Source organism: Pieris rapae, chromosome 2 (genome assembly GCF_905147795.1).
Source record: "Pieris rapae chromosome 2, ilPieRapa1.1, whole genome shotgun sequence".
NCBI lineage: Eukaryota > Metazoa > Arthropoda > Insecta > Lepidoptera > Pieridae > Pieris > Pieris rapae.
In genome coordinates this window covers 10,018,638-11,159,996 of record NC_059510.1, presented here as the reverse complement: position 1 = coordinate 11,159,996, position 1,141,359 = coordinate 10,018,638, and the positions used below count along the sequence as shown (strand labels likewise).

The 1,141,359-nt window shown below is 33.9% G+C and overlaps 54 protein-coding genes, 5 long non-coding RNA genes, 5 other non-coding genes and 2 pseudogenes across 97 annotated transcripts in view; 36 read left to right on the top strand and 30 right to left on the bottom strand.

Annotated features, from left to right (window-relative positions):
- The first annotated feature begins 9,706 nt into the window (after positions 1-9,706).
- Positions 9,707-15,109, top strand: LOC123689813 (chymotrypsin-2-like). 2 transcript variants are annotated; one of them, XM_045631452.1, is made up of 5 exons: positions 9,707-9,773; positions 12,064-12,229; positions 13,142-13,388; positions 14,406-14,555; positions 14,937-15,109. In XM_045631452.1, exons 1-5 carry the CDS (start codon positions 9,716-9,718, stop codon positions 15,090-15,092), a joined length of 777 nt encoding a protein of 258 aa, XP_045487408.1. In that variant the 5' UTR covers positions 9,707-9,715; the 3' UTR covers positions 15,093-15,109. The 2 variants fall into 2 exon arrangements, with proteins under 2 accessions (XP_045487408.1, XP_045487412.1); XM_045631456.1 differs by lacking the exon at positions 9,707-9,773 and adding an exon at positions 10,482-10,585.
- A 706-nt stretch (positions 15,110-15,815) lies between these two features.
- LOC123689830 (chymotrypsin-1-like) lies at positions 15,816-24,193 on the bottom strand. Of its 4 annotated transcripts, none has more exons than XM_045631496.1 (6): positions 22,901-24,193; positions 17,731-18,147; positions 17,275-17,461; positions 16,937-17,177; positions 16,381-16,542; positions 15,816-15,992 (listed from the first exon to the last, which is right to left on the bottom strand). In XM_045631496.1, exons 3-6 carry the CDS (start codon positions 17,388-17,390, stop codon positions 15,837-15,839), a joined length of 675 nt encoding a protein of 224 aa, XP_045487452.1. In that variant the 5' UTR covers positions 17,391-17,461; positions 17,731-18,147; positions 22,901-24,193; the 3' UTR covers positions 15,816-15,836. The 4 variants fall into 4 exon arrangements, with proteins under 4 accessions (XP_045487452.1, XP_045487458.1, XP_045487451.1 ...); XM_045631502.1 differs by having other exon boundaries at positions 17,969-18,147; XM_045631495.1 differs by having other exon boundaries at positions 17,275-18,161.
- Positions 24,194-32,369: 8,176 nt separating this feature from the next.
- LOC123690087 (chymotrypsin-2-like) lies at positions 32,370-35,352 on the top strand. Its single transcript, XM_045632783.1, has 5 exons — positions 32,370-32,487; positions 32,742-32,928; positions 33,472-33,721; positions 34,805-34,966; positions 35,188-35,352. The coding sequence occupies exons 1-5, from the start codon at positions 32,385-32,387 to the stop codon at positions 35,350-35,352; spliced, it is 867 nt and encodes a 288-aa protein (XP_045488739.1). The 5' UTR covers positions 32,370-32,384.
- A 5,525-nt stretch (positions 35,353-40,877) lies between these two features.
- LOC111003167 (chymotrypsin-1-like) lies at positions 40,878-42,791 on the bottom strand. The gene is made up of 4 exons (XM_045632782.1): positions 42,583-42,791; positions 42,109-42,355; positions 41,574-41,732; positions 40,878-41,037 (listed from the first exon to the last, which is right to left on the bottom strand). The coding sequence occupies exons 1-4, from the start codon at positions 42,789-42,791 to the stop codon at positions 40,894-40,896; spliced, it is 759 nt and encodes a 252-aa protein (XP_045488738.1). The 3' UTR covers positions 40,878-40,893.
- Positions 42,792-44,846: 2,055 nt separating this feature from the next.
- On the bottom strand, positions 44,847-47,467 carry LOC123689823 (chymotrypsin-1-like). Its single transcript, XM_045631476.1, has 5 exons — positions 47,336-47,467; positions 46,780-46,942; positions 46,208-46,457; positions 45,655-45,810; positions 44,847-45,156 (listed from the first exon to the last, which is right to left on the bottom strand). Exons 1-5 carry the CDS (start codon positions 47,382-47,384, stop codon positions 45,016-45,018), a joined length of 759 nt encoding a protein of 252 aa, XP_045487432.1. The 5' UTR covers positions 47,385-47,467; the 3' UTR covers positions 44,847-45,015.
- Positions 47,468-55,066: 7,599 nt separating this feature from the next.
- Positions 55,067-59,938, bottom strand: LOC123689838 (annotated as a pseudogene).
- A 10,269-nt stretch (positions 59,939-70,207) lies between these two features.
- Positions 70,208-73,513, top strand: LOC123689792 (chymotrypsin-2-like). The gene is made up of 5 exons (XM_045631404.1): positions 70,208-70,325; positions 70,580-70,766; positions 71,310-71,559; positions 72,661-72,822; positions 73,300-73,513. The coding sequence occupies exons 1-5, from the start codon at positions 70,223-70,225 to the stop codon at positions 73,450-73,452; spliced, it is 855 nt and encodes a 284-aa protein (XP_045487360.1). The 5' UTR covers positions 70,208-70,222; the 3' UTR covers positions 73,453-73,513.
- An 11,427-nt stretch (positions 73,514-84,940) lies between these two features.
- LOC123689819 (chymotrypsin-1-like) lies at positions 84,941-87,962 on the bottom strand. Its single transcript, XM_045631467.1, has 5 exons — positions 87,834-87,962; positions 86,712-86,874; positions 86,139-86,388; positions 85,591-85,746; positions 84,941-85,098 (listed from the first exon to the last, which is right to left on the bottom strand). The coding sequence occupies exons 1-5, from the start codon at positions 87,880-87,882 to the stop codon at positions 84,958-84,960; spliced, it is 759 nt and encodes a 252-aa protein (XP_045487423.1). The 5' UTR covers positions 87,883-87,962; the 3' UTR covers positions 84,941-84,957.
- A 9,896-nt stretch (positions 87,963-97,858) lies between these two features.
- Positions 97,859-99,899, top strand: LOC123689801 (chymotrypsin-2-like). The gene is made up of 5 exons (XM_045631420.1): positions 97,859-97,936; positions 98,010-98,196; positions 98,406-98,655; positions 99,318-99,482; positions 99,704-99,899. Exons 1-5 carry the CDS (start codon positions 97,888-97,890, stop codon positions 99,866-99,868), a joined length of 816 nt encoding a protein of 271 aa, XP_045487376.1. The 5' UTR covers positions 97,859-97,887; the 3' UTR covers positions 99,869-99,899.
- A 7,193-nt stretch (positions 99,900-107,092) lies between these two features.
- Positions 107,093-113,266, bottom strand: LOC110999824 (chymotrypsin-2-like). The gene is made up of 5 exons (XM_045632777.1): positions 113,218-113,266; positions 112,025-112,199; positions 111,497-111,746; positions 110,832-110,987; positions 107,093-107,266 (listed from the first exon to the last, which is right to left on the bottom strand). Exons 1-5 carry the CDS (start codon positions 113,264-113,266, stop codon positions 107,129-107,131), a joined length of 768 nt encoding a protein of 255 aa, XP_045488733.1. The 3' UTR covers positions 107,093-107,128.
- A 4,750-nt stretch (positions 113,267-118,016) lies between these two features.
- LOC123689811 (chymotrypsin-2-like) lies at positions 118,017-124,579 on the top strand. The gene is made up of 5 exons (XM_045631447.1): positions 118,017-118,108; positions 118,569-118,743; positions 120,070-120,316; positions 121,020-121,166; positions 124,337-124,579. The coding sequence occupies exons 1-5, from the start codon at positions 118,060-118,062 to the stop codon at positions 124,505-124,507; spliced, it is 789 nt and encodes a 262-aa protein (XP_045487403.1). The 5' UTR covers positions 118,017-118,059; the 3' UTR covers positions 124,508-124,579.
- A 919-nt stretch (positions 124,580-125,498) lies between these two features.
- LOC110999826 (chymotrypsin-2-like) lies at positions 125,499-126,961 on the bottom strand. Its single transcript, XM_022269062.2, has 4 exons — positions 126,799-126,961; positions 126,403-126,652; positions 125,979-126,140; positions 125,499-125,654 (listed from the first exon to the last, which is right to left on the bottom strand). The coding sequence occupies exons 1-4, from the start codon at positions 126,912-126,914 to the stop codon at positions 125,499-125,501; spliced, it is 684 nt and encodes a 227-aa protein (XP_022124754.2). The 5' UTR covers positions 126,915-126,961.
- Positions 126,962-134,514: 7,553 nt separating this feature from the next.
- LOC123689815 (chymotrypsin-2-like) lies at positions 134,515-139,916 on the top strand. 2 transcript variants are annotated; one of them, XM_045631461.1, is made up of 5 exons: positions 134,515-134,581; positions 136,871-137,036; positions 137,949-138,195; positions 139,213-139,362; positions 139,744-139,916. In XM_045631461.1, the coding sequence occupies exons 1-5, from the start codon at positions 134,524-134,526 to the stop codon at positions 139,897-139,899; spliced, it is 777 nt and encodes a 258-aa protein (XP_045487417.1). In that variant the 5' UTR covers positions 134,515-134,523; the 3' UTR covers positions 139,900-139,916. The 2 variants fall into 2 exon arrangements, with proteins under 2 accessions (XP_045487417.1, XP_045487418.1); XM_045631462.1 differs by lacking the exon at positions 134,515-134,581 and adding an exon at positions 135,290-135,393.
- Positions 139,917-140,622: 706 nt separating this feature from the next.
- LOC123689831 (chymotrypsin-1-like) lies at positions 140,623-143,812 on the bottom strand. 2 transcript variants are annotated; one of them, XM_045631505.1, is made up of 5 exons: positions 142,538-143,812; positions 142,082-142,268; positions 141,744-141,984; positions 141,188-141,349; positions 140,623-140,799 (listed from the first exon to the last, which is right to left on the bottom strand). In XM_045631505.1, the coding sequence occupies exons 2-5, from the start codon at positions 142,195-142,197 to the stop codon at positions 140,644-140,646; spliced, it is 675 nt and encodes a 224-aa protein (XP_045487461.1). In that variant the 5' UTR covers positions 142,198-142,268; positions 142,538-143,812; the 3' UTR covers positions 140,623-140,643. The 2 variants fall into 2 exon arrangements, with proteins under 2 accessions (XP_045487461.1, XP_045487466.1); XM_045631510.1 differs by having other exon boundaries at positions 142,776-143,812.
- Positions 143,813-146,462: 2,650 nt separating this feature from the next.
- LOC123689789 (chymotrypsin-2-like) lies at positions 146,463-166,396 on the top strand. Of its 2 annotated transcripts, none has more exons than XM_045631394.1 (5): positions 146,463-146,489; positions 163,790-163,928; positions 164,472-164,721; positions 165,803-165,964; positions 166,186-166,396. In XM_045631394.1, the coding sequence occupies exons 2-5, from the start codon at positions 163,813-163,815 to the stop codon at positions 166,336-166,338; spliced, it is 681 nt and encodes a 226-aa protein (XP_045487350.1). In that variant the 5' UTR covers positions 146,463-146,489; positions 163,790-163,812; the 3' UTR covers positions 166,339-166,396. The 2 variants fall into 2 exon arrangements, with proteins under 2 accessions (XP_045487350.1, XP_045487348.1); XM_045631392.1 differs by lacking the exon at positions 146,463-146,489 and adding an exon at positions 163,370-163,487 and having other exon boundaries at positions 163,742-163,928.
- Positions 166,397-173,938: 7,542 nt separating this feature from the next.
- LOC111001732 (arrestin homolog) lies at positions 173,939-179,366 on the top strand. The gene is made up of 5 exons (XM_045632771.1): positions 173,939-173,978; positions 174,718-174,882; positions 175,151-175,268; positions 176,880-177,027; positions 179,164-179,366. Exons 1-5 carry the CDS (start codon positions 173,944-173,946, stop codon positions 179,364-179,366), a joined length of 669 nt encoding a protein of 222 aa, XP_045488727.1. The 5' UTR covers positions 173,939-173,943.
- A 6,720-nt stretch (positions 179,367-186,086) lies between these two features.
- Positions 186,087-200,376, top strand: LOC123689842. The gene is made up of 5 exons (XR_006750711.1): positions 186,087-186,136; positions 186,594-186,657; positions 188,122-188,230; positions 199,370-199,517; positions 199,786-200,376. It is a non-coding gene; the product is annotated as an uncharacterized LOC123689842 (long non-coding RNA).
- LOC123689841 lies at positions 193,810-196,341 on the bottom strand. Its single transcript, XR_006750709.1, has 3 exons — positions 195,971-196,341; positions 194,371-194,650; positions 193,810-193,833 (listed from the first exon to the last, which is right to left on the bottom strand). It is a non-coding gene; the product is annotated as an uncharacterized LOC123689841 (long non-coding RNA).
- A 29,136-nt stretch (positions 200,377-229,512) lies between the features above and the next one.
- LOC111002601 lies at positions 229,513-231,589 on the top strand. The gene is made up of 3 exons (XR_002600546.2): positions 229,513-229,669; positions 230,865-231,055; positions 231,485-231,589. It is a non-coding gene; the product is annotated as an uncharacterized LOC111002601 (long non-coding RNA).
- A 37,825-nt stretch (positions 231,590-269,414) lies between these two features.
- Positions 269,415-280,117, top strand: LOC110999627 (chymotrypsin-2-like). Of its 2 annotated transcripts, none has more exons than XM_045631524.1 (5): positions 269,415-269,527; positions 277,316-277,484; positions 278,071-278,317; positions 279,482-279,631; positions 279,937-280,117. In XM_045631524.1, the coding sequence occupies exons 1-4, from the start codon at positions 269,470-269,472 to the stop codon at positions 279,557-279,559; spliced, it is 552 nt and encodes a 183-aa protein (XP_045487480.1). In that variant the 5' UTR covers positions 269,415-269,469; the 3' UTR covers positions 279,560-279,631; positions 279,937-280,117. The 2 variants fall into 2 exon arrangements, with proteins under 2 accessions (XP_045487480.1, XP_022124476.2); XM_022268784.2 differs by lacking the exon at positions 269,415-269,527 and adding an exon at positions 270,199-270,317.
- Positions 280,118-281,887: 1,770 nt separating this feature from the next.
- On the bottom strand, positions 281,888-283,787 carry LOC110999626 (chymotrypsin-2-like). The gene is made up of 5 exons (XM_022268783.2): positions 283,711-283,787; positions 283,197-283,383; positions 282,806-283,055; positions 282,432-282,593; positions 281,888-282,096 (listed from the first exon to the last, which is right to left on the bottom strand). Exons 1-5 carry the CDS (start codon positions 283,757-283,759, stop codon positions 281,941-281,943), a joined length of 804 nt encoding a protein of 267 aa, XP_022124475.1. The 5' UTR covers positions 283,760-283,787; the 3' UTR covers positions 281,888-281,940.
- Positions 283,788-293,091: 9,304 nt separating this feature from the next.
- On the top strand, positions 293,092-295,381 carry LOC123689810 (chymotrypsin-2-like). Its single transcript, XM_045631441.1, has 5 exons — positions 293,092-293,152; positions 293,445-293,631; positions 293,787-294,036; positions 294,730-294,888; positions 295,213-295,381. Exons 1-5 carry the CDS (start codon positions 293,104-293,106, stop codon positions 295,366-295,368), a joined length of 801 nt encoding a protein of 266 aa, XP_045487397.1. The 5' UTR covers positions 293,092-293,103; the 3' UTR covers positions 295,369-295,381.
- Positions 295,382-298,441: 3,060 nt separating this feature from the next.
- Positions 298,442-305,617, bottom strand: LOC123689799 (chymotrypsin-2-like). Its single transcript, XM_045631412.1, has 5 exons — positions 305,558-305,617; positions 303,885-304,086; positions 302,769-303,015; positions 299,078-299,242; positions 298,442-298,772 (listed from the first exon to the last, which is right to left on the bottom strand). The coding sequence occupies exons 1-5, from the start codon at positions 305,607-305,609 to the stop codon at positions 298,620-298,622; spliced, it is 819 nt and encodes a 272-aa protein (XP_045487368.1). The 5' UTR covers positions 305,610-305,617; the 3' UTR covers positions 298,442-298,619.
- A 16,466-nt stretch (positions 305,618-322,083) lies between these two features.
- LOC110999622 (chymotrypsin-2-like) lies at positions 322,084-325,107 on the top strand. The gene is made up of 5 exons (XM_045631424.1): positions 322,084-322,173; positions 322,513-322,699; positions 322,820-323,069; positions 324,059-324,223; positions 324,915-325,107. The coding sequence occupies exons 1-5, from the start codon at positions 322,125-322,127 to the stop codon at positions 325,068-325,070; spliced, it is 807 nt and encodes a 268-aa protein (XP_045487380.1). The 5' UTR covers positions 322,084-322,124; the 3' UTR covers positions 325,071-325,107.
- A 14,531-nt stretch (positions 325,108-339,638) lies between these two features.
- LOC123689806 (chymotrypsin-2-like) lies at positions 339,639-342,536 on the bottom strand. Its single transcript, XM_045631434.1, has 5 exons — positions 342,427-342,536; positions 342,034-342,220; positions 341,680-341,929; positions 340,081-340,245; positions 339,639-339,843 (listed from the first exon to the last, which is right to left on the bottom strand). The coding sequence occupies exons 1-5, from the start codon at positions 342,473-342,475 to the stop codon at positions 339,691-339,693; spliced, it is 804 nt and encodes a 267-aa protein (XP_045487390.1). The 5' UTR covers positions 342,476-342,536; the 3' UTR covers positions 339,639-339,690.
- A 3,341-nt stretch (positions 342,537-345,877) lies between these two features.
- LOC123690080 (chymotrypsin-2-like) lies at positions 345,878-349,022 on the bottom strand. The gene is made up of 4 exons (XM_045632763.1): positions 348,995-349,022; positions 348,681-348,876; positions 347,727-347,973; positions 345,878-346,051 (listed from the first exon to the last, which is right to left on the bottom strand). Exons 1-4 carry the CDS (start codon positions 349,020-349,022, stop codon positions 345,878-345,880), a joined length of 645 nt encoding a protein of 214 aa, XP_045488719.1.
- A 10,928-nt stretch (positions 349,023-359,950) lies between these two features.
- LOC110999621 (chymotrypsin-2-like) lies at positions 359,951-362,286 on the top strand. The gene is made up of 5 exons (XM_045631436.1): positions 359,951-360,008; positions 360,234-360,420; positions 360,576-360,825; positions 361,623-361,784; positions 362,109-362,286. Exons 1-5 carry the CDS (start codon positions 359,960-359,962, stop codon positions 362,262-362,264), a joined length of 804 nt encoding a protein of 267 aa, XP_045487392.1. The 5' UTR covers positions 359,951-359,959; the 3' UTR covers positions 362,265-362,286.
- Positions 362,287-383,214: 20,928 nt separating this feature from the next.
- Positions 383,215-387,137, top strand: LOC123690078 (chymotrypsin-2-like). Its single transcript, XM_045632759.1, has 4 exons — positions 383,215-383,304; positions 383,644-383,830; positions 383,951-384,200; positions 387,000-387,137. The coding sequence occupies exons 1-4, from the start codon at positions 383,256-383,258 to the stop codon at positions 387,135-387,137; spliced, it is 624 nt and encodes a 207-aa protein (XP_045488715.1). The 5' UTR covers positions 383,215-383,255.
- A 3,614-nt stretch (positions 387,138-390,751) lies between these two features.
- Positions 390,752-393,278, bottom strand: LOC123689828 (chymotrypsin-2-like). Its single transcript, XM_045631482.1, has 4 exons — positions 393,147-393,278; positions 392,793-393,042; positions 391,194-391,358; positions 390,752-390,956 (listed from the first exon to the last, which is right to left on the bottom strand). Exons 1-4 carry the CDS (start codon positions 393,260-393,262, stop codon positions 390,804-390,806), a joined length of 684 nt encoding a protein of 227 aa, XP_045487438.1. The 5' UTR covers positions 393,263-393,278; the 3' UTR covers positions 390,752-390,803.
- A 19,813-nt stretch (positions 393,279-413,091) lies between these two features.
- LOC110999623 (chymotrypsin-2-like) lies at positions 413,092-416,226 on the top strand. Its single transcript, XM_045631438.1, has 5 exons — positions 413,092-413,156; positions 413,531-413,717; positions 413,876-414,125; positions 415,585-415,746; positions 416,071-416,226. The coding sequence occupies exons 1-5, from the start codon at positions 413,108-413,110 to the stop codon at positions 416,224-416,226; spliced, it is 804 nt and encodes a 267-aa protein (XP_045487394.1). The 5' UTR covers positions 413,092-413,107.
- A 2,420-nt stretch (positions 416,227-418,646) lies between these two features.
- LOC110999628 (chymotrypsin-2-like) lies at positions 418,647-422,556 on the bottom strand. Its single transcript, XM_045631530.1, has 5 exons — positions 422,505-422,556; positions 421,345-421,546; positions 420,539-420,785; positions 419,223-419,387; positions 418,647-418,870 (listed from the first exon to the last, which is right to left on the bottom strand). The coding sequence occupies exons 1-5, from the start codon at positions 422,554-422,556 to the stop codon at positions 418,718-418,720; spliced, it is 819 nt and encodes a 272-aa protein (XP_045487486.1). The 3' UTR covers positions 418,647-418,717.
- Positions 422,557-430,954: 8,398 nt separating this feature from the next.
- LOC111001559 (chymotrypsin-2-like) lies at positions 430,955-447,235 on the top strand. The gene is made up of 5 exons (XM_045632758.1): positions 430,955-431,019; positions 431,361-431,547; positions 431,707-431,956; positions 446,206-446,370; positions 447,080-447,235. The coding sequence occupies exons 1-5, from the start codon at positions 430,971-430,973 to the stop codon at positions 447,233-447,235; spliced, it is 807 nt and encodes a 268-aa protein (XP_045488714.1). The 5' UTR covers positions 430,955-430,970.
- A 3,403-nt stretch (positions 447,236-450,638) lies between these two features.
- Positions 450,639-453,459, top strand: LOC111001560 (annotated as a pseudogene).
- Positions 453,460-457,131: 3,672 nt separating this feature from the next.
- LOC123690461 (chymotrypsin-2-like) lies at positions 457,132-459,338 on the top strand. Its single transcript, XM_045633892.1, has 5 exons — positions 457,132-457,220; positions 457,564-457,750; positions 457,901-458,150; positions 458,627-458,788; positions 459,128-459,338. Exons 1-5 carry the CDS (start codon positions 457,148-457,150, stop codon positions 459,281-459,283), a joined length of 828 nt encoding a protein of 275 aa, XP_045489848.1. The 5' UTR covers positions 457,132-457,147; the 3' UTR covers positions 459,284-459,338.
- A 7,229-nt stretch (positions 459,339-466,567) lies between these two features.
- LOC110999624 (chymotrypsin-1) lies at positions 466,568-469,483 on the top strand. The gene is made up of 5 exons (XM_045633855.1): positions 466,568-466,641; positions 467,421-467,601; positions 467,879-468,125; positions 468,453-468,608; positions 469,340-469,483. The coding sequence occupies exons 1-5, from the start codon at positions 466,599-466,601 to the stop codon at positions 469,481-469,483; spliced, it is 771 nt and encodes a 256-aa protein (XP_045489811.1). The 5' UTR covers positions 466,568-466,598.
- Positions 469,484-470,357: 874 nt separating this feature from the next.
- Positions 470,358-480,575, bottom strand: LOC110999625 (transmembrane protease serine 9). The gene is made up of 9 exons (XM_045632751.1): positions 480,492-480,575; positions 478,663-478,867; positions 478,006-478,249; positions 476,838-476,996; positions 476,393-476,537; positions 473,678-473,852; positions 472,472-472,718; positions 471,737-471,886; positions 470,358-470,842 (listed from the first exon to the last, which is right to left on the bottom strand). Exons 1-9 carry the CDS (start codon positions 480,532-480,534, stop codon positions 470,696-470,698), a joined length of 1,515 nt encoding a protein of 504 aa, XP_045488707.1. The 5' UTR covers positions 480,535-480,575; the 3' UTR covers positions 470,358-470,695.
- A 930-nt stretch (positions 480,576-481,505) lies between these two features.
- Positions 481,506-487,443, top strand: LOC110999630 (kynurenine aminotransferase). 3 transcript variants are annotated; one of them, XM_022268790.2, is made up of 10 exons: positions 481,506-481,576; positions 481,865-482,011; positions 482,778-482,931; positions 483,554-483,680; positions 484,019-484,128; positions 484,925-485,168; positions 485,596-485,762; positions 486,146-486,332; positions 486,935-487,098; positions 487,305-487,443. In XM_022268790.2, exons 2-10 carry the CDS (start codon positions 481,956-481,958, stop codon positions 487,365-487,367), a joined length of 1,272 nt encoding a protein of 423 aa, XP_022124482.2. In that variant the 5' UTR covers positions 481,506-481,576; positions 481,865-481,955; the 3' UTR covers positions 487,368-487,443. The 3 variants fall into 3 exon arrangements, with proteins under 3 accessions (XP_022124482.2, XP_022124480.2, XP_022124479.2); XM_022268788.2 differs by having other exon boundaries at positions 481,571-481,684; XM_022268787.2 differs by lacking the exon at positions 481,506-481,576 and having other exon boundaries at positions 481,738-482,011.
- Positions 487,399-498,454, bottom strand: LOC110999631 (UPF0605 protein CG18335-like). Of its 2 annotated transcripts, XM_022268791.2 has the most exons (8): positions 498,303-498,454; positions 497,458-497,596; positions 496,487-496,583; positions 494,838-495,013; positions 494,553-494,715; positions 493,915-494,053; positions 489,210-489,308; positions 487,399-487,544 (listed from the first exon to the last, which is right to left on the bottom strand). In XM_022268791.2, the coding sequence occupies exons 1-8, from the start codon at positions 498,347-498,349 to the stop codon at positions 487,475-487,477; spliced, it is 930 nt and encodes a 309-aa protein (XP_022124483.1). In that variant the 5' UTR covers positions 498,350-498,454; the 3' UTR covers positions 487,399-487,474. The 2 variants fall into 2 exon arrangements, with proteins under 2 accessions (XP_022124483.1, XP_045487775.1); XM_045631819.1 differs by lacking the exons at positions 494,553-494,715; positions 494,838-495,013 and having other exon boundaries at positions 487,401-487,544.
- Positions 489,572-493,710, bottom strand: LOC110999629 (elongator complex protein 3). The gene is made up of 7 exons (XM_022268786.2): positions 493,041-493,710; positions 492,702-492,866; positions 492,420-492,534; positions 491,776-492,026; positions 491,317-491,482; positions 490,870-491,082; positions 489,572-490,742 (listed from the first exon to the last, which is right to left on the bottom strand). Exons 1-7 carry the CDS (start codon positions 493,601-493,603, stop codon positions 490,548-490,550), a joined length of 1,668 nt encoding a protein of 555 aa, XP_022124478.1. The 5' UTR covers positions 493,604-493,710; the 3' UTR covers positions 489,572-490,547.
- Positions 498,455-499,252: 798 nt separating the features above from the next.
- Positions 499,253-550,229, top strand: LOC111000669. Of its 2 annotated transcripts, XM_045632342.1 has the most exons (3): positions 499,253-499,661; positions 524,559-524,821; positions 546,949-550,229. In XM_045632342.1, exons 2-3 carry the CDS (start codon positions 524,702-524,704, stop codon positions 550,096-550,098), a joined length of 3,270 nt encoding a protein of 1,089 aa, XP_045488298.1. In that variant the 5' UTR covers positions 499,253-499,661; positions 524,559-524,701; the 3' UTR covers positions 550,099-550,229. The 2 variants fall into 2 exon arrangements, with proteins under 2 accessions (XP_045488298.1, XP_022125896.2); XM_022270204.2 differs by lacking the exons at positions 499,253-499,661; positions 524,559-524,821 and adding an exon at positions 546,774-546,853.
- Trnak-cuu lies at positions 544,641-544,713 on the top strand. Its single transcript has one exon. It is a non-coding gene; the product is annotated as a tRNA-Lys (tRNA).
- Positions 550,230-551,532: 1,303 nt separating the features above from the next.
- Positions 551,533-552,916, bottom strand: LOC111000690 (uncharacterized protein C1orf131 homolog). The gene is made up of 3 exons (XM_022270241.2): positions 552,520-552,916; positions 551,936-552,123; positions 551,533-551,622 (listed from the first exon to the last, which is right to left on the bottom strand). The coding sequence occupies exons 1-3, from the start codon at positions 552,779-552,781 to the stop codon at positions 551,548-551,550; spliced, it is 525 nt and encodes a 174-aa protein (XP_022125933.2). The 5' UTR covers positions 552,782-552,916; the 3' UTR covers positions 551,533-551,547.
- A 2,262-nt stretch (positions 552,917-555,178) lies between these two features.
- LOC111000686 (histone-lysine N-methyltransferase SMYD3) lies at positions 555,179-562,755 on the top strand. 4 transcript variants are annotated; one of them, XM_022270235.2, is made up of 10 exons: positions 555,179-555,286; positions 555,375-555,646; positions 555,837-555,921; positions 556,509-556,668; positions 557,553-557,680; positions 558,468-558,644; positions 559,424-559,523; positions 559,833-560,255; positions 560,767-560,929; positions 562,161-562,754. In XM_022270235.2, exons 2-10 carry the CDS (start codon positions 555,507-555,509, stop codon positions 562,366-562,368), a joined length of 1,584 nt encoding a protein of 527 aa, XP_022125927.2. In that variant the 5' UTR covers positions 555,179-555,286; positions 555,375-555,506; the 3' UTR covers positions 562,369-562,754. The 4 variants fall into 4 exon arrangements, with proteins under 4 accessions (XP_022125927.2, XP_045489659.1, XP_022125929.2 ...); XM_045633703.1 differs by having other exon boundaries at positions 555,191-555,646; XM_022270237.2 differs by lacking the exons at positions 555,179-555,286; positions 555,375-555,646 and adding an exon at positions 556,064-556,137 and having other exon boundaries at positions 562,161-562,755.
- On the bottom strand, positions 560,841-563,607 carry LOC111000687 (rRNA-processing protein UTP23 homolog). Its single transcript, XM_022270238.2, has 2 exons — positions 563,395-563,607; positions 560,841-561,885 (listed from the first exon to the last, which is right to left on the bottom strand). Exon 2 carries the CDS (start codon positions 561,852-561,854, stop codon positions 561,129-561,131), a length of 726 nt encoding a protein of 241 aa, XP_022125930.2. The 5' UTR covers positions 561,855-561,885; positions 563,395-563,607; the 3' UTR covers positions 560,841-561,128.
- A 1,106-nt stretch (positions 563,608-564,713) lies between these two features.
- Positions 564,714-620,852, top strand: LOC111000676 (fizzy-related protein homolog). Its single transcript, XM_022270220.2, has 10 exons — positions 564,714-565,272; positions 589,437-589,708; positions 607,041-607,151; positions 607,535-607,657; positions 614,065-614,199; positions 615,353-615,467; positions 616,130-616,251; positions 617,313-617,481; positions 617,728-617,837; positions 618,499-620,852. Exons 1-10 carry the CDS (start codon positions 565,131-565,133, stop codon positions 618,673-618,675), a joined length of 1,476 nt encoding a protein of 491 aa, XP_022125912.1. The 5' UTR covers positions 564,714-565,130; the 3' UTR covers positions 618,676-620,852.
- Trnai-aau lies at positions 607,824-607,897 on the bottom strand. The gene has a single exon. It is a non-coding gene; the product is annotated as a tRNA-Ile (tRNA).
- Positions 620,853-628,937: 8,085 nt separating the features above from the next.
- Positions 628,938-687,312, bottom strand: LOC111000680 (extensin-2). Its single transcript, XM_022270227.2, has 5 exons — positions 687,113-687,312; positions 646,077-646,277; positions 632,043-632,166; positions 630,841-630,898; positions 628,938-630,766 (listed from the first exon to the last, which is right to left on the bottom strand). Exons 2-5 carry the CDS (start codon positions 646,156-646,158, stop codon positions 629,258-629,260), a joined length of 1,773 nt encoding a protein of 590 aa, XP_022125919.2. The 5' UTR covers positions 646,159-646,277; positions 687,113-687,312; the 3' UTR covers positions 628,938-629,257.
- LOC123690076 lies at positions 653,716-656,593 on the top strand. Its single transcript, XM_045632745.1, has 2 exons — positions 653,716-655,218; positions 656,585-656,593. Exons 1-2 carry the CDS (start codon positions 653,800-653,802, stop codon positions 656,591-656,593), a joined length of 1,428 nt encoding a protein of 475 aa, XP_045488701.1. The 5' UTR covers positions 653,716-653,799.
- A 2,489-nt stretch (positions 687,313-689,801) lies between the features above and the next one.
- On the top strand, positions 689,802-693,418 carry LOC111000681 (60S ribosomal protein L7a). The gene is made up of 7 exons (XM_022270229.2): positions 689,802-689,959; positions 690,326-690,440; positions 690,851-691,000; positions 691,393-691,481; positions 691,763-691,894; positions 692,658-692,780; positions 693,214-693,418. Exons 1-7 carry the CDS (start codon positions 689,945-689,947, stop codon positions 693,394-693,396), a joined length of 807 nt encoding a protein of 268 aa, XP_022125921.1. The 5' UTR covers positions 689,802-689,944; the 3' UTR covers positions 693,397-693,418.
- On the top strand, positions 690,487-690,559 carry LOC123690666. The gene has a single exon (XR_006751269.1). It is a non-coding gene; the product is annotated as a small nucleolar RNA SNORD36 (small nucleolar RNA).
- Positions 691,250-691,328, top strand: LOC123690671. The gene has a single exon (XR_006751274.1). It is a non-coding gene; the product is annotated as a small nucleolar RNA SNORD36 (small nucleolar RNA).
- A 395-nt stretch (positions 693,419-693,813) lies between the features above and the next one.
- Positions 693,814-695,073, top strand: LOC123690378. Of its 2 annotated transcripts, none has more exons than XM_045633814.1 (2): positions 693,814-693,855; positions 693,939-695,073. In XM_045633814.1, exons 1-2 carry the CDS (start codon positions 693,819-693,821, stop codon positions 695,042-695,044), a joined length of 1,143 nt encoding a protein of 380 aa, XP_045489770.1. In that variant the 5' UTR covers positions 693,814-693,818; the 3' UTR covers positions 695,045-695,073. The 2 variants fall into 2 exon arrangements, with proteins under 2 accessions (XP_045489770.1, XP_045489773.1); XM_045633817.1 differs by having other exon boundaries at positions 693,815-693,914; positions 694,023-695,073.
- An 11,686-nt stretch (positions 695,074-706,759) lies between these two features.
- LOC123690541 lies at positions 706,760-708,169 on the bottom strand. The gene is made up of 2 exons (XR_006751165.1): positions 708,082-708,169; positions 706,760-707,059 (listed from the first exon to the last, which is right to left on the bottom strand). It is a non-coding gene; the product is annotated as an uncharacterized LOC123690541 (long non-coding RNA).
- A 2,075-nt stretch (positions 708,170-710,244) lies between these two features.
- Positions 710,245-799,213, bottom strand: LOC111000694. Of its 2 annotated transcripts, XM_022270244.2 has the most exons (4): positions 798,949-799,213; positions 730,695-730,731; positions 713,647-713,757; positions 710,245-712,940 (listed from the first exon to the last, which is right to left on the bottom strand). In XM_022270244.2, exons 2-4 carry the CDS (start codon positions 730,706-730,708, stop codon positions 711,878-711,880), a joined length of 1,188 nt encoding a protein of 395 aa, XP_022125936.1. In that variant the 5' UTR covers positions 730,709-730,731; positions 798,949-799,213; the 3' UTR covers positions 710,245-711,877. The 2 variants fall into 2 exon arrangements, with proteins under 2 accessions (XP_022125936.1, XP_045489812.1); XM_045633856.1 differs by lacking the exons at positions 730,695-730,731; positions 798,949-799,213 and adding an exon at positions 718,204-718,286.
- Positions 799,214-801,758: 2,545 nt separating this feature from the next.
- LOC111000685 lies at positions 801,759-852,281 on the bottom strand. Its single transcript, XM_022270233.2, has 7 exons — positions 851,915-852,281; positions 842,507-842,691; positions 807,794-807,943; positions 806,091-806,268; positions 805,453-805,689; positions 804,729-804,866; positions 801,759-803,874 (listed from the first exon to the last, which is right to left on the bottom strand). Exons 1-7 carry the CDS (start codon positions 851,964-851,966, stop codon positions 803,645-803,647), a joined length of 1,170 nt encoding a protein of 389 aa, XP_022125925.1. The 5' UTR covers positions 851,967-852,281; the 3' UTR covers positions 801,759-803,644.
- Positions 852,282-852,945: 664 nt separating this feature from the next.
- Positions 852,946-854,762, top strand: LOC111000672 (UDP-xylose and UDP-N-acetylglucosamine transporter). Its single transcript, XM_022270214.2, has 4 exons — positions 852,946-853,327; positions 853,489-853,610; positions 853,743-854,007; positions 854,304-854,762. The coding sequence occupies exons 1-4, from the start codon at positions 853,163-853,165 to the stop codon at positions 854,655-854,657; spliced, it is 906 nt and encodes a 301-aa protein (XP_022125906.2). The 5' UTR covers positions 852,946-853,162; the 3' UTR covers positions 854,658-854,762.
- On the bottom strand, positions 854,758-857,529 carry LOC111000674 (RNA-binding protein 1). Of its 4 annotated transcripts, none has more exons than XM_022270216.2 (5): positions 857,376-857,529; positions 857,055-857,263; positions 856,439-856,501; positions 855,211-855,435; positions 854,758-854,986 (listed from the first exon to the last, which is right to left on the bottom strand). In XM_022270216.2, the coding sequence occupies exons 2-5, from the start codon at positions 857,261-857,263 to the stop codon at positions 854,980-854,982; spliced, it is 504 nt and encodes a 167-aa protein (XP_022125908.1). In that variant the 5' UTR covers positions 857,376-857,529; the 3' UTR covers positions 854,758-854,979. The 4 variants fall into 4 exon arrangements, 3 of the variants coding, with proteins under 3 accessions (XP_022125908.1, XP_022125909.1, XP_045489203.1); XM_022270217.2 differs by having other exon boundaries at positions 855,289-855,435; XR_002600443.2 differs by lacking the exon at positions 854,758-854,986 and adding an exon at positions 855,705-856,064 and having other exon boundaries at positions 855,288-855,435.
- A 1,199-nt stretch (positions 857,530-858,728) lies between these two features.
- On the top strand, positions 858,729-890,795 carry LOC111000673 (neuropathy target esterase sws). 7 transcript variants are annotated; one of them, XM_045634386.1, is made up of 29 exons: positions 858,729-858,938; positions 863,919-864,000; positions 864,629-864,837; positions 867,094-867,280; positions 868,458-868,603; positions 868,894-869,022; positions 869,169-869,249; positions 869,496-869,618; positions 870,618-870,710; positions 871,218-871,313; positions 871,721-871,852; positions 873,881-873,977; positions 874,670-874,878; positions 875,444-875,599; positions 876,521-876,677; positions 877,337-877,495; positions 877,566-877,684; positions 877,979-878,092; positions 878,494-878,676; positions 879,275-879,430; positions 879,737-879,856; positions 880,612-880,798; positions 883,274-883,390; positions 884,133-884,253; positions 884,673-884,763; positions 885,419-885,627; positions 886,224-886,371; positions 887,341-887,388; positions 889,217-890,795. In XM_045634386.1, the coding sequence occupies exons 1-29, from the start codon at positions 858,837-858,839 to the stop codon at positions 889,325-889,327; spliced, it is 3,882 nt and encodes a 1,293-aa protein (XP_045490342.1). In that variant the 5' UTR covers positions 858,729-858,836; the 3' UTR covers positions 889,328-890,795. The 7 variants fall into 7 exon arrangements, with proteins under 7 accessions (XP_045490342.1, XP_045490345.1, XP_045490341.1 ...); XM_045634385.1 differs by lacking the exon at positions 883,274-883,390 and adding an exon at positions 882,215-882,331 and having other exon boundaries at positions 858,730-858,938; positions 889,217-890,793; XM_045634391.1 differs by lacking the exon at positions 883,274-883,390 and adding an exon at positions 882,215-882,331 and having other exon boundaries at positions 858,730-858,938; positions 887,341-887,413; positions 889,217-889,355.
- A 2,764-nt stretch (positions 890,796-893,559) lies between these two features.
- On the bottom strand, positions 893,560-895,395 carry LOC111000682. The gene is made up of 3 exons (XM_022270230.2): positions 895,232-895,395; positions 894,755-894,930; positions 893,560-894,622 (listed from the first exon to the last, which is right to left on the bottom strand). Exons 1-3 carry the CDS (start codon positions 895,344-895,346, stop codon positions 893,588-893,590), a joined length of 1,326 nt encoding a protein of 441 aa, XP_022125922.2. The 5' UTR covers positions 895,347-895,395; the 3' UTR covers positions 893,560-893,587.
- Positions 895,396-895,989: 594 nt separating this feature from the next.
- On the bottom strand, positions 895,990-903,928 carry LOC111000691 (putative golgin subfamily A member 6-like protein 3). The gene is made up of 12 exons (XM_045633909.1): positions 903,753-903,928; positions 902,801-903,000; positions 901,684-901,863; positions 901,202-901,290; positions 900,456-900,552; positions 899,802-899,982; positions 899,395-899,508; positions 898,919-899,096; positions 898,365-898,509; positions 897,009-897,164; positions 896,459-896,582; positions 895,990-896,160 (listed from the first exon to the last, which is right to left on the bottom strand). Exons 1-12 carry the CDS (start codon positions 903,856-903,858, stop codon positions 896,045-896,047), a joined length of 1,686 nt encoding a protein of 561 aa, XP_045489865.1. The 5' UTR covers positions 903,859-903,928; the 3' UTR covers positions 895,990-896,044.
- Positions 903,929-904,478: 550 nt separating this feature from the next.
- On the top strand, positions 904,479-1,022,451 carry LOC111000675 (neurogenic locus Notch protein). Of its 2 annotated transcripts, XM_022270218.2 has the most exons (33): positions 904,479-904,789; positions 941,256-941,334; positions 975,879-976,156; positions 982,765-983,109; positions 988,615-988,777; positions 997,435-997,628; positions 997,754-997,909; positions 998,021-998,203; positions 1,004,955-1,005,069; positions 1,005,991-1,006,112; positions 1,006,930-1,007,097; positions 1,007,427-1,007,565; positions 1,008,305-1,008,457; positions 1,009,594-1,009,700; positions 1,009,862-1,009,975; positions 1,010,473-1,010,629; positions 1,011,200-1,011,432; positions 1,011,789-1,011,934; positions 1,012,205-1,012,353; positions 1,012,503-1,012,652; positions 1,013,067-1,013,206; positions 1,013,320-1,015,589; positions 1,015,695-1,015,903; positions 1,016,003-1,016,203; positions 1,016,429-1,016,597; positions 1,017,151-1,017,349; positions 1,017,475-1,017,628; positions 1,018,346-1,018,457; positions 1,018,692-1,018,808; positions 1,019,147-1,019,258; positions 1,019,467-1,019,589; positions 1,019,803-1,019,910; positions 1,019,996-1,022,451. In XM_022270218.2, exons 1-33 carry the CDS (start codon positions 904,687-904,689, stop codon positions 1,020,187-1,020,189), a joined length of 7,362 nt encoding a protein of 2,453 aa, XP_022125910.2. In that variant the 5' UTR covers positions 904,479-904,686; the 3' UTR covers positions 1,020,190-1,022,451. The 2 variants fall into 2 exon arrangements, with proteins under 2 accessions (XP_022125910.2, XP_022125911.2); XM_022270219.2 differs by lacking the exon at positions 1,018,692-1,018,808.
- Positions 1,022,452-1,022,778: 327 nt separating this feature from the next.
- LOC111000689 (5-hydroxytryptamine receptor 1D-like) lies at positions 1,022,779-1,027,259 on the top strand. Its single transcript, XM_045633840.1, has 8 exons — positions 1,022,779-1,022,935; positions 1,023,754-1,023,984; positions 1,024,331-1,024,598; positions 1,025,226-1,025,367; positions 1,025,451-1,025,527; positions 1,025,932-1,026,018; positions 1,026,697-1,026,796; positions 1,027,091-1,027,259. Coding segments are annotated over exons 1-8 (927 nt in total). The 5' UTR covers positions 1,022,779-1,022,934; the 3' UTR covers positions 1,027,112-1,027,259.
- A 389-nt stretch (positions 1,027,260-1,027,648) lies between these two features.
- On the bottom strand, positions 1,027,649-1,052,364 carry LOC111000666 (prion-like-(Q/N-rich) domain-bearing protein 25). 3 transcript variants are annotated; one of them, XM_022270197.2, is made up of 8 exons: positions 1,052,223-1,052,364; positions 1,038,430-1,038,529; positions 1,032,458-1,032,592; positions 1,031,817-1,031,954; positions 1,030,981-1,031,110; positions 1,030,366-1,030,502; positions 1,028,963-1,029,159; positions 1,027,649-1,028,158 (listed from the first exon to the last, which is right to left on the bottom strand). In XM_022270197.2, exons 2-8 carry the CDS (start codon positions 1,038,497-1,038,499, stop codon positions 1,027,994-1,027,996), a joined length of 972 nt encoding a protein of 323 aa, XP_022125889.2. In that variant the 5' UTR covers positions 1,038,500-1,038,529; positions 1,052,223-1,052,364; the 3' UTR covers positions 1,027,649-1,027,993. The 3 variants fall into 3 exon arrangements, with proteins under 3 accessions (XP_022125889.2, XP_022125890.2, XP_022125888.2); XM_022270198.2 differs by lacking the exon at positions 1,052,223-1,052,364 and adding an exon at positions 1,048,358-1,048,376; XM_022270196.2 differs by lacking the exon at positions 1,052,223-1,052,364 and adding an exon at positions 1,045,352-1,045,506.
- On the bottom strand, positions 1,048,062-1,048,134 carry Trnar-ucu. Its single transcript has one exon. It is a non-coding gene; the product is annotated as a tRNA-Arg (tRNA).
- Positions 1,048,812-1,051,096, top strand: LOC111000667. Its single transcript, XR_006750903.1, has 3 exons — positions 1,048,812-1,049,049; positions 1,049,540-1,049,732; positions 1,050,303-1,051,096. It is a non-coding gene; the product is annotated as an uncharacterized LOC111000667 (long non-coding RNA).
- A 41,468-nt stretch (positions 1,052,365-1,093,832) lies between the features above and the next one.
- The window catches only part of LOC111000695, a 50,030-nt gene continuing 2,503 nt past the window's right edge, over positions 1,093,833-1,141,359 (top strand). The window contains exons 1-31 of one of the 5 annotated variants that reach the window (XM_045634054.1): positions 1,093,833-1,093,980; positions 1,107,010-1,109,327; positions 1,109,413-1,109,477; positions 1,110,213-1,110,391; positions 1,119,027-1,119,223; positions 1,119,518-1,119,686; positions 1,120,248-1,120,433; positions 1,120,831-1,121,077; positions 1,124,867-1,125,043; positions 1,125,527-1,125,685; positions 1,126,033-1,126,251; positions 1,126,708-1,126,821; positions 1,126,927-1,127,137; positions 1,127,583-1,127,736; positions 1,128,059-1,128,164; positions 1,130,226-1,130,375; positions 1,130,663-1,130,836; positions 1,130,904-1,131,959; positions 1,132,033-1,132,103; positions 1,132,465-1,132,571; positions 1,132,951-1,133,089; positions 1,133,608-1,133,767; positions 1,134,498-1,134,604; positions 1,135,076-1,135,175; positions 1,136,327-1,136,396; positions 1,137,513-1,137,626; positions 1,138,143-1,138,274; positions 1,138,841-1,138,986; positions 1,139,538-1,139,691; positions 1,140,118-1,140,220; positions 1,141,085-1,141,178. In XM_045634054.1, the coding sequence (XP_045490010.1) occupies positions 1,107,017-1,109,327; positions 1,109,413-1,109,477; positions 1,110,213-1,110,391; positions 1,119,027-1,119,223; positions 1,119,518-1,119,686; positions 1,120,248-1,120,433; positions 1,120,831-1,121,077; positions 1,124,867-1,125,043; positions 1,125,527-1,125,685; positions 1,126,033-1,126,251; positions 1,126,708-1,126,821; positions 1,126,927-1,127,137; positions 1,127,583-1,127,736; positions 1,128,059-1,128,164; positions 1,130,226-1,130,375; positions 1,130,663-1,130,836; positions 1,130,904-1,131,959; positions 1,132,033-1,132,103; positions 1,132,465-1,132,571; positions 1,132,951-1,133,089; positions 1,133,608-1,133,767; positions 1,134,498-1,134,604; positions 1,135,076-1,135,175; positions 1,136,327-1,136,396; positions 1,137,513-1,137,626; positions 1,138,143-1,138,274; positions 1,138,841-1,138,986; positions 1,139,538-1,139,691; positions 1,140,118-1,140,220; positions 1,141,085-1,141,178 (7,371 nt within the window). In that variant the 5' untranslated portion in view covers positions 1,093,833-1,093,980; positions 1,107,010-1,107,016. Of the gene's footprint in view, positions 1,093,981-1,107,009; positions 1,109,328-1,109,412; positions 1,109,478-1,110,212; positions 1,110,392-1,111,325; positions 1,111,416-1,119,026; positions 1,119,224-1,119,517; positions 1,119,687-1,120,247; positions 1,120,434-1,120,830; positions 1,121,078-1,124,866; positions 1,125,044-1,125,526; positions 1,125,686-1,126,032; positions 1,126,252-1,126,707; positions 1,126,822-1,126,926; positions 1,127,138-1,127,582; positions 1,127,741-1,128,058; positions 1,128,165-1,130,225; positions 1,130,376-1,130,662; positions 1,130,837-1,130,903; positions 1,131,960-1,132,032; positions 1,132,104-1,132,464; positions 1,132,572-1,132,950; positions 1,133,090-1,133,607; positions 1,133,768-1,134,485; positions 1,134,605-1,135,075; positions 1,135,176-1,136,326; positions 1,136,397-1,137,512; positions 1,137,627-1,138,142; positions 1,138,275-1,138,840; positions 1,138,987-1,139,537; positions 1,139,692-1,140,117; positions 1,140,221-1,141,084; positions 1,141,179-1,141,359 lie in introns of those variants that run through there. The other 4 variants (XM_045634043.1, XM_022270245.2, XM_045634064.1 and 1 more) reach the window with 4 other exon arrangements.

Below are 1,141,359 nucleotides of genomic sequence, written 5' to 3'. Positions count from 1 at the left end.
TGTTACATATATATCATCCAGTGACGCTATCAGATGTCTGTATTTGTTCCACTGATGTTGGAGGAAGGATCCGGTTGCGCGCACAAAAACATGACGCAGGCGTTACCTCGCTCTGAGGCGTTCTATTTAAGGCTTGAAGTGCAACGAGCGACAAAGAGGCACAATCGGCAGCCGCGTTCGGTAGCGTTCGTTCGTTAAAAAATTAACATAATTGTATGCGTACAAATAAATGTCACTTGATCAATTCAATTGTGATTTCCATCTAACTCTATATCCATAAAAAATATCTATCAAACAAATTAAATTAAAATTTCGTTATATCAGTATTTCCTTATGACGTTGTCACGTTCAACTATCGTCAATAAAGGTTATATATTTTTTTCTGAAAGAATTCTCTCATGAAATAATTGCTTCGTTGTCTAAGTTTTTAAGTGCTAAAATAAATATAATAATAGCATTTGATATCTTTTTCTTTATTAACTGAACTAAAGTTAGGTTTTATTTACTAGGGCTTAGTTGTATTTTTTTTAATATTGCATGCATACATATTGTTGATATTTTTTTTAAAATTAAGGATTTAGTTGTTCATATTTTAGATATTACAAATAAAATAAAATGTACTTTTACTTCAAATAATATTTATTTTACTCAGATGTAACCATCTTGAATTTTTCAATAAATATTTCATTTAATTTTGCTCCGTATCCAATCGTAGAAACCATGGACTGAAGCAAATACATCAGGAAAGTCTTTGCCGCACGGAACTGACCAGGACACGACTCCTATTTGAAGAGTTTTGTTCTTATCATCCTTAATAACGAGTGGACCACCAGAATCACCCTGCATGAGAAATAATGACATTAAAAGGTATCGCTTTACCGGATTGTGCTATATTGATAATTCACACGATAATGTTATTAACATAATCCAGAAATGAAAAAAGGGTTTTGAGCTCAGATCGAATAATTTGCTCATTTATTTATATAGGTATATAGATGATCAGGCATTTTTTTCGATTGCCTCACGATGAAGTTCTCCGTTAATGCAAACTAAACTTCGGAACATTTGAACTACGTATGAGATGATGTGAACCTAAATTTACAAACATTTATTATATATATTTATTATATAATTAAAATATTTGTAGTAAATTTGATAACTTACACGGCATATGCCTTTGTTGTTCGGGCGCTTAACGCAGAGTTGTCCGGCGTCTATGGGTAACAATTTCGGGTAAGGCGAGCTTTGTAATTGTTTTGTGCAGTCGTCATTGCTTATTGTTTCGAATTCGAGCATTTGAAGTGTGTTTGGCACAGTTCGTTTTCTCTGGAATAATCGACATTTATTTTTCAAAGAGAGAATAAAGTGTTTAATTTTTCATAAATAATGTAAGAAAGTAACGTAGCAAGAGGCTGGCATTATTTTGACACACTTTTATTTTTTATTTAGTTTTTTTAATCAATCCATAATATTTTGGCTAAATTAATTGACCTTTACTTGTACTTGTACGAAATAAGGGTCTCAGTGCAGAATATTACAAATAAACTTATAAAACATTTAGTTAATCAAATATAATTAATCCACTCACAATGTCTGTGTATCCCCAGCCAGTCAAGAGACATGTCTTTCCAACGGGTGCCATTTCTTTTAACAACTCAATTGGTTGAACCTTATTGTTAAATTTGAATTTGCCTTCGATCTGTATGATGGCTATGTCATTCTTCACTGTCGGCTTAGAATAATTCTCATGAGGGATCAAATTTTTAATCTGGTAACGGATGCCGCCTTTGTAGATCGAGTGACTGCCAACGACGATTGACAAATCTTTCTTGTCTCTCCTAAAACGTTTTATTTTTAAATCAATAATGTATCATTTTTCTAATTTTCCTGTAAACCAGATAATGGGGCATCATGACTTGTATGCAAGCGTATACGCAGAGGAAGGAGTTTATGTATGAAGTCACTCAACAAAAAATTTACTCACTGGTAAAGGCAATGTGCGGCTGTTAACACGTACTCTTCGTTTAAAATAGACCCTCCGCAACTGTGAAATTCTTCTCTCCCTCTATGACCACGCAACGAAACTTGGTACTTAGCCATGCCTGGAGGGGCATTTTTGCCACCTATTATTCGGCTGTCTCCATCTATAGCTTCCGAAACGTTCACCTCACCTGTGAAAGTTCTTTATTTTATTCGGCAACAACTTCGAAACAATCTGCACAGTGTATTAAACTAAACATGAAATTTAAAAAAAAAAAATTTTTGCGGAAACCATAAAAGAAAGAAAGAATTCATGAAATTTAATAGACGCTCCAGAAGGTAGGAAATTAAATAATTCTCATAAAGACTAACATTATCTGGAAACATTAACATAATCAGTTTTTTTTGCAAATTGTGCATTTTATTTATAAAAAACATAAACCCTACGATATTTGAATCTCACATGCTGTCTGAATCGTGTTGTATCTCTCATAAGCCTGCAAAGTATTAAAAAATGAGTCTTACCAAGGATTCCTTGGGACATAAGAAGTAATATTCCAAAATGGAGAAACATTTTCCTCGGAATTCTGTGCTTACTTTGAAGTTTTTAATTTTCTAAGCCATATTTATACTACAAATTCACATCATTTAAGTAATGTAAAAATATGCAAAGACGGAAATTATTTTTTAAAAAACATAATTAATATTAGTAATATTGTTGCTTAATGATATAAATATATACAAAATACCAATTCCCCTTTGCATCTTATAATAATCTTTATTGTTATCTTTACGCGTCCTCTTTTCTTATTTGCTTTAATCTCATTTCATTTATAATTTTGTTTCTTGGGTGCTAGTTTACTGCCGAAATCACGATGGCGGCTCAACGTGACTTACCCTTAGAATCCCTGGCTCAAATTCACTTATTGCCGAGAAGTTTGGCGGGCCTTACGCTCTTCTGCCTCACATAGATAGGGGAGGTTGTAGGCGATTTGGAGAGGCCAAATCGCCTTCACATCAGAGCTGAAGCTGCATGATTCGGAAGCTTTAATGAGTTTTAGTCAAAATCAAAAATGATATAAGTAACACAATGTACACTTATGAACGTCAAAAAAATAAATATGCATTAAATTCTTCTAATTATACATTTACTGACAGTTCTCAAATCGAGGGCGTAAGACGGAAGAGAAGAACTGAGCATTTAAAATCATGGAAATTAATTTAATGCTAGCATCGGCTCTGGATCGACCTCTTGTCATACTGCTGGCTATCCATAATAAGTTTATTATTATTAAAGTTTATAGATAATTGATCAAGGATAATTTAAAAAAAATCCTTACATGAGCTCTAAACTCTTCACTGACATTATACTATTTTTCATCATACAAGTCATTCAATCTTAGCCTCTTCTTGAGTAGATCTGGAGTTGCCCAGTCACAAAGGGTAGGTTTTCCATAACCAAAGAAGCCTTTGGAGTGAACACATCTTTGAATTCATCAAGAAATGATTCAAAAAATGTTATATATATAAATTATTAGGGCAATAGTAACTACGCAATAATGGCATTTTAAATATTAAATTATAAATCTGTCTAACCTAAAATTTCTTTTTTAAATTTACTACTAATGAATAAAAAAATACATTTAAGTAGTTTTTGCATGTAGTTGAAATTCAAATAATAAAGAGGAATTATATTACTAAAGATTTTTTATTAATGTTGCCGTGAATGTTATCCTAGTAGGTACAACCAAATCATTAATTAAATTATATAATTTAAACAGATTAAGCATACGTTTACTTGAACTACAGTTGCCAAGCAAATTTACATTTAACTCCACTAACGATCATTTTTTTCTTAAGTTTTTGCAATTCGTACAAAACTTGCTCTAATATTTTTTCTAAGCTCTCATATTGAGCTGAAGGAGGGCTATACAGTTCAAACAATTTGTATTAAAAACTTGGCGATTGAAAAGAGTGGCGGAAACTTTTTTGCCAGTTCTTCTTACCCGCTCTACGCCTTTGACTTGCGAACTGGTTGTAAATGTAAGTTTACAATTAATTTGATTTTTTTGACGTTCATAAGTGTACATGTTTACTTATATGAATAAAGATATATTTGAGTTTTTTGTTTTATACAAACTAACAATGATAAAATGCTGCAGCTCCACACAAGATACTTCAATGAGGCGTTCCACAGTGGGGCTCATTATGTTATTTATTACTAAACAATATTAATGAGCCACCGTATTTTGCATTTACTCTAAAGAACTACCTACCAATCGGATGATTACAAAAATTGATCATAAGTGCACTTGTTTTCAACTAGTATTCTGTAATACACAATATTATGTCAAAAACAACTCATTTACTTTTCGTACAGAAATTAAACAAAATATTTTTATAAAACGTTTTATTCCGAAATTTACACGTGCGTTAAAAATTGACAAGCACGTGTAATTATTACACATACTACACAAGATGTAATTCACACGTGCTTCTCAATTTTAATAACATGGAAACATGATACAATTATTTTAAATATTTCCCATCAACATCAAGGTTGAGAAGTAATTAGTTTTTGAAAACAATTAAGTTAAACCTGGCAAAAAAACCGATTCGTTTTTATTTTATAACCAGTTATTTAATTTGAAATATCCATTTGTATCATGTATTTCAGGGGGTAATCATTCAGGTTAGTTAATAAAGTTATCAAAACCACCGATGAAGGTTACCACGTATCCCTAAGGGAGTATGTAATAGGATAGTGTGATACCACTATTTCGAAAGCTTAAATTAACACAGTTGTGTCTTCATGTTAGTCGTCTCCAACGTCTCTTACTCGATGTAGAGGTAAAAAATGTGTCCAAAATTATGATGATTGCAAAGACGTGACTAGAAAGCGCTTAACAAATGGCGGAAAATAATACTCCTCCAAAAAAGGTTCTTGTACTAGCAAAAAGCATGGTAAACCTTGCACGTGTACAAATAAATAAAGTTAATTAATTAATATAAAATTATTGTTATAAATAAAGATAATTATTTAATTTAGCTAATTATTCGTTCATTAAAACACTTGTATAAAGAAAGGATTTGATAAGTTTTGGGAATTAGATTGCGGCATTGTCTTCGATGCTGAAAATTGAGCGCACCCAACGTGCCATTCTTAAGATATCCTTCAGAAAACCTTTCCGCTACTCAACTCCAAAATTGTACAGCGAAGCAGGGCTCCTCACTGTAAGACAACTTTATTTAATGGCAATATGCAGGCTTTTTTGGAAACAAACACCCCCTACACCAAATCTAACCAAACGCAAACCTTTATATAAGCAACCTAAAAATCGCACTTTTTTCGCTCAACGCTTTTTCTCCTTCCGAGGCCCATTCATCTTTAACCACTTCATTAAAAATAAAATTATCACTAACATTTCAAAAATCACACTACATACTTTCACTAAAAAACTCAAAAAATATCTTGTTAAGCTGTCCTATACTAATACAGAAAACATTCTTATCGTACAAAAATAGTATAGGTATAAATTTGTTAAGTAAAATTAATTAATTAAGTAACGTTTAGATGTAAAAGGAAGAGACTGGCTGCCCACAACACAGGGAATCCTAGTGTGGGGGCCAGTGCACTCTACTTTATAGAAACAATTAATGTATTTTGTGTCTAATAAAGTTATTTCTTTCTTTCCTTTAGATACTCGTGAGAAACAACGGTAGCATTATGCGACTTAAACTACAAAACAGCAGAAGAAAAGGGTTCTTCCAAGACTTTTTAGGCATAATCGTCAGTTAACTTACGAGTATTTTTTGCGAAAAGATTCATTAAAAATAGAGTTTTGTAAATTCAGTAATTAGTACTCTTCATATGGGTTAGCATATTAAAGTTTTATAAAAATTAAAGTTTACAACGTTACGAAATGTTAGCGATCCCTGAAACATTTTAATCTAGATAATATCTTGATGACAAATAAAATAGGTGTTATGTTAGAACAGGTTAGAGAAAATTATAGAAAGTAATGATTTTATTTTAGCAATGAACATCATTCAAATAGCTTGGATCAACTACAAACAGTAAATTGGCGTAATGCATTTGAACCGAGTATCTCGTATCGAGTATTAGTAATATCGAAATTAAATAGCAGATGCCAACAAACTAATCTATGACATTATTATCTTCAACAATTTAATGGTAGCTTTAATGTAATTGCTTTTGTTCCGAGTAATCTTGTGCCTTGTTGTTTCAAAACTAAATACCTAAAATTCATAGATTAAGTGATTCCCTAATTACTAGTGAATAGATTTTAGTGAATAGATAGAGTAAGAGAGATACTTTGTGCGGTTTTGATTATGACTTTGATAGTACTTTTGTTCCTACCATTACTACAACTTATTCTAATTATTAATTAATATTTATATATAATTAAGAGCCAGTTCCTACCCAGTTTTAATTAAGTGTTTTTTTAACGTAATATATATACAATATATATATATTTGAATTCCTGCAAAGAACGGTAGTGCGTCACATTAATTGTTAGTTTATTTTTTTTAATTATGGCATGTGTGTTTCGTTAATTACATTTCTTTGACGTCATACATCACAACAAATAATTAGTTTCAAACAATTGGGAATTTGAATTGAATATTAAGTAAATGGAAATTTTAAATAATTAAGAAATACCTTGAAACGAAAAAAAAACTCCAAAAATAAATTTAAAAAACCTTAAAAGTTTTTTATTCTAGTTTCCTTTATTTTTCTTAATCCAGGCCACACACGAAAATACTCTCGTGATGACATCGGCAACGCCCACATCGTATGGAGCAAGGCAGAAGGCGATACCCATCGTTTTTTTTTCTTTCATCAGATCTACCTGCAAAATTGCAATTAAATTAGATTAATTTTTTACTCGAACCCAAGACATTTAAGTCTAGATCTTATATTTAGCCTTTTATTTTCAAAAATTGTCTTTCGACACTGTGTTACTAAAGCAACCTACCTAGGCTTTTTTTGGTCATGTAACAAGAAATGCAAAAAGTTAAAAATAACTCATTGTGACTGGAATAAGAAGGCACCAGACCTTGAGGCCCAGGGTCAGAGGGTTTTGCTCTGGCAGATGCTTGCGGAAGATAATTTTCAGAATCTCTTACCCCTCAAATTCCTTCTCTAGCTTTATTGAATGTATGTGCACAACTGAATATCTTCAATTGAAAGGTATTCACGTGCTGATGCCAAACTTTATTACATTTCTACTTTGATATCGTTTTTTGATCTAACGATTTCAGGTTGTTTGGGACTGTGTTTTGGTTCTGAAAAAATACTTTTTATGAGCTGCGCATTTTTAAATAGTACAGTTAAGAGGCGTGAGTTGCTATTATACGACTTTTGTCTAGAGTCGACTTAAAAACAAAGACGAAAGTATTTTATAGTGATTGTAAAGAGTATTAATTCACTGAACGTGCAAAATGCATTGGCCCTAATGTTTCCATACGCTGAGACAAAATGACGGACGTCCAAGTTGTAGGTGTGCAAGGAAATGTAACGAAAACAGTTAGGTAATAAATACTTATAATACAACTAGTGACCCGCCCCAGCTTCGCACGGGTGCAATGCTGATGAAAAGCAGGTTTTTATTATGTATTGTTATTTCCGTCGCTGGAAAGCTCCGATAATATACGCGACATATACCATATAGACTTATACCATCACGGACTTTTCTGTAGACCTTTTCAATGTGTGCAATACTTAGTACATTATTTTGATAAAACTCGTAGGGTTCAGCCTACGTTTGCAACGTAAGCGGAAAAAATGTAAATATTTACGACATCACATTAGAAACCTCAAAAATAACAGTACTTCTCCACTATTTAATGGATGTTATTATATATAATATATATAAACCTTGAATAACTCTATCTATTAAAAAAAGCCGCATCAAAATCGGTTGCATAGTTTCAAAGATTTAAGCATACAAAGGGACATAGGGACAGAGAAAGCGACTTTGTTTTATACTATGTAGTGATTATATCGGTACGAAATTTACGCATAAATTTTATTAATACACTCTAAGCCGAAGGTCTAAACCTGCGTTTACTGCACAAGGTATTATGCGACAGAATTGGCATCAAAATTTCTAATATGTAACTACTAAAGGAACACATCAAACAATTTTTTTTCGATCTCTCTTTCTCTCAATCGGCATCAATCGCTCTCTCCCTTTTCTTCGACAACAACGCAGCAGATCTTTGTAATGTTCCATCCCCAAAAAAAACTCATGCACATAAAGTTTTACTTTAAACCATTGAGGAACGTGTATTTTATATAAAAACTTATGATGCGTTGTTTTTCCATAAGCCAAGCTATTTTAATTATAAAATAAAGAAGGAACAGGACTTGTTTTACAGCATTTTGTTACAGTATAATATATAAGTGCTTTTTTCCCCAACTAAAATGTATTTCTACAGTTAATATCTACAGAAAAAATTTTTGGTCCTCGGGGACGAGAGAAATGACAACTTAAACTAATCAGATTTGAACTATTTAATTCAGTAATGTTCCGATTATCATCCTTTTTTGAACGTGAATATAACATAACAGAACATAAATATGAGATCTGATGTTTTATAAAGGCCGCATACCCCCTGCGGCGTATTCAGGTTTGGAATTTAGTTTTTCTGCCGCTTCTCTTGCTAACGTGTTCGCCCTCTCGTTCCCTAGCGTACCAATCTTCGCCTTTACCCAAAAGAGTGTTACATGAGTTCGTCTTCTGCAGCACTCTTCCAGGCTCCGGCGGATCTCGGCTACCTCGGAATCGAGAGATCGTCCACTATCGATCGTTAGTGCTGACCTAGAGTCACTGTATATTTTAGCGTGACGCTTGTTTTTATCTATCGTATAGGTCGCGTTTCGTAGTGCCGTCAATTCAGCTTGAAATACTGTTCAGTGTGGCTCCATTTTTATATTCTTTCTATTTATTTCTATTCCATCTTCTCATTCCGTCCAAGCGGTGCCCACTCCTATATTTGTTTTGTTGCCGTCCGTATAGATTTGTGAGCCACTGTGGCGATTTCTTCTTGATTTGTGGGATCACGGATCCAGAAGAAATTTAAAAAAATCGGATTATAACCTGCAGCTAAGTTTCATCATCGAAGGTCGAGGCAGAATACGAAATTCCACCCGTATCACCTCGACGTCCGCCGTTCCACAACTGCGCGTTTTTGAAAGCAGTTTTTGCCGCGCACCACCACTTTGTGGAAACAGCTGCCCACTGAAGTATTTCCGAACCAATTCGACTTAAAGCCCTTCAAGAAAAGAGCGTACCAATTCTTAAAAGGCCGGCAATGCACTCGCGAGCCTTCTAGCATTGAGACTTTTGGCATGGGCGGCGGTATCAATTAACTTCAGGTAAGCCTTCTGCCCGTTATCCCCCTGTTCTATAAAAACAAATATTTAGCCGTGGGTGTCATACTCAGAAGAAGTGCAAATTTACATGACTTATATTTATTGAAATGGCGCTTAAAAACTAAATTCAAATCTTTGTAGATAGACATTTATAGTAAAGAAATTGTCCTTGAATATAATTCTAACTAACTCGGCTATTGCCATTGAGACAGTAATGTATGTAGATATATGTATTGAAAATAAATATGGTAATTGATCTAGAAATTATGATAAATAACTATTGTAATTTAAACATAAATTTTTGATTACTTGTTTGTACTGTCTCTGACGAGTATGAAGTTAAAAATGTTACTTTATTTTACGTTGCTGGCATCGATTGGACTAACTTGGGGTAAGTAACATACTTTTCGTGTATGGAGAAATATTAATTTTTAGGTTATGTCAGATATATTTGGCATTTTTTCATCGAAATTGTGAGGATAAGTTGTGAAGTATGAATAAGTCAGACAAAAATTTATTGGGAATGGAATTAAGTAAATGTGTTGTGTATTGTAAATAAATAAAAATCATTGAGCCTTATTTTCCATGAAACATTTATCCATCTTACTAAAGTTACACATACTAAATGTTATTTTATTCAATACGCATAGAGTAAAGGCCACCTGCAATCCATCCATCCTGGATCCATCATTTCAGCATTGTTTTCCTCCAACTTCTTCTGTTCCCCACCATCTATCTTAAGCTCATTGAACCACCGTGAGACCTCTTTTTTCCCTGACCTTTTCTAACTTTTTACGAATCACTACCAACAACCTCGTTGGTAAATCTGCCATTGTTCCTGCGAGCGGTGTCCATCCCATTTTGCCATGGGATACCGCATGAATTACTATTGTTTTCATTCCTATTTGTGTATTTATTAAGTTGTTCTTTAGTTTTCAATTAAGTAGGTAGCGAGAACCATTAAACACTCTTATAAATAAAAATGTCTAATTACAAATATTAAGGAAAAGTAAGAACATTAATTTCTTTGATAACGAGTCATGTGCTTTCATGTAATTAATTTTATTGGTTTTTATCATTTTGTATTAATTGTCTTTTTCATTTAATCACTTTTATTATAACCGTCAGAATTAAATGAACATTTTATTGCCATGTTTCTTTTTGAGATATACGTTTTCATTATATTATTTAATTCCTCCTCTGGTAAGTGTATTATAATTTTTGGTAAATTTGTCGAAGCACGGCTCCAATTTCTTTCTGAGTATTTAAATCACTCTGCAATGGGGTACCATGCAATAATGTGGTGCACTTATTCTTTAACCCAACAGAGACTTAAACATCATGTAATGAATTAAAGATGATACCATTTTTGGCTAATCTTAACTAACCATAAACGCTACTTAGAAAAAAAAATCTAACGTAACGTAACACTCACTGGGAACTGGGCCTACTTAATGTTACTTGGGGTACCATCCATGTCGTAACGATACGAAACATTTACCTGTTTAATGGCGTAATCTAATATAAAATTCTCGTGTTCAACAACCCCAAAATAATCGTACCCATTCTCCTCCGAAACGGCCGATTCTTATGAGTAAGTAAGTCTGAGAATCGACTACTACCTATATTTCAACCCTCTAAGTGATGGAGGGTCCACCCCTGAACTCTTATTTTTTAGTTTTTTTTCTGTTTTATGATAAAGCAAAAAAAAATACATACAACCCTTAATTTTAATTGTAAACTTATACGACGTTTGAGGTTTTTTTAGAGAAAAACTCAAAGAACAACCTACAAAAATTTCATTCCGGAAATCCAAATAGTCTCTGTGGTAGCATACGCTTCCTGTCGCGACCACTTAATTGTTCAGAGATACCCAAAGGCCACGGCTCCAAGTAGAATATTGTATTTTTAGTTAATATTACTGTTATAGTTTTAAAGATTTATTCGTCTATATGTTGTGTCAATTGATGCGTATTAGGTTGTTTTATTCATCATGTTCTTCCTAAGATATCTGTATTTTCATCATTTTCATAATTTGATATACTATAAGTTTTTTTTTTATAGAGCAGGGGGCAAACGGGCAGGAGGCTCACCTGATGTTAAGTGATACCGCCTCCCATGGATACTCTCAATGCCAGAGGGCATTAAAAGTAACACAAGTACTATAATAAATGTTACAATAAAATACCTTGTGACATATTAAAACTAATTTTACGGATTGTCTTTTTAAAGTACACTGCAACCAAGCTTATTACAAATTAGAGGATATACATTTTTTCTTATATTTAGACGCTACTTATGCAGCGAAATACATATGGACGGTCCAACAATTTGTCCCCGAGACAACTACATAATCTGTATCATCAAATTCGTGTATATAATTTTAAAGTCCAAGCCAAATCATTTGGTTGCTGATGAAATTTTGCATATTTTTGTAACTTTTTATTCGATAATACGATAAACTGTAGTTATTTTATTTATATCTCATTCACTGTTTTATACTCCATTTTGTAACTAAAATCATCTTTATATTTTATTTTTTATTTAACGTTCAAAAGTGTCATTTTAGGTCTTATTGGACTGAATGATTTTACTTTGAAAAAATGGCGAGCATCTTTGAAAATAATAATATTGTATCAATTTAATGAGTAATATAATTAAATAAATATTAATTATTTTAGGTCTAAAGCTTGGGATTGATGCTAAACCCAAAATTCTGGGAGGTGATGACGCACCAGATGGCGCTATAAAATATCAGGTGTCCCTCCAAAATTTGGGTAGCCACTTTTGTGGTGGATCCATCATAGATAAAAAATGGGTGGTAACTGCTGCTCACTGTATGGTTTAGTAAGTTCAACGCAATAATCAACTTATTATAACTAATTATGTAGCGCAGAAAATAAATCAAAGCATAGAAAAGCATTAAAATAAAAGAAACCTGTGTATACTTATATATAATTACTAGCGGACCCGACAGACGTTGTCCTGTCTACAGGACTTTAATTTGAAAATTTCAAACTTTTTTTAATAAGCTAAAACATTCTGGACCATTTTGATGAAAATTATTATTCAAATGTTATGACAATATCTAACGATACAGCACATGGTCTACAATAACACAATGATAACAAAACTTTTTTTTAATTTGATCGCAGCTCTAACGGTCGGTACAGACTAAAATTAAAATTCGAATATTATTTAAAATTTGACACTGCGATGGTAGCGCCGTCTGTCGGATCCAATGTAAAACATTCCAAAATCAACAACTACTAATAAATTAAAAATTAATTAAAAAAACATTGTCCAGCGGACAAAATTGTGAATCAAAACCATTCCCAGATCCCCTTGAGCACACACAAAAAATTTCGTCAAAATCGGTCCAGTCGTTTGAGAGAAGTTCAGTGACATACACACTCACACAATAATTATATATATAAAGATGTACACGCGTTAGATAACATCTTTGACGTTAAAAGATAAATATATTTTCCAAAATTTTTATATCTCGCCATATTTTACGTTTATAGAAAAAGGACAGTAGAAAAAACTGAAATGATCACTATAGCAAAACATCACCAAACCGACACCCTGATGTCGGATAGGTCGTAATATCGTGATTGTATCGTCTCGCGAGACCGCGAAAGAGGTACTTTTTCATTCCCACCACCATACAGGATACTATGATTCTAAAATACTTTTTTCCAATATTTTGTTAAACACAACCCATGAGCATTTTTATCGAAATTTTTGAATTTACAGTCGTCCAAGCAAATCTTTCAAAGTTGTAGTGGGAATCAATAAACTGTCTGACATGGGTAAAGAATATACACCAGATAAAGTGATAATCCACGAAAAGTATGACAAGAAACTTTTTACAAATGATATAAGCCTTATAAAAATCGAGCCTGGAATAGAACTTAATGATAGAGTGAACCCAGTGGATTTGCCTACTACTAACATCAATTCAGGAGCAACTCTGACATTAACAGGATGGGGCAGGATTAGTGTAAGTTAAAATACATCACTCAATCTATGTTCAAATCTTCTGGATTTTTAATTTTTTACCAATTTGTAATTGGGAACAGTGTTGGCCTAGTGGCTTCAGCGACTGACTCTCTTACCTATGGTCTTAGTTTCGATCCCCGGATGTGCACCGATGGACTTTCTATGTACGCATTTAACATTTGCTCGAACGGTGAAGGAAAACATCGTGAATAAACCGACATGTCTTAGACCCAAATAGTCAACGACGTGTGTTAGGCACTGGAGACTAATCACCTACTTGCTTATTTTTAAATATGATCATGAATGAGATTCAGAAATCTGAGGACAAGACCAAAAAGAGATTGTAGCGCCATTGATTTATTTATTTTATATATCCATATATTGCCTTATTGCTTGAGCGATGAATAAAATTTCACCAATTCTTCTTTATTTTTTTGTAAAATCGTGACTAACATAAGGTTGTCCCGGGATAGGCTATCCGACATGTTGCTAGAGCAGAGATTGCATCGGGAAAAATTCAGTCATAAAATAGTCAAATATCTCGCTAAGACAAATAGCACCAGGTTTCCACCAGGAGCCTGGTCCTATTTGTCGCACTCGCACATCAATATCATGATGATATTTATGAAGTAGTTATCACCAGGGCACGGTTGGAGATGCCAACCCTTTTAAGTAAATAAAGTCCATTTTTAGGAAAAGGCTCTTGACAATCTAGCTTCTCAGCCTGATAGACTACTATTCTGTGTACCTAAATAAAGTTAAATATATAATATTTCCGAACCAATTGGACTAAGGATTCCTCAAGAAAAGATCGTACCAACGTGAGCGTTCGGAAGCAGCAGTATCTTAGCAGAGCGTCCTGCCGGTTTGCGTCCTGCTATAAAAAAATGCTTATTGCTATTGTACTATTAAATCGATCGATTCGGATTAATATTATAAAGCACTTATTGATTATCAATGAGTATCTGCAATATCTAAGCTGGCGATATCTTTCTAACATAAAGTGAAATGATTACAGAGCGATGGTCCACTACCAAATAAACTTCAGATTGTTGAAGTAAATGCAATATCCGTTAAAGAATGCAAGATAAAGTATAAATTATACAAACAGCCGATTTTGCGTTCAAATCTTTGCACACGCGCGCCACCTCGAGAGGGAAGCTGTCAGGTAATAGTAATTACACAACGTTCTTCGCTCGTCATATTTTGATAACTATTTATGTTACCTGAATTATTGACATAAGTCTGGGAGTTTTTCACGTCATAGTTGGCACACTTCAACATAGCCACCGTCATCAATAGAATTCAGGTTTTGAATGCCAGAATGTTTCGAGTCAAAGCAACGTATTCGTAGAGCTGTCTGCCGTCTGTCTGTCTATTTTATAAATAATGTTGTTAATAAGTGATATTTACCAAGCCTTTATCGAATTTGATTTTGGAATAAAAAAAATAGTATTATGATATATTATAGACAAAATATTCCTACGTGCTGTTAAATATAATGAAAAAATCGAATATATTTGAGTTTTTGACAACCACACTTTCACAGGGAGATTCCGGCGGTCCTTTAGTAAATAATGGAACTATTGCTGCCCTGGTTTCCTGGGGGACAAGAAGCTGTGGTCACAGCAGAGTGCATCCCGATGTCAACACTAGAGTCTACTCTTTCGTTGATTGGATAAAAAATACAATGAGCAAGAATTAAAATGAATAAATATTTGCATTGAGTACAGACGTCTTTTAGTTCCCATATATAGTTAGTAGTTAATAAGATAGCCTAAATCTAGTTCAATTTAAGCCCAATAAGACAGAAGTTTTTCCATTGTCGTTACTTCTCTTTTGGATAATAATTTAAGAAGAGTCAGATATATCGGTTCGAATCCACGACCAATCCCTTTCTGAGCTGCATCTATCCCTTGGTGTAGAGATGTGGGTTTCCGTGGATTTGCAGTGGTTTTTGAAAAGCCAATAACAATTATAAATTTATAGCTAAAATTTCATGTGACATGTCATTACATTAACACTACGGCTTCAAAGTATCCCGCCCAATCTCTGTAATTTTGAATAGAAGTAATACATATTTATAGTAGTTCTTTTTATTAAGAATGTAAGTGTTTTTTTTCTTGTTGCTATAAACAGAAAGAATAATCATAATCAGTAAAGAAAATCGCCATCACCGAAGGCGATCAACTTCCGATCCACATTAGACCTGTAAAGTTTATCGTACGAACGAACGATAAATACATATTTCGACAGACACGCCTCAAATAAAACACTGCTCCTGACAATTCAAGTAGCGATTGGATCCAAAAATATGAATCGTACTTAAAATGCGGGCAATTATTTATAACGAATAAAATTATCATCAATATCTGTTTTATAAATGAAAGATAATTTTATTTCAAATGATATTTTATTTGATCAGTTCTATTATTAATTATTTTTTAATTCATTTCATTTTGTTCTGAATCCAATCGTAGTAACCATGGACTGAAGCAAATACATCAGGATATTCTTTGGCACAGGAAACTCCCCAGGACACGACTCCTATTTGAAGAGTTTTGTTCTTATCGTCCTGAATGACAAGAGGACCACCGGAATCGCCCTGCATGAGAGATATTAATATTAAAAGATATTGATTTACAGGAATGTACTATATTGTTGATGCACACTTATTGATATTCTTATTAATGACAACAATCCAGAAGTGTATTGATTGTAGGCTTTGGCCTCAGATCGAAAAATTTCATCGCTTTTTTGTTTTTGAAGATGATCAGTCTTCTTTCCATCAGGATAAGAAATCATGATCACGATGTTTTAACTTTACCCTACGAGTATTAAATGCAATCAAAGAATATGAAACTTTTGAATACATTCACCATTCTAGGTACTATGATTATTATGACCTACTTTTTAAAACCATATTAATAAAGCTCGATAGTAACGTAAAACTATCAACAATTAAAAATATTGTAGCACATTTCATTACTTACATGGCATGCACCTTTGTTGTTCGGACGCTTAACGCAGAGTTGTCCGGCGTCTACGGGCACTAAATCCGGGTAAGGCGAGCGTTTTAATTGTTTAGTGCAGTCATCATTGCTTATTGTTTCGAACTCCAACATTTGAAGATTATTTGGTACAGTACTCCGATCCTTTAACAATTGTTAGTTTTTTAATTTTATATAAAACAATATGTTTAAAATAAATTCTTAATTTTTTTTAAACATATTGTTTGGCATATTTCTACAAGTGCCCATGTGCAATAATTACTCATTTGACTCGTTCGGTTGTTTAGGAATTGAGTTGAACAACAGCCCGAAATGGGATGGTCGAGTCAGAGTAGGGAATAGATATAAAACAGGCGCACGGGCCATTTCATTAACAAGTTACACTTACATAGCAATTAACATCTAACACAATTAATTTTTGTATATGAGTCCTTAATATTGAGCAAAAATAGAATCCTCTATTATTTAAAGCACACAGTAATAGAACACTAATATTTTTCCCAAAACATTAAAAATTAAATATATTAATCTTACTTACATAATCCGTGTATCCCCAGCCAGTCAAGAGACATTTCTTTCCAACGGGTGCCATTTCTTTTAATAACTCAATGGGTTGAATCTTATCGCTGTATTTGATTTTACCTTCGATCTGTATGATGCCTATATCAAGTGGATCAGAATACTCCTCATGAGGGATCAATTTCTTAATCTTGTATCGGTCGCCGCCTTTATCAATCGTGTGAGTGCCAACGACTATTGACATATCTTTCATGTCTGTCCTAAAAGTTTTTGAAAATAAATAAACTATTATTATAGTTTATTAAACTCATATATGCAACTAACTAATATATTAATAGAAAAGAAAAATCTACTTACTCATAAATGCAATGAGCTGCAGTTAACACGTACTCTTCGTTTAAAATGGACCCTCCGCAACTGTGCCATTCTTGGTTTCCACTACGAACACGAATTGAAATTTGGTAAGTAGCCATGCCTGGAGTGGCATCTTTGCCACCTATTATTCGGCTGTCTCAATCTATAGCTTCCGAAACCTTCACTTCGCCTGTGAAAGAATTATATTTTATTCGGCTACGATTCGTGCGTGTAGGTTTAATATTCTGTGCACGTGAAACGGCATAACAAAGTAACAAAAGAAAGAATTCATTGTTGTCAAGATGTTGCAGATAGTGTGAAATTAAATAATTCTCATAGAGATTAAAATTCTTTCGAAATAGTACCATCATCGGTTACGACAACAAACGAGTCGTGTCTGTATCCATCGTAAAACTATACAGAATTGGGTAGAATTAAAAAAAAAGAAATTTATCTTACCAAAAAGTCCCTGGGACAGAAGAAGTAATATTACAAAATGTAGAAACATTTTCCTTGGAGGCCTGTCCTTGCTTTGAAATTTCTCATTTTCAACAGAATATTTATACCTACTAAAAATCTACATAATTAAATGGAAAAATATGTAAAATACGTAAATTAAAAAAAATGGTTTTTGTGTTTTATGATATAGATAAATATTATTGAATTGTATGTGTGTTACCCGAACGTTTATTCATACATTGTGGTAGTGATGCTGCTGGTATTTTAACGTCGAAGTCGCATGTAGTCGCCAGCCTTATCCTTTGGGTTATGGTGAAGAGCTCCAGGTTGTGGTGGAGATCGTCGTTCCTCACGTAAAATGGCACATCGGTCGCGGTTCTCATGGATCTCGACTGCAGGCACTCGCGGTTACCAGGACTTGATAAGGAGAGCTGACTTCGAGTTTAGTCTTTCCAGCTCAAAGCGATAACAGTTATGACATCATTCCAACGAAGACCAAACGAAGCAATGTAGAGAGCAGCTCGTCCGCATTGTAGCTTTTAAATATAAAGTCGTCTCTCGTACAAATAATAGGTTCGTTACGTATACTACCGTTACGGTTACTTGAGCAATTTATGTAGAGATATTTTAAAAACTATCAATAATTATATAATAAAAAGTGATTGTGTAGTTTAAATAAGTAAAGAGAAAAACCACACGTTTTAGAAATATCATTCATTTATAAAATATGATTATTAACATAGATGTTAATTTTCTCTTTTTTGTTTTTTACCAAAACCTCATGAATTAATTAGGTATCTTTCTTGTAATTAGTTAATGTTTAATTAACTAGCTTATTTATTGTTATTGTGCGTATTAATTACATAGCCTTGAAGTAGTTTCTTGATAGCCATAATTTGTTTTTAATATTTTTTGTTTTTATAATGAATTTATTTTAAAATTGTTTTATTTTTTCACTGGTACGGAAGGAGGACGCGACGGTCCTGTAGGTTAGTGTATTGTGTAACTAAGCAACATATGTCAGTATTATATTACAAAAAGGTTTTCTTTCCCGGACGAATGTCTGGGGTAGAACGACTTTAAATATTGGCACTTTTCACAAGGACAAAAGGACAAAAGGACCCTTTCTAGGCCTGCACGGTTTGTGCGTCAGCCATGTACAAAAGTTAGGAAGTGCATTATTAGGTTTATTGGATAGGAAATTAGTACGGAATTTGGAAAAGGATCAGATACATTTTATTATAAGTACGTATATACATAAAACATAGGTTATAATTTTATATTGTTAAGAAAAATGAAACTGGCTAAAATTTTATATATACATCAATATTTATATTAGATAAAAGGACAGAAATAGAAGTAGGAAAAGGAATATTTATGGATAAAAGCGAGGAAATAAAAGCGGAACGGTCATGTCTATTACAGGCAAAAAATATATGGTTAAAATCCCCAACGTCATTGCCACACTCACATGTGTCGTCAGGCAAAAGGTTAAGCCTTGCCAAATGCAAGGGTATGCATGCATGGCCCAGCCTCATACGTATAAGTGTCGAAGTAATATCTTTACCAAGCGTCAAAGTAGAAAACCATGGTTTAGGAGGTATATCCCCCTGAATCATGTTGTAATACCGTCCTTTCCTCTGGGATGTCACATTTATAAATGCTCTTATGTCCACCCGTTACTACCGCCTGCCTTCTATTAGTTACAAGCGATTTGATCCATCCGTATAGATCCCCACGAATTCCTAGCGCTAATAGCTTATGGAGGAGAATGACATGATCGACCCGATTGGAAGCTATTTCTTTCATGGTTTCATCAATTTGTTGTCCTTCGTCCATCCCCTTTAATATGTAAATAATGCAATGTAATATGCTGCTGCTGTGGTAGTTTTCTTTGGATAAGAGGACTTAACGTTTTATTAACTAATTTGTTATTTTTAATATTCTTAACCTAATTTTGTTTATAGTTTTCTACGATTTGTCTTTTATGTATTTATCTTTCATAAAAGGTGTACGATTAGTTGGATGGAACATTTTTGTCGCGGACCGCACATTGACCGTGTTAGTCGTACTTTCATTGACTGCTAAGCACTTATGAAAAAACATATTTTCAGAAATAGAGAATCAGAACGCGTATACTATACGAACTAGTATAATACAGTCTATCATTATTAAGACTTGCCACGCACTCACGAAGATTAAGTGTTTTAGTTCTATAGTCAAATCAATACTTATCACATCATCTCTAAGACCCAAGATGGTTTACCTTCTTGTAAAATAAGATTGATCTTTGTTCATTCTTTAACACAGATACAATTTGAAGCGCGGCTGTATTGTTACGTTTTAATAGTGCTATAAACGTAAATATAATATTGCATACTTTTATTGAATCACAAAGGCGTTCGAATGCAGTATTAAATAAATTTCAGGGTGAGTCTGGCGGACCTCTAGTGAGGAATGGAAAACAAGTGGGCATAGTATCCTGGGGGATACAGTGCGCTCGATGCTTAACTGACGTATTTGTATATACTACGACTGGATAAATGAGTGTATACAATAAATGAAATTCTTGATGCATAGCGCCTAAACATATTCATTACGAACTACACAGCAGATGTCATATCTACAAGCGGAACAAGGCATCTATTAACTTTCATTATTAATTTGTCATTCCGATTACACCTCTGTATAAGTAAACAATTTGTTTTAATTTATAAACGTTTTTTCTTAACATAAGTTATTCTTAACTTTCCTTTTATCCTTTTATTTTCATTGATATTATCATTGATCCTTCGAGCACGATTAATCAATATTCTGAAAAAACCAAAGTAGCTGACCTTATTAAAAAGCGCAGCAGTTATAAGGGTCAATTTGTAAGGCTCGGGAAGATGAGTAATTAAACAAATGAATGCTCGAATAATACTCTATATTTCAATAAATTTTCCTTATTAGATACAGATCTGCAAAATATAGATTATGTAGAGGTGACACCACAACTCCCATCCAACAGAAAAAAAATTATATAAAATTATATTTAGATAATAATCATCACTTTTTACCGATCGCGCTATCATGACAAATTTATTTGGTTGTAAAATATATAGAACCCTATACCCAGACCGATTTTAGGTGATCACAGGCACAGGATCACGACGTATATCTTACCGGCTGCGCCAGACAAATCACGACGATATTTAAAAGTTTTTTTTTTAATAAAAAAACTTTATTAGTTCAAGGATAAATGACAATATTGTAATTTATATAATTGTTATCACTTACACCTCTCGAATACAATTAAAATACTATGGAAAAATCCTATTTCTAAAATCTAATTCCTAGGCAGGAAGAGGTTGCTCGATGATCGAAATCGCTGATATTGACAGCGATCGCCACCTGCTTCTTGCCCAATTATGCTTTAACATAAAATTTAAGATTATTTTTTTATTTACTTGTGAAATTAGCTTTTACTTCCTTTCTTTCTTCAAAATCTTACAATTTCCATTAAGTGACAAACATATGTACAAGTCCGAGAAAAACGTGCTTACCAAAAAATATGTTTTTGGCATTTATTCACGTTTAAAGTTTAGTATAAATATGTTGTTGAAAATAAGAAATGTTACATTCAAGACAGGACTGTAATAAAAATATTTTTTCATTTAGGAATATTACTTCTCTTGTCCCAAGGACTATTTGGTAAGATAAAACTTATTTAATTATATATTTTTTATACGCAATATTGTGCAAATTTCGTCGATCCAAAAGAATACACTATCCATTACATTCATTTTGAACAAGAAGATACATTAAAATGAAAATAATTGCAACTCAGATTTATGAGTACGAACCTTATAAAATCATGTAACCCAATAAAATGAAGTATGTTTTATAGGCAAAGAGAACATTTCGGATGGAGACAGCCGAATAATAGGTGGCAAAGATGTCACTTTTTCAATATCTGAGCGTTTAATTTACTATCAAAAAACTATTGAAAACATATATATTATAAAAGAATTGGTGGGGTGATATTGTATCTGAAAGTAAATTAAGTTTTGATAAATTTCAACGTAAATTAAAAATCACTGAAAGATAATTTGAAAATAACCGTTAAAAAAACCGGTTACTAAAAAGTCGCAAGTTAAATATCACCAATACAACCAGATATAGATAAGAAATCTAATCATTGTTATATTTGTAAAAAAATTGTGTGGGGATTCAACGAATTACCACGATTGGGGAATTTGTTAGGGTCATACATAAACTTTGTTCAGAAAAATATAGAGTACCTACATTGAGTACTATATAGAGTACATATTACACTATACCAATTTTTTTGAGAGAATATAGAGTACATATTACACTATACCAATTTTTTTGCACAATTTCAGTCATTATGATGCACATTTTATCATACATGCCTTAATTTGATGAAGGTCGGGTGGAAGTTCTTCCGCAAAATAAAGAAATATATGTACATATCATTTTATAGGTACTTAAAATCAATAATAGTGATGTATCTAAGCTACTAAAACGTAAAGTTAAGCAAAAAGTTAAAATAATTATAATTTTAAAGAATTATCAAAATGCTGACTGACAAAAAAAGGTGTATTTCCATATGAAATAATTAGAGATTTTGATTCATAAAACTACAATCAAGTTCCAGATTTTTCACACTTTTAAAGTACTCTCACAGATTCCATCATTCCTAATGAAGATTATAATCATGCCAACCAGGTTTGGAAACATTAATTCAACTTTAAAAATTATTGAAATTATTAATATTTATTTATAAACGGTTTTATTTTTAAACAGATATTTTTGAAAATTTTAGATGTATTTGCATTAAATGGTACGATTTAGATTCGGCTCATAAATCCTACATAAATCTCTCACGTATCATACGTTATTAACCTTTTATTTGTACGAGAAATACTTATAATAAAATATATAAATAATTAAGTATTTAATATATAAACTAAATATTAAATACTTAATATTTAATTTATATTGGACGAGATGCTCTCTCACTTCAGTGCCCTCGAAAAGAGTTATTAAAATCAAATCAACTTGTTTGAATATAAATTGTGTAATGGCGGAGACCAAGAAAAGGTGGGCCGAGGGGCAAGTGGAATGCGGCGTAAAAAGAAGAAGAAATATGGGAAACACCACTCACCTTTAGTCCTCAGGCACTTCACTTGTCTCCGTGGGAGAAGACCACGCATAGAATATTAAGCGGTAAGTACTTGGTACTCTGCGGTAGCGTAAACACAGTAGTAGAAGTGAGCAAGCGTGACCTCGCGACGGCGGTAGTGGCTTCTCTCTGAGGCGCGGGCGCAAGTCTCATAGTCCCCTCCTTCCACACTTTAATATTGAGAGAGAGAGAGAGTGGTGTTTAAGGAACGGGTGCGGTTGGGACAGAAAATGAGGACAGAGAGGACTAAGGTGATTGGATGGCGTGAACATTGCCCCCGGCCTAAAAAACCTTTAGGTTTTTTATAAAGAGAAATGATAATAAAAAGACAAAAAAAAATAATAGTAATAACAATGAGAAAAGAAAATTGATATTCGCGATTGGTAAAAAAGATCATAGAACTATATGAGTTTGTTTAGCGGTTTGTAAAGCGATTTTGTAAAGCGGGTTGTAAAAGATTCATAAAGCAGTTTGGAGAGCGGTGTATTAAGCGGTTGATCGAGCGGTTTTAAAGCGGTTTTGTAAATTGTTTTGTAAGCGGTTTTAAAGCGGTTTTGTAAGCGGTTTTGTAGGCAGTTTTATTGGTTCGGTAATGGGCATAAACGCACAACAGGCCTTTTATAAATTCCCGTTGCAGTTTTGACTAAAACTACTCTACAAATTCCATCTTTTCCGGGATAAATTTCCATTACCTTTCCCAAAGGCCAAGAAAGTGGAGAAACGTTATCTGTCACTATAACTACAACTGTACCTATTGTGACAGGATTGGCTTGTGTATTCCATTTTGTTCTCGACTGTAGCAAATGGAGATATTCCAATTTCCATCGATTACTGAATGATTGTATCATACCATCCAACAACGCATATCGTTTTAAAAGTGAAACTGGTTCATCATCTACTTTCATTCTAGCGGGTATAAATTTTACTGGTGATGACATCAAGAAGTAAGCTGGAGTTAAAGCTGTGAGCTCAGATGGATCCTCACTTAAAAGTGTAAGCGGTCGAGAATTGATAACTGATTCAATTTGTGTAAGAACAGTTAACATTTCTTCATACGTTAGTAACTGTTCACCTACCACACGACGCAAATGGTTCTTAAAAGCCTTAACAAATATTTCGAAACAGCCACCAAAATGAGGACTTCGAGGAGGATTGAACTTCCACTGTATACGATTATTTGCAAGCTCAGTGGCAAATGTATCATGAAATTCAATCGAGTTTGTAAGTGTAAATATATCTGATAATGCATTTTTTGCTCCAACAAAATTCTTTGCATTATCTGCATAAAGAACAGAAATAGCGCCACGACGCGCAATAAATCGCTTGAATGCAGAAAGAAATGAACTGGTACTAAGGTCTGTAGTAAGCTCAACGTGTACAGCTCGAACCACCATACAAACAAAAATGCAAAGATAAGCCTTCATAGAGCGGACTCCACGTTTTCGATAAGGAATTATTGAAATAGGACCAGCATAGTCTACAGCGGTATGGACGAAAGCTTTAGATTCGTTTACACGATAGTCTGGTAAGTCACCCATGAGCGGTATAATAGGATGAGGATTTGCTTTAAAACAAAAGTTACATTTATGTATAACTGATCGCACTATGCTGCGGCACGATAGTATCCAATAACGTTGTCGGAGAATCGCCATTAAAGTGACTGGACCAGCGTGACAGTTATGACGATGATAATAGGAAATAATTAACTCAAGTATCCTGTCCTTTCGGGGTAACAAAATAGGATGCTGCTGATCATACTGTAGATTGGCATTTTTTAATCTACCACCAACCCTTATCAACCCATCAGCATCTAGAAAGGGACATAATCTTTGAATAGAACGCGAGCAGCGGCCACTAGTTTTAAGGCTATAGATGACATCATAGAAATATACCTTTTGTAAAACCTTAAATATCTGTATTTCAGCATAACTAATATCGTCAGCAGAGATATTAGTAGATCTAGGAAGTCTTTTTAGAAAACGGTATATCCATACCACTGTACGGAGAAACAATGACCAAGAAGAAACTCGATGAGACAGTTCTAAAATTGGGTTTGGATCACTCCACACTGTAGCAGGAGTAGAGACTATTTTTCTTTCTTCTTCTATATCAACAGCTGTTTCAGAGTTTAGAGATGTAATTGGCCACTCAGATGATTCCAATTCTAACCATTTTGGGCCAGTGAACCAAGTAGAATTATTTACAAATGCAGTGGGTGATAAGCCGCGAGATAGACAATCACTAGGATTTTGATCACCCGCAACATGGTGAAATTTTTCAGGTCGAATATGAGAAACTATTTTTGTAATGCGAGTAGCAACAAAGGTCTTAAAGCGGTGCGGAGATGCGGAAATCCAATGTAATGCAACCATTGAATCAATGAAACAAAAAATGTCATTAATGACGTGGCGTTTATTGTAAGTATCTATTACCCGCTGAACTAGCGTAGACATGAGTAAACATGCGCAAAGTTCTAGTCTAGCAACGGAAATGGTTTTAAGCGGAGCAACTTTCGACTTAGCACATATTAAGCGAATAATAGGCGGAGAGTTTAAAGTGTTGTTCGTCTTTAAATAAACAGTAGCGCCGTAGGCTTTTTCACTGGCATCCGCAAAGGCAATGATGGAAATTGTAGATTTTTCCTCAACCCCCAAATGTCGTGGAACTCGTAGCTGTCGTAAACATTGAAGCTCCCGAATATAGACATGCCAATCATTAACTATAGCCGAAGGAAGTGGATCATCCCAGCCTATTTTAAGAATATGTAATTTTTGTATAATTAGTTTAGCGTAAAGTATAACTGGTGCTATTAGTCCTAGGACGTCAAATTGTCGAGCTATTAAAGACAAAATCTTACGCTTAGTCACAGGGTTATTATGGTTAATCGAAACCGCGTACATAAAATCATCAGTGATTGGAGACCATTGTAAACCAAGAACTTTTAAATTATTTTCTGAACCATCAAAATCTATTTTTCCTAATTGACGATCTGAAGACGATAATTTTTCAATAAGCTCCGACGTATTACTGGCCCATTTTACAAGTTCAAAACCCCCAGCCTTAACGAGCTCCCGAAGTTCTTCGCAAAGTCTTAACCCGACAGGTAAGGAAGGCACAGAGTAACAAACATCATCGACGTACGTGTTATTTTCAATTATAGGAATAGCGGTAGGAAAACGTACTTTTTCATCATAGCACAGCTGGCGTAAGACTCTCATTGCAAGGAAAGGGCTACAGCGTAAACCGAAACAAACACGATTAAACTGATAAACACAAAGCGGTGAAGTTGAATTAAAGCGAAACAAAATTTTTAAATATTTACGGTCACTTTCTGAAACGCAAACCTGTAAATACATTTGTTTTATGTCCGCAATAAAGGCAAATTTATACAAATGAAAGTCTAACAAAATATTAAAAAGATCGCTTTGTAGACTATCTCCTATATACAAAATATCATTTAAGGATAAACCAGAAGATGTTTTTGCACTAGCGTCCATCACCATGCGCCATCTCGTGGAGGTCTTATCCAACCTCGCAACAGCATGATGTGGAATATAATAACCTTGGTTTTTATTATCACTTTCCACTAATGAAATGTAACCCTTATTGATGTATTCTGTAATAATTGCATCATATTCCAAACGAAGTTCCTTTGATGCTGACATTTTACGCTCAAGAAAATAAAATCGTTGCTTAGCCATATCATAAGAGTTTCCTAAAACGGCTGGACTCTCTGAAAAAGGTAACTTCACTGTATAGCGACCAGTGGAATCGCGAGAAAAAGTATTGGTAAATATGCGTTCATTCTTAATAGCGTCTGGACTCAAAGGGACAGAACATTGCACCTCTTCTAAATGCCAAAACTTTTTTATTAAATTTTCTAACTGCGGTTGTTCTACTAAAGAACACAGCGAAATAGCGGTATAACTGTTACAGTTATTGGTGCAATCAGAACCCAATAAGGGGACGTTACCGATGATAATATACCCGAATATTGTTTCGAAAGCGGTAGGAGTGCCAGGTGCGCCAGTAACACGACCCGACAACATTATATCGGCGTAATGCGGTGCACCAATAAGTATCTCTATCTCTGACGGATGAAAATAATTTTCATCCGCCAAAGTAATATTGTTTAAATGTTTCAGCGAAGACTTTTTAACTTGTGCCACCGGTAAACAGTCTGTTATTTTGTCTATAGTAAAGGCATTTAAAGGTATAGAATTATTATTAATCCGAGAAGAAAGAACGGTAGAAACTTCTCCTATTATCGGATTTGAAGCGGAACCTATACCTTTTACAAACTTATTCGAAAATTTAGTAACCTTTAAATTTAATATTTTGCAACATTTCATGGTTATAAAAGTGCTTGAGACGCACAATCAATTAAAACACGAACTGTATGTGGTTTACCATTTAAATCATATATATATACTTGCGCCGTACCTAATAAACATGTATTATTACTTTCGGAAATAGCCGGCCGAATATTACAAAGTGAAATATTTGAGTTATTAATCGGCTGATTGTCGCTGCGTGGAGGTAAATTAGGTGTATTATTAGCGGGAGGCCCAGCAAGCGGCGCAGTTGCATTGCTCATGCGATTCAAGTTATTAGCGTGCATGTTTTCTTGAGAAACAGTCGCATTACGACACAGCGTAGAATGATGTCTCATGCGGCAATTACGACAATTCCATGCAGACTTACACTTATTTAACATATGCGATAAACTTAAACAGTTAAAACACCCTTTATTGTTTTTGATAAAAGTGTATTTATCATCTATAGACAATTCGTTAAATGAATTACATTTATATAAATTAAAATGATCGATGCGTTTACAAAATGAACAATTAGACCGCTTCTCTGTAAGCGACACAAACGCACGCGAAGAAACCGGTTTGTTATCGAATGTGCGAGTAGTATCCAAATGCTGAGCTATTCTATTATGCTCACGTACGAATGCAATTAAATCTTTATAACTAGGTATTGTAGGGTTGTTAATATTATGTAATTCGAAGGAACGAATTGTACTAGAATCTAATTTCTTCAATGATAAATATAGTAATATAAAATCAGCTAAATTTTCTAATTGCAATGATTCTAAACTTGATATTGCGGTGCAGTAATTGTCAAGAAACAATTGTAAATTTTTATGTGAAGCGGTGGTAAGCGGTTTGAAGTCTAGAATCTTTTGCATATAAGCTGAACCCAAACTTCGTTTGTCATGGTATTTGTTTATAAGCGTTTGCCAAATTAAAGCATAATTTTCAGCATTTGGAATTATACCTGCACAAACAGAGAGGGCCGAATCAGATAATTTACTTATTAAATATTGAATTCGTTCGTGATCTGTAAGATCAGGATTTTCATGAATGGTACGTTTAAAGGATTCGTAAAATAACGGCCACTTAATGACATCACCGTTGAAAATCATTAATTCCAACTTTGGTAAGTGAAACGATTTGCGTTGGTGTTGGTTTGCATCAGATAAATCATTCCTACCTACAACAAATTTATTAAATTTCTCAAAAATGAATTTACAGTGACAATACATGTCTTCAAATGAATTCATGCAATTAAAATTGACAGTGTATAAGGGATTAATAGTTAATTCGATAACATTTATTTTACTCACTGTTTCACAAAACGAATCCCGAATATTATCAATTGATATCATACCCGATAAAAAAGAATTTATGTCAGCCTCCTGCGAGGTTTTCTTTGACCTATCATACAAGTCTTGTACACGTGAAAATAAATTGTCTCGTTTTGCAATTAAAACGGCTCGATCAATTTCAAGCGAACTGTTAGCGCCTTGTTTCTCAGAAGCCGCTTTACGAGTCTCCATAATGACAAAGATATATATATATTAAATTAAATTAAATCAAATCAAATCGCGATTTGAAACAAACTAAAATAGTATATCGCGGCTCGAAAAGGACCAAACAATGTAATGGCGGAGACCAAGAAAAGGTGGGCCGAGGGGCAAGTGGAATGCGGCGTAAAAAGAAGAAGAAATATGGGAAACACGACTCACATTTAGTCCTCAGGCACTTCACTTGTCTCCGTGGGAGAAGACCACGCATAGAATATTAAGCGGTAAGTACTTGGTACTCTGCGGTAGCGTAAATACAGTAATAGAAGTGAGCAAGCGTGACCTCGCGACGGCGGTAGTGGCTTCTCTCTGAGGCGCGGGCGCAAGTCTCATAGTCCCCTCCTTCCACACTTTAATATTGAGAGAGAGAGAGAGTGGTGTTTAAGGAACGGGTGCGGTTGGGACAGAAAATGAGGACAGAGAGGACTAAGGTGATTGGATGGCGTGAACAAATTGAATTGTTAATTGTTTTTTTTATATTAAAACTATACACTTAATTAAAATGTTATCGTAGGAATTCATCAGCTAAATTAATTACCAGCAAAACCTATTTAGATAACATTATAAAGTTTAATATCATGAAATTAAAAAAATATATTATTATTTACTCTTCATTCTTATTTTAATCGAATCAATTTGAAAATAATGTTAACAATATAGGGTCTGAAAGGGGGTCATAATACATTTTCCCTCATTGGGGGTACGATTATTTGTAAAGCATAAACATACGATCAAAAGACTGTAAATATAGATAAACAATAAAATGGTGATCCGATTTCTGTATCAAAGCAGTTTTTTTATATATAAGCCTTATGTGCTTGACACACTTCATCTACTTCTTGTAAAAGGCACGCCCATTTCTTTACGGCGTATTCCTTCACCGTACAGAAATATTAGTCTTTTAGTGCAGAGGATTCGAACTTCGAACCCATACCCATACGACAATTGAATTGGATGTATTTGAGCCTCCTGCCAGTTTGCCCCCCTTTCTATAAAAAAATAGGTCTCAGTTTAAATCCCGGATAAAGCTAGCTCTATGTCGTCAGCAAATCTGAAATGATTAAGGTTCAATTTGTTAATACTGATTCCAAAATGCTTCCAGCCCAAGTTCTTGAATATATTTTCTAACACTGCTGTGAAGAGTTTTGGGGAAAGTGGATTGCCTTGCCCAACGCCTTTTGGAACGATAAATTCTTATTTTTGTTGTTCAAGTTGGGCTGTTGCTGTGGTGTTTTTGTAAAATTCTTACATGTATTTTTCTATAATTTGCTTCACAACAAGAATATGGTCGATGGTGAATAATCGGCGAGAAACCCAGCTTGCTATCTCGGTTGGTTTTTTTTAGGTGTTTTGATATTCGCCGGAGTACTATTCCGCTGAAAAATTAATTAGCGTTTTTTCGAAATTTCTACTATCAGGTTAGGTAGGTTTATCATATTCAGAAGTGCGGTCAAGAAAGAACCAATTACGCCAAAAATCATTGTGCGTTGGGGGAGTTTTGCGGTACAATAGACTCCCACAAAATATAAAAAAAGTGCAGACAGTCTAGCAATATTTAAATGAAGACTTAAAGACCATCTATTGAGTGATCCCGATCTACGGAAATGAAAGTCCACCCAATTAAATAATTCATCCTTGAAGTTCTTCAATGACCCACGACGTGATAAATTGTATCTTTAGCATATAAGTTAAATAAAAGAAGAAATGTATTTAAACCCAACGACACAAAAAACAAAACAACAACAAAAATAAAATAATAGCTTTTTTCAACCTCTTTAATTACCAATTCTTAATTATCCTTAGCTAACTTGACGAATATCTCATTATTGTAAAAACATTTTCAAATTATACTTTTTTTTAAAATCTATATTTTATAAATTATAAAAGAACATTTGTTACCATATCTTAACGAACAGTTGATTTAATTATAATAACATTGACTACTTACACTACATTACATTTTCCTAATTTCCGTTCGCGCCCTTTTGTCAAAACGTCAATCTATGACAAACACCTATGCCTAGCGAAAAATTGAAATTTTAAATGGAAATCTTGAATATTTTTGCATAGATCTTTTATTTTTATTATTTAATTTGTTATTAATTACCCGAAAATTCACAAAACATGAACTCTAAAATGAATTTACAGTATTATTCACTTTAAACGTGGAGTATTGAACAAAATATTAATGAATAAAATTGTTCAAAACGAAATAGAATTACGAAAAATAGCCAAAGAATCACCGTTCGCGTAACGCTGGTAAACTCGCAAACGAACTACTGACTGAATACTGCTCTCTCTTGCTACTACACTGTGATACAGACAAAAGGCCTGCAGTGTGCTAAGAGAGGTCTATGAGAGGAATAGAGAAAGAAATCGCCTTGCCTGATCACACTTTTAGTAACGCTTACGTCACGCGTTCGCCAGCTTACTCCCCAAGTCAAGCGTGCGTAAAGAAGTTTCATTTCAATAAAATCTTACAGGTTTTCAACTATCTACAGAAGAATCATAAAACATAATTCCAAGTTTGCTATCTATTATTGAGTCAGTTTTTTAAATCGATATCGGTACTAGAGATTAAATGACGGAGTTTGTGATGTTTTTTTCCTACTCAAAAGTTTCCGCCATTACGTAGAATCTCGGCACGTCGTATAATTATAAAATATGGTGCCACCGTACGTATACAATTTCACGAGTACCAAAATATATCCAAGCAAGGAATTTAAATAATTACAGTAATAGTACTTAGGTCCCTCATGCATAGGCATACCTAATATATCTCTTATTTATTTTATAATGTCCTTAAATTCAGCTGTAAGTTGGAAGCAATTATGTGTATTTGTGCTTGTTCATACTGAAAGAACTGTACAAGTTAGATCCTCTCGCAAGGAGTGAAACAACATGATGACGTGATTATGTTCAACTCAGAGTAGTCAACTTAACAAAAGTTCTGGAACAGATCTGATGGATTTCGAACGTGTTAAATAGTAATCAATATCACTAACACCTCTCAAATACAATTAAAATACTAATGGCCATGAAAAATCTAAAAAAGTTAATTAGTTGGTTTATTATGTGTTTATCACGTGAGAAATTTTGTACATTTAAAAATCGTCGGCTGGGTTTTGTATTCTAACATAATTTAAGCAAAAACATGGACATTCCGCGTCGTAGACTTGGACCTGTTGCAGCCACGCTCATGGGCATTACCTAGAGCTACAGGCAATACAGGGCCAATGTTGAACATTCTGCGCCTCAAAATAGTATCCACCTAGTTCCGAATCCCGTTACTCGATGTCCGAAACCGCTGATATTGACGTGAGGTGAGTGGCGATCGCTCACCTTATTGTTGCCGAATTATGCCTTAACTTTGAATGTTATAATTTCATTTATTTACTGCGTATTTGTTTTTAAATTAAAGTCTTTGAAACTTCCATTGTTTCTAAAAAACATGAAATTTCAATAATTAATAAACATACAAGACGTACAAACTCGTTTAGTTATTTTGTTTCAATATGTACTAATAATTAATAATGCTAATTGTTTTTAAGGTAATTTCCGGCATTATCGAAAAGTTTAGTTGGTATAAATATGCCGCTGAAGATAAGAAATGTTACATCGAGGAATCCTATGACTGCAGTAAAAATGTTTCTTCATTTTGGGATATTACTTCTTTTGTCTCCAGGAATCTTTGGTAAGATAAACTTCATTTAATTTTATCTCTTTTTATACGCAATATTTTGTGGGTTTTGTCCAACAGTCATCCTTAGCGCTGTCTCGTCAATAGTAGCTATTATTATCACATTAATTTTGCAAACAAATTTTCGTTGCATCTTTTAATTTGCTCAGAAGATATCATAGCTTTAAAATAATTCCTCAACAAAATAATTGCAACTCAGACAACGAAGCGCGCGGAACAATGTCCAATAAAATGAAGAATGTTCACAGGCGAAGTGAGCGTTTCGGAAGCTGTAGATGGAGACAGCCGAATAATAGGTGGCCAAGATGCCTCTCCAGGCATGGCTAAATACCAAGTTTCCATTCGTGTTAAAAAACGAAATGAAGATATGCATAATTGCGGGGGGTCTATTATAAACCAACAGTACGTCTTAACTGCCGCGCATTGCATTGTTGGGTGAGTAAATTTTTTCATTCCTTTTCATTCCATTGTAACAGAGCAGTGTTGGCCTAGTGGCTTCAGCGTGTGACTCTCATACCTGAGGTCGTAGGTTCGATCTCCGGCTGTGTACCAATGGACTTTCTATGTGCGCATTTAACATAATATGCTCGAAAGGTGAAGGAAAACATCGTGAGGAAACCGACATGTCTTAGACCCAAAAAGTCGACGACATGTGTCAGGCACTGGAGACTGATCACCTACTTGCCTATTAGATTTAAATATGATCATGAAACAGATTCAAAAATCTGAGGCCAAGACCTAAAAATGGTTGTAACGCTACAGATTTTTTTTAATTTATTCATTCCATTGTATAGAAAAGCTATAATATATAAATTCTCCTCCTTGCTTGCTCACACTGAGTCGTGGTTTGGCAGATGACGTCAAACCGTTTTCATTATCATCTACTTTAATAATTTAAAATGTGTTTATGTTATCTTTTAAAGTGAAACGACGAACTTTAATGATGATATCCTTATAATTTCCAATAATAACTTATAGGTTCCGTCCCGAAGTGGTGTCTTTAGTAGTTGGCAGTCACCAGATCAAATCAGGTGGCCAGCGTTACAAGGTTAAGAAATTGGTGCCTCATGAGAAATTTTCAAAGACCACAGCGAAGAATGACGTAGGCGTCATAGAAGTCGACGGCAGCATCCAATACAACAACAATGTTCAACCAATTGGGTTGGTCAACCACCAGGTATCCGTTGGAACGCAATGTCTTTTGACCGGTTGGGGAAAAATAAACGCCGTGAGTATATTAACTTTGTTATATTCTTCCAACGAGAAATAAATATCGTTTCTCTGGTCGTCTAGTAATATATGTATAGGAATGTAATGTAATGGTGAATGTGGTAAATCACAGAACAGATTTTATCTTATTTTTACTTATGTAACTTAAATGACGTTGTGGTTTATGACATTTTCTTTTGAATTATTGTATCTAAAGGGAGGATAAAACTTGCTGAGTTTTTTGCCCGTTCTTCTCAGAACAAGACCTCCTGGTAGTCTTGCGAACGGATGGCGTAGTTTTGCGCTTTCGCGAATTTTGTAAACGTTTTTGACATTCATAAGCATGCCTTAAGTCGCATCTAAACTGAATAAATAAATTTTGATTTGATTGATTGAATAGTCGGTGAAAAAGTGTAGAAATATGGAACACAATAGTATATTTCATTGCAAAGAGTTCCGACAAATTAGACAGTCGGAACAAGTTGCAATGACGGTTCCGTACGTGTACTGAACAACTATTTTTAATACAGTTGCGAAAAAATTAAGCAATTTAATAAAACTACATTATGCTTTTTTTTTCTTCTCTCCACGCAATAAATTCGTTGTACGACTTTTACATTTCCGGTAAAATGTTCTCCGAAGCATTTTGATCAATTACTTAAATTGAGTTCGGGTGGGTGAGTACTCATTTTGTGCAATAAACAACTAAACTCCCAATATTTTTTTTAAACGCCAACATTAAAATAATATAAGCAGAGTTTTTTTATTTGTTTTCTTCAGCCATTGCGGGTGGGCAAAGGGAACTATGCCCATACAGCCAAGTCTTCAGTAGAAGTTTTTAATTGATATGAAATGAAAAGAAAGCTAACGTACGCCGTCGTCTTAGCGTCGTCAGCGTACGAGGCGTAGAGCAGACTGCCTATCTTCTAGCTGACTGTAAACTTCTCTAAATTGTTTCTAAAATCGAGAAAACATTTAGTTTAATCCGTCTTCGTAACAATATATCAAAGTTATATTCATCATTAACAATAAAAGGAGTTACAATTTAATTTTAAAAAGTTATTATTTTAACATTTTTAATACATGTTGATTAATATTACAGGAAAAGAACATTTTTCCAAACAATCTTCAAATGTTGTATTTCAATACTATAAGTAATAACGAATGCACTCAACGACTGTTACGCACGCCTTCTAAGAAATTTATGCCTATCGATAAGGGACAAATCTGTGCTAAGCGCCCGAACCACAAAGGGACATGCCAAGTAAGTAAAGTAACAATAAAACTGTGAAATATGACTCGGTGGACGTTACAGAGAGAGATAATATTTTCATTTCAACGTATTTAAAAAAATATGTCAAAAGAGCAAGTATCGGGGTTTTTTAAATTCGAAAATCAGTGACATGTTTTAGAAGTAGAAGACCGATCACTTACAAACGACGCGTTTGTTTTTATATTTTAATTGTTATTTGATTTCTCTTACAGGGTGATTCCGGTGGGCCCCTGGTTATTAAAGAAGGAAACAATTTTGTTCAAATTGGAATCGTGTCCTGGGGAATTCCTTGTGGCTACAACTATCCTGACGTATTTGCTTCAGTCTTTGGCATTCTTTTAGACTTTTCCAGCCTTGGCTTGAAATTGAAATATTAAGTCTAAATTAAAAATGGCCACCAAATTATTAAAAATACCAATATAATATAAATACATAATATACCATATCAATTTGTAAAAATACGTACTCATATTTTAAATTGTGAAAACTGAATCCGAACAAACTGACCACAGAGCATTGATTTCATATGTATATAATAGTAACTATAAAAATAATAATAGAGAAGCAATAAAGGGTAATAAATTTTACAATTCCAGTAATGGGTTTCGAAAGTATTTCTTAAACCGAAACTAAACTAGTTTATAATAAAACATATTTATTTAGGGTATTGTGTTCTAAATATTTCCAAAAAATTGATGTAGAGTTGTCATAACAACTATAATAATATATGTATATAGTAGCTTACCTTTAATTTAATTTTTGATAATTTTTGTTTTAAACATTTTATAAAAGTGCCCTCTGTGTCTTAGTTGTTTTACTAAGTTGTTCTAAACTCTACAGTCCAATTGTCTGAACTTCAATTAAAAAAAATGAATTTATTTATTTTTATCTGTATTTAAGTTGTTGATTCATTTGAAAATTCTTGTGGTAAATCTCTTAATGTCTATAAATATATAACACAAAGTCGTCTTATTTACGCCACTGACAACTTAAGATAGGCTGAACTGATGTTAGTTATCTGTTTTTATATGGATTCTACTCCGCTCCGAGAATGAGTAATAAAATATATATATATATCGGACAATGAACAATAAATAAATTTAAAAAATGCAAACTACATGTGGTGCCATCTATTGACAAAACTACGCAAGGCAAAATGGATATCAGACGGGACTTACAGTTGGCCAACTTCAGTATATTTTAATTAATGTTTATTATATATTATAAATAAATTTCTGTATTTGCGAAAACTGTTATATTAATGTTATTATCTTAATAAAATCATAAAATAAGCTTAACTAAAGCGGCGGAATGAAGTAAGCCGGACCGGCTAGGAATTAATAGTCTGAGAAATGCTGATTCTTGATGTTACAAACGACTATCGCCGAAACGGCTTTTGTGATGCAGCAGAAGTATAAGTTATTAACTTACTCATGTGATAACTTTCAACGATTAAGTTTATACGCAGAGCGAAATGAATTGTTTTTCCGTCTAGCACCTAAATCTTGTGTCCCTACATGACACCTTATCATAACGCGTTTTTCATTAATAACATTTTTCGTATACATCCGTGACATCCTTGCAGTAATGGACAGTTCGCTGTTGTAGTCTTCAATAGTTTTTCTGGTTCAATCAAGATTTCTTAATCTGGGTGACTCTGGTGGACCCTTCATCAGTGATGGTGTACAAGTTGGCATGTCTAGGGGATGCTAAGGGGAAAGGTGATTTTTTACAATTTTTGCAATAACATAAAAAAATACATACAACCCTTAACTTTCACCGCTCTAGAGTGAACTTTAACCTAGGTCTAAAATCTCCAATATTTTCCAAGTTCCTTCTATCAAAACCAACCTAGGAAATCAGGCACCTCCCGTTCGAATTCTTTACAACTTTAACGGATTGAACACAGCTTATCCGGAGCTGGATATATTCGATAGTGGGCTGATCGGTTTTAGAAAAAGCATTGTTCGGTACCTTTCTCAAACCTAATTCGCTGTTTTGCTGATGATTTATTTTCTCTACTTTAAGTACCAACATTTGGTAAATTAATTTTATTTTATTTTATTCTGTAATTTTCTTATCTTGTTTATATTTTTTATTGTATTTTTATGATTCCTATTTTTAGCAAAACTTATGTTTACATAATATGTTGTTAATGATAATGTTATTAAATATAATATTAATTATATTGTCGTACATATTAGTTAGAAGATTTTATAAAATTATCAGTAGATTTCGTAATATGTATGATGTTGTAGACTTAATAAATAAATAAACTTCTATTTTGTATTAGTTACTTAAAAGCTTGTGCGATTAACTCTGAGCTTCATATTAAAGTTTTCATTGCGGAAAACCGAAAAGTTTCTGTGGTAGCATAGCAATATGTTACGCGTTGGTATGTACTTAGAATCCTTTTGGATACTAATAATAGTCTCGTGGCGTTAAAACCTTAAGTGGCCTGACTTTGCATCCGTATGGAAAAGTCATACTTCTGCGACTGTGTAATGTCGTCGATTGCCACGTCATACCATACCTATCGACAATTATCTTTACCGTCCGAGCAGGTATTTATTGCCAAGATTTGAACGTACGATCTTAGGGTTAACAAAACTAGCAGGCAAAACTACTACTTTACCGTTTTGGCAATTTTAAACCCTACATTGAGGAATATTTTTCAAACGAAAAACCGAGTTAAATAAAATAAAAAAATATTTATTCAAAATATTTTATTTCCTAATTTTACTTATCTATCATCTACACACTACTACTACACTATAATATCTACATACACTGAAGAACAAATTATAACAACTTACACAACTCACAAATTTAACCCTATATATAATGGAACTAATTTAATTCCCGTTTTAAATAAGTGATGATTTGTATTACGGTTTTGTAAAAGCGTCGCACAGTCGGCAACCGCTGTCCTTGTCTGACAAATGAGGTACGCTCTAACTCTCTTTCACTCTACCTCAAATATTTATGATCTTTAACCGCCAGCAACCCTCATTTGCGGCCAGATATAATTAGGCACCCTTATATGAAAATTAATAGAAAAAAATTAGCTTCAATTTGACATATAATTAATAGATATCCGTTATAAACGTATAAATATATCGAAATCATACCTGTTTACACTTGGCTGCAAAGAGGTGCGGCCATGTGCGCAACGGCAACCGTGATTTTTTAGAATCTTCATATTAATTACCGTGATGTAGACGTTATTTTATTTAAAAATTAAATGAACGTAATCTTTTACCAAAAATCAATTCAAAATAATTTAATTAAAAATATTGGCGGCCAAATTTTGATAGGCAACCTAGTAAATATATATTCTCCTAATTATAAATAAACATAAAAATTTGGTTTTAAACAAAAACTCGATGAACGCACCAATCCTGCAGTGGGATCTCGGACTAAAAAGAGATCGAGTGAAACGCTTCTTATATAGCCACTTGAGCACTATTGCCTTCGAAAATAAAACTTGAAGACTGATGAGAAACTTTATGTATTCACATTTTTCAAAGATTATAAATTTGTTATATTTATCAAATTATTTACGAGGAAGAGGTTATTAAGCAGAGTGCCACGAATAATTTATTAGACACTGGGTGACCTATCAGGGAACATTGCCAATTTAATATATCTACTCTTTTTATTTGGTAATTGGGCCAGCTTTACCATCGTCCTATGGGGACTCATTTTCCTAAATTTACCACATTAGAATATCAGTATGGAAATAACCCCTGAAATGTCAAAGTTGAGACTTTTCTAATGTAGTCTCCATAAAAGCTCAAAGTTATAAATGAAAAATTCACCAAATTACAATTCTTTGATTTTAAATGTTTGAATCAATTTAACTGTGATCCAAAAAATATCAATGCGTTGAATAAAATTTTCTAAATTATAAACTTTGAAGTTCTTAATACATTAATTAGAATTAAACTTTTAAGATATATAATTGTAGGCAACGATCCTTTTTGACTATACCTCACGTATTAATTTTGGCAACCAAGACAAGCTACAGATAATAATACAAAGGGAGAAAAAAATTTAAACACCTATATTATATACTATGGGTATTATACTGCGATTGAGGTATTTCCGACATCGAATCGTTTTTCAAAGGCTGGCAATACGAGCCTTCTGGCATTGTGAGTGTCTATTAGCGGAAATAAACAATGAAAAAAAGTATAAAAAAGAAGTATACAATGTATAAATTTGGCCCGTTTGCCCATTAAAAAATAATAATAGTAAAAATATGTTTATTATGGAAGATAAGATAGACAGGTATTACTCATCCCACGTCATTAAATTTAAACCTGTAGGCATACTCATCGGCAAAAAAGACATACATTAATTAATACAAAGTTAATTCAAAGACATACACACTGATAAATTAGTTAATATTTTGTCCTTATGAGAAGGCACATATTCACTTTCCATCGCTTTCGTTTACTTTTCTCTTGTAACTGTTTATATTGTCAAACAATTACGTCAATTGTCAAGTCACATATCACTAAAAACAGGTTGGTAACCAACGTTTCAGAAAATTCATTTATGTTTCGTGACTTCTGTCGTGTTAACAGAAAGCTTAGAATTCAAAAAAGCATATTTTCAAAAAACAAACTTCAGAGTCATAATATTTGCTTTATATTGGTTGCTTTTAATAAGTTTACCAAAGTTTCGTCTTTAGCTGTCGGGCATTCAATTTCGTAGTGTAACACTTTATAATGTAAAGCTAATTATTCGTGATTGACCGTAATCACACATTTTAATTCATTAAAAGAGGCAATTAATTAGTTCCATTAGATTTAAGGTTTAATTTGTCTGATACTTCAAAGAAATACTCAACGTTCTCCAGTGTATGTAGATTAATAAGTTAAAATAGTTTTAAGGAAATAAAATATTTTGAATAAATATTTTTTATTTTATTTAACTCAATATTTAGTTTAAAAAAGATTTCTCAAATTAATGCAAAGTATAAAAGTGCCAAAACGTATCCCGTAGGAGTTTCAAATCCCGGCACTGAAATTTTTTATTTCTATGTGCGCAATACTCCTCGGCCTGTGAAGATAATTGTCGAAAAGAAACTGGCGTGTCGTGGCATGGCAATCGACGACAGTATTTAGTCGCAAAACTATGACTCTTCTATAACAACAAACAAAATATCTTTATTCATATAGGTAAGCAAGTACACTAATTATGAACGTCAAAAAAATTTAAATGTAAATTTACATTTACAACCAGTTCGCAAGTCATGGCGGAAAGTTTCTTGCCCGCCCTCTAGGCGGTCTTTTCAATCGCCAAGCTTTAACACTTTTAATATAAGATATACAAAATATTGAAAAAAACATATGCAAACTAAGGCCAACGCCCAAGAGTTGTAACTCTGCCACTGGCTAGAGGCCAGTGCATTAGCATCCAAAAGGATCTGAAATGAGAGGCAATAATATTTAAAACATATATATATACATAATAACATTTCATGTTATTACATGTACACAAGTATAAGAGAGATAAATTGTTCACATCATGGTCACAAAACACGCCGACTCCATCATATGATTCTTCCCAGGCGTTAAATATATGCGAAATCGACTTCACACCGGCATCGATTGTGGAGCGTCCCTTAGTAAAACCATACTGTTTTTTATGTAAGAGTTTATTTTTATTAAAATGTAAAGAAAATTGGTCTAGCATAATCATTACAAAAACTTTGCTCAACGCCTGGGAAATCTGTCTGATACTTCAAAGAAATACCAACTAAATGTTTTCCAGTTGTTAAAATAGATTTGAGGAAATATTTTTTTTGTATGAACGGTCCCTTTTAGTATTGGAAGACCATATCATTTCAGTTAAATAGACTTGAAATTGTAACATCCATTTTTATTTACAAAACAAAACTATAACTATTAATTTGAAATGTAATTATTTATCCATTTCACGTAACAGTATACCCTTGTATAAACATCAGGTTTCCCCTTAGCACAAGGAACACCCCATGATACGATGCCAACTTGTACACCACCACTAATGAGGGGTCCACCAGAATCTCCCTGCAGAAGAAACGTTGATTAAACGATAAAACTTTTGAAAACAAAATTTAAAACGAACTGTCTATAACTGCAAGGACAGTTCGCGGATGCAACACGCAAAATGTAAATAAATGCGTTATGATAAGATAGTCATGTGAGGATAGAATTTTATTTATATAGGATCGTGTCTGAAACGTAACTTATGAAAGCATACAGAAATTTTGTTGAAACCAACAATATTATCTACAAGACACGAAAACACCGTTATGCAGAAATCTTTTTGATTTCTCTGTAAAGGGCATATGTATAAAATGACTTACCAGTGGCTGGACCACTGGTAAGTTGGTAAGGTACATAATCAAGAATGCACTCTGCGCCCTCTGTAACTCCCAATAGCGATCACGACGTTTTTGTATGCCATGAAGTCTCTCTAATAATTGACAAAATTCAATTCAACCTTGTGTTAAAAACAGACAAAGTTAGCAAATGATATGCATAGATGGCGCAATAATAAAATTAATATCTTCTTATCGCTTTACTGAGAGTTAATTACTTACTTTACACGTTCCCTTTCTTTCCTTATTTAATGTGCAAAGTTGTTTGTCAATAATTGGAAGAAATTTCTTAGATACGTTATCAAGCCTTCTATTGCACTCTTCCACATATATTGTTGTTAAATTATAGACCACTTGAAGGTTTTCAGGAGCCACCTGTGACTGAAATGATTCAACAAATGCTTTATTTTAATTGTATTAGTGAGTTCTCTTATCAATGCCAAATAAATGACCATTCTGATTTGTTTTCTAATAAGTTTTGGGAGTGCATTTGCCACTCCCAAAACATAGTATTGGGACATTTTAATTGTCGAAACACCATCAAAACAAATGAAATGACATTTTTTTATAATAAACAATACCTTAAAAGAATTCGTTTTATTTGAACAATCTGTGACCAGAATTCCAATTCACTGCGGTGAACCACAATCAATTGAAACGTATCATCATTTCGATATGGTATATATAAAATTATTATACAGATTAGAATAGAATATATTACTCTTTGGTCGAATTTTATATAACGAAACTTTCGCACATCAGTCTTACCCCATCCCTTAAGTGTGCACATTGCACCAGCGCCTATATCACTCGTTGGTAGCTTTATTGGTTGAATGTTAGTATCAAACTTGATAGAACCAACGATCTTAAGAAGTGAGATGTCATTCTTCAATGTATTTGCATTGTAATCCTCGTGGGTGACGATGGAATTTACGTCGTACGAGTTTCCACCAGAAGTGCGTTTGTTAGTTCCTACCATTACTTGGACAGTGTGGGTTGGGACTCTAAAAAAGCAAACTACTATATATATGTATTTCGAGCATAAACACATTATATACTATTCACATAACTCGAAGTTGACGATAAGCGAGGATATAGGGGGAACACAAATAAGCCTCTCTCAACAGCCCTTAAAGTTCTAAAAGCCATTCTACTAAAATGGCCTAGGTATACAACTGTTAAGGGAATTTCACCAGTTCCTTCACTAAAATTATTAACTTTTATTTAATACCTGAAGGTGCAATGAGCAGCAGTTAAAATCCATTTCTGAGTTAGGATCGTGCCACCACAGATATGCATTGTTTCTGTGAGTCCCTCGAAAAGAAAACGTCTGATTGATGCTATATAAGGGGCAGAGCTATCAGCTGCGTCCTCCCCACCAATAACGCGGGAATCCAGATCGTTATTTGTTTCACCTTCAAAAAGAGGTAATCTATTCATAATTAAAATCTATACTTTTTCAGACAGCAAGACATGACGAATCCTTCACTGGTGCAATAATCCGTCTTATTTGACCAGTCCAATCAACGTCTTTTGTAGTGGTGCCTTGCTGTTGCTTACAGTCTAATAGAAAGGTCTCATGACTTTAAACTTTTGTACCTACTGATGTTTCAAAGTCAAAAAGTCATTTATTTATGTTGGTAACACAATGTACACTTATGGACGTCAAAAAAGTAATATACATTAAAGCTTCTAATTTTACACTGACGGCCAATTCTCAAATTCCTTAATTTGATAATTGGCCGCGTAGAACGGAAGAGGAGAAAATGGCAATAAACTCTCCGCACTCTTTTTAATCACCCAGTTTTTTTTACACAACGTTTGTAAGGATCTGCAAACATTACACCATGTTCTAAGTAATAAACAATAATATTGTAATTTAAAAACAAAGATTTGTCAATCAGAGGATTGTCAGCAGGAGGCATGGTGAAATAGGAGCTCTCACATTTACAAGTTTCGTTCTGTGGGTGAAATTCCAACAACTAAGCATCTAGAAGTATGAGAGTGAAGAATAACATTGGGTTTCCAGCATCGAATCGCTCAGAATAATATCCTAGGGAGGTCAACTCTGCGCTCTAAAACTTCACATCGACCTATCCGTAGAACAGAGTTCCATCTGCAGAATTGATAGTTTTCAGTAGAGGCTAGAGAAGTTGTTGACTTGTGTAATTCTTAAACAGTGAGACTTGAGATTTTGATTTTTTGGTATGATATGACAACACCCCAGCCTAGTTAAATGCTATGTAGTGTATATTTCTTATCCTCTTATTTCACTAATGTATACAAATATTGTTTATCCTATTTTAAAAGAGTAAGTGCGGAGGTTCTTGTTTATTCTTCTCCACATGAAACTATCTTTAAGGGCAACTAGAATCATCTTTATATATTATTTAACGTTCAAAAGTGCTATTTGGATTTCTAAATGGAATAAATGATTTGACTTTGACTTTGAAAACAGAGGAGGGGAAAATGTTAAAAGGAATTTAGTATAGTGGGAAAATTTATAATGAGCGGTATGTGACTTAAACAATGAAGGCTATCGCTGACATCAAAATCTTTTATAATTGTATAACTTTTGTTATGATATGTGATACTTTGAGTTGTATTTTATTTGTCGAAATTATGATTTATCATGCACGAGCACCTACTATTGCGATATTTCTATTCAAACAAAAGCGTAAAACAAACCGGCAACGTCACATCTACTGGCGTCACTCAGAATGTATTACATACAAATTGTTTTTTGTAAATACGAATAAAAATTATTGTGACCTTGTCGGCTTGTTTTTAAATTTTGTAAATCGTTTATGATCCTCGAATCCTGATAATTCTCCTATAGACAGGAAATACTAGTATGTTGACAACGAAACAAACGATAACCTGAACAATGACTCAAAAGCGTAACCTGAATTATACGAAACACAGGACCTGCAAATAAATATTTTTTGAAGACATTTTTGACGTGATAACGATGTGATATAATTCGATGGTGCTTCAACCCTTAATCCTAACCTGCGAGTTCTGTATCAAAGCAGTTTTTTTTATTTAGTAGCCTTATGTGCTTGACACACTCCATCTACTTATTGTGTAAAAGGCACGCACATTTCTTTACAGCGCAGAAAGTCTTTTAGTGCAAAGGGTTCAAACCTATACACATACGACAATAGAATTGGATGTTTATCCATAATATGTTATTAAATATTATAGGATAATCGAAAAGGTACAGAAGAATTTCCTGAAAACTTTTTGTAAAGTAGAACCCTACGAAGTTCTCAAAGAAGGCAATTACAATTTTGCTGTATTACAATTTTATTTGAAGGTAAGAAAAACGCATAATTGCAAGGAGTGACTAAGAGATTGCACGTTCCGGACGAATCCAGTATCAACAAGGTTCCATTTCCTGCTCGATCTCGCAGCTCAATAGTTTTCTCAACTCTTAGAAATATTTTTTGTTTTTAAATAGGATCTCTGTTTACTGGGATGTATAAAAATAACTTTTAATATTATATTATTTAATTACATTTTGGTTAAGTATATGTATGTTTAATAAACAATTAATAAATAGTGCAATAGCTGTGCCAATAATATGACTGCACAAAACCCACCTCATTAATTATGAAAATGCTATTGTGCTAAAAAATGTAGTATCAAAATATGATTTCATTTATTGTATATGCTCATTAATCCAGTCGTAGTATGCTGGTACATATGCAAATACGTCTGGGAAGCCTCGAGCACAAGGTATCCCCCAGGATACTATGCCCACTTGTTTTCCATTCCTCACTAGAGGTCCGCCAGAATCACCCTGAAATGTATTAAATACTGTATTCGGACGCCTTAGTGATTAAATAAAAGTATGCAATATTATGTTTACGCCTAAATTAAAGCTTAATAATACAGTACTTAAAGTGCTTCAAATTATATATAGATATCTTTGATCAATTGTATTTAACAAGAAGGTTTCCACAGAATATTTAACTTTAGTTGGCAAGTGTTTATTTGGCTGTAGAACTAGAAAAACTCTTCATCTCCGTGGCAAGTCTTAATGAAGATAGGCTCTATTATACTCTGATAGTTCTAACGAATAAGCCCGAATGTGCTGTTTTGAGACACTGGGTTCATGTACCGAGTGTCTCAAATCAACGTAGACTAATGAATTAAATATTTATATATTTTTAATAATTTTACTAACATAGTTATAAGTTTTACTATACTAACAACATATGGACAACATTGACAACATTGATCTGAAATAAATTATTTTATTTTATTTATTTATTTTATTTTATACCAGTCTACTTACATTACATGCTCCTTCCGATTCTCTAGTCAATGTGCACATTTGGGTTTTTTCAATGGGTGTAAGACCATTTGTCTGTGCCAGTTTCTGTGAGCATCGCTTATTGCTCATTACCGTAACAGTTAACACTTGAAGATTGTCCGGTACTGTTCTTTGGTTCTGAAAATATGTTGTTCACGATAAACCCTTTTGGTTCGTGCTTTTTTGCCGGATTTATTTATTAACACTTTGTTATCATAATATACAAAGTCATACACATAAAAAACAGGTTAGGTACATAATTTATAAGGCAACGGCATTTTGTTTACACAGAAAAATGTGATTGAAAAAGGTTTTTTTTCGGTTTTCTCAGCCGGGGTTCAAACTCTCGATGTTATGGTAGAATTGCCAAAGAAAGTACGACTAACACGACCAAGGTGTCTCATCCAACTAATCGAACAGTTTTTTTGTAAAAAAAAACAAAATTAAGTTAAAAATATTAAAAACAAAAAAAAAATCTTTCTCTAATTAACACAACTTTTTGTATATTGTTAAGCAAATATACGTATGTACTTACATCTGTGAAACCCCACCCTGTCAATACACACCTAAATCCAGGTCTAATTTTAGTTCTAGAAGCTAAAGTTATCGGTTTTACCAAGTCGTTGAAGTTAAATTCGCCTTTTATTTGACAGAGTGATATATCATTCTGGAGACGCTGAATGTCAAAATTCTCGTGAATTATAATTTGCTTTATCTCATAACGATCTCCTCCAGATGACAGTTTGTTTGTTCCCACCACTGCGGCTATCTGGTCTGTTTCTAGGCTAAATTAAAAAGAAATTAAAGGCATCAATATGTCATAAAAAAAATTGTTTCTTGTTATTTTAAATATAGTTACAATATGCGTAAAACAAAATATTACTTATTTGTAACTAAATAGCCATAATATATTATTTTTTCAGGAAATATAATCCAGTTTCATAATAACGGAAAATTACCGACAAGTAACTTAAATGAATACCTGCTGGGTGCTAGATCTCAACTGGTACATGGATGCGATGATAATCAGATTCGTTAGTGTTTACATGAGCTCCCACATTGTTATTCTGGAACTAATGTTAGAACATCTGTCCTATGCTTACGTACCCATTGGTGCAGTGTGCGGCGGTGAGAATCCAAGTTTCGCTTATAATAGAGCCAGCACAGAAGTGATCATCAGATCTGTCGGTTCTCCTTAACGACACTTGGTATGGAGCCAACGATTCGTAGGCATCCGTACCGCCAACAATTCTCGATTCCTGCGCATCACCTGTAGAAATTGTTTCAAATTTTTTCGAAATCCTTTTTAAAGTATTAAATGATGATGAATGAGATACATAATATATACTTGTAATTATGTTTTAAAGAGCAGTATTGGCCTAGTGGCTACATCATACGACTCTCATCCCCGAGGTCAAGGTTCGATCCCTGACTGTGCATCAATGACTTTGTCTATGCGCATTTTACATTTGCTCGAACGGGAAGTAAACATCGTGAGGGTTACTCCAAAAAAATCGAACAGAGGAATAATCACCAACTTGAGTATTAGATTGATAAATGATCACGAAACAGATACAGAAAATTTTTTTACAAAAAATTTACTCTCATCACTTTTTTCTTACGCGCCAAAATAAGTAAAACTACAAATATTACCTATACATACCATGAACAATCCATGATAAGACAAAAAGTTTTACGATATTCAAAAACATTGTTACACAATTTAAATATTTAAAGTTAAACTGCCAATATGTCCTAACCGATGCATATGCTATTGAGAAAGGGGATGTTCTCTGCATAAATACATATTTATACTGTATATATACATATATGTCTATTAAAATTTAATTTAATAAAAATAATCTTTTGTGAAGGAAATAATATTTAATATTATTTCCTTCACAAAAGATCAATTGTCGCACAATTTGCGTGCAATTCTCGCAATTAGTTGAACAGAAAACAAGAGAACATTTACATACTACGTTAGATTAAAGGAATACAAATAACATACAAATTATAAGGGATGTATTTAGAAGTTGAAGGAGATGAGCGTCTCCGCTGAGTTGAATAGGTACTATACCTATACTTGCTCGCCACTGTCCCAAAGTGCTGGAAGACCGCTTCGATACATCCGATCCCTCTCGTTCGGCTCTCGTTCGGATCTGGCCTACTATATATAGCCCAAGCTATATATAGTAGTAACCTCCTTGTTCACAAACATACTGAAATCCATTATTAAGTGCAAGCTGTTGAAGTATCTAGAAGGCCACCAGCTGATTATTAGTAATATGTCCGGCCCTAATAACTTTAGGCCAATTTATGTGCTACCTACTTGTAGTAAAATCTTTGAAAAATTTATATTAAATCAACTTGTAAGTAACATTTTAGCATAAACAAATTATTACATTATAACCAGTTCGCTTTTATCAAGGGTCGCTCGACAGGCGATGCCGGTGTTATAGAGAAAGAAGATGGGAAGAGATAAATTCAAGGAAATTAATATACTTACCTTTCAACGATCAGCCGAAAGGAGCATGTTAGGATTGAATCTGAGAAATAGGATTAAATGTACAACATTACGAAATAAAACAAACTGGTTTGCCGCCGGACATGGCGTTGGGTGGGGCACACATCAAGAGGAGGAGAGGAGGCCTATGTCCAACCTAACCTAACAAGCAAATGATTATTCCTAAATGTTAAAGTGTATTTTTTTAAATTCAAAATCAATGAAACTTATAATCTATTATAATTAAGATTGATGGATTTCTATAGGCCTTCAATAACACATACATATATATATATAAATAGCACTCCAGACACAATAAGAACTGAATTGAACATTGTTTTAAGTTAATTTCCATGATAAAGATATGTCATGACACCATACACCGTGAGTACATTGTTAATCGACCGATTCGTGAAATGAACCAAACCATACCTGTCTTGTTTACTAGCCATTTGCCTACCATATCCATTATGAGGTCTCTGTACAAATCCCGGATAAAGCCAAAAAGCTATACGTCAAACATGAGTAAAAATGTCTAAGTGTTATTACCTACAAACATTAAGTAAAGGTAGAGTAGGTATTTCTCAGAGACATTTCTCATTAATTTTTTTTTATAGAACAGGGGGCAAATTGGCAGGAGGCTCACCTGATGTTAACTCATTATTATTAACACCGTCGTCTACTTCCTAGTACCAATATCGCTTTTAGTAACTGACTCGATAATTGGTTAATAATAAAATATTTATTTTCAGCCATGGCGATTTTCAATATAGTTCTTTAAGTCGGTTCCGCTGAATAGCAAACTTGAAATAATGTTTCATTTTTCTTCTGTAGATTAATATTATTGAAACTTTTAATATTGTTGTAAAAAACTTAACTCTCAATAAAAAAATCTCGTGTACACACGTAAGAAGCTTCTTTATGATATTATTTTTCTATAAAAGGATCTTTTGTATGTAATTTTACAGAAATTGGTTATAAGGTTAAAAGTTTAACAAAAGGCTGTTATTATCATAGACATGAATTCAAATAATACAATTATTTCATTTTAACTTATTACTAGTAGATAAGATTATAACAAAATTTAATTAATTGTATTAATTGAATATTATGAACTATTACTATCATTGTTATCGTTATTATATATTTTTGTTATTAATAGCTTCGAATCAACCGTGGTAACGTAAAAATGTGACAGTAAATTATTGTCCCATTTTTACTACACTTCAATAAAATAAATTTCAATAATTTTTCTATATGTTGGTTATGTTGATTTTTTTTATAGAAAAATAGCTATTTCTAATCTCCTTTGACAACAGATCATTAATGTCTTGATGGTTTTTTTATTTCATCTATTATTATTGGAGGTGGTTTAGGTATGTTAAGTTTTATTTCAGTGTATTTATCTTCTGTCACTTGGGGTGACATATTCTAATTCCTTTTCTTCCTGGATTTTACACGTATCCGTGTAAAATCCAAAGCATGGCAGACTAGTGTTAGGCTAATTAATTAGTCTAACACTAGTCTAAGCTAATCCTTGGGCAGTCCGCATCTTCAGTCCCAGGACCTGCTACAGCTACGCATTTCCTAGAGCTGCGGGCGATACAGGGCAGAAGGCGGGCATTCTGCGCCTCAAATAGGTTCGACCTGGTTCTTCCTAGGGAGGAAACTGATTATGACAGCGACCATCACCGAGTTGGCGAATTATTAGACCCTAGGTCATCCGAGGTCGACCACAGTGAGTCTCCATCGCGTTCGGTCTCAAGGTTGTTACCGAATTATGCTCTAACTTTAAAGTTCAAATTTATTTTATGTACTTGTTAAATAAGCGTTTAATTTCTTTCTACACAGTCTTGAAATTTCAATATAAATGTTTCAATAATCACCGATACTAATTATGTTTTTTTAACGTAATTTCCGTGCTTATCAAAAATTAGGTTTTTTGGTAATTTATTCACATAAATAAGAAATATTACATCGGGAGCAGGACTGCAGTAAAAATGTTTCTTCATTTTGGAATATTACTTCTTTTGTCTCAAGGACTCTTTGGTAAGATAAACTTTTTTATAAACAATATTGTACATATTTCAACAGGTAACAGTTGACAACAGGCACAGACGTGTAGTGATGTAAACTGTGTAGGATAGTGATGATGTTCAAGAGCTTGTGAATTCACACAATGAGAAGGTCACAAATGATAAGCTCATATCAGCGTGAACAAGAGGAAGAAATTGATAATCATGATTCTTTGGATCCAGTTCAATTGGAAGATCAAATGACAGTTGGAAACTTGACAGAAGCCCTCAGTTCGATTGAAAAAGGATTAACAATTTTGGAAAGCATAGACTCCAATGAAGAGCGCATTTTTGTTACAAAACATGGAATTAAAAAATTACTAGGATGCTACGAGGAGATATACGGGAGAAGAAAACGACTTTGTGATTAGAATTTGTGATTATTTATGAATCCTTCTACATCAAACTAACTTCAGATTGCGTTTATACACTATATTAATATAGTTTGTCATATTATCTAGAATGAGATACTATTTATTTTATTATTTTTTTGTTTTATTTAATCTCCAGTCCCAATTAAACATACTTTGTATGTCTTTATATGCAAATTTGTACCCCGACTTACGCGAATTCGACTTACGCGGATAGCGCTCAGTCCCACCTATCGCGTAAGTCCGGGGTATTACTGTACTTCGAAACTATAAGTAATAACGAGTGCACTAAAAAATTGCATAAACGAGTGGCTTATCGGGCGGGTTTGCCATTGAATAATGGACAACTCTGCGGTAAGCGCCCGAACAACAAAGGCACATGCCATGTAAGTTACAATAAAGTTGTGATGAAAATGCTGTGCCTCTAGTGAAAAGGGGTACAAGTCTGATTTTGGCCAAATTGAGTTATATATACAAAAATTTTTAGAATAAAAAGTTGCGTCTTTTGGTGTAAACTGATTCAAGTTAGCTCTTAAAATAACGAAGTTAGATTTGTACCAAATGGTACAACTGGCATTAAATTATCATGACATGGTGGGTACATGTCAACATGTGTTCTTATCAACAAAAACTTCGTTCTTTTTTTTTGTGAAATAAGATCTTAATAAAGTTGTATTTTGCATTTTCACATTTTCTGTGTGTGTAACGAGATAAATTTATTTACTTCCTTTGAAAATGCTTGGTGTTTAAAGATAAACGTTTATTTAAATCGGTATACACCAGTAAAATTAAAAGGTTCGGAGATTAAATGGACTTGAATTCTTATTCACGACTAAAAATTAAATACAATCTAATACAAGTCGACTTATACCGCGTGAATTGCACAAGATTTACGTGAAAATAGCTACAAGAAAATAGCTACGTTTGAGGTGCAAGGGGACTGTGCGGGCGGGTGGTGGCCCCGCGCATGCCCGCGATGTTAAGACCACAAAAAAGTTTTTACCACCTCATTTATGTCTCACAGACATGTATAATGCATATCGGGATGTCACCGAAAATCCAGTGTCACAAACCATATATAACTGGGTTTTTAAAGGACAAAATCTTTCCTTTAAAAAGCCATACGTAGACACTTGTGTTAAGTGCGACACTCTTGAAATGCAAATTAAATTTAGTGAAGGTGAACAAAAGCTGGCTAATGAAAGTCTCAAAGCAGAACATTTAAAAAGAGCAGAAACTATTTATGACAGGTAAGCTATGGACAGAGCACTTTCACTTGAGAAATCTGACACCATTGTTGCTTCATTCGATTTGCAGCAATGTTTACCTACACCATATCTAAAGTCAGGTGCTGCGTTTTATAAGCGACAACTCTGGACTTAATCTGACAATAAGGAACTGTACCACCAATAAACCGTATTGTTTTATGTGGCATGAGGGTATTGGTGGCAGAGGAGCTAATCAAATAGCATCCTGTGTATACAATTACATACTTAATTACGTTCCTGATGGAATAAAGCATTTAATTTTTTATTCGGATTCGTGTTCCGGACAAAACAAGAACATGCACAAGGTGTGCATGTTTTTACTTGCTGTCCGCAACCATCCCAGTGTTGAAACTATAACACATAACTTTTTTGTGCCTGGCCATACCCATATGGACTGTGATGTAGACCATGCACTAATAGAAAAAGCAAAAAAAAAACGCAAATGGACATACATCACCCACGAGATTGGTACCAACTCGTTTGGACATGCGGAAAAAAGCAATATTTTACCGTTATTGAAATGGAAACTGAACAGTTTTTAGATTTTGCAAGTCTCCTTAAAGGTCCGCTGATACAAAAAAAAGTCGATGAAGATAAAAACAAATTCAGCATTTCAGAGACTGCCATCTTTCGATACAATCGAGAAGGATTTCCTAAATTCCAATACCAGGGTTATGAAAGCGAACACTGGAATACTGTAAGCCTTCTTAGAAGACGGGGGAAGTCTCCAATGCCATGTTGTGTTTTTAAGACTGCAAACATTGCGCGTTGTTATGACGGCCCGATACCAATATCGAAAGAGTCTCTCATTAACCCAAGCGTGAGATCCTTTTACGTAAATTTATTGACTTCTGATGATGTAATTGACTCTCATCCTTTGGAACCTGTTGACAATACCTTGGAATAGACACAAATTCCGGAGCTTTGTATCGTTCATTTTGTTTTTTCGAATTTAAATGATAGCTGAAGGAGAGCTTCCTTCTTCTTCTTTTTTGTAATTTTTAATTTTTGTAATAAAACTTAAATAAATATGGATTTTTTATTTCAAAAACTTGTCATACATTTTGGATACAACTACAAAAAGAGTTTTGCATAAGTCTTTTTATATCAGGTAACACATAAGTTACATTTTGTGGAAAAGGCTACACGTTGTATTTTTTATTAATAGAGTGGAAATGTGGATACTGAAGAAAAGATATGCATTGGGTAAGTAGTTTTCATTTTAAGTGTTTATTTATATCTTGTTAATTAAAAAAGTTACATTAAAGTCAATTCAAATGCATATCCTTTTTCACATGAAGAAAACTACGTGAACCAAGGTACAATTTAAGTTATATCCACTAAAGGTTTTTTTTTGGTCTGGGTACAAGTCATTATCTTTTAAAATATTAATTTTAGGCAAAAATAAATATTATTATATGAAAGAGCGTATATTTTATACTATAAATGCATATAACAGTAATTCATCTATCAACTAGTTAAAGTACAGCGAACGATAATGTGGGTTAATTTGGGCGCGCCAACAGTTTTTCTCGTCTCCTGTAAAGTTGCGTTATTCAACTTATACCCCTTTTCACTAGAGGCACAGATTATGACTCTGTGGATATAGTGGATATCCATAGAGACGTTTATGCCAAGTCATTTAGAAACCTTGCCGTGTGTGATCTGGTCTGGGGCCTTCATAAGTTCTCATGATATTTTCATTCATATTCTTTCTCCAATCAAAAGATCAAAAGCATTTAAAAATATTATTTTTCATAATATTGTTAATTTCAACGTATTTTTTGAAATACGTTGAAATTAACAATTATTAAATTAATGCATTAATTATATTATTTGGTGTTAAAAGAGTGTGAAGAAAAAGGATCGGAATTTTATTATCTTATTCTAGGAATAGAAGACCAATCAAATTCACGATCGTTGTTATACTTTAATTAAATTTGTCGCACAGGGTGATTCCGGTGGACCACTCGTTTTTGAAGAGGGCGACAAATTTAGTAAAGTGAGCAAAATAAAGTGATCAAATTCAAAAATATTCGACATTGTAACATATTATGATCGAAATAAACATCACTTCAATTAAAATTATATTTTATTCTACTCCAAATATTCTTGATACAATTATGTCTAACATATTATTTATATATAACAGATACAAAAGTACAAAAGAGCCCCTACGAGCATAGCCCAGTCAAGTCTTTTTGGTTGGTTTAACCTTGGCATCTGGTCCAGGTAGATATTGTACTTGTACAAATTTCTCGGCCTTCTTGCGAACGCGGCTATATGCTTACGGAAAGACATGCCGCTGTCGAGCGAATTGAAAATGGCCGTTAAACGTTAAGCTAAATCCATGGTGTATCGACGAAAACGTGAAATTGAAATAAATCGGAGCTTCCTAATCCAAAGTTTTATCAATTATATTGTATATAATTTATCTAATCAATCTTAAAAACCAATTGTAATTATGAAAGCATGTTCTGAAGGAAGACGTGTTCATTTTGCGTGTATGATTTTTGATGCGGTGACCAAAGCCCCTTCACATCTCACCTCCACCAGTCGCCCAAGAATTAGGTGATAAACCTAATTCTATTTTCGACTATACGTCATCATACTGACATTTGACATTGACATTATTAGGTCTTAACAGTTCTGAAACAGATAAAGAATTTTTTGTGCGTGGCAGTAACTAACCAGTCTTAGTTTATTATTATATTCTTTACTTATTCGTAATGCTGCGAGCAGTGTTGGACTAGTGGCTTCAGCGTGCGTAAGTCGTAGGTTCGATCCCCGGCTGTGCACTTTTCTTTCTATGTGCTTATTTAACATGGCACCAGATGGAAAAAAGGTTCATGAAATAAATTCAGAAAACTGAGGCCAAGAGCTAAAGAGGTGGTAGTGCCACTGATTTATTTTATTTACTTATTTGTTATATGGATTGTCTTCGGTTTATAAATGATACAGACCATTTTGTCCTATTTTTTATTCACGCACATTTCCCGACACATAGCCCCTATATCAAGCCTCTCTAATGTATCGTTTGTCTATGAAACCTTTGATCTAGTGTGTGCCATCTATTCAAATGATAAAATTTTAAAATTTTTATCACTTTTTGCATTTAAAGGCACATTAAGTTAACATTTTCATACCAAATAGTTATTTAATTACAATAACTCTTACATAATTATTTTCAGTTAAATTCAAATGATAAATAGAAATCTTCATTACATAAAAAGTGTTAATTTCATGAGTGAGATAGTTTTGCAAATTATCTACAGGAGAATGATGAAACATTTGGTTTGCGATCCAGCGCCACCGATATTGAAAATAGCCATTGCATACCCTGGCTACAAATAATTATTTAGTCAGTAATTAAAATCGATATTGGTACTAGAGTAAACGACGGCGTTTTTGATATATATTTATACTTAAAGTTTACACCGCTACGTAGAATATCGGAAGTCTGCACAACGTGGCGCTTCAGCGCTTACGGCACACGAAGTAGTTATCACCAGGGCACTGTCGGAGACGCCAACCCTTTTAAGTAAATAAAGTCCATTTTTAGGAAAAGGCTCTTGACAATCTAGCTTCTCAGCCTGATAGGCTACTATGTGTGCACATAAAAAAAAGTTAGTTCTGTGGGAGTCAGTTCTGCAGTCATTTATTTGTGTGTTACCACCACAAAAACTAAATATTACTCAGACCAGGTGTTCATAAGTTATTTTTATTACACAACTGATCGTTATTCAAGGCACTTTATGCCGCGCACCACCACTTTGTAGAACCAGCTGTCCACTGAAATATTTCCGAACCAATTGGACTAAGGGTTCCTCAAGAAAAGATCGTACCAACCTGAGCGTTCATAAGCAGCAGTATCTCAGCAGAGCCTCCTGCCGGTTCGCCTCCTGCTATATCAAAAAAATGGTTATTATGTTCACAATGATTATACTTTTAAATCGATCGATTATTCGACCTATTGATCTCAATGAAGATCTACAATCTTCTTTCTTCTTTATGTCCTATAACCCCTAGGTGGGGCAGAGGGCGTCCACAGCGAGCCTCCATCCCGTTCGGTCATCTACAATGGTGACTAATATCTAAGCTGGTGATATCTTTCTAACATAAAGTGAAATGATGACAGAGCGATGTTCCACTACCAAATTAACTTCAGATTGTTGAAGTAAATGCAATATCCGTTAAAGAATGCAAGATAAAGTATAAATTATTCAAACAGCCGATTTTGCGTTCAAATCTTTGCACACGCGCGCCACCGCGAGAGGGAAGCTGTCAGGTAATAGTAATTACACAACGTTCTTCGCTCTTCTATTCATATGTTAACAATTTATGTTGTCTAAATTATTGACATAAGTCTGGGAGTTTTTCATGTGATAGCTTGCCACACCTCATCATAGCCACCGTCATGAATAGAATTCAGGCTTGAACGGCAGCATTTTGAATGTCAGACTGTTTTGAGTCAAGGCAACGCATTCGTAGAGCTATATCTGCCGACTTTAGAATTTCTAAGTAATGCTGTTAATAAGTGATATTTACGAAGCCTTTATCGTTTTTGACTTATAAAAGTAAAAGTAAAATAGAAATATTAGTATAATTAGTATTATGTTACCAAAATATACGTGCTGTTAAATATAATGAAAATATCCAATATATTATTTGAGTTTTTGACGACCACACTTTCACAGGGAGATTCCGGCGGTCCTTTAGTAAATAATGGAACTCTTGCTGCTCTGGTTTCCTGGGGGACAAGAAGCTGTGGTCACAGCAGAGTGCATCCCGATGTCAACACTAGAATCTACTCTTTCATTGATTGGATAAAAGATACGATGAGCAAGAATTAAAATGAATAAATATTTGCATTGATTACATACGTCTTTTAGTTCCCAACATATTTAATAAGATTGACTAAATCTAGTTCAGCTTAAGCCCAACAAGACAGAAGTTTGTCCATTGTCGTTACTTCTCTTGTAGATGATACTCTTCTTAAAGGCCCAGATATATCGGTTCGAATCGACGACCAATCCCTTTCCGAGCGGTTTGATCCCTTGGCGTAGAGATATGGGTTTCCAAGGCTTCGCAGTGGTTTGAAAAGCCATATTATTTGTAAATTTATATCTAAAATGGGATCATATCACGAGATTTAACACTACGGCTTCAAGCTATCCCACCCAATCTCTGTAACTTTGAATAGGAGTTATCCATATTTTTGTAGGCAATTTATATGTAGTTATCTTTATTAAGAAGGTAAGTGTTTTTTTTTTTGTTATAAACAGAAAGTATAATTATAATCAATAAAGAAAATCATCTACTACGAAGGAGTTAGCCTTCCGAAACGCCTAGACCTGTAAAGTTTCGACATATTTCGACAGAAACGCCTCAAAAGTAACACTGCTCCTGATAATTCACGTAGCGTTTGGTTCCAAAAATATGAATCGTACTTAAAAATGCGCGCTATTATACATAACGTATAAATCAACATGTCTTTTTTAATTTTCGTAACAAATTTGAAAATTACCTATTAATTAAAAAAATGTTAGAATGCTGGTATTTGCTTCCCATTTTGAAATTAGATTTTGGCATCGTAAATTTATCTAATGAATGCAACATGTATTGGTAATTTTTATCGACGTAGCTTGTGGGCATCCCGTGGGTGTGCTCTAATCGGTCATTATCTCACCTAAATGTGCAATTGTTAATGTTTTTAAAAATAAAGGGGGAATGTTGTATTTTTTTTAATTTTTCATTTAATGAAATATACTTTTATTTCGATTGATATTTTATTTAATCAGATGTTTTGAATTATTCAATAATTCATTTCATTTTGCTCTGTATCCAATCGTAGAAACCATGGACTGAAGCAAATACATCAGGATAGTCTTTAGCACAGGGAACGCCAAAGGACACGACTCCTATTTGAAGAGTTTTGTTCTTATCGTCCTGAAAGACAAGAGGACCACCGGAATCGCCCTGCATGAGAGATAATAACATTTAAAGGTATTGATTTACAGGAATGTATTATTTTGTTGATGCACACTTATTGATATTCTTAATCATGACAATAATCCAGAAGTGTGTGATTGTAGGTTTTGACCCCAGATCGAAAAATTTGCTCATTTCTAAAAACAACATATAAAAATAGGTGTGTAGATCTTCTTTCAGTCTTCTTTTCCAACAAGATAAAACTTCATAATTCTATGTTTTAACTTCACCGTATGAGCAAGTATTAAATGCAATCAAAGAAATTTTGAACTTTTGATACATTCACAATTCAGGCACTATGATTGATGTGACATTATTTTTAAAACCATCATCAATTAAAAATGTTGTAGCACATTTGATTACTTACATGGCATGCACCTTTGTTGTTCGGGCGCTTAACGCAGAGTTGTCCGGCGTCTATGGGCACTAAATTCGGGTAAGGTAATTTTTTAGAGCATTCTTCATTGCTTATTGTTTCGAACTCCAACATTTGAAGATTATTTGGTACAGTTCTACGTTTCTGTAATAAAATGCGCACGGGCAATTCCTTTAAGTTCGAGTCTATGTAAAATCAGTGAAGTGAATTAAGTCATCATTGGAGTGTTTTATTTCCTACCCTAAGAACTACACAATATTATTGTGTTTCAAGTCAATTTAAGTGAATATAAAATTGACGACTTTAAAATTATTAGACCTCTCGTGAATGTTATTTTGTTACTAATTTATCCAAGTGATAACTTATATGTAAACCGCTTCGTTACAGCTCCAGAATGCACACATTTTTTGTCACATTATCTTCAACTGTTACATTGCATTAATTAATTACATAGTAATTAACAACAAAATTAATTTTTGTACGTGAGTAGTTAAGAGTAAAGATAAAATCCTCTATTATTAAAAGCACCCAGATGACTCAAGAACAGTACACTAATATTTTTCTTAAAACATTTAATTAATTAAATATATTAATCTACTCACATAGTGTACGTATCCCCAGCCAGTCAAGAGACATTTCTTTCCAATGGGTGCCATTTCTTTTAATAACTCAATGGGTTGAACCTTATCACTGTATTTGATTTTGCCTTCGATCTGTATGAGGGCTATGTTATTTTTATCTCCTGAGGGATCAATTTCTTAATCTTGTATCGGTCGCCACCTTTATCGATAGTGTGAGTGCCAACGACTATTGACATTTCTTTCATGTTTTTCCTAAAAGTTTTGTAAATCAGTAAACGAATTAAATTAAATTTTGTAATCAATAACTATTATTAAGGTCATTTTATGATTTCCTGCAAACCAGACTTAGGTGCAACACGACTAACATATTATATATATATATATATATATTATGTTAACTCATGCAATTAACTAATAAATTAATAGAAACTAATAATATACTCACTGATAAACGCAATGAGCGGCTGTTAACACGTACTCTTCGTTTAAAATAGACCCTCCGCAACTGTGCCATTCTTGGCTTCCTCTATGACCACGAATTGAAACTTGGTAGTTAGCCATGCCTGGAGGGGCATCTTTGCCACCTATAATTCGGCTGTCTCCATCTATAGCTTCGGAAACATGCACTTCGCCTGTGAAAGAATTATATTTTATTCGGCTACGATTCGTGCGCGTAGGTTTAATATTCTATGCACGTAGAACGGCATAACAAAGTAGCAAAATAAAGAATTAATTGAATCCAAATGATGTTGCATATAGTGTGAAATTGAATAATTCTCATAGAGATTAAAATTCTTTGAAAATAGTAACATCATCAGTTTCAAAATAAATTAAAAATAGCTCTTTTTGCTTGTTATTTAACCAAAAAAATAAACATGTTTGACTCTTACTTGTTGTTCGAGTCGTGTATAGTTTTACGATGGATACAGCATCGTAAAACTATATAGAATTGGGTATAATAATAAAAAAAAAGAAGAAATTTATCTTACCAAGGAGTCCATGGGTCAGAAGAAGTAATATTCCAAAATGTAGAAACATTTTCCTTGGAGTCCTGTCCTTGCTTTGAAATTTCTCATTTTCTACAGAATATTTATACTAAAAATCTACATAATTAAATGGAAAAATATGTAAAAATGGTATTCGTGTTTTATGATATAGATAAATATTATTGAATTGTATGTGTGTTAGCCGAACATTAATTCATACATTGTGGTAGTTGATGCTGCTGGTATTTTAACGTCGAAGTCGCACGCCAGCCTTATCCTTTGGGCTATGGGTGAAGAGCTCCAGGTTGTGATGGAGATCGTCGTTCCTCACGAAAAATGCGGTCATTCTCGTCATTATCGTCATCATGTCGGTCGCGGTTCTCATGAATCTCGACTGCAGGCACTCGCGGTTCCCAGGACTTGATAAGGAGAGCTCACTTCGAGTTTGGTCTTCTCAGTAAACGTAACCCGCCCATTGTGAATTACTTTGAATGGAGCACCTAGGGATGTACGACTGCACCCATCCAACAGTGTGCCCTGCTAGTAAACTGGCTGCTAGGAAATAGTCCCCGAGGTAATGCCTGCTACAGCTACACACAATTACGAGAAGGAAGCTTGCGAGGCGACCGAAATTTCCAGCACAAAGCGATAACAGTTAGGACATCATTTGGCATCGATGGTTATAAGCCGCAGGAAAACCTGCTTAATCACTTTACTCTTGATACGCGATGTTATGTGTGACAGGGGCACGAGTTCGAGACCACCCAAACCAATCGAAGCAATGTAGAGAGCAGCTCGTCTGCATTGTAGCTTTTAAATATAAAGTCGTCTCTCGTACATAATAGGTTCGTTACGTATGGTAGGTTACTTGAGCAATTTATGTAGAGATATTTTAAAAACTATCAATAATTATATAATAAAAAGTGATTGTGTAGTTTAAATAAGTAAAGAGAAAAACCACACGTTTTAGAAATATCAGTCATTTATAAAATATAATTATTAACATAGATGTTAATTTTCTCTTTTTTTCTTTTTTACCAAAACCTCATGAATAATAATTAGGTATCTTTCTTGTAATTAGTTAATGTTTAATTATTATTCATTGTGCGTATTAATTACATAGCCTTGAAGTAGTTTCTTGATAGCCATAATTTGTTTTTAATATTTTTTGTTTTTATAATGAATTTATTTTAAAATTGTTTTATTTTTTCACTGGTACCTAAGGAGGACGCGACGATCCTATAGGTTAGTGTATTGTGTAACTAAGCAACATATGTCAGTATTATATTACAAAAAGGTTTTCTTTCCCGGACGAATGTCTGGGGTAGAACGACTTTAAATATCGGCACTTTTCACAAGGACAAAAACTGTTGGTTTTCTTATTCCAAACAACTTTGTAAACAATTAAACTTCTTGATTATGATAATGAGATCAGTCATTTTGGGTTTTATATCATATAATAAGCTGTAAAAAGTCAAGTGACGTGTAGCAGTGGGGTATACTGGACTAAACTGGTTTTCAGGCTATATAAGCACGGCGCGCTGTATGGTCGGGCGGACTTCTTCGACGCTCGCATTAGATGTAGGACGTTACTATTGTTGTTGAATTTGTGGTTATTCGTTGTGTAATCTAATTTGGTTATGTTTAGTCATTTTATTTGTTAATTTCTTACTATATAGATAAGCAACGGACCCAGTATAGACCGTTGAGGTACACCGGATGTCACATTTATAAATGCTCTTATGTCCACCCGTTACTACCGCCTGCCTTCTATTAGTTACAAGCGATTTGATCCATCCGTATAGATCCCCACGAATTCCTAGCGCTAATAGCTTATGGAGGAGAATGACATGATCGACCCGATTGGAAGCTATTTCTTTCATGGTTTCATCAATTTGTTGTCCTTCGTCCATTCCCTTTAATATTTACTCGGTAAAACCGTCAGGTTGAACGAATTTTGGTAAAACTATGCTGCTGATGTGGTAGTTTTCTTTGGATAAGAGGACTTAACGTTTTATTAACTAATTTGTTATTTTTAATATTCTTAACCTAATTTACGATTAGTTGGATGGAACATTTTTGTCGCGGACCGCACATTGACCGTGTTAGTCGTACTTTCATTGACTGCTAAGCACTTATGAAAAAACATATTTTCAGAAATAGAGAATCAGAAGGTGCATGTAATGTAAGTACACTAGGACGTATAATACAGTCTATCTTTATTAAGACTTGCCACGCACTCACGAAGATTAAGTGTTTTTAGTTCTATAGTCAAATCAATACTTATCACATCATCTCTAAGACCCAAGATGGTTTACCTTCTTGTAAAATAAGATTGATCTTTGTTCATTCTTTAACACAGATACAATTTGAAGCGCGGCTGTATTGTTACTTATTGATATGTCATATCTACAAGCGGAACAAGGCATCTATTAACTTTCATTATTAATTTGTCATTCCGATTACACCTCTGTATAAGTAAACAATTTATTTTAATTTATAAACGTTTTTTCTTAACATAAGTTATTCTTAACTTTCCTTTTATCCGGCCATATCATTGGTCTTGGAGCACGATTCAGGATTTACATTTAAATAGATAGGATTTAATTCTATAAATCAAGGTCAAAGATTTTGTAAAGGAGTGTGTCGTGATTCCAGGTTTTTTGAAAAAACCAAAGTAGCGGACCTTATTAAAAAGCGCCGCAGTTACACTGGTCAATTTGTAAGGCTCGGGAAGATGAGTAATTAAACAAATGAATATTCGCATAATAACGACTCTATATTTCAATAAATTTTCCTTAAATACTAGATACAGATCTGCAGAATATAGATTATGTAGAGGTGACATCACAACTCCCATCCAACAGAAAAAAATGTATATAAAATTATATTTAGATAATCATCACTTTTTACCGATCGCGTTATCATGACAAATTTATTTGGTTGTAAAATACCCATTAAATGCGTTAAAACACACGCGCAACCCTATTCTTAGACCGAATTTAGGTCTTCACAGGCACAGGATCACGACGTATATCTTACCGGCTGCGACAGTCAAAGCACGACGGTATTTAAAAGTTTTTTTTTTTATAAAAAACTTTAGTAGCCAATTAAAAATAATTCGAGTGTTATTTTAAACGGTAGACGATGCTAGACCTTATTTCAACCGTGGTCGATGTTTAACAAAGACTTAACAGTATTACATTATTACAAGTAAAAATCCTTACTTATGATGAAATAAACAAAACAAAACAAAAAGTTCTAGGTTTATGTGTGACACTGTAAATTAATAATATCGGGAGCTGCACAAATATGATGGTTGCTATTTGACGTCCGGATAAGAAAATCATTTATTAATATATTTAAATATAATTATCAATTATATTATAGACAAGTGGAGTTGAGAAAATTATTTTTTTGGCATTTGCATGATTTTGCTTTTGATTCGATTCGGGTTCATGTAGTACTTTCATCGAATTTAAATAAGTTACAGGTACCGGCAAACTTCTTGAGCATTAAACAAGGGAGTGGGGGAAAGTTTGCGCATCGTATCGCAGCGCGGGACAAACGTCAACTGATTTCCCAATCACGTGACGCGCCCTCTCCCAATGATACCTAAAAATTGTTTCTGCGCAGGTAACATTTGTTTAAGATGTTTGCCGGTATCTGTTATATTAATGAATTTTCAAAGGTGTTAAATTTATTAACCCTTTTTACCCTAATTGTTATATAAAGAACAAAGCTTTTCTTTTCAGTTAATATGAAAATAATTGCACTGATATCGTTTAATTAGAAAAATAAACGCTATTACCTTTAAAACACGTTGTATATTTAGACGTGGCCATGTGCCTGTATGTAATTAATCCTACAACGGCTACAAAACAAAACCCTGCAAAATATGAGCGGTGGCACGTGGTTCACGAAATGCTGAAGCTGATCCATGTCCAACCAAAACCAAACCAAAACCAAAATATCCATGTCCGGACAACACCTGCTCCAGACGAAAGATTTTTATCACTCGTTCACTATTAATCATTACTCCATTAAACAAATTAGTAGATTAAAGGTATCACCTCGACGTCCACCTTTCCACAACTGCGTATTTTTCTAGGCAGTTCTTGCCCCGCACCACCACTTTGTGGAACCAGCTGCCAACTGAAGTATTTCCGAACCAATTCGACTTTGCTTCCTTCAAGAAAAGATCGTACCAATTCTGAGAAGGCCGAAAATACACTCGCGAGCCCTCTGGTATTGAGTGTGTCCATGGGCAGCGGTATCAATAAAAAAAGGTGCGCTAATTAAGTAAGAGCCATTTAAGAATAATAGAGTCTTGTTTCATTTACATAACTTTAATTTAATTTTCAAATGTTGTTGTGTTAGTATTTATATCCTATATGTTAGTTTTAAAATTTTCATCGCCTGTGGATTTATTCGTGTCCTTGCAACCCACCGATGGGCGCTGAAATCTTTTCACGAAGATAAAGCCATACTAGATTTAGTACTTATTTCATATAATTATAATACATCCTTATCTACTTTATGATTCGTATTAAAATATGGCAATATTGAAACTTAAATAATTGTTATCACTTACACCTCTTGAATACAATTAAAATACTAACTGCTATGAAAAAATTCAAGGAAGTTCATTATAATGGAAAGTTCGAGTATTGTTTGTCATGTGAAAATGTTCGCACATTTAAAAAACGTCGGCTGGGTTATGTAGTCTATCAGTAGTCTATGCAAAAGCCTGGCCGGTCCGCATAATCCACGTCCGAAACTTCGATCTTAGAACCTGTTGCAGCAACGCAAGGTAGGGGACGAACATGCTGCGTCTCAAAACAGGTTCCACCTATTTCTTCCTAGAGAGGAAGAGGTTGCTCGATGATCGAAATCGCTGATATTGACAGCGATTGCCACCTGCTTCTTGCCCAATTATGCTTTAACATAAAATTTAAGGTTATTTTTTTATTTACTTGTGACATTAGCTTTTACTTCCTTTCTTTCTTCAAAATCTTGCAATTTCCGTATATATAGGAAGTACGGAAGTATACTTAAATTATCACCAATACAAACAATAAAATTACTATATATGACACAGGGTCAAATCGCTCATTATATATTATATAAAAAATATGTCACGATTACTCGAATTTTTAAATACGAGGAAGCTGTATATATCTATGTGACTTTTGTTTACAATATTTTTCAACATCTGAGCGTTTAATTTACCATCAAAAAATCGATTGCAAACATATATATTATAAAAGAATTGGTGGGGTGATATTGTATCTGAAAGTAAATTAAGTTTTGATAAATTTCAACGTAAATTGATGTTACCTTTTGTTATATATGCGGATTTAGAAGCTTTTGAAACTCCTTTGGCATCAAAATCAAGTATCACCAAAACATTATTGTATCATATTCTTGCAAATAAATATTATCATTATCATAACCATGTTCAAACTATCCTTCAAAATCACATTAAATAAAAGTACGAAAAGATATTGTATATAGTTTTGGATACTATATTAAATGCTCATACGACGATAAATTGTCAAAATATGTCACATACACTGGTTAAAATAACGTATTAAAATTTATGGAATCACTGAAAGATAATTTGAAAATAACCGTTAAAAAAACCGGTTTCTAAAAAGTCGCTAGTAAAATTACACCAATACAAGAATTGTTATATTTGTAAAATAAATTATGTGGGGATTCAACGAATTACCACGGTTGGGGAATTTGTTGGGGTCATACATAAACTTTGTTCAAAAAAATATAGAGTACATATATGTAATATACCAGTTTTTTTGCAATATTTAAGCCATTATGATGCACATTTTATGATGCATGCCTTAAGCTTTGACGAAGGTCAGGTGGAAGTTCTTCCGCAAAATAAAGAAATATATGTACATATCATTTTTAAAGGTACTTAAAATCAATAATAATGATGTATCTAAGCTAAATTAAGCAAAAAGTTAAAATAATTATAATTTTAAAGAATTATCAAAATGTTTTCCCAATTCAGAAGCCTTTAAACGGCTGACTAAAAAAGGTGTATTTCCATATGAAATAATTAGAGATTTTGATACATAAAACTACAATCAACTTCCAGATTTTTCACACTTTTAAAGTACTCTCACAGATTCCATCATTTCTAATGAAGATTATAATCATGCCAACCACGGTTGGAAACATTAATTCAACTTTAAAAATTATTGAAATTATTAATATTTATTTATAAACGGTTTTATTTTTAAACAGATATTTTTGAAAATTTTAGATGTATTTGCATTAAATGGTACGATTTAGATTCGGCTCATAAATCCTACATAAATCGCTCAGGTATCATACGTTATTAACCTTTTATTTGTACGAGAAATACTTATAATATAATATATAAATAATTAGTACCTGGATGGCCGAGCTTTGCTCGGTATTTTTATTTTTTTATAAATTGTGTTTTTGGAAATCATACATAAGTACCGAATTACATACTAATAAAATGATGAAATATGAACAATATAGATTATATATGCTGGAATAGCTTTAGTGTTGTTGTGTCGTTAAAGCAATTAAAAAAAATAGTATTATTATTCCCCGATAGATGTCAGTAAGATTCATTATTCAGTATAAATTGGGACTACTCAAACACCACCTTTTTCTTATTTTCTATCATTTATTCCTAGCAAGATCGATTTATCGCCCCCGAAACCCCCCGTATACTAAATTTCATGAAAATCGTTGGAGCCGATCCCGAGATTACGAGATACAAGAATTGCTCGTTTAAAGATATAAGATTATAAGTATTTAATATATAAATTAAATATTAAATACTTAATATTTAATTTTTATTGGACGAGATGCACTCTCACTTCAGTGCCATCGAAAAGAGTTATTAAAATCAAATCAACTTGTTTGAATATAAATTGAATTGTTAATTGTTTTTTTTATATTAAAACTATATACTTAATTAAAATGTTATCGTAGGAATTCATCAGCAAAATTAATTACAAGCAAAACCTATTTAGATAACATTATTAAGTTTAATATCATGAAATTAAAAAAATATATTATTATTTACTCTTCATTCTTATTTTAATCGAATCAATTTGAAAATAATGTTAACAATATAGGGTCTGAAACGGGGTCATAATAAATTTTCCCTCATTGGGGGTACGATTATTTTTAAAACATAAACATACGATCAAAACACTGTAAATATAGATAAACAATAAAATGGTGATCCGATTTCTGTATCAAAGCAGTTTTTTATGTATAAGCCTTATGTGCTTGACACACTTCATCTACTTCTTCTAAAAGGCACGCCCATTTCTTTACGGCGTATTCCTTCACCGTACAGAAATATTAGTCTTCTAGTGCAGAGCATTCGAACTTCGAACCTATACCCATACGACAATTGAATTGGATGTATTTGAGCCTCCTGCCAGTTTGCCCCCCTTTCTATAAAAAACATAGGTCTCAGTTTATATCCCGAATAAAGCTAGCTCTATGTCGTCAGCAAATCTGAAATGATTTAGGTTCAATTTGTTAATACTGATTCCAAAATGCTTCCAGCCTAAGTTCCTGAATATATTTTCTAACACTGCTGTGAAGTGTTTTGGGGAAAGTGGATCGCCTTGCCCAACGCCTTTTGGAACGATAAATTCTTCTTTTTGTTGTTCAAGTTGGGTTGTTGCTGTGGTGTTTTTGTAAATTTCTTACATGTATTTTTCTATAATTTGCTTCACAACAAGAATATGGTCGATGGTGAATAATCGGCGAGAAACCCAGCTTGCTATCTCGGTTGGTTTTTTTTTCAGGTGTATTGATATTCGCCCGAGTACTATTCCGCTGAAAAATTAATGAGCGTTTTTTCGAAATTTCTACTATCAGGTTAGGTAGGTTTATCATATTCAGAAGTGCAGTCAAGAAAGAACCAATTACGCAAAAAATCATTGTGCGTTGGGGGAGTTCTGCGGTACAAAATATAAAAAAAGTGCAGACAGTCTAGCAATATTTAAATGAAGACTTAAAGACCGTCTATTGAGTGATCCCGATCTACGGAAATAAAAGTCCACCCAATTAAATAATTCATCCTTGAAGTTCTTCAATGACCCACGACGTGATAAATTGTATCTTTAGCATATAAGTTAAATAAAAGAAGAAATGTATTTAAACCCAACGACACAAAAAACAAAACAACAACAAAAATAAATTAATGGCGCTATAACCTTTTGAGGTTGAGGCTAGTAGGTGAACAGACCAGTGTGCCTGACACACGCTGTCGACATTGGGTCTAGGGCCAGGTTGCCTGACGATGTTTTCCTTCACCGTTCGAGCAAATGCGTACATAGACAAGAAGTACATTGGTGCACAGCCGGGGATTGATCTACGACTTCAGGGATGAAATTTGCACGCAATAGTGATTCCAATAATGAAGTTAATAATAATTGGCTGAATTCTCTACCGGCCTTGGCTTTTCAAAATAATTAAAGACAGGTGCCGACATGTCAGTTAATGCTTATTAATTTGCATATGATATGAATAAAATAATAGCTTTTTTCAACCTCTTTAATTACCAATTCTTAATTATCCTTAGCTAACTTGACGAATATCTCATTATTGTAATAACATTTTCAAATTATACTTTTTTTTTAAATCTATATTTTATAAATTATAAAAGAACATTTGTTACCATATCTTAACGAACAGTTGATTTAATTATAATAATATTGACTACTTACATTACATTACATTTTCCTAATTTCCGTTCGCGCCCTTTTGTCAAAACGTCAATCTATGACAAACACCTATGCCTAGCGAAAAATTGAAATTTTAAATGGAAATCTTGAATATTTTTGCATAGATCTTTTATTTTTATTATTTAATTTGTTATTAATTACCCGAAAATTCACAAAACATGAACTCTAAAATGAATTTACAGTATTATTCACTTTAAACGTGGAGTATTGAACAAAATATTAATGAATAAAATTGTTCAAAACGAAATAGAATTACGAAAAATAGCCAAAGAATCACCGTTCCCGTAACGCTGGTAAACTCGCAAACGAACTACTGACTGAATACTGCTCTCTCTTGCTACTACACTGTGATACAGACAAAAGGCCTGCAGTGTGCTAAGAGAGGTCTATGAGAGGAATAGAGAAAGAAATCGCCTTGCCTGATCACACTTTTAGTAACGCTTACGTCACGCGTTCGCCAGCTTACTCCCCAAGTCAAGCGTGCGTAAAGAAGTTTCATTTCAATAAAATCTTAAAGGTTTTCAACTATCTACAGAAGAATCATAAAACATAATTCCAAGTTTGCTATCTATTATTGAGTCAGTTTTTTAAATCGATATCGGTACTAGAGATTAAATGACGGAGTTTGTGATGTTTTTTTCCTACTCAAAAGTTTCCGCCATTACGTAGAATCTCGGCACGTCGTATAATTATAAAATATGGTGCCACCGTACGTATACAATTTCACGAGTACCAAAATATATCCAAGCAAGGAATTTAAATAATTACAGTAATAGTACTTAGGTCCCTCATGCATAGGCATACCTAATATATCTCTTATTTATTTTATAATGTCCTTAAATTCAGCTGTAAGTTGGAAGCAATTATGTGTATTTGTGCTTGTTCATACTCAAAGAACTGTACAAGTTAGATCCTCTCGCAAGGAGTGAAACAACATGATGACGTGATTATGTTCAACTCAGAGTAGTCAACTCAACAAAAGTTCTGGAACAGATCTGATGGATTTCGAACGTGTTAAATAGTAATCAATATCACTAACACCTCTCAAATACAATTAAAATACTAATGGCCATGAAAAATCTAAAAAAGTTAATTAGTTGGTTTATTATGTGTTTATCACGTGAGAAATTTTGTACATTTAAAAATCGTCGGCTGGGTTTTGTATTCTAACATAATTTAAGCAAAAACATGGACATTCCGCGTCGTAGACTTGGACCTGTTGCAGCCACGCTCATGGGCATTACCTAGAGCTACAGGCAATACAGGGCCAATGTTGAACATTCTGCGCCTCAAAATAGTATCCACCTAGTTCCGAATCCCGTTACTCGATGTCCGAAACCGCTGATATTGACGTGAGGTGAGTGGCGATCGCTCACCTTATTGTTGCCGAATTATGCCTTAACTTTGAATGTTATAATTTCATTTATTTACTGCGTATTTGTTTTTAAATTAAAGTCTTTGAAACTTCCATTGTTTCTAAAAAACATGAAATTTCAATAATTAATAAACATACAAGACGTACAAACTCGTTTAGTTATTTTGTTTCAATATGTACTAATAATTAATAATGCTAATTGTTTTTAAGGTAATTTCCGGCATTATCGAAAAGTTTAGTTGGTATAAATATGCCGCTGAAGATAAGAAATGTTACATCGAGGAATCCTATGACTGCAGTAAAAATGTTTCTTCATTTTGGGATATTACTTCTTTTGTCTCCAGGAATCTTTGGTAAGATAAACTTCATTTAATTTTATCTCTTTTTATACGCAATATTTTGTGGGTTTTGTCCAACAGTCATCCTTAGCGCTGTCTCGTCAATAGTAGCTATTATTATCACATTAATTTTGCAAACAAATTTTCGTTGCATCTTTTAATTTGCTCAGAAGATATCATAGCTTTAAAATAATTCCTCAACAAAATAATTGCAACTCAGACAACGAAGCGCGCGGAACAATGTCCAATAAAATGAAGAATGTTCACAGGCGAAGTGAGCGTTTCGGAAGCTGTAGATGGAGACAGCCGAATAATAGGTGGCCAAGATGCCTCTCCAGGCATGGCTAAATACCAAGTTTCCATTCGTGTTAAAAAACGAAATGAAGATATGCATAATTGCGGGGGGTCTATTATAAACCAACAGTACGTCTTAACTGCCGCGCATTGCATTGTTGGGTGAGTAAATTTTTTCATTCCTTTTCATTCCATTGTAACAGAGCAGTGTTGGCCTAGTGGCTTCAGCGTGTGACTCTCATACCTGAGGTCGTAGGTTCGATCTCCGGCTGTGTACCAATGGACTTTCTATGTGCGCATTTAACATAATATGCTCGAAAGGTGAAGGAAAACATCGTGAGGAAACCGACATGTCTTAGACCCAAAAAGTCGACGACATGTGTCAGGCACTGGAGACTGATCACCTACTTGCCTATTAGATTTAAATATGATCATGAAACAGATTCAAAAATCTGAGGCCAAGACCTAAAAATGGTTGTAACGCTACAGATTTTTTTTAATTTATTCATTCCATTGTATAGAAAAGCTATAATATATAAATTCTCCTCCTTGCTTGCTCACACTGAGTCGTGGTTTGGCAGATGACGTCAAACCGTTTTCATTATCATCTACTTTAATAATTTAAAATGTGTTTATGTTATCTTTTAAAGTGAAACGACGAACTTTAATGATGATATCCTTATAATTTCCAATAATAACTTATAGGTTCCGTCCCGAAGTGGTGTCTTTAGTAGTTGGCAGTCACCAGATCAAATCAGGTGGCCAGCGTTACAAGGTTAAGAAATTGGTGCCTCATGAGAAATTTTCAAAGACCACAGCGAAGAATGACGTAGGCGTCATAGAAGTCGACGGCAGCATCCAATACAACAACAATGTTCAACCAATTGGGTTGGTCAACCACCAGGTATCCGTTGGAACGCAATGTCTTTTGACCGGTTGGGGAAAAATAAACGCCGTGAGTATATTAACTTTGTTATATTCTTCCAACGAGAAATAAATATCGTTTCTCTGGTCGTCTAGTAATATATGTATAGGAATGTAATGTAATGGTGAATGTGGTAAATCACAGAACAGATTTTATCTTATTTTTACTTATGTAACTTAAATGACGTTGTGGTTTATGACATTTTCTTTTGAATTATTGTATGTAAAGGGAGGATAAAACTTGCTGAGTTTTTTGCCCGTTCTTCTCAGAACAAGACCTCCTGGTAGTCTTGCGAACGGATGGCGTAGTTTTGCGCTTTCGCGAATTTTGTAAACGTTTTTGACATTCATAAGCATGCCTTAAGTCGCATCTAAACTGAATAAATAAATTTTGATTTGATTGATTGAATAGTCGGTGAAAAAGTGTAGAAATATGGAACACAATAGTATATTTCATTGCAAAGAGTTCCGACAAATTAGACAGTCGGAACAAGTTGCAATGACGGTTCCGTACGTGTACTGAACAACTATTTTTAATACAGTTGCGAAAAAATTAAGCAATTTAATAAAACTACATTATGCTTTTTTTTTCTTCTCTCCACGCAATAAATTCGTTGTACGACTTTTACATTTCCGGTAAAATGTTCTCCGAAGCATTTTGATCAATTACTTAAATTGAGTTCGGGTGGTTTTAATTCAAATAAAATATCGTCGAAATTACTCATTTTGTGCAATAAACAAACAACTAAACTCCCAATATTTTTTTTAAACGCCAACAGTGAAATAATATAAGCAGAGTTTTTTTATTTGTTTTCTTCAGCCATTGCGGGTGGGCAAAGGGAACTATGCCCATACAGCCAAGTCTTCAGTAGAAGTTTTTAATTGATATGAAATGAAAAGAAACCTTACGTACGCCGTCGTCTTAGCATCGTCGGCGTACGTGGCGTAGAGGAGACTGCCTATCTTCTAGCTGACTGTAAACTTCTCTAAATTGTTTCTAAAATCGAGAAAACATTTAGGTTAATCCGTCTTCGTAACAATATATCAAAGTTATATTCATCATTAACAATAAAATGACCTGCATGACACGCATTATTTTAACATTTTTAATACATGTTGATTAATATTACAGGAAAAGAACATTTTTCCAAACAATCTTCAAATGTTGTTTTTCAATACTATAAGTAATAACGAATGCACTAAAAAACTGTCACGCACGCCTTCTAAGAAATTTATGCCTATCGATAATGGACAAATCTGTGGTAGGCGCCCGAACCACAAAGGCACATGCCAAGTAAGTAAAGTTTTTTTTTTCTATATACATGTGTCTTCACTAAGACATCATGGAACATTACGATCTAGCCTAACTTAAGACTAATAAGTAATTTAAGTCTAACCTAATTTACTAAAAAGGATTATTATATAAGTAAGTGTCCAATAACACTACTTACAGTCTCTATTAAAGGGAAGAAGACACTCTGTTCTTGTGTTCTATTTTGCAGACACTCTTTAGCACTTGATATTTACGTACATTATCACTAAATTAGTAAGTAAAGTAACAATAAAACTGTGAAATATGACTCGGTGGACGTTACAGAATTTTAAATATAGAGATAATATTTTCATTTCAACGTATTTAAAAAAAATATGTCAGAAGAGCCAGTATCGGGGATTTTTAAATTCGCAAATCAGTGACGTGTTTTAGAAGTAGAAGACTGATCACTTACAAACGACGCGTTTGTTTTTATATTTTAATTGTTATTTCTTACAGGGTGATTCCGGTGGGCCTCTCGTTATTAAAAATGGTAACAATTTTGTTCAAATTGGAATCGTGTCCTGGGGAATTCCTTGTGGCTACAACTATCCTGATGTATTTTCTTCAGTCTTTGGCAACTACAATTGGATACAGAGCAAAATTAAGTGATTAAATTGATTCTCATTATATATTGTAACATCTGTGCTAAATATAATCATTTGAATTATAAGTATATTTTATTGTATCTAAAAATAACATCCAACCCCTTATTTAAAAAATCGATTTAAAGACGAAGACGTAATACGCACAGGAGCACCTATAAGCACGAAATTCTTTTAGAATTTTCCAGCCTTGGCTTGAAATTGAAATTTTAAGTCTAAATTAAAAATGCCCACCAAATTATTATAAATACCAATATAATATAAATATATAATATATACCATATCAATTTGTAAAAATACGTACTCATATTTTAAATTGAGAAAACTGAATCCAAACAAACTTACCACAGAGCATTGATTTAATATGTATATATAATAGTAACTATAAAATATAATAATAGGGAAGCAATAAAGGGTAATAATTTTACCATCCCAGTAATGGGTTTCGAAACTATTTCTTAAACCGAAACTAAACTAGTTTATAATAAAACATATTTATTAAGGGTTTTGTGTTCTAAATATTTCCAAAAAAATTGATGTATAGTTTTCATTAAAACTATAATAATATATGTAGTAAGTAGCGTACCTTAAAATTAATTCAAGGTAATTTTAATTTTAAACATTTTATAAAAGTGCCCTCTGTGTCTTAGTTGTTTTACTAAGTTGTTCTACACTCTACAATCCAATTGTCCTTACTGAACTTCAATTAAAAAAAATGAATTTATTTATTTTTATCTGTATGTTTATATTTAAGTTTTTGATTCATTTGAAAATTCCTGTGGTAAATCTCTTAATGTCTAAATATATAAAACAAAGTAGTGTTAGTTACATCAATGACAACTTAAGATCGGCTGAACCGATGTAGGTTTATATGGATTCTTCTCCGCTCCGAATAGCAGAATGAGTAATAAAATATCATCACAAGTTATCGAATGACAATAAATTAATTAATTTTAAGAATGCAAACTACATGTGGTGCCATCTATTGACAAAACTACGCAAGGTACAATAAAATGGAAACCAGACAGGACTTACAGTTGGCCTACTTCGTACTGAGAGTCTTGAGGGGTGTAGTGTGCAACCCGAGTGTACTCCAAGAACTGGGTTTCTTAGTACCTATGGGATATGTGCGACGGCAAAGGCCTAGGTTATTTGCGATACCAAGGGCAAGAACCAGCCTGTTCCACAGATCCCCGTTATCCAGGACGTTGTACCTACTGAAAGCTGTATCCGACACTATCGACAAGTTTATATGTTCACAGAGTGTATATTTTAATTAATGTTTCTTTATTATATATTATTAATAAATTTCCGTATTTGCGAAAACAGTTATATTAATGTTATTACCTTAATAAAATCATAAAATAAGTTTAACTAAAGCGGCGGAATGAAGTTAGCCGGACCGGCTAGAAATTAATAGTCTTAGAAATGCTGATTCTTGATGTTACAAACGACTATCGCCGAAACGGCTTTTGTGATGCAGCAGAAGTATAAGTATTAACTTACTCATGTAATAACTTTCAACGATTAAGTTTAAACGCAGACCGAAATGAAGTGGTTTACCGTCTAGCACCTAAATGTTGTGTAATTTACACTTACATGACACCTTATCATAACGCGTATACATCCGTGACATCCTTGCAGTAATAGACAGTTCGCTTTTGTTGTCTTCAATAGTTTTTCTGGTTCAATCAAGATTTCTTAAGCTGGGAGACTCTGGTGGACCCTTCATCAGTGGTGATGGTGTACAAGTTGGCATGTCTAGGGGGCTTAGCTTAGGGGAAAGGTGATTTTTTACAACTTTTGCAATAGCATAAAAAATACATACAACCCTTAACTTTCACCGCTCTACAGTGAACTTTAACCTAGGTCTAAAATCTCCAATATTTTCCAAGTTCCTTCTATCAAAACCAACCTAGGAAATCAGGCACCTCCCGTTCGAATTCTTTACAACTTTAACGGATTGAACACAGCTTATCCGGAGCTGGATATATTCGATAGTGGGCTGATCGGTTTTAGAAAAAGCATTGTTCGGTACCTTTCTCAAACCTAATTCGCTGTTTTGCTGATGATTTATTTTCTCTACTTTAAGTACCAACATTTGGTAAATTAATTTTATTTTATTTTATTCTGTAATTTTCTTATCTTGTTTATATTTTTTATTGTATTTTTATGATTCCTATTTTTAGCAAAACTTATGTTTACATAATATGTTGTTAATGATAATGTTATTAAATATAATATTAATTATATTGTCGTACATATTAGTTAGAAGATTTTATAAAATTATCAGTAGATTTCGTAATATGTATGATGTTGTAGACTTAATAAATAAATAAACTTCTATTTTGTATTAGTTACTTAAAAGCTTGTGCGATTAACTCTGAGCTTCATATTAAAGTTTTCATTGCGGAAAACCGAAAAGTTTCTGTGGTAGCATAGCAATATGTTACGCGTTGGTATGTACTTAGAATCCTTTTGGATACTAATAATAGTCTCGTGGCGTTAAAACCTTAAGTGGCCTGACTTTGCATCCGTATGGAAAAGTCATACTTCTGCGACTGTGTAATGTCGTCGATTGCCACGTCATACCATACCTATCGACAATTATCTTTACCGTCCGAGCAGGTATTTATTGCCAAGATTTGAACGTACGATCTTAGGGTTAACAAAACTAGCAGGCAAAACTACTACTTTACCGTTTTGGCAATTTTAAACCCTACATTGAGGAATATTTTTCAAACGAAAAACCGAGTTAAATAAAATAAAAAAATATTTATTCAAAATATTTTATTTCCTAATTTTACTTATCTATCATCTACACACTACTACTACACTATAATATCTACATACACTGAAGAACAAATTATAACAACTTACACAACTCACAAATTTAACCCTATATATAATGGAACTAATTTAATTCCCGTTTTAAATAAGTGATGATTTGTATTACGGTTTTGTAAAAGCGTCGCACAGTCGGCAACCGCTGTCCTTGTCTGACAAATGAGGTACGCTCTAACTCTCTTTCACTCTACCTCAAATATTTATGATCTTTAACCGCCAGCAACCCTCATTTGCGGCCAGATATAATTAGGCACCCTTATATGAAAATTAATAGAAAAAAATTAGCTTCAATTTGACATATAATTAATAGATATCCGTTATAAACGTATAAATATATCGAAATCATACCTGTTTACACTTGGCTGCAAAGAGGTGCGGCCATGTGCGCAACGGCAACCGTGATTTTTTAGAATCTTCATATTAATTACCGTGATGTAGACGTTATTTTATTTAAAAATTAAATGAACGTAATCTTTTACCAAAAATCAATTCAAAATAATTTAATTAAAAATATTGGCGGCCAAATTTTGATAGGCAACCTAGTAAATATATATTCTCCTAATTATAAATAAACATAAAAATTTGGTTTTAAACAAAAACTCGATGAACGCACCAATCCTGCAGTGGGATCTCGGACTAAAAAGAGATCGAGTGAAACGCTTCTTATATAGCCACTTGAGCACTATTGCCTTCGAAAATAAAACTTGAAGACTGATGAGAAACTTTATGTATTCACATTTTTCAAAGATTATAAATTTGTTATATTTATCAAATTATTTACGAGGAAGAGGTTATTAAGCAGAGTGCCACGAATAATTTATTAGACACTGGGTGACCTATCAGGGAACATTGCCAATTTAATATATCTACTCTTTTTATTTGGTAATTGGGCCAGCTTTACCATCGTCCTATGGGGACTCATTTTCCTAAATTTACCACATTAGAATATCAGTATGGAAATAACCCCTGAAATGTCAAAGTTGAGACTTTTCTAATGTAGTCCATAAAAGCTCAAAGTTATAAATGAAAAATTCACCAAATTACAATTCTTTGATTTTAAATGTTTGAATCAATTTAACTGTGATCCAAAAAATATCAATGCGTTGAATAAAATTTTCTAAATTATAAACTTTGAAGTTCTTAATACATTAATTAGAATTAAACTTTTAAGATATATAATTGTAGGTAACGATCCTTTTTGACTATACCTCACGTATTAATTTTGGCAACCAAGACAAGCTACAGATAATAATACAAAGGGAGAAAAAAATTTAAACACCTATATTATATACTATGGGTATTATACTGCGATTGAGGTATTTCCGACATCGAATCGTTTTTCAAAGGCTGGCAATACGAGCCTTCTGGCATTGTGAGTGTCTATTAGCGGAAGTATACAATGTATAAATTTGGCCCGTTTGCCCATTAAAAAATAATAATAGTAAAAATATGTTTATTATGGAAGATAAGATAGACAGGTATTACTCATCCCACGTCATTAAATTTAAACCTGTAGGCATACTCATCGGCAAAAAAGACATACATTAATTAATACAAAGTTAATTCAAAGACATACACACTGATAAATTAGTTAATATTTTGTCCTTATGAGAAGGCACATATTCACTTTCCATCGCTTTCGTTTACTTTTCTCTTGTAACTGTTTATATTGTCAAACAATTACGTCAATTGTCAAGTCATATATCACTAAAAACAGGTTGGTAACCAACGTTTCAGAAAATTCATTTATGTTTCGTGACTTCTGTCGTGTTAACAGAAAGCTTAGAATTCAAAAAAGCATATTTTCAAAAAACAAACTTCAGAGTCATAATATTTGCTTTATATTGGTTGCTTTTAATAAGTTTACCAAAGTTTCGTCTTTAGCTGTCGGGCATTCAATTTCGTAGTGTAACACTTTATAATGTAAAGCTAATTATTCGTGATTGACCGTAATCACACATTTTAAATCATTAAAAGAGGCAATTAATTAGTTCCATTAGATTTAAGGTTTAATTTGTCTGATACTTCAAAGAAATACTCAATGTTCTCCAGTGTATGTAGATTAATAAGTTAAAATAGTTTTAAGGAAATAAAATATTTTGAATAAATATTTTTTATTTTATTTAACTCAATATTTAGTTTAAAAAAGATTTCTCAAATTAATGCAAAGTATAAAAGTGCCAAAACGTATCCCGTAGGAGTTTCAAATCCCGGCACTGAAATTTTTTATTTCTATGTGCGCAATACTCCTCGGCCTGTGAAGATAATTGTCGAAAAGAAACTGGCGTGTCGTGGCATGGCAATCGACGACAGTATTTAGTCGCAAAACTATGACTCTTCTATAACAACAAACAAAATATCTTTATTCATATAGGTAAGCAAGTACACTAATTATGAACGTCAAAAAAATTTAAATGTAAATTTACATTTACAACCAGTTCGCAAGTCATGGCGGAAAGTTTCTTGCCCGCCCTCTAGGCGGTCTTTTCAATCGCCAAGCTTTAACACTTTTAATATAAGATATACAAAATATTGAAAAAAACATATGCAAACTAAGGCCAACGCCCAAGAGTTGTAACTCTGCCACTGGCTAGAGGCCAGTGCATTAGCATCCAAAAGGATCTGAAATGAGAGGCAATAATATTTAAAACATATATATATACATAATAACATTTCATGTTATTACATGTACACAAGTATAAGAGAGATAAATTGTTCACATCATGGTCACAAAACACGCCGACTCCATCATATGATTCTTCCCAGGCGTTAAATATATGCGAAATCGACTTCACACCGGCATCGATTGTGGAGCGTCCCTTAGTAAAACCATACTGTTTTTTATGTAAGAGTTTATTTTTATTAAAATGTAAAGAAAATTGGTCTAGCATAATCATTACAAAAACTTTGCTCAACGCCTGGGAAATCTGTCTGATACTTCAAAGAAATACCAACTAAATGTTTTCCAGTTGTTAAAATAGATTTGAGGAAATATTTTTTTTGTATGAACGGTCCCTTTTAGTATTGGAAGACCATATCATTTCAGTTAAATAGACTTGAAATTGTAACATCCATTTTTATTTACAAAACAAAACTATAACTATTAATTTGAAATGTAATTATTTATCCATTTCACGTAACAGTATACCCTTGTATAAACATCAGGTTTCCCCTTAGCACAAGGAACACCCCATGATACGATGCCAACTTGTACACCACCACTAATGAGGGGTCCACCAGAATCTCCCTGCAGAAGAAACGATGATTAAACGATAAAACTTTTGAAAACAAAATTTAAAACGAACTGTCAATAACTGCAAGGACAGTTCGCGGTTACAACACGCAAAATGTAAATAAATGCGTTATGATAAGATAGTCATGTGAGGATAGAATTTTATTTATATAGGATCGTGTCTGAAACGTAACTTATGAAAGCATCCAGAAATTTTGTTGAAGCCAACAATTCTATCTACAAGACACGAAAACACCGTTATGCAGAAATCTTTTTGATTTCTCTGTAAAGGGCATATGTATAAAATGACTTACCAGTGGCTGGACCACTGGTAAGTTGGTAAGGTACATAATCAAGAATGCACTCTGCGCCCTCTATAACTCCCGGTAGCGATCACGACGTTTTTGTATGCCATGAAGTCTCTCTAATAATAAGACAGAATTCAATTCAGCCTCGCGTTGAAAACAGACGAAGTTAGCAAATGCTATGCATAGATGGCGCAAAAATAAAATTGATATTTTTTTATCACTTTACTGAGAGTTAATTACTTACTTTACACGTGCCCTTTCCTTCCTGATTTAATGTGCAAAGTTGTTTGTCAATAATTGGAAGAAATTTCTTAGATACGTTATCAAGCCTTCTATTGCACTCTTCCACATATATTGTTGTTAAATTATAGACTACTTGAAGGTTTTCAGGAGCCACCTGTGACTGCAATGATTCAACAAATACTTTATTTTAATTGTGTTAGTAAGCTCTCTTATCAATTATAATATATGAGTACCGTTCTGAGTTGTTTTCTAATAAGTTTTGTGAGTGAATTTGCCACTTTCAGTAATTGTAAATTTTAAATGTCGAAACACCATCAAAATAAATGAAATGACTTTTTTATAATAAACCATACCTTAAGAGAATTCGTCTTGTTTGAACAATCTGTGACCATTGCGGTGAACCACAATCAATTGAAAATTGTCGTCAATTCGATATGGTTTATATAAAAATATTATACATATTGAATACATTAACTTTTTGGTCGAATTTTATATTACGAAACTTATACGCACATCAGTCTTACCCCATCCCTTAAGTGTGCACATTGCACCAGCGCCTATATCATTCGTTGGTAGCTTTATTGGTTGAATGTTAGTATCAAACTTGATAGAACCAACGATCGAAGAAGTGAGATGTCATTCTTCATTGACTTTGCATTGTAATCCTCGTGGGTGACGATGGAATTAACGTCGTAAGAGTTTCCACCAGAAGTGCGTTTGTTTGTTCCTACCCTTACTTGGATAGTGTGGGCTGGGTCTCTAAAAAAGCAAACTACTATATTTATGTATTTCGAGCATAAACATATATATATATACTATTTACATAACTCGAAGTTGACGATAAGCGAGGATATAGGGGGTACACAAATAAGCCTCTCTCAACAGCCCTTAAAGTTCTAAAAGCCATTCTACTAAAAGGGCCTAGGTATACAACTGTTAAGGTAATTTCACCATTTCCTTCACTAAAATGATTAACTTTTATTTAATACCTGAAGGTGCAATGAGCAGCAGTTAAAATCCATTTCTGAGTTAGGATCGTGCCACCACAGATATGCATTGTTTCTGTGAGTCCCTCGAAAAGAAAACGTCTGATTGATGCTATATAAGGGGCAGAGCTATCAGGTGCGTCCTCCCCACCAATAACGCGGGAATCCAGATCGTTATTTGTTTCACCTTCAAAAAGAGGTAATCTATTGATAATTAAAATCTATACTTTTTCAGACAGCAAGACATGACGAATCCTTCACTGTTCACATCTTTAAATAATCAACGAAGTGTAAAAATCAATTAAACACAAACAAAATACACAAATTAATACGTACCTCTCGCGTCCCATAGCAAAAATAAAAATATAACGAGAGCTTTAAACATGGCCTAAGAAGTATAATCTATTTAGTAAGTTAAAAATGTATTTAAATTATTATTTTAATTTACTTGTCCATAAAGTACAACACAAGGTAGCACAAAAGATATGGTTATTTGAAATACGTTTGATTGGTTAAAAATGAACTTACGTTTCCTATATATATCTACGCAAAAACAACTATAGTTCCGTTGACACTTGCATAACAAACTCCATTTCACGTCGATATAAAACAAATTTACTTTTTATTGCAAACCAAATCAATTTGTGTTTGTTTTAATTTAACCATAGAATAAAAAGAAATCTTTACGTTATGACATTACTTTTTGTCCATTATGTAAGTTACAATACTGTATTAGAGTGTAGAATTAAGATTAGATTTAGTCATTCAAATGTATTTCTACCACTAACTGTATTTTAGTATGTTAGCTGTTACTCATTGTTTTTTTGTTAGAGCGTACCAATTCTTAAAAGGCCGGCAACGCACTTGTGAGCCCTCTGGCATTGAGTGTCCATGGGCGGCGGTTTCACTTAACATCAGGTGAGCCTCCTGCCCGTTTGCCCCCTGTTCTATAAAAAAAACTCACATCAAACAACCAACGTACTTAGTTACTTGGATTTCGTAGTCTCCAAGGCTCTATTTGTCTAAACCAAAATGTATGACACTGCTTTAACTGAATAAGAGTAATTAAACTACTAATATTCAAATTATTCACGCCGTTGTTTCTACCAAACGAATCGAAACGAATTATTGGAATGATCGACTATAACAGATTTTATTGATATAGTTAAACTGCCGTCCTAATGCGTTATCATTTTAAACAATTACTTATTTACTATTTAAGCAGTGACTATTGACTATTTTACTTAGTAATGACTTATTATATTGACAACTATTGGGACTAAAAGAACGAAATTATTAATAATAGCTGACCTGGCAAACGTCGTCTTGCCAAACTACTACCTTTAACTCAGCGCCATCTGTTAGAATTGTATCAAATAATAAACAAATGTTAATGTTATCGTAATTTTAGTAAGGATGCCTATTTTTTTGAAAATGAAATATAGCCTATGTCACTCAGGAATGATGTAGCTTTCCAACAGTGAAAGAATTTTTCAAATCTGCCAAGTAGTTTCGGAGCCTATTCAATTCATACAAACAAACAAACAAAAAATCAAACCTTTCCTCTTTATAATATTAGTATAGATAGGCTAAATGCTGGTGATGTTAGTTGTTTATACTACGTATTTGCGTGTTGTTCTCACGAGTATGTAAGTGCATGCTCCTATTTCACCATGCCTCCTGCTGATAGAGGACAAATCTTTGTTTCTAATTTATTTTATAGTCTTCATTACTCAAAATGTCATAATTATGGAACATGGTGTAATGGTTGCAGCGCAGCTCCTTACAAACATTATGTAAAAAAAACTTGGCGATCAAAAAGAGTGACGGAGAGTTTATTGCCAGTTCTTCTCTTCCGTTCTACGCCCTTGAATTGAGAACTGGCAGTAAATGTAAAATTAGAAACATGTAATTAATATGTCTTTTTTTTGACGTTCATAAGTGTTAATATACACTATGTTACTTACTTACTTCTTACTTTATTTGTATGCATTTTACAATTAGCAGTCACCTCTGTATACATACATATCTAATGTGACTTATTATAAATAAAGATTTTAAATAAGTTGTAGTACTTCGTACTTACTTCTACTTCGTAATTATTGAATTTTTTCTTACGTTTATCTGGATTTCCGCTTATCCGTAACGCCATCCCACTATAGGCAGAATTTTCGTAAATAAATTTAAATACCCAACATTGCTGGTTTATTTATTTCATAGTCTTTGTTGGTAAAAAAAGCAAACAAAATTTTAATTTCCACTTCCATATTATTAAGAATATTTATATTATTTATAGGCTAAACAGATCGATTTTAAATATTATATTTTAGAAGGCAAACTAAGGTAGTTTTTATTCTAGTACATTGTCTTCACATAAAATTATTTAACTAATGTATACAAATATTGTTTATCCTATTTTAAAAGAGTAAGTGCTGAGTTGCTTGTTCATTCCACATGAAACTATCTTTAAGGGCAACTAAAATCATATATTATTTTATTTAACGTTCAAAAGTGCTATTTGGTCTAAATGGAATAAATGATTTGACTTTGACTTTGAAAACAGAGGAGGGGAAAATTTAATGTTAAAGGGACTTGAAATTTAGTATAGTGGGAAAATTTATAATGAGCGGTACTTGACTTAAACAATGAAGGCTATCGCTGACATCAAAATCTGTTATAATTGTATAACATAAGACATTTGTTATGATATGTGACACTTTGTGTTGTATTTTATGTGTGGAAATTATGATTTATCATGCACGAGTACTATTGTGATATTTCTATTCAAACAAAAGCGTAAAACAAACCGGCAACGTCACATCTACTGGCGTCACTCAGAATGTATTACATACAAATTGTTTTTTGTAAATACGAATAAAAATTATTGTGACCTTGTCGGCTTGTTTTTAAATTTTGTAAATCGTTTATGATCATCGAATCCTGATAATTCACCTATAGACAGGAAATACTAGTATGTTGACAATGACCCAAAAGCGCGACTTGAATTATACGAAACACAGGACCTGCAAATAAGTCTTTTTGAAGACATTTTTGACGTGATAACGTCTTATAATTCGATGGTGCTTCAACCCTTAATCCTAACCTCCGATTTCTGTATCAAAGCAGTTTTTTTTATTTAGTAGCCTTATGTGCTTGACACACTCCATCTATTTATTGTGTAAAAGGCACGCACATTTCTTTACGGCGCAGAAAGTCTTTTAGTGCAAAGGGTTCAAACCTATACACATACGACAATAGAATTGGATGTTTTTTTTGTTGTTTTGGATCTCTCGTTTGTAGAGCATATATTTTGTACTATTACTTAGACTTTGCCCTGAAAAACTAGATATTGCCACTAGGGTAGGGTATTGGTAAGATCAATTCTCGATACAAGCTGCGTCCTATAGTCTCCATAATATGTTATTAAATATTATAGGATAATCGAAAAGGTACAGAAGAATTTCCTGAAAACTTTTTATAAAGTAGAACCCTACGAAGTTCTCGAAGTAGGCAATTACAATTTTGCTGTATTAAAATTTTATTTGAAGGTAAGAAAAACGCATAATTGCAAGGTGTGACTAAGAGATTGCACGTTCCGGACAAATCCAGTATCAACAAGGTTCCATTTCCTGCTCGATCTCGCAGCTCAATAGTTTTCTCAACTCTTAGAAATATTTTTTGTTTTTAAATAGGATCTCTGTTTACTGGGATGTATAAAAATAACTTTTAATATTATATTATTTAATTACATTTTGGTTAAGTATATTATGTATGTTTAATAAACAATTAATAAATAGTGCAATAGCTGTGCCAATAATATGACTGCACAAAACCCACCTCATTAATTATGAAAATGCTATTGTGCTAAAAAATGTAGTATCAAAATATGATTTCATTTATTGTATATGCTCATTAATCCAGTCGTAGTATGCTGGTACATATGCAAATACGTCTGGGAAGCCTCGAGCACACGGTATCCCCCAGGATACTATGCCCACTTGTTTTCCATTCCTCACTAGAGGTCCGCCAGAATCACCCTGAAATGTATTATTAATTGTATTCGGACGCCTTAGTGATTAAATAAAAGTATGCAATATTATGTTTACGCCTAAATTAAAGCTTAATAATACAGTACTTAAAGTGCTTCAAATTATATATAGATATCTTTGATCAATTGTATTTAACAAGAAGGTTTCCACAGAATATTTAACTTTAGTTGGCAAGTGTTTATTTGGCTGTAGAACTAGAAAAACTCTTCATCTCCGTGGCAAGTCTTAATGAAGATAGGCTCTATTATACTCTGATAGTTATAACGAATAAGCCCAAATGTGCTGTTTTGAGACACTGGGTTCATGTACCGAGTGTCTCAAATCAACGTAGACTAATGAATTAAATATTTATATATTTTTAATAATTTTACTAACATAGTTATAAGTTTTACTATACTAACAACATATGGACTTATTAATTGGTCTGAAATAAATGATTTTATTTTATTTATTTATTTTATTTTATACCAGTCTACTTACATTACATGCTCCTTCCGATTCTCTAGTCAATGTGCACATTTGGGTTTTTTCAATGGGTGTAAGACCATTTGTCTGTGCCAGTTTCTGTGAGCATCGCTTATTGCTCATTACCGTAACAGTTAACACTTGAAGATTGTCCGGTACTGTTCTTTGGTTCTGAAAATATGTTGTTCACGATAAACCCTTTTGGTTCGTGCTTTTTTGCCGGATTTATTTATTAACACTTTGTTATCATAATATACAAAGTCATACACATAAAAAACAGGTTAGGTACATAATTTATAAGGCAACGGCATTTTGTTTACACAGAAAAATGTGATTGAAAAAGGTTTTTTTTCGGTTTTCTCAGCCGGGGTTCAAACTCTCGATGTTATGGTAGAATTGCCAATGAAAGTACGACTAACACGACCCAGGTGTCTCATCCAACTAATCGAACAGTTTTTTTGTAAAAAAAAACAAAATTAAGTTAAAAATATTTAAAAAAAAAATCTTTCTCTAATTAACACAACTTTTGGTATATTTTTAAGCAAATATACGTATGTACTTACATCTGTGAATCCCCACCCTGTCAATACACACCTAGATCCAGGTCTTATTTTAGGTCTAGAAGCTAAAGTTATCGGTTTTACCATGTCATTGAAGTTAAATTCGCCTTTTATTTGACATAGTGATATATCATTCTGGAGGCGCTGAATGTCAAAATTCTCGTGAATTATAATTTGCTTTATCTCATAACGATCTCCTCCAGATGAAAGTTTGTTTGTTCCTACCACTGCGGCTATCTGGTCTGTTTCTAGGCTAAATTAAAAAGAAATTAAAGGCATCAATATGTCATAAAAAAAAATTGTTTCTTGTTATTTTAAATATAGTTACAATATGCGTAAAACAAAATTTTATTTATTTGTAACTAAATAGCCATAATATATTATTTTTTCAGGAAATATAATCCAGTTTCATAATAACGGAAAATTACCGACAGGTAACTTAAATGAATACCTGCTGGGTGCTAGATCTCAACTGGTACATGGATGCGATGATAATCAGATTCGTTAGTGTTTACATGAGCTCCCACATTGTTATTCTGGAACTAATGTTAGAATATCTGTCCTATGCTTACGTACCCATTGGTGCAGTGTGCAGCGGTGAGAATCCAAGTTTCGCTTATAATAGAGCCAGCACAGAAGTGATCATCAGATCTGTCGGTTCTCCTTAACGACACTTGGTATGGAGCCAACGATTCGCAGGCATCCGTACCGCCAACAATTCTCGATTCCTGCGCATCACCTGTAGAAATTGTTTCAAATTTTTTCGAAATCCTTTTTGAAGTATTAAATGATGATGAATGAGATACATAATATATACTTGTAATTATGTTTTAAAGAGCAGTATTGGCCTAGTGGCTACATCATACGACTCTCATCCCTGAGGTCAAGGTTCGATCCCCGAGTGTGCATCAATGACTTTGTCTATGCGCATTTAACATTTGCTCGAACATGAGGGTTACTCCAAAAAAATCGAACAGAGGAATAATCACCAACTTGCGTATTAGATTGATAAAAGATCACGAAACAGATACAGAAATTTGAGGCCAAGGCCTAAAGAAGGATTTAGCGCCACTGATTTTATATTTTTTTGTTTTCATTGCGAACTAATGATCATATTATTTATTCCAACACGCAAAATAATACAGTCAACAACTGTCTTAACCTGTATAATAATTATAAATCAAAATGAGTAAATAAATATTTAAAGGTTTGGTTCCTGTATCAGTGTACCTTTAACGCTGGCAACAATTTATTAATTATGTATAATGATAAGCAACATCAAAATAGGACGGATAAAGAAGTCCTGGGTTGAATTCAAGAATCATTATTATTTAGATTTGTTGGCACAGTCTGAATACATTTTTAATTAATCTCAAGTAAATCTCCGTCGTATATTAAGTTATTATGGCGACTTAAGCAAATACCACCATAATTATTTCTAGAGTAAAACGTCAAAAAATGTCTGTGTACACGAGTTAGAAATTGCATTCATTGGCGTAGCAAGATAAAAATCTTTTCAAAAATTTTTTCTTTCGCCTTATTCTACGTTTGTAGAAAAACAACATTAATAATAGAAAAAACTATAATGTTGAATATACGGCTTTTTGTAACGGTGTGCGCGGTACGTTAAAAATTACTCTCATCACTTTTTCTTACGCGCCAAAATAAAGTAAAACTACAAATATTACCGATACATACCATGAACAATCCATGATAAGACAAAAAGTTTTACGATATTCAAAAACATTGTTACACAATTTAAATATTTAAAGTTAAACTGCCAATATGTCCTAACCGATGCAATACTATTGAGAAAGGGGATGTTCTCTGCTTAAATACATATTTATACTGTATATGTCTATTAAATATTATTTCCTTCATAAAAGATCAATTGTTAGCATAATTTGCGTGCAATTCTCGCAATTAGTTGAACAGAAAACAAGAGAACATTTACATACTACGTTAGATTAAAGGAATACAAATAACATACAAATTATAAGGGATGTATTTAGAAGTTGAAGGAGATGAGCGTCTCCGCTGAGTTGAATAGGTACTATACCTATACTTGCTCGCCACTGTCCCAAAGTGCTGACCGCTTCGATACATCCGATCCCTCTCGTTCGGCTCTCGTTCGGATCTGGCCTACTATATATAGCCCAAGCTATAACCTCCTTGTTCACAAAAATACTGAAATCCATTATTAATTGCAAGCTGTTGAAGTATCTAGAAGGCCACCAGCTGATTATTAGTAATATGTCCGGCCCTAATAACTTTAGGCCAATTTATGTGCTACCTACTTGTAGTAAAATCTTTGAAAAATTTATATTAAATCAACTTGTAAGTAACATTTTAGCATAAACAAATTATTAAGTGCGCTCTACACTCGCGATGCGAAGGGCCGCGAAAGCCGCGAAACGCGAGTGTAGATGGTTTCGCGCGTTCGCGTTTTCGCTTCGCGCCGTTCCCCGTTCGGTGTCGGTTTTTTGTCCCGCGACAAAGGTTCGCGCTTGGTTCACAGCGCGCGAACGCGAACACAATCCACACTCGCAGTTTGTCGCAGTAGCTGAGAAGACGTCTCCACAAGTGGTTGTGCATTATTTATTGTGTACTAAGCAAAGTTCTTTTTTTTAAATGAGTACTACGTGGAATAATGAACTTGAATTAAAATTTATTGAGTGTTTTCAATCCCAACCAATACTTTGGCAGTCCAAACACAAGGACCATAAAAATAAAAATAAGATCCACGATGCCAGGACGCGGATAAGTGACATTTTGGATATACCCGTGGGTGATTTGAAAAAAAAAAGGATTCACTCATGTCCAGTTATAGGACGCGATGTTATCTCGTCGTCGTCGTCCATCTTCTTTGAGGCCGCGAACGAGACTGCGAAGCTTCGCGAGTGTGCATAGACACGTCATGAAAACGCGAAGTTCACGGCCGCGATTCGCAGGCGAGTGTAGAGCGCACATTACCTGATCGCTTTTATCAAGGGTCGCTCGACAGGCGATGCCGCTGTTATAGAGAAAGAAGATAGGAAGAGATAAATTCAAGGAAATTAATATACTTACCTTTCAACGATCAGCCGAAAGGAACATGTTACGATTGAATCTGAGAAATAGGATTGTATGTACAACATTACGAAATAAAACAAACTGGTTTGCCGCCTGACATGGCGTTGGGTGGGGCACACATAAAAAAGGAGGAGAGGAGGCCTATGTCCAACCTAACCTAACAAGCAAATGATTATTCCTAAATGTTAAAGTGTATTTTTCAATTCAAAATCAATGAAACTTATAATCTTTTATAATTAAGTTTGGATTGATGGATTTCTATAGGCCTTCAATAACACATACATATATATATATAAATAGCACTCCAGACACAATAAGAACTGAATTGAACATTGTTTTAAGTTAATTTCCATGATAAAGATATGTCATGACACCATACACCGTGAGTACATTGTTAATCGACCGATTCGTGAAATGAACCAAACCATACCTGTCTTGTTTACTAGCCATTTGCCTACCATATCCATTATGAGGTCTCTGTACAAATCCCGGATAAAGCCAAAAAGCTATACGTCAAACATGAGTAAAAATGTCTAAGTCTATTACCTACAAACATTAAGTAAAGGTAGAGTAGGTATTTCTCAGAGACATTTCTCATGAAATTTTTTTTTATAGAACAATGGGCAAATGGGCAGGGGGCTCACCTGATGTTAACTCATTATTATTAACACCGTCGTCTACTTTCTAGTACAAATATCGCTTTTAGTAACTGACTCGATAATTGGTTAATAATTAAATATTTATTTTCAGCCGTGGCAATTTTCAAAATAGTTATTTTAGTCGGTTGCGCTGAATAGCAAACTAGGAATAATGTTTCATTTTTCTTCTGTAGATAAATATTATTGAAACTTTTAATATTGTTGTAAAAACCTTAACTCTCAATAAAATAAATGTCGTGTACACACGTAAGAAGCTTCTTTATGATATTATTTTTCTATAAAAGGATCTTGTGTATGAAATTGGTAAAAAAGTTAAAAGTTTAACACAAGGCTGTTATTATCATAGACATGAATACAAATAATACAATTAATTCATTTTAACTTATTACTGGTAAGATTATAACAAAATTTAATTAATTGTATTAATTGAATATTATGAACTATTACTATCATTGTTATCGTTATTATATATTTTTGTTATTCATAGCTTCGAATCAACCGTGGTAACGGAAAAATGTGACAGTAAATTATTGTCCAACGCCGATATTTCACTTCAATCAAATAAATTTCAACAATTTTTTTATATGTTGGTTATGTTGATTTTTTTTAATAGAAAAATAGCTATTTCTAATCACCTTTGACAACAGATCAAGAAAGAAAGAAAGAAAGAAATAACTTTATTAGACACAAAATACAATAATTGTTTCTATAAAGTAGAGTGCACTGGCCCCCACACTAGGATTCCCTGTGTTGTGGGCAGCCAGTCTCTTCCTTTTACATCTAAACGTTACTTAATTAATTAATTTTACTTAACAAATTTATACCTATTCTATTTTTTTACGATAAGAATGTTTTCTGTGTTAGTATATGACAGCTTAACAAGATATTTTTTGAGTTTTTTAGTGAAAGTATGAAGTGTGATTTTTGAAATGTTAGTAATAATTTTATTTTTAATAAGGTGGTTAAAGATGAATGGACCTCGGAAGGAGAAAAAGCGTTGAGTGAAGAAACTGCGTTTTTTAGGATGCTTATATAAAGGTTTGCGTTTGGTTAGATTTGGTGTAGGGGGTGTTTGTTTCCAAAAAAGCCTGCATATTGCCATTAAATAAAGTTGTCTTACAGTTAGGAGCCCTGCTTCGCTGTACAATTTTGAAGTTGAGTAGTGGAAAGGTTTTCTGAAGGATATTTTAAGAATGGCACGTTGGGTGCGCTCAATTTTCAGCATCGGGGACAATGCCGTTCCACCCCATACCGATATGCAGTAAGATAATATCGACTGGCATAATGCAGTATACACTATCTTGGTTGTATGTGGGTCAGAAGGTTTTCTAAGGTGTTTAGATCATTAATGTCTTGATGGTTTTTTTATTTCATTATTAATATAGTTTAGGTATGTTAAGTTTTATTTCAGTGTATTTATCTTCTGCCACTTGGGGTGACATATTCTAATTCCTTTTCTTCCTGGATTTTACACGGATATGTGTAAATTCCGTTTCTCTCGCGAACTCTTCCTCGTCTGTGAGCGCGCGAGCGCGTACGAGGCGTCGAGGAAATTTTATTGGGACTTGATTAATGTCAGGTCAGGCAGTTAATTGGGTTAATATTCTTTTTAGATCCTGTTGCAGTGTTTCTATTATACCCTGTAGCTCTTGGACAACGTATTCATTATTATCACGTAATTTTGCATATAAAACATGTTATTTTTCCGTCAACGTAATATTATTAGAGAGTATCAGTTTGTATTGTATTTATAATTGATAATATGTAAAGGTTTAGCTGTTTTTATAACAAAATATATTTGGGTCATCGCTGGCTCATCATGGACGGCGGCTGTTGACGCTTCAACCAAAATGTTTAAGTAAATGTTAGTAGAAAAATGTTGTTGCCTGTGGTTATGTACCCCTATTGTTTAAAGGCCTCCTCCGACCCATTCCAGATATTCCTTATTATCTCAATAATTTTACATTTTTAATTTTATTTTTTCACGAAGTTGAAGCCCCCAATTGTTTTTAATTTGTTTCCAATTAAAAGGTAATGAGAATATTATAATTTAAATAATAATTATCACTTACACCTCTCGAAAACAATTAAAATACTAATTGCTTTGGAAAAATCCAAGGAATTAAATTATAATGAAGAGTTCGAGTAATGTTTATCACGTGATATTGGCAGTCTAAGCTAATCCTTGGCCAGTCCGCATCTTCAGTCCCAGGACCTGCTACAGCTACGCATTTCCTACAGCTGCGGGCGATACAGGGCAGAAGGCGGGCATTCTGCGCCTCAAATAGGTTCGACCTGGTTCTTCCTAGGGAGGGAACTGATAATGACAGCGACCATCACCGAGTTGCCGAATTATTAGACCCTAGGTCATCCGAGGTCGACCACAGTGAGTCTCCATCGCGTTCGGTCTCAAGGTTGTTACCGAATTATGCTCTAACTTTAAAGTTCAAATTTATTTTATGTACTTGTTAAATAAGCGTTTAATTTCTTTCTACACAGTCTTGAAATTTCAATATTTCAATATAAATGTTTTTTTAACGTAATTTCCGTGCTTATCAAAAATTAGGTTTTTTGGTAATTTATTCACATAAAATTTTGTATAAATATGCTGCTGAAAATAAGAAATATTACATCAGGAGCAGGACTGCAGTAAAAATATTTCTTCATTTTGGAATATTACTTCTTTATAAACAATATTGTACATATTTCAACTCACGATTAGTCATCCTTACGCCTCGTCAATAATTGTCCCTCATATAAATCACATTCACAACTCAGATTAACGCGCACGGACCGCGTGGATCATGTAACCCACTAAAATGAAGTATATTCACAGGCGAAGGGGACGTTTCGGAAGCTAAAGATGGAGACAGCCGAATAATAAGTGGCAAAGCTGCCACTCCAGGCATGGCTAAGTACCAAGTTTCCATACGTGCTCATAATGGAAAGCAAGAATGGCACTCTTGCGGAGGTTCTATTATAAGCCAACAGTACGTACTAACTGCCGCGCATTGCATTGTGTAGGACAGCTAAAATTTCATGCCTTACGACAAAATTTAATGATGTGTTGTTGATATAAGAAAACGAAGTGAAGATTTGTCTATAGTAGTTGGCAGTCACCAGATCAAAACAGGTGGCGACCGATACAAGATTAAGAACCTCATGAGAATTTTTTAAAGGCCAAAGGGAAGAGTGACGTAGGCGTCATACAAGTCGAAGGCAACATCCAATACAAGGACAATGTTCAACCAATTGAGTTGTTCACTCGAACGATACCCATTGGAAGGAAATGTCTTTTGACCGGTTAGGGAAAAGTAAACTTCCTGAGTATATTGTAATTAATTTAATTGTTAGAAATAATATTAATGTTGTCATATTCTTCCAACAAGAGATAAGTATTATTTCTCCGGGAATCGTCAGTAAAAAAGTATTTAAATATGGCGACTAGCGCAATGGCGTCTCCTGCGAGACTCGGACCTCGGATTGAGCCGTTGAAAGGTGGTGAAACGCGATAAGCGAAGTACATTTACAGCGATATATTTTTTTTTTTACAGCGACCCCTACTAGCCTATCATACATACACACAATCAGGTAGATATGTGACCGAGTGGCTAAACTGCTCTAATTTTCTAAAAAGGGACCTTATTAACTTACACTGACAAATCCCTGGATATGGGTTTCCTGAGAACTGTACCAGATAACTTCGCTGGCTCTGTAACAGCCAGCCAATAGCCATTTCAGCCATGTGAAAAGAGGATTATTTTACATAAATTTATGTATGTAAAAGATCTAGTATGTGATAGAGCTCATCTTGAAATAATCAAGCCCATCCAAGACCACATTTCTACTGACTGAAAATTTCCGCCTCGAAAAACCCGTCATCATAAAAATTTCTTCTAAAGATTCAAACCTGACCAGACCTTGAATAATGGACAACTCTGCGGTAAGCGCCCGAACAACAAAGGCACATGCCATGTAAGTAACAATAAAGTTGTGATGAAAATGACTGCCGAGTCATTTAGAAACCTTGCCGTGTGTGATCTGGTCTGGGGCCTACATAAGTTCTCAGGATATTTTCATTCATATTCATTCTACAATCAAAAGATCAAAAGCATATAAAAATATTATTTTTCATAAAGTTGTAAATTTGAAATTAACAATTATTAAATTAATGCATTAATTATATTATTTGGTGTTAAAAGAGTTTGAAGAAGAAGGATCGAAATTTTTTATATCTTATTCTAGGAATAGAAGACCAATCAAATTCACGATTGTTACTCGGATACTTTAATTAAATTTGTCACACAGGGTGATTCCGGTGGACCACTCGTTTTTGAAGAGGGCGACAAATATATTCAAATAGGAATCGTGTCCAGGGGAATTCCCTGCGGTGAAGACGTTCCCGATGTATTTGCTTCAGTCCATGGTAACTACGCTTAAAGAGCAAAATAAAGTGATCAAATTCAAAAATATTCGACATTGTAACATAATATGATCGAAATAAACATCACTTCAATTAAAATTATATTTTATTCTACTGCAAATATTCTTGATACAATTATATCTAACATATTATCTATATATAACAGATACAAAAGTACAAAAGAGCCCCTACGAGCATAGCCCAGTCAAGTCTTTTCGGTTGGTTTAACCTTGGCATCTGGTCCAGGTAGATATTGTACTTGTACAAATTTAAAATGGCAACCACATTATAGTAAATAATTATATTTTTGAGCAACGGCTCAATAATATAATTAATAACTGTGTGCCAAATAATACGGAAGCAGTGACTTCACCAGTCGTATACTGGAATTCGAAACTATTGAACTATCAAGTGCAAGAAAAAACGATCCTAGAACTTATTCACTCCTGACTCGAAAATGTTTTTTTTTTGAAAGGCCTTAAGGACCTTTATAGCTAAACACGGGCTGTTTTGTGTGAGATTTGAATCTCGTCTTGGGCCGTCGCGGGGGGGTCAATCGCCTGAGGGCAGGACGGAAGCTCACTGGAGTGAGCGAAGTACGAAGAAAAGGTCCTCGCCTTCCCCGGCGGTTTCTACTCTAATCTGTTTTTTATGGGTACTGTTAATATTATTGGCCGCGCGGGCAACTTTTTAGTTGTCGTTAGCTATTATGATTGGATCACCCGGATCCGTTAGTACGTTTAGGGGCCTCCTGCGAGCCTTTTTAGTCGAGAAGGGGTAGTTATTGATGCTCTTACGCATCAATGGGTTGGGATGGTGTTGAGCCTTGTCGAAGTGGCGTTTGCACGCCAACTTCATCCATTGGGCTATAGTAGGGAAGCTCTAGATTGTAGTGAAGATCGACTTTTCTCACGTAGAAACGTAGGGTGTCATCGGACGCAAGCCTTGTACAAGGTCACCATGTGTCTAAGGGGACATATCTCCTTTTATTTAGGAGGTAATAGAGGCGAGAGAGGACAAAAGCGGCCTTCTTGCGAACGCGGCTATATGCTTACCGAAAGACATGCCGCTGTCGAGCGAATCGAAAATGGCCGTTAAACGTTAAGCTAAATCCATGGTGTATCGACGAAAACGTGGAATTGAAATAAATCGGAGCTTCCTAATCCAAAGTTTTATCAATTATTTTTTATTTAATTTATCTAATCAATCTTAAAAACGAATTGTAATTATGAAAGCATGTTCTGAAGGAAGACGTGTTCATTTTGCGTATATGATTTTTGATGCGGTGACCAAAGCCCCTTCACATCTCACCTCCACCAGTCGCCCACGAATTAGGTGATAAACCTAATTCTATTTTCGACTATACGTCATACTGACATTATTAGGTCTTAACAGTTTTGAAACAGATAAAGAATTTCTGTGCGTGGCAGTAACTAACCAGTCTTAGTTTATTATTATATTCTTTACTTATTCGTTATGCTGCGAGCAGTGTTGGCCTAGTGGCTTCAGCGTGCGTAAGTCGTAGGTTCGATCCCCGGCTGTGCACTTTTCTTTCTATGTGCGTATTTAACATGGCACCTCATGGCTCATCACCTACTTGCCTATTAGATGGAAAAAAGGTTCATGAAATAGATTCAGAAATCTGAGGCCAAGAGCTAAAGAGGTTGTAGCGCCACTGATTTATTTTATTTACTTATTCATTATATGGATTGTCTTCAGTTTATAAATGATACAGACCATTTTGTCCTATTTTTTATTCACGCACATTTCCCGACACATAGCCCCTATATCAAGCCTCTCTAATGTATCGTTTGTCTATGAAACCTTTGATCTAGTTTGTGCCATCTATTCAAATGATAAAATTTTAAAATCTATATTTTTATCACTTTTTTCATTTAAAGGCACATTAAGTTAACATTTTCATACCAAATAATTATTTAATTACATTAACTCTTACATATTTTATGTTAAATTCAAATGGTAAATGGAAATCTTGATTACATAAAAAGTGTTAATTACATGAGTTAGATAGTTTTGCAAATTGAGAATGATGAAACATTATTCTAGGTTTGCGATCCAGCACCACCGACATTGAAAATAGCCATTGCATAACCTGGCTAAAAATAATTATTTAGTCAGTAATTAAAATCGGTATTGGTACTAGAGTAAACGACGGCGTTTTTGTTATATATTTTTTCTACTTAAAAGTTTACACCGCTACGTAGAATATCGGAACTCTGCACAATGTGGCGCTTCAGCGCTTACGACACACTCCAAGCAGCTTCGTGTTGCCGCTGAACGATATAATACACGTGTCCACCAAAACATTGATGTCCGGACAACATCTGCTCCAGACAAAAGATCTTAATTAAGTGAATTAGATTAGGTTCGGAATTCACTGAATTTGAAAACAAGGGTTTCAACTTGCATGAGCAAGTGAGTCTTGTGTGGGCTAAATTAGCAAATTCAACGTAGGTGCGCTAAAGAGCTGTCAGAGATGGTACAAGGCGATCCATTTTAGACTTTACCAGAGACAATATCATCTTCATAATAATAATTATTATTATTACAAGTATTGTTCATTTTCATAACCTTAATTTACATTTCAAAATATGTTGTTAGTATGCACTTATAGGTAAATGTTAGTAGTAAAATGATGTCGTCTGTGGATATAGACCCCTAATGTTTAAAGGCCTCCTCGTACCTTTGCCAGATAGTTCCCTTCCTTATATAATAATAATAAAATAATAAAAAGTCTTTATTCATTTTAAGTACATTTTCTTTTCAAAGTGTAAGATTTGGAAACCCTTTTATGTAAAAATACCTGTGTTAGGGTTCCCTCTTCCATAACAAACTTAATTACTTAAAATAATGACATTATTTAACATATTTTTTTGAACCGTTTCCTTTTTATTTTTATTTATATTTAAATTTTTTTTTTTTTTTTTTACACACGTAAATTTTGTTGTTTCAAAACAATTTTACGTTACGATGTATTTTAGATAAATTAAACACTTTTATGTTTCCAATTAAAAAGTAATGAGTTTATTTTAATTTAAATAATTATTATCTCTACCACCTCTCAAATACAATTATAATACTAATTGCTTTTTAATTATGAGTTCCAGTAATGTTCTACTAAGGTAATACCCGGCCAGTCCGCGTCATCCACGTCCTAACATTCAATCTTAGGTCCTGCTGCAGCTACGCAACATTCTGCGCCTCAAAACAGGTTCCACCTAGGGAGGAAGCCGGTTGCTCGATGATTGAAATCGCTGATACTGATATTGATATGGCGATCGCCACTTGCATTTTGCCGAATTATGCTTCAACTAAATTTTATTTTTTATTTACCTGTGAAATTCCCGTTTACTTTTTCTTTCTTCAAATCTTTCTTGAAATTTCAATAAGTAACAACCATAAACTTCTAACAAAAACGTAGATATTTTAAAACTAATCACCAATATTAATTAGGTTTTTATTACGTAATTTCCGTGCTTATCAAAAAATATATTTTTGGTAATTTATTCAAAACAATGTAGTATAAATATGCCGCTGAAAATAAGAAATGTTACATGGGGAATAGGAGGCAGTAAAAATGTTTCTTCATTTTGGACTATTACTCTTTTTGCCGCAAGGACTCTATGGTAAGATAAACTACATTGTACGCGCACAGACCGCGCGGATCTTGTAACCCAATAAAATAAAAAATATTCACAGGCAAAGTGGACATTTCGGAAGCTAAAGATGGAGACAGCCGAATAATAGGTGGCAAAGATGCCACTCCAGGCATGGCTAAGTACCAAGTATCTATACGAACCCATAATGGAGAGAAAGAGTGGCACACTTGCGGAGGATCTATTATAAATCAACAGTACATCTTAACTGCGGCGCGTTGCATTGTTGGGTGAGTAAATTTTTAATTCCTATTTATAAATTTTATTTCATTGTATAGGAAAGCAAAAATATATAAATTCCCCTCCTTGCTTGCTCACACCGAGTCGTGGTATTTACATCTATTTCAATCATTGAATATGTGTAAAAGTTATCATTTATCGTTTAGTAGAAAGTAGAAATTTAATGATATCTTATTGATTTGCTTAAAATAACTTATAGGAAACGAGCTGACGAGTTGTCTATAGTTGTTGGCAGTCACCAGATCAATACCGGTGGCACCCGGCACAAGATTAAGAAATTGGTACCTCATGAGAAATTTTCTAAGGCCACAGGGAAGAATGACATAGGCGTTGTACAAGTCAAAGGCAAAATCCAATACAATGACAATGTTCAACCAATTCAGTTGGTCAAACAACATATACGCATTGGAAGGAAATGTCTTTTGACCGGTTGGGGAAAAACTGATCTCGTGAGTATTTTATTTTTGTCATATTATTCCAACATGAGATAACTATTAACGCGCACTTAACACACACTCACTATTTCATTACACTGTAAATAAAAAACATGTACCAATAATGGCACATAAGGCACGCGCAGGTGCACATTTTTGCTCATTGTTCGCCTTAAGGACCTTTAACGCCCAGCTCGGGCTGTTTTGGCCAGCGAAGATCGACCGATATTGACTTTTTCCCGCCACTAGCGGGACTCTGACCTCGCCGTCACGAGGTGGTCAATCGCCCAAAGGGTAGGGTAGAAGCTCACTAGAGTGAGCGAAGTAAATCCATGCCTTCATCGGCGAAGGCGGTTTCTTACCTAGGGTGGCGTCTGATAGCTTTCTGGGATAAGTAGTAGGTATTTTATCCTTAATGCACGATTCAAGAAGGTACGTGCTCGTTATTTCTCATGTACATCATTACGTCCTTGTCGTACGGTATTCTAGAATATTCAGTCTAGCTTCCTTCTCTTCTGACACCTAATATACACTCTGATATAATGTTCCTTCATCATAGGGGTCACAGAAACCTGACCCTTTTGAAGAGCATAGTACATTATTTAAACGTCTTTAATACGATTTTTAATATGTCATGTCACTTCCATACTAATAATGCAAGGCGATTAATTTTACAGAAAAAGAATATTTATCCAAACAATCTTCAAATATTGTACTTCCAAACTGTAAGTAATTACGGGTGCACAAAAAAATTGTATACACGCCCATCTGTTCGGCCGGGTTTGCCCGTGAATAATGGACAACTCTGCGCTAAGCACCCCAAGAACCAAGGCATGTGCCATGTAAGTAAAATAACATATATCAGATATACAACAAATTTTCATAGGCATCTAATTGCCATCCTTTTAATATGTGTGATGTTTGAGAGCAAAAATAAAACAAATCAAATGTATTATATTTCCGGTGTTAAAAAAGCTTGAAGAGCTTGAAGAGCAACATGTTCTAGGAACAGAAGATCATTCAACTTTACGCTTGTACTTTAATTCTTAAATTTGTCGCGCAGGGTGATTCCGGTGGGCCCCTCGTTTTTGAAGAGGGTAACAAATTTCTTCAATTAGGAGTCGCATCCTGGGGAATTTCCTGCGCCAAAGACTTTCCCGATGTATTTGCTTCAGTCCCTGGTAACTACGCTTGGATACAGAGCAAAATTAAGTTATCAAATTCATAAATATTCAACATTGTAACATCAGATCAAAAGAAATATCATTTTAAATAAAAGTATATTTTATTTTATCCAAAATTTTCTCGATACAATTATATCATTATATGCCAAAAGCCATAACCAACCATTGTATGCCAGGAGCAATCCCTGTAAACATTTTAGACAAAGTTTTGTGTGGAAATTATACAAGTAACACAACCATAATATTGCTTTTTGGGAGAAGGGGAAATGTAGGACAAAATGAATGGTTGTCATTTATTGACAAATTAAAATCACTTAATGTAAAGAATATTATCTTGTTTACATTTCCTTACATCAAAGGTGCACCTAGGGAAAATAAAATTAGATATAAGTTGAACATGCTGTTGCACAATAGTTTAACAACTAATAATATACAATTAAATTGTGACTTTAATTGACATAAATTGTATATTTAAATATAATTATTTATTGACAAAGGTTCCTACCTAATTATTATTTACAACAGATAGCTAATATGCTATCTTATTTACAACTAAAGCTAAACATTTAGCTTTTCAGACAACTGCTTCTATTGAGCTGTTTCGTTTATTAAAAGGATGTAGTGATACTTTTAGTAACACTTCATTAATAAATAATAATTTAAATTAGTGTGACAATAGAGGCGATCTCTAGCAATAATTTTTTACAACTCAGTTCAACACAAACATGTAATACTACTAACAACAACTGTTTAAACTTGATACATCAAAACATGCAAGGTATGTTGGGCAAAGTATTAGAATAAGAGCTATTTTTAAAATCAGGTAAAATTGATGTCCTATGCATTACCGAACATTGGCTTAAAGAATGCCAAATCATCTTTAACTTTGATCAGCACCAAGTTGCAAGTTCGTTATGCAGATTGCCGGCAATTCATGGAGGCTCTTTGATTAGTGTTAACAAAAATTTGAAGTCCAATCAAGTCTAAATCTCTAAAAACTCATAAATCTAATCTAAGAGATTGTATTAATAAGGAGTTCAAAACCATCTTTACCCCAAAGAAAGTCTCTCATTCGCAGTGTTAATCGTTTAGTGATTGAGCGACAGCGGGAATTTATAAAAGTAGACAACGGTTGTATGACCTTTAAGCTGAAAAGTCATACAATCATAATGGAGAATTTACTCTCTATGTTCGAAATTATTCTAAATTATTTAAAAAAGTTTGTTACGCAGCCAAGTCCTTATATATCAAAAAAAGATTGAAAATAGTACATAAACTAAAATGACTTGGAAGATAATATTAAATTAATTACATAATTAATAAATTAAGGTTAATATAAATTGATAGTGAAACTGGAAGAGTCAAAGATCTCAATCGAGATATCGAACTATGTGTCGATAACACTATAATCAAATCTAACGAATAGCGATTTTTTCTTCATAAGTACTTTTTTGACATTTCAATTTCGACTACTAAGTCTCTTCAATCGTCTCCCGCCCTCGCTGAATCGCTGCTCAAAGATAATGTAAACGAGTGCAAGTAGTTCGTAAACACGGTTAAGTTGGTTATCGTAGAACGTTTATTGATAAAACCATGCTGTTCATCTGGAAGTGAATTACTTATTATATTAAAGATGGCTTTATATATTATTTTTTCAAAGACTTTACTGAAAGGGTTAAGTATTGGGCGATAATTTTCAATACTCAACCGCGAGCCACTCTTATGAATCGGTATTATTTTAGCGACCTTTACCCAGTATAAGTGCCAAATGTGTTCACAGATAGATCTATTATAATTTACAATGGTTCTGTAATAGTTTGAGCACATTCTTTAATGAAAATAGGTTGTACACCGTCACACCCAGCTCCTTTATACACATTTAATGAATTAAGTATCTTTAATATAATATCAGATTTGGTTACGTTTAGTTTGCATATAATGTTGTCGGTTACTTCTGTATTAATCTGAAGGATTTCATGGTATGAAGAGGATGCTAGTTGAAATACGCTCGTAAAGAAAGTACTGAAACCTGTGCATGTGCGCACGTGATTCATTATTATATGTATTGCTGCCTAATTGCAATCTAGTATTATATGCAGTGTTATTAATACGTAAGGATTTTAGACATGACCAGATTTTCTTTGGATCTCTCTTTTCGATGTTTGTATTTTTTGCATATATAAATTAAAACATTTTTCTTGTACTGCCTTCTGTCTTGCATGAAGTAAAGATAATTCATCGTAATCTCGTGGGTTTCTTTTTGCTTTCCAACGAGAATGAGCTAATCGTTTGTCACGTATTATATGTATGAGAGACTTAAAATACCAGACTTGTTAGAAGCAAAAGTGATAGTTTTAGGCACACACTGTTCAATTTCTCGGTGGAGGATTGAGTAAAATTTCTGAATAATTATGTAACCTCTCTATATGTTAGCGTGTCACCTCTTAGGGAGTCAATCCAGTCTATGCCGTTAAGATTAAATTAATTGGCTCATTTGGTCACAGAACATTACATTTCATTTTGTTAAGAGACCCATTTTCTTCCTTCCCATAGGAAATGCCGAAACCATCTGCTCGAAAAGTTTCCTTTAACCGAGGCGACGTTAACGCTCACTATAAGTTAAATTTGGGCCTTGGGCCTATTGGTGGGAGGACTGCTAAAAGGCCCAACCAACACTCCCAACGCCCTAAAAGGATAAATAACCTTAGGGATAACCTCTCCATCCAGGTTTTCACTCCGCAACAGCACCGATGGCAGGCAGTGGAGGTCTCCTTCATTCCTTCCTTCCTGTACTCGCGGTTATATACCCTTACTCATGCAGCAAAAGGACATAATATCGCAACCCGTTGGTGTGTAAAAGCATCAACGACTACAATGCATGAAAAAACATTGAGTAACAAACAAACAATTCAAATATATTTAGCTATATTGTTAAACACCAATAGTAATTACGTTTTTCTTAATTATTTCCATGTATGATTGTATATTTTAGTTGAAAATTATAAATTTCAAAGCTAGGACAGGACTCCAAGGAAAATGTATCTCCATTTTGCAATACTACTATATATACTTAGATAGTTTATTGATTAAAAAAACTTTTAGGAACCTTAAAAATATATCATTAGTCGTTGGCACATATACGTTCGAGAAAGGCGGCGAACGATACAAGATAAAGAAATTTATCCCTCATGAGAAGTTTTCTACACAGACTCTAAAGAATAACATAGGCATCGTACAGATCGAAGGCAAATTCAAATACAGTGATAAGGTTCAACCCATTGAGTTGTTAAAAGAAATGGCACCCATTGGAAAGAAATCTCTGTTGGCTAGTCGGGGATTAAAAAACTATGTGAGTATGCATGCATGCAATGAGCGTTTATGAACATCAAAAAGTAATATACAATAAATGCTTCTAATTTTATATTTACTGCCTGTTCTCAAATCAAGGGTGAAGAACGGAAGGGTAGAACTAGCAATAAACTCACCGCCGCTCTTTGTATTCGCCAAGTTATTTGTTTTACACAATGTTTGTAAGGAGCTGCGACCATTAAACCATGTTCCACATGACATCTAAATAATAATTAGATTAATTAATTAATTATAATAATTCACGACAAGTCAACTTTTAGATAAATTAAAAACAAAAATGTGTCCTCTATCAGCAGGAGGCATGCTAAAATAGGAGCACCCACTTACGTTCCCGTGGGAACAACACACAAATACATAGTCGAAACAACTAAAATTACCGCAAGACAGAATTCAAGTACGACCAAGCACTGTGATCATTTAAATATTCATTGACATCACAATAGGCCTTTGCACGCAGTTTTACTTTAATGTATGATTTAAATTTATTTATTGACAACACTTGTATCTCACTAGGGATTTTGTTGTAAACTTATACTGAAATAATTATGCAGCCTTGGGATTGGTGCATAAATCTTGTCTTTATTACGGCTACTATTATTTAAAAAAAAAATCTATATTTTTCCAGACATACAAAATATTCCCAATATTGACTTGCCAAAGACAAAATATGTCATTCCTTAAACTTCGCCACTTCCCAAAATCGCCACGCTTATTCTTATAAATAAGAAATCTAGCAAAATGTCTGTACAATCAGTTTCCCTGATTTCGCTGGAATCTCGTGAAGTGATAGACGCTGTGTTTCTTCAAAAATGTTATACATGGAACACATATAAAAAAATAATAAAAAAATGTGTGCGTTCTGGGGGCGTAACGTGTTACGTAACGAAGCGGTTTACACCAGAAGAATTGACTTGAGAAAACGGCATTCAGGACATGTGGCATTATTTGAACACCGTAACGTTAATTCCATTGTTTATAAAAATAAAGAAACACCAAATTCTCTCCTTGATATTCATTGGTTGATTATATGATTATTACAGGAGAAGGGAATTTTTCCAAACAATCTTCAAATGTTGGAGTTCGAAACTATAAGCAACGACCACTGCACCAAACAATTAATGCCAACTTACTGGCAATTGGTGCCCGTAAACGCCGGACAACTGTGCGCTAAGCGCCCGAACAACAAAGGTATAATATAATATATGCCTTGTAAGTAATCAAAATATTGTGCACAACATTTTTAATAGATAATAGTTTCACGTTACAATCGGGTTTTATCAAAATGAAAAAAACATTGTAAGGGGATTCAAAATGATCAGTAATTTTTGGCAGAATAAATGACTGATGATCTACTACACCTATAAAACACACGCCTCCGGATTATTGTTATCTTTAAATGTTATTATTTCTCATGCAGGGTGATTCTGGTGGTCCACTCATTATTCGGGACGATAAGAAGAAACATATTCAAATAGGAGTTGCGTCCTGGTCAGTTTCCTGCGCCAAAGATTTTCCCGATGTATTTTCTTCAGTCCATGGTTTTTACGATTGGATACAGAGCAAAATTAAATGAATTATGTAAAATAATTCTGATCAAAATAAATATCGTTTGAAATAAAACTATATTTCATTATTTCAAATTTCAAAAGCCTTTTATTGCCAACCTTTAATAACATTACTATAGCTGTGTTAGTATTTAGTTTTCTTAATTTTTTGTTATAGAGTTGAAATATTAAATATAATTATTTAATTAATTTTAAAATTTTTATTATATAATTGTTTTCTTAGTTGGGTACCCGGTTATGGGTAAAAGCCTCCTCCATATATAGCTATCTCTGTCGGTTTTGGACGTCCGTTGTCGCCTTGTGATTGTTGTTGAAGTAATGAGGAAGAGACTACTAAGTTGGCGGTGGTATCTTTGATAGCGGCATCGATATAACTCAAATACCTGAATTGTCGACCAATATCGTGGATTTGGAAATCGTTCTGGTGTCCTATTACTTCGAACCTGTTCCCCATAAACTAACTCCGTACACGAGTCATCTGATGCGAATACATGAAACCTTACAGCAATTATTATTATAGCAGAAGACGTGAACGCTAAAAATATCTGGTGTTGCAGCCAAAAAACCGATTCAAGAGGTGAGGAGGATAAAACCAAATCAATTTGAAATGCATGTCCCAAACGATAGTGAAGTTACCACTACCTTCGACACCATAAGAAACGGAAAAAGGTTCACAAGCTGCTGCTTGTGAACGGTACGTGTGCGGTATTTAAATAAAACTCTTTGTTTGAAACTCCATAACAAGTGATTTTAATGAATTAAAATATTAGCAAACTAACACAAACATTTGGGTAGAGTGGTTGCGAGGCGAAAAAAAAACAAACTTGGCTTATCTAAGAGTTCATAAATCTAAATTAAACTTATGTTAAAACGTGGAACATGCGATGTGGTTCTGGAGGAAATGCTTGGGGTTTCGTGGACCGAGTTTCGTTAACCGTCTCGATAAGAACTCGGTATTAAGCAGCGTCTGTTTTCAACAGTACAATCTCGTATCCTTACTTCTTGGGTCACGTATCTCGGCGTGTTGATCAGTCCATAGAACGCCTTGTCGCCCAGGGGAAGGTGGACGGCACTGGATCGCGCGGCAGGTCACCCCCGTGTTGGACTGATCAGATAAAGTCTGCTGTAGGAGGATCACTGAACCAGTGAAGCAGGATGACCTCTAACAGGCAACAATGACGGAACGTCGTGAAGCGCATCACATCTGTCTCTTCTATTACCTACCACATAGTGATCACGACCGCTTTGTCAAGAGTACCAGATAAGAAAGTGTGATAAAAACTAAAGGGCTAATGTTGGCTTTATTGTTTACATTCCTTTGACACTTAAGTTGGGTAATATAACTCAAGTTCGGATTTTTTTTTCAGGACAGTTATTTTTGGTACGTGTAGTATCAACGCAACTATGTGCGTCATTTGATTTCACAATTTCCAATTGTTTGCGATAAACAAGGATGATCCGTTCAGTTCAGTTCCACCAAGTTCACAATTTCAAATTGTGATCAACAAGAGCATTTCTCATCTGCAATATGATGCTCTTACGTCCTTGCGCACTTCGATTTTTGATGCCCGCGCAATTACAAAACCAACATTTATATAATATTTCCTTAACAAGTAACAAAGATCAAGTCTAAACAATCGAGTTTTTTAAACATTAATATAAATTCAAACAGAAAAACTATAGATAATTAATATGTTTTTGTCAAATGTACGAGTATGTAATTTCAACTTAGATATTATCTTGTTTTTATTTATGTATGTTTATTATCAACTTGACTTTGATTTGTTGTGCTGCAACAAAAGATTTCTCTAAAGGCAACATATATAATAAGTTAAGTGTTACGACGGCCTCACAGAACGTTTTGAAAGTGTTGAACGGGCCGTCACTCAGCCTCCCCCATAGCTTTCACTTTGACGGGGAAGCAACAGTTTCAATCGGAAGGTGACGGTTAGGGAGCAACGTTCAAGCCTCTAAAGACTGTTGCGTTGTGTTATCTGCAAAACCTTACTTGTGACAAAAGGGGGATGCCTGCCTCCCTCCCATCTGTAAGACCTGAACAAGTTGATAAGAGATTGCCCCTCGTTAAGAACTGTTAGCCGGGAACAACGCTAGGACTACTGTATCTAAGAACACCGGCTCTAGAGTGGTAGTGCAGGCGAGGGCAGAGGCTAAGAGTGCAGCTTAGTCATCACTAGCTTCTATGGCCGCCTCAATGGAGCTAGCTCCGAAGCTAATAGAAGATTTTCCCACGATTTCTCTTTAGCCACTCAGACTGCATGGCGCCGTTTTAATTTTATACTTACACTAATTAACAAAGTTAAATAAAACTAAAAACAACTTTAAAATTAATACTCCGCAGATTTGACAGTTTTACATTTTCCCATGTATCCAGTCTACGTAAGCGTATACATTTGTGAAAACATCATCATAACCTTCACCGCATGGTACTCCAAACGAAACCACTCCTATTAATGTTCCGTTAATTACCAATGGACCTCCCGAGTCTCCCTGTAAACAGTTAAAGTCACTCTAAGTACTTACATAAAATTATAAGGTAGAAATCTATAAGGATAGCCAGAAAGCATTTGTAACATATATCCAGTGGAAGGAGTTGTTACTTAGGAAGTCTTGCCCAGAGGTGACAACAATAATTGTGAGGACTAGAAAAAAATCTATAATAAATGAAAATAAAATTCATAGGTATAATTTCATATGTGCATAATTGCTGAGAGGTTTTTAAAACATGATCCAAGACTGTTGACATGTCATGTCATGATATACTTTGGCTGAAGTTTTCATACCTTTTTCCCTAAAATGTAGTATTGTGACTCCTTGATAAGACATGCCCCACCAAACCATCACTGACACAGGATGATGACCATATTGAAACTCATTGACCACTTGAGTATCTTCTTTAAAACTATTTGTGGGGTTATTATAATGTTCTGCAATCGTGAAATGTTTTTTATCGGTATAAAGGCTATTTCTGTGCTTTTTATAAGCGTAGAAAAGGCATTTTGATCGATACTCAATCTTTATTTGTAAAGATTGAAATAAAGGACAGAGTCCTAGCGGTAATCTTCATTTCTCGTGATAGGATAAATATCCTAACAGCAAAATTGCTGTTTCGATGAATTCTAGCTTTTGTAGAAGCAGCTTTAATAGTTCTAACAGCATGCGACTGCCCTGGTATTTTCTCGTCTTCAATCGTCTTGTGATGATAGTACGATGATATAAGAACATACAGGTGATACCAAGCATTTGAAGTTTCTGCAGTATGTTATATGACCGACGGTTCGCTACCCACTCTATACAAGGCGATCACTGCAAACCTATTTTATTTTATTTATCTCTTCATTACTGAAATATACTTTACCCGGCGCCGGGACTTGACGACCCCACCGCCCACTGGTGAATGGGATTGCCATGCAATTGCTATAGGGCTCCAGCCAAATGGGAAGACACGACCCGCGTGAAGTAATTCTTGTACTCGCATTTCGTGCGGCGAGAGGGATTCCCGGAGCCCATCATCCACACCCTCTAAAAGAAATATGAAAGAGCAGAAAGGTGCACCACAGGAACACTCAGTACGCGGATGTCGCCGCGTGTGAACTATAAGTCAGAAGATTTGGATGGGATGGTCTTTAAAAGAGAACCCCAAGGGCTTTTCGTCGAGTACTCTAGATGCCGTCGCTGACTCTGTCTGCGAGGTGGTCCTGTAAGGCATGGAAGTTTTTGTTCCATTATCTGCGGTGCTGGTTGGCGGTAGATCCCAGCCCTGGTCTGGACGAGAAGGCGGGCTTGCATCGTAAGCGAGAATTATTTAAAGCCTGGGCTGATTGATATATATTCTGGCAACGTCCTATCCGTAAAGCTTTATCTTCCTTAGACATCCATAAGTCATGTCATCAGGTCAGTCATAAGTGATGGCATCCCCCAATTGTGCTGGGTGCTTATGCTCCTAAGTTGGCTCCGGTCGAGCAAAAATTATAAGTATGGCTTTCGTCGTGGTCGTTCAGCTGGTGACCTCCATGTATATCTTACACACACACCACATAGGTGGGTAGAGGCAATTGATTCCAAGGAGGAGGAGCTGGTGGTAAGTTTGGGCATATAGAAAACCTTCGATTCGGTGTGGCATAGAACAGTGCGCTCAAAGTTTCCAGCCTGTAGGCTCTCCGAGAAATGCAACTGCAACTGCATTTCAAGATGCAACTGGATTTCCAGATTTCTCGGTGACCAGGACATCAAGGTCGTCATTGACGGATTATGCGACCTTAAAGCCTTGAATGCTGGTGTCCCACAGGGTTGTGTCCTACCGTGGACCCTGTATATTCAGCAACATTCATTGCTATGCGGACGATAGCACCGGGGAGGATACTTTTTACACTGGCCAGGGCATTTCTTGAGCTGTTGTCGAAGAGTGCGCAACAAACTTGTGTCTTAACTCTAAACTCTTCATTACGGAGTCTTAGACTGCGGTAGCCTCAATCTAGTAGCAATTTCCGCTAAAAAAAATCCTTTGTCACATTTCTAAGATACTATCATCAAAACCTCAGCTGCCATCAGAATACTGGATTTGAGAACTGGCAGTAAATGTAAAATTAGAATAATTAAATAATTTTTTTTTTTTGACGTTCATAAGACGTGTACATTGTGTTACCTATATGAATAAATGATTTTTGTTTTGTTTTGTTTTGTTGACATGTCGAATGACGTTCAGTTTAGCGGTCACCTGGAAAGGAAGGCTAAGTCAGCCTCCAAAAAAAGCTTGGTGTGCTTGCAATGGGGATTCTCTCTGCATCTTCTACCGCATTTATCATGGAGAGAGTTTAGAGAAAATGTTCGGTCCTGGTGCAAAACCTGCAGATGAGTTTTATTATCGGACGACAAGGTAATATACAAACAACCATCCGTATCACCTCGATATCCGCCGTTACACTACTGAGCATTTTTCAATGCAGGTTTACGCGCGCCACTACTATATGGACCCATCTGCCAACTGAAGTATTTCCAAACCAATGCGACGTAGGGTCTTTCAAAAAAAGAGCGTACAAATTCTTGACACGCACTTGCTAGCCTGATAATGTGAGTGTCAATAGGCGGCTGTATCAATTAAAATCTGGTGAGCCTCCTGCCCGTTATTTATTTATTTATCCTTTATTGCCTTATACAAAATCAAACATAACAAAAAAAAAATGAAAAAAAAAACAGTTATAAAAGATATAAGGCAAATGGCGGCCTTATCGCTTACAAGCGATTTCTTCCAGGCAACCCTAATGAGAAACAACGTTAAAGAAACACCATCAGAGGGTAGAGTACAAAAAATAAAAAACAATTAACAAAAGAAACAAAAAAACTAAAAACTTAAAACAAGCGTTACTATAACTAATTGAATATAATAAAACAAAATCAAAGAAAAAATAGTAATAATAATAAATAAAAATAATTATAGTCAAAAATTTTAAAGCCAATAAAAAGGTTAACCTATAAAAATAAATATATATAGCAGAACTAATTACGAGGTACAAAGAAAATGATCAAAAAGATGCTTTTTAAATACAAGCTCGTCTAATATCGATTGGTAGGGAATTCCATAGCAGGATACTCTGCACAGTAAAGGAGGAGTGATAGAATTCAGTTTTATGAGTAGGAGTTTCAAGAATTAGGTTGTCTAAGGAACGCAATCAACGCATCCAAAAATGAATATGATGCAAACATTTTGTAAGCGCTCTAACTAATCAAGAATAGAAAGTAAAAGAGAGTGAGCAAGAGAAATTTTAGTTGAGAAAGCAAAAAATTGCGTAACATATTAAGTGCGTGAGAAGAAGAAAAAATCCTCCTGCTCAGTTCATTTATTCAGGGGTTAAGACAGGGTTGTATCCAAAGTAATGCCCAAATTCCTAACAGTGGAGCAAAACGGAACAGCCGTACTATCTATAGTAATCTGAGGCAGCGGCAGCGGCATAAACGGAAAATCCATTTTCCGTTTATGCCGCTTCTAGATAGCAAGCTGTAGCAATCTTTATTTCTAGATTCGTTATAGCTTAGTTTTTTTATATAATATACTTACTGAGCATCCTCCTGTTCCCCTGCCAGCGTATGCGCAGACCTGCTTTTTATCAATTGGTAGGATCGTTTCAAAATCTTTCAAGTTTCGATTGCATTGCTTTAGAGTTTGAGTTTTTAGTATCGCTTTTTGAAGTTTATCAGGAGCTCTCCTGGTGTCCTGTTATAATTAAATGTCTATAGTTAAACTTATAAAATTGTTATCCTCATTGCAAGGATATGCCTTTCTAAAAAATAATATATGAATATATTTTTCTATACTAGATTTGGACCAGTCTATCATTTTACGCTTAGCATTATTCGCTCATTTCACTCTTCAATTTCTAGCCTTCATTTGTTTCCTTTATTGGCAAGCAGCTGACAGATTTTTGTGTGATACATGTTGTATCGACTTCGTATGTGTCGACGTTAAAAATCATAACTATCATAAAACTAAATTCTAGTCTTCTTTATCTTAATTACTTATTTGTCACGTTTTTTTTTGTTTACAAATTAGTAGAAAGATAAATTTAGTTAAAAGAGTGCGATTAGATTGCCACGCAATGAAGCGAAGACAATCAGTATTTTATATAAAAATACCTAAACAGCACACGTTTATAGTTTTTATTTGTATTATGTATAAAATTTTGAAAGTTATGTCGCTTCCAGTATTAAAAATAGTATACGTACGAAATCAGTATATCCCCATCCCGTAAGCAAAGCTTTTTTGCCGGCTTCAACATCACTCGAAGGCAATTTTATTGGTTGAATTTTCTCTCCATAAGTGATGTTAGTAGACACTTTACATAAGCCTATATCATTTTTCACGGTTTCCCTTGAGTAGTTTTCATGTGAGATGCACTTTTCAAGTTTATAACGTTGACCGTCACGAGAAAGTGAATTTGTTCCTACGACTATTGTCAAATTTTCAGAGGAAACTCTGAAAATAGGTATGTTAATAATTCTTCGTTTTACTGTCGTAAACAAATTAGCGATTTTAAGTTTTAGGCGAAGGCAATTTATATCGGGCGACAGTTGCCAACAAGAGTGGCCTCATTTTACTTACAAATAACCCTAGGTATTTTCTACATTTCAGAGCAAATGTCTGTTTTTAGAGAAATATTTTAGATAAATATCACTCGACTACATATATATATAACTTTGTTATGTATAGCATTCGTATCAAAAATATTAAAGATAACACAAATATATACTAACTCGTCAATACAATGGGCTGCCGTTACAATCCAGTGGTCGCTTATAATGGAACCTCCACATATATGAACATTATCACCTAACAAATCGGTTTGAAGTGAGATTTGATATGGCGCTAAGCCGTCAGCAGCGTCGTCACCACCCACTATCCGCCCGCTGATTTTAGTCCTGGCATCTCCTGTTTAAATATATTAATAATAACATTATTTTTGACAGAAATATTCTTGTGACATAGTACATCCATTGCTAGTTTAAATATTCCGTGGTACGTGGTTTTGTGTGCAAAGACAATTTTACAGAGAAATAGTAAATAACATAAAATATGCGTCAATGTATGAGTATGTGAGTGTGTATCTATTTGAGAGAGTAGCTGAATTGTAATATGTGTGCGCTGTCTATATAATAAAATTTTTATTTTATTTTATTTTATTTATTTCAAACATACACAAATTATCTTTACAGCCTATGCTATTTTTTTTTTGTACCGTTTTTGATGAAATAAAATATTTTTCATTTTTTCATTTTTTTCATGCCAATACGACAATGTGGAGAAACATTTAATAAAAATATAAAAATGTACATAAAAAATAGACACATAATTTACACAATATCGCTACTGTGAATTCACTCTGCGAACATACAAATATGTCGATAGCATCGGAGACAGCATTTAGTAAGCGAAACGTCCTGGATAACGGGGATCTGTGCAACAGACTAGTTCTTGCCTTTGGTATCGCAAATAACCTTCGCTGTCGTCTTCGCTAAATATAAAGTAGGTATATATTGTTATTATATCGAGAAAAGAACTACAATAATCCCATGTCGTACTATTATTCAACTACAATTTATCCCAAAGATAATATTTAATTACTTACAAATCACCAAGAATTACTTGCTAGAATGCCTGGTACATTGCAAAGATTTAGTTGATTTCATAGTACTTAATGGAAAAAATCTGTTTTAAAGTGGCTGTTAACATAATATAGTTTTTTAACATTAAATAGTAAGCCCAGTACAAAGACACTCTTTTCGAAAACACTCTCATTAAAGCCACAGCCAGCATCGGAATACTTGGCGTTGACATATCGAACGACGTTCAGTCACTTGGAGGGAAATGCTAAATATTTCACACCGCTCACTAAACAATTGAGGGCGATTAAATCACACTATCTTTCTATAATAAAAATAGAACTCACCGCAGCTGCTCAGTACAAGAAAAAGAAATGCTACAAACAGGCTATTCATAATGAATCCAAAAAATAAGACAGACTAAGTGTATTTATACTCAGAATATAACATTCATTTACATAAAAAAGCGATATTTAAGCAAAACTTTAACACTTGCTATGTAACATTACTTTACCTGACTCTTATTTGAAAGAAATAAAGAGAGAAAGAACTTAATTAGACAAAATATACAGGAATATTTCGGTAGAGTGCACTGGCCCCCACACTAGGATTTCCTGTATTGTGGGCAGCCAGTCTCTTCCTTTTCACATCAAAACAGTATTGCCAAATTATTCCTACGTTACACATTTATGTTTTTACTTTTTTGTACCATAAGAATATTTTCTGTATTAGTATAGGACAGCTTAACAAGATATAGTTTGAGATTTTTGTAATGTTAGTGAAAATTTTGTTTTAATGAAGTGGTTACAGATAAAAAAATTTAAAGTGGTTTATATAAATACAACAAAGGTAGGTGTCAATTTAATATTATTTTATACTTGGTATAACCCGTTCTCGAAGCAGGATCCTCCTTCACCACGACATTGTTTTAGCGCATTCCGCACAAGGGACTGGTAAATATTTGACTATAGCAGTTGTCATGAGAGATCATGATCATTTATTCCCAAGAACTATAAAGTCGAGGTATTCGTTTAACGAGCCCTGAAGATGCGGTGAAAGCTTGCGAAAATGTCATACATATCGAATGTAACGATGTGTAGACAGATGGAGATCAAAAAACAATAAAAATATTGGCAAATATATTGTTTTTCATTTTCTAAACATTTTCAGTAAAGAAACATTTAATTAAGAAGTTATTATTTCAAAATTTTTAAAGGATTATATTATTTAATTTGAAATAACATTATTCAGAAGCGGCATCCAAAAAGGATCTGCTTCTTAAACCAAAACGTTCTGAACCGACATCGGCCTCTTAGAACTCTGACTGATAGACTTCAATTTCATTATAACAGTTAAGTTTGCTTATAGCTTTAAGTACATTTTCCTTTTGGTAATGTGAAGCCAAAGCAACCGTACTTGCATTACATATATAGTAGGCCCTCATTGCTGTGCCTAACCTAGTCCTTATTGTTATGAATTATAACGTGTCACGTGTAAAATATTATCATAAGAAATGCAATAAAGATTTGAGTTTGAGTTTGAGTTTTCGGGACAATCAGACATTTCATGGACTGGTCACTTCTTTCACTTAAGGGAACTTTTAGCCTTCACAGGTAGAAATAATAAATCTTCGAAATTGCCTTGATAAAATCGCATTATCAAAATACATTTTTAAGACGCCAAGATGTTAACCACTAAACCGTGGCTATTGTCTTATATAATACAAAACTATCTATAAGAATTTATTATAATGTCTGCGAGCAAAATTCGGGTGATTAAATATTAATCGACTTGTAAATTTGTACGAAGTACATTAAAATGTTATCGTTACTTTTATTAGCTATTGTAATTACCAATTAATTCCAATAAATTATTTAGATAGCAATATGGAAGTCGACTAAATATAGGTAAAATTTATAAATATACTATTTACCACGAGCCCCGTTAGCCTAGTAAATACAATTCTGATTATTAGCTCAATATTTTTTTATACATAATTGGACGTTTGGCCACAATCTCATCTATATGTCTATCGGAAGGCACGCTTGTACAGGAGAGGCCTATTTAGACGCCGCTTGAATGGAGTTATGCAAGGAAAGAGTTAGTATTTTGGAGAGATTCGGGGGCAAGCATTTCCTTTGCTGTTACAAGAAACGAGAATCCAAATGCATTTGGGAATGTCAACAAAGAACGGGTAAATCTTCAGCGTGATTCTAGACGAGGGTTGATTGAATGAAGATGACGGAATCAGCATTCTCAGGAGTGTAATCTATAGAAGACAGGCGGGCAACTGAACAGCGATGGTCAAATCGGAAGAGTTTCCAACATAAGATTGATATTTTATCTGCAGCAGGCTCTGGTTATGTATTTTATAGAACAGGGGGCAAATGGGCAGGAGGCTCACCTGATGTTAAGTGATACCGCCGCCCATGGACACTCTCAATGCCAGAGGGCTCGCGAGTGCGTTGCCGGCCTTTTAAGAATTGGTACGCTCTTTTCTAGAAGGACCCTAAGTCGAATCGGCTCGGAAATACTTCAGTCGGCAGCTGGTTTCACAAAGTGGTATGTAAAGTTAGAATGTATATACATTCTCACTTTACAATTGAGAGAATACTAAAATAGATTTATCAAATTTCTCTCTCGCTCGCGTATCTATATCCGATAAAGAAAATCAAATATAAAAAAAGGATCTTGGATACCATATATTATTACCGCCACCTGACGGCGGGTACAAAAATTACTCAAGTATATTTATATCAAGGGTATATTAAATAAAATAAAATTAGTAGGAGATTAAATTAAATAATTTAACCACTAAAGTCTCTAATTACTCTACAACCGGGTGTGGTTCACAAACACAGGAAAGCTTTCGAATCGTGATTGCTGGGGACTTATCTCTGATCTAATATTCTATGACGCGTGGAGGTCTTTGCTGAAGAAGCAACCATGGTCCCTTCGGTGGAGAGTTGTCTATTGGTTATAGATCCGTACGATGGAGAAGTGGTCTGTTGATACCCAATCTGTACAATGGAGAAATTGTCTGTTGATTTCCAATCCGAACGGTGGAGAAAATTAATATGTAATTGACTTGAGAACATGCTAAAGAGCAACGGAAAGAAGCATGGTGGGTGTAACACTGAGATATCGAAAAAGAGCAGAAAAGAAACGATAAGCGATCAAAGTAGAGGATATTATAAAGAAAATAAGGCAATTAAAATGGCGCTGGACCGGGCACATAACGAGAAAAAGCAGGTTGAAATGGACAAAAATAAAAACAGAATGGCAACCACGTGATTGAAAAAGGAAAAGAGAAAGACAGAGCAAAAGATGGGCAGACGATATAAAGAGAATAGAAGGCATAACTTGGACAAGAGGAGCTAACATTAGAAAATAATGGAAGCAGCTGGTCGAGGCCGATGCGACACAGGACACGCTGATTATCCAATACGGGTCAAGTGCTGTTGTAGTGTTAGTATATTATACTGGGTGTCTAAATATAATGTCTAATAAATAAATAAATAAATAAAATTAATCAACACAATTTTAACTAAGGTTCTTGAAACATTCAAGTATATCCTTAATTTAGGTCACGTTTTGTTCCATTGGATTAGTACACACAATAACAATTATTCAAGTGACTACGATTGGCAGATTATGCAGTAGTTGACCCTTCAGACAATAGTCTACATACGTCACTCCACAACGCTTATAACTAGCATAGATCTAGAGTGGTTTTGTGAGGAGGTGATAAATGTTAATTTCCTGAAGTACATGCTGTGTTTAATAATAAAGTTTTGAAACATCTTGTCATGGCGTAGTCTTGCTCTTTCGCGAATTTTGTAAACGTTTTTGGCATACAAAAGCATGCCCAAAGTCAAAGTCAAAATTTTTTCATATAAGTTATCATTTATTCATATAAGTAACATGATGTATACTTATGAACGTCAAAAAAAAAGAAATATTAAATGAATCTAATTTTACATTTACTGCCAGTTCTCAAATCAAGGGCGTAGAACGGAAGAGAACAACTGGCAATAAACACTCCGCCACTCTTTTTAATCGCCAATTTTTTTTTACACAATGTTTGTAAGGAGCTGCAACCATTACACCATGTTCCATATAACATCTTGAGTAATAAAGAATAATAAATTAATTTAAAAGCAAAGATTTATAAGACGCATCTAAACTGAATAAACGAATTTGGTTTTTGATTCTATTTCTCTAATAAGTAATGCCTAGTACTTTGTTTGATATATAGCATATGTCACAACTTGGTCGTTTCAAGTGAAAAGAATAAGGAAGTTCGAAGAAGTAGGAAGAACTTGTGTCATGCAAGTTTTTCTGTTAATTGTCTAGTAACCTGTAAAATTACCAACCAAATGCGGTTTATTCAAAAAAATCTTCTTGAGTCTTAATACAAAAAATAGAAAATTAACCGACACGTAATCATTACTAATTCTTTTCTCACGCAATTTAAATAAACAACCCATTTATAACCCTTGGAAATCAAATTATTTACATTATTTATTTATTAAGTCTACAAAACATATTAAACATATTGCGAAATCTACTGATTATTTTATAAAATATATCTGAAATGTATGACAATTTATGTAAACAAGTTTTGTAAACAATACAAATAAAAACATATACAAGATAAGACAAACACACAATAAATTTACCAGGAAATTTTGGTACTTAAAGCAGAAAAAAGAGAAAAGTCATCAGCAAAACAGCGAATTAGGGTCGAAAAAGGCTTTCTCTTAAACCGATCGACCCACTACCGAATATATCAAGCTCCGGATAAGCTGTGTTGAATCCGTTAAAATCAAGAAAAACTAGAGGTGCCTGAACTCCTAGGTTGGTTTTGGCAAAAGGAACTTGGAAAATATTGGTGTTTTTAAGAATTTACTATTAAGATAATATATTTTTAATATTCCCTTCCGACAACAATTTACTGATTGATGATTTGACAAATATATATTCTCAAAATTTTGTTAATATATTTAACAGAAAGAATCATGTACTAAGAAGGGTTTAATAATAATATGTCGTTTAACCACTCCAACTTGAGTGGGACATTTTGGTTTATAACAAGTGTCGACCCGATTGATAACAAAATAACCACTATATAAGTCAATAATTAATGAAATCGTCATAATCATTATACATTTTGTAATACTATTACGATGTTCCTAAAACTACTAATTTTATCTTTTGCGTTTTGTGCAGTGCAAGGCAAGTTTAATTTTGAGTGTATTGAAAAAAACTTAATTTTTAATTAATAATCATTTCAAAATTTTAAAATTTGATATTATTAGGTTCAAGTACAAATAACGAAGCTAACAGTGGGTCTACAAAGAGAATTATTGTAGTCTTTAACTAATTATTCCGTCACAGTGTAGCGATGATAAAAATCTTAGCTAGACATTTCTTTAAGAAGTCTGGGATATTTAGAATAAAAATTAAAGACAAAACAGGCAATTTGCCTGTGTGTTCAATGACACGGGAAGTATTGGCAAGTGTCTGCGAGGTATAATAGCCGCCCTGGCATTGACAGTGTCCATGCGGCATCACTTAACATCAGATGAGCGTCCTGCCTCTAAACAAAAGCCTCTCAGTTGAAACAGGATCTTATATTCTATATAATTGTTATCAATAGTTGAAATGTACGCACTAATACTGCTTTAACTTACAGGTGCAAATCTCCGCTTTTATCCTGAACAGATAACAAGAATTGTTGGAGGTAAAGATGCGCCTAATGGTGGAATACCATATCAGGTTTCGTTGAGGAGTATATACGGCTCTCATTTTTGTGGAGGTTCCATTTTAAGTGAAAGGTGGATTTTGACAGCTGCTCACTGTACTGTTGGGTATAGTTCCCTTTTTTGTTATTATATTAATCTACTGTAGGTCTAGGTCCTGGCAAATTAAACCAGCCTAGCTCGTTCCAGAAGTGCAGTAGTCTCCTGGGCACGTCACAGGCTTCACGGACCGACCTCACTGCTCCGAGGATTTCTGCACGTTGTTTAGCCACAGCCTCGCAATCCAGGACTACGTGGATGACTGATTCCTCTGCGCTGAACCAGCCTCTCCCCAAAGGAGCTGTCCGTCGCGCTTAGGACAAAAAGATGTTTATTAAGGAGACAATGACCCGTTATTGTCGCTATCATTGTTTTGAGTTTGGTTCTATTAAAGCGTGAACTCGTTTTGCCAGTTGCGGGTTCACTGCTGGCAGAGCGGATTTCTGGCGAATCCAGGTTCGCACTGGGTAGACGAGCAAGGAACTACAATAGATAGTCTCGCTAAATTCTATTTATACAAGATATTATGCATCTCCAAATTATCGACCGATCCGACCGGTCGACCGATCAGTCGACCAGAGTGAGAACCGAGCGAGAAAACATTGGAAATAAAATACTACAAATGAGATAGATAATCCCCCAATAAATGGGGCGCGGCCGTCCCCTTTTCGAAGCAGTTTCGGCTATTTTCAACCCCATATAACTCCGTTGTGAAGGCTGAATTTTTAGTTCACACGCAAAGAATGTTTAGACACAATATTCTTCATATTTCATTCAATTTGAACAAATAGATTAGGAATTATAACTAGTCAAATTCCGTAATTATGTCACTCACTGACTAGACACAGCTAGAAGGCGAAAGTGAAAGTTCAATAGAATACAATAAGTGTATTAATGTATGAAACAAGGACAAAGTAAATAAATGTTTATTGGGAAGTCGATGTATATTTTAAAAATATAAAAGATTTGTTACGTTAGCTGTTCCTTACCACTTTTTAGTTGAGTTGAGTTGCGAGACTTTTATTCAAGTGTGAAGTCATGTTTTTAATGGCAGTGTTCGTTGCTAGAATTTGGCGTATTTTCAAAAGTGGTGTGATAAATATAAAATAAATATAAATAAAATTAAAATACGAAAAGGTTTATGTAGTAAAAAAAATTAAAGTCACTTACGTTGAATAAATACATATTATGTATACAGAATAAAAAACAAGATACTCTAGTAATATTGTGATTCTTTCTACATACGACGTGTATAGCACACATGTATATCTGTACATATTTACAAGTACATAAACGTGATTGTAAACACAGAACTAAATGACCTACATATAAACTGTATTAACTTACTTAAAATATGTATTGAATTGATTTTTGAGGAAACCCGTTAATTTTCAGTTCATCAACTGGCAGCGTGAAAGTTGTGGTCGGTACAAACAGTCTTGTCGATGGTGGAGAGAAGTACTCGGTGGACAAAATTATTGTCCACGAAGGTTATGATGGCGGTTTGATTTTCAACGACATTAGCCTCGTCAAGGTCACGAAAGATATCGTGTTCGGTGACAGAGTAAAACCAATATCACTTCCGGAATTCAATACAAACGCTGACACAGAACTACTTTTGACGGGATGGGGGAGATTATCAGTAAGTGTAACATCACGTGTGCGACTCTCTTCGCTGAGGAAGTAGGTTCGATCCCCGGCTTTGCACTAATGGACATTCTATGTTCGCATTTAACATTCGCTCGAACCGTGAACCTGGTGAACCGTGCTTTAGAGTTAATACCCCAAGTCGATGCACAGGTGGCACAGGAGGCTGAATATCTACTTGCCTATTAAATTGACAAACGATCATGAAACAGGTACAAAATTCTGAGGATCACTGTAGCGCCATAATTTAATTGTGATTTATTATTCGTAATATAAAGAATTGTAGAGTAATGGTAGTTTTAAGATACTTATTGACGATTACTAAAATCGTCGAAATTAACACTAAAGAGTTGAAGCGGATTCTGTCTAACACAGATATTATATTACGAGTATTAATTCGCTAGTTTTGACCCCTGACCCGGGAACATATTAATTCGTTTACAGAAACAGTTAATTACTGCATATACTTTAATGATAATTTTTATGGACAGAATTTTTCTGATCTGATATTTTGCTAAGAGTCCCCGGTCTATTCGACGGTTAATCGTGTCTCTTGAATCTCCTCTTCGGTTATATTTTAAGAGAAAACATTTCATGTTTATTTGTTTGCATTGAATGCGCTCCAAACTACCATTAGAACCTTACATGGTCTCCGAGAAACATTGGCTGTATCCTGATTATGAATCAATGATTTTCAGTATCCCGGTAATTTGCCCGATGTTCTACAAATGATTAATGTGACTGCCTTGAGTGTGGATGAATGCCAGAGCTTATTTAGTGGGATTAATCCTGTATTTGATTCGCAAATTTGCTCTCTTACAAAAGCAGGAGAAGGAGCGTGTCACGTAAGTATTATCTTTTTTTTAAACACCATAGATAAAATTACTACTATACCAGTAGAAGTAAATTTTAAAATATGTATGAAACTTCCCCTGAATATTACTCGCATCAATAAATTCGGGATTGGAAACTAATTTGTATAATCGCCTGTCAGCTCTCATTGTATACAGAGGATTATTAAATTCACATTAGATTGTATGTTTAAGCCTGTATAGAGATTTATTTCTTTATTTCCTATTTTTATAGTAACTTAATACTAATACAATAGAAATCTGAACTAAAAACATAATATAAACCTAAAAAGTAAAAATTTAAAACCATTTTATAACTTATTATAGGGCGATTCCGCTATAGACGATTTTTGACATGAATTTCTAAATCACGCTATTTGTTACTTTTTTTTATATCGGTACAAAGAAAAAGGTATAAATTTATTAAAACATTTTTTATTTTACTTCATATTTAAATTTTTGGCGCGCTTGGAAACATTATCATTCGAAGAATTGGCTGAATCTGCAAAATCACAACGTGGCAACACTGGCACGAAAGAGCTGTTACCGACAGTTTCAGTTTATGTCCTACCGGCTAAATGTGTAGTGAAAATATTGTTTTATTCTTATGTGCAAAAAAATGTAAGTACTTGTTGTTATTTTTTAAGCATTATTGAATATAAAAAGTCACTGTTAGCTTGTTGCACCCGCGATACAAAAGATATAAAAGTTTGTGTTTTTCACAGAAATGAAATCCTATAGTTTTCAAACTTTGTAAAAGTAAAAAAAAATCAAAGGCAAACGTATTTAAATCGTTTTTAGGAGTATAATGTTAGTTGAATTGAAATTTACTTAAACTTAAATTGGTTGCACCCGTGATCGTGATGTTAGGATCGCGGGTGCAACTCTTTGACAAATAACCGTATTGCCTGATTTATCACATATTTTATTTTTTTGTTATGCTTTAAATAATAATAATATGGTGTGCATGATTGGTGACAAATATTTAATGTGTGGTTATATTATATTCCGTATTTTTTTACAGATTTGGCACGCAGTCTGTCTAAAAACATCTTCTTTATATTCGTAGCAAAAGAAGAAGTTAAAGAAAAGATAGCCATGTTGGATGCTAAATGAGAAGGACTGAAAAATATACCAGGCATTCAATAAAAACATTTCTTCCAACCTGAAGTTGGGAATGATAGTATTTCCGTGGCGCGAACTTCACTGTCTCATCTCATATGCAGACTAGTTTTGAAATCTCCGAAAACCACTACTGAAACAAAAAGTGATTGGAATGACGATGACTTGGAACCTCTTACAAATAAAATACAAGAAGGAAATCTCTGTCCTTCAGTATCAGATCAGAGTAAATCTTTTGTCCCACTTAAAACAAAATTGCGCATTTCAGATGTTTTCAGACGACGAATATCCTCTTCAACCCTCAAAAATACTCTCAGAAGCATGCCCTGAAACTGGTTCTGCCTGTGCTGATGTCTTACCAAGAGATATTAGCGCTGGTTTTTACGTGCTCGTGTAATTGCTCTGTAAGTCTGGCAAAAAAAGTACTCAATACCGCTATGTAGGGGTGTGTCAGAGCGATATGGACGAAGATGGAGAGGTTAGAGTACAATTCCTGACGACGGTTGATGGCAAGCATTTCACTGAAATTGTTAATGACATAGCAGACGTACGATTTTAAGATATTATCGCGAAGTTGGAAGCGCCAAAGAAAAAGATTGACGGAAAAAATACGTTTGTAGAATTTTCGGCGAATATAGACGTATTTGAAAAGAAATAATATAAGTGACAAAGAAGTGTTCTGATTAGTAATAAACATTGATTGATATTTTATTTTATTCCTGTAAAAGTTTTATTGATGTTTGTATTCACTTAAATTAGACGGGTTGCACCCGCGATAATTTGATGTTGCACCCGCGATTGCTTTAAAAGTGAATAATTCTGTGTTTATTTTTGTTTCCTATAAAAAAATATATTTGTTTACTTGGTTAGTTTAACGCCTTACGAAATACGAAGGCATAACATAATAAAAGTTTCACAATTAACAGACTTTTGTGTTTTTGTTTAATGATCTAGAAAGGCTCGGCCAACTTTGTTGCACCCGCGATAGGAGTTTGAACCTCATTCCTGACTATATTAATTATTTCAATAAAATTCTTTTTACGAAATATAAAGTGAACTTGTTGAAACGTAGCACTTACAAGAAGATGTTTATTTAAAATATTTTTGGTTTTATTATTATGAAACTTAACATGCGTCAAAATGTTGCACCCGCGATAATGGAATCACCCTATAAATAATGCCTTGTGAATTCATCCAGTGTACAACTACATACATCTGTCTCACACGCAATAATATGTATTTAGGGTGCGCAAGACATGTGTGTTTGAGTAGGTTTTCACGCGCCCGATATACCAACCATAAACTTGTATGTGCTTCTATGTAAACTTGATGTATTTATAAAAGAACTCCGCCTGAACTTTTGCACCAACGTTATAACTAAAATATTAACTTGTCTTTTTTCAACTCAGCGTAAACACAATTTGACAGAAAGAGACGATAGAGTACTTTAGACCTACTACTAAAAGAGTATTCCTTAAGGATTGCAACTGATTTATGTTCTATGAATAAGGGAGCAATAGACACTCCTTCCTTTTCAATTTTCCCAAGTCTATTTGGACGCACATGTCTTGCTCTGATGTGGAATTGATAAAATTGTAATTAACACATTGAATGCTTAAACAATGGATACAAAGTAATAGCCGGACATCAAAACTTTTTTTGGCGAATTTTCATTAAGTAATAGAATATATTATTATTTTAATGAAAAAAAAAAAATTTATTCGATCAGAGTGTTCGGCATATTGAGTGCCGAATACTCGGATCCGAGAGGTAGGTACGGCAATGGTTTAAAAAATTATCGGGACGCTCGCATGGATCCGAGTGGACGGCACCGCAACTATGACTCTGCACCACTCGGATCCGAGAAAAAAAGCACCTAATACGTTAAGTGAGATAATTCAATCCAGTTTCTGGTAGAGGAGTTAACTCTTTTGAGAGAACGTAATTGATCTTGCACATAAAACTTGTGTACTCCACTGAAATCATGTGCTTGTTCTGTGTGTCTTATAATAAGCAAGTTCTATCCAGACCACATCTTTCAGGGTGATTCTGGAGGTCCTCTGGTTGAAGACAATCGGGTCGTTGGCATCGTCTCCTGGGGCATGCCATGTGCCAGAGGATACCCTGATGTCTACACTAGGGTCTTCTCTTTCCTGGAATGGATTCAGGCCAATATAAATGATGAAGAAAATGAGAAGACAAAGTCTATATAGTATAAAAGTAACATGTCATATAAAATTATTGTACTATGTATTGTTATATGCAATTAGATTATGTATAAATTATATATTTATTTTCAATTGAAAGGAAGTCAGATCGTTGACTCGCAGTAGTACCATGTCATTATCAAGTTATAAAGTGGCAGATCTGAGACAGCAGGATTCCTTATTTCCCTTCACCAATGTTAATCGGGTAATGAATAACAATACCGACCACTTAACGCGTACGGAAAGGAAGCAAATGGAATATTTTATATTATCTGATATATAGAATGTAGGATAATAGTAATAAAATAGTAATTGTTACATATATATCATCCAGTGACGCTATCAGATGTCTGTATTTGTTCCACTGATGTTGGAGGAAGGATCCGGTTGCGCGCACAAAAACATGACGCAGGCGTTACCTCGCTCTGAGGCGTTCTATTTAAGGCTTGAAGTGCAACGAGCGACAAAGAGGCACAATCGGCAGCCGCGTTCGGTAGCGTTCGTTCGTTAAAAAATTAACATAATTGTATGCGTACAAATAAATGTCACTTGATCAATTCAATTGTGATTTCCATCTAACTCTATATCCATAAAAAATATCTATCAAACAAATTAAATTAAAATTTCATTATATCAGTATTTCCTTATGACGTTGTCACGTTCAACTATCGTCAATAAAGGTTATATATTTTTTTCTGAAAGAATTCTCTCATGAAATAATTGCTTCGTTGTCTAAGTTTTTAAGTGCTAAAATAAATATAATAATAGCATTTGATATCTTTTTCTTTATTAACTGAACTAAAGTTAGGTTTTATTTACTAGGGCTTAGTTGTATTTTTTTTAATATTGCATGCATACATATTGTTGATATTTTTTTTAAAATTAAGGATTTAGTTGTTCATATTTTAGATATTACAAATAAAATAAAATGTACTTTTACTTCAAATAATATTTATTTTACTCAGATGTAACCATCTTGAATTTTTCAATAAATATTTCATTTAATTTTGCTCCGTATCCAATCGTAGAAACCATGGACTGAAGCAAATACATCAGGAAAGTCTTTGCCGCACGGAACTGACCAGGACACGACTCCTATTTGAAGAGTTTTGTTCTTATCATCCTTAATAACGAGTGGACCACCAGAATCACCCTGCATGAGAAATAATGACATTAAAAGGTATCGCTTTACCGGATTGTGCTATATTGATAATTCACACGATAATGTTATTAACATAATCCAGAAATGAAAAAAGGGTTTTGAGCTCAGATCGAATAATTTGCTCATTTATTTATATAGGTATATAGATGATCAGGCATTTTTTTCGATTGCCTCACGATGAAGTTCTCCGTTAATGCAAACTAAACTTCGGAACATTTGAACTACGTATGAGATGATGTGAACCTAAATTTACAAACATTTATTATATATATTTATTATATAATTAAAATATTTGTAGTAAATTTGATAACTTACACGGCATATGCCTTTGTTGTTCGGGCGCTTAACGCAGAGTTGTCCGGCGTCTATGGGTAACAATTTCGGGTAAGGCGAGCTTTGTAATTGTTTTGTGCAGTCGTCATTGCTTATTGTTTCGAATTCGAGCATTTGAAGTGTGTTTGGCACAGTTCGTTTTCTCTGGAATAATCGACATTTATTTTTCAAAGAGAGAATAAAGTGTTTAATTTTTCATAAATAATGTAAGAAAGTAACGTAGCAAGAGGCTGGCATTATTTTGACACACTTTTATTTTTTATTTAGTTTTTTTAATCAATCCATAATATTTTGGCTAAATTAATTGACCTTTACTTGTACTTGTACGAAATAAGGGTCTCAGTGCAGAATATTACAAATAAACTTATAAAACATTTAGTTAATCAAATATAATTAATCCACTCACAATGTCTGTGTATCCCCAGCCAGTCAAGAGACATGTCTTTCCAACGGGTGCCATTTCTTTTAACAACTCAATTGGTTGAACCTTATTGTTAAATTTGAATTTGCCTTCGATCTGTATGATGGCTATGTCATTCTTCACTGTCGGCTTAGAATAATTCTCATGAGGGATCAAATTTTTAATCTGGTAACGGATGCCGCCTTTGTAGATCGAGTGACTGCCAACGACGATTGACAAATCTTTCTTGTCTCTCCTAAAACGTTTTATTTTTAAATCAATAATGTATCATTTTTCTAATTTTCCTGTAAACCAGATAATGGCGCATCATGACTTGTATGCAAGCGTATACGCAGAGGAAGGAGTTTATGTATGAAGTCACTCAACAAAAAATTTACTCACTGGTAAAGGCAATGTGCGGCTGTTAACACGTACTCTTCGTTTAAAATAGACCCTCCGCAACTGTGAAATTCTTCTCTCCCTCTATGACCACGCAATGAAACTTGGTACTTAGCCATGCCTGGAGGGGCATTTTTGCCACCTATTATTCGGCTGTCTCCATCTATAGCTTCCGTTCACCTCACCTGTGAAAGTTCTTTATTTTATTCGGCAACAACTTCGAAACCATCTGCACAGTGTATTAAACTAAACATGAAATTAAAAAAAAAAATTTTTTTGCGGAAAACATAAAAGAAAGAAAGAATTCATGAAATTTAATAGACGCTCCAGAAGGTAGGAAATTAAATAATTCTCATAAAGACTAACATTATCTGGAAACATTAACATAATCAGTTTTTTTTGCAAATTGTGCATTTTATTTATAAAAAACATAAACCCTACGATATTTGAATCTCACATGCTGTCTGAATCGTGTTGTATCTCTCATAAGCCTGCAAAGTATTAAAAAATGAGTCTTACCAAGGATTCCTTGGGACATAAGAAGTAATATTCCAAAATGGAGAAACATTTTCCTCGGAATTCTGTGCTTACTTTGAAGTTTTTAATTTTCTAAGCCATATTTATACTACAAATTCACATCATTTAAGTAATGTAAAAATATGCAAAGACGGAAATTATTTTTTAAAAAACATAATTAATATTAGTAATATTGTTGCTTAATGATATAAATATATACAAAATACCAATTCCCCTTTGCATCTTATAATAATCTTTATTGTTATCTTTACGCGTCCTCTTTTCTTATTTGCTTTAATCTCATTTCATTTATAATTTTGTTTCTTGGGTGCTAGTTTACTGCCGAAATCACGATGGCGGCTCAACGTGACTTACCCTTAGAATCCCTGGCTCAAATTCACTTATTGCCGAGAAGTTTGGCGGGCCTTACGCTCTTCTGCCTCACATAGATAGGGGAGGTTGTAGGCGATTTGGAGAGGCCAAATCGCCTTCACATCAGAGCTGAAGCTGCATGATTCGGAAGCTTTAATGAGTTTTAGTCAAAATCAAAAATGATATAAGTAACACAATGTACACTTATGAACGTCAAAAAAATAAATATGCATTAAATTCTTCTAATTATACATTTACTGACAGTTCTCAAATCGAGGGCGTAAGACGGAAGAGAAGAACTGAGCATTTAAAATCATGGAAATTAATTTAATGCTAGCATCGGCTCTGGATCGACCTCTTGTCATACTGCTGGCTATCCATAATAAGTTTATTATTATTAAAGTTTATAGATAATTGATCAAGGATAATTAAAAAAAAATCCTTACATGAGTTCTAAACTCTTCACTGACATTATACTATTTTTCATCATACAAGTCATTCAATCTTAGCCTCTTCTTGAGTAGATCTGGAGTTGCCCAGTCACAAAGGGTAGGTTTTCCATAACCAAAGAAGCCTTTGGAGTGAACACATCTTTGAATTCATCAAGAAATGATTCAAAAAATGTTATATATATAAATTATTAGGGCAATAGTAACTACGCAATAATGGCATTTTAAATATTAAATTATAAATCTGTCTAACCTAAAATTTCTTTTTTAAATTTACTACTAATGAATAAAAAAATACATTTAAGTAGTTTTTGCATGTAGTTGAAATTCAAATAATAAAGAGGAATTATATTACTAAAGATTTTTTATTAATGTTGCCGTGAATGTTATCCTAGTAGGTACAACCAAATCATTAATTAAATTATATAATTTAAACAGATTAAGCATACGTTTACTTGAACTACAGTTGCCAAGCAAATTTACATTTAACTCCACTAACGATCATTTTTTTCTTAAGTTTTTGCAATTCGTACAAAACTTGCTCTAATATTTTTTCTAAGCTCTCATATTGAGCTGAAGGAGGGCTATACAGTTCAAACAATTTGTATTAAAAACTTGGCGATTGAAAAGAGTGGCGGAAACTTTTTTGCCAGTTCTTCTTACCCGCTCTACGCCTTTGACTTGCGAACTGGTTGTAAATGTAAGTTTACAATTAATTTGATTTTTTTGACGTTCATAAGTGTACATGTTTACTTATATGAATAAAGATATATTTGAGTTTTTTGTTTTATACAAACTAACAATGATAAAATGCTGCAGCTCCACACAAGATACTTCAATGAGGCGTTCCACAGTGGGGCTCATTATGTTATTTATTACTAAACAATATTAATGAGCCACCGTATTTTGCATTTACTCTAAAGAACTACCTACCAATCGGATGATTACAAAAATTGATCATAAGTGCACTTGTTTTCAACTAGTATTCTGTAATACACAATATTATGTCAAAAACAACTCATTTACTTTTCGTACAGAAATTAAACAAAATATTTTTATAAAACGTTTTATTCCGAAATTTACACGTGCGTTAAAAATTGACAAGCACGTGTAATTATTACACATACTACACAAGATGTAATTCACACGTGCTTCTCAATTTTAATAACATGGAAACATGATACAATTATTTTAAATATTTCCCATCAACATCAAGGTTGAGAAGTAATTAGTTTTTGAAAACAATTAAGTTAAACCTGGCAAAAAAACCGATTCGTTTTTATTTTATAACCAGTTATTTAATTTGAAATATCCATTTGTATCATGTATTTCAGGGGGTAATCATTCAGGTTAGTTAATAAAGTTATCAAAACCACCGATGAAGGTTACCACGTATCCCTAAGGGAGTATGTAATAGGATAGTGTGATACCACTATTTCGAAAGCTTAAATTAACACAGTTGTGTCTTCATGTTAGTCGTCTCCAACGTCTCTTACTCGATGTAGAGGTAAAAAATGTGTCCAAAATTATGATGATTGCAAAGACGTGACTAGAAAGCGCTTAACAAATGGCGGAAAATAATACTCCTCCAAAAAAGGTTCTTGTACTAGCAAAAAGCATGGTAAACCTTGCACGTGTACAAATAAATAAAGTTAATTAATTAATATAAAATTATTGTTATAAATAAAGATAATTATTTAATTTAGCTAATTATTCGTTCATTAAAACACTTGTATAAAGAAAGGATTTGATAAGTTTTGGGAATTAGATTGCGGCATTGTCTTCGATGCTGAAAATTGAGCGCACCCAACGTGCCATTCTTAAGATATCCTTCAGAAAACCTTTCCGCTACTCAACTCCAAAATTGTACAGCGAAGCAGGGCTCCTCACTGTAAGACAACTTTATTTAATGGCAATATGCAGGCTTTTTTGGAAACAAACACCCCCTACACCAAATCTAACCAAACGCAAACCTTTATATAAGCAACCTAAAAATCGCACTTTTTTCGCTCAACGCTTTTTCTCCTTCCGAGGCCCATTCATCTTTAACCACTTCATTAAAAATAAAATTATCACTAACATTTCAAAAATCACACTACATACTTTCACTAAAAAACTCAAAAAATATCTTGTTAAGCTGTCCTATACTAATACAGAAAACATTCTTATCGTACAAAAATAGTATAGGTATAAATTTGTTAAGTAAAATTAATTAATTAAGTAACGTTTAGATGTAAAAGGAAGAGACTGGCTGCCCACAACACAGGGAATCCTAGTGTGGGGGCCAGTGCACTCTACTTTATAGAAACAATTAATGTATTTTGTGTCTAATAAAGTTATTTCTTTCTTTCCTTTAGATACTCGTGAGAAACAACGGTAGCATTATGCGACTTAAACTACAAAACAGCAGAAGAAAAGGGTTCTTCCAAGACTTTTTAGGCATAATCGTCAGTTAACTTACGAGTATTTTTTGCGAAAAGATTCATTAAAAATAGAGTTTTGTAAATTCAGTAATTAGTACTCTTCATATGGGTTAGCATATTAAAGTTTTATAAAAATTAAAGTTTACAACGTTACGAAATGTTAGCGATCCCTGAAACATTTTAATCTAGATAATATCTTGATGACAAATAAAATAGGTGTTATGTTAGAACAGGTTAGAGAAAATTATAGAAAGTAATGATTTTATTTTAGCAATGAACATCATTCAAATAGCTTGGATCAACTACAAACAGTAAATTGGCGTAATGCATTTGAACCGAGTATCTCGTATCGAGTATTAGTAATATCGAAATTAAATAGCAGATGCCAACAAACTAATCTATGACATTATTATCTTCAACAATTTAATGGTAGCTTTAATGTAATTGCTTTTGTTCCGAGTAATCTTGTGCCTTGTTGTTTCAAAACTAAATACCTAAAATTCATAGATTAAGTGATTCCCTAATTACTAGTGAATAGATTTTAGTGAATAGATAGAGTAAGAGAGATACTTTGTGCGGTTTTGATTATGACTTTGATAGTACTTTTGTTCCTACCATTACTACAACTTATTCTAATTATTAATTAATATTTATATATAATTAAGAGCCAGTTCCTACCCAGTTTTAATTAAGTGTTTTTTTAACGTAATATATATACAATATATATATATTTGAATTCCTGCAAAGAACGGTAGTGCGTCACATTAATTGTTAGTTTATTTTTTTTAATTATGGCATGTGTGTTTCGTTAATTACATTTCTTTGACGTCATACATCACAACAAATAATTAGTTTCAAACAATTGGGAATTTGAATTGAATATTAAGTAAATGGAAATTTTAAATAATTAAGAAATACCTTGAAACGAAAAAAAAACTCCAAAAATAAATTTAAAAAACCTTAAAAGTTTTTTATTCTAGTTTCCTTTATTTTTCTTAATCCAGGCCACACACGAAAATACTCTCGTGATGACATCGGGAACGCCCACATCGTATGGAGCAAGGCAGAAGGCGATACCCATCGTTTTTTTTTCTTTCATCAGATCTACCTGCAAAATTGCAATTAAATTAGATTAATTTTTTACTCGAACCCAAGACATTTAAGTCTAGATCTTATATTTAGCCTTTTATTTTCAAAAATTGTCTTTCGACACTGTGTTACTAAAGCAACCTACCTAGGCTTTTTTTGGTCATGTAACAAGAAATGCAAAAAGTTAAAAATAACTCATTGTGACTGGAATAAGAAGGCACCAGACCTTGAGGCCCAGGGTCAGAGGGTTTTGCTCTGGCAGATGCTTGCGGAAGATAATTTTCAGAATCTCTTACCCCTCAAATTCCTTCTCTAGCTTTATTGAATGTATGTGCACAACTGAATATCTTCAATTGAAAGGTATTCACGTGCTGATGCCAAACTTTATTACATTTCTACTTTGATATCGTTTTTTGATCTAACGATTTCAGGTTGTTTGGGACTGTGTTTTGGTTCTGAAAAAATACTTTTTATGAGCTGCGCATTTTTAAATAGTACAGTTAAGAGGCGTGAGTTGCTATTATACGACTTTTGTCTAGAGTCGACTTAAAAACAAAGACGAAAGTATTTTATAGTGATTGTAAAGAGTATTAATTCACTGAACGTGCAAAATGCATTGGCCCTAATGTTTCCATACGCTGAGACAAAATGACGGACGTCCAAGTTGTAGGTGTGCAAGGAAATGTAACGAAAACAGTTAGGTAATAAATACTTATAATACAACTAGTGACCCGCCCCAGCTTCGCACGGGTGCAATGCTGATGAAAAGCAGGTTTTTATTATGTATTGTTATTTCCGTCGCTGGAAAGCTCCGATAATATACGCGACATATACCATATAGACTTATACCATCACGGACTTTTCTGTAGACCTTTTCAATGTGTGCAATACTTAGTACATTATTTTGATAAAACTCGTAGGGTTCAGCCTACGTTTGCAACGTAAGCGGAAAAAATGTAAATATTTACGACATCACATTAGAAACCTCAAAAATAACAGTACTTCTCCACTATTTAATGGATGTTATTATATATAATATATATAAACCTTGAATAACTCTATCTATTAAAAAAAGCCGCATCAAAATCGGTTGCATAGTTTCAAAGATTTAAGCATACAAAGGGACATAGGGACAGAGAAAGCGACTTTGTTTTATACTATGTAGTGATTATATCGGTACGAAATTTACGCATAAATTTTATTAATACACTCTAAGCCGAAGGTCTAAACCTGCGTTTACTGCACAAGGTATTATGCGACAGAATTGGCATCAAAATTTCTAATATGTAACTACTAAAGGAACACATCAAACAATTTTTTTTCGATCTCTCTTTCTCTCAATCGGCATCAATCGCTCTCTCCCTTTTCTTCGACAACAACGCAGCAGATCTTTGTAATGTTCCATCCCCAAAAAAAACTCATGCACATAAAGTTTTACTTTAAACCATTGAGGAACGTGTATTTTATATAAAAACTTATGATGCGTTGTTTTTCCATAAGCCAAGCTATTTTAATTATAAAATAAAGAAGGAACAGGACTTGTTTTACAGCATTTTGTTACAGTATAATATATAAGTGCTTTTTTCCCCAACTAAAATGTATTTCTACAGTTAATATCTACAGAAAAAATTTTTGGTCCTCGGGGACGAGAGAAATGACAACTTAAACTAATCAGATTTGAATATTTAATTCAGTAATGTTCCGATTATCATCCTTTTTTGAACGTGAATATAACATAACAGAACATAAATATGAGATCTGATGTTTTATAAAGGCCGCATACCCCCTGCGGCGTATTCAGGTTTGGAATTTAGTTTTTCTGCCGCTTCTCTTGCTAACGTGTTCGCCCTCTCGTTCCCTAGCGTACCAATCTTCGCCTTTACCCAAAAGAGTGTTACATGAGTTCGTCTTCTGCAGCACTCTTCCAGGCTCCGGCGGATCTCGGCTACCTCGGAATCGAGAGATCGTCCACTATCGATCGTTAGTGCTGACCTAGAGTCACTGTATATTTTAGCGTGACGCTTGTTTTTATCTATCGTATAGGTCGCGTTTCGTAGTGCCGTCAATTCAGCTTGAAATACTGTTCAGTGGGGCTCCATTTTTATATTCTTTCTATTTATTTCTATTCCATCTTCTCATTCCGTCCAAGCGGTGCCCACTCCTATATTTGTTTTGTTGCCGTCCGTATAGATTTGTGAGCCACTGTGGCGATTTCTTCTTGATTTGTGGGATCACGGATCCAGAAGAAATTTAAAAAAATCGGATTATAACCTGCAGCTAAGTTTCATCATCGAAGGTCGAGGCAGAATACGAAATTCCACCCGTATCACCTCGACGTCCGCCGTTCCACAACTGCGCGTTTTTGAAAGCAGTTTTTGCCGCGCACCACCACTTTGTGGAAACAGCTGCCCACTGAAGTATTTCCGAACCAATTCGACTTAAAGCCCTTCAAGAAAAGAGCGTACCAATTCTTAAAAGGCCGGCAATGCACTCGCGAGCCTTCTAGCATTGAGACTTTTGGCATGGGCGGCGGTATCAATTAACTTCAGGTAAGCCTTCTGCCCGTTATCCCCCTGTTCTATAAAAACAAATATTTAGCCGTGGGTGTCATACTCAGAAGAAGTGCAAATTTACATGACTTATATTTATTGAAATGGCGCTTAAAAACTAAATTCAAATCTTTGTAGATAGACATTTATAGTAAAGAAATTGTCCTTGAATATAATTCTAACTAACTCGGCTATTGCCATTGAGACAGTAATGTATGTAGATATATGTATTGAAAATAAATATGGTAATTGATCTAGAAATTATGATAAATAACTATTGTAATTTAAACATAAATTTTTGATTACTTGTTTGTACTGTCTCTGACGAGTATGAAGTTAAAAATGTTACTTTATTTTACGTTGCTGGCATCGATTGGACTAACTTGGGGTAAGTAACATACTTTTCGTGTATGGAGAAATATTAATTTTTAGGTTATGTCAGATATATTTGGCATTTTTTCATCGAAATTGTGAGGATAAGTTGTGAAGTATGAATAAGTCAGACAAAAATTTATTGGGAATGGAATTAAGTAAATGTGTTGTGTATTGTAAATAAATAAAAATCATTGAGCCTTATTTTCCATGAAACATTTATCCATCTTACTAAAGTTACACATACTAAATGTTATTTTATTCAATACGCATAGAGTAAAGGCCACCTGCAATCCATCCATCCTGGATCCATCATTTCAGCATTGTTTTCCTCCAACTTCTTCTGTTCCCCACCATCTATCTTAAGCTCATTGAACCACCGTGAGACCTCTTTTTTCCCTGACCTTTTCTAACTTTTTACGAATCACTACCAACAACCTCGTTGGTAAATCTGCCATTGTTCCTGCGAGCGGTGTCCATCCCATTTTGCCATGGGATACCGCATGAATTACTATTGTTTTCATTCCTATTTGTGTATTTATTAAGTTGTTCTTTAGTTTTCAATTAAGTAGGTAGCGAGAACCATTAAACACTCTTATAAATAAAAATTTCTAATTACAAATATTAAGGAAAAGTAAGAACATTAATTTCTTTGATAACGAGTCATGTGCTTTCATGTAATTAATTTTATTGGTTTTTATCATTTTGTATTAATTGTCTTTTTCATTTAATCACTTTTATTATAACCGTCAGAATTAAATGAACATTTTATTGCCATGTTTCTTTTTGAGATATACGTTTTCATTATATTATTTAATTCCTCCTCTGGTAAGTGTATTATAATTTTTGGTAAATTTGTCGAAGCACGGCTCCAATTTCTTTCTGAGTATTTAAATCACTCTGCAATGGGGTACCATGCAATAATGTGGTGCACTTATTCTTTAACCCAACAGAGACTTAAACATCATGTAATGAATTAAAGATGATACCATTTTTGGCTAATCTTAACTAACCATAAACGCTACTTAGAAAAAAAAATCTAACGTAACGTAACACTCACTGGGAACTGGGCCTACTTAATGTTACTTGGGGTACCATCCATGTCGTAACGATACGAAACATTTACCTGTTTAATGGCGTAATCTAATATAAAATTCTCGTGTTCAACAACCCCAAAATAATCGTACCCATTCTCCTCCGAAACGGCCGATTCTTATGAGTAAGTAAGTCTGAGAATCGACTACTACCTATATTTCAACCCTCTAAGTGATGGAGGGTCCACCCCTGAACTCTTATTTTTTAGTTTTTTTTCTGTTTTATGATAAAGCAAAAAAAAATACATACAACCCTTAATTTTAATTGTAAACTTATACGACGTTTGAGGTTTTTTTAGAGAAAAACTCAAAGAACAACCTACAAAAATTTCATTCCGGAAATCCAAATAGTCTCTGTGGTAGCATACGCTTCCTGTCGCGACCACTTAATTGTTCAGAGATACCCAAAGGCCACGGCTCCAAGTAGAATATTGTATTTTTAGTTAATATTACTGTTATAGTTTTAAAGATTTATTCGTCTATATGTTGTGTCAATTGATGCGTATTAGGTTGTTTTATTCATCATGTTCTTCCTAAGATATCTGTATTTTCATCATTTTCATAATTTGATATACTATAAGTTTTTTTTTATAGAACAGGGGGCAAACGGGCAGGAGGCTCACCTGATGTTAAGTGATACCGCCTCCCATGGATACTCTCAATGCCAGAGGGCATTAAAAGTAACACAAGTACTATAATAAATGTTACAATAAAATACCTTGTGACATATTAAAACTAATTTTACGGATTGTCTTTTTAAAGTACACTGCAACCAAGCTTATTACAAATTAGAGGATATACATTTTTTCTTATATTTAGACGCTACTTATGCAGCGAAATACATATGGACGGTCCAACAATTTGTCCCCGAGACAACTACATAATCTGTATCATCAAATTCGTGTATATAATTTTAAAGTCCAAGCCAAATCATTTGGTTGCTGATGAAATTTTGCATATTTTTGTAACTTTTTATTCGATAATACGATAAACTGTAGTTATTTTATTTATATCTCATTCACTGTTTTATACTCCATTTTGTAACTAAAATCATCTTTATATTTTATTTTTTATTTAACGTTCAAAAGTGTCATTTTAGGTCTTATTGGACTGAATGATTTTACTTTGAAAAAATGGCGAGCATCTTTGAAAATAATAATATTGTATCAATTTAATGAGTAATATAATTAAATAAATATTAATTATTTTAGGTCTAAAGCTTGGGATTGATGCTAAACCCAAAATTCTGGGAGGTGATGACGCACCAGATGGCGCTATAAAATATCAGGTGTCCCTCCAAAATTTGGGTAGCCACTTTTGTGGTGGATCCATCATAGATAAAAAATGGGTGGTAACTGCTGCTCACTGTATGGTTTAGTAAGTTCAACGAAATAATCAACTTATTATAACTAATTATGTAGCGCAGAAAATAAATCAAAGCATAGAAAAGCATTAAAATAAAAGAAACCTGTGTATACTTATATATAATTACTAGCGGACCCGACAGACGTTGTCCTGTCTACAGGACTTTAATTTGAAAATTTCAAACTTTTTTTAATAAGCTAAAACATTCTGGACCATTTTGATGAAAATTATTATTCAAATGTTATGACAATATCTAACGATACAGCACATGGTCTACAATAACACAATGATAACAAAACTTTTTTTTAATTTGATCGCAGCTCTAACGGTCGGTACAGACTAAAATTAAAATTCGAATATTATTTAAAATTTGACACTGCGATGGTAGCGCCGTCTGTCGGATCCAATGTAAAACATTCCAAAATCAACAACTACTAATAAATTAAAAATTAATTAAAAAAACATTGTCCAGCGGACAAAATTGTGAATCAAAACCATTCCCAGATCCCCTTGAGCACACACAAAAAATTTCGTCAAAATCGGTCCAGTCGTTTGAGAGAAGTTCAGTGACATACACACTCACACAATAATTATATATATAAAGATGTACACGCGTTAGATAACATCTTTGACGTTAAAAGATAAATATATTTTCCAAAATTTTTATATCTCGCCATATTTTACGTTTATAGAAAAAGGACAGTAGAAAAAACTGAAATGATCACTATAGCAAAACATCACCAAACCGACACCCTGATGTCGGATAGGTCGTAATATCGTGATTGTATCGTCTCGCGAGACCGCGAAAGAGGTACTTTTTCATTCCCACCACCATACAGGATACTATGATTCTAAAATACTTTTTTCCAATATTTTGTTAAACACAACCCATGAGCATTTTTATCGAAATTTTTGAATTTACAGTCGTCCAAGCAAATCTTTCAAAGTTGTAGTGGGAATCAATAAACTGTCTGACATGGGTAAAGAATATACACCAGATAAAGTGATAATCCACGAAAAGTATGACAAGAAACTTTTTACAAATGATATAAGCCTTATAAAAATCGAGCCTGGAATAGAACTTAATGATAGAGTGAACCCAGTGGATTTGCCTACTACTAACATCAATTCAGGAGCAACTCTGACATTAACAGGATGGGGCAGGATTAGTGTAAGTTAAAATACATCACTCAATCTATGTTCAAATCTTCTGGATTTTTAATTTTTTACCAATTTGTAATTGGGAACAGTGTTGGCCTAGTGGCTTCAGCGACTGACTCTCTTACCTATGGTCTTAGTTTCGATCCCCGGATGTGCACCGATGGACTTTCTATGTACGCATTTAACATTTGCTCGAACGGTGAAGGAAAACATCGTGAATAAACCGACATGTCTTAGACCCAAATAGTCAACGACGTGTGTTAGGCACTGGAGACTAATCACCTACTTGCTTATTTTTAAATATGATCATGAATGAGATTCAGAAATCTGAGGACAAGACCAAAAAGAGATTGTAGCGCCATTGATTTATTTATTTTATATATCCATATATTGCCTTATTGCTTGAGCGATGAATAAAATTTCACCAATTCTTCTTTATTTTTTTGTAAAATCGTGACTAACATAAGGTTGTCCCGGGATAGGCTATCCGACATGTTGCTAGAGCAGAGATTGCATCGGGAAAAATTCAGTCATAAAATAGTCAAATATCTCGCTAAGACAAATAGCACCAGGTTTCCACCAGGAGCCTGGTCCTATTTGTCGCACTCGCACATCAATATCATGATGATATTTATGAAGTAGTTATCACCAGGGCACGGTTGGAGATGCCAACCCTTTTAAGTAAATAAAGTCCATTTTTAGGAAAAGGCTCTTGACAATCTAGCTTCTCAGCCTGATAGACTACTATTCTGTGTACCTAAATAAAGTTAAATATATAATATTTCCGAACCAATTGGACTAAGGATTCCTCAAGAAAAGATCGTACCAACGTGAGCGTTCGGAAGCAGCAGTATCTTAGCAGAGCGTCCTGCCGGTTTGCGTCCTGCTATAAAAAAATGCTTATTGCTATTGTACTATTAAATCGATCGATTCGGATTAATATTATAAAGCACTTATTGATTATCAATGAGTATCTGCAATATCTAAGCTGGCGATATCTTTCTAACATAAAGTGAAATGATTACAGAGCGATGGTCCACTACCAAATAAACTTCAGATTGTTGAAGTAAATGCAATATCCGTTAAAGAATGCAAGATAAAGTATAAATTATACAAACAGCCGATTTTGCGTTCAAATCTTTGCACACGCGCGCCACCTCGAGAGGGAAGCTGTCAGGTAATAGTAATTACACAACGTTCTTCGCTCGTCATATTGTGATAACTATTTATGTTACCTAAATTATTGACATAAGTCTGGGAGTTTTTCACGTCATAGTTGGCACACTTCAACATAGCCACCGTCATCAATAGAATTCAGGTTTTGAATGCCAGAATGTTTCGAGTCAAAGCAACGCATTCGTAGAGCTGTCTGCCGTCTGTCTGTCTATTTTATAAATAATGTTGTTAATAAGTGATATTTACCAAGCCTTTATCGAATTTGATTTTGGAATAAAAAAAATAGTATTATGATATATTATAGACAAAATATTCCTACGTGCTGTTAAATATAATGAAAAAATCGAATATATTTGAGTTTTTGACAACCACACTTTCACAGGGAGATTCCGGCGGTCCTTTAGTAAATAATGGAACTATTGCTGCCCTGGTTTCCTGGGGGACAAGAAGCTGTGGTCACAGCAGAGTGCATCCCGATGTCAACACTAGAGTCTACTCTTTCGTTGATTGGATAAAAAATACAATGAGCAAGAATTAAAATGAATAAATATTTGCATTGAGTACAGACGTCTTTTAGTTCCCATATATAGTTAGTAGTTAATAAGATAGCCTAAATCTAGTTCAATTTAAGCCCAATAAGACAGAAGTTTTTCCATTGTCGTTACTTCTCTTTTGGATAATAATTTAAGAAGAGTCAGATATATCGGTTCGAATCCACGACCAATCCCTTTCTGAGCTGCATCTATCCCTTGGTGTAGAGATGTGGGTTTCCGTGGATTTGCAGTGGTTTTTGAAAAGCCAATAACAATTATAAATTTATAGCTAAAATTTCATGTGACATGTCATTACATTAACACTACGGCTTCAAAGTATCCCGCCCAATCTCTGTAATTTTGAATAGAAGTAATACATATTTATAGTAGTTCTTTTTATTAAGAATGTAAGTGTTTTTTTTCTTGTTGCTATAAACAGAAAGAATAATCATAATCAGTAAAGAAAATCGCCATCACCGAAGGCGATCAACTTCCGATCCACATTAGACCTGTAAAGTTTATCGTACGAACGAACGATAAATACATATTTCGACAGACACGCCTCAAATAAAACACTGCTCCTGACAATTCAAGTAGCGATTGGATCCAAAAATATGAATCGTACTTAAAATGCGGGCAATTATTTATAACGAATAAAATTATCATCAATATCTGTTTTATAAATGAAAGATAATTTTATTTCAAATGATATTTTATTTGATCAGTTCTATTATTAATTATTTTTTAATTCATTTCATTTTGTTCTGAATCCAATCGTAGTAACCATGGACTGAAGCAAATACATCAGGATATTCTTTGGCACAGGAAACTCCCCAGGACACGACTCCTATTTGAAGAGTTTTGTTCTTATCGTCCTGAATGACAAGAGGACCACCGGAATCGCCCTGCATGAGAGATATTAATATTAAAAGATATTGATTTACAGGAATGTACTATATTGTTGATGCACACTTATTGATATTCTTATTAATGACAACAATCCAGAAGTGTATTGATTGTAGGCTTTGGCCTCAGATCGAAAAATTTCATCGCTTTTTTGTTTTTGAAGATGATCAGTCTTCTTTCCATCAGGATAAGAAATCATGATCACGATGTTTTAACTTTACCCTACGAGTATTAAATGCAATCAAAGAATATGAAACTTTTGAATACATTCACCATTCTAGGTACTATGATTATTATGACCTACTTTTTAAAACCATATTAATAAAGCTCGATAGTAACGTAAAACTATCAACAATTAAAAATATTGTAGCACATTTCATTACTTACATGGCATGCACCTTTGTTGTTCGGACGCTTAACGCAGAGTTGTCCGGCGTCTACGGGCACTAAATCCGGGTAAGGCGAGCGTTTTAATTGTTTAGTGCAGTCATCATTGCTTATTGTTTCGAACTCCAACATTTGAAGATTATTTGGTACAGTACTCCGATCCTTTAACAATTGTTAGTTTTTTAATTTTATATAAAACAATATGTTTAAAATAAATTCTTAATTTTTTTTAAACATATTGTTTGGCATATTTCTACAAGTGCCCATGTGCAATAATTACTCATTTGACTCGTTCGGTTGTTTAGGAATTGAGTTGAACAACAGCCCGAAATGGGATGGTCGAGTCAGAGTAGGGAATAGATATAAAACAGGCGCACGGGCCATTTCATTAACAAGTTACACTTACATAGCAATTAACATCTAACACAATTAATTTTTGTATATGAGTCCTTAATATTGAGCAAAAATAGAATCCTCTATTATTTAAAGCACACAGTAATAGAACACTAATATTTTTCCCAAAACATTAAAAATTAAATATATTAATCTTACTTACATAATCCGTGTATCCCCAGCCAGTCAAGAGACATTTCTTTCCAACGGGTGCCATTTCTTTTAATAACTCAATGGGTTGAATCTTATCGCTGTATTTGATTTTACCTTCGATCTGTATGATGCCTATATCAAGTGGATCAGAATACTCCTCATGAGGGATCAATTTCTTAATCTTGTATCGGTCGCCGCCTTTATCAATCGTGTGAGTGCCAACGACTATTGACATATCTTTCATGTCTGTCCTAAAAGTTTTTGAAAATAAATAAACTATTATTATAGTTTATTAAACTCATATATGCAACTAACTAATATATTAATAGAAAAGAAAAATCTACTTACTCATAAATGCAATGAGCTGCAGTTAACACGTACTCTTCGTTTAAAATGGACCCTCCGCAACTGTGCCATTCTTGGTTTCCACTACGAACACGAATTGAAATTTGGTAAGTAGCCATGCCTGGAGTGGCATCTTTGCCACCTATTATTCGGCTGTCTCAATCTATAGCTTCCGAAACCTTCACTTCGCCTGTGAAAGAATTATATTTTATTCGGCTACGATTCGTGCGTGTAGGTTTAATATTCTGTGCACGTGAAACGGCATAACAAAGTAACAAAAGAAAGAATTCATTGTTGTCAAGATGTTGCAGATAGTGTGAAATTAAATAATTCTCATAGAGATTAAAATTCTTTCGAAATAGTACCATCATCGGTTACGACAACAAACGAGTCGTGTCTGTATCCATCGTAAAACTATACAGAATTGGGTAGAATTAAAAAAAAAGAAATTTATCTTACCAAAAAGTCCCTGGGACAGAAGAAGTAATATTACAAAATGTAGAAACATTTTCCTTGGAGGCCTGTCCTTGCTTTGAAATTTCTCATTTTCAACAGAATATTTATACCTACTAAAAATCTACATAATTAAATGGAAAAATATGTAAAATACGTAAATTAAAAAAAATGGTTTTTGTGTTTTATGATATAGATAAATATTATTGAATTGTATGTGTGTTACCCGAACGTTTATTCATACATTGTGGTAGTGATGCTGCTGGTATTTTAACGTCGAAGTCGCATGTAGTCGCCAGCCTTATCCTTTGGGCTATGGTGAAGAGCTCCAGGTTGTGGCGGAGATCGTCGTTCCTCACGTAAAATGGCACATCGGTCGCGGTTCTCATGGATCTCGACTGCAGGCACTCGCGGTTACCAGCACTTGATAAGGAGAGCTGACTTCGAGTTTAGTCTTTCCAGCTCAAAGCGATAACAGTTATGACATCATTCCAACGAAGACCAAACGAAGCAATGTAGAGAGCAGCTCGTCCGCATTGTAGCTTTTAAATATAAAGTCGTCTCTCGTACAAATAATAGGTTCGTTACGTATACTACCGTTACGGTTACTTGAGCAATTTATGTAGAGATATTTTAAAAACTATCAATAATTATATAATAAAAAGTGATTGTGTAGTTTAAATAAGTAAAGAGAAAAACCACACGTTTTAGAAATATCATTCATTTATAAAATATGATTATTAACATAGATGTTAATTTTCTCTTTTTTGTTTTTTACCAAAACCTCATGAATTAATTAGGTATCTTTCTTGTAATTAGTTAATGTTTAATTAACTAGCTTATTTATTGTTATTGTGCGTATTAATTACATAGCCTTGAAGTAGTTTCTTGATAGCCATAATTTGTTTTTAATATTTTTTGTTTTTATAATGAATTTATTTTAAAATTGTTTTATTTTTTCACTGGTACGGAAGGAGGACGCGACGGTCCTGTAGGTTAGTGTATTGTGTAACTAAGCAACATATGTCAGTATTATATTACAAAAAGGTTTTCTTTCCCGGACGAATGTCTGGGGTAGAACGACTTTAAATATTGGCACTTTTCACAAGGACAAAAGGACAAAAGGACCCTTTCTAGGCCTGCACGGTTTGTGCGTCAGCCATGTACAAAAGTTAGGAAGTGCATTATTAGGTTTATTGGATAGGAAATTAGTACGGAATTTGGAAAAGGATCAGATACATTTTATTATAAGTACGTATATACATAAAACATAGGTTATAATTTTATATTGTTAAGAAAAATGAAACTGGCTAAAATTTTATATATACATCAATATTTATATTAGATAAAAGGACAGAAATAGAAGTAGGAAAAGGAATATTTATGGATAAAAGCGAGGAAATAAAAGCGGAACGGTCATGTCTATTACAGGCAAAAAATATATGGTTAAAATCCCCAACGTCATTGCCACACTCACATGTGTCGTCAGGCAAAAGGTTAAGTATAAGTGTCGAAGTAATATCTTTACCAAGCGTCAAAGTAGAAAACCATGGTTTAGGAGGTATATCCCCCTGAATCATGTTGTAATACCGTCCTTTCCTCTGGGATGTCACATTTATAAATGCTCTTATGTCCACCCGTTACTACCGCCTGCCTTCTATTAGTTACAAGCGATTTGATCCATCCGTATAGATCCCCACGAATTCCTAGCGCTAATAGCTTATGGAGGAGAATGACATGATCGACCCGATTGGAAGCTATTTCTTTCATGGTTTCATCAATTTGTTGTCCTTCGTCCATCCCCTTTAATATGTAAATAATGCAATGTAATATGCTGCTGCTGTGGTAGTTTTCTTTGGATAAGAGGACTTAACGTTTTATTAACTAATTTGTTATTTTTAATATTCTTAACCTAATTTTGTTTATAGTTTTCTACGATTTGTCTTTTATGTATTTATCTTTCATAAAAGGTGTACGATTAGTTGGATGGAACATTTTTGTCGCGGACCGCACATTGACCGTGTTAGTCGTACTTTCATTGACTGCTAAGCACTTATGAAAAAACATATTTTCAGAAATAGAGAATCAGAACGCGTATACTATACGAACTAGTATAATACAGTCTATCATTATTAAGACTTGCCACGCACTCACGAAGATTAAGTGTTTTAGTTCTATAGTCAAATCAATACTTATCACATCATCTCTAAGACCCAAGATGGTTTACCTTCTTGTAAAATAAGATTGATCTTTGTTCATTCTTTAACACAGATACAATTTGAAGCGCGGCTGTATTGTTACGTTTTAATAGTGCTATAAACGTAAATATAATATTGCATACTTTTATTGAATCACAAAGGCGTTCGAATGCAGTATTAAATAAATTTCAGGGTGAGTCTGGCGGACCTCTAGTGAGGAATGGAAAACAAGTGGGCATAGTATCCTGGGGGATACAGTGCGCTCGATGCTTAACTGACGTATTTGTATATACTACGACTGGATAAATGAGTGTATACAATAAATGAAATTCTTGATGCATAGCGCCTAAACATATTCATTACGAACTACACAGCAGATGTCATATCTACAAGCGGAACAAGGCATCTATTAACTTTCATTATTAATTTGTCATTCCGATTACACCTCTGTATAAGTAAACAATTTGTTTTAATTTATAAACGTTTTTTCTTAACATAAGTTATTCTTAACTTTCCTTTTATCCTTTTATTTTCATTGATATTATCATTGATCCTTCGAGCACGATTCAGGATTTACATTTAAATAGATAGGAATTAATTATATAAATCAAGGTCAAGGTTTTGTACAGGAGTGATTCCAGGTTTTTTGAAAAAACCAAAGTAGCTGACCTTATTAAAAAGCGCAGCAGTTATAAGGGTCAATTTGTAAGGCTCGGGAAGATGAGTAATTAAACAAATGAATGCTCGAATAATACTCTATATTTCAATAAATTTTCCTTATTAGATACAGATCTGCAAAATATAGATTATGTAGAGGTGACACCACAACTCCCATCCAACAGAAAAAAAATTATATAAAATTATATTTAGATAATAATCATCACTTTTTACCGATCGCGCTATCATGACAAATTTATTTGGTTGTAAAATATATAGAACCCTATACCCAGACCGATTTTAGGTGATCACAGGCACAGGATCACGACGTATATCTTACCGGCTGCGCCAGACAAATCACGACGATATTTAAAAGTTTTTTTTTTAATAAAAAAACTTTATTAGTTCAAGGATAAATGACAATATTGTAATTTATATAATTGTTATCACTTACACCTCTCGAATACAATTAAAATACTATGGAAAAATCCTATTTCTAAAATCTAATTCCTAGGCAGGAAGAGGTTGCTCGATGATCGAAATCGCTGATATTGACAGCGATCGCCACCTGCTTCTTGCCCAATTATGCTTTAACATAAAATTTAAGATTATTTTTTTATTTACTTGTGAAATTAGCTTTTACTTCCTTTCTTTCTTCAAAATCTTACAATTTCCATTAAGTGACAAACATATGTACAAGTCCGAGAAAAACGTGCTTACCAAAAAATATGTTTTTGGCATTTATTCACGTTTAAAGTTTAGTATAAATATGTTGTTGAAAATAAGAAATGTTACATTCAAGACAGGACTGTAATAAAAATATTTTTTCATTTAGGAATATTACTTCTCTTGTCCCAAGGACTATTTGGTAAGATAAAACTTATTTAATTATATATTTTTTATACGCAATATTGTGCAAATTTCGTCGATCCAAAAGAATACACTATCCATTACATTCATTTTGAACAAGAAGATACATTAAAATGAAAATAATTGCAACTCAGATTTATGAGTACGAACCTTATAAAATCATGTAACCCAATAAAATGAAGTATGTTTTATAGGCAAAGAGAACATTTCGGATGGAGACAGCCGAATAATAGGTGGCAAAGATGTCACTTTTTCAATATCTGAGCGTTTAATTTACTATCAAAAAACTATTGAAAACATATATATTATAAAAGAATTGGTGGGGTGATATTGTATCTGAAAGTAAATTAAGTTTTGATAAATTTCAACGTAAATTAAAAATCACTGAAAGATAATTTGAAAATAACCGTTAAAAAAACCGGTTACTAAAAAGTCGCAAGTTAAATATCACCAATACAACCAGATATAGATAAGAAATCTAATCATTGTTATATTTGTAAAAAAATTGTGTGGGGATTCAACGAATTACCACGATTGGGGAATTTGTTAGGGTCATACATAAACTTTGTTCAGAAAAATATAGAGTACCTACATTGAGTACTATATAGAGTACATATTACACTATACCAATTTTTTTGAGAGAATATAGAGTACATATTACACTATACCAATTTTTTTGCACAATTTCAGTCATTATGATGCACATTTTATCATACATGCCTTAATTTGATGAAGGTCGGGTGGAAGTTCTTCCGCAAAATAAAGAAATATATGTACATATCATTTTATAGGTACTTAAAATCAATAATAGTGATGTATCTAAGCTACTAAAACGTAAAGTTAAGCAAAAAGTTAAAATAATTATAATTTTAAAGAATTATCAAAATGCTGACTGACAAAAAAAGGTGTATTTCCATATGAAATAATTAGAGATTTTGATTCATAAAACTACAATCAAGTTCCAGATTTTTCACACTTTTAAAGTACTCTCACAGATTCCATCATTCCTAATGAAGATTATAATCATGCCAACCAGGTTTGGAAACATTAATTCAACTTTAAAAATTATTGAAATTATTAATATTTATTTATAAACGGTTTTATTTTTAAACAGATATTTTTGAAAATTTTAGATGTATTTGCATTAAATGGTACGATTTAGATTCGGCTCATAAATCCTACATAAATCTCTCACGTATCATACGTTATTAACCTTTTATTTGTACGAGAAATACTTATAATAAAATATATAAATAATTAAGTATTTAATATATAAACTAAATATTAAATACTTAATATTTAATTTATATTGGACGAGATGCTCTCTCACTTCAGTGCCCTCGAAAAGAGTTATTAAAATCAAATCAACTTGTTTGAATATAAATTGTGTAATGGCGGAGACCAAGAAAAGGTGGGCCGAGGGGCAAGTGGAATGCGGCGTAAAAAGAAGAAGAAATATGGGAAACACCACTCACCTTTAGTCCTCAGGCACTTCACTTGTCTCCGTGGGAGAAGACCACGCATAGAATATTAAGCGGTAAGTACTTGGTACTCTGCGGTAGCGTAAACACAGTAGTAGAAGTGAGCAAGCGTGACCTCGCGACGGCGGTAGTGGCTTCTCTCTGAGGCGCGGGCGCAAGTCTCATAGTCCCCTCCTTCCACACTTTAATATTGAGAGAGAGAGAGAGTGGTGTTTAAGGAACGGGTGCGGTTGGGACAGAAAATGAGGACAGAGAGGACTAAGGTGATTGGATGGCGTGAACATTGCCCCCGGCCTAAAAAACCTTTAGGTTTTTTATAAAGAGAAATGATAATAAAAAGACAAAAAAAAATAATAGTAATAACAATGAGAAAAGAAAATTGATATTCGCGATTGGTAAAAAAGATCATAGAACTATATGAGTTTGTTTAGCGGTTTGTAAAGCGATTTTGTAAAGCGGGTTGTAAAAGATTCATAAAGCAGTTTGGAGAGCGGTGTATTAAGCGGTTGATCGAGCGGTTTTAAAGCGGTTTTGTAAATTGTTTTGTAAGCGGTTTTAAAGCGGTTTTGTAAGTTGTTTTGTAAGCGGTTTTATTAGCGGTTTTAAAGCGGTTTTGTAAGTTGTTTTGTAAGCGGTTTTGTAGGCAGTTTTATTCGGTAATGGGCATAAACGCACAACAGGCCTTTTATAAATTCCCGTTGCAGTTTTGACTAAAACTACTCTACAAATTCCATCTTTTCCGGGAAAAATTTCCATTACCTTTCCCAAAGGCCAAGAAAGTGGAGAAACGTTATCTGTCACTATAACTACAACTGTACCTATTGTGACAGGATTGGCTTGTGTATTCCATTTTGTTCTCGACTGTAGCAAATGGAGATATTCCAATTTCCATCGATTACTGAATGATTGTATCATACCATCCAACAACGCATATCGTTTTAAAAGTGAAACTGGTTCATCATCTACCTTCATTCTAGCGGGTAGAAATTTTACTGGTGATGACATCAAGAAGTGAGCCGGAGTTAAAGCTGTGAGCTCAGATGGATCCTCACTTAAAAGTGTAAGCGGTCGAGAATTGATAACTGATTCAATTTGTGTAAGAACAGTTAACATTTCCTCATACGTTAGTAACTGATCACCTACCACACGACGCAAATGGTTCTTAAAAGCCTTAACAAATATTTCGAAACAGCCACCAAAATGAGGACTTCGTGGAGGATTGAATTTCCACTGTATACGATTATTTGCAAGCTCAGCGGCAAATGTATCATGAAATTCAATCGAGTTTGTAAGTGTAAATATATCTGATAATACATTTTTTGCTCCAACAAAATTCTTTGCATTATCTGAATAAAGAACAGAAATAGCGCCACGACGCGCAATAAATCGCTTGAATGCAGAAAGAAATGAACTGGTACTAAGGTCTGTAGTAAGCTCAACGTGTACAGCTCGAACCACCATACAAACAAAAATGCAAAGATAAGCCTTCATAGAGCGGACTCCACGTTTTCGATAAGGAATTATTGAAATAGGACCAGCATAGTCTACAGCGGTATGGACGAAAGCTTTAGATTCGTTTACACGATAGTCTGGTAAGTCACCCATGAGCGGTATAATAGGATGAGGATTTGCTTTAAAACAAAAGTTACATTTATGTATAACTGATCGCACTATGCTGCGGCACGATAGTATCCAATAACGTTGTCGGAGAATCGCCATTAAAGTGACTGGACCAGCGTGACAGTTATGACGATGATAATAGGAAATAATTAACTCAAGTATCCTGTCCTTTCGGGGTAACAAAATAGGATGCTGCTGATCATACTGTAGATTGGCATTTTTTAATCTACCACCAACCCTTATCAACCCATCAGCATCTAGAAAGGGACATAATCTTTGAATAGAACGCGAGCAGCGGCCACTAGTTTTAAGGCTATAGATGACATCATAGAAATATACCTTTTGTAAAACCTTAAATATCTGTATTTCAGCATAACTAATATCGTCAGCAGAGATATTAGTAGATCTAGGAAGTCTTTTTAGAAAACGGTATATCCATACCACTGTACGGAGAAACAATGACCAAGAAGAAACTCGATGAGACAGTTCTAAAATTGGGTTTGGATCACTCCACACTGTAGCAGGAGTAGAGACTATTTTTCTTTCTTCTTCTATATCAACAGCTGTTTCAGAGTTTAGAGATGTAATTGGCCACTCAGATGATTCCAATTCTAACCATTTTGGGCCAGTGAACCAAGTAGAATTATTTACAAATGCAGTGGGTGATAAGCCGCGAGATAGACAATCACTAGGATTTTGATCACCCGCAACATGGTGAAATTTTTCAGGTCGAATATGAGAAACTATTTTTGTAATGCGAGTAGCAACAAAGGTCTTAAAGCGGTGCGGAGATGCGGAAATCCAATGTAATGCAACCATTGAATCAATGAAACAAAAAATGTCATTAATGACGTGGCGTTTATTGTAAGTATCTATTACCCGCTGAACTAGCGTAGACATGAGTAAACATGCGCAAAGTTCTAGTCTAGCAACGGAAATGGTTTTAAGCGGAGCAACTTTCGACTTAGCACATATTAAGCGAATAATAGGCGGAGAGTTTAAAGTGTTGTTCGTCTTTAAATAAACAGTAGCGCCGTAGGCTTTTTCACTGGCATCCGCAAAGGCAATGATGGAAATTGTAGATTTTTCCTCAACCCCCAAATGTCGTGGAACTCGTAGCTGTCGTAAACATGGAAGCTCCCGAATATAGACATGCCAATCATTAACTATAGCCGAAGGAAGTGGATCATCCCAGCCTATTTTAAGAATATGTAATTTTTGTATAATTAGTTTAGCGTAAAGTATAACTGGTGCTATTAGTCCTAGGACGTCAAATTGTCGAGCTATTAAAGACAAAATCTTACGCTTAGTCACAGGGTTATTATGGTTAATCGAAACCGCGTACATAAAATCATCAGTGATTGGAGACCATTGTAAACCAAGAACTTTTAAATTATTTTCTGAACCATCAAAATCTATTTTTCCTAATTGACGATCTGAAGACGATAATTTTTCAATAAGCTCCGACGTATTACTGGCCCATTTTACAAGTTCAAAACCCCCAGCCTTAACGAGCTCCCGAAGTTCTTCGCAAAGTCTTAACCCGACAGGTAAGGAAGGCACAGAGTAACAAACATCATCGACGTACGTGTTATTTTCAATTATAGGAATAGCGGTAGGAAAACGTACTTTTTCATCATAGCACAGCTGGCGTAAGACTCTCATTGCAAGGAAAGGGCTACAGCGTAAACCGAAACAAACACGATTAAACTGATAAACACAAAGCGGTGAAGTTGAATTAAAGCGAAACAAAATTTTTAAATATTTACGGTCACTTTCTGAAACGCAAACCTGTAAATACATTTGTTTTATGTCCGCAATAAAGGCAAATTTATACAAATGAAAGTCTAACAAAATATTAAAAAGATCGCTTTGTAGACTATCTCCTATATACAAAATATCATTTAAGGATAAACCAGAAGATGTTTTTGCACTAGCGTCCATCACCATGCGCCATCTCGTGGAGGTCTTATCCAACCTCGCAACAGCATGATGTGGAATATAATAACCTTGGTTTTTATTATCACTTTCCACTAATGAAATGTAACCCTTATTGATGTATTCTGTAATAATTGCATCATATTCCAAACGAAGTTCCTTTGATGCTGACATTTTACGCTCAAGAAAATAAAATCGTTGCTTAGCCATATCATAAGAGTTTCCTAAAACGGCTGGACTCTCTGAAAAAGGTAACTTCACTGTATAGCGACCAGTGGAATCGCGAGAAAAAGTATTGGTAAATATGCGTTCATTCTTAATAGCGTCTGGACTCAAAGGGACAGAACATTGCACCTCTTCTAAATGCCAAAACTTTTTTATTAAATTTTCTAACTGCGGTTGTTCTACTAAAGAACACAGCGAAATAGCGGTATAACTGTTACAGTTATTGGTGCAATCAGAACCCAATAAGGGGACGTTACCGATGATAATATACCCGAATATTGTTTCGAAAGCGGTAGGAGTGCCAGGTGCGCCAGTAACACGACCCGACAACATTATATCGGCGTAATGCGGTGCACCAATAAGTATCTCTATCTCTGACGGATGAAAATAATTTTCATCCGCCAAAGTAATATTGTTTAAATGTTTCAGCGAAGACTTTTTAACTTGTGCCACCGGTAAACAGTCTGTTATTTTGTCTATAGTAAAGGCATTTAAAGGTATAGAATTATTATTAATCCGAGAAGAAAGAACGGTAGAAACTTCTCCTATTATCGGATTTGAAGCGGAACCTATACCTTTTACAAACTTATTCGAAAATTTAGTAACCTTTAAATTTAATATTTTGCAACATTTCATGGTTATAAAAGTGCTTGAGACGCACAATCAATTAAAACACGAACTGTATGTGGTTTACCATTTAAATCATATATATATATACTTGCGCCGTACCTAATAAACATGTATTATTACTTTCGGAAATAGCCGGCCGAATATTACAAAGTGAAATATTTGAGTTATTAATCGGCTGATTGTCGCTGCGTGGAGGTAAATTAGGTGTATTATTAGCGGGAGGCCCAGCAAGCGGCGCAGTTGCATTGCTCATGCGATTCAAGTTATTAGCGTGCATGTTTTCTTGAGAAACAGTCGCATTACGACACAGCGTAGAATGATGTCTCATGCGGCAATTACGACAATTCCATGCAGACTTACACTTATTTAACATATGCGATAAACTTAAACAGTTAAAACACCCTTTATTGTTTTTGATAAAAGTGTATTTATCATCTATAGACAATTCGTTAAATGAATTACATTTATATAAATTAAAATGATCGATGCGTTTACAAAATGAACAATTAGACCGCTTCTCTGTAAGCGACACAAACGCACGCGAAGAAACCGGTTTGTTATCGAATGTGCGAGTAGTATCCAAATGCTGAGCTATTCTATTATGCTCACGTACGAATGCAATTAAATCTTTATAACTAGGTATTGTAGGGTTGTTAATATTATGTAATTCGAAGGAACGAATTGTACTAGAATCTAATTTCTTCAATGATAAATATAGTAATATAAAATCAGCTAAATTTTCTAATTGTAATGATTCTAAACTTGATATTGCGGTGCAGTAATTGTCAAGAAACAATTGTAAATTTTTATGTGAAGCGGTGGTAAGCGGTTTGAAGTCTAGAATCTTTTGCATATAAGCTGAACCCAAACTTCGTTTGTCATGGTATTTGTTTATAAGCGTTTGCCAAATTAAAGCATAATTTTCAGCATTTGGAATTATACCTGCACAAACAGAGAGGGCCGAATCAGATAATTTACTTATTAAATATTGAATTCGTTCGTGATCTGTAAGATCAGGATTTTCATGAATGGTACGTTTAAAGGATTCGTAAAATAACGGCCACTTAATGACATCACCGTTGAAAATCATTAATTCCAACTTTGGTAAGTGAAACGATTTGCGTTGGTGTTGGTTTGCATCAGATAAATCATTCCTACCTACAACAAATTTATTAAATTTCTCAAAAATGAATTTACAGTGACAATACATGTCTTCAAATGAATTCATGCAATTAAAATTGACAGTGTATAAGGGATTAATAGTTAATTCGATAACATTTATTTTACTCACTGTTTCACAAAACGAATCCCGAATATTATCAATTGATATCATACCCGATAAAAAAGAATTTATGTCAGCCTCCTGCGAGGTTTTCTTTGACCTATCATACAAGTCTTGTACACGTGAAAATAAATTGTCTCGTTTTGCAATTAAAACGGCTCGATCAATTTCAAGCGAACTGTTAGCGCCTTGTTTCTCAGAAGCCGCTTTACGAGTATCCATAATGACAAAGATATATATATATTAAATTAAATTAAATCAAATCAAATCGCGATTTGAAACAAACTAAAATAGTATATCGCGGCTCGAAAAGGACCAAACAATGTAATGGCGGAGACCAAGAAAAGGTGGGCCGAGGGGCAAGTGGAATGCGGCGTAAAAAGAAGAAGAAATATGGGAAACACGACTCACATTTAGTCCTCAGGCACTTCACTTGTCTCCGTGGGAGAAGACCACGCATAGAATATTAAGCGGTAAGTACTTGGTACTCTGCGGTAGCGTAAACACAGTAATAGAAGTGAGCAAGCGTGACCTCGCGACGGCGGTAGTGGCTTCTCTCTGAGGCGCGGGCGCAAGTCTCATAGTCCCCTCCTTCCACACTTTAATATTGAGAGAGAGAGAGAGTGGTGTTTAAGGAACGGGTGCGGTTGGGACAGAAAATGAGGACAGAGAGGACTAAGGTGATTGGATGGCGTGAACATTGCCCCCGGCCTAAAAAACCTTTAGGTTTTTTATAAAGAGAAATGATAATAAAAAGACAAAAAAAAATAATAGTAATAACAATGAGAAAAGAAAATTGATATTCGCGATTGGTAAAAAAGATCATAGAACTATATGAGTTTGTTTAGCGGTTTGTAAAGCGATTTTGTAAAGCGGGTTGTAAAAGATTCATAAAGCAGTTTGGAGAGCGGTGTATTAAGCGGTTGATCGAGCGGTTTTAAAGCGGTTTTGTAAATTGTTTTGTAAGCGGTTTTAAAGCGGTTTTGTAAGTTGTTTTGTAAGCGGTTTTATTAGCGGTTTTAAAGCGGTTTTGTAAGTTGTTTTGTAAGCGGTTTTGTAGGCAGTTTTATTCGGTAATGGGCATAAACGCACAACAGGCCTTTTATAAATTCCCGTTGCAGTTTTGACTAAAACTACTCTACAAATTCCATCTTTTCCGGGAAAAATTTCCATTACCTTTCCCAAAGGCCAAGAAAGTGGAGAAACGTTATCTGTCACTATAACTACAACTGTACCTATTGTGACAGGATTGGCTTGTGTATTCCATTTTGTTCTCGACTGTAGCAAATGGAGATATTCCAATTTCCATCGATTACTGAATGATTGTATCATACCATCCAACAACGCATATCGTTTTAAAAGTGAAACTGGTTCATCATCTACCTTCATTCTAGCGGGTAGAAATTTTACTGGTGATGACATCAAGAAGTGAGCCGGAGTTAAAGCTGTGAGCTCAGATGGATCCTCACTTAAAAGTGTAAGCGGTCGAGAATTGATAACTGATTCAATTTGTGTAAGAACAGTTAACATTTCCTCATACGTTAGTAACTGATCACCTACCACACGACGCAAATGGTTCTTAAAAGCCTTAACAAATATTTCGAAACAGCCACCAAAATGAGGACTTCGTGGAGGATTGAATTTCCACTGTATACGATTATTTGCAAGCTCAGCGGCAAATGTATCATGAAATTCAATCGAGTTTGTAAGTGTAAATATATCTGATAATACATTTTTTGCTCCAACAAAATTCTTTGCATTATCTGAATAAAGAACAGAAATAGCGCCACGACGCGCAATAAATCGCTTGAATGCAGAAAGAAATGAACTGGTACTAAGGTCTGTAGTAAGCTCAACGTGTACAGCTCGAACCACCATACAAACAAAAATGCAAAGATAAGCCTTCATAGAGCGGACTCCACGTTTTCGATAAGGAATTATTGAAATAGGACCAGCATAGTCTACAGCGGTATGGACGAAAGCTTTAGATTCGTTTACACGATAGTCTGGTAAGTCACCCATGAGCGGTATAATAGGATGAGGATTTGCTTTAAAACAAAAGTTACATTTATGTATAACTGATCGCACTATGCTGCGGCACGATAGTATCCAATAACGTTGTCGGAGAATCGCCATTAAAGTGACTGGACCAGCGTGACAGTTATGACGATGATAATAGGAAATAATTAACTCAAGTATCCTGTCCTTTCGGGGTAACAAAATAGGATGCTGCTGATCATACTGTAGATTGGCATTTTTTAATCTACCACCAACCCTTATCAACCCATCAGCATCTAGAAAGGGACATAATCTTTGAATAGAACGCGAGCAGCGGCCACTAGTTTTAAGGCTATAGATGACATCATAGAAATATACCTTTTGTAAAACCTTAAATATCTGTATTTCAGCATAACTAATATCGTCAGCAGAGATATTAGTAGATCTAGGAAGTCTTTTTAGAAAACGGTATATCCATACCACTGTACGGAGAAACAATGACCAAGAAGAAACTCGATGAGACAGTTCTAAAATTGGGTTTGGATCACTCCACACTGTAGCAGGAGTAGAGACTATTTTTCTTTCTTCTTCTATATCAACAGCTGTTTCAGAGTTTAGAGATGTAATTGGCCACTCAGATGATTCCAATTCTAACCATTTTGGGCCAGTGAACCAAGTAGAATTATTTACAAATGCAGTGGGTGATAAGCCGCGAGATAGACAATCACTAGGATTTTGATCACCCGCAACATGGTGAAATTTTTCAGGTCGAATATGAGAAACTATTTTTGTAATGCGAGTAGCAACAAAGGTCTTAAAGCGGTGCGGAGATGCGGAAATCCAATGTAATGCAACCATTGAATCAATGAAACAAAAAATGTCATTAATGACGTGGCGTTTATTGTAAGTATCTATTACCCGCTGAACTAGCGTAGACATGAGTAAACATGCGCAAAGTTCTAGTCTAGCAACGGAAATGGTTTTAAGCGGAGCAACTTTCGACTTAGCACATATTAAGCGAATAATAGGCGGAGAGTTTAAAGTGTTGTTCGTCTTTAAATAAACAGTAGCGCCGTAGGCTTTTTCACTGGCATCCGCAAAGGCAATGATGGAAATTGTAGATTTTTCCTCAACCCCCAAATGTCGTGGAACTCGTAGCTGTCGTAAACATGGAAGCTCCCGAATATAGACATGCCAATCATTAACTATAGCCGAAGGAAGTGGATCATCCCAGCCTATTTTAAGAATATGTAATTTTTGTATAATTAGTTTAGCGTAAAGTATAACTGGTGCTATTAGTCCTAGGACGTCAAATTGTCGAGCTATTAAAGACAAAATCTTACGCTTAGTCACAGGGTTATTATGGTTAATCGAAACCGCGTACATAAAATCATCAGTGATTGGAGACCATTGTAAACCAAGAACTTTTAAATTATTTTCTGAACCATCAAAATCTATTTTTCCTAATTGACGATCTGAAGACGATAATTTTTCAATAAGCTCCGACGTATTACTGGCCCATTTTACAAGTTCAAAACCCCCAGCCTTAACGAGCTCCCGAAGTTCTTCGCAAAGTCTTAACCCGACAGGTAAGGAAGGCACAGAGTAACAAACATCATCGACGTACGTGTTATTTTCAATTATAGGAATAGCGGTAGGAAAACGTACTTTTTCATCATAGCACAGCTGGCGTAAGACTCTCATTGCAAGGAAAGGGCTACAGCGTAAACCGAAACAAACACGATTAAACTGATAAACACAAAGCGGTGAAGTTGAATTAAAGCGAAACAAAATTTTTAAATATTTACGGTCACTTTCTGAAACGCAAACCTGTAAATACATTTGTTTTATGTCCGCAATAAAGGCAAATTTATACAAATGAAAGTCTAACAAAATATTAAAAAGATCGCTTTGTAGACTATCTCCTATATACAAAATATCATTTAAGGATAAACCAGAAGATGTTTTTGCACTAGCGTCCATCACCATGCGCCATCTCGTGGAGGTCTTATCCAACCTCGCAACAGCATGATGTGGAATATAATAACCTTGGTTTTTATTATCACTTTCCACTAATGAAATGTAACCCTTATTGATGTATTCTGTAATAATTGCATCATATTCCAAACGAAGTTCCTTTGATGCTGACATTTTACGCTCAAGAAAATAAAATCGTTGCTTAGCCATATCATAAGAGTTTCCTAAAACGGCTGGACTCTCTGAAAAAGGTAACTTCACTGTATAGCGACCAGTGGAATCGCGAGAAAAAGTATTGGTAAATATGCGTTCATTCTTAATAGCGTCTGGACTCAAAGGGACAGAACATTGCACCTCTTCTAAATGCCAAAACTTTTTTATTAAATTTTCTAACTGCGGTTGTTCTACTAAAGAACACAGCGAAATAGCGGTATAACTGTTACAGTTATTGGTGCAATCAGAACCCAATAAGGGGACGTTACCGATGATAATATACCCGAATATTGTTTCGAAAGCGGTAGGAGTGCCAGGTGCGCCAGTAACACGACCCGACAACATTATATCGGCGTAATGCGGTGCACCAATAAGTATCTCTATCTCTGACGGATGAAAATAATTTTCATCCGCCAAAGTAATATTGTTTAAATGTTTCAGCGAAGACTTTTTAACTTGTGCCACCGGTAAACAGTCTGTTATTTTGTCTATAGTAAAGGCATTTAAAGGTATAGAATTATTATTAATCCGAGAAGAAAGAACGGTAGAAACTTCTCCTATTATCGGATTTGAAGCGGAACCTATACCTTTTACAAACTTATTCGAAAATTTAGTAACCTTTAAATTTAATATTTTGCAACATTTCATGGTTATAAAAGTGCTTGAGACGCACAATCAATTAAAACACGAACTGTATGTGGTTTACCATTTAAATCATATATATATATACTTGCGCCGTACCTAATAAACATGTATTATTACTTTCGGAAATAGCCGGCCGAATATTACAAAGTGAAATATTTGAGTTATTAATCGGCTGATTGTCGCTGCGTGGAGGTAAATTAGGTGTATTATTAGCGGGAGGCCCAGCAAGCGGCGCAGTTGCATTGCTCATGCGATTCAAGTTATTAGCGTGCATGTTTTCTTGAGAAACAGTCGCATTACGACACAGCGTAGAATGATGTCTCATGCGGCAATTACGACAATTCCATGCAGACTTACACTTATTTAACATATGCGATAAACTTAAACAGTTAAAACACCCTTTATTGTTTTTGATAAAAGTGTATTTATCATCTATAGACAATTCGTTAAATGAATTACATTTATATAAATTAAAATGATCGATGCGTTTACAAAATGAACAATTAGACCGCTTCTCTGTAAGCGACACAAACGCACGCGAAGAAACCGGTTTGTTATCGAATGTGCGAGTAGTATCCAAATGCTGAGCTATTCTATTATGCTCACGTACGAATGCAATTAAATCTTTATAACTAGGTATTGTAGGGTTGTTAATATTATGTAATTCGAAGGAACGAATTGTACTAGAATCTAATTTCTTCAATGATAAATATAGTAATATAAAATCAGCTAAATTTTCTAATTGTAATGATTCTAAACTTGATATTGCGGTGCAGTAATTGTCAAGAAACAATTGTAAATTTTTATGTGAAGCGGTGGTAAGCGGTTTGAAGTCTAGAATCTTTTGCATATAAGCTGAACCCAAACTTCGTTTGTCATGGTATTTGTTTATAAGCGTTTGCCAAATTAAAGCATAATTTTCAGCATTTGGAATTATACCTGCACAAACAGAGAGGGCCGAATCAGATAATTTACTTATTAAATATTGAATTCGTTCGTGATCTGTAAGATCAGGATTTTCATGAATGGTACGTTTAAAGGATTCGTAAAATAACGGCCACTTAATGACATCACCGTTGAAAATCATTAATTCCAACTTTGGTAAGTGAAACGATTTGCGTTGGTGTTGGTTTGCATCAGATAAATCATTCCTACCTACAACAAATTTATTAAATTTCTCAAAAATGAATTTACAGTGACAATACATGTCTTCAAATGAATTCATGCAATTAAAATTGACAGTGTATAAGGGATTAATAGTTAATTCGATAACATTTATTTTACTCACTGTTTCACAAAACGAATCCCGAATATTATCAATTGATATCATACCCGATAAAAAAGAATTTATGTCAGCCTCCTGCGAGGTTTTCTTTGACCTATCATACAAGTCTTGTACACGTGAAAATAAATTGTCTCGTTTTGCAATTAAAACGGCTCGATCAATTTCAAGCGAACTGTTAGCGCCTTGTTTCTCAGAAGCCGCTTTACGAGTCTCCATAATGACAAAGATATATATATATTAAATTAAATTAAATCAAATCAAATCGCGATTTGAAACAAACTAAAATAGTATATCGCGGCTCGAAAAGGACCAAACAATGTAATGGCGGAGACCAAGAAAAGGTGGGCCGAGGGGCAAGTGGAATGCGGCGTAAAAAGAAGAAGAAATATGGGAAACACGACTCACATTTAGTCCTCAGGCACTTCACTTGTCTCCGTGGGAGAAGACCACGCATAGAATATTAAGCGGTAAGTACTTGGTACTCTGCGGTAGCGTAAACACAGTAATAGAAGTGAGCAAGCGTGACCTCGCGACGGCGGTAGTGGCTTCTCTCTGAGGCGCGGGCGCAAGTCTCATAGTCCCCTCCTTCCACACTTTAATATTGAGAGAGAGAGAGAGTGGTGTTTAAGGAACGGGTGCGGTTGGGACAGAAAATGAGGACAGAGAGGACTAAGGTGATTGGATGGCGTGAACAAATTGAATTGTTAATTGTTTTTTTTTTTTAAAACTATACACTTAATTAAAATGTTATCGTAGGAATTCATCAGCTAAATTAATTACCAGCAAAACCTATTTAGATAACATTATAAAGTTTAATATCATGAAATTAAAAAAATATATTATTATTTACTCTTCATTCTTATTTTAATCGAATCAATTTGAAAATAATGTTAACAATATAGGGTCTGAAAGGGGGTCATAATACATTTTCCCTCATTGGGGGTACGATTATTTGTAAAGCATAAACATACGATCAAAAGACTGTAAATATAGATAAACAATAAAATGGTGATCCGATTTCTGTATCAAAGCAGTTTTTTTATATATAAGCCTTATGTGCTTGACACACTTCATCTACTTCTTGTAAAAGGCACGCCCATTTCTTTACGGCGTATTCCTTCACCGTACAGAAATATTAGTCTTTTAGTGCAGAGGATTCGAACTTCGAACCCATACCCATACGACAATTGAATTGGATGTATTTGAGCCTCCTGCCAGTTTGCCCCCCTTTCTATAAAAAACATAGGTCTCAGTTTAAATCCCGGATAAAGCTAGCTCTATGTCGTCAGCAAATCTGAAATGATTAAGGTTCAATTTGTTAATACTGATTCCAAAATGCTTCCAGCCCAAGTTCTTGAATATATTTTCTAACACTGCTGTGAAGAGTTTTGGGGAAAGTGGATTGCCTTGCCCAACGCCTTTTGGAACGATAAATTCTTATTTTTGTTGTTCAAGTTGGGCTGTTGCTGTGGTGTTTTTGTAAAATTCTTACATGTATTTTTCTATAATTTGCTTCACAAAAAGAATATGGTCGATGGTGAATAATCGGCGAGAAACCCAGCTTGCTATCTCGGTTGGTTTTTTTTAGGTGTTTTGATATTCGCCGGAGTACTATTCCGCTGAAAAATTAATTAGCGTTTTTTCGAAATTTCTACTATCAGGTTAGGTAGGTTTATCATATTCAGAAGTGCGGTCAAGAAAGAACCAATTACGCCAAAAATCATTGTGCGTTGGGGGAGTTTTGCGGTACAATAGACTCCCACAAAATATAAAAAAAGTGCAGACAGTCTAGCAATATTTAAATGAAGACTTAAAGACCATCTATTGAGTGATCCCGATCTACGGAAATGAAAGTCCACCCAATTAAATAATTCATCCTTGAAGTTCTTCAATGACCCACGACGTGATAAATTGTATCTTTAGCATATAAGTTAAATAAAAGAAGAAATGTATTTAAACCCAACGACACAAAAAACAAAACAACAACAAAAATAAAATAATAGCTTTTTTCAACCTCTTTAATTACCAATTCTTAATTATCCTTAGCTAACTTGACGAATATCTCATTATTGTAAAAACATTTTCAAATTATACTTTTTTTTTAAATCTATATTTTATAAATTATAAAAGAACATTTGTTACCATATCTTAACGAACAGTTGATTTAATTATAATAACATTGACTACTTACACTACATTACATTTTCCTAATTTCCGTTCGCGCCCTTTTGTCAAAACGTCAATCTATGACAAACACCTATGCCTAGCGAAAAATTGAAATTTTAAATGGAAATCTTGAATATTTTTGCATAGATCTTTTATTTTTATTATTTAATTTGTTATTAATTACCCGAAAATTCACAAAACATGAACTCTAAAATGAATTTACAGTATTATTCACTTTAAACGTGGAGTATTGAACAAAATATTAATGAATAAAATTGTTCAAAACGAAATAGAATTACGAAAAATAGCCAAAGAATCACCGTTCGCGTAACGCTGGTAAACTCGCAAACGAACTACTGACTGAATACTGCTCTCTCTTGCTACTACACTGTGATACAGACAAAAGGCCTGCAGTGTGCTAAGAGAGGTCTATGAGAGGAATAGAGAAAGAAATCGCCTTGCCTGATCACACTTTTAGTAACGCTTACGTCACGCGTTCGCCAGCTTACTCCCCAAGTCAAGCGTGCGTAAAGAAGTTTCATTTCAATAAAATCTTACAGGTTTTCAACTATCTACAGAAGAATCATAAAACATAATTCCAAGTTTGCTATCTATTATTGAGTCAGTTTTTTAAATCGATATCGGTACTAGAGATTAAATGACGGAGTTTGTGATGTTTTTTTCCTACTCAAAAGTTTCCGCCATTACGTAGAATCTCGGCACGTCGTATAATTATAAAATATGGTGCCACCGTACGTATACAATTTCACGAGTACCAAAATATATCCAAGCAAGGAATTTAAATAATTACAGTAATAGTACTTAGGTCCCTCATGCATAGGCATACCTAATATATCTCTTATTTATTTTATAATGTCCTTAAATTCAGCTGTAAGTTGGAAGCAATTATGTGTATTTGTGCTTGTTCATACTCAAAGAACTGTACAAGTTAGATCCTCTCGCAAGGAGTGAAACAACATGATGACGTGATTATGTTCAACTCAGAGTAGTCAACTTAACAAAAGTTCTGGAACAGATCTGATGGATTTCGAACGTGTTAAATAGTAATCAATATCACTAACACCTCTCAAATACAATTAAAATACTAATGGCCATGAAAAATCTAAAAAAGTTAATTAGTTGGTTTATTATGTGTTTATCACGTGAGAAATTTTGTACATTTAAAAATCGTCGGCTGGGTTTTGTATTCTAACATAATTTAAGCAAAAACATGGACATTCCGCGTCGTAGACTTGGACCTGTTGCAGCCACGCTCATGGGCATTACCTAGAGCTACAGGCAATACAGGGCCAATGTTGAACATTCTGCGCCTCAAAATAGTATCCACCTAGTTCCGAATCCCGTTACTCGATGTCCGAAACCGCTGATATTGACGTGAGGTGAGTGGCGATCGCTCACCTTATTGTTGCCGAATTATGCCTTAACTTTGAATGTTATAATTTCATTTATTTACTGCGTATTTGTTTTTAAATTAAAGTCTTTGAAACTTCCATTGTTTCTAAAAAACATGAAATTTCAATAATTAATAAACATACAAGACGTACAAACTCGTTTAGTTATTTTGTTTCAATATGTACTAATAATTAATAATGCTAATTGTTTTTAAGGTAATTTCCGGCATTATCGAAAAGTTTAGTTGGTATAAATATGCCGCTGAAGATAAGAAATGTTACATCGAGGAATCCTATGACTGCAGTAAAAATGTTTCTTCATTTTGGGATATTACTTCTTTTGTCTCCAGGAATCTTTGGTAAGATAAACTTCATTTAATTTTATCTCTTTTTATACGCAATATTTTGTGGGTTTTGTCCAACAGTCATCCTTAGCGCTGTCTCGTCAATAGTAGCTATTATTATCACATTAATTTTGCAAACAAATTTTCGTTGCATCTTTTAATTTGCTCAGAAGATATCATAGCTTTAAAATAATTCCTCAACAAAATAATTGCAACTCAGACAACGAAGCGCGCGGAACAATGTCCAATAAAATGAAGAATGTTCACAGGCGAAGTGAGCGTTTCGGAAGCTGTAGATGGAGACAGCCGAATAATAGGTGGCCAAGATGCCTCTCCAGGCATGGCTAAATACCAAGTTTCCATTCGTGTTAAAAAACGAAATGAAGATATGCATAATTGCGGGGGGTCTATTATAAACCAACAGTACGTCTTAACTGCCGCGCATTGCATTGTTGGGTGAGTAAATTTTTTCATTCCTTTTCATTCCATTGTAACAGAGCAGTGTTGGCCTAGTGGCTTCAGCGTGTGACTCTCATACCTGAGGTCGTAGGTTCGATCTCCGGCTGTGTACCAATGGACTTTCTATGTGCGCATTTAACATAATATGCTCGAAAGGTGAAGGAAAACATCGTGAGGAAACCGACATGTCTTAGACCCAAAAAGTCGACGACATGTGTCAGGCACTGGAGACTGATCACCTACTTGCCTATTAGATTTAAATATGATCATGAAACAGATTCAAAAATCTGAGGCCAAGACCTAAAAATGGTTGTAACGCTACAGATTTTTTTTAATTTATTCATTCCATTGTATAGAAAAGCTATAATATATAAATTCTCCTCCTTGCTTGCTCACACTGAGTCGTGGTTTGGCAGATGACGTCAAACCGTTTTCATTATCATCTACTTTAATAATTTAAAATGTGTTTATGTTATCTTTTAAAGTGAAACGACGAACTTTAATGATGATATCCTTATAATTTCCAATAATAACTTATAGGTTCCGTCCCGAAGTGGTGTCTTTAGTAGTTGGCAGTCACCAGATCAAATCAGGTGGCCAGCGTTACAAGGTTAAGAAATTGGTGCCTCATGAGAAATTTTCAAAGACCACAGCGAAGAATGACGTAGGCGTCATAGAAGTCGACGGCAGCATCCAATACAACAACAATGTTCAACCAATTGGGTTGGTCAACCACCAGGTATCCGTTGGAACGCAATGTCTTTTGACCGGTTGGGGAAAAATAAACGCCGTGAGTATATTAACTTTGTTATATTCTTCCAACGAGAAATAAATATCGTTTCTCTGGTCGTCTAGTAATATATGTATAGGAATGTAATGTAATGGTGAATGTGGTAAATCACAGAACAGATTTTATCTTATTTTTACTTATGTAACTTAAATGACGTTGTGGTTTATGACATTTTCTTTTGAATTATTGTATCTAAAGGGAGGATAAAACTTGCTGAGTTTTTTGCCCGTTCTTCTCAGAACAAGACCTCCTGGTAGTCTTGCGAACGGATGGCGTAGTTTTGCGCTTTCGCGAATTTTGTAAACGTTTTTGACATTCATAAGCATGCCTTAAGTCGCATCTAAACTGAATAAATAAATTTTGATTTGATTGATTGAATAGTCGGTGAAAAAGTGTAGAAATATGGAACACAATAGTATATTTCATTGCAAAGAGTTCCGACAAATTAGACAGTCGGAACAAGTTGCAATGACGGTTCCGTACGTGTACTGAACAACTATTTTTAATACAGTTGCGAAAAAATTAAGCAATTTAATAAAACTACATTATGCTTTTTTTTTCTTCTCTCCACGCAATAAATTCGTTGTACGACTTTTACATTTCCGGTAAAATGTTCTCCGAAGCATTTTGATCAATTACTTAAATTGAGTTCGGGTGGGTGAGTACTCATTTTGTGCAATAAACAACTAAACTCCCAATATTTTTTTTAAACGCCAACATTAAAATAATATAAGCAGAGTTTTTATTTGTTTTCTTCAGCCATTGCGGGTGGGCAAAGGGAACTATGCCCATACAGCCAAGTCTTCAGTAGAAGTTTTTAATTGATATGAAATGAAAAGAAAGCTAACGTACGCCGTCGTCTTAGCGTCGTCAGCGTACGAGGCGTAGAGCAGACTGCCTATCTTCTAGCTGACTGTAAACTTCTCTAAATTGTTTCTAAAATCGAGAAAACATTTAGTTTAATCCGTCTTCGTAACAATATATCAAAGTTATATTCATCATTAACAATAAAAGGAGTTACAATTTAATTTTAAAAAGTTATTATTTTAACATTTTTAATACATGTTGATTAATATTACAGGAAAAGAACATTTTTCCAAACAATCTTCAAATGTTGTATTTCAATACTATAAGTAATAACGAATGCACTCAACGACTGTTACGCACGCCTTCTAAGAAATTTATGCCTATCGATAAGGGACAAATCTGTGCTAAGCGCCCGAACCACAAAGGGACATGCCAAGTAAGTAAAGTAACAATAAAACTGTGAAATATGACTCGGTGGACGTTACAGAGAGAGATAATATTTTCATTTCAACGTATTTAAAAAAATATGTCAAAAGAGCAAGTATCGGGGTTTTTTAAATTCGAAAATCAGTGATATGTTTTAGAAGTAGAAGACCGATCACTTACAAACGACGCGTTTGTTTTTATATTTTAATTGTTATTTGATTTCTCTTACAGGGTGATTCCGGTGGGCCCCTGGTTATTAAAGAAGGAAACAATTTTGTTCAAATTGGAATCGTGTCCTGGGGAATTCCTTGTGGCTACAACTATCCTGACGTATTTGCTTCAGTCTTTGGCAACTACAATTGGATACAGAGCAAAATTAAGTGATTACATTGATGAACATTATATATTGTAACATCTGTGCTAAATATAATCATTTGAAATATGAGTATATTTTATTGTATCTGAAAATAACATCCAACCCCTTATTTAAAAAATCGATTTAAAGACGAAGACGTACTACGCACAGGAGCACCTATGAGCACGAAATTCTTTTAGACTTTTCCAGCCTTGGCTTGAAATTGAAATATTAAGTCTAAATTAAAAATGGCCACCAAATTATTAAAAATACCAATATAATATAAATACATAATATACCATATCAATTTGTAAAAATACGTACTCATATTTTAAATTGTGAAAACTGAATCCGAACAAACTGACCACAGAGCATTGATTTCATATGTATATAATAGTAACTATAAAAATAATAATAGAGAAGCAATAAAGGGTAATAAATTTTACAATTCCAGTAATGGGTTTCGAAAGTATTTCTTAAACCGAAACTAAACTAGTTTATAATAAAACATATTTATTTAGGGTATTGTGTTCTAAATATTTCCAAAAAATTGATGTATAGTTGTCATAACAACTATAATAATATATGTATATAGTAGCTTACCTTTAATTTAATTTTTGATAATTTTTGTTTTAAACATTTTATAAAAGTGCCCTCTGTGTCTTAGTTGTTTTACTAAGTTGTTCTAAACTCTACAGTCCAATTGTCTGAACTTCAATTAAAAAAAATGAATTTATTTATTTTTATCTGTATTTAAGTTGTTGATTCATTTGAAAATTCTTGTGGTAAATCTCTTAATGTCTATAAATATATAACACAAAGTCGTCTTATTTACGCCACTGACAACTTAAGATAGGCTGAACTGATGTTAGTTATCTGTTTTTATATGGATTCTACTCCGCTCCGAGAATGAGTAATAAAATATATATATATATCGGACAATGAACAATAAATAAATTTAAAAAATGCAAACTACATGTGGTGCCATCTATTGACAAAACTACGCAAGGCAAAATGGATATCAGACGGGACTTACAGTTGGCCAACTTCAGTATATTTTAATTAATGTTTATTATATATTATAAATAAATTTCTGTATTTGCGAAAACTGTTATATTAATGTTATTATCTTAATAAAATCATAAAATAAGCTTAACTAAAGCGGCGGAATGAAGTAAGCCGGACCGGCTAGGAATTAATAGTCTGAGAAATGCTGATTCTTGATGTTACAAACGACTATCGCCGAAACGGCTTTTGTGATGCAGCAGAAGTATAAGTTATTAACTTACTCATGTGATAACTTTCAACGATTAAGTTTATACGCAGAGCGAAATGAATTGTTTTTCCGTCTAGCACCTAAATCTTGTGTCCCTACATGACACCTTATCATAACGCGTTTTTCATTAATAACATTTTTCGTATACATCCGTGACATCCTTGCAGTAATGGACAGTTCGCTGTTGTAGTCTTCAATAGTTTTTCTGGTTCAATCAAGATTTCTTAATCTGGGTGACTCTGGTGGACCCTTCATCAGTGATGGTGTACAAGTTGGCATGTCTAGGGGATGCTAAGGGGAAAGGTGATTTTTTACAATTTTTGCAATAACATAAAAAAATACATACAACCCTTAACTTTCACCGCTCTAGAGTGAACTTTAACCTAGGTCTAAAATCACCTCACACACAGCTTATCCGGAGCTGTATATATTCGATAGTCGGCTGATCGGTTTTAGAAAAAGCATTGTTCGAGGCCTTTCTCAAACCTAATTCGCTGTTTTGCTGATGATTTATTTTCTCTACTTTAAGAACCAACATTTGGTAAATTAATTTTATTTTATTTTATTCTCTAATTTTCTTATCTTGTTTATGTTTTTAATTGTACTTTTATGATTCCTATTTTAGCAAAACTTATGTTTACATAATATGTTGTTAATTATAATGTTATTAAATATAATGTTAATTATATTGTCGTACATATTAATTAGAAGATTTTATAAAATTATCAGTAGATTTCGTAATATGTATGATGTTGTAGACTTAATAAATAAATAAACTTCTATTTTGTATTAGTTACTTAAAAGCTTGTGCGCTTAACTCTGAGCTTAAAAATATTTATTCAAAATATTTTATTTCCTAATTTTACTTATCTATCATTTACACACTACTACTATACTATAATATACACTGAATTATTATTAAAAAATTATTACAACTTACACAAATCACAAAATTAACCCTACATATAATGGAACTAATTTAATTCCCGTTTTAAATGAGTCATGATTTGTAATTACGGTCGATATATTTAGCTGACAACTAAATACGAAGCTTAGGAACCTACGGAAAACTTTCTGTTGGGTTTTCGCAAGAGCGTCACGAAAGCCAAATTTATTAATAAAATATCCTTTTGAAACTTTACCAGGCTTCCCTAAACTTACACATTCTAAGAGAAATATTGCTTCTCAAACGTTTGTAGTGTACACGTGACTTGACAATTGGGAAGTCCACGACGAAGAGTATGTCAACTGCGCGTGACCGAGTTTATACAATGCGGGGATTTTCTTATTCGACATATCAAATCAATCAAATCAAACATCATTTATTCATTTAGGTAACATAATCTTATATCTTTAAACGAGCAATTCTTGTATATATATATATATATAATTGGAATCTCGGGATCGGCTTCAACGATTTTCATGAAATTTAGTATACGGGGGGTTTCAGGGGCGATAAATCGATCAAGCTAGGAATAAATGATAGAAAATAACAAAAAGGTGGTGTTTGAGTAGTCCCAATTTAAACTGAAAAATGAATCTTCCTGACATCTATCGGCGTTTAATAATACTATTATTTTAAAATTGCTTTAACGACACAACAACACTAAAGCTATTCCAGCATATATAATCTATATTGTTCATATTTCATCATTTTATTAGTATGTAATTCGTACTTATATATAATTTCCAAAAACACAATTTATAAAAAAATTCAAATACCGAGCAAAGCTCGGCCATCCAGGTACTGTAAACTTATGAACGTCAAAAAAAAAGAAATAATATACATTAAACGATTATAATTTTACATTTACTGCCAGTTCTCAAATCAAGGGCGTAGAATGGATTAACGGCCAATAAATTCTCCGCCACTCTTTTTAATCGCCAAGTTGTTTTCTACACAATGTTCGTAAGGAGCTGCAACCATTACACCATGTTTCATATGACATCTTGAGTAATAAAGAATAATAAAATAAATTAAAAACAAAGATTTGTCCTCTATTAGCAGGACGCATGGTGAAATAGGAGCATGCACTTACATACTCGTGAGAACAACACGCAAATACGTAGTATAAACAACTTATATCACCGCATACACGAATTCAAGTACGACCACCAGTAGCACCCGTTCACGAGTATGACGCATGGCCAGCCATCGGCACCCTCGCCATATTTTAGGGAGAGAGACAACCCGACGCATGAACCCCGCACAAGCAATGACATTTAAGTGAGCATGACGATCTTTGAAATGTGGACTTGGCTACACAAGAAAAAAGTAATAATACTAATTATACTGAAATAATTTGATACCACACGAATCACGGTTTGTTCTCACTTTACATTAAGAAAAAGTCGTAGATGTCGACGATCGCCCCATAGTTTGAAAATTCAAGTGAGAGATTCAGTCGCGTTACCTATTTATACTGAAGCAATTCATATCCAAGCACTATGATCGTTTAAGTATTCATTTATATTATAATAGGCCTTAGCAAGCAGTTTTACTTTAATGTACCATATAAAATTTATTTATTGACAATATTATGTGTATCTTACTAGGGATTTTGTTGAAAAAACGTATGCAATTGCCTTGGAAAGAATTACTCGTTTTATGCAGCCTTGTGGTTGGTGCGTTTATTTTGTCTTTATTACGAGTACTATAATTATGGAAGCTACAATTTTTTTTAAGATATCAATATATTTCCGCACATACAAAATATTCTCATAAATGTATTGACTTGCCAAAGTCAAAATATGTAATTCCTTAAACTTCCTTCGGACTTGGCGTGGACATGGCGACTTTTGCACTACAAATATCGAATTAATGTCAGCGGCATTACCCCACAAAATAACACCATAATATGACATGATACTATGAAAATAGCTGAAATCGAATCCAATCGAAGATGTTTTCTCATCCCACATTGTCGTACAAACGTTGGCAGAAACTATCCAATTAATAGGTTATGTCGCCAACATAATGACACAGAGTTTTGACATTTTTCATGGTTCGCTGGCCTCAGCTAAGAGTAGAATTAGAACACAATGCCAATAATTTATGTTCTTGGTTCAAATACTTTAATTCTTTATATTTTTAATTTTTAAAATTTATGGTTGTTGTACCTGATTTCGCTGGTCGTGTCCACATGTTTTAGGGACGACACCGCTTTTTATATTTTCGCATGTATGTTAATTTTGACATGTGTTTGTCCTAATTTTGTGGTCCAAATAAATAAATAATAATAAAAAATTCGGTAGGTCATTTAGCATTATCAGACATTCCAAAGGTCCCAAATTACTGCCTTGTGTCTCACCTAATCTCGTAAAGTAAGCCTCTGCCTACACCCAGCATATTCCACGTATTGTGTTAGATCTTCCATGAAAGTGGCCATAAAGTTTAATAATTGTGGAGTGAATCCTATATGTGCAAACTTCTGCAAAAGCATGTCATTATCGACCAGATCAAACGCTTTTTTAATGTCAAAATAGGCAGCGTCCACCTGTTTTCCACTGTCAACTACTGGGCAAATATTAGTCATATAATTTAAGAGGTTGCCAATGGTACTCATAAGCCGAAACCCGTGTTGCGCTCCTGATAGTTGGGGACTCACTTGATTAAATATGCATTTTGAAGTGCCGCTTCTAATACAATAGCTAAATGACAATAGCTATCGGCCTATGCTGTTCTACTTTATCATGGTATCCTCTTTCAGGAACTGGGATTACCCGACTGCTTTTCCAACATGTGGGAAATGTTGCTGCTTTGAGACACGGGATATAAATGTGGAGCTGTACAACGCCACAATCTCGTAAGATATAAGGTAGTATACCATCCGTGCTTTGGATCCAATTTTTAGTTGTGGTTATTTTTTGACGGCTCTTTTCGTGCTTCTATACGTTCTGTGTGTTAAGTGTCCAACTTTTGTTTTGATCTCGAGATTTATAAAGTACGACAATATGTGATGTTATTGTTAAGGACAGCCAATGCCTTTTTTAGAATCAAATTATGAGATGAGTTTTCAAATTTAAGAAGTGAGCGATCATTCAGTTACGTGTTTTCGACTCACGTGTACAATTTTTTTTCTTAATTTTTTGTTATGATGCTTTATCCAAATTAATATGAATTAATATAAATAAAATCTTATCTCTTTTTCTCAGTGTAGAAAAATATTTATTCATCCTAACATTTTTGAGAAAGTATTTTCATAAATCTTTATTAAAAACCCGTAAACAAAATTTATATAATTAAATTTCAATAACTTTACCTTATTTCGTTTAAATTAACTTTGCGACAAAATAGTAGTATCCTATTAACTAACTACACGCGTATTTTCATGTCTCGTCCAAATACCTAACTATTGTGTATCCATGTTGCTGGCGAAACTACGGTTGTAAACTTTATTATAAAGAAATAATGTTAGAATATCTATCAGTAGTGAAAATTCTCGTTTGTGATGCATGTTTTGTGTAGTAAGTAATTTTTGAGTATTGTGGATCTCAAGAGTAAATAAAGATTTTCCAAATACATCTTGACATACAAAATTCGAAATAAAGTAATAAATAGATACCTTCATTAAAGAGAAAGTTGAGAGTTTTCACAAAACCTATTATGACAAAGGATCTTTGAATCAAGACTAGGCTTTAATCAAACTTACACTGTCACAAAATAGTGTGTTCGTGTTAACTTTTTACGAATGCAGATTTCAGGAGCGCATGAACAAAGTCGCCAACATCACGTGGATTTGATTTTCGTCAAGATCTAGATCTAGATCAAAATGTTTCATGTCTCAGTGAAGACACATGTATTCAAAATAATTATATATTATATGATTATACTATTTATTTATGAATTAGAACAAAAAGCTGCAAATTTTGAAATTACTATATACATTGTAACATTAAAAACTATATGATAATTAAAATTCAGCTACTAAATATACTTTATAGAATATATAATTTGAGGTGAAAATTAAAACTTCACTCGTTAATTGAAAATATTAGATAGAGAAAATAAGAGATGAAATACCTCGTACTTCTATTCATACAGTCCGAGATCCGGTTGCAAGATTAGTTCGCTCATCAGTTATTTGCTAATTACTTAAGAGAATGTACATATCATATAAACGGTGCTGCGAAGAAGTGCGGTAAAATCTTTATGTGAATTGCCGTCACGTAGACGATATTTTATTTAAATAACAAGTGCACGAAATGCTTTCCCAGAAATCAATTCATAATCATTTCATTTCATACTAGCGGCTAAATTTTGATTGGCAACTTGGTACATACATTCTCCTAATTATAAATATACATAAAAATTGTTTTTTTACCAAATAACCGATGAGCGAAGTAATCCTGCAGCCGGATCTTAGACTAATAATATCTTGAATATCTGGAAAATGCTTCCTGTATGGCCGAGCGATATAATCTATCAGACGCTTTTAAGACGAGGGACGTGCAACACGTCTCGCAACCTTACCGTTTTGTTTGTGTTTGGGTTTTTTGTGACCTGCAGCTTTAGAGGTAAATTTTCATCTTAAATACGATTTCGGGTTAAGATAAATGGGTCTCTTCCTTCATTATTGTCATCTGTCTGACACTTCTTGGGTTAATAATTGACATTTTTAAAATGTTTATTTTAACTTTTGGTTGATTATGTCGTTATAGATAAAGTCGAGTAATGGGGAACTGTGGATTTTCTGATACATACTCTACTGACTTCCGGTTTAATTTATTAAACCTTAAATTGAGGCATTAGATTTCAGTTTTATAGGATATGTAATCCATAAAAAATACTTCCGGTGGAAACGTAGTGTGTCCTAGAGACTCTGATAAGTCTAGACGACTTGATTTAAAGTAAAAAATAATTAAACTGTAACGTTTCTCTAGCCGAGCTTAAAATATGAGCGATGGCTCATTCGATTCGGAATCACCTCTAGAAAAATGTTTTTGAAGGATGTTGGTGCAGGTTAATAATTGTTATTAACAAAATAAGATATAAAAAAATTTAATCGTTTTTTGTTAATAACTCGAAAGATATTAATTAATTTGCAATAAAATAAAATTGCTACTATAATTAAAGATCTAAGCAATCTTATCTCTCAAGTTGGACCAGACTGCTCACGGTGTGCCAATTTAATTTAAAATCGGTTAAGTAGTTTAGGAGTCCATCGTGGACAAACATCGTGATGGGAGATTTATATATATATTAAGGTTAAATACGCCGCGCCAGCTGTCTACTCTCCATCCGTCTTATGAATTTTCGATCAGGTCACGTTTAACATAAAATTCTCATATCCAGGAACTGCAATACGTTGTCAGTATTTTTTTTATCAAACGTATTTCTTGGTTACAGGTTGACCGTATGATGACTCCAGAAACCGCTTTGAACTCCCAAGGGTATGTTGTGTCATTTTCTTAGACTTTATAATTATATACTTTACTGTGCATAAAACATTTCATTTACAAGAAAATAAATAAAAAATAATTTCCAAAAAGAAAAGAGTGTGATACTTATAAATAATACAAAATAGTAATGAATTACGTAATATATATTAAAGGCCGGCAACGCACTCGCGAGCACTCTGGCATTGATAGTCTCCATGGGTGGTATCATTTAATATAAAGTGAGCCTCCTGCCCGTTTTTTGGTAAAAATCTCAAAGCTCACAAAGGAGACCCAATAAAATTGTCGACTTCTTCAGTCGAGTTTTCCAATAAATAATTTATTGTGAAACAAAGTACATATTTATTATTTTATTTATTTTATTGTAGGGGCCTCGCTGTATAATGGTAAACGACTGATAACCCTGTATCTATAATATCCGTCAATATAAGTCAAATGTTTTAAGAGTTTTGCTAACTTCTTCCTGGGTAAAACTAAAAATGTTTGAAATATGGGTTGAACATAATATTGTTAATGAAAACTTTTTTTGAAATTTGTCGTCCATGCGTCGGGTTGTCTATCTCCCTAAAATATGGCCGATGCGTCTATATATATGTTGTGTGTAGATTACTGCATATGGCGCAGGACAAGACGCGGTTCAGAGAACTGACGGCCAAACTCCAGTAATGGCCACTCCATTACTGGAGGTTGGCCGTCAGTTCTACTTCTTCACTTGAAGAAGAACTGTTTACAGGATGTTCAAAAATTCATCGCCCAACAAAAAGCTGACAATTTACCTGGAGTCACGGGACTACGTGGTGGATAACGGGAGTGCCGATAAAATACAGGGTGTTATACATGTGGAGTCGGCCGAATTGAAAAACATGAAGCTACTCGGACAAGTTACGATGATCTTTAGGTAATTTTATGCAAAGATAAAGCTTTACGCAGTTAGGTCTATATTAAAGACCTCTGGGTCTGTAACTTACAGACCCAGAGCTAAATTCAGTGTAAACACATCCGGAAAACATATTGATAGGGAGGAGAATTTCTATCCAGCGAGCATTCTCTTGAGATTCTATTCTCAGGAAAAAATCATTAGGGCCAAGTCTGCAGAAGAGTTTTATTCGAATTTCGTGATTTATTGCGAAAAATTAGCTAATAAATGTTATGTTATTAATCAACAGATACGGTCGCGACGACAAAGAAGTAATGGGAGTCGAATCCTGCAATGAAACAATAGTGAGTCTCACTCAGATCTGGCCTCCGTATTATCATGTTAAGCAACCGATCTCAGCATTTCAGGTAATTGCTGTCCCGCTTAGAAGTAATAAAAAAATAACCCTGAATTGTTGGTAGTTCAGTCAAATAACTAAATACTTTACACTTTTGACGTTTTTTTAATGACACAAAAGTGTAAAATACAATGTGCAAAGGTGTAAAAAATCAGATTGAAATTTTACATAAAAAACATTCTAAGACATTTTTGTCCGGTCAAAATTAAACCAGGGAAGTTTTTTAAGTGTCAGGGATTAACGTGAATTAAAATAATCATAGGTAGTACGAAAATAAGTATTTTTTATCGCTTAGCAAAATTTTATCTTTAATTGTTTAAATATAGTTAAAACTCAGCTGGTCATATTAACGTGTTATTTAAATAGTCAAAGAAATAACTGCAATCTTTACTGAAGAGTAAAAAATAATATACAATGGATCAATTAAAACGGAGCTGTAAAGATTTTTAACTTTTCTTTTACTCTACGTATCAAAAGAAATCGTAGCGTATTTCAAACTAACTAGTACAGTATCGAAATGTTTTATACGTTGACATCGATTGGTAAATCGTTGTATTGAAAAGCGATGAAAAATGACTACCAGATATTCCAAAATATTTCAAATTAGCCCTAATACCCCGAAAATTATTTCAAAACCTTAACCATCGGTCGAGGCCACCATCAAAGGTTGAATGGTAAAGTTTTTTTGTGGAATGTTAAGTTTATGGACGGACATACAAGATACTTGTTGTTGTCATGGGGGAATGCGATCTGATGGAATTTTTTCATGCAACAACTCAATTTTTTCAGTAGATATTGGAAAATACACCCTGTATGCATACTCGTACATTTCATCCAGATTTGTTTTCTACATCTTTAATTTAGAATTTTGAAACAAATAAATTTCACTCATTTAAATAATGGCCAAAAATAATACAAAATTTTTTGTTTCGTGCGGGGTAAATGTTTTCATAATCCGTTGTTAAATAAGAATATTAAAAAAAAAAACTTTAATTAATACTGGGTTACAATGCGATGCTTAAACTCATATAAAAATTGAACATAATTAAATGAAGAGGAGGGCATCTGGCGGCATTATCGCTTTAGAGCGATCTCTTTCAGGTAACCACTGTGAGAAAAAATGTGTTAAAGTAGATAAGGTAATTAGTAAGAAGTGCAAAAATGATTTATACAAATAATTATTAAGACAAAACTCAACAGTAACATAAAAACTAAACAAAAAAAGGGGTACATGAAAAATAAAAAGTGAACATGAATCATGATAATTTTTATTTAAAAAAAAAATTAATAGAAAAATTAATAGTTCAAGTGCAGGTACTTAAAAGAGTGATTATAAAAGTTGAGTTAATTATTAATAATAATATTAATGAAATAGCGATTAATGTATAGCGGGGCGCTAGAACCGTAAGTAATAAAGTTCAAATGGATATATTATTTTATTTTAGTATAAATCACGAAACACAAGAATACACGCTTGCACTACCCACATTTTTTCTCCATTTATGTTTCTTTTGATTTGAAATGGTAACTATCACTTTATGTAGTGGACAACTAAGTTGACAATTTCTGTATATAATTATCATTTTATTCACGATTATACTATTTAAGTGACATTTCTCAGGAGACACTTATAAAGCGTTTAGGAGACTATGCGTTTCCATTCTACTTGAACATAACCCACCTAGCGCCACCTAGCATTAAATTAGTGCCAGCTAAGCAATACTATGGTGCACCCATGGGAACTTCGTATGATGTTCGGGCTTATATGGGTAAGACTTATTATATGATAAGATTACTTACTTACTTTGTTTGTTTGAAGTGAAACTTCTTTATCGGCGTTGGAAAAAAATTGACCGTCACATTTTTCGGTTACGCGCCATCTTTTTCCTGTCGATCGGTTCGAAGAGATTCGAAGCCATTAATAATAAAAATATAGCGGTAACAATGACAGAAATATTACAATGATTGAAATTCTGTAATAATCTTGTATAATAAGGTAAAATGAAAAAATTGTATTATTTGTATTCATGTAAAATATTATATTTTTTTATATTAAAGCCTTTTGTTAAACTTTATCTAATTTAACTTTGTTTAACCAATTTCTGTAAAGTTGTATAATGATATTTTTTTTTAAATAAGGTTATAAAGAAGTTTCACTTGTTACGTGTGTACACTAAGCACACGCACAGATTTTTTTTATCTGTTTACTATGTTTATCATACATCCGGTTCGTAGGACATTGATAATGAAAAATTATTGATGTATTTGACTAATCCATTTGGAGACAATGAGCGTCTTTAATATTAAACAAAGGAGACTTAAATTCCACTTATTTAAAAATAATATTAGCATTAGCAATCTTCTAAAATACAATATCTACCTAGTCTTGCCATAAATACTGAAACAATGAAAAATATTTTTTTTTCTATTGCAAATAATATTTATTACTTTTATAGTGTGTTAGTTTAATACATAAATAAAAAACAATTTATAATATAAAAAGCTTATTTGAAGTAGTCTCCATTGGCTGCGATACAGTCCTTTAAACGTTGAGGCCAGTTATCAATAGAAGCACGCACTCTTTACATGGGATAATTCATCACTACCAATCGTACGGATTGTTTTTGGGCCTCCAAATTATCATGCCGTTTAGAGCAAGCCCTACTCTATAAAACTGACCATAAATCATAATCTAGCGGATTAAGATCGGGACTAGACGACGGCCAGTGTTCAGCTCTGATGAAGTCCGAAACGTTCATTTCCAACCAAGACTGCGTAAACCGAGCTTTATGACCCGGTGCCGAGTCTTGCTGGAAGGACCATTCTTTGTTATTGAAAATGGTGTTATTAAGAGGCTTCACTACCTTCTCAAGGATGGTATCTTGATACACTTGTGCCACAGTTTTGTTACCTTTTTCACAAAAGTATGGCTTAGTCACTCCTTCATAGCTAATACCCCACTAAACCATCACTGAAATCGGATAGTGCCCTCGTTGCACTCTGTCGACTTATTGGGAAGCTTCCTTAGAGCTTTGAGCACAAATACGGTCATTTTGTTTGTTAAAATGTTGCTCGATTTAAAAAAAAAATCTCATCCGTAAACAAAAATTTTCTGTGACCACTCTTTGCGTACCGCTTTAGTATTTTTTTCGATTTTATCACCCTATTCTTTATTAAATTATCAGTTAAGAAATGACCAGAACGTCTCTTATAGGCTACAAGTCCTTAGTCATCTTTTAAAATACGCGACATGGTTCTAGGTGCTATCTTCGTCTCCCGAGATAAAATCTTTTGCTTTCGGACAGGATTTCTAAGAATTCTTTCCCTTACTGCTTCGACCACCTTTTTCGTACGAACACTACGTGGAAGGCCAGATCTTTTTCTGACACAAACAGAGGAGGTCTCATTGTACCTATTAAAAGCCCGGTACACAAATATTTTTCTAATACCAAGCGTATGGAGAGTTTTAAAAATTGCATTTGGCTCCTTACCTACTTTGTGTAATGCAATCACAGCGATTCGGTTCTCGTCATCACCCCACTCCATTTTAATTTTGCAAAATATTATACAAGGTATTGGCGCCATAATGAGAAAACTCCATGAGCAATCATATAAAAATAACAGATTTCAAATTCAAATGTAATATTTTGTTTATTTTTAATTGTATCAGTATTTATGGCCAGACTAAGTATATAACAAAACGAATACTATGAACTCTTTACAAAATTCTGTTGATAAATATTAAACATTAATTTAATTTATCAAATAATTTTTGTTCAGTTCTACTCCCATTTATATATTCAATTAATATTTAATATCCTACTATAATTAATATGTAAATTATAGTAGGATAGATATATAATATTTGTCAAAAAATAAAATAAAAATAAAATTTTTATTTTCAGAGGACAGTTCCCGTAGCAATACAGTCCGTATGGGAATACGACTGTTTCGAGGTCGTCGTCGACCCCAACCACGTCTTTTCCCTCCCCATGCTCCCCACCCCACACTTAACGCCCTCGTCTGGCTGCCACACCAACCATTCAGGTACAGTCGACGTTCACCAGAACTAGCATCAAACGAAGTTCCACATCACGTATCACCTTAACAAGTATAGTTTATTAACGCCCACACCCAATAACCTATCTCAAATCCATTTTTGACTATCCGATATGGATACCTTAATCTAAATACTAATTAATAAAAGTGTTTCAATAACTAATCGACGGATTGTTATAGCCATCTGTCAATATAAGCTATCCATGGAAGGGCGAATCGATGTAGTCTAGATCTAGTATGTGGACAGGCCTATGTATGAAAATGACAGTTCATCTGTGCCAATATCCTATCGTAAGATTTTACCTTACACCAATTTTTAAAATAATTTAGAAGCTGTTTGATATGTTTTAAACATATACATGTATATTTTAATATTATTTGTACAGTTTTATTTACTTTATTTGGTTTATATTGATTATCAAATATGAGTGTAAAGAGTTTGTTTGCATTCTATCCGTCGCTCAGATTGTTTTCAATCTCAGATTGTGGATTCATTATTGGGTTCAGGCGTAAATGAAGTTCCCGCTATTTATTAAAATTCTTCCTTATCATGTCCTGATACTAGCCCAAAAGAACCCGTTCAATTGGGTAAACGATAAGAAATATTGTAAAAAAACAGTAGCGCCATGTTTAGGCGGTAGGTTAATAATAATAATAATAAAAGCCTTTATTGCTGTATTTACATATTAGGTACTTACATTAAAGTGTGAAATACTTAAAAAAATATGACTAAAAAACATAAATTATATACTAATTATCCATCGGCAAGTAATTAACAGCATTTCTAAACTTTGTCATGTCCTATAATTCTTCTAGTTTTACTCTATCATTCAATTTCAGACCTAGAACAGTCCTTTCGATACTATTCTGACATACTCTTAGTTTATTTTCTTGTTTATCAGTGAGTGACCAGGTTTGACATGCGTATGTTAGGCACTGTTCGGAATAGAATCATTTTTAGTTTATAAAATTAATTGAGGGCCATGAGGGTGGTCCCAAAAATATTTTTAACTCGGCTGATCCGCGCATTCGCATTGTGAACGAGTCGTGGTTGAACATTCGTTGCGTACAGTTAGATGCAAAATTATAGTGTTTTTTTGTGCATCTCTTGTCAATAGTTACGTCCTCCATTTAGACTATTATAGTGAGTGTTTTTGTGCGTATTCGTGAACTATTATTGTAAGGCAAGGTACAGCATCAGTCCTAACATTTCTTGTTCCCAAAACTAACAATCTATCCATCCTTACGGCTGACGTGTTTTTTTGTGCCTTTCGCCCTAACAAGGAGCAACCTTGAGGTATGTACTCAGGACTTATTTTAGTATAAGATTACGTATCGACGGCCACCGAACCGTTCTTTGTGATACATAATTTTTTGGTAGCAGAGCGTGGTTTCATTTTAGTTAATGATTTTTATATATATAAGTCCTGGGTTCATAACTTATTAATGCATATATCTTGTTATGTTTGTAGGGATTATAGTGTTTTGATAGTGTTATAAATCGTTTTTTGTAGTAAGTTATTAGCCGCTTATTATAATTTGCTTTTTATTTGATTTTTGTGCTATTGTTTGTACTTTTATACTTTTATATAATGGCGGTTTCGCACAAGGTGGCTAGGATCGGCCGTTTTAAATATTTCGCGAAAAGATCGCGTACAGGCCCTTCTATCAAGAAGTGACGCGTTAGAGGATAGGATGAAAGATTTATATAAATCGTATCAGGCATTGCTTGAATTGGGTTTGGAACCGGAGGTGATGGACAAGGTTTGTGGAGACATGGATCAGGCTGAGGATTTGGCTGATCAAATCAGGGAAGCCGTTGGTATTATTAAATTAAATTCGGCTACTCAGTCAAATAACCTTCAATCGAAGGATAGTTTAACTTCAAGTGGTATTATAGGTAGGTTACCCAAATTAGATTTGCCCCATTTTAGTGGCGACTTAAGCCAATGGGTGGCGTTTATACATATATTCGATAGTTTAGTGCACTCAAGGGGTGATTTAACATCTGCGCAAAAGTTGGCATATTTGTTGGCTAGTCTCACCGGGGAGGCTAAAGGGTTAGTCCAACATTTAGCACTTGTGGACAACAATTATGATATAGCCAGAGATTTACTAATGAGGCGGTATCAAAATATACGTAGGCTAGCGGATAGCCACGTAAATGTCATTTTAAATTTACATAGTAATGTGCAGAGCCACAACTTAAGAATTCAAGTTTTAAATCCTTTATTAGTGGCAATTAATGGCTTAAGGGGTTTAAATTTGCCTGTAGATAGTTGGTCTTTTATTTTGTTGCATATTACATTACAAAAACTAAATTTAGATATGCGCACCCGATTTGAACAGGCGTATGGTGGAGATTCAACCACTCATCTTCCCACGTTTGATGAATTGATCTTGTTTTTAGAGGATGAGTGTCGCAGACAGGATAATGTTCCAGCGCCGTCCACGACGCCGGCCCCAATTTCTACTAGGCCGCGACAACAGCATATGCGCTTAATGCGACGCCCTGACCAGCGAGTTTATAACGTGGCAACTCAACATCCAGGCAAATGTTGTGTTTATTGTCGAGTCCCTGATCACACCGTAGTGTCATGTCAAAAGTTTTTAGCATTACGTTTTCAAGCACGGCGAAATATTGCCCGACAGCGGAAGTGGTGTTATGGTTGTTTAGGTAAGCACCTGGCATCACAATGCCAAGTGTCACGACCATGCAAACAATGTAATGGCAATCATCACATTATACTTTGTGGTAATATGAATGGTTCACCCCAATCAGCTGCACCGGCACGGGAGTTTGTTGAAGATATGCAAAATACAGGTGATCAGTGGAATGGTGGTGTGAAGGTTAGACACTGTAGTTTTGGTCATGCTTCCAGGCACCGTACAGGATCAGGTTATTATGATTATCATCGGAGGCAGCCACCACCCTGCAGGGGCGGGGGAAACTTAAGGTCTCATGACAGGACTCGTGTCACCTCTGATCAGCAACAACTTCCTAAGAGCAAAGATAATTATGACTCTTGTGCATCACCTGTTATTAAACAGCAACGTCGTGATTTTGTTAAGCCTTTGCCCTTTTCTGAGTGGCCTCGTTTAGGCCAGCGGGTCCCTGAACCAGAAGGATATTGACTAGGTCACGTCCCTACTAGAACTCCTACATCTCCTATTACTGTTTTGTTACCCACCGCACAGATTTGTGTTGGTTCTCCATCAGGTGAGCAGGTAACCACGCGTGCGATTTTGGATTCTGGAGCACAGGGAAGTTTGGTGTCAATGGATTTGGTGGATAGGTTACAGTTGCGTATTTTCCCTGCTAGCGGGAGTATATTTGGTGTAGGTGGTTCTAAGGTTGCTGGTTTGCGGGGACAAGTTACACTTACCTTTTCTCCTGTTCAATGCTCTCAGCCACAGATTACAATTTCTGCCATAATTTTAGAAAATGTTATGGGCAGACACCCACTTGTTAAATTACCATCGGAGATATTAGATTTTACACGTAGTCTAAACTTAGCGGATTGTACATTTCATATTCCAGGTCAAATCGATTTGCTACTCGGAGCAGAAGTTTTGGGAATGTTGCGGCTAAGTAAAAGCACACTTTTACAACCAGCGGGTTTAGTAGCAGTCACAACTGATTTTGGTGATGTCATTATGGGTCCTGTGTTTCCAATAGAATCTCTTAGCGTTGAAGATGGTAACTTGTGTGTGGGACTCTCACTTGCTGAAGCCATTCAACGGTTTTGGGAAGTCGAAGAGCCTCCCACAGCGGCTCGTGAAAATCCGGAGCACCAAGAATGTGAATTGTTTTTTCAGAATAACACTGGTCGTCTCCGTTCGGGTAGGTTTGTCACGAGGTTACCTTTTTTACCATCCCGACCACCTTTGGGTCACTCCAGGTCTTTAGCTGAGAAAAGGTTAACATCCATGGAGAGACGAATGAAGAGAGATTCTACTTTTCGTGCTAAGTATATAGAGTTTATGGACGAGTACTTTAAGCTCGGACATATGTCAGCTTCTGATTATGATTGGCGCACACAGGTGCACTACTTCATTCCACATCATGCTGTGTTTAAAGGTGGTAAAATAAGAGTGGTTTTTGATGGCTCAGCGCCTACTTCCAATGGAGTTTCTTTAAATCAATGTTTGCATTCGGGCCCAAAGTTACATCGTGACATTGGTGATATTTTAACAAATTTTAGAAGACATCAGATTGTATTTGTTGCAGATATTAAAATGATGTTTAGGCAAACTGTAATTCATACTGATGACCGTTGCTATCAACTTATCTTATGGCGTGAGAAGGAATCCGATCCAGTTACAGTATTTGAATTAAATACCAATACATACGGACTCAGATCAAGTCCTTATATTGCTATTCGTACATTGTTAGAATTGGCTGAGCGAGAACGTTTGCAATTTCCAAGAGCAGCTGATGTTTTGAATAGTGATGTTTTCGTTGATGACATTTGCACTGGAGCTGCAAATGAGAAAGAAGCCTTGATACTACGCGATGAGCTAATGGGGATTCTTAAGGCTGGTGGATATGAGTTAAGGAAATGGGTGTCTAACTCACAAGCTGTTCTTGCTGGTTTACCCGAGGATCATCAACAACATCCTTATATTTTTCAGAACGTGGACAACCCTGACGCTGTTGCAGTATTAGGTATTCAGTATCAACCGTTAGGTGATATATTTACCTTTCGAGTGCAAGACATAGATGTAATTAAATCTTGGACAAAGCGTGTAGTACTTTCAACTGTAGCCAGGATATACGATCCTAATGGATGGTTAGCTCCAGTTGTTTTTTGGGCAAAATGTTTTATACAAAAGCTTTGGTTACAAGGATTAACATGGGATGCCCCTTTAGTTGGTGAATTGTTAAGTGTTTGGATTAGGTTTGTTTCGTCGCTTCCTGAAATTCAATTGATTAAAATTTATAGGTCTTTATTGCCACCAGGGAAATGCATAGTGGATATTCATGGTTTTTGTGATGCATCGGAAAGTGGTTATGCTGCTGCAGTTTATATTCGTTCTGTCAATCAATCTGGTGTTGTAACGGTTAAACTAGTTATGGCAAAGAGTAAGGTTGCACCAGTAAGAACACGCTTAACAATTCCTAAATTAGAGTTATCAGGTGCTGTTCTGTTGACACGTTTGATAAACCATGTTAAATCCATTTTTGGCCAAAAAATGAATATTCAGAAGTGTTTTGCTTGGACTGATAGTCAGATAGTTCTTGCATGGCTGCAAGCGTCAGTTCATGTTTTGGAAGTATTTGTGCCCAATAGGGTTTGTCAAATTCAGCAATCTGTCGTGACCTTGGATTGGAGGCATGTACCGGGAGAATTTAATCCGGCAGACTGTGCATCTCGAGGTTGTGAGGCTCCAGTAATATTAGACCATCCCTTATGGTGGGCTCCAGGTTGGCTGTACCAACCCGAAAATTGTTGGCCTGCTTGTCACGTCTTCCAGTGGCATAACCTTTGCTACCAGCCTCCGGTTTTGGACTCAGTCATGTTAAGCCTGACTGGGACGGGGGACTGTTCGGAATAGAATCATTTTTAGTTTATAAAATTAATTGAGGGCCATGAGGGTGGTCCCAAAAATATTTTTAACTCGGCTGATCCGCGCATTCGCATTGTGAACGAGTCGTGGTTGAACATTCGTTGCGTACAGTTAGATGCAATTTTATAGTGTTTTTTTGTGCATCTCTTGTCAATAGTTACGTCCTCCATTTAGACTATTATAGTGAGTGTTTTTGTGCGTATTCGTGAACTATTATTGTAAGGCAAGGTACAGCATCAGTCCTAACATTTCTTGTTCCCAAAACTAACAATCTATCCATCCTTACGGCTGACGTGTTTTTTTGTGCCTTTCGCCCTAACAAGGAGCAACCTTGAGGTATGTACTCAGGACTTATTTTAGTATAAGATTACGTATCGACGGCCACCGAACCGTTTTTTGTGATACACAGACTGTAATATACAGACAGGCATCGAGTACTTTTCTTTTGTAAAACATTTTCAAGGTTCTGTATTTCATTATTTCTGACAGTGACCAGTATCTCTTCCAAGTATTTGTAACACTACGGTCCAGTTCTTTGCCCATGCATTCTTTATTAGCTATCAGATGTCCTAAGTAGACATACTCATTTACATATTCAACTTCATCTTCGTTCACGTTTATTGGCACTTCTGTTGAATTTGTCATTACTTTAGTCTTTGAGATATTCATTGATAGTCCTGCTTTAGCACTCTCCTCCGCTAGTTCTTGTCGTCTGGGAAGCGCAAATGAGTTTATGGTTCTCCATTTATGTTAACTCCCTTATTTTCCCAGTCTAGGTTTCTGAATATCATTTCAAGAACTAAACACCATTTTTATTAAATGTCTTAAAAATGTTCGCGATGTTTTCGAGATATAGGTTATCCTCGTAGAGAAACATAACCCAAGAATTATACAAGAAATATAATGTTTTGGTAAAATTTATACAATTTGATTATATTTTAGTTGAAATATAACATTGATGGTTATTGAACGATATATATAATATTATAAAAATAGAGAGCCTTAAATAATTGGAATACTAAAATTACATATATATATAACAACTTACTTTTTGTACTAAAATAAACTTTTAAAAAAGTAATAAATATGTCTTGAATTAAATTAAATATGTTTTCATTTAACTGGCATTTCTTTGTTTGCTCTTTAAGAGTATCTTATTTATAATTAAAAATGTTCTGCACTTTTACAGACTTAATGAAGAATCAGAATTGCTAGAGGTCCAAAGCATTCGAGATAAAAAGCCAATCGGTAAGATGAGCTTCAACTCTGACACACACATTTACATAAGCTTGTCAAATCCATTGAATGTGAAGCATGGCATATACCCACACGAAACGTGGAATAAATTATAGATTTCCTGTCCAGGACTGGCTTAAAAAACTATACCTCAAAAAACACAACAACTTAATTTTTTAATTTAATTTAAATAAATGTCAATTTTTTACAAGCAAACATTGAACTATCGACATTTGGTGGGATGATTTGTTGACACCGGGTTAGATTTATGAAAGCTTAATCAATTTAATTAGTCATGTCCCATTTAAGGGTATGAAGAAAGTAAATAATATTTTTTTAATACTCTTAATCTTCTATTAGAATACATACTTTTTAGATATAATAAATACAAATTCATGATTAATTAGCTAGTTTAGTAATTAGAATTTCATCACGAATTCTCCAGTGAATAATTTCAATGTGTTTTCAGTGAAGGTGGAGCTAGGGGCACCTTGCGGCAAGATCGAAGGGCCTTTTCTACTTTCTGACGGCAGGTGAATATTAATACGTAAATCAATTTTATGTACTCAAAAATCCTTTCTTCATGTAGGTACAATTTGTAATAATGCATGTCAATTCACGCTATCTCACCATAATTCGCGGTATTAGTGCTCGCACATTGTTATCATCTACGTATTCTTGAATTGTGTATACCCTTTTTTATTAGGGTTTCCTTCACGTAGAGTTTAAACTTATGTAGCGGAAGATTGTGATCTGGAAAATTGACACATCAGTGTACATTTCCCTATAAATGAGCAATTTTATGAAAAAGTTCAGTTTGCTGGAAAAGCAAGTCTATTCCTACTTCTTGTGTTTAAATTGTCATTGAGGTTTAGAAATGTATTTTTTTAAACGTATACAATATTTTTCATACACATATTGGAAGCCAACTGATAAAATACTAATCTCTTTAAATAACTCTCTTAGCGAGTCACGCGGTTTTAATTTGCAAATATAGCGCGTATTGCCCTTTTTATTTGTAATGTTAAAAATATATCTAATATCAGCCGCTGAGCCCCACAACAACATACCATATTACGTTGATATGTTGTGTACTATGTCACTATTGAAGTAACTGAAAAATACAAGCCTCGCGGTTTCAATATCTAATCTAATCGTTTTATTGCAAAACTAACCTAACCGTCTTCCCGCTCTGGTGGTAATATGATGCTTCCATTGCAAACGAGAATCTAGAGTTATCCCTAAAAATACAGTTGAGTTTATGTATCTCCTCATCAATATTAATATTTGTACTGCCCTTACATGAGGCAAAGAAAATGTTATATATTTTGTTTTATTAGAATTTAGTAATAAGTATTTGGATAAAAAATAAACAAATAAACTACCTATATATTTTAAAAATGGCCTCGCGATAAATGTGTTTTAGAGAATCACCTCCTGTTATATTATACAGCAATTATTTTTTTTAAAAGAACGCCGATTGAATTTTTATAAATGCGAAAGTATTGAATTGATTTTAAACGTGTGACAACCTCCTTTCTTGAAAACCGTCATTATTTATGCGTCTGTTTTAATTTTTTTCGAAGCACATTATTCCGACAAAATCGAACGCATAAAATTCGAGTTTTACGCCATACAAAACCATAAAAGTTGTACCATATGATTTTTTGTATAATATTACGTTAATTGTGTATCAGTCTCTTTCTTCTTGGTAAATTTCTGTATCTCCTATATCTTCCTCCAGTACGCTATTTTGATCTGCCGTTCTGTCGTTTGTCGAAGATCACTAATTAACAAGTAGGTGATCATCTGTACTTGCCTGCATCTTACATACCTCCTCAGAGTTTACTGTAAGTGCGAGTGTTAAATTTCGCAAATACAGAGTAATATCCATTGAGTACGCACCTAGATTTATAAGCGACATTATGTTGTGGTTAATAAATTATGAATGAAAATACACCTCGAACTGAAATATTGTAAAATTTAAATGTTTCCAGGGTGGAAATGGAAGTGATGCTTGACAAGGCAACATATTGCCACGGCGAATTAATCAATGTCCACACGTACATCACAAACCACTCGTCAAAGATCATTCAGTGGACAAAGGTATATTTATACATTTATAATTTTACGCTGCATCTTTACTTTTATGAACAAAAATGAGACATGGCAAAAATTTAAATATGGTAAAAAAATATGGAGGAGGTACTCTACCGGACTGGAGCCGTTTTATTGTTGTTGTTGTATTTCAAATCAAATTAAAAATAATTTATTAATGTAGGTACTATAATGAACATCAAAAAAGAAATATACATTGAATGCTTCTAATTTTACATTTACTGCCAGTAATTAAATAGTAAAAAACAACCACGAAGGTTTTACTAAACAAAATTAATAGAAGTTTTTTGATGGTGAAGAGGAAGAGAAGAGGTGTTTAGGTTTTGAATAATATATACAAATACATATTTCTAAAAAGTTTACTAATAATTGGATTCAATAAGTTAGTTAGGTTTCTTTTCATTTCATATCAATAAAAAAAATATTAAAAAGAAAAAACCAACCAGGAAGTTTTGACAAAAAAAAATCACAGAAGTTTTTATGATTCAGGTTACTACTTTGTTTCAATATCAGATTCAATGAGTTAGGTTTGGTTTCATTTCATTTCATATCAATTAAAATATTCTACTGAAGACTTGGCTGTATGGGCGAAGTTCCCTTTGCCTACCCAGAATGGGTGAAGAAAAAAAAATCTTTGCTCGTATTCTTTGACGGTTGGCGCCATATTCTAAAAATGTTCTTGAGAGTTGAGTTATTCGTTGCACAAAATGAGTAATTTCGACGATATTTTATTTGAATTGAATTTTTTAGGCGTAGGGACCTGACGACCCCATCGCCCACTGGTGAAATAACCTGTGAAAGAGGTTATTTCACCAGTGCAATCAGTCAACCCCCTTCCTAGTGGGAGTGCCATGCTGTTGCTTTCGGGCTTCAGCCAAATGGGCAGGCACGACCGGGGCAGTACCACTGTCTCACAGAAAACCGGCGTGAAGTGATGCAATAGGTTTATCTTATTGTACTCGCGTTTCGTTCGGTGAGTGAGACTCCCGGAGCCCATCCCCCCCCCCCCCTCCCCAGAGTATGACGGTGCAGTTTAAAGAAAGATTACCCCAGGGGGGTACCACACGTGGAGAATCCCCCTCTGGGCGTCCATCATCGGAACAATCAGTATCCGGTGGTGGATGCACAGGCTGCCCTTCGTATTCTGGGGTGGGCAAAAACTGCGCTCTAAACAAAACATCCAGTTCTAGTTTTAGGTTTCGATCTCGGGGCAAACGGAAGAATTCGCCGAAGGCAACCCCTTCCACGCTCACAGTGGACTTCACCAATGTTAGGGGGCTCAACTCAAACCTAAGCGCGGTTCACTTTCACCTTGAATCTGCGAAGCCGGCCTTATTCTTCCTCACTGAGACTCAGATATCCTCCCCGGCTGATACTTCTTACCTCTCCTACCCGGGGTACAAATTGGAACATTCATTTGTGCCGCGGGCGGGAGTTTGCGTGTACGTCAGAGAGGATATCTGTTCTCGTCGCCTTGGGACGCTTGAAGGAAGGGACCTATCTAACCTCTGGCTCCGCATAGACTGCGATGACCATCCGCGATTCTATGCGTGCCTGTATAGGTCCCATAGCGGAAATGACGAAACTGACCGACTCATCGAGCACATCCAAATGGCTACAGATTCCCTGCTTGAAAGGGTTCCTACCGCCGAAATCGTGATACTTGGCGATTTTAACGCCCACCATGCCGATTGGCTGGGTTCTGAAACCACCGATCACGCGGGAAGATCCTTTCACGACTTTGCTTTAGCCTACGACCTGACACAAATGGTCCCTGCGATTACGCGAATACCAGATGTGGACGGTCATAAACCCTCTTTGTTGGACCTTCTGCTGACTTCGCATCCGGAGAACTATCAAGTCTCCGTTGACCCGCCATTGGGTTCATCGGATCATTGTGTGGTCCGGAGTACTGTGCCATCTACGCGCCCTTCGCGGTCGCGCTTTTTGGGTTTTCGCCGTATTTGGCACTACAAGTCAGCAGATTGGGACGGGATGCGGTCTTTCTTTGCGTCCTACCCTTGGGGGCCTATTTGCTTTTCGTCTGAAGCTCCAGATTCCGTCGCTGCCTCTGTCGCCGAAGTGGTTCTGCAGGGAATGGAACTCTTTATTCCTTTTTCTGCGGTGCCGATCGGTGGCAAGTCTCAGCCCTGGTTTAAGCGTTCTTGCAAGACAGCCTCGCGTCGAAAGCGAGAATGCTTTAAGGCATGGGCAGAAGCGGCGAAATCTCGTGATGCTAATACCAGCGAACTCAAAAAAGCATATAACTCAGCCTCCAGGTCCTTCAAACGGGAAATCACTAAAGCAAAGTCAGAGCACATTGCCAGATTTGGCGAGAGATTGGCCCAACTCCCTTCGGGGACTCGAGCCTTCTGGTCTCTAGCCAAAGCTGTCCAAGGGAATTTTTGTCAGCCCTCCATTCCACCATTGCACAGGGAGGATGACTCGCTGGCCCACACTGCGAAGGAGAAGGCCGACCTTTTAGGCTGTCTCTTCGCGTCCAACTCGACTTTGGATGACCGAGGGAGATCACCACCGAGCATTTCACGGTGTGATTCTTCGATGCCGGAAGTTACATTCCGGCAACGTGCTGTCCGTAAAGCATTATCTTCCTTGGACATACATAAGTCGAGCGGGCCGGATGGTATTCCTCCAATTGTGCTGCGTACTTGTGCTCCTGAGTTGGCTCCGGTCTTAACGCACCTTTTCCGGTACCTGTACTCGCTTGGCACTGTCCCGGAGTGCTGGAAGATCGCATCGATACATCCGATCCCTAAAAAAGGCGATCGCTCCGATCCGTCCAACTATCGCCCAATAGCGATAACCTCCTTGTTCTCCAAATTAATGGAATCCATTATTAATTGCCAGCTCCTGGAGTATCTGGAGGGCCACCAGCTGATAAGTGACTCTCAGTACGGCTTTCGTCGTGGTCGTTCGGCTGGTGACCTTCTTGTATACCTTACGCATAGATGGGCGGAGGCAATTGAGTCCAAGGGGGAGGCTCTAGCGGTTAGTTTGGACATAGCGAAAGCCTTCGATCGGGTGTGGCACAGAGCACTGCTCTCGAAGCTTCCAGCCTATGGGCTTCCGAGAAATTATGCGATTGGATCTCCAGCTTTCTGGCCGATCGGAGCATCAAGGTCGTCATCGACGGAGCATGTTCCGACCTTAAACCCGTGAACGCTGGGGTCCCACAAGGCTGTGTTTTATCCCCGACCCTGTTTCTTCTGCATATCAATGATATGTTGCAACTTAGCAACATTCACTGCTATGCGGATGACAGCACTGGGGACACTCTTTACACTGGCCGGGCAAGTATTTCTCGGGCAGATGTCGATGAGTACCGGAACAAACTTGTGTCTGAAGTAGAAACCCTACTACGTGGAGTCTCTGACTGGGGCAGACTAAACCTAGTCCAATTTAACCCCAAAAAGACACAAGTTTGCGCGTTTTCCGCTAAAAAAACACCCTTTGTCGCTACTCCTCTTTTCGAAAACACTCTCCTTAAAGCCACAGCCAGCATTGGAATACTTGGCGTTGACATATCGAACGACGTTCAGTTTCGCGGTCACTTGGAGGGAAAGGCAAAATTAGCCTCCAAAAAGCTCGGTGTGCTCAGCAGGGCGAGACGGTACTTCACTCCGGGCCACCGCTTGCAACTATATAAAGCGCAAATTCGGCCCCACATGGAGTACTGTTCCCACCTTTGGGCGGGTGCTCCCCAGTACCAGCTTCTTCCACTTGACCGTATTCAACGAAGAGCGGTTCGAATCGTTGCCGACCAAAATCTCTCCAAGCGGCTTGATCCTTTGGCGTTGCGTAGAGATGTGGGGTCTCTCTGCATCTTCTACCGCATTTACCATGGAGAGTGTTCAGAGGAGTTGTTCGGATTAATACCTGCAGCTGAGTTTCATCATCGGACGTCGAGGCAGAATACGAAATTCCACCCGTATCACCTCGACGTCCGCCGTTCCACAACTGCGCGTTTTTCCAGGCAGTTTTTGCCGCGCACCACCACTCTGTGGAACCAGCTGCCAACTGAAGTATTTCCGAACCAATTCGACTTAGGGTCCTTCAAGAAAAGAGCGTACCAATTCTTAAAAGGCCGGCAACGCACTCGCGAGCCCTCTGGCATTGAGGGTGTCCATGGGCGGCGGTATCACTTAACATCAGGTGAGCCTCCTGCCCGTTTGCCCCCTGTTCTATAAAAAAAAAAAAAAAAAGAATTAATACCACCCGAACTCTGCTTCGGAGAACATTTTACCGGAAACGTAAAAGTCGCTACTTAACTACGTGCAACGAATTTATTGCCTGAAGAGAAGAGAAAAAAAAGCAAATTGTTTTATTAAAGTGCTTCATTTTTTCGCAACTGTATTAAAAATAGTTGTTCAGTAGGTACACGTGCGGAACCGTCATTGCAATGACAGGCTTTCCGCACTTGTAATGAAATATACTATCACTACATAGTATAAAACAAAGTCGCTTTCTCTGTCCCTATGTCCCTTTGTATGCTTAAATCTTTGAAACTACGCAACGGATTTGGATGCGGTTTTTTTTAATATTTCAAGAGGAAGGTTTATATGTTTAATAACATCCATTAAATAGTGGAGAAGTACTGTTATTTTTGAGGTTTCTAATGTGATGTCGTAAATAATAACATTTTTTCCGCTTACATTGCAAACGCAGGCTGAACCCTACGAGTTTTATCAAAATAATTTACTAAGTATTGTTGTACACATTGAAAAAGTCTACAGAAAAGTCCGTGATGGTATATGTCTATCTCTTATGGATAACCCACATTTTTATATACAACGTTCACAGATTTTCTGTAGTGTATTTAGTATCGGGGCGGGTCGCTAGTTTTCAATAAACAGAAGATCCATAAAAACTTATTGGAACGGAGAATGCTAATTTTGTGATAACTGAATATAAGGATTTAATGGTTTACGAAAAATGGTTTAAGAAAAATGAAGTATGATACTTCATTTTTCTACATTGTTCACAAGCATTGATTACAGCGGTCACGGTTTCTTTCATGTTTGCCCACCAATAATCTGTTTTAAGTTTAATTAATGTTTCATTTATGCCCCTATGACAAGTTTTCCTCTCATGGTATTTTATTATTACGTCTCTCTGGTCAACTTCTGAGTCATTCAGATTAACAATTTTTTCTGTACACTCTACTAAGTTACAAGTACCTTTGAAAATATCTTTTTAAATTCAGGATTCTCGAAATATATATAGTAAGAAATTAACAAATAAAATTACTAAAAATAACCAAATTAAATTACACGAAATTAACCACAAATTCAACAACAATAGTAACGTCCTATATCTAGTGCGAGCGTCGAAGAAGTGCGCCCGACCATACAGCGCGCCGTGCTTATATAGCCTGAAAACCAGTTTAGTCCAGTATACCCCACTGCTACACGTCACTTGACTTTTTACAGCTTATTCGGCCTCTCCTGACGACGGTGCGTCCTCGCCCGTGTGATGATAGGCAGGTTGGCATGTTGAAACTTGACCTGCTGATGACTCTTGTATCACGTGCGGTGGTTGTGGTGAAGGACTATCGTCATCATCAGCGCCACCTAAAAATTACATGATTTTTGTTATTATAACGTTAAATTAACATAACTTCATCGAAAGTAAGAGCGCATCCATTACTCTCGACACAACATTAGTTCATTTTTTTTTTTTACATAGCAAGAGCGTCTCCATTGCTATCAACAGTAAGAGTGACTCCATTACTGTACATCACACTAAGCAAGAGCGTCTCCATTGCTTTCAACAGTAAGAGTGACTCCATTACTGTACATCACACTAAGCAAGAGCGACTCCATTGCTTTAACAGTAAGAGTGACTCCATTACTGTACATCACACTAAGCAAGAGCGACTCCATTGCTTTAACAGTAAGAGCGACTCCATTACTGTACATCACACTAAGCAAGAGCGAATCCATTGCTATTGATAGTAAGAGCGACTCCATTACTATCACACAAGACTCCCGCAGGTCTTTACCAAAATAGGTACTACCTATATGATAAGCAGTCCTAATAAAATTACAGTTCTCTCAAACATTTATCAACATACATAAGTTTTGAAAAGGCAAGTAAAAATTACTTACTCTCAAAGAATGCGGTACACACATCAGGGGTCCATTCCCCGCGCCAGGGCAACATGTATTCCGCGGCAGCTTTACCATAAGAACCAGCGACTAATTTTAGTTCATATCTGTCCTGCGACAACGTCGCTAAAACCACATATGGTCCGCGCATACAGGAGTCTAGCTTACCAACAGCTTGGCACAAATGCAAAATCGCCGCCTTGCGAGTCAACCTCGCAATGCACGTCTTCATATCTTGACCATTGCTAATGACTCGGCATAGATACTCGATCTCCGTAGTCTGAAAGTTACATTTTTTTTTTAAATTAATGGAAAAGCCTGCCTGGGTCCCTTACCCTTACCCCCATCTCTGACACATCATGTAATGTACCTAAACCCTCTTCTATTGTTTTACTAGGTAATAATACGTCATATACACAATTACAACACACAAGGGCTCTGCCTAATCTATGTAAAATCGTAACGTATTTGATATAATTCGTTGATATACAACCTGTGCATTACCTAATTCTTATGGCATCTTTATGTACTCATAATGACCCTCAGGTGTTACGAATCTCGGGAGTGGTGTCGATTTTTTTATTTAATTTTATCTGGTGAAAGCCAGTAGCCATATCAAGGCAAATATAATAGGTAGCTTTATCTAGCCAATCAATATGGTCCTCAATTAACGGAAGCGGATATTCCAACTGCCTTTGAGTTTTAAGTTTAAAGTCGACACAAAGCCTATCTGAATCGCTTTTTTTCTTTACAAATCTCTATCTCTAATTATTTATTGATTCAACACATCTTTTATGATATCTCTAACGCGTAATTTTTCATCATACGACATTTTATAAGGGCGGTAAACTATAACTAATTTAGCCTACCGCTCGACTCGGAACGCTGTCGAACAAAACAGTCCTCCGTTTTATGTCCTACCTTCTTTCAAAATGTGCAAATAATTTTGATATTAGAAAACTGCCTTTTATCTAAACTTGAATTGTTTGTAGATTGGGTCTCTGGTGAGGTTCCATACTTAGTTTTTTTTTTAGGACACAAAATTTGTATATGACCAATTTCCCCAGATGAAAAACAGTTAATATTAGACTGAAAATTATCTCGTTTTCGGGAATTATCTCGCAAATTTGGCCTTTTAACGTGATTTTGTATTATAGAGCGCGGTTCTAGGGGCTTGGTATAAAATGAGAGGATTTTAACTAAGCCTACCGATGATAAATTAGCACTAGTCGCGGCGGCGCGAACTTATGGGTCCTTAATACCCCAAATAACTACTGCGACAATTAACTCTTCACTCATTCCTCGTACAACACGCAATACGTGAGATAACTATCAGAGTCTGTTGTCATTACGTCGAATAAAAATTTGCTAAGTCTACTCGCTACGGAAAAAGCTATTTAAATTCTCTCAAGTATGATCATTACTAAGCCACTCATTTAGCCACACTTTAGCATCCCCTTTCAAACAGTATCCAATCAGAGATACACACTCACGGTCATCCCAATAATTAGACAACCGCGCAGTCTTCCTGCTCACACCATATATCGAAATATTTGAAAGACGGATCAAAATTAGAAATATAAATGGAGTTAGATCTTACCAGAATTGTGCTCAACGCACTTACTAGTTTGTCGGTCACCTGATTAAGTACCAGATCAGTGCTTGACTCGCATGCGCTGCTTGAACTTGGCACCGGAGCGTTCTCAGTACCATTGTACGAACCGTCAGTACCAGGTGGTAACGAGTGTCACTTAAGGAAGAAAGCAGCAAATCCGATGGTGTTGCGCATGTCGGTGCAAAGGGCCGATCCCCTCGCGGTGGTGTTGCTGAGCACAGTTGTGGTGACACCACTGGTGGACATAGCTCAGTCGCTTGCGTCGGTTGACGGTTTAATATCGACTGTAACGTTTCTTCAAGCCCAGAGACGGGCACACCGTCTTTTTTTTTTTACGTGTTCACCGCCTACCCTCCATTATTTTTATTAAACGTATATCACTCGCGTTTCAAACTGACTAAAATAAAACCACGTGGGCGTTAATTTAAACTAATCAGAAATGAGAACGAATCCCACTACTGAAGTAAGAAATTAACAAATAAAATTACTAAAAATAACCAAATTAAATTACACGAAATTAACCACAAATTCAACAACAATAGTAACGTCCTATATCTTAGTGCGAGCGTCGAAGAAGTGCGCCCGACCATACAGCGCGCCGTGCTTATTTATATAGCCTGAAAACCAGTTTAGTCCAGTATACCCCACTGCTACACGTCACTTGACTTTTTACAGCTTATTATATAATATCTATATTTGAAATCTACATATTCCTTAAAAAAAATCCTTTACTATACTTTCTTTATTCAGCGGCATATGTACCTCTAATATACGTTGTTTTTTATTTGAGATATCTTTAACTGAAATTTTGTCAATGAACCAAGTGAACACTAATATTTGTCGTGTTTTACAGTCTATATAGCTTCCTTTAAAATAGGCATTCCCTCGTGTTCCCTATTTGACACTGAATTAGCGAGAGCACCGTCGTCTGAGATTTCTACAAGTTCCATCGGCCCCTCACATTCTATGTAATGAGATATCCATTCGATTTTCATTTTCTGAATCAGAAAATGATAATATAACGACCTGAGGCATAGGGATTTTGTTCCTAACTGTCACAGACTCGTCATTTAGTTCTTGTATTACTTGTTGAAGTCTTTCATCATTATCATCTATATTAGCCAAAGTCGAATCGAGATCGTCGTCTAGAGCATTAATTCTTATTCTATTCGTCCGCATTTCTATTTTGTTGACCTTTTTTATATTTAATCTCAAAATCGTATTCTTCCAACCTTAGACGCCAACGTGTTAACTTACTGTCGGATTCTTTCAGAGAATATAACCAATGCAATAGCCTATGATCAGTAAATATAATGAACTTCCTACCATAAAGATACGACCTAAAATGTTTCACTGCCTAAAACAGCTAAAAGTTCTTTTTCTATGGTACTATACCTAGTTTCTGTGTCACTTAAAGTCCTACTCGCATAAGCTACTGGTTTATCATTGCCAATAGTACCTTGTGATAGAACGGCTCCTATACCAAAGTCTGATGCATAGTCGTTAATGTGAACGATTTTTCAAAATCTGTAATAAAGGTGCATTTGTTAAAAAGTTTTGCAGGTTTCAAAACTTTGTTTGTACTCATCATTAATTATTATTTTAATTCCTTTCTTTAAACAAATTGTTAAAGGTCTCGTTATTTTAGCGAAATACTTAATAAACTTACGATAATATCCAACTAATCCCAAAAAGCTTTTAATTTCTGTAACTGTTTTAGGTAGAGGGTATTTCAAAACTGCGTCTATCTTGTCAGTATTAGGCATAAGTCCCTCACTTGTGATAGTATGACCCAAATACAATACTTCTTTTCGTAGAAAATGAGATTCATTTCGTTGAACTTTAAGATTTGTTTTTCTGAATCTATCGAAAACTGCTTTAAGTTTATCAACGTGTTCTGGTAAGCTTTTTGAAAAGATAATAACGTCATCTAAGTACACTAGACATTGCATGCCCTGTAAACCTCTAAGGACATTATCCATGGCTCTTTGGAATGTCGCTGGGGCGGTCTTTAAACCAAATGGCATCCATCAATTTAAATTCATAATGCCCAAAAGGGTTGCTAAAAGCTGTTTTCGGTCTATCTTCTTCCCCAACTTCAATAAAAATCAAATTGATGGTACCCTGATGCTAAATCAAGCGTCGTAAAATATAAACTTTTACCTAACATAAATAAAATAAAATAAAATAAACATGTCAAATAAATCGGATATTTATCATCAGTAGTAATATCATATTTTAGTCGTCGGTAAACTATGACCATTCTCCACTTTTTCTCTCCGGACGAATCTATTTTCTTTGGTACTAGGTGTACCGGTGCACTCCAAGGAGAGTATGATTCTTGAAATATTTTGTCTTTTTACATTTTTTCTACCTGTTTATTTTTTATTTTTGTAGTTTGAACTGGGAGTAAGCGATGAGCTTTAATATTAATTGGATCTTCGTTCTTTGTCCGAATCCCGTGTTCCATTTCGTTACTAAAATTTAGTGGTATCACAATAAAAAATGTCTTTATACTCCCTACAAATTTTTCCAATCATCATCATCAAATAAAATAAAACAAAATATGAATAATAACTAAAACTAAAAGTTAAACATTACAGTAATAAACAAACAAACAAATGAAAACTTAAACCACATTAAGATTTAAGAGCCTTCAAAACGAGTTACGTTAAGTTGGTAGACTGTTGTTAAACACATCAATATTTTTTATCAATGCTTGTAATAAAGTTGTAAGAGCGAGATGGCCTATTCACTGGACCATTAAAACTATCAGATAAGCGAGCCGTAGGTACGTATAGTAGACTTTTAGTTCGAGTAACTCTAGGATTACAAAGAAAAATTATATTAAGAACATAAGATTCTTACTAAAAATATATGTGTGATTATTAGGACGTCATTTTTTTAATTTTTTAATAGGTTTTTTATGTTGTTGATTGAGACAAAAACGAAATGATAATAATTGGTTACTCTCCGCTAGATTACATAGACATAACATTTATGTCTATATATAACAGCGGCAGTAAAGAGGCTGTATAATGCCTCTTATCTCATTTTCTCCCACGTTAAATCTTATGAATTGTGTTTCTGTATCTTTTTACTGTCGCTTTTACCATTGCATCCGGTTTGAAATTACGATACTAAAGAAGTTTATCTATCTCATTTTCTCCCACGTTAAATCTTATGAATATATGTTTTTGTCTCTTTTTACTGTCGCTTTTTCCATTGCATCCGATTTGAAATCACATCGATTCTAAAGGATTTTCACTTATTTACTTCTATAATAATAATAATAAAAAAAAATATTATTTACTACGATGGAGTTTTATGCTTGCTAGAGTTGGTTGAAGCTTATTGCCTTTACTGAGTTCTCTAACTAATTAGTTTCAGGTGATAGTTATTCAGCATATAGACGTTTACATGAACTCAAATGGGAAGTTCAAAAATGTAGTGGCATTTAAACAAGAATATGGCAAACCAATTCGACCTGAGAAGGCCCACCATTATATTTATAAAGTGAGGCCTCACAGAGGTAAGTTGGCGAAGGTCGTTTAAGGATAGATGTGTGATAATAAACTGAAACTGATAACTGCACTGCTTTCATACCTTGTTTCGGATGAGCAATTACTACAAATTTATTCTTTATCGATGACCTGAAAAAAAGATTTATAATTAAAAACAAATAAATTCAAGCTTTACCTACATTAATCTGCTACCATTTGAGAATGTACTTGTATCAGGTACTAACTAGACAATATCAATATGATATTATGATGATGACATCAGTTTACATATTACAGGTGTCATCAAGGAATGGATAGCACTCCAAGATTCATATTCAGAAACCGGCGCAACTCTAGCATCAACCTTTCCATGTAATTCTGACACTAACGTGAATGAGCGTAACGTATTCGCTATTGAAGTGTCCTACTATGTGAAAGTAAAGTTAACACATAGTGAAATAGACGGTACAGTTTCCGTCAAACTACCGTTCACTCTTACCCGGTCCTGCATCGATTAAGCCGGAAGCCTGCTTCTATGGGGTGCTTCGTCTGTTACGGTTAGCTTACCATAGATTAGCGTAACAGACGAAGCAAGCGACCGAACTTAAATGATTCTAGATGGTAGAGAAGAGAAAGCAGAAGTAAAGGACAACCAGAACAGCAACAGAGAAACAATTCATGAAGCGGATGAACGTCACCAGAGAATTATAGATCCATCGCGCATGTGCTGGTAAATATCGTTAATATTTACCAGCACATGCGCAGCCAGAATTTCACGAGATCCGATGAAATAGTAAAAGTTTAATCGAATGTAGTGAATCCGATTAAGTGGAATTGCAAATCGAAGTCTGAATGAAAGGCAGAGAATTTGAAAAGAGCTGTGTTGAGTTATTGTGTCTGTAAAGTCCTGTCTACTGAGATATGAAATATAATTGATTAATTTATACATAATATATAAATAAGAAGCCTTCCATAATGTTACTATTGTTTTTGTACTTGTATAATATAAACTTTCTTTAAGAAACTTAATTTATATCAGGCACACAAAATGAAACATAGAACCTGAAATGTTTTGTCGAGTTTATTATTCGCATATTTGTAAGTATAAGAATAAATAAAAATATATTATGTATATTTTGAGTTTCTCAATAATAGACCACAAAATGTATTTTTTTAATTATATAAAAAACAGTCACAATTAAATTCGACCTATACATTATTTTAATATACTTACTTTGTTTATTTAATATCAGTAAAACTCCGCCCTCTAAATAAAATACGTCGGTTATTCAGTGCATACAATAGACTAACTTTATTCTTTACTAGCTAAAAAACCCGGCTTCGCCCGGGAGTTGATATGAGATGACGTGGTAGTCATTATAAAAAAATAAAGTATGACGTAAAAAGTAAAAAAAAAGTTTATTGAAAACGTTTTCTCATTATTTACAATACTTGTTTATAAACAACATTTTTCATTTTATTGTCCGGAGTATATATGTCACCGTAAGATTGTAAACATCGTTATATTACAATCTATCTAGTAAGATTGTAAACTATCGATAGATTGTGAACCGTATCATTATGATTGCAATTTAACGCATCATTTTTCGCTATATTTTAATCTACCGAAGTGGAACCGTTAAATTACAATCTGTCCCGCGTCAAATTGTCAACTGTCTGCAAGTTCTTCCTGATTGGTCGGTCTCATTTCATTTAGAAATGAAATAGACGTGTCACTTAAATAAAATAAATTTATTATTTAATAGGAAATTAGAAATCCTGACATATGTTAGAAACAAATTGTAACGAAATATTTATTCTACAAACACAAATTCTAATTAAAAATTTCAAAAAAATCAACAATTATTATGTCTTTAAGCACAAATTATAAAAATAGAAATAACAAACAAATATGACGTGTGGCCGGGGTGGCGGGGGCACATACCGTTCAACCAATCAGAGCGCGAGTTGCATTCCGTCCTACGCCGGTTCACAATTTGACCGCTTCCCATCGATAGATTACAATCAAGCGAAAAATGATGCGTTAAATTGCAATCATAATGATACGGTTCACAATCTATCGATAGTTTACAATCTTACTGGATAGATTGTAATATAACGATGTTTACAATCTTACGGTGACATAATATATATGTTACAGTTAAAACCGGTTTTTAGGTAGAACGCGTTATTCCTAGTTAGAAGGCGTTTTTACTAAACGCCTTTGTTAAAACTAGAATTAACTAATGCTCACAATTGAATATCAGTTAAAACTAGTTATTACTAGACAAAACGCGTTTTTTCGAAGTTAGTCAGTTAAAACTGTTCCGACCAAGGCTACTTTATTCTGATTGGTCGCGAGACATCACCTGATTCGGCAAACGCGGGGGAATCCCTTCCCAAGAACCGTCGTCCGCGCGCTGTGCTTTCGTTCGCCAATAGTTATCGTTCGACAACAATGAACTTGCCTAAAAACTAATATTTACATGAAACTTATAAAAAATGCACTTTCGTAAAGATTTTTTGTGTACACATAACATCAGTAGAGTGAAAGTTTGATATTCAAAAGACTATTAACATACCATCAACTAAAGGAGGACTTCAAAAACATTAAATTACGAAGAACAGCATTTTAAAACACGACGAAATGTATCAAATTATCATCAATTTCTCTTTAATAATTTCCGTTACAAATTTGAAAATCACCGATTAATTAATCAAAAGGTATTGTGCTCTAATATTGTCGCCATTATGAAATTAAATTTTGACTACCAAAAATAAATTGAACGTTGCATTGGGAAATTTTTATCGGGTGAGCTCGTGATCATCTCGCAGGTACGATTCCAACCGATCATTATCTTAACGAAGAATCGTTGGTGTTTGGATTTTTTTTAAACATTGCATATAATGAAATAATATGCTTTTATTTCAAATGAAATTTATTTTGATCCGATGTAACCATCGTGAATTATTCAATATTTCATTCCATTTTTCTCTGCATCCAATCGTAGAAACCATGGACTGAATGAAGCAAATACATCAGGAAAGTCTTTGCCGCACGGAACTCCCCAGGACACGACTCGTATTTGAAGAGTTTTGTTTTTTATCGTTCTTAATAACGAGAGGACCACCAGAATCACCCAGCATTAGAGATAAACTTAAAATTACCAAACTAAAATCACTTATAGGCAGATTTTGGTCAATATCAAAATGTATTCCTCAATCCGTACGTCATTTAATTTATAATTGTTTAGTCAAGCCACATTTCATATATCTAATTGAAATATGGGGTACGGCATGTAAAAACATAATTTCTAACTTACAAACACTACAAAATAAATTAATAAAATCATTATTTAGATACAATTTTTTAACACCGACTAATAAAATCTACCAAGAAACCAAAATTATGACAATTAAACAACTGTATGTATATAGCACCTGTATCTTGATAAAAAAAATTTTAAATAACTCAATCCATAGTTGCTTGTCGTTTAAAAAAATCAAACACACAACGACACGCAATACTCGTCGAGCGAGTTTGCTTATCTTACCGAAGCCACGTACAAATTATTTGAAGAAATCTATTAGGTATGAAGGTGTGCAATTATTTAACCAATTACCATCTCAAATTCGTAATATTGGAGTGTTTGACAAATTCAAAAAGGCATTAAAGATGCATGTTAGAATGAACATAGCTGACTAAAATTGTTACGGCTAATGGCGACGTGTATCTCGCTCGTATATAATATTATATACATATTAATATTAAGTTTCTCATGTAAATAAAATATTTCTGTTTTGTAATGAGAAATAAAGTTCTTTAAACATTAAAAACATTTAAGGGCATTCATTTACAGGAATGTGTAATATTGTTAACAGTAGAATGGATTCCCGGGGACTGCCTCACTCGCTGCCTCAGTCAACCTAACCCTACGTGTGGTTCTGTTTGACTCAGAGGCAGCACCCGCCAAGTTTGAAGTAACAAATGCAACTATTTTTTTTCTTTAAAACATGTTTTGTGGTCAAGATGACATAAGCCACTTTTGGACCATTTCTTTCTATGCATGTAGGCTACGTACGTATAAAAATGACATACATTTTTATTGCTTGACTCATCAATTTTTTAGATAAATTTCATAAAATACGTTTTTAATTAACATTTCTGATTCCGTTTTTTCTGCCCTCGATTGCATTTATTAGTTGTACCCTCTAATACGATTTATATAGCCCCATTCTATTACTATACTCGATTCTGTGCCCGAAGGCAATGCCGTGTTGACAAATTGTTAAATCCCAGCTCGCTGTAACGTATGTCAAAGTCAAACGGATTGGATATTAATTTTATACATCATAACTATAGTAATTACTAACTTCAAACGATTCGAAAACAAATTTTAGCTGGTACTGACCACTAGATGTTATGATTGGTTATTTTGTTATTACGCCATTATTGAATTGTTGTTTGTAAATGTTTATTTGTTATTTAAGCATGGGTTTGGCATATGCAGTAGATTACAGTTCTAATATCGATGTTTAAATGGTTAGTGGTAGAGAGGAAAATAAACGTTGTGTAATCATCATTTTCATAAATTTGTATTGTTTTAAAATTAAATAACTAGGTATAAATTACATAGTTCAACGAGTGTTCTTATTGCTATTATGTGATCCGTCCTAGACAACCTTGTATAATTCAATCTCAGAAGGTTATATTGGTCTCTGGTAGAGTAACCGAGTATTTTTATATCTACAAAAGTGTTAACTTGATAGTTGCCGTAATAAAGTGTCTAGAAAGATTCTGTCCTACAGAATATTTTTGATACTATTTTCTTTGTACAACCCGAATTAAATATCCTTGAGAGTGTCATTAACACGCCTTTTATAACGTCCGGCAGACCTACCTTCCATTTAACAGTATAATGATAATGTCGATCGTATTAATAATTTAGTGAATAGATATTTTAAATTAATACTATGGCAAGGCTTAGAAAAATTATTGTAAATAACACTTATTTTCAGCCTACTTCCTATTCTGTAGGGGAGACTAGACATTAATGCCTCATGCAGATTCTCACCAGCAAGACGTTCTCTCCAACGCATGGGTCGACTAAAATGAAAAACTTTCGATTTATAAGCGAATTTTATTCCGGACGTCCTAATTGTATGGGATAAATATATTTCTGATACGAAATTGTTTTATCATCATATCACTTAAAATTCATTTATTTTTAGTTTTTCTCATATAATATAACATATATAACTTCAAAATCAAGTGATTCAAACGTCGTTAACATTAATTAAGGCGTCGCGTTCGTACTCATAAAAATCATACAAAGCAAAATTGATTTGTTTTATAACTGAATTTTCACGAAGCGGAAACTGCATAAAACACAGGACAAATATCCTGGAAATCCGTTTATAAAGAGGAATAATATTGAATTAGCATTTGTTGGTAATTCGTTGTAAGAGGGTTTTAATGAAAGTGTATTCGCTTTTAAAAATATCTCAACAAATAAATACTCTAAATGTCAACAATCAATAAGTAACAATTTTTAATTGCGTGGTCTTCCAAACTAAAGCGATTAGTCTGTGAGGGGCGTATAATAAATGCGAATATGGCTCTGCTTGCGCCTATAAGGCGATTGTTGGTGGCGCTTTGTGTTCTCAGTGGGTATGAAGCTGCGCTAAGATGTGCGCTAAGAAAAAAAAGTTAAAACTGAAGTGATATCTACTAACTAATATAACCGAAGTATTTCCGAACCAATTCGACTTAGGGTCCTTCAAAGAGCGTACATATTCTTAAAAGGCCGGCAACGCACTCGCGAGCCTAGCATCGAGAGTGTCCATGGGCGGCGGGTATCACTTAACATCAGGTGAGCCTCCTGCCCGTTTGCCCCCTGTTCTATAAAATAAAAAAATATAAAAAAAAACTGAATCAAAGTTATTCCGTTGATGCCAGAGTCAGTGGTCGAAGATTCTATCCTTAGGTCGGAGGAAGCGAACAATTTCTTCAATCGAACATATCCTATATGCATTTCTATAGGTTTAAAATATCTTAATGACCCTTCGCCTTCGCGCCGACAAAATTTTCAAGAAAATGTTTTTGTTAAGGTAAAACAAGTGACTCAAAAAAATTGTGTGTGTGCACGTGAGTACAAACGTAAGAAGTGAAACTTCTTATTTTTCGAAATATGTAAAATAAGTCTTTTGGGTTGGATTTATAAATCAATAGCTCGAATTTGATGATACTCAGTATGTAGGATTCTCGGGGGACCTTGATTGGAACACCTCCGTGAGATTTGGAGTAATTAATGCTGTCGGAGTTGCATCTAAGTATTTAATTTTTTTATTAATGTAAATTTTTAATTTGTAAACAATCCGCCATTTTAAACTTTTCTATTGGATACTAGAGATGTGACATTCTGCATAAAAAAACGGTTTTTCGATTAATCGATTCCTTATAGTATGAAAAATCGATGATTCGATGAATAAAGAATTGTTTTTTTATTTATTTCTCTATTATTTCCTCATTTTTTAATGTTAAAGTTATTCTATAACTTTGAAATAAACCTAATTTGTTGTTGATAGATTTTAGGTGCAAGCCCTATTTAATACATAAACGCAAACCACCATTTGGAATGTAGATTTTGTCAGAAAACAAATCCGTTACTTTCACGTAAGTTTACTGCTTGCTTCTGCGTTTATTTTATTTAGAATTTCTGTATTAGCCAATTCTAATTACAATATTGTTAACTTACTTTATTTCCTGAATTTTATATTCAAAAAGTACCCAAAACCGAATCAAAGCACCCCACTATCCAGATAGTCTTGTCTGCCCCACCCCTAGTGTAAAAAATCGAAGTCGCGGAGGAAGAGCAGCCCCCACCTGCTGTAACAAAGCATAGGAATTATGCAAGCCGTAGCGACTAAGGCTGGTCGACCAAAAAGTCGAAGATGCGGAGGCTTGAATGAAATGCCTGTGCTTTGTTACGTAAGGGTGGAGGGGTTGCATTTCCCGCAGCGCCGGAACTGTCCAAAAAACATATAATTAATATTGTTCGGCTAGGTTAGGTTAGGTAATATTATATTATTAGTTTTTTTAATTACTGACTAACTATTTCTGGTACTTCAAATAATTGTCCCCCCCAGACCCCATAATCGAGCTATTGAATTCTAAATTTTAACCAGTTTTTTTTGCTTGTTCTTCACTTTTTACCCATATATATCTGTAATTACAATAATGTGAATCATATTTCTAAATGAGTTTAGGATACATTTAAGTTCATCAAACTTTCGTTGTCCTACAATACTTCGAGCATTTAAAGTATAAGAATTTAAATGAACTTTTTGGTTAATATATTTCTTTATAATATGTGTTTGTAAGTTTGTAGTAAATTGTGTTACTTTTAATTCTATCAGTGTGCACTTGGGAATTCAAAATTTCCGACAACGTCTCTATAATCTTGGCCGAAAATTAGATAAACTTTAACAAAAGGATTTTTTATCACACTTCTTCTTCTCATTCGGTACGCTCTGGCCAGAGCGGTCGTGATCGCTATGTAGTAGAAGTAAAAGGCGCAGATGTAATGTGCTTCACGACGCTCCGCCATCGCTTTTATCACACACATGAATACAAATAATACAATTATTTCATTTTACCTTATTAATACTAAGATTATTACAAAATTTCATTATTTATAATGTAATTATTATCATCAATGTTATCGTTATTATATATTTTTGTTATAGATGATGTTATAGATGGCTTCGAATCTCTTCGAATCAACCGTTTCTTCTAAAGAAAAAGATGGCGCGTAACAGCAAAATGTGACGTGTAAATTTATTTCCAACGCCGATAAAGAAGTTTAGAAAACAAAATAGATAGATAAATTAATTAAGTCCAACGGGAGATCACTTTTACAGACGAAGACATCAAATTATTTATCCTCTTATAATTGGGGTGCAGGTTCCAACCGATGCATAAAACTATTTCAATTGTTAAAAATAACTCCAATTATCTTTAGAAATTTGAAAAGATGTCCCTCAATAGCGTCTGACTATAAACGCGATATAATCTAACACTATTGAACAGATTTGATTATAGTCTCACTACATATATTATGATTTATATTTCAATGTCATGTAAATTGACTGAATGTTACGATTTTTGTTGAAGAGATTGCAGAAAATCATACATCATGTTAAAATACACAAACAGGTACATGGAAGGTACGGACGGAATCTAGTCAAATACATAAGACTGATATGAAATCATATTTGTCAATAGATTTGTAGTTTATAGAAATGGATTTTCAATCTCCGGTCACAATTTCCAGAGCGCCAGGAGCGGAAGTTACCTTTTGTGGTATTTTGTGGTGGTCTCGAAAAAATGTATATTTCATATCCATATCAGACACACGCAGTCTTACTGAAAGGACTGGCTATATAAATAATGTATAACGACTTTACGCCAGTTACACCGTCTTTTTTACATGTACACAAGTTCGTCGGTACCTATAAGAAATCTATTGCTGCGAGGTTGAAATTTTACTATTCAACTATATTTTTTCAACTAGCTCTTATCGTAATGTCAAAAAGTCTGTGAACTCGCAGACTCAAGTCTCATCTCACCAATCTTCAATCGTTCAGCCACTTACCTCAAAGAAATAATAATTATAATCTATATCTAGAAATGAGTTTAAACAAAAATATTTATCGATAAAATACAAATGTCTTCTTCTCTTCTCATTCGTTTCGCTCTTGGCAGAGCGGTCGTGATCGCTATGTAGTAGAAGTAGAAGGCGCAGATGTAATGCGCTTCACGACGCTCCGCCACCGCTGCCTATTGGAGGTCATCCTGCTGCACTGATTCAGTGTTTCTCCTACGGCGGACTTAATCTGATCAGTCCAGCGTGTAGGTGACCTGCCGCGCGGTCTAGCGCCTTCCACCTTCCCCTGGACGACAAGGCGTTCTAAGGACTGATCGCCACGCCGAGATACGTGACCGAAGAATGTAAGGATGCGATTGTACTGTTGAAAATAGACGCTGCTTAACACCGAGTTCTTGAAGTATCGAGACGTTTGTACGAAACTCGGTCCACAATACCCCAAGCATTCTTCTCCAGCACCACATTTCGAGAGCGTCTATTTTCTGCCTTTCCACATCTCGCAAGGTCCACGTTTCGGCTGCGTACAGAAATATGGGGAATATGAGTGCCTTCACGAGCCTGGTCTTCGTGGCTTTTGTTATATTTCTGTTTCCCCATATCTTCTGCATCTTGTCCATCGCCGTTCTCGTGATGCCCATCCGACGTTTAATCTCGTCGATGCAGCCGCCATTGCTCGAAATCTGAGCCCCAAGATAAATGTACGATTGGACCACGTTGCATTTCGCGACTTGAGTCACTTGAGGCGAATTATTTCCGGCACGGTCAACAATCATCACCTTGGTTTTGCTACGATTTATCCTGAGGCCAAATTCACGGCTCACTCGCTCCATCTTTAACAGAAGCTCTTCCAAGTATTGCGAACTGGATGCATACAAAGTCGTATCATCCGCGTAACGCAAGTTCGCAATCCTGTATCCACCAATTGTTACACCGTCTGTCCAGCCCTCCAAAGTGATCCGCATTATTAGCTCTGTGTACACATTGAATAAGAGCGGTGACATTATACACCCCTGGCGTACTCCGGCACTGGGATGGAAATCACCTGATAGAACATCATCTGTGCGAACTGAAGCTATACCTTCTTCATAGAGCCGTCTTAAAAGGTGCACAAGATGTTTCGGTGTGCCCATATCTAGCAGGGTCTTCCACAACACCGGCCATTTCACTGAGTCGAATGCTTTTGAGAAATCAACAAAGCAAATGAATATGGGCTTGTTAAATTCTCTTGACTTCTCTATAATCTGGCGTAAAATGAGGATTTGTTCCCGAGTGCCTTTTCCCCTGACAAAACCGGCTTGTTCCGGAGCGATCTCCCCAGAGAGATAGGTTTTCAAGCGCTCGTTGAGGATATACAGCAATATTTTGCTAGCGTGTGGTATTAGAGCAATGAGGCGGTAATTGTTACATTTCCTCGTTGAGCCCTTCTTATGCAGGGGTGTAAATATGGTGTGTGTCCATTCCGTAGGCCAAACTCCCGTCTGCCACACCTTATTTCAGATGAGATGAAACATCTGGTCGCCACGTTCTCCTAAGGCTTTAATTGTCTCTATAGGAATTGCATCTCTACCAGTTGCTTTTTTGCTTTTCAGGTGTTTTATGGCAGCTCTTACTTCGGACAGAAGGATGTCTGGTTCCAAATTCTCTGGCTCTGGTTCTGTGCTTATAGACAGTCGCGACTGCGGATCTAGGAACAATGATTGACAATAGGTCCTCCACGTTTCAGAGATTTGTTCGAGTTCTGTTACCACTTCATTTTTCAGCAGGCTTGTATGTTAGCAGACAGTTGATACAACTCTCTTATGTCTGCTCCTGCGGCTTTCTTTAGGCGTCTCTCTTCTATAAGGGCAAGGGTACTGTCGGTCATCCAGTGTTGACGTTTGCGTGTTTCTGATCTCGGATTAGACTTAGTGACTGCATTTTGGATGAGTGGTTTAGCCTTATTCCATAGCGTGTCTGGTGTTGCTTCATTGCGGCTCACAACTTTCCAATCTTGCCAATTCCGTTCAATGGATGTAGTGAATTTCTCGTTATCTGCTACTTCAATCCGTCTTGTGATCTTGGAGGATCGAGTCGCTTTGAGCTTCAACCTCATCTTTGCGATGATGAGTTGGTGATCGGAACCGCAATCAGCCCCAGGGAGCGTGTGGGCATTAAGAATGGAGGTGCGCCAACGTGATCTTATTAGTATGTAGTCAATCTGGTTTTTGGTTCTACCTCCAGGTGATGTCCAGGTGAACAGTCTACGAGGATGGTGTTGGAATAGACTGTTTACCACTACCATGTTGTTCTCGTCTGCGAACTGCATGAATCTTTCACCTCTTTCGTTACGTACCCCAAGTCCGAAGTTTCCTACACATTTGCTGTACTGGGCAGAGTTTGCGCCAACTTTGAGTTAAAATCACCCATTATTATAAGTAATTCTCTATTGGGGATTTTGGCAATTGTTGTTTGTAAATCTTGGTAAAAACTCTCCAGTACGAGGGGTGGAGCTTCACTAGTAGGGGCATATGCCTGTATTAGATTTAAGTTTACAGGTGAGGCTTTGAGCTTCATACATATAATGCGGTCGCTAACTGCCTCATACCCTTATCACACTTTTATTCTCATGCTTAGGAATAAGAATCGCTACTCCGTTTCGGCTACTGTCATCGCTACTGGAAAAGTAAATAGCATGGGCGTCGGTAAAGAAGTGCCCATTTTTTCTCCAGTGCGTTTCTGTTAGACCGCAAATGGATAAACCATATCTGGTGACCTCCCTTTCCACGATGTTAAGTTTACCGGTTTTTAGCAACCCGCGAACATTCCACGTGCCTATCCTCTGGATTTTTCGCAACTTTACGGAGTTTCCAGTAGCATTATCTCCACGTGGAGCCTGGTCTCTAACTCCAACATGGCCGGTCATTTCCCACCGCTCGTTATTTGAACCCCAAGGCCACTGTAGCCTCTTCTGACCTCTGGTCAGGAATGTGGTTATACCGCCGGCTCGGTCGCCATTGCCTCGTCCGATATCTAGCAGGGGGACCACGGTATAGGAATACCGCCGCGGATGATATGTTGTCCGCGCGTGCAGGTGAGGTTGACAGTTGGGGCCGGAAAGATGTTGAGTCCGTTCTCCCCTATTACCCCCCTACAAATACAAATATAATGTCTTCAAAATATGAACCAAGCCCTTAGATCAATTGAGTATGGTGCTGAATTAGAACAACGTTTTACTGGTTTAACTATTTCGCAGGCTGACGGCGATTCGTCAAAGTTCGTAATTCTCTAGCCATTTAATGAGGAAATTATTTAGAGAATGAGATATAGGCAATTTAGAGAATTTTAGATGGATTATAAAATTCAAGGCTCAGCAAAATCGTGGCCGCTCGTGACATAGCACTATCAAGGACGCAGTACCAAGGACGAGAATCTAACAACGTATTCCACGTCGTCTAAGCAGGACGTTGTGCAGTTCGAGACGCGGTTGAGGTAAGCCTAAAGGTACTGACAGACGTGCTCAAAAAAAGCATGCTAATAGCTTGCTTAAAATTAGCATGCTCTGCAAACTGTTCACATTTTCAAGAAATAAGCAAGCTTGAAATAAGCATACTCCTAAATAGGCATGCTCAATGCAAACGTACGGACAGACGTGCTGTTTGGCACCAGGCTCTCGGCCAAAACTTCGGCGTGATACACAGATCTTAGGTTTTTAATTTTAGTTTTAATTATTTTCATTGTTAAACTTGAATCATTCATGTCCTTTTTCTTCTCCCCAACGCGACATACTGCGGGTTTAATTTTAATTAATTACATCAATTAATTGCATAAAACAGTCGTCCGCCGCAGATCGAGACAAAATGGATAAAAGCATGCTAATAAGCAAACATGTTCAGACGTGCTCGGAGCACGCCACCTACCCGCGCCTCAGGTAGCATGCTCGAAAATCAAACGTCGTTTGATTTTTGAGCACGCTCTAAATAAGCATGCTCATTACTTTACACACGTGCTACTAATGAGCACTTGCTCAATAAAAGCATGCTTTCGTGCTACTAATGAGCACTTGCTCAATAAAAGCATGCTTTCGTGCTAGTAATGAGCACGTCTGTCCGTACCTTAAACCTTCTTCCGGTCCTAGGGGTCAGGTTAAACGAGGCCGTAATTTTGGATTTTCGAATAATTAAACCAGCTGTGGTAACGGATGGTCATTTGAGAATTTTACTGTGGTAGAAATTGCTTGAAGGCGAATTATAACAATACCTGATATTACTACAGGCGAGGAAATGTTTCTTCGAGTGACTGGAATGAGAAAATTTCGGAAGTGGAATACATATCAAAAACGTTTGAAGATAAAAGCAGAAATTTTATATCCGTTAAAATCGGCTAAATTGATCAGAACCCCAGGTCCAGATAACATACCAGTAGAGGTCGTTAAGCTCTTCGAAGAGGATAACATAAACTTACTCAAACGATTACTCAAACACATTTCACACAGGTGATCTCCCAACCGAGTGGCTAAGATCTACGATTATTACCCTCCACAAAAAGAAAAACTATCGAAAATGTGAGGTATATCGTACAATCAGTCTTATGAGCTACGTGCTTTTGGTTCATATTAGATTTGCACTAACGATGCAAATATGCCGTAATATGTGTGAGCCATAACTTAATAACAAGACTGGATTTTAGCTTAAGCTGATGAGACGACTATCAGATAATTTAAATGGACCCTGCACGCAACACTCGCGAGCTAAAAGAATAATTGAGTTATGTCGATAATTGAAAGTGCAAGTGACGTGAGTGTATGCAGCAGTGTAATTAATGAGGGAAATATAGATAATTATTATAAGAATTTATTCATGACGAATGTAATTAGATAAGGATCATATGGAAATTTGAAATTTGTATGCTATTTTAACTATACTAGTAATAATAGGAACTGGTATCCTAGATAAAATACAGTATAAAATATACAGTATATTTTCCGCATCAGTTAGAATTTTTATAGTTTTAATTTCTGTGCCGTAAAATTATTGTAGTTATATTTAACAAATAAGGCTTTATTTTTTGTGTCGTGTTAAACGAAATAGACAAAAGACGATCAGAAAATTTTAACGTAATATAAAATATACAATAGTTTCTTTAAAAATCAAGCCATATGTTATGTAATACATCAAGGTAATAGAAAAATAAATTTTGTTCGCTTTAATATATGAGATTCTTAAGTTTTAAAGCGAACAATCGTGTAGCTAACCAAAAATAACTTCCCTTTGTAAAATGACTTACCAGTTAGCTTCCTGTTAATACAGGCCATAGTTAAATTTCTTTGTGTAATATCCTAGAAGAAGCCTTTGATGGTAATGACATTTAATATTCCGAACATAAACTACGCTTAATTTCCTGTTTTATTATAAGTACATTAAGATTCACTCTTTAATGGAAGTATTGGGCTGGTATTAAAATTCCAACTCGCTTTAAAGTTGTGTTCAAAAAATGTTTAATGTAGGCACTATTCGGAGGTCTAATGAATAATAAAATAATCTAAACTGTTGCTTTTTATTGTCAATTTTACATCTAGAAATTAATTGTTAGAATGAAAACGGACTTTCAAACACCATAAGATAAATTTTTGTGGTCATTATTATTGTTAGGACAAGGATTATACATAATATATCAGTATTTTTCAATTTCATAATAATATAAGAGTAAGATTTGATATGATGATAATGAAATGTTTAATTTCCCCAATACTCTGAAATGAATTTATTAGTTCCAGTGAATTTTAATAACGTCATTGACATATCCCGAAAATTGCAAATATTAAGCTCTACAAACAGCAAATGCAAACAATATTGACCAGTACTAATAAAAGTAAATTGTTTAACTCGAATATCCGCAGTTGAAACCAACCTTATACCGTATAATATAAAGTCGAGTTTGGCATGTAAACAGTGTTGTAATGAAGGATTACGGTTGTGCAACTAATTACGTCCAGGGTTCACTTTCTAGACACAAGGAGGCAGATACGCGCGTAACTGCCATAGTAACAGCTGGGATGCATTTTCTCGGTCGCCTTGGGAATTTTGCACGATATTTAAGAGATAATATTTTCAATATTCCCATTGTACGTTTTACGCTTCATCGCATTTGTAAAATATTTGACGTGTGTATGCAACGTGTGCAATTAATATAATAATATAGTGTAATAGTTTATAATATATTGTCGCAGTGCGATATTATATTCTACGTGTTGTTGTAGTGGCGTTTCAACTGGTGAACCCAATGCCTAGGACAGACAAGTCACTCATTAATCATCAATTATAAAGTTATTTTGTCTATGCCTGAGAGCCGCCAAATATTTAGTTTTAAAGATTTTTTTCATATAGAATATCTGATGTTAAGTGATACCACCGCTCATGGACTCTCAATACCAGAGGGCTCGCCAGTGCGTTTCCGGCCTTTTAAGACTTGGTACGCTCTTTTTTTGCAAGATCAAGATCAAGTCGAATTGGTTCGGAAATGCTTCATTGCAGTACAAGCAGTTGGTATTGGGCAGCTCCCGCCTAGAGGTGAGAACAGTATGTGGGGCCGAATTTTCACTTTACACTATTGCAAACAATCTACTAAACTTAACTAAGAAAATGTAATAAGCCAACTAGTGAATCAGCCATAATAAAATCCAAGATAAAATCAAAAAATTATGCACCTACCACAAAGAACGTTTCGGTGGCCGTCGATAAATAATCCTATACTAAAATAAGTCCTGAGTACTCTCGTTGTACTGCTCCCTACTAGAAAGGGACACAATGACATCAGCCGTAAGGATATGGAGAAATTGTTAGTTTGGGAAGAAAGAGAGGTTAGTCTGATGATGTACCTTGCCTTACAATAATAGCTCACGAAGACGCACAAAACACTCACTATAAAAGTCTAAATGGAGGACGTAACTATTGACAAGAAATTAACAAACAGTATATATAAAAATGCATTTAACGATACCCAAGTAAAACTGTTGTTTAACACTAATAAAAAAATGTGAGGATCGGCCGAGTAAAAATATTTTGGGATCATCCTCATCAAATTATATAAATTAAAATTATCTAATTCGAGAATACTTCTTGTTCAGTGAATTTTCTGGCAAATTTTATATCAACAGGTGCCGTTTGCTACCTTTCCGCCCTACTGGGTGGCTGTGCCATTAAAGTGCGGGTACTCGAAATGTTATTACGGCTGGTAAACCGTTTTTTAAACCTTCCGTCGGAGGCTCCACCGCAAAATTGAATCATATCCTGTAATAACAAACATCCTGTGCTCAAAGCGGAGTACTGGGGAAGAATATTAGATTTCTAGAATATCTATCACAATTTTTATCAATATCTAAATAATAAATGTTCAATACGGTTATTCAGGTCCACGTGGGATCACGTCTATATTATAATTAAATCTATATAATTGTTATTAAATATTTTAGGACAGTTATACGTGTTATTTTATCTCAAAATATACTGACCTACTAACAATTATATGATTAAAATATATACTTTGTTTGCATATTATTTATAACGTTTTATTGGAGTAAGGTGCCATGATATAATTGTGACTTTTATATTTGTAGTTTATTTATATTACGTCATTCTGTCACGATCATGCAGGTTGGTTATTATTAAGTTTACATCAAGCACAATACATACAAGCGTTATCTGACATTTATGACGGTATATTTTACTATGATCAACAGTTTTTTTTAAACTTTAAACCACGTTTAATGTATTTTATTGTAATTGCTTTATTTAATATTTATTTTTTTAGTTTGGTTTTGTATCGGTATCGACATTGTATATATACCCAAACACAATGTTTAGAATCATATAATTTTTATCATATTTTGAGGGTTTTTAGCTGTGAGAATGTAATCATATTAAGTTTAGTCTAACATCGACTAACGTTGCGATAGGAGTCTTATAATCGAGTACCGTTTAAATTTACAATTGTATTATTTTTAATTCACTAATATAGTTTCTTATTTTAAAAAAAACCTTTTAAAACCATCGCGATTTGACTATCTATTACATGATTTATATTAGTAGATAAACATTTACTCAAACTCAAACTCAAATCAAAATCAAATTTATTGCATTCCTTGTGTTAATATTTTACACACGACACGTTATTATCAAACACAGCAATATTGTGGGAGAGCATGCTCCACCATAGTTAATACATTTCATTTTCATTCATTTCATTGTAAGAATACACGATACCTTATTTATTTCCTTTGGCTTCACATTGCAAAAATGTCTGGAGGAGAATGTCCTTAACATTATTAATAAACTTAACCTTTACAAAAGAAATTAAAGGCTATCGGTCAGATACTCTGTAACAGTCTAATAACATTTCTGATTTATATAAGAAATTATTATTAAATTATTTAAAAATTTGGTTAAGCCTCAAGTTATTTGCCTCGCTCTTCAAACTTTCCGGTAATTTTTTATATATTTTTATTGAGGAGGTCAATGGTCCTGATTGTTGCAATTTATTTTAAGAATGGTGCGATTTATCTACGTAATTAATTCCGGGTATATAACGGATGGAGCAGTTTTGGCGTAGCAGCTTCAGCGTGCAACTCTCATACTTTAAAATCGTGAGGAGGGCTTGACCCAAAAAGAGACAGCGTGTGTCAGGCATATTATGAAGCTGATCACTATGATCTGATGGAGCACTACTGAACACTAGAGAAAAGTGATGAAGGTTTTTTAACTTCTAATTGGATCTTGGTTTAACGTTTATTGGTTAACAAATAGTCATTAAAGTCTTTCAACAAAAAAAAATATATCATGAATAACTATAAAAACTTTGTAAAATCTTGGTGAATTAATAGATGAGAGATACGTCCCATACATCGAAGTTCACTCTTTAATTCAGTGTTGAATAGTGTTTACCTATCATATTGACAAAATATGATCATGAAACAGACACAGAAATCTGCGACAGACGTGAAGGCCCTAGCAGGTCATGCTGTGTCATTATCTCGGGGTGGACTGCGGTGCGTAATGGAGAGCTGGAGGACCGAGGCGCCCATTTAATGATTTATAACAATTAGTTATAAATCATTAAATGATGTCATTTTATGAAATGGATTACTAATTATCGTGTAAATTTTAAAATCATGTTCTATATAAATCTTCGTCATAAAATTAATTCAAAGTGTCAAAAATTTCCTATGTTTGGATTTTTTTTCTATTAAGCGAAGTTGAGCGAATGGATACATAATGTACTCAACTCCACCATATATTTTTTGCATTTGACCTACTAAAAGAAACAATATACTTTTTTGGAATTTGGCAACTGGATAGCTCCTTAAAAGGTTGTGGCGTCACCGATTTAATTTTTAACCTTATAATTAGGTACCAGGTAAGTGACAGCTTATCCGCGTAATACCCAAGGTGTAGTCTTAACATTATCCATTTCATGCAGTCTCCTTTACAACAAAATTTTAAATTGGGCTTAATCCAATGTGGTTGAATTATCGAGATACAACGTACTGGAAATGTGAACCTGCTTGCATTGATGGATACTGTGTTATACTAAGATGTGTGAGTGATACAAATTACTATAATTGGTGGTTAGGGTGCGACAGCCACGAGACGGATTGCCGATCATACGATTATTCACGCTTGCACACACATTATGACACACATATTACACTTATAGCACGGACTCAAATTTATAAAATGTTTCTTAGTTTGTTTTTCTTTTACTGTATATTTATAAGTACTAAGATTGTATTACTTTATCGGTTATGTTATAGTGTCCTGCATCTATAACAGTAGAATAGGTAGTGTTTAGTTTTTTCGTTAATCGGCCCAGTTTTTAAATAAAATAAAATATGTTTACTATGGAACATAAAATAGACAGGTATCACTTATTCCACGTTTATATTCAATTTGAACCTGTAGGCTATTTTACTCATCGGCAAAGAAGACAGAGGGTGTAGGGCGATAGAAAAAGCCGGCGTGAAAAACTCTCGGTACTATTTTAAAGAAGCAAATTATAAAACAACACTTATTTTAAAACGAATATATAAGTAGCCTGTCTAGCACTAGCCCCAGGCCCTTTTATCAACTAGATAATCGCTAACTTTATAGTAATCCTATTTACACAGATTTTTTTAAATATATTTCTTAAATTTATTAAAAGGCAGAAATAAAAGAGCCTCTGGGATTTTATTAAACAAGAGTATCCCTTTTATCAAAAAAGAATTACTAACTTTAGACAGTCTAGTACGGGGAAATTGCAGCCTGCGTTTGTTCCGAATATTGACTTTGTGCGTATGTTCTATTCTAGTAAACTTATCACTATTTAACTAATTTAAATACTTATTTTTTTGATTTTAATGAAAATATTCAATTTTGTAAAATGTATCGATTTCAATCAATAAAACATACAATTTTTACCGAAAACACTACATAGTATAAAACAAAGTCGATTTCTCTGTCCCTATTTCCCTTTGTATGCTTAAATCTTTGAAACTACGCAAAGGATTTTGATGTGTTTTTTTTAATAGATAGAGTGATTCAAGAGGAAGGTTTATATGTATAATAACATCCATTAAATAGTGGAGTAATACTGTTATTTTTGAGGGTTCTAATGTGATGTCCTAAATAATTACATTTTTTCCGCTTACATTGCAAACGCATTCAGAACCCTACGAGTTTTATCAAAATAATGCACTAAGTATTGTACACATTGAAAATGTCTACAGAAAAGTCCATGATGGTATATGTCTATCTCTTATGGATAACCCACAATAACTTTTTTTTGTCATTTACTTTTTACGACAAATAATGGCTAATTTTCGAAGCGATTTTAACCAATACAGCATTAATCCTTAACCAATTAAATACCTTGACTACATTGTTCATTTAATATAGATCTATACAGCCCATTGCAGCTTATTTAGCAGCGATCGAACGCGTATATTATCGGAGCTTTCCAGCGACGGAAATAACAATACATAATAAAAACCTGCTTTTCATCAGCATTGCACCCGTGCGAAGCTGGGGCAGGTCACTAGTAAATAGATAAAACATAATATTTATCTTTTAATGATACCAAGCGACACATTCTACCAAATAATATAGATATAAACTCGTTAGCAATTCCAAGTACAAAAATGTGAACTAGATAATGAATAATAAGTTAATGAAATTTAGTTGTAGTTAAGTTCACTACTCATTATTATTTATTGATCTTTGTAATATTTTTTAAGATATTTTTTTTTAATTTAGATATAACCTTATTTGTATTTTATTCTAACTTTAATGTATAAAAAAGAAACTAAAGAAGAAAGAAGCATAAAGAATTATTCATTTTAATTAATCTTTTGCTGCCGGTGGTCAGGATGTGAGAAAATCAAACTTTGTTGCACAATTCATCCAACGCAGGGGTAGTGCATGTAATGAAATTACATAGTGTTATGATAGAATGCGGGATGGAGTAGGATGAAGTGAGGGCCTGAGGGGGTATCATCAGGGGCTGCCTGGTTTGCATATATTCGATGGTCAAAATTCTCATTTGATAATAATTGATGATTTAATGAGGGAATCTGACGGTAGAGTTGTTAATATACTTACAAAACGAAATCACCATAGAAATTTAAGTGTTTTTTATGTAACAAATTTTTATTTCATCAAGGAAGAGGACAACGTGGCATTTCGCTTAATTCAAGTGATAAAACAAAATTAAACTCCTAGCAAGACAGGTTTCGCCTTGGAACACTAAATTTATTGAAGAATATGCAGATGCCACAAAAGTTGCTCACCACTTGATAATTGATTTAAAACAAAATACTGATGACACACATCGGATAAAATCAAACATATTTTGAAAACACTCACTATTGTTCAATAAATAATCAGTGGCGCTACAACCTCTTCAGGTCTTGGCCTCATATTTCTGAATCTGTTTCATGATCATTTTTAAATCTAATAGGCAAGTAGGTCATCAGCAACCAATGCCTGATACACGTCGTCGACTTTTTGGGTCTAAGACATGTCAGTTTCCTCACGATGTTTTCCTTCACCGTTCGAGCAAATGTTAAATGCGCACATAGAAAGAAATTCCATTGGTGCACAGCCGGGGATCGAACCTACAACCTCGGGTATGAGAGTCGCACGCTGAAGCCATTAGGCCAACACTTCTTATTGTACTATATATACCCATGAAGACATATAGGGTATAAAAAATATTTTATTAATTATGGTTGAAGGTATTGGTATTGTGCAATAATACTTAATTATTTATTAATTTCAATTGTTTTATTCAGTAACAATGCCTCGTAACTACGTCCAGAAATCTTTACGTGCAACATCGGGATTCGTGAATGGCTTGAAAAGCTAATGTGCGCTCTACACTCGCCCGCGAATCGCGGCCGCGATTCACGCCGTGAACTCTGCGAGTGTGATTGTGTTCGCGTTCGCGCGCTGTGAACCAAGCGCGAACCTTTGTCGCAGGACCAAAAACCGACAACGAACGGGGAACGGCGCGAAGCGAAAACGCAAACGCGCGAAACCATCTACACTCGCGTTTCGCGGCTTTCGCGGCCCTTCGCGCCGCGAGTGTAAAGCGCACTCAAGATGTCAAAAATTTGAGAACGTCTGTTTTAATCTTTCCCCGTTGGGGTAAGATTTATATATTAAAAAATAAACAATTAGCTGTACCTTTGTTAAATAAAGGTATTTTTAAACGGTTTTATTTAGCTCACCCCGTTTGTTTAATTTATTCTTTATTCTTTTTAATTAATTTCTTCTTGGGTCAAATTTAGTAATTCAAATTTCACCCTCTTCCTGTCAACCGATTAATCTGAAATTTTGCATACACTTTGGATTTTGGTGACAATACAATTATATTTATTCATTATCATTATAAATTCAATATGGCCGCCGCTACAAAATGGCGGATAATTTATGTTTTATTAATTCCATCATTATGGGTATCAAATGAAAGGGCTCAACAAGCAGAATACAATATACTATAAAAAATTGAAATACAAGATGGCGGCCGCTACAAAATGGCGGATAACGTAGGTTTTATCGATCCCATCAATATGGGTATCAAATGAAAGTGATCAACCAGTATAATACAATGAATCCCTCCGAATTGATTTCGCAAGAGACGGAGTACATCTTATACACCCGAAAGCCATACAGTTTCCAGCTAAGTACAATTACGGGACGGCTGAAAGAAGAATGTTGCATTTAATACTATCATGGGCTTCTACAATACATAAAATGCAGGGCAGCACTGTGGATCACGCAGTCGTATATATCGGCGCAAATTTATATATTGTTACGAAAAATATTAATAATGTTTGGAATTCATATCTTATATGATAGTCTGTAGTAATTTTATATTCTTTATTAATTATGTTACAGCAATGGCGTGTTAGTGTCAGCTGCCACTGTCATTATCATTTAATGACATCGAAGTCAAATCTCTTTAAAACCGTTAATATGACTAGTTCATTTAACTTGTCAATGTTGCTAGATCTTATAATTAATCACTATTCAATGATCGATAATAATTATGACTCCATAGTCATAATTATTATTATGGAAAGTTATTTATCATAATTTTAAATATTAGAGACTTAATAACAATAAATATTAAAGTAATCTTTGACACTCGTTCCTACGACTCTGTTTGACTCTGTGGTCTATTCGGGTTCAGTCGTGGAACGAGTACCCGAAATGTTACGAAGCTTGTTTATTACAAATTCTGGTTGTTATAAATACAGGAACTGATTGGTGCGAGCCTCAGTTCGATTGAGCGGTCGAACCAAGCGGAAGCCTTTAAAGTGTAGACTCTAATGTCGAAATTAAATGGCAGATGCCAACAAACTAATCTATGACACCAGTATTACTGACGTCATTATCTTCAATAATTTAATGACAGCTTTAATGAATCTGGATTCGTTATTTACAGGCGCTTCGCGCCGACAGCAGCGGCGGGATCACACATCTCCAAGAGACTTCGGGAGAGCTGATCCATACGTAAGTGACGTGTAGAGTTTCGGTACTCGATTGACGTGCCGAAATGGCGCAACTACACTTCGGACCAAGCGAGCCGTTACGCAGAGTATGCTACAATGGCACGGACGTTTTTTAAGAGGATTCGACCATATGCTACCGACGCCGACGCCGAGGTAATGGTTGCGGTGATCACAGGTATTTACCCTGAGTTTTTTCGATCTGAGTAACTGAGAATTACCTCCGATTCACTAAATAAATTCTTATCAGTTCTTATAATATTTCGTAGGCGTAAAATCGAAAGTAGAGTTAATATAATGATATTAAAAAGATCCCGTGTTATAGTATCTTCAAAAGATCAATTCGTTCGTTTCACTTTCTTAAACCGGGTCGTTTGTCGTTGTCGCGTTACCGGGACTGCAAAGTGAGAAATCCGTCTAAGCATAACGTTATTTCGTCATAATTCAGTAACAATAATACCGGTTTTCATGGCACAGTTTATTAAATGAGTTTTCTGCCGTTGTGTGGGTCATCTAGAGTAAAATTGCTACTACCGTCAAAATGACGAATGTAACTCGCTAAATTAAACTATTAAGTATTGTTCATTTATTAAACTTACTACAACAAAATATGTAATTAATGGTTCAAAGAAAAGTATAAGACTTTTTAAAACTATTAAAATGGTCAATTAATTCGAGAAAGTCATAATAAGAGATGAATTTTATGAATCGAGAAAAAGAACGGGACGGACCAACTTTGCGTTGATTTTTGCGTGTTGAATTCAAGTGCGGTTAGAGATATTAGCAGACCAAATTTAGAGATTAGGCAGAGCCCGATATTACAGATGCATCTGGCTTTCACGGAATTCCCTAATCAGATAACACTATTAAAAAAAAACAGCTTTTGTGTTTTAATATTTACGTATGTCTTTCGGTAAATTCATGTATTTTTACTTTTCGTCATCGCTGAAAGTGAAAAGAGAATTTTATATCGGTCATTATAAACATTCTCTTATATTTTGCACATATGGCAAAGTAAAATCCAAATCAAAGTTGTAAATATAAATTTGAACATTCAAATATTTGGAGACGTTAACTGCTCACAAAAAAAAAAAAATTTGATTTGAGTGGTTTAGTTACTAATTCTTTTTGGGAAAAGGGATTCTCTTCTTTAATATAAAATCCCAGATGCTCTTGTATCTGTCTTTTAATAAATTTGGGAAATGTATTAAAAAGAGGAGCTGTGTAAAAAGGCTTACTATAAAGTCAGCGATTGTCTAGTTGATGAAAGGGCCTAGGACTAGTGCTGGGCAGGCTACTTCTGATTAATTTGCTATGAGCGTTGTAATATTGTTTAATGACTTTTTTATTTTAAAAGAGTACCAAGAATTTTTTACGTCGGCTTTTTCTCTCGGCCTACACCCTGTCTTCTTTGCCAATGAGTAGGGATGCCTACAAGTTCGAATTTAATGACGTGGAAAAAGTGATACCTTGACGATCTTATGTTCCAAAATAAACGTATTTTATTTTAATTTTATTCATAGTTGTCATGACAAATATCAACTTTGTATGAATACTCAATCCAAAACGCTTTCTCTTCAGCTCAGTTACATTCTACACATCAAAATGCAGTGATTTTTGTCTACCGTACGTTGCGTATTCGTTCTACCCACTTTTCGTTGTTATTCTATTTTGTTGGGTTTGGCCCATTACTAAAAACTAAGTGTGCATTTTATATCAACCATCATAAGCGAAACATTCCATACGTTACAGATATGAGTAATTAAGATTTGAATTTAAGTTGTAAATGTAACTGTAAAAGTAATTGTAAAATTAAACCTAATATTTTTGACGAACATCAGGTGCATGAATGTAATTTGATGTGAATAACTAATGTGATAATAGTGTGATGACAAAAAAAATATCATGTATTTTTGTGATACCATTTTACTGTGGGTTTTAATTTTTAATATTTATTTTTTTAAAGAGAACGGGTATCGGTATATTCTGTCATTAGACTGCTTTTGAGAAGAACTGCTTTATAATTCTTAGTCTAGATGTCAGCAGGCCGAGGCGGTTTACATGTTGTGGTTGGTTGAGTAACCAATTGGAGCAATTTTTCGAACGCCATGAGTTTATACTTCAGTCGAATTGACCGTATCGGCGGAAGATTTGTCGGAGAGTTTTATGTGAGGAGGCCTCAACCTTTTCTACTGACGTTATTGGATCTAGGTAATTGCATTGAATTACTGAACAACTAATCTAATTAAAGGTAATAATTATTCTATGTATATGCATTGACATGTTTATGAAAAAAAAAATGTGTTTTACCTATCCAATATCCTTCCTAAAACGCTGGCTGGCCACCATGCGTATCCTTGATCCTGGTCTTGTTGGCTGAACCCAGGATGGGTGATGCCTTGTGTGGGCTAGATCTCGTAATGAGTGATGCCTTGTGTGTGGGCTAGATCTCGTAATGAGTGATGCCTTGTGTGTGGGCTAGATCTCGTAATGAGTGATGCCTTGTGTGTGGGCTAGATTTCGTAATGAGTGATGCCTTGTGTGTGGGCTAGATCTCGTAATGAGTGATGCCTTTTGTTTTCCTATCCAATATCCTTCCTAAAACGCTGGCTGGCCACCATGCGTATCCTTGATCCTGGTCTTGTTGGCTGAACCCAGGATGGGTGATGCGTTACGTGTTGGCTAGATCTCGTCATGAGTGATGCCTTGTTTAAAGTTGTTGCAATGTAAAGCAGCGCTAGGGACGCGCTGGAGTCAGTATGGCCGTATCGGCGCAAATTTATATATTGTTACGAAAAATATTAATAATATTTGGAATTCATATTTTATATGATAGTCTGTAGTAATTTTATATTCTTTATTATTTATGTTACAGCAATGGCGTGTTAGTGTCAGCTGCCACTGTCATTATCATTTAATGACATCGAAGTCAAATCTCTTTAAAACCGTTAATATGACTAGTTCATTTAACTTGTCAATGTTGCTTGATCTTATAATTAATCACTATTCAATGATCGATAATAATTATGACTCCATAGTCATAATTATTATTATGGAAAGTTATTTATCATAATTTTAAATATTAGAGACTTAATAACAATAAATATTAAAGTAATCTTTGACACTCGTTCCTACGACTCTGTTTGACTCTGTGGTCTATTCGGGTTCAGTCGTGGAACGAGTACCCGAAATGTTACGAAGCTTGTTTATTACAAATTCTGGTTGTTATAAATACAGGAACTGATTGGTGCGAGCCTCAGTTCGATTGAGCGGTCGAACCAAGCAGAAGCCTTTAAAGTGTAGACTCTAATGTCGAAATTAAATGGCAGATGCCAACAAACTAATCTATGACACCAGTATTACTGACGTCATTATCTTCAATAATTTAATGACAGCTTTAATGAATCTGGATTCGTTATTTACAGGCGCTTCGCGCCGACATATACTTAGGTGCGAAACTGTTTGAAGAAGGTCAAGCCTACGTGGCTCTTAGTAGAGTAAGATCTTTGCAGGGACTACGTATAGAGGAGTTGGACTGCAATAAACTAACGGGCAAGAAACCTTGCAATAATGAAGCACTAAATGAATTAAACAGAATGCGAAATGAAACTAGAAAATAAAAATAGGTAAAAAAACTTTTTAAGTTAAACGGTTTTATGTTAAACATACATTGCAATGTTTAAGATAAATGTACTAAAAACCAAAAAATAATAAAATAGATACAGTCGTGGGAATTATAAATATATGCATAGACTAGACTAAAATAAAACCGTAGGGCACGTCAATTGTCTACAAATTGAATGGAGATGCTCCATTACATGGAGTCTATAACTATTGGAATTTCCATGAGCAAGAAAATAGTGAGTAATTTCCTCACCGTCTGCGGGCCAACTGCCTATTTTAACGATGAATTAAACGATTCTTCTATCGCACATTAAGTCGATAATCTGTAGACAATTTGATGTGCCCCACGGTTTTATTTTAGTCTAGTCTATGCATATGTTTATTAATTGATTCCCACGACTGTATCTATTTTATTATTTTTTGGTTTTTAGTACATTTATCTTAAACATTGCAATGTATGTTTAACATAAAACCGTTTAACTTAAAAAGTTTTTTTACCTATTTTTATTTCACTTAAGATCCCAGATGTGGTTTTGCAAGTCGACTTCTCACCTTCATTACATATAACTTGACGAGTTTATAAAATAATTCAATCTTTCCCCGTTACGTTTTCATCTATACCTTATTTGGAAGTCGTATCTTTGTTTTTTTATTTATTAATTTTCTCTGCTTTGAAACAGATTTAACAATATGATATTGATATGATAGAAAATCATAGTTTTTGCTCGTTACTAAACAAAGCCATGAATTAGTACAGGTTAATATTTATTGTTCTACAAGAGGTTCAAACACAACTCTGCTCATGTCATAAAAAAAACCGTTCAATCTCTCCAATCATTGAAATCAACGATTTTAAGTCTATTCATATCAACCATGAAAAAGTTGGACAATAATTTTGATTCCTTTGAAGTAAGTAATCTATTAGAGTAATAGCGGATTTTTAAAGAAGAAATTATCGGGTGTGGAGCTAGCGTTCAGGATATCTATTCTGCGTTTTGTGGGGAGTATTGTGTGGTGTATTAGTACTACAAGTTCTCGGGAAGTTGTTGTTCAACTTGGAAGATTACCTCAGATATTTTTCGTATGACCAAACAATGACATGGCACTAGTAAAGTTGTATTGTAACATAATGCAAATAAACACATAAAAATGGAAATCATATTTTTAATTTTCAATCAAATCTTTTTCCCATCCACTTCTGGTGCATTTAAGGGTGAATGCGGATGGTAATTAGCTAATGTTGGATTTAAAACTGACTCGGTGATTAATAAATTAGGGTTACGTGTTGGACGAGACGTTACACCCTTATTATGAGGTGATCGATTGATCTGCAATGTATAAAAAAACCTAACTTCTAAACAGAGAGAAATTTTGTTTCGGGAGTGAGTGCTATCGACTCAGCACGGCCTGTTTAGTGGGGAAAGAGACCAAACTTTTTTTAGGCGGGTGCTGCCTTTGAGCCAGTAACACATGGGGGGTTAGGTTGAATGAGGCAGTGAGTGAGGTAGTCCCCAGGAAACCATACTACTGATAGGCGTGGTCATTGATAGGCGTGGTAACTAGCCACGCCTACATGTGGACTTTCAAAACTTGAGAACTATTATATACATACATCTGTAAACTTTTACCGAGAAATGCTAGCAACATTAATCAAAAGTCAATAATGGCGCAGTTGGTATACCGTTATTTAGTTAAGGGTTGTTGCATATTTTATATTTATTTATTTATACGTGAATAAATAATGTGACAAGAGTTACTGTTCTGCATATCTTAAACCAACAGCTTATCAGTTAATCTGTCAAGATAAAATGTACGCAGTTGTTGAAAGTGTTTGTTAACATTAGTTTGAAAGATATATTTTTATCTGTATATTTAAATTTATGAAAAAACGTAACAAAATAACATCACTTATGTATGATTTATAGTTGGTGTTATATAACACTCTGTTTTTATTAATTAAAAGCCTAATTCCAAGCGATATATCTTAGTAACGATTAATAGGAATATTATTTGCTTCTTGCATCTATTTTCGTACAATCCTTCTAAAAATACATAATATATTTTATAGATGATTTGTTTATAATATTTTTTTTTCCTTTTCCCAATCCCAAACGTTCCATTTCCATGTTGTTGTAATTCCTACTAATTAACTATTCTTTAATATTTTGCTGTTGCTTTGTGTTAAAAATCTTGAGTAATCAATACAAACTATGATTGTTTTGACTCTGATCTGTTTTAGATATGTATATGCTAATGGAAGTTAAAAGTTAATAAAAATTCGACTCGCCATTCAAGGAAGTGTATTATAAGTAATTATTTAAAGGTCTTATTATTTTAAGGACTATCCTTATCTCGGAAAGCGTTATTTTAAGCGATGATTGAACACGTTAGCTGCGCCATCATTTTCAAAGAACTTGCAGCTGGTGCTTTGGAGACCTAAAACATCTCGAAACAAACCTACCCTTTGATGTGTTGGAGACCTAATCAGTCCCCTTAAGATACAGTTTTGAAAATAATTTATATCTGCCAAAAAAAACACTGACAAATTTCAAGTTTTTGTGGGTGAAAGATAGCCTATTACTTTATATTTTGCTATATATTTTGATACCGATTCTATCTGGTTCCGCTAACGAAGATAGGTCAATCAATATGTGTAGTAAATAGTGATGGGAATAAAATAATATCTCAGTTATCGATTCAAAAATTTTGTTAGTTTTGTTAACTATGCAATGTTTTTCATTTAAACATGGTAAGCACGTAAGAGAAACAGTACCACAAAATCTAGTAGTATCTAGTAGGTATAGTTGGTGTAGAATTCGTCATAAGTAATGTGTTTAAACTATTTTTTTCGAGTGGATATCGTATTCTGAAGCACACTAAATCGTTTTCCAGTACACGGGCTGATATAATATGTATATATATTTTCATTAAAATAATCACTCTGCGTTAAGGACCTAATCGATCTCTAATTTCTTTTTTAAAGTCCTTGAATTCAGCTTTAAGTAGAAAGCCAATATTAATTTATATATTTACTAACAGCCCATACATGGCCAAAGTCGGACCAATTAAGTTATTAAGAAAATTGCCAGTAAATGCTATCCTCTGATCCTCTCCAAGTATACCCTCAAATCACAAAATACTACCCCCATACTCTTCCCAAATAGGTCGCTCTCCGGTGAAGAGTCAAGGAACCCATTAAGCAGCCAGAGTGACCGACGAATGGGAGCTTATTGACGCTGGCAGTGCGAGCCCAACGCACAGCAAAGAGGTTATGTTTACATTGTGTTACGGTAGCGGTAATAATTGTCCGGAAAGTACAGTCTCATGATTTCTCCCAGCAAGTATGCGGTTTCTGTTTCGTTTTTAATTTCGCTTATACCGAACTATCTATGCTGCTCATACATACATAACTTTAGATTTTTTAACAACACGATCATGTCAACGCATAATACAAAAGTCTTGCAAGAGATCTGATAGGTCTCGTAATGCAGCAAGCATGTTAATCTATCAATTTATTCACGAATATGGATAAAATTAAAATTAAAAAGATTTATCGAATTGTAAAATGGTGACTAGCAACTAGTGGATGTAAAAGCGGTGCCTCCCTGAAATGCAATCATAAAGGATGGGCGTGTAATTGCGCCACAGATGCAACTATAAAAGCTAGCTTTCGCCGGTTCTCGCCAATGTTTCACAGGTCTTCAGACTACGAACAAGTATTTCTCTAAATAAGTCTGCCCTTTGTATAAATATAATCCAGTGAATATAAATTTTTGGATTTGTGATTATTGTTGTGAATTTAAAGCCATTTTAATTTAACGGCGTGTAATTTTGATTAATAAGTGAAGAGAGTTCCTGGGATCAAGTGAGTAGTACTTTTTACTACACAGAAAATAGTATTAGTAATTAGTATTTTCCATTAACTGATTTTTAATAATATTTTAAATATTGTTTATTCCTTTAGTGCTTAGTGCTTTTCCCTTCCCCTATTTTATTAAATGCTAACAAAATGTTTTAATGTTTGCTTTGTTAAAAACATCATATTTTTTTTAACAACAGCTATTAATTTTTTAACTGTGTCATAAATATTATTTCATGTTATTTTAGTTTTTTTTAGTGAACTTATAAAGTATTTAGAAATTTATTTCGAGGCGATTTGAGCGAATAGTGACGCCGTTACGTTCAGTTTTTTTTTAAAGTGAAACTTCTTTATCGACGTATGGGAGAAATTTTGTAAGAAAACGTCACGTTTTTCGGTTACGCGCCATGTTGCTTTTTTATCGAAGTTTAGTATAGTGACGTAAAGAATATAATGTAATATATTATAATAATAACAACAATATAATATTAGTTTTGAAGTTTGGTTTGAAATAGGAATAACAATATATTAATTTGAAAGTGATAAAATAAAAAGACTTGTTCAAATTTAAGTGAATTTACAAGAAAAGTGAGAGTGATTATACATTTCGTTTTCAACACGTATGAGAACGATTTTAATATTTATTTGAGGTTAACCTCACTTTTTGATTGTAAGTATCAGTGAATGTATATAAATCTGTTAAAATTAGCGAGTATTAATAAATATGACTGAAAAAATTGTTTTTCTTAAGGCTTAAGCCTTATCTACCCCATTTTCGTGAAGTTGCAAATAGCAGAATAATGATATGTCGTAAAGAAGTTTCACTTCTTACCTGTGTACTCTGGTACACACACATGTATTTTTTTTTAATATATGGTTTTTATTTGATTGAATAAAAAAAATCTCGCCTCAAGTTTTTATTATATTTCGTGTTTTTATCCTTCTTGACTAAAAAGTCGAAATATTGTCGAATAACAAGTCTATCGATGAAATCACAACGAATCGCGGCCATTCACTATTCACACTATTCACACATATTCAAAAATCTGCTTTGCCTCGGTAAACACGTTCGATTTGGTTCCCGACAAAACAACTTTTTTATGCTTTAAAAGTTTTTATTTGAAAGACATTTGTTACTTTTTTATAATGTTTAGTTTGAATTAATTATTTTATCAGTTTGTGAGCGTAAGTATTTTTACAGGTTCGGCTGCTAAGGATGGATCACGACAGACTCTTCAACATTCTCGAAATTGTAACAAACGTTGCGACGGTTTTATGCAAGATAACTGGTATAGCTATAGTGTATCGTATGGGTCTGCGTCTGAATGTAGTTTTAGTTCGGATTGCATGTAGAGACTTCGACGCAACTGAGATGGAAAATGTGACTATCTGGTAAGTTATATTCGGCTTCAGATAAAAAAATATTAAATATGAAACCTTTTTAAAGTATTACTAAAAATTGTAATTCTTTTACTACAACTAAAGCTTCTAAGGAAATAATTTGTTAATACGTTAACAGGAATACACAAATTAACGTTAACAAACATACATAGTTTTGCAATACCAAGGGTCAAACGGCCAGGAAGCTCACCCGATGTCAAGTAATACCGCCGCCCATGGACACTCTCAATGCCAGAGGGCTCGCGAGTGCGTTTCCGGCCTTATTTTTTTATTTATTTTCACTACGCTTATGAAAAAGCTTTAGAATCTAAATATAATCAATTAATGTTCCATTAAGAGAGCTTACGTAACTTTTTAGAGAGGGGCGTATTAATATTATTATAAGAAAGTATATATAATTAACATGTTATAATTTTACAGGTAGACAATGACAGAAGAAACAGGTCAGTACGCATTTTTATTTTCTTTAAAACCCAAGAAAGGTGGAGTTTAAAACCAGAGAAGGAATTTTAGTTTAAATATTCCCATATTTTTTCTTTTCTATTTATTTATTTTATTCCTTCCTTTTTTTTATCTTGAAGATTTTTGTAATTTTTATTTAAAAATATAATGCGTTGTAATTGTATGGAAACATTTATATTTCGTTGTTCAAATTGAGCATTATTCTTATCGTATGTCACAGTGAATGCGTTATTTAAAAAAATATGTGTCTATATTAGCTGTTACTATTTAGAGGTGCGCTCGCACATATATGTTGTTGACTTAAATATAAGGCGACTGTTCAATGTCTGCAATAGTTATGGTGTAATACTGTGTCTATATATTCTAATCGGAGCCTATCTTTCACCAACAAGATTTATAAAATGACGAATAACGATTTTTTTAGTATATTTCCGAAATTTACGAAAATATCTGACTTCCGAGATTAATTTACATTTTTATACGTCAGAAAAATCTTTTTAAAGTAGATGTTTGGTCTGTATTAAACAAATACACACAGTGGCACTACAACCGTTTTGTGGTCTCATTTAAAAGCTCAGGTAAAAGCAAACGAAGCTCTGAACCAGTCGTCAATTTTAAGGTTTTTAAATGTTTCCTGCGCGGTATGCCATGAAGCAAATCGCATATATATAAATTACAATTTATTAGAATTCGTGCTTATCCACTAATACTGTACCTTATAAAAAACAGTCAAGAACAATGATTATGCAGCTTATTAACAGGCGGATATTCAAATTTAAGGTCAAGTTAAAGACGTCGGCAGAAAAATAAATTTAATAAATTGGCAATTCAAGGCATATTTAAAATTCAACGTCACGAATTTTTAAATTGTTAATATGCTTAAGTGATCGCCGTACTCTTTACTAACTTTACTGAAAAAAAAAATATTATAAGTAACTATTTTATATGGTCTGTACAATAAATAATACGGGAGCTATAACGAGCAGAGTATATGCACTTTGAGCATAGTATATGTATAATCACACTAGAATATCGCGAGTTTTATTGATCCGCTCAATAATTTCAATTACTTATATTGGTATTAATGATTTATAATGCCTTGTTTATTAAATAATTAATGTGAAATAAAAAAAAACGTGTGTCATTTTTCTTCTGGTACTTTACTTTTTATATATTATCATGTATTTCTAACGGTGAGCTAATTTCTAAAATAGCTAACATTTATTTACGGTTAATTGTGTTATTCGTTACAAACCATTTAAAAAGAACATCCGAAACTTTAATACTAAAACATTTGTCAATTCAATAAATACAATCAAAACTGCACTACGATTAAAAGTAATTGTTATACATACTTTCTTTTAACAAACATAATTTTTAGGCACCCAAAGCTAAGCTACGACACCGTTGCTACGCCGTAGCGTAGAAGAATACTCGTATACGGACAACTTCAACATTTAATTTTTTCTTTATAATTAAATAGTAGCTTACTAGGATTTAATTATTGCATTTTGTTGCATATTAAATAAGAATAAAAAAGGAGTCAATTGTATATAAAGCACTGGTATTATTTAATTATGAACTGGTTTTGCTACCTAAATATAATTAACACTAAGACACATCACCGTTCGGTGCTATTCATAAAATTTACATTTCAACGTATAACGTAACGTAAACATCAGTTATTGCAGAATTGGTTCAATAAAAATTATAATTTGCACGAGTTTAAATGCGGATCAATTCTTATAACAACATGTGTAATAGTAAATTAACATAACAACATTTTAAGGTCAAGCAAGGTAATACGTTGTTGTTGGACTAAAATATAACTTTATCAGTACCAAAAAGTCATCTATAGATTTATTTGCTTACATTGAATAATACTACATGTAAATAATTCTATAAGCCGCCGTTACTTAACGTGTCATATTCATTAGGATTAAATAAATTAATCCTGACATAAACGTACCAATTCTTAAAAGGCCGGCAACGCACTCGCTCTCTGGCATTGATAATGTCCATGGGCGGCGGTATCACTTAACATCAGGTGAGCCTCCTGTCCGTTTGCCCCCTGTACAATAAAGAAAAAGCATAAACTATACTTGACCAAAATTCACAAAAGTATATATAGTAAGAAATTAACAAATAAAATTACTAAAAATAACCAAATTAAATTACACGAAATTAACCACAATTTCAACAACAATAGTAACGTCCTATATCTAGTGCGAGCGTCGAAGAAGTCCGCCCGACCATACAGCGCGCCGTGCTTATATAGCCTGAAAACCAGTTTAGTCCAGTATACCCCACTGCTACACGTCACTTGACTTTTTACAGCTTATTATATTGTAATAAACTATCACTGATCACAACTGCTTAAACCCACTCGAAATATTGAGTTATATAAATAATGTAATAAATTATTTTTTATTATATTGGTCAATTAAGTTGTATTACAGTACAAGTATTTTGAACCAATAATCAAATTTAAAATATGCGTATAAATACTGTAAAAACTGAACCAAATTATTTAGCAAGTGTTACGGACAACGAACAATGCAACTTAGAAAGCTGGTAAACGAAGCTGCCAGCCAGATGTTATTCTACGAAACGGTCGGCGGCTACGCAGGTATCAAAAGGGACGGTCGGCCCCTTTTACCAGCGTGTAGTTTTAAGGCTTAGTTTTAAGTTATTATTTGTATACTTTAGATAGATTTACGCAGCCGTGCCGGACGGACGTTAGTCATATGCTTGCTTCGCCTTATAATTGTGTTTTACCATCACTAACGTTCGACCAATATACGGAACAATTAATACTCCATTTCGAGTTTCATTTCAACTATAGCGGCGGTGCTTCAGAACGAGGCGCCGTACGCTTATAGTTTTGGTCCTTCGAGAAGCCGGATAACCAGAAGAAATATACTCAACGCATCGACGCCGAGAAGAAGGAAGATTTTACCTGCGATCCCAGGAAGATTTTCATCGGCAGTACTACCTGCGATCCCAGGAGTACGTGCAGAGGGTTGACTTCATTGCCTGTACAAAGTGACTCACCGCATCGACGCACTGCTGTCTGGGTCGCCGACGGAAAGCATTATCCACCAGTTCATCGAAGCGAAGAATACAATCGACTTCAAAATGAACACAAGAAGCCGACAAGCGAGGAGGGCAGATGAAATCGATGAAGATGTACGGACAGAGAACGTGCCGTTACAATCACCATCGAAAGTCCTAGAACGTGGACTAGCTGATGTTACACACGACAGGGAGTCAGTTCAGACCTCTAGAAATAAGATGAGGTCAAAGGCGTCCCGTGTAAAGCAAATTGAGTACGAAGCCCAAGAACGCTTAGTCGCATTGAAAAAAGAATATATAAGGAAACAGTTCGAATTAAAGATGCAGGAAATGGAACAGGAGATGGAGCTTGAAATAAAATTGTTAAATGAGCGATTCGCCATTGACTTAAGCAGAGCCGACGAAGAGAGAATCGTCAAATGCTTGCCAGAACAGCGGAACGGAAACAAGTCCGCGGCTATGGTAGATAGATGGCTAAGAAGTCATAGAGAGGTCAATACGCTCCCAGAACGCGTGGAGACATTGAAACACAATGTGTGTCGGGAAATAGAGCGTCCCATATCACCTATCGAAGAGGTCTCCGTACCGAAAACGATATCCCAAGATCAAGGGATAGAACAGCTTATCGGAGGCTTTGAAAAAATAGTTACAGACGAACTCCCTGTACGACATGCTCAAGATCTGACGCAGTTTGATAAAGCGCTGGAAGAAATAAATAGATTACCCAGACCGGGATATACAGCTGTTGAAATAAACCAGTTTGCAATAAAAGTGCCAAACATCACGTGGCCATTGAAAAGTGTAAACGATCGTAGCTATACGAGTAACGGAGCCTTAGTCCAAGAAATAGTGTCTAAACGGAAGCTGCACTATCAGACTAGATGGACAGACTACGGTAAGGCTAATAGTAATGAGAAAGAACCAATTCTCACCACGCTCTCAAAATACCTCTTAGAAGAAGCGAGCTTACAACTCACTTTCAACTATAGCCAAAGAATTAGCGCGGATAATTTGCGCTACAACAATGTGGTTAACTTACCACTCCAAGAAATGATCGGCGAAGTTAAACCACAATTATTAATTGGAGCAGACAATTGGCATCTCATCGTTTCAAGAAAATTATACTGTGGGAAGAATAATAAACCGTCTGTATCTTTAACACGATTAGGCTGGATTTTACATGGAACAGCGCCTAATCGAAGTTTAATGGAAGACAATAAACGTGTCTTGCCCAGCATAAAAAAGGCGGCAGAAAACGACATTTACAAAGAGACAATAAATGAGCGTATAGAGGCAATTTTAAAACAAAGTCTTGCCACAGATGCCTTAGGGATAAATAATAAAAAAAGGTTAACTAGCGCCGACGCACGTGCAGTTCAATTGTTCAATAGAACAATAGAGAAACGAGAATGGCATTACTACCTGGGATTGCCATGGAAGACTGATAACACGAAATTCCCAGAAAGTTATAATATGGCATTTAAGCGGCTTAAAAGCATTGAACGGAAAATGGATCAGTCGTATGAGTTTAAACAGTCATATACGAGACAAATAAATAACCTGTTGGAGAAGAATTACGCCCGCCCTATTGAAAGACCCGAAATACCGACATCAAAAGATTGGTACTTACCTCATTTTGCTGTTACAAACCCTAATAAACCGGGAAAAGTTCGTCTAGTATTTGATGCAGCGGCAAGATCAAATGAAGTATGCTTAAACGATGAGTTGCTAGACGGGCCAGACTTACTGCAATCATTGCCTGGTATATTATTTATGTTTCGCGAGAGAAAATACGCGGCAACAGCTGACATTAGAGAAATGTTCCTGCAGATTAAAGTGAACGAAGACGATCAAGTTGCTCAAAAGTTTCTTTGGCGTAGAGAAAATCGAGATAAGCCCCCAAAAGAAAACGTTATGACTTCATTGATATTTGACGCTAAGAGCTCGCCATTTCTAGCACACAGCGTAAGGGATTACAATGCTTCGTGCTACCGTACTACACATCCAAACGCTTATAATGCTATAACAAAAAATCATTATATGGATGACTACGTAGATAGCTTTGATACCGAAGACGAAGCCATAAAAACAATGCAAGAAGTGATTGAAGTTCATAGCTATGCCGAGTTAATATTGGCTGGATGGAATTCAAACTCACAAAGAATAGTGGAAGCTACGCCACCTGAGCTTCGCACTACAAGCCCCAAAGAGTTGGGAACCACACCCTTGTATTATGAGAAGACATTAGGAATAATTTGGGAAGCCACTGAAGACGTACTTTCTTTTAACACAAGCCTCCACAGAGTTCCTCAAGAAGTAAAACAGGGAATTAGGCTGCCAACTAAAAGAGAAGCTATAGGAGCCGTTATGTCGATTTTTGATACGCTAGGATTAATAAGTTATTATACCGTAACGGCGAAGATAATTCTACAACAATTATGGGGATTAAAGACAGGGTGGTATGAAGAAATTCCTACTGACCAAGCTACTGAGTTTAAACAGTGGTTGAGCCAGTTAGAAAATCTAAAAACACTGAAGATACTTAGATGGTATAATTACACGAGGGGAGCTGAGCTACAATTGCATGTGTTTTATGACGCATCTGAACAAGCCAAGGCGAGAGTAGCATATTGGCGAATTGGAAGCGATGTAATTGACGTCAGACGCACAGCGAAAGCATGGGTGGCACCTATTAAGCCACCGAGTATACCGCGGCTAAAGCAGGCAGCCCTAATCGGAGCGAGATTGGCCGTGGCCATTACAGAAGGTCACAGAATTGAACCAAACAAGATCGTGCTTTGGACGGATTCAACGACGGTATTACAGTGGATCAGAATTGTAAAGAAAACGCATAAAGGTCCTGATGGAGAAACCCGATTAGTAGAACTGGAATTGAAACATCATAAGCTGAGACGACTGGTATGCGCATCGTTGTCCTACCTACGGAAAGCTTCACATCATAGGAAGGTTTCGCTGAGGGGAGACTGTTACGGACAACGAACAATGCAACTTAGAAAGCTGGTAAACGAAGCTGCCAGCCAGATGTTATTCTACGAAACGGTCGGCGGCTACGCAGGTATCAAAAGGGACGGTCGGCCCCTTTTACCAGCGTGTAGTTTTAAGGCTTAGTTTTAAGTTATTATTTGTATACTTTAGATAGATTTACGCAGCCGTGCCGGACGGACGTTAGTCATAAGCTTGCTTCGCTTTATAATTGTGTTTTACCATCACTAACGTTCGACCAATATACGGAACAATTACTACTCCATTTCGAGTTTCATTTCGAGATAGCGGCGGTGCTTCAGATCGAGGCGCCGTACGCTTACAGCAAGCATAAGGTGATGTCAGGATTAACTTATTTATGTAAGTTAAACTTTCGTTGTAATGTATGTACACTGAAAGACTTTAGATTGTGAATATATTGAAAAAATGGCTGAAAAATAACAATTATTCGGCTGTGATTCGCTATAAAAAATTGTTATGTACCGAGGTACATGTATTCTTTGTATAAATGCGTGCCAGTACATTGTAATTTCCAAAAGCGATTTCGTGCATTTTATTTGCATAGCGCTATTGCGGTTAACAAATATCGCGATACAAAAATCAAAATCGAAAGCTGTTGCTTATTGCAACCCATCTAGAGCAGGGACAATTATACGTCAAATTAACAACTAGTACTATTGTACTGATACATTGATAACCTTTTATGACGAATAAAACCAAATAGTATATAAGGTTTACTCAGATCGCACACATAAATCGTAACGCGTAACGCGAGGTAGTGTAAACACGCTTTGGTGTATCTCTGTGTTTTGTGTAAACTAAAAATAGTTTCTTAACTCAAATTATTTTACTTACACTGTTAGTGATGTACTAGTGTTGTTTTACTTATGAATCGCTAATTTTTCCTCAATTATATCCTTCAGATACTAATAACTATCCCATTGTTGAATTTTATTTGTTGAAAGCTACCCTCATCTTTTATTTCTCAATCAACATACATTATTATTATGGAAGAGCTAAAAAAGTCATTGACTGATGTGTCAGTAATGGTATCCACCAAGATGGATGAGTTCCAGCAGCGGCTTCTAGCAGCACAGGAAAGGTCTCCATCCCTGGAGCAAACACCGCTCACTAGGGAGTTTGAAGCTTTCAAAAGTTCTGTTCTATTCTGCCTTAAGAATCTTCAGGGACAAATGGAAATTCTTTTCAAGGTGCAAGAGGAGCAGGAAATGCGCAGCAGACGTAAGTGCTTGTTGTTACATGGCATCAATGAAACAAAGGATGAGAACCCAGGTACAATAGCTAACATGTTATCCGTGCTGCTCAAATGCCCAAACATAAATAAGGCTAGTTTTAGTAGATGTCACAGAATGGGCATAAGACGTGACGGCAAGCCTCGCCCAGTACTAGTTAAGCTACGGGAACATTGTGACAAGGACAAGATTTGGTTGGCTAAAACTGAATTAAAGGGGACCGGTATCACCTTATCTGAGTTTCTGACCAAAACCAGGCATAATTTGTTTATGGCAGCAAGAAGGCGGTTCGGAGTAAGCAAGTGTTGGACCAGGAATGGCCACATTTTTGTTATTGATGCTAATGGTGAGCGACGCCGTGTCAATTCAATTAAAGATGTTGATGCGGCTCCTGCAAGCACCCCACCCTCTACTACCGATACTAAGGCAGCATCCCCCAACTTAAAATCTAGAAACAGGAAGATTACAAAGAACTGATTTAAAGTGGGTTAGCTCAACTTCAAATTATGTTTCTGTTGCTAGCTGCACACTTAGCATATCTTTAAATTTGTGTCACATTAAGCAATCACCAACAACATTTAGTTTTAATAACTTGTATGGGTTATATTTGTATGTGATTTTCTTGTACTTCTATGTTCAATTATGTGTATATATGCTAGCTGCACACTTAGCATATCTTTAAATTTGTGTCACATTAAGCAATCACCAACAACATTTAGTTTTAATAACTTGTATGGGTTATATTTGTATGTGATTTTCTTGTACTTCTATGTTCAATTATGTGTATATATGCTAGCTGCACACTTTGCATATCTTTAAATTTGTGTCACATTAAGCAATCACCAACAACATTTAGTTTTAATAACTTGTATGGGTTATATTTGTATGTGATTTTCTTGTACTTCTATGTTCAAGTTTGTTTTTTTGTTTAGGCGATGATTGTTTGATTCTTTGACACTGTCACATTGGGATGTGTTCGTGGTACATGTAGTGAGTTTTATGTGTTAAACAGTTCTTTCTTTTAGTTTTCATTTTGTATTAATTTTTAAACTGATCATTGGTACATTGTAACCTTCAACTTTGTTTGCTTATTGTAATCCTTAGCCCATTGACAGACTATAAGTATTAACATGAAACGTGACGTGACACTGTCAAAGGTTGTGATTGTCAGTTTAATGACCGATTATGTGTGTTTCCACAGATCATAAAATTATTTTTGTGATCTGTGAAAGTACATGTTAGGAGATGTCATAAGCTTTTACAATAACTTTCCACTATAAACGATATCTAAATTCGCTTGTTAAATTGTTTTTTTAGATATAGTTAAAATTAGTTTATTTAACCCTTTTAAGTTAAGTTAAGTTTGTTATTATTATTATTATTTTATTTTTTTTTAAAGTGTGTGTCTATATTATCTTTTACACTACTAATATTAGCGGTTTATATAAGTTAAAAATTTATAAACTTAGTACACCTATAGATAAATATCATTGTTAACACATGAATCACGATAGTGAAGCTACTGAATTTGCATCGGTCTCTTCGTCAGATTACGATTCTTTCCATAGCGCTGAAACATCTCCCCCTCCCTTGCATTGTACCCTCACGGCTTTATTCAAAGACCAATCCAGACACTTTAATGCCGTTCATATCAATGCACAAAGCGTTCCTGCTCACCATTTGGACTTGTTGACAACCTTTGTATCCAACGAAATTCATGCTATCCTCATATCAGAGTCTTGGCTGTCTCCAGCCCTCTCCTCCATCAGCTATTCTATCCCCGGTTTTAACCTAATAAGAAATGACCGAGTTGGTATGCGTGGAGGTGGCGTCGCTATTTACCTACGATCGCACATCCCTTACACTATTGTCAATATGTCTCCACAACCACCACCACCTAATGCATGCGAGCATCTCCTGATCGAGGTTATGCTCAGTAAAACAAAAATTCTCCTTGGAGTGTTCTACTCTCCTTCTCTCTTAGTCGACTATTTTTCAGGCTTTGATGATACTCTTGAAAGGTTTGCGCCTCTCTATAAAAACATAATAGTTATGGGTGATTTCAATACCTGCTTAATAAAAGACGACTGTCGATCGAAAAAGTTGCTCTCCATCACTGACTCTTATAATCTTCATAACCTGCCACTTAGCGCCACGCACAAAGTCCCAGGCTCCACTCCTTCCCTATTGGACCTTATATTTACCTCTTCTCCTGACCTAGTCACTAGTCATGGCCAACTTCCTGCTGTTGCCTTTTCTCATCACGATCTCCTTTATTTGTCCCTCAATCTTAAACCTCCCAAACTAAAACCCACCGTAGTTCTTAGGCGTAATTTTGCTGCGATCGACTCCGAGCGTCTGCTTACTGATGCAGCTAAAATCGACTTTAGCACGATTTACGAGTGTCCCACCCTCAATGGTAAAGTTGATCTACTAAATTCCTCCATTACTAATCTTTTCGATATTCATGCCCCTTTGAGGCCAGTTAAACTCAAGCATTTACCTGCTCCTTGGCTCAATGATGAAATCAAAACTTTGATTAAACAAAAAAACCGTGCTAAAGCCAAGATGAGAACAGCCAAAACGGACAAGGATCGTGTATTTTACAAATCCTTGCGCAACCGTTGCAACACGCGTTGTCGGGATGCGCAGAGAAGACACATTCACGACTCAGTGTCAAGTGGGGATCCCTCAAAAACATGGAATTTTTTAAAATCTCTGGGTGTCGGTAAGCCGCCACGTGCTTCCATATCTCCCGATATCGAGGTAAACAGCCTAAACGCCCATTTTACCTCTCACTCTACTCTAAGTAATATCGATCTGGATTTAACACTTGAGAATATATCATCTCTCCCTCGTCCTAGTTTTCCATCTTTCTCATTCGCTGAATTTTCTTGCCAGAACGTTGAATCTGGTATTTCGTCTATTCATTCCAATGCTGTTGGTTCTGACCTGATTGGTCGCGCTATGATCATACCTATTCTCTCTCTTATACTTCCTGTAATCACACATATTTTTAATTTTTCCATTTCTACAGGTGAATTTCCTTCTTGCTGGAAGGATGGACTTATCATCCCTATCCCCAAAAAGGCTAATCCTAGTACTTTTTCTGATTTTCGACCCATCTCAATTCTGCCTTTTCTATCCAAGGTACTTGAACGCCTTATACATGATCAATTAAATGATTTCCTTAACAAAAATTCCATACTGAGTCCACTTCAGTCCGGGTTTCGATCTGGACATAGCACGACTACTGCTCTGGTCAGGGTAGCCGATGATATTCGCGAAGGCATGGACCACAAACAACTCACAATTCTCACACTACTAGATTTCAGCAACGCTTTTAATACTATTAATTTTGAAATTTTAATGGAGTTGCTTAGGTCTATAAATATTTCTTCACATGCTGTTAACTGGTTCTCTAACTATCTTAATGGGCGCCGCCAGTGCATTAAGACAAGCGATTGCGTATCTCAATGGAGTTTCATTGAATCTGGCGTACCGCAAGGTGGCGTACTTTCTCCTCTTCTTTTCGCTATTTATATTAACTCTTTAACGTCCCGTCTTTCTACTAATTTTCATTTATACGCTGACGATCTCCAAATCTACGTTCAATCAAGTCTCGATGATCTCCCGCAGGCCATACATTCCACAAACTATGAGCTGGCAAAGATAGTTGACTGGAGCAAAAATTTTGGTCTTCTAATCAATCCCAACAAGAGTAAAGTCATAATCATTGGCAGCCCCTATTTCACGACGAGAATTGATTGGGCCACTGTACCACCTATACATATCAACGGCGTAACTTTAAATATAAGCCGTGCAGTTAAAAATTTGGGGGTCTTATTTGATCAAAACTTATCCTGGGAGCAGCATGTCAAAGAAGTTAGCCGCAAATTGTATGGTGCCTCTAGTATCCTCCGACGTCTCAGTAATTTCCTTCCCTTTAGTACTAAAACCTCACTGGCACAATCTCTCCTCCTGCCTTTACTGGACTACGGCGATTCTTGCTCCTCCGATATGAGCGAGGAATTGCTAAACAAACTGGATCGTCTCCAAAACTTCTGTATCCGATTTATTTTCGGTCTAAGAAAGTATGATCATATCTCTGCGTTCCGTAAGCGGCTAGGTTGGTTACCCATTCGACAGCGACGTGATGCTCATATTCTCCATCTCCTATATTCCATCCTGTTCAATCCTAAAACTCCTTCTTATCTCAAAAATGATTTCAAATTTTTGGGTTCACATAACTATAGTTTACGCTCTTCCGAAAACTATACCCTTGAAATCCCATCTCATAACTCCTCTTTTCTTGGCGATTCCTTTAAGGTTTCAGCAGTTCGGCTATGGAATTCACTTCCCGTCACTATTCGCTTAGCTCCTTCTCTATCTTCCTTTAAATTTCTGCTTTATAAACATTACCTGTCCATGTCATACCACTAACTACTTACTGACGTGAGAGCGATCTTTTTCATCTTATATTGTCCTGATTCATGTGCACTGTTTACTTTTTGTTTTGTTTTATGTAACTTGTATCAGTTTAGTTTATTTTTATTTCTTTTTGTTTCTGTTAAGTATGTTTTGTTTTTTTTTTTTTTGTTCCCTTTTTATTTTTGCACTTCTTGCCTACCTTATCTAATATACTCATAGTGGTTTTTTTTTTTCCTTTACTAACAGTGGTTGTCTGGAAGAAATCGCTCTAAAGCGATAAGGCCGCCAGTTGCTTGTCATTAAATTATGTTTAATATTTTCCTTTTATGTAATGCAACAAAGTGTAAATAAATAAAAATAATAAATAAATAAATTTACGAACAAATTGAATAAACGCTTTGAGATGTAACTAAAGATTTTTTTATTATTTTATTAATTTGGCAAGCGGCCGGATGGGATGGGATGTCTTTGGTATGGACTTGTGTGGACACGTTTGTCCCGGTTCACCTACATCGGACGAGCCAAAAAGTTGGGGGACCCGCAGCAGGCAATAATAAACGGCTCAAATTTAAGAGTATTTCCTCCAACATTGATTTTGTGCCCTTTGGAGTAGAGACTCTTGGGCCGTGGGGCTTGAACAGCCGCTAATTAAAGATTTATGTTGGCACCTGGTAGATAGTAGTAGTTATTTTGACAATAAGTCATGTTGTAATTGTTAATATAGCTTTAATTTCGTGTAGGTATCATATAATAATTTAGTTGCTTAAATTTACAATAGATTTGTAAAAAGTCACTCGCTACTAGTTAAATGTTAGGTTATCACAGATGTGTTCACTACATTAAAAAAACAAAATAAAAATGACAAAAAAACTAAATAACAAAAAAATAATGAAATTACAAATAAATAAAATAGGATATTTTAAATTTCGACTAGCCAATATCTAAAGCACTGCCTAGAGGTGATAAATAAAATACTAGTTTTAGCCCACTTTATACCATCTGAGACTGACCAATACTGCCAGGTACTTAATTATTAGGAATCTATTCATCAGTGCCTTCACTGAAGATTAACTGAGCGTACCAATCGGCTGTTAAATTTATTCGAAATATCATATTCATGATTGATGATGCCTGGATCGGTTTTGGATGATTATTTCAGGTTTAACATTGGAAAGTTATCCTAATCGAAACGGTTACTACAATTCTACGCCTACCGAGACTGATTATAATTATTATACTGTGACGGGGATTAAGATGCAGCGTTTAAACTTCACCTGTACCCCAATAGATTCCTCACTTTGAAAACATCTTTAAGACATGGCGTGATTCAGAGCTTAACTTGCCTTGTCCATGTCTGCCAACCATGTCAAGAAAATTATAATCTGATATTGCGACTCAGGCGCAAACCAGCTGCTGTGGTCTCTGGCAGAATGACCAGCAATCATTCTGACCCTCAGCATAATACTGAGGCAGGGCCAATTACAGCCACAGCATACACGCATTACACATTTGAAATGAGCCGAATGACAAAAGAAATTTCATTATAATTATTTTTTTTCTTTGATTATTGTTATTTTGTGTGTTTTGTTTGTAATAAATGTTATGTCTGTCTGTCATATTACTGTAATCTGATACCGAGACCAAAGTTTGTAGTGCCACTGGTGTGTATGTGTATTTGTCTATGTATACGAATATCTGTCTCCTTCAGAATGATAAAATTAAATGAATTTTATCAAAACAAAAAAATATTTTTATTTGTTTTAACCGGCTCTGATTGGGATTTTAATAAAAGTAATTGTTATTTATGTGTAGTGTATAACTGTAATACTCTCATTGTCAAAGAAATTTATAACTAAGTTAGGCTACCTACCTTCGTTACCGACATCTAGTCTAAAATGAAATTGGAAATATTTTGCGATTTATTTGTTTGTATTATACATTATGAAGTTGATTATTTGAAGTTGAAGGTGATTATTTGGTATAAACAGTTTATTTTGAAACTAGTAAAAAAACATTGTAAATTTATCCTTATGTTTTGTTATTAAACTGGTAACTACTTAATGTCAGTATTAAAAGAACCTGAATCGCTATTAATTATACGTCGCAAAAACCGAAGACTATTTCCGATTTTTGATCTTACTTAGAATATTGTCAGAAGATGTACGGACATTGTAGTCTGTGACAGGTATAATTAATGTTGTTGTTAGTACTCACACTTACCTTAAATGTATACAAATATATTGTATTTCCTCTGTTATTATAGCAGCACATGTATGTTATAAATGTTATAAACCCTGTTATTTTAGCAGCACAGATTAAAGACTTTTTAATTTTATCTGTGATAGTGTGAATTAAATAAAATTATACCTAATCTATATTGTGTCAATAAATGGATGTAAACAAAAATTGTTTTATTTAATATATTTTCTTTGCGTATTTTGTTTCCCCTTAATATGACTTTTTAATTTAGCCAATTATTAGATTATTTCACACATGATCAGTATATAAAAATGGTTTGAGTTTGGTTCTGTGTTTGCGTTATTTTTTTATTTATTAAGAAAAAAATTGTTAATATACGTCATAGATTGAATTCTAAGTCTTAGTTCAAAATATTAGTCACGAAAACTGACCCGATTTGTTTAATTATTTAAATATCATATGTAAAAAAAGTTGCCGTCAGTTTCAAACACTGACTTTTGAAAAATATGCCAATGAAATCGAGGTATTGGGCTAGTATAGATTATTATTTTAAATAAATGGATACATTTAATACATACCATTATTTTAGTAAATACCAACATGGAACATTTTGCTATGCTACCCCATCGACTGTTCGGTTTTCCTGAATGAAAAATTTTTAGGGTTTTTCTGTGTTTTTTTTTATATCCTCTCTTTAGGGGTTCATGGTAGAGGATAGATGGTCATCGTCAATTGCCAATCCGGCCCAGTGTGAGCCGTCAAAACATTTCAGGTAGCCGTACTTTACCGTTAAAGCCACCCAGGGGGCGGAAGGGTGGCGAATGGCACCTGTTGATATAAACTTTGCCAGGAAATTTGCAAGGAGTATTTAGATTTTAGCTTGGATTATTGAATGGCTTCCTCACTAGTTGTTTTGATTGTAGAAATATTTATGGAAGAGAATATTATAGGAAAGCATCCACAGATAGGTCCGTAAATCTTTAATACAATATGCGTTTTGTCTACATTCAAACCTTGTTCTTCTTTATTTATCTATTTGTACTTTGTCCGAATCAAAAACAAGCACTTTACTACAATTTTTTTTTATAGAACAGGAGGCAAACGGGCAGGAAGCTTATCCGATGTTAAGTGATACCGCTGCACATGGACACTCATACACAAACTTTATATAGTTTGTGCTATATTTTATAATATTTATCTTTACACTATGTTTTGTGATCCTATAGTCAAGTTTGTCTGTGTGGACTTATTGGTTATAAACATTGGTATGTATAAGCATAATGTTTGTGTATGCCGTCCGCATCTACGTATATTCGTTTTATAGAGTACACACATTGGTTGCAAAATTTATAACTTCTTCTATCCTGTTTTTGGTTATGCTTGGCCTTATTGGCACGGCTTTATGCATAAATAATGGTACAATGGACATAACATATAAGAACAACATAAAAAATTACATTTAGATAAATTTTGGTCATAAAAAAAACATTTTGCGACAGATATTCCTGTAACGAAAAGGAATAATAAATAAAAAATATAGCTATTTGAATAAAAAATACAGACTAAGTTCGCGTTTATTTTTTTTCATAAAATTTTCCGTACAATCCTTCCGTTTTCTATATTATTGAAAACGTATCCTCACTTTATTTTTTATTGAACGCGCTAATTTCATGAATGGAGAAACCTCCCTACTAACTAACCTACTCACATTAGTTATTCAATTTACAAATATGAAATGATAATACTATAACTAAATAAATTTAAATTTGTTGTCTATATTGTTTTCGGAAATTATGTTATGAACGTATAAATGTATCGAAATAACACCTGCCTGGGAAGAGAAGTACGGCCAGGTGATCAAAAGCACCCGTGATTTTAAAAATATTTATGTAAATTGCCGTTATGTAGACGATATTATATTTAAATAATAAGTGAACGAAATGTTTTCCCAAAAATCAATTCATAATAATTTCCTAGTTACATAAAAAAATTTTTTTAGCAATTAACCTATGAGCGCACAAATCCTGCAGCCGGATCTCGTATACCTATGTATAACAATTATCTATATTATCGCCATTAATTGCACTGCTATATACACTGACGTCACTGGAAACCTAAACCCGACCAGAAATTTGCCAAATTGAAATTCGAATTGCACTTTCAATTACCGACATGCTAAGTCAATTATTCTTTTAGCTCGCGGGCGTGGAGTGCAGGGTACTATTAGATTATCTGGTGGTCGACTCATCAGCTTCAGCTAAAATCTAGTCAAGTATTTATGTCATGACTCAAATATTATGGTACGGCATATTTGCATCGTGTATATTATTAATTTAAATCCGTAATATTAATTGTAATAATTAGATCTAAATAGGCTAGAAATATATTTCAAACAAAATAGACTTACAATAAGTATAAACAACTGTAATAAGACAACTTTTTCACGTAAAAACAAAAAAATACAATATATTTACTAAATCAATAACATCCCCATTAAACAAGTAAAATTAGTTAAAGACCTTGGAATATTATTAGATGAAAAAATGGGCCTATCAGAACATATAGATGACATAGCAGGCAAAGCGTATAAGCAGTTAGGGTTTGTCAAGCGGTCGTGCAAGATATTTCAAAATATAAATGGCATAAAAATTTGTCAAATTTCTATGTTTCAAAAAATATCAAAGTTTCGATAGTTATGCAGGTTCTTGCTTATATAGACTCTGATTTTGTTTAAGCAGTAGTTTTAAATTCTAAGTATTATTTGTTGTTTTAAATGTTAAACTTCAGTTTACTTTCGTTTTGTTCTTTTGTTTTATTAATGTATCTTTATTTATTAATGCACTTGCATGTGTTCTGTTTTTATACATAAATTGTTTATCTACGTATCTGTTTTGGTTTTCTGTATTGCCTTAGTGTTTTGTATTATAATATGTATAATTTTAACCTGTTAGATTACTTTTAATTAAATAAATAGATATTTCCGTACGCTCAAATATGAACAAAATGGTCAATTATAATATACTGGTAAAACTAAATGAGCGAAACTTTAATTTTTTATTACAAGTATATTTATACTATATAAAAATATACATTTATATTATATAATATAAATTAGAGGATTATATTCAATATAAAAATATTTGGAAACATGCTAGTCCTGTTCCATAGGACAATCATATATCCTTGACAAAATCAAATTGGTTGCTGATCTAATTTTACACAGTTTTGTATTATAATATTACAAACTGTAATTATTTTATTTTTATCTCACACACTGTGTTATTATTTTTTTATTACTCTTTAATATATAATATTCTACGTTTTTGATATTTGTAAATATGTGAGGAACATGTACACTAACAATACAATAATATACCCGTGTAGTAGTTTTGTTCTTGGACTCTTATATAATTATTTAAGTAATGTAAACACATATTGATAATTTTCATTTAAAAGAGAAAGTGTAGCATTTCTTGCGGATTCTTCTCCACACGAAACTACCTTTTGGACGGGGCAACTAGAATCACTTTTATATTTTATTTAACGTTTCAAAGTGCCATCTTAGGTGGTCAACAATATAAAATATAATCATTACACAAGTGCAGTTTCAATATCACACTACGGACAAACATAATATAATCATTTTTAAGGTACAGTGTTGGCCTAGTGGCTTCAGCGTGCGACTCTCATAGCTCTGATTTTTTTTAGGTTCGATCTCCGGCTGTGCACCAATGGACTTTATTTCTATGTGCGCATTTATTATTTGCTTGAACGGTGAAGGAAAACATCGTGAGGAAACCGACATCTCTTAGACCCAAAAAGTCGACGTGTGTCAGGCACTGGAGGCTGTTCACCTACTTGCCTATTAGATTTAAAAATGATCATGAAACAGATTCAAAAATCTGAGGCCAAGACCTAAAGAGGTTGTAACGCCACTTTTTTTTAAAGGTACAATAATGATCAACTAATTAGAAACAACAAAAACAATATAAGTACAAGTAATTAGCATTGCTTTTTACGAAAAAGCTATGATCCACATCTAACCAATAGTTATAATTTATTTATTTATATAAATAACATATAAAATTAGTTTATTTACATTTCACTAAAGTATGTAGGTACCTTTTTATAAAGTAACTTTTTGTTAGGTTTGCTATCATGATAAAAAATACCGCCACAATTGGTTTTGGCAGTCCCCTCGTAATGGTAACCTGACACTGCCAAAAGAATTCCGAAAACACCGAAACAAGTAAATATCTGATAATATACATGAAGAGATGGATTGAGGAAAATTTATATTAGAGGATTTAACAATGATTATAATTTGTTGTAAAAAAACTGCTTAACTGGTGCCCAAGGTACTAGGTAGGCAAACGCAAAAGAGGAAGACAACTGAGAAGGTGGATTGACCACATTAAAGAAACGGCAAATGGTATATGGCAGATAGTGGCACAGTGCAGAGAGGAATGATGGGATTTGGAGGAGGCTTTTGCCAAAAAAGGGCATACAGATGCACCAGAATTGGATTAAAATGGAAATTTGTTTACATGTATATAAAATATATAATGTAAAATGTATCTGAATAAAGGCTATTATTATTATATTTTGTTGTAATTGAGTTTACCGAGCCAATGGTTTATAGTCCTTTTACATTTGTGGTATGTAAGATTATGCAAGCTAAGGATTTTAATTAAACTATTGTAGGGATAGGCTGTGCGATTCTTGAATTGATTACGTGCTTTAAAGATAGTCTTGCAAATTACGTAGCTAATTATATTATGTTGGACCTTTTTTGAGGTATCGCCAACGAGATTTGATTACAATTGCATATATTAAAATAAAATAAAATAAAATACGTTTATTTTGGAACATAAGATCTTCTAGGTATCACTTATTCCACGTCAATCAATTCGAACTTGTAGGCATTCCTACTCATCGGCAAATACAGAGGGTGTAGGCCGAGAGAAAAAGCCGGCGTAAAAAACTCTCGGTACTCTTTTAAAAAAGCAAATCATCAAACAATATTTAAAACAAATATATCAAATTAATTAGAGGCAGCCTGCCCAGCACTAGTCCCAGGCCCTTTTATCAACTAGATAATCAATAACTTTATAGTAAGCCTTTTTACACAGCTTTTCTTTAATACATTTCTTAAATTTATTAAAAGGCAGAGATAAAAGAGCCTCTGGGATTTTATTAAAGAAGAGTATCCCTTTCCCCAAAAAAGAATTACTAACTTTACATAGTCTAGTACGGGGAAATTGCAGCCTGCGTTTGTTCCGAGTATTGACATTGTGCGTATGTTCTAATCTAGTATATTTATCACTATTTTTGTATACAAACATAATATTTTCATAAATATATTGCGAGGGAAAGGTAAGTATATTAATTTCCTTGAATTTATCTCTGAGAGATTAATGTATATAGTTTACAGTGATACTTTCACGTCCTAAAGTCGGGTTGCGCCTCTTAATATTGTTACAAGTTTATAAAAGTCTAACTAAGTATCTAACTAGGCACTACGTAATCGTTTATCGCTGGGGAGCAGCGACAGCGGTGCGATGCCAGTGAAGTGATGGTCCGACCACGGTGGCAGTCGCACATCGAGTCGCGGGCTTGCTGCCGGCGGCCCGATGTGCGACGAATTCCCTATTGCCAGGCGGTCGCAGGCCACGATTCAGCAGGCACCCTGGCTAAGCCCTGGGACAAACTAGACTATAATGCGAAAAGACTTTTTTAATACAGTTGCTCAAAAAGTGGCATATTGCAGGGAGGTATAGCGTTCGGAAAGAGGGCGTGTGAGAGAGAGAGTGTGTAATAACTCGTGCTTTTTCTTTGCCTTTCTCGCACTCGTGCGTTCTCTTTGCCAACTGTCAAAACAATGCGTATTAAAAAGAAAAAATCAACCACGAAGGTTTTAATTTAAAAAATCATAGAATTTTTAATGATATATGATTTCTAAATATTATAATAATTGGATTAAATAAGTTCGGTTAGGTTTCTTTTCATTTCACATCAATAAAAAAAATATTAAAAAGCATTTTATGATATATGCAAATACGTATTTCTAAAAAGTTTACTAATAATTGGATTTTGTTTCATATCAATAAAAAAATTTTAAAAAGAAAAAACCAACCACGAAGTTTTTACTAAAAAATCACAGAAGTTTTTATGATTCATGCAAATATTTTAAAAAGAAGCTACTAATTTGTTTCAATATCAGATTTAATGATTGGATTCAATGAGTTAGATTTGGTTTCATTTCAATAAAAATAATCTACTGAAAACTTGGCTGTATGGGCGAAGTTCCCTATGCCTACCCAGAATGGGTAAAGAAAAGAAAAAAAAGCTTTGCTCATATTCTTAGACGGTTGGCGCCATTTTCCAAAAATGTTCTTGCGAGTTGAGTTATTTGTTGCACAAAATGAGTAATTTCGACGATATTTTATTTGAATTAATACCACCCGAACTCAGTATAATTGCACAAAATGCTTTGGAGAACATTTTACCGGAAACGTAAAAGTCTCTACATATCTACGTGCAACGAATTTATTGCGTGGAGAGAAGAGAAAAAAAAGCAAATAGTTTAATTAAATTGCCTAATTTTTTCGCAACTGTATTAAAAATAGTTGTTCAGTACACGTGTGGAACCGTCATTGCAACTTGTTCCGGTTCGTTCTTGTCGGAACTCGTTGCAATGACAGGCTTTTCGCACTTGTCATGAAATATACTATTTCCCCAACCTAATATTTGATGCTATTGGTCATTGTCATGCTGATTTAACGATTAATTGCTCAGCTATTCTTCTACCACTTATGATCTATATGTAGGTACATTAACATTGATTTGCCTACTTGACGCGTCACAACTTTCATTGTTGCCGATTTTGATCAAATTAAATTTTTAATAGCCGCTAAAATAATAGAAAAAGCCAAGAAAAAATGTTATTCTCCAATAAAAAACTCAATATGGTTGCTTTTTTTTAAATATTTCTAGTTAGGCATCCAAGCGGCCATTAACAGAAAATAGACAACTACGTATTGTGTTGAGCTCATTCTGTAATTAAAAGTAAAAATATTTTTTTATATTGCACGAGTTTTTAATTTAAGTGGCTATGATAATGCATAATTATTAATTATTGAATGAGTATAATTATTTACGAGCATTTGTACATTGAAGTTATACTTTCTTAAGAAGTGATTCTCATTATATGACCACCATATCTGAAGGTATTACTTTTTAAAGAGTTTAGTCCGGTAATTATTGATAATATGAAGGTTTACTTTCGGTAATTCAACATTTTATTTCGGTACACTTGTTATTTATTTAATTATCTTGAGTGTAAAAAAATAGTTATTTTGAGTAAGTGAAAAGTTAGCAGTTAATACGGCTGATTGACTTATATGACAAAGGAGATCGGAAAACGAATGAATTTTTATTTACAGCGTCAATATATATATTATATACATATTTGACGAATGTCAAATTGGTGTTAGATGCTCACTGTTCGGTGTAGCCTAATACCAGCTTTAATGGTTGAGTTGCTAATTAGTTATAAGTCGAGTATCAATTACAGTACCAACGTACAAATCTCGATATTATTATTCATAATAGTAGATATCGTTTGAAAATACGCAGCCCAAAATCTCATTTGAAATTGAAATCGGAATCGCAAGGGAAGTAATGTAGCTGGCTGGTAAAAACAAAAAAATATATATATAGGCATATCGGATAGAGAAGATTGAATTTTGTAGAAACTATTTACAAAAAACATGTATTTTGTGAAATCGTCCCTAACAAACATTGTTATTCTCATTAAAGTTGCATGGTTTGAGTACAAATATAGCACTCGCAAGTTTAAATGATAAAGCTTACTTTATAAAGGCACAAAGCCTGGGACAACCGGAAAGGGTATCTGATATCTCAATTGTCAAACGAAATATCATCCGGATTGGTTCAACGCAGCAACAACACGACAAAGCTACGGAGCGAGCGACTTAGATGTCTGAATTCCCATTGAAAAAGAAAAGGAGGTTAAATGCTCGTTACTCAACCTTAAAAAAACGATGCGTTTTAAAAATTAACACATTTCTTCAAGGTATAGAATTCATTGGTTTAATGAAGAGTAGAAGGTAGAATTTGGCCTTTTATGTTTAGGTGACTAGCAATTATTTAATAGCGCAGGTTTCATGGCCGCCTATCAAAGGCTTTGTAGCAATAATATTACTTGTACGCTTGTGTAAAAACAATTTTAATTATTGCAAAATGATTTTTACAATGTTACAATTTTGGTTTGAAGTTAAGAAACCTAGAGGTTTAATATTTTCAAAAAGCATGTTTGTTAGCTCTGCGTCGTATCACTCGTACATGTCCTCTACAGAGGCCCTTCTGTTAGTCTATGGAATGTAAATTTGGTGCCTTCAGCAATTATTATAGAATACATTACTTATTGTCTATGTTATATCTGGTATCTATGATTTGCTCTGTGTAATATAATTAAGCTTACTTCCTTTTTCGCCATTGTCTGGTTAACATTAAAATATAATTAACACAGTGATTAAATAAAATACTCGTTTCATTTAACAGGTTATGGGCCCAGACCACCTGATTTTATTTAAAAACAAAATAGTTAAAGTGAAAAGTACGAAATTGAGTTCAGTATAACCTCAAAACTCGCCACGCGTTTTTCAATTTTCTTCATCAGCAAAAAAAATGTCTTCAAATAATACGATGGCACTGATTGAAAAGCTGACTGGAAGAGAAAACTATCCTACGTGGAGATTTGCAGTGCAAACCTACCTCGAACATGAGGAATTATGGAGTTGTGTCACCGCGAAAGACAATGAAGCAATTGATCCCAAACTTAACACAAAAGCGAAGTCGAAAATTATCTTATTAGTACATCCCATCAACTATGTACATATACAAGAAGCCAAAACAGCTAAAGAAGTTTGGAATAATTTAGCCAAAGCTTTCGATGACAAAGGTTTGACACGCCGAGTTGGTCTGTTGAGAGATCTGATCAATTGAACACTTGAAAATTGTCTGAACATTGAAGATTATGTTAACAAGATCATGACCACTGCTCACAAGTTAAGAAACATTGGTTTTGAAGTCGATGATGAATGGCTTGGGACTTTATTACTTGCCGGTTTACCAGAAATGTATCAACCAATGATCATGGCACTTGAAAGCTCTGGTGTGACAATTACAGCTGATTCTGTGAAGACTAAGCTTCTGCAAGAAGTGAAAAGCTCTGAGTCTAGTGCATTGTATGTCAAAAGTAAGGGAAATCAGTTTGTCAAACAAGCTCAAGATAAAAACAAAACAAGTAAAGGTCCAAGGTGCTATGTGTGCAATCAATATGGGCATATAAGCAAATATTGCCGAAGTAAGAAAAAGGAACAGAAGTCTAAGGAGAACACAGATTCTGGGTATGTTGCTGTGCTATCTGCAACAATAAACAACGACAATAATTGGTATATTGATTCTGGAGCTTCAATGCATATGACAATGAATCGTAACTTGATTTACGATGAAATTACACCTCCAATTTCCACAATAAGAGTAGCTAATGACAAGAAGCTAGTTGTGAAGGCCTGTGGAAAGGTAAATATTAATGTTGTCAATACACAAGGTAAGTTGGAAACTATCAAGGTACAGAATGTTCTCTATATTCCTGAGTTGGCTACGAATCTTCTCTCTGTCAGTCAGATAATAAATAGTGGCTGTCAAGTACAATTTGACAAACAAGGTTGTAAAATTTTGAATAAAACAAACAAGCAAGTTGCAGCTGCTAAAATGATAAATAATATGTACAGGCTAAATACACATAGTATTCCAGCATACATATCTGCTTCAACAGAAAATGATGATTTCTACTTATGGCATCAGCGTATGGGTCATTTGAACTACATTGACCTGAAGAAGCTGGACACCTGTGCTGAAGGTGTGCAAATGTCCCTGAGCAGTAATGTGACCTGTATTTCCTGTATAGAAGGTAAACAAACAAGCTTGCCATTCAAAAGTGAAGGTTTCCGAGCAACAAAATTGCTAGAACTTGTTCACTCCGACGTATGCGGGCCCATGGAAGTGAAGTCACTTGGAAATGCAAGGTATTTTCTTACCTTTACTGATGATTATTCTAGAAAAGTGACTGTTTTCATTTTAAAATCAAAGTCTGAATGTCTTAATAAATTTAAAGAATACAAATGTCTTGTAGAGAACCAACTTGATACTAAAATTAAAGTATTAAGAACTGATAATGGAACTGAGTATATAAATAATGATTTTACTGAATTTTTGAAGTCATCCGGCATACAACATCAAACATCAATTCCATACACGCCTCAACAAAATGGCTTATCTGAACGTATGAACAGGACACTGCTTGAAAAAGCCAGATGTATGTTAATCAATGCTAACTACAGAAAAACTTGTGGGCTGAAGCAATAATGACAGCAGCATACATAGTGAACCGTTCACCTACACGAGCACTAAATTATAAAACACCTGAGGAGATGTGGAGTGGAAGGAAACCTGATGTAAGTCACATGAAAATATTTGGTTGTTATGCAATGGCTCAAATACCTAAAGAGAAAATTAAGAAATGGGACTCTAAATCACAGAAACTTATTTTTGTTGGTTATTGTGAAAATAGTAAAGGATATAGATTATTAGATTCCAAAACAAAAAATATCATAAAAAGTAGAAATGTAATTTTCCTAGAGAATAGTATAACAAGAAATGTGGTTCCTCTCTCATTGTCAGAATCAGAAAATAAAGAATCAGATCATGTAATTGAAAGTTTTTCAAACCGTGAAGATAACACCACAGATTTGTCGTCTCATACACCCGTGGATCACAGCGATGGTTCTGATGACCCTGAGTATGTACCGGAGATGTCAGTGAAGTATCCTCAGAGTTCTAATATTACACTTCGTCCTCGAAATAAAATTAAAAAGAACACAGAACCTAAGACATACCTATGCTCAAGTAATGTACCACTCTCTGTCACACCACAAACATATGCAGAAGCATTGTCATCAAAAGACTCTAACTTGTGGATGAAGTCGATTGAAGAAGAGCTGAAAGCACATAGTGATAATGGTACATGGCAGTTAGTAGAACAGCCACCTGAAGCTAGAGTTATAGGATGTAAATGGGTGTTTCGTATAAAGGATGAAACTGAAGGACTAAGGTACAAAGCAAGGCTATGCGCTAAAGGATTCACACAGAAAAGCGGTATTGACTATACTGAGACATTTGCACCAACTGTCAGGTATGACTCAATTCGCTTACTTTTATCTGTTGCTGCAGAACAGAAAATGTCAATGATACAATTTGATATTAAAACTGCATTTTTATATGGTGAGTTGAAAGAACAGATTTACATGACGCCGCCAGAGGGCCTTACTGTTCAAAAAGATATTGTATGCAAGCTCAAGAAATCTTTGTATGGCTTAAAACAATCACCTAGGTGTTCGAATGCTAAATTTGATAATGTTTTAAAGAAATATGGTTTTAAGAACAGTCATGCTGACAGATGTGTTTATGTGGGCTGCATCAATGGTATTAAAATATATTTATTACTGTATGTGGACCATGGATTATTACTGTCTACAGATGCCTCTGCTCTTACTCAAGTAATAAATGACTTAAAGAAAGAATTTGATGTAAAGATTTGTAAATCATTACATTTTATAGGAATGCATATAGAAAGATGTGATGATTATATATTTGTGCATCAAAGTACATACATTGAAGAGATGCTGAAAAGATTTAACATGTGTGATACCAATACTAATAGCATTCCTGCTGATCCGCATGTTACTTTGGTAAAAAGCACTGAGTCTGATAGCAACAACAAACACATTCCTTACAGAGAAGCTGTGGGTTCTCTCATATTTGCTGCAATAGTGAGCAGACCTGACATCATGTATGCAGTGTCGACAGTTGCTCGCTTCCTCAATAATTATGATCAGATGCATTGGAATGCGGTAAAGCGTATTTTTAAGTATTTAAAAGAAACAAAACATTTTGGACTCTGTTTCAGATCAACTCAAAGTAACATACTTGAATGTTACTCTGATGCCGACTATGCCAATGATCCTGACACCAGAAGGTCTATCACTGGTTACATCTTCATGAAAAATGGAGCAGCAGTGACGTGGAGCACTCAACGACAATCAACCGTCGCTCTGTCTACCACTGAGGCAGAGTTTATGGCATCCTGCTGTGCTACAAAAGAAGCTCTCTGGGTTCGGCAGTTAATGCTTGATATTAACGAATATAAACAGAGTTGTATTAATCTTCATATAGATAATCAAAGTGCTATTTGTTTGATCAAGAATAATGATTTTCATAAACGATGTAAACATATTGATATTAAGTATAACTTTGTAAAAGAAAAATACGCACAAAAATTGATAGATTTGAAATATGTTAGTACTAATAGTCAGTTAGCTGATATATTTACAAAAGCTCTATGTAAAGTAAAATTTCAATATTTCAGAGAGAAACTTGGTGTGATTGAGAAACCAAAAATGTAAAGCTATCATATTACTGTGTTGCTCAAGTATGTTTATATAAAGTTTTATAACTAAGCTATTTAATGTTTGGTTTTCATTTGTAAGCTTTAATAGAAGGCTCAAATTTAGTAGGAGTGTTAGTCTATGGAATGTAAATTTGGTGCCTTCAGCAATTATTATAGAATACATTACTTATTGTCTATGTTATATCTGGTATCTATGATTTGCTCTGTGTAATATAATTAAGCTTACTTCCTTTTTCGCCATTGTCTGGTTAACATTAAAATATAAATAACACAGTGATTAAATAAAATACTCGTTTCATTTAACACCTTCACATCTCAAACTTCGACCGCATAGCGTCAGACCTCTTCAGAATACCGAACTGAGTTGACAGACTCTTTGACATAATGCTTAGAACTAGTTTAATTAAAATAGGCAAATAGTAAATTTGCAATCTCGCAGCAATAGATTGCGTGCGATTGATTAGCCATGTAATAAAAAAAGATGGCGTAAAGTTATGTTATTGGTCTATAAATATCGCTACATTATACATATATATTTTATACAGCCAGCCCTTTCAGTAAGACCGTGTGTGTCTGTGATGGATATGAAATATAATATTTTTCGAGACAGTACCTCTAAGGGTACCTTCCGCTCCTGGCGCTCTGGCAATTGTGGCCGGAGATTGAAATCATTCCTATAAACTACAAATCTATTGACAAATAAGATTTCATATCAGCCTTATACATTTGACTAGATTCCGTACCTTCATATACATTCAGTCAATTTACATGATAAAATAAATAAATAAATCAGTGGCGCTACAACCTCTCCTCCTCCTCCTCTTACTGTCTCTCGGTTTCCTCACGATATTTTCCTTCACCGTTCGAGCAAATGTTAAATGTGCACATAGAAAGGAGGTCCATTGGTGCACAGCCGGGGATCGAACCTACGACCTCAGGTATGAGAGTCGCACGCTGAAGCCACTAAGCCAACACTGCTCCAATTTACATGATATTGCAGTATAAATCACTATCTATAGTGAAACTATACTAAAATCTGTTCAATGGTGTTAGATTATATCGCGTTTAAAGAAAACACTTTTTTAACGGATTGAAGTTATTATTGTAATTATTGAAATTGCAGGAGGACACCGTGAGCAATTTTTGCTGAAACCCTACATCTTTTAGTCGATACCAACTCCGGGGAAATAAATACAGATAATACAGCATTTTCTACAGCTGTGATACTTTTTTGACATTCAACACCTTTTGTCTTCAGACACCGTGACCACGCACGCTATAAAGCACGCGAAACTTCGGATAAATTTAAAATTATGTTTAAATAATTATAAGTTTTAAATATCTAAAAGTTATTTTAATAAAAGACAATACTTATATCGCGTTTATAACCAGACGCTACTAAGGGACATCTTTGGTAATTTGTAAGGATAATTAGAATTATATTTAACAATTCAAACAAGAAACCTACGCGCCAATTATTTATTTATTTATTATAAGAGGATGAATACTTTTATGCCTTCGTCTATAAAAGTGTTCTACCGTCGAAGTTAATTAATTTACTACACAAATATTTCTTGAAAATTTTGTCGGCACGAGGGGTCATTAAGATGGAAGAAATTGTCATCTTCCTCCGACCTAAAGATAGCCTCCGATAGTCGAGTATCCTCGACCAGCCTAATCACTGACTCTGGCTTCAGTAGCTAAGGTTCAGTGACATCCGTAGCGATCGGAGTAACTTTGTAAGGGCGTTTTAAGGTCTACCGTTATCGAATTGATACTGGCGGTAGATTCAGTAGGTGTCACTACAGCTTTTTTCTTAGCGCACTTCTTAGTGCAGGAAGTTAGAGACTCGCTACTGTGCATACCCAGATCACAAAGCGCCACCACCAATCGCCTTATGCAGGATGCGCTAGCAGAGCCATATCCGCATTTTTTACACGCCCTTCACAGACTAATAATACAAGTTTGGAAGACCGCGCAATTAAAGTTTCTTTTGGTAGATAGTTGAATTTTAAAAGGTGAATACGCTTTCAATAAAACTCTGGTACAACGAAAATTATGACGAGATTTCCAGGAAATTTGTCCTTTGTGCAGTTTTCGCTTCGTGAAAATTCACGTATAAACCAAATCAATTTTGCTTTGTACGATTTTAATAAGTTCGACGAACGCGACGCCTATATTAATTTACCAGACGCCATCCCGAAACAATTACACTGCATGTCACGCACACTGTCCGTTGAATTACTTGATTTTAACGTTATTAAAATTTAATTAAAACAGGTCAAACGGAAGTGGAAAATTAAATAAAACAAATGTGGAATTCACACGTGGTAGAAGTGAAACCTTCAAAAACAAAGTTTTATTAATATGTATTAAGAGTTTTTCACTATCTATATGTAGAATTAAACTTTAGTTTAAAAATATATTTTACTGTTAAATTTTAATTGCATCCGGTTTGAAATCAATAGTAAAAATAAATGAATTTTAAGTAATATTGTAATAAAACAATTTCGTATCAGACATATTATATTTATCAGAGATATTGGTCTGGTACTGCCAACAAACAATTAAATAATGGCGTAATAACAAAAGAACCAGTCATAACATGTAGTGGCCAACGAATATTTGTGTCGAAACGTTTGATGCTACTATATCGATGTCTCAAATGAATTTCCGATCCTTTTGACGTTGACATGTTACAGTGAGCTGGGATTTTAGGATTTGTCAATTTGCCTTCAGGCACAGAATCGAGTAATAGCATGGGGATATAGAAATCGTATGAGAGCGTACCACTAATTAAATTCAATCAGGGCGATAGCCAAAATGAAATAGTAAATGTTCATTACAAACCTATTTTATGTAATTTATCTTAAAAAATTGATGAATGAAACAATAAAAATGGAATAGTGTGTAGCCTACATCACTAAATTTAAATAATATGACTTATCTAAAGTAATAAAATATGATCTAGTTTTATAAAAACATGTATATTTTACGTTTTCTTGGTTTTAAATAAAATAATAATAATTGAATTTTTGCATTGTCCGTGTACAATTATCATACTCTGGCATACCTTATATATTTCTTGTATCATACGGCCTAGAGATACAACATCATAACTATATGTTTGCTTTTAGCCAACAATGAAAGTGGTCTCCGTCACCGTCACCGTAAAGCTAGTATCGGATCGGTACAAAGCTGTCTCCTAAAATTATAAATTAAATATACACTAAAAGGTCTTCTCTTGGTTGTTGGTCGAATAATAATCATCTCATAATATTAAAAAACATACCGTTCGCCTACACACTATCCACCTACAGTACTCGCTATGGTACATGTATGTTCTTTGAAAATGTGATAGAAATTTTCATATCTTTTCACTTACTTATTTTCCTTTTCAGAACTGCCTACGCTTTATATATTGACTTAATTACCACGTATTTTCTTGTCTTATTATTAAATATATTAGCAACAGGGTTTGGTTAGTGGCTCGAAGCGACCCCAAACTGCGCGTTCCGCACGATTGGCAGTGAAGAATTTTCCCATGGAAAGAGTGCGTGTATATAGATACACTACAGTCTTTTAAACGTTATCAATAGTGATAACGTTTAAAAGACTGTAGTGTTTCCATTATAAGTTCAGTTAAAAATTTACTTAGTACAGCTGTATTATATTACCTATATACGTGTAGATTATTTCATAAAATCCTCATTATTTATTTTAACCCGGCTAAATCTAAAGACTTATTACTTTTTTTTTGCAAAATCTGCAATCTGCTATTTAAACCAATACGTTCTGAATCGACAGCAGCCTCTAGATTTCTTAACGTTGGCTGATAGACTTGTGTAAGATTATTACGTCACTAATTCAGTTCACACACATACACATACCACATGTGGTTTCCTTATAATATATAGATTCCTTATGTATATACTATTGAAAAAAAAATGCATATATTTCTTATTTTGTTAACGTACCTATTGTAACCAAAATTGTCTATTCTTTATTACTTATTATCATTTGTCGATCCGAAGTGGTGGAGTAACAACTTTAACAGGCATCAGTCTCACATAAACAATTACTCCAAAGAAGAATGACAATTATTTAGATATACATTATTGTAACATATCATAAATTAAGTTTTGTAAGGTTTTGTGAGAAAATAAAAAAATATTATTATTATTACTTTAATTTCATTATAAAAAGTTCAGTTTATTAATAATGTTAAGTACATTTTCCTGTCCGCAATGTGAATCAAAAGAAAGTTTACTTAATAAATAGTGTATCCGGTAAGAATAGAAATGGTTCTGAAATTCCCACAGTCTTGAAGAATGAGGAATCTGGTAAAGCGTCTGACAAACGAACCGATTATATATTAAAAGTAAAAGGGACATTAATAAAATCGAACTCTCTACTTTTGAAGAGTTTTTTACAAATGTACCACTCAGTACGACCAAGTCCCTGGATTCTTCACGTGCTGTTGCGATGTCATTACTAGAAAAATGTGTACCTAAATGTAAAATTCACGAGTATGTAAGTGCGTGCTCCTATTTCACCATGCCTCCTGCTGATAGAGGACAAATCTTTGTTTTTAATTTATTTTATTTTTCTTTATTACTCTATATGTCATATGGAACATGGTGTAGTGGTTGCAGCTCCTTACGAACATTGTGTAAAAAAAATTGGCGATTAAAAAGAGTGGCGGAGAGTTTATTGCCAGTTCTTCTCTTCGTTCTACGCCCTTGATTTGAGACTTGGCAGTAAATGTAAAAATAGATTCATTTAATATTTCTTTTTTTTGACATTTATAAGTGTAAACATAACGTTAAAACCTTTAAGCTTATTATATATGGCCATACTAAGTACCTATTATGTAGAAACCATGTAATTATGAACTGTAAGTATGTAAGTCTGAAATATATTATGAACTGGCTTTCGTAATACATTAACACCCGTAAAATATTAGGATTATCAGTTTTAATATTATAGTTATAATATATTATGTATAAATTAATGATTATAAGCGCAAACAAAATTTTAGCAATATTCCTACAGTCTTTTATTTTTAGCAAACTCATAAATTGTGTTATATATTAAATGATTAAAGCCAGTTGCTACCCCCTTTAAAATAAAGTATTCCATTTAACATATATCTGAACAACCGCCACTGAATTCCTGCAAAGAACTTAAAACGGTTGTGCGTCACATTAATTGTTCGTTTTTTTTTTTTTAATTAAAAGAATTGCCATTTGTGTTTCGTTAATTACATTTCTTTGACGTCATACATCACAATAAATAATTATTTCCAATACAATTGGGAAATTGAAATTAATGTTAAGTAAATGGAAATTTCAAATAATTAAGAAATACCTTGAAATTAAAAATCTCATTAGTCGATCTTATACATTTTAAAATGATATTATAAATAAGTTTTTTATTCTAGTTTTCTATTTCCTTCTTAATCCCGTCCACATTCGAGTATACCCTCGTGATAACCTCAGGAACGCCCACAGCGCACGGAGCACCCCATGAGACAATATCCACCTGCTTTGTGTCTTTCACTAGAGGTCCACCCGAGTCTCCCTGCAAAATTAACAGCAAAATTGCAGTTTACAGAGGTATACCGTATGATCCTGTGACCATTTTCAAAGGAGCAAGAGGCATTAGACAATGGAGCATTTATTAATATTTTTTCGTTCCGTGATGTGGTGTGTTAGACACATGTTTTATGACGCAGACGCATTTCCTGACTCGAACCCAAGAAATTAAGTCTAGATCTTATTATTTAGCCTTCTATTTTAAGCTTGTTTAAAAATACTTAGGAATCCTTGAGCAGTTAAGAAAACAAACGTGGCCATACTAAGGTAAAAAATTGTCTTACGACACTTTGTTACCAAGTTTTGGTCAACCATCCTGGTTTTTTTGGACATGTAGCACGCAGAGATGCAGAAAGTTTAGAAAAACTCATGGTGACTGGTAGAAGAGGGCACCAGACCTCGAGGCCCAGGGTCAGAGGGTCTTGCTGAGGCATATGCGTGTCGAAGATACTTTGAGAATCTCTTACCCCATATAATTTCCTTCTCTAAATCTATTGGGAGAGGCGGACGCAACCGCCTCATGGCCTATCTGTTTATTGAGGCGGATACAAACAAAACAAACAAACAAAAAAAAACAACGATAGGATACGGCTCTGTTGTTATCGCATCCCGCCTAGTTGGGGGCGCCTTGGGGTTTTACAGCTTAATAATTATTTTCACACATTTAAATAAAACTTCTTTAAAACTACAGCTTTTATGATATACATAATATATTTACATAACAAAACTACCAAATTCTTGCAAGAATAATAAATATCTCGTATGCATTTTAAATAGCCCAAATTTAAACTACAATTGTTTTTTTAAAAAATACCCTCATGCACCTAAAGTTTTACTTCAAAACTTTGGGGAAGGTGACTCTAGAGGAAGTATCCCGGCGAGTAGCGTTGCTGCGTGTAACGATGTCGTCCTATAAGTTTTTGCAACTTTTAGGGCAAAGCCCCTTGGCACATGATTTAGTTTTTTCCCAACACATATTTTATTTCAAATTCAAATTCAAATTCAAAATTTATTTATTCATGTAGGTAACAATGTACACTTATGAACGTCAAAAAAAGAAATATTATATGAATTTAATTTTACATTTACTGCCAGTTCTCAAATCAAGGGCGTAGAACGGAAGAGAAGAACTGGCAATAAACTCTCCGCCACTCTTTTTAATCGCCAAGTTCTTTTTTTTACACAATGCTTGTAAGGAGCTGCAACCACTACACCATGTTCCATATGACATATTGAGTAATAAAGAATAAAAAATAAAAAATTAAAAAAATTAAAAACAAAGATTTGACCTCTATCAGCAGGAGGCATGGTGAAATAGGAGCACGCACTTACGTACTCGTGAGAACAACACGCAAAGACGTAGTATAAACAACTAATATCACCGCAAACACGAATTCAAGTACGACCAGTCACCACAAGTAGCACCCGTTCACGAGTATGACGCATGGCCAGCCATTGGCCCCCTCGCCATATTTTAGGGAGAGAGACAACCCGACGCATGGACGCCGCCACAAGCAATGACATTTGAGTGAGCATGACGATCCTTGAAATGTGCACTTGGCTACACAAGAAAATAGTAATAATACTAATTATACTGAAATAATTTGATACCACATGAATCACGGTTTGTTCCCACTTTACATTTAAAAAAAGTCGTAGATGTCGACGATCGCCCCATAGTCTGAAAATGCAGCCGAGAGATTCTGTCGCGTTACCTATTTATACTGAAGCAATTTATATCCAAGCACTATGATCGTTTAAGTATTCATTTATATTATAATAGGCCTTAGCAAGCAGTTTTACTTTAGTGTACGATTTAAATTTATTGATTGACAATATTTGTATCTCACTAGGGATTTTGTTGAAAAAACGTATGCAATTGCCTTGGAAAGAATTACTCGTTTTATGCAGCCTTGTGGTAGGTGCACTAATTTTGTCTTTATTACGAGTACTATAATTATGGAAGCTACTATTCTTTTTAAAGATATCTATATTTTTCCGCACATACAAAATATTCTCATAAATGTATTGACTTGCCAAAGTTAAAATATTTAATTCCTTAAACTTATTTCGGACTGACTCCCGTGGGGACAACCCACAGATCGCTCTTATAGCCCGTTTTTGTACTACAAATATCGAACTAATGTCGGCGGCATTACCCCACAAAATAACACCATATGACATGATACTATGAAAATAGCTGAAATAAACGAGCTTTGCTGTGTTCTCATCCGTAAGATCGCGTATCTTTTTCACTGCGAACGCTGCAGAACTTAGCCTATTCGAAAGACCTTCTATGTGTTGGCCCCACTGGAGTTTACTATCTAAGGTAATTCCCAAGAACACCGCACTATCAACAAAGTCTATTTCCTCGTCTTTAATTATTATTTGAGAAGGACTACTTTTTACATTTGTAGTTTCAAATTTAATACATTTTGTCTTCTTCTCGTTTAACTTAAGATTATTTGTACTAAACCAGTGAACCACACTGGAGATGGCACTATTTACATTCTCAAGTGATGGATTTCGTCGTTTCACTTTAAATAAAAGCGAAGTGTCATCAGCAAACAGTACTATCTCGTGTAGCTCCTTTACAAGAAATGGTAGGTCATTTATATAGACGAGGAATAAGAAGGGACCAAGTATGGAGCCCTGCGGTACGCCCATCGTAACAGACGATCCCTGTGATATAGCTCCATTTACATTTACCTTCTGAATTCTATCGCTCAGGTATGATTCCATAAGATTTAGCGCTTTTTTGCCAATGCCATAGTGTTGAAGTTTTTTGATAAGGATTTCGTGATGGACACAGTCAAAAGCCTTTGATAAATCGCAAAAAACTCCAATGGCATCATGAGAATTTTCCCAAGCATTTAAAATCTCGGAAATTAATTTAAGGCCAGCATCGGCTGTAGAGCGACCTCTTGTAAAACCATACTGCTGGCTATGCATAAGTTTATTATTATCAAAATGTATCAGTAATTGATCTAGAATAATTTTTTCAAAAATTTTACTCAATGCAGGCAGCACAGATATGGGTCTAAAATTTGTGGGGTCAGAAGTGCTGCCCGTTTTGAATAACGGTGTGATTTTACTGAACTTCATCTGGTCTGGAAAGACTCCACAATCTATACATTCATTAAATATTATAGCCAACTCTGAACTGATAGCATCGATTACTGATTGTACAATGAAAACAGATACACCCCAAAGATCTTTAGTTTTTTTAATTTTTAGCTGTTTAAATGTTTTTATAATATCATTGCAGCTAATGCGGCTAAATATAAACTCACGATTGCATACAGGAACATTCTGTTGCAATAATAAAAGGGCGGCTGATGGCGAAGAATTCAGAACGCTGGTTGTATCTAGTGGAATATTAGTAAAAAACTCTTCAAATGCAGAGGCTACTTCGAGGTCGGAACTAATTACTTTACCGTTTATGTTCATTTTATATTCAGAATCCTTTCTGGAGGTTCTTCCAGTCTCCTCGTTTATAATTTTCCAAGTAGCCTTTATCTTATCAGAGCTGTTGTTTATTTTATTACTTAAGTGTTTTGCCTTAGCGATTTTGCACTCTTGCCTAAATTTTTTTGAAAATGTCCTAACATGAGTTTTAAATTCTTCACTGTCATTATACTGTTTTTCATCATACAATTCATACAATTTTAGCCTTTTTTTGTGTAGTTCCGGAGGTGCCCAGTCACAAAAGGTAGGTTTCTCCGAGACCAAAAAAGTCTTTGGAGTGAACACATTTTTGAATTCATCAATAAATGATTCAAAGAATGTGTTATATAAGTTATTAGGGCATTGGTTACTACGCAAAAATGGCGTATTAAATATAATTTTTTTTCTAAATCTGTCTAACCGATCATATGTTACAGGTATTGTGCATATTGTCTTTTTTGGATCTTTACATTTAAGTATATTTTGAAATTCAAACAATTGACCAGAGTGGTCAGATGTAAGTTTGTTGATAATACAGGTGTTGAGAGGAACTATATTACTATAGATATTGTCAATACATGTTGCCGTGGTGGCTGTTACCCTAGTAGGTACAATAAAATTATTAATTAAATTATATGATTTAAACAGATTAAGCATACGTTTACTTGAATTACAGTTGTCAAGCAAATTTACATTAAAGTCTCCACTAACGACCAACTTTTTCTTGGATTTTTGCAATTTGTACAGAACTTGCTCTAATATTTTTTCTAAACTATCATATTGAGCTGAAGGAGGGCTATACAAACTAACAATGATAAATTGCTCCAGCTCCACACAGGATACTTCAATAAGGCGTTCCACAGAGAGGCTCACTATGTCCTTCCTTTCTTTAAATTTTAATTTTTTATGAAGCAATATTAATGAGCCACCGCGTATTGCATTTCCTCTGCAGAACGAACTACCAATCTGATGATTACAAAAATTGAACATAAGTTCACATGTCTTTAACCAGTGTTCTGAAATACACAATATGTCAATATTTTCACTGCTCAAAAACAACTCAATTTCTAGTAATTTACTTTTCATGCCTTGTATATTTTGGTGAACCAGATTGATAGTTTTATTATTATTATTCTTAAATTTACTTATCTTACTGACTAATTCTTTGCCAGAGAGACTCTCTGTTGTCTTAGTAACTAATTTAAATTATAAATACTATGTCTTGGAATATCTTCCAAGGTCTTACTAACTAAAACCTGCTCAATAGAAGCTGGTTGTCGAGCCAAATTCTTGGCTGTTATAAACAATAAATATGATAGCGAATCAGCTATCTGTCTTTTCAAATACATAGGTAGATTATATCTATCCTTCGTCAAAAAGTAATTATTACAACTTATGTACCTATTGGTATCAATTAGTGTAAAGTTTTTATTATACATAGCAAATGTATGCATTGTCTGATTTAAAATATGTCTTACATTATTTTCTTGTTGAGTGAAGTTGATTGTCGCGGGATACCCCATCCACGTATCCGGTTCAATGTTGAGTTTCTGCTGGATCTCACTACCGGTTTCTCCTTCCGCTATCAAAAGATGTCATCCACAAAAGCCTTGACGTACTCACCACCATTTTGCCCCCCTATTTATACCCTGAATGCAGCCTTTGTTAGTTACTTTTTCAACTGTGTGTCCAGCGTAGGCTAACTTTATTTCTCTTTCATGGTAGTTACTATCCATTACTTTCTTTACTTTTATTGGACATTGTTCTTCTGCCAGTCGGATAAAACACCAAGTGGTGTAAGGTGTTCGCAATTAATCGAAATAATTAATGATAAAAATATGACATGTGCTTAAGTTTATCAACATAGTTCTTTTAAGTTACCACACTGAAGAGTCCGCATACAAATATCGAATAAGGAATTAATTACAATATTTTTTCTTCACTATTTTCGTGGATGACGTTCGTGGGTGTAAAATAAATGATATTTACGTTTTGAAGTAATCTTTTATTCGAATTATTTATTTATTTATTTTTAAAAATTCGTTGCAAGTATATGTTATAATATATAGTACAATTATCTTCATTAATCGAATGAACGAGCGATCTCTTCCTCTGTGAGAAAAAAAAATTGAAGAAGTGCAAAATTACATCTCTTATAGTTATTTAGTAATAAATTAATGTATGTAGATTTTATGACATTTTCAGTAAGAAATTTGACCTTGAATATCATTTTAACAAACGTGTCTATAACCATTGAGACAGTTATATATGTACATATATGTATTTGAAATAATATGGCAATTGATCTAGAAATTATGTTAAATAACTATTGTAATTTAAATATCCATTTTTGATTAGTTGTTTATACTGTCTCTGACTAGTATGAACTCAAAAATGTTACTTTATTTTTCGTTGCTGGCCTCGATTGGACTAACTGGGGGTGAGTAAAATACTTTATTTCTATGGAGAAATATTAATTTTTAGGTTATGTCAGATCTATTTGGCATTTTTTGATCGAAATTGTGAGGATAAGCTACATTCAACGTGTCGCTTAGTATGAATAAGTCAAACAAAAATTTTTCGAAAATGGAATTAAGTATATTTAATTGCATTTTAAAAGTTTAAATAAATAACAATCATAACAGAGCCTTTTTTCCTTGAAACATTTATCTATCTTAATAAAAGATACACATACTTAAAATTGTATACAAAATTAATTTTTTTTCAATATGCATAGAGTATAGGCCACCTCCAATTGGATCCATCTCTATCTATCTTGAGCATTGTTCTCCTGCAACTTCTTCAACTTCTCATCGGACCACCATGCGACCTCTTTTTCCCGGGCCCTTTCCAACTTTTTTACCAATCAATAACAACAACTTTGTTGGGCAATCTACCATTGTTCCTGCGGGCGGTCAATAACTTTTGTTTTCTTATATATTTCTATACTTCTTAACTTCTTTAGTTTTCAATGTAGAGAGACCCATTACATACTCTTATTAATTAATATTTCTCATTACATAAATTAAGGAAAAAGTAAGAACATTAATTTCTTTGATAACGTTTCATGTGTTTTCATGTAATTAATTTTAGTGGTTTTTATCATTTTGTATTAATTGCCTTTTTCATTTAATCACTTTTGCTATTAACATCAGAATTAAATGTACATTTTATTGCGATGTTTCTTTTTGAGATATACGTTTTCACTATACTATTTTATTCCTCCTCTGGTAAGTGTATTATAATTTTCGGTGAATTTGTCAACGCACGATTGCAACTTAAAACAACTCCAATTTTTCTGAGTATCTTTATCACTCTGTAATGGTGTACCATGCAAAAATGTGAGGGCCCTTGCTCTTTAACCACATAAAAATAAATTAAAACATGACGATTTGTGAAATGAATTAAAGAGGTAAATCATTTCACAAATCGTCACATGTCGTCGTCGTACCATTTTTGGTTAATCTAAACTAACTACAAACGTGTTATGAGGCAGTGACAAAAACTTGTTTTTAAACTAATAAAAACTTTATTTAAAATTATGCTTACAAAACAAGTGTTCAAATAGGTATATGGAATGGAAGTGTCTTTCAAAGGATCGGGGCTTGATACTTAAAGGTTTTGGTCTTGTCGTTTAGGAGTAGGGATACATTAAGTGGAACAACTAATTAATCTTAATTTATCGTAAACAGATGGTTAAAAGAAATTGTAACTTGATACTTAAAAGGTTTGAGTATTGTCGTTTAAAAATAGGGACACATTACACGGAACAACTAATAAATCTTAACTTATCGTTAACAGATGTTTAAAAAGGTTTGGGTTTTGTCTTTTAAGAATAAGGATAAATTACGTCGAACAAACTAATTAATCTTAAATTATATCGTAAACAGATGGTTAAAGAAATAGTAAATAGAAATATTAATAATATAGTGGGGACCACATAACAAACGCCACTTAGAATTAAAAAAAACCTAACGCAACGTAACACTGGGTCTCACTGGACAACGAACTGAGACAATATCATTTACATCGTGCATGTAATATTATCATTTTTCAAGAGGCCCAAAGCCTTCTCAATATTACTTGGGGTACTGTATCCATATCGTAAGGATACTTACGATTTTTTATGCATATTCAGTAAGTCAGAGAATGAAAAATGAAAATGAAAAATGAAAAATAATTTATTTCTTCAAAAACGGTACAAAAAAAAAAAAAAAAAAAAAAAAAAAAAAAAAAAAAAAAAAAAAACATTCCATGGTTGCGACCCTCAATTAAGTGTAAAAACACCTGTGTTAGAAGGCCACGCTCTTCCATAGCAAAAAGATTTTCGTACCATAGGTATATTTATAAGCAAACTTGTAAACAAGAATGTAGTTGTGATTTCTGTGATTCATGAAATGAAAGAAATGTGTGGTGAGTGTGAGTGTGTGTGTATTTGTGTGTGTGTGTGTGTGTGTGTGTGTGTAGGTAACAGTGCGGTGCGTGCAGCTTTATCTAGGGTACATCAAAAGATCCTCAATTTCAGCATAGTCTAATGACTTTAACCATTCAGTCACCCTATGTTTAACATCATGTTTATTTAACATGTAGATACTAAGCCTTCCATTTACCACTTTATACAGATGCTCTGCTTGTATTTTATATTGACGACCAGCAAAACTGCTCGAAAAACTGGTCAACATGACAACTGCATCTTTTCTTCTTTTCAAAAGATGGGCGGGATCAGGAATAATGGAACTATGTTTTCTGAGTGTTGCATGAAGAACATATAGTTTTCTAATCGACAACAGGTCACAATCTTTATACAATTTCTCAGTGGAGTACAGTCTAGGTTTAAAGTAGGCAACTTTTAGAAGAGCCCTCTGTGATCTTTCTACATCCAAAAACTTGGTTCTTGCGGCACTGCCCCATACCGTAATACAATAAATTATGATTGATTGCGCAAGAGCCAAGTAAATTGAATTTAGCAGAAGCTTGGATGCCACGTGCCGTAGGTTTTTAAAGATCCAGATAAGTTTCCTTACTCTATTACCTATTGCCTCAAGATGTACATACCACGTTAAGTGCTGATCTAAGTGTATACCAAGATATTTTATAGAGAAAACTTTTTCAATTGTGGGACAAGAGCAATCTTCCAGGGATTGACAGCTATATTTATGTATGTATATTTTTAGATCTGGAGGAGGTTGAGTGGATTTATTTATAGTATGGCATAAATACTTCGTCTTTTGCGTGTTTAGGGTCAGTAGATTGTGGCTTAACCAAAGATCAACTTGAGAGAGTCCTGCTTGAGTGTCGCTAACTATAGATTTCCAAGTCTTACCCGTAAAAACTATAGCGGTATCATCCGCATATGAGAAAAAGTTTGCATTTTTAAGTTGAGACATTAGTAAATCGTTAATATAGATGAGAAACAGTGTAGGCCCAAGTACGCTTCCTTGGGGCACTCCAAAAGATATGTTACAATACTGACTCACCTTATTATCTACTTTGACACACTGTTGCCTATCAGATAAATAATCTTTAAAAAGAGCTAGAGGTATACCTCTTATACCTATGTATTCCAGTTTTTTTACAAGAATCGGGACAGACACGGTGTCAAACGCCTTTTTTAAATCTAGGAAAGCTGTGAGACATTTGTTTCCTTTGTCAAGTTGTTCAACAATTAATGTACTTAGAGCTAGAACAGCGTCTTCCGTTGATTTGTTTTGTCTAAATCCAAACTGATGGTCAGATATGATGTTGAATTTATTAAGATAGTTGATCAGCCTTTTATTGATAATTTTTTCTAATATTTTAGCAAAAACTGTAAGTACTGATATTGGTCTAAAGTTGCCAACATCGTCTCTGTCCCCTCCCTTGTAAACTGGTGTCACAATAGCCTTTTTCAAGGCAATGGGAAATACACCTTGATTAATGCAGAGATTTATAAAATGAGTCAGCACAGGAACTAATTCATTTTTAGCAAGTTTTATAAAGCTAGTGGGAATAGCATCATAACCTGAAGCACTTGTACTCTTTAAATTCATTATCGTTAACTCTGTTTCTTCAAAATCCGTATCTAATAGAGCAAAAGAGTCCAGTAGTCTATTTTTTAAATTTAAATAATCAGCACTTAATGTGTTAGGCATAGGTGGTGTTGTTATTTGGTTGGCTAAGTCACTTCCAATGTTAGAAAAATATTCATTGACAAAATTTAAAGACTGTGAAGTTGATTGTTTTAAGCTAAGTAATTGTGTGTTATCGGCTTTGGGTAGTTTAGAGTAAGTAATACTATTTATAGTCTTCCAAAGACTTTTTGAGTTTTTAGCAGAAATTTCCAAAAGTCGTCTTTCATATGATCTTTTGATTTTTTTAATAAGATTATTGCAGTAATTACGATAGCGTCTGTAAGTAATTTTTAAGACATCATTATCAGGATCATTTCTTAACTGTTTTTGTTGTTTATTTCTATTTCGTATGCAGCGTAGTAAACCTGGAGTTATCCACGGTTTTATGGTTCTTTTGCTATTTGGAATAGTTATAGTTTTAGTGTTTGCTTGTAAAGACTCAGATACAGCATTTGTGAGAAGGTCAATGAGTAAATGTGGGTCATTACAGAAACATTAGCTCAGATAAGTTTTTCTCGGCTAAACTAAGTAGAGCTTTATTGTAGTCAGTTTTTGTAGCATATTTGGACACATTAGAACTAGTCTTAAGATTTGACAGGAGCATAACAATCATGGCGTGGTCGGTAATAGTGGTGTTTACGACAGCAATTCGTGCAACAGTTGTACTCCTATCTAACTTTATCATAAAGTGGTCTAAACAGTTATGTAGCCTCGTCGGCAACATGTGTCCAGGCATAATACCTAAAGACACTAACATATTGAGGTAGTAGTGTCTGTTTTTCCTTTTAAGAGCTGTTTCATTTTCAGTGACTATTAGATTTATATTAATGTCTCCAGTTATTGTGATATTTTTGTGGCTTTTAATAGTTTCTAAGTGTGAACACAGCGAATTTACAAAAGGAATAACATTAGTAGTTGATGGAGACCTGTAAATGCCAAGTACAATGTGGTCCTGTAGATCAATTTGAAGGCACGACGCATCATCAAGCTTGATTTCTTTAGTATTAGCTCTATGTATGTCATTTATGAAAGCTACAACTCCATCATTTTGATTAAGTTGATCATGGGTAAAATGCGAATAATAATTGTCAAGATGTGGAATTGGCTTGTCTTTTTGTAGTCTGCATTCTGTTAAAATTATCAAATCTGGTCTAAAATCAATAGATGCTAAAGTTATTTTAAGGTCATCCATTTTGCTATACACACTTACTATGTTTTGGGATATAATTGTCATGTCATGTTTTTTAATTGGGAGGTAACTACATATTTCTTCTGGATCGCATTTAATTGCAGACGCTATTTCCATGTTATCTAGGTCAGCTATCGTGTTAAGAGCCATATTTGAGTGATAAACAGTTTGCAGTCTTTAACAAAGATGACTTTTTGTTTAGGATTTCAGAGTAGTTAAGCTGTAAATAGTAGTTAGTTATTATTATTACTGATTTTATAGAGTTGGTATAGAGAAAATGGGCGCGTGTGTAATAGAGTTTGTGTGTGGGTAAATCGGTGTAGTATGGTGTGTGTGAATGTGTGTTACATAAATCAAAAAATCTTATAGTTAAGTGAGTGTACAAAGAGTTAAGCTGAAATTCAGATTGTCAAGGCGACAACTTACATATTATTATGACATTAATAACTAGTCATTGCGCATTCATGAGTTGGGTACATTGAGCTTCAGACTTGATGTTGATGATTTGAGAATTTTCGTCTCTTCTGACATAAACTTTGCCATATGCAGTCCAGCAAAACTTGTAATTTTTGCTCTTCACAAGGTCACGTGCCAGGAAATGAAGTCGAGCTCCTTTACTCGTCAAATTTTCGGAAATAAAAATAGGAACATCCTCATCCTTACGGAAACCTAAATGTTTGGCAGTGAGCTTGGACTTGTGTTTTATATTGAATAATTTACACATTTTCATAAGTTCACTCTTTGTCAAAGTCGAACCAGTTTCAACAATAATCGGTGTGTTTTTGGAACTATCCGTCTTTCCGCGGACTCTGTAAATGTCTTTTATGTCTTTTTTTGTGATTTCACAGCCCACAGTGTTAGAGAGCTGAACCACCATCTCAATCAGGTCTTCTTTAGATTCATTATTTTTACGTGGCACGTTTTTCAGTTCAAAGTTTGCTTTGCGGTTTGACATTTGTAAGTCCTCAATTTTATTCTCAAGCAGTGATATGTACTCACTATCCTCTCTTCTTTGTGATTCCAGGGACAAAATTTTGTCTTGTAATAGTTTATTCTGCTCTGTAAGGAGCGAGATTGAGTCCACAATGCCACGATTGGATTCTTGCACCTCTTTGAGACTCGAAACCATTTGACAAATTTTCTTGTCAGATTTGGCGAAGTGGGCAGCCATTGATTTCATCATTTCGTCTCTAAAAGTGGATAATTCAGCCATTCCAATGCTATCCTCCTCTCTCCTTCTCTTGATGCGCGTGACAGCAAAGTTAGTCGGAGTCACAGACAATTCAGGCTCAGATGATGACTTCTCTAAGGACATGTTCATATCAACAAGAGCGTTTAGGTAGGTCACGTGATTATTTTCAGTTAAGTGCCGACTTGCTCAGTGCTTTGCCCGACCGCTGTACTAGGAAACTAGAAGCCTCGAATGGTTTATAATCAAAAATCAGCGAAGCGTAGTTGTAACGGATACTTCTTTACAGCGCAGATATACCAGGGGTGCAAAAGTTACCAGTAGGTCTTATAAATTGTTCAGAGTGACGTCACGACGTGACGTATTCAGCACTTCCTCGCGTAGTTAAGATTCACAAGTACCAGGCGACCAGGAGTTACAAGGCAGTATTAGCAATAATAGTGTCGTAAGGGGTCTTCATAGATTGGACGTGATCGACGATTTCATATTAAATTATTTTCCGTCCAGATTAAGTAGATCCCCGTCGCGGGAGTGGTTCACTCACCGAATTCTTGTTTGAGCGCTCGAATCACCTCCTTGCAATTGATGCACTCCTATTTTACTGTTTGAATATTATTTTACAAAAGTATTATTTTAATATTTAATTAAATAGTTAAAGGTACAGTGGCACGTTAACTCAGAGCTGAGGTCCGGAGGGAAGAGGAGGTCCGGAGGGAAGAGTCAGAAGAGAGAAGAATCAGCTGCTATTTATATTTCAACCTACTAAGAGATGGCTGGTCCCCCAAAACTTTTATTTTGTAGTTTTTTTTTTGTTTTTATGATACAGCATACAAAAATACATACAACCCTTAATTTTAATTATGAAATCCTACGGCGTTTTTATTGAGAAAAACTTACAGAACAACCTAAAAAGTTTTGTTAAGCGTAATTTTCAACCAAACAATCTTTGGGTTAGCGTAGCAAAATGTTTCATGTTGGTATGCGTTAAAAAGGTAGGCTAAGGTTTGTGGAGAAACAAAATTCGCGGGGGAAGCTAGTTAGCTATGTATATCATGATTATATATAAACAAAAAATATAGACATGAGCGCTTCCTGTCGCAATCACTTGCTGGTCCTTAAAGACCCAGTCAACGGCTCCTTGTATAATATTTTCTTCTTAGTTTATATTATTGTTATTGTTTTTAAGAGTTATTCGTCCATAGTTAATGTGACAGTAGATGAATATTTTTCTAGTTGTAGATATTATCATGTACTTGCGTAATTTGATATACTTTTAGTAACATAAGTACTGTGTTAAGTGATACAATAAAAAACCTTATATTAAAACATATGGACGAAATTAATATTTTTTTTTTAAAGTAGACTTTGTAACAATCATAATATTACAAATTAGAGGATTATAATAACGATAAGAATGCTTGGAAACATGCTGCTCCTGTTCCATAGGATAGTCATAGATCCTGGATAAAATCAAATTGGTTTTATTTTTATTTTAAAAGGTGTGGAGTTTCTTAGCCATTCTTCTTCACACGAAACTACTTTTTGTAAGGGGCAACTAGATCATCTTTATATTTTATTTAACGTTCAAAAGTGTCATTTTAGGTCTTATTGGAATAAATTATTTAACTTTGAAGGTTTAATGTTTTGTGCATTTATAAAAACTTGGCGAGCATCTTTGAAAATAATTATTTTGTATCAATTTAATTAGTAATATAAACAAATAAATGTTAATTATTTTAGGTCTGAAGCTTGGGATTGATGCAGCTAAACCCAAAATTCTGGGAGGTGATGACGCACCAGATGGCGCTATCAAATATCAGGTGTCCCTCCAAAATTTGGGTAGCCACTTTTGTGGTGGATCCATCATAGATAAAAAATGGGTGGTAACTGCTGCTCACTGTATGGTTTAGTAAGTTCAACGCAATAATGAAAATATTAAAACTATTTAGGTAACGCAGAAAACAAATGAAAAATATAAAAATGAAAAAAAAAGTGTGTCTACATATGTACACGCGTCAGATAACATCTTTGGCGTAACAAGATAATAATCTTTTTAAAATTTTATCATTTACACTTATTCTACATTTGTAGAAAAAACTAAAATGATGACTACAGCTAAGATCAAGGTGTCGGTTTTTTGTGGCGGTGTGCGCGCGCATTTTCAAAATCATATTTATATTACTTTATCCCAGACGTACAAACATATTCATTTACACCTTTAAATGTAGACTGTAAAGCGTAATTTCCGATCGTCTGTTTATCGTTGTAATCCACCTTATATAATTGAAACTTAATTCTATTGTGAATGGTTAAATGTTTCTATCAGTATCATCTCGAGTCCACGAAAGAGTGGGCACAGAAGCGGAACGCACCAAAATTTCGGCTGTTGTTATTCTCACCACTTGTATAGGATACTATGATACTAAAACACTTTTTTCCAATAATTTTTAATACAATCATTATATATATTTTACGATTTAAATTTTTAAATACAGCCGTCCAAGCAATTCTTTCCAAGTTGTAGTGGGAATCAATAAACTGTCAGACAAGGGTAAAGAATATACACCTGATAAAGTGATAATCCACGAAAAGTTTGACAAGAAACTTTTTACAAATGATATAAGCCTTGTGAAAATCGAGCCTGGGATAGAACTTAATGATAGAGTGAATCCAGTGGGTTTGCCTACTACTAACATCAATTCAGGAGCAACTCTGACAATAACAGGATGGGGCAGGATTAGTGTAAGTTAAAATACAAAATCCTTTTATAATATATAACCAATTTTGAGTTGGGAGCGGTGTTGGTCACACCAACTAACCTACATAGCAAGCAACATTAAAAAATTAAACTTAAATTCCTAAATCTTATAACTAACAATATAGCAAGCAACTCTTGGAAATTTTGTTAATTATCTGTATTGCTCGCGTGAGTGGCTCTTTGCTAACCAAGTTGGAATGTGTACATCCAAAAGTTTAGACGTAAGCCTCAGGTTTCTACTTGGTACCCGTAGACCCAGTCTCTCCATTATATCCGGATTATGCACCCAACCCTTAAGTATTTTAAATATATACATTGCCCTTATTGTATTGGCAATTGTCTACAGAAATTGTGTTTATTTTTATAGCAAATGCGAACGATGCGGTTCTACTTTATTTTTTGTAAAATCGAGACTAGCTTGAGGGATCCCAGAATGGGCTATCCGACATGTTGCTTGATCACAGTTGGAAAAATTCGGCCATAAAATAGTCAAATATGTCACCCAATGTCAAACCCAATGTGCTGTATGCTGACCACTCGGATTCGAAAAATGATTTTTTTTAATAAAAATAATAGTAGATATACATTCATATTATTTACTTAATCAAAATTCGTCATCCGAAATTTTGGGTTAAGTAAATAAAATCCCATTTTAGGAAAGGGCTCTTGACTCTGCCCTGCTGTCTAGTTCTTGGCTTGATTGCGTATGTGAGTCAGTTCTGCTTCAGGGGGTTAACACAGACAAACTATTACTACTCAGACCAGCTGTACATAAGTTTATTCCAAAACTGAGTGTTTTTAAGGCAGTTTTTGGAAACTTTTGCACGCCCATCACCTTTTGGAACCAGCTGCCCACTGAAATATTATAAATATAACCAATTCGACTAAGTGTCCCTCAAGAAAAGAGCGTACCATCGTGAGTGTTCATAAGCGGCGGTATCTTTTAGCATCAGGTGAGCCTCCTGCCCGTTTGCCTCCTGCTCCATCATCATCCAAAAAAAGTTTATAATATTCACAATGTATGTACTATTAAAGTGATCGATTCGGATAGTTTTGATAAAGCATCTGTTGATCTCCACGAAGATCTGCAATGGTGTCTAATATCTAAACTGGCGATGTCTTTCTAACATAAAGTGAACTATTTACAGACCAATGGTCCACTACCAAATAATCTCCAGATTGTTGAAGTTACTTCGATAACAACTGAACAGTGCAAGATACAATAAAAATTTTTCAAACAGCCGATTACGCCTTCACATCTTTGCACACGTGCGCCACCTCGAGAGGGAAGCTGTCAGGTAATAGTTATTACACAACGTTCTTCGCTCTTCGTGGGATTAAAATTTATGTTATTTAAATAATTATTGACGTAATTCCGGGAGTTTATTACGTCATAGCTGGCCACACCTCATCATAACCAGCGCCATCAGTAGAATATGGGCTTGTTACGACGGCATTTTGAATGCCAGACTGTTTGTAACTTGTATTTGATTTTGGAATAAAAAAAGCAGTGAAATTAGTATTAGATTACTAAAATATACGTGCTGTTAAATTTGATGAAAAAATCGAAATATTTGAGTTTTTGACGACCACACTTTCACAGGGAGATTCCGGCGGTCCTTTGGTAAGTAATGGAACTATTGCTGCCCTGGTTTCCTGGGGGACAAGAAGCTGTGGTCATAGCCGAGTGCATCCCGATGTCAACACTAGAGTCTACTCTTTCCTTGCTTGGATAAAAGATACGATGAGCAAAAATTAAAATGAATAAATATTTGCATTGAGTACATACGTCTTTTAGTTCCCATATATATAATAATCCCAACTTATATAATAAGACCCCTGGTCCGTGGTGTTCTAGCACTATAAGGCTTTTAAGGGAAATCAAATCAAATAGGTTAGTCGACATCACAGGAGAACTAAGAGCTGGCAGCTACCTTGGACAATGGATTCGTCTAGCTATTCAAAGGGGAAACGCTGCCAGTATCTTCGGAACCATGCCTAAAGAGACTTCTTATAATAATATAATATTATAATTATTAAATTTTAATGTTAGTTGTTAGTTATATTAGAATTAACTACAATTATATTTAATATCAAAATATAATTTAAAACAATAAAATTATTTAAAAAAATAAGATAGAAATCTATTTAAATTTCAGCCCAGCAAGACAGAAGTTTGTCCTTTGTCGTTATTTCTCTTTTCGATGATACTCTTCTCAAAGGTTCAGACATATCGGAATACTTGGTGTTAACATAATAACAAACGACGTTGCGTTTCACGGTCATTTGGAAGGGTAGACTAAATTATCCTCCTAGAAATTTGCTCTGCAAGTGCGAGACGGTACTTCACTCCGGGCCATCGCTGCAACTCTATAATAGAGTAAGATCCCAGAGCGTTCTGACATAACTTATTTTCACATGGATGAAACCTTCACGAATTAGTAACGTCTAGTATATTTTAAATACCTGCCTACTTGTGGAGCTTGCCCTGTGACACCTGGGCAGGTATCAGGTGAGAAAGGTAACTAAAAATATGAGTTATCTAACTTAAATTTGTATGGCTGAATTTTATATATATTTTGTGGAATATTATTCTAAACTTGAATTATAAAGTGCCAGACACTTTTCATGGACCAGAGCTTTTGGCAGACGCTTTAAAGCTCGACAAAAAATTAATGAACTTTACTTATTTTTTCATGTCTGACTTTTAAATATATTATTCAAGTAACTACTACAAAGTTATATTTCATCAGTCAGACACATTCAAGTTTCTATTAACAGCTTTCATGGCCTTGGAGTGGTTTCTTGAAGATCCATCATATTTTGTAATTGTAATCTTGTCCATAAGGACTTAATACTTGACCTTGTGATAACACAAGGTAAGTGGCTTACACTATACGGTTTCAAACTATCCCGCAGAATCTCTATAAGTAGTAGTTCTCTCAATAATTAAGAAGGTACATCTTTTTTATTATTACTGTTATAAACAAAGTATAATTGTAATCAAAGATATCAAAATAAGAGAACTACCAAGTTTGGTTTTTGAAATTTTAATTTTGACTTGAAGTCAAAGGCGCTATAACCATTTTGTCTTTACATTTCGATGTCTCATTGATTAGGATTTGAATTTTCTAAAAGGCAAGTGATCAGCATGGTGATCGGCCTCTTGACTCGGCTTAGACCGATAAAGTTTCCTTTACGTACGCTAACTAATGTTAAATGCATAATTCGAACGACTCAAAACTAACACTGCTCCCTAAATAAAAAAATAAAAAACACGTAACAATTGGCTCTGAAAATATTAATCGCACTTTATCATGCGCGCTATTTTACGTAACGTATTTAAAAATATCAGCAATATCTCTTTTATAATTTTCTTAACAAATTTTAGTTAATAAAAAGTTAGAATGTTGGTATTGGTTGCCATTTCATTTTGGTTATCTAAATGTAAAAATGCTTGCATTTTCATCGAGTTTGCTTCTTAATGTGCAATCGTTAATGTTTTATAAAGGTGTAATTTATATTTTTTAAGATATTGCACAAATAAAATATACTTTTATTTCAAATGATATTTATTTTGATCAGATGTTTTGATTTATTCAATATTTCATTTAATTTTGCTCTGTATCCAATCGTAGTAACCATGGACTGAAGCAAATACATCAGGAAAGTCTTTACCGCACGGAACTCCCCAGGACACGACTCCCATTTGAACAGTTTTGTTCTTCTCATCCTGCATGACGAGAGGACCACCAGAATCACCCTGCATGAGATAACAACATTTAAAGGCACTGATTTACAAGAATGTGTTATATTGTTAATCAACACGATATTCTTATTAACAACAATAATCATTTGTTTTATAGGTATGTAGATGATCAGCCTTTTTCCCCGTCGGGATAAGAAATCATCTTTCGATGTTTTTAATTCACCGTATGAGCAAATATTATATGCAAACATTGAAACTCATAACGTTTGAAAACACTCACTATTCAGGTACTATGATATGACCTTATATTTAAAACCATTTTGATAAAGCCCGATAGTAACGTGAAACTATCATCAATTAAATATGTTGTAGCACATTTGATTACTTACTTTGCATGCACCTTTGTAGTTCGGGCGCTTAGCGCAGAGTTGTCCGGCGTCTACAGGCACATATGTCGGGTAAGGCGAGCGTTTTAGTTGTTTGGTGCAGTCGTCATTACTTATTGTTTGGAACTCCAACATTTGAAGATTGTTTGGTACAGTTCTACGTCTCTGTAATAATTATGTTAAAATAATGACACCTCCCCTGAATGTTACTTTGTTACTCATTTATTGAAGTGATAACTTCTTATGTAAGCCGCTTCGTTACGTAACGCGGCCCCAGGACGCACACATTTAACATTCATTTTTTTATATGAAGAAGGAACCGTTCACTGATAAATTTCTAAAAACATTTAGTGAATCCTATATATTAATCTACTCACATAGTTTACGTATCCCCAGCCCGTCAAGAGACATTTCTTTCCAATGGGTGCCTTTTCCTTTAACAACTCAATTGGTTGAATCTTATCGCTGTATTTAATTTTACCTTCGATCTGTACGACAGCTATGTCGTTTCTTAGCTTTTTCTTATCATACTTCTCATGGGGGATCAATTTCTTAATCTTGTATCGGTCGCCGCCTTTTTTGACCGTGTGAGTACCAACGACTATTGACATATCTTTCATGTTTTTCCTAAAAAATTTTTTGTAAATCAATAAACTATTATTTTTAAAGTTCATTTTTATTATTCCCTGCAAACCAGACTTAAATGCATCATGCCTTGTGAGCAGCATACGCAACTAATATATTAATAGAAACGAAAAATATACTCACTGATAAACGCAATGAGCTGCTGTTAACACGTACTGTTCGTTTAAAATAGATCCTCCGCAACTGTGCCATTCTTCGTTTCCGTAATGACCACGCATTGATATTTGGTAATTTGCCATACCAGGAGTGGCATCTTTGCCACCTATAATTCGGCTGTCTCCATCTATAGCTTCCGAAACGTCCACTTCGCCTGTGAACGAGTTTTATTTTAATCGGCTACGGTTCGTGCGCGTTAGTTTAATATATTGTACACGGGGCACGTCATAACAAAGCATAAAAAAAAGAATTCATTGAATTCAAATGACGGTGCAGATGTTGTGAAATTAAATAATTCTCATAAAGATTAAAATTCTATGGAAGAAGTAACATCATCAGTTGCGACATAAATTGTAAATAGTGCATTGTTTTACCAAAAAAAATCAACAATACGCTATTTGACTCTTACTTGCTATTCGAGTCGTGTTTGTATCCTTAATAAGACTACTATTGGGTATTAATATAATCAAGTTTAACTTACCGAGGAGTCCTTGGGACAGAAGAAGTAATATTCCAAAATGGAGAAGCATTTTCCTTGGAGTCCTGTCCTTGCTTTGAAATTTCTAATTTTCTACAGAATATTTATACTACTACTATTCTAATTTACATAATTTAATGGAAAAAATGTAAAAGATGTAAATTATTAAAAAAACATAATTAGTATTGGTGTTTAATAATATCTATACTAATATTATAAAGAGGAAAGGTTTGATTTTTTGTTTGTTTGTTTGTTTGTATGAATTGAATAGGCTCCGAAACTACTTGGCAGATTTGAAAAATTCTTTCACTGTTGAAAGCTACATCATTCCTGAGTGACATAGGCTATATTTCATTTTCAAAAAAAATAGGCATCCTTACTAAAATTACGATAACGTAATCCAAGGTTTGAAAAGAATATCAAAAAACTACCTTACGTCGCGTGCGCTGCGAAAACTATTGATGATAGAACAAAATGATATCATCATCATCAAAATCAGCGGCAGCATATCTCTAACTATTACAGTCATGTCACAATAAGCGTTTTTTTATTGAAAAAAAGAAATTAAAATACCACCGCTACAAAAAGCTCTTTATTTGTACCTTGGTATTAACCCTTATCAAAATAAATGATGTATTATTTAAGACTGCTTCAATATCTTTATATTACTTTTTGAATTATTCGATTCTGACAATCCATTCCAAAGATATCACGAGTTAAAAAAAATTAAAAAATAAACTGTATTCGGCTAGCTATGCGTTGTAGGCGTCACTCGGGCAGGGGTACGGGAGGTCCGAAACCGAAATTTGAATTTAGCAGAGTCAGACGAGTTTATTATTGAAGCTCTCTAGCGAGGAAAATAATAATACTTAATAAAACGTGCTTTTTATCAGCATTGCACCCGTGCGAAGCCGGGGCGAATCACTAGTATATAAATATAATTGAATTGTATGTCTGTTACTACTTATTAACGTACTACTGTTACGTTAATTCATTGGTTGTAGTAGTTGATGCATATGGTATTTAACTTTGTAGAAGTGGCGAGGAGACGCCAACTTCATCCATTAGGCGATGGTAGAAAGCTCCATATCGCCGCGCTCGATGGAGATCTCTCTCTCATCGGTTCTCATGAATCTTGATTACAGGCCCTCGCGGTTCCTGTGGAGAGTTCACTTTAACTGTGGTCTTCAACTAAAATTACAAATTTATACAATTGTATTTTAAATTCTGTTATTAAAATAAGTAACGAGCAAAACCACACCTTTTAAAAACATAAGTAATTTATTAAATTCAAATAACTTCTGTAAACATTAACATGAAGTGTTCGAATTGTTTAACGTTACTTTTGTTGAATAATTGTTAAAACCTCATTATTTAAATTAACAGTTAAGAAAATTAACAATAAATTGTTATACCGCGTATGAACACTATACATGGCCTTGGAGTGGTTTCGGTATCGACTTAGACTAGAAGACGCACTCACTTCTTAGAATATTCCTGAAAAAAATAATTTTTCAGAAAATAATTTATTTATTATAAAAAACCTCCTGAACTTTAAATTCGGAATACAACAACAACCACAAGCTAAGGATTTACGCCTTCTTTCTTAAATTAGGCACTAACCAAAAGCAAGGTTTGTATCCTCCAAATAATTAACAATCACAGCTTAAGTTTAGTTTTCGATCACCGCAATTTAGGCAACAACAATTCAAATTTGGGATTCCACAAAATAACCAACAAAAACCAGTTCATAAATATGAGAACGACGTATTAATGCGGACGGCGCCTGAAGATAAGCCAAATTTCCTAACACCAAGAACATCAAATAATTTATTTTACACAAATTACATGAACAATGATACGAATAATTTCACAAATTACGTGAAACATTTTTACACACGAAGGTAATTCTCCCTATGAATGTTTTAATGTATTGATTTTGATCCCATTGATTTTCGTGCAGTACGAAAGTCCTCAATTACAGCTTACACAAACGTAATCGAGACATTTTCCAGAATTATTTATGGGTCTATTACCCGTAGAAGGTAAATATTACTTAACCATATGAGACGCATTTAGTAAATTAGCACAAGCTTTTGAAATACCAGACCAATCAACACACGGAAGTAGTTAGAGAACTTATAAAATCAGTTAGTAATGATTAGTTACTCTAGACCCAGGTTCCGAATTTATATCAAAAAATATAATAATATAATATCATTAGCTTCTAATATAAATACAATAATATATTTAGAACTTCTAATTATGTTCATTAGCGTCTGCTTTAACATCTGAAATTAAGTTTAATGTAATATCATTTTACTTTATGATTATAATCAACAAGAAATTCTATAATGTTTACAACAAACAAGTATCTGCAATATATATTAGTATATTTGCAAACTTACAAAGAACTATTTTATTAACATACATGCGATGTATGTTAATAAAATAGTTCGTAGATATATGTATCAAAGATACAATATAAATAAGATGTTTAATTTGCTGATATTCTTGATATTTTCATATTTATCTGCGTCTATTATTTTATTCTCACATTGATTCATAAAAAAACATAAACTCTTAACTTTAAAATATTAACTCTAGTTTAAAGCATTATAATTATACGAGTTCGTATAAAGAAGCTAGAGAAAATTAAAATCATTTAAAACTCAAAATATTATCAAAAAATCTTCTAAAAACGTCTAAAATATAACGACGTTTTTTGAAACTTTAGCCATTAAAGATGGCGATAGCTGTATTGAAATGCAAATAGCAGCTTTTGAGATCACGCAAAAACATGACGGATAAACGCCGTTTTTTCTATACTGGCGAAACATCAATTGGCCGTTGGCTACTGAATAGCGTAAGTGTTAATGTGTGTTTCCTCTCCCTGTCCCTCTCACCAACACAATTTGGGGTTAGGTCAAATTGCAGTACTGAAGATGTTGACCTATCCCTTATAAATGACCTTGTTGATCTCAAAAAGCCATTTGACATTGTTTGTGTTTCAACTTTGATAAAGCGCCTGGATAATATTGGCACTAGAGGAGTCATTCTCAACCTCTTGACCAAGTATCTGACAGATAGGACTCAAAGAGTTAAGCTAAGTAACTTTATCAGTAATGTGAATGAAAACCCGATTTCATTCGGTGTCCCTCAGGGCTCGGTTTTAGGGCCAACGCTGGACCTAATATAATGTCAATGAAATTGCAATACCAAAATCAATAAAGGCACGATCACTTGTCATGCTGATGACATGGCACAAACTTTCTATGGTGATACATGGCAGGAAACTTTCAAAAACGCAGAAACTAATTTTCATATAATTAATGCGTACTTAACCAGCAGTCAGCTAACTATTAACGCATCTTATACTTACTTCATTACTTCTGCTATACGTGACAAGAGCCAACGCCCCTCTAATCTTAACATTAAATTACACAAACTAAATTGCAATTGTGGTAAAGACTGTGGCTGTGACACGCTGCAGGTGAAACATTAAATATTTAACAATAAATAATTGACCAAAAACTAAACTGGCGCTCATGTTGATGCAGTTATGAAAAGAATACGTAGATTAAGCTAGATTTTTTGCAATTTACGACATGTAGCGGAACAAAACATCATATATACCGTCTATAAAACATTAGTTCAATCTGTTATCACCTACTGTAGTAATTAGCTACGTAATTTGCAAGACTATTTTGCACGTTATCAATTCAACAATCGGTACACTCAATTATAACAAAACAGAAGCATTGTTAAATCCTTGTTAAAGTTACATGTTTCCTTATTTCATCTTTTCATGCACCCTACGGCTTAGATTTCTTTCTTATTTATTTTTTTCATCTTCCACACACCTACACAAGTAGACATTCATCATAATTTATTTAAATATTTATTATTTTTACAGTACTCTCGTTTTTTTTAACAATTGTTTTGAATACGACTTGCTGAAACTTATAAGAAATTCCTTTAATTTCGAATTTTAAATTAAGTGGCAGTGATTTCACCTTGGTTACGTTTTGTAATAATGTCTTATTTTGTTTTTAAGTCTTGACTTAAAGGCAATGAACGCCTCTAAACTGTTTTAAAAAGAGTTTTTTCCATGTTTCAGAACCAAAACACAGTCCCAGACAATCTACAAGCGTTAGATCTAAGATCGATATCAAAGGAGAAATGTAATAAACATATTTTGGCACCAGCACGTGAATACTTTTCGATGGAGGATAATCAGATTTACACGTTCAATAAAGCTAGAGAAGGAATTTGTGGGATAAGAGATTGCGGCAAGCATCTGCGCCTGGGCAAGACCTGTAAAGGCCTTTACCTGATCGGTTGAAGTAGGGGATCGGCCTCAAGGTGTGGTGCCCTCCTCTGCCAGTCACGATTAATAAATGCTCCATTGTCTAATGCCTCTTGTTCCTTTAAAAATGGTCACAGGATCATACGGTATACCTCTGTAAACTGCAATTTTGCTGTTAATTTTGCAGGGAGACTCGGGTGGACCTCTAGTGAAAGACACAAAGCAGGTGGATATTGTCTCATGGGGTGCTCCGTGCGCTGTGGGCGTTCCTGAGGTTATCACGAGGGTATACTCGTATGTGGACGGGATTAAGAAGGAAATAGAAAACTAGAATAAAAAACTTATTTATAATATCATTTTAAAATGTATAAGATCGACTAATGAGTTTTTTTTAATTTCATGGTATTTCTTAATTATTTGAAATTTCCATTTACCTAACATTAATTTTAAATTACCAATTGTATTGGAAATAATTATTTATTGTGATGTATGACGTCAAAGAAATGTAATTAACGAAACACAAATGACAATTTCTTTTAATAAAAAAAAAACTAGAGTTTTAAGTTCTTTGCAGGAATTCAGTAGCTGTTGTTCATTATAAAGGGAGTAGCAACTGGCTTTAATTATTTAATATATAACACAATTTACTAGTTTGCTAAAAATAGAAGACTGTAGGATGATTGCTAACATTTAGTTTGCGCTTCTAATCATTAACTAATACATAATATATATAACTATAATATTAAAACTGATAATTCAAATATTTTACCGGTGTTAATGTATTAATAAAGCCAGTTCATAATATACTTATTACATGGTTTCTACATTATGGGTAGTCTAGCCATAAATACTAAAATAAAATTTAAAAAAATCATTTGAATTTGGCATCTGTCTCACAGGCAGCGGAGAGTAACTGAGGAATGCGTGCTTTTTGACGCTGGACAATGCGAGCCGAACGCACAGCAAAAAGGTTATGTTTCCGGCATGGGTAATAATTGTCCGGAACGTACAGTCTATCCCAGCAAGTATGCGCTTTCCGTTTTGTTTTTAATTACGCTTAATCCAAACCTGACCACAGCTAAATCCCTACGAAGCTTTGATGAACGACTCGCGCAAGGCCGTCTCTTGTGAGACTCGAACCTCGGCTTGGGCCGTCGCGGGGGGGTCAATCGCCTGAAGGGCAGGACGGAAGCTCACTAGAGTGAGGGAAGTACGAAGTGAAGGTCCTCGCCTTCCCCGGTGAAGGCGGTTTTTGACCCTAGTCTGCTTATTGCTACTGCTATTATTTTTCGCCGCGCGGTCGGCTTTTAATTTGTTGTTAGCTATTGTAATTGGAAAATTGGAAATTGAACCAATGCATTTGAAAAAATGACACGGTCAAGACCAAAATCTTTTTCTGAAACATCAAACCAATAACAACTAGTACACAGCGGTCCCCGGAATCAAAACAAAAATAAAACCAAAGAACAAATACAAACAATTAACAAAAAATACCTTTCCCCAAGCCGGACAGCGGTCTCCGTGGGGAAACACAACCGCAACCCTCCAAACTATCGAACTAGCCAACAAAACTAAAACTTGCAACAAAAATACCTACCCAGACTAATACTAACACAACTAAGACTAGAACTTCAGGAAAACTTTACATTCTGACATACAATGTCAAAACACTCTCAACATACGATCGCTTAATTGAATTACATGAATCCCTATCAAACATCAAATATTATGACATAATAGGACTGTCTGAAATTAGGCGTATAGGAGACAGAATAGAAGAGTATGACAATTTTATATTATGCTACACGGGATAAACGCCTGGCCTGTATGGTGCTTTTTAATAAAAAATGCTACAAAAGCAACATAGAGCTACATGGGCCTATCAGAAAGATTCGCTATTTTAAACTTGGTGTTCGAAGATACACGGTTGTCAATTATACAAGTTTATGCCCCTACTGAAAAATCTAGCAAGGACGAGAATGACAATTTCTGCTATACAATAAACAAAGCGATTCATATATATATTTATCATATAAAAACTTCATTCTCATGGGAGACTGGAATGCGAAAATTGGTAAACCAAAAAACGAGGAATATCTAGTCACGAAACCGAACGGATATGAAGAGAGAAATGAGAGGGGACAACGACTGATAGAATTTGGTATGGAAAACAAACTGTCAATCTTAAACACATTTTTAAGAAAAAATCAAAAAATTGATGGACATGGCTCTCTCCTGATAAAAAATACAAAAATGAAATCGATCTTGTTTTATCAAAACGTCCTCAGTTATTTCAAAATATTGAAGTACTGAATATAAACTTCCCTTCAGACCACAGGCCCGTCAGAGAAATGATCAAAGAAAAGCCGAACAAAGTACAATAACCAACAATAACAAACGAAGACTATACCTCTCTCAATTCAACAAGTGCATAAATAAGACACTGAAAACACAGTTAAATAAAACAGTCCAAAGCTATTACGACAATATTGTAAAAGACATCACCAGAAGCCTACAAATAATTCAAAACAAAAGGAAGGAACTTCAGAAGACAAAACCCAAATCATGAGCAATTAAAAATGAGATCTCCGCCCTTTACAAGCTCATAAGTAAGTAGAAAGGATTACTCAAACCACATAATACTATCGAAAAACATATCATTCAAACTGGAGGCACAAAGAAATCTTACAAAGAGCTGCAAACACATATAACATGGATTGACGGTTGAAACATGTCAAAAAAACACGCAAGAACCGTCAAGATATCATCACTGTAGCAACACAATTTTACACAAAAATGTACAGCACCAAAGAATCAACAAGCACGGATGGAAGAGATCAATACCAACGTCCTAACAATAGAAATCCACCAATACCTCCGATTAAACCAGGGAAAAGCCCAGGATCTGATGGCATCACAAATGAGATGCTAAAAACCGACTCAACATCTCTTTTAGTCCATGTGACTGAACTGTTTAACCTCATTCTTGAAACTGGAGTAACACCCACCCAGTGGTAAAAATCTGACATTACCCTTATCTACAAAAAAGATGACCCTAATGATATAGGTAACTACAGGCCAAAAAGCCTGCTACCTACCATCTATAAGCTCTTCTCTTTAATAGTGAATAAGAGAATATACCCTACACTAGAAGCGTATCAACCTGTCGAGCAAGCCGGATTTAGAAAGGGATACTCAACGATCGATCACATACACACATTGGAACATCTGATTGAGAAATACTGCGAAAAAGAAAGACCACTTTACATTGCGTACATTGATTACAGTAAAGCATTTGATTGCATATCACATACCAAGATATGGGAAAGCCTAACAAAGCAAGGGGTAGAAAAAGATTAGATATCTGTAATCAAGAGTATATACAACAACAGCAAGAGTAGAATCAAACTGGAGACAACTGGGCCTTGGTTCCCGATAAAAAGAGGAGTAAGACATTACGACCCTCTTTCACCATTGCTGTTCCTAGCAACACTGGAATCAATCATTTGTCAACTCTATTGGAAATGTCGGGGTATTAAAATTAAAGATGCCTACCTAAGTCATCTAAGGTTTGCAGATGACTTGGTTCTCCTATCTGAAACAGGACAAGAAATCCAGTATATGTTAGAATCACTTAATGATGCCAGTAAACTCGAAGGTTTAGAAATGAACTTGTCTAAGCCTCTCAAATATACAGACAGCTACATATACCTGGGCAAACAAATTAGCTTACACCACAATAATAACGATCAAGAAATAGAACACAGGACACAAATTACCTGCAACAAATACTGGGCAATGAAGGACATATTCAAAAGCAGCATGCCGATCAAAGTTAAAACTAAATTACTAAACTCGTGCCTAATACCGTGCCTTACGTATGCTTGCCAAACATGGAAATTTAACAAAAGGCAAAAGATAAAATAATTGCATGTCAGCGGGGTATAGAACGTAGTATGCTAAATATTAGAAAGATACAAAAAATAAGGCACACTAAAATTATAAATATAACCAAGGCAAGAAATGGATTAGAACACGCTCAGTCACTTAAATGGAGGTGGGTAGGACATGTGGCGCAGTTACGTGACAGGAGATGGACGAAAACGGTAACCACATGGGCGGGTATACAGGGAAAAAGAAAGAGAGGTAGACCTGTGGCTAGCTGGGAAGACGAAATAAAAAAAAGCAGCTAGTCCCAACTGGATCCAAGTAGCCCAATCGAGAGAAGACTGGCTATCTTTGGAGGAGGCCTTCACCTATAGAGAAGTTCTTACAGAAGAATAGTTTAAAAATAGGAAAAACTAACATAACTAATTTTAAGGTACAAATTTAATTACTAACAAAACTAACACTAGTATGTAAGTAAACTTAATTAATGTAACTTCTTGTTCTGCTGTAAGAATTAAAAGACTTTTATATTTAAAAAAAATTGTAATTGGATCATCCGGATCCGTTAGAAAGTGTCGGAGCCTCCTCCGAGCCTTTTTAGTCTGGAAAGAAAAAAAAATTGTACCTTCTTTTATACAAATTTCTAAGGAACTTCTTTTGCGCCCTTTCAATCGTATCCCCATAATACTTTTACCATATGACGCAGCTGGTTTCAAGAATTGGCCTTACTAATGATGAATATAGCACCCTAGTGGCAGTGTCCGACAGACCAACTGAATTTCGCAAGACAAAAACTAAACTCCTAAATGCAGCATCCGTAATCGTCATTGCCACCGCTGCAAGCTTTTAATTAATATGGCTTGGCGCACGATGAGGCGTGACAAGACCCGTCATGCCGCGAAAACCAGTCCATCCCACGCGCCAGCCCAACTAAACATAATCCCTGGGCTCAGCTCCCCGTAAAAGGATAGATGAAGTTGGCGTTAAAGCAACAACTACTATAACGAATTAAATATTGAGTAACAAACATACAAATCAATATATTAAGCAATATCATTAAGCACCAATACTCATAATGTTTTCTTTAAATAATTTCCGTCTTTTGCATATTAATATTCCATTAAATTATGTAAATTTTCTAGTATAAATATAGAGTAGAAAATGAGAAATTTCAAAGCAAGGAACGGACTGCAAGGAAAATGTTTCTCCATTTTGGAATACTACTTCTTCTGTCCCAAGGACTCCTTGGTAAGATTAATTTTATTTAATTAATTAATACCCAGTTCTGTGTATTCTTATGAAGGAGAAGGTGTCAAATACATTAGAGCTTATTTCGTTAGTTGCTGGTGATATAACTGTTTCTAAATAATTTAAATCTTTATGAGAATTATTAAATTTTGCACCATCTGGACCGTCATTTGAATTCAAAGAATTCCTTCTATCTTTCTTTGGTTTCTGCAATAGAATAAATGCCGGGCCGTTGCAGGCATAGTTTATTAAGCATGAAAATGTAGCCGAATAAACTAAACTACGTTCACAGGCGAAGGGGGCCTTTCGGAAGCAATAGATGGAGACAGCCGAATTATAGGTGGCAAAGATGCCACTCCTGGTATGGCTAATTACCAAGTTTCAATTCGTGCTCATGAAAGACACCAAGAATGGCACAGCTGCGGAGGGTCTATTATAAACGAAGAGTACGTGTTGACAGCAGCTCATTGCGTTTATCAGTGAGTATATATTTCGACAAAAGCTTTCCATCCCTAATTACCTCCATTATAAATAATTACTGACATACGGGACTTTATTCAACTAATTTATTTTAATGAGTCATAATGAACTTTAATGATATTTTATTGATTTAATTTTTTATATTTATTTTTAGGAAAAACAAAAACGATATGTCAGTAGTCGTTGGCAGTCATACGATCAATAAAGGCGGCGACCGATACAAGATTAAGAAATTAATCCCTCATGCGAAGTGGTCTAGGCCGGTTGTAAAGAATGATATAGGCATCATACAGATCGAAGGCAAATTCAAATTCAGCGATAAGGTTCAACCAATTGAGTTGTTAAAGGAAATGGCACCCATTGGAAAAAAATGTCTCTTTACTGGCTGGGGATATACCAACCGTGTAAGATTATTATATTAGATTAACTAAATGCTTTAAGAAATTTATCAGTGTTCAACGGAGTGCTTTAAATAATAGAGAATTTTATTTTTGCACTAAATTAAGAAGCTCGCGTACGACACTAGAATATAAGCAAAATAATGAAATATTAGTTGCTATGAAACGAATGAATGCAATGTAATAGTTGAAGAGAGTGCCTACGTCTGTGTCTGTGTGTGATGACTCAACACTGGCAGAACCTACTTTCATTTTCATACAGCACACGACATATAATAAAAACTGACAAACCAAATTTATGTTCGAAGATCTTCAATATGCCGCTCGTTTTTTTTATCTCCAACGACATCTATCATATGAATCTCATTGCCCTCACCAAATGACGTAGGGGTGAGACCATTCCTTTTGGAATACCCAGAGATTCGCTACTCAAAGAAGGAACGCTGCTAGTATCTTCGGAACCTTTAGGCTTTACCGGCAAAGGTTCCGAAGATACTAGCAGCGTTTAACAGGTTTACTCCTTTTAATGAAATATTTAGAGTAATATTTTATTATATATTTAAGGGTTAAATTTTTTATTTATTTATTTATCACTAAAATAATTAAATAAATAAATAAAAATATTATTGTTTGTTATATATATTTGGTAACAAAAGGACATTAGCGAGAGGTGTCATTATTTTAACATCATTATTACAGAGACGCCAAACTGTACCAAACAATCTTCAAATGTTGGAGTACGTAACAATAAGCAATGACGACTGCACTAAACAACTAAAACCGCCCTATCCGAAATTGGTGCCCATAGACGCCGGACAACTCTGCGCTAAACGCCCGAACCTCAAAGGTGCATGCTATGTAAGTAATCAAATGTACTACAACATTTGTAATAGATGATAGTTTCACGTTACAATCAGGATTTATTTAATGGTTTTAAATATAAGTTCACATCAATCATAGCGAAGTAAAAACATCGTGAGGGAATTATGATTTCTTATACTGATGGAAAAAAGACTGATCATCTACACACCTTTGAAAATAAATGAGCAAATTTTGATCTGAGACCGAACGCCACAATCACACACTTCTGGATTATTGTTGTTGTAAGCCAATAATTATACATTAAGAATATGACACATTTCTGTATATCAAAACTTTTAAATGTTATTATCTCTCATGCAGGGTGATTCTGGTGGTCCTCTCGTCATTCAGGACGAGAAGAACAAAACTGTTCAAATAGGAGTCGTGTCCTGGGTAGTTCCCTGCGCCAAAGACTATCCTGATGTATTTGCTTCAGTCCATGGTTACTACGATTGGATACAGAGCAATATTAAATAAATTACTTCGTAAAACCATATTGAGTGTATTAAAATAAATATTGATTAAAAAATGAAATACAAGTATCTTTTATTATATGCAATATTCAAATTCAAATTCAGAAACATTTATGCATTTAGGTTAGATATCTACACATTGTACATTTATGAACGTCAATAAAGAATTACATTTTAAATGCTTTTCATTTTGCATTTACTGCCAGTTATCAAATCAAAGGGCGTAGAACGGACGAGAAGAACTGGCAATAAACTCTTCGCCGCTCTTTTTTAATCGCCAACTTTTTTATTTATATTAACAACTAGGAACTGCAAACATTACACCATATTCCACATGACATCTTTATATAATTAATAGTTAATTAATGTTAATATAAAAAAACATATATGTATCCTATTGTTACGAGCTAGGGGATCGGATAGAAACTGCCGTCGATTTATTCAAGGGTTTATTTTAATAAAATCTACGAGGAATTCGTTGACACTAATATCTTGAAATTATGCACAGAAAAGCACTAATAACACACACAATGAAACACTGTCACTAATCACTTAAATCACTCAGTACTTTATCACTGGTATCGCACTTATTTGCACTTTTTCTCTTCGCTGTTTATCGCTTGGAATCGCATTCAAAACTGAACTGAGTGGTCGCGTTTTGGCTCGCTTATATATCCCTGGGAAGAATCTCGAACGATGTTTCCGATGTTTACGAGAACTTTCTAGGCGGGAGCGCTACTGAGTAGCGATCGCCTAATTCTAGAAAGCGCGTACTTGCTATCTCTTTCGCACACTGCTACGTGCTTGTCGTACGACGTTCTAGAGTTCTCGGTCTAGCTTCGAGAAGGTTCTTATCTTTTCTCTCTTTCGCGTATCAAACAGTGCTTGTCTCTCACCTAGAAAATTCGTTCTAGAATATTCCTTCATCAAAGGGTTATAACCAGGCCTGAAAACGCCTGAAAACGGGTCTGCTGAAAAGTGTACCATTCATCTATACGTGTTCTGAAACCGACTGAAAAAATGTTTCAGCCTCCTGAAAACTACGGCAACATTATGTAAATTTTGATTTTCTAATATGTGATTGACCCTCTCCTGAAACGGTCATAAATCATATTTCAGCCTGCTGAAAAGTTCTCTAAGTAGTGGAAAAATCTAAAAACATTGCAGTTGACCCGTCTTCGTAACACTATATATCAGTAGTAGGTGGATATGGCAGAAATTGAAGCACGCACGTAGATTCTCGTGGGAACAACACACAAATTCATAGTCGAAATACCTGGGTTAAAGTCAATTTCGGCCGCGTCAATAAGTAGATAATTCGTGCATTCGCAGCGAAATTGCGCCTAAGGACAACGGTGGGTTTTAGTTTAGGAAGTAAGAACAAATTTGACTTATAATTAACAAGTTAAGTGAAAATTTTAATGGTACATGTAAGATCACTATAGTAAGTTTAAAGAATCGTTTTAACTATGAGCCATTATAATATGGGGTCAATCAAATGTATTATATGTCATGATCGGATCGGTGTATGTGGATAGACCTATATATGAAAATGACAGTTTAACTGTACCTGTAATCATTAAAAATCTATTTGATATGTTTTAAACATAGACATGTACAACTACTTGGTACAATTATACCATTAGTGAAGAAGTATTTTATAATTAATGTAAAAATAAGAAGAGTGGAGTAAGAAATTGTGGTTGATTTTAAGTTATTTTACCTCAAGATCAGAAAACAGTTACTTAAACTATGATTCTTCAATTTTTTATCTTAATAAGTTCAGTTTTATAGAGACCGCAGTACTATTTCTATTTTTGATTTATAGCAGTAACTAAATATGTTGCTTCTTCATTTTGCAGATTAGTTGTTGTGAGACCAAATCCTAAAAATATAAAGTATATGTATACCGCGATTATGCAGGTCCAAAATATTTTATTTAGTCATAACTTTAAATTTCTGAGAGAAAATAAAAGAAACCTTAATTTTAACACACCATTTAAATTAATATGTTATGAATTTATATTTTGAATTTAAATGAATATAAAATGGAAAGATGTGACATAACATACTAATGTTAGTTATTAGATATATTTTTATGTATTATGTTATTTCTGTATTTCATAATTGATGTTCATACTAATTAATAAATAAAATGTAATTATATACATAATAATGTTATGTCACATCTTTTCATAACGTCTACGTACATCGAAAATTAATTCGATCTTGCTGACATACTTAAGTCCATTTTGCAGCTTTTCATTTCAAATTTACCATAATATGGTAAAGTATTTACTTTTATTAGGTTTATTAAAGTAACATTTGAATTTAGAAATACATTTCATCCAGAGACAATATGACGGAACAAGGTGCTACGAACTGCAGCTCGGAACAACGCTGTCGACTTTGCGGTAGTGTATTGACATGCCGCTTGGCTACGAACGAAGCGTTTTCGACAAAACAATTACGCAAAAACGGTAGTGTAAGTCGAAAACTTTTCGACGCCAATATGGCTAGACCCCCAGGTCACTTGTGCTGTCCCTGCTTACGCCGCTGCTATGGTTTCGAGTAGTTCGATAGTCAATGAATTTATAATTGTTTCGTCAAGCCACAATTCATATATCTAATTGAAATATGGGGTACAGCATGCAAAAACAAAATTTCTAACTTACATACACTAACAAAATAAATTAAAAACGCATTATTTAGATACAATTTTTTAACTCAGACTTATAAAATCTACGAAGAAACCAAAACAACTATAAACATATAGTTATTTAATCGTCATAATACCCGTATCCTTAATTAAACATTAAAATAACTCTATCCATAGTAGCTTATCATTTAAAAAATCGAATACACAACCAAATGCAATACTCGTCGAGCGAGTTTGCTTATCTTGACTTATTAAATTATTTTAATCAATTACCATCTAAAATTCGCAAATTTAGTGTGTTTGACAAATTCAAAAAGGCAGTAAAGATGCATGTAGAGTGAAAACAGTTTTAAATAAAATATTTTTTTTTTTAATGAGAAATAAAATTCTTTAAACATAAAATCTAGTCACATTATTTCTCGAGGCTTCGAGAGAAGCGTTGCCACACCCGATCGAAGGTTTTCGCTTTCTTCAAACGAACCGCTATGTGTAAGGAATAAAAAGAAACGTAACCATAGGGACTTTGTTTATTTTATTAATTCAAGAAAACCCAAGTATTCAATGTAAGGTCTCCACTGCCATCAGCAATGGGATAGTTAAGGCTTATTGGCTTCCATGGTTTTCTTAATCCAAGTGGCATATTTGCTGGTCCTCGTATAGACATCAGGTTGGCCTTTAGCACACGGAATGATCCAGGAGAAAACACCACAGGATTTATTGTTGCACACTAATGATCCACCAGAATCACCCTGAAATTATGTTTAGTTACCACTATTATTTTATTACATTAACGTACACAATTATGTACTTAAAAATGAGTTTTGCGTTATTTGAAGCCTTATTATAGGCACAACGATTTCCTTACGAATAATGTTGTAGTGAAAATAGCATTTAAAATTCTCTACATTCTTATTCTTCTTCGTGCTCTCGGTTTAAATCTTTGGTTAAAGTTTGCAAGTAAAGGTAAGACAGACTAGGCAACAAATTACTAAAATCCCCGTCTACTGCAGCGCAAATATTTAGAATAGTAAAGAAGATTTTAACAATTACTTACTTGACAAGCACCTTCTTTGACCTTATTAAAAGTGCAGATGTGGTCAGGAGTAATGGGGTGAGTCTTTTCAAATTGTCGCAAATCAAAATTATATTTACATGCTTTTTCCGAAATAACTTTTACGTCCAACATTTGTAATTTATCAGGAAGGTTCTGCCTGTTTTGCTGTAAAGTGGTTTTATATTAATACATTAAGAACACTCTTATTCGTGCGAGTACCTACTAAACACATTGTGTGTGTGTTTAGCTTTCAAGTAGGTAAGTAAAACTAGATAGTTATCAGTAATAAATACTACAAACACCTGTTACGTAGCCCTATACCATGGAATCAGAATTTCGCAATATAATAGGTCCTTACATATGAAATTGGCGTATTTCGTACTGGCCACTTTATTCACGATGTTCTCCTCTTTGGTAAGGCATTCCAATTTCAAATTTGTACAGCTATTTACTCATGTATTTGTGCTTCGATGACCGTCATTCATTTGTTTTTTTCTTCTGTTTCTTTCTGTTTGCTTCACTCATTTTAAAAAAAACTTAAAGTATCGCATTATTTACGAGTACGAGTTCCGCCGTGGCACTAGTGCTGCGGAAACGACATAGAAAAAATGGATTCTTTACGATAATCGGAAGCGCTCAGCGCAATGGTTGGATCCTGGCCAGCCATATCCTGCCCCAAGCGAAAATTAACCCCAACAAAGTTTCTTGTAAGCGTTTGGTGGACTAGTGCCGGTATTGTTCATTGCAGTTTTTGGCTGATGTCTATTGCAAACCATCAACAAATGTAAACCATGAAAACCATAACCAGGAAAAGCTAGGGGCTAAACAACCTAGGCTGGTCAATCGCTCCACGCCACTGCTACTTCTTCGAAATTTGGACAACTTCTTGCAAGGGAAAAAAATTAACTCTGATGGGGCAGTCCAAATCGCCTTCACAGATTTTATTGATTCCCGTCCGACTGGTTTTTTTAGTAAAGGGATCAATGAACTACCTATGAGATGGCAAAAGTGCATAGAAAACAATGGTTCATACTATGATTAAGTTAATATATTATGTTTAAAAATATTCGACTTTTTTTCCTCCCATACAAAACGACAATTTCATATGTAAGGACCTAATATAAAGAATCACACGTGCCGCACGTTACGTGGTGTCAGCAATTATAGCCTTTCGAGCCTCATTGTTTATATTATAAATATTAAGTGAATTCAATTTCCTTACTTCAGGTTCTTTAGCTTTACATTTATAAATTAGTTTAAAACATTTGTTTATTTTTTTAACCTTTGGCAATGGCCTTCGCAATTCACCTCTCACATAAAAAATGTTCTTGCTGTTTCAACAAAATGATTCACCTCTAGATCAACGTGATATGGTCCGAGATCCCACTGTAGGATTAGTGCGTTCATCGAGTTTTTGTTTAAAACCAAATTTTTATGTTTATTTATAATTAGGAGAATATATATTTACTAGGTTGCCTATCAAAATTTGGCCGCCAATATTTTTAATTAAATTATTTAGAATTGATTTTTGGTAAAAGATTACGTTCATTTAATTTTTAAATAAAATAACGTCTACATCACGGTAATTAATATGAAGATTCTAAAAAATCACGGTTGCCGTTTCGCACATGGCCGCACTTCTTTGCAGCCAAGTGTAAACAGGTATGATTTCGATATATTTATACGTTTATAACGGATATCTATTAATTATATGTCAAATTGAAGCTATTTTTTTTCTATTAATTTTCATATAAGGGTGCCTAATTATATCTGGCCGCAAATAAGGGTTGCTGGCGGTTAAAGATGATAAGTATTTGAGGTAGAGTGAAAGAGAGTTAGCGCGTAACGCATTTGTCAGACAAGGACAGCGGTTGCCGACTGAGCGACGCTAGCGAAGCCATTGCGCATCCAAAATCATTAGTAGAGTCATTGTAAATAAATGGTCATAATATTTATATTTTTTACGACGAAACAATAACATTAGCGAGCACTTTTGGAATTAAAGTCGAGTACATTGCTTTTTTCGTTACACAAAAAATACGACTTCATCTTTATCAATTTTATTTTACGTTAATTAATATAATAATTTTTTACACAAATAAAACAACAATGTAAATATAAAACGTTGTTTATTACGAACTCCAAAACAGCGTGGTTTTTATGTTAGAATAAAAATGCCGCATCTGTTCAGTTGAGAACACTAACATTCGACGCATGCGCAATGGCTTCGCTAGCGTCGCACAGTCGGCAACCGCTGTCCTTGTCTGACAAATGCGTTACGCGCTAACTCTCTTTCACTCTACCTCAAATATTTATCATCTTTAACCGCCAGCAACCCTTATTTGCGGCCAGATATAATTAGGCACCCTTATATGAAAATTAATAGAAAAAAAATAGCTTCAATTTGACATATAATTAATAGATATCCGTTATAAACGTATAAATATATCGAAATCATACCTGTTTACACTTGGCTGCAAAGAAGTGCGGCCATGTGCGAAACGGCAACCGTGATTTTTTAGAATCTTCATATTAATTACCGTGATGTAGACGTTATTTTATTTAAAAATTAAATGAACGTAATCTTTTACCAAAAATCAATTCTAAATAATTTAATTAAAAATATTGGCGGCCAAATTTTGATAGGCAACCTAGTAAATATATATTCTCCTAATTATAAATAAACATAAAAATTTGGTTTTAAACAAAAACTCGATGAACGCACCAATCCTGCAGTGAGGAATTAAATACATTTGATAATTATGGCTCGTTGCCAAGAGTATGAAGTTGTTTTGCAGCATCACTAGTCTAGAAACAGATAATAGAGACTCTCCTATATATTAAGAACCTCAAGGCAGTCTGCTAAAATGTAAAACATTATCCTACTTATAAAACTGTTTTAGTATAATAAATTAATTGTTGATTCATGTTCTACACATACTCATATTTTAAAGATTAACTAAAAAAATAATATTATAATTATAAAATACACTAAGCTAACATTATAGAAACAGAAACTGTTAGTAGTGCTAAACACATAACTCCAAAAGGAACTTAACTTGCCTTTGATTTAAAATTGCAAATGTAAACTTAAAATATGAAACTGTCACTTTATATTTAAATCAGAAATATTACAATTAAAAGTACTTGCAAACTATCTCAGTTCTAAATTCCAAGAAGCATGCTAGAAAAATATTCTTCTGCGATGAAAGATCATCAACTTTCTCGCACCGCAGAATGTTATAAACAGTTGCGGAAGAAACTTGTACAAAGTTGCAATTATAAAATCATCCAATCATTACAAACATCACAATATACTGACTGATAATTTCCAATTAAATAATGTACTAGCATTTATAAGCAGCTGTTATTCCAACGCCACTTTCAAAAACATTGTCAAAATCATTCATTCAAAAATAACAATAATTTAAGAATTTTTATACACTGGAAATATAAACAAACAGGGTTTTCTCGTATTATATGAAAATTTTAAAGTTTTGACTTTAATAGGATTATTACGTTTACTTTTCCTATATATCCTATAGCCAATGCTTTTTAAAAGATAAAAAGAACGTTGTTTTTCCTTAGGCATATTTTGGATAGTATCATAGATTCGATACTCACGAGTAATAGAAATGCTTCTGTGAAATGACAGAATCGGCCTTTGTCGATAGATATTAATTTTACTTACGGTAGTGTATCCCCATCCAGATAATTTACACTTTTCTCCTGGTTCGGGGTCCTCGGTTGCTATTTCGATAGGTTTAACTTTGTCTGTAAATTTAATCTTCTCAGCAGTTCTTAATAGACCAATATCATTCTTCATGGGTGTGGAGGTGTATTTTTCATGGTTTATGATTTTGTCAATTTTATATCTAGTGCCTCCCTGAGTAATTGAGTTGGATCCCGCCAAAATGACCATGTCACTTGGAGATTTACTGAATTTTTTTAAAAATAAATAAATCTAATAAGTACTAAATAAGTATAATAAGTGCGACTAGACTTAGAATCAAAATATTATGTCTGTTTACAATCGATTCCAAATCTAGTCGTGCTTGTCCTGTTATATAAAATAAGCAAATACAAATTGTCTATGAATTTCTGTGACTAAGCATACCATGAAAGCTCAAAGCGTACCTTCAAATAAAAATGTTTTGTGGTTTTATGAAATCACGGTAAAAGTGATTTTTTTTTCACATTATACACATTTAACTAATTTTTTTGGAATAATATTCCATTAAGGGTATAAAATCGCTTTATCAACTTAATTTTATACTTGGAAAATTGCAGTGATAATGGGACTAATAAAAGTAGACTAAGTCTCCACCTAATATTTTTATTGAATTCTGTGTCTTAGAGAGTACGACATACATAATACTTAACAATTATTTAGATTATATACTCATATTAAAATAGCGTGGAGCAGTGGCACAAATGAATAATAGTCTATACACTACACGGTCAGCTGCTGCAAACTATGTGCGCCGTCATATTAGCCTTGGCTGCTATGACAAGCGCCTTTCACTTTATCCCTACTCCGCGGCCGACCGTCACGCGACATGCGCCATACAGACCAAAAAGTTTGAGACGATGTGATAAAGTTTCACTTTAAAACACAGAAACACCTTAAGAGCATGCAAGTTGCGATCATGTTACTAAATTAGAAACAACAAAGTAGTTCACTTATATAGTAGAACACAAGTAACCAAGAACGCTATAACTTTTGCATGGAAAGACTATTTTTGGTACACAAGCGATTGAATAAAAATCAAGGGATTACCATAAAATTAAATAAAATGCTACTTACTTAGTCAGACAATGCGCAGCAGTGAGGACCCATCTGTCAGCAATTATGGCACCGCCACAGTTATGAGCGAAGTCGCGCTTCGTTAGCTGCAGAGATATTTGGTAGGGAAGGGCACCGTCTGGCGCATCTGAACCACCCACGACTCGACCGGATGCGTCGCCAGAATCAACTTCTGAGTCCTTAAAGGTTTTCAGTTCTGCGGCTATACAAATAATGATAAAATTTAGTTGTTATGCCGGGGGAAGACAAATCTTTGAAATCAGGAGAGTGATTCGATTTCGCTCACAAAAAAGCCGGGTAAACGGGTAAACAACCGTTAGGATTAAAGACATTTATTCTCATAATATACGTCCGTCAGTCAGTCACTTAAATGAGAACACTTACACGCTAACGTAACAATTTGAAAAAAAAATTTGGTAGAACTTGGATGAAATTTCAATTCCGTAGATTGGGATCACTCAATAGATGGTATTTTAATCTTAATTTGAATATTGCTAGGCTGCCTGCACTTTTTATATTTTGTGGGAGTCTATTACACCGCAGTACTCCCCCAACGCTCAATGTTTTTTTACCGTAATTGGTTCTTTACTTAGGTAGAATTCAATTATGAGGGCGAAGTTTTTTGCGCTTTTGATTATTATTATTTTAGTGAAAGTAATATTAGTGTGTATGTAGTCATTTAAAATGTTGTAGATTAATAAGCTGTTATTGTATTGAAATAACTGTTTTATACTCATAACTTTTGTTTCTGTGTAGATTTCTTGTATAGAAGTTAAGTATGGGTAATGAAAAAGCAATTTAATTACTTTATTTTCAGCAATTTGAAGATGTAAATTTGTTAGTTTTAGTTGCGGCTCCCCAAATAAGGTAAAGAAGGTGTGATTTTTCCAAGAATTATAAATAAGAAGACGGACTTTACGAGGAAGGCGCCGAACTATGTGTCTACGGGAACATCTTAGAGAAGATAGTTTAGTTATTTAATGATTTATGTGCGTTGTGCATGTTGTTATTGTAAATGTATAATCCAAGATATTTTCGCTTTTCTTTTCAATTAGAGGTACATTATTAAGGTGTTGAATGTCATTTCAATAAATTAAAAACAATAATAGTACCGTTAATTTTAGAATAAGATGCCACATGCCTCCCGTGAACTGTCAATTAGAATGCTGCCGACTCGCACTGATGTTGAGGGTTGAGCCGTGAAAAGGGGACTGTGCGTAATAATAGGCAGTGTTCAAGTCGTGATGAAGTGCGTACATATTTGCGTCGTAGCAGGAGCTCGTTCACATTCGCGTCAAAATAGGTCGAGCTCGCGTTCATGTCGTAACGGGTCGCATTCACGTCGTATTAGGCCACATTAACGTCGTAATAGGTCACGCTCGCGTCTTGATAGGTCACGTTCGCGTTGTGATAGGTCACGTTCACGTCGCGAAAGGTCACGTTCGTGTTCGCATTCCAACCAGATAAAAGGGGTTTTATCTGGGGCGAAAGAGGTCATTTTAGGGATAAGTGCCCTAAAAAGAGTAATATACCTGAAACGACTGATGATAGGCGAGTTTATTCTTTTTGTAAGAAACGTGGACACAAAGTGATTGTTTTGGGAAATTTTATATTTAATTATCACTTCTTGTTCTATCTGGTTCCTATAAATATATCTATAAGGTGAAACTTACCAAAAACGCCGCAGAAAAGTACGCCGACTAGTAGATAGTTAATTAAAGACATGTCTCTAAATTGCGTGTGTTAAAAATATATTCCATTTATATAGGAATTGTCTTTGACTAAGGAAGCGTTTACCATGAAGTGAAATTATTTAAAGAATATACATTTCTATCTAAACTGTATATATATACAGATATATATATATATATATATATAACTGGGGGAATGGTAGCTAGATCGAGGACGTATTTTAAAAGAGATTCAGATTTATTTATTCTGAATGTATCAAAACAAAAGTTCTTTCCTGTCGAAATAAAATTAATACAGGAAGGACTTTTTTCCTGTATCAAACGCAACTAGGCTTTAGATGGGGTCATAAGCTGCAAATTATTTTTCCACATTGGGAAGTGGCTTGTTTATCCACTTTGAATGTTGAATTGTGGAAGGTCCCATAAATAATAATCTCATTAATCGCCGATGTTACAGGTGTTTATATATGTTGGTAATAATTCATTATTGCTTATAACAGGTATAGTATAGAAAGTCCTTGGTAGATTTCAGACTAAATTAACTTGGCATATTCATTTCAACTTCAATTATTACATCTTGTATTCTCTTTCATTCATCTCTCTTTGCTGTTGATGAGTTAACTAAGTCGGAATCCAATATATTATCAGTTCCTACCATTGTATGAGGTGGCGTTAAGTCGTCATTTTTAGTCTCATCAGGTGAATTTGCATTAGTTGATGTTAAATGTATTTTAAATCTGAGTAAAGTGATCGTAAATAATGTTCTCTTTCTAATGTCACATTCCTAAATGCCGTGACTGTAATTTCTTTTGAATATAGTTTTAATAGGAATACACCTTACTGAATGAACAAGTCTGTATGGCTTATTTGAGTCCTTTAAAAAGTATAAGTTATCATAGGCATAACAATTTGTAACGTATCTATCTGTTGGATTTTGAGAACGGGGGAGCCTCTAGGTTATATGGAGTCTTCAAATGCTGTATTTTCTCTGTTATGTCGTAAACCGATATTCTAAATACATTTGCAATCGACCGAAGCTCTTGTAAGCATTTTAGTTTCTCGCGCCCAGTTTTACAATAGCTAGGATTCCAAAGCGCTGCATTTACTTAAAATAATTCGACTAATTTGCGGTAGAAGATGCAGAGAAAATTGGAAGGAGCTGGTACGAGGAGGGGGGCACGGTTGGGAACAGTATACCATGTGGGGCCCAATTTCGTCTTCATTGAGTTGTAAGCAAACGAAACTTTTTGAAGGTTTTTGAGGTATCATTCAAGGAATATAGCCTTGTTTTCCAGATGTACGCGAAAATGAACGTCATTAGAAATGTCAACGCCCAGTATTCAGCTATTATTACAGCGTAATGGGGGAAGGGGTTGACTGACTGCGCTGATGAAATAAAACTTGAAAAAAAAACCGAAACTTGGCGATTGAAAAGAGTAGCGGAGAGTTTATTGCCAGTTTTACTCTTCCGTTCTACGCCCTTGAATTGAGAACTGGCAGTAAATTTAAAATTAGAAGCATTTAAAATATATTTCTTTTTCTGACTTTCATAAGTGTACATTACATCTTCATAAACACGGTTGCTTAATCACATTTTTAGTACTTTGCTTAAATAATAATTATTTAACAAAAATAAAAATAAATGTCGATATATCTCATCTCTATATTATCTATTTTTGATATTGGTCGTAGAAAATAAATAACCTAATGAATTTTCAATAAAAAATTGATTACCTTCTTTTAATTAGTTTTTTTTTAAATTTCATTAGTAATGCCTGATTGGAAAAATTTAATAGTTTCGAAGATTTTTTATAATGTTATGCGTCTTTTCTTTTGTTTTTTTCATACTTTATTTTTAATTAATTATTATGTCTGATATCGATGTTTTGATATAACATATTATATACTTTTATAACATACATATATACAAGACAACTGATCTACGTAATAATATATTAATTAAACAACACTAAACTACCCACAGCAAGATTATAAATTTCTCTTATGCATTTTCAACGTTTGAGTCTCTTATTTAGAACAGGATTTTCGGCAAGTAAAACAGAATATACACCCAGAGCAACATGGTTTCATGCCAAAGAAATCCACTACTACGAATTTGCTTGGTTTCACTGAGGACATAGCGAAGGGAATTGACAACGGACAGGACCTTATCGGCCACGATTTACTTCTGCAGAAGATCTTTTCCATGGAAATTCATGGGTCATTGCTTAGGTGGTGTGACTCGTAATTAAAAAATAGTACACAACTAGTAAAGAGCCGAGGGCATGTGTCTAACGGTCAGCCTGTACAGGGTGTACCACAAGGATCGTAATAAGGGCCTTTATTCTTTATTATTTTCTTTAAATGACTAAGCATGTAATTTAAGTGCAATTTTAAAATGTACGCTGATGACTTGTACTGATGAATTGTACCAACATATTCAACACGATATCGACATTGATTTTCTGAAGGAGCAACTAAACAGAGTTAACATATGGTGCGGGCTGAAGAGAATGATTTTAAATGAAGGAAAGTGCTGCTGCATAAAATTTTCGAAAAAAAAAGAAATCTTCACTATTCACATACTGTATAAGAGGCCAAAAACTTCAAGAGGCTTAGGTATAAGAGATTTGGGTGTTGATGATATTGATGTGTTTTACAACAGTCTACCAACATTCCGTAACTTTGTTTTGCAGGCTCTTAAATCGTAATGTGGTTTAAGTTTTAATTTTTGTTTGTTAATTACTGTTATTTTTATCTTTTTAGTATTAGTTATTATTTATATTATTAGTTAATGTATTATTATTATTAAACAGGCATAAAATGAAAGGCTAAATAATAAGATCTGGACTTAACGAGTTAACTGTTCGAGTCAAGAAATGCATGGAACGAAAAAATATTAATAAATGCTCCATTGTCTAATGCCTCTCGCTCCTTTGAAAATGGTCATAGGATCATACGGTATACCTCTGTAAACTGCAATTTTGCTGTTAATTTTGCAGGGAGACTTGGGAGGACCTCTAGTGAAAGACACAAAGCAGGTGGATGTCGTCGAAATACTTTAAAGTTTCTTTTGTTAAACATTTAATATCGACTAATGAGTTTTTTTTCATTTCAAGGTATTTCTTAATTATTTGACATTTCAATTTACTTAACTTTATTTTTAAATTACCAATTGTATTGGAAATAATTATTTTTTTTTGATGTATGACGTCATAGAAATGTAATTATCGAAACACAAATGGAAGGACGGAAATGGGTCGATAGTTATTTATGTCTTCTTTATTACCACCTTATTGTATCGGGTATATTATTGAGCATTTAAGTGATTGAGGGAATTGATAGAATACAAATTTTAGTAATTATAAGTATAGTAATATTATTTGCCATTTTATAAATTTTGTAGGGATGTTATCATAACATGGTTCTGAAGCGGATTTAAGATTATTTATAATAACCTCTATCTCTGCTGAATCCGGTTCTATAACTCCAATCGTATTGACTTGGCTAGGGAGCTTGCTAAGATAATTCTTTAGAGATTGAGGATCACTTAAGATACCCTGTGCCAAGGATTTACTATTTACTACGTTGTTGAAATAATTAGCTATATAATTTGCAGATTCACTGCCTGTATTGTAAATTAGTAAGTTCAATGTTTTTCCGTAAATCAGATTAGTTATTAGTGCGAAACGGCTGTGTAACAATTCCCGAATAGGCCCACTATTCTTAGAATTGTAGATGGTAAAACGTAAAGTTTATTTACTCTCGATTAACTGGCGATTTATTCTAAGATTAAGATTTAACCTTGTATGGTCGAATCCAACCTAAGGGCTATTATGACAATCAAGATTATAATATTGTGTAAAAATTCTAATACTACCGTCAATACACGCACGAAGCATATTAATTCATTCAATCGTAAAAGGTAATAAATAATCTAAGAAAAACGTTAGAGAATATTTTTGGTTTCCTAATATGACTTCCATAGTAAGGGCCTACGTTGACCATTGCCTAATGTGTAAAATAAATAAGAACTATTCTGGTAAAAAGCAATCTGCTTTACATTCTTCTTCTTCTCATTCGGTACGCTCTTGCCAGAGCGGTCGTGATCGCTATTTAGTAGAAGTAGAAGGCGCAGATGTAATGCGCTTCACGACGCTCCGCCACCGCTGCCTATTGGAGGTCATCCTGCTGCACTGATTCAGTGTTTCTCCTACGGCGGACTTAATCTGATCAGTCCAGCGTGTAGGCACGGTAATATTATGTATACAGTATTGTAACTCGCCCGTGTCCTTGAAATAAGTACCTACAGCAGCACAGTACGTTAGCATGCGATAGGGCTGTCCACCTACAGCGTTTTATATATAATATTAATATTATGATAACATAAAATACTTCGTGAATTGAATAGAAAGTGTTCAATAAAAATACAAGATTTTTTTAATGGTAGATTTAATTAAAAAATCATGTTTATTTTTATCTATGTTTGATTATAACAAATAATATACCGACATAATTACCTATTATTATTATGTTGTATATGTATATTATGTTATTAAAGGAATATCTTTTACTTGGTTATAGATACCTGAAGCTACTTTACAATTTATATGTTTAGTTTTAAATGAAGTTCGGAATATTTCCTCCATCGCGCGGTTACTGACTAAAAACCAACACACCGTCCGGTCGTCACTGCGGCACGTCCGCGACTGTAGCATGCCGAGCGCATGCCGAGATCCGAGCGAGTAGGTATAGCTCGCGCGTCGTCTGTTTGTATGAAGTTACAATACTGTATACATAATATTACCGTGGTGTAGGTGACTTGCCGCGCGGTCTAGCGTCTTCCACCTTCCCCTGGACGACAAGGCGTTCTATCGACTGATTGCCACGCCGAGATACATGACCGAAGAATGTAAGAATGCGAGATTGTACTGTTGAAAATAGACGCTGCTTAACACCGTGTTCTTGAAGTATCGAGACGTTTGTACAAAACTCGGTCAACGATACTCCAAGCATTCTTCTCCAGCACCACATTTCAAGAGCGTCTATTTTCTGCATTTCAACTGGTCTTCGTGGCTTTTGTTATATTGCTGTTTCTCCATATCTTTTGCATCTTGTCCATCGCCGTTCATCTATGAATTATACCCCCATGAAGAACTTAGTAGGGTAGAAGTAAGGAAAAAAATTGTACCTTCTGTTATACAAATTTCTAAGGAATTTCTTTTGCACCCATTCAATCATATCCCCATAATACCTTTTATAATGGGACCATATGACGCAGCTGGTTTCAAGAATTGGTCTTAATAGTTATGAATATAGCAGCCTGGTGGCTGTAACCGACAGACCAACTGAATTTTGCAAGACAAATCCTTATCTCCTAAATGTAGCATCTGTAATCGTCATTAAAATGTCTCGGCGCACGATGGGCGTGACAAGACCCGTCATGCCGCGAAAACCAGTCCATCCCACGCGCCGGCCCAATTCCCTAAACATAATCCCTGGGCTCAGCTCCCCGTAAAAGGATGGATGAAGTTGGCGTAAAAGTAACAACTACTATAAAGAATGAATTAACGTTGAGTAACAAACATACAAATCACTACATAGTATAAAGTAAAGTCGCTTTTTCTGTCCCTATGTCCCTTTGTATGCTTTGTTTGCTTTTTAGTTATTATACATGGTGGGCATTGCTGTTTGTTATATTACTTTATGTTAGCTAAATGCGTAACAAAAGAAAATTCACGAGAGGTGGCATTATTTTATAATTTTGTAACGAACTTCCTTATCGCGCGTTGTGAAACGAGGCTAGACGGAAAAGATTCTTACGAAAAGTTGTCACGACACTTTTTGCTATAGTTGTTGTAATTCACCGGTTCTCGACCAATCACCAAAGTTAAGCAAGCGGGCGAGGTCAGTAACTGTATGGGTGACCGCATGGGAACACCTCGTGATGTTGTCTTTTATTTCTTTTCCTAGGGATAAGAAATGAAAACAACAAAATATAATACTACCATCGATGCAGTTTTTTTCAAGACATAAATAAAATAGAATCCAAAAAATATGTTATCTACTTCAAATACCACAATTATTACTAAAGCCTACTACTGTTTAGGTTTTAATAACATTATATTTGTTAATAATAAAAAAATAATATAACTTAAAAAAATAAAATTATATTACAAAGCCTTACTAATTAATCGAAAGGAACTTCGTTCTATCCGGGTGTCCCTTGATACCTCTCAAGTATTTTTTATTACAGAGACGTGAAACCGTACCAAACAACCTTCAAATGTTGGAGTACAAAACAATACGCAATGACGACTGCACTGAACAATTAAAAAGCTCGCCTTACCGGAGATTGTTACCCATAGACGCCGGACAACTCTGCGCTAAGCGCCCGAACCACAAAGGTGCATGCTATGTAAGTAATCAAATGTACTACAACATAATATGTAATAGATGCTAGTTTCACGTTACAATCAGGATTTATCAAATAGTTTTAAATATAAGTTCACATCAATCATGGAGAAGTAAAAACATCGTGAGGGAATTATGATTTCTTATGCTGATGGAAAAAAGACTGATCATCTACACATCTTTGAAAACAAATGAGCAAATTTTGATGTGAGACCGAACGCCACAATCACACACTTCTGGATTATTGTTGTTGTAAGCCAATAATTATACATTAAGAATATGACACATTCCTGTATATCAAAACTTTTAAATGTTATTATTTCTCATGCAGGGTGATTCTGGTGGTCCTCTCGTCATTCAGGTCAAGAAGAACAAAATTGTTCAAATAGGAGTCGTGTCCTGGGTGGTTCCCTGCGCCTTTGACTTTCCTGATATGTTTAATTCAGTCCACGGATTCTACGATTGGATACTGAGCAATATTAAATAAATTTCTTTGTAAAACCATATTGAGTGTATTAAAATAAATATTATTTGAAAGAAGAAATACAAGTATCTTTTATTATAGGCAATATTCAAATTCAGAAACATTTATGCATTTAGGTTAGATATCTATGGGCAGGCTGCCTCTAATTAATTTGATATATTTGTTTTAAATATTGTTTGATGATTTGCTTTTTTAAAAGAGTACCGAGAGTTTTTTACGCCGGCTTTTTCTCTCGGCCTACACCCTCTGTCTTTGCCGATGAGTAGGGATGCCTACAAGTTCGAATTGATTGACGTGGAATAAGTGATACCTAGATGATCTTATGTTCCAAAATAAACGTATTTTATTTTATTTTATTTTATCTACACATTGTACATTTATGAACGTCAATAGAGAATTATATATTAAATGCTTTTCATTTTGCATTTACTGCCAGTTATCAAATCAAAGGGCGTAGAACGGACGAGAAGAACTGGCAATAAACTCTTCGCCGCTCTTTTTTAATCGCCAACTTTTTGATTTATATTAACAACTAGGAGCTGCAAACATTACACCATGTACCACATGACATCTTTAAAATCATAAATATCATAATTAATTAATGAACTCATTAATGTTAAAAATAAAAAAACTAAGATGTGTCCTATATATCAGTAGTAGGTAGATATGGTAAATCGGAACTACACACAAATTCATAGTCGATACGAATACGATACGAATCTTGGTTTTGCGCACCATGTACATAAATATGCAAAAAGGCCTACAAAAATCTGGGGTTCGTATTACGAACAGTTTGTGGCTTCGAGAACATCAGTGCGATCAAAATCTATATACAACGCGCTAGTGAGAAGTCACTTGGAGTGCAACGCAATGGTGTGGGCCCCATATGAGGCTAAATACAGTCTCATGTTAGAGCGAGTACTAAATAAATTCACTCGCTACCTCTACAAGAGACTGTATGGAGTGTATCCCTTGTATCCGCTTATGAACCCTATCCTGTTTGTTCTGGGTATGGTGGGTTACGACCAGCTACGCCACGGAAGAGAGCTAGCTGTGTCAATGTATTTATTTAAGATATTTACGGGTCGAGTGCATAATCCGGATATAATGGAGACACTGGGTCTACGGGTACCAAGTAGAAACCTGAGGTTTACGTCTAAGCTTTTGGATGTACTGCGCGCACATTCCAACTTGGTTAGCAAAGCGCCACTCACGGGAGCAATACAGGTAATCAACAAAATTTCTATTGAGGTAGACCTATTTGTTTGTACAATGGCTGAGTTCACAGGAGTTGCTTGCTATATTGTTAATTAAAAGATTTAGGCATATAAGTTTTATTTTTTTAATGTTTTTATGTAGGATAATTCTATCGAATTAGTAGTAACTAATTAAGATAGAATAATGTGGAATAAATAAACAAATGTATATTTTAATATTATTAATGTACGGTTTTATTTACTTTTTTGGTTTATATTGATTATCAAATATGAGTGTAAAGAGGGAAGAGATTTCATTATGTCCGTCGCATAAAATGGATTGTCTTCGTATGGTTTAGTTATTGGGATGTAGATAGGAGATCGATTGACTAACACGGTCTGTGGGTCTCGTCAAGACAGCTTAACACCTTTGTGTTCAGTCACCGTGAACACGCACGCTGTAAAGCACGCGAAATGTCGGTTAAATTTAAATTATATTTAAATAATTATAAGTTTACAATAATACATCTTATATCTTTAAACGAGCAATTGTATATATATATATATATACAAGAATTGCTAGTAGTAGTAGCTTTTTATAATTGGAATCTCGGGATCGGCTCCAACGATTTTCATGAAATTTAGTATACGGGGCGTTTCGGGGGCGATGTTTAAATTGCTTTAACGACACAACAACACTAAAGCAATTCAGCATATAATATATTCTATACTGTTCATATTTCATCATTTTATTAGTATGTAATTCGTACTTAAATATAATTTCCAAAAAACACAATTTATGAAATCGGCCATCCAGGTACTAACTTTAATCCGTGAATAAAGTGTTTTCTATAAGCTTATATTTCCTCTCCCTATCCTTCCATTTTTTGTTTAGAATTCAAGTCCCTCAGGGTTAAATTTACTGACATTATTTGGTTTTTTTAAACTTTAATTGACAATAAGCAGCAAATTTACAAATAAAGTTTATTTTTTTATTTAAAATTTTGTTTAAATATACTACTTAATATAAAGAATTTTAAGAATAAACTAAAGAGTAAATAATGAGTTACTAACTGTATAAACCTAGAAGCTATCATACACAATTTTGTCAGTTTATTATTTGAAAGATCAAAGATACTTACAAAATAAATAATTTTCTTTTCAGAAACAGGGAAGATAATAAAACAACTAAATTATTTTACCTCAAGAACAGAAAATGGTAACTCTAACTATGACCCTTCAAATTTTATGTTAATCAGTACAGTAGTTTTTATGTGAATTATTATTAAAAGATTAAGATTTATAAAAAAAATGTATTTGTAGAATTATACCTATCATAACAATATTGTACATTAATACTATTATTATTTACAATTGTGGCAAGAATCTATCGCAATTTTTCAATAGCCCAGAATGTCTTGAATGTATCTTATTGGAGTGCTTTTTTATATTATGTATCAAATGCATTGTACGGATCCTAGGTCATCGGGTGCTTAAAATAATAGAAGATTTTTGTCTTACTTTCTATTCATCACTTACTTATAACAATAGAATATGAGCGAAATAATAGAATGTTAATTGCTATACAATTTAACAGTCGAAGAGAGTACCTACGTCTGGCTATGCTTTCGGGGTGTAACTCCAACGACTTAGGAAATCGTCATGCTTATAAGTGATCTTTCCCTTGATATTTCCCTGCATTTCTAATGGGTTTCATCCTACTGTATTTTTTTTTCATTTTTTACCATTTTTGAAGGCTTCGGCACTGGTCTAAATAGCCCTTTATGCAGGATAAAAATTGATTCGACATCAGCACCATCACCCCATAATAATAAGCCATAAGTCATTAAGCTGTGAAAGTAACTACAATAAATAAGTGTAACTGTATCAACATCAGTCAGTAAGCGAATTCTTTTGACCGCGTAAGTTGCATATCTGTCTCTTTGCCGATCCGTTGATATGAGGGGACAACTGAATTTTTGAATCCATGGTGATTCCAAGAAATACAGTTATATCACTCAGATTCAATTTCTTCTTCTGGATTTTTTGCGCAAAATTTAAGGCATTTCGTTTTTGTCCATTAAGCAGAAGGTTATTCATAGTAAACCAATCGATAATCGAAGAGTGAGCGTTGTTCACATCGTCAAAATTTGTTATTTGTCGTTTGATTTTAAAAATCAAGGTTCCCGTAGTTTTGATATGTGGGAGGTGTTGGCTAAATGGTCCCACGACGTGGGACTTGTACTAAATTCTAACAAAACAAAGTTTATGCATATCCGATCTAGTCACAATCTAAGCTCACATATACCCCACTTAATGTTACACAACCACACTTGTGCACATTCCTATAACTCGTACCCCATCAACTGCAACTGCAACGCCTTAGAATTAGTCCGTAACCACAAGTACCTGGGGCTTACAATAGATGAGCGAATGTCCTGGAAAATGCACATCAATTCTGTCTGTGAAAGGCTAAGAGCGATACTTGCCAAATTCACTATAATAAAAAATAAAATACCTCTGAAAACTCTGTTACTGCTATACAAAGCACTAGCCGAATCCATTATAACATATGGACTTTCAAGCTACGGGAGAACATGCAAAACTTATCTTAATCAAATATTTGCATTACACATACGTATTTTAAAAACTATTGCTCCCATAAAAATAAAATCACAATATAAAGAGGACTACAGAAATCTATTTGCATTTTTCAAAATTATACCTATACTAGAGAAAGTGCAGCTAGTATTATTAAACAAAAACTACTTTACAGAAAATTATCTTAAAACAATTAAAACTCACTATCACTATTCAACACGTAGAAAATTAACTATTACCCAAATACAATAATTTATATGGGAAAAAAACATTAGACTATATTATTACAAATTGAATAAACACTAACACTATTTACTAATATATAATAACTAGAAACAATATTAAATTTTAATTAAAAAATTATTACATAAAGCAAACAATTATAAATTACGCATAACAAAAATCAGACAACGTCATTTAATTCATATTTGAATATTAGAACACATTCTGTAGTCGATTGAGAATTCTCGTCAAGTACAGGTTTCTTGCACCGGCTATGTATGAAGCGGCGGTGTTTCGATTGGTTTATTACGTTGTTTGGGCAATTTTTTATGGTTTGATGGTAAAAATGTTTTATTGTATATTATGACACTGGCCTTAGTATGTATATAAGTCAATTATCTAAATATTTTCGACGTCCTGGTGGACAGACAAACTGTGTCCAGTTTGTGTTTCCACCACACCAACTTCTTCTATTTAAGATTATGTATGATATATTTAAAACTAGGAGCTACAAATGAATGGGTCTACCCAACACGGAGTTGGGTAGACCCCCTACTTCCCTGATATTGATTTCCTGCAAATTTCTAACTGTAGTGAAGTTTAGTGTTAAAAACTTAAAGCACATGTAATAACAAATGTAAAATGATATATTTATTAAGTGTATTTAATTTTTTTTTTTGTTTTTACAAGTTCAAACTGTATTGCAAATACCAAAATCCTACAACTTACACAATTTTATAAACACATAATATTTTTTTTACTTCAAAGGTACTTTTATAAATAATGTATATGTTTTAATAATATAAGATAGTATGATGTAAGTAAATAGGTATAGGACCCCAAATTTTTTTTTCGCTGACATAGACCCCGGTTGTCGTAGATCGGTCGATATAGACCACTTTGGGAATCTCTCAGAGATTCCCTATATTTTAAATTATAAATTGCACGAATAGCCCTTTTTTTAGTTTTGTATATATGTATATTTTGTTTTATCTTCTGATATGCCTATTTGCTTCAACGACTCATTACTGCCCTCTAGTAGCAAACGTTGTTTCTTCTAGTATGTGTCCCTATTTGTGATATTCATATTTAAAAATTAAATATTAAATAATGATTTAGTTTATATAAATATTCAAAACTCTGAAAGTTCTCTACTGTGACTCGAACCATATGAGAGCGTCGCCGGCACTGTAAGCGATTTGACTAAATGTCTTTACAATGTCGCGCTCAAAACTGTTGTACTAGTTTTTTTTTTTTTTTTTATAGAACAGGGGGCAAACGGGCAGGAGGCTCACCTGATGTTAAGTGATACCGCCGCCCATGGACACCCTCAATGCCAGAGGGCTCGCGAGTGCGTTGCCGGCCTTTTAAGAATTGGTACGCTCTTTTCTTGAAGGACCCTAAGTCGAATTGGTTCGGAAATACTTCAGTTGGCAGCTGGTTCCACAGAGTGGTGGTGCGCGGCAAAAACTGCCTGGAAAAACGCGCAGTTGTGGAACGGCGGACGTCGAGGTGATACGGGTGGAATTTCGTATTCTGCCTCGACGTCCGATGATGAAACTCAGCTGCAGGTATTAATCCGAACAACTCCTCTGAACACTCTCCATGGTAAATGCGGTAGAAGATGCAGAGAGACCCCACATCTCTACGCAACGCCAAAGGATCAAGCCGCTTGGAGAGATTTTGGTCGTCAACGATTCGAACCGCTCTTCGTTGAATACGGTCAAGTGGAAGAAGCTGGTACTGGGGAGCACCCGCCCAGAGGTGGGAACAGTACTCCATGTGGGGCCGAATTTGCGCTTTATATAGTTGCAAGCGGTGGCCCGGAGTGAAGTACCGTCTCGCCCTGCTGAGCACACCGAGCTTTTTGGAGGCTAATTTTGCCTTTCCCTCCAAGTGACCGCGAAACTGAACGTCGTTCGATATGTCAACGCCAAGTATTCCAATGCTGGCTGTGGCTTTAAGGAGAGTGTTTTCGAAAAGAGGAGTAGCGACAAAGGGTGTTTTTTTAGCGGAAAACGCGCAAACTTGTGTCTTTTTGGGGTTAAATTGGACTAGGTTTAGTCTGCCCCAGTCAGAGACTCCACGTAGTAGGGTTTCTACTTCAGACACAAGTTTGTTCCGGTACTCATCGACATCTGCCCGAGAAATACTTGCCCGGCCAGTGTAAAGAGTGTCCCCAGTGCTGTCATCCGCATAGCAGTGAATGTTGCTAAGTTGCAACATATCATTGATATGCAGAAGAAACAGGGTCGGGGATAAAACACAGCCTTGTGGGACCCCAGCGTTCACGGGTTTAAGGTCGGAACATGCTCCGTCGATGACGACCTTGATGCTCCGATCGGCCAGAAAGCTGGAGATCCAATCGCATAATTTCTCGGAAGCCCATAGGCTGGAAGCTTCGAGAGCAGTGCTCTGTGCCACACCCGATCGAAGGCTTTCGCTATGTCCAAACTAACCGCTAGAGCCTCCCCCTTGGACTCAATTGCCTCCGCCCATCTATGCGTAAGGTATACAAGAAGGTCACCAGCCGAACGACCACGACGAAAGCCGTACTGAGAGTCACTTATCAGCTGGTGGCCTTCCAGATACTCCAGGAGCTGGCAATTAATAATGGATTCCATTATTTTGGAGAACAAGGAGGTTATCGCTATTGGGCGATAGTTGGACGGATCGGAGCGATCGCCTTTTTTAGGGATCGGATGTATCGATGCGATCTTCCAGCACTCCGGGACAGTGCCAAGCGAGTACAGGTACCGGAAAAGGCGCGTTAAGACCGGAGCCAACTCAGGAGCACAAGTACGCAGCACAATTGGAGGAATACCATCCGGCCCGCTCGACTTATGTATGTCCAAGGAAGATAATGCTTTACGGACAGCACGTTGCCGGAATGTAACTTCCGGCATCGAAGAATCACACCGTGAAATGCTCGGTGGTGATCTCCCTCGGTCATCCAAAGTCGAGTTGGACGCGAAGAGACAGCCTAAAAGGTCGGCCTTCTCCTTCGCAGTGTGGGCCAGCGAGTCATCCTCCCTGTGCAATGGTGGAATGGAGGGCTGACAAAAATTCGCTTGGACAGCTTTGGCTAGAGACCAGAAGGCTCGAGTCCCCGAAGGGAGTTGGGCCAATCTCTCGCCAAATCTGGCAATGTGCTCTGACTTTGCTTTAGTGATTTCCCGTTTGAAGGACCTGGAGGCTGAGTTATATGCTTTTTTGAGTTCGCTGGTATTAGCATCACGAGATTTCGCCGCTTCTGCCCATGCCTTAAAGCATTCTCGCTTTCGACGCGAGGCTGTCTTGCAAGAACGCTTAAACCAGGGCTGAGACTTGCCACCGATCGGCACCGCAGAAAAAGGAATATAGAGTTCCATTCCCTGCAGAACCACTTCGGCAACAGAGGCAGCGACGGAATCTGGAGCTTCAGACGAAAAGCAAATAGGCCCCCAAGGGTAGGACGCAAAGAAAGACCGCATCCCGTCCCAATCTGCTGACTTGTAGTGCCAAATACGGCGAAAACCCAAAAAGCGCGACCGCGAAGGGCGCGTAGATGGCACAGTACTCCGGACCACACAATGATCCGATGAACCCAATGGCGGGTCAACGGAGACTTGATAGTTCTCCGGATGCGAAGTCAGCAGAAGGTCCAACAAAGAGGGTTTATGACCGTCCACATCTGGTATTCGCGTAATCGCAGGGACCATTTGTGTCAGGTCGTAGGCTAAAGCAAAGTCGTGAAAGGATCTTCCCGCGTGATCGGTGGTTTCAGAACCCAGCCAATCGGCATGGTGGGCGTTAAAATCGCCAAGTATCACGATTTCGGCGGTAGGAACCCTTTCAAGCAGGGAATCTGTAGCCATTTGGATGTGCTCGATGAGTCGGTCAGTTTCGTCATTTCCGCTATGGGACCTATACAGGCACGCATAGAATCGCGGATGGTCATCGCAGTCTATGCGGAGCCAGAGGTTAGATAGGTCCCTTCCTTCAAGCGTCCCGAGGCGACGAGAACAGATATCCTCTCTGACGTACACGCAAACTCCCGCCCGCGGCACAAATGAATGTTCCAATTTGTACCCCGGGTAGGAGAGGTAAGAAGTATCAGCCGGGGAGGATATCTGAGTCTCAGTGAGGAAGAATAAGGCCGGCTTCGCAGATTCAAGGTGAAAGTGAACCGCGCTTAGGTTTGAGTTGAGCCCCCTAACATTGGTGAAGTCCACTGTGAGCGTGGAAGGGGTTGCCTTCGGCGAATTCTTCCGTTTGCCCCGAGATCGAAACCTAAAACTAGAACTGGATGTTTTGTTTAGAGCGCAGTTTTTGCCCACCCCAGAATACGAAGGGCAGCCTGTGCATCCACCACCGGATACTGATTGTTCCGATGATGGACGCCCAGAGGGGGATTCTCCACGTGTGGTACCCCCCTGGGGTAATCTTTCTTTAAACTGCACCGTCATACTCTGGGGAAGGGGGGGGGATGGGCTCCGGGAGTCTCACTCACCGAACGAAACGCGAGTACAATAAGATAAACCTATTGCATCACTTCACGCCGGTTTTCTGTGAGACAGTGGTACTGCCCCGGTCGTGCCTGCCCATTTGGCTGAAGCCCGAAAGCAACAGCATGGCACTCCCACTAGGAAGGGGGTTGACTGATTGCACTGGTGAAATAACCTCTTTCACAGGTTATTTCACCAGTGGGCGATGGGGTCGTCAGGTCCCTACGTGTCACACGTGTCACAGTCACATATTGAGTCACTTTTACCGGCTCTTGACACGTGTATTATGTTACTTTTATGCACAAATTAGTTCACGTCACATCACTTCACTATTTCACTAAAGTGTTATTCTTTATTTTGTCTGGAACACTGCACAATTCCTACACTTTAGGATATTTTTGTTACTGAATTTTAGCTCGAAACGTCACTCGGTTACAGTGTTGTGATTTTAAGAATTACTAATTGTTTTACAATAATTCTACGTTCAACCGATATTAATAATTGTATGATTTTTAAAATACAAACCATTGGGGACACGATACGATATTTCAGCTTCTTTTTTACAAATTTCTAATGAACTTCTTTTGCACCCTTTCAATCATATCCCCATTATACCTTTCATAAAGGGACCATATGACGCAGCTGTTTTCAAGAATTGGCCGTACTTATGATGAATATAGCACTCTCGTAGCAGTGTCCGACAGACCAACTGAATTTCCCAAGACAAACCCTAATCTCCTAAATGCAGCATTCGTAATCGTCATTGCCACCGCTGCAAGCTTTTAATTAAAATGCCTTGGCGCACGTTGAGGCGTGACAAGACCAGTCATGCCACGAAAACCAGTCCATCCCACGCGCCGGCCCAATTCCCTAAACATAATCCTCATCCTGGGCTCAGCTCCCCGAAAAAGGATAGATGAAGTTGGCGTTAAAGCAACAACTACTATAACGAATGAAATAACATTGAGTAACAAACAGACAAATCAATAATAATTAGCAATATCACTAAGCACTAATACTAATTAGGTTGTCTTCAAATAATTTCCGTATTTTGCATAATTTTCCATTAAATTATGTATATTTTCTTGTATAAATATAAAGTAAAAAATTAGAAATTTCAAAGCAAGGAAGGGACTGCAACGAAAATGTTTCTCCATTTTGGAATACTACTTCTTCTGTCCCAAGGACTCCTTGGTAAGATTAATTTTATTTAATTAATTAACACCCAGTTCAGTGTAGTCTCACGAAGGATACAAACACGATTCAAACAGCAAATAAGTGTCAAATACATTAGGGCTTCATTTTGTTGTAAAATAATGCACTATTCTCAATATTTTTAACTGATGATGTATCTATGTATTTCCAAATAATTTAAATCTTTATGAGAATTATTAAATTTGACACCATCTGGACCGTCCTTTGAATTCAATGAATTCTATCTTTCTTTAGTTTCCGTAATAAAATAATTGTTATGCCGTGCCGTGCGTGCCGTGCGTGTGAAAATGTAGCGGAATAAAAAAACAACGTTTACAGGCGAAGGGGACGTTTCGGAAGCAATAGATGGAGACAGCCGAATTATAGGTGGCAAAGATGCCACTCCAGGCATGGCTAACTACCAAGTTTCAATTCGTGATCATACAGGATACCGAGAATGGCACAGTTGCGGAGGGTCTATTATAAATGAAGAGTACGTCTTAACAGCCGCTCATTGCATTTTTGAGTGAGTACATTTTTCGACAAAAGCTTTCCATCCCTGATGACCTTCATTTTTAATAATTATTGACATCATTCAGTCACGATGAATTTTAATCATAGTTTATTGATTTAAACATTTTTTTAGGAAAAACATAAAAGACATGTCAATAGTCGTTGGCAGTCATACGATCAATAAAGGCGGCGACCGATACAAGATTAAGAAATTGATCCGTCATGAGAAGTATTCTGAGCCGGTTTTAAAGAATGACATAGGTGTCGTACAGATAGAAGGCAAATTCAAATATAACGATAAGGTTCAACCCATTGAGTTGTTAAAAGAAATGGCACCCATTGGAAAAAAATGTCTCTTTACTGGCTGGGGATATGATGACCTTGTGAGTAGATTATTTAATATATGCCTATGTCTGGCTACTAGTCCTTGGCAATCATATGATCAATAAAGGTGGCCACGGATACAAGATTTAAAAAATATTTTATTTATAAGATATTAGAAAAGCAGTGCAAGAAGTCATTCAAATTCAGTCAATCCAAGCGATTGTACTCAACACTGGCAGAACCTACTTTCATTTTCATATAGCACACAACATATAATAAAAACTGACAAACCAAATTTATCTTCGAAGATCTTAAATATGTCGCTCGTCTTTTGATCTCCAACGACGTGCTGTCACCCTTCAGACTTACGGACAAAAATCTTCCACGTCCAGTAAATTTCTATTTTAATTTCAAAAGAAAGATGCTACGGGTTCCACTTTATCTTGTAAACTAGGTTCAGATACAGGTTTGGATAGAATCTCATCTCTCTCACTCATTCTGTGGTTGATGCAGGCGAGCAACTTTTAAATTAGAACACTAAATTATTCAACTTCAATAATAATTAATATCACTCTAGAAGTTGTTCTCATTCTTGTCGGCGCGAACCTCATTGCCCTCACCAAAAATGGCGTAGGGGTGAGACCAATTGCTGTTGGATTAACACTACGACGTGACTGTGACTAATTTGAGCTAATGCGAACTGTTTAAAAATAACGGCGTTAAATTTAAATGTCGTAAAACAAATATTTAAATATTTTTGCTCTATATATTGAAATAGTTAACAATAATTCCCTTTCCCGATTATCCAATTTTTTTTTGGAATCACCAGGGAATCGCAAAATTTCCAGTGTCGCTTTCCCTGACTATTCAAAGAAGGAACGCTGCAAGTATCTTCGGAACATTGTTTAAAGGGACTCCTTTTAATGAAATATTTTGTTATATATTTTAAGGTTACCTATTTTTCTTTATTATATTAATTTATGTTAGCTGAATGGGTAACAAAAGGACATTCGCGACAGGTGTCATCATTTTAACATCATTATTACAGAGAGATGAAACTGTACCTAACGATCTTCAAATGTTGGAGTACGTAACAATAAGCAATGACGACTGCACTAAACAATTAAAACGCTCGCCTTACCCGAAATTGGTGCCCGTAGACAGGCCCGAACAACTCTGCGCTAAGCGCCCGAACCACAAAGGTGCATGCTATGTAAGTAATCAAATGTACTACAACATTTGTAATAGATGATAGTTTACAATCAGGATTTATCAAATAGTTTTAAATATAAGTTCACATCAATCATAGCGAAGTAAAAACATCGTGAGGGAATTATGATTTCTTATACTGATGGAAAAAGACCGATCATCTACACACCTTTGAAAACATTTTTTTAGAGATTGAGAAAAAAAAGAAAAAGTATTTTAGAGATATCCTTATTCGTGCACAGAAATATACATATTTTTAAGTCGAATGTAGAAGTCGAAGTAAGAAGTAGACATGGGGACAAATTGGCTGTGCCAAAAATCAATCTAGAACTGTTTCGGAAAAACACCTATTGTATGGCAATTAAAGTTTACAACAAAGTACCGAAAGAATTAAAAGATCTTCCGACTAGAGTCTTTAAAAGGCGACTTAGTGCAAGGTAAATTTGCGCGCCACTGTGTGTGGCAGAATATGCGAACGACTTACGATTGTACCACCTTAACATTTTGTACCATATTCTTGCAATAAATAAATTATTATTATTATTACCAAATGAGCAAATTTTGATGTGAGACCGAACGCTACAATCACACACTTCTTGATTATTGTTGTAAGGCAAGCAGATCATAAGTATTCATTAAAAATATGACACATTCCTGTAAATCAAAACTTTTAAATGTTTTTATCTCTCATGCAGGGTGATTCTGGTGGTCCTCTCGTCATTCAGGACGAGAAGAACAAAACTGTTCAAATAGGAGTCGTGTCCTGGGTAGTTCCCTGCGCCAAAGACTTTCCCGATGTATTTGCTTCAGTCCATGGTTACTACGATTGGATACAGGGCAAAATTAAATGAATTACATATTGAATAATTCAAGACATCTGATTAAAATAAATATCATTTGAAATAAAAGAATATTTTATTTGTGCAATTTTCAAATTCAAATTCAGAAACAATTATGCATTTAGGTTAGATATATACACATTGTACATTTATGAACGTCAATAAAGAATTACATTTTAAATGCTTTTCATTTTACATTGAGAATGTAGAGTTATCTTTTTTCCATACGCGTCAGAAGATATACTTCTTTTGCGTATGGAAAAAACATAACTGAAATGCAGTAGTGATTAACGATAAAGAAGGAGCAGAAGATGATAGACAGCTCATTGCTGATTTTAGTTTAAGTTGTCACTTCTGTCAGGCGTCCCCAAGTCGCACTCAATTTTTTTTGTGGATTTTTTTTAAATAAATTTTAATTAACGTGCAGAAAAAACGTAGTAAATGTCGTTATCAACCTTGAATCTTATCTTTGTTATTTAACTTTGCATTTATATTTTATACTTATGCTGACAAACAAGTTTATTCCTGTTTCTACATTATTTTATAATAAAAAAGTTTGGTTTATCGAAAAACATCAACATAAGATTTTCATTAAATAAACATTCCCTAAAATAAAACATCATGTTTGGCGAATGTAACTTGAGATGGGAGTTCCTGAACACCTCGTAGCTTTTATACAGAATTTGTACTTCGAAAACCGTTCCTTCATCAGGATGGGCACTGAATACTCCAATATGTTCCAAACAAAAAAAGGTGTGAGACAGGGTTGTATTCTGTCACCCGCACTATTTAACATATATGGAGAGTACCTTATTCGGAAGACAAAGGACAATTGGAAGAAAGGTTTTCCAGTAGGCGGAAAGAGAATAGCAAACTTACGATATGCCGACGACACCGTTCTTCTGGCAACATCCATGGAAGATATGTTAGAACTGTTCCAAAGACTCGATCTAGAAAGTACGAACATAGGCCTCGCAGTGAACAGAACATTTAATTTTAAAAAAATTATGTAATGCAAACGGGCAGGAGACTCAACTGCTGTTAAGTGATACCGCCGCCCATGGACACTCTCAATACCAGAGGGCTCGCGAGTGCGTTGCAGGCCTTTTAAGAATTGATACGCTCTTTTCTTGAAGGAGAATTAACCCCAACAACTCCTCCAATTCTCAAATTCCGTAGAAGATGCAGAGTGACCCCACATCTCTACGCAACGCCGAAGGATCAAGCCGTTTGGAGAGAGATCGTCGACGATTCGAACCACTCTTCGTTAAATACGGTCAAGTGGAAGGAGCCGGTACTGGAGAGCCCGCGCCCAGAGGTGAGAACAGTACTCCATATGAACTGAATTTGAACCCGCAGCGGTTCATTTTCCTCTGTTTTGTTGTTTATTATCAGTTTGTTCCTTGTGTTTTTGATGTTTATTCTCAAATTGCTTATGTTTACATGGTAAGTGTTCCTCATAATAATTTATAATTTGCTGGGTGGAGTCCTAGACACAACGCAGGTGTATTTCGATCCACTTTCGTACATTCCGAAGTTTGTTGTGGTCCAGCACAGACACAGCGATATTATGGTTTTATACAATAGTTTTTAGTATGTCCATATTGCTGACATCTTTGACATTGCACTACAGTGGACCTTTTTCTGGGTACTTCAATAGTAACAGCTTGTGGTATATAAATCTATATCCCTAGAAGCTCTATTATTGAGACCTTGAAGAAAATTAACGTAACATTTTTTCATTGCGGGTAGCCTCCGCGTCAACACGTATCGTTTCTATAAATTTAATACTTAAAAATTAATATAAACGGAAATAAATGTGATTATCGATTTGTGTTATTAAGGAACTATCTTGTGAAATATTATCAGCCGCTAAAAAGCAGAAAAAGTCCATATTAGCTCTTTTAGGAAGAATAAAGTCCAATAAATTTACCTACAATCAGATATATTGTGGATACATAAAGTGATTAGTGCAAGGTCATTAGTGTTAAAGTGAGTGCGTGACTAGAAATACGATTGTTATCTATACTAATATTATAAAGAGGAAAGGTTTGATTTTTTGTTTGTTTGTTTGTATGAATTGAATAGGCTCCGAAACTACTTGGCAGATTTGAAAAATTCTTTCACTGTTGGAAAGCTACATCATTCCTGAGTGACATAGGCTATATTTCATTTTCAAAAAAATAGGCATCCTTACTAAAATTACGATAACATTAACATTTGTTTATTATTTGATACAATTCTAACAGATGGCGCTGAGTTAAAGGTAGTAGTTTGGCAAGACGACGTTTGCCAGGTCAGCTAGTTAAATAATAATTAAATTAGTCATTGACCTTCACGTAAATTAAGTTTTAAATACTATAAGATATATTCGGATTTGCCGTCACGGACGCCGTAGCTCTGAGAAGAATGAAGTGATTTAGTGCAAGGTCAGTAGTGTTAAAGTGAGTGCGTGACTAGAAATACGATTGTTATTAAATAATAATTAACTTGGTCATCGACCCTCACGTAAATTAAATTTTAAATACTATAAGATATATTCAGAAGTGCCGTCACAGACGCCGTAGCTCTGTGCATAAAGTTCTTAACGCATTGATCAACTGAAGCCAGTTCGATTCTGAGCGAGCACACGTAATTTTTAACTTGCATTTTTTTACTTTTTTCTTCTATATATAATAAGGAAAAAAGGGAAAGAATCAGCCAATAGATAAAATGCTTAAATGCATTGCATGCTCTAAAGACCTAGACATAAGCACGCAGATTCAATGTACGCAGTGCTTTAGAGGTTGTCACAGTAAGTGTACAGGAATTACAATGGAAGAATCAAGTGATACTTGGATATGTCCACCTTGCACGCGAAGAGGACTGCGCTGCCCTGATGCATCGCCTGAAAAGCAGCAAGCCTCCTCGCGGCGTCATAAAAAGGATCTAGGACAAAGCGACAAGCACTTGTCAAGGGATGACTTACAGAAGGTAATTACAGAAGGAATTAATCAGGCAATAGACACTAAACTAGGTTATATACAGAATAAGTTGATCGAAACTCTAAAAGCTTCTCTTATTATGGAGTTGCGAGAAGAGATCAAGTCTTTCATTGTTCCATTCGTCGAAGAAACAAAATCTCTAAAGGAAGAATTGACTGTACTTAAGAATGATCTCTTGAATTGCAATGCCATGGTAGGTGAACTGAAATCTCAAATTGGGAAGCAGCAACAGTGGAACCGGATGAACAATTTAGAGATTGTAGGTTTACCTCAAACTAGCAACGAGTCGACACGGTCACTAATGCAAAAAATCGCAAAACATGCTGATGTGGATTTGCAGCCGGGCGATATTGAATTCGCCAATCGTATACAGCCGAAACAATCTATGCCAGGAAAGCCAAAAACAATTGTGGTGCGTCTCAGATCTCGCGACATTAAAGATAAAATTTTGTCTGGTTTAAGAAAACGGCGAGGAATTCAAATATCTGACATCGGATTGGTTGGAAATTCAAAGAAATTCTTTGTAAACGAGCACCTGACCCCTGAAAACAAATATCTGTTAAAAAACGTTAAAACACTGGCTACGGCCAAAGGTTACAAATTCGTTTGGGTCAGAAACTGTTGCATTTTTTTACGCAGAAACGAAGAGTCCCCAGCCATTACAATAAATTCGGAGCGAGACATCAAAAATTTCATAAAAATTTCCTATTCCACTTCCCATCTGTATTTTTATATTATCATTTTTTTTACGGCATTGTTCGTGTATTCTCCAGTAGTTTTAGCAACGCTTTGTTTTTTGATTTACAATTTAACAGCAATAATAATACAAAAGTCGAGGTCTTCCCGCCGTAGTAAGAATATTTGCGTAAACGTTGGTACATTTACATTTTTCTTTAAATGTCTGATAAAACCCTAACCATATTTTATCAAAACGTGCGAGGCTTGCGGACAAAAACGAGTGAATTTTGTCGTAATCTACTCTTGTCTACTTTTGATATAGTTCTAATAACGGAATCTTGGTTAAATGATAAGTTTTACGATAGCGAACTCTGCGGGGGTAACTATACTATGTTTCGGCGCGACAGAACAAAAGAAACATCACATAAAAAATATGGGGGAGGATTGTTAATCTATATATCTCGTAAATTGCAGGCATACGAAAGACCTGAATGGAACTGCACTAATGTCGAAACTCTGTGGATAACTATACCCGAGAATTTGCTTGGAGCTAATGATCGGCGTAATCTTCATATCGGATTGGTCTATATACCTCCCGATTCTAAGCAGCCGCAACGACTTATGACGTTTATTTCCTCGTTCAGTCATATAATTGAATCAAACGCAAGTGACAACTTCATAATTGTTGGTGACTTTAATCTTCCTAACATTAATTGGTCTCCCACGGGACCTATTATTTTAAAACAGGGAACGACCCATTTACAAGAAATCTCCGAAGATTTTATAAATAAGTTACATTCTTCTGGCCTAACACAGCATAATTTTATATCCAATATTTGTAATAACGTGTTGGATTTAATATTAAGTAACGTCTCTCTAGATAATACCAGAGCTGATATAGCATTGGTTAAGCCCGATATACATCATCCCTGTTTGAGTATAGATGCAACTGACTTGCTTCTACGCAAAATATCTCCAAAAGTAGATCTGAAGTATAATTTCTACCGCGCTGACTATAATGCTATCAATCAGGAACTAAGCAAGGTCAACTGGACGCAGCTTCTAAATGGAGATACTATTGACGAAGTAACTGCAAAGTTTTACGATATTCTGAATAAGATTATTGTAAATTATGTCCCAATGAGTCGTAATAATTGTAATAATAAGTACCCCGTGTGGTACTCTAAATCTCTCTCCTAAGGCGTTGTGGTCATACTTAAAAAACAAGAGGCAATGTAAATCTGAGTACCCAAGCATGCTAGTTCTTGGCGATGTGTCCTACAAATCGGAGCCTGAGATTTGTGATGGTTTTAACAAATTCTTCAACTCTCCCAGCGATACTTATGATCTACCTGACCTACCCGAGTCAGATGTTATATATAACAACATTCACATAACGGAACATGATGTCTTTAAAGCTATAACAAAATTAAATATAGACAATGGTCCAGGTAGTGACGGAATACCTGCAGTTTTCCTACAAAGATGTAGTAAGGAACTTGCAACACCACTATCATATATCTATAATTTATCCCTTAACACATTCTGCACATTTCCTTTAAAATGGAAAGAAGCACATATCGTTCCAATTCATAAAAAAGGCTCCAAAAACAAAATTGACCACTATAGACCAATCTCAATTCTTAATTCTTTTAGCAAACTGTTCGAAAAACTAGTCCATAATGTTATAAGTCCATTAATCTCTAAACAACTACCGGAACAACAACACGGCTTTACTAAAAATCGTTCAACTATTTCTAACTTAACTATTTTCACTGACTATATACTGCAAGGTATGGATGAGGGAGAACAAATTGATGCTATCTACACGGATATAGAAAAAGCTTTTGATCGTGTTGATCACATTATCCTTTTACATAAGCTTTTCTCCCTGGGAATACGTGGCGATCTTTACAGATGGATAAAGTCATACATAACTAACAGACGACAAGCAACAGTAATATGCGGGTACAAAAGCATGTTCACTAACATCACATCAGGAGTACCCCAAGGGTCAATACTTGGCCCGTTATTATTTAATGCTTATTTATACGATATAAAATACTGCTTTCGCTTTTCCAAACATCTTATGTTCGCGGATGACAAAAAAATATTCTTAAGAATAAAATCTATAGATAACTGCAATCAAATTCAACTAGATCTTAATAGACTAGAAATATATTACAAACAAAATAAACTTACAATAAATATAAACAAATGTAACAAGATAACTTTTTCACGTAAAAACAAAAAAATACAATATATTTACAAAATCAATAACATCCCCATAAAACAAGTAAAATTAGTTAAAGACCTTGGAATATTATTAGATGAAAAAATGGGCCTATCAGAACATATCGATAACATTGTTATGTTATCGATATGCAAAGCAAAGCGTATAAACAGTTAGGGTTTGTCAAGCGGTCATGCAAGACATTTCAAAATATAAATTGCATAAAAACCCTTTATTTTGCATATGTCAGAAGCGTGCTGGAGTACGGAAGTATTATTTGGTCTCCATATTATGTTAAATACAAAAAAGCTGTGGAAAATATACAAAAAAAGTTTATCAAATTTCTTTGTTTCAAAAAATACAAAAGTTTCGATAGTTATTCAGGTTCTTGCTCATATTTTAATTTAGACTCACTAGAATATCGACGGAGTCAGCAAGATTTGTTCTTTTTACATGCTATTCTTAATGGGCGGATAGATAGTCCCTATTTGCTATCATTAATTTCATTTAAAATTCCTCCTGCGTATGCGACAAGATACTCAAAATTGTTCAGTGTGCCTCGTACGAAGTCGAATTACCTGCGTAATTCTCCAATGTTTCGGGTTTTATCGAACTATGACAACCATTGTCAAGACATTGATCTTTTCTTCCACAAAAAGAGAGATGTCAAGAAGTACTTGGAGAAGCGGGAAGACTGATTTTTTTAAATAGTAGTTTTTTTAAGTAGTAGTTTTAAATTCTTAGTATTATTTGTTTTGCTGTTAAATGTCAAATTTCAGTCTTTTAATTTTATTATTATTATTATTTTTTTTTAATGTAAAATTTTAATTTGTTAATCTATGTAATCTGTTTTGGCTTTTTGTATTATATTAGTATTTTGTATAATAATATGTATTAATTAGTAAGCTGTTAGATTACTTTAAATAAATAAATAAATCTTTACACAATAGGGTATGCGGATGACATAGCCATCTTAGCATCGGGGAACTTTGAAAGCATCTTATGTGATCTCATGAGAAGGGCTTTCAGAGTAATTGAGACATGGTGCAATCAGCACGAGCAATCTGTCAATCCATCGAAAACGGAACTAGTGCTATTTACAAACCGGAGAGTTCTTGGACCGCACAAGCTACCGAAACTCTTCAACACTGAACTAACACGAAAAGAAAGCGTTAAGGCTTTAACATTCGCCGATGACTTTGAGGATTTGACCTCTACGACAAAAAATAATTTTCTAACGCCATCTAGTCTAACAAATAGAACTACGTGAACACGAAACCAAACTTTAGGATAAATATAAATATTTATAAATCAATATTGAGCTAGAGAAAACGAGATCCAATCTAACGAGTTCATACTAACATGATTTTTTGACATGTTTAATTCGTTCTGAGGATAAAAACTTTTTAATGTCAGTATTGCTAAAATACCGAAACCGAGTCATCATCATCACCATTATCATTATCATCATTATCAGCTGATGATGGACTCTGAAGGTTGGTACTGGATCTCGAGGGTGGGCAGCAGTAGACATACCGTCATTGAGCTCGTTGTAATCAGCTCAGAGAGACCATACTAGAAATGTGACTATATGAACCTGATGATGGACTCCGAAGGTGGGTACTGGGTCTCGAGGATAGTAAGCAGTAGACATACCGTCATTGAGCTCGTTGTAATCAGCTCAACGAGACGATACTAAAAATGTGACTATATGAACCTGATGATGGACTCCGAAGGTGGGTACTGGGTCTCGAGGATGGTAGCAGTAGACATACAGTCATTGAGCTCGTTGTAATCAGCTCCGCGAGACGATACTCGAAATGTGACTATATGAACCTGATCATGGACTCCGAAGGTGGGTACTGGATCTCGAGGATGGTAAGCAGTAGATATACCGTCATTGAGCTCGTTGTAATCAGCTCAGCGAGACGATACTAGAAATGTGACCATATGAACCTGATGATGGACTCTTCTTTATAATTCACTATTATATATTTATGGGTACCTAAAAATAACAAAAACAACTCAGGTCTCCTCAAAATTAAAACAGAATATAATTAACGTAAATCATAGAAGTTTAAAAAATCTTTACAAGCTTATCTCTTAGATGAATCGGGTAAGACAAATGGGTAGGTTGTAAAAGTGTTTTTTATTTAAATTGTATCATAATCTAAATATTTCGAACAGGTGGGTGTTTCAGTAACGGGAGGACTGTCTCGATTTTTACTATCAGTGGTCAAGACACATATTGAATTTTCAATATTTTTATTTTTTGGTTATTTTTTCGCTTTTTTATCGGATTTCATTTTGATTGCGTCTAAAATATATTGCGGATTTTTTATTTCCAAACTTCTTGTAGGTCGTCGTTCTTGCTGTAGTAAAAAGTCACGTAACCAACAAAGTTTCTATGGAAACTGATTTTTTTCGCGAATTTTGACATTCTGATTTCATTTTTGGGCTTACATATAACATGCTGCACACGTAGGTTTCGGCTTAGTATACCCTTTTTGCAACATCCTGTATATATTACAAAAGAGCCCCAATACGGTCTGTCTACTGTTTACTATCCTGGAGATCCAGTACTCACTTTTAAAAACCGTCATCAGCTACATCTAATATCGTCTCGCTGAGCTGATTACAACGAGCTCAATGACTGTATGTCTACTGCTACCATCCTCGAGACCCAGTACCCACCTTCGGAGTCCATCATCAGGTTCATATAGTCATATTTCTAGTATAGTCTCGCTGAGCTGATTACAACAAGCTAAATGACGGTATGTCTACTGCTTACCATCCTCGAGATCCAATACCCACCTTCGGAGTCCATCATCAGGTTCATATAGTCACATTTCTAGTATCGTCTCGTTGAGCTGATTACAACGAGCTCAATGACGGTATGTCTACTGCTTACCATCCTCGAGATCCAGTACCCACCTTCGGAGTCCATGATCAGGTTCATATAGTCACATTTCGAGTATCGTCTCGCTGAGCTGATTACAACGAGCTCAATGACTGTATGTCTACTGCTACCATCCTCGATACCCAGTACCCACCTTCGGAGTCCATCATCAGGTTCATATCGTCATATTTATAGTATCGTCTCGCTGAGCTGATTACAACAAGCTCAATGACGGTATGTCTACTGCTTACCATCCTCGAGATCCAATACCCACCTTCGGAGTCCATCATCAGGTTCATATAGTCATATTTCTAGTATCGTCTCGCTGAGCTGATTACAACAAGCTCAATGACGGTATGTCTACTGCTTACCATCCTCGAGATCCAATACCCACCTTCGGAGTCCATCATCAGGTTCATATAGTCACATATCTAGTATCGTCTCGCTGAGCTGATTACAACGAGCTCAATGATGGTTTGTCTACTGTTTACCATCCTCGAGAACCAGTACCCACCTTCGGATTCCATCAGGTGTCAGGTTCAGCAACTTATTTTACTTTGTTGTACAAGTTGCACTTGAAACTTGACAGCTCTAAATTTGAGTTTTGTTTGGGTAGGTTACCCAATTACAACTTACAATAATTTCCGAAGTTCATGTCCTCGCCTCACTTGATACTTCTTTTTATATTTTGGCATTTCGAAAAAAATACGCAAATATTTAATTAGTATTGGCTCCGAAACACAAGCGCAGTCCTTCCGTCGCAAAGCGTTGAGGTGGACTGAAGACAAGGGCTCGCGGGTGTGAAATTGCGGGGGGAAGCCCATTGCGCTTGAGTTTATTTACCTTTTATTACTTTCCATGCCCAGGAAACGAGTTAATACAATTTTTTTTTTATCAAAATAATAATATATGCTATATCTAATAATACGTGTAAGATTAAAATAAATCGCATTAACCGTTTTGGAGCGAATTTGTAATTTATGTCTAATCTGTGGTTCGATTGTAATTTTTTTTTGGGTAATTGTTATAGCTTTTATATTTTTTGATTTTATCAATCGATACAGTAGGCTTCAAACCACAATATATATTTTTGTCAAATTCATATGAGCGACAGTTCTTCCAACAATTTAATTTAAACTAGCCCTAGTTGACCGATTTGAACACTGTTCAAGCCTTAAATACTTAGGTGTGATTCTGGACAGTAAACTGCTATGGAACAAACACCTTGAACGTAAACTAAACAAAGCAACGATCGCCTTTTATCAATGCAAAAAGATGCTAGGCGTCAAATGGGGCCTGTCACCCAAAATCACCCTATGGCTATACACTGCCGATGCTAGCTTATGGTGCCCTGGTATGGTGGCCGAGAACAGAACTACAAACGTCAATAACGAAACTTGGGCGCTTCCAAAGGCTCGCTGTATCGGCTACCAGCGGTTGCATGAAAACAACACCAACTGCAGCAATGGAGTTAGCCCTAAAAATTGTACCCCTGGATCTACACATACAGCAGGAGGCAGCATTAGCAGCCATTAGGCTTATGATATTGGATCTATGGGGCAAAAATCCCTATAGCGCACACACAGCGATTCTCAACAGGGCAATAGAGTACCAACCTCTAATAGCCGCGCCATGCGATAGGATCGTTAACCAACATATAATAAACAAGAAATACCAGGTCCAAATGAAAGAAGAGAAATGTGATCGATCGATCCTGAATGAGCTTCGAATATATACTGATGGCTCAAAAACAGGGCGTGGCTCCGGCGCTGGCATATTCTCCTTGGATCTCAACTTTAACACACACTTATCTCTAGGCACGCACAGCTCGATTTTTCAATGCGAATGTGTCGCCCTGACAGAAGCAGCCAGAGTCGTGCAGCGACTAATAGTTAACAACTTTTGCATTAAGTTTGTATCCGACAGTGCGTCTGTGCTGTTGGCACTAGCAAGCAAAACGACAAACAATTTGCTGGTACTAGAATGTCATAAATGCACTGGAGGAAATAGCCCTGACAAACAGGGTTACCCTACAGTGGATTAAAGGACATAGTGGATCTCTTGGCAATGATGCTGGCGATGAACTTGCGAGAAGAGGCTCCGACATATTGCCTGCTGGCCCGTATCCTCTCCTACCCTTGCCCTTCTCGCAGGTGCGAGCATGGATTCGCTAAAGATCAGAAGAACTCCAGCAACAACGCTGGTCACGAAGTGAGGACTGTAGGCAATCCAAAATGGTTATGCCGGCAGCTAACCCAAAAATGACAAAACAACTACTAAGCCTTAACAGAACTAATCTCAGAACAATGATAGGTACAATCACGGGCCATTGTCTTCTCAACAAACATCTTTTTGTCCTAGGCTTGACAGATTGCCCCGTGTACAGAGGCTGTCTCAGCGCAGAGGAAACAGTCACCCACATAGTCCTGGTATGCGAGGCTGTGGCTAAACAACGTACAGAAATCCTCAAAACAGTGAGGTCGCTCCGAGAAGCCTGCGAAGTGCCCAGGAAGCTTCTGTGCTTCTGGAAGGAGTTAGGCTGGCTTAGTTAGCCAGGACTTCACGCACAACGGACCTGCTAAGAGTCTAATTGCAGAAACGGAGTCTCTACATACTACATACAGTCCCAAAAATTTTTTGTATTGCATCAAAATATACAGGGAATTAAAAATAAAGAGTTAGAAATAGAAATATTCTTGAATAGCCAAAAAATAGACTTTTTGTGCATAACAGAGCACTGGCTAAAAAAATGTGAAGTTTTGTTTAATTTTTGTAACCACAGGGTTGGTAGTGTGTTCTGCAGAGAAAATGTAATGCATGGTGGCTCCTTAATCCTAATTAATAAAAAACTGGAGCAATTCATTGTTGTATATCTATATTGTCCTCCATCAGCTGTCTATAATAATGTTGAAAATGTATTAGAGGAGATATTGTGTAAATTAGTAAAGTGTAATAAAGGGCTAATTGTGTGCGGGGACTTCAATGTCAATTTACTTTTTGTCATTCTAATGTACGCATACTTAGTCTTTTTCGTTCTTACAATTTAATAAACCAATTTCATTCACCGACAAGAATAACAGCCAGCACTGCAACTTGCATAGATAATATATATAGTGACATAGCCCCTTTAAATGTTTGTATTTTCAATAGATTTAAATCTGATCACACTGGTCAATGGTTTGAATTCCAATTAAGGCAACAAAAACCATGTAACAAGAAAATTTTGATAACTTCTATTACAAATGACCATTTGGGCAGATTTAAGGAAGCATTGGTGTATAGAATGCCATTTCTGTGTGACAACTCATCCCCTAATAATTTATACAGTGCTTTTTTTGGATCATTTATTGATGAATTCAAGAAAGTATTCACTCAAAAGACTTTATTGGTCTCTGAGAAAGCAAGATTCTGTGACTGGGCAAATGAGGAGTTACATAGAAAAAGGTTAAAATTATATGAAATGTATGATGAAAAAGAATATAACACCAGTGAGGAATTTAGGGAAAATGTTAAGTTGTTTTCTAATAATTTCAAAAAAGATTGCAAAATTGCAAAATCACAATATTTAAGTTCAAAAATAAAAAATAGCATGGATAAAGTAAAAGCTACCTGGAAAGTAATAAATGAGGAATCCGGTAAAGCGTCTGACAAACGAACCGAATATAAATTAAAAGTAAAAGGGAAATTAATAAAATTGGACTCAGAGGTGGCTTCTACTTTTGAAGAGTTTTTTACAAATGTACCACTCAGTACGACCAAGTCCCTGGATTCTTCACCTGCTGCTGCGATGTCATTACTAGAAAAGTGTGTACCTAAATGTAATATTAAATTTCATTTTAAACATTGTAATGATATCGTAAAAACCTTTAAGCTTATTAATTTAAAAAAAAGTAAAGATATATGGGGTATGTCAACAGTAATTTTAAATTCCGTTATTGATGTAATAAGCTCTGAATTGTCTATTATTTTTAACAGATGTATCGATTGTGGAGTCTTTCCGGACGAAATGAAATTCAGTAAAGTGAGTCTGATCCGTGAAACAGGTCTGAAACCTGTTTCAGTGCTCCTCGCGTTGAGCAAAGTTTTTGAAAAGATAATGCTAGACCATTCTTTACATTTTAATAAAAATAAACTCCTACATACTAAACAGTATGGTTTTACTAAGGGTCGCTCCACAATCGATGCCGGTGTGAAGTTGATTTCGGACATATATAAAGCCTGGGAAGAATCATATGATGGAGTCGGCGTCTTTTGTGACCTGTCAAAGGCCTTTGACTGTGTTCATCCAGATATACTAGTTGGAAAGCTTCAACACTATGGCGTTGATGCCAAAGCTTCCAGCCTGATGAATTCATATTTAAAGGGAAGGATCCAAAAAGTGCATATCAATGGAGTCACCTCTCCGGGTTTGCAGGTGTCAATCGGCGTCCCCCAAGGATCGATTCTCGGACCTTTCTTATTTCTTATTTATATAAACGACCTCCCATTCTTTGTCAACGAAGTTCATGAGATGGTATTGTTTGCTGATGACACTTCACTTTTATTTAAAGTGAATAGGAAAAACATATTATTGAACGATGTAAACAATTCCATCTCTAGTATAGTTAACTGGTTTAATGTGAATAACTTACTGCTTAAAGAAAAAAGAATAAAACAAAATGTATTAGATTTACAACTAATAACGTAAAGCGAGATATTGGTAACCTGAAAGTTAAGGGCAGTGAACTAAACTTTGTTGACAAAACTGTTTTCCTAGGCATAACAATAGATAGTAAACTCCAGTGGGGCCCACACATAGAGACTCTTTCGAATAGGCTGAGCTCTGCAGCATATGCAGTAAAGAAAACTACTTTCACAGCGTTATGTCGTACGGTATTCTACTGTGGGGTTCAATCCATATTTGTGTTGCAGAAGCGGGCTGTTCGGGGTATTTGTTGTGTTTCCCCGAGGGAGTCGGTACAGAATAGATTTAAGGAACTAAATGTTATAACATTATCCGGTCAATATATTCTTGAAGCCTTGTTGTATGTACAAAAAAACTTAAACGATTTTAAAACAAATGGTGACTTTCACCAGTATAATACGCGTAATAGAACTAATTTGAGTGTGCGACCAACCAGGCCGCACACTCAAAAGATAAACCACTCCTTATATGGAAATTGTATTCGTTTTTACAACAAACTCCCAAGCGAAATTAGAGAACTGTCACTAAATATATTCAAAGTCCTTGTTAAAAGTAAATTAATTAATAAAGCCTTTTATAAATGTGACGAATACCTAAATGATCCTAATCCTTGGGATTGATTTGCTCCAGTTCAAACAATTTGTATTAAAATCTTGGCGATTGAATAGAGTGGCGGAAAGTTTCTTGCCAGTTCTTCTTACCAGCTCTACGCCCTTGACTTGCGAACTGGTGGTAAATGTAAATTTACGATTAATTTAATTTGTTTTTCTTGACGTTCATAAGTGTACATGTTTACCTAAATGAATAAAGATATTACGACCAAGACTATGACTATAATATTTCCATTTACCTAATTAATAAAAAACACCGTGTAGTAAATTTGTTTGAGTGAAGCTATAAAATATTTTTTTTAATAATATCTTAAATTTGTACAAGTACAATTTCTAGACTAAATGTCAAGGTTGAACAAATCTAAAAGATTCGACTGATCTTTGCTTGTAAGGCTTTTCTTTGTAAAAAAATTTAATCGATTTGTTAAACAAGGTGTTTGATATCATAATTGTATCAAGAAAATTTTGGATATAATAAAATATACTTTTATTCAAAATTTTATTACGATCATATGTTACAATGTCGAATATTTATGAATATGATCACTTAATTTTGTTCTGTATCCAAGCGTAGTTACCAGGGACTGAAGTAAATACATCTGGATAGTTTGTGGCGCAGGGAACTCCCCAGGACACGATTCCTATTTGAAGATATTTGTCATCCTCTTCAATAACAAGGGGCCCACCATTATCACCCTGCAAGAGGAATTTAATAACAATTAAAGTGTAACTACAAGCGTGAATTTGATCGGTCTTCTAATCCTAGAGCATGTCGCTCATTATCGGATCTAAAAAATCCCGATCCTTCTTCTTCAAGCTCTTTTAGCGTCAGAAATATTATTTGTGAATAACTTCTTCCTCTCATTCACGTCCACGTACTTTTTGAAATTAACAATATTATCAAAAAAGGATATAATGTGGTACTTTACTTACATTGCATACGCCTTGGCCGGGGGGACGCCTAGCGCAGAGTTGTCCATCATCCAGGGGCAAACCCCGCCGAACAGACGCGCGTAGTGTTAATCTTTCAGTACACTTCTTATTACTCATAGTTCGGAAGTACAACATTTGAAGATCGTTCGGATAAATGTTGTCGCTCTGTAAAATTAATCGATTATTAGTATGGAAGAAATATGATATATTAAGAACGTATTAAACGCGTTCAAATTATGTATATTCTTCAAAAGTTCAGATTTTGTCTCTTTTTACAGTTAATATTTGAATATAAATTTGATATATTTTTAAGAAGACGGTTGAACAAAATATTTTCTCGGTTTTATCGACAACTTTTTGAGGCATGACGTTTTCAGCCAACTGAAATGCTTAAGATCGCTTCAAGATGGCCTCTATCACATCCTTTACATACATTACATTTGTAGAAAATCACCCTTTTTTCATCTTTAACCACTTCCTTAAAAACAAAATTATCACTAACATTTCAAAACTCACATTACATTCACTTCCTTAAGATCGCAAAGAAAATCTTGTCAACCTGTTCTATGCTGATACAGAAAATATTCCTATTGTGCAAAAATAAAATTTAAATATAAATTTGCGTTATGTAGAAATCATAAAGTTAAATGCAGTTTCCATGTGAAAAGGAAGAGCCTGTTTGTTCACAACAAAGAGAATCCTAGTATTGGGACAGTGAGTGCACTGTAATAATTAAACAATAATTTAGACAAACAAAAAACAAAAAAACAAAAAATACAATAATTATATTGTTATATAAGTAAGTTTTCTTTCTTTCAGTCTTTCTTTTTTTTTCAGATGTGGCCATTTTGATGTTAGCATTTTCAGGATGTTTCAGAGTGAGTGAGTGAGAGCGTGCGTTTATTAGTATATCTTTATATATATAATTCTTCTGTGAGAGTGTATGTCACTGAACTTCTCTCAAACGACTAGACCGATTTTGACGAAATTTTTTGTGTGTGTTCAAGGGGATCTGGGAATGGTTTAGATTCACAATTTTGTCCGCTGGACAATGTTTTTTTAATTAATTTTTAATTTATTAGTAGTTGTTGATTTTGGAATGTTTTACATTGGATCCGACAGACGGCGCTATCATCGCAGTGTCAAATTTTAAATAATATTCGAATTTTAATTTTAGTCTGTCCCGATAGTTAGCGCTGCGATCAAATTAAAAAAAGTTTTGTTATCATTGTGTTATTGTAGACCATGTGCTGAATCGTTAGATATTGTCATAACATTTGAATAATAATTTTCATCAAAATGGTCCAGAATGTTTTAGCTTATTAAAAAAAGTTTGAAATTTTCGAATTAAAGACGTGTAGACAGGACAACGTCTGTCGGGTCCGCTAGTGTACTTATAATTCTCAAGTGCAATCAAATAGAGAGAACAGTGTGACTAATGACTCAGTTTATACACTACGGCGTATTCGATCCGATCCCTAAGCGCGAACCAATGTGTATGATTACTAGGCCGAAAGGCGTTTGTGTTCCATATGCCCGAAGAAATACTAGTTGTCTCTTGTCGGAAGTTGGATATGACAAAATATATAATATACTCACGATGGTTACTTTTCCCCAACCGGTCAAAAGACATTTCGTTCCAGAGGGTACCTGTTGTTTGAACAACTCGACTGGTTGAACATTGTCCTTGTATTGGATGTTGCCTTCGATTTGTACGACGCCTACGTCATTCTTCATAGTGGCTTTTGAAAAATTCTCATGAGGCACCAATTGCTTAATCTTGTAACGGTCGCCACCTTTGGTGACCTTGTGACTGCCAACAACTATAGACATCTTGTCAGCTTGTTTCCTATAAGTTATTTTAAGTATATCAATAACACATCATAAAAGTTCTTCGTTCCACATTAAATAATAACTTTTACAAAATTTAAACTATTAAAAAATTTTACTCACTGAACAATGCAATGCGCGGCAGTTAGGACGTACTGTTGACTTATAATAGAACCTCCGCAAGTGTGCCATTCTTTCTCTCCATTATGGGAACGTATAGAGACTTGGTACTTAGCCATGCCTGGAGTGGCATCTTCGCCACCTATTATTCGGCTGTCTCCATCTATAGCTTCCGAAATGTTCACTTCGCCTATGAAAATACTTCATTTTATTGGGTTACATGATTTTATTAGGTTTGTGCTCATAAATCTGAGTTGCAATTATTTTATTGCAGACTTATTTGAAAACTATGGTATCTTCTTGTTTAAAATTAATGTAATGAATATGATTCTTTTGGATCGACGAAATCTGCACAATATTGCGTATAAAAAATATATAATAAAAAAAATATCTTACCAAAGAGTCCTTGGGACAAGAGAATTAATATTCCAAAATGAAAAAACATTTTTATTGCAGTCCTGTCCTGAATGTAACATTTCTTATTTTCAGCGACATATTTATACTAAATTTTAAACATGAAAAAATTACCAGAAACATACTTTTTTGGTAAGCACGGCAATAACTTTAAAAAAATATAATTAATTTTGGTGTTGAGTTTCAGTTTAGAAATATCTAAACGTTGTTCTATAACTTGTACCTATGTTTGTCACTTAATGGAAATTGCAAAATTTTGAAGAATGAAAGGAAGTAAAAGCTAATTTCACAAGTAAATAAAAAAATAACCTTAGTTTTATGTTCAAGCATGATTGGGCAAGAAGCAGTTGATCGCTATCAATATCCGCTATTTCGATCATCGAGCAACCTCCTCCTCCCTGGGAAGAACTAGGTAGAACTTGTTTTGAGGCGCAGCATATTCGTCCCCTGCCTTGGTATGTAGAAGCAGGTACTAAGATCGAAGTTTTAAGACGTTTTTGACGCGGACTGGCCGGGGTTTTGCATAGACTAGTGTTAGATACATACATCACCTTGATGGCTGGAAATCTTCCACAGTCCCTTTCACAAGGCATTTTCTTTTGCGAACTCGCGAATTGTGGAATCGACTACCGGCCGGGGTCTTCTCTGAGAGATACGATCTCCAACAATTCAAAATTCGAGCGTACTCCTCCCATAAAGGCGGGCAACGCACCCACTAAAAATGGAGTGTCTATGCGCTGCGATTACTGCCTTTTTTGGGCGTCCCGCAGGCTCGTTTGCCCCCCTAATATATAAAAAAAAGACTATATAACCCGGCTGATGTTTTTTAAATGTGCAAACATTTTCACGAGATAAACATTACTCGAACTTTTCATTATAATTAACTTCCTTGGATTTTTCCATAGCAATTAGTATTTTAATTGTATTCAAAAGTGATAACAATTATTTTAATTAAAATATCGTCATTACTTTTTAATTGGAAACATAAAGTAGATAAGAATGTAAGGGGGTAATGTTAAATAAGTACATCTAGTATCGCTATGCGTTGCGAAGACTCGAACAAATAGTCAGTGTAATATGGCGGGTAAAGTAAAATTTTTGTGATAATTAATTAAAAGGAAGGTAACCACGGCGAAAGGTCGAAGGAGACCTTTAAAGAATATAGGTCTATATCCACAGGCGACGAACATTTTACAACTAACATTTGGGATATAATTCAATTAAACACAACCTCCTAGCCAGAGTCCCCCAAGGATCAATTCTTGGTTCCCAGCTCTTTTTACTATACCTTAATGATATACCCATACAAACCCGCACCAACGACGACGATACGGCTTCCTTTACTTCTTCCAAAGACCCGGATTTGATAATAAGTCGCCTCCAACTTTCACTTGATTTATTGACAACCTTTTCAAGAAGTGGAAATTAAAAATTAACGCCTCTAAAATTTTTAATTATGTTTTCCGGGACTAGGTCGCTGCCATCTCGTACCCTCAACATTGAAGGATATGCGATTTCATGGAGTCGCTCTGTTAAGTACTTGGGTGTCATATTGGGTGGACAATAAACTCAACTGGACCCTTAACACGCAACACATTAGGCTCAAGAGCATGAAGGCTTTGAATGCACTGAGCCCCATCCTTGATAGAAGATCGTGCCTCAGTAGCAAAACTAAGCTAAGTGTATATCGCACCTTAGTACGACCATGCATAACCTATGCCTGCCCAGTATGGAGCAGTACGTGCCCTACTAACTTAAACAGCTTACAATCTGTCCAAAATAAAGCATTAAAATATGCATTTAATACTCCGTTTCAAACAAACCTCCTAAATCTTCATATAAATATTAAGTTTCCCACTATTTACGAGTTTATATACAAACTATCTAAGAAATTCTATTCACTTAACAACCGACCCAGTAAAAATAAATATATTAATAACCTTTGTAAAACGCGGAAGAAAATTTTATCTTACATCTATAAATACAACAGATACAAATTACCCCATCACTTGTTTCTTGAGTGCGATGAATAACAGGCCCGCGCAGGTGCGTGAGTATTGGTCATCGCGTCGCGCGCGACCTCCGGTCTTATTATCAAGTGATATAGAGCCGGAATGCGCGTGCGTCGCGTTATCGATGCTCGCGCTAGCCTTAGCGCTTGACCGTTCCTATTGTGATTGCCTGCCGTCCACTCTTTTGGTCTCGGTGCTACCCTATTTATATTTTTAGTTATATTAATTATTTAGTTAAATCTACATATGTCTAAAATTGCAAATCTCATCTAAAGATTGCATAGTTCCCAGTTTACCTCATTATTGATATTAAACTTCTAAAAATTATAACTTTAGTTTTTATCTGTTTTTTCTTATAAGTTTTTAAAAAGAGCAATACGGCTTTAAAAAAAAACGTGTTTAGTTAGAAGTTTGTTTCATTCCAGGAAATAATGTACACTGGACATGTAGCACTTTTAATTGTTATTGAACATTGAATAAAGAATTTTTGAAATTTTAATCAATCACAACACAACTAACAACATTTGAAAAGTAAATTAAGGTATATGTAAATGAAACAAGGCTTTATTATTTTATGAAGAAGGTAATATCCCGGTTGAAGTCTTAAATGAATCGCAAAGTACGACCTCTGAGGGCTCTTACTTAATTAGATCACCTACGCTTAATCTGCTTATTTGTTAAGTGAAGTAAAGATTTTTATTGAGACTTTATTGGTCTCTGAGAAAGCAAGATTCTGTGACTGGGATTTATTTCTCAATCAACATACATTGTTATTATGGAAGAGCTAAAAAAGTCATTGATCTATGTGTCAGTAATGGTGTCCTCCAAAATGGATGAGTTCCAGCAGCGGCTTCTAGCAGCACAGGAAAGGTCTCCGTCCCTCTTAAGACTTATTGGCTTCCATGGTGTTCTTAATCCAAGTGGCATATTTGCTGGTTCTCGTATAGATATCAGGTCGGGCTTTAGCACACTACACACACACAGCATTTAGCACACAGAATGTTCCAGGAGAAAACACCACAAGATTTATTGTTGCACACTAATGATGCACCAGAATCACCCTGAAACCATGTTTAGTTATCTCACTAGTGCAAAAAAACTGTATTCAGTTTTTTAAATATGTATTCATAATTATAATATAAAAATAAAATAAACAAGTAAAAAAATACCTAGTTTTACTTGTTTATTTTTTATCGTTGGGCAATGCTTACAAATTCGATTCGAATACGTTATTGGAGCCTTATTATGGATACAACGATTTCCTTACAAGTAATGTTGTAGTGAAAATTAAAATTCACTACAATCTTCGGTTAAAGTGTGCAAATTAAGGTCGGACAGACTTTCTTTGACATAGGCAACAAATTACTAAAATCAACAAATTGCAGTGCAACTATTAAGAAAAGTAAAGAAGACATTAACAATTACTTACTTTGACAAGCACCTTCTTTGACCTTATTAAAAGTGCATATGTGGTTAGGAGTAATAGGGTATGTATTTTCAAATTGTCGCAAATCAAAATTATATTTACATGCGTTTTCCGATATAATTTTCACGTCCAACATTTGTAATTTGTCAGGAAGGTTCTTCCTGTTTTGCTGTAAAGTGGTTTTATATTAATACACTGAGAACTTACTCGTGCAAGTACCTACTAAACACATTGCGTGTGCATTCAAGTAGGTAAGTAAAACTAGACACCTATTTATCAGTAATAAATACTACAAACACCTGTTACGTAGCCCTATACCATGGAATCTGCATTTCGCAATATATAAAGAATCACTCGTGCCGCACATTACGTGGTATCAGCAATTGTAGCCTCTTCGTCATCTTCTTCAATTTCCTTACTTTAGGTTCTTTAGCCTTAATGTTAATTGTAATTTTATTTCTAAATAAATTAGTTTAAAACATTTGTTTTTTTTTAACCTTAGGCAATGGCCTTCGTAATTCACCTTTCACATAAAAATGTTTTTGCTGTTTCAACAAAATGATTCACCTCTAGATCAACGTGATATCTACAGGAATTAAATACATTTGATAATTCTGGCAACGAGTATGAAGTTTTGCAGCATCACTAGTCTTGAGAAACAGATAATAGAGACTCTCCTATATATTAAGAACCTCAAGGCAGTCTGCTAAAGTGTAAAACATAATCCTACTTATAAAACTGTTTTTGTATAATAAATTAAGTGTTGATTCATATTCTACACATACTCATAATGTAAAGATTAACTAAAAAAATAAGAACTTATAATATTATAATTATAAAATACACTAAGCTAACATTATAGAGACAAAAACTGTTAGAAGTGCTAAACACATAACTCCAAAATGAACTTAACTTGCCTTTGATTTAAAATTGCAAATGTTAACTTAAAATATGAAACTGTCACTTTATATTTAAATCAGAAATATTACAATACTTGCAAACCGTCTCAGTTTTCAATTCCAAGAATTAGAATCAGAAGCATGCTAGATAAATATTCTTCTGCGATGGCTGATGAAAGATCATCAACTTTCTCGCACCGCAGAATGTTAGGAAGGTGATTAAATATTCTTACGGCCATGGCGTAGCAATTTTTAGAATATAGCGTGGTGCAACATGCAGGCACCCGCAGCCGAGTTGGATCCCTCGGTATATGCAAGGAAGTTTCTTTAAATGTTTGAAATAATTTTGGATGCCTCTTTACAGTCATGACCGCTTCAACGATATACAAACTCGGTACTGTCAGAATACCGAGTTCGTGAAAAAGCGGTCTACAGCTCGTAAGAGGTCCAACGGCCATAATAGCCCTGATTCATTTTTTCTGAGTAATAAAAACTTTACTCAGTTATGGAATAAAACTTGTAGTTGCAATTATAAAAGCCAACCCATTCACCAATCATTACCAAACATCACAATATACTGACTGATAATTTCCAATTAAATAATGTACTAGCATTTATAAGCAGCTGTTATTCCAACGCCACTTTCAAAAACATTGTCAAAATCATTCATTCAAAAATAATCATAATTTAAGAATTTTTATACAGGGAAAATTTAAACAAACAAGATTTTCTCGTATTATATAAAATTTACACTTTCATAGGATTATTATGTTTACTTTTCCCTATAGCCAAAGATTTTTAAAATATAAAAGAACGTTGTTTTTCCTTGGCATTCTTGGCATTTTTTGAATACTGAAATAGATTTGATACTCAGGAGTTACTTTCTTAAATGGTTCTGTGAAATAAGAAAATCGGCCTTTGTCGAAAGATACAAATTTTACTTACGGTAGTGTATCCCCATCCAGCTAATTTACACTTTTCTCCTGGTTCGGGGTCCTCGGTTGCTATTTCGATAGGTTTAACTTTGTCTGTAAATTTAATCTTCTCAGCAGTTTTCAATAGAGCAATATCATTCTTATTTGGTTTGGAGGTGTATTTTGGATGGACTAAGATTTTGTCAATTTTATATCTAGTGCCTCCCTCACTGAGTAAGTTGGATCCCGCCATAATGACCATGTCACTTGGAGATTTACTGAAACATTTTTGAAGTGTAACTTCTTTATCGACGTATGGGAGAAATTTTGTAAGAAAACGTCACGTTTTTCGGTTACGCGCCATGTCACTTTTTTTATCAAAGTTTAGTATAGTGACGTAAAGAATATAATGTAATATATGATAATAATAACAACAATACATTAGTTTTGAAGTTTGGTTTGAAATAAGAATAACAATATATTAATTTAAAAGTGATAAAATAAAAAGACTTGTTCAACTTTAAGTGAATTTACAAGAAAAGTGATAGTGATTATACATTTCGTTTTATAAATTTAACACGTATGAGCATTATTTTAATATTTATTTGAGGTTAACCTCACTTTTTGATTGTAAGTATCAGTGAATGTATATAAATCTGTTGCAAGTATTAATAAATATGACTGAAAAAATTGTTTTTCTTATGGCTTAAGCCTTATCTAATCTCTGTCTTCTTTGCCGATGAGTAGGGATGCCTACAAGTTCGAATTGATTGACGTGGAATAATACCTAGATGATCTTATGTTCCAAAATAATCGTATTTTATTTATTTTATTTTACCCCATTTTCGTGAAGTTGCAAATAGTAGAAAAATGATATGTCGTACCCAAGAACGATATAACTATTGCATGTGAAGACTATTTTGGTACACAAGCGATTGAATAAAAATCAAGGGCTTACCATAAAAGTAAATAAAATGCTACTTACTCAGTCACACAATGCGCAGCAATGAGGACCCATCTGTCAGCAATTATGGCACCGCCACAGTTATGAGCGAAGTCGCGCTTCGTTAGCTGCAGAGATATTTGGTAGGGAAGGGCACCGTCTGGCGCATCTGAACCACCCACGACTCGACCGGATGCGTCGCCAGAATCAACTTCTGAGTCCTTAATGGTTTTCAGTTCTGCGGCTTTACAAATAATGATAAAATTTTGTTGTTATGCCGGGGGAAGACAAAGCTTTCAAATCAGAAGTGGGATTAGATTTCGCTCACAAAAAAGCCTTGTAGACAGGTAAACAACCATTAGGCTTAAAGACATTTATTCTCATAATAGACATCAGTCACTTAAATGAGAACACTTACACGCTAACGTAACAATTTGAAAAAAAAAACTTGGTAGAACTTGGATGAAATTTCAATTCCGTAGATTGGGATCACTCAATAGATGGTCTTTTAATCTTAATTTGAATATTGCTAGACTGCCTGCACATTTTATATTTTGTGGGAGTCTATTACACCCCAACGCTCAATGTTTTTTTACCGTAATTGGTTCTTTACTTAGGTAGAATTCAATTATGAGGGCGAAGTTTTCTGCGCTTTTGATTATTATTATTTTAGTGAAAGTAATATTAGTGTGTATGTAGTCATTTGAAATGTTGTAGATTAATAAGCTGTTATTGTATTGAAATAACTGTTTTATACTCATAACTTTTGTTTATGTGTAGATTTCTTGTATAGAAGTTAAGTATGGGTAATGAAAAAGCAATTTAATTACTTTATTTTCAGCAATTTGAAGATGTAAATTTGTTAGTTTTAGTTGCGGCTCCCCAAATAAGTTAAAGAACGTGTGATTTTTCCAAGAATTATAAATAAGAAGACGGATTTTACGAGGAAGGCGCCGAACTATGTGTCTACGGGAACCTCTTAGAGAAGATAATTTAGTTATTTAATGATTTATGTGCGTTGTCCATGTTGTTATTGTAAATGTATAATCCAAGATATTTTCGCTTTTCTTTTCAATTAGAGGTACATTATTAAGGTGTTGAATGTCATTTCAATAAATTAAAAACAATAATAATACGCCGCAAAAAGCAACTAACGCCGACTTAACAAAATATGGTCCTGTTTCTAGCCACGAATGTTAAGTCTACCCGCAAATTCCATAACCGAAACTCTGATAGGCCGAAATCGTTAAATTTTAGCTAGATCGAGGACGTATTTTAAAAGAGATTCAGATTTATTATGATATTATTCTGAATGTATCAAAACAAAAGTTCTTTCCTGTCGAAATAAAATTAATACAGGAAGGACTTTTTTGTTGACGATGGGGTCATAAGCTGCAAATTATTTTTCCACATTGGGAAGTGGCTTGTTTATCCACTTTGAATGTTGAAGTGTGGAAGGTCCCATAAATAATAATCTCATTAATCGCCGATGTTACAGGTGTTTGATATGTTGGTAATAATTCATTATTGCTTATAACAGGTATAGTATAGAAAGTCCTTGGTAGATTTCAGACTAAATTAACTTGGCATATTCATTTCAACTTCAATTATTACATCTTGTATTCTCTTTCATTCATCTCTCTTTGCTGTTGATGAGTTAACTAAGTCGGAATCCAATATATTATCAGTTCCTACCATTGTATGAGGTGGCGTTAAGTCGTCATTTTTAGTCTCATCAGGTGAAATTGCATTAGTTGATGTTAAATGTATAAAAAATCTGAGTAAAGTGATCGTAAATAATGTTCTCTTTCTAATGTCACATTCCTAAATGTATAATTGCCGTGACTGTAATTTCTTTTGAATATAGTTTTAATAGGAATACACCTTACTGAATGAACAAGTCTGTATGGCTTATTTGAGTCCTTTAAAAAGTATAAGTTATCATAGGCATAACAATTTGTAACGTATCTATCTGTTGGATTTTGAGAACGGGGGAGCCTCTAGGTTATATGGAGTCTTTAAATGCTGTATTTTCTCTGTTATGTCGTAAACCGATATTTTAAATACATTTGCAATCGACCGAAGCTCTTGTTAGCATTTTAGTTTCTCGCGCCCAGTTTTACAATAGCTAGGATTCCAAAGCGCTGCATTTACTTAAAATAATTCGACTAATTTGCGGTAGAAGATGCAGAGAAAATTGGAAGGAGCTGGTACGAGGGGGGGGGGCACAGTTGGGAACAGTATACCATGTGGGGCCCAATTTCGTCTTCATTAAGTTGTAAGGGGTGGCCCGGAGTGAAGTACCGTCTTGCCTTACTGAGCAAACGAAACTTTTTGAAGGTTTTTGAGGTATCATTCAAGGAATATAGCCTTGTTTTCCAGATGTACGCGAAAATGAACGTCATTAGAAATGTCAACGCCCAGTATTCAGCTATTATTACAGCGTAATGGGGGAAGGGGTTGACTGACTGCGTTGATGAAAAACTTGAAAAAAAAACCGAAACTTGGCGATTAAAAAGAGTAGCGGAGAGTTTATTGCCAGTTCTACTCTTCCGTTCTACGCCCTTGAATTGAGAACTGGCAGTAAATTTAAAATTAGAAGCATTTAAAATATATTTCTTTTTCTGACTTTCATAAGTGTACATTACATCTTCATAAACACGGTTGCTTAATCACATTTTTAGTACTTTGCTTAAATAATAATTATTTAACAAAAATAAAAATAAATGTCGATATATCTCATCTCTATATTATCTATTTTTGATATTGGTCGTAGAAAATAAATAACCTAATGAATTTTCAATAAAAAATTGATTACCTTCTTTTAATTAGTTTTTTTTTAAATTTCATTAGTAATGCCTGATTGGAAAAATTTAATAGTTTCGAAGATTTTTTATAATGTTATGCGTCTTTTCTTTTGTTTTTTTCATACTTTATTTTTAATTAATTATTATGTCTGATATCGATGTTTTGATGTCTGATGACTGATATATCTTTTATAACATACATATATACAAGACAACTGATCTACGTAATAATATATTAATTAAACAACACTAAACTACCCACAGCAAGATTATAAATTTCTCGTATGCATTTTAAACGTTTGAGTCTCTTATTCAGGACAGGATTTTCGGCAAGTAAAACAGAATATACACCCAGAGCAACATGGTTTCATGCCAAAGAAATCCACTACTACGAATTTGCTTGGTTTCACTGAGGACATAGCGAAGGGAATTGACAACGGACAGGACCTTATCGGCCACGATTTACTTCTGCAGAAGATCTTTTCCATGGGAATTCATGGGTCATTGCTTAGGTGGTGTGACTCGTAATTAAAAAATAGTACACAACTAGTAAAGAGCCGAGGGCATGTGTCTAACGGTCAGCCTGTACAGGGTGTACCACAAGGGTCGTAATAAGGGCCTTTATTCTTTATTATTTTCTTTAAATGACTAAGCATGTAATTTAAGTGCAATTTTAAAATGTACGCTGATGACTTGTACTGATGAATTGTACCAACATATTCAACACGATATCGACATTGATTTTCTGAAGGAGCAACTAAACAGAGTTAACATATGGTGCGGGCTGAAGAGAATGATTTTAAATGAAGGAAAGTGCTGCTGCATAAAATTTTCGAAAAAAAAGAAATCTTCACTATTCACATACTGTATAAGAGGCCAAAAACTTCAAGAGGCTTAGGTATAAGAGATTTGGGTGTTGATCATATTGATGTGTTTTACAACAGTCTACCAACATTCTGTAACTTTGTTTTGCAGGCTCTTAAATCGTAATGTGGTTTAAGTTTTAATTTTTGTTTGTTAATTACTGTTATTTTTATCTTTTTAGTATTAGTTATTATTTATATTATTAGTTAATGTATTATTATTATTAAACAGGCATAAAATGAAAGGCTAAATAATAAGATCTGGACTTAACGAGTTAACTGTTCGAGTCAAGAAATGCATGGAACGAAAAAATATTAATAAATGCTCCATTGTCTAATGCCTCTCGCTCCTTTGAAAATGGTCATAGGATCATACGGTATACCTCTGTAAACTGCAATTTTGCTGTTAATTTTGCAGGGAGACTTGGGAGGACCTCTAGTGAAAGACACTAAGCAGGTGGATGTCGTCGAAATACTTTAAAGTTTCTTTTGTTAAACATTTAATATCGACTAATGAGTTTTTTTCATTTCAAGGTATTTCTTAATTATTTGACATTTCAATTTACTTAACTTTATTTTTAAATTACCAATTGTATTGGAAATAATTTTTTTTTTTTGATGTATGACGTCATAGAAATGTAATTATTGAAACACAAATGGAAGGACGGAAATGGGTCGATAGTTATTTATGTCTTCTTTATTACCACCTTAATGTATCGGGTGTATTATTGAGCATTTAAGTGATTGAGGGAATTGATAGAATACAAATTTTAGTAATTATAAGTATAGTAATATTATTTGCCATTTTATAAATTTTGTAGGGATGTTATCATAACATGGTTCTGAAGCGGATTTAAGATTATTTATAATAACCTCTATCTCTGCTGAATCCGGTTCTATAACTCCAATCGTATTGACTTGGCTAGGGAGCTTGCTAAGATAATTCTTTAGAGATTGAGGATCACTTAAGATACCCTGTGCCAAGGATTTACTATTTACTACGTTGTTGAAATAATTAGCTATATAATTTGCAGATTCACTGCCTGTATTGTAAATTAGTAAGTTCAATGTTTTTCCGTAAATCAGATTAGTTATTAGTGCGAAACGGCTGTGTAACAATTCCCGAATAGGCCCACTATTCTTAGAATTGTAGATGGTAAAACGTAAAGTTTATTTACTCTCGATTAACTGGCGATTTATTCTAAGATTAAGATTTAACCTTGTATGGTCGAATCCAACCTAAGGGCTATTATGACAATCAAGATTATAATATTGTGTAAAAATTCTAATACTACCGTCAAAACACGCACGAAGCATATTAATTCATTCAATCGTAAAAGGTAATAAATAATCTAAGAAAAACGTTAGAGAATATTTTTGGTTTCCTAATATGACTTCCATAGTAAGGGCCTACGTTGACCATTGCCTAATGTGTAAAATAAATAAGAACTATTCTGGTAAAAAGCAATCTGCTTTACATTCTTCTTCTTCTCATTCGGTACGCTCTTGCCAGAGCGGTCGTGATCGCTATTTAGTAGAAGTAGAAGGCGCAGATGTAATGCGCTTCACGACGCTCCGCCACCGCTGCCTATTGGAGGTCATCCTGCTGCACTGATTCAGTGTTTCTCCTACGGCGGACTTAATCTGATCAGTCCAGCGTGTAGGCACGGTAATATTATGTATACAGTATTGTAACTCGCCCGTGTCCTTGAAATAAGTACCTACAGCAGCACAGTACGTTAGCATGCGATAGGGCTGTCCACCTACAGCGTTTTATATATAATATTAATATTATGATAACATAAAATACTTCGTGAATTGAATAGAAAGTGTTCAATAAAAATACAAGATTTTTTTAATGGTAGATTTAATTAAAAAATCATGTTTATTTTTATCTATGTTTGATTATAACAAATAATATACCGACATAATTACCTATTATTATTATGTTGTATATGTATATTATGTTATTAAAGGAATATCTTTTACTTGGTTATAGATACCTGAAGCTACTTTACAATTTATATGTTTAGTTTTAAATGAAGTTCGGAATATTTCCTCCATCGCGCGGTTACTGACTAAAAACCAACACACCGTCCGGTCGTCACTGCGGCACGTCCGCGACTGTAGCATGCCGAGCGCATGCCGAGATCCGAGCGAGTAGGTATAGCTCGCGCGTCGTCTGTTTGTATGAAGTTACAATACTGTATACATAATATTACCGTGGTGTAGGTGACTTGCCGCGCGGTCTAGCGTCTTCCACCTTCCCCTGGACGACAAGGCGTTCTATCGACTGATTGCCACGCCGAGATACATGACCGAAGAATGTAAGAATGCGAGATTGTACTGTTGAAAATAGACGCTGCTTAACACCGTGTTCTTGAAGTATCGAGACGTTTGTACAAAACTCGGTCAACGATACTCCAAGCATTCTTCTCCAGCACCACATTTCAAGAGCGTCTATTTTCTGCATTTCAACTGGTCTTCGTGGCTTTTGTTATATTGCTGTTTCTCCATATCTTTTGCATCTTGTCCATCGCCGTTCATCTATGAATTATACCCCCATGAAGAACTTAGTAGGGTAGAAGTAAGGAAAAAAATTGTACCTTCTGTTATACAAATTTCTAAGGAATTTCTTTTGCACCCATTCAATCATATCCCCATAATACCTTTTATAATGGGACCATATGACGCAGCTGGTTTCAAGAATTGGTCTTAATAGTTATGAATATAGCAGCCTGGTGGCTGTAACCGACAGACCAACTGAATTTTGCAAGACAAATCCTTATCTCCTAAATGTAGCATCTGTAATCGTCATTAAAATGTCTCGGCGCACGATGGGCGTGACAAAACCCGTCATGCCGCGAAAACCAGTCCATCCCACGCGCCGGCCCAATTCCCTAAACATAATCCCTGGGCTCAGCTCCCCGTAAAAGGATGGATGAAGTTGGCGTAAAAGTAACAACTACTATAAAGAATGAATTAACGTTGAGTAACAAACATACAAATCACTACATAGTATAAAGTAAAGTCGCTTTTTCTGTCCCTATGTCCCTTTGTATGCTTTGTTTGCTTTTTAGTTATTATACATGGTGGGCATTGCTGTTTGTTATATTACTTTATGTTAGCTAAATGCGTAACAAAAGAAAATTCACGAGAGGTGGCATTATTTTATAATTTTGTAACGAACTTCCTTATCGCGCGTTGTGAAACGAGGCTAGACGGAAAAGATTCTTACGAAAAGTTGTCACGACACTTTTTGCTATAGTTGTTGTAATTCACCGGTTCTCGACCAATCACCAAAGTTAAGCAAGCGGGCGAGGTCAGTAACTGTATGGGTGACCGCATGGGAACACCTCGTGATGTTGTCTTTTATTTCTTTTCCTAGGGATAAGAAATGAAAACAACAAAATATAATACTACCATCGATGCAGTTTTTTTCAAGACATAAATAAAATAGAATCCAAAAAATATGTTATCTACTTCAAATACCACAATTATTACTAAAGCCTACTACTGTTTAGGTTTTAATAACATTATATTTGTTAATAATAAAAAAATAATATAACTTAAAAAAATAAAATTATATTACAAAGCCTTACTAATTAATCGAAAGGAACTTCGTTCTATCCGGGTGTCCCTTGATACCTCTCAAGTATTTTTTATTACAGAGACGTGAAACCGTACCAAACAACCTTCAAATGTTGGAGTACAAAACAATACGCAATGACGACTGCACTGAACAATTAAAAAGCTCGCCTTACCGGAGATTGTTACCCATAGACGACGGACAACTCTGCGCTAAGCGCCCGAACCACAAAGGTGCATGCTATGTAAGTAATCAAATGTACTACAACATAATATGTAATAGATGCTAGTTTCACGTTACAATCAGGATTTATCAAATAGTTTTAAATATAAGTTCACATCAATCATAGCGAAGTAAAAACATCGTGAGGTAATTATGATTTCTTATACTGATGGAAAAAAGACTGATCATCTACACATCTTTGAAAACAAATGAGCAAATTTTGATGTGAGACCGAACGCCACAATCACACACTTCTGGATTATTGTTGTTGTAAGCCAATAATTATACATTAAGAATATGACACATTCCTGTATATCAAAACTTTTAAATGTTATTATCTCTCATGCAGGGTGATTCTGGTGGTCCTCTCGTCATTCAGGTCAAGAAGAACAAAATTGTTCAAATAGGAGTCGTGTCCTGGGTGGTTCCCTGCGCCTTTGACTTTCCTGATATGTTTAATTCAGTCCACGGATTCTACGATTGGATACTGAGCAATATTAAATAAATTTCTTTGTAAAACCATATTGAGTGTATTAAAATAAATATTATTTGAAAGAAGAAATACAAGTATCTTTTATTATAGGCAATATTCAAATTCAGAAACATTTATGCATTTAGGTTAGATATCTATGGGCAGGCTGCCTCTAATTAATTTGATATATTTGTTTTAAATATTGTTTGATGATTTGCTTTTTTAAAAGAGTACCGAGAGTTTTTTACGCCGGCTTTTTCTCTCGGCCTACACCCTCTGTCTTTGCCGATGAGTAGGGATGCCTACAAGTTCGAATTGATTGACGTGGAATAAGTGATACCTAGATGATCTTATGTTCCAAAATAAACGTATTTTATTTTATTTTATTTTATCTACACATTGTACATTTATGAACGTCAATAAAGAATTATATATTAAATGCTTTTCATTTTGCATTTACTGCCAGTTATCAAATCAAAGGGCGTAGAACGGACGAGAAGAACTGGCAATAAACTCTTCGCCGCTCTTTTTTAATCGCCAACTTTTTGATTTATATTAACAACTAGGAGCTGCAAACATTACACCATGTACCACATGACATCTTTAAAATCATAAATATCATAATTAATTAATGAACTCATTAATGTTAAAAATAAAAAAACTAAGATGTGTCCTATATATCAGTAGTAGGTAGATATGGTAAATCGGAGCACGCACGTAGATTCTCCTGGGAACTACACACAAATTCATAGTCGATACGAATACGATACGAATCTTGGTTTTGCGCACCATGTACATAAATATGCAAAAAGGCCTACAAAAATCTGGGGTTCGTATTACGAACAGTTTGTGGCTTCGAGAACATCAGTGCGATCAAAATCTATATACAACGCGCTAGTGAGAAGTCACTTGGAGTGCAACGCAATGGTGTGGGCCCCATATGAGGCTAAATACAGTCTCATGTTAGAGCGAGTACTAAATAAATTCACTCGCTACCTCTACAAGAGACTGTATGGAGTGTATCCCTTGTATCCGCTTATGAACCCTATCCTGTTTGTTCTGGGTATGGTGGGTTACGACCAGCTACGCCACGGAAGAGAGCTAGCTGTGTCAATGTATTTATTTAAGATATTTACGGGTCGAGTGCATAATCCGGATATAATGGAGACACTGGGTCTACGGGTACCAAGTAGAAACCTGAGGTTTACGTCTAAGCTTTTGGATGTACTGCGCGCACATTCCAACTTGGTTAGCAAAGCGCCACTCACGGGAGCAATACAGGTAATCAACAAAATTTCTATTGAGGTAGACCTATTTGTTTGTACAATGGCTGAGTTCACAGGAGTTGCTTGCTATATTGTTAATTAAAAGATTTAGGCATATAAGTTTTATTTTTTTAATGTTTTTATGTAGGATAATTCTATCGAATTAGTAGTAACTAATTAAGATAGAATAATGTGGAATAAATAAACAAATGTATATTTTAATATTATTAATGTACGGTTTTATTTACTTTTTTGGTTTATATTGATTATCAAATATGAGTGTAAAGAGGGAAGAGATTTCATTATGTCCGTCGCATAAAATGGATTGTCTTCGTATGGTTTGGTTATTGGGATGCAGATAGGAGATCGATTGACTAACACGGTCTGTGGGTCTCGTCAAGACAGCTTAACACCTTTGTGTTCAGTCACCGTGAACACGCACGCTGTAAAGCACGCGAAATGTCGGTTAAATTTAAATTATATTTAAATAATTATAAGTTTACAATAATACATCTTATATCTTTAAACGAGCAATTGTATATATATATATATATACAAGAATTGCTAGTAGTAGTAGCTTTTTATAATTGGAATCTCGGGATCGGCTCCAACGATTTTCATGAAATTTAGTATACGGGGCGTTTCGGGGGCGATGTTTAAATTGCTTTAACGACACAACAACACTAAAGCAATTCAGCATAATATATATTCTATTCTGTTCATATTTCATCATTTTATTAGTATGTAATTCGTACTTAAATATAATTTCCAAAAAATTTATAAAATCGGCCATCCAGGTACTAGCTTTAATCCGTGAATAAAGTGTTTTCTTTAAATAAGCTTATATTTCCTCTCCCTATCCTTCCATTTTTTGTTTAGAATTCAAGTCCCTCAGGGTTAAATTTACTGACATTATTTGGTTTTTTTAAACTTTAATTGACAATAAGCAGCAAATTTACAAATAAAGTTTATTTTTTTTATTTAAAATTTTGTTTAAATATACTACTTAATAAAAAAAATTTTAAGAATAAACTAAAGAGTAAATAATGAGTTACTAACTGTATAAACCTAGAAGCTATCATACACAATTTTGTCAGTTTATTATTTGAAAGATCAAAGATACTTACAAAATAAATAATTTTCTTTTCAGAAACAGGGAAGATAATAAAACAACTAAAAGTATCAACAGAAACCACCAATGGGCAAGTTGTAATAGAGTCTTAGGCCTTAGCTTTTAATTAATTCAAGTGTTATATTATATGAATTTGATAATGAGGGATGAAGTATTTTGTGAATAAGGGAGTATGAAATAGTGGTTGATTAAGTTATTTTACCTCAAGAACAGTAACTCTAACTATGACCCTTCAAATTTTATGTTAATCAGTACAGTAGTTTTTATGTGAATTATTATTAAAAGATTAAGATTTATAAAAAAAATGTATTTGTAGAATTATACCTATCATAACAATATTGTACATTAATACTATTATTATTTACAATTGTGGCAAGAATCTATCGCAATTTTTCAATAGCCCAGAATGTCTTGAATGTATCTTATTGGAGTGCTTTTTTATGTTATGTATCAAATGCATTGTACGGATCCTAGGTCATCGGGTGCTTAAAATAATAAAAGATTTTTGTCTTACTTTCTATTCATCACTTACTTATAACAATAGAATATGAGCGAATTAATAGAATGTTAATTGCTATACAATTTAACAGTCGAAGAGAGTACCTACGTCTGGCTATGCTTTCGGGGTGTAACTCCAACGACTTAGGAAATTGTCATGCTTATAAGTGATCAAAATGGCACGTACATACAAAGGAAATCATCAACGTTATTTCATTGGTTATATTAGTTGTTGCTTACTAATATAACCAATGAAATAAAGTTGAGTAATTTGTTACTCAACGTTATTTCATTGGTTATATTCATACAAATCAATAATAATTAGCAATATCATTCAGCACCAATACTAATTAAGTTTTCTTTAAATAATTTCCGTCTTTTACATAATTTTCCATTAAATTATGTATATTTTCTAGTATAAATATAGAGTAGAAAATGAGAAATTTCAAAGCAAGGAAGCCACTGCAAGGAAAATGTTTTTCCATTTCGGAATAATACTTCTTCTGTCCCAAGGACTCCTTGGTAAGATAAGTTTTGTTTAATTATATTAGACCCAGTTCTGTGTAGTCTTATGAAGGATACAAACACGCTCGAACGGCAAATAAGATTCAAATACATAAGAGAATTTTGGTGTAAAATAATGCAATATTCTCAATGGTTTCCGCAATAGAATAATAGTTATGCCGTGCCCCGGGCATTGTTATTAAGCATTAAAATGTAGCCGAATAAAATAAACTACGTTCACAGGCGAAGGAGAAGTTTCGGAAGCTATTGATGGAGACAGCCGAATTATAGGTGGCAAAGATGCCACTCCAGGCATGGCTAACTACCAAGTTTCAATTCGTGCTCATCAAAGACACCAAGAATGGCATAGTTGCGGAGGGTCTATTATAAACGAAGAGTATGTGTTAACAGCCGCTCATTGCGTATTTAAGTGAGTAGGTATATTATTTGACAAAAGTTTTCCATCCCTAATTACCTCCATTATTAATAATGACTGACATACGGGACTATTCAACTAATTTATTTTAATGAGTCATAATGAACTTTAATGATACTTTATTGATTTAATTTTTTATTTATTTTTAGGAAAAACAAGAACGATTTGTCAGTAGTCGTTGGCAGTCAGACGATCAATAAAGGCGGCGACCGATATCAGATTAAGAAATTGATCCCTCATGCGAAGTATTCTAAGCCGGTTGTAAAGAATGACATAGGTCTCATACAGATCGAAGGCAAATTCAAATTCAGCGATAAGGTTCAACCAATTGAGTTGTTAAAGGAAATGGCACCCATTGGAAAGAAATGTCTCTTTACTGGCTGGGGATATGACAACCTTGTGAGTAGATTATTATATTAGATTAACTAAATGTTTTAGGAGATTAATAGTGTTCCTGGTTCCACGGGGTGCTTTAAATATAGAGAATTTAATTTTTGCTCCAAATTAAAAATCTCGCGTACAATAGTAGAATATAAGCAAAATAATTAAATGTTAGTTGCTATGAAACGAATGAATGCAATGTAATAGTTGAAGAGAGTGCCTACGTCTATGTCTGTGTGTGATTGTACTCAACACTGGCAGAACCTACTTTCATTTTCATATAGCACACAACATATAATAAAAACTGATAAACCAAATTTATCTTCGAAGATCTTAAATATGCCGTTCGTTTTTTTATCTCCAACGACTTCTATCACGCTGATAATATCAGATACCCCTGACACCATTCAGGCCTTAAGAATAACTGCGACTTAAATTTAAATTTTGTAAAACATATATTAAATAATTTTGCTCCAAATATATAGTTAACGATAATTCCCTATAAATTCTGCTAACCGTCTCCTTGAAATTAGTCCACATTATGACATCCCAAAGTTTACGTTTGTGCTCCGTTGCTGCTCCTTTTGGAATCACCAAAGATTCGTAAAATTTCCAGCGTCGCTGCCCTATCTACTCAAAGAAGGAAAGCTCCCAGTATCTTCGGAACCTTGCCTAAAGGTTTACTCCTTTTAATGAAATATTTAGAGTAATATTTTATTATATATTTAAGGGTTAAATATTATTGTTTGTTATATATATTTGGAAACAAAAGGACATTAGCGAGAGGTGTCATTATTTTAACATCATTATTACAGAGACATAAAACTGTACCAAACAATCTTCAAATGTTGGAGTACGTAACAATAAGCAATAACGACTGCACTAAACAATTAAAACGCTCGCCTTACCCGAAATTGGTGCCCGTAGACGCAGGACAACTCTGCGCTAAGCGCCCGAACCACAAAGGTGCATGCTATGTAAGTAATCAAATGTACTGCAACATTTGTAATAGATGATAGTTTCACGTTACAATCAGGATTTATTTTATGGTTTTAAATATAAGTTCACATCAATCATAGCGAAGTAAAAACATCGTGAGGGAATTATGATTTCTTATACTGATGGAAAAAAGACTGATCATCTACACACCTTTGAAAATAAATGAGCAAATTTTGATCTGAGACCGAACGCCACAATCACACACTTCTGGATTATTGTTGTTGTAAGCCAATAATTATACATTAAGAATATGACACATTTCTGTATATCAAAACTTTTAAATGTTAATATTTCTCATGCAGGGTGATTCTGGTGGTCCTCTCGTCATTCAGGACGAGAAGAATAAAACTGTTCAAATAGGAGTCGTGTCCTGGGTAGTTCCCTGCGCCTACAACTATCCTGATGTGTTTAATTCAGTCCACGGTTTCTACAATTGGATACAGAGCAATATTAAATAAATTTCTTTTTAAAATTCAAGTTGGTTACATCTATTTGCAATGATAATAAATTAATATCACATATATAAATATATCATATATATCATAATAATATCATATATATTAATATAGATATTAAAATTCAAATTCAGAAACATTTATGCATTTAGGATAGGATCTATACATTGTACTTTTATGAAAGTCAATAAAGAATTAAATATTAAATGCTTTTCATTTTGCATTTACTGCCAGTTATCATATCAAAGGGCGTAGAACGGACGAGTGAACTGGCAATAAAATCTTCTCGCGAAAAACTAGTCTCTTTAATCGAGAACTTTTATTTATATTTACAACTAGGAGCTACAAACATTACACCACGTTCCACATGACATCTTTATATAATTAAGACTTAATTAATGTTAAAAATAAAAAAGAGTGTGTGTACTTATGTATACGCGTTAGAAGTTATACTTCTTTGGCGTATGAAAAATAATTATCATTAATTATTATATTTTATTATTCATTCAATTTAATAATAAATAATAAAAGTTAATATTTAAATTTGATGTTCGATTTTACTTTTTGTCAAAAATTTTTCAATTAATGTTTTATTAAATTTATATTTTTTTTAATGTTAAATAATTGATAACAAATATTTAACGTTAATAATGTTATAATATTTAGTAAGAATTATATTAAATAATAATTTTTTCAATTATATTACTAAGCACTTAGGAAGGTTGATGAGCACAGTTTTTTCACAAATATTTTCCAATATTAATTAGTATTGATTTAAGTATTCAATTTAAATCACATCTGATGATAATTGAGACGCACATATAAAATTCGCACTTGTATAAAGAAAGCACTGGCTTCAGTGGTTATCATACTAAGTTGACTATAAAAACAAAAGAAACGCCAGCGAGTTTCGTTTGTTTTTGTTTAAACGTGATGCTACTGACTAATTAAAGTGATAACTTCTTATGGGAGGGTAAATCGCTTCGTTACGTAACGCGTTACAGCAGCAATCTAGCTTCCCTTTCCCTTACGCATCCAGCAGAGGTAGGCAGGCTTCTCCTCTCTCTTCTCTCTCGTTAGATATTTACTGTTGCCAGTGAGCATGTACCCTCAAACTATCCCCGTTTTTGAACGTGATTATAAAAAAATATGGTAAATGAAGCAGAAGATGATAGATGGATCATTACTGAATTAAATAGTTCAACTTGGATTAGTTTAATTTGTCACTTCTGTGCAAACAATTTTCTGTGTTTTTTTTTATTAAATTTTAATTAACGTGCGGAAAGAACCGTAATCAATGTCGTATTCAACCTTGAATATTATCTTTGTTATTTAAAAAAGCATTTATATTTTGTACTTATGCTGTCAAATAAGTACATTCCTGTTTCTACATTATTTTATAATAAAAAAGTTTAGTTTGTCGAAGAACATCATCATAAGGTTTTTAGTAAATAAACATTACCTAAAATGAAACATTTGGTTGGCGAATGTAACTTGAGATGGGAGTTCCTGAACACCTCGTAGCTTTTATACAGAATTTGTTCATCGAAAACCGTTCCTTCACGGGGACTGAATACTCCAACATATTCCAAACAAAAAAAAGGTATGAGACAGGGTTGCATTTTGTCACCCGCACTATTTAACTTAACATTGTCCATTGTCTTCCAAATAACTTACTATGTATGTATGTATGTATGTTATGGAGAGTAAGTTATTCGGAAGACAATGAAAGGTTTTTCAGTAGGCGGAAAGAGAGTAGCAAGTCCCAGGCCCTTTTATCAACTAGATAATCGCAAACTTTATAGTAAGCCCTTTCACAAAGCTTTATTTAATACATTTCTTAAATTTATTAAAAGGCAGACATAAAAGAGCCTCTGGGATTTTATTAAAGAAGGGTATCCCTTATTCAAGTATTGGGAAATTGCAGCCGGTGTTTGTTCCGAGTATTAACATTGTGCGTATATTCTATTCTAGTATACTTATCACTATTTTTTTATACATACATAATATTTTCATAAATATATTGCAACAAGAAGTATATTAATTTCCTTGAATTTATCTCTTGGAGATTCCCTACATTTTAAATTATAAATTGCACGAATTAGACCAGTGTCGATAATTTTTGCAACCAAAAAAAATTACAGTAGGATGAAAACCCATTAGAAATGCAGGGGAATATGATCAAAATGAAAGGAAAAATAAATTACGGTCGATCCGAGTTCGGGAAAATAAAAAATAAAATAAATAAAATACGTTTATTTTGGAACATAAGATAGTAGTAGGGATTCACGGGTTCTGCCTCACTCGCTGCCTCAGTCAACCTAACCCCCCGTGCCGGGTCTGCCTCACTCGCTGCCTCAGTCAACCTAACCCCCCGTGTGTTTCTGGCTCAGCGGCAGTCCCCGCCTAAAAAAAAAAAAAAAAAAAAAAAAAAAAGTTTGGTCTCTTTCCCCACTAAACAGACCGTGCTGAGTCGATAGCACTCACTCCCGAAGCGATATTTCTCTCTGTTTCGAAGTTAGGTTTTGCTATACGTTGCAAATTAATCGATTTACTAATCACCTCATAATAAGAATGTAACGTCTCGTCCAAATCCTCATTTACTAATCACCGAGTCAGTTTCGTATCCATAATTAGCAAATTACCATGCGCATTTACCTGCAAATGCACCAGGACAGATGGGAAAAGGATTTACTGAACATTAAAAATATGATTTCCGTGTTTTATGTGTTTATTTGCATTATGTTACAATACAACTTTACTAGTGTCATGTCATTTCTTGGCGAGTCATACGAAAAATTTCTGAGGTAATCTTCCAAGCTGAAACCCCAGAACTTGTAGTACAAATATACTACACAATACTCCCCACAAAAGGCAGAATAGATGTCCTGAACGCTAGCTGTATTATAGCTCCATACCCGACAATTTCTTCTTAAAAAATCCGCTATTACTCTAATAGGTTTACGTCCAAATGAATCAAAATATTCTCCAACTTTTTCGTGGTTGATATGAATAGCTACCCAATGAGATCCTGGTTGTGAGTCAGGGTCGAGATTGCATATAATAAATGTGGGTAAGTGTACGTGCTTTGGTAGGCGATTCGAGGGGTACACGCTATACTGGATGCTGGGATGTATTTTATGGAGACTCATTTGCAGGTTTAATGTATTCATTTTTACTCCAACGCGTTTGACCTTCTACTCTTTGTATTTAACAAAAACGGAAAGGACCCTTGAGAATCACGTTGTGCTTACTTAGCAATTTAATACTGTCTTCGAAAACTATCGGAAGTTTATCAGAGCGAATTCGCAAAAGCGACATTAAATCCATAACTGTTAAGATACTTGTATATTTAGAAATAAATAGATCTGCTTACGTTCAATATTTATTCATGATTTGACAAACTTACAATATTTAAAAAATTACACAAACACGGATAAAATCATTACATTACTTATTGTACATACGTTATATGACTGTTGTATTATTAACAAGTTTGGTATAAAAAAATAAAAACATTTTGATTACAATATACTATGATAAGAAATAACAATTATTTTAGTATTCAGAGAAACTTATTTTATATCAAAACATGACTTAAAATGAGTAGACATACTTTTATGATTGCATTAATTATGACAGATTCACATAATACTTTCTCTTTTCATAAAATACAAAAGTAGAAAAGTTGCAACGGAATGTAACAAAAATGAGATTCTGTAGTTGAAATATTATTATATTATCCCATACATTTTCAGATAATGAATCAGTCATACATAATAAAAACTTACAAAATGTGATGTATCCTAACTTTAGTGACAAAAAATAGCATTTTTTCTTTTAAACATTATGTTTGGCGGTTAAATAGAAGCAACATTTACTAATAAAATGTATTAAAATAGACAGAAATTATAATAACATAGGGTAGGAGAAAGTAAATTAGATATTTAATTATAAACTATAAATTCTTGTTAAACAATAAAAATATTAACAGGATTAATGAAGATCTAAAACAATAACAATACTTGTCTTTTTAGTAATAAAAAATCAAAATTGTTATACAATTATAAGAAGAAACTAAAAAAAATTAAATACTATTACCTATTTTAACACCAACAATAAGATTTAAAATTTACATGTTGTCATTAATAAATATTTATCCTAACTATAATTTTTTCAGAACTTTACAATTACTTTTTTTACAATTTAAAGCTAGTCATTTGTCAGGTTATAATTTTTATGATACATTGAATTCCTAATTACCCTAAGACCATAACTTTGATTACACTACTTATTTATTAATATTATGATACATTTATATATGATACAATTATAAATCTTAAATAATCCATAATACTAGTATTGGAATCTGTAATTAATTATTAACCATAAATATATTTATGTTGTGTTGTATAGATCTCTCAAAATCCTATAAGTAATTAAAATGTCATAGAACATAGACAAATCGAAAAGTGTATGTAGATAAAACTCATGTGCATATTCTAAAATATTTTATCTGAATTTTTTGGAGTTTAAATTATGTAGGTACTGATTTCGAATAAGCCTCTTAGACCTTTAATGTGAATATTAGAAAAATAATAGCAATAGGTGAACAAACAGTCTACTAGTAATAAATAAGACGCAAATGTTGACGATTTGTTAACACAAAAATAATCACATAATCTGGAGTTCCTCTTAGAGTGGAATAATATAGTTTTATACACTTAATTAGTTCTTATAGTGTTTTAATGCCATCCACCAAATTAAAACTTACACAAACTACAAGGTACATACGCGAATGTAAATACAGATATTAGTTTTATAAAGTGTTCTATTAAACTGGCATTATTACATGAGTTACGTTTAATTTTGACAAAACTTTTGCTGGAAGTATGTACGAAATTTGTCTAAGTAATTTACTTTTTGAGGGATTCGTTATTTACTGATAAAATTTCTTCCAAATATTTAGAAGAAATCTTTGTATTGTAGGTAGTAAAAAAACTTAATGTTTTGAAGCATATAAAAATAATACTAATTCTTTTGTGAAATCCTTCAGTGTATATATTTCAAATTATTTTAACTTTATTGAAAGGTGTATGTATTATATGTATAACAATCTAAAAATAATCAAAGAAATACAAACAATTATTTCATTTAGGTTTGAAGTGCCACAAGTATTAATCATCATTTTTTAAATATATTAGCAAACGAGCCTGCGGAACGTCCAGTAAGGGACGACTCGATTTATTTTTATATGTTATAGTAAAATTAAAAAAAGACAAATACCTTCCACAAAAACTGCATAATATACTTTAAAATCTTGTAATTGTCTAGAGGTAGCTTTTCGAGAATCAATATTTTCACCTTTCTTGCCTTCCTAGGTATTACCCAGGCTGAAAATATAAATTAAATACATTCCTTTAATTATGACCAACTTCATTAAAATTAGATTAACAATTCTACTCCTGTTTTGTACATATATTTTCTGTTAAGGAAAACTAATATTTTTATGCCAAGACAGAAAAATAGTTGTTTCCTAGAACTTTAGGACGAAACACGAGAGTAGTTTATTATTTTATATGAGTAAATATATTTTAGGGATTAACCTTAGCTATATAGTATATACAAGTAAATACACAAATATACTAAACATGTATTTAGTAAAATCTGTAGTACATTTTAATCACATATTATTGAATTTTCCATCTATGAGTTTTATTCACTAATTGATTTAAATAAACTCGGTTATCATGTTATAAAAATGTAACAGATTTTAATGTATTGAAAACTACAAATAAATTTACTTAAAATATGCATAGATAACCCGCAAATTCTTATACCCACTAAGTACAATTATGATAGTATGTTCATAATACAAAAAACAAATTTTATTATTTCAGAAATAAATAACATAAAAAACCAATATTTATATGACGTAGTTAGCAAATATAAAGTAGTTTGTGTAAGTTTTAATTTGGTGGATGGCATTAAAACACTATAAGAACTAATTAAGTGTATAAAACTATATTATTCCACTCTAAGAGGAACTCCAGATTATGTGATTATTTTTGTGTTAACAAATCGTCAACATTTGCGTCTTATTTATTACTAGTAGACTGTTTGTTCACCTATTGCTATTATTTTTCTAATATTCACATTAAAGGTCTAAGAGGCTTATTCGAAATCAGTACCTACATAATTTAAACTCCAAAAAATTCAGATAAAATATTTTAGAATATGCACATGAGTTTTATCTACATACACTTTTCGATTTGTCTATGTTCTATGACATTTTAATTACTTATAGGATTTTGAGAGATCTATACAACACAACATAAATATATTTATGGTTAATAATTAATTACAGATTCCAATACTAGTATTATGGATTATTTAAGATTTATAATTGTATCATATATAAATGTATCATAATATTAATAAATAAGTAGTGTAATCAAAGTTATGGTCTTAGGGTAATTAGGAATTCAATGTATCATAAAAATTATAACCTGACAAATGACTAGCTTTAAATTGTAAAAAAAGTAATTGTAAAGTTCTGAAAAAATTATAGTTAGGATAAATATTTATTAATGACAACATGTAAATTTTAAATCTTATTGTTGGTGTTAAAATAGGTAATAGTATTTAATTTTTTTTAGTTTCTTCTTATAATTGTATAACAATTTTGATTTTTTATTACTAAAAAGACAAGTATTGTTATTGTTTTAGATCTTCATTAATCCTGTTAATATTTTTATTGTTTAACAAGAATTTATAGTTTATAATTAAATATCTAATTTACTTTCTCCTACCCTATGTTATTATAATTTCTGTCTATTTTAATACATTTTATTAGTAAATGTTGCTTCTATTTAACCGCCAAACATAATGTTTAAAAGAAAAAATGCTATTTTTTGTCACTAAAGTTAGGATACATCACATTTTGTAAGTTTTTATTATGTATGACTGATTCATTATCTGAAAATGTATGGGATAATATAATAATATTTCAACTACAGAATCTCATTTTTGTTACATTCCGTTGCAACTTTTCTACTTTTGTATTTTATGAAAAGAGAAAGTATTATGTGAATCTGTCATAATTAATGCAATCATAAAAGTATGTCTACTCATTTTAAGTCATGTTTTGATATAAAATAAGTTTCTCTGAATACTAAAATAATTGTTATTTCTTATCATAGTATATTGTAATCAAAATGTTTTTATTTTTTTATACCAAACTTGTTAATAATACAACAGTCATATAACGTATGTACAATAAGTAATGTAATGATTTTATCCGTGTTTGTGTAATTTTTTAAATATTGTAAGTTTGTCAAATCATGAATAAATATTGAACGTAAGCAGATCTATTTATTTCTAAATATACAAGTATCTTAACAGTTATGGATTTAATGTCGCTTTTGCGAATTCGCTCTGATAAACTTCCGATAGTTTTCGAAGACAGTATTAAATTGCTAAGTAAGCACAACGTGATTCTCAAGGGTCCTTTCCGTTTTTGTTAAATACAAAGAGTAGAAGGTCAAACGCGTTGGAGTAAAAATGAATACATTAAACCTGCAAATGAGTCTCCATAAAATACATCCCAGCATCCAGTATAGCGTGTACCCCTCGAATCGCCTACCAAAGCACGTACACTTACCCACATTTATTATATGCAATCTCGACCCTGACTCACAACCAGGATCTCATTGGGTAGCTATTCATATCAACCACGAAAAAGTTGGAGAATATTTTGATTCATTTGGACGTAAACCTATTAGAGTAATAGCGGATTTTTTAAGAAGAAATTGTCGGGTATGGAGCTATAATACAGCTAGCGTTCAGGACATCTATTCTGCCTTTTGTGGGGAGTATTGTGTAGTATATTTGTACTACAAGTTCTGGGGTTTCAGCTTGGAAGATTACCTCAGAAATTTTTCGTATGACTCGCCAAGAAATGACATGACACTAGTAAAGTTGTATTGTAACATAATGCAAATAAACACATAAAACACGGAAATCATATTTTTAATGTTCAGTAAATCCTTTTCCCATCTGTCCTGGTGCATTTGCAGGTAAATGCGCATGGTAATTTGCTAATTATGGATACGAAACTGACTCGGTGATTAGTAAATGAGGATTTGGACGAGACGTTACATTCTTATTATGAGGTGATTAGTAAATCGATTAATTTGCAACGTATAGCAAAACCTAACTTCGAAACAGAGAGAAATATCGCTTCGGGAGTGAGTGCTATCGACTCAGCACGGTCTGTTTAGTGGGGAAAGAGACCAAACTTTTTTTTTTTTTTTTTTTTTTTTTTTTTTAGGCGGGGACTGCCGCTGAGCCAGAAACACACGGGGGGTTAGGTTGACTGAGGCAGCGAGTGAGGCAGAACCCGTGAATCCCTACTACTTAAGATCTTCTAGGTATCACTTATTCCACGTCAATCAATTCAAACTTGTAGGCATCCCTACTCATCGGCAAAGACAGAGGGTGTAGGCCGAGAGAAAAAGCCGGCGTAAAAAACTCTCGGTACTCTTTTAAAAAAGCAAATCATCAAACAATATTTAAAACAAATATATCAAATTAATTAGAGGCAGCCTGCCCACCACTAGTCCCAGGCCCTTTTATCAACTAGATAATCAATAACTTTATAGTAAGCCTTTTTACACAGCTTTTCTTTAATACATTTCTTAAATTTATTAAAAGGCAGAGATAAAAGAGCCTCTGGGATTTTATTAAAGAAGAGTATCCCTTTCCCTAAAAAAGAATTACTAACTTTACACAGTCTAGTACGGGGAAATTGCAGCCTGCGTTTGTTCCGAGTATTGACATTGTGCGTATGTTCTAATCTAGTATATTTATCACTATTTTTGTATACAAACATAATATTTTCATAAATATATTGCGAGGGAAAGGTAAGTATATTAATTTCCTTGAATTTATCTCTGAGAGATTCCCTACATTTTAAATTATAGATTGCACGAATAGCCCTCTTCTGCAGAATGAAAACAGATTCGACATCAGCAGCGTGACCCCATAACAATAAGCCATAAGTCATTAGGCTGTGAAAGTAACTAAAATAAACAAGTTTAGCTGTATCGACATCAGTCAGTGAGCGAATTTTTTTAACCGCGTAAGCTGCAGAACTAAGTCTCTTCGCCAATCCGTTGATATGAGGGGACCACTGAAGTTTTGAATCCAAGGTGATCCCAAGAAATACAGTTGTATCATCCAGATTCAATTCTTCATTATTTATAGTTGGTCTAGTACCCATAACCCTCGCATTTCTTGCACAAAATTTAATGCATTTCGTTTTCTTAGCATTAAGCAGAAGGTTATTCATACTAAACCAATGGACAATCGAAGAGAGAGCGTTGTTCACATCGTCAAAATTGGTTATTTGTCTTTTGATTTTAAAAATCAAGGACGTATCATCTGCAAACAAAACTATCTGATGTTTTTTCTCTACCATGAAAGGTAGATCATTTATATAAACAAGAAAGAGGAAAGGGCCAAGAATTGAGCCCTGTGGTACCCCCATATCCACTGCCGACCCAGAGGACCTCTTACCATTCACTTCGACCTTCTGAGTTCTACCATGTAAGTACGAAGTCAGAAGATTCAGTGCGGTATTCTTGATGCCATAGTGGCGGAGTTTCCCGATTAAGGTCTCGTGTTGGACACAATCAAATGCTTTGGATAAGTCGCAGAAAACACCTAAGGCGTCATGCGACTCCTCCCAAGCCTTAACTATATATCTATATAACTCAACGCCGGCATCGGCTGTCGAGCGACCCTTGGTAAAACCGAACTGATTATTGTGTAATAATTTGTTTGTGTTAAAATGACTTACAAGTTGATTTAATATAGTTTTTTCAAAGATTTTACTACAGGTAGGTAGTACGGAAATAGGTCTAAAGTTACTGGGGTCGGACATATTACCTGCTTTAAATAAAGGAATTACTTTACTATGTTTCATAAGATCGGGAAACTCCCCACTTTCGATACAATTGTTGAAAATTATAGCTAGATGGGGGGCAATTATATCAATTATGCTACTAATTATTTTTACAGAAATACCCCAAAGATCGGTAGTGTTCTTAATATCAATAGTTCTAAATATTCTAACTATATCGTCGGCACCAATGGGTCGGAATGTAAAACTGACCTTGCACTCGTTTACATTATCTTTGAGCAGCGATTCAGCGAGAGCGGGAGACGATTTAAGAGACTTGGTAGTCGAAATTGGAATGTCAGAAAAGTACTTATCAAAAACAGTCGCTATCTCTTCGTTAGATTTGATTATAGTGTTACCGACACATAGTTCGATGTCACGATTGCGATCTTTGACTCTTCCAGTTTCACTATCAATTATCTTCCAAGTCATTTTAGTTTTATTTGTACTATTTTCAATCTTGTTTTTTATATATAAGGACTTGGCCGCGTAACAAACTTTTTTAAATAATTTAGAATAATTTCTAACATAGAGAGTAAATTCTTCATTATGATTGTATGACTTCTCAGCGTAAAGGTCAAACAACCGTTGTCTACTTTTATAAATTCCCGCTGTCGCCCAATCACTGAACGATTTACACTGCGAATCAGAGACTTTCTTTGGGGTAAAGATGGTTTTGAACTCCTTATTTATACAATCACTTAGATTGTTGTATTGTGTATCAACGGTAATACCTACCGGTAATAGAGGTAGGTGTTTACCTATATTATGTCTAAATCTCACCATTCGCTTTTTATTTACTGGAACAAACACACTGCTCTTTTTTACTTGTTTCACCACTTTACATTTTAGCGCCACTAACTGTCCACAGTGATCTGAGCTAAGATTTGTTGTAATTGAGGTTTGCATTGCCTCTGCATCTGTAAATACATTATCTATACATGTAGCAGTGGAACTTGTAATTCTAGTGGGCTCGAGAAACAAGTTTACAAGATTGTAGGATTTTAATAAAATATTGAATTTTTTACTAATGGAGGTATTTTCTAATAAATTTATATTGAAGTCACCACATACAATAATATACTTATTGTTCTTAAAACTAACTTTACACAATATTTCCTCCAACTTTTCTTCAAAAAAATCGTAGGATGCACTTGGTGGTCTGTAAACACTTAAAATAATGCAATTCTCAAGTTCTACACAGGCTACCTCCAAAGAGTGTTCAACAGATAGACGCACGATGTCATTACGCTCTTTATACTTCAAATTTTTATTAACAATAATCAAAGAGCCCCCATGAATCGCCGACAATCTGCAAAACGAACTTGCAACTTGGTGCTGATCAAAGTTAAAGATGATTTGGCATTTTTTAAGCCAATGTTCGGTAATGCATAGGACATCAATTTTACCTGATTTTAAAAATAACTCTAATTCTAACTCTTTGCCCAACATACCTTGCATGTTTTGATGCATCAAGTTTAAACAATTGTTGTTAGTAGTATTACATGTTTGTGTTGAGCCGAGTTGTAAAAAATTATTGCTAGAGGTCGCCTCTATTGTCACACTATCTAATTTAAATTATTATTAATACATGAAGTGTTACTACAAGTATCACTACATCCTTTTAAGAAACTAAACTGCTCAATAGAAGCAGTTGTCTGAAAAGCTAAATGTTTAGCTTTAGTTGTAAATAAAAAGTAAGATAGCATATTGGCTATCTGTTGTAAATAATAATTAGGTAGGTGGAACCTATCCTTTGTCAATAAATAGTTATATTTAAATATACAATTTAAGTCAATTAAATTAGGTAGTGTACCTAAGTCACAATTTAATTGTATATTATTAGTTGTTAAACTATTGTGCAATAGCATGTTCAACTTATGTCTAATTTTATTTTCCCTAGGTGCATCTTTGATGTAAGGAAATGTAAACAAGATAATATTCTTTACATTAAGTGATTTTAATTTATCAATATATGACAACAGTTCATTTTGTCCTACATTTCCCCTTCTCCCAAAAAGCAATATTATGGTTGTGTTACTTGTATAGTTTCCACACAGCACTTTGTTTAAAATGTTAACAGGGGTGGCTCCGGGCATACAATAATTAGTTACAGTTTTGCCGGAGGACTGATATAATTTAGTGCCAATATTTTTCCCTATATCATCACTAAATAACAAAATTTCACTTTTATTTATAAAGTTCACTTTTTCTATGAAACTGTCACTCTGTACACTAGGCTCACATGATAACAATGGTGGTTCAGCATTTGTCTCATTAAAATGACACTGGCAATTGTTGGTCAAAGACAGAAAGCGTTGTTCATTGTATTGAGACAGCAGCAGAACCTCATTCATGGCCGATATGTGCTCCCCTATTTGTTGCTGGGCACAACTGTATTTATCAGTCATCTCTTCAAGAGAATTATGAAGACTTGCAATCCTCGAATTCAATGCAAGAATGTCAGCTTCATATTTATTTTTTACAGAATCAACCTCACTTGAAAACATTTTACATTGATTAATTATATTTCTATATTTTTTTGTTAAATTTATGTGATTCTTGTAAATATTTTCTCCTTTTATTAATCTTTTGGTTTTTTTTAATGAATTTATGCAATTTAATATATTTCTTTAATTTATTTTTGCTGTTACAATTGAATTGAGTTGGTGTATGTGATACAGAGTCATCACCAGTCAAATCAATTGTTGTAGTGGATCCGATACAGTCTTTACCATTATTTAAAATAACCAGTTCTTCATACAGACTTTGAGTATGAGAAGATTCTAATTTATTAATTTTAAGTTTGAGCTGTTCAATTGTTTTGTAGGCACAAGAGAGTTGAGACTGCAGCTCAGACATGGTTCTTAAATTCTCTTCATATTCAATGGCACAGCGGTCAAAGTTGCCTGTTTGTCTTTTAAGCCGGTCTCTTTCCTCCTGTGCCTCCAAGCATAGAGTGTGAAGCTGTGTCATCTCAGCTTTAAGTAAAGTATTTCTATCAATGACCTTCAAAGTCTCAATTTCGTTGTCATTCCTTTCCACAATTAGTTGTTCACACTGCTCCTTGTACTTTTTGAGTTCTTGGAGCGCGAGTTGGAGTTGGCTTTCCAACTGGCGACTCTTGGCACTGCGTGTAGTCATTATTTATGACGTAAATTACAGAACTTGACTAACAAGAAAAGATTGATAAAGCTAGAATAGGTACAAAGGGGCAGTGTAAATGTATGCTCGCGAGATTATTTGTTTTCCTTAGGTATTAAAAAAAGATAAACACAAATTTTCGAATTTGGATGGAAGGACAACGATTCGTGTTAAGTACGTTACCTAGTATACAGCTGTCACTGACTCAATTTAATACACTTAAAAATCACAATATCACTGTAATACTTTGCAACTATATACTTAACACACTAACTTATGTATAAATAAGAGATTAATAACAAGTAATAACAACAACAAACACTTAAAATATTTAAAAGGAAGGGAAGTGGGAGGGGGTGAGTTTTTAAGGGGAAAAATTGTTTATCTTGATTTCCGGCGAAACTACCAGTCCCATAGAAAAAAATTAATGGCAAAGTTGTAGGTCATAAAAAGATCCACAACTTTTGTATTTACAATTTTTTACATAACCTCAAAATTTAGGTGAAAAATTCAAAAAACCATGTTTTTGGTTTTTTATTTATCTTTTTTTTTTAAGTTTTTTTTTTTCTACGAAATTTGGTGAAAACTTACCTTATTATGTCCCAAATATACTGTGATTTATTTGATTAAAAATATTTATTTTTTCGCCTCATTTTAACTTAATATCAAAAAAGCACCCTAATTATCAATCGAAAATTCTGACGTCAAAATTTCAGCTTTTGTCAAAAAGTTTGGGGGCTTTTTGTTCGTTGAAATATCTACTTTCTGATGGTGTAAAAAAAATATACATTACCATAGGAAATATTATTAGAAAATGCAAAAAATTGAAAAAACCTCAAATTCGAAAACCTTTGCCATTCAACTCACTTCCCGAACTCGGATCGACCGTAATTTATTTTTCCTTTCATTTTGATCATATTCCCCTGCATTTCTAATGGGTTTCATCCCACTGTAATTTTTTTCATTTTTTACCATTTTTGAAGGCTTCGGCACTGGTCTAAATAGCCCTTTATGCAGGATAAAAATTGATTCGACATCAGCACCCCATATTATAAGCCATAAGTCATTAAGCTGTGAAAGTAACTACAATAAATAAGTGTAACTGTATCAACATCAGTCAGTAAGCGAATTCTTTTGACCGCGTAAGTTGCATATCTGTCTCTTTGCCGATCCGTTGATATGAGGGGACCACTGAATTTTTGAATCCATGGTGATTCCAAGAAATACAGTTATATCACTCAGATTCAATTTCTTCTTCTGGATTTTTTGCGCAAAATTTAAGGCATTTCGTTTTTGTCCATTAAGCAGAAGGTTATTCATACTAAACCAATCGATAATCGAAGAGTGAGCGTTGTTCACATCGTCAAAATTTGTTATTTGTCGTTTGATTTTAAAAATCAAGGTTCCCGTAGTTTTGATATGTGGGAGGTGTTGGCTAAATGGTCCCACGACGTGGGACTTGTACTAAATTCTAACAAAACAAAGTTTATGCATATCCGATCTGTTAAATGAAACGAGTATTTTATTTAATCACTGTGTTAATTATATTTTAATGTTAACCAGACAATGGCGAAAAAGGAAGTAAGTTTAATTATATTACACAGAGCAAATCATAGATACCAGATATAACATAGACAATAAGTAATGTATTCTATAATAATTGCTGAAGGCACCAAATTTACATTCCATAGACTAACACGATCTAGTCACAATCTAAGCTCACATATACCCCACTTAATGTTACACAACCACACTTGTGCACATTCCTATAACTCGTACCCCATCAACTGCAACTGCAACGCCTTAGAATTAGTCCGTAACCACAAGTACCTGGGGCTTACAATAGATGAGCGAATGTCCTGGAAAATGCACATCAATTCTGTCTGTGAAAGGCTAAGAGCGATACTTGCCAAATTCACTATAATAAAAAATAAAATACCTCTGAAAACTCTGTTACTGCTATACAAAGCACTAGCCGAATCCATTATAACATATGGACTTTCAAGCTACGGGAGAACATGCAAAACTTATCTTAATCAAATATTTGCATTACACATACGTATTTTAAAAACTATTGCTCCCATAAAAATAAAATCACAATATAAAGAGGACTACAGAAATCTATTTGCATTTTTCAAAATTATACCTATACTAGAGAAAGTGCAGCTAGTATTATTAAACAAAAACTACTTTACAGAAAATTATCTTAAAACAATTAAAACTCACTATCACTATTCAACACGTAGAAAATTAAAAAATGCATTTCTATTACCCAAATACAATAATTTATATGGGAAAAAAACATTAGACTATATTATTACAAATTGAATAAACACTAACACTATTTACTAATATATAATAACTAGAAACAATATTAAATTTTAATTAAAAAATTATTACATAAAGCAAACAATTATAAATTACGCATAACAAAAATCAGACAACGTCATTTAATTCATATTTGAATATTAGAACACATTCTGTAGTCGATTGAGAATTCTCGTCAAGTACAGGTTTCTTGCACCGGCTATGTATGAAGCGGCGGTGTTTCGATTGGTTTATTACGTTGTTTGGGCAATTTTTTATGGTTTGATGGTAAAAATGTTTTATTGTATATTATGACACTGGCCTTAGTATGTATATAAGTCAATTATCTAAATATTTTCGACGTCCTGGTGGACAGACAAACTGTGTCCAGTTTGTGTTTCCACCACACCAACTTCTTCTATTTAAGATTATGTATGATATATTTAAAACTATGAGCTACAAATGAATGGGTCTACCCAACACGGAGTTGGGTAGACCCCCTACTTCCCTGATATTGATTTCCTGCAAATTTCTAACTGTAGTGAAGTTTAGTGTTAAAAACTTAAAGCACATGTAATAACAAATGTAAAATGATATATTTATTAAGTGTATTTAATTTTTTTTTTGTTTTTACAAGTTCAAACTGTATTGCAAATACCAAAATCCTACAACTTACACAATTTTATAAACACATAATATTTTTTTTACTTCAAAGGTACTTTTATAAATAATGTATATGTTTTAATAATATAAGATAGTATGATGTAAGTAAATAGGTATAGGACCCCAAATTTTTTTTTCGCTGACATAGACCCCGGTTGTCGTAGATCGGTCGATATAGACCACTTTGGGAATCTCTCAGAGATTCCCTATATTTTAAATTATAAATTGCACGAATAGCCCTTTTTTTAGTTTTGTATATATGTATATTTTGTTTTATCTTCTGATATGCCTATTTGCTTCAACGACTCATTACTGCCCTCTAGTAGCAAACGTTGTTTCTTCTAGTATGTGTCCCTATTTGTGATATTCATATTTAAAAATTAAATATTAAATAATGATTTAGTTTATATAAATATTCAAAACTCTGAAAGTTCTCTACTGTGACTCGAACCATATGAGAGCGTCGCCGGCACTGTAAGCGATTTGACTAAATGTCTTTACAATGTCGCGCTCAAAACTGTTGTACTAGTTTTTTTTTTTTTTTTATAGAACAGGGGGCAAACGGGCAGGAGGCTCACCTGATGTTAAGTGATACCGCCGCCCATGGACACCCTCAATGCCAGAGGGCTCGCGAGTGCGTTGCCGGCCTTTTAAGAATTGGTACGCTCTTTTCTTGAAGGACCCTAAGTCGAATTGGTTCGGAAATACTTCAGTTGGCAGCTGGTTCCACAGAGTGGTGGTGCGCGGCAAAAACTGCCTGGAAAAACGCGCAGTTGTGGAACGGCGGACGTCGAGGTGATACGGGTGGAATTTCGTATTCTGCCTCGACGTCCGATGATGAAACTCAGCTGCAGGTATTAATCCGAACAACTCCTCTGAACACTCTCCATGGTAAATGCGGTAGAAGATGCAGAGAGACCCCACATCTCTACGCAACGCCAAAGGATCAAGCCGCTTGGAGAGATTTTGGTCGTCAACGATTCGAACCGCTCTTCGTTGAATACGGTCAAGTGGAAGAAGCTGGTACTGGGGAGCACCCGCCCAGAGGTGGGAACAGTACTCCATGTGGGGCCGAATTTGCGCTTTATATAGTTGCAAGCGGTGGCCCGGAGTGAAGTACCGTCTCGCCCTGCTGAGCACACCGAGCTTTTTGGAGGCTAATTTTGCCTTTCCCTCCAAGTGACCGCGAAACTGAACGTCGTTCGATATGTCAACGCCAAGTATTCCAATGCTGGCTGTGGCTTTAAGGAGAGTGTTTTCGAAAAGAGGAGTAGCGACAAAGGGTGTTTTTTTAGCGGAAAACGCGCAAACTTGTGTCTTTTTGGGGTTAAATTGGACTAGGTTTAGTCTGCCCCAGTCAGAGACTCCACGTAGTAGGGTTTCTACTTCAGACACAAGTTTGTTCCGGTACTCATCGACATCTGCCCGAGAAATACTTGCCCGGCCAGTGTAAAGAGTGTCCCCAGTGCTGTCATCCGCATAGCAGTGAATGTTGCTAAGTTGCAACATATCATTGATATGCAGAAGAAACAGGGTCGGGGATAAAACACAGCCTTGTGGGACCCCAGCGTTCACGGGTTTAAGGTCGGAACATGCTCCGTCGATGACGACCTTGATGCTCCGATCGGCCAGAAAGCTGGAGATCCAATCGCATAATTTCTCGGGAAGCCCATAGGCTGGAAGCTTCGAGAGCAGTGCTCTGTGCCACACCCGATCGAAGGCTTTCGCTATGTCCAAACTAACCGCTAGAGCCTCCCCCTTGGACTCAATTGCCTCCGCCCATCTATGCGTAAGGTATACAAGAAGGTCACCAGCCGAACGACCACGACGAAAGCCGTACTGAGAGTCACTTATCAGCTGGTGGCCTTCCAGATACTCCAGGAGCTGGCAATTAATAATGGATTCCATTATTTTGGAGAACAAGGAGGTTATCGCTATTGGGCGATAGTTGGACGGATCGGAGCGATCGCCTTTTTTAGGGATCGGATGTATCGATGCGATCTTCCAGCACTCCGGGACAGTGCCAAGCGAGTACAGGTACCGGAAAAGGCGCGTTAAGACCGGAGCCAACTCAGGAGCACAAGTACGCAGCACAATTGGAGGAATACCATCCGGCCCGCTCGACTTATGTATGTCCAAGGAAGATAATGCTTTACGGACAGCACGTTGCCGGAATGTAACTTCCGGCATCGAAGAATCACACCGTGAAATGCTCGGTGGTGATCTCCCTCGGTCATCCAAAGTCGAGTTGGACGCGAAGAGACAGCCTAAAAGGTCGGCCTTCTCCTTCGCAGTGTGGGCCAGCGAGTCATCCTCCCTGTGCAATGGTGGAATGGAGGGCTGACAAAAATTCGCTTGGACAGCTTTGGCTAGAGACCAGAAGGCTCGAGTCCCCGAAGGGAGTTGGGCCAATCTCTCGCCAAATCTGGCAATGTGCTCTGACTTTGCTTTAGTGATTTCCCGTTTGAAGGACCTGGAGGCTGAGTTATATGCTTTTTTGAGTTCGCTGGTATTAGCATCACGAGATTTCGCCGCTTCTGCCCATGCCTTAAAGCATTCTCGCTTTCGACGCGAGGCTGTCTTGCAAGAACGCTTAAACCAGGGCTGAGACTTGCCACCGATCGGCACCGCAGAAAAAGGAATATAGAGTTCCATTCCCTGCAGAACCACTTCGGCAACAGAGGCAGCGACGGAATCTGGAGCTTCAGACGAAAAGCAAATAGGCCCCAAAGGGTAGGACGCAAAGAAAGACCGCATCCCGTCCCAATCTGCTGACTTGTAGTGCCAAATACGGCGAAAACCCAAAAAGCGCGACCGCGAAGGGCGCGTAGATGGCACAGTACTCCGGACCACACAATGATCCGATGAACCCAATGGCGGGTCAACGGAGACTTGATAGTTCTCCGGATGCGAAGTCAGCAGAAGGTCCAACAAAGAGGGTTTATGACCGTCCACATCTGGTATTCGCGTAATCGCAGGGACCATTTGTGTCAGGTCGTAGGCTAAAGCAAAGTCGTGAAAGGATCTTCCCGCGTGATCGGTGGTTTCAGAGCCGAGCCAATCGGCATGGTGGGCGTTAAAATCGCCAAGTATCACGATTTCGGCGGTAGGAACCCTTTCAAGCAGGGAATCTGTAGCCATTTGGATGTGCTCGATGAGTCGGTCAGTTTCGTCATTTCCGCTATGGGACCTATACAGGCACGCATAGAATCGCGGATGGTCATCGCAGTCTATGCGGAGCCAGAGGTTAGATAGGTCCCTTCCTTCAAGCGTCCCGAGGCGACGAGAACAGATATCCTCTCTGACGTACACGCAAACTCCCGCCCGCGGCACAAATGAATGTTCCAATTTGTACCCCGGGTAGGAGAGGTAAGAAGTATCAGCCGGGGAGGATATCTGAGTCTCAGTGAGGAAGAATAAGGCCGGCTTCGCAGATTCAAGGTGAAAGTGAACCGCGCTTAGGTTTGAGTTGAGCCCCCTAACATTGGTGAAGTCCACTGTGAGCGTGGAAGGGGTTGCCTTCGGCGAATTCTTCCGTTTGCCCCGAGATCGAAACCTAAAACTAGAACTGGATGTTTTGTTTAGAGCGCAGTTTTTGCCCACCCCAGAATACGAAGGGCAGCCTGTGCATCCACCACCGGATACTGATTGTTCCGATGATGGACGCCCAGAGGGGGATTCTCCACGTGTGGTACCCCCCTGGGGTAATCTTTCTTTAAACTGCACCGTCATACTCTGGGGAAGGGGGGGGGATGGGCTCCGGGAGTCTCACTCACCGAACGAAACGCGAGTACAATAAGATAAACCTATTGCATCACTTCACGCCGGTTTTCTGTGAGACAGTGGTACTGCCCCGGTCGTGCCTGCCCATTTGGCTGAAGCCCGAAAGCAACAGCATGGCACTCCCACTAGGAAGGGGGTTGACTGATTGCACTGGTGAAATAACCTCTTTCACAGGTTATTTCACCAGTGGGCGATGGGGTCGTCAGGTCCCTACGTGTCACACGTGTCACAGTCACATATTGAGTCACTTTTACCGGCTCTTGACACGTGTATTATGTTACTTTTATGCACAAATTAGTTCACGTCACATCACTTCACTATTTCACTAAAGTGTTATTCTTTATTTTGTCTGGAACACTGCACAATTCCTACACTTTAGGATATTTTTGTTACTGAATTTTAGCTCGAAACGTCACTCGGTTACAGTGTTGTGATTTTAAGAATTACTAATTGTTTTACAATAATTCTACGTTCAACCGATATTAATAATTGTATGATTTTTAAAATACAAACCATTGGGGACACGATACGATATTTCAGCTTCTTTTTTACAAATTTCTAATGAACTTCTTTTGCACCCTTTCAATCATATCCCCATTATACCTTTCATAAAGGGACCATATGACGCAGCTGTTTTCAAGAATTGGCCGTACTTATGATGAATATAGCACTCTCGTAGCAGTGTCCGACAGACCAACTGAATTTCCCAAGACAAACCCTAATCTCCTAAATGCAGCATTCGTAATCGTCATTGCCACCGCTGCAAGCTTTTAATTAAAATGCCTTGGCGCACGTTGAGGCGTGACAAGACCAGTCATGCCACGAAAACCAGTCCATCCCACGCGCCGGCCCAATTCCCTAAACATAATCCTCATCCTGGGCTCAGCTCCCCGAAAAAGGATAGATGAAGTTGGCGTTAAAGCAACAACTACTATAACGAATGAAATAACATTGAGTAACAAACAGACAAATCAATAATAATTAGCAATATCACTAAGCACTAATACTAATTAGGTTGTCTTCAAATAATTTCCGTATTTTGCATAATTTTCCATTAAATTATGTATATTTTCTTGTATAAATATAAAGTAAAAAATTAGAAATTTCAAAGCAAGGAAGGGACTGCAACGAAAATGTTTCTCCATTTTGGAATACTACTTCTTCTGTCCCAAGGACTCCTTGGTAAGATTAATTTTATTTAATTAATTAACACCCAGTTCAGTGTAGTCTCACGAAGGATACAAACACGATTCAAACAGCAAATAAGTGTCAAATACATTAGGGCTTCATTTTGTTGTAAAATAATGCACTATTCTCAATATTTTTAACTGATGATGTATCTATGTATTTCCAAATAATTTAAATCTTTATGAGAATTATTAAATTTGACACCATCTGGACCGTCCTTTGAATTCAATGAATTCTATCTTTCTTTAGTTTCCGTAATAAAATAATTGTTATGCCGTGCCGTGCGTGCCGTGCGTGTGAAAATGTAGCGGAATAAAAAAACAACGTTTACAGGCGAAGGGGACATTTCGGAAGCTATAGATGGAGACAGCCGAATTATAGGTGGCAAAGATGCCACTCCAGGCATGGCTAACTACCAAGTTTCAATTCGTGATCATACAGGATACCGAGAATGGCACATTTGCGGAGGGTCTATTATAAATGAAGAGTACGTCTTAACAGCCGCTCATTGCATTTTTGAGTGAGTACATTTTTCGACAAAAGCTTTCCATCCCTGATGACCTTCATTTTTAATAATTATTGACATCATTCAGTCACGATGAATTTTAATCATAGTTTATTGATTTAAACATTTTTTTAGGAAAAACATAAAAGACATGTCAATAGTCGTTGGCAGTCATACGATCAATAAAGGCGGCGACCGATACAAGATTAAGAAATTGATCCCTCATGAGAAGTATTCTGAGCCGGTTTTAAAGAATGACATAGGTGTCGTACAGATAGAAGGCAAATTCAAATATAACGATAAGGTTCAACCCATTGAGTTGTTAAAAGAAATGGCACCCATTGGAAAAAAATGTCTCTTTACTGGCTGGGGATATGATGACCTTGTGAGTAGATTATTTAATATATGCCTATGTCTGGCTACTAGTCCTTGGCAATCATATGATCAATAAAGGTGGCCACGGATACAAGATTTAAAAAATATTTTATTTATAAGATTTTTCTAGTATCGTCTTGCTGAGCTGATTACAACGAGCTCAATGACGGCATGTCTACTGCTTACCATCCTCGAGATCCGGTCCCCACCTTCGGAGACCGTTATCAGGTTCATATAGTCAAATTTCTTGTATCGTCTCGCTGAGCTGATTACAACGAGCTCAATGACGGTATGTCTACTGTTTACCATCCTCGAGATCCGGTCCCCACCTTCGGAGACCATTATCAGGTTCATATAGTAAAATTTCTTGTATCGTCTCGCTGAGCTGATTACAACGAGCTCAATGACGGTATGTCTACTGTTTACCATCCTCGAGACTCAGTATCCACCTTCGGAGTCCATCATCAGGTTCATATAGTCACATTTCTAGTATCGTTTCGCTAAGCTGATTACAACGAGCTCAATGACTGTATGTCTACTGCTACCATCCTCGAGACCCAGTACCCACCTTCGGAGTCCATCATCAGGTTCATATAGTCATATTTCTAGTATAGTCTCGCTGAGCTGATTACAACAAGCTAAATGACGGTATGTCTACTGCTTACCATCCTCGAGATCCAATACCCACCTTCGGAGTCCATCATCAGGTTCATATAGTCACATTTCTAGTATCGTCTCGTTGAGCTGATTACAACGAGCTCAATGACGGTATGTCTACTGCTTACCATCCTCGAGATCCAGTACCCACCTTCGGAGTCCATGATCAGGTTCATATAGTCACATTTCGAGTATCGTCTCGCTGAGCTGATTACAACGAGCTCAATGACTGTATGTCTACTGCTACCATCCTCGATACCCAGTACCCACCTTCGGAGTCCATCATCAGGTTCATATCGTCATATTTATAGTATCGTCTCGCTGAGCTGATTACAACAAGCTCAATGACGGTATGTCTACTGCTTACCATCCTCGAGATCCAATACCCACCTTCGGAGTCCATCATCAGGTTCATATAGTCATATTTCTAGTATCGTCTCGCTGAGCTGATTACAACAAGCTCAATGACGGTATGTCTACTGCTTACCATCCTCGAGATCCAATACCCACCTTCGGAGTCCATCATCAGGTTCATATAGTCACATATCTAGTATCGTCTCGCTGAGCTGATTACAACGAGCTCAATGATGGTTTGTCTACTGTTTACCATCCTCGAGAACCAGTACCCACCTTCGGATTCCATCAGGTGTCAGGTTCAGCAACTTATTTTACTTTGTTGTACAAGTTGCACTTGAAACTTGACAGCTCTAAATTTGAGTTATGTTTGGGTAGGTTACCCAATTACAACTTACAATAATTTCCGAAGTTCATGTCCTCGCCTCACTTGATACTTCTTTTTATATTTTGGCATTTCGAAAAAAATACGCAAATATTTAATTAGTATTGGCTCCGAAACACAAGCGCAGTCCTTCCGTCGCAAAGCGTTGAGGTGGACTGAAGACAAGGGCTCGCGGGTGTGAAATTGCGGGGGGAAGCCCATTGCGCTTGAGTTTATTTACCTTTTATTACTTTCCATGCCCAGGAAACGAGTTAATACAATTTTTTTTTTATCAAAATAATAATATATGCTATATCTAATAATACGTGTAAGATTAAAATAAATCGCATTAACCGTTTTGGAGCGAATTTGTAATTTATGTCTAATCTGTGGTTCGATTGTAATTTTTTTTTGGGTAATTGTTATAGCTTTTATATTTTTTGATTTTATCAATCGATACAGTAGGCTTCAAACCACAATATATATTTTTGTCAAATTCATATGAGCGACAGTTCTTCCAACAATTTAATTTAAACTAGCCCTAGTTGACCGATTTGAACACTGTTCAAGCCTTAAATACTTAGGTGTGATTCTGGACAGTAAACTGCTATGGAACAAACACCTTGAACGTAAACTAAACAAAGCAACGATCGCCTTTTATCAATGCAAAAAGATGCTAGGCGTCAAATGGGGCCTGTCACCCAAAATCACCCTATGGCTATACACTGCCGATGCTAGCTTATGGTGCCCTGGTATGGTGGCCGAGAACAGAACTACAAACGTCAATAACGAAACTTGGGCGCTTCCAAAGGCTCGCTGTATCGGCTACCAGCGGTTGCATGAAAACAACACCAACTGCAGCAATGGAGTTAGCCCTAAAAATTGTACCCCTGGATCTACACATACAGCAGGAGGCAGCATTAGCAGCCATTAGGCTTATGATATTGGATCTATGGGGCAAAAATCCCTATAGCGCACACACAGCGATTCTCAACAGGGCAATAGAGTACCAACCTCTAATAGCCGCGCCATGCGATAGGATCGTTAACCAACATATAATAAACAAGAAATACCAGGTCCAAATGAAAGAAGAGAAATGTGATCGATCGATCCTGAATGAGCTTCGAATATATACTGATGGCTCAAAAACAGGGCGTGGCTCCGGCGCTGGCATATTCTCCTTGGATCTCAACTTTAACACACACTTATCTCTAGGCACGCACAGCTCGATTTTTCAATGCGAATGTGTCGCCCTGACAGAAGCAGCCAGAGTCGTGCAGCGACTAATAGTTAACAACTTTTGCATTAAGTTTGTATCCGACAGTGCGTCTGTGCTGTTGGCACTAGCAAGCAAAACGACAAACAATTTGCTGGTACTAGAATGTCATAAATGCACTGGAGGAAATAGCCCTGACAAACAGGGTTACCCTACAGTGGATTAAAGGACATAGTGGATCTCTTGGCAATGATGCTGGCGATGAACTTGCGAGAAGAGGCTCCGACATATTGCCTGCTGGCCCGTATCCTCTCCTACCCTTGCCCTTCTCGCAGGTGCGAGCATGGATTCGCTAAAGATCAGAAGAACTCCAGCAACAACGCTGGTCACGAAGTGAGGACTGTAGGCAATCCAAAATGGTTATGCCGGCAGCTAACCCAAAAATGACAAAACAACTACTAAGCCTTAACAGAACTAATCTCAGAACAATGATAGGTACAATCACGGGCCATTGTCTTCTCAACAAACATCTTTTTGTCCTAGGCTTGACAGATTGCCCCGTGTACAGAGGCTGTCTCAGCGCAGAGGAAACAGTCACCCACATAGTCCTGGTATGCGAGGCTGTGGCTAAACAACGTACAGAAATCCTCAAAACAGTGAGGTCGCTCCGAGAAGCCTGCGAAGTGCCCAGGAAGCTTCTGTGCTTCTGGAAGGAGTTAGGCTGGCTTAGTTAGCCAGGACTTCACGCACAACGGACCTGCTAAGAGTCTAATTGCAGAAACGGAGTCTCTACATACTACATACTACATACAGTCCCAAAAATTTTTTGTATTGCATCAAAATATACAGGGAATTAAAAATAAAGAGTTAGAAATAGAAATATTCTTGAATAGCCAAAAAATAGACTTTTTGTGCATAACAGAGCACTGGCTAAAAAAATGTGAAGTTTTGTTTAATTTTTGTAACCACAGGGTTGGTAGTGTGTTCTGCAGAGAAAATGTAATGCATGGTGGCTCCTTAATCCTAATTAATAAAAAACTGGAGCAATTCATTGTTGTATATCTATATTGTCCTCCATCAGCTGTCTATAATAATGTTGAAAATGTATTAGAGGAGATATTGTGTAAATTAGTAAAGTGTAATAAAGGGCTAATTGTGTGCGGGGACTTCAATGTCAATTTACTTTTTGTCATTCTAATGTACGCATACTTAGTCTTTTTCGTTCTTACAATTTAATAAACCAATTTCATTCACCGACAAGAATAACAGCCAGCACTGCAACTTGCATAGATAATATATATAGTGACATAGCCCCTTTAAATGTTTGTATTTTCAATAGATTTAAATCTGATCACACTGGTCAATGGTTTGAATTCCAATTAAGGCAACAAAAACCATGTAACAAGAAAATTTTGATAACTTCTATTACAAATGACCATTTGGGCAGATTTAAGGAAGCATTGGTGTATAGAATGCCATTTCTGTGTGACAACTCATCCCCTAATAATTTATACAGTGCTTTTTTGGATCATTTATTGATGAATTCAAGAAAGTATTCACTCAAAAGACTTTATTGGTCTCTGAGAAAGCAAGATTCTGTGACTGGGCAAATGAGGAGTTACATAGAAAAAGGTTAAAATTATATGAAATGTATGATGAAAAAGAATATAACACCAGTGAGGAATTTAGGGAAAATGTTAAGTTGTTTTCTAATAATTTCAAAAAAGATTGCAAAATTGCAAAATCACAATATTTAAGTTCAAAAATAAAAAATAGCATGGATAAAGTAAAAGCTACCTGGAAAGTAATAAATGAGGAATCCGGTAAAGCGTCTGACAAACGAACCGAATATAAATTAAAAGTAAAAGGGAAATTAATAAAATTGGACTCAGAGGTGGCTTCTACTTTTGAAGAGTTTTTTACAAATGTACCACTCAGTACGACCAAGTCCCTGGATTCTTCACCTGCTGCTGCGATGTCATTACTAGAAAAGTGTGTACCTAAATGTAATATTAAATTTCATTTTAAACATTGTAATGATATCGTAAAAACCTTTAAGCTTATTAATTTAAAAAAAAGTAAAGATATATGGGGTATGTCAACAGTAATTTTAAATTCCGTTATTGATGTAATAAGCTCTGAATTGTCTATTATTTTTAACAGATGTATCGATTGTGGAGTCTTTCCGGACGAAATGAAATTCAGTAAAGTGAGTCTGATCCGTGAAACAGGTCTGAAACCTGTTTCAGTGCTCCTCGCGTTGAGCAAAGTTTTTGAAAAGATAATGCTAGACCATTCTTTACATTTTAATAAAAATAAACTCCTACATACTAAACAGTATGGTTTTACTAAGGGTCGCTCCACAATCGATGCCGGTGTGAAGTTGATTTCGGACATATATAAAGCCTGGGAAGAATCATATGATGGAGTCGGCGTCTTTTGTGACCTGTCAAAGGCCTTTGACTGTGTTCATCCAGATATACTAGTTGGAAAGCTTCAACACTATGGCGTTGATGGCAAAGCTTCCAGCCTGATGAATTCATATTTAAAGGGAAGGATCCAAAAAGTGCATATCAATGGAGTCACCTCTCCGGGTTTGCAGGTGTCAATCGGCGTCCCCCAAGGATCGATTCTCGGACCTTTCTTATTTCTTATTTATATAAACGACCTCCCATTCTTTGTCAACGAAGTTCATGAGATGGTATTGTTTGCTGATGACACTTCACTTTTATTTAAAGTGAATAGGAAAAACATATTATTGAACGATGTAAACAATTCCATCTCTAGTATAGTTAACTGGTTTAATGTGAATAACTTACTGCTATTCTAACTATGCTATAAAATGTATTAGATTTACAACTTATAACGTAAAGCGAGATATTGGTAACCTGAAAGTTAAGGGCAGTGAACTAAACTTTGTTGACAAAACTGTTTTCCTAGGCATAACAATAGATAGTAAACTCCAGTGGGGCCCACACATAGAGACTCTTTCGAATAGGCTGAGCTCTGCAGCATATGCAGTAAAGAAAACTACTTTCACAGCGTTATGTCGTACGGTATTCTACTGTGGGGTTCAATCCATATTTGTGTTGCAGAAGCGGGCTGTTCGGGGTATTTGTTGTGTTTCCCCGAGGGAGTCGGTACAGAATAGATTTAAGGAACTAAATGTTATAACATTATCCGGTCAATATATTCTTGAAGCCTTGTTGTATGTACAAAAAAACTTAAACGATTTTAAAACAAATGGTGACTTTCACCAGTATAATACGCGTAATAGAACTAATTTGAGTGTGCGACCAACCAGGCCGCACACTCAAAAGATAAACCACTCCTTATATGGAAATTGTATTCGTTTTTACAACAAACTCCAAAGCGAAATTAGAGAACTGTCACTAAATATATTCAAAGTCCTTGTTAAAAGTAAATTAATTAATAAAGCCTTTTATAAATGTGACGAATACCTAAATGATCCTAATCCTTGGGATTGATTTGCTCCAGTTCAAACAATTTGTATTAAAATCTTGGCGATTGAATAGAGTGGCGGAAAGTTTCTTGCCAGTTCTTCTTACCAGCTCTACGCCCTTGACTTGCGAACTGGTGGTAAATGTAAATTTACGATTAATTTAATTTGTTTTTCTTGACGTTCATAAGTGTACATGTTTACCTAAATGAATAAAGATATTACGACCAAGACTATGACTATAATATTTCCATTTACCTAATTAATAAAAAACACCGTGTAGTAAATTTGTTTGAGTGAAGCTATAAAATATTTTTTTTAATAATATCTTAAATTTGTACAAGTACAATTTCTAGACTAAATGTCAAGGTTGAACAAATCTAAAAGATTCGACTGATCTTTGCTTGTAAGGCTTTTCTTTGTAAAAAAATTTAATCGATTTGTTAAACAAGGTGTTTGATATCATAATTGTATCAAGAAAATTTTGGATATAATAAAATATACTTTTATTCAAAATTTTATTACGATCATATGTTACAATGTCGAATATTTATGAATATGATCACTTAATTTTGTTCTGTATCCAAGCGTAGTTACCAGGGACTGAAGTAAATACATCTGGATAGTTTGTGGCGCAGGGAACTCCCCAGGACACGATTCCTATTTGAAGATATTTGTCATCCTCTTCAATAACAAGGGGCCCACCATTATCACCCTGCAAGAGGAATTTAATAACAATTAAAGTGTAACTACAAGCGTGAATTTGATCGGTCTTCTAATCCTAGAGCATGTCGCTCATTATCGGATCTAAAAAATCCCGATCCTTCTTCTTCAAGCTCTTTTAGCGTCAGAAATATTATTTGTGAATAACTTCTTCCTCTCATTCACGTCCACGTACTTTTTGAAATTAACAATATTATCAAAAAAGGATATAATGTGGTACTTTACTTACATTGCATACGCCTTGGCCGGGGGGACGCCTAGCGCAGAGTTGTCCATCATCCAGGGGCAAACCCCGCCGAACAGACGCGCGTAGTGTTAATCTTTCAGTACACTTCTTATTACTCATAGTTCGGAAGTACAACATTTGAAGATCGTTCGGATAAATGTTGTCGCTCTGTAAAATTAATCGATTATTAGTATGGAAGAAATATGATATATTAAGAACGTATTAAACGCGTTCAAATTATGTATATTCTTCAAAAGTTCAGATTTTGTCTCTTTTTACAGTTAATATTTGAATATAAATTTGATATATTTTTAAGAAGACGGTTGAACAAAATATTTTCTCGGTTTTATCGACAACTTTTTGAGGCATGACGTTTTCAGCCAACTGAAATGCTTAAGATCGCTTCAAGATGGCCTCTATCACATCCTTTACATACATTACATTTGTAGAAAATCACCCTTTTTTCATCTTTAACCACTTCCTTAAAAACAAAATTATCACTAACATTTCAAAACTCACATTACATTCACTTCCTTAAGATCGCAAAGAAAATCTTGTCAACCTGTTCTATGCTGATACAGAAAATATTCCTATTGTGCAAAAATAAAATTTAAATATAAATTTGCGTTATGTAGAAATCATAAAGTTAAATGCAGTTTCCATGTGAAAAGGAAGAGCCTGTTTGTTCACAACAAAGAGAATCCTAGTATTGGGACAGTGAGTGCACTGTAATAATTAAACAATAATTTAGACAAACAAAAAACAAAAAAACAAAAAATACAATAATTATATTGTTATATAAGTAAGTTTTCTTTCTTTCAGTCTTTCTTTTTTTTTCAGATGTGGCCATTTTGATGTTAGCATTTTCAGGATGTTTCAGAGTGAGTGAGTGAGAGCGTGCGTTTATTAGTATATCTTTATATATATAATTCTTCTGTGAGAGTGTATGTCACTGAACTTCTCTCAAACGACTAGACCGATTTTGACGAAATTTTTTGTGTGTGTTCAAGGGGATCTGGGAATGGTTTAGATTCACAATTTTGTCCGCTGGACAATGTTTTTTTAATTAATTTTTAATTTATTAGTAGTTGTTGATTTTGGAATGTTTTACATTGGATCCGACAGACGGCGCTATCATCGCAGTGTCAAATTTTAAATAATATTCGAATTTTAATTTTAGTCTGTCCCGATAGTTAGCGCTGCGATCAAATTAAAAAAAGTTTTGTTATCATTGTGTTATTGTAGACCATGTGCTGAATCGTTAGATATTGTCATAACATTTGAATAATAATTTTCATCAAAATGGTCCAGAATGTTTTAGCTTATTAAAAAAAGTTTGAAATTTTCGAATTAAAGACGTGTAGACAGGACAACGTCTGTCGGGTCCGCTAGTGTACTTATAATTCTCAAGTGCAATCAAATAGAGAGAACAGTGTGACTAATGACTCAGTTTATACACTACGGCGTATTCGATCCGATCCCTAAGCGCGAACCAATGTGTATGATTACTAGGCCGAAAGGCGTTTGTGTTCCATATGCCCGAAGAAATACTAGTTGTCTCTTGTCGGAAGTTGGATATGACAAAATATATAATATACTCACGATGGTTACTTTTCCCCAACCGGTCAAAAGACATTTCGTTCCAGAGGGTACCTGTTGTTTGAACAACTCGACTGGTTGAACATTGTCCTTGTATTGGATGTTGCCTTCGATTTGTACGACGCCTACGTCATTCTTCATAGTGGCTTTTGAAAAATTCTCATGAGGCACCAATTGCTTAATCTTGTAACGGTCGCCACCTTTGGTGACCTTGTGACTGCCAACAACTATAGACATCTTGTCAGCTTGTTTCCTATAAGTTATTTTAAGTATATCAATAACACATCATAAAAGTTCTTCGTTCCACATTAAATAATAACTTTTACAAAATTTAAACTATTAAAAAATTTTACTCACTGAACAATGCAATGCGCGGCAGTTAGGACGTACTGTTGACTTATAATAGAACCTCCGCAAGTGTGCCATTCTTTCTCTCCATTATGGGAACGTATAGAGACTTGGTACTTAGCCATGCCTGGAGTGGCATCTTCGCCATTCGGCTGTCTCCATCTATAGCTTCCGAAATGTTCACTTCGCCTATGAAAATACTTCATTTTATTGGGTTACATGATTTTATTAGGTTTGTGCTCATAAATCTGAGTTGCAATTATTTTATTGCAGACTTATTTGAAAACTATGGTATCTTCTTGTTTAAAATTAATGTAATGAATATGATTCTTTTGGATCGACGAAATCTGCACAATATTGCGTATAAAAAATATATAATAAAAAAAATATCTTACCAAAGAGTCCTTGGGACAAGAGAATTAATATTCCAAAATGAAAAAACATTTTTATTGCAGTCCTGTCCTGAATGTAACATTTCTTATTTTCAGCGACATATTTATACTAAATTTTAAACATGAAAAAATTACCAGAAACATACTTTTTTGGTAAGCACGGCAATAACTTTAAAAAAATATAATTAATTTTGGTGTTGAGTTTCAGTTTAGAAATATCTAAACGTTGTTCTATAACTTGTACCTATGTTTGTCACTTAATGGAAATTGCAAAATTTTGAAGAATGAAAGGAAGTAAAAGCTAATTTCACAAGTAAATAAAAAAATAACCTTAGTTTTATGTTCAAGCATGATTGGGCAAGAAGCAGTTGATCGCTATCAATATCCGCTATTTCGATCATCGAGCAACCTCCTCCTCCCTGGGAAGAACTAGGTAGAACTTGTTTTGAGGCGCAGCATATTCGTCCCCTGCCTTGGTATGTAGAAGCAGGTACTAAGATCGAAGTTTTAAGACGTTTTTGACGCGGACTGGCCGGGGTTTTGCATAGACTAGTGTTAGATACATACATCACCTTGATGGCTGGAAATCTTCCACAGTCCCTTTCACAAGGCATTTTCTTTTGCGAACTCGCGAATTGTGGAATCGACTACCGGCCGGGGTCTTCTCTGAGAGATACGATCTCCAACAATTCAAAATTCGAGCGTACTCCTCCCATAAAGGCGGGCAACGCACCCACTAAAAATGGAGTGTCTATGCGCTGCGATTACTGCCTTTTTTGGGCGTCCCGCAGGCTCGTTTGCCCCCCTATTATATAAAAAAAAGACTATATAACCCGGCTGATGTTTTTTAAATGTGCAAACATTTTCACGAGATAAACATTACTCGAACTTTTCATTATAATTAACTTCCTTGGATTTTTCCATAGCAATTAGTATTTTAATTGTATTCAAAAGTGATAACAATTATTTTAATTACAATATCGTCATTACTTTTTAATTGGAAACATAAAGTAGATAAGAATGTAAGGGGGTAATGTTAAATAAGTACATCTAGTATCGCTATGCGTTGCGAAGACTCGAACAAATAGTCAGTGTAATATGGCGGGTAAAGTAAAATTTTTGTGATAATTAATTAAAAGGAAGGTAACCACGGCGAAAGGTCGAAGGAGACCTTTAAAGAATATAGGTCTATATCCACAGGCGACGAACATTTTACAACTAACATTTGGGATATAATTCAATTAAACACAACCTCCTAGCCAGAGTCCCCCAAGGATCAATTCTTGGTTCCCAGCTCTTTTTACTATACCTTAATGATATACCCATACAAACCCGCACCAACGACGACGATACGGCTTCCTTTACTTCTTCCAAAGACCCGGATTTGATAATAAGTCGCCTCCAACTTTCACTTGATTTATTGACAACCTTTTCAAGAAGTGGAAATTAAAAATTAACGCCTCTAAAATTTTTAATTATGTTTTCCGGGACTAGGTCGCTGCCATCTCGTACCCTCAACATTGAAGGATATGCGATTTCATGGAGTCGCTCTGTTAAGTACTTGGGTGTCATATTGGGTGGACAATAAACTCAACTGGACCCTTAACACGCAACACATTAGGCTCAAGAGCATGAAGGCTTTGAATGCACTGAGCCCCATCCTTGATAGAAGATCGTGCCTCAGTAGCAAAACTAAGCTAAGTGTATATCGCACCTTAGTACGACCATGCATAACCTATGCCTGCCCAGTATGGAGCAGTACGTGCCCTACTAACTTAAACAGCTTACAATCTGTCCAAAATAAAGCATTAAAATATGCATTTAATACTCCGTTTCAAACAAACCTCCTAAATCTTCATATAAATATTAAGTTTCCCACTATTTACGAGTTTATATACAAACTATCTAAGAAATTCTATTCACTTAACAACCGACCCAGTAAAAATAAATATATTAATAACCTTTGTAAAACGCGGAAGAAAATTTTATCTTACATCTATAAATACAACAGATACAAATTACCCCATCACTTCGATACCTCCTAAGTATAATGAGTCAACTGACATTTGAGTAATTTTACAGGAGAGCCATTTTAAGGCAAATCGTTTATATTTTTGTGAAATCAAACTAATTCAGAATAAATTTAATGTTTTTATAATAAAGATTGAAAGCTCTTCCTTTGGTATAACATGAGTTTGCTGATTTTTGTTCTTAAATGCTATTTTATGTACATGACTTAGTATACACGGGCGGGACTCAATAGTAAAATGGTTTAACTACCAGTTATATTTATGTACGTTGTACATCAAAATCTATAGTTTACACCAACATATTATGGAATATGATTATCATTTAATTATTATCATCTTACTTTTGGTTAGTTTCGGGGTTTTTCGTCTCACTTAATAATAAAATATTGAAATTACATCACTTGACTCATTATACTAGGAAAGTAATTAGCTATGTTAGAATTTTAAACCTCAACGTATACTGGACTAATATAATTAATCGGGCTTTTTAATTACTAATTTTATTTCTAATACCTTACGAAATTAATAAAAGCTAGGAAGAAGTAGACTCATTAACAAAAACAACGCATTTTTAAGAATTATAATGTATTTTTAGTTATAACTATTAAATTTTTAACCTTTTTGTTAATATTATTTAGCCTTACTAAATGCTACAAGTTTAACAATGCAACTAAAACAAATTATCAATGTAGTATCATTAAAGTTTCATAAAAAGTAACAAACATCAATAAAAATAATAGGAACTAAAAATAGTAACTTACGTTAAACAATATTATTAAAAATAATATAAATGTATAACAAAAATATATAAAAAGTTTAGGACGCTCAAAGGATAGCTTTAAACCTTATGGTTTATCAAAATAAATGAAAATTTTAAAGATTTAACGTATAAAAAATCAGTCTGAATCACTGGCATCTGCTCCATTAGAGTTTTTTGAAATCAAATTATTAAAAAAACAAATGATACTCCTTAGGAATCACCAGTGTCTTACAAAGATCCACGAAGTGTTTGTACTTATTTTGGTAAATAGGAATGGGTCTGATAAGCTAAAGAAATATTATCTATGTTAAAATTCAACTCTCTTCGATTTCGTGTAGCTTTAGGTTTCTTTACACAATCTATCTACTTATTAGCATCATCTTGGTAACTCGTTTTATAAAATATCCTAAATAGATTTTCTGCTTTAACAACTACTTCCGTGACTTTGTTTCATGGCATTTTAGATCCATCATTAGTAGTTGTCCAGTTGTTTATAAGTCCTTACTTTGATTTAAAGTCTTTTATTAAATACTGAGACACTTCAATAACTTTGTATGGTTTTTCGTCGGATATGGCAAATCTAAAAGCTGTATACCATTGATAAGGCATATAAAGCATTTTATCTTTTGTCTGTCTTTCAATTAAAGCATGTATACTGTCGCCTTCATTTTGAGTGTGACCCACTATTAGAAAGCGATGGCTAATATATATGTATACAGAACTTCGAACTAGCTAACAGATACATTAAGAAAACAATCCTATTTCTATATTGACTTCCACGGTTGTCTGACCGAAACCGGTAATCTTTGACACCTTCACCCACACATATAGAAATGTCATTTGCACATCTCTTTGCTTTCTGTTGATGCCATGAAAAACAATAACCTTGTCGAGATCCCAGACTGAATATCGTGAGAAGATAAGTTTCCGTTTATAGTAAAAAGTACTAACCTTCCCGTGGGTACATTAAGACACTTTTGATGATCAAATGCTGCTGTATCTTTTGTTTTCTAGCTTTCTCTTTTTCTTTTAAATGCTCTTCATGCTTTTATTTATCTGTCTGGGTAACTTGCTTGTTATTTTCATAAATGTGACATTGTTCACAAACACCTTTTTTGGGTTTATGAAAACCTATATTGATATTTGTATTAATGATATATCTCGATACTGTCTCACGGTAGTCGCTTTAGAAGACTTCCCAAGAAGATAGTTTTGCAAACCGATATTTTTGTAGTCTCAATATTATCTCCTTGACTGCTTGGAAGAAACTTATGAAAGGAGCATATTAACTTAAGTTGCATGCGCCCTGGCTGTCATTCATCGTATACTGAGCCAAAATAAACTTGTATCAATGCGTCCCTTCTCACGCCCCGCGAACACTGATACAACGTTATTTGGATCAGTATACAATGTACGATTTTTAACAGATGTTGAAATTGATTTAGTATACGTGAAATTATCTCGGTAACTATAGTTCTTTTTAAAAAAAATTTAACACTAACGTGAAGATCATGGTTAATTATGTACGTTTATATAAAAAAAACCAAATACCTAAAATTGTTAGTTGACTCAGTATACTTAGGAGGTATCGACTTGTTTCTTGAGTGCGATGAATAACAGGCCCGCGCAGGTGCGTGAGTATTGGTCATCGCGTCGCGCGCGACCTCCGGTCTTATTATCAAGTGATATAGAGCCGGAATGCGCGTGCGTCGCGTTATCGATGCTCGCGCTAGCCTTAGCGCTTGACCGTTCCTATTGTGATTGCCTGCCGTCCACTCTTTTGGTCTCGGTGCTACCCTATTTATATTTTTAGTTATATTAATTATTTAGTTAAATCTACATATGTCTAAAATTGCAAATCTCATCTAAAGATTGCATAGTTCCCAGTTTACCTCATTATTGATATTAAACTTCTAAAAATTATAACTTTAGTTTTTATCTGTTTTTTCTTATAAGTTTTTAAAAAGAGCAATACGGCTTTAAAAAAAAACGTGTTTAGTTAGAAGTTTGTTTCATTCCAGGAAATAATGTACACTGGACATGTAGCACTTTTAATTGTTATTGAACATTGAATAAAGAATTTTTGAAATTTTAATCAATCACAACACAACTAACAACATTTGAAAAGTAAATTAAGGTATATGTAAATGAAACAAGGCTTTATTATTTTATGAAGAAGGTAATATCCCGGTTGAAGTCTTAAATGAATCGCAAAGTACGACCTCTGAGGGCTCTTACTTAATTAGATCACCTACGCTTAATCTGCTTATTTGTTAAGTGAAGTAAAGATTTTTATTGAGACTTTATTGGTCTCTGAGAAAGCAAGATTCTGTGACTGGGATTTATTTCTCAATCAACATACATTGTTATTATGGAAGAGCTAAAAAAGTCATTGATCTATGTGTCAGTAATGGTGTCCTCCAAAATGGATGAGTTCCAGCAGCGGCTTCTAGCAGCACAGGAAAGGTCTCCGTCCCTCTTAAGACTTATTGGCTTCCATGGTGTTCTTAATCCAAGTGGCATATTTGCTGGTTCTCGTATAGATATCAGGTCGGGCTTTAGCACACTACACACACACAGCATTTAGCACACAGAATGTTCCAGGAGAAAACACCACAAGATTTATTGTTGCACACTAATGATGCACCAGAATCACCCTGAAACCATGTTTAGTTATCTCACTAGTGCAAAAAAACTGTATTCAGTTTTTTAAATATGTATTCATAATTATAATATAAAAATAAAATAAACAAGTAAAAAAATACCTAGTTTTACTTGTTTATTTTTTATCGTTGGGCAATGCTTACAAATTCGATTCGAATACGTTATTGGAGCCTTATTATGGATACAACGATTTCCTTACAAGTATTGTTGTAGTGAAAATTAAAATTCACTACAATCTTCGGTTAAAGTGTGCAAATTAAGGTCGGACAGACTTTCTTTGACATAGGCAACAAATTACTAAAATCAACAAATTGCAGTGCAACTATTAAGAAAAGTAAAGAAGACATTAACAATTACTTACTTTGACAAGCACCTTCTTTGACCTTATTAAAAGTGCATATGTGGTTAGGAGTAATAGGGTATGTATTTTCAAATTGTCGCAAATCAAAATTATATTTACATGCGTTTTCCGATATAATTTTCACGTCCAACATTTGTAATTTGTCAGGAAGGTTCTTCCTGTTTTGCTGTAAAGTGGTTTTATATTAATACACTGAGAACTTACTCGTGCAAGTACCTACTAAACACATTGCGTGTGCATTCAAGTAGGTAAGTAAAACTAGACACCTATTTATCAGTAATAAATACTACAAACACCTGTTACGTAGCCCTATACCATGGAATCTGCATTTCGCAATATATAAAGAATCACACGTGCCGCACATTACGTGGTATCAGCAATTGTAGCCTCTTCGTCATCTTCTTCAATTTCCTTACTTTAGGTTCTTTAGCCTTAATGTTAATTGTAATTTTATTTCTAAATAAATTAGTTTAAAACATTTGTTTTTTTTTAACCTTAGGCAATTGCCTTCGTAATTCACCTTTCACATAAAAATGTTTTTGCTGTTTCAACAAAATGATTCACCTCTAGATCAACGTGATATCTACAGGAATTAAATACATTTGATAATTCTGGCAACGAGTATGAAGTTTTGCAGCATCACTAGTCTTGAGAAACAGATAATAGAGACTCTCCTATATATTAAGAACCTCAAGGCAGTCTGCTAAAGTGTAAAACATAATCCTACTTATAAAACTGTTTTTGTATAATAAATTAAGTGTTGATTCATATTCTACACATACTCATAATGTAAAGATTAACTAAAAAAATAAGAACTTATAATATTATAATTATAAAATACACTAAGCTAACATTATAGAGACAAAAACTGTTAGAAGTGCTAAACACATAACTCCAAAATGAACTTAACTTGCCTTTGATTTAAAATTGCAAATGTTAACTTAAAATATGAAACTGTCACTTTATATTTAAATCAGAAATATTACAATACTTGCAAACCGTCTCAGTTTTCAATTCCAAGAATTAGAATCAGAAGCATGCTAGATAAATATTCTTCTGCGATGGCTGATGAAAGATCATCAACTTTCTCGCACCGCAGAATGTTAGGAAGGTGATTAAATATTCTTACGGCCATGGCGTAGCAATTTTTAGAATATAGCGTGGTGCAACATGCAGGCACCCGCAGCCGAGTTGGATCCCTCGGTATATGCAAGGAAGTTTCTTTAAATGTTTGAAATAATTTTGGATGCCTCTTTACAGTCATGACCGCTTCAACGATATACAAACTCGGTACTGTCAGAATACCGAGTTCGTGAAAAAGCGGTCTACAGCTCGTAAGAGGTCCAACGGCCATAATAGCCCTGATTCATTTTTTCTGAGTAATAAAAACAATATACTGACTGATAATTTCCAATTTAATAATGTACTAGCATTTATAAGCAGCTGTTATTCCAACGCCACTTTCAAAAACATTGTCAAAATCATTCATTCAAAAATAATCATAATTTAAGAATTTTTATACAGGGGAAATTTAAACAAACAAGATTTTCTCGTATTATATAAAAATTTTAAAGTTTACACTTTCATAGGATTATTATGTTTACTTTTCCCTATATATTTTGTCAATTTTATATCTAGTGCCTCCCTCACTGAGTAAGTTGGATCCCGCCATAATGACCATGTCACTTGGAGATTTACTGAAAAATTTTTGAAGTGTAACTACTTTATCGACGTATGGGAGTAATTTTGTAAGAAAACGTCACGCTTTTCGGTTACGCGCCATGTTACTTTTTTTTATCGAAGTTTAGTATAGTGACGTAAAGAACATAATGTAATATATGATAATAATAACAACAATATATTAGTTTTGAAGTGTGGTTTGAAATAAGAATAACAATATATTAATTTGAAAGTGATAAAATAAAAAGACTTGTTCAACTTTAAGTGAATTTACAAGAAAAGTGATAGTGATTATACATTTCGTTTTATAAATTCAACACGTATGAGCATGATTTTAATATTTATTTGAGGTTAACCTCACTTTTTGATTGTAAGTATCAGTGAATGTATATAAATCTGTTAAAATTAGCAAGTATTAATAAATATGACTGAAAAAATTGTTTTTCTTATGGCTTAAGCCTTATCTACCCCATTTTCGTGAAGTTGCAAATAGTAGAAAAATGATATGTCGTACCCAAGAACGATATAACTATTGCATGGGAAGACTATTTTGGTACTCAAGCGATTGAATAAAAATCAAGGGCTTACCATAAAAGTAAATAAAATGCTACTTACTCAGTCACACAATGCGCAGCAATGAGGACCCATCTGTCAGCAATTATGGCACCGCCACAGTTATGAGCGAAGTCGCGCTTCGTTAGCTGCAGAGATATTTGGTAGGGAAGGGCACCGTCTGGCGCATCTGAACCACCCACGACTCGACCGGATGCGTCGCCAGAATCAACTTCTGAGTCCTTAATGGTTTTCAGTTCTGCGGCTTTACAAATAATGATAAAATTTTGTTGTTATGCCGGGGGAAGACAAATCTTTCAAATCAGAAGTGGGATTAGATTTCGCTCACAAAAAAGCCTTGTAGACAGGTAAACAACCATTAGGCTTAAAGACATTTATTCTCATAATAGACATCAGTCACTTAAATGAGAACACTTACACGCTAACGTAACAATTTGAAAAAAAAACTTGGTAGAACTTGGATGAAATTTCAATTCCGTAGATTGGGATCACTCAATAGATGGTCTTTTAATCTTAATTTGAATATTGCTAGACTGCCTGCACATTTTATATTTTGTGGGAGTCTATTACACCCCAACGCTCAATGTTTTTTCACCGTAATTGGTTCTTTACTTAGGTAGAATTCAATTATGAGGGCGAAGTTTTCTGCGCTTTTGATTATTATTATTTTAGTGAAAGTAATATTAGTGTGTATGTAGTCATTTGAAATGTTGTAGATTAATAAGCTGTTATTGTATTGAAATAACTGTTTTATACTCATAACTTTTGTTTATGTGTAGATTTCTTGTATAGAAGTTAAGTATGGGTAATGAAAAAGCAATTTAATTACTTTATTTTCAGCAATTTGAAGATGTAAATTTGTTAGTTTTAGTTGCGGCTCCCCAAATAAGTTAAAGAACGTGTGATTTTTCCAAGAATTATAAATAAGAAGACGGATTTTACGAGGAAGGCGCCGAACTATGTGTCTACGGGAACCTCTTAGAGAAGATAATTTAGTTATTTAATGATTTATGTGCGTTGTCCATGTTGTTATTGTAAATGTATAATCCAAGATATTTTCGCTTTTCTTTTCAATTAGAGGTACATTATTAAGGTGTTGAATGTCATTTCAATAAATTAAAAACAATAATAATACGCCGAAAAAAGCAACTAACGCCGACAAAATATGGTCCCGTTTCTAGCCACGAATGTTAAGTCTACCCGCAAATTCCATAACCGAAACTCTGATAGGCCGAAATCGTTAAATTTTAGCTAGATCGAGGACGTATTTTAAAAGAGATTCAGATTTATTATGATATTATTCTGAATGTATCAAAACAAAAGTTCTTTCCTGTCGAAATAAAATTAATACAGGAAGGACTTTTTTGTTGACGATGGGGTCATAAGCTGCAAATTATTTTTCCACATTGGGAAGTGGCTTGTTTATCCACTTTGAATGTTGAATTGTGGAAGGTCCCATAAATAATAATCTCATTAATCGCCGATGTTACAGGTGTTTGATATGTTGGTAATAATTCATTATTGCTTATAACAGGTATAGTATAGAAAGTCCTTGGTAGATTTCAGACTAAATTAACTTGGCATATTCATTTCAACTTCAATTATTACATCTTGTATTCTCTTTCATTCATCTCTCTTTGCTGTTGATGAGTTAACTAAGTCGGAATCCAATATATTATCAGTTCCTACCATTGTATGAGGTGGCGTTAAGTCGTCATTTTTAGTCTCATCAGGTGAAATTGCATTAGTTGATGTTAAATGTATAGAAAATCTGAGTAAAGTGATCGTAAATAATGTTCTCTTTCTAATGTCACATTCCTAAATGTATAATTGCCGTGACTGTAATTTCTTTTGAATATAGTTTTAATAGGAATACACCGTACTGAATGAACAAGTCTGTATGGCTTATTTGAGTCCTTTAAAAAGTATAAGTTATCATAGGCATAACAATTTGTAACGTATCTATCTGTTGGATTTTGAGAACGGGGGAGCCTCTAGGTTATATGGAGTCTTCAAATGCTGTATTTTCTCTGTTATGTCGTAAACCGATATTCTAAATACATTTGCAATCGACCGAAGCTCTTGTTAGCATTTTAGTTTCTCGCGCCCAGTTTTACAATAGCTAGGATTCCAAAGCGCTGCATTTACTTAAAATAATTCGACTAATTTGCGGTAGAAGATGCAGAGAAAATTGGAAGGAGCTGGTACGAGGGGGGGGGGGGGGGCACAGTTGGGAACAGTATACCATGTGGGGCCCAATTTCGTCTTCATTAAGTTGTAAGGGGTGGCCCGGAGTGAAGTACCGTCTTGCCTTACTGAGCAAACGAAACTTTTTGAAGGTTTTTGAGGTATCATTCAAGGAATATAGCCTTGTTTTCCAGATGTACGCGAAAATGAACGTCATTAGAAATGTCAACGCCCAGTATTCAGCTATTATTACAGCGTAATGGGGGAAGGGGTTGACTGACTGCGCTGATGAAAAACTTGAAAAAAAAACCGAAACTTGGCGATTAAAAAGAGTAGCGGAGAGTTTATTGCCAGTTCTACTCTTCCGTTCTACGCCCTTGAATTGAGAACTGGCAGTAAATTTAAAATTAGAAGCATTTAAAATATATTTCTTTTTCTGACTTTCATAAGTGTACATTACATCTTCATAAACACGGTTGCTTAATCACATTTTTAGTACTTTGCTTAAATAATAATTATTTAACAAAAATAAAAATAAATGTCGATATATCTCATCTCTATATTATCTATTTTTGATATTGGTCGTAGAAAATAAATAACCTAATGAATTTTCAATAAAAAATTGATTACCTTCTTTTAATTAGTTTTTTTTTAAATTTCATTAGTAATGCCTGATTGGAAAAATTTAATAGTTTCGAAGATTTTTTATAATGTTATGCGTCTTTTCTTTTGTTTTTTTCATACTTTATTTTTAATTAATTATTATGTCTGATATCGATGTTTTGATGTCTGATGACTGATATATCTTTTATAACATACATATATACAAGACAACTGATCTACGTAATAATATATTAATTAAACAACACTAAACTACCCACAGCAAGATTATAAATTTCTCGTATGCATTTTAAACGTTTGAGTCTCTTATTCAGGACAGGATTTTCGGCAAGTAAAACAGAATATACACCCAGAGCAACATGGTTTCATGCCAAAGAAATCCACTACTACGAATTTGCTTGGTTTCACTGAGGACATAGCGAAGGGAATTGACAACGGACAGGACCTTATCGGCCACGATTTACTTCTGCAGAAGATCTTTTCCATGGGAATTCATGGGTCATTGCTTAGGTGGTGTGACTCGTAATTAAAAAATAGTACACAACTAGTAAAGAGCCGAGGGCATGTGTCTAACGGTCAGCCTGTACAGGGTGTACCACAAGGGTCGTAATAAGGGCCTTTATTCTTTATTATTTTCTTTAAATGACTAAGCATGTAATTTAAGTGCAATTTTAAAATGTACGCTGATGACTTGTACTGATGAATTGTACCAACATATTCAACACGATATCGACATTGATTTTCTGAAGGAGCAACTAAACAGAGTTAACATATGGTGCGGGCTGAAGAGAATGATTTTAAATGAAGGAAAGTGCTGCTGCATAAAATTTTCGAAAAAAAAGAAATCTTCACTATTCACATACTGTATAAGAGGCCAAAAACTTCAAGAGGCTTAGGTATAAGAGATTTGGGTGTTGATCATATTGATGTGTTTTACAACAGTCTACCAACATTCTGTAACTTTGTTTTGCAGGCTCTTAAATCGTAATGTGGTTTAAGTTTTAATTTTTGTTTGTTAATTACTGTTATTTTTATCTTTTTAGTATTAGTTATTATTTATATTATTAGTTAATGTATTATTATTATTAAACAGGCATAAAATGAAAGGCTAAATAATAAGATCTGGACTTAACGAGTTAACTGTTCGAGTCAAGAAATGCATGGAACGAAAAAATATTAATAAATGCTCCATTGTCTAATGCCTCTCGCTCCTTTGAAAATGGTCATAGGATCATACGGTATACCTCTGTAAACTGCAATTTTGCTGTTAATTTTGCAGGGAGACTTGGGAGGACCTCTAGTGAAAGACACAAAGCAGGTGGATGTCGTCGAAATACTTTAAAGTTTCTTTTGTTAAACATTTAATATCGACTAATGAGTTTTTTTTCATTTCAAGGTATTTCTTAATTATTTGACATTTCAATTTACTTAACTTTATTTTTAAATTACCAATTGTATTGGAAATAATTATTTTTTTTGATGTATGACGTCATAGAAATGTAATTATTGAAACACAAATGGAAGGACGGAAATGGGTCGATAGTTATTTATGTCTTCTTTATTACCACCTTAATGTATCGGGTGTATTATTGAGCATTTAAGTGATTGAGGGAATTGATAGAATACAAATTTTAGTAATTATAAGTATAGTAATATTATTTGCCATTTTATAAATTTTGTAGGGATGTTATCATAACATGGTTCTGAAGCGGATTTAAGATTATTTATAATAACCTCTATCTCTGCTGAATCCGGTTCTATAACTCCAATCGTATTGACTTGGCTAGGGAGCTTGCTAAGATAATTCTTTAGAGATTGAGGATCACTTAAGATACCCTGTGCCAAGGATTTACTATTATACTACGTTGTTGAAATAATTAGCTATATAATTTGCAGATTCACTGCCTGTAGATTTTAAATTAGTAAGTTCAATGTTTTTCCGTAAATCAGATTAGTTATTAGTGCGAAACGGCTGTGTAACAATTCTCGCAATAGGCCCACTATTCTTAGAATTGTAGATGGTAAAACGTAAAGTTTATTTACTCTCGATTAACTGGCGATTTATTCTAAGATTAAGATTTAACCTTGTATGGTCGAATCCAACCTAAGGGCTATTATGACAATCAAGATTATAATATTGTGTAAAAATTCTAATACTACCGTCAATACACGCACGAAGCATATTAATTCATTCAATCGTAAAAGGTAATAAATAATCTAAGAAAAACGTTAGAGAATATTTTTGGTTTCCTAATATGACTTCCATAGTAAGGGCCTACGTTGACCATTGCCTAATGTGTAAAATAAATAAGAACTATTCTGGTAAAAAGCAATCTGCTTTACATTCTTCTTCTTCTCATTCGGTACGCTCTTGCCAGAGCGGTCGTGATCGCTATTTAGTAGAAGTAGAAGGCGCAGATGTAATGCGCTTCACGACGCTCCGCCACCGCTGCCTATTGGAGGTCATCCTGCTGCACTGATTCAGTGTTTCTCCTACGGCGGACTTAATCTGATCAGTCCAGCGTGTAGGTACGGTAATATTATGTATACAGTATTGTAACTCGCCCGTGTCCTTGAAATAAGTACCTACAGCAGCACAGTACGTTAGCATGCGATAGGGCTGTCCACCTACAGCGTTTTATATATAATATTAATATTATGATAACATAAAATACTTCGTGAATTGAATAGAAAGTGTTCAATAAAAATACAAAATTTTTTTAATGGTAGATTTAATTAAAAAATCATGTTTATTTTTATCTATGTTTGATTATAACAAATAATATACCGACATAATTACCTATTATTATTATGTTGTATATGTATATTATGTTATTAAAGGAATATCTTTTACTTGGTTATAGATACCTGAAGCTACTTTACAATTTATATGTTTAGTTTTAAATGAAGTTCGGAATATTTCCTCCATCGCGCGGTTACTGACTAAAAACCAACACACCGTCCGGTCGTCACTGCGGCACGTCCGCGACTGTAGCATGCCGAGCGCATGCCGAGATCCGAGCGAGTAGGTATAGCTCGCGCGTCGTCTGTTTGTATGAAGTTACAATACTGTATACATAATATTACCGTGGTGTAGGTGACTTGCCGCGCGGTCTAGCGTCTTCCACCTTCCCCTGGACGACAAGGCGTTCTATCGACTGATTGCCACGCCGAGATACATGACCGAAGAATGTAAGAATGCGAGATTGTACTGTTGAAAATAGACGCTGCTTAACACCGTGTTCTTGAAGTATCGAGACGTTTGTACAAAACTCGGTCAACGATACTCCAAGCATTCTTCTCCAGCACCACATTTCAAGAGCGTCTATTTTCTGCATTTCAACTGGTCTTCGTGGCTTTTGTTATATTGCTGTTTCTCCATATCTTTTGCATCTTGTCCATCGCCGTTCATCTATGAATTATACCCCCATGAAGAACTTAGTAGGGTAGAAGTAAGGAAAAAAATTGTACCTTCTGTTATACAAATTTCTAAGGAATTTCTTTTGCACCCATTCAATCATATCCCCATAATACCTTTTATAATGGGACCATATGACGCAGCTGGTTTCAAGAATTGGTCTTAATAGTTATGAATATAGCAGCCTGGTGGCTGTAACCGACAGACCAACTGAATTTTGCAAGACAAATCCTTATCTCCTAAATGTAGCATCTGTAATCGTCATTAAAATGTCTCGGCGCACGATGGGCGTGACAAAACCCGTCATGCCGCGAAAACCAGTCCATCCCACGCGCCGGCCCAATTCCCTAAACATAATCCCTGGGCTCAGCTCCCCGTAAAAGGATGGATGAAGTTGGCGTAAAAGTAACAACTACTATAAAGAATGAATTAACGTTGAGTAACAAACATACAAATCACTACATAGTATAAAGTAAAGTCGCTTTTTCTGTCCCTATGTCCCTTTGTATGCTTTGTTTGCTTTTTAGTTATTATACATGGTGGGCATTGCTGTTTGTTATATTACTTTATGTTAGCTAAATGCGTAACAAAAGAAAATTCACGAGAGGTGGCATTATTTTATAATTTTGTAACGAACTTCCTTATCGCGCGTTGTGAAACGAGGCTAGACGGAAAAGATTCTTACGAAAAGTTGTCACGACACTTTTTGCTATAGTTGTTGTAATTCACCGGTTCTCGACCAATCACCAAAGTTAAGCAAGCGGGCGAGGTCAGTAACTGTATGGGTGACCGCATGGGAACACCTCGTGATGTTGTCTTTTATTTCTTTTCCTAGGGATAAGAAATGAAAACAACAAAATATAATACTACCATCGATGCAGTTTTTTTCAAGACATAAATAAAATAGAATCCAAAAAATATGTTATCTACTTCAAATACCACAATTATTACTAAAGCCTACTACTGTTTAGGTTTTAATAACATTATATTTGTTAATAATAAAAAAATAATATAACTTAAAAAAATAAAATTATATTACAAAGCCTTACTAATTAATCGAAAGGAACTTCGTTCTATCCGGGTGTCCCTTGATACCTCTCAAGTATTTTTTATTACAGAGACGTGAAACCGTACCAAACAACCTTCAAATGTTGGAGTACAAAACAATACGCAATGACGACTGCACTGAACAATTAAAAAGCTCGCCTTACCGGAGATTGTTACCCATAGACGCCGGACAACTCTGCGCTAAGCGCCCGAACCACAAAGGTGCATGCTATGTAAGTAATCAAATGTACTACAACATAATATGTAATAGATGCTAGTTTCACGTTACAATCAGGATTTATCAAATAGTTTTAAATATAAGTTCACATCAATCATGGAGAAGTAAAAACATCGTGAGGGAATTATGATTTCTTATGCTGATGGAAAAAAGACTGATCATCTACACATCTTTGAAAACAAATGAGCAAATTTTGATGTGAGACCGAACGCCACAATCACACACTTCTGGATTATTGTTGTTGTAAGCCAATACATTAAGAATATGACACATTCCTGTATATCAAAACTTTTAAATGTTATTATTTCTCATGCAGGGTGATTCTGGTGGTCCTCTCGTCATTCAGGTCAAGAAGAACAAAATTGTTCAAATAGGAGTCGTGTCCTGGGTGGTTCCCTGCGCTTTTGACTTTCCTGATATGTTTAATTCAGTCCACGGATTCTACGATTGGATACTGAGCAATATTAAATAAATTTCTTTGTAAAACCATATTGAGTGTATTAAAATAAATATTATTTGAAAGAAGAAATACAAGTATCTTTTATTATAGGCAATATTCAAATTCAGAAACATTTATGCATTTAGGTTAGATATCTATGGGCAGGCTGCCTCTAATTAATTTGATATATTTGTTTTAAATATTGTTTGATGATTTGCTTTTTTAAAAGAGTACCGAGAGTTTTTTACGCCGGCTTTTTCTCTCGGCCTACACCCTCTGTCTTTGCCGATGAGTAGGGATGCCTACAAGTTCGAATTGATTGACGTGGAATAAGTGATACCTAGATGATCTTATGTTCCAAAATAAACGTATTTTAGTTTATTTTATTTTATCTACACATTGTACATTTATGAACGTCAATAAAGAATTATATATTAAATGCTTTTCATTTTGCATTTACTGCCAGTTATCAAATCAAAGGGCGTAGAACGGACGAGAAGAACTGGCAATAAACTCTTCGCCGCTCTTTTTTAATCGCTAACTTTTTTATTTATATTAACAACTAGGAGCTGCAAACTTTACACCATGTACCACATGACATCTTTAAAATCATATATATCATAATTAATTAATGAAATAATGTTAAAAATAAAAAAACTAAGATGTGTCCTATATATCAGTAGTAGGTAGATATGGTAAATCGGAGCACGCACGTAGATTCTCCTGGGAACTACACACAAATTCATAGTCGATACGAATACGATACGAATCTTGGTTTTGCGCACCATGTACATAAATATGCAAAAAGGCCTACAAAAATCTGGGGTTCGTATTACGAACAGTTTGTGGCTTCGAGAACATCAGTGCGATCAAAATCTATATACAACGCGCTAGTGAGAAGTCACTTGGAGTGCAACGCAATGGTGTGGGCCCCATATGAGGCTAAATACAGTCTCATGTTAGAGCGAGTACTAAATAAATTCACTCGCTACCTCTACAAGAGACTGTATGGAGTGTATCCCTTGTATCCGCTTATGAACCCTACCCTGTTTGTTCTGGGTATGGTGGGTTACGACCAGCTACGCCACAGAAGAGAGCTAGCTGTGTCAATGTATTTATTTAAGATACTTACGGGTCGAGTGCATAATCCGGATATAATGGAGAGACTGGGTCTATGGGTACCAAGTAGAAACCTGAGGCTTACGTCTAAACTTTTGGATGTACCGCGCGCACATTCCAACTTGGTTAGCAAAGCGCCACTCACGGGAGCAATACAGATAATTAACAAAATTTCTATTTAGGTAGACCTATTTGTTTGTACACTGTTATAAGATTTAGGCATATAAGTTGTATTTTTTATTTTTTAATGTTTTTATGTAGGATAAATCGAATTAGTAGTAACTAATTAAGATAGAATAATGTGGGATAAATAAACAAATGTATATTTTAATATTATTAATGTACGGTTTTATTAACTTTTTTGGTTTATATTGATTATTATCAAATATGAGTGTAAAGAGGGAAGAGATTTCATTATGTCCGTCGCATAAAATGGATTGTCTTCGTATGGTTTGGTTATTGGGATGCAGATAGGAGATCGATTGACTAACACGGTCTGTGGGTCTCGTCAAGACAGCTTAACACCTTTGTGTTCAGTCACCGTGAACACGCACGCTGTAAAGCACGCGAAATGTCGGTTAAATTTAAATTATATTTAAATAATTATAAGTTTACAATAATACATCTTATATCTTTAAACGAGCAATTGTATATATATATATATATACAAGAATTGCTAGTAGTAGTAGCTTTTTATAATTGGAATCTCGGGATCGGCTCCAACGATTTTCATGAAATTTAGTATACGGGGCGTTTCGGGGGCGATGTTTAAATTGCTTTAACGACACAACAACACTAAAGCAATTCAGCATATATATTCTATACTGTTCATATTTCATCATTTTATTAGTATGTAATTCGTACTTAAATATAATTTCCAAAAAACACAATTTATGAAATCGGCCATCCAGGTACTAACTTTAATCCGTGAATAAAGTGTTTTCTTTAAATAAGCTTATATTTCCTCTCCCTATCCTTCCAGTTTTTGTTTAGAATTAAAGTCCCTCAGGGTTAAATTTACTGACATTGTTTGGTTTTTTTTAAACTTTAATTGACAATAAGCAGCAAATTTACAAATAAAGTTTATTTTTTTATTTAAACAAAATATACGGTTAGAATAACTTTATTTCTCATAGGAATAAAAAAAAAATTCGCTTACTGAGAAAAAAAAACATTACAAGAGACTAAATAATTATTACTAGAACGCACAGAAGGTACCTATACAAAAATTCAAAAACAAATACAATAACAAAAATGCAGGTAGACACAACAGACTCGAAACAAAAACATAGGTTTAGGATTGGACTTATTAAAAAGTCCTACTTAAGTACTACTTAATAAAAAGAATTTTAAGAATAATCTAGAGTAAATATTAAAGTTACTAACTGTATAAACCTTGAAGCTATCATACACAGTTTTGTCAGTTTATTATTTGAAAGATCAAAGATACTTACAAAATAAATAATTTTCTTTTCAGAAACAGGGGAGATAATAAAACAACTAAAAGTATCAACAGAAACCACCAATGGGCAAGTTGTAATAGAGTCTTAGGCCTTAGCTTTTAATTAATTCAAGTGTTATATTATGTGAATTTGATAATGAGGGATGAAGTATTTTGTGAATAAGGGAGTATGAAATAGTGGTTGATTAAGTTATTTTACCTCAAGAACAGAAAACAGTAACTCTAACTATGACCCTTCAAATTTTATGTTAATCAGTACAGTAGTTTTTATGTGAATTATTATTAAAAGATTAAGATTTATGTATTTGTAGAATTATACCTATCATAACAATATTGTACATTAATACTATTATTATTTACAATTGTGGCAAGAATCTATCGCAATTTTTCAATAGCCCAGAATGTCTTGAATGTATCTTATTGGAGTACTTTTTTATGTTATGTATCAAATGCATTGTACGGATCCTAGGTCATCGGGTGCTTAAAATAATAGAAGATTTTTGTCTTACTTTATATTCATCACTTACTTATAACAATAGAATATGAGCGAATTAATAGAATGTTAATTGCTATACAATTTAACAGTCGAAGAGAGTACCTACGTCTGGCTATGCTTTCGGGGTGTAACTCCAACGACTTAGGAAATCGTCATGCTTATAAGTGATCAAAATGGCACGTACATACAAAGGAAATCATCAAGTAAAAGACTCATCACTCATCTCCCCGTAAAAGAATGGCTGAAGGTGGCGTAAAATGCATGAAATAACGTTGAGTAACAAATTACTCAACGTTATTTCATTGGTAATATTCATACAAAACAATAATAATTAGCAATATCATTCAGCACCAATACTAATTAAGTTTTCTTTAAATAATTTCCGTCTTTTACATAATTTTCCATTAAATTATGTATATTTTCTAGTATAAATATAAAGTAGAAAATGAGAAATTTCAAAGCAAGGAAGCCACTGCAAGGAAAATGTTTTTCCATTTTGGAATATTACTTCTTCTGTCCCAAGGACTCCTTGGTAAGATAAGTTTTGTTTAATTATATTAGACCCAGTTCTGTGTAGTCTTATGAAGAATACAAACACGCTCGAACGGCAAATAAGATTCAAATACATAAGAGCTGAATTATGTATTAATATATATTAATAATTATTATTAATTAATAATTATTATTATTAATATTCTTATAATTTTTTAACTGATGATGTGACTGTTTCCAAATAATTTTAATCTTTATGAAAATTATTTTATTTCGCACCATCTGGACCGTCCTTTGAATTCAATGAATTCCTTCCTTCTTTGGTTTGGGCAATATAATAATTGTTATACCGTACCCCGGGCATAGTATATTAAGCATGAAAATGTAGCGGAATAAAATAAACAACGTTTACAGGCGAAGGGAACGTTTCGGAAGCTATAGATGGAGACAGTCGAATTATAGGTGGCAAAGATGCCTCTCCAGGCATGGCTAACTACCAAGTTTCAATTCGTGGTCATAGAAGACACCAAGAATGGCATAGTTGCGGAGGGTCTATTATAAACGAAGAGTATGTGTTAACAGCCGCTCATTGCGTTTTTAAGTGAGTAGGTATATTATTTGTCAAAAGTTTTCCATCCCTAATTACCTCCATTATTAATAATTACTGACATACGGGACTTTATTCAACAAATTTATTTTAATGAGTCATAATGAACTTTAATGATACTTTATTGATTTAATTTTTTTATTTATTTTTAGGAAAAACAAGAACGATATGTCAGTAGTCGTTGGCAGTCATACGATCAATAAAGGCGGCGACCGATACCAGATTAAGAAATTGATCCCTCATGCGAAGTATTCTAAGCCGGTTGTAAAGAATGACATAGGTCTCATACAGATCGAAGGCAAATTCAAATACAACGATAAGGTTCAACCCATTGAGTTTTTAAAAGAAATGGCACCCATTGGAAAGAAATGTCTCTTTACTGGCTGGGGATATGACAACCTTGTGAGTAAATTATTATATTAGATTAACTAAATGTTTTAAGAAATTTATCAGTGTTCCTGGTTCCACGGGGTGCTTTAAATATAGAGAATTTAATTTTTGCTCTAAATTAAAAATCTCGCGTACAATAGTAGAAGAAAAGCAAAATAATGTAATGTTAGTTGCTATGAAACGAATGAATGCAGTGTAATAGTTGAAGAGAGTGCCTACGTCTGAATCTGTGTGTGATTGTACTCAACACTGGCAGAACCTACTTTCATTTTCATACAGCACACGACATATAATAAAAACTGATAAAGCAAATTTATCTTCGAAGATCTTAAATATTCCGCTAGTTTTTTTATCTCCAACGACTTCTATCACACCTCAGATACCCCTGGCACCATTTAGGCCTTAAGAATTAAAATCTTTCATATCAAAATTCATATTTTAATTTCAAAAGAAAGATGCTACGGGTCCCATTTTATATTTTAAACTAGGTTCAGCTACAGGTTTGGATAAAATCTCACCTCTCAATAATTCTGTGGTTGATGCACGCGACCAACTTTTTAATTAGATCACTAAATTATTCAACTTTACGTAATAACTTCTTCTTGTCGGCGCGAACCTCATTTCCCTCACTAAAAATGACGTAGGGGTGAGACCAATTACTGTTGGATTAACACTACAACGTGTGCCCTTAAATTTCTGTTCATCATATTTTACCATAATTAAATTCGGAATTTGAACCTGTGCAGTTAGGCTTTGGTGTAAAAGAAGCGTGTGAGGCTGCCGTCCATTTCTTAACTTACGGACAGCCTGACATGTTGCTCAAAATCGACGTTAAAAATGTGTTTTCGTGTTTTCGATTCGGTAAATAAATAAAGATTCTATTCTATACCCTATACCACTGACAGACACATTCTTTTCAGTAACGGTACTAATGGTGAAACTCTTGCAATGCAATTATCAGTTTGTTGTTTAAATTCTGATTCAACCTATGGTATTTGGACGAAAATTCAAATCCTAGGAGATGATGTGGATACTGTGTTCTCAGGCCTTTTTTTACCAAAAATATTTTTTTATAAATAACTGTGACTTAAATTTAAATTTCGTAAAACATATATTTAATAATTTTGCTCCAAATGTATAGTTAACGATAATTCCCTTTAAATTCTGCTAACCGTCTCCTTGAAATTAGTCCACATTATGACATCCCAAAGTTTACGCTTGTGCTCCGTTGCTGCTCCTTTTGGAATCACCAAAGATTCGTAAAATTTCCAGCGTCGCTGCCCTATCTACTCAAAGAAGGAAAGCTCCCAGTATCTTCGGAACCTTGCCTAAAGGTTTACTCCTTTTAATGAAATATTTAGAGTAATATTTTATTATATATTTAAGGGTTAAATATTATTGTTTGTTATATATATTTGGAAACAAAAGGACATTAGCGAGAGGTGTCATTATTTTAACATCATTATTACAGAGACATAAAACTGTACCAAACAATCTTCAAATGTTGGAGTACGTAACAATAAGCAATGACGACTGCACTAAACAATTAAAACGCTCGCCTTACCCGAAATTGGTGCCCGTTGACGCCGGACAACTCTGCGCTAAGCGCCCGAACCACAAAGGTGCATGCTATGTAAGTAATCAAATGTACTGCAACATTTGTAATAGATGATAGTTTCACGTTACAATCAGGATTTATTTAATGGTTTTAAATATAAGTTCACATCAATCATAGCGAAATAAAAACATCGTGAGGGAATTATGATTTCTTATACTGATGGAAAAAAGACTGATCATCTACACACCTTTGAAAATAAATGAGCAAATTTTGATCTGAGACCGAACGCCACAATCACACACTTCTGGATTATTGTTGTTGTAAGCCAATAATTATACATTAAGAATATGACACATTCCTGTAAATAAAAACTTTTAAATGTAATTATTTCTCATGCAGGGTGATTCTGGTGGTCCTCTCGTCATTCAGGTCAAGAAGAACAAAATTGTTCAAATAGGAGTCGTGTCCTGGGTAGTTCCCTGCGCCAAAGACTATCCTGATGTATTTGCTTCAGTCCATGGTTACTACGATTGGATACAGAGCAATATTAAATAAATTACTTAGTAAAACCATATTGAGTGTATTAAAATAAATATTGATTGAAAAATGAATACAAGTATCTTTTATTATATGCAATATTCAAATTCAAATTCAGAAACATTTATTCATTTAGGTTAGATATCTACACATTGTACATTTATGAACGTCAATAAAGAATTACATTTTAAATGCTTTCCATTTTGCATTTACTGCCAGTTATCAAATCAAAGGGCGTAGAACGGACGAGAAGAACTGGCAATAAACTCTTCGCCGCTCTTTTTTAATCGCCAACTTTTTTATTTATATTAACAACTAGGAACTGCAAACATTACACCATATTCCACATGACATCTTTATGTAATTAATAGTTAATTAATGTTAATATAAAAAAACATATATGTGTCCTATATATCAGTAGTAGGTGGATATGGCAGAAATTGAAGCACGCACGTAGATTCTCGTGGGAACAACACACAAATTCATAGTCGAAATACCTGGGTTAAAGTCAATTTCGGCCGCGTCAATAAGTAGATAATTCGTGCATTCGCAGCGAAATTGCGCCTAAGGACAACGGTGGGTTTTAGTTTAGGAAGTAAGAACAAATTTGACTTATAATTAACAAGTTAAGTGAAAATTTTAATGGTACATGTAAGATCACTATAGTAAGTTTAAATAATCGTTTTAACTATGAGCCATTATAATATGGGGTCATGTATTATATGTCATGATCGGATCGGTGTATGTGGATAGTGCTATATATGAAAATGACAGTTTAACTGTACCTGTAATCATTAAAAATCTATTTGATATGTTTTAAACATAGACATGTACAACTACTTGGTACAATTATACCGTTAGTGAAGAAGTATTTTATAATTAATGTAAAAATAAGAGGAGTGGAGTAAGAAATTGTGGTTGATTTTAAGTTATTTTACCTCAAGATCAGAAAACAGTTACTTAAACTATGATTCTTCATTTTTTATCTTAATAAGTTCAGTTTTATAGAGACCGCAGTACTATTTCTATTTTTGATTTATAGCAATAACTAAATATGTTGCTTCTTCATTTTGCAGATTAGTTGTTGTGAGACCAAATCCTAAAAATATAAAGTATATGTATACCGCGATTATGCAGGTCCAAAATATTTTATTTAGTCATAACTTTAAATTTCTGAGAGAAAATAAAAGAAACCTTAATTTTAATACACCATTTAAATTCATATGTTATGAATTTAAATGAATATAAAATGGAAAGATGTGACATAACATAATAATGTTATGTCACATCTTTTCATAACGTCTACGTACATCGAAAATTAATTCGATCTTGCTGACATACTTAAGTCCATTTTTCAGCTTTTCATTTCAAATTTACCATAATATGGTAAAGTATTTACTTTTATTAGGTTTATTAAAGTAACATTAGAATTTAGAAATACATTTCATCCAGAGACAATATGACGGAACAAGGTGCTACGAACAGTAGCTCGGAACAACGCTGTCGACTTTGCGGTAGTGTATTGACATGCCGCTTGGCTACGAACGAAGCGTTTTCGACAAAACAATTACGCAAAAACGGTAGTGTAAGTCGAAAACTTTTCGACGCCAATATGGCTAGACCCCCAGGTCACTTGTGCTGTCCCTGCTTATGCCGCTGCTATGGTTTCGAGTAGTTCGATAGTCAATTAATTTATAATTGTTTCGTCAAGCCACATTTCATATATCTAATTGAAATATGGGGTACAGCCTGCAAAAACAAAATTTCTAACTTACACACACTACAAAATAAATTAAAAACGCATTATTTAGATACAATTTTTTAACTCAGACTAATAAAATCTACCAAGAAACCAAAAAAACTATAAACATATAGTTATTTAATCGTCATAATACCCGTATTCTTAATTAAACATTAAAATAATTCTCTCCACAGTAGCTTATCATTTAAAAAAATCAAATACACAACCAAATGCATTACTCGTCGAGCGAGTTTGCTTATCTTGCCGAAGCCGCGTACAAATTATTTGAAGAAATCTATTAGGTATGAGGGTGTGCAATTTCACACCGTATTATTTAAACACAATATTTAATCAATTACCATCTAAAATTCGCAATTTTGGTGTGTTTGACAAATTCAAAAAGGCAGTAAAGATGCATGTAGAGTGAAAACAGTTAACTAAAATTGAAACAGCTAATGGCGACGTGTATCTCGCTCGTATATAAAGATACATCACATCATACATAATATTAAGTTTCTCATTTAAATAAAATATTTATTTTTGTAATTAGAAATAAAGTTCTTTAAACATAAAATCTAGTCACATTATTTCTCGAGGCTTCGAGAGAAGCGTTTTATGCCACACCCGATCGAAGGTTTTCGCTTTTTCCAAACGAACCGCTATGTGTATGGATGTAAAAAAAACGTAGCCATTTGAACTTTATTTGTTTTATTAATTCAAGAAAACCCAAGTATTCAATGTAAGGTCTTCACTGCCATCTGCAATCAGTTATGACGTATTGGCTTCCATGGTGTTCTTAATCCAAGTGGCATATTTGCTGGTTCTCGTATAGATATCAGGTCGGGCTTTAGCACACGGAATGTTCCAGGAGAAAACACCACTAGATTTATTGTTGCACACTAATGATGCACCAGAATCACCCTGAAATCATGTTTAGTTACCTCACTAGTGCAAAAAAACTGTATTCAGTTTTTTAAATATGAAAATAAAATAAACAAGTAAAAAAATACCTAGTTTTACTTGTTTATTTTTTTATCGTTGGGTAATGCTTACAAATTCGATTTGAATACGTTATTGGAGCCTTATTATGGATACAACGATTTCCTTACAAGTAATGTTGTAGTGTAAATTAAAATTCACTACAATCTTCGGTTAAAGTGTGCAAATTAAGGTCGGACAGACTTTCTTTGACATAGGCAACAAATTACTAAAATCCCCTTCTACTGCAGTGCAACTATTAAGAAAAGTAAAGAAGACATTAACAATTACTTACTTGACAAGCACCTTCTTTGACCTTATTAAAAGTGCAGATGTGGTTAGGAGTAATAGGGTATGTATTTTCAAATTGTCGCAAATTAAAATTAAATTTACATGCTTTTTCCGATATAATTTTCACGTCCAACATTTGTAATTTGTCAGGAAGGTTCTTCCTGTTTTGCTGTAAAGTGATTTTATATTAATACACTGAGAACTTACTCGTGCAAGTACCTACTAAACACATTGTGTGTGTGTTTAGCATTCAAGTAGGTAAGTAAAACTAGATAGTTATCAGTAATAAATACTACAAACACCTGTTACGTAGCCCTATACCATATCTTTATATATTGCGAATTTTTTTCTATTCGTCTTTTCTTTTCTTTTCGAAGATTCTTTAATCATACGTGCCGCACATTACGTGGTATCAGCAATTGTAGCCTCTTCGTCATCTTCTTCAGTTTCCTTACTTTAGGTTCTTTAGCCTTAATTTTTATTGTAATTTTATTTCTAAATAAATTAGTTTAAAATATTTGGCTTTTTTTAACCTTCGGCAATGGCCTTCGTAATTCACCTTTCACATAAAAATGTTTTTGCTGTTTCAACAAAATGATTCACCTCTAGATCAACGTGATATCTACAGGAATTAAATACATTTGATAATTCTGGCAACGAGTATGAAGTTTTGCAGCATCACTCACTAGTCTTGAGAAACAGATAATAGAGACTCTCCTATATATTAAGAACCTAAAGGCAGTCTGCTAAAGTGTAAAACATAATCCTACTCATAAAACTGTTTTTGTATAATAAATTAAGTGTTGATTCATATTCTACACATACTCATAATGTAAAGATTAACTAAAAAAATAAGAACTTATAATATTATAATTATAAAATACACTAAGCTAACATTAGAAGTGCTAAACACATAACTCCAAAATGAACTTAACTTGCCTTTGGTTTAAAATTGCAAATGTTAACTTAAAATATGAAAATGTCACTTTATATTTAAATCAGAAACATTACAATACTTGCAAACCGTCTCAGTTTTCAATTCCAAGAATTGAAAACTGAGAATCAGAAGCATGCTAGATAAATATTCTTCTACGATGGCCGATGAAAGATCATCAACTTTCTCGCACCGCAGAATGTTAGGAAGGTGATTAAATATTCTTACGGCCATGGCGTAGCAATTTTTAGAATATAACGTGGTGCAACATGCAGGCACCCGCAGCCGAGTTGGATCCCTCGGAATATGCAAGGAAGTTTCTTTAAATGTTTGAAATAATTTTGGATGCCTCTTTACAGTCATGACCGCTTCAACGATTTACTTACGGTAGTGTATCCCCATCCAGCTAATTTACACTTTTCTCCTGGTTCGGGGTCCTCGGTTGCTATTTCGATAGGTTTAACTTTGTCTGTAAATTTAATCTTCTCAGCAGTTTTCAATAGAGCAATATCATTCTTATTTGGTTCGAAGGTGTATTTTGGATGGACTAAGATTTTGTCAATTTTATATCTAGTGCCTCCCTTACTGAGTAAGTTGGATCCCGCCATAATGACTATGTCACTTGGAGATATACTGAAAAATTTTTGAAGTGTAACTTCTTTATCGACGTATGGGAGAAATTTTGTAAGAAAACGTCACGTTTTTCGGTTACGCGCCATGTTACTTTTTTTATCGAAGTTTAGTATAGTGACGTAAAGAATATAATGTAATATATGATAATAATAACAACAATATATTAGTTTTGAAGTTTGGTTTGAAATAAGAATAACAATATATTAATTTGAAAGTGATAAAATAAAAAGACTTGTTCAACTTTAAGTGAATTTACAAGAAAAGTGATAGTGATTATACATTTCGTTTTATAAATTCAACACGTATGAGCATGATTTTAATATTTATTTGAGGTTAACCTCACTTTTTGATTGTATCAGTGAATGTATATAAATCTGTTAAAATTAGCAAGTATTAATAAATATGACTGAAAAAATTGTTTTTCTTATGGCAAATAGTAGAAAAATGATATGTCGTACCCAAGAACGATATAACTATTGCATGGGAAGACTATTTTGGTACTCAAGCGATTGAATAAAAATCAAGGGCTTACCATAAAAGTAAATAAAATGCTACTTACTCAGTCAGACAATGCGCGGCAGTGAGGACCCATCTGTCAGCAATTATGGCACCGCCACAGTCATGAGCGAAGTCGTGCTTCGTTAGCTGCAGAGATATTTGGTAGGGAAGGGCACCGTCTGGCGCATCTGAACCACCCACGACTCGACCGGACGCGTCGCCAGAATCAACTTCTGAGTCCTTAAAGGTTTTCAGTTCTGCGGCTTTACAAATAATGATAAAATTTAGTTGTTATGCCGGGGGAAGACAAATCTTTCAAATCAGAAGTGGGATCCGATTTCGCTCACAAAAAAGCCTTGTAAACGGGTAAACAACCGTTTGGTTTAAAGACATTTATTCTCATAATAGACAGACATAGAGAATGGGTAATGAAAAAGCAATTTAATTACTTTATTTTCAGCAATTTGAAGATGTGAAATGTTAGTTTTAGTTGCGGCTCCCCAAATATACCTTATTTGGGGAGCCGCAACTGAAGAAGGTGTGATTTTTCCAAAGAATTATAAATAAGAAGACGGACTTTACGAGGAAGGCGCTGAACTATGTGCCTACGGGAACCTCTTAGAGAAGATAATTTAGTTATTTAATGATTTATGTGCGTGTCCATTAAGTTATTGTAAATGTATAATCCAAGATATTTTCACATTTCTTTTCAATTAGAGGGTACATTATTAAGGTGATGAATGTCATTTCAATAAATTAAAAACAATAATTTTAAACCGTTAATTTTAGAATAGGATGCCACGTGCTTCCCGTGAACTGTCAATTAGAATGCTGCCGACTCGCACTGATATTGAGGGTTGAGCCGTGAAAAGGGATCTGTGCGTAATAATAGGCAGTGTTCAAGTCGTGATGAAGTGCGTACATATTTGCGTCGTAGCAGGAGCTCGTTCACATTCGCGTCAAAATAGATGCGTAGAGCGTAATTTTGGTAGTTCGAGTAAACCAGATAAAAGGGGTTTTATCTGGGGCGAAAGAGGTCATTTTAGGGATAAGTGCCCTAAAAAGAGTAATATACCTGAAACGACTGATGATAGGCGAGTTTATTCTTTTTGTAAGAAACGTGGACACAGAGTAATTGTTTTGCGAGATTTTATATTTAATTATCACTTCTTGTTCTATCTGGTTCCTATAAATATATTATATCTATAAGGTGAAACTTACCGAAAACGCCGCAGAAAAGTACACCGACTAGTAGATAGTTAATTAAAGACATGTCTCTAAATTGCATGTGTTAAAAATATATTCCATTTATATAGGAATTGTCTTTGACTAAGGAAGCGTTTACCATGAAGTGAAATTATTTAAAGAAAATACCTTTTTATATTTTGGGATATATATATATATATCCCTGTTATATATATATATATATAACTGGGGGAATGAGAGCTAGATCAAGGACGTAATTTAAAAGAGATTCAGATTTATTATGACATTATTCTGAATTTAACAACAAAACAAAAGTTCTTTCCTGTCGAAAACACAGTTAACGGTGTTAATACAGGAAGGATTTTTTTCCTGTATCAAACGCAACTAGGCTTTAGATGGGGTCATCAGCTGCAAATTATTTTTCCTCATTGGGAAGTGGCTTGTTCATCAACTTTGAATGTTGAATAGTGGAAGGTCCCATAAATAATAATTTCATTAATCGCCAATGTTGCAGGTGTTTGATATGTTGGTAATAATTCATAACAGATATAGTATACAAAGTCCTTGTTATTAAGTCTCTAATATTTAAAATTATGATAAATAACTTTCCATAATAATAATTATGACTATGGAGCCATAATTATTATCGACCATTGAATAGTCATTAATTATAAGATCTAGCAACATTGAATCAAATTAAATGAACTAGTAATATAAACGGTTTTAAACTGATTTGACTTCGATGTCATTAAATCATAATGACAGTGGCAGCTGTCACTAACACCATTGCTGTAACATAAATAATAAAGACTATAAAATTACTACAGACTATCATATAAAATATGAATCCCAAACATTATTAATATTTTTGTAACAATATATAAATTTGCGCCGATATGTACATTACATCTTCATAAACACGGTTGCTTAATCACATTTTTAGTTCTTTGCTTAAATAATAATTATCTAACAAAAATAATAATAAATGTCGATATATCTGATCTCTATATCTGTTTTTTATATTGGTCGTAGTAATTAATATTTTATTAATTCGTTTTCAATATAAAAATGATTACCTTCTTTTAATTAGTTTTATTTTTACTTTCATTAGTAATACCTAATTGGATCGAATTTAAAAGATGTCAAACGTCAACCATTTCACGTATCGATTAGTGAAGGGTTCGAAAAATTTGACGTTTTGATACTACTAAACTTTCCGATATGGACCATAGATTATTTGTAACTTATGATCAAATTAATTATTTGTAATCAAAAAACTTAATTATTATCTAGTTCAGTTACGTTAGGTTAGTATATTAATATTTTTTTTAATAACATTTTATTTAGTAACACTATCCTCGTGGTCTTGTCTGCCCTACCCCTAGAGGAGGCGCGGAGGAAGAGCAGCCCCCACCCGCTGTAACAGGCAGGCATGAAATGCCTGTGCTTTGGTACGCATGGGTGGAGGGGCTGCGTTTTCCGTAGCGCCGGAGCCGTTCAAAAACCGAATTATTATCTAGTTCGGTTAGTTAGGTAAGTATATTAATATTTTTTTTTCTAAGAACTGTTTCTGAAATCATCAATAAACATATAAAAAAAACTATTATTTATATCATAATATCATTATATTATATTTGAATAAAATTCAAGTTTTTATTCTAAAAAAAACCATCGACAAATTAAAAAAACGATTTTGATGCAAAATGTCACGTCTCTAATAACCAATGGAATCTGTATGGCTAAAGTCCTTTGCCTTTCCCATTAGGGATAAATTGAAAAAAAAATAACCAATGGAAAATGTACGATTTTTTTTAAGTTTAAATAATCTTTATTAATACTTAGACGCAACTCCGACAGAAAAAATAACTTGGAGGTGTTCCATTTAAGGTAAAGAGACACTTACATAATCAGTATTATCAAATTCGGCACATTTCTAAATTGTTACCATTATAACCTTAAAATTTTACCCCCTAAATATCTCCTCAGTTACTATGGGTTTCCGCAGGTTGGGGATGACACAGGGGGTATTTCTCCATCCCCTCTCCCATCTCCCATCCAAAAAACCTCAAAAATCGACGGGTCATATTGGAAAGTTTAACCCCAATTTCGACAACTAAGTATCTTTAATCATCTCCCGCCCTCGCTGAATCGCTGCTTAAAGACAATGTTAACGAATGCAAGGTTAGTTTTACATTACGACCCTTTGGTGCCGACGATATAGTTCGAATATTTAGAATCATTGACATTAAGAACACTACCGATCTTTGGGGTATTTCTGTAAAAATAATGAGTAGTATAATTGATGTTATTGCCCCACATCTAGCTATAATTTTCAACAATTGCATTAAAAGTGGCGAGTTTCCCGATCTAATGAAACATAGTAAAGTAATTCCAATATTTAAAGCAGGTAGTATGTCCGACCCCAGTAACTTTAGATCAATTTCTGTACTACCTACTTGTAGTAAAATCTTTGAAAAAAACTATATTAAATCAACTTGTAAGTCATTTTAACGTAAACAAATTATTACAGAATAATCATTTCGGTTTTACCAAGGGTCGCTCGACAGCCGATGTCGGTGTTAAGTTATATAGATATATAGTTAAGGCATGTATAATTTCATTTTAAAATGTATCATATCGACTAATGAGTTTTTTTTAATTTCAAGGTATTTCTAAATTATTTGAAATTTCCATTTACCTAACATTAATTTCAATTTCCCAATTGTATTGGAAATAATTATTTATTGTTATGTATGACGTCAAAGAAATGTAATTAACGAAAAACAAATGACAATTTTTTTTAATTAAAAAAAAAACGAACAATTAATGTGATGCACTAGAGTTTTAAGTTCTTTGCAGGAATTCAGTGGCTGTTGTTCAGATATAATTATGTTAAATGAAACACATTATTTTAAAGGGAGTAGCAACTGGCTTTAATCATTTAATATATAACACAATTTATGAGTTTGCTAAAAATAGAAGACTGTGGGATGATTGCTAACATTTTGTTTGCGCTTCTAATCATTAACTAATACATAATATATATAACTACTAGCAGACTCGGCCAAGCGTTGCTGTGGCTAAGGTTTTTGTTATATTACATAGTAGTAAATTAATCAAGGGAAACCGTAGGAGAACTTATGTGAAACGTTGGTACCACGACACGGACCTAAACTAAACTACCTTTAACTCAGCGCCATCTGTTAGAATTGTATCAAATAATAAACAAATGTTAATGTTATCGTAATTTTAGTAAGGATGCCTATTTTTTTTGAAAATGAAATATAGCCTATGTCACTCAGGAATGATGTAGCTTTCCAACAGTGAAAGAATTTTTCAAATCTGCCAAGTAGTTTCGGAGCCTATTCAATTCATACAAACAAACAAAAAATCAAACCTTTCCTCTTTATAATATTAGTATAGATAATATTAAAACTGATATTTCAAATATTTTACCGGTGTTAATGTATTAAGAAAGCCAGTTCATAATACACTTATTACATGGTTTCTACATTATGGGTAGTCTAGCCATAAATACTAAAATAAAATTTAAAAAAAGCATTTGAATTTGGCATCTGTCTCACAGGCAGCGGAGAGTAACCGAGGAATGCGTGCTTTTTGACGCTGGACAATGCGAGCCGAACGTACAGCAAAAAGGTTATGTTTCCGGCATGGGTAATAATTGTCCGGAACGTACAGTCTCTCCCAGCAAGTATGCGCTTTCCGTTTCGTTTTTAATTACGCTTAATCCAAACCTGACCACAGCCAAATCCCTACGAAGCTTTGATGAATTATACCCTAATACCCTCATCAAGAACTTGGTGGGGTAGAGGTAAGGAACAAAAATTGTTTTTTTTTTTTAAAATGGAATCGAGCTGTTGGCTTTAAGGGCTTTTACAGCTCAGCACGGGCTGTTTGGCGAGCTTGGCTCAGCCTGAATGGGTGGGGTTTCCGCGACTCGCGCAAGGGTGTCTCCTGTGAGACTCGAACCTCGGCTTGGGCCGTCGCGGGGGGGTCAATCGCCTGAAGGGCAGGAAGGAAGCTCAAGTACGAAGTAAAGGTCTTCGCCTTCCCCGGTGAAGGTGGTTTTTAACCCTAGTCTGTTTATTGCTACTGCTATTATTTTTGGCCGCGCGGGCGGCTTTTAATTGGTTGTTAGCTATTGTAATTGGAAAATTGGAAATTGAACCAATGCATTTGAAAAAATGACACGGTCAAGACCAAAACCTTTTTCTGAAACATCAAACCAATAACAACTAGTACACAGCGGTCCCCGAAATCAAAACAAAAATAAAACCAAAGAACAAATACAAACAATTAACAAAAAAGACCTTTCCCCAAGCCGGACAGCGGTCTCCGTGGGGAAACACAACCGCAACCCTCCAAACTATCGAACTAGCCAACAAAACTAAAATTTGCAACAAAAATACCTACCCAGACTAACACTAACACAACTAAGACTAGAACTTCAGGAAAATTTTACATTCTGACATACAATGTTAAAACACTCTCAACATACGATCGCTTAATTGAATTACATGAATCCCTATCAAACATCAAATATTATGACATAATAGGACTGTCTGAAATTAGGCGTATGGGAGACAGAATAGAAGAGTATGACAATTTTATATTATGCTACACGGGACAAAGAAGGAACGCTGCTAGTATCTTCGGAACCTTTGCCTAAAGGTTAACTCCTTTTAATGAAATATTTAGAGTAATATTTTATTATATATTTAAGGGTTATTTATTTTTATTTGTAATATTAATTTATGTTAGTTGATTAGGTAACAAAAGGATATTCACGAGAGATGTCATTATTTTAACATCATTATTACAGAGACGCCAAACTGTACCAAACAATCTTCAAATGTTGGAGTACGTAACAATAAGCAATGACGACTGCACTAAACAACTAAAACCGCCCTATCCGAAATTGGTGCCCGTAGACGCCGGACAACTCTGCGCTAAGCGCCCGAACCACAAAGGTGCATGCTATGTAAGTAATCAAATGTACTACAACATTTGTAATAGATGATAGTTTCACGTTACAATCAGGATTTATTTAATGGTTTTAAATATAAGTTCATATCAATCATAGCGAAGTAAAAACATCGTGAGGTGATTTCTTATACTGATGGAAAAAAGACTGATCATCTACACACCTTTGAAAACAAATGAGCAAATTTTGATCTGAGACCGAACGCCACAACTTCTGGATTATTGTTGTTGTAAGCCAATAAGTATTCTTTTATAATATGACACAGTCCTGTAAATCAAAACTTTTAAATGTTATTATCTCATGCAGGGTGATTCTGGTGGCCCTCTCGTCCTAAAACTGTTCAAATAGGAGTCGTGTCCTGGGTAGTTCCCTGCGCCAAAGACTTATTAAATGTTAATACATGTAAATTACTTAGTAAAACCATATTGAGTGTATTAAAATAAATATTAATTGAAAGATGAAATACAAGTACATCTTTTATTATATGCAATATTCAAATTCAAATTCAGAAACATTTATGCATTTAGGTTAGATATCTACACATTGTACATTTATGAACGTCAATAAAGAATTACATTTTAAATGCTTTTCATTTTGAATTTACTGCCAGTTATCAAATCAAAGGGCGTAGAACGGACGACAAGAACTGGCAATAAACTCTTCGCCGCTCTTTTTTAATCGCCAACTTTTTTATTTATATTAATAACTAGGAACTGCAAACATTACACCATGTACCACATGACATCTTTAAAATATATATCATAATTAATGAACACATTAATGTTAAAAAAAAAGATGTGTCCTATATATCAGTAGTAGGTAGATATGGTATTTTGGAGCACGCACGTAGATTCTCGTGGGAACTACAAACAAATTCATAGTCGATACGAATCTTGGTTTTGCGCACCATGTACATAAAATATGCAAAAAGGCCTACAGAAATCTGGGGTTCGTATTACGAACAGTTTGTGGCTTCGAGAACATCAGTGCGATCAAAATCTATATACAACGCGCTAGTGAGAAGTCACTTGGAGTACAACGCAATGGTGTGGGCCCCATATGAGGCTAAATACAGTCTCATGTTAGAGCGAGTACTAAATAAATTCACTCGCTACCTCTACAAGAGACTGTATGGAGTGTATCCCTTATATCCGCTTATGAACCCTACCCTGTTTGTTCTGGGTATGGTGGGTTACGACCAGCTACGCCACGGAAGAGAGCTAGCTGTGTCAATGTATTTATTTAAGATACTTACGGGTCGAGTGCATAATCCGGATATAATGGAGAGACTGGGTCTATGGGTACCAAGTAGAAACCTGAGGCTTACGTCTAAACTTTTGGATGTACCGCGCGCACACCGCGCGCCAACTTGGTTAGCAAAGCGCCACTCACGGGAGCAATACAGATAATTAACAAAATTTCTATTTAGGTAGACCTATTTGTTTGTACACTGTTATAAGATTTAGGCATATAAGTTGTATTTTTTATTTTTTAATGTTTTTATGTAGGATAAATCGAATTAGTAGTAACTAATTAAGATAGAATAATGTGGGATAAATAAACAAATGTATATTTTAATATTATTAATGTACGGTTTTATTAACTTTTTTGGTTTATATTGATTATTATCAAATATGAGTGTAAAGAGGGAAGAGATTTCATTATGTCCGTCGCATAAAATGGATTGTCTTCGTATGGTTTGGTTATTGGGATGCAGATAGGAGATCGATTGACTAACACGGTCTGTGGGTCTCGTCAAGACAGCTTAACACCTTTGTGTTCAGTCACCGTGAACACGCACGCTGTAAAGCACGCGAAATGTCGGTTAAATTTAAATTATATTTAAATAATTATAAGTTTACAATAATACATCTTATATCTTTAAACGAGCAATTGTATATATATATATATATACAAGAATTGCTAGTAGTAGTAGCTTTTTATAATTGGAATCTCGGGATCGGCTCCAACGATTTTCATGAAATTTAGTATACGGGGCGTTTCGGGGGCGATGTTTAAATTGCTTTAACGACACAACAACACTAAAGCAATTCAGCATATATATTCTATACTGTTCATATTTCATCATTTTATTAGTATGTAATTCGTACTTAAATATAATTTCCAAAAAACACAATTTATGAAATCGGCCATCCAGGTACTAACTTTAATCCGTGAATAAAGTGTTTTCTTTAAATAAGCTTATATTTCCTCTATCCTTCCAGTTTTTGTTTAGAATTCAAGTCCCTCAGGCTTAAATTTACTGACATTGTTTGGTTTTTTTTAAACTTTAATTGACAATAAGCAGCAAATTTACAAATAAAGTTTATTTTTTTATTTAAACAAAATATACTACTTAATAAAAAGAATTTTAAGAATAATCTAAAGAGTAAATATTAAAGTTACTAACTGGATAAACCTTGAAGCTATCATACACAGTTTTGTCAGTTTATTATTTGAAAGATCAAAGAAAAATATCAATAAATAATTTTCTTTTCAGAAACAGGGAAGATAATAAAACAACTAAAAGTATCAACAGAAACCACCAATGGGCAAGTTGTAATAGAGTCTTAGGCCTTAGCTTTTAATTAATTCAAGTGTTATATTATGTGAATTTGATAATGAGGGATGAAGTATTTTGTGAATAAGGGAGTATGAAATAGTGGTTGATTAAGTTATTTTACCTCAAGAACAGAAAACAGTAACTCTAACTATGACCCTTCAAATTTTATGTTAATCAGTACAGTAGTTTTTATGTGAATTATTATTAAAAGATTAAGATTTATAAAAAAAAATGTATTTGTAGAATTATACCTATCATAACAATATTGTACATTAATACTATTATTATTTACAATTGTGGCAAGAATCTATCGCAATTTTTCAATAGCCCAGAATGTCTTGAATGTATCTTATTGGAGTACTTTTTTATGTTATGTATCAAATGCATTGTACGGATCCTAGGTCATCGGGTGCTTAAAATAATAGAAGATTTTTGTCTTACTTTATATTCATCACTTACTTATAACAATAGAATATGAGCGAATTAATAGAATGTTAATTGCTATACAATTTAACAGTCGAAGAGAGTACCTACGTCTGGCTATGCTTTCGGGGTGTAACTCCAACGACTTAGGAAATCGTCATGCTTATAAGTGATCAAAATGGCACGTACATACAAAGGAAATCATCAAGTAAAAGACTCATCACTCATCTCCCCGTAAAAGAATGTTGTTACTTACTAATATAACCAATGAAAATAACGTTGAGTAATTTGTTACTCAACGTTATTTCATTGGTAATATTCATACAAAACAATAATAATTAGCAATATCATTCAGCACCAATACTAATTAAGTTTTCTTTAAATAATTTCCGTCTTTTACATAATTTTCCATTAAATTATGTATATTTTCTAGTATAAATATAAAGTAGAAAATGAGAAATTTCAAAGCAAGGAAGCCACTGCAAGGAAAATGTTTTTCCATTTTGGAATATTACTTCTTCTGTCCCAAGGACTCCTTGGTAAGATAAGTTTTGTTTAATTATATTAGACCCAGTTCTGTGTAGTCTTATGAAGAATACAAACACGCTCGAACGGCAAATAAGATTCAAATACATAAGAGCTGAATTTTGGTGTAAAATAATGCAATATTCTTATAATTTTTTAACTGATGATGTGACTGTTTCCAAATAATTTTAATCTTTATGAAAATTATTTTATTTCGCACCATCTGGACCGTCCTTTGAATTCAATGAATTCCTTCCTTCTTTGGTTTGGGCAATATAATAATTGTTATGCCGTACCCCGGGCATAGTATATTAAGCATGAAAATGTAGCGGAATAAAATAAACAACGTTTACAGGCGAAGGGAACGTTTCGGAAGCTATAGATGGAGACAGTCGAATTATAGGTGGCAAAGATGCCTCTCCAGGCATGGCTAACTACCAAGTTTCAATTCGTGGTCATAGAAGACACCAAGAATGGCATAGTTGCGGAGGGTCTATTATAAACGAAGAGTATGTGTTAACAGCCGCTCATTGCGTTTTTAAGTGAGTAGGTATATTATTTGTCAAAAGTTTTCCATCCCTAATTACCTCCATTATTAATAATTACTGACATACGGGAATTTATTCAACAAATTTATTTTAATGAGTCATAATGAACTTTAATGATACTTTATTGATTTAATTTTTTTTATTTATTTTTAGGAAAAACAAGAACGATATGTCAGTAGTCGTTGGCAGTCATACGATCAATAAAGGCGGCGACCGATACCAGATTAAGAAATTGATCCCTCATGCGAAGTATTCTAAGCCGGTTGTAAAGAATGACATAGGTCTCATACAGATCGAAGGCAAATTCAAATACAACGATAAGGTTCAACCCATTGAGTTGTTAAAAGAAATGGCACCCATTGGAAAGAAATGTCTCTTCACTGGCTGGGGATATGACAACCTTGTGAGTAAATTATTATATTAGATTAACTAAATGTTTTAAGAAATTTATCAGTGTTCCTGGTTCCACGGGGTGCTTTAAATATAGAGAATTTAATTTTTGCTCTAAATTAAAAATCTCGCGTACAATAGTAGAAGAAAAGCAATATAATGTAATGTTAGTTGCTATGAAACGAATGAATGCAATGTAATAGTTGAAGAGAGTGCCTACGTCTGAATCTGTGTGTGATTGTACTCAACACTGGCAGAACCTACTTTCATTTTCATACAGCACACAACATATAATAAAAACCGATAAAGCAAATTTATCTTCGAAGATCTTAAATATTCCGCTAGTTTTTTTATCTCCAACGACTTCTATCACACCTCAGATACCCCTGGCACCATTTAGGCCTTAAGAATTAAAATCTTTCACATCAAAATTCATATTTTAATTTCAAAAGAAAGATGCTACGGGTCCCATTTTATATTTTAAACTAGGTTCAGCTACAGGTTTGGATAAAATCTCACCTCTCAATAATTCTGTGGTTGATGCACGCGACCAACTTTTTAATTAGATCACTAAATTATTCAACTTTACGTAATAACTTCTTCTTGTCGGCGCGAACCTCATTTCCCTCACTAAAAATGACGTAGGGGTGAGACCAATTACTGTTGGATTAACACTAAAACGTGTGCCCTTAAATTTCTGTTCATCATATTTTACCATAATTAAATTCGGAATTTGAACCTGTGCAGTTAGGCTTTGGTGTAAAAGAAGCGTGTGAGGCTGCCGTCCATTTCTTAACTTACGGACAGCCTGACATGTTGCTCAAAATCGACGTTAAAAATGTGTTTTCGTGTTTTCGATTCGGTAAATAAATAAAGATTCTATTCTATACCCTATACCACTGACAGACACATTCTTTTCAGTAACGGTACTAATGGTGAAACTCTTGCAATGCAATTATCAGTTTGTTGTTTAAATTCTGATTCAACCTATGGTATTTGGACGAAAATTCAAATCCTAGGAGATGATGTGGATTCTGTGTTTTCGGGCCTTTTGTAACCAAAAATATTTTTTTATAAATAACTGCGACTTAAATTTAAATGTCGTAAAACATATATTTAATATTTTTGCTCCAAATATATAGTTAACGATAATTCCCTTTAAATTCTGCTAACCGTCTCCTCGAAATAAGTCCTCATTTTTTTTATTTTTTTTTTAGTACTTTATGTATATATTATTGAAGGATTATGGGTCGTTTATCAAAGAAACGATAGTAATTAGCACAAATATAACTTTTATTTGGTAATAAGATGAATGACAGCAAGAACACTTAGTTACAACCAATCTTCATATATAGTGTTGCCACCTAGTTAAATTTTCAAAAACTATTTTACTTAAATTGCTCAATACTCCCACTAAAATTTAAACTAGGTACAAATATAAAAAAAAATAAACTCCTACTGAAATTAGAGTTGTGAAAAGAAAAACAAAATGTGATCTCTTAAATAGATAAAAGCTTGAGTTGGTAACGCTTTAGTTAACATATCTGCTAATTGACTGTTACTAGGAATATAATTTAGTTTAATTACACCCAACTCAACCTTTTCCCTTATAAAATTAAATTTCACATCTATGTGTTTGGTTTTCTTATGATAAACAGGATTGCTAATTAACTTAATTGCACTCTGATTATCAACATACAATGGAACAGATGTAATATTTTCACCTAAATCTAATAATAATTGCTGTAACCATAATATCTCTTTTGCAGCTTCACAAGCAGCTACAAATTCTGCTTCAGTTGTGGAGAGAGCAGTAGTCTTCTGTTTCTGGCTACACCATGTTATAGGTCCCCCATTCATATTAAAAATATAACCTGTAGTAGACTTACGCGTATCTACATCACCTGCAAAATCTGAATCCGAATAGCCAGTGAGATCACTACTTTCTCCATAACATATACATTAATCTTTAGTATTTATTAGGTATCTAATAACACGTTTAATGGCATTTACATGTTGTTGACTTGGATCGTTTACATATCTACTCAAAACATTTACAGCAAAAGAAATGTCAGGCCTTGAAACAGAGCTCAAAAATAACAAGGACCCTATAGCTTCTCTGTATGGAAAATTAATAATATTTTCATCCATTTTCTTTGAAATAACAACATCTACATCTGCAGGGGTACTGGCAGGATTTAAATCACTCATACAAAACTTCTCTATTAATTTTTCAATGTAATCTCTTTGATAAATACAGATACAATTATTTACTCTCTCTATTTCCATTCCCACAAAATATTTCAATTTTAATTCTTTTATTTTAAATGTTTGTTTCAAATATTCTATAACTCTTTTAATCATTGAGGAACTGGAAGAGACTACAAGTGCATCATCAACATAAATTATTATGAATACTTTCATCCATTGAAAATACCTACATAAACACAACTGTCAGCCTGAGATTGCACAAAACCATATTTTATTAAAAACTCAGTGAATCTTCTATTCCAACAACGAGACGCCTGTTTAAGTCCATACAGTGATTTATTAAGTTTTAGGATACAATCATTTTTAAATGAAATTCCTTCTGGTACTTCTATAAAAATATTCTCTTCCAAATACCCGTTCAAAAAAGCAGTCTTTACATCAAACTGTTGAATTTCTAAATTATATTTAGCTGCAATAGAAAGGATAATTCTTATAGAGTCATATCTCGTTGTTGGAGAGAATATTTCTTGATAGTCAATATCTTTTATTTGATTAAATCCGCGTGCACATAAACGAGCTTTAAACCATTTTACCTGATCATTTTCATTCTTTTTTATAGCAAAAACCCACTTTGTAGTAAGCGTACGTTGACCAGATTCTTCATCAATAGCTTTCAACCAGTCGTTTCTTTGTGGACTTTTCATCGCTTCAGCATACGTTTGTGGCAGTGACAGTTCAATTAGGTTTGCTTCAAAACGTTTATTAATCCTTGGTCTCAAATTTATGTTGCTTTGAATTAAATCATCATCTAATTCTTGATAAGGTTCATATGTAGGGTCATTACTATTACAACTCAACATGCTATCTTCATTCTCTGATGATGAAGTTTCCACAAGAGTATCCTCTACATTTGTTTCTTGCATTTGATTTTGTTGTCCTAATGTCTTCACTTCATCGTCAATGTATATTTGTGTAATATTCTTCCTTATCTCTGGAACATTATGTTCTTCAAAAATTACATTTCTTGATATTTTAACCTTTTTGGTTTCTGGATTGAACATCCTGTAATTGTTATTATCATACCCAATTAGTATCATTTTCTCACTCTTTTTGTCAAGTTTAGTTCTTAGCTGATTAGGAATATGGACATATCCAATACTTCCAAACACCTTCACATGGCCTATATGAGGTTTGATGCCGTTCCATAATTCAAATGGTGTTTTCTTAGGAGTTTGGCTGGAGGAAGTCCGGTTTAATAAATATACTGCACAATTCACAGCCTCAGCCCATAATTCCAGTGACACATCCCTCGCGTACAACATTGAACGTGCACTCTCCACAATGGTACGGTTCTCTCTTTCAGCACGCCCATTTTGTTCTGGTGTATATGGCGCAGTACACTCATGAATTATACCTTCTTTGCTGAGATAGTCATTGAAGGTTTTATTCACATACTCTCTTCCATTATCAGTATGCAATATTCTGACACTATGCATGTACTTATTTTTGATCATAGCATTGTATTTCATGAATATGTCCATCACATCACTTTTATGTTTGACAAAATATACATGCCTGTAACTTGTAGCAGCATCCTTAAATAATATAAAGTATCTCATACCTTGGATAGATGTATGACTCATAGGTCCACAGACATCACTATATACAAGGTCACCTGGCTGTAGTTCTCCTCGTATAGATTTGTGAAATGGAAATCTGCACTGCTTTCCATATGCACATGCTTCACAAACAAAATCAGTTTTATCACTGTTATTCAGTTTCAAGCCTTCTACCACATTATCAGCACTCATACTCTTGATTTGTTTTAGGTTAACATGTCCCAGTCTTTCATGCCACATTTTAATGTTATTTTCATCACTTTGAACTAAGTTACAGGTATCTGAGACCACAGCTTTAATTTTCAATTCGTATAAATTATTTTCTGTTATTGTTGCACACATTACCAAGTCATTGCCTTTGTAAATGAATGCACCAGAGTCTTTCTTGATAATGATATAGGATTTACGCATTATCACACCTTCTGAGAACAGATTTCGTCGCAAATTCGGAACATACAATACATCATGTAGTTCACTGTTCTCCCACTGTCCATTGACACATCTCTTTATTAACACCTTGCCAATGCCAGCCACTTCCACTGATTGTTTGTTTCCTAATGTCAATGATTTCTGGTTACATTCCAATAGTTCTACAAAGAACTCCTTTCTATAGGTCATATGTGCAGAGGCACCACTGTCTAAAATCCACACATTGTCTTCAGCTTCATGGAATTTGGTTTCTACATTAAACGCTAACAAGTCTGCACCTTCCTGTTGAGGTTTTCTATACTTGGATTTCTTTGGAGCACGACATTCTCGAGAAAAATGTCCTCGTTTCCCACAATTATAACATTCAAATCTGTGTTTACTGTTTTTATTTTGATTTGAATTACTAGCATTTCTATTCAGCTCACTTTGTTTTGGGCTATTTTTCCATTCTTTCTTAGCCACAAGAAGAGCGGTTTCTTGTTCTTCTTCACACTGTAAACTAGCTTCTTCATCTAACAAACGAGCAGTGAGATTGACAAGAGTCTGTTGCTCTGGATCCAAAGACATCCACGCTTGACGGAGTGATCTATACTTATGAGGCAGTGTTTTCATGTATCACAGCCATTTCACTAATACTTTCGCCACTTTCTTTTAACTGCTTGGCCAATGATTCCACTTTAGAAATGTGTTGAGCTACACTGTCATTTGTAGACATTTTATACTGATAAAACTTTTCATGGATCAACATTTTACATAATTCACTCTTCTGTTCGTATATTGATTCAAGTTTTGTCATTATTTCCTTAGCAGTTTCACAATTTTCTATTAAAGTTATTTGTTTGAAGTCCATCGAAGATGTTATAATAAACATGGCCATGCCATCATTCTTTGTCCATTCAACATTATTTCCAGCCGGTTTAGGCACTGAAATATCAATCCCTTTTGCTTTTAGGGCACACTTTATCTGGAATTTCCATTGCCTAAAGTTATTTCCATCAAATTTTTCTAAGTTTATTGACCGCATTGAATCCATTTTGAGGTTATTTTGTCAATTTCTTCACAATACGATTGTAACTTTTTCTTTGCTATTTTTCTTAAAACTTTCAATTGCAGAATCTACTGGGCCCATAACCTGAAGGATTATGGGTCGTTTATCAAAGAAACGATAGTAATTAGCACAAATATAACTTTTATTTGGTAATAAGATGAATGACAGCAAGAACACTTAGTTACAACCAATCTTCATATATAGTGTTGCCACCTAGTTAAATTTTCAAAAACTATTTTACTTAAATTGCTCAATAATTATGAATAAACACAGTTCGTAAAATGACTCTACTTCAAACTCTCTGCATTTTGAGTGAATTATTGATATTGTCGAGAGGTGTCATTATTTAACATCATTATTACAGAGACATAAAACTGTACCAAACAATCTTCAAATGTTGGAGTACGTAACAATAAGCAATGACGACTGCACTAAACAATTAAAACGCTCGCCTTACCCGAAATTGTTACCCATAGACGCCGGACAACTCTGCGCTAAGCGCCCGAACCACAAAGGTGCATGCTATGTAAGTAATCAGGATTTATCCAATGGTTTTAAATATAAGTTCACATCAATCATCATATGGCTCTTCTGGATTATTGTTGTTGTAAGCCAATAAGTATTCATTAAGAACACATTCCTGTATATCAAAACTTTTAAATGTTATTATTTCTCATGCAGGGTGATTCTGGTGGTCCTCTCGTCATTCAGGACGAGAAGAACAAAACTGTTCAAATAGGAGTCGTGTCCTGGGTAGTTCCCTGCGCCTACAACTATCCTGATGTGTTTAATTCAGTCCACGGTTTCTACAATTGGATACAGAGCAATATTAAATAAATTACTTTTTAAAATTCAAGTTAGTTACATCTATTTGCAATAATAATAAAATAATATCACATATATATATATATATATAATATCATATATATATTAATATAGATATTCAAATTCAGAAACATTTATGCATTTAGGATAGGTATCTATACATTGTACTTTTATGAAAGTCAATAAAGAATTAAATTTTAAATGCTTTTCATTTTGCATTTACTGCCAGTTATCAAATCAAAGGGCGTAGAACGGACGAGTGAACTGGCAATAAATTCTTCTCGCGAAAAACTAGTCTCTTTAATCGAGAACTTTTATTTATATTTACAACTAGGAGCTACAAACATTACACCACGTTCCACATGACATCTTTATATAATTAATACTTAATTAATGTTAAAAATAAAAAAAGAGTGTGTGTACTTATGTACACGCGTTAGAAGTTATACTTCTTTGGCGTATGAAAAATAATTATTATTAATTATTATATTATATTATTCATTCAATTTATAATAAATAATAAAAGTTAATATTTAAATTTGATGTTCGCTTTTACTTTTTGTCACAAATTTTTCAATTAATGTTTTATTAAATTTATATATAGTAAGAAATTAACAAATAAAATTACTAAACATAACCAAATTAGATTACACAACGAATAACCACAAATTCAACAACAATAGTAACGTCCTACATCTAATGCGAGCGTCGAAGAAGTCCGCCCGACCATACAGCGCGCCGTGCTTATATAGCCTGAAAACCAGTTTAGTCCAGTATACCCCACTGCTACACGTCACTTGACTTTTTACAGCTTATTCGGCCTCTCCTGACGACGGTGCGTCCTCGCCCGTGTGATGATAGGCAGGTTGGCATGTTGAAACTTGACCTGCTGATGACTCTTGTATCACGTGCGGTGGTTGTGGTGAAGGACTATCGTCATCATCAGCGCCACCTAAAAATGACATGATTTTTGTTATTATAACGTTAAATTAACATAACTTCATCGAAAGTAAGAGCGCATCCATTACTCTCGACACAACATTAGTTCATTTTTTTTTTTTACTTGGCAAGAGCGTCTCCATTGCTATCAACAGTAAGAGTGACTCCATTACTGTACATCACACTAAGCAAGAGCGTCTCCATTGCTTTCAACAGTAAGAGTGACTCCATTACTGTACATCACACTAAGCAAGAGCGTCTCCATTGCTTTCAACAGTAAGAGTGACTCCATTACTGTACATCACACTAAGCAAGAGCGACTCCATTGCTTTAACAGTAAGAGCGACTCCATTACTGTACATCACACTAAGCAAGAGCGACTCCATTGCTTTAACAGTAAGAGTGACTCCATTACTGTACATCACACTAAGCAAGAGCGACTCCATTGCTTTAACAGTAAGAGCGACTCCATTACTGTACATCACACTAAGCAAGAGCGAATCCATTGCTATTGATAGTAAGAGCGACTCCATTACTATCACACAAAACTCCCGCAGGTCTTTACCAAAATAGGTACTACCTATATGATAAGCAGTCCTAATAAAATTACAGTTCTCACAAACATTTATCAACATACATAAGTTTTGAAAAGGCAAGTAAAAATTACTTACTCTCAAAGAATGCGGCACACACATCAGGGGTCCATTCCCCGCGCCAGGGCAACATGTATTCCGCGGCAGCTTTACCATAAGAACCAGCGACTAATTTTAGTTCATATCTGTCCTGCGACAACGTCGCTAAAACCACATATGGTCCGCGCATACAGGAGTCTAGCTTACCAACAGCTTGGCACAAATGCAAAATCGCCGCCATTGAAATGCACACCCTTGCGAGTCAACCTCGCAATGCACGATGTCTTCATATCTTGACCATTGCTAATGACTCGGCATAGATACTCGATCTCCGTAGTCTGAAAGTTACATTTTTTTTTAATTAATGAAAAAGCCTGCCTGGGTCCCTTACCCTTACCCCCATCTCTGACACATCATGTAATGTACCTAAACCCTCTTCTATTGTTTTACTAGGTAATAATACGTCATATACACAATTACAACACACAAGGGCTCTGCCTGAATCTATGTAAAATCGTAACGTATTTGATATAATTCGTTGATATACAACCTGTGCATTGCCTAATTCTTATGGCATCTTTATGTACTCATAGTGACCCTCAGGTGTTACGAATCTCGGGAGTGGTGTCGATGTTTTTTATTTAATTTTATCTGGTGAAAGCCAGTAGCCATATCAAGGTAAATATAATAGGTAGCTTTACCTAGCCAAACAATATGGTCCTCAATTAACGGAAGCGGGTATTTTAACTGTCTTTGAGTTTTAAGTTTAAAGTCGACACAAAGCCTATCTAAATCGCTTTTTTTCTTTACAAATCTCTATCTCTAATTATTTATTGATTTAACACATCTTTTATGATATCTCTAACGCGTAATTTTTCATCATACGACATTTTATAAGGGCGGTAAACTATAACTAATTTAGCCTACCGCTCGACTCGGAACGCTGTCGAACAAAACAGTCCTCCGTTTCATGTCCTACCTTCTTACAAAATGTGCAAATAATTTTGATATTAGAAAACTGCCTTTTTTCTAAACTTGAATTGTTTGTAGATTGAGTCTCTGGTGCGGTTTCATACTTAGTTTTTTTTTTAGGACACAAAATTTGTATATGACCAATTTCCCCAGATGAAAAACAGTTAATATTAGACTGATAATTATCTCGTTTTCGGGAATTATCTCGCAAATTTGGCCTTTTAACGTGATTTTGTATTATAGAGCGCGGTTCTAGGGGCTTGGTATAAAATGAGAGGATTTTAAATAAGCCTACCGATGATAAATTAGCACTAGTCGCGGCGGCGCGAACTTGTGGGTCCTTAATACCCCAAATAACTACTGCGACAATTAACTCTTCACTCATTCCTCGTACAACACGCAATACGTGAGATAACTATCAGAGTCTGTTGTCATTACGTCGAATAAAATATTTGCTAAGTCTACTCGCTACGGAAAAAGCTATTTAAATTCTCTCAACTATGATCATTACTAAGCCACTCATTTAGCCACACTTTAGCATCCCCTTTCAAACAATATCCAATCAGAGATAAGCACTCACGGTCATCCCAATAATTAGACAACCGCGCAGAGTCTTCCTCCTCACACCATATATCGAAATATTTGAAAGACGGATCAAAATTTGAAATATAAATGGAGTTAGATCTTACCAGAATTGTGCTCAACGCACTTACTAGTTTGTCGGTCACCTGATTAAGTACCAGATCAGTGCTTGACTCGCATGCGCTGCTTGAACTTGGCACCGGAGCGTTTTCAGTACCATTGTGCGAACCGTCAGTACCAGGTGGTAACGAGTGTCGCTTAAGGAAGAAAGCAGCAAATCCGATGGTGTTGCGCATGTCGGTGCAAAGGGCCGACCCCCTCGCGGTGGTGTTGCTGAGCACAGTTGTGGTGACACCACTGGTGGACATAGCTCAGTCGCTTGCGTCGGTTGACGGTTTAATATCGACTGTAACGTTTCTTCAAGCCCAGAGACGGGCACACCGTCTTATTTTACGTGTTCGCCGCCTACCCTCCATTATTTTTACTAAACGTATAACACTCGCGTTTCAAACTGACTAAAATAAAACCACGTGGGTGTTAATTTAAACTAATCAGAAATGAGAACGAATCCCACTACTGAAGTAAGAAATTAACAAATAAAATGACTAAACATAACCAAATTAGATTACACAACGAACAATATTTAGTAAGAATTATTAATAATAATTTTGTCAATTATATTACTAAATAATACATACGGATAATTAACCTCAATTGTATTGAAGCACCTAGGAAAGTTGATGAGCACGGTTTTTTCACAAATATTTTCTAATATTAATTAGTATTGATTTAAATATTCAATTTAAATCACTTCTGATGATAATTCAGACGCACATATAAAATTCGCACTTGTATAAAGAAAACACGTGTTTTAAATGTAGAAACTCACTGAACAGAGGCGGCGTGCGTGCCAACATGCGCTAACTTCATTCTTATAATTTTGTGTCACGGTGCGCGTGCATCGTAAACGGTCACTCTCATCAATTTCGTGCCTAAAGAAGTATAACTTCAGCAAAGATGTGTCCTAAATATCAGTAGTAGGTAGATATGGTAGAAATTTAAGCATGCACTTAGATTCTTGTGGGAACAACACTCAAATTCACAGTCGAAATAACTGGTCTAATGTCGATTTTGGCCTCGTCAATAAGTAAATATTTCTTGCAAGCGAAATTGCCTCTAAGGACTACGGGGGGGGTATGTATGTATGTTTCTTTCTTCTTCCTAAACAGCTCTTTTAGAGTATAGAGATGTAATTGGCCACTCGGTTATTCCAATTCTAACCAATTGATGAAAATTTATAATGAGGACAGAGAGTACTTAGGTGATTGGATGGCGTGAACAGTTGTCCCATGCGCCTACGTCACCAGTCAGTCTTATACCGACACCCGAACGTAGCGGATGTGTATAGGATGATTATATAGGTGTTGTGGTGTTGGTGAGCCGTAAAACAGTCCAAGAAGATGGACATTACAATGATAAAATATATATTGGACTTATGTCCAAACATGTATGCATTGTAATCATTATTTTAAATTAACTATATTTCTGTACACCCTCAATACTTTAAAAAAGGTGTCTAGTAGTGGATGGCGCAAGCACTTCTACGAACTACATAGCGCTACGAACTGCGTCACACAGTAACAATATAATCAAAATCTATTAAATTTAATACATGTTTAAAGTTACTACGCCTAAATTATTTGATGATTCCAGTGCTTCAGTGATTATCATACTAAGTTGACTATAAAAACAAAAGAAACGCCAGCGAGTTCCATTTGTTTTTGCATGTGCATGCATGCAAAATGCATTTGAATTTGGAATGTCTCACAAGACAATGTGAGCCGAACGCACAGCAAAAAAGTTATATTTCCGGCATGGGTAATAATTGCCCTGAACGTACAGTCTCTCCCGGCAGGTATGCGCTTTACGTTTTGTTTTAATAACACCATAAATTATACCAAAATACCCTCATCAAAAAATTTTTACCTTCGTTTCTACAAATTTCCAAGGAACTTCTTTTGCACCCTTTCAATCATATTCCCATAATACCTTTCATAGCCACACCCTAGTGGCAGTGTCCGACAGAACAACTGAATTTCGTAAGACAAACCCTAATCTCCTAAATGCAGCATCCGTAATCGTGATTGCCACCACTGCCAGCTTTTAATTAAAATGCCTTGGCGCACGTTGAGGCGTGACAAGACCCGTCATGCCGCGAAAGCGCCGGCCCAAGTAAACGTAATCCCTGGGCTCAGCTCCCCGTAAAAGGATAGATGAAGTTGGCGTTAAAGCAACAACTACTATATCGAATGAAATAACATTGAGTAACAAACAAACACTAAGCACCAATACTAATTAGGTTGTCTTCAAATAATTTCCGTATTTTGCATAATTTTCCATTAAATTATGTGTATTTTCTTGTATAAATATAAAGTAAAAAATGAGAAATTTCAAAGCAAGGAAGGGACTGCAAGGAAAATGTTTCTCCATTTTGGAATACTACTTCTTCTGTCCCAAGGACTCCTTGGTAAGATAAATTTTATTTTATTAATAAACACCCAGTTCAGTGTAGTCTCACGAAGGATACAAACACGATTAGAATGGTAAATAAGAGTCAAATATATTAGGGCTTCATTTTGTTGTAAAATAATGCACTATTCTCAATATTTTTAACTGATGATGTAACTATGTATTTCCAAATAATTTAAATCTTTATGAGAATTATTAAATTTGACACCATCTGGACCATCCTTTGAATTCAATGAATTCTGTCTTTCTTTGGTTTCCGTAATAAAATAATTGTTATGCCGTGCCCCGGGCATAGTATATTATGCATGAAAATGTAGCGGAATAAAAAAAAACAACGTTTACAGGCGAAGGGGACGTTTCGGAAGCTATAGATGGAGACAGCCGAATTATAGGTGGCAAAGATGCCACTCCAGGCATGGCTAACTACCAAGTTTCAATTCGTGATCATACAGGATACCGAGAATGGCACAGTTGCGGAGGTTCCATTATAAATGAAGAGTACGTGTTAACAGCCGCTCATTGCATTTTTGAGTGAGTACATTTTTCGACAAAAGCTTTCCATCCCTGATAACCTTCATTTTTAATAATTATTGACATCATTCAGTTACGATGAATTTTAATGATAGTTTATTGATTTAAACATTTTTTTAGGAAAAACATAAAAGACATGTCTATAGTCGTTGGCAGTCATACGATCAATAAAGGCGGCGACCGATACAAGATTAAGAAATTGATCCCTCATGCGAAGTATGCTGAGCCGGTTTTAAAGAATGACATAGGCGTCGTACAGATAGAAGGCAAATTCAAATATAACGATAAGGTTCAACCCATTGAGTTGTTAAAGGAAATGGCACCCATTGGAAAAAAATGTCTCTTTACTGGCTGGGGATATGATGACCTTGTGAGTAGATTATTTAATTAGATTTACTAAATGTTTTAAGAAATTTATCAGTGTTCCTGGTTCAACGGGGTGCTTAAAATAATAGACGATTTTATTTTTGCTCTAAATTAACAACTCGCGTACAACAGTAGAATATAAGCAAAATAATCAAATGTTGAAACGAATGAATGCAATGTTATACTTGAAGAGAGTGCCTACGTCTGGCTACTAGTCCTTGGCAATCACATGATCAATAAAGGTGGCCACGGATACAAGATTAAAAAATTATTTTATTTATAAGAATTGTGAAAGGCAGTGCAAGAAGTCATTCAAATTCACGCAATCCAAGCGATTGTACTCAACACTGGCAGAACCTACTTTCATGTTCATACAGCACACAACATGTAATAAAAACTGACAAACCAAATTTATCTTCGAAGAACTTAAATATGTCGCTTTTGATCTCCAACGACGTGCTGTCACCCTTCAGACTTACGGACAAAAATCTTCCACGTCCAGTAAATTTCTATTTTAATTTCAAAAGAAAGATGCTACGGGTTCCATTTTATCTTGTAAACTAGGTTCAGCTATACAGGTTTGGATAGAATCTCATCTCTCTCACTCATTCTGTGGTTGATGCAGGCGAGCAACTTTTAAATTAGAACACTAAATTATTCAACTTCAATAATAATTAATATCACTCTAGAAGTTGTTCTCATTCTTTTCGGCGCGAACCTCATTGCCCTCACCAAAAATGGCGTAGGGGTGAGACCAATTGCTGTTGGATTAACACTACGTCGTGTGCTCTTAAATTGCTGTTCGTCATATTTTACCATAATTAAATTCGGAATTTGAACCTGTGCAGTTAGGCTTTGGTGTAAAAGGAGCGTGTGAGGCTACCGTCCATTTCTTAACTTACGGACAGCCTGAAGTTTTGCTTAAAATCGATGTTAAAAATGCTTTCAATTCGGTAAATAAATAAAGCCGGGTATTCAGCTGACAGAAATAAAACAACATAATATATCAAAAATATACAATATTTTCTTGTCAGTTACGCTGACCCAATAACGGGTGATCCTCTTGAGAATGCAATTATCAGTTTGTTGCTTAAATTCTGATTCAACTTTTGGTATTTAGACGACGGAATCCTAGGAGATGATGACGTGGTTACTGTGTTTTCGGGCCTTTTTTAACCAAAATTAAATTTTACGGCATTTGTGCTTAATTTGAGCTAATGCGAACTTTTTATAAATAACGGCGACTTAAATTTAAATGTCGTAACACAAATATTTAAATATTTTGGCTCTAAATATTGAAATAGTTAACAATAATTCCCTTTACCGATTATCCAATTTTTTTTGGAATCACCAGGGATTCGCAAAATTTCCAGTGTCGCTTTCCCTGACTATTGACTGACAAAGAAGGAACGCTGCAAGTATCTTCGGAACCTTGTTTAAAGGGACTCCTTTTAATGAAATATTTTGTTATATATTTTAAGGTTACCTATTTTTCTTTGTTATATTAATTTATGTTAGCTGAATGGATAACAAAAGGACATTCGCGACAGGTGTCATCATTTTAACATCATTATTACAGAGAGAGGAAACTGTACCTAACGATCTTCAAATGTTGGAGTACGTAACAATAAGCAATGACGACTGCACTAAACAATTAAAACGCTCGCCTTACCCGAAATTGGTGCCCATAGACAAGCCCGAACAACTCTGCGCTAAGCGCCCGAACCACAAAGGTGCATGCTATGTAAGTAATCAAATGTACTACAACATTTGTAATAGATGATAGTTTCACGTTACAATCAGGATTTATCAAATGGTTTTAAATATAAGGTCACATCAATCATAGCGAAGTAAAAACATCGTGAGGGAATTATGATTTCTTATACTGATGGAAAAAGACTGATCATCACACACCTTTGAAAACATTTTTTTAGAGATTAAGAAAAAAAAGAAAAAGTATTTTAGAGATATCCTTATTCGTGCACAGAAATATACATATTTTTAAGTCCAATGTAGAAGTCGAAGTAAGAAGTAGTCATGGGGAGAAATTGGCTATGCCAAAAATCAATCTGGAACTGTTTCGGAAAAACACCTTTTGTATGGCAATTAAAGTTTACAATAAATTACCGAAAGAATTAAAAGATCTTCCGACTAGAGTCTTTAAAAAGCGACTTAGTGCAAGGTAAATTTGCGCGCCACTGTGTGTGGCAGAATATGCGAACGACTTACGATTGTACCACCTTAACATTTTGTACCATATTCTTGCAATAAATAAATTATTATTATTATTAACAAATGAGCAAATTTTGATCTGAGACCGATCGCCACAATCACACACTTCTGGATTGTTGTTGTAAGGCAAGCAGATCATAAGTACTCATTAAAAATATACAAAAATATATAAATACATTCCTGTAAGTCAAAACATTTAAATGTTATTATTTCTCATGCAGGGTGATTCTGGTGGTCCTCTCGTCATTCAGGAAGAGAAGAACAAAACTGTTCAAATAGGAGTCGTGTCCTGGGTAGTTCCCTGCGCCAAAGACTTTCCTGATATATTTGCTTCAGTCCATGGTTACTACGATTGGATACAGAGCAAAATTAAATGAATTTTTGAATAATTCAAAACATCTGATCAAAATAAATATCATTTGAAATAAAAGTATATTTTATTTGTGCAATATTCAAATTCAAATTCAGAAACATTTATGCATTTAGGTTAGATATCTACACATTGTACATTTATGAACGTCAATAAAGAATTACATTTTAAATGCTTTTCATTTTACATTGAGAGTGTATTAAATAAAATTCCCTAAAATAAAACATCAGTTTGGTGAATGTAACTTGAGATGGGAGTTCCTGAACACCTCGTAGCTTTTATACAGAATTTGTACTTCGAAAACCGTTCCTTCATCAGGATGGGCACTGAATACTCCAATATGTTCCAAACAAAAAAAGGTGTGAGACAGGGTTGTATTCTGTCACCCGCACTATTTAACATATATGGAGAGTACGTTATTCGGAAGACAATGGACAATTAGAAGAAAGGTTTTCCAGTAGGTGGAAAGAGAATAGCAAACTTACGATATGCCGACTACACCGTTCTTCTGGCAACATCCATGGAAGATATGTAAGAACTGTTCCAAAGACTCGATCTAGAAAGTACGAACATAGGCCTCGCAGTGAACAGAACAAAAACTAAACTGATGTTAGTGGATCGAGCTAGTAAGCTTCCATATGTCACTTGTTTTAATTTTTAATTTAATTTAAAAAAAATTATAGAACAGGGGGCAAACGGGCAGGAGACTCAACTGATTTTAAGGGATACCGCCGCCCATGGACACTTAATACCAGAGGGCTCGCGAGTGCGTTGCAGGCCTTTTAAGAATTGGTACGCTCTTTTCTTGAAGGACCCTAAGTCGAATTGATTCGGAAATACTTCAGTGGGCAGCTGGTTCCACAAAGTGGTGGTGCGTGGCAAAGATTGCCATTGATTGATTGATAAAAACGCGCAGTTGTGGAACGGCGGACGTCGAGGTGATACGGGTGGAATTTCGTATTCTGCCTCGACGTCCAATGATGAGACTCAGCTAGCAGGTATTAACCCTAACAACTCGTAGAAGATGCAGAGTGACCCCACATCCCTACGCAACGCCGAAGGATCAAGCCGTTTGGAGAGAGATTGATCGTCGACGATTCGAACCGCTCTTCGTTAAATACGGTCAAGTGGAAGGAGCCGGTACTGGGGAGCCCGCGCCCAGAGGTGATAACAGTACTCCATGTGAACCGAATTTGAACCTGCAGCGGTTCATTTTCCTCTTTATTCTGAATTGCAGATGTTTTATTATCAGTTTGTTCCTTGTGTTTTTGATGTTCATTCTCAAATTGCTTATGTTTACATGGTAAGTGTTCCTCATAATAATTTATAATTTGCTGGCTGGAGTCCTAGACACAACGCACATAAAGCAGGTGTATTTCGATCCACTTTCATGCATTCCGAAGTTTTTTGTGGTCCAGCACAGACACAGCGATATTACGGTTTCATACAATAGTTTTTAGTATGTCCATATTGCTGACATCTTTGACATCGCACTACAGTGGACCTTTTTCTGGGTTCTTCAATAGTAACAGCTTGTGGTATATAAATCTATATCCCTAGAAGCTCTATTATTGGGACCTTGAAGAAAATTATATCCAGGTTCACTGATAAAACTTTAAGTTGGTTTCTGCTAATAATCTTATAAGAAAAATTAGATCTCCCTGTTGCCGTTTCTAGGAGTTTAGTGAGCTTATAGACATCCTCAATTCCGTACAAGATTATAGGGGGAGTTTTATTAGTTTTCATGTCTTTTGCATCTCCCGCCCTATATTTCGGCTGATCTATCGGAAGTCCTCTAAAGTTATTTGTTGTTATAATTAGTTCGGGAGAAAGTGTGGAGGATAATTTCTTATTTTTTGATGGCGTAACATAGGAACTCTTTGCCAGTCACGTGGTTTTGATATGTAGTAAATTACCAGACCGTGCAGTAGCCAAACATACATATTTTTAAACATCTTTTTGGGAACGAAAAAACAAAAAATAATCTCATTGCACCAAAAAGGGACAAAAACCAGAGCACTCGGTGACTAAATCTAAATCTGATTGCTGCATTTCTGCATCCGGCTGAGAGAAGCTTTCTTTGGTTTGGGAGTTTGGTATCGACATACTCTTTGCCTGGCCTTGGTAAATAATCCTAAGTCTAAAAGGCCTACTGCTGCACTAGTTTCTTCGTGTTTCCATAATAATTCCTATCTTCGTGATATGAGATATGACTCTCAGATTAAAGACATTTTTTAAGATTAATATTTTATTTATTTATGTTTTTTTTAGTTTATTTTTTAGTTTTGTATATATATATTTTTTTTGTCTTCTGATATGCCTACTTGCTTCAACGACTCATTACTGCCCTCTCATAGCAAATGTTGTTTTCTCTAGTATATGTCCCTATGTGTGATATTCTTATTTAAAATTAAATATTCATTTAGTTTATATAAATATTCCAAACTCTGAAAGTTTTCTACTGTGACTTGAACTCGAACCCTATGAGAGCGTCGCCGGCACTGTAAGCGATTTGACTTAATGTAGGTATTTACTACCTCGGCTCGAAAATGTTGTAGTAATTACACGTGTCACAGTCACAGTCCCTGAATGAGTCAGTTTTACCGGCTCTTGACACGTGTATCGTGTTACTTTTATGCACAAATTAGTTCACGTCACATCACTTCACTATTTCACTTTAGTAATTTCTTTATTTTGTCTTGAACACTGCAACAATTCCTACACTTTAGGATATTTTTGTTACTGAATTTAAGCTCGAAACGTCACTCGGTTACAGTGTTGTGATTTTAAGAATTATTAATTGTTTTACAATAATTCTACGTTCAACCAATATTAATAATTGTATGATTTTTAAAATACAAACCATTGGGGACACGATACGATATTTCAGCTTCTTTTTTACAAATTTCCAAGGAACTTCTTTTGCACCCTTTCAATCATATCCCCATTATACCTTTCATAAAGGGCCCATATGGCGCAGCTGTTTTCAAGAATTGGCCGTACTAATGATGAATATAGCACCCTGGTGGCAGCGTCCAACTGAATTTCGTAAGACAAACCCTAATCTCCTAAATGCAGCATCCGTAATCGTGATTGCCACCACTGCCAGCTTTTAATTAAAATGCGTTGGCGCACGTTGAGGCGTGACAAGACCCGCTATGCCGCGAAAACCAGTTCAACCCAGCCCTCGGTCCAATTCCCTAAACATTATTCCTCAGCTCCCAGAAAAAGGATAGATGAAGTTGGCGTAAAAGCAAAAACTACTATAACGAATGAAATAACATTGAGTAACAAACATACAAATGAATAATAATTAGCAATATCGCTAAGCACCAATACTAATTATGTTGTCTTCAAATAATTTCCGTCTTTGCATAATTTTCCATTAAATTATGCATATTGTCTTGTATAAATATAAAGTAAAAAATGAGAAATTTCAAATCAAGGAAAATGTTTCTCCATTTTGGAATACTACTTCTTCTGTCCCAAGGAATCCTTGGTAAGATAAATTTTATTTAATTAATTAACACCCAGTTCAGTGTAGTCTCACGAAGGATACAAACACGATTCAAACAGCAAATAAGTGTCAAATACATTAGGGCTTCATTTTGTTGTAAAATAATGCACTATTCTCAATATTTTTAACTGATGATGTAACTATGTATTTCCAAATTAAATCTTTATGAGAATTATTAAATTTGACACCATCTGGACCATCCTTTGAAGTCAATGAATTCTATCTTTCTTTGGTTTCCGTAATAAAATAATTGTTATGCCGTGCCCCGGGCATAGTATATTATGCATGAAAATGTAGCGGAATTAAAAATAAACTACGTTCACAGGCGAAGGGGACATTTCGGAAGCTATAGATGGAGACAGCCGAATTATAGGTGGCAAAGATGCCACTCCAGGCATGGCTAACTACCAAGTTTCAATTCGTGATCATACAGGATACCGAGAATGGCACGGTTGCGGAGGGTCTATTATAAATGAAGAGTACGTGTTAACAGCCGCTCATTGCATTTTTGAGTGAGTATATTTTTCGAGAAAAGCTTTCCATCACTGATGACCTTCATTTTTAATAATTATTGACATCATTCAGTCTCGACAATTTTGACGATAGTTTATTGATTTAAACATTTTTTTAGGAAAAACATAGAAGACATGTCAATAGTCGTTGGCAGTCATACGATCAATAAGGGCGGCGACCGATACAAGATTAAGAAATTTATCCTTCATGCGAATTATTCTGAGCAGGTTTTAAAGAATGACATAGCCCTCATACAGATCGAAGGAAAATTCAAATTCAGCGATAAGGTTCAACCCATTGAGTTGTTAAAAGAAATGGCACCCATTGGAAAAAAATGTCTCTTTACTGGCTGGGGATATGACGACCTTGTGAGTAGATTATTATCTTAGATTTACTAAATGTTTTAAGAAATTTATCAGTGTTCCTGGTTCAACAGGGTGCTTAAAATAATAGAGAATTTTATTTTTGCTCTAAATTAACTACTCGCGTACAACAGTAGAATATAAGCAAAATAATGAAATGTTGAAACGAATGAATGCAATGTAATAGGTGAAGAGAGTGCCTACGTCTGGCTACTAGACCTTGGCAATCACATGATCAATAAAGGTGGCCACGGATACAAGATTTAAAAAAATTTAATTTATAATAATTTAGAAAGGCCGTACAAGAAGTCATTCAAATTCAGTCAATCCAAGCGATTGTACTTAATACTGGCAGAACCTACATTCATTTTCATACAGAACACGACATATAATAAAAACTTGCAAACCAAATTTAACTTCGAAGATCTTAAATGTGGTGCTCGTCTTTTGATCTCCAACGACGTGCTATCACCCTCCAGGCCTTACGGACAAAAATCTTCCACGTCCAGTAAATTCCTATTTTAATTTCAAAAGAAAGATGCTACGGGTTCCATTTTATCTTTTGAACTAGGTTCAGCTACAGGTTTGGATAGAATCTCACCTCTCTCACTCATTCCGTGGTTGAATTATTCAACTTTACGTAATATCACTCTAGAAGTTGTTCTCATTCTTGTCGGCGCGAACCTCATTGCCCTCACCAAAACTGGCGTAGGGGTGAGACCAGTTGCTGTTGGATTAACACTACGTCGTGTGCTCTTAAATTGCTGTTCGTCATAGTCAAAGTCAAAGTCAAAATTCATTTATTCATGTAGGTAACATAATGTATACTTATGAAGAAATTTATTTATTCAAAGAAGGAACGCTGCTAGTATCTTTGGAACCTTGTTTAAAGGGACTCCTTTTAATGAAATATTTTATTATATATCTTAAGGTTAGCTATTTTTGTTTGTTATAATAATTTATGTTAGCTGAATGGGTAAGAAAAGGACATTCGCGAGAGGTGTCATCATTTTAACACCATTATTACAGAGAGATGAAACTGTACCTAACGATCTTCAAATGTTGGAGTACGTAACAATAAGCAATGACGACTGCACTAAATAAACAATTAAAACGCTCGCCTTACCCGAAATTGGTGCCCATAGACAAGCCCGAACAACTCTGCGCTAAGCGCCCGAACCACAAAGGTGCATGCTATGTAAGTAATCAAATGTACTACAACATTTGTAATAGATGATAGTTTACAATCAGGATTTATTTAATGGTTTTAAATATAAGTTCACATCAATCATAGTACCTGGATAGAAAATGTCTTGAAAAGTTCTCATATAACATGAGGGAAAGAAATCAAAAGATTTCTTATGCTGATAGAAAAAAGACTGATCATCTATCTTTGTCACACATTTGAAAACAAATGACCAAATTTGATAAGAGACCGAACGCCACAATCACACACTTCTGGATTATGGTTGTTGTAAGGCAAGCAGATCAATAAGTATTCATTAAAAATATAACACATTCCTGTAAATCAATGACTTTAAATGTTATTATCTCATGCAGGGTGATTCTGGTGGTCCTCTCGTCATCCAGGATGAGAAGAACAAAACTGTTCAAATAGGAGTCGTGTCCTGGGTAGTTCCCTGCGCCAAAGACTTTCCTGATGTATTTGCTTCAGTCCATGGTTACTACGATTGGATACAGGGCAAAATTAAATGAATTATTGAATAATTCAAAACATCTGATCAAAATAAATATCATTTGAAATAAAAGTATATTTTATTTGTGCAATATTCAAATTCAAATTCAGAAACATTAATTATGCATTTAGGTTAGATATCTACACATACATCTATGAACGTCAATAAAGAATTACATTTTAAATGCTTTTCATTTTACATTGAGAGTGTATGTACTTATGTACACGCCTCAGAAGTTATACTTCATAGGCGTATGGAAAAACATAACTAAAATGCAGTAGTGATTAAGGATAAATATTAAAATTAATTAAAAAGATTTTATTTAAATAAATAAATTATTAGTAATTACAATCACAGTAACAACTAACTAAATAATATAATTAAAATCTATAAAATTTAATACATGTTTAAAGTTACTACACTTAAATTGATTACTTATTTAATGATTCCAGTGCTTCATTGGTTATCAGACGACGTTGAGAATATAAAAACAAAAGAAATGCCAGCGAGTTCCGTTTGTTTTTTTTTTTAACGTGATGCTATATGCTTCCTTTTCTCTCACGCATCCGACAGCGGTAGGCAGGCTTCTCCTCTCCTCTCTCTCGTTAAGACATTTACTGTTGACAGTGAGCATGTAACCTCAAACTATCCCCGTTTTTGAACGTGATTATAATTAATGAATGATGGATCATTACTGAATTTAGTTTAAGTTGCCACTTCTGTCGGGCGTCCCCGAGTCGCACACAATTTTTTCTGTGGATTTTTTTAAAATAAATTTTAATTAACGTGCGGAAAAAAGCGTAGTAAATCTCGTTATCAACCTTGAATCTTATCTTTGTTATTTAACTTTGCATTTATATTTTATACTGTAAATTCTGTCAAACAAGTACATTCCTGTTTCTACATTATTATTACATCAACATGAGTTTTTTATTAAAAAGTCGTGTGGCACTCGGGGACTGTTCTTGTTGACTGGACTCGGCAATTATAATTATTTATTTATTTTATCTGTGCAGTATTTCTTTTTCTTTGATATTAATTCAAGTTACACTTTTTGAGCGTGGTGACCGATAAGAAAACAAATTTTTCTTTAATTAAATAAATAAAAAGTTAATATTGTTTAAAATATTTCTATTATTGGTTTTTATTATCTCTATTCTATTAGTGGGTTTTATTATCTTACAGTAGCTGTTGGTTATTAAGGAATGTTTATCATTGAAATTATAGGTTTATGATAACTGAAATAATAAAAATAAGTTTGCGACTTAATAATATCCTCTAAATACCTAGAAAATACTGCGTCAATGGTGGTCCCATATTTTGTTGTGGACTCTTGTGGCTCATTATTCATTTTCAAATTCAATGTTTTTGATAGAATAGTTGTCAACCGCTCTGATTTTTTATCAGCGCAGTTAATATTGAAATCGCCAGGGAAGATAAGTGGAAATTTATTACCATTTGTACCAAGTATTTTCGACCCTTCTTCTGTGTATGTGATCCAGTAAAGTGTGATGAATAAAATGCTCTACCTTGTCCAATTTTTGATTCGGAGAAATGTAAATTGGTATATAACTATTTAAGCCATTTCTAAGTTTGCATAAGCACGCACAAATATCTCCAACAACTGAGCGCCTAACATTAACATCGCTAACGTGTGCAATATTTATTTCAATATTCGGAGTCATAATATTAGTAATATCATTTTTATTTTGGTAAATAGCTACCCCACTTAAAGCTTTTGAAACAGTATCTCGTTTGAACTAGGTAGTATTTACATTTACAATTAAAATTAGGTAGGTATTTCATTTGGACTATTTTAATTAATACAATTTAAACTAATTTAAATTGTACATCGAAAACCGTTCCTTCATCAGGATGGGCACTGAATACTCCAATATGTTCCAAACAAAAAAAGGTGTGAGGCAGGGTTGCACTATTTAACATAGATGGAGAGTGCGTTATTCGGAAGACAATGGACAATTGGATGAAAGGCGGACGTCGAGATGATACGGGTGGAATTTCGTATTCTGCCTCGACGTCCAATGATGAAACTCAGCTAGCAGGTATTAAACCCAACAACTCCTCTGAACACGCTCCATAGTAAATTCGGTAGAAAATGCAGAGTGACCCCACATCCCTACGCAACGCCGAAGGATCAAGCCGTTTGGAGAGAGATTGATCGTCGACGATTCGAACCGCTCTTCGTTAAATACGGTCAAGTGGAAGGAGCCGGTACTGGGGAGCCCGCGCCCAGAGGTGATAACAGTACTCCATGTGAACCGAATTTGAACCTGCAGCGGTTCATTTTCCTCTTTATTCTGAATTGCAGATGTTTTATTATCAGTTTGTTCCTTGTGTTTTTGATGTTCATTCTCAAATTGCTTATGTTTACATGGTAAGTGTTCCTCATAATAATTTATAATTTGCTGGGTGGAGTCCTAGACACAACGCACAGAAAGCAGGTGTATTTCGATCCACTTTCGTGCATTCCGAAATTTTTGTGGTCCAGCACAGACACAGCGATATTATGGTTTTATACAATAGTTTTTAGTATGTCCATATTGCTGACATCTTTGACATTGCACTACAGTGGACCTTTTTCTGGGTACTTCAATAGTAACAGCTTGTGGTATATAAATCTATATCCCTAGAAGCTCTATTATTGAGACCTTGAAGAAAATTAACGTAACATTACGTTCTTGTATATCTCCAGGTTCACTGATAAAACTTTAAGTTGGTTTCTGCTAATAATCAATAATAATAAATTATAAGAAAAATTAGATCTCCCTGTAGCCGTTTCTAGAAGTTTAGTGAGCTTATAGACATCCTCAATTCCGTACAAGATTATAGGGGGAGTTTAGTTTTCATGTCTTTTGCATCTCCCGCCCTATATTCCGGCTGATCTATCGGAAGTCCGCTAAAGTTATTTGTTGTTATTATTAGTTCAGTTCCTATCTTTGTGATATGAGATATGACTCTCATATTAAAGACATTTTTTATGATTAATATTTTATTTATTTATGTTTTTTTTATTTAATTTTTTAGTTTTGTATATATATTTTTTTTGTCTTCTGATATGCCTATTTGCTTCAACGACTCATTACTGTCCTTTCATAGCAAATATTGTTTTCTCTAGTATATGTCCCTATGTGTGATATTCTTGTTTAAAATTAAATATTCATTTAGTTTATATAAATATTCCAAACTCTGAAAGTTCTCTACTGAGACTTGAACTCGAACCCTATGAAGTCAAATCGCTTACAGTGCCGGCAACGCTAGGCACTTGGATATTTCACCTTCTGTTTTACAAATTTCTAAGGAGCTTCTTTTGCACCCTTTCAATCATATCCCCATTATACCTTTCATAAAGGGCCCATATGACGCAGCTGTTTTTAAGAATTGGCCGTACTAATGATGAATATAGCACCCTAGTGGCAGTGCAATTTCGCAAGACAAACCCTTATCTCCTAAATGCAGCATCCGTGTTCGTCATTGCCACCGCTGTCAGCTTTTAATTAAAATGCCTTGGCGCACGTTGAGGCGTGACAAGACCCGTCATGCCGCGAAAATCAGTCCATCCCACGCGCCGGCCCAATTCCCTAAACATAATTCCTGGACTCAGCTCCCAGAAAAAGGATAGATGAAGTTGGCGTAAAAGTAACAACTACTATAACGAATGAAATAACATTGAGTAACAAACATACAAATGAATAATAATTAGCAATATCGCTAAGCACCAATACTAATTATGTTGTCTTCAAATAATTTCCGTCTTTGCATAATTTTCCATTAAATTATGCATATTGTCTTGTATAAATATAAAGTAAAAAATGAGAAATTTCAAATCAAGGAAAATGTTTCTCCATTTTGGAATACTACTTCTTCTGTCCGAAGGAGTCCTTGGTAAGATAAATTTTATTTAATTAATTAACACCCAGTTCTGTGTAGTCTTACGAAGGATACAAACAAGACTAGAATGGTAAATAAGAGTCAAATACATCAGGGCTTCATTTTTATGTAAAATAATGCACTACTCTCAATATTTTTAACTGATGATGTAACTATGTATTTCCAAATGTAATTAAAGTCTTTGTGAGAATAATTAAATTTGACACCATCTGGACCTTTGAATTCAATGAATTCCTTCCTTCTTTGGTTTGGGCAATATAATAATTGTTATGCCGTACCCCGGGCATAGTATATTAAGCATGAAAATGTAGCGGAATAAAATAAACAACGTTTACAGGCGAAGGGGACGTTTCGGAAGCAATAGATGGAGACAGTCGAATTATAGGTGGCAAAGATGCCACTCCAGGCATGGCTAACTACCAAGTTTCAATTCGTATTCATAAAAGAAAGCGAGAATGGCACAACTGCGGAGGGTCTATTATAAACGAAGAATACGTGTTAACAGCAGCTTCTTGCGTTTATCGGTGAGTATATTTTTCGACAAAAGCTTTCCATCACTGATGACCTCCAATTTTAATATTTATTGACAAACGGGACCTTTTTCAACTAATTAAGTTCTATGAGTCAAGACAAACTTTAATAATAGTCTATTGATTAATAAAATATTTTTTTAGGATGAAAAGGCATATTCTGTCAATAGTTGTTGGCAGACACGCAATCGATAATGGCGGCGACCGATACAAGATTAAGAAATTGATTCCTCATGCGAATTATTCTAATTCGGTTGAAAAGAATAATATAGCCCTCATACAGATCGAAGGCAGATTCAAATTCAGCGATAAGGTTCAACCCATTGAGTTGTTAAAAGAAATGGTACCCATTGGAAAGAAATGTCTCTTTACTGGCTTCGGATATGTAGACCTTGTGAGTAGATTATTATATTTGATAATATTGCGATAGAAATGCATGCAACATGTCATTCAAAGTCAGTCAATCAAAGCGACTTAACACTGGCAGAACTTACTTTCATTTACATACAGGACACAACATATACAACATATATAACTGACAAACCAAGTTTATCTTCGAAGATCTTAAATATTCCGCTCGTTTTTTTATCTCCAACGACTTCTATCACACCTCAGATACCCTTGACACCACCACACAGTGTCGCTTTCCCTATCTATTCAAAGCAGGAACGCTGTCAGTATCTTCCGAACCTTGCCTAAAGGGACTCCTTTTAATGAAATGTTTTAGGGTAATATTTTGTTAAATATTAACGGGTTATCTATTTTTATTTGTTATATTATTTATTTTATTTATTAGTTATTTATGTTAGCTGAATGAGTAACAAAGGGACGTTCGCACGAGGTGTCATTATTTTAACATCATTATTACAGAGACGCCAAACTGTACCAAACAATCTTCAAATGTTGGAGTACAAAACAATAAGCAATGATGATTGCACTAAAAAATTCATACGCTCGCCTTACTCGCAATTTGTGCCCATAGACGCCGGACAACTCTGCGCTGAGCGCCAGGAAAACAAAGGTGCATGCTATGTAAGTAATCAAATGTACTACAACATTTGTAATAGATGATAGTTTCACGTTACAATCAGGATTTATCCAATGGTTTAAATATAAGTTCACTTCAATCATAGTACCTGGATAGAGAATGTCTTGAAGAGTTCTCAGATAAAGTGGAAAAACATCGTGAGGGAAAGAAATCATAAGATTTCTTATGCTGATAGAAAAAAGACTGATCATCTATCTTTATCACACCTTTGAAAACAAATGAGCAAATTTGATAAGAGACTATAGTAAGTAAGTAAGTATTCATTAAGAATGTAACACATTCTCGTAAGTCAAACCTTTTAAATGTTATTATTTTTCATGCAGGGTGATTTTGGTGGTCCTCTCGTCATTCAGAATGAAAAGAACAAAACTGTTCAAATAGGAGTCCTGTCATGGGTAGTTCCCTGCGCCAGATACTATCCTGAAGTGTTTAATTCAGTCCATGGTTTCTACAATTGGATACAGAGCAATATTAAATGAATTACTTTTTAAAATTCAAGATGGCATCTAATTAAAATAAATATTATTTGAAAGATGAAATACAAGTATTTTTACAAAGGTTTTTGAATCTATTTTGTGCCCAATAATATCGAGTCACTTCAAACATAGTAAGTAGTAAGTGGTGGGTACTAATCCAAAGAATTCACTGCCATATCTGTAATACCTCAAGGGTCACACTTAGGTCCATTAATCTTTAATATTTTCATAAACGACATCTTGCATGTATTAGGGACTACTTTGTTGGTTCAACAAATAAAAAAAAAACATTTGTGCAATTCACACATGGTAGAAGTGAAACCTTCAAAAACAAATATAAATTAATCATTTTCCACTATCTAAATGTGTGTGTTCTTTAAAAACAGTATATTTTCTTTCTCACAGAAAACCGGCGTGAAGTGATGCAATAGGTTTATCTTATTGTACTCGCGTTTCGTTCGGTGAGTGAGACTCCCGGAGCCCATCCCCCCCCCCTTCCCCAGAGTATGACGGTGCAGTTTAAAGAAAGATTACCCCAGGGGGGTACCACACGTGGAGAATCCCCCTCTGGGCGTCCATCATCGGAAAAATCAGTATCCGGTGGTGGATGCACAGGCTGCCCTTCGTATTCTGGGGTGGGCAAAAACTGCGCTCTAAACAAAACATCCAGTTCTAGTTTCAGGTTTCGATCTCGGGGCAAACGGAAGAATTCGCCGAAGGCAACCCCTTCCACGCTCACAGTGGACTTCACCAATGTTAGGGGGCTCAACTCAAACCTAAGCGCGGTTCACTTTCACCTTGAATCTGCGAAGCCGGCCTTATTCTTCCTCACTGAGACTCAGATATCCTCCCCGGCTGATACTTCTTACCTCTCCTACCCGGGGTACAAATTGGAACATTCATTTGTGCCGCGGGCGGGAGTTTGCGTGTACGTCAGAGAGGATATCTGTTCTCGTCGCCTCGGGACGCTTGAAGGAAGGGACCTATCTAACCTCTGGCTCCGCATAGACTGCGATGACCATCCGCGATTCTATGCGTGCCTGTATAGGTCCCATAGCGGGAAATGACGAAACTGACCGACTCATCGAGCACATCCAAATGGCTACAGATTCCCTGCTTGAAAGGGTTCCTACCGCCGAAATCGTGATACTTGGCGATTTTAACGCCCACCATGCCGATTGGCTCGGCTCTGAAACCACCGATCACGCGGGAAGATCCTTTCACGACTTTGCTTTAGCCTACGACCTGACACAAATGGTCCCTGCGATTACGCGAATACCAGATGTGGACGGTCATAAACCCTCTTTGTTGGACCTTCTGCTGACTTCGCATCCGGAGAACTATCAAGTCTCCGTTGACCCGCCATTGGGTTCATCGGATCATTGTGTGGTCCGGAGTACTGTGCCATCTACGCGCCCTTCGCGGTCGCGCTTTTTGGGTTTTCGCCGTATTTGGCACTACAAGTCAGCAGATTGGGACGGGATGCGGTCTTTCTTTGCGTCCTACCCTTGGGGGCCTATTTGCTTTTCGTCTGAAGCTCCAGATTCCGTCGCTGCCTCTGTCGCCGAAGTGGTTCTGCAGGGAATGGAACTCTTTATTCCTTTTTCTGCGGTGCCGATCGGTGGCAAGTCTCAGCCCTGGTTTAAGCGTTCTTGCAAGACAGCCTCGCGTCGAAAGCGAGAATGCTTTAAGGCATGGGCAGAAGCGGCGAAATCTCGTGATGCTAATACCAGCGAACTCAAAAAAGCATATAACTCAGCCTCCAGGTCCTTCAAACGGGAAATCACTAAAGCAAAGTCAGAGCACATTGCCAGATTTGGCGAGAGATTGGCCCAACTCCCTTCGGGGACTCGAGCCTTCTGGTCTCTAGCCAAAGCTGTCCAAGGAAATTTTTGTCAGCCCTCCATTCCACCATTGCACAGGGAGGATGACTCGCTGGCCCACACTGCGAAGGAGAAGGCCGACCTTTTAGGCTGTCTCTTCGCGTCCAACTCGACTTTGGATGACCGAGGGAGATCACCACCGAGCATTTCACGATGTGATTCTTCGATGCCGGAAGTTACATTCCGGCAACGTGCTGTCCGTAAAGCATTATCTTCCTTGGACATACATAAGTCGAGCGGGCCGGATGGTATTCCTCCAATTGTGCTGCGTACTTGTGCTCCTGAGTTGGCTTCGGTCTTAACGCGCCTTTTCCGGTACCTGTACTCGCTTGGCACTGTCCCGGAGTGCTGGAAGATCGCATCGATACATCCGATCCCTAAAAAAGGCGATCGCTCCGATCCGTCCAACTATCGCCCAATAGCGATAACCTCCTTGTTCTCCAAAATAATGGAATCCATTATTAATTGCCAGCTCCTGGAGTATCTGGAGGGCCACCAGCTGATAAGTGACTCTCAGTACGGCTTTCGTCGTGGTCATTCGGCTGGTGACCTTCTTGTATACCTTACGCATAGATGGGCGGAGGCAATTGAGTCCAAGGGGGAGGCTCTAGCGGTTAGTTTGGACATAGCGAAAGCCTTCGATCGGGTGTGGCACAGAGCACTGCTCTCGAAGCTTCCAGCCTATGGGCTTCCCGAGAAATTATGCGATTGGATCTCCAGCTTTCTGGCCGATCGGAGCATCAAGGTCGTCATCGACGGAGCATGTTCCGACCTTAAACCCGTGAACGCTGGGGTCCCACAAGGCTGTGTTTTATCCCCGACCCTGTTTCTTCTGCATATCAATGATATGTTGCAACTTAGCAACATTCACTGCTATGCGGATGACAGCACTGGGGACACTCTTTACACTGGCCGGGCAAGTATTTCTCGGGCAGATGTCGATGAGTACCGGAACAAACTTGTGTCTGAAGTAGAAACCCTACTACGTGGAGTCTCTGACTGGGGCAGACTAAACCTAGTCCAATTTAACCCCAAAAAGACACAAGTTTGCGCGTTTTCCGCTAAAAAAACACCCTTTGTCGCTACTCCTCTTTTCGAAAACACTCTCCTTAAAGCCACAGCCAGCATTGGAATACTTGGCGTTGACATATCGAACGACGTTCAGTTTCGCGGTCACTTGGAGGGAAAGGCAAAATTAGCCTCCAAAAAGCTCGGTGTGCTCAGCAGGGCGAGACGGTACTTCACTCCGGGCCACCGCTTGCAACTATATAAAGCGCAAATTCGGCCCCACATGGAGTACTGTTCCCACCTTTGGGCGGGTGCTCCCCAGTACCAGCTTCTTCCACTTGACCGTATTCAACGAAGAGCGGTTCGAATCGTTGACGACCAAAATCTCTCCAAGCGGCTTGATCCTTTGGCGTTGCGTAGAGATGTGGGGTCTCTCTGCATCTTCTACCGCATTTACCATGGAGAGTGTTCAGAGGAGTTGTTCGGATTAATACCTGCAGCTGAGTTTCATCATCGGACGTCGAGGCAGAATACGAAATTCCACCCGTATCACCTCGACGTCCGCCGTTCCACAACTGCGCGTTTTTCCAGGCAGTTTTTGCCGCGCACCACCACTCTGTGGAACCAGCTGCCAACTGAAGTATTTCCGAACCAATTCGACTTAGGGTCCTTCAAGAAAAGAGCGTACCAATTCTTAAAAGGCCGGCAACGCACTCGCGAGCCCTCGGGCATTGAGGGTGTCCATGGGCGGCGGTATCACTTAACATCAGGTGAGCCTCCTGCCCGTTTGCCCCCTGTTCTAAAAAAAAAAAAAAAAAAAAAAAAAAAATTTACAATTTATACATTTTAATTTATAAGTTTAATATAAATCTTTAATTTGACAAAAACTAAAACAACGAAAGTTTGAAATTCGATCAAAAAAAAAGCGGCAGTAAATAGAGGCTGTATAATGCCTCCTATCTCATTTTCTCCCACGTTAAATCATATGATGAATTGATGTTTCTGTCTCTCTTTACCGCTGCATCCGGTTTGAAATCACGACGATTCGAAAGAAGTTTATCTATCTCATTTTCTCCCACGTTAAATCATATGAATTAATGTTTCTGTCTCTTTTTACTGTCGCTTTTTCGTTGCATCCGGTTTGAAATCACAACGATTCTAAAGAAGTTTCACTTCAAAAAACAACACACAAATTGATAGTCAAAATAACTGGGCTAAAGTCGATTTTGGCCTCGTCAATAAGTAGATATATCGTGCAATCGCAGCGAAATTGCGTCTAAGGACTACGGGGGGATTTTGTTAAGTAGGTAAGAAAAAAATTGACGTATAATTCAATTAACAAGTCACGTGAAAAATTTAATGTTCCATGTAAGATCACGAAAGTAAGTTTTAATAATCGTAATAACTGTGAGCCATTATATGGGGTCGGTCAAAATATGTACATAATAAATATGTACCTAAATTGTTACGGCTAGTATACCTAAATTGTCAGAATGTCTTGAATCCATAAATGATTAATTTTATGTCACTGTAAAATATGGAAAATTAAAACAAGAAACACCTACAAAGGGTAAAATACAAGAAGTGCATAATTAATTAACTATAATAAACTAAAAATAACATGCAACTAAAACTAAAAATATAAATAAAATATGTATAAACAGACATATTGTAAAAGCTGCCTAAGGTTAATTGAGTCACAATAGTTATAATTATAATAGTATCTAATTACGTGGCACAAGAAAATCGATCAAAGAGAAGATTAGTCAATAAATTTAAAGACTGAGCTCGTCTGATATAAATTGGTAAGGAAAGCAGCATACGTTGAACAGTGAAAGAGGAGTGATAGAATTCAGTTTTATGAATAGGAGTTTCAAGAGTTAGATTGTCCAAGGAACGCAAATCAAAACTACTGAGAGGAACATAAAATTTTGTGTTAAAAAAATGAAAACATAGGAGTCAGGATTAAATAAATATATTGTATCAGATTTTTTTTATTTTGACAGACAATGGAAGGAATATAGTATTTCAAAGAGAACATATACTTTTTCATTTGAGTACTGATATTGTTGATATTTCCTTTTTTTAAATACATGTGTCTTCGCTGAGACATCATGAAACATTACATTCTAGCATAACTTAAGACTAATAAGTATTTAGAGTCAAACCTAATTTACTAATAAGGGTATTTAACATAAGAAAGTGTTCAATAAAACTACTTCCAGCCTCTATCAAGAAGCACTATGTTCTTGTATGATATTTTTTCTCTTACTACTGTTTAGGACTAAAGCTAAAGTGCACTGACTCTAATGCACTTCATCAATTTTTCAATTTCTCTCAATTTTTCATATTAAGCTATATAAATACTATATAAATAAAATCTGTTTCATATAGAACGTAAATTTTAACATGAGTTTAAATTTAAATATACATATTTTAAAAGCGAATAATTTAAGATATTATGTTAAAATATATATAGGACTTATGTCAAAACATGTTTGCATTGTAATAATTTTTTTAAATTAACTATTTTTCTGTATAATTCTACCTCAATACTTTAAAAAAGGTGCCTAGTTGTGGATGGCTATCTTCTATGAACTACATAGCGCTACGAACTGCGTCACATAGTAACAATATAATCGAAATCTATCACATTTAATACATGTTTAAAGACACTACACTTAAATTAATTACTTATTTAATTATTCCAGTGCTTCATTGGTTATCAGTCGAGGTTAATTATATAAAAACAAAAGAAACGCCAGCGAGTTCCGTTTGTTTTTGTTTAAATGTCGTGCGATGCTATCGACTGATTAGTGTTATAACTTCTTATGGGAGGGTAAATCGCTTCGTTACGTAACACGTTACGGCACCAGTCTAACTTCCCTTTCTCTCACGCATCCGGCAGCGGTATGCAGGCTTCTCCTCTCTCCTCTCTCTCGCTAGACATTTGAACGTGATTATAAAAATATCGTAAATGAAGCAGAAGATGATAGATGGATCAATACAGAATTTAGTTTAAGTTGTCACTTCTGTCGGGCGTCCCCGAGTCGCACACAATTTTTTCTGTGGATTTTTTTAAAAATAAATTTTAATTAACGTGCGGAAAGAACCGTAGTCAATGTCGTATTCACCTTGAATCTTATCTTTGTTATTTAAAAAAGTATTTATATTTCATACTGTGAATGCTGTCAAAGAAGAACGTTCCTACATTATTATATAATTAAAAAAGTTTGGTTTATCGAAGAATATCATCATAAGTTTTTTATTACATAAACATTCCCTAAAATGAAACGCCTAGTCATGACGATGTGCAGCGTTTTTATCGACGAAAAGGGAGAGAGCGATTAAGACAGATTGAGAGAGAGTGAGATCGAGAAAAATACAAGCTATTGGTTGATGTATTCGTTTAGTAGTTACATATTAGAACTTCATATGGCAATTCTGTCGTTTAATGTTCTGTGTAGTAAACACAGATTTTTATTTATCTATATTATCATTAGCACGTGCATCGTACAGTGTGCAAACAAAAGACATGGATTGATCATATACTGGTAAATTGTCATCTATAGGGGCTTTTACCTTAGTAATAAGTAATTACAAGCACAGCACGCACTTTTTTGTATGGGTTTCTTTCGAGGAATAAAGTGTTCCTGTAGGTGATTAAATTAGTTAACGTTATATCGTTGATACAAGAATAAATTGTACTGAAAAGAACAGGTTATACGTTTTCGTTATGATATAAGTGTGTTCTGAAAAGAACAGTTTTGTCAGCGTTATCGCAAGGCTACAAGGATAACGAAGTGATCTCTTTCTAGAAAGATCCCTTTCGTACACACCCTGCGCGTATTAACTGAACGTTTTAACACAACATGTTATTACTACTTTTAAGCATAGGCTAAGTTTTCTAAATGATAAACAAATGTACGTAGTATAGTAAAATAATATACATTCTTTTACATTCAGTTCCATCTTCACCTCTTCTCACAAGTTATTAGGGAGTTTTATTTATCGCATAAAATAAAACTCCTTTAAGAAAAGAGCGTACCAATTCTTAAAAGGCCGGCAACGTACTCGCGAGCCCTCTGGCATTGAGAGTGTCCATGGGCGGCGGTATCACTTAACATCAGGTGAGCCTCCTGCCCGTTTGACCCCTGTTCTATAAAAAGAAAATCGGAACCAAACAACCCTAAATTCCCTTGACTGAAAAATATCCTTTACTTTTCCACTTCCAATAACTACCGAACAAACCGCGGACACCGTTATCGGCAACCCATAAATATAAAACCTATGTTTAATTTAAATATACGTATATTACTAATTACTTTTTTACTTATATAATCATTTTTTTAAATTGACAAAACAGGACCATATAAAAAGAAAGTGGTATAGAAAACAATCGTTGTATTAAACTTGGGTCATTTAAAATGCATACGAGATATTTATTTTTCTTCCTGTGGGTAGTTTTGGGTAAGTTTAATAGTTTAATCACTTATTATAAGTTTCATTTAAATGTGTGAACATAATTATTTGAGCACATTGCTGATTTGCCTGCTGACCCTTGTGACTTCGGAAAATCCTTTTCCCGTCGCCTCTGCTTACTACCGAGGGGTCATGGATAGAATAGAAGATAGGATTCGCATATTGTATACAGATATAAAAACGTTGTGGATTATGACATTTTCCTTTGAATAATATTAATGTAGATGGAGGGTATAACTTACAGAGGTTCTTGCCCGTTATTCGCAGAACAAGACCTCCTGGTAGAACGGATGGCGAAGTCTTGGTCTTTCGCCAATTTTGTAAACGCTTTTGACAGTCATAGGCATGCGCTAAGATGCTTCAAAGCTGAATAAGCGTATTTTGTCAATTGTCAAACAATTGTCTTAGACGGAATGCGGTGCGCCCCTCGACACGCGATATGAGGATTGCGTCCACCTCTGCACACCCGATGTAAGTTTGTGAAGATACTTGACCCTGCAAGTATTCTTCACAGACGGGCCGTTTCCTTTTGTAGTAATAACTAGGAGAGATGGAGTCCTGTACTTGCAGGTAGGGTTTCTTTTGAACGCATTCAGCTTATTTCGCATTCCTCCGTTGCTCATTTACGCGTCGGGGCTACGGTTTCTTGCACCATCAGGATTGACTTCGGGATAAAGCTCCCTCATTGTTCATGTGTTTATCTCAAATAAAGTAAAATATTAAGCTTAATAGGAATCTGTGGTAAGCATTGTGGACATTTTTCGTAGGAGATGCAAAACCAGATATAGAAGGTCGTGTAGTTGGTGGAAAGGACGCCGCCAAAGGCTCAGCACCTTATCAAGTATCGATCAGGTTGGGTTACGTCGAAGGTGCCCCGAAAAAACACTTCTGTGGAGGCTCCGTTTTGAACGACAAGTGGATTTTGAGCGCCGCTCACTGTACTTACCAGTATGTATATCTTATCTGTGATAAAAACGTTATTATATTAAGTCTTGCTATATATGTATACAATAAATGTGCCCATTTAACATTCGCTCGAACGGTGAAGGAAAACATCGTGAGGAAACCGGCTTGCCTAAGACCCAAAAAGTCGACGGCGTGTTCACAGGGGGCTGATCACCTACTTGCCTATTAGGTTAACAGATGATCATGAAACAGATTTGGTAATCTGAGGACCAGTCCTAAAAAGTCGCCACTGATTTATTTATTTTCCAACCAATTTTAGTGTTCCAATTGGTATCCTCACAGCAGTCGTAGGAACAATGAAACTGTCCTCCGGCGGAGACTCTTACGAAATAGAAACAATAGAAAATCATCCAGATTACGACCCAAAAACCATAAAACACGATATTTCTTTACTAAAAGTTAGAGGCACCATTAAATTCAGTGATAATGTGCAAGCGATAGAATTACCTACCAGCGACACTGGCGTTGGAGAAGTGTGCACTGTCACCGGATGGGGAGACACTGATGTATGTATATATTTTGCAATATACCAATGCAATTATTTACGTAAATTTCATACCGATAATATTTATAAGCATTTTTGACTTAACCGTTTCCTTTATATTCTCTTGCATACCTCTAACAAGAATTTAAAAAGAATCAATCAATATCCGCCATTTTGTCTCAGCGTACGTATGGGCCAATTACTACGTTGAATAAATTAATACACTATCAAATACATAAGAAATTCCTTTAATTTCAATTAAAGTTATGCCAATGATTTCAACTTGGTTATGTTTTATAATAATGCCTTATATTGTTTTTAAGTCAACTCTAGACTTTCCAACTTTCAGAACCAAAACACAGTCCCAGACAACCTGCAAGCGTTAGATCTAAAAACGATATCAAAGGAGAAATGTAATAAAGAATTGGCACCAGCCCGTGAATACCTTCCGATTGAAGATAATCAGTTGTGCACGTTCAATAAAGCTAGAGAAGGAATTTGTGGGGTAAGAGATTCTCAAAATTATCTTCGGCAAGCATCTGCGCCTGGAACTGTAAAGGCATTTACTTGAGCGGTTGGGGTAGATAATCGGCCTCGAGGTCTAATGCCCTCATCTTCTAGTCACGACGAGTTTTATTAAACTTTCTGAATTCCAGCGTGTCCAATAAAACCCAGGATGCCTTGGTAACAAAGTGTCGAAAAACAATTTTTCATTTTAGTTTGTTTTCTTACAGCTAAGAATCAGAGTACCTAACCATGGTACCCTTAGCATTGTTATAACTAAACAATCATAAAATAGAAGGCTAATTAATAACATCTAGACACAGACGTGTCGGGTTCGAAGGAAATGCGTCTGCTTCAAAAAACACCCCATTACGGAAGGAAAAAATAGTCGGTACTCTTTTAAAATAGCAAATCATCAAACAACATTTATTTTAAAACAAATATCGCAAATTAATTAGAAGTAGCATGCCTAGGACTAGTCCCAGGCCCTTTTATCAACTAATCTAACTAATCGTTAACTTTATAGTAAGCCTTTTAACACTTATTTAATATATTTCTTAAATTAATTAAAAGGCAGAGATAAAAGAGCCTCTGGGATTTTCTTAAAGAAAAGTAGTCCCAAAAAGGTATTACTAACTTTAAATAGTCTAGTACGGGGAAATTGTTAATTTGTTTTGGGTCTAGGTAAAACCGAACTCAAATTAAATAGCACTTTTGCTGTTAATTTTGCAGGGAGACTCGGGTGGGCCTCTAGTGAAAGACAAAAAACAAGTGGGTATCGTCTCCTGGGGTGCTCCGTGCGCTGTGGGCGTTCCCGATGTCTTCACGAGAGTATATTCGTATGTGGACTGGATAAAGAAGAAAATTGAAAACTAGAAAAAAAACCTATTTAAATAACACTTTAAAATGTATAATATTAACTAATGAGTTTTTTTTTTCATTTCAAGGTAGTATTTCTTAATCATGTAAAAATTTCCATTTACATAACATTAATTTCAAATTCCAAATTGTATTGGAAATAATTATTTATTGTAATGTATGACGTCAAAGAAATGTAATTAACGAAACCCAAGGATCTCCTTTGTGTTTCGTTATTTCATTTAACTTAAAAAAATAACAATTACATTAATGTGACGCACTACCTTTTTAAGTTCTTTGTAGGAATTAAGTTCATATAAATCTTAAATGAAATACTTTCTTTGAAGCTGGGTAGTAACTTTAATCATTTCAAATATAAGCTTATAACTAAGATAACTTTAGAGGTAGTGGAGTTGCGATGCTAACACAAAACTAACTTACCCTATTTAATTAAGTCAAAGTGATTCTCATGTTATGGACATTTTCGGAAACCAGAATGTTAAATTTCAATTTATGACTATGGTAACTAAAAGGCATCTTTTGGGTGGTTATGATTGCAATAGGTGCAATCAAAGAGATTCTCAATTCGTCTGAGTGTTTATAATAATAATAATAATATATTTATTTTATTTCTCACAAAAACATATACAATAATTGTCATTCTTCTTTGGAGTAATTGTTATTGTTAAAGTGAGACTGATGCCTGTTAAAGGTTGTGCACCTGTGTTACAGGTCGTCAGGCCTCCACCACTTCGGATCGACAAAATGATTATAAGTAAAGAAAAGACAATTATATTAATTATAAGGAAACCACATGGTGTATGTGTATGTGTGTGTGTTTGTGTATGTGTGTGTTTGTGTATGTGTGTGTCTTTAATAAAATGATAGTGTTTATATTAAATTAAGCTCAAATTCCAACTGATTATGATGACCACTACATGTTAAAGTCCGTTTAAGCTAGGGAATGCAATCTCGATCGGGATCTCGCAAGATCTCGTGCCAATTTTCCAGATCAATCCCGAAGAATAACATGGCGCTCACTCAGTCTACATTGGTGCCAACCAGTGTTAAAATAACGTCGTATCTTGAAACAATTAGCAGTTTTCATCGTGTTCAAACAATTGGTTTTTGAGGTCGTAATTCTTAATCCCACGAGATCTCGTATTAACTTTTCAGCCCAGCAGATTTTTTATAAAAACACAAAATATATGTTGCAAGGGATTTATTACTTTAATAATTTTCTATCTTATTTTTAATCCAAGAGACATAGCTCCATACATCTGTGTTCACATCTGGGTAATTAAGATCGCAGTCGACACCCCAAGAAACAACTCCAACCAACTTGTTATCTAGAACTAATGGTCCTCCAGAATCACCCTAAAAAACAAGAATTTTAATACACATGTCTCCGTCTCTCATGAATATCTAACTACAAAGTCATCTATTTCCACACCTTTTCGTTTTTTAAGACAGTTTCTCTTAGGACCCTAATCCTTCAAGAAAATAACGTACCAATTCTTAAAAGGCCGGCAACGGACTCGCAGGTCCTCTGGCATTAAAGTGTTCATGGGCGGCGGGGCGGTATCACTTAACATCAGATGAGCCTCCTGCCCGTTTGCCGGTCCTGTCCTTAAACAAAACATTTAGAGTTCATCCCACAGATCATAAGTACGAAAATGATAACTACAACGTCCTAGGTCCTAGCAAAAAAACATAAAATGAAATCTGACAAATTGTATTGTAATCATTTACCTAAGCTACCCTTAAATTTGTGAACCATCGACCGAAATTCCAAAACAACAAAAACAACAACCAAAATTCAAGCTAAAGTTAAAGAGTCTGTATTATTAAAACTGATACCGGAGTACTACAAAAACAAGAATGGTAAATTAATTTAGTTTGGAGATCAGAAAGGAAATCTATTGTTTTGTTTATTTTAACTAAGACCACATCATACAAACACTGAGAAGTTTATAATCTAAAAAAAATATGTATTTAAGTAGTAGATAACAATAGATTGACTTGTTTAATTCGAGGAATTTGCTCAAGAAGTATTAAGAATATCCATAGCGCAAAATCACATACATCATGAGCACAACCCACATACACACCATGACACAACAGCCGGATTAGGTATGACATTTAAAAAAATCCTTTGTAATTTATTTTTAATAAAATTTATATTCCATCTTTGGCTATGTTTAGTATGGGAGATTTTGTTGTACATAATTTATGTTATGTACGAAATACATAAATAAATAATAGTTGTACCTGGCAAGCTCCCTTTGCCGTGGGAGTAAATGTGCATAATTGTTTTTCAGTTATCTCGTTCACGTTCCTTAGCATATATTGACAAGTTTTTAAGATCATCACAGTTTGGTTCACCATTTGTAAGTTCGTTGGGATAGGATCGTCGCCACTCTAATAAGTATTCAGTGTTAATTAATAATTGATAATGAAGGAATGTGTAAGCTTAGTGGCCCACAAACGTAGAGATAAAGAAAGACATCGTGAGGAAACTGACATGTCTTAGACCCCGTGTCAAATAATATATCAATATACATATACACAGATAAGGGTTGAAACGCCACATTTATATGATGCTCTACATTGCGATTGTGTGTGTTGTGTTGTCCAAAACAATGATCGGCAGTGACGAGGTATGGAATGCAGTGGCATCCATCTGTGAGCAAGTAATGTTACAGAAGGAGACTGCAGCACGAAGGAGGAAGTGCTATAGGACGAAGCCTAGGATTGAATTAAATAGGAGAAGATATGCCTATAATATAATATGATCTCCTACCTCCTACGTACTGTGTACTGAACCGAAACATGCGATTGAACTCCCGAAAGAATGGGAGAATGGCCAGGTCGTTTGAATAGCTGAAATTCTGGCGAGGGTCAAGTTCCACATACCTCTGCAACTTTTGGGAGCAGGGAATGAGCAAATGCATCTCCACCTCGTATACCATAAGAATATAGATACTGGAATATTAGTTCTCTTACCGTTGTTCGACCCCAACCAGTAAGTAGAACATTATCTCCAATTGAACATGGACCGTCAGCGATATCTATAGGTTTCACTCGTTCACTGAACTTAATATCTTCATTCACTTTAATAAGACTGATGTCATTCAATATAGTGGATGGGTCGAAATCCTCGTGAATGAGCACATTCTCGACTGAATACCTATCACCGCCTTTTACAATACTGTTTGTACCCGTTACCACTTGGATGACATCCGCTGGAAATCTGAAAAAAAATACCTTTTTAGTCTCAAGTTAAAAAGCATTTTCATTCTAAAGGATTTTATATTTCGTTTAAGTCTTTTGCCTTTAGATACTCTCTTATAACGCATAGATGGCGCTCTAATTAAAAAGACCTGTGTTGCCTATATTATTCGTTTCACATGTTAATCTAAATATATAAAACTCGTGTTAGTTACACCACATAAGTTAAGATCAGCTGAACCGATGTTAGTTATCTCTTTTTTGGTGGATTCTTCTCCGCTCCAAATAGCAGATTGAGTAAATATAGGATAAGTTATCGATAAACAATAAAATAATTTTACAAATTCAAACATGTGGTGCCATCTGTTGACAAAACTACGCATTACATAGAATTCCTGTCAGTTCAAGAAATTCCGATGTTGAGGCGAATGAGTAGATGCATAGCAAGGCTTTGATCTTGATCGAAGACATGTGCTACCTCATCAAATAATGTTGGATATCAGAAAGTGGTTTAACATGCAATATCGCAATATTGGCGCTAGAGAGGAAAGGACTTATGTATGAAACAGCCATTCTTCTTTTGCAAGGGCAAGCAAAAAATTTTTTCTCTATTTGCAAGAAAAGTTGTATATTGTTGAGATATTATCTATCCTAAATTTAGTTTAATAAAAGTTAACACGATATTTGACTTTCAAATCAAGACTTGCTTATTTTGAGTTGAATAATCAAAGGTCCGAGAAATTCACAGTATTTGTAGTATCTCTGTACTAAACTGTGATATTATATTTTAATTCTGTACTTAAAAAACCGTAAGTATAAGTCATTTAAAATATTTTAAACTTGTTATTTGGACTTTCAAAATACCTTTTTATAATTTAAATAAAAGATTTGACTTTGAATTTGAATCAATTTGTAGCGCCAGGAATACAGGTTTGGACTATGTCACAAAGTTTTTTATGAAGTAACTGTAATATAACGTACTCAATAGCACAGTGAGCAGCTGTGATAACCCATCTTTTGCCGATAACAGTTGCTCCGCAAAAGTGATGAATTCCATTCCTCAAAGACGCTTGGTATGGTATTGCACTATCAGGAGCGTCTGTGCCACCGATGATCTTTGTATCTGGTTCAAAAGGCCCCTTAGATAGAATTGAACCTGAAATTGATATTTTTTGGACAAATCTATTTACTAGGTTTCATGTAGATACATTAAACGAAATTATCTCATAAATTTTTTGATAAGATCCTTATTTATGAAATATACTTTTTCTTTACGTTACATTTATAACTACTAAAATTGAGGGTTTGATTACAATTTCTTCTTTTTTCAGGTTTAAGTAACTACAAATTCCTCACTTTACAAGTCTAATACTTACCACAGATTAAACCAGTTAGTTTAACAAGCGATCTAAAAAGTGTAAGGTTCCGGTGCGGACGAAACCGAACTCTATATCAACATATTCTTAAGAGTCTTGTTACAAGCGCGCATGTGCCATACTTGCTCATCTGACTCGTTTGGTTATTTACGAATGGATGTGGAACATCGAAATGGGTAATGTGAGCACGTTACAAGTCAAATATTCGGCAGTACCTCGAGCCGAGCAGAATACGAAATTCCACCCGTATCACCTCGACGTCCACCGTTCCACAACTGCGCGTTTTTCTAGGCAGTTTTTGCCGCGCACCACCACTCTGTGGAACCAGCTGCCGACTGAAGTATTTCCGAACCAATTCAACTTAGGGTCCTGCCGGCAACGCACTCGCGAGCTATCTGGCATTGAGAGTGTCCATGGGCGGCGGTATCACTTAACATCAGGTGATCCTCCTGCCCGTTTGCCCCCTGTTCTATAAAAAAAAAGAAGCAGCTCGATACGAGCGCGCTTCACTCGGCTGTCGGTTTTTTGGCGAATCCCTTTGAATGTTACCAGTCAGTATAAGTCAGTCGCCACCACCTCTACGTTTTTTTAGACTACGCCATTTTGACTGCAACTGTGGGTGGGATGGAGCACAGAGGAATCGCGTGTATTCATGCTCACATGCTCACAACAAACAAATATTCACGTCGAGCGAAAATTCGATGTCAGTCGCCACCTTAAGGAATACAGAATAAAAGAAGTGACACATGCGCACGGACATAAATGCGTAACGGATTCGAATGATCCACCCACGACAAATGACAAATTAAAAGCCACCCGCGCGGCAATGAAAACAGAAAATCAAATTAGGGTAAATAACCGCCTACACCGAGGAAGGCGTGGTCTTTTACTTCGTACTTCGCTCACTCCAGTGAGTTTCCGTCCCGCCCTTCAGGCGATTGACCATCCCGCGACGACCCAAGATGAAGAGTCTCGCAGCACTCGCTTGAGACTGTCGCGGGAATACGCCCCTTTTGGCTGAGTTTTGCTTACAAAAACAGCCTAAAAGGCCTACAGCATTCCAAAAATATGCGTAGCATTTTTGTTTAACTTTAAAGTGATACAGTTAATGTAAAATCAGTTAAGTGAATTATGGAATCAATGAATTAATGGAATCTTTAATTTCCTATATCTAGTTCTTATATCATAAATAGATTTTTAGACTAAATATTTCTTACCGTTGGCAGTACAAACGACGAAAAAGATAAATATATAAAACATTTTAGTCACGTTTTTTGATTATAACCAGAAAGAATAAAACTTATAAAACTACATTCAGTGGCGAGCTGCTGCTATGTAGTAAATGATAAAATAAATAAAACCGTAATTTGCGTAAATTTAAATAATAAATGTGACATTATATTCTATTTTGTATATTCGACGATAGTGAAATTTTACAAACAAAACACGTTAATAATATTTATAGGTAACGTAACAATTGCAATACTCCACAGAAGACTGCTCTCAGCCAGGTCACATTTCATTTATCATCAGCATATGACTCACAATTATTCACAATTTATACTTTAATTTAAATGCAAATGTGATAATAAAGTTTCCTAGTACAGAACTAAATTATTATATTTATTGGTAATTATCAAAGAGAAAGTATCAGTGTTAACCTAGTGGCTACAGCGTGCGACTGTCATCCCTGAAGTCGTAGGTTCGATTCCGGCTATGCACTAATGTCTACGTGCACATTTAACATTCGCTCGAACGGTGAAAGCAAAACATCGTGAAGAAAGCGGCTTGCCTTAGGCCGTTTGTCCACCACCGCAGTCACCGGGACGTCATCAAGAACGAGATGACGGCGCCGATTTAGCGATACAAACATTTAATATAGCCATATGTCCACCGCACTTCTGTCATCCCGGCCGCCAATATTTGGAGTAGTTCGCCGTGACCGCGAGAACTCGGCACGGTTTTATGACGGGCCGATGTATCGGCTATACAAAACAGGTTGTTTTTGTCCACACAATACCGTCTCGCTGCGCCATTCACCCGGTTTTGGCTTTGTTATATCGGCGCGGTGGTCACACGATCGCCGTGAAGTCATCTTAAACCCGGCCCGAAATATTCTCGTTCTCTGTGACGTCCCGGCGACGGCGGCGGTGGACAAAACCTTTAAACCCAAAAAGTCGACGGCGTGTGTCAGGCACACGAGGCTAATCATTGGATTGACATGATCATGAAAGATATTCAGAAACCTGACTCCGAGACCAAAAAGTTGGTAGCGTTTTATTAGAATATAATGATACATTTTTCTTTTATATATTTGTCGTATTTTCTTCCATTCTAGCCTTAATCCAATCGAGATATTCGTAAACTCTTGTGAAGACATCAGGAACTCCATAGGCACAGGGCAGATTGTAGGAGGCCACACCGACTGCCTCGCCTTTCTCTATCAGAGCACTACCAGAGTCACCCTGTAATGATAATAAGTCTGTGTAGTGTGTAACGTTCTATCAAAATCAAAATAATCGTATCTAACTTAAACCAATTTGACATGGCCACGACAAAGTCAAATTCAAATCATTTTTTACAATTAGATCACCTAAAACGCACTTATGAACGTTAAATAAAATATAAAGATTCTAGTTGCCCCTTCCAAAAGGTAGATTTGTGTGGAGAAGAATAGGCAAGAATATCCACACTTATGTGAAGACTATGTATTCTTCACATATTTACATTTATCGAAACAGTATAGTAGAAGAAGTAGTTCTCACCTGACATGTTCCTTCTCCTCTTTTGGTCAGGGTGCATATCTGTTTCTTGGTAAATGGATTCTTCTTTTGGAATGCCTTTAATTGTTTCTGGCAATTATTAATAGATAAAGCTGTTACGTTCAGCCATTGCAGTTTAACTGGTATTTTAGTTCCCTTTTGCTAGAACAAAGTCATTTATAAGAAAAATAATTGGAACAAATATGAAAAAAACATGTAAAATGTATGTGTTATGTACACGCGTTAAAAGTTATTAATAATCACTTCTCGTAGTATTTGGCGTAACAAGAAAAAAATATTTATCACAAATTTTATTTTTCGCCGTATTCAACGATTGCATAAAAAAAACACTAACAACAGAAAAAAGGTATAATTAATACATTCAACGCTTTATTATAATGTAATATCTAGTTCAATAAAGTTTATTTAATTATTATATTAAATATTACAAAAAAATATCTCTTATGTAGAATTATTAAAGATTAGAAAGATATTGACATCTTAAATATTTACTCTCATAATTTTCCCTAACGCGCCAACAGAAGTATAACTTCAAAAAAAAACAAATCAGAACTAAATTCCATAAGGTCCCGTACAGTTCGTATCTGCGTTAGAAATCATAATATTTATTGTTATAAAATACTCCTCCTAGTACATAAAAATCTGAAATAAACATTAAGTATTAATCGGTGAGCCTCATTATTAATGCCTGTTTTACAGCATTTCCTTGTACATAGGCCTTAGCCTCTTAGAGCATCCACTCTTCTCGGTGTCTAGTCTAGTGATAAAAACGCAAATTTCACACGGAAATCAGTAAATAGAATGGCGAGCGTTGTGAATAAGAGTTGTCCTTACGAGGAGTAAATAGAAACCATGTTATATTAAGAATAAAATAAATATATTTTAGGCCTCATATCTCTATATCTGTTTCATGATCATAATCAGCCTCCTGTGCCTGACACACGCCGTCGACATTTTGGCTTAGCCTTTTCGTCGCAATGTTTTCTTTCACTGTTTTAGCGACACTGCACATAGACAGAAAGTCCATTGGTACACAGCCAAGAATCAAACCACTAAGACAAAGCTCTGCAGCACTTATATGTAATATATTGAGATATATAATATGTTAAATATGATGGTAGGTGTAATTTCTTGCAAACAAGATACTTACATTCGTATAACCCCAACCGGTAAGCAAACAGTTTGCACCTGCGTCTGTATTCCTTGAGGCTAGTTCGACAGGCCTAACTTTATCAGAGAACTGAATCTCTTCTTCAGTTAACATCAGTGCGATGTCGTTGGCGAAAGATTTACGGCCGTACTTCTCGTGAATTATTAATTTACTGATTTTATATTCTGTTCCTCCACGTCTTAGATTTGTACCTGCTGCAGCTATAACATCCTTTGGTTTCCTCCTTAAAATAATTGAGGCTAAAGTATTTTAAGTAACATGGAATTCTACGTGTTTCGCGGAACAAAAATGAACTTGAATGAATCTACTTCATTCTACAGAATATTTATTTAAATATCTCGTGAATTATACATGATTGAATAAAACCGAAATTAGACAAAAGTTTGAAATAACGTTGTGTTATTTTTTGTATCGAGTAATGTTGTATTATTTTTAATTAGAGTGGACCATTGAAATTATGAAAGGATCAATAAATATTCATATATTCCCTTCCATGAATATATATATATATATATATATATATATATATATATTCATTTTTTTATTCAAACAGGACATACTTAGATGAAATCAAATCTACGATAAGTGATTATAGTAAATGTCCGCTTTGGAAGTTCATTGTAATTGATTGCTTACCTAACGAGACAATGTGCAGCCGTCATGATCCATCTTTTGTCGATAATAGCACCACCACAGAAGAGCCAATTGTCTTCTTTGGGTACTCTAATCCCTACCTGATGGGGTACCGCGCCGTCAGGTGCTGCCGTACCTCCCACAACTCGCTCTGCGTTCTTTTTCGCATAAGTATGCTTGTCGTCTTCTTCAAGGGATAAAGAATGTCCTAAAAATATTTATTTGTTTCCTATTTTTACAGTAATACAATAGAAAACTAAACTAAAAACATAATATAAACATAACAGGTAAAAATTTAAAACTTAGACCATTTTATAACTAATTATAAATAATGCAATTCTTGTGAATTCAGCTAGTTTGCAAATACATCTGTCTCACACGCAATCATATTTAGGGTGCCCAAGACATACATAAATGGTGCTTCTGTGAGTAAGTTCGTACGCGCCCGAGGCACTACCAGCAATTGCGATAACTTACTACGCCCAGTGTGTTTATTTGGCACACCCAGCCCCAGTTTAAAGATGTTCATATCATGCTTAAGATAAGAGTATTTTTTCATTAGTACCTTAAATACAAAGAAGACCTTTCTTCTTTTGTATTCGGTTGACGATCATCATGGCTGGTTTAATTTTCGATGCCGCGTTTTTCAACCAATACATGCGTCAGGGCTCCTTCTACTTTGCCTTTTACTTGGGCAAATTATACTATGATTATCAGCCTAATTTAGTGAACTGATGCAACAGACGTTCACTCTACTGCATGATCAAGGGTTAAATGGAATCTCGCTGATGGTCTGAAGGCCGTTGTCAGCTTAGAAAGAGATCAGCGGTGTTTTTTTTAATAGTGTAATTGTATAGGCCATATTTTTTTAATAGCCTCGCTCTAGCCCGCATTGTTTGACACACCAAACTGATAATTGTTGACGTCAATATGTAAATAAGGAATGTAACTAGTATAGTAGCTGATGCAGGTTCTTATGTAGACTACTTTTCGTATTATGTTGTTGCAATGGCGTAGAAATCAGGTGTATGTAAATGTTTCAATTACCTAATTAACACTATATCATCTATTAAGTTCAGACAAAACCAGAGGATATTGTAATAGTAGTTATAATAATTTGGACTTAAGTGTTGGGCTTAGGGGCATCAGCACAATGTATACTGAGAAAACTTTGAATTTATAAGAACGGCCATATCGACGCAGAGTTCTTTACACGAACAATATTTCAAATCGAATAGAAGCAGTCAGCAGTCTTAGCCTACGCCCATACCCAATAATTAATCCACAATCTCGGACCTTGACAGTCGATCGACCTCCCATCTGCATCCCAATATCCAAACCATACAAAGACAATTCATATTTTGCGACGGATAGAATGGCAATCTCTTCTTATTTCGTACCTTATTTTTTACTTCTGCGCAATTACGGTCAGCGATAGAGTTTCGTGCCGCTACTTGTAACTAAAATTATCCTATTGACGCATACGAAAACAAACGTACGGTAAGTTGTTTTCATATAGTTTATTCAAGTTTGTAGATATCAACAAAAAAACGGAAGAAGAAAAAGAAGAAGAATCGGTAAAGTCAAAGACTAAATTTTGCACAAATAATTATTATATTTAGCCGTATGCAATAACAAAGTATATCAATTAATATAATATTATGTTATTGCATAACACCGCCCGCGCCGTCATAACGTGAAACCGTAAAACAAGGCTTCGACAACACGTTATGATAAAGAACAATTAATGAAACGTAAATATTGTTTCAATTGAGTGTTATGGGAGTTCGACTTTAAAATGAAAGGCATGAAGAATATTAAAATTAACTCACCTTGAACTGTAAACATAAAATATAATAAAAAATACTTCAACATATTAAATTTCTAATAATTTCTGAGGCATAAACGATTCCTGAGTCATAAATATACTGGTTGAAGATATAAAACTACGTTTACAATGATTTTTAATCTGTCCAATTATACTGAGATATTTGCTGAATTATAGTTAATGATTGAAAGAAAATTGTTGATATGATTAAATCATATCAACAATTTTCTTTCAGTTGATGTAATATATAATTTCTATAAAAGAGATTCGAATAATTCAAAATAAGTATAATAAGTTGGTTTAACTTGTTTTTGATAATAATTGTCAATCTTGACCGCGACGACTGCATCACCTAAGTATGACTTTTTTTAAACACTTGAAGTAAGTTTTGTGTATCGAGGAAGTATATAATTTGTACCCATCATCTTTTTAAATCGGGTTGCCATTTATTAATATTATGAATGTCATTATAAACACATGTTTTCGATTATGCGTTGTAATCAGTCAGAAAAAGCAGTCTTATGTTTGCGTGGGGGTGTGCAGTGAAACAATAATTATCTCCCATAAATTAAATTGATCGACAAAGAATTCAGCCAAAAAAATTAATCCAATAAATTTCTTTTCTCCTTTTTCTTAAAAAAATATAATATTTTTAACCCCATGTAACTAAGTGGTGGAGATGGTTATGGATATATAAAATTATTTTGGTTGTATTAAGCTATTAACATGTCCAAATTTAGGGGGAATCAAGATTACCGGGCTTTTTAGAAGGTACATTTATTTAAGGGGATTTTGCAGGGGCACATAATATGGGGGTACACACGTTTTTTTAAACATACGCTTTAATAAAATATCTAAGCTGTACTGAAATATCTAAAGGTTATATTATGGTTGCTTATTTGAAATTATGTCTCAAACCGAATGTAAAACAAAATCTTTAGGTATTTTATTCGAAAATGAAGGGTGTTTAAAGTTGGTTTTAGGGGTAACATTCTGTAAGAGTTGGCATCACTGACAGCTGTCTGACACTGAGTTAACATTTTGTATTTGATTTTGATTGCTGCTTATTACTATTGTTTTGAAGTTGTGGTATGTTGACGTTGAAGACATTTAAAACCTTTTACGTTGCTCAACTATTTTGCTGAATTTTAATATATAATACATCGTTTTACTAATGATATCTCGAAAACTGTAAATGTAGGTTAAATTTAAATTTTTGCCAATCACGAATATGTGTCGGAACATGACGTAAAGATAAATTTAAATAACTTATACATTTATTTATTATTCTGTTGGCTTTATGTATTTACATTCTGATAAGAATAATTGTGCTATTATATAGATCAATTCTGACTTTCGATATATAATCATGTTTAGGTGGAGACAAGTGTTATTTGCAATTCGCAATCCCAGGGCAGTATTTGAAGGCTCAAAAGCACCACGAAAGCAGTTTTCTACAAGAGTTACTATGTGTGATAAATTCAAGTTACCGGTGAGATACGGTGCAGGAGAAGCGAGTGTATGGTAATATTGTATATTATTTCTATTACATTTTACGTTACAATAAATATTATTAATTTTAATAGAAATTAAAAACAATTCCTATTGTTTACCACAAAATATACCGGTAAAATTTAAAATCGTATAATATCTATTGTATTCTTATTTCAGCCTGAATATTCATTATTATTATTCAAACAATTTCAATATATTTAAAATCTACAACAAATAGGTTCAATAGGAAATATTAATGTGAACATAATGTTTTCAAAGAATAGTGAATTGCATTGTTATGATAAATGAAAATATTAAATGTTTGTTATGTAATTGCTATGTAATGTTCTCCTCAGCCTCTTGGCTTAATTCTTAGTAAAAAAGAAATAAAACTTGTTTGAGATAAAATGTTATTGTGCAATACCATGATTGTTTTTGAAATGTGAGCTAGATACCAATATTATCTTCTATATCAAATGAAAATAACCTTTTAACCTCTACGCTGATATTATTGAGTTTGTATTTGATAGTTTTTGATATACTTATTTAATATGTAGTTTCAATCTTTTTAAATATAATTTTGAGATTAGTGGAATAATATTTTTTTTATTATTATTAAGGCTTATCTACAGTTTAAGTAATTACCAGCAATTTATATTTTATTTAATAGAATTAATTCATATTTTAGTAAGGATTATTATGTTTATTATAGTTTCAGTGTGTTCTTTGGCTGCTTTATTACATAGTTTAATACACTAAATCCTCTATGAACAATATATATTTATCTGCATTACAGGGTGGAATATATTCAGCTTGCTGCAGAATACAAACCAGCAGTAAACCTGGGACAGGGTTTTCCTGACTATTCACCTCCCCAGCATGTAATCAAGGCCCTGTCAGATATAGCATCACCTGATAGTTTTCTGCTGAATCAATATACTAGAGGATATGTGAGTTCCTATTTTGTTAACCAAAATTGAAAATTGTCACATTTTATAAAAACAGGTTGTGAGTTGATATATTGTATATTTATGACTATGACTGTTTTACTGGTATTAAGAATCTTACATAGAATCATTCTACGTAGAATAAGTTGCTTAGATTAATTTAATTTTTGAATTAGACTTCTTGCTAGGCCTAATCACCTTGAAACTCAATATGTAGTTGTAGTATAAAGAGTTATTGTTTTTTTTGTAATGTGTCTCCCAGTAGTAAGTAGAGGCATACATTAAACATGAATAAAACATTTTTATAAAGCCGTAAATTTTACATAAATTATAATAAATGGATAATAATAACTTCAAGGTTTTTCATTATCTTTATTTCACCTTAATCATTATGCTCCTTATATTCTTTTAACTATTGTTAAATTATTCATCTGTATTTTAATTATTATCCTTTTGTATTTAGCATTTAGAAATTGTATATATTTATATCATATATTCAGTTTGAATAATATTGTCATGCAAAAGTATTAATGTTATATGGTTTTTTAAATTCGTAACAAACTTTGCTGAATACTATTGTAGATTTAATATATATAATTATTTTATAAGATTTTTAATCTTTCAGGGACATCCGAGACTGGTGCAAAACCTATCCAAGGTATATTCCCCCCTTATTAATCGTCAGTTAGATCCAATGACTGAGATTTTGGTTACTAGTGGCGCGTATGAAGCTCTTTATTCTGCTATTTTGGGTAAGTCTTCTTATTGTCAGCACTTTAATATTTTACTCTGAAAAGGCCTCTTATTTTTTATATAGACTTTTTAGATAGACTTTTTGTTATACTGTTAAAAAATTGTTATACATCCTTTTTCTTGAATCTTTTTGCAGATATCATTTGTTAAATTTTAAACAAGTGCTGTTTCTATTACAAAACAGGAGTAAATTGATTTTTTTAGTTTTCCTAATAACAATCTTAGAGCTTCCGTTAAATGTTTTCTTAGCAAAGATTGAGAAGTGCTTATTGAGAAGCACATACATATAGGACATATATGTTAACATATTAATGAAATTGTTAACACAAAATTGCAGGTCATGTAGACGAGGGTGATGAAGTGATTGTGATAGAGCCATTTTTCGATTGCTATGATTTTATGATCAAATCAGCTGGTGGAGTGCCAAAGTTCATCGCCTTGAAACCGGTAAGTGTTGCCAACTTCATTCTAAGGCTGTTTGAGTAAAAAAATCATTTAAGTTTGAAATGTTGATATGTTTCTCTAAAAGTGTAGATTTTTAGCTATACCTATACACCATTTAATATTGTGGTAACTGGTTCTTAAGGATATTAAAGACGTTCTTTGATGGGCTAGAGTTTCATCTGATCTTAAGGCCCTATCGGATAGGGCCTATCCGATCCCCAAACTCCAAAAAAATACATTGTTTCTTTAACTTTTTGTTGTTGTTTCTTAAAGTAAAGCAAATAGAATAAATATATGTTGTAGTTGAGTAGTTTATGTATCCATTGATAAATGTGGATACACCATTTAAATATCTTCTCTCCATAGAAAAAATCAGAAGCTTTTTGGGACTTTGAATTCAGTTTATGTCAAAATTTATTGATTGATTGAATTTATTTGCTTTATTAAGTCCCACCCCTAGACACCGACAGCAATTCGTGCTGGGATAGGGCCTTAAGTGAAACTGCCATCTATGGACAATCATTCCACCAAATTTCTTGCGAGTACCACAAATAATATTAAATTGGCATATGCACTAATTTATTATTTATTTATACTTTATTACCTTATTCAGAAACATACACATAACAAAAAAAAACAGGTTACAAAAGTTAAGTTAAAGGGCGGCCTTTCGCTTACAAGCGATTTCTTCCAGGCAACTCTTATGTGGAACAAAAAAAAAACCACCAACAGAGTGAGGTGGAGTACAATCTTCATCTATCAACAATTTTTTTAGAAGATTTTTTTATATTTTTTTTAGAAACAAACAGAGTCCGAACTGACTTCAAACAATTGGGTGTTAGACGAGACGGAGTTGGCATCTCTCTTTAACTCGAAAACAAAAATTTTGATTCTGAATACGCCCCACAATCCCCTGGGAAAGGTTTTCAAGAGGGAGGAATTGGAATTTATAGCAAACTTGTGCAAAAAACATAATGTACTGTGTTTATCGGATGAAGTCTATGAGTGGATGGTTTATGAACCCAACAAACATATTCGGATGGGTAAGTAAAATGAAGAATAAAAATGTATTTACAGGTATCAATTTATCTTTACAAACTGTGCAGTAAACCCAGATTTTTATTTATTTATTATTAGCACATACACTGTGTTTAAAAAGTGTGAATATAGATATACATAATATAAAAATTAACAAGCTTCATATCTAAACCTTTAATTTTTTAAGTCTAGTCATATTTTTTATAATTTTTTTCTCATATTTCTTGCCTTATAGTAAATATGAACTACTTAACAGATTTTGATGGAATTTGAACTTGTTGTTGCTTTAAAATATCATTATTAAATCAAAAACGATAATTAGCTTGGTTTCCGATAAATTTGAAAACATACGAAAATAGGAGCCTAGGAGCCATATTATTCAAATCCAAAGCCTCCTTTTTCACAATAAGTTAAAAGTATGAATATTTATAGCGACCCTGCCAGACATGTGGGAACGCACCATCACAATCGGTTCAGCCGGCAAGACGTTTTCGGTGACCGGATGGAAGATCGGCTGGGCGTATGGGCCACAGAAACTTATGCGCAACTTGCAAGTGGTTCATCAGAATTGCGTTTACACTTGCTGTACACCAATTCAGGTGAGTTGCATTTTTATTTCGGCCACTTCTCTTTTCTCTTTGCCATAATTGCTGGCATATAAATATACATATTACAATAAAAAAAACGTTATAAGGTTCAAGATTTAGGAATCTTTTTAATTAATAAACGTAGAAGAGTAGAAGTAGAAGTTATACGTCTTTGGCGTAACACGATAATTTTTATTTTTTTTAATTTTCGAAGAAATACGACGCTAACAATAGAAGAAAGGTATTTAATACATTGAAAGTATTAAATACCTTTCTTCATACGCATTATCTAGTTAAATAAAGTTTATTTTTTGTGTGCGCGCGCGTCGTAAAAATTTACTTTCATTATTTTCCCCTGAAATAAAATTGAAATATTGAACAAAATGTTGTTATAGGAAGCAGTAGCTCGGTCATTTGAGTTTGAATTGGCTCGTATCAACACTCCCGAGTGTTATTTCAACTCAATCAGCCGCGAACTGGTTTCGAAACGGGATTATTTTGTGAAAGTTTTGAGGGAGAACGGGTTTAATCCCACTGTTCCTGATGGCGGGTACTTCATTATTGCTGACTGGACTAAACTGAGTAAGATTATTAAAAAATATTGTTATTTTCAAATTTTTTTAATTTTACTGGATTGTTGATTTGCTGTCGTTAATTTCTCTCGGATTTGCCGGAAATACGAGCGGGTATTTTCTGCGTAATTCGTGTTTTAGGTAACTATAACAGAAATTATGAAGTTGCCGACATTTTCCACCTTATCAAAAAGGTGAGTTTTCTTAAAAATAATAATGTCGTTCATAAATGCTATACTGCTACACAGCATGCTTATGAGTCAGTTAAGAATACAAAATTGCCTTTTTCTTTCCGTCATTTATTGTTATTTTTAATATATTATGAGTTTCGTTAGTATTACATATTATGTCTGTCCTTTTTCAGTTTCTTTTAAAGTGTGTACTTAATTGACTTTGTCTATTTCGTATATTGTCTAAGTGTTTTCTCTTATATTATGTAAATGTGTAGCTGATTACTTATAAGTATGTAAATAAATAAAATAACCGAGTGTTCATGTTTGTTCAAATTCGGTTGAATTTGAAAATATTAAAAAACAACAAAGTACAAATTCCTACTATAGCTTCAACCGCTCTCTTTTATGTCCATTTATATTACATCGTTTTTTTTTTCAGAAAACAAAATAGATCTGTCTTCAGAACGCGACAAGTATCAAGACTATCGCTTCACGAAGAAATTTGCGAAGGAAGCGGGTGTTCTAGCAATTCCACCTTCTGCCTTTTATTCTGAACAGCACAAGCATTTAGGAGAAGATTTTGCAAGATTTTGCTTTATTAAGGTAATTTCTTTACAAGCAGGCTCGAATTATTTATTAGAAGGGGATATCTTTCTTATAAGTGGGTAGGTACATAAATGTATTTATAAGACTACCCTCATTTTTGTGACATGATATTTTTAATTTAATTTATTCGGAATCAAATCTTGAACCTCCAATGCCTATCTAAACCTTGCCACATTAACTAAGAAAAGCTATTTTGTTTACAGAAAGACGAAAACTTAGCTCTCGCAGAGAAACTTATGAAAGAATGGAACGCAAAGAAAAAATAATTTAAAGCATCTGTAAATAAAAACTTTTATTGTATAAATATATGTAATACTGTATATAATATAAAATGTGTTATGTTGACAATCAAGTTTCATTTATTCTTGACAATTTAAGGTTTGAAGTCGCCGCGAAGCCATCTCTTAGCATCGCGTGTGTCATTTCCATATGTCTTACCAAATCTGGAAAATTAAATAGATTATATTTATATAACATTCATAAACATACAATAAGCCTAGTCCTTACGACGTTTTAAAGTATCGAAACATTTCTCGTACTTTTACTTGCAACACTAAACGAAATATGGCTCCCATTTGTCAAAATATGTTTTTTACATACGTGAATGTTACTAGCGCTCCGTTTCGACGTGGAATCCCTTTAAACTTTTAATATCCAGTTCAGACTTTTTTGTATTACGCCTCTAGTCTACTTACAGACGTATTATAAGAGATACAATATCGCCAGTGCTTGTCTTTTACCCTCTTTATGATGTTAGTTTATACCGGAAACATACTACACGCACAAATCAACTTGGCACCTGCGTGGATGTGCTTCCCCTCTCACCCCACCCACCGCCTAACGCTCTCGCAATTGACGCGACAGTCAAATTAAATACTACGTTGGCTCATTATTAAAAAATAAATTAAAACTATATATACAAACTAAACTATACTTATTGACAAACGTTGATATTGAAAATGATCAATAGATACTTACTATCGCGAGTGTCGAGGGGCTTTAAAGACTACCTACTTGAATTTTTTATGCAGTAAGTACATCACTATGACGACATTACTGTATCGAAGTGCCTAGATAACTTCTGCGTGTAGTTTAGTGCAATGATCACTGATGTTATACAGGTATCCCAAAAGTCGACGTCAAGTTGAAATTTTCTCATAGGTAATGCCACATCAGTTATCAGAAAAATTAAAAAAAAAATTAAGTCATGTATTTTTTAAGTTATGGAAATTTTCCTTTTATTCCAGAAAATGTACACCATGTGACAGTTTTTTCATTCCTGTTGTTACAAATATTTACTTTTTGCCAATTTTTTTTCACTTACGTCATCCCGAATAGTGTTTTATGTAACCTATGATCCTAAACCCTGTGCCGATCACTCCAACTTGTAGGAAAATGTCATTTTATACCGTACCAAGTTTTCTAAATTAATTTTTCGCACTAGTTCAACTGATCGTTGAACTAGTACGAAATGTATTACTCCAGTTTGGCAAGCAGCTTTTAAAGTTTGCGCATTTAATAAGGATTCTAACGTGGTATAACACTTACTTCATTATTTCTTAGATCGGCCACAATTTTTTTTTTGTTTGCTAATACTAAATACACTACAGAAAATCTGTGAACGTTGTATATAAAAATGTGGGTTATCCATAAGACATAGACATATTCCATCACGGACTTTTCTGAGATCACATTAGAAACCTCAAAAATAACAGTACTTCTCCACTATTTAATGGATGTTAGTATACATATAAACCTTTCTCTTGAATCATTCTATATATTAAAAAAAACCGCATCAAAATCCGTTGCGTAATTTCAAAGATTTAAGCACACATAGGGACAGAGAAAGCGACTTTGTTTTATAATATGTAGTGAAGTTATTTTTACACTTGACAGTTGAACAGACAGTATTACATCTCAAAATCGAGAGTGAGAAACTAAGGTTGCCATAATTTGTATATAAAAGTATAGCCGCAATACTTTTCTTACATGGAACTGATAGCAAGGTATTGCCTTTTTTTTTTAGCTAAAAGTTGCTATAGCTAAGACTTCTGTATATTGAACCAAATAAAAACAATACTTTATTAAATTATACACTTATAACTCACCTAAACAGACACCCAGGAACATGGCCTGCATAGTTTGGCAGCATTCCGACGTGTTTGTGATAAATCTCCGTAGGATTTATGGATAGAGGAGGATCAGGTCTGGAAAGGACATATTATGAGGTATAAAATCAGGCTACCAAAATACTTGAAGTTTAGATATATCAAAATAGTTTTAAAATCCTGAACTAATTCCTTAACAGAAATAGCTGTGGTAATAATTAAAACAATAGACAAAACATTGACGGGTTTCATTAGATTTTTTAGAAAAGTTTTTACATTTTAACCTCTATAAAAACACTGGTTTATCCTTTAAGTATGACGCGCCAGTCATACAAACAGTACTTTACGAATAAAAAACCATATTATATAATTTATTTAATACCATAAAATTACAACATTGATAAGTATAGACATCAATTTTAAAATTGTACCACTATTTAGTAATTAGATATGAAGAACAATAGTCCTATCGAAAGTTTTAAAAAGTAACTATGAACTCTTTCAGTGCGAGTGAGGTAGAACGTAAAACGACAAAGTTTTGGCGCGAATCGTTTGTCATTGTCAATACCGTCTTAGACCAATCACAGATACGCGACCGAAACTGTCAAAGACAATTACGAAACGCATCGTAGTCTGTTTTACATTCGACCGATAATACATAAATATATTATTTTACGGTGTCTTGAAAGGTGTTGCATATTTATTTATCAGGGTTTGTAATTTACATACATTTATACCCATATAAAATTATTGAGGCCGTAGATAGGAACATCAGAAATAAAATAGCTTTTTTTTAATTCAGGCCTGCATAAAAATATACATTTTATAATTCTATAAACTGAAATGTGCTTATTTATTATTTACAAAAATTAAATGTAATTTGTACAAGCTGGACAGTTTTAAAGTATTTTTTAAATTAAGTTATGTAATCCAAGTTTTCTTATGCCATTAAAATCTACATTCATTGAAGTACTTAAGTTTTTTGTTAAGTTAAGGAAAACGGCTTAGAAGTCAACATTTAACACAACATCCAATACTATAGACATCAAAACATAAACTATTTATGTCACATATTAATGATTCGTTTACAATTAATATCATTATAGCTTAAAAATCAAGTTAAGCTTAAATCTGGTTTCATTAAACGTCAAACAAATCTTTGTTGCCTTAAGGTTTAAAAGTCGTATTTTTTACATTTAAAACCGTATAAACTTGATATAGTGTTATTGGTCCTTCGTAACTAAAAGCCGGAATATCATAAAAATAAATATTTTATAAACTTTATTTCTTAACATCTTGATCACATCTGGAAATCATATTCGTCCAAAATAAAACAATTTATGCCAACATCTTGACCATATATGGTCCTTCTAGATGGTAACCAATCTTCGCATAATAGTTCCTGGTGCCTACTCCTGATATTACGGCCATTTTGTCTGATCCGTGTTCCTCTAAAGCAATCCTTTCCGCTTCCTCCATTAGGAGCATACCAAACCCTTGATGCTGAAACTTTGTTGGGTCGCGAGCATTTACCTGAAATTTTTTAGAAATTAAAACAGAATAAGCGGTTTTTGAATGATGATTATGAGAGATATGAATAATATGGACACTTGAAACACAAACTGGACCTACTGGTAAAAGAAAATTAAAAGTAACATACCGGTACAACAGATCCGTAGACATGCAGTTCCCTAACAATACTGCACTGTTTAAAATTGGCATTTGGCCCCGGTTTGAGCTCAGGTCTATATGTGTCTTTGGCACATTTCCTAAGTCGAAGGAGACCAACTAGGATATCTTGATCAGAATCCTCATATGCGAGAAAGGTTTCCCATCCACCATTTGCAACATAATCACGACGTACCAGTTCAATCTGGAAAAACATTTAATTGATTTAATTCAGTATTCCATTCCATTACTATTTTCGTCTATACTCTGTGGCATATTTTGGTTTAAAACCATTAAATGAACACTAGAATTTTATGAAATTTTATTAATTAACTGAAAATAAACTTATATTATTATTTTAATTAAAAACCATATTCATAACAAATATTTCAAATTATATTTAAAAAAATAAATTCAATTCTAATATTTATTATCTTACTTGATATGGCCTGACTTTATTATGTATCTCTTGTATTCCAACCTCCCTGGTTCTAACATCCCTACAATCTGTACCCAAATCTGACATTCGCTGTAATGCAAGCTCTCGGAGATTACCATGCTCCACTCCTGATGACACAAGAGGCATTGGAATGTCTCTTTGTACCCTGAAATTGTTTTTTAAATCAATAATTATTTACACAATAAGGATATGTAACTTACAAGATTTAAGTTTAAAGGATGGACTTTTTACTACAAATGATTATATTAACGAAAATACAAATTACACTACAATATTAATGACAAAATTTCAGCAGTTGTCAGTGAGAATACCACATCAACCACATACCATGTAAATTTATAAAGGGTTTTAGTCAAAATCAGACCATAACACTTTCTTGTTACTTTTAAATAACTCCTAAATAAATTAACAATGCACTATCTAGTACTTAAAAACTACCTGTAAACTCTAGTCCAAGGCGGAACCATAGCTAATATCTTAGCTATTAAATCCACCAATGTAGATGGAGGATAACTCTTGTATCGCCCAGTTTTCCACAACTCATACAAGCCGGTGCCTCTAATGACCAAAGTTGGGTAGATCTTAAGACCATCAGCACGGAAGGCTGGGTTCTCAAAGAACTCTTTAAATTGTTCTACATCACGGTCTAAATCCACATTTGGTAGGTCTGGCATCATGTGGGCAACAATCTGAAATTCATAAGTATTTTTTAATATGTAAATAATAGGGGTGAACGCGAGCCTACAGGACCATCATAAAGTGCAGTCGGGACACCCATTTTCAGGGATTAAGTTGCTGGCCTTTGAGGGAGGAGTAAAGTTTGAATAGTTGGAGGATGTATCTTTTGAGCATTGGACAACAATTATAATAATCTCTAACATGAATTTCAATACCTATTATTGTTTTGTTGATGTTTAATCATTTTCACCACCTATTAGAACTACTGTAACACTGACATTGTTGTGCAAAATCCAATATATTTTTTTTTTAAATAAATAAATACCAAGCAAGTGTCTGGATACCCAAACTTAATCTACTCAAACAAATAAATACTAAGATAAAATTTAGGAAACCCAAACTACCTTAAACCCAGCATCCTTAGCCAAACAGAAGTTTTCACAAACAGCTTTGACTGTGTGGCCTCGATTTGTGTCTCTGGCTATGTCCTCATACACAGACTGAACTCCTATCTCTAGCCTGTACAACCACAAATAAATTATATTTACATATATATAATATGCATGTGTATAATACATTATATTCAATAATTTTGAAAAAAATTGGTAAGAAAAGATATAGTGATCAGTTGAGTCTGGCCTTGGCCGTTCAACTAACAATAATAATTGTACTAGTAGAATAATTACCTAGTACATCCATAATTAAGCATGTCACTCATATGTCTCTGTAGGCAGTAATCAGGTCGAGTCTCAATAGTGATACCAATGCATTTAGTTTTTGCCTTTTCTGAATATTTCACTGCTTCTGCAACACTTTGTGAAGTGTGGCCAGACAGAGCATCATGAAGATTCCTAGAAATTACATTATATTAAACTTAGAAGAGAGAAAAAAAACATTATTACAATCTCACTATAACAGGAACTATTTCCATTTCAGTAATGGTGAAAATCTTACTTAGCAATAAACTATAAGGCACCTTCCGCTTCTCGAATAGAATAGATATAACAAATTATGCTGGTGCTTACCTAATGAAATAATCTCTGTAGTCTTCAGGGAGGCTCATAAAAGTTCCACCCATAACAATAAATTCAACTTTATCCACACTATGTCCCAGTTGTTTCAACTGCTCAACTCTATGACGAGTTTGTAAGTATGGATTATATCTTGCTCGAATTGCTCTCATTGATGTGGGCTCATAACCTGTGTAACTCTGAGTGGAATACTCAAAATCAGAATCAGGTCCTCCGGGGCAATAAACACAAATATTACCAGTAAAGTTAATATGTGGGCAACGATGAGGCTTACACATTACTGCTACTACAGCAATACCAGATGCCGTACGAATGGGCTTCGCTTTCAGCTTTGGTAATAAATAACTCTTGGCATCTGATGGCACAGCTGCAATGATATCGACTAGCCGAGGTGATGTGTCCAGACCATACTTTGATGAAATCCTCGTTTTCATTTTATTGAGGTTAACATCTTTACCCTGGCGATGAGCGGCTTGCAATTCATGAATAATCTCTGATATAACAATCACCATCTTTTCCTCTTTTGAGAGTTCCGGCATAATCTTCTTTTTCGGCATTTTTAACTCGTTTAAAAATTTATCGCGTGTATTGATGATTTATATCGGGTAAGGGGTTAAACAACAATTCAACAAAACACAATTTTTTTACCAAACTGACAATTTACAATTTAGATCACGGATCAATACATAATGACCACAGAGCAAACTCCACTACTATTCACGATAAAAATTTGACAAAATAAATTGACAACAGACTTACGACAACTATTTATGAAATTGTTAGAGGTTTGGCAAATAAAACCATATAAAGTTTCATATAAAAATCTATTATGAATATTTCTTTAAGCATAACAGGAATTAATACATACTTGACGACGTTTACAGGCGCCCATTCTGTACTTTGACGTCGCCTGTAGTTAGATGAGAAATCGCACAAGGCAGAGTTTGTAAGTTTCTTTGATGAGTCCCCAAACCGCTGGAAACCGTATGGTACGTGACCAGCAAAACCTGAAATGCGACACCAAACTTTAACATGGCCGAATAAAAGACATATGTATATAGTTATAACATGTTGCTATATATATTATTACATATCCAGGAATTGTATGTAAAAAATTAACTAAGGACTCAGGCATGTTTGATAGTTCGCTAAGGTTAAATTTAATATTATCAATTAATTATTAAACTAACGAACAGATTCGGCTGGATTATAACCCCAAATTTGATTTCTGACAAAAGATTGATGAATTTTTGCGTAAGACATTAGTTAAAATTTATAATCGACTGATGAAAAAGTAACAACAAAATCATTTCCGTTTGCCAAAAAATTGTCAAAACACCTGTCTCTATGGAAAAACATTTTAAGCACTAAGTATAACCTCATTGCTGTTGTGTTTTAAAACAAGTACGTATGTTTTAAGATGTAGCTCGCCATGTATATTTTCTAATTCCAATATATTTTACACTCTTGACTTTGCAAAGTAAATCTTGAACCAGAACAGCTCACCTTTCTTTATATATTTCTGTGGATCTGAATCCTCCATGAAGTATGGACTGATTGAATGAGACGCCGGTGAAAGTTTCGGTTCATCCATTGGCAGGTCTCGCAATATTCCCGCACATTCTGGCCTCACCACCACCAATGGCAACTTAAACTCCGCAGTCGCCGACTAGGAAGAGAAAATCCTTGGTAACAAATACATTTCATCTTCATAATATCTCTTCCAAAAAACAGTCATTCTTCAATCACTTCTGCCATTCCTCCATTTTGTACCCAGTACAATAAACTCACAAATCGATCAACCAGGTTCCATGGTTGGCCTTTCCCTGCTTGCAAGTCCACGACCCTTTCAAGCTGGTTCCTGGCTGAGCGCTGGTTAAGTTGTAATTTTTGGAACTCCGACAAGGCCTCTGTGGCTGCTACGGTATACCGCTGTCCGAAGTGGGCGTTCAAACGTGGTAAGAAGCCTATTGAATTTTTTATAATTATAATTTATTTATTGCAAGAATATGGTACAAAATGTTAAGGTGGTACAATCGTAAAACGTTCGCACATTCACACGGAAGCGATAAAATTTTGAGCTTCTTAAATAAAGTTACGCAACTATCAAGACAGTTTGCTCCACAAATTGCTCTAATCATTAATATCTAATTACTGGATGCAAAAGCCTATGTCAAGTCAATCAAAAGATCCACTTAACCATCTTGTCACAAATCCATCGAAGCCGTGGTTCATAATAAAGTTCAAGCAAGTCGGAACATCTTTCGTTAAGTTTAAGTCGTTCGTATAATAACCAGTTGCGCTATAGCCTTTTAGTTCTTGGACTCATATTTCTGTATGCTTCGTGATCGTTTCTTTTTAATTAGCAAGCAGGTGCCTTCGTCTGTGCTGCCGATTTTTAGCAAAAGTTAATCGCTAAGTTGGAAGAACCCATTGCCACATGCGCTCATTAGGGTTTAGCACGCTCAAGCCACTAAGCCAAAACACAAGAAAACTTAAAACTTAATATGGTAAAAAATAATGTTTAGAAATGATATTTTGATGAAACAACATCATTAATATATGTCATTATCAAACATTAAAATTATATTTCTCATTAAGAATTACAATAAAGATTTTGTGGTTAAGAAACAATTTGATCGTTTGATTACACTTTAGACTACACAATAAATATTGGTTCATCAATTCTCCTCAACACACCTCTGAATATTTCACAATTTTACCAACTGTTTCTTTGTATAGTAAATTGCCAAGCTTTTGTTTGTTTGAATAACTTTTTCGTTATTTAATTTATCGAGGTTCGCTATTGGCGGCCTTATCGCTTTCGTGCGATCTCTTTGAGGCAACCACTGTGAGAATAAAGAAGTGCAAAAATACATAATGTATATAGATGAAACTAATAAACGCTTAAAAACTCCTTTAGATGTTATTGAAAGCAATCAACTAGATTCTAGTTGCTTGGAAATGTGCTCACAATAATTGCAAATACAGAGATTCCCGTTAGCTCAATCTGATATCCAGGCACAGTTCTGTCAGATATCGCTTCCTCTGAAGATAATTAGATTGGCCCCGTCAGATTTATACCTGGGAATTTCTTATAGCTTCATTCGAACATGTTCAATTAATCGTTGAGGTTTATTATATACAGTGGCCGGTTTTTACTTTGAGGCTGTGTATAAGTTAAATAACTGTTGGATACGATATAATATGATATGTTTAAAATAAGTTACTATTTAGTGTTTTTCTGGATTTTAGTATTAAACATGTTGAATTAAAAATTGAAAATTTTTCTCGTTCTCTCGCCCGTTTGCCGACATTTATCTTTATGTGTTGAGTTTCTCGCCCATTATTCTTCACACAAAACTGCCTTTTGTAAGGGGCAACTAGAGTCATCTTTGTATTTTATTTAACGTTCAATAAAAAAGAATGGCTGTACTCACCTTCATATCCCGGTATCATCGGGTGTTTATAAACAGGATCACCATTCCGAAACCTAGCGTTGACGACATCGATAGCTTGCTGTGGTGGACGAAATATCTGAAATACATTGGTTCTTAGACGAAATTCACTACGTATGAACTAAAACGTTTCCTTCAAAAACATGATCATGGAAGATGGGTCATAAATCCTGGTACATGAGATAAGAGTTCACACGATTTGCTTCAGACGTTACAAGTAATGTCTGTAATGCGGCAACCTATTGGTTTAACTGGTTTCGTTAACGTGATTCTTAAAAAAAATCATGTGTGTATAAATCCATTTAAAAAAGTTTAGAAAAAAAGTATTGTAGCAAAAGTTTTATTATAAAGAATGTTCTAGTTAAATAAAATGAATTTAATATCACAAGAAAAAACTTTCCCTCTTACAAAAAAAACTTTTAATTTATATTTTTTTTAGTGTTGATAAATCATCCACCATGCCACTGTCGTATTTAAATAAATTTTATATCTATCGTACATTGACTTCTCTTCACCATTCTTTTCTTAAGCAATAATATCTTTTGCTACATTTTAGGTACTTCCCCTAACCTAAACTTCCAGGCACTATTTATTTTCTATGTATTCTTATTTCTAAGTATTCCAATAGAAATTCGGATCCTGACATATAAATGTTATATATATCTGGTATAGCCCGCGCTACAGTAACCACAGCCTATGTAGATAATATAGTCGCGTACCTTGCACAGCTGGTTGTTTAGCGGTGTTGCGTCTAACCAGGTGTAGGCAGTACGCTCAATAATACATATCAAGATTACGACCCTCAATACGAATATATAATTAATTATTCCATAGACAAAAACGCTTTTATATTTCGTGATGTTTTTATAACATTGTTGTCATACTAATATCATACAAAGGAAATATTTATTTGATGAATTATCTCTGAATTGTATGTATTCGCTGAATCATACCTGGAAGTCATCTGCGGTTCTGTCAGACAGTACCAGCCTTTCCGAGTGATTGACGCTGGGGTCCAGCAAGATCTTATGTGTGGTCGAGCCATATGTATCGCCAATGCGGTATTTGTATTCGGGACAGTGACCGGTGTATCTGACGAAATATCGTAAATGCAACGAAATATATTTATCAAAGTAATTTTTGAAATGAAACTCCTTTAGGCGCATGAGGGTTTTTTGTCGACGTTGGTTGTTTCATGACGAATGTCACGAAGATGTGCAGCGTTTTTGTCGAAGAAAAAGGAGAGGGCGATTGAGACCGATTGTGAGAGAGTGAGAAAGGGAGATCGAGAATAAATACACGCTATTGGTTGATGAATTTGTTTAGTAGTTACATATTAGAAATTTACATGGAAATAGACGGTACAAGCCATACTGGTCGCATGAACAATGGCAGATGAACAGTTAGGGTAAGAAAGTGCAAAGTGCAGAGCTACCAGGAAATAGAAATGGATGTTGAACGGTGGGCAGACGTTATTAAGGAAGTTGGTGAAGATACTCAAGACAGAGAGAGAGAAGCAGCCAATTGGAGGAGGCTTTACTCTATAAGAGGCCTTTGAAAAAAAATATTTCAGTGTTTATTTTGTAAATGTTTCAAGGATTCAAATAAAAAGCTTGATTTTTTTTTTGTGTTATAACCATTGAGAAATGAACTATCCAACACAAATAACGTTTAAATTTTATTATATACCTAGTTCTTTAGATAAGATTTTGTAACAATATTAATATTTCCTATTACAGTCAAATCCTACTTTGTTCAGCAAACAAACTTTAGTTTTGTATTAGTTAATAAGATATACCCAGGAATATAATGTGGTTGTGCGATGCTGACTAAATCCAGAGCCATATTGTTAATTTATTTTATGCCAAAATATCACGCATAATTTTATTACACCTTTAATTTTGTCCGTTTACCACATTTATTACAATCTGTTTGTTTTATGTCTCGACATTTAGAATTTGACTGAGGATTTGACATTTGAAGATGTCTCTGAACATTATTTTCTTTTTAATTTGATGGCTGCCTGCTTTTAAATGTTTTTTAGCTTATTAATAATAATATAATAAAATAATATGGGTTTAATATTAACATTTTTGATTGTGATTACGCAATTGTAATGCGTAATGTTATGGAATTTTTTTATGCATAATTTAATTTTCTTGTATTTAAAGTGGAAGTGACAGCTGTGATAGTCGAGTCTCGAATGTATGACCTCAGGGTGTAGACTGTAGGACCACTTGTTTAATCAATAATAAGGTTTGGGTTAAACTATCTAGCTAAAAAGTATTTATTTATAGCACTAGTCTAATATGTTACTTACATTTTATTGTTTTAATTATTTCTCCTGTCATCGTATTAATTGATATTTTTAGTTGCATCGTCATGATACCACTCAGAAAAAATATAATATAATTAAGTATCACATAATTAATTATATTACGGATATAATAAATCTAACATACCGCATTAATATGCAGTTTGTATTATTGATTGATAAAATTCTTGAAAACGTTTTAAATAGCACTAAACATTATGTTATTTTATTTAAAATATATAAAAATTTGAGGAGTGCCATCTGATTTCGCCAGTAAGAATTACTAAGCATTATAATGGAACTAAGTTGAACAAACATCATAAGCTTTTAACTTGCAACATAGGCACGTGCTACTTTATTTAGTAGGATTAAAGTGTATGCATTTTGTACAGTGACTATGCGACCGCCATTTTGAATTTGACATTCTTGTTTTGCTCGTTGAGCGTAGCGGATGTGTGTTTATTGGTGACGCATGCGTGAAGTGACAGTCAGTGTCGATAAAATCTTAACTCGGAAACTTTCTGTTAAGTTTACTAACAAAGCTAATACATGAAATTATCTTTATTATGGAGCGATACTTAGGTTTTAATTTAAATTTACATATATTTTACATTCCAAGTGAGCCGCGGCTTCAAATGTGAGCATTCCAAAGCGAATGTTGAACTGTGTTTTTTTTGTCAGTGATTGTTTTCGATACATTTAAAATTCTGTAAAGATCAATTCTATGGAGTATGGACAGTGGACTCATTAAGACCCCTACAATAATATAGTGATATAGTTTTGTTTTGCGTTTGCTTCGTTGTGATTTTCTTTCGAAAATCGCAAATCGCTGAAATAGTCAAGGTAAGAAATTTTAATTAAATAGTTTTGCAGGATACGTTTTCTATTTTTTTAATTTAAGCGAAAAGTAAGAAATCATAAATATTCAACTTTAAAGCGTTGTATAATCTTATACTTACTAAATACCTAGGTATATGAAAATAGTATTTTATATCTTATTTTTTGTTTCGAAATGATATGTTACATTCATATTTGCCTCTCAAATATATTTTGAAATAAAATTCAAAATAAAGCGAGATATAAAATAAGAAATTGTTCTTACAGACAATAAATTGGGAAAATACTTAGGTATATTCACCAAGCAATTTTTCGTTTTTTGGTCGCTTCAGAGACTAATTTTATAATTTGGTGGTCAAGATACTAGGTTATACTATAATTATGTTTTATTTCCACTTAAACAGCCTAAACAATATTATATAGGAAAACACCAATATTTTTCCTTGAGGAAAAATAAAACTATTTTGTGGTTAAAACATTCTACTCTTCATCAAAGCTCAATCAATACTATCCAAGTGACTTGCTTTGTGGCTTATTTTAAATCTTGTTAAAAGAGTGTTGTTAAACAAAGTTTATACAATATAAAGTGATAATAGCCAGTACCAGATTTTATAATTAAAAGTCAATCATCTTTTCTAGATATATATCTATACAAAAAGAAGAACCAGGTAACACTTTTATTTTAAAATTATTAATTTTTGTTTCAGTAAATAATATAATCTAGTGTTAGTTTGGAATAGGCATTACATTAGATTTCAAAGAGTAAAATTTTGTCACTACAAAAACCTATAATCATATAAGATCTCTACACCTGATAACAGATATCATACACAATGCTTAATCTTATCTATGTAGGTTTGTCTAAAGCTTATCCAGAGAAAACATGGTTGTCTTTCATTGTGTTAATCATTTAATGATAAACATCTTAACGAAATTATAATTTTCAGTGCAAAATCTAATTATAAATCTAAATAGAAATGAAATATTACGGTTAAACAAGTAAGACAAACACAATGAATTTAAAATATAGATTCTTAATAGTAAGAACCACAGAAAAAGCTATTCATTACAGATAAAAAATAATACACCGCTAAATTAAATCTGTAGAAAACATTTAAAATCCAACATTCGATTTTCAAATGAATTGATTTCTAACGTCGCGACTCTACCGTAGAGCACAAAATCGCATTAGCGTTGCTCTCAACCGGTTCGAGGAGTTCAAAAAAGCCCGCAGCCGTTGAATTTCGAGGTCGCAACCCAATTGGGGTCCGCACTTTGTAGTACACTTTCTCCGAGAGTGACGCGCCCAGACTTTTCACCGCACAGTCTACAGGTGCAAGCTGGGGTGACAAATCATGTAGGCATGCGAAATTTCGCAAATGTAAAAGAAATCTTGTAAACAAATATTTTTATATAAAACGAGCACACGGGCAAACGAGCCTGCGGGACACCCAAAAAGGGCAGTCATCGCAGCCGATAGACTCCCATTTTTAGTGGTTGCGTTGCCAGCGTTTAAGGGCCGTACGTTTGAATTTTGAATAGTTAAAGGTCGTATCTCTCAATAAAGACCCCCGCCGGTATTCGATTCCACAGTGTGCTAGTTCGCAAAATAAAATGCCTTGTGAAACGGACTGTGGAACATTTCCAGCCATCAAGGTGATGTTGGTGAAATTTAGAATTCATACGGCTCGTACAATGCTGAAACGAGGCAGGAGGGCTCATCCCAAACAATTCTTCAGAACACTCATCGAACTACACGAATCTGAAATCGGTCAGACTAAGACTATATGTGAGCTAAAATCCAACTACGTTTGCTTTACGCCGGAACGCCCCTAACATTTCCGGTTCTTGTGTCAAAGTCAAATTGACAATTAGCATTCTTTGAGTGACACCTATTTACCTTACCGGCAACCATTAAGGACATATGTTAGTGAAATTTTAAAATAATAAATCAGATACAATATTCGCGCATGAAAGATGTACTTATATATTTACCAGTTATAATAGATGCATGAAATATTAATTATTACTTAGTGGTTTTGATTTTCAATTAAAAAACTAACATATTCTTTAACCTAGTAGTTTGCGTTCGACTTATATTCAAATTAGTACAGTGATCATAATCAAGTGTCGTGCGCAGAACGCAGATCGCCTGTGAAAATTATCAAAAGGCCCAAGGCTTGATACAGCTACGTTATCACAAAACCGCTGAAACAGTAATAATATCGAAAGTAAAGAATTAAAAATTACAAAGCCGTATCAAGTAGATTTAGGAGAATATTTGCATTTTGGTGAAATAGTTTTTATTTAAATGCCCACTTTGAGAGCGTGACGTGTTGTTTTAAACTCGCATCGCAATTTAAAAACTGAAGTTCATGTGTTTTGATAACTGAGCTGTTTTCTTATTAAACTAGCTTTGTATGTTCGGTCGTAGCGTGGTGTTATAACACATTAATGCCCATATACATTATCAGGAATTAATCCACAGTCTCTGATTGAAAACAATCTAAGATCAGACCGTGACAGTCGATCGATCTCTCTCGCATGCTAATAACCAAACCCTACGAAGTCAATCCATTTTTAGCGACGGATAGACTTCAATCTCTTCGCTCTTTACACTCATATTTGATAATCCATATAAACCAAATAAAGTAAATAAAACCGTACAAATAATATTAAAGTATACATGTCTATGTTTAAAACATATCAAATATCTTTTTAATTTTAAAAAAAAACTGGTGTTAGTTAAAATTTTAAGATTACATTTTGAATTGAACCATTATCATAACTGCGAGCACTGTTCAGTGTTGTCCTATTGTGTTAGTGTTCAATTGTCTACATAGACAAATTCTTTTCGTAGACATCCGAATTACGAACCTACGAAACGATATTTACTATTACACTATTTTCTCAAGTTTTCGTCATGTAACTTACAAGACGTAGTTGTCATTGAAATGCTAATTACTCGTTATCTTTAAATTTTTCTTGACATTTCAAGTTTAATGTTCTAAATCTACTTTGTTAAAATGGCAAAAGTGGTGACGTGCATACAATTTTTTACCCATTTTTAAATCTTTAAACTCACTTGGGAATAGAAACTATTTAAATCTTTCAAGTAGTCAATGCATACCAGATGCTACAAACTAAATATACTTGAATATGAAAAAGATTTCTTTCGTTTTTTTTATTAACTATACTTTTGGAGTGCGTAAATGATGACGCAAAACATAGGTTATAGATCGAATATTATTGTGACATTCTTATCGTTTTGTTAATTTAGTCAGTTTTACTTAGCCAATATAATGGCTCCTTATAACACGGTAAATTAGTTCCTCGATAGGCGTATTCTCGCATAACGATTCAAGGGGATTTGAAATCGGATTAATAAATAACTATGTAAAAAATAAGTGCGTACAAATCATTATAATTGTCACAGTACTGAATTATGACGTGTAAAACCACGCGTTATATAGGAGAAAAACCGTGTTATACGAGGGACTGGAATCGCGTAATATCAGAAGGCGTTATAAGAGTACCGTGTTATAAAGGGGTTTACTGTACTGTACTGGGCCTATCTTTTGTTTTAGCCAGCATTAGCCGTCACGGCTCCAAGCATTCTGCACTAGAAGCCTATGACGTCATACGTTTTTGAACCTAGGATTGACCATTCGGGTCTTAACCACAAATGTAATGTTCGGGGGTCAGATATGGCCTTGAAATGAGTACGATATCAAGTCGGAATATATATATTATATTTATACTGCTATAACTGGCAGTGATCTGCCGGAAGTACTGATTAAATGTATACAATTTTACCCTATTGTTTAAATATTCATTAACTTAAAAGGCCGGTATCGCACTTGCGAGCCTTCTACCGGTGCGAGTGTTTGCCTCCTAGCATATTACAAATTTAATTGTCTGCGGTTCAAAATTTCGCGGAAATTATAAAGATGACATTTACCTGAGTATTGAGATCATCATTCTAAAGAGAACAGAAAAAATTGTTTGAGAATTCATAATACATACGTCAATTATTCAACGATTTTCGAATAGAACTGCCAATTTGGCAAACAAAGAAAATCATTAATATTTATACTACATAAATGAAGGTTACAAAGATTAAGGCTAACTATAAAGTTATTGATTATCTAGTTGATAAAAGGGACTGGGACTAGTGCTGGGCAGGCTCCCTCTAATTAATTTGATATATTTGTTTTAAATATTGTTTGATGATTTGCTTTTTTAAAAGAGTACCGAGAGTTTTTTACGCCGGCTTTTTCTCTCGGCCTACACCCTCTGTCTTCTTTGCCGATGAGTAGGGATGCCTACAGGTTCGAATTGATTGGCGTAGAATAAGTGACACCTAGATGATCTTATGTTCCAAAATAAACGTATTTTATTTTATTAGATTCCTTTCGACGAAAACGCTGAAAACGCTTGTTCCGCCGCGCCTGTGCATCTTCCAATATGTGAATTTGATTATGATTTTTATAAAACATGTCTCTCAATTCCAGAGTGAGTGAGATGCAACCAATAAAAAAAAAGTACTGGACCTTTCGCTTCGTTCGCTTATTTCTTGAATGAACCTAATATGTTCTCTTATTATCGAAATGAATTTGCTTGATTAGGACGTTGATCCTTACAATTTAATTAACGACTGTTCTATTAATACTATAATAAAATATATATAACGACTCGTAGCAAATACGGTTAGTAGTTAAAAAAAGTTTGAAGCGAATTAAGTTCGGTGGCAGTTGTTGCAGATTTGTTCAAATGTATGTTAAATGTAATGTTTGTTTGAAGCTGGGTACAACCGGCTTTAATTATGTAACATTATTATAACTAAGATAACAATAGTGAGGTTGCAACGCTGGTTTAACAAAAAACTATCTTGACTTATTGAAGTGTTCGTATATCTAGGTGACACTTTTGTCAAAGACATTATCGAAAACGAGAATTATAAATTACAATTTATTGGTAAAAACAAAATGGCTTATTTTGGCTTCAAGTCTGCCATGATTGCTTGCATTTTGTTTACTCTTATTATTAATTGAAATAAGTATATATTCATACTAAGATATTATTAGTACATTCCTAACTCTACATCGCTTTTGGAACTGGTTTTCCAAAGCGCCACTCGTTCATTCATACAATGCGTCATTAGACTTGAATTACTACTGGTTATGAAATGTATGTATGTACATGCTTCTTGCTTTGTCATCGCATAATACTTATTTGAGACACGATGTATGTATATTATAACTAGCGGTAACGACTTAGAAATAATAGACACGAATTTGATGATACTGATTATGTAGTTGTCTCGGGGGACGTTGATTGGAACACCTCCAAGTGATTTTGGCTGCAATCCTGCTTGCTACTGAAAAAAAATACTTAGACTGTTGCGTCTAAGTATTTTTTTTTAATTTTGTGTAATGTATTAAAATTCGTAAACAAACCATCCATTTTCTACTTTTCTATTGGTTATTAGAGATGTGACATTTTGCATTAAAAAATCGATTTTTAATTACTTAATCGATTGTTTTTTTAGCATGAAAAATTGATAAAAATTAATCATTTTTGATATTTGACGAGCATTTCCAAATTTTAAAGTTTTTGAATAATGACCACCCCAGCTGTGCACCAGGACCACCATTGTGAAACACCAGAAACGGGCATGTCGTCGAGCCAAAAGTCGACAGCGTCTGTCAGGGACAAAAGACCACCTATTCGAAAGAAAAACTGATCACATAACAAAGGCCAAAGGCTGTAGCGCTGTAGTGGTGTCTTTTATCACCATCACTAAATAAGGAACAATATAAAATGGTGGAAAATTTCAGTTTATTTACTTTAAATATTTGATTGACAAATTCAAAAAGGCAGTAAAGATGCATGTTACAATGAACACAGTTGACTAAAATTAAGACGGCAAATGGCGACGTGTATCTCGCCCGTATACATACATATTAAGTTTCTCACGTAAATAAAATATTTTTTTTTGTAATGAGAAATAGTTATTTAAACAAAAAAAAATATTTATGTATGCATGTATGTAATTCAAGCCTCCATCATTTAAAAGAAAGTAATAGTGTCCTCATTCACAAGTTATAATTAAAGTGCCATTTAACAGGCCTCTTATCTGCAGTTATCTCTCCGGAAACGAACGTGTGATGTTTCTCGACTTATCTTTGTTGAGCGTGATAGCAACCCTTTTAACAATGACAGTAAAAACGAAATGTATGTTCATTTTCGCTTTATTTAACCCTTTCAAAATATTCATAAATAATCACTAAAGTACATAAATGATTGGGATTGATTTGCTCCAGTTCAAAGAATTTGTATTAAAAATGGCGATTATAAACAGTGGCGCAGTTCTTGCCAGTTCTTCATCCCCCTCTACTTTCTCTACGGTCTCTTACGAACTGGTAGTAAATGTAAATTTAAAATTAATTATCATCTTTTCTGGTGTTCATAAGTACCTATATGAATAAAGTTTGAGTTTAATTTTAGTCCATTGCCGATAGCCAATAGATAAACGAAAATGTGCACGGTGCCATTGCCATGCCACTAGGCGAACACAGCTCTATTTCACTTCTTTTGTTTTGCATCGCTATTAATGAATTCTTTAGATTAGCTTTTTAGTATTAATATTCTACATTTTTTTTATATAACATTGGGTTATGCACTTCTTCACTCATATTTTTTTTTACTAGGGTTTTGCCTGGAAGGGATCGCTTATTAGCGATAAGGCCGCTTGTTGCATACCTTGTAATTTTTTTGTATTGTGTTATTTGTGTTTCTTTTATTAGTATTGCAATAAAGTATAAATAAATAAATTTTTAAACTCGAACAATAAGTTCTCTTGAATGCATTTTAGGTTAAGCAGGTCACTTGGTTAATTGACTTCGGTGCAATACCTAACACATGTTTATTATTCCAACTCATTTCCAGCACTGGGGTTTCATATTTCAAACGGAAATTTCATTCTGTACCTAGAATGGGTGTTGAACACAATGGGCCATATTTACAAGTGAACAATTGAGATGTATTGCGTTGCTTTGTAAAGGTTGCCATAATACATATAATGTTCTTTGACTAGCGGCCTATAAATTATTACGGGATAGAAGTTAATAAATAACATATGTTGGTGAAAATCAATCGTGCTAATTTACTGGGCGTCAGATTTCTGTATCTCTTTCATAATGGTCAATCTAATAGTTAAGGGAACAGCCTGGCACCAATCAATCAATCAATCAAAATATCTTTATTCATATAGCTAAACAAGTACACTTATGAACGTCAAAAAAATTAAATTATTTCTAAATTTACATTTACTACCAGTTCGCAAGTCAAAGGCGTAGACGTAGAGTTATAAAAAGCTTTATTGATTAATTTACTTATAACGAGGGCTTTGAATTTATTTAGTGATTATTATTCTCTAAATTCGCTTGGGAGTTTGTTGTAAAAACGAATACAATTTCCATATAAGGAGTGGTTTATCTTCTGGAGCCTGGTTGATCATACACTCCAATTAGTTCTATGTCGTGTAAATAAAAAATTAATAAAATTAATTTCTATTTTGTGTAATTTTAAATCTGACGCCCAGTAAATTAGCACGATTGATTTTCACCAACATATGTTATTTATTAACTTCTAAAGTCACCATTAATTGTTTTAAAATCATTTAATTTCTTTGTACATACAACAAGGCTTCAAGAATGTATTGACCGGATAATGTCATAATATTTAAACTAAAACTTATTGCGTACCGACTCACTCGGGGAAACACAACTAAATAAAAATTTAAAATAACATGAATCACTAGAAATGAAACTAAAACTAGAATGCAAAGAAAAACTAATCTTTATCACGAGGCAGAATAGAAGTCCTCAAACGAAGTAGAATTTAAAGACTCGTCTGATATGAAGAGGTAAAGAGATCCAAAGCAGGATTTGCACAGTAAATCATTCTAAAGGAAACTGTGGAATGCCCCGAACATTGTTATTTTATCGGTACACAGCTACTGTGCACTTATCACAAATTAAACTCTATTACCAGCGTCATAAGACATAACTAACAGTGTAGTGGCGTTACTGATTAGATAGTCGTGTCAATATCATAAAACGGAAAATGTAAAGGTTGTTTAACAAAGAAATGAATCACAATACGTTGCGAGGGTATGCGGGTATAACCAGAATTGTGATATAAAAACTTTGAATACCGCAAAATACCACATGGCGATTTTGCAACTTTTATGTTCTTTTAGTGCCTCTACTTTAATTGGCCATCAGTCGTGAAGAGTCTGTCATCTGTCAGATGCAGCAACTCTTCCGCAGTCACAATATCGGTCGAAACGGGTCTGCTATTATTTCGCGTATCTCAGGAGGCAAGCAAGTAGGCTAGCTCGTAAATAGATTATTAATTTAATCTTCTTTGAAAAATTCCATAATTAAATTACAAACTATCGCCACCATACCAAAACCTTGCAGTATTGAATACGTGTTATCAAAGTACTTATATCTTTTGGACTAAGTTTTAAATTAACATCCTTGTACAATAGGATGTTATCAACGTAAAACCCCAGTGATATGTTTTGGGCGCATTTGCACAGCTGTTGCCTGCACATTCTTTGGAAATGACGTGCTTCGGTTTGCCCACGCGCAACGAAACCTGTGAGGATTGACCACAAGCCACACTTTCATATCGTGTTTTAAAGACTTTAATAGATCAGTGGTCAGCCATATCGGTCAGTATACTTCTAGAACGCCTCCTCTAGCCCGAGCCTCCACACCAGCGTTCTTGTGTGTGTCTATGGCTAACATACACTTAAAATATGGGTTTATTATAACATATGGTATATGCTTGTTTGCATATAAAGTAAATCAAGTTGACAACTACAGTATATTCTCTATAGCGACGGTAAAATTTTATAATTTTAAAGCGAGTTTGATATATGTATGGTCTATAGAGAAATTGTTTGCTTAACGATTTAGAAAAAATGCTTGTATTTTTATTCTATATATATTACAATTTTTATTACATATATATTGCATTTTTTACAACTTGGGTAACATTATTGTAGTGTTTGTGTATTTTTTTCTTGCAAATAAAATTCTGCCTATATTAATCAGTGATAATGTAGCATTGTAAAAGAATTTTCAAAATCGGTCCAGTACTTTTTGAGCCAATTCGTTATATAAACACATGGATACAAATCTTTCCTCTTTATAATATTAGTTTTTTAATTCCGATTTTTACAGTAAGTCAATGAATACTTATACAATAGAAAACTTATTTTAAACAAAACCAAAAACCATAACCTTTTTTTAACTAAGTAATTATAAGTAATGCAGAATTCTTGTGAATTTAGCCAGTGTGCAACTAAATCCGTCTCACATGCAATAACATATATGTATATCATTAGGTATGATGTGTTTACTTAAGTAAATAAATATAGATACAAATACGGCAACATATTAATCTAATTCAAAAACTAAATAGTCTTACATGAGAATTCACATTTATCTCTTTCCCCTAATTAGTTATCTTCAGTCATTGCTGAGATACTGTAAAACGAAGGTTTCAATGTTTTATCTGAAACACTTGACTTGGCCGTGAATATAAATTGGTTAGATAAGCGTTGCCGCTTACATAATTAAAACTTTTCAGAGTTAAATTTAAACCCAAACTGAGCATTTGGAACTGTTCTCGTTTTGTTTATCTGTCTACTACGACATTGGTTACGTTAAATCAAATTCAATTGTAGTCCCTTAGAAATTATGTATACATATATGTATCGAGTTGAAAAAAAACAAATTAAAAACTTTGTTATGGAATTTACTATTAGATTTCTGTTACGGAAGAGCTGGGAACACTGACACACGTAATATTGGAACTATCCAAATTCTTGCCAAAAAAATTTCCAAATTCCAAAAAAGTACTTTGTTTCTTACCATTTTTTGTCATCGTTTCTTAAATATAGGGTAAATGCAAAAAATATATGGTGGAATTGAGTAGTTTATCTATCCATTTTGAAAGATCGTTTAAATTGATTTTATGATGAAAATATATACATGTAGAATATGATTTTCGTAAGCCAAGTAAGTAATCTATTTCAGAAAAAAACTGATAAAATTACATATATAATATTTTACATAACGGTTCCTAAATCTCACACATTGTAATCCTATTTCTAATGAACGAAACGTTTATATTTTTAGTTAGAGACACTATGCCTTTTCTTGGAATTTATAAGAAAATTTTTAGGCAAATATTCAAACATGTTTTTGTAATTTATTTTGTTTTCGTTACAATATATTATTTGATCAATACAATGAAACACTTGTACAAACGACCTCGGAGCTCTCTTGGTACAAATAGATAGAAATTACTGTGAAATGTTTTTTTTTAAAACAGGCGGCGAACGAGCAGAAGGATTCTTAAGGCATGTATTCAGTTTGACTAGTGATTAGTGATTAGGAGAAAACAAGTGTGGACGGCGACTGATTAGCGCAGGTGATTAGTTGTCTGTATAGTAAAGTGATTAGAAGCGTGTTCTATTGTTTTGCGAGTGGACTGCGAGTAGTGACGTCGCGTGCGTCGTCACTCGCAGTTTGCCAGCCAGACTAAATGACAACTGAATTTACTTAACAGAGCCACTGAACATTACTTGGACACTTCTTGCACTACACACCTGCACTAATCAATGTCAGTTACTTATCACGTGCACTCGCACTAATCAAAGTGAATACAGGCCTTTATAGTGATGTGCCAATTGACATTCACATTACCCGAAGGCTCTCAAGTGCGACGTCGGCCTTTTAAGAATTGGTACACTCTTTTCTTGATGGACCCTAAGTGGAATTCGTTTAGAAATAGTAGTATTTTAGTACAGTGTTTTAGCGATGTCTGTTATAAGTTGACAGGTTAAACTTATAAATCACATACTTAACAAATCGTGTATCGAATTTGGATCAATGTCTTGCGCAACTGTCGTGATCGATGGAGCCCTGAATGTCTTGGCCTAATTTTCGTCAGCCTTTTAAGGCAACCGCTATGTACGCGAAGGATTATTTGAATTTGGAATGCACTAGCTTCCGTTGGCTACTTTGTTTTCGGTACGTATGTATATATATATATCACATTTGGCTCTTAGTAAAATTCACTGCCGTATGTCAAAAATCAATGTATTAGACATATATTGTACATTGCACTATAGTAATGTAGCTAATATATTAACAGTAGTGAATTGTAATAAAGAGCTTCTCGTCTTTAATTTATTAACGAATGTAGGAAGAATTTTTTTTTACTATTTTTAAAATTACTCCAACTTCGATTTAGTTCCCTTTAGAGTATAGACTATTTAAGATTTAAGTCGGTGCCTGGTAGATAGTACCGGTGACTCCAGAGCTGGTACTTTTCTCGTTCGAATAATTATCGTAATCCAGCGAGGAAATGCTGCCAGCGTTAAAGGTACGGCCACAGGGACCAAAATTTAAATTTCTTTTAGTTTTCTTTATATTATTACTATGTAGGTTACGAAAATTGTGAATTATAAACAATTCATTATTAATAATTAAACAAAATTGCTAGTTAAACGTAGTGTTCTCAATACATTTAAATGTTTATTCTAGATATAAAGGCGTTTTTTATATCTGGCCCCACGTTTTAAACATATAATTACTTAAACAAAAGTAATGCCCGAAATACATTCTCAATAAAAAAGACAGTAATTACAGTTGACGTCTTTTAACACGTGTTTATAAAACGTTTCATATTTAAATTTAATTGCGATTTAGTTTTTAATTTCCTTTTGACAAAAAACTGGGAAATACCGCAATATATTTACGCCAATAACTGGTAGTTGTTAAATTATATTGAAGAGTAATATATGTATTAAGTATCGACTATTGAATTTTCTTGTTGGTAAAGGGAATATAAGGGTAATTGGGGATGTGATTAGTGAATAGTTAATTTATTAACTTAGTTAGGTATATTAGTAAAATTGTAGTGTAATAAAAATAATAAATATTATTATATTATCAATAATAGAAAACTCAACATGGAAATAATTTTTGTTTCGAACTAATATTGAATAATATGTTAATTATACTAAAATAACAAATTGTCTGGGCCTTAGATTTCTGTATCTGTCACATGATCATTTGTCAATGGCCCAGTGGTTTCAGCGTGCGTTTCCCATCTCTGAGATTGTAGGTCCCCGGTTGTGCACCAAGGGACTTTCTTAATGTGCGCATTTTACATTCGCTCGTACTAGCCTATATTGACAGATTATCATGAACATATTTCAAAAACCCTTCCTTAAGGTTGTAGTGCCCCTGATACATTTCTCTCACAAAGTATAATAACATATACACACTGAGTTAATAAGAGGATTAATTATTGATCTCTTCTCTTAGTATGAATTTGTTAAAAACAGTGTGATACCTTAATTTATCTCAAAGTAGGCACGAAATAACTAATACCAATATTTCCCAAGCAATTTGACCGTTTAACTGTTAGCCCAGTCATATTAGGTAAGAAAAGGGGTCAACCTCGGAATGAAAGATAATAAGCTGCAAATTGGTATGAACCTTTGTTTTGTCATTCTAAATGTTGTCTCAAAAGTCACAATCGTTATCGTGTCCGCGTCTCAAGATATTCAAGGTCAAAGGTCACAAAAATCGGTTTTTCGCGAATATCTGGCTTCCTATCGGTTAAATGAGATTTGCATTTATTATAAAAGTTGTAGGCTATAAAATTCCCTACAACTTTTGTTTAAACTTTTTTTTCATACGACCAACCGTTTTGAAGGTAGAGCGCGAAGTGCACATCGTACAGTCATATACGGCCTAATGCAAGGTCAAGCGTGAGTTATGGTTATCAGTACGTTATAAAGTCAATTATTTACAATAATTATAATTATTAAACAATGCCTATTATTTATGTTCTAACTATTAATTATTTATATTAAATTAAAGTAAGTAACTTGATTATTTATATATAATTATTCATATTTAACTATTTAAGTATAAAATATTATTAATTCTGGATTATATATTTTAGTTTTATTTTAAGTTAAAATGATAGTAAGAGTATATATTTTACACATATTTTTATTTATTATTAAATACGGCATAATATACATTTATCAAAATGTGAGTTCAAATATCAAAAGTATCTTTGTTGATTTTAATTGTAATGAAATTGGAAATGGAAGCTAATTATCTTCTTCTTCTTCGTCTTCTTCTTCTTCGTCTTCTTCTTCTTCTTGTCGCTCAAAAATGTTCGATTCATTGTCATCATCCTCATTATCTGTCATGTTCATCTCCAAACCTTCCAGAATATCGGGATCATATGTATTTTCTTCATCGGGGTTACTTGGATACAGTGAAGCGTTGAGGCAAGCTTGTCCGTTGCACTGGCCGCAAGCTAAAGAACATTGTAGCCCTGATTTTCTGCATCCACAGCGGGAACCACAACCATTTTTGCAATTGCAAAATATTACGTTTAGTAGTTCGGCTGGTGCTGGAGGTAATAACGTTCGTATGGGCTCCAGGATTTCATTTTCAAGCATCCAGCCCCATTCTTGAGGTTCTAAGTCCTTCCCTAACCACGTTTGAATCTGGTAGTAGACACGTTTTATGTGTTGATGAGCTGCTACACTTGTTGGTGGAAGTGTTGACAGTTGTACAGGTTTATGTCTGTACGATGTGCACTTCGCGCTCTACCTTCAAAACGGTTGGTCGTATGAAAAAAAAGTTTAAACAAAAGTTGTAGGGAATTTTATAGCCTACAACTTTTATAATAAATGCAAATCTCATTTAACCGATAGGAAGCCAGATATTCGCGAAAAACCGATTTTTGTGACCTTTGACCTTGAATATCTTGAGACGCGGACACGATAACGATTGTGACTTTTGAGACAACATTTAGAATGACAAAACAAAGGTTCATACCAATTTGCAGCTTATTATCTTTCATTCCTAGGTGAAACCCCTAATATGACTGGGCTATGTGTTTAATCGACCGCATCGATTAGGTGTTGAAAAAAGGCAAGAAACCGAGTCCCGTGCTCTACCTGTGTCTGGCATTCCATACATTTTTGTGTCATTTACACGTGAATGCATTTTGTATGCAGTTTTGCATGTATTTTCGTAGTAAATTAAGTTAGTGAGAGAAGTTGGTATGTTATTAAAAACCGTTGCCATAGTAACACTAACTTGAACCACGTTTCATAGGATTTTACCCCCTTAACTTAATAACTTATCTCAATCCATTTCTGACCATCTGAGATAGACGTATTAATCCAAATATTGATAAATATGTGTTAACCAATAACCATAAATCCACGGATTGTAATAGCTAATAGAAAATAACAGTTCAACTGTGCCAATATCCTATCTTAACTTCGGCAGTTTTTAAAATAATTAAAAAGCTATTTGATGTTTTAAACATAGACATGTATATTTTAATATTATTTGTACGGTTTTATTTACTTTATTTGGTTTACATTGATTATCAAATATGATCGTAAAGAGCGAAGAGATTGCATTCTATCCGTCGCCAAAAATGGATTGTCTTCGTAAGGTTTGGTTTTTGGGATACATGTTATCTGGAGATAAGTTGATAACAACGGTTAATTCTTCGTCATTATAGGTTTGAGATGGACACTTAATGTTTTTTTTTTTAAATTAAGCCCACTATAAATATGTAGCATTTATTTATATGTACTCGCGGAAAATATAAGTGCCTGAACTGAAGGTTTGCAGGGGAAATTTGGAAAAATTCTAATGTTTTTAAACGGTTTTCCTCGTTACAAACATTTAATATTGTAAGCGATACGGAGAAAGGTGCCCCATCTTGTGCGTTGCAACCTACAATTGCGCAACAATTATTTGTTTATGCCAATAACTTGCATAATCTGGTCCGAACTAAAATGTACCAAGTATGTACTTTCGAAATGTTTCCAGTTTAGATCCGCATAGTATCGAGACGATTGTCATTTTTGTTTGACAACCTTCGTCTTTGACAAAATGCATTAGGAAATGAATTAAGCTAAGTATGATCATTCATACAGAGCACTTCTCATTCCTATTATGAAGGTCGCGTTTACTACTACCCTGCTGATGTCTTAGAAGGCTCATCTGATGTTAAGTGATACTGCCGACCTTGCCAGCCTTTTAAGAATTGTTTCGCACTTTTCTAGAAGGGTCCTAAGCGAATGTACACACAGCCGAGGTTCGAACCGACGACCTCAGGGTTGAGATTCTGCTATAAAATTATATCCATACATAATTAATTTGTTCGCGACATAGAAATAGCCATTTGGCTGAGTTAATTGTGACTGTTCGAAGAACTTAATAGACGAGCATAGGATAGCAGAAGATTAATTATGATTACAGCTATCACTTGACGAAATACCGTTATTCCACTCTTCAATCGATACCAACCGGTTCTATGAATTGATTAATATTATCTAGAAAGTTTTGGTGAAAAGATTTCATCAGTATTTCACATTTCATTAGGTTTAAGATTTTAATGGCGATTGATGTTTTATATAGACATTTGTTAATAAATTGTTGAAAGAATGTCTGTCAGGGAATTTAAATAGTTGTTGCATAAACCAGAGACAATCTATTAATTAATTAATTAGGCACAGTGCAGACAAATGGCGGGCTTTGGAGTGATGATAAACATATGAAGTGTTTAAGTGTATCGAAAAAAAGGCTTTTATTATTATTAACAATCGATTTAAGTATCGCAATACAGTGAAATGCTGCCAGCATTAAAGGTACACAGGTCCACAGGGACCAACTCTAAATTAGTTTTAATTTTCAATTAAGAAATAAAAATACATTGATTAAAAAAATAGTATTTAGAAGCATTTAATATGTATTACTTTAATGACGTTCAAAATCATAATGTAGTGTACATTGTGATTTTGAAATATTTTTATATATATAACTATGTTAAGAGATAGATTAGTTAAAGTAATTGAATTATAAAGTTTTACGAGTAAAGATTTTAACACATTTGTGGTGCATGATAGTATTTATTTCCTGCATTCATTTAAATAATCGTCAACAGTGTAGGTCTGTATACCTTATAAAGAAAGATAAATGTGGTCTATAATACCTAGCCATTGTTCCATTAAAATGCAAGCATTATCCTTTCGTAAGCCGGATGTCCAAAACGGTGGAAAGAGGGCAGTCGCTTATGGGCGCTATTACTAATCGCCCGGGTCCAAGACCGAACTGTCATGAGCGTACATATAATAATATACTTAGTATATAGTATTTTTTTTAATTATCTCAAATATTTCCGGAATTCGAACCCGAAATGTAACACAATTTCAAAGGCGGGTTTGGTTAAGTAATATTATTAACACAAATCTTCGTCAGTGAGTTTTTGTTACATAAGAGATTTTATATAATTTTCGATTGAATGAATTTTGCCAATGTTTCGGGGATTAAACAACAATACAATTTCTGAAGATATTAACATCTTCCACCTTACTAACGAGAGTGTGATATTAAGAAGCAGGAAAAATGATTTTATTTAGCAGTAGTAACAATTTAGATTTTCTCGAAAAATATTAAATTGTAATTTGTTTAATGTTCAAGTTCAAGTTTTCTTTTTTTATCTATTAATTAACGTTATTTCTATTTCGTTCGTTTCAATGGTTTTGTTTTGTATATGGTCCGTTTTCTTTTATAATATGTATATATATGTATAAGATTAATTCTATTTTAATGTAATACTTATAGCGATAGTTTGAATTCATAAATTAGGCGCCCAATTACTTTATATATGTAAATAGGGTAAGCCTCTCAGGTAGAAACCAATTGGATTATAGGCTCGCGACGCGGGTGGGCCAAGGGCCCACATAATCAGAAGCCAACAAAAACATTAAACTAGACCAGATTCAATTATAAATATAGGTAATAAAACTGTTAATCATGTTTATTATTTATCCCACGAAAATTTAATATGAGTGTATTATTTTTCGCTATGAATTTATTTTTATCTCAACAATTTAAATATTTACTATTGGAATGTTATGTATTGTCGTGACTGCACCATTAACTTCTCAAGGTGGTCAAACAATATAAATTGACAAGAAATGCCACGACTCCTTCAAGGGTAACGAATAGAAGCCTTTTATAAACTTTGGCATTTGACATAGTAAATGATTGACGCTGATGATTAGTAGTAAACTGTAGACCAATAAATTTTATAATTTGTAATTCTATATTTGTTCAAAGCATCGCTGGATACAGAAGGCTGATAACAGATAAGGAGACACAGGGAGATTAACTAAATAAAATTTTTATGTATAGGTGCCGGCAAACATCTTGAACAAATGTCCTTGCCTGCGCAGAAGCGATTTTTAGGTTTCACTCGGAGAGGGGGTGTGGGGGGGGGGAGAGTGAGGTGTCAATGGCGTGATTGGTGAATCAGTTGACGTTTGGGTAAAGCGCAAACTTTCCCCCAACTTCTTGAGCATTAAATAAGGGGGTTATTTAATGCTCAAGAAGTTTGTCGGTATCTGTACCCACTACATTCCCCATTTGTCCTTCCTTCTAAATCTCACCGACCAGATTGAGCATTCTGGTCACCCTTTTACTACTTAATTAATTCAACGCTAAGCAAGTAATAGAACGTCATCGAACCATTTCAATTACCTGGCTTTTTGATCAACTTGCTGAACATCTTTCAGGGCGCTAGTTAAATAGCGCACTTAAAAGTCTAGGCTGTTAATTAAGCTAGTTGGCTGCGACATATTATACATATCGTGCTAAATTCTGTATTGGCGAATTCATTTGAAGTTTATTCTGCCTTAAAGATAACTTTGACATGTGGGTATTATAAGTGGGCTACCTTCTCGAGAGCTGTAAAAAAGCTTTACATACAAGCGAAGCTTTCATTGCAAACGAGTGTTTTTTTGTTAGTATAGGTCGCCGTTAACGAGTTTTACAATGTATTCGTTCTCTGTAACGTTTAACAGCGACAGTTTGTAAGCAATTTCTGTAGTTTTTTTTTGTTACGCTGATAAAATATAACACAGTTGCGAGTTTTACAGAGTACCAATGCCTTAATTCGCAATAACTCTCCTAGCTAGTTAAATTTAATAATACCAAATTTTTTACATTTCTGAACAATAGTTTAGAATGTCAATTAAAGTTGAATGGATACGACATGCGACCTTTTGCAGACCGTAAGTCATATGTGACCTATATGTGCGGTATTTTGTCTTGTAACACGAATAGCTAGAATTTTATCAAGGTGGACGAGATTTATAAACTTGAAACAGTATATATCCTACCAGGCCTCTTAAACATATACCATCATATCGTTTATTATTGTATATTAAACAAATATATTATTATATATATTCTCTTGAAGACAGAAGTTTCTTTAGTGTGTGTATAGGTAGTATTAATTTAACCAAGATATAGGGCAAATGTTTTAAAGTAGTAAACTCATTTACGATGCAGTTTATATTTTCTTGATATTTGTATGTATCATCGAATCGCATTTATACAGTAAAACGATTTATCTAAATTATAAATTTTAGAATACAAGAAATAGGTAAATCTTTATCTTGCCTTTTATCTTGACCTCCCGTAAGATATTAATTTGGAAATAGCAACCCCCAGTGGTTAAGTCCGCAAAAGGGACCTGTCAAAATTAAAGGACAAATGGCCATAGATTTATAGACTACTAAGGCCTGTCATTGGAATGTCGTTTTTGTGGCGATTTTTTTCTGTCAATTATGCACGCAGGTATTACGACTGTGTCGGATTTTATTCCGGATCTCCTGTAAGATGTTGGGTTTCCTATTTGCATATATTTATTTATTTATTTAGTTATAAGTAATCTTACAGCTTATACATATTATAAGACGATACACTAAGACAGAACAGAGCCAAAACAGATTACATACATAGACAATATATGTATATGAAACAGAAAACAAGCAAGTATATTAATATATACATTTAAAAAGACTAAACTGTTCAATTTCAGTTTACTTTAGTTTCATTTGAAGCAACATACTTAGAATTTAAGATTACTACTTCAACAGAATCAGTCTTCCCGCTTCTTCTTTTTTTTCGAGGTGGTCATTACCATTATCAATATCCTGGTAATAGATGTCATAGTTCGAATTTTTTTTCACAAGTTCTACTGCTACTGGATTCTTTATTATAACCTCCAAAGGACATATGGGTATAGGAGAAAAAAATACGTGTATAATTATATAGGTGTATTATATATATTAGATATATGAAAGGCACATTTTAAAGTGAACAGGTTATATTTAAATGTACACGAATAGCGCGGAAAATGGCCGCCAATACTTTTCATCTGACCTCAGAATTCGGTCGTTCAACTTTTTGCAGATCACGTACTTGAGAAGATTTGCACGGTTGAATTGTAATATTGAGTTTAGAGGAAAACATGATTTTGAATTGGTCCTGTTTATTGAAAGCTATACAATCTTTTTTAAACGCCCGAACTCTATTGGGTTCATAACATAATCCACAATCTCAGATTCAAACAATCTGAGTCGATCGATGCATCCCAATAACCAAACCCTACGAAGACAATCCAGCTGCTATCAAAGGGGTATTGAGATCTACTATAACACATCAGCCATTAAGCCTTAGGGTTCACCAAGTCTTTCGAAGGAGTGCTATTCACATATGGTGGCAGTCTGTAGCGTCCGATAACGTTCCTGACTTGTTTGTGACAGTAGAAGTCGGCATTGCGATTCGCTCTTGGGAGCCACAGATTACAAGTATTGTAGATTTTTAAGTCTTTCATTCTGCGATAACATTTATGCCACAGAATATTATTATCAATTAATCACTACAGAAATTTGTCTTTTAATATTTATCAATATGAATAGTTGTTTTGCTATAAGTTTCAGTAAACAGCATGGTCACTTTTAGAATCCTCCTTCATATTTTTCCGTTTCTCTTTTTATCTCAGATTTTTCTCCTGTCTTCTTTTAAATCACAGGGATCTTACGTTTGGAAGTGCATGATTTTTATTGTGGTAATTGTGTTTTCTTTGTATTCCGGTATGTTATGTTTTGTTTTATATTTTATATATATATAGTTTTTTTTATATATAGTTGCTAGATTCTTCAGGACCTGATGATGAATTGGCATACATAAATAAAAGCGTAAACAACGATTAGCTGGCTCTTGCTGAGGAGCGATAGCAATTACTCTATAATAAGTAAAATATCATTAAACGTCCATTACTCAACTAAACCCAAGTTTTTACTTTTAATGGTTTTTTAAATAAACCTCGACAGGCATTTTAATTGGTACTTTCGTTTTACGACTTCTCGGCGATTGCTTACCGAACCTAGTATGTACAGTCAAATCCAATTCTTAATTGTTCTGTTTGCTATAAGGTATGGTATGGTAGGTGGGTTCAATTCCGCAACTAGACTCGAAATTGGTCCGTTTTGCGTAAAGCCCTGGCTACTTAAGCCAGCCTCTTTCCAGAAGCACAGAAGTCTCCATGGTGCTATAAGGTAATAAAAATGAATATAAATAAAAATTACAATAAAATATTTTTTATAACAAGGAATAAAAAATATTTAAAATATTTTTTTTTAAAGGTTCTATAAAAAAAAATATAAAAAAATTGATTACGAACATCGATAGTTCGCGTATAGCTTAATGTATCCAACGGGGAATCGCTCGCAAGAGATAGATGAGTCATGAGACCCATAAAAGTTGGAAGTTATTATCATACTTTCAGTAGATGTTCTCTATCCATCGTGACCAGAATTGAGTCCGTCCATTTGCCGTCCAGTTAGTGATGCCTATTTTCATTGCGTGTCTTCTAAAATCATTGTTTTGTTTTGTTTTGCTTTGCTCTGTATCATATTTTTTTTATTAGTGAAACCTTTTGTGGATACATCCAATGTGTTTATTTTATGTTTTTTTTTTATTGTATAGATGTATATGTTTATTTTATTTAGTCAAATAAATCGCAACAGGCTTGAAAATAGCATATCTATACTAATATTATAAAGAGGAAAGGTTTGATTTTTTGTTTGTTTGTTTGTTTGTATGAATTGAATAGGCTCCGAAACTACTTGGCAGATTTGAAAAATTCTTTCACTGTTGGAAAGCTACATCATTCCTGAGTGACATAGGCTATATTTCATTTTCAAAAAAAATAGGCATCCTTACTAAAATTACGATAACATTAACATTTGTTTATTATTTGATACAATTCTAACAGATGGCGCTGAGTTAAAGGTAGTTTAGTTTAGGTCCGTGTCGTGGTACCAACGTTTCACATAAGTTCTCCTACGGTTTCCCTTGATTAATTTACTACTATGTAATATAACAAAAACCTTAGCCACAGCAACGCTTGGCCGAGTCTGCTATGTATAATAAAGTTTCTGCTTGTGTGTATTAAGGTCTATAGCGGTGTTTGGTTTACAAAACACAGTAAATAAATTTTCAAAATGTAAAATGAAAATGTTTGAGTCAATTGAGAAACACTGGTCTTTGGTACTTTGTATTTTATAGCCACTTACGATAAATAAGTTTCACGTTTCCCTTATCGTTATCTAGATTATTTTCATACAGTATGCGGCTTAAACAGTCTAAACTGGAATAGTTAATTTATATATTTCATAGTCCTTGTACCTTAGCTAGTCAAAAACCATCGACAAACTTAGATTCATAGAAGTTTATTCTTATTATAAGCATGTCACTTACATAAGAAAAAATGGTATTCGTGAAAAGTAATATATCAGGCCGGGTATGAAACGGAACCTTGAAAAAGAGGACTGAAATCTGACTGAATCTGACATCTATGAAAATTATTGATACAGTCGACTGACACAGAATTTCGTCTGTGTTCATGAATTTGGAAGTAAACGTGATTATGATTTTTGCGGTACTTGGTATTTCGTTAAAGGTACCGTTTGAATGATTTAATCACAATTTTGAGTGGTAATGCGTGTTTGGTCGCCATTAATCTATGCTGCGTGCTGTTCTAACCGATTGGCTTTGGTCTTTGACATGCTTCGCTAGTTGCCTCAAGATGAACAACTTTGAAAGTACATTATTGCTTACAACTTGTAAATTATAGACGTAATAAATAAATAAATTCTTGCATTAACTACCTATGAATATAAAAAGCCGGCAACGCATTTGCGAGCCCTCTGGTAATGTATCTATTGGCGGCAGTATCACTTAACATCAGATAGCCTCTTGCCCGTTACATAAAAAAATATCTATTTTCCGAGTAAGACGAACCTTGGCTTGGACAGTTAGAGATTGTATAATATATGCTTTTATTATTGAGAATTATAATATCCAACGAAAGAAATATAAATTCTTGCTGTAAGTACATGATACATTCCATCCGTATCACCTTGACGACCATCGTTCCACAACTGAGCGTGTTTTGAGGCAGTTAATGACGCGCACTAACACTATATGAATTATTTCCGTCCTAATTCGACTTAGGGTGTTTCAAGAGCATACCAATTCTTAAAAGGCCGGCAACGCACTCGCTAGCACTTAACATCAGGTGAGCCTCCTGCCCGTTTCGTGTTCTATAAAAAAAACATAATGAGGTCTAAAAATCATGTAACCTTTTTACGAATAAGTGTTACAGTGTTCTGAATTCACACAATAAAAATTAATAAGTATGAGACCGTGTTATCTCTGGCATCCTTCATAAGAAGTTATGAAAGTTAATTAACATCCTGTTCACGTAACTTATAAAAACCGGACACTCGGTCAATGTGTTCACGCACTTCGCGTTTCCTCCGTCTCCTGCTAATAGATTCAATAGCTTTGCGTGTTTCGTTTTTCCTGAATGAAAAGTGCGATGTATATACAAGCGTTCCGATACGGAAACGCCAGTAACGTGTTGGGTTTTTCACAGGGTGGTCATCTTGGGCCACTGCTCTTGATTATATACGAGTTTGATGTATGATAAACAGTGTATCAATCAGCAAATATTTTGGATATTTATATGACAGGTATTGGTCATTTTAAAGTTTACTTATAAAAATACACAATACTCTAATACAAAAGAGCGTAAATGACAGAGTGTACGCTCATCGTTTAATGCTGGAATCAACAGATTGTTTTTTTTATTTACAATAAAACTGTGATTAAAATTACTCGGTAGACATTTCAGAAAATCCGCGATGATCTCTTGCCGAGTCGTTTTAGAAACCTTGCTGTGATAATTATTTGCAATTATTATTGTTATCTTTATTCTTCATAACTATGTATTTACAGTGTAAATTCGCGGATGCTTGGTGGACCGGACTCATGCCAATTCTTAAATAGAAAGAGTCTCCTCGTGAGTTGTGTGCTCCAATATTGTGGACAACTTCTTGAGGAATTTGCATGGTTCTGGTTAACGCTGCTGAGTCTTAACTTGTATCATTTTCACACACGTATAGTTTCATAAATATCTGATCATCCTTGTAACATTTGTAATGTTTGAGATAAAAAATAAAATACATACATTAATGTCAGTAGTGGAGCTAAAACTTTAAGTACATTACCGACCCACTTAACAATCGTACGTGAATTGTACGGCTTCGTTGATTCAATTGTTGCAACCGTAGTTTCTCATGCCTTATTGTTTCACGTTTCTTACAAGGACATCCAATAGTGATGTTTGTGTACATTTTTTTGTAATACTTAATGCAATGTGAACGCATCTGTTTAATTATATGTTGGCACATAAACTTCAGTGGTCATCCCAGCGTTACGGGCCAGCTCCGTATCGATTGCATAACTGTTGTTGTTATCGGATCGCTACAACTCAAGCCTACATTCTTCCTTATTGCGTAAACAATAAGGTTTAGGATATAATATTATTTCGACACGGTCTAAATGAAATGACTCATGCTCGTGGGTAAAATATCTTGAATCCAGTTGTAATTCGACCTGGCATTTACGGTAAAACAGTGCGACCACCGAGGTATGGAACGTGCGTTTTCAATTTTATTGATATTGTAGAACATATCGAGATGTACGACCTACATAACTGAGATAAGCGTAGATGTACTTTATTTATGATACGGAAATTATATTTCTTATTTTGAGTAGTTTTGGCCTAGTGGCTTTCGCCGTCGATCCCCGCCTGTGCACCATTATTGCTGTGCGCATTTTACATTCGCTCTAACGATGAAGGAAAACATTGTGAAGAAAAAAAACCTAAAACAACGACGTGTGTCAGCCACAAGAGGCTAATCACCTGCTTGCTGATTGTGAAACATATTGAAGCCACTGATGTATTGTAAATATTTTTTAGCTCATTTTTGTTGTATTTGTTATAAATGTTAGCTTGCGTTCTACTAGATAGAATACTTGCAAGTGCAATGTCTTTTATGAATTCAACGCTAAAAGACCGCTCATTTCTTGAAGGAGCCTAAACCAAATTAGTTCTTCGATCTCAGTGGACAACTGGTTCCACATAGTGGCGATCTGGCAAATAACTACCTTAAAAAACGCTTAGTTGAACGACCGATATGACGTTATCTATTATTATTCTAAACCTTGATCCATCTAATTAAAGTCTCGCAACTTATGGTTTAAATATAATCACAATCGATATCGATCTAAAGTTAATGGAATTGATCGTCATATCTGAACGTTGATGGCGTTATCTTAATTGATATATCCCTGACGCGTTTCAAAATACTTCACACCTTTCATTCGATAAGTGAAATGAAATCTCGTGTTGACGAAACTTTATCCAAAATAAGGTTAAAGAAAGTTCAGCGATAAATTAAACACTCTTCAAAGATGCCGGTTCACATTCGCTTCATTGATATTCGGAATTATCGAAATTGTTATGCGTTTGTTTATAAAACAATATTTGTTGCAGGATTACGGCGTTGGAGTTTCTGAGTAATTCAAAGCTGCCGTCACTTACGCAGCGTCCACCCGGAACTGGGAGTCGGTCACGTGTGTGATGTACTGGCAACACCACGCAGTACTGAACATAGATGTCACCTGATTACTGGGAGGATGAAGTTTTCAACTGGGTCGAGTTCCAGCAGCCTCGCCAGCGATTCGCTGTCGAGGAAGTCAACGCTTTGCATCTATACTGATCTGGATGCGCTTGCGCACCCACCGCCTATGGAGAGGGTAAGATCATGTTTTAATATGTATTCAAACGTGTGAAGGGTTGCACTAGCATTGTCTATGGGCGGATGTGGAGTGAGCCTTTTGCCTGCTTTCCCTTTGTCCTATATATAAATACAATAACTTTTGATACGTGTGAGTTTTTTGTAGAGGGATAGGTGTCGAGTTTTGTAGGGTCTTTAAGATATATAATTTTATGTCATCTTACTTCCGACAAATTATTCACATATCAAAATGAATGTTTACTATTAATTATAATAAGTACTCGGATATCCTGTTAAAGGAGGTCAAATTACTTACATAAGTTGTATTCGTGCTAACATTTAGTAATAAATACATAGCTGCAAGTACTGAGATCGACTTTATAGCAAAAGGCAATATATTTTGTCCCATACTGCAAATCGATTTTTCAATGACATAGATTTATCAGATTACTTATAATAAACACATACAAAATACATGAAAATTCTCTTTTTTATTCAAAAAATGCATTGACACAAATAAACATTAGCATTAAATTAAACTTAAATCTCACATTGTCGGCCTAAAACTAATCACATAATACATCTACCTAAAATAAGCGAAACCGGTCGCGTAAATATAACCTACCGAAGCGAGTCTTTCCTTGCTTGCCTCCTGAGATACGGGAAATAGTAGCATATCCGTTTTTAGGACATGGATGTCTTAATGAGAATAAACTTCATTAAACCAACTTAATATCCTAATATCCAAAACTATGACGAAGACTTATAATAAAATGACATACAAACTATTGAAAACGATTAAAAATCTAAATTTCACCAAAATCCTTGATGGCTGGAAATGTTCCACAGTCCGTTTCACAAGGCATTTTCTTTTGCGTAATAGCGAATTGTGGAATCGACTACCGGCGGGGGTCTTCCCTGAGAGATACGACCTCCAACAATTCAAAATTTGAGCGTTCTCGGCCGGTTAAAGGCCGGCAGCGCACCCACTAAAAATGAATGTCTATGGGCAGCGATTACCCTTTTTGGGCGTCCCGCAGGCTTGTATGCCCCCGTATTATATATAAAAAAATGTTGTAAAAAATGTACGTAACACATATTGTAAGCCTAAAATAATTGCCAACGCCGGGTTAAAGAGAAAGCATGTCAACTGGTCTCCATTGGTGCATTGCAAGATTATTTATTATATCGTCTTTATATAGGCATCATGTCTCGCAGCACTGATGGAGGACTACATGATACAGAAACTTTGCGATACGGTGCAAAAAAAACAATACATAAATTCTAAGTTTCTCATCAAGTTAATTTAGAAGGAGCTTATCTATTAGTTGAAGTAAGATATACTAGTTGTTTTATAGTATTTAACCTTCGTTTTTATTATAAACATAAATTTTATTTTTGCTTTAACTTTATAAATAACTTAAAAAACAGGAAACGTGAAAAAGCAACTAAGTTAAACTTGGTGTGGCTACATCATCATTTTTTCAAATTCCTTATAAAGGTAAATAATACAATCGAAATAAATATGAAATGAAATATTACATCAGAGAGAGAAAATACATGTTTATACATTACTAGCTGATCCGGCAAATGTTGTTTTGCTTTGAATATTATTTCTAGGATTTTTTTTTATTTTGATAAAAATAACTTCTTATATTATAAAAAATATTTGGTTGATCGTAGAGTGAAGAATAAGGGTCATAAAAAAATAAAAACAAAAAATTCGTCTAAAAATAAAAATCGGTCGAACCATTTCGGTGTGGAGTATCATTTCTACGAGAATTTAATATTTTAGATACATAATATTCCATCTATGCTATTTTTGGAGCTAAGTAATCACATTTAGTTGGTAAAAAAAATCCAATGCAATTTTCGGGTGTTATTAAGGTCTAATATTGCAACAAACAGCTGCAAAGAAAACAAATCGCTTTAAAGCAGTTTTTACTCGCGTAAATATATGAACAAATAATTATGAATGAACACGTATTTGCAAACAATTTGCTGATTCGCAAATATTAAACAAGCATGTTTGTATTACGTTGTTCAATTCACAGTTTTCATTTCTTTTGTCAATATTATTGTATTTGCATTTATATGTTTGTTATGTATGACCTCTATGTATCTTTCGATCAGCTGAGTCGGAGTCATATAATATGCGTACACCAAAGATTTTGCGTAAATTAATAGGCAGGTCTCGTTCTCCATCTCTTATATTCCATCCTGTTCAATTCTCATACTCCTTTCTATCTCAAAACCGATTTTAAATTTTGGAGCCCATAATGCTCTTTCGTGAACTATATCATTTAAATCCCATCTCATTTCTTAGCGACCTTAAGTTCTCTGCAGTGAGCCGAATGGAATTCACTTTCCGAATAACTTCTTCAGAATATCTACTTTACAAGCATTATCTGTCTCTATCTCTCTTTTGTTTCTGAATATGTAATAAGTAATTTAATTAGAAATAAATTATATAAACTAAAATTTATCAGATTGCCTGGAAGAGATCGCTCGAAAGCGTTAAGGCCAGTTGTTCCCCTTTTCATTTAATTATGTCAATTGTATTATATTTATGTAGGCAACGAAGCGCTAATAATAAATTCATAAAATCAATAGATTTGTATTACAAGAGCTTTTTAATTCAAGGCTTCGTGATAGAGAATTATTTTAATTCGCTTTAGATTATCTCAAGCAAGTCAAGGTATATTTAATCATAGTTGCTTCATAATAATGGCCTGATAAATCATCTTCACTTTAAAGTACCAATTATATATTTGTGGTTCAATCGTTTTGCAGCATATTCAGATGCTTTAACTGACCTTAGAAATATTAGAAGTTCACCACACCACTAGAAATAGTTCCAACACCAGTTCGCATATGATAAGCCAAGGATACCCGGCACACAAGGAGATTTGCAAGTGGTTGCCAAGCTTTAAGATACGCTCTTTTCTTGAAGACAGTCGTGAGCGTACCATTTCTTGAAAGGCCGGCAACGCACTTGTGAATCTTCTGGCAATGTGAGTGACCACGGGCGTACATTACAGCCTCCTATTATATAAAAAAGAAAGTCGTGAGTAGTGTTTGCCTAGAATGCCTGCTGGTTCCATAAAGATGTGGTGCCCAGCATGAAGGGCCGTAAAATGCCAGACGACAAGGTGGAAAAGATGTTTTTTTTTGTTTTTGTATGTATAAGCTTACAATAATTTTATTGTCAGGCATTATATGTATGTAAAAAACTGAGTGAACTTCAAAATGAACTAAATTTTATAATAAAAAGTAGCAAGAAATGTGGAATCTCCGGACGTGTTTTTACTAAGAATGATTGTATTTCTTCGCTCCCATTAATCGATAAATTCATTCCCGGTTTACAGTTCATTACAGTCTGACGATAAGATTTCTGATAATCGCTCCTTAGCGATACGTGATTCGGCTTCATCGAGGCAATTGTCTCAACTATTGTACGTGACGATACGGGATGTTTTGCACTTTCACGACGATGTGTACAAATATCATTCATTGATCTTTGATATGCAAATTCAGCACATTGTCTTAGAGAAATTATTACAGCACGCCCACTTAACATTCTTTAAGATTGTTGAAGTGAAACTTCTTTAGACGCATGAGGGTTAAATTTTTACGGATGAAACGCAGTGCTAATAATATTAGCGTCACACCTTGTGCAGCGTTTTTGTCGAGGAAAAGGGAGAGAGCGATTGAGACCGATTGAGAGTGAGAAAGGGTGAACGTAACATGAACATATACTCCAATGCCGCAACTATTTGCATTTGTAATGCATACAAACCAATACATATATAAAATCCTATGGAACTATCTAAATTATAAATACTTATGAGTTCATATAAGCTGTTTCATACAAACAGAAATTTTGGTTTACTTAGTAGGTTACTTTTATGATATTAAAATTCGGAAATTGCGTGACACTTTTGTTGAAAGTGTATTTTTTTAAATGAAATCAATCAAATTAGTATTTTTTTATTTTTTATTTATTTGCGAAATTTGGTCGTGTACTAAAATTTTGAAAGAACGTACGAAATTAAAATAAATTGTAAATTCGAAAGTTAAAATTAGCCACTGTAATGCAAAAGTAATTTAAAGTGGAATTTTAATTACTGTATTTAGTAATTAGTATATTTCGATATTTTTGTAATCCAAGACGTGAGTCAAAATTAAAATGTTTTGTCTTTGTATTTTTGTCTTTATGTATAGAATACTTTCTGATTTACAATCCATAACAGCTGGATTTAAACACTGACTTTCAGTGACAGAGCAGTGGCGAGAGGAGAGAGCAAGAGGCGATGGGTTCGATTCCCGTGCATCTATGTACTTTCGTCTGTGCATTTAACATTCGCTCTAACGGTGAAGGAAAACATCGTGAGTAAACCGCCTAAGACCCAAAAAGGCGACGGCGTGTGTCAGGCACAGAAGGCTCATTACCTACTTACGTATTAGATTGCTAAAAGGTCACGAAACACATACAGAATAGTTGTCGAGATACGGAGGGAAAACAAATGATTGAATTTACATTTCCTAGTTGCCTCAAAATCTTATCATAAAATATGATGCAAGCCAAGAGTAAAATTAAATAACTAAAAAAATCAATTTAAAATCGGTAAACATCTATTTTTATCATTATCAATTTTATCTGTCCTTCATGTTACTTTCACCTTCAAATGTTCTAGATTATTTTTATAGCAAATCTAGATTTAAATAAGGTATGTTCACCTTTGTATTTGAACAATGCTACAGGTTAATCTATCTAAAAAGATCAATTATGTAACGAATAAATATATGACTATGAACGACCTCATTTACAAAATATCGTTAAAATTTTGCCATTATTAATTCAAGGCGATTTGACGATTAGTTTAATGAGACCGTCGCGTGATCGTCCTTGATATGCGCGTGAGCGAATGCACGATTCTTTTCTAAACAGTTACATCATCTGTGATTCTTCGATTCCTCAAATGTTTGACCATTTTTAATGTGTGCAATGGCATTTTTCATTAGGTAGTTTAGATTGTTGTGTATAAAAAAAATTGGCGATTAAAAAGAGTGGCGGAGAGTGTATTGCCAGCTCTTCTCTTCCGTTCTACGCTCTTGATTTGAGAACTGGCAGTAAATGTAAAATTAGAAGCATTTAATGTATATTTCTATTTTTGACGTTCATTAGTGTACAGCATGTTACCTACATGAATAAATTATTTTTGAATTGAATTTATTTTAATTTGTTTATAATAATCCAACAGAATTTGTATTTATGTAATAAGTATTTATTTATAAAAGCTTGCCAACGCTCGGTACAATAAAAATAAAATACAGTTTTAATGTGACAAGAAAACAATTATAAAAACTAAAGCGAGGGTAGCAACTGGTCGACCCTTAATCTTTTGACTGGGGTTTTGATTTACGAGATGCATGTAAGCATACCATGAGCAAAAAGGTCAAGATTATTCTTGTTAGCATTATCAAAGCTTTCATCTAGTGATCTTTATGATCTTAACAAGCTTTCATATCAACTAGCGCATGTCCACGACATCGCCTGTACGAAAATAAAGGATTATTTTAACATCAAGACTTAAAATTACCACATTACTTATTTCATATTTTATATCAATGTATTCCGCAAGAGGACTGTGAACTTTTTGACTCTTCGTTAGCTGAATCAAATCGAAGTAACGCCCAAAACTCGATACAAAGTTTGAGTGTATCGAATTTTTTTTATTTATTTACAATATATGTAAATAAAAACAAGTAACTTGAATTATTGGGTATGCAACTGGCAGCCTTATCGCTATCAAGGGACTCTAGCCAACCAAAAAAATTGTACATAACCAACGCAACAAAAATAATACAAGTAACGCGAAAAAATAAACAATTACTAATATATAATAAAAAATATATAATATAATAAAAACTAACATAATCTTAAATAAATTAAAAAATGTTTAGACGACATTATTTAGATTATATCTCAATTTCAATGACTCAGCATTTGTGGACTTGCATAGTATGTGTGGAAGGAGTGTATATTTTTTGTGGTTTAATGAAATAACGCTTAGCATTTTTTACGCATAAACGCTACGCTTAACAAGATTTAATGTTGCAAGCACTTAAAGAAAAACATAAATAAAAAAATTACACACGACGTAACAAAATAAAAATATAAAAACTAAACGGAAATTGATTTCCAAATGATGGGAACAACTATGGATATCCACACCATCAACGCGTTGTTCTGAAAGGGATAAATGGGATGATGTGATGCCTGCATTCTTAAATACGCAAATGATATATGAATTTTCAACGAATCCCAATACCCTGGTCTTTCCATACAGAGTCTAATATTTGATCAATTAGTTTTCCTCAATGTATTCGTTATTTAGTGAATCACGTGTATGCCCTTTGTACGTTTAGCCCCTATACAATAGTCGAAGCAATTAGTTCCACATGTGGGTAGGAAAATATCTTTGTAAAGGACATTCACCTTGCCATTTGCTTCCATATACAAATAGATACGAAGAAATCGTTAGATGAACTACTGTACTGTAATGTACTTTAGTACTTATGGTCGCGTTTCGAACGCATTCTTCACGAGAGAAATATGGTCAGTTGATTATATACTTCTTCTTTTAGTGCCTGTCCATCACTGGAGATTGGCCGTCAGTCTTGACGTATGCCAGCGGCAGCAACTTTTCCGCTGTCGCAAATACTTACCGATTCCTAACGTTGTGAAACCATGGTCTCTTCCTCCTACCAACAGGCCGTTGATACAATGTCATAATGGGTATATAATTAGTTGAAAAAGGTGGTAGCGATATTCCAAGTCGTTTAAGATTATTGAACCTTCTCGTTAGAAACCTTTGGGATACATTCTCATTTTAATACAGTCGACTCCCGATAATTTTATTGTGTCCCCGGAGATTTGTGTGTTTAATCATGCACAGACCTTTTTTGACTCCAAATGGAACATAATTAATTACATCGTTATTATTGCACGTGTTCACGTTGTGTGGACAGCGTAAGGTTTCTTTAGGAAGCACTACTTAGCCGATCCTATTACAGATGGAAACGAATACCCTGAAACTTCTAGACGTATGTCTTATAGCATATATGGGTAACCCCCGCCCGCGAGACACTTTGAAAAATCCCAATTAAAAAAAACTATTACATAACTCTATAATACTAAGATTTTTACAAAAAATACCTAGAAAAGATAAATCCGCAGCTTAGAATTTTTTTTTCAATTGATGTGTGCGTTTGGCAGTACTTATAAATGCTGTTCTTTTCTTTGATGAAACTCAATAAATCAACACATCGTACAAGACTGACTGACGATAATTTGCAAAATTCTGTGAACAGTGGAATTAATCCAAATATCCATAGATTGCCATTTTTTAACTGAGGTGAACTGCGATTACTCAGGCCCGTGCTATGGATGTCGAGCTCGGCTCGGAGATGATGGCCCACTCGAGACCCATGCCCTGGTTAACTCCATCCATCGCATGGGTAAAATCCCAGTCATATGAGAGAAAGCGTAACATTTGCATAATATCGGAATTTTGGTTGGGTCGTAATAAATTACGTAATATATGTATGTAAACATATTTAGCTAATTGTCGTCATTAAACTGTAATATTATGAAATATTTAATTTCTATATTAATATTACACAACGTCATTAATCGATTACTATACGACAAAGTTAATGATATTTGTAATTTAAATTTAATGAGATGTTATAGTATATTTCATTACAAGTGCGGAAAGCCTGTCATTGCAACGAGTTCCGACGAATGTCTACCCGAGCCGAGGCGCAGCCGAAGGTGAGGGTTGACAGTCGGGACAAGTTGCAATGACGGTTCCGCACGTGTACTGAACGACTATTTTTAATGCAGTTGCGAAAAAATTAAGCAATTTAATTAAACTATTTGCTTTTTTTTCTCTTCTCTCTACGGAATAAATTCGTTGCACGTGGATATGTAGCGACTTATATGTTTCTGGTAAATTGTTCTCCGAAGCATTTTATGCAATTATACTGCGTTCGGGTGGTATTCATTCAAATAAAATATCGTCGAAATTACTCATTTTGTGCAACAAATAACTCAACTCGGAAGAACATTTTTGGAAAATGGCGCCAACCGCAAAGAATATGAGCCAAGCTTGTTTTTTCTTTTCTTCACCCATTCTGGGTAGGCAAAGGGAACTTGGCCCATACAGCCAATTCTTCAGTAGACTATTTTTATTGAAAGAAAACCAAATCCAATCATTAAATCTGATATTGAAACAAATAGTAGCTTCTTTTTAAAATATTTGCATGAATCATAAAAACTTCTGTGATTTTTTTAGTAAAAACTTCATGGTTAGTTTTTTCTTTTTAATATGTTTTTTATTGATATGAAATAAAATAAACCTAACCTAACTTATTGAATCCAATTATTAGTAAACTTTTTAAAAATACGTATTTGCATATATATGCAATTACGAATTACAATTTATAATATTATAAAATTCTTTTTAATATTTTTTAAATTGATATGAAATGAAAAGAAACCTAACCGAACTTATTGAATTCAATTATTATAATATTTAGAAATCATATATCATAAAAACTTCTATGAATCTTTTTAATAAAACCTTCGTGGTTGGTTTTTTTCTTTTTAATAGACATTGTTTTGACAGTTGGCAAAGAAAACGCACGAGTGCGGGAATGGCAAAGAAAAAGCACGAGTGTGTAATAGCCCACTTTCCGAACGCTATACCTCCCTGCAATATGCCACTTTTTGAGCAACTGTATTAAAAAATATTTTAAGTCACTTTTAAGTTAAGATATAATGTGCGTTGTATTCATTAGTATGCGTTTCATATGTCATCATCATAAAGCATGCAAAGAATTTTCACTGCAGCTTTTATGAGCTTAAATACTCCATTTCGCTTGCATCAGAAGTAGGAGTCTACACTCAAAGCCCTCTGCTATTCAGAGGCGTAGCAACACCCTTTCTACTAAAACACCTCAACCTTCAAAACGCCCTTAAGATCCTCGGGGTTCCGCCAAGGCATGGGAATGGTACAGAGGCTTTAGTGCATCTCTATTAAGGAGCGTTCAAGTATTATGTGACGATTTTTGCCCCTTTCAAGAATCGTCAAAAATTGCGTGCCATACTTCCCCCTTTGATATTCCCCCAGGGTTGGCTGCCGTATAGAGGTTAATATTATATTGAATTTTTGTTATAAATTCGTCTTCCAAGATTCCATTTATACACCTGCGTGACGAACTACGGTTAACAATAGGATATGTGAAGCGTGAACTTCATGCAATCTCCTTTAGGCCACGGCGTCTGAACATATGCAAATGACGTGGTGAAACATGACGAACGGAAAGTATTGCTAAACTGTTGTTGCTTGGAAGTTGGATACTGCGTCGCTTCCAGATCAGCTGGTCACGCACTAAATGATTCACTTCGATTATTCGAGTAACATCTAATTTCGTCAGATAGGCTTTTGTGTATGTCTATATGTTATGTATAGTATTGTAAATATGGCAATAAATCTTAACTATGTTATTTGCTGTACAAATGTTCATTTTGTATGCGTTTTAGAAAATATTTATTCTAATTAATAACGACAGTAGTCTTCGTATAACTTACTATCTATACTAATATTATAAAGAGGAAAGGAATGGCTCAAAAAGTAGTAGATGTAAAGGAGCTATATTAAAAATTAACTAAGTTTTTTAACATTATCCGCAGCGCCAACACCTTTGCTAATTACTTATTGATATTGCATATAATTAAATTTCTCGTGAAAGTCACCTGTCATCGTCTGTCGATGAACTGTTTCTGATTCAATGACTTTACTTAGAACCAGCCGTGCATGTATTAGCTAATATATTCCTGCAAAAACTTTGTGTGCATAATTTCCAACCTAAATTTAAACCATTCTAGGCTTGGGATTAAAGTAAAACAACTCTTTGAAATTGCCGTAATAGATTAACGATTCACAGCCAGTCTTATTATTTTCTGAGAAGATTTACTATATTAATATATATATTTTTTATATTTATAATGTAGCGCCACTGATTTGTTTTATTTATTTAATAGATTCTCAGTTTTTTTTTTAATTCATCTATTGTATAAATATATAAAAATAACAGTCTACAAGCTTCATATGACTTTTTATACACTTCGTTATCAGTATTATACAAAATCATACATATAAAAAAATAGGCCAAGAGCGGCCTTATCGCTCAAGCGATTTCTTTCAGACAATCCTAATATGGAACAATATAAAAAGAAACCCCTTCAGTCATTTACTCGATCATAGCTTGAAAAAATCTGTATTCTAAATATATAAGCGGTTTTATTCATACACAACTCGAAAATGTCTGGACCGTTTTTCATGCCTTTTTATAAACATATATAAATTGGGGGGACAAGAGGCTACGAGATGCCCAAAAACGGCTGTCTTCGCAGCCCAAGGATCCCCATTTTCAGTGGGTGCGTTGCCGGCTTTTGAGGGAGGCGTTACACATTGTTGTATTTGTAATCTAATCAATAAAGTATTAGTTGAATTGACTTTAAGGCGGTCTAATTTTGCCGGGTCGTTTTCTAGTAAGAAACACGCCTTTCACGATTTAACGAATTTAATTATCTTGCTTTTTTGTGTCTCTCTTTGCTTGCTGCCTTCCTGTGCACACTTACGGAACGAGATTTTTACAATAGCCATCGCAGAAATCGTATGCAAATTCGAGAACTTTCCAATATGCATGTAAAAATTAAACAAATGTATTTTGTTAACCTCATTGCATACATAATGCGATATTCTAAGACAATGCAATCATTGGAACATTCTTTTGTGCAATTAACGATTAGAAGTAATTAAAAATAAATAAATCAGTGGCGCTACAACCTCTTTAGGTCCTGGCCTCAGATTTATGAATCTGTTTCATGATCATTTTTAAATCTAATAGGCAAGTAGTTGATCAGCCTCCAGTGCCTGACACACATCGTCGACTTTTTGGGTCTAAGACATGTCGGTTTCCAATGGACTTTTTTTTCCATGTGCGAAATTAACATTCGCTCAAACGATGAAGGAAAACTAATCGTATAAATATATATTATATATTAGTCTATTAGATTGACAAATGATCATCAAGAGATATAGAAATCTGAGGCTCAGAACTAGTAATTTTTTTGTAATACCAAACATATTTTACTGGCGTTTCGCTTTTGTTTAAAAATACAATGTATATTGGTTCATAACAAATGGGTCACGTGAAAATCGTTTAGAAAGAGAAAAGGAATTTAGATTAACGACTCGTATGACAGTGATAACTAGTCTGTGAGTCTTTTGTCTATGCATGTGTGTTTTCAAAGACTTGACTATGTTTAAAGAAAATGCCAAAAGCAAACCTTACGATTGTATCTCTATGATTAAATTAATTTTTTTATGTAGTTGCGTAGAGATGTGGGATCTCTCTGCATCTTCTACCGCATTTATTAATGTTAACATTTATATGTTAAACTAAATAACTTTATTAAATTCGTATTACCAGTTTTTATAAAAAAATATTATGAATATAACGCATTTTAAAATTAATCAAATTTTACTAAAAGAGATTTTAATTATCTCTTTTATATTATTTATAAAACATCTTCCAAAATCACTCACTGTACTTAAATATTATGTAGTATGATAAAATATTTAAGTACAGTTAAGAACGATTCATAAAACTCGTATTTTCTATTGATTAATGAAAAGCCAAAATAAGCTTACTGAACAATTGCGTGTTGACATGCACATCGTTACGTAAATCAAGATCTTGACTAACGGTTTTTCCTTTATTGTACAATCTGTATTTGTAATAATTATTTCATTATAAGGTACCTTTTACTGTAAATTATAGTACAAATAAACTATGTATAAATTACAGAAAAAATTTACAGTAAAAATACTTTTACTGTTAATGATCGGATACTTAAATGATCCTAATCCTTGGGATTGATTTGCTCCAGTTGAAACAATTTGTATTAAAAACTTGGTGATTGAAAAGAGAGGCGGAATGTTTCTTGCCAGTTCTTCTTACCCGCTCTACGCACTTGACTTGCGAACTGGTTGTAAATGTAAATTTACGATTGTTTAAATGAGTTTTTTTGACGTTCATAAGTGAACATATATGTGTTTACGTATATGAATAAAGATATTTTTGAGTTTGAGTTTAAACATGCAATAAGTAGACAGCGATGAACGAACATTTTTTGTTGTTTTTAGTAGACCTTTTGATAAAATATCGATTGTCTGAATCGGCATAAACATAGAAAAATTTTACACACAACAGAAAAACATACATTTATACATATTAACTAACAGGCATTTAAAAATCATAGAACTTTTATCAGTTCACACAATAAAGTTTATTATACTAGCTAAGTATTTTAAAGCCTTCTAATCCATAATAACTATATACTCAATTTTTATTAATAAAAGTTTACATCTAATATGGTAGAACTAACGCTTAACGCTTCGTTGAACGCGCGTGTCTAACCTTTAGTTTTTGCTGAAACGGCTGTTAAAATACCAGCAGTTAACGGTTATCGAGTTTCCAAATCATCAAACATCGTTATTTCTATACTTGCCATCTGATTTTATAATACCCAGCTCTACTGAGCATGGCATTCTTGTTTCTTCCAGCATGTTTGTGGCAGGTTGGCCATACCCGCCTGAGCTTTCTGGATTGAATGCCTTGTGCGACCCCCGGGAAGTTCAATGCGGTGCTGGACGTCATGTATTCAGTTCGGTATGGAGGGTCCAGGGGGAAATTTTAGTGGGTCCGGCTTCTTCCCTCTGGTTAGCAGAGGGATTAAGAGATAGCCATCCCCGCAGTCCCCGCGATAGCGACTGCATACGCTCGCAAGCCTGCATTTGTGCAAAAAAAGTTATCCGTTGTCCAACGCAAATAAATCAGATAATTTCTACTTAGGGTTCTTCCAGAAAAGAGCGTATTAGCTAGCGCCCGAACCCAATAATTAATCCACAATCTCAGATTGTATTCAATATCTTTGGTGACGGATAGAATGCAATATCTTCGCTCCTTACACTAATATTTAATAATCAATAGAAACCAAATAAAATAAATAAAATACTATAAATAATTTTGAAACATACATGCCTATGTTTAAAATATATCAAATAGCTTTTTAATTATTTTAAAAACTAGTGTAAGTTAAAATCTTAAGATAGGCTCACATACACCGATCCGACCTACCATGGATTGCTTGTATCGACAGATGGCTAGTACAATCGGTCGATTGGTTATTAGCACACTTTTGTCAATATTTGGATTAAGATTTCTATCTCACATGATGAAAATTGGTTTGAGACATGTTATTGGGTTACTGCTCTAACACAATTGATTAGTCGACCTACTATAGTATACAAGTCGTACTCCTTTCACAAGGTTTAATACAATTTCTTACATTAACATAGACGATTGAGATTAACAAATGATATACATAAACGCAGACGATTATGGTTACATCAGAATCGCATTACAATGAGCAGTATATCATTTTAAAGAAAGCTGCCTTTTATCCCAAATTGTCGCAGCGGGGAATTGCATTCTTTGCGGAGATTTATGTTACCTTTTACGTAATGTTCTTGGCTAACATTTATTGAAGTAAACACTTTTCGTATGGCAATGAATTTTTAATAAAATTCCAAAAATCCTATTTGCGTAAATATTACATAAATTTTTGTGTTTTATTTTTCCCCGAAATTGCAAAGATAAAGGCGTAGTGAGTGCGTTGTGTAAAGCATTTAATTAAATAATTGAAAACTTTCGTTAATCTCAATAGAATCAGGCCGATTAATATACTTTCAACATTCGACACATACGCGAATTATCGAGAAAGTTTTTTATTTACGGTTCATTTGGAGCGATTTTCGATTTTTATTCGTATCGTTTGAATTCTAGAAACTGTTTTGTGTAAGTATATTTTAAAAATCCAGTGAAATTTTTATATCTTGCAAACTTTTTGCTTGTAATTTTGATAAAATTCTCTGAACGTCGTGATTGCGCACGGTTCAAAACTATAGTTCTGTATCATGTATGTAGACATTTGAAAAGAACCTAAAACCTTTTGAGGTGTGAGCCTCAGATCTTGTATCTGTTTCATGATCAAGCTAATCGGCAAGTGGGTTAGCCTGTGCCCGACACGCCGTCGACATTCAGTTCTAAGGCAAGTTTCTTCACGATTCCTTCACTGTTTGAACGTATGTTGAATGGTGCACAGCCGGGGATCGAATCACCAACCTCAGGGATGAGTCGCACTGAAACCACTACGCCAACACTCGTGTTACCCTCGAATTACCTATTCGAAACCATTACCCTCCTTTTTACTTCTAAATTGAAATTTCATAAACGGTTTCGATATCTGACCTGGATGTTTAATGACACAATAGATATGTTTTACCGTATTTGGTATTCTTGTTTTGGCCATATGTTGCAAACATATGTTGTTCGCTAAAATTTTAACATATTTCGTACAAACAACTACTTGCGACGCTTGCTTCCTTAACCTTGGTGTCATGTATGGACGAGGATAGACGCCAGCGATGATGCCTGTCTTTACGAACTTCAGCGACGCTTTTGAATAGAAGACTTCCAGGAATGAGAATCGTTGATATAACTAGGCTATCACCGCTGATGTTATGTCCTTGATGAATACACTCCCGGTGGAATATCATTATAAAAGAGCATACTCCTATATCTAAGGCCGGCAACGCACCCACTAATGTGTCCTTGGACTACCCTTTTTTGGCGTCCCGTGTTTCCCCTATGCTTTTCACGCCATGTAAAATATGCATCTATGACCAGAATGACTTAAATATCAAATGAATTAATCTCATATAAATATGTATGAGCCGCCAACGTTCTGACACTGGGCCATACTTTCTTCGGCCCACTAACATTTGCCCTCAACAATAGATCGACAGGTTTTTAATTATGTTTTTAGACGGAAAGGTTTAAAAATTTATTGATTTTTTATAGACGAATAACTTGATTTATCAGGAATTAATACTCATTTAAATGCCATAGACAATAATAAAACGTACCCTTTTTTTTTAATGAGGTGGAAATGCACTAATGCAGGCCCGCATCAAGAATATCGAATTTGATGCGGGGACCCTCTGCTATTCAGAGGGGTAGCGAGACCCTACCCACTAAAAACACCTCAGCCCATCACACGCCCTTAAGATGGGTCCTCGGGGTTCGCTAGGCATTCTACCCAAGGAATGGAAGGTACCCTAATCAACCTTGGTTATCGAAAGGCATATATTGCATAAAATATAAATAATAAATACAAACTTTAAAATGTTAATTATTTCAAGCCATTTAATGAATAAAGGCTAAAAATATAACAAGACTTTTGTATAATAAAGTTTTAACTACTATGTTAATTATGCGCAAAATAATATAAAGATTATATGCTCTTATAGCCCAGAAACATATATTTTTTAATGTATAAATATGCAGGTTGCTTACTTACTGATTTGAGTTTGATTCATTCTTTCTTTATAGTATGGAAGAGTACTATGATAATTAATATGGCATTTGCATGACTTTTATATGTACTGATTGTGCGGTTTTATGTATGATAAATTAATCTAAATGTATCACTTTCTTTGCAAATTGATGTACATATTATTATATTTTAAAGTAAATAGGATATATACCGGCTCTTCTAAATATAATGGCAGTTGTTAATATAAACTGATAACTTTTATGATTTAAAGAGAACACTTTTTTAACGCATTGAAGTATTATTGTAAACTTATAATTATTTAAACATAATTTTAAATTTATCTGACGTTTCGCGTGCTTTACAGCGTGCGTGGTCACGGTGACTGAAGACGATGTCAAAAAAGTATGACAGCTGTAGAAAATGTTGTATTATCTGTATTTATTTCCCCGGAGTTGGTATTGACTAAAAGGTGTAAGGTTTCTGCAGAAATTGCTCATGGTGTCTTCCTAATTTTAATGAACTTTTATGATACTTAGCTCACAATTATTGTTACTTTTGTTTTTCTAGAAAACCAAACCAACTCTTAATTACTATTTGATAGTGTCCATGGGCGGCGGTATCACTTAGTATCAGGTGAGCCTCCTTGCCCATTTGGCCCCTGTTCTACAAAAAAAATATATTGGAATTGTGATAGAAAATTAATTTATTATTTTATATCATACTTACATATATTTTAACCAAATTTTAATAAAATCCTTAATAATGCCGTCTACTTAGGTCTGTACCTATTTATATATTTTGTTTAATTTCGTAATTTTTTTGGTTCATACGATCTAAACAGAAACTATTACAAATTCTAAAAGATACCTTGAGAATGGAAAGAGTTACGTGGATAAATTTCATCGTGTATCACGATTTATGTAAGAGATATGCTCACGCTATGTTGTGCTAAATATAGACATATATCTTAATATTTATAAATCTCCTATCACGATGTTTGTCCGCGATGGACTCCTAAACTACTTAACCGATTTTTAATTAAATTGGCACACCGTGAGCAGTTTGATCCAACTTAAGAGATAGGATGGCTTAGATCTTTAATTATTATAGTCGAAATTTTATTTTATTTCAAATATTTGTTCATTATTTGATACAATTCTAACAGATGGCGCTGTGTTAAAAATACCAACGTTTCTTATAAGCTATCTTACCTTTCACATAAGTTCTCATACCGTTTCCCTTGAATAGTTTACTACTATGTAATATAACAAAAGCCTTAGCCAAAGCAAGGCTTGGCCGAGTCTGCTAGTTGAACTATATAATATACAATTGCCATTTAATTTTTCTTATAAGCAAAATTAATTAATCATAATACTGAAGAAAACTTTGTAGGTACTGCTATCATTCTAACTTACAGTAGTATTTCTTCCATCTTTAATCAGATGGAAAATGAAAGTACCAAGTTTAATGTTCGATTATGACCTTCCACATGGCCTTATATGACGCTTGAGTCATCGGCGGTCAAGGTTTGCGGACCGGAAGGAACCTTCATACTTGGGATTCTATTAATATTTTGGTCAGATCTTTCTAAAAAAGGAAACCCGGATTGGATCGGTCGAGTAAGTTTTTTTTTATAAATAATGGCAAAGAATTTTCATTCCGTAATTAATATATTTATAGAACAATCTGAGATCAGACCGTGACAGTCGATCGATCTCCTATCTACATCCCAATAACAAAACTCTACGAAGACAGTCCATTTTTGGCGACGGATAGAATGCAATCTCTTCGCTCTTTACACTCATATTTGATAATCAATATAAACCAAATAAAGTAAATAAAACCGTAGAAATAATATTAAAATATACATGTCTATGTTTAAAACTTATCAAATAGCTTTTTAATTATTTTAAAAACTGGTGTACTTAAGTTTTTTAACTTTAGAAGATTAAGATTTTTCTTAAGATAGTATATTGGCACAGTTGAACTATTATTTTTCATTAATTTCTTTCACTGATCCGACCTACCATGCATAGTTTGTATGGACAGATGGCTATTACAATCCGTCGATTGGTTATTGGCACACTTTAATCAATATTTGATTTTGATCTGAGATGGTCAAAAATGGATTGAGATTGTGTTTGGGCATTATAGAATCATTCCTACAATTTTTAAGTACATATATATATATATCCCTTATACAATAAGATATAATCTAAGTGGGTTTCGCGATTAATTCGTTTTTATTCCTAAAAGGGTTTACTTATTAAAACTAGGTCTGGCGGGCAGAGGGCGTAAATATAATAGAAATAGATAATAAAACATCATTTTAATTTATGTATAATATTACTATATGTTGTTGAAGACAATTAAAAATAGCAAGCATTCTTACATGTTTTACTGGACCAACTTAATTCTATAAAAATGATTTATGTGTTAGAATATGGTACAAAAAATTTTATGGTCGCACAATCTAAAGTTCGCATAATCTGCCACACATAATGGCGTGCGTATTGCCATTTCTGATATTATATTATCACTACATGGCACATTATTAAAATATATTATCAAATGAATATTAATTATGCCAGCAAATAGTAATTAATATAAAAAAATTTTTTTTCCAAAAGTTAAGTTGATTTGTAAAACTCTATATATCAAATATTGCTTTTCTATATATCCAATCCACGCTATTTCAGCTAGTACAGACTTTCTCATACCGGCGTATAAAACGAGTTTTACTTTTAACATTGGTCACATAACCCACAAACCTGACCCAAGATCCCTTTAGAATTCCTGGCTAAAGAAACAGCCTTCAAAAGGCTTTCACGGCCAGTTGTGGAATGCGTTTGCGGATGCCTTCGTATGACCCTATTACTGAGACTTTTCTTTGACAAGAATGTTCACACTAGCATTTACCGGCTTTGCACTGAGATCCTACTTCAATCTATAATAAGAAATGCATTGGTTCAATGGCGCGTGTCTTCTGAATAAATATTTTACGATTCTAATCGTTGTGTTTAGTTTACGTTGAACAAAACAAAAACGATGTTTGTACCTAGCAACGCGAACTATTATTATGATTACTAATATATATTTATGTAGTAGTAATGTTACTTACCTTTAAATATTATAAACACAACACTTAGGCGATATACAAAAGCCAAATCAGATTGCATTGATAATCGAAATCTGTAAAACAGAAAACATCCTACATTTTATTTATAGAACAGCGGGCAAACGGGCAGGAGGTTCACCAGATACTAAGTGATACCGCCGCCCATGGACACTCACGATGTTAGAGGGCTCGCGAGTGCGTTGATGGCCTTTTAAGAATTTGTACGCTCTTTTCTTGACGGACCCTAAGTCGAATTGGCTCGGAAATACTTCAGTGGGCAGCTGGTTTCACAAGGTGGTGGTGCGACATTAATAGAAAAAAGAAATTAAACAAACTATAACTGAATATTTTACAGAAAAGCAAAGTCCTACCGCATTTTCAAATGTTTCCTCACATCCTCTTTGGTAAGGTGGTTTTCCACCTTCACCATCACATCATCATATTACATTTTAAAACCAGATAAGGATTTATGGCCATTATTTTTCTATTCATATCTATAGTAAATATACATATTATATATTGAGAGTTAGTATCAATAATACTTTAGAAGCACAAATTACTGGTATGACGAGTTTTGTGATGATGTCGTAATGTTCATGTGGATAACTGTTCCCTCAGGAAAGGCGTAACATTCCTTAAACCTGCATGTTTTTAAGAACCAGATTATATATTAACTGGTATATGTCTCTATACCAAAGAGGAAAGATTTTTATTTTAACTTAAACCCAATGGACCAAAATCAAACATTCCTTCACCGTTGATAGCAGGTATTATATTTTTTATTTACAATAGTTTGCCAATGCTCAGCACTCTGAATTCTGATACATTGGTACACAAAAATAAAATACAATATTTAAAAGTCAAATCATTTATTCCAATTAGACCAACTAAAATTGAACTTTTGAACGTTAGATAAAATATAAAGATGATTCTAATTGCCCTTCCAAAAAGTAGATTCGTGCGGAGAAGAATGGGCAAGAAACTCCACACTTACTCTTTTAAAATAGACTTTTACAATATTTTTATACATTTGTAATTATATGTGTTTAATATTACATTTTAAGTTTAGTTTAAGTTTCAATATAATTATGTATTTACGGTACATCTATTTATCTCGTACTAACTCAAACCACAAATATTCATTAATGAATAGTGTTTTCTATTTTTGAATATAGTGGAAAAGCCCGGCTAGCTCAGTCGGTAGAGCATGAGACTCTTAATCTCAGGGTCGTGGGTTCGAGCCCCACGTTGGGCGAATAATTTTTGTTTTTTTTTCAAGTTGGAATGCATGTTAAATATATCTTTATAAAACTTCGTTGCTAATTATGCTCTATTTATAAACGGGTGATCTTTAGCTAAAAAGCGTTCATCAAAGAAACCCTAAACGCTAATAAAAATTATAGGATAATCCAAAAAGGACATACTCATTTTTTATTTAAAATATACTAAACTTGCGTAAACTGATGAAGATTTTAAAAATAAATAAAATATGTTATTTATATTACAAAAATAATTATTATATTATGTTTAATCTTTATCATTACTGTAGTAATTATTTAAAAATTGTATACATGCGATTTCTTCCAGATATTTTACCTTACCTAAATTACATAACAAAAGAATAAATTCGTGTATCATCGAAAGTGAAGAGAACAGGCCCAATATGGAATCCACTTTCTTTTTCATTTCGTGATGATTTCTTTACTCTCGTCGACAACAATCGTTCTGGGAATTATTTTAACAATATCTCTGTTTTTGTCCATTCTAGTTTACACTTAATTACCCTTACAAGAGACACATGGCAATTCATAATGAACCTGAAACACCTGGAGTGCAACAGACAATGTTTGGTTAATAGTTTTTTTTTTATAAAACAAATACTATCAACCAATCATTGTCTGTTGCAAACGGGCAGGAGGCTCACCTACCTGATGTTAAATTAATAAAACCTGATTTGTGGGTTTTCTGTGAGTTTTTTTTTTGGGATGATAATCCTAATTTATTCTTTCTCCGCAATATTACAAAATTAAAGTTTTAATAATATTTTTTATAGACTTTTTCCCTGTAAATGTTTGAACTTTTCTGGACATATTTTAACATATTTTTTGTTATATACAATTTATGTTATCAAATTTATGAAATCAATAAATTGTATGAACTCGTAACTAAATCATAATCATTTATTCATTCAGGTAACAAGAAATACATATTAAATGCTTAGTAGTATTGTCTTTTATTAACATAACTTTTACACATTTAAAGAAAACACTTTTTAACGGATTATAGTTTTGTATTATTGTATTTAAACTTATAATTATTTGTACATAATTTTAAATTTAAACCGACGTTTCGCGTGCTTTACATGTATTATAAGTTTAAATACAATAATACATAACTATAATCCGGTAAAAAGTGTTTTTCTTTAAATATTAAATGCTTTTAATTTTACATTTGCCGGTTCTCAAATCAAGGACGTAGAACGGACAAAAAGAACTGGTAATAAAGTCTCTGCCACTCTTTTAATCGCCAAGTTTTTTGTTTTACAATATCGCAATATCGATCAAAGGTTATATTTTCATAATCTCTATATATTTATAACTTAACAGGCATTATAATTTGACATTAAACGATTTCTTCGAGTCGGTCGGTCGGTCATTATATTTATTATTTGAAAGTACAATAACAAAAGCAAGAATCAAAAGGGTAAACAGTCTTAAAATTACATAACTTTTCGCTTACATGTACAAACTATGCAAAGTATACTATTGTACGCTGAGTCATCCGTTTTAAAACCATCACTTTGTCAATAAACTAACCCATAAATCATAATATTTTAATCAAATTGCTTAGCGTTTTAATCCATCTATTTTAATATTTGTGCAGCGTGCGATTCATATCGTTGAGGATAAGTTTCAATTCCCTTTCAAAACTCGTACGGTGACAGAAGACATCGTGATAAACCCGCATGTATGTGTCACAAAATATCGACTGCGTGTCAGAAGACTCGCCTACTTGTCTATTAAGAAAAATAAAGCAGCTACAGAAATCGGAATCCATAAATCCTGAGATTATATAAAATAATTTAATTTTTTTTTAATATTCTCTATTATAATTAATAAAGTTTCAAATGATACGAATTAATTAGCATGCACGCTCAAAGCCAGGAATAACGGTTAGTCGCAAAATACGCAACGAAGCAATTCCGCTTTCGATAACATTTCACGATGTCCCGCATTCGAATGACCTCCATATCGTACGTGGACTTTGATCATATAAACAATAACAACCTTTCATTTACCAACCAGCTCAATCAAACAGAAAACTTTATTCGCACAATACATGTGCCACAGTTTTTACCAAAACGTGTGTCTCTTGTACTTGACATTTAATTCTATGTAAGTCTACTATAATGTAACAGCGATTATAATCATGCTGACATTTATATTGGTGTAACAGACGAATGAGAAATAATAAATGCTTCTCTTTTCAGATGGATAGCAGTTCTGAAGCGATGGAGTTGCGGCGGGAGCTGGACGCCGTGAAAAGTGCCTTGCAGCAGCAATCCGAGTCTGTTCTGAAACAACGACATCAGCTTGTCGAAGCGGGACAAGCGCTCGCGGCCCAAGAGAAACAAGCAGTTCAAGAAAGAAGAATCAGACAAGACCAACTTGCTCTAGTTTTACGCTCACTAGTCCTACTGGAGTCCCGCCTCACGAGAGAACAGAAACAAATTCACGTATCGCTCAAGCAAAAAGATAAAATTATCAAATCACAGCAGGAGGAATTACATAAACTTAAAGCACGCAAATCCTACTGCAGTAATTGTCAACAGCTGCTGGGGTTTACAAGCGAACAAACAAACATTGAAACTGATCCCGAATTTCAAAGCTTAGAAAGTACGGATTCCAGATTCCCGAATACATTTGTGAGAAGTAATAGTTATCGTGAACAAAAATCACCACCGGTTTTCCAAAAGAACACTAGATTAAGTAAAAGTTTTCAACTGCCTAAAAATGAAGTTGTATATTGCAATACTAGTTCCAGTGAAGAAGGCAACACGACAAGTGTTGGAAGTAAAGGAACTTTTATTAAAAATAAACAGGCTTTTGTGCGACGAGATGTATTTCGCAGGTCGAGAAAATATTCAAGTCGGAAAGGTAAACAGCAAGAAAATATAAAAAATAATTATAATAACCAAACCAATAATAGTAGCAGTGCAGACGATTGCTTCGGAATGAGTTATCATGTAAATCGCGAAGACGACATCACCGCCAATCAAATAGCAAACGACATTAGAAAAGCTTCGCTTAAAATAGATCAACTTATTGGTGAAGCAGCCAAAAAAGAGCAGGAGAGTACATTTAGTGACTCAGAAAAAACTTATTCAACCAAAATTGAAAGATTACACGGCATCAAAAGACAAGCGTCGGATGAGATAAAGGCTAATAGACAAATATTCCTAAATAATGTTCTCAGCGACGAAGTAGTTGAAAAGCCCTGGTATTGCAATGTCAGCGATCAAGAACAAGACATGGATTGTTTAGATCCTAGACTATTAAACGCAAATTCTAAATCTGCCGATAATGTTTTGATACAAGGGCTTAACAGTGGTATTATTAATGCAGAAATAATATCTGCAAAAAATGAAGTTCTTTGCAATAATTTAATTAAAAATGATAAATATAATGCGCTACTTGATAGTGAAAATCAAAACGTTGAGTCACATTCAAACAAAGCTGAAAATACGCTTGAAACAAATGAAAATTGGTACGCCAGTACTAGCGACGCGGATGACACTCCGCCCCATGAAATTTATAAAAACAACCCAGTTCTTGAATGCGTTAATCAGATTCTCCTCCAAAATTCTTTAGATGATAGTAGTAACGATAATTCTAAATCTAGTGAAGCGTCATTTCCAAGTCCGAAAGCTACAACTAAACGTGTTCAATTCTCTACATTAAATAGCATATCATACGACGATAAAATTAGACCTACAGGTAACAATACGTTGCCTAGAACAGACAGACGAGCTAATAAAATTGTTAAGTTCAGTTTAGAAACAGCATCTGAACATAGTTACGAGGTGCCGAATACTGCGCAAGGATTTCAATATGAGATACAAAGTATTTATAGTAATGAATATGAACCAATTATAACAAAATCGACAGATCAAAAGTCTCTTCCTTTACCCCCAGAACCATACAGCGACAATAAGTCATCGATTCCCAAAATAAGGGGATCTATTGTGAAAAATATCGCAGCCAATATTGAGAGTCGTAATATCCACAATACCGATCTTAAATCAGATAGGGGATCTATGAAGATATTTAACAAGAGAAAGGTACCACGAACTCCTCCTGCTCTGCCGCCTAAGCCGAAGAACTTATCGGCCAAATGGAAAGCTGAAAATACTGTCAAAGCGCTGACAGAATCTTTAGACTCTGAAGCCGTTGCGGCTAATCAACGGGTTGCAGATGTTAAGAGAAACGTGACTAACGTGGTGACATCTAAGAGCGTTGAACCCGACTACTGCTCCATTTCAGAGATAAATGTTCCAGTAGTCAATAACGGGAAGAGAGAGTTGCTTCTCACGCAGCCGACGGTTGAAATACACAATGAGCAATACCTGCACTCCATTCAACGGAGTGTCGCAAAGGTTGTGTCCCTGCCGAGAATTCAAAACAAAATCAGTGACAAGGACATACCGAAGCTTCCTCAAGTCACTGAAATCATTATTCCCGATGAAGATGAAAAGCCTAATGAAGATTGTTTCCAACCAAACAGCTACTTAGCTGCTTTCAGCATACATGCTCTTCAACCGAAACTAGATACACGTGGATCAATCCAAATGGGCAACACTGTATCTTCGATACTCTCTGAAATAAACAAGGGTGTGAAGACTAATGGTAAACAGATAAATCTGACGGAATTGGACAACCAATTCAATCACGCGTCAGAAAAAATTCAAACTACTCACCCCGAGCAACACAAGGCGGAATATTTTGACGAAATGGACAAGTTTGACCTGTCACAAAACTTTGAAGAATTCAAAATAGACGAGGAGCTCGGGAGCATAGCCGCTGAAGAATACCGCATCAGCTCTGGAAGCAGCGACGGATCAATGTCTGACGTTGTCACTGAACATCATATCTGTGTACCTGAGAAAGAAAATGAATGTAATAGTGAAAAGGAAAAAAATGGATTTCACGAAAGCAACGACACTAAAAATAATTCAAAAAACGCCAAGCTTTCGAATAAACCTGATCTCCTTTCGAATATAGAAAATTTAGAGACTGAATCTGTTAGAAACTCAGACATCGAATCGAGTAACTCTTCAGGAAGTAACAGTGGATCATACAACACGGTTAAATGTGAACCGAGGGTGATTTTGGCCAACCCTGAATATGTAAATAAATCTAAGGGGGCTTTTGACTTTTTCCTAGAGTCTTCTGGTCTAAGTTCCAAGTCTATATTTTCGCCTAGCAAGACTTATCTAGGCTTGCGACCTCCGAGTGCCAATCACAAAAATGTACTAAAACCTAAGGATATAAAGATGCGAGTTAGAAACTCCATCGCAACGAACAAAATCAACGAAAAACCTATGACGACCGCTATTAAGTATTTTGAACCGTATGTGTAAAAAGTTATTCATATATCATAGTTTATGTTATTTTAATTATTTATTGTAAAAATTGAACTTGCCTGCATAATATTAATGTATTTATGTTTATATTTTTGTGATGTAAATAATGAGCTATTTTAAATATACAATATATGCAAACTGGTGTTTCATTTAAATATAGATAATAAATACAAAAATAAGATTTAAAGTTTTTATTAAAATAACAAGACAAACTAAGTATTATATACTTAGTTATGTACACAACAATACATTGAATTATAGTATAACAATAGTTAACAAAAATATAAGTAGTCTTCCCATAAGTGGAGATATTAACAATTTAGTTATGGTTCTTCAAATTTAACAAATTCCTTTTTAACCTTTTTATAACATTCTTCAATCGTCTGTAATGTAAATATTTTTTCTCAGATATTTTCTCATTACAAATTTCATCACTTTTGTCGCTAGATTCGTAAGTGAAATAGACCTTACTTAAAAGACTGATATCACTTTCTGAAGAACCCAAATCACTCGTTGAACGCATTCTAGATATAGAAATATCACCAAAAGATTCTCTTCGTTTAGGCTTGTATTTTCTGCGCACTGATCTTAAGTATTCTTCAGACGAAAACGTAGTTGTAGGCAGATCTATTTCGGCAGGAAGACACGTTCTAAAATCAGTGTAAGTATCTAAATCGATGGGTGTACCCCATTTACGATCTAATACACGAGATGCAACAGTCAAATGCAGATGAAGATCCATTTTGTGTATTAGGCTGAGCTTCAAATAATTATTACACTGCTTGCACCAAAAACTGAATGGTAAATGATGCCATGCCTGCTAATGTTCACCTATTTATTGCATGAAGGTAGAAAGGGTTAAATGCATAATTAATTGATTAACCCTTTAATTAGGGACTGATTACTCAATTATAAATTAGTAAATTAATTGCGCTGATATGACAAAGAGGTAATTAAATAATATGTATCGTAATTAGGTTGCCACTTAACAGACTACAAGAGACTGTTAAGAGAATATGTAAAATTTATTATCAATGGACTCTTAAAACTGTTTGCAAAAAACCTCAGGTTAGCGACATCTATTGGTTGTATTTCTAACTATTCTGTCGCTTTGGGTTTGAATCACAATTCTGTTCATAATTTTTTTGATATTCTTAATTAAACATTTACCCAACTCCTAGAACACTAATTGCAACTTCTATATTGAAATATCTATTTTATAAATCTAAATATAATGTTAATTATGCTTGACATTATTTTTTAAACTATTTCAACTTAACACCAGACTGAGCAAAACTTTTGATTTTTGCCATTTATAATTTAACTGTGATGTTTTACATATTATTAATTGTATCTTTTACTGAACCATTGCTTGTTAACATGAGTGTTATAGTTGAGGGATAGATGTTTCTAAAAAAAAGCAATACTTTTAAAGATGTTTTATTATTAAATTAATTTTTTAGTCTTCTTTTTCTGGTTGCCTTTATTTTTGTTATCTTTTTTTAAATCTTTCTTCTGCACCTGTAAAAAAGATAGCAAAAAAATATTTAAGCTTTTTTTAGCCAATAGTTATTAAATAAACTTTTCTTAAAAGTCTTATGTTACCTGGTTACCTATATGATAACCATGTGTAACATAAAAAGAGAAACATTGTATTTACTTTTTAAAGTAAATTTTCAAATTTCTATTCAAATTTTTAAGTTAAAACGCCAGATGTTTTATATTCATTCAAATACTCAGCCAAATTTTGAAATTTTTTTTTACATAAGACAAATAGTAATTAACTATAGATGACTGATGATTCAAATTATATTGAATTTCGTAACATTATTACCTTTCCATAACTACTGAGTAAGTGTCCAACATCATTCTTTGACCCCTTTTTCTTCTTTTGCCCAATAGTTTGAAGAATACTTTTAGATTTCATTTGTTGCTTTTCCTCATTTTCCTTTAATTTTTCTTCCTTCCTCTTAGCCATTAGTTCTTTATAATTTAAGTAGGCCCGTTTCGGTGGCTTGGCACCTACAACCATTGAGATGATAATAATATATTAACTTAAGTCACAATACATCATTTCTTAGAAGAACAGTTACTGATTCTATTACATATTTAAGATCTTAAAAAAGGGACAAACATTTGTGCCTATAATTAAAACAAAAATACAAATTTCATTCAGAAATATAATTCTACTGAGCACACATTACACATATATTGTATAATGCCATTTATAAAATGAAATTTACATTAAAACATAAATTAAAATGTAAAAGAATTTGACCAACCCAAAACCAGCTATAACAGCAGTCAAGTACGCGATTATGATTTAATATTAACTGTATTCTGATAGCTCTTAACACAAAACTTAATAATAAAATAGATTAGTAAATATAGTTTTACTATTAAGCAAATTCGTCTTACCTAAACTTACGGCTAAGGCTATTTTGGCTTCTTGTTTCTTTTTAGAATCGAATCCTGACATCCCAAATTTTACAATTTCGTGGCGAATTTTTTTCAGATCTACTTCTTTCTTTTGCATATCTTTGCTTCGTAAATCATGTATTTTTTTATCGTCTGATAAAATTTCCTTTTTCTTAGGTTTATGAGCTTCAAACCTAACAACTTTGAAGTTATTTTCGGCATTGTTTAAGGCTAAAGCAGCTTTAGTTAATACTAAAGACATGTTAAGTAGTTATTTAAATAATAATTCTTCTTTTTTAACAATTACTAATAATATCACCTTTAAGGTTATTTTTATTGAAAAATTATAATTATTATTCTTGAGACGGACTCTACTTCTAATGACACATCTGTTTTTTCGAGGTTTTCCGTTGTATTTCTACTTCATCTTATAGTTGACATATGACAGTACCAAATGACAACGGCGACCTAACTTAACAGAGTTTATTAATAATCATTATTTTAGCAGTATGGTTTTACAAGAGGTCGCTCCACAGCCAATGCTGGCATAAATTAATTTCCGAGATTTTAAATGCTTGGTATAAATTTCATGATGCCACTGGAGTTTTTTACGATTTATCAAAGGGTTTTGACTGTGCTCATCAGGAAATCCTTATCAAAAACTTCAACGCGAAAAAGCGCTAAATCTTATGGAATCTTATGGCTTATCAGGTCATACCTGAGCGGTAGAATTCAAAAGCTAAATGTTAATTGAGCTTTTTCACAGAGCCTTGCGTTACACCCATAGTAACAGATCGTCTGGCTGAGCCAGACTGGCTCCATACTTGGTCCCTTCTTATTCCTCGTCTACATATATGACCAACCATTTATTATAAAGGAGCTTCACGAGATAATACTATAGTTTGCTGTCTTCGCTTTTATTTAAAGTAAAACTACAAAATCCATGTCTTGAGAATGTAAACTCACCTACCACTACCATCTCAAGGGTCTCAATTTGAAACTACAAACGTAAAAAGTAGTCAATCTTAGTTCTTGGTATTATTCTGTGGGACAGTGTAGATGACATTAAATCGATATTTGTAGCGCAAAAGCGGGCTATTAGAGCGGTCTGTGGGGTGTCCCCACGGGAGTCAGTCCGAAGGAAGTTTAAGGAATTACATAATATTTTGACTTTGGCAAAATATGTATTACATTTATGAGAATATTTTGTATATGCGGAAAAATATATAAATCTTTTGAAATAATAGTTGCTTCAATAATATATATAGTACTCGTAATAAAAATACAATTTGCGCACAAGGCTGTATAAAAAGAGATTTCCAAGGCAATTGCATACGGTTTTTCAACAGAATCCCTAGTGGGTTACAAGAATTTAAACCAAAAATTTAAACCGTACATAAAAGCTGCTTTCTAAGGCCTATTATAATACTTAAGTGAATATTTAAAATTTTAAACGATCCTATACCACGACTTTTATTTCGATTCCACATTTGACATAAGCTACTGTCATTTTGTAAAATAATGATACCACATATAATAGTGTAGTGATGTACACAAAAATTGATAAGCAATCGCGATTTATGTTTATTTACTATTGATGTGCCAATTAAAGACTAAATTATTGATTTTTTTAAATAAGTTCATAATTATTCACACTAATTATTAATTAATTAGTAATCGCTGCTTTATTGTATAGAAAGTTAATATTTTTTGCTTTTTATTACGGAAAAAGTAATGAAATTAATAAAATTAATCGTCATTACTAAATTATCCCTTTAGAAATATTTAATTTCCTGATATACTTAGTTTTTATTAAAGTAGTAGTTGTTTAGTTAAACTATAAACCAGAGGAATCGATCCGCAAATATTCCATTTCCATATCGAATAATTTCGCAACGTCACTATTTATTACTTTTCATAACGTTGCTACACTGAAATTGTCAAATCTTGAATCGAATTAAAAGTTTTAGTATAGGATATGAATTATGAATTGCTTCAGTATAGAGGTAACGCGACTGAATCTCTCGGATCCATTTTCAGACTCTGGGGCGATCGTCGACATCTACGACTTTTTTAGGGCGGCATCCATGCGTCGGGTTGTCTCTCTCATTAAAATATAGCACAATAAATAAATATTGTATTCTACCACATAAACTGAAATTACTTTTATACTGATAATTAAAGCAATTCGTGCAAAATTATTTCATAACCATTGCAAAATATCAAAAATGTTTATATTATTCATGTTTTCACTTCTGCCGGCACTCACGTAGTGCAATCCGTCGTTTTTATTAATTATTACTTAAAAATTTAACAGGGTGTAATTAATAATAAATTAAATAAATAATAATGTAATAATACAGCTCCTTACAGACGTTGTGTAAAAGAAAAAACTTGTTGTTTAAAAAGAGTGGCCAATATACACCTTATTGGCCCTATTAAAATTCAGTTACTAGTTTTTTCGTATTTTAAGGTTTTTGTTCATTCTTTTTTACTAAAAATATTCTATACCAACCAGTCTCGCATTGGCTTTTATGTTGTTCACAGATTTGGGCCACATGTGTCCTAAACATGATGATTGAGGGTCTTCCTCAATTGGTGAGAGGTGCTAGGTAATTTCAGGGGAGAAATCAAATTAGTCTAGGGTTATGTCGCCAAGACCATCTGGCAACACTGCTTTCGAGTTTCGAATAAATTCAGTCTTACTATAAGATTCAAAATATCCTAGTATCTAGTCGCTTATCCATTGGAATAAGGAATTGCAAAGGTTTTTTATTTTTGTATTCTACGTAATTACGTATGCTGTTACGTACATTCTAAAAATAATATTAGATATATCGTTTAACTAATTTTAGAACAGCAGGTACAGAAAATGTTTTAACGTACAAACTTCGTAACTTTTAACATTTCGAGCGAGTAGTTGTACTGCTTAGTGCTTGACTAGTCTATCGTCTCGTCTCGTCCTACCTCAAATAGAGAAGTAAATTATGACTGAACAAACAATAAATACATTCAAAAACACAGATAGTTCAGTTAAAGTGGGAGATTTAATTTTATCAGAAGAACCTTTCGCTTACACACTTTCCTCAAAAGAAAATGGAAATAGATGTGACTATTGTCTCCAAAAGTAAGTTCCTACCTTGGGTTTAGATTTTACCTTCTAAGGTCACAAGTAAAATTAAATTGATTTTTTAAATTGCTACAGCCACATACTAAAACTCCTACATTTAGAATATTTGTAAAAACATCATTTAAACATTCTTAGAAAACCATTTTAAAAAGACATTAAAATAATCTTTGATTTCTGTACTTAAAAGGTGCAACGTTCGGAAGTGTTCAGGTTGTCAGTTTGTACATTATTGTGGGAAAAGTTGCCAAAGAGCAGCATGGGATGATCATAAGGTATTTGTTATCATATTTACATTTATTAGGTTCTCCTCTAATACTAAGTCTGATAAGATGATATGTTAATAGGTCTAAGAATTTTACCCTGGATTATTAAAATAATTACTATATTATAATTTAAGATTGTCTGTTAATTTAGAGTTGTATGAAGTCCTACAAGACCCCATAGGGAATAGGCTAGACATATTTCTGTATATGTATTATAATTTAAAGGTAAGTAGATAATTAGCATATTTTATATGGCATCTTTAATTGCCTGGAAATCATTAGTTTTCATTTTTGTTGATTTTTATTTCAAATCTGAATCTACTTGACTAACAAATAATGTAATGATTATAGCTTATCATTTTATAATATTTCTGAGCTAATAATAACAATTCTGAGCTTATTATAAACAGATTCATTAAAATAAATCGTTATATATTTTGTCAGTTCCACAGGTCGAACAATCATTTTAAAATAAAATAAAAATATTAATTTAAATATGGTTTGCTTCTGGTTCTGCAACTGACGATGTTACCATTTAGTTCATACCTAAAACAATATTTCTCTTAGTATTTGATTATTCTAAATGGATATTTTAGTGGGAGTGTGCTAAATTAAAAAAAGTAGCACCAAAAGTAATTCCTGATGCAGCCAGATTGCTTGTTAAAATAATAAATAGACTAAAACGAGGAGATGGAACCTCATACAAAGTATTTTATACACGGACATCATTCAGAATGTGGAAGGACCTTATGTCACGTAAGTTAACTTTCTTAAATTAGTAATAAATAATATCTTAATTTGATTTTTTGGTTCAAGGATTGTGTATACAGGGATCATAGGGGCTAGTGAAACTAAAAACTATCTATTACAATTTTTCTGTCATGCAGTGCATAATCTAATAGATATATACTCTAAATTTGATAAACCTTAATATTGTTTTGGTTGTGAAGTATTATGACATACAAATATAAAAATAATAAAATCCTACGCAAAAAATGTATAACACCAAAGTTGGATATGAGTTATAGAAGCTCCCTTGGCATGATTTTAATAACACAGACTTTTTACATTTAAGCTACTAAGGCACCTAAACTTATCTAATTTTCACTGTCTGCGTTTAGTTCAAACAAGCAAATAATGAATATAAATTAAGATTTGGTTTAAGCATAAGATACTTATGGAACATAATTATTCTTCCGTGTGTGAAATGGCAGTTTTAAGCATACAACATCAAGTCCTCTACTTTGAAACTAATTTATACTTATTAATATTAATTTTCTTATTTTCATACTCTTCTCAATCATATTCTTAATTGTTGGAGATTGAGTTGCCCTTAAAATGCCAGAGATATCTCTACACTTTGTTTGGTCTATAACTTCTCTTAATGCAGTTTGTTATCTGGTGAATCATATTTATTAAACTTACTTACTCTACTCGCGTAATATGAAAATCCGTTATAAGAGATTTTATATAATAGAAGGCAGGAGGCCATCATGATCACCTGATGTAAATAACTTATTACAATAAAATTTGGCATCGCAGTTACCCCATAATTTTTACCTCCAAGGAAAATTAAATATTTAAACTCAAACAACAAAAAAGACATGTCTTTCTCTTGCTTATCCTTCTGGTTTTTATAGATTATTCGGACTTGAAAAAAGACAAGGGACGTATGGAGCATTTCACATCACTTTGCGGTGTACTTTATGATTTCTTGAACGATATGTCTTTACCTAACACAGTGGATCTCTTGGGACTATACGGCAGAGTAAGTTTTTATCTGTATTGTAAAAACCTCGAAAGCTGTGTTTATGGTATATTTATTATTAATGTAAGTAAGCAACTCACTTCGTATCGAAACGTTTTACAATAAGGGATTTTTCCCCAAAATTCGTTATTTATATTTTTGATTTTCTAAAATGAGTCACGTCTGTTTATTGGTACATAACTTGTTAACGACTTTCTCACTCTTGACACGATCTAGATTTTCTATAAGTACATAGTTTCCTAGGGTCTGGTTAAACAGTTGCATCCCAATCTATCTTTCACTGTGAATTTAGTGATAGGTGGACAATACTTTTTTATAGAACTGGAGGCAAACGGGCGGGAGGCTCACCTGATGTTAAGTGATAGCCGCCGCCCATAGACACAACATCACATCTCAATGTCAAAGGGCTCGCGAGCGCGTTGCCGGCTTTTTAAGAATTGATAATTTATAAAATATGAATTATCAGATTAATGTTCTCATCAAGTCAGGCTAATTAATATCCTATGTAATTTCATGAATTGTCTTTAATTAATTATAATTTTTTTTATAAGGAAACACCAGTCAAAGGTCTTGAGTCATGTCTCTGTATCTATTTCGAATTCCTTTTTTTTATAACTCCACCAACTTGGTGATGAGTTTCAATTTTTAGATGTAAGATAATCCCCAATTGGTTTGCGCTTACGAGCGATATTGGTTGCACTATTAGACCTCAAACCAACCTTCGACACTGCTTTAATTTTTAAATGGCAACATTTCATATGTCATTCCATTGAATGTTGTTTTTTAGATGGTAATAAACAGCTTCACAATATTAGACATGGACATGAACTCCATTGGATCTGGTGTTTACATAGCTGCTTCAATAATAGACCATAGTTGTAATCCGAACGCAGTCGCCATTTTTGATGGAAGGAAGATTATCGTTAGGGCTATTGTGGATATGCCCAAGTTTGATTGGAAAAAGGTAATTTGGATTGGATACCATGCATCCAAGAAAGTATTTAGGTACTCTGATTAATTATACAATTTACAATAAAGCGTAGAACACGATAAACTCAGGATATACCGAACTGCTATTACGGTTTTCACAAATAGATATAATTTCTGATTAAAAAAAAGCTATCGCTAAAGTTAAAAAAAATATCGTCTATTGTCAATGTTAAAATCTTGCTTGGCGATAGTCTAGGTCTAGTTCTCAATTAAAAGTTCGCTACCCGATCCCTGTCATAAGTTTTTATTACAATGTTCATAATCAAGTTAAGCAGTAATACTAACTTAATATTGTCTGATTAATACAAATTCTGATTGCCTTTATATCTGAATTTAAATTATTTACATAACTCGACGATTCCAGTACTATTCAGCACTGATCGGCGATTATTTATTTGAGTCTCGACTACCATGTTACGACTACTGTGTTGTTCAATGTTCATATTAAAAAATAAATCAAGAAACAATATAATTCAACAATTTACTTATACAAAAGAGACGGTACAAAATGGTAAACTAAAATGAAAAATATAATCATATCAAACGATGATGTCGTCACAATTTGACGTATCTATTATTTAAATTAAAATGTTGCCATATCAAAGAAATGTATAACACTCGCAACGTCGAGTTGGGCAAATAAAATCGTTAATATCTATGATAGATATGTTTATATCAGCAAAATAAATTGTTGTGAATTGTTGATCCCATGAATATTTGAAAAACTGCTGTAAATGTAAAATTCTGTTCCAGGTCAGGATAGCGTATATAGATCTGATGAAGACACCATTTGAACGACAGAAAGAGCTCTTACAGACATACTACTTTCTTTGTCAATGTGAAAAGTGTTTGAGTGAGTCTTTGAAATTAATGTATATTCTGAGATTTATTTAAAACATTAAATTGAAAGTTAGGATTGGCTCATTAGTTTGGTGCCCCTCAATGATTTACTGCAAGTTTATTTTTCCTAAAAAACCTACTTTCTATTGAACGTATATTGAGCCTAGATCTTACCTAACAAACTAAATATAAACTCCAAGATCGATATTATTATATTATGCTAGTATCTTTTAATACTACTTGAATATATTTTGATGCATATTTGTAACTTTACTTAAGAATAATAATAATATGTATGTTTGTTTGACAAACATCTTTTCAGATATCGAGCAGTTAAAATATGTTCACGCAGCAAAATGTTTGAATAAAGGATGTGATAATCCCGTTAATTTACATTGGCAGGAAAACTGTAAATTAGTCATCGTTGAAAAGTGTGAGAAAATCAAAAGAATTCACGAAAGTATTCTAAATGGTGAAAATAACTATGACGAAGGGCTTGAAGATTGCAATGGTGATTTACAAAATGGCGATGACAATACCATTGATGGTGTTGCCAGTAACATTGAAAATTGTGTTAGCAAAAGTGTCGGTGAAATTACAAATTGTGATGACGAAAACGTAAATGAAAATGTGGTGTGTTCGAAATGTGGTACAAAATATCCAGATGAAAGTATAGAAGTTTTTAAAGAAGCAATGAGTTACTCAGAAAAGGCTTTGTTTGATATGAAGAAGACAAGCATGGCTTGTATCCTTTTAAATATATTATTATATTTGAATAAATTAAATATTGCCATATAATTGCCTTATCCGTTTATAAATGTTATAAACTGATCTGAGATAGACATCTTAATCCAAGCTATCCATGGTAGGTCAGATCCATGTATGTGGATATACCTTTGTATGAAAATGACATTTAACTGTGTCAATATCCTATCTTAAGATTTTAACTTACATGAGTTTTTAAAATAAAAAGCTATTTGATACGTTTTAAATAAAGATATATGTATATATTAATATTATGTATTTGGTTTATATTGATTATCAAATATGAGTGTAAAGAGTGAAGAGGTTGCAGCATTCTATCCCTTATCAAAAATGGGAAGATAGGAGATCAATCTACTCTGTCTGATTTCAGATTGTTTTCAATCTGAGATTGTAGATTAATTATTGTGTTAGGGCGTAAGCCAGCTGATACTTTTTCCATGCAAAGAAAGTGTTTTATGTGTCATCTCAATAATACCCTAACCATAAATCAGACGTGGAAGTATGTAAATGCTGCATTCAGAAACAAAACGGAGTGTTACATCCATTGAATATTTTTTACGCTCAAATATTAGAGCAATCGTTCGAAGCGTTCATAAACGTACAATTGTGGCAGAAGGCGTGCGTATACGCAGAGGCGTTGTTGCCATGTTTTAGGTATTACATTTTTACACTTTTGACAGGCTAGTGTCTAATATGATGTGACTTATAATTATTGTAGTTTCATTAATTACTCAATAAGAACTTACAGCCTTTTCACAGACTAACTATAAAGCCAAATATTTATGATAGAGTTTGCATTTAATACTAAAAACAAGTATTTTGATAAAATTAAAAAGTATATATTTTAAATAAGTCAAGATTTCATCCCCATAACAACTTGTTTATTTTTTTTTCGTTTCCTGACTTTTCCCTCTTTAACATTTTGTTTAACATCGTTCTTTCTCTTTTTCTTCTTGCATGACAAAGGATTTGGGTTATGTGGTTTTTTGGCTACTATTTTCTTTTTCTCAGGAGCACTTTCAATACCGAGAGTCCTCTTCATCTTTTCTAATGCTTCAGTTTGACTAACACTTATCAATCTACTGGAGTCTCCTGAATATAGCTGATATGCTTTGCTATAACTTTCCGATGAAGGTTTCACCAATGTAGGAGACTTATTATGAAGGTAGATTAGTGGTACTCCAGGCATGCGTTTTAAACGTTCTTGCAAATCACGATCCTGGGTGGCAACTATATAATGCTTATCGTTAACTTCAGCAATCATGGATAAAATACATTCAGAACCACTTTTGGATTCCTTATGACCACATTCATGGATTCCAAACTGTTTTATAATAGCTAGGGCACCTTGTGTCTTCTTTGCAACTTTCTCAGTTTCTACTATTATGCATCTTGTAGTTAAAAACTTTATATTTCCATCGAGGTATTTAGGGAGCTGGTCTCGTATATTTATATGTTGTTGAAAGGCGGCAAAACAGAATGTTCCATCCATCATTACTTGATAGGGTTGACGGAAGCCATAGTTGTTGTAGTAGAATTTCAAATATTTCTGGGCTTTCTTATACCTTGCTAACTTCATGGTTCACTTTAAGGTTTCAAATATTTCATACCTGAAACATAACATTTTAAAAATAAATAAATGGAATATCCAGCATCATACAATATATATATGTATACCTTAATACAAAAAATATGTATATGTATTGTAAAAAAAATGTTTATACTGTTTTAAAAAAACTTCTTAATATACTCAAAATATGGAGATCTATTTTATATCAAGAAATATAATATTTCATTTTTATTTATATAATTTATTAATTCAATTAATAAATCACTAGACAGTAACTCCTTAGAATTGTGGTAACTTATTTTGTCATACTTCCAGGTTTTATTATGGACCCCTTCATCCTCTTCTGGGTCTGCTACACTTAAGATATGGAAAGATTCTGCTTTACAAACTGGACTTAAAAAAAGCTTTACAACAATTAAAAAGCGCAGAAAAAATATTGAAAATCACACATGGGGAAACACACCCATTTTACAAAGAGCAGTTACTGCCGCTGTTACACCAAGCTTTTGTAGAAAGTCCATAGTGTAAAATTATATATTTTTTGCATTTAGCTGACTAGAATTATTTTAAGCTTCTTCAAATATATCATCTTCCTTACTGGAAGCAGAAGAAACCATATCCAATTAGAGATATTTTTTTCCAACCTTTAAGTATTTTGTTTCTTAGTTATTATTTTTCTTGTTTATGAGAAAAGATTTTTTGAAACTAATCCTATTACTTCTAAGTTAAATTAAAGAAGCCAAGTATTTGTTATTATATATTTTATAGTTTTATCTTTAACCATAAAGATTGTCACACTATGTACTAATCCATATAATGCTTAGTACACAGTGGTCATTTATGAAGTTGAAGTTGATTTAGTTATAAAATTTGAGGCTGTGTGTAATAAACTACATATTATAATAGAACTTTTCTTGCATTTTTTTTGTGAAAAAACCTTACATATTAACATTATTTTATGTATATAAAGGGGCTAAAAGGTAAGAAAATAAATGGACAAGTTCAATGCCAAATTGTGGCTTAAACAAAAACAATTTTAAAATTAGTCATTCCAGGTATTATGTTAAACAGTCTCGCAGCAACCCTTTCTAACAAAAGTGGGTTGCACATGACATGAAACCTTTTTTTAGGTGGAACATTCATCATAGGTATTATTAAATTCTCAACCACTGTGATTTGAGAACTGGCAGTAAATAAGTAAGTACTAAGATATCATTTAAAATGATGTCAAAAAAAATCTTCAGACATAGTTTGCTTCAGAAAATAATCTAAATGTACTAAAGGAAAAGCCCTTAGGACCCCATTAATCCAATTCCTTTACACAAAAATATGTTCCACAAATACATACTTTATAACCTATGATTTAAATAATGTGCAATTTGATTTCCTGTCAGCTTTTAAATTGTAAATAAATAAATTCTTGCACTTATCTGTATCATATAAAACCATTCAGTTCTTTAAGATCAAAGGGACTAATACCCTAAGGTTGTGTTACGACCGTTACAAATTTAACGATCTGACTAATACTAAACCTTAAAAAGCAACATACCTTATTGATGCTAAATTGTGGTTGTTTCTGTTCAACTTTTTTTTATACAAGTAAATACATAAAATACACATGTAAAAGTTCCAAATCAAAATTCACTAATTCTTAGAAATAATAAAAATCACTAGTGTTTTATTTATAAACTACGCTAAATTGCAATTATAATCCAAATAAGAAAGAAAAATAGAACATTAAAAAATACTTATTTTTTTAGATAGAATCATTTATTTTATCGACTGGTAGATTACAAAGTTGACCGAAGATAATAGAAATCAAGCACAGATAAATAAAAAAACAAAAATGTTATCTGTGTTAAAAAAAGAAAGGCCCAAAAATGGCTATAAAGATCAAAACAAAAATTTAAAACATACAAAAGGGGACATATAAGTCAAGGCGATTAATAAAATAATGTAATTTCCGTGACTGAGATTGTGCAGTGTTTTTTTCTCAAATAAATTTAAATTTTGTGTTCGGAAATTTTACAAACAATAAATAAAATCTTTTAAATGTAGAATAAATAAGTGTCTACGTTGACACTTATTATATACTTAAATTCTATTTTATACTTTATTTTAGATGCAATCATATTTTTTTTAAGATCTCAGGTTTTAACTTTGATGTGTCGTATTTTGTTATAAATAATAATCTGAAATATTTTTTATTAAGGAAAATAAAAAAAGTAACTAGGCATATTTGTAACAAATTATTAAATAAAAATACACGTTAACTAATTTCGTCTTATTTCCCTTCTCCTTATTATCTTTATTAAACAGACGATTAACACGACCAAATTATCCTTTATCTGTAATTTAATAACGCCAAATGATTTTGATTTCCATACATTGCTGTAAACGTTTCAAATACACTCCACGATAAATTATAAATAAATTTAAGCATAAACGTGATAACCAATTGTTGTAGGTACCAAGATATATCTATAAACGTCCAATATTTTATGGGTAAAAATATTGATAAAGGTTACCATACAAACTAACCTGCAAGCAGAATTCTATACTGAATCCTATCGGGGGCATGCCTCATGGCCCTTACCAACTTACGTAAAATAAATGATAACATGGTTTGATATATGATTGATGCATAACAATGACGTTTATTTCGATAAATAAATAAAATATTAATAAATATATGTATATTAATAATACGTTGCTGTTTTAGGTTGGTTTAATTTTCACGACTACGGTCATATTCTGTAGGAGTACATATTATCTGTAAAATGGATAAATCGATACAGAATAATATGACAAATAAATAACCGTTTTATTTCAAAATGTATGCTTTGGAAAATGGCAACTTTAAGTTCTGACTTTTCAATTCTGTCAATATTGAAGTCCGTTTCGAGTTTTTTAGTGTTACAAATCCAAATTGAATGATTTTGAGTTATAAATTTTAAAATAGCGAACATAAAATCGGGTATTAAAAGTGGAATTGAAACATTTTACCGTAAACGTTACACATTGTTTGTAGTAAATAGACAGACTCAAGTTTTGGTACCAATGACCAATCATGTCAAATGCATTCATATGGTGGTGAGCAGTCGAGAGACTCAGTAGTCTGCTCGCTGCGTATAACATTACTTCAAAACGTTAAGCGCACCAGTGCGGTACTGCACGATAATAATATCATGATCGAATGATAACCTAGATTCATGAAAAGATTCTAGTCGGAATCTTCCTTTACAACGCCGCGAATTTCTAGAAGAGTTTAGTGAAAGACTTAAAATGTTTAGTAAATTATATGAAAAAAGACTTCAGCAGCAGTGCAGTCCTGTCAGTAGGAACCAGTATGTGCTGGCCCGGCCAGAGCCTATGGACAGATTCATTCCATGTAGACTGGATAATAATTGGCAGACAAGTTTTCAAGGTAAGTGCTTGAATTACAGGAGCAATCATTAGTCATTTGTTAATTATTCATATTTTCTTAATGTGTCTCTTTAATTGCATTATGAAATCTATAAAACATTTGAGAGTTATTTAAATTTATTATAGAATCCTCTAAAAACAAACATAGAAGTGTTAAAATGTGCTATTACTTCAATCACATGTTGCTCTTCTCAGTCATAACTGATAATTCTAAATTAAAACATATCAATTAAATATACTTTAGATTACATTTAGGTGTTTGGTGTATTAGGATTTTCTTTTAATGTATTAGTATTATTAAGTAGGATGTAGGGGTTTATCCTTTCTTTTCAAGTGGTGGTTGGTTTTAAAATGTTTTTAATATTCATAAAATAATTTGTATATTTATATCATTTCCAATTATCCTCTATTCTATCCATCTTCAGAATGACCAGTTTTAAGTATGAACAACAGAGTAATACTAATAATTTCAAAGTTATTAACCTAAACATACTATTATTGTACTTTTTGCTGTTAAAACCAATTATACAAGTAAAAATATTCTTATAAAGTAATGCACACTGTATTACTTAATAAAATAAACTAAGAATATTATTGTTCTTTGTTAAATAATTTTATCAACTATATATATATATATCAATAATATCACATAAATCTTAAGGCAAATACTTTGATTTTTGGATGACCTCATTATATCACTCTTAAATGATCTATAATATTGTGTATGTTCTACACTCAGGAACTGTTAGGGAATTAGGTGTATATAATAATACTCAGATTATAAATAAATTATCTGTTTTGCTAAAGTCATTAATTAAATCTATACAAATATTAGAACATTAAATCCTATTATTTTATATATTAGTCATAGCCTTTTTTTTATATATTGTTTTTTGAATCTAATAGATTCAGTACTATTTCACCTCAAAAGATTTACTTGAAATTAATGAATTTTACTTGAAAAAAAAATTGTACTAAGGATATTCAGAGTATTATTATCAAGAGTTACCAAAACCTTCCAGTGTGTTACAGTGACCTACAATGTAACGCATATATACTGCTTATATGCATTCACAGATACATTGTGATTCTTAGCTGTGTTTAAATTTTAGCTAATAACTTAATAGCTTTGTTTTTATAATAAAATTAACTGCAGGCAAATCTCCAAGTGCCAATCTAACAATTGCTTTTGTCTTGTACATTTACGTCTAAGTAATGACAATGATTCGGCTAAAACTGGCAAAGTAATGATAGGTTGGCTAATGGAAAACACTGTTTTTTGCACCACACGGCTTCTGTAATTGTTGTTGGTTTGCCTGAATAGATTTTGGGTTCATTGTATTTCTTAGATTTTATTTTTAATTGAATTGAGTTACAGTTGTGGCTTTAAAAATCATAGTCGGTCTTAAATTCGTTGATTAATTTTTAATGTTGTAGAGGCTAGATTATTCCTATCGCTTTGTTGCCTTTTTTTAAACTATAATTTTTTATTAATATTTTGTTAAATGTTAACCTATGGAAAATATCAAAAAAAATCACTGCTAAGTTTTTAAGATTTGTTTTTAAATTCTGCAACACATTTGTGTACACCCGACAAACATTTTGCATATAATAATTTAAATACTATTTAATTATACTTTAATATTTTATTTTCGTTGGGAGTTGAAATACATTTCTATAAATTTAAATTTCACGCACGAGAGACGAATTTGTGACCTTTTGGAAATTCGAGCGATGACAATTACTGCGCTGCGGCGGTCATTCACTTTGAATAATGAAATAATGAAGTTAAAGTAAACTACCGATGCGGCTTATTAACATTACATTTACGAGTTTCACATTCTTATCTCGTTAATCATATGTTTAATCGTTGTAATGAATCTTTTATAATTAGCCTTATTAACTTTGAAGAGTTACTAGTGCTTTATGAAAATTATTCTCTGTGGTCTTAGTCAAGATGCCTTATGTGTATGTAGAAAGTCGAAAACTAAATCAGTATGATAATTACATTTGTGTCGGCAAATTTTTGCCTCTGGTTAGTGAGTCAGGTATATAATGTTCAAGCGGTGAGTTGGCAACACTAGCGCGGTTTCGTCTTTTTAATGTGATTCAGATTTCAGCGACAAGTTCAGTTAGGATTAGCCTAAGAGTAACATGAAAATTTTTCGATTTTCAAATTTGAAAATATCGTTCGCAGCAATTAGCAAACCGGTTGAACTTAATCGAAAATAACTTCGTTAATTTGGTTTGAAATAGACTTCCTTACCGGATTTAACAATAGCTGGGGTGTTGCCCTAGATATAAGCTAGTACATTTATTCACATCAAACGCCGATTTGCGATTCATAGCTATGTTACGGTTGGGTGCCTAAGCAGAATGTAATCCTTATTTTTATGAGCTTAAGGTGTAATATTTTAGAACAATTTTGGAAAACAGACTGCCGAGTGCTAGTTAATTAATATGCTACAATGTTTGTGGAAAACAACTCATAACAATGGACAATAAAAGAGTTCCCATTCGCTCATTATATCTGAGTTGGTTTATTCCACTGGTTCGCATGCTTAGTTAAGAGAAATTGTCTTCAAAAAAGATTTTACAGTTATTTCATTCTCAATACATAATGGACATATTTAGACAACACTCAAAGATTTGATTACAATTACAATTGATTACAAATATCGATTTATTTGAAAGATTTTGATTGGTGTTATTAAAAAAAATAGTGCTGAAAGTTTTGCAAAATTGTTAAGTAGTTAAAATTATATACCTAGACCTACCATAGATCTTGTATCGTCAGATAGCTATTACAATTACAATCCGTAGATTGGTTATTGCCTCACTATTATCAATATGTGTCTTAAGATGTCCATCTCTAATGGTCAAAAATGGATTGAGGTAGGTATTGGGTTTGAGCGTTAGTATACTTTTATGAAATTAATTGATTTTTTGGTATTGTATTTTTTGGTATATAAAATTTTAACCACACAATGAATTCCCACGAGATAAAGGCTTTGAAGTTCACAATAAATTTCAAAACTTACCAGGCATAAAGAGGTTTAATTAAGTGATTGGAGGTATCCCTTATCGTGCGATATGAGTGTTCACTGGCCCATACACCGTGAAGTTCTATTGCCCCTTGACTAGTCTGCGATTTATTAAAACCTTCGTGATCATTAGACCACATCTCATTATAAATTGCTAGTTTCTATGGGGATATATCATGAGTTCATGACCGTAAGTGTATTAAAAAAACTCATATCAAATAACCCTTGATAATAACTAATCTTTATTATCTAATTACCATGATTTATTAAAATATTTGTTTTTTTGTCAATGCGTACAAATTATTTAAAGAGGTCTATTAAGTATGAGGTTATGCAATGATATAATAAATTACCGTATTATATACAAATTTTAAAGGGTATTAAAGGTACATATACTAGTCGTCGGACGGCGTCCATGCGTCGGGTTGTCTCTCTACCTAAAATATGGCGAGGGGGCTGATGGCTGGCCATGCGTCATACTCGTGAACGGGTGCTACTTGGGGTGACTGGTCGTACTTGAATTCGTGTATGCGGAGACATTAGTTGTTTATACTACGTATTTGCGTGTTGTTCTCACGAGTATGTAAGTGCGTGCTCCTATTTCACCATGCCTCCTGCTGATAGAGGACAAATCTTTGTTTTGAATTTATTTTATTCTTCTTCATTACTCAAGATGTCATATGGAACATGGTGTAATGGTTGCAGCTCCTTACATTGTGTATAAAAACTTGGCGATTAAAAAGAGTGGCGGAGAGTTTATTGTCAGTTCTTCTCTTCCGTTCTACGCCTTTGATTTGAGAACTGGCAGTAAATGTAAAATTAGAATCATTTAATTTAATGTACCTAAGTATATATTTCTTTTTTTTTTGACGTTCATAAGTGAACATTATGTTAACTATATGAATAAATGATTTTTGTTTGTTTGTTTAGACTGGCGACGTGCATCTCGTTCGTAATTTTAAAGTTTTTCATGTAAAACATTTTTGTAATGAGAAATAAATTTCTTCAAACTGTAAAGGTTATAATAAAATATTTTGAATATTAACCAGACAGTAAAGATGTATTTAACCGGTCGCAAATATTTGCTAAAGGACCCGCCGTTATTTCGTAGTAAATGAAACATTCAGTTATGCACGGATTTAATGACGACAACTATAGATGGTTAGCGCCTAAATTTTTCTTTAATTATTATTATGGAATTTAAAATTTGCTCGAACGGTGAAGGAAAAACATCGTGAGGAAACTGACATGTCTTAGATTCAATAAGACGACGACGTGTATCAGGCACTGGATGATCACCTACTTTACTACACTACAATTTTTAAACAAAACAAACATTACAAAAAAGAAACAAATACAAAAACTAAACAAAAATCGATTTTAAAGTGTGAGGGGAGCAACTATGGTTATCCAGACCTTGCTTTTTTAAAAGCTTTTAATAAACGTCTCAATGTTGAATATAATTTAAGCTTTTTAAAGCTAAATTATATTCAACAAATTGGCAACATTATTGAATACTATTTTCCTCAAAATCAATTTACTTAAAAATAATTAATCGTAATACGCGCGTTTAACTATCTATAATTTGTTATTTTACCTCCTAATGGTTAGGTAAAACCAAAGCCATATTTGCTTTTATATCAAAACTATGTATGTATTTATTTATTAATAACCGTACAGCTAAAATACATATAAAACAAAAGACATGGACAATACACAAAGCAAAAACAGATTAAATTGATAAACAATATATTGAAACAGAAGAAGAAAGCTGAAATTTAACATTAAACAAACGGCAATTAATATTTCAAAGAAAAAACTTAATTGTAAGTAATGAAAGTCTTTGGTGGATTTGGCGACAATAAATCATTGTATGTTTTTGAATATACAGAAACTTCGACTAAATCTTCTCGATAGATATTCCAAAAGTAATCGAAAAATGTTCATCCAAAATTACGTTTATTTAATATCCGCTCAAATCAAACTTAATTTATTTCAATTATGCAATTTGTGTCAAGTATTTCCGCTACAATTAAGTATAGCAAGTGTTTTTTGCGAGGACCTGTATGAATGTTTTAGTGTAGCTGCTAAAAGACAATGTATTTTGTTATATTTAGAGAGATTGATTGAATTTTAAGTCAAAGTTTTATATATTTCTTGATCTATACCATCTATATAATATCTATTCTAGTATTATACAGACAGATTTGTATGTTTGTGAATAGGCTCAGAAAGTACTGGGCCGATTTTAAAAATTATTTCTTCATTTGAATGCTACATTATCACTGATTAATATAGCTATGATTTTAAAGAAAAATGTTTAAATTATACCCGTCTGAAGTAGTGCTCGCTAGTAAGCACACAAAATAAATTACAAAACATTTAAATGGAAAATGCTTAAAGATCATTGTATAGTTTTTTAATGGCCATGGTTTGTAGTTAAATTACACATGCACAATAAATTATAATTATAAAAAAAGTTTTTATAGCTTTAAAAACATAAAAAAATAACTAAGATTAATAGCGCTGATTCAGTGTGTTATTCGTAATAATAGCGAGAAACTTGCAAGAAATCTAAAATCTCCAGACCATAGAGAAAAGGCCGATGCCCTAGTCTAACTCCCTGTGGCAGCTCATCCGCGACGAGAGACCAACCTGTTTGTGTGCACGCCATTACCACTGATTTAATTAACACTTATTTAATTTAAATATCGAAGGGATGACGCGTGTCCGTGATATATAAAAAAAACACCTACATTTAATTAACATATATTTTATTGTCCATTTAATTTAACTGCGTTTATATTGAATAACGTGAATTATTTTTAGTAATGAGCAGTTGAAGCGCCACCTTTTTAGGTCTGGCACTCAGATTTATGTATCTGTTTCATGATCATTTGCCAATTTAATAGGCAAGTAGATAACACAGACTTTTGGTGTCTAACGCAAGCACTCGATGTTTTCCTTCACCTTTCTACTGAATGTTAAATGCGCTCATAGAAAGAAAGTCCATTGATGTACAGCAGAGTCGAACCTACGATCTCAGGAATGCGATATTATGAATATACATTGAATTATCTTTAATAGAAGATTTTGTTTGTATTTCATATATTTTATATAGTCATAAAATTCTACTTATCTTCTCTAAAATAGCTCTTGAAAATATACATTTAACTTGTTTAATAAAAAGTATATATTTAATTAGATTTTAAAGTAGGATAATTTCCGCTTTTTTAGTACACGTTGTCAATAAATTAGCATGACTCAAGTACTGTGAGAAATAAGATTAGAAAAAACTGCATTTTTTTGTACCAATTTGTGTGTGATCGGATGTACGATATATCCTTCTGATGATATTTGATACCTTGATTAGTTTGGGACTTGTCCCATGCCCCGCTTTGTTTATTTATATATGTAATTCCTAACCACATACTGACCTAATCATTAGGTCTGTTCTTTTTTTGGGATTAAGGCTTCATCGTAATGTTTTTCTTCACCGTACGAGCAAGTATTAGAACGCGGCCACACGGTGCGGTAATGGTGCGGTGCGGCGCCGCATCCCAAATATTTCGAGTTATATGGCAATATATTTTACCCCTCCCCGTCTCGTCTCGCAGGTCTCTCGCGTCCGGCGCGCTTGCGGTGCGACGCCGCGCGGCAGCGCAACGTGTCGTATAGCATGGTATACAAGTAATTTGTATGTAGGATGACGTTGCGGCACCGCTCCGGCGACGCACCGAAAAGTTACCGTATTTTGGCCGCGCTCTTAGTTATATTGACGTTTGGTTCCGTGCTCCTATATTTTATTAATATTAATTCATTGTTTGAAATCTAGACTAGTAATCTGTGCTAGACCCTTAGTCTAAATGAATACGGTTTCTCGAAAGGTTATATGAGCTAAGTAGCAGTTAGATTTAATTAGAGGTCAGAGTTAAGTGGAGTCAATTGCATTTCGTTAACTTCATTATACACACGTCTTATTAACTCAACTGATTTTTAAACTTTGACATAATTTGCCTTGTTTGGAAATACAAATGCCTACAAAATATTTGTTCTCGCTTGTCATATAATTGTTTATGTAATTGGAGACAAACATACAAACTCACAGTGCCAGAAGACTCTCAAGTGCATTGTCGGCCGTTCTATAATTGGTACGCTCCTGAAGGACCCTCAGTTGGGTTGGCTGGAAAATACTTTAGTTTTCAGCTGTTCCACATTATGGTGGTCCGCGGCTAAGACTGCCTTAAGAACCATATGTGGAACGTCGTTTCATTTAGTAATATCAATATTAATAACTTAATAGCTGTGTTAAATACGAATTCTTCATTTAAAGATTGTGGCAATTATCAGAAGTCACCAAGGACTTACATGCACGTTATTCGTGTTTACATTCTGCACCGATATCGTACGAAAATACGGCGTTATCATTGAAAAATGCAATTTTAGATAGCTTCTGCAACCTGTTGTTATCACGTGAACCACGTCCTACTAACATCCAGAACAAATTACTTGACTTTTGATAAATCCTTATCTTTATATAAATAGTGGCAGAAATTATATAGTATGCTTATTTTTGGATTATATTTATTGATAGGCAAGTAGATCACCCTTCGTTGACGACACGCGCTGTTTTTTCGGCCTAAGCCATGCCAGTGTCCTGACGATCTTTCACCTTCTTTTGTGTTCCATGCGCTCATAGAATGTTTCCGGATGCATCGCTGGAGTTCAAACCTCAAGGGTGAGATTGGCACAATGAAGGTCAAACGGGCAGAAGGCTCATCTGAAGTTAAGTGTTACCACTTGGAGACTCCCGTTGCCAGAAGGCTCGCAAGTGCGTTGCAGGCCTTTTAAAAATTGCGTGACTTAATACTTGAACGCTCCCTTGGATCCAACGAAGGAAGGAGACTGAAAATGTTAATATAAAAATTGTTACATAATAAAAAGTAATAACACAATATACAAATAATAATATTTGACCCAGATTTGGTGCCAAGTTCGCGGGTTGTAATATATATTTGATTACGTCTTGATTAGTGGATGTTGTAGTAAATGACTATCGCAGTCGTAAAACGCGACCTTTGCCAACTTAGGGAGTCTGATAACGTTTTACTACTTACGCCAAGGCTTGATTTGAAATGACAGTAATAACAAACTAATTATTACATGTAATAGACCATAATCTGTCTTGTTTTTTGATAATACAACTTTTTAATTTTTAATTTTATAAGTACTTACTGAATAAAATGTTGCCGGGTTTCTTTTATTCAAAGCAATAAATTGTATATAATATATATATACTAATCACTTAGAGCGTGTTTGCGCCTTATCATCTATTTATCAATCAATATTAAATGTTGTTTCGTTGGAAACAAAAAACGAACCGGAACTAATGCCCTTATTTATTTAAATTTAAACTCATTTCAAAAATCCCTTTGATTTCTTCCAGTCGTTAGCGAAAGACTGTCAAACCAAGTTGACAGCTGACAATTTGATATGACTGAAGACAAATGCCGCATTAATGCCATCTAGTGACACTATGATGGTATTAGCCAACTTGTCATTTTACGTTTACGTCAAAAAGTTTACACTAAGCGGCTCCTATGTATCGCCTTTTTTATTATTTGGTAATTTTATGTATAAACAATGCTTTGTGTTGCAGCTGTTCAAACATGTAGGCGAATGCAAATTTGCAATTCACAAATTAACACTTTGAGTGCAATTATTTAGCAGTATTTTGTCTTTTTTTTTAAATAAAATCGGTTTGTTTTATTATGTTACTAGAAACGGCGAGTTTCGTGTGTAGTACTTCAGAGTTATTAACAAATATAGCATTCGCCTTTTGTATGCCATCCCTTTTTCTAAGACAAAAACATTTATTTATTGACACTTTGTCGTCACGTTGCTGTACTTATAATACTGATAAAAAACACAAATAACACAATACATAAAAATTACAAGGGTTGCAAGGGCTTCCTTATCGCTAATAAACATTCTCTGCCAGGCAACCCTAAAAAAAGAAATATGAGTGCAAGTGCTACCTAGAGTTTATATATAAAAAAATATTTATATATAGAAACTTATTCTAGAGATAAACAAAAAATAGAATATTAATAATATTAACTAACTAAAAACAAAGAAGCTAATCTTAAGAAATCATGAATAGTGGTTGCCTGGAAGATAAATAAATAGCGAATAGCGATGCAAAACAGAAGAAGAGGAAATACAAGAATTTAACAGGTCACGATTGATCTGATAAGGTTAGGAAATGTTTATATAGATGAGTTTTAAAAGATGATACTGAAGATGATGGAAGCCAATCGTATGGAGTCGGGCAGCCTGTTCCACATGGGCATGTTATTGTAAGGATTTTCATATTATTATTTTTCTTGAGAAAAATCTAAAAGAATAAATTCGCAATATCCCCTAACAAAAGTTATTTAAAACCGTAGTAATGATGATATTGTTAACCTATTAAGCCTCCTCATTTGTCAACATCTTTGGCCAAACAATTGACACCTCCGTTTGGCTACTTGGGGCCTGCTCAGGGTATGGTCTGATGGCCTTTTCGAATGACCAGCCTTCAACTTCGAATCAGCTGAGCTGATGTCATACTAATATTTGCTGTCGGCATATTTTAGCTCCTAGGTTGTGTTTGACAACAAACGCTAAACGCGGAATTTAATTACCATAATCATTTCAGACGAACAGTAAGCCTAATACTTTATTTATAGATACTATGTCATGTGGAACATGGTGTAATGGTCCTTACGTGTGTGTACTTGTAAAATTCAATGTATATTTCTTTCTTGACGTTAATAGATGATTTTTTAATTTAATTTTGTAAAACAAAAAACACTGGCGATTAGAAAGAGTGGCGGAGAGTTTATTGCCAGTTCTCTTCCGTTCTACGCCTTTGAGAACTGGCAGAAAACGTAAATTAGAAACATTTCCTTTACGTTTTTGACGTTCATAAGTGTACAATGTGTTGCCTACATGAATAAATGATTTTTACTTTGACTTTGAGACAGTTAATTATTGTTATTCTTTACCAATATATATATCATTGACCTTGTTGCTAGGCCCACATTTGGCTAAAGTATTCTCAAATCGGCTCAATATAGTAGTTTTCAGTTTATTAGTAAGAAAATGAGAATTATTTCATCTTTATAATTGTCGACATTTCGTGACCACGTTGTAAAGTACACACGAAAGATTCTAAATTCAAATTAATAATTGTTAACTCGTTTTAATTCAGTCCTAAAAATGTGTGATATTCGTAAATAAAACATAAGGTTATATTATCTACAATTTTAAACCATGACTATGCGAAACATAGTTCTGACCAAGGTTAAGGTTTGTTTTCCTATGAACTTTATATAATTTTTATCCACCAACTCGAGAAATATGTCAAAATATTACCTTAAGATCGAAAAGCGTGAAACGAGTTGTCATAACTGGATAACTTATGTAATCCGCATTAACAGAATTGGCTAATTGCTTCAAGTGCAAGGTTGTTACTCGATGTCAAAGGCTTTATTTATAAGTAATCTTACAGCGACATACATGTGTACATATTATAAAAGATAACACTTAGCAGTTTACAAATATATATATACATACAAAGCTATAATATATTACATTCCTAAACAAAAAATGAAACGGAAACAAGCCTGAACCAAAACAGAAGCTAAAATTAAACATTAAACAAACGATTTTAATATTTTAAAGAAAAACTAAATTGTTGGTGACTTTCACCAGTAAGTACTTGAAACAGAACTAATATCATCTATATGAACCAGCTGCCCACTGAAGTATTTCCGAACCGATTCGACTTAGTCCTTCAAGAAAAGAGCGTACCAATTCTTAAAAGGCCGGCAATACACTCGCGAGCCCTCTGGCATTGAGAGTGTCCATGGGCGGTATCAATTAACATCAGATGAGCTTCCTGCCCGTTTGCGCCCTGTTCTATAAAAAAATTGAGACTGTTCTTTTAAAATCCACACGTGCAAACGTAATTAATAAACGCCTTGATTCAAGTTCTCAATCGCCGTGACATGTGAGATCAGCTGACTGTGATTCAATGATTACGCTCGTGAATTTTAATCAGGGCGGAATTTTCAGTGAGATTTTTACCTGTTTCGACAGGTTCAACGTACCGATCAGCTGAGTCAACAGAGTTTTTAACGTGCATTTGACTAACAATGTTGCGCAAGACATTTGTGCACACAACGAGCGTATAAATCCTAGTGCCACGTTTGACGGGCCGTAATGTACTGGCTCGGTAATAATTTAGACTTAACCAATGTAACCGATCTGGACTTTAGCGAACAGTATGGGAAATTGTATAGTTAATACTACAGCGATATATTTTTGTATGGAAATGTTGGTTTCTGGAATGGATATTTTGGAACTAATGGAACTATGTTTCGAATAAAAATCGAGTATAACCAACAAAGTATTGAAGTTATCACAATAGATAGTAAGGTATCACAATGTACATTTATGAACTTCGAACGTCGAACAACGAGAAGAACTGGCAATAAACTATCCGCCACTGTTTTTAATCGCCAAGCTTTATGTTTTCCAAAATTTGTAAGGAGCTGCAACAATTACACTATGTTCCACATAACATCTTTAAGTAAATAAATGAAGTAGGAGCACGCACTTACATTCTCGTGGGAAAAACACGCAAATACACAGTCGAAACTATATGTAAGTATAAATTTGGTGGTAAACCTAAAAATGTGTTGAAATTCGTGAAAGAAAAATTATTGATTTAAAAATTGCAAATAGCTAAGCAATTTACATTTTTATGATAGACGAAATACATAACAATTAAATGTCTGGCTATATTAAATCGATGCCCAAATTTGAATATGACATGGCTGCATCAATCAGTGATGTCATTCACTTCGGATACGTTTTTTGGGTATTTTTTCTAAGTATACATGCTTGGACTTGTTTGATTTGACCAGCCTTCACCTTCGCCCATAGATCAGCTGATACGTATGACGATGCATATCAATTGTGTAATGCTTGGAGCTTTTTAGCATTTTTACGTATGATTTTGCAAGGTGGAGAAATTTTATTGCTTGCTTATTATGAAATAGTTCAGGAAAACGGTTCCTGGGTCAATATCCCATTGACCCAGGAACCGTTTTCCTTAACTAAGCTTTTAATAATAGAGGATATTTTCACTCCATATTTAGGTACTATAAAATGCTGGGACCAATTTGGGATGCTGGGCTAAAGAGTGTCTGCATTTGTCTATACATTTTTGACTGTATTTTGTTGTCGTTTAGTTTAACCATTCTAAAACAGGCCCCTCTATATTATGTATACATAATGTATAAAAAAAAGAAACCGAAGTGATAGGTATTAAAAATTAACAAAAATAAGTTTATTTCTCATTACAAAAATTTATTTTATGTACATGAGAAACTTAATACTTATATACGAGCGAGATAGCCATCCTAAATAAAATTATATTAAATTGAAATTTAATAAATATTTTTAAGTATTAGGAAATACAACTCAACTCTCGGGGCGTAAATCCGACGATTTAACCACGACAATCGTCCAATATTTTGTCTTTTTTATATTAATTACTAAATTTAAAGATGTATTTTGTTCACACTGTGTGAGCTGATGTTATGTCAAGTACAGAATCTGTTTCTTATATTTAGACGCAAGTTTTTGCCCGTTCCAATTCCATGTCATCGATTTAATATGCATTGTTATTAAATCTGATATGCTGTCTTCGCATAAGCCTCTTTGAATTTGTCTAATGTCTAGCAAAAATAGATTCGCAAGTTTTTTTGGCACAGTAAGATGTAATAAGTTTTTTGGAAGCACTTCGTTGAACTGTTAGCTGTTTAAACCAGGTTTTTTATTAGTTAAGTCAATAATTTGAGAGTCGTGTCAATACGTCGCTGAACGTTAAATAAATATTATAAATGTTTTTTGGCTTTCGTATTTCAAAATGCTAGCGTGAGCGATAATTTGTTTTTAGTTATGACGCATTTATGTAAATTTTAAATAAATAAAAGTAAATCAGTGGCGCTACAAAATTTTTAGACCACACATTTCTATTGAGTCTTGAGGTTCAGAGTATATAATTTTTTTTATATTAGAGATTGTGATCAGACTAACCCATGTCATAAAAAGTAATCAGTAGTGCTTAACCTCTTTAGTTCTGGGCCTCAGATTTCGTTACGTGCCTGATCCGCCGCGTCGCCTTGGGGCTAAAGCAAGCCGGTTTCCTCACGAGGTGTTCCTTCACCGTTCGAGCCAATATTAAATGCGCAGATAGATAGAAAGTCCATTGCTGTATTGCCTGGGATTGAACATGCGACCTCAGGGATGACAGTCGCAAGCTCAATTTTAAATGAAGGATGGTCCAAATGACTTCAAGCTTTCACTGGTCTAGTATTTTTAACCTCTTTAAAAATTAATTATTTGAAAATGATCTTGTATCGTAAAACCAGAAGCCGGGGGCGTGGTTGATAATTGGATATAATAAACAGTAGCGTTATAATTAATGTGGATACAGATTTTAAGAACGTTTTTTTGTTATTTAAATTCGATCGATTACACGCCCGGATACGACAATTCCAATTGTCATTAGGTATTTTATGTGATAAATGATGGCAGTGTTTTTGTTTCTGACACCTGCGCGCGAGCATAAATCAGTTGTCAACGGATCGGATCTAGGTTTAACAATATAGAGTAATCAATTGATGTCAAATTCGGGACTAAAGCCGCGCGCTGACATCACCGTGTCGAAACATCTAGATTCTTCTGTAAAAGGCTATGTCTAGTATAGATACCTGTTTTTTGGTTGTCGAATGTCTCATATTCTAATATATAACAGGCTCGTGTCACAATTCCTATACTCCTCCGAAACGGTTCGACCAATTCTTATGAAATTTAATATGCATATTCAGTATGTCTGAGAATCAGCTACAATTGAAAAAGGTGCAAAGGTACGCAAAACTAAAAATGGCAAATCATTTACTCTATGGAAATTGAACTTGAGAAATCTCCGCGTTATACGGAAGGTAATTCGGCGGTTTATGGGGGATAAAAATCGCGTTATAAGAAGGTTCTACCATATATAGCTGAAGTATTAAAGTGCATAATAAAATTCTACGTAAAACTTAAAGATTCGTTTACATAGTGACAAGTGGAATGATAAGCACTATCTAGCAAAACGCATACGTTATCTTTAAAAAGGATTTTCGCTAACATTTAACTATGTTAAGTAATCAACCACGATTTCTGGTTCATTGCACCCAAATGCTGAATACCTAACGCCGTGACGATGAATACAACTTCAGACTTGGTTGTCACGATTCGTTTTGTCCGGCGAGTACTTATATGGTCATCACAGAATCCAATGCAAGATATAGTTTAGAAATGGTCACCTCTCATTGGAGTATTTGAGCTCCTTATTTAAGAAATAATTTAAAATGTAATGATTGTGCCATGTTGTCATTTTCTGACAGATTCGTAGGTAACCTATTTCTTTGTTTTGGTTTAAACAATTTATACAAAATTGTGTAATTCTCGATAAATATTTCGAATCGGCGAAACGAATTCGTTACAAAATAATGTACTGTCAGCAAAATATATGATTTATTACCGTCAATCTAGTGTTTTACATTTTGTAATTACATAGTTCTTTATATCTCTATTTAATTCTCGGATACTGTAATGTATTTCGTAAGTACCTAAAGACAACTCTGATTTGTCATTAGAGACGTGTTTGTGCGGGCTGAACGTAAAGAATAGTTTGAGGGTTAGAATGTTTTTGCTGATGGTACCTTTAAGAAAATCGGTAGCAGTAGCGAAGCGAGTCCGCAGGTCAGTGCACCGCATTTAGGTTTCCATTTTTCTTTTTTCTCGTTTGTCAACGCGTTGAATAGATTTTCGCTGGCGACGTTCTACTTAATTCCATCTGTACGTATCGTAATGCGTTTGTATGCAGAATATACAATTTCTTGCAGTGCATGCTGTTTTATTTTAAAGGAGTACTTTTGTAAAAAATAATATTATTCTATTAATGATTATTTGAATTAAACATTATAATATTAATACTAGCTGCGAACTTCTTTTCTCCTCAATGCCTAGCCTACTAATAATAATAGTAATAAAAATTATAAATTCAACAAATCACAAGTTTTTTAATAAAGACTTATATTATTATACTCAGCCACAGGGAGCGAACTTTGTGAATTTGATTAATTTTCTATTTATCAATATTTAATTATTAGTATTACTACATAGATAAGTTATTTGCACCCTAAGTGAAAACTACATTTAAAGAATTGTAATTTTAAACAAACATTTTAGTTTTTATGATACAACATACAAAAACACATACAACCCTTAACTTTCACCGACGATCAACCCCTTTTTATTATTTTTAGTGTATAGTTATTTTTATTAAACTAAAAAATCCTAGGTATGAAAAAAATCGTTTGCCGGGTCAACTATTTCTATGTGTGGCATAGTACCATTTGACTGGGCATATATTTGCTAGAAATATTCAATTGTGTTGCCAATTGAATTGGCTCCAATCACAAGGTACTTTCACATTAGGATCGCCTAGCTCTAGCCGAGGTCAGTAACGGTATAGAAAGTGCATTGCAGCCTGCATCTTGTACGGTGCATTCCCCTTGAGTTCTTTGACCCTACTTATCAGCGAACAATGGTAGTCATTATCTCAACAAATAACGAATCTATGGTTCTTCATTAATTAAAACTATGATAAGAATTCCATTGTACACTGTTTGATGTGGTTCGAAAAGTTGAAGAATTTCTTTCAAGATTTTAATCAAATTAAGGTAAAGGCTACTTTTTGGCCAAAAACTTTTTATTTTTTCATATAAAATCCCTGCCGTACAATTCAAGAATAATTTTCTAATACTAACTTACGTCAGACGATTCGCTCATCGCCGCGCAACAAACAATTATTGTGCAAGTACTTTGCCTACCACAATTTTAAAAAAACGATTGCAACTCCTTTACAACACAGACCAATAAATTAATTATGACTGCATAAAACAAGTCGATAGGAATATCGTGAAACACGTATTAGTTGTAAACAAAGCTATAGGGCCCATAGGTATTGCACCTTATCGGGTGACCGAGCTATTATGAACAGGCCGGAGAAACAATAGCAAATTGTAAAACGATTGAAGTCAGTAGCACGTGTACTTGCCAAATGAACCATGAGTGGGTTCCTCCAACAATAGAAGAGTTCAAAAAACTATATTACAAAAAGAAATTGCCGCTTGCTTTGCACAAATGTGTAAATTTAAAAAACGTATGAAAATACGTGCGGTAGTATTACACGCACAAATCAACTTGGCACCTGATAATGATACTTGGCGAGGTCCGTAGTTGAAGCCAGTAGTACTTGTCTGACTTTCCAACACTAGAGAGTTGGACGGGAGTAAAAGTTCCTACTGACTACTACTTCGTTCAAAGTTCAACGACAAATACTATAATTTTAATATGAAGATTGGGTGTAGTTAATAAATCTTATCTAATTAGTTAATATATTATATCAATATTATGTACAAGACCGACTTGCTAGGCCCATAACAAAACCAAAATGGCCGCAGTACCATACACAAGCAAGCACTTGTGCAAGCAACTTGCAGATGTTAATAAGTTTGTTGTAACTAGTGATTGTATAATTTATTATTCCATTAATTAAGTACATTTATTAGATATTAAAATTTTACATGTTTAACCAAACGATTCGTAAAGATTAACATAATCCCGACAAAAAATACTTCATATAAATCATATGTCGACAGATTCAAATAGTTACTAACTATATGAAGTTAGCCTGGTGAGACGTCGTCAACCATGGCTGCATCGATCATTTAAGCGACTTTAAAAAATGATGTTATCAGTTTCGTATTTATTTGATATCAATACACAGATAATACTTAATTGAATCGTTTTTTTTTCAGTTACCGAGTCGGCTTTTTATTACTTTTTATCTATGTGCCCAAGTAACGGATATACCTCAAAATCAACGACACACACAAACACAATACGTGACGCATAAAACCATAGACTGCGTTTGTTTTTATACAATAGGGGGGCAAACAAGCCTGCGCAACGGCCAAAAAGAGCATCGCAGCCCATAGACACCCATTTTTAGTGGGTAAGTTGCCGGCCTTTTATCTTGGTACGCTCTTTTCTCAAAGAATCCTAGTTCGATTTAATAATATTAAACCTTAAGATCTTTAAACTTATAAATTGTCTATTATCTTCAGAACTCGATATTAAAATTCACAAAATAATAAAATGTGCTAAACAAACGTTTCACATGTACTCGATAGCTATCACATCTTATCGCTTGCAGTTTACTTAGTAAACAGGTATTTGAAATCTAGGTAGGTCTAGATTGGGGCTATGCGCAATTTTAAATATCAATACTGTACTGGAGAAAATATAATAATATAAGTCTTTATTAAAAAACTTGTGATTTGTTGAATTTATAATTTTTATTACTATTATTATTAGTAGGCTAGGCATTGAGGAGAAAAGAAGTTCGCAGCTAGTATTAATATTATAATGTTTAATTCAAATAATCATTAATAGAATAATATTATTTTTTACAAAAGTACTCCTTTAAAATAAAACATTGCTTTTCTGGCTGTTACGAAGTTTGCAAGCGATACCTAATATAAATATTTGTATAATAATCAAACGTAGTTGTTATATTGTTAACGAGAAGCGTGTATACGCGTCGAAGTAATTGTGGGTTTAGAAATAATTTATTACCATTTAACAAAGACATAACTAACAGTTATATCAACGTTTATCACGAGCGTATAGGTTTAAAATATGTTATAGATATTTATATGCATATTTCTCAATAGTAACACGTCCATCTCATGAACTATAGTAACTTGTAATATATGCAAATATTTTTATTATATTGTAAAGTTTAATGAAATCAAGGTTACGTTTCGTGATAAGTTTGTAATTCCACTCCACTTGTTAAAGTGTCAAGATAACAGTTAACTTTCTAAGGGCGATCTAATTTTAAATGCTTTCGTAATCGCTAGGGCGTATTGTTGCGTAACAAAGTACTTGCTACATCCGCGCTTTAATAAAAGCTTCCTGAATTCCGTTGTAAGCGCTCTGCTAACAAGAGAAAGCATTTGCTTTTCATTGAAAGCATAGGTAAAGTTTTGTCATTTATTTGTGATACACAATCTATTTTTGTCTTACAAAAACTTAAAATATATATGTCTATGTTTAAAACATATCAAATTGCTTTTTAATTATTTTAAAAACGGGTGTAAAATAAAATCTTTATATAGGATATTGGCACAGTTCAACTGTCATTTTCATACACCGATCCGACCTACCATGCTTTATCCGTCGTGTACAATCTGTCGATTGGTTATTTGCACACTTTTACTTTTACTTAGTTATTGGGTTTGGGCGTATAACATTAGCATAGTCTTGAGTAAAGCGTGGCATGATTTTGTTTTAATTGTATATTTACATTGATAATATAGGATTATGCTAAAACACTTCCGCCCTTTAACTTAATAACCCATTGAATTATTCCATTTTCTTTATCGTTTTTAATTATAACGAAAGGAAATATAAAATCTTTTTAACGATAAGTTTTACAGTGTATGCTTTTGTTTTTAACGTTTTTGCATAAGGTACGTCATTATCATATTAAATGAGTAGGATTATTTCTAATGACCTTATGAATGGAGAGTGTTCAGAGAAGTTGTTCGGATTAATACCTACAGCTGAGTTTCATCATCGGACGTCGAGGCAGAATACGAATTCCACCCGTATCACCTCGACGTTCGCCGTTCCACAACTGCGCGTTTTTCAAGGCAATCTTTGCCGCGCACCACCACTTTGTGGAACCAGCTGCCCACTGAAGTATTTCCGATTCAATTCGACTTAGGGTCCTTCAAGAAAAGAGCGTACCAATTCTTAAAACGCCGGCAACGCACTCGCGAGCCCTCTGGCATTGAGACTGTCCATGGGCGGCGGTATCATTTAACATCAGGTGAGCCTCCTGCCCGTTTGCCCCCTGTTCTATAAAATAATAATAATAATAATGAGAAATTGGAGTTGTTGACTCGTTGCAGATTCTCCTGGGCTCTCAGGTTGGGTGCGTAGCAATTTAGTTTTACCCAGCGGTTAACTTCAATACCTAACGAATCTAACCTAATTTGTCGGCCAATTGGATGTGGGCTGCCACGTAGGTGGAGAGGCCTTGGCGAAGGCGGTTTTTATTTGAAAAGTACAAACGATACACAGCTCTATGTATTCAGGTTTCGGCATATATTCGCATCCGTGGTGCGCTGACGAATTTGGTATTGCTATGAATTAATTATGATTGTTTGTCACGTATCATACCAAACCGCGTAACGTCCACACACCTTGTATGGAAAGTCCCTCAGGAAGGAAGTGTGATTGAACTTGTGTCTGGATGTTAGAAATGGTAATTTGATTAACCGGAACACTGGGCTATTTCCGCTTGTCAAATCGTTGCTTGCGAATTTAATTATGTAATTTCAAATTTTTTGTTATATTCAATTATTAACATTTTTTCTAAGAATAGTCCATGTTTACGCAAATAATTATTTTATGATTGAGTTATTGATACCTCGAAATGTCATGATACACAACTTTACTAAAGAGTATTGTTATCCTTGTATCTTCTAAAATAAATAAATCAGTGGCGCTACAACATCTTTAGATACAGAAATCTGAGGCCAAGTCCTAATAATGATCTTTTTTAAATCTAATAGGCAAGTAGGTGATCAGCCTCCAGTGCCTGACACACTCCGTCGACTTTTTGGATCTAAGACATGTCGGTTTCCTCACGATGTTTTCCTTCGCCGTTCGAGCAAATGTTAAATGCGCACATAGAAAGAAACTCTATTGGTGCACTGCCGGCGTTCGAACCGACGACCTCAGGTATGAGAGTCGCACGCTGAAGCCACTAGGCCAACACTGCTCTTCTACAAAATAAAAAATATCTTCCTTCCTTAAAGATATAAGGTGTAATCTAAATAATAAAACTAGGCACTCTTGTGAATCCGGTCAGAGTACAGTACCATTTGAAATCATTTGTTACATATTTGCGATGTTTAGTTATACATCATTGGCAGTATATTTTTTACATTGATATACAGAGACTAAATTAATTAGCGTAATATTGCCTGAATAAATTGATTATTACAAATTAAAACAGCTATACAATTTTATAAACCAGTTCTCGTCTGGGAAAAGACGTTTAGGTCTTAGCTAAATGCAATTTCGCTCCCGTCGGTGCGATGAACTTGAAAGGAAATGACTTTAGATAAATCCTTAGCAGATATAAAGAGGCTCTCCACAATTACTTACGACAGTACTGGTTTTTATTTTCTTTCTCCAGTCAAATATTACGTTTTTCTTTGAACGAGAAAACTTTTGAAAACGCCTTTCATTTGTAGGTAATATCGGAACGTGGGTTACATCATTAATATGTTTTTAAATTGGTTCTCTCAAATAACTCTTTGCTATACTGTCAAATATATGCGCGCACACCCACATATACATATACATAATGACTTGTTTGATTAGTTGTAACACTAAACCTACTTTTTCTCAAAAAACAGTTTAAACATGATCCTTGTACCACTGACTAATTGTTATCTAGTTACCCAAAACAGCAACTAGTGATAGATGGATTTTGGCACAACCTATTTATGTCATGAATCTTTGAAACCTCTTTAGGCGCATGAGGGTAATTTTTTTACGGATAAAACGTTACGAAGATGTGCAACGTTTTTGTCGAAGAAAAGGGAGAGACCGATTGAGAGAGAGTGATTAGATGGTAATTATGTGCTGTAAACGCAGATTTTTTTATTTATTTATATAATCTAAAGCACGTGTACAATGTGCAAATAGTGTGAATATAGATATACACATACATGGATTATATACTGACTGGTACATGATCATCTATTTGGGATTTTACCTAAGTAATAATAAATTTACAAAGATTCACCTCAGACATATTGTGTACTTTACGCATTTTTTTATTATTTCATGTGACCTAATGTATACTTTCCTTGACTACCGATTCCTAGTATAGCTAACTATTAGCCATTAAAATTAGAAGAATGAAAGTGACACTACAGAAATAGAATAGTTACTAGAAAGCAATAATTTCTGAAGAAAGAGTTATATTTAAACAGTTTCTGTACGTGCATTTGAACTCGAATGCACTCTCTTAGAATATAAAGATTTATCTCCGTCGGGTATTGCTCCTGCGGTGTGAATATCCTCTATAAATGCTCGAATAGATATTAAAGTACTAGGAAGTTGACCCAGGTCTAGAACCGGTATGAGCTTAGGGTTTAAAATTAGCTTTGTTCGCTGCCCTTTCTTTGTGCAATGAGTTTATAATGGTAAAATCAATTTTGAAAGTATAGACGTTTATTTATTTAGTAATCCTACAGCTAACATAAATTATGTATAATTACAAACAAATACACTGAACATATAGCCAAAGATGGAATATATGATACATTTTACTAGAAAAAGATTTAGAATAGGGAACAAACAAACAAAAAGTATTTAATACATTTAACTAATTGTGATTTAATTTATTTAACTAAGCCTAAATTGGTTGTGTTGGTGTTATACATTGGTAAATGTATTAAACGATACTAGCCCTATTTTTTACTATTCCTTTGTTACTGTAACTGGAGTTATGGATGCTTGGAAGAGATCGCTTCGTAGCGATAAGGCCACCTCTTACACAATTTTTTGTTTAATTGTATGTGCAACAATGAATAAATAATCGACTACCTGAGTGCAAAATACATTAGATAGGTGGTGTATGGTCATATCTTCTATTTTCTCATCTCATCTCTATTAGATACCCAGGTACCAGTCTAAAGGCTCTCCTTTTAACCTGCATTATTGTTGTTAGGTTGTACTAACCGTTTGTTGTTTACACATTTTTTACATACACATAATTGTTTATAAATATTCAGAAAAACCAACCAATTCTAATGAAGGCAGTTTTATTGGTTAGAGATATTTTATCATCATTACAGTATACGACGCTTAGTTATATTGCGAAAATAAGTTAGTATATATGCGAAGTAGATCCATTTTATTACTGTCTCCATGTCTACATCACAATACATTTGCAAAGTAGAAATATATTAAATTACATATTAACATTTCTCAATCTAGTTTATTATCTTTTATGTTTGCATTTTAAAGTTGAGCACACTTGTCATTGATGCCCATACATTTGTTGTGTTTTTGTATGTCGTGTGTTCTCTTGTTTCGTTAGTGTGCATTTTTAAAATAAATCTGTGTATCTGTTTCATAGATATTTGAACTACAGATAACACGTAAAACTTTTTAAAATACAATGCAGTAGCGATGTAAACATGTTTGGACAATGCGAAAGATTACAAGCTTGTTATCGGGGAGTGGCAAGTTATGGTTGCACCTAAAAGGCACTTAAACGGGTGAATCAGTGTTCTTCAGACTCGCACAGTGAATCATACAGACGTGCATTGTAGACTTCTAAGCACAGTGGCGAAATGATAATTGATGGAATTTTAATTATTTTATTCTTTAAATGCTGTTACTATGGCGAGACGCGTGCGAAAGTGTCCTAATGCTAGGTAATGGTGGGAAGTCTCGCTTGTTCTCAGATGGGTCATTGCAATTGTATACTTTAAATCTAATGTAAATTATTCAGAACAATATTGTTACTATAACTTTGTACTTCTTCAAAAAATATGATATAAATTTTATTGTCTCAGTTCCCAGTTAATTAAATTAGGTTAGAATTGAGTCAAAAAATTTATTTACAATGTAAACTGTAAATAAAATGTAAATTGTTTATAGTGTGCTTTCAATTTCACAAATTATAACATAAGAAAAAATAGCTTTCTCCGATCCTATACGACTTAGGGTCCTTCTTGATACGAGCGTACTAATTATTTACAATGCCGGCAACGCATTAGCGAGCCCTCTGTCATTGAGTGTCCATGCATTGGTTTCACATAACATCAGGTGAGGATCCTATAAGTGTTCTATAAAATAAAAGTCTTACCGTTACATCTAATCAAACAAGTCTTATAAATTTGTGCCAGCCAAGTAGGTTAACATTAATAAAAGCCCTTGGCATAATTGCCCATATTCACAATACCCCCAGATATTCTAATTTAACATAATGATTCACACGGCGCGTGTCAGCATATGGCTCTGACAGGACACGATTTAATTCGGCGCGTGCGCATAAAATGTCTATTTACGGATTGGTTACCGACGCGTCGGTTAACCTGTCCGTTTCAAATAGATCGTTCACCTTTATCTAATCAGTAACCGGACTAAATGAGTCAATATGGTAATAGCTTTTTGGTTTTATCTCCTGAACCCTTGAAATATCTGTTCTAGGTATTTTTGGGACCGTTTGACGTCAGTCAGTAAAGTCAAAGTTACTTGTGATGTAAAACTGTTAGCTTTGAATGTATTCAGACTTCTTTATTAATTATAGAATTTAATATACTATTAATAAACGTTTTATTTATAGCTTAATTTCCAATAATTACAATTAAGTTTGTTATATGTACATTTGTTTCTGGTTATCCTAATATCCTAGCTTCCTTTACTACCGTCTAAAGGCCTTTTCCAACTGACTCTTCCATGGCTTTCTTTCTGCATTCGCTTTTTTGGGACACTCTCTTTCCCTTGGTCCTTTCTATATAGTTGTCTTTAAATTCCTCTAAGCTGTGCATCTTTCTATATGCCCCTTCCATTGCAACTTCTGTTTTCGGGCATCTATCACTGTTGTTTTTCGTCTTATTTTTTTGCTTTTTATATGTATTTTTTTTATTTTAAGTACGATTTTTCATTGATTTCTAGCTTCCTAGTTTGTTTTATTTATTATTTTTGTGTTGTTTGTCCATTTAATTTGATACATAATTATATAGATCAAACTTACTTGCAATGTTGAATTTCCAACTGCCTTGTTGTAAAGAATACACATAGTTGTAGTTACATTGAAAATAACTAGATAACCCTCTCTTCTCTTCAGCAATACGTCGGGGAACAGACAACCAGCCAGCAAAGAAAGCGCGCAGTGATGGCAGTGGGAATGAGAACGCCAGCAGTGGGAGGGATCACCTGGCCTATGGCTGTCTACTCCGCAATGAGCTCTTGGGTGCCCAGATCGAAGAGTTGAGAGGTCCTCCAGCTCCCTGCTCAGATGGAAATAGAGCCGCACTGGGTTCTGTTCAGTTGCCGGGGTCCGCACTGGCATTTTCACCGCCAGTATTTAGATTCAGAGCACAACCACAAAACGCTGAGGTTAGTTTTTTTGCTATTTTATTTACTCTGTGATATCTAGCTGCTTAGTGCAATTCTTATTTATTTGTTTACTCAGCTTGCCAATGCTCGGCAAGCTATTAAATTGGATGAAGAAAAACAAGATTAAATGTACCAAGCAAGTAGGCAGACGGCAAAAATTAGGGGATAAAAATAATAATATTAAAAGTATAGGAAAATTGATTTCAAAGTGTAAAAGCGACTTTGGATATCTAGACCTAGCTTGCTGTTCGAAACGTCTGAATGAATAGACAACGTTAGTAGCCTAGAAGTATAGCATATGGATATTAGTAGTGTTATGCCTGATGCATTTTTACTCAAAGACTGTTAAATTGATTTCATCAGTGGGTCTTTGAGATCTTTAGCCAGGTAGCAATTTTAAATTTGCATTTTTAGTTCTGCAATCCTATATCACACATTTTATTAGGGCCATGATACTCTAAATTGATATGCATTTATATGAAAAAGGAATGTTTTTTGGTGATTCGGTTCAGGTAAGAGGTGACTAGCCTCCATTTAACGTGCTCAGCAAACATATTGGCCATACGTTAGCCCCTAATTACGGTTCTGATCTATATGAAATCGTAAGCGATTGAGAAAAATTATGATAGGTTTATAATAAAATCAAAATAAATAATATCGTCATATTTTATGTTTTTGTCTTGTGAAATGTGTGTAGCGGACATCTGAGTATTTAGGATGATTCTATACGTTTCATGCGATAGTTGAAAACACTTGTTGTAGTTTCTTATCGTCGACGACCAAGTCGATCTCTGAACGACTTGATCCCTTGGCGTTGTCTAGATGTGGGGGTCTCTCCGCATCTTCTGCATTTGCCATGGAGAGTGTTCAGAGAGGTTGTTTGGAATAATAATACCTGCAGCTGAGTTTGGACGTATCACTTTGATGTCTGTCGTTCCAGGCTTGTATATCCTTGTTTCATCAGCCTATAAGAATGTAAGAATGATTGAGACAGAGATAATTATATTTATCGTGGTTTATTTCTTAGCCAATTTATTGTTAACACACCTTAAAGACTGTTTATTTTTCACGAGTGCCACGCCGTTGCAAATAGTCGTACGACATATAAATCAAATCCTCCATAAAGTTTTAAGATGTTTTAAGATTTCAGTCGACGTAAAACAATTTGACGGCCAGTAAAATAAAGTCGTAAACGCCATTTTGATACATCAACTTGAGCAAAAATTTGCATGCTTAATTAGCGTCTATCGGCGACTGTAAAAAATGCATTTAGCTGTATCTAATCGCATTGAATATTAACAATACTAGTAAGATGCTTCACATGTTATGTCTATGTTTTTATGTGATTATTTATTTCGGAATCCTGCCTAACATAGATTATATACAACAAAAAACGATATCACTAAACATATAGCCAAAGATGAATTACATATACAAAAAAAATATAATTCGGCTGTGTTGTGTGCTGGTGTGAATATTAGCTATGCTGATGATGCAGGTGATTGATTTATGAATCTTTACTCCATTTAAGCATATTCCGCAATAGCTTGAACAAGTCAAGGCTTAAATATTGGTCGTTGTACGTTCGCTGCTGCTGCGGGATACAAAACTGAGTTTCCATAGTTGGTGTTCTTGTGAGGAACGTGATACAGGACATGATAGGCAGGAACATGCAATTTTTGTGTGGGCTGCAATTAGTTTTTCACCTATTTAGTAATATAGTTACTCAAACTATATTTGTTCATGTTAGTAAATTAATAAATGACGGAACGTGACATATGGTGTTGCGTGTCAACGCGCGTTGGACATGTTGAACAAAAGGCTAGCCTTATTAGGTCTCCGCTCGGTGGGGGGTATCGGGTTCGATTCCCGGTCTAAGTTTAATTTTTTTAAATTTAAATTTGTTCTCTGCGACTGCTGTACTAGTAACCGTACATGGAGGGCCTAGACGAATTTTAATGCAATACATTAAGATGGAGATGCGTAAACACATTTTCACCTTGATATTATAAAAAGACAGACACAAACAAAACGCGCGGTTACGTCTTATTATATTTTTAAAATACTAGAATTTAATATTACGGTCGTATGGATGACCGGGTCCTGTCTATCGAGTTTCCCTTTTTATAGGCTAGCAAAGTTCATGATTTTCTTCCTCCGCCCGCTCTAGTGACTAGTGAAACGGACGGTGTTACGCGAAAATCAAATAAAATCGCTAGTAATAGCTCTCGGCTAAATGTGCTGTAATTTAATAATTTTTGGCTCCATAATACTAGTTGTGATTGAATAAAGATGAAATTAGGCAAAAGTTACAGGTGACTTCGTTTTTTTAATAAGAGTCAACCAGTGAAATTAAAGTGAAGAATCAACACATAATATTACATAATTGTTTTCCATTCAAGCGTCTACTGAGATAAAATTCATCAAAACGATAAGAAGTCTGAAATTGTGAGTTTGTGGCAAGGTAAATTAAAATTCTCATTGCATTGACCCTGCTATTTGACCCGGGTTCCAAAATGATAATCGGTCGTAATGACCCGAGTATCGGTATAAATGTGTATTGAAACTAATATTATAAAGAGGAAAGGTTTGTATGTTTGTAATGGCTTAAAAAGTATTGGACCCTAAAAATTCTTTCACCATTTGAATGCTACATTCACATCAATGATTAATATAGGCTTATTTGAATTGCAATAAAAAATGCCTGTAAAATATCTTTCATAGCGCTGCGAAAACTTTTGATCATAGAACAAAAAAATGTTCCACCATATTAAAGAATATATATCTAATCAATGTATAAAAAATAAATGTTCACCCGTGCGATGCCGGGCGGGCCGCTAGTTAATAATAAAATCACTATTGTGATCGTTTGCAAACCTTTTTAACGAAATGCCAATAGCCTTTTAGGTGCCAACATGTTATTCCGTTATTAGTAAAAAATGAAGAAAAATGTTTATTAATATGGTCGAACAAAGTGTTATTTGAACCTCGGTTTGCAGTGTCGTAACATTCATTTGAAATCGCAAACCTTTGATCTTTTTTATACAAGTATCTGCCTGGTTTTACATACATACATATAAAGAGCGTACTAATTCCTTAAAGCAGGTCTTTTAAGAATACGCACGCGGAGTCGCAAGCCCTCTGGCATTGAGTGTCCATGGGCGGCGGTATCACTTAACATCAGGTGAGCATCCTGCCCGTTTGTCTCCTGGTCTATAAAAAAGCATTTCCAGAGGACAATTGCGATGCCGGCCTTTAACATTTTGCCATTTTCTTTAAGGAGCCTAAGTCGAATTGTATAACTGCTTGGTAATAAGGTGGTCGTCAAAGATCTTTATTAATTAAAAAATCAGAGACTTTGTAACAAAAACAATTACTAATGAATATTTACGTTGAATTTGCTGAATAGCATCGGGCTTCTATTGTAATTTGAATGTGTGTATCGTATGTCAGATCGCCATACGGTGACATGTGTCACTTTTTTCTCGGATCGAGTGTCTTGACGTGAATAATTTATTCTATTGTCTATTATCTATGCTAATTGTGAAGACCCTAGCAACAGATTTTTGGCAGCAGCTTTCGGTATTGAACTTCGAAACAGATTACGAAATTCCACCTCGTCCGTCCTTCCACAACTGTGCGTTTCTTAAGGACCAATCCTTTTGCCAAACTCCAAAAAGTACATTGTTCTTTTCCTTTTTTTCTGGCTATGTGAGGCCGTTTGTTGCTTTTATATAAAAGTGAAATTAATTATAACTAAGGTTAAATCCCCAATGGATGATTATGCGACAGAATTGCCATCTGAAGTTCTAAAATGTAACTACTAAACGAATACACCAACTAATAGCGTGAATTTTTAACTTTCTCAATCAGTCAATAGCTGTCTCTCTTTTCTTCGACAAAACGCTGCAATCTTCGTGACGCTAATATTATTATTATTGCGTTTCATCCGTAAAAAAATTACCGTCATGCCTACTGCCTACTGCCTACAGAAGTTTCACTTCAAAATTTTTTGAACATATTTTTTTAGGAAAAAATTTAGTCGTCTAGTTAATGTTACCTTTGTGTCTACCCTCTTCCTTAATTGTTTTTAAGGGAATTAATTTCAACAATACTTTAATATTGCATTTCTAAGAAGCAAGTTTGTTACACGTAATTCGCTTGGAATTTAATAGTTTGCTGACGTAATCGAAAAGCAAACATCGCGAATCCGTATTTGTCGCTCAGTAAAAAATCCTTTGTGTGAACAATTAACGAAACATTTAGCGAGTCGGTGGGAATAGCGCTAATAAGAAGCACCTATGTTTTTTGCGTTAGAAATGTAAATGCATTTTTCATTGGCCATTGTCTTTTGACCGATTGACCGTGACACGGCGACAATGACCGAAAATAATAAATTATTAAAATTTTTATGGCTTCACATATCCGTCAAGTGTTTGCGTTTTGCATTTTTCATTTTTCATTTCATTCTGTGTTATAAAAAAATGCCCAAATTCTTCACAATATATCAATATTTACACTCATAAGCATAATCATGTAGAACTGTAGTTGCTTACTTAGAATAAATTCTATGCAGAATAGGTTTAGTTCATTTGCCTCCTAAGTTAAGGCTCCATCACGATTTCCTTTAAGCTTTCCAAATGATTTATGTATGCCCATGCGACGGTTAACGGTTTTCTAGTTTCCATTAAAGCAACAATGTTGCACTGTACTTGAGTATTTTTGTTAAAGAATAAAATTTAACTTAACGTTATAATAATAATAACTAAAATTTAAAAACGTATACAGGGCACTTTTTTGACAAGTTTAGTAGTAGATTGTTATTGATTCACCGCGAATCAAACCCACGATAGCTATACGCGTACTTATACTGAAGATTTTTTTGCGGAGAAGGAAGTTTTTCTTTCTAATTATAAACATTGTATTTACACTTTAAACAAGACACACTACTATATTTAATTATAATATATTAAAGTTTGTACTAAAATATTTTTGCTGTTTTTATATATGTAGTAATAAAAAGTGTTTAATCATTTAATTTTGTTGCGGTCTGTGCGTGATGTTTTTAATTAAGTTTTACAATTGTAATTAAAATTCATATTATTATTTTTTATGTCTACAACGATTAGATTCTTGGTAGACTCGGTATCCCATACAAAAGCCATTTATTACTAATATGATTCTCTTGTATTTCGTTGGCGTTAGCGATAGAATTACAATCTCATCTAGTTTCACCATAAAAGTAAATCAGTGGCGCTACAATCTCTTTATGTCTTGGCCACAGATTTCTGAATCTGTTTCATGATCATTTTTTAATATTATAGGCAAGTAGGTGATCCGCCTCCAGTGCCTGACACACGTCGTCGACTTTTTGGGTCTAAGTCGGTTTTCTCACGAGGTTTTCCTTCACCGTTTGTTATGCGCACTTAGAAAGAGTTTCACCATATTTTTGATAAAAAAAAAATGATCTTTTTAATAGCAGGTCTCTCTGTGACTGACACACATCTATGTTTCTTCACCGTACGAGCAAGTGTTAATGCCAGACGAACAAAGCTTTTGAAACATACTTTTCAATAAATATTTATCGACGAATGTACTCAACATTGCAGATCATGTTGTTTCCATTTACATGCATTAGTTGCTTGTCAGTCAGCACTTATCATCTCACGACTTGGCTGCACGCTGTCAGCTTTCGGCTCAATATTGAAAGATGATGCCGAGGTGATAGGTCGCCTAATGGTGTATGAACATGTTCATTTACGTGTGTGAATAATTAAATGTGTTTTTTGATTGAATTTAACGTTGCCTATGGTATTTTTTATCTAACTTGATTTGTCTAACGAAACACATATATTATATACACACAAAATAATAATAACGAAAAAAAAGTCCATATTTTATGTGTATAAGGAAGGTGTGTGTGTGTGTTGTAATTGACCCTGGTTCAGCATTATGCTGTAGTCTTTATATATTTTGGTTAACAATTATCTAAATTAACTGTAACATAAATACAGTAAATCATAAAACCATATAAAAATTTGTACCTAGTTTTAGTTTGTTTATACAGACGTGGGACTATAAGTAGCGGTTTCGTTTAACAGACAGCAGTATATTAATAATTTAAAATATCAATTATATTAATGACGTGCTGTTAATTATGAACTGCTAAATATAATTGATCTAAGCGTTCGTCAGCTATAAATGGTGTTAAAAACGAACTTTGTTTAAAAAATATATATATTCGTATAGGTAACACAATGTTCACTATTTTACATTTATTGTCAGTTATCAAATCAAGGGCGTAGAACGGAAGAGAAGAACTGGCAATCAAATTTACACCACTCTTTGTAATCGCCAAGTTTTTTGTTGTAAGGAGCTGCAAACCTTACACCATGTTCCACATGACATATTAAGTAATTACTATAAATACATTGGTGACTCGTGGAGGAGGTTAATTTGAACTTTGAACCTAGAAATATGATTTTACATAAAATTAATACCCGATTAAATAAATGTGTATGAGACAGAATTGTTATGAATATAAAAAATGTCTAACGTTTATTCAAAGGTGTCTTCTAAATGACTTCTTGGGACTGTTAATGTTTTATTATACCAGGTAATAAAGCATTAGGTTAGTTGTTTTGTTCAGATGAGACCACAATTTTATAGACGCTAGTCTATGCTAGGTACTGCCCGTATCATATTATCATATGCATTTTATTTTTAGAATTTACTACATGCTTTGTTGAATTCTGGCGAAATGTGTGTATGTCAAAGTTTGCTGCGTATGTTGCTAATAAATTTAATGTTTACCATAATAATCATACTCGTATATTTTAAAAATATAGCTATGTAACATATTATAGCATTATGTATGATGTGGTGAATTTTCAGAAAATGGGTGACTATGCGATGATGCCCATCCTATAAAAAAATTCAATATCATAGGAAAGTCTGATGAAATAACATTTTGTAAACATTAGTAAAAGTGGCCTATTATCAAAAAGCCGACTACGCACACGCCAACCGTCTGGGTTTCTTAGCGACACTCGTCACTTAACTGAGCCAGGGGAAACGGGACCGCGTAAAAAAGTATATTTAAATTTTCACACTCCCAATACGCCAACATTTTGGATGGCAAACTATTAATGAAATTCTAGATATGTTTAGGTACCACCCACTGTATTACCAATGCACTGGCTGTTGAATACAAATTTCGGCATTGTTTGAATGCATCGACGGTGACTCGATTTATGCGTATATTTCGGACGAGTCGTTTGAATTTTAAAATTAGATCTATACCGCACACTGTGAATTTAATTTGGCTCAATTCTGAAAATAGCATCGCCGATTTCCATTCGAGGAATGTTATTTGCTATGAGTTTCTGTTGTTTGTCTTGTCGTGTATGTCTTGAGGATAAATTTATTACGAAGACGATTAATTGTTAATTATGATCATTTTCAGACAGTAATCTCTCGTATAACGCGGAGATTTCTCAAGTTCTGTTTTGTGAAATTTATAATGATTGGCGAGTCTTAGTTTTGCGCACATGCGCCTGTTTTTAAAAAAATGTTTAATGTTTAAAGAACTCTATTTCTCATTTCAAAAACGAAACTATTTTATTTACATGAGAAACTTAATATTAATATGTATATATACGAGCGAGATACACGTCGCCATAAGTCGTCTTAATTTTAGTCAACTGTGTTCATTCTAACATGCATCTTTACTGCCTTTTTGAATTTGTCCAACACTCCAATATTGCGAATTTGAGATGGTAATTGATTAAATAATTGCACAAAAGGTAAAAAAACGTATGTTAATACTCCTACAACGCGTAATTACTGTACATTAGTTGATTTTTCTGATTTAGGTCGTGCCATGTTAGTATTTAGTAACACAAAATAATTTTTTCACATTCATTATATTTGATTTCCAAAATAGGCTTCACGACATACTTTCTATTTTATACCGTTATATTCGACTCAATATAGGTAACTATGTAATATAAACTGGTGCGCCTGCTTTGAAATTTCACGCAAAAGTATTGATTAGAACGCATGAGAAATGCGCAGGCGACGGTCAATCAATCAATCTACTCAAGTCCTTGAACGGATAACTCAAAAGTCTAGACACTTTGCTATTTGCAAATTTTGCGCCTTTGCATTATAATGATGCACGCGATTCTAATTTCTAAGGTTCATTGGTCCTGTTGATTCTTTTTATTGCCTCGGGAACGATGCCGTGATCAAAATTATCAACGCTTGAAGTGCGTACCGTGACGTAGTTTTGTGCAAAAACATGGCACTGCCCAAAATCGGCTTAAAATGCAAATCTCATCCGTAAAAAGCGAAAATATTTAATCCGATTGATATACGCTATGATTAATTGTTGCGATTCCTATGAGAAATGGATTTTATTCACCAAAAGAAATTGATTTCGTTTAATTCGGTTCCGGAACGTTTTTGCAAAAGTGTTGCGAAGCACGTCAACTTAATAATAGGAGTTGTAATAGAATTTCGGGCAAAAACTAACCTAATATCGCCAAGTGAAGATGTAATCTCACCAATTATAAAGAAGGCTACAATTATGAATATTATCGTTTAAAACACGGTGAACGTTATTTAAAATCATTAGACACAAATGGTATTCATTAATTTTCGTGGCCATTAAACACTTTTTTTATCAAAGACAAGACCAGCTTAGGTCATTGGCAGGGGATGAATCGTAGTTTTGCGTCTTGTTTCTATGAATGCAGTTCTCGTTTTATTTTTTATCGGCTGCTTGAAATCGATTTCGCTGTAGTTGTTTTTGAGAGTATAGCCTGCTGCCGAATGTTTTTACAATCCAGATCTCGTCTTAGATTGTCCTCCTGTATTGGTGCCTAGTCACGCTTCGATATCATTGTCTGGCTTATAATTTCAAAGACATCGTGGGCCTCGATCTATATATCTTGTTAATTATATTTTTTATCACCTGCCAGTTTGTCTTCTATACCTTCGTGACCTCGTTCACTGGAAGTCGTTTACAGCGGTTTTTTTGTCACACCAGGAGAGTGACTGTTATTTCGAACGTGCTAATCATAGCACATGTGCCGCTAATATCATCTGATACACTGTATTGTGTTACCAAATACGATATGCCATACGCCATATGTACTATAGATAATAGATCCTTTTCGGGCGTATTGCAAGGCCTTGACGTGTGCCTAGGTCTTGTATGAAAGGCGTTCGTTTGCCTCTATTGTTATACGAAGATGAAAATAAAAAATTGTTTATAAAAACTTTCGGATTGTATTTAATAGTACGATACATGAACGTCTATTATTGAACACCCACATCTTGAATGCAATATGAAATATTGTAATTTGTTAAGGCTCTCAAAGTCTAGACAATGAATTGCAAGTTGAAATATAATTTTAACTGATCCATATGATTCAATTGTAACAAATCTATGTAATTTTGACACGTGATTGAATCAAATGCGTGTTTAAAGAAATCTTTTAAGTAGATATCATCGTAAAATTGCTACTAAGGTTATCAGTTGCTTTAAAACAGGTATCAGGTATAAGAGCATAGTACATCACGTCGCTAGTCAATTTAAAAAACCAATTTGCTTAGAATAACAAAGTTTGTCGGCAAAAAGACTTCTGTGTCATCAGCTGACAAGGCATTGGAAGTGCTCAATCGTGTCCGGTTGGTGTTTGTTCAAACAACATCTACCATTTCGTAAAACTTCGCAAGAGGCACCTATCTACTTGGCCTTAATTCTTTGCTGAGTACACAAATTATTTGCTCAGCATTCCGCGATCGAGGCCCGATAGGGTTTACGTGTATTTGCACAGTTAAGTCAATTAGTAAACTCGAACTCGACAGGACTATTGAATTGTCCCTTATTGGATCTCCTTCTTTGATTAAACCCTTTGAAATTATGCTATCAATGCCAGCTATTATTCGCAGTTTGCATTTAAAGCAAAGAGCAGTGAACGACTTCGGAATTGTTGCAATTGATTTCAGATTGCATTGACTTTAATTAAATTTAACTCTTAAATTGATGCACTGAGATGAGGGTTGTTTCCGATTTAGAGCAGATAAAATGGCTTCTTTTGTTTCGATTGTGTGTGACATTTGAATGTAATCTATGTGGTGTTCTACTGAAAGTATTTATATACAAGAAATGTATGCGTTTGTTGATAGAATATTCCGCGTAAGTCTCGGTTTTCGGTCGTGTGATAAATGCTATCTTCTCAAGGTTTTCTAAAGTTGGAAATTTAAATTAGTTCCTTGTTTTGAAATTTGTATTCCTCTCACTTGATAAGGGGTCCCAGATTATGCAGTAGCATTTTTTATAGCGCATCTAACGTGACCTGTTTACAGAACTGTTAGGTCATAGTATTCATTTATAGTACCAATCAATCTCTTATCTCAAATCTAGTCACTGCTTTGTGGATTTCTTGCTTTTTATGCGTCTGCTGTCTGAGGTTAATAAACTTTGACTCTGATTGGTCATTCATCTTACACCATTGTGGTTTTGGTGATATTAAAATTTTCTTTTACCTTTTCTGCCGTCGTGTGATTAGCATAATTCGTACATTGCAGTCGTGACAGTTTTTATTTGAGAATAAAGTTTTTTAGAACGCTAGCAAGTTTAACGTACTCGGGATAGTTTAGAATTCGAAATGGAAATTCATTTTAATTTATTCTGTCTGTCGGCGGATTTATCGGCAGCAAGAACTATTAAACGGTTACAAGATTGGCATCGGAGACTCAACTATTCTATTTATGTAAAATATTATCGATTTCTGAAGATGCAATTTGTGTGATACAATCGAGTGAAATTCTCTGCTACATGTATCCTATTAATTAATGTATTTAAATACATTGTTGACACTATTAGGATTGGATTACTAAAGATCATAAAACTTATTGTTTTATGATCTTTAGTAATCCGGGGTATAGGACAGGAAAATTTGTACTGACACGTAGTTGAGTAAAGACTAGATTAAAATCAGTTTAGTATACATAAAAAATATTACATGTTAGATACTATTACTATTAATAATACAGGATATTGCATCAATGTTACTGAATCTATAATAATAGAAGCATTGTGCTATCTATTGTGTGGGATTTTTTGTCTATTTACAACGATTGGAGCTTTTGTGTTCAGAGGAAATGGCCAATTGGTCTATCGTCACCGCAACCACAGATCGCACTTGAAATTTGTTACGCCGCCATTTTGTGGAATAATTACAATTGGATCGTGGGTTTTGTTAGCGTTGTCGTGAGCAACTTTAATTACTATACAGACTTTCACAGTAAATTATATTAACATAAGGTTAGTATATATATATTGTTTAATTACTTTTGTTTATGTACTTAGTATATATGTATCAGTGGCGAAGGGTGAAATTTTGGCAAAGGGAAGCCGGTCCAAAAAAATAAACAGTTTTTCAGTCTGAATGTGTTTTTTGGCTGAGTTAGACAAATTATTAATATCCGTAAAACCCGTACTGCTCCAAACAGATTTCGAATCAGAAAATAACAAACACGGATGACAGAACATTTTGTTCAGTTTGCAACTCCCTGTCATCCATGTATATTTATCATATAACGACGCGTGAAAATGTTTAAAAAATCCATCTCGCCTTTTGCAATCAATAATCATGTGTGGGATTGCTCGACCTAACTGAATAACATGCTTCTTGTATGCATAACTTAGTTTTGAAAATGAAGTTTCTTTTGTAAGCAGGTAGTCTGTTGAACAGCACTCTATATAATTAAAGCCATAATAACAAACAAAATCCACAGTATTTAACCAAATCTGCGATTAAATTACCTTACAGAATCAGTCACAGTTTAAATAACACAAATATTAAAATATAACAAACGAAATTATCACGCACCAGTAGTATAGGAACACATGTCACATACTAAAAATAATCTATTTTCAACCAAACGAAATGGAACGCGAAAATATGCCAAAATAAAAAGAATATGACTTGCGAAGGATTTTATTATAACGCTAATTCTTTTTAATTTTGTCGTGTTTTCTTTCTCCCGTGCCGTGGTTCAATAACAATAATTTCTTTGTCTCTTTCTAATAGAGGAGAGGAGAGAACTGCAAGCCGGTCGCGATCAGCCTTATCTTTCTTTAAATTTTACGTACAGTTAGCGAGCATTAGAAAGAGATGGTTTGACACGCTCTGTCTCTTTTCGCCTCATAGTAAAACGTTGGCCGAGATAAGCTGTAATTCGTCGAGTTACCTTTAATGTAATTTAGGTACGAAAAATTGACGCGCTGATTAATTTACGACTATAAAATGAAATGTGATACTTAGGGTATTGCTAAGAATTACTATTGCTATTGTAAATCGCGCAGGCATTTAATTAATAATACTTTGTTAATGAAATAGAATGTAAATACTTTTGTATGAATATGGAACTGATTTTTGAAAGGTAACCCGGTGGGAATCGGCTTGTATGGACTCTTCGCCACTGATATGTATAGATATATTGTAAATTGATGTTTTTTGTTTTAAGCATAGCTTATAACAAAATCACTATTAACGAATCCTTTAACAATGAGGATCCATTTTGAATTCGGGTTGAAATGGCTAGTTATGTTCCCACGGTAATAAAAGAGTTCGTCATTTGACTGCAGTTTTTTTTGACAATTCTGAAACTTAAATGTATTTTAATATACGCAATACTAGTTGAGCAATTTTCTGTGTGGTTAAATTGTTACGGAAATTATTGTGTGCAAAAAGTGTAATCAAATCGGCATTAGGAAACTAAATTGTTTATAATTTTGCTAACAAAGTAACTGTTTGCTTTGGTAACTGTAGGTAGATTGCTCTCCTTTAGTATAGAAATAAATGTGCTTTAGGGAAGGTATATTACAGAAATTCCAGAATCTCTCCAAGACAGGTACATACAGAGTCATAGCACAATATTATATCAGAAATGTCTTTATCCATTTAAGCGCAGCAATTATTTGAATTTGTATATCAGACGTCGAACAAATTTTTATATACGACGCCAAATCATCGCAGATCTTTTCACGTATTACGTAGATAACATCAGTTGGACTGAACAACATATTTTCGTGCAAAAAATCATAACTGACACGTGTTATCGTTGTTAATATCGCGCATGCAAACCAGTTGCAATTTCTTCAGGCTAATTTGTTGCGTAACATAAAAATATGCATTCGGCCAGTTCAGTAAGTCGATGACTTTGGGCGGAGCGTTCATAAATTATAACACTTGATGCACTTTCAATCTCGAATCGCTCTCGTTCATAGATGAAATTCACTTTCTTGTTATCGCGTATATAGTAAGAGAAATGGACAGTAGATATGTTTTCATTTCGTCTAGGTATCATGAAAGGACTTGCGAGGAAGTTTCGAGGGGAATGAATGTAGCTAGAAAGCTGTTTGTTTCAATACAAATGTAACTGGGAAAGTTTACAAGTGGAGGAAGAGCGTTTTCCCTTCTTCGTTCATGTTCTGTTTAATTATACTATCCGAAGCAATGTTTATATATACATGTAATTAAATGATATACTGTTCTTCTATTGTGTTCTTTTTAGCTTACAAAATTCAAGTATCAATTTAAACTTGAAATAAAATTAAAATATGTTTATTATGAAATATAAGATACAGGTGACTTATTCCATCGTCATTAAATTTGAAACGGTAGACATTCCTACTCATCGGAAAAGAAGAGGTAGAGGAGAGGTAGAGAGAAAAAGCGGGCGTAAAAAAACTCCCGGTACTGTTTTAAAAAAGTAATTCAAAATTAGAAGTAGCATATAGTACTAGTCCCAGGCCTTTTTTTCAACAAGATAATCTTACTTTTATAGAAAGCCTTTTTTACACAGCTTTTCTTTAATATAATAATATTTTTTTTAATTGTTATACATATAAAGGCAGATATAAAAGAGCGACTGGGATTTTATTAAAGCAAAGTATCCCTTTTCTCAAAAAAGAATTACTAACTTTAGATAGATACATAGTCTAGTACACGGAAATCATTCTTTTCATTCTTTATATATAGTATATATCTTTTTTTGTACCTCAATAAGATTTATTTTTCATATTATATGTCTGCTTTATTGTTATGCATTATGTGTTAATATAGCGTTTAAGTCAGCCGTGTTATATCTTCGTGAGTTTGGAAATGATTACGTCAAAAAGCATTCGATTGCAAAGGATTGAAATATCAAATGTGTACGTTGATGACAAAGAGATGGGACGCATTGGCCCGTTATAACGGTGTAGGATAATACAGTACTACAATAAAAACATTTCTTTTATCAATGATATTTATTGTGTGTGCGCTTGAACCATGTTTGTTTCGTGTTATGTTCGATGTGGGTGTTGCCCCGGAATCCTGAATCCTCTTAAATTTTAATAATACAGTTTATTAGTGTAACCTTCATTGACGTCATGTAAATGATGGTTTTAAAAGTCTGTTAATCTTTATACCTATCATATATCAAAATAAATATATTAAAAAGTTAAAAGAAGAAGTTATTTTGAGCAAATTTGGACTAGTATTTTGTTTAATATTTTCGACGTATCATCGAGGTTTTACGAGAATACTCCTTCAACTTAATATCCTATAACGCGCTCCAGATCTACCGCGTTATACGGGGTTTACTGTAGATAAATTCGTAATTATTCCGTGTCATGACCTTATATTGCCTTTCAACATCACCCACGCTTGTAAATTCTATGGCTCATGATAATCCAAAATGATACAATCCCACGAATGTGTATCTAGATTAGGACATTCAGGTTCATGGCCATCAAACCGCAGGTACACGAGATGTGCAGTTTTTGCAATGTCTAATCGGAATATAAAGCGTGCTTTGACTTGTACTAAGCCAGACTGAGCTCTCGCTAAATGAAATCTCACCAATTTAATTGTTATTTTAAATAAGAGAACTAATTACTGTTTTTAGGTTTAGGGGCCTAGGGTTTTTTTAAGTTGGTGGCCTTCTGTACCTGAATGACGTTTTGGAGTCTCATTCATGCTGGTTACTTCACAAGGTTTTCGTGTTCTAATTAGTGTTAAATGGTGTAGTGGTTACACAAGTGGGGGTTAGATTCCCGATGAGAGATGGGGATGGGAGTCGCACGCTTAAGCCACTAGACTAACTGCTATTTAAATTTAAATTCGGTTGTCATCGTAGTTATGAGTGTCGATATTCGTTTATTTTTATTATATAATAGGGGGCAAACGAGCCTACGTACCGCTCAAAAAGAGCAGTCATCGCAGCCCACAGACACCTATTTTTGTGGGTGCGTTGCCGGCCTTTGAGGGAGGAGTACACTCGAATTTTGAACAGTTGGATATCGTATCTCTCAGATCCCCACCGGGAGTTGATTCCACAGTTCGCTATTTCGCAAAAGAAAATGTCTTTATCTGCGTTTTCGTTAAATAAAATACCAAATCACCGGCTTGAATATATATTTTTTTTAGTTTTTGTCCATGATAAAAAAGACATTGTAGGCGAACCTGTCAAGGACGCGTTACGCTTCAGGTATTATACACGTTTTACCCATTCGTGCCTCTGGAGCCCCAATTACAATTACCTTAAATGATAAAGTTTTAATTAGTCTTTAGGTTTCTTGTCTTGGACTTGTCTCGGAACTGTAACTTTTTGGTTTGCAGTTTCGATATTTGCTTATCAGTTTTACTACAGCTACTTTATTTTACAATATTTAAACAATTATATTATAACCAAAAACGCAATACACATTCACATGCAAACATAAAACTAAAATAGTTGTGAAATGCATTGATCATTATATGTTCAATTTAAAAGAGAATAAAGCTATTCTATATAATAAAGGATACTAGTTTTTTTATGATATTTTTAAGCATTTTATAGTATTAATAAATATAACTATTTGTTCGTATTTGTGTTATAATCTGAATTTATACTATAAACGATTGAGTTTCCGTAATTAGTTTGTTGACCGAGGAGTTTTAAATTAATTGGAAATGAAATATTTCATTAAAAAAAGGATTCGAGTCTCAGAATTATGTGTTTCCTAATAATAGGCAAATCAATAAATACAAATAAATTGTTACTTATTTATTATACTTGTAAAATATCATAAATTAGAAATTAAATTTGTAGTATTTAAGTTAGTACATCGAAATATGTTTTGAGGATTCTGTTATGACCTTGTTGCGTAATTGGCAGTGAGCCATACAAATAGCCAAGAGCTTTTCAAAATCAATTTGTCAAAACTTTTTGCACTATTAGCCTTTCCGTAATCACCAGAGGGGGTCATTTGTCTTTTTATTCTGCACTTTATGAATTAAATATATTTAACACTAATACCCGAGCTTTTCTTATTTTTAATTAATTGCTATGGGACGAGATTCTGTGAAGTGATTGCCCTTCAGTGTCAGCAAGGTTGGGTTGGAGTTCTAAAGGTATTGTTCTATACGCCAGTCTTTTAATTCAAGAACCGAATTTGATTCGTTATTTTTTAAAACTGCTATAAGATAAAGGTATTTCGTCTCTTTCGGCCTAATTGTGTTTATGCTGTGATAAAAAGAGACGAAAGGAAGGGTTTTTCATTAGTTTTGAAATGAAAAATACTTACGTGAGGGTAAACCGTGTCGTTACGTAACGCGTTACGGTGCCAGTTCGTCCATCTTCCCTTTCTCTAGCATATGGCCAAATAAAAATAGTTCAACTTAGATTAGTTATCACTTATGTCCCGACGCACTAATTTGTTTGAAATAAATTACAAGTCGAAAAGCGGACCCAATATCAGTTATTCTAAAAAATAATTCTAAAATCTATATGTACTGCAACGTGAATAGTGTTAATAAATTATAAATATTATCCTTTATGGCGTACGATTAATTATTTTAATTCTGTCCAAAAAAACCTTTTAAATTCACTATCGTAATTGATTTATTCTTTATTTTTGCTCGTCTGCCTTTGATTGACTTGCCAATAAAACGGCATGCTTTTTGCATATATTTATCCTGATGGTAATAATTTTCTTGTTTAATTAGCAATTCTAGAACATGTTGCAATAAAACTTTATCGTAAAAATTTTGATGAAATATTTAATTATTTCGATTAGCGATATGTGTGGGTTTAGAAAAAATCTGTCACGTGCTTAATCAATGCATTAAGCAGGGTTTTGATTTTTGATTCCCACAAATGTCTCTGAGTAACGGGATTTTCATCATGACCAAGACGCAAAGTTTTATTTTTTAATTTTTATTTTATGGTAATTGTTTTTAACTTTATAAATTTGAATTGTGAATATATTTTCTTCCTTTAATTTCAGGAGAATATAGATCCATCTCCATACAGCCTTTCGCCAGTGTCTGCAAAGTCACAGAAGTTGCTTCGGTCCCCGCGGAAAGCGACCAGAAAGATCTCTCGGATACCTTTCAAAGTGAGTATTTATCAACAGCTCAGCGTTTGCCTATGGATTTGTTCTCTCTCTTTATTTTACAAAATAATATAGTATATTACAATATATTACATTAGAAAACCGCTGTGGTTTGTATGATTGTAACCATACCTGTATTTGTCGAGTCCATAAGGTTTGCGTACTTTTGCGCCTGTTTCAATTGAGTATTCCTAGCTTTTGAATAGTTCCTAGTTACGAGAATAAAATAAAAATAAAAATATTTAATTTATAATACTCTTACAACGCGATTTCCTATTATGCGCATATTTATTAAATAAATCGAATTGTTTAAATTTTATTTTGCTTTATATCGGTAATTACGGCTGGTTTAGTTAATCAATATACTATAAATCTGTTATTTTCAGGTCTTAGATGCTCCAGATCTGCAAGACGACTTCTACCTAAATCTGGTGGACTGGTCAGGCCAGAATGTTCTCAGCGTCGGCTTGGGAAGCTGCGTCTATCTCTGGAGTGCGTGTACTAGCCAAGTAAGTCTATTGTCAAAATTCAATAAATTGAATGTAAAAAATAAAGGAAATGAAGATTTTTTGATTTTGAGTTTTTGATCCGCTTAAAAAATAAAACCAACATAATTTATTTTCGTTTGCAAAACAATAACTACTTGTTTAATGTTTAAAAATAAAAAAATGTCAGTGGCCCATGAGGGGATCGAACCCGCGACCTTCGCGTTATTAGCACGACGCTCTAACCAACTGAGCTAATGGGCCGACGCTAAGACTTACGAAATTGCCGACCTGATGAAGCAAACTAAATCTCCATAGTAACAAATCGTTGATGTAACTTTCTTGAAGGAATTGAGTTTACTAAATACAGTATTTCTCGAATAACGCGGTAGACGCTGACCGTGTTATAGGCCATCGCGTTGTATTCATGCAAAACTAGTTTTTTTTAATTTAAAAACTAGGAACCCGAAGTTAATAAAGTTGTTTAGTTTAATTTAATTACAGCACCATTGATACAGGGTAGAAAGACAAAAAATAATACTCCGTGTTCTAGGGGGAAATACTGCGTTATACGGGTAATAGAAATCGCGTTATACGTAACATTTGTCTACTTTTGAGTGCTACGAAGTTAGCCTGTGTTCGTTTTTATAAAAAACAGTAGTTTTAAGATAATAACGGGCGACGCATACAAAAGTCCACTAGTAGAAATTACGAATGTGAATATTTTAGTATGGCAGCGTGGAATATTTAGCATTTATAAAAAGCAATAAAATTCGTCTAGTTTGAGACTAGAGCTGTGCATGTGTTTTTTGTTCGGATTATGCGGTCTCAAGGCAAATCTGTCTTTATTTGGTTCCGTAAATTAACTTTTTATTCGCATTTTTTAAATATAGATAACATAGGAGGATGTGTGAGGATGAATCTCCCTTTTACCCAATCCAATGATTGCTTTCCAATATATTGTTTTTACTTGACTTCGTACCTCTTGAATTATTATCGATGTTAGTATCTACCGCCGTCAGTTGTGTGATCTAAATGACAAAGTATTAGTCATTACATAAATCATGACACGAAAATATTTATTATTAAAAATATTCGTGCAATTTAGTGACAAAAAATGTGCTTCATTACTCTTTGTCTATTGATTTTGACGTATGACAATTGCAAACATTCAACTTCCAATATCGTAATATAAAGAAGTTACATCAGAGAGTTAATTGAATCTCTAGGCAGTTGATGAAAGACCGATATTCAATCAAATCGCTAAAGGTCCGTCAGACAAGTGACTGAACGAAACGTTTAATATTAAGTTAACGTCTAGAGATTCATTTAAGTATCTGATTTAACTACTTTATTGCGACATATCCTAGTATTATTCCATGGTCTGCAGCAGATGTGTATTCAAGAGATTAGTTTTATATTAAAGTGATCCCCAAAAACTAGTCGGTGCAATGATAATGCAGGACAAAGCCCTCTCAAACATGAGACTCGTTTTTTGCCACAATCGTGTTTTACAATCTGTTACGTAATTTCGACTCCGGCGCATAGTATTAATTTAATTAGTGTTATTTATAATAACTTGTTGGTTTAGTGCGAAATTGCTCTTTGTATATTTATAATTCGTTTGTGTTTAAGACTTCAAAAATTTAATTATGTATATTCTGGAATTCATTAAAATATTCTATTAATTGGATTCAAAATGTAATCGTCAAAATGTATATATAAATCGCTTCAACTTCGCTCATTTTTGAGGACGTAGGTTCGATCACCGGCTATGTACCAATGGACTTTCTGTCGTCTATCCTGTCGTGTAACATTCGCTCAAACGGTGTAGGAAAAAACCGGCTTGCCTTAGTCCCCAAAAAGTCGACGGCTTGTGTCAGGCACAGGATGATCACCTTCTTGCCTTTCAGATTTGATAAATAATCATGAAAAATATAGAGAATTCTGGTCCAGGCACAAAAATCATTTTTTTATATTATCTTATATTTTCTATTTTATGGAAAGTTAATTAAGTCATGATTTGATTATTTTATTCTTCATAGGTGTAAAAACTCCGTTATTTAATAAAATAAATATTCATGTACTTGTGTGCGTTTGGAGACACGTGACGTCAGATAGGTCAGACTGTCAAAAAACTTGCAAGGTTAATAATATTATGAGAATTTCCTGTGCCAACCTGCATTCCTGATTAGGGGCAATGACCATGCCGTATCACGGCCTGTGTCTATGCATTTCGACCTCAGTTCAAATGCTAATAATAAATCCTTTAGTTATTTAAATAGACCAAGTGATGTGATGCTTTGTGTATATGACTCTTGAATGATTTGTCGTCATATTATGTAGAGTTAGTTACGCGTGTATTTCTCAACCATGAGTTCTTCGAACCATGGCTGTGACCCAATGTTTTTTATGTGTAGAATTAAATACAACTTAGGAATCGGGAAGAGAGAATGCGGTAGAATCTTATTTCGTAAAACAGCTGATAGAATTAATAATATATAACAATTATACTAAGGATATTCCAAAGATGGTTACATATAATATACAATAAAAATATATAAATACTTCTGTAGCCAAGATAGAAGGTATATTGTGTAGATTATTGTAGCAGCCACTTTCTTGGATAATATTTAAGGAGTAAAATAGTTTTATCACTTGTAAAACAATGATTCTCATTCGGAATCAATAATAATATATAAATGAGTTGTAAGTTTAAGTTTTCGTTTTAGACTTTTTTACAGATTTTTGACAAATTATAATATTTGTAGCAATTTTGTCAGTTATGTTTTTAATAAAATTTGATGATACAATATAAACGTAGCTAGTTCTAATAGAGTATTTTGTACGAAGAATGTACTCTTAATATAAATAAATACTTAAGTATTTAGTATAACTGACTTTTGAGATCGAGAACATCTTTCTTACTAGAAATGATGTTCCATGTGACATATAAATCATATGCTGAATCTAAGCTATTTAATTAGCTTATATGTACGCCCATAACGAGATAGAATTATAACTTATGCAACGATATAAATATTTTAGTCTAGGAGCGTCTCAGTTACTTATAAACACGATTTTGTTAAGACAAAGTATGACGCATTTTGATGAATTATACTATAAAAGTCAATATCAAATCATTTATTGAATAATAAATTATAATAATATGAGGCACTTTTGAAAGTCAAAATTACAAGTTAGATATATTAAAAAAAAAATTTTAGTTGCCTCTTCCAAATGGTTTCATATGGAGAGGAGGTCAAGAAACTCCATACAAAGTCTTTTCAAATAGTTTTTACAATACTTTGTATACATTGATTTTATTATTACATGTAAAGACCATGTACCTAGAATGTAACTTAATAAAATAAAATATGAAATATAAATAAAAAACAATGCAGTAGAATGCAGATAACTAAATTATAATATATATACACGGTGCTCACATCTTCACAAATATTGCAACTTTAGATTTTAAATTATTTTCTATAAAAAAAATATTTCTTTTACTCTCGGCACGGGTAACTGTGACCCGTAAACCTTTAAAATCCCTCTTTTTATACAGTTTGACAGAAATAGACGAAAAACGAAGCCGCAGAAATAAAGATTACTTTTTATAATATATATTTTTTTAAATATAAATCAATCTTTCGTCGAATGTAATTATCTGAACTCAAATAAATCCATCAGATTATAATCTTGTTGAAGTGATTCGAATTCGCTTTGAATAAAATTTATACGATCGCAAATATCGTTATTTATGACTAAATTTTGACTAATTATTTTGTTAGATTTTACAATTTAATACGTTTTAACACAAGCAAGAGCTTTGAGACAAGAATAGGGATAAATTTGACTAATTCTACTTTTAATAAAAAAGAGTTGAGAATGTTCTCTCTCGAAAGCCGAATGCACGAATTATCCAAGAAAGCATTTAACAAATTTTGTGCGATTTTTCAAATCTAATCATTATGTATATACTACTACTGTTCGTGTGTATGACACTGAACTCCTCTTAAACGGCTAGACGAATTTGATTTTTTTTTGTATGTGTTTGAGTGGCGCCCTGGACGTAAACCATCAAATCAGTCCGGCAGTTGGCGCTGCAGTTGGTACTATACGTTGTTTAATATCCAAATCGCTTGAAATATCATGCAGGGCAACGTGTGCCGAGTCTCCTAGTATAAATTATATATAACAAAAGCAGTTATACTACATATACATATATTATATTATGTATAAAGAGGTTCAAACATTTACAAAACATGGACAGAAAAAAAAAACATATTTAATACATCGTAGTACTTAATATCGAATTCGGCTGCATTGTCTGATTTTGTGATTGTATGAGAAGGTGTGCTCATGATGCAGGTTAATGTGCTCTAAGCAACATTACACTGGTTTAAAAAATGGTTAATGACAAAATGTTTGCTATCTATTGTCGCACTGTAGCCAATTGTATAATAGAACACACACAATTACCTTTTGGTCGCAAAGCTTACACCACGAAACCAAGGTACTGTTAGTGAACACATTAAAAGTATTAACTGGCTCCTACGCTTTGTAGTTCAGCGGCCTGCATCTAACTACCCACAGTAAACTCGTCCACCTCCACACATATCAGTGGGAATAGGCTACCGAACAAGATCTATAAGTTATGGCCTAGACTATCTCTGCATTGAGCTTTACATATACATGAAGTATTCTTGACTAACGTAAACCCATTTTTTTTGGATACTTAGAAAATAGACTCTAGGTTTTGAACGTACTACGTTTGAAAACCACGTAGGTACCACTAGGCTACATGCATTGTATAAAAGCATTGTTCGCCTACTGGCTTCTCTCATCCATGTGGTCGTAGGTTCGATCCCCTTCTGTGAACCAATGGACTTTCTGTCTATGTGCGCACTTAACAGTTGATGACCACGATCGCCGAATTATCCATTAATCTACGGCATGTGTCAGTCAGAAGGCAATAAAAATAATCAAAACAGCGGTTGCAATCCTGGATTGGTATCAAAAGACGTAGTTTGACAGGAATAAATATGCCTAAAAACCTGCTACAACAACAGATGTCTGTATCTGTTTCATGATAATTTTTCAATAATTGGGAAGTAATTTATCAACCTGACTCACGCCGTCGGCTTTTTGGGTCTAAGCCCTAAGGTACGAACCTACGACCTCATGGATGACAGTCACAGGCATAGAAGACCAACACAGCTCGTACTTCTGCTTTGGGTATATAAAAAAAAATTCCAACGGCTAGAAGGGTAACGGTATTAAGAAGAAATTTAAAAAAATTACGCGAATGGACGATATCTCAGATACCTGTACTAATTAGGTATTTTGTTAATAATACTTTGTTTACTGTCTAGACATAACAGTTTGAACTGCAAACGGCATCGCAAATCTGGTTTTTATATTTATTGGACTAGAGAAACGCAGCGTCGCTGACACATTGTTTTAAAATCGGCCCACGCGTTGTATGTTGAGGCTTTGGCGAAATTTTTACTTAGGGCTTGAGTTTTTTAATCTTCATAAATACTTAATTAATCAAAAGAAAAGATTCCTTATATGGAAATTGTATTCGTTTTTACAACAAACACCTAAGCGAAATTAGAGAATTATTACTAAAAAATTCAAAGAAATTCTGAATAAGAATCGAATAGTATTATCAATGTTGTCAATATATCGTATTTATAGAAACGATGGGAACACCCAATAGTTCAACATGCTGCTAAATGCATAAATTTCATAAGAAACGGGCGAGCCGTTTCGGAAGACTATGGGAACTAACATATATGAATATATGAAGTGCAGTGTTGGCCTAGTGTAAATTGGAGCTGGTACACCAATAGTTCTATTTGCGTATTTAACATTCGAACATTGAAGGAATAAATCGTGAGGAAATTGGCTTGCCTTAGACCCAAAAAGATGACGGCTTTTGTGAGGCACAGATATGAAAAAGTTTTATTTCTATTGACATAAAATTCCCGTATATTATTTAGTAATTGAAATATTATTCATTCCCGTTAGTACTGCACGTTTAGAAAAACTTCTTTAAATGACGTCAACAAAACAAAACAAAACAAAAATAATTCATTCATATAGGTAACATAATGTACACTTATGAACGTCAAAAAAAAATTCATTAAATGATTCTAATTTTACATTAAGTAACTGCCAGTTCTCAAATCAAGGGCGTAGAACGGAAGAGAAGAACTGGCAATGAACTCTTCGCCACTCTTTTTAATCGCCAAGTTTTTTTTTTCATAATGTTTGTAGGGAGCTGCAACCATTACACCATGTTCCATATGACATATTGTGTAATAAGGATAATAAAATAAATTAAAAACAAAGACGACAACGAATAAATTTAAACCAGAGAAGTTTCGTTTGTATTAATTAATGATTGTGTTATATTCCAGGTGACTCGACTTTGCGATTACTCGTCGGATGGCAACACCGTGACATCTGTGGCATGGAGCGAGCGAGGCCACCATGTGGCTGTTGGCACACAGAAAGGTCATATCAGTGTATGGGACGTGGCTGTCAATAAAGAGGTAGGCTTCCATAACATTATCAAGGCTTTCACCAGCACAATAAGCAGCAAGGGCTTTGCCAGGCACTCATGTGTCAGAGAACCGGTAGCTATTCCCATCAAAACCATCTGATAGATGACAGGAGACAGGCAAACCCGTCTCTTCCTATAGTGGTTCTTAGAATATCTTCAGCTCTGACCTCTTCTCTGCCTATATGCAACTAAGAAATGTATACAGACACTATGAGAATGGCGACGCTTTGTGTATTGTCTTAAACAAAATGTTTAAAATACTTTATTTCTCATTACAAAAAATGTATTTATTTGAATGAATATGACTCAATATGTATCGATACTCAGAATGTAGTTCAAAAATTAAATGAAATGATGGAATTCACGTCTACAGTACTGTCAAATAAAAACAAGTGAACAACTTTATTTTTTATTGAAAATTGTTTCAACAAGTAAATCTTTTTATTAGTTTTTGAGGTGTTCATATACAGCCACTTAGCAAAACAGGTGTGATATAATTAATATAGTTTTATTGCATTCGATCAAAATTCAAGACTAGATTGGAACCAGTTTTGCGTAAACATAGACAATGCAATGCGACGTTTACTGGTATTATTAAATTATGTAGTCCAATGAACTTGTCAAAATGTTACGTCAATAAATTCGTGTTGCTAATATGACGAGGTGATTGCCAGTAAATTATTTCTTTTGGTTTGGCGTGGTTAGCGCCGGATCAAGTAATGTTTGGGTTTCAAACAAACAAAAATATCTTTAACAACGACACTTATGAACGTCAAAAAAAATAAATTAATAGTGAATTTACATTTACTGCCAGTTCTCAAATCAATAGCGTAGAAGGGAAGAGAAGAACGGGCAATAAACTCTCCGCCACTCTTTTTAATCGTCAAGTTTTTACACAACGTTGTAATTGGAGCTGCAACCATTACACCATGTTTGTAGACGACTGCCTGAAAATCATGAGTGAATTTGGAGAATCTCCGCACTGAATAACTGTAATAACACGGGTAATAACTGACATTAGACAAAGACGAAAGTCCGTCCCTATATGAGGCATTTATTTTAGTATATTCCCGTTCTACATATTGTCTCTTGAAAAAGTCTCTTTCTACAAAAGTTCTTCAAATTATACGCTTTGTTTTCAGGTATCAAATCTTCAAGGGCACGTAGCACGCGTGGGCGCTCTGGCATGGAACGGCGACACGCTGAGTTCAGGCTCCCGTGACCGACACATCAGACAGCGTGACACTCGGGCACCCAGTGAGTATATCCACTAGCTGTTCTTCGGTTTCCATGCGTTGGTTGGTCGACAAAAACAGGCGGGCAAAGCACCCACTGTAAATGGGTGTCTATGGGCCGCGATGACTGCCCGCCCTTTTTGGGCGTCCGGCATGCTCGTTTGCTCCTGATTGCTGTTGATGATTGCTTAAAACTAAAATGAATATCATCGCAATGCGAAGCTAATTCAATGTTTTTATAATAATTAGATATCTATATTATACTATCGCTATGTGTTCCGGCAAACGTTTTGCGATGTGTATTATTTCTTGGAAACATTTTTAGTTCAATAAAAAACAACTATCTACTACAATAAAAAAGTATGGGTTGATCGTAGAGGGGTGAAAATTATATTAGAATGCTTATTTATAATATGTTTACATGTTAGTGTAAATTTTCCTAATAGTACCATTATCTTTAAGTTAATTATTTCTATATTTATATGCGGTTACATATGTCCTGTAGGTCAAGGAACTACTGTATATTTGGTCCTTATCACTCAAACATTCGGTCCGAAGCGGTTCTACCGTGTTATAAGGAGGAGTTTTGTATATAGCATAACGATTCTCAAGTAATTACGATTTCTGGTACAATAATTTACTTGCGAAGAGTAACTAGTTAACATTTATTCACGGTCTTTCCAGATGCAACATCATCACGTATACTACAAGGGCATAGACAAGAGGTGTGTGGATTAAAGTGGTCCCCTGACGGACAGTTGCTCGCTTCCGGTGGCAACGACAACAAACTCTTTGTTTGGTCTATGGTAAGTTTTATTATCTATTAGAAACAATTTTTCCCGCGAAAAGATAATTATTTGACAGTTAATTTTATCCAACGCCGATAAAGAAGTTTCACTTCAATAATTTTAAGTTCTGCTATTCTGTCGTGCCTTTTAATAAAAGCAGGCGATTCATTTTCCAGGATCACAATTTCTTTCAGTTCTGTTTATGTCAGTAGATTTTTTATTTGTGCGATAATGTGGTTTTGCGGTGTACAAATGTATGACGGCTTGCGGTGTGGGCTGATAAACACTTCCTATCTCACATTTTGTGTGAATTTGTTTGGAAATATTTGATATGGAAATCGTTCGTTCTTCGTGTTGATGAAGTTATCGTTAAAGTTTAATTACTAAAATGCTGTACGTAGCGCCATCTGGTCATAGTGTTAATAGGTGTCTAAGTCAAATCATTTATTCTAATCATCTGAAATTGCACTTTTGAACGTTAAATAAAATATAAAGATAATTCTAGTTGCCCCTTCCAAAAGGTAGTTTTGTGTGGAGAAGAATAGGCAAGAAAATTCACACTTATATGAAGACAATGTAATCCTAGAATAAAACTACTATATAGGTCTATAATTGTATTATTAGTATACATATTCCTTTCATATTTACAAATATCGAAACCGTAGAATGTTATACATTTAAGAGTAATAAAAAAACAATATAACTTACATTCTTGTACCACAATACCCCATAAATGATGTTTGTACTTTGGCTAATCTGAAAGATGTTTGAGTTATTTTATCTGTATTTCTAGTAATTAACTTATGTATATCACTTATTTTACTAAAACGATCTAGATTCTATCACATATGATATTTTCATAACTGAATTGGCAAGGTACTGTCATAATATTAATTGACTGTTATAAACTAGACACTGTTAGTGTAGCCAAAACGGTAAATTGTAATAATAATTGTGTACATTCTCTTTTCCGATAATGTCCAAATAGGTTGTCTACTCTCTATATTCTTTATAGTGACATAAGTGTTATTTAGATTTAAGAGTTCCATGTAAATCAAGCAAATTTTTGATTATTCCAGCATTCTCCATCGCCAGTGCAAACATATTCGGCGCATGTGGCAGCGGTGAAGGCCATCGCCTGGTCTCCGCACCAGCACGGCCTTTTGGCCTCTGGAGGAGGAACTGCAGATCGCTGCATACGTTTCTGGAATACGCTGACTTCTCAGCCAATGCAGTGTGTCGATACTGGTTAGTATTTTTAGACTTTAGCAAATGAAATAAAAAATTACCAAACCTAGAGCGATGTTAGGCTACTAGTGTATTGAACTTCTCCCAATCCTGAGATCGTGTATTGGAATCGCTGCTTCTATTTCGTTTGCACATTAAAACTTGCTCGTAATATAGAAGACATCGGAGTCATATGACCCTGAAATCAACTTCATCAGTATCAGACACAAAAGGCTGATGTTATTATTTTAATTGTGATAATTCCAGGTTCCCAAGTATGCAACCTCGCTTGGTCTAAACACTCCAGCGAACTTGTCTCAACACACGGATATTCGCAGAACCAGATACTTGTTTGGAAGTATCCTTCGCTAACGCAGGTAATTATTATTAATATTTTAATATATCACTATATGTTAAGAAGTGAGTAAAATTCAAGTGAAGTTATTGAAGTGATAATTATGGGAGGGTAAATTGCTTCGTTACGTAACGCGTTACGTTACCAATCTAGCTTCTCTTTCTCTCATGTATACGGCAGCGCTATGCAGACTCCTCTCTCACTCTAACCCGCATCTCAAAGCATATTCCCTTCTCCGTACTCACCGTACTCAGTAGTATAAAATATATTTTACTATCAATAAATTTTTATAAAATAAAAGTAACTTGTTACTTCCATCGGGTGTCCCGAAACACATTTTTATTATTATTATTAATAATAGTTAAATATAAATAATAATGCCTTCATCTGAAACTATGTCTTGGAAAATTAAAAAGTTAGTTTGAATAGCCACAGATCACGAATCTTGAGGACTTATTTCTTCACATAGTAATGTATAAATATTTGTATTAAAAACTGGCAACACTCTGGTTTGTCATGTCAGCGGTATCGCCTGGCAGTATTTTTTTTAATAGTATGTGATATGGATACAAGCATTTTAGTCGAAGTATAGAAGACACAAAGATAACATAAACAACTTTAAGTTTCTGATCTTCTAATGTTTATGAATAATGCAATTAATGATAAATAAATTTAATTTCCAGGTCGCAAAGTTAACCGGTCACTCATATAGAGTGCTTTACCTGGCCTTGTCCCCTGATGGTGAGGCGATCGTGACCGGCGCAGGAGACGAAACACTCAGATTCTGGAACGTTTTCTCCAAAACACCTTCACATAAAGAAAATAAGAGCGTGTTAAACCTCTACACGGCTCTTAGATAAGTGTTGCCAGATAGACATTGCCGGTTTATTGGTAAAAATTTGGTGGTAGTTTGTGGTTTTTAGGTTATTTGGAATTGGTGTGTGATTGGTTTTCGTACGTGTGGTGTAAAACTCGGAAAGGTTTCATTTATATATTTTTTTAAAGTGTTCTTTAAATAGTGTTGCCATTCCGCATAGACAATTTGCCAAATTACTTTGGATTGTGATCATGTTTTAGATGTATTTAGTTGTTTAACTTTTATATTGTTTATTTAGAAGACTATCGCGCTCTCTCTTTCTCAAGTGTACTTGGATAGAGATGGCGACAATTTGTCTTCAAAAAATGTTTAAAGAAATTCTTTGGAATATGTATACAATAGTTTGTGTATTTCATATTTACTGTTTGTATAAATTGGATGGATGTGCGCTAAATAATAATATCATGGTACAAAAATATAAATAGTGATAGAAAAGTATGCTAAAAGAGCGTACCAATTTTAAAAAGCCGGCTACGCACTCTCGACTCCTCTGGTATTGTCCGTGGTGTCACTTAAAATTAGATGAGTCGTTGAGTATGGTAGTCGAGGTATATAAAAAAATACTTTATACAACAAAAATCGCAATCAAGTGTTGCCAGTTTAAAATTATTTTAGACGGTTTATTTCTGTCTCTTTCATGTTTTGAGAAGAGAATTATTATTTAGCACACATCAAAGTTTAGTAAATGTTTACACGCGTTTGGTTAGTTTGTATATAATGTGTTTTGTATCTATATATCGTTTTGAATATTTTTGAAATTATGGTTTTGAAAAATTAACTTCAATATTAAAATTACATTTTTGCAAAAATATATTTTCAAAGGCCTCGTTTTAAATACGAGTTAAAATTATGAAATGTAGTTAAATTTAATTTGTTTACTGTAATAAAACACCGATTAGTCTTAGTACATAATAAGTATCTGTAAATAACTTAACAGTTAAAATCACTTGCGCATAATTAAGTTAGTTTTAAGTCTCTAACGGTACCTCTAATGATCTCAACAAATTCTTGCAAATTTAACTTTATAACAAATTAATTTAACGGCGTATTTATTTGGTAATTAGGCTTATATTAGGATCTGCTCTGGGCGGGAGGAAGATTTTTTGTCTCTTTCCGGTTATTTTTTTATCTACCGCTTTCTATACTCGATCTATGATAAAAAATTCAATCCAATCTATCTAATCTACGCAAATTTAGATTCATAAATGTCAAAATCAAAGATATTCTACAGAAACATCCATCGATAGCTTTTTGAGAAATGGATTGAAATATCAATCTCTAGAACTAAAATTCGATTGAAACGGATTCGGATTGTGTATAGGCTATAAAATTGGTTTTTGGAAATGGCAAATAGCTTCCACGAATAAAGGAATCCGTTAAATAGAAGCTATTTGACATTTCTATATATCTATACAATTGACAATTGTCACCGTTTGGGTGTCAATTGTCAAGTCATAGACAAGACCAAAGAGGCCACATATAAAAAAAAAAGTGTATGTGGCCTTTTTGCTAAACAGATAAATAACTACGTATGTAGATTTACATTTATATTATTTGAAGAGACGTTTATCCACCGGTTTTCCCGCCAAGAGCAACATCGAGGTACCCCAAGGTTTTGGTTGTTCTTTTTCCTACTAGATGAGTAGTCTGATTGGATTTGTGCAATTTAGATTAAGCGCGGTTGCATGCGCCGTTTTCAATGTATTGGAAACGCCCTTGCAACCGCATTTGTAGTGGTATGGTCGAAGCCAAATATTAAAATTGTGTTTTTTGGTGTACAACACTTTCGGAGTCATTTTTGTCAATTTTTCATCGATTCATATAGTTCTGATTACTGACTATAGATATAACTTTTAGCTTTGTTTGTAATTGTCTATCTACTTTCTTCTACCTTTGGTCTATTCATTTTTTCCCGCTAAAAGTAATGAAAACTCAAACGTCAATATTTGTTTCTGTCAATGTGACGTTTCGCAGACGTCATTTTGACATTGAAATTGGACAGTCGATTCCAGGCATAAAATGTTTTCGTTTAACGACCGCAAATAAAAAGAATAACAAATTAATATGTGCACGCTTGTATTTATGTAAATTAATGACGGTTAGTCCCGTTCATAGAGATATATTTATAGAAGAAAATAATATATTCATGCACTAAGATAGACTGATATAGATAATTAACAATGTAAGTATATGTAATCTGTATTCTAGATTAAATTGTGTGATTTAGAAAAATATCTTTTATTTTTATACGAGTAAGTTATTTCCCACCAACGTTATTTTTTTAATTTACAATGTAAATGAAAACACTTTTTTAAAGTTTTTATTTATAAAAAGTTATTTGACATGAAAAATACGAATCACAAAATATAGGTAATATAATTGTTTAGTTATATATGTTTATGAGAAGAACAATTTTTTTTTAGAGGTAGAGAAACTCTTGGCACGTTTTTTAAGCTATTGTATAGCTTTTATCGCGGGCCTTGAGCGTGGGGACCGAATCAAATCAAACTGACGTAATAAAGGTGCGCCCAATATGCATTAGAGCAGGGCAGAACGCATACTGCGTGTCACATCTCTCTGACGAGATCGGGCAAGTAAGCGCGGCCGGTATGCGTTAGACACGAGACAGACTATATAGGCTTGTGAGTCTGAGTCTGGTAGATTGAATTAATGTCAAAGAAAAAAAAATACTGCATAAATAAAAAATAAATAAAAAATTATAATTGCATAGGTTGATAAAAAATGCTATGCAATAGCTTTATCGCGGCAGTCCCCAATTGCCACACATTTATTTTTTTGAAGTGAAACTTCTTTAGAATCGTTGTGATTTCAAACCGGATGCAACGAAAAAGCGACAGTAAAAAGAGACAGAAACATTAATTCATATGATTTAACGTGGGAGAAAATGAGATAGATAAACTTCTTTCGAATCGTCGTGATTTCAAACCGGATGCAGCGGTAAAGAGAGACAGAAACATCAATTCATCATATGATTTAACGTGGGAGAAAATGAGATAGCAGGCATTATACAGCCTCTCTTTACTGCCGCTTTTTCATTTGATCGAATTTCAAACTTTCGATGTTTTAGTTTTTCCCAAATTAAAAATTTATATTAAACTTATAAATTAAAATTTATCATTAAAATATACTGTTTTAAAAGAACACACACATTTAGATAATGGAAAATGATTAATTTATATATGATTAATAATAAAAAAAATGTTTTTGAAGGTTTCACTTCTACCATGTGTGAATTGCACATATGTTTTTTTTTTATATTCTGCTGCTTAAATTTTCGCGCAGTTTCCGACATGGGACAATTTTGCATCCCACAGTTCTTTTCGGGGACAGTGGGACTCGTAATTGGAAAAAGGGTCAGTCTGGTCACGTTATATTACCATACCATTCTTAATAATCACCCTTTGCGGTTGTAGGCCCAGTCTCATTACGCGACATACGAATAATATTTTCTGGGCGTGGTTTTATAATATATAATCAAAAACAAAATGTACTATGAATGTACGGTGGTATCCAATTAAATCGACACAAATTCACACATATTAACCCAACTTCAGAAACAACTACATCATTATATCAACGTTAGTAATATGTCACAATTTGTAGGTGGGTTCCAGACGTCGCCGGAAGCCATCCTCGCTCCATTAACGGGGCCAATGGTTGCTTCCGTTTTATAACTGACAGTTAAATGTAAATTTTCAGTTAACAATTGTGCTATTGTTGTATATAAGTAATTATTTCGTAAACTACACACCTTACAGATTCAAGCATGATTGTACTAATAAATTATAATAAGTATGCCTTTAAAATTTTTAAAATGTAATTTTATTATCAAATTAGGATCTATTTTATAGTAGTAATCATCCACTAACTAGATTATTATATTAACGAATTATTTCTGAATTACTTTATTTCTCATAAGAATTGCATACATAATTCACATACCGAGAAACAATATATAAAACTAAGATTAATAATAATTAGAGCGCAGATATATACGTATTTGAAATAACAAAACAAAACTGCAACAAAAATGTGGGTAGACAAAATAAACTCGATCAGTCAACCAAGCAAACATAGATGTTCGAATTTGATTTTTTACTAGATGTGGAATTGATGGCATAGTCTGATCTAGCAAGTTTATATTTTATTATTTTTATAAAACTATTTTATTTTTAGTTTATAGTTATATTTATAGTTATATTTATATATTTTGGTATATACAAGGTTTATAAAAGATATTATTTGTTTTTGTTTAATTAAAGTAATTACTACTGTATAATTTAAATTAAGAGATTAATTTAAGTTAAGAGGTGTACCTAATATACATGGGGTGTGTTATTTTATTTTGGTTACAAAGTCATTGCACTAGCACTGTGTGAAATTCAAAGAGCTTTTGATGCACATGTTTAAATCTTGCCGCCAAACAGTAAAAATACAATGAATGTGTAAAATTTATACCATGAGTCGATGGCTCTTTGTATCTTAGCTGTCCTGGTACACAGGCTGAAAAATTGATAATTTTAGTACCAATAAAGCTCTCTTTATATTCAATAAATTTTAAAATTGTAAACTGCCCATTTTTAAGGAATACGTAAATCTGTAGGGAACGTAGCCTTGTACTGTAAATAACGGTTCAGTTTCGTTCTTAAAAGCCTTTAGACGCGTGCATACCTTGTTTCGATATATTCTTAACATAAAGATAAGCACACAATTGTCTATCCAAAGGGTACTAATTATTATTATTACTATTACTACTAGGTAATTATGTCTTGAAATATTTTAATATACACACTTTCAAACTTACTCAGAAATAATAAACTTGGTGTAACTAATAAATATAATTATTAGCAAAAACATAATCGATCATAATCATCAAAATTAAAATTAAATGAAATATATATTATGTATGTCGAACAAGCTGAACCTATATATATTACATTATACTGATTTATTATATGCGGAATTTGATTTGCGCAGGGCATACATTTAGGGGCGGAATCGATTTAAAAGTACCAGAATTTAACAAAAATATGAAAATATAATCAACATTTGTTGGAACCTTTTTAATTTTTGCTATAATTACATCGGAAAGTAGCCGCGGGCGTATTGTCTTTAGGAACATGAAAGAAATGTAATGGGAATATTTTTCCAGAATATACTTTTATGCTAATATCGGTTAATATAACTAGTTAAATTAGAATCAGCACGAAATTATTTAATTGTAAAAGGGATCCTTCAGGTCCCTAGGGAAACGGTCACAAGGACTGACATGGGAATTGTATTTTGCTCCTGAAATTTTTAAAAAGAAATTTCACCCAATCTGCTATGTACCTAAAGGGAATATTAAAATACTGGAATTTTAAAATAAAAAAAATATTTAGATTAATTATAAAAATATCGTAATACTATGAGTTATTTATTATTATTATTATCAAACTCAATCAAAAATTTAAGACTTATAAACTTAATCAAAAATTGCCTTAAATTTGAGCGATTTCAATTAATTACTATGTACAGAGCGCGCGTTTCTTTATATAATTAAATTTGCATACCCGAAACGATCGTTAGTTAAGCAATTATTTAGGAATTCTCGCAAGAAAGTTCGTACATGCTTCATAATCTCGCTCTTTATTACTTACCAAATACATATTACAATTGTTTTAGGTTTATATCGGCGTAGGCTTTTAACCACTTGTGCCACGTAAACAAAAGGTATTTGTAATTAGTTATTGTAATCGAAAATAATCCTAAACAATACTAATTCAATTAGAGCTTTTTTGAGGTGAAACTGATGTATTTAATATTTTAAATTGCATCGTTAACTAGGCATTAGTATTTAAGGCTATGATAAATATTAAGTTAATGAGAATCTGTTGATTTTAACAAAAACTCCTCGGTATTGAAAAATAGGATCTATGGTCGGTAATAAATAAACCGAAATGATTTTTAAAATGTTAAATATTACATACAAAATTAGAATATAATATGTTATATCCGTTATATCGATAGCAAATGAAATTAATTCTAGCCGATTACCGAGCGGTAATTGCTACAGCAAACTGCATTAGGCAGACTTAACACTACCCAGGTGGCTGTCAACTTTGTTTTACGGGCTTAAGGCCGAATTTTCATCCGTAATAAAACCATGTTGTTTTCCTGTATATCTGTAGTAAGAAAATACATTTACTAAAAAAAATTACTACAAAACAACCACAAAACAAAATTAAATACAAATTAATTACAACTAAAATTACTAAACAAAATCAAATTAGATTACACGAAATTAACCACACAATTTATATTTATTATTAAACAACAAATAACCACAAATTCAACAACAATAAGTATGAGTAACGTCTATATCTAATGCGAGCGTCGAAGGAGTCCGCCCGACCGTCATTCACTGCTCTGTTTTTTTTTTTTTTTTAATAGAACAGGGGGCAAACGGGCAGGAGGCTCACCTGATGTTAAGTGATACCGCCGCCCATGGACACTCAATGCCAGAGGGCTCGCGAGTGCGTAGCCGGCCTTTAAAGAATTGGTACGCTCTTTTCTTGAAGGACCCTAAGTCGAATTGGTATTGTGTATCCGCTCTCCTGTGAGGCGGACATCAGCCAGTTTAGGCATAGCCCCCGCTGGCGGTGTGGATGTTCTGGGCATGTTGTGGGCTCTTGGTGTGGCGGAGACGAGGAGCGTCGGGCTTGCTTTTATAGCCCGAAAACCAGTTCAGTCCAGTATACTCCTACACTTCACTTGAATTTTTACAGCTTGTACTGTATTATTTTTGTAGTTAATGTCACTGGTTTAATACCAGTAACGAAACCAATGTTCATTTAGAGGCTTTTTTTGTAAATCAATAGGATAATGATCATCGCAAGAGAAGCGAGTTATACATATAACAGTTCCATCTCTATGTTACCTATATAATTATAAAATATTATTATTATATTATATAAAAAATATAAAATATTATTTTAAGAGCAAAACGTATAACATTGTCAGAAAGAAGAAAATGGGGCATGCGAGGAACCTGCTAAATAGAAATCTGAGACTATCCCTTTGGGGTAAAGGCAAATAAATGAAATATCACCTTGAAGGGTTTATTAAATAATATTTTATAACTCGGTTTACGTTAACTGTTAATTAGATTATTCGCAAACCTTTTAATACATTATGCTTAAATTCTAAAGAAAATTATTAAAATTACATTTAAGACTTCAAAAGCACCCCAATCAGCTAGCAGGACAGCTAACTACTCAACGACTTAAAAACCGGCGAGACATTTTTGACCAGGACAACCCAACAGACTGAGTTTAACAAAGAATAGGTAAGCTCCGCTGGAAGTAGCGCAAAGACTGATTGTATGGTATATATAAAAAAATATATTTAAATATAAAACTTTTATTCGTTTCAGTAATTGCACCGTAACGAACAGTATAATGAATTCTAATAAAAATTTAGCAATTACACATTACTTCCAATTTTATTTGTATATTACAAAAATAAAGCAATATTATTCTTTGTTTTGCATAAATGACGCTTTTCTTAATTATTAAAAAACATACATTGTTACACCATGTCTATTAATCACCTTCTCAGAAGTTATTGATCACTGCCGTGTAATCCTTTTAAGGGAAGGGTGATGAAACGTTTAAAGGGTTGTCTTTATAGTGGCATAAGTTTTGACAACAATTATTATTAACTAATAATAATAATTAAGAGCAGTGTTGGCCTAGTGGCTCCAGCGTGCGACTCTCATACCTGAGGTCGTAGGTTCGATCTTCGGCTGTGCACCAATGGACTTTCTTTCTATATGCGCATTTAATATTTGCACGAACGGTGAAGGAAAACATCGTGAGGAAACCGACATGTCTTAGACCCAAAAAGTCGACGACGTGTATCAGGCACTGGCTGATCACCTACTTGCCTATTAGATTTAAAAATGTTCATGAAACAGATTCAGAAATCTGAGGCCAAGACCTAAAGAGGTTGTAGTGCCACAGATTTTTTTAAATAATAATAATTATTTAATGGTTCTCGCATTAATTACCATATTTGTCGAATATAACTTTGTTTAATCATATATCTAATTTGTAGATTGTTGAGTATTGATATCATTACTCAGAGTTGTCGTTAGACTAATTCCACTTATAGTACAGATTGGATCAGACCCATCCTAAACTCAATTTAAAATATTCTCTGAATAAAGTCATTTAAACAAATGAAGACTGTCGACTAATGATCATATATCGTGTAATGAGCAAGGTTTGTACAAAATAACTGTGAGCCCTGCACGTCTAGGTATGTCGACTTATTGAGACAAGGGGTGGAGGTCAATGAACTCTCCTCACCCCGCATGTGCAGCCTGAATCAAAAATAACATTACGAAATTTACTGAAGGTTATATTTGACAGTTGTGTCGGTTTACGCCCAAACCCTAAAATAATTAATCCACAAACTCAGATAGAAAACATTCTGAGATCAGACTGTCACAGTTGATCGAAATATATATAAAAACTGGTGTAAGTTATAATCTTATAATAGGAATTTGGGACAGTTCAACTGTCATTTTTATGCAAAGGGCTATCGACATACACCGATCCGACCTACCATGGATAGCTTGTATCGACAGATGGCTATTATAATCCGTCGATTGGATACTAGCACACTTTTATCAGTATTTGGATTAAGGTGTCTATCTCATATGGTCAAAAATGTATTAAGATAGGTTATTGGGTTTGGGTGATAGAAATGTAAATAAGTTGGTAAGTTAATCAAGGTGTGCAACCTATGCAGTGTTGGCCTAGCTGCAGTGTGCCACTCTCACGCCTGAGGTTGTAGGTTCGGTTCCCGGCTATGCACCAATGGATGTCTTGGTGCGCATTTAACATTCGATCGATGGCTTGCCTTTGACAGAAAGTGACGGCTTGTGTCACAGGATGATGATGGATGACTGATCACCTATTTGCTAATTAGATCGACAAATTATTTACATTTAAAAAAATTAATTACATTTAAAATTCCTCCTGTGTATGCGACAAGATACTCAAAATTGTTCAGTGTGCCTCGTACGAAGTCGAATTACCTGCGTAATTCTCCAATGTTTAGGGTTTTGTCGAACTGTGACAACCATTTTCAAGAAATTGATATTATCTACCCCAAGAAGAGAGATGTGAAGAAGTACCTGGAGAAGCGGGAAGACTCCGATTTTTTTAAGTAGTAGTTATTTATAAATTTTTAGTATAATTTGTTGCTTTTTTTTAATTTTGCAGTTTTTAATTTTATTCTTTTGTTTTTCTTTTAAATGACACTTTGTCTTTTAATGCTTGTTTTCTGTTTTTTATTTGATCTGTGTAATCTGTTTTCGCTTTGTGTATTGTAATCGTGTTTTGTATAATAATATGTGTTAAGTAGCTGTTGATTACTTATTATTAAATAAATAAATAAAATAAATAAAAATGATCATAAAACAGATGACATAAGTAAAAATAATAAAATGTGTATATTATTACTTTTACGAACCAGATTCGATTTAATTAAGAGCACACCTTCAGTCTGTTATCCTTATTGTCAATGGCTGATATTTAAAAAGAGACCATACTTTTTCTTCAGTGAGAGATATGACAAGAAATTAAGGAATTTGGAACTAACATGACAAGTTTGGCGTAAGTAAAGCATGATCGGTCTAAGTATGCTTAATTAAAAAAAAGAAGATTAAAATAATTTATTCATATAGTACAACGTACTTATGAAAGTCCAAAAATAAATACATATATATAAAATGCTTTTACATTTACATTTACTGCCAGTTCTCAAATCAAGTTCGTAGAACGGAAGAAAAGAACTGGCAATGAACACTCCGCCACTCTTTTTATTTTTTTGTTTTTAATTATGGTGCACTAACTTACCTTGACTTACCAACTTTACAGAATGTTGTTTTATTTTTAACAACTTCGCCTCAGGGTGAAGGTTTTAAAATGGCGTCTTCTGATATCCACAAGTCCCTACTTGAGGGGCCAAGGTATTGGCTCTACGCCAATTTCTGTATTTCATTTATCTAACAAAGGTCTATCTTTGCACATCTGTTATTCGAGAAGATTTAAAAAAACAAACAAATCACTTAAAACAGATGTTAAATAATATTCTTTTTTATGATTTAGTAGCTCAGGTTTGACAATCCAAGGCTTAAAGCTGGAACTAGTGTGGGTTGTTAAAAGAACAGAGTATTTTATTAATACTTTTATTGGATTATTTAAAATGCATCGTTCGGCACTTCAAAGTACCATTTACATGTGTTTATCTAAACATACATTTAGATTTACACCTAATAATTACGTTAATAAATAATACTTTACCCGTTTCAAATAAAATTCACGCATAGAACGGAAACAAATCACAGAAAACTTCACAAGAAGTGGAATTGAGAAATGACACGACATTGATTGCGTTAAACGTCACTTCACTATACAATGATAAGCTGTGTGGAATCTATTTACTATACATATCTAGGACACTTAGAAAATCTACATACTTACAAACTTGCGCTAAGAATCTAGACTTTTAGAATTTTTCAGCGGTCGCGTTGCAAATGGCGCTGACTTCACTTTTTTCTTATTATCTATCGTATTCGTAAAAGAGTCTGTGAAAGTTGGACACTTGGAGCTGGGAGCGCTGTTGCCTGGTGAGACACCGCTGTCAGTACTCACAGAAGCTGAACTCGGGCTATCACTGGGGTTATTGCAAACGGTCAACTCTTGCCCAGGCAGCGATACGATTTGCCCCACTTGCTTCTGCCGAACCAAGTTTATACTTTGGCACATATTCTTTCCATCAGTCTCTATCGTCTCCTTCTTTTGGTATCTGGTTAAAGTCCCAGCGGACCCTGCCGAGTTCGGTCGATACATGGGCATGAATGGCGTTTGGGGATAGTATTGCATTTCAGGCGCTTGACCGTGAATCCAGGGCCCCATTGTGGACACCACTGGAGGCATGTGCATGTACATTGGCATTTGAACCACATGGGTTCCGTCTGGTAGAGGAGCGAAGCTTGGGGCTACGGCCATTGGTCGCACTACTCCCACAGGAGTTGGAGCGCTATGAGGACGCAATGCTGGATGTCCATGAGCATACTGCGGGGTAAACTCCTCACCTTCGTACACTCTCGGATGTGGAATTTGGGAATAATCTACATTTGGGAACACTGTATGCGGTCCACGTTGTAAATAGGTGAACATCTGCTGTTGCGCTTGCTTCATGGCGACATATTGTTGTAAATGAAAATGTGTCTGTTGTCTTTGATGAGCCAAATCGTGTGATGGCGTAGTTGCGTTACCGTGAATATAGTAAATATTAGATTGAGTATTCACCTGAGTAACTGGAGTTTCTCCTTGGGAATACTTATTGTCTACTGTATTGTTTTGGGGATCTTGATACTCCTCTGGTGGGGCTATGTACTTCGGTGTCGACGGTGGAGTAACTTGTTGTGACATTGGATAACTTAAAATTTGGGCGATGTACGGTTGCTTCGCCGAGTGCGCTGGACTATGCGTTTGGAATGTAGGATTGTACGTGACTTGGGATTCTTGACTTGTGTCTGATTGAGAGTCCAAGTCCTTCTGAACCGCTCTTTGGTTTTCGTTAACTTCGTTTTTCTTTGGTTTCTGATAAGGGGCGACCTTCGGATTAGATTTCCAGTTGGCTCCTGCGCTTTGTGGTCGTTTAACAGGTGACTTTGTTGGATCCTGCCAGTTGTCCCCATTAATTTGCCGAGTTTCGTGGGGATGTTGCGATTGGGCGCTTTGTGTTCGGCGTGGAGGTGGTGACATGCCTTCGGGGACGTGTTGTTGCCGGTAACAGCGACGGGCAGTGCCAGGACTGTGCCTTTCGGGGGGTTGAGGTGGCATAGGTCGATGTAACCGTCTTCTGGCTGGTGTGGGTGGGCTTGGCTGGGACTGCGAAGACTGCGAAGCGGAACGCCACTCGTCTATTAACCGTTTCCGCCTCTCATTCTCTATCCGCACTTCAGTCTCACTCGATGAATCATAGTCTTTACCCTGTGAACAAAAGGGATGCAATGTGAAACGGCTTCATATAATCTTTAAAAACTTATTACAAATCCCAGTAATACCTTTTCGATTTTCTCGTCCAGCATTTTGAAAAAGTCCTGCATGCTGGCTGACGCCTCACTGCAATCATCAAAGTCAAAGTCAGAATAATATTATTCATATAGGTTTTATGAACGTCAGAAAAGAAGTAAAATTAATTGTTAATTTACATTTACTACCAGTTCTCAAGTCAAGGGCTAAGGATAGAATTCTATTGATATATTTCATGTAACCACAAAATAAATAGCTACAAGGCTACAGTTTAATTAATGCGGTCAACAGAATTCGTGAAGATTTGGTTTCAAAGTTGAAGTTTTAGTGCGGGTCATTAATTACTTTGACGAACATCAAGAGTTTGATTTATCGACACCCGCGAGATTCCACTACGGCTTAAAATGTATTTGGGGCACTCTTTGATTTTTGCCTTTAGTAAATACTTTAGGTAGCAAATAAAGAAATCTCAATTAGTTAATTGCAAAAATCCAGCGGAATGTTGCATATAGCACTTGGAATATTGCACCTGTTAAACGACCTACTTATTAATAACTTTTTAAATCTTTTTATAGACACTTAATATTAAAGTGTTATTTGTGCAGCAGTGTTGGCCTAGTAATGTGTGACTCTCATCCATGAGGTCGTAGGTTCGATCCCCGGCTTTGCACCAATTGACTTATTTACGTACCTCATGGGGCACATAATTCTTTTCTGTATTAATTCTTCAATTATTTCAGTTCCATGTGACTCGGTAATAAATCCGTAAAGAATTAAACGTAGGATCGCGGGATCTAGGTACGTTATGTACATTTGAAGACTATTTTTTTTTTTTTTTTTTTTATAGAACAGGGGGCAAACGGGCAGGAGGCTCACCTGATGTTAAGTGATACCGCCGCCCATGGACACCCTCAATGCCAGAGGGCTCGCGAGTGCGTTGCCGGCCTTTTAAGAATTGGTACGCTCTTTTCTTGAAGGACCCTAAGTCAAATTGGTTCGGAAATACTTGAGTTGGCAGCTGGTTCCACAGAGTTCCACTATTAAACAGTAATCCCTTTTTTATAAAACAGGGGTTTCGCTGGGAGTTCGCTTGGTGTTAAGTGATACCGCCGTCCATGGACAATAACAATGCCAGTAGGCTCGCGAGTGCGTTGCTACTTTTAAGCATTGTTACGCTCTTTTCTTGAAGGAATATAAGCCGAATTGGCACGGAAAGAAGATTTTAAATACTTACACAGGAGGTGGATGGTTTGAGAGAGAGAGGATATGTTTTCCACTCTCTGTTTCTTCCTCCGCATCCTCTGGTGGCGCTGCCCCTGCGCTGCCTTCCTCTTCATCTGTCTCTTTCTCTGCTGCGCCTGAAGAAAATATTAGGGTCGAGATTTAATACGCGTCTTAAAATTGTCTGTTTCCATCCATCACATTACTACTTATGTATTATTTTATTGTAACCCCCTTCAATGTTGAATTGAAGCAAGCATCTTATTGAAATAAATATCGAACTTGCATAGAAAACCGTAGGCGGAACATTTATTATTAGATGTTAGAAGTACCAACGGTATTTGAAATGATTTGAAAAGTTCTATAGGAGATATTAATTCGAATTACAGCTTCATAGTACACTAATCCAAACATCACGTGTACACGGAGATAGAAACATAAATATTGACCCAATTCAACCATTAATTGAATGCCAATGAGAGATAGGTGTGAATTAAAACAACGTTAGTAAACGAATTTTAGTTTAAACAGTTTTGTTAAAACTAAAATTCGTTTTGTTTTGTTGCTACGAAAATGACTAGTTATGTGTTATTGAAAATCTATTACTAAAACTAGATAATATTGCTTTTGAAATTTTAATACTGTTTTGATATATTTCGTATTAAGCTATATAATAATAAAATATACAAATATTTGGGAAAGGATAAATAATTACAACTTTTTAATAGCTGTGTTGTGTAATGGTGTGGACAACGTGACATATACATATATTACACGTATATACCTTAACATATACACACCGTATGTGATCAGCACGGATCAGCAGGTAATTTAGCACTTTATTCATAATTGTTATTTTGTCAGTGAAAACTTTAGAAACAAAAAATCCCTGAATGTATTTCAGTATAAGTGGACCATACAAAAAAATCACAGCATTTTTCCATCTTATAGACAGTAGTAGCCTCTTATGCCTGACATCTGCCATCGACTTTATGAGTCAAAGGCAAATTTAAAAAAAAGGTTTCCTTTGGTGCCCAGCCGGGTATCAACCTCCTCAGAGATGAGAGTCAGACTCTGACGTTACGAGGCCAACACTGCTCTAGGTATTTAATAAATAACCGTCTGAAGTTTAATCTAATTGAAAGGGCATTAATAAGGACAGCTGTCTGAAGGCGACGCATCTCGTTCGTAGAAGGTATTCAGTTAACCAAATAATAGACATACAAAAAGACATTATTACTAAAACACACACGTAGAATCTTACAAAATAACAATAATCCAAGAAAAAATAAATTAAATAAAAAATAGGATGTGAGATAATATTTTTTTTAAAGAACAAGGTATGTTTTAAGTATGTAATGCGTGTGTGATGTGGCTGTAATACCCCTGGCTCAGCATTATGCTGAGGAGGTGTTCCACAGCGCTGGTCATTCTGCCGGAGACCACAACAGCTGGTTTGCGCCTCATTATTATTGTAATGCGAAATAAAGTTCTTTAAACGTAATATTTTGACTTATCCACAGTAAAATCTTACATAAACGATTTCTGTCAGTAAAATCGATCAACGTTACCAAGTAATAATTGGAAAACTTGGTTTAGCAGTCACAAAGGCAAACTTCCGTTTTCGTAATGAGGCACTTATACGTACACAAGTTTCAGTTTATGAAGTTAGTTCGTAGGCGTTGTCTTTTTACGTTTAATGCAAGTACATACTGAGTTATGTAATTCATTGTGAGAACAAAAATTAATTGGGCGCGAGTGGGGTTTTTGTGCCTGAACATCATCAAAGCTTAGTAAGTACCACAAGTATTTGCATACCACGTGTTGCGCCATGACCGCTAGTAAAGGTGTGTAGAAGAAGAAGGAATTCGTAGATTCGTAACAAAAGAATAGATTTGGTATGCTGCGGAAGACTCGCATCTGGCTGAATACAAGACACAGTTCACAAGACTGACGACCTTGGGTAATGGAGAGGCATCAAAAGTGGAATCAAGCAGTAGTGATATATGTAGACCGAATTGCCCACGCAGGAGATGTGTTCGCTGAGTTCACTGTCTATGTCATATTTCTATATACTTTATATACTATGATGAGAAGGATGACCAAAACTAGAGGAAACATCGCAAGATTTGTTAAACATAATAATTAAAATATTAAGCTAAGAAAAATATTTTAAACGATATTGCTATCCACATTAAATTCCTTACAGAAAACATGCAAATAATCTGTTATCTGGCAACATTGCCAAATTACTTTTGTGTTTATTGTTTCAAGATCAATGTCTTGTAAGTATGCACTCTCTTCACACCTTGCAATTTGCTTTGATTCATAATGTGTCTGTGGATATCGGGTTCAGTTATTTTGAATATAAGCCGCATAAGAATTGTTTTCTTATGTAAAGATTCTGAAACTTCAGAAACTTCTTTAGCCGCATGAGGGTATTTTTACAGTTGAAACGTCACGAAGATGTGCAGCGTTTTTGTCGAATAAAAGGGGGAGACCGATTGGGAGAAAGTGAACTCACCGGGGATGGCGAGGACCTTTACTGCGCACTTCGCTCACTCCAGTGAGCTTCCGTCCTGCCCTTCAGGCGATTGACCCCCCCGCGACGGCCCAAGCCGAGGTTCGAGTCTCACAGGAGACGCCCTTGCGCGAGTCGCGGGAACCCCACCCATTCAGGCTGAGCTAAGCTCGCCAAACAGCCCGTGCTGAGCTGTAAAGGCCCTTAAGGCCAACAGCGAGATTCCATTCAAAAAAAAAAAAAAAGAGAAAGTGAAAAAGATCGAGATAAAATACAAGCTATTTTTTGAAGTTTATTAATTAAATTAGTTGTTACATATTAGAACTTTAGATGGCAACTCAATATTTAACCTATAAAATCCTCATAAAGTGCCAATGTGCTCTTGCCAGCTTTCTGGTCCCACCAAAAGTCTTCTCTTTTGTCTTCCCACAAGGCCATTTCAAGTAAGGATCTTTTGTGTGTGGCGCTACAACCTTTTCTACGACTGGGCCTCTGATTTCTGTATCTGTATAAGTGATCAGACTCCAGTGACACACACTTCCGAGTTTTTGGGTCTAAGGCAATCCGGTTTCCTCACGATGTTTTCCTTCACCGTACGAGCGAATTAATAACAATACTATAATAAAATGCAAGTTCCGTCATTTCTTATATTAGGACTATTCGTCTTTTAAACGAATTTTTCTTTCATATTAATTATGATTAAAAGATCTAAGAAACTATTTTTCTCAACGATCTTTGAGACGATTTTGACAGACAAGTTTGTCAGTATGAAAAATAAAGTGACACTTATCTGTATATATTGCGTTATGGAGTAAAATATAAATAAACATTTATTTATCAAAAATTCCAATGCTAATTTTTTTTTCCGTCAGTCACGTGATACGAAACGATCCATTATTTGAATGGACGATGACGCTGTATACAAACCTGTCTAATCCTAATCTCTAATCTGTTGAGGGTTTATTTCGTCAGGGACTAGTTTGGATCGAAATAAATGTATATCTAATTTAAGAACTATATTTGTACACGTTAAAATCTTGTAAACGTGTGCCGATTGATTTAGAAAATACATGTTTTTAATTTTTTATTTGTAGCCAAAAAGAAATTATTTAAAATTTCTATTGTCACTTATAAATAAGTTAAAAAGATTTTCAAATTTTGTCAAATAGCCCATTCAAATTTTAAATGCTTTTCATCGTTATAAAACGAACACCAAGTTATAAAATATTCACAGAATTCTCGAAATAGTCCTGCTCGGTATTAAGGCTTGTGTATTTCATGGGCTGTCGTAAACTCCTGATGGTATCTTATCATGCCATTAAATGTGCCATAACCTCTTAAAATTAAACATTAGGTTTTTTTCTAGAAAATAATGTCTAATAAAATTGCGTTAAACAAACACAAAACTTCTTTAAAACTCTGAAAAAAATTTACATGTCTCACGTATTATTTTTTTTCCTTAGGTTTTATATTATTTAATTTTAGTTATTTTGAGTTTCGTTTTTTTAAATTAATTATGCACTTCTTGTACTTATACACCTGTGTAGGTGTTTCTTTTTTGATTATTCCAACTGTTAGGACAGATGGGATGTGAGCGGTATTATTTCATTTGTTATTTTTTTCAGAACAGGCGGCGAATTTTCCTAACCTTTTGCCGATTTATTTTTATATATTACGAAATTCCACCCGTATCACCTCGACGTCCACCGTTCCACAACTGCGCGTTTTTCTAGGCAGTTTTTGCCGCGCACCACCACTTTGTGGAACCAGCTGCCGACTGAAGTATTTCCGAACCAATTCGACTCAGGGTCCTTCAAGAAAAGAGCGTACCCATTTTTAAAAGGCCGGCAAGGCACTCGCGAGCCCTCTAGCATTGAGAGTGCCCATGGGCGGCGGTATCACTTAACATCAGGTGAGCCTCCTGCCCGTATTCCCCCTGTTCTATAAAAAAAAAGTTTAGTTTTAGAATTTTTTTTAGTTCTATAAGTATATATAGTTTAAATCCTGTCAAATAAGACTTTTCCTAGTCCATGTAAGCAATGAACTTACGAATCGGAAACTTTCAAGAAGTTCAAATTTGTGACAACAAACTTTGTTTCGTGAAGAAGAAAAGTAAATATAAAGTAAATAATATAAGTGTAACCAGGATCCTGTTAGTATAATTTTTGGAATACGGTGCCATTTCCATAGAACCTATTCGGTCCAACCTAATCAATAAGGAAATTAAAAAAATATATATATTATTATTCTATTCTGTGTTGAAGCAAAAGCCATATAAAAACCATTCCAAAAATATAATTTCCTCATTACTAAACTGAACTTCCTTGAGTTGAACTTTTGTAAACAACAAAATATTCAAAGGTATCCTTTTGTTGAGTATTTAGAACACAATGTTGAATTTGGTAACTATATCAATAAGAAACCATATATAAAACTGTCATATTATAAATAATTCTGTTGTTCATACAGTGATTATAATCTTAAACTGAAAATAAAAAGTATATATCAGTGTGATCAGCCTCCTGTGCCTGACTCACCAGTCGACTGTTTGGGTCTAAGGAAAGTCAGTTTATTCACGATGTTTTTCTTCGCCGTTAAAGAAACTGTTAAATTATACATATATAGAATGTCCATTGGTGCACAGCCGGGGAGACGTAAGACCTAAGAGATGTGAGTCTCACTACTTGTTTATAAACTTAAAGAATTAAACATACAACACTTAAAAAATTAACTAGGCTAAACTTTCTTATTTCTTGAGGGTTTGATAAAACAGTGACTCTTTTGATATCCCAGGCTGAAACTTGAAACACAAGTGTGACTATGACACAGATACTATCAAATTAAATTTTAGTTGATTTGAGTTCATCATAAACAATAATTCAGGTCAAATTATAAATACGAGAAACATTTCCCGAAATCAACATAAAATGATATACCGGATATCAATGGCCGTTTATTATGTTTACTCTCTGTTATAATTATAATTTTAGTTTTACGTGCGCTGTATTTTATAGTTTGTAATTAGTTTTCATATTTACCTAGAACTAAATAATACTAAATAATTAAATAATATACAAAAATGTATATTATTTAATTGCTTACCAACAAAGGATCTAGCCTTAAGTAAATTACTAAAACGGATTATTAACTTATGTTAATAATCCGTTTTAGTTCTTATGAACTACAGATTAAAATAAAAAAAAACATAAAAAATAATAAAAGATACAGTTATCTATTACGGGGAAGAATGTTCTCGTTTTCTAATTTTTTTATTGAAGACTAAAGACATTTGCACTAATTCACCAATTCCCATAAAAAATCCATTATAATAATGTATTACCTAAATCATATCTAATATATAAAGTGACCCTCGACCGTTTCTTATAAATTATATTTTTATGCATAATATTGAGTAAGTCTAAGAATCGGCTACCATCTATCTTTCAAACCTCTAAGTGACAAGGGATAATCCACCCCTAAACTTTTATTTTTAGACAAGTTTAAAAAAATATTAAAACAAAAAATGATACAGTATACAAAAATACATACAACCCTTAATTTTCACTCCTTTACGATTTATCCATATTTTTATTTGTTAATTAAAAACTTATGACGTGAACTCTTTCTATAGAGAAAAAAATTACAGAACAACTTAAAAAGATCCTTAAAACCAGCCTAATTTACTGAAAACGATATTTAACAATAGACAGTCCAATAAAACTACTTACAGTCCTTATTGAGAATTACCTTAATATATATAAATTACGTGTCACGTTGTTTGTTCGCGATGGAATTCTATCTATCTTAAAAGATCTTACCTAATTGATAGGATAGCTTACATTTCAATTTGTACCCCCAATGTTTGTTTATTATTTGATACAATTCTAACAGACAGCGAGAGCGAGAGCAGAGAGCGCTGTATTAAAAGCACCAACATTTCTCATATCTTTCACATAAGTTCTCCTACCGTTTCCCTTGAATAGTTTACTACTGTGTAATATAACAAAAACCACAGTAACGCTAGGCCGAGTCTACTAGTAATATATATAAAGAAATGTTCAAATGACGTGTAAGTAGCTTAAATATTTCATAAATATTAACGTCCACATCAACGCGACCGTTTACTCGGCAACTGTCGTAAACCGAGAATTCCTCTAACATATCGTAGCTTCTAACGCTTATATTGTCTTAACAAGAGTATAATCCAAATAAAGTTTTAACTATAATTATTTATAACATTATTATTATTTTTTATTTAAGCAGAACATGGACAACTGTTATTCAAACAATCATATGAGTTTTACAATTAATTACGTTAGGTATACTTTAGTCTAAGAACTTCTTATTAATTTATTATATATATTTATTGAATAATAATATATATCTATATTAATATCTTAAAGTGTTGGTGCTGATCTGGTTATAAGTAAAGTATATTAAATATTTTAGTTTCTTTAAATAAATTTTTTTAATATTATTTTATATGTAATCTATCAACATAATTTTCCAACTTCATCTATTATCTATATATTATATTTGCAGCACGCATTCTATAAATGTTTTATCAAACGCCATAAGGTTACGTCAAAAAACTTTGAATTGTATGTTTGTTAAGTATTCTTACATTTTCTAATTTTTATTTTTTTTATTTAATAAAACCTTCTCCTGACAATAACAAACACAACAGAAAAATTATAATACGCATTTTACTTAAAGCTGGGTGATCAGGAAATATCCCATGTAATAAAATCTAGAGCGTTTCCTTCTCCATTGTCCCGCTAACTTTGGGGACACAATGTACAACTCAGGGCCTTTTGTGGGACGAATTGGGCGGAAAATTTACACATTCGAAGGTTTTGTTGAGGTTATATTAGCTACGAGTTTGTTAGGATGGGATCACAAAGATATAGTTATACTTTTTAAATTATCTGGTTAACAGGAACATATATTTTTAAGAAAAAAATATCGTAAATGTCGGTATGTTTGTATTCATATTTGTTTATATAACTGGGACCGAGGGAAAGAAGAAGAACCAGAAATAGTAAATACAAGAAGTAGAGTGTGATGGAGAAAGAGACCCATGGGGTTCCTGTCGACGGTTCTGATACTAGTACTATTACTACTAGATAAAAATAATATTTAAAATGTATATATAAAACAGTCTTTATTATAATTATTAATAATGTCTCCCCATCATATGATATACATATAATTATGTTCTAAGGTTTTAAATCAAGAACCATGTTTAGCTTCCTAATTGGTCACTAAAGGATATTTAGGTCTACGCCAAAACTGCGAAATGTACTTATAAACCATATTTAGGTAACAGGGACTTGCGCAAATATCGCATCTCCAGGGACTGAGTCTAAGTTAATTAACTCCGCAACAACATTTACTCAGCTCGAAACTTCATTTTGAATGAACATTACTTCAGATAAACTTGAAATAGCTTATTTCACGGAATTTCGTATGTGGACTGATTATACAAGGATTTTAAAGTCTCTTATGGTAAATTAATGCCCGATTTTTTTCCATAGACATTCACATTGCCAGTAGATAAGTGCGTTGCTGGCCTTTTAATAATTGGTACGCTCTTTACTTGAAGGATCCTTCGAATTGGTTCGGAAATACTTCATTGGACAGCTGGTTCCACATCGTGGTGCGCGACAGAAACTGTCTGAGTTCTGGAACGACGGATGTCGAGGTAATACAGATGGTATTTTGTATTCCACCTAGAAGTTCTCCTCTGAACAGCCTCCTTAGGTTCGCTAGGGGATCAGCCTGTGCCTGACACACATACTTGTCTAAGGCAAGCCGGTTTCCTCACGATGTTTTCCTTAACCGTTCGTGCGAATTTTAAACGCGCACATAGAAAGTACATCAGCCGGGATTCGAACCTACGACCTCAGGAATTAGTCGTACGCCGTATAAGCCAACACTGCACTAAAGTTGATTAGTCACTAATATAATAGATTATGTGTCTTTGAAAACGAGACTGAATAAATAACATTACCATTTATCTGTAAATTATTATAATGGCCACGCACAAACATAAATTCAATATGGATTGGTCACTAAAAATGTTTTATGATATTATTAAGATTCATTGTATTCAAATGGAAAGGTACTATACAGTTAATAAATCTTGAAGATAAAAACTCGTGGCAATAGTTCAATACGTATTGTCAATATGTGTGTGATGGTGAATGTGGTAAATCACAGAACAGATTTTTACTTATGTAACTTTAATGACGTTTATTTATTTATTTATTTCTCCCTTAAACATTAACAATAATAATTCTTAATATAGTAACAGTATTGGGAGACTGGTTTCCAAACTAGGTAAGAACCTGTAATATGGATAACGTTACGTTGTGGTTTATGACATTTTCCTTTAGATAATTTGTTTGCCAGTTGCTTGTCATTAAATTATGTTTAATATTTTCCTTTTATGTAATGCAACAAAGTGTAAATAAATAAATAAATAAATAATTGTGATGTAGAGATTATCTAGACTGGACATATGGGATGATTTTTCTTTGTAATTTCCTATAATCATAATGATTGTATTGTATGGGTCGTTTTCAAAGATTATATCGCCATTACAATGCTACATAATCTTGATTTTATTAAATAGAAAAAAATACACTGTTATTCATTAACATTAAATCACTATTTTAACTAAAATACTTTTTTGTCCCTTTCTGGGAATTTCGCTGTCTTGAAAAGAAAGCTAAATTATTTTGCTGAGCAAGGGCAAATGTATAGGCAAATACCGTACAGGCAACTAAAAGCATATAATTTATAACATAATAATCGTATATGACATCATTTTAATCACATGTTAGAGAACATTATACACTGAAATATCGGGAAATATCAACCTAACATTGTATGTTTGATAGAAAGATTAAATAAATATAGACGCACAGTACGAATGTTTCTAGCATGTGTTTCTCGAATAGATAACAAACACCAGTTCGACAACTTATTTTAGAAAATTTTAAGCAGCAGACAGCAGTGTTAGCCCAATCCCCGGCTGTGCACCAATGGACTTTCTTTCTATGTGCGTATTTAACATTTTCTCGAACGGTGAAGGAAAACATCGTGAGAAAACCGACATGTCTTAGACCACACAAAAACTCGACGACGTGTGTCAGGCACTGGAGGCTGATCACCTACTTGCCTATTATATTTAAAAATGATCATGAAACAGATTGAAAAATCTAAGGCCAAGACCTGAAGAGGTTGTAGCGCCACTGATTTATTTTATTCTGACGGGCAGGGAGAGTAAACCTTTGTGTCTTTCTTTTTCCTGGATTCCTGGATGTACGTCTAGTAACCTTATTTAATAGGTAATGATTCCTCTCTTTGCTGCTAGAGGACAAATCGTTGTAAAACAATAAACTTGGCGATAAGAAAGAGTGGCGAAGATATTATCGCCGGTTCTTTCGATACGACCTTGATTTGAGAACTGGCAGTAAAAGTAAAATTAAAAGCATTTAACATTTCATTTTTCATTTATTTCCTTTCCAGGTGTTTATAAAACAAAGACAGGCTTCCACAGACACAAACCAACAAAAGTTTTACCTTATAATACAGGCTCATAATAGAATATAGGCACAAAAGGTAACCATACGTGAGTTCAAATATTCATGAGGCGTTGAAAATAAGATCCCGCCTTCCTCTTTACAGCGTATAAGTTGATTTCACCTGCTCCCTACAAAAGGGATTCATTGTATAGTGTACATTAATATAGTTGTTTAGACCCAAGGCTTTTAGATGTTCAAAACGCGGCGATCGGCCTGACTTCCTCTTCTAGCTCTCCATTACTGGATAAACAATAATAAATAAATAAAAAGTCTTTATTCATTTTAAGTACATTTTCTTTTCTAAGTGTAAGATTTAGAAACCCTTTTAAGTAAAAAAATACCTGTGTCAGGGTTCCCAGCTCTTCCATAAACAAACTTAATTACTTAAAATACGCAGTGCAGCGTAGTGAATAAATACATACATAAATTGCTTATGTAAGATAAATATTCGGCAGTTTTTGCCGCGCACCACCACTTTGTGGAACCATCTACCGACTGAAGTATTTCCGAACCAATTCGACTTAGGGTCCTTCAAGAAAAGAGCGTACCAATTCTTAAAAGGCCGGCAACGCACTCGCGAGCCCTCTGGTATTGAGAGTGTCCATGGGCGGCGGTATCACTTAACATAAGGTGAGCCTCCTGCCCGTTTGCCCCCTGTTTTATAAAAAAAAAATATGTGTTTAGTGAATGTTTTCATACTAGGAGACTCTGGGTATATCGTTGGGTCGATTTCAAATGATAATAGAAGAAAAAATTCTGATCTTCCAGTATCCTAATGGATGGCTGCTAGTACTAGCTTGAAGCTTTAAATGTATGGGCTTATAATAATAATAAAAATTGCGTTTATTCGACTACTACATAATCATGATTACATTAAATCCATGTTACTATGTTCAGATATATTAAGATTATAAATCGCTTATGTAAAGCGTTGTATATATAAACGCCTTTATAATATTACGATAGGATTATGAACGTGAGACACTAAAAAGAATATTTTCTTTTCATTTCATAACAAAAGATCTGTGTGCTAGTTATTCAAATCTATTCATATTATAATGACTCCGACAATCTATAAACTGTAATACTGTATTTTTTTAATCATCTATAGTTTAAAAATCGGTTATTTAAAGTCAAAGTCAAGTCATTTATTCGAGTTAGACCACCTACAATGACATTTTTGAAAGTTAAAGAAAAAAGACGTTGCTAGTCGTCCAAAAGGTTTGTGTGGAAAAAAATGGGCAAGAAGCTCGACACTTTTTTAAAATAGAATTCACAATGTTTGTATATATTAGTTGAAAAATGATGTGAAGACAAATTTATACAGGTGAATTATTGTAATTTATCTATCGATCGTATGTATGGTTGTCTCTCTCCCTAAAATATGGCGAGACGCTGATGGCTGGCCATGCGTCATACTCGTGAACGGGTTCTACTTGGGGTGACTGGTCGTACTTGAATTCGTGTATGACATTAGTTACTTCTACTACGAATTTGCGTGTTGTTCTCACGAGTAAGTGCGTGTTCGTATTTCACCATGCCTCCTGCTGATAGAGAGCAAATCTTCGTTTTTAATTTATTTTATTATTCTTTATTACTCAAGATGTCATATGGAACATGGTGTAATGGTTTCAGGTCCTTACAAACGTTGTCTAAAAGAAGTATACTTGGCGATTAAAAAGAGTGGCGGAGAGTTTATTGCCAGTTCTTCTTTTCAGTTCTACGCCCTTGATTTAAGAACTGGCAGTAAATGTAAAATTAGAAGTATTTACTGTGTATTTCTTTTTTTGATGTACATTATGTTACCTAATGATTTTGATTTTTTGATTTTTTTTTTACTTGTGCACTCTTGTCAATTTACCGTCACCCGTTGGAGAGAAGTGTTTTATAAATAAATAGATAAATGCTATTTCAGTTCCAATTTGGTCATACATAAGTAAATAAATAAAAGATACAGAGATTAATGAAACCATGTTTAACCTAAGTCTATTGTCTTTGAACAATTTCGTTACTTCAAGGCTTCCCGCAAGAAAGCTTTGTTGCAGAAAATAATGGTTCTATTCTTTCCTCTTTCTTATAAAAGTAGCACAACCTCAGGTATTGTCTATGGAATATAAACATATGATAGTAATATATGTATATAATTTTTAGATAATAATTGTCATAATTGTGATAACTACTCAACTAATTAACATATATAAAAGATATATTTATGTACATTTTAATTATGACATTGATACTGTTTATTCATCTCTTTTGAAAGTTACATAATGGGTCTAACTGGGAATAAAACACACAAAGGTGATATAAAAAGGAAAATGAAGTATAATGAAAATACCCTAATATTGGATGCAATTTTATATCAAAGGCGATAATGAAGCTCTCTCAATCAGGGTATATTCTACCCAAATTAAGTCTTTGAAGGTATATATAAATTTTGTATTAAAACTTAAGCAATAAATAAACTGTAGGCAACTATTGTTTATATATACATAATTTTGGAGACACGTTTGGCTAGTAAAATTACCGTTCTCACGATATTTTGATATTTTTTCATGAAAAATTATTTATTGTGCAAATATGTAATGCAGCTTACCTACCTAGTGTTTAATTGGCATGAAAGAAAGTTTATTGGTATGGTCAGCAAAATATATATAAGAAAATACTTTTTTACCACATTGAAGCTATGTATTATTGTAAACTTATAATTATTTAATTATTAATAATTATAGACGTTTCGCGTGCTTTACAGCGTGTGAAAATTAATTAAAAATTATGTTCAATAATTATAAGTTTTTAATAATACATGGCTTCAATCCGGTAAAAAAGTGTTTTCTTTAAATAGGTAAAAGCTTTGTTTATAAAAGACAATGAAAAATATTAAGTTAGCTAATTACATAATAAGTTAAGATTAAACGTCTCTAAAATTAACAGATTTTGTCTTACATGGATCTCACAACTTTTGTAAAAGAAAACTCCGTTGCGAGACTTGGTTTTTTTTTACAAGTTTTATGGCACAAAAGTCTTTACACTATTACTACCATATATTTTATTTCTTCCAATTAAATAAAATCATATGTTGAATAAGTCATCCATCTCATAATGAAGCAATTAAGTGTGCGATGTTTAATGTGTCGAATGCACTGGATATATTATTTTATTGATAACAATATTAAAAAAAACATTGTTATTGGATTTCTCATAGTTTCATGATCATTTCAAATCTTATAGGCAGCCTGTGCCTGACACACGCCGTCTACTTTTGGACTAAACCGGTTTCCTCGCGATGGTTTGAACGAACGTCCGTTGGCCTGGAATCGAATCTACGACCTCAGAAATGAGGGTCGCAAGCTGAAGCCAGTAGGACAAGACTGCTTAGCAACTGATGCTTAATATGTTATATACAAATTATATCTACGTATTTCTTTACCGCGATCATTACTTTGTATGTGTTAAGTAATCCAATGAAGCTACTGTCTTTACATCTGTTTATTTGATATATTCTTTCATAGACGAGTGGGTGTTCTTTTGTGGCTGACATATAACCTCGATGTATGGAGACATCAGTTTCCTCACGATGTTACCATATGATGTGTAATCTATAAAATCTGATAAAATTCAAGAGGCTGATTGCAGATGGTTGAAAAAATGTTGAGTTAAATTTGCACAAAGAAAATCTTCTGCTAGAATTGCGCAATGCTGCTCTCGATATAAGTTAAAAGTTTTTGCATTTGTTGTGTTATATGATATTTTGAGTAGTAAAAAATATGTCCTTTCATTCTAAACATACAATAAGATAGTTCAAAACTAACTACATACTTACAGAAATATTTAGATAAAAATTGCTTAAAAAATATTTTTCGAAATATATTTTTTACGTGGACACTGTGCAACAAACAAATAAAAATAATTCAATAAAATTTAGCCCTCTCACCTGTTTTTTTGGCACTACCTCCTTTTCCGCCATTTTTGTTTCGTCGCGGGTACAAATTAATTTTACTTTGACCACACCCCATCACTACCTCTTCACCCACTACACAAAACACTAAATGTAAAAAGCATTTTACAAACACTTGAATTTAAATTTGTTCATTGCACTTTTAGTGTCCCATTCTGCTGACGAGCCATTTATTTTCTGAAAAGAAAAGAAGGTAATATCATAATTAATTCTATTTGCGCGATCAACTTTAAGTTGGGATATAGTTTTTATGGCAACTGTTTGACGAGAACCAGCTCCCATCGAAAAAATCTTTCAATACGATAATGAGGTTCTTCTAAGGAACAACAGACTTCTGGCATGATGCGTGTCTTTGGGCGGCGGTATCTCTTAACATCAAGTAATCCTCCCGTTACGCCGTTGTCTAGATTTTCTATTCTTATTTGAAAATATCTCCATCTCGATATATTTTGATGTGTATATGCACCGTTTAAACATTTTCACCACGACATATAAGTATTCATCATAATGAAAAATCAGTTCTTTGGTGAACCAGCGCTTAGACGTCTTGTTAGAATAGAAAATTTGAACTCTAATAGAATATGTAGAGGATTCCTTTTGCATCGAATATTGTTGTTGTATCAACAATACCGAATTTCCCGACGAAAATGAGAAAATATGTTAATAATCCCATTGAGGTCGTAACGCGAGATGAGATTTATTTAAATAAGTTCTAGACGTGGACCCACGGGTTCATCCAAACATGACATGACGATATATCATATTAATCCAGTGGCGTTGACTCTTAATGTTTATGCATATTATTATATAGACAAATAATCCAGGCTTTTGTCTGTCACATGTCATCGACTTTAAAGTTTCAGACATTACTGACCGTGTTTGCCTTTAACGTGTGTTAATTTCGCCAAAAGTAAATTTGATTGGTGCACAGCGGTGATTCGAACGCACGACCTCGCACTGTAAGGGTGGGGGCAGCACGTTCCAGCCTCTTTATACTGTTGGGAAATCAATTTTCAGACCTCCGCACCGGGACAACTTTTAAAAGTGACCCGAGTTTGGGGGTTTTCCGTGAGGTGAAAAGCCCAACAGTCCCATCTACTTGCTATGGACGAGAGGCGCGGTAACACACTAGACCAACTCTTTCTGTCACAAAATATAATTCCAAGTTTATTGTCCTACTTCGAAATAGAAGTTTACGAACTGAAAGTATTATAATTACGCAGGAAATTGATTAAAAATGTTTCAATTAGGGAACCTATAGTCGTGTTTACTTCAACAGTTTTATCGTATCTCATATGTTACTTATTATGTTTGGTACTTGGTTATTTTGATTTGTTTATGATTCTCGTATACTATTGCATTCGGGTCTCAGCCAAGAGAGCACAGGTTTTCTGCTATTGCCTTGAGGAATTTGCGTGTTACTTAATATGCTTATTGGGGCGTAGAAGGACTCTGAGAGTCTAATTGGTTGGTGTACCTGTTTTGGGATTATTGTTGGGTCGCATTATTATTAATCTGTAAATTAAAATACTGATAAAATGACTTAGAAGAGATGGCAGTTGAAGGTGGGTTCTACCGGTTGGACGAAATTGAAACTAATATGAGTCTATATTCCTAAACGCGCTGAAACTAATGATAACCAAGATATCAGTTAGGGCTGTACAAGACCTACGAAAAAGAATAAAAAAGAGTCCTAACAATATATCTGCTTAAAGAGTAAATATAATAAAAAAACAATATTAATTATAACTTCAGTAATTGAAATTTCGTAGTTCCAAGTATACACCAGCACTATTGAGAAAACTACACGAAACTATTACTTGCTGTATTTGTTAAGGGTACTGAAATCGCCAAAATACATAGGCAGTGCCTGTAACTTACAGTAGCGAGAGTGCTACCGACAGTTTTGTATGGAATTTTGATTAAGCTTTAATTTAAATAGAAAATGTTTACTACCATTATACTTACTAAAAATGATTATTGTTTAGGCTTGATTTTAATTCATGTAAAGTGACACTCTTTTGTGAACATTATAGGAAAACAATTTTTAATCAAACAGATACTATATAGAAGTCAGTCACTATAAACGACATAGTGTAACTTCCAGTAGCGATACCGAGTGTGTTCCATTGAAATTGCAATGTCAGCACCGTAATATTCAGAAGAATACAAAACCAGATACGCAACTGTCTTTACAGAGCAAGACCTATTGAGTTTCCATAACTCGAGCTCAATTTAATATATACTTATACTAGTGAAAGCTTATACAGGGCCAATATTACTAATTGCGATAAAAATATTTTGTTATAAAGAAATTAAAATTCAACGCTTCTGAAGCAGCAGACGATTGTTTGCATAAATTATCTAAATTAGAAAAGATGTAAAGACGAGAAAAAGAACGAAAATTAGATTTGTTCCCATTAAAAGCTTTTGTACTTTGCGAAGGTAAGAACTTTGTAAGCTTTACGATGGAATAACTTTTAAAATACAACAATTAGTTCTAAAATCAGATAGAGACTTATATCTATATAGAATAACACTTCTTGTACTTAAACCTTGGTATTTTTGACGTGACAACGTGTTATAATTCGATGGAACCGGCTGTACGCACGAAAAACGTTACCCCGCTCTGAGGCGTTCCATTTAAGGCTTGAAGTGCAAAATTGACGTAATTGTATTTATGCGTACAAACAAATGTAACTTGAACAATTTAATTGGGATTTCCCTGAAAGTTGTGCAACATGCGTCATGTTTTTTCGTCATGTTTCATTCGTCAGTATTTGCCGCGCACCACCACTTTGTGGAACCAGCTGCCTACTGAAGTATTTCCGAACCAATTCGACTTAGGGTCCTTCAAGAAAAGAGCATACCAATTCTTAAAAGGCCGGCAACGCACTCGCGTGCCCTCTGGCATTGAGAGTGTCCATGGGCATATAACTTAACATCAGGTGAGCCACCTGCCCGTTTGCCCCCTGTTCTATAAAAAAATAGTTAAATAATAAGTCGTTGTCACCTCAAAAGAGCCTGCTAATTTTTAAATGGCCGGCAACGCACTTGCGAGGCTTCTGGTAATGTCCACGGGTGCTATCGCTTAACAACAGATTAACCTCCTGTCCGTTTCCCTCCTATTACATATTAAAGAATAATAACTTAATTATACCCTATATGGTTTAGATTTATCCAAGTCTTCTGCTGAATGTTGATAATTTTAGAATTGGAATTAGTACAGTCTATTAATAAATTAACAAAGAACGTTCAGGGAACTCTCGTAATCTGGAAACAATGTATCGTAAAGCTGTTTGTCTGATTAAAGCCAGACGCGGGTTTCATAGTTTTTACAATTTATTCGTTGTTTAAAGAACAAATGGAAAACGTATTTTGTGCCGTAAACTAACTAAAATTTCAACTTTTTGTTTTTTTTTATGTATCCTATATCAGTTTAGTTTATTTTTTTGTTTCTGTTAAGTATGTTTTTCCTTCTTAGTGTATTTGTATTATGTATTTTTGCACTTCTGGCCTACCTTATGTAATTTAATCCAGTTTTTTTCTTTACTCACAGTGGTTGTCTGGAAGAAATCGCTCGAAAGCGATAAGGCCGCCAGATGGTTTTCATTAAATTATGTTTAATTTTTTTTCCTTTAATGTAATGCAACGAAGTGTTAAATAAATAAACAAATAAAATAAGTGTCAGTTGTTAAAGGCAACATCACTGTTTCAATCACTATTTTTCTAAAGCATAGATTATAATAATAAAGACTTTTCTGATACTTTTACATTTAAGTACGTACTTTGTACGTTGTTCCTTAAGTTGATTAATGTTAAACAGAAAAGCGGAGCAAGAAGGTGCTAAACTGGTGACCAATTAACAAAAAAGAGAAAAACAATTTAGAAGATGGATAGACCAAATAAAGGAAACAGCAGGTGTATCTTCTTCTAGATATGTATACCCCTGTTTGGCAAAGACCTCCATCAAATTCCAGTATTCTTTGTCAGCACTGTATTGTTTCCCCTTTTTCGTTTATGGCACCTTGCGCACGAGTTTAGTACTTTCTTGCCCTACTTCTCTGGTCCTCTTGCCATGTGCCCCGCCCATTTTCATGTTGATTTATTTAATAATAGGGATAGGCTTCGTGTTCAACGTACTTACAGCCAGACCCTGCTTTGAAAAGCGTCACTACAATCTACGTAAAAAAGGTAAGAAGTTTCTAGGGGGGGCAATGGATTTTCAATCAACATTCGTTGAATAAATCATTAGACGAAAGTGACAGAACTCGATCTATCTCTTTCTCTCTATGCCCAACTACCGATCTAAGTACTAAGTAGTCTATAGATGTTTTAAGAAGCAGTAAATAACAAAGCGACCACTGATACTGCGTCAACTAAAACCTTTGAGTACCCTTCACGTGTGAACGGCAAAGGGCTCTTGGAACTTTGAGATTGTGGGGTGACAATAAATGAAGACTTAGGCATACTTTTCAGTTTCTAAAAGTTAAAAAAATACCGTTTTTAAACTTATATAAAAATGAGTGGTGGCCTTGTGGCTTCAGACAGCGACTGTCATCTCTGAGGTAGCAGGGCCGGCTGTGCATCAATGGGCTTTCTATCTATGTGCACGTTTAACATTCTCTCGTTTGGTGAAGAAAAACATCGTTTTGGCCCAATGCAAAACTTCGACGGCGTGTGTCAGGCTACGTATTTGCTTATTAGTTTGAAAAATGACAATGAAACAGATACAGAAATCTGAGGCACAACCCAAAAAAAGCTTATTACGCCACAGATTGTTACCCATTATTAAAAAATTATAAATTAGTAGCAAATGTCCTGCTAGCACAAACAAAACTTGGTAATATGTTGCTATATACGTGCGTCATTAAATCATAAAACAACTAACAATGTATATACTTTAATCCCAATTATTGAAACTACAATAGTAAACGTTTATTTCGGCTTTCAGGTGTCAAATTAACAAAAGCATTCTCCTCAAAGCCCATTTCCTCTGAACATATGGTCACCCGACCCTACAATTGAGGGAGCTACCTTTGTACTACGAAGTAGTTGCAAGTATAAGATCGCGCTAGACAATTGTTTTTCACCCTCGAGTATAGTCTGTAGACACCCAGAGGGCCATTGTTGAGAAGACGGAGTGATAAAATTATTATTATTACTATATTATTTTTTATGGCGTCATTGTCCTTTATTAGTTAGTGCCGAGTGTGCGTTTTAAACTCTATTTTAAAAGGTAATGAATGCCCGATGCGCAGCAGGAGAACCAAATGTATATACAGACTTTAATCAGTATTGTTTATTTTCATAATAATTTTCGGTCACTCAGATGTATTCTAGAAATCTAATAAAATGATTGCAAGGTGTAAAGACCGAAGAACCATTGAAAGGAAAGAGAATAGTGGGAAGACCACAACGGTCTGGTTAACATTTGGTAATTTAGTCAACAAATAATATAAAAAAATATATCTGGTTTTTGGAAGAAATAAAAACAACAACGTGATGATTTCAAGGGTCCAAAGTTTATATGTCCGGATTCAATGAGGTTCGAATGAGGAAACAAAAATATTTTCTACGTTTAAGAATAACTTTCTTTAGCAGCTATAATCGAGACAATTATATTATTTAGAAAGTTGACGACTTAAAAGCTTTACAATCGTTGTCAACGAGAGACTTTGATATAACTATTTTGAGCCTAAATAAATTAAAATTCTTTTTTAATGTATCTTTGTCTAATAATGCACTTGCTTGTTTTATGTTTTATATACATATATTGTTTATATATGTAATCTGTTTTGGCTTTCTGTATTGCTTTGTGTTTTGTCTCATAATATGTATAAGTATAAGCCGTTAGATAACTTATAATTAAATAAATAAATTAACCAAAACTTACAACTAAGTTCTAAGATGGATTTGGATTCGACTCTTTGGTAAAAATATTTTGGAATAGCTGATTATCATAACACAGGTCAGGCCAGACAGGCGAATACATATTTACTTACTAGAATCAAATATTCGTCAACGCCCGCGGCGTTATGAAGAACATGTACAAGAAAAAATTCACTTTTAAAGTGCAATTTTTCCAAATTTTTGGCATGAAATTTATTTAAACCAGGAATAAAAAAAAACACTTTTTTTTGTTTCGTTTTAGTTTTTCACTTAACATATTTTGGAAATCCTTTTTATTTATATATTTACATAGTCTTTATGGAACTATGATAGTCTAAACTATGTTATTTTAAAATTATATCTACGATATATTTTCTAATGGTAACATTTACCACTACGCAAATTTCGGTTCACGTGTTGTAAGTCTTCTAATCAATCATATTTCTCGCACCTTATAAATTGCTAGACATTTTTAGAGATCATAAATCATACTCTTTGACATTTTTTCAAAACAAACTGGCGCAGAATGTAAACAGAAACTGAAAATTTCAGCGAGTATTTTCGTTTAACATAATCCCAGCTTCGAAGTTTACTGTGAATTTGGTAAACTTTAAAAGTATTTTAATATTATTTTATTATCAATTACTGCCTCTTCTACACTTTAAAATATAATGAAATACTACCTACCTATTATTTTTGCACGATATTCTTAAAAGCAAATAGGGGATAAATATATATTTGCCGCCGTTAATTTATCTAACAATCTCTCCATCGCATTCGACAAGATATTCACTGTTAATATCTATGCATGTTCCAAGAACACGCCAATGTTTCAGGTTTAGCTAACTATAACACAAATTATGTAGATATCGAGACATTCGACCTTATTAAAGAGGGTGTGAGGAGATATTTCAAGAGGCGAGAAAAATTTTACTTTGTTTAGCAGTAAGTAGTTTTTCTTTAAAATATTATAAGTTGTAACGCACTATAAGTTGACAGACTCGCGTTGGCGTAAACAATGTCACACTACGGCCAAGACGCTTACACGCAACGCACACATAGAAGCGCGCGGCTGCTATATAATGCGATGTCCGACCAAGCTCGTGGCATTCGCTAGCTAGACGTCTGCGAGTACGATAGCCCCCCGGGTCGTCTGCTCGTGGATCTTCAGTAGTTTTTCTTGACCGATGCCCGGCGTCGTCAAGTTAAGCATTAGCTAGGTGAACATAAGGGTTGCGATGCCCTGCGTCCTCCCTACGGTTCAATGCTAGGTTACTCAAATTGTATGTATCTACTTACTGTAATGAACTCAATATTGTATCAAGCAGAACAATAAATTACTTTCTTAAGGACAATTGGGTTTAATTCTCAACACGCCCTTACATCTGGCGCCCAACGTAGAAGAAAAGACGGGTGAAAAACTTTCAAAAGACCCGCAAATTTGTCAAAACACCTTACACCTTACAATTGGCACGCAACGTAAAAAGAAGAAGACGGGTTTAATAACAATTAAAAGACCTGCAATATTTTCAACACAATATAAACAAAGAGACGGGTGTATTTTAATCAACCCGCAATATTATCAACGCGTCTTACGACTGGCGCATAATATAAATATATACGGGTATTTATACTAAAATTTCAATCTACCCGCAAAATGAGTGAACAAGTTACCAATATAGTTATGAGTGACAATCAACTCATTCACTTGATTGAAGCGGTATCAAGAACATCTCTGTCTTCAAGAGAAGAAAGTTTTGAACGACTAATACAATCTTTTTCGTCGATATCTACTTCAGATACCAATATGCAACGTACAAGTTTTGCGAAATGTTTATCAAGGTTTAGTGGTGTACGAGATTTTAATCTTGTGGAGGAATTTATTAACGCTATAAGTATCTTCAAGAAAATTGAAAATATTTCGGATGACGATGCCATAGAAGGATTGGGGTTATTGTTGACTGGTCAAGCATCGACTTGGTGGCAAGGAGTAAAATCTGAGGCAAAAACTTGGACTTCAGCAATTAATTTGATTAGAGAATCTTTCGCCCCGAAAAAACAACCTCACGAAATTTATTTAGAATTATTTTCTACACGCCAGGGTTTTAAGGAATCAATTGATACATTTCTATGTACAAAACGTGCACTATTATCACAATTACCTACACAACGGCATAAGGAAGAAGATCAGATTGATTTAATTTATGGTTTGCTAAATATATATTTGAAAAAACATATTCCAAGGTCAGAAATTAAAACATTTCGGGATCTATTGACAAAAGGTCGTCATTTTCAAAATTTAAAAAATAATGAAGAGGGAGAAATATCAATAACCAAAAGGTGCAATTATTGTAAGAAAAGGGGTCATATGGAAGATGAGTGCAGGAAAAAACAATTTAATGAAAATAAAACAAAGAATATGGAGAAGCCAGGTGTTAAGTGTTATGGTTGTGGCACTCCGGGAGTATACAGAAGCAATTGTTTGAACTGCAAAAGTCAAGAAACGCCACCAAAGCCAGTACAATTTTATTCTATTATTAAAAAAACTATAGAAGATGGAGTAAAAATACCTATAATTGAAGTGAAGATTAAAAATTCAAATGGGTACGCTTATCTAGACTCTGCGGCTCGTACAAGTATCGCTGGTTCTACGTTATATGAATTATTATTAAAAGAAGGTTACACTTTTAGGGAGAAGGAAGCTATAATTAATTTGGCTGATGGCTCCACTAAACAGATGAAACTCAAAGAAATAACGATAGAAATGAATATAGGTAATCGATGTCTACCGATTACACTCTCTGCAATGCCGGAAGGAAAGAACACCAGAACGTTATTGGGAATAGATTTTTTGGAATCTGCAGGGATTGTTCTTAACTTGCCTCAGAGGTCATGGTACTTCATTGATGCTCCGGAAACTATTTTCCCATTCCTACAATTGAAAAACACACCCGCATTGACAATTAATAATTCCCAAAGTGTAAAGAAATTGGATTTTACAAATAATATAACGAACGAAAGTCCAACAGATTTTTTTAAATGGTTCAATGAAATGAAAATGTTGTCTCCAATTCCGGATACTCCTCCTTACGTCAAAGATGAATTGAAAACAAGCCCCGTAGATAAACAAGAATGGAAATTAAAGCGTTTAAATACACCACCTCCAATTAGTCGTCCTAGGGAGCCGAGAGCCGAAAATGAAACATTAAAGCATAAAGATCCTCGTGTACAATATTTACCAATAAATCCAATTAAACTTTATTCTTTCGATTTTTCAGTCATTAACCCACCAGATATTTTATTAAGAAACGATGAGGCTGAATTATTAAATGATAGAGAACGATCGCAATTAAATAGTCTATTATTCAAGTATAAAACAATTTTTAATAAAACTGGTTTCCCAACTACAAACATAGAGCATACAATTGATACCGGTAATCATAAACCAGTATCTGTAAAACCATATCGATTGTCACCTCTTCGTCAAAAACAATTAAGAACAAAAATTGATGAAATGTTAGAAAATGATATTATTGAGGAGTGTGACTCACCTTGGGCAGCACCAGTTATTCTCGTACCTAAAGGTGAAAACGATGTAAGAGTATGTATTGATTACCGACGTTTGAATGATTTAACAAAACCTGACAGATATCCTTTGCCAAGGATGGATGATTTGTTGCATCAAGCTAAAGCAATGCCATACATGTCTACAATTGACTTACAGTCAGGTTACTGGCAAATAATTGTAAATAGTAAGGACCAAGACAAAACAGCATTTGTGTCTCCCTTCGGAACATATAAATTTAAGAGAATGCCATTTGGGTTACGCAATGCTCCAGCTACTTTTCAGAGGCTCATGGATCGATTCGTTCGAGGGCTGAAATCACAATATGTTATAGCGTACTTAGATGATCTGCATTTAAGATCTAAAACATTTGAAGAACATATAGAAAGTCTTACAGAAATTTTCAATAAATTAAAAGAATACAATTTAAGGGCTAACAGAAATAAATGCAATTTCGGGTGTTCAAAAATAAAATATTTAGGTCATCTTATTGTTCCAGAAGGAATACAAGCAGATCCGGAGAAAATATCAGCTATCGTAAATTTAAAACCTCCCAGTAATTTAAAACAGTTGATATCATTTTTACAAACAGCTTCGTGGTATCGTAGGTTTATTAAAAATTTTGCAATAATAGCTAGGCCACTTACTCTTCTAACAAAGAAAAATGCGACTTGGCTATGGAATAATGATCAACAAAATGCATTCAATTTACTAAAAGAAGCATTAACTACTGCACCAATATTACGTCAAGCTATAAATGACGAACCATTTACCTTAAAAACCGACGCAAGTAACTATGCTATTGGAGCAGCTTTATTGCAGGGGGAGGACCAAAATGAACATGTTGTAGAATATGCTAGTAGATTACTAACTGCAGCGGAAAAGAACTACACAGTGACTGAAAAAGAAGCCCTTGCAATTGTCTGGGCGGTATCTAAATTTAGAGGGTATATTGAAGGAACGAAATTTTTAACTATAACAGACCATCAACCATTAAAATGGCTTATGAACTTAAAAACACCTACAGGTCGTTTAGCAAGATGGGCAATGCAATTGCAACCATATGAATTGGAAATACAATATTCTACAGGGCGAACAAATTATTTAGCAGATATGCTATCTCGCCCTCAGTGCGATGAGCACATTGATGATGGTAAAATTTCTTTAAATTTAGCAGAAATAGAACTGCCAAAACGAAGTGAATTATCCATAAGAGAGGGACAATTAAACGATGAAGATTTAGCAAAAATAATCAATGCTTTGGAAGGTGATATAGAGAGTGAAGATTATATTGAATGGTTTAAAAAAGGTTATTTACTTCACAAAGGAGTTCTCTATCGTTACATAGCTGATCAAGATGATGATGATGCGAAACTTCTGATTCCGAAGCAAGAAAGATATAATATATTAAAAGCTTACCATGATGCGCCAATATCAGGACATTTGGGAGTCGATAAAACCATTGCTCGTATTACTGGTCATTTTTGGTGGAATGGTCTTAGAAAAGATGTTTTGAAATATATTAAAACATGTATTGAATGTCAACGTTACAAACCTTCAAATACGAAACCATCTGGTTTATTTCAATCTACTGCGAATTACCAGAGATTTGAGGTATTGTCGATTGATCTTTTTGGACCTTTGCCGAAATCAGAAAATGGAGAAAAATGGGTATTTATTATTGAAGATACAGCAACTAAATGGATAGAACTTTTTGCTATAAAGGATGCAACGTCGGAAGCCTGTGCTAATATACTCATAAACGAAATCATTTTAAGATATGGAATTCCTAGGAAATTAATTAGCGATAATGGCACTCAATTTATATCCGCAGTTATGCAAAAACTTACTTTTTGTTTGGGTATAGATCATATACTTACTCCAGTGTATCATCCACAACCAAATATAGTAGAGAGAAGAAACAGAGATATGAAAACTCAAATGGCGATATTTGTCAATAATCAACATCAAAATTGGCCAACCACATTACCTACAATCAAGTTTGCTCTAAATACTGCTGTGTGTCAAAGCACGGGATATTCACCAGCTTACCTAATGTTTGGTCGAGAGCTTCGCACTCCTTACGATTTGGCACATGATCTTAGTACTATTGTCCAATCAGAAAATTTTGTAGCTGAAATAACGCCAACTTTGAAGAAACTAACAAGGGATTTAAGAATTGCAAAAGACAATGTAGAAAAACTACAAGAATACAATCGAGACAAAGCTAACATGAAACGTAGACCCGATCCTGGTTACAAATGTGGTGATTTAGTATTAATTGAAACTCATCCATTAAGTAATCAAAATAAAAATTTTACATCAAAGTTAGCACCAAGAAGAGATGGACCTTACACAATAATAAGGAAGATAGGATCTTCACTTTACGAAGTCGCAAATATAAGTAATCCAAGTCAATCAATTGGTAAATTTCATACATCAGCAATAAGGAAGTTTGAACAAAGAGAACAAGAAGATGTTCCAGAAGCAGTCTTGCCTATTAGAAAAAGAGGACGTCCAAGGAAAACTCCTGCCATTGATAATGCTGGTACTCTCATCGGGACGACTGACCGAGTACCAGAGGGGGAGGATGTAACGCGACAGACTCGCGTTGGCGTAAACAATGTCACACTACGGCCAAGACGCTTACACGCAACGCACACATAGAAGCGCGCGGCTGCTATATAATGCGATGTCCGACCAAGCTCGTGGCATTCGCTAGCTAGACGTCTGCGAGTACGATAGCCCCCCGGGTCGTCTGCTCGTGGATCTTCAGTAGTTTTTCTTGACCGATGCCCGGCGTCGTCAAGTTAAGCATTAGCTAGGTGAACATAAGGGTTGCGATGCCCTGCGTCCTCCCTACGGTTCAATGCTAGGTTACTCAAATTGTATGTATCTACTTACTGTAATGAACTCAATATTGTATCAAGCAGAACAATAAATTACTTTCTTAAGGACAATTGGGTTTAATTCTCAACACGCCCTTACAAAGTAATAATTGTCGTTTGTTCAATGTTAAATATAGTTTTTTGTCTATTTAAGTACTGAGGTTTTCTGTTTTATATATCTTGTTTATAAATCTGTTTTGGCTTTTTAAATTGTCTTAGTGTTTTGTTTTCTAATATGGTTATCTGTAACATTACTAATAAATAAATACATATAATTTAAATTTCACACTAGACGTAAGCTAGTTCGAGCCTGTACGAAAAAAAATATTAGGAAAGCGTCATACTTCAGACCAAAAAAGAAAATGTCGTGTGTCAGGCACAGAAGACTGATCACTCAGTTGAAACCTAACGATCAGAAAATTATAACGAAACACATACAGAAATCGGAGACCCAAGCCTAAAATCAGCTTTTAGCGATAGTGCCATTTATAAGATAAATAGTAAATTTATTGAAATCTCCTGCTATTTCTCCCTACAAATTGTTAATTAAATTTATATATAGTATTCATATATTCTTAAAATACAAAAACTGAATTTTATAAATACAGCAAAGTCAAATATAACGTGTCCCTGAAAATCGGTGAAAATGATTAAAACCCAGTGTACAAATAAACGCATCGTAAAGTGTTCGTTTTAATACTGTTTGTAATATAAATCTCTTTGCAAGTACCAGTAAAATGGAGTTGCGAAAAGAAAAGGAAGTATGGCGCCGAAGCATTTCATCACCGAATAAACAAAAGAAACCCGATTTTTTTGAATTTATACTTCTTTTGGCGCGTTAAGGGCAAATGATGAGAGTAAATTTTTACGATGCGCACACACAGCGTCACAAAACACCGACACTCTGACGTTAGCTATAGTCAACATTTTAGATTTTTGTGATATCTAAATAAATTTTATATATATAAAATAATGTAATTTTAAATACCTTTTTTCTATTGTTAGTGTCGCTTTTTCTAATAATGTAAAATATAATTTTTGAAAAGATTTTTATCTATATACATAAGTACACACACGTGTTTTTTTTTAAATAAAAAGGCGCAGGTTATCATTCAGACGTGTAATTTTTTAATAGGTCTTAGATTAAGAGCATTCTACTCTAATAATTACCTGTTTGACAGCATCCATTTTGTCGTCTTTCCTACATTTGGCCAAAAACATTGATCTCATTATATTTCGCGTTAACATTCGGTAATGTTCCATGGTAATGTTCACATTACCTAGATATTCGGAATAATACATATATATGTTAAGTTTCTCATTGAAAAAATTCACTTTTGTAATGAGAAACTTAACATATATATATTATTCCGAATACATAGTGGAATGTATGGTAGGTAATCAAATAAGAGATTGTAAAGAATATGGAAAACGCGCGTGTGTAATGAATTATTACGATGTTAAGTGTCAAAAGCTAGACCGCGACGCTTTAAAAATGCTACTAAATCGTAGATAGAGTAGATAAGCTTCTAAAATAACAATAATAACTAAAGAGAGAAGACATTAACGTGAAATACTTAAGTGCAAGCGAAACAGAGTATCAGTTTTTCTGTCTCTATTTGCGTATCGGGTTTTATTTGTTTACCACCGAGCCCTTGGTCGGCTTGGTGGTTCCAAACATATTTTTTTCAGTGCAAACCGACTAAATTGCGAATCATGTTACCAACGTCAGGTAGTTGTCACACTTCGTGTCCTTTGTAAATAGTTGGATTATAATATTCGCTATCTCACACGCTGTACGCTGATGCCTGGTCTATACCATAGTCCGTCTACGTACAAAATTAAATTGTAGTAACGTCACCTTGCCACAAAGCATAGAGTAATAAGATTTCTTTGCTGCTGTCATTCTAAGGTTTTGTAATCTGTGCCTAGGTCGGGCTAAGGTTGTCAACCTCACCCCGACCTAGGTTCAAGTATGTATAAGCAAATTAGTATTCAATGTTATACATATATTATATTATAAATACTATTGTATTTTCTATATCACTACAATATTTCAATAAATTGTATAATACTGGTTAATTACAAACAATAACTATTCTCAATCGTGATTACACGAAATTTAAATAACTAATGTACATGGCATGTGTTACACATAATATATCATTTAAGTTGCCAACAAATTGGTTTTCAAAACTAAAAAAAGTACTTTGTGACCCATTAAACCCAAAAGACCCATCTGCTCCCTATGGACAGAAGGTAGAGTAACAGTTTCTCTTAATCCGAAACGTCTCCTAGGAGCCCAACTGAGTTGCCTAATCAGGTACGAGGGTCTGGAAGATCCTACATCAGCCTTGAGGCCGTTGCAAATACTGTCAACAATATATTATTACCAATTAAAATCAATATTAATTGAACTGGTAGTTAGTCAATCGAGAAGAGTGGCTGATATGATAATTTATTGCTTATCACTGATAACACATTATTAAATATGGCGTCAGGGGAGTCAATTTCAGCGGTTCACCAGTACAAGAACTCTGCAACTTCCGATAGCGTATATTCCTGTCATTGTTGTATCCAATGTTGTTGAACATTGAACGAGAGATCTCTATCGCTATTGATGTTTTTATAAAAATAATATTATATATTCAAATATAATATATGCGTTTAATTTGACTTTTCCAAAAGCTCATAAAGGGCAGTCATCCAGGAATGGACACCCATTTTAGCGGGTGTGATGCCGGCCTTTTGAGGAAAGAGTATGTTAATTTTTTAAACACCACCGATTGTCTATTGAAATGAATGGGTACAACGACACAATGTTTATGGGTTCTATCTGTGTCACTGATTTCTACAGACAAGTTGGTGATCTTTCTGCGCTAACATCGCCTGTTTAAGACTACCCAAGAAGAAGAAGTTCCTTCCTTCAAGTTTCCTAACGAGATTTTCTTTAACAGAGCCTTTTCTCTGTAACTTCACACAGCGATTAGTAATGAGATTTTTTTCCTCTCGATTTGAAGGCTGCGTCATCAGCGCTGTGGATATTGAGAGAACTACACAAGATAAAATTCTACGGAATTGGTAGCTCGTTCCAAGTAACAGAGTACGGGAACCCGACCGGAGGCTCATCTGATTTTCGTGATACACTGCGAGAAGCCTCGCAAGTACTGGCCTTTTAAAAGTTGGTGTGGTATTTTTAAAGTATTATTTTTCGCTAATAGAAATATGGCCGGCATTCACTGGCAGCTTTTATAAAATATAATCTGATTGTAAGATTTTATTATACGTTTAAAATTGTTTTTAACGTCATCAATTCCTAAAGTACGCCCTTAGAGTACAATTATTTTATCCCACAAAATGTCGCCTTAATTAAGATCGTAAAATTATAACCCCTCACCATAGATATTTTATTGATAACACGTATTACTTGAAATTGGCATTTATCTCACAAATCACGTGTGTAAAAGCGAGACGTGTGAAGGAAACTCGATACGAACCACGATGTAGGCATATTATTTTATTTGAGGGTATTTTAGAAATATAAACGGTTTTGTACACAAAACTGTTTAAATAAAAACTTTTATAGTATTTCGACTACATCTACATTGGCTTCAATTGAACAGTCTATTCCTTGACTGCTGCTGACCTTCGAAGCCCAAGGACCTTTCATAGGTTCCTGGTAACGAGTAAGTCTTCATGGGCACCGGTTTTGCTGAGGAAGCGTTACAATGTCACCTTGTACGATGGGAAAAATAATAGCGAATTTGTACCATTCCATCCTATTTTATTTTCCAGAGCACTTGATAACAATCAGCAGTGTGGGTTGATTTATTTTGTATATAGAAAGGTGTATGCAGCAGCTAACAAACCCAAAATGCTTGGCGACTAAAAGTGTAACTAAGTGCAACTAACCTAACAGTTCTTCAGGTTAGTTACATTTTTAGTCTTCCTGAGCACTTGATAACAATCAGCAGTGTGGTTTGATTTATTTTGTTCCTAGAAAGATGTATGCAGCAGCTAACACACCCAAAATGCTTGGCGACTAAAAGTGTAACTAACCTGATAGTTCGTCAGGTTAGTTACACTTTTGTTCTTCCTTCAGATTTCAGAAATGGTAGAAAATTAAAATACAATTAATTTTTGAAGTGAGAACTTCTTTACTTTTTACGCTTTTTTTGGAATGCGTAAAGAATGTTAAACTCGCGTCAGAACACGTGACCTGATCGAAAATTCGTAAGACGGATGGAGAGTAGACAGCTGGCGCGGCGTATTTAACGTAATATAAATTGTCATATTTGTGTACGATAGCGCAATAAATAAATATTGTATTCAACTACTAAATCATAGAACTTCTATCCTGATAATAAATGCAATTCGTGCAAAATGATTCCCTAACCTTTCGAAAATGCAAAACGTTAATATTAAAGATTTCACTCCCGGAGTGCAACCCGTCATTTTTTTAAGTGTCTAGTCCTTTAATTACCGCATTAACTGAATAAACAGTATTATATATTTCTTTTAGACTTTTAAAGCAACCGATTATGAAACGAGTTGCACCAGATTGCTTGCTAACTCAATAGCGGCCCGCTCTGACTATTTTATTAAAACATAATTAAATAAAACCCAGCTCCCAGCTCGGGGTTACGCCAGATTAAATAGCTATATCGAGCTACGACTTCATTGCTGCAATATTAAATTTATACTTTTTTAAATTATAGCATATATAATAATTTATTACAACTTCCTGTGGGTCGATCAATCGCAGCAAAGGGATATCTAAATCAATGGATTCGTTGTCGAGCTTTGAGTAATGTACTACATAATATATTAGCGTGTTTCGAATTTTACAGAGCGTGACGTGTCGAACGCGTGATTGGTGAATCAATTGACGTTTGTGTCCCGCGCTGCGATACGATGCGCAATCTTTCCCCCACTCCTTTGATTAATGCTCAAGAAGTTTGCCGGTATCTATACCCAACAAACTTTTCTTAAAATAAAAAAATTCTCTTTCGCCAATCCTCTTAAACAAGACCTCTACTCTCTCTGAAATGAAAACAAAATTTTAATATGCAAATAGTAGTTCAATCAAAAAATTTAAGTGTTATGTAGAAATTTATGTCAATTAATAGTACATGACAAAAGACTAGTGCCATAGACACAGGGAATCTTAGTAGGGGCTAATGCACTTCTCTTCCGTTCTACGCCCTTGATTTGAGAACTGGCAGTAAATGTAAAATTAAAAGCATTTAATGTATATTTGTTTTTTTGACGTTCATAAGTGTACATTGCGATACCTATATGATGATAATTTCAGACTTAACTTGAATTACTTATCGAATTTTTATTTTTTTAATAGAAGAAAATAGAATATGTTCCAATATTAAAAGTTCGCAAGTATATTGTAATCATCCAGGAATCCGAGAACATGATACTCAAGAACTAAGCATCACTATTTGTTCGTTATTCTACGTTCTGTGTGACCGAACCTAACTAATGACCATGCATCTAAAAGGTCAAGGAGAAATAGTTGGAATGCCTTAAGCTTCTCGTTAACGTAAACATCCATCACCCTGGAATCTAAACTATTTACGTACAGCTAATATAATTAAAATCAGTTTACTAAACATTGCCAGTCGCCCACTTACATAAGATGTTTTAACATATTATAAATTACTATTCCATTCAAAACGTGGGAAGAATTCTCATTGAAACAGGAGCGAAGTTAATATGAAACGTGTGCGTCTTATGTTATTTAAACATAAAACTTAAGTCTAACTAGACTTTCAAATTAGGGTCATACTCAAAAATAATAATATCTTTATAGTACTAAGACAATACGAATAATAACACGAAAATATATTTTATTATCTATGACATTCGACAAAGAACTATGTTTTGTATCGCGCAGCCAGGATATACAATGACCACTATTTAAGCCTTGACTTATTTAGGTTATCGCGGAATGTGGTTAAAATGTGTATTAAGAATATCCATAGCGCAAAATCGCCTTCATCATGAGCACACCCCACATACACACCATTACGTACATACCCACACTTTTACACCATCACAGAACACAACCAAATTAGGCTTAGTTAAATAAATTGAATTACAATTAGTTAAATGTAATAAATACTTTTTGTTTGTTTGTTCCCTTTTGTAAAGCTTTTTGTAGTAAAATGTATGATGTATTCCATCTTTGGCTATATTTTCAGTGTATTTGTTTGTAATTATATATAATTTATGTTAGCTGTAGGATTACGAAATAAGTAAATAAATATACTTAAGATACACAATACCGCTATTCTCACTGCGAACATCTAAAGATGTCGTCAGTGGTAACCCGCGTACAGTAACTGAAACGTCTATATTAACGGTCACCAACAAACTATTTCTGGTTCCGTATCGATAACAGCCTTCGCCGTCGCTCATATCCCCTAGATACAAAGAAACATCCTTGGAGAACACTTGGATTTTGGGAAATATATTAGGAAGAGAATAAATGTTATTAGAATTATTTATTTATTAAGTAGGGGGTTTGTTAATAGGCAAGCTCGTTTTTGACAAAACAAAAGACGGCAATCATTCATTTTACAAACGGCAAACGGGTAAGAGGCACCTGATGTTAAAATATATTGCCCATGTCTCATTACCTTGCATTACCTATTATGAATTAGTACTTTTCTTGAAGGACCCTAACGCCCAAACCCAATAACCTATCTCAATCCATTTTTGACCATCTGAGATAGATATCTTAATACAAATGTTGTAAAAAGTGTGTCAATAACCAATCGACAGATTGTAATTGCCATCTGTAGATGCAAGCTATCTATGGTAGGTCGGATCGGTGTATTTATAATCTCAGATTGTTATTTATCTGAGATTGTGGATTAATTATTGGGTTCGAGCATTAGTCGATCAAGCGAATCGATGAAACGAAGCGATCAGTTTCGCCCGCGTTTATTTTGTAATCAATATGTAAATAACATCCTTATATTTCAGTTTATACAAATAAAATCACTATATACAACTAAATCTTCGGGAATGTCTTGGTCACAGGCCGAGCGTGAATATTAGTTTTATATTAATGTATGTAACAATAGGATTTACATTCTCTAATAGATCTGACAGATCGCTTTTAAATCCTGATCCATCCATGATCTTCAAGTTCTGTCATATAATCTCATATATTTAAATTATTATACGTAGACTTTGAGTTAGGTACGAGCCAAAAGCTCCAATTGTTGTCACGCAGGGTTATCAGAGTTAAACGTAAAACGCTGTGAAATATTTGTATTTATGTTCCATGAAACTGTCTGCTTAATAGACATATAGTGTAGATATTGACATGTTTTTTTCTGGTATCACGGGTGGACTAATACCTCTGTGTTTGCGTAGAAGGCTGATTGTACTTTGGAGATAAATAGGGAAGAGCTGCAGTCTTTACAGGCTTCTGGGCCCGAAATGTGGTTTTGTCAACGTCCTACAGTCTACAGAAACCCGTTGGAAAACAGCCGAAATTCAACCGACCGAACTCAAATTTTGTTAACTGGGTTAACACTACTGGAAAAGTTTAAACATTAAACTTTCATGGAAAAGTTAAATATAGCCTTCTATTTTTAGAGCGATATTGAGCTCACTATAATTGATAGTCTATTTTAAGTTTCACCGCGTAGGAAGTATTAATTGATTCATCGGATTGTGACAAGATATAAATGTCATGACGTCAGGCGAATAGAATCAGATGTCAAATGTCAGCTGTCTTATGCCTCACAAAATTATAAGAAAATACTTAAAATCGGTTAATTAAATATTATCTAGCCCAACTTTATTGAGACTATGTGCGCAGAGACATTATCCGATATCCGAATTGACAGCTGTATGAAGACCAGGTTTACGAACGACAATAGAAGTTTTTCTTATAAATTCAAAATGGCGTATTATTAATGTTTGGCCGTACCCGGGAATTGATACTTCATGATAAACGATTTTAAAACAAATGGTGACTTTTTACAATAAACTCCCAAGCGAAATTAGAGAACTATCAGTAAATAAATTCAAAGCCCTTGTTAAAAGTAAATTAATTAATACAGCCTTTTATAAATGTGATGAATACTTAAATGATCCTAATCCTTGGGATTCATTTGCTCCAGTTCAAACAATTTGTATTAAAAACTTGGCGATTGAAAAGAGTGGCGGAAAGTTTCTTGCCAGTTCTTCTTACCCGCTCCACGCCCTTGACTTGCGAATTGGTTGTAAATGTAAATTTACAATTAATTTAATTTGATTTCTTTGACATTCAAAGGCGTACATGTTTACCTATATAAATAAAGATATTTTGAGTTTGAGTTTGATTCTGCAAAATGCTAACTGATCAATGACAAAAATATATAATATAAAAATAAAAGTAACGTTTTATAACAGTAAAAAATATTCTTAAATATGGAAAACTCGAACAACGCGTAGTATTAATACTGTTTAAACAGTCGAACAGAATTTATATATTGAACATCGATGTTTTCGAGCTGTCAAAAACTGACATAACGAATTATCGTAATACATAACGCATTGATGCGCAAGTGAGCTGTAAAAGGCATGCCTTTTAAGTTCTGTCATTTGCATATTTCCCGGCAATTTGGAATTTGGAACTGTTATATTTGATTGCTTATATTTTGAGTCTCAAAACAGCTAAAGTATCAGGATTAATGTCACAGCGTCGTTGGAATTTGTCAGGTTACGTAGAAAATAATCTTCTTGAAGATCGTAGAACGGTTAACGCACACAACAAGTGTTATAGCACAGTTTGTTTACCACAAGTCATCGCCAAACTTTAAAAATCTGACTCAAAGACTACATTTCCTAAAATCAAGAAAAGTCTTCGAAGTCAAAGGTTACAACCCGGTGAAGAAGCAGTCGACGCTTTCAAATCAGCCATTTTGAACACCCCTCTGTAGTGTGGAAGAAGTTTTATTTACAATATAATACTTAGGACAATACTGTTACTGAAATATTACTAACCATATAGTTATGATTAAAATAAATAAATAAAAATAACATAAAGCCATGTTAGTTAAACCAATTATAACTAAGATCGGCTGGACTGATGTTAGTTATCTCTTTTTTGATGATTTCTTCTCTGCTCCTAATATGTAATAAGATATCGGATATGTTATTGCATAACAATAAATTAAGTAATTATTGGAGAGAAAAGGCCTAGTGAGTAAAACTGCCATGCTTCTTTGATTCTTTCATCGTGGCAAGCAATAAAACATTTCCTAATAAAGTTTCACTAAAATTAACATATTATTAGACTGTTAGGCGGAACAAAGTCAGGTTAGCTAGTAAAACATATAAATTAACATAGCTAACGTAAAGTTCTACGATATTACTATTTGAATGTAGAAATTCTAAAATAATTAGATAAATTTGTAAACCACAATCATCAAATCTCAAATGTGGGATATGTGGAATAACATGTTCCAAATTCTCAGAAATTGGTTTAGCATAGCATGAATGTAATATATTATGTAAACGTAATAGGTTATAATATGATGAATTTGGCAAAGTGTTAAACGCTATATAAAATAATGACGCACTGCCAAACGTGGGAATCCAATTTGGTGATTGGTGAAGATCACCGGGAAATTCACCTCCGGTAAATACAGATATTATAACTTTTTCTACAGCTGTGATACTTTTTGGCATTCAACACCTTTTGTCTTCAGTCACCGTGACCACGCACGCTGGTCAGCACGCGAACCGTCGGAAAAATTTGAAATTATGTAAAATAATTAGAAGTTTATAATAAAACATAGCTTCAATCCGTTAAAAAGGGTTTTCTTTAAATTTCCAAACACTGTCTTTTTCTCTATCTTTTTCTATATGTGGATCTAATATATGCACACTCTATATTCACTTATTAATCAACAACCATTCTCGCACGAATTTGAAGAATCAGATTCCTAAAAATAATGTAATCATAAGATCTTTACATTTTTAAATGTAGAAATTATATTATGTGGCAAATAAATAGATAAATAAAAGAAGTATCTATAGTAGAACAGGCAGAGACAATTCGTTGAATTTCTATCGAGCGTATGTACGTGTTACGGGCGGGTAACCGCAAATAGAGGTCTTCCCTTACACGACCAAATTGATTCGTAACTTCAACTATAGTAAAGCGATGCTACATCGGCGACATTCGTTCAAAAATTAATTTTCGTTTCGAGTTATTTATTTATTTATTTATTTATCACTACATTTTTCTATCTTAACAGTAATTACTAATACGATAGAATTCCAAAATCCCACACCAACTATTCTAGATAAAAACATTAAAAAATTAAACTTATATTCCTAATTCTATCTATCCATAACTAACAATATAGCTAGCAACTCTTGTTAAAGGAATTAGAAAGCCACAGAAACCCCACTCTTTATATGTGTAAATTTCTTCCAATTCATTTGTATTATTATGATGTGGGTTAAGAAACTACTGTATATTTAATTGCTATTTTTAACGATTTAAATATTTATTCAATGTAAATGTCATACATAGTCGCCATTACACTGATCTAATAAGGAGCTGGCTACAATGTCTATAACAATGGTGACGGTAACAGATGTCTTCACTGAACTAACGACAATGAAAGATTTCCTTTGAAATCAATTACAGCAAATAGCAGCGAGATATAACAAATTATTGTAGCTTGATAAATGTGTTCATAAAGCTATATTTTCCCGTAAAATACCTAAACTCCTACAAATGATAAAAATTTCCTTGCATGCGATTGCTTTCCAAGGGAATAAAATATTTTCAAGGCGAAAATATTTTGGGAAAGTCAGGAAGTAGTAACTTTATTTATTTCTAGCATGTTTTTATAACCCAATATCAGATTCGCTGAGGTTGATATACGTAAATTTATCACTTATGAAGTGCGTTTTTGTTCTTACAGAAAAGTTTTTTCCCGCGCTCTGATTTTGACAGTAACGTTTATACAATGTTAGTAATAGATCTCTTTGGTAACTGAAACATTTGCCAATATTCTAAATTCAAATCAGTAAACTAACATAATCCCCATAGATTAAAAAACTAAAAAGTCTTTGTTCCCAGGAAAGAAGCTTATTTTTGAATCAGAGTGGTGGTCATAAAAATTCAGTATTGAAATATTATTAAAATGCAAATGAAATATATTTGTACCCTTTATTTTTTTAAATCACAAATCAACCCTTCCAATTCTATAGATCGGAGTAGATGACATTTATAAAGGTGTCTGATTTCTCGATAAACCTCATTTGAATAAGTCAATTGTCATTAAGGCGTAATGACAGAGATAAAACGTTATTACCAATTTCGTTAATAATACGGAATATAAATGTATAATTTATAATACGTATATTTACATTATTAAAAGAAAGATAAAAAGAAGAAAGAAAGATAGAAATCATAAGGGGGTCATTGCGAATTTAGCAGGGAGTATTCCTCTGAGTACTTTGTTTTGGAGTCTTTGGATTATAGAATGTAAAGTTTAGAAAATAAATTAATTTGCTTTTTTTCCGTAATTGTTTTATTGAGATTGTTCTTATTGATATGTCTTATAATAATATTAAATTGAATACTAATAATACAAAACACCAATCTCCAGATAAAAATAATCCGTTTAATAATATAATTTTTTTTTTTAATTCAATGAAAATTTAACAGACAGTGAAATATGGCGAAAACGAAATATATAAAGCCTATGGCAAAGATCAGTGATGGCCTAGTGGCTTCAGCTCGTAGGTTCGATCCCCGGCTGTGCCACAATAGAGTTTCTTTACATTTAACACTGGCTCGAACGCTGAAGAAAAACATCGTTAGGAAACAGGCTTTAGACCCGAAAGGTCGGTGTGTATACACAGAAGGCTGATGATCTTCATGCCTATTAGATTGACAAATGATCATGAAGCATATACAGAAATCTGAGGCCCAGATCTAAAGAGGTTGTAAGACTCTAATATAAAAAAAAGTTAAAGAATCTGATTCTCTGAACTAACGAGTAAATACAGGGACATAGTATTATTACCATTTAATTGATAATTAATTCTGTAACACAAGACAGTAATTTCCGTTCTGAGAAGTCTCTCCTATTAAAGCTGCAATTTCAATTTATTTTCATTGAATTCTGTTGTTTTTAGTTTCGTTTTCTTGGAGAAAACTGTGACAGCTTCCAGCTAATTTGAATTTTGAATTCGATTTAAGTTACGATAAATTACAATTATGTTTCCGTATATCGCTAGAAATAATTGTCAAATTACTAATCTGTTGTAAGTACTAGTGATTTCAGCGTGCGACTCTCATCTTTTTGGTGGTAGGTTCGATTCGTACCAATGGACTTTCAGTCTATGTGCACGTGAATTAACATTCGCGTGCATTAAACTAAAGAACTTTATTAATTTTGTGTTCCTTATTTTTCATAAAAACCGTTTCACGAGAATATTTATACAACGCGGTTTTCTTATAACGCGGCCCAGGCCTACCGCGTTATAGGGCGGATGCTGTTCATGAAATAAACTGTACATACTACATTATAACTCTTGTTTTCTTGACTTTTCTGCTATTGAATCAGTGAAGCAAGTACATACAAACCTCTTTTCTTAAAGTTTATGTTTAGATACTAATAGTCACTGGACTGAAAAAATCCCGGTGGTTTATCCGCAGTGCGGCCATAATCCAAAAATACTGTATATTCGTGAAATCGCGATACGCTCGTAGGATAAAATCGATCACAGACAGTTTATCTCTTTGCATTCAAACTCCAATTGGAGTTTCGGCAAGTTTTATTAACTAAGTGTTTATCTCTTTTGTTTTTACTTGATAACTTAGTCGAGAGATAACTTGAAGTAAATTTTATATTATTGTTAAGTTTAGATTTAACAATTAAAAACTGTTAAGTTTTTGTGCATGTTAAGCAAACTTAATAAACTGTGCATCTCTTTATTTATATGTCAAAGATTTTTACATTATGTAAATATATAATTTCTTATGACTAAATACATTTTAGCTACGCATATAAGAGCCTTCTGGCAATGTGAGTGTCCATGGGCGGTAACACTAAACATCAGATGAGCCATCTGTCATAAAAACAAAAATCAAATAAGTTGAAATGAGCTGTTCTCATTGTCCGCGAATGTGACGATAGATTGGTCAAAATGACCCTTTCTTGGAAAGGAAAAAAGTCACCCACCAGAAAGCTGGGATGATGAAACAAAAGAGATAGCGTGGAAAGATGGAAAAACAGTAGCGAAGATAAGAGACAAGTGGATGCATTTGAAAGAGGCCCTCACTCCGTCGGAGATCATGTACCAATTTTAAACAAACAAAAACTTAAAGTAATTCTCATTATAGAACATAATTGATTGATTGAGTGATTGACATATAATATTTATTCAAGTGGCCTACTTATATCCTTTTTTTGTCTATGTAGCCTGTCTGCGTCGGTCCCTTTTAAATATCTAAAAAAAATGCATCACAAAATATACTATGTTACTAAGCGTAAAACTCGTTCACAGGTCGAGTAATTTCATTTCTTTGAGAAGTTTGAAGAAGGTTTTTAGAGAGAATATAGGAAATATTTAAAAAAAACTATTTAGTACTTTTTATGTTGGAAAAGCCAAACAGTTTTAGTATATAAATACCATGTATGTATGGTAAAACAGTAGGTTACGTAAAAAAACATATTGAGGGAAAACGAGGTTCTCGGAGGCAGTATTAAATGAATAGTCTAATTAATAAGGAACTATATATAATAGTTATAACAAAAAGTATTAAGAATAATAGCTATCCTGATAGACTATATTATACAAAAATAATAATAGTTTAATTACGTTCAATCAAATGAATTTTATATTTTAAAATAAAAAGCTATTTTTACAAACCATAAATTGTCGCTAGTTAAAAATAACTACCGTAAGAAATTTGTTATCGCTAGATGAAAAACACAACGCGCCCTTTTCTATGTCTGGAAAGTTCCGAAGTTTTCTCGGCTACGAATGGTTCCTTTGATTTCAAAACATGCAAGAACATGCCCAATTCAAGACAAAAGCAGAAGTTCAGTATGCGTTTAAAATGTTCTATGATGCTTATTTATTTTCAAAGACACAAGAAATAAACATTCGATAGCTATTTGATGGCGATGCTGAGAAGGAGGAGAGAAGACGATGCGGAGAGGAGATGAGATATACGTTCCCTTTTCTGTAAATGTCTTTACAGTTAACCATTTACCTTCGAAGCAATGAAGAAGAGAATGAAGACTGATTATTTTGTCAGATTTAATTTAATCTAACTAAGCCAGCTCGGTGCAATCCAATGGAGTTTCTTTCTATGTATCTAACATTCGCTCGAGCGGTGAAGGAAAACATCGTTAGGAAACGTAAGTATCTGGCAGAGATGACTGATCAGCAACTTGCCTATTAGATTAAAAAAATCATGAAACAAATACAGAAATCTAGATAGACCTTAAAAGGTTTTTTTAATGGACATGTATCTGAGGTCATTTAATAAATTAAACAAAAATATTAAGTAGACTACACCAATTATATTTTCATTTGTAAAAGTGTGTAAAAAGATATTTATATTTTTATTGGCATCATTTCCTCGCTGTATTGCGATAACCATTCGTTCAGCTAGGAATGCACCAGATCTGGGGTCACCGGTACTATCTACCAGGCGCCAACTGAAATCTTTGATTAGCGCCTGTGCACTTGAACCCCACCCCTCAAGATTCACTCCAAAGAGAACAAAATCAAAGTTGAGGTAAGATTATATTTGAGCCGCTTATTATTGTAAATTGTCAATTGCCAAACTCATGCAGAGGCAATAAAATAAAGCCAGAGATAATGATGCCACAGACAATATGAGACCACAGACTAAACAAACATAAAATTGGGATCTGAATAAAACTCTGACTACGCAAGCTTTTATTTGCTTTCACATAAGTCGGGAATAATGAAAATATAGGCAGTATGACATTGAGAAAAATGAATTATTGCTACCCGGTATTTACCCGGACCATATAAATTTTACAGTTAAGGAGAAAATCGTTTTACACTTGAAGAAGAACACTTTATATATATTTTAATATATAAAGTGCCCTCTGGCATTGAGTGTCCATGGGCTCTTGGTGCAGACATCCCGTACTTATTTATATATTCACTATTTATGTATTAGATTATGCCGGTACGGTATCTCACACATTTAGTTATCTAGTGAAGCTTGCTCATACCAGATACTAATGACATATAATACATACAAATTTTAAACACACATTTCAAAGTCAACTGGCTAGCAATCTGTACAGGCCGGGAAGGGGCAATTTATAAATTCTTATTATTTTAATTATTATAAGAAATGTATGTTTCAAAATACCATTTAACTTGAGTTTGAGTAAAATAAGACCAAAAGGAACAACGTAATAAAAACAGTTTCATTCAGGAAACATATCGGCCCAGCTAGTTTCTGATAGAGTGGACTAGTGACTATAGCAATTAAATAAAACGTAATTATTACTTGAAAAAAATTGTGATTACTTGTATAAGAGAAAATATACAATGATTCTATAAATAACACCGCACATTAAAAATAAAGAAAAACATAATTCAAATCCCATTATAATATGTGGACAGCACCACGACCTTCCAACAGTTTCATCATCGGACGTCGATGTAGAATACGAAATACCGCCCGTATCACCAACCAACTGACGTCCATAATTTCAAGGCTGTCAAGGTTTTTTAAGAACCCTGCCCACAGTGTTTCTCAACCTAGACTTTCTTCTATGATTTCTTAAAAGACACGCTCCGCACTTACGAGCCTTCTGACAACGAGTGTCCCTGGGCTGTCTGGGACGTTTGTCCCTATTTTATATAAAAAATACGTTTGTTTTAGAACATATATTTATTTAAAACTCAGTAATAGATTGATATTTACATATTCCATACATTATTTGTTTAAGTAATTACTTAAACGTGACCTTGTTTTCATATAAATCATAATATCGATTCTAAAAATCAATACACAGCAAATGCCAAATTTCCCACGCCCACTGCAATGCAAGGTAATTTCATACATTAAAATAATGAAACTTAAAGGACGTGGTTTTAGACGCTTATAATATGAATCTTATAAAATTAATAAAGCGTAGACACAATTAATCTCTTTAGATCTAACCCCAAATCAACAAAACAATGACTGACAATTTTCGAAAAGCACTCAAAACATCGAGTGGTGTAAATAATGAAATATTATGTTAGCTTTTAATATTAATTTAATTAAATTCTAAACATTTTTTATGAATTTATTTTGGAGATAAATGTAAAATATTTATTATTTATTTACATACATATTTTATGAATTATATTCTTGCTACAAGTGCGCACAACAGTTGCTCATTTGACTCGTTCGGTTGTTTACGAATTGATTCGAAGATTTCCCCGAAGTCGGGTCTAGTCAGAGTAGGAAATAGAGAAAAAGAAGTTGTGACACATGCGCACGGGCAATTTTTAGTTTTAGTTTGAAGTTATATAGTTGACGTAAAGTTAAATGAAGTTAATTATAGTGAATCAAGTCATTGTTGGAGTGTTTATTTTTTTACCCTAATTACTAGATCAAGCTCTTACAATTATAATTAATAAATGAATTATGCTTCGTCGTCGACAGATCGACAGGTCAATCAACTCTACTTACCAAAAATATCTACTTACTGAACAAAAATCTCACAATATAATATAGTTTCAAATCCGCCCATAAATATTTATTTGTCTATTTCTTAACTAATCTTATAATTCCTAATTTTAGTTTATTTACTATACACTTTTACAGAACACTTCATTACCTACATTGTTAACTTTTATATATATTTTTTAAATTAGTATCACTACATTCTTATACTTTTTGCGACTCAGGCGCAAATAGCTGCTGTGGTCTCTGGCAGAATGACCAGCGCTGTGGAACACTCTGCTCCTCAGAATAATACCAATTGCCAATTACAACCACAGCACACGCATTACACACTTAAAACATATCTTGTTCTTTAAAAAAATTGTTACTTCTTAAGCCTTTTTTTACTATTCTTCTCTCTCTCTTTGATTATTGTTATTTGTATGTTTCTGTGTGTGTGTTTTGTTAGTAATAAATGCTATCATATGTCTATATCTAATTATTGCGTAAGACTTTGATTCAATTGGAATTCAAAAGCACAACTTTAGAGTGCTTAGTTATTACGAGTAGTTCACATTCATGCAAAAAACTAATTTTACTGTTTAAACATTTTAAGTTTTTGCCGCGCTCCACCACTATATGGACACTGAAGTATTTTCAACAGAGCGTACCAAGTTTTAAAACACAAAGCACATCAGATTAGCCTCCTACCCGTTTACGCCCTGTTCTATATGAAAATATAGTACCGTTACCAACAAATTTACAGCAAAACGACAGGTGTACATATAATAAATGACACGCCCATTTTATACCTATTACTGGCGGTTTGCCAAGCTCCATGATGATTTAGATGGACAGAGCTTTTATTTTATGAAATTGCTATCTATTTTGCGTCGATGAAAATTTTTAAAACTTTCAAAGCTTTATATAGTTTTGAAAGTTTTACGGTTTAACTTTATATCTTCAATTAGTGTATAGGGGAATTATTATTCGATAGTGCCACTCTCTGTCATGTACCTGCTTTTTCCTTAATCTAGTCTATTCTTAATTATCTTTCTCGTTTGTATTTATTGTAACCAATTTAATACTCCATTTTTCTATACCTCATGTCAAGTGCCAGGCCCATGTTTTTATTGATAAAAGATTGCCAACGCTTGACAAACTGATACATTGGTAAAAGAACCACAAAATACTATTTTTAATGAGACAAGCACTTATAGGAAAACATGGCATTCACGAAGAGATCATACAAATATTTAAGAAATCAAACATTGAACAAAAAATTAATAATCGCAAAATCCATCTCCATTTCACTTAAGTTTATTTAGTTTTATTGTAAATTCTGCTACCTTAGCTACTCTTCTTAATGATGTATATATTTTAACGATCTTCTATCTAGTTGTTGACATAACAATGCTTAAGAAAGGGGCGCTCTCACAATTGAAATACAACGAGAGAATGCTCGCCGTCAATCAGAGAAAGAGAGATTAAATTATTGTAACTTATCTACGAAAATCTCATTTTAACTTGAGAGTTTAAAGCCTTATTTAAAAACTACATTCTTCAATTAACTCATATTTTTTTTCCCTGCGTGAGTTACCAAACCATATATTAGTTAAAAAGCATTAATTTTAGTTAACCATTAGAAGCGTAAACAAAATGTAAACAATCATCACACTTGAAGCCAATATGAGCCCTTTAGTTTTTACGTCACTCAATAATTGTAATTTAACATTTTCATTTCCGATATTGTCCAATAGCATAAGTGTCCAAAATAACAAGTTATTTTTTTGTAAAACCAGCGTTGCAACCCAATGGTGTCTTAGTTATAAGTTGTGTTAAACAATTAAAGCCAGTTGTAACCTAGCTTCAAACAAAGAGTTTTATTTGAATATATACAATAATTACTTTTAAGACAATTTATGGACTAAACAGTTAAAAATAATCATAGATATATCAATTAATTCTACTTTAAACTAGCCATAATGAAAAAGCTAACATACCGCACCAATACTTAGTATTTAGGTCAATAGCTAGTCAAGTTAGACGTTTCAACTATATTTTCAACGCTTTTAAAACACGACAAACACCGTACAGTGTTAACATCTGTGGCGTGTCATTTGATGTGTTTAAATTGGATATATGGTTACCAGAAATAATAATCATGCAATTAAAAAGTTTTAAAATGAATGTTGCAAGTTAATGTTTGCCAGAACTACGTATATTTCCACCAACTTCAATTTAGACCCGTTCGACTCTTGGTCCGTGGGGTTCATGCTTACAGGCGATAATGATAATGAAATATCAAAAAGGTTAGTCGACATCACAGGAGACCGAAGAGCTGGCAGCTACCTTGGATAAAGAATTAGTCTAGCTATTCAAAGGGGGAACGCTGCCAGTATCTTCGAAACCTTGCCTAAAACTCCTTTTAATAATATATTTTAGTGCATTGTAAGCTACGTTATTATATTAGAATTAGTTATATAATAAATATGTAATTAAGTTTTTATTATGTAATTAAAGTTTTAGGTTGGTGCCTGGTAGATGACCTCAGAATTGGTGCTTACTTAGCTTAACGTAGAAGTATCGCAATACGAAAAATGTCAGCATTATTTTCACAGCGACCAATCTTTTAAAATTTGGTTTGAATTTTATTATTTTTTATTATTTACTATCTAGATTAATAAATTGTGAATACTGTATATTTGTTTGTTTTAGATTAATGTTAAATAATCGTAAAATACAAGGTCTCGAACACAAATTTTGAGTACACGTAAGATTTATCTATACATTTTTTCAAAAATTTTCTTAGTTATAATGTTAATATCATTGGTATAATGTATAGTCAAATGTAAAAATAATAACTAAAATTCCGCTTAATCCAATAGAATACGCAATGAAAAGATTCTATTAAAACGCTATGAAAATGGAACACTGCATTATTTACTTAAGCAAAAGTTGGTTTAGCAAAAAGAATACCTTTGAATGAGAGCAAGTCTTTCTATGTTTGCCGTGCAATATATTACGAATTGCTTAGGCCTAGTGGTTTGCACAGCCGGTATCATGAGTCTCCTGTTTTTGTCAGAGGATTTACAGCTCCGAAGGAGTTTATAAAAGAGGGTTTTATTTTTTTTAAATGACTTGAGAAAAAGATCAATTTACAAATGTACCGAATAATTGTAATAATAATAAATAATTGGCCGCCAAGTAGGAGAGAGACAGATGTCGAACGCGGAGGCCGATTGTGCTTCTTTGTCGCTCGTTGAGGCAACATAAATCATTGTTAAAAAAATACGTTTATTATAGAAAATAAGATATACAGGTATCACTTATTCCACGTCATTTAATTTGAACCTGTAGGCATCCCTACACGTCGGTAAAGAAGACAGAGAGTGTCAGCCGAAAGAAAAGGCCGGCATAAAACTCTCGGTACTCTTTTAAAAAAGCAAATCATCAAACAACACTTATTTTTAAACAAATATAGCAAATTAATTAGAAGTAGCCTGCCCCGCATTGGTCCCAGGCCCTTTTATCAACTAGATAATCACTAACTTTATTGTAGTAAGCCTTTTGACACAGCTTTTCTTTAATGTATTTCTTAAATTTATATCCCTTTTCCCAAAAAAGAATTACTAACTTTAGAAAGTCTAGTACGGGGTAATTGCAGCCTGCGTTTGTTCCGAGTATTGACATTGTGCGTATGTTCTATTCTAGTAAACTTTTCACTATTTTTGTATACAACCATAAATTTTTCATAAATATATTGCCAGGGAAAGGTAAGTATATCATCAGTAATTTCCTAGAATGTATCTCATAGAGATTCTGTACATTTTAAATAATAGATTGTACGAATAGCCCTCTTCTGTAGGATGAAAATAGATAAAATTATACGTTAAACATGACCTGTATGTGACATACCTGTGCCCTCAGCTGGTTTCACAAAACAACAACTTGTATCGTTTGACCTTTACAGTTCATTAGGCACCTTTCCACTTGACCTCCAATTTCTCAACGCCCAATGCATTTCACTCTGGTGACAGAGTTTAAGCTATGATTAGCCTATAACAAAATATATCTAAGCTATAATAACTATTTAGTTGACGTTTTGTTTATGTACAATTGGCTCATTTATTTTATAGACACTTCATAAGTTAGTAAGTTCATAAGTGTACTTGTTTACACATTGAATAAAGATATTTTGTTTGTTTGTTTGTTTAATAATAAGAATACAGCAAGAAAATTTTAGTATCAATATTTGTATAAGAAAACCGAAAACCTGGATTGTTAGAACTTTTTTGAAGTTTTACTGATTTGGGCGCGTCAGGGAAAAATGGTGAGAGTAAATTTTTACGATGCGCGCACACCGTCACAAAAAACCGACACCACGAAGTTTACTTATACTATCTTGAACATTACATATTTTGATGTATACCCTTTATTTAACAAGATAATAGGTTGTAATAAATAAGGCTTTCTCCAACTTTTTCCAACTGGCTCTGTCTATGGTTTTCTTTCTCCATTCGCTTCCTCTTACCGCTTCCATTTCTTCTATCCACCTTTTTTATAGACTTGAGAAATTGAATTGTTTCTACATAGCTGGTTTTCATTAACTCTTTAAATTATTAGCAGCTAGCTAGCTCACCTGAGGTCGTAGGTTCGATTCCCGTCTGTGCACCAATGGAAAGACCATTGGTGACACTTTCTATGTGTGTATTTAACATTCACTTGAAAAGTGATGGAATTCTTGAGGAATCTGACTTATCTTAAACCGAAAAAGTTGACAGCCTGTGTCAGGCAAAGGAGGCTGATAGGCGCCTATTAGATTGACCAATCTTGAAACAAATTCTAGTAATTGATATGACAAAAGGTTTTTTATACGTTAAAACATGAAATGGATACGTTATATAATTACTTTTCGGATAATAAAAACCTTTGAATAATTTAAGCGATTTATCTCTATGTAAAACTCCCAACTTTATCTATCCGGCCAGAAGCCATTCACAAACAGCTAATCCTATTAACTTATTAAGAGAAACTCAATTTACATAGACTTTGATGCAATGTTGAATACCTTCAAGTAACCGATGTGAATATATTTTCGCTTTAACTGTTCATAAAACCATGAAGTGGCTTAATTATCGAATGTTAAATTTCATGTTCTATATATGTTATATATCATTAAACATTTTTGTCAATATTAAAAAATAATTTATTTATTATTTAGATTACTAATAAATAAATAAATGTTTTTACATTTCATGGACTTTAATAACAGTTATTTCTGGAAATACAATAAAATCATTTCTACTAGTAATACAAAAACCTTGGTCCCTTTGAAATTGGTAACTAAAAATTAAATATACTCGAATTGATGACAACTGGTAAAAGTAATTTAATACATTCAAGATAAGTGATTTAAAATATAATAATACAACGCATTTGATGCGACTCGCTTAAAAAATACTAAATTTAATCATATCATGCCATTTGTCCCTCTTTTCAGAGCTACAGATATCCAGATTGAGCCTTGTGATAACCGAGATTAGTGTGTTCATAGTTGCTACCCTCATTTTGAAATAAATTTTAATTTTTAAAATGTAATTTCAATTTTTAGTTTAAATTTCTTTAACTTTCGTCATTGTTATGTTTGCCTATAAGTTAATGTATCATTGTATACATAAATTTTATATGTATTATTCTCCATCACGTAGCTTGGTAGATTGTGTTGTTGTGGTTATTAACATAAGCGTAGGCCGTAGCACTATACTTGAGATGCGTAGAACATTGTCTACGAAAACATAATTAGTTGACATGCATCAATGTAGCAACTAGAAACTTAAATTAAACAAACAAAAGTTCTTACATATATCATAAATGCAATAATCTATAAAGCAAATACCTATCCGATATTTAATCTGATTAAAGCTTGTTTAAATATGTTTTGTTATTTTTTTACTATAATTTCTAATAATATATAATGTCTTACCTATTGTTTAACATAGCCAGCTATTGATCATGAGGTACCGGGGTCAGATCCCGGGTGGCGCTTAAAGGTATTAATTAAAACCAAAATAAAATGTCATTCCCAATAATAAATTAAGTAGTAGTTCTAAGTTTTTGATCAGAGTGTTATTAATATTTACAAGAATGAAATAGGTAATTAATATACAGAACTATGACAAAAAACTATTTTATATATTATAGTGCAATACATTACTAACAATACGAAAAATAAATCATAATTTTATAAAAATCTTTTTTTAGTAAATACTATCATAGAAAATAATTTTAGATTTAACATAAATACGCTAACCTCATTAATTAGCAAAACAGCCGTATTCTAAGCTTCGCCCCGAGCTTTAAGCTTTACAATTTCAAAGTTCAAATTCTCCATTTCACAAGCTTATAGAGAAGTGAAATAGTTGTAATCCTATTCATATACAAGTATTCATGAGGATGTAACCTCTAGTCATCACCTCAGTTATCTGTTTTTGGTTTTATACACAAGTGTACTCGAAAATTCCTAAATATAAATTACTTAATTACAAATTATTGCCAGTTCTTCGTCAAACTCCCCACTTTCTATCGGCAACTATTTCCTTTTACAAGATACTTAAGTATACGTAGCAAACTTAAAAATATGTAAGGAGCTGTAAGAATCAATATGCTAGTTAGGTGTGCTACATCTTGTTCCACATTGCATGGCATGAATTATAATTTAAAAAATAGGCATATAGGCAATCTGTGTCTGACACAAACTACCGATTTATAGGACACTGAAAGTATTAATTTCCTCACATAGTTTTCTTTACCGTACAAGCAATTGTTTATTATGCACAACCTTGGAGTAGACAATCGCGTAACATCACTAATTAAACAAATACAATTTAACAGTAAATATCTCTCGATTTTACTAACGTTTTAAAAATACATTATCAAAAATTGATAAATAATGTTTTAAGGTCCTGATTGACCTGGTATAATATGATATATAACTAAGTAAGTTACACTCGTATGTTATCTAAAACAAGATATCGCCTAAGTCGATTACTCCTAAATACAATGTTAATGATTGTTGCATTTATAATGAAATTCCCAACAAAGTGCTTTTTCACATTACCACAGTTTACGAACTTTATAAACGACAATTTAAAGTAAATTCTTTATTAGGCACTATCATAGTACCACAGTACATTGCAACTTCCTGTAAAGTTTTAGCGCATTTAATCAAGCTTTTGTTTTTCTTCTAATATAGACTATACAAAGAAAATACTTAGTTTATATGTGAAACTTAATACAAAGTCTTTAAGTATAAAACATCATTTACCGGAACATTTTTTATAATTATTAAATAAACCTTATTTTTTCTTTATATGCAGCTTTAATATGTGTTGTCGGAATAGTAGCTGATAAATGGAGAAACCAGGATCTTACACCATACATTGAAACGACAATTAAAAAGCTGAAGTTGACTAAGCTACTAGCAAATTATAAGAGGAAGTAACGAGAAATGGTCCTTTAACCTAACAGAATGATGATCTTGGCACAGAGTGTGGAAGAGAACTACCACATAAGCCGCTACGACGACATACTCAAAATCATGCTGAGAATACTTATGATGCGGCATGTCGCGCGCAATAAAGTAAAAAGAGAAGAAAGGAGTGAGGGTTTTGCCATTTGGCAAGAGGAGCTGTTGCTAGTTATAATATCATTAAAAAAAGACCTACTTAATATTATGAACACTTTATTATCCAAATAAATTTATTATGAAAATTAGAATATTATGTACACAATCGTTTCATTCGCTCGTAGATATTTTGACCACAAAAAAACTTTAAAAAAACATATTCTTATATAATTATATAAATAATAATTAATGTACTAATTATAATATATTAAATATATGATAAGGATTTACAAGTTTACTAAAATATATTATTTAAAAAAAATATGAGTTTATATAACTATATGTTCGTGGACTATGTATTTTAGTGGTCAGTTTAGTCAGGTGCTTGTGAAGCTATTTAGATAATCGGTTTAAAGGATTGTGTAGGACGTACTTGGGGAAAACACTACATACACGTTTAATATAATTATATATAATTCAAGACAGCATAAATATAACATAATTGTTTAAGATTATTATGTATCGCAAAGAACGGTAGTAGCCGACACACAATCATGTACTAAAAAATTACTCCTGAGTACATACCACGTTTCTATACGTCGGTAATATTGAACATGTTCAGAACTGGCCAGTAAGATACATTTCTAATGAAAACTTTTTTTAAATTTCAATTTTAAAACTCTTTGGTAATGTTATGTAGTATGTTGCATTGTATTTATATTTATTCCTTGCTAGGGTTACCTGGAAGAGATCGCTTAGCGAAGGCTGTCAGTTGCATCCCCTTGAGTTTTTATATTATATTATGCTTTTTATTTTTTTATAAATGTAATGATGTGTGAATTAAAATTAAATAAATAATACTAAAATTTTACTACAAACACAAACTGTTTTAATATTTTTTTCACTTTTTAGCCTTACAATGCTAATAAAATATAAATCTAACTGTCTATCTAAATATCAATAAAAATTGTAATAAAGCTCTGATAAGTGTCGATCTCAACAACAATTTCGGAGCTATTACCCATCGTGATCATCAGTTTGATTTTATGACCAATTAAGAGCAACTATTCTTAAAAGGCCGGCAACGCACTCGCGAGCCCTCTGGCATCGACAGTGACCATGGGCCGCGGTATCACTTAACATCAGGTGAGCCTCCTGCCCGTTTGCCCCCGGTACTATAAAAAAAAATCTTCATCAAAGTACGCATTTTAACATTTTGTATTCCTCTGTTAAATTCTGGACAGTAGGCAAACAAACGTTCAGTTATGTTGAATATAAAATGCAAAATCCCTGAATGCCCCTAGCTGGTTCAAAGGAACTTCTGAATAATGGAAAATTCGAAATTTCAAAGCACAGTATTATTCTATAGATAGGATTCAGACATTTTGATTGTCGAGTAAACATCTCATTACATTACTTACTACATGCTAGCAACATTTGCCGTGGTAAGTTGCTTGCACTGTTGCAAGTAGAAATATTGATAAGTGAAAAATGGCATGCAAAAATGGAATTATCTGCCAGTTAACTTAGGAACTAACTCTTCTGTTCACACCAATTGGACCACTTACATGCAGATACCAGTCACCTAGAAGTACCACAAGACGATATATCAGCAATAAAGATTAATACGAAGCTCTTAAATCAACGAATCGTCGATCAGAATAATTATTATTATTCTATATTATTAAATTTTCAATTTAACACCTTGTTTAACTTATAATTTCTTACATTAATACATCGCTACTGAATTACACTTCTGTCTTATTCGTGAATTGACCACACGTCAAATATTATTATACTACAATTGTACATGATAATTTCACATCATCGGACATAAAGAAACAATTCTAATTTCAATTCTCGTATTAAAATGCATAGGAAAATCTTATTTGTAAAAGTTTAAACGTCTACAAATACGCAAGAGTATCTAAAGCGTGCAGGGAAAAACGTAAAAAATTGTAGACGGAAAGTATACATACGTAGGCATGATTACTGAGCCTACCGCCTACACTTTACGGAACATTCTATTTTCAAATGCCTTGAGTCAACGACCTTTGCTTTTTAATTAAAAAAATATATCCTTTTAAATGTCAAATGTCATGTTCTTTCTGTTTATGCAGTCTTGTGCATATAGTAAAGCATTTGTTTATTGTGCACATAGACTGGAGAATCTATGGAACTTAGGATTATTATATTAACTACTATTTTACAATACTCTGGAACTAAACTGTGGAATTGACTCCCGGTTTCCTGGGAGATTCTACCTCTAATTGTTTTAAGAGTATACTTTATGGTGGGTGTCCATGGGCTGCGATGACTACCCTTTTGGGTGTCCGGCAGGCGCAATACAAAAAATAGTAATGGGAACCTTAGGTATTGAAAAATATATGCAATTAAGAAGCAAGTTTTGAAGAATCGAAATCAAATTATCGGAATTATGAGGTTTATAATAAACAGTTTTTTATTATACAAGAGATGAGTTATCGGTGGCTTCAGCGTGCGACTCTAGTCTCTGAGGTCGCAGGTTTGATCCCCGTTATGCAATGATGGATTTTCTTCCTATGTGCGCATTTAACATTCTCGAACGGTAAAGGAAAACATTTCGAAGAAACCTCGCCTTAGTCATACAAAGTCGACGGCGTATGTCAGGTACAGAAGGCTTATCACAGACTTGCCTATTATATTAACTGATCATGAAACTGATACAAAAATCTAAGACCCAGATCTATAAAGATTGTAGTTCTAGTTATTATATTTTACAATAAACAATAATTCCAATAAATTATATATTTGTAATGAACGTCTGATTACACAAAAGTAATACGATCCGAAGTAGTACGTAATGAAAAGCCTCGGCCGAGGTCAATATTTAATTTCCGTATTATTTATAGAAATATTATTTTATACTCCTAAGCCTTTATAAATAAGTCAGTGCTAGTATATATGACTCTTTATTAAACATACACTTTCATTATAAGCCTTCAGCGTATGGGCAAGTGTTAAGATATATTTTTTCAGATTTCTGTACCTGTCCGTGATCATTTCTAACAGACATTTTTTTGACACTCACCTTGCCGGCTAGCTAATGCGATTCCGGCCTTTTAACAATTGGTGCGCTCTTTTCTTGAAGGAGCCTAAAGCAAATTGGTTCGGAAATACTTCAATGGGCAGCTGGTTCCACACATGGTGCGCGGCAAAAATTGCCTTAAGATACACTCACTTATGGAACGACTCTTCTGAACACCCTCCATGGTAAATGCGATAGAAGATGCAGAGAGATCCCACATCTCTGCGCAACGCCAAGGGATCAAAACGCTTGGATCAAAAGGGCCTAGTCCATGTCGATTTGTATACATATTATTATTAAAAAACCTAACTAAAAATGAAAAAATGGCCGTGAAAACTACGAGCAATTTCGAATTAATGTACTAATGTAACTTCTCGTAAAATTTCTACTTGTAAAGAACGAAGATATAGCGGGTAAAGAGATACGGAGAACTCGGAGGAAATCCAATTATAGTACTATAGAAATTACCTTTAGAATACCTCATTTATTACGAAAAATATAGCAAAAACAAAATTCTTCTGTCGTATAAACTGTTTGGAGCCAGCTGCTTCTTCCGAAGTAATTCAAAATGGGCTCTTCTGGGAATATGACAATTAGTTTTAAATGAAAATAATTTTTATTGGAGATATTATTTATTAGTCTTGTTACCAAATAAAACGATCTATTAAACTGTTTGGTTCATATTGTTAAGTTATTAACAATAATTAATTAGGATATCTTCGTCCTCAGGCTATATCTTCCTAAAAAGCAGGTATTTTCGTGTGTTTCCTTTGAACCGTTTGACAACATCCGCACAGGCAACATATATATACATTAAATATAGTAGTACTATAATAAAGTGATAATTAGTTGTATATAATTTTTTATATGATTTTAGTTGACTTTGCCGTTATTATTACTATAATATATATATAAATGTCTACATAACTGTATTATTTATATAATATAAGCGAACAGTTTAAATTATTTAATTTAAAATAAGTCCTTTGTTAGTTGTCGAAATTAGAAATATGAAACTAAATTTTTTAATTACTTTGAAATATTTCAGTGTTTAATTTACATATTTAAATTATTATTCTTTATTATTATGTTATATATTTTAAGACTATTTGTTAGGTATTAGTGTATCTTACAGTTTCTATATATTTATTAAGCTTCTAATATATAAAAATACCTATGTATTACTAAGTATTCGTAACTAGGTAAAATATTCTAAATATTTTGTGTGTCTTTTATAAAGCTAATACACATGCATACGAAAAGAAATAAATACATACCATAAGATCCAATACATCGCGTAATCCAATCCCATAAACAATTCTCATGATCACTGGCATAACCACTTGGCATCACTCGCAATAACTAAACCACAAATCACTAAACGTCACACACACATCATTTTTGACAATTAACTATTTTTTTTTATTTTTAAATGAAACATTCTCACAAAATGGCTGGTAGCACACGCCTGCGCGTAACTCCCGTTCCTATGTGACTGAGATTATAGGGACCGGTGACTTGGCGCCTGCGTATAGATAGGGACTTTATTGTAGGGCGCGTATAATATAATTAAATGCAATTAGCGTCGCGATAAACGTTTTTCAGAGGGATCTGTGACACTTGTCAAGAGTGACTTTTAATCGGCATAGTAATTGCAGATGAATTCGCAGGGAGGAAGGCAAACATTTACACTATATTTGGTACACATTTATTATGAACAATTCGTTTTAATAAATCGATAAAGCATGGTTGCCTGGAAGAGTTAACGATAAGGCCGAGGCTTTCTTATCAATTAAGTTGTCTAATTTTAAGTCTAATAGAAATAATAAGGGTATTTTTATCATTCTCGTTATCAGTGAATAAACAGTATCAAGAAATGTAATTAATAGGTAATATTTTTTATATATCAATAAATTATAGCATTTTTTTAATGTATGTATATATATTTGTTAACCTTTATTTGGGTTGCATGGAAGACATCGCTTATAAGCAATATTTCCGCCTATTGTGCTATATGTATGGAACGTTATTCAATTGTGTTTTCTTTGCTATAACATATTAAATATTATATTACATGCAATAAAGTTAATACAAATAAGAACAATATAGTATGATCTACTATTTGCTATTAAAATTATTAAAAACCATAACAAAAATTAATTGCGCCTGATGAAAAAAAATTGTAATGTGTGACATTGCTTTAAAAAAGAGGACTTTATTATACATATATTAAAGCGCTTAATAACAAACTTAAAATCAAAGTCAAGTCAAAAATAAAATATTTATTACATAAACTTAAGGTGTTTATACTTTACAGATGACTTTTTATAATTTTGTTTTAATAACGACCTTGGTTACGCAAAGCCTTGTTGTGAGAGATACATATATTATTATTTTTATTATTTTATTAATATTTAAATTGTTTAATTATATAAGGATACATTTTTAATTTTAAAAGTAGATACATTTTTTTATGTATTGTATTATTGCTTTGGCTTCACTTTTGTGTAGGTACTTAACATTATTAACAAAGTTAACCTGTATAAAGAAATTAAAATCTATCAGTCAGATAGTTCGGTAGTTTATTATATAAATATTTGTAAGTAGGTCAATGACCCTGATTGATGTAATTTTATTCTGTATGCAGGTGCAATCAGTTGGTGTTTATGAGTATCTTTAAAACGATGATGAAGAAAAGTAGTACTTTTCTAATTAGATATTTAAATATTAAAACTTATAATTCTAAAAATATAGAATCGATGTATCAAAAACACAAAGTTTTGCTATTTATTTTCCGATTCCCTAATTATACAACAATAATTTTAAAAAGACACTTTAAAATTTCCTAGGTTTTTAAATTTATTTACTGATGACGTTTTTTTCGCTAAGAGGTAATGTACTCCGTATATTTTACACTACATATACATATATTATGATATCTGCGTAATACAAGCATTAATAAAAATGTTTATCATTATCAAAATATTAAACAATAGTAGAAACATAATTTATGTTCCAAATTCACAACATTTTAAAAACAAAAAATAAACAACTTTTTTTTCTAGAAGTCTCATTTTAATATAAAAATAATATGTAACTGTTTATGAACCAGCAATAAATTACGTTATAATGCTAGTAATAGTAAACAATTTTAATTAATATTACTAGCATTAAAAACTTAGAGATAGTGAGTAGCAACTAGCAACTACCAACTTAGCAATTATTGTGATTTGTGAAGTGACTGCCGACCATAGACTATGGACTAGAGTACATTCTATGAATATAGCATAAACAGTCAACACTAGAGCTATAGAGAACTAGCGCTGTCTGAACCTAGTTTTGCAACTGATATGGAAGTCAAGTTATGAAAAATTATAAGAAATTTTGTGATAATATGTTAAAATAAGATGAAAATTTAATATCACTGCCCTCTACTGCCAACAGTGCATAATAAGTGCATAATTACGCCAATAATATTACATATTAGTGTTGATACACTATTGCAAACCGTGAAAACTGACATTAATTGAACTTCCATACTTCATTTAATTTTGTTTATTTAACTTGTCACTCAGCCCGTAATGATGTTAATGCTTTTATTTGAATTAGAAAGTAAAAACGCAATGGAATTTTTGCTTAAAATATAGAATAAAGCAAAGCCTTATTTATCTACTGAACTAGTCAAGCGATCGGTTCTTAAGCAGATTGATACGAACCTTAGATAGCAAAATATTTTTAATTTGCGATATTATATTTAACCTAGATGTCGCTGTTCAATCAAAAATTATCAGCACAAATAATTATAAATTACTAATTAATTTGAAATAAACTACGCAATACAAGAATTATTTTATATATTTGTTAATCTGTGCTAGTATTAATATCTTTTTTAGAATAAAATCGAGTCTCTATAAGATTATCTATGCCTAGAGGCAAAACAAAACAGTTTTAAAGGGTCATTTGTCAAAATGAGACATTTAACTGTCATATTTTGAGTGCACCGCGAATCTGTCTTTTTATTTCGGCCATTTTCGCCGAAAGGTTTGTGTTCTGCTGGAGTTACGTATCCGTACGTAACTTTGCAATCACTTTAATTAAGCTATAACAAGATGGTGCAGAAGAAGGTAAAAACGATGTGCGTTTATATATTTTACATATTTTCCTCGGTCAAATTATTACAAATATTTAAAAGCGTGTGTTGGAAGTGTGTGCCGTTAAGAATGTTTTCATAGCTAAACATGTTTTAGTTTAGTTGTGAAGTAAAGTTTTTATTTTATTGGAAACAAATATTAAGTGCAGTGTCAGTGAAAGTTGCTTATTATGTTTTACCATCACTATTTTACTTAACCTATTCTCTAACCATGATGATAACAACTTGAACGAGTGCCATGATTACACCCAAATTATCACCAAGATCGCTGAATACCTTTACAATTAACTAGTATCGATACAATTTACAATCTTTATTAATCTATTATTGTATGTTTTAGCCCAAGAAGAAGGTCGGAAAGAAGGTAGCAGCAGCTCCCTTGGTTGTTAAGAAAGTTGAACCAAAAAAAGTCGTAAACCCTCTTTTTGAGAAGAGGACCAAGAACTTTGCCATTGGTAAGAAATAAAATTGGCACTTTCGTTTAATTTTGTTTAACTAAGGACCTAAATGATGATCACAACAATCCTGAACTACCATGTGGTATTGTAAATCGAGCTTTTTAATTCTGATGGTCCTAAAATATAATTATTAAATCCTACTAATTCATTATGCAAATTGAATATTCAGTTCGGTACTTTCTTTTTCCATACTTATAGGTTATGTTTGTTTACCTGCTTTGGCCCAGCCTTCCAGGATATTTAAAATACCATGTTAAATGTCCAAACTTATTTATTTTACTTTAGAACTCATCCGGATTATTTGTCTTCTCACCGTGTTTACTCATTATTACGATAAAAATGTATTTTACGTTTTCATTATATACCTAAATCTAATCAATAGTGTAATTAATTAAAACTTTTTTAAGGCCAGGATATCCAGCCAACACGTGACCTGTCCCGTTTTGTGAGATGGCCAAAATACATCCGTATCCAGAGGCAAAAGGCTGTACTCCAGAGACGTCTCAAAGTTCCTCCACCAATCAACCAGTTCACCCAGACACTTGACAAGACCACAGGTTAACTTAGTCATTTTTGTTCTAAACTCAAAAAGATATTTTAAAGTTTTAGATGTTTGAGTGCCTTCTATAACTAGTACTGGTTAGTCAATACCCTTGTAATTGCTTGGTGTGAATATAAATATAAAGTTGTAAATCCATTTATTCATTTAGACTAATTCAGTTGTATTCCACTGTTTTATCTATCTTATGACAATTAAGTGACTTCAGAGAGTGTTAGAAGGACTGATAAAATTTCTCTTGTTAAGATTTAAATGATGAAATGATAATGCAACGATGAATCACTATGATTATCAACAAAATATCGAGCTTTTTAACTCTGATGATACACTAAAAATTATTATAACTCTTCATTTTATTACCAGTTTCTAAAAAACCCTTTTGCGTTTTAGCTAAGGGACTTTTCAAGATCTTGGAGAAATACAGGCCAGAGACAGAAGCAGTCCGAAAAGAGAGGTTAAGAAAAGCTGCAGAAGCTAAGGTGTGTTTTGTAATACTTACTTATTTTTTTTATAAATCTACATATTATCTTAAACAATTATACAATTCATAAGTAGGTTTCAATTTACTGTTCTAAAGCAACAGGCAACAATTTAAGTTTATTTCTCTTCAAACAGTAATGCCTAATTAGAGCAAATAATGATGCATAACAAATTGACCAGATAGCCATGAAGACTCCTAACCACCAAGATCTCTGATGCTATAATCTTAAAAACTTTAATTGTACACACTTGGACCAAATTCTATAGACAAATCTTTTAGGTGGCCAAAAAAGATGAGCCCCCAGCGAAGAGGCCAAACACAATCCGCGCTGGAACCAACACAGTAACTAAACTGGTTGAGAGGAAGAAGGCACAGCTTGTGGTCATCGCTCATGATGTGGACCCCATTGAGGTAAATATTATTATACTCATGGAATCGCATCTCGTAGCCTAAGTTTGTATTATGTTAAATACTGTACTTATGATATATAAGTCAATTCTTATTGACCCTGACTTTGTTTTAATCCTGAAAAGCAATTTACTTACACCTTAGCAGTATGCATAAATTAAATTATCAATATTAATAAATATCACCAAAAATAACACCAAAGCTAAAAAAAACAACCCTTTGCCCCTATAATTCAGAATTGAAGCAGAAAGACCATGAAATTACCTTGGTCTGCATCTGAATAGATACATGGGGTATACACATTGATCAATCAAAGTCAAAATTATCTTCTCTTGCTATGGCACTTAGTAAAGTTGCTGGATTCTTTTCAAAATCAAATGAAACCTTTGAAAAACAACTATTTTACATATGGTAGAAGTAGATGGTAGTGCTTCTTCTAGTAAACTAACAACTGCAGGCAATGAAATTTATTAAAACCCTCTGTTTTTATCATACTATTACATTAATCTTGGTTTTAATGAGAAACTTTTAACTTAAAAGCTAATCTAACAAAAGCCATGTTCATCAAGGTTCACTCTAAAGGACAAACTAACAAATTCGAGTTATATTTAACCATGTTAAAGGTTCAAATGATGTTAGAATTTCTTCACCTGAGCAGTTTGAGATTAATTCCCAAACTGCATGAAGCCAGTTGACTCTGATCCCACTTTATTCAATATTCATCAAAACCTCATAGAAATGTATTGACATAAGATTTTACTTTCAGCTAGTATTATTCCTGCCAGCTCTCTGCCGTAAAATGGGTGTCCCATACTGTATTGTCAAGGGGAAATCCCGTTTGGGAGCGTTAGTTCACCGCAAAACCTGCACTTGCTTAGCGCTGACACACGTGAGTATAAAACAAGCATCATTCAGAATTCTTATTAGTCGACTTATTCCATATTCCCTTCTTAAAGCTTTCAAAAATAGTTGTATTGTGATTTTTTATTTCAATATTTTCCACCATTGATATCTGTATGTTATGTAAATATAAATATGAGTATGAATTTGTTCCAAGATTGGCTCAAGAAGTTATTGATGATATCTTTCGAACCTTGTTTACAGTACATAAGTGTACTTAACTTTTTTTTCTTTTTATTTATCTCATTAAAGATGGTATATAATGATGATGTATTTGCTATCTGAATGCCATGAGGTCAATCTTTCTACCACCAATAGAAGTATCTGAATATACCATCTTCTTATATATATTTGTTTTGGAATACAGGTTTAGATCTGCTATAAATTGCAACAAATTAAAGTTGAGTTTTAAATATCATCAGGTTGAATCTGGAGACCGCGCTGCCTTCTCCAAGGTGGTAGAAGCGATCAGGACAAACTTCAACGAACGCTACGAAGAGCTGCGTAAACACTGGGGCGGTGGAGTCCTCGGGAACAAGTCTAACGCGAGAATCGCCAAGCTGGAGAAGGCTAAGGCGAGAGAAATCGCGCAGAAACAGGGCTAGGCCAATAAATGATAATCTATAATTGTTTTATTTTTACAATCAAATTAAAAAATATATATTATGGCTATCCTAGCCGGGCCGATGACTAATTAAATCAATTTCGGATTGCTTAATTTACACATGAATCACATGTGGGAGTAGGAAATTATTTTAAATGTCATTGGAATTGTAGTTTTAAGAAATTTTAACTACTATAGATAATTTAAAATATAGATATATGTTAAGAAACGGGCACTAACAAATTTTCTTTTTTGCATTTTCACCGATGGTAGTTTAAAAAAAACACGTTAGATGTCGCTAAACAAAGTTTTAAAATTGTTTACCGTTCTGATGCCATAAAATATTTTTACAATCGCAATATATATAAAATAAAGCTATAAATTCCTTAACATCATTTCAAAAGAAAACAATACCAAATCGATATGTTTTTTAAAATATTACTATATAACTTTTTATCAGGTACTTAATCTATATACAGAATACCATTTATAAAAGTGTATTTTAAACATGATTATTTGGTGAGAATTACATTTTTATTTTAGCTACATGCTTTTGTGTTAAAGTGGACATGCAAGCATCTGTGAGTCTTGGTAAAGATGTTATACAGACAATAAATAAATTTTTAGGGGATAGCTTTCTTCCGTTTAATACCAGACGATCCTTAACACCTATGGAAGAGGACAAAATTACAGAAATGGTTAAAATGTCTTTACTATGCCGCGATTTAGGCTTTTGCCATGGTGAACTTCGAAAATTCATCGACGAATTTGTAATAATGCAAGCAAAAGGCACTGAGAACATATTTATCACATTGTTACCTAAAAGTTTTAATGGCGACATCTATGACCAGCAGTTAAAACATGTCTTAGGAAAGGTGAGATTTATTTTAAAAGAAGCGAGCGTATCTGAAAAAGACGAAATTAATATTTGGTTTGATACTGTCAAGAAAATCAGCGCTACATTCCAAGAAATGGCACTGCAATGCCTTACACAGTTAAGTAGCATTGAGCATGATGTAGATAAAACAGTCTATCAAAAATTGATGTTGGCAACTGTTATTATCGAAATGAAGTATTTATTAAAATTATGTGCTATCCACAATATTTGTGTTAAAACATACGAATGTACCACTAGTTTAAATTCTTTATTAGAGCATTTAAAATCTATAAAAGACGAAAAGGCCAGGCTTTTTATCAAGTACGTCTACGAAGCATCATATAAAACACAATTTTATAGTTCCTTAACCGAAACGACAGCTCATGAATTCCAAGTTATTCTAAATGATATGGCATATTCAAGTAACGTACCAGCTCAAGAAATATTGTCTGTGGTACAAAAAATTGTCGGAGCTCGCGTAAAGTTTATCACAGATAATACAGACGAAAAACTGTCTCTTGATAGTCTATTACTTCATGTAATTTTGTCAGACTTAGATAATATTTATAGTGGTAAATCCAATCCATTTGCTGAATTTTTAAATCAGTTTTTTATATGGATTGTTCGGGATGACGACACTGACCTGAGTAAGCAAATACGGGAACTTTTGACAGAAATCTGTAAGGAATTGTCAAACACGCCGAGAGACTTATTTGATAAGTTATCACGTGAAGTTAGATTATTTTTGGAAATGACTGTTGATCCTGCATAAATAAATTAAAAATTATAATTAAGTGCTAATAATAATGAAATTAATTATTGTTCTCCTGAATATACTTTTTTAAAATGTGCGGGGAGAAAACTTCTAAAGTTTATTTATCTTTATTTAAAAACTTCATCGTTCATTAATCAAATTTAATTGGTTAGATTACATTACACAAAATAACATAGGAAAACACAGTAGGTTTATTGCTGGCTTTTAAAGAAAATTATTTTGTGAAATAAATTATTACGGTAATTATCTAATTATCGTAATAATTATACCGTCAATGGATGTTTGTTTCTTCCTACTTAATAATAATCGATTTTGTTTTCAGAGAAAAAAAACAATACATAATATGTATATTACTTCGCCTTTGCTTGTTTTGCAGAATTTTCATATCTTTTTACATTTCCTTCAGTTCATCTAGAAATGTAATTTAATCCACGCACAAAAAAAAGTATTTACGATATACTTAACCTACATAGTAATAATAAAATTAAAAAAATAACATTGAAAATCAAAACAAATTTACAATAAACAATTTCGCATATATTATATTGCTATATATATTCGTTCAACGAGGTACCAGCATTGGTCATCAGTACAATCTAGAAGGCGCCAACTGAAATCTTTAATTATCTGTGCCTGGAACCACACGGCCCAAGAGTCTCTACTGCAATGGGAAGAAAATCAAAGTTGGAGAAAAAATCGTTTTCATAGTTCTCATATGAATTTATACTTTAGAATGTACAATATTTGTGCCTAGATTAAATGGGCCAACTATAAGGCTTTGAGAAATTATGAGTGGTAATTCTGAAAGCAACAGTGTAGCAATATTTGCCCCACTCACCCAGCATAGATCAGATTACGTTCAAGCGTGCACGTTTTCTCAAGGAATAAAGATCACCACTCATATACCGCTTATCCCGCTTTAAAAAGGCTTACTATAAAGTTAGCGATTCTATAGTTGATAAAAGATCCTGGGACTAGTGCTGGGCAGGCTACTTCTAATTAATTTGCTATATTTGTTATTATTATTAAGTTATTATTAAAATATGTGTTGTTTGATGATTTGCTTTTTTTAAAGAGTACCGAGAGTTTTTTACCCCGGCTTTTTCACTCGGCCTACACCCTTTGAAGAAATGTCATATGTACGAAATACAGCAACTGCCTTGATGGCTCATGTGGTCAAGCGTTGTAAGTTCAGTGAAATAGTTTCAATATGGTTTTCATAAAAAGAAAAATAAATTAAAACTGGCGAAAATTTACGCCCGATTTACACTTAAAACATGGCTTTATCTGTTTCTGGATGACTTGGGTTAATCCCATTTGAAATTCCAGCGTTTAGTAATTGAAATTGATAAGGCAACAGGTTATTGTAATCAACTCCATACATTCCGTAATAGGAATATATTGAAACGATACCACAGGGTAATAAAACAGTTGTTCTTACTTTACGATCGCCTCTGCTGAATTAAATTCAGCAAAAAGGAAGTTCCTTTATACCGAAATCACTGACCAAATACAAAAATATTTGTATCCCTTTTTTACACCAGGTATTAGTAGCCAGATGTTCAGATTGTGTTTCGACATAGGCCTTCCTTGGGTGTTTTCACTCGTCCTTTTCATGAGCTGATGTTCCATCCTTCCGGTAGATTGTCTGCCAATATATTTATTTGACATAATATCTTTTCCTCCTCCCGTTTCTAGGATACCATTCTATGGCGTCTTTCGTTTATTTAAATTTTTTTGACCTCATGTTATGGCCTGTCTAATCCCAATTGTTTTCTTTTAATTAAGTAAGAAGTATTGATATTGACCATAAACTTCTTGGTTGAAACTGGCCACTTTGGCAGCCTTTGATGCACCTAAACTTGATACGAACCAAGGATATAATATAGATTGGTTAAAACGGAGATAAAGTCATGACGTGACATGACAACGCATGTTGGACTAGAAATGCTGTAGATCAACCAAACAGTCGCGTCGTTTCGTCTTTTGTTTTACCTTTAACCCACTGAGTCTGTGGAATCCATATATAAAACACTGGATGAAACGCGTGGGAGCGTTTTGTTGACGATTTTGACCAATTCTTCTTATTCTAACTGCCGTAAATTTCCTGTGCTAACATATTAATTACTATTACGAGCACGTTCTGGAATAAATTAATTATCACGTTTATGGAGAACAAACAGCTACTAATTGCAATACCTACCCTTTGCCTGATAACCAATATTGATGGACTTTCAATTTACTATCAGCAAAATAGGTCTACCATCCAATACAATTTCGTAAGGGTAGAGAAGGGTGTGTTATTTAATATTTAACATGAGTTGAATAGGTTTCATAACACAAGCGAACTTATTGTTTGTAGCTAAGCAACGAGTCGTATTAAGTATTATTAAAATGCTTAAAGAATATTATTATTAACGTTCACAATTTTTGCGGTATTTTAATTCAAATGTAACGATTTCAATCAAATCAATCATGAGCCTGAACCAAAACGGTGACAAAAATCCTTATAAATGGAATACCTTTATGATTAATTTGGATTTAATGGATTTTAAACGACCCTTCGTTTTGTAGGCAAGAATTTGATAAGGACTTCTTTATATTATTAATTGATAAAAATACAAGAATATCTTTAATTCATCAAACAGTTTTTAATTTGATTTAAACATTTTAAAGACTTGTTTTAGCCAATAATTTGAAAGTGGTGTCTTATCACCCCATTTAAAAAAACAGTGGTGCTACAAAATGTTCAAAGTCAAAGTCAAAAATCATTTATTCATATACGTAACACAATGTACACTTATGAATGACAAAAAACATGGTTTAAATGTTTTAAATTTTACATTTACTGCCAGTTCTCAAATCAAAGGCGTAAAACGGAAGAGAAGAACTCTCCGCCACTCTTTTTAATCGCCAAGTTTTTTTATACAACGTTTGTAACGAACTGCACCCATTATATTATGTTCCAAATGAATTTTATGTAACAAATATTTATAAAATTAATTAAAAACAATGATTTGTCTTAGATTGTCAAAGATCCTCTCAGCAGGAGGCATGGAGAAATAAAAGCATGCCCTTCACATTCTCGTGGGAACAACACGCAAATACATAGTCGAAATAACTAACATCACTACATACACGAATTCAAGTACGACCAGTCACCACAAGTAGAACCTGTTCACGAGTATGACGCATGGCCAGCCATCGGCCCCCTCATATTTTAGGAAGAGAGACAGGTCTGGGCTTCAGATTTCTGTATTTGATTTACCATTTTTTGTCAATCTAATAGGTAAGTAGGTGATCAGCCACCTGTGTCCGGCTGTTCGAGCTAATGTTAAACGCGCACAGTTGTAGGTCAACAATAGTCATCACGCTATTTTTATTCTACTTCAAAAAAGACTCATTTTGTGTTCATTACAAAACTATACCGATGACTTGAGTAATGATAGAAACGTGAAAAAAAACTTCAGTATATATAATAAAAAGGATATTTAGTAAAAATAAAGAGCACTAGTAGGTACGGGACAGATTCTAGGTTTTCTTAAATAATTAAGTTAACAATTTAACAAAAAATACAGCAAATCAAATCCAGTTCATCCGGTATATACCTACGCTTTTAGCTAAGCCTTGATTTTGTTACAGTAGGTAAATGGTACAAAAAGTAAAAGCGAATTTCCCATTCTAAAGGGAATATAAAAGATAATTTCATTGCTGCAAATAATGTGTTTTCTTGAGAATTTTCCGCTACGGTAAAATAATATTCACATACATTCCAATTTCCCTCTTATATGAGAATGTTATTCAGTGATATAAAGGTCACATCAGGGGAATTTAGAAATATATTAGATTATTATTGAAGTGGTATAAAAAATACCGTCACATTTTACGTTACGCGCCATCTTTTTCTTGTCCCTACCACGGTTGGTACGAAGAGATTTGAAACTATTAATAACTGTGTCCAGTTTATGTGTCCACCATCCCAACTTCTACTATTTAAGATTATTTATACAATAAAGAAAAAAAAACAAAAATATATATTAACGATAGCAATGATAATCATCATTCTATTACAATTAATGAAATTCTGTAATCTTAGGAGTAGTAATAAGCTAAAAAGAAATAATTTTATTATTTGTATTCTACTTGTATGTCTACGATAATAAAAGCCTTTTGTTAAACTTTATCTAATTTTACTTTATTTAACCAATTTCTGTAATGTTGCATATAGTATGTAGATCATTTTTAGAAAAATCAGTTTCACTTCTTACTTGTGTACACTATTACACGTACACATTTTTATGATTTATTTATTTACAATTTAAACATGTAAAAAAATCAACGGCCTTAACAATAGTTTTCTTCCAGGAAACCCTAGTATGAAAGAAAAACGTACTAAAGTTAAACTCAGGATGACTAAATAATTAACAAAAATACACAAATTTACATGTAATTCTAGAAATATAACTAAAACTAAACTTTAATCTAAAAAAGTAACTACTAAAATTGCAAAAGCTAACTTATAATTATATAAGTTGAATGAAGATGAAACAGCCTTAGCTTTAAAGCTTTGCTTTGTTTTGCTTTGCTTGCAAGGAATCAGTCACACACGTAGTCCTGAAAAGCGTAATCAACGAATAGAAATCGTGCCTCACCTCGGTGCGGTGAGGCCGCCTGCGTAGTTCTTAGGAAACTTCTGAGCTTCTGGTACTCTTTAGCTGTCTTTCTTTCTTGTCTTTCTTTGTCACAACGGTCAAATTGAGCGTCTAATTGCGGAAACTGGGACGATGCAGATCAATGAAAAGTTTTTACCATTTTATTTTAAAATTTATTAAATTTTGTAATATCTCAATACTTTATCATCATTTTAAAACTCCTTATAGAAATGTTGACGGAATGAAATAAAAATGTATTGATATTTCTAATATACTGCTTTGAATGTCACACACAACAACCCTACCGGCTTCTACACACCCAGGACATGATTGTATTAATCAGTGCTGACATCATGATATTTTTTACAATCCAGAATTTGGATCAATGAGGCAGTAATCGAGTGTCCACTTTCATTAAAGTAAACAAAAAAATTAATTCTAAAATAACGTTTATGAAACAATGAGACATTTAATTAAAACTACTGCTACTAATGAAAGCCTATTTTAAAAACCCTTTGACCTCACAGTGAGACAAAGGCGTCACTTATTTTCATTGCGCATAATTTCCCCGTCGTAATTTAGCTGAGCGCCAATTAAGCTCATTAGAGGCGACCGCTCATTAGGGCACGTTAGGATTTTCACAGGTAGTGTTTTGAATTGAGAATGTTGGGACAAGAGAATATGTCTAATTAATAACTAAGACCTAATATTTAATAGTTAAATTAAAATCCCGAAAGTGTAGGATAACAGGCTAACACTAGGCCTAGGTCGGTCGGAGTAATTTTGTATGCCTTACAGAAAAAATTATATACATGTAGACAAGAAGCCTTAACATAATGATAATGTTTTAGTACTGTGCTAAAACATTACTAAAACAAATCCTATCACAAATGCTGTGTGAGTGTGTAAAAACACTTTAATTTAGTATTTTTGACTTAATACTTTGCTATTTTTTGAATAAATCAATTTCCAGGTGTTTTATATATATTATGTCCGTAATAAAAAGAAGGAGGATCTGTTTAAAAATAAGGTAATATATATAAATATATATACAAACGGAACCTCAATTCGCGAATCTAGTTAGAGTACTTATCCGGAGCTGGATATTTTCAATTTAAAAAACATAATTGTTAATTGCCTTTCCAATTCCGCTGTTTTGCTTCCTATTAGGCAGTTTTACTGTATTTTAATACCTATGTATTTTTTGTAACGTTTATGTTTACGATAATTGTAATATATTTTTGAAAATATAGTTTGCAAATATACTGTAGATATAGTATTGTGATGATAAAGAATGTTGTGTGGCATAGAAAAAATCAAAAGTTATTGAAAAGAAAATCAAAACAAATTCAAAAACGTATTTATATATATATTTTTTAGATAAAGAACAAGGTAATAAAATTAATATATAAAACCTTTTAAACGGGTTTACATCCGTTTAAAAAGGTTGTATTTAGGTTAATTGAAAGATGGTACAAACCATTTATGCACCCTTTAGACCATCTCGTTCTATTTCACACGATGTTATAACTTTGGAAATACTATTGACCTATTTTCGTTTAAGGTTTAGTGCCTGTACGCATTTTCCGCGCAATTTACCTCCACGACTGCTGACTTTAGTTATCCACGTAACCTAAACCCATTTTCAAACTTCTATCATAAAATAGTACAAACTTTTTATGACAGTTTCAAGATCCATTACAAACATTGATATACTTAGTCTAAGATTTCCGAACCAATTCGACTTGAGGTCCTTCGAGAAAAGAAGCCGGAAATGCATTTGTGGGCTTACTGGAAACGCGAGTATGTTACTTAACATCAGGTAAGCCTTCCAGCATGTTTGAACTTCTGTTCAATCGTCAGCCAAACCATAGATTCTAGTAAACCTTATTTATTTTTAACCAGTTATCTTGCTTTACCTAGGAAACACACAGCTATATAATAAACTACCCACAAGTATAAAAAATATTACTTCTTTCAATTCATTCAAATCGAACTTAAGTGATTATGTTAATCACTTTTAGTATAAGTAGTAATGTAGTAATTAGTGTTGATTGCTTTTAAATTCATTTCTTATAATTACTTTTGGTTCATATTTTTTTGGTTAGTTTTAAGTTTATTAGTACGGCTATCTTTTTATTGCGATGATTGTAAGAACGACTATAATGTAATGATGTGTTAAAGTGTTGTTCTCATGCAAGTGAAATGTCTTTTTTGAAGAAATGAAGTCTTTAAATCTTAACCTATTTTTTAGAAGCTCTTTGCGATACTGGACTCCTTGGAGCATGGCATACTGGGTGACTTCCAATGATACTGATTCACCACAGTGTGGTCTTTTTGACGTTATGATAGATTCTCAAATGTATTATATAAGTTTTATAAATAAGGCGCAAATTTCCTTTTAGGAAAAAGCACGTACGTTTTTTAAAAATATATGAACATTCGCGAAGGACGATTGCCGCTAAATTAAGGTAATATTATCCTCAATAAAAAACAATTACATATATATCAAATTACTGAAATTTGTATTCGTGATCCGAAATGTTAACTAACTTAAAAACAGAAAGCTTAACTTGAATTGAACTATTAATAATTAAAGCGGTAACCTACGAACTACAGTTCCGACTTACAAGAGCAAAATCAATCGAATTTACCAATCGTAAGCATACAGTCTCCCAATTAGCAAGATCCATCAAAAATCTAAAAAGACCTGTGTTAATCAATAACGTACTGAAAGTCATCTCGTCTGAAATCCATATCTAGTAACGCAAAGAGCTTCTAAAAAAATAAATAAGGTTTACAAGAATTCCACGCTGGGCTATGGATTGAACAGACCATCTATTTAACTAATAAATCATAGGGCTATATCCTTCTGTGAGCATGTAATGCTAGAGGAGTCAGCAGAACGAGAGAGGGGGCGCTTTAGGACGAATCCTAGGGGTAGAAGACGGGGAGTAAAAAAGATATGCCCATCTCCTATGTAGTGTATACTGCACCGAAGGTTTTTGAGTGTACCATGCCGTTGAGGTCCCAGTAGAATGTCTCTTAATACTACAGATCTTGGTGGGGGTCGAGTCCCACATACCTCTGAATTTTTTTAGGGCAGGGGGGATGCGCATTTCCACCTCGAATATAAAAAAAGGTCATAGAGCCATGAGCGCCCTCTCCTGGACAGACAGGGAGAAGTAAAGTATGATGATGGGGAAAAGGGGCTTACCTGATGTTTAGTGATACTCCGTCTATCCAAATTTGCAGAGGGCCCGCAAGCGCCTTGCCGGCGTTTCAACAATTGGTATGCTCTTTTCTTGAAAGACCCCCAGTAGATTTGGTTTGAAAATACATTGGTGGACAGCTGGTTCCACATAAAATATTAATTATTAAATAACATAATTGCCAGCAGTTACTATCCTCTTCTCCGAGGGGAGAATAAAGTAAGTATACCATCAATTCACAGTATACTATCCCCATCCACTTACCAAATAGGTCGCGTTCGGTCGAAGAGAACATATATGAATAGAGTTGTATTGAGTTGACTTTGAATTTAGTGTGCGACTGGTATTACTAACAGAAATCAGATTTGATGCAACGAAAACCAATATTACAGAGTAGCTCTTTGGCTAGGAAGCTTTATCGACTTCGTGTGGGTGTAGTGCGATCGTATCAAATATACGTCTCGATATTACCAATAACGGGGGATAAATCCGGTTTTACTATCAGATATAGCTTTATTGATACTTAAACTTACAAAGTTGGAAATATGCGACTACTTGCATGTGCTTTAATTCTTAAGGTAAAGGCTTTTTAGCCTGAATCAAATGTCGCTAATTAGAAGATAAGCAGTGTTGGCCTCAGTGCCTTGCGTGGCACTTAGTACGGGAGTTGGTGGTGTAACTCCATCGAAAGTAAAAAGCAATAAATTTTATATAAAGGACTTGGATAATATATTAATAGATCGCGAGTATGGGATGGAGAATCCTCTACGACAGCGTCAGGCGCTTTTGCGGGAATCCCAGAATTATGTCAAATTATAAGCATTTATGTATTTGTTCTAACGGTTCATAAATGTACGTATACCTAAATGAATGAATGATTTTGATTTGATATGTGTTTTAGATTTTATTAGACAAATTATCATAATTATTACTAATATTAAATGTAAAAATAACAACAACGAACAAAGCGACTTATTTAACATTAAACTTAATAAGAGATTACATAAGCGAAATAATTACACAACAACAAAATAAGAGATTAAAAATAAATCTGAAATGCAATAAAGGCACAAAGCCTTTGTTCCTAGATTCAAGAACGTCGTAAACAAGCTGATATAACCAGAGAGCGAAATTACCTGGTATTTTTATCTTCTTACAATATATATTTAGAACATCACTTTGACAAAAATTATAAATAACTTTATGAAAATTAATATGACATTTGTATGTCTATTCATTTATTTGATTAATTATAAGTAATATTACAGCTTATACTTATACATATTATAAGACAAAACAGAAAGCCAAAGCAAATTACATAGATAAACAATTATGTATATGAAACAAAAAACAAGCAAGTTTTAAGCAACATTAAAAAAACCTAAAGAAAACTAAAATTCAACATTTGACGCAACAAATAATACTTAGAATTTAAAACTACTAATTAAACAAAATCAGAGTCTTCCCGCTTCTTCAAGTACTTCTTGATATCTTTTTTTGAGGTGGAAAAGATCGGAAGGATCCATTTCAATATCCTGATAATGGATGTCATAGTTCGATAAAACCCGAAACATAATCGAATTATGCAGGTAATTCGACTTCGTACGAGGCACTCGGAACAATTTTATGGATTTGTTTTACTATTGTGTGGATTTTTATGATTAATCGATGTATGTAAATGTGAAATGTAGCATTTTTTTTAAACGATTAATTAATAGATTTATCTTATACTACAATTTTAAGAGCCTTGCTTGTAAAGTACCTACACTAAGCTTTTTTGTATATTTCATTACAACTGAAACTGTTACTGAATGCATTAAAATACTATCCTATAATTATTTATTATGTAACACTGTTTATTCCTAGGTTTCTGTGTGTTCTTTTTGGCAAAAGCCAAATCCCATTATCTCTGTCTACTGTGTCAGGTGCCCCGGGCCTCTGCTACTTAATTACTGCCTGTAATTAGTAGCAATGCATTGTGTCCCTCTTCCCTAGTCAACAAAATGCACAGTGTACATATAGTAGTTATTTAATTCCACCCGTATCACCTCGACTGCTTTATCCCATTTTAAATATTATTATTACTATGTATGTTAAGAATATTGTAGATACTGTATATGTGTGATTTCAATATAGTCATATGTGTGTCTTAAATAATAGTTTCTATTATTTAATATCGTGAATGATTCAGTTTATTAATTTTGTTTAGATCAACATGGAATATAAATAATGTTAACATTTTTATTGATTCGTATATAATTTCTTTGATTATTACACACTTCAGTCTAAGTTGAAACTTTTTGAATTTTTAAAAACAAGAGATATTCAAGTGAAGTGTTTAGTGTAAATTCCATTCGATTTCAAAGTCGCTACCTGTGGGTTAAGTAATCATATGCTTATCAACTCGAAGATACACCCAAATCCAAAAAGAGATAAATCCAAAGTTCTTCAGACCAGGATATTTCATTTTAATAAGTACAAGACCTCATTAGAGACAATAACTTTTGTTCCGTATTCATTTAAACATTTTCAGTGCAAATGTGGGTTTTATGAATTTCATTGTTGCGTTAATAATCCGAGAAATTTTATTCACAAAAGGATGAACGAATGAAATTTTTCATGTTTTACATATATTTAATACAAATATTGTAATAAAAAGGACGTTGTTCTCGATAAAACTTTAGTAATATGATAAAATAAACAACATAGGTCTATTGTTCCTGATTTAGTTTCGACAAATATCATTATGTCTCTAACAATGCAATTTGCACGTCTTGTTTCTATATTATTATTATCTAGCTTCCTTTTTTTCTCACACATGTTGCCTGGACGAAATCGCTCCAATTGGTCCGTCAGTGCCAATTGCCGTCCTTTTCATTTAATTATGTCAATTGTATTATGTATGTATCGAATTGGTGGTAAATAAATAAATATTTTTCACCATAGTTGAGCCTAGCCTCTACGGTATGCAATATTTTCTGCGAGTATTCTCAGAAATTTGCTTGTATGTAATAAAACTCCTTAATTCAATCAGGATGTCGTTAGATAATTGAATAAAACTGCGGGTAGATAATTGTATTTCTTTTATACGTAGGCTATCCTTTAGTTGTAATTTTCTCGATCTCTACTATTTCCGACGTATGTTTAAAGTGTACATTGAGAATGGGGAAGATTATTAGTTGTGTTTGAGCTGGTATCAAATTGCTATAGAGCGGTCAGTCTCTTAAGCCTACCAAACCGATACTGTAAACAAATACTCCTAAATAGTTTCCTTTAGAGGTCCTCTTAGGTTTTCATCACACTATTGCAATAGGGTTTGGTGCGAAACGAATTCCGTCTGAAGTAACTGCAATATAATAAACTTTTTGAAGTTATACTTCTTTTGGTGCGATGGAGAAAAATGATGAGAGTGATTTTTTACGATGCGCGCGCATACCGACATCTAAATTCGACATCGTAAAGTTAGGTCTAGGTGGCATGGAAATCGATAACTATGTTCAAGTTGTATATTCTAGTATTTTTATATGTAGAAAACGTGTTTCGTAACAGTACAATTAAACAGTGTGAATTAATAAATATTATTTTGGTGTTTGTAAATCTATTTCATATATGACGGTGATAGTCATCACTCACTCATATTTTTTTTAAATAAAATCTTTTTGATTAATTTTAATATTTATCTTTAATCACATTTTAGTTATTTTTTTCCATACACACTCTTTTTTTAAATAACTAATTATTTATCCACAAATTATGTAGTAACGCTGATTATTTATTAATACGTTAAGATTAATAGCAATATGCAGAGAAGGCACAAAAAGAAGAACGGACGCGTTAATAAAAAACGATTTTAAATTCAGATTTAATTACACAGACCAACATGTGTTAAAGAAAAATGGTTTGTAATCATACATGACGGGATATTCAACTTCGGGGAAATAAATTATGGGTTCCTTGCATTTGCAGGAATCACAAATCCCACAATCGCACTGGCGGTTCGTGTCTTCACATTGGCAGATTTGTGTCTTGCAGGTTTGGCAAGCTGGTGCATTATATTGGATATTAGATGGACATTCGATCAGGCTGACAGGTTTAGGGCTACATTGTAGAGTACAAGCTTCACGTCGAAGACAGAAGGCATCGATGTTCTGAAAGAAATAGTCTGGCGTTAGAGTTCGGACTTTAATAAAATGCGCAATAGTTTATATAATATATACATGTTTGCGAGTTTGGCTTCAAGTGGTGAACTTCGGTTGGACAAGACACTCATTAACCAAATATAAAGTTATTTTGTCTATGCCCGAGAGCCGTTAAAAATTTAGTTTTAAAGATTTTTTCATATAGAACATCTGATGTTAAGTCAGTATGCGAGAGGGCTCGCTGTTGGAATTGATACGCTCTTTTCTAGAACTCTAAGAATCTTTAGATTGGTTCGGAAATACTAGTGGGCAGCTGGTTCCACTGGTGATCCTCGGCAAAAACTGTGTTAAAACACTCAGTTGTGGAACGACGGATTTCGAGGTAAGACGGGTGGAATTTCGTATTCTGCCTCGATGTCCGCTGATGAAATAAGGTTTGAGAGTTTGCCGGTATTGATCCCGTATGATCAAAAATTGATTGCGTAATTGGAGACAAAACCGCTGGTTTAGGGTTCTAAGGAACGAAAGAAATAAATGAATATCTTTTGTCCTGGGCGCAACAGACCGCTCCATTTGCAGGGGCTGTTTCAGCGCAGACGAATCAGTCACCCACGTAGTCCTGGATGCGAGGCTATGGTAGCTCCGTAGCCTGTCACGTATCCAGGAGTCTTCTGTGCTTCTGGAAGGAGCTAGGCTGGCTTAATGCGAGCGCAAGTAGATTCCACCAACCAAACCTACCACCTATAGAGTTCATCCAGCATTCGAACGCTATAGGATTCGAAAACTGGATCATTGGGAATTTTATCTAAGCTGTAACAATATTCATGAAACAGTATTAATCCCACTTATAAAACACCGAACAGTTGTTTCTTTTGAATAGAGGAAAGTTTTCTTTAAGTAAAATTCAATATCGGGTATTCCTTCCTCGTCTGAATTTCAAACCAGAATATTGTGACACAAAAATTTGAAATTCGAAGCCGCAAAAACCGCAAAGGTTTTAAATTTAAAACAAGTGCTTTCAAAGTACTTACGTTGCACAAATATAAAATCAGAACAAATGCAGCTGTCTTCATTTTTGCGGAATTACGAAAACAACGCGTTTGCCCTATTTTTATTCATTTATATAGTTAATAGGTCTTATACTATCAGCCATTGAGAAATGCTGTTTCGAAAGTAATTATTTATATTTGTTTAACAATTTTTAATACGATTATTTTATGCAGCCGTAGAAAATTAATGTTTATATGTATTACACAAAAAAAAAGTCAAATCAACAGTTCTTAATCATTGATCAAATGTTATTGCGAAAAATTTATGTACAAATTCAAGTCATGGGTCTATGGCTCCAGAAGTTCTCTTTGGGAGCGCTGCCGATAAACCCCAATAAGCCAGCAGATGAAGGCAAGTAGAAATGGATAGGCTACAAAAGGAGTCCAATCATATCCCCAACCAAGCGTTGTGCATTCTAAGCACACCTGGAGTCGTACAGTAGCAGATAAGGCGAAGAGAGCCAGAATAACTTGGAGCGAGGTGAAATTGGAGGCTCAAAACCGAACCCGATGGAGAATCACTGTGGTCGCATCTACCCCATCAAGGGATATTAGGACATTAAATCAAGTCTGTATACTCGTCAAACAAACCGAGAGATAACGTTCCTTCCTGGTCCCTCAATTGTATTTAAACATGCGTTTTATCACAATCAGATATCGCCGATAAGGCCGAAAGGGAATTTCTACACGACTAATAAAATATTAAAGAATTAAATATCGCGAACGAAGCGCAGTCGGGGCAAGTCACTTGTTAAAAAATACCGTCGAAATAACACGTACTTTCATTGATAAATGCCTTTAATAAATTGTTATTGAAATAATTCGTCTTGCGAAACTTCTGCCACAATAGCGAATCATTTGGAATTTTCGCTATTTGGAAGTTTAAGATATTCAATAGATTGTTAGATTAGGTCCAGATGCTACCTGAGCGTTCATTGTAAGAATTGAGATATTTATAAACTGTTAAATCGCTTTAGAAGTACTTTCTGGAGTGGTTTTAGTACGAAGGATTGGTCCTACAATTAAAAAGGCACCTTTGTAAGTGGAAAATAAGAATGGGCAAGAAACTCAATTTAAAATAGTTTTTAATTTTGTGTACATTGATTGTGTACTTAGAACAAAAGAAAAATACATAATAAATTATAAAAATATACTAGGTGTTATAAAAACAATGCAGCAAATAACTAAATTATTATGTAGATTACACTAATTTGTAAATATGCTTGTCGACAAAATGTATTTTTAACTTAGAATTAGCCAAGCGTTTGATATTTTCCCTTCTCTAATGTGTAATGGAAAACGATTGACACCGACGTGTATTGTAGTACACTGTTGAGTTATAAACTGTTGTGTGTTATATGATAGTGAGGGCTTTGTAAATTCCCTCATTTAGCTGTCCAATTATAGGATCATAGTTGTAAATATAACTACATAAAAATCGGTTTGGTATTACCTCCCAAATTTTATTTTTAAGGTAAGGTTTATTATGTTATAATTACATGTAAATAAAACCTAAACATAACAATCGAATATACAGTATTTACAATTTCTTAACCTTCAAAGTAACTATAAAAATAATATTTAAAACAAATTTAAAAAGGTTTGACCCTGTGGCACCTTTAACGTTAATTATTTATTTTTATTTTACTTTAATACCTTTAACGCTGGCAGCATTTCCCCGCTGTATTGCCATGCTTATGATGAGCGAGGAAAACACCACCTCTGGGGTCACCGGTAGTATCTACCAAGCACCAACTTTCGATCGTTGTATATTTTACCATGTGAGAAATGGACTACCAAACACAAAAATTATATGCTTAGAGCCAAAGGATTTTGCTATAGCTTTATAATATATTGTAGACTATTTGTGGTGGCACCTTAGCAACTTGTAGAGTAAAATATCATTCAAAATCTCCAAAGAAACAGAACCTATATTGCCTTGGAAGCGGGTTTGTTGTGTTCTTCAATATTAAGCCGTAAATGTTTACGTAGGCGCAATATAAAAATCCATAAAACTTGCGAAATGTGAAGAAATATTTACTTTACTCATAAATATATTTTTATGGCACACAGTTTATAAAACTCCACGTATATATGATTGATACACAGTTTTGTAAGTCGGTGTTATAATGAAATACAATTAATTTTTAAATATATTTATTCAGCAATCTACATTTGAACATTTTTAAGCTGCGTGATATTTACAAATTGACTTAAATTGTAACCTTTTGGTAAGCAATTAACAGTGTACAATTAATGAAGTATTTTATATATAAACTGTTCTAACAGTACTGAGATCGAAATTTACAAATTTCTACAAATATTGGTGCTAATCCTGACTTAATAAAGTATTAATTAACAATCAATATAAACAAATTAAAACGAAGTTTATGTTGTATTGAATTTTTAATGAATTTTAATCAAATTAGCACCATTAAATTTGTCTAGAAAGAGCGATTTTTTGCACATTCGCCGTCTCTCTTACACTTAATATTCGAGGTCCATGTTCACGAATTTTGTTTTATCAAAATTCGTCAACATATTAATTATCGCATAAATACAGAGCAGATTTTGGTGTTAAATTGAATCTAACAATATTCTTACTAGACATTTGATTTTGATAATTTCACAATTTCTTATAAATAAAGCAATGATAATAAGAAATTTTCAACTTTTTGCTATACACAGTTATTTAACACACACATATTTACAAGAAAAATTTTTTTGAACAAAATATTTTGCCTTGGCACATCTTATCATTTATTACTATTTTGTTTGGTGAGCCAAAATACTAATGTTTAATTAAATGTCCTGGATTAAGTAAATATCTAAGAAGGCTTCAGAGTGGAGACGTTTCACTAAGTATGACTCTTATAAATATATTGAATTTGACATACGGAAATTATAGTTTTTCAGACGAAAATATTTTTTTTTGTAAGATGCAATATTTGTATAATTGGCACAAATGAACAATATTTCTAATAAAATTCTAATCACAAGAAACAGTTCAATTCCATCATTATATAATTAAATAGTTAATAATTTATGATACTATAACATCGAAATCTATTAAATTTATAAATATAAGTTGTGATGTTTTTATTTTCTCGTAATTTTAAGTTTATAAAAATATAATTAACTATCGCCAGTATGGCAGTCTTGAAAAGTTTTTTTCTTGAAAGTCTGATTCATGTTTTACGCCTTAGTTAAGTGGCTTCCATTACAAAAAAGTAACTTTGACAAATTCAGCAAAGTTGTGACAGCTCGGATAAATTCGGAAGATTATTTGTAATTAATCAGATTTATACATTTGCGGGTACAACAATTATCAAGTTCTACCGACATAAATGTTAGAGTATGGATATGAATCTTAGATTATACATATTTGAAGCTTTTCGTATCAAAAAAAGGTTCACAAAATACATGCTTAAAATGTGAATCTAAATAGATCAGTCGTGCGAGAAATGTCAAAGTTCAATCTTTAGTTACTTTAAAGTTGTTATTACATAAAAACTAACAGAGTATCAAGAATATCATTTGTAAATATGTATTTATAGGTTGGACAAGCTCATATCCAAATAACTATGACAAGAATCTATAAGCAATCAAATTAGGAGATTTATTCTAACTCAATTTAAATGCGTCTAGGACAAGCAGACTTCCTTTTAAATTAATCAATCAGCGAATGGGCGTTCACAACGGGATTCTGAAAGAAATATTCGCTAGTCTGCAATCCGTGCACAATAGCCTTTATCCGAACCCTAATAAGGAACTTTATTCAAGCATAACTTTGAGCATGCTCTAGTGGAATATTCGATAATTTACTCCCCTTGTCCACCCAATTCTTTAACCTCCCCCTCAACTCTTCTAAGCTCTTAGATTTTGCCTTATTTATCCTCTTGTATTTCACATCTTTCGGCTTCGTTACATTCCTATGATTCGACATTACTCTGTTGTACGTAACTACTTGCGTTGATTTAGGCTCTGGATCCTCTTCATCAGTTTCAGCGTTGGAGACTTCCTCATCCGATTCATTTGCTGGCATCATCCTCTTTGGCACATAACTGTAGGCCCAGGAATCCGAAGGCTTAGGTTTCTCCTTATCACTATCTATACTTTTAACTTCCGCAGTAAGAACTATACTTCTCATGCGGAAGTTATCACGTCGTTGTGCAAGAAGACTGCCTTCCTTCGTTTTCTGTTCATCAGTTTTGTTCGCGTCTTTTATATCCTTTTCTGTGCTGTTCTGAGCACTTAGGGCCTTTGTGGATTCGTTGTCCGCTTCCTCCTCAACACTGTAGACGGTCTCCAGAATTTCCGGCCGTCGCAAAAAGCCGTTGGAACGCCTGGCGTTGTATTTGAGGTTTGGATCTATGGCATCTGAGATCGATCGAACTACGGTAACGCTGTCTGGATTCATGGAACGGAACCTGGGTAGATTCGAAATATTACAACAATCGGAATCTACGTCTTCCATTATTACAGCGGAATCGGAATCGTTTAGGGAATCAAAGTCTCCTGTGTTCGAATCAAGAAGCATGTCCCTAAAATCCGGAATGGGTTGTATGGTATCAATACCATTATCAAGAAGTTTAGCTTGAAGGGATTCGATGACTTTTTGCTGTTTCATGATAATGGTTTCACGAAGAGCTAGCATATTGGTTATCTCTTTCTGCTTACGAACCAGACGTGATTCGAAAAGAAGAAGTTGGCTGGATAGCATTTTTAACTGCTCGGCTTTCTCTATTTGCAGACGATTGACTAGTTCCTCTTGAGTACGATGCGCTCGACGCCATGTTAATAGCTGATGCGCCTGCGCACGGTATTTCATACGAAGATCTCTGAAAAAACAAATCTGACTTTAGTCACGCTAAATAGTGTTCACCCTAAATCTATATCCTAACCTATCACCTAGTTCGCACACTAAATAAAATTTAAACTAATATATGAAGTATCTTTAGTAATATTAACACTATTTGGATGTATGGAATTGAGAGAGTATGAGATGTAGTGTATGTTTTATGCAAGTCCTGTTTTCTTTCGCTTTTTGTGAGCATAAGTGCTCACTCGGTGTTTGAAAAGTACGTATGTATCCATACGTGGGAAAATGGAGAGAAAAATGTTACTTTTCAGTTTACACCTGAATAGAATCTAAGAAGAAAGAGCTTTTGTAAAACATTACATCTTCTTTATACAGTGATTTATAAACTACTTTATTGCCGTAACAATTCGTAAAAAAGTGTATGTATTTAGAAAATATATTAAAAGGCTGACTGAAGACTGTAAATAGTGTTATTGAACACTTTACTAGACTAAAACTACTTATTAGTTTTAAGTAAGGGCCGGTTGTAATGTTAAATGATGCCGAGACAAATTATACAAAAAAAATTAGTTAAATTACATATATTTGAAGCCAAAAATGAAGTATTGTCTTGGCAAACTTTTATATTATGTGTATATCACTTCAAAAATGTTTTAAAAATCGGCGGTGTTTAATGATGTTTTATTATTTTATCTATTATATATTAGATATATTATATCTATTACCTTATGGTTCTCCTAGCTTCATCAAGGGTGTGGGCTTCCAGCGGATCCGTGATGGAAGCCGCTAACGAAACATCCGGTTCCGTTGGACTGTTCAACGCGGACTCACTGCGGCTGAGGGCAGAAGAAAAATAAATGTTAAAACTAAATTTAAAAATAGTAAACTATAAACACGTTCTATATTAAGAAAATTTTCGATATGTTTTATTTTAATAATTTTCATCCACGTCTCCGCGGCTATCGCATATGGAGTACCCACTTAAAAGTTGCCCAAGTTGGGCGAACAGGGGACCATGCCTTTAAAAGAAGGGATGGTAACCCATCCCTGCAAGTAGTGGACTTGATCCTCCTTGGCAATTTGTAAAAGCGAATGGCCCGGTCTGTGAAGGATACTTGCTGTGTCAAGTATCTTCACGAACCAACAATGGGCGTAGAGAGGCGGACGCAATGGCCACATCGTATGTCGGGAAGCAGATAAGGCTCTGCTCTCGCATGAGGCGATTGTTAATAGCGTCTTGGGGTTTTAGTGGGTATGCACAATAGCGAGTCCCACATTACCCTTCCGCACCGAGCAGTCAGCCGGCAGGATATGCGCATTTCCCCAAGTAAAAAAAAATATGGAGTAAGTATTCGAAGATAGGTGTATTTTTGTATATACATGTATGTACGTATGGACACACCAAAATACACAGGATCAGTCTTTATATGAAAGGTTATGCGTCTAACCTGACTTCAAGCGCCTTTTCAATTTGTTTACGTTAATTAGTAGAAACTCCGGTCAGGTTAATTAGTACGCGGCTGGCAAGTGATGGGGGTGATAACGGATATCAAGCTTTAGTAAAGTACTGGTAATTTGCTACTTAATTAATGAATAAACTCAGAGTCATTCTTTAAATTATATCTAATGCTAGATTATAATCGTTAAGAATAGTGAAACTCAGCTACGTAAATTAATTTATGCTGAATTTGTATAAATGGCTTCTTCAAAAACAAGTTTAACAGATAAGAACTGGTATCTATTAAGCATATAACAATACCTCAGATAATACTTTGCGAACAAAATACACTTTATTTATACTATTTTCAGTATTGAAAAATATATTTTCTTTAACGCCCCATATAGATATTGGTTTCATTGGAGTGTTTATCACGTCTATTTTATTACTATAAAAAGGCCATGGCAAAATTTTGATAGAATACTTAAGAATAGCTATGCAAATAGTATTTTCTAACAAATCAAAACATTTCCATAGAATGGTATACGAAGACTGCTACCAAGAAAGCGTAATTTCTCCCGTCGTCTATTGTTTCTGGCATTCAAATGAGGTCTGTCGGAAATTGAACCCACTTCGGAGAGTTATTGTTCATAGCATTCAAACTATTGTCTTATTTTTCATTTGCACGATGCTTTTAATAATGATTGCGGTTTCTTTTTCAATTATACTTCAAATATTGTTTATTAGTTATCAAACAAATATACAGTATTTACAATATTACAAATTACCCAGTAGTAAAAAAAATAATAAAAAAAAATTAAAATCAATTTTAACAGTTTGATCCATGTGGCAGTGTACTTTTAACGCTGGCAGTATTTCCTCGCTGTATATACTTATTCGTTGAGCCAGGAAAGCACCAGATCTGGGGTCTCCGGTACTATCTACCAGGCACCAAGTGAAATCTGTAATAAGCGCCTTTGCACTTGAACCCCATTGCCCAAGAGTCTCTTGCACCAAACGGAACAAAATCAAAGTTGGAGAAAAAACTCTTATTTATCCGCCGTTTATTATTTTCCACCAGCTCTGCGGAATCGCGGTAATAACAATATTAACCTTTCGCTGATGTTTCCTGATGTAATCTCGCAATGTAATACTCCTACAACGCGGTAGACTCGGACCGCGTTGTAGGAGTATTCTCGAAAGACGGATTATTTTCCATTGAGTTGAATTATATAACAACACATTTAAAAATTAAAAGTGTTAAGGTACGCAAAATTATAGATAAATAATAATAAATTACACACAACAATTTTACTAGAGAAATCAGCGTTCAATATGGGGGACAAAAATAGCATTATACGAAAACGCGTTATAGTTTTCTGTAGATTTAATTGGAAGTAACAAAAAGGTACCATACGAAAAACTACAAATCGATTTATAAAAGTAGATTAATTGGTATCAGTCAAAAGCGAAAAGGAATCATATTTGCTTCTATAAATAAGGTCTACAATCCTTTGTACATGAATGCCAGGAATCTCTATGAACACGGAACAGTATTGTATGTAATATTCATAGAGGCAACGCTAAGTTGCCAGGTATGTATCTCTATAGCTTTTGAAAGGTCCAATTCATGAGAGCTATTTATTTATAAAGGGAATATTTATTTTGTCTTACACTAACTTAAAGCATTTGTCTCTTTCTGTTTGACGTATTTTCGATGTGATAAGAAGAGAAAAATGTACAAGAAAATTTTGTTGGGGAAACCTAGAAATTTTAGGCTATTTTTAGGAGGTGACTGGTACCTACAATTCATATACAATTAAAATTGTTATAGTCTCTCGAAACATAAACTAAATATAGTATGTGTGACTATATGCCTTGATATTTTATTATGTATTTAATTTTCAGGCATTTATTTTATTAACTAACACTTCGTTGCAAATATACAACACAATTTAAATGGTTAAGTAAAGAGTCGGAAAACAGGCAAGTAATGTGAGAAAAAAATTGATATGGTTTTAAGTTTATATTAATTTTTTTTTAATTTAATTAGTTTAAGAAGTCCAAAACCACATAAGATTTACTATTTAGACTGGAGACAATAAAAAAACAAGACGCATGAAAAAGAAAAGGGCACATGGAGAAGAAAAAGGACACATGAATCACGATAATTTCATCAGCGATACATATTTAACAGGTGTTGCTTGTACATTAGACTTGGAAAATAGAGACACAATAGGACAGGAAGATAGAGAATGAGGTAATTGGATAGAGACGCATAATGAAATTCCATAGCGTCACAGCTGAGACCTTAAAGGAGTCTCAAACAAAGGAAGAGTTATAAGGATGAAGTGTAAGCTTTTAATATTTCATTAATTAAATTCTAAACATTTTTTATGATTGATGTGATTCTGGCTACAAGTGCGCATGTGCAACAGTTGCTCATTTGACTCGTTCGGTTGTTAACGAAATGAAACTCGAACATTTCCTCGAAGGAATAAATTAATTTTGACTCATATTTACTCAATTTGACTCATTAGGTAATTTTTAGTTTGAAGTTATACAGTTTATGTTAAACGCAGTGAAGTAAATTATATTGAATCAAGTTATTATTGGAGTGTTTAATTACCTACCCTTAGAACTAAATAAACTAGTTCTTACTTAGTTTCGGGCTCCCAAAAACTCGAAATAGTTTTGAGATAAAAAGGAGTTTTAATATGAAAACGATGGAATATGTGAGCATCACGTCGCTGACGAATGGATAACCAGCCTATCCGCTTACAGACGAACTATCGAACTTTCTTAGACCGAAGATAAAATGCATAAAGAAATTTTACAAACGATCCATAACTTACTAAGCACACCCTTTAAGATTTTGTAATAAAAATATTAATTGTGTCATGAAAATTGTTAATTTATCCTAGCGTCCGACTACTTTCTTGTACACACTTTTACTAAATCAGCCGTTGATTTCTTATGACTTAAATTCATTGAAGACCGTTATTCTGTGGAGCCATAACTCACCAACATCGTGCCCCGTGTGAAATAATAACTGTCTTATGTTTTATATTGCCAGGAGAGAACCAGATAGTCTCGACGAGTTGGTAGGGAGGAGTGGAGGGAGAAATTGGGGTCGACCTACCCGTTGGTCAGACCAGACAATTATGGGTCTCAACATCCCGAATGCACTGAGACTAGCTGAAGAAAGAGTGGTGAGGAGGTAGCGAGTCGATGTATGTATGTATGATCTTTGCAATTAATTTTGTGAAGATTTTTCTTAGAAAGAAGGACTTAGAAGGAAACACAGACAATCTTAAAAAATGTGGCTTAAGTAAACCTAAGTTTAGTATAGGTTTCAGAAATTAAACTTTAAAATAATCAATGGCGCTGCAACCTTTTCATGTCTGGCCCTGTATCTTTTTGATAATCATTTGTCAATATAAGAGACTCCTGTGTCTGACCCACAAACTTTTTGGGTCTAATGCAACTCATTCGTGTATGTCGCAGCCCGGACATACAACAATGCTTGAATATGGTTAATAGTATTCAGACTCTTTAATACGCAAAATCACCTCCATCAGACACACACAATCAGACAACTCAGCCGAATTAGGTATCACATATTTAATCATTATTGATTTATTGCTTCCGTAAATAATTCTTCAGTAATAGTTAATTTATATTATATATATTTTTTATTTTATTTTATTTTTCCTTCCGTGAGTAATTGAACCTTTTTTGTGTACGTATATACTTATTATTTATTATATATTTGGCTATATGTTTAGGCTATTTTTTTATATATTTATGTTTCCTATTTTTTGTGCAAAAAATATAGTCTTACCGTTTCTTCCTATTTTCACTTATAAAAGTCACAAGCGAACCCATCGATACACATATTAAATTAAACTGAAACAAAACCTCTTTCACCGACAATAAACGACTATATGAGGGACCCTCTTTTTAATTTTTAAGCCAGGAAGCGTTGTTGTCCTGCTCTAACACGTACAGTAAAGACAGGGACAGTGGTATTGAGGAATCAGTACAGTTAGCTGCAAAACTTCTGTGGTAATTTTTTATTACATTGACTATGAAAAATCTTATCTTTTAGTGTTAAATACGTCAATAAAAATGTAAAAATATCAATTTTTCTTCAAATCTATGATGAGCTGTCATCTATACAAATAATCTAAAATATTCAAGAAACAAAAGTAAATTTTAAATATTATATTTTACTTTTATAGACAGGGAGCGCCTAGAAAAATATACATTTTATAATACATTTGCAAATATGGGATATTTTAGTTTCAGTACAATGTAATCCTTTAACCCCTACAGAAATTGTAGTACTACAGATTTTACAGTTTACAGAATATTAAAAAATTGATAATGCGATCTCTTCCAGGCGACCCTAATTATCAATTGTACTTTTGTATGATCACGTGACAGCAAATTTAAACTATTTGCTGACTGTACACGACAGTTCCGGTCGAAGTAACACCGTCGCGACTAAGAACAGGTGGTGATCGAGTTCCGTTAACACATGGTAACGACTGTACTTTTAACCGACAATGAAAAAAGTGGAATCAAAATTGGCTATAGTTTGCGCATTTCTGTATAGTAACCGATCATAAAGATTAATGCTTGAGGTAAAGGAAGCACCATGACAAAACCTGCACAATTAAGACAGTACCTACATCTCTTTATAACGATCCATAGATGCAATCGGGCAAGAGGCCTGATGTTAAGATAGAATAGAAGATACTCTCAATGGCAGAAAGCTCGAAAGTGCGTTGCCTGTTAAAAATTGGTATCCTCTTTTGAAGGACACTAAGTCGAATTGGTTAAAAATTACTTCAGTGGGCAACGCAAAATATGCACATTAAACGCATGGTTGAGGAACGACATCATCAAAGTCATACGGATGTAATTTCGTATTCTGCCTCTACGTCCGATGGGAAGCTGCTGCAGGTATGAGTCTGAAACTCCTCTGAACACTCTTCTCCCATAATTGCACTCACTTGATTTGAGTTGAAGAAAAAAAAATTTAAGAGGTGTCAAGAGTCACCCGGATTGAACGTAGTTCCTTTCGATTAATTAGTGAAGGAAATGCAAAAAAAAAAATTTATTTTTTTCTAGTTATAATAATATTTTTTTATTATTAACAAATATAATGTAATATAAACTTCAGAAGGCTCAATTATAATTGTTTCATTTTGACGACAAATCTGAAGATAGAGACATCTATTGACACCTGTATACCTTTTTTTTACGAAAAAGTTCCGTTCCATTATAGAGATGTCGCTAGCTTCGTTGTTACAACTTTTCGTCTAGCCCCCTTTCGCAACGCGCGATAAGGAACTTTGTTGCAAAAATACTCTCTAAATTTTACGAGATACGTTTACATGAGGTTGTATGGAGTGTACCCATTTTACCCACTAATGTATCCAGCCAACCAATGGGTATGTTAGGATAGCCAAGTGATCAGTGACTGACACACGCCGTCGACTGTTTGGGTCTAAGGCAGGCCGGTTTCCTCACGATGTTTTACTTCACCGTTCAAGCGAATGTTAAGTGCGTACATAGGAAAAAAGTCCAAAGCACAGCCAGTGATCGAACCTACGACCTGAGGAATATGAGTCTAGGCCATCTAACCAGGAGAGACCCGAATAGTCTCGGCAAGATGGTAAGAGAGGAGTGATGTTAGGAGAAATAGTATACCGTTGGTCTGATCAGGTTAAGACAATTGTGGGTCTAAAATCCCTAATGGACTGAGACAAGCTGACAAAAGAGTGATGAGGAGGTAGCAAGTTGACGTATCGCTTAGAGCTTTTCAAGACAAGCACTATCATCAGTAATGAAGTAACTAAGAAGAAGATATTATTGCCAGCGTCGGAACATTATAAGTTCCACTAGCGATAGCGACTCAAACGTTTGAGGAACTATGGAATGTGTTAAACTTCCCCAGGAAGCGGGGTGGAGTGTATTAGAAGCCTTAATACTGTGTTCCGGTTCTATAATTTAAACCGGAAATTCACCTGTACGAAACTGTTCAAAGTTAAAGCCTGCATTGGTGGCCCGTGGCGTTAAAATACTACTACTTTTTATTTTTTTTATAAAACAATGCACAATGCCAGAGGGCTCGCGAGTGCGTTACGGCCTTTTAAGAAATGGTACGCTCTTTTCTTGAAGGACCCTAAGTCGAATTGGTTCGGAAATACTTCAGTGGGCTGCTGATTGGTGTGGCAAACACCATACAAAGTGGTGGTGCGCGGCAAAAACTGCCTTGACAAACGCGCAGTTGTGGAACGGCGGACATCGAGGTGTTTCATTCTGTAAATGCGTTAGAAGTTACATCTTTGGCGTATCAAGATAAAAACCGTTTTAAAAAAATTATCTCCCGCCTTATACGTTTGTAGAAATAACGATATACGACGATCGCCTAAATTGCATGAAGGAAATATTTAATGTTACTCCAGAAGCCACTATAAGCTTTACCTTGCTCTATATTCACACTTCAATACAACTTTTGGAAAGCTTAAAATTTCATCCCCTCAAGCCTTTTCTGTAGGGTTACCATTATTTGAGATAATCTTCGAACGGTAGATTATAACGATTCGGAAGGTAAACAACGAGTATATTAGCCTTATTTGCCAGAATAATACCGGTTATAGTTTTGTTTCGGTGTACAATTAACATATAGTCGTGTGGTGAAGGAAAGCGACAAGTCTCAACGAAAATCATCACACAATACAGACGAATAGGTATTTCGTATTAAATCATTTTTTTCACCATTTGTACTAAGTATTCCATATCTGGCTATATGTTTAGTATAATTGTTTTTTGTTATATATAACATATCGGTTTACGAAAAAAAATAAATACGAAAATGTTAGGAAATTATGGTCACCCAGCGAAATAAATTATGTAGCGTCTGCAAAGCTGCGGATAAGCGGGGACACCTTTTTGCCGCAAGGACGTTTGTTAAAGCAAAAACTATTTCAGGGCTGACATGAAAAATCTGGCTAAACGTTTTATTTCGATAAAAATTCTTCAAAGCTATTGTCAAGGCAGATTTTGTAACCACCTGTTTTTCTGGGTAATTCCGATTTTTTTATTTATAAATCACTCCTGTCATAACTGGTGACCCTAAATTGACAAGAGTGAACAACTCGTTGAATTCGTGTATGCGGTGATATTCGTTATTTCTATTTTATTTTCTATTCGCGATTAAAAATAGAGGCAAGAAGTTGCCAGTTCTTCTCTTCCGTTATACGCCCTTGATTTGAGAACTGGCAGTTAATTTAAAATTAGAAGCATTTAATGTATATTTCTATTTTTGAAATTCATCAGTGTAAATGATTTTTGATTTGAATTGTGGGAACATGAAGTAACGGCGGACGATGTCGCTTCCTGATGTACCCATCAGTTACATTGAAGGTAAGTACTGAATTGTCACGGCTTCAATAGAAGAGCGTAGTACCCTGAAGTCTGGCATTACAGGCCTCCTTGTGTCGCAGGCAAAAACTCATTGGGTAATACGCCCAAATAATAAATACAGGTATTTGTTGTGTTACCCCGAGGGAGTCGGTACGGAATAGATTTAAGGAACTAAATATTATGACATTATCCGGTCAATATATTCTTGAAGCCTTGTTGTATGTACAAAAAAACTTAAACGATTTTAAAAGTATAATACGCGTAATAAAACTAATTTGAGTGTGCGACCAACCAGGCTCCAGAAGATAAACCACTCCTTATATGGAAATTGTATTCGTTTTTACAACAAACTCCCAAGCGGAATTAGAGAACTGTCAGTAAATAAATTCAAAGCCCTTGTTAAAAGTAAATTAATTAATAAAGCCTTCTATTCGTCTATAAATGTGACGAATACTTAAATGATCCTAATCCTTGAGATTGATTTGCTCCAGTTCAAACAATTTGTATTAACTTGGCGATTGAAAAGAGTGGCGGAAAGTTTCATGTCAGTTCTTCTTACCCGCTCTAGGCCCTTGACTTGCGAACTGGTTGTAAATGTAAATTTAATTTGTTTTTTTTGACGTTCATACATGTTTACCTATATGAATAAAGATATTTTGAGTTTGAGTTTGAGTTTGAAAGTGCGTCCTATGCGGCGGATAGCATTTGTTGTGTCTCTTTTTTCAATCTGCAACCTCTTAGGTTGCAGACAATAAATCTCTCCATCCTAATAGCCCAACCTAATTAACTTGATTCAATTGAAGTGCTCGTTCAATAGAAAACTATATATAATATCCATTACCTAATTGGTTACATAAGGAATGCCGTGTATTATGTATACGTAGCACGAATCAGTCAGCTCTGTGTTCCGTCACTGGGGGCTTCGAGATTTATGTTACGATCCAATATCTGAATAAGTAATACAGTTTATCTAAAATAAATAAACGTTCTCTACTCTTCACTAGTCTACCTTCAGCTAATGATGTGGAGTACCTGGAATAGGGCTTAAGAAGCCACGTATTTGAAATCAAAATTTTAGATATCGGTATTATGAACGTCAATAATTGAAACAACGAGGATCTATTTGATAGCCCACATCAAATGCGTAGGTCAGGTGAAAAGAACTGGCAAGAAGCTCTCTGTCACTTCTTCTTATTCGCCAAGTTCTTAAAAAAACAACAACTCCGGGAGTGCCGTCAGAAGACTTGAATATTAAAGTTGTGCATTTTTAATATTTTGGAATGGTTAGGGAATAATTTTGCATGAATTGCTTTAAGTAATTATCAGTATTAAAGATCTATCATTTATGTAGTAGAATAAAATATTACATATCGTACACAAATATGACAATTTATATTACATAAAATACGCCGCACCAGCTGTCTCTCAGCTAACTCTCCATCCGTCTTACGAGTTTTTGATCAGGTCACGTGTGTACAACGCCGCTAAAGAAGTTTTCACTTGAAGATTTGTTCTTCAAAAACACTTACTTTCTCTACGAAAACAAAATAAAAAATCAATCAGTGGCACCACAACCTTTTTATATCTGGGTATCAGATTTATGTATCTTTTTCATGATCAATTGATAAGGTTATCAGCCTCCTGTGCCTGACAGATGTCGACAACTTTTGAGTTGGGGGAAGCCGGTTTCCTTACAATGGTTTCCTTCACCGTTCTAGCCAATTTAAAACGCGCACATAGAATTAAATTCCATTTGTGCACAGCCGGGGATGGATCCTACGACGTCAAGGATTAGTCGCACCCAGAAACCAATTAGCCACCACTGCTACTACTTCAAAACACAAGTAAACTTATATACTGTGTATTATTAAAATTTACGCAAGCAGTCTGCTTGTCGATATTATGCATAGTTATATAATATTATCTATTGTAACATCAGTTATTAACTGTTCGTTAACGTCATTAATTATCATGACTATTTTGGTCAACCAATATTGCTCCATAGCACAATAGTTAATCAGTACTACGTGGGATGTAGTTTCTAAATATATATATATGCATGGTTTCGTTTTCCTTATTCATTGTTTTCTTTTATAACAAATGTAAAGGCTTTTGTGTATCAGGAACAGGAAGCTGATCACCTACTAGATTGACAAATGATCAAAATATAGACACAATACGAATAGCGTATGTGCGTAAAGACATTATGGTAATGGGTTAGCCAGATTTATACACCACATCAAATCAAATCATTTATTTCAATTAGACCACGTAAAATGGCACTTTTGAAAGTTAAACAAAATATAAAGATGATTCTAGTTGCCCCTTCCAAAAGGTAGTTTCGTGTGGAGAAGAATTAGAAAGAAACTCCACACTCTTTTAATAGATTTTACAATACATTATTTGTATACATTAATTAAATAATTATATGTGAAGACAATGTATTATGTACCATAAAATTCCTATACAGGTCTATTATTGTATGGTTAGTATACATGTTCCTCACATACTTACAATCGAAACCGTAGAATATTATACATTAACTAGCGACCCGCCCCGGCTTCGCACGGGTGCAATGCTGATACTAAATACACTACAGAAAATCTGTGAACGTTGTATATAAAAATGTGGGTTATCCATAAGAGATAGACATATACCATCACGGACTCTGTAGACCTTTTCAATGTGCACAGTACTTAGTACATTATTTTGGTAAAACTCGTAGGGTTCAGCCTGCGTTTGCAATGTAAGCGGAAAAAATTAAGTAATTATTTACCACATCACATTAGAAACCTCAAAAATAAGAAGTACTGTTATTTTCTTCCACTATTTAATGGATGTTATTGTACATATAAACCTTCCTCTTGAATACTCTATCTATTAAAAAAAACCACATCAAAATCCGTTGCGTAGTTTCAAAGATTTAAGCATACAAAGGGACATAGGGACAGAGAAAGCGACTTTGTTTTATAATATGTAGTAATGAAGAGTAATAAAATAATATACGGCAAATTTATCCCCACAGGTAAAATATATGACCAAAGAAAAGCAACTAAGCTTTATAGAACCTAGCTTTCGAAGAACCACAGTAACAAGCTGGCGAGGCCTCAGAACAGGCGGAAAATAGTAAACGACTCAAATATAAATCAATTCTTCAACTTTAATTTAATTCTCTTTGGAGAAGAGGCTCTTGTGCCATAATGTTCAAGTGCACAGCTAATTAAAGAATTATGTTGGTGCCCAGTACCGGTGACCCAAGAGCTGATGCTTCGGTCAACGAATTAGTGTCACAATACAGCGAGGAAATATTGTTATAAATTTGTTTTAATTTTTATTACTATGGTAAGGTAACTAATAATATAAATGGTTTAAACTTTCTTCTTCATCAGTAGCAAGACTTAGACAACGACTTACCGGATAAATTCGCGTGACTTTTTGTAAATTTAATGGATAAGAAGGGTCGTAAATGTCTCTCTTATTATGCAGAACCTAACAATGCACTGGTTTGTATCTTACCTATAAACCAAACAAGCATGCCAGAAAGCAATAGAAAGAAGCGTACTAAAATAAGAAAAATATATACAATAAAAAAACGAAAAAAATAAGACGAATTACAAGTAAAAACAAAAGTAATAGATGCCTTACATTATGCCCTAACACAGACGACAAAGGCGGGGCATATAGCAAGATGCACAGAGAACAGGTGGACTTTAAAGACAACAGTATGGAACGAACGAAGAAGGAGAACAGGGCGCATCAAACAGAGATGGATAGAAGAAATAGAAGCGGTAACAGGAAGCGAATGAAGAAATAAAGCTGTCAACAGAGACTGAAAAAACTTGAGGAGACCCCTGAAAGGGTTCCGATTGACGATACTGAAGGTAGCAAGATAACAAGATAAAAATAATGCAAAAAATCTAAGCTGAATATTTTTTGTGATGACTGAAAATTAAACGGGCTTTTTATTATTTCTCTTATTATAATTTTATTAACTCAACTAATCGGTTTTTGGAATTCAGTCAAAGTATTTCACATTTAATCGCATTATGCGCCCAAAGTGAGCTGTGGTTCACAATACTTTGAAACTTTAAATTTAAACCTCAAATTTCAACCTCAATTTATTAATTAAATAATATATTTTGATGTGGCCAAGGTTAATACCGAAAATATAAATAAATCTATTAATCATTAACTTAATTAATTATGACAATTGAAAAATTGGTGTTAAAAACCAGTGTTGGTCTCAGATTTCTGCAATATAGTTCTGTGTCCATAATTCTTCCTATACGAGGCTAATTTAATAAATAGAATAAACTTGCTTTCTTGAGACGCATGGACACCGGAATGCCGGTAGTCTACGCGCATGTCAATACAGAGAAAGTGATATCACAGAACTGTTGCTGAAGTTACGCAAACACTGGAATACGCTAAGATTCAAAATACAGATAATTTATTGTTACCGTTTAATTATTCTGGTGCAATACTGTATCAATTAAATAAATTGGTTACATAAAGATAAGTTAAATTATTGTTTAGGAATACATTTTGTAAGACATGGCACAGCACAACGCAGGAAGATTTTCATCTCACACTTTTTTCGGACAGAGACAGCGAAGTGTATAATTTTTTAAACAAAATTTTCCTGAATAGAGCGTTCAAGTACCTCACGCAATTTTGGATATTTTTGCGAGAGATATCACCAACACGGCAGCAGAAACCTTACAGTGACACAGAAGAAGTAGACTGAGAAGAAGAAGACTAACGCCCAAACACAATAATCTATTTAAATTTGACCATCTGAGATATACATCTTAATCCAATAATTGTTAAAAGTGTGCCAATAACCAATCGACGGATTGTAGCCATCTGTCGATACAGGCTATGCATGGTAGGTCGGATCCGTTTATGCGGATAGACCTTTATATCAAAATGACAGTTCAACTGTGTCAATATCCTATATTATATGTTTTAAACATAGACTTGTATATTTTGATACTATTTGTACGGTTTTATTTACTTTATTTGGATTATATTGATTATCAAATATGTGTGTGGAGAGCGAAGAGATTGCATTCTGTCCGTCGCTGAAAATGGATAGTCTTCGTAGGGTTTTGTTTATTAGGATGCAGATAGAAGATCGATCGACTGTCACGGTTTGATCTAACATTGTTTTTAATCTAAGATTGTGGATTAATTATTGGGTTCGGGCTTAAGTGACACATCTGTTACCTATAAAGAATATTTAAGTGTATTCAACCTTTTGAATACACTTAAATATTCTTTTGCACTTAAATTACTAGCAAAACCGATGTTTTATAGTCAAGAGTCTTTTACAGGCTACAAATAATTGTTTACATTTGGTTTGTGCTTCTACGTATAAAATATATTCTTCTATGTATAAAATATATTACATAACTAATGTTAGGTTACTTAACTCGAGTGTTATTTATTTTATATTTATTAGATAACGAATTATGAAGTCATTGTTTTCTCAAAAGCACTCGAAGAAAAACATACAACTATACTTTCTGATACTTTGCTATTCAGAAGGCGTACAGTTGATTTGCTTCAGTTTCTACTTTGCATAATGGTAGCGATAGCAGAAAACTCAAAGTTTCTTCAAAATTCTATGTTATTATATAATTGGCCAAAATTAAATATAGCGAGGAAAAGGCGTTTTCAGGGACCACACCCATTCACACTCACTTGTTTATTAACTAAAATTATTATTATTTTATACTACTTTTTTAAACATTTGTACCTTGTACCACGGAATAATTGTACTAGTTACCCACAAATTCAAATTCAAATTCAAAATTTATTTATTCATGTAGGTAACAATGTACACTTATGAACGTCAAAAAAATAAATATTAAATGAATTTAATTTTACATTTACTGCCAGTTCTCAAATCAAGGGCGTAGAACGGAAGAGAAGAACTGGCAATAAACTCTCCGCCACTCTTTTTAATCGCCAAGTTTTTTTTTTACACAATGCTTGTAAGGAGCTGCAACCACTACAACACAGGACTTCCCTTGTGTGGGGACTAGCGATATATGAATCTTGTCCCAACCCTTTGCTATAAATAAAGTTAATATGTAGGTTAAGAACATTATAAATACTGTATATTTGTGTGATGGAAATAGTTCATACCAAATATCCCAAAGCAATGGTTAGTTTAAGTTTCTTTAGGTAGTTTTCACCGTGCACCACTATGTGGAATCAGCTGCCCACTGAAGTATTTCCTAACCAATTCGACTTAGGAACCTAATATGCACAACCTGTGACCATGCTCATGACGTGAAGTGACTGGCGGGCTATAGTCACTCATATTCCCTTTCCTAACCAATTCGACTTAGGGACCTAATATAGTAGACTGACCACGCACAATCTGTGATCATGCTCCTGATGATAAGTGATACCAAGTCTATAGTCACTCATATTGCTAGATGGCTCGCATGTGAGTTGCCGACCTAATAGAATTGGTACGCTCTTTTCTTGCAGGATCCTGAGCTAAATTTGTCGGAAATACTTCAGTAGGCAGCTGGTTGCACAGGTGTGCGGCAAAACTGCCTTAAAAAACCCTCCGTTAGATGTTATTTATCTATATATATGTTATTATCATGACCTAAGTAAGATACTCTAATGAATTTCATATTCTTCTCTAAAAAAGCTAGATTTAATTAATGTTCTTCTGACGCTACATACGATCATAATCACTTGTTTACAACGATGCGAAATTACGAATCAAGAGAATTCTAGGAAATTAATTTTGCTTTAAAATGTATTTTGAAATGGAACGAAAACTTCATTAGGAGTTGGAAACGTGTGTTCAAAAATTGGGAGTTTCAGTGATTCCAGTTCTAAACTATGTACTATCAGCAACGTCAAAATATATGTAATTAAATAAACGTGTAGCAAATACAAAACTACTGTTAACGCTTCTCTTGGCCTGGTGGCTTAAGCGTGCGACTCTCATCACGGAGATGGTAGGTTCGGTTCCTGGCTGTGCACCAATTTTCTTTCTTAATATATATATTTTTTTTTTGGTAGTCAAAGTCAAAATAACTCTATTCATATTTGGTAAACAAGTACACTTATTAACGTCAGAAGAGAAGTTAAATTAATTCTAAATTTACATTTATTACCAGTTCACGTCAAGGGCATATCTCAAAAAGAACTGGCAAGAAACTCCGCCACACATGAATCGCTAAGTTTTGAGTCATACAAATTGTTTGCGGCGTAGCTTTATTATATACTAAATATACTATTTAATGTAGACGGTATATAATAAATAAGATGGAATAAAAGCGATAGCGAGGCAGGATTGAAAAGAAATGGCAAGAATGAGAGACAAGTGGAAGAATTTGGAGCCATCACTCCGTCAGATGTCGTGTAGATAGTACCTACTTAAATAAAGGCTTTTTTATTTTATTAATTACAAAGCACTCCTTAAATCCAATAGAATGGCCTCCAATAATAAACAAACAATATTTGTAACGATATTTAATCAATATCGGGAGAATCTTTACATTTGGTTTAACTGGTCCTGGTTCCAGATTAAGAACAAGTCCACTCCTAAGCGCTGATCTGCCAGAGACCACAACGTCAGTTTGCACCTCAGAAGCAAAAAAAGAGAAAGAATGTAATAGTATATAGTAAACAAATAAATAAGAAGTAATAATAATAATTGTTGCGAAAATGCTACAAGAAATAAATATTCTATACACATCGATTTACTAAACTTCCTTAGTTTTCTTTAAACGTAGTTAAAACTTTTTCAGATCAGACAGAATACTGGATTCTGTTCAAATGATTTTCCTGACCATACATAGGCATTTAGATCATTTGACTACAGTCGCAAATGGAATACGTATGTGACCAGTTCAAGTACACTAAAGGGAAGAAAACTAAAATATATGCATTTCCAAATTAATAAGTAGTAGGTATACATACACACATAATAATTTTTAATTAATAAAGAAAAATGTCAGCGATTGAGGTCTCGGCTCAAATTTCTGTGTGTTTGTTTGATAAACAAAACACACACACATAACCACACAAAATAACAATAATCAAAGAAGAAAATATATGTGACATCAAAAACAATAAAAAGAAAAAAATAATAGTAAAATTTATTTTCTCATTCGGCTCGTTTCAAATGTGTATGTGTGTGTGTGTGTGTGCTGCAATTGGCCCAGGCTTAGCATTTGCTAAGGAGCAGAATGTTCTCCAGCGCTGGTCATTCTGCCAGAGACCACAGCAGCTAATTATAATATTGTTAGTATTATAATTATATATTATTCACAGCCCTACAATAGGAGGTCAAGGTCCATATGTCTGCGAATTGTCATACGACCATGCATTGTTAGTTTTCCAATTCAATGAATGGGAATTTTAGATTAGTTTTTTGATAAATAGCTTTATTTCTATATATCAATTTTTAGTGCCTAATAAATAATACATACATTTTGTATTTTATTTTTATTTTCTTTCTATATGCGCATTTACTCGAATGGTAATTTGTCTTCATCTTACAATGGTAAAAAAATGGAACATCGAGTGAAAAACCGGCTTTTCTGAGATTCAAACAGTCGATGACGTGTCAGGCACAGGTGGCTGATCACCTACTTGCCTGTCGACTTTTTGGGCTTAAGGTCTACTGCTCCATTGTAACAGCGTACCCAGGAACTTTACTCACTTTTTTACTTCTCACAAAAAAATACTTAATCTAAATCATATTTCGTTTATGACATTTAAAAAAATGTAACACCTTCGGTTGCATTAAGATAATCAAGGTTTTTATATATAAACTTTTTATTCTTTAATCTCGACAATTCCGGACTTAATTGGTGGCGTGGGAAAGTGAACAAGGTAAACTTCACGATTTCCTACCTCTCGGAATCCATTTTGTTGAATCCAGCGCTCCGTCCTGAAAAAGAAATTATCTTTTTAATCTTTAATTAAATAATAGATATCCTATGTTTTTTAGAAATTTACTACCGGCCCTGTTTCGTTTTATCTTAATATGATCTTACTTAGCATACCATTTTAGAAGTTACATACTAATATATGTTCAATAAAACTATGCTATGTTAAATAAAACTTAATTTTTCTTCTCTCCGTTTAGCAACATATGTTGCGACAAAATTTTATTGTGGGTTATAATATTAAAGGCTTTAAATGGTTCAAGGCTTGATGTTCAGATTATACACCTCTTATACTCTCTCATATTTTTTTTAGAACAGGGGCAACCAAGCTGTAGGTTTAGAGATAAGTTTAGAAGTTTCATATTGTCAACAGAAAAGTTGACTTTAAAAAACTGGAGATGAGAAAACGTAGAAACGTAGTTCTATTAACTGTAAGGCTAAGAAAGAAAAATAATGCATTTATATTTTGCAGCTTTTAAAACTTAAGAATACATCATAACAAAAGGAGATGGCCCGATGGACTTATGTAGAAAAAGGGCGGGGCACGTGGCAAGTAGAACAGAAAAGTACAAAGTATTAAAGTAGGTAGGTACAATAACCGCAATTCAAAGCAAACCTGGCGCCGTACAGTAGCGGACGAGGCAAAGAGAGCTGGTAAGACTTGGAGCGAGGTGAAACACGAGGCTCAAGACCGAATGCGATGGAGACTCGCTGTGGACGCCCTCTGCCCCACCAAGGTGTTATAGGACATGATAAGAAGAGAAGAAAAAGCACAGCACAGCACGGCGAAGACAGAATTCGCTGTATTAAAGGATTTGCCTTTGGGGCACACGTATGAATGAATAGTATTATTATAATACATACCAGAAATAAAAGGATATATTATTCTGTAATAAATCTTTTGCGGCCTTTTACGTCCATTATGGAATTATATTCGATCTTCTACGCGATGTAAATAAGTTATGAAATTATAAAATTACTTATAAAAACATTTAATATTCATTAAGACCATTGATGAATAAAGTATAGGTTTATTAAATTATGGTATGGTATTAATTATTTTCGTATACATGATTGAGAATAATTAATGAATATTTTAATTAATTTGAAACTGGAAATGGTCGATTTGATTTCCTAACGTTTTCTTATTGTTTGTAATACCGAGGTAACGAGTTCCCACAGAGCAGAATAAATGTTATCTCTAAATAGCCAGAGAAAATGAGTTTGTCAGACAAATGTATGTTCCAGAAACACAATTTGTAAGCGGTCGCGATTTTTTTTTGATGATATATAAATAAACTAGCACTCTGCCAAGCGTTGCTGTGGCTAAGGTTTTTATTATATTACATAGTAGTAAACTATTCAAGGGAAACGGTAGGAGAACTTATGTGAAACGTTGGTACTTTTAACACAGCGCCATCTGTTATAATTGTATCAAATAATAAACAAATATTTGCAATAAAATAATATTGCGGGTATAAAGTGAGATGTAAGCTATCCTATCTTTTAAGTTAGATCAAACAGCACACGGTGTGCAAATTTGATTGATATCGGGTCGGTAGTTTTGGAGTCCACAGCGGACAAACAACGTGACACGTGATTTATATATATTAAGATAGCTATACTCTGCCCACGGTTCGCTGTGGCACATTGTGATTGGCAATGTCATTGGAAATGAATATTTCTCATTCCCAATACTATTGCGGTTGTCAGCGAGTGTTTTCCTCGCTTCCGGCAGATGGCGCGGTCACTGGTACACAGCTGATGGTTAGCTGTTTTTTCGCGGTCGCGGATATGTGACTGATGCAATTAAAACAATACTTGTTGCGGATTATATATCATGCTAAAATTTCAGCTCGATCGATGGAGAACTTTTTGAGTTTTTGAAGCATACACCAACCAAAATAACATTTATGTATATAGACGAGCGGATCCAATCGAGGACGTCGTCCTGTACTTGATCTTTGATCTTAAATATAAAATTTCAAGCTAAAAAAAACATCTCCCAAATAAACACATCACCCGATCTACTTATATCAAAACTTCTAAATGTTAAGTCATTATATAGCCACGATCAACATTTTTTGAGCAGTTATTTGCGCATACAAGCAATAAATTGCCTTTTATTGTTATTCATTATAAATATATTATTAAAAAAACGACATGTTATTGCTAAATAGGAATAATAATTCTATATAAATATTTTTTTCGTTCAATTATTCTAAATAATTTTTTAACAATATACTAACCTATTAAATAGTATAATAATAATCAAAGTTTACAGTTTCAAATTCGAACATTTACTAAATTAATTAACATAAGCAGAAAATCGCAATTTATTATATAATGCGAAATATATTAGTCGTCTGCCCGATGTACCACAGACAATGAGATTAAAGGTGCAAACAGAAGACGAAAGAAAAGTGCCACCAACACGATCATAGGTGATAGCAACTATTATCACATTTATGTATCTATTGAGCGTAAAGTTCCAATTGGTTTATTACGATGTTCGTGCAATTCTAATGGTAAAAAATTTATAGTGTATATGTCATTACTTCACTGTCATTAGTCACTGGCCTTAGTATGTATATAAGTTAATTATTTAAATACGTTCGACGTCCTGGTGGAAAGAAAAACTGTATCCACTTTGTTTTTCCACAATACCAACTTCTTTCTATTTAAGACTATGTGTAAAATAAATAAATGTATATAATATATCTTTATCAATTGATTATGTTCTATGAAATCTATTTGAGCTTATCTCTTTTTATCGAAGTATTACGCTGAGATGTAGTGATAAAAAAAATCAGTGGCGCTATGCCCTTATTATGTCTAGGCCTCAGATTTCTGTATGTTTCATGTTAATCTAATAGGCAAGTACATAGGTGATCAGACTTCTGTGCCTGCCACGCCGTAGACTTTTTGGGTCTTCACCGTTTGAGCGAATGTTAACACACACATAGAAATAAAGTCCATTGGTGCACAGCCGGGGATCGAACCTACGACCTCAAGGATGAGAGTCGCACGTTAAAGCCACTACACTCGGCCTACATTGCTATAAACATGAAATATGAAAATAAATTAGAACTAATATATTTCGGACCAATTTATCTTAAAAAGAAAAGAGCGTAACGATTCTTAAACGTCCGGCAATGCATTTGCGAGCCTACTGACGATGGAAGTTTCGGTGGCAATGGCTGCGGTATCACTTAACATCATTTGACCCTTCTGCCCATTTGCCTGCCATGAAAAAAGTTATTTTACAAAATTAACTAGACAGAACTGTCCCGCAGCTATATGATAACAAAAATCATATAGTTTCATATATAATATATACATAATGCTTTTACATATATTTTTCGTTTATAATTTCAATGTCACACGTTTTATGAAACAATAGTTAACTACGATAATGTAAAATGGAGCAATTGCAATCAATATTGTTATCAATTATTCACGCATTTATCACCCTTTCTCCATTGTAATAAAGCATAAAATGTAATACAAACAACCATGGGAACCATAACGGGCTATAAAAATACGGCGCCAATCGAAGGAAAAACTTAGAATTCGCACAGAGCAATCTAGTCTTGCTTCATAGATAGCAATAAATTTATGGCCTGGGCTTGTTCAGAACAAAGGTACTATACTAAGTTGCAGTTATATATTTTTTTATTTTCGTTCGTTACTTTTGTTCTCGGTCCTCCGCTTTTTTAGTCTACTAATTATTTTATATTCATTCTAAATATTGGCTCTCATGCTATTATGCCCTATCTTCAATCTAGGAATGTCAAAAATACAAATCTAGTCTAAAGATTGCATAATTCCCAGGTTCATCTCATAGTTCATCTTAGTAAACCTTCCGAAACATCACTTAAGTTTTATCTGTTTATGTATATAGTTTGTTACATTCTTAGAAATAATGTACTCTGCATGTACCACTATACATTGTTGTGTAACGAAATCTATCTTGGAGTATGCATGGAGTATTAAGAATATCCATAGCGCTAAATCACCTGCATCATACCACCCCACATACTCACTCTCATTCTCACAGTATACACAATTAGGCCGACTTAGGTATTATGCATTAAATGATTTTTTCTTTCGTAAATGTTTGAATTGTATGTTTTATTTTCCATTTATTTCGTAATTCTACAGCAAATATAAATTATATACAACACACAATAACACTAAATACATGATAAATAGAAAATGGTTCGAATATTTATGATAAGTAAATGTTTTCATTTACATATTTAATTCAATTTAAGCATAATACTGGTAACACAGGCAATTTCTTTTCCCAGTATAAATATACCGTTGAGCTTCCGTGGGATAAAGCTAGAGGTCCTACTAGTCATTAGAATATTCCCGGCCGAGAGCAAAGTGCACGGTGCAATGCACCTCATTACTGTCTGTTTATCTCCAATGTTAGCCTTAAAGGAAATGCGGAAATCGAAAAATAATATTCCAGTCTATTTCTTTAACGTTTTTTCTCTTACTATAAAAGGACGTTTTATTTGTATTTAATTACTGGTTTCTATTTGAATTATTGCAAGAATAATTGGAAATAGACGGGCTTCAGAATTATTATTACCTATATGATTAAGTTGATGACATATTCATTCTGTTGTTTAAATGACAGAATACAAAGAGTTAGACATGATAAAGTATATATTTTGTTTTTAATTTCGATACTATCGAATTATTGTATCTTAGCACTAAAGATAGTGTATGTATTTTTTTGTATAAATAAATGTATCTAGACATTGAATAGCTTTTAAAGGGTTGTTGAATTACACACACATATATAGATATCAATAACTAAATCACCATAATTTAGCTGTTATAACTATTGAGATAAAAAAAATTCATGAAAAACTACCGATTTATTTTTAGATTTTTGATTATTTGATTTTTTTTCAGTTAACAACACGTTTTGTAATAAAATGTATCAAACTGGTGCCCATGGGACAATAAACGCAAAAGAGAACAATTTAGAAGCTGTTTACACCAGATTGAGGAATCAGCAGGTACATGGCAGAGAGTGGCCAACAGAAATGCAGGCATTAGGCCTTCCCCAAAAAAGGGCACATAGATACCTAGGAATAAATGACATGATCGAAATAAGGCGTAAAAAAATTGCGCCGGCAATTTTAATCCGACATCCGAATCCGAATAACAGAAATTGAGAAAACAGATACAGGTGAGCATCCTGCCCGTTTGCCCCCGGTTCTATAAAAAAAAAGTAATCTAAAACGAGTCAGAGAAACTAAGAACGAAGAAGTCAACTTTCTGTTATAATCAAAAATACATTTGACATTGAACTTATTTTGAAACTACCATTTCCAAGTTCTGTGTCAGAAATAGGCTTGATATGGGCGTGTCTGTTTGTTCCGTTAATTCGTGTATAAAAATGTTTTAATTGGTTTATTTATGGGTAAAAGTCGGTGCTAAGTCATAATTTGGAAGTAAGTTGTCGTTTCCAATGGTTATTAAGTTTTGTATGTAATCGTTAAACAAACAATTCTTTACACCGGTACTCAAAAATTTGCGTTAGTCTTATCAAGTGGGTAAGGTATATTTGAAGTGTTTTTTTTAGATTCCCCGACTATGTTATCGTTGTAGGTATTGAATAACTTACGTAAAAGGATTGGTAGCTCGGATGATGAGACTCTACTATTTCTCTTAACAAGTTTTTCTATTTTATACTTATTTATTGTATTATTTTATTCTTATATATTTCTTTTAACAAGTTTTTCTATTAAATTCTAAAAAGATGCCTCTTTACCGAACGTTAAAAAATATTTTCTTTAAATTCGACTCTGTTACCTTTATTCAAGGATTGATCAGTGTTTCCGACCTGTAACAGTGACATTTCGTATCCAAACATTTATTTGAAGTTGTGAATAAAAGAATTCTTAAAAATTGAAAAAAGTCTTTTTCGATAAGGCACATTTTTCTTTTAAAATAGTTAACTATTTTGTAACTTTCGCATCCTTGTAACTTAAACCACGATCGTGATCTCACGATCCAGTAGTTTCCTGGCGGAAGTGGTTGAAGTTGAGGTTTTACATTGTTTAAACCATAGATAAATAGAGCAATTGTGGAGATCTGTGGTCTTTTGCAATTGCTCTTTGTTTGTCTTTTAAATGTACAATCTTTTATGGGTTGTATTTTTATGGTTTTTGGTTGGTTAAATAATTCCCAAGATTCTAAACTGGCCTTATCAGAATAACCTACTTCGGCTCGAAATGAAACAAAACATTGACGATTAACTATTAATTATATATGTAACTTAATGTTAGGTTACCTAACTCAAAGTATTTCCGAGTCATTTCGACTTAGGATTTCAAGATAGAGCGTACCAATTTTTGAATGGCCAGTAAGTAATACACTTGCGAGCCTGTCAATCTGAGTGTCCATGGGCGGCGGTATGGGCATGGTATGGGCACTTAATATCAGATGAGGCTCCTGCGCGTGTGCCACCTGTTCTATAAGAAAAAAACAAAAAGTTGACATATTTTACAGACGATTAAAACAGTACTCCCACGATCAACAGCGCCACCTAGAATTGCCAGAGGCGGTGTGAAAAGCGTAAAAGTTGGTTACTCAGATGACATAATAACCTTGACTTGCACATTCACATTTACCGGTTTTTAAAACGAACCTACTTAAATATTACACCATCAAAACACGCTTGTACAAAATGGGTTTGTAACATATTTTAAGTTAAATTATGTAAATAAACAATTGTTTAATTTTTTTAGTAAAACAGTTAGTTCCCATAATTTTCACATAAAATAAAAAAATACAATTACTGGTGCCACAACCTTTTTAGTTTTTACAAACAATTTTTTCTAAGTGAAACTTCTTAAGGCGCATGAAGTTAAATTGTTAACGGATGAAACGCTGATAATAATATTAGAGTCACGAAGATGAGCAGTGTAAAAGGGAGAGAGCGATTGAGACCGATTGAGAGAGAGTTAGAAGTGGGAGCGAGAGGTGTGAGAGAGCTTTAGTGAGAAAGATTGAGAGAGAGAGAGTAAGGGAGATCGAGAAAAACTACACGCACATGGTTGATGTATTCGTTTAATAGTTACATATTAGAACTTTACATGGAAATTCTGTTCATAAGGTTTTGTGCAGTAGACGCAGATTTTTATTTATTCATATTATTATTAGCACGTATACAGTGCAAAATACATGGAGTGATCATATACTGGTACATTTTCACTTCTGACATGTGTACTTTGTACGTAAAACTTAAGATATCCATAGAGTGATTTTTCAAGTCAGTCAAGTCTTTGAAAGCTCAAACGATACCAGTTGCTTTATAAAATAAAGTCGTTTTCTTTACATCAAAGTAGAAACGAGAGAACACTTGCGCGCTTCACAATAAAAGTAAGTACTCTCAAAGCTCAAACGACCAAATAAATTGGATTAACGAAATAATTTATAAACAACGGTACTTCGAGTAAGAATGATTGTATTATATGACGTACGAAAATTAAGTTGTAGTTTGTAGACCTAATTGGGTCTGTGATGTGATAATGTTAATGTTAAGATAATGGCTCTAATTAATAATTTATTAATAATCTTACATCTACATATTATAAAAGAAAACAATAAGAGAATATACAAAGCGAAACAGATTACTTCGATAAACAAGATATATGAAACCGAATAGGTAATTATGAAATAAATTAAGAGAGTGTTCAGAGGAGTTCCAGATAAGGACATCGAGGCAGAAAACGAAATTCCATCCGTATCTACGCGTAGAGCATTTAATAAAACGAGGCAAATGGACATCACTTGCAGGAGGCTCGCAAGTGCATTACCGGCCTTTTAAAAAGTTCGCTCTTACGCTCGTTCTTAAGCCCACTTTAAAATAAACTAGCCCACTAAAAAAGCGGAAAATACTGCCTTAATAAACGCACACTACACTACAACGACGGATGTCGAAGTCAAACGGTTGAAGTTTCGTATTCTGCCTCGACGACCGATCAGAATATGTGCTGGAGGTATATGTCTGAAACTCCTTTCTCTTCGTGGTAAATGCGGTAGAAAATGCAGAGTGACCGCACATCTCTACGCAACGCCAAGAGAATGTCGCTCAGAAGTCGTCGGCGATTCGAAATAATAATTTCACAATAAATTAAAATAATTCCGTCGTAAATATACCAAAATATACATAAACCTATTTTATAGTTTCAATTATTAAAAAACAAAATTATTTAACAAATGACTAAAGTATAATAAAAAATATAAAACACAAACTGAATAGAAATCGGCTATTTAAGTAACAAAATATGCGTCATAAATCCTCTATGGCTAGAGTTGCGGCTCATTGCGCGGCATTTGTTCGAATAATTAAATTAGCTCAGTCTGTGGACCGTTTCAAGTGACGCAATTATAGGTTGTCATGTGTAAGTTGGCGTGTGGCAGAAAAAGGTACTAATTTTGACAGTTGTGTTGACAGTTCTAACAGCTTGGTAGCCTCACGTGTGTCGGTGCTAATAATTTGTGTTTTAAAGTGTAAAAATCATTACGAAACATGCCAAAAGTAGTGCGGAGTGCAGCTAGAGAAATTATTCTAGCTGTAAAACGTTTTTGTGAAGAGGAGAAACGTAACAATGGGCCGATTATTCCATTTCAACAAGTGAATGCTCGAACAGCGGCTTTGACAGGTAAAGTATTGCCAGTTAAAAGTGATATTTATATCCCCAAATTTAGGGAAAAATAATAATTGCTTTTGAAAGTAAATGTGATTGATGGATAACTTAAAATATTTTTTGTTTTATTTAAGGTGTTTCTGAAAGAACCGTGAACCTCTCTGAAAACATGGAACAGAGAATCCATAGTGCATTTTCCAAAATAACTGCTGAAGAATGGCAGAAACACTGTAATCACGTTATAAATGTTGAAAATAATTATCGTATGACAGACAACCGCCTTGAAACAGTAATGGAACCATTTTTAATTGATTTGAATAGCAGCGACTCAGATTCTTCTGACACAGATGACTCTGAAGAATTCATGGAAGGAATAATGCCTCTAACAGACCATAATTACTATAAAAAATAATTTTTTGTTATTAAGTTTTTTATTTACCTTTAATGTAATATCTAAGAATATCCATCAATCCAAACTAAACAAAAAAAGTGGCAACACAGAGGGTTGTAGGAGGCGCCGCCACTGGAACGCCAACTTATACTTGACAGTCTATACGACTTTTTGAATATTTCACCCGCGTTTTACCGGTACTTGTCAAATATTTATTTTCATTCGTACTGTTTTATATTTTGTATTAGATTGCGTACATTTAATTGCTTCACAAACACTTAATTAACTCAGTTATATTTTTTATTTACATTAGTACATTATTAACAGTTACTACAAACGGATAATAAAGGAGAAAGTATAGACTCTAAAAGGCGATCAGAATACAAATCACCATCTGAAAATAAACAGTGACAAGGATAATATACCTACTCCCAATAAAATAAACAAAACCTATCATATTTAGCTCCAGAGCAAATTCAAAAAAATATATAATATGGAACATAAGATCCAGGTATCACTTATTCCAATCTGTAGGCATCCCTACTCATCGGCAAAGAAGACAGAGGGTGTAGACGCTGGCGTAAAAAACTCTCGGTAGTCTCTTTTAAAAAAGCGCCAGGAGAATCTAACAAAAACAGAAACTAAAAAACAAAACAAAACACAGTTTATTGGGAAAATGCCCACCATCCTGCATTACATGTGAAAAGCGAAGAAAATTTAATAAAAATTAAAATTATGCACATTCAACTTAAGATACTATCAAAACAAGACAATTCAATCTTAACTAACAATCAGAGAGAAAAAAGGAAAATGGAAAATATGGAGGAGGCTTCTACCTTAAAAGGGACATAAAAATCTTAAATTATTACTTAAACTAACTAACACAACTAATACAACCAAAATGTTAACAATTCATTAATAAAACTCTCATAAATAAAATATAAACAGTTGCTACTAATACTTAAAAACATATGAAGGAATGAAATTCATAATGTCTGTAAGTAATAATGTAATTTTCTCTCATTCCCATCCATTTTGTATGAATCAGAGCCAAAAACACAATTTCATTCACTTTCGTTCGCCACAAACGAGCAAAAAATGTACCACGTGACTTATGTGGTCTTTGTAAGAATAGCAGCGGTAATGAGCGGTTTCTTTTGGGTATAATAAAATAACGAACTGATAAAAAGAGATTTATAAAAGGTAGAACGGTTTTTATATAGAAGCGAATACTATTTACATACATATATACCAAAGATTGACGATCGAAATCGAATCGAAATAGAAAACAATAAAGGACATGAGGGAAGTACAGAAATAACACAGAATACAAAAATTATTCATACACTATTGATATCCAAAAATATTGATAGCAAAGAACTAACGAAAAGTGCCACCAAGGAAAAGAAAGAGATCTTAAATGCTTATGATAGAGAGAAATGGAGCTAGTTGGAGGTCTATACTTCTTAGGTCTTGGAAAAACGTCTTTATTTTTTAATTAAATTTAAAGTGTGATGAATGTTTCAAGAATTAAATGAGGCCCGATTATTATTAGTATCATATGTACCTTGGCTTATAGAAGTAAAGATTTTCAAAGGAATTTCAAATTTCATAAACATCCAATACAGCACTTCTTTTGTGGGACTATTTTTATTCAAATGACATGGCTAGCCATAGACAACGCTGTGCTCTAGACTGCATCGATGTTAAAGTACCTGCTTGACTTTATTAAAATAAAAAAAGTTGATACGCAATTTATTCTTAGTGGGATAAGTTTTTTAGTAGTTGGAATAATGATCCTACGACATGGAGAGTCTGAAAAAATGCCGAAACTGGAGAGTTGGTACCCCAACCCAACATTATAGGGACAAACCCCATCTATGTTGGATGACGCACCCTGAGCGCCAAGATCGCGCCTTTCAGGAAGCTTAGCCAAGCCAGCCTAGTAGCCGGAGACCAGTTTATGGGTCGCAGATCCACTGAGTAATCTTTGTTTACCGCAAAACTTTAAATATTAATCATTATCATAAATACTGCGTTTAGACACTTGACAAGTGTGTCTTCACTTAGCACAATTACAAATACAGATCAGGCAAGCATAATACAGCAATGTCTCGTATAACGCGGTAGACCCGGACTGCGTTATAGGGAATCGCGTTGGAGTTTTCTCTCGGTTTTTTAAACTATGAAGAAACTAGGAACATGATTTTAATAAAGTTATTTAGTTTAATTGCACAAAATTGAAACCGGCGCAAGAAACTGAAACAGTAAAATACCACCTTAGCTGAACTCAAAAAGTTCTTCAACAGCTGTATTTTTCAGCTTAAATTCTTGCCAGATGTAAACCTATATATAGGCCGCTTAGTAGTCTTAAAAAGATAATCAATTAATAATATATCTCAGTGCAAAGATTGTCGAGGAAGGCTGATGGGAAAAGATGGCCTTCTGAGATACGAAGCGAGCAACGTCTTCAAATTAAGTTGTAAAGTTTCAAAATCCTTTAACTAAATTATCATAAACATCCCTCATATTTTAACTAACTACGATTTTTCTAAGTTACATTGTCATATTTCCCAGGGGATTTCCTGAACCTCTGAACAGTTTAGAAAATTATAATTCTGTATAAAACTTCCGGGATTTAAAATTTTCTATTTCCCTTCACAATTTTAATTCCTTCATTCTAAAGCCTTAGAATTTGAATTACACGAGAACGCAATTTCAATTTTAAATTAAATTTTTTCACGTGAAGAAAATTCATTTCCTTTTTAAACGATAGTGAAATTAAATTAATGGTGTACCTATTGATAATGGACAAGCTTTGAAGCTAAATCTATATCATATTTTATTGATCTGACACTGTTTGAGGACTGAAAAATGAATTAAAAAAATGATGTTACTGTTAAAACTCGAGAATGTTTGGTCAGGTTTGGCTAATAAAGATATTGAAAAAATTGTATAAGTTCAGGGAAGGTTTAAAGGGTATACATAAATAACAAGCAAAGAAGAATACTAAAACGACTGAATTTTCTAATAAAAACTTAACTTGGATATTTGATGTATTTTGGAAATAATAAAATGTCACTTGGTTATCATGCAATCAGAAATTTGTGTAGCTTGAGAGGTACGCTCTCTTTGTTTAAAATAAAACATAAAATTTTGACACAATTTATACAGCTTTTAATAAATTTTCTCTGTCTGGAAGATCATAATAATTTGAACGATGACAATTTCATTTGATGTAACTAAATTAAGAACAAAGGTACCTTTTGACTTCTCTTAGCAAAGAGGAAAAGACCTTTTTAACGAAATTTATAGTTCCGGGGCGACGCCTAAAAATGGCGCCATATTGGAAATATATTTTCCGACCAAATACAAACAGCGTAGTTATTCAAGAGATCTAAAAACAATATTTGCGTTTCAATATTTTGTGTAAAACTCTAGTATTTTAATTCAGTGATTACAATCTCCTTTATATCAAACATGTGATCGATGAATCATTAAAAAAAATTGTATAAGAAGGTAATAATTGTTAACTGTGTTCTTTGTTTTTTAAATGTGTATTCCGTTTTTGGCTTTTGTTACGTAATTGTAGATATTGTATAATATGTAGCGTGAAGGATATTGATAAGCAAATAATTAAATGTCTGACAATATATTATTAAAAGGATCCTAACAAAGATCAACCACTAAAAACGGTGAGATTGATGCTGCAGTCTCTTTGTGGACCTGTATTGCTAACAGCTTCTGTAGCGATAATGTAGTTCACATACGTTGCCCCAAATGGGTGATGATACCATGCCGGGTTGTTCTGGCGATTGTCGCGGAATTTCCCATTGTATAATATTTACTTAAGTTTATTACATTTTCAATTCAATTCAACGCTGGCAGGGTCGCCATGTCAGGATGGGTAGTGAAGCCTATTGTAAACACTTGAGAACTTTTTGAGGTTATTAACGGCTTTATTCTCGAATAATATACAGGTCTTCATGATTCATACACTTCATAACCTTAAAATATATCACATTATTTATATAAATCAATTTTTGGAAAGGTAAAAAAAAATTAGTAAAATATTTATTTATATACATTTTTCGACAGTTTAGTCGGAAAAAAAGAATCTAATCCTATATTCCACTGGTAAAGTAAGACAAACCAAACCTTGTCCTAGGAAGGTAGATAACGCCGCCTGCTGACCGCGTGCTACCTAATCGGCCTCTCAGAGCTCATGTAGATTTTTCTCGGCGTAGTTTCAATGAAAAAGTCTATCTATTTTGATAAACAAATGCGTGTACCTAAGTACATTTGTTTTAAAGGTAAAGGTAAACCTTTTTCAAAAACATTTTAAAGTCCTCGCAAAGTCGCGCGACGTATAAATCGTAAAACGCTAGTCGCTTTATTGAAGCACAAAGTATTACATCGTAAATTTCTTGTGCACAATAGATTGTGGTGAATGGTAACCGAAATGAACGAATGAACTATACGAGAACGAATGAATGGCGATATAATCACAGTCAGTATGTTGCTGCAAATGTACTATTTCTGATTACTAAGAGCAGTCAGGATTTTTATATTAAATATACGCATAGAATTGTGGTACAACGTATAATTAAAACAGTGACTAGGGATTCGTTAATTAAATAGGTTTTTTACAATGTTTCCTTGAGCAAGTATTAATTGCGAAAAAATCCTATGCAGCCCAGATTCAAATGCGCGATCTTAAAGTTGAATAAGACTGGGATGGTTAAAGTATTTACGATACTAGCCTTTTTTTAGTTTAGTTTATTCTTATATAACTGATTCTTTGATTATTAAATTGTACTTAATATAAATATCTAAGTAAATAACGTTTCGAGATATAAATTCCTAGATTCAATATCACAATATTTAAAAATACTTCTAATATTTTGTAAGGCACTCTTTTGCAATATCTTTAAGGTTATTAGATTGCTTTTAATATTATTAGGTTGAGGAGGTTCTCATCCCTTTGTCCCCCCATGTCCTATACCCTGGGTATAGGACATTTAGACAACTTAGTCACAGGTGACGCAATATAATTGATTCATAATGAAAAAGAAAGGTGAATTTTTGTCCTATGCCTTCTGTCACCAACTGTCTACTATGTTTCAGCTCAGCTGTTTTAATGGCCTATATATCCGAAAGGCAATTTAGCTGAAATACAACTGTTTAACTTGGCAGGCTACTGTCATTATGTACCGAAACGCGAAAGGTGCAAAATTAATGCCACTAATAAATTTATCCAAGCGAAATAAAGTGGATACTAAAAGATGAGAACATGTAGTTTGTTTCTTTAATTATGTACGATTAAACAATGTTTTTGTTACGAAAATTTCGAGTTACTTGAAGCCTCATCACACTTAGTACGAATTCGTTAGTTTGAGACATACATACATATTTATTCACTTAACAACATGCGCACACTCACTCACACACAAACACACACACATGCGCACATACACACACAAACACGCACGCATAGAATAAGTTCATAGCAAATCTATGAGAATTTGTATAAGGGAAGTAGCGAGTCAACCCCAACAAGTGTCTCTGACTACTTACGGGGGCTGTCTCATACTCATGTATTAACGTAAAATTGAGAAACAATAAACATTTTTATTTTTTATTATTTTATTACTTAGATTTTGTTCGGATTAATATCACCTATGTGGAACCAGCTGCCCATTGATGTATTCCCGAAGCAATTCACGACTTCTTTCAACGAAACAGCGTACTATCTTTTATCCTCTCAATTTTCGTATGTTATTTTAAGATTTGATTTAAGTAGAAGAGAAGATAAACAATTAATGAGACAAAATTGATGCCCAAGTTTACTCGACATCAAACGATGTCAATCACGTGTACACGTTAATAAATGCGCAATATTATTCACCCGTATCAATAATTAATAAAGCTTTTAGCTTCGACAGCACGGGCCCAACGCTTAAATATTTGCTTTTACGATATTGGCTCTCATGGCCGTTGGAGGCTTTCACGGATTTTCATTTTATTTCAATAGGACGCGTGAGTAATTCGAACCTCACTCTAATTTAAATTTAAAATTTTCTCACGTTATCCTTTCATTGTCGCTATTGCATATGTTTTAATGGCTTTGCTTTGTTCCATTATGTATTATTTTTTCTCACAATTATAGTTGCCTGAAGGAGATCGCTCGAAAGGGATATGTCCGCCAGTTGCGCTCCTTTTAATGTAATTATTTTTATTGTAATGTATTGCAAAGTGTTTTTATTTTTATTTATTTATTAAGTTTACCACATCATAGTACTAAATCTATGGCATATTTTGCATTATCTTAAATCTAAAATGTATTACAATTAAATTAAACATAGATGTTATAATATAAATAATTAGAAAATACAATTAAATACATATATAATATATGCTATGTTAGTAACAAAAGTGTTAGTAAATAAATAAATAAAATAAATATAGCGATAGTCCGTTACGTATTCATTGAAGAATATTTTTCAGATTTTTTGCTTGTAAATTATCGTATAAATTGTGTAAATAATAATGTAAAGACTTATAAATCATATATAATAAGTAACGAATGTCAAAACTAAGAAGCCTGACCGTGAATTATTTGCTAAGATATATATCATTCTAGAATTTATGGTTCGTCTTATCTCATAACAAATGTGTGGACTTTGCGACAAATCGAAGTTTTGATGTCAAATAAAGTAAAATCTATTATTTTTTACAAGAGTAGTTCCAATTATCCTACCATTTCATAGACATAGACATAACATTTATTGCTAACGAAACACACACACAAAACACTAAAAAACAATAGTCAAAAAAAGGAAACTGATTAATTTATTATGTACATTCTAAGTGTGTGTGTTTTGGTTGTAATTTGCCCTGTATCAGCACCATAGTATCTTTGAAAAGGTTGATCATATGATACTAAACATACAAAGATCTGTTGTTAATAATAATTTACTTTGTAATTCCGATTTTTTTAGTCAGTTAATATTGTGTTATATTGGTCATTATTTCTCGTATTTTACTTTGAGTAGGTATTTCCTTTTTTATCGCTTGTATAGGTCGACTCTTGCCTTACTTATGTAACCTTTTTTTTTAAAATGGGCGTTATAACGCACCCATTAAATGGGTGCGACAATACTTGCATTTGGTGGTCAAAAAAAACTATTTATGGTATATTTTTAAGGTTAAAGAGCGCTTTGATGATATTATCGATAACTTGACGAAAACACAAAAGCCCAAAGCACATTCATGATACAAATTGTATGTAAAATCGATGATTTCGAGCTGTCGTAAACAGCGCGGTATGACGTAACTAAATTGTATTCTTGTACAAATCCTGCTAATGTTATAAAATGGACAGTAGTCAAAAAAGTAAAAAAGAACCAAAATAATTTATTCATATAGGTTTGGGTACACAATGTACTCTTATGAACGTCGAAAAAAGAAATATACATTAAATGCGTCTAATTTTACATTTACTACCAGTTCTCAAATCAACGGCGAGAACGGACGAGAAGAACTGGCAATAAACTCTCCACGACTCTTTTTAATCGCCAAGTTTTTTTTTGTTTTACACAACGGTTATTAGGACTACGATCTATGAATCTTGATGCTAAGATTTGGAAACGAGACTTAACGTTAAGCATAACTCTGATATGTCAAATCATTGATAGGTGACATACTTGTCATACTTAACGAAGTGACACGTATTTTTTGGCATATGGAAGTCATACCTTGACTCTCAGGGTAGTGATGTCTTCATAATGCGTCATGGGTAAAAAAAAACCTACTCCTCTCTTTTTTTCTCTTACTCGAACTATGCCTCTGTAAATTATATCCAATTACTTGCCAATTCACCCATCATAAATACCTGTAACAGAATACGCAACTATAAGTATATATAGAAAATTAAATGTTAAAGTTTGAGAACAATACGATATAAACATATATGTTTATATTAACATAACTCAATTATGAATTTTATTGTACAAGATATATATTCACATTTAAAGTTCTCAACTCTGGATTACCTGATAGTGTAAAGTGTGTGGCAGTGACAATAGATACAAGTGTTAAATCTTCTATAAAATAATGATTGAAACTTCTTAAGGCGCATGAGGGTAAAATATTAACGGATGAAACGTCACAAAGATTTGCAGCGTTATAGTCGAAGACAAGGGAGGGAGCGAGTAAGACCGAATGAGAGAGAGTGAGAAAGGGATAACGAGAAAATACACGCTATTGGTTGATGTATTCGTTTTGTAGTTCCATATTAGAACTTTAGATGGCAATTCTCTCGCATAACTTGTGCAGTGAACGCAGATTTTTTAATTATTTATATTATCATAAGCACGTATACAGTGTGAATATAGATATACAAATACATGTAGTGATCATATACTGGTAAATGATCATCTATTGGGGCCTTAACTGAGTAATAATTTACAAAGAAGTTTCACTTCTAACATGTGAACTTTGTATACACGCATTTTTTTTTTCTTCTTTCATTCACAGGAGGCATACGGGCACGAGATTCATCTCATGTTAATTAATGCGGCCAACCATGGACACTCGCATTGAAAGGTAGCTGACAAGTGCGTTGCCGGCCTTTCATGGTGAAAATATCGAATTTTCTCCACTACAATACACCCTTAATAAACAGAGGACATGATAAACAATACAGTAATTAGTTTCGTTTGTTCATTACTACCCAGCGGCGTACAGTAATTGCGATGTTACATACATAATTAATATGCCAATTATCATGAACTTTATTAATGATGCATTGTGTAATTTGTATTTATTATTCAATAATACATTTTGTAAACCATTACCTATGCAGATAATCTTTGCTTGCTTAGCCTCTTACGTCCGAACCCAAAAATTAATCCACAATCTCAGATAAAAAACAATCTGAGATTGTGGATTGTCAGACCGTGACCGTCGATCGATCTCCTATCTGCATCCCAATAACCAAACCCTACGAAGACAATTAATTTTTGGCGACAGATATAATATAATCGGTAATATCTCTCCATATTACCGGGTTTTGTTTTTAGTACATTGTTTTCTTATGCACATTTGTTTACACATTGTTTGACCCGTAAAAAACTGTAAAAAAATTAAGATACATTATATAGATATATAAAGGTCTATCCACAGATCGTCCGATCACAGACACCGATCCGACCTACCATGGACAGCTTATATAGAGATATGGCTTTTACAATTCAGGCCGTCAATTGGTTAGTGGCACATATTTTACAACATTTTTGAGATCTCTATCTCAGATGGTCAAAAATGGATTGAGATAGGTTATATATAGGGTTTGGCTGTTAATAGACATCCTTACATACCAACCATCGCAAACTTCTCACTCCAATGGACTTTATATCTATGTGCGCATTTAACATTCGCTGTAACGGTGAAGGAAAACATCGTGAGGACACCGGCCTGCCTCAGACCCAAAAAGTCGATGGCATGTCAGACAGATTGACAAATCGTGGAATAGGTACACAAATCTGAGGCCGAGACCTAAAAAGGTTTGCAGCGCCGCTTTATTTTAAAAAGTCTTATACCTTTCAATGTCTTGGTATATATTGGTATTTATTAAAAAACTATTTATACTCTTAATCCAGATCAAGGAAAAATCGAAACTTTCAAACCAGTTCGCCACTCGGCTCAATATCATACTGGTTGGTGAACAAAAACTTGCTAACTGTTATTGAATTCTTCAATATACATTGGTTTTGCATTTGGTTGCTTTAGCACGATTATAGTGCAAAATTTATAAAATTAAAAATCGCGTTATATCAGTTAAAAAAGATCTACCTTCAATGTACTAGATATTTGAAACTCAAAATAATGTTCGTACATCTAAACAAGTACACTTATGAATGTCAACAGAAATGATGATTAAATCGATTCTAAACTTACATTTACTACCAATAGTTTATATTACTTATATTAATAGTCATGAGCACCTGCTCAATGAAATATTATTGCGCTTATTTGTAGCTATTTATTTATTAGCTTATCAGTAATCCGACGGCTACAAATTATACAATATCTAAAAAATAACATTATACGCAAAAGTCAACCACAGCATACCCATTGAAACACAAACATAATTTACAATTAGTTATACAAAATAATAAAATAATGTAAGTTGTATTCATAAGTTGTTTAATATAAAAGAGAAATAAGCTATGAAGCTGATATTCCAAGGTACACAAACAAGCTACATCTACATCAAAGCTAAATCCTTCAAAGTACATAAGCGCTGAAAATGCAACGTTACATGATAATTTGCTCCAACGGAAAGCTTTGAAACCGGTTGCAAACCCGACTACGAAACCAAACATTCGTCACTTTAATTCTAGCCTCGTTTAAATTAAATATTCTTACTATTTACTTGCAGTATATGAGATCTTACTCCAGATTCTGTGCTATTCAGTGACTGGCTAAAGCCACCTGGAGTAGTTCCTAGAAGCTGCGTCACAGGGTCTTCAGGGTCCTTAACAGAATTGTACGCCCAAACCGACACCAGCATTTTTTTAATGTAATAGGAGGCAAAAGGGTTGGAGGCTCACCTTGTTAAGTGATTCCGCCGCCCATGGACCATCACATAGCCAGAAGGCTCGCAAATGCAATGCCGGCTTTTCAAGATTTTTTTTATAGAACAGGGGGGCAAACTGGCAGGAGGCTCACCTGCTGTTAAGTGATACCGCCGCCCATGGACACTCTCAATGCCAGAGGGCTCGCGAGTGCGTTGCCGGCCTTTTAAGAATTGGTACGCTCTTTTCTTAAAGGACTATAAGTTTTGACTTGGTTCAGAAATACTTCAGCGGGCCACATAACTCAGTTGTTTTTGGAGGCTAATTTAGCCCTTTCTTCCAGATGAATATAGGCATTTTAGGATATATTATATATATTTTATAAAGCTTTTTCTGATGCTTCTATTTTTTAATTATAAAAACCTTGGTGTGACTATTCATAACTCGAATCCGAATATATCCGTAACGAAATCGGTTGCATTCCCGTAACGGCCAACATCACCTAATATCCGGGCCTCTTCAGGGATTTGTTAAGCGAGACCAGAGTTTACTTATCGTGTTTAAACACGCTCATTGCGCTCCCAAACATTCGGGATGGTTAGCTTGTGTTAATGTGTTATATACATTACATGATTACGCTTATATAACAACAAATAAATAACTTATTCATCTATCAATAGTTTATTTATTTATACGTTCTATATGTGAAATAAAATAGAAGAAAATATGATATCACAAATTTAACACACACATTAATTACAATAGAACATGAACAATCTATCAAATGAAAAAAATTAACAAACAACCACAAAAATAAATAAAAAGAGATGTACTTAATTAAATTATATTTGTATGGAATTTATATTAAGTTTGTTATGGAAGAGATGGAAACACTGATACAGGTATTTATAACTTAAAAGGATTCCCTGATCTCACACAATACACTCACTCACTCATATGCACCCACACACGCACTCATTCCCTCACACGTGTTGTAAACAGTTAAACAAATACTATTAACGGGTTACTAAAGGGTTCCCAAATCTTTATTATAATACATTATTCATAATAAATAACATTTTTTTTTTCATCTATTTTTTGCTTGGATTTTCTTTTTCTAATATGATTGTGACAAACATATAAATCTTTATTATACCACTTTTCTTTAGGCACGAAGACTGTTGCGGACAATAAAAAAATTTATGAATACCTTTTTTTAATACTTAATAAACAATGAGGTGGTTGTGGTTTCCGCCCGTATGGTATCACTATCAAGGTGAAAGCGACATCTGATAGCCAAGTATTCTTGGACCTTAGCCAATTTAATAATAGACTAAATGAGAAAAAGAACTGCGTAGTAAATAAACAATAGGCACGTGATATTTTTTAAATTTTTTATTGATTTTGAACTGTTATGGTTTCTGGCAGGATGACCAGGGCTGTGGTGTACGTCTGCTCCACAGCATGAGACAGGGCCACTTACATCTACAATACACACACATAAAATATTCCTAATTATTTTTTGGATTGTGTTTATGTATGTTTGTTTTGTTAGTATTACATGTTATGTTATGTGTATTTTTCTTTCGACATCCAATAATCAATTGCAAGAATACGGAAATAGAATAAAAAAAATTGATCAATTTCAGTTTATTTAAGTTATTTTTTAATTATTAAATTTCTAAACAGTACCAGAGGCTAAGCTGATTAGTGATATCGCCGTCCATACACTTAAATTGCCAGAAGGCTCGCAAGTGCGTTTCCGGCCTTTCAAGAATAGGTACGCTCTTTTATTGAAGGACCAAGTCGAGACGAGTTCTCCATTGAAGTATTTCCGATTTATCATATTATAAATAACGAATTTCCGTACAAAGTTGCGGATAACAGCTATCTGAACGTTTTAATTAAATCATAATGAGAACGGATAATATATTATCAGCTTTATTCATTTTTAATAACGTGAACGAACAATTAAAGTTAGCAACTTCTAGTCAAACTCAGCGCAGTGTTCTTAATAACCTCTCATAACTTTGCTAATATCTGCTTTAAGTTAATTTAACTGTATTATACACGGGCTTACAGTGACACCGAGAACTAGATAAGACCTAATATTTTTTTTCAGTTATTACGTTTACGTTTAACCTCTTGTTCTAAAAATCATATACCTATAATATTTCACAGGTAACATAGTTAACAAATGTATATATATTGACAAATTGCTTTGTTATTTGATATTCAATCTTGACAGCACATTTAAAAAGGGCGTCCAGTGGGAGTTCCCTTATCACTGTCAAGCCACTTCCAAGAGCACCTTTATATACATACATATCTTATATCTTTAAACGAGCAATTCTTGTATATATATATATACATAATTGGAATCTCGGGATCGGCTCCAACGATTATCATGAAATTTAGTATACGGGTAATATACAACGGTAAATGATAGAAAATAACAAAAAGGTGGTGTTTGAGTAGTCCCAATTTAAACTGAAAAATGAATCTTCCTGACATCTATCGGCGAATAATAATACAATTTTTTTTAATTGCTTTAACGACACAACAACACTAAAGCTATTCCAGCATAATCTATATTATATTTCATCATTTTATTAGTATGTAATTCGTACTTATATATAATTTCTAAAGACACAATTTATAAAAAAATAAAAATATCGAGTAAAGCTCGGCCATCCAGGTACTAATATTAAAATAACTAATACATAAGTTATATAATAGTTGTATTCAGTATACATAGGAAATAAAGATGAATAAAAAGTGGTTGGTGGATAGAGAGAAAATGTCGATCTCTTCACGGCAATTATTTCATTTTCTGGTCTTTCGGGTTTCTTTGATTAAAGACCAAAATCGCTACTGGATAATCCATGGTTGTCCAAGGCAGGTTCTGGTGGTGAAACCTCGCGCTTCACCATCGTTAAGTGATAGGGTATATTTGTAGATCAGTTTTAACCAACAAACATAGCTTTCTAAGAATAGTAATCTGTGTGTGTGTAATGTGCAGTATGCAGTACCTCATGGGATATTAAGAGGGCGCATGACTTTACATCTCGCACCAACTTCAAGGCCTGAAAAAATCTCTAACGAGCAATTTTGGAAACGCTGTCTAGAAACCCCGATCAGTCAGCAGATCAAGAGACGCAAGCGGAATCGGATAGGCTGGCATGTTCTAAATGGAGCTGGAATTACCCACTCCAGGAGTCTGTGAAACAAGCTTCACATACCCTGAGATGATAATTTCCCTTCAACTGAGCGACTGAATGAGTCATATTGCATTTATCCTTTGATATGTATATATATATATAAAACCATAAAAAACCTAGAGTATCAAAGCACTAACATTAAATCAACCTGGTTACAGATATACATAAAGTTATTTGAAAGAAATTCAAAAATCCATCACGTTATAACGTAAGAGCTTTGTTCATAAGTCATTTGTAAAAAGCTCGGTTCTCCTTTGTCTATTTGCCGAGAAATAAGCACTGTCAGTATATAGGTTAATATGATTACAAAGCGAAGCATATTCTGTTGCGTGATAGATCTAGACTATATTATTATAATTAAATAAATAGACTGAGCAGTGTTGGTCTAGTGGCTTCAGCGTGCGACTCTCATACCTGAGGTCGTAGGTTCGAACCCCGGCTGTGCACCTATGGAGTTTCTTTCTATTTGCGTATTTAACATTTGCTCGTACGGTGAAGGAAACATCGTGAGGAAACCGACATGTCTTAGACCCAAAAAGTCGACGTGTGTCAGACACTGTAGGCTGATCTGATTCGCGACGGGCGCTAAGACGAAAGTACTTTACAGCTATACGTCAAACTCAATCACTGATATTATATTGTTATCTGTCAATTTGACGTGACAGATTCGGTAATTTAATTAATAATGAAAATGTCAGTATACATTTTACAAAAGGTTTACATTAGTAATTGAGTTAAAATATTGTCGCAAAAAATTCAACATTGTCCAAATGAGATTTTGCATTATTTACGCTCGTCGTCGTTGCCCGTCGGCTTAATGTTAAATTAGAAAATGCTTAAAGAAATTTAACAACCCCAGCCTATATTTTTTACGTTTTTATCGCTACTCGCTTTCAACAAAATAAGCCAGATGAAAGATCTTGGTCCATTACGGAATGAAAATCATAAAAGCTAATAAGAAGTCTGAATTTTTACAGTCAAGTTTACCTTTTTGTTATTTCATAATGGCGTACCAATTCTTAAAAGCACGACTACGCCCTTGCGAGCCTCCTGGTAAAACATTGGGTATTCCGTTTATATTTCTGCAAGTTTCGTTTATGCTTTTTCTATATTGAAAAATTAATATCCAAGCCTTGGGAGTAAAACTATTTTGATGGTTTTTTAATTTAATCTCGCTGTTGGCCTTAAGGGCCTTTAGAGATCAGCTCGGGCTGCTTTGCTGAAAGCAAAGGCGTCTCCTGAGAGATTCAGGATCTTGGCTTGGGCCATCATGGGGTGGTCAATCGCCTGAATGGTGGGACGAAAGCTGGCTGGTGTTAGCGAAGTAAAGGATCTGATGCTCATATAATTAAATTAACAATTACAGTACATATCCGCTTAGGTTTTTTCGCCAATACCCTCTAGCTAGCTCTCTGGCCTCTAGCGCTAATATCATATATTCGTATATCGTTATTTTTACTTTTCCCCAATCTATAGCACTACAACGTTGGTCTAAGATTTCTTCATCCGTTTCATGATCATTATTTTGTCAATCTAATAGGCAAGTGATCAGCCTACCTCATGCACAACTTTTTGGGTCTAAACCGGTTTCCTCACGTCCATTGGAGCCGGGGATCGAACCTACGACCTCAAAAATGAGAGTCACATTTTAGCTTCTAGGCCAATACTGCTTAATATTTATCGAATTGAAAACCACAAAATTACAATATATGTAAACTGTTTCTTTTTGTATTAAAATTTTGTGCAAAATGATGTGAATTTCTTAATAAGTTTTGTAAAGGATAGTGTACGTATATTATGTATGAGTTGGCCTAGTGGCTTCAGCGTGCGACTCTCATACCTGAGGTCGTAGGTTTGATCCCCGGCTGTGCACCAATGGACTTTCATTCTATGTGCGCATTTAACATTTGCTCGAACGTTGAAGGATAACATCGTGAGGCGACATGTCTTAAACCCAAAAAGTCGACGATGTGTATCAGGAACTGGAGGCTGATCACCTATTTGCCTATGAGATTTATAAATGATCATGAAACAGATTCACAAATCTGAGGCCAAGACCTAAAGAGGTTCTTGATTTTTTTTTTTTTACGTATATTATGTAACGAATGTAAATGATTCAGTGCCACGGGCGCGACTTTCTTGGTTATAGAATCCGTCTTAGGATGACACTACAACACACGCTGCAATATGCGACGCTGTTATTTTATACCATTTCACAAGCTCACATCATTTTAGAACGGACGTCTAAAACTTTGAAAGCAGCCTTGCTTTATATTATTTTCGTATGACTTTATCTTAAATCTTAGTTTAGTTCATATATGCTACACAAGTGTAATTTACTGTAGGTATTACACACTCGCTAAGATTACTGTCCATCACGTATATTAAATTAATTCCTAACATTTTGGTCCCGTCACATAAAGCGCTGTTAAAACTCCACGCCAATAGTAAAAGGTAAATACCAATTCTTAAAAGGCCGGCAACGCACTCGCGAGCCCTCTGGCATTGAGGTGTCCATGGGCGGCGGTATCACTTAACATCAGGTGAGCCTCCTGCCCGTTTGCCCCCTGTTCTATAAAAAAAAAAAAAAAAAAATAGTGTCCAAACGAACACGCGACACCACGACACGCTTGCAAATTCAAAAATAATTTAGCTGACAATAGTGAAGGAGTGTAACTAATTGTGCTATGGTTAATAATTAACGAGTCGCATGAAGATTTTGAAGGTAATTTGATGCCAAATTTTAGGTACATATAGATACTATGGCCAAAATTGTCATAAAATGTTCTGCGACTGTTCAGCTATATTTTTTTCTTCTGATGTCATAATGTGACTTTACGAAAGACTCGAACGACGTATGGCGTCTGGTGTTGTCAAGAAGCACACTTCACGCGAGGCGTCTGGTCATTTTTTTTTATTGAACTGGGGGCAAACGGGCAGGAGGCTCACTTTTTAATTGGTGGCCACCATCACCAAACATCGTTCTGGAATATCATGATCGGGTGTGCTCGCATGGAGCCGCATCGGATGTTCAAAGTGAGCCTAGTCTAGTCATAGAAAATAGTACAATTTGATTCGCGGCAACACGCGTCGCGTTTTGTCGGGTCGCGTGGCGTTATGTGTGTCCACCTTTTGATATTGATGGAAACAATTTTTTATTTTTAAATTTTGGTACAGAAACAGAAAACAGTTTGATTTAACACATACAGTTATTACACACTAAACAACATTTAATCTAAATCCTGAAATCCAATTACATCTAGCATCGAGAGTGTCCATGGGCGGCGGTATCACTTAACATCAGGTGAGCCTCCTGCCCGATTGCCTCGTTCATTAAAAAAAATCATCTGTAAATGCAATGTATCATTTTAGTGGCATCTTCAGAGCTAAATATTAACCATTACATACAGTAGGTATAAAATATACATATATTAAACATAGACAAAGAAAAAGTAAGTTATTCAAAAGAGGCTAGGTTTAATTTAATTAACTTTTAATTACGACGAACCGTTAAATTTACATTAAATACTTCGCAAAACAATTTACAAAGTTATTCGAAGCGAAAGGATACAATACAATATACCTATTGTTTCTTAACGAGCGAACTTCGTAGGTGTAAAATTATAATTACGCCGAAATTCCCGAACTCCCTTTTGTTACGTTCTATAAAGCAATCTAATCAAAATTCAGATGTCTACAATTTGTATACAAAGAAAATTAAATGTATAAGAAAAAATATTATTTATTCAAATTCAATTCAAAAATCATTTATTCATGTAAGTAACATAATGTACACTAACGTCTAAAAAAGAAATATACATTAAATGCTTCTAATTTTACATTTACTGATCTCAAATCAAGAGCGTAGTACGGAAAAGAAGAACTGGCAATAAACTCTCCGCCACTCTTTTTAATCGCCAAGTTTTTTCTTTGACACAAAGTTTTTAGGGAACTGCAGCCATTACACCATGTTCCATATGACATCTTATGTAATAAAGAATAATAAAAGATTTGTCCTCTATCAGCAGGAGGCATGGTGAAATAGGAGCACGCACTTACATACTCGTAAGAACAACACGCAAATAGTAGTAATAGTAAATAGTAGTAGATACAACTAATATAACCGCATATACTATTTTCAAAAATCATCTATTGGAAGCGTAACATATAGTTATAATACATTACCTCATTCGCTGGTCAACATATATTAATGAAAGTAAAACTATCGCGTGTGACATGACACAGACAATGAATTTAACGACTCTTGTAAATATTTTTAACACGGAACAATATGAAACATGATTTTTTATTTTACGAGTCAACGAAGTCAACTGCGTTTAATAATGTATATTTGCCAATACAAATAAGCTTTAAAAATGATGATGAAAATAGAAGTAGTCTCGAATCAGCTGGGATAATTCAAAATTACTGTAGTGCTCGAAGTACCAGAGTTATTTTAACCTAACCAAAAGTGCCTTTTTAATAGGCCTAATTGAAATAAAAAAAAAATATGTGTAAGGAAAGATTTGTTGAGTAAGCGTAGAGAAAAACGGTCGCGTTACAGTTGCCAGCCTTATTTTAATAATTGTTAGCCAGACGACGTTTTACCAAGTTGAGTTTATAACATTTATAACGATTTAAATAATTCAATACTAATGCTTTGTCTAAGGTGAAAGTTCACGAATAGAAGGGCATCTATTATTCCGTTCTAAATATATTTTGAAACTAGACGATGCATTTTACTTTGCCCATTAATGTCACTAAAATAGCGTACCGATTCTTAGTAAGTTTTCTTGTATTTATATTTTCTTCTTATATATATACCAGTAGCATTAACTTTTAATGTGTCAACTTCAGATCATACGAGATGTATGTTTTATGATTATTTGTCAATCGAACAGGCAAGTAGGTGATCAGCCTCCCACCACACATCTGTCGGCAAAACAGGATTCCTCGCGATGTTTTCCTTCGCCGTTCGAGCAAATGCCAATCGGTGCAAAGCCGGGGCTCGAACCTACGATCTCACGGTTGACAGTCGCACGGGGAATCCACAAGGGAGCATTCAAGTATTACGTCACGCAATTTTTGGAAATTTTGACAGTCCCCCCCCCGCGCCGTAAGGTTTTTTGTACCCAATAGTAAAACAATTTCGTTACCACCCGTGTGACCCATTAAACCTAAAAATTGCCATTTCTGTGGTGTAAAGTATCGGAAAGTCGAAAATAATACACCCTCTCCCCCCCCAAAATTCGTTGCGTGGGTAAGAAAGGTTGAACGCTCTCCAATGCATTATATATTAATAGTAGAAATATTTTTTAATTATTATATTTTTTTGCTAGAGACAAGTTTATAACTGAGCATCTAGGACAATATTGACAGTTGAATCACGAAGTCACGAACTAAATGAAATGATGCAAGTTAGATACCATCGCTACAAACAAACTATTCCCGTGTTTTCATTTATATTTAACTATAAACTATTTCTACTGACGCGCAATATTTTTTATGTAAAAACCAATTAATAACATCTGCAAAAAGACAGTTTCATTCACGAATAAATTAAGTTCTGAAGTTCAAATTCGCGAATCTGAGTCATCGCAAGAATTCTAATCGAATTAACCCATTAGACAAAGACTTCACAAATTGTACTTCTTAAATTCGTATTACAAATTTACCCTCACATCTCTAAATGTTTGATTAAAAAAGTTAATTTAGCTTGAAAAGAGCTTCGTTTAAACAAAAGGTGATAATGAATACTCCACGAACTCTTACTTGTTTGTATCTGAACGACCGTACTGTGCATTTTAAAACACATTCTGTAAACTGAGTTCATTTGCGATTTCATCTTGCTATTGGCCGAAGACGTGGTAGACCAATAACTCAGATAGCTTCTAGCTAATAGCTTCCATGACAAATAAACACATCTTATATCTTTAAACGTGCAATTCTTGTATATATAATTGGAATCTCGGAATAGGCTCCAACGATTTTCATGAAATTTAGTATACGGGTTTTTGGGGGCGTTACATCGATATAGCTAGAAATCATTTCTAGAAAATGTCATTTTATTCTATCGGTAAGATCGAAAAATATTATTCATATTTCATTTTATTAGTATGTAATTCGTACTTAAATATAATTTCCAAAAATCACAATTTATAAAAAAAAACCAAGCAATGCTCGGTCATCCAGGTACTTACTTATTATGTGATACAACTCTGTGTTACGGACATTATAACAGTTTAAATGTCCTAGCGGAAATGTTTGCTGCTTGCTAGACCAGAATAAAACAGCAGGTAGCAAAGACTGGAATAGTGCAGATGGAAATGGCGGGATTTGAAAAAGTGAAGGCACACAGATATCAAGGAAATCCTGGATACCTGGTATGCTCACGGGTCTAAGCAATGTTTTATATGTTATATGTAACAATAATAACCGCACAGTGTGTAAAGCAAGTTAATATGAAGTTTCGAAATTGCCCATATTGTTTGCTCACACGCATTATGAAAGCATTTCTTTGTTACGAAACAGTTGAAAGTTAAAAACCTCAATCAGGCATGTAATTGCATTGTTTTAGAGAATCATAAATGCCAAACAGACAATTTAGTTCCAAAGGTCAAATCATACAAGTGTAGGAAAAAGTTGTTTCTTCGTATATTGCCATCCTTTCGAAGGCGATCATCATGGCTATTTTAATTTGTGATGCCGCACTTCTTAACAATGACTTGGTGCTTTGACTATTCATAACCATGACAAGCGTCTACGGCCATGTCTGTATCAACCTGCCATAATGTTAACTTATTGCGACATTTGTAAGAACTGTTATTGCACACAAGAGCAGTTTTGGCTTTAGCGTGCGACTGTCATCCCAGAGATCGTAGGTTCGCTTCCCGCTGTGAACCAATGCACTTACTAATCGAATTAACATTGCTCGGAAGATGAAGGAAGACATCGTGAGGCAACTGGTTTTACACTAGTATTTCCTACAAGAAAACAGCGTACCAATTCTTAAAAGGCCGGCAACGCACTCGCGAGCCCTCCGGCATTGAGAGTTTCCATGGGCGGCGGTATCACTTAACATCAGGTGAGCCTCCTGCCCGTTTGCCCCCTGTTCTATACTAAAAAAAAAACACCCAAAACAACGGCGTGTATCAGGCATAGATTGACAAATCATAAAACATACAAATATCTGAGGACCAAACCTCAAAAGGTACTACATATAATACATACAAGTATTTTTTAACTTAAAGCAGATTGATTATATGCTAAGAAACCCTAAAGATAAAAGTTATTGAGAATATTTATTCCCAAAAGCGATACCCGATTCTATTGAGTTCACTTTCTAAGGATAAGTAGACGGACATGTCCGAGGGAGAAAGTAACAAAACAATAGTTCACTTTCTCGCGGTAATATTAATTGTTCTATCGATAAGCGGAATAAGCATTACTCAACTAATCTGTGCTTTTTAAACTATATTTATTGCTAATGTATGTCATCAATATTTGGAAACTTACAATGGAAAATACGAAACGTATCATCGTAAACTAAATTGTATAGAAAATCGTATGGCATATACTATATCGTATACCTTATTTATATAATAATTCAAAGCCTCAAAATTTGGATACTTTTAAATTGAACAGGTTTTCATTTCAATGTTCTTTTAATACTTAATACTACAAACTGTATTTTTTTTTATTTTCATCTTATAACCTGTTTTATTGTTTTTTTTTACTTTTGATTGTATAATACGGTTTCAATATTTGTAAATATGTGAGGACCAAGTATACTAACAATACAATAAGAGACTTGTATAGTAGTTTTATTCTAGGGGTACATTGTCTTCACATATAATTATTTAACTAATATATAAATTCTATTTTAAAAGAATAAGTGTTGAGTTTCTTGCCCATTCTTCTCCGCACGAATCTCCTTTTTGTAAGGGGTAACTAGAATCATCTTTATATTTAATTTAACGTTCAAAAGTGCCATTTAACCTTTAATTGGAATAAATGACTTTCACGAAAAGGTGATACGGGTGGTATCGTATTATGCTTCGACAGTCGACGTCCGATGATGAAGCTAATCTGAAAGTGTTCTTGAAAGAAATGTGGAGAAATATTCAAAAGCGTTGAAAAGTGAAAAACCACACCTTGATCTATTTACTAAGCGATCACTCGCTTCTATGTTCGCACGTATTGTTCCGTTTCAATGGGTTTTTCAATATATAGGCCGCCATTATCTGACTCGTACAGTCGGTCACTTGTTAGCGTTTCTGATTGATTGATATATGTTTTGTGGTAGATAAGAACTAGCGATTATGTGGAGAGTTTCTTGCCAGTTCTCGTCTGTTCTGCCCTTGAACATCTTTTAAACGGCTAGGCCGTTAATTTAACAATAACAAAACTAAAATTGCCTTCTGGCAATATGAGTGTCCTTAGCTATTGTTTAACGTCAGCCTTATACCCATTTTCCCCTATTTCATATATAAAAAATCTCCCCATTTGATATGATTTTACTTAACACTATGAAATTTAAAAAAAGTAATGAAAACTGTATGATTCCTTTAAATTTGGATTTTAACTCAAAAGTTTATTTCTAGCAACAAGTAGTTAACTTCCGTCGCAATGCGGTGTAGTTACATGAGAAGATATAGATTAAGAGATGCTGGTGAATTTAGTAAATTATACATCATAAGTTATATTTAAAACCACCGGTTTTCAATTGGACGGGTAGTATATTTTGTATTTTTGTGCAGTAATTAATAATTATTATTCTCTTCAGAGTTCAATGTGGTCTGTTGTAAGTGAGTGATATATAAATAAATTAATAAAATGTTCACTGATTATATTAATTAACAATTAAACATTGTAACAGTTATCCGGTCTGTTAATAAGATATTAGGTCCTTATAAAAACTAGATTTTAACACAAACAATTGTTATTCGATTCAGCTCTCTGACTTAAAATTTGTATTACCTACTTGTTATTTAGTTTGTCTCTAGAAAGTTACGTCTTGTGAACTGAAGTTTGCTTATCGTAACTTTTAACTTCATATACTGCAGTACATACAGTAATTAAGGACAACAACATGTAAAAGAGTGGCGGAGAGTTTATTGCCAGTTCTTCTCTTCCGTTCTACGCCCTTGATTTGAAAACTAGCAGTAAATGTTAAATTAGAAGCATTTAATATATATATTTCTTTTTTGACGTTCATAAGTATACAATATGTTACCCACATGAATATTTTTTTGAATATAAGCACTAACTATTTAAAATAAATATTTGTATATAGTAACGAATAAACTTAAAAACCACTGAATTAGTAAACTTCTTTCACTGGTATATTGTCACATTGTCCCTAATTAACATGCAACAAAAAAAATGTGTTTACACGATACTATATTTCCGCATACTTCCAACGAAGTGATAATAAAAAAATATAAATAAAACTGGAAGCTTGTAAAAATAAAAAAAGTTAAACTTCAGATTGTTTTTTAACTTTCCTTAATTAATAAAGATTGATAGTTACGTCGACTTGTTAAAGATTTTTCTATACATATCTACGGCCTGTATTAATAAGCTTGTAGCGACACCTACAATGACAGCGATGACGTCATATCGAACGAAGTTATTCCGGTAGATAAGGATATATAGATCTTCTTGACCGTAGCCACTGAAGCCTTTGTCAGTGGTGAGGATGGGTTCCTTTTGGTTGGAGGAACTCTTCATTAAACACGGATGGAAATGGCAACTGCATATATCATATTTTTTTTATAGATCAGGGCGCAATCAGACGATGTTCGCCTGATGTTAAGTGATACCGCCGCGTGTGGAAGTCGAATTGGTGCAAAGTGGTGGTTCGCGGCAGAAACGCTTAAAAAAACGCTCACTTATTCCACGTCATTAAATTCGAACCTGTAGTCATCCCTACTCATCGGCAAAGAAGACAGAGGGTGTAGGCCGAGAGAAAAAGCCGGCGTAAAAAGTTCTAGGTAACTAGATAATCGGTAACTTAATCCAAGCAATTCCTCTGAACACTCATCGTGGTAAATGCCGTAGAAGATACAAAGAGACCCACATCTACGCAATGGACAAAGCAGCTCGGATATATTAATATATAAAATATTTCTTAGAGCAAAATTCCATTGTGGCAACTAGTTGAATCTAACAGTGATTGATCGACGATCTATCGATCAAAATCACAAAGCTAGTCCATCATAAATTAATTTTCCTTTCAATATACGTCAGAAGGCAACGACTAGAATTATAACTATGAAGTTGCGCTTCGTTCAGTTGTTTTATATACTTTCTATGTTCTTCCTTTTTTTGATTAAAACCCAAATCTAAATTAAACAAAAAAGTGCGTGGGTATAAAGTACCCACAGAAGAAATTTCTTTGTAAATTAATTATTACTAGGGTAATAGCTTCAATAAATGATCACGTATATCGGTCCATGTATTTGTATATCTATATTCCTATCCATTCACCATTCTGTTTACACATTGTATACGTGCTTGTTACATATCCATTGCACTCCCTTTGTCCCGCATAACTAATACTCCCTCTGACGCAACGCCTTAATGAAAGGAGATGGACAACATACACCAAAAGCTTTTGATCGGATACCTAACATCTAGCCGGTCAAATCACAAGCAGTATTGATTTAAGATTGAATTAAGAGTGAATTTAGATTATTGCCGACTCAATTGTCATATTTCAATTCAAAATCATTTATGCATGTAGGTAACTAAATGTACACTTATGAACGTCAAAAAAAAGAAGAAAAAAGAACGTCAAAAAAAGAAAGAAAATGAATATTATTTAAGTAGTTAAGTTATTGTAGAAATTTAATAAAAGTATTTAAATACATTTTGTTTTTTTTTGGGATTCACCGCTGGCCCTCCCTTAATTTGCTAATGATAATATACATAAATAAAAACTCTGCGTTTACTGCACAATACGTTATGCGACAGAATTGACATCTAAACTTCTAATATGTAACTACTAATAACTAAACGAATACATCAACCAATAGGGGGTGTATTTTTTCTCGATCTCCCTTCCTCATTCTCTCTCAATCGCTCTCTCTCTTTTCTTAGACACGTATGTTTCTGTATACAATAAACATATTTATTAACAAGTATACAGAAACATACTAAAATTAAAATAATTAAATAAAAAGCGGCCTTATCGCCTAAGAAATAAAATAACTTAGACAAAACTAATAGAACAAAGCAAAGCAATTAGAACGTATATAAACGGAGAAAGAGACAACGGTAAAAAAAGACAAATGAAAAATATTATGTGAAACAACAGTCAACGGTTGGCACTTAACGCCAGCTAGCTTTGACAGCTGTCAAAATGCATTGATCTTTATAGATAAAGCTTCTCTGTGCCTGTCAGCGAGTATTAATTACGCATTCGATCTATTGGAGACGCGCGCATTGCACTATTAACTATAGAAACATAAAATATATCTTTAACTGATAAACAATTGTTTGACACAATCGGTCCTGATTTTAATATCAAATTTGCATATTCAAATATTTTTTGACAGCTACTCTATTTACGACTTTAATAAAGCTATTTGAATTTCAAATTTCCAAGCACTTAAATAAAAAACATCAGTCGCGCTACAACCGTTTCTTTAGGCGTAGGCTTCAGATTTTTGAATCTTTTTCATGATCATGTCAATCTAATAGACAAGCAGACAGCCTCCTGTGCCTAACACACACACACCGTCGACTTTTCCGGTCTAAGGCAAGGCAACCCTCACGATGTATTCCTCCACCATGAAAGTCCATTGGTGCACACCCAGGGACCAACCTACGACATCAGGGATGAGAGTCTGAAACCACAAAGCAAACACTGCTCATCAACGACTTCAATACCGTTGTATAAATATGTAATATTTAATGTACATGTACACTATATACCTTTGATATTGGGTGCTATTTGACCCGAATCGACAGTGTTCCGGGACATTATGGCTTCCACATACACACCTAATGACGTGTTCGTAACCGGAAGTCACACCAACTTTGTATCAACCTGTCCCTTGCGTAAAGAATATCTATTTTATTTTTTTTATTTTTTTTTTTTTTTATTTATTTATTTGGTGCACAAAACACATTATAATCTTTACAAAAATAAACTTAAAACTAATAGTTATGAACAGGATTCTAATGTAAAACCATGTGCACACTGCAAAATTAATGTTACATCAATAAAAGGCTCATAACTAACAAAGGTAACATAGTAAAAAAAAAAGCAATAATAATAATAATAATAAGTTCCTCGACACCAATTTAACGTAACGTTAACCAGGACCACAAGGGTCAGCACTTAACCTACGATGGAGGATGTCTTTAACGACACTAATGAATTTATTGATGTTGCGACAGAATATGTCCACAAGTAAGTGGTTGCTCTTTGCCATCTCGTTATATTGACGAGCCATCCTGGTCAAAGGGTTGTAAAAAGAGATGTTATTCTTATAAGTTTGAAGGGAAAATAAATTGACTTCGTTAGCTCTACGGGCACTAAATCTAATGTTAAGGCTAATGTGAGCTAGTAGTTCGGGAGAGTCTATAATGGAGTGGGTGATTTTGTAAAGGTAAACTAAGTCGAAGACTATGCGTCTGGATTCTAATGGTTGAACTTTAAATTTCAGGAGTCTATCGCAATAATTTAAGTTAGACCGGCCAGGTTTTATACGATAACATAAAATTCTGAGAAATTTCCTCTGAATTCGTTCAATATCGTCAATGTGCACCTTATAATTCGGCGACCATATAGGACTACCGTATTCTAATATACTTCTTACGAGGCTGAAGTATAAGTACAAGGTGCTACGAGGATTTTTAAAACCTTTTGTGGATCTAAGAATAAAACCCAGTAGATGGTTTGCTTTAGACGTGATGTGACTATAGTGGGCACGGAATGAAAGCTTGTCATCGAACAGGATACCTAGGTCTTTTGCAACATCTGATCTGTTAACTAATTGACCATCTATGACGTAGTTCCATACGATTTTGTTTCGTTTATTAGTAAACGATATGACAAAACACTTGTCTATATTTAAATACATGTAGTTCGTCTTGCACCATAGTGATACGGTATTGATATCACGCTGTAATGTTAAGCAGTCATCTAAATTAGTAATAGAAGTAAATATTTTTAAGTCATCTGCATATAAGAGACAATTGCAGGACAGTTGTTGAATAAGGTCATTAATAAAAACTACGAAGAATAATGGCCCTAAGTGGGAACCCTGAGGTACTCCCGATGTAACTGCGATAGGTGCAGAGATGAAGCCCTTTAACGCAACCAACTGAGTTCTAGAGTCTAGGTATGAGCAGATCCATCTATATAAACTGCCGTGGATACCATGTGACGCTAACTTATGACAGAGCAGATGGTGATTTACTTTGTCAAAAGCCTTAGAGAAGTCAGTGTAAACAGAGTCAACTTGGCCACCTGTGGCAAACACTTGACAGAGATAGTTTTTGTATTCCAGAAGGTTAGTGACCGTAGACCTGTTTCTAACAAAACCATGTTGCTTGTCTGAAAGAACAGGCTTAAAATGACTGAACAGATGAGTATACATCACTGACTCAAATAATTTAGCAGCGCAAGATAAAATACTTATCGGTCTATAGTTTTTACAATTGGACTTATCACCACTTTTATAAATAGGTATTATGTGGGCAGTTTTCCAGCGCTTAGGAAACACACCACTAGTTAACGATTTATTAAAGAGAACACATAATGGAATGGACAACTCCTTTCCGCAACTTTTTATGAAAATAGGAGGCAGAAGGTCAGGACCCGCCCCTTTGTTAATATCCAAACTATCTATTTTACGTTTGATATCTGTTACCGTAATAGAAAAGCCAGATAATATATTAAAATACGTGTTATTTACAGCACCAGATTGGTCAGTGTATATAGTTTTATTAGTTTTATCGTCAAAAACTGAACCAAAGTATCGCGAAAAAAGGTCACATATCCCCTGACCGTCTGTCTCAGAAGTATTTTCAAGTGTCATGGTGTGAGGCACTGAAATATGGCCTTTACGATTATTCACAAATCTCCAAAATGATTTTATGTCCTTGACCAACGAGTCCTCGATGGATGCGATATACTTGTCGTAACAAATCTTGGTAAGAAATTTGCATCTCTCCCTCAGCAAAGAGAAAACGTCGTAATCGCGGGGATTCCCAAACCTCTTAAACCGTTTATGATATAAGTTTTTTTCTTTATTACATTTAATTAAGGATTTGCTGTACCAGACTGGATAAGATGAGAATTTGCTACAACAACTTGGTGTATTTCTTGATATTATTTCAAATAAAAGCTCATAAAAAGCTTCGGTGCACTCATCAATACAAGGGGACGATAAGATTTCGGACCAGTTCACAGACTGGAGTTCAGATTTAATGTTTTCAAAATTACATTTAGCAAAATTAAGCCGTTTAATGTTAGCGCGTTGAAGCCCTTTAGAAATCTGAATCGGAGAAAGAGTAATCAAAATTGCGGGATGATTTTTATCTAACAAACTTAATGCAAGTGTTTCATTGACACTTATACAATCTATATTAGAAAGCACCAAATCCAACAAGCGAGCGTTTGCATTTGTGATAAAGTTATGCTGTTTTAGATTACACAGTGACATTAATTCATTTAGTAGAAGGAGCTTCTTACTCGGGTTAGGGGAAATTGACAGAGAGGGATTAATCGAATCAGAGTAATCAGGTGTGTTAAAATCACCAATTAATAAGAAATTATCCAAAGGGAAACGATTAAGAAGTAAATTTTGGCAATGGCTATAAAAGAGTTCAAGCTAAGCTATTTGATATACAATGTCGAGTACAAATGGTCCTTTGATATAAATGACTGTGTAGGCGTCCTAGATCGAAGCATCCTAGACTAATATTAATAACAGAGACTGCGACGATTTGTACTATTACGGATGAGAATACAGCAAAGCTCGTTTATTTCAGCTATTTTAATAGTATGTCATATGGTATTATTTTGTGGCTGCCGCTGACATTAATTCGATATTTGTAGTGCAAAAGCGGGCTGTAAGAGCGATCTGTGGATTGTCCCCACGGGAGTCAGTCAGAAGGAAGTTTAAGGAATTACATATTTTGACTTTGGCAAGTCAATACATTTATGAGAATATTTTGTATGTGCGGAAAAATATAGATATCTTTAAAAAGAATAGTAGCTTCCATAATTATAGTACTCGTAATAAAGACAAAATTAGCGCACCAACCACAAGGCTGCATAAAACGAGTAATTCTTTCAATTGCATACGTTTTTTCAACAAAATCCCTAGTGAGATACAAATGTTGTCAATAAATAAATTTAAATCGTACATTAAAATTACCCTTTTATTTCGTTAAATTCATTTGGTAGATGTGTAATTCAGATTGGTCTACGAAGAACTTTTTTTTTGCACAGCGGTAGATGATACAGTTACACATCACTATGCAACGCCAGGTGATCAGGTAGCTCAGAAAGTGACTGATCAATGAACATTCGAATTCTTTGTTGAATACGGTAGTGGTAGGAACTGGCACTGGCGACCTCTAAACCAGAGGTGAGAACAGTGTATGAGGCAACGAATTCGCGCTTTATAAATTTACAAGCTTGGAGTGAAGTAATGTCTGAAGACGATGCTTTCTGAGGCTAATTAGCCTTTCCTGATGACCGTGAAACAGAGAGTCATTCGATAAGTCAACCAGTACTTCGCGAGCCCTCTGGCATCGAGAGTGTCCATGGGCGGCGGTATCACTTAACATCAGGTGAACCTCCTGCCCGTTTGCCCTCTGTTCTATAAAAAAAACATATATTAAAACGTTAAGTCGGTTAAAAATACGCAAAACACTTGCGCATAAGCAGTAGTCCTTGACAACTCAACCTTTACACTGTTTAATGTCAAATTCGATAGAATTATGCGACCTTTGAAAGTTATCTGTGCCAACCGGTGCGACAAGGTGACGTTTTTCAGCTTTGAGTTTTTAGTAGATAAAATCATTTTCTTACTTTGATGGCCATCAACACTATTTATCCGTGACATTACCTGAAATAATAAATAATATATTATTTATTTACACTTCCTTGTATATGATGGCAACGGGCGGCTTTATCGCTTCTGAGCGATTTCTTATTTATTAGTTTACATTACCATACATAGTACTATATCTACAGTATACTAGCAGACTCGGCCAAGTGTTGTTGTGGCTAAAGTTTTTTTTATATTACATAGTAGTAAACTATTCAAGGGAAACGGTAGGAGAACTTATGTGAAAGGTGAACAAATAATTTGCAATAAAATAAAATTGCGACTATAATTAAAGATCTAAGCTATCCTATCTCTTAAGTTGGACCAGACTGCTCACGGTGTGCCAATTTAATTTAAAATCGGTTAAGTAGTTTAGGAGTCCACGCGGACAAACATCGTGACAGGAGATTTATATATATTAAGATATTACACCTCTTATCTAAAATGTATGACAATTTAGGTAAACATAAAGTTACAAAAATTTTAGTCATTAAAATACCAGACATTTTCATTAAAGCAGAAAAAAATATAAGTGAATCATCGGATTAGGTTCATCTGGCATTTAACATAGCCATATTTAAAACCGATCAGCTCACGAATATCGAGCTTCGGATAAGTACCGTTTAATCCGTAAAAATCGCGTAGAATTCAAAAGAGAGATCTTCCACTACTGTAAGGAAAACAACTTAAAAAGCTCAAAAAGCTCACCTTATATAATTTAATTTTTTTCCTGAAGAAATACAAAAGTACATAAGATATACAATTACTTAGACAAAACAAAGCAATTATAACATATTGACAATGAAGTGGGTACAAATCAAAATCGCTTAGTTCAGTGAACAAAAGAGAAATACGATGTGGACTGGTAATGTTTGTACAGTACAGATGTAAAGGAAGAAAGGGACGAAGCTAAGTTTATAAGACAGGAAGTGAATTCCTGATAGTTATTGTGATAGGATATTATTTCTTCATAATTTGCAAAATACACAAAAAGCATCTATATGTAACGGCTAGTGGATGTAATTCCTATGGTACGAAATTAAACACTCCAATAATGACTTGATTCACTAGAATTCACTCCACTGACTTTATGTAAACTGTATATCAAACTAAACAAAGGAATTGCCCGTGCGCATGCAAAAAAATATCATATGTCAATAATAATATAATAAATAAAGCCTTTGCATACAATATTGTAAACGTAAACTATGTATACATGTATATAGATACATGTTAAATTCGCTTTTAATAGATCCTTGTTCGCCATATTTGATTGTCCAACCTATTTCAAACAATAGACACTTAGAACGCATCTATCATATTCATACCATATATGTACTTCCTGAGATTAGGGCGCGCAAACTCTAGTTTGGAACCTTGGAATTCCAAATAATAATAATAGCCTTTATTACTGTAAAATACTCCTCCTAGTACTCCGAAATAAACACTAATAATTAATCGAAAAGCCAGATTATTTCTGTTTTACATCTTCAGCAACCGACTTTTTGTGGACATGGTCCTCCTCTTAGAGCTTCCACTCTTCTCGGTGTTTAGTTTTACGTAGTCACTAAGGCCAGCTGCTCTACCATCATTTCCATGTTTTTATTTGTCTACCTCGTTTTCTTTTGCCATATCAAGGAAGCCATTTCGTCTCTTTTTTCGTCCATGTATCTTTGTCTTTCATAATGTCTTGTCCATTACCATTTCAATATTTTACTAGAAGTAACAGCATTTCTAAACTTTGTCATTTCTTTTTTGTTTTCTACTTTTACTCTTTCGATTTCCTTTCCTATTTGGACATACACTTAGTTTGTTTCAAATTCAAAATCATTTATTCATATAGGTAATATAATGTAGACTTAAGAACGTCAAAAATAGAAATTTATGTGAAATGCTTCTAAATTTACATTTACTGCCAATTCTACGTAAGGGCGTAGAACGGAAGAGAAGAACTGGCAATAAACTATCCGCCACTCTTTTTATATCATCAGTAAGTGACCAGGTGTGACATGCGTATATCAGGCGCGCACATACTCAATGTTAAACACAAAATAACTGTACTGGAGCGAAATAAAGGACATTCCAACACCGATCATTTAGTTTAGTAAAAAAGTCTACTTTATGTAACAGGGAGAAAACGAGAAAGAGGCTCAATTGATGTTAACTAATACCGTCGCCACTCACATTGCCAGATGGCACTTGCCTTTTAAGATTTGGTACGATTTTAAAAATATTAGAAATATTTCAGTGGAATTATTAAGTAACGCTCAATTGAAACGACTGATGTGGAGGTGATACGGTAATTATTCTGCCTGTAAGCTTATAGCTAGTATGTTAGTATTATGATTTAGTTTCATGCAATTACGACCGCAGTGAAAGTATTAATGTGCAATTTGTACTATTACACATCATTACCTATGACATAAGCCACGAACTCTAGTATTTGTGTGTTACTTTAGTAGTTCAGCTTTGTATGATTATTTAAGGTGAATGTGGATGGAGGAGCAGCGCTAATAAACCCGTACTCAAAATGTACTTGAAAAGGATTAAGAGTGAACCGATATGGTGGATAAGGAAATAGGCGTGACTTTTATAATTAATTATTATTTTGTATGAATAATTGAATATTCCCAATTAAAATTGCACACATCTATACACGGGTGTGTATTTTTTATTAATTGCGAATAATATAAGAGGATTATATTCAAGATGCTTGGAAACATGCTGGTCCTGCTCCATTGGACAATCATAGAGCATTGACAAAATCAATTGGTTGCTGATCTAATTTTACACATTTTTGTTATTATTTGTTTTATAATACACAACTACAAACTGTAATTATTTTATTTTTATCTCATACACTGTTTTTATTACTCTTTAATGTATAATATTCTACGGTTCCGATATTTGTAAATATGTGAGGAAAATGTATACAAACAATACAATAATAGACCTGTATAGTAATTTTATTGTCTTCACATATAATTATTAAATTAATTTATAAAAATATTGGAAACACTTTTTTAAAAGAGTAAGTGTAGAGTTTCTTGCCCATTCTTCTCCGCACGAAACTACCTTTTGGGAGGGACAACTAGAATCATCTTTATACTATTTTATTTAACGTTCAAAAGTGCCATTTTAGGTGGTGTAATAGGAATAAATCATTTGACTGTTGACTTTATAATTGTATTATTTCAACAGTTGTGGTTATATATGAGTATTAATTTCTTTAAGTAATTATATTTACAATTACGCAAAATTCCAAAAGACCGATGTAATAAAATGTAAATTTAAATTCTTATATTTCCATAACTGTAACCTTATTTATATATTTCATGTTTTTAGATATATCCGAACGTTTATTTCTATCGGCCGATAATTTTCTGTGTCGCGTTGGCAATGAATCTAAGAATGTTTACTTGAAAAGAAACTTATTATTTACAAAAAAGACTCGTAACGGCTGATGTTACATTTTAACAATCACTCTCTGACAACGTCAATCCTAAATAAATGTTGACTATAATTATTAATTAACTACTAATTAACAAAAGCAACGATAACCTAAAAATCCATTCGCAACTCCTACGACAACATCTTTTATACTAGTCTATACCTCGTTTTACTACGTTTCCTGACCTATTTAAGTATTAACTTTTTATCCTTCCCTATGCAGTGATATTTTGTTGACAATCAGAAAACATTGACAACAATAATGTCTTCAATGTTTACGTCATTACGTCAACAACTTCGTGAAGCCTGCGAAATGCGCAGGAAACTTTTGAGTTTCCGGAATGAATTTTCCCGGCCTAATTAGCCAGGACTAAACGTGCACCGATTCAAACGTGTCGTGTCGTATACACATGTATACTTATACTGTAGTATGTGGAAAATCGATTGTTCACTTACTAAATTAATAAAGCTAGCTCGCGCAGAGAAGTTAGCTAAATGGCATTATGCTAGTTTCAAAATGGATTCTATTTCGATACCGCAACGAATTGGACGTTATCTTAATTACCGTAGCAGTTAGTGTTAGAAAATAGTGTTTCAGAATAGACTTACAAAAACTTGAAGTATTAACACAGCCAGAAATACGATCTTACGATATTAACATCGCTTTATCAAACTAACAATAATATTACAAATATAATTAATAAAATATTAGAAAAAAAATATTTTTGAAGTGAACCTTATTTTTTCAGTTAGCAGCAGTTTTTTTCTAGATATCTGTCTAATTTTAATTCGAAAATATGTATATGCATCTTATTTTTCATACCATAAGCCTATTTGTCTCGGTTTTACAATCAACCACAGTAATTACTGATGTATCCAATAATGAAAATAATGAATAAAAATATATCTATGCAAAAATATTAATTTACAAAACATAAAATAAATTTATATATTTGTAGAAAATTTATATATGTATATGCACATATTGTATATATTCTACACATATACATACAGATGGAGCGAAAGAAGTTTCACTTCAGTCGTGTGGTCATAAGCACACACGTTTTTTTTTTAAATTGATGTTGTCATTGCTTAGCGAATACTCATTTACATTTAAAAAATCTATTTTTTATCACAAAATCGAAAAAAATCATTCGAAGCATTGTCTACCTTTAAGCATTACAGCGGAATAGTGAGAAGTTTTTCAAGGTCGCTAATATCCAGTATTTTGTCTTGGGACCTCAGAACAGTGTTCTAACAATATACAAAATTTACTCACAAATGCAGCAAAAAATCTGCTACAACCTCAAATTACATTTTCTGATTCATTGATCATGATTCTTTATGGGCAAGTATTAGGCTTTTGTTCATGCCAACGTATTTAGGTCTATGGCATGGCGGTTTGCTCAACATGAGTGAGTGTTAAAGGGCACATATAAAAAATAAGGCACATGGTCTTATGAAAAACAATGCAGTATTTACATTTTTAAGTACATGATGCTTCAGAAATATTTCAACTATAGATTATAATTTAATCTTTATAAAAATGTAACATTTATAAGTAATTGGAATATTTTATAAGAAAATCCATGATATATACTATATCTTAGTGCGTTTAACGTGAAATTACTTATCGTATTTATTAATTTAAAAACTACAAGTATTTTTTACTGATTTCAAGTTCGAAGTAATATTTAAAATTTGGACATATAAACCAAAGTAGACAAGATATAAACATATATACAATGATTACATAAAAAAACTAAAATAAATATGCTAAATTTGAATACTTGACCGAGATAAGTCTAGACTTTGGCACACAGATTTAGTAAATAGGTCAAAATATTCAGCAACCGTTAATAAAAGAATTATGCAATTCTTGTTTATTAATATGAACGGATAACGATATGTAAGAAATACATAAGATAATTGGTTAGGCCTTCACATTCGAACCAATGAATCGATTGTGATGTAATTTGTTTTTAACTAAGAAGAACTTCATTGAAGTTATACTTTCTTTAGCGCGATGGAGAAAAATGATGAGAGTGAATTTTTACGATGCGCACGCACAACGACACCAACATTCGACATCGTAAAGTTAGGTCCAGATGGCATGAAAATCGATAACCATGTTCAAGTTGTATATTCTAGTATTTTTATATTTAGAACACGTGTTTCGTAACAGTACAATTAAACAGTGTGAGTAAATAAATATTATTTCGGTGTATTTAAATTAATTTCATATAACACGGTGATAGTATTTACTAATAATTTATTTATTCATATATAGAAGTATAACTTCAATTAGTAATAATTTACGTTAAAAGTCATTTATATATTGTTTGCTAATTATTAAAGGGCTATTATATATTTTTTAAGTTACTGCTCTGAAGTTTTTTTTAAAGTTTCAATATTTAAAACGACTTCTGTGCTTACGCGTGTCGTAACAGTTGTCGATTATTACTAATTAGATTAAGAATATTGTAAATAATATATATTTGTGACTTATAAATACATGACTGAAATTTGACGAAATTTACGTGTTTGCAAGCAGCACATAAATAAAAATTATTACCAAAAACCAGATTGGGATATTTCTATTTCGTACAAAATTAAAAGAGGCGTTTATTTTATATTACCACGAGTACAAAACCAAAGTACTCATAAAACTCGTATAGTAATGGGTCGGTCACGCCGAAAAAAGTAAATTGGCACTGGATTTGTGTTGCAACAGGTCTAAGATCGGGTGTTTAGATATCTTGTGAATTCACTGAAAACGAAACTGGTTTATGCGTGACTTGGGTTTATAACGCCCGCGTTGTATTAACAATATTACACCATTGTTACTTTTATATTTTGACGTGGAGACCACCAGGGAATAGAAGGAGAGATAGAGAGACCTCTTGCACGATAGGCTCAGTTAAAGTTGTTTTTTTGAGAGTCTCACATAATGATAAGTGATATTGCTGCCCATGAATTTGAATTGGTAGAGGATTCCGAAATAAAAGCCTTTTTTATGTAAGAGATACTTGTGAAAACTAAATTGATCTCACGGGAAAGTAAGAAGAGAAGAACTCGAAAGTTTCGGGACAACTTCCGAACTTGATGTTAATTTGGTGAAGTAGTTTTTTTACCTCAGAAAAGCTCCCAAGAAGTTTATAATATGTTTGCTGTACTTTCTTCAAAGGAAACTTTTTGTGAATGTTGTTTCATTCTTTTTTTTCATTTCCTTTTCATTCCTTATTACTTAGTACTTAAAGTAAACTTTACTGTACGGATTGAACCAACAACTTACAAGTTTGATAAGTTTGAACGAAAAATTATTTTGAATATGTCGGAATAGGCCCAGACAACAGAAATAAAACACGACTTACAGTAATATCATATCAGATTTCAATAATATAACCAATTAAATTGGGTAGATAATTTTACAACTTAGGTAAGAAATATCTTGTAAAACCTTATATATCATTGTTATACTACATTAAACCATTAATAAAGTGGACACGACTAGCAGTGAGAGAGAAAGAGATGAAGAAGGTCGGTTAAGACTGCGGTCCATGCTCGATTTCGCTGACTCATTTGTACCAACTTTGAACTACCGCCGTCCAATATACGTGCTCAAAGGTATAACAATACTTCTCATTTAAAAATTGATTAAGAAAAGTTAAATATACAACGGGAAAGGATAACCTATGTTGGATGTCAAACAGTATAACAAATTAAATTAAAAGTTTGTTAAATGTCTTCACACGAAGGAATTGTAGGAACACTAGGTTCCTACAATTGAGAATTAATTTCATAACCGGATTAGTGGTTTAAGTTAATACATACAGTCCTATTAATTGATGTTCGATTTAAGTCAATAACGCCGCCTTTGGGAATAACGTTATTTAGTAAAACAGTTAAATATATTTACGATTTAGTAAATCTATAGCTAATGAAAGTAGATGCTAAGTTCAACGTACGACCTTGGAAGAACTGGTTGCTTGTTTTCGTGTGCTTATTTATTGGTATCAAATCAAAATCATTTATTCATTTAGGTAACACAATGTACACTTGTGAACATGAAACAGAAATACATATGAAATGCTTCCAATTTTACAGTTACAGTAATCAAGAGTGTAGAACGGAAGAGAAGAAATCTTCGCTTCTCTTTTTAATCGCCAAGTTTTTTGTTTTACACAATGTTTTTATGCAGGAACCATTACACCATGTTCCACATGACATCTTAAGTAATTTAATACTAAGGTAATTGGGTACAAATAATAGCGTACAGTCGCCTGTTTTGAGGATCAAAGGAGCAGATAGATACCTATTGTAATACGTACGTGTCTGCCAATTGACACGTACGTAAACAAAGTCACAAGGCACTACGATGTCGGCCAGGCCATTAGTACGCTATGGTATTGAAGGAAAATTTTCCATATATCAAAATTGATAAGTGATCGTCATGGGTTTAAAATTAAAAATTATTAACTATTTCGCCTTTCATCAAAATAATTTGAATAAAAAAAAACATTATAGACGAGTTCGGTGTCAAAAAGAGTTTTAAACATTACTGAAACAGACACAGATATACATCGAGCATACAAACATTTTATATTTTATATTATAATTTTATATTTGATAGATATTATCAAAATTACTTAAAGACAAATATTCCATATGTATAACGCATGATAATATATAATCAAACATATAATAGTTCACGACAACTCACAACAGCAATCGAAATGAGGGTCAACGGGACCTCATCTAATCCTTAAATGGCAAAGAAACTTATCCAATTACATAAATAAAGGGCCAACTAATCCAAACTTAAATTCACTCGCATTACAAAAGGCGCTTCAAATCTAGTTTCAACAGGTTTGAGTTGTCCAGTGAGGATCTAGGTAATTATAACATTTCACTGCTATTTATTGTTATGCGATATCACTGCTATTTTTCTATCCTTTAACCAAACTACTATAAAATAATTCTATGTTATAGAATAAGAAAATAATTCTGATTGTTCAAAACGATACAATAAAATACCATATAGTATATAAGAAATGCTTAATTAAAAATATACACTATTTACAATTTTCTTAGTCTACATTTATTTATTAACACTTTGTTACATTACAATATAAAAATTGAACATAATTAAATAAAAAGAAGGGCAACTGGCGGCCTTACTGCTATCGAGCGAATTATTTGAGCAAAAATATACATTTTATCATAAGCCAAGTAATAGCCAATATGCATTTCAGAAAAAAAATACATTAATTTAAGGTTTTACATAACTACTTGTTATTACGGACCGTGCGCCTCAGTGCTTCAGCTCTCCACTGCACACCGCAGACACAGAGACACTGACACAGAAATTCGTGCTGGGATAAGGCCTTAATATTAATACAATAAATCAATAAATGGATTATTAAAACTGTGATTTCACAGTGGTACAGTCCTAGCATTTTAACGCTGAAATAGCTCCCGTCTGCGGTCTACCCTGTTACCAGTATTGCATAATTACTGCAATTTGGAACCAGAACAGAATACTTGATTGTACCCACTTTCGAGTCGAGTTTTAACTATACAAGATATTGATTAATCATTTACAGAATAACTAGCTGTTTAAATTTATAATTAGTATATTATCATCAGTATTCAATTGAATGCTTAAAATACTTTGTCCTAGGTGTGATTCAGAAATGAAACTACCGTGAAAATTGTATTGCGACCATAGCTCGCGCTAATTCATTCTGAATTACATTTGCTTATGTAAAAGGCACAATGTTGCATCAAGGTGAAATTCAGTATCTCCCAACGTTAGACCAACGCCCCACAGAGGGACAATTTGATTGTTAAGATTTCTTTGATTTTCTTCCTTGATGATTACGTCAACAGAAATTATTTACTTTTTTATGTTTATGTACTATTCTTTTTGAGTACTTTGCTTACTTTTCCTGATAAGGGATAAATTGCAGTAAATCTTCTAACATAACACTTGAACATCCACATGGTAAATGTAAAAACTAAGGTAAACGGCTGAATATGGGTAGTGTAGCACGATTTTCTTTACATAACGGAACTGAATGCTATAATATTATGATTTAAAATATAATATATATATATACGTCCAAAGTACGAAGTGAAAGATCTTTAGAACTGACCAAAGATTCATCTTTTTCAGCGTCTAATAGTAATGACAAGTCAATAAATAATAATCATTTAAATAGCAAACTTACGAAGCAAAGTATATTTCTCGTATTGTAACAACGTTTAATGTTTTTGAATGTAAAAAAACACACTCTCAAATAGTTGGTCTATATCTAATTATAGAAAATATATTTTTTTACTTTAACTGAAACTTGCAAATGTAACCCACACTAAGAATAAGATAATACTTACATAAAAAATTGCATTCAATATTTAACAGTAATATTGGACCAACGTAACAACGTTATGTTTTTAATTGGATTAAGCGATTTATACTAAGCCGTTAAGTTAATTTCTATTGTTAAATATTGTTTCGAGGCTTCTTTACCATAAAATATTATTATTCAAATGATCATAATTATTTTCGATTTCGTGGTCGATTTTTATAGGTATGAAAAAGTAAGTAGTTACTTTTTTACACCTCTATGCGGGAACGGTACCAGCTCATTCCACTTGACTTGAAGAAGAGTGTTCAAGAACACTTTCAGAGCGGCTTGATCCCTTGGCGTTGAGTAGAGATTTAGGATCTCTGTATCTTCTACCATGGAGAGTTCAGAGGAGTTGTTTGGATCTTTCATCACCGGACGTCGAGGCAGAATACAAAATACCATCTGTATCACCTTGACGACCATCGTTCCACAACCAAGCGATTCTTAAGGAATTTTCTGCCGCGCACCACCACTTTGTGGAACCAGCTGACTACTGAAGTATTTCCGGAGATAGAATTGTTTTATTTAACAATTGTAATTAGTAATAATGAAAAACTTAATAAATTTTCGAATAGCCCCCCTTAGCAATTAATTTCCCCTTGTGGGTTGTAAGCCTCACGTTGAGAAACATAATATGTATAATAATCTAATCCCTTCATAAAGAACCAAAACTCTTAAAGTAGTTAACTCTAACTGAAACTGAATATAGATTATAACAAACGGTCATTCACAACATTTATAACAGATAATATCTGAACGTGGGAAGAAGTTATTTACGCTTTTAAATAACAGTTAAAAACTGTACAAGTAACTTTTTCATTTAACTTTGTATTATTGTTTTAAGTTTAATTGTTTAACCAATCTATGCTAGTTTTAAGAGTTTTGTATGTATGTAACCATCGTTGAACTAGCGACGGATCCTTACTTCGAATTAAGTGCATAAAATTCACATAACATTTAGTGATTTAGCATTGTTACCGTGAAATTTGGCCATAAGTTTTCAAGTTAAATCCTTACAACTATTTCCTCTGAATAATATTAGCATGAATTAGTTACAAGTGAAACACATTTATATATGTACATAATATGGTATTTATGCGTGAAAAAAAATGCAACTTGATCAATTCAATTGTTATTTCTATTTACTTCCATACATCTGTACGAAAAAATCTATCAAACAAATAAAATTAAAATTTTCTTTTGAAAAATGCAACCATTCCATCAGTATTTTCTTATGACGTTTTCACGTTTCAGTATCGTCAGTAAACCGACTTTACAGACAACCGATTTTTTAAAAGGGTTTAGTTATCTTTTATTATAACTACTTTAAGTAGGTAGGTTAAGTAACATAATAAACACTAGGTAATATATTTTATTCCAACCCACATAGTACAAATGCAATTATTGTTCTGTGTAGGCGATTTCCCACGGAAATGGACTCGAATAGGATATCTCAGGCTAAGTATATTCATTACGTCTATTGCATTGATTTTAATCTGACGTGATCTATGGAGCTACGATTTGCAATATGTTGCATATTATATTAACATATAACATATATAAGTAATACATACATCTTATCTAAAACTAAACTAAACATATATATTAATTGTCAAAAATTTAATATCAAACTGAGATTTTGGTTAGTGATTTTTTTTAATACAGCCTTCTGTGCCTGACATACGCCGTGGCATTTTTGGGTTTAATGCGTGCTGTTTTCGTAACGTTTTCTATAACTGTATTCGAATCCACGACCTCACAGAAGAAAATCTCATGCTCAAGCCACTGGGCCAACTCTATGTGTGTTTGATACTAACTATGATTATTTAAATCTAAAACGAATAAAACAAAAACATACACAAACTACATACTATATAAATTACACATTAAAACATACAAATCCTATATATTTATAATATCAGTATACCAAAAAGCTTTATCATTTCTAACTTCGTAAAGCTTAAATTATTTGATTCTGTCTACAAAACTTTGTTAATTAGCTGGAATACTGAAATATTGAGAGGTCGACGTTTAATCGCGTTAAGTTAAAACGAAATAATAAATTTCAAGTGACTAAATTGTTGGACAACTTTTGACATAAATAACAGACTTATTAAGGTAGCAGTAACGAGACAGTGGACTAGTGGTTAATGATTACAACCTTGAGGTCATGCGTTCAAAGTATTAACAAATAGTCTCACGGTGGAGAGAATACGAATACGAAATTCCACCGGTATCACCTCGACGTCCGCCGTTCCACAACTGAGCGTTTTTTAGGGCATTTTGCCGCGCACCACCACTTTGTGGAACTAGCTGCCCACTGAAGTATTTCCGAACCAATTCGACTTAGGGTCTTTCGAGAAAAGAGCGTACCAATTCTTAAAAAGCTGACAACGCATTATTATATACAAAAGCAACTTTCAGTGGTAAAAAAACACTTCAATGTAAAAAAAAAACACTTTCAAATAGTTGGTCTATATCTAATTATAGAAAATATATTTTTTGACTTTAACTGAAACTTGCAAATGTAACCCACACTAAGAATAAGATAATACTTACTTTAAAATTGCATTCAATATTTAACAGTAAAATTGGACCAATTCTTAAAAGGCCGGCAACGCGCTCGCGACCCCTCTGGCATTGAGAGTGTCCATGGGCGGCGGTATCACTTGAAGTCAGATAAGCCTCTTGCCCGCTTGCGAAAAAAATATTAATAGTTAACAAGTTCTATTATTATTTCAATAAATAATAGAATTATGCTTCTCTAAATACTCGAACGTTTTCAAAAGGACTTTTATAGATATATAACCGTGTACAGGCATAAATTATTGAATTTGATAATACTTGGCAAAACCGCAAAAACTTTCACAAGTACTTCAATGACAAAACATGTGACGCCACACATCCTTATTCGGAAAATCGTTCGACCACATGGCACTGAGTTGAATACAAAAGAATTTCGGTGACATAAACAAGCCTTTGGCCAATACAATACATATGCAGACAGGCACACAGATAACTACTCTTAGTAATTATAGTTTGAGCTGTTAATAAAATGTATGTTTAAATTTGATTTGGCAGTTTCATTGTGTGGATTTCAGAAAGATTATTAGCGACTATTTAAGGTTACATCTACATAAAACCATAAAGAATAGACTATTTGACCAGTATGACAAATGAAGCGTAATTAAAAGTAATCTGACAGACTTTAAAAAGTGTTATGGAGTAAAATAATGAGCATATAATCATTAATTTGTCAAAATATCTAAATATGGTTCTACCATGCCGCTAAATACTGTACCCTGGAGTTTCGTTGGAGACTGATTTTCGTCGAAAAATATTGTGTTTGTAAGAATTAACACTCACAATAGTAGTAGGGATTCACGGGTTCTGCCTCAAGAGGCAGAACCCGTGAATCCTCGCGTGGGTGGCCAATATCAGCGTCACGGTATGACACGAAACTAAAAAAAAAAAAAAAAAAAAAAAAGTTTGGTCTCTTTCCCCACTAAACAGACCGTGCTGAGTCGATAGCACTCACTCCCGAAGCGATATTTCTCTCTGTTTCGAAGTTAGGTTTTGCTATACGTTGCAAATTAATCGATTTACTAATCACCTCATAATAAGAATGTAACGTCTCGTCCAAATCCTCATTTACTAATCACCGAGTCAGTTTCGTATCCATAATTAGCAAATTACCATGCGCATTTACCTGCAAATGCACCAGGACAGATGAGAAAAGGATTTACTGAACATTAAAAATATGATTTCCGTGTTTTATGTGTTTATTTGCATTATGTTACAATACAACTTTACTAGTGTCATGTCATTTCTTGGCGAGTCATACGAAAAATTTCTGAGGTAATCTTCCAAGCTGAAACCCCAGAACTTGTAGTACAAATATACTACACAATACTCCCCACAAAAGGCAGAATAGATGTCCTGAACGCTAGCTGTATTATAGCGCCATACCCGACAATTTCTTCTTAAAAAATCCGCTATTACTCTAATAGGCTTACGTCCAAATGAATCAAAATATTCTCCAACTTTTTCGTGGTTGATATGAATAGCTACCCAATGAGATCCTGGTTGTGAGTCAGGATCGAGATTGCATATAATAAATGTGGGTAAGTGTACGTGCATTGGTAGGCGATTCGAGGGGTACACGCTATACTGGATGCTGGGATGTATTTTATGGAGACTCATTTGCAGGTTTAATGTATTCATTTTTATTCCAACGCGTTTGACCTTCTACTCTTATATATTGCACTAAATACAATTCCAATTCCTATCAATCATCCACCTCAACTAACATCACGTTGTATTGTCATCCCAACATATGTGATATCTTATATGCATTTATTTAGAAAAGTAGGGAAATTATAAATGAGAAACCATATTTTTATTTATTATATTTCATTCCGTTTATTATTCTCAATTTAATCATAAGTACATAAAAGTCATTAAATTTTTTGCTAAAGTATCTAAGCTACTGGGTAAAAATTTTAGGGAATCCACAAAACGTAAAGTTACATTACTGTTATTTATTTTAAGTACCTTTGAAAATGATATGTATTTTTCTTTATTTTGCGGGAGTACTTCTACCTGACCTTCATCAAAGTTTAAGGCGTGTACGATAAAATGTGCATCATAATGACTTAAATTGTGCAAGAAGACTGGTATAGTGTAAGGTACTCTAAATTTTTCTGAACAAAGTTTATGTACGACCCCAACAAATTCACCAGTAAACCAATCGTGGTAAATCATTGAATCCCCACCCAAAATTTTATCACAAATATAACAATGATTAGATTTGCTAATTATATCTTGTTGTATTGGTGATATTTTACTTGCAACTTTTTGAAAACCAATTTTTTTAACAATTGTTTTCAAATTATCTTTAAGTGATTCCATAAATTTTAAAGCACAATTTTCACCAGTATATGTTACATATTTAGACAACTTATCATCGAATGAGCATTTAATGTAGTATCCAAAACTATATACATTATGTTTTTGTACATTTATTGTATGTGATTTTGAAGGATCGTTTGAACATGATGCTAAAGGGCTCAAAAAAGCCTCAAAATCCGCATATATAACAAAAGGTAACATCAATTTACGTTGAAATTTATCAAAACTTAATTTACTTTCAGATACAATATCACCCCACCAATTTTTTTTATTTTTATCTGCGTTTGGTATTTGTGTACAAATATGTCTGCAATCATTTTTTTGATGGTTATTTAAACGTTCAGATGTTGAAAAATATTGTAAACAAAAGTCGCAAAGATATATAGCTTCCTTGGATTTCGAAATTTGACTACTTATTAACCTTGACATATTTTTTATATAACAATAATGACCGATTTTACCCTGTGTCAAATATAGTAAATTTATATGAGTCGGCATTTTATTCTTTGTAAAATACAATGGCCCGACAATACAATGTTTTTTTCTTTGTTCATTATATTCCAATCCAAAAACATTAATGCTAATATTATTGAGACTTTCAATTTTGTGAATATCGCTTAATTTAACTGGAAATTTAATATTACCAAATTTTAATTTATGACTGTATTTGGTGTATGATGATACTCTATCCGAATTTTTGTGCATTGGAAATAAAGCAGATAACAGTGCCCACTTAAAACATGCGTCATCGCTGTTTTTAACATTTATCACAGCTTTTTTTATTTTTATGTCATGTGGTAATTCAATAAAGGATTTTCCTCTTAAAGGGTTAAATTGATTCAAATTCATATCCAAATGTAAAATTTTTTTCAGACTCCACCCACTATCCTTTCTCTCGAATGAATTTACATAGTTTATTAGAGAATTCGTGAGAGTTGTATAAAATATATTCAAATCATCACCAATACCAACAATAAAATTCATTGATTGGAAATCAAAAGTGTTGTTTATCTGTTTTGTCTCCTGAACAAAGTCACCATATAAAATGAAATTTATTTTTAAAATTGTGTGGTCTTCTATAGATTTATTTATTATTGTAAATATTGTATCTTTAACTGACGCGAGAAATGAATCTGGTGTCTCAAACTGTAAATCATTTTGATTTTCTGAAGTTACTCTATAGGTTATTATTCTATTACCGAACGCAGTCTCAATTATCTTAACATTGGGTTTTATCGAATGTTGTATTTTATCTACATTATTTTTGTGTGCATTGCTCCTTAGATGACTAGCGAAATATTTTTTGGAAAAATTTGTATTACAAATACAACAAAATTTCGTGTTAGAATTATTACCTTCATTCGATGTTGATGGCTCTTGTGAAGACCGTGAAAAATCCATGGTAGGTCCAGATTTTATTCTTTTGATATCAACAGAGTTAATATCAACATCTGCTTTCCTTTTGGTTCCGCAACCCATTTGATCAACCCTATCGAATAAAATTTTGATTTATTTAACTGTTAGACTTGCGAATAGACATACTTAATCATAACAAAAAATAAGAAATATGATTATTAAATATACTCACAGTTTTCTTTCGAATTCCTCACATAGCTCCATCATTCTTTGATCATAAAATGAGTTATTTAAATCACCTCTTTCTATTTCATCACAAACATTAAAAAGTTCAATTGTATCAATGTTTTCAAATTCATGATCCATTTCTTCAAAAAAGACACTAACACATTCTTGAGACATTGTAAATATATATATTCGTTTCACAACTATTTATTTCGTAACACACTTTTTACCTTAATGCGCAAAGGTCTTCAACACAATTCACAATGATTGACTTTGTACAATGCAACATAATATTTATACTAGAGGACAACTGAAACATTACTTAATTATATAACGTATGGTATTAGAATTTGATAGTAAGTTAATTAATTACTAATAAGGTCATCACGTAAAGATACTAAAGGAACCTAATTTTTAAAACTATAATGTTTTACATTATCTTCCTCGGATATTTCCTTTGTTATGTTATATACTACGTCTTTTATCTGAAGATCAATGTTGGAATCGTTTTTCATGTAATATTTAACACGAATATCTGCATTTTTCCAATGTTGTGAGACCGGGATTTCTTTTAACTTTTTTAAACTATACAAGTCGATTTTCACAAGTATGTCAGCGTCCATTCCATCATCTTTGTCTGTTGATATATATTGAATGTTCCCCTCCTTTCCTGCACGGCCAACAGTTGAAGAAAGTCTAGCTTTTTTCTTCTTTCGGTCTGGTTCTTGAATAAAAAAGTCATCTAAACGACTGGTCCCCTTATTTTTATTTACGTGTATGTTCGAAACCTCTTCTTCATCAGATAAAACATAATAATTATAGGGTCTGAAACATTTTTCCACATCTTTCAGGTTGTATGAAGGCTGAAATATAACATTAACAAATCAAAATGTATTTTAAAAAAATTAATAAGATTTTATTAAAGAAACCTTGGAAAACAAATTTTAAAAATATAAATAACTCACCTCCATTTTTGATATTAGAACACTACACACTTTCTACACGTTGTCCTGTGATTCATACCACAATACTATATTTTTCTTTACAATATCTGTATTTAATAAATTAATGTTAATCGATTGTTACCTCAAATATTTATTAAACAATTATAAATTCATTATCATCCTAATGTTGTCGTTAAAAACAAATTAAAACTCAATGAAATAGCAAATAAATTAAGAGCTTAAGACCGGTACTCAGGTACCGGTATACATTTTCTTAACGAAGGTAATGGGATATCGAGGGAGCAATACTCAGATGGATACTGTTTACTAGCCTTTGATTTAACCCCCGACTTATCAGCTAACTCTAATATTCACTGGAATCTCATTCGTCATGGTAGTGTGAGAATGGAAGTAAGATTCGAGAACGCATTGACTGAAACAATTAACTGTGTAGTTTATGCAGAGTTTTCAAACATTATAGAAATAGATAAGAACAGAAATGTATGTGTGGATTATAGTAGTTAAGAAATGACTTTTATGTACTTATGATTAAATTGAGAATAATAAACGGAATGAAATATAATAAATAAAAATATGGTTTCTCATTTATAATTTCCCTACTTTTCTAAATAAATGCATATAAGATATCACATATGTTGGGATGACAATACAACGTGATGTTAGTTGAGGTGGATGATTGATAGGAATTGGAATTGTATTTAGTGCAATATATAAGAGTAGAAGGTCAAACGCGTTGGAATAAAAATGAATACATTAAACCTGCAAATGAGTCTCCATAAAATACATCCCAGCATCCAGTATAGCGTGTACCCCTCGAATCGCCTACCAATGCACGTACACTTACCCACATTTATTATATGCAATCTCGATCCTGACTCACAACCAGGATCTCATTGGGTAGCTATTCATATCAACCACGAAAAAGTTGGAGAATATTTTGATTCATTTGGACGTAAGCCTATTAGAGTAATAGCGGATTTTTTAAGAAGAAATTGTCGGGTATGGCGCTATAATACAGCTAGCGTTCAGGACATCTATTCTGCCTTTTGTGGGGAGTATTGTGTAGTATATTTGTACTACAAGTTCTGGGGTTTCAGCTTGGAAGATTACCTCAGAAATTTTTCGTATGACTCGCCAAGAAATGACATGACACTAGTAAAGTTGTATTGTAACATAATGCAAATAAACACATAAAACACGGAAATCATATTTTTAATGTTCAGTAAATCCTTTTCTCATCTGTCCTGGTGCATTTGCAGGTAAATGCGCATGGTAATTTGCTAATTATGGATACGAAACTGACTCGGTGATTAGTAAATGAGGATTTGGACGAGACGTTACATTCTTATTATGAGGTGATTAGTAAATCGATTAATTTGCAACGTATAGCAAAACCTAACTTCGAAACAGAGAGAAATATCGCTTCGGGAGTGAGTGCTATCGACTCAGCACGGTCTGTTTAGTGGGGAAAGAGACCAAACTTTTTTTTTTTTTTTTTTTTTTTTAGTTTCGTGTCATACCGTGACGCTGATATTGGCCACCCACGCGAGGATTCACGGGTTCTGCCTCTTGAGGCAGAACCCGTGAATCCCTACTACTCACAATTAACACGTCTGGTCTGACGCCATTTTAAAAACCGTTTAGATTATAAATGTTGAAATTGTAACTCAAAGAGCCAAAAAAATACCGATTTGTGTAGATTTTATAGTCACTAATATGTAATCTCAAATGGTTATTAAAATCTGCTCAAGTATCCCATTATACACCTAAAGTTTCCTCAGCAGTGGTGGATTTACCAGCAGGCTAAGTAGGCGGCAGATTTAGAGGCGGCATTTGGGAACCAAATTTTTATTTGCTACTTGATAGAAATCAAAAAGGTTTCTGCATGATGGTTCTTTGATATTCCGCAGAGGGAACGGTTGAAGGCTGCGAACAGAATGGTTTATATATGTGCACAAAACCCAATTTCAACCAAATAGTTGGATTGTAAAGGCAAGGGCTAATTTCACTGCCTACTCATTGAAAATTTGTAAATAAAAAATAAAAATAAAATAAAATACGTTTATTTTGGAACATAAGATCTTCTAGGTATCACTTATTCCACGTCAATCAATTCAAACTTGTAGGCATCCCTACTCATCGGCAAAGACAGAGGGTGTAGGCCGAGAGAAAAAGCCGGCGTAAAAAACTCTCGGTACTCTTTTAAAAAAGCAAATCATCAAACAATATTTAAAACAAATATATCAAATTAATTAGGCCCTTTTATCAACTAGATAATCAATAACTTTATAGTAAGCCTTTTTACACAGCTTTTCTTTAATACATTTCTTAAATTTATTAAAAGGCAGAGATAAAAGAGCCTCTGGGATTTTATTAAAGAAGAGTATCCCTTTCCCCAAAAAAGAATTACTAACTTTACATAGTCTAGTACGGGGAAATTGCAGCCTGTGTTTGTTCCGAGTATTGACATTGTGCGTATGTTCTAATCTAGTATATTTATCACTATTTTTGTATACAAACATAATATCCGCCACTGTTCCTCAGTACATAGTATCTATTGGTACAAATATTGATAGTTTTTTTAGTTTATTGCGTTCAAACAGAGAGGCGATGCCACGTGACTGCTTTGTTACAAATCCCTGAAGATATATCAATGTTTATATTTATTTGAAAACCAAAAATATAACAATCACTATCGTCATTTAAACGTTAAACATATTTACTTTATACAGAAATATTATAAGACAGTATAATATTTCTGTAATTATGTAAGTAAAAGCTTTCTAAATAATCCACACCAATGAATAAAATGATTACACAAAATGTTGGTCCTTCGGGCCGAAAAGCCTTAATTTATACCATTTATAGGTTAATTAAGCAAGGCAATTCTCAAACTACTGAGACTTAATTAAAACACAAGAGACTTAAGCCTACAATATATTAAACAGAAATTAAAATCTAGAAATACCAGCCTAATTATAATTCTTACTTGAATAAATGATTAAGCAAATTAAATCAAGCGAACTAATTAGTAAACATATATGTATATTTAAAAGCAGAGGTCATGGAATTTTCAAAAGGATATCGATTTCAAATGCTTATAAATAAAGATATAGAGAAATAAAGATAGAGCAACTTTGTCAGGTCATAATTAGTTTTTTTGCCCGCATATGGACTTATGCGTTATTTACACTTATATACGCTTTAGCAATACCAATATCGATAAGGCGTATTATTTACTTGAATTGAAAAACTATCAATACACAGAAATCTGAGGTCAAAGCTTTTAAACGCCACTGTTTTACAGCTCGATATTCTGTGAACGTTTTCATTTGAATTTAATTTTCCAATAACTGAAAGCCCTCTACGAATACAAACTAAATTGTAAACAAAATTTCCAGATATTGCACAATTTAATTGACACAAAACAAATTACATCGAATGATCAATCATATACCAATACTATGTTCTGATAACAACTGTTTTTGATTGGCAATTTCTTTTCATTGAACTCTAGCTGTTCAGTTCCATCCGCATTATCTTAATCATTAAAAAATTAAAACTTTATTCATGACTGAATTATCGTTGTGACAAAATTCATCTATTATCACCATCATCATTCGCTAATACCCCCAGCTTAGAAAACCCCTGTGTAACTAGATAACAATATTTTTTAATACAGCAAATAGATTTAGTGTTACAAGTTATCAAACAGTAGTCTTATAAGACATTAAGTATGCGTGAATGTGTGTGAATAGGTGTGCGTGTGCGCATGTAATTGAGTGTGTAGCTGACAGCTGTTTTAAGCGTGTGCTGTGTCTGTTTTTTGGAACCTCAGATTCATTTCAAATATTTATCCCCTTAATACCTATCAATGCAAAAAAAAACTAGAAGAATGGCTAAAAACTCGAAAATATAATGAAGTAGAAGACTTGTTTCTTAATATAAAGTAATAAAATTAGGTTTTTTAATTTTTTTTCTTCTTCAATTTCTTACTTCAGACTTAATAATAATATATTGTTGTAAATTTAATATAAAAATACAATCTTTATAATAAATATTAGTTTCCATACTAAACAACGATACTAACTTCATCTCATATCCAAGTTCACTCATTCACAAGATTTAAAATAAAAATATTTTGTCGAAGTTCACACTTACACCAATCTAACTAACTACAACAATTTAAACTTGATTCCACCTCCTTTTGGTTAAATGATTAAAAATAAACGTCCAATGGCAAACAGTTTGGCCAATTTCTTGATGACACTGGAAGAAACTAGCGTTTAAGGTACCGGATAGGCCTAGTTTAAACGCTAGTGCTCATAGATGTATATTATATATATAAGGTTGACCACAATGAATGTTGTAATATGTGCAATGTGGTATTTGTTTTGGGGCAAATAAAGAAACTTTTTATTTTATTTTATTTATGCCAATTTCGAATTTACAGAAGCCTTACTATACGGAGTAAGTCCAATTCGGATACTGGTATATGTAATTTTTTATTTTAAATAGGGGGCGTTAGGCCGCAATCCTTTTTGATCTTAACTAAGCTTTGCACAGCACGCCTGTCTAAACGGCGTTCTTAGTCGCGTAGTTCTTAGTAGTAAAGAGAGCAAGGATTTCCACGCCATTGCTGTTTATAAGATTATCTAACTCGTGACGGCAATTAGGTATGTCAACAACGAAGAACACCATTCTAGAAGAGCGTAGATTAGAAGGGAATGACGAAATCAAGTTGTGTAGTTCCAAGGATCATTCTCCGGTGTACAATGAAGAAGACAGAGTGGCAAATGAACACATCTCTTCAACATTATAATATAAGCATAGAAATAAATTAAATTAATCTGTTTTGTCTATGTGCGCATTTTACATTCACTGTGAAGGAAAACATCGCGATGATCGTGCCAAAGGATGCCAGCTTGCCTTAGACCAAAATGTCGATTGTGTGTTTAGACAATCCGGTGTGTGTATACACAATTGATTGAAATTATCATGTAACAGATACAGAAATCTGAGGCCCTGACCTACAAAATATTTTAACGCTTTTTTGGTGAAACATGTTTAGTATTTTAATTCGTAATAGAATTATAACTTGCATTTGAACTTTAAGAAAAGGTTAACCCCTTCCTGCATGATTTTTTGTTTTCGAGCCAAAAAAATATATGTTACGTAAAAAAATAAATAAAAAGACACGTATTTTAACAAATTAAAATTTATTAAAAAATATGTAAGAAAATCAGGTTTTTCCACTTTGGTTCAAATATGGCACAATATGCAGAAATTGCAAAATAAAGTATTAAATAGTATGAAACAGCAGGAAACAATTTCTCTTCTCATTCAAGCATAAGTTGACTTGACATTTCCTGCATAGCATGTGGTATCTACCCTTGCACTCAGGCACTTAGCAACGCTACCTGGATAACCCGATACGCAAGTGATCCAGCTGGTCAAGAGGAACATCTAGTTCGAATCCAGAAAGATGGCATTATTATAGCTCTAATAGCTCCTCTGGACTTCTTCTCTTGGATTGCAGTTTCGATAAGATTGCAGGATCCGCGTTTGGCGACTGTGCTGGGCTTATTGGTCATAGTGAGGGCTTCCACCACAGCTACTTTGAAATCGCTAAGGGGAAACCATGCACCAGCGTCAGTATTTCCACGTCTATATAACAGCCAAGTATTGACTGTCGTCATATCCAAAAGATGAAAGAATATGCGGGATAAAATTTGTGTGATCAGATCTGGATTCCGCTTAACCAGGAAGTGCATCTAACAGATCCACACCTTCCATGTGACTGTTGTATGACGTGACAGCCTTTGGTCGGGGAACAGCTAGGTACACTTTCTCTTTTTTATCGTAATGTCTCACTTCGGTCATGGGTTTGCTGCCAACGTAGGTCATAGATCATAGCCAACCTGACCTTTGGGAATTTGGGTTGAGTTATCATTGAAATGTAAGAAACGTTTAATTTCTTCAAAGCGATTACAGGATGATAACTCTAATTCCGTTATATCAGCAGGCAAGCTGGTATTGCCTAAGAACTGAATTTCTGTTTCTGTTCTGTTCTTCTTCTCTATAAAGCTGTCCCTCCATCTAGTTTTTGCGTTTCTGTTAGCACGTGAACTGGTACTGGTAAGTTCTGATAGTGGAATGTCGCCTTCCATGTCAGAATCTGATTCAGGTAGTATTATAGGTGGCCGATTCCTAGCCCGTTTTCTGTAGTTATCATAATCAGAAACCTTTTCATCAGTGGTGCCGTTAGGAAGTTTTTGAATGATGGTATGTATGTACACCACCATAAAATTTTATTGGGTCCATTATATGTACCTACTACAACAAAACAATATGAATCTAAAAATTGAGTCTCTTAGTATTTCATCCGAATGGGGTGTTGTTCATTTAGATTGCATTCAGCCTGAATCACATAGGTATTTATTGATGTTAAAAATAACTTTTCTATATCTTTAATTATAAAAAAATGTTTTTCATGCGATAATCGAACCTGCTGCCTTTCATTGAAATAAAAAACCACAGTCTGCAAGTATTACGTTAATGCATAATGTACCAAATATAAACCAACAGTAAAAGGAATATTTCTGCATGTTGGCTCATATTTAGTCCAAACATTAAAATAACATTTTCGCAGAGTAAAATCATAAAAATACAGAAAACCTTACCTTGTCCAGATAAGTTGCAATATTTCACCTACGTTACGTATTTTTACTAATAGAAATTGGGATGATAACTATTTTTAAACGAATTTTAAAAAGACACTTACGCGGGGCACCGGTCTAAATATGTCCTTCTAACTTGCAACTCATTTTTAGTACAGCTATTTACTCAGAGATGGTGTTGTTAGTATTTAGTATGGAAGCGTATGTACCGTTTATGATCCTTCTTGAAGAAAACTAAGTTTTATTTATTCAAACAGGAAATATTGATCAAAGAACGGTGTGGATCATATTTGTACCAAAATGCAGGAAGGGGTTAACTGCTTAGCTTTCTAACGGAGTATTCACTAGAAAAACATAGCTGAATTACCATTATAGGAATCGGCAAAAACTTAAGGGTTTAACAGTTAACAATAATAAAAACTAGAGTTAACGGTAAAACTTCACCCTACAAGGAAACTAAGGCTATTTCTAATAATAGCAAAGCAGGTTCTATACAACATGTATTTTTAGTCTAGCCATGGAACTATTTACCTAGGGCTGCCATGTACATTTAATTATGGACGTCATTAACATAGGAAAATCAATAATCGCAATAATCAATGTTTTTGTGTAACGCGGGGATTTCTCAAGTCTGTATCATTGTCAAGTGAATTTATCATTTGTCAAATTCATAATAAGTACGTACCTTTACACCTGTTACAATTGTGTTATAAAATGAAATTTAATAACTTTATTAAAATGGTGTTCCTAGATGAATTGTTAAAAAAGGACGACTTTACGAGAATACTCCCCTATAATCCCCTGAGTAATCTTCCTGAGTTATAGAGGATTACTGTACATGTACTATATGTATTATTGAAGTGTAACTTCTTTATCTTCATTATATAAATAATTACCGTCACCTTTTTCGATTACACGCCATCTTTTTCTTGTTTATAAAACTGACTACTGACTGACTCCCCGAAATTATATAATATACTTAGGAAACCATATAAAGAAGCTTCCGCAAAGCTTCAGCAAATTTGATTCGGCAGGAATTGCGGGACCGGGTTTTACGTACCTTCGTATACCTTCATGACTTGGTGATACTTGACATAAGTATCACCAAGTCATGAAGGTATATAGTAATGTTTATTTTATTAACACGTAAATTGTAGGTCCTTTGTTATTCGAATTTATACGCTGGTGCTTTCTGAAAGTTCGTAAAAATAAATTTAAAACTTATTTAAAGTCTGCAACAAACTGAGCTGTAAGCACAAAACTCGGCTGGGCTTCTTGATAAACCAGGCTAAAACCAGATGGGCATTAACGCTTCGATGATGATTAGAAATTGTCATCTCCTGTTCTAGACTTTGCAGAAGGAGAACCGGAGTATGGTAACTAATAACAAGTACCTAACAGCGTTTTCAAGGAAGGTAATGCGATCTCAAAATCCACAATGATTCCCTTTCCAGACAGCTAAAGTATATTTGTATATCTAACACACAAAACAAACGAATAAAAAGGATATACATGTGGCAACCCTACGTTGTTTAGAAATTACGATTCCGATGCGTATAAACATAAAGATTTCATTCCTTACAAGGAAGCTAAAGATTTCTCCACACTTCATCTACTTCTTCATTGTGGAAACTATTTCACTGTTACAACTTTCCTTTGCTGTTTCATTTTTATTTTTGCTCTCAAACATCACAAGGAGGACAATCAGACACTAATGAATATATGTTATACAATTGTGTGAAACCAACATGAGAATTTAAGGCTCACCGCTAACAAGATTCATGCAACTTCACAATCGACAATACCTCAAATCACTAGAGGACTCTTTGTATTGAAGAAGTCGCATGTGTCCGCCAAGAGTTGTTATAAGAGTGCGCTGTCTGCGTTAGTTTTTGGCACCTCTTCGATTCATTTGGGTGAGGTGGTTTGTCTAAATCGTTTGTTTGATATTTAAACATTAGTTATTTGACCTCTCATTGATAATCATAATAATATAAGCCTTTATTCAGGCAGAATTTTACTTAATTTTAATCTTAAACTATTGTCTCTAGTAAGAGACACCGACAACTCATCTATTTGCCGAACTTTGGCAAAGGTCTCCTCCATTTCTTTCCACTCTGCTCTGTTCTGAGCTTTCCTAGTCTAAATTTTCCCAGTTACAGTTTATTATTAGATACGTCTTCCTACCTTCGAAAGGACTATGCAAATATAAAAAGGCGGCAAAAACTTAATGATTAGCGTGATCAATATAGCAGACTTAGGGCCTGTTTCACAATGTATGGATAAAGTGCCAAATAGCTATGCAAAACATAAATTATTCGAAAGATAAAAGTTTCGAATAACTACTTCGCATTTCATGACGTATAGCGCTATCTGACAGTCGTGAAACGCAAAAATACTGTTTATCCTACCAATAAGTAACAAATAGCTTATTTGGAACTTATCTGGACATTGTGAAACAGGCCCTAAGTCTAAGAAAATATTCTTATATCGTCCGTCTTATTGTTTCAAAGTTTATAACGGAAAATTAAGGAGGTGACCTAAGTTGTGGTTCGGTTACTCTCACATCACGAGTTGATGATTTAGCAAGCTCTTTTAATTAAAACAGGGCTGGAATTAAAAGTGTGACCCTGAAACCAGACGTCGTGCGAATGACAGATATGCACTGATACATTTTTAACACTTGCATTCGGTGTCGGCAAATGTTACGAAACCGGCATGTATCATACCTATAAATCAACGATATGTGTACCGTCAACGCACTCGCGAGCCTTCTGGCTTGCTAATAGAAAATGCCAAAAAGTAGCCAACTGTGATAAAAGCGGCCTATAGATTGTTTCGTTTTACATTCTCGCTACCCGTTTAAAGTAACTGATTCAAACCATTTACAAACATTACTATCATTTAATAATTCATGTTGCACACAAAACAAAATATAGTAGATATAAACTCTGCCTAGGTGGAATTTCAATCAACATACCCTATTATGCATAAAAAATAAATTAAATATGATTTCAATTAAATTGGTGCAACATTTAAAATAGTGTAATACATGTTTTAAAAAGGAAAATAGTTTACAAATTCAAGGGCGTCGCCCGAGACGAGTTTTTGGTTGAGTAACTTTAATATCTGTAAAAATTCTACACTAAGTTTAAGCTTTTGTGATCTTCAATTCGACCGTGACTGAAATCAGACGACAACTGTGTAGCGACCTAGATTACATGCGTGTTGAAGGTACGAAAACGCGAAATAAATTCATAATCATATCACATACAAACCGAATTCTGTAAATAATAGATTTTATAGGTCAAACTCAAACGGACGAAAGAGAAGAACTGGCAATAAACTCTCCGCCACTCTTTTAATCGCCAAGTTTTTTTTGTTTTACACAACGTCTGTAAGCAGCTGCAACCATAACACCATGTTCTACATGACATCTTAAGTAATAAATAATAATTATATAAATTAAAAACAAAGATTTAACTAACATAAAAAAGGTAAAAGGGTTATTTAAATAAATACAAACTTTAATCACGACAGGTGACTTTGATCAAACGCTAACACTGGGGACTTGTGTGGGTATCCAGTTTACAAATACTCCGCGGTACATGGTGCATGAATAAAACATTTATTAACAAAAAGTATTCTTACTTATATTCAAATAAATAGAAGTGATAAGTCTAAACAGAGTCATCCTAAAAATATACCTACAAACTATTGTTACTGATAAACAATACTAAATCATATCAATACACTCATAAAAAAAAATAAAAAAATAAAATACGTTTATTTTGGAACATAAGATCTTCTAGGTATCACTTATTCCACGTCAATCAATTCAAACTTGTAGGCATCCCTACTCATCGGCAAAGACAGAGGGTGTAGGCCGAGAGAAAAAGCCGGAGTAAAAAACTCTCGGTACTCTTTTAAAAAAGCAAATCATCAAACAATATTTAAAACAAATATATCAAATTAATTAGAGGCAGCCTGCCCAGCACTAGTCCCAGGCCCTTTTATCAACTAGATAATCAATAACTTTATAGTAAGCCTTTTTACACAGCTTTTCTTTCATACATTTCTTAAATTTATTAAAAGGCAGAGATAAAAGAGCCTCTGGGATTTTACTCTACTGTTATATATGTATAAATAAATCTCGAGACTGCTGTAGGAAAAAGAGCAATAAGGGTCAACTCACTGCCCTGCAAATACATGTTGTGTTAGCTTATGCATCCTAGTGCTATGAATCCCTTCGTCAAAAACGTATTGCATTTTGACATTACGAGCTTAGTCTCGACTGAATTTTACCCATAGACCCTGTGCAGGTCCAGTCAGTGTCAGTCCAGGTTTAAAATGAACTTGGCAGTACCACGACCGCTTCTTAGACCGCCCCCAAGGCCCGTTTCGTATTCTATCGCAATAATAGTATTTAGAAAACCCTAGCCAAAGACTCTCGTTACGCTACGATAACACTACATAATAATATACTGTCACCTTAGAAACTTTGTAGACATCCAACTAGCAATTTGGATAGATAAATATCAGAATTTATAAACTTTCATTAGATAATGTCTAGGTGACAGAGCTCGGTATTTCTTAGTAGTTTTCTGATTTTATCCAAAAGACTTACTATAAGGACGATGAAATTACCGTTACATTATTTAGCGTGTATCTATATGTTAGCATATAATTCTATCTGATAGTAGATCGTAGTTTCTTAGGTTAGGCAATATAGAAGAATACATTTTTTTCAATTCAATGTTGCACTACATATACAGCAGTTGTATTGTGTATTAAATTTAAAACAAAAATTGATCTCCTAAGATCTGTATAATTAGCAAAATGTATATAAATTGCATGCCGATATCTAAACTAAACTTTCAATTTTGTTGAAAACATTATCTGTCTTAAAAACCAACGCATTCTTATAAGGATTGATACCTATTTAATTTGACTGGACAACGGTTTTGACTAGTAACGGATATTAGATATTAAGTACCTAAAGAAAAGTTTAAATTGATTTTTTTGTATTTAAAGAATAATTGCTAAAATATCATTAGAAATAGTGATTATTTTAATTTAATGCTAAAATCAAGCTATGTATTAAATTATGAACAACTAATCGGTACATATAGTAGTAAATCTACCTATATTGGAATAACGGAAATTTGATGGGTTCATTTGCATTTTGCATTTTCATAACCACAACAGACCTGTTGCCTACGCTACCTCTTACCTTAGAAACTAAAATATTAAGTAAACCAATTATTTACCTTTTATCTAGCTGCTACCACCCACATATCCAATATAATTCCAAGTAGCAAAATGAACTAAACTTAACAAAAGAAAAACAAACTTTTAAAGTCCCGTAACACAATCACTGAAGATACAACTTGCGAACAATATACAAAAACTAAATGTATGTTAATTATTTTGTTATAACACAAAAGGTAAGACAGTAAAAACTACTTAAATTACAATATTAACAATTGTCACGATCGAAATAACGATTCGCGCCATTAACACGCTCAGTAACCACGACAGTTAAAAACTGACTGAACCGCTTGATCTGTATTCTGTGAAACTCTCAGCACCAATCACATAGTGCCTATGTGTAGCGCTAGTATGTACCTGGGGATTAAGAATTCAAAAGCCTCGAACATAGTACTAATGTTCTATTCTTATGGGTTTAATTAAATAAATAACAAAAGAAAATGTACTAGCTCCAGTATTGTTACTAGGTTTAGTGTATAGTTGTAGAAGCCTTTAAGAAAATAAAATTAAAAATATTATCGATATGAGTTATTTAACTTGTTTTTACTGTCAATTGGCACCTTTCACAATATTAAATACACTATTCTCTAGTTAGATATTATGAGTGAACAGTGGTATTGATAAGTCATCTAAGACCTATCATAATTGTTAACTTGTTAAGCTTAGGTTGATTTGGGCAACAAATGTGTAGTTGATACGCTAGATGTCTCTTAAACATATTAGCTCCATTAAAATCTAATAAAATCATAAATATGTTATTTTAGAGATATCTGTGATATTATTCAATGTTATATTCACATAAAATTTAAATTATTGCAACACCAAAAATTATATTTGAAATATTAAGTGTTTACCGCTGTCTCTTGCGTGATTATCTCATTAATTATTTAAGATTAGCGACATCTAATGTACAACAGTTGCACTAAAAGGGCAACAAAGATTATTTTACTGTATAGTGATCGAATTAATTTTAAATTTTAATACCCTTGTTTACAGTGTTTCGATTGGCGCGTGTCCATTTAATTTTGTTGTTTATATAGTTTATATATGTACCAAGCCATGAAATCTTTAAAATAGACGCCTTAAAAAATCATTAGGACAAAGCATCATTAGGACGGATCAAGAAGCCGTGGGGAAAATACTGGTCCCTAAAAGACATTTAAATCGATGGAATTATTTGGACTATTTTGTGATTCAAACTCTACTGTATTGGCTGCCAAACTTCGTTGTTTACCAGAGCCATACTTTGGTCCCGTTATATTGCAATCAGTAAATCATGAGGACATCCACGGCGGATTTGGTCTGACGACCTGGTGCAGCTAGCCGACAAGCTGAAAATTTTGGTAGGGGTAGGATTTGGCCATCGGGTCTTTATACTTAAATCTAGATTTTAGAAAATGTATAATATTAACATAATTGTTTAAAAACTATAAATAACAGGCTTTCTTATTATATTTATAAGATCGGTGCACAGTTGCACACGGGCGCACGACGAGTTAACTATTACCGTGTTTTTATGGGCAAGTTGGAATTTGAGCGTTATTCTTGCTGTATTTAATATTACTCGTTTTTGGGGGAGGTTAGATATTACTTTTGTGTAACTTCTTTAGGATTATTTAGGTGGTAAAATATATTTTGCTAAGCTTCCACGTCCTTTTAAATTTAGTTTTAAAATTTGTATATTTCGGTCCACTTTTTCTTGTAAGTTGTGTGTTAGGTGTGGCGATATCTATGTACCTGGTCAATTGTAATGTTATGTTTCGTCTGGCTGTATCAAAGTACAATTTTGGATTGTGACTTTCAAATATTGTTTTAGGCTAATATACAAGCCACGGGTTCAGAGTTATATGTATATATTTTCAAGTGTTATATGCAACCTAATCATGATTATGGTTGCAATTCCGACATCGCTATGCGCGGGGCATTTGGTATTTTTACTGTCTATAGTTTCGCGTCTGTATTGTCCGATTTTGTAGTGCGACCATGAGTTCCGTTTCTGGGACAGTTTGCCATGTCTATGCCATTCGTTTAACAAAATGTAATTGGTAAAGATCGTGATAATGTTTGCGTTAATTAATGGCGTCTGTCAGTCCGTGTAAGCAATGGCCAGTCATACAGTATATGTCAATTTATAAAACATTATGTTGTTTTCCCTATTACTAATTATTAATAATAATTTATTAGCAAGAATATGGTACAAAAATGTTATAGTGGGTCAATCTAAAGTCCACATATTTTGTCACCCAATGGCGTGCTTTAAATTTGTTTTAAATAAGTAGAATTTTACATTATTAATCGTATCATCATAGTCAAATCTTATAGTATTATGCTATCACTACATTATGAAATATAAAAAAAATACGTTTATTTTGGAACATAAGATCATCTAGGTATCACTTATTCCACGTCAATCAATTCGAACTTGTAGGCATCCCTACTCATCGGCAAAGACAGAGGGTGTAGGCCGAGAGAAAAAGCCGGCGTAAAAAACTCTCGGTACTCTTTTAAAAAAGCAAATCATCAAACAATATTTAAAACAAATATATCAAATTAATTAGAGGTAGCCTGCCCAGCATTAGTCCCAGGCCCTTTTATCAACTAGATAATCAATAACTTTATAGTAAGCCTTTTTACACAGCTTTTCTTTAATACATTTCTTAAAATATATAATGACGTTATTAAACTAATATTAATGTTGCTCGTAAATAATCATTAATAGAAAAAAGGAAGATTTATTATACTTATTATTATATCTGTGAAGTCTATGCTTGAGTGCTGGGGTTTGTGGCATGAAAAAACACAATTTCATTTAGAAAAGTCTTTATTTCTTTTACTTGGAATCACTTAACTTATAAGAACTTAATATAACTTCTGATAAGACTAGTTTATTACAATAATGGACGCACTACATAAATAATACAATTTAAATATACAGCTAAAATACAATTTCTGATTCCTAATACATACAAATATAATACACAGGTAACTAAAATATTATTTGTACAGTGCCACATACTTTTCTAGGCGGGTGGATGGAAATGCCATCGCCATTTTGAAATTTCAGACTGTCATTGTCCAAAATCCAACAAAAATGTATTTATTGCATTATAAATTGCAATGGCAAAAACTTTAAATATATTATTTTATTAGCACAGATAACAAAACCTATTATATCAGTTGTTCCTAAGTTTGTGTCATATTTATTTAAGCCTATGTTAGAACTGTATTTTCTTGTTACAAGTATACATTGTTTTACTAAGACATTTTAATAAATCATGAAGTGGACGTGACTTTAAAATATTCCCCTTATAATAGTTTATTTTTAATTACTGGCAATACTAATATACATGACAGAATTCTTACCGGCCAAGAAAAGTATGTGGCACTGTTATTTTTTTATTTTACCATAAGTTCCAATCTCCCTAAGACTGCGACAACTGTCAAAGGCCGTATTTTAAAATCTATCTTGTATTTGAGTGTTTTATTCTTTAAAAGCTTTATTAGAAATCGTAGAGTATGTTGCCATGGTTACGAATCAATTCAATAGACAAGCTTTACGAGACTAGTATGTCAAATTCCAAAACGTTTTTGACATACGCATGTGACACTAAGTCAAATCTCGTTTCTGAATATCACCCTTAGGGTGGTACCAGACGGTATTTTTGAGTTATGAGACCCTTATAATTTCATACAAAAGTCTCTGTTATGTTACTACTTAAAAGGAGACGTTAAGAAAACCAGGTCTTGATATAATCAGTCCATAATGAATAATAACAAGGCACAACTATTTTGATTGGTCCCAAAATGTATATAATATATTAAAATATTGTACTTAATATTATGGCTCTTACAAAATGGTCAAAATTTCAAAATTAAAAAGGAGCCGTTTTCTGCCAGTAGATGGCGTCATTTTCAATTCCATAATAACAGTGAAGACGCGTTTTAAGCGGGAAAATTGGCGAAAAAACGCACACTGAAAACGACTCCTAGTCATACAGAAATTCATTACCGAGTACGCCCATAAAATGTATAATTGGTAAGTTAATTTTGATTTAACGCTAACCCGCTGACTATCCGGGTATTTTAAAAACTAATAATCTGGGGGCGAATTATGATTTTTAAATTAATAGTCTAATTTTATTCTATATTTTAGTCTATGAAAAAATTTATAAAGGTTCAGTATTTACCTTCTATGCCTACCTCTCTGTGGTTAGCCTTGGGCATCTGTGGTTAGACATCAATCATTTTTCGACCTGACTGAAACGCTAAACAACAATATAAGGGACTGCTCACGCTTTATGACGTCACCATTTTCATACAACTACGTTTGGCGTTTTGGCGACTGTCGAAAATTGAGTCTGTCACAATCTCGTCTCGTCACTGTCAAACTTCAAAATAGTTTATCTTGATACTAGATTTATGATTGATGTTCCATAATACATTCTTTGACAAATACATGGTTTTAATTGAGAGAAAAGATATGAATTTATTGAATATGTATAAAATAGTCTAAATTGGGATTGTTGATTATGGTCTGTCCCATAGACTAAAACTCAAGTCCAAGCGCGAACTAACTCTCCTATATGTCAAAATCGCAGTTAGGAGACTTAGTTTGCACGTAGCTCTTAACAGGCTAAATTCTTAAAACCAGTTGAAAAATCCCAATTCGCGCCCAGATCTAAAATTTGGCGTGTCCTAATCTGGCTCTTGGTGGGAGCAATGGGGGACCGGGGAGGGGGAAGTCTTGAAGGCGCGGGGAAAGAGGGAGGAGTAGGATGGGGGAGGCTCGTACTCTGGGGGTGATGGGAGGGGGTTGGAGAACATTTGGGAAGACTCGGTCATCGCCACTGAAGGCGAGAGATCAACGCACGAAGGCGGCATGTTTAGCGGCGTATCTGAAGGCTTGGAACGCTTGCAGCAGCATTCTGGAAGAGTAATTACACTTAAGTGATGTCTCCTAAAAATGGCGGTTAGAAATTCCACGTTTCAGTTTCCAGAAATAGCGACCTCTCATTCTTAAGGTCGTGCGTTCGATCTCGGCTATGAAGTATTTTCTAAGCAAGTCAGACTCGGACTTTCTCAAATATGAACTAGATTTGTCTTCTTTTCTGACCAGGCCGAGTATAATATTATTTAATTCCCAATTATATATGTATACTGGAATCTCTTTAACTCGAATGTCAAGGGAAATGCAAAAAAAATCGAAAAAAAATACTAGAACATATGATTTAGCTGCTAACTTCGACTTCGAGTCGCGTATTCTAAGTGTAATATCCGATTGTATGAAAACATTCATGACACGTCTACAAGACAAAAACAATAGATTACAAAACGCGGACCGAACCATTAATTTTGGATTTTATTACTATTATTTCGGGAATTTTCAGCCAAGACATCATTATATTTAACTAAATATGACTTATGGTCCTTTTTTGAAATCCAAGTTATATAGTATAAATACCAATTATGAATTCGTAGTGAAATAAGATTTTGTTGAAGACATCGTCTAAATAATGCGAAATTACGCGTATTTAGTGGTTTAATGGCAATTTCTATCGACTAAATGAGAATTTCGACGTTATAGAGATTCCAATACTGTTTACTTGTGTGTCCTAATACTTTTTGATAGACATTTGTTTATTGGCGATAAGATTAGTTATTTACATTGTAACTGATTCTCTTACGTTAAAAGACAAGCGCAAGGTTTATGAATTGATGAGCGCATCTCAAGGGAGACTTTTTCACTGTCCATGCGTTTGTTTCTGTGGAAGTTACTTACCCCAAGCGAGACAGAACATGAGTATCACGGCACATCCGATCATCCCCACGACGATGTAGGACCAGGGCCCATACGGACGAAGGGAATTTGCGAACTCGATAAATGCGTTTGATTTGGTTTCGCTTTCGCTTATTTTCACTGAAAATATTAATTATCACTTATTTGTTTGTATGAATTATAACTTCAGCTTTTACTCTCCTCCCTAAGATCATAGGTTCGAGCGCCGGCTGTGCACCAATTGATTGTCTTTGAATATCGAACGATCGAGTAGGTACATCGTTAGGAAACCGCCTTGCCTTAGACCCAAAAAGTCGATGGCGTGTCAGGCACAGGAGGCCGATCACCTACTTGCATATTAGGTTGCCAAATGATCATGAAACATACAAAAACCCAGGTTTTTTTTATTATGTATCGAATATCTGTTTAATTATGTAGATAAAGAAGTGGCTCAATTTTATGAAGATTCGGTTTAAAATTTAATTGTCAATTAAATGAATATTTTTAATCGTGTACAAGTTTTAATAAAATATAGTACATAAATATGCCTTTATAAACTCGAGAAGAATTCGAATATATTATTAATGTATTGTATGATTTTGATTTGATTTGATTGGTGGGTTTGGTTTACCTTTTAAATCCAAATCATTATTGTATAATCGAGCCCAGATAGTTTACTTAATTTGCCATGCTACGTCAAACATTAATAGATAAATTAAATACATACTTATAACCGAGGGCTTCGTCATCCCATCAGGCTGATCCAGGCCCAAAAACTCCTGGTTCCTAGCCGCTATCCTCCTCAGTACTTCCAGAAGTGGGGAGTCCCGGCGGTGTGAGCAGGCGTTCGTGTCCTCATCTTCGCCTCCCGGGCAATGCCGTACACCATCGCATACAAGGTAGGACGATATGCAAAGACTTGTCAAGCCGCAAGTGAACTGAGTATCGTTATTACAAACTGCACCTGGAAATTAGTCATTTGTTTTATTATTATACACCACGATCAATCAAATGAACACAAAGACACATGGGATAGAAACTGTATAAGAACGTGGGACATAATAATTATTACTCATGTTCAAAATGATTATTAAAGTGAAATTTCTTTAGGCACATGAAGGCAAAATTTTTACGGATGAAACGCGAAACGAAAAATAATAATGTTAGCGTCACGAAGATGTGTAGCGTTTTTGTCGAAGTAAGATAGAGCGAAGGTCGCATCACGCACATGCAATGGAGCGAGAGGTATAGTGAGAAAGATTATATTTTATTATTTTGATTTGATTATATTAATATTAAAATCTATAACCAAAATTGTATACCAAAAAAATCTATTGGGTATATTGTAACATCTTAGGAACTTACCACTGTTAACAGCAGTGACCACCAGCCTTAATTTCTCCGTGTGGTGGTAGGGAGTGGTAGGAGGGTTCCACACTATTTTGAGCTTTGGTGGCAGAAGCTTGGTACCCGCCCGCGATGCCACTGCTGCCGCGTTACCGCCACAAAGCGATAACTTCCATATTGGCTTTTGTTCTATGTACTGGAATCAAAAGCTGGTATGAATGTTATGGTCACGACTTAGGTTCTTCTGGAACAGGATCTTAGGATGATTTTCGATTAGGGCGTATGATGTAGACGATAATTCTTAGGCTTGGCTTTTTTATATACATAATACGAAACGACGACAAACGAGCCTAGAGGACACTCAAAAAAGGGCAGTCATCGCAGCCCACAGACACCCATTTTTAGTGGGTGTGTTGCCGGCCTTTGGGAGAGGAGTACACTCGAATTTTGAATAGTTGGAAGTCGATTTCCGGACATAACATTAATTTTGCATGAACCACAGGAGGTTAGGAGAATTATGTCTGCCCAGAGACGAATCGAAGATAACTAGATAACCACTATCGGATATCAGAGTTACATAAATACGGGTCCAAGACGTAATGATTCAATGTGTTATAATAAATTACATTGTTTACAATCTGTCGCGGAAACATCTGGAAGGTTTGTCAATTCCCCGCGTTGACACCAATTAACCTTCGTTCGTGAAACTCAATTAATAAACACTTGCTTTTATAGTATAGATAACTGTGCCTCTGTGAAAGAAACTATAAATCTATACGTCATCTTTAAACAGTAACAAATAAAATACTAAGATATAATTTTTCTCTTGTGTGAGTTGCAAGGACCCAATCAAATGGTCAATCCTCTCATTGCAATATTTCACAAAGACCTATGTTAGAAATTATAGATGATTAACGACTTAGCAATGATTAAGTCAGTCATATGCAGGTGGAATGCCTAGTAACTGTAGTGCCTTTAACATAGGCTTTGGTTTAAAGCGATGAAGATGTGCAGCGTTTTGGTCGAAGAAAAGAGGAGAGCGATTGAGACCGATTGAGAGAGTATGAGAAAGACGAACTAGCATGAAGCAAAGAGCCATGGAGCGAGAGTAGGGAGCAAGCAAGTGAGAAAGATCGAGAGACGTCACATTACGCACGTTGCCATGAAGCGTGAGATGGGAGAGGGCTTTAGTGAAAAATATTGAGAGAGAGAGTAAGGGAGATCGAGAAAAATACACGCTATTGGTTGATGTATTCGTTTAGTAGTTACATATTAGATCTTTAGATGGCAATTCTGTCACATAACGTCTCGTGCAGTAAACGCGGGTTATTTATTTATTAGCACATATACAGTGTGTAAACATTGTGAATATATATATACAAATACATGGAATGATCATATACTGGTACATGATTATCTATTGGGGCTTTTACCTTAGTTTACAAAGAAGTTTCACTAAACTTCTTTGTAAACTAAGGTAAAAGCGTGTATTAAGGTAAGTGCGTGCCTACAAAGAACATATTTCAGAAGTGTCTGAAATATGTTCTTTGTAGGCACGCGCTTTTTTCTTTATACAGAACTGGATAGACGTGATGATAGTGAAATGTGGCCCAATAGGTATCAATGTTTTGTTTCTACGTGATAATTGAAACTGGTACAAAATTGAATAATATCAGGCACAGAAATCCTCCTGGAGTCCCTTGAGTAATTTAGCTACTTACAATAATAAGTTTGCAAGCGTCAGTGGCATTGGTGGAGGTGACTGTCTGGTCGTTTGAAGTCCGCTGCGCGTGCGCACTCCTCTGGCTCCACTTGCGGCCCAACGCCTCTGGCGGCATGTCCAGACCACGCTCCCATTCTGCTAAGGATTCCTGAAAGAAAAACTCATATTGGGAATCTCATTCGTATTTTGTACCTACACTGGTTACAATAAAAAATCTAGAAGTTACACTGGTTACATTAAAAATCTAGAAGTTACACTGGTTACATTAAAAATCTAGAAGTTACACTGGTTACATTAAGAAATCCAGGTTGTGAACACACGACACGCTTAAATAGCAATCGTTCATATTTTAATTACCTATTATTATAAGCATAAATTACCTATACTTGCTTAACAATTCTCGTCTAAAAATAGTCTGTGGAATGTTCTGATTATCCTTCGACCTCAAGGATCTTTGTAAAGTCTAACCACTGACTATAAGGCCCCAGTACCTAGGGGTACTTGTATATACCCTTAGATGTCGTAATAATTTTGTTATTAATTTATTTATATAAAGACAGACAATGCACAAAGCCAAACATTGTTAAATAAAAAATACGAAACAGAAAACATTCTGGAATGTAATTATAGACGTAAATTGTAGGTATGACTGCTATTCTTTGTATATAGAAACGAAATATATTCTAGAGGATTCTGATAACCATCATAATTGTTTAAGATATTAAGGCTGGATACGCTATCGTATAAAACAGTTATATATTGTTATTTAATTAATCATTGCCATATGTGACTAATCCGTTTCCATATAACGCAAAACCACCTCTATCACACGCTAAAGAAGGTTAAATACGTCAAGAACGAGTAAATACCAACTAGATATACCAGAGTTTTCTAAATATTTATTAGTCACATGTGAAATTTTAACCTATAGTTTTGAGTCAGACTCAGAAATGGGAAATAGAGATAAGTCCGTCTCCCATACGCCAAGAACGTTTTGGATTTTGACAAAAGGAAGTGTGGTGGAAAAGATACTAGGATACAATACAAGAGGAGTTTGTATTCAGCTCAATGACAGCCAAAAAATATTGAAATTTTAACTATTTATAGATAAATAAAAAATCATCTATATTTCTTAATATTAAAACAAATTTGTTTTACGTTTATTGATTCATTTATATTTCGTGTAAAAAAACAAAGCTGATTTGTCATAAGCTACTGAACCCTGGATGGAGATCGATAAACAACCAACTAAATATTGAACTTCAGAGTTTAAAATGCTCAGTTGTGGAACGACTGAGGTGATACAGATGGAACTTCGTATCCCGTCCGAAGATGAACTCAGCTGCAGGTTAAATTCAAAACAACTCCTCTGAACACTCTCCATGGTAATTTCGGTAGAAGATAAAGAGAAACCCTTCACCTCTACCTAACGCCAAGGGTTCAAAGGAAGGAGCTATGTAACCCCCCCACCCATAGGTGGAAAAACATACTTGTGATTGTATTTTAACAGTTGTTTTTAATCTTTCTCGTAAAATTTTGTAGTTTAAGCTGCTTTTAAAATTGTGCAATGTATTTCGTTACTTCTAATATTGCAACTTATGCATTGTTCTGTTTTTGCAATTATTTCATATAAATTACATGTCTCAAATTAATTATAATCAGCAAAACGTGAGAGTATTTTGCATAAATGTGTAATTCTAGTATAACGCAAGTACAAATAACATTTATAAGTATGTATAAAAATGATTTTATTTTTATGGAACAGAACGCAATCGAGTCATAACTGCCCCTGATGCATATCTGATGGATATCAACGCCGGGGTGTGAGTGTGACAGGTGTGTTTCTGACCTTTCAAAGAGTACATATTTTCCTGATCTTGCAATAAATCTTACAACCATCATAGAGCCTTGACAAAATCAATTGGTTGCTGATCTAATTTTACATATTTTTGTGTTTTTTTTGTTGTATAATATTACAAACGCATTAAGTAATTTATCTCAATCTCACACACTGTTTTATTGTTTTTTTTTTTAATTAATATTAAATGTATATTATTCTACGGTTTCTATATTTGTATATATATTTAGTATATATTTGTATATATTGTGTATAATAATAGATCTGTTTAGTAGTTTTATTCTGCGAGTATTTACATATAATTATTAAACTCATGTATACAATTATATTTTAAAAGTGTAAATGTGGAGTTTCTTGCCCATTCTTCTCCACACGAAACCACCTTTTTTAAAAAAATATATATACTTGCGTATTACTATATATTATATAAGATACACACTCCAGAGGAAATTCGCGTATGTAATTAAAATTAAACGTATGGACAACATACGGAAACTAGGAAGTAAATCTAGACAGACAGATCACGACACTCATATTACAATAGTGTACCTACGTAAATTATCTTTCTCAAGGTAATTAAAGAAAGTAATTTTACAAAGAACCGGAATATAAATTATACATTCCATTCCGGTACATTACAAACTATGTTGGACAGTTGGAAGATAATCTCTATCTTCAGCCGGTATGTTTCAGCGTCGTGGTAAAGAAACATCCGGAGCGGACAATATGTTTCCACCGGTTTTTTTTTATAGAACAGGGGGCAAACAGGCAGGAGGCTCACCTGATGTTAAGTGATACCGCCGCTCATGGACACTCTCAATGCCAGAGGGCTCGCGAGTGCGTTGCCGGCCTTTTAAGAATTAGTACGCTCTTATGTGCAGCGCCTCTCTTATGTCAGCGTATTTGACAATCTTTAATGACCTCAGCAGTATATGCAATAAAGATAACAGTAAACAGGATCAGGGCACAGCTAAAATTGTGTATCATATGATTCACAGCAATATAAACGGTATTCTACTGTTGCTGCTGCAGAGGTTCAATGCATGTTTGTGCTAAAAGTTATTTTGTGTTTGAGGTAACTCGATCCGTCCATCTGGTTGGTTAACGGCCACGTCTTTTGATTCATTGTTTTTATGGTTTAAAGAGAAGATAACTTAAGAATTAGAAGTATAAATATCTGTTATACAATTATATAAGAAAGTTGAATTTTGATTTTTTTTTAAAGTTCAATTAACCCAATGTCCCGTTTTGAGTCAAATAATAGATGGTAACTTTACGTATACAGTCATGTGGATAAAGTATTATATACTATTTCGAAATAACACACATTTGTATTATAAAGATTTAAGTCAAATTACTGAACTTCAGCTAGTTTCTCCAAAACGTATGTTTTGTATTTACTCAACAATACAATAAAGGGTATGTGTAAATTAACCTGTATTCATTGTTTCATTCATAACTCATATTAAATACTACATATTTCTCAAGAGAAAACATTCATATCGCTTAATGATCATAATATAATGATCTACTATATCCTAAAACTTTACATAAATTGGTTAAATAAAGTTAAATTATATTTAATTTTTTTTCAATTATTACATTTTAGGTTATTACTACTAAGATTATTACAGAATTTCATTAATTGTAATGGAATAATTACTATTATTGTTATCGTTATTATTAGTTTTTTTTGTTTCCTACTGTAAATTTTGAACCTTTTTGTAGGTAAATATTATGTATTCCATCTCTGGTTATAATTTATTGAACTGTTTGTTATTAAATATATAATTTTGGTTCGCTGTTTTACGAAATATATAAATAACCATAGATTAGGTGAAGTTATATTATTTTTTAAATATTTAACAGTACATCCAGTGATAAACACACTTCTTACAGTATACAGTATACAAAAAATAAGCTATAAGCATCAAGGGCGTCCTAACAATACTTACTATAAGAGATTATTTAAGGCTTTGTGAAACTCAATATTTTTTTGTCGATTCGTTATCGTCACTGGCCATGTGTGATAAAGAATTCGTCACGCGGACGCAGCTGTGATATTGTGAAAGCATATCATTTGTAAAGGCGAAAATTTTCTCTCGTTGAATATTAACTCGCCTTTGCCAACGGCAACGATTCCCCTGAAGAGGAAGGTGCTGATCTCCCGACCTAAATGATGCAGTTGCACTACAACCCTTTATTCATAAAAAATAAATCAATCCAATTGTTGGATACAGATGAAGAGATGGATCTCTTTCTATCAGATTATTCAATATTGCCTTTTGCCTTTTTAACATTGAGTGCTCTTTTCTCGATCTCTATCCACTCGGATCCGAGCGAGCGTCCTGTTCATTTTTAAAACTTTTGCCACTCTCGGATTCGAGTTTTCGGCACCCAATGTGTTCCCACCATTTGGATCCGAAAATGATTTTTTTTTAATAAAAATAATATAGGTACATTATATCAAAAAAAATTTTCAAACAATCCTATTTACTTAAAAAAATTCTCTATGAGAAATTTTGGTTACAGGCTATTACTTTGTATCTTTTGTTTAAGGAATGTGTTAATAGGCCTAATTGAAATAAATGTTTTGACTTTGAAATAATAGATGGCGTATGTCACTTGTTTAGTACGAAACAAATCATAACGAAACAAATCATAACGAAACATCAGAAATCTTACGTAGCACCACTGGACGGACGATGAAGTATGCCTATATCAATTTCATTATAGACTAACTTAAAAATATCTTGTATTTGTGAGGTTTCACTTATTTTAAACAGCGTTTATGTGTCAAGTGGATTATATAGAAATTGCAGATTTAAACCAAATGCATGGCTTCAAGAAACCTTAGATATATTATAAATTATTGATATTATATAAAAATCTATTTCGTTAATTTTTTTATAAAACTGGGGGCAAACGGGCAGGAGGCTCACCTGATGTTAAGTCACGCCGCCCATGGACACTGTCAATGACAGAGGGCTCGCGAGAGAATTTATATATTTTTAAATTAAGCCATTTGTACTTTTAATGCTAGCAGCATTTACTTATTTCTATCTTGAATATAAATTAAATATGCTTGTCTACGGAACGTAATTTAAAGTTTTAAATTTTGTTTCGTTTAATTTTAATATAATCAGAAGGTATTTCGATGTAACATTTAGGGCCTGTTTCACAATGTATGGATAAAGTACCAAATAGCTATGCAACACATAAATTATTCGGAAGTTAAAAGTTCCGAATAAAAAACTTCGCGTTTCATGACGAATAGCGCTATCTGACAGTCGTGAAACGCAAAAATACTGTTTATCCTACCAATAAGTAATAGCTTATTTGGAATTTATCCGGACATTGTGAAACAGACCCTTAGTGCCTCATAAAAGATGTTTGCAGTTTGGCTAATTTAAAAGATGGTTGAGCAATTTAATCTTTATTCCTTGTCATATTTCCGTCACGATATCTTCATATAATTGCGTCTAGAAAAGTCCGCTAGATGCCGCAGTGGTACACAAATTTAGCAAAAGTTTTGTTTCGAAATACCTGTTTCACTTCTTTGGGTAATTAACACATTGGACAGTAGTCGTCACAAGCTGTCGTCCTTGTCTGGGTTAGTCACCTTTGGAAATAGCTCACTCGCATGACAGATGAGTGGTGCATGAATAATAGAAAATAATGGGTAATCTAGTAATCATTATTAAAAGCAAAACACATATACTTGTCAACGTATATGACATGTATGAATATTATAAAGTACCAATGCGATTCCTATGAATTGTATTACAAACATATTTACTGCATTTCATTATTATTATCAAATACCGGTAATTGTTGCGACATTATCAGATATCTGATGTAAAAGGTATTTTGTAAGACAATGCGAATGTTGCCATGTGTGAATTTATATTGCACAACAAATGCATTACTACTAAAATCTACGTGCGTTAAAATACTAAGAAACTTTCCGAGTCAATGATAAATGTCTAAAATACTCCAAAAATTTTAGTTCAAGATAGGTAGGTACATAGTTGAATTTATTTATTTTATATTATATTTAATAGTAAGTATGTAAGACTTTATATAGCTTTACCGTTCTTTTGGGAGTCATTTAAAATACCTTATTTACAGTTAAGATTTTAATAGGTTCTTAACTAAAAAGTGGCTCTACTTGTTATATATATGCGATTCTCTTAAAAAAATAGCCTTCTGCCTGAAACCCTGATTTTCACGCAAAACCATGATAAGAAGGTAAGAAGGTGACCTCAGGAATATTCGCTCAAGTCACTAGACCAGGTTTTTGCCGCACACCACCACTTTGTGGTACCAGCTGCCCACTGAAGTATTTCTAAACCAATTCGACTTAGGGTCTTTCAAGAAAGAACGTACCAATACTTAAAAGGCCGGCAACGCACTCACGAGCCTTCTGGCATTGAGAGTCCATGGGCTTCAGTCACTTAACTTTATTTGCCCATTTGCCCCTTGTTCTATAAAAAAAACCAGTACTGCTCAGTACAGCTGTACAATTTTTTTTTTTATACAACAGAAGGCAAACGGGCAGAAAGCTCATCTGATGCTGAGTGTGCCATAAGGCTCACAAGTGCGTTGCCGGAGTTTCAAGAATTGGTACGCTCTGAACGACACTACGACCAATCCGTTGGGAAATAACTATAATTTGTGTCATATTAAAACCCAAAAAATTTTTCCTTCGATAGTGTTATATGTGTGTATAGTGGAAATATTGAGACAACTTGAAAATGACGTCACATCCTCCATAATTCGATTTAAGGTAATTTGAAGAGTCATTAAGTTTTTGCATCGCTTCAAACCGGTCAGGTTTCACCGAGTTAAAAATAACTAGCGAACAGGCCAGTTAACTGACGGATTCAGATCAGAGTTATAAGAACGGTTGGTTTATTATAAAACAGCTTTAAGTTATAGATAGAACTATTTTACTAAAATATTTTAAAAATAAATCAGTGGCGCTACAACCTCTTTAGGTCTTGGCCTCAGGTTTGTGAATCTGTTTCATGATCATTTTTAAATCTAATAGGCAAGTAGGTGATCAGCCTCCAGTGACACACGTCGTCGACACATTAATCTCAAAATCGTTAGACAATTGTTAAAAGTAGGTTTGAGATAGAAATTTTTTCTCCGACCTTAAACAATTCCTTCGCTTAACTTATCAACAGTCGATCGTTAACGACTCATTAAACGATCAATTGGCTAAGTGCACGTGCAAGCTAAGCTGATTTTGAAGTGAATTTCCTCAACGCAATAATTAGGTAACATTTATGAAATGTTTATCAGAAGGAAATCCATATTTCATTGTTTAATATAACATCTAACATGCATAATAGGAAAATGCTGTAATCTTGTTTCTTAGCGTGTTATAGCAGCTGTTCCGGCTAGATTTTTAAATATTTTGAAAATAAATATAACCTATGTTAATCTGCATTTTCGAATATCTGAATGCTTCTAAACCCTGTCATTTTTTATGAGGTGAAAATGCACTTATGCAGGCCCACATCAAAAATGTCGAGCTTGACGCGGGGAATGTGGGGCTGGGTCTACACTCAAATCCATCAAATGAAAAAAGAGGGGTTGCGAGATCCCTCCCACTAAAAACATCTCAGCCCATTACACGCCATTAAAATGGGCCCGTAAAAGATTTTTAAATTTCATATGAATATTTAAATGATCCTAATCCTTGGGATTGATTTATTTTAGTTCAAACTATTTGTATGACTCAAAACTTAGCGATTAAACTCGCAAAGAGTTTCTTGACAGCTCTTCCTGCCACTCTATGCCCTTGACTTGCGAAATTGGTAAATGTAAAGTTAGAATCAATTTAACATCTTTTCTGATAACGTTAAAATAAGTGTACTTGTTTACCTAGTAGTAAAGTTATTTTGAGTTTGAAATTAATAATAATAATTTTTAAATCGTTGTTTACGTACGGATGCAATTGACAAGTACCAATAATAATTACTAAGACAACCTTGAAGGTGGGTGTGTCGTTTGTACGCAATTAACTTAATAGTAAATAACTCGACTTTGTACCTGTGTTGTCTAGTGGGTGACCATGCTACACGCTGTTAAGAGATAATGACACACATATCCCGCAGTTGATTACGGGCATATATGATATTCGACTTGCCGTAACGCAAAAGAAGACTCCCGGAGTATCTTTAAAATTCTACTAAAGCGTGCCAGGTCATATAATCTGGAGATTTAATTCCTGGACGCTCATTTCAACATTGTCCTCATGGTACTCCCCTGAATAGCGTAACAAAGAAGAAAAAGAAGAACTAATGTCTACCAAAGGAAACTATTCATGAAGAAACTATGTCGAGGCTTTATAAGTATACTTTCAGCAACTGAGTGATTTTTGCGAAATTTTGGACTCGACTGATCTCACATCTGGGCAGGAGCTCTTCAGTACCAGCTCCTTCCACTTTGACGTATTCAACGACGAGCGTCTCGATCCATTTGCGTTATGTAGAGATGTAGGAGTCACTGCATCTTCTACTGCAATTATCACGGAGATTATTTAGAGGAGCTGTTCGGACTAATAGCTGCAAGGAGTTTCAGCATCGGACGTCGAGGCAGAATACAAAACCCCACCCGTATGACTTCGACGTCCGCCATTCCTCAACTAAGTTTTTTATTATGAAGCCCACTGAAGTATTTCAAACCATTTCGATATAGGACCCTTCAAAAAAAGAGCGTAAGCTTCCAAGAAAGCCGATTACGCACTTGCGAGCCGGGTAATGTGTCTATGGGTATAACTTAACATCAGATGAGCGTCCTGCTCTTTTGCCCACCGTTATATATTATGATAATACTTAACTCATAGTAAACCCATAACACTGTATAATTATCAATTTTGAATCAATAAGGAAAACATAGCTAAGCGTTTAACTTTATTCACGTCGACGGTTGAGTCAACAGCTAGAACGGGTTTAACATGTAAATATCACGTAGGGGTGTAGGGTTGTCAAAAATAAAATATAACGACGAAATTGTCTTTGGTTTTCGCGAGTGTTATATTAAAAAAAAACTTTTTGAGATATATAAACGCGAATGTATTAAACCCTTTGCATTTTTGATCATATACTGTAAATTGTTTGACGTGGGTCATATACTCCATCTGAATCTAAAGAAAACAAATTTTTAAAAACATAAGCTGTACTCGGGAGCTGTTCAAGTATTACGTAAGCAGATTTACCTAAATTTATCCCCCCCCCCCCCCCTCTTGACAAAAACAGTAAGCAAAGTCCTCAAAAATAATAGTACATAACGTTTAATTTTTGTAGGAATCCTCAAAAATGGATTTCGTTTCGTTTTGTGTCTGTGTGGGGAATATTTGTAATAAAAGTTAATAATTACTGTTGAGGTAATCACCAAAGTGAAAATATAAGACCCCCCCACCCCCCTATAGTGCTTACGTCATACTTGGACGGCCCCTCGTTAACTAAATCTATTGTAAATGTATTTTTTTCGAAATCTCCAATCTAATATTAATTGCCACACTGATAACCCTAACGAACACGGTCAATAGACGACTAAGCAACCGATTTCTGTAGACGTCTACGACTTTATTAAATCAATAATTGCACATCCTTTTGAAATCACTGTATTACATCAATGGAATGTGATCATGTCATGTTTTATGTATTACCATAGACAATTTAACAGATACTATAGAAGGAAAATTGTTTAATTCATTGATTAGAATTGCGTTTAACCGGTACAGATATACTTGCATCTGTCTCTCTCTATCTTCAGTTATAAACATCACCACGTTTGATTAGTAGTTAACAAACATGTATAACTTTCATGGTTCTTTAATTTCATTTTTAGTCAGCTTTTAAAGGCCCACTCACGAGCCGTCTGGCATTGAGAGTGCCCATGGGCGTATCATCGTCGGTTCTTTCTGTCGTCAGACGACAATATTCCTATCGTTCATCATCAGTCCTTACCTTCCATCTCCGCGCGTAATCTTTGAATACCTTCCTGTACCATTATTCAGGTGATGCTCACGTTCCTGTCACTCCGTCAATAGAAGTGTGATTGAGTATTTATACTCAATGCAAAACGCTTCCTCTTCAGCTCTTTATATCCTGAACACCAAAATATGGTGATGTTGATCTAGTCACTCTGTCGTATATACAATCTCTCGTCCTCACATCTACTCTTCTATCTCCCTTTGATGACGTTGACACGTTTTGAATTCATGTCAATGAACATGTTTCGCAATCAAAAGAGAAAGTTGAAACTTTCCACATTTTTATCTCAAGATCCTAACACACGACTCGATAAATATAATATATTTATTTAGGTAATATTATAATAAACGCACTCGCGAGTCCTCTAGCATTGAGTGACCAGGAGAAAAACCTGCCCGTTTGCCCCCTGTTCTAAAAAAAACTATAAAACCTTTCATCAATATGATTTAACGGTAATGTACTTTACTCAAATAATTTTTGAAGTGAAACTTCTTTAGGCGATCGAGGGTAAAATTTTTACGGAACGTCACGAATATGTGCAGCGTTTTTGTCGAAGAAGAGAGAGCGATTGAGACCAAATGAGAGAGAGACTAAGTAAAGTAGAGATAAAGTACAAATACACGCTCTTGGTTGATGTATTCGTTTAGGAGTTACATTTTAGAACTATAGATGACAATTTTGTCGCATAACGTATTGTGCAGTAAAGGCAGATTTTTTGATTTCATTAGCACAGCGTGTAAACAGTATGTATATAGATATACAAATAGATGGAGTAATCATATACTGGTACATGATCATCTATTGGGGCTTTTACCTTAGTAATAATTAATTTACAAAGAAGTTTCACTTCTGACATGTGTATTTTGTACGCACGCACATTTATTTTACATATAGGCGAGTGTTAAATTCGCACATAAAAAGTCCATTGGTGCAAAGCCGGGGTTCAAACACAGGTTTGTCTGCGATTCTTCTTGAGAGATAATATTCGCAAAGGCAAACCAGTAGACCAAAACTACTTCGACGCTTTATCAGTTGAAAATAAAACTGGTGCTGGCGTAAGTTAGCTGCGTTAGCTGCAAGACAAATGCATAGTACAAAGTCGTCCCAAATCCATGGTTCTTAATTAAAGGACTACCCGATGAATATAACATTAACATTCAAAGATGCAGAAGACCGCTGTTTTCGTAAGACCCCACCCACAAATTTAATTCAAGAACCGGTTTTATAAATTGTATGACCGTGAGCGGAACGAATTTTTTGCCACTTTTTGCAGCTCTGTTTATTGGATTCCAAATGCCAACAATGATTCAATAACAACGTTCTAATGTAAGAGAACTGACGAGAAACTGTCATAGACAACAATTTCTAATAATTTCTTTAGCACTTTCTACTGAATATTGAGTGCGTAATCCGTGGCAAAGGATGCATGAAGATATTTTGTCATAGGCAAGACAACCTTTCAACGTATCCAGCCTATAGCATGTCAAGCAAGTAGCAAGCAGTAGCAAGGGAAAATATTTAGACCATAAGTTTTGGCAAAAAAAGATTTTCAATTCGTACATTCTTATGGAACGGGTACCATAACGCTTATATAACGCAGGGCGTGGTCATTCGTAAAGATCGGCGGAATCGACGTAGTAAGGGCTGGTGCAACATCTAAGAGGCGGTGGGTAGGCCACATAGCGCGCATCGACAAGAACTGATGGACCTGCAGGCTCCTTGATTGGAGACCACGGCAGCACAAAAGTCCGCACGGCCGCCCACCTAATGACATAGTCAAAGAGATTATCTCCCAGTAGATCAGCCAGTGCAGGGCGTACTGGAGTAAAACGTAGGAGGCCTACGTCCAGAAATAAAAAAGCTGATGATGATGATAAAGTTTTATTATGTAACTTAACTGTTGAATTATATTGTTATGATAATTAACAAGACTTTAAAAAATATACATATTATAATTAATTAACTGAATAAATTAATATGACTTTTTTAAATAATCAATCTTATCCACTTTCTTTGTCAATAGACGATTTATATATTATATTTCTCGCAATTGTAATGTATATGTTTATTGTTCCACTCAAAGATCGTAAAACTAACGGTAACTAAAATGTTTTTTGGCGCATTTAACTTTGATTATATTAAAGGCCTATAATGACTTGGGAATTTACATTTTAGGTTTAAACATAAATCGTTTAATATGAAACTTCGAGACGAGTTCGCGTGAAGATTTATCTGAATTGTGTGTCAAAAGGATTTTTCAATATATGTAATTGTTGTTATTAGAATTAACTACAATTATATATGTATATGACTGTCAATAAATTTTAAGATAAATTTATTATGTTTTACTTATATGTTTAGACATGACAATTATTTTAACATTAATCAACATTCATCTCATATCGTTTAAAACTAATGTAGGTTACATTAGTTTTAAACACTAATATACAAAAATAATACACTGTTAAATATATATATGAGTGAAAGTTGTTGATATTTGGCAGATTACGCAGGCGCACGGAACTCGCATAAACGCCGCAGTGATAAAAGCTTTTAAACATGTTTTATTTAGAACTCCAGTAATGTGTGATAAGTACATCGCTACAACCTCTTTAGTTCTGAGCCTCAGTTAAATTCAGACAAAAAGTCCATTGGCATAGCCGGGGATCGAACCTACGACCTCTGATGATGGTCTGAGTACGCGAGTCACATGCTAAAACCACTAGGCCAATACTGCTTTTTAACGCTTTTTTTTTAATTATTCGATACAAGTATGTTATAAAAGTTAAGGAAATCCAGTAGCCTTCTATACACTTTACAATTTAATATAGTTAAGACAACCATTGTTTCGTTCATGTTGTTTCAGGTGTTCACGCTTGATTAAACACAAACACAAGGCGATCAAGTTAATTTAATTGATTTTACATGACATTTCTGACTCATTAAAATAAGCCGTTGCTTGATAAAAGAATTAAATAAGTTGATCTAATCTTAATTATATTTTAAATACTAGCTGCCCCCGCGAATTTCGTTTCTCCTTAATTTGATTTTACTTAGCCTATCTTTTTACGTACATAACAACATGGATAATTTTGCTATGCTACCCCAGAATTTTTCTATATATATTCTTCAGAGTTCAAGTCATAATTAACAAATAAATAGGGGTTGATCGTAGAGTGGTAAAATTAAGAGAGATATGTATTTTTGTAAGTTGTATCATGAAAAAAAAAATGTTTAAAAATTATATTATTGGGCTAGGCACTATCGCTTAGGTGTTCGAAAGATAGATAGTATAAGATAGATAGTAAATTTCATAAGAATCAGTCAAGCCGTTTTGGAAGAGTATGGGAACTAACATTGTGACAGAAGAATTATATATATATATATATTATTCTATATAATATATATATATATAAATATATAGACAAAGACCCAAATAAGTTATCTAATCTTAATTATATATTAACTATTAGCCTACTTAGAGAATAACGTTCTTAAAACTCAGAAGGCTGCTCATCCTTTACTTCATACCTACCTGTCATTTAAAAATAAAAAAGGGCAAACGGGCAGGAGGCTCAACCTGAAGTAAGACCGCTGTTTATATACACACTCAGTGCCAGATGCATGCCATACAATGATGTTTATTATAGAACAGGGGGCAGACTAGCATTGTGCAAGAGGGCTCGCGAGTGTGTGGCCGGCCATTTTTAGAATTGGTACACTCTTCTCTTGAAGGACTCAAGTCGAATTGGTTCGAAATACTTCAGTGGGCAGCTGGATCCACGCAGTGGTGGTACGCGGCAAAAATTGCCTAAAAAACAATAAGTTAACTATATATGCTAACTAACTCCCCTGTGAGCAGCGGATCTCAGCATGGAGCGTTTCGGAATGGTCAACCGCATGGAGGGCAGGTCGGAAGTTCACTGGAGTGAGCGAAGGCTCTCACTGCCGGTGAAAGCTGTTTTTAATTTCTCATCGGCTATGGTGATAGGCCTTTTTTTGGGGAATGAGTAACACGACCAGTTCCGAGGGGTATATACGGAATAACTCCGTTAGCGGATTAGGTATGTCAATTCTTAAAAGGCCGGCAACGCACTCGCAAGCCTGGCATTGAGAGTGGCACTTAACATCAGGTAAGCCTCCTGCCCGTTTGCCCCCTGTTCTATAAAAAAAAAGGGATCGTAATCCCAGTCGCGTTGATCGCTACACATTCATGGCAATGTAAATGCTCAATGCTCACTAATTCAAAAGTAAATACGATTTCGAGTAAAATTAAATTGTTTTTCTCGATGTTTCTTTTGACTGTAATTAGCAATAAATTTGCATATGAACGGCGAAGCCTTGAATCTGCTCGTGAATTTTCAAATATGCCATAACAGTACACAGTAGCTTCAAACGTTGGAATTAAGTTTAATTTAATCTAAGTTTTCTAAGGAAAAGAAGTTGAATATTATTTATTTTTGAAGTGAAACTTTTACGGAACGTCATGGAGATGCGCAGCGTTTTTGAGGCAGAAAAGGGAGAGAGCGATTGAGTTCGATTGAGAGAGAGAGTAAGAAAGGGAGATCGGAAACAAATACACGCTAATGCTTGATGTATTCTTTTAGTAGTTAAATATTAGAACTTTAGATGTCAATTCTGTCGCATAACGTCGACGAGAAACAAAATATGTTTATTATGGAATATAATATACAGTTATCACTTATTCCACGTCATTAAATTTGAATCGGTAGACATCCCTACTCATCGGCAAAGAAGACAGAGGTTGTAGACTTCTTTAGTTACTTACTTCTAGTATCCCTCTTTAATTATACACACGTATACCCAAACTATAACACCAAACATTCAATTATCCATACATTCACGCATATTTAAGGTCTTATACTAAGTAGTTGTTTGCTTAGTTTTAACACTATAAATACTTTTTCTTTAAAAAATTAAAAAATAGTAAAGGATTATTATAATTATGAAGAGTAATCTGAGGGCGAGAATCTAAATGTAGCAGTAGATTGTAGAAATAGGTGACCAGTCATCTGTGATCCCACGCCGTTGAGAAAAACCTGGTTTCTTCAATTATTTTTCCTACATCATAACCGAGATTTGGAAGCACTCAGGGGTGAGCACAGCATCTACGAGACCAATACTTTTGTGTAATACGGCACAGAAGACCTAATAAGAAAAATAAATGATCTTGTGACAGATACAGAAGTTTGAAGGCATTGCTTCGGCCAGTAGGGTAACTTCTAGCATTTCCAACCATAAGAATTTGTTCCATCCAATCCCAAGGTTTTACCATCAGATGTAATTACATATAAGGGCACTACATCGAACTACATACAAAAATATCAGGATCGCAAGACATCATTGTCAGGAAGCTTCAGAGTAGAGGTTGCACCACTGGTTCACGGAAAAGTAAAGCATTGTTCAGAGTGATCAGAATGCTAATAAGCTGTTAACCATGCACATCATCATCATTGTATGTACAGCCTTATGAGCCTTAGTCAAATATATTTCGCCATCGCCATCTCATCCAACTTCGAACACCTGTTTCAACATCCTTGACACGCACATGCAACCTCGATCTACTGGGTTTTCTCTTGCCACCGAGTTACCTGGGTTCTGTCGCCTCAGCCAGTTTGCCAACTCTCATTTACATATACAGAATAATTTAATAAGTCTGTCTCAAATGTATCGCAATTAGGTATGCGTCACATACCGAGAACAGTGTCGTGATTAAATCAATCAAATCATGAGATTATTTTCACGTCACTGCGGTCTGTGGTCATGGGATGCAGTTGCTACGTGTTATTGAAATTTATATTTTCCTTAAGAGGTTTGACATCGAGTAGTGGAAATGTTTTTTTTCTATCATTTCTCTCTATTACAACAATTGATAAAAATGTATTAATTTTTAATGAGCTTGCACCAGTTCGGCAACTTTCGAGGGTAGTGGAACTATAATTTCTACAATTTTGGAATACGGAATACTGATATACAAAAAAGTCAGTTAGTAAATGAATTACAAAATCAAAGAAAACCTAAAAATATATACTACATTTTTAACTATGTATAAATCTGTACTCATCGTTATCCTTATTACTTTGGAAGACCCCCTCAGCAGGTGAAGGTCTTCTCCAAGAATCCAGGTATCTCTGTCGTGAGTTAGTTGCATCAAACTAGTGTCAGACGTTGATGTTATCCACCTATCTCGTGGTCTTCCTCTGTATTTGCCAATAGGGTATTGGATCGGCTTATGGTCCATCGCTCTTTTTTAGTCTTGATACATGCCATTTAAGTTTGAAAGCCTAATTTAGGGCATTAGTAACTAATTAATAACGATACTCATTGGTAGTTGGTTCATAAACCAATTCGAAAAATCCTTGATGCCTTGCGCAAGCGCACGCCACACATGAATGGTTATCATTGTGCACTATTTAGTGGTTATGCAAACGTTACCAAACGTTTAACATTCTGGCTGTATGTGTTTTATATTCAGTACATGAATGACATAAATTGCGGAAGAGATTTGACAATGTTTTTAATATGTGAAGTCAATATCAAACAAAATATTAAGATCCCAAACAAATGTGTATTCTAGTACTGGGAAGAACTGCCAGAATGAGGATACTGACAGAAGTAAGGACTTCTTTGTATTAAAAAATCTTTTTCGGTATGAGATTGGGATTCTCAGATTTCTGCATCTGTTTCATAATCATACAAACAAAAAGCAGAAAACATAAGTCAATAAGTCAATAAGTCTTCCCGCTTCTATAAATATTTCTCCTTTGACAATAAAAGTATTGGTTTGGGGTATAGGCGAACACTAAGATGAACCAAGTTCAAGTTACAGTAAACTGGATGACTAAGATGTTACCAAACAATCCTTCACACAGATATTAAGGTCGTTCGTTTCCCACAACTCATCATTTCTCGAAAATAATTTGCATCAAAAAAAATTATGCTAGCTCTTAAAAAAACATAATGCTTTAATAAAATTCATATTTTTTTAAATACCTGCCTTATATGCGGTTGTGAAGAAAGAGTCCCTCCATCGTATGCGACAATTACAATATGAATTATCTGCATAATTCTGTTATGTATTTTGGCTTTGTAATATTCTAAGTGTTTTGTTTTATAATATGTATGTAAGCTGTAACATAAATAAATATGGCGTCGCCATATGACGAAAAATTTAAAATTTATAGGTATTATCACAAGTTAAGTTAATACATAACTCTTAAAGTCATGATAACACTTTATATTTTATTTGTAAAAATTCCTACAAAAGAAAAAAAAAATCTGACAGTCAATTGTCTAGAAAAGTCTTTAAATAATGTTAAGAAAATTATTAAAAAACCAATTCCAAACCCAGGAAATAATTGAATTTACAGAACACGTATTACGTAAAAAATAGCAGTTTTCTCAATTTTGGTAACATGAATTTTCGTATAAATGTGAAATGAAAAATATGCGTTTAATTCGAAGATCGACGAGCGACAATGTTTTGACAGTCGACCTTTGGCATTCTACAAAACTAGTCAAACAACAAAATTGAGGATTCATTTTAATAAGAATACAAAGAACACAGTATTTCCTTAAATGTAAGCATCTAGGCTTTCTCGGTTAAGGCGAATAATTAAACAAAGAGTAAATTAAAAAAAAAACCAAATACTTTAAGCGGTATGTTATAGTAAATTGTAATTTTGCCGATGTACTTGTTATCTAGAAAATGACAGAAATTGATGTTATATATACCTTTTATATACACTCACACTGCCAGAAGGAATTCTACCGGAATTAAGGAATTGGGAAGCTCTTTTTCCAAGGATCAGTCGAATTGGTTCGGAAACATCAGTGGACAGCTGGTTCCACAGTGGTGGTGCTCAAAAACTGCCTTAAGAAACACTTGTGCAACGAGGACACCAAGGTGTCTGATGGAGAACCTCAGCTGCAGGTATTAGTTTAGACAACTCCTCTGAATACTCCATGGTAAATGCGGTAGAAGATGCAGAGAGACCCCACATCTCGAGCAACACAATGTTAAGGGTATCAATTACTACTTCTACCTTCCGCGTAGTAGTGAAGGAATCTTGTTCGGAATAACTTTATTTGAATACACAAATATATCTTATACTAAACAGTATAGAACTACGTTTTACTTTCAAAGTTATTATTAGCTAAGTCCAATTACATTAATTACTGAAATGGCATTCTCCGAGGATTAGTTTTATTGCAAATTGTGTTTTATTTTTATTTCACTTAAGTGCAAAATTGCATAAGATAGAAAAGAGAAATGATTACACCGTTAACAAGCCGTTGCAAGCTATTTTTGGACCTTGGAACCAGTGTAGCAAGTTATCTGGCTTCTCGGATCCATTTAAAGTTGTTTTCAACTCTGGAATGTGTTTGGCTTAAACTAATTTTTTACGCAGAACTCCTTGTTGTGGAATAACAAGAACTTTACGGAACAAAAATAAAACAGTGGGGCTACCTAACACAACTTTTTTTAGGTCTAGGCCTCAGATTTCTGTAAGTGTTTCATGTTAATCAAATAGGCAAGTAGGTGATCAGCCTTCTGTGCCTGAAACGCAGGATGTTTTGGGTCTAAGTAGTTTCTCACAGTGTTTTCCTTCACCGTTCGGGCGAATTTTAAATGCGCACAGAGATAAAGAATCCATTGGTGCACAGCCGGGAATCGAACCTACTACCTCAGAGATGAGAGTCGCACGTAAATCAGTAGCGCCTCTTTCAGGCCTAGACTTTTGAATCTATTTCATTTTGTACCATATTCTTGCAATGAAAAAATTATTATTATTACTTATTATTATTATTTGTCAATGTAATAGGCAAGTAGATGATTATGTGCCTGACACACGCCGTCGACTCTTTGGGTCTTAGGCAAACCGGCTTCTTTACGAAGTTATCCTTTACCGTTCGGGCGAATGTGAAATTCGCACATAAAAAGTTCACTGGTGCACAGCCGGGAATCGAACCTACGACCACGGGGTTGAGAGTCGCGCGCTAAAGCCAGTAAGCCAATACTGCCCTACAAGTACAAATAAACCCATTTTGAATTTGATTAAAAATATGACGTGATAAAAATGATATCTTTAGATTACTAGTAACAATTACTATTTGAATATTCATAAAAATTGCAGGAAAATTGTGCTACAATCAATCATTTATCGTTATTATATAATATCATAAGAATTTTATGTATTTTAGTAATTAGTGATATATTGCGCGTTAGTATATTGACGTAATGCTGATGAAGTATTTTGTAACAATAATATTCTTTGTTTATAAATCTCCGAAACAGGCTAAAGGCTCACCGTGTAAGAAGCCTCGCAAATGCGTTGCCGGCCTTTTAGAAAGCCAAATCTTCCTAAGTCATATTGCTTCAGAATTTCAGCGATGGATATTTTACACAGCTGAAATTTTATATTTTAAATAATAATTCAGTTACATCTATATATTTTAGGGTATAAATTTGATATATTAATTGCACGTAGAGTAACTGTGCGAGAGGCCTCGCAAATGCGTTGCCGGCCTTTTAGGAAGCTAATTCTCCCTACGTAATATTAATTGATTTTTATACTTTCAAAAATTATATTCTCCAAGAGATTCTTTGAGGGTTCAATGAAATTATACATTTCATTTATTTCTTTTTGAGTAAAAATTTCTTAAGTTATTTTTTAATTAAAACCAAAAACTTTTAATATAAATAATTAAGTCATTATCGTCATTACGATATTTAAAATTATTTAAAGTTACCCATCTTATTATAATCGTTTAATGCAGTTTATGCAAAACCGAATCATTAGATACCTCACTCATATATCCACAGAAAGAGGAAAATAAACAACATAACATAATAAAAAAACTTCCCCTTCGGGGTGTTTGAACCATCGCGATAGTCTTTCATAAGTAGTTTAATCCAGAATCGAGAACTAAAAATGTTCACATACAGGGCGTAATTAATGTATATTTCTTCTTTTTCCCTCGTTCTTTTTTTGACGTTCATAAGGGTACATTATGTTACCTACATGAATAAATTATTTTTGATTTGATTTGTATATTATAGATAATCGACAAAAAAATATATTTGTGATACGTTATTAAGTTAAAAACAGAGACTATCTGCAAATATTGAAAGTAAAAGGTCAATCGTCTCGTAATTTGCGTGTTATTCAATTTCTTTAAGAATAAATTCGATCTGTTGAGTGGTCCATGGAGTGCGATCAGATATAGACAAATCCTAGACTAAGAGTACGAAAGACTGGTGAATGAAAATACATATATACATAATAACACACCAGTGCCGTTAAAAGATCTGTGAACTATTGTAAAACGCAGACCAGTATTGCAGATGTATCTTTTATACAAATCTTCCGAATAAATTTTTATTACTGCATTTGTGACGATATATGGATCATCGACAGAAACGAGAGATCAAAAAGATGGAAAGATGAAATAAAAGAGATAACAAGATAGATGGATTAGATAAAAGTGGCGAAGATGAGAGAAGTGGAAGAATTTGAAGGAGCCCTTTACTCCGTCGGAGATCATATTCTAATTATTAAATATAATATAACCTTAATATTTTATAATTCTGTCTTAAAAGCAGGAAAATGTGATAGCATAAGATCTAACCAAATAAAGGTAAGTTCAACAAACGCAGTTAAAGTTCAAGGAATAAAATACTTTACCGTTATCAGGAAGACGTATCTTCTGAGGTTATCGGAAAGTATCGCCCTGTATCGGAATGTATAATGTAATAAAATAAACATTTATTATTATTTAAGTAAGTAAAATCTTATAGAATAACAATAAATTATATTGCTATACAAAAAAGCAAAAGTACTAAACTGTTGCCAAAGGAAAGGATTAAGTGGACGACAACTTAGAAGGAGGATAGACTAAATAAAAGAAACAGCTAGTACATAGCAGAGAGGAATGGCGGGATTTGAAGGAAGCCTTTGTCATAAAAAGGGCACACATTTCTGAAATAAGATTGAAATAGAAACGTGTTTAAATGTAAGAGCATCTGAATTAAAATGCTATTATTATTATTATTGGTGTCATTTTTTTAATCTATACTAATATTATAAAGAGGAAAGGTTTGATTTTTTGTTTGTTTGTATGAATTGAATAGGCTCCGAAACTACTTGGCAGATTTGAAAAATTCTTTCACTGTTGGAAAGCTACATCATTCCTGAGTGACATAGGCTATATTTCATTTTCAAAAAAAATAGGCATCCTTACTAAAATTACGATAACATTAACATTTGTTTATTATTTGATACAATTCTAACAGATGGCGCTGAGTTAAAGGTAGTTTAGTTTAGGTCCGTGTCGTGGTACCAACGTTTCACATAAGTTCTCCTACGGTTTCCCTTGATTAATTTACTACTATGTAATATAACAAAAACCTTAGCCACAGCAACGCTTGGCCGAGTCTGCTATTATACATATATATGCAACGCAGTCGCGAGCCCTCTGGCATTGAGAGTGTCCATGGGCGGATCACTTAACATCAGGTGAGCCTCCTGCCCGTTTGCCCTATACCCTATATATATTGCACCCCGTTTGTGCTATAAAAAAAAGATACCTAGTCCTAGTAGCTAAACAAACATCAAAAAAACTTATTCATCTTTGAACTTTTATCGCGAATACAGTATTTATAACAAAACAATTTCATTCATATACCAGCGTGAGTACTTAGTTTTTCGTTACGGTTTTAAAAATTTTATTCGCGGCAAAAACTACCTGAAAAAAGCTCAGCTGAGGAACCACTGACATCAAGGTGATACGAGTGGACGTGCCTCCGAACTTAACTGCAGGTATAGAGTCTCACCGCAGTTTAAGTGCAAAGTCCGATAAACAAATCGCATTACAAAGAAATAAAGATACAGCTCGTTATGTAAACGAACAAAGCAAGGTCACGAACTATATTCAATTACGTGAGAGGAAAATTATTAACAATGGATCAATTTGTTGCGATTAATCTAATTAAACTATTTTTAACGATGATAATAAACATATTTTTGAAGTGAAACGTCTTTACGTACGCTTGACTTGGGGAGTAAGCTGGCGAACGCGTGACGTAGCCGTTACGAAAAGTGTGATCGGACAAGGCGAACGGAAGTTGAGTTGGGGATATAAGCAAGAGACAGCAGTACGCGCGAACTTTTCTTTCTCTTTCTGTTATTGCTAGTAAATGAAATATATATATATATATATATATATATTTATATATTTGTAGAAAATTAATATATGTATATGTACATACATGTATATATTGTACACACACATATATATGGAGCGAAAGAAGTTTCACTTCAGTCGTGTAGTCATAAGCACACTCGTTTTTTTTCTTAGTATACGAATTTAGTAGCTACATATTATAAATATTGTATTGCAAACACATAGAAACTTTGTTTTTTCGGAGTAAATCCTAGTTTTAAATAAAATTATTTCAATCTATAAAAACCTTTCTCAAAGGCAAGGAATAAATATTTTTTTTTACTCTTTTTTATTAATTATGTTCACCATTATAGCCATGTTAGTATATACAACTTGTAACATATTCTGTTAAAAATGCATTATATATACGATGTGGCTTACTTAAATAAAATAAATAAAACTGAACTTGGCCGTCAATATATGCCGTTATTTAAAAAAAAGTTTATATGTTATAAAAACTTCGTTTTCAATTTCTATAATTGATCACATAGGATTACATATCCAATCTAAATAGTAGGTATTTAGATTCTCTCTAAAATATCTTCTATTTTTGCCATATCTTCAATAAAGGAATTGGTTTAATATAAAATACTCGCAAAAATATCAATATGTGTCACCTTGTGTTTTGAAAGTTTGAGCAAGTTTTTCTTGATTTTAAAACGAGTTGTTTCAATCACTATCGGTATTTCGTTTCGAATTGAAACGTAAAAACGTAAATATATAAAAATATTTAAACACCTGTATATTAATCGATGTTATTTATTTCCAACACAAAAACATACAGTTTCACAATATTCTTAACCTACATAGTAAAATAATTACAACTGAATAAATAGATAATGAAACAAATTTAATAAGTTTGGTTCCTGTGGCAGCGTATCTTATTATAGAACAGGGCAAATAGGCATAAGGCTCACGTGATGTTATGTGATATCGCCGCCCATGGACATTCTCATTGCCAACGGGTTCGCGAATGCGTTGCCGGCCTTTTCTTGAAGGACCCTGAGTCGAATTGGTTCGGAAATACTATAGTGCATTTCCTCGCTGTATTGCGATACTTATTTAGCGAAGAAAGTACCAGATCTGAGGTCACCTACCGGTGGTACCCCATCTACTAGGCACCAACATAAATATTGAATTTGTACACATGAACGCCACAGCCCAAGAGTCTCTACAATAATAATTGTCTGATCCGGGTATTAAGGTTTCGTTACCCCCTAATTGTCCCAAGCACTTCATCATTGTATTACATAGGCAAATAGATCAAATGTTTGGTAATTTTAGTTGGAAACCGAATCCAGGACTACCGTATTTGATGTGAAATGAATCGTACGTATTGATGTTGTCTTTAAATCTTTATAATTGTTTTAAATATTTTTTCTCACACACTATTTAAATTAATTGATATAAAGTATTTTATATTAGTCCTGCCCGTAAATTTATTTTTAATAATTTATTTATTTTAACACACTAACGAGACACGTTCAAACACTTACAGAGACTGATGCAAAAACGCAATACATGAATCAATATCATCTTTATAAATCACCTTCAATAAAAGAGCATACCAATCCTATGGGTTTATTACTTATCAGATGAGCCTTCTTCCCGTTTGCCTAATTGATCTACCAGTCTACAATAGTGCATCGGAAAATAAACCTTAATGGAGAGCAATAAAGACGGTTTTATTATTCAATAGATATAGTCAAAACAAAAGCAAACGTAAACCGTAATTCAGTAAACCAAGCGATTGACTCATTTGTGTACGTACGTGTCTCTCTAGAAATCTATAGGAATTGCTACAAATTACACTGAAGCCATATGAAGTCGCCATTTCTGCGAAGAAGCCTTAACGGTTGGCAAATACAGGCTGTTTAAAAAAAGGACCTTTAGATACGAAGATAGGAATAGAACATCAGTTAGGTTTGACATATACATTTAAAAGACTACTTTAAGATTACATTTAAGAGAGTTTTTTACGCCGGCTTATTCTCTCGGCCTACACTCTGTCTTCTTTGCCGATGAGTAGGGATATCTACCGATTCAAAGTTACTGACGTGGAATAAGTGATTTCTGTCTATCTTATGTGTCATAATAAACATTTTTTATAGAAAATAAATCAATGTTTAATTACCTCTATTAATAAAAATAAGTCAGTGGCGCTACCTTTTCAGGACTGGACCTCAGATTTCTGTACCAATTTTATGATCATTTGCCTATCTTATAGGCAAGTAGGTTATCGGCGTCTTGTGCCGCCACCGTCGACTTTTAGGGTCTACGGTAATTTCCTCAAGATGTTTTTACCATTTGAGCAAATAGTAAATGCGCGCATAACCATTCAGTGCATTGGTGCACAGCCGGGGATCGAACCTACAACCTCCTGAAATTAATCAGCAAAAATCCCTAGATAAAGTAATAAACATTAACAATCTTATGTATGTTTTGAGAGCTAATATCAATACTGTTTCGTTAAAACGAATAATAGATGAACATCCTGTATAAAAAACAGTCTACAGGTGAACGAACTTCTGAAGTAACAAACCTATGTGCCCTTCTGTGCGATTTCGCGGAAAATTTAAATCAGTTTCATAATATTGTGTTCCTTGTGTTAGGAAATAAGCGAGAAATCCTATTGCTTACGTCTACATCATTGGAATGGAATATATTTATTCTAAAAATAGCAAAATTACTGAAAGTAGCCTCGAATTTTTAATTTAATTTACTTTCTTCAACAATATTAATTGGTTTAACAAAAGCTGTACAAGCAAATAGGAGCATTTTCTTGTTTAAAATTAGATTAAAAGTGAGAAATAAAATCACACTCATCGATATTAAAATAATACGTGACACTAAAAATACATTTTTCCGGAATAATTAAACGCACGTAAATTTATTGCTATAACGTGATTTTTTCAATGACAACATGCGCTGAAAGTTTTCCATTACAACATTGATATCCTCCAACAAGTGGAACTAATTTTGTACAGTGAAGAAAAATACAGTAATAAAACTTCTTACAAACATTCAACGAGCTGTGTCATCAAACAACCCGGACTTTGCCCGAGTGAATTATCTACGAACATTGCCTTAAGATTTTGCTCCTTCTAGTATGTTTTATTAACTTTTAATATCAATCCATCTCCCTTTGCAATTCGGATATAAGAATATAAATATTTATGATTATATAGGGTCATACAAGAGCGCTCTTACAACTTTATTACAAACAATATTGGTGTATTTTACAACAGTCTACCGACATTCCGTAACTTTGTTTTGTAGGCTCTTAAATCTTAATGTGGTTTAAGTTTGAATTTTTGTTTGTTTATTACTATTATTTTTACCTATTTAGTTTTAGTTATTATTTATATTATTAGTAATTTGTTTTTTGTTTATTTTGTGGCCGTTTCTTTTGCTTTTCTTTTGATATATTGCTTAAGTTCTAATGTAATGATGTGTATGTGTAAGAGTGTTAAATTTGTGATGCCATATTATCGTATTTTTTAGGCATACAGATTGTTTTAGAATGTATATATAAATAAATAAAATAAATCTTACGACACCTTTCTTATAACGCGGAACCAATCTACCGTGTTATTAGTTAATATATTTACTAATTGTTTCTTTAATAATTTTTAAGTTAAGTCCTATAGTAATTAATATTAAAGGGCGCGAAGTATCCAAAACCAAACGTTTTAAAATTATCCTTCGACCCTAGACAAGTATATTTTTAACATGACAGCTACGTTAAAATTCGTTTAACGCAGACAAGCTCAATTACTTTATGACCTTCACATGTCCCTATTTGTTATGTATTTGAGTCTTCTCATTAGTATGCTAACAGAATATGTAATTTATCTGTGATTATATAAGAAGTAATGGGATACAGCCGAAATAAAATCGTTTAAATAAATAGAACCGACTCCGAATCTTTCTAAAAATTATTCAATTTTATTCATTTGTCATGTTTTACCAAAAAATGTATTAAATCATAATTTATAAGCTGGTTTGATCGCGATTTTCTCGGGCACAACTAAGCGGGATTTTGTTTTACTAAATTCGAACCGATCGAAGACAATCATCCAGACCAGTTCACAAACGGAGGAGCACATTATTAAATATTCCATCAATTAAAAACAAAATTTAAGCCCTTACCCGATCCAAACAAATGAAGGCCCATTATTCCCTCATTCTTGACTAAACCTGCACAATTATCTATATCACTATCACTCATTACATCTTCCCATTTGTCACTTTTTCCATATTTCTGAGACACGCAGAATAGGTACTTCGAATTTATAACGTCCTTGTTTCTTTAAGTCAAATATCTAAGAAATGGTCGCTTACGTTCAAAAGGCTGTTAATGCACGATCCACGAATTATGACATCACTATGACGTTATTTGTGGGGATTTAACGTAATTTAAAATGAATTTTAATGTAATTCTTATTTATTTATTCCCTATTTCATATTTTACAGTCGCCTAATACCGAGATTTAATAATATAAAAATTAAACTAAAACACACGTAAACAAAGAACTTAAAACTTAAAACCTAAACCTTTGTATAACTATTTATAAATAATACAATTCTTGTGAATACAGCCAGCATCTAAATACATCCATCTCACCAGCAATAATATTTACGATGGTCAAAACTCGCGTAAGTGAAGCACTAAGCACCATCTTAGTAAATTTGTACACTCCCGATACACTAAAGGCAATTCCGCTCAAGCGGGCAGTTTTAAAACATTTCCCTTGGCTATTTAGTTCCGGAATACCTCGCAAACAGGTTTTAAGGGCAAAAAGAAAATGGGACAAGGTTAATACTTATTTAATCATGAACGGAAGTCGCCTGACCTTATCTTTATTATAGCTACTGTTTTTAAATGTACGTAAAAATAATTTGACTTGTTTTCTGACAGTTTACACGAATCATAATGTACGCACAAAAATGTGTTATTTGTCTAATATATTTCTTTCTTTTACGTGCTAATATGAGGATGTTTATATGTTTCACCTCACCAATGCGAGGAAATATTCGAAGAAGTGGGCAGACTTTGACTTTGTTTAGCAGTAACAATTTAGTGTTTTTATTTTATATAGGTAGACATTAAGTAATATCATAGATAAGTAGACTAATGTAATGTTTTTTTTGTTCTGTTGATTTTTGCTAAACTTATTAAATTTCTAGTAATTTCCTGAAACGCTATGTATGCTGGTTCGTTAGTCTCTGAGTCAGCCATTGCTAAACCAGTTGACGTGAGGCCAAATTAGGTAACAGCTGTTCTAACTTAGATGACAACTTATATGGAATGGAATTCTGTTTACTAAAAATAACTTTTACACAAGTTTTTATTATATAATTTGTTTTAAGACCCGTGCAAGCTAGTACAACATAGGTTATATATAATCATATTTTTCAACGACTTTTTGTTCTTAGACCTAACACAATGCTCGTTGAACAGAAATTATGCGCTGATGAAGAGGCCTAATCATCGTAACTGAAGTCAATGAGGCTATTTAATCGTAATAAAAGATATTGGAATATTGGAAAATTGTACGACCACTATAAATCAAATGTATATAAGGAAAATCAAGGTAATCCTTTTCAGACCACCTAATATATAATAGAGAAAAATATATAACTCTCATGTATACTGGAATTTCAATAAATGAGTTCCAAAATTATCTAAAAAAAAATCCATTTGAAGATATTCATTCGGCATGACAAATGGCAGTAAGTGGAGACGATGTAAAACGAACAACGATTTTATTACTTTCCATATTAAGTCATTTGCTATAAAATTATACAATGCACAATAATTCATATTTAAAAGTATTCACTATTATGTAATCTTACTATTTTATGATCACACATTGTATTCTTATTATATTTTACAAAACATCAATTGTATCTTTGATGACTTTCTCTCAACCGACTCAAAAACCTTTTCTTCCACAAAAACGCTGCACATCTTCGTGACGTTTCTATACATTTTACCCTCATATGCCTAAAGGCCGGCAACGAACTCGCGAGCCCTCTAGCATCGAGAGCGTCCATGGGCGGCGGCATCACTTAACATCAGGTGAGCCTCCTGCCCGTTTGCCCCCTGTTCTATACAAAAAAAGAAGATTCATTTCAAAAATCGAATAACAAAAGATTTGACATTAACATTTTTACATTTCCGGGTTTCAGCTAAATAAAGATGGATGACGTGAGATAATCTGTTCGATCGTCGTTTTAATAATACGTGACTAAAATATATTAATTTCATGATACGATACGTGCCTTTGAAAGATCTTATTTTTAAGTAAAGGTTTATAATTACAAAACATCTAAATTAAACATTAAAAACCTTTTCAATCTTATCGTAATACCAGGTAATGCATACTTATGAATACAACTACGAGATAGAAACTATAGTTATACTGTATAATATACTTATGGCAGACCAATTAACTAGTTTTCCTAGATACCATTTGCGTAGAACTTCTTCGTAATATAATCATAAAATAGCAATGCGATAACATACTAATTACTATATATGAACGACTTATATCAGCAGGCTGATCTCCTACTTGCTAATTAGAAAGAGAAATCTGCTTATCAACCACCAGGCTCGGTATATGGTTTGTTTCACGTTCCTCATATCAACAGCAACTATGGTAAAATCACAGTTTTGTCAGCAGCCCAGGCATACAACCACTATATAATCCTAGATTTGTTTAAGCTAATATGCTCACCTGCATCATGAGCAATACCTCACTCTCACACGACCACCACACAATACAGACGAATTTTTTTCTTCTTTGTTTAAACTTTTTTGTAAATATTATGGATTCCATCTTTGGCTATATGATTAGTTTAATTGTATTTTGTTGTACATAATTTATGCCAGCTGTTTACTCCACAAATAGCTTTATACTATTAAGTATATAAAAATGACAATGAATTAACAGATAATAGATGCAACATTTAGACGTGACACATAAACCAATTAACATGTAGGTACTAATTAATTAATTAATGTCACACATGACGTGTCCAATAACATTAAAAATCGATTTAAAAACAATCGCAGATTTATGAAAATCAATTATTTCCGGTCCAATGATTCATTTCTAAATGCAAGTAAATGTATAGAAGAATATTATTTTTCGATCAATATGTTAAGTCGAAAGGTTTGACAATACAGAGAGTGAAGTAATAAACACAAGTTATTTGTCTTCTAGCTTCTGGAAACAAAAATTAACAAATGAGCTTCGTTCTTTTCATAGAACAGAGGAAACAGAAGGCTCATCTGATGTAAAATGATACAAATACCGGCAAACATCTTACAACTTAACAAATCTCGCCTGCGCAGATGCGAACTTTAGGTATCACAGGCGAGGGTGGGGGGGAGCTGGGATACAATGTGCAAAATTTTCCCCCACTTCGTTGTTTGATGGATACAGACGGTTCACATACAAATCTAGTGTGAAAGAATTATTAAAAATGATCAATCGTTAAATTTAAGTGTTTAGTTAACAACATTATATGTTATATTTGTTTTTAAACTACGCTATGTTAAATGTGGTCAAATGCACTATATCTATATTATTTGTATGTTATTACACAACGACCTTCAGGAGTATTACTAGTGTAAACTGTTTTTAGCGAACATTTTCATAAAGAACAACAATATTATGCAATAATATGCTATGTACCTTGTGATTTATATAAATTAATAAACCGTTCCAAATGTTAGAATTTAATACGAACTAATTATAAGTATTTTTTACATTCCAAATTAATTGTATGACGCAGGTAGAAGGTTTCATACATCCGTTGGTTTTAATTAATTTGTTTTTAACATTATACGTCAATTCAGAGTTATATTAAGACATTTAAGTATAATATAATATGAAACAAAAGACTTGCGATTCGTTCGTTCAATAGCATCTCTTGACAACAACGCTTAGCATTATTGAAGTGAAACTTATTTTTTAATACAGTTGCTCAAAAAGTGGCATATTGCAGGGAGGTATAGCGTTCGGAAAGTGGGCTATTACACACTCGTGCTTTTTCTTTGCCATTCCCGCACTCGTGCGTTTTCTTTGCCAACTGTCAAAACAATGTGTATTAAAAAGAAAAAACCAACCACGAAGGTTTTATTAAAAAGATTCATAGAAGTTTTTATGATATAGGATTTCTAAATATTATAATAATTTGATTCAATAAGTTCGATTAGGTTTCTTTTCATTTCATATCAATTAAAAAATATTAAAAAGAATTTTATAATTAATATATGCAAATAGGTACGTATTTTTAAAAAGTTTACTAATAATTGGATTCAATAAGTTAGGTTAGGTTTATTATATTTCATATCAATAAAAAAAATATTAAAAAGAAAAAACTAACCATGAAGTTTTTACTAAAAAAAATCACAGAAGTTTTTATGATTCATGCAAATATTTTAAAAAGAAGCTACTATTTGTTTAAATATCAGATTTAATGATTGGACTCAATGAGATAGATTTGGTTTTCTTTCAATAAAAATAGTCTACTGAAGAATTGGCTGTATGGGCCAAGTTCCCTTTGCCTACCCAGAATGGGTGAAGAAAAGAAAAAACAAGCTTTGCTCATTTTCTCGCGGTTGGCGCCATTTTCCAAAAATGTTCTTTCGAGTTGAGTTATTTGTTGCACAAAATGAGTAATTTCGACGATATTTTATTTGAATGAATACAACCCGAACGCAGTATAATTGCACAAAATACTTTGGAGAACAATTTACCGGAAACATATAAGTCGCTACATATCTACGTGCAACGAATTTATTCCGTAGAGAGAAGAGAATAAAAGCAAATAGTTTAATTAAATTGCTTAATTTTTTCGCAACTGTATTAAAAATAGTCGTTCAGTACACGTGCGGAACCGTCATTGCAACTTGTCCCGACTGTCAACCCTCACCTTCGGCTGCGCCTCGGCTCGGGTAGACATTCGTCGGAACTCGTTGCAATGACAGGCTTTCCGCACTTGTAATGAAATATACTATTTTAATACAGTTGCTCAAAAAGTGGCATATTGCAGGGAGGTATAGCGTTCGGAAAGTGGCCTATTACACACTCGTGCTTTTTCTTTGCCATTCCCGCACTCGTGCGTTTTCTTTGCCAACTGTCAAAACAATGTGTATTAAAAAGAAAAAAACCAACCACGAAGGTTTTATTCAAAAGATTCATAGAAGTTTTTATGATATATGATTTCTAAATATTATAATAATTGGATTCAATAAGTTCGGTTAGGTTTCTTTTCATTTCATATCAATTAAAAAAATATTAAAAAGAATTTTATAATATATGCAAATTCGTATTTTTAAAAAGTTTACTAATAATTGGATTCAATAAGTTAGGTTACGTTTATTTTATTTCATATCAATAAAAAAAATATTAAAAAGAAAAAACTAACCATGAAGTTTTTTCCAAAAAAAAATCACAGAAGTTTTTATGATTCATGCAAATATTTTAAAAAGAAGCTACTATTTGGTTCAATATCAGATTTAATGAATGGACTCAATGAGTTATATTTGGTTTTCTTTCAATAAAAATAGTCTACTGAAGAATTGGCTGTATGGGCCAAGTTCCCTTTGCCTACCCAGAATGGGTGAAGAAAAGAAAAAACAAGCTTTGCTCATATTCGTTGGCGCCATTTTCCAAAGATGTTCTTTCGAGTAGAGTTATTTGTTGCACAAAATGAGTAATTTCGACGATATTTTATTTGAATGAATACCACCCGAACGCAGTATAATTGCATAAAATGCTTCGGAGAACAATTTACCGGAAACATATAAGTCGCTACATATCTACGTGCAACGAATTTATTCCGTAGAGAGAATAGAAAAAAAAGCAAATAGTTTAATTAAATTGCTTAATTTTTTCGCAACTGTATTAAAAATAGTCGTTCAGTACACGTGCGGAACCGTCATTGCAACTTGTTCCGACTGTCAACCCTCACCTTCGGCTGCGCCTCGGCTCGGGTAGACATTCGTCGGACTCGTTGCAATGACAGGCTTTCCGCACTTGTAATGAAATATACTATATCGGCCGCGGCGTTGGAAAAAAAATTACCGACACATTTTTACGTTACGCGCCATCTTTTTCTTGTCCCTACCACGGTTGATTCGAAGAAATTATAACAAAAATATATAATAACAATAACAATAATATTCATTCTATTACAATTATTGAAATTCTGTAATAATCTTAATTAGTAGTAATAAGGTAAAATGAAATAATTGTATTATTTGTTTTCATGTATATGATATAAAATAAAAGCCTTTTGTTAAACATTATCTAACATAACTTTATTTAACAAATTTCTGTAGTTTTTTGAAAAATAAGGTCATAAAGATGCTTCACTAATTACGTGTGTACAGTAGTATACGCACACATTTTTTTTAGAATAAGAGGCAAACTGGCAGAAGGGTTCACCTGATGTTCAATCATGGACCTATCGAAACTCACATTGCTAGAAGGCTCGCATATGCGTTGCCGTCTTAAGAATTCGGTTTGACCTTAAACAATTGACTTGCAGTTTTATTGAGTACATTGTCTTCACATATAATTATTTAACTAATATACACAAATATTGTTAATAATATTTTAAAAGGTGTGGAGTTTCTTGTCCTTTCTTTGCACACGAAAGTACCATTTGGAAGGGGCAACTATCTATATATATTTTATTTAACGTTCAAAAGTGCCATTTCAGGTGGATTGGAATAAAGGATTTGACTTTGCAATGACATTTTCACCATCCCAACTCGAACCACACAACCCTTTCTTCAAACATTCGTGTCTAGGATATTTTTCTTCATAGATGCACGTTTAGTTTCATTAATACAAACTATATGTGGTTTTCCATATTGATTTTACGATCTAGCCTTGTTATTCATAAGACAAGATGAATATTATTTAACAGGTGATTCGTAAACATAAGCTTATAAAGGTTCTTATAACGAGTTGAGGCATTCGCGTAAATCTTGCACAATGGGTTCGCCATTGTGGCAACTAGGTGAAGGCAGCATAATAGTTGAGCCAGTCACGTACTATTGTCCTTACGGTAAATTTAATAACAAATCCATAAGCGAATTGAGTCTAATTAAAACTCTATTTTTGTTGCACGTTTGGACGCCTACAGATTTTTAATAAAATTATTTGGTAATTGGGATAAAACTACATCATAAATTTCAACTTGCACGTTGTTGAAGCGAAATCTTCTTTAGCAGCGTTGAACACTTTTTTGGAATAGGTAAAAATGTCATGACACATGATCGAAAATTTGTTCGTAAGACGGATGGAGAGTAGATAGGTGGCGCGGAATATTTTAAGTAATATAATTTGTCATGTCTGTGTACGATTGTGCAATAAATAAATATTGCATTCTACCATATAAATGATGGTACTTTCATAGTAATAATTTAAGCAATTTGGGCAAAATTGTTCCCTGACCATTCCAAAATATCAAAAATGCAAAACGTTAAAATTCAAGTTTTCACTTCTGCCGGCACTCCCGGAGTGAGACCGGTCGTTTTTTAGATATGTTACTATGTAAACATATGGTATATATGAAAGCGGCATGAGGAAGTTATATAACAACAAATTGTAGTTATGTAAAGCTAACCGTAGCCCGTATCACCTCGACGTCCGTCGTTTCAAAACTAAGCGTTTTTGTAGCCGTCAGTCCTAGGTTCGATCCCCGGCTGTGCACCATTGGAATTTCTTTCTACGTGCGTTGACGCAAAATGTTGAAGGCGTGTGTGACAGAAGACCGATCAGTGATCACGTACATTGGATTGACAAATGTTCATGAAACGGATACAGAAATCGGAGAGTCAGACATAATTAAGTTGTCTAGTTTTATTTATTTATTGAAGAATCTCCGAACCAATTCGACTTCAAGAATAATGCGTACCAAATTCTTTATTGACCGGCAACGCACTCGCGAGACCTCTTGAATTGTGTGTGTCCGTTGTTTTCGCTTAACATCCAGTGAGCCTCCTACCAGTTCTATAATTTTTTGCTAAGAGTTTTAAATAAAACTCTAACATAAGTATATACTACATTATATTATATACATGAGACTTTTTTTCGTAGTTTACATGTACGGGGCTGGACGAATCTCTTAAACGCTTATCAAAATAATATTTAACTAAAACTGGCAATGACATGAAAACAATCAAAGGCTGGCAAATCGCCACTGAGGAAGCATTCAAACAATTTTATACTGAATAAGCATACAAATTACCTTCTTTAAAACATGCAATTTGTTTTCAAACAATTTGTGTGCATTTTATTTCATTTACAATTGGAATATGTTTTAGCTTTGTGAAATTTCGGGATTAGATGCAATTTGTTTATTTTTTAAATATGCAAGTTGAAAATTATGTAAGTAATTAAATTTAACTATATCGATAAGTCAATACGAAATTTAGCATCAGCATCGCAATGTAAATCCAAAGCAAATTAATAATGTATACATAATAATATCACATAACTCCAACTGATAACACTTTATATTGATATCTTAAGTTCCACATTGAATTTAATAAAAAAAAACAAACCTTAACATCGATTAGCCGCACAGTAAATGCAGCTGCATCGGGGGCAGTCAGTTGCAACTGACAGGGCGCATTCGACGGGGGCGTGGGCGGGCGGATAAGCGTCAACGCCAGGGCGGCGCCCGCGCCACTGTTACCACCCAATTCCACCTCTTTTACGCGGCCGCATAGCAGACTTGACGAGTGCACTGTGAAAATACATATACTATAGTTCACGCTCTTCAAAGCAATTTAAAAGATAAAATAAGGTTGGTAAATCTTTTAATTAGGTGAGAGTGCGACGAAGATATCTAGTCTTCCTTTTTCCTCATTTTTACTTCTTTTGTTTTTTGGTTTGTTTAGGTACCTAAGGTTAATGGTTAAAAGAGTAAGTAGAATAACGTCATATAGAGAGATATTTATATATATGTATATAAATTAATCGAAAGATATGATGCTGCTTTTGTAGGTAAATATGCTAAATTCTGAACTCAATAATGAAACTTTCATTGAGTAATACTCTATAAACATAGGGGCGATTACTCGTATTTATCGAATACCAGTTTGAAATCTACCTCATTATACGGGTTCTATAAATAGCAACGCTAGAACAGAAAGTTGCACGTAACAGCCGGTATAAACCACAGATTATATTAGTTAATCCATAAATGTATGTGCAACAGGTACTAATTTGAATTTGTCTCGTGTCTATAGAGAATTTCATAGTAAAATCCATTTACGTAGACATGGAGTTTGTTTTATGATAATTTTATTTAGGCATGGTGAAACGTTGATTTCTGGAGAATCAGACTGGCGAACTCCAACTTCCGTATGTCAAATATAATCCGATTTTGATATAATGTTATGAAATCCGATTTTTCCAATACATCTTAAATTTTTAGGTTAGTATGTATATTGGAATTAACTAACACATTCTATATCAATTGTCAACGTCTTTGGCAAATTTCTCATTAGTGTGTCTTGTTGATACATTTTATTACTATAAAGATTTGTCAAGTACTAAATTAATATGTCAAAACAATTGTATATTAGGGCAATGTGGTGCATTTATCATTAAAAAAGACTTTGTTACATCATGCTACCAATAATCAATTTCGGCAAGTGTCAATCGACTTGTTTACGAGTAAAATCCGTTTGATTATATGGTGATATCATATCTATTTTTAGTAATTGCTACTGATTTGGAATTGTGCGAGACATGGGCGTCAAAACTGGAATGATTTTCAGTTTGACGCCCACAATGGATTCTTAATTCGATCATAGTTTTATTTTACACTTATGGATCTCCAACTTGGGCGCCCACTTAAGCGCTTACAAAGCTACAGAAGTGTCAAATATGGAACGATGTATGATAGAGAAGAACAGAATAGACAATATAAAGAATACAGCTGTAACAACAACAGCTAAGCTAAAATAAACTAAAGTGAAAATGGATACATGGCAAGAGGAACACAAACGCATAAACTGTTTCAATTAACGAAAGAGAAGGAAGGCAACTCAGAAGGTGGGTAGACCAAATAAAGGAAACTTCAGGTGGTATGGCACGATTTGGAGGAGAACTTTGCCCTAAAAAGGACACACAGATACCTAAAAGAAGATTGTAATAGAAACATGTTTAAAAAATTGTACCGAATTGTAAGACACTTAAAATTTCTGTGTCTACTTATTACGTATAAGATTACTTTAATATTAATCAAGAGACCGTCTACAGCGTTATATCACTCACAACTGATAAAAGCTGCATTCAGTCGCATAGAGCAATACCTCGTACACACAAAGATTAAATATCACCCTTGTTATGTCTTGATTGAGCCCATATATCATTTTCTCATGTCTATTTATGACATGGTAATGATGAAAACATGAAATAACTAGTTGGTGTGGGAGTTATTTTGGAATTTTATCGTATTAGTAATTTCTGTTAAGATAGAAAAATGTAGTGAAATAAATAAATAAATAAATTTTTTCTGAAAGATAGATTTTAATATGTATTCTGTAAAGGTATATTATTGCACTTATGTTTTGATAGATAGACCCCAAAGCTGGTGTTTTCCTCGCTCAACGAATTAGTATAGCAATACAGAGAGGAAATGCTGCCAGGGTACACTGCATTAATTTTTATTTTTACTATGTAGGTTAAGAAAATTGTACCTGGAAATTGATTCTTAAAATTACTTAATAAAGATTATAAAAATATATTTTTATTTATTATAATATTTTATTTATTGCTACCGCTGCTAATAAATGGACTACCCGATAAGTTATTAGATATCCTAACATTAGCCAACATAAAAAAATGTTAATGAATTATATGTATTTTATATGCATTAAATGCAATCTAATTACGCATTGTAATAATAGAAACAACAGATGTTTTTAAATGATTTAGATTTTATTATTCTGTTTTTTTTATTTGTTCCATAATAGCATATAATTATGGTATATTGTATAATTACTACTGCAAATGAATCATCAGGTCCCCTCACATGGAAACGACGCATCTTAAATATTTATAAAGCTTAATGCAGACAAACGTACTCACATGCAGTCGACGGTTTGTCTTTTGTTTATTTGTAGGGTTAATACAAAGAACTTGAAGGAGACAAAGCAATCGTTTTTTGAAGTGAAACTTCTTTAGGCGCATTGGTGTAAAATTTTTCGGAAACGTCACAAAAATATGCAGCGTTTTTGTCGCAAGAAAGAGATAGGAGATCGAATAAAAAATACGCTATTGGTTGATGTATTCGTTTAGTAGTTCCATATTAGAACTTGAGTTTGCATTTCTGTCACATAACATCTGCGTACGTCGTTCCTCAACATAGCGATTGTCGTGCACCATTATGTGGAACCAGCTGCATTCTGAACCAATTCTACGGAGTCTTTGAAAAAAGTGCGTATGTCTAAAAGGGAACCCACTTGGGAGCCTTCTGGCAATGTAAGCGTATTGGCAATACCATCCTATTACGTAAAAAAAATACCAAAAACTAAAATAGAGAGATTCTCGTATAGGGCCGACCTTTTAAACATATCCAGTATTTTAGTCGTAATTAGGTCATAAAATTAGTTTCATATGTCATTGACATGCTCGTAAATTACACGTATTATCTCTAACATGTGAACGATCACTTTTGACTCAGTATAAGTTTCAAATAATTGCTTTTAAATATACATAACACCATTATATATTGTGACTTCCCGTCTAATTCACAATTAAAAACATCTTTGTTTAATTACGAGTAAAACCAAAAGTGCATACATGAACAAGAACAAGAATACATTCTGGTACACTCCATGTATTTCTATATCTATATTCACACTGTATACATGCTAATGATAATATAAATAAATAAGTTCTAATATCTAACTACTAAACGAATACATCGACCAATAGCGTGTATATTTACTCGATCTCCCTTTCTCACTCTCTCACTCACTCTTTTCTTCGACAAAAATACGCTGCACACCTTCGTGACATTCAATTCAAAAATACCTACTAAATTGATTGTAATTTTTAATGAGTTCAATAACAGTTATATGTAGTATCACATTTTTATATAAAGCTTAATAATGTTCATAAAGAGAAGATTCAACTCGCAATTAATCTCTGTGACGTAGGTAATCTAATTATCTAGTAAGAACACAGTGCTCTATATACACGTATTGCATATAAATTTCTATTATAATTAAATAAACGTTGTCTTGTCTGCACGTGAATATTACTCACCTAATTATCTAGACATAACAATGCAAGGAATTAAAACGGCCAGTTAAATATATGAAAAATGTTATCAAAAACTTATATGAACTAGAAAAATGTTATTATTTGTATTGAAATAATTTTATGTTACAAAAATCGTATGGTTAAATAATAATAGGTGGTTTTTTCTCTTCCAGGCACACTTGTTGGAAAACTGCAATTAAATAAGGAGTATTATACATTTTAATCGTACCAAATATATTTTTGATAAAAAATTGCGAGAAAAGATATTAATCTGACATATAGATACAAAAAAGTTCTGATTAAAATAATTTCAAAGTTGAATCGATGTTCGCAATATTTTTGTTTGAATGATGTAAATTATTAAATAATAATAAAAATGTACTTTACAAACTACGAAAAATACGTATATATAAAAAACGTCAGCAAATTGCAAAATATTTCCACTGACATTGGCAATGAATGATCTCCGAGTTGTAGAGGTCAAATGAAAAATATCGCATATATTGCGGTGCAAGGAAATATAAATATTCGCGTATATATTAAAATAACATAAAAACTACCCAAGCGAAATGAAAAAAAATCAGTGGCGCTACAAGCTCATTAGGTCTTGGCCTCAGATTTCTGAATCTGTTTCATGATCATTTTTAAATCTTACAGGCAAGTAGGTGATCAGCTTCCAGTGCCTGACACACGTCGTCGACTTTTTGGGTCTAAGACATGTCGGTTTCCTCACGATGTTTTCCGTCACCGTTCGAGCAAATGTTTAATGCGCACATAGAAAGAAAGTCCATTGATGCACAGCCGGGGATCGAACCTACGACCTCTGGGACGAGAGTCGTGTGCTGAAGCCACTAGGCCAACACTTCTCACTGCCCAACGAAATGACCTGAGGCAAAATAACCTTGCTTGGCCCATAAATTCATATGGTCACATGACGAAATATCTTTGTCTCCTTTTGTATTTCAACCAAAAACAGAAGAAGACATAGAAATCTACTTCCCGTATCAAATCTACATCCCAGACCAGCCAAGAGGTTTGGTTATTATTGCCACTTCTCTTGAAAAGAGTAACGCCCGAACCCAATAATGAATCCACAATCTCAGATTGAAAACCCTCTGAGATCAGACCGTGACAGTCGATCGATCTCCTATCTGCATCCCAATAACCAAACCCTACGAAGATTTTGGCGACGGATAGAATGCAATCTCTTCGCTCTTTACACTCATATTTGATAATCAATATAAACCAAATAAAGTAAATAAAACTATACAAACAATATTAAAATATACATTTCTATGTTTAAAACATATCAAATAGCTTTTTAATTATTAACTGTCATTTTCATACAAAGGTCTATGTATACACCGATCTGAGCTACCATGGACAGCTTGTATCGACAGATGGCTATTACCATCCGTCGATTGGTTTTGGCACACTTTTATCAATATTTGGATTAAGAGGTCTATCTTAGATGGTCATACGTTTGAGAAAGGATATTGGTTTGGGCGTTAATCACATTTCCATTTTAAATATAACAGTGCCTACAAGACTTAATATTTTTGTCACACTTCGTCACAAAATTTATAAATAATCATCACTTACGTAGTTTTCATTGTTATAATATTCATAAATTTAATTAGTTAAGAAACAGAAGATTCTATTATATTAAATAACAATTTAAGTCTGTCTCTGTGTTTTCTTTTTGTACTTTATAATAATAATTGGGGTACGAATTTGGGAACATCTCTGGGAATTGAATTATTGTTTCGCCGGGAATCGATTTCAGGGCCTCTAAACTTGAACAAACTAAGCATTTGACCATTCCAAGATTAGGTTGTCAAAATATAAAATATAACATGGTTTTTAGTGTTAAATTTACAGTTAGGTTTTAATGAGTTCTGTTTGCTTCGCCTCCCATATGATTTCATAAAAACAACATATTTAAACAATAGGTAATGTAGATAAAAGAACTTGTTATCTAAATTTTTACTTGTTTTTTTTTTATGTAGAATCTAATTAAAGTTAAAAGTATTTCACTTTGTTAATTTAAACGCGAAGGACAAAAACGTTGAAGTTTGAAATAATAAATGTTATCTAACTTCAACAAATGAAAAATTTCGACCCGTTAATATATTAAGAAATAGCGAGTAATTTATATTAAACGTCAAATTCTTTATACAAAACGGTTGGGTTTTTTCTACAAATGTATATACTACGTTGAGTATTGTTTTGATTGAAAACTTTTTAAACTAAAAGTCAGAAAGATTGACTATTCTAACACACTATTTTAAATAGGCGGATATATATATATTCACAATAATTGTTCCTTGTGCCTCTTACGAACATGATTTACCTGCATAATTCCCCAATATATCATCATAATTTGTGTTTTAGATAACTATATCACAGATTATGAAGATGTTGACATTATCCACCTTACCAATTTTTGAAACCGTGAGGCTTTTGACTTTAGGTAGGAACAAATTCTTTTTCTTTAAAATAGTTATAATTTGTATAATGTTTAAGTTCAACACTAACTGACCCAGTACGGTTCCCTCCCATCGTGGCAGGCACAAAAGGCTTCTAAGGCAGTTACATGACTAGAAAAGAATAAATGCTATCTGAGACCCTGGCCTCAGTTTTAACCTATAAAGGGGTGTAGGGTAACTGGATTACCATCAACACGCGCGAAAGGAACTAGGTCGATGCGAAGAGCAAATAAAAATATATAAAAATCAAAGTAGTCAATTTCATGTTTTCCCATGTTGGCCTGTAAAGTTTCAAGTGTGCCAACGAACGGTTAGCAGCTAACTGTCCGTCGTGAGAAGCATCTCATGAGAAGAATTCCATTCACATTTATATAAACTAAAAATTTAAATATTTTTTAAAGTCAATCCATACAATAAGTGCCTATTGTTAGTGAAATTATATTCGCTAAAAATCTAATTGTCTTACGATACCCAACACAAAAAGTTTAAATAGGGGTTTTAGCGTTTAGCAACGAGCTTACAGTACGCCCATAAGGGTCAGTCAATAAGGCTATGGACACCCAATTTTAAAGGGTGCGTTGCCGACCTTTGAAGCAGTATTCTAACTTTAGATAGTTGGAGGTTTTATCTCAAAGCCCCCGCCGGGAGTCGATTCCACAGTTTGCTAGTTCGTTGTGAAACGGACTGTGGAAGACTTCCAGTTATCAAGGTGATGCTAAAACCTTTGACAATTAATAAGTTTGAATCAGGTCAACTTGCCGTATGACTATATACACGCATATTTTTAGATAATGACTGAATCGATAATCGCCTAATCGTATTTTTTTCCTATCATACAAAATTCTCTAAATTATTGGTGTTTGAAATAGTCTATTTTTACATTTTTATTATATACTATTTTTACATTATTTTTATTTACCATGTTATCTAGGTGCTCAGCTTTCAAGTGCTAGTATATCACTTTAAGCACTTTCGTGATTTATAACTAAGTCACGATTAGTTTCAGTTATTGACAGCCAGTAAGTATTGGCTCACGATTTTTTTATAACCGGAAGAAAATATGCCGATGACGACAGAATTGTACTCAAATATGTATCCGATTAAGTGGAAAACTAAAAATTCTTACAACTATATATAATTGTTTCTAGATACTATATTGCATAAATACTTTTAATCTTCATGCAGTTAGCCCCGTACTGATGATTTCATAGGAACTCTGCCAAAACTCATTACGCAGAAAAGAATATTGAAATTCGTTATTTAAAGACTAGCGTATTATTCCGTAAAAGATTTAGCTATATTCAAATTAAACTGTGGTGTGTTCAGGGTGATAATGTGTGTCAAGTTTCTTCATTAAGTCAATCGTGTCGATTGGAACCTATGGTGCGTGGCACCAAGGTCCTTGAGACAGCGAAATTAACAATCGCTCATGAATGTGCAAAAACCTGACGTGTTTTCTGATCGATTCAACGTGAGACTGCAAGATATTGAGTATTTTTGCCAAAGAATATAATTTTATACTATACAATACGATTTCTAGAATAAAACCCGAATATTCTAAATGGGTTCCAAAGCTTCAGAATATAAGTTCTATGAAAAAAACGAGTCGATCTGCTATTTACAAAGGTTTTTGTGTGTTCGGATTCAGTAGTTTAGGGGTCTCTCTTAGTGGCGAATTTACCAGCAGACTGAGTAGGCCGGAGCCTAGGTTGGCAGAATCAGAAATCTAAATATTTCTGCATGATTCTAATGTTTCAAATATTGTCTTAATCACAAATTTTGCCGATGACTTTCCCCACTCGCTTGTCATTGTAGTTTAGGTGTCAAAACTCAAACCATATTCTAGAGTAAAACAAGCTAGTTCACTGCTTCCAAACAACTAATCGACTTCTGCACCATCAGCTCACACTTTGTATACGTAGCGAAATTTCAGAAAATGTACATCCCTATACCCTGTTTCCTATTACTGGTTGGATGCTGGGAACTGGTTGGTATGTGTTTTGTGCTAAAATCAAACCCAAAAATATGCATTTTCAATGAAATTTTGGATTGAAAAATATTCTACGACATGACAATTGTATAAGCAAAGGCACAACACCTCCGCAGCATATACCTTGACAATTCTTGGTCCACTAGTCTTTCTAAGGTTAACAATGACTTAGGAAAGATGAAATATTAACAAAACACAAAGTGTGTATATAAACAGTGTTGCTAGATGATGAATGGTTTAAAAATAGTTGACGTAAATAATACCGAAATAGCCAGTTGGCAAGGGACTTGAATTTGAATCAAAAATAAAGACAATACGCAGACAGTGTGTCTACAATATACAAGGACACTGGGTCAGTCTTATAAAGTAATAATATAACTATGGCTTAGGAGAAGCAGAAGATGCAAATTTATTTTTACGATAACAGAAAATTAATGCATATTTTTTGTATATTTCCGGTAAAAACTGACATCATAAAGAGGGGAAAAGACGAGCACTGGAGATATTGTATCTCTTACAATACGTCTGTAAACAGGCTGAAACTTAATACAAAAAAGCTCGTCGTGGTTCATGTTCCTCCTCGCAGGGGGGATATTTAGATCCGTTCGGGGCATATGCCCCCTTCGGGTGGTGTGTGGGTTCGCGCTCTGCTGATACAGGGCGGTACGGGGGCGGGCAATATAGCCCTTGATGGGGGCTGCCGCGCGCGTGGCATAGGGTTGACTCGCTGCACGCAACCGATGGGGATTAATACAAAAAAAAACTGTCTGAACTGGATATTAATACTATGCTAATGCAATATTTAATAGTGGATATGATAGCGTGTATCGGTAATAATAATTACATTAAAAAATCAAAATTACATGGTTGCGAATCGTGTGAACGCTACTCTCCGCTAGATTTACTAGTTATACAAAATCAATGAGTTTATGACATTATTATGGAAGCCATAGCGGGTCTCGATCTGAATGTTACCCTTAATTGATTGGTTCTGTGGAAAGACTTTTGACATTTTGGTAAAAATAACTACCTACCTACATTCTATAAAATTACACAGTTGTATCCCACGCACACATAACGAATAGTTATCAAAGCTTATATTCAAATGCAAACAATTAAAATACTTTTTATTTAAAAAATTGAAAACCACTTAAGAATTGTTTAATAGACTATATCTTAATCTGTAATGTAAAGAGTATAATTTCACTTACCTGAGTTTAATGTCTGTATAACTAATAACAACACCACTAGATATCTTAGCATTTTTCTAAGTATACCATAATATTATACACTCTCATAGAATTAAAATTCAAGACGGTTTGCATCGTGTAGTTGTATCAAAACGAGTAAAAGTAAAAGTAACAAAAGCACAACACTTAGTTATTTCACACAAAATAAATCTGTTGAACTTAGAGTATTTTTTTTTAAATTAACTATTTATAGAAAATGTTTAATTAACAACCCGACTTAGGAAAAAAATTGTTAACATTTTGGCGCGAATTATTTGCGCCTCAAATTATATAAACGATCGGCGCCGCGTAAATTACCGTCTACTCTGATTTCTGAAATCCTTACTGGCTGTCTACTGTCTTGTTCTTGTCGTTTAGTTTGACAATGACTGATTATTGTAAACGACATTTGACTACCTCCACATATAGTACTGTCATTTGTCTTCTCATGACATATTAAAGCATAACAGCTAAGTAGTTGATATAATTGTTGAATGTTGATGTCATTTTTTTTTTATTTCTAAACTTATAATATATTATAATTTATAATGTCAAATCAACAAATCTGGAATCTGGCTAGACTTAGACCTATATCAAAATAATGTTAGGTATATTTGTCTTTATGAACAGTTTTCTAGTTCAGCAATTTGCACTAATTTAAACGTGTTTTATCAAAATTAATAAAAAAATTTAAACCACAGCTGTGTCATTAAACACTAATTAATTTCACATGTGTAAAACTAAGGCTAACGACCAAACTTTTTACCTCATCTAAGGTTATTTTTTCATGTTTAATTCGTTTTTTATTTGTTCTCGACAAGTGAACGAAATATTTCGATCCTACCAACGATAACTATGGTTTATTAAATCACCTACAGATCGTTTCATTATTTACATTAAATAAACAAAGATTATAAATCATAATATACTATAGTAAAATACCTTAATTAGATTCTGATCATACTACATTGTCCGATATACCGGAAAAAATTTCGATTAAGATTACAGCCCTAATTCTTGTTAATCTGTACATGTGTATGTTACTGTGTTGCTATTCGTAAACTTAAATCAAATTTGATAAAATGTATTTTATAATGTATGGCCACTAATTAACAGTAATAAAATGTAGTTTAATTATAGCAGTCTTAGTTCACGGTGATATTGAAACAGGGAACGGGGTAGGGAAAATAAGTGAAATTTAAACTGAATAACATTCCGCTAATAACAATCATGGTCTGCCTTAAATCAACATTAAATCTGTTTTTCGGTTGTTGTTTAAGTGCCTTTTTAATGGAAATAATGATCTCTAAAAAACCGAATTGTGCAAATTTAGTAACATTCCTCCAATTTCTTTGTATAACTTTACATGGATTGCTGAAGAGCAAATATGAAGTGGTAAGCAGTGACATACTTTTTCACCCAAATTTATTTGTGTGTGGATATTTTTTTAACTATTTTTTAATATATCTTTACATTTTTAATTAATAAAGTTAAAATATGTATATATATATATATATATATATTTTGTATTGAAACTTAATAATTATTTTTTACAGTTTACACCCAAGATACCTCTTAGACAATATTTTGTTCTTATTAGTTTGTTTTTTGTAACTAGTGTGGCAAATAATTTTGTGTATGCTTTGCATGTAGCATCAACACTTCATATGATAATCAGGTAATTTATATCTCACAAACCCAACCACAAATTTGTTACTCATTCTAAATGTTTGCTTTTAATGCAATTGCTGTTTTATATTTTGTCTATTTTATTTTGTTACATAAGACAAACTTTAATTTTTTATTCCAGGTCAGCTTCATCACCTGCTAGCATGTTAGTTTCATGGTATGTAAAAAACAGAGTGCCAAAAGTAAATGCAATTATTGGTTCTGTTATAATTTCAAGCGGTGTTACTATTGCAATGTATGGCGGGGCTAAAATAATTGAAGAAGAAACTAAATTCCTATATTGGTGTATTGGTGTTGTGATACTGTTGACAACTCTAATTACTGGTGCTTTTACTGGTCTGCAGCAAGAAAAATTATATGCAACATATGGCAAATTTCCTGAAGAGGTAGGTTGTGTTAAAAAATATCTAAATGTAATACTTTAAAGATAACATTTCAAAAGAAGCCTTACCATGAACTATGGATTAATACATATTTGACTCATGGGTATCAGACAGACTTAGCTCTTTTTGCCAATACAAATATGTATCGGAAAATGAGCTTGGTTGGTGGATGTTTCCAACTATTCCATATCAGAAAATCAACAACTCTCAAGCAAAATCTTGAGTTTGAGCTGGGATTCAGGACACAGTTGATTTATATATATTTTAGAATTTTAGGCTGACTGTTATTATTGTTTCAGATGCTGTTTTACACACATGCAATACCTCTTCCCTTCTTCCTGATAATAATGCCAGAGCTAGGTGCAATTGCATTTAGTCTTCCATCATACTTGTGGTATATTCTAGTTTTAAACATTATAGCACAATTCTATTGTGCCAATTCTGTCCACATTTTAAGCACACAGGAATCATCAGTTACAGTTACTTTTATATTGACTGTGAGAAAGTTTGTTTCACTTTTAATTTCATCTGTAGTTTTTAAGAATAGTTTGACAATTTACCATGCATTTGGAACGGTACTAGTAGTAATTGGAACTTATTTTTATTTCTTTGTTAATAATGATAAACCACTTAGTAGTTATAAAAAGAAATAGTTATAGTGAAGAAAAATATATTTTTTAAAGATCTGATTCTGAGAAATGAATACCTTGTATTGAATTTATTTTGTCATGTTTATACAGAATAAAACTACTGTTTTATATTATATAAAAAATTTAATTAAAATTCCTTAACTTAAGTTCCTACTTAAAAAGTATACAGAATGTATAATAAGAAAAATATACAATAACACTAATGTACAAAAAGAAATTGAGACAAGCTATAAACAAGGAAATGATATCATTAAATAACTCTCACACACATTTTTTCTCTAGTTCAAAACCATGGTCCAGTTTTAACAAATCACTTGTCATCTGTTCAGTATCTGAAAGAAAAAGAATTGTAAATTATATTTACCATGGTCCGTACTTATGTACCAACTTTATTAACATATTATCTTAATTTGACGAAACTTTCATAAGGAAGTACCAGTTTGAAATACCCACTTGGTTTCCAGTATTCAATCCTTGTATTTATAATGCTATCAATATATTAAAGTCTATCAATAATTTGAAGAATTATTGCTCATATGTGGATGCGCTAACATACCTGTTTCTACTATTTGATCTGCTACGTCGCTCAATGGAGCGCCTTGGTGATGGTGACCGACGATAGGGGCTATTATACCTGCTCTTGCTATCTGAGCGGCTGCGACGATCACGAGAACGAGACCGACGTACAGACGGAGACCGACGGCGCACGGAGGGTGACCGACGAGGTGAGCCTGATCTGCCACGCGAGTAAGATCGCCGGCGTGGACTGCGACTGCGGGTTCTGGAGGAATAACATTTTATATACAGGTGTATCATTATACTAATGTACAAAAACTTGCTGCTTTTATAAATTGTATTTAGTGACATCCAAAATTGTTTCTCTGGATTAGAAACTATATAATTAATTAAAGCTCATCTTATAACGTTATTAACCATTTCTCTTCACTATCAGTGTGATACATTAAGAGATCTATGTTTAGATACTAACATCCTGTAATGACCACTAGGTATACAGGCTAGGCAGTGCTAAGTATAGGTTTCAAAAAGTACCGAGACTGATGAGCCTTGTAGGTCGTCGTGGCTGCTGTGGCCGAAGGGGACATAATCTTCAAATGATGTTTTAACCGCAAGATTCGCGAAAAAATTAGTTGAGCGCTGTTGTATTTCAATTTGGTGCCCCATTTAGTGTGCTGGCAGTGAAGCATCGAGGATCGCAAGGATTGGTTCCTACTATGTGTAAGTCCTTAAGGAGGTCAGGGTTAGGTGATAGCTGTCATGAGGATAATTGGGCCGCTGATCGCGGAGGCTTCGGCGCGTAGGTTGTGTTCGCAGATGGTGGCGACGGTTGCGGAAATAAAGCCGTAGTTGTGAAGAGATGTGGTGTGTTGGTGGTTGGTTGATAAAATGGACCTGTAAACGTTCCAACACCCACCACATTTAATGCTGCCTTGATACTCAATTCTGATATAGCAATTTTTTATGGAATTTAAAAGCAATAGACGAGCAATTCAAATATGGCTAAGATAGTCAAATACATTTTTGGAAATATTGATAATTTATTTAAACAAAATATTAGTCTTGTACTCAGATAGTTACTACAGCTTTTTAATCTATTTAATAATATTAATGTAATCTAAGGTTACAGGATAAATTATACCTTTGAAGATAGGGTACGAATATTGGGTTCATGATAAGTAACTACAACTTGTAAAGTATTGTATAAAGCTTCATATACAAGTTAATAGGAAACATTATTTTGGTGTTATTTTTACAAAAGCACTTACCTGCGGTCTCGTCGTGTTCTGCCATTTGACATTTCCACTCTAATTCTTGTACCGCAGCATCTCCTATAAGTATGTAAAAGGTCAAATAGATTTTTTGTTCAGTTATTCCCTTGAAGTAGATTTGACATAATGAAAATGTCACAGATTAGTTAAAAAAACAAATATTGAAAAATATTGTTCCCCATTTCAAGACTATTGAACTTTTATAAAAAAAAGCCCACATTCAGTCTTAAAATGGAGGTACCATGCTGTTGCACACTTATGACTCAAGCGTTTCACATCGATAATGAAACGGATCTAAGGAGCGTGCAAAATGCAAATTCTGTTTATCAAACAGATGTCTATACTTATAACCTAACAGTAAGCTACAATTAATATGTTTAAAATACTAGGACAAAATAAAAAGTAGTATTATACATATAGTACGCCACAATAAATAGAATATAAATAAAATTAAGCAGAAGTATCTCTACATTAAAATACCTACAAAATTTTTCAACAGCACCAAGATAGAAATCAAGATGGCGGCAGTCGGCATATATGATATAATTGTAATAAAATTGATAGTCTATTTGTACATTTACATTACTTAATATGCATAAATTAAGATACTTACGTTCCATCTAAGCCTCTGACTGAATCTTCAGCATCACGTGGATCTTCGAACTCGACGAACGCAAAACCGGGGGGATTCCTTGCGACCCACACGTTTCTGATACTACCATATTTAGAAAATATCTTCTCAATTTCATACTTGGATGCATTTGTGCCTAAGTTTCCCACGTACACTTTGCAAGAAAGATCCCATTCTCGATAACGAGACATCTGCAAGTAGTGCACGTTACAAAATTAATAAACGCCATATTGAATAGAAAATTAATTATAGAGCACTGACACAGTATGTTAAATGTGCACAGTGTTCTCGCGATATACTTACTTTTTACCAATAAAAATCACGAGATGAGAATACTTTTTAAGCTTAAATGTTAAAATAAAAATTAAGTAACGCAAGTTTATAAATACCGAAAATGCACATGCGATCACTAACCACGTAGTCGATTTATTAATGAATGAAAAATGAACATTGAACAGTGATGAGTGAACCAGAGCTAAGAGTGGTATAGAGTATAGACTAGAGCTGCTACTATCCTTTAATATCACTCTTCATTTCAATCCTGCCTATGCTCGCTCGTGTTATTAGTTAATGCGTTTATTCTAGGTAGGTGGACTCATTTTCCGCAACTAGACTCAAATTAGGTCCGTTTTGCGTAATGCATTCATTTTAGTTAATCGTTGCTTAGAGAGTAGGTTTTTCAATAGGACAGGCCTACGGCCGCCCAAAAACGGTAGTCATCGCACCCCATGGACACCCATTTTAATGAGTACATTGCCGGCCTTTGAGGGAGAAGTAGGTCCTTATCTTAAAGAATCGAAGGTCGTATTATCCTGGGCTTTTTCTTCTAGATGATTGTGGAATTGGAGTTCAGCTTTGTAAATGTACAAAATTGGGTGGTGAGAAATGTATTTTAAAAAGGAAAATAAAATTAAATGTACTTCAACTTCAAGTGATACAAGTTAACGTGTTTTCTGAATTGTATGAAATGTAAAATACAAACTTTATGTAAATAGTAAAAAAATTAAACTCAAATTTGCGATAATTGATCTGATAGTATAATATTTTTAAATAGATTTGTAAAATCGAACCTGTAATTTGTGGTGTGAAAAATTATTAATCTTACAATTTTTTTTAATAGGTATATTCGTTTTTAATACCTTTGTCAACATATTATCTACATATATGGATATTTAGTCCAGTAATCACATAATTTTTAGTATTACATATTCTGCTCTAAGACCAAATCTATGTCACACTGTTACTTTTCATTAAGTGCACAAATACAAAAATCAAGTTTAATTATGCCTAGTTAAGCTTTATATCAATATTAAGAAAATGTTTAATTATTAATAAATAAAGGCAGGAACACAGGGTGTAGAGAAAATTTAACAAATCAAAATTCTTGTACATAACTTCAAATTAAAGCATAGTGATTGAGAATAATGCAAACGCATATGTACATTGTATATGTTTCATAACAAAAAGAGTCTATAAAAATTATATATTTTAAAATTTAATTGTAAAATCCAATCTTGAACCGTCATATATTCCGAATCTATCACAAATCACCATTTCAACCCACAATAATTTTATGGATAGGGCCGAATACTGTTTTTTATGGTTTATGGTATGGACCCGTTTAGTTTTAGCTCTGTAGAGTGTAGACGGTAGGCTGTCAAATAGCAGCTGATCACTCGATCTGTGCAGCGGATGCCCTATGGGGGCGAGGGTTGTTTTGTTTTTACTCGAATAATTTGATTGGATTTTATTATTTATATAAAAATGGATGTAGTAGGGCTACTTAATAATATAAATAAAAAATCAGACATGTTTGCTGTAAAAACTTGGACTTCGGAGTGGTCAAATAGTTTTCAAGAAAATCAAGTAAGTTGGATATTGATTTTCTCCGTTATTTGTTTTGTTTATTCTTTGTTCTTTATCCTGATTATTTTTGTATTAAGTAATGTGATAGCACATTATTTTACATCAGAAAAGTGGGGGAGGTGTTATTAATAGCTAGAACTACCCTTGAATCGTCAAATGTCAGTAAATCATTCTGAGAGTTTATGAATTCTGCCTGGCCTTTGTTATGCGATTATTGAACTAACAAACATTTTATTGGTGAGGATTGACTGTAATTTAATATTAAACAAATCAAGACAAATCTTTTTAGTGCTTTCTATGTGATAAATTACATTTTTTAAACATTGCACATTTTTTTTTAATAAATTATTTTTTCATTTTAATTTTAATTCATTATTTTATACTTAAATTTTCAGCACTTTCTGCACACTCAGAATTTTTGGAATCTAAACTTGCCACACTTAATTTTTTTCATGATTTATAATAGTCATAATACTTAGGGATTTCAAAAATTCTAAAAAATTGTCACATTTCTGATATTTTGCATTTGTGGATTTTATTTGTCAAGTTACTCTTCAAATAAAAAATGGGACCTTCCGTTCATTGGCTGCTTGCATAAGAGTTACTGGGTGACTCTTCTCTTCCACACAGAAAAAACTTTTATATATTTAAGTAATATTACATATATATTTTCTTATAAATGTTACATTGGTTTTGTTATGATTAATTGCATATTACAAAATATGTTAACCTTTGTTTTTACTAACTTTCATTATAACTATATGTTTAAGTTAGACCTTGGCCAATGCAATAATAGAACATTTCATGTGTTCTCTAATTATTGCATTTTTGCACATTTGTCCGTCCCTTTAATAGAGACTAAGGGTCTGTTCCACAATGTCAAGATAAGTTCCAAATAAGCTGTTTATTACTTATTGGTAAGATAAATAGTATTTTTGTATTTCACGACTGTCACAGCACTATTCGTCATGAAACGCAAAGTTTCTTATTCATAACTTTTATCTTTCGAATAATTTATGTGTTGCATTTGGTACTTTATCCATACATTGTGAAACAGGCCCTAAGACTAGTAATGTTATGTTAAATATGCCTAAATAAACTTAGCTAGGGTCCTTCTTCATTTTTTTGGTTAAAAAATTTGTGAAACATTGCATTTGTAATTTCCTAGAATAAATTAGTCCTTTCGCAATAAATGACGCGCAAGAACATAAGCGTTAGTTTTTCGCGCGAGTTTAAAGTGATTGGTTGTTTAGATTAACAATGTTTTAAATGATTCTGTGTTTACATTGTAGCAAATCTTATTATTTATAATGTAGGTAGATGGACTCATTTTCCGCAACTAGAATCAAATTTGGTTCATTTTGCGTATATTTATAATGTATTTTAAATACATATTATTTTTATAGACAGAAAAATAACATTTTTTTAAGCTTTGTAAATATTTTTTTTTCAAGCTTTATCAACATTAGCTAGATGTGAAGTGCAAAATAAGGTAACCTAAGAGTGTCTTATCGACATGTTTATAAAATAATATGTATGTATACAAAAATAGTGTTAAGTTTACTAGGATAGAACATATACATAATATTAATACTCGGAACAAACTCAGGCTGCAATTTCCCCGTACGAGACTTTCTTTAATAAAATCCCAAAGGCTCTTTTATCTCTGACTTTTAATAAGAAATGTATTACAATCCCGAAGCAAAATTTTAGCATAAAAAATTCTCATGGTTGAATATTAAGATAGGTATTTAGTCTTTATCAACTACGAAGTGGCTCGATGACATTGACAATATTTATCCACTGGCCTTGTTCTATAGAATATCGTTAGATAAACATGTTCCGGAAATACGCTAAGAAGGCTATTTATTTATGATTAATTGGTATAATAACAAAATGTGAAATGGACCACGTTTATTTATAACCTGGTCCCCTGGTGTGGTGTTAATTGCCATAATAAAACGCTAAAAGGTAATATTATGATACTTATTCAAGAAAGTTACGGAACTCAATTCGAAAGAAAACTCTCAAACCAAATTGTTGACTGGGCCTTTTATACACTATACAGTCTAACAATAGAAATATGTATTTCAGATCAAATTTTTTATAATATAGTTTTGTCATTTAAAGTAGTAATTAATGTAAAGAAGATTTTTTCCCATAATTTTATTTGATTAATGAATTTTTCTAACAACCAAACTACATATTAATTAATATGATTATCCTCAATTTACTATCAATATGTTATTAACTGGTTTTATAAGCGCGATCGAATTTGGGTTTGGCAACTCTAAAATTATAATATTTAAAACGTTTTGTTAAATAGTTACAGGTTTGTTTAATGATAGTATATTCTCGAATGTTAAACTTTGTCAATACTAAACAATGTTGTTTTATTGGGAATCTAATGTTTGATGTTACCACCATTTTTACCTTTATTTAGTACGCACAACGGAACTATTCAGAGTATAAGTGCGAAAACCAGCCACATTCACTAAGCAACAAAAGTTGTAAGACAATGTTAGAAAATGATTTTGAAATGTACACGATATCGCAAGCCAAGTAATCCATTTCAGTTTTTTTTATAAAATAACATGAATGTTTTACATAACTAATTGTAATTACGGACCGGCGCCATCTTTTTTAAATATAGTTAGCAAGCAGTAGTTAGAAGCAATTAATATCGATAACAAAACATATGAATCACCGCATGAAATATGCAACTTTTTTAATGACTATTTTACCTCACTGCCTACTAAAAATAAAACAAACAATTTGCCAGAAGCTAAAATCCCTCTAAACCATAAAAGTATTTTTCTTTCCCCCATAAATAACACGGATATACTAAAAATTATTACATCGTTGAAAAATACAAAATCTACAGGATACGATAATTTAGATACCAAAACAATTAAATCATGCGCATTATACCTACTTGATCCACTGACATACATAATTAATCTATCGATAGTAGAAGGGATCTTTCCTGAAAAACTAAAAATATCAATTATCAAACCATTACATAAAAAAGGAGCAAAAACACAAATGACTAATTATAGACCAATAACTTTAATTCCCATATTATCTAAAATTTTCGAAAAAGTCATGTATAATAAAATAGAGAATTTCTTTTTATCATACGATATTCTAAAAAAAGAACAATTTGGCTTCAGGAAAAATCGTTCCACTACCCTTGCGTGCTTTACCCTAGTTAAACAAATTACTGAATGCTTAAATCATAAAATGCTTGTAGGTTGCATCTTTTTAGACATGACAAAGGCTTTTGATTTTGTATGCCATGAAAGACTTTTAAAAAAATTAGAATGCTACGGAATAAAAGGTAATGCCTATAACTGGGTGAAAAGTTACCTTGAAAATAGAATGCAATATGTGGAAATAACAAAGATTTGTAAACTAAAACAAAAAACCTATAGATCCAACTATAAGAAAAATGAGTACGGAACACCTCAGGGCAGTATTTTGGCCCCACTACTTTTTCTAACATACATAAATGACCTCCCAGATGCTATACACCAGAACTGTATACTATTTGCTGATGACACTACACTTATAATAAAAGGCAAAAACGACCAAGATTTAAAAAACAACTTAATTAAATCTCTAGACGACGCCATCAACTGGATGAATTCAAATAACCTACAAATAAACATGACCAAAACTAACATAATTCATTTTCAGACATATAACTCTAAAACACTAATAGACGTACAATATAAACACAATAAACTGGACATAATGAACGAGTGTGTATTTTTAGGTATAACGATAGATAAATTTTGTAATTGGAAATCACATATTGAAAAATTACAGAACAAAATAGACCGTTTTGTTTTTGTGTTAAAACGACTAAGGGAAACTGTTAACCATGCTGCGGTATTAGCTGCTTATCATGCATATATTGCATCTATAATTAGATATGGAATTATAATTTGGGGAAATTCAGTCGAAGTGAATAGGGTATTTAAGGCCCAAAAAAAATGTATTAGAGCAATTTGTGGAGCAAATTGCATCGATAGTTGCGTGCCTCTATTTAAGAGACTCAAAGTGTTATCTCTTCCATGTATTTATATATTAGAAATGTCCCTGTTCGTACACAGAAATATACATATTTTTAAATCGAATGTAGTAAGTAGTAGACATGGGGAGAAATTGGCTGTGCCAAAAATAAATTTAGAATTATTTCGGAAAAACGCCTTCTGTATGGCAATTAAAATTTACAATAGATTACCGAAAGAACTTAAAGATCTTCCGACAAGAATCTTTAAAAAGCGACTTAGTGCATTACTTTTAGAAAAAACGTACTACTCAATAAACGATTATTTGTGTGAGACATGGTAATTTATATAAATTTAATTATGTATGATAATTGACTTAATTGATATGAATCTGACTAATAATGTAAAATCTAAACTAAGATAAATTTGCGCGCCACTGTGTGTGGCAGAATATGCGAACGACTGACAATTGTACCACCTTGACATTTTATACCATATTCGTGCAATAAATAAATTATTATTATTATAAAAAATGTAATACAATAAATTACTTGCAATAAAATACTTTCTGGGTTTAACTGTTAGATAATTTTTATTGCAATTAGATGCATCAGGTTGTCAGCTGATAATTTAATCTTTATTTCATAGCTATAAAGATTAAACTTGTATTGAATAGCAGTAGGAAAAATATCAGTATCCGAAAAATGTTGCGCGAAAAATATTACAAAAAGACAGCAATTTTTTTCCTCACATTCGCAGTGGCTGCTCTGAGTTTTAATTATGTAGATAACTTTATGGTGGGTACTTCATTAAATAGGTATACTTGTTATGTTTACTTCGACAGAAATGTTCCAAATTTTCTAAATAAATTTATTTTAATACCCTTTGTATTTGGTGGTATTAAGTAATTTAGTACGTTTTTTTACTTAAAAAAACAAATTAATTAATGATATTTTCTTTTCAGCTGCTCTGGTCGTTTTGTGGATGTCTTCTCGTCTCACTATTAGTTGTATTCATCTATTATTATAGAAGATGGAGAGCGAAAGGTAAATTAAAACAAAATCATTTATTAATTTATGTAACACAATGTACACTTATGAACGTCAAAAATATCATACAATAGATTAAACTCTCCCCCACTCTTTTTAATCGCCAAGTTTTGAAGTTATACTTCTTTTGGCGCGTTAAGGAAAATTGATGCGCGCGCACAAAAAAGCCGACACCCTGTAGTTACCATCGTCAACATTTAAAAATTAAACATCTCCATTTCTTTAACGATGTAGAAATAATTTTTAGATTAAAACCGATACCTAATGGTTTCACCGTGCGTCTCGTCCCACGGGCCGTAGGTTCGACTCTCTGTTCATGTGCGCAATCACATTTTTTCGTACGGTGAAGGAAAAACATCGTGAGGAATCTGGCTTGTCATGGACCCAAAAAGTCAATGGCGCGTGTGAGGCACGAAGGTTGATTGTTGCAGTTACTATTTGAAATGATGACGAAGTTGATTCAGAAATCTGATACCCAGATCACATATAATATATATGTATATATGTGATGGGTCCATGTATAGCTTTACCAGCTCATATGCAGCTACTTTAAAATTATTTTTTAATTTCTACGTTTTTACATCGTGGGTAAGTGATGATGAAGGAGTTTTTTTCTTTTCAACAGAACTATCCGAAGGCACCGGTGCCACGGCAGCTGGGGAACCAGCGAAACGGTTTCGGAAACGAGACAAAATGCTCTTTTACGGACGGCGTATGTTGAGAAAGGTCAAGTCCATCTCCAATTCAGGCCAGGGTCGGAAGAGGCGAGCTGTTATGCGGTTCGCGAGGAAGTTACTGCAGCTGAAGAAAGAAAGCGCTCCGGAACAGTTAAAGGTAAAATACATTAAAAGAAAATATATCTATCAGTAGATGAACTCGTAAACTTCACCTATAATTGTCCAAGCGTAATAACATTTTTAAAACATACCAAAGACAACCTCAAACAACAGATGAAACACACATTTCTGAAAGCACCTATAAATATATGACAACCGCGTGACAGTTTTCTTCCGTGACAGATTTCTAAAAAGACAAGAACACACCGTAGGAATAGATTGTATTGGAAAATTGTCTGCTAAATCGGTCCAGCCGTTCTCGAGTTTAATCGAGACTAACGAACAGCAAAAATATATATTTATATAATATATGATTAGATTGCAATATATATTTACCTTGTATCGATAACGTTTTAAATTGAAGATTAGGCAATTTCTTTTTATATTAATTTCTATAGTATACAAATCAAATTATTTATTCCAATTAGACCACCTAAAATGGCACTTTTGAAAGTTAAACAAAATATAAACATTATTCTAGTTGCCCCTTCCAAAAGGTAGTTTCGTATGGAGAAGAATTGGCAAGAAACTCCAGACTTACTCTTTTAAAATTGAAGTTACAATATTTGTATACATTACGTAAATAATTATATATATGTGAAGACAATGTATTCCCATAAAATTACTATACAGTCTATTATTGTATTGTTAGTATACATGTTCCTCACATATTTACAAATATCGAAACCGTATTATTAAAGAGTAATAATAAAACAGCGTGTAAGATAAAAATACAATAATAATAGTTTAGTAGTAATATAAAACAAAAAATAAAATATATGTAGTTAGTTGTCTAGGTAGCTTGCTTGGTCCTACCAAGCAATATTTCCAACCATAATGATTTATGTTTCTTATATCTAAAATATATTTAACTCTTACATAAATGACTGCCTCCTAAGGAAATTAACGTTATAAGGTCGATTATATCGTGTAAATTAATGTGTGTATTGAATTCTAGCAATTACTGGTGAATTCTTTAAAACCGTAGTATGTAATTACTTTTTTTTAATTAACTGAAATTCGACCTTGGAACGTAAATTTTCTTGTGTCGGTATTTTTGCAAAAGAGTTTATTTAAGTATGAGATTATTTTAAAGTACAATAATACATTTTCACGATTGGTAGTGATAGAATTGTGATAATTTTAACCCCAAAAAATCTCTAAAGAATATTGAATGTATCGTTTTTCGTCTCACATTTTTTTATTTGTATAAATAATGATTTTGTTTCAATATAATGAAATAAACAATGTTTTATGTTCTTTATTAGTTAGTAAAAAATAGATTGAAATGCGTGTTATTAACAAGTTTTTGATGTTGCATTTGTTTTTGATATGCCGTGAAAATTATATTACTGTATACATTACGGGCCTACAAACTCATCGTTATAGTAGGTATATAGTATAACGTTGCCCTTAATTTAAAGTAGGCGGGTTTAAGGGTAAAATTATTTCGGTCTTATGAATAAAAACGAGATTCCTTATAACAATTTTTCAAGGAAAAGACTTAACCATAGAATGGATAAAGGAGTGTTTTAGAGGAATCGTGTTTTCATACATATTACCATCTTGAATGAACATGAAGGAAAAATAAACACACTTTTTAGCAATTATAGTTTAATAGTATTGTGATCACTTAAACAATTTGGAGGTTGAATTTCAGAAACTCCCGAACCTGAACACTAATCATCAGTTTCAGAATCCCTACTTTCACTGACTCTGGTCAAAGATTATGATATGCGGTTCATTTAAATATCCATCTTTTTTAATTAGTAGAACTCATGAATTTTCCTCATTTGGCCTAGTGGTATCAGCGATTCACATTCCTGTGGCCGTAGGTTCATGGGCTATGTGCGTACTTAACACTCGCATTAGGGATGATTTTGCATTAATAATTGACAAAGAATCAGAACAAATTATTACATATTCCAATATTTTTTATCAACTGACTGAATGAAAAGTAATGTTGATAAAGATGAACCTTTTTTATAATTTTCTTTGTTGATAAAGAGTTGTGAGAAAGGGCGAGCGAGACTATCGATGATCATCGATGTTTGATGATCATGCCTTAGATGCCTTAGACACGATGTCAACGTTATGTGTCACAGAAAGCTGATCACCCACTCCTCTATTAAATAAGTTATGACCATGAAACAGAGTTTAGTTACAAAAACCTCCACGAAGCGCTGTTCAAATTCGTACGTATTTAACGTACACTACAGCAGTATTTATTATAAAGCAACCTCCATATTTGTAGGTGCTGGAGCCACCAGCGGAATACTTGGAAGAGGATCTGACGAGTGACGATCGGGTTCCACCAGACGCATTATACATGCTTCACAGCATCCGAGTGTTTGGCCATTTTGAGAAGCCGGTGTTCTTAATGCTGTGCAAACATACAGAGATACTGAATCTGCCAGCCGGCTCGTTTTTGTTCAAAGTTGGTTAGTATAATTATTTGTAAGTTTTCGGTGTATTATGTTAATATACCACCATAATTTTTCACCAATTCACAATTCACATGATGAGATTGTATTTTTATTTAGTTTAAACAAATCATTTGTGTTTTTAATTTATCATGTCAAATAATTTATAATCTTGCAAATCTAATAATTGATCAAAATCAGATCTGAAACAAAATGTGAATTAATCCTTTGATATTTTGCCTTAATTATAAATTCTCGTTTTTGTGCCATTAACCTTGTTTAATAAAAACAAGTAGGTAGTTGTATTACTCTCTAATTTTCTTTAATTATTTGAATTAATAATTGTTTTTTTTTACTGAAATTATCATTAATAATGACGTATTTGATTTGTTATCAAGTATGTAATCAAATTAAATCGTTATCAGATTATTTGTCAAAATATTGTTATTAATCACACAATACAACGTCCATTTTTTTACTTCTAAATTGATACTTTAACATGATACGAAGGTTTCCCTCAAGAAGTAGGCTACAGTAATTTATATGTTTATTTATTTACTTACAGCCCATGCTTGGCCCAACTCAGACTAAAAACATAATAAAATAATCTGCCTCACCCCTCCAAGTATACCCTAAATCAAATATAGTATATACCGTCATGTTTTATCTGTAGACAAAGATATGTATGTAGAAGTAAAAAAATGCCACATACTTTTCTTGGCCGGCGACTGAAATGTTTGACAAGTTTTACTATCTACCAACATTATATTGCATTTATTTACTTCCTTGCATTATTAATTAAGTTTTATTTTCGGTCGGTTCTGGGTGCTAGGTATCTTAAAGATGTATTAATGGCACAGATGACAAAACCTATCATATGAGTTGTACCGATGTTTGTGTCAAATTTAGTAAGGCCTACATTGTTTTATTAAGACATTGCAATAAATGATTAAGCCAGCCTCCCTTTATATTAGTCCATATATTTTTTGATTAAATGTTATTTACTGGTAATACTAATATCGATGACAATGATTAATATTATGAATAAATAGTATGTGTGGCACTGTTACATACGCATGGCGCCAAACGCACTAAGATGGCGCGGCCACAGATAATATTACGTGTCCATAAGCTAAAGACAATATAAATTATGTTTTTCTTCTGTGATTCGATTATTTATCAATACACTTTTCAGGTGATACAGACGAAAATGTGTATGTTGTACAAAATGGGCGCGTAAATGTGTATATATCGAACCAGGATGGAAGCAGTCTGTCGTTGAAGATTGTGCGAGCCGGTGAAAGTGTTACTTCGCTATTGAGTTTCACCGATGTGTTGACGGTATGTGTAATTTTAAAATAAAATTTCTAACAAAATGATTTTAAAACTTGAGGAGGAACTTAAATTGCGTTAGAAGCTTGTATGATAGCCATGGTAACAGACGCGGATTAGTCTGCCTTTTGCCATAATATATGACGACATAGGACGTTGTCACGTCAAAAATCTATTTTTGTACTTCCAATACAAACAGCCAATTTCATATTATGTAAGAGCTATTATAAGTGATAAAGTTTTTATTGAATGTTGATTTTTGTCAAAATCCAAAATAATATTGTCCATTTCTTTGACAGGGTAATTCTCAACCGTACAAAACGGTAAACGCCAAGGCACTAGAAGACTCTCAAGTGATAAAATTGCCCATGCGCGCTTTCCAAGAGGTTTTCAAGGAGTATCCAGATATATTCGTCAGAGTTATACAGGTATTTATTTAATTAAATTACAGATTATGTTCTAGTATAGGTTCAGCCGTTATGGTTTTGTACTTTGATACTTGAATTGAATTACCCTATTAATTGTAAGTCACCATTTTTATATATTTTGTATTCACATCTTGCTTATTCCTCAGATAATCATGGTGCGCCTGCAACGTGTGACGTTTACAGCTCTTCATCAATACCTCGGTCTTAGTGCGGAGTTGGTTAATCCTGTAAGTATTTACCATCCACTGGTTGAAAATTAATTTTGTTCCTTTGTTATTTTTTGTGCGACAATTCAATGCAGTGTTGCCATTTCAGTCGGCTACAATTCAATTTCAGTGTTGCCATCTCAGTCATCTAATACAAATAAATGACAGTGATCTCTGTCGGCTAAAAATATACACGTTATGTTAAATAATTTGAAATGCAAATAAATAATACTATAAGGTAGTAGTCACTTCCGATTAACTCTTTAGGGTCGCGAAAGGCGTCGTCCAAATACCACGACTGCGTCTCCAATGAAGACGACAAAGCCAATGGACTGTGGTACAGCCACGCATTCTCCCAGCCACAGCGAAAGACTGGTTACTGAACATATAGTAAGTATATTCCCGAAACCCAACATATACCTACTTAGACAATTTTCCAACTACCCTCTTTTTTCTGAAACCTAAGCTCGCCTGGTGTTAAGCGATACCATTTATATAGAAGGCTCGCAAGTGCGTTGTCGGTTTTACTTGAACCTCGAATTGGCTCGGAAATACTTCAGTGGGCCGCTGGTTCAAACTTCTTTAATAAATACTCAGTTGTGAAATCTTGTTTATGGTGTAATATATGTTACAAATTATTATGTTGTATCATATACGTGATCATACCAGTAATTATAACAAACGTGTATATAGTATAAATTAAAAAAACCTAATATATAATTAATTCCAATGTGTTATGAATGATTTTCTAATATTCAAAATGTGTGTTTGACATTTGTTACATTAATTTTACTAACAAATAACTTACGACGATCCTCAAAGATATTCTGAATTAATGCGTTTAAAATCCCTTATATGGGGCTGCGAGTACCGATTAAGACACTAGGCATGGGAAACCGAATCTGTAGATGGCTGTGCCGCAGGCGCCCAGAGATTTTACCACTTTCTCTGATTTTTAATTCCTTAGATTTCTGACAGCTATCATTTTTGACATGTCAGAGATGGCAAACCTTTTTGACCGGACACATTTTTCAATTTCAAAACGAGTCTGAAAACAAATTTATTTATTTTTTCTGTTATGGGAATAGACAACATGGTTGAGGATTTGCATTTGGAGGTTATATATTAGGTTACGATACGTTGGGTTTTATATTCTATTAAGTTTATTTCTATGTGTATTTTTCCGATTAATAAATTGTCAATAGTGAATGAGAAAATTTTAACCACTAAAACCAATGCGACAACCGCAAAAAATAGTTTTAATTTAACGTCATCTACATGACAGATTATCGGGTATTACCTAAAATATTTTCTATTAAACGTTGAAAAGACTAAGCAGTTAAGGAAATACTTGAGGATCGTCTATCATCCCATTGTGTTTAATAACAGCAAGAAGGCAGCATGGCGACATCATCTCCCATTCACATTCAGGGCCGAAGACCCAGGTCCGATATGCCTGATGTCACCTCTAATATACCACAGGTAAAGCCATAATTAAGATGTAAACTAAAATTGATACGTCAAAAACGTTTCGTTATAGTCTGCGCTATCGTCTATAGTCTAACAGATTAACACAAAGTCGAATTATCTATGATTATTAAAAACAATTTTTATAAATTCAAGTACAAGTTACTAGCAACGATTATTTTTAATAATAGCTATACATTTTAGTCATACACAAACATTTAAAATTAACATATTTATTGTAATATGTCAGATATCTTGACCACAGAGCTGGCAAAGTTTTCTTTGTTTTAATGATATTGAATGAACACTTTATTTCAGTGTTGCCATTGTATTAGTGTGTGCAGTACAAGCTTTCAGTATGCAGTTCCTTAGAACGCACTTTAACTTTGTATGCATTTTAAACTCCTGTTTCAGTCCATATAGATCCAGTAAAACATATTCGTATATAATATATATATATGTATAAGCTTTTATGGTTTAATTATTTGTTCATTTTTATCGTTTAAATTTTCTGGGTTTTAGCAATCACAGCCAGATGTCCAACCCACGTCGTCTTTCCAAAGACCTAAAGAGGGATCGTCGTTTAAGAAGCATCACACTGATAATCTTGACGAACAGGTAATTGCTTACTTATTTTATTATTAATAATTACTTATGATGTCATGTGGAACTTGGTATAATGGCCTATATTACGTATGCGGCGTTACCTCGCTCTGAGGCGTTCTATTTAATGCTTGAAGTGCCAACGAGAACGCAGAACGAGCGACAAAGAGGCACAATCGGCCTCGACGTTCGGCAGCGTTGCGTTAAAAAATTGACTTTATTGTATGTATGCGTACAAGTAACTTGATCAATTCAATTGTGATTTCCATTTACCTCCTCTATATCCATACATAATATCTATCAAACAAATAAAATTAAAATTTTCTTTTGAAAAATGCAAGTTCAGTATTTTCTTACGATGTCACGTTCAACTATCGTCAGTTTACCGACTTTACAGACAACCGATTTTTTTTTAATTATAGGCACTCATACAAATAGCAACGGAAGCCTTTATAAAGGAGCTTGGCTTGGAAAACGATCAATTATTGACCGGGTGCGTTCAAGTTAGGGATCTGCCTGCTGGGACATATATAATGAAGGAGGAGAGTCATAAGGTAAGGTTTTAAGTCTACTAATAAATTTATTTATTTATTTATTTCACTACATTTGAAATGTGGTTGTCATGGCAACAGTATGGTAATTCTAATTTCCAAAACATGTCTTACAGCGTATTTGTGTGTAGAAATCTGCTAAAGGATAATCTGAACTCCTTATACAAAAACCCGGCAAAACGGTTGGCTTAAGTATAAAATAGGCTGTTAATCGACATTCACCTTGTTCGAGGATGCGTTGTCGGCCTTTGTAGTATGATTTTTTAAACTCTTGGGAGGTTGTATGAAAGCTGATTGCCGACCTCGAAAATAGAATGTTTAACTTTTAAAAAAAAAAAATATTCTCCCACCTGGTCACATTACATCCTGGAAGTGATACAATTAGTCGTGAAAAGAGATGTGATGATTCACAATACAAAACATATAAACAACATATTAGATAAGTAAATTTATATACGATTTTCAAATTTGGATGTGATCTTAAATACTGGCAAGACTTGAACCTAATATTGTAATTTATAGTTTTAAATCAATAGTTATTAATGAGAATATTTTTCCTAAAGATGTATTATAACATTCCTGGTGAGCCAGAAATAATACAGGTAGCTATGGATTTTATACGAATGGGGTGTTTTCTACATTTACTTGTTATAATGTCATTGTAGTTACATTGTATTTACCAAAATTTAGATTTTCACTAGATTCAAATTGCTTGCATGGTCAAACATAAAAAAAAACGATTGTATGGTTTTATGAAACCACGGTGAAAATGAAACTTTTTTTCACAATATAGATATTTAACTAAAAATGTTTAGACTAATATTCCATTAAGGGTATAAAAATCCCTTTATCAGTCTTTTATACTTGGAAAATTGAAATGATAATGGGAAATAATAAAAACAGACTCAACTGATATGTGTCTTTTAACTCATATGTGATAATCAATATAAACCAATTAAGGTAAATAAAACCGTACAAATAATATTAAAATATACGAGTTCAGATCTTAAGATAGGATATTGGCATAGTTCAACTGTGCCAATCTTCATGCAAAGGTCTATCCACATACACCGATCCGACCTACCATGGATAGCTTGTATCGTCAGATGGCTATTTTAATCCGTCGATTGGTTGTTGGCACATTTTATCAATATTTGGATTAAGATGTCTATCTCAAATAATCCAAAATGGATTGAAATAGGTTATTGGGTTTGGGCGTATGACGAGCGCCTTTCACTTTATCTCTACTCCGCGGCCGACCGTCGCAATGCAACACACAGACGAAAAAAACAGTTTGAGACGATGTAATAAAAGTTTCACTTTAACAAATGTGTGTTTTACAATTCTCTCATTCCTCATAAATCTCGGCATCTACTGATTATGGCTTTAGTGCCTCGATCATCAACATTTGCTCCAAGTGGGTTTAGCAAAATCTTATAGTTTGATAGAAGTCTGTATTCTTATAGATTTGTTTATCTATGCATTGATGAGCTGTAGATATGTTTCATCATCTATGTATGTGGTATTTGTTGGACAGAAAAACTGTGTCCAGATTGTGTTTCCACCATACCAACTTATTTCTTGACTTATGGGAACTGACTTATGGGAACTGACTTATGGGAACTGACTTATGGGTACTGACTTATGGGAACTGACTTATGGGTACTGACTTATGGGAACTGACTTATGGGAATTGACTTATGGGAACTGACTTATGGGTACTGACTTATGGGAACTGACTTATGGGAATTGACTTATGGGTACTGACTTATGGGAACTGACTTATGGGAATTGACTTATGGGAACTGACTTATGGGTACTGACTTATGGGAATTGACTTATGGGAACTGACTTATGGGTACTGACTTATGGGTGCTGACTTATGGGGACTAACTTATGGGGACTTACTCTTAGTACCGCTGTTATTTTCACATTTGCGAATCTCATGTGTGGCATGATTGTGTTTTCTCGTTAAGTTATTCCCAATTCCGCATTGTGATTAACGTGTTTTGTTTTTTCAAATATTTGCAGGATGTTGCGTTAGTATACTTACTATCTGGTGCGTTATTGGTATCGCAAAGGGTAGCTGAAGGAGATGGAGAAGTTCATATGTTTACGGCATATCCAGGTTCGTGATGATAATTCAATTCTAACATTACGCTTGAACGTGTCAAAATTAGAACAATTTTTATTGTCAAAGCAATTATAATATAAGAATTGTTATAACACCGTTATAGAGTATCTAACTGACAGATTTTAATTTATTTATAAATAAATAAAATAAAGTCAATGGCGCTACAACCGCTTTAGGTCTTGGCCTCTGATTTCTGAATTTGTTTCATGATAATTTTTATATATCTAATAGGCAAGTAGGTTATCAGCCTCCAGTGCCTGACACACGCCGTCGACTTTTTGGGTCTAAGACATATCGGTTTCCTCATGATGTTTTTCTTCACTGTTCTGTTGTTAAATGCGCGGATAGAAAGAAACTCAATTGGTGCCCAGCCGGGGATCGAACCTACGACCTCAGGTATGAGAGTCACACCGAAGCCACTAGGCCAACACTGCTTTCTAACGATTTTATATTTTTCTTTATAAAAGTTAAGTTTATTAATAAGGTTAATAACTCTTTTTCGAAATGAATAAAAAGCCAAAGATTTTTCTTCATTTCTTTCAGACATGAAGCCGAAGCGAATATTATAAATAAATAATATATCTACTTAGATTAAAATATATAAGAATAGAATTAGTATAATAAAGCTTGCCCAGATCCTTATTATAACAATATGAGTTTCGAAAAATGAGAATAATGATTTCCAGGTGAAGTGGAAGGAGGTTTGGCCGTACTGACGGGCGAGCCGAGTTTCTTTTCGATCCGCGCGAAGCATTTCTCTCGTATTGGTCTGTTGTCCAAAACCTCGGTGTATAGCATCATGCGCGAGCGACCCTCCGTTGTTTTGCATATTGCCAATACTGTTGTGAAGAGACTCTCGCCGTTTGTACGACAGGTCGACTTTGCTTTGGATTGGGTATGTACTGAATTATTATTTAATTGTATTGTATTGTTGTTTAAGTATTAGATTTTTCGTCTCAAAGTTTTCCAACTGCTAAGCAGAATTTTTTTTGGATTCCTTTCTCTTTATACTAGATGATCAGCCTTTAGTGACTGACATACTTCTATTATGGACGAACTAGTATTGCCAGGTTTTGAACTTCAGACAAAAAAAATCGTAATTTCTTGCTTATTTTTCTTGTCTCGTAATTAGGTACTACTTACTTGTGACTCAATATTCCTTTGGACAAGATTTTACATTTCTGTTACATATTATTTATATTTTTTCTTTAGAATTTATTTTATTTAATTTTAGTTACGTTACATGTTATTTTGAGTTTATTTTTGTTCATTATGCACTTCTTGTACTTTACCCTCTGTGGGTGTATTTTCTTTATTGTTTTATATTAGGTTTAACTTCTTATTTTTTGTTTACATGTAATTATTATGTATATTAATTGATATGATAACGAATTATATTTACTTCAAAGAAATCTATTTTACACTACTGTCTGTCTGTTAAGTTTTATACTTTATTACAGGTATTTTTAGAGTCCGGGCGTGCCGTGTATAGGCAAGATGAAGAATCTGGATCGACATTTATAGTTTTGAGTGGACGACTCCGGTCGGTCATCACCCATCCGAATGGAAAGAAAGAACTGGTCGGGGAATACGGAAAAGGCGATTTAGTTGGAATCGTAAGTATACATCATTCAAACATTTTCTAGACATTATGCCTGAAGTATTCACAAATTAGATCGATTCCGCTAACTATTAACAAAAAAATGATGATTATGGAAATAGTTAAATAGCTGTACAATTTAGGTTCAGTTGTATCTAAACTCTGATTTTGCATTCCGTAGAATTCTGACATTTCATTAAAAAAAAGTTGGAGTTGGTTGGTGGAGAACTTTTTTGAAAAATTGATTGAAAAAAATCATAGCTGTCAGAATTCGACAGAATTAAAAATTGTATAAGTATAGTCAAAATCTATTATAACGGCATCGTAGGGGCTACTATTTGAACGTATAAACCGAAAGTCGTAACAGCCTATGACGTTGTTAAGTATCTAATACAAGAGAATTTAGCCGGGACGTTTGGTTTTGGTCAATATGACCGGTATGGACTAAACCATGTCGTCGTAAAAACTTTTGACTGTCTATAGTTTTATAAATTCGCCCAAAAATCTGTAAAATAATTATATTTTTATTATTTTTACGTAAATATGTATAACGTACCCTATGACGCGGTGAAAAATCTTCACGCCTTTATTTAAAAATAAAATTTACTTATATTATTAATATTTAAAAGAATTTAGTAATATTTTAAATGGACGGGTCCACACACAGCGAGCAGGCTCGCGAGGCATTTGCCGCACGAAGCAGCTCGGTAAGTGTGGATGTGCCTCGGCCGAGGCAATCGCACGCGCTGCCGCGGGCGAGCAACCGAACGCCCGAGCCATCCAGTGTCGGCTTTTTTATTTTCTCAAAGACGCCTCATTCGTTTGCCTCGCGCAACCTGTAGGCTCGGGCTTACCGCGCGCGTTTGCCTCGCTATATGTTTCCTCGCGAGGCTGCTCGCTCTGTGTGGACCCGTCTAATGAAATCCCGTTCCGTTAGGTGGAAATGGTAACTCAAACGCGTCGTAGTACAACAGTTATGGCGGTGAGGGATTCCGAATTGGCGAAGTTGCCAGAGGGGCTTTTTAATGCGATCAAGCTTCGATTCCCGGTGGTTGTGACTAGGCTTATTAACCTGCTTGGACATAGGATCTTGGGTGAGCTGATTAGTATTATGTACTAGACGAGTAAGCATAGTATATAGTATTTCTGTCAATATTTGTAGCGGCCTTCGTTTATACATCTAGAGGAGCCTTTTTTCATAGAAATAAATCGTTCATTTGTTTAGAACGGTATCAATCACAATAGAGGCAAATGTCAATGAATCCAATCAAAAAAATCGTAATAACAGTTTAGTTATTTAAAATTGATGTGAAAATGGTCTCAATACTCGCCCAATAAATAAACCTTGCCTTTTAATAATTAATTGCCTTCTTGAAAGCATCACTGCAGTAATCTATAACTTCTAGGAAGACTGAAAAATTTTGTCCCGCTTTTTTTGTTTTTTGTTTATATGCATGATTTTGTATATTATGGAGTAAATAAATAAATTAAATATTTTTATGTCGTTGCCCTTGTTAATGTGTAACATTTAAAAAGGGCATTCACTAACATGCGGTAGCAGTCTCGGTAATAAGCGCGGCAAACATAAGTTAACAGAAACAAAAAGTTTTGATTTTTGGCTATGGCTAGCGGAAGTCGGATGGGAAGAGCATACTTTTGCGTATTACTTTGATCACTTTTATAGAACAGGGGGCAAAAGCCTAAGGAATACCTGTCTGTTGACATTTTTGTCAGGCACGGGAATGTTTTACAGGATCATGGCAGAAGCCGACGGCAGGTCTAGGTGGCGCGGCGGCGATCGAATCCCGTCCCTCCCAACACAACTTCTCAACTGTGGCCGTAGTTCCAGTTAGCGATGATGTCCCCTTGACGGCCTTCACTTACGAGCTCTATCATTCGCTTTGTGCTATAGGTATGTGTTGATCTACACGAATTTCTTTAATGAGTTAGGATTTTGTTTTAGTTTGTTTTTGAATTTCCAGGCCCCACAGTCCGTTTGACCTCGGATGTGATCAGGAAACTCTTGGGCCTCACAATTATGGACCCCAATAACGAATATAGACTCAGCTCTTGGCTCGCGCAACAAGAGGATAAACATAAGGTATTAGGTTTTTGTCGTTGAAAATTTTTAAATTTTACTGACACGCTGACATAATAATTAATAGACAATAGAGTTACCAAATAGTTTCTGTATACTTTTTTATTATTAAGACTTTTTACCTCTGTAAGATACTATCAATAAGTAGTCAGTTTACGTAATTTATCGGTTTTAATTTCTATTGTACGTTATGTTACGTACTATAGTACGTACGTACGTGCTTCTATTCTATTTACTGTTATGTTAATATAGTTTTCCAGCTGCAGGAGAAAACCTCAATAATATTGTTGACTTCAGGTGGCATTGTACCAGTGCGATCCTAGCCTCACCCAGTGGACTCAAAGGTGCATCCGCCAGGCTGACTGCATTCTCATCGTGGCCTTGGGAGACAAGCAACCGAGTATTGGAAAGGTATGAGGGTCTACATTTCTTTTTCATTAGCTGTGATCATAATCCCTAGAAGTTTTGAGTTCTCTGGATTTGAGTTCGTACAGTGATTGAAGCCTGAGGCTAATATGTGAAGTGATCTAAGCATAGATGGAGCAATTCTGAATTCCATTATAAAATAAGAGACAATAGAAAAGAGAGGATTTTATGTTAGAGTTAAGAGGTTTGAAAAACACGAATTATTTTTACATTAACGATTGTGTTTTGTTTTCTATTATTATATATACTAAATTCGTGTTAATTAAACATAAAACGGTTTACTATATATATTTCAAAAGTCAAATCTATGTATTTATATTCAAACCCCGTTTCCCAGATTGTATATAAAATATATTAATTAAAAAAGCAATTAAATGAAATTTCAGATCGAAAAGGAAATCGAGCGTCTAGCGATCCGAACTCAGAAGGAGCTCGTATTGCTCCATCGAGAGGGCGGGGCCAACCCCACGGGCACGGTCCATTGGCTCAACATGAGGACGTGGGTCAGTCAGCATCATCATGTCAGGTGCCCTCACAGGATGTTCACTCGCAAGAGCCAGTATAGAATTGTGAGTATATTTTAATACAACGTGAGACTAGAAATGGAATTTTAATTGTGTACTAAAAGTAATCATAAAACTGAAAACTGAAAAATATTCAATTAATAGCATTTAAAACATCTTATTAAATTTAAAAGTTAAAAAAAATACCTGTTATTAGAAAAGTAAAAAAGAATTGAACAGGTTGGAATGTATTTCAATTTGTTTTTTCGGAATTCAGCAGAAACTCGGAATTAATCTTTTGACGTGACAACGTCTTATAAATTGGTTTGCCGGGTGACACTTCAAGAAACTGCGTTACGCTCCGCTCACGTTATGCGCTCACAATGAGAGCGAGTGAGAGGCACGCGTCCCTTCCACTCGGGCATGGTTAGCCCGCCTAAGAGCGAGAGAGACAGACATATGAAATTCAGTGCGAGATTCTTTGTATAAATAAATGTTTTAAATTGTTACTATTATTTCATCCTTCTTCCTAGTATACGAATGAATATTCACATTAAAATTATTTTACCACTCAAAGTCGTTGTCACGTAAAACTTTCGCCCGTATATACTTTACAGGCAACCAATTTTTTTTTAAATTATAATATCTTTTTCCGTATCATCAGAGTGAACTGTACAGCAAAGTGCTGATGTCAGAAGCGAGCGTCCACTCGGACTTCAGCCGACTCGCTCGTTGGCTCACGGGCACCTCCGTGGGGCTGGTGCTGGGCGGGGGCGGAGCCCGAGGAGCCGCCCACGTCGGGATGGTGAGGGCCATACAGGTGGGCGGCAATTTCCTTAATATTTACATCAACAGAATATTATTTCATTGAATATTTTAAAGAAACACCAGATATATATTTATGTATCTTTTTACTGAAGGACATTTATTTAAATAACTTAATAATAAGTTCCTTGATTTCTTATCTTTATAAATGTTCAGTTTAGATTTATTATACAGGGTGTGTGTATATGATTGCAAGGCTATAAAAGGCTTAGAACAAAATCCTCCACCGATCGACCTGATGCACCAATGTATAGAAGAAAAAGCAATTTTTCGTAATTTTACACTAAAATTGTATTTACAGGAAGCTGGTATCCCGATAGACATGGTGGGCGGGGTCAGTATCGGTGCGTTCATGGGCGCCCTCTGGTGTATGGAGAGGAATATTACTACAGTTACGCAGAAAGCGAGGGAGTGGTCGCAGGTAGTTTCAGATTTTTTGGAAATAGTTGTCATATATTTATTTGTCTTTAGAAATTTCTGCCTCATAGGTCCGAACTCTTTGGTCTGTTTTAAAAAAATGCATAAATTTCGATTTTTAATTCCGTAGAATTCTGACATTTCATAAGTGTTATACTACTAAAACAGTTCTCCACCAAAAAAGGGACAAATTTGACCCATTTGAGGTCAATAAAAAATACCTAATACAAAACATACTGAATTAACCTTACACAAAAATAACAAATATTTCTTTAATTATTTTATTTATTCTTCAGCTGGCATCACTGCCAATTATTTTCAGGTTTAGTAAACTTAAAAAAAATGTTTATAGTTACTTATATGTTTTTTACTGTTTGTGATGATAATTATGACTTCAAGTAAAACCATTTTAATGTGGAGCACCCCACTTAGTATAATGGATTATAAGCAAATAAAATGTATTATATAGAATAAATTTTCTGACTCGTATTGAAATTGATAAATGTGCCCGGCCAAGAAATGTTTGTAATCTCTGACATGTCAAAAAATTATGCCTGTCAGAATTCTACCTCTCGAAATAAAAAATAATATAGACTTTTTACTACATCATGGAACATTACAATCTAGTTTAACAAGTTAAATTAAGTCTAAGATAGTTTTCTGATAAGAATTTTAATATAAGAAAGTGTCCAATGTCATACAAGTATTTGAGACAGATCATTGAAGAGGGTTTTGACCAGGTATCGAATTGGTTTCCAGAAAATGACTCAGTGGGGCAAACAGCTGCTGGACCTCACATACCCAGCGACGTCAATGTTCTCGGGACGACAGTTCAACACCACCATAAAAGCCACTTTTGGCGAAGTACACATCGAGGATCTGTGGCTGCCCTATTTCACAGTAACGACAGATATCAGTTCCAGTTGTATGAGAGTGCATAGACACGGTAAGAAACCGGTATTTCTGGCAGAAGTTGGGTAGAATTTTTTGTTTAAGTCAAATATTTTTTATGCGATTAAAATGCGCCTCACATAGTAATCTATATATAAAGTACTGTTGGCAAAAAAAATTATTAAATTTTTATAGATTTTGTGAAAAATACAACTAACTTGCAATGTTTATTTTTTAAAGTTTTGTTTCTATGAAATCAGAAAAGTGGAGCACAACTAACACATTCATGGACAGGAAATTAATGTTTAAGTTTTTTTGCATATTTTAAGTTTAAATGTTTAAAAATCTCAAATGCGTTTACTTATTTAACGAACTCTGAAATACAGTCAATATCTGTTAAAACGACATCCTAGGAACTACTTATATTTGGTCGTAAAAACCGATAGTCGACAGCCGATGACGTTGTTACACTTATAGAATAGTATTCTGCGGGAACCTTTAATTTCGGTCATTATAACCGGTATGTTGTTCTGAACGATGTCGTAGTAAACGGTTTTGACTGTATTAGTAAAACTAATTAAAAAACCTTCCTCTTAGTCGTATAGTTCTGTCCTTATCGCACTAGTGACACTCTGCAAATAAATGAAGGAGACAAAACATTTTTCTTAAATAAGAAAACGCAAAATATAAAGAAACAAGTTGGTGTTACTATGCATGGTAACGAGCCCATAGGCCGACTCCCGACCAGTCCAGCTTTTCCATATAATGCCAGCTAATTGCTTTTTGTGTACCGTTTGCGCGGATTGTCTATGCCACATACGATCAATATCTATGGTGGCCGACAGAACCTTTTTGTTTCCGCTACAGTGATTTTTATTTTTTCCATAACCACACTCACTTGCATTTAAGTATATTTATACAAAATGCTATAATAATGACGTGTATGTACAATTTGTTGGTGTTCCAAGATTTTTTTGAGAAATTTACAAATCCGACATTCGCTTTGGGTGTTGCCACTACTCAACCGAACGCTTGTGATTGGTTTACCGAATGACTAACAATTAATGGGTGATTTTTTTGGCTAATTATTGGGAGATTATGAAATTCGGTGCGTTACAATGTCGGGTTGGGTGTGAATCTATGCCACATTTCTCTATCATTCATTTCATGCATGAGTGTGGTTCTTTTTATCCATTTATTTATTCATACATCACTGTAGTTGTAGATAGTTTGCATGAGAATTTTTTTTTGACCTCCATCGGAACATACGAGCGACGAATCAAAATTAGTTTGTGTCTCATTAGTTACGCTTTGCTCTCATTGTCTGGACGTATACGCTCGCTGGAGCTCTATTCTTTTTGGACCTGTCTGGCGAAGGATTCTCACTGGTTTCGGTTCTCGCACTGTTTCCTTTCCATGGAGTGTACTTTCCACGCACCGACGGCTTGTTAACTGAGATCGCGCGTCGCAGGTTCTCTCTGGCGTTACATTCGCGCTTCGATGTCGCTCAGCGGTTACATGCCCCCTCTCTGCGACCCCGTAGACGGCCACCTCCTATTGGACGGCGGCTATGTCAACAACCTCCCAGGTAAACCAATCACGAGGCAGGGCTGGACGTAGATGGACCGAGACGCGCACGCGGACCGATGCCGTCCTTTTCTAACATTACGTGCGAGAAGGGGACGGTATTCTTTCAGTTGTGAGAATATGTATTGTGATTTGGTTAACACTTCACAATGCATATTCATATGTTTCGCTCGCACCGAACTCGGTCCGTTCTCTGTCTATGAGATAGGCTGAGTGTAAATATTTTTCTCAGTAGTTTCATTGCTTTGGTATGTCTTTGCACTTGCCTGAACCCTTCAGCTGTTTGGATATTTACACTCGGTCGGGAAGGTAAGTGGCAACCGAAAAAGATCTTGAGACATCATTGGCGGATCGACGACTAAAGTGACTTTATATATATGTAACAGACATATCTTTTGCGACAAGTTTTTTTGGTTTATGCTTCTAATAGTTTGATGAACTTAGTCTGGCCTAGCTTTACCCTTCATAAGAGCAAATAATTTCAATCAACTCCCCGTTACTTCTTAGAAAAGCATTTATACTCGGATTTTATAGAATTCTGACAGCTTTCATTTTTTGGCATGTCAGAGATGGCAAACTCAATACGAGTCTGAACATCTGAGTCTCTATACATACATTTTATTTATTAGTGAATGTATCAATTTTATTAAGTTCGGTGATCCACATTAAAATAATTTAACGGCCAGTGATAATTACGTCTCTTAAAACCAACAACTCTTGATACAAATATTATTTCAGACAATTCCTTTCGAAATACTCTGTTCTTAACGAAGAAACATCTTTGAATGTAGTCTTTCGAATAAAAATATAATGCTACCAAATCTGCTATACATCACCGAGATTTTGACTTGTCATCGTGAACTATTGACATTTGACCTGATATCTGACTCCTGACTGATTCCCGATCCGCACACAAATTGTCCAGACAACAGTTTGACCATAGGTATTCTATGGAGGTACTGCCGAGCATCCATGAGTATCGCTGGCATCTTCCCACCCATTTGCGATACCATGGACGGACATCTGCTATTAGATGGATGCTATGTTAATAATGTACCAGGTAACTAGATTATTAAGAAAATTACTATCGTACCCCTTGTGTAAGAATGTTGTGAAAGAGGATGATGAGAGAATGGACAGTAGCAAGTAGAGATCCATGGTCTCGGCCTACCCATTCGGGTAAAAGGCGTGAATATATAAAAAGCCTCGTTTGTTTTGCAAGAAGAATGTCTTCTGTTTTCTTTTTATACTGCTGACTCGTCAAACGATAATATACGCGATTAAAAAAGCAATTGTATATGTCGCAGTAAAGTAGTTAAATCAGAAAGTTAATTAAAGATCAATATTCAATCAAGTAGCTAAAGTTCCGTCAGACAAGAACGTTTAACGAGTTTCCTAAACGCAACAAGATTATCTAACTTAAAGTAACCATTTACAATAAAACAAAACACGGAATTGCCAAGTTCTCAGTTCTTCACGCATAACGAAATAAAAAAAAATGAAATAATCTTGGCTTACTCTGATTTTGCGATATTGTTTTACATTTTTGATCAACTCGCTGACTTTCGGTCAGACAGTTAACGTTTTCGACGCTGCTTTATTAAAATATAAATGGGCGCGACTTGATTGAATATCGTTATTAAATTTACTGTCTAGAGATTCAATTACTTTTCTTATTTAATTAGTTTATATATATAAGATTTATACGCACAAAAATAAAAAAGATATCGTATAATAATTATATATTGCAATCAAGTACAGATATGCCAAACTGTAGGCTAAGAGTATCTAAATAATTTCAGCCGATGTGATGCGATCTTTTGGGGCTAAGCACATATTGGCGATCGATGTGGGCTCTCAGGACGATACCGACCTGACCAATTATGGCGATGACTTGTCTGGCTGGTGGCTGCTTTGGAAAAGGTATGTTTTGTGACGAAGCATAAAAGATTTTCTGTCTCTTTCTACTTATATCAACTAGAAATAGAGTAAAGCTACGGTCTCGCTTGTACTTTTTTTAGCTAATTCAAGAGATTTTTTATGTATAATATCACATTGCCAGAAAACTCGCAAGTGCGTTTCCGGCCTTTTAGAAATCCTTTCGCTCTTTTTCTAAAGGGACCTTAGTCGGATTGGTTCTGAAATACTTCAATGGGCATCTGGTTCCACATAGTAGGGGTGCGCGGCAAAAACTGTCACATTATTCTGTCCTGGCTTCAGATGGCTGGATATGATTTTTTTTTAATTTTTGTATTATTATAGGCAATATTATTCAGCAATAGGGCAGCATAGTTATTGTCCAGTATTTATTTTTTCAATATCAGCATATGAAATATTTACAGGTGGAATCCCTTCACTAGTCCTGTGAAAGTGCCAAATCTTCCAGACATACAGAGCAGATTGGCTTACGTCTCGTGCAATCGTCAATTGGAAGTATGTTTTGTGTATTGAATAATTTTATTTTATAGAAATAGATTGCTGTTTTTGTTTTGTTTATTATGTCTGTTATTGATTGACTAAAATATTTGTGGTAGTTCAGGAAAGGTTTAATAAAACAGAAAAGGAAAAAAAACTTAAAACAATAAAATGTCACTTGATTGTTATTTATTTATGCCTTCGGAAGTTTGTGTTTCACAGCTGTAGAGGTTCGATCTCTTTGGTCTGTTTTAATATTTTATTAAGTTTAGCCACAACAGTTCATCTATTATTATTTATATCGAAGGTGTCTCAAATATTAATGCAACCTAAAAACTTAAACTACAACCTTTTAGGTCTGAACCTCAAATTTCTGTATCTATTTCATGATCGTTTGTCAATCTTCTGTGCCTAACACACGCCGACTTTTTGAGTCTAAGGCAAGCCGTTTGCAAGAAAAGATGGTGCAGACACCATCTTTTCTTTCGCGGTTCGAGCGAATGTTAAATGTACACATAGAACGAAACTCCATTGGTGCACAGCCTGGAATCTAATCTACTGATGGCACTATGCCAATACTGCTTAATGCTATATATACAAGAGCTGTTTGAATAAGCCATTGATTAGAGAAAAAAAACTTCTTGTTCAAAGCAAATTTGTCGGCGAATTTCAGGAAGTGAAAAAGTCGGACTACTGCGAGTACATCCGCCCTCCGATAGACCAATACAAGACGTTGCAGTTCGGGTCTTTCGACGAGATCCGCGAAGTCGGCTACCGACACGGGACTGCGTACTTCGAGGGGCAGAGGAGGGGCGGAGGGGGCGGAGTCAGCGGGGCAGCGGCCGAACGACGCAAGCATTTAGCCCAGCCTTCGCTTACCGAGTGAGTTTAAGTTCCATCTTCTCTATTACCAAGTGTTTCTGCTTTATCTTGAGTGCATACCATTCATTATACATAATCTCCCCTATAAAGCGATAGAACGCATCGCGTTATAACAAGTGTGAGTATTCTCATAAAACCTTTACAACAATTTTCAATAATTTAACATTTGCCTATTTTTATATAGGTGATTGTACGGTTCTATCGTTCTTTGAATATAAACGATTAATTATTGTTTATGAAATAATATACGTACACGTACGTAACATTTGTACGTGTTGGCAGTTACAGTAGCTGAACCGGCAAACGTGTGTTTTTTATATTATTTCTAGGAACCTTTTTTTTATTTCAATAAATATTACTATTTGCTATAATAAAAAATAAGTGATCTTAGAGGGGTGAAAGTTGGGGATTATATGCTGTATCATAAAAAAAATATATAAAATAAAAATTGGGGTGGACGTGGCCTTATATCACTTGGGGTTTGAACAATAGATACTAGCCGATTCTCAGACTTACTGAGTATGCATAAAACATTTCTTATATGGGAACAAACTTGGTGATACGATGATTAAATTTATCTGACTTCAATATTCCAGCTACACGTTTACGGACCTTGCTCAAATGGTGTGTTCGGTGAGAACAGCCCGCGACGGTGACAACGATTCCTCTTCATCGTCAGACTATGAGGAGGACCAGAGGCACTTCGAAGGTTACGCTTCGGAGCCCAGTGGCGGGATATTAGAGGTATGTTTTTTTTTAATTTTCTGTTAAAGTTTTATCAAATAAATTAAGCTTTTAATATAGGGCAGTTTTCTGGTTAGAAATGTTTGAATTCATACAAAAAGTATATTTTTTTTTGATTTCGTGTTTTATATAGTATGAAACCTTGGTCTCTTTAAATATAACTTATTTCCTTGATTTGAATGTGACTCAAATTGTGACGGTGTTTGACTGACTTTGTACGGTTTGGAAGTAGTCAATTATATGTTTGCACAGTTATTTAAGTTTATAGTTTGATTTTGTGATATCGCAGGACATGTCTTATAACTGTATCGTATAGTTTTACTAATAAAAAAAAACTTGACCATATATTCAATATTCATTATCACATAGAAAATAAAATTAAAATGGATTGTTCCTATACATACTCTGATTTTTAATTCCGTAGCAATCTGACATTTCATAAGTGTTGCTACTAAAAAGGTAAATCTTAGTATTTACTTACTCAAATGACTTAATACAAAACTAACAAATATTTATTTAATTGTATTCTTTAACTGGCATCACTGCCTACCCATTTCAAGTTTAATAAACCTTTTAAAAAAGAAAATGTTATCTTTACTTGTGCGTTGTTTAGTGTTTGTGATGAACGGACGTAATTATCTTTTATCTATTCACTTTTAACGTGGAGCACCGCACTTTATAAAATGGATACATTCACTAATAAAAACAAATCTGTATAGACTCAGATATTCAGACTCTTATTAAAATTGAAAAATTTGCCCGGTCAAAAAGATTAATCTCAGACATGTCAAAAATGATAGCTGTCAGAATTCTACAAAATTAAAAATCACAGTATAGTTTTAACAGCATTTTCTCAATATCAATAGCTGGTAAGAAAATTTTCTGGTTAACTCGAAGCAATTGGACCGATTAAAACCATCCAGACGTAGCCTATAAGTCACAGGTATATAATAGTATGTATGTATGTAGATGTCGTCAAGCGTGGAAGGGGCGGCTTGGATCAGCGACACGGAACTGGTGGGCACATACTGACAGCACGAGAGTAGTTAGACATTTTGTTTTTTTCGCTAGGCACAGCTCACACGGTGGCGGATGTGATTTGCGAAAGAGTTAAACTTTACCGAGTCATAAGACGGCTACCGAAAGTCTATTTTTATAAAATGGGGGGCAAACAGGTAGGAGGCTCATCTGATGTTAAGAAATGTCACCGCCCATGGACACTCAAATTGTCATAAGGCTCGCCTTTTCAGTTTTGGTACGCTCTGTTCTTGAAGGTCTAAGAAGAAGGTCGAGTTGGTTTGGAAATACTTCAGTGCGGACCTGATTTCATAGTCTTCTAGAAGACTGTACTAAAACTAGCTAAAAACTAATTTTAGAAAGTTTACATAATTTTGAATCTGTAGTGATCAGTGAAATATTTATTTATATGTAGTTTAAATATATTAACGCTGTCTACAGCGATTTGGTATTTGCACGAAAATTCAGTATAATTTTTTTATAAATACACTTTGTACGTAAACGTGTACGCTTAGAACGTACGACTTAAGAAAAGGTAAACGTTGTTAAGAGCCAAGGGTATTTTTCGGGAGCCGTCTTCACGAGCTATATACAGTGTGAACTGGTGACGTCACTGGTTAACGTCAAAACGTCAAAAAATATACTTTGGGTTTGCCTTGACCAACATTTCTTTCCATTTAACGAAAAATGTGATTTGGAGTTCACACTGTGTTGAGTATTCGGAAATAACTCTTTCGCAACTGGGTTTTGGGCATCGCTTAAGTTAACTTTAGTTTGTGTATTGTTACAGCACTTTATATATACGCAATCACAAGTTTTAAGTATTTTAATCGTTTATGTTCTCTTTCAGTATCCGGCTTTATATACTAAATTCTTCAACAGGCTTTTACATAAGATCTACATACCTATAACTCAAACACTCTTATAGTGATCTAAGCGCATTACTTAAATAAATTCATAAACGTGCTAAAGCTACATTAATTTTTGTCACATTAACAACTGTTTATTATTAAACATTATTTATGACGTCGTAATCTACAGTTTATCTTCTAATTTACGCATCTCAGCCCTTAAAGAAGTGCCATGGAAAAGCAATTGCTGGATTTCTTGACTTTTCTAAGACATTTGATAAAGTTTGTCATGCAAGCCAGTATAATCCATTAGTAATATGTTAATAAATAAATTATTCGAAGTTTATACTACGTTTATGAATGATTATGTAAATTTCTTATAACATCACGCTTCGTTAGCTCATACATATTAATCCAGTGGTAAAACCCCATAATGGCGTTCTCGTCATAGAAGAGTAGATGATCAGCCATTTGTCTGACATGACTTGATTCTCTGTGTTTCGGGTTTCTTAGTTTAATGTTTAAAGAACTTTATTTCTGATTACAAAACAGAAATATTTTATTTACATGAGAAACTTAATATTAATATGTACATATTATATACGAGCGAGATACACGTCGCCATTAGCCGTAACAATTTTAGTCAGCTATGTTCATTCTAACATGCATCTTTAATGCCTTTTTGAATTTGTCAAACACTCCAATATTGCGAATTTGAGATGGTAATTGATTAAATAAAAATTATTTAATCAATTACCATCTTTTATTTATTTTAATTAGTTTCCTCACAACGCCTTCACCACAAGAGAACTTGTGCACATACAAAGTATTCACGGACGCATTAACTCGGGGATGTGGGTCGCACGCCTATGTTTCATACTTGTATGTGCTAAATGTTTTGTCTATTTCTTCATTAGATTACTAGCTGCATTTATTAAATGTAAATTAATATTAATTATTTACACTGGTGTTTGCAGGACGGCCTACGAACGCGGCGTGTGGGAGGCTCGTTGTCGTTGTCTGAAGACGAAATCGATTCCGAAGCCGAAATGTATGATCCTTTGAATAAAAGGGGCGGGGCCAGGTGAGACCCGACCATGCACGATCTGTGCAAGGCCCTTTTTAAGTACGTGAGAGAGAGGGAGCCATGTGAGTGAAAGAGATGGTTATGTTGTGTTGGTGCAGCTTTGAACAATTGTGTAGTCATCAGATAGTATTCATGTCTTAGATAAATTTAACTGTTTTAAAGTTTCACGCAGAATTATGACATTAAAAATATGACTTCAAGTCTCAATTTGGTTATGTATATAGAATATATATTTTAAATATTTTCATTTTAAAATTTAAAAACCCGTCATATTTCTGTAGTTTTAAAATTTAAAAGGCTTTCTTAGAAAAGAGCCCGTACGCATTGTACTGAGGCGGTTAATTTTAGGTATTCATATAAAACCTAATTAGATGGTACTTATAATAATTGATTCCAAAGTTTACTGTGATTTAAACGCTGTAAATTTGCTTTTCATTATAATTCCGTAAATTTACGTACGCCGTACTACGTACTACTACCGGATATGTTATTGGTAAGAGTTAAACACTTTGATGGCCGGACAAATTTTCAAACTAAATTTGTAAACGAAATTATTAAATATTGTCATTGAAAAGACTTCAGAAAGAAAAGCAAGTAAACGCAAGTAAGAATCTATTTGTAGCAATTACGACTCGTAATTTAAACTCGTAGTATGCTAAGTAAATCAAAATATTTATGGTTGAATCTTTTTCGAAAGTACTGTTTTGTCCCGTTTCTTTACTTGCAAAAGATAAAGACAAGACGATAGTTGTGACTTGGCAGTTTTTTTATATATTTTGTGTGTTAGAATTTCTATTGTTTATTTTGATGATTTTTCCTACACTTTCCATAGATATTGTATGGATTTTAAATACAAAAAATAAAATATTGTTTCAAAATATAATAAATCTGCAACATAAAAGGGTTGAAGAAATCCATTTTCAGTTCGAAAATATATTTTTCTTCTTGTTGGGGTAGTACGTTTTTGCGGGGTATTAAAATATTTACACACATTGCGTCATACAATATGTAGTCACTACTATCAAGCTAGAATCTTCTAGAAAAATCGAGTACGTGAACATTTCTAACAATATATAAATACATACAACATTAAAAACCTTATTAAGAGCATAATGTAAAATATATATTCCGGCTCAAGGATAACTATGTATAAAATCTAATTTCGTATTTACAATAGTAAATGCTTCATTTACGATTTCTTTTCAAGCCACTATGTATATGTTTGTGGCTCTAGAATGTATGTGTGATCTAAATCGTCGTATGTTTGTATATCGTGTATGAGTATTTATGTTTTAAATTTTTGAATTGTTATAATATGTTGATTATAGATAAAATTAAAGACGATATTTCATCGATTGCTGTAAAATTTCAGTGTTATGAAAGTAACTAAATATATATGTTGAAAGTTGAACAAAAACAACATTTTATTTAAAAATTAGTAAATTAGTTTTTAATTAGTAAATGTGTTTCTAAAATAAAGCGTATATTAATGGTAGGGGAGCCCACGATGCTAAACGGGGATTTACTCGAGCGTCGTGGAGACCTATTGGGTTGCAAAGCTTAGATGATAAGAAGAAAAAAATGTTATATGATATATACCTTTTCATCGGTGGGGAAAGCGGCTATAGATGTTTAAATATGTAAAAAAAAACTGTTGCATGGACATACTCGAGCGCGTCAGATATTGATAGCATCAATGTCCTACGTATTTTTAATAATGTACGTATGTTAATCTGATCATTTGCATGATGGGGGTGGTTGTACGTAAGGGTTAAAAAAAAAAAAAATTTAATCGAGCGCGTCAGGTTTTCTAAGGGGGTGTTAAGTGCACCAAAAAAAAAGCTCTCATTCAATAATTTGACGATTTCGATCTGACGCAAACTCGCAGCCATTATTATAATGTGCAAAAAAATTCGCCATTTTGAAATACTCGAGCGCGTCAGATTAAGATATATATGGTTCAGATTTATATTCTAAACATACTGTCTCATAATCTGACGATTATCTAGAGGGATTTGCCTGATCTGACAAAAAAAATATTAGAAAAACGGTTCACCCTAAAGGCCATCCCTGCAATTCCATTCCTGGGCGCTTAAAATTGTACTTATGAGCTCGCTGAGTTTAAAGAAATAATATTTCTATGCGTTTGAGTTCTCCCAGCTCGAAAGTCTGATAGAAGTTTCATAGAACACTATTTTTGAAATTTTCAAACCCCAATAACTTTTGAATGGATCAAGCAATTTTCCCGCGGTTTTGACGGCGATCGACGCATTTTTTAAGCTCTAATTTTTTAATTTCATAAAAACGATAATCCGATATGAAATGTCGAAGTTATGTGAAAGAAACACTTTTTTCGGTTTTCTTTCGTTCACGATATCTCTCGAACGAATCAACCGATTTTGACCAATTTGGTGGCGATCGACGTCGTTTTTCAAGCTTAAAGGTGGATTAGATTTATTTTTGAAGTTGATGGATAAAGCCGTTTAAAAGTTATTGCAAAAAAACACTTTCAAAAAAACAAATTGTTATTTTTTTAGATTTTTCAAAATTTCTCAAAATCTATCGGTCCGAATCGGTTCAAATTCACATGAAATCTAATTTTGAGGGAAATGTAGGCAAAATGAAATGTAAAATCACGCAGCTGCACGCGTTTATCGCACGAACTTTATCGACGAAATTTTGTTATTTCGGCTTGCGGAAATCGTCAGATTATATATTTTTCAATATTCTTGAATTACTTCATTCAAAATAAAAAAAAAATTAGCTACGCTCGAGAATGTCAAGATGACGTTTTTTTTTACAACTTTGCTGCCCTCCCCTCTCTTTACGTCACTCTCAAATTGTCTGATTAGTGGAATATACACTTTTTAGGATGTGATTATCTCACACTACCTTAATCTGACGCGCTCGAGAATGTCTGATGATCAATTTTTTTTTACTAATCTGATCCTGTATCCTTCACGGGCGGTCTTATATATGGGCCTCATATTTGGTGGAGGTACTTAACCGGGTACAAGGTATCCCCCTGTATATTAATCTGCCGCGCTTGAGTAAATCCCGAAATCCCCTCTTGGGCTCCCCTACTATAAGAGCGTATTTAACTGAAGATTAATTGCAACCGTTACTATGGTAACCATTGTTTTTTAAAAAGTTCAAATTTAAAACAAACCCTGGGAATAAATCTCTTCCAGAGGCAAATATAATCCGAATAAATCGTCTACAATTTTAATAAAAAATAACTAATCATTAGAATTTTCTAATAACGATATTTATCCGTGTTCTGCAGTGAAAGGACACCAAGAAATCCCGCTCCTAGCAAAAAAAGTACAAAAGTACTTCTATTAAACTTATCGTAGCTTCAATCAGCAATAAACTTTGACATATTTATCTAAAGTATACACATTTCTAAATAAAATAAATTTGTACTTAGTTTATCTGAATTATAATATTCTATAGCCTAGCCATTAGCGAACTACGCAGTAGATACATTTTGCCAAAAAATGTTGTCAAATTTTGTGCTACAACAAGGGGCCGCATTGATACCACTATTGTAGCTCACATATGAAAATGCGCTCGGTAAGGTCGTATTAAAAAACATCCATCTAATAGCACCGTTTTATCTGTCTCAAAAAACTCTCTCAGCGTAAAAAAGAGAGAAACAGACGAAGGAGTGTTTACGATTAGCCTTTAGAATAATTAGTGTTTGACTGATTTTAGATTTAAGGCCATTTAAGGCACAAAAGGCAACCAAATGTAACGCAGTGTGATTTAAATGTACTCTACTCAATAAACGCTTCAAAAGTTATGGTTTTTTATTTGATGATGACTTGACGAGTGTATCCCTAAACCTCAGTTATGGATTTTCTTTTTGATGGAAAACATCGTGGGAGGAAGAGAAGAGTAATCCACTATTTCGTCTGACGACGCCTATTAAGATAATGATAACAATATAGAGAACTGTTTTTGTATTAAAAACAAACAAATTAGATATTATTCACCGCCTTTATGACTATTAACTTAATCAAATATGGCTATGTTGGTTCCATATCTAGGTGGTACAATAATTGTTGATTGATACAAATTTTATGTATTTTTGATGAGTTATAATAAAACGCGTTATAGTAATGTACATTAGTATATTATTAGAAATATATATTTTGAGTATCAAAGGCCTGATTTGTTAATTAACGAGCACTGCTATAAATTTATTATTTAACTATTCGACTCTCCATTTTCAGAAATATTTTGATATAATTTTAGTCTAATTTTTATAAGATTTCCAATTAATAGCGTATAATAATCTATCTTTAATTTCATGAATGCGTCGCAAGTAACTGTGCACATTTACAACAGTAGCATTATCGCCATAGTCATTCTTAATGGTTTCCACTCCCTCAATACACATTGTCCTATAATTATGACCAGTTTCCAACCCGTAACTGGAGGTCTCGGTCGTACCGTCCCATTCCTCATGCGTACGTATACGTATCTGCATCACTTTCCTCTCCCAATGGAATTTCATGTGGTTCCTTATATCTGGACAGTCACATAAGTTTATCAATACCTGCATAGAGCTCAATTGTAACAAGGGTTTGTTTGGTTTGTGACATAAATTTACTAGTGTTTTTGTTAAGTCCTGGCAAATTTCCTTCGCACGCCATTTTGAACGGGTTGTGAGCGTCGTATAACACATTAAACTTACTGCGCTGATTATAATTTCGACGCAGGAGTGACTCAGATACGGCCGCAGCACGAATGTTAGATCGTATTCATCAGCTAACGTCTTGCCGACTTCATGTTTACATAACTGTGTCATACAGTCCATGGCGCCACAAACGATTTTCGGATCGACATCTTCAAATAGTTTTAACATGATTTGGAAAGCGTTTGATATCAATGCTCGCTGTTGATCTCTCTCGATAAGATTAGCCAACGATTTAAGGTGTAAAACAACAATGCCTTTATGATCGTTAATAACCATTTTTAATAAGTCTTCTATGATTCTCGAGTTCTTCAAAATCGTTTCAACTGAACAACGGCTATCAGTTAAAGTTTTAAGTGTTACAGCGGCTGCATATCTGATTTCTTTACGATCTCGCAGTATGAGATGAAGGAGATTTGATATAATAACCGGTCGAGTCATAATTCTTTCCCTCCCTTGATGGTAACTTGCAACGGTTGTGAGAATCATACAGACTTTTTCTCGAATGACAGGATCGGGGTTCCGCATTAAATCTATCAAGCGATAAACTAAATGTATGCCAATCAAATACATTGCGTCTTCTGTTATTTGTACCTTTAACAAATGATAAAAGTGCAATATTTTCTTTGGTATATTATAGTATTCCTATCAATAACCAATTACCTAATCGTGAAAATCTAAATAAGTTACATTATGGGTTATTCATACTAATCCATTAATGTCTACCTGATCGAGAACGCTATGTAACGCCTGAAGCTGTTTCAAATGATCCGGTGAGTGCAAATCTCTAATAAGAAGTCTTAAGCCGTTTCGACCGAAACCCAGCCTTGCACGAGTTATGTCAACATGCGGCGCGTACAGTGAGGGTTGCATGGATTCCAGTCTCTGAGCTGGTGGCCGCTCTAATAAAAACATCGAATATAAGGATCTCCACTTTAATATAATATTTAAACTAATTAATATTATAGAATCTAGGCGTATTGATAAATGATAGGAAGCACATATAAAGCAACCAAATTTGGTCCTTCGAATTCTGTTTCACTGACTTTTCGGCTTTATAGGCAAAACTACTTTGTGAAACACAGCATGACGTCACCGTTAGGTGGTATGTTTAACCATTACGTTAATATCACCTTAAAATTAAATGTAATATAGAAATATTAATTATATTAGAAATTTACTTCAAACGAGTTCCTAGCATACCTGTGTGTGGATCGAAATGTTTTCTCTCCATGGCCTGGTCAACAGCCTTATTTAAAACCCGTGGATTCATAGCACAAACCAGCTGGAGGTAAGAATTTTTGTGCGGACAGAACATTTTAGAGAAATATATCCAAACGATTGTAAATAATAAAAATTTATGTAAATGTTTAGAAATTGTGTTGCGTCGATTGTCATAACGTTGTCATGGTTACTTATAATGAGTGACATCAAATTTAAGCCCTATACTAAACGACATTTAAATAGATGATAATATTATCTATATGCATATCTGTTATAAAAGTTAATAAGAAAGTATAGAACGTACGTTAAATTTTATACATTGTTGGTCATATCTCTATGAGACAAGATTTTTTTTTAACTCGTGTGAGTTTTTGATGTCGTTAAGTGACGCTGAACACACACACACACTCAACGCTGTTAACTTTCCGTGTTAATACCGCTTTATTTATTTATTCTAATTTTAGGGTAAACTGTTACATAGTATATGTTAAAAATTAGGAAGTAGGGATAAACTAAACAAAGCATTATATTGATTTATTGATTTATAATTTATTCCAATAAAAATTAATTGATCAAAAATTTAAATATTTTCAAATTAATGCACATGCACATATACGAATAACTCATCAGTAACATAAAAATTTAATTAAACTAAACTGCATAAAAAAGTTATAACATACATAATTTACCACACATAACTATTATGTGTGGTAAATTATGTATGTTATAACTTTGGTACTTAAGGGTGAACTTTAGCTACGATGTAAGTGAAGGTATTTGACTATGCTGCTTTTATTTCCGAGGGTAAGGTGGTCGGAAACCCTTCCTTCTGCACTTGGTGTCCACAATGAGCTGTGCCTGACGCTTCAAGTAGCACCTTGATGGGATATCCTCCTCTTCATCAGATACTGAGAGAACAATCAAAAGGCTTTTAAAAAATCTGCATCACTCACCCCACGCTTGACGCTTTGATCATGACGCTTTTATCAAAACTACCGATAGGTGTACGCTCGATTCTTCCGGTCTTCTTATTGTATTTTGAGATGAAGAAAAAAGCCGATTTCATTTGACTTCTTTCAACGTCTTCTGTCTTACATTAAAAAGACCGGAAGAATTGAGCGTACACCCATCGCACATATACACTGTGTCTGTGCTTAGAAGGAATCTACCAACCTTCGGAGAAGCCTTGTTTGTGTGAATACGTACCTATCACTTTTCCAGGTTCCTTCTGCACTAACTCCTTATAAGTTGGGACTATCTTGTCTGACTCTTTCTGAGAGCTGTGGCTTCGTGCGCTCATATTTGCCACTGACGGCGCACCGCTTGTCGTCTTTAATTATAGTAAACATTACTAGTCGCTCTTTCTGATAAAAGTAGTATGTGAACAGGTCTGTTAGCTTATGCATATATTAGACTTAGTAAGTATTTTAGATTTTATGTTATTACTAGCTGATCGTTTTTCCTGTTTCATATTAAGTTTGTTTTATATTATTTCTAGCATTATTTCTACCTATTGTAATAAACGTAATGTATATTACAAAGTATATATGTTAAGACACATTGTCGCGTGAAACACAGTCGTGGAGAATCTATGCGAACCGATAGCTCAGCAACTTCAAATAAGAAATGAAATTGCCTTGCTGCCTGCAGTGCCAGCTACAGCATCCTAATGCTTATAGTCCCAGCCAATCAAAGTGCATATAAGATATAGTCTCTTCCGCGTTAGGAAAGTAAAATTGAATATGAAGAAACTTACATTGGATGGTATGAAGACCACAGTGGAATTGTGTTTATCGCCGATCGTTTCCACTTTAGCTTGGGCCTTCTCAAACCTTGTAGTTAAGACGGCAAGTATTTCTTGAATATCGCAAGCTTCGGCTGTCCATTCAGGCATAGCTGGCTCTCCCACTACCTGGCAAGATAGAGAAAGGAACATTTTCTGTACCATATGATTTTTATTATTATAGTAATTTCAATTAAACAATAAACGAAGAAAAAAAGTGGCTAAAATAAATCTTCCAACTTTGATTTAGTTCCGTTTGAAGGAAAGACTTTTGGCCGCTAATGAAAGAACTAATGTGGCGCCTGGTAGATAGTACCGATGACCCCAGAGCTGGTGCTCAACGATTAGGTATCAAATACTGTGAGAAAATGCTGCGAGCATTAAAGGTATACCGCCACAGAGGCCAACTTTTTATTTGTATTTATATAAACATTAAAAAAAAATTAAACATTTAATATAACTTTCGAGCAATTACACAAGTTCCTTTCGCCTCAAAAATGGGGCTAAATTGCGAAACCAGGCTTCTAATGATTTTATTCATGAATGTTTACACGGTAAACTTGGATCTATCGCAAGATTCAGAAGCGATTATGCCAATGTAAAAACATGATTTTGGCAGACGTTTTGCTTAGCTCCAAATTTTGACTGAACATCATCCTTATTTACTTTATTATTTGATACATAAATAACATAACTAATAATGTACACTTCCAATATTCTTTTCTCTATTCCATTCTGTTGCCATCGCACGCAATTGCTTCTAATATTCACACAGACACTTTATCACTTTGGTGGCCGAAATTAAAAAGTTACTCTATGTTTCTTGATTCTTATTTAGTCAACTTAAGCAGGCTTAGAGGGCTTTCTGCGCGATTTTAGATACACGGGTTTCCTGTTGTAAAAAAAATTAAATGCCTACACACGCATAGTTATAGGAATCCAACGCATGACTTAAAACTTAATTATAATCTATAAATGCTGTTAACTATTTCGGACCTGCAGCTTAGTTTTATCATCGGATGATAAGGCAGAATAAAATTAGAATACGTATCATCTCGACGTCCAGAACTGAGCGTCTCTAAAGGCAGTCTTGCCGTCACTATGTGTAACCAGCTAGGAAAGTACTTTCGTACCAATTCGACTTAAGGTCCAAGAAAAGACCTTACCAATTCTTAAAAAGCTGGCAACGTATTTGCGTGCCTGTTGGCAATGTGAGTGTCTATGGGCGGCGGAATCACTTAACATCAGATGAGCCTCCTGCCAGTTCACCAGTTACATAAAAAGAAAAACAAATTCTTGATATTTAGTATTGTTCAGAACTGTGCTTACATCCAGCATCTTGCATAGATCGTACAACAACCTCTTCATTTCAAGAAGAAATGATTCCAGCCCTTCCAGCTCCTTCTGAATTAAATCGCGTGCTTCCTCCTCTTCTTTTATTTCTGCTTTCAGATTCTGGATTTCGTCTTGACCTCTGTGTGAGAATTAAAAAAAAAAATTTTAGAGAGCGTTTATGGCGTAAATGTTAAAAAAAACACAAACATAATCAATAATTTAAGATTCAAAAAGATGCCATAGCTCAAAAACTTGAAGATGCCAGGTAAAAAATAGAGTAAAAAACAATGACTGCTGCTGCTGCGTCGTACAGTTGAACTGGTACTCCAGAACTTCCAATAGCGATATCGACGATATCGTATCTCAGATAGAACTGGAGGATATTTGAGGACAGCTCAAAGCCAAAACGTATTCTATTGTAGAAATTAAATATGTCAGGGAATGCTGGGATTATTACCCACATAACGCCCACTAAGCTAATGACGATGTCCATATCGATAGAGTGATGATATTTCTCTGACCTATTTATTGCTTAAATACATACGTACTCATCTTTATCTTTAACGGAAGCGAACTTGTATCCCTCTAGTTCAGCCATGAGAGCAGTTTGAGTTTCCTCCAGCTGCAATTTTTCTTGCTCCGTGGTCTGCTGCAGGTAAGCAAGACGGGTGCTTGTTTCCCGTTGACCACGGAACCTGTCGAAAACCTGCTCAGGTTCTGTGACACCTAGAAAGAGGAGTAGGTATTAGAGTAAAGTTGACAAAGCGATTTATATAAAATTAGAAACTTCAAGCTGAACAGACGATTAGACATAAATCCACGTGGATAGAAGAAAAAAGAAGGAAGAAAGGTTTATCGAACCTATTTTACCACGGCTTAAATGAACCCATTTTTTACTGTCTAGCGAACAACAAAGGAGTGAAACGTGCATGCTTCTAGTTGAGCGTAGCTTGAAAGGGGATGTCGGAATCATCTTGTGTAGTTCAATGTATAAGCGAATTCTCGCCGGATAATCCATATTTACCAGTTAGTTTCATCAACTTTTGGAAGATGTCCTCCATTTGTTGTGCGGGTGATATTTCTTCAGCCATCGGTTCGCCTTCCATAGAGCCAGTGGATTCTTGACGTACTGGACGTACTGAAAATTATAAAATGTAAACTTGATATAGAAAACAATATCCAAATAAAACACCTAATTTTTTTTACGTCATTATCTTCGAGCTTTTTATTGCGATTTTCCGTATTATTTATGCCCCAGGTAATCCGTTATTCTGCTGTAATATGTGAAAGAACCAACGATGACGTGGTGAGAATGATGCTAAGACAGTTAAAGAACACGCAGTAGATGACGTCATTCCATAAAATTAACTGCCCCCCACCACTGGAGAAGAATGTCAACGAAATAATTGGAAACTGAAGTAATCAGGCTACCAGCTGGTGGAAATATCCGTTTCTCCAATTTTTCCAGTTCTCGCCTCCTCTCCTCAAACCGCTGCGCGTAGAAGGCTCTTTCCGCGGCCCGAGCGTGCTCAGCATCATGAGCGCGAGCTGCCTCTGCCGCCGTTGCTGCTGTAGCACGTAAACGCATCGCTGCTGCTTCATCACGGACCAACTGTTAAATGTTAAGAGGATTTTTTTAAACATATTTATTTTAAAAAACTTCGTAATTTAATAAAAAGTAGAGTATTTAGTGGGCTTATCGTTATCCACCGATCTCCTCCGGCAACCACTAAGATTAAAAAAAATTTTTAGTTAAGCGCAGGGAGTGCAAAGATATATATGACATATAGTTATTAGACAATACTAATGGAACAAAACAAAGCTATTAAAACATATGTAAACAGTGGGAAATAACTAAAAAAGTAGACAGGAATGCCGATAATTGCATATAAGTTATTACGTAAGTTAGGGTAAAGATTATAGTTAAGTTAAGTTACGGTTTTTTTTGTTCAGAACTAGACAAACTTTTGGGACATTTCCACTTGTTGTTAAGTTATATGAGACCTATTGGAGGGCACGCATGTCCAGGAGATCACCGCTTAAATGTTCTACCTTCTGAATCTTCTAGAATAATTATTTCTGTACCTTCAATTTCGTTATTTCTTCATTCTGTTTCTCAAGAAGTTCTTCGATTTTGGCGAGAGAGCTTTCGAACCTCACTGAATCCTCTATAAGTGCTTGACTGGAATAAGTATTGTTTTATAAATCTAACTTTGATCTGTATAAATTATAGGTATATTTACATTTAAAACATTGCTTAGATACAATTTATAAAACTTTAATTTAACTTGTACTTTGATGGATGAATACTACAACTATGAGTTTTAAATTTAAAAGATTTTTTTGAAGTAGAATACCTTATATTGTAGATTACATAAAGATTACTTTAAAATTCTCTTAATATAAATAAATATGTTACATATATCTAGGGCCTAGACCCAAAGAAGGATTGTTTGATTTAATTTATTAGCTTAATTAAAAACTGATGACTGATTCTAAACACGAAAATATATACTGTACCTAATATATTACTTACAGTTTATGAAAATTCAATAAAAAGTAATGAGCAAAATTTTTCACGGCTTCAGAGGCTCGACTATATTACTTTCATGGATAGGAAGTCGTAGTTATAACTGTCTCATTTCTGAATCATACCCTAAATACCTAGGCTTTGTTAGCATGAAAAATTCGTGATTCCACCAGACTTGACTTTAAAGGCAACGTTCTGGCAAAGCATTGAGTGTTCACGAGCGGTTTCACCAAACATCACACGAGCCGCTGCCCATTTGCCCTTTCTATAAAAAAAAACTTGAATGCCCGCATATTCTTACCGTATAGAAGCATACTTCTTCTTCACCAACTCGGCTTCAGTCCATTGGATCAAGACAGTGTGGATCTCATTCTCCAAGTGGGAGATATGCTGAATATGAAGTATGAAATATTAGATTTGCAAATGCTTCAAAACTTGCGAAAGGCGAGCCGAAAGTTGGGTACAAAGAAATTCTTTATTTTTCCGTTTTATTACAATACAATGTGTCCTGACTTGTTCAGTAGCTACAGACACATATACACGCATTTTATGACGTAATTATGATATAAGCTACTCAATTTTTCTACCACTAAGCAGATAAACAAGAAATAAGATTTAAAACAATGCGCACAGTTTTTCAAATTATGGGAAATTTAAAAACACATTAATAAGCCAACATATATACTATATAACCAAAATAGGACTACGATATCGTCGATTTCATTAATCAAACTTAAAAGACACGGAAATACGCCATTAAACATTCTAAATATTTTGCATCACCTTACGAGATCTCGTAGTCAGTTTTGACTTGACCAAATCACTCTTAGTGCTTTCAATCAGCAACTTCTCATACTCTTTCTCCAACTCTTTTAATTTCTTCTTTTTACTCCCAATCTCGTATTTAAGGAGGTCCAAGATTTTTCTCTGTTCTATTACTTTTAAATCCAGGTTGTGGATGACCTAGAAAATTAATTTTAAATTGCTAAAATTGATACTGATGAATAATTATGAAAATACAACACAGTAAATTGGGAAACAGTTTTACACAATGCCTCTTTTACTGGTAATTTCTTGAACTGACACGAATTCGATGCAAAATGAATGTTTTGTCAACAGATGGCAACACATGCTGTTTGCATTCGTAATATTAATTTATTACTTTTTATACATCAGTCCAGCCGATCTTGAGTTATATGTGATGAAACTAACACGACTTTGTTTTATACGTATTAGATGCACAACTAAAGCTATTACGCATGTTCGCCTCTGTGCTGTCAAAGAACAACGCCTATGGCGAGAAAACGTTGAGGTATGTATTTGCTACCACGGCTAATAATGCCCAAACCCAATAACCTATCTCAATCCATATATCTGAGATAGACGTCTTAATCCATATATTGATTAAAGTGTGCCAATAACCAATCGACGGATTATAATAGTCATCTGTTGATACAAGCTATCCATGGTAGGTCAGATCGGTGTATGTGGATAGACCTTCGTATGAAAAATGATAGTTCATCTGTTCCAATAGCCTATCTTAAGATATTAACTTACACCAGTTTTAAAAATAATTAAAAAGCTATTTGATATGTTGTAAACATAGACATGTGTATTTTAATATTATTTGTACGATTGTGAAGAGCGAAGAGATTGCATTCTATGTATCAGTCGCCAAAAATGGATTGTCTTCGTAGGGTTTGGTTATTGGGATGCAGATAGGAGATCGATCGATTAATGGACTACCCGGTCAGTTATCAGATAACGTAAGTACAAGTACAAATCACAGTGGTTTTCAAAACCATGATTAAGAATTTAAAATCCTGTAAATGTATATGTGTTTTTCAGCGATCTTCTGACTGACACTGTTTAATATTATTAGTATGTTAAAATACTTTACCTCATCAGCAGTTTTGTTCCCAATTGGACCCACGTCGTTCAAGTATTTCTTTACGATTGCGTCTTCACCACCCAAAACTTGTTGAGCTTCACGTAATTCATTTAATCGTAATTTTATTTCGGTTTTTAAGGATTCAATCAATTCGCTGTTACGTTTTTTCTCGGCTTCATATTCTTCGTAATAAGACTTTCTTTGACCGTCTAAAACAATGTCCAATTACGATTTTCAAAGGATTTCAACAAGTACATAAGAATTCATATTTATTTAAACCATGTTTCGTCTTCGATGTTTATTCGAAACTTTAAAACCAATTGTATATTAATTTTAAGCATTGACAAAGTGTAAGTATCCTTGATACAATCAAAAGTACCTGTAAATGGCGCCAAAAATAACACGCGAAATAGAACTAATTTGAGTGTACGACCAACCAGGCTCCAGAAGATAAACCACTCCTTATATGGAAATTGTATTTGTTTTTACAACAAACTCCCAAGTGAAATTAGAGAATTATCACTAAATAAATTCAAATTCCTCGTTAAAAGTAAATTAGTCAATAAAGCTTTTTATAAATGTGACGAATGATCCTAATTTACTCCAGTTCAAACAATTTGTATTAAAAACTTGGCGATTGAAAAGAGTGGCGGAAAGTTTCTTGCCAGTCTTTCTTGTCCGCTCTACGCCCTTGACTTGTAAATTGGTAATATGTAGGTAATATAAATTTACAATGAATTTAAGTTCAAAAGTGGACTTGTTTACCTACATGAATAAAGATATTTTTGTTTGTTTTTTTGAAAAACGTCGCACAGGCACAAGTGAAGGAAAAAAATAAAAAATATAAAAAATGTACGTGTACATGTACACCTTTTAATATGTATACTTTTTGGTTAAAACGTTATAAAAACAAATATAAAGAATAAAATGTTTATGTTCTTAATGTTAATCTTATTTATACCTGAAAGTTGTATTTTCTTTTTGATTTCAAATATTTTCGTATTTATTGCCGTCAAACGATCCTCCGTTTCAATTTCGAACGGATGTTTTTGAAAACACAACGCCATTATATACACTGGTTTTAAAATTATATATTTTATTGTTTATTCAAAGCATTCACAATATGACTTAACTAACAACGAGTATTGATCAAATAAATGTTTATCACAGATTGCCAACGACAAATTAAATAAGGTACCTTCGTTTTGTATATACCTACTTACTCACTATTATAATTTATAATTATTAAGAATATAGTGGCGTATTGATTAAAAACTGTCATTATACATCGCAATAAATAATTATTATTCACCCCATCATTTAGATAGACAACGCCATCTCTGTCATTTCGGTTGAACTAAGTCAAAAGCTCTACTCTGGTTGAGTTCCAAAAGATGTTGAATCGCTTGATTTCTCTATCGATTCAACATTCCTTCGCGTATCTTTGCGTGTGTGTGTGAAAGCGTTCTCACGCCTTTAACTCTGTATAGAACCAAATTCATGACTAAAAATAAATTCTATTTTATTAATATAATGCAATTATATCTTGAAATTAATTAATAAACAAGACTTTACCCTTTAAATTTGAAATTCTTGCAAGCTGCGCACACGCACACAAGCTTTTTGTCCGCCATTTTGATTAACCGTACGCTATGTATTTACGAACAAAGCCGTCAGATGCGAGCGGGACGCGGGTGCGCGTGATCATACCGGACGATATATCGTTTAAAACGTGTTTTACCGCTAAAATGACAAAAACAAGAGTGTTTTCTACATAACAACAATTCAAAAACAAAATGATGTGTCAGTTCTTACTTTTAGTTCCGTGAAGTGTGCATTATTAAGTGTCTAAACGATAGAAAGGAATAAAACAAATGTGTGTGATCCATGTGTGAATGTTGTGCTCCAAGATGTGGAACTTAATACCGGATTATGGGATTAAACTGTCCATGCTTCTCTTGCTCTCTATGCTAGCAGCGAGGATCCAAAGCGCCGAAGGTAAGTGATATTATTTAGTTATAACTTTAAGGCGAGAGCTTTTGAAAGCGCGTAACATATAACCCGGCTATGTTTTGTTGATACGCCGTTGCAGCGAGCTTTGCCTGCGTCGAGTACAATTCTACCTGGCCGCCTTATACCTTGGTTCTCACACTAGTACTTGTGTAACTAGTCGTTTTAAAAACGGGAGTGAAGTCTCATCGTGTTTTTATACATTTTAATTACACTGCCTCCGCTAGTGGTTACAATATTAATTACTAAGCTAAGCTGTAAACCAGCTTTCATTTTGCGCGTTGTTAACATTACATATAACATAAATTGTATTGCTATTAGTATTATGATGGTTAAAGAAACGTTTATTGCACTTAAACTTAGAATAATTATCAACTTAAAAGTTATATTTTGTGAATGTACCTTCGATAAATTTTGACATCGTCGACACTTAAGAAGTAATAATTAAATTTAGCATTCTAGTATCCGTATAGGGGTCAATTCTAAAGACATTACGTATTACCAAGGACATTAAGCATTAGATTTTAAAGATAAGAACAACAGTTCAATTCTACACAACCCATACGAGCGTCTATGTAAGAACAGAATACAAATCGAGCATTCTCTGTTTTTGTATTCCAAACACTTGCACACGATTTCTGTACCCGAGTCTTAGGCTTGTCTTTTTGAATATTGAACAGGAAAATTGCTATTTTATTTTGTTAAAGAGAGCTTTTGTGTGGGAGAAAGTGGATGTTTTAGGATTCGTGCGGCGTTTATATGTAAACTATGGCATATAGCTTTCTACGTTATAAATGTTATTAAAGTCCAGGTAAACTTTTTTAAAACACACTTTAGAACGCTGTTCAATTATTTAGTTAATATAATCATATCATAGGTTTTTATTTAGAGATCAGAAAAAAGATATTTCTTAAAGCCATCGCAATATTTTCTCCATTCAAGTTAAGCTTCTGTCTGAACAACATTTATTTAATCACAAAAAAGGAATACTTCAACTAAGGTCCCCTTAATAAGTATACTATGGACTATTTTTAATTTATTGCATTCTATTCCCACTTCGCATTCGGCTAACGGTCCTTTCCTCCTACTTACATAATCAACATACTGATAATTGGAAATAAATTGCAACCTGTTTAAAAATCCCGTCGTGTTGGGTTACAACGAAACGTTATGCTTGTTGAACAAACATGGCTGTCCAATTTAAAAACAATCTCAATTATTGTTCAATTGTCCGCTGTCAGCAACTGGGGACACAGTTTATACATTTGCAAAAAGACGCTTGACAATTTACATACTGCATTACAGAAACAAATACTATAACCAAATATTTCGTTTCGTAATTTGAATTTTGCCTAAAAATTGAATTATTTTTGATAACAGACGTTACATTAAAGCGAATCATAAAAACGTTATGCATGACAATATGCGCTGAATTCGCCATGTGTGCCTGTCCTTGTGCCCCTATCGAGCAAAAAAAAAAAATAAAGGGCGGCCATTATAGCCGTATTGTGCTCGGGCGGTATCCTCAATTCAGAGTTGCCAGGGGCGAATATGTGCGCTTTGGTTTTTTTTATTAAGTAATTGGCTTTATTAAAACCGCATATTATTTTAAACTACTTAAAACATATTATAAACTTATTATATGTATATATATTTGTATTTGAATGTTTTATGTGATATTTGAAGATTAAATTTGTTTTTATTACTTATTTAAATATTTATTTCATTAACAAGAACTAACTTAGTTTAGATTTTCAACAAAATTGCCTATTTAAAGTTTTTAACTTCCGTCCTTATTGTTAAAAAAATTATTTAAATTTTAATCTAACACTAAATATTAGTTTCCATAATACCATAACTAACGATACTAAATTCATATCTCGTATTCAAGAACTTGAATACGAGATTACTTACATAGATTTTACCTTCATTTAAACATCTAATGACAAACAACTAACTTATTAGACATTGCAAGGATCTATCATTTAAAATACAGTTTAGGACTAGTTCAAACGCTAGTGCTCATAGAATTATATATTGCACAAGAAACCAAAATGACTAGTGTATCTCAACGATTGCCTATTAAGTATTTGTTGTGTGTAAAGGACAAAATATTTTTGCGTGAAATAAAGTGATATTTTATTAGTTTAAGATCATACATAACTAACGTTTGACCAGTTTCAGCAAGTTCATGTATATATGTATAAATGAAATGGACAAACTGTTGGATTCATAAATTTCTTCACGTCATTCTTAACAAGTGTATATTTAACCCTAGTCGCCTTGCGCGTATAAATCCTAAGTGAGTCGCCAATTTCTCACTTATTTAGCATTTGAAGACTATGTCAAACCAATTTGAACCTTATGTACTTAGCATTAAGCTTTAGAAATTTTCTCCTTTCCGTCAATTGAACATTACTGGAATCCTATTCCTCATTGATCGTGGAGAAGTGTCGACACCGAACTTGGTGTAGAATTTCAAATTATTTATATTATGAACATATTTTATGCGAAAGCAATTCGACTTAGGGTCCTTCAAGAAAAGAGCGTACCAATTCTTAAAGGGCCTGCAACGCACTCGCGAGCCCTCTGGCATTGAGAGTATCCATGGGCGGCGGTATCACTTCAGGTGAGCCTCCTGCCCGTTTGATCCCTGTTCTATTAAAAAAAAACTAAATATTAACAACCATTTAAAACTAAAACAACGGTTTTGAAGATAAAAAACTGCCAATAAAAGATTATAGTCTGTAATTATTACAGCACTTGACGTTATGTGTCAAATATGACTAATCAGTATTAGAAAAAGGGCATTTGAAATACCGGTTGCAATGATCGATTTATGTGCAAAACGATTCAATAAATACCGATTATCAATGTCCATACTTCCATATAGGGAGGATATACAGACCACCAACGCTAACTTAAGAACAACTTACAAAATGCCTACTTTGGCCGCTTGGAAGCTTTAAGACGTTATTAACATATATATACTGAAAAAACGCATATATCCTGTATTGTCAAGGTATCAATACAATTACTAATATATAAATGGACTGTTACCCTCCGATTTCATTTCTCAATCTCGTCATAAAAATAAAGACTTTTGGGTCGGTTTCCTTACGATCTTTTCCTTTACTTTTTGAGCGAATGTTAAATACTCATAACCGGGGATCAAACCTACGACCTCAGGTAAAAGACTCGCACGATGCCACAAAATACATCAAACCTTTTTATCTTGGTTAAACCTCGTTTCAAATATAGCCATTATATTCTACAAAAAGTATAATACTAATTCAATCCATTTAAACTGTAGCATATATACATGCAAATATAGATGTGGAATTAAACCAAAGAGGTCGTATAAAGCAGGGATGATAAGTACCAATCAATTGAAATATTAATGATGGCAACCCAGTAACGATGAAGCGGTAAGGATTGCACATATAAAACTTTATTAGATCCTGTATTAACCAATAAAGATAAAACTCGAGTTTCATTAATCCTTGCTTATCTTTACCGCTACCTATTCGAGATTTTACTTCTTCAGGATTAAATGTATGAGGTTAATTGCTGTACTCAATTTGGTAACTGCGGTTCGTAATAAAAATATTTTGAATTATTTTGAAATTTTATTTACTATACTGACAGAAGTGACGGGTCTTCCGTTTCTTTGTACTTACATGAAATTAAAATGGACTAATTTATTGAAGAAATTTATGAAAACCATACACAATTTTAAATATTTAATAATGTTAAGATAAAAAGTGATCAGTGTAAGGAGCACGTAATGACAAGAATCAGAAAGGTAATGCTTAAGTATGGCCATGTTGAACGAATGAATGAGAAGCTAAGAAGGAATAAAGAAGGCAACTGAGAATGGTGGAGTTGGATTGGGTAGGGTAGGCAAATCCAGAAGACTAGGGTAGATGAGACGATAAAAGAACCCATAACAGACGAGCATGTATGGTGAATGATGGTGGAATTGTGGTCACTCTTTCCTTGAGAAAAAGGAGTGTAGATATAAATAAATAAATAATAAAACATAGATATTATTCAATACAGCACCTATAAAAAATATAGGGGCGTCAATAAAACCTTTTGAGGTTATGTTACGACACGAAGATGTTTTTTATTATGTATGGGAAAAATAAGTTTTCTCATGCGAAAGTGCGCTATTGTATTTTAATATATGTTCGTTAGCCATTTTTGTATGTTGTAAATTATGTTTTTCAATAGTTAATTGCGCGGGAATGATTCCATTCCGGTAATGGATTTTTTGTTCAACGGATAAATTATTATGAAATTCCATGTTCGTTCCATTTGACGTTAGTAGTATTACACATTCTTGTGTATTTAGCTTTATTCATCGTTATACAATCTTTTTCAACGATGCGGACGTCTAATCGCCATCCATTTTGGTCAAGCCAAACCCGACACCAAACCAGTCCTGCATCCGCGGTCGTGTTTGCGTAAGCCCAGAGCAAACACGCCGAGATAAGGCCAGGTAACATTTGTGGAGTCACTGAATTTAGAAATGTGAACAATCTTTTCATTTTTAACCGCTTCTATTTCACACAAATGTCATAATAATGAAGCCTTTTTATTTCCTCATCATTGATTGCCATTGCATAATAAATGTGCATGCAGATATGTCTGTATTTTTGCTAATATTGTTCCAAACCATAATGCTTATACATTGACATAACTTGATTTCATCAGTATAATCGACACAGGTTTGCCGGGAATAGAAGGAACGATCCGTATTAACTGCTAAGTTAGCAGATAAGAAATTGAATGATATTTGAATAGAAAATTGGTTTCCCGTTTTAATATTTTATTTTGGATATTTCCAACATATTTACTGTCATCATGATGGGCAAGGTCGAAGCCGCGCTGGCAGAAGGAGGATGTCGGTGCTCGACATGGACGGGAGTGGCCAGCGTAGAACACCTGATGCGTTTGACAAAGAATAAGAAGTATGATAAGCTACCGCCAACCTCTAGTAGTCGAGAGGCAAGAAGATTTTTTATTTTACTACTAGAGCAGTGTTGGCTTAGTGGCTTCAGTGACCTGACGTCGTAGGTTCGACCCCCGGCTGTTGTTGATCTATGTGCGCTATATCTAACATTCGCTGAAACGGTGAAGGAAAACGTGAGGAAACCGGCCTAGACCCAAAAAGGTATGCGTGAGGAGACTGAAACTTGCCAATTAAGTTGACGAATGATCATGAATACTGAGGCCCAGAACTAAAAAAAGTAGCGATTTTTTTACTAACATACAACGTCGATTCTTTAACTACTAAAACTATTACAAGTTTTGTAGTGTACATAGTGCTTAATCTGAATTCTGAAGGCTCAAGTGCGAACATATAGTGTAAGCATTACGTTTTACATACGATTATCCGGAAAGATCACAGACTAAAATCTTTCGTTTAAGTAATAACTCACTTGATATTAAACTCTCAGTGAGGACTCGCAAGTGCGTTGCCGGAATTTTAAGATTTGGGAAGTCTTTTCTTGAATAACCTTTCCTTACTTTACAAAGTTACAATACAACATAGTTAATATTACAAGTACACTTCAAGTTATGGTATAAACACGATTCTTATATAGTGAATATATCCTATGGCAACTGTTATTATTAATCTGTGGTATCCCGAGAAACGCTGGGAAGTGTTTACAGAGTGTGTGTGAGTTATCGGTCAGTTTGCTTTAACAATAAGCTGCGCCTGCGCCGTTGTCACGAACCACAAACATTTTTGAAATGTTAGAGATAGGGTGACATGTTACTATACAAGCTTATACTCAATTGAAAAAATACTATCTATTATTTTACTTTTAATTCGCCCAACAAAATGTGATGGAATTATATATAGTGATAATTAAATGTAAAAATGGCTTACTATTATCACAGATTTAATTTTTCTTTCTTTATATAATTATTGATTTAATATGAAATATTAATGAATGTCAAGAAATATAGCTAAGAATGACACTCGCGAGTCTACAGTGAGGCTAATGGGTGCGTCCTGTTAGTCCTATTCAAATCGTTTTAGCGGTTTTTGTGAAAGCGGTATTCCATAAAATTGATAAAAAACGGATTGAACAGTAATGGGATAGGTCAACATTTGAGCTTTTATCATCTCTGAGCGGGTCATCGGTTCGATTCCCACGTATCATGTATCCAAATTGTATTGTATTGATAACTGAGAGTTAATATTAATACTTTCCAATGTCTTAAATTTCCCCTGTGTTTACGGGTAACAACTTTGTTCCACTCATACTGGACTGGATTAGACGAAAGACCAATAATTTTTTGACATTTGGATATCACTTACCATAGTGTCTTACTCCAAAGCGAGAAACATCCATTCCAAATAAAAATAATGCCAGCCGTTACGCCATACATAGTTAAAAATGTAATCGCAAAGTCACGGAAAACATGAGGAAAATGCATGCTTTCAGGTATACAAGTATATATTAAATTTAAACATTAAATGAGATTTTCTAATAGGCAAGTAGGTGATCAGCCTCCTGTGCACACACCGTTGATAAGAATCTAAGGCAAGACTTTTCTCACATTGTTTACTTCACCGTTGGAGCGAATGTTAAATACGCACATAGAAATACCGGTGCACAGCCGGGGATCAAACCTATGACCTCAGGGATTAGAATCGCACGCTGAAGCTACTAGGCCAAAACTGATCTACATATCTATACTATAATATTATAAAGAGGAAAGGTTTGATTTTTTGTTTGTTTGTTTGTATGAATTGAATAGGCTCCGAAACTACTTGGCAGATTTGAAAAATTCTTTCACTGTTGGAAAGCTACATCATTCCTGAGTGACATAGGCTATATTTCATTTTCAAAAAAATAGGCATCCTTACTAAAATTACGATAACATTAACATTTGTTTATTATTTGATACAATTCTAACAGATGGCGCTGAGTTAAAGGTAGTAGTTTGGCAAGACGACGTTTGCCAGGTCAGCTAGTATTCTATATATCAATACAAAATTGAAGAGTAGATGTTAATAATATATATCATACCTTGTATTACCTCTATTAATAACCTTAATTAAAATCACATAAATATATTTTCTGCATTTTATCACCGCACGCATTAAAACCAATAAACTGGATCGTATATTTCAATTTACAGTTTCGTGAGTAGGTCAGTTTGCGGTGTCTCAGTCCTTGATGTTATCTAAAATTAATTCAACAAGGTCTTAATTGCATTATATTTTATGTGAAATGCATTGTTGTACCGAAAGTGCACTAAGTAGCTGCCGGTGTAGTGAACCGAACATTTCCTGAACCACGCCGAACAATATTAGATATTGAATAATGTTTTCTGTCTTGTTCTTATCATTAAACGATAAAGTTAATTAAAAAGTACAAGAACAAATACAGTAAACGTCGAAATTCAACACAGTCCGTGATTGAATCTCAGACTTGACTCAGAGTCGAGACTAAAGATATTATCATTGAAGAATCTAATTAATTTTAGGTTAGTTAAGTCGAAAGACTAAATTTAAATGTCAGTTCCATCTACCTCAGACATTCCATCATCCTAACTTCCTTTCAGAAAAGTCACCTATAGCTAGATAGAACATTCTGATAAACGACTAGGTTTTATATCACACTTTGAAATCGATTTTCGTTTAGTTTATAATTTAATTGTTTTTTTTTTAATATCTCGTAGTGTATTTCAATAGTATGTTTGCCTATAAAAGTATTTCACATTAATAGTTGTAACGATAAAAAAAGAAGCGGTTAACCAGTAGATTATAAATACCGGGCAACCATGGATGGTGAAATCGATTTGGGTAGTTGCATACTTGGACCAAATCCAGAAGGTACTTGAGAAGGGAACTTCTAGAAGTTTATAGCCCCAAACCGTGGGTACGAGCAAGTCTATGTCTATGGTCTCTGCCTACCTCTTTAAGCCTGATAAACTACTATTTCGCTTTAGAAAGGTTAAAAATATTTGATTGTACAGTGTAACGGTATAATCAAGAACACATTAGCGATCATGCCATCAATCACGAGGGATAGCGTAACAAAGAAATATGCTTTTGTCTTGAGAGCTATTGTATTGATATACAGCTTGTGCGCTATTAATCGGTATTGTCAGGGGTTTGATTTCTTGAAACAAAATCGCAGAGCACTATGATTAATCACATTGCTCATTGCCACATGTAAACATTACTTTTAGAACAGTTGAATTTGTTTTTCAATTTGTATATGTTACAAATACCTTATATATTTTTAATGTTAAAAAATGTTCGTATTTCGATCATTCGTAAATCGTTCAACCTTAGAAATTTACATTAACTAAGTATATTCATGTACGAAAATCGTTTTATTGTGATCATATCAAGAACGACTACAATGTAATGTTAATCTGAAGTATTATTCTAATGTAAGTGGCAATTTTGTCTTTCTTGACAATTAAGATTTTTTTTACCGAAAACAGTAATTTAAAACATAATGAAAAACTAAATTCCAAATAACCCCCATAACAACGTTTCCCCTTGTGGGGCGTGGACCCACGTTGGTAAACATTGATAGACAGTACATATTACAATGTTCCAAATTTTATTCATTCGACCACACAAGCGTCGAGACGGTGTGCCCTACTTGGTAATTATTTCATAATCCAATTAGACCTGTAGCGTTTGGAAGTGATATGCAAATTAGAGCTTTATTATTTGGAAATAAATGTCAAATTTAAAAATTTTCATCTCAGCGTAGATTGCTATTTACACCTGTGTTTAACCTCTGAACGTTGTATTAATGTAATGAGAAATGTTGTTTAGTATCATCACAGTATTAGATATACTGAACGTTAAGTCAACAGAACCGTGGAATCAGCTACCCAACTAAGTACTTCCGAACCAATGCAATTTAAGATTCAAGAAATCAGCGTATAAATATCACGTCTGAGGAACATGCCTGCTTTTTTTTATACAAAAAAATGTGTGTGTGTTCAAAGAACACAAGTCAAAAGTGAAACTTCTTTGTAAATTAATTATTACTAAGGTAAAATCCCCAATAGCTGATCATGTATCAGTATATGATCACAATGTATACTTGTAAATGATGATGTAAATACATAAAAAATTTTAAATCTGCGTTAACTGCACAAAACGTTATGCGATAGTATTGCAATCTAAAGTTCTAATATGTAACTACTTAATGAATACGTCAACCAATAGCGTGTATTTTTTCTCCATCTTCCTTTCTCACTCTCTCAATCTTTCTCAATATAGATCTCTCTCACCTCTCGCTCCATGGCACTGTGCGTGACGCTACGTTCGCCCTCTCACTCTGCCTCAATCGCTCTCTCCCTTTTCATCGATAAAAACGCTGCATATCTTCGTGACGCTAATATTATTATTATTGCGTTTTATCCGTAAAAAAATACAGTAATGCGCCTAAAGTAGTTATATTTCAAAAATTCTTTATTCTGGCAACGCTTTCTGAGTCCTCAGGACGTCATTCCGACCAAGTTAATATTACGCCTACAAAATTGTAAATCACTTTTATATTCCTAATGCTTATAACCCTGTCCTCACTTCGGTGAAAGGGTCATATTTCACAGTCTATTACCATAACATCGTCTTAATTATACTGGATATAAGATCGACTTTCTAAAGAGTATTCAATATATTGAAAATAATATTAATCTAGTATTGTGTAATTAGCTTTATGTCCAACACAAATAAATATAAAATTTTCTTTAACTATATATACGTACTAATAATTAACGATTTATTAAAATACGATACTTATTGCTGTGGTGTCATTGGTACCATCTAAATCTTTAAGTTGAATCATTAATCGTTAATATTTCAATTGGTATTTTATTTAATTTATTAATAGCCACAATCTAAACAAAGGACTTGAATAGAGACATTTCCTGTGAAAATCTTATATAGGCAATTTAATTAAATCGCTTTGCCTATATTTGTATAGAAATCTCCATTTACGTTCACAATAACCACTTCACGATTTCTATAATGTAATGACGAGTGGTATACAGTTATCCATTGTTATATTATTATTGCAAATTCTGATTTATAAATATATACATAGTTTTAATATATAATATAAGAATGAAGTTAATTTCTTCATTAAATAGAACAATATCGTATTAAGCATTATTAATAATAAAAATGGAAACGCGGAAAAATAAGTTTGGGCTCAGAACTTGATAGAAATAGTAGCAAACTGGCAGACAAGAGAAGATCTGGAGAGGTTTGGAGTAGGGTTTCCCAATAGCCATAGCCACTATCATCTATTAAATGAAATGAAATTAACGATAAGGAAATTAAATAAAACGTGTGATTATGAACACGCGTAAGAGACACTTCTTTGGCGTATCAAGATAAAAATCAAGACAAAAAATAGTTTGTAGAAAAAAGGGCAGTAATACTTAATAGAAAAAAGGTATTTAATTCATTGAAAGTTTTATTATAACTGATTACACATCACAGCGGATTAACCGATCACAAAAAAATGACTATTGCTAACTTCAAAGTGCGCGCGCGCATCGTAAAAATTTACTCTCGTCATTTTTCCCTAACAAACCAAAAGAAGTACAATTTCAAAAGGCTATATTAAAGACATTTTGTTAAGAATGAAAATACATTCATATTTCTAACTTCAGTGCATTCGGCTACTAACAACATTTGTCAAGGAACCATCTGGAGCGGGGACAATCTGTTTCCATCGGTTTCTTTCCAGCGCTTCCACTGTATAGTTGTAAGGACGATGATTTAACTTGATCGGTGGATCCAGTTGGTGAATGGCCACATGATCTTCTTCTATGTCCAACCGCGATCAGTTTCTCCAAGTTCTAATCGCCGCGGCGCCTCATCAGCTATTAGTGTTGTAATAATTTTGAGGGAGAGATTTATAATTGAACAATTGCGTGACTGATCAAGGAGAAAGTTCGAAATGAACGCACGCCACCTCCCGTCTTGTATGGGAAATTAATAATTGATATGAATTAGGTTAGCTAGCGTCTTAGGTGAGGGGTATCAGGTTCGATTCCCGGTTGGAGTGCAACTTTATTTAACTTTAAGTTTGTTCGCCTTTTGTAAGGTTGTACGGTACCGGGCGAGTGTTTATTTAATTGTAAAAAAAATCGTACATCGATTTTTCAAGATATGCATAGGCATCAAACCTAAGACAGGAGACGGGAGATTGGGATGTATGTAACATTATATCAATAGGATGGCAGTTACAAGTGGTTGGAATTATTTAGTTTAAAGCAATTTACTATCAGCGCATTTAATAATGATCAAAAATATATTCCTGTCACAATCCCTATGTATATCGTTTCTCTTAATATCGTATCGTAAGCAATTAGCTCCCTAAAATCCTTAATATTTACTATTAAACCTTTGCTTTTTAAAAAACAATGAAACTTGTTCTCGTCAGAATCTATTTACATACAAAATTGAAATATTTCGACAGCATATTGAATGCGGAGGGCAATTTATCCAAATAGACTAGTTTGGACACGCGATCTGACTCATGGTTTCTCAGAAACCGGATATTACTTTTTATTTTGAAGTAACTGTTTCCGCCATTGATTTTTGGGACTACATATTTCTTTCAATTTTTTTTAAATAAAGCATCTAATGATTCATGATCTTTATTAACAGTTTTACTCAGAGTCGTTGCTAAAGTAGCGGTTAAGTTTTAACCAATTTTTATATATAAGTTTACTATATCCAAAATTTAGCTGTCTTCAGTTAGAATTACGTTCAATATTTTTTAAGAAATAATAAATTATGCAATACAGCTCAAAAATGCATTATAAGGTATGCATCTGTCTCTTTTCATCAAATCGTAAACACAATTTGTAAAAAAGAGACGGAATAGTTACTATGCAATTTTTTATTATTTATTTAAACTTTATTAGCATTAGTATTTAGACTAATAAAGTTTCTTAGGGATATTCTTAGGGATTCCAAATAATATCAAACTATGCATATTAAACAACAGTGCAAAGATGGTAACACCAAATGCATAATCTCGTCGCGCGCCGAACACCTGCGCAGACGCACCCGGCGCAATCTCAGCGGGTAGGGCGCAGGTATACGGGATACTATTTTGAAGGACGCCGGTCGTAAAATTTTGAAACCAACAAAATGTTCATTGCTATATTCAGACACATTTTAAGACAGAAGCAATTCTTAAAAGCGTTTATAGTTTTAGTTATTATATGTATTGTATATGTGCATATTGTATGTATGTACTTTTGTGGATTACTAGGAAATCGCGGCCTATATTTTTGTATTTGTTGAATTGAGTCTGGTCTTCAAACAAATTCTTAGCAAATAAAGCAGGTATTTGTTTTATAATGAATGTAACTCAAATGTGTTGCTGAAATATGTATTATAATAAACAACATTGAGTGTATCTTATTTTACTTGAAAACAATCACATTCATCCTTTCTTTTATAATCTAAAATGTTATAAAAATTTCGAATTAAAATTTAAATGGCAGGTCAAAATAGTGTCTTTTCCACATACTAACAAACAAATTAAATGAAACAGTTAACACATAATATATAATTAATGATCTAATGAATTTTATTCAAGAAATATAATTTCGTATGTTCGTCGGCTCCAGCAGTGTTTTTATTTTATTATTGAGTTGACGTCCCATACATCAGGCCCTGATGGAGGTTGTAATTGCGAATATAGCCATAAGTGATGACCTTGTGTGTCCGTTTACCCGATTTATTTTATATTAACAACTTAGCCATACTCTTAAATTGTCCGTTTGAAGCCACACATTAATGTCCGCTACTTCAATCGTGACTGCTCGGTAGCGGTGCAATTCCCTCGCACACCAGATGTTAAACCCCGGTAATTATTGTACGAATGTATCATTATCACTGAATCGTAAAGTATCTATTTTTCTCGTCAACTGTCTTGGGTATATTGCTAAATTCAAGAAGGTTCTCTTTGGTTTTGTAATTCGTTTTTATTGCATTAGCTACCTCCGCGCATTTAGATTTTTTTTACTTTTTCATTGACAGCCAACTTAGCAATCAAAAAGCTTAGCCGTTCAATCAATAGCCTAGATATTTAACTAAACAGCGTCGTTTAAGTGAAACCTAAAAGATATTCAGCCAGTTGATGAAACAGCGAGGCAAATGACTTGGACGGATGACGTTTCATTATTTTCCTTGCCTGTTGGTAGATTAAATTTAGTTTTTCTTTCTGGTTATAGCATCGAAACTCTTAAACTGTCAATATTGCGCCGGCAAACCACAAATTTGATGGTGTTTTGTAAAGTAAGACAATTGTGAATTTAGCTATGACTGATTCAGCAATTTAATTTTTGATTAAATATCGTATCACTGTATCGTGGTAATGGCCTCAGTCAGCCAGTTTATTTAATGTTGTAACAAACGCAACTGCTGAATATCTTTCAGACCATTAGTTAAACAGCGTTATTTAGTCAAAAAGCTAGGCTTTTAATACAACGGTTAAGAGTGACTGCGTTCACTATTACAGAAAAAGAAAACTGATTTTGGGACAAATTCTCAATAAATTTTAATTTAAATATACAACTCAAAAGCGAGTGTAAATAAAAAATATTATTCTAAAATCCTGCCAAGATATGTTAAACTCATAGACTTTGTTCAAAGTACTCAACCCAAACGGTTAAAGATTTATAACCCAGAAAACAATAACGCAAAAATGGTTATTGAAACTTAAGAGCAGGTAATGAGTCGATTTTATGATGCTCTCCAATCAATAGAAGGATGTCCTTCCGGTACTTGCAAGTGGGTTTGTAAACATTTTCAATGTATGTACTTTGAAAATCATCGTAAGCAAATCAGTCGTGTCACTGAGGGTATAAATCTTGTATGTAAAAGTATTTAAATAGATGTGCGATGCTAGCTTTTTATCAAAAACTATTATAAAACAAACAAAAAAACTATTATAAATAAAGATTGTTGAATATTATAATCGTAAACACCCGTTACGTGTTGTACATAATATATTATATATGTAAAATAAAAACTAATAAGTCGACAACTTAACTGTGAACATCTTAACATTAAAGAATGAAAGTGGGCGAGTTTTTTATGTGGCAATTTTCTTAAATAAATAAATAGCTTTTCTATTAGCATATACTTTTTATTGAGGGTTAAGCCTAAAAAAACATTTCTAATTAATAAAAATTAAAACTAAACCCTAAATTAATAATACGAGATCAAAAAAAAATGATTTCATAAAGGACGACAACGCACTTGCGAGCCTCCTGCCCGCTTGCGTCCTGTAACATAAAAAACACGAAAACAATTTACTTATAATTAATTTAAAAAAATAAGAACGGTAATTACCGTCCGTATCTATATTTTATTTCTTGCCACAAACATATAGTATATTTATATCACAAATATACAGAGAGAATATCAAAAATTCAGATTAAACAAATTAATGTTGGTCAAACACTTATAAAAACCTTCGATTTATGATATATTTGCGTACAACACAAAGATAGCCATTCTCCCACGGTCCACTTCCGCATGACATGTCGAGACTTGAACCCACTATCGCTTCCGCCGGACACCGCAACTACTGATACTTGTCATATCGTCTGATCCACTATACATGTCGGTACTTGTTGAATCTTTATCAAATCCAAATTATTAACCTCTTAATATTTTGACGGTTAAAGTTTCGGTAAATTTGGTGAATTACGGCTCGATGTTAACAGTCCCAATTCATTTTCTATCGTTCTTTAAAACTTGTTTGTAGTACCCCAAGTAATATTAAGAAGGTACATACATGACTTTAAAATAAAAATTGCAAGCCCATTATTGCATGGTTCATCAGTAATGAAATATGTACTAAAAGAAATAAGAGCTGTTTAAAGGCAGATTCTTAAGCGACCATAGTTTTTTGTTGGTACCTACAAAAAAAATATTTGCCGGCATTGGCCTGAATTGTTTTGCATGTCTGTACATAATATTTTAAGTTCCGATGCTCTTTATAAACATTAATTAATAATTTATGTTAAATTAATAATTTATGTTGTTCAATAAATAATTTAAGTATTTCCGAACCAATTCGACTTAGAGGGTTTCAAGAAAAGAAGGTACCAATTCTTCTAGCAATGTGAGTGTCCATGGGCGGAGGTTATCACTTAACATTAGATGAGGCTGCCCATTTGCATTTGCGTGATAGTGCATGAAAAAATCGTCCTGGTTTTTTTTAACACAATAGTAGATAAAAATGATTCTGTATGATTTTTATCTTATTCTTAAAGACATACATTTTTGTCAAAAACCTATCTAGCTAAAGAATTACTAAACCACAAAGGTTTTTGTTACATAGGTGAATGTGGCCATAACATCAATTAAGCTGAAATAGAGCTTATGTCTTTAGAGTAGGATTCAAAATTAAATCTACCCTCCTAATCCGGTAAAATTTGGTTTCGAGAATGATTAATTAGTATATATTCCGCCCAGATCTGGTTTGATATTTATTGATATCATTAGTAAAATAATGATATTTTAGATTCAAGTGTGACGTATGGACCATACCAACTTAATATTTAGTCTAACCATACGGTATGTAATAAATATTAATTTTAATTACTATTAATAAAAAATAACTTTATTTGATAAAGTAACATACAAGAAATTCTATCACAATAATAATAATATTTTTATATACTAAAATATATTGGAATTTTTTTAAGTTACACTTTTGCGTGCGTTAGGGTGAAATGATGAGAGTATTTTTTTTCTATTGTTAGTGTCGTTTTTACTAAGGTAGGCTAAGGCGAAAGATGAAATTTTTGAAAAGATTTTGATTTTGTTACGCCAAAGAAAATCACATGCGTGTACATAAGTACTTACAGACAAGGTTCTTTTTAGGTGATATTTTCATGACCATATCCATTTTATGTTCCGTAATTTAATAATTACGTAGCTATAATTTTATAGTTATTGTTTATAGTATAGCGATTTGTATTGCATCTCTGTATCACTTGATCATTGTCACACAAAATAGTACCGGAACACAAATAACGGTAAAGTCGTGTCAAAGGTACCCCATGCTCCATAACACTGACATTTTATTCCACTATTTGTTTAAATAACAAGATAACGCTTAGATATTTCCTTGTAACTAACAACAAGCGACACAGGTTTTATAGCATACCTTTGATTATATAAAAAAACTGGCTATAACTTTGAAAACAATATTTCGTCTACGAATATTCTAAAGTTTAGTTTGTGACTAAATTGCCAGCCTAGGTCCTGAGAAGCTCTCAAGGGCTATTTCTTAGTAAATATAATAAAACAAAACACTTAGACCATTAGACTTGACTATAAAGATTTATGAAACGGATAACATAAGTACAATATAAGAAAACTGAAATGTATCTGTAATTAGATACTTAATAATTTATAGAAAATACTAAATTGTTACTGCTAAACAAAGTCAAAGTATTCCTGCCTTTACAAATATTTCCTCAGATCCACATTGATGAGGTGGAAAATGTCATCATAATTAGTGTCGGAGTTAGCTCCCGCTCCGACTTGACACACCAAATTGTTTGACGTATACACGAAGATTTCAATCTTGTTACAACTTCTGGGATAAAAAATTTGCGCTTCTATATTGGCAATATTTTAGTGTGTCTAATGTGCTTAGATGTCAATACAAGTGAATTCTTTTGAAATGTGTATTGCAGTGTTTGCTGATAGTAAGAACAGTGTTGTTCGTAAATTTCCACGCAATCCATTGTTCTTAAGCGTAAAGGTCAAATAAGCGTATCAGATGAATATTTAGAGGTAAAAGCTCGAGTATTTTCTCGTTTGATAGATAGGCGACTGGAGGAATACAGGCCAATAGTGCCATGGGAATTGAGAACTTTCTAATAATAAAATCATCGTAAATATCTCAAATGTTTTGTTTAAATTAAATGTTCAAACGTTTAATTTCGGACATAACACTAAAATTATGACTTGTTTTTTTTTAAATTACATTTAACAAAACAAGTAATTTTTTTATAAATATTTTTCTTTTATTTCTATCGTCTATTACTTCCTAGGAATCTGCCCCACTCTGCCATATGTCTGCTGTTTTCTTAATCTGGTATCCCTTCAATTAAAGTTCTTTGCTCGTTTTCTTCCACTGTTTTCCTTTACCGTTCAGAAGAATGCAAAATGCACATAGAAAATCCATAGAATCCAAGAATCGAGATGAGAGTCTTACTTGGTATCCTTTATTGATAGAATCTTTGTAGAAAAAAAAATTATCTTCCTAATTAAATAAGATTTTTCAAAGGAAGTAATTAGCGCATTTATAAGGCTACCTTATCTGTATTGTTCACGAAGTTAGCCCTTATGCCCTTTCTAGTATTGTTTAACTTAACAATAGTAATGTAAGTCTATTCAAAGATAATCTGTAGTCGCATACAATACAAAGATTCGCGCCAAAACGCCATGCCAACGCCTTGGGCTAAAACTATAGACTAAACATTCCTCCTTATTAATAAAAACAATTTGCACACTTTCGTCTCTTTCTGACGAATTGTGTTTACGCTGCGGTGAAAGGAGACAAAAAAAATACTTTAGTAAAGACCGTATTAGGTATTTGATTCGATTTTTTAATTTAATTATTCTACATAGTAGTCTGTGCGCCACTTATTTTGCAGAAGGCATGATCAACTAAGTTAGCTAGTTGATCTTGAATAGTAATACTGACGTCTGTAATTCCATTTTCTTTAAATTTTACACAAAGTAAAGATCATGAATAAACTAAAAACTATAACTGGATCCATTTCGTAAATTCTTTCAACATTAAAATACTTTATCTCTAAGTAACTTATTTTCTAAATATTTATCTATATTTCTTTGAAAACAACGTATTATTCACAAAAAGAATAATACTAACCGAGGCATCGTTTCAATAATTTGATGATTAGAAAGGGACAAATGTTATTCTTATGGTTGAAAGCACCCAGACCCTCGTGACGTCAGCGGCAGCTGCGCGTGCGCATCTCGCTCTAGCATCAACAAACGCATTGTCTGTCTCTCTCTTATCGATTTCGTTGAGGTTTTGTATCGGGACAGATGAGTTTATTGTTAACCGTTAAATGTTGATCAGTATTATGTCCTATCATTGTATTATTCTATGTTAATTCATAGACAACTAGAATTAACGAAAACGAACAATCCCAGGCTTTTTTACTATAATCGTAAATGATTGATGCGTGAAGGAAAACTCAAGAGACCCAGAATTTGATCCGTGTTAACCTGGATGATTACTTACATGACTCTTAGCAAATACCACTATTCTAAAGGCCCTTCATGCCAATCGAAAGATGTTATTAAAAAATATAACATATTATATTCTTCGCTTATTTCATTCAAAACCAATCCAACCACACCAGTTATGTCATATAGGTTTTTTATATGTATCGTTTTATTTCCACGCAAAAATTACAGTGAGAAATAAAACTGTAACTGCTTAATTGTGAGACCTAAAAACTTTCCCAAAAACATAAGCATTAATTAAGTATTAATCTCGGGGGACCGTTAGCAAACTGGTTGGGGACAAGTTGATACCATTATAATGTTATGTGCATAATTAGACGTCTTTAAGAAACGCGGCTTTGGAAATTATTAGACGCTAGCTCGCAAATAACATTTCTATGCCACTTCTGTATGCAATATATGACGGCTGTTCTGTAACTATATTACGGCTTATATTATAAAAGCCGTCATATAGTAGGTACATAATAAGGCTGCGCACCAATGGACTTTCTTTGCGCGCTTAACATTGGTTCTAAGGGAGAAATGAAAATCATTTATCTATGCGTTCATAAAATTCTAAACTCTCAAAACATCTTACTTCTCTCCCCTACGTAACCATGAAAATGAATTGTAAAAAAACGTAACAAAAACTTAACATGATCAGCGGCGAATTTAAAAAAAATCGGATATGCCACACGTGGCTATATGAACTGGTCTGCGACATTAGACTTTATTACCATATAAATAAATATCAATTTTAAAAGCTCCTTCAAGTCAAAGGTGGTATAAAAAGTTTGTTTTATACATATAATCCCATTGTAAAACATTAATACATTTATTTATTTATATTCGTAAAGTTAAACATAATATTATAAATGAAAATACATATCTAATTAATAAACAAAGCCAAAACAGCTTGTAAAAAAGTAGTGCCATCTAGTGTCTACAAAGAAAATCACAGATTAGTAGTTAAGAATTCAAACACTTAAAGGAGTAAGAAATTATTATATTTAGCGTTGATACTAAAATAATATATGTTTTCTAGTAAATCAAAGAATTACCAATTAAGACATACCATACAATAGCGATATCAGAAGTTTTTGTATGCAATTTTCCAGAAGTTTTGATCCAATATTCTAACGATGGATCTCACATGTGTGAGTTAAAATGTAACGGAAATGCTCAAATGGGTTTATAATTAGGAAGAATGGGGTTGGTTTTTTGTCTAGCTATAAACTGTTATTGATCGAGGTTGTTTAGTAGTCACCTTAACATTAGATCATTTTAACATATTAATATATTAAAAACTGAAAAACCTGCCGTGCGGACAAATTTTATTTAGATTTTTACACTAAACAGTGGTAATTGAAAAAATAATACAAGAACCGTGTATTCCTTTTACTAAAGACTGTTTTAAATTTACAAAAATTACAAATTAGTCTTAAGTTAGACTAGATCTTTTTGTTGATGTCTCAGTAAAGACACATGTAGGTACTAAAAAAAAATACTACTTTCATAAACATGTGTGTATCACAGCATTCCCAGACAACACGAATGTTTTCGTCTCACAATATTAATTCCAAGTTGAAATTAATTCACTAAAGTCCATAATAATAAGATGTTCATGGCTTTATACACGTTAGATAACTTCTAGTTAAGCGTTTACCTAAATATTATAGACATCATGCAGTGCGGCGCCGCGCAGAGGCCACCAAGGGCGGCCATTATTAGATTATTTAACATTACTCTAAGGTAATTAATTACGTTTTATTGTTTAATACTGATTTTAGAAAATCTTGTAAAACAAATGCTTTTTAGAACTTTACAAACGGAATCGGCAGTTAGGCCTTTATAATAATATGCTATTAATCTAATTCTATTTTAACAAAAAGAATTGGATAATATCTTTTTTTATTGCCTCTCCATTAATAGAGGATCAAAAATCAAGGCGTTATAGGAGGATGAAATCGCGTTATATCGGTTTACTGTACCATGAATAAAATACGTGAATCATAATATTCTATGCCCGTGTGAATTATCTAAACTTGTTTATTATATGCAAGATGTGCCCCAAAAACACTTTGTAAAAACGTAAGGTATTTTTCAAAATGTTTTGCGTGATTTACATGATACACATGTGCGCAGACACATGAGCAACTCGGTGCCAGATGGCGCGCACTTGACTGAAGGGCTTATGGGAAAATGTTGCGTTTAACAGCTTACATTATATGGCTACTGGAGTTAAGACTAATAATTAAAACATAATATATATATATATGTAGTAGAACCTTATCTAACATTCTTTACGATAAGCTTTCTATATTTATTATATATAATAAAAAGCAGTTATACTAAAGATATAGCCAAAAATTACAAAAAATATTCAATACTTTTAGCTAAGTAAAACCTAATTTGGATGGTGTAAAGTGAGGGTATGCACATGAGCGCGTGTATATGGGGTGTCATGATGCAGGTGATTTGGGATAGCTACAACAAGTCAAGGCCTAAATCATGGTCGTTGTATGCCCAGGGTGCGCGATGAGCTTTTTGCATAGATCTGAGGAACGCGAAACTCACGATTAAAAGTCTTGTAGAGACGAACATGCAAGTGCATTTTTAAAGAGCTGCAATACATTTTTTGAGATAATGTTATTCAATATGACTTTTGGAATTCTAAAGTAGACATAGCATTAGTGCGGGCAAACTTCACAAAGCTTTGGGGTCGTTCAACTATTACGTAAGCACTATTGTTGGGAGGTTTTTTTTTAATTTCCTTACATTAACAGATATTATTTAGTTTTTTTACACATGCTTGAAAATGCATTTCGCGGATTCCTATAAAAATTAATACGTTTATATATACTATTATTTTTTAAAGCTTTTCTTACTTTTGCCGAGAAGGAGAAGAGAAAAGGAGGTGGGAGGGGGGATAGCAGTAAATCTGCTTACATAATACTTGAACGGCCCCTCTTTACAGAAATTTTAACAACTTAATCCGTTCCATACATATCAATGTCGAATGACCATAACCTGTCGATTTATCCGATAATTTCTGATTACTTTGACATTCGACATCTGTCAAATAAAGCCTACTGACTGCTTAGATTTAATTAAATTCAAAATGTATTCAATTATTAATTTTATTACAAGTTTATAGTTGGGAATGGACATCCCGTGGTTAGGGTGAAAAGAAATTTAATAAATACTTAGGACCGAATATTTGTATTAATATTTATTTCGGCCGTGCTTGGTATAAGAAGATGATGTCTAGCTGGATTCTTATAATGTGTTATTAATAAAGGTTTTTAGTAAAAGAAATAAAGAATATATAAAAAAAATTTTTTTAAATAATAATACTTATTTTGAAAGTTGCTTAAAAAGTGTAATATTATAAGTATTTTAACTTTAAAAAATTGTTATGTAATTAAAAAAAATGAAGCTTCTAATTGTAAATATAGTATTTTATATGATTTGGTAAACTAATAAATAAACGAAAGAAATATCTTTGCGAATGACGTGTGTTTTAATGTTATGATTTAATAATGACCTGAAACAAAGAAATATCGTGTGTCACAATGTTTGACCTTCAAAAATAAACCATTAACACGTAACAATCAAATTTAACTACCGTTTTTTGTCTGCCTGAGAACCACTTTGACAGAAATTTAAACATGGACGTACTTTAATTATTTTGTTGTAACCTTAAAATTAAGGATCAGTCTTAGAACAAGGGGGGCAAAGGGTTGGGAGGCTCACCCGATTTAAGGTGATATGGAAACTGTCAATGCCAGATGGCTCGCGAGTGCGTTACCGGCCTTTTAAAATTTTTTTGTGCACATTAACTTTAAACAACCTAAACTTTAATAATTTATAGAAATTTTTACAAATCTCTGTAGGTATGGTGGAAAATATAATCGGCGAATTTCGCAGATAATTCGTACGAGTTCGATTGTAACAATTGTAAAAATGATGACGAAGAAATGAATATCAACTATCCGTCCATCAAGAATAGCTGTTATTTATTTCAATAGTTCAACAATAAATCTTTCTGAATGAATCTAACGTTAAATATTTGTAGGAATCTGCATAACTATTTAATTGTACTAAGAAATGACACAATCTATTTTTGTTTGGGGATTCGAGTTCTAATGCATCCAAATGCGCTTCGTTGATCAAACCTGAGACCGACAAATTGAGTATTATTACTCTCTACCAATCAATTCCGGTTCTTATACACGACGTATGAATGCAAGTACATGTCAAAGGTAATCCCTATTAGGAGCTATTAGCATAAATCGATTCCAATGGAACGATTAATCTCAAACAAGCATTATTCTAAGTAACTATGGACACTAATTTGTTGGATAGTTAATGTTGTAAGGCCTATTTAAACTAATTAGTTATCGAAGAATTTCTTATCACCGGTCTTGGAAAAGGACACTATGATTCCGTTTCAATGTAGACGAATATTTCGAATAAAATGCAATTCGGTGACTCGATACACAATGAAGACAGCTATTCTTCCGATTACATCTTATGATTTTAGAAAAAAAATCAAGTTTCATAATTTTAGTATTACAGGTGTAATTCGTTTTTGAAAAAAAAAATTAAAAAGTTTGTTCCTGTGTGCCTTTATTGCCAGCTTTTTCTCTTTGTATTGTGATACGTATTGGAAGGAAAGCACCGGATCTCGATTCACTGGTGTCATCTACCAGGCGCCATCTTTAATATTTAATCAGCGCAGCCCTTCGGCTCAACGGTGCAAAGGAATCCATATTTTAGAGGAAAGTTACATTTGAGCATTTTATTGCTTTCCTGCCTATTCTTTTGTACTTTTCCAAGGGAGGTGGGTAGCGTCCTATCTTCAAGGGATCAAAGACATTCCGTCCGGCCGCTTGCCATCATTACAATATTTATTATACGATTTAGTTGTTACCTATTTTTGCTCAATGCCGTATAATTATTGTTGTAAATTGATCTAAATCATGATGTCTGCCTTGGGACTTAATTCTTGTAATTTGTCAACATTTGATTGGTCAATATCACATATTTGTCTATTCTACCGTGAAGGCTGTTCGTTTAAATATATGATTGTACTTGATTGCTATAACAAGTTCAACTGTATATAAATTAATGCAACTGCAAGAAACGATTTTAAGCAGTCTTTATTAGAAGTGATTTATTGAAGTGATATTTTTCGGATTTCTCTATCTCCCTCTTTCTCTCTCTCTTATCAGTCGGTAGCTCATGACTAAGAGTCTAAGCGTTGTGATCAGCAAGGTAACATCCGGAGCGGACTAAATTTTTACATCGGCCATATATTTTTCTGACCAGCGCCTCTCTTGGTGAATAGTTTTGAGAAAGATGAGTCTTTCCATCAGTCAATCTAACTGTCTCTGTCGCCTAGTATAAAAGGATGATTATTAAGGAGACACTGTCGCGTAATTGTCCCAATCTTGGGGTTTCTTCTCATCTTGGGAATTCTGTTGAGGTTTAGAATTCGCTCTGTCATGGTTCTAGCCGTTGAGAGCGTTAACCAATACGTTGTTACCCAAACTGTTTCATTTTGCTCCGATTAGATATGCTCCAGGGAAATCTCCACAGTATTTCTTAAATTAGTCCCGTTTCACACGATTTTAGCGAAGAATAGAAGTACAGAGGTTGTGGGTTTATCGTGAAATCGAGACAGTACAATGTTATCTTTGTAATTAGCTGGGCTGTGGGCGGAATTGGTACAATATTATGTTAAGTAATCGTACAATATCTTGCGCTTGGCCATGCATTATTTCTAATCTATTCTATAATTAATTTATTCAGTAAGACACACGAACGATTGTCCTGGGGCACAGCTAAGTAAATTAAATTTGATGGGACCAACGAATAAGCGAAATAAGTATCTAGGATAGAAGTATTTCCAAGTATCGTTAAGTAAACAAGTTGTTTATAATGATAGAGAGGCCACTGCACATAGAAGAGTAAAATGGAGGAGGCCTGCTTCCAGAATTGGACCAAATATAGAGGCTGATAATGATGATTTTGATCAAGTTTTGAACTAAGGATTTTTTTAATGTAATAGGGGGAAAACTGCTAAGAGACTGATCTGTTGTTAAGTTATACCATGGACATTGACACTCACATTACCAGAAGGCTCGCAAGTGCGTTGCCGGTCTTTAAAATAGGTAACGCTCTTTTCTCAAACCCTTAAGTAGTGCAATTGGTACGGTAATAAATAAGTTGAAAGGTTTACCACTCTCGTATATGTATGTTGTATATGTTGTTTTAATAGTATATTATTGTGTTAATAATGTAAAACTAACTGTCTATATACTATAAACTATCCTAACAGCAACATGTTTCTTGCTAAATATATGTTGAGAAATGTTCTCCTATCAGTATATAACTTTCAATAAACAAACGACTCCCCGGGAGCTGTCGACTCTCCGGGTGCGCGGGCGCAGGCCAACGATTTGTCAACGACAGATAGCAAATATGGAAATATAGCATTAACATATCTCGTTTCCATATATTCTAGAATAGCGATTCGAAATACATATTAAATTCGAGTTGAATGAACGAATAATATTGCCAAATATTTAAATAATTTAAAACTTATTTAATTTATACGTATACCACGTAAAATATATTTAGCTAGTTTACTGATTGTAATATTTAGCTAAAGAAACAAAATATATAAAAAATAACCATTTCTCTTCGCAAACAACAAATTTGTCAAGTGAATTAAATTAAACTTTTTTTTAAACTAAACTGGCTAACATAAAGTTAGAATAGTAGGGTTACAAATCTAACAAAAAAATAACTTGGGTTATTAAAGGGTTCTTAAATCTAAAGAACGCGATGTATGAATTAGTAACTTCTATAAAAATCTAAGAATACAGTCACACATTATAATGTCATCCTAGGAACTACTTATATTTCCGTAAACGTCGTAAAAACCAATAGTCGTAACAGCCGCTATGTTATTTTAATTAATTTTGTATTGTATATATTATAGTCTATTTTATTGTGAGTTTAGCCATGTCTGTAATTGAATAAATAAATGAAAATAAATTAAGAACCTAATACAACAGAATTCAGTCTTTGATTTTAGTCAATATATCCGATATGTTCTAAACCATGTCGTCGTTAACGGTTTGACTATATTATAGATTTATCCCACAGTTGGTGCTTTCTTCCATCAACAAATAAGTATCGCAATACAGCCAAGAAATGCCTGTATCATAGGAACACTGCCACATGGACGAAACTTCCTAAATTTGTTTTTTTCTATATATTAATTTTTAATTATTATTAAAAGTTTAAGGTACAGGCTAGGCCTAGTTTAAACGCTAGTGCTCATAGATGTATATTATATATAAGGTTGAACACATTGAATGTTGTAATATATGTAATGTAGTATTTGTTTTTGGGTCAAATAAAGAAACTTTTTATTATTTATTTATTTTATTATTTATATGTAGGTTACATCATACTGTACATTTGTGTGTTTTAAATAAATACTTGATATATATATATATATATATATATATATATATATATATATATATATATATATATATATATATATATATATATATATATATATTATACAAAACTACGGGAAAATAGTTTTAACAGCACGTAAGCAGGTCATATGCTAATAAGCAAAGTCGCCGATATATTACACGCGTTACTCAGATTATAACTCGGCTCGTTAATACTGCCCACGCTTATAAGATCACATTTGCAAGTATTTCTAGTTAAGTTAGAGAAATCGTTTTTAAACTTCCTTATCCTATTACCATTTATCGAGTACAGTAATCCGTCCTATAACGCGTTTTTGTAAAACGCGGGTCCTCTATAACGCGGATAATCTCAGGTTATATTTGAAATTTATAATTTGTCAAGTTCATAATTAGTTTTCCGTACGTTTGCACCTTCCAATTAAATTGTTAAAAAATAATTTAATAATACACTATATATTTTATATAATATATAGTGTATTATTACATTATTTTTATATACCTTAATATTTATATATTATTTCCATATTATATAAAATATATACTGTATTATTACTTTTCAGCAATCTTGGTCAGAGAGTTTTGAAGAGATTTACTTAATATAAACACATGTCTTATATATCATAACTTTTATTAACGCTTCTCTATCATATTCTTGCTTTTTATATCTTCATAATACATAGTCCATGATAGTTTCTTTAATTAAATCATTAGTAATCTTTAAATTGGCTTGAAGATCAATCTCGTAATGATTTTTATTACGTCCGGACTGTCTCGGTTACAAATCAAATTCATTAACATGTTCTACAAGGTTTGCATGTATACCGTTCTTTTTAACTCGATAATGTTTTAACTGACGTTTTTAATGACAGTAATGTAACCGCCTCGACTCAGTAAACACATGGAGGGGTGCTCACCCCTGTTGAACGTGTTAACCGTGACCGTACTGGAATATTCCAGAATATATTCCACTATTTCATTTTAAGTCTACCATCTTGAAGGCGCGAAAATTGATTATTCATTAGGAGATTTCGCGAAACAGAACTCTTCTCTTCTTCAGAAGATAGAGAGAACAGAAGAGTGAATTTATATACAATGTGTTTATTTTATGTTATATTTTTTAATCTATAGAGTATCGGTTTAGTATCCCAAATAAATAAATCTTAGTCAAATTCAATTCATAATAATCGAACTATCGTATTGGGCAAACAGTAGGCAGGCAGATGCGTGTTCCCCAAACCCCGTATACACTTTTCTAGTTCGATATAGTCAAGGTGAATTCGACCCAGTAGCATATAATAGGGACGAATCATTGTAATTGAGGATGCTCTGTGTATTGTCGCATCCGGCGTGTGGCCTGTTAAACGCCTGTTACATTGATTTTGATTCACGTATATCAACTAATCCATTTTATATTTTGGCTATAGGTGAAGCATTCGTAATCCCAAAATTGAGCATCCATGTAACTATGTGCGCAATTAACACATCATTATGGAATGTTATTAATAAAACAGGTGTAAATATTCTACCCTGTGGAACCCCTTATAGTAAAAGTTATTTTAAATAAATTACGTAGAAAAGCATTGTTAAAGCCTAGAAGGCTGTTGTTCCACAAGAGAGAAACCAGCTGCTCACTGAAGGATTTCCGAACCAATTCGACTTAGAGTCCTTCAAGAAAAGAGCGTAGCTATTCTTAAAGGCCAGCAACGCACTCGCGAGCACTCTGGCATTGTGAGCGTCCACGGGCGGCGGTATCACTTAACATTATATGAACCTGTTCTATTAAAAAAAAACATCCATGATACTAACACAGTTCTACTACATTTTGATTAAAATTCACTAGGAATAATTTCTTTTCTGACTATAACTTATTTACATCCCTATGTGACAGTAATAATACTGTATTTACATTACAATATGAGAAAATAAGAGGAAAAAATACCAGTGGAGAGTCTTCTAGTCAAAGACAACAGATATAATTCTAAAAATGAAAATTTAGACAAGTTTTTCTATAGAAGTGATGGCCGCTACTAACATGACAGTACTAAAGTACTTACTACTAAAGCCGAAATATCATTTATTTTTTCCTATTAGTTTATACGCTAGGCGAAGCGAAAGAAATTGCCAAACATCCGTACATTCTATAACTCAAATTAATAACGTAACAGGAAGTAACTCTTATAAAAACCGCATCTCGTGTGAACAGTTATAAAGATGAATGTCTTAGCTTAGTGTGGCCACGCGTTTGTATGCCATGTACGTATTTTAACTACAAAACCTTTTAACAATCTACCAGAAATCAATGGATAGTTCTCGAAATACTCTAATTAAAAAGAAAATTTCTATCTACTATATACGTTAAAGAATGTTTTAGCAACACACAAATAATCAATATTACGTTGTCTCTTTTCTTCTTAATACAAACAGAAAGAGACAAAATTGATATATTTAAGTTGTAAGGTTAAATACGTATGTAAGGTTTAAGTTTCTATTTAGATTTAGTAAATTCTTTTTGATTTTTTGTAAATTTTATGATCTAATAAAATCATGTGTATGTGTGTTAAATTTTGATGTCATATTTAGAACGTAGAAATATGAAAATAAAAGAATACTTTAAGTAGTTAGAAGTGTGTTACATTGAGTTTGTTTTTATGAGTCAGGGGACATAATACAAATTTCATCTTTAATGTTTCTTGTTACAATATTTAAAAACCATTCATGACCCCGGTTTTTGTTTGCAGCATACATGCTAAATATTAATTACACTACTAAAAAAATCTACTTAAAAAATAAAAACAACTCAATATATCCCGTTAAGTTGCAGAACTCAGCAGCGAGAATATAAGCGGAATCGGTGACTGCTGTAAAAATAGTGTTAATATTAAAAAAAAGTCTGATGTTTCTTAAAATGTTTCTTACTTAACGTATGGTCACCGACGGCCTGAAACTTGAACAGACCTGACAGACAAAGTAAAAATTCATGTGTCATCCGACTTAAATAATAATATAACTTAAAAAATTAAAAAGTTTTGTTAAAAAATTCTAGGTATTTTGTAGAACTTGATGATTTTCGAGGATTTTCTGTGTTTAACTACCGTCAAAAGTATATATTTGTCTAATTATTAGTATGTATTTAAATAATTTCGACATTGTTTTAACTTACTAAATATAATGTGTGAATAAATAAAATAAATATGTAGTTTAGTATTTAAAAAAAAGTTTAAGTAGGTTAAGCCTTCTGTGACACAGTGTGTGTCTAAGACATGTCGATTTACCCACGATGTAAAAGAGAGAAGAGAAAGAAGAGACTTATCTATTAATCGAAGGCAATCGCCTTACTTCAGCGCGCGACTCTCAGTCCTGAAGTCGTAGGTTCGATACCTGGCTGTGCACCAATGGACTTTCATTCAATTTCATCTTATATTCGCTCGAACGGTCAAAGAAAACAGACATGTCTTAGACAAAAAGTCAGTGTCAGGCACAGGTGAATGATCACCTATGTGCCTATTAGATTGATCATAAAACAGATTTAGAAATCTGAAGCGCAGATATAATGAGGGTTGTAGCGCCACTGACTTTAATCTGCAACTTAAGTAGCTACTTTGTAACATTACAAAATTATTGTAACAAAAGTATTCCTATAAATTATGTTATCATTAACTAATAATATTCCCATAGAGAAAAAGCGACATGCGTCCGTTACAATGCATATTCAATGCACCGTTAGCCGACCGCAAATATGTAAGTCCTGAATAGCCGCAATTTCATAAGGATTTATTGTTAGGAAATTGTAGTCGAATTATTTCAATCCAAAACGTGAGTTATATTGATTACGCTTCGACCACTAGATTATATATATATACTAATAAATATGTCGATGACACTGATGATCTGATAACATCAGAAAAGTTTCTTATCCTCTTGATTGTTTTGTCTACTAACAGGGATACTGATCTTCACTTGCTACAGTCCTGACGTACCTCGCTTCATCCACTTATGAGATGAGATGCTTGTGAGTTACGGGGTTTATCTTGTCCTTCCTCTAGGGTCTGGACCTCTTGATCCAGATAATACAAAGGCCTACCTAAACCGACGTCATCGTCTTGTAGATACTTTAAGTGAACATTTATTCTTTGACCCAAAACAAGACATTGGTTTAATTTATGTCAAATAATAAGTACCTAGTCAATGAAAAAAAAGCACTTTTTTTAAAGTTATTTATTTAGAATACCAAAATATTTAGTTATCAGGATAACGAATTTGTTATAATATAGTTGGTGACGACTTCAAATAAGAATGCAACTTTTGACACTTTTTATATTCAGCTGCTTAAAATTTTCACGCGGTTAAAACGGGACAATTTTGCGTCCCACAGTTTATTTTGGGGACACTGGGATGACTCGTAGTTGGATAAAGGGACAGTCCCGTTCAAAACGTCGTCTTTACGTCTTTATCTAAAATATAAGATTGTTCTAAGTATAAAACGTAAAATATGGTTCTCTTTACTGCAAGGTAGTCCAAATTATTTGACACATTTTGACATTATTTGACATACGTTGTCATATGCCCTTGACTCCTGCACCTAGAGAGGAACATCTCTTTACTTCTCACTGCTGACGAGGGTGTCAATGTGATACTGTGTATACCTTTATGTAATTGGAAGCAAATGGGAAGAGGCCCTCTTGAAGTCCGCCGCTCATGGACACAGATTGCCAGAAGGCTCGCGAGTGCATTGCCGGCTTTTAAGAATTGGTACGCCCATTTCTTGAGAGACTTTTTCAACGATTTCAAACTATGCAGTACATAATTTTCTTTCGTGAAGTCTTAAGTTTTTCAAAACCAAGCCAGCCTCAATCATCAATCTTTCAACAGTTAATTACATCGTGGTTCACATGTGACAGTCTCACACGGCATTGTTGTTTGATGAATTGGCTGTTCACAATGGATTTTGAAATTACTATCGATTTCTCTGAGAGACATGTTTATTAGTTCGTTGAACTGACAAAAAAGCCTTGTTCAGAAATAATAAATCTCAGGGGTCAGGCAAAGGTGTCCAGATCTTTCCAGTTGTAATGTGTTCTGGAGAGGGGGTTTGTCTTTGTTTTCATTCCATTTGTACCTGGACCAGGAACTGTACTTTCTAGAATTTTAATAATATTCTATTTAGCTATAATACCATATATGTTTATATGATTTTTATTTTTATTTTTTTTATAGAACAGGGGGCAAACGGGCCGGAGGCTCACCTGATGTTTCAATTGAACGTTATACGCAAGCCTTTTTTGCTTCGGACCTATGAATGACACCTATGATTAAAAAATTTAAACAACAATTTTACTGTGTATTATACCATTTCTTTAGTGGCTTCAGCGTGCGACTCTTATACCTGAGGTCGGAGGTTCGATCCCCGGCTGTGCACCAATGGACTTTCTTTCTATATGCGCATTTAACATTTTCACGAACGGTGAAGGAAAACATCGCGAGGAAACCGACATGTTGGACCTAAAAAGTCGACGGTGTCAGGCACTGAAGGCTGATCAACTTCTTGCCTATTAGATTACAAATTATCATGAAAAAGATTCAGAAATCTGAGGCTAAAGAGGTTGTAGCGCCACTGATTTATTTTTTATACCAATTCTTTACATCGTACAACAAAGACTAATAATGAATGTTCACAGTCCTATAAAGAAATCAACGAATTAATGCAATGACAATACAAGTTTTTATAGGTGAAACCAAGCTTTATCCCTTTAAGGATAGAACTGGTCTAGGTTTAAGAAAGCATAAACTATCTGCCCTTATGCGTCTGCATGCCTTTGAAAATATAATACCAGAAGAAAATATTTTATTACGGCTACAATATTCATATAGATAACAACGCAATATGGCCTAGATTTGATCCCCGAATGTACACCAATGGATCTTCTGATGATGTTAACATTTACCTGAACCGTTAATTAAAACACTGATTAAACCGGCTTGCCTTAGACCCTAAAAGTCGAATATGTGTCAGGCACAGGAGGCTAATTATTGACCTATTAGATTGACAAATGATCATGAAACAGACACAGAAATCTGATGCCCAGTTGTAGCGCCATCTATGGATTTTTGCTTTGGCTTCAGTGTGCGACTCTCATACTTATACATACGAGGTCGTAGGTTCGATCCCCGGCTGTGCACCAATTGAGTTTCATTCTTTGTGCGTATTTAACATTTGCTCGAACGGTGAAGGAAAACATCGTGAGGAAACCGACATGACTTAGACCCAAAAAGTCGACGGTGTGTGTCAGGCACTGGAGGCTGATCACCTGCTTGACCGTTAGATTTAAAAATGATCATGAAACAGATTCAGAAATCTGAGGCGGAGACCTAAAGATGTTGCAGCGCCACTGATTTTTTTTCACAAATGACTTGTTTTACCTTCTATTATACAAAACTTAAACATACAATAGAACCTGGAGATTGAGTTAATTGGAAAATCTTGTATCGAGTAATATTTAACTGTAACAAGTTAATCAATGCGTTCTTAATGTGTATCAGTTAAAAAGAAAGGAAATACATTTATAATCTGTCACGAGTTAAATGTTGTCATTAATTAAATAATGTAAAAAACTTCTGTTTTGTTTATCGCTTTAGATAACAATACTTGTTCTCATGTAATATAGACTATAACTGTTCGGAAGTGTAGAATATATATATAACAACTCGCAAAGAATTAGCGTTGCTCTAGCTATGATTAAATACACGATAATAATGTTTAATTATTGTGTTCTATATACATCTCCAATATATAAAACAAATTATTATGTATTTATTACAGTTCACCAATCATATAATGCTGTATCTACAGTATATGTAACAATTCGTAGATAAAAAGCTCCGTAAAGCCTGCGAAACGCACGCTTCCTTTACGACTACTACTAGTAACTTTTTTGCTTAACAATGCGGGTTAGGTATCGAATATATAAATATACAATATCACATTATTGTCTCTAGTGACATGTTTTTAGTTAATAAATTATTTAATACTTTAAATAAAATAGATAAAAAAATCTTGAAATCCTAGTTAAATCGAGACGTAGTGTTGCAAGAATGTTGTCAAATTAATTTTGCATCGCGTGTTCAATCGACGCCGCGCCCAAAACACAAGATGGGCTTAATTTATTCAATTACAGATTTCACGGTACATGTTTGACGATTCGGGAATTAATTGCTAATCGAAGAGAAAACTGGTGATTTATGTGACCTTAAGAACCGCAAATAATAATTGTCTTAAGAGATATTCTTTTAATTATAGGTTACGCGAATATTAAACAATATTTTTAAATAAATAAATAAATATATTTGTCTGGATTTATTAGAGCACATCTCTTTCGTGCGCCTTAATAGACGAAGAAAAAGTGAAAAAAGCTACTAAAAACGTCTTTGCTAACAGTTTTCTTTGACTAACTATGATATGGGTTATAGAAATATAATCAGTAAATAAAGATACAAGTTAGAGCCTGATAGATAGTACCGGTGACCGCAGAGCTGGTGATTTCGTCGCTCAACGAATTAGTATAGCAATACTGAGAGGAAATGCTGCCAGCGTTAAAGGTCAGCCCACAGGATCCAAACTTTTTAAATTTGTACTATTGTTATTATTTATAGAAATAAATACTTGAACGACGTTATTTCATGATTTATTTAAAATAACGGTCGATGATATAAACTTTTTTTCATTATCCCGTATTTTTCAAATACACGTGTAGTGTTATCAAACGCAAAATGGCGGAATCGCTTCTCACGATTTGCGGAAGCGTTTTGTGGGCGATATTTTTATGTATTTGCTTATCAATGTCGCTTTCCCACGCTATTTTTATCAATGTTTAATTTTTATTCTAAATATTACTTGCTGTTATTAAGCAAAGGAAATGGTCGTTGGTCAAAAAAATTGAAGGTTTTTTTACTCGTCTCTGTAAGTACTTAAGAATAAAATTCTTAAGGACATTGCTAGATCTTGTTCAACAGACCTGAGACTATAGATTTATGTATCGATTTATAACTGACACACTCCTATAATTTTAAAATTTATTTGCATATATTTAATTCATCGCGAAGCCACAAGATCGCGCAAGGGCATCCACTAAAGCCTTCATGAGACCCCTAAATTAACCCAGCCACCTTAAAGCGAATCCAAAGCATCCAGCTGCCATCAAATTCCAACAACACGATTCACTTTGACTATATTAGGGCGTTTAAATTATTCATGAAACAAGCAGAGGCATTAATTTCACGATTTCGTTAAAACCGGTAACTGGGATGAAAAAGTATTCCTTTTATGGACCTACGCTCGTCCAGTTTTTATCCAGAGGTTAGGGGACCATAAGCTTAACATTGCAGCAGTATTCTTTGTTCTAAATTTGAATTTCTTTATACATATATCAATGTAAGTCGATACGTAGACAACATATTTTTATTACGACAACGCAGTGGAAGAGGCCTGGGAAGTGTGGACAGCACAAAAAGAATGTGACATGAAAAAGGATGTGAAGGCTGATGACTTGATAAAATTATCAGGAAAAGATGGCTATTGGCAAAGATAGGCCTTCGCCCCAGGGTTCCATGTCCACATGCGACTATACATATTTCTATTATCATTTAGCTTATAAACTCATAACAACATTAGAAATGGTATTATCTATTTTAAAAAAACACTTCAATACTGCAGCACTGATAATACGTAAAAGTTCTTAAATTTGTGAAGGTTTATAGAAAATCTTATTATTTTTGTTAAAAAAAGTTTAAAGTACTAAACCAATATGTCAAAATCCATCACAATCAGGTTATCCTTTGCGCATATCAAGATCATTCCGATTGTCTTACTGCATAAGATTAGATCTCTTAAGATTTAAGTGATTCGGAAGTCTAATCGAATAGAATTAAGAATCGATATCCCACAATCAAGACCACCCACTGAAAGGAAACGAACTTTTAAACGAATCGAAAAAAGTACTATTGGCGAAGTAAATATTTGTCGAAAAATTTTGTAAATATTTGCGTACTGTGAGAAATCCTATCACATTTGCGCGAACAGATAAGATGTATGTTTTTTGTATTTGTATTTCCTATATTTTCGACAAAAAATATTCTATTAAGAGTAATATTTCAGTTATTTAGATTCCTTATATTTTTATAGATTTATTTTAAATCTCTGTATGTGCCTAGCGTTGACTAGCTTTTATAAATTAGAAATGTGATTAAATCATCGAACAAATCCGTAGTAAAATATCTGTAAATGTTTATAGTTTTACTATACTATATGTTGACTGTGAGTATGGTCTTAGATACTAAATTGAGATATTCATTCACCCATGAATCGAGTTTTAATTTGAATTAAATTTCATTCATAAATCATCGGTGTGGGCAAAAAGGTAAGATAAGTAGATGTGTTTACGTCTTTTATTACAAAAGTATATGTTTGAATACTATTTCTGGAAGAGGCAATAAAAAATAAATAAACAAATCAGTGGCGCTACAACCTTTTGAGGTCTGAGCCTCAGATTTCTGTATCTGTTTCATGAGCATTTGTCAATCTAATAGGCGATCAGCCTCCTCTGTCTAAAACACGATGTCTTCCTTCACTCTTTGAGCGAATGTTAAATGCACACATAGGAAGAAAGTCCATTGGTGAGCAGTGGGGGATCGAACCTGCGACCTCAAGGATGAGAGTCACACGCTAAAGCCACTAGACCAACAAAGGGCTCTAGGTACACAAAGTTAGGTACAATAAAATCTGATTATATTTTAACAGCCAAGTATGCTTTTTACTTAATAACTATTGCTAACAGAGTTCTTTCAAATTAAAAATATGTGATCTAAGCGAGAGAGTTGCTATATTGGAAAATTTTGGAAAATATCATGAAGTGTGGTAAAAAAAATTTTCATCAGCATTTCTTAGCTAACTTAGACATTCCAGGAACAGTATTTACCTTGAACATTTTGTATAATCTTAAATAAAACTAGGCCAAACATACATGAGATTTTAAAAATATTATTTAGTTCAAATGACGATGGAAAATTTTATGTTTAACGTACGTAACTTATCGAATTAAGTAAACAAAATGACAGCTTGATCGGCGCGTGTAGGAATCGTATACGTAAATATTGATTTAAATGTTACGTTATGCAACTGTACAAGTTAGTATTTTTAATTGTCGCGTACTCTATAAAAGGTATGTTGCACAACCTCTGCCCACTCACAAAAATAACGAGCTTAAATAATTTAAGATTAATTAATATTGATTATTAAATATTATGAAAAACTTGTTACAAAACAGTTTACAAATATATTTAATTTATCACACCATCATTTGCAATATTCTGTACCTGTAGTTTTAATTAAAATTAACGAAATTTAAATAGCAAATTAAAACTAATTTAAAAAGTTTGGTCCCTGTACCAGATTACATGTTAAAATTGTTTTAAAATTGATTTACAGCTTACTTATATATTACAAATAACTTCAAAAATATATGCATACAAAAATATCTAAAAAAATTTATTACAAAGTTAAAATATATATAAGTATATATATCTTAAGTATATCAAACATTTTTATAAATGTGTTCTTTCGTTCCAGGTTTTGTGTCATGTTCGCCGTCGCCGTGCAAAAATGGCGGATCCTGCTTGTCGACGCCACGCGGGGAGTATTTTTGCAAGTAAGTGATGTTTTACAATTGTTGCAAGCTTTTTAACGATCAATATAATAGAAGGGTAGTCCATGGACACCGAGGTGGAGCGAGGTGAAACACGAGGTTCAAGGCCGAGCGCGATGAAGACTCGCTGTGGACGCCCTCTGCCCCACTTAGGGGTTATAGGACATAAGAGAAGGACACCCATTTCAGTGTGTCCGGCCTATCAGGGAGGTGTATACTCTTTCTTTCAATAACAGCTGGTCCTATCTCCCAGAGAAGAATTTCATTTCATGCATATCTAGTTACTATAATTGCTTTTGGAAATATTTATTTATTTATTTATTGCCAGTAAATACTTATATATTATAGATTTTGAATGTCGCATCTTTCGATAATATCATTTGGATAAATGCAAGAAGATAACTAGTTCAAAATGTGATAGATAAGAAGAGAACATCAATCGAACCGATTCCTAAAAGGCCGGCTTGCGAGCCTTCTAGCAATGAGTGTTCATGGGTGGCTTAACATCAGATGAGCCTCCTATTACACCAAACTCAGTACCCTTTTGACATCTGGATAATACTCTCTCTCTGCCTTAGACCCTTAAAAGTACTTATACAGAAGTCGTTGTATGGAATCAGTACGGAAAGGTGCGACCTATTAATGTTACCTTTCCCGCTCTGAACTTTTATCGTATCGCCTTATACGTCATTCAGGAACAATACAGCAACTATTTGTTCTCGAATTTCATTGTGAAAACAGTGACATTTCGTGAGTTGCGTAACGTGAGATAGCCTGATATATTTGCATGACTTATTTAAACAAAAGAAGGCAGACAACCGTTTGTTATATTTAATTTATTATTTATGTGCAATGGTGCTGGTATCAGCTGGCGTTGTCATTATATTTTAGTAACGTCAAAGTTTAATAAGTTCAGAATTCCAATGCTTTATTTAATTTCTCATTGCTGCTATATATGCAGACTTTTTGATAATCTGTAGAAGAGTAACTTCAGTCATTATTATGATCGACCATTGAATAGTCGTTAACTTGTAAATCGTTAATTATAAATCGCGTTGTATTTGTATTGTCGTAAAACAGTGTTTTGAACAATTATAAAACTAGGAATACAAATCAATTAAAGTTATTCAGTTACATTTCTTAACACAATTGAAACAGAAAAGGTACGCATGACTTATAATGGACTTGACAAAGTCATTATAAATTCCACATTACTGAAGTATAACTTGAAAATGGCCGCGTTGTATGCTGTATTACTATATATTTCCTCTTTATTATCTACTAAGAGAATAAGGATATTTAGACATGTCATCCTCCAGCCAAACACTTTTTTAACGGATTATAGATATGTATTATTATATTTAAACTTATAATACGCTTTGACCAACCGAAAGTACTTGCGAAAGAAAAAAGATTCTTCCCAAGATTGGTACGCGAAGCCATTGAAATCAAAAAACACGCCAATTTCAATAGAGAGGACGGCCTAAAATTATCAAACACCTGGGATCCAATAATATCCAAATTAAAATCTCAAAATAAACAACCCGCGAAAATACAGAGGACACCGTGAGCAATTTCTGCAAAAACCCTACATCTTTTAGTCGATACCAACTCGGGGGAAATAAATACAGATAACACAACATTTTCTGCAGCTGTAATACTTTTTGACATTTAACACCTGTAAAGCACGCGAAACGTCGGTTTAAATTTAAAATTATGTACAAATAATTATAAGTTTAAATATAATAATACATATCTATAATCCGTTAAAAAAGTGTTTTTCTTTAAATGTGTAAAAGTTATGTAAATAAAAGACAATACTATCCTCCAGCCAAATTATCTTCATATAACATTATCATACTCAACCTACATTTTTACTTTCCACAAATTATCAATCTACATTTGCGAGATAAGTCGAAATATGGCTTATATTTACTCGAAAGTAACATACCTATACCAGTAGTAATGGTAAGCGGCGGGTAGCTTTGTTTCCATCATTGCAGTGCTCATTAAAATGGCTGCCCAGTATGGAGGTGCCAGATACGGAGGTGAGAGGACCCTCGTTATGTGTGGAATGCTCTGATTACAGCATATATGCATACAAACATTTTATTATAGGTTTTTCCTCGTTTTGTCTTCGACTACAAAAGCGCTCAAATCAAAAGGTATATTGTATACGATATTTGAAATTGGAATATCATTGAATCGAAAATATTTTTTTATTCTTAAAGCACCAGCCAGTTTAGGTCGAACAAAAGCAACGGAGGTTATTACCACAGAGTTTTTATTAAAGGCTGTCATTGTCAAAATTTCACGCAATCAAAATGTTAAATCTCATCCGTGACAATTTAAAAACTAACATCGATGAGTAATCTTAGTCAAAAGATGAAGTGATAAGATCCGTTTCAAACTACATAATGGTTTCCATTTACTTACCGTTAATCTATTATGTTATTATATAATTAATTTCGGCTTATATGCATCACAAGGTTGAAAAATAACTTTTTTCTTACATTATCATTTCATAAAATAAGGGCAAGCAGAATGCTTTTCTGATATTAAATAATACCATGGACACTCAATGCCAGAAAGCTCGCGAGTGCGTGGCCGGCCTTTTAACTCTCATATAAACTTATATTAATACTCTGTTACCTAAAATACATTTAAAAAATGTTTATTTGGTAATGCGTAGGCGTATTACTATATATCTAAAATATACATACTTGAATATCATTGTACGATATAAAAAAGCTTTAAAAGTTTAACGACGTCGTAAACTAAATTCTAACAGTTAAACCAACACTTAACAAAATGTCTACGTTTTCACAATATTTTATATTGGGATTGGGCTACACTTGATGTCTTGACTTGAACCTTATTCATTAACTCAATTCTCGCTTTTCATCACAGCGTTAACACAATTAGAGAGAAGAGGACGCAACTACCTACTTACTTCAGTGGCTAAATTGTATACTTAGGGTGTGTTTCACAATGTCCAGATAAGTTCCAAATAAACTATTTATTACTCATTGGTAGGATAAACAGTATTTTTGCGTTTCACGACTGTCAGATAGCGCTATTCGTCATGTAATGCCAAGTATCTTATTCGGAACATTTATCTTTCGAATAATTTATGTGTTGCATAGCTATTTGATACTTTATCCATACATTGTGAAACAGGCCGTTATAAGGTGATAACAAAAAGGATAAATAAAAAAACATCTACACTACAACCTTTTTTAGTTCTGGTCATTTGGTCTGGAACAAGCGTAGTTTTGCTCTTTCGCGAATTTTGTAAACGTTTTTGACATTCATAAGCATGCCTTAAGTCGCATCTAAATTGAATAAATAAATTTTGATTTTATTTCTGTATCTGTTTCGCGATTATTTGACATATTACCTACTGTGCCTGACACACGCCGTCGTTTTGGGTCTATGCAAGCCGGTTTCCTTACGATATTTCCCTTCAAAAGCCTTACGTTCATCAAACAGTTATATAAGATAAGAGAGGCTTTGGCTACTTGTTGACGACAACGCTCATGTAGGAAAGACTGGGTTGGAGTAATCTGTGATGGTAGCTTATAAATGATAGGACTTAATCCAGACACGATTCATTAGTACATCGTGTCACGACAAAAATGACCATAAATATTCATTACATCCCAGAGAACATCGTTAAGAGTTTAGCTTATTGCGAAATATTATAACACAAGGCGTGTACTGTTACATTGAACAATTTATTTGTCAGCTGTTGGCTAGCTTTGGTTTTATTTATTTATTAACTATCATATATATACAACAAACAATAATTATATTAAAGATTAAAGAAAGGTTCAATTGAAGGTAATAATTAATAATTATTATTACATGCTTAATTAATAATTAGGCTGTGTTGTGTCATGAATCATGATGGAGATGATTTAGAGATATGGATATTCTTAATACTACTGTTAATCATATTCCGGGATACAAGTCGAGGCTTAAATATATTACAAATTTCAAAAACTTTATTTCAGCAAAAAACTTATCAAATAACCCTTTTATATTTTTGCTAATGTTATTTATGAGTTTGTTAATAGTCTTTAATATACCAAAATTAAATAATGAATTAATAAACTTATCCTAATGCGAAGTTTACTTATAAACAGTTGATAAGTAATTATTTCACAACTGGTTAAGGCAATTTTTGTCGCGCAATATGTGGAACCAGCTGAACCACTGCGTCCTAATTAATTCGACTTAGGGTACCAATTCTTAAAAAGCAAGCCCTCTGGCATTGATAGTGTCCATGGGCGGTGGTATCACTTAACATCAGATGAGCCATTATTCCGTAATAAAAACAGACGAAAAAATTAATTTAGATTTTTACAAACTAACCATCGCGATTTTGTATACAAATTTTATGGAAATTAAATATGTATGTAAAGAGCGACTTTCAGAACGCGGGCCCAAATCTTAACAAAACTGACGAAATAGTTTTGTTAAGATTTGGATTTGATATACTTGTTCTTGCTTTTATTGTGTAACATACGAAACAAAATATATTTATAAACTCTTAAACAATGTTGGTTACCCCTGCAGTAGTCAGCTTCACACGGCGCTTGCGCAAGTGAAAGCCGATGAGTGGCCAAATGTAGCAAGGACAGTTGAGTAATTTCAGTTTAGATTTAAGTGTCGCACTTTTAACTGAATTACAGCGATGACCATTTAGAAGACGTGCTCGGAATGATGAGTGAACGAAAGTTGTATACATAATAATGAATAAATTTGCTGCTAGAGTTGCGAATACACGTAGAAATGAATTTAAAAGATACTTATTCTGAGAAAAATTTCCGTTTCACACGAATATCTCAATGCACAGTGATATATATAATAATAATAATATTTAATAGCGAAATTTGTATATTTACTTTTATCCGTCTTCAAAAGAACAACCTGTCCTATCAATTATATAATGCAACTTTAATTCCATAAATTAAAAATTACAAATCAAATGGCTGAAAGTTTTGGTAGTCTATTAGTCTATTATTGTTATTTCCATTCGTATTCTGCAGTTACCCCTTCCGCTTCCTCTATCCATCTCTCTCCAGAAACCTTACCAGCCCATCGCTTTTCTGGTATTCCCACGTTTCTTTTTCCTGGAGAACATTAAATAAAGTACAGAAATAAAAATCTTTTCGTCTATTTTCTTTGTTACCTAAGAAGGATGTGATCTCTATTTTGGGCGGTGACTCTCTCAAATTACACCTTACTTTAGATAATGCACCTATACCTAATGGGTTTATAATAAAGGAGGCTAACATAGTTATATTCATGCCTTCAAGACAATTTTTCTATATATGTATTATTAACGATCTAAAGTCAATGTTAAAATATGTTTCATTTATTGTATGCAATAAATTATTGATTCACAAAATTGCATATATGTACTATCATTACCTTACTAAGACACTATGTCAAAAAAAAACATAACTATATCGCTACTGAAAACTCACATTCTCACTCAAATCTACTCCAAGAATTACCAGCTTTAACCTTAATAAGTAGTCTTTAATACATCGATATTTTAAACCGGTTTCATTACATCATCGAACCCAAGACTTCAGTGTTGAAAGTCGTCTTTAACCACTGCGCTAATACATTACATAATGATTAGTGCCTATTGGGTATATATGAATTGGAGGCTTTTATTGAATATCTTTTATCCCTATAAGTTTGTTTTGTATTTGACTATTTCAAAAAGATAATAACATCCACTTCCACAAATTCGTTTTGTGATGACTCGGCATTGAGCGTGAGAAGTGCTTTTTCTGTCTTTCGTCTTATAGATTTTTATCATTCGCTTTTTGTCTCATTTAGTTATGTATCTTACTTTCATATTTTATAAAGGAAATTATACTTTTTTATCATTTATCCGCTTCGACCCGTAAGTATATTGGCCTCCGAAATGAGAACTTTCCAGAGGTCTCTGTCCTGTATCCCACTTCGACCCGTAAGTATATTGGCCTCCGAAATGAGAATTTTCCAGATGTCTCTGTCCTGTATCCACCAATTGCTAAGCTTTCAGCTGCAGCAGGTTCTCCTCGACTCTGTCTATCCAACTTGGGCTGACCTGGTCTAACACATAATATGATTAACTTATATTTTAACAAGTGTCACATGCTACATATTGTAATCGAAAAAGCATTACTGTAGTCAGACTTAACGGATACTTAAGTATACATTATTATTGTCATTCGGAATATTAAATCTTGTTTAAACATCATCGGACGTCGAGGCAGAACGCGCAATTACCTGAATGTCCGTCGTTCTACAACTGAGCGTTTTTTAAAGGATTTTTGGACGCGAACCAGGTTGCCAACTGAACTATCCGAACCAAATCGACTTAGGGTCCTTCATGTATAGAGCGTTCTCGCGAACCTTCAGGCATTGAGAGTCCATGGCAGTATCACAAGTGAGCTTCCTAAACGTTTGCCAACTGTTCTACTTAAGAACTACTATTAAGCGTGCAGAAGTACTCGCTATTATTAAAAACATTAAAAAAACTTTAGTATATATTTAACATCCATAACTCAAGAATTTCCATCAATGAAATTAAAGGTTTTGCACTCGAGAAAACGAAAACTCGCCGCCAGAAAAGCAAAAAGTAATAAAAGATAATATACCCATTCAATGTTATGCGATGTCTCGGAATCGGCCGCTTTGATGGACTCGATTTTGTGATTACGCATAAATGACGGTTTACATCTAAGGTCCCTAAGGGCCAGTTTTTTGATCCGTAGTTAACTCAACTATTGGTTAAATATCGTTACTAATAGTTAAAATTCAGCAAAATGCGTTTTTTGATCCGTGGTTAGAGTTACTAATGGTCAAATATCTAACCATTAGTCAAAAAAGTTAACTACTCAGTATAGCAGGGTTAAACAAGATGGCCGCTGGTTATTCATAAAGTAACAGCTGATTTTCACAGAAATCAAGCTATGATAAATACATTTATTATAAGAAAAAGCATAAAATTAAGTAAAATGTGGTGGAAAGAGCATTTAGAGTGTGGAAAAGAAGGTTTCCCTGCATAGGGTCACAATTAAGGGTGGCTTTAAAAAATGTACAGGCTATCATTGTTGTGTATTGCATAATATATTTATATAAAAGAGGGAATATCTGCCGAAAAACGATGGAAATTCTACACTTTACCTTCCATAGCAGAGATTTAGCAGATCATTAGAATCATTACTAGCTACAGAACCGCGGTAGTAAATAATGAAGTATATTAATAAATAATATAAAATTCTGTACACTAGTTAGCGACCTAGGATATTCTTTAGGGCTTTCTATTACATATATGAGTTAGCATTAATCTACTTTATGATAAGAAATTGTAAATGAAACATGTGACTAGATTAATAAAATGTTTAATTATAACATAAATACAAACAATTTTTATTTAAAAAAAAACAATACAATATTTACATGAAACCTTAAAGCAGCAATTTAATATTTTCTACCTAATTGTTTCTTCTTGCATTTCACTCGCATGGATTTTTGGTGGGCTTCAAATCAAATCATTTATTCCAATTAGACCACCTAAAATGGCACTTTTGAATGAAGATTATTCTAGTTGCCGCTTCCAAAAGGTAGTTTCATGTGGAGAAGAATGGGCAAGAAACTCCACAGTTACTCTTTCTTTTAAAATAAAGTTTAGAATATTTGTATACATAAGTTAAATAATTATATGTGAAGACAATTTACTCCTAAAATAATATCACTATAAAGGTCTTTATTGTAGTTAGTATACATATATGTTCCTCACATAATATTTACAAATATTGAAACCATAGAATACTATATACATTAAAGAGTAATAAAAAACCAATAAAACAGTTTGTGAGATAAACATTAAATAATGTGTTTGTAGTATTATACAACAAAAAATAATATGTAAATTTAGATCTGCAACCAATTGATTTTGTCAAGGCTCTATGATTATCCTATGAAGCAGGACCAGTATATTTCACAGCAGTCTTATCTTGAATATAATCCTCTAATTTGTAATATACTTGTTTACAAATGTAAATTTTTTCACTTATTGGGGAGTTTTAATGTCACAGGGTATTTTATTGTAACTTTTAACCCAATATACCCCATAGATGATGTTTGAATTTTGGCTAATCTGAATGATGGTTCAGCTACTTCATCTTTATTTCTAGTAATGAAATTTTGTCTAACAGATTCGTAACAACAAAGTTTATAACTGGCTCTGACAGCTTTCTTTTGAAAAAAAAATGGATTCAATGTCAGCAGCCCGACCCCACAGTAAAATCCCGTACGAGATTATGCTTCTTTGTGCAGCAAATGTTTTCGATTCTCTTCCTTAGCATAATTCGGAAAATCACGATCTCCCTTTTTGTTTTTCATAGATAGCTGGAGTGATCCGTTTCTTTTCAGGTAAGGACTGGGTAATCCTTGAGTAGCATCATCAATTTGGCGGTTTCTTTTTGAGCCAAGTTAGTACGGTCCCTTTAACAAGACATAAATGTATTACTTTTTTACGAAACACAAAATAACCCGGAATAAATAACACGAAAATATGTTTGTGCTTACTTGTTTGCCCGTTGGCTGCTTGCTGACATCATTATTTATAATATATTTTAGTATCGTTATAGGTGTAAACCGTAATAAAACAGAGAAAAACAACTTTATTTTTATTTTGATTAATTGACACTTCAAACTTTTCAAGAACAAATAACGAATGAAGATGTCAAAAATGGATTTCATTCACTCAGTTTGTCTAGTGTTGTCATACAAAATAAATATTCCCCACAAATAAAAAACATTTTTATTGGGATGTCATTGTTCATTGCACTGGCAACAAATTGACCAATTGTTAAGTTTGACTATAGTTAAAATAGACATTGAAAAACGCATTTACGATTTTACTACTGGTTAGTCATTTAACTATAGTTAAAGTAACAAATGGTCATACCACTTTTTACTACGGATCAAAAAACTGGCCCTAAAAGCTTTGCCTCATACGTGACAATGGAGCGATGATTTTTATTATTCCATTAGGATTATATCAAAACCAAACTTTTTATGTCTATATATATTGTAAGAGGCTGTTTTTAAACATTCAAACAAAATAACTTTAATATCACTAAGAGGAGCTTAGTATACCTATACGCTCTCAGGTGATAGAAATGCACTCAGCCATTGCTCCATCATCACCGGCGATGGGGCGCCGAGTGAAGAAAATCAGTTATGCAATAAAAAAAACTGATACCTCGTAGATAAGATTAAGACCAATTCTAGTCCTGCATTCCTTATTTGAATGACGAAAAATTTTACGTAATAAAATTGTCGATAAATTTAAAGTAATTCGGCCATGTATCAAAAGTTTTAAAACTCATCTTTGCATACGACAAATGGTCGATCAACCCGAACGAAACGAGTTTTATGAACAAGCGATCATGAGTCTTAAGTGCTCCGGAATCTCATAATAACCCTAAAGCGTGTAGTTTTTTATTTATTTATAATACTTCGTAAGATAAAAGGTTTAAAATTACACGCGATATTAGCCAGTTGTCACGATGTGTTTAATTAGAAAACCTATTTTTAATATAATATATGTTCCAGATTCAAAATTATTTTGAATTTGGAACAGATTCCTCTACATCAAGAAGTGAAATAGACGCGAATCAGCCCGTCTCCATGGCTTACTGGCCACTTCTACTGAAGATTAAAGCAATCCGACCATTATTTTAAATTGGGAAGGATTCTTTAAAAATACAACCAAAAAATTGGAATTTCTCCTTTGAGTCCGTCGGCAAATTTTGGGGTTATTATGGACCGGTCTGAGCGAATTTAAACAATAGCTGACCCGAATAGTTTAGAATCATAGTTATGATTCTAAAACGCGAATTTGATCGGCGATGACTTTTCTGTATAGGAAAATAGCCTTTTATATTTTTTTATCATGTGTCATGTTTTTAGTCATGTGTTCTTTAATATTGTGGAACATTCTTTGGTTTTATTATCAATAGTTTTATTATCAAAATATATTTTATAAAGACTTTTTTATAGCTTGGCCATCATTATTGTAGTTTTAGTAGGGTACCTTACCTTTTTCTTGCAATTTAAATAGCCTTTATTAATTAGTGATAATGTAGCATTAATTGGTGAAAGAATTTTTAGAATTGGTCCAGTACATTTTGAGCCAATTCGTTACAAACATACACACAAATCATCATTATAATATAAGTATAGATGTATAGATAGCTGTTTAAAATTTCACATACATTTTAATGAAGTAAATCTTTAAGTTCAAATGTTAAAGTTTTATTCACGTAAATATAGCGCTATCTACTAGTAATGGTACATAAACACAATTTAGTCCCAAGTTCAGTTCTAAATGTTCTTTGCCCTTTGCCATATACGGTTTGCGAGTTGTCATATGTCCCTTTGGCTCATGCAAATATTATAGTCCTTGGTCCCATAATATTAAATAGCCATTTACATAAATAGAATGGGTCAGATTCAAGTTTCCGAAAACTACATAGTATCAGTAGATACAATGAAGTTTTCGGAACATAAGTATCTGGTTTTAACAATTCAATGTTAAGGTAATGCTTTTTTGGTTTGTAAACTAAATTAAAACTACATAATAATAATAATTAAAAAAAAAATTAAAAAGTTTCGTCCCTGAAGCAAGAATTAAGAGTTAGCAAAAACGCATTTCCTCGCTTTATTGACAAAATAAATAATAAATATTATATATATTTTATTGTTTTGTTTTGTGTCTTCTAAGTTCTTTTAATAGATATACAGTGCGGTTGAATATGGCTGACAAGGCCACACAGATTCATGTTTGTGAAAGGACGAGATAAGATAAATTATTGTTAGTAATTAACTAATGTTATTATGATAATTTGGTATAAATGTGTTGTCAGTGCAATGGATACTATTTACGATTGGATTTCCTGACAGTTTGTTTGGGTAAATGTTAAATAGTTTTCGTATCTTAATGGCCCAAGAGTCATTGGTGACTTCGTTAATTCAGAGAGAGATTTTTAGTATTCTTATTATTTATATTAGAATACAGATACGGCGAACATCTTAAACAAATGTCATTGCCTGCGCAGAAGCGATTTTTAGTTATTTCTGAGAGGAAAGGGGGGAGAGAGTGACGTGTGATCGCATGATAGGTAAATCAGTTGACGTTTGTGTCCCGCGCTGCGATACGATGCGCAAACTTCCCCCCCACTCCCTTGTTTTGTGCTCAAGAAGTTTGCCGGTATCTGTATTTGTATACCTAAAACTTTATAACGACTTACGGGTTTGGATTTGTAATTTTATTGTCTTACAGCGCCATCTCTCGAGGCCAATGTATAATGCTCAATGTCCAGGTGCGAGTAAGATTTAGGCATATTCGCCATAGGGGACCATCTGGTAATCTTTAACGAATTAAAGTTTGCTCACAAACTTTTTTTGAGTGGTTGACGGAACAACTGATGATAAAAGCGTATGATTTTTAATTAAATTGTTTATTTACGAACATGTTATATCTGTTAACATAGGCTTTTGAACATTTTGTTGCTATTCGGTTGTACTGATAGTATAAAGATGGAGAAAACCATTATTAGGTTTTAAGTAGTCTTTTTATTAATTTTTAATTAATTTTTCCTTTTGTTAATGTTTCAACGTTTTTTAGTTTGTATAGTAAACTTCAACGACGACGCAACTGTAAAAATATCTAATCCCCAACTCATATATAGCCACTAACTACTGAAATCCCACATGTGTCGTATATCATATATGTCAAAAGTTTAATAAATTCAAACATTGGTAAATTGTAATTTTACCATACCATTTAAAATCAATACATATTTATCTTATTGGGCATCTCTACTCTGATGGCCATATCAAAGTTGAGTCGAGCTTAATGAGAACTGAGCTTTGCCCTATATGGCATTCGTTTGTTGCGATTTCTGTATCAGATCCTTTTCTTGCTAACGATCGGCTTTTACCGATCTGCAACATTCAACAATTCTCAAAGATTGAAAATTACAAATATTGAAAATTACGTAGCGCTAACCTTTCAACAAAATGTGTAAGATTTTTTTTACAGACACTTGTTACGTTTATGAGAGTATACTGACTCAAACAAAATCTGGCAATCGGCAACGCATCCACTAAAATGGGTATCCATGTGTTGCTATAACAGCCTTTTTTAGGGATCTCGTAAGCTCGTTTGGGTTAAAAGAAGCTGATAATTCAGCTTTGAAACCGTAGAAAAATACTATGTTTTAGTTCGGTACTTGTATTGCTAAAACTCCTAAAATTTTACCAATCCATGATAAATATTAGTGTCTAGAATTAGTTGTATTCTACGCCTAGTTACGCTTTACCGAGAAACGTTTTATCTTACAAACATGACTCAATGTTGCTGAACTTACATTTCCCGGTAAAAAAGTTGACCGTGAACCATGCGCCATTACTTTTGTGTTTACACGGGTCACGCTATCATAATCCAAATCTTGATGACAATGTGGGCAATAAACTAAAACCGACACGACCAGATCTGCCGAACCCAAATGCACCTTATCCCAAAGCGATAAGGTCTAAACATTGGTAGATTATGATGCTTTTCATGTGTGAACACCTGCGACTATCGCGATGCAGTGAAGCACGTCTGGGCTCGACCGTCATACTTTATCCCCGAAGCTTTTAATGGTCTACTATTCTTTGGTCCACTACGATCACGACGGTAGTATTGGTTGATTTTTGTGGCGATACAAGGCAATTACGTGCTGTATATATTAGAAATAAGTTTGATCAAGTCTGAGGCCAAAAGTTCGTTGTATTTGCGCTATCTTTTACTTCTATTTGTGCAATACTTTTGTTTGGAGACGACCTTGTGTTTGTGTCATCCTTAAATTGAGCACCTTTCATTAGAGTAGCAGCAATTTGGTACAAAGATAGAAATCAAGTGTTCATTGTATCGTTTAGTTGTATTCACTTATCACCACGTTTCCACGTACCTCTTGGTCTATATAATCACAATCATTATTCAAATAACACGAAGCATGAATCAGTTTCATTAGGGAATGATAAATGGGTACATTTACCGTTCATTGAGAATTTAAAGCATAATACAGCCCGTGTTAACCACCCACAAGATGTGTTGCAGCTATTCTCATAGTTTACACGTCTAGCTATCAATCTAATGGTACATGTACAATCAATTATTCGGATAATGAAACAGAATATCTTTGATTCGGATTAAAACTGTCATTTTTCACACACGAATTTTGTGATAGTTGTGTAGTAATGTATACAATTCGAAACCATTTTGCTGACTTCAAATATGGCTTCTAAATTTAAAAATTTCCGCGTCCAACTCACTGATACATTTTTTGTTTGTTCTGTTTTAACTGTCCATCTACTTTGCATAAAGCTTTGAAGCAATTTATTATCGTAAGTTAGACAAGCCTTTGTGTGCTGTCTTATTGTTAAGCGAAATGAAACCTCATCCGTCTATCATTCTTAATGGTAAATGGTCGTTACTGTCAACGCATTTTTCGCTTTATTTTAATTCACTTGCATTATGAACTATCAAGTCATTAGGTGATGTAAATCGCAATACATGTATTGTTCTGTTAGTTTTGATGATTAGGAAACTTTCTCTTATTACAATAGCGTTTCCCGTTGACTATTAGATACAGGAAGAGTTTTTAAGTATCCAAACACGACTCTCTGACCTGAGGCTACATGCCTCTTGTTTTAGGAACTTATAGTTAGTGACAATATCTACGTAATATAAAGACATCCGGGATGGTACGGAAAAACCGGTCTTTCTATTATAATATTATGTATTTATTTGAATTATAACGATAACTTCACTAAAGCATAAATAAAAAGGCAAAAATTCTTGCGTGACGAATTACCGTCGTCGCGACGCTGGCCCGCGACAAAAAACAAACTTATTTAAAATTTGGATTGGACTTCGAAGCGGAACGAAACCCATACTGTTTGATCAAGAAACTTCTTTATTTACGCACGAATCTGGCTCCCCGAACCTGGATTTTTTGAATATGGACCGTCTGAGAAATAAAATAGGTGGAGTGTTTAAAATAAACTCACCATTGCATTAAAGTCCTCTTAATCGAGCCTTCTATATCGAACTGATACACTTGAAACTTGCTTGCTGCTTCAGGAATAATAATTAAATGATATCCCTTATAAAAAAGGTAATTATGCAAAGAAATAAAGAATTGATGCAGCAACCCGTCACATCAAATATCTCATCTAATATCTTACCTATGAAATAGTTATCAAAACTGTCCAATGATGATTTTCTATATAACAAAAAAGAATTTGAGTCATGTCTGAATATTCATTTACAATCTCTAAACGAGACGTCAACCAGAAATAATGACCAATATTTTATTCGTACTGAATCGACTGATTTAGTGAAGGCATCTTTAATAATAAAAGCGATCTCCTCAACGCAACTATAACTTTCAATTAACTGGCTAGCTCAAGGCTGAACATCTATAAACAATGCTGAGCGCAGTTTAGAACCAGGATTGAATATTTGAAATATTGAGGCTTTCAGGCTTAGAAATGTAATATTTGATATTTATAATAAAATAAAATAGGAAGAAGGTATCTAAATAATGTTAACGTAATTATATAAATGGGAAGGAAACGCCCACCAAAAATCTTTCCCATGCTGAATAAAAGAACAGAATGAAATAAAAGAGGAAAAGAATAGAGAAGATGAGATACAAAGGGAATAATTTGGAGGTCTTTGCTCCGTCGGAGATTGTGTACTTATCTTAGATAATATATAAACAGAAACTTAATGTAAGCATTACTTTAGTACTCTAAAACAGGCTGTTTTTATTTTAATTATTAGAGAAATCCATGCAAGTTTTCCAGTTCACGTTCAATATCTTTGATAATGAAATGCATCCTTTATTCTTTTATGAAATATAATATGTATTTGGAAATAACAAAACTCGCCACACACATGTTTGTAAAATAAAAATTGAAACATCGTCAATGTCGGAGAATGAAAGCCCGCCGTATTCAAGCTTCAAAAATAGACGCTTCTCATTGAGTAATAGCCCCAGTTTGAAAAGTTAACGATGGAGTGAAAATTAAAAACAATTAACGCTGTCTATAGAATAAAGAGCCCAGTCAAGTGAAGTGGGACGAACAAATGTATAGTGTGACACTTATCATACTTAACGTTCAGTTAAGTGCGGGAATACCACTAATTAGAATGTTTCTATTACAAATGATAAAGTCATGACTCATGTCGATATGGCAGGGTAGTTGATGCTGTGAAAGGGTTATGGATATTTAACCTGTCCAGAAACTTTGGCTGTAAAATATAATACGAAGGGGCAACAGTGACTTAAGCTACAAATTTGCAGACGAATACGCTAAATCTAATATCTTAGATTGACGTGATTACTAGACGTAATATTGTTTGTGAACCAAATTTGTATTTCTGCTAACTAAAATACGGTCGTCAAACAACAAAGTATAAGCAAAAAACGTTTAAATGAATTATCGATAAGATAAAAGAGCATAACTGACACTTCCTGAAGATTTTTCCCGCTTTTAAAGAGCAATAACTCCACAGACTACAGTTGACACCAACGGATGTTATTGATTACACATTGTTTGAGAAAAAGGATACTTCTCTCAAACGTATAAGAGTTATAATTGTCCAGCCTTATTTGTATTGCCACAATCCGTTGATATGCAGTTAAAGCACAATTTATACAAGTATTCTTGAACGTGATTAAATCTAATCTCAAGATCCGTTTAATATTTTCTTAGCAGCGCAGTCTGACATCTCCGATGGTGCTTCAGACCATGATAGCTAAAATGTGCCGGCCTCGGAAGCCCCTCGAAATCGATTACTCATAGCGCGCTGTTACTAAGTAAACATTCAGAGGTGATCAGTGTCTATAACGTTTATTTAACTTCATGCTTTTTTGGCCAAGTTCATCTAAGTCCATTGATCTGAAGATCGACATTGAGTGTTATGTCAAGATCGTCTGTTAGTTTAATATGTACTTGAATTTCTATGTTAATTTCGCTTTAATCCAATAGTCAAGTGCTGTTCTATTTTTTTATGGAATGTCACACATTTGGTATGTTGCGGTCTTAATAGGGAATATTTTATTTTAGATAATAATATCCCGATTGTGAAGCAATTGTTTCAAGTTTTTTAATCTGTACATACGAATGATTGGAAAGAAATCTACTTGCAAGGAAATCTACTTGTCTGTTAAGACAACTTGGATGTTAATATTAAATGCATTGATTAATATCAGCTAATTAAATAATATTTAAATCGTTGATCTAAACATTTCAATGTAAATCGTTGAGAATTTTACGATTTGGTTATCGATGTATCGTGTTGAGACAATCTTTATTAAGATCTACAACATTGCTTATCTTGATCACACAATAATATACCGTAATTCGTGATAAAAGGCGTGTATTACTGTTATCCTCTAACGTTAACTAATTATCACATACTTTATTTCCGCAACTTCGTCTAGTTGTGACGGGTATGTATGAAGATTCTTAAAGGCCAGATTTTGGTTTAGAAGCGCCAAAATGGTTTTAAGATCAGGTCAATCATCTAATAAGCCCATAACTCTGCTATTGTAAGTCGAGATTTTTAATGTATCAGTTTAAGAGGGTCATAAAAACAAGTTTACATGTCAAATCGTGTTGCCTAGCAGGTGCAAAATGCCGTTATTTGTCAATAGAATGCGGTTTGTCAACGCTCGTTATAATTTTATCTCTATTAGTTTGGAATTTGTCAAAAGTCAAACCCATAATGATCCCATTAATGGTAAACTGGTATGGAATTTGATGACACGATTTTTTATTAGGAATGTTAAGATTACAAACGACAAAAGTTTGTATCCTATATCCCACGTAACAGTTAGTTAAAACACTGGTCCTTGTGCTATTCCTTGCACAAGCTATTTAAATAATGCTAATCCTTGTGACAATTACGACTAGTGGTTGGAATGAAAATATATTAATTTAGTATTTAACCGCACCGAAGAACCACATAGTAATTACTTATTAAAAACAACGCAACAGGCCGGCAACGCACTCGCGATCCCTCTGGCATTCAGAGTGTCCATGGGCGGCGGTATCACTTAACATCGGGTGAGTCTCCTGCCCGTTTCATCCTGTTCTATAAAATAAACCCTAATATAAAAATAAGTTTATAGAACGTATTCAATGCTAAAAATTAAAGCCGGTACAGAAACCACAGAGTAAAAAATACAGCCAGAGGTAAATGATAGTTACGCGTTTATTAGAAAGTGATTAGTTGATGTAGATGGTCATAAAACCATATTCCCACGCGTCAAGCTCAACTGGTTTGCAAAGTAACAAACACTCGATTGGCACCTTATCTAGAATATTTATAGATATTCAGCAAATGTCAATATAAGTTATACTTTTATGTATTGTAATGATCGGAGTCTAGCAAAGGAAAAGAGGTTTTTGCGACATCTTTGTACAAAAATAATTGTGTCATTTTTATACTTTTTACTGCTCTGGTAAATATATATTAATTATATATTAATACATATATATGAACAAAAATTTGCCTACTCTTATTTCAAATTTAATACATCGAAACTTATTTTTAAATACGTTTTTGACTTGTTAATTATTATGTAATTACTTAATAAAACTAAATACAAAATTAGCGAGTTCTTTAAACCAATAAATCCATAGTCGTGTCTTCAGCTGATATATGTGAAATATCGCAGCTGGTCATTAAGATTTGAATATGTCTGGAGCTTTTGTTCAATGCTTTTATTAATGTCGATCCATTAACGGAGTTTATTGCCTAAAAACTTGTTTGCAGCACAAATCGCCGACGGACAAACGAATGTGTTTTATTGGTGTGCCGCAGGGTACAATTTTATAGCCACAAGATTTCATAATCTTTAATTGTCCCGATCTGTCTAAAGACTCCTAATTACTGTATCTATTTGGTGTTGTAAATAAATAAAACATTATCTAATATATTGTGATATTGTTCTAAGTATTTATACATTGGTGGTGTTAAATACATACATTTTATGACACTGTTATTGATACTGTAACGACCAAATTGAAGTTCATTAAAACATTTCTTAGCGTAATCACATGAAGTTTTAACCTTGACATTAATTAATATATTACCGACATGATACTTCATCTCTTGCCTTGTGTAATATCGCGTGCAGATTAATAAAGAAGCAATAAATAATGTGTAGTTTGAGAAGATCAGTTCTTAATACATTTTACTTCTTACATAGAACATATTTTTATTAGATAGTAAGTGTGACTAAACGTTCAGGAGAGGAGTCTCGGTAGCAGATCAAAGACGGATCGGCATTGACCTTATCTCACTGCGAGCACGTTACAAATCGATTCCTCGGCGAACCAATAGGGCCGCGAGACTGATGCCGCGCAAACATGGCGGTCGACGACCCGCCTGCGCCCGCGCACAATTTGCATACCTAGTCGTTACATCACGAGTGACCAACTAGTTTGACGATATGATTTGTTCGCGTCCATGAGGACCTTGTTAGTACACGATACTTGCTTTCTGAGAAACGTCTTCAATTGAGAAGTTTGTTTTGCTGACAAACGTGTTGTAGGCTATATTCGTATATCGGATTGTTGTTTTTATGACGATTTTATTTCTCAGACGTTCACATTGCTATAGTAAATTGTCTGGAACTTGTTTGTGAACATCTATTAATTATTGTTTTTAACATATATTCACGTTAAACGTTTATTATATATGTAGCATGTTTTTATAGTTCATGTACATAGTTGTACATTTTGCTCACTTCGGCTTCTTTCTTAAGAGCCCCGAGAGTATAGTCAGACGTAGGGAGTCTCTCAACTGTTACATTTCATTCATTCGTTACATAGTAATTAACATGTAATTATTTCGTTTATGCTCTGTCCTTGTTGAGAAAAACTAAAATCCTCTATTATTTACAGCGATGACCCAGGAACCGTACAGTTCACTTGTTTTATTCCTCCAGAACAAATCGTACGTAAAAAGGTGATCAAGGTTCATTACGTTGTCATCTCTAATAATGTATACGTTAATAATCCATTGATTTCCACAACGCTGCGCACAAGCCATGTCACATTTGACAGATCTTGATTTAGTTTCAAAAATTGTAATATGACTGACCTCAAAGTGCCAACTAGTCGTAACTGAGACCTGTTTAGAATATAATCTTTGAATTGCGGTAGGTAGCGTTAACTTAGTTGGAGAATGATAAACGAAGACGATGAAATCTTTCCTCATAATATACTTAGATATTAAGGCGTTGCCTGTCAATAAAAAATCACACTCGCCCGGTATGCATACAAATCCAAGTTTTATAATCTAGTACAGTTTGTACTGGTATTTAAATAGCTAGTGGAATATCGAATGACTTTGAAACATTAAATTCAATTGTTAAAGTCATAATTGAAGGAGTTGTGTGAATGTACCTACTGTTTTTTCTGTCATAAATTACCTAAAAGTGTTGTTGAAATGTAAATGTTTCTTACTAAAAATTTTTTATCAAAACCTTTTCAAGATAGTATCAAAGTTAGAATTAAAATGGGAATAGACGTATTCTTACGTATTTATTTTGAATTAATTACTAAAGTTTAAGAAATAAATACTTGTAATTCAATTTCAATAATTGAAGAATGGCGTCTTTTTAAAATTGTGTATATAACACGTATGATAACGCTTTAAAATTGATGTTATAAAAATCAAGATTTTATCTTCCAAGGTAAATTATTATTGTGATATTAGCTTAATTACGTGTTTTAGATTATTTTGCATTCGTTGCATATTCATGAAATGTTTGTCTATTTATCTTAATCGAATACGATAAATTATCACAATTTGACGCGCATTAATATTTTTGTAACGTTTGATAGATGTTTAGATATAATGTTTATTTGTTAATATTCAAAGTATCAAAGAGTTTCTATAAAAACATTGGATTTCGGCAGGTGCATTGTGAAAGTGACTCATACAAAATTTTGAATCACCCGTGTTGGGCAAATTTCTTTGACTTAGAGAACCAATGTTTAGACCGGTCTGGCCTGAGGCGTTTAAGAATCGAGACCAACGCAAGAATGCCCTAGGGGCATCCGAGTCTTTCCCACAAACGCAATACCACTCCTGAACGTTGATTTGAATCGGGAAAATAACGATCACTTATTGGAAATATGCAAATTGGCAAAGGGTTGGAATGTTGTCTACCTTTCCTTTACCTTGACGAGTTTTTGGAAGTTCAATAACTAATAGGAGATGTAACTGAATAGAATGTTTAAACAGATCAATGTAAGAATCATACGGATACTTTGAATTCATACATTGAGAACAATAGTTGTTGAATTTCATACAATGCATTATAAGCCAAACGAACCAGCTCTGAAATAATAATTTATTCGCTAGTTAAACTTTACAACTGGCGCAAGTGAAGAGCTTTTAACATCCGGCGTTATCTATTCTTGTTGCTCCATAAAGTGTACGTTTATGGTGTGGTGCGTGTCTTCAATAAATCGCTGTTGCTTATGGCTTACATCTAGTTTTATTAGCATATAATGCATGAGCGGTGCGACCACGACTACAGATCTGGAGCAGAGATGAACGTCGTGTGACTGGTTCTTGCATTAACGCTATGTTTCAATTCTGACTGTATTTATTACTGTTGTTTTAGAATTTCAAAATCTTATAACTCCTCATTTGATATTTCAATCCGTATCTGTAATTGAAACTTTATGTTTAAACATTTCTAAGATCTGTCTGTCTTTTGGTTCTATTAACAAAACGATTCTCGTCTTTGAGATGAAGAAAGCGTATTGATTTGATACACGAATAAAAGTTTGAAATTTATTTGATATTTACCGTATCCAATCTTAAGAGTATTCTGAGTCATCAAGACAATTGATAACGTTAAGTCATCTCGTCCGGTGTAGACTGGTTATGACTACTCGAGATGTTGCGCTTGGTATTGTGCCCTGACCTCGCTGTATTATTGATTCCATGTGAGATTACCGCTGTCTGAACGTTTCCATTTGCTTTTGCACCCGGATGTCATGATTGCCGTGTCCGATTTTGAGATACTATGAAATTAGTTTGACAGTTAAGTGAAGAATTGCTTTTGAATGTACTTTGACGTCGGCGTTGATTTGGAATTCTCTCTTTCGAATACAATCATTTTTCTTACTAATATGTAAAATAATCTTAATTACCATGTCTTCTTGTTAATTGAGATATCACTCGCTACTCGGGACCTTAAATTTTATAACACTCTCTTTAAATAAGGCAAAAAATCTAAAAAATTGTAAGACGTAATAAATCAAACTGAGTCCCACATAGAAGCTATTAAAGACCACAATGTAAATAATATCCCGCTGAAAAACGAAGAATTCACGCTAAGCGAACTGTTTAACATAAACGAAGCAGCAAGTGAGATTAATAAGGCCACTTAGCAGCTTGCGAGAATCGCGTCGAAGCTTGAAATGAGCCGAGTCTGATCAAAGATAACAAAAAATCACTGCAACATTCATGTGATTCAACTAACAAACCACACGTGGCTTACAAACGTATTCGTGTTGAACATGATCGAATTGTCTTATCTCGTATCTCTATTTTAATCGCGTACATCCTCCAATCCAATTAAGTAAACGCTATCATCAATATTAAAATTGCATTTTGCCAAATGCCAATTCTAAATTTCGCATCTAGGTTTACTTAAAGTAAATTTATAATCAATTTAACATCTTCTGTTGACGTTCGTAGGTGTACTTGTATGTATGAATAAGGCTATTTTGAGTTGAACGTTTAGTTTTTGTATACAATAGGGGGACAAACGAGTCTACGAGACGCCCAAAAAGAGCACTCGTCGCAGTCACACCCATTTAAGTGGGCCGCCCTTTAATTATACTCTTTCATTAAACAATTGGAAGTCGTATCTCCCAGGGAAGATTCGTTAGCTAGTTTGCAATAGTGTCTTGTGATGCTCATGAAATTTTCAATTACTGCAGCTTGGATGGTGTTGGAACGAGACCCTAAAAACTCTTCTCAATAATAAACTATGTAGAAACGTAGAGAGATAATCAAGCTAATCAGTTTTGTAATCATAATCATATCTATTAATTTCTGACCATCATTTATCTGTACTGTTGTATTTAATTTGACCATAGACTCAATTACGGCTTAAAGTTGTATTCGTGTTGTGACAATCGTAAGGCAAGCTATAAATCTAAAGTCAGCTTGGACGTGCTCGGCCCTTTATTATACCGGCATGATTCGCCCAAGGCGCTTAGTGAACGAACTCGCCTGGTAACCGCGTCATTTTGAAATACTTTGAAGCTATAATTTTAGGCTTCATTTTTGATGAGTAATAGTTTTGTATATTTAAATGGCTTATGACTGGCGCCCCGCCCTATCAGTACATATGTTTATGTTTTAGTTTAGAACAGTGCATTGATCAGACTCGTCGTAGATCAATGCAATTCTTCAGATTAACATCAGATGAGCCTCCTGCCCGTTTGCTTATTTTTATAAAAATTAGATTGTCTCTATTCTTGATCAGTTCTTTCATATCATCAGCTATCTGATACACGACATTTGGTTCTTAGTTGTGTGCTTTCTCGATCTTCTTTGATCGTACAGGATTTTTTAAAGGAAAGACCAGTTCTTAAACTAGCCTATAAGAATATTTGTCTATGGTCTATGGCCCGTTAATTGCAAAATCTGTCAGTATTGGGTTAGAGCGCACTTTAGAGCACGTTTAACATAACTAACCTAACCTAAGACTATTTGAGAATCGTATAGCGAAGAGCAAAGTAACATTTAATAAAAGAATAAGAAACGGTCCTTCAAGAAAAGAGCGTACCAATTCTTAAAAGGTCGGCAACGCACTCGCGAGTCCTCTGGCATTGAGTGTCCATGGGCGGCGGTATCACTTAACATCAGGTGAGCCTCCTGCCCGTTTGCCCCCGGTTCTATAAAAAAAAACGATTATCATATATGAGTTGAAAACCAATATTTTCTGTCCAAACTTATGTCCAAGATTCAATCCAATGATTTATCAACTCGTCGCCAAATTGTAAACACGAACGCGCCGGCGATGATCAGAATACTGATGTGATGGGAAACACGTTGATTCGTCACTTTTTTTGTTTTAGCTTTGGAAATTCCAATTCTCGTGTTAACAGCAAAGTTTGTGTTTTTATTAAGTTCTCGGTTATCAAACGATCTATATTTTATTTCTTTAGTCGCTCACAGTCGGTCTCCTTAAAAGGGTGTTTCATACATTATTTTTATAGTATTTTGTGTACCCAATGGCGACTTGAGCAAATATCTGATTGTCAACTATTTTGTAATTATTGTCGAATTTTGTTAATAAATAATAAATTGTTTATTTGCAAAGGTACATTTAGATCGTTAAATTATAAAAAACTCGCGTCACAGTCAAAAATACGCATGCAAATGTCTTATTAATTTTCATAATGTCATATAAGAAGAACATTAGCATAAAGTCATAATAATAAATTGAGTTATGTATAATTGTTATCTAACTTATGATCTAAAATCAAATATGACCTTTCCTTTAAAATTTTAATCACCTATCTGTTAAAACACAATATAAGTAGGCACAATATGTCGTTTATTTCCAACTCACAAATATACTATCCTATATATACCTATAGTTTTTTGCAATATTCTTAACCTACATGGTAATAATTACAAATAGATAAATAGAAAATAAAAACAAATTAAAAAGTTTGGTCCCTGTGTACCTTTAATGCTAGTATAATGTCTGAAATGACGGCACCGGCTTGGGGTCACATGCCACTATCTACCAGACGCAAACTTAAATATTTCATTAGATGTGTGAACTTAAACCCCACGGCAAGAGATCAAAATCGAAGGTAGGCAACGGCCTACTTTAAAGAGATTAAAATCAAAGTTGTAGACTCTAATATTTATGAAGACTCTTATATTCGAGCCCTTTCTTATTCTTCTCTCTTTCCATTCAAAATCAATTTAAACAGATACTAACGCGAAATAACGATGCGCAGACGCATCCAAATGTAATGTAGATATTATAAATACGCGTTAATATTCGTAATGTAATTCGTAACTTAATGCAAATTAAATTACAATTAAGCTAGACTCAGAGTTATCGCATTGATCTATCGATTTGCTGACGCTCACAACAACTTATGTTATATAGTTTTTAATTTTGTTCTAAATGAATAGTTTAGAATTATTCGTAGTGGAGAACATAGATTCGAGCTTTTAAAAAAAAGTTTATTAAAAGGCGACAATGCCTTCGCGTGCCCTTTGGCATTGAGAGTAACCATGGGCGGTGTCACAATAACATTGTTATTTATCCATCGCACAGGCTATTTAAGATTAAATGAAACTGTACATATATACTTAGTAAAGGTATTGAATAATTTTTATTTATTTCCTTTCGTTTTTGAACCTTTTTGTATATATTATATATTATAATCTTTAGCATAATTGTTTGTTGTTATTATTTACTCTGCAAATATGAAATTTTTAACGTTTATTTATATTTTTAATATAAGAATACACGATATAAAGTTCACAGAATTAAGATATAATCGAGTTCACTGCAATAACATAAAAATAACTGTTACGTTAAAACTTGTAAAAAGATAATCCCACGTGAGTCGGAACAATGAACTTGCCTCCTAACTGGCTGTGTCGTTATGAAATGTGAGACGTTAAAAATATGGCAGGGTCATTGAAAACGATTTCTTACTCATTTATCTACAATAACTCTGTGATGTGATGATGTAGTTGTCTTGGATAATCTTTGTATCAAAGGCATAAGGCTGTATACTGGAGACTTGCAGCTTTAAATAAACTATTCATAATTATTAAAATAAATCAAAAATGCATTTAGAATATATCATTGCAAATTACTGTCTTAACACAATTGAATAAAACTTAAAAGTGTTAACATTTTTTCTAAATATGTTTCTTCCATGAGACATCATGGAACATGGAACGATCTAGCCCAGTGATATCCAACCATTACTGTGCCATTGACTTTTTTATCTCATATAAAATCCTTCAAATATTTTAATCCCAAAAACATCCGAAAATATTCTAACAAAATTGCTACTTTACAAGACAAGATACAAGCAAAAACTATTTTTTTTTCTCGCGTGTACTTTCTCTACATTTTATTTGAAACTGGCATAAAGTTTAAACTGTTGCCATAAAAAAGCCAAAACTAGCGCCACCGCCTACCAAATCCTCAAACGATAGAATAAAACGTTTTGACTTATGACACATACCAATCTAAAAGAAATAGAATTTATTTGGCAAATTTAGTTTATAATACATATCAGACACATATTAATATGCAATTACCACATGCTGTGGTCCTATTGTCTACAACAAAGCCTGTATGACATAAAACCCAATGTCACAACCTTGAAATTTCGATTCAATCGGCCTTTGACGCAAATTCAGAAGCGGATATAATATAGTTTTGTCTAAATGTATTGTATGTATTGTTTAATTTTGTATTATCATTACATTATTACAACTAAATCAGTTGCACCCGTCTCTTTTCATCGCGTTAACTCAATTTGACAGAAAGAGACGAAAGAGTCTCAAAAGAGTGTAGTAAAATTACATTACATATTCTAGATAATATCGTATTTGCATATTTTGCTCAAAATATTTTATAGGATACACTGATAAATGCAATATGTAATGATTGTATGCATTATCAGAAAGTAAAGTATAAGTATAAAATTAACGAATACACTTGTTAGTTACTTAGATTTAAGAACCGTTAAATAAGACAAGTAAGTTTTTTATTAGCGTCGCAACATACAACAAATACCGCCATCGAACGAAAACTTCCTATCGGTAATTTTATCTTCTAATATATCATGTGCTTTATTTACTATGCTTATATTGTCTCGTAATATAATCCTATCACATACAATTTAGTAAAACCTTCAAAAAAGATCTAACAATAAAAATTGTCTGGATACTTGGAAAATCCTAATTTATTTTCCTATTTAGTTGGAAATCTAACTTGTATTTTATTAGGGAACACTTCACAAAAACCAAAAGCATGTTCCGGCTAAATAATTGGCCGAACATTTCCACATATTTGCTTAACTTAAAATGTCTGACAAAAAGTGAATTCCTGTCGGCCGCGCACACACACACATGCGGCGCGTGCTTGTGTGCGTGCGTGGGAACTTGAGGTACGCGTGCGCAGATATTTATGCCTTTTGTCCATTATTTGGACTGAATATTTACGTTTAAGTTGAATTTTAAGTTAATTGAATTAGTCATACTTTTTCAAGCAATTAATTACGAACACATTGAATTAACTTATTTTTTGTGCGTCCGATATGTTAAACATAACGGACATACTTAGCTTTTTCGTACATACATTGCCGCAGTAGAAGCAAGTATGAAAAAATACAGCTATAACTAAAAAAACAAGTAATATAGATTATTGGGGATGCAACCAGCGATCTGTTTCAGGCTCTAGTGAGATAAACGAAAAAAGCTAAGAAAAATAATCGAGTATGATATGTACATATTACTTATAAATTTATAAGGTACAGTATGTCAAATAAATCAAATGATACTAAACTCATATTTTTCAAGATTTTAAATATTTTTTTCAATTCGTAATTTCACGTCTTTTCTGACCCTTTGTTTGTTAATTCCCTTTCTCCTAAAAGCGCACGATTGGACCTTGAACATTGCTTATCTATTAACTAACCGTTCACCTTTATGAGATAAATTAAGTCTATATTTCTATATTTGTATATTATCAAGGTTAAAAGATTATAAATCGCTTACTATAAACCTCATAATGTATACTTTTAATACACATATATATAAAGATAAAGCATATAGATAAAGAAGCGAAGCTGGATCTTAGGTTCATAAATTTTTACGGAACGTCACGAAAATGTGCAGCGTTTTTGTCGAAGAAAAGGGAGAGAGCGATTGAGACCGATTGAGAGAGAGTGAGAAAGGGAGATCGAGAAAAGTACTATTGGTTGATGTATTCGTTTAGTAGTTACATATTAGAACTTTACATGGAAATTCTGTCACAACGTCTCGTGCAGTAAACGCAGGTTTTTTATTTATTTATTAGCACATATACAGTGTGTAAACAGTGTGAATATAGATATACAAATACATGGCATCATCTATTGGGGCTGTACCTTTCGTATAGTAATAATTAATTTACAAAGAAGTTTCACTTCTCACATGTGTAAAGTACGCACGTACTTTTGTTTTAAACAACTAACAAAACATTTAATTTTGATTTTGCTCTCAAATATCACAAAACAATCAGATACTTATAAAAATATACGGATCCGACAGACGTTGTCCTGTCTACACGTCTTTAATTTCAAAATTTCAATTTTTAATAAGCCATTTTGATGAAAATTATTCAAATGTTATGACAATATCTAACGATCCAGCACATGGTCACACACAATATAACACAATGATAACAAAACTTTTTTTAAATTTCGGGACAGACTAAAATTAAAATTCGAATATTATTTAAAATTTGACACTGCGATGGTAGCGCCGTCTGTCGGATCCTATGTAAAACATTCCAAAATCAACAACAACTAATAAATTGAAAATTAATTAAAAAAACATTGTCCAGCGGACAAAATTGTGAATCTAAACCATTCCCAGATCCCCTTGAACACACACAAAAAATTTCGTCTAAATCGGTCCAGTCGTTTAGGAGGAGTTCAGTCACATACACACGCACACAAGAAATATATATATTAAGATGCTATAGAAAGGTTATACATGTGTGGAAAGCGCTATCAAAATCAAAAAATCTCATTGTTAATTTTAATCATTAACAGTTATTTATTTACTCAATTTAATTATTACTCTTAAATCTGAATTTCAAAAACTAAATCTTTAAATGCTTGTGTTTGTTTATATTTTACCTTAATTTAATTTTAATTCAATAGGCCTTGGTATCGATATCGGCGATATTTTTATAAGAGTATCGGTAAAAAGGCGCATCGATGCATCCCTAATTATCATCAACCTTTGAGTATATTGATATTCATCTCACAATGTTGTATTAAGGTTGTATTTGTAAACTAAAGTTAATAGTTGAATTAGAGCAAGCAAGATAACCTCAGGTCACCGATCCCCTTTAACCACGCCCATAGCGTCTCTACCAATCGCGACACGCCTTAATTCAACTGGTCTAGATTCTAGATCGCTGCTCATACAAAGGGAACGACTGATATAGATTATATATTAATTGCGGTCCAAATTTTCCCACCACCACATAATATGGACTGTATATAGTCCCAAAATTCCTAAACTTCCGAGTATCTTCGACGTACTATATAATATACATACACCATGTGTGCAGTTTAATAATTATTTTTTCAACTAGAATTAAATCCTGGATTTTTTCTATTACTAGCAACGTAGATGGCAGCCTTTTCTTGCCTATTTTTGCCTAAATATCATGGAAACGACATCTTTCGTCAGTCTCTTTTATGATATGTTTCTTCACATCATTCATTACATCACAGAATTCTGAACCTTATGCATTATCCACGGAGGCTTTTTTCTAGCCTATTTTGGAATAACAATGTGTACAGGAAATACACATCTTTTCCTTTTCCCAAAGTTCGTAGAGGCCCGTGAGAAAATCCTTATCGTTACGCGACACTCCTTATCAAGTGGCAATTTGCTCTAAATACTATCTCCATTTACATCAAGCTTGTGAATGACCATCCTCTCTTAATGGTAATGTAATACTTATATACGTTTAGATACAGTTACACAGTCTATGGATAGACAAGTTGATCTTATATTTTCATTCCTTTTTTAAACGACAATACTTATGGAGCACTTAAAACTTGTTGAACATCTCTATCAAAAATGAGTTTAATTAGTTGTTTCGGTCTATCTTTATCAAATTCCATCATGAACAATCATTCAATTAAATTATGTATACGCTAACTTATATAAGCGAGCGATGTTCTATTTTTAACTTCGCAGTTTCCTAAACTAGTTCTCTACTTTGCTTTAAGACTTAACGCTAAAATTCGACATACTATAAACTTACATATGAGTAGTATTGCCCGAGTAGCTTCTTCAAAATCTGACGTGTGTCAGAAGGCTGATCATCTTCTTGTAATTAGACATATGAATACAGAAATCTGAGAAACTGATACAGAAATCTGAGTCTACACGATAGATAATAATAATAAAAGCCCTTTATTCGCTGACCATGATTACTTACATGCTATTCTTAGGTATTAAACAGAATATAAATATTCTTAAATCTAATTTACATAGCGAAAATCACAAGTTGTGATTCATTATTCACGACACTAAAACGATAGATATTTATATACACCAACTTTATATAGATATAGAAGTTCTCATTCTTCATACAGAAGTCTGTAAATATAAAAGCAATGGGATTTGCAAATTGATGATGCCATAAACACTTACAGTAGCCGTAGTCGTTATTCACCTGGCGATTATGGCCCTTGGAAAATAGCGAAATATAATGTTTGATGAGCTCAGGCACATTTATAGGGAATTTTAAGTTAAAAGAAAAAAATCAAAGTTTTAGATTGGCAGAAATAATTAATAACAGGTGACTATAAATCTTATAATAATCTTCAAGTAATTTCTATTAATTAAAGAATTAAAGTTATATATTGTTAACTATTTCTCTGTGGAACCAGCTGCCCACTGAAGTATTTCCGAACCAATTCGAGTTTCTAGGGTCCTTTAAGAAAAGATCGTACCAATTCTTCAAAGGCCGGCAACGCACTCGCGAGCCCTCTGGCATTGAGAGTGGCCATGGGCGGCGGTATCAGCGTTTGCCCCTGTTCTATAAAAAAAAAATAACTCAATGAAAGGCGCTAGAACCTTTTTCGGTCAGGGCCTCAGATTAATATGTCATTATGATTTGTCAATCTAATAGGCCTCCTCCTCCTCCTACACGCCGTCGACTTTTTAAAAGGGCCCCAGCCCCAATAGGGTCTGAGAGTGCTGGGACAGGGAGATCTCAAAGCTAGGGTTCATGGATTGGGATTTTATGAAGATTGAAACACCAACTAACCCGAAACTATATTGTTTCAAATTATATTAATGTGAGGCAACAAAAAATATAAAACCTTTAAGAAATAAAACCCATCAATTTGTCCACACTTCCTTATACGACGTAACTGTACGCCCATATTCGCCTAATGACCACAGGAACTAGTCTAGGGAGAAAAAGTGGGATTAAAATTTTTCTGCATCTTTCTAACGGCCTGTTAGCCGTTTTTGTCTTACCGTTTCCTGATACACCGTTTCTTTAACCTTTGAACATCACATTCATGACTGAGACATGATAAAAATAAAGAGTAAATACTACTAAAGAATATAGTTTCTACGTTAATTAATTCTAGTTTCTACGAACACTTTACGGCTGAAAACAAAACAGCAGCTGACGCAAAGGAAAAATTAGTGTCAAAATATATTAGAATGTAATGTAAGACATAGTTTACGTCTAGTAAAATTTATAAAAGTATTATATAATTTTGCTATTAATATTAGTTTTACATTCAGGTTTAGGGGTCACCCCTTAAGCCGGTTAGTTAGAAAAGGTCTGTCCTTAAATAGACAAGGAAACTGCATTGTCTCCGGACCCCATCACGGAACTTGAAGCAACAAAGAATAATAAAAATAAGGTGGTTCATAAATGTAACGGCCAAATCAAAACAAGAAGTACCTAAGGAGGATATTAATTGGAAATGTACATATAAAATAACCTAGTTATCACTAACATGTTAATTGACCAATAACAGCCGATGGCACGATAATCCACGCGGGCCTGCGCAAGCGCATTCTAACAGCCATGCGCATCAGATAGGCCTTCTAAGAATTTATTGTTGTAGGCTGTTATTTTCCTTATAAAAAGGCAAAAGATTTTTATTTTATTCATATCATCACGCCTTTTTCACGAAAGGGTTGGCAGAGATCACGTGTGGAGACACGTAGTCTCTTAAGTTACGGGCCTGACATCTCGCTTCACCAACCTTCATTTAAATCACCTAAAATATAGGTATTAAGCAAATCCTTTAAATCAGCTTCTATTTTCAATTTATTGCTTAAGTCAAAAAATTTTAAAACTAATTTCTGTCTATGTGAAACGTGTTTCATTGATGTTAGCTAGTATTTCTGTTACTTCGAGACCTATCCCATTAAACACATAGAGCAAAGATGCAAAAGTTCACAAACAATATCGTATGACCGAACAGTTACAAGCCGTATTTATTGTGCTCGCCCGCCACGACAGGATCTCCAACCCATAAGTTATTGCAACCTTGAAAGGTACATGCTAAACACGGTATCTTGGACCTAGAAACATTGTTAACTTTCACAAAACATAACAAAAAAATTACAATAATTTGGCTTCCGGGATGATACTTTTTAGGTTTAAAGAAGTTTATTTGTCTTTTACGTGTCTATTATCTTCATCGTAATTTTTCAGCTCACCTATATAGTAAAGAATAGCTTAGTCAGTCATCTTGACTTCTAACGCGGCGAACCTCAAAAAGAAGGTCACCTTTTTTAGACTCTCAATCTCATCCTCATAATTCCTACACTTCTCTTTGCTAGCAATTTTGTGTGATCAATTTAGATTTTTTTTATTATTGTAATCTCTTCCTTCCTGAAAGAAAACAGAAGACACTATGAAAGTCCCCATAACATATTTTACATTGCTATTGTGGCTAAAGGCTTCGTTGAAATCATTTTCCGAGTTGAACAAATATTTCTAAAAATGAGAGCTTTCAGAGATTGTATCAAATTTCATAACTCAGTCTTAATCTGTTTTCGATCCAATTAGATCATCGATAAAGTAAATTTATATACTTTGCCATAATGAAGATTTAGCGCTCGTTATTTTCTGTAACAAAAGCTGGTCGCCAGATAATCGGCTCTCAGGTAGCCAGTGTCATTTTTTTGCGTCCAGCAATTACATTCTTTTTGTTTGCTATATGATTACTCTTCAAGCGCTTTTGTTTATCGGTATCTTTTATATCAAGTTTCGTTCTTATTTTAGTAGGAACAATTAAATTAATGTTTGTGTGCGACAGGTATATATATATCTTTGTATTGCTGTCCCTAAAGTAGTATTCTGAAGGGTTTAATGAAAGGATCTGTCAATCTGTAATTTACATAATTTGACGTCATTGACGGTGACTAAGATACTAACATAACTTTGGGCATTCTGTGAGACTCTTCACATGATATACTCCACAAAACGCATATGATAGATACTCATTTACCTCATTAGCCAGAATCAAATATCTCTTAATTAACATTTATTCATTTCCCAACAGAGCTGTAGCTAACCGTAGTTCTTGTAAATGTTCAGTTCTTTAGACACACTATTTATTTATCGGTCTCTGTTTTTGTTTCTGTGATACTGACTTATCGATAAAGCTCTTTATCTAGAATTATAGACTATCAAGATTCACACGGGGGTTTATTATAGGCATAACGCACAGTGCAAGCACCCTCAATGCGAGGTCAAAGTGTGGGTGTATTCGTGCGCCGCCCACGCCTCAAAATACAGGTTCGGTTGGAAAGGTTTTGTCTGCATTTCTTGGAACTTGCTACCATTGTATTTGAATTTCGCTGATATCAATGGCCATATAGCAAGTATTCAATCCCTATATAAGAATTTTATAATTCTTCGTTCTAAGATAGTCTTATTGATAATGACAATACTGTAGGTGAAGCTTTTCATCGCGGGCGTAAATGATTTCTTCAGTCAAACTTTGAGAACAATCTATTCTTTACCTAGATTGCTGACGGTGTTAAATATAATTGTGATGCAGGAAGGAATACGTATAAGGAAAAATCGTTTTGAAGTTCAAAGCACACTACAGCTTCCGTTAGTTTTCGTAATGGGAACAATTATGATTAAAGTTATTATATTATGATTCACCAATACGGCATACCTTAGTCGTAGATTAGTGTGGCATACAATTCTATTCCAGTAGTAGGAACACACAAACTCAAAAATTTGAAAATGATCAAAAGGAAATGAGATTGACAACGATTTCTAAATATCTCGTAGGCGAGAGAATTACATTAAAATCATTAATGATAAAGCATTTATATCTAAGAACATTTACAAGGTAATTAACACCGAACTTGATTGTGGGACACGGTTATTTGATACCCTGTTATTTTAATACATTTTGGAAATTTCAATATAAATATTTATATATATTTTTATTAATATATTGTCTTTTCCGCGATATATGTGACTTTTTTGATTCTTCTGTACGAACATAAGATTTTAAATATACCATGTCAATTAAAGAAAGTAGAATTATTACTGTTTAATTAAACATACCATGTTCATTAGTTTTTCGTATTGCAACCAAACAACGTTGATCAGCTAAGTTGACGTAGTTTAATTTCTGAGTATCATCCACCTAATATGTCTAAACGCCAATTAATTCTTAGTACAACGAAATATGAGGACGTGATACCTAAACAAACGGAACAACGCGTCTACTTTCATACATTTCTCTTCTGTCGCATTCATTCTTGTTATGTCAAAAAGAGATGGATGTTTGTATGCCCTGACTGACATATGAATCAGTGATAAATTTGAAGACGTGTACGTTTTATATCGCTATGAAGCTTGTCGTGTTCCTCTTTGCATTGTTGAACGTTTAAGCATCTTTCTTTGGCTAAATATTTTCAACTAATAATAGGCAATTTGTTTAATAAATACGATTAATTTTAAATTTCTAAAAACCACATTTTAATCAGCAGTAAATATAGGTAAGACGGTTAACTCAGCTGTTAATCTCAATATGATGGTAATGTCCAACTCCCGGTGTCCCTCATCTTTAATTACCTAACCCATAAATAAGCACGTAAAAATCCCAGTAAAGCAACTATACAAAGGTGCGCGGGCGCATGTCACATGGTCGTGTTGTACGTATCTGCGTTATTTATTGGCGACGTCCGGCCGCGATAGTGTTCGCCTACCTACAGCTAGTACATTGGTAGCGGACTTTAATAAGCCTTTAGATTAAATTGCATTTATTCAATATATGACTCTCGGCTTTATTGGTATAGGCACTTTTATGGTTAGAAATATGTAAAACAGTTTTTTAACATGTTTTATCGGGTACAACGTATGTGTGATCTATCATATATACTATACATGTGATATAAACGTCTGGTGTACTTCAAGGTTGAATATTTGGGCTCTCTCTTTTCCCAATTATTATATAATTCCTCAGAAAATACTCCTTACACTAATTGACTTTGTGATGTTATTTTATAGTCATTAAATATTCTTATTTAATATATATGTAAATAAAAGCAAATTCTAATCAAATTTCATTTGTTTCAGTTGCACATCAAGATACGCGGGTGAATTTTGCCAGCATTTGAACCCTTGTCACAGCGAGTCAAGCCCTCGTTGTCAAAATGGAGGCTCTTGCAGAGTGAGACTTGGGGCTAGCGGAGGTCCGCCATCTTTCGCCTGCGATTGTCCCCTGGGGTTCAGTGCGTCTTTGTGCGAGATTCGCGTTCCAGCAGCCTGTGATTCAGCGCCTTGTCTGAATGGAGCAACGTGTCGACTGACTTCACTGCATACCTATGAATGTGATTGCCCGCCTGGATACACAGGTTAGATATCAAATTATTCAAATAACACGTCACAAGTTACATTGTTCTCAATGATAACTTATATACGTACGTTAATGGTACAAGTATATCTTTCATTAGCAATATTCATCTTTAAAAAAAGCATTTTCACTTAATGATTTCCAATATTTATGATATTATCATTTACCAGTGTTAGAACGGTTATCAAATTTGAATGTTGTTTCAAGAGTTCGACCAGTTTTTGTTTCAAATTTGTCGTGTTTCACAAATATGAGATTTTGACTTTAGATACGAATTACCTCTCAACACATTATAATTTTTATCGCCTTTATTTATTTATTCCAAGTGAAGTATTTCAATAAATACGTCTTTGTATAATGATTCATTTACTATATCCTGATTCATACCATTGATATTGTTTCATTCATAGTCATTAAATTTATGTGTACACAATGTTGTAATGCACTAACAATTCAATTATTTATGTAACTTCCACTAAAGATTACTAATAGATTGAGAAATATTATTACTATTTCACACAGCTTAAATTATTAAAAAAATGACTGATAGCTACTCGTGTTTGAGCTTTTACCACGTCAAGCTCGCATTGTAGAACTGAAAAAACAGTTCACAACACAACAAAAGTTCAATAATAAATACTCAATGATATAAATTGGTTTACAAATATGCTTATCTCTTTTTAAAAGTTTCTCACCCTTCCAATTTAATCAATGAAACTGGAGCTGTTTTTGGAGCACTACCTTATACGGTTATCAATTTTGATTAAGCAAAATTGACATGATTTCATAAAAAAATATACATTTATTAAACTGCCATGCTACTGCCGGCTTGGAAATAAATAAGTTATGCTAATCGGCCTTTAAGAAAACCTTCAGATTTCTGTGTCCATATCGTGATCATTTATTTTTCTTAAAATGCTTTTGACCTAAAACATTCGCTATAATTTCATTCACTGTACAAGCAAGTGTTAAATACGCACATAAAATAGAATTTGTAGTCGGGGATCGAACCTTGGACCTCAGGGAAGATAGTCACACGAGACAACCATTAGCTTGCGCTAATTAGGTGATTTCTTTAATTTCTTACAAAAACCTTTTTATAATAATATAGATGTGAGTATAATATATATTACCAAGTCATAGGCCGATCAATATCTATGAAGATGCTATTATCTTGTCCTATAAAGATTAATTGAAGCCATGGGAGCATCCAACTGGTTTCATATGACCTGCACCTGGGCAAAATCTTAATATTTTAGAATTACTAGAATCCGTTTCTATGACAGCCTGGAGCCAGAAGTATTATTCAAAGTAACAACGGTAACTTTCAGGGAATCACATTATTTTGTTTGTATGTAGAAAAACTACTCGTTTAAATTACGAGTGGTTATGCGAGCGGTGATGGCCTAATGGCTTTATCGTGCGATTCACATGCCACAGCATTCGATTCCCGGCCGTGCACCCCTTAGATTTTCTGTCTATGTGCGTAATTAACATTCGCTCGAACGATGAAGGACCTTAAGGAAACCGGCTTGCTTTAGCTGCTGCTTCTGGTTGATCAGCCACTTGCCATATTAGTTTGACAAGTAATCATGATACAGATAAAGTAATCTAAGGCCCAAGTTCTAAAAAAATTGTACTGCTTTAAATATTTAAAGTAATAACAGTAATATTTGATATTTCTTAATCCGTAGAAAAACTCGTAAAAATTTCGGATGTTATTAGTTTTCTTTTAATGTGGCTAACACTACATTCGAACTTTAATTAAATTTACGTTCCTATAATCCCAGTTTATAGTGGAATTAATTCAATCTACATACGTAATGAAACTTAAGTGTGATTAAAATATTGTAATTAGAATATTTGTGTAAATTTACCTTAATGACATAATTTTATATCCTCAATTCTTGCTTAAATCTAATAAGTTAATACAACTTATAATATCTCAATAAGACATTATATAATAACTCTTAAAGTAAATTGTAAAGATGTATTACCTATTGTGTATTTTATTATACTGTAATATTTATAAAAAATGAAATTATTTTTATAAGTAAGCATTTCTCTGAACTGATTTTAATGACTTTTAGTTTTATTGTAGTTAAAAATTAACGCATTTGTGGTGTGAGTTTAGTAAGGACTAACTTCGACTATAGGAAAAATGGATACAAAACATAACTGTTTCTCTCCTTTTGATGAGTCTGTTCACACCTAAGCCTACATAGCCCCAAGCCTTAAGGTTTAAAAGCCGACTACGCAACGACCCTTCTGGGATTGAAAGAATCGTGGTGCATCACAATATTAAACTCAAACTCAAAATATATTTATTCATACAGGTAACCCTAGTACACAAAAAAACAAATGAACGCAATTGTATATTTACATTTTGCAAGTCAAGGGCGTCGAGCGGGCAAGAAGAAGTGGCAAGAAACTTTCCGCAACTCTTTCAATCGCCAAAGCGAGGCGAGTCTCCTGCCAGTTGGCCCCTTTCTATAAAATACGCTGTTATACAAAAGTGACATCGAGAACAGCCAGTAACGCAATACGGTGCATCAGGCACAAAAAAAAAATACGTCAAGCAAAGACATACAAAAATTAGGGTTACGCGTTGTACACATAACACATTCCACCGCTAATATATTTGCTTATCAATTAATGCGACCAGACAGACTTGCACAAACATTTACGCTGCGTACGACTAATTGTTTGAGCACAGTACGATTGAGACAGTAAGACTAGAGGAATTACTAAAACTCGCCAAGAAAGGAATGGGTTGGTCGCCTCGCCATCCATAATGACCTGATGCTAGCGAAGCATATAGCGTGGAGGCAGCAAGTGGAAGATATTATATAAATAACATATATATATATATATATGTTCTTTATAAATTTTCTAGTTAACATCTGTTATTTTCTTTGAAACTAACGGTAGTTCACCGTTTATTATTATTTATTATTTATTGGAATGAAATATATACTTTTATAGTTGCAACTAAATTAAAACCTATTAAATTTGTTTCTAACGTGTTTTAGCTTAAGTTCTAAAACAATATATGCCTTCAATAATAAAAGAAAATTTAGCTCCACAAACACACACATCAATTATTAACATTAGCAAGGAAAACATTAAACAAGCAACCACAAAAAGAATTATAATGAATTAATATGTTTTTAAGTAAAAAAAATATCTGGCTCCTATGATTTTACTTGTGTTTATTAACTGAATACAGTCTGTGCCCCATATTTGTCTGGTTACTCATGCCAATTTAATGATGACGAATTCAGTGCTCGCATTGATATCAATCTCAATTTCATTAATTTATTTTGACGTTTTGGTACAGAAGAACAAACTTTTCAGACATCTTATTTTTGTGTTATCTTAGTCTCTAGAATTTTTCCGATCTAATTTTTTACCCCTGCTATAGTTAGTAGGACTTTGTACCATCTCTAACTATAAATACATATACACAAAATCCCATTAGCAATTATAATTTATAATAATCGAGGGTGAGCCGAGGCACAATTGCTTGCTAAACTGTTCCAAGCACGTCTGTGCTGTGAACCTCTCCGTCCCTCTCCGAGCGACTTGATCCTTTGGCATTACGTTGAGATGTGGGGTGACTCTGTATCTTCTACCGCATTCACCATGGATTGTTCAGAGGAGTTGTACGGAATAATAACCTGCAGCTGAGTTTCATCATCGGATGTCGAGGCAGAATATGTAATTCCACCTGCATCACCTCGACGTCCGCCGTCCCACAACTGATCATTTTTCAAGGCAGTTTTTGCCGCACACTACTTTGTGGAACCAGCTGCCCACTGATTTTTTCCGAATCAATTCGACTTTTCCATTCGACAAGGACCCTTCCTTCAGAGCATACCAAGGTCTTAAAAGGCCAAAAATGCTCTGCCCCCTGACCTAGTCTCTACTAGGTCTTTAAGTAAATCTGCTTCTAAATTCTTACTTATGTATTTTTAGGATGAAATTATAATAACACACTTCACACGCTACAAACTAACAATGATTCTTTTAGAAAAACGACTAATCAGGCTTTTAAGTTTTTTCATTATTATTCTCATAAACAGTATCATTAACGTTGTAATTTACCATTAATTTGACACTAATTTCCGTACTTTCATTTTGTCATTAACCCAGCCAATGACAGATTCGATTGCTTTTAATGGATATCATTTCTAATCATCCAGTTGACATTTAGTCGATAAACTTTCTATTATATTATGATTAACTCGAATGCACGTATATATTTATAATCCCTAGTCAAGCATTTTGACGTTTTCGTTGATTCGCGTTTTGATTTTATATTTTATTTTGTATGGTATTACAATGCCAGAGATTATTTCCTGTCTTGATTTATAATGGAATTAAACAAACTTATTTTGATTTTTCAAAACAAAACGAAAGCTCAATTTTCTTCTTTTCCTTTAAGAAACAAAAGAAAAAAAAATTAGATTTTTACATTTTTAATTCACTCTAATATATTTTTGACGTATCTAAGAGTTTGGGACTAAAACCCCATACGGAATGTACCTAACCTTACGTATGTAACCTTTTTGAAGTACCCCCTGTGATATATACATCACATAAGGCAAAAGACTAGAAGTATGGAATGAGCGCTACCTATTACCTATTCATCGGAAATGTTAAAACAGAATAAATTAATATAAGAGCACTTCAAATGACGCAAATCACCTGCATAGGTTTAAAATTAGGACAAGCCCAACTTGTGCCTGCAGTAATGAAAAACAAACAGTGGAACATGTGCTTCTACACTGCCCTAGATATCTTTCAGGCACGACCTGGAGCAACAAATGCAGATGACTGTAGACCGTAACAGCTTTCAAGACATGTTAATAAAGCACAGCCCGTGCCTGGAACGGTTCTGCGGAAAAAATATTAAATATATAAAGGCGGTAAACAAATTGTAATTGTAAATAAAAATATTGCCGATGTAACCGAGGCGTAATTCGTGAACTAGTCTATTGTAACGTTTATAATGATATTGTTTTTTTTTATTAAAAAATGAGTATTTGACAGTAAAAGTCAAGGATTAGATGTATTATTAATGAAAAATAAAAAAAACTTTAAGTAAAATTCGTTTCGATTGCGTCAATATGTCACTTAGTTAATTATTATTCAAAACAAAATTATAAAGATTTTATGCAACAATTTAAAATTGACAAGTGTCTATATATTTGAATTGTTAATTATGTGAACTGATACGCTGTGTGAAACCTATGTGGTCGGCCTTTGAATAAATATCAAATAAAAAACATTTTTTTTACTAAAGTTATTACCTAATATACAACTTAACTCATGTATTTCAAGCGACGATTATCAATGGGATGTAAAAGTTTGTACAGAGGATAGGAAATTGTAAGTGAAAATGTCAACGCAGGTCTGACTGAATAAATAAAACATTAAGATATATTAAGCAATAAAACAACAAATTAAGTATAAAAAAAGACTTTTCTATAATTAATCTCGGCTGTCCGATAAACTACATTTTCCTTCAAGAAAAATACCGTAGCGTACCAATTCTTAAAAGGCCGGCAACCCATTCGCGAGCCCTCTGGCTTTGAGAGTCCATGGGCGGCAGTATCACTTAACATCTGATGAGCCTCCTGCTCGTTTTCCCCCTATTCTATAAAATAACAATTTAACTGTCATTTTCATGCAAAGGTCCACATACACCGATTGCTTTTATCGACAGATGGCTATTACAATCCGTCGATTGGTTATTGGCACATCAATATTTGAATTAAGATGTCTATCTCAGATGGTCAAAAATGTATTGAGATTATTGGGTTTGACCGTTAATGGTGCAAGTTTACGATATTTTAATTATTAAATCACTGACTCACCTACGTCAATTAATTTAAATTGCTGATTATGTGAACTGTATAAACAAAACCATGAATTCGGCCTTTTGTTTGTAACCCATAAACAACCGTGTGAAATAATAATACTTGAGATTTGTTATTTTGACATTGATTTAGTTATTTATGACATGCAAGAAGTGATGGATGATTAACTCATGTATATATGTATTTTTTATATAAGGGATCAAACCATAGTACATTACACAGTTCTTTATTAATTATAATATATAAGCGGAGGCGACGTTATCCTACCTCAACTAACAATTTCGAATTGGTATAATTAACTAAACAATATTTCAGTAACAAAGAGTTCATTCTAATGCTGTATGTATGACATACAACATTTTTCTGGCGTGTATAAAGAAAGTTTTGTTTGTATTTCGACACGGGACAGGCGACATATAACTGGCCATATGAAAAACATGTATATTCAATAGTAATGCCACAACAAATTTGCGACTGTAATTATTTTATATTTTATGTGTATGCGTAAAATGCACTGAAAACAACTTCTATCGTAACAAAAGTCAGAATTACTTAATATTGTTAATAAGTAGCTTATTTCCTATAAAACCTTCTCCTGACAATAACAAACACAAGAAAAAAATAATTAGCGAAACAGACCAAGGGAAATAGAGATTCATTTATATATATATATAAACTCCACAAAACTCGATCATTCGAAATTTTCAATCCCCTATGTTTTCAGGTGAAGAGTGCTCCCACGAAGACCACTGTGCATCGCAGCCCTGTCGAAACGGAGGTCGTTGCGTTGCTGACAATACAACGGCGGCTGGATATTCCTGTGTCTGTCCACCTGGCTTCACCGGCTCGCGGTGTACTGAAGACGTCGTCGAATGTTCCAGCGGCTCCGGCCCCTGTCACCATGGACGTTGCTTCAACACCCACGGGTCCTATACCTGTGTTTGTGAGCCGGGGTATACGGGAAGGGACTGTGATGCTGAGTATGTTCCTTGTGAACCGTCACCATGTCTGCACGGAGGAAGATGCACGCCGTTGGATCAACTAAGATATGAGTGCGATTGTCCTTCGGGTAAGTAAAGCTTTCTTTATATTATAACTAGAGGAATAGCTCCTTGAAAATACCATATTAGGGAGCGTCTTCTCCGGGAGATTCTTGGATAAATTACGATTAGTTTATATAAAGCTTTTTTATATCAATAATTTCCATTTCAAATTACTTATAGCTTAATGTTGATAGTAATTTATTAGGTCCCCTCGGATCAAGGCCCCCTAAAAACCTGATGCCAGTATTCGACCAGTCTTTTCCTGCTATTTATATCAGCAGCCCACTCTCCTTTATCAGGCCCCTTCCATTGCTTTTTTGTTTAATGTCCATCTGTGGGCAAGGTGTCTTAATTCATTAAAATGTAACAACAATATTTCTTGTAAGTTGGATCTGTTGCGAAATGCATAGTTAGTAATTATTCTTGTTTTGTTTATACAAGTAAGATTTTATTGCTAAATTTGTTGCGTACAAGAAATTGTGTCAACTTATAATTACATATTTCCATACATAGATCAGAGTAGATTACCTGTCGCCTTATAAGCTTGTTGTTAACAGAGATTAATCTGTTTTACTATATTTCCAATAAAAGGACCTGAAATTTACATTGATAAATTAGGTTATACTATTTCGAGACCCATGGCCAAACTTATTCTCGTGTTATATATATCTTACAAGTATATACGATTGTTAACATTGAGAGTAGTGATGGCTTAGTGGCTTCAGCGTGCGACTCTCATTCCTGAGGTCGTAGGTTCGATCGCCGGTTGTGCACCAATCGATTTTCCATGTGCGCATTTAACTCGAACAGTGTAGGAAAACATCGTAAGGGAATCGGCTTGCCTTAGACCTAAAAAAGTTGACGGCGTGTGTCAGGCACAGGAGATACCCACCTCGGCTCCTCGGCACCTCGGTGGTCCAATAATTTTGCCCAAAATATCGTGAAACTAAAAGATATACAGAGACGCTCTGAAGATTGTCTCGTGTATTTCCAGATATGGGTGCATCAGTAGATATGATAAAATTAGTCATAAAAAAGTTATTTATCTATTTTATAATGTTTCATCATATTTTATTAATATTATTTTTTATATTTTTATAGTTAGCTAGTTCGAAGAGACAAATTTAAGCAACTCTTAATAGTGTACAATTTACCTATAAAAATCAGTTATTAATACCTAAAAATAACAATTAAATATACAGAAGTTTCAATTTCCATAAGCTACATATATATATATACATAATACACAAACACACAAGGACAAAATTTTGTTTAATTATCGTTATATTAATTTTTAACTATTTTATAAAATATGCAATAAAAATGGTATCTTAAAAACGCTAATCCGAGAAAACGAATTTTCGCAACTTAGATAAATTGTATACAACCTACCTTTAACACCAACTAGTTTATGTTGTAGTCTACATTATCGAAATCATATTTCTACCTCTCTAATCTGCATATCTATAAATATGGTTATAAACTGGTCCAAAGCTTTCAAGTCGTGGTCGCCTCGGGGCGTAGGGTCAAAGAATACAGACACGCAATCTTACGTTTTGTTTTACAATTCGTGTTCATAATGGCGTGCCGTGGACGTGCGAATAATGATGTCCTAGATAATAATTTTATTTCTATTGTGACACGCGAGGTGGCCTTAGATTTGACATTAACATGTACAGCTCCCGAATTGCAAGAACCAGTTAATAGCTGCTAATTCAATGGTTTTTTGTTCTTTATATATTAACAGTCTATCAGATTTATCAGAACCTGTTTTAAAAGAAGTGTTGTTTGATGATTTGCTATTTTAAAAGAGTATTCTCTGTCTTCTTTGGTGATGAGTAGAGATTTTGTATAAAATTTAATGACGCGGAATAAGTGATACATATTGTATGCCAAAATAAACATATTTTATTTTGACGTGACAACGTCTAATAATTCGATGGAGCCGGCTGATCACAATGCAAAAGTATTGTAAAACAAATAATCTTTGACCTGTTGCAGAATCAAGGCATTAAAATATGTGAGAGAAATAAACATTACAAATCCCATAATTAGTTAGCCTCAGCCCGCGGCGCCACTTACCGATAACTAGGTGTGCTTATTTATTTTCATTGACATGCCAAGTTTATATGACTTGTTCGTAATAGATATATTTTTTTAGAAATGTTCAGAGCACTTAATTTTGGGTATGATGTAACGCTCTGTTTGATGCTATTGTTGATTGTTTCGATATAAGACAAGCACAAAACTTGGCACGGCTGTCGTACACACAAATATAGTCTTTCCTCCAACTTCGATTATAATAATAATAAAAATTACGCCGTTAATCAAATCAAATCAAGAATTATTTATTCATGTAGATAACACAATGTACACTTATGAATGTCAAAAAATAAATATACATTGAATGCTTCTAATTTTATATTTACTGCCAGCTATCAAATCAAGGGCGTAGAACGGAAGAGAAGAACCGGCAACAAACTCTCCGCGACTGTTTAAGTTTTTTATATTTGAATGTTGTGAATATGTAACAACTACATAGTAATATTTTAAATATTATCAATCTAACCATTCCCATTGGTCTTGTGTTGTTATCTTCCACGACATTTATTGAATACAATTTTTTTTTACTAACATTTTGTATTAACATTCTCCGAACCGTATTTTGCTATACATATACATAAGTTCAGAACTTAACCTTTTAACTTTTAGTTAAATGAATAAAAATTATAATTACGAAACTGTTCCAATGTTTTGCGTCATGTATGTATATGTTTAGAATTTTTCTACACGTAATTAAACTAATTGTGTTTCAGTTACATGATTGATTTAGTGCAAGGTTTCTCACTTGGGCCACTTAGATACTGAAGTGGTAATTGCTATGAAATATTAATGTGGGAATATTTCTGTTTAAATTTAGTATTGACTCATAGTTCCTATAACTAAAGCGATCTTGAAAGCACGTTATTTATTTCTAAAACTGACAATATTTTATGAAGTGAATTTTCAAGTAGTTACTCACTTTCAATAAAGTAGTATTATTAAAACATATACGATTTAGGACACATGAAACGAATTCTCTACAGTTTCATGCGGGATATTTTCTAGCCTGATTGCAATATGACCCGATATTAAGGTCATCAGATTTCGGTATCTGCTCATAAACATTTGTCTATCTAATAGGCATCCTGTGCCTGACACACACATCGACTATTTGGGTCTATACCAGGCCGGCTTCCTCATGGTGTTTTCGATCACCGTGTGCGCGAATGTTAAATGCGCACATAAAAATAATGTCCATTGGTGCAAAGCCTGGGATCGAACCTGCGACCTCGCGGCTGAGAGTCTTATTTCGTTTTGTGTTGCGTAAAGTTTCCAAGATGTCTGGTATATCTTAAAATCCCATGCCATGAATTACAAGAGAGAGCATGACCTTTGACTTGCCAAAATAATCCAAAAAATACAATCAACTTGCGTCAGACTTTATTGTAAGGTATGAGAGTCTAAATTCCTTTGAAGTGTGATATAATTTGAGACATTATTTCCTTGATGAGACGATTTTCAACAGTTATTATATGTAATGAAATAACACTTAAATTGTGCAATTTTGTAATACCTTAATAGGCAATTTATATTGATTTCAAAATGGCTCAGTGGTTTCGTAAAGAAATTGTTATCGTATTCAATTCCTGTTAAATCATACACGTGATTTAAAATTTGGAAAAGGTTTTGTAGAGATATATTGGTGCAGGGACGGTTGTTTTGCGCAACACTAAATATTCGTATATTAATTTTATTTACTCAACGTGAGAAATGTGTGAGTTACAACTCTCACAGTATGTTAATACTGTATGTTAATACTATGTCGATACTATCCAAACGTTTGCATAGATAAATGTTGAGCCATTTTGTATAAACTGTGTACAGATTGTGGACTTTGGGCAAATATCATCAATATATGTTCAGCGGTCATATATTCAACATACAATATTCATTCAATATGATATGCTGTAAAAGGTCTTAAAGTTAGTAAGCTGTAATTAGCGAGAATTGTGATTCCCGTTTGTCAAAATCTCATGAATTTTTAACCACCCCCACAAGGCTATATAGAACCAGCTGACCACTGAAGTATTTGTGAATCAATTCGATTTTGGGGCCTTCATTACAGTGTACAAATTCTTAGAAGGAAACACATGATCTCTCTGGCTTTACAACTGGCTTGATAACTTTAATATGAAGTTTATCAGAAATAAACATTTATCCTTCCATTTAGAACGCTAACACATAACAGATTATGCAAATTTTTTTTTGCTCCAAATGCAAAAAGCTTTTAATTATCATCTTGACACTAACGCCTCTATGCACATGTCAGCGTAATTAACTAATCAGATGTCAATTTATGCTAACATTTGCTAGTCGCGACAGAATTTATTTGTTCCAATGCTCCTAATGTTTTTAAGTATTAGACCAAATCTAAAAAGAAGTGTGTAGATTAAACTTAATACCTAATAATATTTAATTAAACAAATATAAAAAGTTTGGTGCCTTAGCTTCAACGCTGGCATTTCCTTGCTGTATTGAGATACTTATTGGTTGAGCGAGGAAAGCTCCAGCCCACAATCTATCAGACGCCAACTTAATTTTAATGAGCCTGTGCACTTGAACCCCACGGCCCAAGGGTCTTCTCCTGAGGGAACAAAATCAAAGCAGGATGAGAGTAATAAAACTTTTGGGGTGTCCATAGTACAGTCTAGGAAGTATGAAATACGTTAAAGAAAAAGGGCGTGGCTGTTTTGTAAATAATTTATATTTAAATTAACGAATTAAACTGTAACTAAGTTGTTTTGCCAATAGTAACTAAATTAGCGCCCCTTCGCAATCTGTTAAAACACATTTTGACGAGTATTTTTACAATATTAAACGCCACATGACGTCACTCAGGCGCCGATAGATTTAAAACGTAACAGATGTGTTCGTGGGAACTTCTCTGTTAGTTTTGTCAGTTAATTAGTACTTCGTAGGCTAATGAATGGACCAGATTAAGTGAAAGTGTATGTAAGGGGTCATAGGCGTATTTTTCTTGACGCTTTTATGTGTTACTGATACACATGAAGTGGTTTGGTTGACATAAAATACTACCAGCTTCCGTAGATTTTAATTGTTATAACAAAATCTGTCTCTCAACGCTACGTTTCAGTCAACTTACGTAAATCAATTATCAATTGTACAAAAAACCTTACTTAAGAATTAGACAATCCATTGGTGTAAAGTTAGGTGGGTTTTCATAATCATACAGACAGACAAACGAGGCAGTGGGAGTTAAAGATGTTCTAAGAAAGCAATGATATGGTTTAGAAAATTCTGCGTATTACTGCAAAGCCCTTGAAGTAACTTTCGCCTGGAATGCATAATAATATATATTTATATTTAGATCTTGACCTTTTGCTCTCTTCCTACTTTCATCTTTTCTTGCTTCTAATACTTTTCCAAAGAAGCTCAATACACAAAATTAATTGCGGATGTTATTACAGGTTACCGTGGGCAGAACTGCGAGATTGACATTGACGACTGCCCAGGGCATTTGTGCCAAAATGGCGCAACGTGCCTCGATGGACTGAACTCGTACACCTGCGAATGTCCACCAACGTTTTCGGGAACACTGTGCGAGACCGATGTGGACGAGTGTGCTTTGAGGTAAGATTATTTAAATTTCGAATCTTCTTAATTACAGTGTTTATCGCAGCGTAACGGATATAAACAGAGCTTTTTAGCATTGTTAACTTCCTCTAAGTTTCCTTAACTGCTAATATGGTCTGTTAATTATCACGCCTTGTTTTCTAATTTTTAAAATACATAAATATAAACATAAACCTCTATGAACGAGTGTGCTCTGAGGTAAGAAAATTTAAATTTCGATTGATTACAGTGTTTATCGCAGCGATGTATACAGAGAGGTTTTTAGCATTGTTAGCGTGCTCTAAGTTTCCTTAATTCAAGCTAATATGGTCCCTTAATAACCTCGCATTGTTCACTAACTCCTAAAACGCATTTGAAAAAGATTTATAGACTTTGATATAAAATAGAAAATATAATAACACTATTCTAATTTTGAGCTTTTTGCTTTGCGCCAAATTCAACCCATACCAAATTTAAATTAAATTCTTGAACTCCTAAATGTTTCTTAGAATAATCTAACATCAGACTTGCGTCACAAGTGTTCTCACAATGTAAAAGGAATCGAATGGGATAATTACATCCATCTGGTGTTTTTTACATCTATTGGGTGTTAATTACTAAATAAGTCGTCAAGAGGTCGACGCTCGTTCGCTGTCTGGCTATTGTAAGGTCGTTGTACTTTTTGAGGGATTACTTCTCAACAGTCATGTACATTTTGTTGCTTGGAGGACTTGTGTTGAATACCCCGATGTTTTTGTACAAACCTTAAATTGTAACACGTGTATAAATATCTTTATTTTATTCATGAATAACCAATCAAAATAGTTACATTAGAAACAATAATAATTTTTAGGAAAAACGAAATTATATAACAAAAAAATAATGGAGCGAGAGTACGGAGCATGCAAGTGAAAAAGATTGAGAGAGAGAATAAGGGAGAGAAAATATATGTACTTTAGATGGAAATTCTGTCGCAACTTCTTGGGCAGTAAACGCATATATTTTATTAGTTTATATTATCATGCGTACGTATACAGTAAATATAGATGTACAAACACATGAAGTGATAACATATTGGAACATGATCATCTATTGGGGCTTTTAGCATAGTCATTTACAAAGAAGATTCACTTCTGTCATGTGCACTTACGCAGGCACTTGTTTTTGCAATGAAAAGCTCATATCTCTGGTTCATTCATTATTATCATAGGTAGCAAGACTGCTTTTCATAATTTTCCAGACGAAGTAGTATCATTTTTTCTAATAAATTTCTCATCAAATTAGATGTGCCTATTCCCGCGTGTGAATTAGTTTTTGCGTCGTTAGAAGAGAATTAACGTTACGTTTATCTTTATTATAGTAAAAAGTTAATAACGTATTTATCAAGGTAGTATAAGCCTGTATTAAGTATTAGTTAACTTTAATATAGTTTCGGCGGGTATCGAAATTTAAACGTTAAATAAAATATAAAGATCCTTCTAGATGCTGCTTCCAAGTGTGGAGAATGGGCAAGAAACTTTCAAATAGAATTAACAATATTTGTATACATTACTTAAATAATTATATGTGAAGACAATGTTCTCCTAGAATAAAATTACTATACAGATCCATTATTGTATTGTTAGTATGTTCCTCACATATTTACAAATATCGAAAGCGTAGAATATTATACATATATCGTTCGACAGATGCGTAATTAACTTCTATTTCTTTAAAGTCAAATTAAATTAAAAAAACTCTTTTGAATAGTGTATCAAACAGGATAAAGTGAAGTGAAACCATACTATCTGAAGAGGTCGTTTTAAAACATATTCCAAAGGGAAATAAGGTTTCACTTCCGTAGTAAAATTCTCAGGCATGTCGACAACTACATCCGAATCTTCTGGGTTTTAAATACAAATTAAATTACGATGGAAATACTTTCTATAAATTAATAGTACATTATTTTTAAACCGTTACGCAACTCAAATGTAACAAAAGTTTGTTTTACTAATTGTTTAATTCGTATGTACGCCTAGGTTTAAACCCAGAGTTGAGATTTAAGGCTAAGTACGATGAAGTCCATCGCTTGTGTTTCTGTCTTGTGAAACTCGTACTGATAAACAATCCAGAAGGTAGAGAACACTTAATCAATATTAAAACTTAAGCCCATAGGATATTCTCTCTGCCACCTACCAAGTCCGTGTAAATTCTCTTATTGCTTATTAATAAATCCAAAATTTCCATACAGGACCGCCGGGCTTAAAGATAATTTACATGTTTCATTCAATATCCAACCTTATTTTTAAAGCAATAGAGTTTAGAATGTACATTATTTAAACTGGAAAGCTCTGCATTTTTACATCGTAATAACCTGTCATTGTATTTTGAATTCTATTCTTATAGTGTACAAAAGCTTTTACAATGCGTATTCGTGATTGTATAATCAATGAAATTTGAACCAAATCTTGTTTGCATAAAGTATAGTTTCCGTTGAAGATTATCTTATGGGATAGTGTCATCTAATCCCACGAAGAGATAATGCATATCGAGTTACTATAATTTTTATATTTTTTATGTTATGCGACCATTGGTGTGTGAGCGTGAACAGTTTGTTTTTGAATACTTGATTATGAAGATCAGGTCACAGATAAAATATCATCATCAGGAAATCATATTGAGCAGTAACTTAGTGAGCAACGCCTGTAAAGATACAGATGATATTGGGTGAAGAGTTGACCAATGTACATACTTGCCTTTTGCTTTTAAATTGCTTATGATTTGCACTTAATCAACATTATTATTTCCGTTATCAGTATGATTGTGAACTATGCCTTCACGATTTCATTACTTCGTTGACGCTTTCGAGCGATCTCTGCCAGGCAAGAAAGAAAATTAGATAAAGCAAGCGCAAAAAGTGAAAAAAGTCATAAGTCATAGACAATGAATGGAAAAAACAAAGCAATTAAAGCGTATGTAAATGTTAAAAAAAAGACACTTGGTACCAGAAGAGAATCACTATAATTTTAGATGAGTTTCACATCAGCTAGTATTATTAAATTACATTTATAAGTCTTTTTGTTTATATCAGATTTAATGCAATGTACCCCCCCCCCCCCCTCTTGTCAGCAATAGTAGGCAAATCTCTCGAAAATAATAGTACATAAACGTATTAATTTTTGTAGGAATTCTCAAAAATACATTTCGCTTTCAATGTGTAAAGAAGAAAATCACTGTTGAAGTAATCACCAAATAAGAAATTCAAAGATTCCCCCATACCGCTTACGTAATACTTGCACGACTCCATAGGGCAGTAATTACGAGCCAAATTTGCTCCTTAGCCTGCTGGTAACTCTGTCATTGCTCTAAGCATTTACTTTACCAAAATACATTATTTAAACATGCGTGTACTTAGAGTTTCGGCGTTTACACTACACCTACCCACTACATACTAACATTTTTCTATACTTATAAATTCTTTAACGTACATTTAAGATAGTCCATGTTTATTCATGAATATATTTTATTAATTAGTATAGATAACCCATCTCAGTAGCTCGTAATGGTGTTTTGATAAGTTCAATGCGGTAGCGTTGGTAGCACTATCGTTGACTCTAATTTAAATTTAAAAGCTCGTTAAGTGAGGAACCCTTAATAACCATTAAAATACTATTTAATTGCATTGGATGAAAGTACGTTTTTGGTTTCTATGTGATGATAAAATTTATATGATAAAGTATCTTATATTTGTTAATAATAATATCTTCTTTAATTATGTACTTATATACTAGCTGACCCAGCGAACTTTCTGCCTAACAATCTGTAATAATATCGTGTTACTTAGTTAAAGATTGTACTTACTGTATTAGCAAAAAATATTTATATTATTATTTGTATTAATCTTATTTATACAACTTTTTTTTTTCAAAATTCATTAATACAAATTCCCAGAAGTCTTATACGATTTACATCATTCTCAACTCCACTTAAACGAAACGACTGAATAAGTGTTTTTTGTATGTAAGACGTATTTTCAGGACATCTGTTGGATCCGATAGTCTTCCATATCATAGATATCCACCGTAATTAAAATATTTTAGAACATTACACTAAAACCTAAACTGTTAATTATGGCCTCGTATCTAAGACTATATAAAGCGATAGTAAAGCCGTTTGCCGTTACTCAACTAACAAATTACAATTTGCTTCTGGTGAATTGTTAGGAGCCGAATAATCTATAAAATAGTTGTGAAGCGGTTCGAGAGGTTTGTGTAGCCATTAGCTGTTGTCGTGATCTAGTTACATGCGCAGACGATGATAAAGATTTTATAAACATTCATTTCAAAACACTTTTCTTATTATTAATTACCTAATAAGTAAAATTAAATTTGACAAAAAAACAAGTTTTCAAATAAGCAAGGAAAAAATTTAACAAAAGCAAACGGCAGAAAATAACTAAAACTTGAAGCTCATTAAGAGCTCATCGATAATTAGGAAAATTGTTGTTAAATATATCAATATTTTCATTAATGTTATTAAGTTGTAATACCCAGTCATTCAATGGACTATTAAAAGTAGATGCGCAGTACAGTAGAAGACTTTTAGTTCTAGTAACTCAAGAAAATCAGTATGTACAGTAGATTTCGCGTATAACGACAATGAGGGGATATGACATCGTCGTTATAGTCGTTACAGACAAAGGTAAAGAAAAGACAAATGTGTACAGTTTATATTAATTTATTATTATAAATATTTGCACACATTCACTGCATCTAACTCAGATTATCACTTTGAGACCCAATTTAACTCTGAAACATAAACGAAATAGAAGATAAGAAATGTTTGTGAAAGAAATATATAGGACTTCTGGGAATTTTACATTTATTAAAAAAACAATCGCTACATCCGATGTCAGCATTTACATCCAAAGTCGCTATGACAACATGAATTGTGTTAGCATACTTAAAATTCAAGCGACTTAGATTTAACGTTCGTACAACCTAGGTAAATTGTTTGTAGCGAACGAACTCAATTTAATAAAGAACATTCCTTCGCCGCTATTTTATAAAGAAATGTAATCACAGTTCAAACACATCTTCATTACACAATCAATCTTATGTCGGCTTGAACCGGTAGCATATTCAATTTGAACTCATCCCAGACATTAATCAATATCCCATTGACTCGACCGACTTGATTGAATGGCTTAACATTGTCTATACGTTGAGTTTGATTATCTCTCTTTGCAGTCGGTAGCTCATGTCTGAGGGTTGTGGTCTGAAGGAAACATCTGGAGCGATCTGTTTCCACCGGTTTCCGCCCAGTTCTTGAACTGTATAGTTTTGAGGACGATGAGTCTTCTTCTTTGGTACATCTGGTTGATGAATGGCCAAGTGTTTTGAAATTCCTGGTTCAAAAACTTGCTTAGATTTGAAAATTGGCAATACTAATATAATTACATATTACCCATCTTTTTTCTTTTTTAGTTTTTTCCTACTAGTTGCAGAGATCGCTTGTTAGCGATAGAGTGGCCCCATATGGCCCTTACATACTTTATAATTGTGTATGTGGAAGTGTGAATTAATAAATAAGTACCTGTACTTTTTATTGATTTTTTAAATAATTCAATAAATATATTTGGGTTAGTAAAATATACTACACATTAACTGTAGGCCAATACATGCGCAAACGCTGTCAGTAGTCAATAAATTACTTGCGCAGTAATAACTTTTGTTTATTGACTGCAAACCGCTCAACTTTCTACACACACATTCTATTTGTAATTAGAAATATTTATCAAACTCAATTTATAAACTATTTTTTACTGTCATTTGCATTTTGTTGACTTAAGAAGTCGGAGCAAGTACATAGAAATCCATATATCTTTGATACATATCCAACATATCTACACTTTACTATATACATAATATAACGAGTAAAATGATAAATAGGCAGTAAAGGCACCTAAATCATCTCAACAAAACTCACCATAGAGGAATTAATATTTATTCAAGTATAAACCCGTAGCGGTAAAATTCAAAGAAAGCCTTACAAATGATACTTCTTACGTCGCTCAAATGCATGATTAATGATAGACTGATGACCAACTTCCGTATTTCAACGCCCTTTTCAAGTTTTTCCAATGCAATAGTGCATTAGTTCTTAAAGCGCGGAGCAAGTATTTCCTCTTAATGGGAGTGTTCGATGTTCTAAATTTTAAATTTGTTTCAAATTAGAATTTTGAATTAAGAACAAAAATCAAGACGTTATTCTGCTTTTGTAAATAACGAATTTATTAAAAAATGCATTTTTTTAAATGTAGATATGATTTGCGGTGACGGAAAAAATGTGAATTAAGAACTAAAACCAAATTGTAATTCTAATACTTGTGGATTACAGTATATATTTATACTTATTTACATTTGACGGGCTAGTAATAGACTACTTTTACATAATTCGCCTATATAATTGACTTATCTTATTGATCTAATTACAGATATATAAATCAATATATTATAAGTCGACAATTTATGGCTGGTAACGTTGTATTTACGAGCATTGAACCTATTTAGAATATTAAATTGCATACCCTAAGTATATGACATAAGACATGGCGATAATAATGTTTCGAAAAACTTTTGTTAAAGTTACACCACTCTCAGGATAATCAAACAGTTATATGTATTGTGAAAAATGTCCTATAATACATATACTAATATTTATATTGTATATTGGACTGATCATTATCAACAAATACGCACCATTATTAACCGCTAAAATAATTCAAATTTAAATGAAACGCGGTAATTTCTGTTAAATGTGTTAGAAATCTTTAAAATACGCTTCAGCTCATAACTTGTGAATAATATGTGGCGTATTAAAGCGAATAGTCACGTTTGATTTACAGCTTCTTTGAAGTAACATATTTATTGTCGTTTCTAAGTGTTTGGTGGTGGTAACGTAAATCATTGTTGGGATCTTTATTAGGTAAATGTTTTAAGTAATGTTTCAAAGTATATAAATAAAACTTTATTATACAAAAGGGTTGTGATAAAATTTATATATTACACTTGTTTCGAGTATAGCTGTTCCGAAGTTTAAAACAGTTTTTCCAAAGAAATTTTAGTGTTACAGCTAATAAGACTATAAGTATGCGTTAATGTGTGAAAGGGTGTGTATGTGTGTATATAGTGTAGCTGAGAAATGTTATGATCGTACGCTGCGTCGGTCTTTTTGGATCCTAAAACTCATGCTAATATGTGGTATTCACCACACCTCTACCAATAGGTGAATATTGTCTACGCCTAATTAAAGATAAAAAGAAATAACTGTGCTTTTAGACAAACCAATGTTGAATTGAGTAATATTTAAAACAATATGCTTAGTAACTTTGGTACATAATTCAAATAATTATTAGGTAAATAGCTTAGATTTGTGTAATGCTCTATGGTTTGATCAGATAGCCCATAGAGCACGCGCCCTGACACACCCAGTTTATAGAGATTCCGATTGTGAAATGCCAGTTATAAATGGGTGCGTCAAATGCTATTCGTCGATGAAAAAAGTTATATTCAATTTTGTATGTAAAAATATATATATCTAAAACAATTATCAACCTTATACTGAGACTTAATTTGATTAAGTATTATAAAAATCACATTTGAGTAATCTTTTTTAAAACTATTTCAAAACGACGAATATCGAGGCATTTTTAATTTGTGTATTTAAGTTATCTAACTTCTAAAAGTGCTTAACAAAGTAGTAAATGTTTTGTCTATATATATTGCCGTGCACCACTATGTGTTTCCGTACCAATTCGAATTAAGGTCCTTCAATAAAAGAGCGTACCAATTCTTAAAAGGCCGGCAACGCACTTGCCAGCCTTCTGGCATTTTCCATGTACGTAACATTAGTGAAGGCTCTTCGCCTTATGCCTTTGTGCCCTCTGTTACAAAAAAGCAGTCAAATTCTCACAAAATAATTTATAATAATTTATTTTCAAAGAAAGTGGTATATTTAGACTGAGCCACTATAAAATCGCCACGCAAATGTCATATTAATTATCATTATTTCTTAATAAAACCTTTTAGTACATTTGTGAGCCATGTATTACATAATATAACCTTCGTAAACAATGAACATTACAATTATTAAACCCCAAGTCAGGTTTAAGAAGCTCTCAAATTACGCTTACTTAAAAACTAGCATATATTTCCAGAAATTACGAACGCCGCTTTTGTCGGCGTTTTATTATTATATTATTAAAGATATTAAAACAGTCTTACACAAAATATGCTTTTGTAGACGTAAAAATTAAATTAAGTTAATGATGAAAACGGCTCTTTTATTACTTTTATTTATTATTTTATTACTATTGTTAAACAGGTAAGCCAATATTTTGGATGATTAACCTTCAGTTCAGAGCTGTGTTGGCCTAGTGGCGTGTGAGCGACTCTCTTACCCGAGGTCGTAGGTTCCGAGGTGAAGGAAAAACATCGTGAGGAAACCGACATGTCTTAGACTCAAAAAGTCGACGACGTGTGTCAGGCACTGGAGGCTGATCACCTACTTGACTATTAGATTTAAAATCATGTAACAGCTTCAGATATCTGAGGCCAAGACCTAAAGAGATTGTAGCGCCACTGATTTAATTTAATTTTTGTAACCGACAGTTCAAACTTTGTTATTCTCCACAGACCTCTAGTCTGCCAGAACGGAGCCACCTGCACCAACACAGCTGGAGGCTTTTCCTGCATCTGTGTCAACGGGTGGACAGGCCCCGAGTGCTCAGTGAACATTGATGACTGTGCTGGCGCCGCCTGCTTCAACGGCGCAACCTGCATTGATCGAGTTGGTGCCTTCTACTGCAAGTGTACGCCTGGAAAAACTGGTAAGTGCTAACACAAAAGTTTCTTATAACTTATTAGCAATGATGTAATGGTGATTACACAAAGTGTGTTTTAATTCATTTATTTATTTTATTTATTTAATAATAAGTAATTCGATTGATTCCAGGTCTTCTCTGCCACTTGGACGATGCCTGCACATCAAACCCGTGTCACGCTGACGCGATCTGTGACACAAGTCCTATTAATGGTTCATACACATGTTCCTGCGCATCTGGTTATAAGGGTCTCGATTGTTCAGAGGATATTGATGAATGCGAGCAGGGTAAGGAGTTTAACGTGATCATCACATACTAAAATTCTTTTAACTTTATAATCTAATGCCATGCCCAGAATTTTACACGAATCGATTCTAGAACATTCCTAAATTCCCCAGGTTCTCCCTGCGAACACGATGGCATCTGTGTCAACACGCCTGGTTCGTTCGCCTGCAACTGTTCTGTAGGTTTCACGGGACCAAGATGTGAGACTAATGTTAATGAATGTGAGAGCCACCCTTGTAGGAACGAGGGGTCATGTCTCGACGATCCAGGAACTTTCAGATGCGTGTGTATGCCTGGTAAGTAATAGCTTAATATTTAGAAACTTCAAGCTAACCATATCTTCTCAACAGCAGAGTCGTGGAGAACAACAACAACCAATTCGAATTAGGGTCCTTCAAGAAAAGAGCGTACCAATTCTCAAAAGGCCGGCAGCGCGCTTGCGAAGCCTTCTGGCAGTGCGAGTGTCCATGGCCTCCTGCTTGTCTGCCTGCTGTAACATAGAAAAAAACAAATACAGAGAAAGATCCCTGTCAGCTCTGACACTGGCTGAGATGTTGTGTTATTTAATTATTATTAAGCAATCTTACAGCTATATAATAAAAGAAAACACTTAGACAGTATAGCCAAAACAGATTACATTGATATGAAAACGATACAGGAAACTTAACACAATACTATATTAAGAGATAAAAAAGACAACTTAATATTTTAAAAAAATCTTCACCACTAGGGAAATTAATGAAGAGGATCATCAGGATACTCAAAAATCATTTTAAAAGCGAAGATGATTTTTGTGTTGTTTATAATAAATAAACCCCTGCTTTGACTAAAGTAGACGAATGTAAAGCTGAAACTGGAGTAGGAGCTGCCAGCTGTCAGCTGGAAGTCAAGCTCTAAATGTAATTTGAGCACTTTTAATTATGGCCCCTAAAAATCATTTTAATAGCGAAGATGATTTTTGAGTCAATATATAATAACGATGTCAAAAATCCTTGTATGTATAATCTTTCAAAGTTAATTTTGGATTGTCCTATTGAAGACTATTCCTTAACGAAAACATATTATTAGCCGAGTAACGGTAAAAACCCCCCTTCGCGAAGTTACAATTTGCCACACAGTTGACAGCGATCGTTTGATTATTATCATTAGCTAGACTGATATAAGGTTGCCAACATAAAAAAAATATTCAAGTACGCCATTATATAGCATTATATGATGCTGAAATCTTTCGTCTCTTTTCCTTGTCACAATTTTCCAATCCTCTCTTTTCTTTAAACTTGGTCATTCCAAGGAAGAATGCTTGACGCATCACCACAAATACGTTGCATACTTAAAATATAATAAATTTAGTATTGATTTCGATTCTAAAAATGTGATGCATTTCTGTATTAAAATCTTTATCAAGTGAACATATAAAATCAACATCAAAATATCTTTTATGTTTAATGTAGCAACCCTGATAAAGCCAATTCCCATGGCGCTGAGAGCACTCGCTTTGTCTTGACGCGGAAATAAATTGTATATTAATAGAACACACTTTATTCGCATAATAATAAAAGTCACTTTTGCATATCAATATTTGTAATACACATATTAGAACGAGTTGCGTATCAATTCAACCGCGAAATTTGCATACTTCCTGTATTTTTACCGCGGAGAAAGGTAGATTTTGTGATAAAAACGAGATTTTATTGGAGCAAACTTAATTTGGATACGTGTTTTTAATCAGAATAACTTATATTAAGTTAAGTCTCACCATTCTGTTAAGAAAGAACATGATTATGGTTATGTATTTAATTCGTTTAATATAATTTATTATTTACACATAAACGGCAGCAGTTTGTTGACAGTCAACAATTCATTGGGAATATAATTGACTCTTATATACTTTATAAAATTAATAAATACAATAGAACATTTTTAGGTGTCGGCCTCAGATTTCGGTATCTGTTTCATTTGTCAATCTAAATAGGCAAAGTCATCTGCCTCCTGTGACACGCCGTCGAATTTTTGGGTCTAAGGCATTTCGGTTTCGAGTAATTGTTAAATGTGCAGCTAGTCCACTGGTGCACAGCCGGGAATCGAACCTACGACCACAGGAATGAAGACACTAGGCCAACTCTAAAACAATTTCATTTCAATTTAAATCGTTTCAAACAATGTAATTGTAGAGGTTCGTTTAAAATTAAAAAAAAAAAAACTTTATTAATTATGCCACATACCTCATCTTTAAAAAAGAAAGCATAAAATGAGTGGTAAGTGGTCTGCGCCCGCATCTCGTCAAGTACATGTCAACTCAATGACATGGTAACGATGTGGATGTACTAAAACCGGTTAAAATCGGTTTTTAAATTTGTCCTGACCGATTGAGTTTAGTCTATGAAAAATAGTTTCTTCTATCGCTTTATATAGTCTTTACCGAGTATAAAAAAGCATTGTAATGTATAATACGGATAAATTATGAAGGCTTTTGAGACTGTTGAAGCGTGTGTGTATTTTATTTCGGCCGTATTGTCTCACGCACGAGTGGACACGATAGGTTGACCACGTTTCAGGCTTTTAAAGGTTTGTTCGTTTTATATAACAGGAGCCATGAGGCTCATCTGATGTTATACCGCCACCCATGGTCATTTACATTGAAAGGTCGCAAGGGCGATTATAATGACTTGCTCTTTGTACAATCGGACTACACTTGTGTATTACAACTAACTAAGATGAGAACCGCACTATAAGTGTGTGATTCTCATCCTTCAGACCTTAGGTTCGATCCCAATGGACTTTGTTTGGACATTATACGCGTTTAACATTCGGTGTAGGAAAACATCGCGAAGAAACCGGCATGCCTTAGATCCAAAAATTGGCATGTATATCACAAATAATCATGAAAAAGAAGAGAAGAGAGGCCTAGACTTAAAAAGGTCTAATTTATTTTAAAGTATGTTAACCATATATTTTATTTTTAAGATATAAGAGTGACAAAAGTAAGTCTTTAATAAAATATCGTATTTGCAAAATGTATGGTCGTCCCAGTCAGAAGTCAGACCAGTCCAGCGGGTGCACTAATAAGGGCAAAGTTGCCAGCTATGACGACATTTTAATTTTTTTATGGCATAAACATGTCCCATGGGCTTTGCACTCGCTTTTTATGATAACGACCGTTAACCATTTCAAAAGAGAACTTATTTAAACGTGGGCTATGTTATATGTATTTTTAACGTATTAACTCGCCTGTCATATGCCTGTTGCGTATCTTATTTTGGCATAGCAGAGGCGATGAGGACTTGGAGAAACGAATCGTGGTTAGACACAGAAGGCAAAAGACAGTTCACCAACCACATGGCCCTGAAAACTGTCCTCTGTTATAAAAGAGGTAGACAGAAACCGGTGGAAACAGATAGTTCGCTCCAGATGCTTCTTAAATTGTAACCATGGTTTTTATTAATCAATTAATCTATATAGTCCTTCCTTTTTAGTTCGATTATTTTATATGTATAGTCAGTCTATATAAAGCAGACCTTGCCTTGAAATTCACGTTAAAGCCAAAATAAACAATATAGATTATGCACCGGACATTCCCATTGTTGCGAACTCGTGACAATTGTTTATGGTACAAGGCATAGACTATAGAATTGGATGGTATATATGCTGGTATTACTTAAATATAGACTCATTTTTGTGATATAGAACAGGGGCCTAACGGGCAGAACTCACCTGATGTTAAGTGACACAACCGCACATGGGCAATTAATGAGACAGATAAACTCGCCCGCGAGTGCGTTGCCGGCCTTTTATCTAAAAACCAATTTATTTTAACTAGACCGTGATTTTTAACTTCTATACAAATTGTATGTATACGAGTAGTTGGTGTGGATAGGTTTGCGACCGATATGTGGACTCTACAGCAACTTTTTGAATTCAAAATGCAATGTTGTATGTTTAATAGTGTTAACATCGCAACGACATTTTATTAAGCCATAAACGGTGAGTCATTTAAATAATTGTAGCCATAACAGGGCGTGGCAATCCCCTCCCCGGAAATACCTATAAATGTACTAGCTTGCGTAAGTGGGAAAATAATTCAGCCATTTTATCTAACATTTTAGGCCGATTTAGATTTGTTTATGGATATCGTTTAAGTATTCACTAATTCGCAAATTTTTAGGTCCAGGACTCAGATTATGTTTCTCTTTCATGATCATTTGACAATCTAATTGGAAAGTAAGACAAGTGGCAACAGGGTACTCCCATTTCTGAAATCGTAGGTTCGATCCCCGGTCATGCGCCAACGGATTTTCTATGTGCACATTTAACATTCTCTTGAACGGTAAAATGAAACATTGTGAGGAAATCGGCTTGTCTTAGACCTAAAAAGTCGACCACATGTGTCAGGCACAGGAGGCTGACACCAACTTTCCTATTAAATTGACTAATGATCAAACAGATCATAAACAGAAAAAGGATAATAAATATGTGTGTGCGCAAATATTATTTTATTAAAAATAATTTCACAACAGAAGAATTTCATACAAATAATAGCATTTTTGATGATCTGTAAGTGCTGAGACAATTGACCGTAATACAAACCATGCCATACAATTTCGTTTATAAATTGGTTTTAAATTAACATACAATTGAGTTCAAATCAATTCAAACAGTTGCTGCAATTGTAACACATTTATTTAAAAACGCAGAATATTTAATATCATCTATAGACCAGGATTAATGAGTTGTTTAAAATTAAATATAAAGCAAAAAGCTATTGAATTCCTACAATCATGTGCATGATACATAGGATTGACAGTAGGAAGCTGTATGATCATGTATGACAACTATCCTTTTTTGGTACGGTAGTGATTTCAGAAGAAATATCAATAGATATCCCTGCATACAATACTCGATTCTATTGCAAGGTAATAAAGTCGATAAACCATTGAACGCTATGTGTACTAAATAAGGGTGTAATTCAATACAGGTATGGGCCAGGTGTTCTATGGAAAAAGTCTGTCAAAGAATTATGTTCTCTTGATCTTTTAGATATTGAGTCGATTTCCGTTTGCAATTTAAATCACGCTGTGCTTAAGATGTTTTACAGAGTATTCGCATTCTATTATTTATCTTAAATTCTTCGTTTTAATCAGAATTGAAGGCTTCGATCTATATGTAAGGTATAGTGGATTTATTGCGTCTCAGGAATATATCTAGAGAAATAGAAAACATTGAATCCGTAAAATCTGCGTGTAAAATATTCGACTAATCAAAGTATGTATTAGAAAGTACAATTCGCCATGGATAGTCATTCCATGCCCCCTGATAAAAGATCTTTGACAATCTGAGACAAATCTAATTTATACATATTATTATTATTTATCACATAAGATGTCATGTGGAACATGGTGTAATGGTTGCAGCTCCTTACAAACGTTGTATAAAACAAAACAAAAAGGACGATTAAAAAGAGTGGCGGAGAGTCTATTGCCAGTTCTTCTCTTCCGTTCTACATCCATGATTACTGTACTTAACCGGTAGTAAATGTAAAATTAGAAGCATTTCATGTTTTTTTTAACGTCCAATGTTAATATGCATAAAAGATTTCTGACAGTATCTGTTAAGTTTCCTTACTAAACAAACTAAATAAAAAAACAATCGTGATTTAATATCAGAAGTCACTCAGACTTAATTGAATCTGTGGCAGTTAGCGTAACACTAATAAAATGTGATAAGTAATGGCGGTTTTAAATGAAAACGTTCAGAGAGACATTGTAATTACACTGGCGTATTTAAATGTTTACTTCACTCCAGGCAAGCCTTTTATTTGACGAAGCCTACAAGTTTGACTATTCTCAGTTGGATGAATTTTTATTAAACATTCTAAGGTTCGTTTTGTCCACCCACGTATTTTATAAGTGCCATTTTCAATAATCTACTGGTACGGATCAGTAATTTTAGTTTTTGATTGGAAGTCCCGTCTGATTTTCTTGAATATATTATGTCGGATGTGAGCCTATATTGTACTTATTATTGACAGACAATTAAGAAACATATATTTAATACAGATTAAAAATAGTAAAAAAAATTGTGTAATTAGGAATTAGGTTTACTTGCATTTGGAAAGAAATAAAAGGCATTTTTAATATATATATCAGTTATGTAATTTAATTACAGAGTATGACATTGTGTATGTTCACTGTATCATGTCAAATCAATGCATTCATAAATCAAACGATCATAAAATAACATGTAATAGATATTTGACTTGTATGGCAAATTGTATAGTTATACAATGTAGGTCTATAAAATCGATTTATAGATAAGTAATAGTGGTTGTATAATGAGTATTGTTTCTTTTTTATTTATAATATATCTTAGACCTACACATATATTATATAAAAAAAACACTTAAACAATATATTTTATTTATTTATTAACACTTCGTTACATTACAATATAAAATTGAACATAATTAAATGAAAAGCTAAGGGCTAGCGGCCTTATCGCTTTCGAGCGATCTCTTCCAGGCATCGACGCATATACCTACATTGAGAAAACAGATTATATTGATAAACAGAATACATAAGTCAATTAAGTACATGTATTGAAAAATAAGAATTAAACACACTATAACTACATATGAAAAAAATAATTGATACTGCTAAATAAAGTCAAAGACAACATTCAAATTTATAAAATTGAAGGAGAAACTGTACCTACCACGGATAGCTTGAATCGACAAATGGCTATTACATACCGTCGATTGGTTATTGGCAGAGTTTTATCAATGATTGGATTAAGACGTCTATCTCAGATGGTCAAAAGTGGTTTGAAGTACGTTATTGGGGTTGGGCGTATGTGGAACCAGCTGTATTTCCGAACCAATTCGACTTAGGGTCCTTCAAGAAAAGAGCGTATCAATTCTTGAGGCATTGTGAGTGTCCATGGGCGGTACAACATCAGATGAGCCTCCTGCCCATTTGCCCCCTGTTCTAAAACTCTGTATTAAATTTTTATTGTTTTAATAATTAAATTATATATTTTTTTCTTCAATTTCAGGTTTTACGGGTACTCAGTGCGAAGTTGAAATCGACGAGTGCGCAAACAACCCTTGTCTCAATGGTGGAGTGTGCCATGACATGATTAACGCATTTAGATGTACTTGTGTAATTGGGTGAGTTCCTTAGATAGTTTTTAACGAGGACTAATGAGCAAAGGAAGTGTGAGCTTGAGAATGTAGATGCGTACTCTATTGTACTCTAGTGCGCACTCTATTGCACCATGCCTCCTGTTGATAGAAGATCATTGACAATCTGAGAGAAATCTCTGTTTTGAATTTACTATTTATTACTTAAGATATCATTTAACATGGTGTAATGGTTGCAGTTTACAAATGTGTAAAACAAAAAAAAACTTTGCGATTAAAAAGAGTGGCGGTGAGTTTATTGCCAGTTCTCTTCCGTTCTACGCCCTTGATTTGAGAACTGGCTGCAAATGTAAAATTATAAGCATTTAATGTTTGTATTTTCGACGTTCATAAGTGTACATTATGTTACCTATGAATAAATGATTTTTGACTTTGACTTTGACATGTGACAATATGACAATGGAACAATATTTATAACTTTAGGCTTTTAAATAGAAAAGCCTAAAGTTATAAATATTGTTCCATTCATTAATCCAAACTTATAATAAATGAAATACCAATCCTTTCAAAATGAGACACGCTTTATATGAGTGGTATGTCTTTGCTGCCTGCCTGAATGGCTGGATGGCTGGATATTTTGGAAATTAAATATAGCCTGTTACTCCAAGAACAGTGTGTTGGCTTAAACGTGCGCCCTGGGGTCACCAATGGACTTTATGTCTCTGAACATATTTAACACTTGGTTAGGTTGAAGGAAAATACTGTGAGGAAATCGGTATGCCTTAGAAATTAGAAATGATCACAGGACATACATAAATTTAAGGCCTGGACATAAATGGTTACCTAACGTAATGGTATTCTAACGGAAGATGAGCAATTGGTCTAGCATTCGTCAGAAATATATTATTCCTCTTCGGAATATTGGTAAATATTTCTTGTATTTTACAGTTTTACGGGCGCCCGCTGTCAAGTCAACATAGATGACTGTGCATCTAGCCCATGTCGGAATGGAGGCACTTGTCATGACTCCATCGCCGGTTATACCTGCGAATGTCCACCTGGATATACTGGTAAGTATCATTTAATTTAAGTTATATTTACGCCTTACATTTTTACGATGCGCGCGCGCGTCTTAAAAAACAGACACTGAAGTTAGCTATAATCAACTTTTAACTAGATAATGCGTTATATAAAACTTTCAATGTATTAAATACCTTTTTTTCTACTGTTAGTGGTGTTTTTTTCGACATAGGTACAGATATATTTCTAAATATTTCTAATAGTTAACATTTCCAGATAAAACTAATTAGGAATCTTTAAGAATTTTCTCGCTCAACGAATAAGTTTTGTAATGATGCGAGAAAATAAACAGCCATGGGGAACTTTTAAAATTTGTGTTAATCTTCTTTTTATTAATTTTTAATATTAGAACATAGGTTAAATACTATATATTTTTATGGTTAGGTTTTAATAAAGGATTTCCGTTACAGTTATAATGATCTTTTTGAGTTGAGCATTATTTGTAACACATTGAATAAATAAAACAATTTTTATTATAAGACATTAGTATTTAAACATATATCAATATAGTAAGACTTTTGTCACAATTCAAATACAATGTGGAAAAAAAAATTGTACATACTGAATTAAAATGAATGAATCATTTGACAAAATTACTATAATTTTCATTGGCTGTGTCAAAATTGGTCTAACGCTAATCCCAGTTACTGGGGAGCTACTGAGGAGTCTAGTTACATGACCTATAGTATGTGTGAATCTATGAGTTTGTGTATGGGTATGTGTGCGTATTGGAAGAATGCATATACTTTCATAATCCAACCGAAACCGACGATAGAGAAATATCTTCATAAAATTCTTTTTTTTTAGGCATGTCCTGTGAGACGAACATCAATGACTGCCTATCAGCACCATGCCACCGTGGTGAATGTATTGATGGAGATAACAGCTTCACATGCAACTGCCACCCTGGGTACACGGGCCGGGTATGCCAGACCCAGATCAATGAATGCGAGTCGAATCCTTGTCAATTTGGAGGTACGTATCAAAAAGCATTAGCATAGCTTTTTGTCTCAAAATTGCAGAAGTTTACAATTCGAAGTATGTAGGCATAAGGCATAGTCATAATCAATTATATCTCTAATATTTTGCATCTTAAATAATCAATCCACAATCACATTGTTTCCGTAACAGAAAACTAGCAAACGCTGACAAATTAATTCACAATAAAGTGTCATTTCATTTTCAACAAAATTAAATGCAACGTCAAATTTACTTGTACTTTGAGGTATCACAGTAGTTTATTATCAGCTCAGAGGCAAAAGAAATTAATATATGTTAGCACTAAAAGGTTTTATTTCACCCAGGCCATTGCGAGGATCTAATAGACGGCTACCAGTGCCGGTGTAAGCCTGGTACTTCTGGTCGTAATTGCGAGATTAACGTAAACGAATGTTACTCCAACCCTTGCAGAAACGGAGCAACCTGCATTGATGGAATTAATAGGTTTGTATCATAAATAATACTAACCAATATGATTAATACATATTCCCAATACAATGGGATTCAAAATTTTCTCTCCAAAATTTATCAATATAAAATACAAATGACTTAAATAAAACTTATTTAATAGAAGCGAATTTAAATTGTTAACTAACGCCATTTTGTTGTTGACGATGGCTGTATCGTCGTGATAAATAGAATTGAAACCGCGTTTAAATCTATTAAAATAGTTTTTTTAAGTGTTTTTACGAAAGATTACACATTATTTGATATATACCTGAACTCAGTGTTGGTTTTTTTTACAAAATATCGCACTTTATTCATTGCTAAAACACATTTGGGGGCTTAGAACACATTGCTATGCGGTAATTTATAATATTTATTAATGCTTATTTTTTCTTTCACATGCAGCAACAATTATTTTGAGTAAGTTTCATTTATATTACGCATGGCACGGCACGGCTTCACACTGATATTATGCTTTTTATAGAAAAATACTCAATATTATTGAAAAAGCGTCTTTCGCTGTCTTTATAAACTGTCATAGAAATAAAAAATATATTTAATAAAACTAAGCTGACCTGACTGATCGCTTGTCTCTGATTGGTTAACAGAATCACGATCAAACAAAACGCGTCGTCTAAAGTTTTTTAAAGAGACGAAAGACGGCATGACATGTTGCTACCAAAATTGACCGCCCAATTCATAGTCTATTCTTTATGATAATAAAACAATTCCTCAGGTATACATGTGAATGTATTCCGGGTTTCACTGGCCAACACTGCGAGACCAACATCAACGAATGTTTGTCCAACCCGTGCGCAAACGGCGGCAAATGCATAGATCGCATCAATGGCTTCCGTTGCGAATGCCCAAGAGGATACTATGACGCGAGGTATTTGCCAATAATTAAATTATTTACGTTGATAGCGGTCTTCTTAAATCAACAGTTGCAAGAAGTGTTGGGTAGGGTAAAGAGTTCGTAGGCTAACATAAAAAAAAACTAAACCTATGTTTTTGCTTGGTTGACCGTTTCGAGTTTGTTGTGTCTACCTGCATTTTTGTTACTGTATTAGTTTTGTGAATTTTTGTATAGGTACTTTCTGTGCGTTCTAGTAATAATTATTTAGTCTTGTAATGTTTTTCTCAGTAAGCTAATTTTTTAAGTCATATGAGAAATAAAGTTATTCTAACCGTAAATCGTCGAATCGTCACGAAGATGTGCAGCGTTTTTGTCGAAGAAAAGGGAGAGAGCGATTGAGAGAGACAGAGTGAGAAAGGTAGATCGAAAAAAAATATATACATAATATGCTAGTCGTTGATGTATTATTTATTTTATAGAACAGGGGGCAAACGGGCAGGAGGCTCACCTGATGTTAAGTGATACCGCCGCCCATGGACATGTATTTGTTTAGTAGTTGTATATTAGAACTTTAGATGGGAATTCTGTCATATACCGTCGTGCAGTAAATGCAGATTTTTTATTTATTTATATTGTCTTTAGCACGTATACAGTGTGAATATAGAAATACAAATACATGGATTGATCATATACTAGTACATGATCATCTATTGGGGCTATTACCTTAGTAATTATTAATTTACAAAGAACTTTCACTTCTAACATGTGTACTTTGTACGCACGTACTTTTTTTATATTACAATTTGTTTTGATTATAAATTCGGAGGCGATACAACGATTATAGTGGTCATAAAAAATTCGATATTTATAATAGGATTTGTCTTAGCTTCAAAGTAGGCTTCAGTTTCGTCGATTACCTCTTTATCAGCGCAAAATTTATGTACAGCGTGCATTCTCTTAAGGTGAGAGAATAGGAAATATAATCCAGGGTTTAAATCTGGTAGAATGTGTTAGAATTTTGTCATCGTTTTCTTTGATTTGTTACCAAACATTCTGTTGTATTATTATTACATTTATTTTGAGCGTGTAATAAGTCATCGTTTTGTGTGTTTCCACTTTATAGAGTAAAATTATATAGGAAATGTATAATTGTGTTTTTAATTTTTCAGATGTCTGTCAGATGTCAACGAATGTGCGTCTAACCCTTGTATCAACGGTGGAACCTGTGAAGATGGAGTTAATCAGTTCATTTGTCATTGTCTACCAGGATATGGAGGTACAATTAATTTAATTTAAACATAAACATAAATCCAAACTTAATATATAATAAAAAAGTAACGTGACTTTTACTTTTTATACTAACACTTATCAATTGTCAAATTACGATTTAAGTATCCTGTCTTAAGTAAATGTCCTAATTTTTTTCTTTATCGACAGGTCAACGTTGTGAACGAGATATAGACGAATGCAGTTCCAACCCATGCCAACATGGAGGCACTTGCCATGACAGACTTAATGCATATAAATGCGATTGTATTCTTGGATTTAATGGTATGTCAAACCTTACATACACTTCTTAGAATAAATGACTAATTATACCTAACCTTGAAATTTATTTATTTATTTAATTATAAGTAATCTAACAGCTTACTTAATACATATTATTATACTAAATACTAATACAATACACAAAGCCAAAACAGATTACACAGATTAACAAATTATGTATAAAAAACAGGAAACAAGCATTAAAAGACAAAGTTACATTTAAAAGAAAAACAAACGAATAAAATTAAAAAACTGCAAAATTAAAAAAAGCAACAAATAATACTAAGAATTTATTAATAACTACTACTTAAAAAATTAATTAATATTTTTTTGTTTAAATTATTTAAAGCTTTCAGAAAACGGCAGAGCTTACGCGTTTCTTTAACCTAGCTTTTCCCTAAATAATATTCACTCCGTCTCATCTCAGAATTTAATACATGAAGATTATAGATCAATTACATTTTTGCAAAAGATTTTAACAATTAACTATGTATTTTCAGGTGTGAATTGCGAGACAAACATCGATGATTGTGCTGGAAATCCGTGTCTGCACGGCGGTTCTTGTATAGACCTCGTCAACGGATATCGATGCGTATGCGCACCACCACATTCGGGACGAAACTGCGAGAATACACTTGATCCTTGTCAACCAAACCAGTAAGTATTCTTCGTATGTAATTCTAACGATTTTCCCAACATAAAGCACTTGAATTATTCGTACAGCAATAAAAAAAAATTATTGATGTGAAACATCTATAGCCGCACGTAAAACCGATTTCTGGCGTGGCGACGCATGCCGTGGCGACGCGTCACCACGCTATATGATATACAACAGTCTAAATGCAGTAGTAAATTTTACATTAAAAATATTTAATGAAAATAATGTTTATTCAACAAATAGTCATCGTTATCTGGAAAAAAATCGTAATATTTTATTTTATCATTATGACATATTTAGTTCCTATCACAGTCTGTTCTTTTCTGTATATTACTTTTACAAAATAATGTCGATGTTTCACTGCCAGGCGTGCTGTGACGGCTCACATTTTTTTCTATTTTAGCCTCAATAATTGAAAAAAGCTTAATTTAAATCACTCTTACATCAGACCTAAACTAAGGATTGATACGTAAAACTTTATATGTGGTTGATTAAAATCAGATTAAATAATTAGATCCTCTTTTGCTGGCATTATCTGTGATGGAATACTAATATACTTCTTCTTGTAGATGTCGGCACGGCGGCAGATGTGTAGCCGAGGCGTCATACGCTGAATTCAATTGCCAATGTCCTGTCGGTTGGACGGGCGCTCTCTGCGAACGGGACGTTGACGAGTGCATGGTGACGGCCCCGTGCCACAACGAAGCCACCTGTATCAACACTGAAGGCTCCTACGCATGCTTATGTGCGAGAGGCTACGAGGGAAAGGATTGCGCCATTAATACGGACGATTGTGCTTCTTGTAAGTACATATTTAGATTTAAAGACATTTATTCTCATAATAGACATTAGTCACTTACATGAGAACACTTATATGCTAACGTTACAATTTGAAAAAAAAAAAGAAACTTGGTAGAACTTGGATGAACTTTCATTTACGCAGATTGGATTTAGATATTGATATATTTCGATCTAATAATAATTATTGCTGAAGATATTTTGCTTTGGTCATGAATCCGAAAAGGACTCTTTATCATTAACTATACGGTATTATTTTCAGTGTAATTACAAAAAACATATTTTCTATGTCATTTTATTTTAATTATTAAATATTAAATTAAATTTTATTCTTCTTCCTAATTAAAATTATTATTACAGTCCCCTGTCAAAACGGTGCGACCTGCCTGGACAGTATTGGTGATTACAACTGCGTATGCGCAAGTGGGTTTGCGGGGAAACACTGCGAGATTGACGTTGATGAGTGTCAGTCACGACCCTGTATGAATGGCGCTACGTGTAACCAAGTAAGCGTCAATACAAAACTTTATCAACACATAATATTTTGTCAGTCATAAATGGAATACTTGTTGCTTAATTTGAACGCAGGACTTAATGTATGATGTCTTTTTATTTCGTATTAAAATTGTTCAGAAAAATCTCATAATAAGAAACGTTACTCTGAAGATATCTGTATGAAATAAATCTCCCCTTTATAGGACAAGATAACATTTTTACGGCATCTTTATACAATTTTGAACGCATTGAAGTTTATTTATAATAAATAATTCTTTTAGTACGTGGCATCGTATACCTGCACCTGTCGACTGGGTTTCTCGGGAATCAACTGTCAAACGAACGACGAGGATTGCACAGACTCTAGTTGCATGAACGGCGGATCCTGTATTGATGGCATTAACTCTTACAATTGCTCTTGTCCACCTGGGTAAGTTATGATTAATTTGATAGCCTATGTGATAGTATGCATCAATTATTATGGGCCAGTATGTAGTGTTTATTAATGAATAAACGAAATGAAAATATTCGTTCTTGTAAGTATTTTGTAATTAGGCAATAATTTTCCTATTTTCACAGGTACACGGGATCAAATTGCCAATTCCGTATAAACATGTGCGATAGCTCTCCTTGCGACAACGGCGCTACCTGTCACGACCATGTTACTTACTACACTTGCCACTGTCCCTATGGATACACTGGAAAGCACTGCGAGACTTTTGTCGACTGGTTAGTAATTTGCTGAGATTTAATTATATATGAACAAATTGTTTTTCTTATCAAGGTCCTATCTAGCTTACCAAGCAGACTACTAGCGACCCGCCCCGGCTTCGCACGGGTGCAATGCTGATGAAAAGCATGTTATTATTAATACTTAGTACATTATTTTGATAAATCTCGTAGGGTTCAGCCTGCGTTTGCAACGTGAGCGGGAAATTTTTTATTATCTACGACATCACATTACAAATCTCAAAAATAACATTTATTATACATATAAACCTTCCTCTTAAATCACTTTATCTATTCAAAAACCGCATCAAAATGCGTTGCGTAGTTTTGAAGATTTAAGCATACATAGGGACAGAGAAAGCGACTTTGTTTTTTACTATATAGCGATAGTTTATAAATTGAACCGTGTTTTAGGTGTGAGAACAATCCCTGTGAAAATGGCGCGACGTGTTCGCAAAAAGGACCGCAATATACGTGCACGTGTGCGCCCGGATGGTCCGGGAAACTCTGTGACGTTGAAATGGTATCCTGCAAGGACGCTAGCTTACGAAAAGGTAATTATTGTGATTTATTATCAAACTTTTAAATCGACAAATATTCTTTTAGGGTTATTGTTTTTCCATGGCATAATTTTATTGTGATACTTACAAAGTTTCTTTTATCGCAGGTGTCAAGCTAAAGCAACTCTGTAATAACGGCTCATGCGAGGACATAGGAAACTCCCATCGCTGTCACTGCTTAGATGGTTATACGGGCTCCTACTGTCAAAAGGAAATTAATGAGTGTGAGTCAGCTCCATGTCAGAACGGAGCACAATGTAAGGACTTAGTTGGAACATATCAGTGCCAATGTGCCAAAGGATTCCAAGGACAGAACTGCGAACTAAACGTTAATGACTGCCTTCCAAACCCGTGCCAGAACGGTGGAACTTGCCACGATCTCATCAACAACTTCTCTTGCTCCTGCCCATTTGGTACTCTCGGAAAAATCTGCGAAATCAACGTCAATGATTGCACACAGGACGCCTGTCACAACAATGGCACCTGCATAGATAAAGTAGGCGGCTTTGAATGTAAATGCCCGGCTGGCTTCGTCGGTCCCAGGTGTGAAGGAGACATCAACGAATGCTTGTCGAACCCATGCTCGATTCCAGGAACACAGGATTGCGTACAATTAATCAATGACTACCACTGCAATTGTAAACCAGGTTATATGGGCAGACACTGTGATGCTAAAGTTAACTTTTGCGCGAATTCCCCTTGTCAGAATGGAGGAATTTGTACAGCGATCCAAGGTGGACATGAATGCCTATGTAGCGATGGTTTCTACGGCAAGAACTGTGAATATTCCGGCTATGCTTGCGATTCTAACCCTTGCCAAAACGGCGGCTACTGTCGAACATCCGAGATTGGGGATTACGTGTGCGACTGTCCTTCGGGGCTATCTGGTGTTAATTGTGAAATTGATTCTATGAATGATTGTCTCAGCAACCCTTGTAAACATCCCGAAGCGCGTTGTATTGATAAACCTGGTGATTACCTGTGCTATTGCCCAAGGCAGTGGACCGGAAAAACTTGTGACATTCACGACCCTCACTCCAGAGGCGGTTACGGAAGCCCAGTAACTGGAGTCTACGGTCAAAGCCCGTCTTTGACTCTACAAGAATTAGATCTAGCTTTCCAGAGAGAACAATGTGTAAAAATGGGCTGTAAAGAAAAACAAAGTGATCATCATTGTGATGAAGAATGCAACACTTTTGCGTGTGAATTTGATGGAAACGATTGCTCTCTTGGTATAAACCCGTGGGCTAATTGCACTGCCCCAATTAAATGCTGGGAAGTTTTCATGAACGGAGAATGTAACGAAGTTTGTAACACCCAAGCCTGTTTATTCGATGGAAGGGATTGTGAGAAATCACTTCAGAAATGTAACCCGATTTACGATGCATATTGTCAGAAGCACTATGCGAATGGGCACTGCGACTACGGGTGTAATAATGCGGAATGTAATTGGGATGGATTGGACTGCGAGAATGAACCGCCAGATTTAGCTGAAGGTGTTATTTCCGTGATTCTCCTAATGGATATGAGAACGTTTAAAGAGAACTCAGTTGCCTTCCTCAGGGATTTAGGTCATCAGCTTCGTACTACGATTCTGATTAAGAAAGATCATCTAGGAAACGACATGGTGTATCCATGGAAGGGTTCGACAGATGTCGGTTTGCAAGACACAGAATTTGGAAAGAAACATCACATAGTTTTCACCGAGAGAGGACAGTCTGGTGTGCAAGTGTATTTGGAGATTGATAACAGAAAGTGTACAACACTGTCTAGTTCTGAGTGTTTCTTCTCAGCGCGTGAGGCCGCCGACTTCTTGGCAGCTACAGCGTCGAAACATTCCTTGTCTTCAGACTTCCCAATCTACCAAGTGAAGGGCGTTCCTTCAATAATAAACCCGGATCTCCCTACGAACTCTAAATACGTATTTATTGGAGTAATTTTAGTTCTTTTGGCTGGTTTGTTAATCGGTGTCTTAGTAACAGCCCAAAGAAAGCGTATGCAAGGAGTAACATGGTTCCCAGAAGGATTCATGACAAACAGCTCTTCATCCCGACGTCGTTCTAGACGACGTGGTCCTGATGGCCAGGAAATGAGAAACTTAAATAAGGGATCCATGGGATGTATTGATGTTGACATAAATGGGGGTCACATGGTGCCGCCACACTGGTCTGATGAGGATGATGATGGAGCTCCGCCGCGGGCTAAACGAGCTCGTGGTCCAGGAGACTCTGCCGCCCCAGGAGGCTATGCATCAGATCACACAGCCATCACCGATTATGAAGAAGCAACTCATGATCCAGGCAGAGTTTGGAGTCAGCAACATTTGGACGCAGCGGATATTAGAGTACCACCTAGCATGATGACTCCGCCAGCTATCGTAAGTTGCATCAATGTTATTTTGAAGTTAAATTAATTGAAATTAAAGCCAATTCCCAAAAGTAGACAAACCAACCTGTCTAAACATTTTTATTTACATTTGTAGCACGATGGACACGTAGACGTCAACGCCCGTGGACCTCTCGGCATGACTCCATTGATGGTGGCTGCTATTCGTGGTGGAGGTCTGGATACTGGATCTGATGTCGAAGATGAACAGACGGCTCACATCATTTCCGAGCTTGTGGCCCAGGGAGCCCAACTAAACGCTGCCATGGATAAGACTGGGGAAACCAGCTTGCATCTTGCTGCTAGGTAGGTCTACATTTGAAGAGAATTTCGCACATAAATCATATCTTAGCCCAAATTTGTATGTTCATTTGTAAATCATATTTTTAACTTATTTTTTTTTAGATACGCACGCGCAGACGCCGCAAAACGTCTCCTTGACGCAGGCGCAGACGCAAACTCACAAGACAACACCGGAAGGACGCCATTGCACTCCGCTGTCGCAGCTGATGCCATGGGAGTATTCCAGATCCTGCTGCGAAACAGGGCTACCAACCTTAACGCCAGAATGCACGATGGAACTACTCCGCTGATTTTGGCTGCAAGGTAAGACTTTTTATCACACTGATTTCAACACATTTAATACTTTATTTTTCAATTCAAACCGGATAACTCTGGTATGTTAAATATCATTGGCCAAATGTGTGAAAGAAATAATGTACACATTTCCCATAAAGTAGCAGACAGTACATTTAAAATAATAAGCTAAGTATTATCTAACACAGAATATCGCGAAGTGTATACAAATGTTCTCAACTATCTTCCTTTCAGGCTGGCAATTGAAGGCATGGTGGAAGATTTGATAAACGCAGATGCAGACATAAACGCAGCAGACAACAGCGGAAAGACGGCGCTGCATTGGGCGGCCGCAGTCAATAATGTTGATGCTGTCAATGTTCTGCTGGTACATGGAGCCAATAGGGACGCCCAAGATGATAAGGTAGGTTTCAATTGTAATCATTATTTACACAGTATAGAATACAATTACTTAAATAGATCAGTTGAATTGAGAAGAGATTTTGTTTAACATGGTTGTGTGGTAATAACTTTATATTATAAACAGTTTTTCTGTTAACTTAAGCTTGAAATCATCTTAATCATAATCTTACCACAATATTTTGTTGGGAAATGCCTAGTTAATTTCCTCACATTGCACAAAGAAAACCACGTTAGTATTGCATCCTCAAGCCAATAGACAATTTAATGATATAATAATTAATATTAAACTAAATCCGTGACCAGTAACAATGACAAAGAATAAATGTATTACTTATTATTATTAAAGATATATTTTTTTATATTTTTTTTAATCTAGTTTATATTTTTTTTTACGTTTAATTTATATTTCTTTTTCCATTGTTATGTTCCCCTATTAATAATTGTGCAGGCTTGTATGTAAGTCTTGTTTTTGTATGTCATGTGTTTTCTGTAAATGTTTGTATGTGTTTCGTTAGTGTGCCTTTTGAAATTAAATAAAAATCGTGCCGTTTCAGGATGAGACACCTCTATTCCTTGGCGCCCGCGAAGGCTCCTACGGCGCCTGCAAAGCCTTACTTGACGCGATGGCGAATAGAGAAATAACAGACCACATGGATCGACTGCCAAGGGACGTTGCGCAAGAGAGAATGCACGATGACATTGTCCGGTTATTGGACGAACATTGTCCGAGACCGCAGCATCATCATCTCATGTGTAAGTTGTTTTATAAAATTGGCCAAAATGCTTTATGATAACTGTATGAAAGATTTTGGTGAATTTCTTACCAGAAAATCTGACCTATTACAGTGTAGAGTATTCATGTTTAATTTCCATTTCAGCATCACCCAACCCTCACCCGCAACTGATAAGTCAGCCAACAGTGATCAGTGCTTCAGCGACAAAGGGCAAGCCGAAGAAGGCCCGAGCAAAAGCAGGGCCCGATAGTCCTCAAGACCAATACGACACAAATTTACAGGCTTCCCAAATTAGACGGTACGTTTTTCTAATACATTACTAAGAGAAGTTATGAGAAAGTTGCATAGCCATGGACCTTAAGTTTTCATGTCATTTTCACACATGAGTTCAAAACTTTCCCTTTAAGCTTGCCTTTGTTCTATAAAAAAATTATATCTTTTATAAAACATATTTTCATAAGATCTGATTTGTTTAACATGTGTCATGTTTGAGAACAAAAAATACAAATGTATATTTCTAAGCTATATTAATGGTGTACCTAAAAGATTACAGTTCCTAATTGCAGAAAGATAAAAAGTAACAGCCTTTGCGTCTTAACTATAATAAATACTTTCTAAAAACTTGGATTTTGAGAAGCATTATTTTAAAACTCATAAGATATACCTACACCTTTGACAGAAATCTCATTCACAAGAATCCGTTGGTTGTGCTTAAGTTAATAATAATAATTATTAAACTCTATTAATTAATCCATACCGCAATTTAGTTTACATTTCATAGTACAAGTTATAAAAGTTTGTTAGTGTTCTTGTATTTGTAAAAGCCTCTTCCAAATATAACCATTACTGTCTTATCAAATATTCCAGTAGTTTCCCGTTAGTATAACGCAATCTTTGCATCTTTTCTTCTATCGTCCTCTTTCCAGTAGGTCCAGTCAATTTTATTGTCAAGTGACCATCTTAATTCAGTGGTAAAATAAAATTTATCTAAAATATGTAAATATATATGTTACAGGAAGCCGAGTGTAAAAAAGAGCAATAAGAGAGTCGCACAAGAAGTCCCACAAAGCGTGGAATCCCTGCGATTCAGTTTGAGTCCTGTCGAGTCTCCACTACAAAATTTACAGGTTCGTTTCTATTCATACAAAATCACCATTTCACCTTCAACTCATCGCTTGCTTTCTTAACATCCAAATACGAGTAATATAATTTAAACATACATAAATAATAAAAGATATTTACTTTAATTCCTTAACTGTAATTAACAACCTCCATAGCAAATAGAACTCTTTAAAGTCAATACGTGCACGTGCGCAAAACTGAATGAATGAAAATATATTGATTCATTCATTCTCGTTCAGGATCTCCCGTCGCCATACGACGCCACATCGCTGTATTCCAACGCGATGGCCCAATACCCCGGCATGGAGCAACTCGTACATCATAAACAGCCGCCAAGCTATGAGGACTGTGTTAAGGTATATATTATCTGGAAGAAAAACGTTGAGGAAAATAGAAATTATGTTTTATATTTGTTCATTCGCCTAAATTCGCTTGGCATTTGGAAATTATCACGCTTCTCATACTCCATTCAAGCTTTTAAATCATTCACGTAATTTAGATGCTACTATATATTAGCTTTCAAACTATGTGCGAATAATATATATCGCACATAGCAACACGGCGTACAATAAATTTAATTAATTTTTTATAAGATTTTGGATTTAAAAGTTTTAGAAATCAGTAAATAACAGAATTCTGTGTTTTCCGTGCATCGTTATTTAAATAGGGATTATAATTAGAATTTATTTTACAGTCTGGTGGCGCCCTGCAATTCGGGAGTAGTGCGGGCGCATCTCTTTCTCCACCGTACTCCAACCATTCGCCTGCCCACAGTAACCAAACCACGTCGCCACACGCCTATATAGGTAAGATCTAAATCATTATTATTTTGTAATCAAAAAAAAAAACAAAAAAAATTAAATAAAAAATGTGTTTAAAAAATTAATCGAATTTTTGGAAGATTCGTAATAAATCCCTTAATGAACACTTTTATGATTGCCATATAGAAAATTCTAAAAAAAACATACAATAACCATTTTGAATATATTTTCTTAAATATAATAATTTTCTCAGGTTCCCCTTCTCCCGGTAAGTCCCGGCCGTCCCTCCCGACATCTCCCGCCCACATGGCGGCCATGAGACACCATCACCAACATCAGTTAGACGCCGCGGCGTATTCGGCGCTTGCCCATCTCAGTAAGTACAGTACTTAGTACCTTTTGTTGAAATATATCTGCTAACTGTCCACTTTTAGTTCTTTTCTAGCGTATACTATTCTTATTTATTTTCGTGTTTTGTGTTAGTTGTTTTGTATGTGAGTCAATGTCAATAATTTTATTTTCGTTCTCAATATATTATTGACAATTTGAAGTTAAATATGTATGGCATTTAAATATATATTATTAACAGGTGCAAACGGACAACACAACGCACAACTGCAGGCGGTGATGACGCATGCAGCGGCTCTATCGCACGCGCAGGCAGCTCATCACCCCGCCATCACCAATATTATGTCCGGTGAGTACTAGTGACACGAATTACTCGGTAACCAAATATAAGAGAGTTTAGTTATATATATTTTATAATTATTTATTTATTTTAGGTCTCTATGGCAGTTGGGGTATGGGAGACACATTCCCGACGCCTTCACCCGAGTCCCCCGATCATTGGTCGACTCCTTCCCCCCAAACCCCACTCACGCAGTCCCCACATTCGGACTGGTCTGATCGAGCAGCGCTTTCGCCTAACGATATGCAACAATCTAATAAAGGTGCAACGGAAGCCATTTACATTTAAAAAAGTTTATTTTAAGAAGTCTTTGAAGTGTCAAAATGTATGCGGAATATAAAACCTCGTTTTGCGGAGTATTTTTTATTGATGACGTTTTTATCTTGTTTGTTACTCTCTGGTATGTAAAAAAGGACAGAAAAACGCGCGATCTAATGAAGGTTCCACAGATATTGTAAATTTAGTTCAAAATGCACATGACGTCTTATTGCTATGAATTTAAAAATGGAAATTAAAAAGGCGGGATTTTCTGTCTTTTTTAAATTAAGAACAGCGTTTTAAAGCGCCATAGACTAATGGTGCTTGTGCCGTAGCGTATAGACTGATGTACAGCCATGACGTGTGTACCTAGTTAAGACTAACAATTGTAATTTGGTGTATTTCCCATAGACAAGGCGCATAGCGACTAAGATATTTATTCATCAAAATTTATGAACTTATACGTAATTTAAGAGACAATACATGAATTGTTTAAAATACACCAGAATTTAATGTTGTTGTTTTTGTTAAAGGTAGTTTTTTAATTCAGCTTATGAGATTAGGCGAGATTTTCGTATGAAATAATTTATGTGTGATTTAGCACTGTACTTTGTATGTAGATTATATGTAAGTCGTTAAATTATGAAAATGAGATTGAAGTCTAAAATTCGCGGATAGGCGACATTGTTAGTTATCTTAAAACCGCTCATTCCGAATCATTCCATTTTTGCTTCCAATCTATGGTTAAAGAGGTGACAACAATTGAACAAAAATCCAGCTTGTTTAGAAAACAAACTGTAAATTATAGGCAAATAGCACATGATCAATACCATAGATGTTACATGTAATCTGTGGTGTTGCCGCCATGACAGCTGGCGGCATTATGATGATTAATAACATTCCATTTTTTTAATTTACAACAGTTAAATTTTAATAGAATTATTTTTTAATTGTCTGTTGTCACCTCAGAATCAGTACTTTAGTACAAGATCTCACCATTCCATTGCTTGTTGGGACCATGCTCAAAATGAAATTTCAATTGTATCATATTATTATAAGTTACGCCTATGTAAATAGCAATTTTTATATTTAATTTTTAGTTGTATGTTTGTGTGTCATTGTTATGTGCCAACGAGCCGGTACCCTTTATATTATTTAGATGTAAGACGTCGTTTCCATGTTTTTAAATTTTAGGAAAATTTTAACACCGTCTAGTGTTCATTAAACTCACAATTTTTTTTAATACTGGAAACCAAACGGAGGAAATCTATATCCGCGATAAGTAAATTAATAATTGGATCTGTTACATTGAAAACTATCTATAATCATCGTATAGTATATTTTCACATTCCAAATACATTCCTTTAAAAGTGGAAATGACGTCATAGGGTACAAAGTAAACGCGTGCTTCCGTAATGCATTCTGTAATCGTAAAGCTAACCGCGTTAAGTACAAACTGTAAAAACATTAGAAAATTAAATTTGTAAAACCTTCGTGGTTCTCGCGACATATACGGCACTATATTGCTAAATCAAGATGCCGTCTACCTAAGCTTGTAAAGCATTTATGTGCAGTAATAAATAACAGTACTAGACAGGGTTGCCAGTCCTCAACCTTAATTGTGGTACAGTGTGCCAAAATAGAGATAAAATCACTAGTTTAGATTGATACTAGGCAGTTCAGTAATACATAGGATACATAAGATCTTCATATTATATTCAATTAGATAATCTGGCACCTCTAAATAGAAGTCTTTCCAACTGTGAAACTATCCAAACAATCACACTTCCTAAGTAAAGTATAAACATTCTATTAATAGTATTTTTTTGATCTGTGCTAAGTCGTACTGTACTGGAAAAAATACTGTTACAATGATGAATTGTGAGTATTGCATACAATCAAACTTGCAAAAATAATAATTTAAAAACTTAACTTCAGAGAATTGTTAAAATTATATTTTTGATACGGGCCCAAGTCGTACTGGATTAAATACTGTAAAATGCTATTTATGATTTTAATTATTATATTAAAACATGTGCTTACAACATTTTGGTAGAACGGCAGTTTTATGTTTATTTTAGTTTACATTTTTTTAGCATGATCTTCAAATCTGTGCCTTTTATTGTATCAAAATGAATAGTTAAGGGAATAGTTTGTAAGTTGCCTGTAAATAATTTTTTATCATTATTTCTATGGAATGCATTTGTTTGTAAGATTCTTGTATGTGGAGAATACAGTTTTATATTTTCCCCGTAATGACAATAAAGGAACAAATAAATATAGTTGTTTTTCTGTAGCCTTATTATTACCGATAAAGTAGGATGTCATAACGACATATTATAGATTCCAAGAAATACATTCAATTATTTCAAAAAAAAAATTTATATACAAAACTAGATTACTACATATATTCATAGTATCTGCTGATGTGCTGTAGATTACATTTTTGTTGCCTATCACTGCATAGGAATGTGCAAAACAGTTCAGTAAAAAATAATTTTATTTAAAAAAAATATCAAAGACAAAAGAGTTGGTAAAAATTAATTTATAATAAAATTTTATTATAAATCGTTTCGTATACACAGATCAGTATACCGATACTGCTCTGTGGATGTGACATTTTTTTGTAAAAATTAATCTGTTACAGCTGTCATGCGCTGGGTACCCTCAAAGTTGGTAAATATAAGCAATTTTGTAAATTGTTTCGTAAAGTTGTGTTTTAGTTAAAATTCTAAAAATGTTAAAAGCTATATTGATTAGGTATACAGGATAAAAAGTAAGTACACAATTTACAAATATTAATACAATTCACCAACGGCATTCTTAAATCCAACCATTATAAGTACTTGCTCTTCAGATACTCTTCAATATTACGGACAATCTTTTTAATTAAAAAAAAACAAAGTAGTTCTATTTAGTAGTTTTACTTATACGTGTATTATCAAAAAGGCATGAGCAAGCAAATCTCGATAATAGGAAAGATATAGGAAATTACGATAAAAATCTATTTACATTTTTATTTTGTATTTCGATGTCAATTAGAATATGATAAACTAAACGCTTCTTACGTTCACATATATCTATACACCTATTAAATAAATAAATTAATAACAAAAAACAAACAATAACTAAACTTAAAATATGTTATTAAAAGGAGTTAAAGTTCGGAAGATACTGGCAGCGTTCCCCCTTTCAATAGCTAGACAAATTCTTTGTCTGAGGTAGCTGCAATCTCTTCGGTCTCCTGTTATATCGACTAACATTTTTGCTATTTCCTTAAAAAGTTTTACATCACTAAGACCCCACGGATCAAGGGTCTCGACACCGAATGGGACAAAATGATATTCTTTAGCTATATTTCTATACAACTTACAATTAGAGTGCGAATCAATTTTCGAATACCTTATTAAGTTTATAACAATATTTTATAGCACCCAGACTGCTATATAATATAATATGCCTAGTGCCTTCATGTTGCAAAGTTGACGGCGTACGTCTGGCACAGAAGTCTGCACATTACTTGCCTAATAGAAAAAATAACATAACAAAAATCTTAAGCCCGACCCTAAATAGTTGTAGTGTTTTTTGTTTCAGTGCTTCAACCGCGAGGTGAAACTACCACATCTTGGTTGGCGTCCGGAATCGCTATGGGTGTTATAATTATCGCTACCTTAATCGGCAATCTCTCTATGTTAACGGCTATGATACGTGTTAAAAGGTCTCCCACGCATTATCCACTCATCAGTTTGGTGGTGGCCGACTTCCTTGTTGGTTTTGTGGTGCTGCCTATCGCAGCTGCGAGGGAGTTATTTGTTTTTCATCTCCGTAAGTATTTCCGGCCGTATAGAGGTTTTATTTATTTATCATAAAATTTGACTTTTGCTTTACAATTGTTAATAAAGATTGTAATGCGTTTATGTTTTCCTTGCTATAGCAAAATCGCAAAGAATAATGTTTTGCTTGAAGTATTTTCACTTAGATAAAGTAATTTTAAACTTATTTTTTTGTGTATTGACTTAACAAGAACGTTTAGTAGGAGTATATAAGTGAAAGTTTTAAGAGACAAATTATCAAATATTGTTGTTGTACTAAAATTACAATTCAATTATTCTTAATTGAATAGTGCTCATATGGACTCCCAAAAATAACTAATATATTCCACTACTTTCAGCTCACATCGTCTGCGCGTTTTGGGGCACCTTGGACGTGTTATGCTGCACAGCATCCATACTATCGCTTTGTGTTCTGGGGTGGGAGCGTTGGTCTGGCATCACCGCGCCCCTGGCCAGAGCAAGGAGGGCAGAGAAGGCCAAACTGTTGGCTTGCGTCATCTGGCCGGTAGCCTGTGCTGTGGCGTTGCCTGCTGCTATAATTCCTTCACCTCGTCATTTCCACCCTGGAGAATTGGCTAAAGCTTGTACTGTTAATACTAATATTGGGTAATATGTGTTATTAATTACTGGCTGACTGTTGTGGTGATGTTACTTACAAATATTGAGTATTTACAACAAAAATAAATAATTTGCGCTACAACTTTTTAGGTCTGGAACTCAGATTTCTGTATCTGTGCCTGACACACTCGGTTGACTTTTTGCGTCTAATCACAATCTTTACGATGATTCTCTTCACTGTTCGAGTGATTTATTTCGCATATAGAAAGAAATTTCATTGCCGGGGTTCGAACCGACGACTTCAGGGATGAGAGTCACACGCTCATACAATAGAGCATACAATTTTTTTAATTTTTTTTCTGCTTATCAAAAATTCCTAGTATTTTAATTGTATTTTTTTTTTGTTTCGTAACAATTACGATAACCAAAATTCTCATATATTGTAGATAAAAGAACTTGTAATATGCAGTAAATATAGTATTATGTATGATGTGATAAACATTGATAGAAAATACATATGTTAAACGTAGATTTTTTTTAAATTTAAATATGTTCGGATCCTATAGCATGTCTTATGTTGGACCAGATATTTTTCTGTCCGTATTTGTCCGTATTATTACTCGTCTTTCCCTCTCGAAAATTCTCACAGATGGATCTGTAGACTTAATATTTCAGGTACGTCTTCTTCAGCATCTCATTCTCTTTCTACATCCCAGCAACCATAATGCTGGTGATGTATGGATATATTATTCGAGCGCTCGCATCCCCACCACCAATACGTGTTCATAGGGGAAGATCACCTTATCCGGAAACTCGGGTAAATACGTATACTTCTGTATTTTCATTATATTGTCGATTTTAATTTAATTTTCTAATTCACATTGTATTTCCTTTTAACAGAATCAAGTTCAAGTAAGATCAGGTGCTGGTGATAGAACACCAAAACCTCCAGATCACAATAGAAATATCTCTCCTATGTAAGTAGTATTTAGTAAATTGTATATGTTATGCCTTTTCTCCGAAGGGGTTGGCAGAGAACGCGGATCACCACCATACCAAGGTTTATCCACTTTCATGACATATATGAATATGAATGCTCGGTGATGGTGACGAATTTAGAGGTAGGATAGAAGCACAGTTATTATGGGTGCAAGAAAGACGGACGTTCCCCAATTGGGTCTTAACTACGAGAGCATGAGAGACGGAGAACGACATTAAGTACATACTAAACTAAGGGCAGATCCCACTTGGAATCCCACAGAGCGCATTGTTTAGAGATAATTTGTGTAATCCTAAAAAAAATACTATTTTGTTTACAAAAACAATCTCTTAACCAAAAAAAACCATACACATATATTTGTTTATTTTTTTAAATTTTTAGATCTACACCAAAAAGAATCCGAGTGACCATTCCAGGAACTTCGAAAACTGTTAAACTTCCTTCACCACTGAAGTCGCCACGTACTATGTAAGTAGATTACTAATATACCTAAGTTTCTAAACCAAATAATCAAAATTTAAATATAGTAAATGATTTTTTAAACAACATTGTTCCAGTTATATCTACAACAGTTCGTACGAACCACATAAGACTGAATTAATTACATTACGAAATTATTGGCAACAAACTAATTTCCCCAAAAATCTCGCAGGACTCGAAACTCAGTTGCATTCAAGAAATGAATGCATGTATTACGAAAATAATAATTACACGTTAAAACTGTTGGCGAAACTAATTCACGAAATTAATTATAATGTAATGTAATTCCGGCTTTATGGCTATCACGAAAGTCACTTCATATAATAAAAGAACCGATTCTTCATCTAATTAACGCTTAGGAATCACGAAGTAGTTTTCACCCGCGCCCGCCGTGGTTGCGACTGTTTCCGCGCGCGTTGCGATCGGTTGGCGTGCGACCGCAGTGGGCAGTTATTAGTAACCGCCCGTATTGCGATATACAACCGCCGAGTTTGCTGATATTCGCAACCGCAGCGGCTGCGTAACCGCACAAAACTCCGGTCAGTTTAGAAAATAAATCTGCAAATCCGCAGCGGGCGCGGTTGCATACCGCTTTTGAGTCCTTAGCGTTAGATTCATAGTAGGTTTTGGCACTTGTTAAGTAGTATTATTTTATGTATTTTCAAGGAGCGGAATAATGACCCGTCAACGCCGCGCTACACGAATCATAATAATGTTGATGGCGCTATTCTTCGTGTGTTGGGCACCTTTCTTCATCATGTTGCCTGTAGGTCCGTTCATTATTAATTTATACACACTAGGTGTCCATAGATTAGTTTTTCACTGGTCATAAATGCTGAAGACTGCACAGACCGTATAAGCTTTGGTTGACACAATAGTTTAGCAAGTAATACAAAATATTAAGACGCATAGAAACATGACAGTTTTGACAGCTCGAACGACGAATCAACAGATAGACATACGAATAATAAATATTATTGCTCCAGGTTTAATTTCGCTACCAGAATTTTTTTTTATACTATTAAATTAAATATGTTGTACATTGTTTTGTTATTTGCAGATTCACTCTGTGACTGCGTGAATGACTCAGCATGGCAATGGTGCACTTGGCTCGGCTATCTTAACTCAGCATTGAACCCTCTAGTATATTCTGCGGGCTCCCCGAGTGTACGGAGAGTTATTAGGGCTTCCTTCACCACGTCCACTTCAGACAATACAAGAACAAGAACAATACCTACGTGTTTCCCAGGACCGAATGTTATGGAATAATTTGGTATGTTTTTAGTGTGCCTAGGGTGGGCAACGGTTTTATTATATTATAGAGGAAAGATTTGTATTAACGTATGTTTATAAGGAATTAGCTCAAAAAGCACTGGACAGATTTTAAAATTCTTTTACCGTGTGAGTGAGACATTATACAGGGCGTTATAAAATGCCTATAAATTATTTTACATTGCATGCGCTGCGAAAACTATTGACGATAGAACAAAAAAATGTTCCATAATAATAAAAAACATATCTATCAATATCTACAAAAAAATTTCCTAGTGAAGCCGAAATGCTATTAAATAAATAAATTAATAAGACAGGCTTTAATCGAATTAAATTAAAATACGCATTAAAATAAATATTTTATTTACACACTCGATTATTTTGTGTACATTTCTTTGGTATAAAACTACCCAGGATTACTCAGTTTTAAGGGAAATTGCACTCGAAAAATACTGCCTCAATGGAAGAACTGTTTAGATCTACACTTACATTAATTAACAATCAACGATATTATTTACAACTTACAATAAACTTTGAAACTACCAACATTTATTTAACAAATCTAACTAACTTTGCACATGTTTGCACAAAATAACAATAAAATTTTTAATTATAATCTCCACACTAGTGTTTGGTAACCCCAAAGGTTATTCGAAATGTTAGTGTAAATTTCATATTTTGACAGTGACAGCTAGTGTCGTAAGATGGCGGCGAGGGATAAGATGGCCGCTACGTAAATGGGCGGGGCTGAGAGATTGCTTGCGCCACCAAAGTCCCTGGCGTCTGGAGAACAGGTCTTGCAGGTGCAACGGCCTGCGAGGCAATATCCTGGCTCATCTTCTTCAGACACACATTCCTGGGAACAAGTTTAATAATGGATCGCATTTAATACTTTATACATTTATTAAATTAGTAGTAGTTTAAATTTAACATGTAATTTAGAGAAGAAATTATATTTTAATAAGAATACAATAAAACTTTTTAAAATCTTTAAAATTCATTGACTTAATACATTACTTACATTATTGTATAAAAATAATTATTTAACAAATTTCGCTATAAACATATGATCTAAGCCTTGCGATTAGAGACGCAATTCTCATCCTTGAGTTTGTAGGTTCGATCCCCGGTTGTGCACCAATGGGCTTTTCTATTTGCATTTCATAGTCGTTCGAAAGGTGAAGAAAACATCGTGAGGAAACCGGTTTGCCTAGACTCAAAAAGTCGACGGCGTGTGTCAGGCACAGGAGGCTGATCACTTACTAGCCTATTAGTTTGACGCATGATCATGAAACAGATTTGAGGCCCAGACCTAAAATGTTTGTAGCGCCACTGATATATTTGAACAATTAACGCATCATCAAAATTAAAATCTTAATTCAAGTAACATGTTTTATTTATCTCGATAGTGTTATTTTATTTATTTAGTTAAGTTTACGACATCATACATAGTAGTAAGTCTACTGATTATTTTACAAAATAGAAATGTAAAAATGTAAGGATACAATTAAAACATATAGGTGTAAAAAAAGCACACAATAAAATAAAATTACCAGTTATTTTTGGCGCTTAAAGCAGAAAAAAATTACTTTAATATTTTAATCTACTATATAAGTATAAAGAGTAAAAAAAAAAATTTTAGTAGAAATAAATATTATACCTCGTCTCGGATGCATTCCTGACCGGGGCGTCTTCTGTGCCAGCAGTGGGCAGGATTGCCAACTGGTCGTGCGTTGTAACCACACGAGCAGACACCGCCCAGACACAAAGCCGCCCCAACAGACTTGGCTTCCGCCACCCCTGATAGGGCGTCGCATTGCACGTCGTATTGGCAAGGATCGTTAAGCATTTTCGCAGCTGGGAAATATAATCAAAAATATAAACAAAAATCACATTACATACTTTTACTAAAAAACTCAAACAATATCTTTTTAAGCTGTCCTATACTGATACAGAAAACATTCTTAGTGTACAAAAATAGTATAGATATAAATTTGTTAAGTAAAATTAATTAATTAAATAACGTTTAGATGTAAAAGGAAGAGACTGGCTGCCCACAAAACAGGGAATCCTAGGCCAGTGCACTCTACTTTATAGAAACATTCATGTATTTTGTGTCTAATAAAGTTCTTTCTTCTTTCTTTCTTTCTTATAATACAAACTTTATTTCTTTCTAAAAAACTCTCGTTTTTCTCGAGACCCTGCCTTACTATGGGAAACGAATTCTGACTTCAGAAATACATTCAGGGAACAAAAACGATAATATCAGTTGGTTATCATGATTGTTATGAAGACGGGTCGACTACAATGTTTCTAGATCTTTTCACTAGTTAGAGAACTTTTCAGCAGGCTGAAATGTGATTTCTGACCGTTTTAGGAGAGGGTCAATCACATATTAGAATATTGTAATTTTTAGAATGTTACCCTTGTTTTCAGGAGCCTGAAATATGTTTTCGGGCGGTTTCAAAGAAGGTTTAGTCGAGTTGTACAGCTTGAGTGTGACAGAGTGTTTTTATTAAGTTTTTTTTAGTACCTTAAGGTATGTATCTACTACTTATTATAACTATCCTTTAGCATATGCTGTAAATGAATAAATAAATATTTTGGACTCACTAATGTGATTACATTTCACAAGAGAGAATTGACAGCAGTGTTGATCAAGTAGCTTCAGCAGCCAAAAGTCGTAGGTTCGATCCTAATAAATAATGATAAGAATACAGAACAGGACAATTAACACATTAAGTGCTCTTTTCTCTCGGATCCGAGTGGAGAGGGTTCATAGTAGCGGTGCCGCCCACTCGGATCTGTGCGAGCATCTGGTTCATATTTTAATCCATTGCCATCTTTAGCACCCGGATCCGAGTTTTCGGCACCCAATGTTCCTCGGATCCGATAAATGTTTTTTTACTAAAAATAATTATATACATATTTAATTAATCGCCATAAAAAAATTCCGGTTATCACTTTGTATACATTGTTTAAGCATGCTGTGTGCTGTGGTAATACATAATAATTATGTGTTAAATACAAGAGATTTGTTTATTTTATGATTTATTGACTCACATTCAACACACGCGTTGATCTCTGTATGGGCTACCCAGTTATCTCTACAGCGACAAGTTCCGCGACACTCCAATCCGGGGCCTGCGCATTGTAAATTGTCTTCACATGTCTCTCCCAATAGGGCATCTCGGACGCATCTGAAATATTTAAATATTAATCATTAATGAGGTATGCATTTTAGATCAATTACATCGAATCAAGGATACGTCTAGCGTTTTGTACTGCCCACAAATACGATAATTTGAACGCAAAATTTAAACGCATTTGAATTTGATTAGCGATAATCTCATATATTATCGGCATAATTGTAATTTTCAATTAACTCCTTTGTACCTAGCAAATAATTATAAGTTTGTGATTTCAATTTAATGAATAAAAGTATGAATTATTCATCAATGTTTTCTTATGACTTTATCACGTAAACCCTCCATTAACCGACTTAAATTATTAAATAAATAAAAAGGAGTTCTCAGACGAAATGATTTAAAGGAATGTCACAGCAAAGCAAAATAATTTTTTTTGAATTTTTGCACACATTCTTACTTCGTATTGAAAAGTTTTGATTGAACAAACAGGTATCCCATCCTAACTAGATTCTGTTAAAGTCAGCCTTACCTGGTTCCATTATCCCTAGGGCTGAATTGCAGCTGACAGGTACAATACCCGCGGACACAGAAGGCCTGGCGATCCGGTCCTTGCTCACCCAAAAAACAGTTCTGGTCTACGACACAACGCTCACCAATCACTGCAAAGTTATAGAAAATATATTTATATGCTTCCACGACCTTGCCTTTTTCAATATATAGTCAAGAAATATTATGTTCATATTGTAAACTTTCTTTCAGAATGGCACAATAAAACTCAATACAATTTTTAAATAAGAAACTAGCTACGTCAATTAATCTTCATTATAAACCCGCTATATAGTCTCCCAATAATAAGCAAAAAGATACATTTTGAAATGTGATACTAAGAATTTATCTTATATTTCATAACACCTCATCTTTAGTTTAAAAAAAATTATAACGAACCGAATTTTTGCAGAAAAGTTAAATAATATTAAAACTTTATGCATGACAGAAATATGGTTGTGACAAATGTCATATATCGCAAGTCCCTATACTAGGAAGTCCGTGATACATGTTTAAAACAGTTAAAAAAAGAAGTAAATTTAATGTAACGGCTATTTCCTATAAGAGCTTAAGTATACATGGGTATAGAATGGCTGTGTGTATGAATGGATATGAGTGTAGCTAACAAGGTTATAATCGTGCGCTGAGTTTGTGTTAGTTTTTGGAACCTCCGAGGTCTCAGTCATCCCAAAATACGTACATTCGAAATCCAAATCGGCTAGCTGTATGATATGACTCAGAATCCATAGATTATGAGATTTCATACAATAATTTTGTGTTATTTACTTATCTCCGTAAACATGTAGTTACAAAACTCACCAGCGGTTTCATAGCAGCGGTCTGTCTCGAGATGGGAGTTTGTTGCGCACGAGCAGATGCCATTGGTACATTCAGAATGGACTCCCATAGTGGAGTGGCACTGAATGTGCTGGACGCATTCTTCTCCGTTTCGAGCCTCTGAAACAGTATTAAACATTAAGAATACCACGTTGATAATAAAATAGAACTTGCCTTGACTTGACACTTTAAATGCAAGTTAGATGTTTATGATAATACAAATTATTATTTAAATTTTTTCTTTAGATTTCATTGTTTAGTTACATGTTATTTATATTTGTTAATTAATTATGCACTTCTTGTACTTTAGCCTCCGTATGTGTTTCTTTTTATTGTTCCATATACATCCTTTTTTTATTTTTTATTTGTCTATTTAGTATATTATGGTATCGAAAGTCTATTTACAATAAATAAATCAATCCTCGGTCCTAGGTTTGAATTCCGGCTGTGCACCAACGGACTTTCTATGTGTGCATTTAACATTCCCTCGTACGGCAAATGTAGTGAGGAAACCGGCATTCTAAGGGCCCAAATAACTGACGGCGTGTGTCAGACATCTGCTTACAGATATCTGTACCAGATCTAAAAGGCTGTGTCATTTTAAATCGAACAAATATTCTTACCCTTCAAGCAGCCCTTGTGCGTGCTATTCACCGCTGCGTAGACGAAGCCATCTTTGCACACACAGTAGCTGCTCTGTTTACAAAAAGCATTGTCTGGACACTCGACATCAGAGTTACAGACATTTCCGGTCCTTCCTGAAATCAATGATTAGTTAACGATCTACTTGATAAAAGGGCTGGAATAAGTGATACCTGTATCTTATATTCCATAATAAACATATTTTTATTAACTAAAAGGGTATCAATTAGTACATGTAACATTATACAAAAGAAAAACACGCTTAAATACTAGACTTTGCACCTATATAATAAATGAGAAATTATTATAAGTACCTATTCGGTTTCCAAACTCTAAAGAAGTACATTGTTTCCCCTCCATTTTTTGTCATCGTTTCTTAAAGTAGTATGTATGTATCGGTTTGAAAGATCGACACACGACTTAAATAACTTCGCTTGATAGAAAAAAAATTCAAACATAGCCAACGTTTGACACTTTTATATATTTTATCGTAAACCTTGTAATCCATTTCACAAATTGACAAAATTACATTAATTTAATATTTTATATAACTACTTAATTGTTATTACGGTCCACCACGAGACACTGATAAATTATTATATAGTTAACAGTAAAACCATAGGCAATGTCGGCGTTTTCATAAAATTCACGGAATAGTTGAAGAATGCTATGTCATGTTTATTTACCTTCAAATGCCTTACTGTTTAATGGTGATAGCGAAAAAAGTCTGATTACGCCTTCAAACGTGAATTTGATTGTAATTATTTATGTATACTCCTTTAGCCTTCTGTGATAAACGGTTCAGATCTGGATATGTCACGGATAAAGGGGAGACGTAATTACGTACACGTTATATATATATACCTAGACGTCTGTCTAGTTTCATGTAGAACAAACGAGTTTATCAAATTATTTCAATAGGCAACGTTTATAACAAACAAAACACACATACATAACCACACAAAATATCAATAATGAATGAAAAAAAAAATATGAGATAAAACAAAAAAAATTGCACATTGACGAAAATTGTGACAAGTCCCGGTAGAAACATTGTTATCATAATGTAATGATAACGTTGTTTACACACAATCTATATCAGGAGACGTAAGCAAACTTTATTGTTTGACTATTTTATTATACCTTTTGTCACTATTACAACTTCAAGGTTGCATTCGCTTCGCTATTAGGCCGGCAAGACCAAGACAGATAAAAATGTCATTAAAATTAAGTGTATGATCTCGTAACCTATTTTATATTAGGGCCTTATATATGTTATTGGCATTTTGTATGGAAGAAAGAAAAAAAGTATGTACCAATTATATATATGTTGTTTTGCCATCTTATAGTCGTTCAACAAACCATTCGGAAAGGAATCAATAAAAACTTTGAAGGCGGTTTCGACTGCCCCATCGGTTACATTTTTAAGCTTATAGGACGTTATCCAAATTTTGAAAAAAATAATGGAACTCGTACTCGTAAATAACGCGTATGTTTTCGTAGAAAAAAAAACAGGTAAATGGAATGAATCACAGTTTCCGAAAAACAAATGCAAGAGTTAATAGCTGATGTGTTTCATGAATTTGGAATTCCTAACCAAAGAGTAGGTATGTGAGTTGAAAGTAGCCGGTACGACATAAGTGTCGTCACCGTTTCAACCACTACTTATAACCTTAGTTAATTTCAAATGTAGGAACTACGTACCAACATATGGAACATTTTACTATGCACTCCAATATAGTCTGTTTACTTTTCCGGAATACTAGGTATTAAATAGAATTACATTTTTAATTTTTCTTAAGTCCTGGGATTCATTTAAAAAACTAATCGAATATCTAGTCGTCTTCGAGTCCTGCACTTATAGATTATTCCTACATAATACAAAGTAATTAGTATATCTAGTTGATATTACAATCTTACATAGTATAAAACAAAGTCGCTTTCTCTGTCCCTATGTCCCTTTGTATGCTTAAATCTTTGAAACTACGCAACGGATTTTGATGCGGTTTTTTTAAATAGATAGAGTGATTCAAGAGGAAGGTTTATATGTATAATAACATCCATTAAATACTGGAGAAGTACTATTATTTTTGAGGTTCCTAATGTGATGTCGTAAATAATTACATTTTTTCCGCTTACATTGCAAACACAGGCTGAACCCTACGAATTTTATCAAAATAATGTACTAAGTATTGTACACATTGAAAAGGTCTAGAGAAAAGTCCATCATGGTATATGTCTATCTCTTATGGATAACCCACATTTTTATATGCAACGTTCACAGATTTTCTGTAGTGTATTTAGTATCAGCATTGCACCCGTGCGAAGCCGGGGCGGGTCGGTAGTAATATACATTATTAAAAATAGATTAGAACACTTAAGTTAATTTAAAAAGTTTGGTCCCTGTGGCGTCATCTACTGGTGGTAATTCATCACTTACTTTTTATTTATTTATTTACACTGCGTTACCACAACACATATATACATTTAAAAAAACCGGTTACAGAAGTTGTTATTACGGCTTTATCGTTAACAAGCGATTTCTTGCAGGCAACCCGCGGTGTGTGTTGTTTTTTTTGTGATACTTATTCGTTGAGAGGTATTTTCAAAATACCACTGGATTTTGAAAATAGAACCCGGTTCCAGAAGAGGTCCCCAACATTTAAGGCCACACCTCCTTTAGAATCGCTTTTAAATTTGAAACAATTTCACAAACGCCTGACGAACACATTAAGAAAATCTTCTACTTTATGTTTGTTGTTTATTCGAACCATAAAGCACAGTCTAAAAAGTAAAGCATCTGTAAAAATCGCATTACGGTACAAAATAACTGTGAAAATCTCAATCCGGTGCAATCAAGCGACGCGAAATATCAACCATCTCTACACTTTCTACAAATAAATCTTTGGGAACCGCTATGTACAAAGCATTTAATGACTTAAAACATAACTTAGTTCATTTCACGTTTCATTAGAAATCTTCGAGTTTTTTTATATATTACGGTTTTTTTAATATGAACTGGATTTTTGGCCACAATCCCTGATGTTAAGTGAGATGTGGCCTGATGGACAGACCCAGGAGATGCCTTCAATCGCCGCTTAAATAAACCCATATACCGTCTGGCTAGGAAGCTGGCGAGGAGTTCCACTCATTTGATGTTTTTATGAGACGCGACGGGGATGGGGATGTCAAAAACGAAGAGCTGTACTGTATCTGTGCTATGTAATTATTATTATAAATTCGTATTTCCATATTAATTCCACATAATTTCCATATTCTTTTCTTTTTCACCCATCTCTTGGCTTTTATCATGACATTGATTAGATGATTTTCCGACGTTTCCAAGAGGCCCGAAGTAAGATTTAGTTTATTTAGAAGTTAGTTAGGTATTTTTCGATTAATCATTCGATGTCTTCATCGACAGTGGTAGTCATATCCATCAGAGATTTTTTTATATTATGTAGTACAGTATCTTTGTGACATATAATATATTTTATATATTAATCAGTGTGTCAGGATTGTTAGTGATTTAAAAGTTTTAAGCTTGGAACAATTTTATCTGATTTAATACATAAGTCTATTAATTTGGAACAGTTTACTAAAACATGAACATGAATATGTTTTTATTCTAAGAAAATTATTACTTGCATAGTATTCGTAGTACTTACCATACCAAACCGATATATTTTATATTTTAGTTTAGATGGTAATTCGATAGATTTGTATGCCTAACTAGTGTTGAACTTTAATTTTGAACGGAGCAAAAGAAGCGAAGCAAAAGCCCGATTATTCGTGAGAATCGATGAGGATAAACGACGCATTTCTTAAAATCAGTGTCCTTTTAAGTCGGGGCCTCAGAATTCTGTATCTGTTTCACGATCATTTGTCAATCTAATAGGAGAGTACGTGTTCGGTCTCCTGTGCCTGACACATTCCGTAGATTTTTGGGTCTAAGGGAGTTCCTTCACCGTTCGAGAATTTGTAAAATGTGCGTATACAGAAAGTGTGCATTTAATATTCGCTCGAACGGTGAAGGAAAACATCTTGAGCAAACCGGCTTGCTTTAGACCCAAAAAGTCGAGAACGCGCGTCAGACACCCAAGGCTGATCACCTACTTGCCTACAGAATAATAACTAATCATGAAACAGATATAGAAATCTGGGCAGAGACCTAAAAATATTGTAGCGCCATTGATTTATTTATGTTCGGTTTTAGTACACATGCACACCATATATAACTATAGTTGTAAACCTAGATTGTGTATGATTTTTAACTAAATTATAGCGATAAGGCAAGGTACATGTAAAGTATGTGACCCAGTTGTACCATTCTTGGCCAATGTTGGCAAACAGTGTATTTGGCGCAATGTGTACATATATTGACATATAGTACATTAAATTATATGATAATTGCGTAAATAGTTAAGGTTCTGTTTACGAATAAAAAAATAAATGTCCAAAATTTCAAATAAATGTGAAAAATAATATACCTTCTACACATTACTGTGTATAGTATATTGTGTGTGTTATTTTATTTATAAGCAGGTGATTAGACCTTTGTGCATATTTCATAAACTGTTAATAACGTCATACAATGACTTTTTACGTACATATTAATCGCAGGGATTCGAATTAATCCGAAATATCATTAACTCATTTAATAATAAATACATAAAATCAGTTTTGTATCATAAAATGTTTTAATAGAAAGTTTTTAGATAAGAAACTGCCGTTAATTTAAAAAAGTAATTTTTAAAATTCGTTTCGATACTAAAACTTATTTCCGTTCTTTCATAGCGAATCAATCAAATGAAACATTATCTTAACAAGAAAGCGTGATCGTTATATAACGATAGTATTACGTGTCACATCGTTATAATATAACATTTTAATTAATAGTATTGTGAAGACAATTTAAAACGCTAAAGACAAGATTCATTTCAGACAGCGTATGTCAAACCTAGCGGTGTCAGAAGGCAACACATCTTTACGCAAAAGTCGAGTAATTAAGCAATAGTAAATACATTGGCATAGTTTTTATAAATAAAGAATTTTAAAATTTAAAGCATTTCGAGTGGGTAAAACGGTGCTGTTAACTCAAAAGAATCAAGTCTTTTGAACTCGTGTAGGTTATCATAGAAAGAAATCTAATTTTGCAAGGTTCTAACTTTAGTATTTGTCTCATTTTATCTCAGCGTATACGCATTTGACAGAGAGAGACGAAAAATTACTTTAGCTTGTTACGAAGAATAAAAATAGCATAAGCGTAGGTTAATTAGGCACGGTAATGGGACAGTAACTGATTTTAATTTAAGCAAAAATAAATATAATTTTTACACTTGGCATATACATAGTTACATACGAGCGGCTGCATCGCTTAGAAAATTACCTATCATACGGAATAGGAGGCTCAGATGGTATACTACTTTAATAAATATACACAAAAAATTGAACTACACTAGTCATACCTAAAATAATGTAAAAAAAGGTATTACGTTTTTTAAAACACTTTTTATAAAAATTAAACGCTGAATTCATTAATAAGCTAAAAAATGTAAATAACATTTTTTTTCTACTTCTGTAATGTAATAAGTTTTATTATTATTATTAATAACTTTAAAATATATTACAGATAAGTTTTCTTAATCAAAAAATAAGACAGTCATTTCTTTTGTTTTTGGTTGAGTAAAAAAATCTTTTATTTTATTCTTCAATTTGTGTAACATTCTTAAAGTTCTGGGTTACCTTACCTTATCATAATAGCCTTATAACTTACATTTAAATATCAGTTAATTAGGAACGCACTTATGACTCCAAAGCTTTCGACTTTTATTTGTATATAACATTTTAACATTCAAATTATTACTAGCGAACTATAAACAAAATGTTTACCCAAAATTAAAATACCAAAAAAAAATACTTTTGTAATTTGAAACCACAAAAAAATACTCACGCTTTTCGGGACCCTGAGCGGCAATAACATCCAGGAGGCCAAGAGCCAGGAAGAGGTACCAGCCCCGCATCGTGACGTCACTGGCGCGCGCACCTCAAGTCTAGGCAAAAAGTAATTTAATTAGCGGCCGCTGCGTACGCAGATAAGATATCTTTGATTAATTGTGATAGGAAAAATACTACAGTCACGAGACAAATGGTGGGGATGAATCTCATACGTTTTAAAGAAGTCACTGCTGAAACTGATCTGAAAAGATTCGAGGGTCGCGGACACAGATCACAAGAAGTGATATTGTAACAGATCGCAATTGGTAATTCTTGATTATGAGTATATAAAGTTTGGGAGCAGAGTTGGCAAAGGCCTATTAGATTGACAAATGATCATATTACAAATACAGGAATCTGAGAATCAGATATAAATTTTTATAGTGCCAATGGCTTTTTTATTATCATATTATTATATACACAAAAAATATAACTACTTAATTGAAGGTAATCTATTAAAAACAGTTAATAAATATTCTTAAAACTTTAAAATAGTTATGTCATCTAAATATATTTACGCAACGCAATAATCCAATCTATTTCTATCGCAATCAAAAACAAAGGAAGCTGTAATAACTCGATTTGAGAACAATGTCTCGGTCTAGTGCGTTTCACACGGAAATCGTTCCTGTGTAAAGCTTTCTACACGTAATGGGACGATTTCCGATTCGAAATTTGAATATTTTAAAAATTCCACTTGTTATAATATATGCGAAATTTTGGGTGGAATTAATAAATCTTATAGTAGTGTTTGTCTACTGGTTTAAGCGAGTCTCATTCCTGGATTCAGATATTCGATTCCCGGTAATGCAGTTTTTGGTACGCAACACTTGCGCATTGCAGGTTCTTGACATGACTTTCCATATGATTTAAAGTTTGGTAAAATGTTTAATGTGCGTTAATAAATTAATGAAAAGACGAGATCTCTCTCCTTATTTTCGAGTGGAACATTCTTCGAAGAATCTTTGGTCCTGTTTGTAACGACGGTGTTTGGCGTATCCGCTATAATGAAGGACTTTATAACACCCTAAACGACGCCAACGTCGTCCAATTCATAAAGTGAAACAGGCTCAGGTGGTTGGGACCCGTGCACCGAATGGCGGACGACAGAGCCCCAAGATCCTTACTAAACTCACAACACGGTGGCAAAAGAAAACCCGGTAGACTTCGTTGGTGGGATGGAGTTGTCAAGCACCTCGAAACAATAGAGATTCGCAATTGGACGCACTAGATAGATCACGATGGCGAAGTGTAATTGAGGTGGCTAAGGCCCATAAGGGGCTGTATAACCATTGATGATGATGAATAAATTAATAAAACATTAAATTCACGGAATAGTAATTTGAATAATCAAGTTCTGTTACTTCATGAGAACTATTCACACACTGAAATTGAAAGGAAAGTTTTCACAGGTCTCTGTGAGTACAAAAATTTGGGTTAACCCATGCATGAACGCTTAATGATAGAGGAACATTATTTCTTAAATACACAATTCGGTGTAAAGAGATTGCATTCTATCCGTCGCCAAAACTGGAGTGTCTTCGTAGGGTTTGGTTATTGGGAGATCGATCGACTGTCACAGTCTGACCTTAGATTGTTTTCAATCTGAGATTGTGGTAGGAGACAGATCTACGTTTGTTTTAAAGAACATTTTTATTTAAGGAATACTAAACATATTACTTTAGAATCAAACAGAGATGAGGTACGTAGAATGAGTCACTCTAGAATTATTATTATTGTAATTATGTATGTACATATAGGCCTGTGGCCTTGCGTTGACCATGACTCTACTAGCATAGTTATATAATAAAATACGTCACTGGTGTGTTATTAACTATCAAATAAAAAATAACTTACTTACTTATTAATTAATACTAATTATTAATATGTATTAGTAAGTAGGATATATTATTATATAATTAATACTTTGTATCTGAACAGAAATACTAAAAGAAAAAAGGTTAATCTTGTCGGAAATCAGGAAAAGGAAGTCTTTTCAACTGAAGAAGATACGGTGGCTAAGATTGGTAAATGATGTGAAAAACTCAAATATTACAAATGGTATGGAAATGATTGTGTTATGTTCAGATGGTTTTGGTTTAAGCCAGTATTTCCCAACCTTCTTTGCGTGCATTTAATTTTTATGCCCCGTATATAAAACAAACAATGTTGAATGTTAATTGTTCACTTAAGAAACTTAAATGTTTTAAGAATATAATAAGAAATTGTTAACGAAACATTGTAAGGAAATTTTGAAAACATAATGAAAAACTAAAATTTAAATTCCAAATAATTTAAATCAAGACATTTGTATATTTATTTATAATTTTAATTTTGTAAGATAATTGCGCTTTAGATTTTATATTAAATTCCGTCTCAAATCTTCATTTCGCCAAAATTTCGCCCGTCTGTATATTTGTCATATTCTCTAGTACTAAGTGTAACACCTACGTTAGCAACTGTACCTGTTCAATAAGAAATAGAATGCGCAACCAATCATCGCGGAAGACATTTCGTTTCGCATTCTAAGATTTCAAATGTATTTTTATTTTCCTGTTAAAGAACAATATATGTCGTTTATATAAAACCTGTACCAACGAATTGATATATCGTTTCGTATATTGTGTTGCGAAAATGTAATCGCTCATAATACAACTGTAACTATAGATGTCTCTTTTCGTTACAGCATAGTTACAATTTGTGCGAAAGAAACAAATTCATTTATTAACTTCAAAATATATTCTTATTTATTCCCAGCAATAGGTTGTGATTGAGACTTTAGAAGGAACCGTACCGTAAGATTCTTTTGTTAATCAAGCATCTAAAAAGAGAATTAATAACAACATTCAGTGGCACTACAACCTCTTTAGGTCTTAGATTTCTGAATCTGTCATGATCAATTTTTAAATCTAATAGGCAAGTAGGTGATCAGCCTCCAGTGCCTGACAGACGTCGTCGACTTTTTGGGCCGTCGGTCGGTTTCCTCACGATGTTTTCCTTCACCGTTACAGCAAATGTTAAATGCGCACATTAAAAGAAAGTCCATTGGTGCACAGCCGGGAATCGAACCTGCGACCTCAGGTATGAGAGTCGCACGCTGGAGCCACTAGGCCAACACTGCTCAACTTGACTGCACTGTTATTATTTTGATCTAAAAAAATTCGTGTATACAAAGTCCATACAGGAAGAGCTGTGTTCGGAGTTTGATATCAGATAATCTCTTCTAAAACACTCATTGAAGTCATTGACATGAATGCGTCAGAGATTTCCAAATTAAATAAACAAGTGAATTAATTAAATCCCATAAGCCACGTATCGTCACGGTCGGTAAATATTAACAATAACGTATTGTTTAATATGAATCCAGTTCTCACTGGACATCAGGGTCATGATGAGGTTTCAGAAATTCAACTGCAACTACAACTCAACTTCAACACCATATTTTTTGGACAGAAATAATTAAAAAATTTTTTTTAAATAAATCAGTGTCAATACAACCTTTTCCGCATGATTTTCATAATCATTTGTCAATCTATAGGCAAGGTGGTCGGCCTCCTGTAACTGATATAAGTTACAGTTTTTGGGTCAAAGGCAAGCCAGTTTCCTCACGATGTTTTCCTTCACCATTTGAGCGAATGTTATGCGTACAGCAATGGTGCACAGCCGGGGATCGAACCTTTCTTAGGAATGAGGCTTACGATAAAGCCACTCAGTCAATACGATAAACTTAATTTATTATATAATATTAATTATATGATTAGAAAAAATACATACTGAAACATTTTCATATCGGGATTAGAATCCCGGATGATTTAGTTTAAGTAATACAGATACTTCTATCTGTAAAGCGTCTGGTCTCTATAAGGAATTTAAGACTTACGATATTTCAACACATACAATTATAATTTATAATATGTGAAGAATGCTCATTATTAAATCTCTGGAAAAACATATAAAATGCGTGAACATATTCATTACTAATTAGTGAATTAGGATTGATAATTTAAATTTTTTATACTCAATCAAAAAAAATGCTGCGGTGCCACGAGTGATTCGATACAACAAAAAAATAAGGAATACAAGTGGTTGCCTGGAAGAGATCGCTCGAAAGCTATAAGGCCGCCAGTTGCCCTCCTTTTCATTTATGTTCAATTTTTATGTTGTAATGTAACGAAATGTCAAAAAAATTCCGACAACCGTTTTCATTATCCATTTTCTTTTATGCAGAATATTTGAATAATCTAAAGAAAGGTAGATCTCTTTTGTTTTATCTAGACATTCAAATACATAATTGATATTAATTGGGGTTGTAATACATTTGGACTTGTATAGTATAGAAGTTATTATCCACACTTAGTAAGACATTGATATTCGATATTCCTATCTCTCCAATGTGATGGCTAGACTTATTCCCAAGACAAATTTCTATAGAAACATTATATTTATTAAATATAGAACTACAAGTTAGTGATGGCCCTATTTAAGATAACCAGTGTTTGTGACATGTTCATTGTACTTTAACTATTGTTTACTGTGTGAACCCTATTTCCGTACATCAATTTACATAGATCCATTTCACTCAATGACAGGTCATTGTGCTGGGTTCAGGGTTGTCAAGTTCCCTTTGGCTTTTCTATTTATATTTTCTAAGCTTAAGACATAAGGCTCACAGGTTTTTATACGATATAGCTATTCTTAAAATAAATAAATTTTTCAATCGCTCTCTATGTTTTCTAAAAACTTCTTCGTGACATTTCATGCGTAAAAAAATCCCCCTTATTCGCCTAAAGAAGTTTCAATTCAAAAATTGATCCCTGCAGCAAGCTGGAATCATTTATGAACAAACATTGGAGTCCTGGCCTGACTGTCTCTGATATTGGGTTTTTTTATGTTTATCTCGGTATGCAAATAGGTGATTACCCTTCACTGTAACGTCAATGTATAGGTGAACCTATCAGTTTCCTTCATCATCACAATATACAGAAGAAAGAAAGAATATATTGTAAGTGACTTAAGCACAGCGCCGCTTTTTTTATATATACTATGAAATACTGCCTAATATCTACTACTTTTGTATGGATAAATCTAATTATAACATTGAAATGTACGTGGGCAAGTCACGATGAATCGTGATAGTTTTTGTTGTAATTTCTTTTGCATGAAGCTTTGAAAGATTGATTTATATTGTGCAACGTTCTGTACCGAAATATTTCCTAATGCGAGAAATGGATTAGCCTCAAACTCTTAAAGATCTTTTATTGTAAACTGGGTTTTTACTGTTTCAAAATAAAATTCAAATTCATTTATTTATGTAGGTAACATGTCAACGCCAAAAAAAAGAAATATACATTTAATGATTCTAATTTTACATTTACTGCCAGTTTTCGAATCATGGGCGTAGAACGGAAGAGAAGAACTGGCAATGTACTCTTCGTCACTCTTTTTAATCGCCAAGTTTTTTTACACAACGTTTGTAAGGAGCTGCAACCATTACACCATATTCTATATGACATCTTGAGTAATCAAGAATAATTTAAAAACAAAGATTTGTCCTCTATCAGCCGGAGGCATGGTGAAATAGGAGCACACACTTACATACTTGTTTGACAGGCTAATAACATAATTATATGCGTTTGCAAATTTTCTAAAATAATATCCATAATAAATTGCTGACTAATTAAGTTAATTAGCAGGAAATCCTAATATGATTAGAGTTAGTTGAATCAATGAATTCTGAACTTTTTTTAACTAAACTGTATTTCAAATTATTTTTTAATTCCAATAAGGTTGTGTAAAATATTTTGAAGATTCGTTTTGGCAATTGTTGATAGTGTTATTATTCATTTGCCATGTCATGCTATAGTTTTCAATACCTGAGCATTAAGACGCTTATAAAACGCGTGTAATTACAAAATGCATGGTCACGTCGCGCTTGAGCACACAAAACAAGACAGTTTTAACAATCGGAATTTTAGCAGTGATTTATTCCAGTGTAATTTCGTTTAAATGTTCTTGTAATGTACAAGTGTAATTGAAATGAAAACCGCGTACTGCCTCGCAACTGGTTTTTCCAAAACTTTTCCTTAAACAGCCAGCCACTTCAAGTTTCACAAGCGACATAACATCATACGAAAAAGTTGTGAGGTTACTTTTGAATTCGTCGATCTGGTTTTAATTAATAATTTTGGCAATTTATTGGTATTTCATCCCAGCGCCATACGCATTCAACAATTAACTGAACACCAGCATTTGACATTTGCGTCAAGATTAGGATGCGAGAAGAAATTAGTAGAATTAAAGTTAGACCATAGTTAATAATCGATAATAAATTTTTCTTTAGATGCACTATTGTAAATTTTCTGCGGATGAAATAGGAAATATGAATGAAGTTGCGGATGACGAGGTGGAGGTCTTCCAATGATGAAGCTGACTTTCATTGCAGGTATTAATCCGAACAAATCCTCTGAACACAACAACTAAACGAACTTTTTGTCACGTTTTGCTTTTGTATCTTACAAAAAGTGCATTCTCTTACCGGATTAAAACCTTACACGTCACAATTTTATAAATATTTTGATATTACCTTACTTATTTTGACATGTAAGCATGTTAGCATCTGCATTTATAATGATCAAAAATCGATAATTGCGTAAGGGTAAAAATAATGTATACAACATTATAAAGCTAACTTGTAAGCTAACGTAAACAGTATTTCTAAATTTATATATAATCTAAATCATGATAAATCAACTCTAATATCGTAGAGAAATTTGTCTGATCAATAAAGCCTTCAAAGGTGTCATATACTATTTATTTAACTCGTCAAGGTGTCTAGTTTATATATAATTTTTAGTTTAGGTAATAATTTATATACGTACACAGTTTTGTTCTGATTTGAAATTCACAAAAGTTGGTATTTGTTCTCCGATCACACATTTGTATAGGAACCAATATTTAATATCACAAGCAATGATGGGTGTAAACAAATGGAACAAAAACACTTGCGTTCGTCTAATGACATAGATAAGAACTGGTTATCGACTGACCAATCGATAAGAAATGCGAATTTATCAAGTACATTTGTGAGGTGCAGGTGAATTCTTCAAGACTATATTTAGTTTTGGTATATGTCAAAGGAGCAAGAGCGTTTTAATTCTTAAAAGGCCGGCGACGCGCTTGCGAGCCTTCTACCAGTGGGAGTGCCCATGGGCACTTAAGCCTCTGGTTTGAATCCTGTTAATTAAAAAAGCCTTTATTTACTTATACAGTGTAATTAAAAGAATAACAACAGGCGGATTATCCCTTTCGTACGATCTCTTTCAGGCAACCATTGTTAGAATGTTTTCTTACATTTTTTTTTACAAATGTTTAACCACAAACCTGATGATAACAGAGATTTGGCCTATTTGAGGGCAGGAGATACCTATTTTACCGCTTAGAGAAGATCGCAAAAAAAAGCAAAAAAAGCGTCCCACTTGTATGCTGTTTTTAAATGAAATTAGATAAAGTTAGACATAACTAATGGGACGATTAAAACCCATGAAAGGGCAATAAATAAGAGGACATATTTCAAGTTTCCTCCACCATGAGATTTCAAGTTTCCTCCATCATGAGATTTAAAGTTTCCTCCACCGTGAGATTTCAAGTTTCCTCCAGCATGAGATTTCAAGATTCCTCCATCATGAGATTTCAAGATGCGTGTTCAATCAAGTATGTAATTTAAAAACAAACATTTTAAATTATAAATTACAATAATATATTTTCTCCTATCGCCGTGAAAATAGAATTAAGATATAAATTAATATTCCTTTCGTGTTCCAGTTTAGCAAACAGGATGCGTCCGCGCATAACATAACTGGTTGATGACCTTGTACGGTGCTCTAGTATTCACTTGTCACATATATATGCTGTATTATATTACTTTACTCATATAACAGTGAATTTAATGTCTAAAATGTTGAGGTAATAAGTTCATCAATAGATTTTTTTTTTTCATAAAATAGGGAGGCAAACGAGACTACGCGTCGACGGTATTTCATGTACAGAAGGTTGATCACTTGACTATTAGAAATGTGCAATGAAATCTGAGGCCCAGAACTAAAAGGTTTTGCCATTTTAATTGTAAATAAAGAATGCCTGCGTGCTCTTTGCACATACTCGGAACTACGATTACAAAGTAAATATCAGTGTAAATCGTATACCAATTTCGTAATCGAGGTGGTGTCGGTAATAACACTAGTCCCCACGACTTGAGGTCGTTTCAATGTCCTCACTTCTCTCTAGTGACCTTCAATACAATACGAACACGTACCTTTGCATAGTCTAGACTCTAGACCATTGAGACGCAATTATTAACAAACAATTGAAATTTTCGTAAGGAGAATATTTAGTGTTTGTGTTTCATAGTCCTGAAGTTAAGAAAATTGAATCTTTAAATTCTCTGCTGTACAACCTTCGGAGTAAACTATTCAGATTATAAAGCTCGTAGTAACTCATCTCTGAGGTCGTAGGTTCGATCGCTATTTGTGTTATACGATGAAGATGAAGATGAACGATGAAGGAAAACATTGCCGAACCGGCTTGCCTTGGACCGATAAAAGTCGACGGCGTGTGTCAGGCACATACTTACCTTAAAATAGACAAATAATCATGAAACAGATACAAAAATCTGAGGCCCAGGCCTAAAAAAGGTGTCCTGTACATTGTCGTATTGACATATGTATATGTATACAGAATGTAATTATAAACGTTTTTAAACATAAAGCTAATCAATTCTTAATATGTTCTCTTCAAAATACACGCATTATTATTTAAGTAGGTATTGGGAGCGGTACCTTTTCATTATTTACTTTATCACTAGAACAGGAAACATCATTACATATAGATTAATGGGTATAAGTTTACCTTGAGTTTATTACCATCGAAAAAACACGTGTCAACATGAATAGTTTAAAAATGTTTTATTTACCAGCCCACGTCGCATTACAAAGTAAAACAATTTGTAATCTTGGTTTTATACTGCACATTTAAAGATTTCTGTGAGATTGTAAAACATTCAGATTAACATGTTTATTTCCATTTCATAAATAGAGTGAAGCAAAGAAAAACATCGAAACGGAAAAATGAAATGAATCGAAATTCGGAAAACAAATGCACGGAGATTAGTTGTCAAATTTTGAATTTGGAATTCTTAACCAAAGAGAATATTATTTGCCGCCAAAGTGGCCAGTACGACAAAACGTCAATTTCATATGTGACGACCTAATAGTATAGTAAAACACACTATTACATTTTTACTCAGTTTACGTACGTCAGCTAAAGCATTATGTCAGTAAATGTAGGTTTGTTTAAATAAACAGTCAATGATACTTTTATATGCTGACCGATTGACCTAGTAACGGAAAAAGCACGTAAGCATGCCAGTTGTAAATTGGATAAAGTACTTTGTACGTCGACAAAGTGAAGCGAAACAGTTGTACTGAAATAAAAAGTCAGTAAATAAATATTTACTTTAATTTGAAATGTATATGTATTTTTTGTTAAGTAAATAGGTTGGTAAGTGATAGAAAAAAGAAAAAAAGAAAGAAGCATCCCTGGTGGGGATCGAACCCACGACCTTTGGATTAGAAGTCCAACGCGCTATCCTCTGCGCCACAGGGACTACATTTGCTTTGTTGAAATTATATATTACATTCCGCTATCGTTAACGAACACTTTATGTTGTTTCATTTTCTACGATTGAAACTAATAATATTACATTAATTATTTTAGATATTATTGGATTTCAAGGGTTCTCTGCCAGTTTATAGTGTGTATAGTGATCGTTTGACGATAAATAAATTGACACGGAAATATTTGTGTAGCAAAATTTACTACATACATACCATCAAACCAGTTCTATCCAATACTTGACCTCCGATCGATTTGATAAGAATTGGAATTTTAATAGCTATTAACCGTAACGCATTGTTTATGATATTTTTTTAATATTATAATCATTTAAAGCGTAGAAACAAGTTTATTGAAATTAAGCGTACAGTTTGATTTACTTTTAAAATATGCTGTGAATTTTATTTATTTATTAGGGAGTTATCAATAATGCTTTTTTACTAAAATGGATTTTAAAACAGGTAAGAGCACACGTGCAACAAAGCGTTTAACGTGTTCGATTCCCGGCAAATAATAATTATTTCGAGCGATACCTTAGTCTATTTACGCAATACTAAATTCGTTTATTAAAATAGCTATAATTTATCTTATAAGATATCACTTTATCTATATTTTATCATATCAACCAAAATATCGTTAGAATCGAAGATAGGGCAGGGCATTCAGTGATTTACTTTGTGTCTTCACAGTCGTAAAAATGCCACTTATACAAAATTCAAACAGAGAAGGAGTCGATAGAGAAAGAGATAGAGATCTCGTGTCACCAGTACATGTAACCCTTCTTAATGTAGTTATTTCAATCACAAACTTGTGTCTCGGTGGCGTAACTTTGAGTGCATTAATTTTTGTACACACATTTGTAACGTCTACATCGTTCAAGCAACATGTGTATCTGTGTGTTATTGGAGTAAGTATTTTAAGAAAAAGTATCTCTCTCAGCTGATGGCCACTATGATTTACTCAATGTGTTTAATTCAGAAATTATTGTATCGTCTGGCGAACATACAATATCATAGAATAATCTAATTGCTTGACCTGCTTATCATCAGTCCTTTCAGTTAGTTTTCTGAATAAGGAGGTTTATAGAACAGGGGGCAAACGGGCAGGAGGCTCACCTGATGTTTAGTGATACCGCCGCCCATGGACACTCTCAATGCCGCAAGGATCGCGGTCGCCGGCTCGCGGAGGGGCGCGGATGTTGCCGGCCTTTTTAGAATTATTTTTGGGAATCCGACAGACAATTTTAACCATAGCCAAGCCAACCCATACATTTATATAAAATCCAGTCGTCCTGGCCTCAGAATTGAGTATATTTGTGATTGCTGTTTCTACTGTACCAACTAGGCAAGTAGGGCGAAAGAGTATCTATATGTAATATAAAAAAAAATCTATTCCAGTACGTCATCATAATGACACAGGCAGTCCTTTCACTGAACCCACACACTGGTTGGGCTCGGATGGTTAAATATGAGAATCGGAGAATGGTTCACTGGACCCTACAAATCGTTGGCACAATTCTTGTATCAATTGGGAGTATTATACGGATGTCGAATGTCAGAACCAATTTTAATTCTACTCATGGTATACTTGGTGAGTATTTTTTTATAACAAAGGCTGGACGCCTGATGAGGTTAAGGGGGGAAATGTACACGAAGTTCTCTTATACGTGTATCGCAGCTGATTCCACGGTGGTTGTAGTTGGCTAAGAGTGAGTTAATTAATACTCTGTAGAAGGATTCTGGCGCTGTCCGATGATGAAACTCAACTGTAGATAAACGTCGTCTTACTAGAATATATATCATTGGTTCCACAGTTCAAAATACCGTCAAATGATAATTTCGCTCTAACATAATACAAAATTATATTTACCTTCGAAAGAAATGTTCAAATATTAAAAAACCATAGAAATCAATCAATAGATGACGTGTCAACATACAATACATATTTGAAAATTGATTAATTATATTATAATATCGTTGTTTCAACAGGATCCTAGAAAATATAATGTCTGTGTCTAATGTTTAAACTATAATCGCCATTCTAGATGTGACTTGACTGATTCCAAATCCTACGTACTGTTTTATGTTATAAGCAGTAGCACTCTTTACTATAAAGAAATCAATGATATTGCATATTAATTTAAAAGCCTATTTCTCACAGGGATCGTCGCATTTGTCTCTACAATACTCACCATGATCGGAGGGATTGTCAACGCCAACTCTAGCAGACTAAACTTGAATAAGACCTTCATGACTCTAGCGCATTCCTGTCTTGGATCATTGACTTTATGTTCTGCATTTCTTGCTTTATGTTTTGCATTCAATTCAATGTTCTATAGAGTGGCTTTGGGTGATAAAAGTGCTAATTTCGGAATAGCCCTCTCTGTCGTTGCGTTAGTTGGTACTTTAGTGTCGCCTAGTTTAGATTTCGTCAAACGAATATTTCATAGTAGATAGAATATTAGTAACTAGATATAAAACTACTTTATTAATTTCGTTATATAATTTAAAAACAGGTTGATATCCGAAAACCTTGTAACAAAGTAGCTTTTATAATAAAAAGCCTCTTAGTAACTTAATTGTCATCAGTTTAAAGCTCTTTTAAATAATCTGTGAATATCATTTCTAAACGATGACAGTCAACAGATTCAGCACAATTTGACATCTTGTTCACACAGTGAATGTTAAATTGTAATTTTAAACTTTTTGTTTTTTTGGAAAAAATTTTTTGTTTATCGTTTTTATCGTATGATTTAATTACAAATCATTTTTTAAAGGCGATAAGCGATGGCATGTTAAGTAATGGAAAAATAGTTTAACAATTTCTAGTAATTGAGATAGTCATTTTTTTTTAATTAGGTTTAAACTTATATCAAAGATGCGGTCAAAGTATGACAGACTATTTATAAAAAAAAACAAGCATATATTATAGCACTGAAATAAGGATTAAATAATGTTATATTTAATATTAGTATACGACCTGGTAAAGGCTCCTTGAAATTCTTCCACCTGTCTCTCATCTCCGTTGCTATTTTTTAAATATTCTATATTGGATGATGATTATGATAACTAAGACAAGATTTTCAATAACTTAGAAATATCATTATACCATTATTTTAGTACTTGTGACAGAGTAAAAATTACAGTGGAAAAATATACAAAATAATTGTTACTTTAAAACTATTATTAATGTATGTGATTTACATTGAAACCAATATTGTTTAAGTCAAGGCTGTATATATGTGACGCATCTTTAAAGATTTAAGCAGGCACATGTCGCTACAATATAATATAATATAATGTACATTGTGAATTATTTTTAAATAATTTCTGGGGTTTGGAAAGTTTATTATTTCTTCTATTATTCTTTTGTAAAGATTATATAATATTTTTTGCTGTACCACACAATTATTGAAGTTTATAATCATTGTAAATCAATTACAATTTTACCAATCACTAAATAATTTAAATCAAACGTTTTTAAATGTATTAAGTTAGTACAACTTAGTAAGTCGTTACAGTTTAAATTTATCGTGAAGTTCAAGGTTAAGTAAGCCATGTAAGTGAAATCATTTAAACGAATGTAAGATTATAATGATACTGAAATACATTTTATTTTATTTGGTGCATTACTGCTTATTATTTATTTCTTGATATACAATAAAAATAATGTTTAGTAATTTTATCGAAATCATTTTGAATAATTTTCGCAAAAACATTGGAATTTGTATAAGAACATACGAGTTATGAGTTTTATATTAGAAATAAATAATATGTTCTATTTCAGTAAGATATAACAAGCAAACATCAAGTTGTTGGTCTTCTTGCCTTTAAAGTAAAATAATTGGTAATTATCCATACGTGTAAATGTAGTAGTACTTAAGTACATTGAGGTTCCCCAATATGTCAAAATATTATATCAGCGCAATGTATATGTTGAACATAATATCGCGTTTTATTTAAAACTCTATGCAGGGAAAGTGATACCTTTGATGTACGCTCTACGTGGTTTAATTAAAGAGTGAAACTCAGCAAATAAAACAATAGGTCTTAGTCATAACTCTGCAATAAAATTACTCACCATAATAAAATAAAACTATGCGAAAGTAACACTGCACCGTCACTTGTTTTTTGTCACTGAAATGTTTCGGTTACCATGGAAACGCAATATGGCGGCCGACGGACATGCGCGCTTCAAGTCGAACGCGGACAGACTGCCGGTTTCGCGCCAACCGAGTACCAATATTATGGTCAGTCAATTTCTTCGATCGTAAATAAACGATTCATACAACAACTCCAAGTGTAGCATTTTTATCGTGATCACAAAGGTTTATAGTTTGTGCGATTGTGTCACAACCATCTAAGTACACTTTTTCGTGTTCCGTTTCAGGATATTTGTTAACCATAAATAAATGATTTTGACATGAGAATAAGGAACGAATTCTCCATCTTGAATAACCCTATATACGATATAGCGTATACGTTCCGGCACCAATAGATTATATGTGCCTACTGCCTAGTAAAAGACAGTTACACATATCAAGTCAAGTTAGACATATCTAATGTGTCATTAACAGGCCCGCACTTGGATAGAGTGGGTAATTTTGACCTCAAATCCGTCAAAGAACATTATAATGACGATTTAAAAAGTATAATAATTATTCAAAACATGCAGTATTGTTTGAATTATTTGTTACACTAACGCATAACGTCGTCCTCCAAGTCGTTAGTCTTCTTCCGTGTGGTCCTACGAAAAGGAGTCATGGATTTCACCGTGGCCTTGTACCGTATTATTTGATTCAATAATATGTTACCGACTCATGTTTTACACACTGATATCGTCATTAATTATTGATTACCCATATTTGAATGACCTAAAACTTTTTGGCCCCAATTCGGTACCCGAGTGCAATACATAATAATTATAACGAAGGGCGAGATGTGCCCTAATTTCCTTGCTAATTCAATTATTATACTCGTGCGCAGAAAGGCAATGAAACAAATAAATGCTAGGTGTTGCAAAAGGGCTGCTGGCTGCAAAAGTTACGCGTCTAAAAACAAATCTAATCTATCCTTAGCCACATTGTTTATCATTAATTAACTTCGTAGGGATTTCGCTTTGACTAAATCAGCAGATCAGAAAAGCAGATCAAATAAGCAGATTAATAGTTTTCTCGACTAGTATGTATGAGCTTATTAGACTAGTATGTATAGCTATTCTATGGTTTAAAAATGGACTTCATATAGTAAAATACTTTCTGCTAATTTTATAAAAATAACTTAATTGTATAATCTTTGTTTTAATAATTCTACTGTATATGTGTATGAAACTGAAGTCCTCAACTGCTGGACCGATTAAAATGAATTTTTTTAAATGCGTTTTAGGTGACTTTATTAAATTCTTAACCATCCAGGGCTGGTTAAGAAGATACAAGTGCAAGAATTTGAAGGATTATCACTCCGTAGAAGGTCCAGTACTAGTGTCATGACATGAACTAAGTGTGGTTTAGTTTCGTGAAATACTATAATAAAGTCTATTTTTATTTATATTTTGGAAAAGTAAAATTATACATAAATTAAAGGTGAATACACTTTAACATAAAGAATCGTTGACCACATATGTTGCATAATATTGTATAACATATTATGTATAGTGTATGTAATGTAATCGTGAAGGAATTTCATATTGCCCACTGTAATTAAGTATTGTGAATACGTAAGAAACTGATTTATAAAATTTGTGTTTCCCGTTAATGTAGCGATATCTACTAAAAAATAAAAAAATTAAATTAAATACGTTTATTTTGGAACATAAGATCATCATGGTATCACTTATTCCACATCATTAAATTCGAGCCTGTTGGCATCCCTACTCATCGGCAAAGAAGACAGAGGGTGTTGGCCGAGAGAAAACTCTCGGTACTCTTTTTTTAAAAAAAGCAAATCATCAAACAATTCTACAATATTTAAAACAAATATAACAAATTAATTAGAAGTAGCCTGCCCAGCACTAGTCCCAGGCCCTTTTATTAACTAGACTTGCTAAGACGTCATACCCTGAACCATACTCCACTAAGCACTTTACTAATTTATCTAGCTCCACTGGGGCTGACTGATCCTCATTTCATCTTGGAGGAACAGTAGCTACTCCTTCCTCCACAAGTATGGGAATTGCGTTCATTGAAACTATGCGACCAAATCAATAATTTATCTGCCAACCTGCGAGTTTGTTTCGGCGGAATTTAATTGCAAATTTGCCGAATCTAATACTGCAGCTGCTGATTTGTAATTCATGAAGCCAAATTTAAATGACATGTTTTATTTACCAAACAATAATACAAGTTGCAATAAAATGAAAATGAAAAATGAAAAATATTTTATTTGAAAAAATGAAAATGAAAAATATTTTATTTCTTCAAAAACGGTACAAAAAAACATTCCATGGTTGTGACCCTCAATTAAGTGTAAAAACACCTGTGTTAGAAGGCCACGCTCTTCCATAGCAAAAAGATTTTCGTACCATGTAGTTGTGATTTCTGTGATTCATGAAATGAAAGAAATGTGTGGTGAGTGTGTGTGTGTGTGTGTATTTGTGTGTGTGTGTGTGTGTGTGTGTAGGTAACAGTGCGGTGCGTGCAGCTTTATCTAGGGTACATCAAAAGATCCTCAACTTCAGCATAATCTAATGACTTTAACCATTCAGTCACCCTATGTTTAACATCATGTTTATTTAGCATGTAGATACTAAGCCTTCCATTTACCACTTTATACAGATGCTCTGCTTGTATTTTATATTGACGCCCAGCAAAACTGCTCGAAAAACTGGTCAACATGACAACTGCATCTTTTCTTCTTTTCAAAAGATGGGCGGGATCAGGAATAATGGAACTATGTTTTCTGAGTGTTGCATGAAGAACATATAGTTTTCTAATCGACAACAGGTCACAATCTTTATACAATTTCTCAGTGGAGTACAGTCTAGGTTTAAAGTAGGCAACTTTTAGAAGAGCCCTCTGTGATCTTTCTACATCCAAAAACTTGGTTCTTGCGGCACTGCCCCATACCGTAATACAATAAATTATGATTGATTGCGCAAGAGCCAAGTAAATTGAATTTAGCAGAAGCTTGGATGCCACGTGCCGTAGGTTTTTAAAGATCCAGATAAGTTTCCTTACTCTATTACCTATTGCCTCAAGATGTACATACCACGTTAAGTGCTGATCTAAGTGTATACCAAGATATTTTATAGAGAAAACTTTTTCAATTGTGGGACAAGAGCAGTTTTCCAGGGATTGACAGCTATATTTATGTATGTATATTTTTAGATCTGGAGGAGGTTGAGTGGATTTATTTATAGTATGGCATAAATACTTCGTCTTTTGCGTGTTTAGGGTCAGTAGATTGTGGCTTAACCAAAGATCAACTTGAGAGAGTCCTGCTTGAGTGTCGCTAACTATAGATTTCCAAGTCTTACCCGTAAAAACTATAGCGGTATCATCCGCATATGAGAAAAAGTTTGCATTTTTAAGTTGAGACATTAGTAAATCGTTAATATAGATGAGAAACAGTGTAGGCCCAAGTACGCTTCCTTGGGGCACTCCAAAAGATATGTTACAATACTGACTCACCTTATTATCTACTTTGACACACTGTTGCCTATCAGATAAATAATCTTTAAAAAGAGCTAGAGGTATACCTCTTATACCTATGTATTCCAGTTTTTTTACAAGAATCGGGACAGACACGGTGTCAAACGCCTTTTTTAAATCTAGGAAAGCTGTGAGACATTTGTTTCCTTTGTCAAGTTGTTCAACAATTAATGTACTTAGAGCTAGAACAGCGTCTTCCGTTGATTTGTTTTGTCTAAATCCAAACTGATGGTCAGATATGATGTTGAATTTATTAAGATAGTTGATCAGTCTTTTATTGATAATTTTTTCTAATATTTTAGCAAAAACTGTAAGTACTGATATTAGTCTAAAGTTGCCAACATCGTCTCTGTCCCCTCCCTTGTAAACTGGTGTCACAATAGCCTTTTTCAAGGCAATGGGAAATACACCTTGATTAATGCAAAGATTTATAAAATGAGTCAGCACAGGAACTAATTCATTTTTAGCAAGTTTTATAAAGCTAGTGGGAATAGCATCATAACCTGAAGCACTTGTACTCTTTAAATTCATTATCGTTAACTCTGTTTCTTCAAAATCCGTATCTAATAGAGCAAAAGAGTCCGGTAGTCTATTTTTTAAATTTAAATAATCAGCACTTAATGTGTTAGGCATAGGTGGTGTTGTTATTTGGTTGGCTAAGTCACTTCCAATGTTAGAAAAATATTCATTGACAAAATTTAAAGACTGTGAAGTTGATTGTTTTAAGCTAAGTAATTGTGTGTTATCGGCTTTGGGTAGTTTAGAGTAAGTAATACTATTTATAGTCTTCCAAAGACTTTTTGAGTTTTTAGCAGAAATTTCCAAAAGTCGTCTTTCATATGATCTTTTGATTTTTTTAATAAGATTATTGCAGTAATTACGATAGCGTCTGTAAGTAATTTTTAAGACATCATTATCAGGATCATTTCTTAACTGTTTTTGTTGTTTATTTCTATTTCGTATGCAGCGTAGTAAACCTGGAGTTATCCACGGTTTTATGGTTCTTTTGCTATTTGGAATAGTTATAGTTTTAGTGTTTGCTTGTAAAGACTCAGATACAGCATTTGTGAGAAGGTCAATGAGTAAATGTGGGTCATTACAAAACATTAGCTCAGATAAGTTTTTCTCGGCTAAACTAAGTAGAGCTTTATTGTAGTCAGTTTTTGTAGCATATTTGGACACATTAGAACTAGTCTTAAGATTTGACAGGAGCATAACAATCATGGCGTGGTCGGTAATAGTGGTGTTTACGACAGCAATTCGTGCAATAGTTGTACTCCTATCTAACTTTATCATAAAGTGGTCTAAACAGTTATGTAGCCTCGTCGGCAACATGTGTCCAGGCATAATACCTAAAGACACTAACATATTGAGGTAGTAGTGTCTGTTTTTCCTTTTAAGAGCTGTTTCATTTTCAGTGACTATTAGATTTATATTAATGTCTCCAGTTATTGTGATATTTTTGTGGCTTTTAATAGTTTCTAAGTGTGAACACAGCGAATTTACAAAAGGAATAACATTAGTAGTTGATGGAGACCTGTAAATGCCAAGTACAATGTGGTCCTGTAGATCAATTTGAAGGCACGACGCATCATCAAGCTTGATTTCTTTAGTATTAGCTCTATGTATGTCATTTATGAAAGCTACAACTCCATCATTTTGATTAAGTTGATCATGGGTAAAATGCGAATAAAAATTGTCAAGATGTGGAATTGGCTTGTCTTTTTGTAGTCTGCATTCTGTTAAAATTATCAAATCTGGTCTAAAATCAATAGATGCTAAAGTTATTTTAAGTTCATCCATTTTGCTATACACACTTACTATGTTTTGGGATATAATTGTCATGTCATGTTTTTTAATTGGGAGGTAGCTACATATTTCTTCTGGATCGCATTTAATTGCAGAGGCTATTTCCATGTTATCTAGGTCAGCTATCGTGTTAAGAGCCATATTTGAGTGATAAACAGTTTGCAGTCTTTAACAAAGATGACTTTTTGTTTAGGATTTCAGAGTAGTTAAGCTGTAAATAGTAGTTAGTTATTATTATTACTGATTTTATAGAGTTGGTATAGAGAAAATGGGCGCGTGTGTAATAGAGTTTGTGTGTGGGTAAATCGGTGTAGTATGGTGTGTGTGAATGTGTGTTACATAAATCAAAAAATCTTATAGTTAAGTGAGTGTACAAAGAGTTAAGCTGAAATTCAGATTGACAAGGCGACAACTTACGTATTATTATCACATTAATAACTAGTCATTGCGCATTCATGAGTTGGGTACATTGAGCTTCAGACTTGATGTTGATGATTTGAGAATTTTCGTCTCTTCTGACATAAACTTTGCCATATGCAGTCCAGCAAAACTTGTAATTTTTGCTCTTCACAAGGTCACGTGCCAGGAAATGAAGTCGAGCTCCTTTACTCGTCAAATTTTCGGAAATAAAAATAGGAACATCCTCATCCTTACGGAAACCTAAATGTTTGGCAGTGAGCTTGGACTTGTGTTTTATATTGAATAATTTACACATTTTCATAAGTTCACTCTTTGTCAAAGTCGAACCAGTTTCAACAATAATCGGTGTGTTTTTGAAACTATCCGTCTTTCCGCGGACTCTGTAAATGTCTTTTATGTCTTTTTTTGTGATTTCACAGCCCACAGTGTTAGAGAGCTGAACCACCATCTCAATCAGGTCTTCTTTAGATTCATTATTTTTACGTGGCACGTTTTTCAGTTCAAAGTTTGCTTTGCGGTTTGACATTTGTAAGTCCTCAATTTTATTCTCAAGCAGTGATATGTACTCATTATCCTCTCTTCTTTGTGATTCCAGGGACAAAATTTTGTCTTGTAATAGTTTATTCTGCTCTGTAAGGAGAGAGATTGAGTCCACAATTCCACGATTGGATTCTTGCACCTCTTTGAGACTCGAAACCATTTGACAAATTTTCTTGTCCGATTTGGCGAAGTGGGCAGCCATTGATTTCATCATTTCGTCTCTAAAAGTGGATAATTCAGCCATTCCAATGCTATCCTCCTCTCTCCTTCTCTTGATGCGCGTGACAGCAAAGTTAGTCGGAGTCACAGACAATTCAGGCTCAGATGATGACTTCTCTAAGGACATGTTCATATCAACAAGAGCGTTTAGGTAGGTCACGTGATTATTTTGAGTTAAGTGCCGACTTGCTCAGTGCTTTGCCCGATCGCTGTACTAGGAAACTAGAAGCCTCGAATGGTTTATAATCAAAAATCAGCGAAGCGTAGTTGTAACGGATACTTCTTTACAGCGCAGATATACCAGGGGTGCAAAAGTTACCAGTAGGTCTTATAAATTGTTCAGAGTGACGTCACGACGTGACGTATTCAGCACTTCGTCGCGTAGTTAAGATTCACAAGTACCAGGCGACCAGGAGTTACAAGGCAGTATTAGCAATAATAGTGTCGTAAGGGGTCTTCATAGATTGGACGTGATCGACGATTTCATATTAAATTATTTTCCGTCCAGATTAAGTAGATCCCCGTCGCGGGAGTGGTTCTCTCACCTAATTCTTGTGTTTGAGCGCTCGAATCACCTCCTTGCAATTGATGCACTCCTATTTTACTGTTTGAATATTATTTTACAAAAGTATTATTTTAATATTTAATTAAATAGTTAAAGGTACAGTGGCACGTTAACTCAGAGCTGAGGTCCGGAGGGAAGAGGATGAGAGGAGAGTGCAATAGGTACTAAATACCTACCTATAGTTTAAATATTTGCCCATCGTTAGGTGAGCGAATTACGTTTTACGTAACTTTAACATTGAATACAGATTTTATTAATAACTTCGTAAGTAAAGTCTTCTCAAAGTTTGTCCCATTCATTGAATGTATTGCAGGTATTGCATTTCATATATATTTTTATAAGTTTCCCGCAGGGAAACATCTTATATTTGACCCAAGATTTCTTCTCCAAATTCCATTCATGCGTCAATAAATTACTCATGTGGTTATTCACTTATGGTCCTCACGAGAGCCTACCAATTTTTATAAGGCCGGCAACGCACTTGCGAGCCGTTTAATCCGTTCCATACTGAAAATATGTTTGAGAGTCACGTTAAATCACTTTTAAAATCGTTATTATAGATTGATTTCATAGTTTAATTATACATTAATCTATTTGCATTATGGGTGTTAACAATTGAGGTTATTTCGATTTTATTTGAGTCGAACAAATTGCCTATCGCCTACTTTCCTATGATACGGTTAATTCGCTTCCGATACACCTATTTAATGACCTTTTTTGGGACTAGCCTTGTCCTGGCATCGCACAGCCGGAATCCTTTAAAATATTTTCGAAATACATTTTTATGTTGCTCAGGAAAAATGTGGCATTCTAATGTTGGAGTATTTTAACCCTCATCAAGCATTTTGTGTTTATTCGTTAGCAACTTACTAATGTATATATTTTTTGAACATTCTTTGGAAGAAACAAGTTATTTAACATTCACTTTTGAAGTTAAACTTCTTTTGGCGCGATGGAGAAAAATGATCAGATTGAAAAATAAATAAATAAATGAAATTTTACGATGCGCGCGCACACCGACACCTAAATTCGACAGCGTTAAGTTAGGTCTGGGTGGCATGAAAATCGATAACTATGTTCAAGTTGTATATTCTAGTATTTTTATATTTAGAAAACGTGTTTCAATTAAACAGTGTGAATAAATAAATATTATTTTGGTGTATTATAGTATTTACTAATTATTTATTTATTTAAATAGTAACTTTTTGATTAATTTTATTATAAATTATCGTTAATCACTACTACATTTTAGTTATTTTTTTTCTATACGCCAAAGAAGTATAACTTTTAACGCGTGCACATAACACACTCTTTTATTCTACTGATTGATCTTGTATACCAAGATAATTAAATCTATCCATACTATCCTTTAATGTCCCCAACCCACCATGTCTTAGGGATGGTGGGGTACAATAAATTGGAAACCAGACGGGACTAACAGTTTGGCTACTACTGAACTTTATTGTACTGAAATGTTTGTAAGGAGTTGCAACCATTACACCATGTTCCACATGACATCTTGGACAGTCCATGGGAGGTTGTACTATGACGTAATAGTAATATGCCACAACAGCATTCTACGAATACGAAGGCAGCCTGTGCGTCTACCGAATGCTGTATGTTGCGATGGTGGACGCCCAGAGGGGGATTCTCCACAGTGGAAACATGTCATACCCCCTGGGTTACCCCAGCTAACATATTTAGCATAGCTTGTTATTCATAATTGAATATAACTATTAACTAAAGTATGTATAAATAACCTCTGGAAGTCTGGAAATGTTCAATAGTAAAACAATAATTTTCCAATGTTTTGTTATGAGATTCCGTGCACAGATTGAGTAACTCATCAGTAACTTAACATAATAGGCATAGAAATTGTATTGTGATCGTTCCAATATAATCTACGCATACAAATTACATGATCATAGATTAAGCAGCACAGACTAGCTTTTGTTCTTAGTATACACTGACAAAATTATCTTCTGGCTATCAAAAACCTTTCTCTACCTGAAATAAACTTGGTAATAGTTATTGAACTAAATTAGCGATCAAATCCGTTAGTAAAGTTTTACTTACTCACTTACTCTGCTGGTGTGGCGACCCATCATAAGCCATGGTCTCCCAAACTGAGAACCTTCTCAGTCGACGGCATGCTACCTTCTGCCACCTGGAACTCCCGTAGAAGCTTCTTCTCGCGGCGTCTTGCCAGCGATATATGTGCCTGCCGACGGGTTATCTGCCGGTCGGTACCGAGATAAAGAATGACGGTATGGGTCAGGCACAAGTGACTACTTGCCTTGATTGACAAATGATCACATACTGAAGTATTTCCGAACCAATTAGACTTAGGGTCCTTCAAGAAAAGACGTACCAATTCTTAAAATGCCGGCAACGCACTAGCGAGCCCTCTGGTATTGAGGGTGTCCATGGGCGGCAGTCTCACTTAAGATCAGGTGAGCCTCCGGCCCATTTGCCCCTTAAAAAAACAGTTATAGAAATCTGAGGTGCAAACAACGAAAGATTTTTCAAAAGCATTTATTTATGCGTTACTTGTGCTGATAAAGCTTTGACGTTTAAAAATATTTTCTAAATGTGAGGTGTCTGTGTTATTTTATTCTATGGCATACTTAAGAACCGACTCGACAGTAATTAGTTTTCCCACAATCAAAATTGGTGCGTTTCAAATTCGATTATATATGCTAATATAAACACTGTTAAATTAATAGTTTTTATAGACATTTGTAATTAAATTAAAACTTTATTAACTGAAAAACCAGTGGCAAAACGGTTCTTTTTTAAGACTCGGAGTAAACAGGCATGAAGTTGACGCGATGTTAAGACATACAGTCAATGCCAGACGTCTCGCAAGTGCGATGCCGGCCTTTTAAGAATTGGTACGCTCTTCTTAAAGGACCCTAAGTCGAATTGGTTCGGAAATATTACAGTGGGTAACTCCACATTGTGGGCGTCCTTCTTTAAATAAGGTTTCCGTTTGGGGGTCTTACGTTAGAAGTTATACTTTGTCGTAACTGGATTGAAATCGTTTTAAAAATGTTATCTTTCGCCTTATACCACGTTTGTAGAAAAAATTACTCTAACAATAGGAAAAAAGATATTAATTACATTGAAACTTATTATAACACATTATCTAATTCAACAAAGTTTATTTAAATATCACAAAAAATATTTCTACATAATTAAAGAAATTAGAAAGACAGGTTTTATTTTAGAACGTTGACTTTACTAACTTCAACATGTCGTCGAATCTTTGTGTCGGTGTGCCTGCGCATCTTAAAAATCTACTCTCATCATATTTCTATCCCTAAAAGTGTAACTTCATAAAACACGTAAACTTTTGCGGTTTTGTTTTACAATTTCGTGTGATTTAAACCCGTTACTGGATTATCTAATTCACTAGCGACACCGGCCATTGGTTGATAAAGATTTTACGTCGAGTCGAGCGGTAATCTTCAAAACAAAAGTAGATTAGCGAATATAAATAATGATTTCCCTACACGAGTCACGAATGTAACTTGTACATTATGAAAGCCTGCGCCGGCGCATCACACATCTTAAACGTTTCCCACGGTCGGTGCTCTATGTCCGTGACTTGGTGGCCATGAGTTCGTGTTATTAATAATGACACAACACAACCTGATTTTATTTTCTGATTTTTTTTTACCTAATAGAGTTTTTAGAAAAGATGATCGATTACTTAAGATACGTTCAGACGAATCTATTAATATTGCCTCTGTTGGTAGAACTGAGATTATTTTATAAAAATGTAGAAATCAAAAACCTTGGAATAAGCACAATACACATAACAATATGTTGGGACTTAATACTGGATTTTATAAGCCAATGCAGTTAAATAAAACTCTAGTATGTATTGTGTAGTATATACAAATATTAAAAAAGGTACACAAACGACAAAGTATTTGTGTTAAGGAATTATAGTTGAGTTTGTGAAATTTGAATAAATAGATGTACTAACACTTTAAATTTAACTGAAAACAATAGTGTAAAATTAGACGTTCCACCAAAGGACGTTAAAATGAATAACATTAAAATAAAAACAATACACAATAATTCTCGTTATATCTTATATGTGGTATCTACTCCTCTCCCACTGGTCTCCTTGGAAGAGTAAGGTAAAAGCAAAATTAAAAATGGTACAACTATAATAACAAGTGCGACATCCAAAATCACAGCGTGAATCCTACTTACAATGATTATAAGTTAAGAAGAATACGTTCTTACTGCAATTCTTCTTAGCTTCCTGGTGTTTTGTAAAGCATACAGACTACGTCAAACCAAAAATCATTCCATTGAAATTGACCTTAGATCATAAATTCCTCTGATGCCCGTTATGTTGAAAAAGAGGTTATATAAAATCTAAACATTGATTTAAGATCGAAACGAAAAATTTATTAATAAATTGAAAATCCAATTTTTAACCAACTTTATGGTTACATTAGGACACCTACACAATACGTATTAATGCGGAATGTAGTTTAAATTATATAGTTAATTTAAGATATTTTTTAAGATGTACACTATCTGCTTGCCTGCAGCGTACGCGTTGTTTTGATTCTGACACGCTCTATACTTTATATTGTTGGCTGAAATGTAGTTGGCTGTAGTGTAGAACAGGGGGCAAACGGGCAGGAGGCTCACCTGATGTTAAGTGATACCGCCGCCCATGGACACTCAATGCCAGAGGGCTCGCGAGTGCGTAGCCGGCCTTTAAAGAATTTGTACGCTCTTGAAATAGCGTAAATCACAATGTACCGCTGTACCATGCCTCCTGCTGATAGAGTACAAATCTTTGCTTTTAATTAATTAAGTTTTTATTCTTTTTCATCACTTAAGAATTCTTGTGGAACATGGTGTAATGGTTGCAGCTCCTTAGATTTTCAATAGAAAACATTATTTACATTCGTAAATAAAATATATCGCATAGTCACTCAACAGAGAATATTTAAAAGCCCTTATAACTAATTATTCTGTTCTCCCTGTTTGTAATGCACTCGATTACATGAAATTGTTTTCATGGGTATGATTTATTTTAAATAGTGACACCTATCGTGATGATAAAGAAGCTCGATCATACTAGTAGAAAGTATGCTGTCTTTAAAACGCTCGGCGTTGTAGTTAGGCAAAATGCCAATAGATGGCGCTCTTTTACAACTGTCGAGCGTTAGTCTCGGGAAAGATAACCACAGTTATGTGAACTAATATAATCATATCATTTATTCTCGATAATTATTAAGTTTTTATTTTATCATATAAAAAATCTAAATGGAATCATTGTATTTTATTTAATGGTTTTAAATGTTTCGTATAGCAAGTCAGTAATACTTATTATAATATCAATAAATGTTATTTTTTATATTTTATTAAAATTTAAAAATATATTCCAATATTTTGTAAACATTTTTATAAAGTGAGAAAAAATAGTTCACTACAAATATTAAACTAAATTATTAGATGGTATATTTTTAGGTGCGTTGTGTTTTTAATATTAAATAAATTACTTTTTATATAAATCTATCTATCTTCCTCATTTTTCTTCCGAAAAAGAAACAATTTTATGAATTTAAAATCTTTAAATCGAAAAATGTTCTAGTTTCACTAACTGCAATATCTTAAAAATTCTTGATTTAACTTTCACATACGATAGCAGTGCAAACAATAACCAAATACAGTTTACCAATTGAGATTATTTCTAATCCTAACATATCTATATCGGCCCCTGTGATCGGCCCCAACCATTAACAAACAAGGGTCTATAATCTTTGTTTATTGACGCAACAAAAACGGTAAACAATGTTAGCATTAAAAAAGATCATAGAGTATTATCATAGACAACACACATCTATTATACTCTATGCTAAGCTCTGGATAATGACCAAGTTTATGGTTCAAACGTGACTGTGCATAGGGGGCTGATTATGATGTCTGACTCGGAAAAATCAAACATTGATTGATTGATATGATGATGCGGATTTTAAGCGTGAATAATTTTTAAATAAATATTCACATCCATCTATTAAATAGTCAAATCAGTGGCGCGACTACCTTTTTAGCATCACAGATTTCCGTGTCTGTTTCATGATTTTTATTTGAGAATTTTAAATGCGCACATAGAAACACATAGTTATAACATATTATATATATATATAGTATGAAGTTTTGTAAGTTGTTGTGAGAAAATAAATAAATATTATTATTAACAAAAAAGAAAAAAAGAAGGAAAGTCCATTGGTGCACAGGAAATCGAACCTACGACCTGACTTCATGATAATAATGTTAATATCAAATCAAAAAGCTAAATCTAATCAAACATAGAAAGCTAATCGATGATTAGCTGCTGTCTGACGCGCCGTTTTCCAAACCCTAGCAAGTAGTTTTACAGGTGTGTAGGACTCGAAACCCGGCAATAACTGAAGTTCAAATTGAAAAGACTAGTCAGTGTATAACTGTATGTGATTTAATGTTCTATAACCCATTGATGGGGCAGGGGGCGGCCACAGTGGGCCTCCGTCGCCTTCGGTATTTCACTTCGTTTTTCTGGCTCACTTTCAAAGCAAAGTCAAAATAACTTTATTCATATAGGTAAACAAGTATACGTATGAACGTCAGAAAAGAAGATAAATTTATGCTTAAATTACATTTACAACCAGCTCGCAAGTCAAGGGCGTTGAGCTGGCAAGAAACTCTCCGCCACTCTTTTTAATCGTTGAGTTTGAGTCATGCAAATTGTTCGAACTGACGCAAATCAATTCCAAGGATTAGGATCATTTAAATATTGGTCAAATTTATAAAAAGCTTTATTCAGAGATGATTCTCTAATTTCGCTTGTTGTAAAAATTGAGTTGTTTAGATAATAAAACTACTATTTCTAACACACTTAGCCGCCGTATTACTTTTATGACAGCAAGTATTGATCGACTCATATTTAATTTAATATTTATAAGTATAGGCTCATGGGCCCATTAAAGAGTATTATATGAATTTATGAAACCAAGAAACTATATTATGGTCTATTAACCATCTTTATTAGGGGGCGTCTTAAGGGTGTCATGTCATAAGGGTGGGTGCGCATTACACAGTGGTCGGTTTGTGTAATTGGAACTAGTCAGTGTGACCTGAAGATGGCAATTAAAATCTAATTTTACTAAAGTTAAGGATTGTTCGCTTGAATATTCGCTTCTACAGAATTCTGGTTTAACACTTAAAGTGCTCTTCTCGGATTCAAGTGGAGCGGGGTGTTAGTAGCTTTGACCCCACTCGGATCCGTGCTAGCGCCCCGATAATTTTTTCAAACCATCCCTAGCCTTCGGATCCGAGTATTCAGCACTCATTGTGCTGTATGCCGACCACTCGGTACCGAAAAATGATATTTAAAAAAAAAAATATAAATATTCATATACTAAATCATAATTCGCTATAAAAAGTTTATGTTTCCGGCTATTACTTTGTATCCATTGTTTAAACATTCAATGTGTTAAAAACTCTCTTAAATTGTAATTAAGTACGGGGTTCGATCCCCGGCTGCGCATCAATGCACTTCTTTCTATATGCACATTAAAATTCACTCGAACGGTGAAGGAAAAGAACGTGAGAAAACCGGCTTGCCAGACCCAAAAAGTCGCTGTCGACGTATCAGTCATTGGAGGCTGATCACCTACTTGCCTATTTGACAAATGATCATGAAACAAATACAAAAATCTGGCGTAGGCGTAGGTGAACGAGCGTGTAATATGACCACAAATACACTAAAGCTGCACTTAACAATAAATATATTATTGAACATGCATTATTTATCAATAAGTCCAACTCCAACGTTAGTTCACGCCCCATTGGATGCGCCTACGCATCTGTTGTCACGCCCGACTACATCGCCGCTATGCTGTAACGTTTTGTGTGACAAATGAATTACTTGAGTCCAATAATATTTATACAGAGTTAACATTACCTAATTGTTGTATACGTCTTGGATTCGAATTCAGCTAAATAAATTTTCGATCTGAAAGTCATCATTTTATCACCACGCCATATTGATATATGAATATTTAACAAAAATAAAGTTCCTTTTACCCTTGGCGTCAAATTTCTTTAATAAAAAGATCATTTTAGTTGTAGACTTCAGCTCACGATGCTCTCCTTCACGTCCAGACCGAATACCGATGGCTCTCCTTGCATAATTAACGCACAGATTAATTAACAATTTAATGTGTACTTGAAAAGTCGTACTCTTTTTGATCATATTTAAATAAGTAGGAAACTATAGGCTAAATTCGACCACGACAAAATATGCAAATTTATCGTATTGTTTATGTGCCACCGACACATGTACGATTTAACCCTAACTGTATTTAAATTAGCTCGATATTTGGCATATGGCACTGTTCTATATTGTACTATTGTATGGAAAAGTGTTTTTGAATTGATTTTGTAAAACATTGTATATATATTGAGCTTTTTTATATATTGAGATTGTAAATATATTAAGCTTTTTGATTCAAACATAGCATGTTTCTTCTCTATCTCTCTTCAGTCGGTAGATGTCTGAGGAGGTCAGTAAGGAAGCATCTGGAGCGTACTATCTGTTTCCACCGATTTCTGTGCTCTTCTCTTGTACTTCAGTAATAAAGACCATGAGTATTTCGCTCGACTGGTCTTATTGGGGAAAGGTCACGTGATATTTTGCCTTCTGTATTACCAACTACGATCAGTTCTACGCATTGTATGGCTGACAATAATATAATTCGTCGGCATATGATAGACAGACCAGTATTTAGAATTGATCATAAAATAATAAACAATTAACTGAATTCACTGTTCTACTTAACTGTACATAACCATAAAACGCGCCCGGTGGCATTTCGATCCCACTTAAGATATCCCATATTTGCATACAAAATTATTGCCCATGTCGATTCGATTGCGTAACGTACAGTAATGTACTTGCGGCTTGGGTTCAATAAAATTGCACCTACCATTGATTGGAATGTTATTAGATTATTTAATTCCTTGTTTCTGGCTCGTAGTCGCCATGTTTACGTACATCAACTATGCCTAAAATAGTTTTCTGTCCCGCCTCCCGGTCGCAACGAACGTTATTCAAGCCTTCACTTGTTTAAGCTATTAAAGCATATGCCTTGAGTATTGAGAATATCCAGAGCTAAATCACATGCATCATGAGCACACCTCACCTACCCTCTCTTTCACACCATCACATAACACAGCAGAATTAAAGATAGAATACTGATGGTAGTTTCCTTGCTCAAAGTTGTTTTTATTATTTTTTTGTTATTTTTATTTAAACTATGTAAGTTAAGAAAATTGGTTAGTTAATTAGTAAAAACTGTATAGGTATGAACCTTTTTGTATATGTTATGTATCCATCTTTGGCTAAGTATTTAGTATAAAATGTTTTTTGTTTTATGAAGAAATATCACATTTAACGTATTTATATAGATAATTATTCTAACCCAGGTTAATTTTTATTTTTTTTAAGAATTTTTTCGAATTCGTTGTCATTACAAAATTGAAAACCGTTTTGAATTTTTAAATACTAGTGTGTAGTAGGCGTCTAAGAAATAGTTTATGAAGAAATTAAGTTTTATTTCGTACTTTCAGATATGCAAGCGGCAAGCTTTTTATATAAATTTATCGTTGATAAAACAAAATATAAATCACCATAATATATACAAAATGAAACCGCAACTCCCCAAAATTAAATCATGCGCACGTTTCTGATTATTTTAATGTAATAATTAGTATGAGAGAAATGGTCAAGCGATTATCTAACAATCGGTCATTGTTGTCGTAATAAATAGTTGAAATTTATAACAATGGGCGCGTGACCGAAAAATATACGATTGGGATAAAATGGACCGCGGTGAGTGAAGGGTTAACATCTGCTACATGGCGGCTACTTTACGAGTTTGCATATAATTCTATGGACATTTTTTAATAAGATGATATTTACGACCTGATTAAGTTGAAAATTTATGACTTTAATCATAATTGAATTTAGAAGTAACATTATTAAACGCTGCGATTTTTTTAACATTCTCTGTAATATCTGACAGTCTCTCTTTACTGCCAGTTTGTGTGTGACTGTCTTTTTCAAAGGGACAGTGAAGTGTAGAATATATACATTGTAATTATTTGTTTGTAATTAAAAACTCAAAAAAACTTTATTCATATTGGTAACCAACTTGTGAACGTCAACAGAAAATATGTTAAATTGATTTTACATATATATTCACTATTTCACGTTCATGCGTTCATTCGTTAAAAAATTGACATATTATGTAATTGTATTTATGCGTACAAATAAATGTAACTTGATCAATTCAATTGCGATTTCCATTTACCTGCTTCTCTATATCCATACAAAATATCTATCAAACAAATAAAATTCAAATTTTCTTTTGAAAAATGCAACCATTCCATCAGTATTTTCTGTCATCGGAGGTACTAAATAGCTTACTTAAATGCTATTGGTAACCCGGATGATAAAACACTAATACCTATTTCTTTCAACTACAGCAAATCCCAAAAAGATAGTAAAAAGAAAGTATTGATTTGGGTAAATGTCATCAAGGGCATCAGTCCTGTCCATTTTTTTTCATAAATGCACTAACATTCTCTTTATAAAAAAAAAATTTTCTCTTTTCAAAACTCTATTGGCTACGCCCTTACAAATCTTGTAACAGACTTACCGGTTTCGATTTCTGGTGGAAATAACAATTACATTTGTGATTTTCCGCCTCTATTGAGTTGTGCACGTAGAGTATAGTGGATTTTTCTTATAAAGTCAAACGGTCTTTTCCTCAATTGTATTCTCAAAGGTTGTATATTCCCGTACTAAATTGTTTTCACACGGAACTAGTCCTTGTGGTTTTGTAGAAACCGTTTCGAATTGGTAAAAAAATAATAACAGTTCTATCAACGATCTATTTGTACGAGTAGGTGTAGGGAAATGTAGGGCTGGTACCAATATCAAATTGTAATTACTCATTACGTCGTCTAGGTAAATATGAGTTAATAATTAGAAATATAAATAAATATTCACATCGAAGTCACATATATTTAAGTTTTGAAACTGAGCAGAGTTGGCGTAGTAGCTTCACCGTGCTACACTCATCCCTGATAGTGGCTTCGATTCCTGGCTGTGCACCAATTTACTTTCTTTTCACATTAGCAAGAATGGTGTAGGAAGAAGTCGACGGCGGGTGTCAGGCTCAGAAGGCTGATCACCTACTTGCTTTTAGATTGACAAATGATGATAAAACAGATACTGAAATCCAGTGAAACAAACTTCATATGGTTGTAGTGCCACTGATTTACTTATTTTTATTAAAATAGAAAATAATCATTACTAGACACCCCTGCCGCCGCAAAACATACCCCAAAACTTTCGTGTTTCTTCAATTATAGGGCTCGCGCCAGTTCCCATGGGGTTTAGACGAAACTATTAATTAATTTCTTCAATAGAATCCTCAAGACATTAATTTCTAATAAGATTTTTTTTTGTATACTAGATTGTTGATTGTAAGATGTAAAAACATCAAATTTATAATTTGATGAATTATTATTAATTCAATTTATCATTTCCAAAATTGTTATAAAATGTATTAATAAACTAGTCTACAAATAAATAAATTTATAGAAAATATGAAGAACTTCTTAAATTTGGTAATAGCTTTTTTATCATATTTAATTTTAATCCTTACTAAAACATGCAATTAACAGAAAGTTGGTATTTCCACAATTGCAATGCTTGCTAGATAATTTTTAATCTGTTAAAGACAAGCGTAAATATGTTTCCAAAGACTGTGGTTTTATTATAAAATCTATCGGGTATCCCGTATTAGTTTGGAGGATTACAGATGTACTTAACAATGGATTGTTTAATTGTACAACGATAGATAATGTTAAGTATACATATTACGTATATGCGGGCGGCAGATGGAGTGTTGACATTTTAGTATTTTAGTTGTTAACGCGTCTGTTCCTTGTAATCGTTATTTGTTTGAAAAATTTTATGGGAGACAATAATTGTGTACTAATAACTCAAAATTATGTAATTCGATTCCGAAAACTAACCCGGCTTATAATATTAAATTGTTTTTAGACCAATTAATAAATGTGGAACTCTAAAAGAGACTAATTTGATTCGGTAAAATTATCTTCTTTATTTGTGGAAATGGTGTTTAAAAATCGGCAACACACTCGCGAGCCCTCTAGCATTGAGAGTGTGCATTGTATCTAACATCAATGAGCCTCCTGTCTGTAATAAATTCCTGATTTAAATAGATTCCTATTCAAACTATCGGTCGTAATTTCTAGGAATGAATCTAGCTAACAGTTACCAGGGGCTTATACTCGGGCGATACAAATACCTAAACGTACGTTTTAGAAATTAATACAATACTCATTTGTTCCATCAATATGCCCCTGGCTATAAAGCTTAAAATGCGTCAAACAAAGCAAACAAACCAAAAACCTTTGAATGCACGAAATGTCAGTCAAAAACGAACTGGTTTTATGCAAATACAAGTAAAGAGTTTGCTATGTGTGCAACGGAAATATTTGTTTGAATTACAGAAAAATATCTGTTTAAATGATTATATAGGGTTTCCTGGAAGAGATCGCTCGTTAGCAATAAGGCGGCCCGTTGCATGATGCATCCCTTGTAATTTTTATGTATTTTGTTTTTTGCAACTAAGTGTGAAGCAGATTCAGAAATATTCGCCTGGACACCTCTTATCACTTCGGGGTTCGGGGGTAAGATAAAAAGTAGCCGAATCTCAGACCTACTGAATGTGCATAAAAATTTCATAAGAATCGGTTGAGCCGTTTCGGCGGATTATGATTATATTTATATTATTAGTATTTTATATATAAATCGCTATTAAGAGAATTTTATTTATCAGACCATTGCATTGTAGTGAGACTAAATTGTAATTCAAACATTCGTTACAAAATATTTGTCGCACACGCGACTGCATTTGGTGTAATTGTTTAATGATTGTTTTCTAGTACCATGATGAGTTTTTAAACGCAGCCGCATGTCATAATTGTCTCTCAATTTGTTACGTGGCATATGGCTGTATCAATTATGTCACAAAGGGTCGTAACTAAATTGACACAGCAAAAATTATCAATTTAATTTCTATGTTTGCAACCTTTGGTCGGGCTGAAATGTCGGCGTCGTTTCGATTTGTTTTAAATTAACTGCTTCATCCACGTATCACGGTTTTCTGACAAAAGCTTTTCTTGGTAAATAGGGGTTCAAGTATCATCGTAAGCAGATTTACTGCTATTTATTTCAGTCACTGAAAAATGTAATAAAACGTTTTATTTTCACCGTTCGAGGACAAAATTCAGCACATGTCAATCATAACAACTACCAGTACAGCTTTAATATTTATTTATTTATTACAAAAAATCGTAATATACACAATATCGCTACTGCGAATTCACTCTGCGAATAATATAATACGCAAGTAATAATATGCTGTCTCCGACACTATCGACATATATTTATATGACGATGATTTTTTTTATTTGCATTCAGTTATCAGTAGCCGGGGATCTGTGCAACAGACTGATTCTGGCCTTTGGTATCGCAAATTACCTAGGCTCCATTAATCGCATAGGAAACCCACAAAAAATCCCAGTTCTTGTAGTACACTTGGGTAGCAACACTATCCCTCAAGACTTTTAGTACATATAGTACATTTATAGTATATAAGGGTTTTCAGAAAAATTATCTCTTCCTAGCCCCGCAGAGGTCGTTCCAATTCCTTTGATAGACCAATGATAATCAAAAGAACCAACCAACAAAAAGCCAACTTTCCGGCTATGGTTTTATACTATTACTAGATGATCGTGACTAGTATAATAATAATAACTTAATCTGTGAATAACGTAAATATAATTAATAACAATACAGATTATAATTGCACAGTGCGCGTGCCAGATCATAGATAAAAGAGCAATTTGTCATGTTGACACAAAAGGTGTGAATTTTATCTAACGCGATCTTGTCAGAAATTAATTTTTATAGCACAAGTATAAAGTTTTAACTGCGTATAGAATATTTTTTTAACTTTTTTAAATATTATTGATACTGTATTGTGTTCAAACTTCGATACAAACTGCTGTTTATTTATTATTTTTGGCTTACCGTCTAGGCTATTTATTTTAGGTTTTTTAATGTAAAATAAACGAGTATTGGACAGGAGGCTGATGTTAAGTGATACCGCTCATGGACTCATAAAGCCAGAGGGCTCACGTGTGCGTTGCGAGCCTTTTAAGAGTAAGCCTTTAAGGTTCGCTGTCGTTAATTTTCTCTGTATAAACTTGCACAATTTTTTAATAAGCCGGTTTAACAATGTATGCAATTGTAACGAAGGTATATGAAAGTCAACTATCTTTTCTTTGAAGTTTCCTGTCCATTCTTTTCTATTTGAAACTTTTGGGGCAACTAGAATCGTTTGTAATACATATTTTAACTTGTAATTTTGAGTATTACTCATTTATAAGTATGACTCTATTAACAATATATTTACTTATAATGGTCTGAATTAAATGACTTTTATTTTATTTATTATAGCCTTTTCAAAACGCCTAATTGAAATAAAATAATTGACTTTGACACTAATATTAGTATTATGAAACTATAAATAAATATTTTCGTCACGATTGTCGTGTCGGATAGGGGCGACAGATGTACGGAGGAACGTTTGACCCCAAATGGAGTGTACTTAGGGGTCATCAAATGTCATATTTTTATGTTGTTTTGAATAATTTAGAAATATATTATATATTTTGAAAAATATGTAATTCAATTGCATTAATTCATTCTAAACGTTATCGGGTGTTATCAATTTGAGGTGTTTTTGTTTGTTTGTGTGTTTAGGTGCAAAAATGTCTGCGGTTTCGGAAATGTGTCAAGAAATTTCTTCGCTTATAATAATTTACGAGTAGATAGCACAGATCCAATTATGTTAGTAAAATAATGAATCAGTGGCGCTACAATCTCTTTAGGTCCTGGCCTCAGATTTCTGAATCTGTTAAATGATCATATTTAAATCTAATAGGCAAGTAGATGTTCAGCCTCAAGTGGCTGACACACGTGGTCGACTTTTTGAGTCTAAGACATGTCGGTTTCCTCACGATGTTTTCCTTCACCGTTCGAGCAAATGTTAAATGCGCACATAGAAAGTAAGTCCATTGGTGCACAGCCGGGGATCGAACCTATGACCTCAGGTATGAGAATCACACGCTGAAGCCACTAGGCCAACACTGCTCTTCAATTATGTTAGTAGTTGCTTAAATACTTTTTTAGTACTAACATCAACAACAAATTAAATATCACAAACGACTTGTAGGAAAAAAGTATTGGTGCATTATTTATAGATAATTTTATGATCCAGACTGATACTTAGATACTTTTCTGATAAAACTTACCGTTTTGTTGAAAATCGCGAAAAACTAAATAAAAAAAACTTGAATAAAATACTTAACCTTACTCGAAAGGAATGGGAGGAACTTTTAAATATTATTTATAATTATGTTTTGAATAATTTTACTGATTTTCGCTTGTTGGGATTTTATGCACCTTCGAATGTCTTAATTGACCGGACTATAACGTTTTTTAAGTAATACTTACTTATCTGTTCTATGTGTGACAGTTTACGACAAATTTTCTAATGGAACAAATTCAAACTGAATGGCAAGAAATCAATTGAAACTGACAAGAAAGGTAGCTATCAATAATATAAAGAACCAAACAATACGTTTCTTAAGATATATGTAACAGCTGTGCCACGTGCCTTGCAGTGATCCAGTTTCCTTTGTACCAGCCGCCCCCATATTTTTAAAAGCTCTAGTAACTTCGAATTTCAATAAAATAGTAAATTACACTATTGTACGCATTCTATAGACTATTTGGTTTAAACAAAAAAAATCAGCGCAGAAAATGAATTGTTATAAATACAATTTGAATAATACACCTATTTTGAAACTAGCGGCTTCTTAAACTTCTATGTGAATATACGCAATAGGAATCTTCTTAAAAACAACCTTTTTAGGTCTAGGCCTCAGATTTCTACATCTATTTAAGTAGGTCGGCCTTCTGTGTCTGCCACACGCTGTCGACTTTATGAGTCTGAAGCTTTGGTCTGTTGATTTGTATATAAAATATGATATATTATGAATAACTTAATTCAATTATTTAACAAAATCTGAAACTACATTTGTGTGTAAGTATTTTTTGTTGGTTTAATGTGTTATTTTTCACATTGTTTTTTCTATTGTAAATGAGTTCTTGTTATACATTCTTTACTACTCATAAAATTCTAATACAGAAAGTTAGAAATGCTCCGACTTTTTCTTGATCTTTGCTTCACTCATTCATATATCCGCGGACAATATGCATAACAAAAAATTTTACTATCGCCACAGAAATTACGGTTTATTTTTAATCTCAAACATGTCTGGCGATCCGTGTTTGTTGTAAAGAAAAAAAACATGATAATTCTGTCTCGACCATTTTTTGCATCATTCTTGAGAAGCAAACAGCACGCGCTGCACCTGGACAATAAGGATGGGATATGGGAGTATCGATAAAATAGTCAATTGACGAGTATAAATAGCTTTATGTTGTGTACTATTAATATTTAAACCTCATTTATTCTTTGATACATCTGTCTTAACAAAAGATACACACACTTAGGTAATCTTTTAAATAATATTAAAAAAAATTTTTCAACGACAACGACGACGAAAAATTTATCTACCGGCTTACTAACGCCCCCTCCATCTATCTTAAGCATTTTTTATTCCAAGAGGTACTGTGTATGTTTTATCTAAATAAAATACTTTTTAAACAATTTGATTTAATTTGATTGCTTCTAGACCTAGAAGGATTTAATCAGAAAAAGTAAGATCGTCCCCTGTAAAAGTGGGGAAAATTAAATTAATTAGGAATTATGTTAGTCAATATTTAATTTACATAATTCATTGGATATTGGAGAAAATAAATAAACTTTATTTATAAATCCTAAAACATGTAAGCTATGCTTGAAAATTTGCTTTCACACATTTTAAACACATACTTAAATTATTGGAATTTAAAAATTTCAAATTAGCAAAGAAAAAGTAAAATCTCATAAGTGACACACAAAATTACGGTAAGGTATATTATTGTAAACTATATCAATATTTTAATTTGTTAGTAATAACGATGTAAAAGCGAGATTCACTGGAGCATTAAGAGTTTGAAAAGCTTTATCGATAAAGCTCTATCGACAACACTACAAAACAATTATTCAACCACATTCGTCTCGCAAAATCCTTTACAAGGCTTCTTTAAAAATATTTCAATAAAGCAGCTGACTATTTTTTACATATACAATAAATCCTTATTTGTATGAGTACAGAGTTGAATTTCGACAATTGCTCAAGCACGCTTACAATAATTAGTACTCATGTTTCTTGACTTCATTCTATGGATATCGCATTACATTTTGTTTAGTACAATTAAAATGGCGTTAATGTCAAAGGATTTTTGAACAAAGCCAAGTGGGATTCGTTTAATTTCCTCTTTGATTAAGGTGTCCATATCACTGTAAATAGGCGAACCTACAATTAATTTTAGGCGTACGTAATTTATCACGTGCTTGGTTAAAGTTACGAAGGAAGTAATTTGATTGATATATACTTAACGTTTTTGTTTTTATACTTGATTTAATTTATTAATAAATAAATATTTGCCCGATATATTTTTTTAAATATATGTATATAGTATTCCAAAAAAAATAATATAAATACAAAAGTAAAATGTCGTGTCGTTAGAGTGAATAAACTATTAAGTCCCAATGTTTTGTTAAAGCTGGGACGTTTTCCAGAAAAAAATCCATCCATCCATTAACCCATCAATTATTCACTGGTATTTTGGAAAAGGGTAACATGAAGACTTTTTAATTAAATTTTGGTTAACAATTCATATAGAATCAAAATTAAAACAAAAATAAAAATATAATCGTAAAATATCTCTTGCAAACTTAGTCGTAAAGAGGTATTACGACTGTTTTAATTATTTTTCATTTTAGATAAAATACTTGTAGATAAAAGATTTAGTATATAGATTGTAGTATGATGTTTGTAGGAGCCATATGGAAGAAAGTGGAAAGCAAGAGATAGATCTTTGTGGAGAACACTTGGGGAGGCCTATGCTGCACAGACAACAAGACAATCAAGAAACCGGTGTCTAACAGGAAATAATATGATAATATTTACATTTACCTTAACTAAATTTCGTTAATAAGTATAAAGTAGAAATAAGATAAAATGTAACTTGCAAGATTGTTAATAAAGGCTATATTTATTTATGATGTTTGTGGTAAACTTAAAAAACGCAATGTATGTATAATATGAGGGGCATAACACAAAAAAGGTCTTGAAATACAAATCAAGGGTCTAGTAGGTATATTGTATTTAAACTCCCTCTAAAAGTCATTCAAACCTGAATAAATTATATAGTAACGGTCTTACTTCAAAAAAGGTATAAAAACATCTCTATTCCACAATCTAATGAAATGCAGTCATGTGAAATCAGATGTAAACTCATGCGCAAAACTGTTGACAGTCGTCAGACTGACAAACCATTGACAACTTTGAATGACATTTTCACGCCTTTGTCATGTCAAATTTAGAAATGGTAGCGGCATTTTTTTAATTTAACTAATCTATTCTTAATTTGCTAAATATGATATTTTAAACGTGATTTGGTACATTTTTATGTTTACTTCTTTTTAGAAGATTGGTTATGTTATACGAAACTCTGGAAGTCAAGTAGTGTCTGGTTAAAATTTTCGAAGGCTTTTGCTTCGAAGGAAAACAAGAGAAATATACGAACTTAAATTTAAATTACATTATTTAAATGAAAACAAAGGCTCTAAATGGAACCTGAAATTTTCCTAAGCAGAAGTGTCCGAGCTCTTGATTCCTTGGCGTTGCGTAGAGTGGGCTCTCTGCAGCTTCCATCGGATTTACCACAAGGAGTCTTCAAAGGATTACTCTTATCACCTCGACGTCTGTCGTTCCACAACTAAGCGTTTTAAAGGCAGTTTTCATCACCACCACTATGTGGAAGCAGTTGCCCAAAGACGACGAACTTCATGAAAAGAGCGTACCAATTCTTAACAGGCCGGCAACGCACTTGCGAGTCCTCTGGTAATAAGAGTGTCTATAGGCGGGATCAAAATGGATACATGAACTACTCAACTCCGCCATATATTTTTCCATTCCCTACTTCAAGAATTGATGACGAAAAATGGAAAGAAACAATTTTCTTTTGTGGCGACCAGATCGGTGCTTAATATCAGATCTTCCTGCCCGTTTGTTACATAAAAAAATATATCGATGTTTATGTACATAAAGTAATTCAAGTATTAAAAACTTACCCGGCTTTGAAAACCAAATATCATCGTACTGTTACTAACCAGTCGACGCTTGATTTATTCCTGGTCCGCCATTGTCATTTGAAACGAGTTTTTGGTTATAGGACTGCAATTAGTTTCTCAAGTGTACGCACGTTTAATGGTCTATAAATGTCATATAAAAGTGACTGAATAAAATTTTAACAATTGAACATGACTATAAATTTTCATTTAGTTCGTTGGGCTTTGAGAAATAGAAGATGTGTCTGTTTCTTTGCCGATTATACCAGGTACAAACAACTATGAACACATCTAATGAACATTGAAGGTGCAGAAAGAGATTTCTGCCATTATGAAGTAACCTTGTTCTCTTTCCCTTATATTCAATGATCTACTTACAGGCATATGTAGATTTTTTTTTAAAGCTTACCTTAACTTGGATACTTTACCTAATAAATATTTTTAACATTAAATTACCATATTTCCGAAGCGTGACGGTTAAACCAAATATTGCAGGCATATTATTACCCATTATTAGCAATAACCAGAGGGGCCAAATGTTAAATTGTGTCAATCAAATCATTTGCATTATAATTTCTGTCCAATTAGGACGAATTCTGACAAACAATACGGCACCTGCGTGGGGTGGTGTAACGTATGTAATATCGACTTTTCTCAGTACAGATAAAATCTACTAGTAAAAGTGCAAAAATATATTAATAATCAAATTTCGTTTATTTATATTTAGGCGTAGCCGTAGACTTAAACTTGGTTTAAGTCCTTTCGTTACCTAGAAAACGATTAATAATGTATTTTTATACAACAATTGTCACATTTCAACTACAAATATTAAAAACAAGTCAAAGTCAAGGAATTGTGCTGAACCATCCTTATAACTCGACGTCTCTGTCTGAGGCAGTTTTTACCACGTACTACTGTCGATTAACAAAAGAGTTGCTATGTTGCTCGTAACTCTTCCGTTAGCGAATATAATTTAAAAAAAAACTACTAGCTACACCGTGCCACCTTCATCTCTGAAGTCATTGGTTCGATCTTGGACTTTATTTCTATATGCGTTTTTAACACTCGCTCGAACAGTGAAGGAAGAAATCGTGAGAAAACCGGCTTGCCTTAGACCCAAAAGTCGAGGGCGTGCTCAGCCACCTACAAAACAAATGATCATGAAACAGATACAGGAAGCTGAAGCCCAGAGTTAACAAATTTGTAGCGCCATTGAGAAAAAGATGGATATGATTATTAGAGGCATAGTTACAGCAATGCTAAATAATTCAAGTAGGAAAACGCTCCCAAGACGTTAAATTTCCGTATTTAATAACCGAACCACAACTAATCCCACCATAAAGGTCAAGCAAAGACAAGACAGCTGCCCATAAATCCTACAAAATTGGTATTGGCCATCGAATAATAATTTAATCTTCAAGATCAGCTGCGTTCTGACAAAATCAGACCAGTCCTTTGTTATGCGAGTATTGTTACTTGCACAACGCTTCCGCGCAAACGAAGACACTAGAATAACAATGCTTTTGCGAACGGAACTTGTTTTTGGGGTTCCATACTGGAAACTTAGGTTGTTTCACATTGTTTCGGCTTAAATGTGGCTTTGTTTAAGTTGTACTAGTGGTTTAATAGATCAAAACACATTACTGCAGCTCTTTGATTTAATATAAGTTGAATACTTTACAGTTTTGACGCCGAAACGTGTGTATGGAAAAAATCTGTCAAATAAATATAAATTGACCAATAATAATAATAATGTCAAATAGTATAATAATTAGTTTTCTAATATATTTCCAATAGTAATGGAATACCACAAAAACCTATCCAAAAAAACTTTGATTGTAAAATTAAATTAATAATTTTTCTACGGACTCCATGTTAAGTATATTTCTAATCGCGCTTGACTGATTTTTTTTTACTTGTAAATCTTGATTTATTCACGTCAACAATAGGTATGGGAATCAGGGGCTGCTTGGGGCTGTCTTATATTTCGTTACAGTTAAATAATAGCCATGAAGTGGGAAATTTTCAAATTTGCAAAGCTCAAAGGGTCGCCTTTCATTTTATAAGAAGTTATTTCATTTGGAACTATATATAAAATCATATATTTAAAATATAAATTATAATCGTTTAACTAGTCGTTAACACACGAAGATGTTATTTTGTTAACTTTAACCATAGTTGGGTCATGGGTCAGGTTTAATAGGAATAGATCATAAAACCGAAATATTTTTTAAGTAATTTAATTGATATTTATTTTTAAACAATACTTAACGTTTTTATACTCAGAATCTACCCTTACTACTACTACTACATTAAAGTATTCTATTGTCTTTGGTATAAGCAACGTAATATGCAGTTTGTAACAACAATAACATTTAAATTTAATTATATGTTATTAATTTCAACTCTAACTATTTTCACCGAAAAACATAAATTAATATTTCAAATGCAATGCAATATTATCCGAAAAAGACAGCAACAAAACATACTCTGTGGAATGCGCAAGATAATTTACAAGTTTGACACCTGTCTAACGTCATAATTATGCGGGCTAAAACCTTTTTAGTTTTTAGAAGTCTAGTAATTGCTAACCGTTGGCAGATGTTTTTCTTTGGCACGCGTATAACCTTTAAGCTGTTTCAAATGTCAAAGTAAACCGTAGAATTATGTAATTTTAAGTTAGTTATTATCGCAGTAAAATTGTAACAATAATATAAGTATTCCTAACTTTCTTCCTATATTTCTACTTATTCTTACGATACTATTGCGTTATAAACGGGGTTCAGAGTTAAATGTGTTTTTTACTTGCCAATTTTGTTGACAAACTTTTTATTTATTTTTATTTATTACAGAAATACAGACATTATCCTTACATCCTGAAATATAATAAAGTACATATTATTAAACACATAATATACACACAGCTACAGTTAATTCACTCTGCGAACATACAAATATGTCGATAGTGTCGGAGAGATCATTATTCATAGTATTCTAATATATTTTATTTAATAACTAAACTACAAATATAACAGTCGGCGAACCAAACGATTATTATTGAACGTGTGTTACTTGAGGTTATTAATAAAATAATACTAAATGTTTTAATGTATTATAATTATTAGTGAATTTTACACCCCATTAGCGCATTCAAAACAAGCAATATGTATGCAAATACTAAACATATCATCTGTAATCCTCCACGCAACTCTAGGTTCTATAATCTTCGATAAAAGGGTGACAATCCTTCGAATGTGAAACTAATAAATTGTTTTAGATTATTTTCGTTATTGACGGGGCGTTTTCTAAGATCACTTGACAAAAGATTTTGCTCTACATAATATTAATTCTTTTTATGATAGGGAAGCATCACCCCTCTGTAATGTATTTTTTGTGAAGTTAAAAACGTGGGTAAGACGTAAAAAATCAGGGGGGTGAGATAACGTGTGATTTTGGGTGTAATTTATGCGAATTTTAACTTTGAAGATAAAGATTTGAATCGACTTTTTGTATTCCTGTTTTTCTATGTTCACTCATAAATAATGCTGGTTTATAAAGTTACGTGTACATACAATTTGGAATCAACTATGTTTTCGACCAGGGCGAGTGCTTTCAGTTATATAACTTTGTATATAAACTAATGTTTAACATAGGTACTAAAAGAGACAACCAAGTTTATTTTCTTTCAGAAGAACCTACTTTTCGAGTCATATTTAATAATTTACACCATGTACTAATAGTGTATAAGATTGTAATTATATTTTTTTTGAACAAATAATAATAACTATAACTTGTGTTCACTTGGACAAAGGCCCGTAAGCAACTGTTACCAGACATAATACATAATAATAAAAGCCTTTAATTTCGTTTACTATATATTTAAATACATTAATACTTCTATGATCTCATTAATTACTAGGTATCTGTGTGCCCTTTTTAGCAAAGCTTCTGAATCCCGCTATTTTTTTTTCGCTACTGTCATCGCAGCCCATAAACAATTTTAGTGAGAGCGTCTGCCCGGCTTTGTATATTATTTTATTATTAGTTACATTATAAAACTAGCAATGTGTCTTTGAACAAATCATACAACTGCAAAGAAAGGGTTGAACCTACCTTATAAGGAATGTAACGAACCTCCGCGACCTTTCCATCTTAGCATTCCAGGCACGCTATATATAGAAATATAATGAGTATTCGCCCATTTTTCATATCGCGTGCTGTGTTTTTTCCCCTACATCCTTATTTTCTTTCTGGCCAAGCTGCGCCTTAAGCTCAGGTGCTTAGTGTAATTTAAAAGGGTTCTAAATTAGTTTATAAAGAACCAGTGACAGTACCATTTTAGGTCTGGGCCTCAGATTTCAGACACACGCTATCGACTTCGGGTCTAAGACAAGACATTTCCTCACGATATTTTCCTTCACCGTTCGAGCGAATGTTAAATGCACACGTAGAAAGTCCATTGGTGCACAGCTGAGCTGACAGTCCCTGAAGACACCAGGTCAACACTACTCTGTAATTAACAGACCGTTCTGGTTCCTTCGATAACTGTAAATTTTATTTAAATTATAATAAGAAACTGCAGGTTAATGTCATAGTTACTTTGGAATTCGAATCGTTTCTACGTCTATTTAAAAAGCTTTAAAACTGACTCATTCATGATCACACCTAATTGTATGTTGCTCAAGATGCAGCCACAGTCAGAGTGATATTTAAAGAAAGTAAATGAAGCGGGACCAGCTGCCTAGGACTTTCCAAAATACTATTTAGGGCCCTGATCGAGAGAAGAGACTCTGGAATGTTCTATTATATCTTCCACCCTTGCCCTTCTCGCTAGTGTGAACCTGGAATCCGCTGAACTCCAACATCAGCGATGGTCGGGAAGTGCGTACTGCAAATAGTCCAAAATTGCTCTTCCAGCAGTGAATCTGTAATTAACATAGCGACTTCTCAGCTTAAATTGAACTAGTCTCAAAACAATGATGCGGCATTACGGGCCATTATCTCCTTAATAAACTTTTTGTCCTAGGCGCGACAGACAGTCCATTTGCAGAAGCTGTTTAAGCGCAGAGGAATCAGTCACCCACGTAGTCCTGGAATGGGATGTGGCTAAACAACGCGCAGAAATCCTCGGAGCAGTGAGGTCGCTGGCCTGTGAACAGCCTAGGAGACTTCTGAGCTTCTGGAAGGAGCTAGACTGGTTAAATTAGCCAGGAATATACGCACAACGGACCAATTATGAGTCTAATTGTGGAAACTGAGCCCAACAACCTTAACCTTGAAGCGACTTATACTCAGCCAATAACGCTCTCGTTTCTGGCTAGTCTATGGGCAGTTTCACTCATTAGTGTGCCTCCAGCCCGCCTACCGTTAAAAAAAACTAACGCGAACTTACGCTTTCGCTATAAAATCATTGATTCAAAATTTACTATATAATCAGACAATGGCCCTTTCTCTGATTATATTATAATTAATCTACGAGTAAGCCCATTGAGTAACCCTTTCACTGCGTGTGGGCGTCCAACAGCGCTCAGCGGGGTTCGAGTACCCCGCCAGGGGGACATTTGTCCCGCTATAGGTACATTTTGTCCGAGTGCTTCGGACAATAGGTATACGGGTGGAATGAATTGACGTGTAATGAGCAGAGGGATCTGCGCGTGCGTTTCGGTGTTTTTGCGCTCGAGGCGACGATACACTGCGTGAAAACTTAATTATGATACCATGATTTGTGTTTCTAGTGTTATTGATTGTTGTCGTATCGTGCTGGCGACCGGCTGTGCGATGAATAACAAATGTTAAAATGCATTTTGACAGAGTCAAATGAAGAATGAAAAAGTAGTTAGCATTTTTTTTTACAAAATAATAACAATAGCCCTTATCCAAAACTTAATAATGAAAATTGAAGTTTAATTTAAATGAATCCTAAAATATGAACTTTTAATACTTTTAATAATAAAGCCCGTTTAATTTGAACACTTATATATACAGCTTAATTTCTTTTACATTTTATACATTATTTTATCTGGTTATCCTATACATCCTAGCCACCTTCAGTACCGTAGATCGGAACCCCAAGAGTAAAAGCTTCCTCAAGTTTTTTCCAATTCACTCTGTCTATGGCTTTCTTTTTCCACTTCTATTTCTGTTATCCTCATTTTTAGGGCGCTCTCTTCACCTTTTGCCTCTTTCTCAGTGTGTTGAAAAACATATTCTGGAGTTCCTCTTGTTCAAGTGGGTTCAGTCTCTGTGCCATTTTATTGTTATTTACTTCTAACTTTTTCTATAATTTTTATAGAATAATATAATTTTAATCATGATAACATTTTATAACCACTATGGTTTGTATTAACGTAAAATAGCAGTTTTGTTAGGAGCGCGACAAATGCATTTAAAACAAGTTCTTTAGTGGTTTACGAATTACGTTGCATCTATTAACTAACCGGGTAGTTAGTAGACAATTCATTAGCCGTAATCCGCCAGAGACGTAGTTTGCTATCTATCTATCTACCTAACCCAATAAAACTGTAAAAATGTTGTTTTAAAGGCTATACGTATTCTTTATTAAATTGTGTCGCAATAGCGATAGAACTAATTGTATAACGGTTTGATTTCAACGGTATTTTTCGTATTGGTGTAAATTGTTCCGTGTATATTTGGCGTTCAAATTAAATTAGTGGATAAAATCTTATCTCTTCCGATCATTGCACCTGTTGCACAATATGTTACTGTTTAACAGGATTTTGTTCAAACAATTGGGGCCTTTAAAATGTGAACTAAAACGATAAACGTGCTTCGAAAATCAGTGTTTGTTTGTTTTCGTTGTTATCAACAAAGTTTTAGCCAACCGAAAAATCAAAACCTCTTAAGAAGAGAATAACGTTTCCTCACCTGATTGACCCTTTGAGCAAGTGAATTACAAATATTGAAATTATCTGGTACAAAGAAGGAGAGAGTTGGCATTTAAGATACATACTGGCTTTATTGTAATTTATATATTCCGAAATCGACTTAGAAAAGGACTTAGACTTCGTTCAAGAAAAGAGCGTACCAATTCTTAACAGGCCGGCAACGCATTTGCGAGCCCTCTTGCATTGAGGGTGTCCATGGGCGGCGGTATCACTGAACATCAGGTGAGCCTCCTGCTCGTTTGCCCCCTGTTCTATAAAAAAAATACTAGGTTTCGTTTACAATATAACATAATGATTGAAGAAATAATTTTTACCTTATTTTTTACTATTAACATTAATTCGATAGAAAATAATAATAATAAAAAAGTACTTTTATACGTCTAGGCCTCAGATTTCTGTATCTGTTCCAGGATCAGTTGTCTAATAGGCAAGAAGGTGATCCACTTGTGCCTGACACACGCGTCGACTTCCTTTTTACTACACATTGATCCATAGGATGATACTCTGTCGATTTTTTAGGTCTAATACAAGCTTTACTATGTTTTCCTTCACCATTTGAGCGAGTGTTAAATGTGCACATAGAAAGGCTATTTATTTGTACACAGCCGGGGTTCGAACCTACGACCTCAGAGATTAGAGTCGCACAATAAAGCCTCTGGGCTAACACTGCTCTATCAAATATTGTTAAACACATAGTAAATGTTTATGATCTGCGTATAACATATTTTTTTTTAATGTCACAAACATGGCCTTTTATACATCAAATTTAATGATTCAGCATGTTATGCATCAAAAGAATAAAATCTTTATGTGGTACACAGAAAGTTCATTTTGTTTTAGCAAAATAAAATAGTGACAAACCAATGAAGTTCATTTTCAATTGTCGAGGGCTCATATTTTTGGAATTACAAAGTAATGTTCCGCTTGATTGAGTTTTATTGGAAAAATCAAGTCATGATACCACAATCACAACTGTGATATTATTATTGGTAATTTATATTTAAGTTCCCATAAAATTATTACAAGCAAACAGAAAATTTCTGAGAATTAAACGTATTAATTTAGTAAAAAATTTTGTAGTTATTATTTCTTTCGTTACGAGTTGTATGCGATATATGCGTACCACATATTAAAAGGTCGGCAACGCACTTTCGAGCCGTCTGGCAATGTGACTCTGCATGGGCACTTAACATCAGATGATTTGCCTGATTGCCAATCTTATATTAAAATAAAACTTGAAGATTCGTTTTAATAATAAGGTTTACATATGTATTTGTGTCTGTTTTATAAAGATGAACTTTACATATTTACGCAGAATTTTATACATTTTATTATATTATTCAAGTTATAGGTCTTTTGGCGCGTTAGGAAAAAATGATGACAATAATTTTTTACGATGCGCGCGCACACCGTTACAAAAAAACGACACCTGAAGTTAGCTATAGACTATACAGGGCGTCCCACGGCGATGCCACACGGAGGGAAAGTACCTTAAATATTAATGATAGGATATTTTACTGAAAGAAGACATCGTTTAATTTTTAATTATAAGTAGAACTGCATTCACAGATTTTTTAAAAATTGCCTACCTCAACCGGGAATCGAACCCGCCAAATGTGACAGTAAAATTACATGTATTTTATAACAGCGTTTGAAAGGGCTACTTATAAGCATTATTTTTTCCTTAATAACCTAGCATATTAAATGAAACTAAAAACATAAAATTTTACATTTTATTTAAATTTTTGTTCAGAGAAATTTCCTCTGACTTGCCCATGCTTCCAACAATTAACATCATCATTTCAAAGATCTACCCAGTTGTGATACGAGATTTACGTGGTATAAGTACCTACATGATAATAATAATGCGATGCATAATGTGTAGTAGGTACTAGGTAGGTATTTTTTCAGCACGCGATGTATTCCACTCTTTGAAATTCCAATTTCTTCTTCACCATCCCTCACTGAACTCTTCGGGTACGCTTCAAAGTAAATCAGAATGTTGAGTTCATCATCGCTGACGTTTATTATCTGCTGATGTGGTTGCTGTAAGCGATGATCAAAACGTTTTTGTTTGCGTGTTTTCAACGTGTTTTCAACACAAATCGAGATGGTGTGTGTCTATCGGGATATCTTTCGCGGTACCACCGCAAAGCTAATGGTACGCCATGGTAAGTAAATTAACACAAAAATTGCTAATAAACGAAAATGAAACTCACAATAAACAAAAGAACAGACGCTTGAAAATTTATGTGTTCCATTTTCGAATTATTTATTTTTACTAATATCAGCCAGTTGCATGGTAATTGTGAGCTCTGTGTGAATCCTGAAGAAGTACCTACTACACTTTATGTATTGCTTTATTATTATCATGTAGGTACTTATACCACGTAAATCACGTATCACAACTGGGTAGATCTTTGAAATGATGATGTTAATTGTTGGAAGCATGGGCAAGTCAGAGGAAATTTCTCTGAACAAAAATTTAAATAAAATGTAAAATTTTATGTTTTTAGTTTCATTTAATATGCTAGGTTATTAAGGAAAAAATAATGCTTATGAGTAGCCCTTTCAAACGCTATTATAAAATACATGTTATTTTACTGTCACATTTGGCGGGTTCGATTCCCGGTTGAGGTAGGCAATTTTTTAAAAATCTGTGAATGCAGTTCTACTTATTATTAAAAATTAAACGATGTCTTCTTTCAGTAAAATATCCTATCATTAATATTTAAGGTACTTTCCCTCCGTGTGGCATCGCCGTGGGACGCCCTGTATAGTCAACATTTCGTTTTATGTGATATTCAAATAAACTTTACTAGATTATGCGATATAATAAAACTTTCAATGTATCAAACACCTTTTTTCTATTGTAAGTGTAGTTCTTTCTACAAACTTAGAATAAGGCGGAAAATAAGATTTTTATCATATGCAAAGAAGTATAACTTTTAACGCGTACTTTTATTTACTAATTAATTAATAACACTTGCTTTATTATTTAATAACATAGAGATTATAGAGAACTTAAAATTTTTTTAAACACATTATTAAGTTATTAATTTTGCAGCAATCAGAAAACCTTAAATATAGCTATAAAAAATAAATAGCTCCGAACAACTGCTATCAAAGTTTTTACAACTGCCATTTGAGGGTTAATATCATTTAATTTTATTGGTTTACGAGCGATTAGGAAATATTAGATTATCTGTTGGATAACAGATGTCTTAACAGACTGTTAACATAATCCTTTTAAAGGTGTGTTTAATTTGAGCCAATATAAAGATTATTTTAATTTTGTACGTTTACTATGGATTTGAAAAACGTAATTCTAAACGTGAACTACACATCTCTTTTCAATACAGCATATGCACATTTGGAAGAGATGAAAGAGTTTAATCTGTCATTAAGTGATGCCAACAAAAAATGAAAGATACTAGATATTATTTACATTGCGCCTCGTCATACATATAAAGTTTTCTTGCAATTTTAAATTGAAATTTACAATTGGGTACGCATTTGCTAGATGATATGGATAACATCCATTCAGTTTAGGGACTTTATTTCTCAAAGTTTAAAGGTTTTTTAATACATTTTTCATATTTTTGAAGTAATACTTATTTTGGCGCGATGGAGAAAAATGATGAGATTTTAAGATGCGCGCGCACACCAACACCTAAATTCGACATCGTAAAGTTATGTCTAGGTGGCATGGAAATAGATATCAATGTTCAAGTTGTATATTCTAGTATTTTTATACTATATGTAAAACACGTGTTTCGTAACAGTACAATTAAACAGTGTGAATAAATAATTATTATTTTTGTGTTTTTAAATCAATTTCATACACGACGGTGATAGTAATTACCAATATTTAATTTATTTAAATAATATATTTTTGATTAATTTTAATATTTATCGTTAATCACTACTTACTGCATTTTATTTCTTTCTATCCATACGCCAAAGAAGTATAACATCTAACGCGTTCTACATACACACACACTCTTTTTTTTCAATATATTTGGTGACAAAAATCAATAATCACATTGACGTCCTTCGTTCAACAACCAAGTGTTTTTAAGGCAATTTCTGCAGCGCACCACCACTATGTGAAACCAGCTGCCCAATAAAATATTCGAGTACCAATTCGACTGAGGGCTTTCAACGTTATATTAATAGTATATGAAAACAGCTTCACGCTTTTTAAAGTACGTTAAAATGCGAAAGTGATAGCCATTGCCATAGCCATAGCTGCGGGTGAACCCTCAACCGACTACTTAAAAACTATTCACGTAATTCAATTAAAGCTATCAGTAGTTTAAGTATACCCGAATGATATCATGTCCGTCACGAAACGCTGCGCGCAGGTGCGCTATCAATTGTGTGGGAAATGTACCAATTTACACTAAAACTAATGAAATTTCTGTGTCAACTTGATATAATGTTAACGTTTTAATTTCCGAGTTACATTAGTTTTACCATGTTAAGGACAGTTTAAAGGATGTTCGTCTCCCATAATGTATCTATAGTAACAGAAAGTATTTATTAAGTACAAGAATAATGCACGCATTTTTATAATTAACTTAATTACACAATGACATGAATTTACCTCCCAGTTTAAAATGTCTTGTAGCTGTGGCTTAGCGTTCTTCCTTAGTACACACAATAAATGAAATACGCTCGTGTGCCAAGACAACATTGTGAGGAAACCGAAAGATACTCTCAACTCATATTCATGTGTCAGGCACCGAGGGCTGATCAATAGAAAAGTGATTATTGAAGAAGATGTGGAAACCTGAGGATAAGACAGCTTACAGGCAAATCACGTTTAATTTCTAAGTGTTGTTTTAGATATATATTATATTTTTCCTTTACTAAACCATTTTCTATATTAATCTTGTTAATTCTTTTTCAGTAAAAAAGTAATTCTTGAGATTTTTGGTCAGTTTTTTTTTAAGGTGGACAAACGAGCCTGCGGTACGCCTAAAAAGTAATCGCAGCCCATAAACACCCATTTTAGCGGGTGCGTTGCCGGCCTTTGAGAGAGTTTATCTGTTTTTTCATTTTATATTCAACCATTTTTTTTCTTTTCTACTTGATGCTAAAAACTGGCCAATTATTATTAACTCTTCGTTGTATCACTTTTTGTAAACACTTTCGAAGCGGTTCGATATTCGAAATTTGAATAATCAATCAACAATATACGAAGGGCCATTTATCCTCCTATTGAAAGGTTGTTTTGGTTCAAAGCGTGTAGACAGACGTACAAATTACGAACAGCCATTGTGATACGAAGATAAACATGCAACACCTGTCGTTACACTATAATTAGAAATTTGTAAAACATCAACATTTCGTGAGTTAATCACAGTTCTCAAACTTATTTTAAACGAGTAAAAAGTTAGTCAATAGATTGTTGTATAATTTATTCCTAAGTTTTTATTTTTTTAAATAATTAATTACTATTTAAATAATATATAGTATTGTCTTTTATTAACACAGCTTTTACACATTTAAAGAAAACACTTTTTACCGGATTGAAGCTATGAATAAACATATTTTTTTGCGACGTTTCGCGTGCTTTACAGCAACCGCTTTAGGTAAAGAAGTGTTTTTTTAAATAATATATGTTATGGGGAAGCTAATCATTATTTAAATTTCAAACCGGTGAAGGTAAACATCGTTAGGAAACCTTCCTTAGACCCAAAATGTCGACAGACAGTCAGGAGGTGAGTGACGTCACACATTTTACAATTAATATGCTATTTTCTTGAAGACTTCAATATTAGTATCAAACAGTTTGAGATGCACTGTAAAAAGTTCTGTCTTGTTTCAAAACAGGTGCGTAACATACAAATGACTCGTCATCAAATGTCTTTTGCTGATGTTTCATCTAAGATTTAGGAAAGAAGAATTAGTCTATCTATATATTACTTCTTTTCTATATTACGATTATTAAAACACATTTACAAGCCAGTACTACTGTTTAAATAAGAAACGAGTCCTTTTTTCCCTTTGAAGTAGAAACTCTTGGCTAGTGGGGTTCAAGTGCACAGGCGCTGATTAAAGATTTAACCTGGCGATAGCAGTACGACCTGGTAGATAGTACCGGTGACCCTAGAGCTGGTGGTATCTTCAACGAATAAGTATAGCAATACAGCGAGGAAACGCTGCCATCCTTATAGGTACACTGCTACAGAGACCAAACTTATTAATTTTGTTTTTAAGTTTTTTTTTTAATTTTTCATTATTTTATTAGGTTAAGAATATTGCAAATACTGTATATTTGATTGTTATGATTACTTTAAACTAATTACAGTAATGACGGTTTTTTTAAAACGTTCACTACTTTGAGAATTTCTATGAACACAATTATTTTGTTTTGATTTTACAATTGACATACATTTTAGCAAAAAAACTATATTTTTAGTTTTTTCTAAAACATAAAAACAAATGTTACTGGTAATTTATCACTTGTACTTTATCTCATCTTATATTATTAATATAGCGAAATTCTAGAATGGCGAAAAACAAAACATTGGTCAAAAAAAAATATTACTTAGAAGTTTCAATTATTATTGACTACTCTTCTTCTACTTAAAATGTATACATGTTATAATTTATTGGTATATTCTTTTAGATCAATACATCAGGAAATGCCTGCCACAGGGACCAAACATTTTCAATGAAATTTGGACTTTATTACTAAAGGTTGACTGTGAACTTGAAATGCGCTAGTAAAATAGCTTCTTTGATCTGATGCCCATGCCTTCCACGTCTTCCTTCCATGCTATGTATTGCCATGAATTTAACCTATCATTATAATCCGTAAAAGTCTTATTTTTTAATTCTTACAAAATTTATAGAAAATAATTTTTAATAAAAATGCGAACGTACATGTTATATCCGGTAAATATCGCGCGTTCACGGTCAAATCGAAATAGTAATAAATTGTATTTATGAGCAAAAAAGTACCTAAAACGACTCAGTAGATTAAAACGTCACGCTTCGTTATTTCAATGGGTTTTTAACGAAAACTAGAAAAAGTCCATAAATTTGGTTCTGCTGGGGTAAAGACACAGATTAGGTTATATATAAGTATTGCATAAGCTGCACTGGGGAACATCGATTTTCTTATGCTTGACATGAAATTCATTTATCCTAGAAAAAATAATACATTTATGTATTTTTGAGAGGTTTGTTTACTTTTTGAGGGGAGAGGGATACTTGAATGGGCCTAATTAAAAACATTAAAATTATACAATATTTTGCCAGCGTGATTTCGTCACTTTTAATTTAATTGCCTATATATTAATAGAAACCTGTTAATAAAAATGTCGTAACATAGATTTTTTCCGTTTCCGTAGCCATCATACCAATCCTCATTTTATAAAGCCGATAAAAACCGTGAGAAAATACTTTACAAGTCAATGTCATTAGCCAATTAGTAGTAGACCAAGCCATGTCCAGATCTGTCCCGCACGGAACTAAACCCACTGACCGCGTTAAATACCGCAACTAACGGACTAAAGATGACTCTACTTTTTACTTGTTAAATTTTACATACGATTTCTCTTTTCACTTTGAAGAGCTTTTGTAAGCGTGTTTAGAAAATCTGTTTGTGTGCCCTTCTTTCTTATGACACATATTTCTTTGGAGCTTTTTTAATAATTACATTAATACATGACTTTGCAATAACTGAACCAATTTGAATAAATTTAACTATAGTTAACTTTAAACCTACTTTATTTTAAATTTAAATTTTACCAAAAACGTCTCGCAACTGTCAAGATATTTTGTATTCGTATTGACGATTTCGTGTCATTGTAATTTTTACCGACGCCTGCGCATACTAGAAGGACCCCATTCAAATTCTTAATCAAAGAGATACCCTTATCAATGGATCACACCACGATAAGGCGCGAAAACAAAACACTAGTAGAAAAAGCTGCCCCCAAGTCCGTTCACAATGACTATAGCCATCCCTCTCAGACACAGATAACGAAACATGTACGATAGAGACGTAATATTCGTAACAAATGTCACGGTGTCCCCAGGTAAGTTAGAAAGAAGTTATTCGAACGCGAGCTTTGCGCGGGAAAGCACGTCGTTTCGGTATTCGGTTCGCGAAAAAGTTTGCGAGTGTTTTAAAACAATTGGACTAGTGATGTGGAACTATTTATTGGATTTTGTACGTGCAAGGAGGTTTTTGTGCACCGTGTAAGGAGTTTTGATATTGGTGAGAATGTTTTTAAACATCTGTAATACACAATGGCCGAAATGCGAGGGAATATGTCTTCCGTCAGATGTGTGATCTTTTATGGAGCGAATGCATCTTTATAGGTTATTTAGACGTATGTAAAGCCAAGGTGTATTTTGCTGAGGCTTTCAAAGTTTTATAAGCGATTACCTATATCGTCAGAATTACGCCCCGTAGCCAGACGTAGGCATTCACTTAAACATTTACATTAAAATCGTTTCACAGTAATTAGCATTTAATTATTTCGTATAAATTCTAATCTGTGGGATTTTAAAGCACCCCGATAACGCAGGAACCGTACTTAGTTTAACCTTGCTTAATACAAGTTATGTTAATTTTTGTAAAAAATATTAATCATAAATAAATTCTAATTATGATACTATTTGCACATGAGGTATTAGGAGTCTTACTTTTAAAGTTCAAGATAACTTTATATTAGAGACGCTAGTTTTTTTTTAGTTCTCGACCTCAGAGTATCTGTTTTATGATCATATGTCAATCTAATAGGCAAGTCGGCCTTCTGTGCCTGACACACGCCGTCGACTTTTGGGTCTAAGGCAAACGAGATTCCTCACAATAATTTCCTTCGCCGTTCGAGCGAATTTTAACGCACATAGAGTGCATTGGTGCACAGCCGGGGATCGAACCTACGAACTCATGGATGAGAGTCGTATACTGAAGCCACAAGGCCAACGCTGGGTTATTTATTTCTACGTTTCTTAACTATATTAATCCAACATATTATATATTAATTGGCAAAAATCTTATTTATATGACAGTTATTGCATTATTAGTATTATTAATAATTTAGTAAATAAATGTTCATAAATACGGGGGCTCAGTTTTCTTATTGCATTACCAATAATGACGTACTTGTTAGTTATTATTTTTTTGTAATAACTTTATTTACTCGACGTATCTACTATACCATATATTATATAGGCATACATGCCAGATACTATATTTCCATTACAAACCATTGGTACAAATTCTAAGCAAATAGAGCAAGGGTTGATAGTCCATTAAAATTTGTTTAGGGATACAAATATTAGTTTAAGAGGGTCCGATGGTCGGTATCTATATAAACACTTTTTTTACAATCGAAGCTAAGACCGTTAATCTTGAAGTTTAAGGTAAAATATCAATTACCTTGTAAATTAGTATTTAAATTGGTTATAATAACAAACACATTTATTATGATAGTTAATATTTTAAAAAGTAACGGCGGGAGCTTTTTGCTTAGTGCTCAACATAGTGTATCTTCTCTACAATAAAATTCATATAGATACCTGCAATCGGACCCTCTTAAACTAATATTGGTATCCCTAAACAAATTTTAGGGTCCTTCAAGAAAAGAGCGTATCAATTCTTAAAAGGCCAGCAACGCACTCACGAGCCCTCTGGTATCGAGAGTGTCCATGAGTGGCGGTATCACTTAACATCAGGTGAGCCTCCTGCTCGTTTGCCCCCTGTTCTATAAAAAAAAAGTGGACTTGTGTGTTAAATATCGTAACGGCAACATGACCCCAAAGTTGCGAAGACGTAAGAAGAACGGAAATCCTCAACGGAAAATAGCAATTTGTTAGCGATATAGTAGTTACTAATTTACTAACATTTTACCTACTAGTGAAAAATATACATATTATATGTATACAATGTAAGTTCTCTCATGCTCAAACATTTACCCTTGTTAAAAAAATCTATTGTTGAACTAATTCTAAATATGACTCAATCAGTTGTAGGAAAGGTTAATTAATCCAATATCTAACGATTTAAGTATTGTTTTTATGTCACTTAATTTAGAAATTTATATATGTTTGGCACCAGAAGAGGCCATTTTTTTTTATTTCGACTTAGGGTCCTTCAAGAAAAGAGCGTACAAATTTTTAAAAGGCCGGCAACGCACTCGCGAGCCCTCTAGCACCGAGAGTCCATGGGCGGCGGTATCACTTAACATCAGGTGAGCCTCCTGCCCGTTTGCCCCCTGTTCTATAAAAAAATATATTTTTTTTGACTCGGTTATGTATATATACATAACCGAGTCTCTTAACACTGTCCGCGTCTCCAAATTTCCATTTAATTTTGGACTGAAGGATCTAAGAATTAAGTTGCAATAAGTTTATTAGCCATATAAAATAACACTCCCAAACGTTTTATTAAACCACAGATGACCTTACATATATCGATCGCAAATTCAAAAGTCAATTACGTATAAAATCTCAAGGGCCCTTCGAGACCCTTTAGATTCGCACAATAAAACAATGGATCACAACAACCTCTTAACACACTATCCGCACACCTCTGAGGGTCAGTTAGACCCTTAATTAATGTATGAACGAGATAAAGTATACGTAATCGGTAAGAAGGAAAGAGATCGCAAGAAATTAGTAAAGCTCTTGAAATGCAGTAGACCGTGCGTTTTGCAATTTTTATAAAATATATGAGCTTTACAGTCTACTGACTTTTACAAGTTTTTATTTCTTTAACTGTGGGAAATAAAAGACAACAGTGTTTTTTTTCGACAATTACATTGTGCAAATATAATCCTTTGCCGTTGCGATATGATACAAATGTTTAAATCGTATAATATTGTTAACGTATTTTATATTCAGCACAAATATTTATTTATTTATTCATACTTCGTTACTATAATACATATACATATAAATAAAACAATAAATAAGTAGGTTACATAAGTTACTAGGCAACGGGCGGCCTTCTCGCTAACAACCGATTTCTTCCAGGCAACCCTAATATGGAAATATAAATATATAGTTAGAACCTCTTTGGAGTAGAGGCTCTTAGACCTGGTAGATAGTACTGGTGTCCCCAGTTCGTACTTCAACGAATAAGTATCGCAACACAGCGAGAAAATGCTACCAACATTGAAAGCTAAAGCTAAAGCTAGCAACACTGCTACGGGGACCAAACTTTTAATTTGTTAATTTTCTATTTATTAATTTTTAATTACTTGCCACGTAAGTTAAGAATATAATTATTGTAAATTTGTGTATTGTAGATTAATAACAATTTTAGACACACGCTAAATACATTCATAAAACTTTAAAAATACAACTATTTAGCTATGACAATTTATTTATTAAATAAGTTTATTTATAGTTTATCAATAAGTTTATTTTAGAATATTATGTAATTTTATCATATATTATATCATTAATTACAATATAAAACATTATCAGCTCTTTCTCTTTTGCTCTTATTTTGACTGCCCACTCGTGTTCTATGATACATATTAGCTACCTTTTCTCCTTTCTTATTATATCCAATATGCGATGTTGGTTTAGTAGCTTTTGTGTGCGACTCTCAGCTCTGAGTAGGTTCAATCCCCGGCTATACACCAATGGACTTTCCTTATATATGCACATTTAACATTCGCTTAAACGGCGAAGTAAAACACCGTGTGACTTGCCTTTGACCCAAAAAGTTGACAGCGTGTCTCAAGTATAGAGGAACACCTATTTGCCTTTTAAATTGATAAATAATCATGAAGAGGAGAAATCTGAGGTTGGCTAAGAAGGTAGTGGCACTGATTTATTATGTATCCAATATTAAAATAAATTTTAAATAGACACCCATTGAACAACAAAATATCTGTTTGTCCATCATTAATCTTTTGACGCGAATGGTGAGACAAAAGACCTATTGAAAACAAATCGTTGATTCAAAGGCGTTCTTATTCAATTGACTTATAGTTCATAATAATTTTATGAATATGAATTAGCAAAAAATTACGCAGCCGCTTCCTTGAGGCGTTAACCGAGCCATAAAAATGTCTTCTAGAATCGTATTGTTATTATAATATTCTTGTTTTGATATGCAATGAGGAACGCGTATCTAATCAAGAAAAATGGAGTCGTTTAATGAATTAAATTAATTAAATATTTGTATACGTAAGGGGTTTTTATAATACTACAAGAATTAAAGTGTATTTTTATTATATTTAGAACATAGACTATTTACTATTTAGAGTTAGAGAACAGTTAGAGATGGAGAAAGAGAGTGTACAATACGATGTTAATATTTTATTTATTATGTACAGCACATTATATATAATGCATCACTATCTATTCTGAAATAAGTCAATAATACATTTCCAATTTTAGTTTTTACTAGTAATTTATCAGACCACCAGGTTTCTCGAAGAATACTATTGAGAGGTGCCTGAACTCCCGGGTTAGGTTTTGCAGACGGAATTTGGTAAATTCTGCTAATTTTGAACCTTGACCATTCAGTAAAAAGTGATTATTCTGAATTTGACCTTTTACTATTTTAAATATGTTTTTTTATATATAATGTTTAAATAGGTTATAATGTGTGTATAATGTTTTTTTTAATTATTATTATTGTAAATTAAACCCCCTAAGCCTTGCCTTATTTATTACAAATCGCATCTTCTATATATAAAAACTTACAATTAATATAAACTCAAAATATCTTTATTCATATGGGAAAACCAGTACTAGTAAACTAGTACGAACGTCAGAGAAGAAGTTAAATTATTTCTAAATTTACATTTACTACTAGTTCGCAAGTCAACGGCGTAGAGCAGGCAAGAAGAACAGGCAAGCAACTTCCCGCCACTCTTTTTAATCGCTAAGTCATACAAATTGTTTGAACTGGAGCAAATCAATCCCAATGATTTGGATCTAATATTCGTCTCATTTATAAAAAGCTTTATTGATTAATTTACTCTAGTCTATTAAACATTAAGATAACAACGCATAAGTTTCCGAATAAAATTGGAATATTTTAAACCAAAACACATACATATCAATACTTATTAATAAATTCTATAAAACCACGTTTTCTTTACCGTTGAATTAAAATTCGATTTAAATTGATACAAAGCGTTCCCCAGGTGTATGTGCAATAAATCACCCTGTTTGGCCTATGACCTCCTGGTTTTAAGGATTAGGGTCTTGGTTCCCAGGCTAAGGCGGTCTAAATTTGACATGTTAACCATACAAATAAGTAGAATTAATTTTAAACCATTTTGGAAAAATGTCTTATTATATTGTAACATAAATACTATTCACTGGATTACCAGCTTTTTAATCGGATATTGACTTAAATCATGAATTTAATCAAGTTTACATTAATTTAAAAGCGATATTACTTTCTTCTTTTATTGAATCAATGAAAAAAAATTCGTGGATAATTAAATAGTTCTGTTTTGCTCTTGTTCCATTCTAAATGCAAACATTTATTTAATTTCCAAACATTAAATACCTATTTGATTAAAATATTCCCATCCTGACATGTATAACTGGTATTCGATACAATTCAATGTATTACGGTCCCCTTAACAACCATGACGTAGAGAAATTGCCAAATATATCAAATATGTATATAAAAAAACGTTAAGTTAAAGTTCCCAGCTCTGAACTAGATTCAAGTCAGTTTTAAACTATTGTAAAGACTGATTAAAAAATCGTTTTTCATACTTTTCTAGCTAGACAAACTCTTTTATTATTATTATGATTCACTTCATTTTAAGATATAAACTATGTCTAGGAATCTATCGCTTTATGTAATGTATCGACTTTTCCTACTAATACGGTACTTAAGTGGGGAGCTCAAAGAGGATACTCAAACATAACAATACAAACACGTCTGTTTTTAATCTAAATTTTGCCCTTATCTGGTCCCTGTGGATTCTTAATACAAAAAACTCTACCCTACCGCACTGTAGTAATAAAATTTTATGCTTTAATTATTAACTTTGGTTTACTGTCTTCTTAAGTTTACGATCTATTTAAAAGCAATAAATTTACGCAAATATTTTTGATGATCTTTACATAGTTGAAATAAAAACTATTAAAGCTATTTTCGTTATTGCATTATTAAAATTTAGGTTTGTATAATATAATAACTTTTGAAAACTACAAAGTGAAGCATTTATTTTTCTTATATTCTTCCAAATAGCTTCCATCGTAACATTAATTAAGTATTTATCTGTATATCAAACGTCACACTGACAAAAATATTATATAACAAAAAGCTCTTTACATAAGCATGACTTGGAGCTTTATTTATGACTTACTTACTAACTTAAGAATCAATTACCCTTTCAAATAATAATAAGCAATAACTGTCGTGGAATCTAATTCCCGCCCCTCAATATACCATCGTAAATTTCCCATACACGGACGACATTGTTGTCAGAAATAAATCATAGCTTACAAGAATAAAAACTCCTTACACGAAACCTCAAACGACTCTCGCCTCTATGGTTAAAAAAATAAAAACGACATTGACAGTTGACCTTCGAACTCCATTTTTGCACTTCCTTAAACAATGATAAGGGAACAATGGCGGAAGATTCGGATTCTGCTCCAGATTGTATAACAATTGTGTATTATTACTCCAATTTTAACAATTGAGAGACAACAATACTTAATAAGGAACCCTTGGAAACGCAGACATCTGCTTATTTTTTAACGTCTTGTATACAGATCCTTTTCATATAGGAAGTAACACTGAATGTACTTTGAAAATGCAGTTACCAACATGTCACTTTTTAACCAAGACAAGCAAAAAAAAAATAACAACCAACGCCAACTTATCAACTTTTATTTTTAGACGACTAATATTATACACAGTTTTACAAGAATTGTTTTATAAAGATATAAATACATATGTTTATGAGCCGTAAACGTGCGTAGGTATATACATAGTTATGGATGAACAACTAATATTTAAACTACTATATATAAATAATTTTTTAAATACATCAGTTTTTATAGATATAAATGACTACACGAAAGATTTAAAAATAATTTGTACATCGTTTTTTTTAATTTATTTAAATTTTGTTTTCTGTTTCGTTTTGATTATTATCAATTTAATCGGTTTTGGCTTTATATATCTAAGTGCTTTTTATTATATGTATAACAGTAAGATAATAAATTAATTAATTTAAGAAATAATTAAACAATTACCAAAAATGTTTATCTTGTCTATTCGTTATAATGTATGTAACATTACAATTTACCCTATTACGCATTTACAACACTTATCCAAGAGAACATTTATAAGGTTATGCCGCCTTAGTAGAAATAATTTCATAACATTAAATTGTATACCGATCTACTTTTTTGCGATCGAGATCTGGTTATAAAACGGTAATCTTTAACCATAGATTATAAGCTAGATTATAATCTATGAGTAATCTATGTGCCGTAAAAGGAGCTGACAGCTGCTACATTCATACTTTTTCCAATCAAATCAGGTCATGTTACAAAACAGACGAAGGAATTGCGTAAAAATATTGCGAGAATATTTTACTTTATTGAGTTTCTGTTATGAATATATCTTTATGTTTTCGCGGATTTTAATTATATACTAAATTTTACGGATAATCATAATGGTTGCAGCTCCTTAAAAATATTGTGTAAAAAAACTTGGGCGATTAAAAAGAGTGGCGGAGAGTTTATTGCCAGTTCTTCTCTTCCGTTCTACGCCCGTGATTTGAGAACTGGCAGTAAATGTAAAATTAGAATCATTTAATGTTTTTCTTTTTCTTTTTTTTTGACGTTCATAAGTGTGTGACGTGTGTGTGACGTTCATAATGTTACCTATATGAATAAATGATTTTTGATTTGATTTGATTTTTTAACTATATAAAGGGCCTTTGGGGCCAACTCTAGGCATACGATTGACAAGCTTATTGAACGCAGTTATCACATTTGGCCATTATATCTTTAATATTAACCTTATTTAGTTGACTCGCCATGAAAGAAGATCGATTCACAATCTAACGCAGACGGAGAAATAATTGCTAATTAAATTATATAAATTAGATTGTTAAAATCACCTGACACATAATAATTGAGTTATAACCACTCTCGTGACATTAATAAATTCAAAATTGACATTATCTGTAGCTGGTATTTTGAGTAAATAAGACTTATGAGTTCTCCATTCGATTAGTGTTATAATTAGCTCATAGTTGTGCTTTATTATTTGTTGTTTTCATAACAATTTTAATAGTTCAAAGACCTCCAAATAACGTACAGTCAGTATGTTCCAGTTATCTTTAACTTTGATCTAATGCAGCCATATGTTCGCCTAGCGCCATCATAGATTATGAAATTTTTATGTTAATTTTAGCAGAAAATTTAATGTAGAGATCGTTATCAAATTATGGACAAATTATTTTGACTATACCGTTTCAATATTCTTTTGTGTCTTATTGTTACATTACATTTCTAAGTTGTGTTAATATTGGGAGCGATTATACAAATGTTTGATCGTTTATTTGTCTAGTATGAGTCTAACAGTCCCTTTTTACAATTACGAGTCCCTGTGTCCCCGAAATGAAATGTGGGACGCAAAATTGTGGACGTAAATTTGAGCAGCAGAATATAAAAAAATGTGCCAAGAGTTTCAGTCATTTGAAATCGTCAAACTCAAACTTAAAATATCTTTATTCATATAGGTAAACAAGTACACTTAGGAACGACAAAAAAAATTAAATTAATTTAAAATTTACATTTACTACCAGTTCGCAAGTCAAGGGCGTAGAGCGGGCTAGAAGAACTGGCAAGAAACTTTCCACCAGTCTGTTTAATCGCCAAGTTTTTAATACAAATTGTTTGAACTGGAGCAAATCAATCCCAAGGATTAGGATCATTTAAGTATAACAATAAATAACGTAACATTTATAAGAAGCTTTATTGACTAATTTATCCAGCTATATAAAAACAAATTTGTTCTTCTGATAAATATAACATTTTGGGTACCGATATTTTGGGATGCAAAACTTTTAAGCCTTTAAATTTTTAAAGTTTTATTAACTTTAAAAAGTGTTTTTTTTCATTGACTAACATTTAACATTTGACCAAAATTAAACTAATGTCCCGTTCCGAGTCAAAGAATAAATGGTCACTGTGATAGGCTACGTGTTCTGCTATCCACACGGTTATATTGGTGTAGGCCTCATCCACGAAATGTATGAAGCTCACTTTTTAGCTTAAAAATAAAAATGATTGCCAAGAGTTATAGCGACACATTTCCGTTTTAGAGCGATGAGGAAAGATTACTGATGTGTGCTGTAGTTAAAATTAATAAATTCAGAGTGATGGACAGGCAACATTGTTATATGAGCCCAATATGTCTAACGTCATTTGTTTATTATTCTAGAGAATCAATATAATCTTAACCTACAGATTCTTTATTATTCAGTGTTTTAAGGAAGCATTTCTTTGCTGTAGATATGATTTAACTGCGATTATAAGGCGAGGATAGCACCAAGTGATAAGCATCACACGAATATTATTCAAAATAATAAATTTTAATATCATAAAATATGTAATTTTTTGTGTTTATGCCAAGGAATAAATTAGTGTTACGTTAAGTAAAGAGTTACCACCTGTGTGTAGCAGGTGGGTCTCATGGGAAGTAAGAACAAGGGTTATGGTAAAAACGCCTAAGCAATTCTCAGGTAGTAAGAATTTATTAAACACTAGGAATCTTTAAAGCTATAACGGTTTTGTAAAGTATGAAACGAGAACGGTTACAATAAAATAATGAACATTTTCCTTTTATCATTTATTTTCTCCGAAAATTCAATTGTCAATATCAAAAATTCTTTATTCAATGTTCAACAATAATTAAAAGTGCTACCATGTCCATTATTTCCTGGAATATAACAAACTTATATAACTAAACACATTTTTTTTAAAACCGTATTGCTCTTTTTAAAAACTTAAAAGAAAAAAAAAAGATAAAAACCAAAGTTATAAGTTCGAAGTTTAACATTAATAATTAGGTAAACTCGGAACTATGCAACCTTTAGATGAGATTTACATTTTTGACATGTCTAGATTTAACTAAATAATTAAATATTACTAAAAAAAATTCTCCGAAAGCTTCGTCAATCAAAAACGATTTTCATTTAAGCATACGTTATGTATCTTACCTTAAGATTAAGGACCCTTAAGGAAACTAACCGAAGGACCCTTGAAATATTAGCTCGTTACAAAGAAATCACTGCGCACGCGTCTTCTCCCGCGCACAGCTGCGGTCTTATACAAAGTACCTAATTTAAATAAAGATTTCCGTTTTACTTAAATTTACTTGGGGTTAGTAAATTTGAGTAAGTGCATGTTTCTATTTCATCATTCTGCCGATGACAAATCTTTTTTTTTTTTGTTTATATACACTTTGTTAATGTAGTTAATTTCAAGATGTCAAATGGAACATGGTAATGGTTGCAGTTCCTTACAAATACTTTGTTAAAACAATTAGGCGATTGAAAAGAGTTTATTGCCAGTCTCTTCCGTTTTACACTTCTCGTTTTGAGAACTGGCTGTTTAAAATTAGAATGGTTTAATATGTATTTCTTTATTGACGTTTATAAGTGTACATTGTGTTATATAAATAATTAAAAGAATTTGAATTTCAATTGTAGCTAGTACATCTGTTCGGTATATCGTGCAGCATATCTCAATATGAAATGCCATAACTGCCTTGTCAATAAAGAATGGATAAGGCAGTTTTAACATTATTATCATTCTTGAAACCCTTTTATTCTTCTTAGGAAGTTTAGGCAGCTTCTAGAGGTCAAGCTAATTTCTCACTACAGTCAATGATGGACTCAATAAATAATTAACACTGAAAACAACATTGGCCAAACTTTGCTTCAAGTTGCTATTAATTCAAAATTCAATAGAAACTTAGTCTAAACTTTGAGAAAGATCTACTATAATAAATATTCCGACCAACATATTTCAGCATAGTAGTTGTCTGCTTCTTAATTAATGACGCATAAAAATGCATATTTACAGGTCTGTCCCCAAACGCGGTGAGGGGGTGGAATTGAATTATTCATGAAACGCCACCTGACAGCAACCGACATTATTTTACCTAGTTACGCATAATCACCAGCAAAACCAACAACTCCGCAGTTCGAGTACTTCGGACTTAGTAACTCATACAAAACGAATGAATACAAATCAGAATGTTCTCATGAGTCACAAAATGGCTCACACTTTGGTAGGTTTAATAGCATTATATTGCGTTCGTTAGTCCAAGCAATTTTAGATTTAAGATTTCGCATCGATCCTCTGAGATAACTTTCATTAAAAATTTTTCTTACAATAAAATATCCGTTTTGGCACAAGCCGGTTCTCCTTTCATCCTGACATCACTCCTTTTTGTTTTGTACTCTGTGTCACTCTTATTGCAAAGCTATTAAGCACACATTTACTAGTTTATCCTGAATTTAATGAATCAACATACACGAATATGGCCAAACGTGTTCTTCTTTCAACGAAATGTCGTTGACGCACGATCTTTACAATTCTAAATTTGAAATTCTTAATCTAGACCTTATTCCGTTATGCGTTCAGGAATTGTACTATCGAATTCCGAAACCTATGTTCGAGACGCTTTGTTCTCGGACCCCAGGTTTTTGGAGTCGGGACGTGCATGCGATATTAAAAAATACTGCGAGAAATCTTTAAATTCAATTGTAATTTGAAAGAAGGGAGAAGGATAATGGATCCAGTCGTACGCCCTGTTTTTGCGGTGTTGTATTTAGTTCGCGAATTCTTCAGGGTCGTTTTGTGTACACACTGGTTTCGGAACGCAGCATGTGTCTGTCAGACTATGGTTTGTATAAAGCGCGCCAAGTTTCTAATTACACAGTCAATTTGGTTCAGCGGGAAGTATGAATTATTGCCTTGGCGTAACCGAGATGAAATCGGCCGTTTTTAAATTCCAACAAAGGTTCGTTTGTACTGAACTTTAAGGAATGAGTTTGCATAATGACGATTTAATAGCTTTAGACGGTGATTAGGATGTTTATTGACGGAAGATTGACCTTATAATTTCCTAAATACGGTGCGTAATTATACACTGCTTTTCTTATTACCATTATGAATATTTAATTTAGAGGGTTTTATGTAAATTATTAAGTAATTTACGGAAGTTAGAATGAAACGCAGTTACAGAATTAAATATTAGGTGGTCTGAAAAGTTCGCAGGAGCTTTTAGTTAGCTCTACCATTCAAAAAACATGTGTATGTATTTGATAACTGTCATACTATTCGCTTGTGAGATATAGTATTTTGAATGTAGGAACTTTTGTTTGTTAAATTTCGTATGTTGATACCTAGTTGATAAACATTGCTCTGGTGATAAAATCAATTGTAAACTATACTTTTCAAAATAAATTCGTTGGCTAGTGCGTCTTGTAAGCGTGTTAGTCTAACGGTTTTGTATTTCAAATATAGATCACGAATAGGAAAATAACCATAGCTAATCTTAGATAGTCAATTACAAGAATCACGACTTTGTTTGATGCCCGTGAAATTGTTTCATGTCCACATTCCATGTAACTGTGTTACAAATCGCCATCTTGTCAACACAATTGATGTATTTTATCTTACGTTTACATTTATTTTAAGATTTTCTAGAATATTTTCGGGTTACGCTTTCTTAACATGTGCCCCCATTTTTCTTACCGCATAACTTAATTTTATATGCGAATAATAAATAGTTCAATATATAACTAACTATACGCAAAACGAACCAAATTTGAGTTTAATTGCGGAAATTGTATCCAACTACCTACCTATCTATATAACTAACTACTACTACGAAACTGTTTTATTTGCATGTAGCTTGATGTGCTTATTTATTAAAGCAATTGGCTGTTTTAAAAATTCCATTAATGCTGATTGAAATTCGTTTATTCGCAGAATCGTTCTTCAAACTTTCATTATATCAACTATAAATACGTAATGGCTTTACCAATAAGTTTTGTGTTTTCAGTTTAAAATATAAAATTTTTACGTAATATACTATATACAATAGTAACATATACAGTTTATCCGATTCATTTAATTAGCAAGTTCTCACAGCCTTGTTTTGGGTCGTAAACCACTATTGTTTCACCGGCAATAAAACTCATTGTTACATATATATATATTTCATATTATATTGGAATTCATATTGAGGCTTGTATCATTTTTGTTACAGATTCAAAATGCTGAAGTGGGCAGTGTACGGCAAAAAGGGCCAAGAGATACATGTTAATTCAGAAAATGAACAAGAAGATCTAGTAATTAATAACCGACCTTATGATGACAGGCTTCGTAGATCCTTAGATGCTCAATCAGTTAAGAAGACAAAAAAACCAAGTAGATATCAAAGAAGATCACTAGGTGCCGCTGCTAGGAAAAATAGTAAACATATCGATAAAGAAAATATTAATTACATAGGGCACACCCCTAATTATTATCGAGAAGGGTTCAAAAAACCCGAAAATAATGCATTAAAAGACGTAAGTAATATCACTCCTACATCTGTTACACCTCATTTTGAAAAGAGAAAGATCTTTTACGATGAAAAAGAGGTATCAACAGATTTACCCCCAACACCACCAACGTATAGTAGAAGAGTACGTGAAGCAAAGAAACGCAAACTTGAAATGGCCGCTTGCAACAACAATGAAGTCTTTTCCAGAAACAGCATCGCTTATAAATCTGAGAGAAAAATTAAGCTTTTAGATCGCGGTCATCTCAGTGGATCTACGTTAAGTCACAGTATCTCTGAACCATCATTAAATGATCTTTCAGACAGGTTAAGTGCCACTACGGAAAGCAGTAAAAGTTCGATAGCACTCGCCAAACAAATAGAAAGATTAAAGTCAGTATGTACGACGAAAAGTGTAAACCAAGATATTGTGGAAATTGAATACGATAAAAACTTAGTCATTAACTGCGTAGAAAAACCATTAGATAAAACACGTTTAGAAAAATCAACACTCCCTATATTTGGGCATAGAATATTTACAGACAACCCTTTATATTTTAATAAAAACGATACCGATTTAACTAATATACGATCGCTTAAGAGAACGAGAAAAAAATCTAATGATTTTGAAAGTTCATTTAAATCACCTTCAATTGACAAAAAAGATGCACACGCACTATTAAGGGACGGTTGTTCACCAGTATCTATCACACCATTATCTGATAAACTTGCTGCTTTAAGGTTTAGTGCTATGAGTACGCACACAAAATCTCAAAGAGTTATTGTCTATCCCCATGAAGAAATAACAGAATATTTCCCAAAAATTGAAAATCCCTTTACCATACCAATCAAAGACGAAGAAAGTTCAACTGAACTGGAAAATAAATATATATTAGGTAAAGATTCCGTGGGGAGTGTTGCAGAATCAACGGTTTCTACTACACAAATGGGTGATATAACTCTTGAAAGAATGATAGAAGATATAATTAAAAGTACGAAAATAGTCAAATCTAAAAGAAGAATACTACAAAAGGAAGCGAATGAAAAAAAAATAGTAAAGGATCATATTAATCAAAATGATGTATTTGTGAATCCTCCTAGAGAGGTGAAAAATAATATCATTAAAGAAGCGAAATGCGTAAATATTTCCAGAGAAAGCTCACCGAAAACAACACCCACTAAGAAAATCTTACCACTTCAAAGAGATACGGCAAAGCTATTGAAAAATGTCCCAATTGGAGGATATATCTTAGATGATGGTGATGGTTACAATGAAAGGGAAGTCAAAACACCGGACATTGATGCGAAAGCTAAAGAAAGATACATTGAATGTTTTAATAGATCCTTAGCACGCTCTCGCTCAATGAATGATTCTATGGCCAGCCCAAATATAGATACCATGTCTTCTGAATCGACGCCAGACTTACACACCGCTCTTAAAGAATTTGGTAACAATAGATTAAGAAGACAAAAATGTATACGGAGAAAAAAATCTACAGTCAGTAATGATAGTGAATATCAACGAGGGACAAAATCGTCTCCTCTCTCTCATGAGATAGGCTTACCAAGCCCAGATTTACAGGAGAAATCCATTCGTACTGTCCACAGTGAACCCAGCAGCTATGATCCAAATCATTCAATTTCGTCAACGGTGTCTCATAGTAGTCTAAAACCTTGTGAAGCACTAAACAAGAGATCACGAGAATTATTTGGTTTGACTGAAACTGGTATACCGAGTCCAATAACTCCTGCCCCAAATTTAAAAAGAACAAGTAACAATCTCAGTGAAGATAGGGCCCATAAGACTAGTAAATTGTATGAAGAAATGCTTCCAAATGATTTAGCGACGCCTGTTATAGAACATCGTTCATCACGACGATGTCTAACATATTCTCCTGAAGAGAATAGTATCAGTAGCAGCGAGGAAAAGCGTGGAAGTATTGCAAGTAATCGTTTAGAAAGGAGTGCAGATCGATTCCAGGCTTTGAAAGGAACGATTGATTTAGAAATTATTACTAGAGATGATTTGATCGATGTACACGGTGAGTGGTCACTATCGCTCCATTCTTATTAATTGTTAACTATGTTACCATTGATAACATAACTAAATAATATAATTTTTTACAGTGATCCGGTGCCGAGACTTACAAAGAACTTCAGGAAAAACGGATGATATAAACGCATATGCAAAGGTAATTTCATTAACATTCATGTTACCCATTTCTGACAAAAGTTTTTTAAAACTATATTCTAGTGTATCCTTGTTTTAGTCAAGTGACAAGCGTGAAATGTTCTTCTGATAAAGTTTTACATTGTTATACCGGAAAAGATTTTTTAGACATAGAGTAAAACTGCGTATAGAACAATGCTATGAAGTATGTTTTGAAACATAAAATAGAGAAAGTTTGATCATAAAATTTTAGTACCTCATTTCTGTTATTGGCGTAAATAACTTTACGGTTCTGTTACGGTTATTTTTCATTAGAAATCGAGTTCCATAAACAAAATAGACCAAAAAACAATTGATACTCAGATTCGATATAACACTTAATCGTGATAAAGTCAAAACTTCAATATGATTTCTGAATTCGTTGTTACATTAGACATTAAATTGCTGAGTTTGTGAATTCTCTGAATAAGCAATTAGCGTTTAATTACGCTAATTAGACTTAGATAAGAGATACCTTTTGCGGGTACTAAACATTATATAACAACTATTACATATATCGCGTTACATGTATTTATACATATTACTAATATATTTGTTCACGACCACAAAAGAAACACTTGTTATTTTTATTGAATTAAGAATTATTGTTCAATCAAGTCAAAAAAAGTATTTACGAAAATATTCTTGTCAATCTACAAGACACTATATTACTAGCAGATGATCATGTTTCACTAATTATCTGTATATCTATCTATAGGTTGTTATCAGTGGTGTAGCAGAAAATCAGTCGCAGCGATCGATTTTCCAGCGCACTTCTGTGCTTTATGGAAAAAGAGAACCGGAATTCCAGAGACACTTGACGCTATCCCTGCCATCTGCCGTCTACGACCACCAAATGCTCCACATCTCTGTATGGCATAGAGACAAGAAATACAGGTACGAATTCAGATATATATCTACAAAATGCAATGAAAGACATTCTTTTTGTAAAGTTGATAATCATCCACTAGCAACAATGATTTTCAGTTCTAATTCAAAAACTTTTTGTTCATATTAAAACCTTTTTGAATTACCCCGAAATCCAAATGGAACCACACATTCTCCTTGACATATAGAAGTCTCATCTAAAAATGATATAAAATTCATAAGAACGTCGTTAACTGTCTAATTAAAGTGAATTTGATAAAAGAAATAAAATGAAATAGGATGTTAATGAGGGGATGAAAACCTTCATTAGGGCTTCCAGTTTGTACAAAATATTACTTAATAATAAACAAAAAATCTGAAAGAAACACATTTACTACTTCATAATATTATATATTTAAACATATATGACACACACTTTTGAGGAAAAGATAATTTCAATCAGCTTACGTGTCTTTTTGAGTAATGTTGGCCTAATGGCTTCAGCGTGCGACTGTCATACCTGAGTTCGTAGGTTCAATCCCCGGCTTTGCACCAATGGAGTTTATTTCTATTTTCGCATTAAACATTTGCTCGAACGGTGAAGGAAAACTCAAAAATCTCTTAGACCCAAAAAGTCGACGACGTATGTCAGACACTGGAGGCTGATCACCTTCTTGTCTATTAGATATTAAAATGATCATGAAACAGATTCAGAAATCTGAGGCCAAGACCGAAAGAGGTTGTAGCGCCACTGATTTATTTTTATTCTAAGTGTTTTAGTTATTGAAAGCCTTCATACTTCAGCACGTTACATACCTATTGGCTGTTTAATTATGAATACAGTATTGTCTTTAATTTCGTATGAAACCAACAGTAGCCCTGTTCATACAGTAGATATAGGGTTACGCGCAGCGTTATGCGCACTGCTATCGATTTCGAAGCGTTACCCGGCCAGTCGTAGAATATTCACTGTAACTACGCCCGCACGCTAAAATCCTAAGAACCTAAGTGTTGTGTAGTGTGTGTTTGTGTAAAGGATTTATTTCTTGAATCTGTAAGTATTTTGTGTTGTCTATGAATTGAGCTTTTTGCGTTCGAAAATGGAACGTTCCATGCTTTAAATAAATATTTGAACTTTCTTATTTGGTGGAATCTGAATGATGATTTTATTGTATAAAACACATGGTTAATAACTATGATACTTGTTAATCCATTATTCATCATTGATGTTAGTACTCCTAAATTATAAAATATAGTCTGTTTAAAAAAATATTTATAACTGTAATATTTGTTCCAATGGCGGTTCCCAATTATTCGGCTTGCCTAAATTTGTACACGCTTATGACATAAATTCTTATGAATTTTCGCTTCAATCGCTTATTCATAGTCATATAATCAAATGAGGTCTTACTTAAAGTCAAATTATTTACTTCAATTAGTAGTCAATACAAGTTAAAAAAAATAAAAAATCTACCCCTTCCAAAAGGTAGTTTCGTATGGAGAAGAATGGTCATGAAACTAGATACTTACTCTTTTGAAATAGCAAGTATGGAGTTTATATTGGCCATTTGCCCCCTACTACATAAAGAAAAAGCAGATGTGTGCCATGCAATCACATATAACATCTACATATTTGAATATTACCTTTAATAAAGCTTTTTTAATAAAACCCGGGTCCGGTTTTCATCTCTGTCTTTCTTTTAGTTGTATACGCACCAATTAAAAAAATATTCATTTTTAATATCTGTATACCACAATATAACGTTTAGAGATACAAAATATATCTATACTTTACTTATTATGTATACTAATTGTTTTGTAGATGTAGAAAAAAAAAATTATTTAGAGACAATCATTTATTAAATATAAGAATATAATAATTCCCCGGAACAAACAAAAGAATTATTTCGTTAAAGTCCGACTTGATTGATCCTCCTAGTATAAAACTACAATACAGGTCAATTATTGTATTTGTATTATATACATTATACAAACAACGAAATGGCCAGTACACGCCATGGATCCTAGTAGCTTTCTATGCCTCCATTGTTAGTTTATAAGATTTTACCACTATATGAAACCAGCTACACACTAAAGTATTTCTGAACAAATTGGATTTAATGTACTGTAAGAAAAGAGAGCACCAATTCCGAAAAAGCCGGCAACGCACTTGAGCCTTCTGGCAATGTGAGTGTCAATGGGCAGTGGTTTCACTTAATATTAGATGACCCTCCTGCAAAAATTTAAAATGAGCTTACCATTGGTAGGATTTAAATGCACGACCTCAAGAATCGTAGTCTTAAGTAGACATAACAAACAAAAGGTTCATAATGATTAATGTCTTCTCCCTCCGTCTCATTATTAAAATTTTTGCAATTGCCTCATTAACATAAGTACCAATTAACGCAGTCAGTGGCTTAAGAAGTTAAAACTCGCGATTCAATGGACTAATTACCACTCGAATGTATAAATATACAGATATACATTAGATTTCTATAATTACAAGTTCTTCTGAAAGAAAACCACAGTTAAATAACTTAAATATAAAACATTAACAACATTAAACTTATGACATAGATAGAACTTATGACGTAGATAAAACTTATTACTTAGTTAGAACTGATTACATAGAACTTATTAATTAGATAGAACTTATTACTTAGAACTGATTGCACAGATATGACTTTGAATTATACTATATAATTATACTATATAGAGTATATATATATACTCCACAATAAATATGTTATTAAATTAAATATACAAGAGAAAGATATATCTAAAAGAAACTGGAATATAATTCGTTAGGTACTAAAACCTTCTATTGAAACATTAAGAGATAAAATAAATATCGCTACTACAAATAATTTTAACGTGTAACATTTGGAGTAAATACAATCTTAGGGAATTCGATTATTTATTCTTAGTCAATATTTTGAAACCGACAATGTAGGATTTGAAATACCAATATATTGTAACCAAATTTGTTTGATTGTTTATCAGTATGATTTTATCTGCGTAACTTAAATGCTAACATTGCACACACATAGTTACAAAGTACGTGCTACGTCGTAGCACAGTTATAGAAATTTATGGAAATATTATATTTAATCAGACTATGAGCGCTGACAAATGCGTCAAATTCGTGTTTTAGAAGATTTCGCCAAGCTCAAAATTAAGGTGTTACTGACGCATACATAGCACTATTTTTAAATTCTCAATCATATCATCATAATCCTTCGGCTTGATCCTTTGCCGTTGCGTAGAGACGTGGGGTCTCTCTGCATCTTCTACCGCATTTACCATGGAGAGTGTTCAGAGGAGTTTTTTGGATTAATTCCTGCAGCTGAGTTTCATCATCGGACGTCGATTCCACCGGTATCACCTCGACGTCCACCGTTCCACAACTGCGCGCTTTCCAAGGAAGTTTTTGCCGCGCACCACCACTTTGTGGAACCAGCTGCCGTCTGAAGTATTTCCGAACCGATTCGACTTAGGGTCCTTTAAGAAAAGAGCGTACCAATTCTTAAAAGGCCGGCAACGTACTCGCGAGCCCTCTGGCATTGAGTGTCCATGGGCGGCGGTATCACTTAACATCAGGTGAGCCTCCTGCCCGTTTGTTCTATAAAAAAAAATATCATACGAAATAATTGTGAGTTTAATTTTTAAGGAAAAAATGGTTAGTAAATTACCTAAACATTCCATTTCATTGGTCTTTACTTAAATTTCCAGCCCTCCGTGACATTGTCAAGCCCCTTTTTACGATACAGTGGTTTTACTGCCCATAAAGCGTTAGTTAAACATGGGCTAACGCTGACAAAACAAAGACATTATTTCGATGGGGAAGCCACTGGAGTCGGCTGATAGCACCATTAGGTGACTGACGACACTGAATTATGACTTTTCACTAGTGTCAAATATTAATATTCAGCTTATATATCTAATTATCTATAAAGCAAAAAGAAATAATTTTCCTGGATAAACAGTGAATTAATGAGTTTGTAAATTCATTCGAGTTCCCAACCCTAATATTAAATAAATATTGTCACAGCAGAGTGGTTTAAATAAGGTCAAACCGCAGTCATTAATGTCTTAACGCCCTTAATTAGAGTAATGCAGTACATATATACTGAGCTTTTCACCTTAGTAAATATAACATTTATAAGAATATTTATATTTCTCATTGAATGACGTTATTTAATTCGCATGTTAAAATAAAATTACACTTAAGTTTAAATATAACATATATCCACTGAGTGGTGGCGGTTTCCGGCGTTTAGTTTCCGGCGATTTTTTAATATTTGTTAAAATATAAATATACAAATACAACCTTATCACATACGGTGCATTATATGCGTTTGCTTTGGACAAAAATTTGTTTTAGAAGATATTAAAATAAGGTTCGATTAGTGGGAACATCAATACAAAGAACTTATGTTAGCTGTAAGTATAGTAGTAGTATAATATTTAACATACATTTTTAGCTGTAAACGTCAATTTATAAAAGTGTCTGTCCGTCGCTTATGTAATTGAAGCGCAGTACAGTTAACATTTAGAACCGCAAGTTATAATTAAAAGTCAAAGGGCTAACCTTCGCTGAAGGTGACTGCGGCATATTTTATATTTGTCTTTACACTAGTTTTTACAAGAACTTTATATGTTATGAACTTTAAATAAGTGTTCATTACAAAAATACACTTTCCCCTTTATAGTATAAGTGAACTTTTGCCTTTTCTGATATACAATACTCGTATGAAGCCAAAATATTACAATTTTCGTAATTATAATAATATAACAATGACAATGACAATTGACATATTCAATATATATTTAGTAATATGCCGAGTGAAAATACCACGGCAGTTACACTGAGGATGAAAATAGTTCGCGTGAAAACTCGCGACTTCTGCCCCCGGTTCCATTAGCAGTGGCCCAGTTCTCGAGTGTGGGAAGTGGGACGTCCTGTGACGTCATGATCTTGAATGTGAGGGCTTTGTGAAGATGCTCTTTTGTTTACACAAATGATTGCGCTCACAGCCTTTCTGTTCTGCAGTGTTATAAATGAAGAGATTTTGAAAGATTTTTCATAGAGAAGTCAAATTGAAAATGCTTTTGAATTCATTTAACAAATTATACAAATGTAGGTCGAAAACACAAAGAGAATATACGAAATCATTACAATACAATATGCCATTTATGGCGTTTTGATATCTTTGAAGACACCGTTTTATTTCAAGCATTAAATTTAGTGTGTATAATACGTAGCTTCAAGTGTATTCTCTTTTAAGTGTAAAAGATTCATGGCAGACAGCCATATAATTCATCCTAAAATTCTTTGACAAATGACACGATTAATGAAACCATTTTTCAGAATAGGCAGCAGTATTGTGTCATACTTGTATTTTAAACTGAAGAGTTTAGGTTGTACCAGTTATATATCATATATGAAAACTTATTAGTGTATTAAATATATTTCGTACATACCAATAAATAAATTACTAAGTTAAGAAGTTCAAATAAACTTAAAATTTTATTATTGCTTTTCTTTCATAATCAGTATAAGATTGGACGATTGGATTTTGAAATTCCAAGTTATTAATCCTTTTTTACTTTTCCACGAAATTTCCATGTCTAAATTTTTTTGTGATAATATTTCGGAATTTTTACATATTGAATGTGAGCAACATGATATTAATTTTCTACCAGTATTCAAACTCCAAATTCCAACAACTCGTTTTATTCATAGTTATAGAATGTAATTATGGTGGTTGTTATATAAATTAACCGGGAAAAAGCTCCTTTATAAAGTACCACAAGTTTCAAACAATAGGAAAACATTAAAGTATCGAGTTACAAAAACAAATAAAACCTAACAAAGATCTTGAAAATTGTATACAATTTCCACAAGGAAAACCCTCGTCAATAAAAGGCAATTTCTTATGATCGCGTGTCGACAGCTATTTGTTCGTAGTGTAATTACTTTTAAATAACTCATAAGTTCATTTTCCTTATTAAATTACAGAAAGCCACTCATTACTTTATGATATATTTCCTTTTATATACATTTCAGTATGAACGACCTACATTTCCACTGATTAACATTTATTAAACACAAATTTCAGTTCATATAACCATGTCATTTATCTCACAAACCGTTGCCGGACTGAGTCATCCACGACGCGAAGAGGAACCGAGACAGCATTGTTCCCATCAGCATGCCCATAAAAACTTCTTATCCCGAAAGAATAGCTTGCCCGAATGGGATCCTCCCGAAACTAGAGATAGAAAGAACAGCCTACCAGTTGAGATTAACGATAAAAAGGAGATTGTAGAAGAGTGACATCACAGTCAGTAAGTGCTCTCTTGCTGTCCCCAGTCACTCTAGTTGGCATGGATGCACCACGTGGAAGAAAGGCCTTGAGGCAGCCCTTGCATGCTTAGAAGCTTATGTGATACCCTAGGCTCCGACCTATAGATGTGTTGTGATCAATGTTTATATAAGAATGTTTTGAATGTTGGAAAGATGTACCTATACCAAGTTTGTGTTGTTTACTAGATGTATTAACTGAGCAAAGTATTTCGAAAAATTTAAGGATTTTAAATCTGGAGTATTGTTGGCCTAGTGGCGTCAACGTGCGACTCTCTTCCCTGGCGTAGGTTCAAGTACCGTACGTGTGCACCCACGAACCGGCATTAGACCCAAAGTAGACCTAAAATGATCACGGAATCTGATGCCGAGACCTCAAAAGCTGTGTCGCCATTGATATATGTGTTTTAAGTCTGAATACCACCATGGCTGTTTGTTGGAGCGGGGTTTCTCTATCAACGACGTTATCGTCATCAAAATGTTTCGTTAAATAAATGCGCATTTTGATTTTTAAAGCGGCTTTGAACAAACAATTTAATAACTTTATAATATATGCATTACCTTAAAGTTTGCTTAACTGAATGTAATATAGACTATAACAAGCTAAGCTTTGTTAAAGTGCTGAAATAGCCAATATGAGAGGTATTGGCGGAAATAGACGCCTAGAATTTGGATTATTAAATTTGGTATATAATGTTATTGATGTTAATATGGGATATGAATTTGAATAACCAAATAAATGTCATCAAATTGCGGTTGTCTTTTGTTATTTTAAAGTCAGTTTTCGTATTGATCTTATTCATAAAGCATGTATATAACTTACATGACCATGAAAGTTTCAAAGCCTCAGAGACTTAAAACATACAAGATTCAAGCATATTGCAAAACTTTCTAATATATTGCTGAAACGACCTACTTGGAAATTATCGTATTAACCAGGCAAGGTCAAAGAAAATTTACCCTTGCCTGTTGAACTATTGATGCATGCAAGTGCTGGCTAGACATGCAAGGGTCAAAGACTTGTGTAATTAATTCATAAGAGTTACGTTCGGATTCTAAGGAGATCGCATCAAGCGTTTGACTAGTATTCAACATTACGTGGTAGCAACAATCTGTGACAGGCACAAGAAGCTGCCAAAAGAAAAGAGAACAGACATGGCTGAAATGCTGAAAACTGTTATTTTATTATTCCCAAAAATTTCATACTATTTTTCAAATTAAAGTGTAAAGATGATTACTCTCATGACGGGCCAGTGTTGCTAACAACAAAAAAGGTACCACTTATGACCTGAAACCCCATTACGCTGCTTACGCACATAACTTGGGATCAAATACCCATTAATCACATTCTCATAAATGTCATAATTTAAAATCTGACATAAATGAAATATGTCGTGTTTCAACGCTGTCAGACTAACATGACTCTTCTTCCGCAGATACTTGGGATCACAAACCCATTAATCACATTCTCATAAATGTCATAATTTAAAATCTGACATAAATGAAATATGTCGTGTTTCAACCCTGTCAGACTAACACATTGTCATCGTGATACCGTTTTATTACATATTTTTAGGAGCCATAAAGAATATTTCATGGTATAATTGTCAAAGTCTGTTCTGGAATAGAATAACTTAGTGCCTATCTCAACATTCCGAGATATATATTAAATATGACATAATAATGGAAAAGCAACCCAAACAACTGAAAGTTTAATATAATATTTCCTAGCAGTATGTTAAGAGCACAACACGAAGACCAGAGAAAAGTATCATTGACATATATGTGACTATCAATGTAATATATGTTTTAGACTGTGGGTTGGGCTTTTGACGTCAAAGACTGTCAAACTGAACAAACAAATTTTGAATCGAACCTTCATTCGTGAATCTGTTCTATTCTCGTTTAGTCTTGTGTTTCCCAGCGTTTTATATGCCTTGCGCTTTCTAAAATTCTTATGCCCCTATAAGTAACATAAATAATTTTTAAAATCTAAAATAAATTGTTTACTTAAGAACCTTTAATAATAAATAATTATTTAAAAAAAATATATTTTCGAATAGGCGCCAAATTGACCCCCCACCCCCCCCCCATGGGGCGTGGACGTAGTTCCCAGGGGGAAGCAGACCTAAACTCTAAAGAATGTTTAAAGACGAATAATTCGCAATGAATCTGATTTGTAAAGGCAAACCAAAATTTAAATGTTCCATATTTAAAGTGTTGCCTGTCCAATTCTATTTTCAAAACGATGTTCGAATTTTAAATTTTCATTTAAAGTATGGATTTTCCTTGTTACAGGAGGAGCGAGTTTCTAGGATGTGTCTCGTTCCCATTAAAAGATGTTACTAAAAGTGACATATCTGGCACGTACTTCCTACAGTCGTCGGGTCGAGGTCAGGCGCATGACGCATGTCGCGTGACTGAGGACCGCCGCAAAATGGCTACGGACAATACAGAGGCAAGCACAAATGACGCTAAAGAGAATACTGATAAAGGTAGGTTAATGGACAACGAATATTCATTGTCAACGCCCTAACCACTCCCGTTGTAAAGATTTTTTATCAGATACTAACTTGACTTCAAATTTATTTCATACACTATTCCCGCAAAAAATAAATTTCCAACCGTGCAATGTAAGTACAAGACAGTTCTATAAATAAACATTACCAACGCTTTTAGTTTAATAACGATGATTTAACAACACAAACTACTAACTTGTTTTAATAGAACCACCTAAATACATTAACTATATATTTAATTATATACTAATGTAGATTTAATAATTGCAGGTGTTGCCAACGGCCCATCCGCAAGTCAGGCACAGGTTGCAGCCGCGTTACAAAGAGAGGCTGATGAGCACCTGTTCCTACGATACCTGGAGCTGGACCCTCCTGAAGACCCAGCGGCACCCAGACGAGCACAGAGAAATGGAAGGACGCCATTTACCACGACTAGAAAGTAAGATACAATTAATAACGAAGTTTATATGAGAATTAACCAAAAAAATTGCGCTACAACCTAACCTACTTTTTAGGCCTGGGCCTCAGATTTCTATATCTGTTTAGTAATTTGTGAATCTAATAGGCAAGTAGATGATCAGCATCCAGTGCCTGACACGCGCCGTCGACTTTTTTGGGTCTAAGGCTGTAAGGTTACCATATGATGTTTTCGATTGGATCGAACTTACGACCTCGGATGACAATCGCAAGTGAAGTCACTAGGCTACTGCTCTAATGAATTTAACTTCATTTTTGTGTTACCTCATAAGAGAATAGACTTGATGAACAATAGTTGTATAATACTTCTGTCGAAATTTTAGAATGGCAAAGTTTCTGCAGTTTAAAAAAAAAGAAAATACGAAACCACACATTTTAAAAAAAAAGAACAATATTTTTATATAATACTTTAATATGAGAAGACTTTAAATTTGCGAACAAACTGAGAAATTACATGATAGATTACAAAGGACTCTAGGTAACTTAATATTTCTTATATTCATTTTAAAATATCTCTTCACAGACTCTCTCGTGGTTCAGCGGGTGGTTTTGGTTTCACCGTGGTCTGGACGAGACCTCCAAAAATCGAGAGGGTCGCGGCTGGAGGATCAGCGGAACGAGCGGGTCTCAGAGCAGGGGATTACATCGTATTTGTTGGTAACAAAAATGTTGTGACGGCGTCAGAAGAGGAAGTACGGAATCTAGTTAAGTAAGTACAGAAAATCTCGTTTAAGCTAACTTTAGAAAGCTCTCGGTTTACGAGATATAATAATATTATATAAAGAATAATTCTTTTAATTTTTTATTTTATATTCAAATTCAAAATCATGGTTATAGGTAACACAATGTACACTTATGAACGTCAAAAATATACATGAAATGCTTAATATACATTTACTGCCAGTTCTCAAATCAAGGGCGTAAAACGGAAGAGAAGAACTGGCATTAAACTCGCCGCCACTCTTTTAGTTGGCAAGTTTTTTTGTTTTACACAACGTTAATAAGGAGCTGCAATCATTAAACAATGTTCCACATATCATCTATATAAATAACAATAATAAAATAAATAAATAAAATAATAAACTAATTTTAAAATTTATCCACAGATCAGCAGGCCAAACACTTAACATAGAAACCTTCAGACGCGTTCCACAAAATGGCGTAGGAGTGCGACCACGCCTTGCTCAAGTGACCATACCGTCCGCTGCCGAGTCCACCCCACCTCCCCCCAGGTCTCCAAGAGCTGCCCTAACGTCGCCAGCGGCTGCAAGACCGCCAACTGCATGCTCATCAACCAGCCAGTCCCTTGATAGGCGCAAACTGCATCTTCCGCAAGTCACCTTTTCCAAAGAGGTCGGTAATGGCATCATCGTTTAGACGAATTTATTTTTGGAATCATCTTGGTATCGGCTTTTAAATAGAGAACGCGCGACTTCAAATAATATTCTATACAATAGGTGGCTATCAAATTGGCGGGTAGTTAGAAATATGAAAACATTTTTCAAACTACCCGCCAAATTTTCGTACTTTTTGGACTAAAAATAGCTTAAATTATATTTCGTCATAAATTTAAATAATATAAGTTTTAATAAAATAATGAAACAAATATGTCATTTTTACATACAATAAAATTACTCTAATTAAAGCCGATTCCACAAGATAACTACTATTATTCCTAACTAGTCACTTTTGGTTATATTTTCGGTAAATGAATTTAAAATTTAGCAAAAATTGGTGCTAGAATAGACCTAGTTATTCCAAATTCACCGATTAATCTTTAACAACTGTTCATATAAGCAGTTTTATATTTCGATCTACCCTCATTATCAAAATAATGAAGGTATTCTGTGTTTCTATTGTGAAGTCCAATCTTTAAAATTCCTTTAAAATTAAGAATTTTGAGAGTTGACAGCTAACAGTAACTTAACATAATAGAGCACCAATATTTTATGAGATTTTGTCTCGATAATAACTCATGAAAAAATTATATCGGTACTTTAAACCTGAAGGAGAACTGATAGAAAAATGATTTAAATAGTACTATTAACGTCAGCATGATCTAGAAAATCATTAAATCATTTTCCTATCTGTATACCAACTAAAAAATTTCAAAGTGAAAGTTTTGATCTATGACAAGCTTTTACTGAAGTTTTAAGCACTATATGTATTCATAGTTATAGTTTACAGTACATTCCATTAATTTAACTCGCTCATTATAAGTTTTAACTTGTACAGTTATTTATTTAGATTAGTTAAATATTGCTAACGTTTTAACGTTAACATTAATTTATTAAATGGGGAATCGTTACGTTTAAGAATTTGTTTTTGTTAAAATATATTTTGTTATTTTTCATTCTTAGGACATGTGTGTTTTTTTAAGTATCTTTTTAATTTTGTAATTCGTTTGGAGAATACTCGATTTTATTTTGTAATAGGGAAAATTTTGTTCCTGTTAATTTTATTTCGTTTTTTTCTAATTTACGTTTCTTATGGTTAAGTGCAAATAAATTTATTGCTTTTATATGTTTTGTTTTATTTTTTGTTCACTTTTTATTTCGCCATTTTTTTATGGACGGATGCCAAAGCACCAAGTCATTGTTTAGAAGCGCAGTATCCAAAATTGAACTAGCCACTGATCATGAGATGGCACTGTAAGAAGAAGAAGCAAACTGTAGTTTGGTCCCGGCGTGGTCTTCCGTGGTAGATACGACCTACAACTGTTTATTAAAACTAAAGCATAATCCTTCAAATCCAGTAGGAACGTTTGCCTCCTTATATTTTTAGATGCGTTTAGATTAGAGACACCTTTAAATTTTTGTTAAACTGAAAAACTTAACTTAACTTAGATAGGCCTAATCACTACATACGCTTTGACCAACCGAAATTACTTGTGAAAGAAAAAAGATTCTACCCAAGATTGGTACGCGAAGCCATTGAAATCATAAAACACGCCAATTTCAATAGAGAGGACGGCCTAAAATTATCAAACACCTGGGATCCAATAATATCCAAATTAAAATCTCAAAATAAACAATCCGTGAAAATGGAGGACACCGTGAGCAATTTCTGCAAAAACCCTACATCTTTTAGTCGATACCAACTCCGGGGAAATAAATACAGATAACACAACATTTTCTGCAGCTGTAATACTTTTTGACATTTAACACCTTTGTCTTCAGTCACCGTGACCACGCACGCTGTAAAGCACGCGAAACGTCGGTTTAAATTTAAAATTATGTACAAATAATTATAAGTTCAAATACAATAATACATAACTATAATCCGTTAAAAAGTGTTTTTCTTTAAATGTGTAAAAGTTATGTTAATAAAAGACAATACTAACTTTATTTAGTCAGTTGTAGGATGTTCAAATAAAATCTACTTTCTGTGAAACGACGTGCCAATTGACTTTAATTAAGTATAATGGAATACATAATAAGAAAAGGACAGTTAGCAGAACGTTTAGTAAAATGTGAATGTATAAAGAGAAATGGTCCTCAATCGTCCACTGAGAAATTGTATAAAGATTGTGACCTGTTGTCGATTAGAAAACTACCTATATATGTTCTTCATGCAACACTCAGAAAACATAGATCCATTATTCCTGATCCCGCCCATCTTTTGAAAAGAAGAAAAAATGCAGTTGTCATGTTGACCAGTTTTTCGAGCAGTTTTGCTGGGCGTCAATATAAAATACACACAGAACATCTGTATAAAATAATAAATGAAAGGCTTAATATCTACATGCTAAATAAACATGAAGTTAAACATAGGGTGACTGAATGGTTGAAGTCATTAGATTATGCTGAAACTGAAAATCTTTTAATGTACCCTGGATAAAGCTGCACGCACCGCACTGTTACCTACACACACACACACACACACAAATACACACACACACACACCACACATTACTTTCATTTCATGAATCACAGAAATCACAACTACATTCTTGTAGTTTGCTTATAAATATACCTATGGTACGAAAATCTTTTTGCTATGGAAGAGCGTGGCCTCCTAACACAGGTGTTCTTACACTTAATTGAGGGTCGCAACCATGGAATGTTTTTTGTACCGTTTTTGAAGAAATAAAATATTTTTCATTTTCATTTTTTGATTTTCATTTTTCATTTTCATTTTAAATTTTCATTTTCATTTTCTTTTCATCGTTAGACCAAAGAACGCTTGTCAGATGATATAGCCGCAGATAGGAAAGCAGTGGAAGTGTCGAACAATACAGAATGACATAGTTCCAACTACACAACGTAAATTGTGTAGTGTAGCCCACACTTTAGACACTACCAATCAATACAAATCAGGTCGTAGGTTCAATCCCAGGCTGTGCGCTAATTGACTAACATTCTATGTGCGAATTTAATTCGTTCAACGGTGAAGGAAACTGGCTTTCCTTAGATCCAAACAGTCGATGGCGTGTGTCAGGCACAGGTGGATGATCATAAACTTATTGGATTGACAAGCGATGATTAAACAGAAATTCAAAGCCCAGTTTCTATTGTGTCGTATTTGAAAATAAATCGTACATCGTACATGTAAGAAGTGAAACTTCTTTTAAGTGACCTTATTTTTGGAAAAATGATTTGGATATATAGTAAGAAGTAAGTTAATATAAGTTTTACACAACTTGACAGAAATTGGTTAAATAAAGTTTAATTAAACAATTTCTAAATTAAATAAAAAAACTTAATATACATTCTGAAATATTTATTTTTTTGTAAATTTATTAACTAATTTTTAAAGAATTAGAATTTCATTAATTGTAATAGAATTTTGAAGTTTGTTATTATATATTTTTGTTATTAATGGCTTGAAATCTCCGAATCAAGAATACGTGGTAGTGACAAGACAAAGATGACGCGTAACGGGAAAATGTGTCGGTAATTTTTTTCCAACGCCGATAAAGAGGTTTCACTTCAATAATTATAAAAAAATAAAGATAGATCCTCATGGCTTTGCTTGCAACACTAACCTATACGTATAACGACAAAAGCTTTCTAGTCCATGGTACCAACTGTCTGGATAACTAAATAATTGATTTGCGCTAACTATCACCAGACTGAAAATACCAATTATAATAAGTCAGTGACGCAACCCAAAACAGGTCAGTATTCAATTTCATTTCAGACGCCCAGTCTCACCACAGATGGACGAAAGAGATCCTTACTCGCCGTGATTTCACGGGAGCAGCATTATACAACATGTCTACAATTTGGCTTAGTCAGATTTGTGACACCTCTAGCGGAAAGATCTGATTTGATTGCTCCAAGCGATCATCAGTTGCTGTTTCAAAATATTGAAGAGGTAAGTGGTTTAACCAGAGCTGGTTTTAACATTTATATGTAAGAATACCACGAGTATGATTTTTGTATAGATTTATCGTTTAACTTCAAGGCATCCAATTCCGATTGATGTAAGTCCACAAAACCAACGGTTTGTCCACTTATTCATTTAAGACTGTCCCAAAGATTGAAATTAGTATTGAATTTACTGAGTAAGGCTGATAAATAAAAAAAATATATACTCGATTCCGAGCTGAAAAAAAGTATTGCAAATGTATACGATATTACCAAAAAAGACAAAGTCAAAGTAGACTTTGTGTTCCCTTAACATAGAACAAAGAAACGTATCATAAACGTGATTGCAAAGAACTTGCTCACAGTTGTGGTATTGAAATCTACATACTAGAGACCTACATACTAAAAAACATGTTGAATTATACCTTTTTTGTAGGTTTTTCAACCTGATTTGCAAACATATCTAGCAAATTGTTTGTATTTGTTTCAGATTTTTAGATTATCAGAAGAAATCCTAGAGCAAGTGGTGCAGGATGATGGTGAAATCCAAACATCTACTGTAGTCGCTGTATATTTACAAAAAACGTCTGCGTTTCTTAGCCTCTATAAGAAATATTGTTTGGGATTGAAAAGGGCTGACTGTGTGCTGGTGAGGTTTTGTCGTGGTTTTCAATGCGCTTTCCATTAATCTTATTTCATTGTTGTAATAGATTCCGACAAAAAATCCAGCAAAAAGAAAACAATACTTTCATGAAATACATTAGACATAAAGCTTTGTTTTAAAAGTTGAGCAGTGCGGGCCTAGTTTGCGACATTCATTCCTGAGGCCTTAGGTTCGATCCCCGGCTGTGCACCAATAGGCAATCTTTCTATATGCGCATTTAACACTCGCAATCTTGTAGGGGATAGTATGACGCCAACCACTAATCCCCGCGTGGTGAGACGGCACAACACGCCTTTGCCAAGCTATGGTGGCTTAGATTACTTTTGTTTCAGGTGAAAAAATCAAAAGACCCTAGCGGCGCTTTCTCAAGATTTTGTACCAGTCCGCCCATACCCAGAAGACGGCCGGATATTACGTCATTAGTGCATAAACCGTTAGAACAGTTCCGGGAATTATTACGGCTGATGCGATCAGCCGCTGTTGCCAACGGCACAGGACCTTATGATCAGCTGGAGAAACAGCAGCTTCAAGTTATCGTTGAGCAATTACAGGTAATTTGTATATGTATGTGTTTCAATAAAACTAGAGTAACTAACAATAACTACATAGCTATTTTTTACAATTTTCTATGATTGGTGCCAACGTCGGCTTTCGATTATTTTTTTAGCATGCGATACAACAGGCTAAATTGTGATTTATAACGAGGCATTAATTGTCTTAGAATATACTACTACTTCACACTATGATAATAAGTTATATACATGGCCAACCACCTACCTAAAGTGTTGCGAGGAGTGTTGAGCAATCCAATTGTTTGGCAAATGGCAAGATTGTTTGCAAGGGCTAGAACTTAGAAGCGGACTGTTGCTTAGAATCCCCGTTCTTTAAGACGTTGTGCTTACTGAATGCCGTCTCTAACACTATCGAGAACTTTTTTTTCGACATTATAATATTGGTAAGGGTGTATGTTCAGTATTGTATGATAATATTTTACATTTCTTGTATAGACGGGCTATCAAGATGTCACAGCTGGATCCGGTTTGATGGGCTTAGCTGGCGATGGAAAACCTCTTCTGTCAGTAGCTGATCTTGAAAGTAGACTTGTGTTCACTAGATGTAAGGTACGTAACGTAGAATTCGGCAAAAGATAAAAATTTTGACAAGATTTGTATCTTTTTACGCCATGTTTTTTAAATGCTTTTAACGTATTTTTATGACCCTTTTAGCCCTTTGTACTCAGCACTGGAGGTAGACAGTGGATTTTTGGAGGTGAACTCTCAAGGGTAGAAGGCAGGACTGTAAGGCCTTATTGGGCCTTGCTCTTCAGCGATCTACTCCTGTTTGCCACCGTCTCCAGAGATCGGGTACTGTTCGTAACTGAAGAACCAGTGGCGTTAGCTACTGTCTCAGAAACCCAGTTCAATGTTAGGAAAAAAGGTATATCATTTAGTACTATATAGTAAACATTGTTTACAACGTACTCGACGTTGTAACATGTAACATGTAAACCAGCATTAGACGTTTTTGAAGTTTGAATTTTGTTGAATATTCAGCAATTCCTATATTTTAATACTAATCGTAGTATATGTATAGAAATGGTATTTTTTAAGTAATTATATTTAACTTTAACCATTCAGAAGTTATGTTTAGATCACGTTATTTGTAATTCACCTGCAATATATATAATAAATATGAAGGTATAAAATTTCTACATTTTTTAAATAAATTATATTGCAGTTTTGACTTATTTTGAAAGCAGCTAAAAATCGTGAAAACCCAAAATTCAATATTTCATTGTGAAAAGGGGTTTAAATTATTGAAAAATATTTTACATTTGGAAGTATAACAAATTAACTTCTTTCTTCTTCTTCTTCTTTTCTAGCTACGGAATTTCGTCTCTCACTGGGTCGTGCAGGTGGTGAGAGCCCGTTGGTGTCATGTTCCCCACGTACTCCCAGCCGGTCAAGGCCTATTGTGCTTCGAGCACCTTCTATAGACTTAAAGGCTGTGTGGCAGAGTTTATTGCAGAGACAAATGTGAGTTATATGAGGCTTTAACAAAGGAATTTATGTGAAAACCTACCAATATTTTCTGTGGTTCTCTTTCAAAAAAATCATCACAAATGGCTAGGTCTAAAAAAATCCAAGATTTTTTTTACGTAATCCTTGGAATAAAATGATTTAAACACTTCATTAGACACTAATGAGATAAATTCAAGTATCAATTTAAAAAAATTTAAATATGACAGCCAAATGGTATATACACAAAATGTCTTCATGTGCAAAGAATTACCACAATAATAAACCATTGAAATATCAATATAACACAAGAAAATTCAAACAAAACATTTTCTTGCAGTTCCCGCGCTCACACGATGTCTGGTACACCTTTGGGTTCACCTCTCGACTCTCCGGATCCTCAGCTTACCTTCAGCCTCGCGACGCTGGACTCCCAGCAACGACAGGTATCAGCTACAAGCATACAAAGGCATTCCAGCCTAGCTCTCCTTCCAGCTAGCTCCTATCGCTCGCACCTTAATATGCTGGTGGAGGAAAAGTCTGAAAAAGAAGTAAAAGTCAGCTTTGATGTGAGCCCATCTGATTCTCCTCAGTACAGACCAGTAAGAGGACCTCTCAGCACTGTCTGGAAAACCGCTCCCACGCCAGAGACTCCGTCGGCCAATCTCTCCCCAGCAGAATCTCAAACTTTTTCATCGCATTTTGTCTCATCCTCTAGTATTGAGAGAAATGATGATGCCCCATCTCCTAGTGCATTATTGACACCAGATGGGGCTGAAGACTATTCAGAGCACTCTATTTGCCCTTGGGAATCTTTTGAAGCCGATCTGGCGTTTGCCGATTTAGACATTGATCCTTCTTATAAACATGATGTTGAGGAAAGGATATTTTTGCCTGATGATCCCCTTTTACCTCGTGTTGCTTTACCAGAACGGCCTACGCCCCCCGCATTTTTAGAACTTTGATACGCAGAGTCTGATCCGGAGTTGGTCGATTTCCCCCGGAGTCATGGTAACATGCTAGCTTAGTCCTATTTCAAACATGGCTTACGTCCGCAATAACAGTTTAGCTACTAGAGTCTGGGTAACTTCGGGCAATCAAATTGCAAATTGCCGCTGTCATCAGTTTCAAAATTTGTCAAAAATTGCCATTTGAAATATAGCAATCCTATCTCCATATATTGTATATATTTCTAAGTAATGACATACTTGCTAACCAATAGATAAACCTATCTCTGACTCTAGGAGCCGTTTCCATTTGTGTGTCGCCTAAATGATCTTGGAAGTAATAGTATTTAACACCTGTACATTGTTATAAATACCTAAATATTTGTGATTGGGTAACACATTTGTTGGATTGTTATTAATTGCTTATATTAAGGTTGTGGTAATAAATTTTGAGAGAGATATTTTCGAATATTACCAGTATTTTCTCAGAAGTGTTTTGAAGGTATTGTTTTTAGATTAAGTCCCCAAACGAATCAGAGCTACAAGAAATGTAAAGAACTGATCTTTCCCCATTTAAATGTTAGCTTACTGCTATTTACTGTTTACAGTATTAAATTGAGTGTCAAATGTGTAATTATAGGGTACCAAACTGTAGGTAATATACGACTCTTTATAGTTTTGTAACGTTGTCGCTTTTTGAGTCTTCCGTCCTTTTCTTATGGCATTTCACTTTTTAGTAGAAGCTGATAATAATCCATCCTGGCAATGTCCCAACAGTTTTGTAATTTTTTTAATGATTAGCTTTTCTTTAGATTCTTAATAAGTGGGCCTATTTTATCTACCTCAATATTATTTACTAATGTACCCATTAGTACTGGATTCGAGAGCTTAGGAATTGGATGGGCGCTAAAATAGGTCCCAAACCTTGCAATTTGTACAGGTCATGTGGATATTTGGCGATTAGTTTTGCGATATCCGTTTTTACATTTTGTTTTATGCCATCTTCATCGTCGGTACAAAGAAAAATGGTAGTTGATCAGAGCTTACATGTTAAAAATTCCTTTTTCAAATTCTTACAATCGCAATCGTGAAATGTTCACATAACCTACCGCGGTTTTGTATATGACCTAACTTTTCTACACGGGATTTGTACTTAGTAACAGTAATTTTTGACCTTTTGGCTGTGTGTAAATTAAATAGTCTAGTATTTGTGGAAAGAATTTATAATTTTGAGAAAACATTTTAATTGTTTCCGGTTTTTGTGAACTAATTGGATGTTTGTGTTTAGATCATATTTTAAAATCGGTGAATAAAGTGAATTTGTCAGTGGTGATTTTTTTTTATTTCAACGTCCCCTCACTTTCTTTGAGATCTACCATTTTTCTTTGTAACGCTATAATCCTATTTTATAATCATCAAAAAACTAACCTAAGGTAAGTTGTTTTTATATATTCAAATTGTGTAACTAAATTGGATTAATAAGCTTTTCGTTCAGACTTAATACTAATCAACCAAATCAATTTTTTTGTGAGTAACATGTCGTCAATGTTTTTCCCATAGGTAAGGCGGAGTTCCGCTGAAACTCAAACGGGTGGTAGTGCCCTAGAGGGACGTAGTTCTAGAAGCAGAGGGTCCACACTCCATCTTCAAAGATGGATGACTCAGCTTCCAGAGGCTGAAGAGTTGGATCCACCGGAACCGGATATGGAAGTAAGTGTAAAATATTATCCCCTTATATACTTAATAAAACTATCTCCTATTTATTAATGTTAAAATATTAATGACTCATTTTAAATTATCATTACAATGTGACAAATAGAAATAGGTATCACTCGTATGAGTATTTTTTGTGTAATTCACAAAATATAACGTATTTAATTCAACGGATAATTTTTACTGTGGTAACAAATAGTCCTAGATTTAGACAACATTTAGTTCACGTTTCATAAAAATGCTTAAAATGCATTTAAAACATTGACAAGACACCTGTTTATCAGATGTGGAGTATAGAGGAACTGAGAAAACGATCAAAGGAGCTTAATTTATTGGACGTAGCTGAATTGGTAGAACATCATGAAAAGAAGGAAACAAAAGAAGTAAAAGAAACACCACCCGTTGAAAAGAAGGAAAACGAACACAGTCCATCCAAAAGCAGCAATTCTGGAAGCCAGGTAATCATTTACACTTCTCATCTTTGTGAAAATTATAAACAATTCTTTAATTATGGTTTTCTTTCAGATTACAGTAAGAACCAGCCCTGTAGTAGTAGACACATTACCAGTATGTAGACAGTGCCACAAAAAATGTTTGTCCAAACCAAACAGCCCATTATTGTCACAAACAGAAACATTACCTTTAAAGCCAAAACCGGAAGCATCACCTCAAAACTCAATATCTAACAAAAGCTCACAAAGTCCATGCAGTGCTAGCTGTGAAAAGCGGAAATCCCATTTTCATTGTCACTTAGAACGCAAAGGTGCTATTAGGATAAAAGCTGAAGATGGCCCAAAGGCAGCAGCGAAAGTTATAGATTCCATTGAACAGAGTCAAAAGATGCTGAAATCCAAATCATACGATCTAAAAACTGATTCGATAAATATGACCCGAAGCATATCAGACGGTAATACTAAAAATAAGTTGGAGTTAAGAAAAGATCATTCTATACGTTCCCTTAGTCCCACTTCAAGTAGCAGGAACAGCCCACTATCCACGAGCCATACGACATGCAGCTCAATGGTGTTCAATTCTAGTTCAAATGATTTAAGAACTTCGAATTCAAACATAACAAATCAAGTACAGTGCGTAATCGCACAAGAAAAATACATTAATGAAGTAAAATGTGTTGAAAGTATAACTTTACCAAAATCAAAACATTCATCACCTGCCTCTCATAAAAAAGATGAAATCACAAGACAAAAGGCTGAAACTGTGCTGAATAAAGTGTTAGGTATAAATATAGTTACTAGAAGAGAAAACGTTGGTACACGTTTGAGAACATCATCCGTTTTCTTAGATGATGACTCAACATTTGAAGATGATAATGATACGCGCTACGCTAACGTAAGCGATGTACTATCGGACGAAGATACTGAACTAGGACCTTTAATGCTAATGGGTTTATCAGCTATCAACCCAGCTGCGCACTTAATGAGAGTTGAACCATTTAAGCATTCTATAACAAATATAAGTAACGCAAACTCGAGGCCTAGCAGCATAGGTTCTGTTAAATCAGAGTCACCGATACCTAATATCGCAGTAGTGCCGCCAACGCCTGATTATAATACAAACAAGACTGTACGTTTTTATATTGTAACTGAAGATATTACACTTTAATTTACAAGCGTTTATACATTTTCACGTTTTCCAGGATGAGCTTATAGATGATTCCCCCGATTCTCCCGATGTTCCAGATGACCTCCCTTATATATCGTTGAAAAGGTATTTATTTTAATCATAGACAGAAAATGGATTGAGGATCGGCATGGCAGATAGTGAAACTGTACGACCAATTCCATTTTTGTACATTTTAAATCAAAAATTATTGACATAGTTTATGTATAATTTAATATTCTATGTACAGCAGAAGTAAAGAAAGATTAACCTTTAATCTAAAGCAAGGGTTATGCTGAAGCACTTTCTTCTAACGATGTTTTTGTCTTTCTTATTTGAGAAGTTTTGTGGCTTGTAATTCACCAGTATTCCGGCATCTAACACGATGCATCCATTCGTATGAGCTCTGACTTCAGCTTTGACTCCGGATAAATAATGTGGCAAATGTTTAGATTTGTCTCAATTGTAGATACGGCACAATGTCAAGTTTGGAACGATTACCCTCTGACGAGACTGATGATGGAAATGTAAGACTGACCGCAGAAGAACCCGACGCGTCTAAGCCGTATAATACAGGTATAGGAATATATCTTCAATATAATCTACATAAATACATGGTTATTATTAAAATGCACCTTTTTTTATTAAAACCGAAAATCAATCAAAACAGCTACTTTGTCAATAATATCTGTTTCTTTCTTTTCTTCTCCTTTCGAGGACGTTTTCTTCCTTCCTAAATATCAATTTAATCACAAATTATTAAAAATTATAACAAATTTAAAAAGTTTGGTCCCTTTAGTAGTGTACCTTTAACACTGCCAACATTTCTTGCAGCATTGCGATAATTACTTGATAATAAAAACTATGTTTACCCAAAATTATGACAGTTAATGAAACATCCTATTGACCTGTTTTTTTTTACCTGTAATAATTTAAACCTAATAAATGGTTACAGTGGTGAGTTCTGCTGGGGGTATTATGGGTTGGACGGCGCGTGCCGGCTCCTTCGTTGTTGAGAAAATGAGTATTTTTAGTCATACCGAAAATGTACCGAACACATCAATCGCCCACAAACAGCCATCGTTTTTAGAGAGGTTAGTTTAATGTTATCAAAATCTCGACTCAAAAAATCTCGACGTGTGTATGCGTTAATACTTAATGATAATATTTTTTAATTAATAGGAGGATTGGAGACGAGGCGCTAAGATGAGTACGTGATTGAAACGTGGCTTGGAATTTTAGATTTAAATAGTTGTCGTAGAAGTTTTATAATAGATAAATTTGGAGAATCTAGTGGATTTCGATTTCATAATATTCTTCGCTAAAAAAACACTTTTTTAATATATTTAGATGTTTAATGTTAAGTTACTACTAGCTATTTCTGTAATTAAAAATAGAATTACTATTAGCTTTAGAATTGTTTAGACATTTCAATAAATTTAGGATCAAGAGTTTACTGTGGTGTGCTTATACTTAGAGGATTTAATATTTATTTAGTAGATATTTAACGTTTTAATAAATTAGTTTTTGAATATTTTAACGTTTGCGTTTTAGCGATTATTATTTTAACTAAGAATAAATTATTGAAGAATTTTATCATTTATTAATCTAGGTGCCTTGGTGTAAGTGAGTGGAAGTCGACCCTGGGTACAGAAGATGGGACCATGGAGACGGGTGAAGGTAGTGGTGCCAGTGGTGAGGAAGCCTGGGGTACTCCATCATCAGGAGACTTGTCTGATAACCTACAGGATTCTGATCACGGCACTTTATCGGTAACTATACATTAGTGCAATTTATTGAATTAACGTATTCACAATTTTCTTAACCTACAAAGTGTTAAGAATAATTAAAAATATTTAATGAATACTACTAAAACTTCGATGCTCTTGTCATAAAGATACAAGAGGAAATTGTATAAAACCCTACACTTTTTCGTCGTCTTTTGATGCTAATAAAAACACTCAAGTACAAAATATCTTAAATTGTGTAAAATCTATAGATTTTTGTATCAAAATTTATCCTCCGTTGCTAAACAATTAAATTTTCTAATATATTAAAATATTGACATGACTTTCGCTCTTTTCTTACTTGCTGATAATGTAACTATAAATTGGTGCAAGGATCATTTAATTCCGCTAAGTACATTAAGGGCCTGTTTCACAATGTATGGATAGAGTACCAAATAGCTATGTAACATATAAATTATTCGAAAGATAAAAGTTACAAATAAGATACTTCGCGTTTCATGACGAATAGCGCTATCTGGCAGTCGGAAACGCAAAAATACTGTTATATCCTACAAATAAGTAATAAATAGCTTATTTAGAACTTATCCGTACATTGTGAAACAGGCCCTAAATTAAAAAAAAAATCTTTTCCGTTCTTTATATTAGTCAAGGGTACATGAAAAATAAAAATGTTTTACGTATAAAAACTTCGCTAACAATAATATTGAGCCCTTCAAAGTTGAATAGATACTAATGGTTTCAGTCTCCAACAAAGTCTTCATCTTCATACGCTGGCGATGATGATACCGAGCTAATGATGGATGAGCTTCTCATGGCACCGACTATAACTGGTCCTACTACTTTAAGGCCACTTTTGCCAAGGTAACACTAAACATATGCAAAACAATTTTTTTAATTAATAATATTTCTATTGTATTGATTGGTTCAGTATTACTAAGAATGGTGTGCTTATTCTATAAATTTTATAAGTATGAAGATTAATTAAGATTAAGGGTTATGGATTAAGTATTATATAACTTTTTAACATTTTTATGATATATATGTATATATTAAACACTCGCTCATATGTTGAAGAAAATTATCGCGAAAAAACCGGATTTGCTTAGATCCAAAAAATCGGTTTGTCAGGCACAGAAGGTTGATACCTACTTGCTTATTAGAAACGGAACATATACAGAGATCTGAGAGACGCCCTAAATTGGTGATGCGCCATTGGTATATATAGGTACATATGTATAGGCCGATTTACAGTAGCCGTGTCTAAATAAAAATACAATTTACCTACCAACTATCAATATACAGTTATAAAATTTTGTATTATCTTCTTCACAGAGACGTCTTCAGGAGACGTCTGGAACCGTTATTAGAAGAGGAATTTTCAGATAGTGGCAGCGAAGACAACAAACCTACCCCCACAAATTCTGATGACCAGGTGAATATAATTAAAATTTAATTAAGAATTGTTGCATCATATAGTGTAAGAATAACCCTGTAACTATATCCACATTGATAGATAATAAAGACGCGGCCTATATTCGCACGATTGGATTATTATTACATTAAATATTTGTAAATAAATATATCCTATGTTATTTAGAGGTAATGTGAAACTTAGTCAGTACTTTTACAGGTTTCAGAACTGAGGAAAATACAAATCTAACCTTTTTCTCTCTCTTCTCTTATATATGAATAGATAAAAATGTTTTAACATTAATAGCACCCAAGGGGGTTTCGTAGCTTATGTTATCTAATTTTACACTAGACAGTCGTATTGGCACTCGAAATAATTATCTTTATTCAATACGATATTTATATGTAGGCGTTTTCAGTGAAGGTAAATTTTCTGGACCTTGATGAATGCATACGGGGTTTTTCTTACGTGTTTTGAGTTTTGAAAGTATAAATAAACTACGTTAATCGTACAGTTATGTCGTTGTTCTCTTTTGCTCCTTAACATATTGTCAACTGATATACTTACTTCGTAAATTATATTCTATATATGTTACATTCACGTATATCAATTGATGATTTGTTGTAGAGAAATTTAAATTAGGGTCTGTTTCACAATGTCCGGATAAGTTCCAAATAAGCTATTCATTTCTTATTGGTAGGACAAACAGTATTTTTGCGTTTCACGACTGTCGGATAGCGCTATTCGTCATGAAACGCGAAGTATATTATTTGGAACTTTTATCTTTCGAATAATTTATGTGTTACATAGCTATTTGCTACTTTATCCATACATTCTGAAACAGGCCCTTAGTGTCATAAAATATTTATATGATCCAAAGACTACAAACGATACAAGACAGCCGATGTCTGGGTCAGATAAATATGTATTAAAATATAACTCCCGAATCGTAGAATGCTAAAAGCATGTGAATAGAATGCATGGCCCGGTATAAATTGTTATTGTTGATGGAGTCGCTTTTATGAATCGTCATTGAACAAATCGATTACAAGTCTGTACATTGATTATAAAACCAGGCGATTCTTTGCTCTAATGGCATTATTGGCATTATGTATAGAGTAGATAGGTTTAACTCACATTGTGATGGTCCGCTGGTGCGGCGCTTGTCGCAGGGTAGCGAGTTTGGCCCCGTTGCTGACGAACGCTGCGAGCCGCGCCCACCGCTCTCTGCTTCCGCGCCGGGTGAGTCACTTCCGCCTCACAAAGGCCAAACAACACTCTAAGACTAAAAGCACTTGCACAATCGTTATTTTGTAACACTGGCAACACTAAAACCAAACAACATAATTAATTTATAGTCGAGTCAATTTCTAGGTTAAAAACTATTTCACTAACATAACCAAATTTGTATCCACTAAATGGCTTTCATAGAAGCACCTCCTCTATATGGATGAAGGAGCAGGTCGTACTTGTTCGTTTACTTTGTTCTTGTAATCTATGGTAGATCCCATTTACAATGCCACTAACATGATTAGATAATAGATTTCATATGTGTGGTATGGATTCATGTTTAAAGAATAATGAGGGTTTTGGTAACCTAAGTGCGCCTAGTTTTCTCTCTAGATTATTATATGTAATACGACTAGATTAAATCAATAAATGTTTTGGGCATGAGATGCATGTTTGTTCCATTGACCCCTAGCATGGTTCGTTAGTTCTCATGTTTTGTGAATGAGACGGGAAAACTTCTGTAAATCAAAGAGTCTACTCTCTTTTAATTTATATTACTACAATACAAATGCAATCCCAGAATCTCATTATACCTAGAAGAATTGATAATTCAAGTTTAACTTTTTAAAACGATTCCAGCAATTAATAATACAAATCAACTACAAATCTCGTCTTGCCTTAAGATCAATTTTTATTTTTCTAATAATTTTTAATATAAAAAAATCAGTTCAAGCCCAGTTTCTGAACAATATATTTTACACGATAAAATGTTATACAGTAAGTACAAGAGGAAAATAACCTTTTTTTTTTCACTTCGGGTGCATGCGCAATGCATTGCGCATACACTTCCGCGGTGCGAGTGCTTGGTACGGGAGGGTTTTGTGGGACTCGCTATTGTGCATACACACTAAAACCCCAAGGCGCCACCAACAATCTCCTTATGCGGGATGCGGTAACAGCAGAACCTTCCGCTTCCCGACATACATCGTACAAGTTCAAGAACAAGAAACTAACAAAAACAACCTACTTATGCTAACTGTTCTCCAATCTTTGTTTAATAGATTATATCTATATCAATTTTAAATGAATTTTAAGCTGGTAACACTGAAGGAACCAAGCTATTTGCAGAGGCAGGAGCCGGTGTGTGCGGCGGGGCAGCTGGCGGGCCGCTTGGCGGCGCGCGAGACCTGAGTCCCGACAGGACTCCAACCAACGAAGTGCCTTCGATACCCTTACAATCTGGTAACGATTTTTCTTTAAGTTAAAAAAGTAAAATCCAACCAGCAAATATATCCAATAGCAAAGTATGCCAACCATATCTATTATTACTAATAATAAAGCCAATTTAATTCCAAAGTGTTAAAAAGATCAATTTTGCTTTTTATCTCAGACTAACTCTTCTTTCTATCTATCTAACTCATTCTTTACCTATGACCACTTACATACACTTATTCAATTAGTTATAGTAGCGCTTGTTTTAAGTTTTTAGTTTTTTTGTTTCTTTTGTTAATTTTTTTTTTTGTACTCTACCCTGTGATGGTGTTTCTTTAACGTTGTTTCTCATTAGGGTTGCCTGGAAGAAATCGCTTGTAAGCGATAAGGCCGCCCTTTGCCTATCTATCTCTATCTCTTTGTCTATCTTTTTAACTGTTTTTTTATTTTTATTTTTTTTATTTTTGTTATGTGTGTAATAATACACATGCATCATTTACCAGAAAATTTGAGATGTATTATATATAAGCTACATTTACATGACAGTTTCAAAAGACTTTGTGGAGCGAGCGTTTGCTGGCGTCGGTCATCGGGACTCGCTCAGTTCAGCCAGTACCCCCTCCACACTCGATCGCACCACAATACAGAATCCGACGCCCCTTCATCAGCTGTCACCAGGTTAATAAACAACTAAAGTATGAAGCAGTTCCACAGCTGCATATTCAAATAAGTTGTTCTCTTTATAGTGACAGTAGTGTTAGTTATTTCATATAAATAACTAGCTGACCCGGCAAACGTTGTTTTGCCATGTATATTATTTGTAAGAAACATTTTTATAGGTCAATAAAAATAATTATCTACTATAAGTGTTCAAAAGAATGATTTATGTAGGGTAATAAATTAATATTTATTAATGTAGAGAATATATTTTAAATTACAATTCTTGCTAGTTATCTAAATATCAAAAATAAAGAAACAAAGAAATCAAATTAAAATAGGGGGTTGATTGTAAAGGGTTGAAAATTCAGGGTTATATGTATTTACTAATGCGGTATCATAAAAAAATTTAAAAAAAATATCTAAAATTGAAAAAAATAATTTCGGGGTGGATTACCCTTAACATTTAGGGGGATGAAAAATAGATGTTGTCCGATTTTCATTTCTCAATCAGAAAACTGACTTCAAAATGATTGCACAACCCAGTCTGTATATTCTGTATTGAATTAATTTATCATGTATCGTAGCTTCGGAGGCGGTCCTGTCGCCGGCAGTGGAGGAGACAGTGGAAGAGCCAAGGCCATCGACACCGGAGCGTCTCACGCCACAAGCGGAGATGCGACTGGCCCTGGACCAGGGGAAGGACATGCTGGTCGAGCAAGAGAAATCCTTGGTGAGGGGAGATTTCTAATTAGTTATCAAAGGTGTCTGATGAGACTTAATTAAGTGTCTTATTATTTTCTAATACACACACACAACTGTTTAGAAACTTCACTCTAATAAAATAATTTATTAATTAATTTAACAGTTAACGAGTAAAACTTAGAATACAGACCGTGTTTGCTCAAAATATCTTTCTTAAAATAAACAAGACTTTCTCGCGAGGCCATTCCATTCCAAAACTTTTCTAAAAACATGGGATACAATCTGCGATCGATCAATTTGTAATTGGTATTAAATAATTTTAGTTCATACTGCACAACACAGTTTGACAATTTGTTTCTGCGTCCTGCGATTTCGGATCCAGTTAATTGATTAGTTGCAAGGTTTGTCGTTAGTTTGACGCGTAACCAAAAAAATGTGACGCGTAAGCGTAACCGAAAAATGTGACGGTAATTTTTTTTCCAACGCCGATAGAGAAGTTTCACTTCAAAAACATTCGGGATCGCCTATTCTAAGTGTGTGTGTTTCTTGAATTTAATATCTGATAACCATTGTGTGCAGGATGGCGGGTCCGACCGCTGGTCGTTTCGCACGGCATGCCAACGGTCTCTGGTGCGTCGCGTAGCGAGCGCGGACGCCGTGACTCTATGCCGCGCGCCGCCGCGCCGCACCGCCCCGCATACTACTTCGCACAGTTCTGTATATGCTTGGAAGGGTGAGTGGAATATTTATACAGATAGAACACTAGATGGCGCTTTACCAAAGTCAAAATCGAAATCATTTATTCATATAGGTAACACACTGAAGGCCAAAAAAGAACTATATTATAAATGCTTCTAATTTAACATTTACTGCCAGTACTCAAATCAAGGGCGTAGAACGGAAGAGTAGAACTGGAAATACACTCTCCGCCACTCTTTTTAATCGCCTAAATATATATTTAATAATATTAAATATATATTTTGTCGTAATAAATATCGATAGCATAGTTTTAATACATAATTATATAACTAATACACTTAAGTGTTAAGTATGTAATGAATGTAATGAATGGATATCTTTCCAGTGACAATAATTAGTAATTTTAATAAGCTAGCAAGGATCAAGGTTTTCTCAATTCAAGTAACCAATTTTTATTCAGCTCCAGAAAGCGAAACGAAACTTTCGGAGATGGAGCAACTCGCACGAGCGGAAGTTCTGACGATGCGTTCGCGGACGCGATCTCAATGCCAGAACGGGAAGATGTAAGCACACCTTATTTGTAGACAGAAGACTGAACACAGCGCACGAGTGAAACTACTAGTAGTCCCGTTTGATCACCATCAAGCGAAATTATAGTTATCATTCCCTTTGACGCAATGCCTACTATAATTTCAAATACTACATTAATAGTCAATTAATTAATTATGTTAATAGCAGCAGCATAAAAGCAACAGGCTAGAAAAATTAAAATATAAGTATGAAGTTCCAATGCCATCCTTTTTTTATCCATTTATACAAAACAAAAGCCTGACTTTCACCAAAACCTCTCTAGAAGATTACGCACATTAAAAAAAGTATCACCCATGACGTTTCTCACTCATATACTTTCTAATAATGAATTAAAAACTAGATTTCTAGACTAATTCTAACCTAGAAAAGAGTGATTAAAATAAACATAATATTTATTTCTAAACACATGAAACATGCAATATTTAAAATAATAAAAATAAAACATTTTTTAAGCTACATTTTAAGCGTGTGTGTGTTGTGGTTGTAACTGGACCTGGCTTGGCATTATGCTGTGGTGCAGAAGTGTTCCACAGCGCTAGTCATCCTGCCAGATACCACGACTAGTTTTCTATAAAATATCCGATATTTATTATTCAGTAATTGTGAAATACAAGTACCTCTGTTGTGTGCAACTCTTGTAATAATAAGTACCAGTGGTCCCTGGTCAATCTGTATCATAAGTAACTTATAATTCAAAAGACAACAAACACAGAATTGTAATTAAATTATAAGTTTTATTAAAACCTCAATCAACCAACAAATTCCTGTGAACACAACAAAAAAAAAAGTATTTTCAACATTCATGAATTAAGTAATATATAAACTGAATATTCCAGATTGGGTTTCCTTCGACGTCGAGCGTCTTCCGATAGCCCCCGCCGTGAGCCCTTCATGATCAACTCCAGGCCTTTGTCACCTCGCAGAACTACTGTGAGCAACACCGGATATTACAAGATATGCTTTGTCAATGGCATCTGAGCACATTCCCTTGCTGGATTTAAACTTTTTTTGCTCTTTCACTATCTTTACTCGCAAATGCAGTGTCGGAAATGCATAACATTCTCTTGGTCGTTTATGAAGTGCTGTTTGGTAAAAATTTAATAGGCAATTT

What these genes read in the sequence shown, in the direction of transcription:
- LOC111000687 (XM_022270238.2), bottom strand. Translation starts at nt 561,854, where the DNA reads ATGAAGTTAGCAAGGTATAAGAAAGCCCAGAAATATTTGAAATTCTAC.
- LOC110999623 (XM_045631438.1), top strand. Translation starts at nt 413,108, where the DNA reads ATGTTTTTCCATTTTGGAATATTACTTCTTCTGTCCCAAGGACTCCTT. An exon ending in TCTGTCCCAAGGACTCCTTG is followed by an intron (nt 413,157 to 413,530) that starts GTAAGATAAGTT and finishes CAACGTTTACAG; the next exon opens with GCGAAGGGAACGTTTCGGAA. An exon ending in ACCACAAAGGTGCATGCTAT is followed by an intron (nt 415,747 to 416,070) that starts GTAAGTAATCAA and finishes TTTCTCATGCAG; the next exon opens with GGTGATTCTGGTGGTCCTCT.
- LOC123689831 (XM_045631505.1), bottom strand. Translation starts at nt 142,197, where the DNA reads ATGGCTACTTACCAAATTTCAATTCGTGTTCGTAGTGGAAACCAAGAA. An exon ending in GCAGCTCATTGCATTTATGA is followed by an intron (nt 141,985 to 142,081) that starts GTAAGTAGATTT and finishes AAAAACTTTTAG; the next exon opens with GACAGACATGAAAGATATGT. An exon ending in ACAACAAAGGTGCATGCCAT is followed by an intron (nt 140,800 to 141,187) that starts GTAAGTAATGAA and finishes TCTCTCATGCAG; the next exon opens with GGCGATTCCGGTGGTCCTCT.
- LOC111003167 (XM_045632782.1), bottom strand. Translation starts at nt 42,791, where the DNA reads ATGAATAGATTACCTCTTTTTGAAGGTGAAACAAATAACGATCTGGAT. An exon ending in GCTGCTCATTGCACCTTCAG is followed by an intron (nt 42,356 to 42,582) that starts GTATTAAATAAA and finishes TTGCTTTTTTAG; the next exon opens with AGTCCCAACCCACACTGTCC. An exon ending in AGGGATGGGGTAAGACTGAT is followed by an intron (nt 41,733 to 42,108) that starts GTGCGAAAGTTT and finishes GAATCATTTCAG; the next exon opens with TCACAGGTGGCTCCTGAAAA.
- LOC110999622 (XM_045631424.1), top strand. Translation starts at nt 322,125, where the DNA reads ATGTTTCTCCATTTTGGAATACTACTTCTTCTGTCCCAAGGACTCCTT. An exon ending in GCCGCTCATTGCATTTTTGA is followed by an intron (nt 322,700 to 322,819) that starts GTGAGTACATTT and finishes ACATTTTTTTAG; the next exon opens with GAAAAACATAAAAGACATGT. An exon ending in ACCACAAAGGTGCATGCTAT is followed by an intron (nt 324,224 to 324,914) that starts GTAAGTAATCAA and finishes TCTCTCATGCAG; the next exon opens with GGTGATTCTGGTGGTCCTCT.
- LOC110999630 (XM_022268787.2), top strand. Translation starts at nt 481,857, where the DNA reads ATGTTTAGGTGGAGACAAGTGTTATTTGCAATTCGCAATCCCAGGGCA. An exon ending in AGTTCATCGCCTTGAAACCG is followed by an intron (nt 484,129 to 484,924) that starts GTAAGTGTTGCC and finishes TATTTTTTTTAG; the next exon opens with AAACAAACAGAGTCCGAACT. An exon ending in CAACAAACATATTCGGATGG is followed by an intron (nt 485,169 to 485,595) that starts GTAAGTAAAATG and finishes GAATATTTATAG; the next exon opens with CGACCCTGCCAGACATGTGG.
- LOC123690080 (XM_045632763.1), bottom strand. Translation starts at nt 349,022, where the DNA reads ATGAGAATAAATGTCTTTAAGCCTAATG. An exon ending in AAATGTCTTTAAGCCTAATG is followed by an intron (nt 348,877 to 348,994) that starts GTTGTTTACCTG and finishes GTAAAGCCGCAG; the next exon opens with AACTGAAAACCATTAAGGAC. An exon ending in CTGGATGGGGATACACTACC is followed by an intron (nt 346,052 to 347,726) that starts GTAAGTAAAATT and finishes ACCACTTTACAG; the next exon opens with CAAAACAGGAAGAACCTTCC.
- LOC111000694 (XM_045633856.1), bottom strand. Translation starts at nt 718,247, where the DNA reads ATGGGTTCGCTTGTGACTTTTATAAGTGAAAATAGGAAGAAACG. An exon ending in AGTGAAAATAGGAAGAAACG is followed by an intron (nt 713,758 to 718,203) that starts GTAAGACTATAT and finishes TTCTGCCCTCAG; the next exon opens with CCGCAGTGAGTCCGCGTTGA. An exon ending in GAAGCTAGGAGAACCATAAG is followed by an intron (nt 712,941 to 713,646) that starts GTAATAGATATA and finishes TTGTTTTTTCAG; the next exon opens with AGATCTTCGTATGAAATACC.
- LOC123690076 (XM_045632745.1), top strand. Translation starts at nt 653,800, where the DNA reads ATGCAACGTACAAGTTTTGCGAAATGTTTATCAAGGTTTAGTGGTGTA.
- LOC111001559 (XM_045632758.1), top strand. Translation starts at nt 430,971, where the DNA reads ATGTTTTTCCATTTTGGAATATTACTTCTTCTGTCCCAAGGACTCCTT. An exon ending in TCTGTCCCAAGGACTCCTTG is followed by an intron (nt 431,020 to 431,360) that starts GTAAGATAAGTT and finishes CAACGTTTACAG; the next exon opens with GCGAAGGGAACGTTTCGGAA. An exon ending in GCCGCTCATTGCGTTTTTAA is followed by an intron (nt 431,548 to 431,706) that starts GTGAGTAGGTAT and finishes ATTTATTTTTAG; the next exon opens with GAAAAACAAGAACGATATGT.
- LOC123689813 (XM_045631452.1), top strand. Translation starts at nt 9,716, where the DNA reads ATGAAGTTAAAAATGTTACTTTATTTTACGTTGCTGGCATCGATTGGA. An exon ending in ATCGATTGGACTAACTTGGG is followed by an intron (nt 9,774 to 12,063) that starts GTAAGTAACATA and finishes TAATTATTTTAG; the next exon opens with GTCTAAAGCTTGGGATTGAT. An exon ending in CTCGAGAGGGAAGCTGTCAG is followed by an intron (nt 14,556 to 14,936) that starts GTAATAGTAATT and finishes ACACTTTCACAG; the next exon opens with GGAGATTCCGGCGGTCCTTT.
- LOC111000681 (XM_022270229.2), top strand. An exon ending in GAAAAGCTGCAGAAGCTAAG is followed by an intron (nt 691,482 to 691,762) that starts GTGTGTTTTGTA and finishes CAAATCTTTTAG; the next exon opens with GTGGCCAAAAAAGATGAGCC. An exon ending in ATGATGTGGACCCCATTGAG is followed by an intron (nt 691,895 to 692,657) that starts GTAAATATTATT and finishes TTTTACTTTCAG; the next exon opens with CTAGTATTATTCCTGCCAGC.
- LOC123689819 (XM_045631467.1), bottom strand. Translation starts at nt 87,882, where the DNA reads ATGTTTTTGAATATCGTAAAACTTTTTGTCTTATCATGGATTGTTCAT. An exon ending in CTTATCATGGATTGTTCATG is followed by an intron (nt 86,875 to 87,833) that starts GTATGTATCGGT and finishes CAATTTCTACAG; the next exon opens with GTGATGCGCAGGAATCGAGA. An exon ending in GCTGCACACTGCACCAATGG is followed by an intron (nt 86,389 to 86,711) that starts GTACGTAAGCAT and finishes TTTTTAATTTAG; the next exon opens with CCTAGAAACAGACCAGATAG.
- LOC111000674 (XM_022270216.2), bottom strand. Translation starts at nt 857,263, where the DNA reads ATGTCTCGTTATCGAGAATGGGATCTTTCTTGCAAAGTGTACGTGGGA. An exon ending in GTCAGAGGCTTAGATGGAAC is followed by an intron (nt 856,502 to 857,054) that starts GTAAGTATCTTA and finishes ACATACTTATAG; the next exon opens with GAGATGCTGCGGTACAAGAA. An exon ending in AGAACACGACGAGACCGCAG is followed by an intron (nt 855,436 to 856,438) that starts GTAAGTGCTTTT and finishes TTATTCCTCCAG; the next exon opens with AACCCGCAGTCGCAGTCCAC.
- LOC123689830 (XM_045631495.1), bottom strand. Translation starts at nt 17,390, where the DNA reads ATGGCTACTTACCAAATTTCAATTCGTGTTCGTAGTGGAAACCAAGAA. An exon ending in GCTGGGGATACACGGATTAT is followed by an intron (nt 16,543 to 16,936) that starts GTAAGTAAGATT and finishes CAATTGTTAAAG; the next exon opens with GATCGGAGTACTGTACCAAA. An exon ending in ACAACAAAGGTGCATGCCAT is followed by an intron (nt 15,993 to 16,380) that starts GTAAGTAATGAA and finishes TCTCTCATGCAG; the next exon opens with GGCGATTCCGGTGGTCCTCT.
- LOC110999627 (XM_045631524.1), top strand. Translation starts at nt 269,470, where the DNA reads ATGAACTCAAAAATGTTACTTTATTTTTCGTTGCTGGCCTCGATTGGA. An exon ending in CTCGATTGGACTAACTGGGG is followed by an intron (nt 269,528 to 277,315) that starts GTGAGTAAAATA and finishes TAATTATTTTAG; the next exon opens with GTCTGAAGCTTGGGATTGAT. An exon ending in GCTGCTCACTGTATGGTTTA is followed by an intron (nt 277,485 to 278,070) that starts GTAAGTTCAACG and finishes TTTTAAATACAG; the next exon opens with CCGTCCAAGCAATTCTTTCC.
- LOC110999824 (XM_045632777.1), bottom strand. Translation starts at nt 113,266, where the DNA reads ATGAATAGCCTGTTTGTAGCATTTCTTTTTCTTGTACTGAGCAGCTGC. An exon ending in TCTTGTACTGAGCAGCTGCG is followed by an intron (nt 112,200 to 113,217) that starts GTGAGTTCTATT and finishes ATATTTAAACAG; the next exon opens with GAGATGCCAGGACTAAAATC. An exon ending in GCAGCCCATTGTATTGACGA is followed by an intron (nt 111,747 to 112,024) that starts GTTAGTATATAT and finishes ACCTATTTTCAG; the next exon opens with AGTTTCCTCTGAAAATTTGA.
- LOC111000673 (XM_045634386.1), top strand. Translation starts at nt 858,837, where the DNA reads ATGGATGTAGTAGGGCTACTTAATAATATAAATAAAAAATCAGACATG. An exon ending in GTGCGGAGTTGGTTAATCCT is followed by an intron (nt 869,250 to 869,495) that starts GTAAGTATTTAC and finishes TTAACTCTTTAG; the next exon opens with GGTCGCGAAAGGCGTCGTCC. An exon ending in AAGCGAGGGAGTGGTCGCAG is followed by an intron (nt 879,857 to 880,611) that starts GTAGTTTCAGAT and finishes ATTGGTTTCCAG; the next exon opens with AAAATGACTCAGTGGGGCAA.
- LOC110999826 (XM_022269062.2), bottom strand. Translation starts at nt 126,914, where the DNA reads ATGGCTAAGTACCAAGTTTCATTGCGTGGTCATAGAGGGAGAGAAGAA. An exon ending in GCCGCACATTGCCTTTACCA is followed by an intron (nt 126,653 to 126,798) that starts GTGAGTAAATTT and finishes AAAACGTTTTAG; the next exon opens with GAGAGACAAGAAAGATTTGT. An exon ending in GCTGGGGATACACAGACATT is followed by an intron (nt 126,141 to 126,402) that starts GTGAGTGGATTA and finishes CGATTATTCCAG; the next exon opens with AGAAAACGAACTGTGCCAAA.
- LOC111000669 (XM_045632342.1), top strand. Translation starts at nt 524,702, where the DNA reads ATGAAGTTTTCAACTGGGTCGAGTTCCAGCAGCCTCGCCAGCGATTCG. An exon ending in ACCCACCGCCTATGGAGAGG is followed by an intron (nt 524,822 to 546,948) that starts GTAAGATCATGT and finishes TTCTCTTTTCAG; the next exon opens with ATGGATAGCAGTTCTGAAGC.
- LOC110999621 (XM_045631436.1), top strand. Translation starts at nt 359,960, where the DNA reads ATGTTTTTCCATTTCGGAATAATACTTCTTCTGTCCCAAGGACTCCTT. An exon ending in GCCGCTCATTGCGTATTTAA is followed by an intron (nt 360,421 to 360,575) that starts GTGAGTAGGTAT and finishes ATTTATTTTTAG; the next exon opens with GAAAAACAAGAACGATTTGT. An exon ending in ACCACAAAGGTGCATGCTAT is followed by an intron (nt 361,785 to 362,108) that starts GTAAGTAATCAA and finishes TTTCTCATGCAG; the next exon opens with GGTGATTCTGGTGGTCCTCT.
- LOC111001732 (XM_045632771.1), top strand. Translation starts at nt 173,944, where the DNA reads ATGATGACTCCAGAAACCGCTTTGAACTCCCAAGG. An exon ending in ACCGCTTTGAACTCCCAAGG is followed by an intron (nt 173,979 to 174,717) that starts GTATGTTGTGTC and finishes AACTGTTTACAG; the next exon opens with GATGTTCAAAAATTCATCGC. An exon ending in AACCGATCTCAGCATTTCAG is followed by an intron (nt 175,269 to 176,879) that starts GTAATTGCTGTC and finishes GACATTTCTCAG; the next exon opens with GAGACACTTATAAAGCGTTT.
- LOC110999631 (XM_022268791.2), bottom strand. Translation starts at nt 498,349, where the DNA reads ATGGCTCTGGATTTAGTCAGCATCGCACAACCACATTATATTCCTGG. An exon ending in CAACCACATTATATTCCTGG is followed by an intron (nt 497,597 to 498,302) that starts GTATATCTTATT and finishes ATATTTCGTCAG; the next exon opens with ATACACCGGTCACTGTCCCG. An exon ending in ACAGAAATATATAAAGAAAG is followed by an intron (nt 494,054 to 494,552) that starts GTGAGCTGTTCT and finishes GTCGCATTTCAG; the next exon opens with GTTTTGCTGGTCACGTACCA.
- LOC123689811 (XM_045631447.1), top strand. Translation starts at nt 118,060, where the DNA reads ATGTTCCTAAAACTACTAATTTTATCTTTTGCGTTTTGTGCAGTGCAA. An exon ending in TGCGTTTTGTGCAGTGCAAG is followed by an intron (nt 118,109 to 118,568) that starts GCAAGTTTAATT and finishes TTTAACTTACAG; the next exon opens with GTGCAAATCTCCGCTTTTAT. An exon ending in CGGGATGGGGGAGATTATCA is followed by an intron (nt 120,317 to 121,019) that starts GTAAGTGTAACA and finishes AATGATTTTCAG; the next exon opens with TATCCCGGTAATTTGCCCGA.
- LOC111000672 (XM_022270214.2), top strand. Translation starts at nt 853,163, where the DNA reads ATGGTCTGCCTTAAATCAACATTAAATCTGTTTTTCGGTTGTTGTTTA. An exon ending in TGAAGAGCAAATATGAAGTG is followed by an intron (nt 853,328 to 853,488) that starts GTAAGCAGTGAC and finishes TATTTTTTACAG; the next exon opens with TTTACACCCAAGATACCTCT. An exon ending in ATGGCAAATTTCCTGAAGAG is followed by an intron (nt 854,008 to 854,303) that starts GTAGGTTGTGTT and finishes TTATTGTTTCAG; the next exon opens with ATGCTGTTTTACACACATGC.
- LOC111000691 (XM_045633909.1), bottom strand. Translation starts at nt 903,858, where the DNA reads ATGGCGTTGTGTTTTCAAAAACATCCGTTCGAAATTGAAACGGAGGAT. An exon ending in AAAGAAAATACAACTTTCAG is followed by an intron (nt 903,001 to 903,752) that starts GTATAAATAAGA and finishes ACATTGTTTTAG; the next exon opens with ACGGTCAAAGAAAGTCTTAT. An exon ending in TGGTCTTCATACCATCCAAT is followed by an intron (nt 896,583 to 897,008) that starts GTAAGTTTCTTC and finishes CTATAATTAAAG; the next exon opens with ACGACAAGCGGTGCGCCGTC.
- LOC123690078 (XM_045632759.1), top strand. Translation starts at nt 383,256, where the DNA reads ATGTTTCTCCATTTTGGAATACTACTTCTTCTGTCCCAAGGACTCCTT. An exon ending in TCTGTCCCAAGGACTCCTTG is followed by an intron (nt 383,305 to 383,643) that starts GTAAGATTAATT and finishes CAACGTTTACAG; the next exon opens with GCGAAGGGGACATTTCGGAA. An exon ending in GCCGCTCATTGCATTTTTGA is followed by an intron (nt 383,831 to 383,950) that starts GTGAGTACATTT and finishes ACATTTTTTTAG; the next exon opens with GAAAAACATAAAAGACATGT.
- LOC111000686 (XM_022270235.2), top strand. Translation starts at nt 555,507, where the DNA reads ATGACTGAACAAACAATAAATACATTCAAAAACACAGATAGTTCAGTT. An exon ending in CAGCATGGGATGATCATAAG is followed by an intron (nt 555,922 to 556,508) that starts GTATTTGTTATC and finishes TGGATATTTTAG; the next exon opens with TGGGAGTGTGCTAAATTAAA. An exon ending in TCAATGTGAAAAGTGTTTGA is followed by an intron (nt 559,524 to 559,832) that starts GTGAGTCTTTGA and finishes ACATCTTTTCAG; the next exon opens with ATATCGAGCAGTTAAAATAT.
- LOC123689799 (XM_045631412.1), bottom strand. Translation starts at nt 305,609, where the DNA reads ATGTCTTTAATTAACTATCTACTAGTCGGCGTACTTTTCTGCGGCGTT. An exon ending in CTGGATGGGGATACACTACC is followed by an intron (nt 299,243 to 302,768) that starts GTAAGTAAAATT and finishes ACCACTTTACAG; the next exon opens with CAAAACAGGCAGAACCTTCC. An exon ending in TCAAAGAAGGTGCTTGTCAA is followed by an intron (nt 298,773 to 299,077) that starts GTAAGTAATTGT and finishes ACATAATTTCAG; the next exon opens with GGTGATTCTGGTGGATCATT.
- LOC123689792 (XM_045631404.1), top strand. Translation starts at nt 70,223, where the DNA reads ATGCCGCTGAAGATAAGAAATGTTACATCGAGGAATCCTATGACTGCA. An exon ending in GCCGCGCATTGCATTGTTGG is followed by an intron (nt 70,767 to 71,309) that starts GTGAGTAAATTT and finishes AATAACTTATAG; the next exon opens with GTTCCGTCCCGAAGTGGTGT. An exon ending in ACCACAAAGGCACATGCCAA is followed by an intron (nt 72,823 to 73,299) that starts GTAAGTAAAGTT and finishes TATTTCTTACAG; the next exon opens with GGTGATTCCGGTGGGCCTCT.
- LOC110999629 (XM_022268786.2), bottom strand. Translation starts at nt 493,603, where the DNA reads ATGCCGAAAAAGAAGATTATGCCGGAACTCTCAAAAGAGGAAAAGATG. An exon ending in CTAAGGATGCTGGGTTTAAG is followed by an intron (nt 492,027 to 492,419) that starts GTAGTTTGGGTT and finishes TATGAATTTCAG; the next exon opens with ATTGTTGCCCACATGATGCC. An exon ending in CCTTGGACTAGAGTTTACAG is followed by an intron (nt 491,483 to 491,775) that starts GTAGTTTTTAAG and finishes AAACAATTTCAG; the next exon opens with GGTACAAAGAGACATTCCAA.
- LOC111000689 (XM_045633840.1), top strand. An exon ending in CACCTTATCCGGAAACTCGG is followed by an intron (nt 1,025,368 to 1,025,450) that starts GTAAATACGTAT and finishes TCCTTTTAACAG; the next exon opens with AATCAAGTTCAAGTAAGATC. An exon ending in CTTTCTTCATCATGTTGCCT is followed by an intron (nt 1,026,797 to 1,027,090) that starts GTAGGTCCGTTC and finishes TGTTATTTGCAG; the next exon opens with ATTCACTCTGTGACTGCGTG.
- LOC111000675 (XM_022270218.2), top strand. Translation starts at nt 904,687, where the DNA reads ATGTTGTGCTCCAAGATGTGGAACTTAATACCGGATTATGGGATTAAA. An exon ending in TTGTCTACCAGGATATGGAG is followed by an intron (nt 1,009,701 to 1,009,861) that starts GTACAATTAATT and finishes CTTTATCGACAG; the next exon opens with GTCAACGTTGTGAACGAGAT. An exon ending in TGATGACTCCGCCAGCTATC is followed by an intron (nt 1,015,590 to 1,015,694) that starts GTAAGTTGCATC and finishes TTACATTTGTAG; the next exon opens with CACGATGGACACGTAGACGT.
- LOC123689789 (XM_045631392.1), top strand. Translation starts at nt 163,385, where the DNA reads ATGCCGCTGAAGATAAGAAATGTTACATCGAGGAATCCTATGACTGCA. An exon ending in TTTGTCTCCAGGAATCTTTG is followed by an intron (nt 163,488 to 163,741) that starts GTAAGATAAACT and finishes GAATGTTCACAG; the next exon opens with GCGAAGTGAGCGTTTCGGAA. An exon ending in GTTGGGGAAAAATAAACGCC is followed by an intron (nt 164,722 to 165,802) that starts GTGAGTATATTA and finishes TTAATATTACAG; the next exon opens with GAAAAGAACATTTTTCCAAA.
- LOC123689823 (XM_045631476.1), bottom strand. Translation starts at nt 47,384, where the DNA reads ATGTTTTTGAATATCGTAAAACTTTTTGTCTTATCATGGATTGTTCAT. An exon ending in GCCGCACACTGCACCAATGG is followed by an intron (nt 46,458 to 46,779) that starts GTACGTAAGCAT and finishes TTTTTAATTTAG; the next exon opens with CCTAGAAACAGACCAGATAG. An exon ending in CAGGGTGGGGTTTCACAGAT is followed by an intron (nt 45,811 to 46,207) that starts GTAAGTACATAC and finishes ACATATTTTCAG; the next exon opens with AACCAAAGAACAGTACCGGA.
- LOC123689828 (XM_045631482.1), bottom strand. Translation starts at nt 393,262, where the DNA reads ATGGCTAAGTACCAAGTCTCTATACGTTCCCATAATGGAGAGAAAGAA. An exon ending in GTTGGGGAAAAGTAACCATC is followed by an intron (nt 391,359 to 392,792) that starts GTGAGTATATTA and finishes TTAATTTTACAG; the next exon opens with AGCGACAACATTTATCCGAA. An exon ending in CCGGCCAAGGCGTATGCAAT is followed by an intron (nt 390,957 to 391,193) that starts GTAAGTAAAGTA and finishes TTCCTCTTGCAG; the next exon opens with GGTGATAATGGTGGGCCCCT.
- LOC110999626 (XM_022268783.2), bottom strand. Translation starts at nt 283,759, where the DNA reads ATGCTTCTCCATTTTGGAATATTACTTCTTCTGTCCCAAGGACTCCTC. An exon ending in TCTGTCCCAAGGACTCCTCG is followed by an intron (nt 283,384 to 283,710) that starts GTAAGTTAAACT and finishes ACTCGTTCACAG; the next exon opens with GCGAAGTGGACGTTTCGGAA. An exon ending in ACTACAAAGGTGCATGCAAA is followed by an intron (nt 282,097 to 282,431) that starts GTAAGTAATCAA and finishes TATCTCATGCAG; the next exon opens with GGTGATTCTGGTGGTCCTCT.
- LOC111000682 (XM_022270230.2), bottom strand. Translation starts at nt 895,346, where the DNA reads ATGTTCTGTCCGCACAAAAATTCTTACCTCCAGCTGGTTTGTGCTATG. An exon ending in ACATTTCGATCCACACACAG is followed by an intron (nt 894,931 to 895,231) that starts GTATGCTAGGAA and finishes TGTTTTTATTAG; the next exon opens with AGCGGCCACCAGCTCAGAGA. An exon ending in TACATAGCGTTCTCGATCAG is followed by an intron (nt 894,623 to 894,754) that starts GTAGACATTAAT and finishes CATTTGTTAAAG; the next exon opens with GTACAAATAACAGAAGACGC.
- LOC111000676 (XM_022270220.2), top strand. Translation starts at nt 565,131, where the DNA reads ATGTTTAGTAAATTATATGAAAAAAGACTTCAGCAGCAGTGCAGTCCT. An exon ending in AACTCTTTGTTTGGTCTATG is followed by an intron (nt 616,252 to 617,312) that starts GTAAGTTTTATT and finishes TGATTATTCCAG; the next exon opens with CATTCTCCATCGCCAGTGCA. An exon ending in AGTATCCTTCGCTAACGCAG is followed by an intron (nt 617,838 to 618,498) that starts GTAATTATTATT and finishes TTTAATTTCCAG; the next exon opens with GTCGCAAAGTTAACCGGTCA.
- LOC123689806 (XM_045631434.1), bottom strand. Translation starts at nt 342,475, where the DNA reads ATGTTTTTTCATTTTGGAATATTAATTCTCTTGTCCCAAGGACTCTTT. An exon ending in CTTGTCCCAAGGACTCTTTG is followed by an intron (nt 342,221 to 342,426) that starts GTAAGATATTTT and finishes GTATTTTCATAG; the next exon opens with GCGAAGTGAACATTTCGGAA. An exon ending in CCGGCCAAGGCGTATGCAAT is followed by an intron (nt 339,844 to 340,080) that starts GTAAGTAAAGTA and finishes TTCCTCTTGCAG; the next exon opens with GGTGATAATGGTGGGCCCCT.
- LOC111000680 (XM_022270227.2), bottom strand. Translation starts at nt 646,158, where the DNA reads ATGGGGTGTGGTCAAAGTAAAATTAATTTGTACCCGCGACGAAACAAA. An exon ending in TCAAACCATCCACCTCCTGT is followed by an intron (nt 630,899 to 632,042) that starts GTAAGTATTTAA and finishes TGATGATTGCAG; the next exon opens with TGAGGCGTCAGCCAGCATGC. An exon ending in TGGACGAGAAAATCGAAAAG is followed by an intron (nt 630,767 to 630,840) that starts GTATTACTGGGA and finishes TTTTGTTCACAG; the next exon opens with GGTAAAGACTATGATTCATC.
- LOC111000685 (XM_022270233.2), bottom strand. Translation starts at nt 851,966, where the DNA reads ATGCTAAGATATCTAGTGGTGTTGTTATTAGTTATACAGACATTAAAC. An exon ending in TATACAGACATTAAACTCAG is followed by an intron (nt 842,692 to 851,914) that starts GTAAGTGAAATT and finishes GTATTTTCACAG; the next exon opens with TGCACTCGTCAAGTCTGCTA. An exon ending in GACGAAGCCCTCGGTTATAA is followed by an intron (nt 804,867 to 805,452) that starts GTATGTATTTAA and finishes TAATATTTTCAG; the next exon opens with TGAAAATAAGCGAAAGCGAA.
- LOC110999628 (XM_045631530.1), bottom strand. Translation starts at nt 422,556, where the DNA reads ATGTCTTTAATTAACTATCTACTAGTCGGTGTACTTTTCTGCGGCGTT. An exon ending in ACTTTTCTGCGGCGTTTTCG is followed by an intron (nt 421,547 to 422,504) that starts GTAAGTTTCACC and finishes TTATTTGTAAAG; the next exon opens with CCGCAGAACTGAAAACCTTT. An exon ending in CTGGATGGGGATACACTACC is followed by an intron (nt 419,388 to 420,538) that starts GTAAGTAAATCG and finishes ATCACTTTACAG; the next exon opens with CAAAACAGGAAGAACCTTCC.
- LOC110999625 (XM_045632751.1), bottom strand. Translation starts at nt 480,534, where the DNA reads ATGTTGAAGTATTTTTTATTATATTTTATGTTTACAGTTCAAG. An exon ending in GCTGCACATTGTCTCGTTAG is followed by an intron (nt 478,250 to 478,662) that starts GTAAGCAATCAA and finishes AATTATTTTAAG; the next exon opens with GAGGAAACCAAAGGATGTTA. An exon ending in CTGGTTGGGGTCGAACAACG is followed by an intron (nt 471,887 to 472,471) that starts GTAAGAGAACTA and finishes AATACTTATTAG; the next exon opens with AGTGGCGACGATCCTATCCC.
- LOC123690378 (XM_045633814.1), top strand. Translation starts at nt 693,819, where the DNA reads ATGTTTTTTAAAATATTACTATATAACTTTTTATCAG. An exon ending in ACTATATAACTTTTTATCAG is followed by an intron (nt 693,856 to 693,938) that starts GTACTTAATCTA and finishes TTTTTATTTTAG; the next exon opens with CTACATGCTTTTGTGTTAAA.
- LOC110999624 (XM_045633855.1), top strand. Translation starts at nt 466,599, where the DNA reads ATGCATACGAGATATTTATTTTTCTTCCTGTGGGTAGTTTTGG. An exon ending in CCGGATGGGGAGACACTGAT is followed by an intron (nt 468,126 to 468,452) that starts GTATGTATATAT and finishes TCCAACTTTCAG; the next exon opens with AACCAAAACACAGTCCCAGA. An exon ending in CTAGAGAAGGAATTTGTGGG is followed by an intron (nt 468,609 to 469,339) that starts GTAAGAGATTCT and finishes TTAATTTTGCAG; the next exon opens with GGAGACTCGGGTGGGCCTCT.
- LOC123690461 (XM_045633892.1), top strand. Translation starts at nt 457,148, where the DNA reads ATGAGAAATTTCAAATCAAGGAAAATGTTTCTCCATTTTGGAATACTA. An exon ending in GCAGCTTCTTGCGTTTATCG is followed by an intron (nt 457,751 to 457,900) that starts GTGAGTATATTT and finishes ATATTTTTTTAG; the next exon opens with GATGAAAAGGCATATTCTGT. An exon ending in GCTTCGGATATGTAGACCTT is followed by an intron (nt 458,151 to 458,626) that starts GTGAGTAGATTA and finishes TCATTATTACAG; the next exon opens with AGACGCCAAACTGTACCAAA.
- LOC123690087 (XM_045632783.1), top strand. Translation starts at nt 32,385, where the DNA reads ATGCCGCTGAAGATAAGAAATGTTACATCGAGGAATCCTATGACTGCA. An exon ending in TTTGTCTCCAGGAATCTTTG is followed by an intron (nt 32,488 to 32,741) that starts GTAAGATAAACT and finishes GAATGTTCACAG; the next exon opens with GCGAAGTGAGCGTTTCGGAA. An exon ending in ACCACAAAGGGACATGCCAA is followed by an intron (nt 34,967 to 35,187) that starts GTAAGTAAAGTA and finishes TTTCTCTTACAG; the next exon opens with GGTGATTCCGGTGGGCCCCT.
- LOC111000690 (XM_022270241.2), bottom strand. Translation starts at nt 552,781, where the DNA reads ATGTCTTTAGTATTAACTAAAGCTGCTTTAGCCTTAAACAATGCCGAA. An exon ending in AGCCTTAGCCGTAAGTTTAG is followed by an intron (nt 552,124 to 552,519) that starts GTAAGACGAATT and finishes CAATGGTTGTAG; the next exon opens with GTGCCAAGCCACCGAAACGG. An exon ending in TACTCAGTAGTTATGGAAAG is followed by an intron (nt 551,623 to 551,935) that starts GTAATAATGTTA and finishes TCTTTTTTACAG; the next exon opens with GTGCAGAAGAAAGATTTAAA.
- LOC123689815 (XM_045631461.1), top strand. Translation starts at nt 134,524, where the DNA reads ATGAAGTTAAAAATGTTACTTTATTTTACGTTGCTGGCATCGATTGGA. An exon ending in ATCGATTGGACTAACTTGGG is followed by an intron (nt 134,582 to 136,870) that starts GTAAGTAACATA and finishes TAATTATTTTAG; the next exon opens with GTCTAAAGCTTGGGATTGAT. An exon ending in CTCGAGAGGGAAGCTGTCAG is followed by an intron (nt 139,363 to 139,743) that starts GTAATAGTAATT and finishes ACACTTTCACAG; the next exon opens with GGAGATTCCGGCGGTCCTTT.
- LOC123689801 (XM_045631420.1), top strand. Translation starts at nt 97,888, where the DNA reads ATGTTTCTTCATTTTGGACTATTACTCTTTTTGCCGCAAGGACTCTAT. An exon ending in GCGGCGCGTTGCATTGTTGG is followed by an intron (nt 98,197 to 98,405) that starts GTGAGTAAATTT and finishes AATAACTTATAG; the next exon opens with GAAACGAGCTGACGAGTTGT. An exon ending in AGAACCAAGGCATGTGCCAT is followed by an intron (nt 99,483 to 99,703) that starts GTAAGTAAAATA and finishes TTTGTCGCGCAG; the next exon opens with GGTGATTCCGGTGGGCCCCT.
- LOC123689810 (XM_045631441.1), top strand. Translation starts at nt 293,104, where the DNA reads ATGTTTCTCCATTTTGGAATACTACTTCTTCTGTCCCAAGGACTCCTT. An exon ending in GCTGGGGATATACCAACCGT is followed by an intron (nt 294,037 to 294,729) that starts GTAAGATTATTA and finishes TCATTATTACAG; the next exon opens with AGACGCCAAACTGTACCAAA. An exon ending in ACCTCAAAGGTGCATGCTAT is followed by an intron (nt 294,889 to 295,212) that starts GTAAGTAATCAA and finishes TCTCTCATGCAG; the next exon opens with GGTGATTCTGGTGGTCCTCT.
- LOC111000666 (XM_022270197.2), bottom strand. Translation starts at nt 1,038,499, where the DNA reads ATGCGGGGCTGGTACCTCTTCCTGGCTCTTGGCCTCCTGGATGTTATT. An exon ending in CGCTCAGGGTCCCGAAAAGC is followed by an intron (nt 1,032,593 to 1,038,429) that starts GTGAGTATTTTT and finishes CATTGATTTCAG; the next exon opens with GAAGGACCGGAAATGTCTGT. An exon ending in CCGCTGCTATGAAACCGCTG is followed by an intron (nt 1,031,111 to 1,031,816) that starts GTGAGTTTTGTA and finishes ATAACTTTGCAG; the next exon opens with TGATTGGTGAGCGTTGTGTC.